General features: G+C 40.5%; 1 protein-coding gene and 3 long non-coding RNA genes across 15 annotated transcripts; 2 read left to right on the plus strand and 2 right to left on the minus strand.

Moving 5' to 3' along the window:
* Nucleotides 1-15,554: 15,554 nt before the first annotated feature.
* Nucleotides 15,555-523,051, minus strand: LOC122557782 (ethanolamine kinase 1-like). 10 transcript variants are annotated; one of them, XM_087996524.1, is made up of 9 exons: nt 522,814-523,047; nt 427,386-427,645; nt 409,408-409,554; nt 267,817-267,965; nt 254,720-254,803; nt 238,065-238,225; nt 144,045-144,118; nt 122,827-122,876; nt 80,241-83,330 (listed from the first exon to the last, which is right to left on the minus strand). In XM_087996524.1, the coding sequence occupies exons 1-8, from the start codon at nt 522,955-522,957 to the stop codon at nt 122,858-122,860; spliced, it is 1,038 nt and encodes a 345-aa protein (XP_087852650.1). In that variant the 5' UTR covers nt 522,958-523,047; the 3' UTR covers nt 80,241-83,330; nt 122,827-122,857. The 10 variants fall into 10 exon arrangements, 8 of the variants coding, with proteins under 8 accessions (XP_043561737.1, XP_087852650.1, XP_087852649.1 ...); XM_043705802.2 differs by lacking the exons at nt 80,241-83,330; nt 122,827-122,876 and adding an exon at nt 15,555-15,706; XM_087996523.1 differs by lacking the exon at nt 122,827-122,876 and having other exon boundaries at nt 238,083-238,225.
* Nucleotides 523,052-532,030: 8,979 nt separating this feature from the next.
* Nucleotides 532,031-548,146, plus strand: LOC148146961 (uncharacterized). The gene is made up of 3 exons (XR_015760159.1): nt 532,031-532,084; nt 543,663-543,764; nt 544,670-548,146. It is a non-coding gene; the product is annotated as an uncharacterized LOC148146961 (long non-coding RNA).
* Nucleotides 548,147-748,084: 199,938 nt separating this feature from the next.
* Nucleotides 748,085-896,128, minus strand: LOC122558047 (uncharacterized). 3 transcript variants are annotated; one of them, XR_015760021.1, is made up of 5 exons: nt 896,036-896,128; nt 882,449-882,523; nt 881,991-882,074; nt 778,144-778,284; nt 748,085-748,798 (listed from the first exon to the last, which is right to left on the minus strand). It is a non-coding gene; the product is annotated as an uncharacterized LOC122558047 (long non-coding RNA). The 3 variants fall into 3 exon arrangements; XR_006314021.2 differs by lacking the exons at nt 881,991-882,074; nt 882,449-882,523; nt 896,036-896,128 and adding an exon at nt 842,487-842,630; XR_015760022.1 differs by lacking the exons at nt 881,991-882,074; nt 882,449-882,523; nt 896,036-896,128 and adding an exon at nt 834,488-834,657.
* Nucleotides 804,166-855,887, plus strand: LOC148146962 (uncharacterized). Its single transcript, XR_015760023.1, has 3 exons — nt 804,166-804,288; nt 854,262-854,397; nt 855,670-855,887. It is a non-coding gene; the product is annotated as an uncharacterized LOC148146962 (long non-coding RNA).
* Nucleotides 896,129-963,432: the final 67,304 nt, after the last annotated feature.

Below are 963,432 nucleotides of genomic sequence, written 5' to 3' on the forward strand. Positions count from 1 at the left end.
TTTTTTAATCATATGATGCCATTGGGAGCTAATCAAATCCAAATTGACCAAGGGGAATTCAGTGTTGAACAGTTTAACTCGATCTTCACACTTTTGGAACAGCCCTGTGTTAACTATGAAGTTGGACCTCTATCAAGAGGAGGAGTGGCATTGGAGAAGGAGGGACATATGCCTGTTGTCCCAATTCTGTCCTTAATCCTGGCTCACCTTGTTGGGTCAGAATTTATTCTGTATGAAGTGAGACTGTTGGGAATCTACAACTGCTCTGAAGGAAACCAGAGTCAGTCTTGCCGTTGGAACTATCACTTCAGCTCCAGTAGCAGATCATACTTAAAGGGAGTAAAGAACTTGCAGATTGATACTTTCTTTTGAACACAGAATAAATGCCTAAACAAAATAACATTCATGAGAAGATAGGTGTCAACTACTGTGTCATCTGCTTCATCCTCTGCTATTTCATCTATTCACCAAGAACACTGAATACACCCTTAAGATGGTAGGTCTGTTCGTTGGTAGTATCAATTGTGAAAGGGAGAACATAAATGGGTTGCCATATTGGAAGGGTTATGAATGGATGTTGGCATCCTTTCTTTCCTTGCTTGATCAGGGAGGCAAAACCTCCATGGTGGGCAGTGCTGGAGTGGTAGGCTTTCCTGGCAGACTGTTTTCTCCTCAAGGAGAAGAAAGTGAGGACTGCAGATATTGAAGAGTCAGAGTCGAAAAGTGTAGCACTGGAAAAGCACAGCAGATCAGACAGCATTCAAGGTCCAGTAGAGTCTACATTTCGGGCATTCAGGAATGATGAAGGGCTTATGTCTGAAATATCGACTCTCCTGCTCCTTGGATGCTACATTACCTGCTGTGCTTTTCCAGTGCCACACTTTTCAATTCTGTTCTCTCCTCAAGACAGCCTGCATTTGGACATTATAGCCAAGCAAATTTAGCCTTTGTGATTATATAACATTGTTTTTGTGAACCACAGAAGTCAGCAAAGGGTGAGATTGCAATGGCTTCTCACACAGAAAAAACATCTTTTATTGGTCCTTAATATGAAGAACAAGAGAGTGAAAATGCTTTGTACCAGCAAATACCATTGACAGTTTTGTCAATGGGAAGCTGAGCACTGAAACCATGGGGGTAATTTGAGCAATTCAAACAAAATATATTTCTCCCAATCACTCTTTTTATTGAAAGTGCTTTGTTACTTGGAATTGGCACCTTTAGAACAACAATTAATATTTGGGGTGTCAGTAAAAATAATTTGCTCCTGACCATCCTCTGGACTATTGAAACTAGACATTTTCAATAATCTTCAAGTCAAAATTAACAAACTTATTTTCCTTCTAAAATTGAGGACACTTTAAGGTCATGCATCAAAACATTTATAACTGACTTTATCCAATGTCAGTGGGACATTTAAACTGAAATTTTCCTGTGCTAGCAGCGTAGTCCTGCTTTAAAAAAAGTGATCGAAAAACATATAATAAAGAAAGCTCTCTGTGAATTTAAGGTACAAATGTTACTTTGGGGTTTAGATGATGTTCAAGAAACTTTGATCTTGTGATAACACTCTGATATTATTTTAACTGATCTCAATCGGATTAATGAATGTCTAATAATTTACTGAAGTTGAAAATACACTGGAGCTATCCTTCTGATACCAGTAGCTACAGAATTGACATCAGTCCTATGGCAACTTGTTTATATCGTTTGGACTTGATTTGAATACTAAAGATCAGGAGGGAGAGAAAGACAGCATGTGTGCTGATGTTAACTGCACTTGTATTTATATTTTAAATTCCAATAGCATCCATACCCTCAGACTTTTAATACAATTGTTAGATTTTGGGAGTTTGTGAACACAGTTCATGACAATAAACCATTCATGACAAATGCACAGATAATTTGTAAGGTTTGTTAAGAAGCAGCCATTTCTATATAATACAGTGGTTAATTTGACAGCCAATGACAATTAAGGATATTTCACGAGTACCAGAGGACAAGCAAACAATTGGCATGGATTGCATTGATCTCAAAAAAGTTGTGAAAGCACTATCCCATTATGTAGCCAAAGGTTTAGGGAACTCATCTTTGACATCTGGTCCACCTTCCATCTGAAGAAGGAAAATACTGACAAGGAATGCCATGTGACTTTGAGCACTTATTTTACCATATTTCGAGGGACTGTAAGTTTGTGTTGTGTTGATCATCTAATTAAATAGTTTCAGCCAATTACACTGGACAACTACTCATAGAAACATAGAAAATAAGAGCAGGGGTAGGCCATTGGACCCTTTGAGTTTGCTCTGCTGTTCAGTATGAAAATGGCTGATCATCAAACTCAATACCCCATTCCTGCTTTCTTCCATACCCTTTGATTCCTTTAGCCCTAAAAACTACACTTAACTCCTTCTTTCATACAATCAATGTTTAGCTTCAATCACTTTGTGTGGCTATTTACACTGAGAATTTCATAGGCTTACCACTCTCTGGTAAAGAAATGTCTCATCATCTCAGTACTAAATGGCCTACCCTACAATCTTAGACTCTAGCTCCTGGTTCAGGACATGCTGTGCATTGGGATAATTCTTTCCTTTTTTCTAAAACAAAAACCACTATGATTTGACACAAAGATGTGATCGTAACTTTAAAGCCTGTTTGTTGTCATCTGTTTATTAAAACACACAATGTTACCAAGTAAACTTAAAAAGTGAGCTAAAAGAGAATTGACAGAAGATATAACATTTTCCTAAAACAAGGTATAAGGAAGTTGGTTTAGTGTCTATTATTTGTCACAAGATGACAGCTACAAGGAGCGATGGTCTTTATTTAAAATGCTTCTTTTCGCCTGTTTCAGTTTGTTAAAGCTTATTTCCAGCTGCTATGAAAAATTACTGTAGTGTAGAATGTAGCTTCTTAAAAGACCTTTCAAAACATTAGTGTAACGAAATATCTCATCTCAACATTCTCTCTATTTTATTTATGGCTGATTTACTTATGAACCTAAGTTAACATAAGCATTAAGGTCCTGTGCATTTAGCACACTAACAGGAATGGAAGTAACTTCAACACATACATTAGTCTCATCAAATTGAAGTATCCTATGGTAGATGGAAAAATGAGACTTAAAAACACATAATAAATCTCACTGTGTTTCAGCAACTGAGCATCTCCATTACCATGCCTTCTGACATATGCCTCATACTTGCGATGCAGTCATTTTCCATTTTCTAACGAACCTCATAAAAGAGTTTAATTTACTTTACATTAGACAAACTTTAAACTTATGCCAGCTGGAAATGAAATTACCTTGTAAGATCTTAGAATAATGATGCAGTCTTAAGTGTTGTGTTTAGATGAACTGCCAGAATGTTTGTACAAACTAGTAGGTGTGTGTTCATTAGATTATAACTAATGCGCTGGTGGTCAAACTATGCCATTTCTATGTTATTATTGTATGGATATTATGATTAAACATTGGGTGCAAGCACTGTTGAACAATAATAATATTTTACTGTTGTGGAACACCATATTGTTACAACCAATATGTGCTGTCAAGATCTATGGAAAGTGGCTTTATTATCGCTTCTTTTATTTTTCAGTTCTGTTAAGTCACAATAAAGTATAGTGGCGAGAGTGCATGTTGCTTTCATAATTTTTGTTTCAAACAACACAAAAAACTTGATGGTCCTGGGGCATAATCTTGTTAAGGCATTCAAGGGCCTCATCAGTCAGCTGCAGAACCAGCAAGATACCCAACCTACCTCTGTCAGGGAAAGCTTACAGAGCTACATGTCAATCTGGTGGGGGTGCAGCCACTAGTGGGCTGGCCCTGGAATCAAGACCTAAGAGTCAAAAGTCGAACCCAGTTAAAGTTACCATCCAATTAGAGGCTGGCAGCTCTTTCGATCAGCATTACCACTGGAAGACTATGGTTGCTGGCAGAAGAGCACAATGTTTAATGATTGTGGAGGACCTAGGACATAGTGAAGTGACTGGAGAGGGCTCTTTGAGTTGGGGACTGTATAGAGAAAGGAGAACGGGGTCAGAAGCATAAGTAGGGGTTTGTATCCCAGCAGGAAGCCTCTTCCTGATGAACTCAATCATCTAGGTTCCCTCACTCCACACCACCCCATTTCTGAGGTCACAAGCTGCCGGTAATGTTAGATCTAACAAAAGGTTTTATTGAAATTAATTGTATACAGAAAATGATAAGGGAGGATATCTTATCTGGAGCTCTGCAGACCCAGGCTCCAGTTCCCTGTGATCTGACTGTACTTTAACATCCTCCCTTTCACACATGCTCAATGGCTATCCTTGAAGTATAATTAGTCTGTATTTCTCCCTAAGTTCCTCTTGGATATCTTCAAGTCCCCTCTGCCTGAGGCATTAATCTCAGAGTTCTTGTTTTTTTCCAAGAGGACTACTTGTAGGTTGAGTTTGCTTGTTATTTCCTTGGAATTCTTTCATATTGGCGAACTGGAAATTGCAGCTTCTGACAGTGCTTGGTTCTTGGGATGAAGGCTTGAATGTAACATTACAATTTAGAAGGTTAAGGGATGATCTGATCAAAGTCTTCAAGATACTAACAGGTAAAGGTAGGGTATATAAACTATTTCTACTGGTTGACAATTCTAGAACGAGAGGGTATTGTCTAAAAATTAAGACTAGAACATTGAGAGATGTGAGAAATAGCTCTACAGACAAAAGTTGGTTAATGTTTGGAACTTTCTTCCACAAATGGCACTGGATGCCGAATCTGTTGTTAATTTTAAATATGAGATATTCAATTTTTTTGTTCAAGAAAATTACTGATGGATATGGACCAAAGGTAGGTCTATGGAGTTAGGTCACGGATCACGTTGAATTGTGGAACAGGTTCAAGGGGAAGAATAGAGCTGAAAATGTGTTGCTGGAAAAGCGCAGCAGGTCAGGCAGCATCCAAGGAACAGGAAAATTGACGTTTCGGGCATAAGCCCTTCTTCAGGCCAGATTCCTGAAGAAGTGCTTATGCCCGAAACATCAATTCTCCTGTTCCTTGGATGCTGCCTGACCTTCTGCACTTTTCCAGCAACACATTTTCAGCTCTGATCTCCAGCATCTGCAGTCCTCACTTTCTCCTCAAGGGGAAGAATAGTCTACTCCTGTTCCTATGTTCCTATGATGCCCAGTCTTGGACAAAAAATAAACTGATTTAAAGGAAACACATTTGGAGATGAGTGATCACAGTTTCTTGAAAAATGAGTATTGAAATTCTCATTCTCCTTCCCATCTGCTTTATTCTCTGATCCAAGGATGGATTTAATAGAAGAAAAGAAAAACAGAGAATTCTGGAGACAAGAAAGTTAACTCCACTGTTCCTAGGATGGGAGTTTCTCTTTCTACAGTTTCATGGCATCACTTCAACATTTGTTCTGCTGAAGCCCATGGAAGGATATTTTAAAGTCAAAATTCCATTTGTTCAATATCTGCAGGATTGCAGCTAGCAGGAACACAGGAGAGTGACAGGCCTGCCTGCAGTAGTGATACCAATTGTGCCAGGCTGAAGCCATTGAGCGTCCTTAATTGCCACTTAACATCCTCATTTAGCAGTGAGGCAGAAAGATCAAACAACATCTTCTCACCCAGAAATTATTTCTGGTAGATTCTGATTCTGCTCATGGTTTTACATACCCAACTGCTGGAAGAAATCTTTTACATATAAGTGACCATGTTTTGCTCATTTCTATTACGTGGCATAAAATACTTTAACTCAGGTCATGTCTATTTCAAACATATTAAACCACATATGGCACATACCTATTACATAGAACTCTTATCAACCAAATTACTCTGCTCCCACTTCAACTCTGAGGAATTCCTAATTCAAACAAAATTCCTAAGGAGTGAATATTATCTTGAGAGCCCTCTTAAAAATGGAATATTTACCAAACATTATCATCAACATTCTGTTGTTTTCTCTCTTGTGTGAATGATGAATGTTGATGACATGACTAAAGGGAATGTGTTCAAAGAGGTTGCTCTTGTTATTGTTTTGGTGAATGCATGGAGTCTAATTCTGTTTAGTCTGAAAAGTAATGCACTTGGATTCCATCGAGCTTTCTGCATTCTCTTAGAACTAAGTTAAAGGTCCTTCTTTCTTCCAATTCTCTCTATGTAATCATGTGACTCAGACATCATTATACATTGTCATTATATATTTTTCTGGATATAGGTTTACTTGCTGAGCTGGAAGGTTCATTTTCAGATGCTTCATCACCATACTAGGTAACATCATCAATCAGCCTTTAGATAAAGCACTGGTGTCATGACCTGCTTTATATTTATGTGTTTAGGTTTCCTTGGGTTGGTGATGTCATTTCCTGTGGTGATGTCATTTCCTATTCTTTTTCTCAGGGGGTGGTAAATGGGATCCAAGTCAATGTGTTTGTTGATAGAGTTCCGTTTGGAATGCCATGCTTCCAGGAATTCTCATGCGTGTCTCTGTTTGGCTTGACCTAGAATAGATATGTTGTCCCAATTGAAGTGGTCTCCTTCCTTATCAGTACATAAGGATACTAGTGAGAGAGGGTCATGTCATTTTATGGCTAGTTGATGTTCATGTACCCTGGTGGCTAGTTTTCTGCCTGTTTTTCTAATGTAGCATTTGTTATATTTCTTGCAAGATATTTTGTAAATGACATTAGTTTTGCTTGTTGTCTGTATAGAGTCTTTCAAGATCATTAGCTGCTATTTTAGTGTGTTGGTGAGTTTGTGGACTACCATGATGCCAAGGGTTCTGAGTTGTCTGGCAGTCATTTCCGAGATGTAGGGGAAAGTGGCTAGGGTTTCTAGACGTGTTTTGTCTGCTTATTGGTGTTTGTTGCTGAGAAACATCTGAGCATAAAATTCACTAAAGAGGAGGAAAACATCAACAAACTGCCATTCCAATATGTTGCAGTAGAGCAAACAGCCAATAGAACACAGAAATGTACAGTACAGTACAGAACAGGCCCTTTGGCCCATGATGTTGTGCTGCGGTATAATATAATAACTTAACCTACGCACCCCTCAACTCAATGGGGAACTTCAAACCAGCATCTACAGGAACACAACATATACTGACCAAATATTGAACTACAGAGGCAATCATCCCAATACCCATAAACAAAGCTGCATGAGAACATTACTTCAATGAGCCACCACACAGTGCAGTGCAGAGGACCTACGCAGAGCAGAGGAAAATCACCTATACAGTCCGCCAATTTCTCAGCAACAAACTACAACAAGCAGACGAAACACGTCCAGAAATTCTAGCCACTCTCCCCTACATCAAAGACATCTTGGAAATGACTGCCATATGACTTAAACCTCTTGGCATCATGGTAGCCCACCAACACATTAAAACAGCAGCTAATGAACTTGAAAGACCCTATAGAGATAACAAATAAAACTAATGTCATTTACAAAATACCTTGCAAGAAATGTAACAAATACTACCTGAGACACACATGAGAATTCCTAGAAGCATGACATTCCAACCGGAATTCTATCAACAAACACATTGACTTGGATCCCATATACCATCACCTGAGAGAAAGAACAGGAAATAATGTCACCACAGGGAATGATGTCTCCAACCCAAGGAAACCTAAACACATAAATAGAAAGCGGGCCATGTCAGGCTCACTGAAGGTGTTACCTAGTATGGTGATGAAACGTCTGAAAACAAACTTTCCAGCTCAGTGAGCAAACCTACATCCAGAATCTCAATCTGAGCTACAAATTTTCTCAAAACTTGCTAAAATATTTTTCTGTTATGATCACATTTCTCTACATTTTCCTCAAGTCTTTGCAATCATGGTACACACTGTGAAAGCAACTGTGGGTGGCACGGTGGCACAGTGGCACGCACTGCTACCTCACAGCGCCAGAGACCCGGTTCAATTCCCGACTCAGGCAACTGTCTGCGTGGAGTTTGCCCATTCTCTCTGTGTCTGCATGGGTTTCCTCTGGGTGCTGCGGTTTCCTCTCACAATCCAAAAATGTGCAGGTTAGGTGAATTGGCCATGCTAAATTGCTTGTAGTGTTAGGTGAAGTGAGGAATAGGTCTGGGTGGGTTGTGCTTCGGCGGGTCGGTGTGGACTTGTTGGGCTGAAGGGTCTGTTTCCACACTGTAAGTAATCTAGCTCCACAATGTCTTATATTTCAAGAGGTTAGTCTCTGGTGGTTTAACCAATCTCCCTGACATGATTCTAGTCTAGGGCAGACTACACTTGTGAGTATTCCACTCCTGAGAAATTTTGGTTTCTTGTTCAATGTTATTAATGAATCATAATTTTTCCTTATGATTCCAAATCCTTATTTCAGCCCTATATGATCTTGGTTGTTGTATTTTTTGCTATAATCATTATCTTTTTTGTGTTAATCTTTTATCCATTCACTGAACTACAGCTCTGATAAATGTTGTGCTGTGTGTCTTCTATTAAGATTTTAAACCTGAGCATCTCTTTGCTTCTCCTTACGTTGTTTCAACTGATTATGGTCATTCTCAGTGAGGTTGGGCTGTAACCTCTGAAAAGAGTGTACAGATGATGTTCTCCAATCCATCTTAATTAATAGTCTATGATAGTGATGAAGATATTGCCTCTAAATATATTTAAATGTATTAGTGAACACTCACTTGGCCTGATGGAAATAGTGATGCTCAGAATGTTATATATTTACTTCTCTTGCCATGCAGAATGCAGTAGCAATCAGTTCCTGTGTTGGTTGAGAAATACCTGATTGTTCTCAATCTGCCCATCAAAAACTTGAATGGTGATAACTTTTTAGGTAGTGATGATAATCTGCAGTTTAATATTATAACGTTTAAATCTTTGTTCTTATATTATCTTTTATTGTATGCACACCTTGTTCAACATTTCCATTTGCTTAAGGAAAATGAGATGAACTAGTACAGGAACGAAATCATATTCATCCACAAATCTCTTAAAATACTCATTTGCAAACCCTGGATCACTGTCTGATGTTACATTGTTTGGAATAGCTTGTGTTGAGCATACTTTCTTGAGAAACAAAAGCATGAAGTGGCTTGGAAACCTCAGCAGATTTGGCAGCATTTGTGGAGAGAAAGCAGAGTTAATTTCAGGTCCAATGACGCTTCTTCCGGAGGCTGGGCCTGAAATGTTAACTTTGCTTTCTCTTCACAGATGCTACCAGTTTTTCTAGCAATTTCTATTTTTGCTTCTGATTTCCAGCACCCCAAGTTCTTTTGAGTTTTTCCTTTATTTTGTTGAGTGTTTCCATCACTACTTGTGTGATGATGTCCTCCAATCTGTCTTAATTAATAGTCTATGACAGTGGCAAGGATATTGCCTCTAAATATATGTAAATCTATTTGTAAACACTCACTTGGAAAAGAAGATGCTCAGAGTGTTATTCTTTTGTTTCTCTTGGCTGTTCAGAACACAGGAATGCAGCAGCAATCAGCTCCTGTGTTAGTTGAGAAATACTTGATCACTTGTTTAACTTTTGTTTTGGCCAAAATCTTTAATCATCTGAAGACTCTTGATTCAACAAGCCCTTGGTATTACTAATCGCTCATTGAAGCTGAACAACTCGTTGATAATAGTGAGATGTCTTCACTATTCAAAGCACAGATGTCTTATTGGATTGCTAAGTATGTAATCTGGCCCTCCTTTTGGACATATTTCTTGATCAGGATACATTTTTCATGTCATTTTTGTGCTTCCTGCATCTCTTGGAGCTTTCTTTCTGTAGCTGGTGAATGTTTTGATTTATAAGTTTTAACTTCTTCGATAAAGTTTAAATCTATTTGTGCCATTCCATTTGATGATATCTGTGACAGCAATTCTACTATTATTTAGTACTTTCCCTTGACGCATTTTATTCATGTCTCATTTTCCCCAACCTGAACTATCAAATTCTGGGTGGTATCTTGGTTGTTTATTTCATGTTCAGAAGAATGACTAACGGCATACCATTGGTTTCTATCTTAAGCTGTAACTCCAATACTTAATCTAGATTTTTCTCACATACCCCAATTTATTCACAAAACTTCTTTTTAAAATTATGGCCTAACATCAATCTGTCTCAGTGCATGATAGAGAGGCACAATAGACTGGGCTATGCTTTCCATCCTTCTATCTTTGGAAACATGATGTCCCTAATCCTGTTTCAAAGCTGGTCAGTAGGTGCAGATCATGTTATCCTCTTCATTCTGAAGAGATCAGGAGTTATTTGATTTTGTCAAACTCCTGTTGAAGTTCCGACACTGTTGTTGCTCCAGACATAGTAGCTCTTACAAGGTACATTCACGTCTGCAATGTTTTCTAAAAACTTAATTCATCATCCCAAAACATCTTTGAAGATCTCTGATATTCATAGGCAGTGAGAATCTTTTAATGATCTTGGCTTTTTGAGGATTTACTGTGATTCTAACAGGTTGGATACTTTGCCGAAGAAATGTTATTCTCGATTTTACAAACTAGCATGTTTATTCAGTGTTAGATACGCTCATTGTGTAGGACTTCAATAGCTTTTCTTTCTCTGAGTCATATTCTTCTTTTGTGGATCCATGTACTGGTGCCATCCATGTGGCATATTACACCTCCATGTCTTTCAATGTGTTTGATATTGTTCTCTGAAATATTTCTAGTGTTAATGCCATACCAAAGGATAATACAACACAGCACAGGCCCTTTGGCCCACTATGTCTACACCAACCATGATACTATTCTAAACAACTATCCACCCTATCTTTGCACCTCATAATGTTTTATACTTCTATCAAGCCGCCCCCTCAGCCTCTGACACTCAAACAAGAATCCTTGGATTGTCCAATTTCTCTTTAATATACTCCAGTCTCAGCTACATCCTGGTAAATCACTTTTGCATGCTCTCCAAAGCCTATGATTTGGAGATGCCTACATCTTAACTGAAGTTTAATACAGCTGCAACATGACTTGCCAACATTTATACTCAATGCCTGACCAATAAAGGCAAACATACCATACACCACCTTATCCACTTTTGTTATCACTTTCAAGGAGCCGTGGACTTACACCCCAAGATTCTTCTGCATATGAATGCTCCTAAGAGTCTTGCCATTTACTGTAAACTTTGCTCTTGCAATTGACCTCCTGAAATGCATCACCTCACACTTGTTTGGATTAAACTCCATGTGCCATCTCTCCACCCAACTTTCCAACTGATCTGTATCCTTTCTCATATCTGCAACTCCAGTTTTTTTTAGATTAAATTACATACAGTATGGAAACAGGCCCTTCGGCCCAACAGGTCCACACCGACCCTCCGAAGAGCAATCCACCCAGACCCATTCCCCTATATTTACCCCTTCACCTAACACTATGGGCAATTTAGCATGGCCTATTCACCTAACCTGCACATTTTTGGACTGTGGGAGGAAACCGGAGCACCCGGAGGAAACCCACGCAGACACGGGGAGAATGTGCAAACTCTACACAGACAGTTGCCTGAGGCGGGAATTGAACCCGGGTCTCTGGCGCTGTGAGGCAGCAGTGCTAACCACTGTGCCACCGTGCCACGCAAATGTCATTTTATGTCACCTGAAAACTTACCAGTCAGACCACTTACATTTTTATTAAAATCATTTATATATTTTACAAACAACATCAAACAACAGTGGTCCCATCGTTGATTTTTGCAGAACAACACTGGTCACATACTTCTAGTCATGCATGATTTAAGGATTAATTTGCTCCCCTAAGACACATCTGCCAGCCTGTAGTCAATAGTATTGCTCAGGGAGATGACAGCTGATAGCTTTGATTAAAAATGCTTTTGCTGGGTAAAATTTTTTAAAAATTCAAAAAAAAAGTGGGCAGCACGGTGGCACAGTGGTTAGCACTGCTACCTCACAGCACCAGAGACCCGGGTTCAATTCCCGCGTCAGGCGACTGACTGTGTGGCGCTTGCACATTCTCCCCATGTCTGTGTGGGTTTCCTCTGGGTGCTCCGGTTTCCTCCCACAGTCCAAAAATGTGCAGGTTAGGTGAATTGGCCATGCTAAATTGCCCGTAGTGTTAGGTGCAGGGGAATGGGTCTGGGTGAGTGCGCTCCGGCGGGTTGGTGTGGACCTGTTGGGCCGAAGGGCCTGTTTCCACACTGCAAATAATCTAATCTTAAAAAAAAAATACCCTTTCACAACTGTCCTCTGCCTTCTATGACCAAGCCAATTTTGTATCCAACTTACTAACTCAGCGCAAGTCCCATGTGACTTAATCTTCATGCTCAGGTGACCATGTAGGACCTTGTCAAATTCTTTAATTAAGTCCATGTGGACAACAGCTACTGCCCTACCCACATCAATTACCTTTGTCACTTCCTCAAAAATCTCAACCAAATTTGAGAGTTACAATCTCCCCACATAAAGCCATGCTGATTATTCCTAATAAGTCCATTCCTTTCCAAATGTGCATAAATTTTGACCCTAAAAGTGTTCTCCAATTATTTTCCTACCACTGATGTAAGGTTCACTGGTTTATAGCTTTTTGGATTTCCCTGTTTCCCTTCTTAAGCAAAAGAACAGCACTGGCTATTCTCCAGTCTTCTGGCACCTTGTCTGTGACTAAAGAGATACAAAGATTTCTGCTTACTTGCCTCCCTAAGTATCCAGGGATAGATTCAATCAAGCTTGGGGTTTATCCACCTTAATGTTTTTCAATCTACCCAACACCATCTCCTCCTTAATATCAACATGCCCTAGAATATCAACATACCTTTCCCTAATCTTACCATCATCCATGTCCTTCTCCTTGGTGAATATGAATATGAAGTACCCATTAAGGACTTCACCTACTTCCTCTGGCTCCATACTTAAATTCCCTTTTTTGTCCTTGAGCAGAGCTACCCTTTCCCAAGCTATCCTCTTGCTCCTAATAAATGTATAAAATACCTTGGGATTCTCCTTAATCCTACTTGCCAAGGATGTTTCTGTCCCCTTTTAGCCAGCCTACTTCTTTGTTTAAATTATTTCCTGCTTCCTTTATATTCCTCAAGAGCCTTGTCTATATCCTAAACTTGACATAGACTTCCTTTTTCTTCCTCACAGGAACATACCTGTCCTCAACTTTGAGGAACTAGCCTTTAGGATCTTATGGGTGAGATGCGGATTTATCCTCAGATAACCACCCCCAATCTAATTTTTCCAGTTCTTACCTATTACTATTGTAATTAGCCTTCCCCAATTCAGCACTTTCACCTGACAACCTGTCTTATCACTACCTATAACAATCTTAAAAATTATCACTATTCTCAAAATAGTTCCCCAGTGAAGTTTGATCACCTGGCCAGGCTCATTCCCCAATATATGCCTTTACTAGTTGAACTCAATGGTTCTTGGAATGACAGGCTAGCCTCAACGCCTTGCCTGACCTTTGGAGCTGTTCCAGCAGCTGCAACCATATTTGGCCCATTGCATGTTGTGTTGGGTCAGTGCTCACTATTCTCCAAGTCTGTTTGGACTCCAGGTATGTTCTCCAGTCCTCTGCTGCACCTACACTTGCAACATGCGCCAACATCCTGATGAGTCTTGAGAGGGAAAAAAGAACTCCTTCTTGACTTCAGCTGTTGACTTTGATGTTTTTATTTATCTCTTTCACTGCCACCACTGTTATGTGTTTGGGCCAAACTCTATTTAGTTTCCCAAAGTAATGCCCATCATTACATATATTAAAACATGTATTTACACTGCATGCAGTGGTACAGAATTGTTAAAACCAGAAAGGTTTTAAGCCCTAAATCTAATCGCTGCTCTGTATTGATTCAGTTGATCGCAGCTAGTGTAAGGCACTATGGGTCCAGAGGAACAAAAACATTCAGTGCTACAATTAATATTCAGTGTTGTACGTTTGAAAACCTATGGATGGAATGTAGTTCCTGCAATGTTGGTTTTGTCCCCTCCATCCACGCAAACCTCCAGCTGCCACCGCCAATTGGAGAAATAGTAGGAGTTGAAACTTTATTGCTGGAACAGCACAGCAGGTCAGGCAGCATCCAGGGAACAGGAGATTCGACGTTTCGGGCACAGGCTCTTCCATTCCTGAAGAAGGGCCTGTGCCCGAAACGTCGAATCTCCTGTTCCCTGGATGCTGCCTGACCTGCTGTGCTGTTCCAGCAATAAAGTTTCAACTTTGATCTCCAGCATCTGCAGACCTCACTTTTTCCTCGAGAAATAGTAGGAACCTTGCATCACTTCTGTGACATGACTCAAGTACATTCAGATACTTAAATGACCAATGTTGAACTTCTCATGTGTTAAAACAGCAGAATGACAGAGAGTCTAATTGACAACATGCTACCAGGGAGGCACTTTGTTCCCTTCCTGCTCCACCTGAACTGGGGACAGTTTCTCCCTATCTCACTACCTTCAGTCAAGTTTCAGACACATAAAACATGTTAACATTGCAAATGTACAAGAAATATAGGCAGATTTTTTTTCCCAAAGAGGAAATAGATTTGTTGATTAAGTTAACATTGAAATATGACTGAAGGAGACAGTATAAAATGGGTTCAATTACGTGTGTGAATGGAGGGAAAAATAATGGAGAATCATTGAATAGGTGAGCTATTCAATAAAAAGTCTTCATGTGCCTTTTTGTAAAAAGTTGTTTTCACTCCATTTTCACTCACCCATTTACTCATTTTACTTTTGGAGAAATGCCTGCTTTATGGCCAAGTTAATTTGCCCCTGGTGTTAGGGGAATGGGTCTGGGTGGGTTGCGCTTCGGCGGGTCGGTGTGGACTTGTTGGGCCGAAGGGCCTGTTTCCACATTGTAAGTAATCTAATCTAATCTAAACTCTTTCAGAATCCATGCCAGTGAATGCTTCATGAATGCAACAGGAAATTATAATAATTGAAACAAAGAGTGAAAATGTAATCACTCAATTGGATATTCAACTTGATTCCACACACTACCTTTTGCTTCCTAAAAATTTTGACGGTACAGAACATAATTATTTACTGAGTAGTTTCACCTTATGTTGAACCTTTTTTTAAAAGTGTGCAGTTAAACATATTAAGTACACTTTGCTGAACCTTTCATTAAATTTAGCCATAAATTACTGAATCCATAAGGATTTTTTTTAAAAAGTGTTGACAAGATAACAATGAAAGTGAGTAGAAAAGTGTGGTGCTGGAAAAGCACAGTTGGTCAGGCAGCATCCATGAGTCGGAGAGTCAATGTTTTGAGCATGAGCTCTTCATCACGAAGAGGAGAATTCATGGACTGTTAAAAGTGGCTACCAACTGTCTTTGAAAACAAAGTACTCCCCTTTAATGTTGATAAAAATGTCCTGAATATGCCTTTCAAAATATACGCATCGAGTCTCTGCAGCTGTTGAAATAGTAGGATTCTTCATAACACAAAACAGAAAATGCTAAACAGATCAAAACAACATTGAAAGTGAGATTTCTCTTTCAGCCGGGACTCTTAGTGAAATTCTGATAAAGGATTGCACCAAAATATTAACTCATATTTCTTTCTTAAACTCATTTAATGCTCAGCCTTCTTTGGTTTCGATCCAGCACCAGTAGATATTGTCCAGCTCACCCTTGTTTACACTGTAAAATCCAATTCTTGTTGTCCCAGTTTATCAGGAAAGGAGGAATAAGATTTAATAAATGCTGGAACCTGGCTTACAGGCACTGATCTTCCAGAGTCTGAAATAAACAAACAGCAATATGAAAACAGCTTTAGATTGAATATTTTTGTAGGGAAATTTAATTGGTATAATCCAGAGGATTTTAATCATTTCAGTATATTAGTGAGTCATAAAATCATAGAGTTGTACAAAACGGAAAAAAAACCCTTTTGTCTAATTGCCGACCAGGCATCCTAAAGTAATCCATTCCCACTTGCCAACCCTTGGCCCATATCTCTCTAAACCCTTGCTTATTCATATGCCCATCCAGATGCCTTTTAAATGTTGTAAATGTTCCAGCCTCTACCACATTTTCTGGCAGTTCATTCCATGCATGTACCACCCTCTGCATGAAAAAGTTGCCCTTAGGCCCCTTTTAAATTTTGCTCCTTTTGCCTTAAACCTGTGTCCTCTAGCTTTGGACTCTCCCACCTTAGGGAAAAGACCCTGGCTATTCATCCCACCTGTACCCCTCATGATATTATAAATGTCTATAAGGAAAACCTCTCAGCCTCCAACACTCTAAGGAAAATAGCCCCAATCTATTCAACCTCTCCCTCTAGCTCAAAACTTTCAACCCTGGCAACATTCTTTCAAATCTTCAATGAACCCTTTCAAGTTTCACACTATCCTTCCTATAGCAAGGAGACCATACTTGAATGCAATATTCCAAAAGTGGCCAAACCAATGTCCTGTGCAGTCACAACATGACCTCCTAACTCAATGTATTGACCAATAAAGGAAAGCATACCAAATGCCTTCTTCACTATCTTGTCTATCTCCAACTCTACTGTACTCAAAGGGCTCTTTGTTCAATAATATTCATCAGGATCTTACCATTAAGTGCATAAGTCCTGCCCTGGTTTACTTTTCCAAAATTCAGACCTCCCATTTATCTAAATTAAAATCCATCTGTCACTCCTCAGCCCATGTGCCCATCTGATCAAGCTTCCTTTGTACTCTGAGGTCACCTTCCTAGTGTCACCTGAAAACTTACGAACCATACCTCCTATGTCAGAAGTCACACAACACCAGGTTATAGTCCTACAGGTTTATTTAATGTCACAAGCTTTCGGACCGTAGCCTCTTTGTCAGCATTCTTCCTATAAGACCATAAGACCATAAGACATAGGAGTGGAAGTAAGGCCATTCGGCCCATCGAGTCCACTCCGCCATTCAATCATGGCTGATGCGCATTTCAGCTCCACTTACCAGCGTTCTCCCCGTAGCCCTTAATTCCTCTAGACAACAAGAATCTATCAATCTCGGCCTTGAAGACATTTAGCGTCCCGGCTTCCACTGCACTCCATGGTAATGAATTCCACAGGCCCACCACTCTCTAGCTGAAGAAATGTCTCCGCATTTCTGTTCTGAAATGACCCCCTCTAATTCTAAGGTTGTGTCCACGGGTCCTAGTCTCCTCGTCTAACGGAAACAATTTCCTAGCATCCACCTTTTCCAAGCCATGTATTATTTTGTACGTCTCTATTAAGTCTCCCCTTAATCTTCTAAACTCCAATGAATACAATCCCAGTATCCTCAGCCGTTCCTCATATGTTAGACCTGTCATTCCAGGGATCATCCGTGTGAATCTCCGCTGGATACGTTCCATTGCCAGTATGTCCTTCCTGAGGTGTGGGGGCCAAAACTGGACACACTACTCCAAATGGGGCCTAACCAGAGCTTTATAAAGTCTTAGTAGTACATCTCTGCTTTTATATTCCAACCCTCTTGAGATAAGAGACAACATTGCATTCGCTTTCTTAATCACGGACTCAACCTGCATGTTTACCTTTAGAGAATCCTCGACTAGCACTCCCAGATCCCTTTGTGCTTTGGCTTTATTAATTTTCTCACCATTTAGAAAGTAGTCTATGCTTTTATTCTTTTTGCCAAAGTGCAATACCTCGCACTTGCTCACGTTAAATTCCATCAGCCATTTCCTGGGCCACTCTCCCAACCTGTCTAGATCCTTCTGTAGCCTCCCCACTTCCTCAGTACTACCTGCCTGTCCACCTAACTTCGTATCATCGGCAAACTTCGCTAGAATGCCCCCGGTTCCCTCATCCAAATCATTAATATATAATGCGAACAGCTGTGGCCCCAGCACCGAACCTGGCGGGACACCGCTCGTCACCGGCTGCCATTCTGAAAAAGAACCTTTTATCCCAACTCTCTGCCTTCTGTTAGACAGCCAATCCTCAATCCATCCCAGCAGCTCACCTCGAACACCATGGGCCCTCACCTTGCTCAGCAGCCTCCCGTGTGGCACCTTATCAAAGGCCTTTTGAAAGTCTAGATGGATCACATCCACTGGGTTTCCCTGGTCTAACCTACTTGTTACCTCTTCAAAATATTCCAACAGGTTTGTCAGGCATGACCTCCCTTTACTAAATCCATGTTGACTTGTTCTAATCAGACTCTGCTCTTCCAAGAATTTAGAATTTATGTTCACCTCCAAATCATTTATATAAATGTCAAAAAGCAGTAGACCAGCACTAATCCTTCTGGTACACTACTGGTCACAGGCCTCCAGTCTGAGAAACAACTGTTCTCCACCACCACCCTCTGTCTTTCACCTTCAAGCTGTTTCTGTATCCAAATGGTTAGTTCTCCCTGCATCCCATGTGATCTAACTTTGCTAATCAGTCTTCCATGTGGAACCTTGTCAAATGCCTTACTGAAATTCATATAGATCACATCCACCACTCTGCCCTCACCAATCACCTTCGTTACTTCTTTAAAAAAGTCAATTAAGTTCGTGATCACGATCTTCCATACTCAAATCTATATTGACTATCCCTAATCAGGCCTTGCCTTTTCAATTACATTTAAATCCTGTCCACAGGATCCCCTCCAACAACTTGTCCACCTTCAATGTTAGGCTCACCAGTCAATAGTTCCCTGGATTTTCTTTATCACCTTTCTTAAATAGTGGCACCACATTAGTCAACCTCCAGTTTTCTGGCACCTCACCTATGGCCATCGATGATACAAATATCTCAGCAAGGGGCCCAGCCAACACTTCTCTAGCTTCCCACAGAGTTCTTGGGTACACCTGATCAGGTCCTGGGGATTTTTCCACCTTTACACATTTTGATTTGATAAGGTTCACCATGGTAGGCTCATTCAGAAGGTCAGGAGGAATGGGTTACAGGGAAACTTAGCTGTCTGGATACAGAATTGGCTAGCCAACAGAAGACAGCAAGTGGTAGTAGAAGGAAAATATTCTGCCTGGAAGTCAGTGGTGAGTGGTGTTCCACAGGGCTCTGTCCTTGGGTCTCTACTGTTTGTAATTTTTATTAATGACTTGGATGAGGGGATTGAAGGATGGGTCAGCAAGTTTGCAGATGACACAAAGGTTGGAGGTGTCGTTGACAGTATAGAGGGCTGTTGTAGGCTGCAGCGGGACATTGACAAGATGCAGAGATGGGCTGAGAGGTGGCAGATGAAGTTCAACCTGGATAAATGCAAGGTAATGCATTTTGGAAGGTCGAATTTGAAAGCTGAGTACAGTATTAAGGATAGGATTCTTGGCAGAGTGGAGGAACAGAGGGATCTTGGTGTGCAGGTACATAGATCCCTTAAAAAGGCCACCCAAGTGGACAGGGTTATTAAGAAAGCATATGGTGTTTTGGCTTTCATTAACAGGGGGATTGAGTTTAAGAGTCATAAGATCTTGTTGCAGCCCTATAAAACTTTGGTTATACCTCACTTGGAATACTGCATCCAGTTCTGGTCACCCTACTATAGGAAAGATGCGGATGCTTTGGAGAGGGTTCAGAGGAGGTTTACCAGGATGCTGCCTGGACTGGAGGGCTTATCTTATGAAGAGAGGTTGACTGAGCTCGGACGTTTTTCATTTGAGAAAAGTAGGAAGAGAGGGGACCTAATTGAGGTATACAAGATAATGAGAGGCATAGATAGAGTCGATAGTCAGAGACTATTTCCCAGGGCAGAAATGGCTAACACGAGGGATCATAGTTTTAAGCTGGTTGGAGGAAAGTATAGAGGGGATGTCAGAGGTGGGTTCTTTACACAGAGAGTTGTGAGAGCATGGAATGCGTTTCCAGCAGCAGTTGTGGAAGCAAGGTCATTTGGGGACATTTAAGAGACTGCTGGACATGCATATGGTCACAGAAATTTGAGGGTGCATACATGAGGATCAATGGTTGGCACAACATTGTGGGCTGAAGGGCCTGTTCTGTGCTGTACTGTTCTATCTCCTATGTTCTATGTTCTAAGACATCCAGCACCTCCTCCTTTGTAATGTTAATCTTACTTCTTCAGGCACCTTACATATGTATGATCATTTCAAAAGTTGATCTGGTTCCAAATAATTTTGCATTTTCTACCGAGTTGACCAGGGCTATCACTGATACCTGAGGATCTTTTAAAACACAATCGTTACAGTTGGAACTTAAGTATTCCCTTTTATGGCCTGAGAACACTATATATTGTCTGTTAGGGAGGTATATTTTCTTACACTTGTGATAATACTATGACTTTAAGAGGTGTATTTTATCCGAGTAATTTTTATGAAGAATGTTTGAGACAGAGGTGACAAGTGGTCTGTTCCAAACCAATAAATTAAACAAATTAAACACATTTTTAAAGTTGCAACAATAGAAACGGCATGAAAGAGTAGAGCCAGGCTCCAGCAGAACCAAGGATTTAGTTTAGCTTTCAGTAGTTGTTGAGATTTTGAAGCTACCATACATTTCTCCTTGCTACAGCAAAATGCTTGAGTTCTCTCTCTTAGCCAGAATTTTCTCTTGGTGTTCTTTCCTTCTGGACAATGTGAGGTATTGCGACAGTGCATCCTGTATTGTCTTTGTTACCTTGATAGTTTCAGACAGCCAGTCAACCATTCTTTACCCAGAGGGTGGTGAATCTTTGGACTCCTCTGTCTGAGACAGCTGTGGAGGCTCAGTGTTGATAATTCAAGATTCAGATGGACAGATTACTCCATATTAAAAGCATTAAGGGTTAAAGAATGAAGTGAAATGGTAGAAGGTCAGTCATGACCTTTGAGAATGCAAAGTGGGCTTAAAGGGCTTAGTTACCTCTTCCTGCTTCCATTTCTTATGAGCTGCTTTTCTAGTCTAGGTGATGGGCTGTCATAATAAGGAGAAAGTGAGATCTGCAGATGCTGGAGATCAGAGCTGAAAATGTGTTGCTGGAAAAGCGCAGCAGGTCAGGCAGCATCCAGGGAACAGGAGAATCGACGTTTCGGGCATAAGCCCTTCTTCAGGAATAAGGTTAGGTAAAGTTGCCATAGTCCCTGCAGATCATAGAGCCTCAGGCGAGGGATGAGAGTGAGAAGGCAGGACCCTTCATGGTGACGCCAGCCAATGTGGGAATCAAACCACTGCTGTTGGCGTCACTCTGCATCGCAATCTAGTCATCCAGTCACAGAGCTAAGCAAATGTCTCTATCACAGTTCAATGAGGTTAGCTACAATTCCTTCACTTTCATTTTATACACATTGCGTTTTGATGTTTCCTTTTGTCTCTGGTGAAGCAGAGAGACAATTTAGCTGGAAGTCTGTAGCTCTTTCATTATCAATCCATTCTTAAGCAAAAGATATATACGAGCTCTTTAGATGGCTGTGAATGCATAATTTAATTAGGTAATTACCTGAGATATTGGACCATCTGAAGCTCAATGTGCCCAAAAGGTTATATTATTTACAGATAGTCACCATCTTATTAAGTCTGTTTATATCCAATTTTAGAAGCATAGACTGAAAGTTCATAATGAATTGAGATGTAACAAATCATTTGAGAAGATTTAAGCTTTTATTCAAACTTTAGATCCAGTTGCTGCAGTTTTTGACAAGTTTCAGGCAAGCCAACTGCAGATATTTCTTTAAATCTGAATGATGTTAGGTTCTATATTGTAATACGAATATTATCTGTTTCTATTCCAGTTAATTCCTTCGGCTGGCATTTGTTAGGAGTCAGCTGTTCTGTTCTATGTCTTCAGAATGTCATTTTTTACTAACTAAACTGGTAACATTGCACAAGTTTGAACATATATTTCGCAGTTCTCAGAGTCTCTGCTAATGTTATGTTCTCCTGCCTTCAGTAGTCCAAGTCTGTGAAGCAACAGAAAACTGGGCTTTGCAGATAATGCAGCTTTTTGCTGCATCAAGTGATATGACAAATATTGAATCAATTATTTTAAATAAAATATGTCTGGACCAATGGGGCCTCTTTCCCAACATAATGTTCAGTGTTTCCACATACTCCTTCTTCTCAAAAGTTGTTTGCTGAAATGAGAATTTTCCTCAATATTGGAAATGTAGAAGCAAAATTAGCTACTTTCATGAATCAAACCAGAGAAACATGAAATTTAGAGTCTGAGTCAGTCTAAAGGATGGGAATGCTATATAGAGCAGAAAACTTTGGATGGGTCCCTTTATCATTTATGTTGCTATTTGCAAAATAAAGCTGAAAATGTGTTGCGGGAAAAGCGCAGCAGGTCAAGTAGCATCCAAGGAGCAGGAGAATCGACGTTTCGGGCATGAGCCCTTCTTCAGGAATGAGGAGAGTGTGCCAAGCAGGCTAAGATAAAAGGAGGGACTTGGGGGAGGCAAAATAAAGAGCTGAAAATGTGTTGCTGGAAAAGCGCAGCAGGTCAGGCAGCATCCAAGGAGCAGGAGAATCGACGTTTCGGGCATAAGCCCTCCTTCAGGAATGAGGAGAGTGTGCCAAGCAGACTAAGGTAAAAGGTAGGGAGGGGGGACTTGGGCCCGAAACGTCGATTCTCCTGCTCCTTGGATGCTGCCTGACCTGCTGCGCTTTTCCAGCAACACATTTTCAGCTCTGATCTCCAGCATCTGCAGTCCTCACTTTCTCCTCGGAGGCAAAATAAATCCAATATAACGCTGAAACAATAGAATTATCAGAATCATTGAATGATTCTTCACTGGAGGATGTTAATGACCCATCTAAGCTGGCTTATTGAAAAAGCTACCCAGTTGATCTAATTCTCTAGGCCCTTCTACGTGGTCCTGGATTTTTTTCCCAGATATTTATCTAATTCTCTTATTATTGAATCTTCAGCAATCACTTTTTAATGTAGAGTGTTTCAGATCATCAAGTTAATAAATCAGTAAATCAGCTGTGAAAAAAAAAGTCTTATCACTCTTTCTTTTGCAAAATATTTAAAATCTGCATCCTCTGCTTACTCTGACCATGGAAAAGTTTTATTTATTCTGCCAAAATCCTTCATCGTTTTGAGTGTACCTATTAAATCATCCCTTGACAACCTCTGTTTTCATAAGAACCATCCCAGCTTCTCTAATCTCTCCTCTTAAACTACAGAAGAAAGCTCTTCATCTCATGATCTCTCCCCCGTCCTTCTGAAGGAGATGCTCATCATCCCTTTCACTTTTCTCTCCTCCATATTTATCTTATAGAACATAGAAAAGTACAGCACAGAACAGGCCCTTTGGTCCATGATGTTGTGCTGAGGGTTAATCCTACTGTAAAATAAAATAACTTAACCTACACACCCCTCAACTCACTGCTCTCCATGTGCATGTCCAGCAGTTGCTTAAATGTCCCTAATGACTCTGCTACCCCTACCACCGCTGGCAACGCATTCCATGCATTCACAACTCGCAGCGTAAAGAATCTTCCTCTGACATCCCTTTATACCTTTTTCCTAATATATTAAAACTATGACCCCTCATACCAGTCACTCCTGCCCTGGGGAAAATTTCTCTGGCTAATTGACTCTATTCATTCCTCTCATTATCTTGTAAACCTCGATCAGGTCACGTCGCTTCCTCCTTCTCTCCAGAGAGAAAAGTCTGAGCTTATTCAACCTCTCTTCATAAGGCAAGCTCTCCAGTCCAGGCAGCATCCTGGTAAACCTTCTTTGCACCCTCTCCAAAGCCTCTGCATCTTTCCTATAGTAGGGCAACCAGAACTGGACAAAATATTCCAAGTGTGGTTTCACCAGGGACTTGTAGAGCTGCAGCAAAACCTCACGGCTCTTAAACTCTATCCCCCTGTTAATGAAAGCCAAAACACCATATGCTTTCTTAACAACCATATCCACTTGGGTGGCAACTTTGAGGGATCTATGTACTTGAACACCAAGATCCCTCTGTTCCTCCACACTGCCAAGAACCCTGCCTTTAATCCTATATTCAGCATTCGAGTTTGACCTTCCAAAATGCATCACTTTGCATTTATCCAGGTTGAACTCCATCTGCCATTTCTCAGCCCAGCTCTGCATTCTGTCTATGTCGCGCTACAGCCTGCAATAGCTCTCGATACTATCGACGGCACCTCCAACATTTGTGTCATCTGCAAATTTACTTACCCACCCCTCAACAATGTCTTGTTCAAACATTTATCTATTTTCTTTCTAAAGATTTCTGGATTAGTATTATTTTTGGTTCGAGATTCCATGTGCCAACAAACATGTATAACAGTCTTCCTATTTCTTATCTTTTGACAAGCAAATCATAGCAGGACTTATACACTTAATGGTAAGGTCCTGGGGAGTGTTGCAGAACAGAGGGAACTAGGAGTGCAGGTTAATAGCTCCTTGAACCATCTACCTGTAGAATCACAGGTAGATAGGATAGTGAAGAAGACATTTGGTATGCTTTCCTTTATTGGTCAGAATATTGAGTACAGGAATTGGGAGGTCATGTTGCGGCTGTACAGGACATTGGTTAGGCCACTGTTGGAATATTGCATGCAATTCTGGTCTCCTTCCTATCAGAAAGATGTTGTGAAACTTGAAAGGATTCAGAAAAAGATTTACAAGGATGTTACCAGGGTTGGAGGGTTTGAGCTTTAGGGAGAGGCTGAACAGGCTGGGGCTGTTTTCCGTGGAGCGTCGAAGGCTGAGGAGTGACCTTATAGAGGTTTACAAAATTATGAGGGGCATGGATAGGCTGAATAGACAAAGTCTTTTCCCTGGGGTGGGGGAATCCAAAACTAGAGGGCATAGGTTTAGGGTGAGAGGGGAAAGATATAAAAGAGACCTAAGCGGCAACTTTTTCACGCTGAGGGTGGTACATGTATGGAATGAGCTGCCAGAAGAAGTGGTGGAGGCTGGTACAATTACAACATTTAAAATGCATCTGGATGGGTATATAAATAGGAAGGGTTTGGAGGGATATGGGCCAGGTGCTGGCAGGTGGGACTAGATCGGGTTGGGATATCTGGTCAACATGGACAAGTTGGACCAAAGGGTCTGTTTCGTGCTGTACATCTCTATGACTCTATGACAAGGATTTTAAATTTAGAATCAGTATCTAATGAATATAATTATTCCCAGTTTACTGTATTGACAACTCTGAATTGTGATCACATCTATCAGAGCTGAAAAATGGGTTGCTGGAAAAGCGTAGCAGGTCAGGCAGCATCCAAGGAGCAGGAGACTCGACGTTTCAGGCATAAGCCCTGCTTCAGGAATTGGGAGGTCATGTTGCTGCTGAAGAAGGGCGTATGCCCGAAATGTCGATTCTCCTGCTTCTTGGATACTGCCTGACCTGCTTCGCTTTTTCAGCAATATATTTTTCAGCTCTGATCTCCAGCATCTGCAGTCCTCACTTTCTCCTAGTTGATCACATCTATCAGCTCTCTTTTAACATTTTCTGATGCCCAGTACTAAAGTCTGTTAAATGAACAGTGAGATTATTGAAGAAATTCCACATCTGATCTCGCAGCATTTGTTGAGAGAGAAACAGAGTTCATGTTTTGAGTCCAGAATAACTCTTCTTCATAACTGAAGAGGAGTCTGATGTTCTGAAGAAAAGTCAAACTATCTGGAAACATTAGCTTAGTTCCTCTCACCACAGTTGCTGCCAAACTTGTTTAGCTTCCCCAGCATTCTCTATATTTGTTGCAGATTTCTAGCATCTGCAGTATCGTGCCTTTATTCTGCCTCTCATCTGTGGCATTATCTGAGTAGATAATCATCTCCCAAAAAGACAATTTCCACCACAGCTAGCTCATTGTACAACCCCATATATAACATTATCTTTACCAAATCCCCACCTTTCCCAAAATTTCTGATTTCACAAATATACGTGATCTGGACATTTCACAATTTTCCCAGAATTCACTCTATTCAGATTTGGAGGATTGGTAGATCTGCTGATTGGGGACACGTTGGCTTTAATTCTGATCCATGACTCACTTTTCTGCTGGAGAATCTTTTATCTCTCAAATGTTGGGTTGGATATTCCAAGAAGAGACAAGCTCACATGATGTGTAAAGCAGGAGTTTAGATACAATGCATTACTTCATTAGATAAAGAAAGGAAATATAAGACTGTGACAGATGAGAGATATAGGTAAGGTCCAGTGGAGGGGAGGGGAGTATTGGGTCATTTACCAAAGGAGTGGAGGGTTTAAGGGCAGACTGGGGGAAGATACATTGGGTCCTGGGAATGTTGAGTCAAGGAATGGGGAATGTAAGGGACCTGAGGGAGGTATAGCCGGGGATGTATGAGGTAAGTATCAGGTCTGTTTAACAATTACTCAGGAGTTAGACTGCTTAACATTTCCTGATTTCATCAGAAGCCTCTGAAGCAACACTTCCTCCAATGCGTGGCAAGGGCCTCCAAGGTCCTTGTGCAACACTGACTTCTGAAAGCATAAGTTGCATTGTCACCCTGATTCTCACGTCGGAAACTTTTACACAACCATGCAGTCTAGAGGGAACACTGCTTCAAAGTCACAGATTTGAATAGAGATTTTCAGAGGGTTCCAGGCATAGACGAATAATCCAGCAAAACTTTTGACTTCCCAGACAATTCTGTGAGAGGCTGCTATGAAGGTAATTCTGCTGGGTCTCCATGAGTATCTCCCAACAATGCTGCAATGATGACTCAACCCCATTGAAGATACTGCTCCTTGTTGTACTTGTCATTAGTTTATTTCTTTCCATGGAGAACCCTAATCTCTTGAACAGGCTATCTCCTTACTCTGAGATTACACCCTCCAATCCTAGAATCTCACAATGAAAAACATTCTTTCTGCATAGAAACTGTCAAGCCATTCTAAAAATATGTGTGTTCTAAGAAGGTCACTTCTCATTCTTCTAGATTACAATGACTACAGGCTCAACTTATACAAACCTGCGCCTCAAGAAAATCCCTCCATGCCGATGATCAGCTGAAAGAACCTTCCCTCGACTGGATGCTTTGGGCACTTTCTCCAATTGAGGTATCTTGTTTAATGCAGGTATCTTTTCTGTTAATTATATCTCTTTACATGTGTCACCCCTATTTTTTCCACTGTTCTGAAATATCTTTTGGAAGTGACCTAGTGTTTAAACAAATGCAGCCTTCCTTTGACGTGGCCTCCTCCTGTAGTCTCCAATATCATAGATGCTATATTCATTCAATTCAATTCACCCCATGTGATATCAAGGAACAGTTGAGGGCACTGTAAACTGCAACATCCCAGCAACAGTACCAAAGATGTGTGCCTAGCTAGAATATTTCTGTCAAGTTAGAACACTGGTAATGTGGAAAAGTCTGCAGGTATGTCTTGTCCACAAGGAAGAGGATGAATCCCAGCTGGCCAATTACCTTTCCATTAGTCTACGCTCAATCTGTGCCGGGAAGTGGCATTAACACAACAATAGTCTGTTCACAGATGCACAGTTTGGATTCTGCCAGACTGCTTCATTACAAGAGAGCTGTACGGTAGAGTGGAATTTAGGATTACTTCCTTTCATATCAAGGCAGCATTTAACCAAGTGAATCAAAGAGTCTAAATGAAGGTGAAGTTAATGAAAATCATGTGAATTACACTCCACTGAATGGCGACAGACCAAGCACAAATGAAGATGCCATCAGGTTGTCAGAGGTCAATCATTTCAGCCACAGGACATCACTGGAATTCATAAATACAGGGTCCTAAGCCAATCATCAATGACCTTCCCTCAAGCATAAGGTCCCAAGCGGGGATGTTTGCTGATGACTATACAATGTTCAGACCAGTTTGCGATTCCTCAGATACTGAAGCAGTTCATGTCTAACAACAGAAATAACTGAACACAATTCAGGTTTGGACTGATGTTTGGCATATGCCAGGCAATGACTATCTTCAACAAAAGAGATTCCACTTTAACCCTTGACATTCAGTAGCATCACCATTACTGAATCCCTCAGTATCCTCATCCTGGGAGTTACCACTTACCAGAAATCTAACTGGTCAAGCCACCTAAATACTGTGGTGGCAAGGGCAGGTCAGATGTTGGGAATTCTGTGGTGAGTAACCCAACTCCTAACACCTCAAAACCTGTCCACCTATAAGGCACGGGTCAGGAGTGTAATGGCATAGTCTGATCTTGCTTGGATTAGTGCAAATCCAACATCTAGCACAAAGCAGCCCACTTGATTGGACCTCATGTAAAATCTACAACATTTTCACCCACATCAAAGCACAGTGACAGTAACATGTACCATCACAAGATGCAGGACAGCAACTCACCAAAGCTCCCTAAACAGACCTTATAAACCTGCAACCTTCGCCAACTAGAAGACAGCACCAGATACATGGGAATGCAACCATCTCCAAGATCCCCTCCAACCCACACACAATTCTGATTTAGAAGTGTATCAGTTATTCCTTCATTGTCACTAAATGGAAAAGCCTGGAACTCCCACCCAAGCAGCACTGTGTGGATGTATTATATCATATGGAGTGTAGCTGTTTAGATAGCTCATTACCACCTTCTCAAGAAGCTTTGGGCCAGTGACATCTACATCCTGTGAATGAATTAAAATCTATCCATGCCTGTGAATTCTTGTTGTCTGACAGAACTGATACTTCTAGTATCTAACGTTTGACTTCCTTTTTATGTTGGCTTATCATGTGCCTCCTTCGAGCGTTTGTATCTCATCAAGGGAACTGACTTTAAAGGTATTGTGGGCTTCCCCTCTCAGGAGACATGTGCTCTTCATGCAACACTATTTGAACAGATTTGTCCAAAATTAAATATTCTTTGGATTATAATAACATTTCATGACTAATTGCAAGAACAATTCTATCTCTTGAATTCTGATTTCAAAGCTCCATAGTCACAGTTTTACACTAATCTGTAGAGACCATTAATGCAATTGACTGTGGACTCCCCAGGAAGGTGAACTCTTCTATTTAACCTTGCACAAACAGGAATTTTGTTTGTTCTTAGATTAGAGTAATTATAGAAGCTTTTAGATCATTGTGAAAAGCTATTTGTGCTCTCTTTAATTTTCTGGTAATTACTAAAATCATTCACATCAGAACCCATCGAATTCAAAGTATGCTAACTTGACTTAGTGTTAAAATTTGAAACAGTTCTGTACCTTAAGAAGTGTCTCCTCAGGAAGTCCAATCTTATGATCTATATCGTCCACCTCAGACCTTGAAACTTTGACGATGCATTCTATCTCATTTCAGTTTGTTTCATGTGGTTGTTATTACTTAAAATACACAATCATTTTAACTCTTTCTTGTAATCTGATTTTTAATTATGCATACTTGTATTTGTTGACACTGTTTTAAGTAGTTCCCACAGTGATTGCTAGAGCCTGTACATTTTCTTTATTTACCAGTCCTTGTACACTTGTACTGCTGCCATGCTGTTTTAAATTCTTCAATAAATCTTTACATAGTGTTACTGTCTGTTCTGTAGTGACTTAGTGCTTTCAGCTTTCAAAATTGTGTTTTTAATACCGTTTCTTTGTACTGCTTATTTTCCATCATTTTTACAGTTTTCCCAATGTTTAAAAAGACCAAGATTCTGACTTTAATCAGGTTTGTCTACCTTTTGTGGCTGGGATGGAATTTTTCCACTTATTTCTAGGTGAAGTGGATGTTTTCCCACCTTCCATAGGTTAAAAAAAAAGCGCCTTTTCTTCTGTACAATTTTTAAAAAATAAACGTTTTCTGGCTATGGCTCAAACAATAGTTTTATCATTGAGTCCCAGTCCATTTAAATCTTTAATTGCTCATGACAACTCTTCTGCTTATTATTTCAGCAGCTTTGTTTTGAATTCATTCCTTCTGAGTTTCAGTAAATTCTGAGGTCTTACAGAGCAGAGTTCACCTTCATCTCCACCCCCACTCACCTATTGTACTCTATGCTACTTTCTTCCCACCCCCACCCTCCTCTCATTTATCTCTCTCTCCACCGTTCAGGCACTCTGCCTGTATTCCTGATGAAGGGCTTTTGCCCGAAACGTCGATTTTACTGCTTCTCGGATGCTGCCTGACCTGCTGTGCTATTCCAGTACCACTCTAATCCAGAATCTGGTTTCCAGCATCTGCAGTCATTGCTTTTACCTAGAGCATAGTTCACTGAAGTCTCTGCCTTTTTCTAAATGTTGCAGCATTTTTTTGTCTTTTTCCATAGCCACACTCTTTATCTTGTTCCATCTTACCAGCTTCTTGATGAAGTTTTATCTTGTAGTGTGGGAAATGGCCTGTTGCTCTCTTTTTCTCTTGCTTTATCTGTGATTGTTCTTCAACTCCTGACTCACTAGCCTTGCCTTCTTAAAGTTCCTTCAGTGTCGGTGGGTCAAAATCCTGGAATTCTGTTCCTATTGGCACTGTAGATCTACTTACACTGCAGGACTGCAGTATTTAAAGAAAGCAGCTCACCACTACATTCTCCCAGGGCAACTTGGACAGATAATAAAAATGCTAGCCAGTCAGTGACCCCCCACATCCCATAAGGGGCTTAAAAAAAAAACAAGTAGCAATGCTGCTAAAGTGATAAATTCACCTTTATTCCAAGTGTTTTTCATCTGGTTCTTCTGTAACTTTCTCCTTATGTGAGGATTTCTAAATAGATTTTGAATGCCTAGCATAGGTACCATGCAGTATACAACCACTGCCAGTATGCTGCACTGGGGCTGGAGGCGGTTGAATTTATTCGTTGCCATCAATCCTCCCAATGTCTATATTGCATCGGGACCTGTCCAGTTATCAGTGGTAGAGCATTGACCACAGCTACATTCAAAATCGAATGGGCACTTGACTGAATTAACAAAGTGGTTTATTGCATGACAGGAATAAATACAGGTTACATTGTTAATCAGGCATAATTCCTAAGGACCCTTGGGAGCTTTGCAGAATACATCTGCTCACTACAAACGCTTGTGTAGAAACCCTTATCTGCAACCAAACATTGTGTATATCACCATGAAACTATTACAATTTTAACATGAACTCTTTCAGAAGTATTGCTTTATACATCACGAGGCATGGGTGGAATTGGGAACAAAGCTACAAAGTTTTTAATAGGAAACAAACATGTTTTCATAATGGATAATTAGAGGAAAGTCTGTACATTCCACTACTTGATAAAAGGCTGACAAAACAGAATATTTTTATGGAGTTAAAGGCAATCTTCAGTAGATTTCATTCTGATATCTGTGAAAAATGATCCAGAGTCTAAGGATAACATCGCTGAATGGCAATATGTAAACAAGGAAAAAGATGCCAAGGATGGAATCTTCAAGTACTGTGGAGATGACTGTCTGGGAATGTGCACATAAATTATTGTGGTAGCTGTGCTGCTTCCGTCGGACAGGTTAAGCTAAAGTAGGGCAATCCTGCTGAGCTTAACCACAGAGAGGCAGTGAAGGAGGAGGATCTGGTCAATCAAGTGTTGTACTTAAGGCTCAGTGGACAAAGAGGGATAACACATAGCTGTTATGGTCACAGAAATTACAATTGGTTAGTTTGACATGCAGTTTCTGTTCTGTGAGCAGGTGGCTGGAATGTGTGGGAGACTTAAGCATAGACCTGAGCAGCAATGATGTATCAAACGACCTATCCTGTCCATGCTGACTTCCATTTGCTGCTGCTTCTTCCTAATGCACTGAATTCAAAAGCATTCAAGAAAGGAAAGGTTGGTCATAAATGGAATTCTAATTGAAGACTGCAAAAGAATCAAATGTGAGTTCTTGAAAATGACAGTGATGGCCATTTTGAAGAAGAGAATGTAATACTACAAGGGGAGAGATTAACTTTATCCGGCAGCAATATAGCTAGGAAAAATAGCTAAGTGGTCAGAGGATAGTTGGGAGGAATCAAAAATAGACTAATGGCATCTGGTGAGACTGAAAAAGAGATATGAATGAATTTTGAATGAAATCAAATCTGTTCTGAGGTGAGAGGCAAACAGATTTGAGACACAGAATAGAAAGAGAAAAAGCAGTTGAAGCGATAATGCAGATAGCATGCTATAAACAAGGTCTTATAATTTTCCACTTGCTAAATTTCTTATTTTTGTGATTTTGCTTGACTTATCAATATTAAATGAACAAAAGGCTGAATTTTCACAGCCTCAAAGAGATGTGGGTATTGTCAAATCAGTTGGACAAATGTTAAGATTGGAAAAATGAGTCTTTTGACTTTGAGAAAATAAAGTTCAATCCTGAAATCAAATTTTGCACTGCAAAACAAGAATCTGACTTGGGAGCAGTGAGAGACCTCCCACCTCATTGGTATGCACATTCCTATTTGCTTTTACACCAGATGGAAGCCGAGCAGCAACAATTCCTGATGTAAAAGAGTGGGTATCTGGTGGCTCCAGCTCACTGCTTGCTCCTCTGGGCTTCCCTCTTAGGCAACAGTCCCCAAAATCTCAGGGTACACTCCATGGGGTAGTGACTGATTGCACCTCAACTCACGGAGGTTGGCAATGGACATGTACCAGCCTCACCACATCATCATGGCATTCCAAACTACATAGAACATTGTTCTCTATTATAATATTGCATTTTAGAACACAACAGCACCTCCCAATGTAATGCTACTCTCAGGACACTTTTCATACAGGAACAAGTGCCCACTGCATAGATTGGATCAGAATGCATGTCAGAACCCTTGCTTGCTCTCCTAAAACTCACTCACTTGCATCTGTTTGGATGCTCGCAGCATTTCTGCCTTGCATTTTTGCAATTTAGAGCCTTATTCAGTACTTAAAGACTCTCAGCACTTCTGTTATGCCTTGCTTTTGTTTTAGTGTACATAGAAAGTGGCAAATTGTCATTGCTGGCAGCAGTGTTCAATCAAGGAGTAGATATGTTGCTTTAAGGCAATGTGCTGTGAATGTCACACTTGCAACATGTGCCAGCATCTTACACAGCAAATACACTCAATGTTTTTCAACCAAATGGCCATGTCTCCAAATCTAAATCTAGTCATCAGTCAGGTCAGGGAGACTGTCATCAGTTAGGGGGTCCTGTCACACTCAGTTAGGGGGTCCTGTCACACTCAGTCAAGGGTAGCATTTAATCAGGAGCCTGGACATGCATTCAACTTATCCCTATTCAAACTGGGTATCTATTAAGTAGTGTCTGGCTTGTTGCATCCAAAGCTATACTACTCCACCATGCTCACGGTGATGATCAATCTGCACAATATCTTCTTCTTCCTCTGAAGATCGCTGTCTCTGTCCCAAGTCTTCAGCTTCCATCACATCATTTCTGATTCTGCATTTTTTCCTTTATTCATTCATAGGATGAGGGCATCACTGGCAGCATTTATTGTCCATCCCTAATTGCCCAGAGGGCAGTTAAGAGTCAACGACATTGTTGTGGGTCTGGAGTCACACGTAGGTCATACCAGATAAGGATAACAGTTTCTTCCCAAAAGGATATTAGTGAACCCGATGTTTTTTGGGTGGTCAGGGTCAGGGAGTTTATAACACTGTAGTTTGGGGTGCAGCCCGTGGTTAGCCCAACAGTTGCAGTGCAACTAGTCCAGAGATTCACAGTTGGGCAATTAGGAAGCTGCATAGAGATCAGTTTGAGGTCTGATCACTCATCTGTCAGTGTAGTGCATTCAAAATGGTCAAGGGGGTGTGTGATAGTAAGTTCTGGGGGCTCTGCTCAATGAAAGATAAAGGGGAGGTGCTGTTATCAGCGGTCACTACAATGGTCGAGAAGCTGAGGAACTCAGTTGTGGAGATGAAAGGCATCATTCTGTGATGCAGAGGGGATAATAATTGTGAGAGCAGGGAGCAACTCAAAAAATAAGGAAGGAGACAATACAGCATGGTAGGACAAGAGTTGCTGCGAGTGGAGTGTAGTCACAGCCAGCCTGGTTTCAATGGGGTTCAATGCAAGCCATGGGTAAACTGTAGAATCAGGACTCAGGGGTAATGTTGGAAGATGAAGACATAAATAAAAGTTGGGTGGGAATGTGTGGAAACAGAGAACTGATGGGGACAGCAAGGAAGAAAGGAACATAGAGTTTCGGAGAATGGGAGAAAGTGCTCTGGGCAATTAGGAATGGGCAACAATTGCAGATTTAACCAGGCATGCCCAGATACTATGAACAAATAAAATCAAATCCTGGCATGCTGTGGTATGAACTAGTGGAGCAATGGCCTAGTGGTATTATTGCTAGACTCTTAATCCAGAGATCCAGATAACGTTCTGGGGACCTGAGTTCAAATCTCCGCCATGGTAGAATTTGAATTCAATAAATGTTTGAAATTAAGAGTCTAGCAATGACCATGAATCAATTGTCAGAATAAAAACATCGGGTTCACTAATATCCTTTTGGGAAGGAAACTGTCATCTTTATCTGGTATGACCTACATGTGACTCCAGACCCACAACAATGTCGTTGACTCTTAACTGCCCTCTGGGCAATTAGGGATGGACAATAAATGCTGCCAGTGATGCCCTCATCCTATGAATGAATAAAGGAAAAAATGCAGAATCAGAAATGATGTGATGGAAGCTGAAGACTTGGGACAGAGACAGCGATCTTCAGAGGAAGAAGAAGATATTGTGCAGATTGATCATCACCGTGAGCATGGTGGAGTAGTATAGCTTTGGATGCAACAAGCCAGACACTACTTAATAGATACCCAGTTTGAATAGGGATAAGTTGAATGCATTGACTGTAAATTTGTTGTTTCTTGAAAGACAAGTGGCTCCTATTAATTTCCAAAAGCAAATGCAGCTTGGTTTGTTTGTTTTCTCCCCTTTGCTTTTGCTGGTATTGAGTAAAATTAAATGTTTTCAACTGTCTTCCAGTAAGTGATACTCCCACATTGAACAATGAGAAGATGCTATTCTACATTATGGCATTACGGTTATAAGATGATATGGTGCTAATGGCCATTAACCTGTGGAGTTTGATTCTTGTAGCTGTGGTTACAATGACAGTCAGACAAGTGATGATGTAAGATAGCAATACATTTATGATAGTGAACTTACATTTGCAATGAAGTGTTAACTGTGCACCTGTGGTTCCTCAGAAATGTTTCTTGTCAGCCCTTGACTTGATGCATGGCTGGGCTTTAAATATTGTTTTGGTTCCAGTAATCTCAGGAGGCCTGGGTGGTGGTGAGGATTTCTGCCATTGCGAGAGCATATAATAGGGTGAAAGTGAGGACTGCAGATGTTGGAGATTAAAGTCAAGAGTGGGGTGCTGGAAAGGCACAGCAGGTCAGGCAGCATTCAAGGAGCAGGAGAATCGACATTTCAGGCAAAAGCCCTTCAGGAATGATGCGGTGAGCCGAGGTCGTGGTGAGGGGGGGTGGGGCTGGGGAATGTAGCTGAGAGGGCGATAGGTACGTGGAGGTGGGGCTAATGGTAATAGGTTGGAGAGGAGGTGGAGAAGATAAGTGGGAAGGAAGATGGACAGATAGGATCGGTCATGAGGGCGGTGCTGAGCTGGAAGATTGGAACTGAGGTACGGTGGGGGAAGGGAAATATGCAAACTGGTGAAATCCACATTGATGCCATGGGGTGGAACGCTGCCGAGGGGGAAGATGAGACGTTCTTCCTCCAGGTGTCAGGTGGTTAGGGAGTGGCGATGCAGGAGGTCCAGAACCTGCATATCCTTGGCGGAAAGGGAGGGGGGTAAAAGTGTTCGGCCACGGGACAGTGGGGTTGGTTGATGCGGGTGTCCCGGAGATGTTCTCTGAGGTGCTCTGCAAGTAGGCGTCCTGTCTCCCCAGTGTAGAGGAGAATGCAATGGGAGCAACAGATACAGTAAATGGTGTGTTAAAGTGCAGGTAAAACTTTGATGGTTGTGGAAGACTCCTTTGGGGCCTTGGACAGAGGTGAGGAGGAGGTGTGGATGCAAGTTTTGCAATTCTAGTGGTGACAGGGGAAGGTGCCGGAAGGGGAGGGTGGGTTGGAGGGGGTCATGGACCTGACAAGGGAGTCGTGGAGAGAATGGTTTTTATAGAAAGCAGATAGGGGTGGGGAGGGAAATATACCTGTAGTGGGGGTCCGATTGTCGGTGGTGGAAATGGATGTATACGGAGGTTGGTGGGGTGGAAGGTAAGGACCGGGGAGAGTTCTGTCCTTAGCCACTTCCTAACTGCCCGATGCCTGAAGCATGAATGTTTCATCTCCAACCCTGTGGCATCAATGTGGATTTCACCAGTTTCCTCATTTCCCCTCCCCCACCTTACCCCAGTTCAAATCTTCCAACTCGGCACCGCAATCGTGATCTGTCCTACCTGTCCATCTTCCTTCCCACCTATCCACTCCACCCTCTTCTTCGACCTAACGCCATTAGCCCCGCCTCCATCCACCTGTTGCACTCTCAGCTACATTCCCCCCAGCCTCACCCCCTCTCATTTATCTCTCCAATCACTCAGCTCACTGCCTCATTCCTGCTGAAGGGCTTTGCCCGAAATGTCGATTCTCCTGCTCCTCAGATGCTGTCTGACCTGCTGTGCTTTTGCAGTACCATACTCTCGACTTGAGCATATGATATTCTGAGTAGGGAGCCATAGAGGCATGGTGCACATATAGTGAGGCATACAACGATGTTGCCAGGGTTGGAGGATTTAAGCTATAGGAAGAGGCGGAACAGGCTGCAGCTTTTTTCCGTGGAGTATCGGAGGCTGAGGGTAGACCTTATAGAGGTTTACAAAATTATGAAGGGCATGGATAGAATAAACAGACAAAGTCTTTTCCCTGGGGTCGGGGAGTCCAGAACTAGAGGGCATAGGTTTAGGGTGAGAGGGGAAAGATATAAAAGAGACCTAAGGGACAATGGAATGAGCTGCCAGAGGAAGTAGTGGAGGCTGGTACAATTGCAACATTTAAAAGGCATTTGGATGGGTATATGAATAGGAAGAGTTTGGAGGGATATGGGCCAGGTGCTGGCAGGTGTGACTAAATCGGGTTGGGATAGCTGGTCGGCATGGACGAGTTGGATCGAATGGTCTGTTTCCATGCTGTACATCTTTATGACTCTATGACTCTAAACTTCACTGGAGCTCACAGAGGTAAATCCTTTGTGCAAATTCCAGAAATTGAACTTAACCAACTTGTTCATAAAATTGAGCCCAAGTTGTAGGAGTGAGGCAAACAGAAAGCTCGAAAAGCTTTATAATCATGTATGAAGATGGGTTTATTTTAACAAGGGCTAAATATATTATAACAAAAGTTAGCTTCTTCTGCTTCAAACAGTTTATTTCACTGAGTAATTAAAATACAAACTGGCATTATGTGTAAAATCCTGTGAAGTTTTAAAAAAAAATCTGTAAACCTTTTATAACTTCTGAGCCTGTTTAGCTGTGGAGATTTTGACAAAATTGCAATTCAAGTGGAGAAAATTAGGCAATTCTATGAAGAGTAGAACTATTCCTGCCCATAGATTAGCAAATCAAAGGATTGCATTAAGACTATAGACTGCCACGCCACTGTGCTGTAAGGTACTACAAATTAGAGAGCTACTGAAGGTGACTCTCAGGTTTGATGCTGTTTGGAGTTGTGGCCCTACAAAAAACTTAGACAGCTGCAAAGAAGAAATAATTGGAATAGCTTGTAGAGACTGACCACTAGAACTGGGAACCCAGAAAAAGACAGCAACTTCAAAAAAGACAAGAAGAAAATTCAAGAAGAAAAAAATGTAATTCTTTTGAATGAGTGTTCTGCATCCAGAGGAACATGAAGTACTGTGATTCTGAGTCCAATACTGAAACCACTGCTGGCACAAAGACTGACCAAAAACAGAGTAAAATCCCACATAAAATGAAACAGTACATATTATAAGTAAGAACAGATATGAAACAGTCATCTCAATACTGTAATCTGATCTTGTGGTTCAGCTGAAGGCTCTAAACTACTTCAGCTACGCACATGCGGTTTACAACATCATCTCAATGCCTTGATCACAGAAAAGCCTTGTAATCACTCCCAGGTATTCATTATTCAGTGTGTTACTCTGAGCTAAACTCCATTCCTGCTAGTTAGTAGGGATCACTTTGCCCATTTATAAACAGCAGCTTTTGTTTCTTTTGAAAAGCACATCATATGTAAAACCTGATTAGAATATCATTGCTTCAGTTGCAGTATTTCATTTTCAGTGCTAGATTATAGATCTGGGATGTACAGAAGTCATCACTATAGAACAATTCAAGGGTCTTCATTCCATATTAATAACTTATAAATTCTGGTCCATCAGTGTGTTTGACCTGTTATCACCAGTGTTTCAATAGTTAGAAAGCCATAAGAAAATGCTTTAAAAATATTTTTATTATCAACATCTAAGCATTTTACATGAAAGTTTGAGCATGAAATATGCTAATATTGGTAATGGAACATATTCTTGTAGGAATCAACTACTTTTAGATCAGGTGGAGAACAACCGGTACAGTGTTGATACTTCCCAAGCATCCTGTTAACTGTTGTTATTATGCACCTTTGGAGCAGGTGGGACTTTAACTCAAACCTATAGGAGCAGAGGGAGGGATACTACCACTGTGTCACAAGGGCTCCAGCTGCAGTATAAAACTTTCAGTACTTAATTGGCTTCAACAATGTGCCACTGCTTTCATTGTGGTTCAGTTTTTCCTCAGGATATTGTCTTATGCTCACGGGAAAACAATCAGTTTCCATAAGCAGGCTAATTGTTCTATTAAGCATAACATTTGACGTTGCACATGCTGTGAATGCAAAACCTGTTATGCTATTAACAACAGCACCATTATTATGGTACTTGATACATCAGAAATCATGTACATTGGCTGTCAATGATCTCCTTTCTATTTTGAAAGTTGATTAACACGGAATTAGTTATTTTTAATTTTAATTCGTTTTTTTGCCAATTGGTTAAAATTTGAGTTACTTAAAAGTAATAATGTATGGAATATAGAGCTAGGGAAAAAATGCACAGCATTTGAAACAATAAAGACAAAATCAGTCCACAAGGAGTTGAAATGTCCTTTCAGAATCAATTTCTTACATAGTTAATTAATTTGCAGAGTTTTTAAATGAAGCAGTCGTAACCCTTTAGGATATACATTAAATATGGGTAATGTAATCCTGGTGAACCAACCAAGTCCAGAGTTTGGAACTAAATTAAGCTACCTTAAGAGAGTTCTCAAGAATATATTTCAGACTCATTAGAATGTAAAAGCAGGGCATAGCAGCTTAGGGGTTTAGACACAAGGACAAGGAATAAGGAAAAACATATGATATCACAAGCTCTGAATAGAAGCATCAAGTACAAAATAAAAAATTGAGAATGAGAAATTTGGAGTGTTTCTCAGATGTTGGGGATCATGAATCATAATTAGCCAGTGTCAGGGCTCATTAATGCTGGCAACTTGGACATTTTATGCTGCTTCCTCATTTGAACGATTGCAGCCTTCAGTTAAGCATAATCCATGCTGCTGCTTTCTCAATTCCCCCAAAAAAGGACCTTGCAGTGTGTAAGGCTAGAGGATTTTCACCCAGACTGAACCTCTTGAAAGGTAGTCATCCTCTCTGAAAGAGAAATTGCAGTCATTGCACAGAAGCAATGCATGTCAGTCATATGGCTGCAACTGGGTAAAAGAGGATGCCAATCACAGAAACGGCTAAGTTGATTTCTAAGGTTCTCAAATATGGCACTGGAGACCCAATCCCTGAGGTCAATAGGAGGAAAGAGGCCTCGTTTCCATAGGTAACATTCTGAGAAGGGAATGGGAACAGGTGGGCACTGCCATGGAGTTCAATTTCCAAAGTATGACCTCAAGAAGCTAGCACCAGGGCTGAAAAACGTTGCAGAGCTCATGGCATGGTCAACCAATATATCTTCAAATGACAGTAGGTACCCAGTGCACCAAACCATCAATTCACTAAATGCATCACACCCCTATTGCTTATGCCTCTGGAAGAGTTTATTCTCCATTCAATGAGGTTGACCATGACTCAGGCTGTTGAATCTGTCACTGTCAAATACTCTCAGGATAATGCTGTGCTCTTATTTTCTGCCACTTCTCAAATCCAACCTCAACCTGTTATCTGGTATGAGGTTGCAGATGGTATGACCATGGACTTTTGCTCTCTCGCATCCTAATCTTCTCCTTTTGCTTTTCTGCTTTTAGACGGCGCAGCCATCTGACAAGGCCCAAGAGTTGTTGCAGATCTTTAAGGAAGAAACATTGCCATTATATCTAGCAATCGCATCAACCAGCTCAGATACCAACGTTGCATCCCTATTAGGATGCAGTATAGAGTTATAATCTGCATGTGCCAATTCATTTGGGCATGAGTGGGCTGTAGGGAGAGCAAGGGCTGAGGACTGTTCCTGACAAGTTTGTTGCAGGAAACTCAGAAGATTCCAATGGGATGACACTTCTCCAGGGGAATCAGGAATTGACAATAAATGTTCCCTCTAATCTGAACAGATCCATGACTGCACAACTGCCAGGAAACTCCACATGTGCTGATTGACCTTCTGAGGCATAAGCTGCTGCCTCATCTGGACGCTGGAGACTCAGGCAGCAAGAAGAATATTATCAGGAACATTTAATGCTGATCCATATTTTTAAATAACACTCAATGTCCTAACCAATACTAATTAGTTAAACAATGTTATTAACATTATTGAAACCATGTTATTTGTTACTGTTATTCTTTATCGGACTTTCCTTTGTTGAAATCACCTGCCCATTTCTCTCCAGTGAGGTTTTCCCAGCACCCTGACTGATGTGGGCAATGAGAAGTCAACTGGGAAAATATAGTGAGAACAGAAAAACGTGGTTGTCAACATTGAGAAAACGACTCCAAATTTCCACCCAAAGTTTTAGTGGCTTGATAGGAATCTCACTGATGAGCAGTGACAGATTTAATTGCATGCTTCACATCTCATTGTTTCTTAATCTCACCTCATTTATATACAGTTTACTATTTTTCTGAAAAGTGGGGAGAACATAAAATGTGACATTTTCCAACATGAAAGACTGAGCGGGTATCTGGCAGCTACAACTTGTCAGCCTCTTCCCCATCTTGGCAAGCTTTACCCAACAGTTCTGGAGATTGGCATTGGCAAAACACCAGCTTCACTGAATCACCAGAGCATATTTGGGACTCATTTTTAAAAATATAGTCAAGCATTTCAATAATGCACCTTGGAGTTTATTGTCACCTTAATTTGCGATGTTGTTGCCAGATCATTTTCCATGCCTGGACAAATGCCTATCTCTTACATCGGAACACGACACAACTCAGAACTCTTAGCTTACTTTCTTCATGCTCACTTGCTTTGCTTCTACTTGGATGCTCACAGGTTCTTTACTTTGCCTTTTAGCACAGATAGATAGTCAGGCAGCTTGTCATGTTTGCCAGCAATGAATAGTTCAAACAGGACTATGGTCAGTGGGCTGAGCTGTGGAGAATTGTGCGACACAATGAGCTGGAGCTCACAGAGAGAAACGACATCCTTCATGAAATGTTCCAAAATTGATACTTATCTGATTTTTAGCATAACTTATCCCACATTTCAAAAATACTTAATTGGCTACAAAGTACTTTGGACTGCCAAAAAATTGTAAATGGTGTTAAAGAAATGTACATAACTTTCTTTCTTCAACCTCATGATGAGTCCTAATTGTTGAACAGCATATCTGGCATCATGGATCAGTCAATGTTTCCTTGGACTTAACATTGAAAACCTGTACCTTCACACTGGATATATTTGATCTCATTACTATTTGTATACACTTGCCATGTGCAAATTAGCTGATTTATTTGTCTTCAAGTTTAAATGTTACTTCAATGTTCATTCATAAGTACCATACAATTATCTTTTTTTTCCTTCTTTAGAACCTGCTTCTGTTGTTTTACAGGTGTGAAAATCTTCAGAACTTTAGCTAGATGTTCTGTATTCACAGTCAATATATTACAGACACAGAGCATGAACTCCACTAACTCAACTGTAACGTATGAAATAAAAACTATCACCATTGCTTTCAAATGAGCTGTATGCTCCTGAATTGTATATTTATTAAGATCTGAACTTCTCTGATGAGATCATTCATTTCAAACTCCACAGTTAAGAAAGCAATGGCCTGTTCTACATCATCGCTTCCATCTCCTCCACAGTGGTCCTTCTACACAGCATTTTCTGTCCTAGTGGCTTCATCCACTCATGTGGTTGTATCTGATGTGGTATTTGAATAATTAAAGTGATAGTGATTATGGAACATTTTCACTGGAGAAGCCAGGCTGCGTATCAGATTGTTTGTTCTGTAGATCACCAGCACTTGTGAGAGATACAAAGTCACTCACTTTAGAAGGGTACACTGTCATTTTTGACTAACCAGAATTCAATGAGCAATGATTGAAGATCTCATAGAATATTTGAAGAATGCAATCACTCAACAAGCAAGCAAACCATCCCATTGCTAAAGTGAACATTGGCAGTCTGCTCCAACTTCTTTATTTCATTCTATCTCCTGGCTGTCCAGGAGTTGTGCAGATCACTCTTCATTTCTGCTTAAAATCCTGATGCTTGTTCGACTCACGTGTCACCACATTGCTGCTGACTGTGAGTGACCTTTCCTTTGCTGACACAAAGGTAGTGATTAATTCACTGCTGAATGTCACTACAAACAGTCCCTTTGCAATCATGCTTCCAGGTGCAGGCTATGCAGTCAACATTTTTCACTCAAATACCGACTCTTGCTCCCAAATCTCAGCGAAAATAACCGGAAGGAATATGTGGCTTAGTTTGTAAGATGTTGGTGAGTTTTCTACTGGATGCAGATAGCATGGAAGTGAATCATGTGTGGGATTTTAACCCGCACCATCAGAAAACAGGAGGCAATTTTAAACCCCAAAACAGATGGGCTTAATTAGGGTGGGATGTTAAAATTTAAAGCTTCTCAAAACTGAACCAAGCCTGATTTGAATCTGCCTCCTTCTGATTTCAATAAAGGTGAGCAAACTGCCCTTGGGGTATGTTTGCTCATTCAACAATGTTTCATCAAGCTGGGAGCCTCAGATTTTCTCTCTCTTCTTGCTTTAATGCTGGGCTCACTGGGTTTTGGGACTTCTGGGAAACCTTGAAGCCAAATGGTGGTGAGAACAGCTGGATAAGTTATTTTTCAAGTCTGCTTTGGAGCAAGGGGCAGTAGGAGTTATTTAAAAAATAGCTTGCTTCCCTCCATGTGAATGGAACTATTGCAACCCCATGCCATCCGTTGCAGCAGCAACCAACAACTGGATGCCCTCATTATGATAGATAAACCTCTCCTCAGCTCTGCCAATGACCTTTCTCTCTGCTCCAGTGATTAGCCTGGACCCTCAAAACCCCCCCTTCTCACTTGCACTGTGGCCGATGTTGGAGCATTCCAATTACCTTTGTTGCACCTAAGCTAAGAAGAAGAAGCTGGAGTAGAATCCCATTCTGATTTCTGTCCACTGGCCTCCTAGTAAAAATGTTTCTGTGTATTTACATTAGTTTAGGACACAAACAGCCTGGACAGATGAACTCATACGTGAATATATACGAGTTGTGAACAGAAATTGACCATTTGGGACCTCAAGCCTGCCCTGCTGTTTAATAAGATCATGACCAATCTGAATGTAATCTTCAATTTCATATTCCAAGCTATCCTTAATGACCTTTCAACTACTTGCTTACCAAGAATCTATTCATCACTGTCTTAAAATACATGTCATGATATGGAGATGCTGGTGCGGCACTGGTGCTCCATACCTGAGGAAGAAGCGCCCCGATAGCTTGTAATTTCAAATAAACTTTTGGACTATAACCTGGTATCATTGATTTTTGATCTTAAAAAAATATCAAAGACACCGCTTCCATTACCTTTTGAGAGGGACAATTCCAAAGACTTATGGCTCCATGAGAAAAAGAATTTGTCCTCATCTCTGTCAAAAATGGGAAATGTCTTTTTTTTAAAAGAACCAATACAATTGAGTATTGTTATATTGGTATATTGGCACGGACATTTACTATAAACCGACCGACTCCCACAGCTACCTAGACTACACCTTCTCCCACCCTGCCCCCTGTAAAAACGCCATCCCATATTCCCAATTCCTTCGTCTCCACCGCATCTGCTCCCAGGAGGACCAGTTCCAAAACCGTACAACCCAGATGGCCTCCTTCTTCAAGGACCGCAATTTCCCGCCAGACGTAGTCGACGATGCCCTCCACCGCATCTCTTCCACTTCCCGCTCCTCCGCCCTTGAGCCCTGCCCCTCCAACCTCCACCAGGACAGAACCCCACTGGTCCTCACCTACCACCCCACCAACCTCCATGTACAACGAATCATCCGCCGTAATTTCCGCCACCTCCAAATGGACCCCACCACCAGGGATTATATTTCCCTCCCCTCCCCTCCCCTATCAGCATTCTGAAAAGACCACTCCCTCCGTGACTCCCTCATCAGGTCCACACCCCCCACCAACCCAACCTCCACTCCTGGCACCTTCCCCTGCAACCGCAAGAAATGCAAAACTTGCACTCACACCTCCCCCCTTACTTCCCTCCAAGGCCCCAAGAAATCCTTCCATATCCGCCACAAATTCACCTGCACCTCCACACACATCATCTATTGCATCCACTGCACCCGATGTGGCCTCCTCTATATTGGGGAGACAGGCCGCCTACTTGCGGAATGTTTCAGAGAACACCTCTGGGACACCTGGACCAACCAACCCAACCACCCCGTAGCCCAACACTTTAACTCCCCCTCCCACTCCACCAAGGACATGCAGATCCTTGGACTCCTCCATCGCCAGACCATGGCAACACGACAGTTGGAGGAAGAGCGCCTCATCTTCTGCCTGGGAACCCTCCAACCACAAGAGATGAACTCAGATTTCTCCAGTTACCTCATTTCCCCTCCCCCCACCTTGTCTCAGTCAAATCCCTCGAACTCAGCACCGCCTTCCTAACCTGCAATTTTCTTCCTGACCTCTCCGCCCCCACCCCCTCTCCGGCCTATCACCCTCACCTTGACCTCCCCCCACCTATCGCAATTCCAATGCCCCTCCCCCAATTCCTCCTCCCTACCTTTTATCTTAGCCTGCTGGACACACTTTCCTCATTCCTGAAGAAGGGCTTATGCCCGAAACGTTGATTCTCCTATTCCTTGGATGCTGCCTGACCTGCTGCGCTTTTCCAGCAACACATTTTCAGCTCTGATCTCCAGCATCTGCAGTCCTCACTTTCTCCATATTGGTATATTGAGTAGGTAAAAACAATGACTGCAGATGCTGGAAACCAGATTCTGGATTAGTGGTGCTGGAAGAGCACAGCAGTTCAGGCAGCATCCAAGGAGCAGCGAAATCAACGTTTCAGGCAAAAGCCCTTCATCAGGAATAAAAAAGCCTGATGAAGGGCTTTTGCCCGAAATGTCGATTTCGCTGCTCCTTGGTATATTGAGTATATTGAGTATTCCAGGATAGTTGTCAAAGGATACAGTGGCAACACAAATGGACAAGGTGGTCAAGAAGGTGTGTGGTATGCTTGCTGTTATTGGTTGGGACATTGAGTATAAAAATTGGCAAGTCATGTTGGATAAGGAGATGTGCAAAGAATCTATTTTATATAAAGGGTGCCTGGAGCACGTTGCCAGGGGAGGTGGTAGAAGCAATGGTGGATGATAGCAATGTTTAAGACACATTTAGAGAAACACATGAACAGGCAGATAATACAGGGATATGGACCATGTGCAGGCAGACGGAATTAGTTTAAAATGGAATCATGCTGGGCACAGGCATACAAGGCCAAAGAGCCTGTTCCTGTGCGGTACTGTTCTAGGTGGTCTTATTCATGTCCTATGTCACTGAAGCATTTCTCCCTGATTTTATATTCAATTCACTTTGAAATAAATAATAACATTTTGTTAGCTTCCTCATTAGTTGCTGAAACTGCACACTAACCTTTTTTGATCCATATACTGGGATACACCTCAAACCTCTGAAATCTCTGCCAATTTAGATAATGCACTACTTTTTAATTCTGCCTGCCAAAAGGACAATTCTGTATTTTTCCACAATATACACCATGTGCCAGATCTTTGTCCACTCATTTAATCTATTTTCATCTTTTTTAGCCTCCTTATTTTTCTACTATCTTTGCATCATCAGCAAGTTTAACAATAATACCTTTGGTCCATTCACCCAAATCATGTATTTTGTAAAGGTTGCACTGATCCTTAGAGCACAGTACTTGTTAAATCCTGCCAACTAAAAAAAAATCAATTTAAGCCAACTCTCTATTTCTTATTAGCTAGCCAGTCTTCTACACCAATATAATTTCTGCCATAGCCTTTGACATGGTATCTTATGAAATGTCTCTTGGAAATCTAAGTACAACACGCTTCCCCTTCTTCCACAGCATATATTACATTTTCAAAGAGCTCCAGTAAATCTGTTAAACTTGATTTTCCCTTCAGAAAACCATGATTTCTAAGTGTGCTAAAGATGTTATAACATGTTAAGGACATCTTCTATCATTTTTGACGACAAATAGGAAACTACAAGCCATTTAGCTTAATTCTTTCTGTCACTGCACATTGAAGAAAGAGTTAAATTTGCCATCTTCTGATGTAATGAAACTTTACTGAAATATAGGGAAAATGGGAAATTTTACCGCATTGAATGTTTCACACAGAATGGCTGGGTGCACACATGTAAGAACACTGCTTCTGCATAGGTCATCAGTAGTTTTGAAGATGTCAGATAGACTGCACGTTTAAGAGATATTGTGAAGTAGAAAGGACAAATTGAGGTGGAAACAAGTATTTTGTCAAGGTCCTCGCTGTGAGCAGATCAAAATTTTTACTCTTGCTATAATCATTGTATTACCTGTTCAGCATCTGGACACCAGAAACAAGTATCCATTTTTCCAGAGCTCAGTTATAAAAGATTGACATTTGAATGAACTGATGATAATTATCATCACTTTGATATGCAAAGTTCGACAATGGCTGTTGCTGCATACCAGAACTGGTGGCTGCTTTGAAAAAAAATCATTTGCTGTTTCTGGGTGATCTTTGTTCTAAAGAAGTTGATCCTCCGGGCACAATTTACTTTTATTTCAAACATAATTTTTTTAGCAGCAAATTTTCCTTAAGTTCAAGGGAATTGTAAATCATTTTTACACAGCAAGACACTTCAAACATTTTGTTAAAGCTTTCAGCTCACTCAGCATCAGAGGCAATCCTACAATTCATGATTGTAACACTGGCATCCATCCATTCATTATTCTTTAAAGATTTCTGCCATCATATTATTAACGTGCCTGTTAGCTTACAAGAAGGTTTCTACTTAATTAAAATATTCTTGTCTTTAACCACGTTGGGGCACCTTTAATGCAGAAAATAAAATAACTGGTATTAATTCAATAAAGAACATAAAACTATTCTTTTTTTTGAGAACAGTTACAACATCTTAATCATTGAGACAGTGATTAGAACTCAGTGCGCAGCAGAATTTCAACTTTTATCTTACTTACTATTCTTGTCACTGTTTTTGTCACTGGAGATGCTCAGCAACTAATTGGATGAATAGCTAATTCATCTGTTTGGTAACATTGATTTGCGATCTTTGGTAATATTGACTTGAAATGTTGGCGAGGACATTGCAGAATATTCATCTTTTTTGGAAATTGCCTTGGGAGTCTTTGTATCACCTTTATGGAAGGTGATAGGGCTTCAGCCTTGATTGTCAATTCAAGTGAAACTTGAAACAACAATATTGTAGCTGAGGTGAATGCTTTCACTGATTTAAGGTTAATATCAGATATTGCAGTATGTTTCATTGCTAGACTTGTTTGTTTAAAAAGCAAAACTGTGATACTTGAGACTATCCTAAAACACTAGTCATCTTGCACATTTTGAGGGTTGAAATGTAAAAATCTCACCCTGGTCTCATGTTAAGTTGAAGAATAAATATACAATTAAGCTAAAATAGTTGATCATTTGTAAATTATCTCTGTTGAAACATGAGAGCAATGCATAGGGTGAATAGCCAAGTTCATTTTCCTTAGATGGGAGAATCTAAAACCAGAGGACATAGATTTAAGGTGAGAGGGGAAGTATTTAAAAGGACCTGAGGGAAAACTTTTTCACACAGGAGGTATGTTGAGTGAACTGCCAGTGAAGTGGTGGAAGCAGTTGCAATTACATTCAAAAGGCATCTGGATGGGTAACTGAATAGAAAGGGACATGGGACAAATCCTGGCAAATGGGCAGGTTAGATTGAGATGTCTGGTTGGCGCAGATGAGTTGGACCAAAGGGTCAATTTCCTTGCTGTAGGACTCTATGACTCTAATGTGCGTTGCGTCATGTGCCTCTCTACAGTGGCTTTCGTGTCTCCTAAGACTAGTTTCTTTGAATGGATCTCTACCATCTCATTCACCTTGTTATATCAGTGCACAATGTACAAAAGTAATGAACCAACCTATTTATCCTCTGCTCTCACATTCTAATAGAACTGTCATCACACAATAATATTTTACATGTTTTTGTTCCATCATTCATAACAGCTGCAGTGTTGAAAGTAAGGGCAGCAATAAAGGAGAGACCATCAGCTGCATATGGAGAGATTAAGGTGAATATATGCAAAGTGTCAAAAGATTTTCACTTACACATCAAGCGCTTTGACATTTGATAAAAGGAGATACCTGAACCTTTACAAAGCTTTCTCCATTGATTTCAACATTTGAAATTGTCTTAGCAAGCACCAGGGACATGAATTGCAATGTATCAGCACTGGGGTACTGTACACTAGTCAGAGTCAGTTTCAGGAAATGTACATCTCTGTGAAAGTCAGTATCAATGCAGCTGTCACCCAGTGAGAAGCAGTGTCAGAGGCATTATACCCCTGTGCTGGGGAATAGCAGCTGAGTAAAAATCAGTGCTTACAGAATTGTGGAGGAGAAAGTGAGGATTGCAGATGCTGGATATCAGAGTCGAGAGCATGGTGCTTGAAAAACACCGCAGGTCATGCAGCACCCGAGGAGCAGGAGAATCGACGTTTTGGACATAAGCCCTTCATCAGGAATGAGCTGATGAAGGGCTTATGCTCGAAATGTCGATTCTCCTGCTCCTTGGATGCTGCTGAGAGAACTGTGCCCAACAATGTCAGCAACAAAGCAACTATACCCCAGTGAGAGCGAACACCAGCTATTCTGTATCCCTGAGAGTGTCAGTGCCAAAGAAACTCACTCTCAGTGGTAAAGTCAGTGCATAAGAAAGTGTAGCTCAGAGTGAGTCAGCAGTAGTGGCATGTGAAATTTTACAATCTAGAGAAATGATTCCTGAAAATCTTTGAAATATTACAGCTATTATAGTCTAATGATCTCACCTACTTACTTTAAAACAAAGGAATAGAAATCATCCGTACGGGGGTTTGACACATTATATTGCTATTACACTCTTCATTACTGTTTGCTTGTTCCTAATTCAAAGTTAGTTCCCTTGGGATATGTAGCATGTGGTGACCTCTTTTTCCACTGCAATACTGAGACAAAGTAACTATACAACATCTCTGCCATTCAAATAAATCTGAGGATTGGAAACATTTTAGAAGTCAGCAAAGGAGGACAAGGGATTGATTCAAGAAAGAAAAATGGTGTATGAGAGTAAGTGTGTGGGGAACATAAAACTGACTGCAAAAGTTTCAATAGGTACGTAAACAGAAAAAGATTGGTGAAAAATAATGTAGGCCCTTTCCAGTTAGAAACACGGGAATTTAAAATGAGGAACAAAGAAATGACTGATTAACTAAATTCATACTTCACTGTGTCTTCACAAAGGAAGACATGTATAACTCACTAGAAATGAGGAGGATTGCAGGGTTTAGTAAGAGAGAGGAGCCGAAGCAAATTTTTTGGAACCAGGGGTCATAGTTTAAGGGTTGAAACTTTATTGCTGGAACAGCACAGCAGGTCAGGCAGCATCCAGGGAACAGGAGATTCGACGTTTCGGGCACAGGCCCTTCTTCAGGAAGAAGGGCCTGTGCCCGAAACGTCGAATCTCCTGTTCCCTGGTTGCTGCCTGACCTGCTGTGCTGTTCCAGCAATAAAGTTTCAACTTTGATCTCCAGCATCTGCAGACCTCACTTTCTCCTCATAGTTTAAGGGTAAGAGGTAAACCTTTTAGGACTGCAATGAGACGTGATTGAGGCCAAAACATTATATGTTTTTAAGAAGGTGGTAGATATAGCTCTTGTGGCTAAAGGTTCAGGGAATTATCCTCAATGATCACCCATGATCATACTGAATGGCAGAGCAGGCCAAGGGGATCAAATGGCCTACCCTTGCTTCTATCTTTTATGTTTCTATGGATCAGATAATTGTTGCACCATTTAAATTTTTCTTGAAAAGGACAGTTGTTACTTTTGAAGAGTTCCTTAGGTAAACTGGTAAGCTTCAACATTTTGAATCGTGTACTTTGTCCACTTTTAAAAAGATTATCTGTAACAGGTGAAAGAGGTTATCATATAAATTGGAATATGGAAGTATAGGTGGGCCTTACTGCTGATTATTCAGGCTGTAAAAGGTTTTAACATTGTTTTTGAGGATTGGTTGACAGTATGGCAGTGTTTCCTAATTAAGGGTGGCCAGATAAGAAGGCTGATGTTTTGGGCAATAGTATGGTATTGGAATATCTCCCTGATGGGTATGATTCACGAGGTTAGTCCAGAGTGGGACCATCGTGTGAGATGATTATTATAGTCGGCTCTAAAATAAAACAGAGAACCGCAGACACTGGAAATCTGAAACAGAGGCAGAAATTGCTGAAGAAACTCACAGGTCTGGCAGCACATTTGTGGAGAGAAAGCAGAGATGCTACCAGATCTGTTGAGTTTCTCTGGCAATTTCTGATTATTTCCAGCTTGTTAAATGGCAAGTGACCTGTCCTTTGATTCTGTTTGCAGCAGGTTTGTTCCTTGAGTCTGGTGCGCAGACTGTGCCCTGTTTTGCACAGTAAATGAGTCTTACATGGTAAGTTGTTCATGCCCTGGTCACTGTGGAATGGTTTCTTGTCTTTGTGGATATGAAGCATGGATTGGAGGTTTTCAGATGATTTGTGTTAGATTTCCATATTTTTGAGTGTACATTGTATCTCCAAAGATTTTTTATTTTGCTGCAATCGTGGTTCTCCGGTGCTTTGCTGTTGTTTTGAAAGCCTAGTCTTTGCAGCTTCAATATAGGATTCCTGCAGGCATAATGGGAGTTTTCCTACATATTGCAGCTGCAATAGACTCCTGAATTCACCAATTGTAATGATGCCTCCTGAAATAGTACTGTATTATCCAGAATTGATCTATTCAATTAATTAATTGGTCAGTTAATTGCCCAATGTATATGACTGGGTTTCTGATTTCCTCAGCTTTCATATTATTCAAGCTTTTCTCTTTGCCCTATTCGTTCCATTTCTTTCTCTTGTTATATCTTTTCATTCCAATGTGCCGTGGTTGCAAAGTCTGATCTGAGCTGCAAATTTGTTTTTTTAAATTCTCACTCTTTCAGCCAGCACTACTGTGCTATTTAGTTTCCCTTTATTACCAGGAATTTTAATTTGACTCACACCATTTTGACTGTCTGTTCACACAGAAGCTGAACTCAGACACAGAGCTGGTTTCACAGACCACCATCTTGAGATAACTGAACCACTGCCTTGAAGCTGTTCATTTCTTGTGTGCCAACATATCCAACATAGCCAGGCTTGAGCTGACAAGTAGCAAATAACATTTGTGGAAGAAGTGCCAAGCAATGACCTCTCTCCACCAAAAGAGGAACATATAAATATATATGGAAAAATATAAAGTGTATCTATTTGTTAGACTATTTTCAAAAATTTCCACAAGGAAAAGACAAGACCTGTCTCGAATTTGATTAAAAAAAACACTAAACAGCTACCCTCCTTAATGCTGCTCTCACTTCAGATTTTTTTCAGCTACTCCCTGGTTCTCATTCTCTGTTACCTCAGGGGTTTTCCAGTTGAGAGACGCTCCCACAGATTTGCTATTTACTAACCAGTTAGTTGCTCAACTGCCAAATACTGAGGTTCACGTGCCCTTACCATCAGGCTCCGTGATTCTTTCTCAAAAACTGACCTCAATCCGCAAATTATTTTTTGACACTTCTGAATTCATTCTAATTGGCCGTGTTGCCTTGCCCCGAGTTTATTTGTTGGCTTGCACACAATTTTTGTTCAGGCCTGTTTTCTTTGCTTTCACAGAGGCAGCAAAGTGGAACAGCATTGAAGCGAGAATTAACATCAAGAGAATTGTGTCCCAGACAGAGTCACGGCTGGGGAACTGTATCCCAGTGAGAGTCAGCACTAGTGAAACTGCAGCTCCATAGGGGTTAGATACATGGGAGATGGTCTTACAATGAGATATTGAAACAGTGAAACTGTACCAAGCATGTATCAGAGTGAGGGAACTGACATTGAAAGTCAATGCCATAGCAACGACATAACAAGGGGAGTTATCACCAGGAGAACCAAACCACAACAATCATCAGTAAGAAGGAACAGCTATCGTGGTAAGACTCAGTACCAGAGTAAATCAGAGTCAGAAAATGCAGAACTGTGCCTCAATGATCCTTGCTGACAGGATAACTGCACTCCAGAAAATCTTGCCACTAGGGGAACCATATCACAGTGACATTCTGCACCATGGAGTGAGAAGACAGTAGAACTTGGTACCAACTAAATACTACCATTTGTGAGGATCTGTGCCAGGAAATGTATGGCATAATGAAACAGCACAACAGAAATCAAAGGATTGTTATAATGCAGAAGGAAGCCATTCAGTCTATCTTGTTTGCACTGGCTGTCTGAGCATTTTAACTTAGTGGAAATCTTCTGCCTGTTCCCTGTAACCCCACACATTGTTTCTGTTTAAATAACATCCAATGCTCTCACATGCCTCAACTGAACCTGCCTCCACCATATTTCTAGCAATACATTTGTGACCCTAACAACTCCCTGAGTGAAAAAGGTTGTTCCTTTGCAATCTTTTTCATTTGCTCCTTTTGGAAAACACTTTAAAACAGTGTTCTTTGTTTTTCAATCCTTTATGAGTGGGAACAGCTTCTCTCTACCTGTTCTTCCAGACCTTTCATGCCTTTGAAAATTTATATCAAATCTCGTCCTAACCTTCTTTGCTCAAATGAAAACAATTAACTTCTGTACTCTTGCCTCACAACTGATGTGTCTTACCCCTGGAGTTATTCTTATTAACCTCTTCTGCTTTCTCTTCAATGCATTCACATCCTTTCCACTGTGTGGCACCCAGACTGTACATGATACTCCAGCTGTGTCTAACCAAAGTCCATCATAACCTCCTGAACTTGCATGCAATGACCCTAGTAATGAAACCTTGAGCACTGTATGTTTTATTAAAAGCTCTTGATGCCTGTCCTGGTGCCTTTAATGACTTATGCACCTGGGATTCTCTGTTTTTGCAGACACTTAATAATTACTGTTTATTTTACACTATCTCTCCATGTTCTTTTTACCAAAGTGCATGACTTCACACTTTTCTGCACTGTACTTCAGCTGCCACCTATCTACCCATTCCAGCAACTTGTCATGGCTCGTTTGAGATTCTACACTATCCTCCTCACAATGCTCAGGTCTCCTAAAATTTGTACCCTGTGCATTGACATTTGAATCTCTGTAGAAGCTAGCATCATTAGAATCATTGGGGATCTCGGAAATGTCCAGCTTTTTCCCCAACTGAGATTGCCCACCACAGTGGTTGGGAGGGCCCTCAGCAATATGTTATCCATATACATAACAATTCTGCTAATACACTTTCCCTCCTCTCCTACAATAATAGACTCCCATTTGTCCTCACTTTCCACTCCACCAGCCTTATATGTAAGGATCATAACTGCTGTTTCTGCCACCTCCAGTGGAATACCACCACCAGACACACTTTTCTTCCCCCTCCTTTGTCAGCATTTTGAAGGCGCTATTCTCACTGGGACTCCCTGGTCCATCCTTCCACCACTCTCAAAACATTCCTACACCACCATGGAATCTTCCCATGCAATCACAGAAGGTGCAATAATTGGCTGTTTACCTTCTCACTTTCCAAGATCCCAGACACACCTTCCAAGTGAAGCAGCAATTTACTTGCACCTCGTTAAAACAGACTTGTATTCGCTGCTCACAATGGAGTTGCCTCTACATTGGGGCAAAGAAACATAGACTGGGTGGCCGCTTTGCTAAACACCTATGCTCTATCCACAAAAATGATCTTGAGCATCTGTTGACTGCCACTTCAACACATCATCATGCTCTTTTATGCCAACATTACTGTTTCAGGCCTGCTGCAGTGTTCAAATGAGGTTCAGCCCAAGCTGGAAGAACATCTCATCTTCCACCTGGTTGCCTTACAGCCTTCAGAACTCAACATTGAGTTTAATAATTTCAAAATATGAACACCCTCTTTATGTTCATTATCCTTTTCACACACCCCTATGGCCTGCCTTGTCTAGGTTGCTCCCGGTGCAGCCAACTCATTTCCAGCCATTTATCCTTCTCATTGGCGCACTATAGCATTTATATCACTCTTGGCTTATCATCAGCAATCTCGTCTGTTGATCCTTTCTCTCTCTCTGTCTCTCTCTCTGAGACACATCTCCTTGTACTATATTCACTGTCATCAGCATAAATTCCACCCTCTCCCAGCTACTTTCAGTTCTGATGAATAGTTACTGAATTCGAAATGTTAACTCTGTGCCCTACCTGAGAACTTTCTGTTTTTGTTTCAGATTTCCAGCATCTCCAGTTCTTTGTTCCTATATTGGTCTACCTTTAAGATGTGTTGTGCTGCTGACTTTTCTCCCACGTACTGAACCATTCATTTTGTTCACCAGCAGTTGAAAGTAATTGATTTCAATTTATCCTTCCTGCATTTAAATTTTCATTGGGGCAATTCCCAGAATTCCCCTATTGTCCTTGAGCCAGAAGAAGAGACTTGCAGTACCTTGCTGATGTTTAAGGTTAATATTTGCTTAATATTTGCTTTTGGACTGGGAGATTCTGACCAATTAACATTATGGCATAATATTGGTATAAGAATTGATCCTGAATTCTGGTTTTCCATGAGAAAAACTCAATACAGCAGCAGAAGTGAAAATGCACAGGCAGGAAATACAAATCTGAAGAGCTTTAGTGATCAATCCTTCACTCCCAGTGATGCACAGTGGGGTTGCTAAATCTTGTCCTATAATTGAGATTAAAAAGAATTGTACAACAGCAGAGGTAAATCACGAATTATAGAACCTTACGACATAGAAATAAGGTTTTTTCCCTTCCACCATCTGATTCTTTTCCCATTAGCAATCTAGTCTAATCCTACTTTGCTGCTTATTCCTCATATCCTTCTACAATCTCATTTCCAAGCACTTATCTAATTTCTTTTAAGAAGATTTACGAACTGTGCTTCACTAATAGTGTGCCACAGAGAATTACACATTTTGGCCACCATCTGTGATGAAATGTCTTCAAGATTCTCTATAACTCTTTTTGTAATTATCTTAAATGTGTGCTCTTCTGCAACTGGTTTGCCAAGCATTGCGTATAATCTATCACTATATGGCCTATCATAGGGCTTTACAATCTTGAAGCTGGATAGGAATCTGATATGGGCGCATCTGCGTGAAGCTCAGGCCATTTTAACCCTTAGGTTCGGTTGTAACTTAATTGGACTGTCCCCTGCTAAAAGTTGGTATGTAAGAGTTGAATCTTGGGCAGGAGGCTGTCAGGAAAACAAAACAGGAATAGGCCATTTGGCTCCTTGGGTTTGCTCTGCCATTCAACTAGATCATGGTTGATCTCCCATCTCAACTCCATTTTCCCACATTATCCCCTTATCCCTAAATACCCTTCATATCAAAAAATCAGTCAATCCCTGATCATACCCGATGACTGAACCTCCACAGTAAAGAATTCCAAAGACTCAACAGCCTCAGTGTGAAAAGCATCATCCTTAGCTCACCCCTCAGTAGATATTTCTTCTTCTGAGACTGTTTCACTGATTCAAGGTTCCTCACCCAGTTGCAATACTTGCAATCCACTGACTGAATTGCATACCCCTGTCCACGTTTCTCTGTCAAGTGAGTACAAAGAATAATTCTGTTATTTCTTCATTCTCACTACTGTCTCTTATTCCTGGTCTATCAAAGCTATAAAATAAAACACAACTCCCTTGCTCCCCTATCAGGCACTTACAAACATACTCCCTCTAGATGCAGCTAGGTCTGAGAACAAAGATAACGTACTAGCTCCTCTTTTCTACCAATATGCCTTCATCAGAAACACAGCAAACTATTTAATGCCAAATGGTAATGATGCAATATTTTCATATGACACAATGCTGCTTGTAGAATGTCTGAGCCAGACTGGCTGCACAATTCAGTGGCCTTTATTTTGATGCTGGGAGAGCCAATGTGAGTACAAAAGGGTATCCATAACAAGCATTCATGGTTTTGGTGTGGGCTTCACTGAATGCTATTTTGGTGAGGCCATTAGGTATACACATGGTGTACATGGTGTAAGGAGATTTTGTCTTCAGCCAGTACGTAACTGTGAAGCTGTCCTCGATCAAGAACATCAATGTGATGTGGATTGGCACCCACCTAAAATATTTCAGTTAGTTGTCAACTATTGTATAAGTGTAAGTGGTGGGAATGCTCTTAATGGCAGGAGAGGCGCACACATTGCATCTTCCAGCCAGAGGACACACATATGCAAGACAATGGGGTCCTCAATGTACAGGGCATCATTGACTTTGCACATATGGCTTTCTGAGCACCACAACTAAATGGTGACACCTCTATTCCAAACAAAAATAGTTCTGTTCTGTATGTAGACAGATTGTGCACTCATCATATTATACAGCTGGGTCTTAGCATCCTTGCAGTGGTCATGTTGTCTTTATTATGTGCCTCTGCTCTATAGTTGAGACATGTGATATGTTGAAGTGAATGACAGCTATTAGGAGACAGTGAGGTCTTCGGCTTGAAATGTCGATTTTCCTGCTCCTCAGATGCTGCCTGACCTGCTGTCTTTTCCAGTAACACACTCTCAATCAGGTACTGACTACCTGGCTCCTGAGTTTGATGCACAACTGATGTGCACATCAGTTATAATGTTATAAGACAGCACAGATGTAATGCCATCCAACCATTAACAGACCCAGGCAATGGGCTGCAGAGATGGTTGTTATGCCTGACAATATGTCCCTCTGGAATGCATTGGCATACTTGAGACCTTCTGTGGCTACTGGGCATCATGAGCGCTGGAGTACTTTATCACTGCCCAGAAACAAATTTTAATTTTAAATGTGCTTTGAACATTGATTATATAATTTGGTTTGATTGAACTATGTTAATTTATACTTCAAAATAATGTATTTGCCATGCTGCCACACAAAATATTATTAAGCAGACTATCAAGGTGTTTTTAGAATTCAAATGAGAATTGGATTTCATTGTCCCATGTGCTCAATTAAAGGAATGCATGAGTGCAGTGAAAAATGTACAAGTTGCCAATCTCTGGCACCATCTTGGTGCTTTCTGTTTTTGCAATGCGTCTATTGGCTGGACTACTCTGGTGGAACCCTGTACTAGAGGTTGGAGTGTGTGGCTTGATTCACCACAGTCTTCTAGATCCTGCACAATCTCACTACTATAAAGGAATATCCTTGCCACCATGGATGTACAGTGCAATTGAGAAGGTGAGAGCAAGTGAAGACTACAGATGCTGGAGATCAGAGTCGAAGAGTGTGGTGCTGGAAAAGCACAGCTGGTCAGGCAGCATCCGAGGAGCAGGAGAGTCGTAATTTCAAGCATAAGCTCTTCATCAGGAATGGTCATTGAGGAGGTGAGAAGAGAAAGAGAAGGAAGATGAGGAAGAGATGAAGCACCAATATATTCCTGTATTGTTCTATGTTCCAGCTAATCTGTCTGAGTTCAATCACTGAACTGCAATAATAGTGAAAACAAAATCAATTTCCAATTAAATAAATGTCACACATCTTATTTTCCATCACATAGTGACTAGCACAGCATCTTCTTCGATAGAATGCTAAAATAAAAGCCACCAAACATTTCAAACCAACTTTATTAAACAAACTATTTGAAAGTCAACTCATCATCCTTGTCCATTCCTTACTGGTTGTCCTGCTTGTGTCCTTGTCTGTCCTGGACCTTTGTACAGTGTTATCCAACATGGTTACAACATGACTGATGGAAGGTTGCTGACTTTCAGTGGACGACTACAGATGGGCCTTTCCAGATGACCTCAAGCAGTTCTGGCCTTAGAATGTCTGACTTTGGACTGTAGCACCTTTATAGTCTTGCAAACTTGCAACAGCAAGGGATCTGATGGGAGGACAAATAGTGTAACCCCGTGAGAAAACAGCAGGTTCCTGTTCCATGAAAGCATTGTCATTTTCCGACCATTGCAATCCTAGAAATATGCTGGAGGACAAAAATGACTATGCCTCTATAAAACATCACAAGCTTCTTTGAGGACTGGTGTCCCAAGACATGACTGCAGCAGCAAACTGACATGACATCATGCCAGCCTGGGTCTCCAGTGCAGTGCTCAGATGTTGTATGCTTTCTACTTGAGCTACAACTGAAACTGAAATATCAACCACTGTTGGGTCGGCAAGTGTTCTCAAGGTGTTAGCCACCATTTGCACGGCAGAATGAATGATCCCCAAGCTTGAAAGAAAGGCCTATGGCAAATTGGTGTCAGACTCCTCATGTTCCTTGATAACAACATTCTGAGAGGCCTGCCTATACAACAATCATTTCCACAGGCACACACATCAGTCTTATCCTGCACATTGCTCTATCAGTAGTCTCATCCAAGTCTTTCACAGAAGAAATTGTACATGACCTCACCCTCCAGCATAAGCCCTTCTTCAGGAATGAGGAGGGTGTGCCAAGCAGGCTAAGATAAAAGGTAGGGAGGAGGGACTTGGGGGAGGAGCGTTGGGAATGCGATAGGTGGAAGGAGGTTAAGGTGAGGGTGATAGGCCAGAGAGGGGGTGGGGGCGTAGAGATTGGGAAGAAGATTGCAGGCCAAGAAGGCGATTCTGAGTCTGAGGGTTGGGACTGAGAAAAGGTGAGGGGAGGGGAAATGAGGAAGCTGGAGAAATCTGCATTCATCCCTTGTGGTTGGAGGGTTCCTAGGCGGAAGATGAGTCGTTCTTCCTCCAGGCATCATGTTGCCATGGTCTGGCGATGGAGGAGGCCAAGGACCTGCATGTCCTTGGCGGAGTGGTAGGGGGAGTTAAAGTGTTCAGCCATGGGGCGGTTGGGTTGGTTGGTGCAGGTGTCCCAGAGGTGTTCTCTGAAACGATCCGCAAGTAGGTGGCCTGTCTCCCCAATGTGTAGGAGGCCACATCGGGTGCAGCGGATGCAGTAAATGATGTGTGTGGAGGTGCAGGTGAATTTCTGATGGATATTGAAGGATCCCTTGGGGCCTTGGAGGGAAGTGAGGGGGGAGGTGTGGGTGCAAGTTTTGCATTTCTTGCGGTTGCAGGGGAAGGTGCCAGGAGTGGAGGTTGGGTTGGTGGGGGATGTGGATCTGACAAGGGAGTCGCGGAGGGAGTGGTCTTTCTGGAACGCTGATAGGGGTGGGGAGGGAAATATCTCCTTGGTGGTGGGGTCCGTTTGGAGGTGGCGGAAATGACGAAGGATAACTCCCTCGTCAGGTCCACACCCCCCACCAACCCAATCTCCACTCCCGCACCCTCCCCTGCAACCGCAAAAAATGCAAAACGTGCGCCCACACCTCCCCCCTCACCTCCCTCCAAGGCCCCAAGGGAACCTTCAATATCCATCAGAAATTCACCTGCACCTCCACACACATCATTTACTGCATCCGCTGCACCTGATGTGGCCTCCTATACATTGGGGAGACAGGCCGCCTACTTGTGGAACGTTTCAGAGAACACCTCTGGGACACCCGCACCAACCAACCCAACTGCCCCATGGCTGAACACTTTAACTCCCCCTCCTACTCCGCCAAGGACATGCATGTCCTTGGCCTCCTCCATCGCCAGACCATGGCAACACGACACCTGGAGGAAAAGCGACTCATCTTCCGCCTAGGAACCCTCTAACCACAAGGGATGAATGTAGATTTCTCCAGCTTCCTCATTTCTCCTTCCCCCACCTTTTCTCAGTCCCAACCCTCAGACTCAGCACCGCCTTCTTGACCTGCAATCTTCTTCCCGACCTCTCCGCCCCCACCCCCTCTCTGGCCTAAAACCCTCACCTTATCCTCCTTCCACCTATCGCATTCCCAACGCCCCTCCCCCAAGTCCCTCCTCCCTACCTTTTATCTTAGCCTGCTTGGCACACTCTCCTCATTCCTGAAGAAGGGCTTATGCCCGAAACGTCGATTCTCCTTCTCCTTTGATGCTGCCTGACCTGCTGCACTTTTCCAGCAACACATTTTTAAGCTCTGATCCCCAGCATTTGCAGTCCTCACTTTCTCACCCTCCAGAAGACTGGTACCTGTTCTGCGATTACCTCTGCTTGTTTGCAAGCCACTCATGTTCACACATGCAGATTTCACCTCTATGCTATAGATTAAAGCATGGGTAAAGTCAAAAGCTGAGCTGATGGCTGTGATATCAGAGTAAGTGGCAATTTTCCTCCATTATCAGTTCCTTCCTTAAGCATTCATTACTCCTGCACCATTGCCTGGCCAAGTTGTTGTGTTATGTCTCATAGCCAGTGTGTCAGTATAGCTTTAAGGGGCATGCTCATTATGTCTCTTTTGCATCATGACATGTAACCTGAGGGTATAAGTGTCTCATACTCCATCTTACCTCAGGATCACTTGAAGTATGACATGCAACTGGATTCATGTTGCTCTAGGTTGTTATAGCAGCTTAATGTCAGCTCAGACCGAATGGGCCTGTAAATATTATGTTCCTGTATCATAGTAGTTGAAGTGTTTGTTTAATTCTTCAATACCATCATATTCACACCCAGTTTTTCAAGCTATGAGAAAAAAACATAAGCTTTGGTACATCTGGTAAAACAGCCTTGCTAGAGCCAAACCCACATCATGATTGGCAGCTATAACTATTCATAAAAAAAGCCACAAAGATTTTGGTAGCAGATTTATGGAAGAATAATTGGAGACATCAGAAGATTCAGATAGTCAACATAATTCATTTCTTTGAGCACAGGCAGCTATACAGATCTGTAGGTAGTATACTAACCAGCAAGAAAATAATACAATTTCATTTCATTAGGATGTGTAATCATTCAAGATACAAGGAATGTTCAAATTTGCCTTACTTAAGAAACAAAATGACTAAAGTTACAAATGCAATCAGAACTAAGGGCCATAGACTTAGATTGTAACTCAGTGGTTACTCTACCACTCTCTTTGTAAGAAAAAGGATATTGTTGGGCTCATTTAAAAAAAAACAACTTTAAACAGCTCTGAAAGCACATCTCTAAAGTGCTTATTGATCAAAATATAACTGAAAACCCTAAAAGCATTTTTTACATAAAGAAGACTTACTAGTTTCCAGACACTGAGCAGTTTTGCCATTTTCCTTCTTGGAATCAGTATGAAAATGCTGACATGGCACAATCGTTTCTTTTTTTGGCATGATTGCCACCTGCAGGCACAGACCTGTTACTACAAGTCTGTATTTCCTAAAGGATCAACAACAGCAAGACATAAATGGAAACAGAGAAAAAATCAAGGAATAAAAGATAGAAGCAAGAACCACAAAAGAAAGAAATTAACATTAAATTGCACTCTATTTCCAAAGAGAATAAAAAACCTACAAAATGAAATTTAAGCAAACACTTGATTTTGAATTGAGCAGCAATCAGTGACACCCTTACTGAATTATAACTGTTCAATTAATGGATGCAGTTCTATCTTACAAGGCCATAGCTCTGAGGAGCAGGAGTAAACTAGTTATCCCATTGAATGTGCCCCACTATTCAAAGTGATCCTGTCTAATTTGAGAATCCTCAATTTAATTTCCTGTTTTATCTCTCACTGATCAAAAATCTATCTCATCCTTGAGAATTTTCTTAATTCAACAGCTGGCTGTGATAAAGATTGCATTATGACAGAAGTAATCCTTCTTAACCCTGTCTTTAATGTATCTTACTCTGAGTTTATGCCCTCTTGTCCTAGTCATAAAAGGCTTGCCAATCAGCCACCAATGGGATGGAAGACCTAAACTTTCCCAAGAGGGGAAGCAATCTCTTCACATTTACCTTGACAAGCACCTCTAACCACCCCACCTCCAAGAATTTTATATGCTCAATAAAGTTGCCTCTTCTTGTTTCAAACCTCTGTGATAACAAACACAACCTCTTTAAACAATCCTCATTAGAAAATTCCTCCATACATGGAATCAACCTAGAGAAAATCTCTTGATTGCCACCAATGCCAGTAAATATTTCCTGAGATCAGAGACCAAAGCTGCTCACAGTTTTTCCACAGATGATCTCAAGGAAAGAGGTTTGAAAATCTTACCTGCCATTGACAGAGACAGGCTTTGCAGATTTATCTCATTTGGGCTTTACACCGACAATCAGAAAAACAAAGGCCAAGAAAGTTCTTGGAGACCGGATCAAGATAGGAATTAACTTTTGGACAAACTCATGTTCTGCAGATAGCAAATCCAGGAGCCGATTAATCAGGCTGTTGCAAAATGCCACATTGAAGGGAATCTAAAGAGGATTTGGCAGAAAGCCTTATTCAACGTCTTCACTTCTTCATCAATATCTTCAGGAAGAATCTTTTAGGGAATTTGTTGAGGACAAAAATGAGTATCACAGAATCCCTACAGTGTGGAAGTAAACTATTTGGTCCATCAAGTCCACACTGACTGTCCAAAGAGCATCCCATCCAGATGCACTCCATCCCTGTAATCCTGCATGGTTATTACACTTAACCTGCACATCTCTGGACACTATGGGTCATTTAGCACAGCCAATCCACCTGACCTGCGTATCACAGGGAGGAAACCAGAGCACCTGGAGCAAACTCACGCAGACAATGTACAAACTCCACAAAGGATGGAACTCACCCAAGGATGGAATCAAACCCAAGTCCCTGGTGCTGTGAGGCAGCAGTGCTGACCACTGAGCCACCACGCCACTCCAAGTAAATATTTTGCAATTCTGACTTATTGGACACTATTTGACATATCAGAAGAAAGAGAACGTTTGACTCTTAGCATGTGGCCATTGTTTTGGAGAAAGGACCAAGCCTTCAAAACCTCGTCCTCAAATGTAATTCCCCTTTAGTCACGATGGTAAATATCCCTGAGCCACCTTGATTCATTCTGTTAAGCATAAGCCAGCACATGACACAGCTTCAGTGAAGTGAATGTGAGGAGAACACATGCACTCCTCTGTGAAAATTATTTCTACACTTGAGTGCTAAACCTACAGACTGCTGAATTTGTTCTTCTTGTTACGTTCAAACTTAGATAATCAGCTATTTAAACTAAAATTGTGTTTACAATCCAGAGTTTCAACCTGGCTAGTCTTGGTAGCACTGCTCTGATTTGGCATTTGTTTCCAACTTTTGGGCAAAATAAACCCCTTGAACTTTTAATTTATGCTGTACCTTATTATACACCCTTCCCATTAATTACAATAAATGTGCTTTTGCCTTATTATCTTATAACTTATTAAAAATCATTAATTTGTATAAATTTTTGAGTCATGGGAAAAGTCTATTTAGTACTGTCTATTTGCAAATTAGTATTGGATATGCAATTTAGATTTAATTTGCATATTAATTCATACACTACATCATTAGCATGATAATACTGCCCCAGGTTTACTGAAACTAAGGCTTCCATCTTTTCAGTTAATGTGGAAAGTCTATTTCTAATTAAACTAGTCTGCATATGTAAATTAAGCATAATTAGCATTATTAATGTATTATCTTTAATAGCATAATGGTCATACCCAAACATTGAAATATAGGAGCTTCCTCAGATGTGGGGAAAAGTCTATATTCTAATTAACTATTCAGTCTATGTAAATTACATCCAATTAGCTTAACTGATTAATATGGGTCCTATGCTGCACAAGGAAAGGGAATTATTGTCTAGGGGATATTAGACATCAATTTTAGTGTTTTCGAGATGGTTAACCACTCTGTAGTTTTGCTCAATTGTCTTTAGAGATCAAGATAATTTAGGGAGAACATTCTCCAAAGAGATTATGTGGGTGGGTTAGTGTTCGTTATAAGTCAGGTTCTACATGTGTTATAATCCTGGATCAGATGACCAAATTTATATTATGAACTGGCTCAGAACAGTAACTTTTTAAAAATGTTGTCGAAGTTTATGAGATGTTGGATACTTATGAAGGAGAAAAAAAGCCACCAGCTTCCACATTATTGAATGTTCAATCATAAAATTTATGCTGCAAAGTTAGAACAGTAATAACATCCACAACATATCTACAACTTATATTCTAACATCCAGACTCAACATGAGGTAAATACAGGTAACAAATCATGATTGAACAGCCAACATAGCTCATCAAATAGCAAATGTAAGAGAGACAAGTCCCACAGATTTCTCAACAATCCACTTGTCAGATGTTAGTCACATGGATCGCAATCAAGTCTCATTAAATCTTTACTAGGGAAATACCCTCAAGAGCTGCTCAGTCAAGGTTTGCTTCAATGACTTGCTTATGTTGTAGCTCATAACCCTCCTTTCCTGGAAACTGAACTCCAACACTTACAGCCACACCTCCAGCGTTTCACGAACACATAGCTTTACCAAATTAATAACACCACTGAGATTTTCCCTGAGCTCTAAACTTAATCAGCTGCATCAATTAACTTGTAGAACTTCTTCGTCAATCAAACAGCATAAGATTAGCCAACTATCCTTTGACTTCTGTCTGGCACCAGTTATATGAAACCAGTGTAGTCCAGTGGTCTTGTCAGCAGTCCAGCTAAGCAACAGAACAGCTTAACATGGAGTTTGTTCCTCCACAATCCATTCTTGGATGGGTCACAATGCTGCCTCACAATGCCAGGAACCTGCGTTCGATTCCAGCTTTGGGCTACCATCTCTGTGGAGTTTGCATGTTCTTCCTTTGTCTATTTGGGTTTCTTCCAGCTGCTCCGGTTTCCTCCCACAGTCGAAAGAGTGCAGGTTGGGTGAATTGGCCATGGGGAATACAGGGTTACAGGGATAGGGTAGGCAGTGAGTCCAGATGGGATACACTTTGGAGACTCAGTGTGGATTTGGTGAGCCGAATGACCTGCTGCCACACTGGTGGGAATCTATGACTCACAGGATTCAGCTGCACACTGGGGGCAGATCAACAATTAGCACTGAAGTGTAGTCCCATACATGGACATGTATCCAGCTCATAGACTGGACCAGGCTGCAACCAGAGCTGGTCACTTGCTCTCCGACTGCACACTCACCATCAGCCTGCTTTAGTGCTCACAGCATCTCTGCCTTACTTTGCCTTTTTCGTACTTTGTGATCCCAACTTGAGCTACCAGGCTAACAGTGCTTCTTTCTCAACTTGCTGTTTGGTGCAGAGACAAAACCAGCAGACTTGTCATGGTTGTCATCAGTCAAAAAACAAAATGCGTTCTACCACGGTAACTCTGTGCTGGTCAATGGAAGGTGTCACGAATAGGATGACAGCTTATTTTTCATCTGTGTTGAAGAAGATAAACAGGGCAAATATTCTTGGGGTTGCCCAGTGTGCACCAGGAGTATCCCACCTAAGATCACACACTAGCTTCATGCCTCCTGAACTGATGCCTGAACCTCAACACCACCCACACACCACATTCATTTTTTCTGGAGCTTAACAGATCCCTACGTACCCAAAAGCTCTGGAACATTCTCACCTCTGGCATGTATGACCTTTATTGGGGAGAAAGTGAGGACTGCAGATGCTGGCGATCAGAGTCAAAGAGTATGGCACTGGAAAAGAACAGTAGGTCAGACAGCATCTGAGGAGCAGGAGAGTCGCTCTTTCAGGCATAGGCCCTTGATTAGGGGAGATACTTGCAGTCCAGCCATCCGCACTAATGTGTTCTAGGTTCCTTGCACTGCAAATGCTTCTTGAAGTTGGTGGTGGGGGTTCCCCTCCTGAGAGTAGAAATCCAGTGCTACTTGTTAAGGCGACTTGCAGTGTACTGTCACAGTGAGGCACCTTTTTAAAAATTCAGTCTGTTTACAGTCGACAAAGTTTCTTTGGAGAAGGGAGCGAGCAGTATACCTTCCCCACCCCCAGAAAAATTCAGCCCCTGACCAATTCCTCAATGACTAATTTCCTTTCACACAGTGTCTTCCATGAGAAAAGCAAGATATGTAGCATTTACCAGTTTATCTCTTCTCTCCCTACTGTCCAGAGTCCTAAACATTGTTTCCAAATGTATTTATATTCATGAGTATTTTTTTTCTATTTATTACAGTATATTTGCTGCCAATAATGTGGTCTTCTGCACATCAGGAGTATCCCACCTGATGCCCATTGCTTTGCAGAATAATTTTGTTCAATCTACAACTGTAACCCTATGCTTCCAGTCATCTACCATTTTAATTTTCATTCCCAATCTCAGTGTTTAAATAAAAGTCAATATAAACTTGAAGAAGAGCACTACATCTTTTGACTAGGCACTTTACAGCCTTCTAAAGCAACATTTGTGACATTTTTAGGCGATAACATCTACCTTCACTTTCCTGTTGGCAGCATTTGGAAATCATTCTGCTTTTCCATCTCTGCTAGACTCCTGTTTTGCGTTTCTACTTGTGCCATAACCACCTGCTTGTGCTTTGCATCATCACCCTATTTGCAATTTAATCTAGTTGTTTTTTGGCCAAAAATAAATCTTGCCTTTCCATTTTTCTTTCCCTCCCTTGTTTTCTTTTCCCTAGAACTTGCTTAAAATTTGTTGCACTTTCAACTCCTTCCAGTTCAGATAAAAGACAAAATATTGATTCTGGTTTTCCCCTACGAGACATTGTCTGACCTTCTGAGTATTTCTAGCGTGTTCTACTTTTACTTCATGGTTATAGCATCTTTCCATAACAGGTTATTGAACTTTTATTTTTAAAATGATTGAATCCCTCGAACCAAATTCACAGAATAAATAATGCATTATATGGACAATTATCAAATACTGACCACCCATAATCTCAAACTGGGACATAAAATATTGACAATTTTGTTCTTTGTGGTTTGAGGAGGTTGCACCTCAAGAAGAAAGGTCTTGGCAACAACTTATTCCCAACATTGCCTGCATCTAAATATGCACAACTTCAGAATCTTATAAATTGTAGTGTTTAAGCAGCATGCAGAATTTGCATAAAGGTAAATTGTGTGAGGCCGTGTATGATGGGGCATTGATTTTGGAGGTCAAGCCATCTTACGTGTGACAGTTCTAATCATCTGCCATTAATGACTAGAGCTATGAAGGAATAGTGCTGATCTCTAGGGCCAATTCTCTATTCTGTGCTCCTGTTGAGTTAAATTTCACCAACTGGACAAGAGAATAGCATCACTGATTTTGCCATTCTTTGCACCTCGAGGTGAAATACCATTCCATTAGTTGAGTTCCATTTTAGTCTGGCTGTCAGAGACTGAGCAATATGAATTTTAATAATATCTTCCTACTTTCTAATAGACATGGACCAATGGCATATAATTGCCACAAATTAGAAATTAAATAGTTAGTTTTGATCACAGGTGACTCCTAATGAGAAGTGGTAACAGCTCACAAGATGGTCATATGAGTTTGGGGTTGGACTATATTGTCTTGAAATAGACTAATCCTTACTTTGTATTCAATCCATCCTACATGTGATCTGGTGATGCTGAAGCTAGTGCCTGACATTTTGTTGGGCGAACATCTCTCAAATTGAAAAGGATCAGTTTATGTTCTTTTATTCAATAAATTAAACCTGAAACATGTCCCATTAGCACTTCACTTCCCTTCTGGCTCCAGACGTCACCTTTTACAAAATGCACGAAGCAACTTTGGAGAAGTTCCAGGGTATAAGGAGAAAACATGTAACAGTTTGGAAAAAAAAGATTGGCTTCAGTTTTTGGCAGCACAAGGTTGTGTGAAGAAAGGTAAGAAGCTGAAAAAACAATGATTGAATGATTGCAACTGATACTTGCTTCTGGAGGGGAGCTTTGAATTGTCCTGCAGGCAAAGAGAAATTCATTGTTGATAACGTTCAACCTGAATTTCATACATTCTTGATTAAACTAGTTCTTCATACACTGAACCTCAGCAACAGGCTGAAACATGGTTAAAACCTAAACTTACTCCCACAGAGAAACCACATTGGCTTGAGTTCACACTAGACCTAAGAATATTTTGTCCCTGATTGACAAGGGAGTTGCTTTCTGTTTAGCCCAAATTAATACATTTATTTTGTGAGTGATGACAACATTTCAACAACATGACAAGAAGATCAAATTGCAACAGGTCAGTATAAAAAGATTGAAATTTATGCCAAAGAGTCATAGAGTTCTACAGTACAGAAACAGGCCCTTTGGTCCAACTCGTTCATGCTACCAAGTTTCCCAAACTAAACTAATCCTATTTATTGGCCTTTGGCCCATATCCCTCAAAACATTTCCTATTCATGTAAGTGACCTTTACTTTTCATCTTATCTGCTCCTCATGATTTTATACACCTCTATATCTTTCACAATCTATTTCTCTTTTGATTCTGATCACTTGTTCCTGAGGGTCATAGAGATTGACAGCACATAAAAAGGCCTTTCAGTCCATCAATTTGCTAAGACATTTCTTTCTATCGATTTTTTTGTCACTTGCTATTAATATCCTGTTCTGTTTCTATACCTTTGCCATCATATATATAATTTTCAATGTCTGAGAAGTAGGGAAGAAAGGGGGGAAAAGAGAAATGCAGAAAAGGTACAAAAAGTGAAAACTAGATAGAAGGAAATAAAGGTAAGAAACATTTTACATTGTGATCACTGTGATTTCCCTAAAATTGTACCGATGATGGTGCATGAAGACTTTTGCAGATAATGGTATTACCTACTGATAATGGTAAGGAACAAATCCTGACCAATAGAAAGCTCATTTGAAAGAATGTTCAACTTCGAGAAAGTTGCCAGGAACAGAAATGAAAGTTAGAAGTTATTGTTGGCAACATTAGCAGATGAACAATTAAACTTTGATCTTATCCTAAACTGACTAATTAAAACAAGGACAGCTCTAGTCAAATGATCAACATGCCTGCTGTCCAATCTTCATCTCTACTGGAATCAATGATCTGTAAAATGGACATAAATTGGAGTCTTAAGATATGTTTGCATGGCATGCCTCCATCTGCCATTTTCACAGAGACGTTAAGCCACTTAAAATAAATTAAAATATCATCATCTATATAACCTTCCATGTATATGGCAATTGATTCAGATGTCCTTTATGTCAGCTCATTAAACCCACTGTTAAACTAACATCTGTGTGAAAAACATTGAGTGCATGTAAATTCATTGCGAACCAATATTGTATGTGAACATAAATGACAACTTAATGATATTTACCAATAAAATTCTTCTTAACCCTCACTAAGTGTTCCTCCCAGCTACCACCTGAAGCTTTTGCAGCAATTGTCAGCCAGAACTGCTGATCCATTTCGGCTTCCTCCAGCACTCCCTAACATCGCAGATGCTAGTTTTCAATCATTTCAATTCACTCCATGTGATATGGTGAAGCGGTTGGAGGCAAAGGATACTAAAAAGGTTATGGGCCCTCACAACATCTGGTAACAGCACTGAAGACTTGTGCTTCAGAACTTCTGGTGCCCTAGTCAAGGTCTTCCAGTTCAGTTATTACACTGGCAATATACCCGACAGTGTGGAAAATTGTACAGGCATGTCGTGTCCTTGAAAAGCAGAACAAATCCAACCCAGCCAATTATCACCCCATTGTTCAATACTTGATCAATAGTAAATTGATGGAAGGTGTCATCAACGGTGCTACCAAGCAGCACCTGGTCAGTAATAACCTGCTTAGTGTCACCCAGTTTAGGTTCTGCCAGGGCTGCTCAGTTCCTGACCACATTACAGTCTTGATTCAAAAATGGACAAAAGAGCTGAATTCTGGACGAGCTGAATTCCAGCAGTAGATTCGGAGTGACTGCCTTTAGCATCAAGGAGCCCTAGCAAAACTGGAATCAGTGGGAATCAGGGGGAAAACTCTCCACTAGTTGTGTCATAGCTGGCACAGGAAGACAGTTATCATTGTTGGAACTCTATTATCTCAGTTCCAGGATATCTTTGCAAGAGTTCCTCAGGGTAGTGTCCTGGGTCCAACCTGAGTCCACTCTGGGCCCCTTCGCTACTGCTGATGTTGTCACCACAACTGAGCTCTTCAACAAGAGATAAGTAAAAGACAGAAAAAAAAATACAAGAGAGAGAAATAAGAAATGAAATGAAAAGAAAAGTAATGGAGCAGATGAGCTCAAGGAATCAGAGGTTCAACTCGACCACCTTCTTACCAGAAGCTGGAAATGGACCTGGGTTTGGAAGATGCTGTCTAAAGGATCTTTGGTGAATTTCTGCAGTTCATCTTATCAATAGCATACCTTGTTGTTACTGAGCATCGGTGATGGAGGGAATGGATGATTGTGGATGTGGTGCCAATCAAGTTGGCTGCTTGGTCCTGGATGCTGTCAAGCTTCTTGATGTTGTTGGAGCTGCATTCATCCAGGCCAATGGGGTGTATTCCATCACATTCTTGATTTGTTTCTTGTAGCTAATCGACAGGCTTCGGGAAGTCAGGAGGGGAGTATTTGTTACTGCAGTACTCCTAGCCTCTGACATGCCCTTGTAGCCACTGTGTTTTTATAGCAAATCCAGTTGAGTTTTTGGTCAATGGTGACAACTAAGATATTATAATGGATGATTCAGTGATGGCAACACTATTGAATATCTTATTGGAGGTGGTCATTGTCATGTATTTGTGTGGTGTGAATGTTAATTGCCACTTCTAAGTCCAAGCCTGGATATTGTCCAGATCTTGTTGCGAATGAGCATGGACCTGAGGAGTCATGAATGATACTTGAGGATTTATAATTGGTGTGAACCTTGTGCAATCATCAGCAAACATCCCTCACTTCTGATTTTGTGATATAGGGAAGGTCATTCATGAAGCAGATGGTGACACCATTGGTGGCAGCGAGTGGGCTTAGTGTGGACTTGTGGCAGCATTGGAGGCGAGTTTGGGTTCTCGGCAGCATCTGCATCCAGTGCATATTTAGGGAGGCAATGGTGGAGGAAAGTTTGGGCCCAGTATTGAGATCCTGTGGCACTGGCTAGACCTGAAGCAGACTCATGGCAGTGACGAAGACAAGAGATGGAAATGTGTTGCTGGAGAAGTGCAGCAGGTCAGGCAGCATCTAGGGAACAGGAGAATCGACGTTTTGGGCATTAGCCCTTCTTCAGGAATGAGGAAAGTTTGTCCAGCAGGCTAAGATAAAAGATAGGGAGGAGGGACTTGGGGGAGGGGTGTCAGAAATGTGATAGGTGGAAAAAGGTCAAGGTGAGGGTGATAGGACAGATTGGGGTGGGGGCGGAGAGGTCGGGAAGAAGATTGCAGGTTAGGGAGGCGGTGCTGAATTTGATGGATTTGACTGAGACAGGCTGGGGGGAGGGGAAATGAGGAAACTGGTGAAATCCGAGTTCATCCCTTGTGGTTGGAGGATTTCAGAGAACATCTCTGGGACACCCGGACCAACCAACCCAACTACCCTGTAGCTCAACATTTCAATTCCCCCTCCCACTCCACCAAGGATATGCAGGTCTTTGGACTCCTCCATCGTCAGACCACAGCGAAACGACGGTTGGAGGAAGAACGCCTCATCTTCCGGCTAGGAACCCTCCAACCACAAGGGATGAACTCGGATTTCACCAGTTTCCTCATTTCCCCTCCCCCCAGCCTGTCTCAGTCAAATCCATCAAATTCAGCACCGCCTCCCTAACCTGCAATCTTCTTCCCGACCTCTCCGCCCCCACCCCAATCTGTCCTATCACCCTCACCTTGACCTTTTTCCACCTATCACATTTCCGACGCCCCTCCCCCAAGTCCCTCCTCCCTATCTTTTATCTTAGCCTGCTGGACAAACTTTCCTCATTCCTGAAGAAGGGCTAATGCCCAAAACGTCGATTCTCCTGTTCCCTAGATGCTGCCTGACCTGCTGCGCTTCTCCAGCAACACATTTCCATCTCTGATCTCCAGCATCTGCAGACCTCATTTTCTCTTCAGTGACGAAGACAAGTTTGTGTTGGTGCAGTACCTGGCAGCATCAGTGGCATTTGCATTGGCAAAGCCCAGTGAGGACTCACAGTGGCATCGGCATTGATGGTGGCGAGATAACGCTAAAGAGTAGTGAATTTTGTTTCAGAAGTAATGGTGGCACAGCGAAGGAGACTGATGCCTGGCCACTGGGTTAAAGATGCCACTTGTTTTCCATTGGAGACTGATTTGACCTTTGATCCACAGAGTTAAAATCTGAGATGATCTGTGACAGGTTAAAGATCTTGAACTGCAGCCAACACAACCAGGTCTTGCCTCCTTTATTCAATGTCTCCAGTTATTGGCAAAGCTTGATGGAGAGGATCTTCTCTCCCAAGAGATACTAGCACCTCAGCCCATTCATATCATGGTATAAGTCCCAAATGTTGCATAGTTATAGATTGTAGGTAAGCAGGTATAAATGAAACAAACAAAGCCTCATGAAATACTTGCATGTATTCAAACCCTTATAACCTGAATGTCAAAAAGGCACTCCAGTGTCCTAGGTCTCTATGACAGCAGTCTGTGTAACCATGGAAGAAACATAATCTAACCATAGGACCATTGTGAAGAGCTCATGCACATTTCCTTGAAACTGCCACATACTCCAGAGTAGATGAATTGTTGGAAAGCTATTTATCAAGCTACCATAGGACAGATTGGTACAAATTAGAAAAAGGGAGGTGTTCTGTCAATGAAAACCAGAGATCAAGATGTAAATTTGCCAACAAAATGCGGCCTGGAATTTTGTGTGAACTTTGTGTGAAGCAGTTTAGGGGATTTCTAAGAAATGTGATTAGTCACAATATAAACAGCTTAAACCCTTGAACTGTGTGCATTCACAACCTCTATGCTGGGTTAGTGACTTAACTCAGGATCTTGCATAGATAGTGATGAGAATCTATAACATCACACAGTCAGCTGGGATAGCTTGCAACAGAGTTGCAAAACAAGTTTTTTTATTTATTATTTATTGAAAGACAAATAATTTATGAGGTATTTGATCAGTAATAACAGTGAATATTTCTGTACATTTTTGAAATGATCCAAACGTGGATAAATTATTCCATTAAAATAAACTGGCAACTGAAGCTCTGATTAAAGCAGTAGAAATTGGAAAGCAAAAATTATTCTGATTACCTAAATATATTTAACTATAAATCCCATCATGTGTATCACTCTTTTAAGCATTGGCTTGTCATTTGCTCTTATGTAAATCCTCAATAACAAACAATCTCACACAGTTGCTATGGTTGGCATTTCTTTAAATTTGCAGCAACATGCAGGAAGCAAAAAGAATAAAGCATCTTCTTTTTATGCATAAAGACTAAACCTTTAACTTAAGTTGAAAGCAAGTCAGCAATTTATAGCAGGAGACAAAAATGGGTATTTCAGCAAGAACTCATAGTAAGTGATTTTTCATGATAAATCAGTAAACATTTTTCAATAAATGCCACATTCAGCTAATGGAAACAGAAAATATATAAGACGGTTATAAATTTACCTTGTACTTTTTTTCCAAAGATGTGGATTGTCTGTGGGGTGTTAGCAAAATACTGGCTACTGGACAAACACAATAAAATGTAACAAAGGAAGGTTAGGCAAATAATAATAAAACACTTTAGTCACTAGGTCAACTGAATCATCTTTGACATTTGGAATTTATTAAAAGTTGCATCATTAATATGAGAAAAAGCCAGGAAAGGTTAGAGTTTACTCAATGGGTTCAATGAAAATGGTACAAATGAGGTTCAGTCCTGTGACCGCTGAAACCTTAAGCTGTCATTCTTACTAGCAAGACTGAGGTGAGACAACAAATGCTAAATAGCAAAAACTTAACAAAGGCGCTGGCAGAGGGAAACCCTGTGGGTGTTTGTGCACAAATTTTATATGACAGGCAAACAAAAAGTTAACAAAGCACAAAGGATCCTGGACTTTACAAAGAATTATGACTACAAAACCCTGGAAGTTATGCTAAAATGATATAAAAACACTAATTCATCCTCACCTGGATTATTAAGTCCAATTCTGAGTATCACATGTTAAGAAGGCCATAGACATTGTGGAAATGATGCTCGAGTGATTTACTAGGATCAGAGATGAGGAATTATGTAGCTGGGCTAAAGAAATTCGCATTGTTGTTTGAACAGAGAAGGCTAATGGGAGATTTGATGGAGGAGTTTAAAATCATTAAGCTCTTAGATAGAGTGCAATTGTTTCCAATAGCTGAAAAAGGATCAGGTTTACATAATTAAATATCAAAACATAAACAGAAATGGAAAAATTGTGAACATTTTGAGAAGTGTATTTCATTCAGTTTTGTTCTCTGTTTTACTCTTTACATTTGCTATCTCTTCTTGTAGTTTTTTTAAAGTACTGGATGAATTGTATTATCAGTTCCCTCTTATTGAGCTAATGGCCCAAATATTCCAAGAACTTACAATCAATGTTGGGTTGCCACTCTCCTACTGTTTTATACAACAACTGAGCTGTGTATTACTGGCTTGAACTGCTCTTGCTGGCAACTGTAAGTACAGAGTGTAGTTTAAATTAAAGTCCACGGTGGCACAGTGGTTAGCACTGCTGCCTCACAGCGCGAGAGACCCAGGTTCAATTCCCGCCTCAGGCGACTGACTGTGTGGAGTTTGCACATTCTCCCCGTGTCTGTGTGGGTTTCCTCCGGGTGCTCCGGTTTCCTCCCACAGTCCAAAGATGTGCAGGTCAGGTGAATTGGCCATGTTAAATTGTCCGTAGTGTTAGGTACGGGGTAAATGTAGAGGTATGCGTGGTTTGCGCTTCGGCGGGTTGGTGTGGACTTGTTGGGCCGAAGGGCCTGCTTCCACACTGTAAAGTAATCTAATCTAATAACACTGAATTGTTAAGGGGAAGCCAAGCCTTTTGAATTCTGCAGCTGTTTAATTACTCAGACACTGAAAGGCTTTGGAACATTTAGACAGTTTTTGACTATGTTTGTGAATGAATATGGGTAAGGTGAGGGGATTGTGGGAATGATGTAGAGTGCCAGGTAGATCGTTTGAGGGGACCGGGTGGGGGGAATTGGAGTGTGGTGGCGGAGGGTAGTTCTGTGAGCTACTTCACAACAGCTAGTTTTTCAAGGCTGGCATTTTATGGTCTCAATTATATTTAAAGAAAGCAAACCAGCCATCCTGACCTGGCTGAGCAAACACGTGACTCCAGATCCAGTAATGTTGTTCACTGTTACCTATTGTCTGTCATAGCCTCAACAAGGCTGATTTGGAATGGACAACGAATGTTGACCTTGTCAACAATGCTCATATCTCTTCCAAGACTAAAAAGCTTTACACCTGGATTTCTTTCAGCTCCAATATTGTTTGGCAGCAACAGGTCAACATTGCTCTGGGCTTTCTTCCTTGTCTCTCAGCTATACTGAATTAACAATGAATCCTGGAATTTTCTTCGAGTCCCCACTGTTCCTAGATAACCCTCAGGAGTTTTCCTGAGCCCTAATTGCAACTCTACTGACTTGCTCCTTAGCTTTTCCTGCACCTTAATAGGCCAATGCCTGCTACAGCAGCACTTCATCAATAATAAATCTCCTTATCGACTTGAAGTCCTGAGTGACCAGCAGCTTGAAAGTAGACATTTTCTGTTATGTTGCCTCTGAATAATACTTAAAAACTGACAGTTTAGTGACCCTTGAACTGTTTCACATGCCCTCTGAAAAATTCACAACAAGCCCCGTGTTTATTTCCAGCCAGATGAAATACAACAAGCAGCCGTGGAACACCCAGTTCCTTGAATGACGAAGAGCAAAGACTGAACGCGTGGCAATGTTTCCAGAAGTCATGGAAAAGCAGTTTAAGGGTTGCTGAATCGCAGAGCGTCAATCTGATTTCATCGCAATCATACTTTGCACGTCTCATCAACTAAGTCCACCAAATGATTTTAAAACATTTAATCATTCATGGAATGTGGTCATTGCTAGCAAAGACATCATATGTTACCTTGAGTTCCAGGAACTGCTGCAGTCCATGTGACCTACGCAGTTTTGCAATTGAAGGAGTTTCAGGCTTTTGACCCAGTGCTGATGAAGAGACTGTGATCAAGTTTCCAACTTAGGATGGTGGTGTAACTTGGAGAGGAAATTATCAGTATTTCAATGTGGGTGCCACCCTATTCTGTGCAGTGGCAGCAGTCGTTGAAACATCGGGGAATGTTTAACTTTTAAATGGTAAGGAGTGCAGCCATTGTTCCAACAATAGAAACATGTGACTGGTTAAGGTGGTGTTGTGCCAATCAAGCAGTTTGCTTGGTCTCAATAACACTGCGTTTTGAATGATGTCAGCAGTACATGTACCCAGTCAAGTGCAGGATTTTTCATCACACTATTCCAAATCTAATTTGTACTCCACTTTAATCACAATTTGACTCCTAATTTGTTTTATTTACATGAGTTCTTTATTTGAGGGTTAATTCAGTAAAATTGATTTATTTCTCTTTGTAGATTTCTATTGGAAGGATGTTGTGAAAAAATGAAAGGTTCAGAAAAGATTTACAAGAATGTTGCCAAGGTTGGAGGTTTTGAGCTGCAGGGAGAGGCTGAATAGGCTGGGGATGTTTTCCCCGGAGCATCAGAGGCTGAGGGATGACCTAGAGGTTTACAAAATTATGAGGGGCCTGGTTAAGATAAATAGACAAGGTCATTTCCCTGGGGTGGGTAATTTCAGAACTGGAGGGCATAAGTTTCGTGTGACAGGTAAAACTTTAAAAGGGAGCTAAGGGCAACTTTTTCACACAGAGGGTGGTGCTTGTATGGAATGAGCTGCTAGAGGAAGTGGTGGAGGCTGGTACAATTACAACATTTAAAAGGCACCTGGATGGGTATATGAAGATGAAGGGTTTGGATGGATATGGGCCAGGTGCTGGCAGGTGGGACGAGATTGGGTTGGGATATTTGGTTGGCATGGACGAGTTGGACCAAAGGGTCTGTTTCTGTGCTTTATGACTCTTTGACTTTATGACTGACTGGTACTCAAAACACATGCTCAGAATTGAAGTACAGGGCAAATTATCAAGTCCAAGTCCTGTTACTTAGAAGAGGCTGAGGGCTTCAAGTGAAATACTAACGAAAGTAATGAAAGCAGGTCTATGATTACATTTACTCAGTTCATCACAGGCAATCCAGGTATGAATTGCATTTCTCAGCAATAAATGAAAGTGTTTATTGATAAGATGGAAAGAAAGAAAGCAGACTGTGTCAGCCAGGTAACCTTTGGAATTAATGCAGTAGAAATTGATCTGCATTTCACCCATTTTTCATTGTGGACAAGGAGTTCAGCAGTGAAATGGCTTGTGCCCAATCCCTTACAATCATTGGTACACTGCTATGTCTTGAGAACCATTTTATAGGCTGCATCAAATCTTTAGCATCTTGAACATGTAGCTAAGGGGCCTAATGCCTGCTAAAAATGTGTATTGGACCTTGCCCACTCAGGACCTCACAGCTACTGTTGAAATGTTAAGCATTTTCTCTATAAGAGTCCTTAAAGCCAGGGTGGACATAAGTGCTACACTCACTCGACAGGCATTGTGATTTCCTGCTGCCACCGCATTCTGTCCCATTGCCCACTGAAAAACGCACCCCTGAAATTTACCAGAGGGCAATTCCTCGGTATAGCAGTGCCCAACATCAATGTCTGACTTAGTGCAAAATCAGGTGGTGGAGACGAGAGCCGGTTTGTAGACAAATTTGGAACCCATGAAGATTCTCTTCAATTCAAATTGTTGGACTGAGAATCAGAATGAGTCTGTATTGGTTTTACTGTTTTATGTCTGATTTTCCTTTGTACTCAGGCAATAAATCCAAAAATATACCCCAGGATCTGTCTTGAATAAACTGTTCTCAGCCTAAGCCATCACATGACTGAGCTAGTGGTGCAAAGAAAATTGACAGAATTGCCACTTCTGATACCACAGCTCACTCAATTATAGTAAGTCTGGGTCTCAGATGAGAACAGAATTAAGCTGCAACATCATCTTCATGGTAAAAGAAGCCTGTCAACACTCACTGCATGGATTCATACATATGGAACATCAACCTAGTGTGGGTTGGGAAGGAACATAATTAACCCTAAGATGAAATACTAATTTTAACTTGAGAATGGTTCTGAAATTTAATATTATACTTTGTTAGTGTAAGTATTCATGAGGAACTCAAGGTAAGAAAGTACGGTGATAAAACAACCATGACGCTTCTCCAATGATGAAGGCCATTACATTACTGATGCTGAATACAAATGCAAACTAAGAAAACCTCACTTAAAACAATCCCAACCTGGAGTATCCCAGCTCCATACAGAATCTGAGGAGGCTCGTTCAGAGCATAAAGTCTCAACAGTCCATGAACTCACTGCAAAACTGAGAATGATAACCTTCTTTGATATTGAAGGCAACTTAAACAGAAATCATTTTCTTTCTGCTTGCCATAATGAAAATGTTTGAAAAACCTATGTATGTTGTTTTATACTTTGCAGTCCATCTACTCCCAGAACATGAGAAGACAAATTGGTCACTTTGCTGTTTGTGCTTGATTCACCATTCAATTAAATGATATCCTAAAGGCCATCTACCCACCTTCGCTGCACATCCCTCATTATCCTTGATCAGCAAAATTCTCCCTACCTCACATTTAGAAGTATTAATTGAGCTAACATCTGATTTTTGTGAGACACAGTTTCATACTTTTGTCTCCCTAACTTGCATCCTGATTGATCTTGCTCTGATTTCAATTGCTTGATCCCTTGTCCTAAAGTTTCCCAAAATGATTGCTATCTATTTACTTTTAAATCTTCAATCATATTTTCCATTAATCTTCCAAATTCCCAGGACTGCAGACCTTGTTTGTGGCCAGTTAGCTAAGATGACTAGATGGATAAAATATGGCACAGAATAATGTCAACAGCCTCGATCTGATTTGTGTTGTAGTTGAAATCACCTGCCCTCTGCAGTGAAAGACCACCACTGAAAAATCAGTCAAGGAAATGGCTGAGGATAAAGCAAATAAAGAGCCAAGGACCTAACTTTGCACTAACTTTGCACTGAGCATGCATGACTGAAGGAACAAACTTAGCTTATATCATCTGTCTTCATGATCTAACTCTGGTTTATATATCTTAAATAAACATGTTTAATTGCTAGCATTGTGTTCATTTGCAGTAGATGAAATATACAGCTATGATAAATGGCCAACTTTCCAAGCACTGGATTCCAATGGGCCAATACATATGCCATTAAGTCGAATTTTACAGCATTGCTAATTCAATAAATTCCAGTATTTACTGCTCAATGTAACAAATAACTAATTGTTCCCTTTTAGAACAAGCACATTATTTCTGATATCTTACTTACTCCTATTAGTTACATAAAGCAGTTTTCCACTTTTGTTTCAATTCAATTATAGTGAATAAAAGAGATTATGCTTGAAAGATTTTCAAATTTCACAAATGTATCTGCAGATTAATCAAATCTTGATTCAAGTATTACGTCGCTTGACAAAACCAAAACTTAAATAATCTCTAAATTATTTATTTAGAGATCAGCACTCCTTACTGCACTATTTTAGTACACCAATTAAACTTTTGTGCATCTTACTTCAATAACACCATGAACACATTTTCAAAAAAAATCAAAACAATTGGAGAAAATAACAAACACACAGAAAATCACACTCCAAACAAAACTCACATCCTTTCACTTTTGAAAAATGAAGATGCTGCAGTCACTGTATGTTATTTCACAGTTTGCAGACTTTTGCCTGCCAGCATGGATTTTCAATTGTAAATTTTGAATCAGCTTTATTTTAGCTCTTAATATTTTAGTTCTGATTACCTGAAACAAAGTGAACTCAATTAGTGAATAAAAGTCCTAGAAAATGGGTTCAGTCTGTGGATACTTTACAGCTAGATTTTCTCCAGGATATGACTCCTGTCATAAATCAATGTTTTTGATTATTTTTTAAATGGATAACCCATTCAGTATTCTTGAAATAACTCAAAACATTTCATAGATTGCGTTTATTTTGCAATATAAATCCGATGTGCTGGTATAATCTGAAAACACAAGTATGTGTCCTTCCAGAAAATTTATGTATTTTTGTCTCTCTAAAAAGAATACTTCAATTATACAGCAATACAGCAATTTACATGTCCACCAGATACCACAAAGAGCTTTATAACCAATGAAATACTTTTTGGAAGTGTAATCACTGTTTTACCGTGAGAGACATGGAGGTAACTACCTAAACTACAAACTACCACAAACAGCAACGCTATCATGACCACATACGCTTCTTTTTTTGATGGTGATTAAGGGATAAATATACCACACACCTGTCCACTACAAATACATCAATAATTACCTTAGCTATACATCCTTATACACTGCTTCCTGTAAAGACTCTATTTCATTCTCCCAGTTCCTCTGTCTCTGTCACATCTGTTACAGCGATGACAACTTTGACAAGGGGGCCAGTGAAATGTTCACCTTCTTTCTCAACCAAAGATATCACAAAGAGATTTACACCCAATGAAATACTTTTTGGAAGTGTAATCACTGTTGTACCATTAGAAGTGTGGAGGTAAATACCTAAACTACAAACTACCACAAACAGCAACGCTATCATGACCACATAAGCTTCTTTTTTGATGATGATTAAGGTGATTGACAGAGCACTGAGTTGGGTCTGACCCATCTCCTGCACTTTGGTGCTCACCCCTTATCTACCCTCCCACATCAGCGATAGGGTCTCCCTTGTCCTCACCTACCATCCAACAAGCATTCACTACCAAAGGATCATTAGCCACATTTCAAGTGGGATGCCACCACCACACAGATATTCCCCTCTCCTCCTTCGGCAGACTTCCGCAGGGACTGTTCCTTCCAGGACACCTGGTCCACTCCTCCTCCATTCCCAGCATCTCTCCACACTCCCATGGCACCTTCTCATGCAGTTGCGGAATGTGTAACACCTATTCGTTTATTTTCTCCCTCTTCATGATCTAAGGTCCCAGACACATCTTCCAGGTGAAGAGTGATTTATTTTCAATTCACTCAGTCTAGTCTCCTGTTTCTGCTGCTCTCAATGTAGTCTCCTTTACACTGGGGAGACAAAGCACAGACTGGGAAACCACTTTGCAGAACTTTCTGTCTACAAATATGACCCTAAGCCTCCAGTTGCCTACCACTTCAACATACCACCATGTTCCCTGACCAACATCTCTGTCTCTGAAACAAAAACAGAAGTTGCTGGAAAAGTTCAGCAGGTTTGGCAGCATCAGTGAAGAAAAATCAGAGTTTACATTTCGGATCTGGTAATCCTTCCTCAGAACTGATGGAAGCTAGGAAAATGTAGGTTTATATGCAGAAGTTTGGATGGGGGTAGGGGGTAAATGTTAACTCTGATTTCTCTTCACAGATGCTGCCAGACCTGCTGAGCTTTCCAAGCAACTTCTGTTTTTGCTTCTGATTTACAGCATCCGCAGTTCTTTCGGTTTTTATCTCTGTCTCAGGCTTGCTGCAGTGCTCCAGCGAAGCTCAGTGCAAGCTGGAAGAACAGCGCCTCATTTGCTGCTGGGAATCCTGCAACCTTCTAGATGCAATATCGAATTCCACTATTTTAGGGCTTGAGGACTTTCTCCTGTGTCTTTATTCCAACACACCGGGCCTTGTCATCACATTGCTGCTACTATAAGCAACCCATTGTCAGCCAATAATGGCCCTATTAGCAGCTATTCATTTTCCCAAACGGCAATCAGTTCTGAAGAAGGGTCACTGGACCTGAAACACAAGCTGTGCTTCCTCTCCAACAAATGCTGCTGAGTTTTTCCAGCAATTTCAGTTTTTGTCCCAGATACCATGCTCTCCTTTAAAATTGTGCCAGGGGATTGTTTACTGCACTGCAGCAGGCAGATGGGGCTTTGGCCTAATGTCTCGTCTGAAAGCCAGCAACCTCCAGCAATGCAGTGCTCCCTCAGTACAGCGTGAGTCTTGATTTTTGTGCTCAGCATCTTGAACATGACTTAAACCGGAGCATTGGAATTCAGTGGTGAGTGTGCTATACTTGCTGAGCCACAGCTGGCACAAAGCTAGCAAAGTTCTTGATTTCTGATAATCTTTAATCAATACCAGTGACATAGTATACTTGCCATGGTTACATGTAGTAAACTTATTATAACATTTGTGAATGCAAAATGGAATGATGCAGAGTAAAAGGGTTGGAAAGTGATTATTTAATCTGGATTTATCTTTAGTGTTTGAGGCTTCACATTACTCTGTCAAATTTAAAATTCCAGCCAAAAAGAAAATGCAACCCAAAAATTGAAACGCACAGGTAACATGTGAAAGATAGAGTTTGTGATATAAGTTTTGAAGTTGGATCCAACCTGAAATGTTTCAACAGCTACAACAACAGATGTATATTTACATAGCACTTATCTTTCTTTATCAAATGCTGATCGACCTTCTGTACAATTTTGCAGTATTTGCATATTTTAAAACATTGTTCTAATTTCCAAACCATATCTTTGGAATGATGGCTGCAGAGTGTTACTGCAAAGCAAACACTGAGTGTCGTTTAACTGAACCTTCACATACAAAGACGATTTAAAGAAAACACAAACTTGTCAGTTGAAGAATTTGCCTCAAGACGTACAATGTCAAAACATCAACGAGAAATGTTATTGGTGCACAATGACCTGAAATCATGTTGATCCACTTTCATAATTTAAGGTTTTGTCTTCACTGTGAATAACTATTGAGAGTGAATCTCAATTATTAGTTATGAGATTGGCAATATTTTTACATTCCATGTCTTATTACAATAGCATATAAGTAGCATAGTAAACTTTCCATAATTTGTCATCAATTAGTTTTCACTGGTGTCTTGTTTCCAGCTTGCTCCTGCTTTCCCATTATGGTGCAATTTCCAGCTGATCTCCAGCATTAAGAAGGAAGCTGCAAGGCCAGGATTTCATCCTTCATCTTGAAGTATTGTTTGAAGCGCTCGCTGGCATATCTATTCATTACAAAATAATACACTATTATTCAGTAGTTTACTAAGCTTTTTTATTTATTTTTGACTTATCACTATACAAGAAAAGATAGAGCACTTTGGGACAGTGGTTAGCACTGCTGCCTCACAGCACCAGGGATATGGGTTTGATTCCAGGCTTGGGTGATGTCCATATGGAGGTTGCACATTCTCCCTGTGACTACATGGCTTTCTCCTGGGTGCTCCGGTTTCCTCCCACAATCCAAAGTTGTGCAGATTAGGTGGATTGACTGTGCTAAATTGTCCATAGGGTCCAGGGCTGTGCTGGATTAATCATGGTGAATGCAGGGATAGAGTAGGGGGCTTGAGGTTGGGTGGAATGGTCTTCGGATGGTCGCTGTAGACTCGATGGACCAAAGGGCCTCTTTTTGGACTTTTGGGATTCTAGTATTCTTTGGAAATAGTGGAGTTTTGTAGAAGTTCGTGTTGGGATTACAACTACTCACATTATGCATCAACAATCTGGATAAAAGAACTGAGGGTATTGTTGCTTTGTTTGCAACAATAACACAGGTAACACAGGTAACACAGAGATAGGTGGAGGGATGGGTAGTGTTGAGGAAGCAGGGAGGCTGCAGAAGAACCTGGATGGCTTGGAGAGTGGGCAAAGAAGTGGCAGATGGAATACAATGTGGAAAAGCATGAGACTATGCACTTTGGTAGGAAAGATAAAAGTGCAGACTATTTTCTAAATAGGGAAAGGCTTTGGACATCTGAAACATAAAAGGGACTTGGGAGTCCTAGTTCAGGATTGGTGAAAGGTTAACATGCAGGTTAAGTATAAAATTGATGGAGAAGTTATTGTAAACCTCTCAAGAGCAATGATAATGTTAGTAGACTAGCAATCCAGAGGGCCAGTGGAAAGCTTTATGCTCATGAGTTCAAACCCAACCATGACACCTGGTGAATTTCAATTCAGTAAATAAATTTGGAAACAAATAACCAATCTTAGTAATGGTGACCATGAAACTATCATTGATTGTTGTAAAGAAAGCATCTGGTTTAATAACGGCATTTTAGATAAGGAAATCAGCCCCGCTTGTCTGCTCTACATGTAACACCAGGCCCATAGCACATGGTTCACTCTGCTTCTCTGGCAAGCCATTCAGTTTCTGATAATCAGGAATGGACACCAATTGTAGCCTTGCTAGAGGTATCTTAGAATCATAGAATCAGTGAAGAAAGAGACCATTCAGCCCATTGAGTCTGCCCCAACCTTCCGAAAAGCATTCCAACCAGATCCACCCAACCCATTCCCATAACCCAGCATGAGGTTTTTAATCATGGCGAGCTCACCTAACCTGCACATCCCTGCACACTATGGGGCAATATCGACATAGCATGAAAGAATATTTTTATAAAGAGACTAAATTAACTTCACTCAGAAAACATCTGGATAAATCAAGGCGAGTTTGATGTCAACAGTTTTTAATCATTCTCATTGAATCCTTTGGCAAAGATATATGGAATAAGCTGCCAGAGGAAGTGGTGGAGGCTGGTACAATTGCAACATTTAAGAGGCATTTGATGGGTATATGAATAGGAAGGGTTTGGAGGGATATGGGCCGGGTGCTGGCAGGTGGGGCTAGATTGGGTTGGGATATCTGGTCGGCATGGACGGGCTGGACCGAAGAGTCTGTTTCCATGCTGTGACATCTCTATGACTCTATGACTCTAAGTCAATCACATGGTGCAGCAGATGTCGTATATACATATGTTTAGAAAGAATTCAATCAAAATGCTATGCAGTACGTTTCTTAAGAATGAAAACATGCAAAATTAAGAAGAAAGAGCCAGTTCTGGATACAAAATGGTATTACTGACAGGAAGCAAAAGGTTAATGGATGGATAGATGTTTTTAAGACTGAGTGGTGGTTTGTTGCTTATTTTACTAATGCCATTATTTTCTTCAGATGTTATAAATGACCTAAACCATGGAATCAGAAACAGCATTATAAAGTTTCTAGATCATGTAAAACTTGGCAAAGTTTGAGGATGAGTATTTGAAAGAATTTAGGATAACATGAACAGGATGGAGAACTAGACAAGAGGACAGAAAATGGGAACCCAATGCACAGATATGTTAACTAAGGCACTATGGGAGAATAAATATGGGAAGAGAGTAAGTAGTAAATGGTACAATGTGAGAAAAGTAGATGAAGCAAGAGACCGAGGTCAACCAGGTTAATGAGGAATGTTGGAGAACATGCCAGGACCAGCACTAGACCAACATTCTCAGGCTACACACAGGACCAAATGCATTTTAAACAAGAGAGAAGCATGCAATAGGGCAGAGCAAAATGATTTCACAACCTATGAATCATATCAAATTTTCTGCTATGTGAAAGTTGTGAATGGTGGTGGATAGTTAAACAAATAAGGCAAGGACAATGCTCCGTGAACATCCTATCTTCAATGATGTCGGAACCCATTATATTAGTACAAAGGATAAGAGTCAATTATTTGCAACCATGTTTAGCCAAAATACAGAAATAACACATTTCAATCTTCTCCTGAGCGAGAGACTTACAAAATTCTAACAAGACTGGACAGAGAAGATGCAGGGAGGATGCATCCGATGGTGGGTGCGTCCAGAACCAGGAGGGACAGTCCAAAGATTCGTGGTGGACCATTTAGGATGGAGGTGAGAAGACATTCCTTCATCCAAAGAGTGGTGAGCTTGTTTAATTCATTACCATAGGAAGTAGTTGATGTCAAAACATTGAATGTATTCAAGAAGTGGCTAGATATATCACTTGTGGTGAATGGGATCGAAGGTTATGGGGAGAAAGGAGGATTAGGCTATTGAGTTGGATGATCAGCCATGATTGTGATGATTGGGGAGCAGGTTCGAAGGGCCTAATGGCCACTTCCTGCTCCTATCTTCTAAGTTTCTGCATTTCTATGTTTCACCATCACATCAGTCAATTTGATTGACTCCATGTGATATTTAGCAAACTGCTGTACATAATGGATACAGCAAAGGCTATGGGCACCAATATCTGGTTAAAGACATTTACTCCAAACAAGCAGTATCTCGAGCAAAGCTGTTTAAGCACACCTACAAAACTTGCATCTCGTCAATAATATAGAAAATTTGTCCTGTCCACAAAAAGAACAAGTCCAATCTGTCCAATTTCATTCCCCAACAGCCTACCAAATCTTCTGAAAATCTTCTGAAAAGTAATGTTGACAGTACTAGCTTACAGTACTTATTTACTAATAACTTGGTCAATTGCACTTGGTTTTGGTTCTGCGACAAACCTCCAGCTCCAGGCCTGTTACCCTTAGTCCAAACAAGGATAAACAGAACTGAATTTGACAGGGGCAATGAGAATCGTTGCTTTTGACATGAGATTAAATTAGATTAGATTCCCTACAGTGTGGAAACAGGTCCTTTGGCCCAACCAGTCCACACCGACCCTCCGAAGAGTAACATACTCAGACCCATTTCCTTCTGACTAATGTACCTAGCACTATGGGCAATTTAGCATGGCCAATTCACCTAATCTGCACATCTTTGGACTGTGGGAGGAAACCAGAGCACCAGGAGGAAACCCACACAGACACAGGGAGAATGTGCAAATTCCACAAACACAGTCACCCGAGGCTGGAATCGAACGTGGGACCCTGGTGCTGTGAGGCAACAGTGCTAACCACTGAGCCACTGTGCCGACATGAAAGCAATATTCGACCAAGTGTGGCATCAAAGAATGTTTTGTAAAAATGGAGTCACTGGGAATCTGGGGGGAAATGTTTCACTAGTTGGAATCATATGGAGCACACAGGAAGATGATTTTGCTTGATGGAAGCCCAGCATTTCAGTACCAGCACGTCACTGCAGGAGTTCCTCAAAGCAGTGTATTGGGCCCAGTCTTCTACAGTCACTTCACCAATCAAACTCCCTCTATCATAAGGTCAGAAACGGGAAAATGGTAATGATTGTAAGTATATAGTTCCAATCACACCACTTCAGATCATGAAGCACATCATGTCAATATGCTACAAGGCCTGAATACCATTCAAACTTGGGCTGACAAGTGCTAAGCAACATTTGCACTACAAAGTTGCCAGGAAATGACCATCTCCAGAAGACAACCCTGCTCAGGCAAATGTGCCAGCTGCAGCCCCCTTCAGAGTACAGTGGGTCCTCAGGAGAACCAGTGTTTAAATCCCCAGACTCAACTTCCGAGGGATGAACAAGGCGTGGTGTCAATGCAGGCTTTATATGTCTCGGACTGCATGATGTAACTGTGCAGCTGCTACACTGGGACCTGAGGGTTACAGGTCTGAGAGATCACCCTTTCTTGGTTATTGTGAAGGTCATGGTTACTCTGAATTTCTACATGACTGATTCCTTTCAGGGAGTGACAGGTGACTTGTGTGGGATCTCTCAATTGTGCACCCACAAGTACATCAGCACCACAATGCCATCCTTGCAAGATCACACCAGTCTATTTCATTTCCCCATGATATGGTCAGTGCTGCAGTTTGGGCAGGAGGATTCAAGCCATGGCTGGCTTCACCCAGGTGCAGGACATAACTCACTTGAGGCTGCTGAAAGTACAGTTCCACTGCTTTGACTGCTCTGTGTGTCCTGAGTGACATTTGCTTCCAATGGATAGGAATGCAAAGCAGAAGGCAATAGTGGACTATAAAATAGTTATTGGTCTTCATTACAGCATTTGATATGCATTGTTGTGATGAAATACTGGCTCTATTTATTCTGTTTAAGCTTGTAGCTGGTGGATTGTCTAATGAATCCTTTGTGATAGAAAGAAACAAATAGTGCACTGAAAACTGACAATGGAAGATATCTCTCAGAAGTGGCCTTCAATTAGATGAATGTGTATTCCTTCCAGATTTGGTTCCTTCTGGTGCTCCCCTGGCCCCCTCATCTCCCTTCTCTTCAATCTCTTCCTCTCATTCTTTTTTGTGGCTTTTGAGCTGAAAACTCTGATGTATCTGTTTGATGGCAATAACTCAGTTTCATTGATCATGTGCTTCACAAAATTTGGTAACCTGGAGCCAGCCTTGTCCTCACATCCATCTTTCATCCCAGCACTGTTGCTACTCTCCCTGACCTTATCTCCATCTCCAATTCCTTTTCCAGTTCGAGAAGGTTTTGCAAAATCCCCATGAACAGACACTCCCTTTCTCTTAGATCTCCAAAACAACAGAGTAGCACATCTTTCATTGTGTTTAGGTGATGTCCTCAGAGAACGTCTGGAATAAATGTTCAAAATATATTGGGAAGGCTTGGCAATGTCTCCCAGAAAGTCACTAGATGTGTATTTGAATTGCTCATCAAACATACTGCAATCTCATTCTCCAGCAGCAAGCAAAATGCGAAAATTGAGCCTATATTTAAGTAGCGCTGGAAATTTTTGTCAATGATTGTGTTTCTTCTGTTCAGTTTGTTACTGTTGATAGTGCCTGCCAGAAAAAGAATGGTGTACTGTCTCTTTAATGTTTGAAGCTGATTTAATTGGCCATCAGTTTTAACTCATAAGTCTTTGGGATGGATGTTTCTCGTGTGCATTTCTACAGCTTTATCAAGTTGGCATTGTACACTAAAGACAGTAAAACAACTCTGCAGCTCAAGACTTTGTGTTGGCTAACTTGGAGACTCTTTAGCACCTAAAGTTGTCATTGAAAATAGCTCCCTATATATCTTCTGAATCCATAAATTCTAGATAATATTTAATTTCTTGCAATGGCATCTGGTCTCCTTTACTTCAACATAATCAAAAAGGTGCACAGAAGGCCATTCCAGTGCATCAGTCATACATGGAACATTGGTTTAATGTACGAATTGGCAAAGTTAATATGGACAACTCCTATATTTTTGATTATTTCTGATCTTTTGAACATAAACATTTCAGCTCCAATATCTTACATCGTTTTCACAGGCAAGTTCCAACTCCCTATATCTTGGAGAGTCTCCATCATTGGCCTCACATCTGAAGAAATGCTCGAGAACTAGCCAAAAGTTTAACAAATAAATTCTGTCCAGTAATTGCTTTTCGCTACTGGGCTAATCCTATGCCTCCAACAGATCACATTTATTTCCAGAATTTAAACTAATCGGATCCTTCTCTGATACTTCTGTATAAAATTGCAAATTTGACAAGACAGGGTTAGTTGAGGTTTTGAGAAAGACTTTGATAATCCTAATACTTAAATTTCAAAATGAACTGTCAGAAGTATCCAAACTAAATTAATTATGTACATGTTGAACTAATCCTCTCTTTAATTTCTAATCCCAAAGTTCATAGTTTTCCACCAAAATAAGTATTCTGTGTTGTTTAGGATCCAATGAAACAATCTACACAAATTATTTAATACTATGTCACAATCACTAACTCATTATCAATCAAATTATTTCTTATGAATATTAAAGTAAATGACTGTCTTAAACCAAAAGAAAGCAGCAGATTTTATTAATTGATCCACTTGAGTGGGTCAGTAATTTGGCCAAATGGCCAATAGTCGAAACATAACTTTGGCTAAACAGTTTTGGCAAGCCAGGCCTGATGGAATGAAAAGAGGCCAAGATTACCACAGGTCAAAAGCAAAACAAGGACCAGCCCAGATCAGCTTGCATTTTGAACAGGAGTGCTCAAAACTCATTAAGAAGTACTTAGCCAGAACAATAGGAGAGACCATACAAAAAAAAAGAGCCCAAAGACAGAAAAACAATTGGACAGACAAGGGATGGTTGAAGGTCAGTCTGGGAACAATGAATAGCTGCTAATGGGTCTAAAATTAAGTTTAAATCATAGTTGTTTGTCTTGTACAGTCAGAGCACATGGATAAATGTGTTTTATAAGTAATAAATCAGTCAGAGTCTCATGGGATCAAAAGGAGGTATTGTGGCGAAGCGGTCAACTGCCTAAACAACCGACATAAAATTGACTAAACTGTTTCTGCAAGTAAGGCCTGATGGAATGCAAAGGGGTCTATGTTACCAGAGATCCGGCATGGCTTGCATATTGAATAACAGTGCTTGCAAAACTCATTCAAAAATATTCAGCCAGACCAATAGGGAGAGACATAATATTTGTGTATTCCCCAGTTTTGGACAGACCCCTTGGTACAATGGAGTTATCATATCTAAGAAGGGAGATGGGTACACCGAGGATAAGCTAGCCTCACCTCATTGGGTGCTGTGACCCATAGCCTGTGACCTCATTGGCTGAAGTCAGACAACCCCAGAAGGTCTTGGAAAGGGGGATAAGATCTGTTGGTCATTCCCTTTGTGAACAGTAATCATCTAGAACACCTTTTGGCAAATGGCTTACTGGAGAAATTGATGAGTTGGTTTGATATTGAGTAATGTGGACCAAGAAAGTCTCGTGTTTGATATTTTCTGAGGTTGCACCCTACTCAGTGCTATGGCCGTAAAGTATGGAGGCTGGTTGTGAAATGTAAACACGCTGGGCTAGATTTTTCTGGACTCAGGAGACTCTATGAACCTTTACAAATGGCAGTTGGTACCAGGATTTGGAAATTCTTCCCACATTTTCCACAGATCCCAGTATTATAGCATTTATTCAAAGAAACCTGAAATTAGTGCTGAGTTCAAGTAGAGCATATTTTCAGTGTAACAAAGGCCTGAACCCACATTAAGGGAATCAGCAATGTTTGCAGCAAACACATGTGCATGAAGGGTATGTAAAATCAACATAACTGTCAAATTGAAGTTGCTTAAATCTCTAGCCATTTAAATATTAAAAAGGCCAACTATATCAGTGGGAGGTAATACAATGTCCCATGTTATGAAGCTGTTTAAATGCCCAACATTCCAAACAAAACAAAATGACTTACAATTTTAGTGAATTTTCAAAGAAAAATCTGTACTAGCGTCAACAGATGTCACTTGCTAATATTTCCAAACATTTATCATTATGTTATTAAAAATTATTGGCAAATTAAAGTTTTCACAACATACAATTTTTTCATCAGGAGGTTCTATGCTCACATGTTAAATGGCAGCTCAAAGAGGTTATTAAAGGACGAGCTGAGTTGTAAGATTATTGATATAAACCTATTTTGATTAAGGAATTAAGTACATGAGGGGATTTAAAACTTCAGAATAGGTTTTACTGAATGTCTTCTTTATTGTAAAAGCTGGTTTAGATTTTCAAAACAGTCTTATTCATTTCATCTCAATATAGCTCCTGAGGTCTGTGCATTGTGAATTTGGGATGAATCAGCAAAGAAACTGTAAAGGAAAAGGGTGGTGGCAATGGATATAGATGGAGATGAGTTGGCATGGGGAGTTGGAGGGGTGGGGATAAAGGATCTAAAATTTCAGGAAGCAACAGAGACAACATTCCAGGGAACCTCCTGAAAGCCATCCTTGGCCCATAGCAACTCCTGTTATGTCTGATGGACAGCAGGACCAATCACAACCCATAGCTGACTCCCACCCCAAACAGAGATGAGGCATTTCTCCATGCAGTAAGACAAGAATTTTCCAACTGTGTTCCTCTCATAGAGTCATAGACTCATAGAGATGTACAGCATGGAAACAGACCCTTCGGTCCAACCAGTCCATGCCGACCAGATATCCTAACCCAATCTAGTTCCACCTGCCAGTACCCGGCCCATATCCTTCCAAACCCTTCCTAAACATATGCCCATCCAAATGCCTCTTAAATGTTGCAATTGTACCAGCCTCCACCACTTCCTCTGGCAGCTCATTCCATACACGTACCACCTCTGTGTGAAAAGGTTGCCCCGTAGGTCTTTTTTATATCTTTCCCCTTTCACCCCAAACCTATGCCCTCTAGTTCTGGACTCCCAACCCCAGGGAAAAGTCTTTGCCTATTTATCGTATCCATGCCCTCGTAATTTTGTAAACCTCTATAAAGTCACCCCTCAGCCTCTGACGCTCCAGGGAAAACAGCCTCAGCCTTTTCAGCCTCTCCCTATAGCTCAAATCCTCCAACCCCGGCAACATCCTTGCAAATCTTTTCTGAACCCTTTCAAGTTTCACAACATCTTTCCGATAGGAAGGAGACCAGAATTGCATGTAATATTCCAACAGTGGCCTAACCAATGTCCTCTACAGCCGCAAAATGACCTCCCAACACATTGGGAGTGAAAACCTGGCCCATTAGCCTAGGTTTACCTCCGATAAAGTGGCTTGGATTTGAAAAGGTTAGAATCAGACCCAATTGGTTTTCATGTGGTACTGGATGTAAGGCGCTGATAACAATGTCAAGCCTCATTATAGATAAGCACAGGTTGTACTTTCAGCACACTATAAAATTATTTTGTCCCTGGCTGACTGTCTTCCTTCCAAGATGCCGCTTGATCTATAGCAGCAGACCTTTTAAACATGAAGCATATTTTTATATTTTTGGTTGGCATTTTTCCTTTTTGGGTTATATGTTTCTTCAGCTGCAATTGTCATGGTCTATTACATTTTGTTTCTGTTTAGGTATTATTTTTGCTTTGCATAACTTTAATTTCTAACTCTATAATTTAAAGTCATCTGTCTTCCAGCTTCAATTTTCAATGCAGAAAAGACGGTTGGATATGAATTATTTTGGAGGTTCCTTTGCTGTTCCTAGACTTAAGGAATGAAGACCAGTTCATAAGGAAATTAAAAAGACAGGAATGATATGCTACATTGATGTTACTTCTTCCAAAACCTGCTTTTATTAGATCAACCAAGCTATCTTCACATTCCAGAGAAGATTATATTCAGCAATTTCTTTTCACTAAGTGAGCTACCATTCAGCTCTGCCATTTCCTGAAGGGAAAAATATAGACAGGTTCTATTGCAAGGATTGGTCTCCCTTTGGTGTTATAGTTGAAGTGGGTTTTTCAATTATGGCGGTCAAATAACACGCAGACATGAAACTTAAAAATTGCAAAATAGCAAAGCAACTTTGCAGATGTGCGGTTGGTTCCAGTAAACAATATCACTAATATGTCTCCTTGAGATATTTGGCTGCAGGATTAATGCTTAGCACCTGCTTTTATTGTGCCAGTCTGCTCTGAACAGAAGTTATACCACATGGAAACAGATTCTTCAGTCCAAGTCGTCTGTGCTGACCAGACATGCAGAATTGTATACAGTATTCCAAAAGTGGCCTCACCAATGTCCTGTCATTCAAGGACCTGAAATCTTTCACATAAAAATCAGCTTGAGAGCCAGGGATACCTTACCTTGATGAAATCTATTGTCTTTAGTTGGAGAAAAGATGTCATTTGAGAAGCCATGTTTGGAATACTGCAAATAATTCTGCTGGCCCTTCTATAGGAAGGACGTTGTTAAATTTGAGAGGGTGCAGAATGGATTCACAAGGATGTTGAAGGGTTTGATGTATAGGGCGAGGCTAAATAGGCTGGGAATTTTTCCCTGGAGCGTTGGAGGCTGGGGGTGACTTTATAGAGGTTTATACAATCATGAGGGACATGGATAGGATAAATAGCTAAGGTCTTTTTCCAGGTTGGGGGAGTCCAAAACTAGAGCAAATAGGTTTAAAGTGAGAAATTAAAGATTTAAAAAGGACCTGAGGGATAATGTTTTCATGCAGAAGGTCACACAGGCTGCCAGAGGAATTGGTGCAGGCTGATACAATTACAACATTTAAAAGGCATCTGGATGCGTATATGAATAGCAAGTGTTTAGAGGGATAGGGGCCAAATGGTGGCAAATGAAACTAGGTTATATTTGGATATCTGGTTGGCATGAACAAATTGGACCAAAGGGTCTGTTTCTGTGCTGCATGACTCTATGACAGGATTGGTGTTGTCTGAGTCATGATTGTGATGAAGATTTCTTCCATTTCTTAATTAGATTACCTGATAGTACTCAACCTATGTCATTGTTGTAATGGCCTAAATTGTCCTTTGTTAATAATATCAATCGTGTGTAAGCAAGATGTGATTACAAAATAGCACATGAATCATTTTAAACTGTATAGTCTGCAGGGTGAGATTGTCTTCCCACCAGTGCAAAGTAAAGGCTACTTAGCATCTTAACAAAAAGACCTTGGGTTGATTGTTGGTTTCAAATAGTCAACAACACAGTCATTATTGCATTTAACTTTTATATCATGAATCTTTCCAAACTGCCACGAGTTATGCATGCAACTTGGTTGAATATCCAAAGGTGAATTCGGAAAGTAACAGAAGCATTGTTTGTAAGTGGTGGTGGACAAATTACTTTTCAAGTGGAAAGAAGGATTCCATTCTGTTGCCATCTCAGACAAGGCCACCAAATTCATCTTACAACTTTGTCAGAGCCACCTTTTGGAGCCTTTTTTTTTAAAGTACTTTTGACTCCTCACTGAGTCCCATGCACAGGGCCTGTGTTGTTGAGCTGTCTTCTCAGTGGTACAATTAATTGCAACATTCGTAACAATGGAGTCAGCTTCTGTTCCTGTCTGTATTCTCATACACCCTGTCTTTTTGAACTACATATAACCTTTGAACTCCTTTTTAGTGACAACTTAAGTGTTCTCAATAATGAATTGAAAATGTTGAAGTAAGGACCTCCTCTATTGCTGAGTCAAGTTGAATGCTACTAACATTTCAAAACAGTTAAATATAGCATTCTTGGAACTGAGCGTACTCTGAAGCTTACATTCACACAGAATGCTGGAAATGATCAGAAAGTACACAGTTTTGCTCAGCTAGCAAAGTTTCCAAGAATGGAAGGCATCATCCTTGGCACCAACTTACTGGTGGGCCATAAGTGTTCAGCCTGCAGCTCCCCGTAGATTGCTACTAAGAAGTACTGGAGCACGTTCATCACATTCACTTCCAGCAACAGTATGCCCATTTGGTTTGACCTCTCATTATCAATGCATTGCTGTAATATTGGTCCATTGACTGCTCTTTTTTACTGGCACATTGAGTTTCCTTTTATTTTACTTCCTATAGCCTAAGCAAAGGTTGAAAGTATTTTGAATCTATTTGAATCTTAATAACAACTTGAATACATGCATATTCCATTGAAGTGGCCACAAACCTTTAATTTTGAGCTGTGAGACATGTTCTGCACTTGAATTGTTAGACAAAGTACTGGCATAAGGCCAAAGTGAGGCTAATTATTAAATTGACCTGAGCTGGCGAGTTTTTGTACAGTCAGCAAGAACATCTATGGACTGACATGGCCTTGGCACTGAATTATGCCCAGCACACATTTTGCAGGACGTACTAAATATGAAGTTAAGTGATCAAGGGAATTCCTGTGTGTTTATGCTAGCTATAATATCTCCTTTCAAAGAAGGGCTATTCTCTGAATCTGCTTACTGCAGTATACTCAGGTTACATTTTATATCCTATCTATAATATTTTTACATCAGGTCGCAGATATCTCCTGCCTACATTGAATAGCCCAAATTTCTCAGATTATTCCTCTTAACGTGACCCCTTACAGGAAAGCTACAGCAGGTCAGACAGCATCCAAGGAGCAGGTGAATCGATGTTTCGGGCATAAGCCGTTCGTCATCATTTCCTTGTGAAGGGCTTAAGCCCAAAACGTTGATTCTCCTGCTCTTTGAATGTTGCATGCCCTGCTGTGCTTTTCCAGAACCACATTCTCGCCTCTGATCTGCAGCATCTGTAGTCCTTACGGTCTCCCTTACAGGAAAGGTCAATCTTATGCTTTACCTCCAGTGCTTGAATTTTCTCGATGATGATCAGGGTTGGCCACAGGTGCAACCAAACAAGAACACCATAAAACTTGGTTAATACATCTCTGGTTATATTGTACTGCTTGGACTACTTAATTCAAAGCATTATTGCAAGCTGTTGCTCTTTATTAATTTAACATGTAAATCTTGAGTCTAATAGATCTCTCTCAAATTTATCCTCAGCTATTTTAAAACTCATTCATGGAGTATCTGTTTATGAATGTTTTTCCCCTGTGTTCCACATGTGGACAATTTATGGTAAATTTAATTTGTCATTGTTTTGTCCAACATATATTTTGGTTTGTTCAATTCATTTTTGCCATTTTTGAGATGCTACCTTTGATCTTTTCCCAATTCTCTCCAATCTGAATAAGTACCACCTATGCTGTGCAGTTCATACATTTCAATATTTCCTCTGCTTAGCACTTCAATCATACTCATTACGAAATTATTAAATTTATTTGTGTTGTTTTTGTTGAAAGAACAGTACTAGTTCCAATAAAATGAAACTTACTGAATGTTCAGGGTGTCATTGTAATTGAAGATGGACAAATATTGTAGTTCAACTAAATGTAAAGTAATGCTACACAATGAACACCTCATAGTATGTATTTCAATGAATAATAGGAGATATTTCATTTATCTTAGCTTTGAAAACAAGTTAAATGTGTAGTTGGGGTTTTGAAAAGGATTTGGTAGTCTGCAACATTGGAGAAGTTTACTCTTTGCCTGAAAACAAAATGCAAATTGAACCTGACAGCTTGATTCTTGGCTCCACCTAAAGTCTTGGTAGCAACTCGCGATTTAATTTGTTTTAACAGTTATTGGATTTGCATAAACGTTCTCTGCTTTTTAATACACCAGTTAACCTGTTTACATTGTGTATTAAAGTCTAATTAGAAGGCTGTAGAATTCTATGCATTTGTATTAACTAGAGTGCTACTGCAGAATATAAAACATTTTGAAGTCAAGTTATAAAAGGTGGAATTATTGGTTCTGAACGAGATTTGATTAAGACATTTGAAAGTATCTTAAAAATCTGTAACATTTGCTTGGCTAATATTCAGAGAAGGCTTAACAGGCTTATCCCATAGGAGTGTGGAATTGTTGTTTCACAGTCTAATTAGTTAGCCAAACTGCTTAGTCAAATGGTCCACTTAGCTTGTGTACTTGTATGAACAAAGATTGGAGAACTGCCCAGTTGCTCATACAAGTTTTCCACACATCTCAGGGATGCTGACTGCCAGATCACATGAAATAGCTGTATAAACATCATGGAGAAAAGTTGGAGATGGCTTCAAGTTATTCAGTATGAATCTGCATTATTATCAATTCAAATGTATCTTGGACACATTTATATACTCATTAGAGATGAGGACATCAGTGTTGGGAAATAGGACACAATGGGTGAAGACTATGTATCATGACCATTAAACCATACAAAACCATCACCTTATGTAACAGAGATAACTTGTTAGTCTTCAGGTAGTGGACACACAAAAATTGGATCAGTCATTGGTGATAATCTATAGTTAACATTTCTGTTTTAGCTTAGACAGAGGAAGGTCATACCACTTTCAGTTGCTGCAGTGTCTGAGTATATACTACCTACTGAGTACTACCTACTGGTTTGTTCTAATTTAGTCATGCAAAAACATATATATTCATCTCATGACCATCTCAAATCATTAGCACTGGAATCTTGAATCAAGATTAGCATAGTGAATGACACTGACCCACCTTTCAATTATAGCATTGCAGGGTCTTATATCGGAGCAGAAAGCCTCAACTTTGATCTTTGATATCTCTGTACATCTCTATAACTCTCTGACTCTATGCTAAATTGCCTTACCTACATTAATTGATGATGAGGGTATTCAAATTGACATTGGCTTGCCAAGCAAAGGAGGGGAAGAATTATCCAGAACATCTTTTAATCATTAATTCATGCATCTCATGGGCAAATTTTTCTAGATGAAAGTTGGGTGAGATCAGGATAAATGATTTGCAATGGTGATCAAATAGATTACTGAAGTGAGAAAGTTAGGCTCTACAACCGCTGTCTTTTGGGTACTGTGAGTGCTCAAATGATACTCTCAATGTGCTTGCACACTGCTCAGGCAAATCTCCATGTTGTCATATTAATGAAGGTGTAGGTGCACATTTATTACATTTTCCCCAGAAGTATGCAGAGCAGCAGATTAAAACATCAATCAGTATACAACATTAATTTGACTGTAGGTGGGGAACAATGCAGGCCAGACTCTGGTATCCTGACAGTAGTATATATGCCTAAATTTGCCAATAGTATATTGAGCCAATTGTGCATATAGAACTATAGCAAAACAAAGGTTGGCTACAAGGTCTATTTACTAACAATGTAGCTGCTGATTATGGTGTATAACTTTCACACTGAACAACATGCATACAATGAAAATATATATGCAATGCAATAGCGTGGCCACTGGATGAAACAAAATTTGTCCTGCCCGAACAATTCTGGTGAAGCTGTGCAGATCAGTCTTCAAGAGGTGAGGGAACAGGCCATGATAGAAGCGACACTGAGAATGGCTGACAACTGACCTCTACAACAAATGGGTCAGATCAAATAAATATAAAACAAAGAGCTGCGATGTTGGAAATCTGTAACAAAAACAAAAAGTGCTGGAGAAATTCAGCAGGTCTGGCAGCATCTGCAGGGAGAAAAACGGTTAAAAATAAAAAGTACAGGGTCAGTGAGCTCAAAGTATTAACTTGGCAGGCCTTGAGAGTTTTCCATACTTTCTGTAGAGGTCAGCTGTTGGTTAGCAGTCCTGCCACAGTCAGTTATCAATGCTGACGGACCACTACAGTCAGAGAGTCATAGAGATGAGCAGCATGGAAACAAACACTTCAGTCCGACTTGTCCATGCTGACCAGATATCCCAACCCAATCTAGTCCCATTTGCCAGCACCTGGCCCATATCCCTCCAAACTCTTCCTATTCATATACCCATTCAGATGCCTTTTAAATGTTGCAATTGTACAAACCTCCATCACTTCCTCTGGCAGCTCATTCCATACACGTACCACCCTCTGCATGAAAATGTTGCCCCTTAAGTCTCTTTTATATCTTTCCCCTCTCACACTAAACCTATGCCCTCTAGTTCTGGACTCTCCCATCCCAGGGAAAAGACCTTGTCTATTTACCCTATCCATGCTCCTCATGATTTTATAAACCTCTATGAGGTCACCCCATGGTCTTCGATGCTCCAGGGAAAACAGCCCCAGCCTATTAAGCCTCTCCCTATAGCTCCAGTCCTCCAATCCTGACAATAGCCTTGTAAATCTTTTCTGAACCTTTTCAACTTTCACAATTAAACAACTAAAATGAGGGGAAGGCTCTGTGAAATTCCTGAATGTTTTTGGAGCCCAAAATGACAATACAAAAGATAAGGATGAAGTGCCAACTACTGAGTAGATGATCCAAATCAGCATTCTCCTGAAGTCCCCAAAGAGAATTTGCACTTTGACCAACTTGATTCATGTGATACCTCCATATGATATCAAGAAATAAATAGTGAACATACCGACTATAGCAAAGACAATGAGCCTAACAACATCCAGACTAAAGTGTTGAAAACTGGAGTTCCTGTATTCAGCAGTACCTCTTGCCAATCTGTCCCCTTACAGCTACAACACTGACAGAATGAAAAATTGCCCAAATGTGTCCTTTTGGCTAATTGGCATTTCTTCAGGCAACACATAACCATTCTCAAAAAGGTGGAAAATCTACTTAACAGAGCTATCAAGCACCGTTTGTCAGCAACCTGCTAGGTTTGGGTTCTGACATGATCATTTAATCCCAGTCTTTGCTCAAACACGCAAAAACCAGCTGAATTCCAGAAATGAAGTGACAGTGACCATTCTTATCCAGGCAGCATTTGAAGACAATAGAAACTGGCAGAAAATGACCACTCTGAGTTTTTCCGAGCTAAGGAATGTGGCTGTGCTTGCTAAATCAATTTCAACAGGTATTCCTAAGGACGATGCCCTAGGCCAATCATCCTTTCATTCATTTATCAATGTTTCTGGATGATTTCACAGCAAGTTTTTTTTAACAACTCCTCAGATATGTAAAGCAGTTTATGCTCAAATGCAACAAATCCTGGAAAATATTCAAGTTTGGTTCGATAAATGGTATCATTGCAACTACACAAGTAACAGGCAAATATGATCTGTAACAAAGAAGCATAACAGGCCCTTCGGCTCAACAAGTCCACACCGACCTGCCGAAGCGCAACCCACCCAGACCCATTCCCCTACACCTAACACTACGGGCAATTTAGCATTCATCAATATTATTGTTACCAAATGCTACATTATCAGTGTCTGGGGTCCACTACTAAAAGAAATGGAATGCAATCAGACATGTAAATATTGTGATGACAAGAGCAAGTCAGAGACTGAGTATTCTGTAAAGGCTTTTCACCACCAACAAGGCATGAGGGAGGATTCTGATAGAATGCTCTCTACTTGCCTAATGAGTGCAAATCCAACAACACCCATCTAAGTCAAAACAGCCATTTCAGTCAGCCCTTACCTCCTGTCATGATTTGGAGATGCCGGTGTTGGACTAGGGTGTACGAAGTTAAAAATCACACAATACCAGGTTACGATTAGATTACTTACAGTGTGGAAACAGGCCCTTCGGCCCAACAAGTCGACACCGATCCGCCGAAGCGCAACCCACCCAGACCCATTCCCCTACACCTAACACTACGGGCAATTTAGCATGGCCAATTCACCTAACCTGCACATTTTTGGATTGTGGGAGGAAACCGGAGCACCCGGAGGAAACCCACGCAGACACGGGGAGAATGTGCAAACTCCACACAGAAAGTCTCCTGAGGCGGGAATTGAACCCGGGTCTCTGGTACTGTGAGGCAGCAGTGCTAATCACTGTGCCACCGTGCCGCCCATGTTATAGTCCAACAGGTTTAATTGGAAGCACTAGCTTTCGGAGCGCTGCTCCTTCATCAGGTGGTTGTAGAGTCCACAATTGTAAGACAAGGATTTACTATAGAATTTGCTATAAATTCTGTTTCTTACAATTATGGACCCCACAACCACCTGATGAAGGAGCAGTGCTCCAAAAGCTGGTGCTTCCAATTAAACCTGTTGGACAATAACCTGGTGTTGTGTGAGTTTTAACTTACCTACTGTATGAAACATTCAATCTTTTTCAGATTGGTGCAATATGTCTACAAGATGCACATTGTAATTCATCAAAGCCTCTTTAACTAAGAGCTCCCAATCTCGTACCTCTTCTGCGTAGAAGGACAAATATAAGAAGTGCAAAGAAACACTACAATCTTTCAGGGCCCTTCTGGGTCACTCGCCACCCTGACAGAGAAAACGTACTACTTTTCCTTCACTGTTACGGAGTCAGTATGATACAGTTCACTCCTTAACAGAATACTTGGGCAATCTGCACTATGTAAACCAGATTTTCAGCATGGCGCCTTATCAAAACCATTTCAATGGAAATTAGGGATTGACAATAAATACTGGTCTTTTTAGAGATCCCTGCATTCCACAAGCAAATAAAGAATATAATAAGGAAGAAAAACAAGTGCAGGAGGAGTGTGTGGTTGTAGATAATGATAACATTGGGCCTATTGTATCCTAGACTTTATTAATAAGGGAATAGAAGAAGTCATGTAAAGGATAATAGATTGGCTTCAACTGGAGCAGTGCAACTAGTTCTGAGTGCTGCTGAGGACTCAGAAAAGATTTACAAGAATTGTTGGAGATGGGATGAAGATGAGAAACATCAGTTATGAAGATCGATGGGAAAATTAGGATTATTGTCTTTGAAGAAAAGCATGAGAGGAGATGTGATAGTGATATATAAAATCATGAGATTATGAGCAGAATATAAAGGGAAAAGCTGTTTGCATTCATTAAGGGATCAAGAATGAGATTTAATGTAATTGACAAATGAAGCATAAATGATATAAGAAAAAACACATGCAGTGAGTGGTTCAGGTCTGGAATACATCACCTGAGGGTATGACAGAGGCAGGTTCAATTGGGCACCTCAGAATGAATGATTTGATAAGCAGCAATGTGAAGATTTATGGGGCAAAGACAGACACTAAGTGAATTGCTCATTCTGAAAGCCAGAGCACCCCCTGGGCTAAATGGCATTCCTTTGCATTGTAATAATACTGCAAGTCTGTGAGGGATGTGATCCAGAGGAAACAACCTGGATGTCCATTTCTGAGGTACACATTTGAGAATTATATCATTGACAGAAACACATTCAGCCAGAGACCATGGATAACCTCCAACCTCTGTGAAACCCTGTGTCAAATTGAACTACTTAGCACTCTTTGATATAGTCCCCATACTTTATGGCAGGCTTCACCATGCATTTTGCTTCAACATTTCCAATGGGCCGCTGTATTAGAGGGCTCAGCAGAACCTGCAGTTGAATCCATAGACAATCCTGCCCTCTGCCAAGCACCGTGCCTATCTTTATTTTTGTAGCACACTCATGCTCGGTCTCTCACCTTGTGCCAATCCCACCCCTAATTCATACTCTAGTAATTTGAGTTAGTGGCTCCAAGTACCAAATCCAGCAGCAGTGTTGTATTTTGATTGTCACTATTCTCAATGTTCCTGCACAGTTTTGCTTTCAATGTGCATCCTAAGTACCCGAGGGGAGAAAGTCACGAATGTAAGGTTACAACAGACCACTTATGCCTGCAGCCTGTAAATTGAAAACAATAAGGTGGTGGTGGGATACAATAAAGAATAGCAATGAGAATATTGTCATCATTGATGTCTGCATTGCTGAGGGCAACAGTATCAGGAATGGTTGGTCCAATAATGGCCAGTGTTGTGGAAGTTAGGAATTGCAAACATGCATGTCCTCCACTGTTTAAGCCCTGCTGCCTTCAGTTGTGAATCACCTTGTCCTTCAAGAGAGAGGGTCGGGTGTAGGTGAGTATGAGGCAATGTTTGGTTCATCTGACTGTTATAGTTGAATAACTGGCAGTGCTTTCAAGATGTGACAATGCACCAGAGTGTCAAGAGAGATTTGAGAAAAGCAAGGGGGGAGGAGGACTTGAGCAGTCTTTAGCAGCTAGAATAAATGAGAACCCTAAAGATTTCGATAGGTATGTGAGGAATAAAATGATAACTAGGGTAGGAATAGGTCCAGTCAAAGACAGAAGTGTGAAGTTGTGTGTGCACCCTGTGGAGATCAGAGAGGTACTAAATGAATATTTCTCATCTGTTTTCACTCAAGAAAAGTAGAATATTGTAGAGGAGAAGACTGAGATATGGGCTATAAGACTTGAAAGGATTGAGGTTAGTAAGGAGGAGGTGTTCTCAAGTCTAGAATGTGTGAAATTAGATAAGTCCTCTGGGCTGGATGGAATTTATCTGAGGATTCCAAGCTAGGGAGGAGATGCTGGAGCCTTTAGCCTTGATTTTTGAGTCATCATTGTCTACAGGTTTAGTACCAGAAGACTGGAGGATTGCAAATGTTGTGCCCTTGTTCAAGAAGGGCAGCAGATTAAGTATAGACCAGTGAGCCTTACGTCTGTTTTAGGAAAATGTTGTGCCCTTGTTCAAGAAGGGCAGCAGATTAAGTATAGACCAGTGAGCCTTACGTCTGTTTTAGGAAAAGTTTTGTAAAGGATTATGAGAGATAGGATTTATAATCCTCTAGCAAGCAAAAATTTGATTGGAGATAGTCAACATTGTTTCGTCAAGGGCAGATTGTGTCTCACAAATCTCATTGAGTTTTTTGAAAAGGTGACCAAGCACGTGGATAAGGGTAGGGCAGTTGATGTGATGTACCTGGACTTCAGTAAAGCCTTTGATAAGGTTCCACATGGTAGGCTATTGGAGAAAATGCGGAAGCATGGGATTGAGGGTGATTTAGTAGTTTGGATTAGAAACTGGCTTTCCATAAGAAGGTAGCGAGTGGTAGTTAATAGAAAATATTCAGCATGGAGTCCAGTTACTAGTGGTGTGCTACAAGGATCTGTTTTGGGATCACTGCTGTTTGTCATTTTTATAAATGACTTGAGCACAGGCTGAGGTGGATGAGTTGGTAAGATTGCAGATGACACTAAAGTCGGTGGAGTGGTGGACAGTGTGAAAGAACATTGCAGGTTGCAGGCAGATTTGGATAAACTGCAGAATTGGGCTGAGAGGTGGCAAATGGAGTTCAATGCAGATTATTATGAGGTAATTCACTTTGGGAAGAATAACAGGAAGGCAGAATACTGGGTCAATGGAAAGATTCTTGGTAGTGTGGATGCGCAGAAAGAGCTTGGTGTTCATGTACATAGATCCCTGAAAGTTGCCACCCAGGTTGATAGTGCTGTTAGGAAGGCATATGGTGTGTTAGGTTTATTGGTAGAGGGATTGAGTTCTGGAGCTGTGATGTCACGCTGTAACTGTACAAAATGCTAGCACGGCCTCACTTGGAATATTGTGATGCAATTCTGATTGCCCCATTACAGGAAGGATGTGGAAGCATGGGAAAAGGTATAAGATTTACCAGGATGTTGCCTGGTCTGGAGTGAAGGTCTTAGGACGAAAGGCTGAGGGACTTGGATCTGTACTCATTGGAGAGACAAAGGTTAAGAGGGGATTTGATAGGGACATACAAGATGATCAGAGGTTTTGATAGGGTGGACAGTGAGAGTCTTTTTCCAAGGATGATGATGTCGGCTTGTATGAGGGGGCGTAGCTGCAAATGGAGGTGTGATAGATTTAAGTCAGATGTCAGAGGCAGGTTCTTTACTCAGAAAGTGGTAAGGGCATAGAGTGCCTTGCCTGTCAATGTAGCTAACTCAGCCACATTAGGGGCATTGGATAAGCATATGATTGATGACAGCATAGTGTAAGGGGATGGACTTAGATTAGTTCACAGGTTGGCACAACATCGAGGGCCGAAGGGCCTGTTCTGCCCTATACTGTTCTATGTTCTATGTTCTCTGAGTGTGAAGGGAAGCATTTGAAAGATAGCAAAGAAAAACAGAGAACACTAGAGAAACTCGACACACCTGGCAGCATCTGTGGAAAAAGAAACAGAGTTCATGTTTCAAATCCGGCATGACTTCTTCAAAAATAAGTTGCTTTCAAAGGATGCTATACTGTTGTTTTATACTTCGTTCTACCGGGTTTAGTGATGTTGGGTGAGCTTCTGAAGAAGAGTCATTTAAGAGTCAAAATTTTAACTCTGTTTCATTCTCCACAGATACTGCCAGACCTGCTGAGTTTATCTGGCATTCTCTCTATTTGTTTTAGATTTCCAGAATTTGTAGTGTTTTGATTTTACTTGAATGATAGGCATGAGTCTCAACTATAACTTGACTCTGAAGTTTCCTTTTCAGCACCAGACACCAGTCCTCTGTGTGAAGTGGTTCTGAGCTCAGTTTAGTTGAAGCCATGAGATCGCACTCGTCAATTGAGCAAGGTAGCAGAGTGATTGAATGCTAACATCGAAGAAACATGTTACAACTTTATCCAGGCAGCAACAATATTTGGACTATTCAAAATTGCTAACTGCATAAATCTAATGATTAAGGTGGGATTAAGTAAAACCATAATGATGAAAGTTAATTCCAAGCAAAGCTAAAACAACAATGAAAATACTTCAAGCAAACAGAAGGGCACACCCAAAATTCTGTTTAAATTTTCTTTCTGCTGCCATGATTGTCATTAAAATTAATCTGGAATAAGATTTTTTTTAACTAAGGATAGTAATTAGCTCAAAACAATTCTTTTGCTCAGGTTGCCATGCAGACCAGTTTTAGTTCCAAGTCGAAGCTGCTGTCAGCTGAGATATAGCTGCAGAACTGTTCCATTTAACTGGGGGACAACTGGCCTGGCTTCTTGTAATTGATTTTACCCATGGAAACCATTAAAATTGAGACGATCATTACTGAGTTGGGCTGGTCACGTAGTCAGAATGTTTGAATTCCTTTGCTAGCCAAAGGAAATCTGCTATGCAGGACTGAAGTTATACTATATTCATGGAAGTCAAAGCAAGTGGTACAAGGGTCTTTTAAAGGCTTCATTTAGGAGTTTTGTAGTACTTTTAAATCCAGGGAATAACTAACCCAGGATCACGGCACCTGGCATAACCAAATGAAAAACAGTGCGATGTCCTTTGAAAGCAAGCATTACCAGAGGCAGAGAAAAAATGCAAGGAGAAGTCTCAAGTCAGATCTTATCCAGAATTCAGTGAATTGTGGTCTGTTAATTTGCAGCAGAACCTCAGATTGAAGTTTTTAAACTTCTCCATGTCCTAATGCTGCCTGGCTTGCAGTGTTCTTTCAGTCTCTAGCCTGTCTACTTTGGATTCCAGCATCTGCAGCTTTTTGTGTCTCTAAGTTTGTGCCACGGCAAAGTCTCTTCAAAGGATGTCCACTTTGAAGAAGTTCTCTGCCATTCCTGAAGAACATATATAATGGCACACTAAGGTAAATGAAAAACAAGTGGAGTGGAGGCTATATACTTCCCCTTGATGAGTAGACTAGAAGTTACAACTGAGCTACTTTTGTACCTGGATTCATGGATAGTTCATAACAACATGAGTGGAGGTCTGGAATAGGGCTTGACTGACCTTTTCATTCAGTTGGTAAAATACTTTTGATTCAGGAAAATAAATGGCAAGGTCTGAGTTAGGATTTTATGCTTGAATAATACAATTAAGAAAAGTGTCGTGTTAAAATCTTTAAAAATGAACATCAGCATTGAAAACTGCTGCTCACATGAAACAAACGATGTGAAATTTACCAAAACAAGATTTCAAAGAGAACTAAACTGAACCTTCTGGTCTGAAGTCATCACCTGACCGAGTCATTTAGATCACTGACTTTGGTAATATACAATACAGTGTAAATTTGCATAAGTCATAAGCAAGCTGACCTAATGATGTATTCTGTTATGTGGAAGACACCAAAACACATTAAAAAATATCAGCATTGAGAAATAACAATAAAAAAAAGCATTGCTACTTTCTATCCCATATCACATTGCCATTTAGGCCACACATTTCATTTCAAAATACATTATAAAATACAAGTCATTCCTATCTCCATGAAAAATTGAAAAAAGGATCAATATTTATTTGCATTTCTGCTCATATATGTAGGTGGCCCAGTTAATTGCATTTTCGATGGTCAAACATTATAATGCAATGTTAGCTCAAATCCAGCACCTGTTTTAATATAGTAATTCCCGAAACTAGAATTTAAAGATCTCTCTCAACAACTTTAGTACCTCTTAAAAGTCAATTTCTGTACCTGTGCCTTCCCCCAGAGAAGGTGCATCCCTTCTAACAATAAACAGTAAAGTGTTATCCTACCAGAAAATTCCTGCATTTATTTGATTGAGATTGCATTTGGGAACCAGACAAGGATTACTGTAACATCTGCAGGGTTTGGCCCCTCAACATCCCCACCATTCTCTCGAGATTGAAGTACAATTTAATCTGCCTTATCCCAGCCTACCCACTCCTTATCCTTCTGAATGCAATTTTGGGCAAGCAGCCAAATGACACATTTTGTCAAACCTTTCTGTCTTGCACTCAAAAGGTCAATTCAGAAGATTACTAACTCAATGGGAAAATCAATATGTTTCCAGCACAAGGGAATAATACTAAGTGGCTGGCAAGTGAACTCTGATTGGTAGACGTGTTGCCACGAATCTGTTAATGCTGATTGACAGTTAACTGCCAGCCTTTGGTTACATTTTAAAACAGACTTTGACCAGCCAGGATGTTGCCATGAAAAACAAACCAGTGATTTTTTTTAACCTCTCTTGTTGAGTATAGTGCATGCTTGTTTTTCTATCCATGTATTAATATATGTAACTTCTAATTCATGCAACTGCACCACACTGTGAGCTAAATGAGAAACCCAAATTGGTTGTCAAGTTAATCTGCATACTCATTCAGGATTATGCAGAAAATTTGGTTTCATAATAGAATCATGCAATATTGAACGATGTGTTTACGCTTTTGTAAGACCAGGTTGTTTGGGTGTAAGCGATACTTGGCTGTGGCAAACAGTTGAAAGGACATCCTGTTTGATATGATCTGCCAGTTTTTGGAACGTATGCCCTTCAAAGTTGGCACTGAAATTGAAAGATTAGATTACTCATTTATGTGATAGGCAAAATGTCTTTTTGGCTCAACAGTAGCAACCTCTTGGTGGTGAACCCCACTTGTGTTGCTCCTGCATAGCAACAGAACAACCAGCTTCACCTGTAGTCCAAACCTCTGAGATATCTTACACCTCCAGGGTAATCTGAGGTAGACTAGGTACTTTTCACTAAGCATGATCAACATATAGACTTTCATGAGCTTGCATGATGTACAGCAAAATAAATCTGATCCGGGTCGCCAGCATTTTGACTGTATACTGCACGCAATACTTCTTCCAGTCAGAGTCCATTTGCCAACCGATTAGCATTCCCCTCTCATACAGTATAAGTGTCAGTGTTCCCCTTAAATTTCCACTTCAGCCCAAATTGGTACTTATGCATACAGTCCTGATGTGTTCAAGATGAAAGTTGTCTTTTTTTTCATCAATTTTGAAACTCTGTACTACAAAACAACAATTTTGTTTTACTCACTTCAACTGTGTTTCAGTGTCCTGTGTCCTTTCTAACTGAAGCTGTTTCTTTGTGTAGATTATTACTAACTTAAGGTCAGTTCTTTATTGTAGATTTATCAAGAATTAGGCGAAGGCAAACAACATTAGCAAATCTTTCTTCCTCGGGTGTTGAACAACTAGCTATGCATTTCCTTTTTCTATTTAATGCTGTTTCAATTTCTATCTGGACTCCTGAAAAAGGAAGGTCTCTTTTATTCTATTATATCAAGGCTAAATTTCAAACCATATTACAGAGGTCAAATGACAATGCTTTGACCCTGACTCCAATGGTAGGAATTCCTTTGGGTACTGTATGTGGTGACATAGTAAATTAATTCATGAAGCTTTCCTGGTTGGTGCTTTCAACAAAGTTGTGAACATTTTCCTTCAGAACATTTTCCTTAAAATGGAGTTGGAAATATCAAACAGAGGAAACACTCACAACTCATAGGGACATGAGGTATTTTTACCTGCAGCATTCTTTTAACTTTTCATAATGCATCAAATTAAACTCAGTCCAAGACCATTGTAAATCAGACAGTGGCTGTTGACTAACTGATATGCTGAGGGTTACAATGCTTTCAAGTCTCTAGTTTCAAGCACTATATTACATTCTTTGTTTTTGTAATACTAAAAGTATTAATGTACTGATTTAGCCACACAATAGCCCTGAACTGCAGTCAATAGCATATAATTATTTTAATTTAGAGTGCAGTTCTCTCCCACTCCCTTCAGGGCACTTCTATATAATGTAGTCTTATTCATAACGCACCTAATAGTTAAACCTCATGTTGGTTTTGATCTTCTTAATGTATATTTTACAGCAGAACCTTTTAATATGCAAAATCACATAACATAGCAAATCTTTGCGCAGAAAATTGCTCATACAATACTTAATGTATACAGAATAGGGAGCACTATTCTAACTCCCTGACTTCAATCCATAAGAGAATTAATTCTAGATTTTACTGATAATGCAAACTGCTGAACTGAATTAGCATTAGTTCAAGCTAAAAAACATATTACAGACATGAAAGCTATTGAATATTCCCTTCCCAGTCAGACTGTCGAGTTCTGTCTTGTGTATCTCTGCTGCCATTCCTCACTCCTGCCCCTTGTATAATGCCAATATTTAAGATTCAAAGCCTTCAATTAGATAAAGGTTAAATTCTTCACACAAATGGTTGAGCTTGAACAGAAAAAAAAGGGTAGGAAATGTAAGTCAAAACCAAAAGGTTTAATAATTGATGGCTACAAGAGAAAATACTAATCATGAGGAATAGGAGGCACATGAAATGACAAGAACAGTGGGAAAGACAGGCTAGCAGGTACGAAGCAGCAACAAAAAATAAGATAACAAGGGAGCAGGAACATTAAAGGACAGATCAAGAAATATCAAAAATATTGAGGCAGATTTTTCAGCTGAAAAAATAAAAAAACTTGAAGCAATTCAAGAAGCTGGCTCATTAAGTATGCTTTTCAAGAGCCATTAAGGATGGACAATAAAGGCTAATTTAGCCATTGGTGCTCACATCTCATGAACAAGTTAAAGCAAAAGGCATTTTTCTTTGGCTGAGACAATTTATCATGAACAAATAGCCATAAGAAAGTCTTCCCGCTGGTTTCTAGAATGAATCAAGACAATTAAACATGGCCAAATTACTTCTCTGCTGCATTTCTCATGACAGGTGGGAGATTAGGAGGCGGCTTTGAAAATTTGAGTGCAGGGGCAAAAGAATTTGGGATTTGTATGTTGATATTTTCTAATCAACCTAGTCAGAGATGTTATCACACATCTTTGGAGCAGATGGGACTTGAAGATGGCCCTCCTGGTTCAGAGGTAGGGACACTACCACTAGATGATGGAAGTTCAAACATGACACTGCGTGGGGGTCCCCATGCCATTCCAACCACTTCTGGGTTTCACATAAATGGGCTGGGAGGAGTTGGGGGAAACCTCAGTGCAGTTATCAGGTAAATACTCTAATGGCCAATTAAATACATTGAAAACCAAAGATTGCAGCTGTATCAGCCAGTGAAGCTAGTCAGCTATTTGCCTAGGTCACCAACAAGAATACAAAGCAAGAGGTGCTACTTCAGTGAAACTGAGACTGGGAAGGCTATGATTAGTGAAACTGGAGGGCTACAGGTGTGGTCAGATCGTAGGTTGCTCCTCATAGTTCTCCTTCCCTCAGACAGTGAATTGGTGCTTGACAGGTGTTTGCCAACCTTTTGGAAGCAATTTCACCATTGTTTTGCTTATACAACTCTACCTTGTGCCTCTGATGAGAAACAAGAGCAGTAGCAACATCGATGCCAACACCAACAACCAAAGGAGAAACATCAGCAGCAGCTGCTTCGACTCAGCTTCATGCCTCACCCAGGACACATGAGCCTGACAGAGAAATCCAGCTTCAAGAAGACAACACCCCCAATACAGGGCTTCACAATAAGATAGACCATCAGCTCTTTCAACATGCATGCTAGGGCTGAATCAGGAGGCTTAGGCTCTCAGAACAGTCTTTTTTGACATCGGCAGCCTTCTGGAAGAAAGACCGTTCGAGTGGAGCATGTGATCATGCATTGCCAATATCCATCAAGGCTCCCATGCTCCCCTTTCCCAGTATACCCTCGTCCCCACCCCACCCCAACCCTTATTCCTATCAGCTGTGTGAGTAGAAGGGAAGGATAACATTTGTGAGGCTAACTGTAACGTTTGTGTGCAAGAGGGCGAAAGGATGAGTGTGAATGCTGGATATTCAGATGGGAGTGGAAGATACCTGAGAAGAGAAAGAAAAGTCTCCACAGATGTTGCCAGACTTGTTGAGCTTTTTCAGGAATTTCTGTTTTTGTTTCTGATTTCCAGCATCTGCAGTTCTTTCGGTTTTTACAGAGTTGTTAGGTGTGACTTTCTAAGGCAAGCCGTGTAAGAGAACACTGGGAAATCCAAAGTGTAAGGTTTGGCACCCGAAATCTTTTTCCTGTGCTCCTCAAATAGCTGTTGACTCTTCTGCAAATCATCTTTAAATTGGTCCTCTGCTTCACTATTCTTCCACCAAAATTAATGTTTTCTTATCTCTGCTTTGTCCAGATCCCTCATAATTTTGAGCACTTCTGTTGGATCTCCTCTTAACCTTCCTGCATTGGTTGACGTTACCATGAAGGACTCACCTTCTCAACCTTTCCCCTCACCCGAGGCATGGTGACCCTCAGGTTGAACTGCTACCAGTCATTTCTGTCTAAGGAGAGAGCAGTCCTATGGACTCTGGAATGATGGTGACTTTTCCTTTCCCTTATTAACCTGCTCTTCTCCTAGAAGAATGGCTGCTGCTTCTTCAATCTATTTATATAACTGAGGTTCTTCATCCTGGAACCATTCTCATATTCTGCATCTCTCCAATGCTTTGTCAACCTTTCTCATATTCCATTTCAGGCTGGACAAGTGTTCAATACAGGTTTACCATAACTTCAAAAAACCAAACATTATGTATGCTGAAAGTTGAAATAATTAAAAAAAATGCTGTAATTACTCAGCAAGAGTGATACAGAACTTCATCAGAAATTATAGATCTGTTGTCATGGAAATATCATTGACCTGAAATGTTAACTCTGCTTCTTGTCATGGATGCTGCCTCACCAGCTGAGTAACTACAGCACTTGCCGAATAATTTATCATAATTTTCCTTCTTTTGTGCTCCGTGCCCCTATTCATAAAACTCAAGATCATGTAAGTGCTATTTATACCTTCCTCAATCTTCCCTGCTGCCTTCAATGATTTGTGGACATCATTCTGCTCCAGAACTCTCCAGAGACTTGTAACCTTATTTTATGTTGCCCTTCTTCATTCTTCTTACCAAAACAAATCAATTCAAACTTCTCTGTATTATATTTCATCTATCACGTGCACATCCATTCCACCAGCCTGTCTATATCTTCCTCAGTTGGATCACTATCCTTCTCACAGTTCACAATAATTCTAAGTTTTGTGTCATCCTCAATTTTGAAATAATGCACTGTGTACCCTTACCGAGGTCAACAATATGTATCAGAAAAGCATGGGTTCCAATGTTGGCTCCTCAGTAACTCCAAAATATACCTTCCTCACATCTGACAAACTATTCACCACTATCCCTCAAAACTCAGTCAATTTTGTACCTATGTTGCAACTCATTTTTATCCTATGAGCTACACTTTATCAAACGTTTTTCCTCTTTAAATATCATCACTATTAGTTATGTTATGTTTATGTTTTTCTTTTGCTTGTGACTGGAATATGATGCTCTCAAACTTAATATGGAACTCAACTGGATAATGATCACATTTCCCTACAGAACCAAAAATTCCCATTACATGTTAATAATTAATTCCCTCTGTGATGATATCACTTGATGAAGGTATTAAAAGGATGCATTTAAAAATTAGCTACTTTGGTGGAATATCCCAAACCCAGAACTTTGAGCATTTAGAAGGACAAAGCAACAGGTACTTATGAAGTACTTATTAAGTGCTCTGCCATTCAAATGTGGGCGTAAAGTGCACTTCATTTGTTACTGCAGAGTCAGATTCATGGAACTCGCTACCGAATATTATTGTGAAATATGTTTTATCAAGAATATGGCACACCACCAATGTTCAAGTGCAAGGAGGGATGGGTATGTTTTATCACATGTTTAGAGTCTAGCTGGCTTCAATTTTCCAGGTACTGTTTCATGAGTCCAAGGTATATTCCATAAAATTCCTTACATAGAGTACAGTGGATACAGATATTCTCTTAAATTTTGGTAGAGTTTCTGCTTCTTGCATAATTGCTTCACATTATCATGTGACACTGACATCATCATTACATTATCATACATCATCAACATTACATATTCTACTGATATCTCCAGGCCATAAATAATAACTTATTCAACAATGCTTATATCACAAAAAATGAATCAAAGTAACGTAAGTTGTCTGTCCAGGAATGTGTTTGTGAGTGAAGCTTGACAGTAGCAAAAATTGTATATATTACATATATTGGCAAAGTGTCAGGAGTAGTTGTGAGGATAGACAGAATCGTCTGTAACAGTTACTGTGATTCTGATGTAGTCCATACCACCCTTCCTCTAATCTGCCAGTAATCTAATTCATTTTGACATGAAATACTAAACATGCATTCAGCATTGAAGGAATGCATAAAAAGATATGCATAACATTTTAGTTGCTGATTATTTTTGGTGTAACTTACCACAAGGATAATAATGCTAGTTATAATAAAATATTCAAATAGCTCAATACACCTACACTCTTTTTATTGTATGTAGTCTACATGCTGAACAATCGGCATGTTGTCCTCTGCCCCATCAGGTGCCTGTCACTCTGGAGTTGACACTTGCTGGCTTTCCACTTCCTGATAGACCTTGACAACAACCATCAAGCTGTATGATGTCACATTTACTATGCAAAACATTATTTAGTGGCAGTCTCAAAAGAAGAAAAACTTTCATTTATTTAACCTTTTCACACCCTCAGGATATCAAGAGAAGCACACAGTAAATGAATTACTTTTGAAGCTTTGTGTAGTTATAATACTGGAATTGTAATTGTCCATTTGCACACAGCAAGCTTTCACAAATTACAGTGAGATAAAGACAGATCATCTGCTTTCTGTAATGTAAATTGGGATGGAAATATTACTAGAACAATAGAGATAATTCTCCTCCCCTTTAAGTAATGGCAAGGGAACGTTTTCAATCACCTGAGATTGCAGATTGGATTCCAATTAAACAGTTTATCTGCCACTTTCTGCAGTGCAGCACAGCCGCAGTACTGCACGAGAAGTGTTAACCTAAGTATTGTAATCATTTATGGAGTGAACCTGACTATAAAAACTTATGAATCAGAGGTGACAGTACCACTCACTGAACTATGAACCATGCCATCTCGTGTCAGTGGTGCAGTACCTAAAATGTGCAATCTGAAGTTAAATGTGGCTTCTCTTTACATGCTAGTGGTATGATGCCACACATTCAAAATCTATGTATACACAAGGCATTGGAAAACTCCCAGATACTATTATACATCAGATAAGATAAAGGTTCTGACGGAGTTAATGTCCTGATTACACTGAACTCCACCGATTCTGTTGATGGCAAACACAGTCTGTGTGTGGCTTTTAAAGGGATCAGATATACTTGTACCAGTTCTCGAAGTCCTGAGTTATTATGGCTGACCGAATGCAGTAAACCTTCATTGTATCTAGAAATAGTGTCCCTTCAGTCAATACTTTACAGCATTGTATCCCCTACACTGCTCATTAAGTAGGGCAAAATAAACATGAAGAAGGATTGATTTTAGCAACAACCTGAAAAAACCCTTACCCAGTACCACATACCATAGAGGTTGCAAATATCACCAGATACGAAGAATGGTCATCTGGAAAGTTACCATATGGTTGTACTGGTGTAGGTCTGATCACTACCATGAGTGGAAGCAGTTCAAAAGACCCCCAAAAATACAAAAATATCAAGGAAGTGAGTTTACCATTTTAAGAGCACTTCGACATCAGCCGAAATATGAAAGAATACAACAATTGTAGAAGCAGCAACAAAGCAAGCTCTGCACTCCACTGACTGAACCCTTCTTCAAAATCTTGGAACAATCACAAGGATAAGAGACAAGGGAAAAGGACTTGGAAGAAGGCAGACTTGGAAACAGGCAGAGGTCTCAACAAAGGAGGATCAAGAGAAGGCTTCCAGAATAAAGTCACATATCCCCAAGGGAAAAGGATATAATTTTACAAAAAACAGCATAAAGGCCAGAAAATGAAGGTAAGGGAGTTACAAAGTTGAGATCTCAGTGCTTGCAATATACCTTGCTGTCATTGACATTAGGCTTCATGAGTGGTGCTGCAAGCAACAGTGAAAGGGCCAAAAAAAAAATATAGACCAGAGCTACAGAATAGGCTAGGCCTCAGCTTTTTGTAAACCATGGAAAGAGCAAACTTCATGTAATTGAATGAAATAGTCCAACAAAAGAATAAAAGTCAGAAGAAACCAAAGATTTTAAACAATGGGAATGCTAATTAATCTGTAATTAGATCAGGAAGATTAGTAGAGGTCAAAGCCAGAGAACTTTATTTAAAGTTTGGTTGTAATCACAAAGAACAGAGAACAGTACAGCACAGGAACAGGCCCTTCAGTTCATTAAGACTGCACGGGCACATGAAGCCTTTCTACACTAAAACCCTTTTGCCTCTACTTGGTCCATATCCTTCTACTCCCTGCCTATTCTTAAATCCATCAAGGTGCTGCCTAAACATTGCTACTGTATCCACCTCCACTACTTCTTCTGGAACGCATTCTAGACACTTAGCACCCTCTCTGTAAAAGGTCATGCCTTTCACATTTCCTTTAAACTTACCCCTTCTACCTTAAATCTATGTCCCTAGTAATTGACATTTCTAACCTGAGAAAAAAATCTCTGACTATCCATTCTATCCACGTCTCTCATCGTTTTGTAAACTTCTATCAGGTTGCCCTTTATCCTTTGAAATTTAACTGAAAACAAATTATATTTGTCCAATCTCTCCTCATAATACCCTCTAAACCAGGCAACATTCTGATAAACCGTTTCTGTATTCCCTCCACATCCTTCTGATACCATGGCAACCAGAACTGTACACAATATTCCAAATGCTAGACATATATAAAAAATAAAGGGCATAGATGTGGAGGAAGGAACCTTTCCTCTTGGTGCAGGGATCAATGACCTGGAGCATGTATTGAAAGTAAGGGGCAGAAGGTTTAGAAGGAATCTGAGCAAACAAGTTTTCACCCAGAGGGTGGTGGGAATGTGGAGCTCACTGCCTGTAACAGTGTGAGAGGCAGAATGCTGCATAACAAGTAAAAAGTATTTAGATGTGCCCTTGTAATGCCAATACGTACAAGGCTATGGGCCAAGTGCTGTTGAATGGGGTTAGAGTAGTTAGGTGGTTCTTTTTGACTACACAGAACCAATTGGCCCAAGGGCCTTTTTCTGAGCCAAAGATCTCTGTCTCTCTATGATCCTTGTTAAACCTCTGGGGCAGCATGCTGGAAGTCAAGCCTTTTTGTTTGCAGAGGCATCACCAACATAAAGGTTTTAAAGTACATGCACAAAATTCCCCTGTTTACTTGATTTTCAGGCCCAGGTTGTTAGAAAGTACAGAGTAGGTTTACAAGAATTTCTATTTATTCCAAGTAATTAGACTCTAGCTACAGGTCAACAATTTTAAACAATTGAGCTATAAAATTTCAACTACATTACACAGACAAACTAGTCCCCTTATCAACTCCCACACTCAAACAGACAGACAGGAAAGAGAAAAAACATCAGCGCCTGGGTGAAGGAAAGCTGCAAGCAGTTCAGTGTTTCCTATTGACAGCTTGCTGAGGTGAGCCCTACAATTCTCATGTTGGTCAGAATGTTGCTTTTTAGTCATCTTTCTTTTGATGCTTCCATTGGTTTGCAAAGGACAGAGATGGCTGGTTTGTTTATAAAAGACCTTTGACTTATGAATGAAAAGTTACACCTTATTCCAGTGTTGCAGGAAAAGTGAACTGGTTTTCTGTAGGTTTAAAATAGGTTTTGACTGCAGAGAACACAGAGACTGGCTGCAAGTGGCTCAGGGCTGGGAACCAGATTGAAGGATACACGTCCTATCGAAATGACAGTCAGATGGGCAGAGGTAGCACATATTAACTTGTTAGTAAGAAATGAAATTAAATCTATAGCAAGAAGCGATATAGGTTCAGGAGGCATAGATTCTGTATGAGTAGAGTTGAGGAACCACAAAGGTAGAAAAAAAAACACTGATGGGAGTTATGTATAGGCCTCCAAGCAGTAGTCAGGAGGACCTAATTGTAAGGGGAGCCTAGTGGGGAAGATGGTGGATCAGAAATTGCTGGCATTTCTGGGACTAACTCAGGAAGCACAGCAGAAATTCATCCCCAGGATGAAGAAACATACTAAGGGGGGACGAGGCAATCATGATGTCAGGGACAACATAAAAGCAAAAGAGAAAGCATTCAATGTGGTGAATATTAGTGGGAAGCCAGAAGATTGGGAAGCCTTTAAAAACCAGAAGAGGATAATTAAAAAGCAAAAATTGGGGAGAATATGAAATATGAGGATAAGCTAGCAAGTAATATTAAAGAAGATTGTAAAACATTTTTTAGATACAGAAAAGGCAGGAGAGTGGCAAGGGAGGACACTGGACTGCTGGAGACTGAGGCTGGAGAAATAGTAATGGGGAAACAAGAAATAGCAGAGGAATGGAATAGGTACATTGCATTAGTTTTCACAGTGGATGACTCCAGTAGCATACCAGAACTTCAAGAGAGTTTGACGAGAGAGGTGAGTATAGCAGGCATCTCAAAGGGGAAGGTGTTGGGGAAGCCAAAAGGTTGAAAGGTGGACGGAAAGTGGTGGACATTGTCTATATGGACTTCAGTAAGGCATTAGGATTCTGCATGATAGATTGATTAAAAAGGTTAGATCACATGGAATACAGGAAGAACTAGCCATTGGGATACAAAATTGGCTCAAAGGTAGGTGACAGAGAGTGGTAATGGAGGGTTGCTTTTTGGACTGGAGGCCTGTGACCAATGGTGTGCAGCAAGGATCCGTACTGGGTCCACTGCTTTTGTGATTTATATAAATGGTTTGCTTGAGTATATAGGAGGTAAGGTTAGTAAGTTTGCAGGTGACATCAAAATTGGTGGTGTAGTGGACAGTGAAGAAGTTTACCTTAGAGTACAACAGGATCAGATGGGCCGAGGTGTGGCAGATGAAGTTTAATTTAGATAAATGTGAGGAGCTGCATTTTGGAAAGGCAAATCGGCAGTACTTATACACTTAATGGTAAACTCCTGGGGAGTTTTGCTAAACAAAGAGATCTTGGAGTGCAGGTTCATAGTTCCTTGAATGTTCAGTGCAGACAAGGTAGTGAAGAAGGCAACAAAAACAGAAATTGATGAAAAAGCTCAGCAGATCTGGCAGCATCTGTGGAGAGAAATCAGAGTTAATGTTTTGGATTGAGTGACTCATCCTCAAAACTGATGGTAAAGAAGGCATTTGGTATGCTTGCCTTTATTGGTCAGTGTATCGAGTATCGGAATTGGGAGGTCATGTTACGGCTGTATTGGTTAGGCCACTTCTGATCTCCCTGCCATAAGAAAGCCATTCCTGCATTTTTCTGATGAAGGGCTTTTTGCCTGAAACGTCGATTCTCCTCCTGCTTGGATGCTGCCTGACCTGCTGCGCTTTTCCAGAACCACACTCTCGACTCTGATCTCCAGCATTTGCGGTCCTCACATTCTCCATAGGAAAGCTATTGCTATGCTTGAAAGGATTCAGAAAAGATTTACAAGGATGTTGCCAGGGTTGGAGACTTTGAGACATAGGGAGAGGCTGAATATGCTGGGGCTGTTTTCCCTGCAGAGTCGTAGGCTGAGGGGTGACCTTATAGAAGTTTATAAAATAATGAGGGACATGGGTAAGGTGAAGAGTCAAGGCCTTTTCCCCAGGGTAGGGGCATATAAAACTAGAAGACATAGGTTTAGGGTGAGAGGGGAAAGATTTAAAATGGACCTAAGGGGCAGATTTTTCATGCGAAGAGTGCTGCACATATAGATTGATGGCCAGAGGAAGTGGTGGAGACTGGTACAATTGCAACATTTAAAAGGCATCTGGATGGGTATATGAATAGAAAGCGTTTAGAGGGATTTGGGCCAAGTGCCGGCAAATAGGACTACATTGCTTTAGGACATCTGGTTGGCATGGATGAGTTGGATTGAAGGGTCTGTTTCTGTGCTGTACATCTCTATGACTACACCCGACAGTTCTAAAAGAAATAGCTAAGGAGATTGTGGATGCATTGATGGTGATGTTGCAGGAATCACTGGAATCAGGAAGAATCCCAGAGGATTGGAAAATGCTTAATGTAACATTCCTGTTTTAGAAGGGATGGAGGCAGAAGACAAGAAATTATAGGTTTGGTTAGCTTAACCTCAGTTGTTGGTAAGGTTTTCGAGTCCATTCCTGTGGATGAGATTGCAGATTACTTGGAAGTGCATGGTAACATAGGGCTGAGACAGCATAGCTTTGTTAAGGGTACGTCATACATGACAAATCTGCTAGAATTCTTTGATAAGTTAGCAAACAAGTTTGACAAAGGAGAGTCAGTGAACATGATCTATTTGGGAATTCCAAAAGGCTTTGGTCAAAATGCTGCATAGGCAGCTGCTAAATAAGATAAGATCCCATGACGTTAGGGACAAGGTATAGGAATGAATGGAGGATTGGCTGACTGTTAAAAAGCAGAGAGTGGGAATAAAGAGGCCCTTTTTCAGGATGGCAGCTGGTGTCCAGTGGAGTTCCACAGAGGTCGGTGTTGGAAACTCAACTATTCACATTATACCATTAATGATCTGGATGAAGGATCTTTATTTTTTATTTTGTTTGTATTTTAACTATAATGTTAAAGAGTGCTTTGCTTAAAGTCAAGTAGTTTGACCATTTGAATTGTATCTGAAATGCAATGCCTTACACCTATCTTTAAAATAAGAACAAGTTAGGGTCTAGGCTATCTTCTTAATACATTTTGGGGGTTTTGGTCGAGATCATAACAGTTTACACAAAGTCAACTTGGATTTATGAAAGAGAAATTGTGTTTGACAAACCTTTTGGAGTTTTTTGATGACATAAGTAGTAGAATAAAAAAATGGAGGAATAGTTGAGGCATATTTGGATGTTGAGAAAACTTTTGATAACATCCCATGTAAAAGATAAGTGCGTGAAATCAAAACACATGATTGGTGTTACTTTACAAGCATGGATCAAGAATGGATTTGTAGACAGGATACAGGCAGCAGAAATTATTGAGTTGTTTTTAGAATGATTGGTGGTGACAAGTTGGGTACCGCAAAGCTCAGTACTTGGAGACCAGCTATTCATAACATATATTGAGATGAGGAGAAAGCTCTGCACTGAGAGGGTAGTGAACCTGTAGGATTCTCTACCACAGAAGGCTATAAAGGTCAAGTCACTGAACATAGTTAAGAAAAATTACTTGGATTTCTAAGGGGTGTGAGGAGAGAGTAAATGTACAACATTGAAATAGAGGATTGGCCATGATCATGCTGAATGCTGTAATGGGATTGATGGGCTGAATGGTCTCCTCTTGTTCCTATTTTCAATGTTTTCGAAGAGCACTGACACCACTTCATAAGTATAGATGCTTTTTCTGCCTGACCTAGCTTTGCTGCAGCAAGATATCCTAGACAAGGCACACCTGGGACATTTGGGCATTGCCAAGTGTAGAACCTGGGCTCTGTCATCAGTGCTGTGGCAAGGGATCTCAAAGGAGATTGGGGAATAGCTGGCTGTGAAACTTCTGCTAATCACAGGCCTGAACTACAAAAGCTGCTGATCCCCAATATTTTCCCCAGCAGACAATGTGAATGAGTGAGGACAGAACGATTTATGATTGGTCGATTCTTGTACCTTATTACTTGCTTTAGTTCTCTTGATGGGGTGAAAAAAAATTACATCACCCTTGTAAAGGCTATTTTCAGTGTCTTTAATGAATTGTTCACTATATGTAGGATGCTCGATATGAATGGGTTAGACAATGGTCCACAGTTTACTGATGGCACTTTCAGCCAGCTCATGGCAAGGTCTGACTTTGAACATGTTATAAGTTCACCATTTACCTCTAGTCAAATAGAGAACCAAAGCTGGGGTTGAGACAGTTAAATCCCTCTTGAAGAAAAATGCTAACTTTTATATAGCCTTGTTAAATTATTATACATTATCAACAGAGCCAAGGGAATTGTATGAAAGGACCTCAGGAACCTTGTGTCATTGCAGAACAATCAATCAATAATGTCTCACTGGCAACAATCCGCTAAGGAATGATATGATGGCAATGATTCACAGTCCAATCAAGCCAATATCAGAATCAAGGTCAATTATCCTCAAGCAAATAACTGACTGATCTTCCAATTCCAAAGAGCAGACATTCTGAAAGATTTGTGAAAAGTACACACAATATGAATGTGAAAACAGAAACTTGGCAGGAGATGAAGTTGCAGTAAATATACCATTCTACATTTGACTCCATAATAAAGTAACTACAAGGAAAATCAAATGGAGTTAATGTTCTTGGAAATTTGAACTTCATCCTTTCAGATGATGTCAAACTTCTGATGAAGTCTGAGGGTAACGAGAAGGAGTTCTGCTCTGGCTTTCTGATGGAGCAAATGTATCTGTAAAAGCTCCTTAGTAATTGTGCCTGACCAAATGTAATCGTATTGATTATTATCATGTAATGAACTAAAAACAAAGTAAGGACAGAGGAGGATTGGTAGTAGCAATCTGTCTTGAACAATCCTTATTCAGTACCACATAATGGTAGAGGAAACTACAGTAATCATCTCGGAAAATATGACATTATAGATTAGTTTTACCTACGAAACTGAAGCATTTGGTTGTTCAGTGATACAACTAATAATTCTATCATTCAACATGGAATGAAGGAATTTAGGCAAGGACATTATGCTGTACAAACTCGAGTTCTTTGCTGAGTTTGCTGGCCTCAGTCCTGTAGGGCACCAAAGGAGTTAGATTTGGATTCCCAAGATTCTCTGTACAAAACCCTAGCCTGGATTCCTGCTGTCAACTTCACCTGTGTAAAGACCAGCAGAGCTCTTTAAAAAATAATAAGATGCACTGGGGAAAGTTTGCTGCCAGGAAATTGAAGTCATGAATGGGCCATTTAAACATGTGTTCAACCTGAGTAAATCAATAACACTGACAGCTGGCATAAACTGCAGAATTGCAATATAAACGTGTAGCTTAAATGGCACTCTTGTGGATTGCCACATAATCATGTGGTTGATGCTGCTTTGAATTTTATTGGATATTGTGCTAAACTGTCTATGGAGGAAGTTGCAGCCCTTTTCAACGGGCAGAGAATTGACAGAGGATTGGTTAAAGTATCAAAAAATGGAAATCCAACTGCAATCATGCTCCCCCACAAACATCACAATGATCGCAACATAGAGGTGGATGAAAATAGTAACCCTCGCATCAGTCACCCACCTGACACCAGACCAGCAGCTTACGTTTCTGTTCAGGAAGCCCGGAATGACCTAATAGCACAAAGATTCAGTTAGTCACTCACATAGGACCAACACAACTATCACTTTCTCCTCCTACTACGCGACTCATACAAATCAATCTTTTAACCAACCAACCACACACATTGCACTCCCTTCCCCTTCCAGTTCATTCCTTCAATTCATGGCCTTGAAATTCATAAGCACTTGAAATGATTAATTTCCGTTTGGCATTGAAAAACATGAGCAAGTAGGATAAATTTATAAATTTAATATGAAGAAACAGCAAAATTAAACTTTAATTACACTGGAAGTCAGGTTATTATCTGCATGGCAATAAACTGAGGGGAATGTGCAACAAGACCAAGGTGGCCTTGTACACCAGTTGCTAAAAGTAAGCAGGCAGGTGCATCAGGCAGTGAAGGCAAACAAAATATTGGCCTTCATAGTGAAAGTATTTGCATACAGAGATTCTTGCTGCAATTATACAGAGCCTTGGTGTAACTGCATTTGGAATATTGTGGGCAGCATGGTGGTACAATGTTACCACTGCTGCCTTACAGCGCCAGGGATCCAGATTCAGTTCCTACCTTGGGTGATTGCCTGTGTGGAGTTTGCACATTCTTCCTATCTCTGCATAGGTTTCCTCTGGGTTTTCGGGTTTCCTCCCACAGTCCAAAGGTATACAGGTAAAGTGAATGGCCATGCTAAATTGCCGATAGTGTTACGTGTATTAGTTAGGGGAATGGTCTGGATGGGTTACTCTTTGGAGGATTTGTTGGGCTGAAGGACCTGTTTCCATACTGTAGGGAATCTAATCTGATTGTGAGCAGTTTTGGTCTCCTTTTCTGAGGGAGGACGTTCTTGCGAAAGAGGGAGTGCAGCGAAGGTTTACTGGATTGATTCCTGGGATGGTGAGACTGACATTATGAGGAGAGATTGAATTGGTTAAGACTACATTCTGCGGGGTTCAGATGAATAAGGGTATATCTCATAGAAACTGATCAAATTCGAAGAGAACAAGACAGGACAGGTCCAGGAAGGATGCTCCCAATCACAAGGCGGTGGTGGGGAGGGATTCAGAACTAGGGTTTACAATCGAAAGATATGGGGTAAACTATTTGGGACTGAGGCAAGATTTCTTCATCCAGAGAGTGATGAGTCTATGGAATTCTCTACCACAGAAAGCAGTTGAGGTCAAAACATTTGCACGATTTCAAGAAGTTGGATTTAGCACTTTGAGCTGAAGGGATCAAAGGAAATGGGGGAAAAGAATGAACAGGCTATTGAGAGGAATGATCAACCATGATCATAATGAATGTTAGAGCAGGTTTGAATGGCTGAATGGATTTCAACTGCTCTTATGTTTCTATGTTTTTGTAACATATTCAGAAAGACCAAGGGAAGATAACCTTGGTAAATTACAATGTCTTGCTTTTATATTTTCTCCTGCTCCTACATAATGCCATTCCTGTGACTTCAGGAGGGGCAAACGAAGGCTGTTCCAATCCCTGCTCTGACTGCTGAGTTGCTTTTGGCTTATGACTTTTAGATTTTAGAGTCTGTGTGCGCTCTGCTAAAACTATCCTATCTGCATTTGCGCAGTGGTGGACTTCCCCATTGGGTGATGAGGCAATTTTTTGGGTGGGGCAATGTTAAGATGTGGGATATATTTGAGTAAGAACCACCCCCCCCCCCCCCACCCCAAAAACCTTCTCTACTCTGTATCATCTTTTTCATGGACCATCATTACCAGCTGTCAGTTTCGAACAGATCAATAATGCATTGTGAGGCCATAGATAAGCTGTCACCATTCCATTCCAGACAGCAGATGTGTTGACATCCAAAATTTGCATATCTAATACACTGGTCTGCATGAGCTGGTTTGCAACAGAGGTTTGAAAGCAGTGGGTATTCATTTCCATTCCTTGTTGAAATTAAATTAGCACAACTAGTCTGAGATATCAGAAAGATAGAATTCTATGAATGAGCCGTTATAAAATTCCAATATCTCCACCTTCAATTGTCAGGACACAGGGATGTCAATATTCATTGTTGAATCTTCCTTTGTATTCATTGATTTCACAATCTTTGGTGGGTTACTTCCAGTCCTTCCCCTTGTGTTTTGCACCCATGACTGACCATCTCCAGCATCTCAAAAGTACCACATGAAGACCAAACACAAACAGCAGAAGGAGCTTGAGAAAAGCTAACCATCGTACCCATCTACCTCTTCTGATGCAATCTGCCCCATGGCAATGTTTGTAGGTTGATATTGGATTATTTGGTTATTTCAGGATTCACAACAATTGAGGAAGTTATCCTCAATCATGAAGAATTGCCTAATCAGTTTAAGAAGAAGACATCAAGTAGAAGGTTGCTAAACCAGGATACAACCCTAAGTCAATCGAGTCCATGTTTAAATTTCACAGCTTCTTCAGTGCCCTAATTTGTCCAAATGCTTTTGTGGAATTGCTGCTTTAAATTGTGCAGTTGAGATCACACCGTTTGGGTGTGCACCACATCTGTAATTATGCATTAGAAATGCAAAACCCAGTGATAATTGGAAACCATTTGAAATCAGATATTCCAACATGTCAATACTTCTTTGATGCTTCATTTTTATTATCAAGCTAACCAGCCTCCCAACAGGCACATTTTAGAATCAACACTTCCATACTAACTCACCTGCAGACCACCCGTAATACTCCATCTGGATTATTACTGGGCATTTTCAAAGGTGCAATCTGTGGTAAACACAGAAACTAAAGTGGTTATCAATAAAATCTCTTTGTAGAGAACATGTTGTCATATTTGTAATGGACTGATTTTACTTACACCTGCTGACATCTTTAAAATCCAAAGTTCAGGTGCAACATGTTTGTGGTATTATTGGAGATCAGTTATTTGTTCTTCAGTTTGTTCCTTTCCTGAATGTATTGGATTATGTTCTATGGATGGTGGCTCAAGCACTTCAACATATATGTGTCTAGATGATGACTTTTGGCAGACAATGGAGTAGGCACAAGGATTTAATTCTGGCCTCATTTTCTTTCACACAAGTGGAAGTGACTGCAGGAACCATCTTTGAAAGAGTATCATGAAGGTCAGTTTTAATACCTTCACTGGCCTAGACTTTCGACCATAAGAACATTCTGCTCTGTACGACTTCACGCTGCATTGGATGTGCAAACGACTTTGTGACATAGAACAACCAAACATACATTTTTTTTAACCAGAATATTATAGCAGACAGTAATGCCAATAGCACATTGTGCCTGCATTGGCACTTTGGAAAAGCTTTTTAATTGACCCACACCATTGTCCTTTCCCTCTTGGTGCCGTAAATGTCCTCCTTCCAGGTTCTGTATCCAATTCTCATCTGAAGTTACTACTGAATCTGCTTAGATTATCATTGCGCATGATTAATTCCAGATCATAACAATGAACATGCATAATAAATAAAATACCTCGATGTTGGTAGATAAATAGTCTAAAAGTAAGGCCTTTGTTCAGAAAAATTATTCCATACTACAGGTCCATCCATAAGTGTATTATTCCTCTGATCGCTGATGCAGGGGAAAATATAAAACAGGACAACATAGTTTATAATACATGCCATTTTCCATCACACCAGCAACAGAACAAAGTTTTGCTACTTGAGTTTTAACTGTATTAAGCAAATTATAGCCAGTTGCTCCAGATTAAAGTATCTGACTGATTATCTTTAGCTGGGTTTCAAACAATTTCCTGAATATATGCTCTTGTCTGCCAGGAACACGTATCACAAAATCATGGCTGTGTTTCCCAATATTTTATTTCCAATTGTATGCGTGCTAGCCATAATTTTCTGTCCATTATTTTTGATGGAAGGAAATATAAAAAAAAACTTGTAATTGTTCATAAAATCATCTTTTCGAAAATTTGCCTTTTGAAAACATTAGTCAGAATAGCCACAATCTTAGAAGCATGTTTCATCACATATTTCATATGAAATGCAAAATGTAAGTGCTTTTTAATGCTACAAAGTTACTAGATTTAGGGAAGTAGATTAGAACCAGCAATCCAATCAAGGGGTTTAGATTACATTATAAGCCACACTCCCATGGTTTGTTCATCAACTGAACCAAGAAACTGGATCACGTAATCCTCTGCCACCCATCCACTTTTCGATTCAAACAGTCTTTTAAATCCCCTGTTTCTTTTGATGCCCCAATTAGGGCCATCATTCAGGACCACACAAGACGCAGAATTGTAATCCAAACTGAACAGAGCAGTCCAGCCTGCTAAACCAGTGTTAGCTGCCATGCCGACTACTGAATGAAATGTAGGACAAAGTGGATCACAATGCATAATCTCACAGCATATAGCTTCATGCTACTGAGTCACAACAAATACTGGATTCTGTTGAAGAGCCACATGGCATATTGGACCATTGAGAAATGTTATGCCATAGACTGATTCACAATTCAGATCTACACTGGATACTGGTTCACCATGCATTATCCATGATGTAGAATGCAGAACAAATCATGTAATAAATTGAAGAACAGCTGATTATGATCCAGACTTACTTAGATTTTTCAGTTTAACTTTTAAACTTTATTTCTTTATTCTTCTACGTTTATACAAAGAAACCTGTACTGGTGCACTTAGTATCTTATTTCTTTATACTTCCACTTCTGTAGCTAAGACAGTACCTAGGTTTATTTGTATTTAAAATGGCACTGCGATGGTGTTTAAATCTAAATTTACTTGAGATCTTTTATAATAGGACTGGAATTTTATTTGGGTTCTCTGGCAGTTAATCACAGACCCACTGAAGGAATGGCATAAAAGTGTAAAAATCACACTTGATTTCTCTAGGTTTCTAGCAATTATATGGTAGCAGCTAGGTGGCTCCCTTTTGGGAGTCAGATGGTTAAGATGTTCACATTTTCTCTACTTAGGTGCTAGAAATTGTTATATTCATGTTTAGTGAACCATGAAGAAAAATATGTTCAAACATAATTTAGGTTGCTCTAATATCAAAGTAAAGACAAACCTAATTGAGTAATAAGTCCAAGGTTTCCACACCTCTGCTTTATGCTACTTATATCAAGAATTATTTCCCACATAATGATCTATCATTCTGTTGAAAATATCCATAATGATTTTAAATTTGTTTTAAAACAGTTTGGTCCTTATGAAAGCCAAGTGTTCCATTATTAGGTCCATGCAGGATATATTTAGTTTAGTAAAATTATGATGGAAATAAGTTGGGCTTTTCTTGTTGCTTGGGTATAATACCTGGATTATATACTTTTCACTCATCCATCCTCACACAGGGAAACATGGAGGGCATTCCCAGGTTCTCCTTTGTACTTTGTTCTGAGGAACGGTCACTGGACCTGAAACATTAACTCTGACTTCTCTGCACAGATGCTGCCAGACTTGCTGAGCTTTACCAGTAACTTCTGTTTTTATTCCTAGATGCCTTGGTATTGAGACACATTTGACTTCCACTGCGCATAGTAAACAGCAATCAATATGGCTTCAAAAGTGTAGGTCATATCTAATCTCTTCAACCTCTTTGAGAAAGCACCAATCCAAGCGAATGGAGCAAAATGCTACTATACTGAACCTCAATTTCAAAAAGACATTTGATCCATGTGACAGGCTCTTCAATAGGCTCAAAGCTGTGGGGATTCTTGGTATGTTTTGAGAACAGAAGATAAAAAAGCAAGATGGGCTTTAGCCAATGGAATTATGATGTGTGTGTTGGTTTTTCAGAATGGAGGTGGTTTAGATTCAAATACTCAAATTATTCAAATTTACTGATGCTATCAAACTAGCCGGTCAATCAATTCAAAAGAAGCAGCTCAGCAGGATGCGCTGGAGAAATTATGTAAATGAATAAAATGCTCATGAGAGTGGAGTACCTAGGACCAGTCAGCAACAACGAAATGAGCAAGACAGAGGGGATAATGCTGTGCTTTAGAAATAGCACAAGAGAGAATGGGAGCAACAACGTCATAAAGCGTGCAACAGAGAATGGGAACAGCAGCTTCATAAAGAGCATGAGAGATAGAGATAGATCAGCAGCTTCTCAAATAATGAAAGAGAGAATGGGGCTAACAGCTTTATGAAGAGAAGAGCGTAGAATGGATGGTGGCAGATAAAAAGTGGTGACAGAGAGCCACTTCGACTTGTTTCTATCTGTCAGAGACAAAGTGTGGTGTCACAGGAAAACACGTAAATGATTGGTGATTATATCTTCCATGTCTCCTTTGATTGGTCAATTAATTTAAATCATAAAATGTTATTAACTTTAAAATATTGAACATATACATTTAATTATTAAATACCATAGGGATGGCTGGGCATATGATGTGTTGCAGCTGTAGCATGTGGGAGCTGATGGATGTTAGTGGAGTCCACAGTGACCTCATCTGCAGCAAGTGCTGACTGCTTGAGGCTCAGAGTTGATGAGTTAGAGTCTGATTTGCCGATACTGTGACATGTCAGGTAGGGGGAGGAAGTATGTAGACACTGTTTCAGGAGGCATTCACATTGTTTAGATTAATTATACCAAATTTGGCTCGTAGTCAGACTGTGACTGCATTACCTCATACCCTGCTTCCTACAAGGATTCCATTCCATTCTTCCCATTTCTCTGTCTCTGCCACATCCTTTTTTATTCATTCATGGGATGTGGGCATCGCTGGCTGGCTCTAATGCCCTTGAGAAGGTAGTTGTGAGCTGCTTTTTTGAACCATTGCAATCCACCTGCTCTGGATAACCCACAATGCCATTATGGAGGGAATAACAAGATTTTGACCCAGCAACAGTGAAGGAATGATGATATATTTCCATGTCAGGATGGTGAGTGGCTTGGAGGAGAACTTGCAGGTGGTGGTGGTTGAATGTTGAACTACACATCTAAAACAATAGAATATGAGTCAAAACAATTTATAATGAAATTGTACAATGCACTGGTCAGGCTACACCTTAAGAAATAAAGAGAACATACCGAGTGCTGATGGTCATGCAGCTAGGAATTGCAAGGCTGATTTTGACTGATTTAGACTGTTACAAAGACTGATTTATGAAAAAAAGATTGCAAGAGCATAGGCTTTTCAACCGAGACAGAAGATATCTTAAAGGTGGTTCGACAGAGGTTTACCAGGGAGATAAGTCTAGAATAATACTTTAGAGTAACTCATAAGAGTAGCACAAGAAGATGGATATTTAGCCGGGTAAAAGGTAAATTGAACACTCATTTCAGAAAGCTCTTCACAAAAAGTGATCAAAAGAATAACGGATTTGCACTTCTCATAACCTCAAGACACCCTAGAGCACTTTACCTTCTTTGAAATGTGGTCACCTAACAGTCACTTTGCACAAAGTAAGGTCCTTAAATAGTAACGTGAAAATGGCCAGAGAATGAATTTTAGTGTTATGCAATTTGGGCAAACTTTTATCCAGGATACCGATGATAACTGCCCTGCTGTTCTTTGGACTAATGCTATGGAATTATCTCTAGTCAGCTTCTCTTCTTCCCTCTTCTTTACACTTGTCTTCTAACTGCCATATGGAAATCTTCCCAGAATAGATTTGCTGACGTGGAAACTTCAAGGTGTCTCAGGAATACTCAGCCTGCAAGGAGAGTCAGAGAGTCACAGAGATGTACAGCATGGAATCAGACACTTTTGTCCAACTCGTCCATGCCGACCAGATATCCTAACCTGATCTTGTCCCATTTGCCAGCACTTGGTCCATATCTCTATAAAGCCTTCCTATTCATATACCCATCCAGATGCCTTTTAAATGACTGATGCAAAACTTTCAATTTAGATTAGATTTCCTACAGTGTGGAAACAAGCCCACACCGACCATCTAAAAAGTAACCCACCCAGACACATTTCCCTCTGACTACTGCACCTAGTACATTAGCAATGTAGCATGGCCAATTCACCTGACCTGCACATCTTTGGACTGTGGGAGGAAACTGGAGCAAACCCCACAGACATGGGGAAAATGTGCAAACATCACACAGACAGTTGCCCAAGGCTGGAATTGAACCTAGGACCCTGGTGCTATGAGGCAGCAGTGCTAACCACTGAGCCACCCTAATACTCTCCTTAACTTTCTTGGTTAGCCATGGTATACCTCTCAGAATCTTCCAGCCTCCACCACCTCCTCTGGCAACTCATTCCGTAAATGCACCACCCTCTGCATGAAAAAGTTGTCCCTTAGTTCCCTTTTATATCTTTCCCCTCTCACCCTAAACCTATGCCTCGAGTTCTAGACTCCCCCATCCCAGACAAAGACCTTATCTATTTACCCTATCCATGCCCTTCCTGATTTTATAAACCTCTATAAGGTCACCCCTCAGCCTCCAATGTTCCAGGGAAAACAGCCCCAGCCTGTTCAGCCTCTCCCTATAGCTCAAAACCTCCAATCCTGGAAACATCCTTGTAAATCTTTTCTGAACCCTTTCAAGTTTCACAATATCCTTTCAATAGGAAGGAGACCAGAATTACACACAATTTTACAAAGTGGCCTAATCAACATTCTGTACAGTCGCAACATGACCTCCCAACTCCTGTATTCAATGCTCTGACCAATAAAAGAAAGCTTACCAAATGCCTTCTTCACTATACTATCTACCTGCGACTCCATTTTCAAGGAGCTATGAACCTACACTCCAGGGTCTCTTTGTTCAGCAACACTCCTCAGGACGTTACCATTAAGTGTATAAGTCTTGCTCTAATTTGCTTTTCCAAAATGCAGCCCACCTCGCATTTATCTAAATTAAACTCCATCTGCCACTCCTTAGCCCATTGGCTCATCTGATTAAGATCCATTTGTACTCTGAGGTAACCTTCTTCGCTCAACACCTCCAATTTTGTTGTCATCTACAAACTTACTAATTTTACCTCCTATGTTCACATCCAAATCATTATATAATTGACAAAAAGTAGTGGACCCAGCACCGATCCTTATGGCACTCTACTGGTCACAGGCCTCCAGTCTGAAAAGCAACCCACCTTCACCACCCTCTGTCTTCTATCTTCGAGCCAGTTCTGTATCCAAATGGCTAGTTTTCCCTGTATTCCATGAGATCTAACCTTGCTAACCAGTCTCCCATGAATAACCTTGTCGAATGCCTTACTGAAGTCCATATAGATCGCATCCACTGCTCTGCCTCATCAATCCTCTTTGTTACTTCTTCAAAAAACTCAATCAAGTTCATGAGACTTGATTTCCCACAAACAACGCTATGCTGACTATCCCTAATCAGTACTTGCCTTTCTAAATACACGTAAATCATGCCCTCCAACAACTTACCCACCACCGACATCAAGTTCACTGGTCTATAGTCCCCTGGCTTGTCCTTCCCACCCTTCTTAAACAGTGGCACCACTTTGGCCACCTCCAGTCTTCCGGCACCTCACCTGTGACTATCGATGATACAAATATCTCAGCACAGGGCCCAGCAATCCCTCGCTTTCCACAGAGTTCTTGGGTACACCTGATCAGGCCCTAGGGATTTATCCAATTTTATGCATTGCAAGACATCGTGCACCTCCTCCTCTTAATATGGACATTTTTCAAGATGTCACTTTCTATTTCCCCACATTCTATATCTTACATGTCCTTCTCCACAGTAAACACTGATGCAAAATACTCGTTTAGTATCTCCCCCATCTCCTGCAACTCCACACAAAGGACACCTTGCTGAATTTTGAGAGGCCCTATTCTCTCCCTAGTTACCCTTTTGTCATTAATGTATTTGTAAAAACCCTGAGGATACTCCTTAACCTTATTTGCCAAAGCTATTTCATGTCCCCTTTTTGCCCTCCTGATTTCCCTCTTAAGTGTACTTGTACTGCCTTTATACTCTTCTAAGAATTCACTTGATCTCTACTGTCTATACCTGACATATGCTTCCTTCTTTTTCTTAACCAAAACCGCAATTTCTCTGGCCATCCAGCATTCCCTACACCTGCCAGCCTTTCCTTACATCCTAACAGGAATACACTGTCTCTGGACTCTCATTATCTCATTTCTGAAGGCTTCCCATTTTCCAGCCTCCCCTTTACCTGTGAACATCTGCCCCTAATCAGCTTTTGAAAGTTCTTGCCTAATACCATCAAAATAAGCCTTCACCCAATTTCGAACTTCAATTCTTAGATCTGGTCTATCCTTTTCCATCACTATTTTAAAACTATGGTCACTGGCCCCAAAGTGCTCCCCCACTGACACCTGAGTCACTGCCTTGCCTTATTTCCCAAGAGTAGGTCAAGTTTTGCACCTTCTTTAGTAGGTACATCCACATACTGAATCAAAACATTTTCTTGTACACACTTAATAAATTCCTCTCCATTTTAACCCTCAACACTATGGCAGTCCCAGTCTATGGTTGGAAAGTTAAAATCCTCTACCATAACCACCATATTATTCTTATAGATAACTGAAATCTTCTTACAAGTTTGTTTCTCAATTTCCCGCTGACTATTAGGGGGTCTATAATACAATCCCAATAAGGTGATCATCCCGTTCTTATTTCTCAGTTCCACCCAAATAACTTCCCTGGATGTACTCCAAGGAATATCCTCCCTAAGTACAGTCATAATATTATCCCTTATCAAAAACGTCACATCCCCTTCCTCTCTTGCCCTCCCACTCACTCCAACCCCTCCCACCCCTCCACTTCTATCCTTCCTATAGCATTTGTATCCTGGAACATTAAGCTGCCACTCCTGTCCATCCCTGAGCCACATTTCTGTAATTGCTATGATTACCCAGTCCCATGTTCCTAACCATGCCCTGCAGTTTAATTTATCAGTCGTACATTGTACTCTGCTTTATTCCTACCTGTCCTGACTGTTTTATTGCTCACTTTCCCACTACACCAGTCTCAGATTGATCTTTTTCCTCACTATTTCCCTGGGTCCCCCCTACCTTACTAGTTTAAATCCTCCTGAGCAGCTCTCGCAAATCTCCCTGCCAGTATTGAATTCAGGTGCAATTCGTCCTTCTTATACAGGTCACTTCTATCCCTGAAAAGATTCCAGTGATCTAAAAATCTGAACCCTTTTCCCCTGCACCAGCTCCTCAGCCACGCTTTCATCTGCTCTATCCTCCTATCCCTATCCTTACTGGCTTGTAGCCAGTTTACCGGGAGTAAACCAGATATTATTACCCTTGAGGACCTGTTTTTCAAATTCTTGCCTCACTATCTATATTCTCCCTTCAGAATCTCATCCTTTTCCTTTCCTATGTTGTTATTTCCTATGTGTTCAATGACTTCCTGCTGTTCCTTCTCCCCTTAGAGAACATTCTGCACCCTCTCTGAGACATCCTTGATTCTGGCACCAGGGAAGCAACACATCATTCGACTTTTCAGTGCTGGCCGCAGAAACGTCTGTCTGTGCCTTTGGCTAGAGGGTCCCCTAACACAATTGATCGCTTGGATCCTGACATATCCCTCATTACATGAAAGCCTGTCTTGATAACAGAAACTTGGTTGTTCATGCTACATTCCTCTGAGAGTCCATCACCCCCTACATTTTCCAAAACAGCGTAATTGTTTGAAATGGAGATAGTCACAGAAGACTCCTGCACTACCTGTCTAGCCCTCCTACCTTTTCTGGAGTTAACCTATTTACCTGACTGCATTTGTGGATTTCCCTCCTTCCTTTAACTGCCATCCATCACACCCCTAGCTCATGTAGATTTCTTATTGCCTCTAACTGCTATTTCAACCTATCCATGCGATGTGATAGGGTTCGCAACCAAAGACACTTCCTGAAGACGTAATCATCAGTAACATGGAAACTCTCCCTAAACTCCCACAGCCAACAGGAAGCACATTTCACTTTACTAAAGGCCATCATTGCTCCTTCACAATCTACAGACCCAAAAAATAGCATTATCTTTTTGCTCTAAAAAACACAGCTCCAGGCTAACTTAGTAGTTATGTTTTATATTTTTAAAAATTTATTCAAGAGACAGATTTCAATAAAATATAAAATCAAGAAAGAACCCATTCTACTCTTTGCTGTAGACTTATGGCAAGGTTACACGTTACAAGCTATGCGCTTAGCTGTTCCTGTGCTGTGAGCTCTCCCACACAGGTTCCTCAAAGGTCAGCTGTGAATTTTACTGTTTGTTAATGTTTACTAGACATACTCCGGTGTCCAGAGATACAATAACTCAAATAGCAAAGGCAGCAACTGTGCAGATTCACTGCTGTGTCAGTTAGATGGAGTATTTTAAAGAAGATGCGAATAAAAGTCTTTTTTTTGTGATGTGAAGTGTGAGATGTTCCGTTGTTGTTGCAATCTCCTCTATGCCCTTTTCCAGCCAAGAAGGAGAATGTCATAAAGGTATTATATGTACACTGATAAAATCATCAGTGCCCAGACCTCTCCAAGGCAGATTTCCTACGTTTCTTAACACCATCTAACAGTGGTAGTTTTCTTGGCTTGGACAAATCCACAGGATGGAAGATAGTTGCATACGCAAAGACTTTCTGTATGGTGAGATAGCCAGAGTCAATTAGGACAACTAAAGCTCAACTTCAAGGATGCTTGAAAGCATGAAAGCCCAAAATATTGATTATCACATCAGGTTATCACTAGCTGATGACAGAGGCAAATAGCAACACGTCCTGTGGGTTAGCCTACACTACAACAATGACCAGCAGCTACATTGGCTACAAAGCCAACACCCAACCAATAAACCATATTCATATCTGGTAGCATAACATGCAGCACTTGTGGCAAAATTTCCCTCTCAATGATTGGATTTTCAGCCACCACATAAAGACACTTCCTGCAGGTCTATAACTTGTTGTAGAGGGAATGTTGCTGTTGAACTCTTGAAAGAACAAATGGGACCTCATTTTAAGAGCTTATGTGAAAGACAGCACCTTTAAACATCTCATTGTTCTGGAATATCAGTCTAGATCTTTGTGTTCAAGTCTCTGGTATGGAATTTGAACTCACAATCTTCTCACTCAGAAGTGTAAGCGCAGTAATCAGCCATAAAAATGGATTCCTGAACAGAATATTCAAGGGAAAGACCTAGAACCCCTTAAAATGATATAGATACCAAGGGAAGCATTGAGGGTTCTTCTGGATGAATGACTAGGAACTTTGAATAGTTTTCCTTGTTCAAAATGATAAGGAGAGTCACTTTTTAATATCAAATGCCCAATTCTGGAAATGTTGAATTCTTAGAGGTTGGAATTCAAACTTTTAGAAAGCCCAAATAATCACAGTTAAGATGTGCTAGCTGTCCTTAGCTTATTCCAATTAAAGTTAATAACATCAGAAATAAGATATTGTTTTAGCTGTGGGTGCCTTCAAGAATTTTCTATGGTTTTCGTTAAATTAATATTTTTGTTTGATTCCAGATGCAAGGATTGCAATAAAGCACAGTCAAGCTAACAAAGGGCACTCTGTTTCTTTACATCACAACGTATACTTAAGCAACTGAAACAATTTTTTGTTCCCAAATATATTCTCTGGCAATTTTTTAAAAATTTGAATATACCTTTCTTTAGTATAATAAAACACCTCATACAGAAACATGGAGCTTAGAAGCGATGACCATGTTGTCATAACGTGTTTTTAAATAAAGCTTGACTTATCTTCTTAAAGGTCCCAATCAAAGCAAGGAGAAAAGAACAATATTGCCACATAAGGTAATAAAATAATTTATCTGCAATTCCACATCAGTACCAAGACACATGAGCACAAACCCCTGCTGGGTTTGAACCCTGCATGATTAAATAACTCATGACAGGATGTCCCATTATATTTTTAAATGAATGATAATAGGGTTATTCAGATCTAATGTGTAACCACATGCCTGCCAATGATCAGAAACTCAGCAACTTGTAATAGTTCTAATGGTAGGTAAGTGGTCGTAGAAATGTCAGGAGAGTTTTTTCTGGGTCTGTGTCTGCCTGCAAAGGAAATTACTGTATTTTTTTTTTCATTTCAATTAATGGAAGGAAGATCAGGGCATTTCTTTACAGGCATGAGCTCCAAACTGTCTGATTTTCTGATGTCCCTTTCTACCCAGGCAACCCGGAGTGCTGGATGCATGAAAAAAAACTGTCATATCTGGAAATTCTTGTTGCCATTGTAAAAGCTAAGCCTCACCTCAGTTTTTCAGAACTTGCACATTATCTGGTCCTATACACACTCTTATGTATCACCAGCTTTGATACAAATCACAGCTGGATGACTCTGAAGTTCTCATGTTTGAAGTAATATTGTGCGAGTTAATCTTGCTGCCTACAACAAAAGACAATAGTGACTGTGAAAGTCTGCAAATAATCAAGAACATTACCACACCTGGGATTGCTTTGGCCAGAAGTAAATCAAACAGTGAAGTAATTGTGCTAAAGCTTCGACTTTAAGGTAATTACTGCCATCAGCTATATTCTTCATCATATCCTGTTGTTTGGTTATTTCACAATAAATATGTTGAAGTTAAAACCATAGATCTAAGATAGGTATACTAAAATTTGAAAGGAGGATCAGAGAAGTTAATTTTGCATTACTGCAATAGGTCAGCATGACATTTTTGCGTTTCTGACCATTGTGGTATATGCTGTTGTAATATGGGTTCCTCGGATCTTCATACAATTTCAGCTCAGACTTCTGAGTTACTGATAAACAATGTTTATTGACAAACTGTATGGGATGGCAAGGATACAGAGCAGTATAACTGATCCTATAACTGATTACTAGCACATGATCATAGTTACACCATAGTACATTCACATAATCAAACTCTTTATTACATCTCCCCAAAAATATGTTCAATATTTCCAATATTTAAAACTGAAAGTATTTTCTTGTCATTATTAACTGGACAATTAACTTGAACTATTCCCATTTGGTCAGAAGTATTTCCAAATTTCACTGTCTCTCCCTAAGTCAGTTGAATTGCTGTGGTAGTCTCACAATTTTTCCCTGATCTGCCCTGTTGAGATGGCATAGAAAGATGTTGACCTTCAGATTGATGTGGAACCCTTTGGACACCAGTTGAAGTGTGAAGAACAAAATTAATATCATTATTCCAGACTTTTGTGATAGTGACAGGGCTGGCTGTGTTGGGCTGATTGTCGAGGTATAAGTGTTGAGAGTGTGTTGCTGGAAAAGCACAACAGGTCAGGCAGCATCCGAGGAGCAGGAAAATCGATGTTTCGGGCCGGAGCCCTTTCGATGCTCATCAAGAAGGGAACACTTCTGCCTGACTGAATATTGATACATTATATCCATATTCATGACATCTCCTTTGTAAAAAATGTAATTGTCACTGAAATACCATTGAATGGAAAATGGATGCAGAATTAACTAAGGAGTCACAAGAATCACAATTTTTCTTTGGAAACAGTGTAATGTTAATTTCAACTTTGTGAGCTGTATGCTCTATTTTGGATTAAGAGCTGAATAGAAAGACTGTACTGATGCCCATCTTTGAAATATTGGAAGAAAGTCTGCAACTCATTGAGGAACTGCTCCTAAATTGTTGCATCTTGGATTGGAAGATATTCTGTTCAGACTGGAGGCACCACTCCTGTTACATACTTTCTCTGAATGAGAGGATAATGCAGGATAAAAATCATTAACGCATTCTGTCAGTTCAACCAGTGTGCACTTAAAACGAAATGAGAACAAAGAATCTTCAGGACCTTTATGCCAAAGTGGAAGGACATTCAGTGTAGATGGAAAACTCTCCTGAATATACAGAGCTTACAACTCCCAGGTAATATGCGCACTCTGGAAGACTGCTTCAGGTTCAAACTCTCATCCCTGTTGAAAGATCTGTGCAACTACCATGTATAAGTGAAGGGACGGATACCTCTATCACATCTTTTTCAACCTGATATAGCGATTCTGCATGAATGCTATTTTGCTTAAAAATAGGTATCACTGTAAGAATAGCTGAAGAACTATGTTCACTTTAGAGGGGAAGAAAGTCAGGAAAATCCTAACACACTGCATCAGGAACCACCACACATTCTTCCTGAAATGTCAAAACCGGATCTGTCAATGGCCTGAGGGCATAGTCTTAGAGTAAAGGGAAGACCTTTTAGAACTGTGATAAGGAGAAACTTCTTCAGCCAGAGAGTCATGAATCTATGGAATTCACTGCCATAGAAGGCAGTAGAGGCCAGGTCATTCAGTATATTTAAGATGGAGATAGATAGATTCTTGATTGTGAAGAGGATCGAAGGTTATGGCGAGAAAGCGAGAGAATGAAGTTGAGAAACTTATTAGCCATGATTGAATGGTAGAACAAACTCAATGGGCTGAATGGCCTAATTTCTGCTCCTATGTCTTATGGTCTTATGTCCTGATGCATTCAGTGAATGTAATGCTGTAGAGATAGGTTTATCCTCTTCAGACAGCAGACTGTAAGGCTGATTGACAAGTTTGAAAAGTGGAGACAATTCTGGACAGATATTAATTCAGTCTTCTTGATCCAAAGTTTTAGAAATGGGAAGAGTAGTGGGAAATCGGCATAACTGTTCAATTTTTTTTAGATAAAAGCTCTTGTTTCTGGAAAGACCAAGCAATTCCTCACACAATTAAAGATAATCATCATCATCTTGGACTGGAATGTTTTTTATCTGGGTAGGAATATTTGGTAGCCACTTGTAAAAGATTTGGTGGACACATGCTTGCTAACTGAACAAGGCTTTATTTTAATTCTGTATGGTGTAAGTAGACTCCTTAATAATGTTACCACTTTAGGTAAATGTTGCTCAAAAGATCCATGGCTGAAACACTGATGCATCCCAGACACCTGATAGTCAAGGTTATACAGTGTAAAGCTACTCTAAAGTATCAGGCATGATAGTAATAGTTCAACTCTGAATCAAGAAAACAAAAATCAGCATTTCCAGCTTTGAAACTGACTGACCAATAATCCTGGTCCAGATCATCAGCTCTTGTTATAGGACCAACCACTTGACCGGGAAAGTTTGTAACTACATTGTTTTCTTGTCTTTTTCTCTTGTTTAATTTTCTGGTTTTTCTTTCACTTTGCAGTTTGTCTGCTTGATGGACTTTTAAGATATTCTGTTGCAAAAGTGCTGAAGGTGTTTGAATCTGCTAAAATAAAGGCACTGAACATCACCTGCTGGACAATCATGTCACTTGCCATTCATTCTTGCACCACAGTGTCAGCATATCAAAATGGCAGATTCTGCCTTTTCCCATTTTCTTCTTGTTAGGTGGGACTCACACTTTTGGGTCTACAGCAGTGATGGGCTCCGCCTTGCATTGAATTGCTCACTGGAGTCTTGATTTCCAATGGGCTGACTCACAGGCTGGTTTGACTGATCAAAGGCTAGTTGAAACTTTATTGCTGGAACAGCACAGCAGGTCAGGCAGCATCCAGGGAACAGGAGATTCGACGTTTCGGGCACAGGCCCTTCTTCAGGAAGGGCCCGAAACGTCGAATCTCCTGTTCCCTGGATGTTGCCTGCCCTGCTGTGCTGTTCCAGCAATAAAGTTTCAACTTTGATCTCCAGCATCTGCAGACCTCACTTTCTCCCTGATCAAAGGCTAGCCCTTGCTCATACTGTATATTGTTGATCATGTCAGAGTCATACAGCACAGAAACAGACCCTTCAGTCAATCAGTCCATGCCAACCATAATCTCAAACAAGACAGCCTGCATTTGGCCCATATCCCTCAAATCCTTTCTATTCATCCACCGCTGAGGCCGCATTCACCACTTACTCTGGAAGTTCATTCCACACATGAACCACTCTGTGTAACAAAATTGCCACTTATGTCTTTTTAAAATCTTTCTCCTCTCACCTTAAAGGTGTGCCCCCTAGTCTTGAAATCCCCCACCCTAGGGAAAAGACACCTTCCATTCACCTTATAACCTTCATTATTTTATAAACCTCAGGTCACTTTTCAACCTCTTATGCTCCAGTTAGAAAAGTCCAAGTGTATCCAACCTCTCCTTACAACGCAAACCCTCCATTCCCAGCAACAACCTGGTAAAACTCTTCTGAACGCTCTCCAGCTTACAGATATCCTTCCGATAACCGGGTGACCAGAACTGGACACAGTCCTCAGAGCAAGCCTCACCAACGTCCTGTGCAACCTCAACATAATGTTCCAACTCCTATATGCAAAGGTCAAAGTAATGAAGGCAAGCATACTAAATGCTTCCAAATCACCTTACCTATATGTGATGCACACGTTAAAGAACTATGTATGTGAATTCCCACATACCATGAGTGAATTGAAAACAAAACTTTTCTCCTGGAAGGAAGTCTTCTGAGGCTGTTCTTGCCTTGTAGTTTATAATTCCCTTTGGTTATTCAATCTTGCCTCATGGTTCTTCAAATTTGTCTGAAAAAAAGCAGACTAGTGTCTCCAATTCTGTCACCATGTTGCAATGTGGATTCTTTACATCTTCTTCCAAACCTTGGGTTACTTCTAAACAACTGGATTAGCTGTACATTTTTGGGTTTCTGATGACCATCACAGAATATGTGCTGTCCATTTTCCTTTATTATGTGCAGCATATCAGACCTATCTGTTAGAAGTTGATCCTGTCATTTTTCTATACATTATCATAATTTGCGCAACTCATCTGTCCTTTCTGAATTGCCTCCCCTACTGGGGGCAGAATTGGATTCGGAATCATTTTTTGTATGGTTCCGGGAGGCTAGTAGCCATGCTTAAGAAAATCCCAGTTTTGATCCTTAACACAAGATAGTACAGGGAAAGGAAAGAGAACCAGAAGATCATCAGAATCAACAAAATACCAGGATTTTAGATATCTTGTCATTTTTCTGCTTACCCCTGTCTATACAACATCCTGCAGTCCTAAGAACCTACACAGATTTAATGGCACCTTCCAACACCAGTGGTATTACAGGAAGCAACTCAGACATTCCATGAACAAATATGCAAGTGACAGAACAAGGGCAGACAAAATTTAATGCAAGTGCTTCATAGCTATAAAGTACTCTACATAAAAAGGAAGAATAAGCAGTGTGTGAAATACATGAATGGTATTGAAATAATGAAGAACAAAGCTGTAAGAGAGCTTTGTAGACTTTAACAGGTCCAGTCAATACAAACTGCAAACAAAAAAGCCAATGGAATGCTGACCTATATAAACAAAACAAATAGAGGAAGTTATGAATAAACTCTACAGCTATCTAGTCCAGCTGCACTTTTATTACCATGTCCATTTCTGGTAGCTGAAACATGTAAATATGAACAACAGTGCATGTAAGTATTGCAAAGTTAACCTCATGCGTGAATGTTGAAAATTATGAGGGAAAATTGCAAAAGGGATATCTGGATGATGATCTGATCCTGTACATAAGGAGCTATAAGAGTGAAAAGGCATCTCAAGGTAATAAGAATTCAGGAACAGATTAACTGCATATTAAAGTGTCACAACAATAAGAGACTTACAATGTTATTTTAAAATCATAAAAACATATAAAGCATGGTTTTACTGGAGATGGATTTTTTTTAACAAGTCAACCTTCAGCTCTTTCATAGATTGAAAGTTGAAACAGACCATTTAAATGACTCTGACAGTACCATTTTGCATGCACTTAATATTTAATGTATCTACAAAAATAAAACTTAATAAAGACTATAGTTGTGATTAAACATTAATTTTCCATGTGAATTAAAGGATTTGAGAAAAGCAAATACTTCTAAGTGATGCAATGAAGTGCCATCAGGAACAATAGTGAGGGACAGAGCCAAATGTTCTACTGTTAGGACCACACTAAATTCTGGCCCAACCACGTGCCCTTACTAACCAAATGTCATACCTCCAACTTAAGTGTCACTTTTAATGGTACACCTAATCTTATAAAAGAATTGTTGGATTGGGAAGCATGCAAAAAGGGAAATAGTAAAAACATTTATATGCTTTAAAGTTTTGCATAAAGGTTTACAGTAGCCAAACCGAGTGTCAAACTTTGCATCATCTTTTGCGATACACAGCTGAAACATTAATAAAATGTATATACTTACTGCAGGGTAGGTTTGACAGTACACTATATTCATCCAATAAAAATGTTTGAGACATCTGATAGTCTAAGTACCCATTTAGTCCTGTCACTATTAATGGTTTGGCACGCATGCATCCAAACTGCAAGTGAATTATCAGTTCCTCCCTTAAGTGTAGTAAGTATAGTGAGTTTATTTTTATAAAAGAAATAAAGTGATCCAATGGAGAAATTTCCATGCTTCTCCATGATCATTCTATTGTCACGTGCATGTGGATTTCATTATGAACTAGCCCCAGGCGCCTTTAGTCTTGTACCTAAGCCAACAGTAATTCGGTTTATGGAGATCATATGGCAATGAAACAGAGCTTGAAAGACAGAACTCCAAGAACCATATTTGATGAATTTCCTATGATTTGAGTCTGGGTTTATTCTTTCCTGTTGTGGAACAGACACCCTACAGCACACGCGCCGAACTTGGATGAGCGACAGTAAAAGCCAATTAAACTACAATATACGCACTGTTTTCGCACATCTCATATTGCATTTCCTATCAGGAAAAAGACCCTGTAAATGATCCAAATGTGGGCAGGAAACCACACAGAGTGAAGGTTGCCTTTGTCATTAACAATTAATGTAACCACCAAAGCTGGAAAAGACTACTGAAACAGTACTATGCGTTGAGTGGTTAAGTTAGAAAGGGATGAGTTATGAGCAGGACAAAACATGAAATGCACTGAAAAAACAAATTAAATGGGCCAATTCAATTGATAACATTTTGTTGTATGTTTTAATCAAAGCATTGAAATATTCAAATCACATTTTAATAATTTACAAATGCACTCCAAGAAAGTAGGTTGAATACAAGGAGAGAAACACTCAATAGTATTTCAATCTTATGATTGATTTGTCCTAATCGGTATAAATGCCAGTTTTCATTAACGTGACCAAAATGTCATCAAGTAGTTTAAAGTCCTTTAATGCTGTTTTATCGTTTACATTTTTGGAACAGGGTGGAAATGAATCCCATCTGTGGGTTACAAAACATTAAAGAAAACATGACAGACTATTTAGACGTGCTGCTTCCAATTGCATTAGCGTTCACATTGTCAGCAACAATGAGCCAGACACAGGCTAGATTTTGTTTTCTTTCACTTTGTCTAAAAATGCAGGGCACTTACCTCAGGAAATCAAAGTCAATGGTGGAATATCTGGCCTGGAGGACAGCCCAGAGGCCCCAGGAGAAGTGTGAAGCCTAAACAGAGAGAAAAAAATAATTCAGACCAAAGAAAGTAAAAGTAGTGACCAATACTATAATCTACGTTTATTCCAGAAATGACACAGATTTAAGTCAAAAAGTGCATTAGCAAGATATTTCTCTTTAGTTAATGTATACCTTATATAGATATAGAGAAATGAAAGTGCAATATATGAAAGAATTTTACACCATGTTAGAAAAAGTGATTAAACTCTTGACTTGGCAAAATGTTTACTGTCTCCTCACTCTAAACCCAGACATCATTACAACATGACATTTTCTTTCATTATCCACCCTTTGGATTTACTTCCTACTTTATAAAAAAGGAAACAACTCTGATTATTGGAAAGGTTATTTGATACAAAGACCAAATAAAATACACGAGAGTAATCCTGAGTGCTCACCCTTGAAGACATGGAGGCAATTTCTAAATAAGTTGACTGCAAGTACTTTGTGTCTTATTTGTGTATCTAGGCACCTTACAAATTACAAGCAGCCATCTTAAACTGAGAGAATTTCTAATGAGTTACTTAGTCTAACCAGGCATTTAAACAAAGAATGAAAGACAGAGTATGGTAAGTTAATGGCGATGTTACTGCAATACTAGTCCAAAAACCTGCAACAGTAATCCGGATATGGATTCAAAACATGGTAAGGTAGCTCAAGAATTTGAATTCAGTTTTGCTTTAAAAGTGACCCTGAGATTGTTGAATTGTCATAATTGCCCGACTGATTAATTTAGAGAAGTCTGGTCGGGTTCAGAAATCTTTCAAAATCTGTAATGCTACAAGGAGCAGATAATATAGCTTTGTAAATTTTATTGAGTGATAAACACTGGTCAGGACACTAGGGATACCTCTGCTGCTTCTCCTTGAAGTAACATCTCAGTTTGACATCCAAAAGATAACATCTCCAACAGTGCAGCACAGCTTTACTGATGTCTTAACATTGATTTTGTGTTTGAGTTGCTATAGTGTTGTGGAACTAGTAAGAGAAAAAAAAATGGACAAAGCTGGAATGACAAGGATCAGATTCATTGTGAATTACTGATTTGCTGTAAGTAGATCAATATAGAAGATCAATGTTAAGTTTGTCGGGAGCAGGTGAGTTAATTCCAGTTAAACATCATTGGCAGAACTTGCCCAGTCCTCGAGCAGTGTAGGCAGTGCTAAGAAATATGGGAGAGTACAACAAGAATGGAAAAATTAGATTCTTATGGTGGAGAAAAACATCCAATTTCCCCTTAAGGTTTCAACAGATAATGGGATTGACAGGGGCAGGTACACAAAAAGGCTTCAGGGGAATATCAACTTTCAGATACAGCTTGGAACTCTCTCAGGAACAGTCACTTTATATTATTCCATCTACCTCCAAATGTTGTGAAACTTGAAAGGGTTCAGAAAAGATTTACAAGGATATTGCCAGGGTTGGAGGATTTGAGCTATAGGGAAAGGCTGAATAGACAAGGATTATTTTCCCTGGAGCGTCGGAGGCTGATGGGTGACCTAATAGAGTTTTATAAAATTGTGATGGGCATGGATAAGATAAATAGACAAGGTCTTTTCCCTGGGGTAGGGGACTCTAAAACTAGAGGGCATAGATTTAAGGTGAGAGGGGAAAGGTTTAAAATGGATCTGAGGGGCAACTTTTTCACGCAGAGGGTGGTGCATATATGGAGTGAGCTGACAGAGGAAGTGGTGGAGGCTGGTACAATTACAACATTTAAAAGGCATCTGGATGGGCATATGAACAGGAAGGGTTTAGAGGGATATGGGCCAAATGCTGGCAAATGGGACGAGATTAATTTAGGATATCTGGTTGGCATTGACAAGTTGGATCAAAGGGTCTGTTTCCATGCTGTATATCTCTATGACTCTATGACTCTAAATTTTAATTGTGGAATAGACATGAAAACTGATAGCCAGCTTACTCATAGTGGGCGATATATGATTGCACTGTTCTATCTGAGGGGCTAGGATGCTTGAGGGTGATGTGAGGCTCTTCCCTCAAGGGCCATCCAGAGATTCAATGATGGCATGAAATGATTTGCATGCACGGCTCATTTATTTACCAACAACATATATTCAAATCTCTAGCCAGATGTAATCATGAGCATGTCACTAATTGTGACAAATTAATTGGAAACTATAGGACAAAATTCTGAAGGAAAGAACTAATCTCTACTTGGAAAGCAAGGTTTTCCCAGGGATAGTTATCATGGCATGACAGAGGGAAGTTGTGACCAAGAAATTTGATTGAATTTTTCAAGGAGGTGAACAAGTTTGCAGAGAGTGGTATAGTTGGTGTAGTTTTTATGAATTTCAGAAAAGCTCTTGACACATTCCCACATGGCAGAATGAAAAAGAAGGTAGAAATACATGGGATCTCGGGTAATTTGACAAGATGGACCCAAAATTAGCTTACCAGTATTAACAGAAGATTGTTTGTATGACTGAAGTGTTTGGTGGTATATCACAGGGATCAATGATAGGTCTCATATTGTTTGTGATATAAAAACAATATAGAAGCAACTGGTAAGTAAATTGCAAAAGGCATGAAAGGTGACTGGGCAGTTAATAGTGAAGAAGAAAATATTAGGTTAGAAGAAGAAATAGTTGGATTGATCAGATGGGCAGATCAGGGACAGATGGAACTTAACTCCAATAAGCGTGAAGTGATGCACGTTGGAAGAAGTTAAAAAACATGGGAGTACTCAATGAATGACAGGACATGAGGAAACTCAGAGAATCTTGTGGTGTTTGTTCACAGATCCCTTAAAGTAGCAGGACAGGTTAATAGGTTAGTTCAGAAAGCATAAGAGACATTTGCTTTTATCAGTTGCATCACAGATTATAAGAGCAGGGAGGCCACATTAGAGCTGTGCAGCACAGCTGGAGTACTGTGTACAGTTCTGGCTACCACCCAGTAGAAAGCAGGGGGTTTACTGAAGATTTGAAGATTTTTCAGCCAGAGTGTGGTTAGAACCTGGAATGGTTTGCCTGAAAGGGTAGTTAATGAGGGAGTCCTTACATCTATTTGGATGACCACTTGAAATGTCATAACATTAAAGGCTATGGGCCAAGTGCGGGAAAGTGGGAGTCATACAGATTTAGAACTATTTTTGTTGATGCTGATTCGATGGGCCAAAGGTCCTCTTCTGTACAGTATCAGTCTATGATTCTATGAATCCCAGTATTCTCTGCGAAGTGGAAGCAATCACAGATGACATTAAACATGCCACTTCACTTTGTCAATACTACACCACATTCCAAAGGTCTTATTACTGCATCAGCACTGCTATCCTCCAACAGTGAACTGTAAGTATGTGAGAACATGAACTCTTATATTCAATGTTGCAATTCATTCACGACATGTGTGCACGGCGGAAAGGTGGCAACACTCCTTCCACAGTTATAATATCCCGATGTATTTGAATGACATGCCTTGTGGTGCACACATCTGCAATATCTCAGGGCTCCTTGTTGAGACATTGCATGGCCCTCCGACTGGGAGTGCTCCATGTCCCACTGTATCGCAGTCTATGAAACAGCTTCATTTATGCTTGTTATGGCTGCTCTATAATCACATCAATCAGAAACTTCTGTTTCTAATATTCCCCACATACATTCATCGCGCCCATCCCAAATGGATCCAACAATGGCAGTTCTTATCAATAACAACTTCCTTTGGCTGCAAAACAGTCTCCACGTGGAAGCAGAGTGTATAATCCTCATTATAGTTTCTACCAGATGACCAAAGCACAGTGAAGGTGCAGACTGAAGATGTTCTGGGACACCAGGGCAGAACTCTGTCATCTGCTGCAGCAGCACTTGTGCTTTGAAAGGGATCGGTGGGTGGGTATTCTACCTTGGTGGTTGCCAAGGTGGCAGCAGTGCATTATTTCTTTGCAAGTGACTCATTCTGGAAATCTGTGTGAAACCTCAAATGTATCAAACATGTTGAAAATACAATTTAAGGAAGATCACATCATTCCATCTCTTTGCCTCGTGATAAGGTCAGTGCTATAGCCCGGGCACAGGGATTTTCTAACTTTGCTGCCTTCCCTTGGGTGCAAAACGCTATTATACACACTGTCATTGTAGTGTTGTATGTGAGATATTATCATGTGGCTGAATTTATTGACAAGAAAGGGTTCCACTCCATCAATGTCCAACTCACTTGTGATCATCATGACTATGTCTTCGAAGTTTGCTCCAGGTACCCATGAAGCTGCCATGTTACCTATATTCTTGACAACTCCTACCTCATTCTAAGGACTGATTTCCGTACAAAGAGGGCTTTTGGGAGACAATAACTACTCTCACCAACTATACCTGATGAATCCTTTACTGAGCCCCCGACTGAGGTCAAGCATAGATACAAGAAAGGCCACTCTTCTACCAGAGCCATCATGGAAGAGATGTAAGGCCTCTTCAAGGTGAGGTTTGGAGGTTTGGATTTATCTGGGGTTTTGGGGATTTTGGTGGAAGGGTGCAGGGGGGGTGGAAGGGGAGCTGCTGGTACTAAATTCCAGCCAGAGTGTGCTACTTAATGGGATGTCATCGATCAATTGCAGAGCATTCTGAAAGGGGAGGGTGAACAGCCAGTTGTCATGGTGGACATAGGTACCAATGATATATAAGTAAAAAACAAGATGAGGTCCTAAAAGCAGAATTCAGGGAGCTAGAAGAGAAGTTAAAGAGGAGGACCTAAAAGGCAGTGATCTCGGGATTGCTACCTGTGCCATATGCTAGCCAGGGTAGAATGAAAGAATAGGCAGGATGAACACGTGGCTTGAGGGATGGTGTAGGAGGGAGGTGTTCAGATTTGTGGGACATTGGGACTGGTTCTGGTGAAAGTGGAGCTACATAGATACATAGATAGAACAATACAGCACAGACAGGCCCTTCGGCCCACGATGTTGTGCAGAACATTTGTCCTGGCTTAAGCACCTGTCCATGTACCTATCCAATTGCCGCTTAAAGTCACCAATGATTCTGACTCTGCCACTCCCACAGGCAGCGCATTCCATGCCCCCACCACTCTCTGATTAAAGAACCTACCCCTGACATTCCCCCTATACCTTCCACCCTTCACCTTAAATTTATGTCCCCTTGTAACACTCTGTTGTACCCGGGGAAAAAGTCTCTGACTGTCTACTCTATCTATTCCCCTGATCATCTTATAAACCTCTATCAAGTCACCCCTCATCCTTCTCCATTCCAATGAGAAAAGGCCTAGCACGCTCAACCTATCCTCATACGACCTATTCTCCAATCCAGGCAACATCCTGGTAAATCTCCTCTGCACCCTCTCCAAAGCTTCCACATCTTTCCTAAAGTGAGGCGACCAGAACTGCACACAGTACTCCAAATGTGGCCTTACCAAGGTCCTATACAGCTGCAACATCACCTCACGACACTTGAATTCAATCCCTCTGCTCATGAACGCTAATACACCATAGGCCTTCTTACAAGCTCTATCCACCTGAGTGGCAACTTTCAAAGATCAATGAACATAGACCCCAAGATCCCTCTGCTCCTCCACCTTACTAAGAACCCTACCGTTAACCCTGTATTCCGCATCCTTATTTGTCCTTCCAAAATGGACAACCTCACACTGAACTCCATCTGCCACTCCTCAGCCCAGCTCTGCATCATATCTAAGTCCCTTTACAGCCGACAACAGCCCTCCTCACTATCCACAACTCCACCAATCTTTGTATCGTCTGCAAATTTACTGACCCACCCTTCGACTCCCTCTTCCAAGTCATTAATAAAAATTACAAACAGCAGAGGACCCAGAACTGATCCCTGCGGAACTCCACTTGTAACTGGGCTCCAGGCTGAATATTTACCATCTACCACCACTCTCTGACTTCGACCGGTTAGCCAGTTTTCTATCCAACTGGCCAAACTTCCCACTATCCCATGCCTCCTGACTTTCTGCATAAGCCTACCATGGGGAATCTTATCAAATGCCTTACTAAAATCCATGTACACGACATCCACTGCTCTACCCTCATCCACATGCTTGGTCACCTCCTCAAAGAATTCAATAAGACTTGTAAGGCAAGACCTACCCCTCACAAATCCGTGCTGGCTGTCCCTAAACAAGCAGTGTCTTTCCAGATACTCATAAATCCTATCCCTCAGTACCCTTTCTATTACTTTGCCTACCACCGAAGTAAGAATAACTAGCCTGTAATTCCCAAACTTATCCCTATTCCCTTTTTTGAACGGGCACAACATTTGCCACTCTCCAGACCCCTGGCACCACCCCCATTGACAATGAAGAATGAAAAGATCATTGCCAACGGTTCTGCAATTTCCTCTCTTGCTTCCCACATAATCTTAGGATATATCCTGTCAGGCCTGGGGGACTTGTCTATCCTCAAGTTTTTCAAAATGCCCAACACATCTTCCTTCCTAACAAGTATCTCCTCTAGCTTACCATTCCATTTCATACTCTCCTCTTCAACAATACGGTCCCTCTCATTTGTAAATACTGAAGAAAAGTACTCATTCAAGACCTCTCCTATCTCTTCCGACTCAATACACAGTCTCCCATTACTGTCCTTAATTGGGGGAGAAAGTGAGTCTGCAGATGCTGGAGATCAAAGTTGAAACTTTATTGCTGGAACAGCACAGCAGGTCAGGCAGCATCCAGGGAACAGGAGATTCGACGTTTCGGGCACAGGCCCTTCTTCAGGAATGTAGAGAGAGGCAGAGAGCTTCTTCAAGGAAGGCATCCTTGTAAGAGGATTCGCAGTAGGTTGAAATCTTCGAGGAGAAAGTGAGTCTGCAGATGCTGGAGATCAAAGTTGAAACTTTATTGCTGGAACAGCACAGCAGGTCAGGCAGCATCCAGGGAACAGGAGATTCGACGTTTCGGGCACAGGCCCTTCTTCAGGAATGCAGTAGGTTGAAATCTTCGAGGAGAAAGTGAGTCTGCAGATGCTGGAGATCAAAGTTGAAACTTTATTGCTGGAACAGCACAGCAGGTCAGGCAGCATCCAGGGAACAGGAGATTCGACGTTTCGGGCACAGGCCCTTCTTCCTTAATTGGACCTACCCTCGTTCTCGTCATTCTCATGTTTCTCACAAATGCATAAAAGGCCTTGGGGTTATCCTTGATCCTACCCACCAAAGATTTTTCATGCCCTCTCTTAGCCCTCCTAATCCCTTTCTTCAGCTCCCTCCTGGCTATCCTGTATCCCTCAAATGCTCTGTCTGAACCTTGTTTCCTCAACCTTATGCAAGCCTCCTTCTTCCTCCTTACAAGACATTCAACCTCCCTCGTCAACCAAGGTTCCCTCACACGACTATCTCTTTCCTGCCTATCTGTTCCTTGAAAAAGTTCCACATTTCAACGACTACCTTCCCTGACAGTCTATGCTCCCAATTTATGCTCCTCAGATCCTGTCTTGCAGCATCGTATTTACCCTTCCCCCAATTGTAAAACCTGCCCTATTGCACGCACCTATCTCTCTCCATAACCAAGGTGAAAGTCGCAGAATTGTGGTCAGCATCACCAAAATGCTCACCCACTAACAAGCCCATCACTTGTCCCGGTTCATTACCAAGTACCAAATCCAATATGGCCTCCCCTCTGGTCGGACAATCTACATACTGAGTTAGAAAAGCTTCCTGGACACACTGCACAAACACCGCCCCACCCAATCTACTTGATCTAAAGAGCTTCCAATCAATATTTGGGAAGTTGAAATCGCCCATGACTACTACCCTGTGGCTTCTGCACCTTTCCAAAATCTGTTTCCCAATCTGTTTCTCCACATCTCTGCTGCTATTGGGGGGCCTATAGTAAACACCCAACGAGGTGACTGCTCCTTTCCTATTTCTGACTTCAGCCCATACTACCTCCAAAGGCAGATCCCCCTCAAACTGCCTTTCTGCAGCCGTTATACCATTTCAAATTAGCAATGCCACCCCCCCTCCTTTTTTACCATCCCCCCTAATCTTACTGAAACATCTGTAACCAGGGACCTCCAACAACCATTCCTGTCCCTCTTCTATCCACATTTCCGTGATGGCCACAACATTGTAGTCCCAAGTACCGATCCACGCCTTAAGTTCACCCACCTTATTTCTGATACTCCTTGCATTGAAGTATACACACTTGAACCCATCTCTGTGTCCGCAAGTATTCCCTGTCAGTGCTACCTTCTCCATAGCCTCCCTACATTCATGGACATCCTGAAAAACAGCTAACCTACTTGCTCGACTACAAGTCCGGATCCCATCCCCCTGCCAAATTAGTTTAAACCCCCCTGAAGAGTGCTAGCAAACCTACCTCCCAGGATATTGGTGCCCTTCTGGTTCAGGTGCAACCCGTCCTGCTTGTACAGGTCCCACCTTCCTCAGAATGCAGTCCAATTGTCCAAATACCTGAAGCCCTCCCTCCTACACCATCCTTGTAGCCACGTGTTCAACTGCACTCTCTCCCTATTCCTTGCCTCACTGTCACGTGGCACCGGCAACAACCCAGAGATGACGACTCTGTCCAACCTAGCTTTTAGCTTCCAGCCTAACTCCCTGAGCTCCTGAATGACCTCCCCACCCCCTATGTTGTTGGTGCCAATGTGCACCACAACTTCTGGCTGCACACCCTCCCCCTTAAGGGTTCTGAAGACACGGTCCGAGACGTCTCGGACTCTGGCACCCGGGAGGCAACAAACCATCCGAGAGTCTCGCCCATGTCCACAGAACCGCCTGTCTGTCCCTCTAACTATAGAGTCTCCTATAACTAGCGCTCTCCTCCTCTCCCCCTTTCCCTTCTGAGCCTCAGAGCCGGACCTCGTGCCAGAGACCCGGTCACTGCAGCTTACCCTGCTAGGCCGTCCCCTCCAACAGTATCCAAAGCGGTATACTTATTGTTGAGGGGAACGACCACAGGGGATCCCTGCACTGCCTACTTCCTCCCCTTCCCACCTCTAACTGTTACCCACCTACCTCTGTTCTCTGGTGTAACTATGTCCCTGTAGCTTCTATCTATCACCCTCTCAGCCTCTCAAATAATCCTCAATTCATCCAACTCCAGCTCCAGTTCCCTAACGCGGTCTGTGAGGAGCTGGAGCTGGCTGCACTTCCTGCAGGTGAAGTCGGCAGGAGCATCGGTGGTCACCCCTACCTCAAACATCCTGCAGGAGGAACATTCCACTGCCTGCGCTGCCATAACTCTACACTTAGTCTCCAAAACAAGAACACTCAGTAGCTTACCTGTTCAGCCAACTGAGTCATTTTTTTTAGGTTAGAGGAGGAGGGATGGTGGGAGACACTACACGTGTAGTGTCTCAGGTTCCTTCTCAACTCAAACTTCTTACCTTCCCAGAAGCCTCTGTTGACGACTTCCGGGTTCCCGCTCCTAGTTGAAAAAAAAACACAGACTGCGAAAAGAAAAACGTTAATTTAAACTGGTCTCCGCTTACCTTCCGGCTCCCCTCTCTGTGCGCCCGCTGTAGCACAATTTGTAGCTATTACAAATTGGACGGTCTACACCTTAACCAGACGGGAACTAATGTCCTTGGGGAAGTACTTGCTACTGCTGTTGGAGAGGTTTAAACTAATATGGCAGGGGGTTGGGAACCAGAAGAGAAGACTACTAGGCAGTGAGGTAAAAACTGGAGACCTTAAGGATAACAAAGTTAGCATTATCAAGGGGCAGAGTAGGCAGAAAGCAGATGAATGCAAAAGAACTGGCAGCCTGAAGTGCATATACTTTAACGCAAGGAGCATAGTGGGTAAAGCAGATGAACTCTGGGCTTGGATTGGTGCCTGGGAGTATGATGTTATTGCAATCATAGAGACTTAGTTGAAGGAAGGGCACGATTGGCAATTAAATGTTCCAAGATATAGATGCTTCAGACAGGACAGGGAGGGAAGTAAAGGGGGGGGGGTAGGAGTTGCATTGCTGGTCAGAGATGATATCATGGCTGCGCTAAAAGGAGGACACTATGGAGGGCTTGAGCAGTGAGGCATTATGGGTGGAGTTGAGAAATAAGAAGTTACTTCGTTGGGGCTATATTACAAGCCTCGCAACAGTCAGTGTGAGGTAGAAAACAAGTAGGTAAACAAATTATGGAAAGATGTAGAGGCAACAGGGTGGTGGTGATGGGAGATTTTAATTTTCCCAACATTGACTGGGATGCACTCAGTGTCAGAAGTCTGGATGGGACAGAATTTGTAAGGAGCATCCAGGAAAGTTTCCTAGAGCAGTATGTCAATAGTCCGACAAGGGAAGGGGCCATATTGGACCTGATGTTAGGGAATGAGCCAGGCCAGGTGGTAGAAATTGCAGTGGAGGATTTCTTTGGGAACAGTGACCACAATTCTGTAAATTTTAGAATACAGAATACAGAAGGGACGAATACTAAACTGGGCCAAGGCCAATTATATCAAAATTAGTCAGGGGCTTGGAAATGTGGATTGGACACAGCTATTTGAAGGAAAGTCCACATTTGATATGTGGGAGGCTTTCAAAGATTGGTTGAAGATAGTGCAGGATAGGCATGTCCCTTTGGAAGCAAGGGATAGGAAAGGCAAGATCCGTGAACCGTGGATGCAGGAGAAATCATGCAAATAGCCAAGAGGAAAAGGGAAACGTATATAAGATCCAGGCAGCTAAGAACAGAACATGCCTTGGAGGAATATCGGGAGAGTAGGAACAATCGTAAACGAGGAATCAAGCGGGCTAAAAAGGGGTCATGAAATAACTTTAGCGGGCAGAATTAAGGAGAATCCCAAGGCCTTTTATTCTTAAATAAGAAGCAAGAGGATAACCAGAAAAAGGGTTGGTTCACTAAAGGATAAGATAGGAAGGTTGTGTGTTGAACCTGACAAAATGGGTGAGATTCTCAATGATTACTTTGCATCAGTGTCCACTGAGGAATGGGAGGTGATGAATGTTGAGATTAGAGATAGAGATTAGAGATTAGAGATTTGCTTACTCTGGATCACGTCGATATAAGGATGGAAGATGTGTTGGGTAGGCTAAAGGATATTAATCCCCAGGACTGGATGGGATCTATCTCAGGTTGCTGAGGGAGGCAAGAGAGGAAATAGATGGGGCCCTGACAGATATCTTTGTGGCATCCTTAAATACAGGTGAGGTGCTGGAGGACTGGAAGATTGCTCATATTGCTCCCTCTACAAGAAGGGGAGTAGGGATATTCCAGGTATCTACAGACCAGTGAGCTTGATGTCAGTGGTCAGAAAGTTGCTGGAGAAGGTACAGAGGGATAAGATCTATTTATATTTGGAAAAGAATGGGCTTATCAGAGATAGGCAACATGGTTTTGTGCAGGGTAGATCATGCCTTACCAACTTAATAGAGTTATTTGAGGAAGTGACCAAGTTGATAGATGAAGGAAGGGCTGTAGATGTCATATACATGGACTTTAGCAAGGTTCCCATGGTAAACTAATGGAGAAAGTGAAGTCACATGGTGTGCATGGTGTACTAGCTAGGTGGATAAAGAACTGGTTGAGCAACAAGAGACAGAGAGTAGTAGTTGAAGGGAGTTTCTGGAAATGGAGAAAGGTGACCAGTCGTGTTCCACAGAGATCAGTGCTGTGGCCACTGTTCGTTGTAATATACATAAATGATCTGGAAGAGGGCATTATTGGTCTGATGTAGATGACATGAAGATTGGTGGAGTAGCAGAAAGCATAGGGGACTGTCAAAGAATACAGGAGAATATAGATAGACTGGAGAGCTGAGCGGAGAAGTGGAAGATGGAGTTCAATCCAGGCAAATGTGAGGTGATGCATTTTTGGAAATCTATTTCTAGAATGAACTATACTGTAAATGGAAGAGCCTTGGGAAAAGTTGATGAGCAAAGAAATCTGGGAGTTCAGGTACATTGTACCCTGAAGGTGGCTGCACAATTGGATAGAGTGATCAAGAATGCATATGGTATGCTTGCCTTCATCGGACAGGGTGTTGAGTATAAGAGCTGGTAGGTCATGTCAAAATTGTACAAGACTTTGGTTCGGCCGCAATAAGAACACTGTGTACAGTTCTGGTCGCCACATTACTAAAAGGATGTGGATGCTTTGAAGAGGGTGCAGAGAAGGTTTACAAGGATGTTGCCTGCTATGGAATGTGCTAGCTATGAAGAGAGGTTGAATAGGTTAGGATTGTTGTCATTAGAAAAAAGGAGATTGAGAGGGGACCTGATTGAGGTCTACAAAATAATGAAAGGTACAGATAGGGTAGATAGAGATAAGCTTTTTCCCGGGGTGAGGGATTCAATAACGAGAAGTCATGCATTCAAGGTGAGAGGTGAAAAGTTTAAGGGGCATATACATGGCAAGTACTTTACACAGAGGGTGGTAGGTGCCTGGAATGAGTTGCCAGCAGAGGTAGTAGAGGCAGGCAAGGTAGATTCATTTAAGGTCCGTCTGGACGAATGCATGAGTAGGTGGGGAGCAGAAGGATACAGATGCTTAGGAATTGGGCGATACGTTTAGACAGTGGACTTGGATTGGCTCAGGCTTGGGCCTGTTCCAGCTGTAAAGTTTCTTTGTTCTAACCTTGACACATGGAAGCAGGTAAAGAGGGGATGGAATGGATGCTGAATGTTTGGAAAGTGGTAGTGTTCTTTTGAGCAGGAAGTTGAAAACATTGAGCAGGAGAAACATCACTTTTGACACGATAGAGGAATGTAACTTGGGGCTCAACAAGACGAACAGAATTTATACTTGCTTCCAAGAGGTCAGAGTTGGGTGAAGATAACCTTCAATTTTTGTTGTTGTTCCAAGGCAAGCAGCTCTTGTTTAGTTACAAAACAAACATAGCTTCTCTCCTTGTTCGTTCCTGGCCAATCCTATTACGCAGTAGATGTTACAGTTAACAATTCTTTAAAGGTTTCGCAACATCAGCTGCACCCAATATTTAAGAATAATAACATTGATTCTTCTGATGAGTATTAGGGAAAGAGTGGCACTCATTCAGATAGGATTTTAACGTTGTATGGTGCTCAGGAAAGTTAGCTTTTAAGGCTTCTTTCATGATTATACAATTGACAGCTGTGTTCTGAGAGCTGCCATGACCACTATCAGTTTGAGAGGCCTCTAATGTAGACCGTTCTCATTCACCCATCAATATTCAGCCTTTAGTGTCTGTAATCTTGCAAAACTGCTAAATTAGCATGCATCTTAGGTGCACTTCACTCCAGTGTCTAAAATTGCAGAATCTGTGTTTAAAACCTCTTTCGCACCAGAACAAAGTGGTATGAGGTAAAGGTGGGATGTTAAATTCTTAAATTAATGCTCAAAGCTGAATAAGACACACAGCTAGAATAGAACTGTTTAGATTACATTATATTACAGCATGGAAACAGGCCCTTCGGCCCAAGTCCACACCGACCCGCCGAAGCACAACCCACCCATGCCCCTACACTTCCCCCTTACCTAACACTACGGGCAATTTAGCATGGCCAATTCACCTAACCTGCACATAGAACATAGAACATAGAAGAATACAGCGCAGTACAGGCCCTTTGGCCCTCGATGTTGCGCCGATCCAAGCCCACCTAACCTATACTAACCCACTATCCTCCATATACCTATCCAATGCCCGCTTAAATGCCCATAAAAAGGGCGAGTCCACCACTGCTACTGGCAGGGCATTCCATGAACTTACGACTCGCTGAGTGAAGAACCTACCCCTAACTTCAGTCCTATATCTACCCCCCCTTAATTTAAAGCTATGCCCCCTTGTAATACCCGACTCCATACGCGGGAAAAGGTTCACACTGTCAACCCTATCTAACCCCCTAATCATCTTGTACACCTCAATCAAGTCACCCCTAAACCTTCTTTTCTCTAATGAAAACAGCCCCAAGTGTCTCAGTCTTTCCTCATACGATCTTCCTTCCATACCAGGCAACATCCTGGTAAACCTCCTCTGCACCCGTTCCAGTGCCTCCACATCCTTCCTATAGTATGGCGACCAAAACTGCACACAATATTCCAGATGCGGCCGCACCAGAGTCTTATACAACTGCATCATGACCTCAGGACTCCGGAACTCAATTCCTCTACCAATAAAAGCCAGTACGCCATATGCCTTCCTCACCGCACTATTTACCTGGGTGGCATCTTTGGACTGTGGGAGGAAACCGGAGCACCCGGAGGAAACCCACGCAGACACGGGGAGAACGTGCAAACTCCACACAGTCAGTCAACTGAGGCAGGAATTGAACCCCGGTCTCAGGCGCTGTGAGGCAGCAGTGCTAACTACTGTGCCACCGTGCCACCCACCGTGTTCTCCCAGAAAAGTGTGCAGTCATGAATAAGTACACAGTCAGACACACAACGTGGCCATAAGTAGAGGCAAGGGCCTATTAGAAGACATTGACATTAACTTTGGAATCAGTAATTTCTTCACTAAAGTGCTAAGTCATGGCTAAAATGCAAGGGCTCAAGGATATGTGAATCTGTTGATGTCTAAAAATAAGCAATGCCTTGCAACTATAACATCTCCCTAGGATGGATGAAGAAGCTACTTAACTCTGCCATGTTTGACATTTAATTAAAAGTAAAATACTACTGGTGCTAGAGAAACTCCACAGAGCTGCCAGTATTCTGTGTAAAAAGAAACAGAGTTAATGATTTGAGTCCAAAGACTCTTCTTTGGTACTGACAGCCACATAACTTTGCCCTACAATTAAAATTATAGATAATCAGACATGTGTATTTGTATATATGTATGTTGAATGCATATATATATTTACAGATGTGACACTCACATTTATAATGAAATGTCACCCATACCCTTATAGGGTGTCCTTTTTCCTTGCCATCCCACTACGTCTCGGTGTAGTCCTGGCATTGACAACTGGAGTGGTGAGAGTCAACTCTTGGCCTTTTGAATTGTGTTGAAGATTTGGGCAGTTGGCTCTGGAAGAGTTTGTGGCTGGAGGACCTATTGTGAGAGTCTCCAAACCAGATGCAGGATCATCCTCCTCAATCACAGCATCCACAAGGATGCGGATTGTAAGTGGGGTGGAGGTGGAACAGGCTTGGCAATTCCGGAATGTTCTGAGAGGAGATTTCAGGTGGGTCTGTCTGTGGCTCCTCCTCTGTCTGATTGCCTTCTCTCACCACACTGCCCTTTGAGACAAAAAGGTATAGAGTGAGGTGTGGATCCTTCAACCCCTTGTCACCTTGCCACTGAGTGTGAGACCAAGGGCCACAGTGCAGGGCTGTGTGTATTTACATCAGTAAGTTAATGTTCAGTTAGACCTGGTTTTCCATGGTAGCTGCCAACTAGTCCATGGAGCCAGACATACACAGGTCAGGGCCAGCATGCTACTGAAAATGTTAGTGGATGTCTCCAACCTTCAATCCAGTTTACCGAGTGTCTTACATAAATCTGCCTGCCATCCTCGCTTCTGACTGCGCACTTGTACAAAGCTATTTCTAGCCGATACCATGTGGTCATTTTCTGCCTGGGGCAGAGTAGCTGACTCGTCTCCAGTTGTCCTCTGTGTGCCAGAGACCTGGAGTGTTTCTTCTTCAAACAGCTGTGGAGATGTGCCAGTGATATGCTCACTAGATTGTGCCCCCAAGTCTAATCTCTAAAGGGAATGCATTAAGGTGAAAGTATCTGAACTGCAGTTGGATGTAGGCTGGTGTCTATCCTAAGGGGTCAATGACTTCTTCTTCAGAGGTGGAGGAGGAATTGATGGAGTGAAGTGCTGGCCTCCTAAGGGAGGAAGCTGTATGGGTTCCATTGGTGCCTTCATAACAAAAGAGGGGGATTGAGTTGTGCAACAGGGTGGAAATTTAAGCATGTTAAGAATTCATTCATAGTGATTGTACTAGGGGAGCAGCACAGGACAGCACAATGAAGCTTACTTGATTTTTTTTTTAGATTACATTACAGTGTGGAAACAGGCCCTTCGGCCCAACAAGTCCACATCGACCCGCCGAAGCACAACCCACCCATACCCCTACATTTACCCCTTACCTAACACTGCGGGCAACTTAGCATGGCCAATTCACCTAACCTGCACATCTTTGGACTGTGGGAGGAAACCGGGGCACCCGGAGGAAACCCACGCAGACACGGGGAGAATGTGCAAACTCCACACAGTCAGTCGCCTGAGGCGGGAATTGAACCCGGGTCTCCGGCGCTGTGAGGCAGCAGTGCTAACCACTGTGCAGGGTCACTAAGCATCTCCACATGAACAATCTCAATTCTCAATCTTATCCTGCAATTTCAATGGTTATCTCCTTATAGGGGTGTGCAGATAAGTAGGTTATCCTGACACCCCATTTGCCTTCCCAGCATTATTATGTGAACTTATTTTCCTGCAATGGGACAAATGGAGGGAAAGTAAGATGGAAATAGCTGGATGAGTTGTTCAGGACATTGCAGGAATAGGAAACATGGTAAGTTGTCCTGAGTGAATGAATAGGAAGAACAGAGAACAAAGAAGCTAAGTCATTTAGGGGAATAGGTAAGAGCCATTGTTGAAGATGCTGCATCCAATTGTGCAGTGGTAGACGATCAGCCTTGGTGGGAGGTGTGTAGTGGTACAGTTAGAGTGAGAGGTAGCAGGCAGAAGATAACAAGAGAGTTCATTGACCTTTTTATGGCATTGCTGCACTTCTCTTTTGACTGTGGAAGTGGCACTGGCCTGAGTGACTATTCATGACCAGGCTGGCTATCTCCCACCGGGCTTGTAGTGTTTAGTGTTATGGTCTCTGTTGGCAACGCTGAGGAAGGAAGGTGGCCCTCTTATCTCCAACTCATCCACCAGGCACCTCTAGATCCCCGTTTGAGTACTGGGTACCAACTCCCTTTTTCGACCCTCTCCTTTTGAATGGTGTTTGAGCGACTCGCTTGGATTGATAGTTCTGGGCTTGCAGTGTTTGAACTCACACCCAGCTAAGGTTTAAATATAGCACCTACAATGTCAATGGGTGAAGATCTTGTCAGCAGCAAGCACCTTCTTCCTCTGTGAGTATACACTTCCATGAATAACATGGCATCAAACTCAGATGCATAATTAATGAGGTGAGCAGAAGGAGAGTCACCACACACAGAAAGCTTCCTGAGACTCCCCGAAATTGACACTTAGCCAAAATATGGGAAGATTTTGCCCCAGATTTCAATCATTGAAGACAGATGACAAGTGCTTTGACTGAGGCATGAACAGCTCAGTAAGAGCATTTTTAAAGGTTAATGCATTTTTAAAAAACTGAACCATATATTTTGACCAAAATTGATCTGTGATTGAAGCACTTCCATAACCTTCATAAAATTTGCCCTTTTCTCAAAATTCTGAAAAAGCTGGATTACATTTTTATACTTCTACTTTGGCAATCAAAAGAACACTTCCAATCCATAATTAGAGTTTACATGTTTTATCCTGAATATAGGAACAGCAATAATAAAATCTTGCATATATACGCATTTAAAAGCAAAATATGTCCTTAATGTAGGAAAAGTTCCTCGGGTGTTTCACATGAGCATTATCAAACAAACTTTGACCCCGTATGACATATAAAAAAGAACTAGGACAAAGCAACAAGAGCTTGATCAAAGAGGTAAGTTTTAATTGCCTTTTTTTCAATGGAATGGGTTTGAAGGAATATTAAGGGAAAATCACACAAGGAGATGTTTTAAATTTTTGGTATGCATGCTACCTCTCACATTAAGTAATAACTTCCCAATGTCACAGATGTGAAGATTATGATTTTTTAAAAAAGAAGAAACTGCTGTTTTCTCTGAAAGCATGTTGCTAAGTGTGGTGACAGGGGATACAGTATTCTTGAATCATGCAGCTACTCCTGGACGTCTTAGTGTTCCCTCTCCATTGCAAAAGTCTCAGATTAAACTTGTTTGTTTGCAATAATAATGTAACATTTGACCCAGTGATGAGATTATGACCTCAAACATGTCATCACTAAGACTGCTTTTGTAAGGTCACTTCTGTTTCAGCTTATCTGCAGCTGAAACCCTCACTCACACCTTCGTCATCTCTAAAGTTGACTGTTATATTGCACTCATGTTCTACCCTTTATAACACAAGGTCAGCCAAAACTCTGCTGTATATGTTTCAATTCCAACTAAGTCCTGCTCCTCTATCACCAGTTTTCTTGCTGACTTATACGGATCTTAGTCAAGTAATTTTGTAATATTAAAAATCTCACTTCTTTCAAATCCCATTATTGCTTCACCCCTCCCTATTTCTGTAATCTCTTTCAACCCCACCATTCTCTGGGATATTTGCATTCTTCTGATTCTGAGCTCTTGGGTTTAAGTGTTGGTGCCTGGGCCATCAGTTACCTAGGCAATCAGCTGGAGAATACCCTCCCAAGCCATCTGGTTTTCCTCTCTTAAAACACTCCCTGAAACCTACTGGTTATCTAATGCAACCTCTCCTTTTGTGCTTGATGTGAAACAGCAGGGGCTGGTGTATTACATGATAGGCACTATATAAATGTAAAAAAGTTGCTTTAATATCCAATATTTGCTTTGCTAGCTGCTATGATGAATGCTGATGGTGCAAGGTTGAAGAATTGTCATCGATGTTTTAAATGGCAGGACAAAGAGAAATTGTCTAATAAAACCAAAGGAGGGACAAACGGAAATAAAAATAGATCTGTTCACCTGCAGATTGTTAAACTTTCCGCAAACATACAACCTTCATTGCAGCCTTAACCTCATTTGGAAAAGTGCCAAACTACAGAGGTTTCAGACTCCAGGAGGAGACGATGAAAACGCCTTGTGCAATTTGAGCATTTCACAGAAACTTAGGTTGATAGACCATTGGAAGTAGTTGATGGAAGGGTTATCAAGGCCTATTGCACACATTTATCACTTGACAGAGAAGCTAATGCATCCAAAGGAACTGCCACACAGATAATATTCCACGTTTGGTTGGAATATCTGGGCAACCTGTATTCAAGTCTCCCACTTGACTTGGGTGTTACACAAAAATTGAAATTGTGTGGTACTTTTCTTCATGAAATAAAAGTCAGAGATTGAGCCAAAAAAAAATCCAAAGAGCCCATTTTTAACTCCATAAGTCAGGCGTTGAAGTTTTTCCTAACTCTCGAACTGACATAAATCACTGCATAGTTTCACTGCTGCAATTATTTTCAAAGAAAAATTAACCTTTAAACCTTCTATGTGCAATGTCACCAAAATGAATATCAACTTTACAGCCAATACTAAGGACAATAATAAATGTGGAATAATGAAGACTCCAACCAAGAAGATGCCCAACACAGCATTGTGCAGTAACCAGGCACTGAACTGAAAATAAAAGTCAAACCAGATCAGAATCTGTACATTGGGTTTTTGAATGCTAAAATAGCTGACAAGGAAAATGAGGCAAAAAGGATTACTCAGGAGCACCAACATGGTAACAATGATGAACACATCCCTGCCAACTTGGAAAGTGTGTAGCAGTGGATGAAAATGACTCAAGAGTGTCTGGACTTGCCTTTCCAGGCTTATCATGAATAGAACAACCCCTTGAACCAACCCACAAGAAGGCAGCAGAATCAAATCACAGCTGCATGGGCAACAAATCTGGTGATAGCAAATCTTCTGTGTGGACTTGATTACAATTTGGTTGTTCAACTAGTTTTAGTTATACACCATATTTGAAGATGACACATTACAAATGTACATAGCCAGTATAAATCATTAGTTCACACAGTTGCTATTGGTTATGTTAAGTAGCTAAATGAGATCCACTTCAGATCAAGACCACGATGTCTACAGTAAAACTGCATTATTTTGATCCATTTATGGAATTCTCAATTGAAAGCTTTGCTTTCCCATTAGTGTTCTGTTATCTAATGCAACTGCTTGGTGTGGAGGTCATTTTTGTGAAGTAAGCACTGATGACTCAGCTGTCCCTGTGGAATTTGAAGCGTTTTCTCCTGCCATTGACCATATTGCCAAGTTGGGATTTAATATTTCAAATGGAAATGTAGCTCTGGCTAATCAGCTGTATATACAAATAAATGTTTTGCTTTGGAAGGAGGACAGGGACAATCACAAGCAGAAGGCCAAACATAACCATAACCTGTGTTACATCGTGTGAGAATCAAGGTTAGGAGGTTTGCATTTGAATTATATTGTGCTAAATGTTATATTTGTGAAAAGTAATGTTGTCCTCTAGATATTCAGGGCAACAGTTTTTGTATTATATTTTTAATGTAGATATTTGCACAGAACATTTAAAGATGGTGGTTATTAAGGCTAGAAAATGACTTCAAACAAGTTAAGACACATTTCATAAAACTTTGAGAATGGTGACTATCTATTTAGATAATTCCCGTGTTCACAAAGTAATATAACTAGATTTGATTACAATAGGTTTTCCTTGATGTAATAAAAATTGATGTGGATGCAGATTTTACTTTGACACTTTGTTACTTTGTCACGTAAAACATTGTAGGAGACATTGCTGAGTTATCATCATTCATGCAGCTGAAGTTTGTAAGCTCCACTGAAGATGCGAGTGTACCAACTTTTCAGGAATATTCAGACCTTCCTGAAAAGCGTAATCAGCACCACTCAGAAACAATATGGAGAATGTCTGCTTCATGGTAATATAAGTTAATAGCCTATGACAATTGGTGTTATTGATATTCTCTTTGGGTGATCTCTCTGTAAGCATATTTAATGTTGAACAGGAATTATAGTTCCTTTATGGGGGAACAGATATTTGATTAAAGTTGGTAGAGACTGCCATAACAGGAAGAAGTAAAATTGCTTTGCCAAACTGAACCCGTTCTTGATTTGCACTATACGCGTGTATACAATGGAACAAGTACTGACAATTCTGAAGGTTGATGCCAAATGGATTTAGGGTAAATTTATTTAAGACAATTGAGTTTAAAGTAGTAAATGTGTGGATCAAAGATTGGTGTGAGAATAATGGATTCTGATTCGTGGGGTAATGGCACAAGTACTGGGGAGAGACAGAGCTTTTCCTTTGGGACAGACTACATTTGAATCATGATGGGACAGTCTCCTGGCTTTTAAACTAATTAATTGAGGTGGAGCGGGGCGGGGGGGGGGGAGAAATCAACTGAAGGAAAGTTTGAGAAAGCAATGGAAATAAGAGTGGTGAAAGGCAGGGCAGTGAAGAAGCGAGTAATAATGAAAGTGTGAGAGGAATGGATAGGAAATACATGCAGAAGAGGGCAGCAGACATCCGATCCATAAGAGGTAATAATGTAAAAAGCTAATGCTTAAAGCTTTTTACCTGAATGTAAGCAGCATTTGTAACAAGTGACATGAGTTAACAGCACGAATAAAATTAATTGAGTACAAGAGTAGGGAAGTCTCACTGCAACTGTAAAAGGTGCTGGTGAGACCACATTCAGAGAACTCTGAGCAGTTTTGGTCCCCTTATTTAAGAAAAGATATTATTTTATTGGACGCAATTCAGAGAAGGTTCACTCGAATGATCCCTGGCATGGAGGGAATGTCTTATGAGCAAAGGTGAAAGAGGTTGGGACACTACTAACTGGGGTTTTAAAGAATGACAGGTTATTTTAATGAGACATAAAGGATCCTTCAGTGGCTTGACTGAGTATATGCTCAGAGAATGTTTCCCCTTGTGGGAGAGTCTTGGACCAGACAGCATAGTCTCAGAATAAAAGGGCACCAATTTAAGACGAAGATGACGAAGAATTTCTTCACTCAGAAGGTTGAGAGTCTTTGGAACTCTTTGCTACAGAGAGCTATGGGGAAAAATCCTTTTGTATATTTAAGGCTGAGATAGACAGATTCTTAATCAGTAGGGAAATCAAGCATTGATGGATAAATGCAGAAAAGTGGAAATGAGGAATATCAGATCAGCCATGATCATATTGAATGGTGGTGCAGGCTCAAGGGTCAAATGGCCTACTCCTATTTTTATTTCTTATGGTCATATGATCTTATCAGTATTACTTGATAGCTAATTACAGGCATGTGTATGCAGGGTAATTAAGATTGAGAACTCAATATGAAAGAGTCTTCGCATTTCAGAAAAATAGACAATAAAGTTTGGGGTGGTACTGTTAATAAAGGAAGCAGTGGTGAGTGATCGGTTGTGATGTAGAATCAGATCAGGTGGAAATAAGGAATAGCAAGGGAAAGAAGGAGTCATTGATAAGTCCCATGAAGAGTTGCCACACTGTAAGACAAAGTATAAATCAGGATATATTGTTGGCGTGTAAGAAGGACACTACAATTGCCATGGGTGATTTTAATCTATAAATTAAAACTGGACAAATCAGAATGACAAGGGTAACATGGAAGATGAATTTGTAGAGTGTATCAAGAATTGTTTCTGAGAACAGTACATTCCTACCCAGGGACAGGCTATTTAGATTTAGTAATGTGTAGTGAGTGATCATGAATAAGAGATCTTGTAGTTAAGGACCGTCCAGGGATTATCAAAAGCATCATGATAGAATTGCAACTTCAGTTTGAGGGAGAACAAATCAAACTGTGTCATCAAGTTAAGTAAAGTCAATTACAGAGAATTGGAAAGAGAATTGTCTAATGTACGTTGAGAAAGTTGACTAAGGGGAATATCGTGGACGAGCAGTGGCAGACATTTAAGCAGATATTTCATAATGCTAGGCAAAATTTATTCCAATCTAAAGAAAGGACTTGATGAGAAGGACGAACAACCCATCATTAACAGTGGCAGACAAGGAGAATTTCCATTTAAACACTGAGGCAAACAAAGCAGAGAAAACTAGTGCTAGGCCAGAGGATTGGGAATTGATGTGTTAGGAACCAGCAGCAGATGACAAAAAACTAATAAAAAAGGAAAATATTGATTACAAAAAGAAGTAAATGCTTCAAAGTAATATTTTGCATCAATTTTCATGATGGAGGACACGTAAAACACCTTAAATATAATGAAAGGGAAGGGCTAATGGTAGGAAAGATCTTGTTACAGTCTTTATCACAAGAATCAAAGTATTTGACAAATTAACAGGACAAAAAGAAGACAAGGCAGCAGGAACTGATGGCTTGTACCCCAGGGTTTTAAAGGAAACAGTTGCAGAGATAGTGGAGGCTTTGGTCGAAATATTCCAGACCTTGCTATTCTTCTGGATTTGAAAATCAGTAGATCTTGTGACATCCATGTTCAAGAAGGGAGGGAAGCAGAAAGCAGGAAACGAAAGGCCAGTTAGTCTATTATTTGTCATTGGGAAAATGTTAAAGACATTTGTAATGATGAAATAGCGGGACATTTGGAAAAACTTCATGTAATCAAACAGAGTAAACAATGTTTTGTGAATGGAAAATCATGTTTGTCAAATTTGCTCAATTTCTTTCAGGATTCCAAAACAAAACAGCAGCACATAGAGATCTGGTTGTTTTTGAGACACAAAACATTAGCATGCAGTTGCAGCAAGTAATTAAGAAGGCAAACAGAATTTTGGCTTTTATTGCAAGGAAATTAGGGAAGTTTTGTTACAACTTTGCTGGATGATGGTAAAGCTGTACCTGGAGTACTGTGTATAGTTTTGGTCCTCATATTTAGAAAAAGATGTTCTGGCATTAGAGATAGTTCAAATGTGTTTCATTACGCTGATTTCTGGAATGAAGGGATTGACTTATCGAGAATTGCTAAACAGGCAAGGTTTTTATTCATTAGTCTTTAGAAAAATGAGGGGTGATCTTATTGCAGCTGTGAGGGATGTCATAGTGGTTCAGTGGTTAACACTGCTGCTTCACAGCACCAGGGACCCCAGTTTGATCCCAGGTGACTGTCTGTGTGGAGGTTGCACATTCCCCTATGTCTGGATTTCTCCCAGGTGCTCCAGCTTCCTCCCATAGTCCAAAGATGCAAATGTCAGGTGGATTGGCAGTGCTAAATTGTCCATAGTGTCCAAGGATGTGCAGGCTATGTGGATTAGCCATGGCAAATGCAGGGTTACATGATAGGGTCGGGAGGTGAGTCTGTGTGGGATACTGTTCAGAAGGTCAGTGGGGACTCATGGGCTAAATGTCCATCTTCCACACTATTCTATGATGATTTCTGTGGTATTGTTTTGTGAGAAATGCAATCCCTAAATGAACGTCATATACAGCCAAAGATGTTTTTCCTGACCTACCTACGCAAGTCAATTTATGAATCTGTAACAAAAAGACAAATTTGACGTTCCAAAGACAAAAGTTAACTCCCAAGCTGGTAAGAAGGAATGTGGGTTGGAAAAAAGAGAAAAGTCTGGCACACTTAGAAAGCAAAAAAGCTTTAGCAAAGGTGAATCTGTAAGAGGCAACTGAAAGTTTCAGGAAGTAAAGTTAAAGATGATTAAAGGAAATGGGATTTAGTGCAATTGAAACATTGCAAAGACAATTGAAGGCAATGGAGTCTAACAGAGAATTCTCAAATCTGTCCTCATGCATTGCTGCATTGACAGACTTCAGGAGGCATAGTGACAAGGAACAGTGAAGGGACCAGACAGGAAATTCAGGTGAATATAAAGATTCTAAAGGACTAGGATTCAGAAATTAAGTCCCTGTTTTCAGCAGGAAAATTTATAAACCCCTAAGTCAGAAAATCTGCTAAAAATCTTTTGCAGAAGAGACGACTTGAGTGTTTTAGATTGTGAAATGCAAGAAACCTTCCTTTTAACCGGCAAGAAAGGTGAATACTCCATCTTCATTACAGAAACTCTGGAAGAAGCAGATAGCCAGTGTCAGAATCATTAAAAGGGTACAAGTGTAATGAAAAGCGTGGGAAAACCCAGTAAGCAGAGCAGAAATTTCAGCATTGCAAAGAAACAGATTAAAAAGCTCGAAGGCAGTAAAATCAAAATAGAATAAAACCTTAAACACAATTTAAAACTTTACTGAAGAATAGCACAACAGCAGTACAAAGCTTTAAAGTACATTCAGATGAAGACAATATTGCACAAAGTCTAGCAGGCTCCACAATCATTCAATTTAAAACAACACTGGCAAGTACAAGGACAGGAGCTTAAAGAACAGCAAAATTAAATCAATATTCGAATGAAACAGGTTTTAAATATCTTTGCAATAATATAAAATCAACCACAGCATTGAGAAGAAATAGTAAAATACATAGGCAAAATCTTATAAGGGTCTGAGTAAAGGCAATGTTTGTGGCAGAATCAGACTAGAAATGCAGGGTGGGCCATCATGATGTCAGAAGCACCTTGCCCCATCTTATATCCTTTCCTGAGTGGCAAGATGAATTTCTCAGTTGAAACGGCAAGTTGGCAATTAAAAGGGCTTATTGCTTGTTAAAAGCCATAATGGCAAAACCTGCTTCATTAATATTCAGCTTCCTTATTTATCAAATGTGCTAGACCTTGTGAGTTTTCAACATGGAAGTCAGAGCGGGTATCTGGTGAATCCAGCACCAAGCAGGATCTCGGGGCATGATCCCCAGGCGCCAGATACATGCAGCACTCCACCATGGACATTGGTATTGGTGCTTGCTATCCCTCACTAGCATCAGGGCTTCTCTTCGATATAATTGCAGGACTTTAATGTAGACTTGAATTGCAGAGTACACTGACAACTAGGGTTGAAAGACTATTGCAGGGATATTTTGTGTATAGAGACCATCACGAAGTTCACAGATTAGACCAGGCTTCATCTCAGGGCTGCATCTCAGGGAAGCTCTCTTGCTCACTCTTTGGGTGAGGGCTCATTCTCAGGGCAGTTGGGGATAGGGATGGAACTCCCCGTCCCCGTCCTATCAATCAGGTCCCAGTCTGCTCACAGTCAGGAATTTGCCCAGGATCACTTGTTTGCTTAGAATCCTCAACATCAGGGGAATTTGGACAGGGTGTCTTCAACAGCTCATCCTATCAGGCCAGCAGCAGTGGTCAGTCAGCATATCATCAGCTGGACAGTGGTAAAGACAGCAGGCAGATATTTAAAAACCGTTTCATTCCAATATTGATTTAATTTTGCTGTTCTTTAAGCTCCTATCCTTGTACTTTCCAGTTGTTTTAAATTGAATGACTGTGGAGCTTGCTAGACTTTGTGCAATATTGTCTTCATCTGAATGTACTTTAAAGCTTTGTACTGCTATCTATAAGTTGCTTGAAGCAGATCAGAGATGTGTTGTGAATCCAGTCTTGGGGTACATCTGTTTATTGGCAAAGACGGGTAAGTGCAGGGCAGTAGGGGTGATTGGTGATCAAAGAGTTTGAAGAGTCAAGGATGGAGGATAAAGTAGAGTTATTTATGGAAGTGGGAACAAAGGCAGTGATGGGAAATCTCAAGGTGTGAAAAGATATGTGGAACAGCATTGGACAGCAAGTTAGGCTCGAGGTTGAGGGTTTATTTGCAGGGGCCATCACTGCTAACTCCATAGAGGCAATTTAGAAGATTAGAATGAACATCATAATAGTGTAATGTCAGGGTTCAGGGGTCAGGGAGGGCTGTTGGAGTAAAAGTCAGTGTGTGTGGGTATCCATATGAGGTGAGATAGATAAAAATGAGGTAAAAGGGGAGAGGGAGGCAAAAACAGTGGACCTGCCTGGCAGTCTTGTTTACAGATTTTAGGGAGAAGCTAGAAGAGGGCTGTATGGGGTATAGGGGACTAGGAGCTGGTAGGCTCTCATGGGGATATCACCAAATAAGATCAGATTGGTGATAGTCGTAGACACAATGGTACTCTAATGAGCTTTTCATTAGCGAGTAAATGGAATATAAGAGAAGAATGTTGTTTCTGAAAGAACCAGCCACGGTGGGTAGATTTTTAAATTGTATATCAAAAGGTAGTTGTTTTGTACAGAGCACAAAGATTGAAGAGACTCCATGTTCTGTAAATACAGAACTCACAAAGGAATAACTGTGTATGAAATATTCAAAATAAACTATTCAGGATTAATTCATGAATTTCGGTTCACTTCAGAAAAATATTTTAAAAACGTTTCAAAGATTAAACTCAGATTTAGATACCACATAAGGAGAAGGGGAAAATTGGATAGAGAAGTGTCATTCCAATGGTTCAACATATAGCCTAATTTGCATTTTATCCAATTCAACTATACTGCTGGTGCTGGTTAAGCCACCATAGGCTAACCATTGCATTGGGAGGAACTAATTTTGGCCATCAGGTAGGTTTTGCAGTGGAGGTAAGCCCATCTCCTGCTTCTCCTTGTGCCAAAGGAATATATTTTCTTTGAAAGTAATTTTCAACTTGTTATCTTTACTGATCAGCTGCTGAAGAATTGGGAGTGTGGCAGGTCCAACACCTGCAATCAATGATTTTCCCATTTTATCTTTAAATGAAATTCACTCTGAATCTAGTCATCTCAAGGTGAAAGCTTGGCTTTCATTCTATTTCAGACATTCAGAACTCATATCATTTTAATTCTAGAATGTCATTTTGTAACTCAGCTTCTCTAAGTATAACAGATTTTATTTCAAAATGCATCCCAAAAAAAAGAACCTTTTCTTTGAACCACTGTAGATTTGAAGCAATCAGTTTTATATTTTAAAACCATGAAGTGCCAGAAATTCAGGCAGTGACTCAAAGAATAAGATAGCTTAACATTTTGGGTGGGATCCTTCTTCAGAATTTGGACATTCAAAGCACCAGATTAACTTTCCTTCTTAACAAACACTGATTAATCTGCTACGTAATATGAACACTTTCCATATGAATCACAAATTTCCAACAATTGTATGCATTTTCCTTCTGCACTTCCTTTGTGCACAGCCTTGGCGAAATATGAATTTTCTTTTATGTCACAGTTTGGTTGCAGTGGCTTTGTGTTTAAATGCAAGCACTGTGTTACACCACATGGGTTGGCCTGACTTTCAACAAGTTAAAAGGAAAACAGGTCAGCCACTAATGGTGACAATCAACAGCATTCCTGTGCATTGAGATTTGGAGTGCCTTCCATGTGCTGCCATTGTTTATGACAGGAGGCCACAGGAATCTTCCTCAAAAATGAACAAGGAAATAAACTTACAACAGTATAACTGAAAACATACTTAACACCACTGAATCTTTTATATTGTGAAAAATTGCATTGCCTTACCCAAAGCAATCTTTAGCCAAATTATAATGATACATAATTGCTTACAATAAAAACAGAAATATAAGTCACACAAATTCTCTACTGTGGATATCTAAGTAAAGAACTAAAAATTGCATTTTTCTTGGCATGATGCAATCTTGTCAGCCAGAGATTAAATGAAGGTTAATCTGTTCAAAGTATTTAAATCCTCCCACTGATAGTATGTTGCACAGTTATTTAAGAAAGTGCTAAAATTTAGATTAGATTAGATTATTTACAGTGTGGAAACAGGCCCTTCGGCCCATCAAGTCCACACCGCCCCACCGAAGCGCAACCCACCCATACATTTGCCCCTTACCTAACACTACGGGCAATTTAGCATGGCCAATTCACCTGACCTGCACATCTTTGGACTGTGGGAGGAAACTGGAGCACCCGGAGGAGACCCACGCAGACACGGGGAGGACGTGCAAACTCCGCACAGTCAGTCGCCTGAGGCGGGAATTGAACCTGGGTCTCTGGCGCTGTGAGGCAGCAGTGCTAACCACTGTGCCACCATGCCGCCCACAAAAAGGGATGCTATTATCTTATTAATCTATTTCATTTGAATTGTTGGAGCCTTCTATCTATGAATCTTTTGTCAATTTTATTTTCTGCTGCCTGATGACAGATTGGATCACAGTAGGGTTAATGTATCCTGGTGACTAGTTTTCCGCCTGTTTTTCCACCAACTAGCCACAAAAGGACATGACCCTCTCTCACTAGTATCTTCACATACGGATGAGGAAGGACACCACTTCGACTGGGACAACACATCCATCCTAGGACAAGTCAAACAAAGACACACACGAGAATTCCTAGAAACATGGCATTCCAACCAGAACTCTATCAACAAACACATTGAGTTAGACCCCATCTACCACCCCCTGAAAAAAAGGAACAGGAAGTGACTTCACCACAGGAAATGACATCACCAACCCAAAGAAACCCAAACATATAAATAATAAACAGGAATTTTCAGCATTGCTTCGCGTGAGGCCCACTGAAGATGTTAACTGGTAGGGTAACGAAATGTCTGGAAATGAACCTTACAGCTCAGCGAGCAAACCTATATCCAAAACCTCAACCTGAGCTACAAATTTACTCAAAACTCACTAAGAAAGTATATTCCTGATGAAGAGCTTATGCCCAAAACATCAACTCGCCTGCTCCTCGGATGCTGCTTGACCTGCTGTGCCTTTCCAGTGCCACACTTTTCGACTCTTATTAAATACATTGAGCAGAATATAGAAAATGATTGGACAGACAATATGGAAGATGGGGGCTAGATTCTGGTCACTAGAATCCTTACTGCCAAGAACAGGATGAAATCAACTTAGATTTTCTGATATATTTATATGGAATATTTGCAACAATTTACGAAGATTTACAATCCTTATTCATTGAAAAAAAAGAAAGATTTTCATGTATATAGCAGCTTCCATGCCCACAAAAGCATTGTAAAGTGCTTTACTGCCATTACATTACTTCTGGAAGTCCAGTCACTGTTGCAAGTGAAACAACAGCTAACTTGCATACAGCAAAGCAGTATTGACCAGAAAATTCAAGTGACATTGGTTGAGAGACAAACATTGGTCAAAATATCCTTACTCTTCTTCAAAATAATGCAATGAGGCCTTCTACATTCACCTGATGGGGCAAACAATGCCTGGCTTTATCATCACATCCAAAAGATGACACAGCTGACAGTGCTGCTGTCCCTCTCTGGAGTGTCAATCTAGATTTTGTGATCAAGTGGCTAGAGTGGGCCATGAACCCACAACCCTCTAAGTTAGAGGTGGGAGATTGCTACTAATGAATCACAGTTAACAACATAATTGAAATCCGTATTTACTCTTGCAAACTCAAAGGACCTTAAATGACATGGTGAAACCATAGTATATGAACACTTAGCACGTTGGCCAAAAATTGCCTTTTGTCATTACATTAATTGAGGCATTAGTTCATCTTATTTAAATGGGTGAACATCTGTTAAAATGGGAGAAAATTAAGAATTTAGACATACGTGCTATACATTGGAAATATAATTTCAGTACTCAAACAGGGTCAAGTTGGATGCATGCACTTAAAGATTGCCCTTAAAAATATCTTGAAGGTTTCACATAGTTCATTACAAAATATGAAGAAAAAAAAGTTTGATTCCTTGCTTGAAGCATTTTTGCAAATTCTGGAAAAAATGATTTCGCCGCCACAATATAAATCTGTACAAAGTTACTGCATGTGGAGTGTTCCATCTGGGCTGTTCCATCATGGTGGTTTTGCTGCATATGGGCTGTTTTAAAAACCACTTCATCATCATTTACTTGTAATTTAAGGCAACTGGCTTGAAATTCAAGGGGGGTCCGAAAGACAATTCAATACATTGTACATTTGGTGAAGCAGGAATTAAAAAAAAACACTTTGCAATGGAATGAGCCATGACACAGGATTCTAAACAAAAAAGGAAAATTGTTCTTCAAAACAGATTATTATTTGTGGGTGATTTGAACTTTCAGTACTGCATTTCCTATGTCCTTTAGTGAGACCAAAATGTTATAAAGAGAATCTTGGCATTTATGAAGAAACATAGAATTAAGTAATATAAAGGCTAAAAACTGCACTCCATGAACGAAATACCTTGCAGCACATGTCTGCCATGTCATTCACTGCAGGAAATTAAATTCTTAATGTAACTGAAAGCTTTAAATTTGGATTCTTTTGTTGGAATTAAACAGATCCAATTCATCAAATTGCCCCCGTGATAAAAGTCCCATGAGTACTGAATTAAGTACAATGTAAAAATAGAAAGTACTGTGAGCATTTGGTAGATTTATCAGTATCTGAAAGCAGAATGACAGGTCAACGTTTTGATGGAGACAAGTCTATTTTAGGAGAATCACATGGACAAAACATTTTTATGAAGACTCTTTGAGTAGAACAGCCAAATACTGTTCACCTGTAACCAGTCCTTGATTGTTCAAGATTTTAAGGGCCTTGTGAATCACTTTATGAATTTAAAAATAAACAAATTGTTGTTAAAATATATTTTTACAAGTAAACGTAGAAATTACAGCAGTCAATTATCAATCTTTTTAAGATGACAAAATATTAAATTATTGGGAACAGGCTTGTTTGGTTCAGGAGGAATGTATGAACAAAATCAATATGAAATACAAGCTTCTAATATTTTTGGAAGGGTTTTATGAAATATTTTAAGTTATACATGGCTGAAAGAATGTAACTTGCTGGTGTTAGAGTACATACTCAAACATAAAGTATTCCCTAAGCTCACAGATAGTGTTGAAGGATTCATTAGTTATGGACACAGAGTTGGATGTACTGATAGGTTGCCTTGTTTTGGAAGTAACCAAGCCTGGATAGTGGAGACTGACATATTCATATCATGATCCTTCCTAATATGTTGTTTTTAATGATTGGAGAAAACCAAAACATTTCATGCATGTTTTCTAAGCCAGAGTTGTTTCATTTAAATGAAAAAAGTACTTTATTCCACCCAATTTTTCTGATTTACTTCACAAAAGCGCTCAATTTTGCTGAAGTAAGATTTAATGAGCAAGAGTTCTTCAGCACCTCACTCAAGTAGCATTTTTATGAGCGCAGGCATTGAGTGTTGGCAAAGTATTCAATCACAGGGAACACGACAATGGAGTCACTTATGCACACTTTGAATAAGGTGACACCATGTGGCAAGCAGATTTGAATACTCAGCTGAACTGGCCTCTCAGATCAAAGATCCATAGAATATAGAAGATTGTAGAATCCCTACAGTGTAGAAACAGGCCCTTCGGCCCAACAAGTCCACACCAACCTTTTGAAGAGTAACCCACCCAGACCCATTCCCCTATCTTATATTTACCCCTGACTAATGAATCTAACCTACACATCACTGAACACAATGGGCAATTTAGCATGGCCAATTCACCTAACCCGCACATCTTTGGATTTATGGGAGGAAACCGGATCACCTGGAGGAAACCCATGCAGACATGGGGAGAATGAGTAAATTTCACACAGACAGTCACCCCAAGGCTGGAATCAAATGCGGGTCCCTGGCACTGTGAGGCAGTAGTGCTAACCACTGAGCTACTGTGCCACTCTTAATCCTCCAGCACACTCTGGCACAACAGTTACATGGAAATAACGGCCAGTTGGCCAATCTACTGTAGATTGTTTAACATCCATGGAACTGCAGCTGGTAAAGAGTGACTACCTTCAGTAAATACAATTGGTGATATATGAAAAAAATGATCATTTTATACAATCAACAGTGTCAGCGCTAATCCTGAGCATGAATTGCATTCATTTCTGAGTCTAGAGTGAGATACCTAGCCTTCAAGTTTTATGCTTAGTCCAAAAGATAGCTTGATTATTACATTGAGACAGTTTTGTTATCTGATAAGTGTCTTCTGTCCCATTGTACGCAGAATACTTTGTCCAATGTACTAAAGTAACATTTATATAGTCCAATTGATTTAGAGAAACATTCCGAGATACATCCTTGAAGCATAATCATAAACATAACTACAAAGACAAAGGAAATGCCAGAGTAAGGTCAAAAGACTTGATTTAGGAAGGTCCAAAAGGAGGAGAAGGAGATGGAAAGGTAAAGGAGTTTGAGGAGGAAAGATCAGATCTTAAGGCATGAATGGAAATGGATTATTCAACTATCTTTGAGATGACAGAGACAAGGTTGAGGATGGTAAAAGATGGAAGGGGAACATGAAGGTAGGCAAAAATAAAACAAAGAATTGTGAATGATAGGAATCTAAAACAAAAACAAAGTGCGAGAGAAACTCAGCAGGCCTGGCAGCACATGCAGAAAGAGGAAAACAGTTAAGATTTCAAATCCAGTGACCCTTTGTTTCTGTTCTGAAACAGTGACTGTTTTTCTCTCTCTATAGATTCTGTAGAAATGCTGAGTTTCTCTTGCATTTTCTTTTTTTGTTATGGAAGTAAGCAAAAGTGGTGATGACAATTTTTATATTATTTATTCATGAGATGAGGGCATCACAAGCAATGCCAGCATTTATTACCCATCCCAGAGGGCAGTAAAAGTCAATCACATTGCTGTCAGTCTGGAGTCACATGTAGTCCAGACCAGGTAAAGATGATAGTTTATTTCCCTAAAGGACATGTGAACCAGATGGATTATTCCAATAATTCATAATCATTGCTTGACTTCAAATTCCAGATTTTTACTCAATTCAAATTTCACCATCTGCCATGGTGAGATTTGAAAGTGGGGCCCAAGAACGTTACCTGGATCTGTGGATTAGCTGTCCAGCAATAATACCACTAGGCCATCATGATTGGAAGTTCAAGTTTGAATAACTTTCTCTGATTACAAAAAGACTACTGTAGACTGAGATGCTGCCTTGGAAGGATGAGAGTTACTAGCAATAGTACAGAGCATGCAACAGAGATAACAAGCAATGGCTTCTGTATTCCCAATATTCAAATGTTAGAAACAAAATCAGAAAACGCTAGAAATACTCAGCAGGTGAGTCAGTATCTGTGAAGTGAACAGAAGAATTAATCCGACCCGAGATATGGACTTTACATTACACCTATTATATTATTTCCATTAGTGTTTGTTTAGTTTGAATAGCAGTATCTAAAAATCTGAGTGGATCGTGCTAACACTTTAACATATGCAAAAAATGAGAGCCTATAATGTTATGGCCAGGTGAAATGAGCCAGCTGTGGCAGTGTATCTGGAGGTGATTGGATTTTATTCACTAGCAATCTGAGCCAAATAAGAGTTAAGAACAAATTAAGCTTATGATAACTAATTCTGTCCTCAATTCCAATGTTTTGAGTATATGATGTTTTCTGTATTACTAATTGTTCAGGATACTAGGCTAAGGTGTAAATTGCACTTAGTTTCTCATTAGCAGAGTCATTTGTAAAAGGTAAAACAAAATTAGGGAAAAAGATGCTTTTATTTAAAAGCTGACAGCTATTTGCTTAATTGTAGATCGGAACAAAGAACTGCATGCAACTATCCCAAAGCTGCCAGTACTGTCCTTGCTCACCTTTTAAAAATAGCTGTTAAAACATAATAAGGCTCAAATCTGGCTGTTTAATGCAACAGCCTCAATGAATAATGTGAGGGAAGGCATTTATCAATACTAAACTCTATGAACCTTTAAAATGACCCCTGAATTGTACTTGGCAATGAATTAGATTTCTGTGTTGTCAGCATTCCAGGATCAAAATGACCTTTTTTTCCGAGTGATCCTCTGTAATTTTATTGAGGGCAACTTTTTGATTTTTGGGGGCTACTTTTTTTGGTTTTCAGGAGCTGTTTTTCCATTCTCACTAACTCATGTATTAGGTGAAGCAATCATATTGTACACTGGCACCACCCCCCACCTTTTCCTCCGTTACATCGATGACTGTATCTGCGTTGCCTTGTGCTCCCACGAGGAGGTTGAACAGTTCATCCACTTTACCAACACCTTCCACCCCGACCTCAAATTCACCTGGACCGTCTCAGACTCCTCCCTCCCCTTCCTAGACTTTTCCATTTCTATCTCGGGCGACTGAATCAACACGGACATTTACTATAAACCGACCGACTCCCACAGCTACCTAGATTACACCTCCTCCCACCCTGCCCCCTGTAAAAACGCCATCCTATATTCCCAATTCCTTCGTCTCAGCCACATCTGCTCCCAGGAGGACCAGTTCCAATACCGTACAACCCAGATGGCCTCCTTCTTCAAAGATCGCAATTTCCCCCCAGACATGATCGACGATGCCCTCCACCACATCTCCTCCACTTCCCGCTCCTCCGCCCTTGAGCCCCGCCCCTCCAATCGCCACCAGGACAGAACCCCACTGGTCCTCACCTATCACCCCACCAATCTCCATATACATCGTATCATCCGTCGTCATTTCTGCCACCTTCAAACGGACCCCATCACCAGGGATATATTTCCCTCCCCTCCCCTATCAGCGTTCCGAAAAGACCAATCCCTCCGTGACTCCCTCGTCAGGTCCACAACCCCCACCAACCCAACCTCCGCTCCCAGAACCTTCCCTTGCAACCGCAAGAAATGCGAAACCTGCGCCCACACCTCCCCCCTCACTTCCCTCCAAGGCCCCAAGGAATCCTTCCATATCCGCCACAAATTCACCTGCACTTCCACACACATCATTTATTGCATCTGCTGCAGCCGATGTGGCCTCCTCTATATTGGGGAGACAGGCCGCCTACTTGCGGAACGTTTCAGAGAACACCTCTGGGACACCCGGACCAACCAACCCAACCACTCTGTGGCTCAACACTTCAACTCCTGCTCCCACTCCACCAAAGACATGCAGGTCCTTGGACTCCTCCATCGCCAGACCATAGCAACACGACGGTTGGAGGAAGAGAGCCTCATCTTCCGCCTAGGAACCCTCCAACCACAAGGGATGAACTCAGATTTCTCCAGTTTCCTCATTTCCCCTCCCCCCACCTTGTCTCAGTCAAATCCCTCGAACTCAGCACTGCCTTCTTGACCTGCAATCTTCTTCCTGACCTCTCTGCCCCCACCCCCACTCCGACCTATCATCCTCACCTTGACTTCCTTCCGCCTATCGCATTTCCAACGCCCCTCCCTACCTTTTATCTTAGCCTGCTGGACACACTTTCCTCATTCCTGAAGAAGGGCTCATGCCCGAAATGTCGATTCTCCTGCTCCTTGGATGCTGCCTGACTTGCTGCGCTTTTCCAGCAACACATTTTCAGAAAAATTAATCTGACTTGATCTATTGACCAGCTGTGGTTACATTGCAGATATTTCCACCCAGTCCCAGCCAATAACATTCCATGGACTCAGTAGCAAACAGCCAAACGAACTGATTGGAGGACTAATTGATAGACAAAAAATTAGCAACAAATGCAGATGAGAAACAGGCTGTAAACAGAAGAGCATGACAGAGACAGAATGTGTGATTGGTATAACTCCTCACAGGTATCAATTTCACATATCAGGGTAACCTTGCACTAATTAATTGCCCTAATGATTGACTTTTTTAGAACATGTTTGGAGGTGTCAGAGGCAAATTTGCCAATCACTTCTGTGTATTTTGAATACTGCAGCATGGCAGCTTCGGACCGCTTCTAATTTTAATAATTTCAGGAACCAATGCACTGAATGTTATTTGTTGCTGACCAGAAATCGAGCCTATATTATGAGTGGTTATCACAAATTAAAGTTAGTATGCACCTCTTCAAGCATTCAGTTGGATCAGGAACAGTGGCACATAAGGAATGGGTAATTCATGAAGGTCGAGAGATGAAAAAGGCAAGGATGAGCTTTTTAGCAATAAAGAGTGGAAGCAGAAGTATGAATTAGAAAAATATAATTAGAATTAGGTTTATTGTCACATGTATTCTAGTTAGAAAAGAGCAGGAGTATAGTGAAAAGTGTACAATGTCACCAACATCTTAGGTACAAAGTGGCTAGGTACAACTCTCACAAGAATCATTTTGAAATGATTTGTTAAGAATCTTGTTTGTGATCTCAAAGGAAATTCAACGGCTGATCTTATTCGAGCCCATGTATCACCTAGATTTAGCCAATGCAATATCACATTTGGACCAACTAGCAAGGTCACCATGGTTCAAACTCATTATACTGGTAGCACATCCATGTCCCTTCAAATCTTGATTTTGGTGGACTTCCTGTTTGCGTCATCTTCTTCAAAGTTATGTTCTTTAAAAGTCTGCTGCAACTAGTAGGACTGTATCTCAGCTTCAGTCTCAGGTTGATAATTTGGGCTCCAATGACCCATCATTTTCTGGATTTCACTAACAAAGATACTTCAGCCAGAAAGTTTCCTGGGTCAGGAACAAAGTACTTGAATTATGGAATCCCTATGTTGTGGGAACAGACCATTTGGCCCAACAAGTCAACACCAACCCTCTGAAGAGTTTCCCACCCAGACCCATTCCCCTACCCCTATTACATTTCCCTTGATGAATGCACCTAACCTACATGGTCTCTGAACACCATGGACATTTTACATGGCCAATTCACCTACCCTGCACATCTTTGGACTGTGGGAGGAAACCCACACAGACATGGGGAGAATGTGCAAACTCCACACAGATAGTTGCCAAAGGTGGAATTGAACTCAGGTCCCTGGAGTCACCACGCCACCCTACTTGTAACTATTCGTTAATAGAAATTGTTCACCAAAGGCAACAGGTCTTGAAGCATCTGTGGAAAGAAAGCAGAATTTTGGACCCATTGACCCTTCTTCAGAACTGAACTTGTAGCTGTTACCTGGTCAAAAATTCCACATGGATTGGGAGAGAGGAACGATGGACTGAACTGAAACTGCAGAGCTCCTTGTTACACCCTTGCAACAAGCACTCAAATTACTCACGTATCAACAAAGCCACATTGGTTTCATGTTAAAACTTCAGAACTCCGACTTCATATTTTTGCCACAGCGTTGATGCCAGTGTCTGTAGCTGCTGTTTCTCAAATCTTGCTGCCCCTGGCAATCACCTTGTTTTCCTTGCAGTTACACTGGCTCCTATCTCAACATTCAAAGAAGGAAGTTCCCCCTTAGTCTTAATTGATCTGATGCTGTAAATATATTGTGTGATAGTTCAGGTATTCCACAAATTTCTGTAGTCTTATGTTTCCTTACTGTGGCTGCACACTCAAGACAGTGTGGTTAAAAGCTATCGAATTGTACCAGAAAGGTAAACTGTCAAAAGCCATGGCACATTTTTTTTTTCAGATGTTAAAAAGAGTACAGCTGTGCATTTTTTCAAACATTTTAAAAATAAAACACCTCAGGGTCCTTGCTGATGGGGAAATAGTCCAGAGAGTAAATACACAAGATAGCAAAGAACACATAGCATTGTTCAATGCATCTGTTCCAGCCTGCAGCTAAATTCCAAGGTATCAGATCATACTGTGTCAGCTTCTTGATGGAATTGCCAACACAAAAGAATTAGCGCTCAGGGAGTATGTTAAATGCAATGCTTCTGTGTAAGGCCCTCTGTGCTCTCTCATAGCTTCAGACAAATACCTATTCACTGTTAGTTGTAGTTTATTTATGACACCAATTGAGATACTGACATTTGTCCAATGAAACAAAATAACAGTGAAATGCTGCAAGCTTCTCAAAATCATTTTCTGAATCGGAACAGGAAATGGATCATTCAGCCCTTCAAAACAATTCCTTTTTTTAATTCTGGATCTTACCCTAATTTACCAGTTAAAACAGTTCGATAATGGCACTGCCTAATAATTCCAGCTGGTACCAAATACTTTTCTCTTGGTTTTAAGGCGTCAATGATTAGTAAACTCAGCTCAGCTTATGTAATGCTGCTTATTGTTGGTAAAAGCCTTTTTAAAATGGTATAACCCAATGGCGGTGAATTAAGATACATTTTGCTTTGCTACTAGCTAGGAAAACTGGATACTTTATGGAAGCACAGACCTCCATTCCTTGTGTTCAAATTATGGCTTTAATGCTACAATAAAGCATGTGAAGGTTTTGGTTCTTTACTAAGTTTAAAACTCAAGATTTCCCATTACTGATGTGCTTGTGAAAGTTCCAGTCAAACCTCTGTCAAACGACATGTATCAATTTTTTATGTGCTGCTTGCTATAAAGGTGATCCCAGTTAATCTTATTGCCTTGTTGTTTTCCATTTACTTATATTAAATTGATGGACACCCCTGTATCCACCAGGGGTTCTGATGCAGTGTGGATGGAAAATGATTGTGATCATGCTCAGAACCACCAGAGCATAGTACTGATGGCAGCATTTTATGATTCCATGATGTTTGACCACATTCAGAAGTCTTGGCATGATGAAGCATACACCAACCTTCAACAGAATAGAGATAACATCCATATTGGTAAGCAGCACTTCCACTCTCTAAATGCCAGTGGCAACCATCTTAGAAGAGAAAGACTATCCATCACACCTAATCTTCCTGGAGTTAGTAATGTCTGAAGGGTCAGCAGAGATCAAAAGTTTAACTATCAAGCCACATCAACATTGTCACTAGAAAATGTAGAACATTGTTTGATTAATGATGTATCTATGATCTTTCAAAGTCTATCCACCACAACACGGTCTGCCAAAGGGTCCCCTTGTTCCCTCCTCAAACCAATATTTAAAATACAGGCCAGTAAAAGTAGAAGTTTCAGCAAATAAATGTTTCTCTAATACACACTGTTTCTCTCCAATGTTGGTTCTGATAGGTTCACCAAGAAAGCTAATGGGAATGCTATCCTTTATTTCAAGGGGAATTGAACAGAAAAGTAAGGAGTCCTGAAGAAGGGTTACTGGATTCAAAACATTCACTCTGCTTTCTCTCTACAGGGGTTGCCAGACCCGCTGAGTTTCTCCAGCAATTTCTACTTTTGTTTCAGATCTTTAGCATCTGCGGTTCTTAGTTTGATAAAAGTAAGGATATTGTGCTATAGTTATACAGGATATTAGAGAGACCACAACTCCCATACTGTGTGCAGTTTTGATTTCCCTATTTTTGGAACGATGTAAAAGGGGGGGCTTGGAATAGATTCATGGGAGGTTTGCTCGATTATTACCCCTCTGAACCTAGAATGGGGAGGGGAGTGCCTAATGAAGATAAGTCGGTTAGAATGTGTTTGTAGAAAGTGAGGACTGCAGGTGCTGGAGATCAGAGTCGAGAGTGTGGTGCTGGAAAAGCACCGAGGAGCATCCGAGGAGCAGGAGAATCGACGTTTTAGGCATAAGCCCTTCATCAGGAATCCTGTATGTGCACTGGAGTTTAGAAGATTGAGAGTGACTTGATTGAAGCAAATAAGTTCCTGAGTGATCTTGACAAAGTGGACCTATAACTGTTTCCTATGATAAGACCAAAACTAGTTGATTGCTGTTTTAAAATTAGGAGTTGGATTTTCAGGAGATGAGGAGCTTTTCTTCTCAAAGAATTGTTCAACTTTGGAACTTTGTACCACAGAAGGCAGCGGGGTCAGAGGTTATTAGATATTTTTTAAAGCATAAATAGATTCTTGTTACACAGAGAGATAAAAGGTTATCAGGAGTAAATGGGAATGAGGAATTTGAAGCACAACGCTGAACTACAACATTCATGTCAATGAGTTTGATCAAATACTCATCAGTCACCTGGACTCATCTGCTGCCACTGCCCTAGCCTCATCGGAAAGGCACCCCTCGGTAGCAGCAATCATAACATGAATGAATTTTACATTCTGTTTGAGGGAGAGAGGAGTGAGCCCAAAAATCAGTATTTTAAACTTAAGTAAAATTAGCATAAGGTTAAGGGCTAGGTTAATAAAAATGCAATGGCAGTTAAGGGGATATTTTAAAATAGACTTAGTTGGTATATTTCAATGAGAGACAAATATTTCACAGAAGATCTGTCATCAAGAGTTATAAAAGTTAAGATACTATTAAACTTAACAAAGAAACATATGATCACAATATGATGGGTGGAAAAAATATTGGAAACAAAGAATAGTAAGGAATGACAAAAAGATTAATAAGGTAGAAAAGCCGATATATGATACAAAGCTAGCTAGAAATCTAAGGGCAGATAATAAGAGATTTTATAGATGTATAAAAACAAAAAGGGCTAAAGTGAGCATTAGTTCTAGAGAAAGAGAGTCTGAGAAATTAATAATGGAAAATAAAGGGATGAATCAACAACAGATTATATCCAGAATGGTGGATTCAAGCAACATTCCAGAAAAAGTTGCAAACTGGAAACTGGAAAGGAGGGAGGAACCCAAGCAAATTGCAATCACTAGGGACTAGTGGTACTAAACAAATTGTTAAAGCTATTACCTACTGAAATTTAAAAAAGAGTAAGAATTGACTTGCTCGAAACAAAGAAGATCCTGAGGGATCTTCACAGAGAAAGGATGTTGACAAAATGACTGATTTCACTTTTCAGATTCTAAAGGGAGTTGAAAAAAAAACTACATTAAGCACAAAGCACAAACCATGTATTTTGCTCCCTTGTGTGGAATAAAACTAAGCTAGCAATCTGCTTCTCGGACTACAGAAATACCACTCAGGAGTGACCTCTAAGGGGATATTTTTCTTTGTCAGGCTTCTGTAAAGTTGCTTCTTTTCTTCTGAAACCATTGACTTGTTACTGAGAATATGGAACCCTGAGCATCTCTGACTTTGACCAGGTTATCAAAGCGAGCATCCACATGCTATCTAACTGCTGGGAACTCTATAGTCAAGACTAATCTTGTCTTCATTTACATGTTCCCCTCACATTATCCATTAGGTACTTTCACCATTTTCCTTTCCTGACTGTTGAGGCCAATAATTGATCCCTACCTCTACATCAAGGTCGAAGTTAAGGTTCTTTGATTTAAGGATGGCAACCTAATTAATATAGAATAAAAATAAGTAACATGTTTTGTGTAATGGACATTTTAATAAATAGTTTCAATTTTACAGCCTTGCAATTGCTGCTGCTGACACGGAGGGACAAATGTTGAATTTATTTGTATAGCATTCTTTTGATAGCTCTTTTCAACATAGTATTAAAGCCTCTGTTAAACAGACATCAGTGAACTACTTGTTCAATAATATAGCTAGCTGTTAATGCAGGCATTTGGTCAGTGCCAGCCACATTTCCATGATACAAATGAATGCATCAATCAACAGCAGATAGTCAGTGTATTATCAGATTGAACAATACTTCCATTTCCCTTTCATCCTTGGAACTTCTCACGATACCCACACACTCCACCTACTGGCATGACAACAAACTTGGAAAAGTCAATTTGATGACTTGGGCTCCAGGACTTCTGTCCACAAATAGAATGGTTTGTTACACGATCATTCTCTGAGTGAGTTGCAGAAATATAAAATGTTCTTACAGATCATTGCCATATTTTACAAATAGGATATTTTAATGAGCTACCTATTTAGTCAAAGGAAATCTCAGATCACTGATTGCGCACTTCGAAGACAAGCCATTTTACACTTTGAAAGATATTGAAAGTTTTAGAAGACAAATACTTGGATTTTTATGTCAAGTTTGACACTGAGACACAAAAGAAATATATCAAGTTGGCATTGATGCACACAGAAAATGCTTCACCAAGAGGTTGTTTTTAAAGAGCATCATAAAGTAGGAAAATGTTTAACGATGAAATTTCAGAGCTTCAAGCCTACGAGGAAGGCACAGCTGGAATATTGGAGAATGTAAAATCAAGGCATACAAGAAACCAAAATCAAAGACTGTGGAGATCTTGGAGGGGTTTCATACTGGAGGAGCTTCCATTGATAGGAAAGGATGGGGCCACAGAGATTTGAAATTAGGATGAGAATTTTAAGACTTTTAGATTTTGATAATTGAATACCAAAATAGTGAACAACCTTGTTACAAGTTCAGATCCAGACAGTGGCATTATAGATGAACTCAAGTATATGTAGAATGGACGACTGGCCAAATGATTATTGAAATAGTTAAACCTAGAGGTAGAAAACCATGAATGAGAGTTTCAAGAGATGAAGCAGGAGAGAAGTCAGATGAATGGAGAAATCGTCTTACCAGAAAAGTGGACATACGGTTTTAACCTTATTGCAGGTTCAAGGATGCCAAGGCTGTGAAAGATCTGAATCAACCTTGTACTGTCTTCAGGGAGGGAAGTGGAGTCAATGGGAGAGCTAATGAAAATAACTTTCATTTTTTGCAGGAAACATTTGGTCATCCAGTACCTGATGCTGTTCTGAGTTGGAAACAGTGGACGGTTTGGGAGTACTTGAAGTGATGTAGATCTGGGTGTTGCCAATGGGAATATAGGATCTGCCGGGTTTTTTTTAAGATGGTGTGCAGGGTAAAGATCATAACAGGGATGGTAGAGGGGAATGGAGGATGGGTGGAGATGCAGAAATAGATCCTTGAGGCAATCTAGAGATAGCAGGTCCAGAGGGAGAAATGAGGCCAATTAAAATTGGGACCAGATGTCCCACCCAACAGGGCAGAAAGGAGACAATTAAAATTGGATGGTAGTGACTGCAGTCGGATGGAGAAGAATGAAAAGGGATAGTATACTAAAGTCACATTTTGATAAGAGCTATTACAGTGGAGGAGTAGAGACGCAGTTGGTGGGCTTCAAAGATACAGTTGTTGCAAAAAATGTTACAATCACTAGAGAGAATGATAACAAAAAGGTTTGAACTTCCAGCTCACAGTTGAACAAATGAAATATCAAGATTTCTCTTTTTAAAACTTAAACTACATCAAATTATGGCAAAACTCTTGGCTCAGTGCAATTTTGTTTTGTAGATAACTTATTCTTGAAAATATAGAAATAAATAGTTCCTTATTACTTAACACACATCATATTCCTCACGGAATTGAAGTTCATACAGCAAACAATTCAGTTACTCCAAGCTTGCAATGGGTTGATTCTTCTTTGCTTTCCAGTCGGGTTACCTCTAATCCAAAAATGATCTTTCACTTTGATGATAACACTATTGCATACTTTCATATAGCTCTAAGTCAGCAGATCTCCCAGCTTCCTTTAATACATTATGAATCAGTTTTCAACCTCAATATGAGTTCCCACCCATGTTCTGCATGATGAATGATAGAGTCAGCATTTTCTCTGCTTAAGGTGGAAGCCTCATTTTCTCTATCATTTTCTCCTTCTCACTCGGCAACAGAACATACAGAAACTGCAAATCCTGTCTGTGTTATTTCTAAGTTTAAAGGGCAGCCTGTAATTTAATCTCAAAATAGCAATTTTACCTTCTTTCTTTATCAATCATGAAACATATTTGTTATGTATCTGAGTGGAAATGCGAATTAGTTATGCTTGATCCCAATTGCCTTCCATCTTAGAAGTAGAGAGATAGTTTATATACCAACAAGTTGCAAAAACAAATGTCAAATGCCTCCCTGGGACTTTGGAAGACTCCGGGTGTATTTATTGTAAACATACAGACTACTGTCATTGACCTGAAGCATAAATAACTTACAACTACCCTCTTAATAAAACAATCAGAGATTTTCTCAAATCTTTCACAACTAAACTCCTTCAGGCTTATTCAAGCAACCCCTGCCCAGGCCACGTGATTCTTTTCATTTTTCTTTTCTTTAAAGTTTAGACCCATATAACTTGTAGCCTTAAAGCTAAAGCTATATAGCTTGATAAACCACAAGATGTTGGTAAAGCAATGTTAAAATGCATTAATCTTATAAATCTCACATTGTAATAAAGTTGTCAAGGAACAAGTAGCTATGCAGGAATGGTTCCAAAACAGAAAATGGTGGAGATACATAACAAACTAGTCAGGCTCTGGAAGGTTGTCCAGCTCCACATCCTTCCATTTGGATATCATTTAAAATGTCTCTTTCCCTTTGGCACTGCTGATGTTTATCATATTTAAACAGACTCTTACAACTGTTTTGATTGTGCATTCCAATGATTCAGCCAACTTATTCTTTCAGATGATAAATTACCTCCCATCATTTGAAACACCCCACTACCTAAACACTCCCTCATTTACAGTTTTTATTTTGATTTCTCAGTTATTTCGCAGTCATTAATATTAATCCCCTTACTTCATCAGAAATCAGGCAAAGCAGAATTTACATTCCTAGATTTTAAAATAGTGGTGACCATATACTGTATTGCTGTTATTTTCTCAGGCTACTGATTTGGTGGGAGTCTTACATATGAATGTCAACCAATGCACTTCATGTATGTAGGAGGAGGCAATTTCTTAGTCATCTGCTCAGTTAAACTTTGGCAAGGTTGCTTAGAAGGGTGTAAAGCTTATTTTTGTGGGTCAGAAATGCCTCTACATAGGTCAACAAAGAAAGTACGGGCTGTTATTCTTCTAAACAAGAGTTAGACTGGGCTCAAAACATGAACTCTGTTGGAGCTGTTGAGCTTCTTCAACACTTTCTATTTTATTTCAGATCATGAGTATCCAAAGTACTTTACTTTTATATGGACTGCTTCTTCTATTGTATACTGTTAATTCTACACCATATAACTCCATACACTTTAAGGAGTACTTTTTGGCAGAATTTTACTCTGATTTTGACTGCAATTGGGTTCCAAATATTTCAGCAAGATATTTAGTGAAACGATTATTCTTAAAAGCTTTAGTTTCATTGAACTAAAAGCTTTATACTGTAATATTTCAAGAACATGTGATTTCCACTTTAGTATTTGATCCCTTTTGCCCACTGGAAGGAAAAAGAACATAATAAAATTTTAGTTGACATTTCTTTCTTCTAAGTGAGTGGTCAGTTTCCCCAAGCATGAGGCAGCAGATTCCCTTGTGCCTTTATCCTCATAACTCTCTTTTCAAAAAATGCAAATAAACTTAGCTGTTTGCATTGCTGTTTGGTATATTTTAAAAGCACACATTTTCCTGACATGTGAATTGTTGGTGAGAATGAAAGTTCCAGGATTAAATCTAAATCATGCCACAATCCCCACATTATTAAGAAACACAAATAAATAAGCAAAATTCCCTGATGACTCAACAAGAGTCATTTTGAATTGGATGACTGTGTTAGACCAGTGATATCAAATCGATCATCTCCTGACCTTTATTTGCATGACTCAGTAAAAATTAAAATCAGAAGTTGTTTCAGAAGCAGATGAGCCAAAAAAACACAGTTTACACCAGTCACCCAAGCTAACCCAAAGTGAAATTGCAACTTGTGTGAAATTAAGACCAAAGCGAAATTGCAACTTGTGTGAAATCAAACCCAATTGAAGGAGAAAGTCAAAAGCTTTTTAGAATCTTGCTCTTAGGATGTGGTGAGGCCAACATGTATTATCCATCCCTAATTACCCTCTGGAAGGTGTTGACAAGCTTGAATTGAAGCAGTCCATCTGATGTAGGTATATCCACACTATTGTTGGAAAATAATTCACCAAATGTTTAACTGAACAATGAAGGAACAGTGTTAGTGAGTGACTTGAAGAGCAACGTACAGGCAATGCTGTTCTCAGTTTGAAATGTGGTTTGAAGTTGCTGTTAACGAAATGGCAGACTCAATGCACCTTGTGCACACCACACATTACTGCTCCCTTACAGCAGTTGTGGAGGGGATGCCAGACAAGCAGACTCCTTTGATTTGTATGGTGTTGAGCTTCTTGAGTGTGGTTGGAACAGGATGGAGGCATCAAATAATAGGGAGTATAGATTTAAGGTGAGAGATGGAAAGGAGATGAACGAGGAAAGAGTTTTACACAGAAGGCGGTAGGTGCCTGGAAAACACTGTCGCTGTGTCTCTCATCACACTGGTCACAACGTAATTTCAAGTGTTTTTCAGTGATCAATATAGCTAATTCTATAGTTCACCTATATTGCCATGACTAAAATGAGATAAGATCACTGTCTTACTCCACAAATGTTTTACCCCATTCTCAATATGGTCAAATGCATGCTTTCCCTATAGCACAGCAAGAATTAAAAACCTCATTAACCAGGTGTCTTTAATATTCACAATATTATTGATTTTTATAAAAACAAAACTTGTTCCACAAAGATACAGAATTGGTTAATACACAGTTTGTTTATTCTTGAAATAATCCAAAACAAATACATAAATACTAGAATTTACCTTTACGGAAAATTACTTCAAAATTAACTACTTTTGATCAATAATTCTTCATTCTTTAAAGCAAAAATAACAAAGTTTGCAATGTTCGAATGGCTGCCATTCAGGTTCTGATGCACAAGGACAGATGTCATTAAACACATATAGCTGTTGTTTGTGGGTCTTTGCAGATGCAGGCATTCAGGCATGACCAACAAACTCAGTCAGAGGCTTCGACTGCAACAGCAGCTGGACAGGAGCTCCAGGTACCACACTCGACTCAGAACAAGTGCCTTTCCTAAAGCAAGAGAGCTGGGCTGGGAAACATCCTTCTTTCAGCAGACTTCTCCCCAAATAAAAATCTAAACAATCTCCAAAACAGATACTGAAACCTGACACTCATAATTTGCCAGAAGAAATTTGTCTCATGCAAACAGAAGCAAGAACAAACTTCAACCTACAATTACCATTTAATTTAAAGCATGCAATACCAAAATAAGGTATTAAGCAAGTTAGAAAAAACAGACTAACTGTGGACAAATAACACCGATGCGATTTTAATAAACTCAGCATTACAAAGAGAGCAACTGACTGTAGTTAGACATGGAGTAAGAGATTGAGAATTTGATGAGTAAGGAGGGGGTGGGGGGGGGGGGGGGTGGGGGGGTGGGGGGGATGCCATAAGGGATGAATGAGATCCAGTCCAAACAGCTATCAGATTAAAACCTAAAAAGATTAGTTAGTAATAACAAGTTACAAGTGAGGAGCTGGAGAATTTTATTTTTTTCCCTTTAATTTTTTAGTAAAGTGTATTATTACTAGTAAGATGTATTAAGTATCAATATGAATTAATCATACTACTAAGTTTTATTAAGAACTCTCAGGTTTATTTTTGTAAAGGTGATGTTTAGTAGCAGTAACAAAATTAATTAATAAATAATGAAATGGCAGGCTGCTCCAACATTAACAATGCATGTCCTATGCTACATGGGACCTTCAGGGCACTTCCTGTGTCCTGGATAACCATTTGTGCAGGAAGTGTAATCTGTTACAGCAGTTTGAGCTCAGGGTTTCAGAACCTGACCTACCATCGGCATCATATAGATACATTCACGATGTTGAGAACTTTGCGGAGAGCACATTTATAGATTTGGTCACTCGCAGTTTAAGAGTATGCAAGAACATAGGGAATGGGTGTCCACCAGGCAATCAAAATGGAACAGGAAGGATGTGCAGGCATCCTGTGAAAATCATCTCACTCTCACAACACTGTTTACTGTAGTTCTGCGATGGATGAAGGGACGACAGTCAGAGTCAAGTCCATGGCACCACAAATACCTGATTTGTACAGGATGATTGAAAGAGTAACAATGGTAGGTGATTCCAACTGTAAGGGGATAGTCTTTCTGTGACTATTAATGTGAATTCAGGATGGGATGTTGCCTCCATAGTGGCAGCTCAAGGCTATAGAGCACCCTAAGTGCCAGCAGTCATGGTTCATATTGGCATGAACAATATAGGCAGAAGGAGGAATGTGGTTTGCAGTCAGAAGTTGTGGAGATAGATAGAACATTAGTAAATAGTAATGAAATCTTAATACAACTTTCCATGGTGCTGGTGAGACCACACTTGGAGGCACTTCAGAGCAGGACTACTAGGCCATCCCACTGTAAGGAAGGATTGAGCAAAGGTTAAACAGTAAGGGACTCATTGGAGTTTCGAAGAATGAGTGATGATTTCATTGAAATGGATAGGATTCTTAAGGGACTTGACGGCGTAAATGCTGAGAGGATGTTTCCCCTCGTGGGAGAGTCTAGGACCAGAAAGCATAGTCTCAGAAGGAAAGGGTACCAATTTAACAGTGCAATGCGGAGGAATTTCTTTACTCAGAATGTTGAGCATCTTTGGAACTCCTTGCCAGAGAAAGATGTGGGGATAGTCCTTGTGTACACTTAAGGCAGTGATAAATACATTCTTGTCAGTAGGGGTAACAAGATTATGTGGAAAATACAGGAAAGTGGATCTACGGAATGTATATCAGCCACGATCCTATTTCTTATAGTCTTCTCATCTTAATCAGGATATGAAAAGTACTGATATCCAGATTACTTCCAGTACAATATGCAAGTGAATACAGGGATAGGAGAATAAAGCAGATGAATGTGTAGTCGGAAAGATGATGCAGGAAGGAGAGATTTTGGAATCTTGGGACATTGGCTTTGGCTCCAGGGGAGGTGGGACCTGTATAGCATGAACAGAGCCATGTCTGAGTTTCTTGCAGATGTTTGGTGGTGCTATTTAGGTGGATTTAAACTAACATGACAACAGTGTGGGAACCAAAACATAATAGCAGAGAGGAGTACCAAGGTGCTCAATGTAACAGGAAAAATAGATAGTACTTGAGTAAGGAATAGTAAGTTAATGAGTAGGTTTAGAAGAGAAAGCAATAAACTTTAAATCAGTTTACTGTGTATATATGGGAGCAAATGATGCAAGATGAACAAGATCAATGAATTACAGATACAGATTGCCTGAGAGTCCAAGATTGAGGCTCAAAAAAGGGCAGGACTGGAGGATAAATATTCTTGGGTAAAAGATGTCCAGGCATAATAAAAAAGGAAAGAAAGGCAGAGGGGTGTGGATTGATTGAGGAGAGCATTGCAGTGCTGGAGAGGAACAATGTCCTAGAGAGGTCAAGAATGTAATCTATTTGACTAGAGCAAACCACAAAGTCTGACAATTACATTTTTCAGTGTAGTCTGTAGGCCACCAATGAGAGGAAGAACGCAAAAAGACAGATTTGCAATAAAATTACAGAGAGGTGCTAAAATTATAGCGTAGTTACATTAATTTAGGTTTCTGAATTAAGACTGGGATAATACTATTATAAAGCACAGTCAGGGTCAAGCTTCCTACTGTGTATCCAGGAAAATTCTCCATAGGAATATTTTTTCTATCCAACAAGAAAGGAGACACTGCCCGGCCTGGTTCTTTGGAATGAGGTGGGCCAAATAGGTCAAATACCAGGAGGAAAACATCTAGGGGACAACGATCATTGTTCTGTGAGGTTTAGGCTGACTATGGCAAAGAACACTATAAGAATGAAAATGATTGACTGGGGAACTCAAACTTCCATGATGTGAGGACAAATTAAATTGAAGTCAAAATTTGGCAGGAATAAACACGAGATGAGTAATGGACAAAATTCTAAGAGATAGTTCAGACATAGCCAAGGTATATTCCTTTAAAAATTGTAGGGAAAACAAAGCCAAATAAATAGAGATTAGAATAAAGAAGAAGCAATATACATAAGACAGACATCAAGAAAATAATACAATTGAGATTCAAAATGACCATAGAAAATTCAGATAGAATGTGAAATTGCATATGAGAGAAGCAATGATGGAGTATAAAAAGAAGCTGGCAACCAATATTAAAGGAAACCCAATGTCTTCTATAGGCATACGAGTTATAAAAGAAGGAGTCAGGCCAATTACAGAGCAAAACTTGGATAGAAACAAAGCAGGCAAAGGGCATGGCTGAGGTAATAAATAACAGCTTTGCATCTGCCATTTCCAAGGAATAAGATGCTACCCAAGCTATGGAGGAAGAGGAGGTAATTCTGGTACAGGATGGATTTAAATTGAAAAGAAGAGCTGTCTAGATTTAATGTTGATAATTTGGACATGAGACACATCCAAGAATACTCCAGGAAGTGAAAGTAAAAGCTACATAACCTTTCAGTCTTGCTTGGACTTGGTTGTTGTGTCAGAGAGCTAGTGAATTGCAAATGCTTGGCTTTGTTCAAAAAGGTCTGCAAAGAAAAACACAGCAACAACAGGTTTAACCTCAGTGGTGGGGAAGCTTCTTGAAACAATATTTCCAAACAATAACTCAGGAGAAAATGAACAAACACTAGCAAATGTTGATAAATGAGAAACAAAAGGACATAGATTTCATATGGGATTGGGAGAGAAATGTAAAGGCAACATGATAAAAAAAACTTTCACACTGCAATTTATTAATGTTTTGAATGCACTGTCTGAGACAGTGGTGAAGACAGGCTGAATTGAAACACTCAGCAGGGCATTACAAAGTTATCTGAAAAGGGAGAATGGCTAGTATTATAGAGAGGAGGCAGGAGAATGGAACCACACTAACAACTCATTTGGAGTAATTGTAAACACTATTGGATTGAATGGTCTCCTTTTGTGCTTTGATAATTCTGTGATGCTATGAATTTACTAACCGGTGCATTAAAAATAACACACAAAGTCAATTTATATATTAACACTAACGTAATGGTGTATTCATGCTCACAAATTGATTTGTCCCGTTTTTTAATCCGAGATTTTGTGAATCCATACAGTAATATTTGTCATTAAAATCAAACACTTTATAACAATTGTTGTCATCTTCCATGGCAATTACTATTTATCTTAGCTTAAATGAGGGCAACAAACCCATTGGTTAATACAATGTGTATAGAAAAAGTGGATGCCTCTGAAAAATAAAACCTTGAAAAAAATTCATGATCGTTCAGTACATTGCATCATATGTAAAGGTCCTCAAATCTACACAGCATCTTTTTAACTTTGACCTACAAGTACAAACCACCCTGGGATGAAAGATGTTTGAGTGCCAGAGGGGAGGAATAAACAATAGTTATGTGGAGGAGATTGTTTATCTGAAGACAGATGGTTACTGCTGATTCATTTTTACATCAAGGTTTGCTCCAGAGGTCTATAGGTCAGTCTGTACCAAAGGAAAACCTCTGAAAAGAGCCATATTCTTCAACACTACTTGCACTGCACGCTAATGGGAAACTGTGGACAGGCTTGTATTTCTGAATGAACAATCTCTTAATTTGGAAATGTACTGGTAGCCGTATTTTGTGGCCAGATGCCACATATTTTAAATAGATTGACATATAAATTATAATGCTCAGAATGGATTTGATCAAACAGAGGGAGCAAATATGACCACTTGAGTAGTGGAGTTCAAATCCCTCTGAGATTAGCTAAATTCCTAACTAGGTTATTTTCACTTATACATGTCTCAACTGCATTATTAAAAATATCTCTGAAGTTCAACTACATTAGAAGGACATTTCCATCGATTGAAGGAGAAACATCATAGTGAGCGTAATTTTATGCTGAACCCTCCCACCCCCTCCAACAGTTCTGAAGGTAGAGAGCTGGTTAAAAAACACACAGTGTGAATCCTAATTTTTATCCCATTTTACAGGGGCTGCTGGAACCATCCAGTGTCCTGCCATTCCTTGGGCCCACTGAGCCCCTTACAGGCCACTAAAGTGCCTTTTACTGCCAAGTGGATACCCCAGCAGCTTCAGGTGCATGGACTGGTGCTGAGTAAGGGGAGGATACCTCCTTCAGCTGTGCCCTGTGCCAGTTGGAGTCACACCTCTCAACTCTTAAACTTGGAAACCCTATCCTCTCACTACCTTCACTGATGTGTGTGGACCAGGCCTGGATTCCCTTCAGTCTGCCCTCTATTAGCTCCTCTTTTTCAGGAAGTGGCTTTAGTGCCAGCATTAGCTCATAACTCAAACCTGATGCTGCTGGAAATACAGAGTTGCTGGCTGGTTGGTTGGTGGTAGCTCCCAGCTAGACTTCTCCACAGGTCCCTCCAGATACCTTGCGCTTAGGCAATTAACTCAATGAGCTTCAAGAAGGATTTTAGAATCATTCTGGTACATTAGAAGACTGTTCAGAACCCAATACAGCTATCTTAACATCTTCAAATCTTTATACCATGACTTCAGCTGCTACAACATGACTAACATGGAAACGATCAACTCCTTCAATATTATCTCAGGAATATAGCAAGGCTTTACATTCTCTCATTCCTTTTCCTCAGTGATCATCGATTTCATCAGATGGAATGTGATCATTGGTACAAACTGTGGCAATACAATTGATTGATAAGTCTTTATTTTTTAGGCAATAGAACCTTTCAGGACAAAGGATTTCATGTGCTCCAATAAATGACCACCAGATATGAGAGCAGCAATGCCACTATTAGTCTAAGCATGAGCTGCAAGAAGACTAAGACAATTTCAACTGGATAGCAACAAGGCACCATCAGCTCCAAGAGGCACAGAATATCAAGGACACTGACCACTTCCCTCAGCTAGAAACCTAGAAAGCAATCCCTCCAGGTTGGGCAATAGAGAGATCAATGTCAACAAAAGAATTAGCAAAGTAGCATCGATTTTCCACCAGCTTCACTCTGTCTGGGCATCCTACACCAGCAACGCAACCATGAAGCTGCAACTCTACACATCCACTATTGTACTAACTGCAACGTATATCAGTGGGACATGGAAAAGAGATAAAGAGCTTGTGCTCGAAACATCAACTCTCCTGCTCCTCAGATGCTGCCTGACCTGCTGTGCCTTTCCAGCATCAATATTCTTGACTCTGATACTCCAGCGTCTGCAGTCCTCATTCTCACCCATGGAAGCAAGCAGCCAGGTGACAAACAAGTTGGATGCTTTTCACCAGAGCTGCCAATAAAAGATATTGGGGAGACAATATCATCAGTGAGGAAGTGCTACACAGGATTGACCAGAGGCACCTATGGAACATTGTGACAGAGAGATGATTGAGACCAGAAAGATACATACTTACTTCCTAGCCTAATACCCTGCCAGATTGGCAGTAGAATGGACATCACCAGATAGATAAAGAATATAGGGGCTGGCCAAAGAAGATTGGAAAAATACACTTAAGGAGAATCTTTTAGAGCAGTTCACCACCTGAACTGCAATAAGAGAGATTGAGATGGACCAGGGCCAGTGACAGGGTCTTGCTGTCCATTGTCCTGTGCAGATGAAGGAACTAAGTTTTAGTCAAAGACCATTGATTAAATCAGCGGGTCAGGAGATTTTGGCAAAGATGAGTTCTCCACTGACTCTTCAGATGGTGGGTCAGGAAACACCACCATCTAATATCCTACCCAATATTTACTATGTATACATATATAGATGGATATGTGTGTGTGTATGTCTGGGCATTGAAGAGTGAGCTAAGGAGGCACATCACATCATAAGTTATTTTGCCTTAACTTTGACCTTGCAAAAACATCTATAATGTTTCATTCAGTGAGTAACTTCATTTTTTTTAGAATATGTATATATCTACATGATGAGCCCCTCCAAAGAAAGGTGATTTTTAAAATTTATGCTGCCCTTAGGAAAAACATCTATCCAATTTAACACCACGTTTCATTGTTGCCATGTCAGCAGTTACATTACTGCTACATAAAAAACATAAAAAATATACTGCACCTGTTCTTTATTAAGCAAAATAAACTTTCCAAGTCCCCACGCGTAGCACAGCAATGAAAACTATTCATTTTGAGAACAAGTTCCCAGACTTCTCCATGTCAAGGAAATGAGCCAAGTTTGGAATGAAGTAAACAATATGATAACAAATGATAACAAAGCACATATAATTTAATATAGTGATCATAAGTCCCTTCTTTTGAGTTTTATTTAGTTTATCAATTATATCTTCAGTCTTTGTGGGTTGGAAATCCTTGTGAATGAACAATCGGGGCAATGTCTGGTTTTCTCTGTAATTAAGGGTCCACCAATGAATTTACTGTTCACATTTAAAAGCTGCATATTCCTGTAATTATTAATTACAGAGGAAAACAAGCAGTCTCCCTTTTTTTTAACCGTGTGGAATTTCAGATTCCAATTTTCCTACCAATCTTAAGCTTGCATGTGTATTTTCCAAGGATAGGAGGGAGTTTTTCTGATAACAGCATAAATTTGGCAATATGAAAATAGAGCAATGTCTATTTTGACCATTGTAAGACTAGTTACAAAATGCTGTAATGCTTGCAACATCACAAGCACATAGTGACTAGAGGATTGGTATATGTTGCATGTAATATAGAAAACCTGCTGCTTAAATTCAAGTTGCTATGTTATTGTGTTGGTACAATGTAGTTGGTTAAATAAAGAATGCCAATAGAAATTGGGAAAAAAAAGTTTCAAAATAAACCACAGGTACAAAATGAATGATACATTTTATCAAGATGATTAAATATATTGTGTGCATCCTATGGAAAAATCAAGCATAGTTGACTAATTCAGTGCAAGAAAATATGGTTTCCTTCATTACATTATTTGATATTTTCCCAAGATGCCAAATCATTCTGTTCATTAACATTTATGAATGTTGTTGTGTCTTTGAAATTACTTCATTATCCATTGCTTCCTAACATACAATAATTATTATTAATAGAACACATAGTTGAGTTTTGAAGAGTCCTAGTAATTTGAAATCAATGGGAATCAGGAGAAAAGCTCCCCACTGGTTAGGATCATATGTAGAACAGGGAAAAGTAGGTGTCATTGTTGGTCTTCAATCAATTCAACCCCAGGACTTCACCTATAGGCTATGTTCAGGGTAATGACCCAAGACTAACCATCTTTGGTTACATCATCATTGACTTTCCCTCGAATATAAGTGTGGAAATTTGCTGATGATGGCACAGTGTACAGTAGCATTTGTGATTCCTCAAATATTGAAGCAACAGGACCTGGAAAAAACTCAGGCTTGGGCTGATAAGTAGAAAATGATGTCAGTGCTATACAAGTGTCAGGCAGTGGTCATCCCTTTGATGTTCAACAGCCTTACCATGCTGAATCACCCATTGTCACCATTGACCAGAAACTGGATGAATTTTATCAAAATTGTATAGCTACCAGAGACTGTAGTTAGAGATTGGGAATTTTGCAGCATTACCACAACTCCTGACTACCCAAAGACTATCTATTATCTCCGAAGCACAACTCAGGAATGTAATGCAATATATTTTAATTGTCTCAATGAGGGCAGCAAAATAACTTGACAACTTGTAGGACAAAACTGTCTTCTTCATTACTACGATTGGCACATAGTACCAGTAAATGTGTACTATATACAAGATGCACTACAACAACTTACCAAGGCTCATTCAATAGCACCTTACAAACTCCCAGGCCTGGCCTTCCAGAATGAAAAGAGCATAGGCATATGGAAATAAAACCACCTGGAATTTCCCCTCTGAGACACACACCATCGTGATGATATTATTATATCTTTATTGCTGCCAGATCCAAAAACTCAAGCTCCTTCTATAGTAATGCAATATGTGTATCTGCACCAAATGAACTACAAGAGTTCATGAAAGTGGCTCACTGTTATCTTCTCAAGGGTAATTAGGAATAAACAATAAATGCTGTCCGAGCCAATAGTAGCCCTATCCCATCACTAAATACATATGTGCAATGTCACTAAATTCAGGAATGGGATAATGAAATATACAAATGGAAAACTAACTCCTAGGAGGGAAATAGAAGAAAGCATAGAAACAGATCTTCACTGAAAAATTGTTTTAACTTTAAGAGATTTGCTTTCTGGAGGTAATTTATTTTTTACTGGAGTTGGGAAGCTCATCACTCAAGATGGCAAGTGTGTGAACTGATGACTTTTTGAACAGATCATCTTTGAATATTAAAATGTTTCAATTAACATTTGTTCCTGTACTGGTTTCTGTGTCACACATTGTGCCATGTAGACAGAACAACAAAGAGTGACACAAATGGATCATTAATCCTTGAACTGCCAAGAGTAATAAATTTTCCTAACACTGTAGAAGCCAGATTTGAGGTGCACGGGGTGTGAACGGATGATGCTCTAGAATCTCAGTGACGTTATAGCTCAAGTATTGCCATCCTACTCTAAGGCCAATTGGGGCCCTTATGTGATATATTAATGGTCACTTAAGGGCTTCATCATAGTACCAAACATATTCAACCAACTGCGGAGGTGAGGGTGGGAGAATGTACACACAATGTAGGAGGCTGCCAAATGAAAACTGGCAGCGTCTCTGCAGACTTGGAAAGTTGATGCCACAAGGTTATTGCTGTTACTTAAAAAGCCCCTCTCTGCTCCTTACAATGACTCCTTACCAATTCAATATGCTTGTTTGACACCCATTGAGCTCAACTCATATACCTGCATTCCATGGTTACGGCTCCAGCTCCCTTGCAGTGCAGCATTGACCACCACTATGATGGCATTGTAATGACTGAAGTTCCTCTTGTTGCCTAACAGCTCTTGGTGACGAGATCTTCACCTTTCATTGTGCCAAAATCCTGACAGCATGCAATTAATTATCTGATTGATCTTGAATTCTGTTGGGACTTCCACAAAGGATTGTCACCTGCTTTTCTGCTGATTGACATGGACATTGTCATGGTGATTAAATATAGTCACTGTCCCCAGCAGGATAGGTGGTAGATCTTTGAGACTCATATGAGGAAAACTGTCTGTGGGCAACTCGAAGTGAATCTATGGAATTCTCTCCTCCCGAAGGCCGTGGAGTCCAATTCATAGAATGTAATCAAAAAAGGATCGATCCATTTTTACATGTTAAAGGCACTGAGGAGAAAGCAGGAACAGGATACTGAGTTGGATGATCAGCCAGGATCATATTGAATGGTGGAGCAAGGTCGAAGGGCTGAATGGCCTACTCCTGCTCTATGTTTCTGTGAATTCAAACTTGAAACCAATTAAAAGGTGATTAAAAACCTGCACCTTAACACTTGTGAACTATTGAGGAAGCACCTTTTCCTGCTCATAGTAAATTGCATTTAACGGGAAGGGGACTGTTGTGGTGCAGTGGTGATGCCACTACCTCTGAGTCAGGACACCCAAGTTAAAGAGTCACCTGCTCCATGGCTGACAAGGGAAGTCAGGGACAGCATAAAGGCAAAGGGGAAAGCTTACGATGTGACGAAGCTTAGTGGGAAACCAGAGGAGTGGGAAGCCTTTAAAATCCAGCAGAGGGTAACTAATAAAGCAATAATGAGGGAGAAGATGAAATGCGATAGTGAGCTCACTAGTAATATAAAAGACTATTGCAAGAGCATTTTTAGATATGGAGACGGTAAGAGAGAGGCAAGAGTGGACATTGGATCACTGGAAAATGATGCTGGAGAAGGTGCAATGGGGAACAAAGAAATGGAGGAGGAACTGAATAGGTATTTTGCATCAGTCCTCAAAACAGAATATACCAGTAGCATTCCAGAACTTCAAGAGAGTCAGGGGGCAGAGGTGAGTGTAGTGGCCATCACTAAGGAGAAGGTGCTGGGGAAGCTGAATGGTCTAAGGATGAATAAATCACCTGGACCAGATGGACTGCACCCCTGAGTTCTGAAGGAGATAGCTCAGGATATTGCAGAGGTACTGCAATAATTGTAACAAGGCTCTCATAGAATATGAGTTAGAGTCATAGAGTCATAGAGATGTACAGCATGGAAACAGACCCTTCGGTCCAACCCGTCCATGCCAACCAGATATCCCAACCCAATCTCGTCCCACCTGTCAGCAACCGGCCAACATCCCTCCAAACCCTTCCTATTCATATACCCATCCAAATGCCTTTTAAATGTTGTAATTAGACCAGCCTCCACCACTTCCTCTGGCAGCTCATTTCATACACGTACCACTCTCTGCGTGAAAAAGTTGCCCCTTAGGTCCCTTTTATATCTTTCCCCTCTCACCCTAAACCTAGGCCCTCTAGTTCTGAACTTCCCCACCCCAGGGAAAAGACTTTGTCTATTTATCCTATCCATGCCCCTCATAATTTTGTAAACCTCTATAAGATTTCACGCCACGGCCTCCGACGCTCCAGGGAAAACAGCCCCAGCCTGTTCAGCCTCTGCCTATAGCTCAAATTCTCCAACCCTGGCAACATCCTTGTCAATCTTTTCTGAACCCTTTCAAGTTTCACAACATCTTTCCGATAGGAAGGAGACCAGAATTGCACACAATATTCCAACAGTGGCCTAACCAATGTCCTGTACAGCTGCAACATGACCTCCCAACTCCTGTACTCAATACTCTGACCAATAAAAGAAAGCATACCTACCTGCGACTTCACTTTCAAGGAGCTATGAACTTGCACTCCAAGGTCTCTTTGTTCCGCAACACTCTCTACGACCTTACCATTAAGTGTATAAGTACTGCTAAGATTTGCTTTCCCAAAATGCAGCACCTCGCATTTATCTGAATTAAACTCTATCTGCCACCCTAATTAGGAGCTGTTAATCTGGTCCAATCAGGGAGCTGCGGCTGACAGATAAAAAGAGGAGTGTCAGAGATATTGCCACTTCCCTAGCTGACTCAGAATGAGGCAGAATTAATGTCAAGGACTGTTTGTGTGTAAATAAAGTGTAACTTGGTGACAGGATACCGACCTCTGTGGAGTTATTTCATTATTGGTGGTGATCTTTCAGGAATCACTGGAGTCAAGAAGGGCACCAGAGGAATGGAAAATGGTTAATATTTAACAAGGGAGGAAAGCAGAAGGCAGGAAACTATCGGTTAGCCTGAACCCGGTGGTTGGTAAGATTTTAGAGTCCATTATTGAAGATGAGATTGCAGAAAACTTGGAAGTGCATGGCAAAATAGTGCTGAATTAGCATGGCTTAGTCAAGGGGAGGTCATGCCTGATAAATTTGTTAGAATTTCTAAGGAAATAATGAGCAAGTTAGACAAAGGAGAACCATTGTATGTGAGCTATTTGGATTTCCAGACGGCCTTTGATAAGGTGCTGCACAAGACCCAATAATGTTAGGGACAAGATACTGGCAAGGATAGAGGATTAGCCAACTGGTTGAAGACAGAGAATAGAAAAAGAGGTATTTTTCAGGATGGCGGCTGGTGATTAGTGGAGTTCCAAACATGTCTGTGTTTGGACTACAACTCTTCACATTGTACATTAACAATCTGGATGAGGACATCAATTTGCAGATGACACAAAAATAGGTGGAAGAGCAGGCAGTGTTGAAGAAACATAGAGGTTGCAGAAGCACTTGGACAGACTAGGAGAGTGAGCAAAGGCATGGCAATGGAATACAATGTGGGAAGGTTATGAACTTTGATAGGAAGAAGAGGTGTAGGCTGTTTTCTAAACAGGGAAAGGTTTCAGAAATCTGAAACACAAAGGGACTGGACTTTGTAGTTCAGGATTCTCTTAAGGTCAACATGCAGGTTCAGTGTCAGTTAAGAAGGCAAATGCAATGTTTGCATTCATTTCAAGAGGATATTAGAGTAAAAGAGCAGAGATGTACTGCTTAGGCTGTATAAGGCTCTGGTCATATTACATTTAGAATATTGTGAACAGTTTTAAGTCCCATTTCTAAGGAAAGATGTGCTGATCTTGGATGGGGTTCACAAGAATGATCCCTGGGATGAAGGGCTTGTCATATCAGGAGCAGCTGAGGACTCCATCTGTACTTGATGGAGTTTAGAAGGATGAGGTGCGACCTGACTGAAACATGCAGAATACTGACAGGCGTGGATAGAGTGGATGTGGAGAAGATGTTTCCACTAGTAGGAGAGATTAGGACATGAGACCACAGCCTCAGAGTGAAATGACAACCCTTTTGAACAGAGATGAATGAGGAGGAATGTCTTCAGCCAAAAGGTGCTGAATCTGTGGATCTTATTGCCACAGAAGGCTGTGGGACCAATCGTTGAGTGTCTTTCAGACAGAGGTAGTCAGGTTCTTGGTAAAGGATAAAGGGATCAATGGCTACTGGGAGAAAGCAGGAGAATGGAGAATCAGCCACAATTGAATGGTAGAGCAGTCTTGTGGGGGAAATTAGCCCAATTCTGCTCATGTATCTTATGTTCTCATGCTGTTATGCTCCAGAAGTATGTCATTAAAATCTCTGAACAGATTATTAAAAAATATATTAAAAATCCACAGGTTGTAAATTTTGAAAGGAAAAATGACTGGACTAAACCAAGAAACAACCAAATCACATTTTTGAGGACCTTTATGGTGCAGTGGCATTATCTCTACTTCTGAACCAGGAGTTATCGGTTTAATGTCCTACCTGCTCCAGAGTATCTAATAACATCACTGAACAGCTAAATTAGAAAATATCTTTAAGAAGAAGGGGATGGTTCATTTGGTGACTGGAAAAAAATGTTTAGGGTGTGTTCAACCGCTTCTGGCAGAAAAAAAGGAAGGATGGTGGCCTGTTGTAGTGTAGAGGTAGTGTCCATACCTCTGAACCAGAAAATCCAGGTTCAAGTCTCACTAGATATGCAATAACATCTCTGAACAGATTGATCAGAAAATATCTTTAACTGTTGTCCCTACTGAGTCAGAAGGCTGAGCAAAAATATCTTTAACAAGCTTTAAGGAGCGACTTATTTCGTCAGCTGTTATGGCAAAGGGAAATGGTCGGTGAGTTTGTCCATTCTAAAACATTTCCTGAGGCCTCTGAAAGCCTGGATTCACGTCCCACCTGCTCCAGAATTGTGCCAAAATATGTCTAAATAGGTGGACTAAAATTATCTAAAACATTTGGTTTATTCACATGGGACGTTGTCTGTCACATAATTGTTCTTGAGAAGGTGATGGTGAGCTATCTTCTTGAACTGCTGCAATGCACATAATGTAGTTTAACTCATAATGTGATAAGAAGTGAGTTGCAGGATTTTGGACTCTGTGGCAGTGAAGGAATAGCTATATATTTCCTAGTCAAGATGGTATGTGACTTGGAGAAGAATTGCAGCTGGTGGTGCTCCGGTGCAAATGATGATCTTGTCCTTCCAGATGATACTGCTCATTGATTTGGAAGGTGCTGCCAAATGAGAATTGGTGAGCTGCTGCAATGCATCTCAATTCGAAAAGATATTGCTGACATTGAGCATCAGTGGCGGAGGTTAGTATTTGGAGTACTGATAAGCAGCCTGGTTTGATTCCTCATTATTTGTGGATGTCCAAGCCTTATCTAACTTGTTCATCTTCTGTAGATCCTTTCATGACAGAAAAGTCCAATGTGACATCAGCATGGACTGGCAGCTCATGTTGCTGTCTGGGGGAGCAAGTGCAGCTGTGCCAACTCTGGTTATTTTCTGGGTACATTAGATGTTGCAGATTTGTTATAGGTGGTCTTCAGAACCCCCTGAACTAAGTTCCAGTGATTACTTCACTGAATCAGTTGCAATATGTTCCTTGGAGAGAAGGTCTGCCTGTCATTCCTTATGGAATTATAAGAACATCAGAGTTAAAAGGATGGAAGACCTAGGACCAGGAGTAGATAATTCAGCACTTGAGTCTGCTCCACCATTTGACACAAACAAGGCTGATCTCATCTCGGCCTCAACTCCACTTTCCTGCCTGCTCACCATAAGCCTTCAGCCCATTACTGTTTAAAAATCTATCTCCTCGTTAACATCCATCATATTCTGTGGTAGTGATTATCATAGTATCCCTACAGTGTGGAAACAGGCCCAAAGAGTAACCCACCCAGACCCATTTCCCTCTGACTAAGGCCCTTAACCTACACATGCTAAACATACTATGGGCAATTTAGCATGACCAATTCACCTAACCTGCACATCTTCGGATCGTGGGATGAAACTGAAGCACCTGGAGGGAACCTACGCAGACACAGGGAGAACATGTAAACTCCACACAGACAATCATCCAAGGCTGGACTCAAACCCAGGTCCCCGGCGCTGTGAGGTAGTAGTGCTAACCACTGCGCCACTGTGCCGATTTAGATGAGAAGTTAGCCAGAGACCCGGGTTCAATTCCCGCCTCAGGCGACTCTGTGTGGAGATTGCATATTCTCCCCGTGTCTGCGTGGGTTTCCTCCGGGTTCTCCGGTTTCCTCCCACAATCCAAAAACGTGCAGGTTAGGTGAATTGGCCATGCTAAATTGCCCATAGTGTTAGGTAAAGGGGTAAATGTAGGGGAATGGGTCTGGGTGGGTTGCGCTTCGGCAGGTCGGTGTGGACTTGTTGGGCTGTGGGGCCTATTTCCACGCTATAAGTAATCTAAAAGTTAGTATCCATTCAATTACCAATGTGCATATGGATTTTGTTGCTTAAAGAACAGTCTGAAGAATAAAAATGAGCTGTTGAATTGTATCCATGTAGCACAATCCATTTTAATCTTTGATGTTATGCTTAATTCTTGAAAGTACCCCACTGAGTCTAATTCAGAAATTATAAGAATAGCAGAGGTATAAAAGTGACACCAAGAAACAAAATATTAATTTTCCAGCGTGGCAAGATGTACTTTCGTGCTCCTGTATCCCCATATCTTAGCTGTAGGTCTATCCAAAATAAACTAAAAACCAATACTTGGGTCCAAATGTAAGAAGGATAATTGATCACAGAACATTTTAGTCGTCTAATACAAAACATAACTGTGGGCCATCTGTTCTGACACAAGGATCGGCAGCACAATGCCACAGATTTCACTAAGAAGACCAAAATCATCTGTGAATGATTTTTAGATCAGTAAATGCTAAAACTTGGCAGCACCAGATTCAACTCAGCTCTCGCTTAAACATCCTGAAACAAGAGATGCTGCTGCTGCGATAAACGTGCAAATTTCTATAAAAGCAAAATACTACATGTGCTGGGGATCTGAGATAAGAACAAAATGTACCAAAAAATCTCAGCAGGTCAGACATTATATATGCAGAGAAATAGTGTTAATATTGAGTTCACCAGAGCTAATGAAGGAAGGTTATGAATTGTGACTCCTCTGTCCAATAACAGAGTAAATCAATTTTTAACCCATTCATTCTAATTACATCAATGACTCAGACTCAAACATAATACACATTGGCCAAGTTACAGATAATGACTCAGGAGAAACAGTAGAATTTAAGAAAACTGCAGAATAAAGTGGATAAAGTATGAAAGTAGCCATATTAATGGGACATGAAATTGCTACATATCAGTGTAAAATAAGTTGACATTATACATAATTCACAAATTGTATTAAAAGAGTGATGGACTAAGCTGAAAAGGATCCAGGGGTCTTACCTGTGGTCATCAATGTATGCAATGAACATGGAACAGCAGTAGCATAGCTAAACAAATCTTGAACAACATAACCAAATTTAATTTAACCAGGTAAGGTGGTGTCAATATTAAACTCTTAACTACACTAGTTAGATCACAGTTCATGTGTACAATACTGAGATAAAAGAGAAAAAAAGTAAAATGGAAGCCTTGCATGGAAGGTTGATTCCCAGAAACAGAGTTCTCAGTTATGAGGAAGGATTGTTGAAAATTAGGTTTAACAGTGTGGAAATAAAGCAGCATGGAGGTCATTTAATAGAGAAACACTCTGCATGGAGGAATGTCAAAATATTAAGTTAATTCTGGATGATCCTCAATCATAAATCTTGGAAACAGGAGTTGGTTGCTGTCACTTTAAGGGTATCACACGACATAATGAATGTGTCATGAACATCTCACAGATTTTCCATTAAGTTATTTGTAGTGTTTTGAATTTGTTGTTAGATCTGGGGAATACTAACTCATGCAGGGCAGAGAAAAAGTTGTACTTGTTAGTTCTCAAAAGGTTTCACCCACATCTGAAGCTAGTTTGATTGCGAATAATCAAAGGCATTTCTAAAAGCTTGAATAGTAACAGGCTTCATTAATGATTTTACACATCATTATTCACAAGATTAGTGATAAACTGCAAAGTGAAAGTTGTGAAAAAAAACTCCACTAGCTTCACACTTGGGCTCTTTGACAGAAGTCAGGGCTGGAGATAAGCAAGTTGGCTTCATACTTCTAAAAAGCTTCAAAATAACCAGATACCAACTTACAAAACTATTTTTAACTCCTATGAAAGAACATCAAATTTGCTGAATCCTGAAAAACACTCAATATGTGAAAAGTGTCAACTCACAACTGAATAGTATCAATACTTTAACACCTATTGAGCTATCAAATCATCCTGAAGAAGATTTTCATTGGCCCAGATATCCCGAAGGCCAAGTAGTTGTTTGAGCAGTGCAGACTGATATTGTACATCAGGATCATGTGGGATCTCCACACAGCTGACTCCATGAGAATTCCCTGGAAAGTTTAATTTTCTGATGTGCAATTATGCAACATCTCAAACTCTCTGAAAAATCCATCAAATTTGAAACATTTGGAGGGTTCTAACTTGCTTAAACTTAGGGAAGTTAGAAGATTAAAAACCAACTTCTATGGAACTATTAAACTGACCCTCAACCCCAGACTCACTGTGACAATGAGACTGCTTCTCCCGATAGCTACAGCCCCTGACCCCTGGTATCCCAGACATGATTCTAGTCCCTGGTTTTACCCAGACTTGGGGCCTGACACATCCTGCTGCATCTCACCCCCTCCCCACCCCAATTCTGCTGGACTCAACAACACAACACAACCAGAACACTAAGCCTAAATTAAGTACTTGCTACATATATGGAACCCTACTCATGTGGTACTCTACCCACCTGGCATCCTACCTCTCACCCACCTGGCACCTAAGCCTCCCTTCCAGCTCAATGTCCTCCTGGCTAACATTCAGGGTCTAGAGCCACAAGTGGGAAAACGGTCTCACAGACTAGTCAAGACACAATCATACTCTCAAATCATACAGGACAAAATTGGCACTACTTTCTCAAACCTTCATTACCTCCACCACCAATGCACAGTACCAGCAGTGTAAATCATCCACAAGATATATTCATCAAGACTCATTCGACAGTACCTTCCAAACGCACAATCACTACCATATAGAAGGACAAGACCATAGAGACATAGGAACACCACTACTTGTAAGTTCCCCTCCAAGTCACTCGCCATCCTGACTAGGAAATATATTGCTGTTCCAACAGAATCACTGGGTACAAATACTTAAACACCATTATGGGTATATCAAATGCACTGAAGCAGTTCAAGAAGGAAAATCAGTACTAACTTCTCAAGAACAATCAGCAACAGACAATAAATGCTGGTTTAACCAGTGAAGCTCACTTCCCATGAATGAATAAATAAAAATCTCAATACACCTAGCAACCTATACCCTTGAACACCCAGCACACTACACCTCTTACTTACTTACCCGTGACTCTACACCTTCACTTACCTTAAATAATTTCCTCAATTGCTGTCAAAATTAATTTGGGGTCTTTCTTTCTGAAATATCACAGCCTGTGCCATTAAAAAAAGGCATATCATTGTTCGCAACACAACTCCTATACTGAGTGGATTTTTTCCCCATTATCTCCAATTGGAATTGGCCTGAAACTTGACGCATAGAATTGGCGATGAGTCAATGGATATTTTTTATTTTGCTTACTGTTGGACAAATTGGGTGTGATGGTCATCGTAACATCTGGGTCATTAACTCTACCACTTCACCAACTGGACAGATTGTGTAAAATTCCATTTTGCTGCTTTGTTCGTGCAGTGAATAAACTATGAAGGGTTTAATGTGGCAAAACAACAGTGGGAAATCCATAATTTCCTATATTTTAAACTTCATAAATGTGACGGAAATGTTTTGTGATGAATAAAATACTTTATCTTAAGACCACCCAGTATGAGAGGCTATGATAAAGACAGACTTAACGGATCAGTATAATTAAGAGCCATAATTGCAATAATTGGCTCGTGGGTACAGCTTACTAATAAAAAATGCTATACTCATTTTGACTAAAAATGGTTCCTATTTCATTTGGGATGAATTGGCAGTGGAGGGAGAGAGTTGGCCAGTAACTAGGAGCACTGAGGTCAGCAATGTATATTGCAACAGAAGTCTGATGTATGAAATATAAAATTACAGTCAATTGATCTGCATAATATATGTAAGAGCTATAAATCAAAGGTATCATTTTCAAAAAAGTGGGGAGTTAATGTAAAAGAAAACATATTTAGTAGAGTATTCTGCCAACAGAAATGTCTGAATAACACTGTACAAGATATTATGTTCTGCAAGAGAAGTTTAAGTAATAAAAAAACTAAATCCTTTTCAGTATTAATTACAGAACATGGACAGACAAAGTTATTTTATTATGTATAGTACAAGTACCTTGCTACAAAATCAAATAATAGGCCTCTTGGCTATAATTAAATTGAAGTGAAATTTAACAATGAAGCCTTAATAATGTAATTGAAATGTAACTGACATAGCTGAGCACTTACACTAAAAAGTGTGATCACATCTCCCAGTGTCACTATATTTTAAGTTGAGACAGTATTCAATTTTGCATATATGGCAGTAAACTGTTGCTATCAAAGCTCAGCACAGCATATGTTTCCTTATCCAATGGTACTGTGCTGTGGCTGATGAAAGCATCCAAAATGCCTCTTTTATTGCATTGTAATGTTATTATAGAAAACTAAAGTGTTATTGAATTTATTGTGGCAGTGTTTAAGTAAAACAGTTTGGTTTTCTACCTCATAGATGTGTTGAATATGGTAGCACTCTCCACTAATATCTGGAGACCAGAACTATTTTTATATTTATATTTTTAAAGCCCACAGCAATGAGTTTAGTCCCATCACATCTTAGCAATATCTTCATGGTCTCTGGTGAGACCACTGGAGAAATGCTATAGTTCCATCTATGAAAAACATATACGGTCACCAGTGATTTCCTTTGCAGTCAAATAGCATGCCAACATTTCAGCTTCCAGGGAGCAAATGGTCACTTTGAATAACACCCCATCAAGAATCCACAGCTGGAAAGCACATTATCCCTTATAGTTTAACTATCGGTGATCTACTGCAAAATGTTGGTCTATTTTTCAAATTATGCTCTTGACATGAGTCAATATTTCAGCCACTGAAATAGTTGGAAATCTCTCTCAATCAGAAACTACTACTAGTATAAAAAACAAAAGGAAGGCATTGAAGAGGCAGTCCAAGTCCAGTTCCTGAAAGTCATAGCATGCTTATTCCAGAATGACAGTGGAACTGAGAATTCAAAATCTATTGGTCATTTTAAAATTGGCTGCTACCCTCAGGAATTGAAAATTAAATGGATTTGCTATCTACATCTAGATGGTTCAAAATATTTCTGATGCAAAATGTTGCTGGTAAACAAAACTGCTCAAGAGTAAATAGTCATCTCTAAGAGAAAATGGAACTTTTCAAAATTCTTTTTAAGATATTGATTGGTTTTGTTTGAAACTACAGTGGCTTAAACATGAAATTATATAACTTATCCCATTAAATCTGTGCAGAATATTTGCGAGAGCAATAAAATACCAACACTAAAATCCTTCATTCTCCCTATTGTCATATAGCTCATATAGTTTTGATTATTTATCCATTTTCTCCTTAGAAGATGTATAACTCTGTATCAACCAATTCCTATGACAAAGCATTCCATGATCCAATAAAATTTATTCAAAGAGTTTTCTCCACAATGTCCCCTCCCCAGTCAGTGTAATAATTCCATACCATTGTTCCCCTTTGACTGTCTATTCCTCTTCGCAGTTATTTTTTCCAAACATGTTTCTTCACAATTATCCCTATTAAATAGTGTGAGTGCCAATCCTTCCTGAAGTAGTTTTCAGCAGTTTTCACAGTCCATCAAGCCTTCCACTTTGTCTTGTCAGCATTTAAGATTGTATTCTCCATGCCCAAGTTCAAGTCATTAACACAAACTCAGCAGTCTATGGTATACCACTTAAAACCTATTCTTCAGTCTAAACAACATCCATTTATTATAACTCTTTGATTCCTGTCTACCAACTAATATACTATAAATGTTGCTAATTATTTCCTATATGTAGCATAACAATATCTAAAAAGCCTCTTGAGTCATTTGATCAAATGCCTTTTGAAAATCTTCATATGTTACATTCACTATATTAGCTTTATAAATGGACTCAATCAAACTTTCAAAATGAAATCTTAGTTAGGTATATGCATGTTAACTTTGACGAACTCATTAATTTCTAAATGGTAATTTTATCTCAAATTATGGATTCCACGAGGTTCTATGTAACTGATCTTATAGCAAGTTTGAAAATTGTAGATATTTTCCTTTTCTCCTAGCTTGAATACATTAGATCAGCCACTCTAAACATATAAATTTGGGTAGAATGGAGAGATAATTGAAGGATTTTATTGAAACTCAGACCTCTTCATGGTTCCTTTCAATAACTTTGGAACATGTCTATAAAATGTGATGACCAAGAGTTTTTAAAAATCATTTTAGAATCAATAACATTTCAAATGTTATCTCTCAATTATTCATACCCTATTATAATTTATTAGTTGTTTCAACAGCACCATTGCCCTGAGTAACACATTTGTGTGTTTAAATTCTATCCCAAAGGCTGAATTTTCCTGGCACGTTGGAGGTGCAAGTGGTTGGACGGGCAATACAATGGGGAAAGGGTCAGGTGAGAACCAAATGCCTTTCAACTGCAATGGCATAGTTCTCATGATGGGAATCTTTGTAATCAATTAAGCCACTTAATGGACTTAAGTTCACCTGAGAACTAAATTCTTGGAAAAGCAACTATCAGAAGTCTCACAGCTTACTGAGATACATTTGCTTCTAAGACATTTACTTGAATTAAAATCATTCACCCAATCTAAGAAATTAAGGGCCTACTATGAAAGAGACAGTGAGACAGTTGTGCATCATATTTAATTTTTCTTCATCACTACCTACTCTTTATGTGAGTGACAGTGTGCATGAATTGAGGGAGAGAAACTATGGATAATAAATAGGTTTATTGATTTTAAAACTGACAAAAATTGACAACTCACGTACAAAACTCAGCGATCATGGACAAATGTGGCATAAATTCTGTCCATGACAGCTGCCACTTGCAAAATGCCATTCCATGCTCCCTGTCCCATCAAAGTGAAATTGGTTTCTGCTTTTGGCTCAGGTGGGAATGCTGTCTCTGCAAACAAATTCAGTCCCTGAACATAATATTTGGCTTGATACTGCAGTGGCTTATTGAGATAGTGCTGTACTAAAGTAGATTTTACTTGAAATTAAATATTAAGCTGAGGGGCCCTTTTGTCCTCTTAATAACATGTTTGTAAAATCTTACAATATTATTTTGAAATAGAATAGTTCTTTCTTTGCTTTAACAACTATGTTCTCACTAATATTAGTTGTAAAAACCTGTATATTTCTTTACTGTCTCCATGATTTCTTAATCCTCTAAAATAAGCTACATTCTTCATCGTTAAATGGGTCTTTTTCTATTTAATCTAATATTTTTATACAACTATGTATACTCTATTGATATTGTCACTATTTTTATTCACATGTTAAAATCACGTGAAAAATTGATAGAAATTGGTTGTCAAGCCTTCTCAAGTTATTCAGCATGAATTACTTGAGCTAGTAATGCTCCCTCTGTCCAATAGAAACATCAATACCAACCAGCCAACAGTGGCCATTGGCTAACTTCTTCATGTACGGATTGGAAATAGCAATTTGGATTGAAATGTTGAATTGGTAGAGCATTTTTCCTGCTCCATAGAATGGCCTTTAGAATTAGTGGACTGAATATTAAACATTTTTGGCCAAGCTTGAAAGAAAAATTCCATATTGTGTTTGCCTGTGAGTTTTCTCAGTATATCTTACTAAACCGACATTAAGTATCTTCTTATTCCCTATGTTTTCCGTCACGTCCAATTCCAGTCTTATCTTACCACTGTTCGCCAGGATAATTCATTCCTCAGCAGCTGCCCAAGAAAAGACTGTCATGCTTTGCCCCCATGCCAGCCTTTAAAGATAGTTTGCACCTGAACAAGTGCTGGCAATCTGACATCACACTGCCCAGTCACTGAAAGATTCCGAATATTTCACACGGTGAAGATGGCTCCGTAAATCAACCTCGAAGCACTGGTTGACAGGGTGTGCAGAGTCTTCCCAGAAGTCTGGCAGAGGAGGCCATTCCAGACCCAGACAGTTTGGTCCAAGATTTGTCTCCCCTATACAAGGGTAAGTGTTCCACTCTTCTCTCTGCCCTCTCACAATTGTTCTATCAATGCTACTGCACCCCGCTCCCCATAAAGACTTGTGCTCCGATGCTTTCACTATTGCCTGCAGTATCTTCATTCACTCATTCGCACCTTGAGACAACCCACTATCTTTCACCTACTTGTATCCGCATCACCTGGGACACAATTCCAGTTCACTCAATCCCTCCCTTTATTTATTAGGCAGCCCATAACAGGGCAGAAAATGTGTTTTTATGGAAGGATCTCGGACATTATCCTCCTCACCTCATATGAGGAGGGAAGTCTGGCCCTTGCAAGAGAAGACTGGGAATACTCCTGTGAGAATACAGAAACATCCTATCAACCAAGTACACACCTCTTTTCATTTCAATAGCACCTCTTACATTAAACCCACTGTCAGTCTTAATCAATGGTCACCACTTCTAATCAATGCGTTCTTCCCTTGTGTCTTGAAGGTATCAGCTGTGTGTCCATGACATCAACAGAGAAGCAGAAGCCACCTCATCGTCCCCTAAGGATGAGAACACTGAGGCCTCAGAGGAAGCATTGGTCAGGCTGACTCCTGCATAGATACTGATACATCAGTGGGATTATCAGGCATAGACAGAGTGGAGGCAAAATCTGGTGAGTACCTTACATTGATAATTCTACAGCTTGCTGAGGAAGAAATGCCTTAGGCCAGTGGTATAGGAGGACTGCCAAAGACCAGAGAGCTGCTTATGCCTAGCAGGCAGCATTGTCAACAAGGTAAAAACAATGACTGCAGATGCTGGAAACCAGATTCTGGATCAATGGTGCTGGAAGAGCACAGCAATTCAGGCAGCATCGAGGAGCTTCAGCAAAATCGACGTTTCGGGCAAAAGCCCTTCATCAGGAATAAAGGCAGAGAGCCTGAAGCGTGGAGAGATAAGCTAGGGGAGGGTGGCGGTGGGGAGAGAGTAGCATAGAGTACAATGGGTGAGTGGGGGAGGAGATGAAGGTGATAGGTCAGGGAGGAGAGGGTGGAGTGGATAGGTGGAAAAGGAGCTAGGCAGGTCAGACAAGTCTGGACAAGTCAAGGGGACTGGAAGTTTGAAACTAGGATGAGGTGGGGGAAGGGGAAATGAGGAAGCTGTTGAAGTCCACATTGATGCCCTGGGGTTGAAGTGTTCTGAGGCGGAAGATGAGGCGTTCTTCCTCCAGGCGTCTGGTGGTGAGGGAGCGGCGGTGAAGGAGGCCCAGGACCTCCATGTTCTCGGCAGAGTGGGAGGGGGAGTTGAAATGTTGGGCCACGGGGCAGTTTGGTTGATTGGTGCGGGTGTCTCGGAGATGTTCCCTAAAGCGCTCTGCTAGGAGGCGCCCAGTCTCCCCAATGTAGAGGAGACCGCATCGGGAGCAACGGATACAATAAATGATATTAGTGGATGTGCAGGTAAAATTTTGATGGATATGGAAGGCTCCTTTAGGGCCTTGGATAGAGGTGAGGGAGGAGATGTGGGCACAGGTTTTACAGTTCCTGCGGTGGCAGGGGAAAGTGCCAGGATGTGAGGGTGGGTTGTAGGGGGGCGTGGACCTGACCAGGTAGTCACGGAGGGAACGGTCTTTGCGGAAGGCGGAAAGGGGTGGGGAGGGAAATATATCCCTGGTGGTGGGGTCTTTTTGGAGGTGGCGGAAATGTCGGCGGATGATTTGGTTTATGCGGAGGTTTGTAGGGTGGAAGGTGAGCACCAGGGGCGTTCTGTCCTTGTTACGGTTGGAGGGGTGGGGTCTGAGGGCGGAGGTGCGGGATGTGGACGAGATGCGTTGGAGGGCACGAAACGCATCTCGTTTATTCCTGATGAAGGGCTTTTGCCCGAAACGTTGATTTTGCTGAAGCTCCTCGATGCTGCCTGAATTGCTGTGCTCTTCCAGCACCATTGATCCAGAGTATTGTCAACAGTCAGGGAATGGTGAGGGACAGGCCCTCATTGCCCAGAAGCTGCAGGAAAGTTGTGAAACACGTGAAGTCATGGTGAACCACATCCAGAATCCTTGAAGTCTGCTGGGCAGGGGTGCATGCCTGCACTCCAGCACTTTAGCCAGCGATCCTCAAGACTGAAGGCACAGCAACAGGGACAGAGGGAACCCAGCTTCCATTTCAGGTGTCCATTTCTCACCAAGACTCAGGGTAGTGTCAGGAAACACCCAGAAAAAGGCGACATCCACATTCAATTAGAAGTCTCCATTCAGGACACTCCATTGGTGGGTGAGGCCTCTCCTTAGACTCTCATTCGGTTAAGATGAAGAGGGTCAACTTGCATCTGGCAAGAAGATGCTTGGCATTTCTGGCCCATCCAGACACATACACCCCTGGGATTATCCACATAAACCTCCAGGGTCAACAAGCTCCACTGTCAAGCAGACTCCCTCCACTCCATTTGTGTAACTAGGGAGTACACCAAGAGGTGGTAGGAGGGAAAGGAAGAAGATGACTTACTGAGGGCATATTATTGGCATGGATCACATTTACACATTTTATGAATCTCACTTATTTCACCTTAAATCTGATAGTTCATCTCCTGTGCAGCCTCAAACATGGTTGTTCCAGTATGAGGCTTAAATTTGGAGCAATAGATGGGGTTCCATGGATGGAGGTCTGCGCTGAGAGCCTGTTGCAGCATCCGGTTGCAAGACGAAAAAGGGATGTACAGATTTATGGGTAGTGCTGTTATGTTTGACTTTAATAGTATAACATTCCTTTTCTTTCATGGTCTTTGAGTCCAAAAGTATTAGATTAGATTCCCTTCGGCCAACAAGTTGGCTAACGTGGTGCCACTGTTTAAGAAAGGTAGTAAGGGCAAGCCAGGGAACTATAGACCAGTGAGCCTGATGTCGGTGGTGGGCAAGTTGTTGGAGGGAATCCTGAGGGACAGGATGTACATGTATTTGGAAAGGCAAGGACTGATTAGGGATAGTCAACATGGCTTTGTGCATGAGACATCATGTCTCACAAACTTATTTGAGCTTTTTGAAGTAACAAAAAGGATTGATGAGGGAAAGGTGGTAGATGTGACCAGTATGGGCTTCAGTAAGGCATTCAACAAGGTTCTCAATGGGAGACTGGTTAGCAAGGTTAGACCTCATGGAGTAAAAGGAGAACTAGCCATTTGGATACAGAACTGGCTCAAAGGTTGAAGACAGAGGGTGGTGGCAGAGGGTTGTTTTTCAGACTGGAAGCCTGTGACCAGTGGAGTTCCACAAGGATTGGCGCTGGGTCCACTACTTTTCATCATTTATATAAGTAATTTGGATGTGAGCATAACAGGCATAGTTAGTAAGTTTGCAGATGACACCAAAATTGGAGGTGTAGTGGACAGTGAAGAAGGTTACCTCATATTACAATGGGATCTTGATCAGATGGGCCAATGGGCTGAGAAGTGGCAGATGGAGTTTAATTTAGATAAATGTGAGGTGCTGCATTTTGGGAAAGCAAATCTTAGCAGGACTTATACACTGAATGGTAAGGTCCTAGGGAGTGTTGTTGAACAAAGACACCTTGGATTGCAGGTTCATAGCTTCTTGAAAGTGGAGTCACAGGTAGATAGGATACTGAAGAAGGCATTTTGTATGCCTTAGTCTATTGGTCAGAGTACTGAGTATTGAGTTGTGAGGTCATGTTGCAGCTGTACAGGACATTGGTTAGGGTTGAAACTTTATTGCTGGAACAGCACAGCAGGTCAGGCAGCATCCAGGGAACAGGAGATTCGACGTTTCGGGCACAGGCCCTTCTTCAGGAATGAGCAGAGAGTGTTCAGCAGGAGAAGATAAAAGGTAGGGAGGAGGGACTTGGAGGAGGGGAGTTGGAAATGTGATAGGTGGAAAGAGGTCAAGGTGAGGGTGATAGGTCGGAGTAGGGTGGAGGCGGAGAGGTCAAGAAGAAGACTGCAGGTCAGGAAGGCGGTGCCGGGCTGGAAGGATCCGGCTGAGACAAGGTGGGGGGAGGGGGGATGAAGAAACTGGTGAAGTCCCCCCTCCCCCCACCTTGTCTCAGCCGGATCCTTCCAGCCCGGCACCGCCTTCCTGACCTGCAGTCTTCTTCTTGACCTCTCCGCCTCCACCCTACTCCGACCTATCACCCTCACCTTGACCTCTTTCCACCTATCACATTTCCAACTCCCCTCCTCCAAGTCCCTCCTCCCTACCTTTTATCTTCTCCTGCTGAACACTCTCTGCTCATTCCTGAAGAAGGGCCTGTGCCCGAAACGTCGAATCTCCTGTTCCCTGGATGCTGCCTGACCTGCTGTGCTGTTCCAGCAATAAAGTTTCAACTTTGATCTCCAGCATCTGCAGACCTCACTTTCTCCTAGGACATTGGTTAGGCCACTGTTGGAATATTGCATTCAATTCTGGTCTCTTTCCTATTGGAAAGATGTTGTGAGACTTGAAATGGTTCAGAAAAGATTGACAAGGATGTTGCCAGGATTGGAGGATTTGAGTTATACGGAGAGGCTGAACAGGCTGGGCTATTTTCCCTGGAGCATCGGAGGCTGAGGGGTTAACTTTTAGAGGTTTATAAAATCTTGAGGGGCATGGATAGAATTAATAGACAAAGTCGTGTCCCTGGTGTTGGGGAGTCCAGAACTAGAGGGCATAGGTTTAGGGTGAGAGGGGAAAGATATAAAAGAGACCTAAGGGGCAATCTTTTCACACAGAGGGTGGTACGTGTATAGAATGAGCTGCCAGATGAAGTGGTGGAGGCTAGTACGATTGCAACATTTAAAAGGCATCTGGATGGATATATGAATAGGAAGGATTTGGAAGGATATGGGCCAAGTACTGGCAGGTGGGACTGGATTGGGTTGGAATATCTGGTCAGCATGGCCGAGTTGGACTGAAGGATCTATTTCCATGCAGTACATCTCTATGATTCCACATCCACACCAACCCACTGAAGGACTAGATCCATTTCCTAACACTACGGGCAATTTAGCATGGCTAATTCACATGACCTGCACATCTTTGGACTGTGCGAGGAAACTGGAGCACCCAGAGGAAACCCACGAAGGCACGGTGAGAATGTGAAAACTCCACACACACAGTCACATGAGGCTGGAATCGAACCTGGGTCCCTGGTGCCACCCTAAACTGGTGTGGTTCACACCTAACTGGTTCACACCTAATTGGTGTGAACCTTTTGTTGTCTGTGGCAGGGAAGTGCAACACAATAGATAGACAATAGACAATAGGTGCAGGAGTAGGCCATTCTGCCCTTCGAGCCTGCACCACCATTCAATATGATCATGGCTGATCATCCTTAATCAGTATCCTGTTCCTGCCTTATCTCCATAACCCTTGATTCCACTATCCTTGAGAGCTCTATCCAACTCTTTCTTAAATGAATCCAGAGACTGGGCCTCCACTGCCCTCTGGGGCAGAACATTCCACACAGCCACCACTCTCTGGGTGAAGAAGTTTCTCCTCATCTCTGTCCTAAATAGTCTACCCCTTATTTTTAAGCTGTGTCTTCTGGTTCGGCACTCACCCATCAGTGGAAACATATTTCCTGCCTCCAGAGTGTCCAATCCTTTAATAATCTTATATGTCTCAATCAGATCCCCTCTTAGTTTTCTAAACTCAAGGGTATACAAGCCCAGTTGCTCCAGTCTTTCAGCGTAAGGTAGTCCCGCCATTCCAGGAATTGACCTTGTGAACCTACGCTGCACTCTCTCAATAGCCAGAATGTCTTTCCTCAAATTTGGAGACAAGACTGCACACATTACTCCAGGTGTGGTCTCACCAGGGCCCTATCCAGCTGCAGAAGAACCTCTGTGCTTCTATACTCAATTCCTCTTGTTGTGAAGGCCAGCATGCTATTAGCCTTCTTCACTACCTGCTGTACCTGCATGCTTACCTTCATTGACTGGTGTACAAGAACACCCAGATCTCTTTGTACTGCCCCTTTACCTAAATTGATTCCATTTAGGTCGTAATCTGCCTTCCTGTTCTTGCCACCAAAGTGGATAACAATACATTTGTCCACATTAAACTGCATCTGCCATGCATCTGACCACTCACCTAACCTGTCCAGGTCACCCTGTAATCTCCTAATATCCTCATCACATTTCACCCTGCCACCCAGCTTAGTATCATCAGCAAATTTGCTAATGTTATTACGAATACCATCTTCTATATCATTAACATATATTGTAAAAAGCTGCGGTCCCAGCACTGATCCCTGCGGTACCCCACTGGTCACTGCCTGCCATTCCGAAATGGAGCCGTTTATCACTACTCTTTGTTTCCTTTCAGCCAACCAACTTTCAATCCAAGTTAGTACTTTGCCCTCAATATCATGCGCCCTAAGTTTGCTCACTAACCTCCTATGTGGGACTTTATCAAAAGCTTTCTGAAAGTCCAGGTACACTACATCTACTGGATCTCCCTCGTCCATCTTCAGAGTTACATCCTCAAAAAGGGAGAAATGCATTGAGATTGCCACAGGACTGACCATGACCCACTTCCCAGGCAGCAGAGACATAGACCTCCAGAGTGAGAACTTCACAAGTGGAAGCCACTCTGTTAAGATTGCTGATGAAGAGCCTTTGCTTGAAACTTCAAATCTCCTGCTCCTTGGATGCTGTCTGACCGGCTGTGCTTTTCCAGCACCACATCTTTTGACTCTGATCGCCACCATCTGCAGTCCTCATTTCTCCTAGAAGCCTGACTGTGGTCAATCTCCTGGACTGGTGTGGAAAACTGCCCTTCCCTCACTGTGTAGGAATTCCCTGGCTGATGGGTGTCTTTATGTGTTTTAGTGAAGACCATTCCCCTTAATATTTGAGCCATAGCAAGGCATGGATGCTGTGAGCATGCATGTAAATGCAAAATGGACAAAATGCAACTAGATATGACCAGCCCCAATCTTTTAGCTTGGTCACCACCTGTGCACACAAAGTGGCCCTGCCGCAAACTTCCATACTCAATGCTGATGTTTCACACAATACAACTCTGTGCTTCCAGCTCACTATACCAGTAAAATCACCATTGTTACCAGACTATCGGGCTACTCCCTAATTGGAGAGAGATAATTGGTGATGGTTTAACCTGAGGGTCACCATGCTTCAGGCAAGGGGAAAGGTTGAGAAGGAGAGTCCTTCATAGTAACTGAACCCACACAGGAATTGAACCCACACAGTTCATATCACTGTGCATCACAAACCAGATGGTTGTGCAGGATTGGTGATTGCTAGACACCCAAAGTCTGTGGGTCAAGGGCTGCTTGTCGCTGGTGTCCATAGATCATGCCCTGAGATGCTGTTTTGTCTTACACAACCAGATGGTGCTTTAAGTAACAGAGCAAGCCAAATCTTAGTGAGGTAAGATGGATCATCACCAAGATATTTAACAAACAATAATCCTATTTCATTGGCAACTCACATCTTGCCCTGTTGCTAGACAAAAGCAAACTAAAAAGAAGGGAGGCAGTTGGACTGCCTCTTTCAAAGGCACAGTGCTGATCAAAGGATCAGTCATCAGGTAGAGGATCCTTGCTGAGAACCAACCCTCTCCCAGGCCCTGCCTTCCTCAACCTGTTATTCCCCCTCCCTTTTACCATTAACTTGCCAAACTCACCTTTGCAAACCTGGCAACCCTCTCTCATGGCTGCTGCTTATAATGTCGAGTTGCTTGCCTTTGATTGGCCAGCAGGGGTAGGACATCCTCCCTTTGGGGACTCAATTCTAAGGAAGGCCTGACACTGTCCACACAAGTTGCTGATTGCAACTAAATTGCACGGTGGGGCCCCTTTGAGTGGTAACACAAGTTTGCCACCAGTTCTCCCACTGGTGGGTTAAATCTGCACCATTTACACAAAAAATTGCCTTTTGTTTCAACTTGAGCGGATGCTTAGCAATGAGAGTGACACAATTCATCTTAAATTAGAGGTGCAGAGAAAGGTTGGAGCACCCTAACTTTGTACAGATTGTGGCTCAAATCTGGGAAAAGCCAGAAACACAAGTGCAGTTCTGTGACTCACTGTACAATCTATATCAAGCAGCAGCCTAGGACAAAGATCCTGACCATTGCTAATTCTGCCTTTAAATGGAAATTGATTTCACATCCTACTGTCCTTCAAAAATTATACAAGATATGAAATTCATACACAATTACAATAGATTTTCTCAGGAGGAACATACTTGTTTCATACATATGAAGACCATGAGGACATACACTTTGATTAAATGTACTTGTACAAATCAGGATAAAAGCATAAAAGTAAAATCTCTGTGACACAGAGCAGAAAAAGAAAAACCCCATTGTGTCATTCACTATAAAGAAGAGCCTTAAGTGAACATTACATTTAATATCCTGGTCCACTGCAGCCATAACTGCATCAATTTCTGATAAGAGATAATGGAGCACCTTTATGTTTGGTCACCATTCAACTTAACAAGCTCTGTGCAAAGTTCACTATAGTCAGGAACAGACACATAGCTAACCTGATGAATTAAGCTCTGAAAGGGTTTAAGGTCACTGCCAGCACAAAAACCTCTTTGTACTAGATTCCTTTGTTATGAAAGGTAAAAAGCAAGTTGCTTAGCAACTTTTCCAGTAAATGAAAAGCATTTTACACGGAGCTTACATTGCTTTTCTCTTTATATATTTTAAAAATCTAAACACTGTTGCTTCCACATACTTTAGGCATCCACAAAACCATATAAAAATACAATGTCAAACCACAAAGCCCTACACTGTAACCTTATTTTTCCTTGGGCACAGATGATCAGCACCCACACTTTGTAGTTTTGGCTCTGTTATCAATAAATGCTTTATGCCTGTAGGCATAGATATATCTAACTGAAATTAGAAAAGCCAGTGCTTTTGTACCAAGGCAGAATTAGGTTGGATGAATTTATGAACATTATTATATATAGTTTCCTTGTACACCATTCTCATGATGGGGTCATGCTAACAATGGGGAGAGAAAGCCCACAGATTCCAATTTTTCTAGTTGTTCAATTACCTGTGCTAACTATAAACCCATGTCAACTATTATACTCAAGAAAAGTATTCTATTCAAGTTCTTCCCTTCCTTTGGGCTCTATCCCCATCTATCGTTTACTCCTTTTTCCCTCTCCCCACCCTATTTTTTGCAGAGAAACTGACATTTTCTCAGCTACCATCAGTTCTGAGGAAGGGTCACTCGACCTGAAACGTTAATTCTAATTTCTCTCCACACATGGTGCCAGACCTGCTGAATAAATGTTTGTTTATTCTGTTCATATTGCAGCCAGAGAATTCTCTAGGGACAACAGAAAGACCTTAGAGATTTTTTGAATGCAGCTCTGAAGAGGTTAAACATTCCTATTAGCTCATGGGAGATATTAGCTTATGACTGATCACAATGGAGAAGGCCCATTCGTGAAGGCACCAATCACATTGAGAGAGTTCATCAGGAAAGTGCAGAAATGAAATCAAGGCAGTGGAGGGCGATCCACAAACATTCAAATAAATTGTGTACCTCTCCTTCAAGCACTACATGTGGCAAAGTTTGCAGATTGTACTTTGTCTGATTAGCCATCTGAGAACCCATTGTAGCAGATTGGAACCAAGTTGTTCTCAATCATAAAGGACTGCATAAAAAGGAATTAAATACTTCATTCAATCCAAGACTGATTCTCAGCATTGGGATTAGAATTAGAAGAGGAGACGAGAGGAATATCGATCCTGATTTAAGGTTTACAAGGTATTGGGAATGGGATTCTGATGTGGAAACTCTTGAGGCAAACACAATGAGTCAGCCAGTCGCTTTATAACTCAGCCACTTCATTATTTTACTTCTGTTTTCCAATCCAATTCGTAAATCGAAGGAGGTAGCTACCAGGTACCTGGAACCATCCAGATAGTTAAGGATTACACTCCACTTTTGTGATATCAAACATATTCTTTCATGGTGTGTGAAATGTAAGATAGAGAGACGCTTCCTCACCAACAGAAGGAGAAAGAGTTAAAACAAAGAAGACCTGGTTAAATGCTGTGTAGGAAATTAGCAGTAGAAGGAGAATGCTATGTTCCTGAATTCAGAACAAAATCTTCTTAATAACATAAGCAGGATTAGAGAGGTGAGAGTAACGGTGCATTTATGTATAACCAGTCCACTTCCTCACCTCCTCAATCTGCCTTCTGAGGTGTATTCCATTTAACTATCTTGCATGTACATTCATTTTTTTTCTGACTTTGCACTTTCTGACATCTGCATCTAGCATTCGGACTCACCCTTGTCCTTACATAATGTTATATTTCTTCCATATAATCATTTTCACCAGAGGATCGCTCATCCTTGGATGAACAACAGACTTTGGCCAAAAGATCAGCATCCCTCAGTCCCATGTCATTATTAAATGGCCAAAAGCGCAAACACTGGCAGTCTACTGTTGTCCTCACTTGCAACATAATGACACAGCAGCTACAAAGCCATGCTACTCACAGTACAAACGTGGCAACAATTCTGTTGTACATACACATTTACTGAGTCTAGTCACTTTTAATCACCTCTCCATGCAGTTTACCTGTCCTTAGCTACAGCCTATCTAAAAACATCCTCTATGTCACTGCTATTCTGTCACCACTGGCTACTGCAGACCCAAATTAGATCATCGTCCAGGAGAACAACACATACTGGCAACCAATTGGACAATGAGCTTTTATTTACAGACAGCAAAGACATACACAAATAAAATGAATGGAGGCTGTCATTCACTTCAAAATGCAGACCAAATGCTGGCATCATGACAAATGTCTATTTTACAGCTTATAATAATCTGCTGTCCCAGCTCTCACCTTCTGAAACCAGGTGTCAAACAGATCCTTTTCTGGCTTGTAACACCTGACATAGCTGGCATCTATCTTGCACAAAGTGGGTTTCACTTTCCTGCTATCCTCCTCCTCCTACTTGGAAGAGTATTCCCATTCCCCAGTTCTTCAGAATCTACCACATTGCCTCATTGCTTGTTCCAATTGTGCTGAATGATAAGGAACACTCACTTCCTTTTTAAGTCATTACCACTAAAATATGCGATACTGAAATAACAATTCAAGATTTTCAAGCAGTATTGGCATGGTACAATTTTCCTTTGACCAGCATTTGAAGCAAAAAACATGTTTATTCTTCATGCATTATAAACAGCCAAAGAAATTATGATAAATGTGATGTAGCTGGATGTTGTAAATGTGAGTCTCAAGTATTTATCCATTCATTGCCTTAGTTTGCAGGAGATGTTGATCCTGTGCTTTCACCCAATAAAGTGACACTGGCTTTGCCCATCCTGGATATTGTCCCAGTCATTTTCCATCTGCATTTTGCATCTTACAGGTTAGAGAGCGATGGCAGGGAATGCAGCTCGCTTCAACACCATCTGTGTCAGACTCTGTCTGTTCACCAGGTAGCATCTTAGAGCCTCCAGGTCCCCTTTACCTCACTCCATCCATTTTCATTTATTTCTTCCAATGTGGAGAGCCATCACATTGAACTGTGTCTTCAATCATCCACCCTACCCCCAACACCAATATTGCTCCTCAACAATGCCCACCCTGATCTTCAACACTTCCTGTGCAGAAGCCACTGTGAGGAGACCTCCCTACCATTGCCTACCATGCCCTCTGATGCTGTTCTGCCCACATCAGACACCTTATGATTCCCTAAATCACTGTCTTTGTCCTCACCCTTACACATGCTTCTGTTCCCACCTCACCCCACCACCCAGCCTCAAATCCCCATCTCCTTTTAGCAGTGATCTCCCTGCCTCTCCTCCTGATGTTGCATTGACAGCTCATGGGCCACGTGGCAAAGTGACACCTCCCAGGACAATCGCCTATCAACAAGCAGGACAAGCAGTCGGTCTCTCTGTGTGCCTGTCTGTGCAAAGAAGCGCATCAGTATGCAGTACCAATTGGACATCAGCGGTTCAGGAAGAGCTAACAGATATGGCATGCAAGGCAGGGTAAGCCAAGTCAAAGATTTGGATGCTGCATGTGCACAGATAGCTACTAATTGAGCACTTGAGCGGTTCTGAGATGCAGCCTGGACCAATCCATGAGCTGGGTTCTTGTCTTCATATACCTACTGTCCTTGCAACAGCCTTTCAGTGCTAGTTGCCTCTGTGCCCTGCACTGCAAGTCTGGGCTTCATTAGTTTCCACCAAGTGGATCAGAGAGGTGCCATAAGGATCTTAAAGGGTTGACAAATGTTAGGTGCTAATGTTCGTAGACCAGGAGTGTGTAAGCCACAGATCATGCCTCTAAATGCTGTTTGGCACTGAGCAATGTGGAGTCAGGCCCTGCCAGCAGTGAGCTGAAGCCATCAGGTACCTGCTCAGACTTCCATGTCAAGAATTCTCAATGTCTATTTTGATCAAAGCACTCAGTAAGATAGGAAACTAAATATAAATGAGGCAAGTTGTGCCATTAAATCACTACACATTCAGCAAGTTAGAAATGTCATTAACTAGTGATTTGCTGCTGCTTAGTGAGAAACTTGTCTCACCATCCAACGGATGCATAAAATAGTGTGAGCTGCCCCCAATGCTGAGCTAGGCCTCACCAGCCTCACCTCACTTTTCACACAACTCTGCCACAGTCTCACCATAATCCATGAAGTTCAGATCCCATATAATTTTACCCCAAATCTTCTTTCATAGATAGAGTGGTCAGTCTCAGAGACTGTCAAGTGCTTTAATTATTTTTGTGCATGCATTGTTGGTCATTTGTTGCTTGTTTCTTTCAGGGTCTTGTGGCACAATATTAGTGCCCCTATCCCTGAACTAGGAGGCCCAGATCTAAGTCCTAACTGCTCCAGTAGTGTATTATAACATCTCTGGACAGGTTGAATAGAAAATATGGTAAAGTGTATATGTTTGTAGGCTCTTGGGTCACAAGCCTCAACTCTGACACAGATGACCCAGGTTCAAATCCCATCTGCTCAAAGGTGTGTAATAACACTTCCGAACAGGTTGATTTAACATATCTGTAAGTACGTGCATGGCTTCAGCACCACTGTATAGTCTTAGACAACACTCTAACCATCTTAAATAACTTGATAGATGTCTTCACTTTGGTCTTATAGGACCATACTGATGAAAACCAGTGAACTGCAGCTGGACTGAGGTAAGATGGCGAAAGAAGTCACAAAATTGGGAATTTATCTCAAAGCCTTTGCCCTCCTACTCAAAGTTCATCTGAGTGAGTAACTCACATGCTGCATTGGCTGTGTCTACACTGGCATAAGTATAGGTTCAATCACAGGATGAATCCCTGGCTCTGAAAATTAAAGGACATCAGTCAAGAGCAGTTCATTTGTGAGAGCAGAGATCTAGCAGTCAACTTAGACATTTGTTGAAACCACTTCATTTGTACCACACAGCAGTGCCAGAAAAATATTTTGTAGTTGTACAAAGGGTATGAGCATAAATATCTGTGAAAATTGATTTTTGCTCATTTTACTTCTTTATTCAGCTCCTTTACAGCTTATTCCTTTTCACTGATTTTCAATATTGCACAGTCTTGGATGTTGTGATCTTTCACAATGCTTGACAATTAATGTGAAGGTATGAATAGAGATTGGTTTGTTGCAAATGACCAATGCATATACCAGAGGTAGAGTGGCTTGCCACAGATAAAGTTTATTTTGCATTAATCCGGGTGTCATTAGTAGCAATGGGTAATGATACATCATGCTCAATACCTTCCTCATGCTATCTTTGTTTTCCTTCTCTTCCTCTATGTCTGAATTAGCTAAGGAGGATTTGACCTCTTTGTGTGTTTACAGCTGTATATTGCTGCTCAAAGTACAACAAACCATGACCAGTCTGGATTCCCTGACTGCTACATAATGTATTTCACTTCCACAATTGTCTGGGCACTTGAAAACATCTTCCTTTTATCAGTGACCTGTTCAGCCACACATCTGGTGGTGAGTCATTGTAATACTTTTGGATATCAATCAAGTTTGCAATATGTATCCCTTGTCTATTTAAAGCCACTCTGTGATCGTACTTCTACCTTTGAATGAGACCAGAGATCTGGGACTACTATAGGACAAAAACATCATGACTGCTGCCTGGAAATCCTGTGCACATCAACAAAAAATATCTTTTTGCAGTTTCTCACCAGCTGCATATCGATGAATCAGAAGTCCATCTGGATGATGAATACTCCTGAAGGTGCCCAGTTTGCCATGTGCAGGTAGTCAATAGTTCCCTACATGTATGGGAAGTCAGCCAGAGCTACTATAGGGAGCACCCATTCATCCGCACTGGAATTATCCCAGGATCAAAACAAAAGACATAATTACCAGTCCAAACAAACTATCTGTCTTTTATTTGTGCATGGCTGATTTAAAGATCCTGCATGCATTTGTATCTTAGAAATTTATGGAGACAAAAATGTGAGGGTTGTATTGACTTTGACAACCATTGGTAATGTATGGCTACTAGGTTCAGGAGATAACACATTTCATCTAGCAGCAGATTTTTACAACCACCTAACATGGCATCCTGTAACAGTGATTCTCAGGCATATTAAGGATAATCACCCTTTCCCTTTAGAGAGTAGTATCTCCTGTGAGTGAGGTTGATTGCCAGTTTCCTCTGCTGGGTTATCTCATTCTTGTCTGACTCTCCTTTGCCTGGTCTGCCTCTCTGCTTGTCCTCTCATTGCTGGTCCATCTCTCAGTCAGTCCTCTCATTGCATTGTGGCTAGAGGCCTGAAAAAGCAACATACGGTTATGGGTGTTCTTCCTGATTATCATGACCCTCAGGCAAATAGATATGATAATGTGAATGTTAAAAAATAATCTCCCAGCAAGAGTGCCATGAACTCCTTCCCACTAGGAAAGAATGTATAACAACATGGAAGCTAGAGTAGACCATTTAGCCATTTAAGCCTGTTCCATCGTTCAATAAGATCATGGTACATTGTCTACCTCAACATTTGACTCTTTTTTCTCTGCAGATACATACTGGAGTTAATTAGGTAGAAAATATAAATTTGGGTCCCCTAAACCGTATGCTGTTAATCTTCAGCTGGCACTAGACAACTTTTAGAGGCTGCTGAAAGATAAGTTCATATGGTATGATTTGTGCCATGAGGGCTTAAATGCCAATTAATGTACCAAATGTGTTAAGATATGATGAGAAAACGAACCCAGCCTTATGGGGAGTATCACTCCACAAATTTGATGTGATTCACAGTTTGCCAAAAAATTGTAAGATTCAGCCCAGAAAGAATCATCTAAAATCTGAAGTGACTGGTACAAGTTACAAATGGACTTGAACATGTTCTTAATTATTTCAGTGATGTTATTTTTGTCCTAATATTATTAATGTTCCAATTGCAACATCCGGCTAATTTGATTGATCATTTTGAAAACATGATAAGTTCATTTTGATGCTAAAACTTTCAAGTTCACCTTAGTAGATTAGCATGCTACCTGTTCATCCTGTCCTCAAGTAACCTCAGAGAAGGTCTGTGTCCATGAAAATAACCAGCACCACTTATAATGAATTGATTTAGATACATGTTGCCTGAGAAGTGGTTTCATTTCAGTGAGCTCAGGAGATATTAATCCCACTTTCCGACTGTATGAGGGACATTCCATCTGGGTGGTTAGTTCTTTAATAGTACAATGATCTTTAGCTCACAAATTCAATAGCACTTGACTTAAGAATTAATGTGATCCCTCCTTGCAAATTGACAGAAGAATTTAATTTTTATTTTTCCACCTTTAAATCATTTTGGTTTCACAAAGAGTTAAGTGTACAAGTTGAAAACTCCTAAGACATATCTCATTTTTGGCTTCCTTGGTTGGGACAGAGAGAGGCATAATAATGTGTCATATACTCACCCAATGAATTGCCTCGTTAAAGTCATATTGGCAAGTCTGGCATCTTGAGAATAAGACACAATGTTTAAGCAATAAAACTTACAGTGAGGGTAGTGAATATACAGATTTGCTTGTTAGCAAAATTCCCTTACAAAATATTTATGAGGTGACAGATTGAATGATGTCAAGTCAAACATCTTGGTAAGCAACAGTACTTAACTGCACCTGGGCACTGAGAGCCCAATTCTTGGTGGTGAAAGAAAAATTTAGGACCAATGCCAAAGGTTTTTCCACACAAATAGTGATAAACAGTCAAAATAAATTGCTGAGAGTGATGGAGCCACATCAATGGGATTAATTTAAGAAACAGTCAGATGTTTGGATGTGGGAGTTGCAGTTATTCTTTGGGTGGATAAATTAGGATGGGCTTTATGGCCATACTCATCTGTACCTTTCCTATGAGCTGCCATGTCATGAATTGTTTTCATAGCTCTTCAGTGAAGGAAGTAGTTGGCTTTATCACGCTGGTAAGTAGTCTGATTCTCTCAGTTATCTGGAGGGCACATATTTTGAGAGCACTTTAATAATTAGTCTCTCACACAAAGTATGTAATATAAAACTCTCAAGAACAATGCCTTGTTTCTTTGCCATCATCCTCTTGCAAGAGGTGAGAGACTTGATGTGAGCATTGGGAATCCAGGGATAAGCTCCTTCTTTAATTGCCAACTGAAAATCTATTACACTCGGAGAAACAGCTGTAAATATAGAAATCTAGTCTTGATGCAATATGGTCTCTGAGAGGCCCTTCTCAATTCTGCCAAAGTACACAATGACTCCATTGTGTTTGGACCTCCACAGCTGGGCACTCCTTCTACTCAAGAGCACTATGGAAGGTTGCCTTTGTCTGTCAACAAATGTGCGGAAATCGCAATGAACTCATGGGTGCTGGAGACACTGTTGGGTGTAAATACAATTTTGTTTCCACAGAGCTCCTCAAGGGCCTGTAAAAGTCCACAGCCCCGTTTCAGTTAAGATTATTATTGTTTTTCATAATAAAAGCAGAATTTTCTTCTTTTAGTAATTAGCTGAAAATTTGGCAACAGGGAATTTATAATGTTTGCTGTAGCAGGCATTGCACGTGACTATAAGGTGCTGATTTTTAGTTTAATCACTGACATTGGAATGAAATTCAGCCAAGTTCCTTTGTATAGAATCAAGGCATATGTAAAATTAACATTCAAGTCATTTACATTTGACTTTTTTGTTAAGTTCACGGTCACTAAAATATACAGCTTTACTTCTCCAGTAAAATAGCAGAGGAAGTCACTGCCTGCAAATAATGTGCTTCTTGTTCACATTATCACTCAAAATAAGTTCTAGACTTTAAATAAAAATTCTGAGTATGTGTAATGTGGACTCAAACTCATTTCCAAAACAACTTGGAAACTATCTTACTCCCTCCACTTCCCCACTCCTATGAGCTGATACAGATGAAGTTCTGCATATAGTTGACGAGGTTTTGATGAAGGGCTTTTGCCCGAAACATCAATTTTCCCGCTCCTCGGATCCTGCCTGACCTGCTGTGCTTTTCCAGCACCACTCTAATCTTGACTCTGATCTCCAGCATCTGCAGTCCTCACTTTCACCTAACTTAATTTACACACAACACACCAGAAAAGCTAAACAGCACAGCAGTGTTTCCTTACTCTCAGAAAAATTTAAGTCTAGCAGAGAACTGGGGACAAAGGACAATTGGTTCCAGTGGAAAGGGAAGATTGGAAAGAAGTCTGCTGGGCAGTCATCCAATAGTGCTTCTTCTTATACGACCAGCAAAGTCAACTGCAAATACTCAAATTTTCTATCCAGAAGTAAGAAGCTTGATGATCCTATTAGCTTCTGCCTGTTCTGAAAATACTAACGTTCTTTCATTCATACACAATAACATGATTGAGACTATTTCCTATATGTACATATTTCTTTCAGACCTCAGTCATTTGAAAACCGTAAAGAAACCGTTGAACCTTTGGCTCAGTGGAAAGGAGAGAATAGGAGGTGAAATGACTCCCAGGTTTCGATGTTCAGTAAAAATTTCCTGATTACACTTGGATATGCAAACAAACCCAAACAAAACCAACAAGTCGTGAAATTTCACCTCGCTCCTCCTCTCTTCCTTTAATAGTTCTGCAGCCTTCCGCAATCACATTGGCCCAGTTATTATTCACTTCTGAACAGTACAGGCTGAATTACTACTATCTATCAATCCCACTATCAACTGCAAATACCTTCCAGAGGTTAGCAAATGTGATCTTCACGTAACTTTGTATTTGCAAGTATCTTGGTGAGTTGAACTCACCAAGAACCTACTCTGGTTTTCATTCAAGCTTTCTCAATGACTATTTTGGTAAGATTGCAGCTTGTATTGAGTTGTGCTGTAAACAAGGGATTCAACGAGCATGAATGTGTGTCAACTCACTGCTGTGTGATGAGACTTGAGAAAAGCAAACAAGGTGCAGTGAGATGATCTTAACCTCGAGGTGGGCCTTGCTGAAGATCCTGCTTAGTTCCACTGCACATCATGTCATAATCCACATTGCTCAGAACCTAGTAAGATTCTGCAGGATGGTTTTAAATTGTGCCTTATTACAGAGCTACAAATTACAGAGCTAGAACTTAGTTCTAATTTGCCACAGTTAAAATTTGGCATAATTTGTATTCAAATGCAATTTTATTTAACTGAAGTTGCTTCCTCTAAACAGAACTTGTATAACAGATGTACAGTATCATTTGTAGTTGAAGTGAAGGTTTGGCATACTCCCTATATCCATGGTCAGTTTGCTGAGAAAAAAACTGCAAAATATGATCTCACGACCATCAACTATTATTCACCAGTAAGTCACTAAATACTGAATTGGGTCTTGGTGGAATACTTAGACTAAACGTAGCCCGAGGTGATTTATAGCCTGGCCTTATTTTAGGAATGCACAGAGAAATTTGGATTAACCCTATCTGCGCTCAGCTGGAAAACAACAATATTCCCTGGACTACATGCAAATTCCAAAACAGTAAATCAGCAAACAATTCAAATTTATTTTCATTCCCCAGCTCCACACTTCCACTCCCATCCAACCCATATCTTTTCTTGGATCATGAAGGAAAATGAAATAAACGGTGAAAATTTAGCTGCACCCTCCTCAAGACCAATGCAATTGACATGAATTCAGAAGTGTCTACCCCTCACTTTCCTGGAGTAGATTGAGTTTGTAACCAATTTCTGGGTAGTCCATTCAGTTTGGAGGGGGATGGGGATGTTAGCTTCTTTTGTCAAGTGTGCTATTGCAGAGGCACGTGAATGATTATTTATGGACACTGCTTTCATCTTGCAAGTTGGCTTGATTTCATCAATTTCAATTCTCAAAACCTACATTTTGGTAACTCTAAAGTGATGATAATATGCAAGACATTAAAGGGTCTGTGGGAAGAGAAGTGATGAATCTGCAAAAGCATACAGTAAGGAAGTGTGGCAAATGTGACAATGGGAGAAGTTAAATTGAATATTAATATGGGAGGAAGGGTTATATTTCACACATTAAAAGAGAATTAGTTTGACTGTGGTTCAGATGACATACAGTTTTGAAAAAATGCATAACTGGAAACACACACATACTTCCATTTATAGTCTGAGGTGATGACCCATTGATGTATGAAGGAGGCAAGTAAATGAAAGAAAACAAGTCGATTACTATATAGTGCAGGAGCCATTACAAATGGGTTGAGTAATAATGTAATTTAATATCATAATGTGACACAATGTGATTAATACTTCAAGTTAACTTTTTTATTCCATTTAAGAGCTAGTTAAAATCCAATTGCATGAATGGATGCTTGTTAAAGTTATAAGTATGCTTAAAAAAGCTTTTATAAGGTGTAAAGCTACCCTGAAGTCAACACCTAATTTATCAGTTTTAGCTGTTACAAAATGAGGACAGAGTTCATTGTTAAACAAATGTCAAAAAAGACAGAAAAAGACATAAGCTGTGTTATCGTAAGTACCAATATGAGAATCCAAATAAAATCATGCATGTTCAGGGTGTTCTTCCAGTGTCCTGGTCAACATTCCTTCAATCAATATTACAAAAGTAAATTCAGTTCATTACTATTTGCAGGTTGTTGTGCAGAATGGTTGTTGCATTTTCCTTTATAAGTTCAATTACCACAGTTCAATTATCTATAGAAATGGTCTGTAAATTTTTGTAGTGTCAAAAATGTTCAACAGCCAGAAGCAAATGAAACAGACATTTCTTAATTCAAAATATTCATTCAAATGCTTCATAAAATTTGGAGTTCAGTTCATTTGATATAGAGATTAAGCAATATGGTGAGGTGAGGAGGGCTGAGAAGAGGTTCATGCATAGTATAAACACCAGAATGGCCAGACTTTGTTCCAAAGCTTGTCTTAAGTGCTGCGTAACTTCTGATGTCAGAAAACGACTAACTTGCAGTACTAACTTGTAACTTGTAGAAATAGGCACTGAAGAGGAATTGCGATCACGGTCACATTTAATTTTTAAGGCAAGCCTTTCATCTTTAATATAGAATGAGGACAAATGTCAGAACAGGAGCGCTAGTGGCTGCCATCCGTAAAAATCTTAACCAAGTATTTGAATGGGCAACTGGTCTTCAGGAGAAAAAACTTTTAGATCTGCAAATCAAATGTGTGGCAAGTAAATAAGTGGAGGAATTGTTTCATTTACTGGCAATGAGTGGAACCTTTGACTTGAGGGGCTGGGGTGCACCGACATAACTGAGCTATCAAACCAGTCATGTGATTTACTACAGCTCAATTGATGCCAATCATAATTGAACACTGTAAGCAACCTGTTGGAGATCTGCCTCAGGGACTGAAACAAAACAGGCTGCAAGTTTTGAAGAAGACCAACTTTTGCTAAGACAGAATTGCAAGTTAAGTCGACAGAGATTGGATGTATTCTTTGGTATCTGGAGCATGGTCAAGATAAAGACACCTTGTTTTTGTTTATATGCTTGCTTTTCTGCCATGAAAGGTGTTGCCACCAGCAGATATGCTTCTCACTTGCATCTTCAGGCAACAGCACATAGAGAACATGACTCATTTCATAACATTCTTGTGCAAAATGCTAAAAAGGAAGTTATAATTGCAGTGAGGGAACAGTAATACTTGGCTCATACTTTTCAAAGTTGTGTTGACATTTAGAAATGTCATATTCGTCATTTGCAAATCTCGACCTGAAGACAAGGGTGGTCTGAGCACAAGTGTGTTCTGAGACTGCATATCTTTTGTAAATATGTTCCCTCGACAAGCCAGCCTCTCACATTCGTGGAGGGTAGGAGAGCAGGGAAGCCCCACAACAGCTCATGAATAAATATTGGACAATATTCTCTTGAATGTATTGTGTTTGGTGCTACTGAAAACTTGGCCACTTAGCCACATGAGCAATGCATTGGTACTTTCTTAGAAAAAGCATGTTGTTGTTAAAGAATTATTCTGTAGATGATTATTTTAGCTGGCTGAAATAAGAACAATTACTTGACAAGAATTACTCTTCAAGCATCCTCAAATATCAAAGAAATTAATTGTGTCTGCATGCAAGCATGATCATGTGCTGTAAAAATGATTTTTTTTTGTTTGTACATACTTAACAACATATCACATCCACAGGACATCCCAAAGCATTTCACCACTAATAATCTATTTTAAATTCCAAACTGATGATTTAAAAGGAGTAGATAATTCACATTTCCAAGGAATGTGGATGCTAAAATTCATCTTATGCAAACTTCTGCACTAAGGTTTAGGTATATATGCCAGACCCAAAATATTTCTTATAAATAATACTTTACTGAACCACAGTGCAGGTCTGTTCAACACTTCGCAATGTGGTGGTTCTCCTTTGTTCATTGTCTGTTGACAGTACCATATATTACTTTCAATAATTAAAGAAGAACTATCTTGCTCCCCTAATAGCAATTGACATATTTGAACACTGTTGTGTGAGGCACTGTTGTGTGAGGCACTGTTGTGTGAGGCACTGTTGTATGGCCTCCATCTATCATAAATGCATCAGCCCCAACCATATTAAGAAAACATAAAAACCTGAAAGAACTTTGGGGTGCATTTTACAAACCAATTTTCCCTGACTCTCCCTCCAGAATATTTAAAGGTGGGTTGGGAAGGTGAAATTACCATTTTTCTGTCCACCCTACTGGCCCCCATATTGCAGTGGAAGACAACTGAGACATCAACCATTCTGCTCACTCATAGGTCAATTGAATGTCCTCAAGTAGCCCATTAAAGACCTAATTTTGTCACTTCCTCAATAATTTGTGCAAAACCAGAACATAGAATCAAGGTAGGCAGCTGAGGGATTTCACAAGCACTGGTAAAAGCAGGATGGAAAACAGAAGGGAGAGGTGGCATTACCTAGGGTCCTCTTTCCCCACTGGGTCACTCCACTGGTGAGTGGCGATAAACTGAGGGTGTACCTTCATGACATCAGACTGGGCCCTTCATCCCTGACAGAGAGGAAATTGCACCCTCGAGAGCTGGTGCACCCCTCTTATGTCTCCCCTGCTAGTCTTTAAGAAATGATCCTCAAACTCCTCCTCGCTACTCTTGCTAGAGTCTCTGATCTCACTTGAATCAACATGTCAAGATATATTTGCGAGGCCAGTGTCCGTGGTTAGAAATTTCTATTTTGCAGGCTAACGATGGAGGCAGTTGACTTTAATGCTGAGGTTCCCCTTCCCTAAATCCAAGAAAAGCTAAAAAGGCTAGGCAAAAGACATGGAGGCAAGGAGCAATGACCAGGTGAATGTTTGTTTTGAAGGAGATGGTTCACAGGATGGGGCGGGGGGAAGTGGCAGTTGGGTTGGAGGGAGAAGGGCATCAGGCAGACCAATGACAAGCTCAGGGCTGTCTTTCAGCGGCCACATTCTGCTATCTTTTCCATGACCTTAACCAGCAGGTAGGTTGACTGATCTCCCAGTCGGAAAGGCTGTCACATTTCCCTCCCTGGGATAGCAGGTAATGGACTGGTGGTTGGTTGAGGCCTTAGGTGGTCCATAATTTACGACTTAAGGGTATAATTCATGATGGGTTGAGAAAGTTGACCATGAATCTTCTCAGCCAAAATTAATTGTGAGATAGCGGGAAAGAATGGGTATTTCTCACATGGCAACTCACCTGAACATTTAACTCTCGCCACTACTTCTGTCAAGGTAAAAATCCCACATGTTCTTCTTTCCTGTCAATTGTGCAGAGTCCCAGCAGTAGCCACTCCATGCTTCTGTTGGGACTTCAAAGCTGGTGACCAATCAGATTGATTGTAACAACTCTCAAAGGCAGGATTTCCTCTTCCTCAGGGAGGAAAGGCCCATTCTGACCTCATTAAGGCACACTTTCAGTTTATGCTATTGCTGGGCAGCTACATTTAAAGTCTGCATAAAGAGCAGTGGGGTGAGGAGAATGTCTTCCGTATAAAATTCAACCCCATGTTTGTAGGTTCTTGACATTCACTTGAAAACTATTCTCTCTTTGGTCCAAACTACAGCATTAAAAATGGCATTAAACACTTGTTACTTACCAAAGTAAATTTGTTCACCTGTACATAGAGCTTCAGCACTTCCAGGTCTGTCACCATTGGTTCACAACCAGAACATTCTTTAAATACCTCCAGGTAGGACTTAAGCCACTCTAACTGCAATTCCTTAGGTGGGTACATGCTGAAGTCCAATTCACTCACCCCTAAATGGAAGCAAAACCTTTATTTTTGCAGTCATTAACATGAATAATTGTGCCTGGAAGAATGTGGAATTTTAGGATCAAATTTTATAACTGAGTCATATAAGCCATCAACATTACTCATTCCAGCAACCGAGATCCTGTTTCAGAACTCAATGCAATGCTCCCTCTAAGACTGGCATATGCATGGCCTTGTAGTTATAGTTATATGGGATCTATTGTGCCCTGCAATAGATGAGAAATTAATAAGGATTTATGAAATAACCAATCCTGAAAGTTCAGTCAAAGGCAACAATAAAAAAAGAAAAATTGAACCAAGAGAATGATTCCATATGCTTTTTGGGAAATAATTCCACCCATCACTTTTTCCCTGTGAAACATAAATCTCTTGCATCCCAAACAGAGTTCACAAAAACTTTAAAACATAAATTTTTAATCCAACATGAAATATCTGTTCTGAATTGTCTGTGTACTTTAGTTCAAGGCATCACTCTTTCTCACAAGGCCAGAGAATGTTTCCTTGTAGCAATAAGTTAATGGTTTTAACTAAACACATTGATGCATGCTGAAAATGTGCAGATTGCAGAATTTCCCAACATACAGCCTGCACATGTTGAGCATATGCACTATTCATGCATCAGTAGATTTCTAAGTTGAAGCAGAGGGATGCATACAATCTTCCTGTGAGAATGTGTAAGTTCCTTTGCTTTCTCCAAAATGATTTCAAAACAATCTGGCACATAAATTGCCGGAGAATTATTCCATTGACATGTCACATTTAAAACATTCACAACTCTTGTCATTTTTACTTCTGAATTGATCAGATTTAGCTTTGAGAAAGTTTGCCAATAATTATGATTAATGGCTCTTGTCATCTCCTTTGCTGCTACTTGGAAAGTATCAATCAAGGATATTTTTCTCTGAGTGAAAAATTTTAATAAAGGTTCAGTTGCATTTTCCAAGTCATTTATATCCACCTGGAAGGTGATGCTGAATTAGTGGGTTCCTTCTGAATGTCTAATATCTGTGGGATACACAATAAGCTCCTCTCATCATTCTGTTTGGGTTCAAGGTCAGTTGAAAACTTCTCTCCACAGAAGAAATCATTCTTCACTTGTACAAAATTATAGGTAACTTTTGCCCTTTTATGGGAATGTGTGTTTATTAAAGTTTCAAAACTGATCAAATGCAGAATGATTCAAGACACAATCTGACAACAGGAAAGCAAAATGAACTGGTAACTAAAAGTAGCAGTGTACAGGACAGAAATTAAAACTAAAAAACAATGAAGCTGATCATTTGTAAACGGCCATGGACATTTTACCCTGTGCTCGTTCCCCCTCAATCCTATTATACGCTATACGCCAGTACGACAAGACTTGGGCACTTATAATTAAAGCTGAATTTTGACCACACTAATGCACCCAAACCTTCTTGATATCACAATTCACCTCCTTAGAACTATTTTGCCTGATTTCTGGAACCCAAAATCTTTGCCTCACATATCCACAGACTAACCTTTGAGGAATTCCAGGCCCCTAAGGGGGTTGAAAAATGGAAAATGGAAATTTCTTTCACATCATAAGGCATGCCTCCAGGTTGTTCCCAGATTTACCAATTTCTGCCATCAACGCAAAATTCAAAATGTTTGTTGCAATGGTACCTGAACTTTCTATATAATGATTTTAGATCCCTGAATGCTGAGTCAATCTTTTCAGTCTCAAAGCTTCCTGTCACAATATTGCTAGGTCTTCAGTACTGCTCTCAATTATGCTCGAACCTTCAGCCGAGTTTCCCCAGATCATTACCCTTCCAGAGGGATAAATTTAACTTTTAAACTTCCAGGTGAGGAAGGGCAAACTGGTTCCCTTTCTTTATTCACCCATCTTCTCAGTTAGTTGCAGAAAATTTAAGTTAATAAGTTAATGCTTTTGCTTGTGTATACCATTCTCCCAAACTGAAATGACCTGACTTTTAAAAGGAGTCAATTTAACCCGGCTTTCATAAAGTCAGTTTACTAAAATGCATGACTTCACACAAACATAAATCTAGACACAACACAGATTAGTCCTAAAGGAGATAATTTAAGTAAAGAAGATATTTGGGTATGTGTCTGAATTGCTCGGGAAGAGTGGATAATTGAGCACTGTGACCATTCCAGTGGAAGCTATTGGTAGTGAATAGTTAGTCTAACAATTTATAGCTTTCAGATAGATTTAGAACTGTAATTCTAATACATTTCAACTATTACTGAATTTGAGCATTCAGGGTGAGAGGATCCTTCTGTTGTCATGACTTTTATTCATTCATGGAATGTGGGCATCCATAGTTTTTAGATTAGATTAGATTCCCTAGAGTGTGGAAACAGGCCCTTCGGCCCAACAAGTCCACACCGACTCCCCAAAGAGTAACCCACCCATTTCACATAGGTCAACCCACAATGCCACTGGGGAGGGAGTTCTGGGATTTCAATCCTATGCTACTGAAGGAATGGTGATATATGCTCAATTTAGAATAGTGAATGGCTTGGAAGGGAACTTGCATATGGAGATATTCCATCTCTGTGGCCCTTGCTCTTCTAGAGATGGTAGTCGTCCTGGGTTTGAAAGTGCTGTCTAATGAGTCTTGGTGAATTTCTGCAGTGCATCATGTTGATGCTATGGAGTACTGATGGCGCAGGGAATGAAGTTGGGGTGTGTTTCTAAATAGGCTGTTTTACCCTGAATGAGTGTCTTGAGTGTTGTTACAGCTCAAATCATCCAGGCAAGTACAGAGTATTTAATCATACCCCTGATTTGTGCCTTGTTGGTGGTGGATCGATTTTGGGGAGTCAGGAGGTGAGTTACTTGCTGCAGAATTCCTGGTTCTGACATGCTCTTGCAGCCAAAGTATTTATAATATCTAGTGCAATTCAGTTTCTCGTCAATGGCAAACCTCTGGCAAATTGATAGTGGGGATTCAGCTATTGTAATGTCATCGAACATCAATGATTAAGTTGTCTGTTGTTGGAGATGATCATTGTCTGTCACTTCATAAATGTTACTTGTCACTTGTCAGTCCAAATATGGATATCATCCAGGTCTTGTTGCATTTGAACATGGATTGCTTCAGTATCTGAGGAATCATGAATGGTGTTGAAAGATATTAAGGTAGATAAATCCCCAGGTCCTGATGGCATCTATCCCAGAATATTGTGGGAAACAAAAAAACCAATTGCTGAGCATTGACAGACACCTTTGCACCCCCTTTGGTCACAGGTGAGGTCCCAGAGGACTGGAAAGTAGCCAACATTGTCCCATTGTTTAAGATGGGTAGCAAGGGTAGCCCTGGAAATAACAGGCCTGTGAGTCTCACATAGGTTATAGGGTAATTATTGAAAAAGATTCTCAGGGATAAGATCCACATGCTTTGAGAAGCAAATAGACTTATTAGTGATAGACAACATGGTTTTGTGCAGGGGAGGTCGTGGCACACTAACTTGATCAAGATTTTTGAGGAGGTGACAAAGATGATTGATGAGGGAAAAGCAGTTGATGTAGTCTACATGGATTTCAGTAAAGCCTCATGACAGACTGGTACAGAAGGTGAAGTTGTATGGTATCAGGGGTGAGTTGGCAAGGTGGATACAGAACTGGCTTAGTCAAATGAGGCAGAGAGTAGCACTGGAAGGATGCTTTTCAGAATGGAAGGCTGTGACTAATGGTGTTCCACAGGGATCAATGCTGGGACCTCTGCTGTTCATGATCTACATAAATGATTTGGAGAAAAATGTAGCTGGTCTAATTAGTAGGTTTGTGGACAATACAAAGATCGGTGGAGTTGCAGATAGTGAGGAGCATTGTCAGAAGATACAGCAACTGGAGTCATGGACAAAAAACAAAAATGGCAGATAGAATCCCTACAGTGTGGAAACAGGCCATTTGGCCCAACAAATTCACACTGACCCTCCAAAGAGTAACCCATCCAGACCAAATTCCCTATTACTCTACATTTTACCCCTAACTAACACAACTACCTGAACGGTATGGGCAATTTTAGAGTGGCCAATTCACCTAGCCAGCACATCTTTGAATTGTGGGAGGAAACTGCAGCACCCGGAGGAAACTCACACCCACACGGGGAGAATGTGCAAACTCCACACAGACAGTAGCCCAAGGTGGGAATTGAACACGGATCCGTAGTGCTGTGAGGTAGCAGTGCTAACTGCACATATAAGGTGGTGAGGTGGAGTTTAATCCGGACAGATGTGAGGTGATTTACTTTAGAAGATCACGTACAGGTGGAAATTTAACAGTGAATGGCAGAACCTTAGGAACATTGATATGTAGATGGATCTAGACGTGCAGATCCACAGATCACTGAAGGTGGCAGTGCAGGTAGATTAAGTAGTAAATAAGGCCTATCACATGCTTGCCTTCATTGGAAGGGGTTTTGAGTATAAGGATAGACAAATTATGCTTTCTATGACTTTAGTTTGGCCACACTTGGAATATTGCATGTAGTTCTGGTAACCACACTACCAGAAGAATGTGGATGCTTTGGAGAAGGTACAGAAATGGTTTATCAGGATGTTGCCTGGTGTGGGGGATTTGAGCTAAAAAGAAAAGTTGGATAGACTGACTTTGTTTTCACTGGAATGCAGGAGGTTGAGGGAAAACCTAATAGAAGTTTATAAGATTGTGTGTGGCATGGATAAAGTGGAAAGTATGAGGCTTTTTTTCCAGGAGAGGAGGGGTCAATTACTCAGGGACACAGGTGCAAGGGGAAGGTTTGAAAGAGATGTTAAGGCATGGTTTTCACACAAAGGGGTGGAATGGGGTGCTAGAGGAGGTGGTAGAAGCAGACACAATAGCACCATTCAAGAAGCATCTGGATGAATGCATGAATAGGAAGGGAATAGAGGAATACGGATCCTGGAAGTGACAACAATTTGAGTATGTATGGGCAAAATGTGGTGGGCGTTGGTTTGCAGGGCCAGAGGGCTTGTTCCTGTACTGTATTGTTCTTTGTTCTTTATTCTTTGAACATTGTGGAATCATCATTGAACATCTTAACTTCTGATCTTAAGATGGAGGGAATGTTATTGATGAAGCAGCTGAAGATGGCTGAATCGGTGTCCTGTTCCTTTTGTCTAGTTTACACAACTTAGCAATAATTTAGTGTGACAACCCCCTTACCTGTAGCTAGATGATCATTCTTCAAATGTGACCTTCACCTTATATTAACACTCAAACCCAGGGTGGTACACATAAAAGTGTTCAGTCCTCCTAATCCACTCCAGTTGAGCTGAAACTGGCTGTTTAACCCCTGTTCTTATAAATTCTTAAAAGGGAAAGGCACAACATATATCTGCAACATATTGTGACATTGTCTGCAAGTGGTAGCTTACTATTCAACTGGGGGTCATCAGACCTTCATCTTCTTAGCAGTCACAAGAGGTCACAGCCTAATCTGTCATGACTTGCCTTCTCCCCTTTGAAGAGCTGTTGTTTGAAGTTTCCATCACATCTTGGGTGAAGGTATAAAATTGCATGAGTCTGTCTCTCTCTTTCTCTCTCTCTCCATTTAACCACTAAATTTACATCCACAGCCATTCTTGGCTGCATCTGAGCTCTTTTTGAAAACAAATTTTGGAAGTAAAAGTTTAAATTGTCCACAGTACTTTGGGGTTCTGAACCACTGACATGGCAAAACCTCTGAAATTCTAGGACTTCCTAAATTTATAAATCAATGTTTCTAACAATACTATTTGTTTATTTTAAAATGTCTGATTCACTGTGAGTAATGCCATCATCATATGTGAGCAATTGTTCAATACTCGTGGCTCGTTGCTTAAATTATAAAGAGCATGATATGTATTTGTCTTGTGTGGGTAAAGTACTGGACTTATAGAGTCATAGAGTCACAGAGATGTACAGCACGGAAACAGACCCTTTGGTCCAATTTGTCCATGCCAACCAGATATCCTAATCTAATCTAATCTCATTTGCCAGCACTTAGCCCATATCCCTCTAACCCCTTCCTATTCATATACTCATCCAGATGCCTCTCAAATTTTGTAATTGTGCTAGCCTCCAACGCTTCCTCTGGCAGCTCATTCCATAATGATAGACATCCTGCAGGAAAATCTGACCGGAAAATAGTTATTTCACTTAGACACCATTTCTATTTGTAAAAATGCAACAGTTCAAGAGATACAGGAGTTTGGCAGTCTGCCATTCTGGAATCAGTAATCCCAAGGTTGGAATTAACTATGTCAAAACAGCAGTGTTGAAAATTTCTTTTATCACTTCCTCTTGACTTCCTAAGTATTTCACATTTATTTTTCTTCATTAATGTTTGAGTTTTGTATCGTCGCAACAATGAATGATTGTGTGACTGAATGCAACACTAATGACAGGTGAACTCTTTGCAAATTCAGCTGTCTTTTTTCATCATCTCAATTGTAACTTCGTCATCTCAATTGTTGTAACTTCATCATCAGATTCAATCGAAATAATAGAAAGGACAAATACTATAAAATGTTTTGGTGTTTTGTCACAATTCATAAGGTTTGATGCCAGTGCATGACCACTCAGAATTTTTAAAGTCCTTTCTTTTAAATTTACATTTCAAACTATCAGAAAAACATCATGGGATCTTTCCAGGCACTGAACAATGTAGGCAGTAGTGATAAAATTGGGAAAATCATGTGAGATCAATAGTGACAAGTTCTCAACATTGAGGGTAGGAAGTCCCAGTTCCAATTAAATGTTGAAAGCGAAATGAGATTCTTCACAGGATGAGATTCTCACCACTGAGCAGCCAGTTGCCTATTTGCATTCATTAACACAGATTAGATGTTATCATCACTTAATCTCCCTTCATCTATATGCAGTTTCCCATTCTTCAAACCACTGGATAGAAACTAAATGGAGTCATTTTCTGCTACAAAATTCAGACTGATAATCTTGCCACTCTAGTTTGCCACTTACTCTTCCGGCCTTCCATCATGGGCAACAGTCAACAACATCTCAGGGTGGCAACCACACTCACTCCCTGTCCGTGGACATTAGACACATACCAGTCTCACTGCACCCTTATGCCAATCTCCAACCCATCTACAACTCTGCATGTCTGTACTGTACTTTGAAGTGTGCCAATAATTGGAATGCTCCTTCAAGTACTCTTTACGTTTGTGGGCAGGCACCTAATGGATTCAACCAGGGTTCCTCTCAGGGTTCCTTGTTGTTCTCTTAGCTCTCACTCATGCTGCACCTATACAATGCATATAGCATCTTTGCCTGGCCCTGCCTTGTCTCCTCTCAGCCAAAGTTTAACGGTGCACAGTATTTCTTTCTTGATCTGCCTTTTATTGCAGACACAAAGCCAGGCAGCTTATCATACTTGTCAGCAGTGATTATTCAAGGTTGGACATATTGCTGTATTATCGTGCTATGTAAATCTTACATCTACTCCATTTGCCAGCTGTACACAAGCTGTATACTTTACTCAAATGGCCTTGTCTCAAAGTCTAAGGGGTGTTGCCTTCAGTCAGGGGGTCCCACCACAATAAGTCAAGGACAGCTTCACTTTCAGTCCAGGGGCTTGGGTATAGCCAGTTGGTTGCCTGGGATGGTCAGGATCAGGATCCTCTTCTCATAAAGGGTGAGAAGCCAAATGTCTGGCACTCACCATCTGCCTTGGGCTCTTTATGTGCTAATGTGGCACTTTTTCTTCTGGAATGAGACATAGGAACAGATTGAGTAAGATGAAAGTTGCTGGCATAGCTGTCAGTGCTGGTGCAGATATGGGAAAGGCAGTGAGATATCCCAAGTGAATGAGAAAGCAGCGTAGAGTGCAAGCAGGGTCAATGTTGAGAGGGAATGGGATGGTGAGAGACAACGAGGGAAGATGTTGCATGTGAAAGCGAGAATGATGGATCATGAGCCTTGGTGGGAGATATGTGCAGTAGAAGAGACAAAGTGAGTGTAAGGTAGTGGAGAGATTATAATGGCACTTTCCCACATGGAGTGGACAAGTTCATTGAACAATTTGCAGCATTGTTGTGCAGTTGTCTGAACCATGAGAAGAGCACTGACCCATGTGGCAACTTCAGATCTATATGGGAGTGTCTGGTGACGTGGTCTCTTCTGCTGGTTCTGAGGGAAGAGGGCGGCCCTCATTTGCACCACCCCATCCACCGAGACTTCCAGGTTCCTGTTGGCACAGCAGGATGCCAATTTTCCTCTGTTCAAAACGTCCAGGGCAACTCACATGAACTGTACAGGGCAGCTCTGAACTGACAGCACTCCAGTAGGTGCAAGGCTGAGCTTTGAAGATAAAAAAAATTACAGATGCTGGAATCCAAAATGGACAAGCAGGAGGTTGGAAGAACACAGCAAGCCAGCAAGCATCAGGAGATGAAGAAGTCAACGTTTCAGGTGTACACCTGAAACATCAATTTCTCCACCTCCGTAAACTGCCTGGCTTGCTGTGTTGTTCCAGCCTGCTGCCTGTCTATTTTGGGCTTTAAAGATGGCGCCAGTGCCAAGCATCCCAGAAATCGCAGCAATGTTGAGAATTGCCACCTATGGTGAGTATGGAAATATGATGATCAAGGTGTCTTTGGGTTATGGTGAATCAGTAATCAGGTTGAGAAGATAGCAGGAGAGATCTCATCAGGTTTTGTGGAGAGAAACCCTCCAAAAAACTCGCCATAATTGATTCTTAACCAATTCCTGATAAAATTCAACAATTTGAAGACATGTGCCATTGAACACAAAGCAAGTTAACAGATATCTAGCAATCTTTATGGCATAGATTTCCCCTTTCACAATGCCAACTTGATTCTTGTGATAAATATAAGGGGTCTCCTCGCATCTAGCAATAGTGATGCCATGTAGACTAAGGAACAAATCACATCAAAGAATTTGACTGAAAAACCAATAGAGTATTAAAATAAAATTTGTGCATACATGTTGTGAAAAAGGCATAAATTGAAATATCTGCAAAGTCTAAAAGCCTATGGAACTTCAATCATAATGGGGAAACTTGATAATCAACGAATATAAAGTTAATCTTTTTCAGGGCAAGTGATGTTTGTCATCAGTAATTATGGCTCAGGACAGAATTGAAAACCAAGTTGCCTTTCATGAAGTGACAGCAAGTGTTTTTTTTAAGGAGCAATATTACAGTACAAAAGGCATAATTTATGATTATTCAAGTCACTTCTAAAGGTTGCCATGTGCAGGGAGTTCAACAGTGACCTTACGAGGTGTACTGACAGTAACTTTTGGATTTAATTTTTAGATCCATGTGAGCAAATTCAGAGTTTTCTGTCACTTCTACATTTAGGATGACAGCAGACGCTGCTAGATTTTGCAATCATTACAAGTACAAAAGTCTGGTACTTCTTTATTTGGTATTATTTTATTTCACCATACACAATTTTTAACTGCTTTTTCTTGTGGCTCAACTCTATTCAATGATTCCCCTCCACCTCAGCTTCTAAAGCAGCCAAGAAACAAAGCTTTGATGCTTCTGTTAGCAAAGAAGAATATAAAACGTACTTATATTTCAGCTAAGGCAACCTTCAAAGCAGAACATCACAATAATTTGATGTAGCAGTGAAAATGCTACATTGTCTTGGCCCAGATAAAAGGAGTACATTGTTTTTCTGTGGACCCACTACTTCTTAAGTCACAAACAAATTTAACTATTTTACTTGGTTCCTGATATGGACAAGTTATGCTTTCACTATATTCGACTTATAAAAAGACATTGGACTTTAAAAAAGTCAACAATAGTATCACAGAATTGTTATGGCACAGAAGTTTGCCTCTCAGTCCATTATGTTTACACCAGCTCTCCAAATGAGTGCCATGACTTAGTGACATTCTCCCACCCTCTTCCCCTAGCCTCGCCATGCCCTCTTGAAAGCAATATTTCTTTAATAAACATGCAATTATTGATTCATTATAAAAATTTAAATTTATTAAAATAAAGAAATTAACCCAAGTTTGCAACATGAAACTATAAATGTTTACTCTTCTAAATAATGCAAAACACACATCCAACAAACACTCACACATACACTGGGCGAAGGGAAGGACATGGATTTCTCTCTGCAGGGATTCACTTTTGGAGAAAAACACTTTTAGCCAATAGGTCTTAGTTCTTAAGGCGAAAACAAATTAACACATGGACTTTCCATTCAATGTTCTGACACACAAAGTTGTGTGTTATTAAACACAAATTAAAGTCTCCAGGAGTTTTGCCAATTAACCTTTCTCAGGAAATAAAGTATTGAGGATTCTTTTGGATTTTCAGAGGAGAATCAGTCAAAGCTGAGACTGGAGCAGTGATCCACTGCACACACTGTAGAGATTTTTCCAAAACTCAAGATCTCAGTAGGGAAACTCCTTCCTGTCCCCAGTCTGGCTAGAAACATCCAAACAACCTCCAAAATAGAAGCTGCAACCTGACAGTCAGATGGGATCTGCTTTAACCATGCACTTTTTAAGACATGTCTTGTTAAAAGAATGTTCCATGGTCCATTCATTGAATTCTTTAAAGAAAAGCAATCCTCGTATGCTTTAAACTCCAGAACATAAAATAATATTAAATATGATGTCACTATAACAACATGAGAACGTGTGCAAGTTGAGACATCTATTATTCACCAGCTGGTTACTAATGGGTGGCAAAATTATTTCTGTACCATTTCCAAAATGATCAGAAATACTACATCTTCCATCACAAGTCCTTACTTGCTCTAGTATACTGTGTGTATGCGAAATATTATGTCCACATGTTTATTGCCATTTTAAAATAAAAATGGTTGGAGCACAAACTCTGTCTTCTGTGTAGCTTGTGATTCAACATTCTTGACATTTAAGTCACATTCTGTCTAGTTGTTCTCCATCACCAAGTATGTTGTGTATGTGCCTGGCCTTGATATTTTATTTGACAACTGCAGAATTCTTTATCTTGCTCAATCATCTTATTTATCTACATGCTTATAAAACCTATGTTTGGCATTGTCCAACAAATGTTTCTTGGTTTTCCTCCTCCTACGTTTACCCTGGGTAATATCCTACAATTGACACTGAGATATTCACCTCAGAATGCTAACAAATTAAAATGAACACCAACATCATGTTATCCCCAACTGACAAAAATGGATGATAATATCTGCACAAGATGAGGGAATATATTTTCCTTCAGTCACCCAGTAATTAGTGATGATTTCTGTTTACACCAAGACAACTATTTTCCATTACAAACCCTGCCAGGGTTGAGATTACTTCAGACTTAACACGATTCCATTATGAGCACTGATGTGCTTGATTCATACAACTACAAGAATGAGTCCAGCTGGTCAGAAACCACCAGTCTAGGGACCACACATGTGGTCTATAAATGTAGCTATCAACAGGTTCACTTTCTCATATTTTTCTAAACAATTCACATTGGATTTGGCTGTGGAGGTGACAGTTTTGCACTTTCTATCCTCAATTGTTGCTTTATAAAGCAGCCTGGTTTCTTCTTATTGAATGTAAGTAGACTGCTGAGGCCAAATGGTTAATAACACTGAAAAAACCCTTCATAACTCAAGCAATCACTGTCACTATTCATAAAGCTCAGCTATCATACATACTTATAATAATTAAAAATAAAATAGAAGATAATGACTGCATGATTAATGATTCATGATTAATTACAGGGGGAAGCTTCTGGATGTCACATCAGTGAATTGTATGTCATAACAATGCTGTCTTCATTCATTATAATACCTTCCATAAATTATGATGTTAGTCATTGAAAGAGTAGAAGGGAAAACAATGCTGTTAAATGGACAACCATGGAATAATTTCATTTGAGGTCATATTCATTATCATGTTAAAAATGATGGCTGTGTCATCCATTAAAGTCCATTAAAAATCATTCCATGTTCAATCCTGCAACAGCAACCTAGTTAAGTCAAAGATATGCCACCTCCCTTATACTGCATTAAAAAAATCTGCTTGAAACTTAAGCTTGTTCTAAAATGTACAGATAAATGTTTATGATTTTGCAAACACCACATGTGTGTTTCGTCTCTGTATTGGTACAATTCCCCATTGACTGACAGCTCTCTGTAACTACCCAAATGCACAACATCCCGTTCATGCATGGGGAGTTGGGAAGTAGTGGTGAACAAGGTGAAGGGGGAAGGGAGGTCTCACTGATCCAAATCTTAAAACAAATTGCTCCCTGAGAGTGTTCCAAGGGTACTGAAAGTTTTCAGGCCAAAATGATTTCATGATGATCATCTACCAACTAAGCTACTCTGGACAGAATAATCTGTTGAAATTCGTCTGGAGTGGAAATTGCAATGAGAGAAGTCCAAAATCTAAATCCAAATTCTGCAATATATGTTCTATAGATACTGCAAATGCTAGATACAACTATGCCTCTTGTCTTATGTCAAAATATTGGTGAATACCACAAAGGGAGCTATGAACTATAAAATAGTGTTTCAACATTCTCACTTCTGGCCAGCAGTCTGCTCAAACTTCAAGGGAATGGCAAGGATTAAACTATATGATGGATCTGTTTGACACAATCTTCATCCCACCAAATCTCCCAGCTCGTACGATATGCTGCTTAGTGTGTTTACCCAGCACAGGAAATTGCTGGATAACCTTAATCTCAAGAGAAAAACATTGATATGTTATAGAGGTTCCTTTCTCTATCGAGAATTAAGAAATTGGTTAATAAAAAATACATGTAAATTTCACTTTAATGATCAGGAAGACAGCAGAACAATTGAGTAAAAAGCATCATTCGTACATTGGTCAAATTTATTGCATTAAAGTCAAGAATGGTTGAGCATATTATAGAATAGGTATAAGTGAAGGAAACATTGATCATAGCTTATGTGGGACCCTTTCTGTGTAATGCTTAATCTGCAGGTTTCATTACACTTTGGTACAACTGACAGATCTTCTCTGTACTCTGCAAGCCTCAACAAGAAATTAAGCCAATCCTTTGATGTCTCCAACGTGCAAGATGCAAAATAAACTGATGTGGTACCCATTTTATCAGCAGTTCTATTCCATGGATAGCAGTGATTCAGAATTTACAATGCAACAAACATTTTACTATTCTGTAATAAATAGGCAGCAGTAAAGGCAGTCATAAAACTTGGCACAATAAATTTTGTCCATCAGAGATTATTGAATTTATTTTAGAGATAAACTCAGTTATAGGACAGGGCACAAGATAATAAAAGTTGATTTCCACTAATCAAACAAGTAAATAGTTAATTAAAGAACAGCATTTTAAATAAAATCTGTAAGTACTACAGTGATAATGCTAAGTGAGCTTTTTTTTCCAATTCTGATTTTAGTGTTAAATGCAAATGATGTTACATTGGCTGTTGACAAAAGAGCAATGATATACCATATGTTCACAACTTGAATTTTACAGGACCTCTTTCATTTTACCGGTTGCAATTCCTGGAGAAAGTGAAATGGACTTACGTAATGCACTTCATGGGTTATAAATGTTTAATTTGTTACTACACATAATCTTAGAACAAAAGTACTATGAATTCATTATTAATCTATTTGGCTAATTCCAAGTTGTGCTGAGCTTTCCTGGAAAGTTGTTTACTGCAAGGCCAACTAAGTTCTCGCAATGTATCTTACCAACCTCACCTCACGTCCTGAGCCACTATGGCGTTTCTCATGTCCAATTCCAGCCCCATCTAATCGTGTGCCATCCCAGAACAAATTGGCACTAAGCTGGTATCTAGAATTCACTGGCATCCCTGGCACCTAGAGTCATAGAGTCACAGAGATGTACAGCATGGAAACAGACCCTTCGGTCCAACCCATCCATGTCGACCAGATATCCCAACCCAATCTCGTCCCACCTGCCAGCACCCGACCCATATCTCTCCAAACCCTTCCTATTCATATACCCATCCAAATGCCTCTTAAATGTTGCAATTATACCAGCCTCCACCACTCCCTCTGGCAGCACATTCCATACACGTACCACTCTCTGTGTGAAAATGTTGTCCTGTAGGTCTCTTTTATATCTTTCCCCTCTCACCCCAAACCTATGCCCTTTAGTTCTAGACTCCTCCACCCCAGGGAAAAGACTTTGCTTATTTATTCTATTCATGGCTCATATAATTTTGTAAACCTCTATAAGGTCACCCCTCAGCCTCTGACACTCCAGGGAAAACAGCCCCAGCCTGTTCAGCCTCTCCCCATAGCTCAAATCCTCCAACCCTGGCAACAACCTTGCCAATCTTTTCTGAACCTTTTCAAGTTTCACAACATCTTTCCGATAGGAAGGAGACCAGAATTGCACGCAATATTCCAACAGTGGCCTAACCAACATCCTGTACAGCCGCAACATGATCTCCCAATTCTTGTACTCAATGCTCTGACCAATAAGGGAAAGAATACCAAACGCTTTCTTCACTATCCTATCTACTGTGACTCCACTTTCAAGGAGCTATGAACCTGCACTCCAAGGTCTCTTTGTTCAGCAACACTCCCTAGGACCTTACTATTAAGTGTGTAAGTCCTGCTAAGATTTGCTTTCCCAAAATGCAGCACCTCACATTTATCTGAATTAAACTCCATCTGCCACTTCTCAGCCCATTGGCCCATCTGGTCATGATCCTGTTGTAATCTCTGAGGTAATCCTCTTCACTGTCCACTACACCTCCAATTTTGGTGTCATCTACAAACTCACTAACTGTACCTCTTATGCTCGCATCCAAATCATTTATATAAATGACAAAAAGTGGAGGACCCAGCACTGATCCTTGTGGCACTCCACTGGTCACAGGCCTCCAGTCTGAAAAACAACCCTCCACCGCCACCCTCTGTCTTCTACCTTTGAGCTAGTTCTGTATCCAAATGGCTAGTTCTCCCTGTATTCCATGAGATCTAACCTTGCTAATCAGTCTCCCATTGAGAACCTTATGGAACGCCTTACTGAAGTCCATATAAATCACATCTACCGCTTTGCCCTAATCAATCCTCTTTGTTGCTTCCTCAAAAAACTCAGTCAAGTTTGTGAGACATGATTTCTCATGCACAAAACCATGTTGACTATCCCTAATCAGTCCTTGCCTTTCCAAATACATGTACATCCTGTCCCTCAGGATTCCCTCCAACAACTTGCCCACCACCGACGTCAGGCTCACTGGTCTATAGTTCCCTGGCTTGTCCTTACCACCCTTCTTAAATAGTGGCACCATGTTAGCCAACCTCCAGTCTTCTGGCACCTCACCTGTGACTATCGATGATACAAATATCTCAACAAGAGGCCCAGCAATCACTTCCCTAGCTTCCCACAGAGGTCTAGGGTACGCCTGAGCAGGTCCTGGGGATTTATCCACTTTTACGCATTTCAAGACATTCAGCACTTCCTCCTCTGTAATATGGACATTTACCAACTTTAAGAGCCCATTGTGCATCTGGACAAGCACCTGAGCTGCCTGCATGATTCTTGATATTTGCTGTGGACATGGCAGGCAAGAGAATATCAGAAATGTGCAGGCATGGACCTGGAGTTTCTGTTGGTCAGTGATGTAGAGGCAGGACTTCCATTTCCTCCAGGACCAGCAGTGGAGGTTGTCACCCTGAACAGTGTAGTCTTGGCTGTCTGGAGGAATGCACACCAAATGTAGGAAGCCGCTCAATGACCTTCTCCACTATGCCAGCATAAATGTCACCATCTTACCAATATGTCACACTCACCATCTCTGCTACTGTTCCCACTTCCCACCAAGGTTCATGCTCTGCTATTCTCATTAACATCTGCAACACCTTCCCTCACATGCTATTATCAATCCCAAACCTTAATTGGCAACTTGCCAGGGAGAAATATGGCATGATGCTGTGAAAAGCATAAAAGCTGGTGTGAGCTGCTCCTCTCATCACAATGAATCCTCACTGAATTTCTCATCCAATTTTGCCATATCTCTTGCCATGACCCATATCACTCAGACCTGTATAAGGTTTCTCCCTAATTTTCTAATCTCTACAACACTAGGAATAAAATTTCACCTTCTATTTATCTTGCTTCCTTTCTGGAATTTTCCTCTCAATTTTGTTTTTTGAACTTTTTGCTCCATTGAAATAATATCAATTCTTTTGCCTTTTAAATATTAATCTATTGAACTGGGGTCTTTCTTGGAATTTTCTACAATGGTTTGAGTGCTGGAGGAAGACTTAACATCCAGTTGTAGTAAAGTAAAGCACCAGATATGTCAGCTGTCAATTGTAGTCAACTGGCTCATGTGTATCACACAGCCCACAGCTGAAAGAAAGGCAAGAAAGTTGGTTACCCAGTTGTAAAAAAAATGTAGTGTGCCACTGGTGCACAAGAATGGTTGGATATTGCACCTCATTTCAATACAGTCCAAACTAACACATTTCACAGACCCTCTGCAAACCTGATTTCTCAAGGTAATTATATGCAAACTTCTAATGTATATCTTACCTGCAAATTCATTAAAGTGGTTTCCGATATCATATGCTTGATAATTGTAGCCAGTATATTCATAATCAATGAACTTTACGAGTTCTAAGAAAAGAACAACATTTACCAGTTATTATTTAATTAGTAAATTACAATTGAACTTTATCTCATCACGTTTGGAACTACATGGAGAGATAGTGGATGCATTGTTGGTACTTTGTTTCACACTGCTTATTTCTGGAAAGGTCCCTACTCATTGAAGTGAGCAAATGTAACCCCACTCTATAAGAAAGGAGGAAGGGATGAGTGGAAAACTGCAGATGTGTTAGTTTGGCATCAGCAATGCAGACAATGTTAGAATCTATTCTAGTGGATATTGTATTGACATTCAGAAATTGGAACCTTTGGAAAAGTCAACAAGGATTTATGAAAGGGAAATCATTTTTGATTATTTGTTGGATTTTTTGAGCATCTAACTTACAGCATAGGCAAAGAAAAGCCAGTGGAAACTGTATATTAACATATTCAGAAGGTTTTTGATAAGGTCCCACACAGATTAATAAATAAAAGTAGACTTATTGGATTGGGAAGGAATGTGTCAGTTTAGATTAAAAAATACTTAACAACAGAAAGCAAGCAATAAGTATAAGGAGATCATTGTCAGAATGGCTGGCTATTATGAGTGGGACAACTGAAGAGTCAATGCTTGGTCCACAACCTATATACATGATTTGAATGTGGGGAGCAATGTTTCCAAACTGTAATATTTACAAACTGGGTGGGAATGTAAGTTATAAGGCTTTAAGCAAACTTCACAAGATCTTGGAATGAACTAAGCAAATGGCAGAATGTGGCAGATGAAATATCATGCGAATAAGTCTGAAGTTATTCATTTTGGTAAACAAACACGTAAAGGCAGAAAATCTTTTAAAAGGTGAGAGGTTGGAAAATATATGTATCCAAAGGAATCTGGATGTCCTTACCCACAAGTCACTGAAAACTAGTAAGCAAGTACAGTAAGCAATTAAAAAGGCAAATGGGTTAGATATACTGACATTCATTTCAAGGGGATTTAAGTACAGAAGTAAAGATATCTTGCTGCAGTTGTTTGGACCTTGGTGAGTCTGCACATGGTGTATTATGTACAGTTGTGGTCTCCTTATTTAATAAAAGATATCTTTACCGTAGAAGAAGTTCAGTGGAGGTTTGTTTTATGAGGGGATATTGAGAAAACTGGGTCTGTATTCATTGAAGTGTCAGGTAATATTAGATGATCTCATTGGAACTTATACAGTTCTTACTAGCATGACAGGGTCGATATAAACAGGATGTTTCTCCTGGAGATTATAGAATAAGGGATGTAATCTCAGCAATGGGAGTGGGCCAGTAAATGTGGAGTTGAAGAGGAATTTCTTCAATCAGATGGTGAATATTTATAGTTCTCTAATCCAGAGAGCAGTGGAAGGTTAATTATGGAACATTTTTAGGTTAAAAATTGATAGATTCCTTGAGACAAATAACATTAAGGGATACAAAGATAACATAATGAAGTGGCATTGTATTAGAAGATCAGCAAATGATCTAATTGAATACCCTTTATGTGGCTGAACAGCCTCCTCCTATGCCTCTGCTCCTGTATTAAATTTTGACTATTCCAATTCCCTCCTTTTTTTTTCCCAGTCCATGTGTTGCATGTAGCTGGGATACAGTTTAATTTTAATGGGAATCTTTTGGTACCTCAGTTAATTATTACAACACCTAAATACATGAGGGCTGGCAAAATGGCGCAATGGTTCGCACTGCTGCCTCCCACCATCCAAAGATGTGCAAGTTAGTTGAATTGGCCATGCTAAATTGCCCATAATATTCAGGGATGTGTAGGTTAGGTGCATTAGTTAGGGGTAAACATAGAATAATAGGGTAAGGGGTTGGGTCTGGGTGGGTTACTGTTTGGAGGGTTGGTGTGGACTTGTTTGGCTGAATGGCCTGTTTCCACATTGTAGGGATTCTATGATTTGACAGTGAATAGCAACAAACATTTTATGAAGCGAATTGCAACGTGCCAATCACATCTTGTCCCATAAAAATGACCATAATACCAATCAGTACTGAAGACCATGGTAGATTTTCATCCTGCTTTCTAGCCGCAGGATGATGTGGAGGTGCCGTGCTGGATTGGAGGTTTATTTGGAAGTATCTGTTGGACTATAACCTGGTGTTATGTGATTTTTTTACTTAGCCTAAGGGTGCTAAAGTAACTGCAACAACCTATCTACTGTCTTAAATGGAGCTCACCACCACTTTTTCAAGTGGATTTAGAAATAGATACCATGTGCTGGTCCTGCAGAGTCTCCCAAATCTCATAAACATTTTTTTTTTAAAAGCTATGCCCATAGAACAATCTCACAATCATAAACTGCTCTGAAATTCCTATGCCCTCTGAGTTTACAACACAAGTACAGTCAGTAAGGGATTATATTTTTTGTTATTTCAGGGAACTGTTCTTACCAGCAATCCAGGGATCAGTTTATGTTATTAATGCTGGCAGGTCACTGGCTGTCCCTTGTCCATTCCAGCTCAAGAGAAGGTGCAAATATTTTACAGCAGCCTGTTCCATCTTAGTTTGTCATATAAAAGAAATAAGTCATTGGAACATGCTAAGGTGCAGTTTTCAAATGGAAAGGCTAATGGCTTGTTGGTCTCTATTGCAAGAACATTTAGGTACAGAAGTAAAGAGGTCATGATGCAATTGTATGGACACTCATTGAGACCCCAATTAGAGTTTTGGTCTCCTTAGCTAAGAAAGGGGGAAACCAGCCATATGAAAGAAAGATTAATCAAACTGACTCTTGTAATTGTGAGATTATTCTATTAGCAGTCTTTGTGTTTGACTAATTAATGGGATTTAGGAAACTCAGGCTGGACCAGCACATAATGCCTACTTCCAAATCCACTTGAAGAGATGTTGGTGAGCTGCCTACTTGAACCATTGTAGTCCATATACAAATTCTGCAGTGATTCTTCTAGATGTTACACACTGCTGCTGCTGTGCATCAGTGATGGAGAGAGTGAATGCTTGTGGATGTGGTGCCAATCAAGCAGACTGCTTTATACTGGATGGTGACAAGCTTCTTGAGTGTTGTTGGAGCTGCACTAATCCAGGCTTGGAGGAAGTACATCATCACACTCCTAACTTGCATTTTATAGATAGTGGACAGGATCTGGGAAGTCAAAACTAAGTTACTTACTGCAAGATTCCTAGCTTCTGACCTGCTCTTGTGGCCACAGTATTTATATGGCTCATTCAGTTCCTCCTTTAAGTCAATGGTAAACCCTCGGAAGTTGATGACAAATGATTCATTAATGACAATGCTATTGAATCTCAAGTAGCAATGAACAGATTCTCTCTTGGTGGAGATGGTCATTGCTTGGCACCTGTATGGCACATATATATTACTTGTTACTTCCCAGCCCAAATCTGGGTAGTATACAGGTCTTGTTGCTTTTGAGCATGGATTTCTTCAGTATCTGAGGAGTCACAAATGGTGCTGAGCATTGTACAGTCATCAGTGAACATCCCCACTGCTAACCTTATGGTGGATGGAAAGTCATTGCTGAAGTAGCTGAGGATTATTAAACCTGGGTCACTTTCCTGAGGAACTCCTATACAGTTATTTTGGAGCTCAGATGACTGACCTCCAATATTAGAGCCAGCTACCTTTGTGTGAAGTATCAGTACAACTAGTGGAGGGTTATCCCTTGATTCCAGTATTTCTAAAGTTCCTTAATGCCAAACTCATCAAATGTGGCTTTTGATATCCAGGGCAGTCACTCTCACCTTCAGCACTTTTGTCTAAGCTTGGACCAAAGATGTAATGAGTTGTGAATCCATGAGTTTGACTATGTCAAGCTGTTGCTTAAACTAACCTGTGAGATAGCTCTCCCAATTTTGGCACTTGGCCTCAGATGTTACACACAGCTGCTGCTGTGCATTAGTGGTGGAGAGAGTGAATGTTTGTGGATGGGAGGAATTTGCAGGGTAAATGAGGCTGTATTGTCATTGCTGCAGTTGTTTCCAATAACTAGCCTGATATCAGGTAATCTGCCTGGTTTCATTTCTTCTTTGAGACTTTTTAGCAATTTGCTATAAAAGTATGACTTAGTAGGCCATATTAAAGAGCAGTTAAGAGTAACCGCATTGCTATGGGTCTGGAGTCAGCACTTTTCCTTCCCTAAAGTACACAAGTGAACAAGATGTTTTGTTAGGAAAATCAACAGTGATTTCACATTCCCATTAGACTTTTAATCCCAGAATTTTTTTTAACATTCTAATTTCGCCATCTGCTATGGCGCAATTTGAACCTGGGTCCCTTGATGATCAGTCCAGTGTCAATACACCACACCACTGCCTTTTCTGAAATTATGAAGACCAAGCCTATACCACAAGAGTTTTGAAGAATAAGAGGCGACCTCATTGAAACTTAGGCAATTCTTAAAAGATGTGACAGGAAGGCTTTGAAAGGATATTTCCTCAGGCAGGTGGGGTCCAGAACTAGGTGACATAGTCTTAGAACAAGAAGTAGGCATTTAGAACTGAGATGAAGTGGAATTTCTTCACTCTTGAGGTGTGAATCCTTGTAATTCTGTACTGTAGAAGGGAGTGGGGGCTCAGTAAAAGTATATTCAAGACATAAATTGATAAATTGTGAGATGTTAGGGTTAATGGGGATAATGCAGGAAAATGATGTTGAGGTAGAAGATCAGTCCTGATTTAGTTAAATAGTGCAGCAGACTCAATGGGCTTAATTATTTACTCCTGAGTCTATTTTCTATGCTCCTACATATAAGAAGATGAAAAGAAATTGCTGAAAGTTTGCAATAAATTGAAAATTCAAAAAATAATTCTTGTAAATAGATGCAATTAAACATGGGAATATTTGATGTGAAGTTATGTTGATATGTGGTTGTCTTGTTTGTCTCAAGATTCAGAAATGATGGAAGTTGTGAGGAGCAAGGATCTTCTTTAGACTGTAGAAGGGTTGATGAAAGGACAAGATATTTAATGGATGGGCAATTCAAAACACAAAATCAAGCAAACTAATTGTACTACATACTCTTCACAATCTCTCTGGGACCACTGTCAAAATGTATAACCAGATATGCATGGACAAAGTGCATATTTGTGACTTATAAAGGAATATATTCAACAAAGACCCTCTTGTTCACTGGTTTAAAGCTGCCATACAAACATTGAGATCTACAGTCTTGTCCTTTGCTAGTCAGAGTTGTATATGTTGTGGATCTCGGTTACAGATCTGGCTGCAGCAAGGAGCAGAACTCTTCTTGAAACACAGCCTTCTCAGACAGAAGTGTGGGACAGTACACCTCAGTTGATAAATCTAGTTGCATGAGTAATGCTTATCACGCATGTCTTTACAAACCCTTGCTTTTCCTCTTCTCCCAGAATGAATCATCTGAAAATGAGAGAGCTTTGTGTATCTCTCAAATACTAGTTTCTTGTAAATATAATTGTCTCTCAGGATGTAAGTTGCTCTGAGTAGAACAGGGAAAGTACATTTCCAAGAGCTGCAGTCAATCCCAAGATATGGCCAACAGTCTTTACAAGTAAGTTTACTTCAGCAACTTCCTTATAGTTAACACACTGAAATATATGGAAACTGACATGCATGATTCATCAGGCAATAAGCAATTTATGGGTCAAGAAACAGATAGGGAAACATAATCCCTCAATAGCTGATCATGTTGGGAATTTAAATACAAGTAACCTACCTTTCCAGTCAATGTACAAGCCGTATTCCTTTTTACAATGCTGTCAGTTCATATAAAATATAATTTACAAACAAAAGCTGGAAATGCACAGGCAATGCGACCGACTAATCAGATCATTTCAGGATAGATTCCTTGAAGCAATGATGATATGCAGACTAAATTCATAGCTTACTATATAGATTAGAGTCTCCAGTTTGGCATTAAGGTTCAAGAGCTTGGCAGGGTGGAAGGGAGTACTGTAAACCTGGACTCAAGTTGCTCAAGAGTATTTATTTATTCGTATTAAAGTGCTGTCTTAGTAGTGTTCTCCCTTGAATTAGAAGGTTGTGGGTTCACAGATCTCCTTGAGGGTTTAAGTACATGCTCAATTATTTGCTTTGTGAGCCTAGCTTCTGGACAACTCCCCCCGCCAGAGGGTCTGCTTTCATCCCATTTTTAAACTGTTTCTTTCAACTTGTAAGTTTTTTTCTCTTCATTCTTCAAGCCAAATCGATCACTTCACACTTTTCAACATCATATTTCATCAGCCATTTGTTCCCTTTTTGCACCAGCCTATGTCCTTTTGCAGGTAAAAACAATGACTGCAGATTCTGGATTAGTGATGCTGGAAGAGCACAGCAGTTCAGGCAGCATCCGAGGAGCAGTAAATTTGACGTTTCGGGCAAAAGCCCTTCATCAGTATGTCCTTTTGCAGCCTACTATAATTTTCCTCAATGCTTGCTACATTTCTCAAGTTTTGTGTCATATAAAGATGTTAATCACAAATGTTCAAAGACCAATATAGGTCAAGAAATACCATTTTGACTTGAAGTATTTTGTCAACTGAGATTCATAGTGTCTGGTTTGCCATGGCTCAGAGCCATTTTCTGTGTGCAGATCGTCCACTTTTCACCAAATTCCACTTGTCTCATGGAATCACATGGCAGGCGAGGTTGAAGTGCCTGCCAATGCCCTGGCCCCATATTTCAAGTCAGCTGCTCACCACTGCAAATGCTGCAAGCCCAGAACTGGATCCATGCTGGGATGTGCATCAATTACTATTGAGGACAGGACATAAAAAGAGGAAACTTGGTAACCCCCTTCACCAGCAGCACCTGGAGATGCTGGTGGATGGGATGGTGGAGAGGAAGGCTCAGCTTTGTTCTGTGGACTGCCAAAGAAGACCATTCAAGGCTTTTACCTGCACTATTTCAGACACTTTCACCTCAGTCCAGAATTGCCAGGCCCCTATTGCCTACGCACACTGCCCATATAGTGGCCAGAGAGATTGTGACCTGCCCTCCCCCCACCCCTTTTACTCTTTGAGCTCCCAGTCTATCCCATGCTCTTTGAGATCCCACCTTTCTGTTTTGAATGCCCCCCTTGTAACTAATTTTCAGTAACACAGCACAACTTATCCTAACCATAGACTTGAGTTACCCACTTTTCCCAGAACCCCATTGGCTGTTCCTTAATATTAATGTAAAAATCTCCAGGACTGATCTTGTCCATCTCTACAGATTGAACTGAAAGAAAGAACAGTCTCAACTGAGCAGGGCCAAACTTCTGGACTGATGCCTCCAAAGTATCTGAATGGGATACTTGTAATCTCCAGAATGGTTACACCTGACCTGCAGGACTGATTGGGGACCAATCCCAGGACTGGAGTCAGGCAAGCTCTCCTGACTCTTTGCAGTGGCACCCTGAACAGACCGGAATTTCTCTTTGACCCCACTAAGGACTGTAGGTCTTTTATGCACCCTCTCAAATTTAATAACATCTTTCCTATAAAGAGCTAACCAGAATTATTCCAAAAGTGGCCTCACCAGTATACTGTACAGCCACAACATGACATTCCAACTTCTATATTCAACATTATAATCAATGAAGGCAAGCGTGGCAAATGCCTCCCTCACTCCCTGTCTACCTGTGACTCCACTTTTAAGGAACTATGCCCCCGCACCCCGATCTCTCTTTTTTAGACAAAACACCCCAGGGCCCTACCATTTAATGTATAAGTCCAGCCCTGGTTTGCCTTACCAAAATACAACACCTAGATTTATCTAGATTAAACTCCTAGATCAGCCTACTGGCTCATTTGATCAAGGTCCCATTGTACTCTGAGATAATCCTCTTATTCACTATATCTCCCATATCCACATCCAAATCATTTATATAAATGATGAAAAGCAATGGGGTTTGAGCTACAGGGAGAGGCTGAATAGGCTGGGGCATTTTTCCCTGGTGCATTGGAGACTGAGGAGGCTTATAAAATCATGAGGACTATGGATCGTGTGAATACCCAGGTCTTTTTCCTAGGAAGGGGAAATCCAAAACTAGAGGGCATGGATTTAAGCTGAGAGGGAAAAGACTTAAAAAGGACCTGAGGGGTAACTTTTTTCATGCAGAGGTTGGTGTGTGTATGGAATAAACTTCTGGAGGAAGTGGTAGAAGTGGGTCCAATTACAACATTTAAAAGACATCTGGATGGATATATGAATAGCAAAGGTTTAGAGAGATATGGCTAAATGCTGGAAAATGGGATTAGCTCAGATTGAGTTATCTGATCTGAGTGGATGAGGACTGAAGTTTCCATGTTCTATGACTCTATGACTGCCCCCGCCTTGACTTCTAAACTTAGTCATTTGCTTGATGCACATGCAGTGTATTTAGTGTGTAAAATGCTGGCACATGTTGTAGGTACAACACAAATGTAGCATTGTAGCAGACAGCAATATGGCCAGCCCCATGACTGTTCAGTACTGTGAACCATGACAAGCTACCTGCCTCTGCTGATGTGCTATAAAGCAATGCAAATTACAGAGGCTGGAAACTTTTAGGTAAATCCAACATGAATGAGCGGGAAGAAATGAAGCCAAGATCTCTGTTAACTTTGCGTTTTAGATGCATGGGACACATATGTGTACACAAAGTGAACAGGCAGAAGTATGCAAATCTTATCAGTCTCTAAACTCTCAAGTCAAATCCTAAAAGATGCAAGTGGTGTTAGGTTTGGACTGAGAGCAAGCTTGATGATAGGGCAAGGCTGGTAATTTGCAAATGTCAATGTGCATAGATGAAGGTTAATGGAGGATGGTGTCCACAAAGCATTCATCCATTAAAGAAAGTGAGTTAAACTGGAGAATGTGACATATTACATCAAAGAGTGTCGTGCTGGAAAAGCACAGCCGGTCAGGCAGCATCCAAGGAGCAGGAGAATAGAAATTTTGAGCATAAGCTCTTCATCAGGAATTCCTGATAGTGATCTCCACCTCACTTTCTCCAATGTGACATATTGGTCTGACTCATCTTGTCTACTCCAAAATGGAGGTCCACCATGGCCATTACATTCAGTTCCAAGAATAACTGGCTTTTTACTGATTTTTCCTTCTGGGAGCGAGGTTGTGGAGAAGACAGAGCTGGGTGAAGGCTAGGACAAGCAATCAGTGAGCTGCAACTGCCAAGTTTCCATTCTGATTTACAAATTGGGAATTGGCAGCATCTTGTTTCTCTGGAAAGGTGCAGAGAATTGAAAGTGGCAGACAAATTGACTAATTATGAGATGCTATAGAAATAAGGTAATCACTGTTCGTTTAACGTTTAAGGGGAAAATCAAGAAATGTCTTCTCAATGTTAAAATTTCATTTTTTTCATTCTTGCTGTATTTCTCAACTTTCTCAACATTGCCACACTCATCCAGGAAGGGGAAAGTTCAGTACCATCAAAACAAATCACTGGGGAGGAATGATCAAAATGGAGGACAGAGCCCATCGTCTGAAGTTGCTGAATCCATTATTTAACATAAACCCAATGCAAACAAGAGGAACATCACTTTTTTTTGCTTAGGTTCTTTGCAACCTACAGGACTTGACTTACCTATGGTTTGTCTCTTCTCTACAACAATGCCCAATCCAGTTGCCTCATGTTCTACAGTGCCTTTGATCTCTAATCTTTCTGATCTCCCTCATTCCAACTTTTAGAGTCACAGAGTCATAAAGATGTACAGCACAAAAACAAACCCTTTGGTCCAACTCATCCATGATGACCAAATATTCTAACCTAATCTAGTCCCATTTACCAGCACTTGGCCCATATTCCTCTAAACCCTTCTTATTCATATACCCATCCAAACCCGTTGCAATTTTACCAGCCTCCACCACACCCTTTGGCTGCTCATTCCATACAAGCACCACCCTCTGCATGAAAAAGTTACCCCTTAGGTCCCTTTTATATCTTCCCCATCTCACCCTAAATCTATGCCCTCTAGTTCTGAATTCCCCCAGCCCAGGGAAAAGACTTTATCTATTTATCCTATCCATGCTCCTCATGATTTTATAAACCTCTATAAGGACACTTTGCAGCTTCTGACACTGCAGGGAAAACATCCCTAGCCTATTCAGCCTCTATTCAGCTTCTCTGACCTTCCCTTCTGTTCTGCTTGCTTTTCTTGTTATATTCAACTACGTAAAGCCCATCATTTTTCCACTGTTCTTGAGTCCCAAACAAGAGTCTTACTGGACTCAAAAGATTAACGATGTTTCATTCACAGATGTTGCCAGGCCAGCTAATATTTTCCAGTCCATTCTGCTTCCATTGCAATCTTCAGAATCCTCAGTATTTTGCTTTAGTTTTATAGAAGCAGCCAATACTTGAGTGCTTTTGTGAAGCTCAAAGACATGCCCAGAATAGTGCTATGCAGACTGAGAATGATATATACATTTCTGTAGATAACAGTGTTCAAACAGACTTGAAGCAGTTCTTTGAAAGTGTTCTTAGTATTGCTAAGTTGATGCCTTGAAGGAGTTGTGGAAGCTCCATGGAGTATGAACCTACTGTCCTCTCTCAGGATGACAACAGTCATGCAGTCCTTCAATGAGTACTCTCTATGCCTTCCAATTAGGCAGCCTAGATTGAACCACTATGTTGGAATGATGTAGTCTGGCTCTGGGTTTTCTAGTCCCTGAGGGGTGTTCTAGTCCTTGAGCCGTTCTTGGTCACTCTGTAAGGCCATCTCCAGTCTTCTTCCTGAAAATCAATAGTTTTCCACAAGCGATGCAGCAGATATTAGTGCAGCATTACACATGACCATTAGATTAAAGAGAGGCACAGAAAAGGAAAGCACAAAGTGAATGGAGAAGTGTGATTAGTTTTACATGGAAGGTGGGATGATTTGATTCATAAAGTTGGTTTGGAATAATTGTTTTGTGGTTGCATTATGGCCTAAAGAATGCTGCAATGGTTAATAACATAAATGATTATTTGAAGGTTGGTGAGTGGAGGACTGAGCTTACAACCAAATTCATCGATTACCGTTAATACGGTGAGTGAGGGATTGTGTTGGTTGTCTCCTATTTTATCCCAGCCACTCCCCTTCTTCCTAATCCTCAACTGTTCACTGTATACCTGGTGACAAGCACAGTGCTTTAGAATCACAGAATCCCTACAGTGTGGAAACAGGCCCTTCTGCCCAACAAATCCACACTGACCCTCCGAAGAGTAACCCAGCCAGACCCAATTCCATTACCCTGAACATTATGGGCAATTTAACATGGCCAATTCACCTGACCTGCACATCTTTGGATTGTGGGAGGAAACCCATGCAGACATGGGCAGAATGTGCATACTCCACAGTCAGCTGAGGCTGAAATCGAATCCATGTCCCTGGCGCTGTGAGGCAGCAGTACTGACCATTGGGCCATCGCTTTCATGAGGATAAGATTTGCAGGGTACAGCAATTTACCACAGACCTTACCACTGTTCTGTCAAGCACTGCAAGGCAGCTCAAGAATTGGTCAAGCAGTGGGTAAATTGTTTCAGCTATCCAATATCCTGCTGAATTACATTTTGTGAGCTAGCTTGGTCTAGTTATGAGCATGTTTCCCATTTATGGATTCTTCACAGTTATGACATAGATGATCAGCAAAAAGCCCTTGTCACCCTCTGATTTCTCATGTTGGTTCAAATGTACCTGGCATAGAGCACTATTATAGAACACAGACACCATCACTGTCACTAGCATACTAGGCAATGACATTGCAGATGATCACACACTAACTTGACCTTAAGGGAATGAAATCTTTCCCTATGGTTTGGAAGCAGGCCATTTGGCACATTGTGTCCACACCAGCTCTCTGCAAAGCATCCTATCCAGACTCACTCTCCTTACCCCACCCCCAACCCTATCCCCATAACCATGCATTTCCCAAAGCTAACCCACCTAGCCTGCAGTACATTTTGTGTGAACAATGAACAATGAACATGCCATCAATGATGCCTTTCATTATGTGGACACCTTTAACCCTCATCAAGCTGCTTGCTATGTCTAACAAGAGGGAATAAATTCTATTCAGCTCCCTCTTATGCTACAATGGATGGTGAAATGGGAAATGTTGCAGTCACATGTAAGTTCATGGCAATTCTCTAAGATTCTAGTTGTGGCTGATACAAATGGCAGATTTCAGTGAGAACTTTCTTTGTGAAACTAAGTGGGAGAAATGCTTCTTGAATATCTTTGATAATGTGGTCTCCTACTGGGACAGTTTACTGACACCCGCAGCTCCTCCTTCATTATGAAACATCTGCTCATTTTGCCTTTGTCACTGTTGGAGAACAAGTATACAAACTGCTGCACTCATGTCGAGGAGAGGCAGGCTGTGCACAATCCTTGAAGCCGAGATAAAGTCCTTCAGTCTGGTCCATGCCACTCCCTGTAGACTTCAGCAACTTTAAACAACAGTTCAAACCAACAAACACTTCTACCAGCCTTTGTAAGTTAATCAGCAGCTTACATGAAAATGGTTGCTGCTCCCTTAAAGGCACTGGAAGGGGTGGGGAAGGGAAGAGATGCTGGGTTGGAATTCCTTCCAGCTGCTGAAAACATGTTTGTTTGTGCAGGGTTAAGACAGGGCTGTTAACTGGAAAGGTTTGTTCCAGAGTTGAAGCAGTGCTATCAAATTAGCATTACCCATTAACATCATGACATACCAACTCAGCCTACCTCTGACATGTGCCTCCATGCCCACATGTACAACTTATCCAAGATGGCATCTGCCCCCACCCACATCATATCTGTGGAACCAACTGGCAGCTATAGTACCAAAATTGCATTTTGTGGCTAATACTTTTATATTTCTTCTTTGGAATAACAAATGTCCATTCACTCATATTTCAGATGTCACTTAGCCAACTATAAGCTTTAAAACATATTCATTCTAGCTTGAAATTGTTTCTTTATTAGTCGTTTGTCAAAAATAATTCATTATACATAGTGTTTTGAGACAGTTTGACATAAAAGGCATGATATCAATATAAGCATTATTACTTTCATTTAATAATAATTTTATCCCTACCTTTTGCTTCAATGTAGATTATGTTCTTACACAGTAGATCATTATGGCACAAGACCACTGGGGATTTAATTTGGGAAAGGTGTTCTTTGAGTTTTTCAAATTCACTGACAAGAATGTCAAAAGTTGGCATGTCAGTCATTTCCAGACAACTGGGGATAAAATATACACATACATTCAGTCAAGTGTAAAACAAAATGGACCTCAACGATGACAGTTGCTGGTGTAATTTGCAGCTCTGCATAAAACATTTCAGAAATATAAGTAAACCTATATTTTCAAATCAGAACATACTTTTAATACATTAAACGTTCAAAACAGACATTCATTAGCAAGCAGAAAAATTACAAATATACTTTTTTGGCAATTTAAAAAATTCTATATGGCAAGTGCTGTGCAAATTTTCGATGGTTACAAAGCATCATAGTTCTGCATTGGAGCAATTGGATTTTAATTAACCAGCTTCAATAAGTCAATGGTCTCTTTTTTTAACATTTCTCTTGGTATAGATCATGTTATTATTGTAGTTGCTTTTCAGTTGCACAAGATTATATGTTCACTCACTCATAGAGATGCTGGCCACATTATCTATGTGTGAAAAGTTTCTATGTCTATCAGCGTTATGATCTCTTTAATACAGTGGTCACTGTATACTAGTCCACATAATTTAAAATATTTGCATTAAGCTTTTACAAACAGAGTGGTAAACATATTCTTGATTCACTAACCCTTCCTGTCATGTTATGAGATCTCTCATTGCCATCTTATAATACAACCAGGTTCTCAACAACACCAATAAAATCACAGTTACTTAGCCGCCAGAAAGTCACTAGCATCCTGCTTTGTCCCAGGTTTTACTTTTCAGATGTGGACTGAGCTTCATTTTCATAAAATAAAAGGTCCTCAATAAGGATTTTAATTGAGGGTTTTCATCTTTTAAATAAAAAAAATGAATTCAGAACATTTTGTGCACTGTCAAATTCATATGTATAAATATAATTTTCATTATTTCAAATACCTAGTGTTGATATTTAATGAAAGAAAGATGAGCTCAGTTTTACTTGTGTTACGACCCAGGCAACAAACAAAAGACAAATTTCCATCAATATTGAGTTTCCTCCTTAGCTTAGAATTTTCCAAAATGCTTTCCTGGCAGTTACGTTTGACATTTAACCACTATTGTAATGTAGGAAAGAATGGTTGCCACTTTGTTCATAGTAAAACCTCACAAACAGCAATGACATATGTGACAAATGTTATGAAGATGTGGGTGTACTATACTTTTAAGAGAGTAAAAGCTAACAGTGACAGCACCAAGTATTCTCGGTAAGACACAATGCAACATGTGGTCCAACTACTGGGGTAGCTGGTTGCCTGGAAATGACAAAATAGATTTGAATTAGGCCAATCAGTTTAAGTTATACCCCGAAAAAATATTAAATTCCAATCAAGTTTGAAATGAGTATATTGACAATCTCAAAAGCCAATGACACAATCCGATGCTTTGGGCATAATAGCAGGGAAAATTGAACAGTTGGGAGGAGAATTGCCACCAAACTAATAGCTGTAGACTGCTAGTCAGAACTCTCTGAGAGGTACCTGTGTAGAGAAGGAGTTTGCACAGAGAAAAACATCAACACCGATCTGGAGAGCCAATCTACCGACGAAGGTAAAGAGAAGATTCGACTGCTGGTTGGTTTTAAAATTTGGATTTTTCTGTAAATCTTAATTGTGAGCTTTATTAGACTAATATTATAGAAGGGATGATAAAAGATACATTAGAGAAAGGAATTGTAAATAGTTGTTAGTTAATTATTCTCTGCAATACTTTAAGAAATAAAGTTGTTAAGTTTTCCTTTAAATAGTTCTTGGGCACTCGAATATTTGCAGATTACTGCACAGGATAAAGCTTTTCTGTGTTGCTGGTTTTAAATTAAGCAGGAGGGTTTACCCCGTGTTGTAACACAAAATAATCTGTTCTTGGTGGCATTGGTTAAGAGATGAAGGTTGGCCTTCATCTCTTTGCTCTTCTGCCAATCATGCTAAGATTATTATCAAAGAGATGATAAAACTACCACCATTCCTTATTCCTATACTAGTATAAAAACATATAAATAGGAGCAGGAGTAGGCAATTCAGCTTCCTGAGTCTGTTCTGCCATTTTATAAGATCATGGCTGATCTGGCCTTGGCCTCAATTCACTTCCCTGCCCACTGTTCCACAACCATTCAATCTATTACTGATGGAAAATCTGTCTACCTCCTCCTTAAATTTACTCACTCGTTCTTTCATTTCTACTTTAAGGGATCCTTCATGTCATGAATCTACACTGAGGACTTGGTTAATGATTGGCATCAGTGATATTGCACTACATTACTTGATGGATCTTTAATTCTATGCATACCCCCTCATGGAAGACAACTGTGCTAAGAAATTAAGTAGTTTTTATCTTTATGAACATGCATTGGCCATGTGATAGATGTCGCTTAGGGTCAGACATTGTCAATGTCTTCTGTCATGTTTTGAATACTTTTCCTTGGTGTAGTAGATTTCTTTTGACGATCTGCATCACCACCATGTGTAACAGATTGGAATGCAGATAGTACTGGTCAATTTAAAAAAATCATCAATGGTCTCTGCTGGACTTTATTATCTAAATTTAGTAGCCAGAGTTTGGCTGTTGCTTCAAGCTTTGCTGACAGTTACTCTGAGGATTCTACACTGGAAAACATTTCCTGTAACTCAGTGAAATTTGTGGTTTCCCTTTCTTCCCAGGCTGATATGTGCCTTTTCCTTCTGAGAAAACCGGACTTACACTTTTTTTTACATTTTACATCTGTTCCATTTTTAGAGTGTTTTGCCTCTAAATTGCTTGGTAAGCTTAAATCTTCTGTCATTGACCTAAAACTCATAAATCTGCTTCTAATGCTTGTTTCAATAAAACTTTAGATTTTAGCCCTATCTGTAAAATTTTCTCTCCAGCTTGCTATTGCGTAGTTCATGAGTGTAGCAACGTTCACTGTGGTGGTAAGTATTATTTTCTTCCCTTTTACAGCTTCCGAGCCCAGGCCAGAGCTGGAAATAAAGGTTTTCTACCCTTTCCCTTAGAAACTCAACTTCCATCTGAACAGACATGCATCACTTCTCAACCACTTGTCACCTGGGTCGACTCTCACTGCTTAAATGTGACTTTTTTTGGTCAATAATGGTTTCTCTGCACTTTTGCTCCCCCACCCCTCCTCCCCTAATTTCTGTTGTTTGACCAGCCCTGCTGTTCCTGCTCTCCAAGACAGAACATTTTGGTTGTTTAAAAGAGTCCACAAGCTAACTGATTAGTTGTGCCTTTATTCAGAGAAGTTGCATTGAAGTGACAGTTCTCAGCAGACAGTTCTGTGCTCATTTTCCCTTTGGATTCCCCTGAATTCTTTTCACTGTTGTTCTCTTCAGGACTTTACACAGTCATCATGTCACCATGATATAATAATGATGATAAGTCATGGGTATCTCAGGTAGAAAACTGTAAGCTTTCCTCCTCTTCTGCTCTAGGAGATTTTAAGTTATTTGTAGTGAAGGAATAACCCATAAATAGGTCTCCAGTGAATATCTTAAATTACAGGATAAGGTTTATTACATCTTAAGATGAGGTTCAGAGGAGATTTACTAGGATGTTGCCTGGCATGGAGGGAAAGGTCTTACGAGGAAAGGCTGAGGGACAAGGCTGTTTTCGTTAGAGGGAAGAAGGTTGAGAGGTGACTTAACTGAGACATACAAGATAATCAGAGGGTTAGATAGGGTGGACAGTGAGAGCATTTTCCCTCAGATGGTGATGGCAAGCATGAAGGGACATAGCTTTAAATTGAGGGGGGATAGATATAGGACAGATGTCAGAGGATGTTTCTTTACTCAGACAGTAGTAGGGAGTAGAACACACTACGTGCAACAGTAGTAGACTCATCAACTTTAAGGGCATTTAAATGGTCATTGGATCAGCATATGGATGAGAATGAAATAGTGTAGGATAGATAGGCTTCAGATTGGTTTCATAGGTCGGCGCAACATTGAGGGTCGAAGGGCCTGTACTACGCTGTAATATTCTATGTTCTATTAATATCTATGTACAGGTCACATCACACGAACAAAAAATGAGAAATAGAAGACATAACTGTCTCCAACTACTATGACCCAGAACTGCCTCAATGCTGCTTCACCCTGTGGCTGTGTCACATATCAGAGTGTATGAAACTTCTGCTTACCACATAAATTAACCCTGTCATATCCATTATCTTTTGTAACAGAGACCATATGAGTTCACCAGTCGAGAAAGTAGTCAAATGTGTGATTTAATCCATCACCACACAGCACTTCGCATGGTGTCTGACAATGGATTAAAGCTTGCCTATAGTCCTGCACTGGAATTTCAGTCTAGATTGTGCACTTAAGTGCTGGAGTTGGGCAAAATCCACAATTTTTAACTCAGGGTTGAATGCTACCACTGGGTCAAGGGTTAAACAAAATTTAAAACCTATTTCAAATTGTTGAGCATCAAATTCACAAATCGTAGGTGAAGTAATTCCTTCAAAACATGAAGTCACTGCAATATTGGTATATGATGGTGTGCAAAGAAAATTTATTTTCTTTTTAATGAGCACATTGGAATTCTATTCCATTCCTTGCTCTAAAACATTGTATTAAAGTCAGAAACTGAAGCTGTTGCTTGTTAAATCATCAAAGTAACTGAGATAATTGCTGACAAGGGTTGGCTATTTGGGCAATACAGAGTATTCTTTCAAAGAAGGATGCTAACTTTCTCATCAAAGTCATACTTTTCTTGCTTGCATGATCCTTTCCAGAAAATCATAACTTTTGTGTATAAACTTGTATTTCCCGATATTTATGGCATTTGTACATTTAGCTCCACATCTTTCAGTCATTCCTTAACTTAAAACAGTGTCCCAGCTGGATGTATCAGCTTAATTCAATATTGATTCCATTTTAATTAATATACAAACATATTTTTTAACTACAAGGCTAATGTCTAGCATTCTAAAACAGAACAGTAAAATAAAACAATGGTGTGCGGATGCTGGAGTTCTGAAACAGGGTTGTATTTAACAATGTTTGTTATCAATCGAGTTAAGCTGTCTATGAAAATTGCTCCATTATGTAATATTTCCTCTTATATCCATGTTAAAACTCATGTAACATCGAGTTGGTATCATAAAACAGAGGGGTGAAATGAAATAATTGAAAGTCATGACATTGATGTTGACAGGTAGTTCTTTTAGGATGACAGAAACATTTTGCAACCAATTACATGGTTGTTTGCTTCCAATATATATTTTGCGCAACTTACTTCACGATTTCTTTTAGACAAAACTGCTACAGCATTAGAAAAGGAACAGTAATCTGCACATATACACAGAAAATCACAGGCTAAGCAAGAAATCTGACACTTGTGAATATTGGTCATATGGTCCTGAAAAACATGAAAGGCATACAAACCAAGAAGTTGCCAGGTTTTGTCTCTGGGCTGCGCTCATTAGTTGTAGTTTATCTTACCACGTGAGCCACAAAAATAAAACCCTACTGCTTATGTCTCCAGCAGTGGAGAGGAAAAACAGAACACAAAGAAGAATAATGAAAAATGTGAAACTTATCTTTTCACCCACTCACCAAAGCTCTATAATTATATTGAAATTTCTACTTGATATTGTGATACTCAATATACAAAAAAAAGGCATATATCTTTCAAATATTTTACCATTTTAAATTCCTCAGGTTTCCTCAGGTCTAGAGGGTGAGGGAAAATATTTAAGAAAGAAAATCACCTTTTGTTTCTGTGTTACATCACCATCTAATGATGTCTATTCTTAGTCAGGTGAGAAGAGTAATATGCTTTGTTTTGTAGTCCTCTGTTATTGAACAGTCAACTTCCTTTTCCTCTGGGGCTGAAGTGGAACTGAAGTGAGGCTATTTGTGGTGTTGCTATTTTTATATCAAGGAGGTGAAGGCCCACTCACTTTAGGGCCAGCCGATTTTCAGATCCGTGTAAATCAATGGAAATGAAAGCAGGGACAGTCGCTGTCATGAACAACTGATCTGTCAGGGCACCTTACCACATGAGCCATGTAAAGAAAACTTTCTGGCTGAATCTCCAGCAGTGGAGAGAGAAAAATAGAATACAAAGAAGAAGAATGAAAAACTCCTTTTCATCCACTCATCAAAGCTTTATATTCATAGGAAAATTCCTACTAAAGATATTGTGGTATCTCAAATTAGCACAACAAAGACGGACATATCGTTCAAAAATTATTTCATTTTAAATTCCATTAAACTTATTTACAAGGCAACCTGTTAACCTGATATACCATGTAGATGTTTATTTCATTACAGCCAGGTTTATAATGATTTTACCGTCCTTATGTATCTGTGCACATTTTCTTTTCTTCCCTATGGCAACTGAGTCAAAGGATCTTACTGGTATTATACATGTACTTTTAACAAACAGTAAAATAGGCCCTGCTGTGTCAAGCATTGTTCCTTGCCTTGATATCCTCATTACTTTTTATGCCTTTCCCTTTTAAGTAAGAATATCAGACAGCAATTTAAATCTTAAATGCTTTCAATATTTATATTTGGAACAAACAGTTTAAAACATATTATATACAGATGTCTGAATAATGTCAACCAAAATCACTAGAAGGGTAAAAATGTCTTGCACATTCTGCTAATTTTATAGAGATTATACACGCAATCCTTTGAAACAAAACTCTGAATTTGATACATAGTACGAAAGGAAATCTTTCACTCCAAAAACAGAATTTGCAAAAGAATTCAAAACCTTCATGATAATTGGTGAAAATAAGAAGCCACCTCTCTGAACTGTGTTTTAACCTTTCCATAGAAAGAAACAAAAGTATCAAAAATCTTCCTTGTGCCTCAGCATTAGCAGTCTGTGATTTTATATATTAACCTTCAAATAATGCTGCCAATGAAACTCATGTACAAACAATTTGACATGTTCCAATAAAATTCTGTGTTCTACTTTAGAACAAGCTTCAACTGTTTTGAAAGGAATGAGTCAATACCTCTAAAATAGTAGCAAAGGAATTTCATACAAATATATTACACATTTGTACGGCAATCTTTACACAATTCACATGTTGAGGCCACTAGAACCAGCCAACATCACTCACTGAAGTCTTGGGAGATGATGATAGTTATTTTTTGATGAAAGCTGTTGGATATCTATTTCAATCACAGAATATTCAAGAAGTTTCAGGCAGGAATTGAGAGAACTTTTTGGAAATTTCTAAATAAATTCTGGATGATTTCAAACTCAGATATGGTTGTTCTATTCTAGTAGCATAAATGTTCCACAAAATCTGATTAAGCGTCAAAAGGACAAGCACGCACATACTATTATATTTATATTCTATTGTGTTCTTAAGTTAATCATGTTAATAATGAGAGTTGCAAGTAGCACATGAATTTGCAGTGGTAAGAATGAATAAATATTAGAAATGCTGCTTGATATGTTGTGTGGACTGACAATAGAAATAATGACTCAGAACTCATTACAATGGTAATACTGGCAAAGGAAGTCATACATTAGACCATAATGTCCCCCACTCCTCCAGTGGTAACTTCACAGCAGTATCTACTGTACATCCAATGTAAATAAAACACAGTGAACAGACATTGGATCAGGAGGAGCACAGATAGTGACTGATACACATTCAAGTTACCAGGGCCTCAGTGGAACATAATAGGGCTATGGCATGGATATGATGCCATGAATCTGAGTCATATTCTATGATTACAGGGCAGTTTTGATTTGCTGAAATTGCGCTGAAATTGTGTAAATGGTTACAACCAGAGGGTTAAACTCCTGGGTGAGAAGGGATGGATTGGATCCTGTCTTTGTTTACTTCACCCCATAGGCGGTCACAACGGATTCCTTGTGGATGCTTTTCACCCAGACCCAAACGAACTCATAATTAAAACTGTTGTTTTTCATTTATATAAACAGATGAGAATACAGGAAGAAGTATGGTTAGTAAGTTTGCAGAAGACACCAAATTTGTTGGTACAGTGGACAGTGAAGCAGGTTGTCAGCTACGTAGAACATTCCATCTTCTGGAGCTACACCAGCACCACTCCCCACCTCTTCCTCCGCTACATTGATGACTGCACCGGCACCACTTTGTGCTCCCACGAGGTGGTCGGACCGTTCATCAACTTCACCAACACATTCTACCCCGACCTTAAATTCACCTGGCCCATCTCTGACACCTTCCTCCCCTTCCTAGACCTTTCCGTTTCCATCCACAAGGACCAACTCAACACTGACATTTTTTATAAGCCCACCAATTCCCACAGTTACCTGGATTACACCCCCTCCTACCCTACCTCTTGCAAAAATGCTATACTGTATTCCCAATTCCTCTGCCTCTGCCACATCTGCTCCCAGGAGGATCAAAACACAATGGATGGCCTCCTTCTTTAAAGACCAAAATTTCTCCTCCCACATGGTTGAAGATGCCCTCCAACACATCTCATCCATGTCCCGCACCTCTGCCCTTGAACCCCACCCCTCCAACTGCAACAAGGACAGAACCCCTCTGGTTCTCAACCTTCTACCCCACCAACTTCTGCATAAATCATATCATCCGCCAACATTTCCGCCACCTACAAATGGACCCCACCACCAGGGATATATTTCCCTCCCCACCCCATCCGCTTTCCGCAAAGACCATTCCCTCCGTGACTACCTGGTCAGGTCCACGCCCCCTAACAAACCACCCTCCCCTCCTAGCACTTTGCCCTGCCACCGCGGGTATTGCAAAACCTGCGCCCACACCTGCCCACCTTACCTCCATTCAAGGCCCCAAAGGAGCCTTCCACATCCATCAAAGTTTCACTGCACTTCCACACATGTCATTTATTGTATCTGTTGCTCCCGATGCAGTCTCCACTGCATTGGGGAGACTGGACACCTTCTTGCAGAGCGCTTTAGGGAACATCTCCCGGACACCCTCACCAACCAACCCCACCGCCCCATGGCCGAACATTTCAACTCCCCTCCAACTCTGCCGAGGACATGCACATCTTGGGCCTCCTCCATTGCCATTCCCTCACCATCTGATGCCTGGAGGAAGAATGCCTTATCTTCTGCCTCGGGATCCTTCAACCCCAGAGCATCAATGTGGACTTCACCAGTTTCATCATTTCCCCTCCCCCCACCTTATCCCAAATTCAACCTTCCAGCTCAGCACAGCCCTCATGACCTTCCCCATCTGTCAATCTTCCTTTCCACCTATCCGCTCCACCCTTCTCTCTGATCGATCACCTTTATCCCCACCTCCATCCACCTACTGCACTCTCAGCTACCTTCTCCCCAGCCCCACCCCCTCCCATTTATCTCTCCACCCCTGAGGGTCCCAGCCTCATTCCTGATGAAGGGCTTTTATCCGAAATGGGAATTTTCCTGCTCCTCAGATGCTGCCTGACCTGCTGTGCTTTTCCAGTAACATACTCTCAACTCTTATCTCCAGCATCTGCAGTCCTCACTGTCTCCTAGTGAAGGAGGTTATCCAAAAGTACAATGTGATCTTGATCAGCTGGGCTAATGGGCTGAGGACTGGAAGATGGAGTTTAATTTAGATAAATGCAAGGTGTTGCATTTTGATATGGCAAACCAGGGCAGTACCTACACAGTTAATGGTAGGCCTGGGGAGTTTTGTCGAACAGAGACACTTAGGGGTTCAGGTACATAGATCCTTGAAAGTTGTGTCACAGATAGACAGGGTTATTAAGAAGACATTTCACATGCATGCCTTCATTGCTCAGATCATTGAGTGTAAGAGTTGGGACATCATATTGTGGCTGTACTGGACATTGGTGAGGCCACTTTGGAGTTTTGTGTACGGTTCTGGTCGCCCTGCCATAGGAAGGGTATTATTAAATTGGAAAGGGTATAGAAAAGACTTACAAAGACTGGAGTGTTTGAGTTATAAGGAGTGGCTGGATAGGCTGGGACATTTTTCCCTGGAGTATAGGCGGTTGAGGGGTCATCTTATAGAGGTTTGTAAAATCATGATGGGCATAGCAAAGGTCTTTTTCCGAGGGGAGCTCAGAACTAGAGGGCATAAGTTTAAGGTGAGGGGGAAAGTTTTAAAATGTACCTGAGGGGCAGCTTTTCACACAGAGGGTGGGGCATTCATGGAATGAACTGCCAGAGGAAATGATAAATGCAGGTACAATTAAAATATTTTAAAAACATTTGGACAGGTACATAAATAGAAAAGGTTTAGAGGGATATGGGCCAAATGCAAGCAAAGGGGACTAGTTTAATTTGGGAAACCTGGTTGGCATGGACGAGTTGGACTGAAGGGTTTGCTTCTGTGCTGTATAAATCGATGACTCCAGGCGTCAATTTTAGCAAGCTGAATTAAGGAAAAAAAGATGAGTTTATTAATTCCTAAACATGAAAAGATCTAAATTGGAACACACATGCGCAAATTATAAATAAGAGGTGAGTCAGAAATGATAAAAGTTAAAAAGTAGATAAACAGATTAGTCTCTGATTTGTTTGCAAAATGAGGATAGTTAGGGCTATTGCAGGGACGTTACTGGCAGTGTTGATATTAGTGGTTGAACAGATAGTTTCATGAAACTTAGTTTTGCAGATTGGTTGAACTTCAGTAGTTTGGACTCTTTTAGACTGTGATTCTATTGCAATATTCAAAATGAAACAAAGTCCTTGTGTTATTCTGTTTCTTCTTGTCTGGGTACTAACTAGCTTATTTCTGGCTCTCAGTACAGGGCTGATAACCATACTCTTCACAGCAAATCTTATGCTTGGAGCTACATTGCTACACAGGAGAACATTCATGTTATAGGGAAGGCAGTAATTTCTTTTAACCCATGTCCTTTTGTATTCCTCAAAGGGAACAACACAAAATGTGACTGCAGTTTGGGATATAAACCACCAGAGCTGTGTTGCTGTTGAACAGGGGGACCATCAATCCCTTGTTATCTTTGTAGTCTTTGGAAATCACAATCCAGCCTGTTCTGACTTGTTTCCTCCCCTTTCTGAAATTGTGCTGCTTAAAGTTCCCTTTGCATTTCTAAATATGACATTCCATGGGTATCTCTTTCTCTCTCTCTCTCTCTCTCTCTCTCCCCAGAGAAAAACACTTAACTTACATCTATCATTGTTTCTGTCTGTCAGGTGGATTTCAAAAAACACATTTCAGAACTACAAACAGAGTCATACAGCATGGAAACAGACCCTTGAGTCCAACTTGTCTGAGCTGACCAGACATCCCAATCTGACCTAATCCCATTTGCCAGCACTTAGCCCAATCTCTAAATCCTTCCTATTCATATATCTATCCAGACGCATTTTAAATGCTGTAATTGTACTCAACTCCACCAATACCGCTGGCAGCTTGTCCCACGCACATCAGGACCTTTTTAAGTATTTCCCCTCTTATCTTAAACCTATGCCCTCTAGTTTTAGAGTCCCTTACTTGAGGAAAAAGACCTTTGCTATTCACCCTATCCATGTTCAACATGATTTTATAAACCTTCATAAGGTCACCCCTCACCCTCTGATGCTCCAGGGAAAACAACCCCAGCCTATTCAGTCTTTTACTCTTACTCCAGCCTTCCAGTTCCAGATTTATCCTTGTAATTCTTTTCTGCACCTTCTCAGGTTTAACAACATCTTTTCTATAGAAAGTTGACCAGATTGTACACAGGATTCTAAAAGCGGCTTCACCAATGTCCTGTTCAGCACATGTGACATCCCAATTCCTATATTCAGTGTTCTGACCAATGAAGACAAGTGTGCCAAATGCCTTCCTCACCATCTGTGATTCCACTTTCAAGGAACAATGCACCTGCAATCCAAGGTATCTTTGTTTGGTAACACTCCCCAGAGCCCTAGCATTAACTGCATAGGTCCTGCCATTGATTTGCCTTACCAAAATGCAATGCCTCACATTTATGTAAATTAAACTTCCACTCCACGCCAATTGACCCATCTAATAAAGGTTTCATTGCACTTAGAGATAACCTTTCTCACTGTCAACTAAACCATTTAATTTGGTGTCAACTGCAAACTTACTAACCATACCCTGTTTATTCACATCCAAATTATTTACATAAGTGACAAAAAGCAGTGGACCAGGTACCAATCCTTATGGCATGAAAATATCCATAATACTTTGGGTTTCTGATGTGTAGTCAAGGAAAAAAACATATAAATCAGGTTTAAGAAGAGACCCATCTGGTAAGTGATGTCTCCCAAATTGCATGAGATCTTGAGTGTTGTTTCATTACAGGTTGGATTCAGGCTTATCGTACTTGCTGAATAAATATTAATTAAGGCAGAAAAAGAGCTGTGATAATTAGCTGCTTAAAATTGTTGGTGAGGGTATCTGTGGATCAGCTGAAGTCCCATTAAGTAATACAAACCATGGCATAAGGTGAGAGATGACTAAATTACACAATAACCTCCTGGAATGACTACAACATAAAATACAGAACATACAATGAGCAAGATTTCAGCAAATTCAGGCCAGCCTGATTAACATCTTAAGGTTATGTGCAACACAGGCCTGGATTTTCCTTGAGTTCAAGACTGAAAACAGCAATGTATGTTTACCTTAACTAATTCTAACAAACATGTTATAAAAACACTATCTTAATTTCACTCCACAGCAAAAGTAATACCTTGAATTGTGATTTCTAATCAGTAGGATATGGCACCCAAAGTATTCAACCAGATAGCAAGTGACTAGGCTTTTTAAACTAATGAAGCATGTCCATCTGGGTATTTATTGCCTTTTTGGGTGGAGAGGAGTTAAAGAATAGCTGTGCATTCTGAGCATCAAAAGTGTTTTTTCTCTTTCTTCTCATTTGATGAGTTTATGTGCTCAAGATAGGAGATATTGATGCTGGGAGTGGAAAACATTTGCAGTTTTAGCATCTTGTGTCCATATGAAGCACTCCCCAGTAAACAAGGTCAGAGGTCAGATGGAAGCTAAGGGATTTTTTTGCTGCCACAGAAAAGCTCTTGAGGAGCATTTTCATTTTCCAAGCTAGCCATGCTTGTAGCCTTTGAGCAACACTGGGAATTAGTGTCAAACTACCAACACTTTGATGTTGCGCCCAGGAGAACATAAGTAGTGATTAAATGGGGAAAAGAAATTAATTTTGTGTGGAACCACTAACCACCAAAAGTTTTTGAAAATTTTGTCAGTACACATTGCCTATCTCAGATTGATGCCTGTGCCTAGTAATTTATTTGGAAATCAGGACAGGCTAGAAGTTAGTTCCACTGTTCATATGGAACACACTAAAAGGTTAATCTGCGAGTCTCACTTTAGGGATTAATTTATTGCCTCAAGAGGTTATTATTTAGTGAGGTTTACATCAAAAGCCCATACAGTTGATTAATTAGACATTCAAACAAGTTATTACAATATTAATATAGAGATTCTTAGAATAACAACAACTGATTCATCTGAAATAAAGAGGAGATCTATTTACAGCCAGAATATGCCTTTTCAAACATTATAGTTACTAACTCTCTCTTCCTGTCACTAGGAACTATCTCATCTGTTAGATATTTTCACCAATGATTGTTTCTTTTTCACATATTTTCCAAATCTCTGTCATGTGCTGACAATGTGATATTCCCATTTGCATTTTAAAACTTTGACCTCAATTGCAATCCAAATACAAAACTACTTATCCTTGAACATTCCAAATCTTTACCTACCTTCCCTTCATCTCCAGCTTTGAGTTTCTCCAATCAGATTCCTGCCCATGCCTCAGCACTGAAATTGAGCTTATCAAAGTCACCAATGATCTCCTCTGTGACTGTGGTGTGTTTATCCTTCCTCAGTCCCCCAGCTTTCATATGGTCCTCTTATACCAAATCTCCAACACATTTATGCATTGACCGCCAAGTGGAGTTGCTCTCAGGTGGCTCTGCTCTTGCTTATCCAACTGTGGTTATGAAATCTCCATAAAGCATCTCTCTTTCTGAACGTTGTGATGTTTATGTTGATGCTCACTTATTACTTTGGGCTCAGACTGGGGCAACTCTGACAAAGAAGTACACAAAACCATTTTCCAAATTCAACACAAATTTCAAGTGGACTCTATGTTAATACCAAGTATCTCCCAGAAATTCTCAGCATTTGTAGATGAAATCAGGTTTATTATCTTTTTAAAAGTAGTGCAAATTGTTCACTTTACAAATAATTGCAAGAATGAACATCTCTTCATGTCATTGATTAGCAATGTGAACACATCCTAAACCATTGGACTCGGCAGTTGCCCCTTCAGCTATTACCCTCACAATCATATAAACAAAAACAATTTATATTAATACAGTGCAATGTCCCAACACACTTCACGGGAGCATAATCATGAATAATTATCATGAACCGCAATATTTAGAATAATTAACCAAATGTTAGGAAGGAAGAGAAGGCAGAAAGATTTTGAGAGAAAATTTCGGTTCTTAGGGGCGAGACAACTTCAGGTACATTAATCAGTGGTTAACGTAGAGAACACTCAAGATGTCAAAACTGGAGGAGCACTGATATTTCAAATGTGTGCTGTGTTGAAGGAATTGACATATGTAGGGGAATGGAAGACGATGATTTTAGTCTTTGCAATATTTAGTTAAAGGAATTTTTTCTTCATCAGTTACCAGATCTCAAACAGTCTGACAATTTAGGGAGAGTGGAGGTGGTGGTGAGCTAGCAATGGGTATTGCAGCAAACATCTGGAAAGTGGTGCTGTTTTTATTTGATGCTGCTCAGGGATAAAGCATGGAGGAGAAATAATAGGGACGCCAGTTGTAATGGGGGGGGGGGGGAGGTGGGAATGGATGAGAAATAATTGCAGGTGAATCTCTGGCTACAGTGAGATAAATAAGAATGGAACCAGGTAAGTTAGATCCTAACTAACTGAATGATGCCGGTGATGAGTTGGCAGAAGATGGTTCATTGAAAAGGAAGAGGATGACTCTTTAACTTTGTCATAGAAATGTGTCATGTGTGACTTCAACAAGAGCTGATTCAGTCCTTTCAGGGAGGAACCTAGTTGGAGAACTATGGTGATATTACAATGGTGTTACAATATCTTACATCTGCCTCCTATTTTGCACTTGATTAGCACTGATTCAGTAAAGTACTGTGCTGATTCTGAATGTCAGTTCATCAATAAAGTAGTCAAACTGTGATAGTTTAGATTAAAAACATTCTCAAATAACCAAAAAGGAAACTAAATGATCTGCAACAATTGACAAACAGCCTCTCTTAAAAAGAACCGAAAAGCTTGGGTGTTTCATATATTGCAGGCTTACATATTGAAATTGAGCTAAGGGTTATATATTACTTTGCAGTGCGAGCAGCAAAAACAACACAATGAAGAATGCATATCCTTTTGCAGTATTGGTTACTTTATTAACAAGAAATTGTGCTCAACATCTGTTACCAGTTATCCCATTCCCCAGTCTTAACTGGAAAAGAGAAGAATATGATGTAGGTATGTGTAGGAGATCTATAGAGAGAAAGTGATGATTAATCTTGGCAAGACAAGCAATCCATTTTTCTACTTCATTGCCTGCTCTCCTCCACATACCTAAGGTTACCTACAATAAAGCAGGAGCAGGCACATTTATCCATTTTAAAGTGCTTGGGCAGTGATGTCAGGAAGACAAAACAGTTCCATTTTAAGTTTCTAGAGGCCGACTATTTAAGGCAATGATAGTAGAGTCATTTGGTAATACAGAACTTGAGTATTGTTGGAAAAAGGCACATTTGGTCAAAGTCTTTTTGTCTTGCACTCATTATTGGTATTTTTGCAGGTGTCCTAATGAATGCAAGGTGAAACCTTTTGATAAAATGTCTCTTTTTTTCAGCAGAATTCTCATTCCAAGAAGTAAATCTGATGTGTCTGGGATGAATTTCGTTAAAGCTCAATAATCACAGTCCTGGTAGAGCTCCATTTGTTAACAGATGGCAATGAAATCAACATTCAACCAGATCCCTAACAAATCAGCACTTAGACAGGAAACATCCAAAACTGTCCTCAGATACACAGATAAACATCAATAGAATGTAACTTCTGCTTCTATCTTATGAGAAATAAAAAGAATAAAAGAGTTGTGCTGTGCTACAGGTGGAACAAGGTGTTCACCACTTAGTGCAAAAAACTCAAAATACCAGTGAGAAGTCATGTTTGATACTAAGGTTCTATGGGACAAAAAGAAGGCAATTAAAATCTCATGTTATAGTGTAATCTTTCATCTTTGTTCATTCAGTATTCCAATTCAAGGAAGAGCATGGTGCTCTTCTGTTGGCCTACAAATGTTTGTTCCTCAGAACTTTTGAAACATCAGTGTGTTTTTTCTGCTTTCTGTAGATGCTCAATAACTTGTGTGCATTTTCAGTGTTTTCAGCTGTGATTATAATATTTCATTTTCAGATTTAAACACAAAACTAATCGGTTTTATCTCGATGACTTGGGAGAAAGTTTCAGTGAAAATCTGAAAACAGCTATTCAGCATGTACAGATACACATAGTTCTTTCCTGGGATCAAACGTTGAAAACAATGTGCACAAAATTTGGTTTCTTGTCTGTTTCCTTACATAACTACAGATCGTAACCCCAGATTGCCTACAGACATATCAAACTTTAATGAAAACATGTTTTGTTTTCCAAACAGGGACATACAGCCAAAAGTTGACTGTGGATGTAAATTCAGTGGCGCCTGAAATGTGACACTCTAGAAAGACACACCTGATGAGATGTCAGAGATGCTTCAAAGGGACAATATGAAAAGTAATAAACTGTACTTGTAATCTCCTAGTACTATCTCATACTGTGAATATGTTAGTAAAAGAAAAAGAACTCTGGGTAAGAGACATATTTGCATTTCCCTTTCAAGAATACATAGCAACAGGAGTTTAAACTGAGCTTCAGTTCTGGTCTACATGCATTAGTAGTCTGATGCCTCCATGTGTCGTTTAGAATCATAGAACCCTGACAGCGTGGAAACAAGCTCTTTGGCCCAACAAGTCCACATCAACCCTCTGAAGAGTAACCGATCCAGACCCATTCCCCTCCTCTATTACTCTACACTTACCCCACAAATGCACCTAACCCACACATCCCTAAACACTATGGGCAATTTAGTGTGACCAATTCACCTAATATGCACATCTTTGGATTGTGGGAGGAAACCCATGCAGACACAGAAAGAATATGCAAACTCCACATAGACAGTCAGCTGAGGCTGGAATTGAACCCAGGTCCATGGTGCTGTGAGGCAGCGGTGCTAACCACTGAGCCACTGTGCCAGCCAGATGCTGTAAAATGGTTTTAGAATGCTACAGGGATTGCAGGCCACAGAACAGTGACTTAAACATCCCTACACTTCAGGTAAAAGGAACTCTAACTCTGAGTGCTGCCAATCAGTCACTGCTAAGGATGAAAGGGTTTCAATCAACCTACAGAGCCAAGATTCTCAAAATGACTATCCGACTCCCAACGTTCACTGGAATGGCCCCAATGTTCTACTGTCCATTTTCCCAAAGAACTCAACCATATATCTTTTAAATTTCTTTTAGACGCCCCCTCTTATTTCTAACTTGTGTTTATGTGTGTTATGTTGTTAATTATTCTCACGTTTAGTGTTCTGACAACAGATCAGAAACACAAGATGCTAAGCTTTATAAATTTGTAATTCCAAAATGTGTTTTTTTTTCAAAAAACAGGGTTGATGCAGCCAATAATGACTGCTGATGTAATTTAAATGGTTGTCTGGAGAGAAAGAGACAGACAGACAAACAGAGCTAGAGACCCATGGAATTTCACACTTGTGATGAGAGGGAACATCAAACAATAGCACTTCAAAAGTAGTCCAAGAAAGAAGTCAATATAAAATGGATTGTGATCTCCTATGATTAAAAAATTTAAAAAGAACTGACAATTCCTGATAAACAGCAAACCACCTCCAGCAGATTATGTCTGAAACTGCAGAAAAATACTCAAAGTCAAGAGTTAAGAAGCCAGTTTTAATTCTGCTCAAATGTGCTTGTGTGACTGAATGCTGTCACATCACAGTGGAAGAACTAACTCCAGATTAATCTTATGTTGCCGGTAAATGGACTCTATCACTCTGGCTGCTGTAAAAGAACTTTAAAAAACCAGGACAACATTACAACTCTCTCTCACCCTAAATGCTGGAATTTAATCACAGTCAAAATGAGTCAGAACTACAAAATCATTTTAAAAATCTGCAAAACCAAATATTATGACTGCTCAATTGTCAATTTCAACATTAGCACCCATCACAACAGTCACAATGTTCAATTACCTGTTCTTCACGAAAAAATCAGAATGATTCATACATTTGTTTTGTTTTAACTTCTATCATTTAGACTCACCTCTTACTTCTAACATACGTGTATGAAAGTTGAATTTATATTTCTTCTTACATGTAGTTATTAATAAAAACATCATTTTTGTTAACTCAAGAAAGCCTGGCTAAATTGCCTCTTTTATGAAGCATATTTTGTTTCAGTCTGGGAGTAAACCAACCAAGGGGTGGGTGAATAAAGAAGGAGAGCCAGTTTACCACTCCTCACCCAAGAGCTTAAAGGCTTGAGCTCGTCTGTCTGGAATCATAAATTGTGGAACTTCGCCCAGGCACTGCTCATAGCATTCTGCAATGTCCAGAAAATTTTAACAAGTGACTGTAATGTAATAAAAGGAGTTGGACATGTTGGTCTGTCATGAGGCGGATTTCCATAAATCCAATTGCACAATCCCTCTTGATTTCCATTCCTCTTTTTCTCTGAAATTCATTGGATTGCAGAGTTGTGCTCAGTTCCTTGCCTAGGGAATCTCAGTCTCACTCTATTTAACAGTAATGTCACACCTTTAATGGCAAAATGATCCCAAGGTATCATACAATAGCAATTATATCTGACACTAAACCATATTAAAGAGATATTTAGAATGTGGAGTCAGGGGGAAGATTAGATTGCTAGTTGGTTAAAAGACAGAAAACAGGAAATAAAAGGTAGCTATTCTGGTAGAAGCAAGTAGGAAGTGATGTTCCACAAAGATTCTGTCCACTCTCCACACTGATTCCATATGGAACCATTGCTATTCATAATTGACATGAGCAAATGGGTCTTTTAAATCTAAATGTAATTTCTAATATTTGCAAGCAATGATGAACTATGGAGCATAGTCAATACTGAGAACTGCAACAAAGTGTAGAATAATATTAATGAATCCGTAAAGTGGGCAAATGATTAACAAATGGATTTCAGGACGATGGAAGTGAGTCAGTTCATTTGATAGGAAGCATATAGAGATTGCTTCTTACTGCAAGTCTAAGTTGGAGAGAGAAGTAGAAGGGACATTGAAGTAATCCAAAGAAATAGTGGTACTGTTGCAGGTCTAATAATCTGGATGAGCCTGGTAATGTTATGGGGATTCTGGTTCAAATTCTACCACAACAGAATCCCAGCACAAATTTGAATTCAATAAAAGTCTGGAATTTAAATTTTAATGATGACCATGAAATCATTGTCAACTATGATAAATTTCTATCTGGTTCACTAATGTGCTTTATGGAAGGAAAATTTCCATCCTTACCTGGTCTGGCCTACATGTGAATCCACACCCTGGGTAATGCGATTGACTCTGAACTGCCTCTGAAATGGCCTAGCAAGCCATTTAATTGTGTCAACCACGAGAAAGTCTTTAATAAAGAATGAAATCAGACACACCAACTGGCATTGTCCAAGGCACTGGAAACAATTATGATGAACTTAGACTTCCTGAGCTAGAAAAGTGCTCCTTACCAAAATGTGGGAAACTGTGCCAAAATTGGGAAAGCTGCCTCACAGGCTAATCAGGCAACTGCTTTCATAGTTATACAAACACTATGTCTTAATTATACCATCCCTCAGTATGTATTGTAGAAGAGCAGAGATTTAAAAAAATCTGCAGATGCTCGAATCCCAAATAGACAAGTAGGAGGCTAGAAGAACACAGCAAACCAGGGAGTATCAGGAGGTGGAGAAGTCAACATTTTGGATATAACACTTTTCCAGGAATGGAAGTGGGGATGAGGGGAGCTGCAGATAAAGGGGAGGGTGAAGGTCTATGGTGGTAGACGGGTAGAATGGTGAGGTAGGTGATAGGTGAATACAGGTGGTAGGTACGATTTGGTTGGTCGATGGGAGGAATGAATTCGGTTGGTAGCTGGAAGGAAGGGTTAGTCAGAGGGATAGAAGGGAAGAGGTGAGGCTGGAAAGGGAGTCAGGGGATGGGTAGAAAAGTTATTTCCCAACAGAGGTAGTGGCATAATGGTATACAGTTAGGCGGGAGTTGAGCTGGGAATCTTCAAATTGACTCTTCTGGTGTACTGTGTCTAGTTGTGGTCACTCTTTCATAGGAAGGACATTATTAAGCTGGAGCGGGTTTAGAAGAGCTTTACCAGGATGTTGTCGGGTATGGGACATTTGATTTATTAAAAAAAGGCTGGATAGGCTGGGACTTTTTTCAGATGAGCATAGGATGTTGAGAGGTGATCTTATAGAAATTTATAAAATAATGAGGGTATAGATAGGGTTAATGGTAGGTATGTTTTCCCTAGGCTGGCAGATTCCAAAACTAGGAGTCACATTCTTAAGGTGAGAGGAGAGATTTTCTTATACAGAGGATGATTTTCTTGTGGAATGAACTTCCTGAGGAAATGGTGGTTTGGGCACAATTGCAATGTTTAAAGGATATTTGGATAAGTACATGATAGGAAAGTGGTTGGAGGAATATGGACCAGAAGCAGAGAGGTGGGACTGGTTTTGTTTGGGATTCTGTTCTGCATGGACCATTAGACTGAAGGGGAATACAGATGTATTCCTGATGAAGGGCTTTTGCCCGAAACATCAATTTTCCTGCTCCTTGGATGCTGTCTGAACTGCTGTGCTTTTCCAGCACCACTCTAATCCAGAATCTGTTTTCCAGCATCTGCAGTCATTGTTTTTACCCATTACACTGAAGGGTCTGTTTTTCAGTATGACTCCATGACTCTATCGCTATATGACTACAGACCCCATCATCGTTTCTTGGCAATAGGTCAAACATGGGCAAGGAAATTTCCTGCAGATGAATATGTTCCACCCCCCCCTCCCCCCACCCTTGGCTCACCAATCTGCCAGCTTAACATCAAGGCTGAATTTGACCAAACGTGGCATCAAGAAACCTCAATAAGCCTTGAGCCAATGGGAATCAGAGGCAGGATTATTTGCTGGTTAGTGAGATCTGGCACAAAGGAAGATGGCTGTGATTGTTGGAGATCAATTATCTCAGCTCCAGGACATCTCATCAGGGTTTCTTCATGGTGGTGTCCTAGGCTTAGCAATCTTTAGCTGCTTTAGCATTGACCTGCCAGCATCATAAGTGCAGTAGTGGATGTTTACTGAAGACTGTGCAATGTTCAGCATCTTTCACAACTCCTCAGATGCTGAAGCAGTCCATGTCCACCTTCTGACTCCCCAAAGCCTATCCACCATCTACAAGGTACAAGTCAGGAGTGTGTTGGAACATTCCCCACTTGCCTGGATGAATGCAGTTCCAACAATACTCAAGAACTTGACGCCATTCAAGGCAAAGTAATCCACTTGATTGGTACCACATCCATAGGCGTTCAGGTTCTCCACCACTGATATTCAGCAGCTCCAGTACCACCTACAAGATGCAATGCATAAATTCTTGAAGCCTCCTTAGTGAGCATCTTCCAAACCACTTCTATCTGGAAGGAAAAGGGCAGCATATATGGAACACCACCATGCACAAACTCCCTTCCAAGTCATATACCATCCTGATTCGGAAATATATTATTACTACTTCAGTGTCACTGAACATCCTGGTGCTCTCTCAGTAAAGGGGCATTGTGGATCTACCTACAGCAAATGGACAGCAGAAGTTCAAGTAGACTGTTCATCACCACCATTTCAAGAGCAACTAGGGATGGCCAATAAATGCTGGTCCGGCAGTGACACCCAAATCCCATGAACGAATAAAAGAAAGTATGTCAATTAGGAAAAGCCATGCCACAGGTTAGCAAGGCTACAATACTGAGTAAACTAAACATTAGGCTTTGATTTCTCAAGGGATCAAATTAAAAGGTGGTTAATTAAGGTATGTTAAATATGTTTGTTGTCCAGCCAAGGTTTCACTTTGTACAGTGTGTTGTTCTGCTTGTCATATTATAAAAAGAGTATTGAGGCACTAGAAATGTTGCAGAGAAGGTTTATAATATATTTACAAATGTATGGGTACACATATCAGGATAGGACAAACAGACCGAGCCACTTTTCTCTTTAAAGAAACAGACTGAAGTGTGACCTAATAGAGGTGGAGCAGTTATGTAACATTATGAAACAGTGAGAATGTTTCCTCTTGTGTAATGAGTATAACAAGAAACCATCAATATTAACTTGTCACCAAGAAATGCAATAGGCAATTCAGAAGATTTCTTTTGCTAAAGAATGATGAAAATGTGTAACTGGCTGTTAAATGGAGAGGATAGTGTAGATGCCTTCAAATTTACTGAGAGCTAAAAGAACACGTAAGAGAGAGAGTTTTAATGATTGATTTGGATGAGGAGAGCTGTTATGGGCTTCAAGCACAGCATTGATTTTTGCAGTGTCTGATTGCCTGGGTGAAAGGCCTGGAAAACTAACAAAACTTAGAAATGAACATACTGGTCAGAGTGGACCTCCACTTTGAAGTAACACCAGTTTCTGTTTTTTCCTTCATGGTATCATCTGCAGTAAATGTGCCCTAGTGTCCATCAAAAATGCCACATGATTATTTAATTCAGATGCATTCTTGATACAAGTTTTTTAGTGTAGTTTGAGCTTCGATGGAAACTTGAGTGCCCAATATGTTTGTTAAATGACTTGTGTCAGAACCCAGCAGGTCAAAAGCCATCTGACTCAGGGAAGGAAACATCAGACCTAGCTTTAATAGATATCATTAAAACATTACTACAGCACAAGTGGGTCTTGATAAGGGTGGACCAGAAGAATTCACTTATGATTATCTTGGAACTTAGGGCTGAATTTTCATTAAAGTTCTTTTCTTATGTTCTTATTACTGGATTGAAAGATTATGGAGAGCAGGCAGGAAAGTGGAGTTAAGTCTAAGGTAAGATCTGCCATGATCATATCAGGTGGTGGAGCAGATTCGAGGAGCTGAAAGACACTTTCCTGCCTGCTCTCCATAATCTTTCTTGCCTCTACTGCTCATAGTTTTTCTATTCTTACCAATACAAAAACAGAAGTGGCTTATTTGTGAGTCTTTTATGCATGAACAGTAATAAAGGCTTGGATTTTCCCATTTGAAGTTAAAGAATGGCAACAAGTGAGTTTCATGGCATAATTTCCACTATTATCAGTATAATTTACCATTATTTCAGGGCCTGGGGTGTCTTATCTCACACAATCTTGTACTTCCCACTTCATTGTTTATGAAAGTGAGATGGTGGACACATCATTCCACAAATCATATTGTGCACAAGACAGAAGAGCTTGACATTGCTGGGACCTTCTGGCTTCCAAGGCTCTGGTGTCATATTTAAAAGTGAGTTGGATACCACTTCAGATGTTGCATGCGTGAAACTACTCTTTACAACATAGTGTTCACTTCTAAAGTGTCAACACATAGTACAAAAGAAAAATAAACTGGATACTCAGTACATGCAGAGAGATCTTGGGGTGTTAGCAGACAGGTTGATAGAGAGGCACATAAAAGACTAAAATGAAGGTGGAGGATTCTTTCAACTTTATTGTAATGTTTCCAGCATGGAATACCTGGTTGTCTCTGTGGATATCATGTAGTTGCCTTGAAGACCCAGGTCTGGCAGGATGTTCAGTGGCTGCCAGGAATAGTAAGGACCCCCAGGACAAGCAGATAGTATCACCTAGCAAGGGGAGTAGTCTGACAGACTGAAAACAACATGAGTGGGGAGTCCATACTGAGAGGTGCCTCTTGTAGTTGTTCTTACTTTGGAGCAGTGGTATTAACTGATTGGTGAGTACCAGCCTTCCTGCTAATTTGGACTTGAATAGGACTAGCTCTGTGACTGACTGAGGGGTAACCCTTCAAAACCACTTTCAGCACACTGAACAGTTCTCCCCTTTGACTTTCACACATTGCCATTTTCTTCAACAGCATGCTGCAGTTCTGACACTGATGCTGCATTGCACCACAGAGTGACACCTCTTCACTCTTTGCATGACTGGTACATTTACTCTTCAGTGCTCCTCACTGCCTCCAAACTGCCTACCTCTCCTTTTGTGATAGAAACTCAGTGCTAATGAACTTACATGCTAAAAAGCTAACTAAAAACCAGAGGACATCTGGCTCCATGTAAATATAAAATATGGCTGGCAGTCCCTCAGTGCAAACTGACCTGCTACAAACTGGAAGTCTTAATTTCCCTTACCTCTGAAGTTCCTACTGGAAGCCCTGAAATGGTGGCTGTGATTGGCCAAGAATGAGCATGGTGTTGCTGGTGAACTGATGTTTTGCCAAGTTATATGGATGAAGAGTCCAGAATGAGCATTCAGTAATGATGAAGTCACCTTGTACCAAAGATTCATTTCCATTCAAGGGAAAGCTAGCTAGCCAGAACAGCCACTCCATAACTGCAATAGGTACTGACAGTAAAAGTCACCAGGTACCTGCTCTGTTATATCAGTTGAGTTTTTACACCATTGAGTTTATCATTTGCAGGTGTGCATTGTGACCCTGCCCAGTTGCAAAAATAGTGAGATGCAAATGCATGGAAAGAAAACTCTCAACACCTAGTAATGAGATTCTGAAGTTGCTATCAAAGGACGTAAGAGTTTTTCTTGATATGGAGAATCTGACTTTTGGAATCTCACTCAGTTAAGTCACTTCACTCGCCCAACATAACAAAGGAACAAGGTAAAATCTGCTCCTAATCATAGAAATCAGTTACTATATTCTGAAATCTCAAAGGTCCAGGATCCCAGACAGACCCTTTGACAGAGGCTGTCAAATGACATGTATGTAAGATGAGATTGAAGTTAGAAAAAAAGGGTAACAGTTGGGTAGAGAGGAAATTAGAGTCCTAGACAAGTAAGGAGCCAGCTGTTAGGGTGCCAGCCAGATAGGGTAAGGTGCCCGTGTGCTTGGCAGTAGGATTAAGTGGGTAGGATCCATGTGACTAGCAGTAGGGTTTAGAGTCCCAGGTAGGTAGGGTACCAGGGTGAAAACTGGCAAAGGGCCAGGTAGGTTGGGGTTAGGAGATTAATTTAGATCTGGCAGGGACGGTAGGTGTTGGTCCAAGAAGGGCGTCGGATCCACCAGTGGGAAATGGGCGGGTGGGGTTTGAGTTCCTGTGGGAGGCCGATCAGGTTGCGAAAGATGGAGCAGGTCAAGCATGACGGAGGGGGGAATCAGCTCAGCTCTCAGGGCTGGCAGTCAATTGGGTGGGGGAAGGGTGTGTGGAGTTGGGTCTGAAGTGGGAGAATGTGGTGAGATCCAGTGGTGAGAGAAGGGAGATGAGTCCAGAGCAGAGGAATGGAAGTATTGGGTCCAGAGTGAGCGGGGCTGTCTGGTCCCATGGAGTACCATGTCAGGTCAGGGTCCAGATGAATAAATGGTCTTAGGGAGATGTCATTGTTGGTAAGTAAGTATGGGTTCAGTTGATTTTCACTTATATACTGGACTATGTATTTAATAGTCTTTTTGTGAGTAACTATTCACTTAATTTCACTAATTTAAAATGGATACTTTTGGAGGTTTCCAAGTTTAGGGAATCTGCTCAGCAGAATCCTCAATTTTGCAGGCAATTTCTTCAGAATCTTTTACAATGGGAATTCTGCAGGGTGCCTGAAATAACTCTGCAGAGGCTGATATCCCCTCACTAAGTCACCCTTTATTTACACACGGAAGGTCTTTGACTCTTTAGAGTTAGCTATGAATGCCAGAATCTGACACACCTCTTTTTATCTGTCAGCCAGGATTCCCTGATTGGGCCAGATTAACAGCCCCAATCAGGGAACTCATATTTTTTGATGTCCAGCTGCCTGACCTCATTATAATCACTACAATCCCATTTACACTGCAATAACAACTGACCATTGGAAAATCCAGGATATAGCCTCTCTTAGTTACAGTGCTAAGCTAAGCCACACTGAGGCCTTGTACCAAACCTTTATCATGTCTCCCAATTATGCTCTCTTTAGGTAATTAGCATGTGCATACTTTTCATGTTCATATGGAAAATCTTTAGGCACCATTTAAATAGACATTAACCCATTAAAATGATCCATATGATGTGGTTGAAATTGCATAATGTAACATTAGTACTGAGTACATTTGTATGGAATTGCTTTGTGTTGTAATTTTTACAAAGATTAGATTATTCCTGTCATATATTACCAGAAACACAAATTGCACTCAATGAGATATGCTGATATCCATAGTGCATAATTTCAATATGTTTATTCTTCAAATCATGTACAATATTTCAGCCTCAAACTGTAGGTAACTATACACCGTGTATACAGTCATAACACTTTAACCATAGTGGGATAGTTTCTGTTTTAAGTGCAACTGGTGATTCTAGTGTGGGTTGTGTTCAAAATTGCACCTATTTGAAAAGTGCTTTAGTTCATAAAGTTTCCAAACAAACCTATTTACTTACTGGAGAACACAAACTCTGCCATGTTCAATCAGGAAGCATCTAAAACATGTTTTTAAAGTATTACTTAATATATCTAAGAGTAGTTATTTGGTGCAGTTATTAATCCAGCTGATAAAAGGTTTGTCACAAAAAATAATCATTTTGAAAAGTTGTCAAGTGACCAGTTATGAGCAACTTTATTTTAAATAATGGGACATAACCTTTACAAATAACACAAATTCAGTCAGATTAGAGTTGACTAAATCTAGTTAGTTTAAACTGTAAAGAACATCAAAGACAGTGGTTAATTCCACAGTATTGTGAAGTAGTTTAAACATTTTTAGAACACTTTGACCTAATGACATAATACCCAACAGTTCCATCTTAATAATTGAGACCCTTTGAAATCATAAAAATTGATGCAACCAACATATTCGTCCACAGGTAATTAATTCATCCTGGGGAAATAACTAGCTTGGCACCACTTGTTTCTAGCACAATAATACTTTGAAAGCTAGCATAGAAGATCACAGAAACTTGAGTTGCTCCAGACATAATTTCCATTTAAATGTTCATGATTCTTTTGTGCTAGTTACCTGCATATTAGCAAATGTATGCCAAAAATGCTTCCAAGGGGTAATTTCAGATCAGTACTTTCACCAGGTAATAAGTAATCTCTTCTATCACACACAGTTGCTGCTCATTTCAAATGCTTTCGATTGTCTGGGATTAGACAGCAATTCAAACAATGGATTTTAATCCATTGGCATGTCACCATGGGGTGGATTTTTATTGTATAGCACACTGTGAAAAGATTAACATAAAGACCACTTTGTGTTCTCTTAGGCACTTTCTCAATGTCAGATTCATTCTTAATGATCCAACTGTAAATTAATCAACCCACTTTAAGTATATTTTCCAAGAACAATTTCTGCCCATGTTCCATCATACCATAACCAATTGCAAATAATAGGATGCATCAGTGTTATTCCACTCTCACACTTGAATACGATTAACTGGTCAGTTTTATGCAAGAGACTGAGGGATTTCAGTTTGAAGACAACAGACACGGCTGCAGCTGCATCAGCAATAAAAGTAAGGGGTAAGTGTCTGACTTTCATCTGCTGTGGCACTGGAATTTTATCTTCAGCCCCTTTATTTTCACCTTCTCTGTGCTTATTCTGGCTCTCTGACTGCTTACAATTTACAATCTCGCTGCTTGACATTATCAGTTTCTGTTTCTATGTCTGTCATGTATGCATTTCCAGACGTTGGAACTGGATTCAGGTCTACCAGGACATTAATTGCTGCAACGTGAAGCTTCACCATGAGGTGGAGCACAATAAATTCTTCCAACCTGCCTCTTCCGGATATGACTAAGTTGCCCCTCATGAAAATGGGGCATGAGATGGTTGGTGGCAGTAAGAGCAAATATATGCAATATACAATTACATTAACTCCAGGTGTGGAACAGAGGGCAGGACATCAGCCTGTCCCTGCCTGCCAGAAGCCCATTTTACTGTAAAGGTCATAAGTTATTAAAATGCCACCAGTGAACTGCACAATCCTGAACAAGAATCTCATTTGGCGCCTTTGGGCCAGCAGGTTACACAAATTTATGGTCAAATTTACAAAGTTGACAGAGGTTAGGGGAACAGAGAGTGGAAAAGAAGCCCTCTTCTGCCACATTCCTATTTCTTTTGGTCCACAAAGATAAGGCTGAAGTTCTTACAACAGTCTTCAGCTAGAACTACCATTTGGATAATCCAACTTGGCCACCTGCAGAGGACCCAGCATCACAGATGCCAGTTTTCAGAAATTCTATTCTCTCACGTGATATGAAGAAATGTCTAAAGGTAATTGAATCTGCAAAGACTATGGGTCCTGAGAACATTCCAGTAAAAAACTGAAGATGTGTTTCAGATCATGTCATGTCTCTGGCCACGTTACTGCAACACAGCTACAACACTGACAGCTACACAACAATGTAGAAAATTGCCATGTACATAAAAGCTGGGATATATCCAACCTGACCAAATATCCTCTTATCAGTTAACTCTTGAATATCAGTAAATTGATGAAAGGGCTTGTGTTGACCAGTAGCAAGTAATATTTGTGTTACACAAGTGGCAGGCCATAACCATCCCCAATAAGAGAGGATAACATTTGTCACTTTACATTCAATTGCATTCCCATTGCTCTCTCCCCATATCAACGCATTGCGGGTTACTGTTGACCAAAAACTGAACTAAACAAACCTCATAAATAATGTAGTGACAAGAGTAAGTTGAAAGCAGGGAATCTGTGAGTAACCTATCCTTGAATTACCATGGACTGTCCACTATCTACAAGGCACAAGATAAAAATGTGGATGAATATTTTCAATTTGTCTGGATGTGCATTCCTCCAAGACCATTATAGAAGCTTCACACCATTCACCCTATTTGATTGGCACCATATCCACAAACATTCACTTTCTTCATCATTGATGCAAAGTAGCAGCATTATTTACCATCTACATAAAGCACTGAACCAATTCAACAACACACCTAGGCACCTTTTAAACCCATGCCCACTACCATCTGGAAGGTCAAGGGCAACAGAGACATGCAAAAAACACCTCCTGCAAGACCCATTCCAAGAAACTCACTATCCTGACTTGAAAATATATCAACATCCCTTCAGTGTCACTGCATCAAAATCCTGGAACTTCCTCCTTAATAGAATTATTGGTGTACCTACAACAAGTAGACTCCAGTGGCTCAAGAAGGCAAGTCACCACCATCTTCGCAACAGCAAGTAGCAGTGGGCAATAAATGCAGGTCTAGCCAATGGAGTCCACATTGTATGACTAAATCAAAACATCAAAGATAACTCTGAATTTAAATTAGTGGGCTTTGCTCTTGCCTCATCACCCTGTACAAATGAATGACACATGAACGGCAAATATCTATTCAGTTGTGTCTCAAAATTGCTCCAATGTTCTATCCCTAATAGCATCCCCAATTTAAATAGGGTAATGAAACTCCAGCCTGATTCAGTCAATGTTTGAAGCATCCCGGCAGGAGGTGACAGGAAATATGTTGGTGGGTGAACTTGGACTGTGATGGTGATAGAATGTGAAGCACGGTTATTTTAGAGACTACATCTGACCCATTTCCAACAGACCATCCAGGCATTATGTTACATTTCATTTTTAAGAAGTACCTGAACCAATTCAATACAACAGGACAAAACTAATGAAATTCAATTTCTTTTCATAAAACAAATTCATCTGATCCCAGAAGTGCAAATGTAGCAAATTTTCATTAAAGTTGCTATTCTGTCACAGGCAATAAAAACATTTTTAGCAACATGTTTAAGTTTGGTATAGTGGTTTCTTTTAAGCACTCTATAATAATTTTCCTGATGTTTAGGAGCCTTGTCGGCCATGAATAAATCAAACCATATACAGTAAGCTGGCTCTCTGTGATGACTAAAGTCCTTGTATTTGAAATACAAAAGCTTCATTTTGTCGAGTTGCCCATAGTTACTGCAGTGTAAACAAATAACAAAAGAACGGAAATTTTTCCAAGTCAAACAAAATGTCAAATTGCTAACGGACAGACTTAGTTACTTGAATAACAGTTAATAATAGTTTTGTTTGTAAGTAAAATAACACTAATTAAGAAATAAAAAACCTTGTGAATTTCAGTGTGGCATCTATGTTACACACCTAAAATTCAGTTAATACATTAAGTTAGTTACATTGAAATCAATTTTAATAGCTTTGTTACAATCAGATCTGAAGCCCAAAATGGAAAATAAATATCCTGGGATTATGCTTATATAGCCAGAATATAAAGCTGGAATATATTAGTCTGGAAATTACAATGTATAGTAATAACATCTAAATGCTTGTTCATATCAAATTCCTTTATTCGGCATTTTAACAAAGTATAACGTGTTCAATGTAGTGCACCAGTAAAATAGAGTATATTTTAACCATATGCACTCTATTACAAAGCCATGCTTTATGAAAATTGACTTCATAAATTTGCTGTCTGGAAGCCACTGATTTGATTTTTAAAAAATGATTGAAACTACATTCCAATGAATTGAAATCACACTTTCAAAGATGGCTGCACATTTGCATCATTATATCTTTTCTATTCCCAAGCATTGAAATGAAGCCAATCTGTCGCAAAACCTCACCAGAAACAATTATCTTTGGGTAATGTGAATGGGAGGCATCCCCTACCCCATCAAAGCACTCTGATAATCATCTGAATGGAAAGGACTTCTGTGGTGCAGTGGTAGCATCCCTAACTCTGAGTCAAGAGTTATGGGTTCAAGTCCCACCTGCTCTTGAGATATGTAATATCATCACAGAACAAATTGGTTAGAAAATGTAATTAAAAAGGCAATCACCTGGAAATGCAACTGGTTAGGGTCAACCCATTAGTTTCAGTGACTTAGACAAGGGATCCTGGCAATGGAAAGGAATATAACTTAATCATATAAGCCAGGCAAATGGAATTCAATAGCCATGATCATATTTGAGTAGGTTGGATGGGCTCATTTGACAAGCTGGCTAAACCTCTCTTTTTTTTCAAGCAACTGCCTTTTTTCTGCAACTTTAGATGCTGAACTTGTAAGACCCAAAGTGGGACTCTCTTCATGCAACATGGATGTTTGAAGTAAAAACAGAAATTGCTGAAACAGATCTGGCAGCATCTGTGGAGAGAAAAACAGAGTAAATGTTTCGGGTCCAGTGAACCCTGATTAGAACTTGATCAGCCTTGAAGAGCTGTTGTAGTGAATCTACTGTATAGTACGCACTGTTGTTTCACTGTATACTGCTGGTGGAGGAAGTGCATATTTAATGTAGTAGATAGGGTGCCAAATGAGTTTATTGTTGTGCTTTAGACGGTGTCAGACTATCAGCCCACACCTGAATGCTATCCAGGGCTTACTGCACATGGACAAGGAATGGGTCATTATTTGAAGAATCATGAATGGAACTAGAGAGTGCAACTGTGAGTGGTTTTGGTCCCCTTATTGAAGGAAACATTATTTCATTGGAGGCAGTTCAGAGAAGGTTCACTAGGATGATCCCTAATATACAGGGATTGTCTGATGGGCAAAGTCCAAACAGTTTGGGACTCAATGAGGTGATCTCATTGACATAACTGCAACTGTACTACTGATCTTACATTGGAAGACATGTCCCTGATGAAGGTGACTGGGTTTAGTGTAATGTACAGAGGAACACCTGCAGCAGCATCCTGGCATTCAGATGACCAGCCTATTATAGCTACAGCCACCTTCTTATGAGCTAGCTATGACTTCACCATGGAGAGTTTTTTCCCACTTCTCACTGACTGAAATTTTGCTAAGTCAAACAAATTCTATCTTGACATCATGAATCGTCACTCTAATCTGAACTCTGGAATTCAACCTTGCTGCCTTCATTGGACCAAGACTGTAATGAGGCAAGAATATTATCCAAATGGAACTCACACTGCAAACCAGTGAGCAGGTTATTGGTAAATAATTAGCATTTAATACTCCCATTGACAACTTCTATCACCTTGCTGATAATTGTGAGGAGGTTAATGCAGCAGCAATTGGATGAATACGATAAATCCTATTTATTATAAATAGTACACACCTGGGTAATTTTCAACTTTGGACGGTTGCAATCGGTTTTTTTTAGTGGCACTTATCATACAGTGATAGTGGTCCTTCCTCTGGGCCAGGATGCCTGGGTTCAGGTTACACCTGCTCCAGAGGCATGTAATAACATCTCTGCACAGGTTGATTGGAAAAATATAAGCACAGTTTTGTAGTTATCCAGGAATAGCATGGCTAGAGAAGCAGCTAGTCCCAGAACTCACATCTTTAGCATTACCACTAGAACGTGTTGGGAAACTTCCTGATTTGACAGCCCTACTTCCATAGAAATGATGCTCAGGCACACAATATTCACTCCAGGAGTGGAGGTGTGTGTTTGAGTCAACAATAAAATTGACTGGAAGTGCAAAAGCAAGTGGAAAATCTAACTGGTGCATCCTCCTAACAATATCTGAACCACCACTCACACCAATCACAAACCATTTGCTGACCCATCAGAAATACCTTCTTATTGAGGATACAATGCAGTTCTCCCTTACACTGGTATTCTTATGAATGTCCTGAATTGTACTTTTCAAAAGTAAACAAAAACGTGTCTTTTCTCAGCAATACTTAATCTCTGTACTCGTAAATAACTGACAGTTATGTTGAATTAGAAAGGTCTCTTGATGGCCCTAATTGCTAATAACTCCAATTCCAACAAACTGAAACTGAAGGATTTTATGAGTATTTTCTTTTTCATTTTTAACATTCAGCATAAAACCGAAGCCATCTCTCTTGATTTCTTCAAACCTATGCAAAATGATCGCCCAGAGAAAATCTATATTCTCGATGCCTCATTTCATTGCAATAGACTCCTGCAAGTTATAATATCAGCCACAGAAGCTAAAGTCTCCCGGCAAGGATTCAGCTCAGTGTTCAAAATGCGGAGCAAAGATCATATGAAAATTTGAAGGAAAAATCACATTGTGTTCTTGCCCATTCCCCCTCTCTGCCCGTGATTGGGCTACCAAAGTAAAGATCACTTTCTGACTATTTTACTTATTTTCTCAGGCAAAGTAGGTAGGCTTCCTTGTGTGCAGGGAGTTACATCTACAATAATTAATGTCAGCTCAGATACAAATAGTGTCCCTCCCTTTTCTAGACTTTGGCAGATCAGGATTAAAGTCTAGATGAGAAACGGCAAAGGCAAGAGGGATAGCACGGTAGCTCAGTGGTTAGCACTGCTGCCTCACAGCACCAGGGACCCAGGTTTGATTCCAGCCTAGGGTGACTGTCTGTGTGAAGTTTGCACATTCTCCCTATGTCTGCGTAATGCTCCGGTTTCCTCCCACAATCCAAAAATGTGCAGGTCAGGTGAATTGGCCATGCTAAATTGCCCATAGTGTTAGGTGCGTTAGTCAGAGGGAAATGGGTCTGGGTGGGTTACTCTTCGGAAAGTCGGTGTGGACTTGTTGGGCCAAAGGGCCTGTTTCCACACTGTAGGGAATCTAATTTTAAAAACCATTGGATTTGTCAGATTAGTTCTTTACATTCTGTATTTTCAAGCCAGTAACTAACCTGACAAATTGTTTCTTGGTCGGTCTGCAACCCACTAAACTTAACACTTTCTGATAAACAGTCATAGACCTGAAAAATTGAGCTGAATTTTGTCAAAGGATTAGAAATCTAGTTGTTGGGGCTGAAAGCAGGGGATGAATTTGCACCAGCAAGTGATGGGATTTGGGATGGCAATTAGCTGTTGTTACAAATATAAAGTCTTTACAAAAGACACATTTGAGAAGACCCTTTTTACTTCAGGGCAAAATGGAAAAATAACAAATTTTACAGTTAATTATCCTTAAAACCTTCTATTTAATTCTAAAATAGATTGAAGTTGGAACTCTAGAGGAGATTGAACAGTATTTCCATCCTGTATGTTTGACATGAAGATCGGTTTCGATGAGTGGATGAGTCCATGGGAATACCATTGGCAAGTTGGATTGCAGGTTTTCCAAAAATAATTACTCAACCTTACAGAGAGAGGAGAGTGAAAGAGAAAGGTTTTGAAATTTCTATTCTTCACCGCACAGGATGTAAGTGGGAGCTCATGATGAGATTGAAAAGACAAAAATTTGTGAAGGTTTAAATGAAGCTGGAAGATTCACTCAGAAGGACTGCTTTCTAACTCGTGCGCCAATATGCAAGTTCATTCAGTAGTAGAAATTGCCCGTCTGGAAAAAGAAAAAAAGTAGTTGGAAAGGTCTCCAGACTGCTTATGAGAGAAAGATATGTCAATTTGATGGTTAACGTAAAATATAAGCTTTCAATCATTGTAAAACTTAAATGGGAGTTCTTTTCTTAGTTTACAGTGCAAGTTACGTTTTAAAATAGGGTTTGCTTGCCATTAGTTTGTTTGTTGCATTAAAATGCTTAGAAGTTGAAATCTTGTCATATGATCCTGTCAGTCAGTCACTGAAAGTTTGAACTTCTTAAAAGTTATCAATCTTGACAGGAATCGTAATGCTTGAGACATGCAATTAAAAGGTTACTGCCACAATTAATCTCTTTCCCAGTGGAGCAGATGCCTATCTCTGAAGGCCCATATTCCCGTGACATGCCTCACCGTTGGCTGGGTCTCTGCCTCTCATCAGGAAGTGTGCTCTCTACTCCTGCAAGGCAGATTGTTGAGTGCTTTTAATCGTTTGTGTAAAAAGAAGGGAAGAACATCATTGGTATGAATGGAAACATCCAAGAGAATGAGGGTGAGTCTGAGTGTTGGCTGCTCATATGAAGATGGGAGGTACCTGGAGAGAGAAGAATGAGTGGAAGAGCAAGGGATGTATCCTGAGAATTCCTGCACAGGAGAAGGTAGGGAAAATCAGTGTAGTGGTCTTGGCAACTCCACGTGTCACGCCATTCACATATTCACACAGTTGAGGACTTGGATTTTCCTGATGCATTGTCTCCAGGTTGGAAGGCAGTCACTTCTGCTGCTGACCTCCCTAACACTTCAATTGATATCTGCTAAGTTTAAGAGATTGTCCACTTCCTTTCTTCTTGAGAGATCTCAGCTCACTGCAGACCCCACGGCCCCCATCTCCCACAGCAAGACTTTCAATTAAGATTGAGAGACCCGGAGTTGGTGATGTGGTGTGAATGTATGTGTGTGAGTGATAAGGGTGTAGAGTATGAAGGTGGGTTGCCTCCCCAGATCTACTCTCTATTCCAGTAGTTACTACACCCTTGAAAACTCAAATGCTGGCATGCCCCTCTAACCTAATACCTCTAAATAGAATTTATTTTCCTTTGACATATGGACAACTCATCTACCCTCCTTAATTGGTCAGGAAGTGTGGGATAGGGTAGGGTGTCCAAATTCTGTGACCAAATTGAAGCACCATTAAAAACCCATCTGATGATCTGAAAAAAAGGAATGAAACCATATAAACCACCTGGCATCAAACTAGATACCATGAAATGAAAAAGGCAATCTCAGAAAGCTGTTGACATTGCAAATTCATCCTTACAAGTATCTGGGAGATAATTCCAAAATTGGCAGAGCTATCCCATATATGAGACAAGCAACAGCCTAATATTGTCATACAGTGTCAATACCTTACAATGTCCCAGATAACACCATTGCCATCGCTGGGCGTACGATCCAACAGAGTAAAGGCACAGTGGTGTACAGTTGGACTGAAATGCCCTGGGAGTTTTTAACATTGACTCCAGACCCCATGAAGTCTCAAGTAAGGCAGCTGTAGATTATCACATTTCGGTCTATTGAAGATCACTTGGAATTGAGGGTAGTGTGGGCATAGAATGTACTCCAGGTGAGGAACTTCAATTTCCATCACCAGGGACATTGATGCACCACTACTGATTAAGCTGCTCAAAATCTAAAGGATACAGCTGCTAGACTGGGAATGTAGCAGATGATGAGTGTTCCAACATAAGGAATCATATTTAATCTCAGCCTCAGAAATCTGCTTGCTGCTGTTGTATCTTTCTATGATAGTATTGACCATTGGACAGTTCTTGTTGAAATAAAGACATGTATTCACATTGAGTCAAAGAGTGTGATGCTGGAAAAGCACAGGTCAGGCAGCATCTGAGGAGCAGGAGATTTGATGTTTCAAGCATAAGCCTTCATCAGGAATAATGTTCATTTCTGATGAGGGATTTATGCTCGAAACATCAAGTCTCCTGCTCCTCAGATGCTGCCAGACTGACTGTACTTTTCCAGCATCATACTCTTCAACTCTGATTTCCAGCATCTGCAGTCCTCACTTTCTCCTATGTATTCACATTGAGGATACTTTCCTTTGCATTGTGTAGCAATATCACCAAATGGGATTGACTTTGAACAGATTGAGCAGTCAAGACTGAGCTTCCATGAGGCATTATCCATATGGAGTATCAGCAGCAGGAGCAAAATAACACTTAAATACAATCTGCAGCTTCATGGTCAGGCATATCCCATTAGCATCAAGCCAAGGAATCAACCTTAGGCCAATGAAGCATTCAGGAAGACATACCAAGCATAAAAATATGTGCTGATGCTGCAACCAAGGATGACTTAATTGCAAAATAGTACAAGCATAAAGTGACAGAAATGGCTAAATGATTACATGACCACCTGACCAACACTGATGTCCAGCTTTTTTCAACCATGAAAAGTGGTGGACAAATAAATGACCCGAAGGAGGAGGAGGCTCCACAAATAACCATTCTCAATGATATGTGAACCCAGCATATTCGTTCGGAAACTGCCAAGTGGATGATCCACTTGGTCTCCTGCAGAGGTCCTTAGCATCATAGATCCCACTACGCAGCCAATTGATTCACTCCACATGATATCAAGAAACAGTTGGAAGCAGATGGTGGAATTTGAATTCAATAAAGGTTGAATTGGTAATCAAACGATGACAATGAATCCAATGTCAATTTTCCAAAAAAACCATCAAGGCGCTAATGTGCTTTAGGGAAGGACACTTCCATTTTACCTGATCTGGAATACATGTAACTCCAGACCCACAGCAATATATTTGATTCTTAAATGCTCTCTGAGATGGATAATAAATGCTGGCCAAGCCAGTGAATTCATCCCGTGAATGAATTTAAAAAATACAGTTGTATGAGTGTTTCATGTGTTACAAAGTTATTAGTTTTATGATATGATATTGGTTTTGATTCATTGAGATATAGCTACATGCTAGCAGTAAACTGCTGAAACATAATGGTTAACAGCTGAGAAAATCCAGTCCTTAATTATTCTTCATTCTTAAAAGCATTGCAAAGTGGGGGCTATTCATTTCTGGAGTTGGGATGGAGGCGGTACAATGGTTCTACTATCTGCACTTATCATTGTTCTCAATAATGAAAGCCAAAAATATCTATTAAAAATTATACTTCAAGTTACTTGTACTTTGCTATCATAAAAAGAGATATGCAGGAGAGCGAATTTCTAACAGCTTAGGTAAAATTAATATCTCTAACTTGTTAATACTGTAAAGGCAGATCTAATTGAAATTGGACATTTCAGAGGGAATTGGATAACGTGTCCCCATTGCTGTTATTGAATTCCTCATTATTAATATTCTCATTAAGTCCTAATTATTGCTGGGACTATGGTGATGTCACCTGCAGATACTTAACTGGTCAGCTACGGAAATGTAGCTTAAACAGCGATTCAAAATTTAGTTACAGAAGAAAATATTATGCTTACTAGAAATCAGTGCCAAAGTGAAGATCTTTGAGCAAGATGTCCTCAACAAATGGATCTCTCTGGGGATAGCAATTAGATTTTGCCTTAGATAAGGGGTGATTGTGACTGCACCTACCTGACTGAGGGGTGATAGTGGAAGCAACTTTTGAAGCAGACCAAGCTGCAGCAATGCTGCTCAAATGGCATTGAAAAATGTTTATCAGAATTAATGTCATAGCAGTAATACAAGGGCAGCCTGTCAGTGAAGGACAGTCGAGGGTCCCTTTTTGAAAAAAATGTCCAGATTATCTTCCAGCAAGAACATTATTTTGTTCCAGGAATATAGGAGTACTTTGAACAATAAGCCCTTTCCCGAACGTTTCCTTCTCTATGAACAGTGAGCTTTAATTGCATCATTATATTTGTTGGTTAGGTTAAAATTTCAGGAAGCTTTTTCTTGTTGAAAGACTATTGGTTGTGTGTTGTTTCTTTCATAAAATTGATTGAATGGCTGTTATAAATGCCATATATTAATTTCCTATTTTTATATTTGGAGAAAGGTTCCCACTTAAATGAAACTGACATGAAGAAAGCTTTAATTTTGTTGCATTAGCTTCACAGAGCAAGCATTACATACTTTACAAAACAAACCTGTAAGAGCAGACAGAGGATGGGGACCGGTAGTGGGGAGGTGGTGGTCATACAGGAAATAAAGCTTATTTTTCTAACATCCAACATGAATGCCATAAGTAGGCTGTCTGTTAACAGATATCTTTAATTGCTTATGAATTATGATACAATCAAGAAAGGTATACTTTCCACTTGCACATTTTTTTGCTGTTTCGTACCATCAAGTTGCAGATGGCAGAGTGCACTCAGTAAAGGCAGATTTCACCCACTAGATGTAGTCTTCATTAAGTTTCACACTTAGACACAACTTTCAGTACTTTATTTCATGAAATAAACTTTAAGGGTTGGAAACTGCAGCTTTCAGTTCAAACATTCACTAATTATTAGCAACTATCAAATCCCTGACATGTAGGAAAATAACGTTTTAAAGTCAGGGTGGGAATGGTGGTTAGCTCCCTCTCTTAAAATTCCCATTTTCAGCAGAATGGTTGCTGAAAATGACTGTGTCACTCCTTTAACACAGATGTTAGTTTAAAGGAAACTGCTAAACAGTTGTGATACAATAGTGTAGACAGGAAATATATTAACAAGCGCATTAAAAATAACACAAAAAGGAAATGAAACCCACAACTTGCTGACCAACTGCAAGTTATAGATTTATATACAAGCTCTCCTTGATTGTATGCATGTGTGAACCTAGATCATACAAGTGCTTGAGAATAGTCATGATCTCTGAGAGCTCCTCCTTCCAAAATAGACTGTGCAAACTTGGCTCTCACTGACTTTGATTCCTTTAATCTCTTGTGGGAGTTGAGTAGACATTTCCATGAAACAAAGACTTCTCTAAACCTCAAAGGTGAAAACTGAAAGATATGCATCTTAGACCATCATGCACATTATTCAATCCTGGCTGCTTCCACACTAGGCCAAATACAACTGAGCACTGCATTGTATATCGATATCACACCCACAAGCTGCTCTTATTCTCCATACATCAGCGAAGAAACCTGTCCTTTATCTAAGTAACATTAGCATCAGAAATTCAAAGTGTTTCTGACATTATTTTCTTTCACACTAATTAGGTCTTTTTCAGAATATTGCTACATTTTAGATATAGAAGACTTTAGGAAGTATGAACGATAGGGACAATGCAAAAAATAAAATTCTGTTGCATTAAAAGGAGTGATTGCACATTTTTTACCCTCCCTAAATGATCTTACAGAAGTTCTTTTTTGTAAACCCAAATATAGCATTACATTGTCTGTCCCCACACGCTGCTGAGTGTAGGTTGTCCCTTGCTCCCTTGCCTGAATGCTTTGGAAATAAAGCCTGCTGTTCTGCTTGCCTTTTCAATACTATCGCAGTGGCACAGAACACAGTGGCCGCACGCTATTCCCACACCCACTAGAGCAACCCTGGGGATAAGCGCAGTACAATTGATAGAAAGTGTATTCTTTTGCATAGGTTCCCACCAGCATGTAGCTAGCAATTTCCTGGGTTTTATCTGAGAACAAATACCTTTGAAAACTGAAAACAAGACGTCCAGCTACATTGTTATATTGAGTAGATTAGCATCCAGCTACATTGTTAGATTCAGTGAATTAATCTGCGTTTTCCATCACTTCAGAAATACAGACTACTGACTCCATTTAATGGGACTGTGAACAACTAGTTCACAGAACGCATAGGCTTATCATTAAGTATATTTAAACCCATTTAATAAAATATAATCGTATAGAGTCTTTAACTAATACTTAATTTCCTTTATTGTACTGGATATTATTAACCCACACTCTCCCACACATACAGGAAGTTGCCTGGTTACTGTAACTAGGGTTTTCAATCTGATATCTGAGGACACTGAACAATCCACAATGCCATTTCATGATCTTTCCAAAGCCATCAGATTTGTGTTTTTTTTATTATGATTTACTACACTGTTCCTTTTCTGTTGGACACAAATAAAAACATTTCTGCTTTTGTTAGAAAAACAGGCATTTGTCTTTTGGAACTATGTACAGTACATCCTCTATAGTGAGTCTAAATAATGGGGATTTCAGGAAAGTGGGGGTAAGGTACAGGGGTCTCAGGAGAATGTTCACATTTATGAGGGCGAATCAAGGAGAGAGTCTAATTTTGTAGGCAGCATGGTCTATCTCTAGGGTGTCTCAGAAGTGCGTTTACATTTATGGCGGGAGTGGGGTCTTAGGACAGTGACAATCTGTTTAAGGAAATTAAAAGAGAGCTTATATTTATGTAGAGATGTGGAATATCCTCAGGAATCTGTCTATATTTCTTGATGTGTGAGTCCTTGCTCTGAAATACTGTATGTTAACATTCGAGCATCTTTAAGATCAGAGGTAAGAATCAGTAATGGCACAAGCATTTTGTTTCACACCAAAGCATTCTAACTTGGAAGAACAATTGCTGTAGCAACCACCTGCAGTAATATTGTAAATGCAATATTGTAAACAAAGTTGTACTATTAGCAAGCAATTCATCATCTTTCTCCATCATTTTAGCAAATAGCAATAAGGAATTATTTTATAATTTAAAATCCTTATGCATAAAACAATACATGTGCCCATTTCAACTTGAAATAATCATTTTTAATTATGTGACCTTTTATTTTCAGAATAGATATTTTTAAAACAACTTGCTCAGACACCTCTCGAGCAAGTGTACTTGAACCCTGGCCTTCTGGCGCAGAGGTAAGTACTCACCACTTTGTCACAATAGCCTTAAATAGTGGCAAGATAAGGACTTGAACCCGAGAACCCTTGATTTAAAGGTTGATGCTTTACCGACCGGGCAACCTGGGCCCAGTTATCTTGACCCTTTTTGCATTTCAATTAAAGAAATAATGGAAAAAGATGGTCTTCTGTTGTGTCACAAAATCAGTAGAAGTCAAGGAATTTAGGCTGAGGGGACAAGTGACAGAATAGATAGCTATATAGCTTCAAGGCAGAAAGTAAGGAGGGGAACTGAAGTGTTGTTATTCAGAGTGGGACAAAGTGGGAAATGGTGTTCCACAAGGATCAATCATGATGTCACTGCTGTTTCATAACTTACATTAACGATCTGAACTTTGAAGTGAAGGAAAAACTAAATTTGGGGATACAAATACTTCACTAATTTGGATGCCGTGGGGACTGATACTCAATACTGAGGAGGTTTCCAACAAATTGCAGGACATTAAGAAACTTGAAACATCAACAAATAATTGGTAAATGAAGTTCATCTATGACATAGCAAATGTTGATGGAAGAATAGGTGCAAGTCTAGGTGGGAGAGGAATAAAAGGATCTCCTATGTATAAGACATATATGCACCAGTCACTAAATGGTGCATCACAAGATAGCAGGGGGACTTAAAAAAGTGCAACCCAAGATAAGCTTTATTTCTCAAAAAATATAGAATTTAAAAGTAGAGAAGTTATGACTAACTTATATTGAAAGGTTGAGTGGCCCACAGTGTGCATGCATATAAAGAAGGGTATAGGGCACTGGAGAGAATGCAGAGACAATTGACAAGGTTCATATAAAAAACACATAGATATAGACATCAGGAGAAAGCTCTCAGGCTGAATGGCAACCTAATGGAGATCTTTAACATTATTAAACATTTTGATCAGCAGATACAGAAAAAAATGTTAATCACTTGAGAAAGAACATAAAAACAGCCCAGCAATCGAGATATAACCAAGACTGATTGACTGACTGATTGGTTGATTGATTGTTGTCACGTGAACTGAGACACAGTGAAAAGTATTATTTTACATGCTATACAGACAGATTGTACCATACAAAGTGCATCAGAACAGTGTGCAGAATACAGTATTACAGCCTCAGAGAAGGTGCAGAGAGAGAGATCAGAATTAATATTTGTGAGATCTGTTCAAAAGTCTGATATAGTGGGGAAGAAACAAATTTTGAATCCATGGTGCATGTATTAAAACTTTTATATCTTCTACCTGACAGAAGAGGATGGAAGAGAGTATAACCAGGGTGGGAGAGGTCTTTGATGATGTTGGTTGCTTTCTTGAGGGAGCAGGAAGTATAGATGGAGTCAATGGGTGGACAGCTGGCTTGCATGATGGACTGGGCTATGTTCACAACTCTGTAGTTTCTTGTGATCTTGGGAAGAACAGTTGCCATACCATACCATGATGCATCCAGATAGGAGCTTTCTATGGTGCATCTATAAAAATCGGTAACAGTCCTTGTGGAGATGCTATTTTCTTTAGCCTCATGAAGAAGTAGAGACATGGTTGTGCTTTCTTGACCTTCATGTCAATGTGGATGGACCAGGACAGATTGTTGGTGATCATCACTCCCAAGAACTTGATGCTCTTGACCATCTCCACTTCAGCACCATTGATGCAGGCAGGGACATTCCCTCCACACTGCTTCCTGAAGTCAATGACCCAGCTCCTTCAGTTTGCTGACATTGATGGAGAGATTGATGTCTTTACATCACGTTGCTTAGCACTCAATCTCTTGCCTGTTCTCTGTCTTGTCATTGTTGGAGATTCAAACTACAATGGTGGAGTCGTCAGAAAACTTGTAAATGGATTTGGGGCAGAATTTAGCCACACAGTCGTGAATGTATAAGGAATGTAATGGGGGGCTGAGTGAAGATTATGGTGGAGGAGGTGTTAGTGCCACTTTTACTGATTTTAGAGTCTATGGATCAGGAAGTTGAAGTTCCAGTTACAGAGGGGGTAGCCGATACCTAGGTCTTGGAGTTGAGATAAGCTTGTTCGGAATTATGATGTTGAAGGTGGAACTATAGACAATAAGTAGGAACCTGGGCAATAATTATTGAGGCATGCTGCATGATTTTTCTTTGACACTGGGATAATGGTGGTCTTCCTGAAGCAGGTAAAGACTTCAGATCGTAGTAAGGAGAGGTTAAAGATGTCTGCAAATATTTTCTCACCAGCTGGTCTGCACAGGATCTTTGTGCATGAGCAGGAATTCCGTCTGATCTGATTAATTTCTGTGGGTTTACTCTCAAGAAGGTTGATCAAATGTTGGCAGTGGTGACCATGGGTACAGGTGTTTTCAAAGTATTGGGATTGGTGACATCGTTTCATTGACCTTCCATTTGAAGCGAGCGTACAATGCAGAGTTCTTCAGGTCGGAATGTACTGTTCCCCACGATTCTTTCCAACTTCGCTTTGTAGCCCGCTATGCTGTGTAAGCCTTGACACAAATGACAGGTGCCGATTGTTTTAAAAATCAAGCCTCTTTGGGTTAGTCTGAGCCTCCAGCTTAGTTTGATATTGTCTCTTGGCATCTCTGATGGCCTTATGAAGATCACTCCTGGATTTCCTATATGGGTCAGGGTTACTCAACTTGTACGCCTCAGACTTGGAATTCAGTAGGGAGTGGATTTGAAGAGATCCAATGGGAAATGCAAAACAAACATTTTCACTTTAAAAAATGAGAATGTAATACTTGCCATTAATGTATGAAATGAGTAGTATACATGCAGTTAACAGGAAGCTAGAGAGGTATTTGAAGGAGAAGGGAATTGATGGCTATGAATTAGATAAGATAAGATGGTAAGAACTTCAGATGGAGCAGGAATACCAATGTGGATTGGTTGTGCTGAGTGGCTTGTTACTGTGCTGTTTATCCTGTGTCATATTAATGAAGCTAATCTTTTCCATGGAAAAGTAAACTGCCTGAACTGTAAAACAAATTTTGATTCCCTCCACTGATAGCACTCAAGATCACTTTGTCCATGGGAAAATAACCAGGCTCAAAATTGAGATCTAAAAAAAAATTTTGAAACTTCTCACCAAAAATCCTTCTATATGTCATCATAAGAAGCAGTCTGGAATGATGCAGATTGAACTGCTGCTTTCAGGTTACAAAATCATTTGATTATTTTTTAAAAATCAAGCCTCTTTGGGTTTAATGAGCATCTCGAATCATCTTCTAGTTTCTCTTTCGTAAGATGTCTGCTTTGAGATGTCCTGACCTTCAGCTGTGGAAATATACCAAACCCAACTTAACAGTTCATTTCCAAAAAGAACCTCAATGACACATATAGAGGAAACACTGACCAAAACTCTCCATTGGCAAGGTTCAACTATCAAAATGGGTTGCAGCTTCACTTTTCTGGTTTTGCTGCAAAACATTCAACACAACTTCTCAGAAGCAATTTTCAATCCATGTTTTTCCCTCCCAAGATACTGAGCATCCTCTGACCTTAGATCCAATATTAAGCATGAGGCGTGATCGTGTGATTCAGATGTGGAAGGTCTCATTGCAAGGTTAAATCTTGGCCTATCACTATCCGAACACATGTACATTTGTAATCAAGTCATTATACAATGAACAAGGATAACAATCTAGACCAATCTTCCTGTCCCAATCCAAAGGTACTGTGGCCATTCTTAGTGTAATTTTCTATCGATAGGATAGGTGACCATAATCGGTCACATGCAGCTCAGTACGTAAAAGGACTGACTCCGAGATTGTAATGGAGGGGTCTCTTTCTGCTTTATAGATGATGATGAGTACAGTTCACTGAACAGTTCTAGTTGTTGAGACCTGCTCCACGTCCATCACTAAACATGATTACCATGTGATAGTAGCATTAAACCAGAATCTTCCTCAGTGCAACTGGAATGACAGTGCTGAGCAGTGGTGTGAAAATTTGAAATGAAGGCAACTTGAAGCTGAATGGAAGAACAAAGCACAGACATGGAAAGAGATAAACATCAAAGGTCACAACAGACAGCCTCAGCTGAAAACTGACACAAAAGCAGAGCAGGCAGACACCAGTGGCCAGTGAAACTTCAATATATCCAGACTTAGTGGTAAGGGAGACAAGCAAAAAATAGAGCAGTTCGGTCCCAGTGTGAGGTGAAACTAATAGAACATGGGGCAGAAGATCCCGATGGCAGTTGAAACCTCAAGGTAGACTGGTACAACAACATGTGAAACTGGTAGGCAATGACAGAGGCTGAGACATGCAGCAAGTGAAAATGGCATAAATTGTGACAGAAGTCTCAAACAGAATGCAATACAGCAAAAACAAGGTTAGCCAATCTCCTCGCAACAAAGACAGTTGATTTGTGATGGAGAAAGCCCATTTGTGACTTGAAGTGCTCCACTCTCAGGCAGGCCATACAATCGGCAGCAAAATCTCCAACTCTTCAGAATCACCCCAGGTCTGTTCTACAAACCAGACAAAGAACAGATTTGCAGGGTTTTACATTTAAACTTTTTGAAGCAGCTGAAGGTGGTTTGGCCAACATACTATGCTGAGGGACTCCTGCCATGATGTCTTGAAATTGAGATGCCTGACCTCCAACAACCATTAAGGTCATTTTTTTGTGCCTGGTAAACTTTAACCAGTGGAGAGTCTTCCCTCTGATTCCCAATGGCTGTAACTTTGTCACATCCTTGATGTCACATTTGGTCAAAAACAACTTTGACATCATGGGTAGACACACTCATTGCCATTCCTGAATTTCTTCCGTGTTTTAACTAAGGCTGGAATTAGACCCGGAGCTGAGTTGCCTGGTAGAACTCAAGCTGAACGTCAGCGAGCAGGTTCTTGCCAACCAGGAGCTATGGGCAGAACTGTTGATAAGCCCAAGAGTAGACTGATAGGGGTGGTAACTGACCAGGTTAGGATTGTCCAGCTTTTTGGATACAGGACATACCTGGACAATTCTCCACGTTATTGGTTAGATGCTATTGTTGTAGCTGCTCCGGAATAGCTTGGCTAGAGGTGCATCAAGTTCTGGAGCGCAAGCCTTCAGTAGAGTCCATGGACAGAGGAAACTTAAATTTTCGGAAACTTTTTAATATAGTCACCCACATGAGGCTGGTTAGAGACATAAAAGCTTGTGGGGTAGGAGGTTATGTACTGGAATGGATTAATGATCGACTAACAGATATAAAACAGAGTGTAGAAATAAATAGATCCTTCTCACATTGGCAGGTTGCAAATAGTTGGGGACTGCATTGGTTCTTGGGCCCCAGCTGTTCACAATAAAAAATCAGAGATTTGCAAGTTGGGAATAAATGTAATATTTCCAAATTTGTGGATGATAAAAAGTGAAGAGGGAATGTGTGTTGTGAGGAAGATGGAAAGCAGCTTCCAGAGGATTTGTACAGGCTTAGAGAATGAGCTAAAACATGGCAAATGGAATAGAATTTGGAAAAATGTGAGGTTATCCACTTTGTCAGGAGGAAGGAACCAATATGCTGACTATTTCTTAAATGTATGAAGTTGGAAAATGTAAATGTACAAAGAGGCCTAGGTATCCTTGTTGATAAATCATTAAGGATTAACATGCAGGTGGAGCAAGCTTTTAGGAATGTAGAATTTATTTCAAGAAGATTTGAGTACAGCAATAGATATGTCTTGTTTCAATTGCATCGGAACTTGGCTATATTACATCTCGGGTAGTGTGTGCAGTTTTGCTCTTATCTCAGGAAAGATATTATTACCATAGAAAGTTCACCATACCTGTTTGCTGAATGGTAGGATGGTTTTATCAACAGAAATTGAGCAAACTGGGCCTGTATCCCCAAATGTTTTGAAGAATGAGAGGTGATTTCAATGGAACTTACAAATTCATTAAAGGGATAGGCAGAGTAAGATCAAGTAAGATGTTTCTGCTAATTAGAGGGTCTAGAACCAGGAGGCACAACTTAAAAATAAGGGGGATGTACTTAAGTCTGAAATGATTTTTTTAAACTCTTTTTTTACGTTGTGCAAGTTCAGACTTTGAGAATGCTTAAAGTAGAGATCAATAAATTTCTGATTCGCATTGACATAAATGGATTCGGGATGGGGTGAATAAAGAGCATTAAGTGTTTGATAAGCCAAAATCTTATTGAGTGGCAGAATTGCAACCTCAATAGGCTGAATGGCCTACTACTATTCCTACACTCCAATGTTCCTATGAATGTTGTCAAGGCCCACAACCTTTGCATTATCCAGTACCTGCACCCATTTCTAGATAGCAGATGGACTGAATCAAATTGGCTGAAAACTGATATCTGTAGTGCTGGGGACCTCTGGAGGCAGTAAAGGTAGATCACTCAGCACTTCTGGCTAAAGATTGTTGCAAATGCTTCAACCTCATCTTTACACTGATGTGCTAGGCTCTTCTGTCATGGAAGTTGCAGGTATTTGTGCAGTTGCCTCTACTGGACAGTTGTATAATTCTCCAACACCATTCATGACTGGATGTGGAAGAACTAAATGTTTCAGACCTTATCCATTAGTTATGAAAAACCACCTAGTCCTGTCTTACAATTGCCATTTACACTGCTTGACACACAAGTGATCTATGTTCTAATGTCTACAGGTTGATACTTCACTTGTGATAGAGCTGGTGCTGCTCCTCGTATGTCCTCTACACTTGTCATTGATCCAAAGCTGATCCTGCAACTTGATGGTAATGGTAATGGTAGGCTGGTGGATATACTCTTGAAGTTACCAATTGTATTTGAGTATACTTCTGCTGCTGCTGATAGTCTACAGGGTCTCATGGATGCCCAGTCTTTAATTGCTAGACTTGTTCAATGTCTATCAAATTTAGCAAAATGATAGTGCCACACAACACAATGGAGTATTCTTAATGCGGGCACTTTGTCTCCACAAGTACCATGCAGTGCTTATTCCTACATATACACTGCCATTGGCAGATACAATTCCAGCAAGTATATTGATGAGGATGAAGTCAAATATGGTTTCCCTCTTGTTGGTTCTTTCACCAATTGCCTCAGACCCAGTCCAGAAGATCTGTTTCCTCAGGAGTTGACCAGCTCAGTTAATGTTGCTGTTGCCAAGCAAATCTTGGCAGTGCATATTGAAGTCCCCCAGTACAATCTGTGCCTGTCACCCTCAGTACTTCCTCCAAGTGGTTTACAATATGAAGGAGCGTTGAAACAAAAGTTGGGGTGGTGTGGTGGCACACACGTGGTAATCAGCAGAAGGTTTACTTGCTCATATTTGCCCTGATGCCAAGAGACCTCATAGAATGTGAAGTCTATGTTGAGGACTCTCAGAGCCAATCATTCCTGACTGTTGTCATGTCTCTCTGGGATAGTATAGTACGCTATTCCTGAAGTCATCACAAAAGTTAAAGATTTCATTAATGCAGATTATCTGTCTATGTCCAGGCAAACAAAAAGCCTAGATCAGACCTCTGTACTTAACAAGAAGTATATTTATGACAAATAAATAGATTCTAGCTATAGATACAACTCTACTAATTAAAAGTCTACCTCACCCAAAAAACTTTCCTACATACACATATAGACTTACACAGACAGAAAAAACAAATTGCTGTTATATATGGAGGAAAAAATGGAAAGGCAGCTTCTGTCTACAATGTTTGTTGATCCTTTTGCTTTTCAGGACTTTCTGTTCCTCAATCCTTCTTCTCCAGGTACTTTTCCTTTCCTTGCAGGATGACTGGTTCATATATTATAATGTTGCTGACTTATTAATTTACAGCAATTGGTGAGGGAAAATAAACTGATCTTCTTCACACTTTAGATACGTCCTACTGAAGAGACACACACTTTTCTGGGGGTCCAAAGGCTTCTAATCATTTTGTTCTCTCCTACAAGCTGTTCAGCTATCCAGGAGCCATGCACAGTTTTTGGCAGGTGGATAGATTTTGTTAACCACAGCTAGTCACAGCTGCACAAACCAATCAGATATTTGTCACCAGCCAAATCTCACTTTACACACTTGCTTATGAGCAGCCTTTCTACCACCACCCCAACGTTTTGAAAAAGGCAGAACACATAATGTATTTCAGTAACCCGCTTTTAAAATGTATGGAAATCCTTTCCACAATCCCTGGTTTTTAAAACAGTCCTTTTCCCATTTCAGTCTATAACCAAAAATGCAGGAAAATAAAAAGGTACCGTCTTTACAGTGTACAACATTGCTGGGTGTGTACTGCTGGTGGGACGGTACATAACCAGGGATATTAGTGATGTTACCTGAGTTGTAGTGTATAAGGTATGCTTCCCCGAATATGAATACGTCAAGCCATGAGACAGCTCTCTCCATTTTAGCACTAGCTCCCAGACGTTAGAAAGGAGGACTTTGCAGCGTTAGCAGGGCTGAGTTTGCCATTATCTTTTCTGGTGCCTTGATTGGTGACAGATGATCAATTCACTTTCATTCATTGTTTTGAAGTTTGTTACAACAGAATGGTTTGTTAGACCACTTCAGATGGCAGCTAAGAGTCAACCACGTTTTATTATGGATCTTGAGTCTCACACTGGACAATATAATAACAGCAGTATTTTTTTGTCTAAATGGGTATTATTGAGAATCTACCATCAAACTAGGGGATTAACTGATTCAAAGAAGAGTTCAGTAGAGCATGCCAGGAGCAACACCAGGAGTATCTAAAACTGAGGTGTTTAGCTGGTAATAATACAACACAGGAATACTTATGTGCCAAACAGCAACTACAAGCCATGGCAAAGCAATTCGACAAACAAAAGATCAAAGGTCAGCAGGGCTGCATATGGTGGTGGACAATTAAGCTGGAGGAGAACAGTCCATGAATATCACCATCAATAATGGGGAAGTTTTGCAGTGATGTGCTGGGCTTCAGGCTAAAGTACTTTTAACAATTTTCAGCCAAAATTGCCAAGTGGATGATTCATCTTGGCCTTTTCCTCTAGTGACTTCCAGCAACAAGGTGCTAGTCTTCATGTAATTCAGTTCACTCCACCAGATGTCTACAAGTAGCTGGATTCACTGGATACCTCAAGGCTATGAGCCCTGACAATATACTGGAAAAGGTATTGAAAACTCAAGGTCTAGAATGTCTGCACCCATAGCCAAGCTGTTTCAGTACAATTAACGCATTGGCAACTACCGAACAATGTGGAAAAGTGTATGAATTACTATGTCTTGTACAGCAAAAACAAGACAAATCTAACTCAGCCAAGTACCACCACGTCTACTCTCAAAAATTTGTACAGTAATGGAAGGAGTCATCAATAGTCAAGCAATTCTTTCTTAACAGTAACTCGTTTCTGCTATGTTTGAGTTCCGCTATGGCCAGAGAGCTCCTGATTACACTACACTTTTAATTATAACATTGACAAAAGACCTGAACTATTGAGATGAGGTGAAAGTGACAATCACAGGAGACTTCCTTGCCCCACTTGACTGCTCATCAAGGACGCATTTAAGTGTGTGCATCATGATGGCCAAGCAAAACTGTCCTCAATGGGAATCAGCTGAAAAGTTCTCAGGTGTTTACTGTCAAAGGCTAGTACAAAGGAAGATGCTTGTGGTTGGTGGAAGTCAGCCAGCTCTAGAACATCTGTGCAAGAGTTCCTCAGGGTAATTTCCTAAGCCCAACCGTCTTCACTGCTTCATCAATGACCTTTCAACTTTCATTACAGTAGAAATGGAGATGTTCGCCAATGATTGCACAACACATGAGGAATCAACAGGAGTAGCATTCATTTCTACTTCAGAAAGTGACCCAAATATAAAAGGTTTTTATGGGAGCCAGAGCTCAGGGAAAGCTAGGAACAAACTGCAACAATGACGGTCTCTCAGCCCAAAGCAGAAACTCAAAAAGAACTGCTTTCAGACAACAGAAAAAGTACAGCTGAAGCCCTGGAAAACCAGCCAGATGAGACACCAGTCTAGAACACCATGTGCCAATGGAAGGCCTGAAAGACATTGCAAAACTGGAAGACTACACTAACAAGAATGCAGGAGCTATCATAGATGAGCCTGACATTATCACAGAATCATAAAATCCCTACAATGTGGAAACAGGCCATTTGGCCCATTGAATCCACACTGGTCCTCAGAAAAGCATTCTACTCAGACTCACCCCATTACCTTACCCCTGTAATGCTGCATTTCCAATGGCATCCCTGGACACTATGGGCAATTTAGCATGGCCAATCCAGCTAACCTGCACATATTTGGACTGTGGGAGGAAACTGGAGCACCCAGGAGAATCCCACACAGGCATGGGGAACGTGAAAATTCCACCCATGATAGTTGCCCAAGAATGGAATCAAACCTGAACCCTTGGCACTGTGAGACAGCAGTAATAACACACAATGGTATTCCTGCAGAACCCTATTCACAACCAATTGACAGGGGAAGAGGCTCCCTGCGATGCACTTTGGGGGAGGACATTGAAAGAGGAGAATGAGCCCCAGACCTGCACAGAAAACTTATTCCCAGGGAGGGCAGTGCACAAGCATGTTCACAGAGAGCACAAGGATTTGCTAGCCTACCAGTGCAGACAACCTGGAGAAACCACCACACCACAGAGAGTGAATGGTGTAACCACAGCAACACCAGAGATTCAGCCTCTTGTGGAAGAATCTTGAACCTGGGACACTGTTTAAAATTAGGGGCATTCTTCTTAGAGCAGAGGATAGTGGAGGTGGGATCATTTAATTTTTTTAAGGCAATAGTATGAAAATCCTTAATAATAGATCAAAGTTCCTCGGGGCTGGATGGGAATGTGACATTTGAAACATAAACAGACTAGCCATGATCTTATTGAATGGCAGAGCAAGCTTGATGGGCTGAATGGTCTAATTCAACTCCTATTTTACATGCTTATGGTTGATAGAAAAAGAACAAGACTGCTGCAGGGGTGTGTGCTTCCTTCTTCAGAGTGATGGCAATTGACTATTCTTCTTTTACTTCAGGGGACGATGTTGTATGCTATCCTTGCCAATAGAGAGAATTTTTTATGTGTAAGGTCCCAACTGAATAGGTCCACATACAACGGGGAGGTTGGTGACTAAGCAAGAACTCATTTGTAATTAAAGCTTCAGCAAGCAGTCTTTGAGTCATGGATGTGAGATGGCATAGAGATTTGGGTGCATGTGATTGTTTGCTGTTCAGATAGGAATGTGAGGAATCTCCTTGGGCACAAAGCTTGTCATCTGTTGCCGTAAGAAATCATGCAGGAGTCCTAGGAACATCAAAGTGTGGGACTTGGCATTGACTTTTCCTAACCTACTGTTATCCTGGATCCTTTTGGGGCACTGTCCCAGATTTGAGTCACCACACTCCTACTGTTCACTTCCTTAGCCACTTCAAACCATGCCTATTTGGTTGGAGTGGCTGACCACTTCTGCCCATCTTTCAAAACGATCAGCTAACTTCTGTCCCTCAAATCCAACAGCAGGATATTCAAGTAAAAGCGAAAGACCTGGAGGGAGCATGCTAGTCATTTTGGAGGGGAGCAAGGGTGGGTAGTTGGTGATAGGTTTTCCATATTCCTTATCTATTTCTAAGATTGATGCAGCCCTTAAGAAAGAATGTTCAGTGATCCTGATCCCTGCTAATGTCCCTTTGACCAGAAATCCTTCCTTTGACAGGTTTTTGAAGATTCTTCTACCTGGCCTCTACAATCAGGAAACCCAGAGGAGACATGCAAACTGGGTCAAGTGATACCATTGGTCTGGCATTAAAAAATGGTTTCATTCTGCCACTCTCTCATGCTTTCTCTCCACCTATCCATTCACTACTTTCCCAAATGCATTGTCATCAGAATAAATACCACCTTTTCCTAGCTGCTATCAGTTCTGTAGATGGGTCACTGGACTCAAAACATTTATGCTGTTTTCATTTCATAGATGCTACCAGATCTGCTGAGTTTCTCCAACAATATCTGTTTTTGCTTGTTTCAGATCCCCAGCACTTGCAGTTACTTGTTTATTTTAGCTCCACTATATACATTGCATTAATGTGGAATAACTTCAAACAGTGAATTTCTTAACATCTGCACGGGTTTGGGGGTACTTCCTGCTGACTTGGAGACTGACCCAGACAAACCTAAAAATGAGAAGGTAGCTCATGCCTGGTTCACAACACAATGCCACAATTTCCAATATTTAACCTGGTTCCCAAAACCAAGGCCACCTTCCCTTTGTCAGTTAAAATTCTGTCTTCAGCTGTTGAAAAATTGTGGAAATATCCAGCGACTCATTGGTCTGTGGAATTAATGTGATCACAATAAATGTGGAAGAACAAAAATAAAAATTGTCAGAATATTGTTACCAGCAACTCTCACTGCAGAATAAATGTTTCACAAACTCTGTCTAAGCATCACCCTTGATGCTGGTGGTGAGGTGGATTGATGATGCTTAATAACTAACGTAATTTCCTGTTTCTTCTAGCCCTGGAGCCAAAATAAAAATGTTGATTATTTATATAACTCAACAAAAATGGCACAATAAATTCATTTTTGTGCTGAGATGTAGCAAATTCCCTTCAGTGCCTGCGTTATAGAATAGTTGGACTGAAGTTGGCTCAATCACTTTAAACATACAAAAGCAGTAAAATCTAGTGTATTAGACTTGAAAATGGTTTTCCAGACAAACAATACTGCACTTACAGAAGAATAAAACACTATGTCTTTTGGTAGTTGAATAAACTGTCCTATTCTTCTTTGCCTGCAAAGCAGAGATAAAGTTTAATTTTTGTAAAATAAATTACACCATACAAGTAGACTTTTAATTTACAACAGAGACCCTTAGTCACTAAGTTGCAAATCTGTCTTTCAACAGTCAGACATGATGTCAGTCACATCTTAACAATGTTCTTGTCATAATATTTTAATAGGACTATGATCACACACTCCAAATCTCAAAAAACGATTTAAATCCTTCTGCTTTCTTTCACAAAAGAATTGCAGTCTCACAGAAGAAGGTAAAAAGAAAGATACTAGCAGTAAATAAGCAGCATTTAAAACTCTGTAATCATGAACGTATGAATTATAATCTGATCAAAGAAGCATGTGATCAGAATAATTAGGATGTTTTCTTAACTAATACCTGAAATGGACAAATTGTCTTATGAGGAAAGATTGGAGAGGCTTGGCTTGTTGCTGCTGGTGTTTGGAAGAGTAAGGAGCAACTTGACGGAAAAATATATAGATTTTGAGGGGTTTTGAAAGGGTGCATGTGAAAACAATGTTTCCTCTTGTGGGAGAACTTTTGATGAGGAGAGACTGTTTAAAAATAAAGGGGTCACTCATTTAAGAAATAAATAAGGTTGTTTTCCCTGACAGCCTTGTATCTTCAGAACTCCCTTAAAAAGATTAATGGAAGCCATGCCTGCAAACATTTTTAAAACAGAAAGAAATAGGTCCTTGACAAGAAAGGGCTATAAAGTCATTAACGTAGGCAAAAATGTTGAGAAATCAGATTAGCCATAGTGTTAGTGAATAGCAGAGCATGTTCAAAGAGCTGAGTTGCTGACTCCTGCTCCTAATTCGTTTATTCATATGCAAGACAGAAACTAACCATTCTCCCGATATTCAAAAGTATTATCAATGTCTTGGGGGTTACAATTGGATAGAACCTGAAATGGACCAGCTATTAAAACACCATAGCTACAATAACAGATCAGAGGCTTTGAATTCTGTAGCAAGCTAACTCATTGTCACTAAAAAGAGAAGATGAACAGGGTAAGCCTACATTCATTGGCATTTAGAAGAATAACAGGTGACCTTATCGAAGCACAGAATCCTGAGGGAATTTGATCGGGTGGATAACAGCAGGTAGTTTCCTTTTGTTGGGGTGGTGGGGTGGGGAGGTGGGGGGAAGGGTCACTAGAACTAAGGAAAATAACTTAAGGAAAAGGGATCTTTTCTTTCAGACAGAGATGACATAACAGTTTTTCTCTCAAGTGGTCAATAGTCTGGAGAATTATTCTTCCCCAGTCAAATGTAGATTTTTGAATTTATTCAAGATTAAGTTGGATAGATGTTTGACACACAAGGGAGTCAAGATATATGGGGAGAAGACAGGAGTTGAGATCACAATCAGCTCAGTCATGATCATATGAAATGGTGATGCAGGCTTGAAGGGCTGAGTTACTACTCTTGCTTCTTTGACCAATCTTCCTATACTCCTGTACGTGTACAGACTGCAGCATTTCAAAAAGGCAGCTCACCACTATCTTCTCAAGAGCAATTACAAATAACAAATGAGTACATTGCATGAAACTTCAAAAAAATTGTTGTCACTTGAACCAGATCTCTGTTGTGTTACAAACCAAGGGATAGTCATTATTTTCAAAATACATGAGGTAAGCATGTTTAAGGTAATTAAGTGTAGAAACAATGCAGGACTTACACAGAGCCTATTTAGAATGAAGAACGTGGAAAGGTCAACAGCCATTGGTCTTCAACTGAATTAGTATATCAGTTTTATAAATAAATAACTGACAACTAGGCCTTTCTCTGAACTGAAAGTCATTGTTTGCTTTCAAAATCCTTTCCAACCATAATTCAGTTCTATTTGAAATGCTCATTATGCATTTGTTTTCAAAAGAAACTAACTGGTAATAAGTGGACCATTTTTGTTTAAATTATTATGCTCTTCAGACTCTGAAATTTTACAACACGCATCTCATTCTTTCAGGGCATGAATTTCAACTCAAGTCAATGTACCTTTTGGTGCCATGCTGACTTTGATGTGTTTTGAAGTGTTCTTGCTAGAAACCATTTGCTCAATTGAGTTTAATCATTCAGCACTTTTGCCTCAGTACAAGGATTGTAAATTATTTTTTTAAAGGTTAAGTGCTCTCTTTTGGTGCCATTATATGGCAGGGATCAGTTTGAAATTACTACCTGTTTGGAATGGTCCAGACCTGATATGTGCTGCTGGCTCTAACACCACAACATTGAAGTTAACTTTATCCAATAGCGGCAAGTTGACTATCCAGTCAATTCCATGTAAACACTGAAATGCTTATTAGGTAGTCCCTTCTGAGGAACAGTTTAAGTTTCATTTCACACCAGCTATTGCTAAGCTGCAGTGTGTAAGAAGCTGAAGTTATGAGTGACTAACCCCTTGGGATGGCTATATCATGATCCAAATTTGGATTCAGCCAACTGAATTACACTGCAATTTGAGTTAATGGGAAGGGGAAAGTTGCATCCCAAGGATGGAGACAATGTTGTATATCTTCCCTGTATGATGGTGGTCAATAGTGTAGGTTTGCTCTGAACAAATAGCAATGAAGATGACTAGAAAGACAATTGTTATCTTAATTAAGAGTACAACAAGCAGAGCTAAAAGATGAGCAAAATGTATGACAAAATATTTTCAATTTACTCTTATGTCGATTGTTAAGACCTCTTTAGACCTTGTTAATGGATACTCAGAGAAGGATGTGCTATTTTTCCACTGAAGAAAATTAGAATACCCAAGTATTATTTACTTCACCCAGTGAGCTGCAATTCATTTCAATTTTGCCATACTTTCTGTTCAGGATAGAATTTGCTGCAATATTGCAAAAGCTGTTTCAATGGCAGTGGGAGAAGTCTCTTAAGATACAGATTCCACCACTCACTAACTATACAGTAAACAGTTTAAATTCTCAATGCACTATGCTGCTGCATGTTTAATACTTCCTCATGAGCAAGGATTTACATTTCTAACGGATTCAAATTTGCCAGTGCAATAAAAGCACCTTTGTTTACTACCCTTTGCTCCAAAAGGCCTTCGTTGAGGCTTCCATCTCTAATAATTCAGGAGAAGCAACGGGCATGATGTACTTGTGCAAGTCTGCTCCCAGCCCTGATGCCAATTTACAGTTAGCAGTGGTACCAGCACTGGGTTGAAAACAGAAACGTAGAAATTAGGAGCAGGAGGAGGTCATTTAGTCCTTTGCGCCTGCTCCATCATTCAAAACAATCATGGCTGATCAATCAATTTTTATTCCTGTTCTCACTTTCTCTCCATAGTTTTTGATCCCTTATGCCCTAAGAAGTATATTTGACTCCTTTTTCAAATCATTCAATATTTTGGCTTAAAATTTTCCATGGCAGGGAAGTTCACAGGCTCACCACATACTGGGTGAAGAATCTTTTCCTTGTCTCATTCCAAAATGGCCTACCCCATACCTTTAAACTGTGTACACTGGTTCTTGATTCCCCAGTCATTGGGGACATCCTTTCTGCATTTACCCTGTCTTCTCCTGGTAGAGTTTTATCAGTTGTTATGAGATCGCTCCTCATTCTTCTAATCTCCAGAGAACAGTCCTCACCAATCCAGTCTCTCTTCATGTGTATGTCTGCTATTCCAGAAACCATTCTGATAAACCTTTGTTGCACTGCCTCCATAATCAGAACACCGTTCCTCAGATAAAGAGAGCAAAGCCTCACACAATACTCTAAGTATGGTCTCACCACGGCCCTATATAATTGCAGAAAAACACATCTAGTCCTTACTCAAATCATCTCACTGTGAAGGCCAACATATCATTTGATTTCTTCATTGCCTGCTGCATCTGCCTGCAGCAACTGATGTACAAAAACATTTGGGTCTTGTTACACCGCCCTTTTTCCCAATCTATTACCATTCGGAAAATAATTGGCCTTCCTGCTTTTGCTACCAGCATAGATAACCTCACATTTAATCACAGGAAACATCACCTGCCATGCATTTGTCCACTCAGTTAATTTGTCCAAATTACACTGAAGTGTCTCTGCATCCTCCTCACATTTCACCCTCCCACTCAGCTTTGTGTTGACTGCAAACCTGGAGGTATTACACATTTAGTTCCCTCATCTAAATCATTGATATAGATTATGAACAGTTGGGGTCCAAGCACTGATCACTGCATTATCCCACTAGTCACTGTCTGCCACTTTGAAAAAGCCCCATTTATTCCATTCCTTTTTTCTGTCTGTTGACCAGCTCTCAATCCATGGCAGACTTACCCCTCACCCATGAGGTTTAAATTCTATATGCTAATCTCTTATGTGGGATATTCTGAAAGTCCTTTTTTAATTCCTTTCTGATCACCAGAGAGCTAGTAGACAGCTAGTGTGGTTTCACTTTTCAAAAAGGGTGATAAAAATAAAACAGAGAATTACAGACCAGTGAGGCTAATATCAGTGGTAGGGAAACTGGTGGGGAAAATTCAGAAGGAGAGAATTAATCTACACTTGGAGAGGCAAATTTTGAGCAGGGATAGTCAACATGGCATTGTCAGAGGGAGGTCATGCCTAACAACTCTTCAAGGAGTTGACTAGGTACGTAGATGACGGTAGTGCAATTGGTGTAATTTATAGGGATATCAGCAAAGCCTTTGACAAAGTTCCATATGGGAGACTGACAAAGAAGGAGTCCACATGGTGTCCAGGATAAATTAGATCCACGACTAGCTGAGGGGAAGAAGTCAGAGGGTTGTAGTAGAAGGCTGTTTGTGTGACTCAAGGCTGGTGTCCAGTGATGTATAACAGGAATCAGTGCTGAGTCCCTTATTGTTGATGATACATGTAAATAATGTTGATGAGAATATGGGGGCTGGGGTGTGGGCATGGTATTAAGTTTGCGAATGAGAAAAGGATTGGCCATGTCATTTTTTAGTGAAACAAAAGAAATCTACAGGTTGGTCAGAGGATAGATGGAATTTAAATGATAAGGGAGAGAGGTGCTGCACTTTGGAAGAAGTAACATAACCAAGGACACTAGGAAGCTCAGAAGAACAGAAGGATTATTGGGTGTTTGTCCACAGATCCCTGAAGAAAGTGAGGACTGCTGGAGATCAGAGCTGAAAAATGTGTTGCTGGAAAAGTGCAACAGGTCAGGCTTCCTGAAGAAGGGCTTATGCCCGAAATGTCAATTCTCCTGCTCCTTGGATGCTGCCTGACCTGCTGCGCTTTTCCAGCAACACATTTTTCAGCACAGACCCCTGAAGGTGACAGAATAGATTAATAGGGTAGTTAAGAAGGCAGAAAGGGCATTTGCCCTTTATCGGTCATGGCACAGATTGTAAGAGCAGGGAGATTATGCTGGAGCTGTATAACACTTGGCTGGTCACAGTTCAACTACTGTGTGCAGTTCTGGTCAACTCACTATACAAAGGATGTGAGTGAATGGGAGGGGGTTCTCCAGAATGCTGCCAAGGATGGAGCAGTTTAGCTATGAAGAGAGACCGGATAGGCTCAGGTTGTTTTGCTTTAGAGCAGAGTTAAAAAGTGTGGCACTGGAAAAGCATAGCAGGTCAGGTAGCATCCAAGGAGCAGAATCAGTGTTTTGGGCATAAGCCCTTCATCAGGAATGCATGGAGGTGACACATTCCTGAGGAAGGGCTTATGCACAAAACATTGAGTCTTCTGCTCCTTGGATGCTGCCTGACCTGCTGTGCTTTTCCAGCACCACACTTTTCAGTTCTGATCTCCAGCATGTGCAGTCCTCACTTTCTCCTTGTTTTAGAGTAGGGAAGGTTGGGGGGTGGGGGGGGGGTGGAGGTGGTGGGGGGGAGTGCTGATACAGATGTCTAAGATCATGGACAGACTGGATAGAATGCAGCTGTTCCCTATAACTGAAAGGTCACTGACAAGGGAATATAATTTTAAGGTGAAAGGCAATAGGTTTAGAGGAGATTTGCAGAAAGGTTTTTTTCATCCTGAATCTGGAATGCACTGTTTAGGAGGGTAGTTAAAGCAAGAAAACTGACAATCTGTAAAAAGGTTCGTGGATGAGCAGTTGAAATGGCCTAACATTCAACGCTATGGTCCAATTGTTGTCAAGTGGGCCTAGTGTAGGTAGGTTGGCGCAGTCTCACTGAGCTGAAAGGCTGTTCTGTGGCTACAAATATATGACTTCAGGTAAACCACATTCACTGGCCTCGCTATGGCAGATGGTGGAATTTAAATCCAATAAAACAAGTCTGGAATTAAGATTCTAATAATGAACAAAAAGCCATTTCCAACTTTTGGAAAAACCTAACTGGCTCACCAATGTCCCTGAGGGAAGAAAATCTCCCTTACCTGGTCTAGCCTACAAGTGACATAACACCCACAGCAATGTGGTTGACTCTTAACTTCCCTCTGGGCTATATATACTGTTCTAGACAGTGGCACCCACATCGTGAGAATGAATAAAGAGAAGTATAGATATCTGTCTGTCATAGGATTTTCCGAGGACAAAGCAAGGACTGCGGATGCTGGAGATCAGATCGAGAGTGTGGTGCTGGAAAAGCACAGCAGGTCAGGCAGCACCCGAGGAGCAGAAGAATCAACGTTTCGGGCGTAAGGCCTTCATCAGGAAGGGCTAGGATTTTCCTAGCCATGTCCACTTTAATTCCAAGATGAAGGGAATTAACAACTGCCTGCTCATTACCTTTCTGCTCATCAATTTACCTTTCTGCCTGCTCATCAATTCTAAAATCAAATTATCTTTTAATGATTTTGAATACTTTTGTCTTTAAAAGAATGATATTATCTGAGATCTCAGCATTTAGCTCTTAAACACTGCAATACATTTTCTTCAACTGGTTACTGTTCAGGAAAAGATTGGCAGATTGTAAGAAGCTTGTTCAAGCAAAACATAAGAACGTAAAAATAAAGCCAGTCACTGGTTGCTAAATTGCATTGGCAAAAGCTGGATCTTACACTTACTGAACAGGTTTAAATGAAACATAGACAGCATCGTTATTTATAAATCAACATATTACAAATGATTGCTATTTGGTAGGATGGAAATGAGTCTTAATTGCTATATATTTTAATTTAACCAAGTAATCATGTCTCTTTTGATCCCAAGGTTCTCCCAATGCTTTCTTTCTTACCCTTATTTGGGAATAGAAGGATTTCTGAAATGTTTTTGGAAACAATGAACAAACACCTATACCTGATTGTTGCAGATTTTCACATAGGCAGTTTACCATAATTCTCAAAATGGCAATTACAGATGAACAATAATTCGCATAACCAATAGAATTGTTACGGCATAGAAACAGGCCACTCAGCCCATTATCCCTGCACTGGTTCTATTACCTAGTGCTGATCTCCAGCCTTTTTCCCGTATTAGGTGCACACCATTTCTTTCTAAAAAATCACCCAAAGCCCTCTTGATCACTTCAATTCAACCACCCTCCATTAACATTTCCAGGCAGTGCGTTCCATACCCTTACTACCTGCTGTGAAAAAGAAAATCTTTTTTATTGTTCATGAGATGAGGACATTGCTGACTAGGCAGCATTTATCTCCCATCCTTAATTGCCCACATGCCAGTTAAGAATCAACCACATTGCTGTGGATCCAGAGTCACATGTAAGTCAGACCAAGAAAGGACGGCAGTTTCTTTCCCTAAAGTTTGTTAGTGAACTAGAGCTTTCTCAAATTACCTTTGCTTCATTAATGCTGCCCCTCCAATGATGTTCACATCTCAGGAAAGAATAAACAAGAAATATAACACAAATGTTAAAGAGAAAAACAAGAATCTTTTACAGAGGAAAAATTATTTATATAGAATGGGGACAAATATGAGCTGTGAAGATTAATTTCATTCCTTAAATGTCCTCTATTTTCTAGGTAAAGTGAAATTGCAGTATTAATTCACTTGGACTGTGAAAAGAGTTTTCACAATTATCTTAGCAACATAATTATTATCTAAATATGGCATAGTCATTGTTTTCACTGATGTTTTTACTACAATCCATTGAGGTAAAGCAGGTGTGAGATTCATTTTAAATAATATTTAAAATAATGTCAGGAGAAAGATGGATATTATCTGGAGCAGGTTGTATAGACACTTTTAGGGGTATGGGGGGGGTGGGGGTGGGGGGGGGTTGGGGGGGGGGGGGAAGGTGGTGAAGATGGATGGAGGTGATGGTGGAGAAGAAGAGGCCAGAGTTGAATGGAAAAGTTGGAATTTCAGATTTCCATTTAGGCTCTGAAGCTTTAAATTGAACCTCCCTCAGCAGAAACCTTAGAACCAAAATCTCATGTACAAGTTTTCTAGAGTTACAATGCCCTTTTTTTTAGATTAGATTACATTAGATTACATTACAGTGTGGAAACAGGCCCTTCGGCCCAACAAGTCCACACCGACCCGCCAAAGCGCATCCCACCCATACCCCTACATTTACCCCTTACCTAACACTACGGGCAATTTAGCATGGCCAATTCACCTGACGTGCACATCTTTGGACTGTGGGAGGAAACCGGAGCACCCGGAGGAAACCCACGCAGACACGGGGAGAACGTGCAAACTCCACACAGTCAGTCGCCTGAGGCGGGAATTGAACCCGGGTCTCTGGCACTGTGAGGCAGCAGTGCTAACCACTGTGCCACCGTGCCGCCCTTAAACTGTGGCTCTCCACCCAATTGAACATTTTATGCACCTGATGTTCTCTCCCTTAACGTATCAATGACTACATCTGATCATGGCTACTTTTCCTTCTTTTACTTCACACCCTGACACCCCACCCTAGACATCCTCAAATGAACACCAATGTCTGAAGTCTTGTAGCTGAAACATTCATTCATGCCTTTGTTACATCTAGATTTAACTATCCCATTCTTGACAGACCTCGTATCTTCTAACTTCCATAAATTTGTGGTTATCCCAAACTCTTCTATTGATGCCCTAACTCTCACCAAATGCCATTCAATTATTATCACTGTTTATCACCATCCTTTCAATCTCACCATGGTTTTGTTCTTTTCTCTCTGCAATCTCTTCCAGCTTCACAACCCTTCAAAGATATCACTGCCTTGATAATTCTGGCCTCACAAACATCCTTAATTTTAATTGTTTCATGACTGAGAACCTTGTCTTTAATTGCCTAGGTTCTATGCAATCTCTCTCAATCTCTCTATACTACTTTCTTCCTTAAATGTAATCCTTAAAACCTACCTTTCTGACAAAAAACGGTTTACTATATGCCTCAATATCTCCTAATGAATCATACTACCATATTATGTTTTATACTGCACCAATGAAACATCTTTTATTATCTGTGAAGGATGTTTTATTATGTTAAGCTGCCAGATTTTGTTGTTTTTTGTTGATAACTTCATGGTCTATGCACTTCATCCACTTATCTCTTTCAGGCACTTGATTTACTGACACCATGCTACTCATCTCTTGGTTATCCATAGTCTATTTGGTCCTATGAAAATGGAACAATTAAGCTAATCTTCTCATGTAGGTCAGACTGTCTTTCAACACCATTTATTATCACTTATGCTTAAAAGAATACTTTGCCCCAGCACAAAACTGCATCATCTTCGCTGCAGTTGTTTTATCGTGTGCTTCAAGGCAGTATTGCTATCTGCACATTGAGGTACTGATCTGAGGTATTGTAGATTGTGGGTGTCTGCAGAGGCTGCTTGTTTCATATCTCTAATTAAAACGCATCAACTCCTTATTTACTGAACACACATTTATTTACAACTGTATGTAGGTTAACTGCCTGAGAGGAAGAGGAGAGGTGAGGGCAATGTGACAGGCAGTCAACATCAGTGAGAGAAGTGGGTAAGGTATGAACCCTTGTAAAGAAGCAAAACGACTGGGATGGAGCTGAGTGGAATTCAGGACGTAAGTATGAATAAGATTTGTCTGGTCTGTATTTGAAAAAGGAGTAAAAAGTAAAGGAAGAGCAAGAGTGCCTATTCTCTTGAATGATATCTGATATGTACATCCTGCAGAAAGCCCTGCCTGCTCTTGGCAGTCTGAATGATCATGTGTGCAGGAGGTGCCTAGGGCTGGAGCAATTTGAGCTGTGTGTTGGAGCTCAGGTGGCCACTGGGGACACTGCAATGCATTCACAAGCCTGAGAGGTTTATGGACAACATAATTCAGGACACATTAAGTCCATAGCTTAAAGAAGTGTAAGCAGACATGGAGTGGGTGATCGCTAGACAGAATAATGAGTCCAGGCAGGTAGGGAGGTAACATCTTGTGCCTAGAGTGGTGCCATGTCTGTGGCCTATTGCTGTGGCATTTCTCTAGTTATTTTACCCTCACATGTTCTTGAAGCGTTACGTTGAGTTTGAAATTGCGTTCGAAATCTGGGACAGCCATTTTTTAACATTCATTCCATTAACAATTCTGCTGGTGCGCTGTCATTCAGTACCCTGAGCATTGAATTTCCTGTGGTTCATTTAAGTCTTGCCACTTAAATCCATCCTGAATGCCAGTTAGTTAAAACTAAATGTATCTTCCCTTCAAAATCAAAACAATCTGTTGCTGGCCCTTCTATGGTCAATCCAGAAATCTCAATTATCTGTGAGCTCTGTAGGTGCTTGGCTGCGTAAAGCACACATTAAGGATGTTAAATATAATCCTGTGTATGTCTTTCTAAATGTTTTGCCACCAAAGCCATTGTTATCTTCTTGCTTCATAAACTGTGATATCCCCCTTAAAGTTTTGACAGGATTTATCTTCAAATTTATTTTGATCTAATCATTCTGTGTTCACATACCAATAAACTTTTATTATTGTCAAGACTTGTTGTCACTTGTGGTATCTCTTTAGCACTTGTGCTGCAGTATTATATGTCAACGATGTATGTAGACAGAGTTGTCAGACCTTTATACACTACTTATCTATTTTTGAGCTGCAAAAATTTGTCCCGGAGTTTTACCTCAGTTGCCGGTAAAGTGTTGGTTATAATCATAGAATAATAAACTACTTCTTCTATAAGAATAGGATTTTTTTCTTCTCTGTTTCATCCACTTCCCCTCTCAAGTGTGAATCTATTCTTACTTGGAATGCTGATGATTTCGTAATCGTCTCTCATCAGCCTTAGTCTGAATATTTGTATGCATGGAGGTATTTTTGAGATTGATTTTGATCATCAAATGTTAACATAGGCTTTCCATCTGCCTCCACCTGAAATAGTAATTCCATTGGGTAGTCTGCAAACCTTTCACATCCCATATAACTGCAAATGATTCCTTCTCTTTGGTTGCGTACTTCTGTTCAGTGTCCATCAATGTTCTTCATGTAAAATACATCAATTTGTGATAGTGAATTCCTTTGGTAAGAACTGCTCTGAGTCCTTTGGATGATGCATTAACATGGACTATAGTGAATAAGCCTGGATTGTAATGGCTAAAATATCAGTAGAAAGTAGCTTCTCTTCAAAAACTACAACTGTTCCTGACTGCATTTGACAGTGCTGCTCCTCTGCATGCAAGCCCAAGGCTGTTTATCTCTAAGACTTGTCAAATCTTAATGTACTGTGATAATTCTTTATTGACATTTGTATAGTAGATTAGCAAATACGGCTCTCTAGTGTAATATCTAAGACCTCTCTTCATCATGCTCCACACTGGTGCTTCTATCTTACTGATATCAGTGTCATGGGATCAGTTAAATTATCATGATTAACATAAATTTCATTATATCACATTAACCATTCTGTTGCCTTTGACAATTTAGAAGTACATAATATGATCAAGCAGAGTTAACAAGACTTTATGAAGGGGAAATCATTCCTAACAAATTTATTAGGATTCTTTGAGGAGGCAACAAAAAGGCGAGATAAAGGGAAAATAGTGGATGCAAACCATATGTATTTTCAGAACATGTTGTTGAGGTACAACACATTAGGTTACTTAATGAAATAAGGGCCCATGGTGTTGGAAATAGTACATTAGCATTGCTAAAAAATTGGCTAACAGAGCTTGGATGTCAATGTAGCTTTGGATTAGAGGGAATGTAGGCAAGTTTTGGATAATAGTGTAAGAAATCTCACCAGGTCTCACAAAGCAGAGCATTCCATGAAGCTCAACAAAGTTGGCACAGCCAATATCTGGGAAAATTCAACCCAAGAACCGAGTTACTTGCCACAGAATTCACAGCCTCGGATGTGGTCTTATAGCTATAGTATTTATATGGCTGGTCCAGTTTGGTTTCTAAAGATAATGCAATTCTTTAGCCTGGTCTTTTGTACAGATATGCTCAGTTCACATCATGGAGGATGGGGATATTTGTGGAGCCTTCTAGGGGGAAGGGGCAGACATTATAGATCCTGGCACTACTTGTCATCCCTGCTTGGATCCTGGGTCTCCAGCCCTGTGTCCAATGCAAGCAATGTTCCCCCATCCTCACCTGAGCATAACAGAGCAGGATATTGTGTGCTGATATAACCCCTATCCCAGGTCCTGGAATCTTGGCCACGTGTTATTTGTTTGAGGATTGAGATTTAATCCCTTAATTTGGGATCATTTAGCCCAATCTAATACATGCTGTTTCTTTCATTTAGCACACAGGTAGTCCTATGTTGTAGCTTTACCAGGTAGGTACCTCAGTTTAAGCCACATCTAATGCTGCTCCTGATAGGCCCTTCTGAGCTCTTCATTGATCCCCTGGCTTGACTGCAATAATAGAAGGGGGATATGATGCACTATGAGGCTACAACTTGTGATTCATTACAATTCTGCTGATGGCACACTTTGCCTCATTGATGTCCAGTTTATGATTTGCTTGATCTATTCGAAGTCTGTCCCATTTAGTATGGTAATAGTGTCATGCGACACGGTGGCACGGTGGCTCGCACTGTTGCCTCAAAGCACCAGAGACACGGGTTCAATTCCCACCTCAGGCGACTGACTGTGTGGAGTTTGCACGTTCTCCCCGTGTCTGCATGAGTTTCCTCCGGGTGCTCCGGTTTCCTCCGACAATCCAAAGATGTGCAGGTCAGATGAATTGGCCATGCTAAATTACCCGTAGTGTTAGGTATAGGGGTAAATGTAGGGGTATGGGTGGGTTGCGCTTCGGTGGGTCGGTGTGGACTTGTTGGGCCGAAGGGCCTGTTTCCATACTGTAATGTAATCTAATCTAATCTAAACGCAATGGAGGATATCTCAATGTAAAGATGGAATTACATCCTTGGGGGTCACACCAACTGATGTCATCATGGACCAATGCAAAGGTAGATTGATGAAGACAAGGTCAAATAAGTTTACCACTCATCTTAGTTCCCTCACCAACTGCTACAAACCCAGTCTAACAGTTACGTCCTTAAGGATAGGGCCAGCTTGGTTTGTAGCCGAGCTACTGAGCTATTCTTTGTGATAGATGTTAAAATGTGTTCACCAAGAATACATTCTGTGCTCTTGCCACCTTCAGTGCTTCCTCTAAGTGATGTTCAATATAGAGGATTCATCAGCAACACAGGACTGGCAGGGGGTTTCCTTGCCCTTGTTTTATCTGGTAACATAAGACTTCACGGGGTCCAGAGTCAATATTGAGGACTCACAGAATATCTCCCTTCCAAATGTACATGTCAATGTGTGGCCACATTTGCTGGGTCTGCTCTGCTGTTGGGTTAAAATCTGCCCAGACATAATGATGGTGGTGTCTGGGGAGATTCCATGAGTATGACTATGGCAAGATGTTATTCAACTTTGCTCTGGGATAATTTTGGTACAAGCCCTCAGATATCAAAATGAACATTTTGTAATGCCATCAAGGTGAGCTTGCCATTGTTGTTTCTGGTGCCTAGGTCAACATTAGGTGGTCCATCTGATTTCATTCCTTTCTTTGTAGCAAATAAGTGGCTTGATAGGCCATTTCAGAGAGCATTTAACAGCCAACTACAATGGCATGTATATGGAGCCACCTGGCCAAGCTAGGTAAAGACAACATATTTCAATCCTTAAATGACATTAGTGAACTATATGGATTTTTATGATAATTGATAAAGTCCAAATTTTAATAAACTCAAATATTACCATATAGTATGGTGGAATTTGAGCCCATGCCCCCAGGAACTCTGCAATATTCAACCAGTGGCATAATTAGATTAGATTACTTACTTCGGCCCAACAAGTCCACAATGACCCTCCGAAGAGCAACCCACCCTGACCCATTCCCCTACACCTCACACTACGGGCAATTTAGCATGGCCAATTCACCTAACCTGCACATCTTTAGACTATGGGAGGAAACCGGAGCAAACCCACGCAGATACAGAGAGAATGTGCAAACTCCACACAGACAGTTTGCCTGAGGCGGGATTTGAACCCAGGTCTCTGGCACTGTGAGGCAGCAGTGCTAACCACTGTGCCACCATGCTGCCCTCTTTTGGAATCATTCGCATTCCTACCTGACTGTCGTCCCCACCACTTCCAGAATGTTCACTGTGTAGTTTAACCTTTTAATATTACATTAATTACTTTGTCTCTGCCATCTTTCTTCCATGCCCATGTTGTCATCTGTTATGTATATGAAGACTGGAATATGGTTCACTCAGTTGCATTACTTTCATGCTACCTCGGAACTGTTATATTGAAGCTTGGATTCATTTTTCTGCACACAGTATTCTCAGGATATCCAACTTTTCACTCCACTTCCTCAGCCTCACTACTGCTTCCACCCTAAATTGCCAACTCAGGCTTAACCTGAGTTAAGGTCTGGGACTTCAAAGAATTATAGGATTCCATCTCAACTTTCCTCTCTATTTCTGACTTGTTACTTCTTTCATCTTTGCAATGTTCCAAGCCTCTTTCTTTTCTTCCTCATCTCTGATGTTGAAACCTTAACCCATATTTTTAAATGACTGCTGCTAGACTAATCCATCCTGGTGATTGGCAGCCTCCCCACCTCTACCATTCAGAAAGTAATAGTCATTGAGAATAATGACACCCATGCCCGCACAACATTAGGTTTTCATGCTCAACACCCTATATGAACCCATGGAACATAGTTATTATCCCTACAAGAACAGACAGAGTAAACATGACATTTAATCTCTTTGTTAAAGTATCAGATTAAAGAATAACACATAACTAAATGTCTGCCATTTTATTCTCCTATTTAGCAGCAGTATCGATGGTGGAAATTCCTGATTACTGGATAACTAGCTTTTCTTTCCATTTTCAAAGCTGAGTAGCTAAACCACACCAACAATGGCTCCACCAACCAGCTATAAACCAATAGGTAACTCTTGACGATAACACTCTGTTGATATTGAAATGTTGCATTGCATAATGCATCCGATTACAAATTCATTGAAGTCTCATTACTGACAAACCATCACCGATTTCAATATTTTCCTAACAACTATTTTTGTCAATTCTTACCTACACATAAATTTTACTTAAATATGTCAATTGACTTTTTACTTTTTTTGTCAATCAGTTTCACTTCTTTTTAACATCAGAGTAAATAAAAAACAAAACCTCCATAAGACTTCGGCAACTTACTGGCTGCATGCAGTTGTAAGTATTTTGATAGAATTGTTTTAAACCTTTGTAACTTACTGACTCTTATTGCTACTTAGTCAGTTGGCAAACTTAAAATACCAACATCAGTAATTCCCCGCATCGTGGAGTATAATTATAATCCCCACAAGAACAGACAGAATAAGTGTGACATTTCATTATGTCCCACAGATCTGGACTGTACCAGTTTCAAATGCTCGCTGCCCCCTCTATTTCTTATGTAGTGCACTGCAGTTATTTACAAAATAAATTTATAGAACTTCAGGTATATCTATAACATAAAATCCTCTTTAATAATGACCTTTAAATAGACTTTCAAAGTAATCATCTAATTATGTGGAATAATACAAAAGTAAGCTAACTAATGAAAGTGTTATTGTGAGTGCTGTTTTGCCTACATTTACTTTATCAATATACTACAGACGGAAAAGGAAATGGCACTGTAATATTATAGGCAAGGTAACCATATTAAAGCTATTCACAGGAGTATATATCACTAATTATAAGATGTATCAATTGGTTATGGGTGGTTATTTTGTCAAAATATACAATACAACTGAATGGCATGCAGTAAATTTGAAATTAAAGGGATGATTACTCACCAGAAGTTCTCTGAAGAGAAAGGGCTTCTCCACATGCTATGGGTCACTGAATCCTATCACTAATCATCGCATGAGTAGATGCATGCTTGCACTTTTAAATTTGAGAGTACACAAATGCTCTCATGATCTCCCGCTCAATGACACTCTGGTGAATGGAAAGAAATGCACACTCACCATTTTCAGTTAAACCCAACCACTATAGGCAAGTTCTGAACAATTTTAAACAAATTGAAGTGTCATATCATCAATTTTTAAATTAGGATCTTTGGACTAGATAGGAAGTTTTTAATCACTGGACATCTTCAATAGCTTTTTGATATTAGTTAACAAATCCATTATTAACACAGTAATAACAATCTTAATAAGGAGTGGGACAGGGTCACGGGGAAGGTGACATTAAGCAAAGTAGAAACTGTAATGGAATATCATTGGCTAAGTAAGGCTAGTGTCCTTTAAACCATTTTAACCAGTCCCACAGGTAAACATTCAACCTCTCATCTATTTAATTGTGGTCTATCTCTCCAATCTGTCATGCTCACAGACCTTCTCCTCCAACCCTCATATCTTCTCCACGTACAATTTGCTTTTCCATCCAAGCACTAAGCTCCAGCTTTCAAATATTCTTCGATAGGTTTTTGTTAACAACCTTTCCCCTATTCTCATTCTCATCCACCAATTTCCAGATTTTTAACTTTCCTTCCATTCATTGTCCTGGCCAGCAGCTGGCCAGAGTGTCGATTTGTCTGGCTGCAAGGCAGGAAACTGAAGAAAGCAAATGAAGTACTGTTGTTAGATTCAGCAGGACCTCTGCATTCTGGCCTTAACTAAGCATCATTAAGGGTTAGAGATTTCTCCAGATACACACTAATATTCTCATGGGATTTGTCACAAAAAACATTCTAAAAACAGTGTAGCATACTACATTCATACTCAGTGGAAAAAAATCATTTGGCTACAAGACAACAACAGGTGAAAAAGTGTTCAATCTATACTGACTTTTGCAATGCCTTGATTCAATGGTTAGGTAACTTATTTTGCTGACCTTGGTCTCCCAGCAATTTTGGGCATTTCATTTTTGGATAGTGGTTGACTTAGCACTATGATTTGTAATTATAAAGAAAAGTTTGAATATTTACGTCTGACATTTATATTCATTCAGTTTCAAATTTGTACATTCTATCTCTGACTTGGAAGATTGGTGCAATCACTGTTCTGAACCTAAAAGTAGTTTGTAACCAGAATGGGTTCAAAACAATAGAGAAATCTGAGGTACTGCTGCAGATGTACCAACTGGATCTGGCAAGCTAGAATAGTAAGAATCTTTGCTAGAGTCATTTTCAATGTCTGGAACTTCATGTTGCATATGGATACTGGCTTACCCATTCTCCATGTCCATGAATTCTTCAATTAAGAAACCGTTGTCACTTGAGATTGCATTACAATGTGATCAGTCCACAAGGTGCAATACCAGGGACTCGAGGCTGAATTTTACATTTGTGTGGCGAAGTCTGAGTTACATTGCGGCTTTTGAAGGGTTTGATGTCATGAGGCCTGGCGAGTTCTCCTGTCATATCTTACCAAACACGCTGCATACATGACCTACCACGCCCCTACAGTGTCTCGCACATGTGATTTGCACCCTATCTCACAGGGCACTGTCACCAGAACAGCCCATCATTCAGCAGATATCCCAGAATTCACAAGCAGCCCATGTGGCTGCACCATCTTTTACTCCCTGTTGTGCACCTGAACAAACACTGTTAGTTTGGAGATGCTGTGCATGGTTCCTTGCATTGGCCTTGGACTTGGCAGGCAAGGGGAAACTGGCACCTTGTTTTATGGGCAGGTTTCTGGCAGTATTGTGGGAGAGATGGAGCATTGGTTAGACTGCCTCTTTCCCCAACGCCTGCAGAGGAATCCCAACACCAAATTGCCAAATAAAAACCAAAAGAACTTCGGATGCAGTGAATCAGAAACAAAAACAGATATTACTGGAAAAGCTCAGCAGGTCTGCAGCATCTGTGAAGAGAAATCAGAGTTAATGTTTCAGATCTGGTGACTGAGGAAGGGTCACCAGACCCAAAATGTTAACTTTGATTACTCTTCATAGAAGCTGCCAGACCTGCTGAGCTTTTCCAACAATTCCTGATTTTGTTTTTGAACATGCTATGGCAGCTTGGTCTGAGATTGCCACCCAGGTTAAAGCAGTTTCAGGTGCTGGAAGAATGCCCACCACTGTAGGAAGAAGGTCAATGTCCTTCTACATTCCGTCAGCATAAGTTCCACCAGCTTCTCTCCAAAACGTCTCACTATCTCTGCTACCATAGTCACCTCCCACCATGGCTCATGCTCCACTACTCTCCTACAACAACTTCACTCATTCATTGTCAGCCATCCCAGCCTCATACACCATTAATTATGTCTGCCCTCCACTCTGCCTACTGCTCAGGATACCACCTCAGCTGCACCAGTAGTATTAGATGTGCCACTGACTTTTATACCTGCCTCTCTGTCGTTCCACAAGAAGGATAGTCTACAACACGGCAGAAAGAGTCCAGCTAGATGGCCATTATCTATCTCCCCACACCTTATGAGAAGTGAATCTTGACTTTGACTGCCGCAAGCAGGGCCTGCACTTTGATTTTGAAACTGCTTTTGATTTACTGTGTTAAGGCTCCTTGAGCAGAGGCTATCTTCCTTGACTTGACCAAAGCCTGCTGTTAACCCTCACAGCTTCCTGGCTTAATGCCTGTGTTAAGACCAGTTCCATTTGCCTGCACTAGTCCTATTTGCCTCCATTTGGCCCATATCCATCTAAACCTTTTCTATTCATGTACCTGTCTAAATGCCTTTTAATTTTTTTTATATAGAAGCCCCACAGTGAGTAAACAGGCCTTTCAGCCCAACAAGTCCACACCAAGAGTATCCCAACCTGACCCGTTCCCCTACCCTATCCTGACATTTCCCATGGCTAATGCACCTAACCTACATATCCCTGAACACAATGGACAATTTAAAATGGCCAATCCACTTAACTTGCACATCTTTGTAACTGTACCTGCATCGACCACTTCCTCAAGCAATTCAGCCCATACACGTACCATCCTGTGTGAAAGAGTTATTCCTTAGGTCCTTTATAATTCTTTCTCTTCTCACCTTAAACCTATGCCCTCTAGTTTTGAACTCCCATACCCTGGGAAAATACCTTTGCTATTAACCTTATTGCCAATCTTACAAAGAATTAAATTTGAGACTTAATTTCAAAAGTCGATCTGGATACTTCAGATATGGTATAGATCCACAAATCTTTCAGTTCACTTCATACATAAACTAAAGGTCAGACTTCAACTATATTGCATATTGGCAGCTTATCTTATATTTACAAGAAATTCATATGCCTTATTTGGAGACCTGGGATCCTCATCTCTATCAATTCATTTAAACTGACACAGAGTTTGTCCAGGTTGATAAAGAAATCAATTGTTTACTCAGTAGGGACAGCCACGCTGGTTTGCTCGGAAATTTGTATAATTTATGCTTTCATTTCTGGGCAGTTCTACAAAATATAGCTAATCTCATATCAAGGAGCACGAAGAAGCTAAAACAATAATGGGAATGTCGAAAGCAACATATTTCTTCCAAAGTGTATACAGCTAAATGTTTATCAACCACACATCTGCTGAGTTAATGCCACTTGGACTTAATGATGAACTTCTAACCCATCAAGATCAAAGCTTTTTGAAAACAAACCACCACCAGTACATCACCAATACTCAGATAGGTTCATAGAATTCGATTTAATACTGATTCCTTTTAGTTTTATTGATTTGTTTCATTTTGTCAAAAAACACGTATTTAAACTCTAAATGTTGATTATATCATCGAGATATGGCTAGACAGAGCTAACGAAGGCCAACTGCTCTGGAAATAAATCAAAATGGTTGTAAACCATAGAATAGTTGATCAGTCTATCAGGTACATTAATTCATCCCCACTTACTGTCAGCTACACTGCCACTAGCACTCCCAGTTTTACCAAATACATTAGAAAAGGCAATGAATCTATCGGTCCATCAAACACCACCCTCTAGCATTTTAACTTCCCCAGTCTAGCATCCCCAACTCCTTTAGCATATTTGATTCCATTCTTTACCATCACAGATTACTCCGAATATTTGTTACACTTGAGTGAAATTGTGCCAAGGATTTGTTTCAAATTTACTTTCAATTATATATATGTATGTCCCTTTGTTCTACTAGCCTAAGTAATCTTACAGTGATATTCAGGGTTGTTTTTTTTTGTATATGATGTCTCCTTAAAATTCATAAATAGACTAGATAATTAAGTCTCTCTGATTTTTTAAAATGGATTATTTCCATTTTAGTGATTCTGGTTTCTATTCTCTGAAAACCTTGATATCTCAGTGGGATTGCTTAAAAAAATATAATGATTGAATGAGGCAGAATGAAGTGATGTTAATAAGGATTTGATTCTCTCTGTAACATTCTAATTTTAAAATTTCAAGGAATTAGGAGAGGTGCAGAGGAGAAAATTGGCAGAAAAGGATTATTAAAAATTGGTTATTATGTTCAAAGATGCTGGTGTATGTTGAAAGCAGTTTTAAAATTTTGTTTAATATTGTAACCCTTTAAGTTTTATTACACATATTTTTAAATATTACTATGTAGTAAAACATTCAAGGGAGAATTATAGTGTGGCTTAAGGTAACACAATTTATATCAAATAAAACCACAGAAGACAGACTTAAATGTCATAATATGCAGCAGGATTAAGTTAAAGCCTCCACCGATAAACATCATCAAAGACAAGCTGTAAGAGATAAAAGATATCAGGTATTTGTACTTTATTTAAATAGCACATGCTTATGATGTAGATCATGAAGGATTAACTGATGGATGATGCTCTATAATACTCATGTATCACTGATCATTAAAAATACAACATGCCAGATGAAATAACACTACAATTCCGAAACCTTTCCTCATTTTGTTGTGGAGACTGCAGCTTTTTTCAGACTCTCCTGTAATTAGTACATTCATTTTACCCACTCTCTAAATCCACTGCAGTTTCTCATCTCTCCCAGTTTCTTGACCGCAGTAGTCTTATTCCGATTGTAACTACAACAGTGATGCACTAACAAAAAAAAAGCTTTTTTTGAGAAAAGTGACCTTTTCACAATATGAGCTTTATACGCCAAACTATAAATTTGCCATTTACACAACATTTCAGTGTGGACATGACAGATATTCCACATAGCTTCATATATTATTCCTACTTTAGAAAATCAGAATAAATATGGCAACAAAAATAGAAATAATATTCTACAAACATGCAATCTTTTTCTTTAATTATTTTGAATACTGCAATGGATCTGTCAGAAACAAATATTTTGCTTTATCTATATCTATTAAAGCTTTCTGATTTTTTTTACATTAAATATGTATACTACAAAGACCATCTATTTGCAATTATATGCTTTGTATTTCCTGAGCTGGGAATTTGTGTTGCAGACATTTCGTCCTCTGTCTAGGTGACATCCTCAGTGCTTGCGAGCCTCCTGTGAAGCACTTCTGTGATCTTTCCTCCGGCATTTGTAGTGGTTTGAATCTGCCACTTCCGGTTGTCAGTTCCAGCTGTCCGCTGCAGTGGTCGGTATATTGGGTCCAGGTTGATGTGCTTATTGATTGAATCTGTGGATGAGTGCCATACCTCTAGGAATTCCCTGGCTGTTCTCTGTTTGGCTTGTCCTATAATAGTAGTGTTGTCCCAGTCGAATTCATGTTGCTTGTCATCTGCGTGTGTGGCTACTAAGGATAGCTGGTCATGTCGTCTCGTGTGCAACACCTGCAACACAAATTCCCAGCTCGGCGAACAGAACCACAATAACGAGCACCGAGCTACAAATCTTCTCACAGAATTATATGCTTTCTAATTATTACTAAGCTTTATTCTTTCTATTCTTTATTCAGCCCATTGGAATGACTTTGTAGCCTTGGCAGATGGTGCAACTTAATTCTCAATCCTCCAACATGAAGAATGCTTCCTATCTACAACCATAGCTAGTGTGACTAAATTAATGCATTGCAATATCTTACACATTTCTAAAGGATTTCTTATTCAAATACTTTGACTATGTATAAGGAGTTCCAGCATCAGTGAAAATACCAGTTACTAAGTTAATCAGAGTTATCATAAAACCTCTGCCTTAACAATAATTACTCACTTTGTCACATTGTTTCCTGAACTGAAATTATGGCAGTTATTAAATGTCATGAGGGAAAAAATAAGGCAATGCCAATAGCAACAACTCACCAACTTAAATGGTGTTTCTATCCTGGGCCTTTCCCAACACATTCTTAAATCACAGGAGTCATGGAGACAAAAAAGGAAATATTAGTATTTTTGAATGGATAACTTTAAAAAAAGGCTGCATGTGTTTGATGGCTTATATTTTCAACATTAGTTTCTCAATTTTGCTCATGCAATACTGAGCATCACTGGGACTACCCTCCTCCCCAGCACTGATGACATCTATAAATAACACATACTTAAAATGAATGTAGTACACATTTTTGTAACATATATCTATGCAAGTTTAAACACACAAAATCAGTGATAGCTTTACCATTGGCATTGTTTTTAATTCCAAACAATCATCATCAATTCCTTTGAGGCACAAGTGAATGGTTATAGATTATTTTGTCTCACCTTGACCACTGAACCACATCACACAGAAACCTACATAAATGTCAGGATTAGAACCAGCTGTGTCAGCAAAGAAAGCCCAAGACTGAGAAACTGGTCTTGAGAAACAGTGTAATGCACAGGATATTCCATTCATGGGACGAACCAACAGCTCAAGAGGACTGAAGTTAGAAAGTCAGTCCTGAAAGTTTACTCACAATTAGAATGTCCCTTTAAATTTATGAATAATTGCTGTCGTGCAAATGCACTTGCTAAAACATATGCTAAAGTAACATGTCAAGGTAAATAGTTTGTGAAGTCATACGCCTTTTTTTTTATTTTGTTAAACATCTTAATATTTCTCATCGTCCATGTACAACTATGTTACATAGTGATTTCAAGAGATTTCAATGATACATTTGATAATTGTTGTTGACAAGATCAAGTTTGGAAATATATTCTTTTGGGTCTGTGAGATTTGCATGGATGGATCATTGGCTTGTAGTGTGTTTCAAATGTCTCAGCAAATCTGATAGTGTGCAAGTATGCTCTAAGGTAGTCAGTTCTTACTAGTCTGTGGTGCACTGTCTGTATTAAAACAGCATGGGTAGAATTAACTAGGGGGACTAGATTTAATATAGCCTTGGTAGTACAGACTCGATGTGTTGAAGATCCTTTTCTGTGCTGTATGATTCTATGATTTTAACTTTTAGGGAATGGCTATGCACTGCATAGTACATCCAGCATGCTCTCTGAGTCATGGCTGAAAGATGCTTCGATGGACCCTATAACTTCGACCTTGATTCTCCAAATTCTTCCAAAGGTTTAGTTGTAATATTAAGCAGTTCCTTCAGGAGGAATTTTATTTTAACATTTCTGGAGTATTAACTATGCTGCTGATTTAAGTATGTTTAAATGGACATGAAACTCCTCAAAGTTGTTCTTGTTATACCTTGTTGTTATTATGAAGTGAGTCTGTAAATGTTTATTTCTCCTGAAACTACCAGAGTAACATTGATGGAACTGGAACAGCTTCAAGGACTTAATTAGTGAATGAATCAAATGACTAGTAGACAAATTCTCTTTGTGATCTTCTATCCTATTAATATTGTCTTTTAATATTTTTTCAAGGAGAAAATAGATTAAAAGTCATTGACAATCAGGAAACTGAAATTCTCAATATTCTGATTAAATCCCTCCAGACCTTTCTTCATTCCTATTTATGCAACATACTGCAGCCCTACAAAGTTTCACCCAAGCCTCCATTCCTCTGACTCCAATCCCTTGCTGATTGCTCCCCTCTTTTCACTAGACTATTGGAAGCCAGACCTGTGGCATGCTAAACCCATTCTGTGGTGACCCCTCACCCAACACCCTACTCCAAAAATGACACTTTCCTTCTCGAAGATACATCCCCAAGAACCAGATCCTCCCAGATTTTAAAAACAGCTCTTTGAACCAAGCCTTGATCTTCCTTCCACTCGGCAGCTGCTGGATTTTCTGCATCTGACAAGTCCATCAGGTAAGATTTTCATTTTCAGGTCTCTATCCCTATGTGGAGATGAAATGTGTGGGGGTGGCATGGTGATTGAGTGGTTAGCACTGTTGCCTCAAATGCTGGGAACCAAGTTCAATTCCAGCTTTGGGTGATTGCTTGTGTGGTGTTTGCACATTCTCTCCCTATCTGCGTGCATTTCCTCCGGTTTCCTCCTACAGTCCAAAGATGTGTTGGCTAGGTGGATTGGCCATGCAGGCTTACTGAGATAAGGTAGGTGGGTCTGGGTGGGATACTCTTTGGAGGGTTTGTGTGGACTCGATGGGCTGATGATCTGCTTCCACACTCTAGGGATTCTATGATTCTATGTGGTCAAAAGGTAGCAGGGCCCAAAAGGAACATTTGGAAGAGGCTGCTAATTTCCTATTCAGAATAGCAAGCAGGATCCTGAGATTGGAAGTTAGCAGGGGCCATGGAGCAGTTAAAAAGTGACCAATTCTTCCCCAGTGGTGGATGTTGCTGAAATCGGTAGGAAGTACATGGGTACCTTCATTCCAGGCTACCAGCTGCAAAAGGCACGGCCTTGGCTGCAGCCATCTTGGGGCAATGTCTTCTACTTTGAACGCAGCTCTAGGCTCTGGTATCTACTCAGTCAGTCACACTTAGGAAAACATCATTTCACAGAGGGCCTCCTGGCTTGTTAGATTCTTTATGATAGATTCTGGTTAGAATGGTCAGTAAGCATCCGTCAAATTATCTTTTCTTGAAAGTTAAATCTACCTTGCCCTCCCCACCCTGTGTACACCACAGGACTGTAAGAATAGGCTAAGAGCATATGTGAAAACTACTGGATTTGACTAGACATGTGAAAACCCTGTAAAAGGCAGGGTTCCAAGCTTGATGCAAAATGCCCCCACTGACTATGGGACTTCATTTCCATTTAAAGGTGCACTCCTACTTCCAGATCTGTTTCCACAGTGGTCAAAGGTGCCAAATAAGTGCAACTATTCAGGTCACCAATGGGAGGTATGGTAGCAGGTTGTAAAAGCATTACATTATGAACTAATGTTCATTATTTGAACTGCATCTTTGGTCAGAGTATTTTATGGCTCCAATTCATGATATGGTGGTGTGAGACAGCAGTTCGTCGATAATGGCTAGAAACATATTGTGGCAGTTTTTTGTCCTTATGACTTGAATGCCAACTTGAAATGACGGAATGCTTCTGTTTTCCCAAAGAGCCTTTCACAGAGCTCTGCCATCTGCTTGGTAGAAGACCATGACAGCACACGTCAAACCTGTCCTGTTGAGATCCAATGGAAAATCCCTGCCCGTCGTGTGTCCACAAGCAATGTCAAAGAAATATAAAAACATATCTTTTTGATCCTTTTATGATCCTGGTCCACTTCCTTACTTAGATAGCCATGCAGAAACCTCATTGTCATTTCCTGCTTGAATTTCTGAGTAAATATTGCAGTCAGGCTTTAACAAGATCATCAATAGCTGTCAGGTATATCTGAAATAGGGATTTGTTGGATACTCTTTTTATCTGCTCTGTTAAACAGGGTAAAACAGCAGTCATTTGAACTGTCCATTTTTGAAGGTGGGGCAGAATTAAAATTCTAACACCCAGTTCCTACACAACATAATAAATTAACTTAGAGAGTTGCATGCAAGGAGATAAAACTATCCTTAAAATCAAGCAACATTTTACCAAGCACTCGGTCAAGGATTTCTCCAAACGTTGTAACCAGTGAGAGCCAGGAATCACCCTAACACAAAGAAAGATGTGGTTGTTGGAGGCCAAACATCTCATGGAGGGGACATTGTAAGAGATTGGGAGAATAGGAGATTCTCAGGGTAACAGCCAAGACTCAATCATCTTCTATTGCTCCTTGAATGACCTTCATTTCAACATAATGTCAAAAGTAGGGGTATTTGCTGGTAATTACACACTGATCAGCACAAATTGCAATGACTAAACAATGAGGCACTCATACATTAAACCTAGATAAAAGTCAGTCTTGAGTAATGTGCAGCAAGTAATACCACACAATCTCCAACAGCACAGAATCTAACTATCTCCTCTTGACACTTAACAGTGCAACATAACCTCCCAAGCTCAGAATGCTTAGGACCAAGCATTTCGTGGATTTTTCTGAATTCCTGAATTTGTGAATAATATTTAAACTTTGAAGCAGTTTTCTTGCTCTCTCTGGATAAACAAAAGCAGTGCCCAGAAATATTGAGTTCTTGGTTCAGGCTTCCATGTTAATATTCTCAATTCAATAGAATGGCACCTAATCTACCCTTTTCTCTCTAAAAGTATCTACTAAGGCCTAGTAATAGGCTTCAGCATAAGGTAAATATAAGTGACCTCAACCTTTTTTAGGTACGTGCAAGGCAAAAGAATGGTTAGGACTAAAATTAGGCCCTTGAAGACAGAAACAGGGGAATATATTACGGGGAACAAAGAAATGGCAGAGGAATTAAATGGGTACTTCAGATCTGTGTTCACTGGGGAAGACACAAGCAATCTCCCTGAGGTAACAGTGGCTGAAGGACCTGAACTTAAGGGAATTTATATTTGCCAGGATTTGGTGTTGGAGAGACTGTTAGGTCTGAAGGTTGATAAGTCTCCGAGGCCTGATGGTCTGCATCCCAGGGTACTGATGGAGGTGGCTCGGGAAATCGTGGATGCATTGGTGATTATTTTTCAGAGTTCGATAGATTCGGGGTCAGTTCCTGAGGATTGGAGGGTGGCTAATGTTATACCACTTTTTAAGAAAGGTGGGCGAGAGAAAGCAGGAAATTATAGACCAGTTAGTCTGACCTCAGTGGGAAAGATGCTGGAGTCTATTATAAAGGATGAAATTACGGCACATCTGGATAGTAGTAACAGGATAGGACAGAGTCAGCATGGATTTACGAAGGGGAATATTCTTGAATTTTTTGAGGATGTAACTCTGAAGATGGACGAGGGAGATCCAGTAGATGTAGTGTACCTGGACTTGCAGAAAGCTTTTGATAAAGTCCCACACAGGAGGTTAGTGAGTAAAATTAGGGCGCATGGTATTGGGGGCAAAGTACTAGATTGGATTGAAAATTGGTTGGCTGATAGGAAACAAAGAGTAGTGATAAACGGCTCTATTTCGGAATGGCAGGCAGTGACCAGTGGGGTACCGCAGGGATCCATGCTGGGACCGCAGCTTTTTACAATATATGTTAATGATATAGAAGATGGTATCAGCAATAACATTAGCAAATTTGCTGATGATACAAAGCTGGGTGGCAGGGTGAAATGTGATGAGGATGTTAGGAGATTACAGGGTGACCTGGACAAGTTAGGTGAGTGGGCAGATGCATGGCAGATGCAGTTTAATGTGGATAAATGTATGGTTATCCACTTTGGTGGCAAGAACAGGAAGGCAGATTACTACCTCAATGGAATCAATTTAGGTAAAGGGGCAGTACAGAGAGATCTGGGTGTTCTTGTACACTAGTCAATGAAGTTGAAACTTTATTGCTGGAACAGCACAGCAGGTCAGGCAGCATCCAGGGAACAGGAGATTCGACGTTTCGGGCACAGGCCCTTCTTCAGGAAACGTTGAAACGTCGAATCTCCTGTTCCCTGGATGCTGCCTGACCTGCTGTGCTGTTCCAGCAATAAAGTTTCAACTTTGATCTCCAGCATCTGCAGACCTCACCTTCTCCACTAGTCAATGAAGGCAAGCATGCAGGTACAGCAGGTAGTGAAGAAGGCTAATAGCATGCTGGCCTTCATAACAAGAGGAATTGAGTATAGAAACAAAGAGGTGCTTCTGCAGCTGTACAGGGCCCTGGTGAGACCACACCTGGAGTACTGCGTGCAGTTCTGGTCTCCAAATTTGAGGAAAGACATTCTGGCTATTGAGGGAGTGCAGCGTAGGTTCACGAGGTCAATTCCTGGAATGGCGGGATTACCTTACACTGAAAGACTGAAGCGACTGGGCTTGTATACCCTTGAGTTTAGAAGACTGAGAGGGGATCTGATTGAGACGTATAAGATTATGAAAGGATTGGACACTCTGGCAGCAGGAAACATGTTTCCGCTGATGGATGAGTGCCGAACCAGAGGACATAGCTTAAAAATACGGGGTAGACCATTTAGGACAGAGATGAGGAGAAACTTCTTCACCCAGAGAGTGGTGGCTGTGTGGAATGCTCTGCCCCAGAGGGCAGTAGAGGCCCAGTCTCTGGATTCATTTAAGAAAGAGTTGGATAGAGCTTTCAAAGATAGTGGAATCAAGGGTTATGGAGATAAGGCAGGAACAGGATACTGATTAGGAATGATCAGCCATGATCATGTTGAATGGCGGTGCAGGCTCGAAGGGCTGAATGACCTACTCCTGCACCTATTGTCTATTGTCTATTGTCTATTGTCTAAAGTGATAGTCATAGAGCTGTACAGCGCACAAGTGATGAACACAATTTTGTCATCCTGACACCATTGGTAGCTGTCCTGTATACATTTATTTGAAAGGTTCAAATTTGTGATCGACACAGTATAAACCATAGAACTAAAGTATATTAATGAGTACTTGCAGTAGGGGGACGTCCTCATTAGGCAGCCAACTTCTTCAGATGGAAGATGGAAGAAGCAAGCTGAAAGAAGACCAGGTTAAGAGTTCCCAAAATTTCAGAAAGTAAAATGTTGCCATTGCAAACTATTGAGATCAAAACCTTCTTTGTCAATTGTCTGCTTGTCCTCTGGGACCAGTGAACTCTCAACTGTCATGTGCATACATTTTATGTATTTAGCAAATGCATCATATTTAAACTGTTGTTTCTGAATAAACTACCTTAAAATTACTTAGAAATATTCAACTGTTTATATTAGGTACCTATGGATTCTGAACCCAAAATCTTACATCCTCAGAACAATAATACCACTGTTAGTGCAGGCCATTATGTCAGGACCATGAAATCATGCAATGTATAAGCATTTGGACTTAATCATCAATTATTTTACTAGTTTCACATTTGAGATACTACACGCTGATTTAGAAAATAATTTAAAAGGTAAGACTTGAAAAATATCAACTACCCAGCAACCTCATGTAAGTATTCTCTTATAAAGGCAAGCTCAAGAACTAAAAAGCACATTGTCTGGTCGAAGGTCAAAGGCTTATATATCAGAGCTCCTGATTTAACATTCTTCTTCCACTTCTTTCAGAGACCAGTTTTTTAAAGAATATTTATCGACATCTCTTTTATTGTTTTACTTTAGTTTTGCTTTGCTTTCACTTGTCATTCAGAACCTGTGACCCCCTCCTCTCCCACGTCAGAGTCTCTTTGAAATACAAGAGCAAAGTTTCTTTTGTTTCTTGTGGCTTCATTGCATTTTCTCAAATACCCAATTCACAGAAGGTAAACATCATATATTCAAAGGTGCATTCAGTGATTGTGAAAAGATCAAAAACATGGAGTGTTTCTATGGATCCTTTTGTTGTTGCAGATTAAACAAGGACAGCCTGGTTAACAGTGATATAACCGGTTATAGATCACTTGTACGGTAAATGTTTCACAGTGGAGGCTGCAGCTCACTGGAAAATCTGACAATTTCCAGTTTTGATTTTGAAGGCCTGCCTAAACAGGTTCAATCATTAATAAAAAGGCACTACATTCTGAATTACTAACAATAAATTAGTAATAATCTGAAACTTAGAAAATAACCTGTTGTTTCCCTTTAAGTAATTGCAGGAAGTAAGTGATTCCATCTTTGCTACTTAAACAATTGCAAAATGTTTTGATGATTTGGAGATATTGAACTACAATAAATTATTTCTGAATAAATATAACTTGTGTATTATTAAGACTGCAAATAGGCTGGACCTGAATTAACATCAGGGCCAGTAAAATCCAAACTGGAAGGATCTTATGCCGCAGATCCATTCAGAAGCACATAGACTTGTTCCACAAAAACTGGTTGGTTAAGGAATTCACATCTGTCTCACCCATTCACTTTACTTTCCTGCTTAGTTGGTAGATTTGTTTCTTCTGTTATATTTTAAAAGCCTTTTTGATTAATATTTCAGATTTATCTAGCCAATTAAGTGGAGAACTGATAGACAAAGAACAAAACTGCCCAGTGGGAGGGTGGAAACAGTCAGCTTTATTTGTCACTATTTATTTGAATTCATTTCATAGTTGTGCTCTTGTCTTCATAAGGAACTTCAAGGAAATAGGAGGCACCAACTTCGAGTGAGGAAACTCGATTTTGATGCATTATTTTTAGGAATACACTGAAATGCAGGGCAGTTTTAAAAAAATTAAACCCTTGCAAATCAAAGTGAGTTGTTAAAGTTAAAAACAACACTAATAACCAACAGATATATTGTGTTTTCTGTGTTCCACAAAAATTATTTGCAGTCCTGCTAAAGGAAACCAACAAATAAAGCACAGTACTTCAATTAGTAAAGGAAATCTATTAACTGAAATAAAGCAACTATTGAGTTATCACATTGAATGGAAAGAGTTAATTGTAGCTTTATGCTTCAAATGTGAAAGTTATTTGAAGCTCAGTCAAACATTCTACAAACTTGATTAAGAATGCTTCTAACCAAAATTAGGAACTGTAACCAGATGATGGAGGGAATAACACTGGGAAAAATAGACTTCACTTCACAGAAATAAATTCAAGTCAACCAGATGACTGTCGATAAGAAACAAATGGATTCCAACCACAATGATTCAGCAAGTGACCTCTGAATTGCAACGTTTTTTTTTTAATATTGCTACTATCCATGTGATTCAGTGTATCGCTGTGTATGTCTACATTCAGTCTTACAACTAGTAAAGTTAGTTAAATTATGCTTTCTCAGATCAGATTTTAAAAAAATAAAGCATTAAAATCGAGTTTCCTCTCTCTAAGTTGGTGCCTCCTATTTCCTAGAAGTTCCTTATGAAGGCAAAAGCACAATTGTGAAAGTGACACTAATTTGACAATATAAGTAAATGCTATGGATTTTGTACAATATCAGGATAATTGCATTTTCTGCAGAATATATGCAACAACCTCGAGAAGTCCGAGTGGGCATGGGACCTCATGAGCAAACTCCACCCTGCAGGAAATGTTAAACCTCTAGTCTCTTTCCAAGAAATGATTTGCTTCAAAGGAGACTGGGAAATAAATGGGTATACTTGTGTTTATACACTTTCCCTATAAGAAAGAAAATATCTAATTAATCAAGTAAATGGATTTGGGTTCATGAATGGTTACACATTGTTCAATTGTATGCAAACTTATGAATTTGTAATGTATACCTCAAGCCTTACATACATTGTGGTAATTTAATCTTCTCGTTAACAGCATGTCTGTAATTGTTTTTCCATTTTTCTTTAGCTAGTCTTACAATGTGACGAAATAAAGCTTTGGCTTCAACTTTACAATTTTAGTTACAGTGACAGCTAGAGAAAAGATACTATAACTACCTTGGAAATCTTCCGAAGACCCCTAACGTGTCTGAGTCTAATTCTTTGCTCAAAATATTGCACAATATTAAGGAGTAATCAGGTTTGGCACTTGCTGGCACTGTTTAACAATCTCACTGACAGTGCTGTAGCATGGATCGAAATTAAGATAAATTAGCAGCTCATTGCACTATCTGTGCCAAATCTGTACTAATCCCATGACATAACTGCTTATAAAATTTCAAAAAAAAAACTCTAACCCTTGCAACTAATCAGTAATAGAAATGCATAATATAAAGTTAATTGATACTAGTGGTGAAAGGACACACAAAAAACCTTGGAACATTGGTTAGAAGATACTTAATAAACAGACTCCTTACAGCACAGATGGATTAGATTCCCTACAGTGTGGAAACATGCCCTTAGGTACAACAAGTCCACACCGACCCTCCAAAGATTAACCAACCCCACCCTCTGACTAATGCACCTAACACTATGGGCAATTTAGCATGGCCAATTCACCTGAGCTGCACATCTTTGGACTGTGGGAAGAAATCAGAGCACCCAGAGGAAACCCACACAGACACAGGGAGAATGTGTAAGCTCCATACAGCCAGTTGCCCGAGGCAGGTCCCTGGTGCTGTGAAGCAGCAGTGCTAACCACTGAGCCACCATGCCACCCCAGAGGCCTTTCAGCCCATTGTGTCTGCACCAACCCTCTCACCTTATCCCCATATCAACCATAGCTAATCTACCTAAACTGCACATCTGTGGATTGTGGGAGGAAACTAGAGCAGCCGGCAGAGACCCACACAGACATAGGGAGAACATGCAAACTCCACACAGGAAGTCACCTAAGGCTGGAATTGAACCCAGGTCTCTGCTGCTGTGAAACAGCACCGCTAACCACTGTGCCACTGAATCCTGGAGAAGCTCAACAAGTTGAGCAGCAGAGAGAATCAGTTAATGATTCAGATCTGGTATGACTATTGGCAACTAAAGGCAGGGCACTGTTTATGTCAAGTTTCAGTGAGTAAGGGAATCTGCACTTAGATGTCATGATATGGATTGCATTTCATAAACACAGTTTCTCAATATCACTACATTCATAGTAGAGCCAGAATAATTCAAGGAATTAATTATTTCATATTTTTTCTTGACTCATTTATCTCAAAATTTTCCATCTTTTTCATATCATGATTTTCTCTCTATGGCTATTTTACACGTTAGTGAAATGGACTTAGGAAAAGAAAGGAAAGTGTTCCTCATTGCTGTGTCTGCAATGAACAGCATTGTGAGCATTCTTTCAATTCCAAGCCTGCCTCATTTAATGGTGACATCAACATCTTTTGACCCCGGTATCAAGTCAGACCTCTTACTTACATTAATCCTGACAATTTAGTAAGAACTTCATGCTCTCTGCATTAGTTTGGATGCCATTTTGTTTAATTTGGCAACATCGTGATGATGATGCCTACTATGAGGTAATGATTGTGAAGTTTAGCTATCTAACAAAATTATGTTAACAATCCACCTTGTATGTTACTTTTAGCTGAACTATAATTGTTGGTTATAAATATGATATTGTTGCCTTAGGAGGTAAGCAGTATGCTTTTGACACACTTCACTCAACAGATCACAACACAATCAACTCCATATGCATGCTTTGGCATAAGAAAAAAAAGTACTGTATTTGTTTTTGGTTGAAAAGACAAATAACAAAATTGTGTTTCCTACACAATTTTACAACTTCTCAGTTTACTGTTATTTCACATGTAAAATGTAATATATGTTACAATATAGCAATTGCAAGCAAAACCAGATCAGACTTGCTAATATGGGATTTGCAACATAGTGAAATTAAAGCATTTGATAGCCCTCAAAGTTGTTCAATTTTTCCTAAACGGACTTTAAGAATAACAGATATCGCACAACTTAACCAGAAATCCCATTCACTAGATCTGGATCCCAAGTTCCAGACACCTTCATATCTCTCAATCCAGACTCAACCCCACCCCTTCCACCTCCTCCTCAAAACTCTTTGATAGACACTTTCACCAAGACCCTGTGATGGGGTGACCTTATAGAGATTTATAAAATCTTGAGGGGCATGGATAGAGTGAATTGTTAAGAGTAAGGGAGTCCAAAACTAGAGAGCATAGGTTTAAGTTTACAGGGGAAATATTTAAGAGGGACCAAAGGGCAACCTTCTCATCCAGAGTGTTTAGATTAGATTAGATTAGATTAGATTAGATTAGATTACAGTGTGGAAACAGGCCCTTCGGCCCAACAAGTCCACACCGACCCGCCGAAGCGAAACCCACCCCTACCCCTACATTTACCCCTTACCTAACACTACAGGCAATGTCGCATGGCAATTCACCTGACCCTGCACATCTTTGGATGGTGGGAGGAAACCGGAGCACCCGGAGGAAACCCACGCAGACACGGGGAGAACATGCAAACTCCACACAGTCAGTCGCCTGAGGCGGGAATTGAACCCGGGTCTCTGGCGCTGTGTGACATTACGGTGTGTTGAGTGTACGGACTGAGCTGCCAGAGGAAATGGTGGAGGCTGGTACAAGAATGACATTTTAAAAGGCATCTGGATGGGTACATGATAGGAAGGGTTTAGAGGGATATGGGCCAAGTGCTGGCAATGGGACTAGATAGCTTAGGATATCTGGTTGGCATGAACGGGTTGGAGCAAAGGGTCCGTTTCTGTGCTGTACATCTCTATGACTCTATGACTAAATTAATAATTTATTATTAATATGGTAATGCTTGTCAAACAACGTGGCAATCTAATTAAGGTCTAATTAAGATTTAAACCTTTTTTTTGGTTGCAAACCTTACACTCGCACAGATAGATGATTAAGGTATCAATTACAAGGAAATAAAATAATCTAAATTTGCCAGGTTGAGAACCATTTCAACAATGAGCATCAAGAAATCCCTTGAATAATGTTTTGTATTACAGGCACATGAGGTTGTATTCAGCTTGAATTCTGAAATCACTGGCCAATACAAACAGCATTCACTAAGGAATATTCACTTATTTCTGATAAACTGGGATACTTTTCTCAGAATATTCAATAATTCTTTAATTTAATGTCAAACTAGAGAGAGTAAAACTCAACCACAGCATTCCAGTCCAGCAGTTTCTGAGCACACAACCTTCTGTGCAAGAAACCTGGTCAAAACCAATTCAATCTATGGTTTCATTTTCTTTTTTGTACATTCTCCATGATTGGTTTGGTAGCAGTAGCCTCTCCTTAAATGACTAATGCAACATTGCCAGTCCCTGTGCTTAGCACATCCTGATGCTGAAACAACTGCACTGTCCTTAAAGTAATAATTAACCTCTGATTATCTTTCCTGGCCAGTTCCCATAAACAATCATCAGTTTGTTTGCTCCATCCTCCTTCTTCTGCAACTACATAGGTATTGGAGAGAGTATAGCTATGGAACTATGTAAACGTTTGGTATGCTTACCTAAAGATGGATATACATGTATACCTTAGATAGAGTGCAATGAAGTTTTACTGGACTGAGTGGATTGTCCCTTTCATTCCAAGCAACTTAAATGCACAATTGCATGAAGGTTGTAAAACAGGAACTTTTTATTCTGCTGGCAATATATTTTACAAACAGTAATGATAATGTGTAACTTACAGAAATGAATTATTTACAATGGATACTTATGGCTGAGCTCACAATCTACCAGGACATTGTTGAGGGCTTAACCCCTTATCTCTAATCAGTTAGGTAGCAGAGTGCAGTTGATGGAGTTCTAATGCAGAGTTTGTGTGACTACATGACCCAGATCATCTTGTCTCTCAAACAGGAAGGAGATTTTCCTCTCCTTGTGGCCTCAAACTCAGGGGTGCTGCCTTGGCAGTTCTGCCTGGGTTTCCCAAAACTGTTGGTTTGTTCTACTACTATCTCTTGGCACCATAGCCACTGTCTCACTATGTTGAAGTCATGGTCCTGGCTTTTCAACATTGTGACTCACCAGTCTGGTGTTCTGCTCCAGACTTTGGCTGTTGTTCCTCTCTCTCACTGTCTTTACCTTCTCTCTCCAAAAGACTCCTGCTCCTCCAACTGACCACAGTCATGGCTCAGCAATGACGGTCCCCTCATCCAGAAGCCCCCCCCACCCAATACCCCCACTTCTCTAACTAGCCTCTTCAGTCCAAAAGGAGTTTCCAAGTACTGCGGAAGTCTATGAGGACCTTGCCAGCAATGAGGAACCTTTGCTATGAGGAGGTTAGATAGGCAGGGCTTGTTTGATTAGATCTAATTTAGATGTGTAAGTTATGAAGGGTCTAGTTACAGTACATAGAAATAATCTTTTACACACAGCAGAGAGATCAATAATCAAAAGACTCAGCTATAAAACAATTGGGAGAAGGATGAGAGGAGAGTTGAGAATAAATAATTTCATACATAAGAATGGAGATCTGGAACTCTGTCTAAAGTATGGTGCAAGCAGAAACCTTCATTACATTTAAAAAGTACTCAGATGTGCACTTGAAGTAACCTATTGCACTATGTTTCAAGAACTGTAAAATGATAATTGGCTGGATAATTCATTATTCACTAATATAGACATGATGGTTGTCTTCTTTTGAGCCACAACGTTTCTCTATGAGTTTCCAACTTCATACTTCCTGATGTCAGTACAGATTCTGTAATGAATGAGTTATGTAATCTGTATGTTGCAATGAATAGCTACTTGAATGTAAGTCTTCAATATAGGCGGCACGGTGGCACAGTGGTTAGCACTGCTGCCTCACAGCGCCGGAGACCCGGGTTCGATTCCCGCCTCAGGCGACTGACTGTGTGGAGTTTGCACGTTCTCCCCGTGTCTGCGTGGGTTTCCTCTGGGTGCTCCGGTTTCCTCCCACAGTCCAAAGATGTGCAGGTCAGGTGAATTGGCCATGCTAAAACTGCCCGTAGTGTTAGGTAAGGGGTAAATGTAGGGGTATGGTGTGGGTTGCGCTTCGGCGGGCAGTGTGGATTTGTTGGGCAAAAGGGCCTGTTTCCACACTGTAAGTAATCTAATCTAAGCACAAAGTGAAAGAATTTATCTGAGATGAATTTGGGCTGGAAAATAAAATCCTAGGTGAGAATTCCATAAGATGTTTTCAGGAGTGTTTCTTCTAACACCACAGTTTGGAGCCAATCAGAGAACAGATATACTTGGCCTGATATTGTGTAATGAGACAGAATTGATTAATGATCCTAGTGAAGGTGCCCCTACATAGCAGCAGCAAAAATATTCAGTTTGAGGGAGAGAAGAAAGGGCCAGAGACAACTTAAATAAAAACTAAATACAGGAGTTATGAGGACATGAAAGCAGAGCTGTCTAAAGTGGTTTGGCAAATTAGGTTAAAGGAAAGATTTATAGAAGCAGAGTGGCAGACATTTAAGGGGATATTTCAGAATATACAAAATACATCCATTCCAATGACCTACACACCATCTTTGATTGAATAGAAATGTTAAAGATTGTATCAAGTGATAAGAAAACACATACAATTGTGGAAACACAGATGGCAAGTCAGAAGATTGACAGAATGTAAAACAGAAAAGAATGGTCAAATCTTTCAATGAGTGTAAAATTAGAGCAGCAGAGGAAGCTAGTCAGAAACATAAAAACAAATAGCAAGAGTTTCTATAAGTATTTTAAGAAGAGAATTAACAAAGTGATGGCCCGTGCTAGAGAAAATGAGACTGAGGAATTAATAATGGAAAATAAGGAAATGGGAGATAAATTGAACATTATAAAATGTTGCACTAGTCTCTACTTTAGCAGATACAAGTGATGTCCCAGAAGCAATTATAAATCAGGAAATGGAAGAGACAACGGAACTAAGGAAATCACAATCATCACAGAAGTTTTTCTGACTACATTGTGGGAGCTGTAAGCTGACAAATGCCTGCATCCTAATGGATTTCATCTTGGGATCTTAAATGAAGCGCCTAGTGAGGTAATTAATGCAGTAGCCTCAATTTTTCATAAACCCATTGTTTCGGGGACAGTCCCATTACAGAGGAACCTTAATTGTCCAAATATCAGATTATCTGAAGGAGATCTTGAGGTCCAGATAGAAACATTACATCAAAGAGCTGTTTCAACCCAGATCACATCTTTTCTTTACAGGTACAATGGTTAAAAAGGAACTCGGCTCACTGAAATGCTGCCAAGAACAGTCCTTGACAGTCCAGGCACCGTCTCCAAATGACTGACCTCCCGCCCTCTCTCTCTCGCCACCCACAATTTCCATGAAGTTCAATACAGGGGTGAACACTAAACCCCTTCCCCAGATAATGGTTGGGGGCAGGCGGGGTCGTAGTTGGGGGCCGGGGTGGGAGTGGACTGGGTTGGGGGGTAGGGTGGGGGTGGACGGGGGTTGGGAGCAGTGTGGGGGCAGACACGTTTTGGTGGGCAGACGGGGTTGGGAGCGGACGGGGTGGGGTGGATTCGGACGGGGTTTGAGGGGTTGGATTGGGGTGTGGGGCGGACGTGCCGGGCAGGAGGGGCAGACGGGGTTGTGGAGATGGGGGGGGGCAGGATTTGGGGGCAGGCAGCGGGTGGTGTCTCGCAGGCGGTGTGCTGCTGCCTAGTCTTCTGAACAGGGGGCAGACCTCACAGAAAACTCCCAGCCTCAGAGGAAATCAATTAACTGAATTATCAATTATCCGAAAGAAATAGTGCCCGCCCATCTCTTTCGGATAATCTAGGTTCCTCTGTAAATTGGACGAGAGATGAATACAACTCCGCGTTCAAACTAAAGGCCAGTTAGCTTAACATCTGTTATAGGGAAAACCTTGAGAACTATTACTAAAGACATTAGTTATACAGATCGACAGCACAGAAAAAAGGCCTTTTGACCCATCATATCTGCATTAGTCATAGTAACCATCTAACTATTCTCATCCCATTTTCCAGCACTTGCCTATGTCCTTGTATGCCTTGGCTATGCAAGTGCTCATCTAAATACTTCTTAAATGTTATGAGACCTTACAGGCTGTGAATTCCAGATTCTCATTATCCTTTCAGTAAAAAAGATTTTCCTCACAACTCCTTTAAACCTCTGCCCCTTACGGTAAATCTAAGACCCCTGGTCATTAATCCCTCCATTAAAGGGAAGGTTTCTTCCTGTATATCCCAGGCATTAGATAAGTTCAAGGTGATTAGGCAGAGTCAACTTGGTTTTGTGAAACGAAATCACATTAGACATTCTATTCAAGTTCTTTGAGGTGGTAAGGTAAAGGTAAAGCCCCAAAATTGTACCATAGGGCTGTTCTCTCACTGGAGAGAGACAACTGGTGCTGGCTTAACCAAAATGTCACCACATCTCAGGTGAGGGGATTGGTTGAGAAGGAGAGTCCTTCATGGTAATCTCAGCTGGTTCAGCAATTGAACCATATTATTGAAAGCCCCTGAACTATATACTGTAAAACACTCATGACTAGTGTATACTGTGAAATTGTCATACAAGTTCTCTTCTTATGCCCTCCAATAGACATATGTGTAACTATAAAATGACAGAATGTAGCTTCCCTGCAGAACAAAAGTAACTAAAACACCAGAATAATTGCTTAAAAGAGATGGTTGTTTATCAAATCATTATATAAAAGATATAAATATACATATTTACCAGTACCCCACTGTTCTCCTTATTCAAGTATATAAAAATTTTAAAATTGGTCACAAGTCATCTCAGAAATGGAAAACAATTGTAGCATTGTCCTGCTGCAAACACATTGCTGCAGTCATTGCTTCCACAGTATAGTTACTACAAGGATACTCCATACAAACTGTCTGTTACAAAACTGACTTTGACCAACTGTTAGTCTTGCCTATGAATCAGAAAGTTTGAGATTCAAGTCATGATTTAAACATAATCCTGGCTGGCACTGAGTAAATTACTGGCGGATGTGCCATCCTTGGAATAAGATCATAAATTGAGGCCCTGATTCCAATAAACAAAAAAAATCTATAATATTATTTGATCTCCTAGTCAATATTCCATTTTACAAAACATCAGTTTCCAGAAATACACCTAACTCATGACTGAACCAGGCAAATCAGAACTTCTAGCATGGAAATTCACCACTTCAGATGATATTTGCCTTGTAAGACATGAATGGAGATTCCATCCCTTACAAGGATAAATCCCAGAAACTGCAAAAAATTCTCACTGCATCTGCAGAGCTTCAAATTTCAGGGTCTGTTCTCCATTTGTAGTTTTCCATCAGAACTAAATGGGAATGTCAATTAATTCAGTGGGGTTGCACAGAGCATTGTAGAGCAGGCATATGCACTTAAATTAATTCTCTTTTCTTTCTTATTTAGCAAGTTGCCAATTAGTCACATCATTGGTGCAAGACAAGCAAAAACCAAACAATTTACCATAGGAAAGGGAGCAGACACTACAAAAAGGTCTCAATATAATCTCATGTCTCTTGAGTAGATACTAGCACATAATGGGGAATGATAAAGGACAGATAAAAGGGCACAATAGTGAAGCAAAACATTTTAAGATATTGAAACTTCCTGCATAACCTCTTAAAAAGCCCGAAATCCCTGCCAATGCACAAGAACACTTTGAACATTCATTTAATTATTTAAAGTATGAAAGTTGAAGCCCTGGTAAAAAACAGACACTTGATTTTTTAAAATTTCCCATGACATTTGTATTTCCAAGTATTTATTTGCATGAAAGCTAACTGGTTTTCAAATGAATCAACGGATTATAAACAGCACAAACAAATGCAGCAACTGATTTTTTTTCCTTAATAATTGTCAAAATTAAAGACTTATTGCAACATCATTTAAAAATATCTACTTTGAACTTAATTCTCCACAAAACAGTAAAGAGGGGAAACAAAACAGACTTTGGTCAAGGAATGACAGATAAATACAGAATATTCTTCAAGTAGTTCCAACAGTACCATTTCATCAAACTGAAATAAATAAAGCAGTGCAACTTGTGAAGCCAAAGGCAACAGCCGCAGAAAACTAACAAAGTTGACAAATACAATCAAAAATATTAAAGCACATGAACTATAGCTTTAAAATCGTATGATTTATAAAAGCTAATAATGAATTGGGACATGTTTTGGTAACTGAACAACAAACATCACATTCCTTCAAATTATGGGAAACCCAGAGATTTTGCAAAGGTGAAGGGACAAATGAAAATGACAAGAAAATGTTGCCCATGATATTTTATTTGCTATATTTTCCAGCACTTTGCAATCTATGATGGACAAACAAAGAGGCTTGCCTTTATCATTCCTACTGTGACTGTGGATATCCCAATGTATGACACACAATAGAGATGTGCTTTTAGAGGTTATTTTAAAAACCAACCTATTCATATGCGTTATTACACATCTCAGAAAGCAGGTGAGTCTTCTGGCTCAGAGGCAGGGACACTACCATTATGCCTCAAGAATCTGATTGTTTTTGTTTAAAAAAAAATATTTAACCTATTTTTCTCATCAGCCTATTCAGAGATGTTGGTAAACTTCTAAAAGCAGATGGCACTTGAATCTGGACATTCAGACTCAGAGACAGGGTCACTATCATTATGCTTCAAGATCCCTAAACCTTTGGAAGTTTAGACACTGATGCAGGACACCTGTCATCCAATTTGCTGTTTGTATATCTTTTTGCACAATGTGAACATTTAAATATTAAAAGGGTTATAGGGAAAAGCATTTGTCAGGATAGTGTTTTGGGATCCTTTATACCAATTTGAGAGGGCAGAAGGAACATTCATTTAAGGCCTCAATTAAGAATTGGCACTATCAACAGTAACACTACATCATAACAGTGTAAAAAGCTACATTTTGTGTTTGAGTATCTGGAATAGTCCTTGTACCCACAGGTTCAGAAACATTAAACAAAGACATTGCTTTTCTTTTTGTGGTTTTGTGTGTGGTTATGAATTCTTCATATTGGAAAACTTCCTTCTCCATTTGTAGCTGAAAATTCATTACTTCTGATGAACGCGCTGCCTAATGCAAGGGTGTTCTAACTTAGTCTTATAGACCACACAATAATTTCAGTCAGGGTAGCAAGTTTAAAATTCTAACAGCCCCTCCCTCTTTTCCGATTAAGAAACAAAATTCTTTGGGTTTTCAATAAGTTGAGCAGATGCAACTTTCCCCAAGCACTGATTCCAGCTCCTACCCTCCCCAATGTCACCATAACACACACACACACACACACCTCCTGCTCCCCTTTTCTCTGTCGACCCTTCCAACCTACGTCCCTATGTCCCTCAACACCAGAAAGCACATTGGCTCACAGTGGTTAGCCCTGCTGCCTCACAGTGACAGGGTTTGATTCCAGCCTTGGGTGACTGCCTGTGTGAAGTTTGCACGTTCTCTCTGTGTGGGTTTCCTTTGGGTGCTAAGGTTTCCTTCCACAGTCTAAAGATACGCCTGGTAAATGTGGGGTTAAGGGGTGCGTCTGGGTGGAATGTTCTTCACAAGGTCAGTGCAGACCCGATGGGCTGAATTGCATCATTCCGTACTATAGGGTTCTATGATTCTATAAATTTCTGTTTTGCCCCTTAAAATATGCTGCTCCCATTCTCACATTCCCCTTTCTTAACTTGCGCTCATGATAGTCACCTTCCCTCCTTGGCAGGATGGCCCAGAAAATCTCTCAACATGCACTGCAACCACACTGACACTGGGAACACCTGACCTCATAAGGATGTCAGTGACAGTGTATGGCAGCAACAATAACGGGAGCTGAAATGGAGACAGTACTCAAGAGAGGCCTCCAGTCTGTATTGACATTCACAAAAATGAACACAGAGACAGATCACCTGGTATGTTCCCTATCTGCATTAAATATGAATAGTAACCTGCAGGTGGTTCCAACATCACTCTGTTGAATTGTCTAATCTTCCACTTTCTCCTTCCCTTCTCCAACACCTTTTACTTCCTCGCTTTTAATCACTTAATTACTGTTGCCTGATTTATTTATTTTTTAAATACAGAATCTTTTAGTACAGATTCAATGAATTGTGTGGCTTCTTTTAGAGATCGATTACCAAGTTTCCCTGATGCAGTTAAAATTCTACATAAAATGTCAACATTATTCTAATCAGTATTAAAAGGCAAGCTCTAAACAGCAAACAATTAAAACTGTGTTACATGGGGGCAAAAATAAAACTGGAGTGTACTTCTGTCATTGTAAATCAACAGGATTCATAACATTATGTGGTTTGCAAGCCACCATGGCAACTGCAGACCTGGTACTGTATTAAAAACCACAGACAACAAAACCATGTTACTTTAATTTTATCAATTTAATATGAAATAAAACTCCCTTTAGTGATGTTTTTGCCATACCAGTTTTTTTATTACTAACAACATACTGTAAATTCTGTTGACAACCATGACAGAAGCTTTCTTCATAATTCCATTTGATCTTAATGCACTTATTTATGGTTTTTATACAGAACGGTGCAGGGATCTTGAGTCTATGAAAAAATAATCATAATACAGACTCCTGATATTAGAATGATTAAATATATTCAGACTGGTTTGAATATTGTTATAAACTAGGCCTGGACATGATCAAAATATTACTTCACAAACTGATAATATGACATACAGTTATGAAACAAACTCATCTCCAGTGGCATTGCTCAAAATGAATGGTAGGTTCAGCCATTGTAAATGGAGATCCTGAGGAGGAATGAATAGCTGTTTAAAGACTTTGGAAGGAAGTCACAATGTTAGTAATTGCCTTTCATTACCTTTCTGAGTTTTTTTTTACACTATCTAATAGGTTCCTAGTTCTATAATTAAGAGCTTGTTGTTCATTCAACCTAGTAATACTGTTTTGGTGACTTGTATTTTTGCTCTAATTTTTCCTCTCCTCATTCCATTTTCTCATTCTTTCCTCCCTACTGAGAGACAGCTTTGTTTATCTTTCAATATTCAATTCCAAAGGAGCTCACATCAAAACAGTAACAATTTCCCTTTGCAGTTGCAAATGGAGAGCAATTTGGGTTTTTAATTCTGATTTCCCATGTTTAGAAATTAAATCAACTTTGTGAGAAATCAAAATGGTAGGTGAAAAGATTTTCAAACATGGTTTGGAGGGGTTTTTTTCCTATGTTTTTGCTTTGTTTTATTATCTCCCATTGAAAAAAAATGGGAATTCAAACATAATACTCACACTCAAATGCAATATCTATCTGACACGTCACTGCAAATTGAGGAATGTAATCTTGCTGAAGATGTACTGTTTTGGAATTTAAACCAAGGCACCACCTACCTGTTGCGATCATGTAAAAGATCTCTGAACTATTTCAGTAATTCCTCTCATGCCTTGGACAAGATTTATTTCTCAATTAATAGCTTCAAAATCATTGAGTATTAATTCTGAAAAGCTCCCCCATTGAATCTAGGCCCTAAAAATCTAAGATTTGTGAACCTAAATCTGTGATTTTTCTGCCAGTTATAAAAGATGAGAGGGGGAGACTTGTTGAAATTCATCTATTTTATCACCAATTTATCTCACTGCTGTTTGTGGGATTTTGCTGTGTGGAAACTGGCTGTTGCATTTGCTCAGATAACAACAGCAGGCACACTTCAAAAGCTACTGAGTGGTTATGAAGTACTTCAGAATATCCTGGGGCATGAAGGGTATGATAATATCTTCAGGATGGCTAGCCTGTATTGTATTTGTCCATTTGCACTGAAGAGGTTTAAGTGTGATTTCCTACATAGTTTACAGTTATTAACATCTTGTTCTAAAAAAAATTAGTTTTGTATTCTTTTCAATTTTGAAGGTCACTTTTGCCTCCAATTATGCAAATAGCGACATTACATTAAGCCCACAGTGGTAAAAACAAGACACAACCAATCTCATTAACTATGTAAAATAAGTAGGATTATGCATCAACGTTTACTCCACAATTGCAACCGACAATGTGTTTAAAGTGGTCTCCATAACACAAAATGTATGAGAATTCTAAACTCAGAAATTGAGTGCAGCTAATCTCAGGCTAAATTATAAACAGTGAGCAGCCACATTTCTGTACTTGACAATTTGCCTTGCGGCATCACACAGACATCTGTGGTCTGAGAGCATGCTGATATTAAAATAAAAAGTTAGCCTATTAACCAGCTAATCTTTAAGTTAAAGTTAAGTGCGAATTATAATTTGGTTCATCATTGCACCAAAGCTTTTAGTCACAAAGTGGTAAGGTGCAGTTCACAATTACGTAGTGAAATCACAAGCCTTTTAAGGACAGGTAAAGACAGAGCCACGACTAGAACACATTTGGACCCATGCTGCTTTCAGTGAGAGAATGATGTACAGACAAGGTTGAAATTAAGGTTAGGACAGTAACCACGAGGGTGAAGATCAATGCTACAGAACAGGATGGATGTGTATCCTAGCTCCATTCCATTGCTTATCTAATCCACATTCAGAAGCAGAGCAGAGATTTCAGGAAGTCTCAATGAGAGAAGGATGAAAGAGAGGAAATCCTAAAATATTTACAAGTGAAATTTAATTTTGGAAAGCATCTGTGCAAGTGTGCTCTGAAGTCTTATGCTAACAGCAATGCAGGTAGGCAGAAATGTGGTAATGATCTGGAGCTTCCTGTTTGACCAGGGAACTCTTTTATAGGCTGTGTATACCTACCGTACATACTGCCAACTGACAGCTAGTTCCTCTTTGAAAAGGATCTCCTACCGCTAAACTGTATGCGTGTTTCATGAGTGCCAACTTAAAATTTGACCAATTAAATAGTTCAGAAGTGAAGGGCATGGGATATTTCAGTCCATCATTGTACCAGACAGAACCTTGATTTGCAAAACTGTATGGTGCAGATTGCAATTGAGTAATGAAATTACATGCACTGTAAAGAGAAAGTAAAGTAAAGACAGAGCCACAATCACAATATGTCTGGATGCAGGCTGTCTTTTAATCCATTTAAAATTTTAATTCTGATCTGGATTCAGCCAGGGCTGATGTCTGCCTGCTGCCTTGTTTGAGTATTTTGTACAGATCCTTTAGCCAAGGTCATCAGGAAGGATGTGAGCCTGAGTCGGGTGACTATTCCAGGTCAAAGCTTCCCTGAACATGGATAATATTACAATTTTATTGTAATGGGGTGGGGTAGAGACTGTTACACATTTCCTTCTGAAATGTGCCTTTGCAAAGATGGTCTGGAGTGAGATGTAGTGGTTTTTGCCAATGTTCACCCCGAGCAGTTCCCTGATGCAGAACATTGAGCTACCCAGTCTGTTCCCCAGGATATACCCTGGGACAAACATTGACTGTCCAGAGGATGATCAACTCGGTGAAAGACACTCTTCAATCAGTCTAAAACTTGATGGTCTTCCAGCATGAAGAGTTGACCTTGATCAAGGGTTGCAGACTGGCACAATCCAAGGTCCAGGACTACGTGTAGAGGGAATAACCATCTGCTGGGGCAGCTGCTGCTAAGGCACAGTGGGGCAAGACCACCACCTAAGATCTTTTTGCCAAAGTACAATAATACATTTGAGATGCATTTTGAGATACCTCCTGGCCTTAATGGGAATGCAATAGTTTCCTTCTCATGTTCAGAAAATGCCCCATTTTTGTTGCAACTAGATCAAATCTCTCATGAGGAATGTCAAAATTCCACTGAATCTTCTGCAAAGTTTGTACAGAGCTGTTTTGAATTCATATTTACTTATTTATTACTCATGAATCAATTATGTTTTTGAATTAAAAAGAAAATGTGTGGGATATGACAAAAGATAACTGGAGCTGGCAAACAGTTCCCATGATGACCTTGGCAATGGTGCACTTTTAACAAAATCCTATTAACATTAACATCCTATTAACATTTAACAAAATGAAGGAGCAGCGCTTTGAAAGCTAGTACTTCCAATTAAACCTGGTGTTGTGTGATTTTTAACTTTGTACACCCCAGTCCAACACTGCCATCTCCAAATCATAACAAAATCCTAGTGTATGATTTGCTCCAAATGCAACAAAGCTCTATGAATTCTATGAACTTCTAAGTCTTTCAATATTCAGAGGTGGTTAGTGAAAAGACAGGAGTGAAAAGGCCTGGAGAAATTTGGGAAAACATTGAAGTGGTTTACTCCAGTATTTCAGCATTGGAAAAAATAACTGGGCTTTGCTGAGCCTGTTTGATATCAGCAGAAGAAACAGAGGGAAGATCCATCAGCTCAGTTCCACATGTTCAACTGCAGAAAATGAAATATTTTTGTTCATTTTGCTTAAAAGAATCAGTTCCAGCTTTTGGAGTGTAATGCTGTCATTGTAAGCTCCTGAGCTCAGAAAAGTGGAAAGAATTTCAAATCAAAACATTTACTTTTCATTTAAAATGCTAGCCAAATAGCTCGGGAAGTTTTCTTTATTTCTGTAACTAAAAAGACTATTGTAAACTTTTAATTCAGTGCCTCTTCATGTTCAATGGCTTTACCATCATTGAATGCCCCATCATTAACATCTTGAGGCTGATAGTTCAATTTCTGGTGAATGGGACTAGCTATGTAAATACAATGGTCACAAAAGCACATCGCAGACTCAGATTCTATGCCAAGTAACTCATCTCCTATCTCCCCAGTGCCTGGGCACCATCTACAAGGTACAAGTGAAGAGTCGGATGGAATTCTCTCCATTCACTTGGATGAGCTTGCAATGTTGAGGATAAATAGCCTGTTTGATTGACACCCCACCCATCATCTTCAATATTCACTTCTTTCTCCCCTCATGCACAGAAGGAACAGTGTGCACCATTTGTAAGATGCACTGCAGTAGCTCACTAAGATTCCTCTGACAGCACTTTCAAAAACCATGACCTCTTATCACATCAGATGACAAGGGAAACAGACGTCTGTCTTTATGTGTGAGCAGCCTCTGGTCAATATCCACCAAGTTACACACCATCCTGACGAAGTTAAAAATCACACAACACCATGTTATAGTCCAACAGGTTTAATTGGAAGCACACTAGCTTTTGGAGTGAAGCTCCTTCATCAGGTGATAGTGGAGGGCTCGATCGTAACACAGAATTTATAGCAAAAATTTACAGTGTGATGTAACTGAACTTATACATTGAAAAATTGATTGTCTGTTAAGCCTTTAATCTGTTAGAATACAGTGATAGTTTCACTTCTTATAGAAAGTGTGTGTGTGATAGCTAAGTCCGGTACCCATAGGGAGAGCCTCAACTGGGACCTTGGGTTCATGTCACATTACAGGTGATCACCATTGCACTACACACACACACACAGATATTCCTTCACACACACACTCTCACATACACACGGACACAGGTACACACAGATGCGCACACAGACACCCACATACACCCTTATAGACACACACACTCCCACACTCACACATGCACCCCCTCACAGACTTAAGACACTCTGCACTCACTACACACACATACACACTTTCTCACACTCACAACTCCCACCCCAGACACACACACACAGACAGACCAAGACCCACATGCACACATATATTTTGTGGGGTGAATTTGTACTTGCAGAGTTACATTGTACTTTGCTCAAAAACTGCATGCATTCTTGTAGAACTCTGAGCTCAAAAACTGCATGAATTTATGTAAAACTCTGTTATCTCACTTTTTAGATTAGAATCAATCTAAACATCATGGCATAGACAGAGAACACAGGGGGCCAATACCTTCAACATATTGTCTAGCTATCACTGTTGTTAACAGCTAACCTGAGAATGCAACTTTTAAAAAAAGGTTTTGTGATTTACACATGAAAGAAGTGAAACTATCACTGTATTCTAACAGATCAAAGGCTTAACAGACAATCAATTTTTCAATGTATAATTTCAGTTACATCACACTGTAAAGTTTTGCTATAAATTCTGTGTTATGATCGAGCCCTCCACTATCACCTGATGAAGGAGCGTCGCTTCAAAAGCTAGTGTGCTTCCAATTAAACCTGTTGGACTATAACCTGGTGTTGTGTGATTTTTAACTTTGTACACCCCAGTCCAACACCAGCATCTCCAAATCATCCTGACGAAGGAATGATGCTATCGTTCCTTCACTGTCGCTGTGTCAAAATCCAAGAACTCCATTCCTAACAGCATTGAGTGTCCCCACACCCCACGCAGTTCATTACCACCATTTCCAGCATAATTCGAGATGGACAGTAAAGACAGTAAAGGGCGCCACAGTGGCTCAGTGGCTAGCACTGCTGCCTCATAGTGCCAGGGAGCTGAATTCAATTCCAGCCTCAGGCAACTGTCTGTGAGGAGTTTGCACATTCTCTTCATGTCTTCATAGGTTTCCTCTGGGTGCACGGGTTGCCTCCCACAATCCAAAGATGTGCAGGTCAGATGGATTGGCCAGGCTAAACTGCTCATAGTGTTCAGGGATGTATGAGTTTGGAGCATTAGTTAGGGGAATTGGTCTGGATGGGTTACTTTTCGGAGGGTTGGTGTGGACTTGTTGAGCCAAATGCCTGCTTCCACACTCTAGGGATTCCATTCTATGTGAACAAGGAATTTCTACCTAAGGTGCACGATATCTAAAATCACTATCATTGTGAGACCTTGAAGATTGAAACAACCCATTTTGAAATAGTAATCACATAGAAATCGCTGAGGGAGGGAAGAATGAATGGCAATGGGAAACATATTAGATGGCATTGAATGAGGAAATTGTTGTTAATAGACAGGAAAATGAATGACTCTCACATTGAAAGGAGAGATGAAGGGAATAGAGGTGGAACAAAATGTTGTTTTGAATGAGGAGGAAAGAAATTAAAATTCCAACATTGATGGGAATGGTGAAAGGAATGAATAGCTGCTGAAATAAAAGAATGGAGATGGATGTGGTTTGAGTTGATGAAGGGAGAGATTGCTGCTTTTAATCTAAAGGAAATCGGGAAGTCCTAGCAACACTTTGCACATCAACAATATTGATTGTGGAACAGGATAATACTTAAAATAAATCACAGAGTGTAACTTTTCAGATAAAAAAGCAAACTTTTCCAAAGGAGCTCAGAAGACTGCCAATCCCATGAAATGCAGACTCAAATTTATATTTTGGATTTTTCTCTTCAAACTTCAATTTACTATATAATTCTTATAATTCGAAATTACTCAATTGAAGTTTGTCAGCACTTTGTTTGTACTTTGCAATATAAGTTATGTTTCTGAATACAATTCCTTGTCTAATTCAACTTCTTGTCATAAACAATGACTAAGAAGGATTTCTATTTCATATTTTGTTCTTTTTACTATATATGAAGGAATGTTAAATATAGTTGAAGCCTGGATAATAAATCCCATATCTAACTATCTGTTACCATGTGTTTTAGGTTTATGATTTGTCATTCGTGAGCTGTTAGTTTTGATGAAGTTGTTGATTAAATTTTGCTGATTTTTTTCAATCTGCAAGTATGACTTTTGGAAAAAGCTTTTATATCATATGGATACAGTTTAAACAATTTATTTATTCATAATAAATCTACAAAACTTAAATCAAATGATTGTTCATAATTTCATCCTCTTCTGAAAATGAGATATGGTTCGACAAGCATTCTAGCCATTCTTCATGACTCCTGTTGGCATCACCTTGGCAGGTCATTGGGGCTAAACTAACTGGCATCTAAACACATGGATTCACCATCAACAATCACTGAAGCCAGTTCCTTTAGGTTCTTTTGTTTAACACAAATGGACTGGTGAAACAGCAATATTGGTTCTTTATTTCAAGGTATGGCTCTACAATCAATAGTAAAAGGGGAGATCTACAGAGACATGTATACGTTATAGGTCAGCAGAGTCATGGGATTATTCATCACATCCTGTCTCATGATGTATAGTTATTGGTCAACAGCTTAAGGCAAATTGTAAAGATATAAGCATGTCACATTCCAACAGCATTCTGGATTTTTTTTTGTCTTCCCACCAGCTGAGGCCAATTGTGCAGCTCCGACTGCCGCAAAACCGAATTCTATTTGAGTCCTCACGGCACACAACCTTAACCCCCTGATCCATGACCAACATCCCTTTGAAACCATGGTAAATACTAAGGAACAAAAACAGAAGTTGCCGGAAAAGCTCAGCAGGATTGGCAGCATCGTTGAAGAGAAATCAGAGTTAATGTTTCGGGTCTGGTAACCCTTCCTCACAACACCCTTCAATTCTGAGGGAGAGTCACCGGACCCACAATGTTAATTCTGATTTCTCTTCACAGTTGCTGCCAGACCTGCTGAGCTTTTCCAGCAGCTTCTGTTTTTGTTTCTGATTTACAGCATCTACAATTCTGTCGGTTTTTATTCAATAATACTGAGGACTTGGATAACTATGACATGTCTTCTATTCCAATCTAACTAATTTTCATTCCCAATTCCAAAATTAGAAACTGAAAGCTGGCAGGGCGGTAGGTTCACAATGTCCGCTTTTGGCCCAAGCAAGTAGGTTACAATTTACCTCAGTAGCTCCCCCAGAATAATTGGAATTCTGTTGCCGTGCAGATGTGGAATGGAACCTGATGTAACATTGAATCAGAGCTAGTGGAAATGTCACAATTTAGGTTGCACATGACATGCTGAACATCTACAAGGCCAGTGCCATCTGCTGCAGCCCTAATTGTATTACAGCTCTGCTTGTTTTCAGTTAGAGAATTTCCTTTTACATTCAAAAGTATCTGGAAGGTTTAATGCCAATCCAATGAAACTTATGCAATGCTTAACCAGCAAAAAAACACTGAATACCCTATTCCATGTTATATTAATGACCTGTCAAACATTTCACAAATTTTAAAAAATGACTGCATCACAATCAATTCACTCACTCAGAGCCATTTGACTCAAAACTCACCATACACTCTTAATGCACAACTTAGAAAATTATTTAAAAGAGAAATACTGTATGCAAATTACATCAAGGCTGACATTATGCTCACAAACTCGGATGGTGGAGAATTATTTGAGCTTTTTCTTGAAGTGTTTGATGATCACAAGGCTGCCTTGCTCAAGTTACTGATTGAATCATTCTTGCAGTATTACTTTAAGTTGGACCATGATATACACAGATCCAGACATATGGCCAAACTAACAATTTTGGGAGTAATGTCATAATGTTCTTCCTCATAGAAAAGCTGTTAATCTCTTTGTAGCAGGTAGATGACAGGGAGCTGACTGAATAACAGGACATGGCCCAATTTTCTGCTGAGGTCTTGTTGCCCAATTTAAGTAGGTTATAAAGAAAAAAAAAAGAACCCTGCAGCATGTTTGAATGAAAGTTGGAAAATCCATTGATGTTCTACTTTTAAAGGGCTGCTTTCAAAGGGAGGTTGCCCTAATGACAGAACCTTGGAGAATTGATTTTAATGACACAGTAGAAATGTGAGAAATATTACTCTGCTTGGTGGTGAACAGTTGAAGATCTTGCTGCAGAAGGAAGGAGCGTAGCTTATTTGGAGCTAAAGAAAGTAAAAGCACAGGTTTAGGTTATATGGAGAGAAGTTGTCACCTGCATCATTGTAGTCACCTAGCTTCCTTGCATCCATGTTCATTTATTTCTAACATCAGAAAGAAAGGGATGCTATGGCAGAAAACCTATTGTAGAAGCTTTCACAACATCCATTTTTTAAACACTATGCATATTTATTGTCTTGTAGCGCACATTGTGTCTTTGTGCCAAAGCTGGATGACCCCATTATCTTATCAGTGGAGGTAATTTATTTTTATTCATAATGGGATGTGGGCATCAATGGTTAGGCCAGCATTTATTGTTGTGAACATGAAACAGCAGGTAGATGCTAAAAATTCCATTATAAGGTTATTCTGTGTTCAGATAATTTCTCATGAGATCAGCACTTATCTCCATCTCCCGTCCATATTTCCAATGTTCTTTACTCATCTAAAAATTCAATCGCATTGATTGCTACTTAGTGATGATATCAAGATTGTATCCTGTCCAATAGCTATGGAGGTGCATAATGATGTCACCTGAAAGTCAATAACTTATTGTGTAATAGATCATGGTGTTGACATAAGGTTCATTACAAGAGATTGATTAGGCCACAGATGGAATATTGTGTGCAGTTCTGGTGCTATTCTGGTCGCCAAAATATTGGAAAGACTTGATTGTACTGAAGAGATTGCAGAGGAGATTTGCCACGAGTCAGAGTTCATACAATATAGAAACAGGCCCTTTAGCCCACCATGTGTATGCTGACCAACGAACACCAAACTATACTAATCCCATTTATCTGCACATTGTCCATAGCCTACAAATACCCTGCCGTTTTAAGTACTCATCCAGATGCTTCTTAAATGTGGCAAGAGTACATGCCTCCACAATCCTCTCAAGCAGCATGCTCTGTATAATCTACCATGCTCTGGGTGAAAAAGAAAATCCTCAAACCTTCTCTAAACCAATTGCTCCTCACATTCAACTTATGCCTTCTGGTCTTAGACATGTCTGCCAAGGGGAAAGGATTCTCACAATATACTCTGTCTATGGCTCTCATCCTGAAGAAGGGCTCATGCCCGAAACGTCGATTCTCCTGCTCCTTGGATGCTGCCTGACCTGCTGCGCTTTTCCAACAACACATTTTCAGCTCTGATCTCCAGCATCTGCAGTCCTCACTTTCTCCTATGGCTCTCATCGTTTTGTATACCTCAGTTAGATAGCCCAAACCCTCCTGTACTCCAAGGAAAGCAAACTTAGCCTATCAAATCTCTCCTTATAATTAAGACTTTTCATCCCAAGCAACACTCTGGCAAATCTCCTCTGCAATCTCTTCAGTACAATCAAGTCTTTCCAATATTTTGGCGACCAGAATAGCACCAGAACTGCACACAATATTCCATCTGTGGCCTAATCAATCTCTTGTAAATTTATAACAAGACTTCCTTGTTCCTATATTCTCTGCCCTGGCTAATGAAGGCAAAAATCCCTGATGCTTCTTCACACCCTGTCTACCTATGTTGAAACCTTCAGTGATCTGTCGATGTATAAACTAAGATCCCTTTATTCTTCAGTACTGCCTGGTAACCTAACATTCATTGTGTGTATCCTTCCATTACTAGGCCTCCCAAAATGTATTACCTTGCACTAATTGGGATTAAATTTCATCTATCATTGCTCTGCGAAATTTATGAATTGGTCAATATCAGATTACTGTCTGAGACCATCCTCCTCACTATCAACACCACCATCAATGTCTGTGTTATCTACAAACTTAGCAGTTTTACCTCTACATTCGCATCCAAGTCGCTAATATACATAACAAACAGCAAGAGTCCCAGCACTGATCACTGTGGCACACTGCTGGTCACAGACTTCCAGTTACAAAAACAAACCTCTATATTTCCTTTGCCTCTTATTTGTTAGCCAGTTTTGGAACCAGCTGGCCAAACTCCCTTGGATCCCATAGGCACTTACCTTTTGGATCAGCCTTCCATATGGGACCTTGTCAAAGGCCTTACTGAGTTCTATAGAAATCTCATCAACTGCACTATACTCATTAATACATTTAGTCACCTTTTTAAAAAAAAACTCAAGCAAATTAGTCAGACAGGATCACCTGAAAAATCCATGCTGACTCTCCCCAATCAATCCTCACTTTTCCAAGTATTAGTTAATCCTGTCATTCGAAGTTTTTGCTGATGATTTCCTTTTTAATTTCTACTTGGATTTTAGGAAGGCACTTGAATAAGGTCCCGCATGGATGGCTAGTGAGAAAATTAAACCCAGAGGTTACATGGGAATGTGATGAGATGCGTCAAAAATTGGCTCCGTGACAGGAAAAAAAGGATAATAGTCTATGATGGTTGTGTGAATTCACTTTCCAGTGGTGCTCAATAGGGCTCAGTGTTAGGTATCTCGCTCTTTGTAGTACATATTAATGATTGAGACTAAAACTGGGAGGAATGATGGGGAAATTTGCAGAAGACATAAAAATTGGTCAGGAGTTAAAAAAGATTGGCAGTTTACTGTAGGATGGTATTAACACTTTCATTGGGTAGGTAGAAAAGTGCCAAATGGAATTCAATCTGGAGAGGTTCAAGGTTATATATTTGAGAAGGGCAAACAAAGCAAGTGATTACACAATTAATGAGAGAGTATTAAAAGGATTGAAGAAGTAACCTGGGAGTACATGTCCACTGGTCCCTGAATGTAGCCAGACATATGGGATGCTTTCTGTCATTGAGCAAAGTACTAAATGCAAGGGCAGAGATGTAGTGCTCAGACTGTTCGCGATTGTGTAGCTAGAGTTTTTGATACAGCTCTGATCACCACATTACAAGAAAGACATCATTGCTCTCAAGACAGTACAGAGAAGATTTACAAGAATGCTATCAGGGCTTAATAATCACAATGAAGATGAAAGAATGGATGCACTAGAACTACCTTCCTTACATCAGAAGATGCTGAGGGATCACACAACTGAGGTATACAAAATAATTGAGCGGACTGAACACAATGAAGAGAGAAGAATTGCTTCTCTGGAGACATCAACTATCAAGGGGCAAAGATTAAAGGTGATTCATAAAAGGATTAGAAGGGACATGAGGAAAAACATTTTCACCTAGAAGATAGTAAGACTTCGGAATTATCTGCTCAGTTTGGTGGTTGAGGCAAAATCCCCTAAAAGGAACCTCGGTCTGCACTTGTAACATGCAAGTATCTGGAAGCTATTGTAAAGCAGGAGTGAAGTGGGTGACTTTCCTATCAGAAAGATGTTGTGAAACTAGAATGGGTTCAGAAAAGATTTACAAGGATGTTGCCAGGGTTGGAGGATTTGAACTATAGGGAGAGGCTGAAGAGGCTGGGGCTGTTTTCCCTGGAGCGTCGGAGGTTGTTAGTTTACAATATTATGAGGGGCAAGGGATAGGGTAAATAGGCAAAGTCTTTTCCCTGGGGTCGGGGAGTCCAGATCTAGAGGGCATAGGTTTAGGGTGAGATGGGAAAGATATAAAAGAGGCCTAAGGGGCAACATTTTCACACAGAGGGTGATACGTGTGTGGAATGAGCTGCCAGAGGAACTGGTGGAGGCCGGTACAATTGCAACATTTAAGAGGCATTTGTACGGGTATATGAATAGGAAGGGTTTGGAGGGATATGGGCCGGGTGCTGGCAGGTGGGACAAGATTGGGTTGGGATATCTGGTCGGTATGGACGGGTTGGACCGAAGGGTCTGTTTCCATGCTGTACATCTCTATGACACTATGATCTACTGTTGACAAGATGGATTGAATGGCCTCTTTCTGTCCTGTAACATTCCTATAGCCTTGTGGAATTTTATACAGTGTTGATGGGATGTTTTCCAGTCCTGACAATCCTGTGTAGTCACTGATTTCACAAGGTGTTATGAACTTTTCAGTCTCGCTTCAGACCTTTGGGCACAACATCACTGACTAAACTCTAACTTATTATCTGGCATTCCTCAAGTGACCCAGTGTGTACTTTCCAGTACACCTTCCTGAAGAGAAGCTGGAGTAGTGAGCCCTCTGTCATTGAAAGTACTGCTGATCTAGTGGCCATGGAATTTCAAATGGCATTCAATACAGTGCCAGGCAACAAACTTGTGAGAAAATGTATCACTCATGAAATAAAAGAGATAGCAATGACACAGAATCAAATCTTGTTGAGTAGTTGGAAACTGGATATTTTTTAGGAGAAAGGTTTGGAGTGGAGTTCCCAGGGGTTCGAATTGGGACAGGCTATATATGAATGAACTAGATCTTGGAGGACAAGTGACTATTTAAAAATTTGGAGATAATATGAAAACTTGGAAGCATTTTACATTGAGGAGGACTGTGTAGAGCTCCAAAAGGAACATTGACAAATTGGTGGAGTGGGCAGATTGTGGCAGATGGAGTTCATGTTGAATATAGCTCTTTGAGGAGATGACAAGACAGGTTGACAAAGGTCGAGCAGTGGATGTGGTATATATGGACTTCAGCAAGGCATTTGATAAGGTTCCCCATGGTAGGCTTATTCATAAAGTCAGGAGGAATGATATACAGGGAGATTTGGTTCTTTGGATTCAGAATTAGTTGGCTGACACGAGACAGAGTGGTTGTAGATGGAAAGTATTCTGCTGGAGTCAGTGGTGAGTGCTGTCCAGCACAGCTATGTTCTTGGGCTTCTGCTCTTTGTAGCTTTTATAAATGACTTGGATGAGGAAATTGAGAGGTGGGTTAGTAAATTTGCAGATGACACAAAGGTTGGAGATGCCATTGATAGTATTAAGGGCTATTACAGGCTGCAGTGGGACATAGGCAGGATGCGGAGCTGGGCTGGGAAATGGCAGATGGAGTTCAACCTGAATAAATGCGAAGTGATGTATTTTGGAAGGTCAAATTTGAATGCTCAATAAAGGATTAAAGACAGGATTCCTGGCAGTGTGGAGGAGCAGAGGGATCTTGATATTAAAGTACATAGATCCTTCAAAGTTGTCACCCAAGTTGATAGGGTTGTTAAGAAAGCTGTTTTGGCTTTCATTAACAGGGGGATTGAGTTTAAGAGCTGTGAGGTTTTGCTACAGCTCTACAAGTCCCTGGTGAGACACACTTGGAATATTGAGTCCAGCTCTGATTGCCCTACTATATGAAAGATACAGAGGCTTTGGAGAGGGTGCATAGAAAGTTTACCAGGATGCTGCCTGGACTGGAGGGCTTGTCTTAGGAAGAGAGGTTGACTAAGCTTGGACTTTTCTCTCTGGAGAGAAGGACGAAGAGAGGTGACCTGATCGAGGTATACAAGATAATGAGAGGCATGGATAGAGTCAATAGCCAGAGACTTTTCCTCAGGGCAGGATTGATTGGCATGAGGGCTCATAGTTTTAAGATATTAGGAGAAAGGTATAGAGGAGATGTCAGAGGTAGGTTCTTTACACAGAGAGTTGTGAATGCAACACAAATGGTTCCAGGGATGAGAAACTTCAATTATGAGGGTAGATTGGAGAATGCAGGTCTGTTCTCCAGAGAAAAGAGGGTCAAGAAGAGATGTTATAGAAGTTTTCAAAATCATGAGGGGCTTGGGGTAAATAGACAGGTAGAAACTGGTCCCACACATAAAATGATTAAGAAGGAGTCAGCACAGATTTAAAATGATTTACAAAGGTAACAAATGCGAGTGACAAAAAAAAACATTTTTCACACTCATGTTTTGGATCTGGAATGCACTGCCTGAAAGTGTAGTTGACGAACAATCAATTGAGGAATTCAAGAGGGCATTAAATGATTATTTGGGTGGGAACAATGCGTAAGGAAAAGGCAGGCAAACAGCACTAAGTCAGAATGCTTGATGGAGTGCCAGTGCAAACACAATAAACTGAATGGCCTCCATCTGCACTGTAACAATTCTCTGATCTCATGAAGTGTTCAATAATTGTGAACTGTTGTCAATGCTCAAAGTATGTATTCTCAGTCTGACTTTTATTCTGGCTATCCTTTAACACAAAACCATCAAACAGGCGACTGACTGTGTGGAGTTTGCACATTCTCCCAGTGTCTGCGTGGGTTTCCTCCGGTTTCCTCCCACAGTCCAAGGATGTGCAGGTCAGGTGAATTGGCCATGCTAAATTGCCCGTAGTGTTAGGTAAGGGGCAAATGTAGGGATATGGGTGGGTTGCGCTTCGGCGGGTCGGTGTGGACTTGTTGGGCCGAAGGGCCTGTTTCCACACTGTAATGTTATCTAAAATCTAATCAGTATGACATTCTCAGTCAATCTTCTGTTCTTGTCAAATTTGCTTGAGGTTATTTTGGTTTTCAGGCCTTTGGTTCTTCTTGGTGATATGAAACATATCTCTTCTGCCATCACTGCTAATCCCAATAGATTTTATCTTCTTATTGAGTTTCGCCATGAGGGTAAGAAGTGAAATGAATTTTGATTGTCACTTGACCAATTATTCAACAACTCTTTGTTGAATATATTTGCTTGTCTCAGTCTCATGGCCTACTTAGTTCATAATGGTTGATAAAAAACACAGATGAGTCTTAAAGGGAAGATACTCTTGACTTATTAAGTTCATGGTATAATGCTCTTGATATCAATCAGGTAAAAGTTGCATTAGTAAATTAGACATTGTTATTAAGACTATGAGGAGACGAAGGTGATAGGCCTGTTCTTTTTGAGATCCTCAGTTCTTCTCCCGTTACCTGTTCATACCTTCATGATATCATTTGATTATTTGGAACATTTATCAGCCTCCAACATTAACACTTTCAGAAATATTGCCCTATCCAACAGCTGCCCTGTCAAAAATAATTAAGGATGGGCATAAAATGGCAGCCTTGCCAGAAATGTATATATTCTACGAATGAATAAATTAAAAAAAATGAGGATCATGCTTTTTCTGATGGGAATGTTGATTGGACAACTCAAGGCTTGCTTAAAATTAACAGCAGGCCAGACATGACAGGCAAGTTTTATTTTAAATGTATGCCTGTATTTGCAGAGTGCTGCAGTATTTCTAGGTGGTCTCTTTGATTTTTAATATTTGGAAGGGGTCCCTAAGGGTTTTTCAACACTCCAAGGGGTCATGATGTTAATTTTGAAGATCACTTATGTGGGATTACTTCATATACTCTCAACATCACCTAGCTCTACTATAAATGTAGTAATTTAACACTTCAAGTTTTAAATCTATTTGTCAAAATATCAATGCAATTATGTTTTTTAAGAAACAAGTCAGACATGCTAAAAAGCTCTGGTTGAAAAAAAAATCAAAGGGAAAAGTGTGTTTTCATTTCCTTTATGATTTCTAAAATTATCGTATAGATTCAGTTCTGTTCAGAATTTTTTCATGTTACATTATCACGCAGCTGCTGATATGCAAAACAGACCCACTGTAATCCCTCAACTCAAATCATACTCGATCTGTAAGACTATTAAATAGCTTCAACTTGGGCTTGAAATTGAATAAAAGCATTTCTATGCCACTTCATCCATTTTTACTAATGGTTAAAGACAGTTTTATCTTTATAGAAAGTGACTCAAGAGATGTTTGATGGTTTCCCAGTTGACAACTTAATACACTGAATGACAATGGCTGCAACCCAGTGGGATAACAAAATATGCAGCAATATTGAAAGAAAAACCCAGTTACACAGACTGATGGGAACAAAACTGACATAAAATCTAACTTGACAGTTATTGGTGTACAGCAGACTAATGCAACCCCTGCTGGCCCAAATCTCCATTGAGACAGCTGCTACCAACGTTGGAGGTGCTGCTAACCATTTTTACCATACAGTTTTTGTTAATATCTTTTGTAAAGTACATGACACCAGCTTTTAAACACCTTCAAGCAAGTTGCACATGAGACAGGGTATGGTACACAATGTCGAAGGTTTCAATTAACAGGGAAACAGTTCAATTTAAGAGCAAGTTTAAACAATTTCACTCAAACCTTAAATAATGTATGTTTATTCATAGAATGTGGGTTTCACTGGCTGGGCCAGCATTTAGTGCCCATCTGTAGATGTCCTTGAGAAGGTTGTGGTGAGCTACTTTCTTTAACTGCTGCAATCCATTTTGTGTCCATTTGGTCCACAATGCTAGTAGGGGATGAGTTTCAGGATTTTGACCTGTGGCACTGAAGGAGTGGTGATATATTTCCAGTTCAGGATGGAGAGTGCCTTGGAGGAGAACTTGCACATGATGGCGTGCCCATAGGTCTGCTGCCCTCGTTCTTCTAGCTGGTAGTGGTCTTGGGTTCTCTAAGGAATCTTTGCAGTGTATCCTGTCCACGGTACACTCTGCTGATACTCAGAATCAGTGGTGGATGGAGCGGATGTTTGTGGACATTGTGTCAATCAAGCAGGTTGCATTGTCCTGGACAGTGTCAAGCTTTTGGAGTGTTGCTGGAGATGCATCCATCCAGACAAGTGGGGAGTATTTAATCTGAAGTTTGACTTGTGCCTTACAGAAGGTGGTTAAAATTTGGAGAGTCAGGAGGCAAGTTATCCAATTCTGGAATTTGAGCCACTGTTTATGCTTGTTGGCACGGTATTTAAATGAATAGTCCAATTTAATTTCTGGTCAGTGGTAACCCCAAGGAAATTAATGATGCAGGATTTAGTGATGGTAATGTTACAGAACATCAGGGGGCAAAGGTTCTATTTTCTATTCTTGGAGATGGTCATTGCCTGATACTTATGTGATGCAAATGTTATTTCCACTTCTCAGTCCAAACCTGAATATTAAGCAGATCTTGCTGAGGAATTACGAATGATGCTGAATATTATGCAAATATCACCAAACATCTCCAATTTTGACCTTATGATGGAAGATAAGTTACTGACAAAGCAGTTGAAGATGATTTGGCTGAGGACACCACATCAAAGAGCTTCTGTAGGGATATCCTGGCAATGACCTCAATAATCACACCCCTTTTTATTTATGATAGACATGATCGTAGCCAGTAGACAGTCTTCTCATAGATTCATGTTGACTCAACTTTTACTGGTGCACCTTGACCCAGCCTCACTTATAAATGGCCTTGATGTTACTCACTTCAGCTGGAGAATTCAACTCTTTGTCAATCAAAGAACAAAGAACAAAGAAAATTTACAGCCCAGGAACAGGCCCTTCGGCCCTCCAAGCCTGAGCCAATCCAAATCTACTGTCTAAAACTGTTGCCCAATTCCTAAGCATCTGTATTCTTCTGCTCCCCACCGACTCATGCATCGGTCCAGACGCATCTTAAATGAATCTATCGTGCCTGCCTCTACCACCGCTGCTGGCAACGTGTTCCAGACACCCACCACCCTCTGTGTGAAGTACTTGCCGCGTGTATCCCCCTTAAACTTTCCACCTCTCACCTTGAAATTGTGACCTCTCATTATTGTTTCCTTCACCCTGGGAAAAAGCTTGTGTCCATCCACCCTGTCTATACCCTTCATAATTTTGTAAACCTCAATCTCCTTTTTTCCAATGAAAACAAACCTAACCTACTCAACCTCTCTTTATAGCTAGCACCTTCTATACCAGGCAACATCTTCGTAAACCTTCTCTGCATCCTCTCCAAAGCGTTCACATCCTTTTGTTAATGCAGTGACCAGAACAGTACAGAGTATTCTAAATGCGGCCAAACCAATGCCTTGTACAATTCTTATGTGACTTGCCAGCTTTTATACTCAATACCCCATCCAATGAAGGCAAGCAAACATTTTGAGTGTGAGCAGCAGCAGAGGTAAGACGAATCTGAAAGACTGCAGCTAAGGTAAGGCAGTTTTTAAAAATTACTTACCGGTAGCGGACAGCGGTGTTTTCCCTTTCACAGAAGGAGCGGGAGCAGCGGAGGAAGTGATGTGGACCGGAGGGGCAGCCGGGCAGGTAAGCAGTGACCGTATATAACAGCAAGGCAGCTAAACCCGAGACTCGACAACTGTAGTGTCTCCCACCCGCCCTCCTCCTCTAACCTAATCAATAAGGTAAAGTTCATTCTAAACTTCCTCTATTGAATATAAGTTTGTTATTCATTTTATAGCAATTTGAACTAAGCTTTCTACTTTAGTACTGAGTGGGTGTTCAGATAAGTCGGGTATGGATGCTAGGGCAGTTGCTTGCTCCTCTTGCAGAATATGGCAGGTGGGAGACATGGCAAATGTCTCCGCTGGCTACATCTGCGGGAAGTGCACCCAACTCTAACTCCTTGAAAACTATGTTAGGGAATTGGAGCTGGAGCTGGAATTACGGATCATTCGGGAGGCTGAGGGGGTAATTGAGAGGAGTTACCGGGAGTTGGTCACTCCTAAGGCTCAGGACAAGGATAAATGGGTTACAGTTAGGGTGAGGAAAGGGCCCAGACAGACAGTGCAGAGATCCCCTGTGGACATTCCCCTCAGCAATAAATATACTATTTTGGATACTGCTGGGGGGGATGACCTACCAGAGGAAAGCCATAGCAGTCAGTTCTCGGGCACTGAGCCTGACACTGTGGCAAAGAAGGGAAGGGGGCAGAATAGAAAAGTACTCGTGGTAGGGGACTCGATAGTTAGGGGAATCGACAGGAGATTTTGTGGTCAGGATCGGGATTCCCGGAAGGTATGTTGCCTCCCTGGTGCCAGGGTCCGGGACGTCTCCGATCGGGTGTATAAGGTTCTAAAAGGGGAGGGCGAACAGCCAGAAATCGTGTTACATATTGGCACTAATGATATAGCCAGGAAAAGGATCGAGGATATAAAAAGTGATTTCAGGGAGTTAGGATGGAAGCTGCAAAGCAGGACGAACAGAGTAGTGTTCTCTAGTTTACTACCGGTGCCACGAGATATCGAGGCGAGGAACAGGGAGTGGGCGCAGCTTAACACGTGGCCGCGCAGCTGGTGTAGGAGGGAGGGCTTCAGATATGTAGATAATTGGGATGTCTTCTGGGGAAGGTGGGACCTGTACAAGAAGGACGGGTTGCATCTGAACTGGAAGGGGACCAATGTCCTGGGTGGAAGGTTTGCTCGAGTAGTTCGAGAGGATTTAAACTAGTATGGCAGGGGGGTGGGAACCTGAGCTGTACACCGGAGGTGAGAGTTGATGCAGATGAGGCAATAGCAAGAGGTAGACCAGCTAGTGGGATTTTCCTGGGAAGGAACCAAGGGATCAGTTAAAGTGTGTTTGCTTTAACGCAAGGAGTATCAGAAATAAAAGTGATGAACTTAGAGCATGGATCAGTACCTGGTGCTATGATGTTGTGGCCATAACAGAGACATGAGTTTCTCAGGGGCAGGAATGGTTGCTGGATGTTCCAGGGTTTAGAGCATTTAAAAAGAATAGGGAGGGGGGAAAAGAGGAGGGAGTGTAGCACTACTAATCAGAGAGGGTATCACAGCTACAGAAGTTTCCATTGTTGAGGAAGATCTGCCTACCGAGTGAGTATGGGTGGAAATTAGGAACAGCAAGGGAGCAGTCACCTCATTAGGGGTTTACTACAGGTCACCCAATAGCAGCAGGGAGATGGAAGAAAGCATAAGTCAGCAGATTTTGGAAAAGTGTGGATGTAGTAGGGTTGTTGTAATGGGTGACTTTACCTTTCCCAATATTGATTGGAACCTCCTTTGAGCAGAAGATTTGAATGGAGCTGTTTTTGTAAGGTGTGTTCAGGAGGGTTTCCTAACTCAGTACGTTGACAGGCCGACGAGGGGAGAGGCCATTCTAGATTTGGTGCTCGGAAACGAGCCGGGGCAGGTGGTGATCTGCTGAAAATTTTGTCAAACATTAAGATTGACAAGTCGCCAGGCCCGGATCAGATTTGTCCTCGGCTGCTTTGGGAAACAAGAAATGCAATTGCTTTGCCACTTGCGAAGATCTTTGCATCCTCGCTCTCCACTGGATTCGTACCTGAGGACTGGAGAGAGGCAAATGTAATTCCTCTCTTCAAGAAAGGAAATAGGGAAATCCCCGGCAATTACAGACTAGTAAGTCTCACGTCTGTCATCTGCAAGATGTTAGAAAGGATTCTGAGGGATAGGATTTATGACCATCTGAAAGAGCATGGCTTGAATAAATGCAGTCAACACGGCTTTGTGAGGGGCAGGTCAGGCCTCACAAACCTTATCGAGTTCTTTGAGGATGTGACTAGAAAAGTTGATGAGGGTCGAGCTGTGGATGTGGTGTATATGGACTTCAGCAAGGCATTTGATAAGGTTCCCCATGGTAGGCTCATTCAGAAGGTCAGGAGGAATGGGATACAGGGGAACTTAGCTGTCTGGATACAGAATTGGCTGGCCAACAGAAGACAGCAAGTGGTAGTAGAAGGAAAATATTCTGCCTGGAAGTCTGTGGTGAGTGGTGTTCCACAGGGCTCTGTCCTTGGGCCTCTACTGTTTGTAATATTTATTAATGACTTGGATGAGGGGATTGAAGGATGGGTCAGCAAGTTTGCAGACGACACAAAGGTTGGAGGTGTCATTGACAGTATAGAGGGCTGCTGTAGGCTGCAGCGGGACATTGACAGGATGCAGAGATGGGCTGAGAGGTGGCAGATGGAGTTCAACCTGGATAAATGCGAGGTGATGCATTTTGGAAGGTCGAATTTGAAAGCTGAGTACAGGATTAAGGATAGGATTCTTGGCAGTGTGGAGGAACAGAGGGATCTTGGTGTGGAGGTATATAGATCCCTTAAAATGGCCATCCAAGTGAACAGGGTTGTTAAGAAAGCATATGGTGTTTTGGCTTTCATTAACAGGGGGATTGAGTTTAAGAGTCGTGAGATCTTGTTGCAGCTCTATAAAACTTTGGTTAGACCGCACTTGTCCAGTTCTGGTTGCCCTATTATAGGAAAGATGTGGATGCTTTGGAGAGGGTTCAGAGGAGGTTTACCAGGATGCTGCCTGGACTGGAGGGCTTATCTTATGAAGAGAGGTTGACTGAGCTCGGACTTTTTTCATTGGAGAAAAGGAGGAGGAGAGGGGACCTAATTGAGGTATACAAGATAATGAGAGGCATAGATAGAGTCGATAGCCAGAGACTATTTCCCAGGGCAAAAATGACAAACACGAGGGGTCATAGTTTTAAGCTGGTTGGAGGAAAGTATAGAGGGGATGTCAGAGGCGGGTTCTTTACACAGAGAGTTGTGAGAGCCTGGAATGCATTGCCAGCAGCAGTTGAGGAAGCAAGATCATTGGGGACATTTAAGAGACTACTGGACATGCATGTGGTCACAGAAATTTGAGGGTGCATACATGAGGATCAGTGGTCAGCACAACATCGTGGGCTGAAGGGCCTGTTCTGTGCTGTACTGCTCTATCTATCTCTATCTATACTATATGCCTTCTTGACCACTCTATCCACCTGTGTAGCAACCTTCAGGGTACAATGGACCTGTACTCCCAGATCTCTCTGCCCATCAACTTTTCCCAAGGCTCTTCCGTTCATTGTATAATTCGCTCTAGAATTAGTCTTGCTTAAATGCATCACCTCACATTTGTCTGGATTGAAATCCATCTGTCACTTTTCCACCCAACTCTCCAGTCTATCTATATCTTCCTGTATTCTTTGACAGTCCCTTATGCTTTCTGCTACTCCATCAATCTTCATGTCATCTGCAAACTTGCTGATCATACCAACTTCCAGATCATTTATGTATATCACAACAACAGTGGCCCCAACACTGACCCCTGCGGAACACCACTGGTCAACTTTCTCCATTTCGAGAAACTCCCTTCAACTACTACTCTCTGTCTCCTGTTGCTCAACCAGTTCTTTATCACCTAGCTAGAACACCCTGCACACCATGTGACTTCGCTTTCTCCATTAATCTACCATGGGGAACCTTATCAAACGCCTTGTTAAAGTCCATGTATATAACAGACTAATCAAACTTCTATCTCTAATCTCTAGATTCATCATGTTCCTCTCCTCATTCAGAATCTCACCCATTCTCTCAGATTCAACACACAGCCTTCCTTCATTATCCTTTAGTGGACCAATCCTTTCTCTATTCTGGATTAGTGATGCTGGAAGAGCACAGCAGTTCAGGCAGCATCCAAGGAGCTTCGAAATCGACGTTTCGGGCAAAAGACCTTCATCAGGAATAAAGGCAGTGAGCCTGGAGTGTGGAGAGATAAGCTAGAGGAGGGTGGGGGTGGGGAGAAAGTAGCATACAGTACATATAGTAGCATAGAGAAACGGAAGTCTTGGAGGAGGTGGAGGGCGTGGGTGGTGTCTCGAACGTATGTGGGGAGTTCTTGGACTAGGGGGATAGGACAGTGTCGAGGTAGGTAGAGATGAGTTCAGTGGGGCAGGAGCATGCTGAGACAATGGGTCGGCCAGGGTGGTCAGGCTTGTGGATCTTCTCCCACACACAGCTTCCAACCTCATAGTCCGGGATCCTCTCACTACCCAGTTCTACCTCCTTCCCAAGATCCACAAGGGATATATTTCCCTCCCCACCCCTTTCCACCTTCCGCAAAGACCGTTCCCTCCGTGACTACCTGGTCAGGTCCACGCCGCCCTACAACCCACCCTCCCATCCTGGCACTTTCCCCTGCCACCGCAGGAACTGTAAAACCTGCACCCACACCTCCTCCCTCACCTCTATCCAAGGCCCTAAAGGAGCCTTCCACATCCATCAAAGTTTTACTTGCACATCCACTAATATCATTTATTGTATCCGTTGCTCCCGATGCAGTCTCCTCTACATTGGGGAGACTGGGCACCTCTTAGCAGAGTGCTTTAGGGAACATCTCCGGGACACCCGCACCAATCAACCACACCAACATTTCAACTCCCCCTCCCACTCTGCCAAGGACATGGAGGTCCTGGGCTTCCTTCACTGCTGCTCCCTCACCACCAGACGCCGGAGGAAGAACGCCTCATATTCCGCCTCGGAACACTTCAACCCCAGGGCATCAATGTGGACTTCAACAGTTTCCTCATTTCCCCTTCCCCCACCTCACCATAGTTCTAAACTTCCAGCTCAGCACTGTCCCCATGACTTGTCCGGACTTGTCCTACCTGCCTATCTCCTTTTCCACCTATCCACTCCACCCTCTCCTCCCTGACCTATCACCTTCATCCCCTCCCCACTCACCCATTGTACTCTATGCTACTTTCTCCCCACCCCCACCCTCCTCTAGCTTATCTCTCCACACTCCAGGCTCACTGCCTTTATTCCTGATGAAGGGCTTTTGCCCGAAACGTCGATTTCGAAGCTCCTTGGATGCTGCCTGAACTGCTGTGCTCTTCCAGCACCACTAATCCAGAATCTGGTTTCCAGCATCTGCAGTCATTGTTTTTACCCAATCCTTTCTCTAGTTACCCACTTGCTTCTTATATAAGAATAAAATGCTTTGGGATTCTCCTTAATTCTGCTCGCTAAAGCTATTTCACGAAATCTTTTAGCGCGTTTGATTCCTCGTTTAAGACTTGTCCTAATCTTACTATATTCCTCCAGGACCCATTCTGTTCTTAGCTTCATAGACCTTATGAACACTTCCATTTTTCTCTTGGCTAGTCGTGCAATTTCTCCTGTCATCCACGGTTCACGAATCCTGCCCTTCCTATTCTCTGCTTTCAATGGGACATGCCGATCCTGCATTATCTTTAACCTACCTTTGAAAGCCTCCCACATCTCAAATGTGGACTTCCCTTCAAATAGCTGTGTCCAATCCACATTTCCGAGCTCCTGCCAAATTTTGATATAATTGGCCTTGGCCCAGTTTAGTACTCTTCCCTTCGGACCACTCTCATCTTTATCTACGAGTATTCTAAAACTTAGAATTGTGGTTATTGTTCCCAAAGAAATCCCCCACCACAATTTCTACCACCTGTCCTGGCTTGTTCCCCAGTACGAGGTTCAATATGGCCCCTTCCCTCATTGAACCAAAACCATAATGAAATCAGGAGCTGGCCTGGAAGAATCCAACTTGGATGTCAGTGAGGAGGTTATTGTCAAGCAAGTGCTGTTTGATAGCACTATTGTTGACAGCTTTTACCAATGATCAAAAGTATTTTGATGGGGTGAGAATTGGCTCAGCTGGGTTTGACCAGCATTTTTATACACAGGACATACCTGGGCGATTTTTCACACTGTTGCATCGATGCCAGTGCTGCAGCTGTACTGGAACAGCTTGGTGTGGTAAGTTTTGGAGCACGTCTTCAGTATTATTGCTGGAATATTTTTAGATTAGATTCCCTACAGTGTGGAAACAGGCCCTTCGGCCCAACAAGTCCACTCCGATCCTCCGAAGAGTAACCCACCCAGACCCATTTCCCCTCTGACTAATGCACCTAACACTATGGGCAATTTAGCATGGCCAATTCATCTGACTTGCACATCTTTGGATTGTGGGAGGAAACCGGAGCACCCGGAGGAAACCCACGCAGACATGGGGAGAACGTACAAACTCCACAAAGACAGTCGCCTGAGGCTGGAATCGAACCTGGGACGCTTGTGCTGTGAGGCAGCAGTGCTAACCACTGAGCCACATATCCAATGTGGACTTCCCTTCAAATAGCTGTGTCCAATCCACATTTCCGAGCTCCTGCCTAATTTTGATATAATTGGCCTTGGCCCAGTTTAGTACTCTTCCCTTTGGACCACTCTCATCTTTATCTACAAGTATTCTCGAGCACACTGATTCTTGAAGTTCATCACCTTTGCATCATTCATTGCCTTATGCTACCTCTTGACAGCATATGAGGTAAACCGAAGTGGCTGAAGACTGGTATCTATGATGCTGTGATCTCTGGCAGAGGCCAGTATGGATCATCTCCTCGGCACTTCTGGCCTAAGACTGTTACAAATGCTTCAGTCTTATCTTCCTTCTGAGGTGTGGATACTTGTGTAGCCTCCAGCTCCAGGGAGGTTAATTGTCAAGTAGCATACATGAATGGATATGACAGGACTTCAGAGCATGGATCTGATTGATTGGTTGTGGGATTGTCTAGTCCTATCTAGGCCTGCTCTGCCATTCATTAAGATCATGGCTGATCGATCCATCATCTCAGCTCCTCCTACCTGCATCATCCCGATAATCCTTAATTCCTACCATGTAAAAACCTACCCAACTGTGTCTTGAATATATTTAATGAAGCTGCCTCTACTGCTTTCTTGGGCAGAGAATTCCTTAGATTCACTGCTGTCTGGAAAAAGCAGTTCCTTCCATCTCTATCCTAAATCTACTCCCCCTAATCTTGAGGCCATGTTCCCTAGTCCTAGTCTCACCCGCCAACAGAAAAATCTTGCCTGCCTCTATCTTATCTATTCCTTTCATAATTTTACATGTTTCTATAAGATCCCCTATCCTTCTAAATTCTAGCGAGTACAGTCTCAGGTGGCTCAACCTCTCCTCATTGGGTAACTCCGTCATCTCTAGAATCAACCTGGTGAACCACCTCTGCACCTCCTCCGAAGCCAGTATATCCTTCCTCAAGTAAGGAGATTAGAACTGTACACAATATTCCAGGCGTGGCCTCACCAACACCTTGTACAATTGCAGCAGAACCTCCCTGCTCTCAAATTCAATCCCTCTAACAATGAAAGCCAATATTCTGTTTGCCTTCTAGATTAGCAGCTGCACCTGCAAATCAACTTTTAGTGATTCATATACGAGCAAAGTCCCTCTGCACAACAGCATGCTGCAATCTTTTACCATTTAAATAATATTTTGACCTACTATTTTTACTTCCAAAGTGGATAACATCACATTTACCAACATTGTACTTCATCTGCCAGACTCTCGCCCATTCATTTAACCTATCTAAATATCTCTGCAGACTCTCCACATCCTCTGCACAGTTTGCCTTTCCACTCAATTTAATGTCATCAGCAAACTTTGATATGTTATACTCGGTCTCCTCTTCCAAATCATTTATATCTATCATGAACAGTTGCAGGCTGCGGCACCCTGCTCACCATTGATCTCTAACCAAGGAAACACCTACTTATTCCAACTCTCTGCTTTCTATTGGTTAACCAGTCCTCTGTCCATGCTAGTATATTCCCCAGAACTCCATGCATTCTTAACTTGTGGATGAGTCTTTTATGTGACACCTCATCGAACACTTTCTGGAAATCCAAGTATATAACATCCACCTGTATCCCTTCATCCACTACACTTGTTACATCCTCAAAGAATTCCAGTAGGTTTGTCAAAGATGACCTTCTTTTCCTGAACCCATGCTGGTCTGCCTGATGGAACCCTTTTCATCCAGATGTCTCACGATTTCTTCTTTAATGATAGCCTCCAGCATTTTCCCAAATACAGATGTTAAGGCTATGATGATACAGGCCAATGGTTACCTGCCTTTTGCCTACACTCTTTTTTAAACAGCAGCGTAACATTTGCTGTTTTCCAGTCTGCCGGGACCTGCCCGGAGTCCAATCAATTTTGGTAAGTTACCACTAACGCATCTACTATAACTTCCACCATTTCTTTCAGAATCCTGGGATGCATTCCATCAGGACCAGGGGACTTACCTACCTTTAGACCCTCAAATTTCATCAACACTACCCCCTAGTGATAACAATTAAATTGAGACCCTCACCTCCCATCATGTCCTTAACATCATTCTTGGCATGTTAGACAAATCTTCCACTGTGAAGACTGACACAAAACAGTTATCACAGCCTCAGCTGTTTTAGCATTGCCTAATATTAATTCCCCTTTCTCATCCTGCAATGGACCTACATCCACTTTAACCACCCTTTTCCGTTTTATATAGTCATAAAAACTTTTCCTACCTGTTTTTATATTCTGTGCTAGTTTGCATTCAAAATCTATCTTTCCTTTCTTCATTGCTTGCTTTGTGGTTCTTTGTTACTTTTTAAAGTTTTCTCAATCTTCCTGCTTCCCACCACTCTTTGTAAGCCTGAGCTTTTAATTGGATGCCTTCTTTTATTTCCTTGGTTATCCAAAGCTGGCTCTTCCTACCCTTGTTTTGACCAGAATATACTTTCTCTGAGCACTATGAAAAATCTCTTTGAAAGACCTCCACTGTTCCTCAACTGCTCCACCATATAACTTGTGTACCCAGTCTAACTTAGACAACTTGTGGGCGGCACGGTGGCACAGTGGTTAGCACTGCTGCCTCGCAGCGCCAGAGACCCGGGTTCAATTCCCGACTCAGGCGACTGACTGTGTGGAGTTTGCACGTTCTCCCCGTGTCTGCGTGGGTTTCCTCCGGGGGCTCCGGTTTCCTCCCACAGTCCAAAGATGTGCAAGTCAGGTGAATTGGCCATGCTAAATTGCCCGTAGTGTTAGGTAAAGGGGTAAATGTAGGGGTATGGGTGGGTTACGCTTCGGCGGGTCAGTGTGGACTTGTTGGGCCGAAGGGCCTGTTTCCACACTGTAAGTAATCTAATCTAATCAAAAAAAAACTCTTTCCTCATCTCATTATAGTTCCTACATATAGCACCCTGTTTTTAGATGAAACTATTTCACCCTCTATTTGTATCCGAAATTCAATCATACTGTGATCATTCTTTCCGAGAGGATCCTTAACTACGAGATCATTAATTTTACCTGTCTCATTACACAGGACCAGATCTAAGATTGCACCATCCCTTGTAGGTTTAGTAAAATGCTATTCAAGAAAGTTATCATGGATGAGTTCTATGAACTCCTCTTCAAGACTGCCTCTACCGACTTGATTCGGCCAATCAAAGTGCACATTAAAGTCCCCCATGACTATTGCCATTCCATTTTATGTGCGTCAGATACGTCTTGATTGATCGCCTGTGCCACTGTAGCATTATTACTGGGTAGCCTATCGATTACTTCCACCAGTGATTTCTTCACCTTACTATTCCTGATCTCCACAGGATTCAATATTTTGCTCCTTAGATCCTATAACGACTCTCCCTATTGCCCTAATCTCATACTTAATTAACAGTGCACCTCCCTTACCTTTCTGCCTATCTTTCCGAATTACCTGATACCCTTGGATATTTAATTCCCAGTCATCACCACCCTGCAACCCGGTTTCTGGAATGACAACTAAATCATACCCCTTTGTACTAATTTGCACAACAGGTATATCAACTTCGTTTTGAATACTATGGACATTCAGATAAAGTGCCCTTATATTCATTGTCTTTTTTGAATCTAGCAATTTCCCTGTCTTTTGCATGATTATTTTGCCCAATTTTACTTTTCTAAGTTTTGCTCTGGTCTCTGCATTGCTTCCTTCTGTCTGTCTGCCTGGACTCCCATCCCCTTATTATTTTAGTCTACCCTTCCTCACAGTCTCTCTGCTTGTTGCATCTACCTTTACACCAACTGCTGCATCTTCTGACCTTCTGTTCCCACCCCCACTGCCAGCCTAGTTTAAAGCTTCCCCAACAGCTCGAGAAAACCGGTCCACAAAGATATTGGACCCCCTCGAGTTCAGATGTAAAACGTCACTTTTGTACAGGTCATACCTTCCCTAGAAGAGAACCCAATGATCCACAAGTCTGGAACCCTGTCCCATGCACTAACTCTTCAACCACATATTTGTCTGCCATATCTTCCTATTCCTGCCCTGACTAGCATATGGCACAGGCAACAACCTAGAGATTACTACCCTCAAGGTCCTTCTTTTCAGCTTCCTTCCTAATTCCCTAAATTCATTTTCATGAGCTCATCCCTTGTCCTAGCCATGTCATTGGCATCCATGTGTACCACGATTTCTGGCTGCTCATCCTCCCCTTTAAAGATGCCGTAGACTCAATCTGTGACATCCTTGACCGTGGCACCCAGGAGGCATGGTGGCTCAGTGGTTGGCACTGCTGTCTCACAGCGTCAGGGACCCAGGTTTGATTCCCACTTCGGGCGACTGTCTGTGTGGAGTTTGCACATTCTGCCTGTGCCTGTGTGGGTTTCCTTCAGGTGCTCTGGTTTCCTCCCACAGTCCAACGATGTGCAGGTCAGGTTAATTGGCCATGCTAAATTGCCCATAGTATTAGGTGCATTAGTCAGGGGTGAATATAGGGTAGCAGGGGTGGATTGCTCTTCAAAGGGTTGGTGTGGACTTGTAAGGGCCTGTTCCCATACTATAGGGAATCTAATCTAATCATAAACTATCAGGGAATCTCATTCTTGTCCACAGAAGCTCCTGTCTGTTGTCCTAACCAATGAATCCACTATCATTATTGCTGTCCTCTTCTCCCCACTTCCTTTCTGAGCCACAGGACCAGACTCAGTGCCAGATGCCTAGTTGATGTGGCTTTTCTCTGGTAGGTCATGTCCCCCTACTTAACAGCACCAAAATGGTATACTTGTTATTGAGGGGAATGGCCACAGGGTATCCCTGCACTGACTGCCTATTCCCTTTCCGTCTCCTGACAGTCACCCAGCTACCTTCATCTCATAACCTAGGTGTGACTATAATTCCTGTAATTCCTCTCTATCAAACCGTCAGCCTCCCAAATGATCCGGAGTTCATCCAGTTCTGGCTCCAGTTTGTGAGGCAATGAAGCTGGGTGTACTTCCCGCAGGTAAAGTCAGCAGGGACACTGGTAGTGACTCTGACCTCCCACATCCTGCAAGCAGAGCATGCAACTACTCTAGCCTCCATCCCCACTGCTGTAAAAAACAAGAGAAAAAATACTTACCTGAGCCTCACCATAGGCCTCTCTCACCAAAGCCTACCAACACAAAGCCTCGGCACTTATTTCCTGTTGAGACCATCACTACTATTCCCACTTTTAGCTTCAAACTATGAATTACCGTTGAGAATTGAAAAATAATGCAAGTTAGTTACTGTTCTTCGAACATTGTCAATGATTCAGCACTGAGTTAATATAATGCTCAGGGACTGGCAGCTGTTGGATGTTGAATGGTCAATCGAGAGATGACCGCTACTAGCCAGCCAATCACACAGAATGTTAAACTAGAAAGAGAAAATAAATAAACTGGTGCTGACTGGACTTTTTTGGGCAGGAGGCAGTTTTGCTTTCAAAGCTACCATACTGGTAAGCTGTTATTTTTAGTTTTGCCCTCTCTAGTTATTCTCCAGTAATTTACTTGTTGAAAGTTCTGAGAAAAGAACTCCAGTCTGTAAAAATAAGTACAAATGTCAAGAGGTCAGCAGAATTTGTTTGCTTTGACCAGTGAGTCAGCATTCACCCAAGATCTGCAGTTCTACATGCTTGTAGTACAACTCAACATTAAAAGATTTCATGAGGTCTGGTATTAATTGCTGCAGTGGTCTTTGAACTGAAAAATTACAATACTTTTATTTTCTTTTCCTTAATTTATCCATTAACTGTTTCTGGTGATCTGTCTGTGAGAATGAGGGTTTATATTCAAAGATTGGGCTTAGATCATTGATATTATTAAATTGCCTTGTAGTTTATCTGTGTTTTTCTAAAGTTACAATCTTAATTATAAATTATTCATTTTTTTGCTAAGTTCCAAGATCTATTTTGGTGAAGTCTGATTAGAAATAACTGAGCAATTTTGAGTGCCAATGATTGTTTTAAGATCACTGTATTGTGAATCCAGTGATAGTGGCTGATTTGTTTTGTTTTGTTATCTCTATGTCGTAACTCTTCTTGTATTATAATTTTCAATTTAGGCTTTTGCGTCATTTATACTAAAAGGACTTGATATCAACATTTATTTGTCTTGGAGCAATTGCAAGCCTCCAGTCACCAGGAAGTTCCTTATTCATTCACCCACTTCTCCAAGTCCACTGTATTGTATAAACTTGTATTTCCTCTGCCCACTTTTGTCTCTCACTTGTGGATCTCTCCATTATTTATGGTGTGCTTTAGGCATGGCTCCTTTCTCTCTTTTTCTCTCAGAAACTTTAAGCTTCTTTATTCCTCTGACCTCGTTGGCTCTATTGATTCTATCTGCAAAGGGCAAGTTCCATTTTACTGTTCCATCTTGCTGTTTATTATCTCATTCAACTGCTTTGCCATTCTTTCCTACTTGCCCTCATTTCCAAATCACTTTCCTAATTTGTGAGGATTGATGAGAGTGGTGCTGGAAATGGACAGCAGGTCAGGCAGCATCCGAGGAGCAGGAAAATCGACGTTTAGGGCAGGAGCCCTTCCTGATGAAGGGAACCTGCCTGAAATGTCGATTTTCCTGCTCCTTGGATGCTGCCTGACCTGCTGTGCATTTCCAACACCACTCTAATCTCGAGTCTTGCAGTCCTCACTTTCGCCTAATTTCCTAACTTGTGCCTAATGTTAATTCTCCACTTGGTTGTCCAAGGCTCTGTTCATGCTTCTTGATTGCTGACCACTCTGCTGACCATAATCTTCCTTTTCCTCTTCTCTCGGTTTCTTTTAATGTCAAAACACACTTTATTCATAAGAATTTTTTTTAATACAGACATAATCACTAAAGCAGTTCTGTTCTATACAGTAGCATATGGAGAAATAAACAAACACTGGAGTTTGACTCTATCCAACAAAACAAACCAAGCATTTTTTTCTTGTACAAGATTGTTTACAGAGGAACCTTGATTACCTGAAGGACACGAGCGGAGAGTTTTTTTTGGTTAGTGGAATGCCGGATAATTGACACCAGATAACATTGTTAGTTACACAATGGGTCCTTGCGATCTTGTTCGGATCATCTGAAATTCGGTTAAGTAAATGCCAGATAATTGAGGTTCCTCCGTACATATATTTAAAGCTCTGGGGTGGTCCAATAACTGAAAGGACGCCCATTTCACTTTGGGAGAAAGACCTGAGATGGTGGTCATTCTACTTTGGTGGCAGCTGCCCTGAGCTTTAGTGCAACCTTCAGCACATGGCCCTCGACCTTGGAATATGCCAGTCTGCAACACTCAGCCAAGGTCAACTCCTTGCTCTGGAAGACCAAGAACTTTCAGGGAAACCAAAGAGTGTCTCTCACCAAATTGGTGTGGTTGGTGTTTATTTTGGTGTGCGGCCTGTAAACTCCAGTGGCACGGAGCTACTCGTGTCGAACCGTGACAAAAATCACTGCATCATTCTCCAGTCTCCCTTTGCAAAGATGCATTCCAGCAGGAGATGTGTGACAGTCTCCTGTTCTCCTTCTCTCGCTAACTCCCCTTATCCAGCCCCATTCTATGTTGGAGAAACATCTCTAGGGTTATTGTCTTTCATCCATTTTTGATACCATATCACCATGTTATCTTAAACACATGCTAACTTGGCACATTTTACAGTTCATTGAAAATATTTACAAATTGCTGTGAGTCTAACCAATTACCTTTTCTCCTGCTCCTTTATATTTTCATATCTGAAATATTTATTCTTCATACTTCGTGATTTCTGAAGGGCTTTTAGTTCATATTTTTGCAAATTTACAAAGGCAAGTAAATGACACTCATCAACATTCCTCACTAATAACACACAAACCGATTTGTGAATGATGCTTTCTAGAAAATATCTTCCAGAATGCAACTGAATCTGAGAGGATATAATTGTTACAATATTTTAAACAAAAAAGTTTGATTTTCTTTCTGTTGCGCTGTGCTAGAGTCTAGGCCAACACCTTTGGTTCTATGATAGGGTTAGGGTTAGACTGATTAAAGCAAAAATGTGATTAGTTTAATATCTATGAGAACACTTGTGGCACAGTTGTAACATCCCGACCTCTGCAAAAGGAGCCCCAGGTTCAGTTCCTACATCCTTCAGAGATGTATCACAACCTCCCTGGACAGAATGATTAAAAAAGCTTCAAAAGTTCTATGATGTGGAAGTGCCAGTGTTGGACTGGGGTGGACACAGTTAAAAATCATACAACACCAAGTTATAGTCCAACAGGTTTATTTAAAAGCTCAGCAGTTCAGGCAGCATCTGAGGAGCAGTAAAAGCGACGTTTCAGGCAAAAGCCCTTCAAGAGGAATACAGGCAGATTTATCTCTCCACCCTTCAGGCACTCTGCCTGTATTCCTGATGAAGGGCTTTTGCCTGAAACGTCGATTTTCCTGCTCCTCGGATGCTGCCTGAACTGCTGTGCTTTTCCAGCACCACTCTAATCTAAACTCTGGTTTCCAGCATCTGCAGTCATTGTTTTTACCAGGTTTATTTAAAAGCACTAGCTTTCTTCAAGTTGGTCCATTTGGAAGCTAGTACTTCTGGACTATAACCTGGTGTTGTGTGATTTTCTAACTAAAAAGTTCTACACATTGAGCAAGTGCAATTGTTTGGGTTGGATAGACCTCTTTGTCTCTATTTCAGGGAATAAACTGTCCATTGCCATCAACAACAAAGTCAGCAACCCCATAGTTACCTTCACTACAGCTCTTAACATGCCACAACTGAAAGGAATCCATCCCATTCTCCCAGTTCCTTCGGCTGACATTGTATGTGTTTGGATGATGCCACCTTCCAAAGCAGTGCTGTTGACATGATTTCCTTCGTCCATAACTGTGGCTTCCCACCCATTGTAGTTGAACAGGGCCCTCAACCACATCTGATCTATCGCATGTGCTTCTGCCCTTACCCCTTCCTTTTGCTCTCAACAGTGTGATTAGATCCCCCTTCTCCTCACTTTTCATCCCACCAGTCTCCACATTCAAAGGATTATCCTCCGCCATTTCAGACAACTCCATCAGAACGCCACCCACAAACACATTATGGCGGCACGGTGGCACAGTGGTTAGCAACTGTCTGTGTGGAGTTTGCACATTCTCCCCGTGTCCGCGTGGGTTTCCTCCGGGTGCTCTGGTATCCTCCCACAGTCCAAAAATGTGCAGGTTAGGTGAATTGGCCATGCTAAATTGCCCATAGTGTTGGGTGAAGGGGTAAATGTAGGGGAATGAGTCTGGGTGGGTTGTTCTTCGGAGGGTCAGTGTGGACTTGTTGGGCCGAAGAGCCTGTTTCCACACTGTAAGTAATCTAATCTAATCTAATCTCCCCCTCACTCTCCATCTGCGTGTCTCAGGGACTGTTCCCTCCATGGCATCCTAGTCCATTTCTCGATGGCCACCTACACCATATCTCCTTCCCACAGCACCTTCCCATGTGACCACAGAAGGTACAACACCTGCCCTTTCACCTCCTCCTTGCTCACCATCTAAGGGCATAAACAGTCTTTCCAGGTGAAACATCACTTCACCTGTACCCCCTCCAATCTGGTCTACTGCATTTGCTGCACCCAATGCAGATAAGAAAGGAATATGATCTGTCAAAAGCTATCTGTCAGCTATTACAAGGGGGCATAGCTTTAAATTAAGGGGGGGTAGGTATAGGACAGATGTTAGGGGTAGGTTCTTTACTCAGCGAGTCGTGAGTTCATGGAATGCCCTGCCAGTAGCAGTGGTGGACTCTCCCTCATTATGGGCATTTAAGCGGGCATTGGATAGGCATATGGAGGATAGTGGGCTAGTGTAGGTTAGGTGGGCTTGGATCGGCGCAACATCGAGGGCCGAAGGGCCTGTACTGCGCTGTATTCTTCTATGTTCTATGTTCTAATGTGGCCTACTCTACATCAAAGAAACTAACACAGATTGGGTGACTGCTTTGCATGACCTGTAGCTGGTCATTTTCAACCTTGTGGACTTAATATTGAGTTCAACACCTTCAGATTGTGAACTCAGTCCCATTTCTTCCCTTTCTTTTAGTTTTACTTGTTACATTCTCTAGCACCATCTTCTCTCTCCCTTCCCCCCACTCCAGTGTTCTTCCCAGTCTGGCAGTTAGACACACCATTGTTTTGCCATTATCACATTCCGATTACTTTATCTGAGCTACCAACACCTTTTCTCCCCTGACTCTCCACCCCCAGCCTATACATGCTGTCCTTTCCATATTTTATGTCAGCTCTGATGAAAAGTCATCAAGACTCAATGTTGACTCATTCCTGATGAAGGGCTCCTGCCTGAAACGTTGATTTTTCTGCTCCTTGGATGCTGCCTGACCTGCTGCGCATTTCCAGCACCACTCTAATCTAGACTCCATGTTAGTTTGCTCTCTGTCCACAGATGCTGCCTAACCTGCTGGGGTTTTTTTTGTTATCAGCTGGAGTAAGATTTTTAACCCTTCCAGCCTGCTCTGCCAATCAGTCAGATTATGGCTGACTATTCTCAATGCCATATTCCTTTCTTATCTGCATCCTCCTTAATGTCATTAAAAGCTATGAATTTATCTCACTCCTCCTTGAATATGTTTAGTAGACTTGGTCTCTAAAACCTTCTGTGGTACAGAATCCCACAGGTTTACTTCCCTTTAAGTGAAGATACTTTTTCTCATCTCAGCCCTAAATTGTCTACTCTGTATCCTGATAATGTGTCCTCTGAGACTCCTCATCCAGAGAAAACACCCTTAATGCATCTAGCCTGTCCAGCCCTGTTAGGATATTATACGTTTCAAAGAGATTACCTGTCATCTTTCTAAATGCCAGTGAATACAGGCCAAATTGAACCAATGTCTCTTTATTGGAGAGTCCTGCCATCCCTGGCAGCAGCCTAGTCAACTTCCACTGCACTCACTCTATGACAACAGTATATTCTACTTTAGGAAGAGTAACAAAACTGTATGCAATACCCTAGGCGTGGTCTCACCAAGGCCCTACATAACAACAGTAAGAAATTTCTACTTCTGAACTCAGATCCTCCAGCAGTGAAGGTCAACATATCAGTCTTCCTGATTACTTGCTGGAGGAAGGGTCTGCCACTTCCCTCCTGGTATTTCCTCAATATGCTGCATAACAAAACTCACATTGCTGTCTGGATAAAGCCGCAAATATCCCATTGCAAGGGACTGTGTATGAGTGACATAGCATTGTGGCTGTGTAGTTGCAGGCCTGCAGCAATGATGAGATTACCTTGGCCTGGATTTTAGCCAGTGCTCCTCTGTCATTGCTGCTCTGAAACTGACAACTTCTGGATCCTGCACATGGACAGTTAAACACAGGAATCTAGAAATTATTATCAATCATTCAGTATTTTTCCACAGGCCCACTGGAGTTCCCTCCAGACTATAATCATAAATTCATAAGATACAGGAGCAGAATTAGGCCATTTGGCCCATCGATTCTGCTCCGCCATTCGATCATGTCTGATATACTCCTCACCCCCTTTTTCCTGTCTTCTCTCCAAATCCCTTCAATCCGTTACCAATTAAAACTGAACTCCTCCTTAAATTTACCCACTGTCCAAGCATCTACCGCACTTTGGGGGAACGAATTCTACAGATTCACAACCCTTTAGGAGAAGCAGTTTCTCTTCAACTCTGTTTTAAATTCACTACCCTTTACCCTAAGACTATACCTCTTGTCCTTGAATACTCCACAAGTGGAAGCATCTGTTCCACATCTATTTTATCCACACCTTTTCTCATCTTGAACACCTCAATTTGATCTCCCCTCATTCTCCTAAATTCCAGAGAGTATAGGCCAAAACTGTTCAATCTACCTTCATATGACAAACCCCTCAGCTCTGGGATCAATCTAGTGAATCTCCTCTGAACTGCCTCCAACGCCGCTACATCTTTTCTCAAATAGGGAGACCAAGATGTGCACAATGTTGCAGGTATGGTCTCACCGATACTTTAGGTAAAAACAATGACTGCAGATGCTGGAAACCAGAGTCTGGATTAGAGTGGTGCTGGAAAAGCACAGCAGTTCAGGCAGCATCCGAGGAGCGGGAAAATAGACGTTTCGGGCAAAAGCCCTTAATCAAGAATACAGGCAGAGTACCTGCAGGGTGGAGAGATAAATGAGAGGAGGTTGGGGGTGGGGAGAAAGTAGCATAAAGTGCAATAGGTGATTGGGGGTGGGGATGAAGGTGATAAGTCAGGGAGGAGGGTGGGGGAAGGTAGCAAAGAGTACAATGGATGTATGGTGGTGGGATGAAAGTGATAGGTCAGAGAGGAGGGTGGAGCGAATAGTAGAAAAGGAAGATAGGCAGGTAGGATAGGCCATGAGGGCGGTGCTGAGCTGGAAGTTTGGAACTGGGGTGAGGTGGGGCAAGGAGAAATTAGGAAACTGGTGAAGTTCACATTGATGCCCTGGGGTTGAAGTGTTCCGAGGCAGAAAATGAGGTGTTCTTCCTCCAGGTGTCAGGTGGTGAGGGAGCGGCGGTGAAGGAGGCACAGGACCTCCATGTCCTCAGCTGAGTGGGAAATGTTGGGCCACAGGGCGGTGTGGTTGATTGGTGCGAGTGTCCCAGAGATGTTCCCTAAAACACTCTGCTTGGAGGTGTCCAGTCTCCCCAATGTAGAGGAGACTGCATTGGGAGCAACGGATACAATAAATGATATTGGTAGACGTGCAGGTAAAACTTTGATGGATGTGGAAGGCTCCTTTGGGGCCTTGGAAGGAGGTGAGGGAGGAGGTGTGGGTGCAGGTTTTGCAATTCCTGCAGTGGCAGGGGAAGGTGCCAGGAAGGGAGGGTGGGTTATTGGGGGGCATGGACCTGATCAGGTAGTCACTACCACACCAATACTTTGTATAGTTACAACAATGCTTCCCTACCTATATATTCTATTCTTTTAGGTATAAAAGCCAAAATTCCATTTGATTTCTTTATTATCTGCTGTACTTGCATGCTAGTTTTCTGTGACATGTGATCAAGGACACCTAGGTCCCTCTGCACCGGAGCACCCCAAATTCTCTCCCCATTAAGATAATAAGTTACCTTCCCATTTTTTTGACCCAAATGCATGACCTTGCACTTATCCATGTTAAACTCCATCTGCCACATTTTGGCCCACTTTCCTAACTTATCTATATCCATTTGTAAAGTTCTTATTTCGTCACTGCAATTTACTGTCCTGCCTATTTTTGTGTTGTTTGCAAATTTGGCTACAGGGCCTTCTACCCCTGCATCCAAGTCGTTAATGTAGATTGTAAATAGCTGGGGTCCAAGGACCACACCATTAGAGAAATTATTGATCAGTTGGGATTTTGTTTCTAATCTTTGTCAAATTTCAACCATGTAAACAAAAAGCTTCTGTACTCTTCCTTTCTTCTCACTTTTATTATCTCTGGATTGTGAACAGATTTTCTTTATCATTTTGACTGTTAACACTCTTATCGAATATGATTTTCAATTTTTCACTACTGTATGCCTCATTGCATCATGTGGTATAATATGACAAATCATTATGCACGTGTTACAATGGGATGATCAGAAGCCTGCTAAGTCAGGAAATAATCAAATACCAAAGAATCCTATTATTTCAAGTTCCTTCATTCCAATGAAATAAAACAGACATGGTTAATTGCTTGGTCCTGACTTTAATCAGATGATGGCATGGAGATTTCAAAGAAGCTCCTAATGCCAATAAAAGTGAACGTTTTAACTGATAACACTTGAATCTAAGAATGCCTTAGGAAATATTCATTTTGGATTATCTATCGTATCACTTTAGCTTCCTAGCCATCTTTCCAGAAGTGAAAACTGACCTTTTACTCTTTGTCCATTACAACAACCTATCCACCTACAACATATCTTTGATCTACGTCCTAACTCATTTAATTTAACATTCTTTACAGTTACAACAACCATTTCCCTTTCCTTTCCATTTGACTTTTGTTAATCAGTAAAACAGTTTACTGAACATTTTAAGCTTACTAGTGAAGACACAAGCCTATGAAAATAAAGGGAAGGGACAGCATGGACAGAAAATTGACTCAGTCATTGGAAATAGAACAGTAGTGAGCAGCTGTGCTTCAGACTGAAATATAGTATACAGTTGGTTTTCCTGAGGATTTTGGCATTTCTTGATAGCTTTAAAGACCTAGATATGGGCACAAAGAGCACAATGTCAATATTTGTAATTGCCAGAAGTACTGTGCATTATAAGGAGAATAGTGATAGACATCAAAGGACATGGGCAGGTGGTGGAATTAGCAGACTTGTGGAAGATTGAATTTAATTGTAGCTTTGCTAGTTGCATACAGGAGAAAGTTAAGACTGCAGATGCTGGAGATCAGGGTTGCATAGAGTCCATCATATGGATCTGTGAGATGGGTTCAATCATTGAATTTGATTATCTTCACTTCCAAGATTGGCATCTCACAGAAGTATGTGGACTGAAAGTATATTTTCACTTTGAAAACATAATGTGATGGCAGTGGGTAGTTTTTCCTGTTTACCAGTTACCAAAATGCAGTGTCTTTTATTCTGACTTGCAGCTCCTTTTACCTTTGGAAAGTAATTAATGCCAAGTCAACTCCACTGCTTTATAAGTCAAACACCTGATGGAATTTGCTGGCCAATCCACCAATGTCTACTTGAAGGAATAGATTTGAGGCAATCTTGAAATCTTAGCTAACTTCTTCAGATGTACAGAGATTTTCTGGGTGTAACTGTTTCCTTTCATAGAATCATAGAATCCCTACAGTGTGGAAACAGGCCCTTCAGCCCAACAAGGCGAAAGTGAGGACTGCAGATGCTGGAGATTAAAGTCGAGAGTGTGGTGCTGGAAAAGCACAGCAGGTCAGGCAGCAGCTGAGGAGGAAGAAAATCAATGTTTGGATGGAGGTGTCTCTGCCATGACCAGGGCCTCCAAGCCCTCCATTTCTTCCTCTCCCAATGTCCCCACCAGTACCCTTCCACTGACACTCTAATTCAGTTGGCTGAACTGATCCTTGCCCTGAACAATTTCTCCTTTGAATCCTCCCACTTCCTCTAGATGAAAGCGGTAGCCAAGGACATCCACATGGGCCCGACTATGCCTGTCTCTTTGTTGGCTATGTGGAACAGTCCATCTTCTGGAGCTACACTGGTGCCACTCCCCACCTCTTCCTCCGCTACATTGATGACTGCACTGGCGCCACCTCGTGCCCCCACGAGGAGGTTGAACAGTTCATCCACTTGACCAACACATTCTGCCCCAACCTTAGATTCACCTGGACCATCTCTGACACCTCTCCTCCCCTTCCTGGACCTCTCCATTTCAATCAATGGTGACTGACTCAGCACCAACATTTTCTATAAACTCACTGACTCCCACAGCAACCTGGATTATACCTCCTCACACCCTGCCTCCTGTAAAAATACTATCCCTTATTCCCAATTCCTCTGCCTCCACCACATCTGCTCACAGAAGGACCAGTTGCACCATAGAACAAACCAGATGGCCTCCTTCAAAGACCGCAATTTCTCCTCCCATCTGGTTGACGATGCCCTCCAGAGCATCTCATCCACTTTCCACACCTCCGCCCTTGAACTCCACCCCTCCAATTGCAACCAGGACAGAACCCCCCTGGTCCCCATCTTCTACCCCCCCAATCTCTGTATACATCGCAGTATTCTCCGCTATTTCCGCCACCTAGAAACAGACGCCACTGTCAGAGATATATTTCCCTCCCCACCCCATCCACTTTCCATAAAAACTGTTCCCTCCGTGACTACCTCATCAGATCCATGCCTCCTACCAACCCACCCTCCCCACCCAGCACCCTCCCCTGCCACCACAGGAATTGGAAAACCTGCACCCACACCTCCCCCCTCACTCTGCCCCAAGCCCCAAAGGAGTCTTCCACATCCATCAATGTTTAACCTGCACTTCCACACATGTAATTTACTATGTCTGTTTGCTCCTGATGCAGTCTCCTCTACACTGGGGAGACAGGACGCCAACTCGCAGAGCGCTTCAGAGAACATCTCCGGGATACCCGTACCAACCAACTACACCGTCCCGTGGCCAAACACTTCAACTCCCCCTCCCACTCTGATGAGGGCATGCAGGTCCTGGGCCTCCTCCATTGCCACTCCCTTACCACCTGACGCCTTGAGGCAGAGGGCCCCATCTTCTGCCTCGGGACCCTCCAACCCCATGGCATCAATGTGTACTTCACCTGTTCCTTATTTCCCTTCCCCCCACCTTTTCCCAGTTCCAACTTTCCAGCACAGCACTGCCCTCATGACCTGTCCCACTTGTCGATCTTCCTTCCCCCATCCACTCCACCCTCCCCCCACCCACCCTCCACTCCACCATTACCCCCACCACTATCCACCTATTGCGCCTTCAGCCTAAAGGTCCACAGCAACCCTCTGGACAGTAACCCATCCAGACCTATTCCTCTATCCTAATACTCCTGACTAATGCATCTAACCTACACATCCCTGAACACTATTAGCAATTTAGCATGGCCAATTCACATAACCTGCAAATCTTTGGATTGTAGGAAGAAACTGGAGCACCCGGAGGAAACTCACGCAGACATGGGAAGAATGTGCAAACTTCACACAGACAGTCGCCTGAGGCTGGAATCGAACCCAGGTCCTTGGCACTGTGAGGCAGCAGTGCTAACCATTGAGACCTCTTGATGTTTTTCAGAATTTTCTCCACACCTGGTAAGTTTTGTGATTTTTAATTGGAAGGACCAAGACCCAACTTCAATTCGTTTACATTCTCAGCACTAAGCATATCTGCTCAGAGTCGATCCTTTCACCGCAGCTCACAGTTCGGCTCAGTCTTGATGTTATGTCTGTACAGAACCGAAGTTAAGCAATCACGCACTGTCTGACAGCTCGCTGCACACTTTCATTCCTTGACTGAAGAAAAGTGACGATTTCAGGCATCAGATATAAAGGTCTTTGCAGAATCTTCCCTTTATTTAACCATGTGACATCAGCTTGGGGGATTGTTTACAGTCCGCAGCATCGAGTTTATTGAGCTAGATTGGTGCTGAAGAGCTCTTGCTTGAATCAAGTTTACAATTTTAACAACAACTTTCATTACATGAGAAAAGTCCATCACTTTACATGCTGATGCTTGCTGGTAATTGACAAAAGAGAGGAAACCAGGATCATTTCTGCAAAAAACTCACATGCCAGATTTGCACCAAGCATGGCTGTTCTGAAGGAAACCAGTCACTTGTTCGGAACGTCTCTCTTGGTACGTACCTTTGGAATTTGTTGGAGAGACTCTTACACCTTTTTAAGGGACAAACGGGTGACAAGATCCTTTATAATTAATAGTTTTTAAAAACTATGTGCACAAAAACAAAAATAAAATGGGGCTCTCTTTGTCTCGCTGATGGATTCATCAAACTTTAGTGAGATTTGAGACAATCCTGAAATTGCCTGTTGAGTCCATTCACAGTGCTTTAGGTCACAGAATCCCTACAGTGCAGTTAGAGGCCATTTGGCCCATTGAGTCTGCACCAATCCTCTGAAGAGCTTCCTAGCCACGCCTACACTGCCACCCTATCCCCAGGACCCCACATTTACCATAGCTAACCCACTTAGTTTGCACATCCCTGGACACTATGGGGCAATTTAGCATGGCAAATCCATCTAACCTGTGAGAGGAAACTGGAGCACCTGGTAGAAACACACCCAGACACAAGGAGAATATCCAAACTCCACACAGACAGCTGCCCAAGGCCAAAATTGAACCTGGGACTCTGGCTCTGTGATGCAGCAATGCTAGCCACTGAGCCACCATGCTGCCCTGCTGTTAAAAGATGTTTTCAAAGATTCTATTCATCTTGCTACCGTGCAGGATCAAGTGACATGGTCTGGAATGCTGTTATTATATTTTCTTTGTTCTTAAAGTCTTTGAATCAAGAGTCAGCAACAACAATCATTGTTTCTTTAATTACTTCACTATCTGTAAATGATTTCTTGTTTTTTTTTGGCAGAGGATGGCAAATGTGAAATGCCACTTCTGTACAAGCATTAGCTTTTGCTGCTGATTTAGATACAAATAATTGGCGAGCTTTCAAGCCATCCTTCAGGTCATCAACATTCTATGCCCAAAATATGCTATTCAAGGGAAGGTTATGCTTGAATGTATGGTGTATCACTGTGTGGTACTATTCCAAATTTCCCATTTTAATTATCAAAACTTATCATTGTACTTTTTTATACCTCCAGAAGCAGATGCCATGCAGGGGTATGACTATCAACATGTGCACAGCGAGGGGATGCAGACGGGTGGTGAGATAAACTGTTGGATACTCTGATCAACCAGTTGATTGTAATCTACGTGTTAGAACCCATGGCTTAAAACAAAGTTTACACAATGCATAAACAATTCTGCAACTTTGGTATGATAAATAGATACAAACTAGGTTGTTTCAAAATTTCACCAGCAATGCTTAGCATGCTTATGCAATTGCTTTGTTTGTTATTTCTACTGAGACACTAAACCATTGAAAATAGGTTAATGCATCTGTCAAAATAGATGAAAAAGAAGTTTAGCTTTAGAGCAATAAATAGAATAACATTTAAGAGTTGCATTTCAATGGAAAAGCAATTGATTCTGCTCCTACCTCACAGCAGGGCAACATGGTGGCTTGAGCTGGTTGGTATTCAGTAAAGTCAGGTACTTGGAGACAGTATTCCAAAGGACTGGTTCAGAAGGATAGCCATTATCAGTTTGAACAGAATGAAATCGAGCCAGTTCCTTGGCTACAAGCCTATGGCGAGAAAGTAAAATAATATCAGTACTAGTAATTTATATATCATTAAAATATTACGTGTATTGAAAGTTTTACAAATTAGCCATCTGCTAAATTTCTCACTTTGAAAAGATCAGAAGGTGCTGGAAATATTCAATGGTCTGTCAGCGTGGAGAGACTAACAGATGATGTTTCAAATTGAACCTGACACTTCTGCAGAACTCTATCACACACTTGACTCATTGTGTCAACTTTGTACTCTCTCCACGGATGCTGTCAGACCTATTCAGTATTTTCAGCACTTTCTGTTTTTATTTCAAATCTCCAAACTCTACAGTACCTTGCTTTTATTTTTGATTTAAAAAATCAGTATGTGTGTGAATTTTGTAGGTAATGAAAAATCACCAAATCACTAATTTTAAGGTCTCGCCTGTCCTTTACTGAAAATCAAGTGATTATGATACTCCAATGCAAAATCTTAATGTATGTACTAGCTTCACTGTTTCGGATGTTTTCCAGATTTAGGAAGGACATTGAGGCTTTAGTGAGGGTACAGCAGTTAGCTGCTGAGACTCTGCCAATATGAGGAAACACAAATGCAAAGGAAATATAAGAAATTGTACTTTTTTCCATTAGTATAATGCAGATTACATGATGATATGAAAGAATTGTTTAAGATTATGCAAATACATGGTATAGAAGCATATGTTTTTGTACTTGAGGAATCAAGAATGAGGGTTCATAGACATATTAGAAGTTAGAGACTTGCAACATGGGGCAGAAGAAATTTCTTTACACAGAATATTAATTCTGAATTGTTTAATTTACCTCCAGAGTTAATGGGAAAGACAAAAACTTTGGGTTGAATCTTACAATTTTTAGGCCAAACCTGAATTGCATAGAGATTTTTGGAGGGTTTTCGCTGTGGAGCCTATTGAACCTTCTCACCTTATACTACTAAACTCACCTCATTAATTATCTACCATTACACCTCTCATGTCTGAATTCCACCTTTGCTGGAACTCACCACTAGACTTATATCTGCTGAAATATCAGCATTCCTGGCACTTGAACCATGTTAAAAAGCCTGTTGTGCACTGAGACAATCACTGTCAGTGTGGAGATACCCTGCATAGTCCCTGACATTTGACTCAGAAATGGCAGACAGGAGAAATTGGCACCTTACTTTACGTGTAGAGATCTGGATCAAGATAGGTGTTGTGCAGCCCAACATTTGGATCCTCACCTCTATGACGCTGACCAGCCAGTGCAGGTACTGGACTGGTATTGGATGCTGCCCTTGACTTACTGTGCCAGGACCCCTGAGTGAAGACTATCCCACTTGACTTGACTGAGGCTTGCTGCCAGCTATAACAAGCTTCCTGGCTTTGTTACTGTGCTAAATGGCTTGGCTAGGCAACTGTAATGTGAGCCTGGTATTTCTGGCTGAGGGGGCAAAGCGCAAAAGGCATAGATGCTGTGAGCATCAGATAGGCTCAGAGTGAGGGAGTGTTATGAGAGCAGCAAACAGCCCTTGGTGCATGTCCCAGGACACAGTGTCCTTACTGCAGCATCACAATGGTAGTGGCTTGTGCAGCATTGAGTACATAAGTGTCCTGTAAGTGATTCAGCGATGTACTATGGGAATCCGTAGACACTGGCACATATTGGATGCCAAAGCCCATGGATGTAATGTGCGTGTGGCAGTGCCCATGGAGTATGCCTGAGATGGTAGTGCTGCTCCCAGTTTAAATTGTTGCACAGCAGTCAATAGGATTACATCTGTGGCCCTCCTGGACAATTTCCTTGGAGAGGGTTCTGAAAACCAGCCCATGGAATGGTATATTGATCTTGTTCAGCCATTCAGTGCACTTCTTCTTCAACTTCCATCACCCTTTCTGAACCATATATGCTTCAGACCAGAAAGTTTCAATTGCTGCAGCCAGGAAAGGAAAATCAGGGCAGGGCTTAAACACTTAACAGTAAAGTCCTGGGGAATGTTGTTGAACAAAGGCCATGGAGTGCAGGTTCATGGTCCCGTTCAAGTGGAGTGCCAGTTAGAAGGATAGCGAAGAAGGCATTTGCAATGCTTGCCTTTATGGGTCTGTACTGGGAGAAATTAAAGACTGCAGATGCTGGAGATCAGCTAGAGCACAAGGTGGTGCTGATACAGTCATCAGTGTAACGGAGGAAAAGGTGGGGAACGGTGCCAGTGTAACTGCAGATGTTTTGTTCCAAATATCTACGAAGAGGCAGGCATGTGGGTGCCCATGGCTACCCCTTTGATCTGATGGAAGTGGGAGGATTTGAAGGCAAAGTTGGAGGGTGAGGACCAGTTCAGCCAATCGAATCAGTGTAACGGTGGAGGGGTACTGGTTGGGTCAGTGGGAGAGGAAGAAACAGAGGGCTTCTCCTTGGCAAATGGGCACATACAGGGACTAGATATCCATAGTGAAGATGAGGCATTGGGGGCTGGGGAAACATAAGTCATGGAGGAGGTGGAAGGCGTGGCTAATGCCCCTAATGTTTGTGGTGAGTTCCTGGACCAAGGGGAAGGGATGGGATGATATTGAGATATAAGGAGATAAGTTCAGTGGGACAGGAGCAGGCAGAGACAATGGGTCAATTGGAGCAGTCAGGTTTGTAGATTTTGGGTAAGAAGTGGAACCGGGCGGTGCGGGATTGGGGGACTATGAGATTGGAGGCTGTGGACAGGAGATTCTCCTGAGGTGATGAAGTTGTGGATGGTCTGGAAGATGATGGTTTGGTGATGGGGAGGTGAGGTCGTGGTTGAGAGGACTGTAGAAGGAGGTGTCTGAGGTGGCGCCTGGCTTCAGGGTGTACAGGTTGGTGTGCCATTCATGACTGTATCAGCATCACCTCGTGCTCCCAAGGGGAGATTGAACAGTTCACCAACTTCACGAAAGCTCCCACCGTGACCTCAAGTTTACCTGGACCATCTTGGTCACCTCTCTCCTTTTCCTGGACCTCTCCATCTCAATCTCTGGCAACACGGACTCAACACGGACATCTACTTCAAACCCACCGACTCCCACAGTTACTTGGATGACACCTCCCCTCCCCCCTTAAAAACATGATCCCTTACTCCTAATTCTTCTGCTTCTGCTGTATCTGCTCCCAGTAGGAGCAATTCTACTCCAGGACATTCCAGATGGCCTCCTAATTCAAGCACCACAATTTTCCCTCCCATGTGATCAAGAATGCCCTTCAGCATATCTCCCCTACTTCCTGCACCTCTGCTCTTGAACCCCACCCCTCCATTAAAATAAGGATAGAACCCCTATGTTTTCCACCCCACTAATCTCCGGATACAGGTCATCATCCTCCACTATTTCTGCCACCTACAATCAGACACCACTACCAAAGAAATAGTTCCTTCCCCATTCCTATCTATGTTCCACAAAGGCCATTCCCTCTGTGATTCCCTTGTTAGGTCCACACTCCTCACCAACCCATCCTCCTCATTCTGCACCTTCCTTTGCCACTGCAAGAGGTGTAAAACCTGCACCCAAGTTTCTCCCCTCTTCTCTGTCCAAGGCCCCAAAGAATCCTTTCACATCCAGCAGAGATGTTCTTGCACATTCGAACACCTCATTTACTGAGTCCATGCTCTCGATGCAGTCTCCTCTACATCAGGGAGACAGAATGCCAAATTACAGAACATTTCAGAGAACATCTCTGGGGCACATGAACCAATCAACCCCACTGCTCTGTGGCCAACCACTTCTCACTCACACACACCCCCCCCCCCCCAGGTTTTTCGGATGCTGCCTGACCGGTTGTGCTCTTCCAGTGCAACACTTTTTGACTTTATTGGTCAGTTCATTGAGTATAGGAGTTGGGAGGTCATGTCATTACTGTGTGGGACATTGGCTTGACCAATTTTGGAATACTGTGTGCAATTCTGGTCTCCCTGCTATAGGAAGAATATAGTGAAACTTGAAAGGGTTCAAAAAGATTTACAAGGTTGTTGTCAGGGTTTGAGCAATAGAGAGAGGCTGACTAGGCTGGGGCTGTTTTCCCTGGAGCGTCAAAGGCTTAGTGGTGATCTTATAGAGGTTTATAAAATCATGAGGGGCTTGGATAGAATAAATAGACAAGGTCTTTTCCCCAGAAGAGAGGACTGCAGATGTTGGAGATCAGAGTTGAAAAGTGTGGCGCTGGAAAAGCACAGCAGGTCAGGCAGCATCAGAGGAATTCTTCCCCAGGGTGGCAAAACGAGATAGCACAGGTTTAAGGTAAGAGGCAAAGATTTAAAAGGGACCGAAGGGACAACCTTTTCAGGCAGAGGGTGGTATGTGTATGGAATGAGCTGCCAGAGGACGTGGTGGAGGTTGGTACAATAACAACAGTTAAAGGGTATCTGGATGGGTACATGAAGAGGAAGGGTTTAGAGGGGTATGGGCCAAGTGCTGGAAAATGGGACTAGCTTAGTTTATGATATCTGGTCAGTTGACTCTATAACTCATTGGCAGCTTTTTGGGGAGAGTTTTTTTTGAAGAAGTGCATTTACACAGATATACAGGCTAGCTTGCTGCAATCATGTGACCTCTACCTCTTTCATTTTAGTGGCCGCCAGTAAACACATTTCAAGAAAAATGGTGCCTCAAGTCTAATGTTGACCTTTCATGAATTGCCAATGCTGTAAGGGATTGGCTACTATTTTTTAAAAAAAAGCAAGGAAGAATTCAAACTTTGGGCTGCAATTTTAAACTGCTAGGCGTATCGGAATGGCTATGAATTTTCCACTCTCTGCTGCTGGGGAAATGCAACAAGATATGAGACAGAACTGGATTTTTTTCCTCAATACTCAGTGGAAAACAATGTAATGACCAGAGAACTGAATAAAAACCAAGCAAATATTGTTTCCAAAACTCACTGAGGATCAGAGAAGCCAGACAGAGTAATGTTGAAGGTGTTAAAGACATACCTTGAATCCCATATGCATGTTATTTATAAACAGTACACATTCAAATCTCAGCTCGGGGGGAAGGGAGACTATTGATTAGTATGTCATAGCACTGACATAGCTAGCTGAATCCTATGTTTCAACAGCTAAAAGATGATCTCATCAATGAGGCTGTCTTAGACATACGAGTTTCCACTGTGATAGCACATCTGCGGAAAGAGGAGAAACTTACTCTCAAGAAAGCTTTAAATGTGCAGAAGCTCTGAGGTGTAAATCATAGCTACAGGGTATTCATGGGAAAACAAATTAGGCTTTGCATTATTACTAAGATACATTCAAAGCTGAATGAGAAAATTATATTGGGAAAAAGAGAGAAATATTTGCAGAAGAGCCAGCAGAAAGATCAAAGCAGGGATGCAAATTAATTGCACACAAGCATTAAATTTGAAAGAAGTAAAGCAAGTCTGTAAAGGTAATTGCTGGAGCAATGTCAGCTGATGATTCTGGTAAGCAACTCCACGATATGTAACACATTGGTATCAGGAGGTATAAAGTTGATAAATGTTTTCTACCTATTAGAATAATAACTGTGGAAGGAGAGTATCAAATTAAGGTGAAGTGTCAAATAGTGCAATATCATGAGCTTCACACATCTGCACAAACTAGCTCAAGATGATAACCCAAAAGTTAAACTATTGAAAGATCAATTTGAGATAGTATAATGGAAAGATGATCATCTCAAGAGGACAAATAAAGCTGAGAGCCCAATATTGTGGGAGGAACAAAGATCTACAGACCTAGATATAGATACTTAAGCAAAATCCACTCACTTCAATTGAAGCAAATTTAAAGGTTGGTCCAGTTCAAGTGTAGGATAAGCCCACACAAGCTATAAGATCTGCAGTATTTTGCAGGCTACTATGCAACTGACAGCTGGCCAGATCCTGAAGGATTACAAAGATGTTCTTACAGGTCTTCCTAATAAACATCATAGCTTAGATGAGAGTGTGAGATGAATTTTATATCTGTCAAGGGGTATTCTAGTTGCTTGCACGCACAGCCTGATCAATGAGGTACGGGAATGAGTGGCCTTATGATCTCAGGAGCATCTGAAAAATAAACAAAAATGTGAAGAAATTGTTTGTGGAGTTGCCAGTAATCAATGATAAAGACTGAATGATGAAGTGACAGTCATTACAGAAAAGCAGAAGAAAAATCTTAATGGAAACAAAGAACAGAAACAATAAGGAAAGAGACCCAAAATAGCTATTGATTCTGACCAAGTCTCTGATGTAAGCTCAACATATCTGATGGCAAAGAAATTCAGAATAATGCAGATATTCCCATATTAACTAATGTTCTGTCCTGAATCTCATCAGATACAATGTCTTATCATCATGCACTAAGTTCTTGAAAAGCGAAAGTGTGATCAACAGTAAGTGGTGAGTTAGAAATCTCAGACAGGATTGCAATCATGTCCAAACACTTTTCCACTCCAACTTCTGTTAAAGGAAGAAGCATTTCACCATTAGTTACTGTGCCTTAGCACTACCCAGTTTTCCTTTCTTTTATTGTGTTAAGTTGTGTGGTTGGCGAAAAGGACTTTCATGACTGTATTGTTTTCTGTTGCTTAGTGGATACTTTCACACAATAAAAACATCTCCTTGTTACAGTACTGAAAGGACATTAGCACCACAGAACTACAGGGAAGATACAACACTTCAACAATTTTAGTCAGCAGCAGCATTCTACTAACTATTGTAAAATCAAGGGCATACATTTCATTGCTTCCTATCCATTCATTTTAACAATAAAATAACCTTTAATAGAAAAATGAAAGAAAGTCCTTTACATATGGAATATCTCTGCTCCCTGTTAGAAGTTTAGGAGCATTGATTTAGCCCTTATGTGTTGCCAATAAGTCAACACCTTCAAGGGAGAGGGATTGAGTAGAGCGGTGAAGAGGGAAAGAAACAGGATATGTTTTTATATTAGATTCACTACAGTGTAGGAACAGGTTCTTCGGCCCAACAAGTCCACATCAACCTTCCAAAGAGTAACCCACCCAGACCCACTTCCTCTCTGACTATTGCACCTAACACTATGGGCAATTTAGCATGGCCAATTCACCTGACCCACACATCTTTGGACTGTGGGAGGAAAGCAGAGCACCCGGAGGAAACCCACACAAATACGGGGAGAATGTGCAAACTCCACACAGACAGTTGCCTGAGGCCTGAATCGAACCGAGGACTCTGGTACTGTGAGGCAGCAATGCTAAACACTGAGCCATCGTGCCGTGTGGGATCCTGCTGTCTTACTCTACACAAAACTGACAAAAAGGATTTTTTATTTCCTCACCTCAAAAGCAGAATACAAGGAGGAGTCTTGAATTCTAAGAGCATACACATTATATAGTAACATGAGTGGATGAAGGATAACGACCAAAAACACTTGTGACCTCTCGCCCTTCTTTCAAAGTAAACTTTTCAAGACCCCTTTTACAGCAATAACTTTTTTTTAAACTAAATACATTAAAAGTGTTCTGTTCTGTCTCATTGCAAGAATGCATGGTTTGAGTAAATCGCTCAGAAATGTAAGAACACTCATAACCCCAGTCCTTTCATTTTCAGAGCTTTTAGGGTTGGTAAGGTTTAAAGGAAACACATTAATAATTACTGTTGATTTACAGGAAACAAATATTAACCAAATGTCCATTTAACCTTTAATTAACATTAGTAATATTATTGTATTGCAAAATAAATAATAGTTGATGTTTGATCCAGCATTAATACCTGCAGTAAAAAGATTGGTTATTGAAAAGAAGTACACATGATTTTTGTTTTAGTTAGAAAGTTACATTTTCTCTCTCCCTGAATTCATATCTACAACAGGATCACTACAAAATGATTTACAGTCTGAACAGACAAACATTCATATTGCACTGTGAACTCCACTCAAACACAAAAAAAATCAACAAAAATTTATTAACTTTCAATGATTGTGCTGCAATTTTCTTAACCGTTTGATTTGTGTGACGAATATCAGACTTATTAAGGCGACATTACTCAGATGCAGCTATATCATTCAAGACATCATCTTCACTCAGTATGAACTTTCCTTTTATATCTTTAAGGTCTAAGCATGCCTTCTTACATACTGCCCCATTTACTTTGTGAAGCATATAAACTGCCACGGACACTCGTGTCTGAATTGCATGATTCTGTGCTATAAATTCCAGGTAATTTTTTAGCACTCATATACAGTCTTATACATTTTTCCCTGGGCCTCAATAACTCCTTACCTCCTTCAGTCTATGCTTATTTCCAGTATCTGTTGATTCTTAAAGTAGCAAGATACCATGTCATGACAGCCATTGCACAGTGCACTGTCAATCCTTAGTCCTACCACTCCATACTTCACTCTAATTTTAAATGTTTTACCCAGTTACCAATATCTACATTAGAATTAGAATTAGAATTTTTTTAAAAGTATCAACTAGTTGATTTAAGTAAATAGCCTATACAGAGGAACCTTGATTATCTGTAGGACACAGATAGGCAGAATTTTGTTTGGTTAATCAAATGCAGGATAATCGAATGCTGGCTAGCATAGTCAGCCAAGCATTGGGACCTTGTGATCTTGTTCAGATAATCCAAAATTCAGTTAATCAAATGCTGGATAATTAAGGTTCCTCTCTAATTACTTTATTATGAAGCATAGGAATTAATTGATTAAGATTTAGAGGCTGAATTTAAGTGCAAGTCATATAGAGATTTTTGAAGGCATTTGTGACATCAGGGCCAGTGGGATTTCTCACCACACCTTACCAAATGCATTTTATTATGTACTTACCCAACTTCAAAGGCAGCATTTATGTCTTGACTCTAGCTCCATCTTGCTACATATCATTTCTAGCAAAGCTCACCACCCCAACAGATGTTACTGGACAACCAGCACTCCTTGCACCTGCACCACTTTTGAAAGGCTACAGTGCAGAAGGACATGTATTGACACTCCACCATGGCTCCTTGCTAATGCATAATGGCAGCTGCAAAGCCATGCGACCCATGACACATGGCTGATATGGGTGACACTCCCTTACACATGCAACCCTATTTTCGTATTGTCACCATTTAACCTTTTTTTTTTAACCTGTCCTTTGTAACACGCATCTGAAAACCCACTCTGAGTCCCTTCTCTTCTTCTTCCAATGTCCAGCGATCATTGTCATTGTTCACGAAGGGAATATCATATACAGAGAACCATTTGAACAATTCCAAGTCTGAACTTTATTCACAGCCAGCAAAAGAGATTACAGAGGTAGAGAATACAATTCAATGCCAGAATGCAGACCAAATACTGGCATTTTGACCTGGACAGCTCATGATGTTCTTCTGTACCCAGCTAGCATCTACTGGAACTAGGTGTCAGTGAAGTTCTGTCTGTCTTGTGGGGCCTAAGGCAACAGAGTTCTGTCATCCACAAGAAGAGCTTCCTCCAGCCATGACAGCTCCTGTTTCCTCAGTTCCTCAGCATCTATCACAATTATTCAGATTCAGCAGACCCCACACGTGAAGATGCACCACATTGAACTTTACCTTCTACTGTTCTCCCTGTTCCCTGAATCCTGACATTAATAATGCCCACCGTGGTGCTCTAAACTCCTCTTCTGAAGGCCACACCTCCTCCTCCTATAGCCTACCAGTTCAATGCTACTCGACATACTCCCACTGTCACTGTCGTTGTTCCCATATTCATAAATGTCTCTGCTTTCTTGACCACATCACTGCTGCTATAGGCAGATAAATCCCCTGACAGTGAGTGTCCGAAGCTGAAAACTGACCGTGCTCACATGCCAGGACTAGGTGCAGGCTGTGCCCCTCCTGACCGGCAGCAGACCCTCCCTGGATGGGACTGAGGACTAGCCCCCACCCAGTTTCTGTCATGGCCACTTGGTTGAACACATGTGCAGAGTGTTTGTCATGTAGGCAGCTAACACACATTGTACATGTCAAAACAATGTCTCAGTGTGCTGGAAATCAAGCTGCTTCCCCTCACCAGAAAGATTCCTTCTGAAAAACAGTCTGTTCGTGAGTCTATGCAAAAGAGCTTGTCAATATGACAGCACTGACAGGCTTTGGCTCTGGTGAAGTGTCAATGCACTAACAGGCATGGTAAAGTAAGGCGAGGCATGAATGCTGTGAGCATGCAGGTGAACACTAAGTTAGCAAACACAGAGAGACCAATAAACAGCCCTGAGATGCAGCTTGCTCACATTCCTGAGCTGGATGCACACATGTGTTCCCACTGCAGTCTTTCAATGCAAAGCGAAGTTGCGCTGTGCAATGCAAGTCTGTGCTTCCTAAGCAGTTTACACGTGTATCAGAGAGGTGTCATGATAGTCAAGAGGGGTAGCAAGTGCAGATGTCAATGTTGGGAATGTACTATTGTGCCCAAGGTTGAAATCTTGAGATGTTGCTTGGCACTGGTCAACAATGGAGGCTTCTTGCAGCCAGCAGTGAGCTAAGTTAATAGGTACCTATGTTGATTCCCATGTCGAGACTAAATTCCAATGATCCCTTTCAGTTTTTAGATATTTCCTCATTCCATACTGTTTTACTATCCACCTTTGCTTCCTATTGCTGAAAGGGCCAAAAAATATTTTAATGTAAACTCTTTCTCCCAAGCTTCCTTCCTTACCTATGAAGAACTATCTTTAATCCACAAGATTCAAAATTAACCACAAGGAACAAAGAGATTTTATCCTGTTATGCTACTTCTTAGGTGTTTGCTATGAGCCAGGAGTGGGTGCCCTTCATCTTAATAATGTCCCAAAGAAGCAGTAACCTCAGAACTGATCCTCAGGCCACTTTTCACTCTTCCGTTTGATTAAATATTCGTTAAAATATCTGTTCACCCAAAGAATATAAGAAGTCTTGAATTATTTCTAAATGAAAATGCTGTAACAATTATCAAACAAATTCTGTAAAATCCCTATTTGCAAGTTGCAACAATTTCAAGCTGGCCACCTTAAAATGTCCACGAGAGCTACCCTTACCTGCTGTTTTAATGTTAGTGGAAGATTAACAACAAGAAGTCCTGCAAAACAGCAGGCTTTAAATTGTTTTTCCAACATTTCTGCTGCTCGCCTGGTGAAATTACAGTGTGGGACCTCTGTTAGAATGATTAGCAAAGGACCCATTTTAAAAACAGCAAGAGGCTTCAGTCCGATCACTCTCGAAGGAGACGTACATGACCAACGCTCTGTCACTTCACACTGTCGATTAAAAGCAAGTCCAATAAATGCTTAAATGTAAGGTGGAAGTCCAGTGGGCCTGAAAGAGCAGGCCACTAAACTAAGAAGCAGCGATGGAATAGAGCTGACTCCAGCTGTAAAGTTGTTTGGCGGTGGTTATGTTGCCATACTTAGACATACTGTATGTTGAACCATGTTTGCACCCAGATGAGGGACTTGTGCTGAATGAAGTAAAATGTAACAAATGGGAAAAGATCCTGCAGCACAATTCCACCAGCTGGTTTGTTTTCAAGGAAAGCACTCACCAGCTTTAAACTCACCTCTTAAAATTGCGTATTCACAAAAGAAATATTTGCAGGTAACATCTCAAGTTATATTCTCTACTAGTTGCCCTTATTAAATCAGTTGTTTGTTACCTGCTGGGAGACAGATTTTGATTGCTTCCTTCTTCAAATGACATTTATATTTGTACTCAATGTTCAAGGGAAGCAAGCAACTGGCAGAGGAATTCTGACATACAGAGCTTAAAAAGCACACTGTTAAGTTCTTGGACACAGTGACAATGAGTCCTACATACTAGTTCCTGCTGCATACCAGTTGGTGCACAACAGTACCTGAAACCATTATGAGACTTTAAAGGATCAAGCGGTCAAAAAACCTCAAACTTATCTCTAGCTTAAACAAAAATAGAAATTGCAGGAGAAACTGTAGATCTGGCAAAATCGGTGGGGAGAAAAGACAGTTAACATTTCGAGTCTAGTGACTCAAGCTTGTTCCCAATCCTTCCTCATTTCTTTTTCAGTCCCTGGACTAGCATGAGAAGAGGAAGTAAATGAAGAGAGGAGATAATTATCCATTGAATATATTTGTCAGTGATGATGGTGATGACAATGTTCATGTCATAAAAACACTGGAAGAACTTCAAATGCTGCAAATCAAGAAATCAGTTTGCTCTGAAGAAGGGTCATCAGACACAAATGTTAACTCTGCTTTCTCTTCACAGATGCTGCCACACTTGCTGGGTTTCGCCAGCAATTTCTGTTTTTGTTGCTGATTTCCAGCATCTGTTTTTTTTTGTTTTTTTTCATACAGATATTTGCACATCAAGGATTCAATTATTGGTGATGAGGATATTGCTCTGGGCAAATCATTGAGCATGACAGATTCAGATGAATGGAGAGCAAATGTGAATTTGGCCGTTACCAAATTCACACTTCAAAGATGTATTGCTTTGCTGGGTTCATTTCTGTAACTTCTTAGGAAAGCAATAAGTGAGAGGACTCCGGCTTAACCCCTCAGACACTGACTGAAATGGTACAGAAGTGCCAGGACCAGACAGTTGCACAAGAGATGGAAGACATAGTGTTTCCCAGGACTTAACAATCAAGAGAAAAATCTAACATGGTTCCAAGACTCTCTTGTACCTATACAGAAAAATCGTTGTTCAAAATAGCACCTAGATGTGACGTTCATCCAGATATCCATGGAACACACTATTACAGGAAGTAAGGTTTGATATTTATTGAGAAACACACATCATGTTTCAATTTACCTTTTTGGATTCACTAGCATCCGACTTAATTTAAACCCAGCGTCAAATCAATTCATTCTGAAACACTATACTTCAGCATAAATTAATCCCAACATGTGTTCAGTAGTCTAGGACATATTGGACTAGAAACCCAGAGATCATAAATGTAAGCCCTGGTGTGGTAAGATCTGAAGCTGAATTCAATAAATCTGTCTGTTTTTGGGATGACAGCATGACCATGATGGATTCTCATTGTATCATTCACGATGGGTCTCCATGTAGCAAATGCTCAAAAATCTTGCCTTCAGCTACTGATGGGAAAATAACAAAGTAGAGACAGAAAAGAAATAACCTATGTTCAGGGATCTGACAACTTAGGTTTGCCAACATTTTGTTCAGCTGTTGACAAAATGCTATGAGTCGCTCTCCTAAACACAACTGGATTTACTTCCTTCTTGTCTATTCCATTTACTAAGTGGCTTATTAGCTGTTTGAGAAATGTGAACATTGTCAGCAGTGCAGGTGCATGCTCATTGGTCAGTTGTTCACAAGAAGGTTGAAAAATGTGGTGCTGGAAAAACACAGCAGGCCAGGCAGCATCCGAGGTGCAGGAGAATCGACATTTCGGGCATAAGCCCTGAAGAATCACTGAAAATCCAAATCATTTTGTGACATCAAGCTATGGAGCTTGGTGGTCATAGAGTCATAGAGATGCACAGCATGGAAACAGACCCTTCGGTCCCACCCGTCCATGCCGACCAGATATCCCAGCCCGATCTAGTCCCACCTGCCAGCGCCTAGCCCATATCCCTCCAAACCCTTCCTATTCATATACCCATCCAAATACCTCTTAAATGTTGCAATTGTACCAGCCTCCACCACATCTTCTGGCAGCTCATTCCATACATGTACCACCCTCTGCGTGAAAAAGTTGCCCCTTAGGTCTCTTTTATATCTTTCCCCTCTCACCCTAAATCTATGCCCTCTAGTTCTGGACTCCCGACCCCAGGGAAAAGACTTTGTCTATTTATCCTATCCATGCCCCTCATAATTTTGTAAACCTCTATAAGGTCATCCCTCAGCCTCCGATCCTCCAGGGAAAACAGCCCCAACCTGTTCAGCCTCCATCCTCCAACCCTGGCAACATCCTTGTAAATCTTTTCTGAACCCTTTCAAGTTTCACAACATCTTTCCGATACGAAGTAGACTAGAATTGCATGCAATATTCCAACAGTGGCCTAACCAATGTCTTGTACAGCCGCAAAGTGACCTCCCAACTCCTGTACTCAATATTCTGACCAATAAAGGAAAGCATACTAAACGCCTTCTTCACTATCCTATCTACCTGCGACTCCACTTTCAAGGAGCTATGAACCTGCACTCCAAGGTCTCTTTGTTCAGCAACACTCCCTAGGACCTTACCATTAAGTGTATAAATCCTGCTAAGATTTCCTTTCCCAAAATGCAGCACCTCGCATTTATTTGAATTAAACTCCATCTGCCACTTCTCAGCCCATTAGCCCAACTGGTCCAGATTCTGCTGTAATCTGAGGTAACCCTCTTCACTGTCCTCTACATCTCCAATTTTGATGTCATCTGCAAACTTACTAGCTGTACCTCTTATGCGCGCATCCAACTCATTTATGTAAATGACAAGAAGTAGAGGACCCAGCACCGATCCTTGCGGCACTCCACTGGTCACAGGCCTCCAGTCTGAAAAACAACCCTCCACTGCCACCCTCTGTCTTCTACCTTTGAGCCAGTTCTGTATCCAAATGGCTAGTTCTCCCTGTATTCCATGAGATCTAACCTTGCTAATCAGTCTCCCATGGGGAACTTTGTCAAACGCCTTACTGAAGTCCATATATATCACATCTATTGCTCTGCCCTCATCAATCTTCTCTGTTACTTCTTTAAAAAAACTCAATCAAATTTGTGAGACATGATTTTCCACGCACAAAGCCGTGTTGACTATCCCGAATCAGTCCTTGCCTTTCCAAATACATGTACATCCTATCCCTCAGGATTCCCTCCAACAACTTGCCTACCACCGAGGTCAGGCTCACTGGTCTATAGTTCCCTTGCTTGTCTTTACCGCCCTTCTTAAACAGTGGCACCATGTTTGCCAACCTCAGTCTTCCGGCACCTCACCTGTGACTATTGATGATACAAATATCTCAGCAGGAGGCCCGGCAATCACTTCTCTAGCTTCTCACAGAGTTCTTGGGTACACCTGATCAGGTCCTGGGGATTTATCCACCTTTAACCATTTCAAGACATCCAGCACTTCCTCCTCTGTAATTTGGACATTTTGCAAGATGTCACCATCTATTTCCCTACAGTATATATCTTCCATATCCTTCTCCACAGTAAATACTGATGCAAAATATTCATTTAGTATCTCCACCATTTTCTGTGGCTCCACGCAAATGTGTGAAGGACATGTGATTGGTGGCATGGTGGTGTATACAAAAAAAGTCTCCAGCAGATTTAGGTGTGGACAGGAAGGCCCAATTATTGCAGTCAATAGAGACACTTAAGGACCACATAAACTTGTCACTGCTGGCACTAACCATCAGAGGATGGAACTGTTGCTATGCAGCATTCCTGATTATTGCTCAGCTGGAGTGGAGGGAGGATCCTTTGACCAAAGTTCACTGGGGCCTGATCAAAGGGTTGGCCATCAGGGAAAGGGGCTGACTGCTAGGATCCATCCGCTCAACACCTATTCCCTGGACGCTAACTCACCCATACTTACAATGGCTCAGTGGTTAGCACTGCAGCCTCACTGCGCCAGGGACCACAGCTTCAATTCCAGCCTCGGGTGACTGTCTGTTTGGTGTTTGCACGTTCTCTCCATGTCTGCGTGGGTTTCCTCCGGGTGCTCTGGTTTCCTCCCACAGTCCAACAATGTGCAGGTTAGGTGAATTGGCCATGCTAAATTGTCCATAGTGTTAGACGCATTAGCCAGAGGGAAGTGGGTCTGGGTGGGTTACTCTTCAGAGGGTCGGTATGGACTTGTTGGGCTGAAGGGCCTGTTTCTACAATATAGGCAATCTAATCATAATCTCCTTGTGGCGCCCAATCTGAGAACCCTATCCCCCATGATTGGGGCCTTTGTCTGGTGCCTCTGCAGCCTGGGAGGCTGGTCTTCCACCAGCAGCCATGGCCTCCTCATGCACTGCTCAGTGGAACAGTTGCTGGCTTTTGATGGGCCAGCAACATCTGCCTCAGGGGTCTTCATTGAAGGGCAAGCCCATTTTTGGCTTTGCCACTGCCTGCCTGACTGACATGTCATGCAGAAGGCCTTCCCTGGAAGAAGCAGTGGAGATCTTCTGTCTGTTGCAAGCTGACGAGAGCCCTGACGCCTGAGAAGATTCCGCCCTGTATTTCAAACTACTGCATTTTAACTTGTTTTCATACGTCTCCGAGTCAGGATTTGTGGAAAGTTGGAACATAGACCTTTGTTGGCAACTGCTCCCCTGCAAAACTGTAGCAAGATGTGGCAATCTGCGCAGTGGTTTAATCATTTATTGCCAAACATATGTGTAAAAGATAGAGTGCCATTTACCACACGGATGAAAATTTGCAGTTTTCAAAACACCATATTTTTGTTTATCATAAATTTTATTCAATTTTCAGTGGTAAACCAAAGGAATCCAAATCAGTAGACATTCTGGTATACACTCATAAAGTGACCCAACATCAGATCATAGTTTCCGATGTGCAATGCACTGGAACAACTGCAGAATCAATGCTCTAATGCAAGAGTACAATAAATACTCCTTTTGGCATGCTGGGCAAAAAAAATGAATAATTTCTCTTTTGTCTCCCCAGAAAGTTAGTTTACTAATAAAAAATGCAATCTCAAACTCAGGTCAGCAAAAATATTTACTGATCAACCAAACTACCCCACCCAATGACTAAATCTTATTTTTCTGTTTTACCTTTAAATGACATGAATACATTAGAGAAACTTTTATTTTAAACACACATTGTCATTCATTGTGCAAATTTGTAAATGAATCTCAAATGCTGGGTCTAAGTAATGACACAAAGAATATTTTGAAATAATACTCATCGTAGCAAAAGAAAATACTCCACTATACACTCTAATATTTTTATCTTACTACAACAGTGCTATATATGTTTCTTGGTGCAGAGCCACAGAATATTTTCATGCCTTTGGAAAGGTAAATATAATCTGACAGTGGGGAATTCATAAGATTATGCAATAAGGCTTTTGGCTATATGTAAACAATGAGCTTTTACATCATGCATATGATTTCAAGTGACATAGAATGTCAAAACTTCCAGAGAGTTAATGACCAATATGAAATATTGTTGATTATATAATGTACAAAAATCTTTTAGTAGCACACACTTTGTGAACAACAGTAATCATGCATTGTGCATACTTGCAGATTGCACAGTATCTTTACCACCATCAGTTTCTGAATGTAATATGTTAAATTTTGAAGGAATGGAGCACAGTCAATAAAACTTTCAATTTATTGAAACATCAAAAACTAAGGGCCATTGATACAAAATTAAACAGAAGAGGTTCAGAATACAAAGCAGAAGAAACCCCCTTGTACCGATAAATGTGAGACTGTATAATGTATTAGCAGAAAGATTTAATATTAGATTGAAGAGATAGATGAAGGGAAGAGATTACAACGACATGGGATTGGCGAGGATGAATATGACTGGAACTAAATTGCTTGTATGGATTAGCTTGATCAGTTGGCCTGATTTGTAAAGACCATCAAATTAGCTAGCTCTGTCGAATTTGCTGTTCTCCTTCCCCAGAATGTCAATCATCTCCTGAGCTTCCTCCTGAACTCTTGGCTCTCTCGCTTGCTTGCTCTCTTTCTAGCTCATGTTCCATAAAACCTCTCCAGGGTGATCTCATCCAGGAGATCCACTTGCTCCTCCCTTGACTGCATTCAACCTTTCTGTCAGGCATCTGAGTGTCTATCCCCAGCAACTCAAACAAAACCACTTAAAATGTTCAGAGTAGATAATGCCATTTTTACCTCCACATTTGTGAGAGTCCAAGATGATACAAAGTCTTTACAAAATACTATTACTTGCAGAAAGGAGAATGAGAATGTAACTATGGTTACCTGTAAATGGATGGTTCCCTGAGTAGCCACATGTTTAAGACAGTGCCTTTAATGAATTCATAGCACATTCCATTCTGAAATGTACAGTAAAGATCTGGAGCACAGTGCTGAGCACGAAGAGCCTGAAAACTTTTAACTTCATTGTTGCGGTCCACAAAGAGTTCTGTCATATTGCCATATATTCTTACGAGAACAACATCTTCCATGGCTTGATCTACATGGCAACCGAACAGCTTGTTTGTGATTCCATCGGTGAAAGTCTGGGAACAGAAGTCAAAGAGATCATTTTTTTTTCTCATTAAGATCTTTCTCTAGTCCACTTACTTCATAACCTGAATAAAACTAAAAGTCTAAGGTCAACCAAGCACCAATTAAAGAGGGTAAGGTCATCACTAAACTGTTTGCATTTACCATTCACTGCTTCCCCTTCTACTTACTAATTCGCTGACAGCTGAACTTCCAAAATCTTTACAGTGCAACATTTGGCCCTCCATTAAGCTCACCATCACCTTCTCAAGGGCAACCAGCGATAGGCAATAAATGTTGGCCAGCCAGTGATGCCCATATCCCACCAGAGAATATTTTTTAAAAATCACCATAACATTTCTGCAGCTTTTGATTTACCCAACTGCACTCTAACTTCGATCTTTGATGTATTAGTACACAATAAAGCCATTACATTTCATATACTGGCCATTCCCCTTGTACGCCCTCACTTCTACTCCCTTAAATCTGAGGGAAGATGACCTGAAAGAATTTCATGGATATTTACTTTATGCAACAACTGCCAGGTCTGGCTGGAACACGTGAAACATAATTGTGTCCTGTTCGCACTTGCTAAAATGACCCATTATTTCAGAATAATCATGGAATACAAAGACAACCCCAGGCTTCTTTTCGCTACTTCAAAATTTATGCATAAACGTTTGCCCCTAGCCTTTTCATGCTCAGCTCCAACAAGTTTGAGGAGCTCGTGGATTTTTTTTGACATTAAGACTGAGATAATCCCGTCAGCTGCCTCTGCTGTATCCCTCCCTTCCATTAACTCACATGACCCAGCATCTTATAATGCCTCAACCTAACCTTGCTATTTACATCTTTGTCCAGTTTCTCTTCTATTTCCATTCATGCCCTCGCCACACTTATCTTGTCCATCAGATTCAACTCCTGTTCCCACAATCTTGTCCTCAGTAAACTATTCAGTAAGTAACTTTGCTTCTCGGCCCTCTAAGTTAGCTGACATTACACATGATCTTTTTGCTTCAGCTCTTGCCTGTTTCCTTCAAATCAGCTGTCATCACATTTTACTGCAATTATCTCCATAACTATGGTCCCATCTGAAAAGGGTAACTAGGGAGAGAATAGGGCCCCTCAAAGTTCACCAAGGTGGCCTTTGTGTGGAGCCGCAGGAGATGAGGGGGACACTGAACAAGTATTTTGCATCAGTGTTTACTGTGGAAAAGGATATGGAAGGTATAGAATATAGGGAAATAGGAGTGATGTCTTGAAAATGTCCATATTACACAGGAGGAAGTGCTGGATGTCTTGAAACACATAAAAGTGGATAAATCTCCAGGACCGGATCAGGTATGCCCTGGAACTCTGTGGGAAGCTAGGGAAGTGATTGCTGGGCCTCTTACTGAGATATTTAAATCATTGATAGTCACAGGTGAGGTGCTGGAAAACTGAAGGTTGGCAAACGTGGTGCCACTGTTTAAGAAAGGTGGTAAGGAGAAGCCAGGGAACTATAGACCAGTGAGCCTGATGTCAGCGGTAGGCAAGTTGTTGAATGGAATCCTGAGGGACAGGATGTACATGTATTTGGAAAGGCAAGGACTGATTAGGGATAGTCAGCATGGCTTTGTGTGAGGAAATAATGTCTCACAAACTTGATAGAGTTTTTTGAATAATTAATACAAAGGATTGATGAGGGCAGAGCAGTGGACATGATCTATATGGACTTCAGTAAGGCGTTTGACAAGATTCCCCATGAGAGACTGGTTGACAAGGTTAGATCTCATGGAATACAGGGAAAACTAGCCATTTGGATACAGTATTGGCTTAAAGGTAGAAGACAGAGTGTGGTGGTGGAGGGTTGTTTTTCAGGCCTGTGAGCAGTGGAGTGTCACAAGGATTGGTGCTGGGTCCACTACTTTTCATCATTTGTATAAACGATTTGGATGTGAGCATAAGAGATAGAGTTAGTAAGTTTGCTGATGACACCAAAATTGGAAGTGCAGACGACGCGAAGAAGGTTACCTCGGATTACAATGGGATCTTGATCAGATGGGCCAATGGTTTGAGAAGTGGCAGATGGAGTTTAATTCAGATAAATGCGAGATGCTGCATTTTGAGAAAGCAAATCTTAGCAGGAATTATACACTTAATGGTAAGGTCCTAGGGAGTGTTGCTGAACAAAGAGACCTTGGACTGCATGTTCATAGCTGCTTGAAAATGGAGTCGCAGGTAGATAGGATAGTGAAGAAGGTGTTTGGTATGTTATCCTTCAGAGGTGAAGTGTATTGAGTACAGGGGTTGGGGGTCATGTTGCAGCTGTACAGGACATTGGTTAGGCCACTTTTGAAATATTGCATGCAATTCTGGTCTCCTTCCTCTTGGAAGGATGTTCTGAAACTTGAAAGGGTTCAGAAAAGATTTATAAGGATGTTGCCAGTGTTGGAGGAATTGGGCTATAGGGAGAGGTTGAATAAGCTGGGGCTGTTTTCCCTGGAGCGTCACAGGCTGAGGGGTGACCTTATAGAGCTTTATAAAATCATGAGGGGCATGGGTAGGATAAATACACAAAGGCTTTACCCTGGGGTGAGGGAGTCTAGAACTAGAGGGCATAGGTTGAGGGTGAGAGGGGAAAAATATAAAAGAGACCTAAGGGGCAACTTTTTCACGCAGAGGGTGGTACGTGTATGGAATGAGCTGCCAGAGGAAGTGGTGGAGGCTAGTACAATTGCAACACTTATTAGGCATCTGGATGGGTACATGAACAGGAAAGGTTTGGAGGGATATGGACCAGGTACTGGCAGGTGGGACTAGATTGGGTTGGGATATTTGGTCAGCGTGGATAAGTTGGACGCTAGGTTCTGTTTCTGTGCTGTATATCTCTATGACTCTCTGACTCTGTGAAATCACCACCCCATTTCCCTGTCCCTCTTCCATCTCTGCTCATCAAAATCTTTGAATATGTTCTTGCCTCCAAAGTTTGCTTTGCATCTTTCCTGAATTTTCCAATTTGAATGCCTCTAATCAGGCTTCTACTCATGTCACAGTACCAAAGCAGCTCTGACACCTAATATGACTCTAGTCCTGAGTGCCCTTGTTGACTAGCCTGGACCCTGTCTCCTGGTTGATAACAACACCCACCTTTAATGCCTCCCCACCACTCAGAAGAAGGCTGGGATTGTTTTTATCTGGTTCCATTTTAATCTATCTAATCATGGCCACAAAAACAACACTTGCATTGGTTTTTTTTCTACTCACCTATTATTAAATCTGCTGTTCCACAAAATTTTCAACTTGACGCTTCCTATTTCTTTCCACCTGCTGTTCCTTGCTGACATCTTCCAAAGGCACAGTTCTCCGTCTCACATACACACTGACCACACCCAGCTGCATCTCACTATCACCTTTCCTGAATCCTATACTGTCCACTGCATTATCAAAATTGTTTTTTGACATCCTTTACTCGATGAGTAGAAATTTCTTCCAATTAAACATTGGAAAGACCAAAGCCATTGTCTTTGGTGCCTGCCCCAAATGCAGTTTCCCAGCTACTGGCTCTCTTGCCAGCAGTGTGAGATTAAGCCAGCCTGTTGGCAACCATGTATTACATCTGATCCCAAGATGAGCTTCCAAACTCATAGTTATGCCGTCACTAAGACTGCCTACTCCCACATCCATAACATCTTCAAGTACCTTGTATCTGTTCTCACATGGAAGATACAAAAAGCATCCAAATAGCTGCTGAAATCAAGAGGAAAAAGGGATGAGGAAATTCCAATGTTAACCAATTATTTTATCTGGAAAAAAAGTGAATGGGACTAAATGTTGACAAGTCCCCCTGGACAGATGACCTCGATCCTAGGACCTTAAAGTTGGTGGCTGCAGAAATAATGGATGCATTTCTTGTAATATTCCATATCCTTTTCAAGAAAGGAAAGATTAGAAAGCAGGAAACAAAGGGGCAGCATGGTGGCTCAGTGGTTACCACTGCTGCCTCATAGCGCCAGGGACCCGGGTTCGACTGCCACTTCAGGGGACTGTGTGAAGTTTGCACATTCTCCTCATATTTGCATGGGTTTCCTCCAGGTGCTCCAGATTCCTCCCACAATCCAAAGATGTGCCGGTTAGGTGAATTGGCCATGCTAAATTGCCCATAGTTTTAGGTGCATTAGTCAGGGGTAAATATAGGTAGGGGAATGGGTCTGGGTCAGTTGGTCTTCGGAGGATCGTTGTGGATTTGTTGGACTGAAGGGCCTGTTTCCATACTGTGGGGAATCTAATCTAAGCCAGTTAACCTAACATCTCTCGTCAAAAATGTAGTGAATTCAGTAATCAATGAAGTAGTAACAAGTACATTTGAAAATCATAACACAACCAAATAGAGTTGACATAGTTATATGAAAGGAAAATTATGTTTGACAAATTTATCAGTGATCTTTCAGGTTGCAATTAGCAAGATGGATAAAGGGGAACCATTAAACATAGTGCATTTAAATTCCAAGAAAAGCCATGTAAATTGTTACTGCCCAAGAGAAGAATACATTGTATTGGAGTAATATATTTACATAGATAAAGATCTGTCTAACAAGATTAACTACCAGGAAAGAGAAAATCAGGATAAATTGGTCTTTTTCAAGTTTTCAAGCCATAAATGGAATTTCAAGGGATCAATGCTTGGGCCTCAACTTATTATAATTTCTCAGTGGTTAGCACAGCTGCCTCGCAGCACCAGGGACCCAGGTTCGATTCCAGCCTCGAGCGACTGCTTGCGTGGAGTTTGCACATTCTCCCCGTGTCTGCATGGTTCTCCGGTTTCCTCCCACAGGTCAGGTGAATTGGCCATTCTAAATTGCCCATAGTGATAGGTACAATGGGTCTGGGTGGGATTTCTGAGGGTCGGTGTGGACTTGTTGGGCCAAAGAGCCTGTTTCCGCACTGTAGAGAATCTAATCTAATCGAATCATGACTTGAATGAAGAGGTGAAAATTGTTGTACCCAAATCTTCTGATAATACAAATGTTAAAAGACTAAGTTGTGAGAAGAATACCCTGTACAGTGAATCAGCAAAGGGATAGATATAGGTTGACGGGGCAAAGATTTGATGGATGAATTAGAATACTTTGGCAGAAACAATGGTAAAGCAGAATACTGTTCAGAAAGACTACAGAATATTGCTGTACAGATGGATCTGAGTGTCCTTATACATGAAGCACAAAATGTCAGTCCATAACTATAGCATGTAATTAATACAACAATGGTTTGTTGGTCTTTGTTGCAAGATGACTGAGTATAAAAGTGGAGACATTTTGCTACAACTGTGTGGGCCATTACTGAGACTGCACTTAGAGTATGGAATACTGTTTTGGTCTCCTTAAGGAGAGATATACTTCCATTAGAAAGAGTACGCAGAAGATTTACTAAAGACATAGTCTTATGAGGATTGCAGAAGAAAGAGATCTGATATTATGGAAATTTAAGAATCTTAGAATGACAACACAGTAGATGCTGATAGAATGTTTCCTCATGGTGGAATCTAGAATAGGGAATATAGTTTAAAATTAAGGGGCTCCCATTTAATTCAGAGATGAGAGGAACTTTCTTCTTGAGGGTTGTTAGTCTTTCCCAGAGCGTACTGAGGCTGTTCAAGTCCAAGTTAAACAGATCTTAATGGTCTACCAGGGAGTCAAGGGTTATTATGGCATGCAAGAAAGTAGAGAGTGAAGGCCATAATCATGTCAACCATGATCTTATTGAATGGAAGACCCATCTTGAGGAGCCAAAAGACCTATTCCTGCTCTTAAATGTGATGATTTTATTCAGTTTCACAGAGTTTACTCATGCCTTAAAATCTGACCAAAGTATTGTTTTAAAAATTTCCATCATGGTTCTGCATTAGACCAAATAAAATGTTCGTCAAAGAGTACTTACATTGTTCCTTTTGTGCACTTTCTAACATAATTCTTACAGAGATTAGTCAGACTTGATAGAGAATCCTACGTCAGTAGAGTAGCTCGCAAATGTGGCATGAGTTAAAATATGAGGATATGGAAACTGAACTTTCATGTATTTCATTTATGACCTAGCCTTCCTGATGCTCTTACGCATGAGCCAAGTACTGCAGTTATGGGAAGTATTTCAGAACAATGTGAGCAGAGTGCCATGATTATGTTGCCATGTTGCACCCCTCCCTATTGAGGGAAACCAAACTCTGCCATTCATTTAATATTTGACAGAGCTCTATTCACTGGCTCTCTCAACTGTTGGTGAAAATCCAACTTCAGAAATAGTTAGCAAGGTTTACTGCCCTTTGTGATCGATTAGAATTCCTATGCATCCTCTGGTTTCTTTTCATACTTTAAGTTTAGAAGTCACCACTTCACAAGACTGCAGTGCTATGCACCACCATTGGATCAGATTACCAAATTCGGCAGAGCTGGAGGGAAAAGGATTTCTTCTGGTCACAATAGAAATAATAAACATAGCAAGGAAATGTTGCTATTTCTAACAAATCAAAAAAGATAGGAATGTTTCCGACTATCTTTATGGTGCCGCTAACATGTGGTGATCAAGAATAGTCTTGTGGAGCTATCTTTGCAAAGCATCCAGAATTGATCTGCAGTCTCCAAGAATGAAAGAGTAATCCCCTCTTTAGTGCTGTGATCAACCAATTCAAAAATAAAGAGTATATGCATTTAAAAAAGCGTATTTTTGATTTTGTTTGAAATCTTCTGTACTTTAATTAAAAATAATTGGCGATACAAAAAAGTTGCTTGATAATCACGTATCATCCAATTGAGCAAATAAGAAATGATTCATTTTCCAATTGGCTATGGAGGTGTGCTGTGAAGAAAGGCTGTCTAGGTGACTAATGGCAGGCATTTGGGTAGTGGGTTGATTGAAGGTAGAAGTTATGAGGTGAACTCCATAGAAATATATTCAGCTGGTGGTTGCTGGAGGCCAATCATCTCAGACCCAGGACATTGCTGCAGGTGTTTCTCAGGGTAGTATCCTTGGTATAACCATCTTCAGCTGCTTCTATGACCCTCCCTCCATCACTAGTTGAAAAGTGCACATGATACAGATGATTGGGCAATGTTGAAAATGAATCACAAATTCTCATAAGACATTCTCATATACAGCAAAGCTGATAAAGCATTTAGGCATGGACCGATAATGTCTAAGGTCATGCAACATTCATGCCACACAAGTGACAAGGAATGACCATCTAAATAATTCTCCTTGACACTCATTAGCATTACCATTCCCAAATCTCCGCCATCAATATCTTGATGGTCTACCATTGACCAAAAACTGAATTGGGGCAAATACTTCTACTACAAGAACAGATAGTTCTTGTTGGTAGTACTCAATAGGTTGAGAAATTCATCTCCTCATTCACAAAACTTGTCCACCACCTACAATGCACAATAATGATTAAATACTCCATTCTTTCTTGGTTGAATTCAGCTCCATCAACACTCAAGAATCTTGACACCATTCAGGACCAAACAGCTTACTTGATGGCACCACATCCATAAACATTCATTCCCCCATGTGCAGTGGTAACAATGTGTACCATCCACAAATGCACTGCAAATTCTCACTTAAGCTCCTTAAATAGCACCTTCCAAACCCACAACCACCATAAGCTTAAAAGATAAGGGCAGCACATATATGGGAATACCACTATTTGTAAGTTCCCCTCCAAGCCACTGAATATTGTGGGTAACCTCCATGATGTTGATAGTGGGGGATTCAGTTATGGCAATGCCACTGAATGACAAGGCAAGGACAAGATCCTCTCTTGTTAATTATAGTCATTTCCTGGCACTTGTGTGACAGTAATGTTACTTATCATATGTTAGCCCAAGTGTGGATATTATCCTAATCTCACTATATCTGAGCATAGACTGCTTCAGTATCTGAGGAGTCACAAATGGTGCTGAACATTGTGCAATTATCAGCAAAAATCCCCACTTTTGACCTTACGATAGGGGGAAGGTTATTGATGAAGCAAGTGAAGATGGTTGGGCCTACGAAACTACGCTGAGGAGTAAATTCAACAGTTCAAATCTTTTATCTTTGTTTTTTGTTAATAATGTGTAAAACCTTTATTTTTTACAACTGAGGACAGGAGCACATGGCCCTTGGCATAATCCAAACTGAGTCCCAGTGAGCAAACTATTGCTACTTTGCTTGATAGCACTGTTGATGAACTCTTCCATCATTTCTCTGATGATTAAAAAAAAGATGGACGGGGAAGTAAATACAGAAATTGGATTTGTCCTGATTATTTATACACAGGACATGCCTAGGCAATATTGTTGGGTAAATGCCAGTGCTTGTGTATTGGATGCCAGTGTATTGGGACAGTTTGGCTAGGGGTATGGCAAATTGTCTATCAAATGTAAAACCCAAAAGAATTGAGGATGCTTTAAATCAGGAACAATCCAAAAATTACTGGAAAAGCTCAGCAGGTTTGGCAGCATCTGTGGAAAGAACTTAGAGTTAATGTTTTGGGTCAAATGACCCTTCCTCAAGTTAGTGAGGAACAGTTCTGAGGAAGGGTCACTTGACCCGAAACGTTAACTTTGATTTCTCTCTACAGATGCTGCCAGACCTGCTGAGATTTTCCAGCAATTTCTATTTTTGTGTCTATCATAAGTCTTCAGTATTATTGTCAGAATGTTGTCAGGGCCCATAGTTTTTGCATGTCCAGTGTCTTTGGTATTGGTGCTACAAAGACCCATTTGGCGATGGATATTGAAGTCCCTCATGCAGAATGCATTTTGCACCCTTACACCCTTGGTGGTTCCTCCAAATGATACTCAATAAAAAAAAGAGCACTGATTCATCAGCCAAAATGAGGAGAGGTGGCAGAAGCATTTTATGGTAATCCTTGCCCAATTTGGCATGATGCAATGAGACTGCTAAGGGTCAGAGACAAGGTTCCAGGGCAACTCCCTCCGAACTGTACACCACTGTACAGTCACTTTGCTGGGACAGGACATATCCAGGGATAGCGATGGTGTTATCTAGGACATTGTATGTAGAATATAACTCTGTGATTATAACTTTGTCAGACTGTCACTTTGTCTAGTCTGAGAGACAGCTCTCCCAATTTTGATGCTACCCCTTCTGATGTTGCATATTATTGCAAAAGAAAAGGCTAAAGTATTTGTAACAGTGTTCAACCAGAAGTGTTGGGTGGATGCTCCGTCTCAGCCTTCTCCTGAAGTTGCTAATATCACAGATGCCAGCCTTCAGCCAATCATTCATTCCATATGATATCAAGAAGCAGAACTAAAGGCACAGGTCACTGCAAAGGCAATGGGAACTGACAACATTCCAGCAATTGTACTGAAGGCTTGTGCTGCAAAACTAGCCACATCCCTAGCCAAGCTGTTCCATTACAGTTACAACACTAGCATCTACCCAGAATGCTCACAAGAAGCATGAAAAATCCAACCTGGTCAATTACCATCCATTCTCAATTATCAGCAAAGTGATAGACAGTGTCATTAACAGTGCTATCAACTAATATTTATGCAATAATAACTTGCTCACTGACCAAGTTTGGGTTTCACCAAGTCCATTCTACTCCTGACTTAATTAAAGCCTTGGTCCAAATAAATATAAAAGAGCTGAACTCAAGAGAGGAAGTGAAAGTGACCACACTTGACATCAAGGCAGTGTTTGCTCAAGTGTGACATCAAAGAACTCAACAAAACTGGAGTCAAAGGGAATCAGGGGAAACTCGCCATTGATTGGAGTCATATCTAGCACAAACGTTGTGATCGATGGATATCAAATGATATTATTGCAGGAGTTCTTCAGGGTAATATCTAAGGCCCAACCATCTTTATTGATGAACTTTGTTCCATCATAACGTCAGAAGCTGGGGATGTTTGCTGGTAATTACACAATTTCAGCACTTTTTATGACTTCTCGGATACTGAAGCGGAGTATGTCAAAAGATACAGTAAGACCTGGAGTATATTCAGGCTAGGGTTGATCAGTGAACATTTGTGTGACATAAGTGCCAGGCATTGACCTTCTCCAAGAAGAAAGAATCCAACCATTGTCACTTAACTTTAACCCTTAACAGTGCCATTGCGAAATCCCACACTGTGAACATTCTGCTGGTTACCATTGACCAGAAACTGTACTTGAAACTTTATTGCTGGAACAGCACAGCAGGTCAGGCAGCATCCAGGGAACAGGAGATTCGACGTTTCGGGCACAGGCCCTTCTTCAGGAATGAGCAGAGAGTGTTCAGCAGGAGAAGATAAAAGGTAGGGAGGAGGGACTTGGAGGAGGGGAGTTGGAAATGTGATAGGTGGAAAGAGGTCAAGGTGAGGGTGATAGGTCGGAGTAGGGTGGAGGCGGAGAGGTCAAGAAGAAGACTGCAGGTCAGGAAGGCGGTGCCGGGCTGGAAGGATCCGGCTGAGACAAGGTGGGGGGAGGGGGGATGAAGAAACTGGTGAAGTCCAAGTTCATCCCCTGCGGTTGGAGGGTTCCCAGTCGGAAGATAAGACGCTCCTCCTCCGACCGTCGGGTTGTTGTGGTTTGGCGGTGGATGAGTCCAATGACCTGCATATCCTCGGTGGAGTGGGAGGGGGAGTTGAAATGCTGTGCCACAGGTTGGTTGGGTTGGTTCGTCCGGGTGGCCCAGAGGTGCTCCCTGAATCGCTCCGCAAGTAGGCGGCCTGTCTCCCCAATATAGAGGAGGCCACACCGGCTGCAGCGGATGCAGTAGATGATGTGGGTGGAGGTGCAGGTGAATCTGTGGCGGATATGGAAGTTTCCCTTGGGGCCTTGGAGAGAAGTGAGGGGGGAGGTGTGGGCGCAAGTGTTGCACCTCCTGCGGTTGCAAGGGAAGGTGCCGGGAGTGGTGGTTGGGTCGGTGGGGGGTGTGGATCTGACAAGGGAGTCGCGGAGGGAGTGGTCTCTACGGAAAGCTGATAGGGGAGGGGAGGGAAATATATCCTTGGTGCTGGGGTCTGTTTGGAGGTGGCGGAAGTGACGGCGGATGATGCGCTGTACATGGAGATTGGTGGGGTGGTAGGTGAGGACCAGTGGGGTTCTATCCTGGTGGCGGTTGGAGGGGCGGGGCTCAAGGGCGGAGGAGCGGGAAGTGGAGGAGATGCGGTGGAGGGCACCGTCGACCACGTCGGGGGGGAAATTGCGGTCCTTGAAGAAGGAGGCCATCTGTGTTGTACGTAATTTGAACTGGTCCTCCTGGGAGCAGATGCGGCGGAGACGAAGGAATTGGGAGAATGGGATGGCGTTTTTACAGGGGGCAGGATGGGAGGAGGTGTAGTCCAGGTAGCTGTGTGAGTCGGTAGGTTTGTAGTAGGTCTACTACAAACCTACCGACTCACACAGCTACCTGGACTACACCTCCTCCCATCCTGCCCCCTGTAAAAACGCCATCCCATTCTCCCAATTCCTTCGTCTCCGCCGCATCTGCTCCCAGGAGGACCAGTTCAAATTACGTACAACACAGATGGCCTCCTTCTTCAAGGACCGCAATTTCCCCCCCGACGTGGTCGACGGTGCCCTCCACCGCATCTCCTCCACTTCCCGCTCCTCCGCCCTTGAGCCCCGCCCCTCCAACCGCCACCAGGATAGAACCCCACTGGTCCTCACCTACCACCCCACCAATCTCCATGTACAGCGCATCATCCGCCGTCACTTCCGCCACCTCCAAACAGACCCCAGCACCAAGGATATATTTCCCTCCCCTCCCCTATCAGCTTTCCGTAGAGACCACTCCCTCCGCGACTCCCTTGTCAGATCCACACCCCCCACCGACCCAACCACCACTCCCGGCACCTTCCCTTGCAACCGCAGGAGGTGCAACACTTGCGCCCACACCTCCCCCCTCACTTCTCTCCAAGGCCCCAAGGGAAACTTCCATATCCGCCACAGATTCACCTGCACCTCCACCCACATCATCTACTGCATCCGCTGCAGCCGGTGTGGCCTCCTCTATATTGGGGAGACAGGCCGCCTACTTGCGGAGCGATTCAGGGAGCACCTCTGGGCCACCCGGACGAACCAACCCAACCAACCTGTGGCACAGCATTTCAACTCCCCCTCCCACTCCACCGAGGATATGCAGGTCATTGGACTCATCCACCGCCAAACCACAACAACCCGACGGTCGGAGGAGGAGCGTCTTATCTTCCGACTGGGAACCCTCCAACCGCAGGGGATGAACTTGGACTTCACCAGTTTCTTCATCCCCCCTCCCCCCACCTTGTCTCAGCCGGATCCTTCCAGCCCGGCACCGCCTTCCTGACCTGCAGTCTTCTTCTTGACCTCTCCGCCTCCACCCTACTCCGACCTATCACCCTCACCTTGACCTCTTTCCACCTATCACATTTCCAACTCCCCTCCTCCAAGTCCCTCCTCCCTACCTTTTATCTTCTCCTGCTGAACACTCTCTGCTCATTCCTGAAGAAGGGCCTGTGCCCGAAACGTCGAATCTCCTGTTCCCTGGATGCTGCCTGACCTGCTGTGCTGTTCCAGCAATAAAGTTTCAACTTTGGTCTCCAGCATCTGCAGACCTCACTTTCTCCTCAGAAACTGTACTTGACCATCTATGCAAATTCAGTGGTTATAAGAGTAGGTCAGTGGTTAGGAACATTGTGGCTAATTTTTCACCATCTCATTACTCAAAGATTGTCCACCATATACAAGTTACAAGTCAGGTCTTTGATGGAATACTCCCAAGTGCCTCAATGAGTGCAGCCCCAACAACACTCAAGTATCTCAATTCCATCCAAGACAAAGGAGCCCACCTGATTGGCATCTTCAAAATGTAGTCTTGCACCACTGACATTCGGCACTGTAGTGTGTACCATCTACAAGATGCAGTACAACAATACACGTCAGATCCTTTGCCAACGCTTTCTAAATCTATGACCGATTTTGGTGCTATCCCCTCTGATGTTGTACATCATCACAAAATAAAAGATGGAAGCATTTATAACAATCTTCAGCTAGAAGTGTCAAGTGGATGATCCATCTCACCCTCCTCCTGAAGTCACCAACATCACTGATGCCAGTGTTCAGCCAATCAATTCATTCCATATGATATCAATAAAAACATCCAATCCGCGCTCACCCCAGCCCGGACGGAATTTCACATTGGCCCCAAGGTCCCGTACTTCCCGCGTGAGCCTGTGCCCCACAACCTGAGCCGCCTCCGGAATTTTAATTTTGTCTCTTTCAAGGATGTAAAAAGACGGGCCCTGTATAGACTGCTGCTGCACACCGTCCACCTCTTCTCCCTCATCCACGTCCGGACACACCTTGGCGTACCCATTTGCCACCGGGCGGTGGGGATCCCCAGTGGAGGGCTCTCTACGCGGGAGTCCTCCCCCTTTCTCTCAGGGATCTGGGGTGGGGGTGCTGCACGCAGCAGTCCCCTGCAACCGCAGATTGAGGTGGTTCACGGACTCCCAGCCCAACTGCTTGTTCTGTGGCGCTGTGGAGTCCGTGGACCATGTATATACTGGGTGTGGGCATTTGCACTCCCTTTTTGATTTTCTTAAAAACCTCCTCCTCTGCTTTTGGTTGCACTTCAGTCCCACGCTCCTGATGTTCGGGCACCCGGTACGGAGGAGGGAGGGCAGGTCTGAAGACCTCCTTGTGGGTCTGCTCCTGAGCCTGGCCAAACTGGCCATCAACAGGTCCTGGCAGCGGGCCGTGGAGGGGGTCGTTAGGGCGACTGCCTGCCTCTCTTCCGTGGTTACGTTAGAGCCCAGGTGTCCTTGGAGAAGGAGCACGCGGTGTCCACCAACACCCTGGAATTGTTCAGGGAGAGGTGGGCGCCGCAGGGAGTGGAGTGCATCATTTTCCCCTCCAACTCTATTTTGATTTAGTCCCTACCCTCCCCTTCACTGTTTTGATCACACATCATTGCCCTTCGATGTGAAGGGCACTGCTTGTCACTGGCCTCCTGGGTGTTTTCCTATCTTCCTGGTGGTGGAAATTGAATAAAGATTCGTGCACTTTTTGTCTCTCACTGTGTCTCACACCTGCACAAAAAAGAAATCCAAAGGCACAGGATACTGCAAAGACAATGGGCCTTATACCATTCCAGCAATTGTACTGAAGGCTTGTCCTGCAGAATTAGCTACCATCTAGAAGACAAGAGTGGCTGATACGTAGGAACACTACCTCCTTCAAGCTCCCCTTCAAGACACACACTATATAAATTTGGAAATATATTGCTGTTCCTTCACTGTTGTTGAGTCAAATTCTGGAGCTTCCTGCCAAACAACACTGTCGGTGCACCTACACCACATGGACTTCAGTAGTTCAAGAAGGCAGCTCAATACCACCTCCTCAAGGGCAATTATGGATGGACAATAAATATCCATTATTTAGCAAGTAGCAATGTCCACATTCCCAAGAATGAATAAACAAAGGACATCAGATCACATCAGCTGGAGCCTGGGTCTGTAAAATTTTATCCTCTGTAAATAGTAATGTCTAAATAACAGCGGTAAAAGTTACATTATTACAGGAAATACCAGTTCCTCATGTGTAGTGGAAAGGAAAATATATCCTCTCAATATCATCTTTGTGGGTATTCTTGTTCAAAACACTCTAGCTAAAAATTGGGCCACAATTACTTCATCAGAGGATTGAAACTATTACATTAGCTGCCATGATTTACGGTTTATGGCATATGATGCTAATAAAGAAGCTGCATCTTCTCCAGTTGATGTGTTAACAAATGGAGTAGAACTAGTTTGTAAATCTGAATTCATAACTTAGCATTAGCAATGATATTTGAAGGCAAAAATTATGTCTTACTGTCCCTTGAAGAAATTCAGCCAGTAAGTCAAATCAGTGAAGAATTCTTGGAACAACTTGCTCTAACTTACTCACAGTAAGAAACACAAATAGAAAATGTCTCCATTAATAAGGAAGGTTTTTTTTGCAGAAGAAGAAAATACTTTACACATCTAATGAGTTCAATCTGAGCAAGTATAAAAGGTCACAACAAAAATTTGAAATGAAACACTGGAAAAAATCAATGGCCAGAAAGCAAAGTTTAGTCAGCCCGAACTGGTTCAACTTAGGAATGCGTTACCTCCACCATCCACTTTCAATTTTAATTCGCACTATTTATTAATATAGCACACAAAATACTTCAGGTATGAATTGCTGCTAGTCATTGAAAGAGCCTTGGAAAACCCAAAAATGTGTAAAACAGTATTCTGACTGAATTCACCTCTGGGTGTATTAACAATGTGGAGAAAGTGAGGAATGCAGATGCTGGAGATCAGAGCTGAAAAATGTGTTACTGGAAAAGCGCAGCAGGTCAGGCAGCATCCATGGAGCAGGAGAATTGATGTTTCGGGCATAAGCCCTTCTTCTGGATTAACAATGTGGTTTGGATTTAGTGACAGATCAGTTCCTTTAGAAAAATAAAATCAATGGACTAAATAACTCACTAATACAACTAACATCAGCAAGTTGCTCACTCTACTTAAAATATTTAATACATCTCATGTTAAATATATATTTTATTATTAAAGCTTTGTACATACTCTAGTAATTTTTTAATGTGCATCAGGAAGGCAGGAACAGGGGACAGAGAATTAATTTTAATCACTTATCCACCTTCACTATCAATATCAATGACCTTATGAAGAATTTGCACTATTTTATCCCATTATATGCCTTAATATGACTTCAGGACAGCATTTTAAGTGCATCAATACTTAAAATTGCAAATCCCTAAAACTGTGACACTTGCAGTTTCTGAGGAAGGGTCATTGATTTCTCTGCACAGATGCTGCCAGACCTGCTGAGCTTTTCCAACAATTTCTGTTTTTGGTTCTGTTTTCCAGCATTCCAGTGGTTTTTTGGTTTTTATTTAGTAAACAGCTGGGTTGGATGTGTCCTACCTTTTGTGAACAATTGATGCACATTAATTAGGGAAACTGTTCTGTTGTACTTGCATTCTGCCAGCCTGTAAGGAATGAATGTTTAGTTTGCATTGGAGCTTGGAAGAAGTGACCCCCTTGCTCTACTTTTGCTCTCATGGCTGGTGTGCATCTCTGAATGCACACATTTCAAATATATTTTACATAAACATCAACATGCTTTCTAATTTTCTCTATCAGTGAGCGCACATCTCAGGTCAGTATGCAGCATTGACTTCCTAAACAGGAAGTCAATGTGTCGGTACATGATTGGTGTGTGCAGAAACTGAAAGGAGTGAATATGCGGCTGCGTATCTCAGCAGGAACATTGGAAAACGTATATACATGATTTGTATTTGGACATAGTGAACATTGTATCAAAGTTTGCCAACAACATAAAAGGATAGCTGCAGGATTGTAAGAAAAGGGACAGTTAGAGATAATGGGGATGTTTATTGATGAAAGTACTGTACTCAGTATCATTCACAATTCCTTTGAATTTGTTTATGCCCATATAGAGCATTAATTAGATATTATTCTACTTCAGCTGATACGATCAAAGACAAACAGTCATATACAAATGCCAGGGAATGATATCTCCAACTAGGTAGAATCTAGCCACCTCCCCTTGATGCTCAATGGCATTACCAATGCTGAATTTCCTACTATCAACAGCCATTTACTACAACTTGACAGTCAAATAAGTACAATGATATAAGGTTGAAGGTAGGGTAATCTGTGACAACTAACTTGCCTTCTGACTCCCCACATTGTGACTATCATCAGGAATTCACAAATAGGAAGTGTGATGGAACATTCTCCACTTGTCTGAATGGGTGTGGCTCCAAAAACTTACAAGACGTTTGCTACAATCCAAGTCAAAGCAGCCTCCTTGATCAGCACCTCATCCATGACTTTCAATATTCACTCATTTCATCATCAATGTAAGTAGCTGATGAGTATACCATCGACAATATGCACTTCAGGAACTCACCAAGGCTCGTTCTACAGTACCTTCCAAACTCATTGCCTCGACTGTCTAAAATGGCAAGGGCCATAGATGCACAGCAGCATTGCACCCACTGTCCTGACTTGGAAATAGACTGCTGTTCCTTCATTGTCTCTGAATCAAAGTCCTAGAGTTTCTTTCCTAATAGTAATGTGGCTGCTCCTGCATCAAGCTGACTGCCTCAAAGATAGTTAGCAATAGGCAAAAATGCCAGCAATATCCATGTCCCATGAACAAATTAAAAAGCAAGATAAAATTGGCAGATGCAGAGAAATGTGAGGTGATATATTTTGCTCAATGGAATGTTCAGAAACTCATGGACAAACAGTTATAAAGATCATCCAGGTAGATAAAGCATATGGGTTTACATGTTAAATATTAACATTACAAAATTAATAAGGTAATAATACATTTTTACCTGATGAATCTTACAGATGTGGAAGTCTTTTCATAACAAGAAGTCAAAGGTACATAATATATGAAATTATAAGGCATAGATTCATCAGAATAATTTTATGTATGGGAAATTATAGCAATGAGAAGACAGGAGTGATATTGAGATTACTTCCTTCACAGTATGATAAATTGAGATTCAGTATGGGTTTTTAAAATTGAAGAAGGATTTTGGTAGGAGGGTGTATATGGAATGGAAGCTGGTCAATGACCATCATATTAGATGTGCTACGAAAAAATAAAGTAAGTTAGAAGAAAATCACTTAATGTGGAGTTGTTTTAGTATAAAACACTTTGTATCAAAGAAGAGGAATAATTGAGCCAGAGGTGTTTGTATCCGAAGGAAAGCTTACAATAAACATTTATAGTAGAAGAAGGCACTCCTAATCTTTGGATACCACACACAGAAAGGAGAAAGCAGTTAGAGGACCTCCTTGTGGTCTGCTCCTGGGCCTGGCCAAGATAGCAATTAACAGGTCCAAGCAGCAATCTGTGCGGAGAAAATCATTGCACCCAACTGCTGGCTTCTCTTTACTGGTTATGTCTATGCCCGTGTGTCCTTGGAGAAAGAGCGTGTCTTCGACTTCTGAGCAACCAGTAGGTATTGAAGGGGCTGGGATGTATCATCACCTCTCAAAATTAAACTTAAATTTGAATTTGTAGGTTTCTTTTGTGATTTGATTCTTGTTACCATGGTTGATAGGCATCCTTCAGTGTTGTAAATTGCTATGCTTCCGTATAGGATCCTTGCAACCAATAGCACAAATATATTTTCATCTCATCAAAGACACTGAATGCAATTCAAATTTTCTGAGAGAAGATTCAAGGCTAATGCCTTCCACATTCCCCCCCCTCCCCCCCCCGCCCCCACCCCCACCCCATACCACCTACAAGACAGGTATCTTTCCCGAGGCTGGCTAATTGCAAGACTAGTAGGCATATTTTAAAGCGAGAAGAGAAGATTTTAAAAAGCCACGAGGGGCATTGTTTTTACACAGGGTGGTTTGTATGTGAAATAAGCCTCCAGAGGAAGTGCCGGATGTGGGTACAGTTACAAACTTAAAATACGTTTGTATAATACATGAATTAGAAAGGTTTGGAGGGATATGGGCCAAGCTCTGAGGGGTGGGATTAGTTTAGTTTGGGATTATGGTTGGCATGGACTGGTTGGACCAAAATGTTTGTATCCATGCTGTATGGTTCTATGACTCTCTAATATCCATCTCTTAATTTCACATGTAATTTTAGTGTATTTATGGGATTTATTATTAATAAAATCTCTAAGCGCAGATCTTTTTGTCTGGCAAGTAGACACAACAGTAAGGACGGAATGGGCAAATCCTGCTCCTGTTTATAATGATTTTACTTAAGCAATACAACTTTGGTGAACTGACTCAACCTTGATGTCAGATGGTGAGAAGATGCAAGTTCAAGCAAATGATTTTATTCTTGTATCTGCCCAAGCAACATCTTTAATGTCAGTGACACAGATCATGAGAAGTGAGAAAGAATCCTCAAGTAGAATGAGTGAAAAAAATGAAGATGTTATAATGTTATCACTGTGAGTGATAGCCAACTTTAATCAACAAGTTGAAGAATAAAGACTATACACTGTTACACAGATTTTCCAGCAAATTGAAAATAAGAAACTGCTGATGAAGACTGAAGATGTGGTACAGGATTCTAGATTAGAGTGGTGCTGGAAAAGCACAGCAGTTCAGGCAGCAACTGAGGAGCAGGAAAATTGACGTTTCGGGCAAAAGCCCTTCATCAGGAATAGAGGTAGAGTGCCTGCAGGGTGGAGAGATAAATGAGAGGAGAAAAGGGGTGGGGAGAAAGTAGCATAGAGTACAATAGGTGAACGGGGGTGGGGATGGAGGTGATAGGTCAGAGAGGAGGGTGGAGTGGATAGGTGGGAAGGAAGATAGGGGGGTAGGACAGGTCATAGGGACAGTGCTGAGCTGGAAGTTTGGAATTGGGGTGAGGTGGGGAAGGGAAATGAGGAAACTGGTGAAGTTCATATTGATGCCCTGGGGTTGAAATATTCCAAGGTGGAAGATGAGGCGTTCTTCCTCCAGGCGTTGGGTGATGAGGGAGCGGCGGTGAAGGAGGCCCAGGACCTCCATATCCTCGGCTGAGTGGGAAGGGGAGTTGAAATGTTGGGCCATAGGGTGGTGTGGTTGATTGGTGCGGGTGTCCCAGAGATGTTCCCTAAAGCGGTCTGCTAGGAGGCGTCCAGTCTCCCCAATGTAGAGAAGACTGCATCGGGAGCAACGGATACAATAAATGATATTGGTGGATGTGCAGGTAAAACTTTGATGGATGTGGAAGGCTCCTTTGGGGCCTTGGAAGGAGGTGAGGAAGGAGGTGTGGGCGCAGGTTTTGCAATTCTTGCGGTGGCAGGGGACGGTGCCAGGAAGGGAGGGTTGGTTGTTGGGGGCATGGACCTGACCAGGTAGTCACGGAGGGAATGGTCTTTGCGGAAAGCAGAAATGGGTGGGGAGGGAAATATACCCCTGGTGGTGTGGTCCGTTTGGAGGTGGCAGAAATGTCTCGGATGATTTGGTTTATGTGAAGATTGCTGGGGTGGAAGGTGAGCACCAGGGCGTTCTGTCTTTGTTACGGTTGGAGGGATGGGGTCTGAGGGCGGAGGTGCGGGATGTGGATGAGATGCATTGGAGGGCATCTTTAACCATGTAGGAAGTGAAATTGCGGTCTTTAAAGAAGGAGGCCATCTGGTGTGTTCTGTGATGGAACTGGTCCTCCTAGGAGCAGATACGGCAGAGGCGGAGGAATCAGGAATACTGGATGGCATTTTGCGGGAGGTAGGGTGGGAAGAGGTGTATTCCAGGTAGCTGTGGGAGTCAGTGGGTTTGTAAAAATTGTTGGTCTCAAATCGGTCGTCATTAATGGAGATGGAGAGGTCCAGGAAGGGGAGGGAGGTTTCAGAGATGGTCCAGGTAAATTTAAGGTCAGGGTGGAATGTGTTGGTGAAGTTGATGAATTGCTCAACCTCCTCGCAGGAGCACGAGGTGGGGCCAAGGCAGTCATCAATGTAGTGGAGGAAAAGGTGGGGAGTGGTGCCGGTGTAACAACGGAAAATGGACTGCTCTACATAGCCAACAAAGAGACAGGCATAGCTGGGGCCTATACGGGTGCCCATGGTTACCCCTTTGGTCTGGAGGAAGTGGGAGGATTCGAAGGAGAAATTGTTAAGGGTGAGGACCAGTTCAGCCATACAAATGAGAGTATCGGTGGAAGGGTACTGTTGGGGACGCTGGGAGAGGAAGAAACGAAGTGCTTGGAGGCTCTGGTCAGGGCAGATGGAGGTGTAGAAGGTTGGATATCCTTGAAGATGTGATGCATACAATTCCAAAAAATCCATTACTGAGTTGGGATAACCAATGTCCACAGATTCAGGACACATATCTTGAAGAAATTGGCTGATTTGGGATACAAGGAGGTCTGCCTTATTGTGAACATCTGGGTGCACTATCCCTCTGAACACTGCCTCTGTGGCTGTGGAAGGGCAGTCTGGAAAGGTAGCTTGAAGGGCTTCTCTTAAAGAAACCTAATGATGATTGCAGGCATGTTTTTGATAGTTGCCTTTAACGCTCAGCAAAGAACAGATTGAAGCCACAATGTATCCTTCCTTCAGGCCACTGGTTACTGCAAAGTGACTGGACGTCTCACTATAGGTACAAACAAGTCTGACCACGCCATCACACACTAGGTGCAATATTTTAACAAACCCTTTGGGATATTTTGGCTTGGTGAGCAAGTGAAATAGACTAATTCTAATCACACTTATCAAAAATTCTAACCTTTACATGAACAGCACATCTTAATCTCTGCTCTTTTCTTGCAGCCATTTCATGCAAATATCAAACTGGATGTTCCACAATTATCCCTAAACCACAAGGAGGTTGTATAATAAGTTATTTTTAAGGATTGTTTATTCATCAGTAGCTGCTGCATGCATTTTTAGATCCATTCCACTTCCAAACCTTCAGCATCCATGTGCATGTGGTGCAGTGGGATCACCTGTATTGTGACATGAACCCAAGTTCCCCGTTGAGGCCATTCTCATGGGTACCAAACTTGGCTATCAGCTTGAATCCTTGAAATTCAGTAAAAGTTTTTCCTGATCCAACACCTTCTTGAAGATGCTGGTAAGTTTGTTAACAAGCTCAATACAGTACACTTTCAAATCTCTGCTGGAATGTCATCTGGACCATGGACATTTCCTTGTTTGGTTATAGGAAGAGGAGGTAGGCTTCCATTTTCAAGTCTCTTCATACTCTGGGCAATTTTCTTTTGTATTTTAATCAATCTGCTCAGAAATGTTATACACTTCTGGAGCAGGTGGTAGGGACACTACGATTGAACCACAAAAGTCAGCAAGGGAGAGTTTGCTGAGGAGTTCAGAAGAATTCTCACACCAACCTTCCACTACAACTTCGGTGACTAGTTCATAGCTATCATTTGTTGAAACAAAGGAGTGTTTGTGAAGGGTGGGCCATGTATAGTTTTCAGCACATCATGGATAGCTGAACCATGCCTCACAGTTTGATATTGTAGCTTGGCAACCTTAACATTCCTTAATAAAAGCAAAATACTGCGGATGCTGGAAATCTGAAACAAACGCAGAGAATGCTGGAGAAACTCAACAGGTTTAGCAGCATTCTTCCAAGTTGTATTGCACTTGAAACATTAACTCTGCTTCTTTCTCCAGAGATCCTGCCACACTGCAAAATTTCTCCAGTTTTTTCTGGTATTGTTTGAATTCCACCAGTTGTTCTGTAATTCTCTAAAAGCAAACAAACTTGTGTTCAGTATTTTTATTGGCTTGAAGCATAGTTATTATTGACTATGGAGCTGCTCAGAGAATTGGCTTTGTGAGTGGTTTCTGTTTCAGAAGCTGAGGGGTAAAGTGCTTGTGCTTGGCCTCCAAGTGCTCCTTACAGTGTCGCTCATATTTGTTGGTGCCTTTGCAATTGCTTCTTCTCCAGTTTGTGCATTCTAGGGCAAACAATTCCCACATGTCAATGGGGAGGTTTCATTTGTTTCAAAAGGCTTTTCTGGTTGTCCTTTTCTCTGTCTTCCTAATGATCACTAACCATTGCATGAGGATACTTGTTTACAGAGTCTTGTTTAGATCATAACGTCGCAGTTGGTCATGCCTTCATACCAGTGCCTTCATACTGGAGATATTAGCCCAGGAGAGGACACTCAAAGTGTGCCAGTGGATTTGCAGGATTTTGTGAAGGCAGTGCTGGTGATAGCTATCCAAATAGATGTCTGTTGTACATGGTCCATGTTTCTGATGCATACAGGAGGATGGAGATCCTGACTTCTCTGTCAACCACAGGTTTGGTGTGGGTTTCAGGTCTCAAACTTCAAACACTCTGTTCCAGATGCAATGTGCCTAACTGTTATATTATGATGCCAAGTTTACAGAATGGAGCAACAGACATTGTTACGTGGGTAGAACTATTTACTTTGGAAGAAAAAAAGCAAACTGTTTTTATGATACAAATAAATGCTTAAGATTCCATGGAAGTGCATGAAGTAGTACAGGATATCCAGCAAAACTTCTTCCTTCAACCAATACAAAAGAACTAGCCAGTCATCCTATTTCTGTTTTCAAAAATGTGTTATATCCAAAATGATTGTCATATTTTCTGGCATAATAAATGTCAAGTTTTAAAAGAAACTCATTGTAAATACAGAACAACCTAGATTATCCACATGAGACAGGCAGTGAGTATTTTGTTCAGATAACTGATTGTTCAGATAACAGATAATATTTTTATGGGACCTTGAGATCTTGTTCGGCTAATCCAAAATTCGCATATTTAACATTTGGATAACCGAGGTTGTTCTATATTTATGAAATGTAATTAGGTGTTCATATGTCTTCCCTTTATAGAAAAAAACTGTTGTCTTTTAGCTTGTGGAAACATTCTCAAATAATAGGCACCAAAACGCTTATAAAATCACAGGGATCACATTCATATTTATTGCTGCTTTTTCTATTGTATCTTAAATATTTATAAAGATGATCTTATAGAGAAACAATAGTGTGACTTTTTAAACAATGTAGACTCCTAAAACAACAATCAACCTGAAAAGGAGCAGGAGGTGAGTGCGAATTGTTAGATAAAATGCAAAATTAAACAATGAATGCATTAACTGAGATATAAATATGACATTTGTGCCTTAATTTCTGATACAGTTGAATTTTCCCCAGTCAGGCAAACCTCTCACTTGTACCACGCCAGACCATAGCCATCCAAAATGCAATAAAATAAGAAACCATTTTTTATTGTTCCCCTTTCCAGTTTTGTAGACACATCTAAACCTCATTACCTGTCTCTTGATACAGCATGCACAGAAAAAAAAGCAATACTGCAATACTGCAAAAGAAAAGAGTAATTTTTCATCAACAGTTTCCAGCTCTGTAAGCAGACCTCTGAATTTTAAGTCACTCTGAACTCTCGCTACAGTGCACACTGCACAGCCCAGCAGCCAATACAGCAATACTATTTACAAGGGGTAATTTTTCAGTCTCTCTCTTTTCCAGCTCTATGGATATATCTGCTCAATGCAATGTGCATAAAACCCAGCCAAGCAGACACTAATAAAATAAAGACTTTTTGAACACAGATCCCATCAAACCCACAAACGGTCGCAGACTTCTCCAGTTACAGCTGGGTGGATGATTTCTTACACTCAATGCCTTAACGTTTGGGTCCTGGCTACGCCTTCAACGTCACTATAATACACAGAACAAGTGGCTCTTGTGAGAGTGTGCTGTATATATGATTTATATAGTGTAAATATTGTGCACATTCAAGTTATGCATTTGTACAGCAGCTTCAGATATGCATTTCAAACCATTCATTATAGATCTTTCAGTCATGAAATATGGGTTTCTTCTGAACCTTATAAAGTAATTTATTACACGTGGATTAACTCCAAACATTATTCAGCACAACCTTTAAGATTATTGCATGCATTTCCAAAATCCTCTACATTTTCTTTATGATCACCTTTTACTCTCAGGACCATAAAGTTGGAAATAGTAAAATAAATGCAAAATTAGGAAATAGAATGAAATGGCCCACTTCTCTCCCAGCACCCTCTTTGGTTTATCTCTCTGTTTTTCACATCAGAAAAGGGATGTGTAATTATTAATGAATCTTATCAGATATGCTCCTTAGGCCTTTTAGACCCCCAAGTACTGTTTTTCACTTCGCATTGAAATTGCTAAATTGAAACAACTCAATTAGCACATCTAGCCAATACCAGAGTTTATGCTCTACACAAGGATTCTCCATTCTATTATTTAACTTTATCAACATAGTCCCTTTCTATTGTATTCCTTCCACCCTAATCCACTTCACAAGGTCCCCCTTCAAAGCATCAATGATATTCACAAAAACATAAAACAGAAGAAATGGGAACATGGTAGACCACATGGCCCATTGAGACTACACTATAGTTCAATATGATTATGATTGACCTTGGCCTTCAACTCTACCTTGCCACTTGCTCCCTATATCCATTGATTCCCTGAAAGAGCAATTATCATTCTAATCCAATGTTAAGCGCATCAGCGATGGAGACTCCATACCCTCAGGGCAGAGAATTCCAAAGATTCACAATTTTCTGAATGAAGATTTTTCTGTATGTCAATCCGAAATGATCAGCCCCTTATCCTGAGACTATGCCCATGTTTCAGATTCCCTGACCAATGGAAGCAATCTTTTTACTCTATTGACAAGTTTCCTTAATAACAGAACTGGATTTAAATACAATAAAGAAGAAAACAAACAAAATCTAGACACAGAAAACAATTTAGAAAAGCTTTGAAACAACCAGCAAACCAAATTTTTGAACTTATCGTTTAATGCTGTTAATCCACAGAGATTCAAGTCCTGAGAAACTGCCCGTCTTTATGAAATCTTTATGTTCTACTAAATGGAAATTCCTTCAGTTTCTTTCCTCAGAACTGTGAAATATTCTTACATAAGTATGCACACTCCTGCGGGCTCCAACTATCACATCTTCTCATATTTTGCAAATTTCTAAACTAACTTCCCTCATTTGGAAGTAGCACATATTATCCTTTCCTACAGAGGTAGCTGTGTTTTGCCTGAACAGTCCTGAACTCCTTAAAAGGATAAAACCAAACCTGTTTCTGACCCCAGTTAGCTCTCATCTGAACTGCCCTGAAAGCTTTCAACCTGTGTTTTCAAAACTGAAATCAGTGTTTGATTATTCTAAACTAGAAACAAGATAATGGTCTTCACCCGTACTAAACCACCACAGGATAGACTATTTTCTATTAAGACACCACAAGGGTCTGCAACCACCTGCGTTCAGAGCAATGCAGGACTAAGGTCACTACTTCACGAGGTCCTCGATTTTACTTTAAAGAATACTTCTGCAGAACTGAGCCACAATTATCTACCTCTGCGGGAAACCTCACCTTCCAAAAATGAGATTCACATCTTTTACACATCTTTTATCACACTGTTCAATGAGGTCACCTCTCATTCTTCTAATGCCAGTGAATATTGATTCAATTTATGATTTGGAGATGCCGGTGTTGGACTGGGGTGTACAAAGTTAAAAATCACACAACACCAGGTTATAGTCCAACAGGTTTAATTGGAAGCACTTGCTTTCGGAGCGCCGCTCCTTCATCAGGTGGTTGGTGAAGGAGCGACGCTCCGAAAGCTAGTGCTTCCAATTAAGCCTGTTGGACTATAACCTGGTGTTGTGTGATTTTTAACCTTGATCCAATTTAGTTAGCCTTTCGATATATCTCAACTACTCTCATTCTTGGATTAATTTTGTTTACTGTTGCTGTCCCATCTCCAAGGCAAGTTTATCTTTCCAGCAATGTTGAGAACAAAACTTCTCATAGTACGCCAGATGTGGTCTCACCAATACCCTGATTGATTGTAACAAAACATATATATTCCTCATCTCCAATCACCTTGCAATAAAGGTCAATGTGTCAAATGTTTGTTGAAGGCAGTACAGTGGCTCAGTGTTGAGCACTGCTGTCTCGCAGCACCAGGCACCTGGGTTCAATTTCAGCCTTGGCTGACTATCTGTGTGGGCAAAGTTAAAAATCACACAACACCAGGTTATCGTCCAATGGGTTTATTTGAAAGCACTAGCTTTCAGAGGGCTGCTCCTTCATCAGATGGTTGTGAAAGTTAAGATCATGTTCACAGAATTTATAGCCAAAGGAGTCCAGTGTCATGGAGATGTGACACAGCAAACAATCTTAGATTAAAACTTTCATCTTTTATAATGGGATGTGCTGGTTTCTGTTCTTTGATATGTAAATCCCAGAATTTCTTTTAAATTACATCCTCAAGATAACTCAGCTTTTTGGACAATAGGTGTGAAGTCTGTCTGTGTGCCAATGCTATGTCAGACTGACACACCCTCTATATATGATTTGGAGATGCCGGTGTTGGACTGGGGTGTACAAAGTTAAAAATCACACAACACCAGGTTATAGTCCAACAGGTTTAATTGGAAGCACACTAGCTTTCGGAGTGACGCTCCTTCATCAGGTGATAGTCATCTGAAGAAGGAGCGTCGCTCTGAAAGCTAGTGTGCTTCCAATTAAACCAGTTGGACTATAACCTGGTGTTGTGTGATTTTTTAACCCTCTATATAGTTTTACATGGATTCATGCAGTGTTTGAGGAAAATAAAATGTAATTCTGCAAAGACAAATTCACTCTATAAGCTTATATGTGTGCACATGTCAGAAAAACAGACTGATTGTACATGTGAGAGTATGCGTGTGGGTGTGAGTGCATGTGATAGAGTGTGTATGTATATATATGTGTGTGTGTGTAAGCTTGGTTAAGCGTGTGTGTGTGAAAGGGTATGTGTGTTGGTGCGAGTGCAGGGGGTGGATGTGTGCGCGTATGAGAGAGAGTTTGTGTGTGTGTATGTGTGTGTGTGTGGGGTGCAGTGGGATCACCTGTATTGTGACATGAACCCAAGGTCCCCATTGAGGCCATTATCATGGGTACCAAACTTGGCTATCAGCTTCTGCTCAGCCACTCTGCATTGTTGCTTGTTCCAAAGTTTGCCTTGGAGCATGGTCACCCAAAGGTCCAAGGCTGAATGTCCCACACTGCTGAAGCATTGCCCAACTGGGAGGCAACACTCCTGCCTGGTAATTGTTGTGGGGTGTCCATGCATCCATTGTCATAGAGCGTCTGCTCAGTCTAGCCAATGTACCACGCCTCAGGGCATCCTTGCCTGCAGCGTAGGAGATAGACAATGTTGGCCGAGTCACATGAGTACTTTCCAGATACATGGTGGGTCCCCATGTGTTAATGGTTTTGCTCGTGTCAATGACTTGCGGAGGCCTCTGAAATCACTCGGGCGCCATTAACCACGCGGCCGCTGCAGCGCCCACGGCAGCAACCGCCGCCACAAACCATGATGTCACTTCCGCCTCCACCGACCTTGCAGCCTCCGCGATCACCGCCCAGACAACCGCCTCCACGATCGCCAGGAAGACCATCACCGACAGGTTCGCGGCCTCCGCGGGGTCCATGGCTATCGGGAACAACACCGTTTCTGCTGTCGCCACAGCCACTTCCGCCCCCTGGGTTGCTGTCGCCGCAGCCACTTCCTCCCCCAGTAACATCACTCACCTGCACAACGACCACGCCGCATGCGTCTCTGCCCCCACGCCGATCTCCGTTCGCACGCCTAACCCCGCCCCCATGCTGATCTCCGTCTGCACACCAAACCCCACCCACGCCCTGATCTCTGTCCCCGCCCCCACGCCTAACCCCGGCCCCACTCCCAGCTCCAGCCCCATACCAGGTCCTAGACCCCAGACCTGCCGTGTTTTCACCATCCCTCCAGAACTCCCCCTCTCTGAGGATGAAAGATCAGTCCTCGGCAGAAGCTTCACCTTCATTCCCCTACGCTCTTGGATTAACAAGTTCAACACGCGGCGAGACATCGAACAATTCTTCTGCCGCCTTCGCCTCCGCGCCTACTTCTTCAACCAGGATTCTCGCCCACCCTCTGACGACTCCTTCTCCCGCCTCCAACACCACCCCATCTACCTGGACACCCTGTGCTGGCCTCTTACCTGCCCTCGATCTCTTCATAGCCAACTGCCGCCGCGACATTAACCGCCTCAACCTCTCCACCCCTCTCACCCACTCCAACCTCTCACCCTCGGAACGTGCAACCCTCCACTCCCTCCATTCCAACCCCAACCTCACGATCAAACTGGCAGACAAGGGAGGCGCGGTAGTAGTTTGGCGCACCGACCTTTACACCGCTGAGGCTAAACGCCAGCTCGTGGACACCTCCTCCTACTGCCCCCTTGACCATGACCCCACCACCAAACCATCATCTCCCAGACCTACTATAACCTCATCACCTCAGGGGAACTCCCTTCCACCGCCTCCAACCTGAGAGTCCCACAACCCCGCACCGCCCGTTTCTACCTCCTGCCCAAAATCCACAAACCAGACTGCCCCGGCTGACCCATTGTCTCAGCTTGCTCCTGCCCCACTGAACTCATCTCTGAATACCTCGACACGGTCCTGTCCCCCTTAGTCCAAGAACTCCCCACCTACGTTCGGGACACCACCCATGCCCTCCACCTCCTCCATGATTTTTGCTTCCCCGGTCACCAACACCTTATCTTCACCATGGACATCCAGTCCCTGTACACCTCCATCCCCAATCACGAAGGACTCAAAGCCCTCCTCTTCTTCCTTTCCCACCGTACCAACCAGTACCCTTTCACTGACACCCTCCTTCGACTGACTAAACTGGTCCTCACTCTGAACAACTTCTCTTTCCAATCCTCCCACTTTCTCCAAACCAAAGGAGTAGCCATGGGCACCCGCATGGGCCCCAGCTATGCCTGCCTCTTCGTAGGATATATGGAACAGTCCATCTTCCGCAGCTACACTGGCACCACTCCCACCTTATCCTCGACTACATCGATGACTGTATCGGCACTGCCTCGTGCTCCCACGAGGTGGTTGAACAGTTCATCCTCTTTACCAACACATTCCACCCAACCTCAAATTTACCTGGACCGTTTCAGACTCCTCCCTCCCCTTCCTAGACCTCTTCATTTCTACCTCGGGCGACCAAATTAACACGGACATTTACTATAAACCAACTGACTCCCACAGCTACCTAGACTACACCTCCTCCCACCCTGCCCCCTGTAAAAACGCCATCCCATATTCCCAATTCCTTCGTCTCTGCTGCATCTGCTCCCAGGAGGACCAGTTCCAATACTGAACAACCCAGATGGCCTCCTTCTTCAAAGACTGCAATTGCCCCCCAGATATGATCGACGATGTACTCCACCACATCTCCTCTACTTCCCGCTCCTCCGCCCTTGAGCCCTGCCCCTCTAATCGCCACCAGGACAGAACCCCACTGGTCCTCACCTACCACCCCACCAACCTCCATATACATTGTATCATCCGTCGTCATTTCCGCCACCTCCAAACGGACCCCACCACCAGGCATATATTTCCCTCCCCTCCCCCATCAGCATTCTGAAAAGACCACTTCCTCCGTGGCTCCCTCGTCTGGTCCACACCCCCCACTAACCCAACCTCCACTCCTGGCACCTTCCCCAGCAACCGCAAGAAATGCAAAACTTGCGCCGACACCTCCCCCCTTACTTCCCTCCAAGGCCCCAAGGGATCCTTCCATATCCACCACAAATTCACCTGCACCCGATGTGGCCTCCTCTATATTGGGGAGACAGGCCGCCTACTTGTGGAACGTTTCAGAGAACACCTCTGGGACACCCGGATCAACCAACCCAACCACCCCGTGGCTCAACACTTCATACTCCCCCTCCCACTCCACCAAGGACATGCAGGTCCTTGGACTCCTCCATCGCCAGACCGTAGCAACACGACGGCTGGAGGAAGAGCGCCTCATCTTCCGCCTAGGAACCTTCCAACCACAAGGGATGAACTCAGATTTCTCCAGTTTCCTCATTTCCCTCCCCCCACCTTGTCCTAGTCCCAACCCTCGAACTCAGCACCACCTTCCTAACCTGCAATCTTCTTCCTGACCTCTCCGCCCCCCATCCCCACTCCGGCCTATCACCCTCCCTTAACCTCCTTCCACCTATCGCATTTCCAATGCCCATCCCCCAATTCCCTCCTCCCTACCTTTTACCTTAGCCTGCTTGGCATACTTTCCTCACTCCTGAAGAAGGGCTCATGCCCAAAACGTCGATTCTCCTGCTCCTTGGATGCTGCCTGACCTGCTGCGCTTTTCCAGCAACACATTTTCAGCTATGTTGAAGACTTGTCCGTAGGCGATGGCTGTTTTAATGTGTTTCGGGTGGAAGCTAGAGAAGTATAGTATCGTGAGGTTATCCATGGGTTTGTGGCACAGTGAGATGCTGAGGTGCCCATCTTTGATGGAGATGTTTGTGTCCAAGAATGAGACAGATACTAAAAGTTAGTCCATGGTACATCTGATGTTGGGATGAAACTTGTTGATATCATTGTTTAATTGTTTCAGTGACTCCTTGCCATGGGTCCAGAGGAAGAAAATGTCGTCAATGTACCTGGTGTACAGTGTTGGTTGGAGAATCTGTGCAGAAAAGAAGTTTTGTTTGAACCTGTGCATAAGATGTTTGCATATTGAGGTGCAAATTTGGTCCCCATGGCCATTCCCCATGTCTGGATGAAGAACTAGTTGTCAAAGGTGAAAACGTCGAGGATGAAGTGGATGAGTTGTAGCACGGTGCTCGGAATTTGGCAGTTGTTGGTATTGAGTACTGAGGCTGTTGACCTGATGCCGTCATCATGGGGGATGCTGGTTTAGAGTGCTGACACGTCCATTGTGACGAGGAATGTTCCCGGTTCAACTGGTCCGTGGATGCTGAGTTTCTGTAAGAAATCTGTCATGTCATGACAGAGGCTGGGGTCTCCTGTACGATGGGTTTCAGGATGTATTTGACCTAGCCAGAGAGGTTCTCACATAGGGTCCCATTGCCTGATACAATGGGACCCCCGGTGTGTTGGCTTTATGTATCTTTGGAAGGCAATAGAAGTCGCCAACACAAGAAGTATGTGGGACCAGGGTATGTAGGGAACTCTGAAGGACTGGATCCAAAATCCTGATCAATGTTTGTAGTTCACAGGTGTGCTCTTTGTTCGGATCAGCTGGGAGTTTACCTGTAGTGTTTCTGGTTGTTCAGTTTTTGGGGCACTTCCCTGCAGTAATCTGTTCTATTTTGAATGACAGATTCATTGGCGAGACTGAGCAGACGCTAAACAATGGATGAATGGACACCACACAACAGTCACTAGAGAGGAGTGTTCCCTTCCAGTCAGGGAACACTTCAGCAGTCTGGGACTTTCAGCCTCAGACCTTCGGGTGACCATTCTCCAAGGCTGACCTTGGGACAAGTAGCAACACAAAGTGGCTGAGCAGAGGCAGATAGCTAAGTTCTGAATGGGAATGGCTTCAACCAGGACCTTGAGTTCATGTCACACTACAGGTGACCCACTGCACGATATACACATACACACACTCCTACACTCCTATATACTCACAAGCTCTCTCTCATATGCACAGACCCTCCCTCACTCACACCGACACATGCACCTCTCTCACACATACCTCATCACACTCACACACACTTAACCAAGCTTACACACACACTCTATCATGTGCACTCATGCCCACACGCACGCACTCACATGCACACTCACTCTGTCGTTCCGACATGTGCACAGATATAAGTTTATGGGGTGAATTTGAATTTATTTTTGCAGAATTACATTTATTTGGTCAAGAGCTGCATGAATCCATAGAAAACTCTCTAAAACTACAGAGGGTGTGTCAGTCTGACATAGCATTGGCACACAGATAGACTTCACACCTATTGTTCAGAAAGCTGAGTATCTTGAGAATGTAATTTTAAAGAAATTCTGGGATTTACATATCAAAGAACAGAAACCAGTATATCCCATTATAAAAGATGAAAGTTTTAATCTAAGATTGTTTACTGTATCACATCTCCATGACACTGGACTCCTTTGGCTATAAATTCTGTGAGCATGGTCTTAACCTCCATAACCACCTGATGAAGGAGCAGCCCTCTGAAAGCTAGTGCTTCCAAATAAACCTGTTGGACTATAATCTGGTGTTGTGTAACTTTTAACTTTGTTCACACCCATCCAACACCAGCACTGGAATAAAGGGAGAACTAGCTATTTGGATATACAACTGGCTCAAAGGTGGAAGGTGATGGTGGTGGGTTGTTTTTCAGATCAGAGGCCTGTGTTCAGTGGAGTGCCACAGTGGGTCTACTACATTTTGTCATTTATATAAATGGTTTGGATATGAGCATGAGAGGTATGGTTAGTAAGTTTGCAGATGACACCAAAATTGGAGGTGTAGTGGACAGCGGAGAAGGTTACCTCAGATTACAATGGGATCTTGATCAGATGGGATCTTGATAATCACCCAATACCCTTCTGAATGCCTCAGTTGAAGCTGCCTCCACCACATCCCAGGCAGTGTATTTCATACCTTGACTAATCGCTGCATGTAAAAGAGGTTTTTTCTCACATCACCTTGTCTTTTTTTGCACATCTATGTTCTCTCATTCCCTCCCTCCAATAGAGAAAAGCTTCTCCCTTATATACTCTGTCCAGCTTGCTCATGATTTTGAAAACCTCAATCAAATTTCATCTCGGCCTTCTCCACTGTAAGGAGAACCAGCCCAAGTTTTCAATCTAGCTTCATACTGAACTTCCTCATTCTCGTAAATCACTTCTGCACTCTCTCCAACGCATTCACATCTTTTCTCTAATGTGGCATCTACAGTTGGACACTATACTCCAGTTGAGGTCTAGCAAGTGTTTTGATGTCATCTTGCTGCTTACTTATTTAACCTGTAATTACTCTTTTTTTTTGCAGCCTCTTTGTGTCCTCCACAGCTTAACTGTGAGCTGAGTCTCTAATTTACTCACCTCTTTTAGTCTCAAGGTTACAGCCTACTTCTGGAATGAAACTTGCTTCTTTGCTGTAAAGACAGAAATACTTGTACACTGTCTTTTTCACTTCCATATTCCCATGATAATCTCTGTTTCTCCATCTTAGGGACTGCTGTTTAGCTACTCTTTTCTATATATTTATAAAAGCTTATATTTCTGACTAAATGTTCCTTTCTTTAATCAATATTTTTGGTAGCTTTTTTTTTGATTTCTAAAACATTCCCAATCCTCATTCTTCTTTCTGCTTCTGCAATATTCACCTCAACTACTTGCAATGGCAGCAAATTAAATGTTAAAGAATAAAGAACAAAGAATAATCCAGCATAGGGACAGGCCCTTCGACCCAACTAGACTGTGCCAACACATGATGCCCTTTTAAGCTAAAACATGTTGCCTCTACACTGTCCGTATCCCTCTATTCCCTGCCTATTTCTGTATCTGTCAAGATGCCTCTTAAATGTTGCTGTTGTATCCATCTCCATTACCTCCTCTGGCAGCGCATTCCAGGCATTTAGCACCCTCTATGTAAAAAAACCTGTCTCTCACTTCTCCTTTAAAATTACCCCTATTTACCTTTAACCAATGTGCCATAGTAATTGATACTCCTACTCTGAGAAAAAGACACTGACTATCCATTCTATCCATTCCTTTCTTTATTTTGTAAACTTCTGTCAGGTTGCTCCTCATCCTTCAACATTTAAGTGAATACAAACCGTGTCTGTCCAATCTCTCCTCATAGCTAATGCCCTCCAAGCCAGGCAACATCCCGGTAAAGCTGGTGACAACCGTGGGCCTGAAGGGTTTGCAGAGAATGCCCAAAAAGAATCACTCCCACCTACCTCCATTATTACATTATTGCTTGACTTCTTGCTAATTACTCCATGGTTAACTGCCACACAATTGATTTTGGCTAGAAGAACAAAATGTACTTCATTTTTGAATGGCTGAGCTGGAAGCTCCAGTCATATGTTTGAAATTGCAGCTTTATTTGCATGGTGTTAATCATCCAGTTTTGATTATTTCCTAGTCTGCTTGTAACACCAGAAGAGTAAGCTGCTCTGACTTAGCTAAACCTTGTTTTTGATCTCTCTCAATGTTAGAGTTCTGAAAAGAATACATATTTCACTCATAAGGTGAACAAATTCTAAGTTTGCGACTGCCCGACCTTCTCCAGCCATCAAATGTATTTGTATTCTTGTAAAAATGGCCTTTTTGTGCACAGCCAACTGAAACAATCTGCACTACTTGGCTGTTTAATTCTCATAAAATCAAAATATCAATTTGATTAATTAATAATTTATAACTTTTCTGTTTCGTCGATGCATGTTTGTATGTGAACATGCCATGAAGTATTCCCACAGGTTTTGAATGCAGCAATAAACCTGATTTTGTTTTAATCCTAAAGAAATTCTAAGTGTAATTTTTAATTGAACTTCACAGGGTTTTGGGGAATGCATCATAGCTTCTTTTTCTAAAATCAGTGAAGATAAAGAGAAAGGAAAACTAGAAAAGAACCACTTCCATTACAAACCACAGAGAACAATGAAAATAACTCATTTAATCTCTCCCTCTTATTTGTGATACAAATGATAATGTCTTCTATTTCGCACACAAGGAAATTCAATGCTAAAATGATGTATTTTCTAGTCTACTTGTAACACCAGAAGTGTAAGCTGCTCCAGGTTTTAGATTTTTAGATTAGATTACATTACAGTGTGGAATCAGGCCCTTCGGCCCAACAAGTTCACGCCGACCTGCCGAAGCGCAACCCACCCATACCCCTACATTTACCCCTTACCTAACAATTCGGGCAATTTAGCATGGCCAATTCACCTGACCTGCACATCTTTGGACTGTGGGAGGAAACCGGAGCACCCGGAGCAACCCCACGCAGACACGGGGAGAACGTGCAAACTCCACACAGTCAGTTGCCTGAGGCGGGAATTGAACCCGGGTCTCCGGCGCTGTGAGGCAGCAGTGCTAACCACTGTGCCACCGTGCCGTGCATCGACGAAACAGAAAAGTTATAAATTATTAATTAATCAAATTGATATTTTGCTAAACCTTGTCTTTGATCTCTCTCAAAGTCAGAGTTCTGAAAAGAATAAATATTTCCCTCATAAACTGAACAAATTATAAGTTTGTGACCTACCTGGGAACCAAAGCACACACTAAACTCCTGGGGAAATAATCATAAAGTGCACTTCAAATAACTTCAGGTTTTCTAAGATTAAATCAAGGGACTTGCTGTTTCAGTGAATTAAAGCAGTTTTATTTTATGAGTGTGATCATTAATTTCACTGACGACTGGAAGAATTATTCTCATACACAGTAACATCAAAAATGGTACCTCATACTTTTAAACTCATATTCTGCAAAAATATATTCAAAACCAAGTTAAAGGAGTTTTTGTTATACTAGTGATAGAGAGTACTTTTGTAAAAGAATATTGGAAATAAAGTCATTTGTTCTTGAGATTTTACTGCACTTAAATGTTACAATAAGGCCTGCAAAACTGAACTACAGAACTGGACTACAGAATCTCCAAAGATAAACAGTGGTGGCAAAAATGTTTCTGGCCATTTCTAACAGAGCCTGCCGTATGTGGGCTGGTAGGGAGTTAGAGCAGGTGAACTGTGTATATGCCAGAAGTGTGCAGAACAGGCAGATTGTGGGTCAGTTAGCTTTTTCAGCTGATTTGATATGTTCTGCCAAGAACCATACAGGCCCAGTTAACACCCTTGTCTATTCACGGTCTCTTGTTCGGCTGGATGATGATCTCCCATTAAGTTGTTCTGGATGTACTGTGGTACTGTAGAAGAGTTTTGGTGACTTACTGAACTTTGAAGGGAGTGTTGCTTCCACCTGAGAGGAGATCAGAGGTGTTCTCAGCCCTGTTCGAATCATGAGGCTCACAATTTCACCTGCTTGGAATGCACCATAATAGGAGCATACAGCACAGTCAGCAGAAAGGAGAAATCTTACACAAGGAGAAAGAGGGCTTTTACAGAAGGCCACACCCACTAGAGGTATTCAGGGAGCACTTCTCCACTCCAGCCAGGAGCAATGTCTGAGGCAATGAAGGAGGCAGCCATTAAGGTGTACCAACTCTTGCCTTTCCTAATAAGGCTGCTGTGGTTGGCCTGTTGGCAATTCTATGATATCTGAAAGCAGAAATACTGAAAGGGCTGATTGGTTCAAAGAAGACAAGTGGCCTGGAATGCAAAAGGTCCCAAAGTTTTTTTTTGCAGATTGCTGAACATGCTAGATAGAAAAATGAGGATGAGGTGGAAGATGAATTATATGCAGAGGTCTTAATCAATGTGTTATCATATTGAATTAATGTATCCTTTAGTCATACGACAAACTCTAAAAAATCCTTGAGGAGAAAGTGAGGTCTGCAGATGCTGGAGATCAGAGCTGAAAATGTGTTGCTGGAAAAGCGCAGCAGGTCAGGCAGCATCCAGGGAACAGGAGAATCGACGTTTCGGGCATAAGCCCTTCTACATTCCTAAAGAAGGGCTTATGCCCGAAACGTCGATTCTCCTGTTCCCTGGATGCTACCTGACCTGCTGCGCTTTTCCAGCAACACATTTTCAGCTCTAAAAAACCCTTACAAATTATGAGCTAATAATTCCAACAGAAAGCCCATATTCCCCTCTAGACTGAATTTCCACACTGCCTCCAAATGCCCCAAATTCTGTGCTTACTGAGACTGTGTCTCACTCCAGATGTGATCTATCCTTCCTGAATATATGCAGCTCGTGGAGATTGCTAGCTTAAACATTTTTTTTCCCCTTTTTTCTATATAATGATATCCTGGGCCTCCTCAAATCGATAAAATGTTTGGGCATTACTCAATGTCTTGTCCTGTCCTTTCTATTATGTAGCTTTTTATGTTACATCCAAGCTAAGTATTCTTAAAATTATGTGCATTTTGATTGCACAGACAATGGCAAATAATGGCCCAGTCTCTACCTTGACTGACACTAAATCACTATATATCATACAGCTAAGTAGGTTTGCAAGGAATTCTTATGTCCTTTAAGATATGCCTAGAGTTTGAATTAAACACTTGCTGCTGGCATTTCTGATATTGCACACATGGTAAAGATTTAGTGTCCTATTTCACAGAGCAAGGCTACAAAAAATAATCTGCTACTGGTTATTATGGTTCAACACTAATGATTTATGAGGACTCTTGGTGACAATATGCTTGGATAGGTGCTTGAAAGTACAAACTTTGCTGCCAACTTACCCTACTATCTTTAATTGACATCCACAGACATCTTCCTGATGTGTCCAAGTCAGTTTTGTCTGTAGTGGTTTGTTCTCATGCTTACTGTAGTGGATGCTTTTGAAGATACTTTTTATTTCCACAGACAACTGATCTGCTAGACCATTATTTGTAGGATGATTGCCTTGAGCTTTTCTCATCAAAAAAGGCTCTTGCAAGCCACAGATGCCTACATTTTCCACAGATACTGCAAAGTTAAACTGCACTGCAGTGAAAATCAGGGATGTAAGTCCCTCCTTCGTGTAATCTTCAGGTGCTCACCTTTGTTGTTACATTTTCCATTCCATTAGACTCTCCAAAACTGTCTTATGCTCAACACAAGGGGAATGATGTTGAAATACACAGCTTAACCAAGATGTGGCTTAGTATGACATAATAAAATACACGGTTTGAAAACTGATGCTGTTTTGTTAGAAGAGAGCAGGTTATGGAGTAATTTGATAGAACTGTTGAAAATTATTTAAAAATCGAATAGAACAATCAGAAAAAGATTGCTTTCAGTGATTGAGGGTACATTAAGGAGGAAAAATAGATAAAAGATTAAATGTAAAAGACTGGGGATCCAAGATGGCAGCGATCTAGGAAGATTGCGTTGCAGAGCTCCGCACCGCAGTGCAAGCAGGACAAACTTTTAACCCAGCCTATCTACACCAACGCGATATCCTGGAACTCAGGAAAGATTGTGGAGTCCCAGGAAACTATTAAAAATCAACTTACTTTGGTTTTCGCTGTCCAGGGATGCCGAAAAAAGGAAGAGCAGCGTCTGAGGCCAGACCCGTGGCCCAGCCTGCAGGATCCTCAAACTCAATTCCTTACCAGGCCTTGGTGAAGGACCTCACAAAATCCTGCAAGATGTTGGGTAAGCAGATACAGGAGAAGCTGGCCCCGATCTCTATCATGCTGCAGAAACATGAACAGCAGTTGAGAGACCTGGAGTAAAGGACGGATGAGGTAGAACACAGAGTTGCAGTGGTGGAAGTTGCTACCGGTTCCTCTGAGGATAGGGTCCAAGCCCTGGAAATGCAGGTGCGCAATTTGCTTGATCAAGTTGGTGATCTCGAGAACAGGAGCAGAACAAAAAATATTCGGATCGTCGGTCTGCTGGAGTGTAAGGAAGGTGAACAGCCAATGGAATTTATTGAGGACTGATTGCTGGAATTCCTTAACTTGGAGGCTGGAATGAGAAGCTTGAAGATTGTGAGGGCTCACCAGGTCATGGCGCGAAGGTCAGGTCTGGACCAACGTCCTCGTCCTCTCTCAATGAAGTTTCATCATGATAGAGATAAGGAGAGAATCGGGAAAGTTTCTAGAATCTAGGGGAAGGATCCAAAGGGCCTAGTTTACACGGGCTGTAAGATTATGTTCTTCCAGGACTTCTCAGCGGCAGTGATCCAGAAAAGAAAATCCTATTATGGTGTCAAGAGAAGACTGAGGGAGCTTGGGGTCCAGTACTCTCCGAGGTGTCCAGTCGTGCTTCGGATTACCTTAAATGGATCTGTATATCTCTTTGACACGTCGAAGAAGGCAAGAGACTTTGTGGACAAACTAATTTAATCTGAACAATTTAGTATGTACAATTAGTAGCGTTGTTTGGGTATGTCCTTGTTTTCTCTTTTAGAAAAAAGGAAGTCTGGTTAGGACTTTCTTTTCCTATCCTTTTTATTGGTAATAATCTGGTCTAAACTATGTTGGGTGGCAGTTGAGATGTGTACTTCCAATTTCTATATTAAGTTATACCAAAGGATGGGTGGGGTACCTACTTTTTTTCAAAATTTCCTTATTCACATTGCTATTTCATAGTGTGTTTTCTTTCTTTTCTGCTGTGTTTGTGGTGTGGCTCCAGCTAGGAGGAGGGAAAATGGTTGAGAAGTCTAGATGCCTACTTACTGGCAGCTTATGCCCAGTTCAGGTATTTAAATGCCCGGGTTGCGGTATAGGCAGCGGGATGGGAAGTTGGGCGTTGGGATATGTAGATGCCCTCTTTGGGCATTATACGTTGGTTTGTTTTATGTTGTATAAAGTCTTTGATAGCTTTGTTAATTAGTAGGTTTGTTAATTATAGTGTTTTTAGTTTATGTAGTGTTTATGCTCAATGGATCTTGCAACGTTTTACGGTTTTTTCCAGTCCATACAGATGTCACACCAGGATTGATTTTTTTTCTGACCCCTTATGGCAACCCTGGACTCAGTAGCATCTTATATAATTGGTAATATTATCATCTCCGATCATGCCCCAGTGTACCCGTTGATTAAGATTAAGGATGTTACAGTGGGCCCAAGGCATTGGCAAATGAATCCCTTTATCCTTAATGATAATAAGTTTGTGGAGTACTTCTCTGGGGAATTTTGGGCATTCTTAGACATTAACTCAGGCTCGGTTAGTAGCCAGTCCATCCTTTGGGAAACTGCTAATGCCTATGCCAGGAGGTTAGTTATCTCCTACTCTGCCTGTAGGATGCGGCAGAAGGGTGAGCAGCAATGTCTCTTCAAAGCACAGTTGAAAGCAGCCGAGAAGGCTTACTTTGAAAGGCCCTTGTTGAAAAATGTTTTGCTGGAAAAGCGCAGCAGGTCAAAGGAGCAGGAGAATTAACGTTTCGGGCATAAGCCCTTCTTCAGGAATGAGGAGGATGTGCCAAGCAGGCTAAGATGAAAGGTAGGGAGGAAGGACTTGGGGGAGGGGCATTGGGAATGCGATAGATAGAAGGAGGTTAAGTTGAGGGTGATAGGCCGGAGAGGGGTTGGGGGCGGAGAGGTCGGGAAGAAGATTGCAGGTCAAGAAGGTGGTGCTGAGTCCGAGGGTTGGGACTGAGAAAAGGTAGGGGGAGGGGAAATGAGGAAGGTGGAGAAATCTGCAATCATCCCTTGTGGTTGGAGGGTTCCTAAGTGAAAGATGAGGCGCTCTTCCTCCAGGCGTCGTGTTGCCATGGTCTGGCGATGGAGGAGGCCAAGGAGTAGGAGGGGGAGTTAAAGTGTTCAGCCACGGGGCAGTTGGGTTGGTTGGTGCGGGTGTCCCAGAGGTGTTCTCTGAAACGTTCCGCAAGTAGGCGGCCTGTCTCCCCAATGTAGAGGTAGCCACATCGGGTTCAGTGGATGCAGTAAATGATGTATGTGGAGGTGCAAGTGAATTTGTGACGGATATGGAAGGATTCCTTGGGGCCTTGGAGCGAAGTAAGGGGGCAGGTGTGGGCGCAAGTTTTGCATTTCTTGCGGTTGCAGGGGAAGGTGCCGGGAGTGGAGGTTGGGTTGGTGGGGGGTGTGGACCTGACGAAGGAGTCGCGGAGGGAGTCGTCTTTCCGGAACGCTGATAGGGGAGGGGAGGGAAATATATCCTTGGTGGTGGGGTCTGTTTGGAGGTGGCGGAAATGACGAAGGATGATACGATGTATCTGGAAGTTGGTGGGGTGGTAGGTGAGGACCAGTGGGGTTCTGTCCTGGTGGCGATTGGAGGGGCGGGGTTTGAGTGTGGAGGAGCGGGAAGTGGAGGAGATGCGGTGGAGGGCATCATCAACCACGTCTGAAGGGAAATTGCGGTCTTTGAAGAAGGAGGCCATCTGGGTTGTGCGGTATTGGAACTGGTCCTCCTGGGTGCAGATGCGGCGGAGGCGAAGAAATTGGGAATATGGGATGGCGTTTTTACAAGGGGCAGGGTGGGAGGAGATGTAATCTAGGTAGCTGTGAGAGTCAGTTGGTTTTTAATAAATGTCCGTGTTGAGTCGGTCGCCCAAAATAGAAATGAAGAGGTCTAGGAAGGGGAGGGAGGAGTCTGAGACGGTCCAGGTAAATTTGAGGTCGGGGTGGAAGGTGTTAGTAAAGTGGATGAACTGTTTAACCTCCTCTTGGGAGCACGAGGTAGCGCCGATACAGTCATCGATGTAGTGGAGGAAAAGGTAGGGGGTGGTGCCAGTGTAGCTGCAGAAGATGGACTGTTCCATATATCCTATGAAGGGGCAATCATAGCTGGGGCCCATGCGAGTGCCCATGGCTACTCCTTTGGTTTGGAGGAAGTGGGAGGATTGGAAAGAGAAGTTGTTCAGAGTGAGGACCAGTTCAGTCAGTCGAAGGAGAGTGTCAGTGGAAGGGTACTGGTTAGTTCGGTGGGAAAGGAAAAAGCGGAGGGCTTTGAGGCCTTTGTGATGGGGGATGGAGGTGTACAGGGACTGGATGTTCATGGTGAAGATCAGACGTTGGGGGCCAGGGAAGTGAAAATCATGGAGGAGGTGGAGGGCGTGGGTGGTGTCCCGAACGTAGGTGGGGAGTTCTTGGACTAAGGTGGACAGGACTGTGTCAAGATATGCAGAGATGAGTTTGGTGGGGCAGGAGCAGGCTGAGACAATGGATCGGCCGGGGCAGTCAGGTTTGTGGATTTTGTGCAGGAGGTAGAAATGGGCGGTGCGGGGTTGTGGGACTATGAGGTTGGAGGCGGTGGATGGAAGATCCCCTGAGGTGATGAGGTTATGGATGGTCTGGGAGATGATGGTTTGGTGGTGGGAGGTGGGGCCATGGTCAAAGGGGCAGTAGGAGGAAGTGTCCGCGAGCTGGCGTTTAGCCTCAGCGGTGTAAAGGTCGATGCGCCAAACTACCACCGCGCCTCCTTTGTCTGCTGGTTTGATAGTGAGGTTGGGGTTGGAGCGGAGGGAGTGGAGGGCTGCACGTTGCGAGGGTGAAGGTTGGAGTGGGTGAGAGGCGTGGACAGGTTGAGGCAGTCAATGTCGCGGCGGCAGTTGGCTATGAAGAGATCGAGGGCAGGCAAGAGGCCAGCATGGGGTGTCCAGTGGATGGGGTGGATGGGAGAAGGGGTCGTCAGAGGGTGCGCGAGAATCCTGGTTGAAGAAGTAGGCGCGGAGGCGAAGGCGACAGAAGAACTGTTCAATGTCTCGTCGTGTGTTGAACTCGTTAATCCGGGAGCATAGGGGGATGAAGGTGAGGCCTCTACTGAGGACTGATCTTTCATCCTCAGAGAGGGGGAGGTCTGGAGGGATGGTGAAAATACGGGAGGGCTGGGAGCTAGGAGCTCGGACCTGGTGTGGGGCTGGAGCTGGGAGTGGGGGCGGGATTAGGTGTGGGGGCAGAGTTAGTTGTGGGGGCGGAGATCTGCGTGGGGCCGGGGTTAGGCGTGGGGGCGGAGACCGCCTTGGAGGCGCGGTTAGGTGTGGGGGCGGAGATTGGCGTGGGGTCTGAGATCGGCGTGGGGGCGGGGTTAGGCATGGGGGCAGAGATCGGCAGGGGGGCGGAGTTAGGCATGGGGGCAGAGATCGGCACGGGGGTGGGGATCGACACGGGGGCGGAGACGCATGCGGCGTGGTCGGTGTGTAGGCGAGTGACGTCACTGGGGGCGAAAGTAGATGCGGCGACGGCAACTCCGGGGGAGGAAGTGGCTGCGGCGAATGCAGAAACGGTGTTGTTCTCGGTGGTTGTGGACCCCGTAGAGTCCACAAATCTGTCAGCGATGGTCTTCCTGGCAATCATGGAGGCGGTTATCTGGGCGGCAATCGCGGAGGTTGCAAGGTCGGTGGGGGTGGAAGTGATGTCACGGTTCACGGCAGAGGTTGCTGCAGCAGCCGCGTGGTTAATGGCACCCGAACAGTTCCGGAGGCCGATGGAAGATTCTGGAACGGTTAAGGAATCCGGAGTGTGGGGGTAAGTACATGAAAGTTTTTGGTACTTACTGTCTTTAATTTCCAATATGGCTAGGAAGAACTGTTTGTTTAGTGTATGGATTCTTCTGTGGATGAAGAACAGTAGAGGTCCTTTGCAGGTCTGTGAGAGTGTTGTCCTAAGCTGGGGCAGGGCTGACTGTAGGGAATGTAGGTAGCGGCGCATGGCTGCAAGCGTGGATCGAAGGATCCGGAGGGAGGTCTGTTGTTGGAGGCTTTGGATTTGTTGTAGGTACTGGTTGTCCTGGTTGGGTCCAAATTTTGTTGGTCTGAATGTAGTCCGGAGTCCATGTGGGGTCAGGCGGTTCCGTAGACAGGTGCTGAGGAAGGAGATGTGGCTGTGGTACCGAGGCCCTTGTTGGTCAAGCTACAGAGGATTATAGCACTGCGGTCTGCATTGAATTCCATGCTCCCACAGACAGCAAAGAAAGAGCTTACTTTCGCAAAACAAAGGTTAAATGCGCATGTGATAGACCAGGCAAATATTTAATATATCTCACCAGGAAAAGGAGTGCCTCTCAAGCCATTACGCCAATTAGGGAAGGCTCTGGGAACCTAACATTTGATTCCAAAAAGATTAAGGTGGCATTCAGAGATTTTACTCCAAATTATACTAATCTGAGGGTTGTGAGGAGGGGCAGGCCAATATGGAGTCCTTTTCCAAGGATCTGGAGCTCCTGAGCATGACCCCTGAACAAGAGTCTTTTCTCAATGCCTCCTTACCAGCAAGATGTGCAGGAAGTTGTGAATTCAGCTTCAGATGGAAAGGCACCCAGTCCTGATGGACTTCCCAGCGATTTCTATAAGGAATTTCTAAACATATTGGTAGACCCGATGCTCAACATGTTCAATGACTCATGCAATCATGATCGTCTCCTGTCATCTCTAAGAGAGGCCAATATTTCACTTATTCTTTAAAAAGGGAAAGTCCCGGAGGACTGTGCTTCATACAATACCATTTCACTCTTAAATGTCAACTTCAAAATCCTCTCTAAGACTGTTGCATTAAGGCTGGAGACTGTGTTATCTTCTATTGTTAAAGGAGACCAGAAAAGCTTCATAAAGGGCCGTAGATCTTCCAATAATATCGGGAGGCTGCTTAATGTAATTCAAACGTGTCAACAACAGTCAATACAGGGATTGGTAATTTCTCTAGATGCAGAGAAGGCATTGACCGAGTTGAGTGGCTGTACCTTTTTTATACTCTGGAGCACTTTGGCTTGGGCGAAGTCTTTATAAGATGGGTAAAGGTCCTCTACAGTGACCCTCTTGCTTTGGTCATCACCAATGACGTGCCATCCAGCAATTTTAACAGTTTTAGGGGCAGCCAGCACAGCTGTCCCCTTTCGCCATTGCTTTTTACATTGGTGTTTGAACCATTGGCGGAGATCATTTGTAGGGATCCTAAAATATCAACTCCAGAAGTGGGGTCAAAATTACATAAGATTTTGTAGTACATGGACCATGTTCTTATTTTTTTGTCAAATCCAGCAGTATCGGTGCCGAGCCTGATACATCGCATCAGGCCTTTTGGTACCTTTTCAGGGTACAAGATTAATTTTGCAAATTCAGAGGTGGTTTTACGAAAGTGCTTGGTCTTGAGGGTGAATATCGATTCCCATTTAAGTGGTCACGGGGGTGGGGGGGTGTGCATTTGGGCATGTTCATCACTTCAGTTCTCGATTGTTTGTTTGAAGCTAATTTTGATCAATTATTCAACAAAATCAACAAGACCTTCAAAGATGGGAGGTGCTTCTGGCCTCATGGTTAGGTTGGACAGAGCTTATGAAGATGAATATTCGCACCCTCCCCTCCCCCTTTGTTGTACCCTATACGGATGTTCCCCCAATTTTCGATAAGCAAACTTTAGGAGACTGAACAGCTGGTTTAGCTCATTTATTTGGCATCATAAGTGGCCCCTTATTAAATTAGCTAAACTGCAATTACCTCACAGATCGGGGGGAGTGGATCTCCTGGACCTTAAAAAATATCAACTAAGCTCGCTTTTATCTTACACGAGTGTTTAGGCTTGTGGGATGATATAGTCATGATTAAATATAGGGTGGGGAATGGGTCTGGGTGGGTTACTCTTTGGAGGGTCGGTGTGGACTTACAGGGCCAAATGGCCTGTTTCCATACTGTAGGGAATCTAATCTACAGGAAGTGACAGAAAATTAGTTATGTTTGAAGCAACATTGTAGGGGATTGCTGGAAAGATAACTGAACAGTAAAAAAGTTTGTCGCTTGTGTATCTTGAGAATGCCAAAACAACAATAGCTTCTATTTACATGATGACATTAATGTTATAAAGCAAAAAAGTGCCTCACAGGAGGGTAATCGAATATGAGGAGTTTTGAGTGTAGGTTTTCAATGGCTTGGTCAAAGAGGTAGGTTTGAAAGAGGGGCTAAAAAGAAATAAAGAAATGGTAAAGTCACGGAGAGGTATAAGGAGGGAATGTTAGAGCTTCGAGCCTCGACAGTTGGAGGCACAGCCAACAATGGTGAAATGGTTAAAATTGTGGAAATTCACAAAGCCAGAATTAGAGGAATATAGATATCCTTGGAGGACTCTAGAATTGATGAATATTACAAAACTAGGCAGGGAAAGGGACAAGGCCATGGGAGGATCTGAATAACAAGTACAAAAATACTAAAACTGATTACTTAACCAGAAGCCAATGTAAACAGTATAAGAATGATGGGTGAATAGCATTTGGTGCGAGTAGGGCACAGATGGAAAAGTTTTGGATGTTCTCCATTTTAGAGTAGGTGGAAAAATTGTAGTCAGACAAGAATGGATTGGAATAGTTAAGGCTAGAGATAACAAAGGCATTGATAAGGAAGTTAACAGCTGAAGCAGGGGATCATTCAGTAATGTCATGGAGCTGGAACTGGTCTTTTTAATGATAGCACCAATAATTGGTCCAAAGATTATATGCAAATTGTTTGAGACTTAATAGCGAGGGATGCAGTCTGTGACTAGGGGATAGAGGTTTTGTTGGGGTCTAAAGATATTAGCTTTGGTCTTGCTAATAGTTCGTCAAAGAAACTTTTTCTCATCAACACTGGATGTCAACCAAGCAAGCCGTTAATTTAGAAACATTGGAGATATCAAAAGAAGCTAATGGTAGGTAGAGCTGGTTTAATTGGTGTACAGCCTACACATAGGAGAACATGAGACTCTTTGAGCCTAGATTTAATTTTGTAAAGGGAAGCATTTAGAATAATTGTTAAATGGAATACAAGGAACAGACATCCAAAAAGAAATACCAATCAGAAGCAAAGAAAGATTGAAGAGAGCTTGCAAAAAATTACATAAATGCATCAACAATTTTTAAAAAGTACTTTCTTTAATTAATTACACTTGTTTTTTTTTTACTTGTTCCAGACAAAAGAAACTGTTGAGGTCAAAACATTGAAGACTTCAAAGAAAGATGTAAATATGGTCCTTAGGGTTTGAAGGATATGGAGAGAAAGCGGGAAAAAGATACTGAGTTGGACGGTCAGCCATGATTGAATTGAATGGCAGAGCAGGCTTGAAGGGCAGAATAGCCCATATCTGCTCCAATTTTTATGAGTCAACCTTTCCTCATATAAAAAGCTGCTCATTCCTTGTGAACCTTTTCTGAAGGTGACCTATACTCTGTGCTCCAAATGTGGTTTCATCAGTGCTCTTTATAAGTTCATCCATTTACTTATAAACTGAACAATTGTTTGACATTTCAGTAACTTTCCAGTGTGTTGCTAAATGAAGAGGCCTTTGAAGAGGGCATTGGATAATTATTTAGATGAGAATAGTGTGCAAGAGTACAGGGAAAAAGCAGGAGGTTGGCATTATGTATTTTTGCCCATTTATCAAGCTGGTACAGGCATTATAGGTCAAACAGCCTCCTTCTGCACCATAACAATTCTGTGATTCTGTGAATGTGAGTTAGGCAAATACGTAAGGTGCTGAGGGAGTGAGTTAAGGAGGTAAGGGACAAGGATGGCCAGGTGTGTAAGGGTAACACAGTGGTTAGGGTTACAGGGTGGGTTAGGTGGCAGGTAGCAAGAGACAAGGTTAATGGAATGTCAGAGTGGATGAGTAACTCAACTGGGGCATAATCCGATCCAATTGGAAGTAGGGTGTTTAGTTGTGTTGTGTCCAGAGGTTGGGGGCAAAGAGAATTGGTTTGGATCCAGAACTGGTGGAGGGCCATGTGGATAAAGGAAGTCTTGTGGGGTTTTCTATAGCACAGGATGTACTTGGCAGCGATCAGAGGAATCTTGCCATTTCTTTATTTATTAGTTAACCTTGCTAGTGCAAATAAATGTTACAAACATTAAACTTTACTGCTGTTAATAAACCTCACTAATATTGATAAATCCTACTAATATGTAACATACCTTGCCAATGGCAACAAACCTTACTTAAAATAAAAGATAAGAGATCATACTCACCAGCTTCTCACTTGTTGATTATCATTGCTATTTACTATTTTGGTTGTTTTTTTTATTTAGCCAGTTATTTAAAATCAGCAATAAACAGAAACACAAACCAGTCAATCAACTCAGGACACTTCTGTAACATTACACCACAACATCTGCTTCTGAACATGGTTCTCAGTCAATAGATTGTGCAGGGACAGTTAATCCCAAAGTCTCCTCTGAACTCCCAACTATTTGCTAGTGCTCACATCACCTCAGAATTCTTGTTTTCTCAATCATCCCAATGTCCCCTCTAAAGTCCTGACAATTCACTGGACCCAAAGTTTCCTCTAAAATCTTAACTTTTCATTAGTCCCCAACTGTCCTCCAAACTTTGAGCTTTTCACTTATTCCAAAGTCTTCTTCTAACTGTTGGCTTGACACTTGTCCCATAGACACATACAGTACAGAAGAAGGAGCCCATCTTCGCTGCACCAGCCGAAGAAACAAGCCACCCATTCAATATCAGGTTCCAGTACCAGGTCCATAGACCTGCAAATTACATTACTTCAGGGGCAGATCCAGGTTCTTCTTTGTTTGTTCTTATTTGCACATGGGATGTGGGCATCGCTGGCTGGCGGGCAATTATTGCCTAACCCTGGCTACCCTTAAGAAGGTGGCAATGAGGTGCCTTTTTGAACTGCTATAGTCCATGATCACAGATGATTGGAACATAAGGAATGGGAACCATTTTCGAAAAATGCTGTCATAGAGTCTTAGAGTTATACAGCACAGAAACAGACTTTGGTCTAACTTGTCCATGCTGACCAGTTATCATAAACTGACCTAATCCCATTTGGCTCACATCCCTTTAAACCCATCCTATTCATAGACCCATCCAAATGCCTTTTAAATTTTGCAATTGCACCCACCTCCTCTGGCAGTTCATTTTATACATGCGCCACCATCTATTGTAAACTTTGCCCCTCAGGTCCCTTGTAAATCTTTCTTCTCTCAGCTTAAACCTATGCCTTCCAATTTTGGACTCCCCTATCCTGGGAAAAAGTCCTTGGCTATTCATCCTGATTGTTCCCCTTTATAAACCTCTATAAGGTCAATGCAAGAGAAAATGCAGGACTACACAGTTGTCACCTGCAATTCTCTGTACCTGTGGAAATCGACCAATTACTCATCTACTTCCTGCTTACATGGTAGCCACGGGGTAAGGATGAATTCTTGCTGCTTTCCAAAGACTGCTTCAATCACTTCCCTGATTTGACTACGCACAACAAACGTACTTCCTGATAAGACTCTTGATCGAATATGGGATAATCCAAAAACATAAACATTATGGGCCAAACAGCAAAAAGTAGTAGTGTCTATGCCTGGTGACTGGGCTCCAAGTCTTAACACAGCAGGTCACACAGCTCAATCACAGTCTCCTTGCTGAAGCAGAGATAGTTGGCACAGTTCCTACGTCAGGTTCAGGTGAGTCAGTTGGTGCCTGAAGGCCTGCATACTGTAAAGTCTCCTGCATCCACCCATTCTCCACCCTCATCTAACTGTCTCACTCAGTTTGTACTGCTTTCTCCTCATTTGGTAAATTCGAAGGCAACCCAAGCATCATGTACATGTTTCACGATTGTGTTGAAATCAATCCCCCCAAAAAAAGACGACATTTTCCAAAGCTCAATCACCAAAACAAATAAAAAGCCACATTTTTTGCCACAAAAGTACACCAGCACTCTACAAAGAAATGACAGAAGTTTATCTCAACAGGGTAAGAAACCATCTTAATTTAATTTGAACGCAGACCAACAACAACATAGTTCTTTCCCGGTGCTCCTTGAGACCAATTTCATGAAAAGGTTGTAATTCTTTATTAGTCTACTTTAATTCAGCCAGTAGGCTGAATATGACATCAAATATATTTCCGCTACTCAGACACAAAACATTGCACAAAGATTGATCATTCTTGTTCCAATTTTACACCCACAGATTAGGCAAAATGGGGTCCAATTTTCCCATATATTGTTGTACATATGCTATTAATAAATCTTGTTGAGACAAAATAAATGCAGTCACTAACCAAGAATGGTACATTTGTTGTTGTTTTAGCAGCCTGTGTTGGTAAAACAAAGAAAAAGTGAAGTATCTTTCATTTATTACAAATGGACACTCGGAACTGTTGGACTAATGCTCTTTTTTTTTGTTTGTCTGATTGGTTTGTTTCATTTCAGAGCATTAGCTTTGGAATTTTCCATAAATCATGCAAACAGCTGAGAAAACGAATTCTGTGCTGTCACAATGAATATCCTAATAGACTAAGAAAACACCTCAGTAAGAATATTCACAGTGCACAGAAATACAAGTCTGAAATAAATGTCCCAGTGAATGTGTTTACAACCCAAAGTTTTGTAGTCTCATTTGAAAAAAAAACAAGTTTAAATTTTAAAAAGTATCTTATTTGTTCAACCTCTATTTTAGTTACTTAGTACACCAGTTTAGCAATGGTTTTATTTACTTTGCAAAGAACTGGCAGTCACCCATGAACACACAGTGCTGGTAGCATTTGTTGCAAATGAGTAGTTCTTTCCGATAACACATAAAGTACAAAATAAAGAATATTTTAAATTTCCACCCACTTGGCATACTTATCCTGTTTTACTTACAAGAAATGAATGGAGGATCTGGTTAAGCTCACACAATGATCTTTGGGCAAAAAATAAAAGCGACACCCTCAGCTAAAAAAGATGCTGATGAGATCCTATTACTTTCCAGCTGGACAAAGATCAAGCACCGAGACGTCAAAGCATTATAACGAACTGTTCAGACACAGATTCTAGTTGAAACAAAAAGGAACTGCATAAGAACTGGCAATATCCTCCAGTGATTTTCATCGTGGCGTACACTGAAAAGTATTTCTTTTATGTAAAACAAGACTAAGACGATTTTGGGGAAGGGGGTGGCGCACAGGAGACGATTCTCTCAGGTACCACCTCAGGCACGTTCACTGTGTATTGTATCATTTTTGTTGTCTGATAAATTCTATTTAAAACATTCCTCCATGTTAACATTCAGCTATGTGCTGGATAATATGCCCTGATGATGACTGGAGCAAAATGAAAATGTAATCCAAAAAATATGGGGTTATCTTATACAGGTGTAACCACACTGGATTAAAAAGGTTTAAAAACAATCTCTTTGAGGTTATGATTTGTGTGTACATGCTTTCAAGTCAAAAACCACTGCCAACTTTAACAATTTTAAAAAATATATATCTATTGGTTGTTAAAACAACTGACTGTCTTTTTCTGATCCTCATTTAGAGTTAAGACATGAACTTCCAACATGGATTGGTCCATGCTTATGGATAAACTTTGTTTTCTTCATTATGATCAACCAGGAAACTCTCACTGATAACATATTGGATGGAGTTACTGACTGATAATCAGCTTATTTAGATATATCACAAACACACCTTCTGTGGTCAACAGGTCTTGAGCCAGAGCTTTAAGCCCAGAAGTAGGGATGCGAGCACTGCACCCAAAACCTGCTAAAACAAATAAAAAAGGGACTTAGTTATTAGTAATAACTTAGCTATTCAGCCCAGCGGGAAGTTAAGACTCAGTATTGATCGTCAAGGAAATCCAACTGCGCACACAATGTATTTCAGGGGGTCGATCACTATCTCAGATGTCAAGGGAAGTCAGTGGCCGTGTGGTATTATCATTAGACTATCAACTCAAAGACCCAGGAAATGTTTTGGGTACTCAGGTTAAACTCCCAGCAAATAGTGGAATTTGAATTTAATATAGATCAGTCCTTACCCAATCCAGCCAACACGTGAGTCCAGCTATGTGTTTGACTCTCAACTGCTCACTGAAACAGCCTAGCTAGTTATTAATTGCTACAAAGACTCAAAAAAGGAGATGAAACCAGATGGGCAACCTTGTATCAGAAATGACAATGTTAAACACAGCCCAACAAAGGTAGAAGTACAGTGGTACACTGTCGGGAGGGAATTCCCCTCGGAGTCATAGACATGTACAGCACAGAAACAGACCCTTTGGTCCAACCCGTCCATGCCAACCAGATATCCCAACCCAATCTAGTCCCACCTGCCAGCACTCGGCCCATATCCCTCCAAATGCTTCCTATTCATATACCCATCCAAATGCCTCTTAAATGTTGCAATTGTACCAGCCTCCACCACATCCTATGGCAACTCATTCCACACACATACCATCCTCTGCGTGAAAAAGTTGCCCCTTAGGTCTCTTTTATATCTTTCCCCTTTCACCCTAAACCTAAGCCCTCTAGTTCTGGACTCCCCGACCCCATGGAAAAGACTTTGTCTATTTATCCTATGCATGCCCCTCATAATTTTGTACAGCTCTATAAGGTCACTCCTCAGCCTCCGATGCTCCAGGGAAAACAGCCCCAGCCTGTTCAGCCTCTCCCTGTAGCTTAGATCCTCCAACCCTGGCAACGTCTTTGTAAATCTTTTCTGAACCCTTTCAAGTTTTACAACATCTTTCCGATAGGAAGGAGACCAGAATTGCACGCAATATTCCAACAGTGGCCTAACCAATGTCCTGTACAGCTGCAACATGACCTCCCAACTCCTGTACTCAATACTCTGACCAATAAAGGAAAGCATACCAAACGCCTTCTTCACTATCCTATCTACCTGCGACTCCACTTTCAAGGAGCTATGAACCTGCACTCCAAGGTCTTTTTGTTCAGCAACACTCCCTCGGACCTTACCATTAAGTGTATAAATCCTGCTAAGATTTCCTTTCCCAAAATGCAGCACCTCGCATTTATTTGAATTAAACTCCATCTGCCACTTCTCAGCCCATTGGCCCATCTGGTCCAGATCCTGTTGTAATCTGAGGTAACCCTCTTCGCTGTCCACTACACCTCCAATTTTGGTGTCATCTGCAAACTTACTAACTGTAAATCTTATGTTCGCATCCAAATCATTTATGTAAATGACAAAAAGTAGAGGGCCCAGCACCAATCCTTGTGGCACTCCACTGGTCACAGGCCTCCATTCTGAACAACAACCCTCTGTCTTCTACCTTTGATATCACTCCAAACACTATTAAGTCTCAAGACATGAGATCAAACATGGCTAAGGAAACCTCTTGCAGATGACCACATACTGTCCTCCATCACCTGAGGACTCTTTGTCGTTTATTTTGAACAACGCTTGGAGAAAGCACAGAGGGTGACAAGGACACAGAATGTACTCTGGGTGGAGGATTTCAACACCCAGCACCAAGAGTGGCTTGGAAGCACCATTACTGATCATGCTGCTCAGGTCCTATAGGAGATTGCTGCTAGATTGGGTCTACAGTAAAAGTGAGAGAACTAACAAGACAAGAAAATAATATGAGACCTCAACCTCATCAATCCACCTGCCACAAACGCATCTGTCCATGACAGTATCGATAAGAGTGATCACTGCATGGCCCTTTGGAGGTGAGGTCTCACTTTCACATTGAGAAAGCTTTACATGTGTCGCACTATCACCATTCTAAATGGGACAGACTTCAAACAAATCTAACAACTGAAGACTGAGTATCCATGAGGTGCTGTAGGTCATCAGCAACAACTAAACCATACTACGACACAATCCACAACCTCATGGCCCAGCATATCCAATACCCCCCCCCCCCCCTCCCCCATTACCAATGAGCCAGAGAATCAACCCTGGTTAAATTAAGAGTGATTAGATTAGATTAGATTACTTAGTGTGGAAACAGACCCTTCAGCCCAACAAGTTCACATCGCCCCGCCGAAGCGCAACCCACCCATACCCCTACATCTACCCCTTACCTAACACTATGGGCAATTTAACATGGCCAATTCACCTGACCTGCACATCTTTGGACTGTGGGAGGAAACCGGAGCACCCGGAGGAAACCCACGCAGACACGGGGAGAATGTGCAAACTCCACACAGTCAGTCGCCTGAGGCGGGAATTGAACCCGGGTCTCTGGCGCTGTGAGGCAGCAGTGCTAACCACTGTGCCACCGTGCCGCCCTTAGTGCAGGAGGGCATGTCAGGAGCAGCACCATGCTTGCTTAAAAATGAGATGTCAATATGGCTAAGCTACAAAACCAGACTACATGCATGCCAAACACTATACATCGTAAGTGATAGGTGGCATTAAGTAACTCCACAGCCAACAGATCAGATCTGAACTCTTGAATTCTGCCACATCCAGTAATGAATGGTGGTGGACAATTATACAACTCACTGAAGGAGCAGGCTTTACAAATATCTACATCCTCTATAATTGGACAGACCAACATATAAGTGGAAAAGATAAGACTGAAGCATTTGCAACATTCTTCAGCCAGGAGTACACAGTGGATGACCCAACTTGGTATCCTCCAGAGGACTCCAGTATCACAGATATCAGTTTTCAGCCAATTGAATTCACTCCATGTGACATCAAGAAACAGTTGAAATAACCTGCTCACTCACAGCCAGTTTGGATTCCACCAGGGCCACTCAGCATTTCAAACATGGACAAAAGAGTTGGATTTAGAAAATGGGATCAGAGTGACTACTCTTGACACTAAGGCCACATTTGACTGAATGTGGCATCACTGAGCCCTGGCAAAATTGGAGTCAATAGGAATCAGGTGAAACATTTTTGCTGGTTGGAATCATACCTGGCACATAGGAAGAGGGTTGTGTTTGTTGAAGGTCAAGCATCTCAGCTCTAGGTCATCTCTGCAGGAGTTCCTCAAGGTAGTGTCCTAGGCCCAACCATCCTCAGCTTTTTTCATTAATGACCTACTCTCCATCAGAAGATCAGAAGTAGGGATGTTTGCCGATACTTGCACAATCGAAGTCTATGGTGCTGGAAAAGCACAGCCGGTCAGGCAGCATCTGAGGAGCAAGAGAATCAATGTTTCAAGCTTAAGCTCCTGATGAAGAGATTATGCTCCAAACGTTGATTCTCCTACTCCTCGGATGCTGCCTGACCTGCTGTGTTTTTCCAGCACTACACTCTTGACTCCAGCATCTGCAGTCCTCACTTTCTTCTCAGTGCTTGTGCAATGTTCAACACAACTTGTGATTACTTCAATACTGAAGCAGTCCATACACAAATTCAGCAAAACCTAGAAAATATACCTTGGGCTGAAAGGTGCCAAGTAACATTCATGCCACTTAAATACCGGCAATAAGACAATATCTCCAATAAGAGAAATTCTAACCACCACCCCTTGACTTTCAAGGCATTATCTTCAATGAATCACCCATAATCAACATCTTGGAGGTTACCAGTAACAAAAAGCTGGACTGGATTTACCACATAAACACAGAGGCTCAAAGAACAGGTCAGAAACTAGGAGTGCAAGTAGCTCACCTCCTGACTCCCCAAAACCTATCTACTATCTACAAGGCATAAGTCAGGAGTGTGATGGATTACTCCCCATTTGCCTGGATGGGTGCAGCTTCAACCAGACTCAAGAAATTTGACAGCATTCGGGACATAGTAGCCCATATGATTGGCACTACATCTACAAACATCCACTCCCTCCACCACCGATGCTCAGTAGTAGCAGAATGCACTATTTCCAAATATACTGCAGATATTCCCCAAAGATCCTTTGATAGCATCTTCTAAACCACAATCACTTCTCTCCAGAAAGACAAGGGCAGCAGATACATGGAACACCACCACCTGCAAGTTCCCCTTCAAGCCAATCACCATCCTGACTTGGAAAGGTATAGCTGTCCCCTCAGGAAATTCCGGTTGAGAAGGAAGTGCTTCAAACTTATAAAATTAGCATACATAAATACATGGATATCATGTACTTAATGTACTGGAGACACATACTCAGTTATATCTAGAGCCAAAATACAAATCCAGAAAGTTTGCTTTTATTTTGGGGAAAAAAATCCTTGTGCAGTGGAAGTGGAGGGCATTACATTGTGGTATGGAACTTAGAACTGCCAAATATTTGACCTTTCGGTTGATCAATACCATATTCCAATGGTGTGTTTGTCCTGCTGGGAGCTTCTTCTGCCTGTTCCCAATACATCAGAACAAGTGTTTGCTCTGGTTTACAGTAAGCATAACAAAGAGACTTCCCAACAACAAAAAAACCTAATGAAGAGAGTTCAACTAAACTTGGAAGTTAGGGTATAACCCAACCAAGCACTGATCAGTTTTAAATGATACAAATTCAGATCTTAGAGCATTTTTGTATGTAAATTAACTTTGGGAGCTAGGGTAAACGGACTTCCTTTTAACAATGCTGTGGTTACTCTGATTTAGAATGTTGTCATTTTAGAATTTTCCAAATTATTTGAGGCACTATGTGTGCAATTTATCACAGCCCTGAAAACGTGAGCAGAATTTTCAGAGCAGGCTATTGCAAGTGGGTTGACCTGAACATGGAAACTCGTTTTTTTTCAGCTTCATAGTTACAGAGCATCAATTAGGCTGGGAAATACCTCAAGGAAGAACTTTGTTATTGTAGCAACGTTGAATTAACACAGCATGGGGGATGCTATGTGCTCTATCATGTGCCCTATTCATTTGTTCTATTGTATGTCCACCAAAATAGTACAGGCAAACTACAAAAACATTAGTTTGCTTTTATCTAGTCATTTCCATGTTCTTGTGTTCAATTGATTTGCTTATTATCCATAAATGTATTACTCTTATGAAAGAAAGAAATTAGTTTACCTAATGAATATTTCCCAACATGATTGATGATACTTAAATATAAACAGCAAAAACAACACTTGACAATTTGCAACAGCGTATTGTCAACATTGAATTTATTTTGTAAACAAAACTAATATTAAAAAATGAGCCAGTGTAACTGACAGTGTGAGTAAAATGAGTAGGTAATTTTAGCAAAAGAGGAGTTTTAAAAAATTACAGGAAATCTTTAATAATGAATTGTACAATTGCCTAAGAATTCAAGATTAAATTTCAACACATAATTTTTCATTTAATACAGCAACATTACCTAACTATTTTAATTCATCATTTATTCTATAGATTAGTGCACATTAACATGGCTTCTCCGCTTTGAGACCATGTAATTTCAATGTTTTGGATATGCATTCCTTTTTAAAACATGGTGCTGCCAACCAATGGTATCATCTTTCTTTTTTAACTCAAAACATTTAGTTCATCTTCCTTGCGACTTTCACTTTACTGCCAAAGTCTTAAAACTGTACATTGGCAATACTAATATTATTTTTCCATTTATGTCAGTCCTTGTCATGTCAACTATCTCAAAGCACTTCACCCAATGAATATTTTCAGTTGCAGAATCTGTTGCTTTTTCTAGCAAATGCACAGAGAAGACAGAATAAAAAGGTTAGTGATGGAGTTGCTATCTCAATATCTTACACTTTAAATGTGAAGAGGCTGAGCTTTGAACGGTTGAGCAGTCCACTCAAATCCCTGACTTTGTCTTTTTATATGTTTATCTTTTTATATCATCATTGATCATTGAATTATGAAAGGAACACAAATAGAGGACAATTGAAATGGCACAGGATGCCACCTTGGTGAAGCTTGCGCATCTGTAGAAGGACACCTCCACTTTATGGGGTAAGTAAGTCCGAACATCTTTTGCTTTGGAGTCAATCTTGTATCTTCCCTTTCAAAGCTGCTTGGAAACTCTGGAATCTGTCTGTGACTGGGGGAGATGGAAGGAAGCAGATGAGGTTGCAGAGGAGCTGCCTTTGCAGAGGAGTATGAGCTCAATCAACATTATTTCAGCGAGGTGAATTGTATTCCAAATTCCAAAATCAAATGTGGCTTTATACAGGTTCAAGCTACTTAGAAATTCTAAGAATAGGGGCTTCCCTCCTCCTGGCCCCTCTCCTCGCCTCCCTTGCTACGGATGAAGTAAATTGGCCTTTGCAAAATGTTAAAAAGATTCACACTGGCATAGCAGGATTCATGCCATTTTCCCGAGGATTCTGCCAGGCTTGGATGGTGGGATTGTAGGACCAGGATTTAAACCAGAATAGGTTTTACCCTTATTTCAAATTATTTCCAGACATGGAAAAAAAAGCTTCATATTTCAACTATCTGCAATGGAGCAGGCAGAATGAAATGCAAACAACCTGATCTACAGAACTGATTAAGCCAATTGAAACAATATGAGCACTGGCTATAGGATTTGGGTTGAGATACAATCATTGAATCAAAAAATAGTTATGGCACATAAGGAGGCCATTTGTCCCAATGTGCCTGCACCGGCTAATTAAATGAGCACCATTATCTCTGGTACTAATCTGCTTTTCTCCCATACACTTGGAAATCAAAATAATCATTCAATGCTCTCTTGGATGCCTCAATTGAACCTGCCTTCACCACACTTTCAGGCAGTATATTTCATACCCCCAACTACTCACTGAGTACAAAATATTTTTGTCACTTCAGCTTTACTTCTTTCACTGATCACGTTAAAACTATGCCCTCTTGTGCATTTTATTAGGAGAAACGATTTCTCCAAATCTATGCTATCCAGTCCATTCATGATTTTGAAGACTTCTATCAGATTTCCTCTAAGAAGAACAGTTCTAACTTCTTCAGTGTATTCTTATAACTAAAGTTTCTCATCCCTGCAAGCATCCTTGTAAACTACTTCGGCACACTATCCGATGCATTGCCTAAAACGGTACACTGAGGTCGAACAAGTATTTTACACAAGTGCAACATCATTATCTTGCTCTTTTACTCTGTATTCTCATGAACAAAACCAAGGATACTGTGTCCTTTACTTACTGCTCTCACTACCTGTCCTGCACTTTCAATGATCTGAGCACATATACATGTAGGTCCCTTTGCTCTTGCATCTTACCCTAACTTAGAATTGTACCCTTTATTTTAAGTTGTCTTTCAATGTTCTTTATTGCATCACCACACACTTCTCTACATTGAATCTTATTTACCTCCATCAGCTCAGTCTACCAACTTGTGTGTCTTTCTGGAGTTCTACACTGTCCTTCTCACAGTTTACAATTTTTCCAAGCTTTGCATCATCTGCAGAGTTTGAAAAATCCCCTTTCACACCAAGATCTAGATCATTAATGTACCATCAGGGAAACAGAGGAGCCCAAAACTGACCTATGTGAACTCCACTGCCAACTTTCATCCAGCCTGAAAAATATCTATTGACCATTACTCCATTGGCATTCATATTGCAACCGACTGTTTGATTTCATGCATGATTTATAATTTTCCTCAAAAGATCTGTCGTGTGGCATTGTATAAATGCATTCCGAAAGCTCACATACACCACATCAATGATGTTACCTCATCAACTCTGTTGCCTCTTAGATAATCTTCATAAAATTATTTAACCATGATTCTCACTTTAGAAGTCCATGCTGACTCTTCCTACTCAACCTAGCCTTTTTCATGTAGTTACTAATTCTATCCTGAATTCATGTCTCTAGAAATCTCCTCACTACTGAAACTAAATTGATTGGTTTCAGATCACTGAGCCTATCCTTATAACATTTCTTGATCAAGGCTGTAATGTTCACAATTTTCCAGTTTTTTTGGCACTTCCCCAAGTTTGGAGAAAACTGAAAGATTATGGCCAGTGCTCCTGCAATTTCCATTCTCACTGTCTTCAAAATCCTGCTCCCAGTGTCTCCACTCCCCAATACTCATGTGCTGTCAATTTTGAAACCTTCTAGTGAATAAGTGACTTATAATCATCAAGTAAACTCTGGTGTTTGCCAATGTTAAGAGCTAATCAATGTTAACTTTTCCAAAGATGTTCTGGATGTGACCAATGGCACTATAATATGCACAGATCACTCTGAAAGGAAGATAGGATCAAGAAAAAATCCTAATGTCCTATCCATACTGAGAAACTTGAGATAGAAAGTATTTGCGTATCACACTTGGAAGGGTATCTTAATCAGTCAGGTTCCAATGCAATCAACAGATTGTTTTCAGAATTAATTAAGCACTGCATTCTTTGTCTTTTTAGTGCAATATAAAATAAAGGCTCCATTTACAAGCTAATGTTGGTAATTATGAATCTATCCACTGTTAATTAATGCAAAAACTCCTCTCCAACAATTCTTGCCAACTACAGATTCACAATTTTCTATGTTTTAAACTTTCCAATTACTAAAAATGGCAACTTCATTTTTTGGAAAAAAGCAATAATCACAGAACTTCAAAACAACTCATTCAATGTGAAGCCTCCTCCAAAGGTCCCAGTACCACAATGTTCCTTTCCAGTCTGTGATACTGTATTCAGTCAGTTTGATTCAATTCACATGATATGAAGAAGCGGTTGGAGGCAGTGCAAAGACTATGGGCCCTGACAACATTCCGGCAATAGTATTAGAGACTTGTGCTCCAGAACTGACTACAGCCCTAGCCAAGTTGTTTCAATACAGTTACAATTTCAGCATCTACCTGATTGTAATAATTCTGGAAGCCTGACTGGAAAGGAACATTTTTTATTGTTGTACATCAAAATAGAGCCACTACTCATGGTGTGCATAGACTAGCTCATGGACAGACAGTTGTGTAGATACATCCTTGGATCTGCTTTATAAAGGGATCAGCTAATGAGTTCTAGTTGGGCAAGCCATTGTCCATTACTAAAGGAACTCTTAATTTACAAGGTCCATAAAGAGATTAATTAGTGATTCCTCATGGGCCTTGTAATGGTTATCACATTTCTCTCCCTCCAAGTCCGAAGGTTCCACCTTGCTCCTGTGACAAAGAGACCACTTCCATTGCTTTGTACACTTTCCTATTCTTGTTTTCCCGGTCTGCTTGGAGGAACAAGGAGAAACCCTTGGACTTGGAGAGAGAGAAATGCGATAACCGTTCTAAAACTCATGGGGAATCACTAATCATTGTTAGTAGACCTCATAGAGTAAGAGTATAATAATTAGGCAAATGTGTCTTCTCTGAAGGCTGAGGACTCACTTTAGGGAGCTCATCCTCAGTAGAGTGTCTACAGGAAAAATTGTCTCTGTAAAGGGTTCCTTCTGGAGGAGGTCATATTGTGTTTTGTTTAGCGACCTTCGCCCCAGTTTTGGCCATGTACAATACCAGTCCCTTTTTCTGTATTAGGATAACTCCCAGGATCCCAAGAGAGCCATCATTTAAGTTCCATACGCGGACCATGTCTCTTCTTCGTCATTTTCGAGACCCAGGAAAATCTTCAACCCCATTGGGTTCTTTTAACTCTGCGACAGGATGTAATCTAGCCTTGTCGATTCTGTACCCAAGGAATATTACCTTGTTTACTTGGAACAGACATTTTTCCTGTTTCAGGCAGATGGCAACCTCAGAAAAACACAGCTAGACCTCATCCAAACTCTGAATGCACTGGTTAGATGATGACCAACAGTTAAACCAAGCCTTGTTTAAATGTTAAACCAGAAAGGCTGATTCCAATTGATGAAGGTGTTGAACTGAGAAGTGAACCATTGAACGGCTGTCACTATTCTGTTGAGTTGAAACAGATACAGTGAGTGTACATGTGCTTTCTGATTGCAAAGAACAGGGCACTGTGTATTTATATACATAGTTTCCAGTATGTGCAAGTCCACCAAACTGTGAGCCTAAATGACAATCTTAATGTCCAATGTTAGATGTGATTCCATGATTAGACAGCAGTTGCTAAATAATCTAACATCTGGGGAAATTATAGTGACAACTAATTTAGGATTGGCATTTGGGCTTAGTATGCATCATACAGTTTCAATCTTGTTTACCCTTTATATCAGCATGTGAATTATCCTGATGAGTGTAAATCAAAAAGCTTCAACCACAAAAAAACTTTCACAGCAATACTCAAGGATGATTAGTTCAAGTCCGTAGGAATATGGAATTTCGTTTATTTCATGAATTTGCTTTGGATCATTTATTTGATGGTTATTCCATTCCTGCACTACAGAGAAGTGGGCTCTGTCATGGCCAATGGGGTATGGTGCAGGACTGCTGCTGAATGGGGATTTGCCGCAGTTGCAATTACTGCTGTCAGACTTAGAAACGTAGCCTTGTGTCATCTGCATGTTCCTGTCCCTCCTCACACTTGTCTGTTGTCTCACTCAAAGTGTTGGACCTTCGAATGACAAAGGTGAAGTATGCAGCAGACCCATAATGAATCTTGACACATACATACACTTTGTTGAATTCTGCAAGGCTCATCAAGAGTGTTGCAAGTATCAGAAATCATGTCCTGCTTGACTGTCAGACTCAGGTGGGCACATGAAACAAATACAGAAATTTTTGGAGAAACTCAGCAGGTCAGGCAGCATCTGTGGAGGAAGATGGGGCCAGTGACATTTCTTCTTGGACTTGAAGCGTTAACTCTGCTTTCTTATCATGGATGCTACTGGACCTACAGAGTTTCTTAAGCAACCACTAAATCATTCGTGACAAATCTTTGCAATTTTAAGCAATTATAAAAAGAACCTAACTCTTAGCAAATCAAAGCTAGGGCCAGAAGAAATCAATCAGCAACTAAACATGTATGCAGTTGATACTCTGGCTCTGGCTGGATGTCTTTGTTAATGCTGAGTACTTGTTCAGCTGATGAGCTTAAGAGAGGGTGTTACATGGAGTACTGAACTCCCTAGGGTAGCACTGCTTGTGTCAAATCATCATTGCACTCTGTTCTACATTGTGATCTTCCTGTGTTGTATAGTTCTAGCAGTTCATCACTGCAAACATACCAAAGCCCCTCATCCATTTGTCATCCAGAATACTTTACCCCAAAGCTATGCACGTGCACCAAGGGCATCCCTTTAGCTGCATGACAGCCCTCATAATGCCCAGAAAGTTTGCACAAAAGATTCTGATTTCATGCTGGTATTTTGTATTAATTAGGAGCATAAGACATAATCTTGTTTTCATTTGTTGTAACCAAAAAGTTTTGAATTGTCATCATGATGTGGAACGTTCAAACAGACTTTATGTCTGCAACCACCGGGAATAGATAGCTCCAAAAGTTTAATCGTAAGTTTGCCATGCTGGCTGTTCATAGAGATTTGAATTATATCACACTATAGACACTAAGTCTGTTGTAATACAAACCTGTTGCCAATGCATTCTTTTTTAATGTGACTTTGTTTTGCAATCCAGTAAGGAAAATTGCAAAGCAACCAAACTCTCTTTACAGTAATATGCAAACAGAATAGTTTCCAGTATGGTCTTTAGCTCTGGGTATTAATTAGAATAACATACCTCAGAGATTTCAGCCTAACTATTCAAATAAAGGAATCTTATGTCTTTTTTAAAATTCCAAATACTCTTTTCCTCATATAAATGTTTTATTTATGCAGTTTTACAAATGTCAAGCCTGTGAATAAACCACAGATTGTCACACATCTGCAGCACACACTCAATCCATATGCTGGCAATATTCTGATGGGCAATTTCAAGCAGTTCAAAGCTTGTTTGTTTCTTTGTTCTCTGACAGCTTTTCTTCCATTTTTTGTTTGCCTTCATTCAATATTAGCTTTTTTATTTAAGCTAAACTTTAGTGTTTCTCTTATTTTCTACATATTGTCTATTTTTCCTTCCTATTCATGTCTCATTTTCTCTCTTTCGGTTTCTTTACTTCACTTGTACATCATAAAACCTAAAAAAAAGATGCAAAGAAAGATCAAAGGTAGCTCTGTCTCAAAGGACTGTGGGTGGCCTGGACCCCACAGGGCTGGTTACTGAGGGCTGAATGGGAAGGATTGAAGCTGGCAACAGTTAAAAACTACAGGGATCAGAGGATGCAGTAAATAGAAGAATCACACCTGTTCACAATACTTCCAAAATGCATCTTGTATTCTTCTTAACTTGGTAGTCAGTTCCACGTGATAAAAGGATTATTGCTGCCTCATTTCCATCTCATGCTTTTGATACCTGTAGCCTCTAATAGTAATTATATAACACTTAATGCTTGCAGCCAGTTACATTTTAGGAATTTAGATTTTTCCTTTGTGTATTCGCATTTGATTTTCTGTACTGTTTTCCATTGTTCATGCACTTATTCCTTTAAAACAACTTATCTTCAATATTGTTTATTTTTCATGCCCTATTTTGCCAGCTTCTTTTATTTTTCTGCAATTTTCCTTAATTTCTGCCTTCAGGATATTGGAGTTGATTATCTCATTTTCTTTCAATAAGACAGTTCTCACTATTTAATGGCAGCATATTCAATAGCACAGAAATTTCTAAAACTTAAACTATAAGCTTCTTCCATTTACTTATCAGTTATATTATGCACAAGCTATTAATTAATATATTGTCTTTAACATTTTCCAAAATAAATATCACAACTCAAGTCACAATCTCATCTGACATCCAATCCTGTTTTAGATGCTACTGAAGCTAGTCACCATTGCTTTCATTAAGCTCCTCATCAAAAAATAGGGAAGATGGTACAAAACTGCATTAAACCAGCGTCTCCCTCACAAGCAATCAAACAATAATATTGCATCTTAATATCAACCACCAGGAAAAGCAATGGGAAATCTATATTTGGCATTTAAAATCAAAGCATGTCAACTTGGATAATGTGATACATCTTCATTCCTCATTAATTGACTTGAGTGTCAGTCTAGCTCGAGTTCAAACCAATGTTGAATTTAATTGCAAGCTGATCTGAAGGCACAAATCTGACAATTAGGACAAACTAATGCACTTTATTACACAAATCTATTTATGTTCAGGGCATTCAGGACTTCATGTGTCTCTGCATCATTATGTCATTTAATGGAGTTCAAATCCACTAACATGGGAACACGTTTCATCATGAACGTACAGCCAGATTCTTTGCGTGTAAGTATAAAGTCAATGAATGATTTTGTTATGGAGGGCAGCTGAAGTAGCAGGCTTTAGTACTTTCCTATCAACTTGTACAACCTTCAGATCATTTGAATTATAAATTAATCATTGGTAGTATTATTAGATTCAAGCATTTGTTTTCAAAGTTGGGTTTTCAATTTTCACTGAACTTCAAAGTAATTTGAGACAGCGCTATTCATGAATGCCATCTTTCCAATGAGATATTGAGCCAAGTTTATGCTTGGTAGCTTCCTCAGTCTATGTTGTGTTATGTCTAACATTACCTCTAAGCTGAGTAGCTGCTCGCCCATGCATGCACTGAGGGTACATGCACAGCACAGTGAGCTGATGACATTTGCAGCATTGACTTCTGGTTCCAGATGCCACTGCCTTGCATGGACCTCACAGGTTCCATGCAGAAAATAAATAATTTGCAGAAATGCTGGTTATATATTATGGTCAGTATATCAGTATACATTTAAGACATATGGTCATGATATCATCATTGTATCATAGCATGCAACCTGCGAATATAGAAAACCCATACTTCTTCATACCCCTGGATCATTGGAAATATGATACGCTATTGAAAACATACTGCTCTGTCGTAATGAATAATGTAATATTTAGTAAGGCACTGTGTTTTACATAAGAAATGTAATATTTGTATACGATAGCTAGCTGGAATAAATATCTGTTAGCTTCTTCAATATCACAATATCCATGCCTAATTTCTTATTTTGATTAGATTAGATTCCCTACAGTGTGGAAACAGGCCCTTTGGCCTAACAAGTCCACACCGACCCTCCGAAGAGTAACCCACCCAGACCCATCTCCCTCTGACTAATGCACCTAACACTATGGGCAATTTAGCATGGCCAATTCATCTGACCTGCATATCTTTGGACTGTGGGAGGAAACCAGAGCACCCAGAGGAAACCCATGCAGTCACAGGGAGAACGTGCAAACTCCACACAGACAGTCGCCCAAGGCTGGAATTGAATCGGGGTCCCTTGTGCTGTGAGGCTGCAGTGCTAACTACTGAGCCACTGTGCCGCCCCTTTTATGAGGGACAACACAAGCATTGCCACATCAAGTCAGGCCCCTTGTGGAAGCAAGCCCATAACATGGTTAGTAGCAGTAGCCACCTATAAAAAATACCTTCAGGATTAACATACTCTAACTCATGTCATGCAGACAAAAATCCTAATGGTCTATTAAACAGTTAGCTGGAAGGAGCTACTGCAGAGGCATGGGTGTGACTTTTCTGAAAGTGAACTTTCAGAGTGAATCATTGAGTTAGTCATCGTCTCCGCACCAATTAAAACCTACAGTAAGGATATTTTCAGCAAGAAAAAGTGCCATATCAATGATGCATTACTTCAAGGATGGATGCAAATATGAAGCAAGCCAAGAAGTACTTACTTCAGTTGCAACCAATACTATTGCTATGGCCAGAGAAGTGCACCGAATCAACAAGATTTGTAACAGATGTGGTTTCTTTGCACCTACAGAGAAACTGGCTTTTCTTGAGCATATGACACCAAAGGACATTGGTATCATACACAGGCATGCCCAAAGGCAAAGCCAGATCCCAGAACAAAACTCTGGTGACCAACAAGATGGTACAATAACCACAACACTGGTAGAAAGGAAAGTCTAAGCAGATGCACAAATGTAAAGACATCAATAAAATTCAACATCAAACCTACGGAAGGCAGATTTCAGAAGTTAACCAAGTTTTCCAATTGTTAACCTCATATATCATGTTGATGGTATGAAATGATTAGAAGCTTTTTTTAACTTTTAAATCATGTGTACGGAAGGGGTAGGATGATACATATTAAAAGCTATAATTGACACACGAGTTATTTAATTGACACAACACACTTTACATTACACATGTAGTTCAGCATGTGGTACACCATGGTACAGTCTATGAAAGACCACTTCACAGTGTATAACAGATCATTAATTCCATACATTGGCAGAAACACACTGCAATACCAATATACAAGTGCATTTTGGCTTCCTGAAATCTTCTACCTGATAGATACCATGATCCAGCACAGACAGGACAAAGTCTGACAAGTTGTACAGAATTATTCAAATAAAAGCAAAGTACTGATGATGCTGAAGACCTAAAATAAAACTAGAAAGTGCTGGGGAAATTCAGCAGATCTGACAGCATCTGAGAATAGAAAAAAAGAGCCATACTGGACTAGAACTGTTAATCGTTTTAAGAAAAAAAATTAAGCTCTCTATCATCACTGCATTACATCCACCTTGTGCTCCATTCACGGCAATCCTGGTATCCTCTGCCTCTCCACACACCACTTAAGGCCCCCTTTATATCACCTATGCCCCTTGAAAATGCGGCATCATTAGTCAACTTTTTTCATTTCACTTAATTCCTGAGACTTTTATGGACTCAAAATGGTTTTAACTAAAACAGGATAAAACTCCGGACACTCGGGAGTATACTAATGCCCATTATCAACAGAATTAAGGAAAAATGTATTTGTAAATAATGATTGGAAGACTCTTTCTCTGACCGTCTTTCACTCAGTCTCTCAATCCCATTCTCAGTCTCAACCTGAATCTCAAAAACAGCGCCCAGAAAAAAAACCAAACTGAAATAACGATTCACAGAGAACACCAAGAAACAAGACAGCAGCTAAACAATTAGACCCAGGTCTTTTCATTCTTGCAACTTTCTAGGCTATTACCATCCTTAACTATATTTACTTTTATTATTAGCCTGTTCCATCGCTACTTTCTTTGAAATTTTATTACCTGTTTGTGCATGTGTTTGATGTCACATTTTCGTATTTTTATGGCTTCTAAGGGAATAAAACTCCACTCTTTTATTAAAGATGACTTTAATTGGCTGTCTATTTCTGATATAGTTATCTTAGTTGATTAAAGACTTTTAGATATGTGATAAGCAAAGAAAAATCAGAAATAAAATGTTGCAAGCAACTGGGAGAGGTTACAAAGAAGCAAATCATGACCCAGCCTAACTTGGTCATAATACATTCTACCCACTGTTACAATCCTTCAATACTGGATTATCTACTTCTTCCAAAGTCATGACCCCTCATATCCTTGTCAAGGACCCTACTCATCCCCATGGCCCTTTATAGTCATGTCAACTTAAAGCTAACACATAACGCATCCAAACACCAATCTTTATCTTCATACCTTCCTTGCCAATTCAGTCAGAAACTATCATGGTCATACCTCAGGATCCATGCTGAGGTGAAACAAAATAAAGTCATAAGCATCTATAACAGACTTCACCATGTTTACAAAACTATTTTCACTGGTAAAGTCCCATTCCATACATTTCAAAACCTTCATGCATTTAATGCCTTATAAAAACAAATGCTTGTATTCAAAGGCCATATCCTTTATAACCACGTCAAGTTGCCAATCAAACGTGAATCACAACACACCCCTTTATCACTCCCCTTCTCCTCCCATCACACACAGGATGATAAGAATAGGTTGTGGAAGCAGTCAGGCAGCTCTAATACTATAGTGAGAAGTGTTAGACCTAAATCACTAAACACTATTAAATTGCAAGCATTGCTTTATTTTCTCAACTGCAGGCTGGTGGTTTTTTTCACAATTTAAAGATTATGAAATTTAAATTGCCTGGCAGCTTCACGACCTGATATACCTTTTACTCATATTCATGTTTACACAATCACAAAGGTGTACCTCACATCTCCAAAAATGTGCTTGACTTCTCTAATGAACTCCAGTAGGGTTAGTTGCTTTTCTTCAAATGTGTAAATCTCACAAGTCATGTCTCAGAAAAATCATTGACCATATTTCAGCTAAGTGATGGTAGCTGCATTTTTAAATGCTCAACTACCTCTGTCAACTGTAAATGGGTACAACATATCTTTCTGAATGGATCTGGATTTGGGGCTCCGACAATAAAGCCCTTTTGTATTTGGGGCTCAGACATTAAAGTCCCAAAATCAAGACACTTAATTATAGATTATAATCCAATGTTCTCTCTCCTATCTACAAGAGTAGAATCCAGTCACTAGTGGGTTAGCCAATTATGCATTAGTTGGGCCCTAAAATTGCCTCTGAATTAAGAGTGAAAAATGAAATGTTAGGTAATCTCCTCAATTTGAGGCTGTTATGTTGCTGGGCTGAACAGAAGCTATAGTAATAAAACTGCTCTTGTATAGTTATCCACTTTGAAGAGCACAATGTTTATTTTTCAAAGAAATGGGATGGCAAATTATGTTGTATTTTGTTGCATTGTATCATGTTTAACCCTGGAGAGAGATTCTAAGGAGTGCAGCTTCAATCAATCACCTCCTTTCAAGCTTTCAGAAATAGAGCTGCAGTGTGACATCATTACTTATCATAATCTTTTGATCACTGTTGTCTGTCTACCGACGCAGATGAATTTCTTCTTTACATTCTTGTGTCGATTTTGCAAGTGATCGTTCCAAACTGAGTCAGAAAACTTTTTCTAAATCATTTTAACTGATAAAGGAACATGTCTCTAAGGGTTTGCACCTATATCCCACCACTACTGAAACCTTACGTGATATTACATGTGTATTTCTTATTATTTCTTCTATTGAAGTTTTTTAAAGTCATGTCTATGATGGCTTTGATGTCATTGTGGGCGGCACGGTGGCACAGTGGCACAGTGGTTAGCACTGAAGCCTCACAGCGCCAGAGACCCGGGTTCAATTCCCGCCTCAGGCGACTGACTGTGTGGAGTTTGCACATTCTCCCCGTGTCTGCGTGGGTTTCCTCCGGGTGCTCCGGTTGCTCCGGTTTCCTCCAAAGATGTGCAGGTCAGGTGAATTGGCCATACTAAATTGCCCGTAGTGTTAGGTATGGGGTAAATGTAGGGGTATGGGTGGGTTGCGCTTTGGCGGGTCGGTGTGGACTTATTGGGCCGAAGGGCCTGTAATGTAATCTAATCTAATGGCTGTAGTAGTTTTTTCAGACGAACACTGAGCAAACCAGTTTAAGACCAACTGTAAGTTTCCTTACTGTTTTTCAACACCACAATTGCAATTCTTTCTATATAATTGAAGCGTCTTTCATAAATATGTAACAAAGCTCACTTTTTGTTTCAAAGTAAATATATTCCGACATTTAGTGCATCAGATATTTGAATACATAATTGAGAATGCTATTTTTCTTTTAAGTGAGTAGCAATAACAAGACAATAAACTTTTAGACTGATTATCTTGGAGACTACTGCTAACTTACATCAGTGGGCAAGCAAACTGACAAGCTACTTTTCTGCAAAAAGCATCATTAAGGTTTTTTTATTTGAAAGGTCTTCTAAGTCAGAGGCATCATTGATTATGGGTATTGAAGGCAACTGTATAAGGTTGAAACTCCACCTTTGTGTACTGTTTTGCTCCTTTTCTAATTTTATGTGATTTCTCTCAATTTAGAGTAATCTAATAGTGCTGCTTTGAATTCAATCATGGCACATGCAGAACCTTGACTAAGGTTTGCCAGACTATTGTTTTTTCTCCTCTTGAGTAATACATGAATGCCTTTTGCCACATAGTACTGGATAGAACATATAACACAGAACAATACAGCGCAAAACAGGCCCTTCGGCCCTCAATGCTGTGTCGACCTGTGAACTATTCTCAGCTTATCCCCCTACACTTTCCCAAAATCATCCATATGCTTGTCTAAGGATTGTTTAAATCTCCCTAGTGAGGCTAAGTTGTCTACATTAGCAGGTAGGGCATTCCACGCCTTTACCACTCTTTGCATAAAGAACTTGCCTCTGACATCTCTCTTAAATCTATCACCCCTCAATTTGTAGTTATGCCCCCTCGTATAAGCTGACGTCATCATCTTAGGAAAAAGACTTTCACTGTCTACCCTATCTAATCCTCTGATCATCTTGTATGTCTCCATCAAATCCCCCCTTAGCCTTCTTCTTTCCAAAGAGAACAGACCCAAGTCTCTCAGCCTTTCCTCATAAGACCTTCCCTCCAGACCAGGCAACATCATGGTAAATCTCCTCTGCACCTTTTCCAATGCTTCCACATCCTTCCTGAAATATGGCGACCAGAACTGTACACAATATTCCAAGAGTGGCCGCACCAGCATTTTGTATAGTTGCAGCATGACATTGCGGCTCCAGAACTCAATCCCTCTATCAATGAAACCTAACACACCGTATGCCTTCTTCACAGCACTATCCACCTGGATGGCAACTTTCAGGGATCTATGTACATGGACTCCAAAATTCCTCTGCACATCCACACTACCAAGAATCTTTTCATTGACCCAGTACTCTGTCTTCCTGTTATTCTTCCCAAAGTGCATCACCTCACACTTAACTGCATTGAACTCCATTTGCCACCTCTCAGCCCAGTTCTGCAGTTTATCCAAGTCCCCCTGCAACCTGTAACACTCTTCCAAACTGTCCACTACTCCACCGACTTTAGTGTTGTCTGCAAATTTATCAATCCATCCACCTATGCCTGTGTCTAAGTCATTTACAAAAATGACAAACAGCAGTGTTCCCAAAACAGATCCTTGTGGCACACCACTAGTAAGCGGACTTCAGGCTGAATATTTTCCGTCAACCACCACTCGCTGCCTTCTTTCAGAAAGCCAGTTTCTAATCCAAACTGCTAAATCACCCTCAATTCCATGCCTCTGCATTTTCTCCAACAGCCTACCATGTGGAACCTTATCAAAGGCTTTACTGAAGTCCATGTACACTACGTCAAATGCCCTACCCTCAGCTACATGCTTGGTCACCTTCTCAAAAAACTCAATGAGGTTCGTGAGACATGACCTGCCCTTGACAAAACTATGTTGACTATCTGAATTATTGCTTGCTAGATGATTATAAATCTTATCTTTCATAATCCTTTCCAAAACCTTTCCTACAACAGAAGTAAGGCTCACTGGTCTATAATTACCTGGGTCATCTCTATTGCCCTTCTTGAAAAAGGGCACAACATTTGCAATCCTCCAGTCCTCTGGTACTAAACCTGTAGACAATGACGCTTCAAATATCAAAGCCAAAGGCTCTACTATCTCCTCCCTAGCTACCCAGAGAATACTCGGATAAATCCCATCCGGCCCAGGGGACTTGTCTACTTTCACTCCTTCTAGAATTGATAACACCTGTTCGTAACTAACCTCGATCCTTTCTAGTCTAATATCTCGTACCTCATTCTTCTCCTCTACAATATTCTCCTTTTCCTGAGTGAAAGTCGATGAGAAATGTTCGTTTAGCACCTCTCCGATCTCCACAGGGTCCACACTCAACTTCTCACTTCTGTCTTTGACTGGCCCTATTCCTACCCTAGTCATCCTTTTATTCCTCACATACCTATAGAAAGCTTTAGGGTTCTCCTTTATTCTATTTGCTAAAGACTGCTAGTGTCCTCTCTTTGCTCTTCTTAACTCTCTCTTTAAATCCTTCCTAGCTGATCTGTCACTCTCCATCGCCTCATCTGAACCATCTTGCCTCTTCAACACATAAGCCTCCTTCTTCTTCTTAACTAGAGATGCAATTTCTGTAGTAAACCACAGTTCCCTTACCTTATCACTTCCTCCCTGCCCGACAGGGACATACCTATCAATTTCACACAATATCTGTTCCTTAAACCAGCTCCACATTTTCATTGTCTGCGTCCCCTGCATTCTATGTATCCTAATTATTGCCTAATTGCATTATAATTGCCCTTGACCCATAGATAACTCTTGACCTGTGGCATGTACGAATCCCTTTCCATTGCTAAACTAAACATAACTGAATTATGGTCACTCTCTCCAAAGTGCTCACCTACAACTAAACGAAACACCTGGCCTAGTTCATTACCAAGTACCAGATCCAGTGTGGCCTCCCCTCTTGTCAGCCCTTCGACATACTGTGTCAGGAAGCCCTCCTGTACACTATCCACCTGGGTTTTCTTTGACTTATTTAATTTAGATCCAGGTTCAATATTCTGGTGATGATAGGGATATTGGTGGTTTACTGGAGTCAGGTCCTCTGCTTCCGGAAATTGTCCAGCTGTGTGCCAAGAATATCTGTTTAAAATATTAACCTAGGTGCTCTGTGACTTTATATAACAGATAATAAAAACATTAAAGTGAAAATACAAACATTCAGGGAAGCTTCTCCTGAGATGGCTTTGAGAATTTGTCTGACTTTTTGAACCCAAAAGATCAGTAAGTGAAACTATTTCACCAGCCAACCTTTGGCTCTTGCCCAGTGTAATATCTTAAATAGGACTAACAGTATTCTTTTGAAGGATGATTTGCTTCTTATATTCTGCCACGGTTTAATTCTTCTTGAAGGTGGACTTTTCAAGAAACATAAAACTCACATATACATAAATTGTTTGCGGTGGATTTTTCCCGTTATTTAAATTTTATATTTCATTCAAATTTAAATCTGTAAAGCAGGAAAATAGTGCTTAACAATAAATGGAAATGGACAAATATTTCACTAGAATCAGTCAAGCAGACTCATTCTTTGTCATGCATGTGACATTGCTGCTGCTATTACTACAATTGATTCAATAGAAACGATTTCTGTTCCGCACATGGTTTCATTTTTTTTTTGTTTATCAATTGCAGACACAAAACTGGAGGGAATTTTCAATCCACTAAATTTTAACACAATGGCTCAAACTACATTAAGGTTGCAGGTATCAATTCTAACTTAAAACCATCAACCTGACATAGTCCTGTATGTTGCACCACAAGTTCCTTTCCTTATCTATATTTTTCTGCTGTGATAAAATATGTTTTAGATATCAAGATATGAACTGGTCGTCAAAACTATCATCTCTTCCCTCGTGAGGCATTTGACTAAAACAGAAGACAAAGTTGAAAACATGATTCTCATTCTAAAATGAAACATACTGGCCTGAATTTAAAAAAAAACAGACTGGCAAGACAGTGTTCCTTTCAAGGTCTTAAACCTGAACCTCTGCTTAATTTCAGATACAAATCATGAGTTAATTGAAGGTAAATAAAACTTTATTTAACTCTCATGTAGTTCAGCTTGCTCAAGATGGCAAACGTTAGTGCCAAAAATAAAGACATTGTCCTATTTGCATGAACTACCCTCTTCAGTCTAAGTTCACAGTGAGGCCGGGTTTCCTTTATACAAAACAGAATTTGCTGGAGAAGCTCAGCAGGTCTGGCAACATCTATGGAGAGGAAAGAATTCCTGCTTCGAATTCAGTGACCCTTATTGGGAAGGTTTCTTTCATGCCTGAAAATAGCCAAAACTTTGGTTGACTGTAAGCTGTGGTTGAGGACAGTCTGGCGCAATACATGTTTACATGACGCTCCTGAGCTTCAATAAAATTGCTGCAGAACACAAACCGACTGCTAACACTGTTACACTCAGATTCTTGGGTGAGTGAATGAATGGGTCAGATTGAGCGTTGCTGTAAAAATGAATTTTGATGTAATATTTCATTTCTCATCAGTGAAACAGGAAGACTTTCATTTATATAGTAACATTTACAACTATTAAAGCTCCCAAAGCACTTTAGATTAGATTACCTACAGTGTGGAAACAGGCCCTGCGGCCCAACAAGTCCACACCGACCCTCCGAAAAGCAACCCACCCAGACCCATTCCTCTACATTTACCCCGTCACCTAACACTATGGGCAATTTAGCATGGCCAATTCACCTAACCTGCACATGTTTGGATTGTGGGATGAAACCGGAGCACCCAGAGAAAACCCACACAGACATGGGGAGAATGTGCAAACTCCACACAGACAGTTGCTTGAGGCGAGAATTGAATTTGGGTCTCTGGCGCTATGAGGCAGCAGTGCTAACCACTGTGCCGCCCATATCCTTTATATCCTATAAAAATTATAGAAGTGTTCTTACTTACTTAATATCATAAATACAGCAGCCAATTTTCCCCCAATCTCCCACAAACGTCAATGTGATAAAGTTCAGATAATATACTTTTGTCATGATAATTTATGATGAATATTTGCCAGGGTGTCAAAGATAATTCCTTACATGCTATGAGATCTTTTATGTCCACTTGAGAGGGTAGAGACAACCTTGCTTTAACATCTCATCCAAAAGAACACACCTCTGGCAATATAGCACTTCCTCAGTACTGTGGGAGAGTGTCAGCCTAATCTTTGTGTTCATGTCTCAGAGTGGCACTGGAACTCATAACGTTCTAACTCAGAGTATTATCAGCTGAGCCAGAACTCATACAGCATTAAGGGAAAAGTTGTAAACACAAGGTCAGAATTTCCACTGAATTTCCAGTGAAATGAATTAATGTTCCCAACACTTGCCAGGCTTCTGAATGCTACAAGAACTGCAAGAAGACTATCAGCTATATTGGACTTAGAAAACAAGCAAGGTTAGGACAGAGCTGCCAATAATGTCAGGTGGGATGTGTAACCTTAAGTCCTGCTACTCTGCTTCACGATGAATTCACATACCTGAAAGGCTTAGGTTTAGCAAGAAAGAGATAGCAGATCTATGCTTTCAAGAAAATTTTGATGAACTAAAATTCTTTCAGGAGAACACTGAGCATGTTCTAATGCCAGCTTCCAGTACACAATGGATCAAGTGTGTCAGACAAGCATTATTCAGCAATGTTAAAAACTTTATTAATTGTTCACAGAACGGCATCAATAAAATGAAAAAACATCAGTATTCTGTGAAATTGCTAGATTTCCAGAGGCAGAGTGTAATGGGAGATTTAAGCACAAAGGTGCAATGAAAATCACAAATACTCTTTATTGAACTGGCATCATGTCTCTACAATATTAAGTGAAATTAAGGCTAAAACTAGGAAAACAGAGCACTTACTTTCGATGAAACTTGACATTGACATCCTGGTTCAGGAAAATACTTTTCCTTCATCTATCTTTCTCTCTGAAGCCCCTGCCTTACAAAGACACCCATTGCTCTAGAGAGGGTCTGCAGGTACTATCTCACACCTCTGCTTAGTGCCCTTCCTCACTGTCAGCTCTTGCTGCAGAGGCTGTGTTTAAAAGAGGATGATCAACTGCAGCCATTTTGTTCATTTGAGCAGTGGTGTGCCATAAGGAAGACTGATGTATTCTACCTGTTTCAAACAACAACCTATGCTATTCATCTATTGGCCTTCTGCTACACTGCAACAATGACAATCAAATACTCAGCATTAAGGTCAAGTCACATGTAGTGTATTATTTCCTCTATTGTATATTGTATAAATGTTGACAGCTTGATTAGTTTTGCTGTTCCCTTGGATATTGTCCTTCAGATATGTGACACATTAATTGATTTTGTAGTCAAAAATTGATTGTGTTAGCCAGTTTTGGGGGAACTGACGGTCTACTTCAGATCTGGTGGCTCTTGGCCTTCCTAAACTGTCCATGATTGGATATTACATATGAATTAGTCAAATTTATGATTGTGACTTTTGACTGTTGTGGGCTACTTTAGGTTACCTCCCTCTTGCCTGGTGTGTGGGAAGAGATAACTAATAGCAATTTTTTTACATGCTGGTCACCAACAATAACCTTGCTATTAATTAATAGCATGGCTGGTACATTATTAATGTAAGTTGTAAGCTTTAAGATCTCTCAGAACACTGTCTGGGTAATAACTTACTGTTAAAATGTAGTCATTTTTATAATGCAGATAAATACACTCATTAATTTATACACAGTAAGGTCTCATGTTTAGCAATATAACTAGATAATCTGAGACCAAGAAAGGTTTCCTCCTATACCAACATTTTTGTGTTTCTAAATCATCTCAATTCGTTGGATCAATGCAAATGCGAAATGGAGTGACGACTCCAAACATCAAAATAACCAAGATATAGCTGAACTACCTGCTCAGATGATGCCAATGATGTCAGCCAGACACAAACAGACTATAGGATTTATCTGCATGGGCCCTGCTGACATCACTAATTCCATTTTGTAACAACATGAGTTAGAAAGGGATCAAACCAATTTGATTTTCAGAGCCAATCACTGGTGTAACAGGATGAATGCTACACCATTACTGAAAACAGAATATGTACAAGTTGCAGTGAAATTACGCACTTGTGCTTGACAAACACAAAACCGATCGACAGAGTACCATTCCGTGGTTGACATCATACGACAATGCTCAATCTTTCTGCTGGCACGCTCACTGCTCCACCTGGTGGTAGCGTTCACAATAAACATAGCCAATGAAGAAAGCTACCAGTCTGAGTTCTGACATACTAACTCTACAGCCAAACCACCCAGAAATCTCATCTCAAATCCATTGTTAAATATTGTAATACTATTCCGTACAACTTATTGCTGCAATTTCAAGATTGCATACTATATACATTTATTCAGTACAGTAAACTACTGGCACCTAGTGACAGCATCTATACATTACAACAATGCCACGCAAAATTGTCCTACACATTTTGACCTAGGACCCAAACATTTTCATAATTTTAATTCTTCCATAAATACACGTCAAAAAGAATATTCTATGTATGAAGTGTCAATTGCCAGAAGTCTTACATACATTAAAGAAGCATTGTCTTTAAATTTTAACAAGTGCTCAAAATTTTGGTTTACTGTTGTAAACACTTGTATGTATGTGTGTAACAAAAATATAAATTCTAATAAAGAAGATGTTCACTACACTTGCTTCACACAGAAATCATCTCCCAAAATGCTATTTCTCATGATGCATGGACATCACTTACATCACACATTTTGCTGCTGTCCTTCAATGTTCTGGAGTGCCAAACAATAATCATGCAGAGTTTTTACCTCGCTCAAAAACTGCACCATGCCTACTCTTAAAAAAAAATGTACCTGAAGAAATGTGGTAAAATCAAATTGAGAGAAATGCATCCACAGCTGATATTGTAAGTGACATCTTCATTGATTTCAGACTGCGTGAATCAGCTCCTGATACTCATTTTAGATCTTCACAAAGGTCTGCCATTCAAGATGAACTTGGGAATCTGCACATCAGTGTGTGGAATATTGATCTCACCTCACTTACATTGTTGGTAACTGAAAGTGTTTTCTTGAATTTTCTGTATTGAAGAGAGCATGGTGTCAGTGTGATTGTAGACATCTGCAACATATAAGGAGTCAGAGGCAGCAAAAGAGTAGAGACAAAATACAACTAATGTTGGAAGATGACTGCTTATATAACGCTTACATACCTTAAGGGTTTGTTTACATCAGTGAAAAATAGTAGTATTTTGTGTTAATGGTAAAGCTGTAGTGCATGATTTTTATTTGGGCATGGGATATGGGTAGCATTGGCAAAGCAGCAAATTACCCATCCCTAGTGGCTCTGTTATTATTAACAGTAAACCACATACTGTGGGCCCGGAGTCATGTGCAAACCAGATGAGAAACGGCAGTGAACCAACTGGATTTTCATGACAATCTGGTAGCTTTTAAAGCCATTTTTCCTAAATTTATCGAATTTAATTCACAACTTACATTGATGGGGTTTGCTTTTACTCAGCCTCTGGGTTACAACCATCACTGTTACTAATTTCTTGAAAATTGTACATCCCAAATCAGAGCCCAACCTGACTCCAGAGGCAATCATGAATTTGATTCTGAAAAAGGGAGTTCCACCTCATTTAACAGTGGAATCAGGTGGGGCTGTAACTTCAGATTCACAGTGCCAAGATAATGTGCCTCACCATCAAAACCATTACTGGTACATAAACACATCCTTAGTTACTTTGCTCTTCAGCTTTTCTTGAAGGTCTCTTGCCTTTGCACAAAAAGGACAATTATAAACAAATACAGCACCAGTGATGCTGAAATCTTGGTTATATTGCCTTGCTCAAACTCCAATGGAAATACACCAAGAAACAAGTTGCACTTTTGAGTAAAATATATATGATGTGCAACATATATAATAACCATGACTGCAGTTTGTGAAGAAATTCTATGCTTAACTCAATTCAGCACAGTGCCTGAACCATCAGTTCAATGTGTAAAGACTTTGAAGCTTGATAATTACCGTGTGCAATGAATTTGCTACCTCAAATAAAATGCCTGACAAAGTAATGACATTCAATATTTTAAATGTTACAACATTTATATTGCATGTGGTAATTTCTAGCCTTAACTTACATCTTCAGACACTTAAGGGGAACATTTGGGTTCAGCCTGAAAATGGTTATAAAGATCACAATGAGAGATTCATTCATTCTGATGCAGGAAACTTGCAAATTTCATGCTACCTGCTCAATTACATGATTGTCAAAGTCATGGAAGTGCAGAATGAATTTGAGCTGGCCTGTTTAATTAAAGCAAGCCAGCTCAAATGGCAAGTTACAATTGCCATTTGTATCAGATACCATTGCTGTTATCCTGTCACACCTTTAAGTTCCCAACCACTGGTAGCTATGGCCGTAGTAATTGCATGCACCAGAATTCCTTTCTATGCTGAGTTTAAGGGCCTATCTAACTATTCGTTATACAGGATGCTTGACTACAGAATAGGTTAGAATTTACTTCATGATAGCAATAGATAAAATTGGCAATGACTAGTTGCAAGTTTGTCCATTGGATCCCAGGTATGTGATATCTGTATCAGAACCTCATTTGAGATGAACGGCGTCTCCACCCAAAGACTGTGTGTCCTTATCTGATTGGTTGGAGCTTATGCAGATTCAAATTTACTCTCTCGGAACCATGACCAATGGCCAGAGAAAGGAACAGGAATAATAATAGTGAAGGCTCCAAGATTCTCTGATGCAGCACTGAATGCCTTCTTGAGGAAGATAGGAGAGGAGATGGCAGAGGAGCAGACAGCATTAAGAGCAGATAGTCCTGGAAGCTAATGCCAGGAATGCAGCCAAGGGCCTGAATAGAGTGCTGAGAGAAGTTCAAAGACCTCAAGGTCAATTGAAGCATCTTTAAATGCTGCATTCTGTTCTGTTACAGATAACTCAAATGAGAATTTTGAGGGAGTAGTCTATAAGTAAAGGTTGATGATTATGCATACTGAAAAACTAAGTGCATTGGCTGAACTACCAGAAAGCATTCGGTTATTGTTAAGAACATGGAGGAACCTACCACCAAATTGGCAGATGGCTTTGTGCAGACCTTGGAGCCCATCCTTTCCAAGTAAAAGTGATGCCCAACTCCATGAGATCACTTGTAGATCCAACCATGATGTCATTGATGCTGTGTTGTCAATTTTCTTTGCAGAACAAGCACAAGCCACCTAATGTCAAAGTAGTGTCATGGAAACATAGACTGAAGTTATGGCACCTCCATTTGTCGCCAGATAAGTTCAGCTTTCTTCCATTCGGGTTCAGCTTGCTGTCATGATGGCTGTGGATACTAGTGCTCACCATAGGTTTTCTGGTCTCACAGCAGTCCAGCAATTTGTTCTTTAATGCATCATTAAGATTACTGAGGGACCACCCAGAAGAGATGTCGTAGCTCTGTGGAACACAAGCCTGCTATTCTGCTTCAGTTGGTAACATTCATCCTCCCATCACTGCTGGTGTCAGCAAGGCAGCCAAGACTGCTTCCTCCATGCCAGCGCCAGATCTGTCAGCATCAGAGCTGCTCAAGGACATCCTTCAAGGTCATCATCTACAATCCCTCCCGCTGAAAATTAACCATCCATGCTGCAGCCACACTGCATGGCAGAACTAAGCCAGGCAAAAGACAAACATTAAGGAAATGCAATGCAGAAGGGCAAGTACATGCTTTACATGTAGAATATTGGATGACTTTCTGGATAAAATTGGACAGGAATCTTGTGACTCTCATGTCAATGTTTTGGTCAAGAGGATCATAATAAAGTGAAGGTACTGTCATTACCTGGGGATTTAGGGTTCACTTCCATGGTCAGATGAGTGGATTATAAAGAGCCTGACCAGAAGATGTGTTGACATTTCCTCCCTTCTTCTCCTTTTCACAAGGTATTGGCAGAACCTGTTCTGTTATTTGAGGTACAAAATGTGGAAAAACACTCGCGAGAATTCATTACAGCAAATTTGACAAAAATATTATTCGTTATTGTCAGTGTTGTGTGGAGCAAGAAAACCTCACAGGTACAGGTACATTATGCTAAAGTAATGCACAGTCATAGAAGTCAAATAGCTGCTCAGGCAAAGACATTCATGAATTACAATCGACTGCAATAGAAGAAAAGATTTTAGCTCGAAGATATTTAAATCAATGTATATCTCAGTAGCCAAGGGTAATGGTTATCCACTCCTTTGTCTGTCTAATTGTTCTTCTCTCCCTTTGGGCTCTATCTCTACCTTTCATTTACTCCTTACCCCCTCCTTCACTCTGTCTCCTGCAGCAAAAAGCTTTTTCCGAGGTACCATCAGTTCTGAAGAAGGATCATGAGATCCAAAATGTTAACTCTGATTTCTGTCCACAGATGCTGCCAAACCTGCTAACTTGCCTCAGTAATTTCTGGTTTTGTTTCTAATTTCCAGCATCCACAGTTTTTTGTTAGCTTTTCTTGAAGGAATAATTAGAGTTTTCAGACTGCATTTCAGTGAACTTGAATGTGGACTGGTGTGGAATATTGAAAATACAAATACCTTTCTGCAAGTCACTTGAAATTCCTAAACACGCTTAGTTTTTCTGAGTGCAAACACAGCACTAAGCAACCTTTGATCAGGGTCAGAACTAGCTTTATTGAGTATACACCTTTGAGATCAACAGTACAGTCTGTTTTTAAACATTTGCGCTGGAAAACATAACAATCTTTCTGGCCAAAGTCCATTGTCAATGTAAAGTATTTGGTTGGATTATCTTAATTAACAATTGTAATTTACAACTACCATTTGAACTTCATTAATCTCATGAGACTGTCTTGCTTTATTGTAAGTGGTATCATAGAAAAAACAATGCAGTAGTGGCTTTTAAAGTGGAAAATTGCTGACAAAGCCGATTAATTACTTAAACATCACACTCATGACTGTAACGCGGCACTTCACTGTAACAATTTCCCAGGTTGCTGTGGTTTTATAGTTGATGTAAATGTGAGGTGGTCTTGCCACACCTCTTGATTAAATGCAGTATGGCTATCACTACACCTGTATTAAACTGCACAGCTTTCAGTGACACAAAGCCAAAAACACATGATACCAAATCGTCTCGTGTGTGTGTGGTCTGCTACATTTCATGTTAATTTGTCAGGTAAGGTTGAGGTTAAGCAAGGTCATAAAACAAATGAAAAATTCAACAAATAATCAGATATAGTTAATACCTGACAATAAAAAGTTTTACATTTCTGAGTAAAACAAGTCATAGCATATCATTCATTATTCTCAACAGGATTTGAATTTTGTAAAGTAGAAAGACAATAATCGTAACTTCTTAACATATTGTAGTGTCAACGTAGCATGCCATTAAATTGTCTCATTAATCCAGTCATGACAAATCTCAGTGGTAAAATATTGTTACTGCCAGCTGCATTTGCAAGTAACATGCAGAAACTTTGAAATATAACGCTAAGTATCTCTAGAGATTTTCTAAGAATTAGTTTCTAAGCCCAAAGGTGCAAGTGTTCTGGATGAACACAAACATATTGCTGAAATAACACAAATATGAAAGCATCAAAGACAACAACCTAAAACATCCTGGATGCAGCAATGAATTTGATTATGATATGTAATTTGTTGAATAGCAACTGCCACTTAGACCAAAAACAAAAACACTGCCAATGCCAGAAGTCTGACATAAAAGCAGAAAATGCTGGAAATACTCAGCAGATCAGACATCATCCATGAAGAGACAAACAGTTCAAGTTTTGATCTTGGCTCATCTCTGCAAAACTTGCTGAGTACTTCAAGCATTACCTGCTTCTGTTCAGAGAAACACGGCATCTCACAGAAATCCTACTATTCCGCATATTGTTTTTATCTAGTTGTAATAGGATATTGAAAGTTGACATCTAAACAAATTAGGCTAATTAGTAAATTGCAGATCTCATTAGAATAAGTTAGACTTGGTAATACCTATATTCCAGAGGAAAATAATGTCAAAAAATTCTTGCATGTCTAGTTTTAGGCATTAGAGTGCAAAGCACGATTTTTTTGCCTAAGTGATGAGGCCAGACTTGCTGCCAGTTTGGACTTTAGAACCCATTTCCATTAAAAGATAGCAGGCTGTTGAGTAAGCGAGGGAAAGGTAAGCAAACAATATCCAGAGGAAAGAACAGTAAAAAACAGTTAACACTGGTAAATGAAATATGCTGGTCTTACCAGTCCTTGGAGGTCAGGGGGTTGGGAGGAGTTGGGATCTATTTCCATCTGTTAAGAGCCTAAAGCCTATTTCAGGAGTGGGACAAAATTCTGATCATTTTAATTTTTACCGATAAGCCAGGCAGCATACTTTTAGGCAATGTTTGCATCGGCAAGCTATAAGAGGGGTAAAGAAGTTGTGTCAAGATTAGAGTGGTGCTGGCAAAGCACAGCAGGTCAGGCAGCATCCGAGGAGCAGGAAAATCAATGTTTTGGGCAAAAGCCCTTCATCAGGATGAAGGGCTTCCTGGTGAAGGGCTTTTGCCCAAACATTGATTTTCCTGCTCCTCGGATGCTGCATAACCTGCTGTGCTTTTCCAGCACCACTCTAATCTTGACTCTAATCTCCAGCATCTGCAGTATCCACTTTTGCTGATTTAGGAGGTTGTTGGCAAGCTACAAGATAGGGGCTATGCAGCTGAATCTCTCAACCTAAACATACAATAAGGTAAACATTATGAGATCCTGCTGGCACCACAGGTATGTGTGAGTGGACGTATGTATGTAACTGGCTATGGAACCTTAAGTACCTGATTTTTGCTACATATAGCATTTGCAAAATGTGATCTCAGAAATAAATTATGCTACTCTAGATGCATTTTTGAGCCTTGTTCCAATGTTCTACTTAATTGAATGCAGTCCCATGCAGGTCTTGGTGATACCATCTACATTACAGAAAGAGGACCTAGCCTGATACTTCATACAGTGTTGCCAGAATCCTCCAGAAAGAACATCATGGCTGCCATCCCATGGAATGAGTGCATTGGAAGGCTCTATCTATTGACCATGAAGTTATTGATAGGTCATGGCAAAATGCTGAGGTACTTCCAGCATAACAGCCAAGATCACAGTCCTCTGGCTACCTGAGGACAATAGGCATGGATTTCCTAATATTGCCATGATTCATTTATCCCTCAGCAGTTCAATGGCCCTTCACTCTTTCAGAATCAAGAACAAAGTACAAGCTGGACTCCAAAAGACAAGGGGTATCCAATACAATTGTGTTTTCTCACATCAGAGGCAACATTAATGAAGCAGAGGAAAATAATAAGGGTCTCAAAAGTGTACTCAAATTGAAACTGAAACAATACTATGGCAATTGGAAGAGAAGATTTTGAAACCCTTGTGAAAGCCTGGAGGCTCCTTCAGCATTCACTGAATGTTGCTTCAAAATATCCTTTATTCTATTTCTGATATTTCTAAGTGCCACCCACAAGGTAGCTCAACAATATGGAACATTGCTCTATAACACTACGAGTGTGTTTAAATGAAGTTTGCTCTTCTCTCAGGGTTGTAAAGTGTGGTGCTGGAAAGGTACAGCAGGTCAGGCAGCATCCGAGGAGCAGGAGAATCCACATTTCAGGCATGAGCCTTTCATCAGGAATGTTCATGAAGGGCTTATGCCCAAACTGTTGATTCTCCTGCTGCTTGGATTCTGCCTGACCTGTTGTGCTTTTCCAGTGCCACACTTTTTGACTCTGATCTCCAACATCCGCAGTCCTCTTCTCTCAGAGTTGCTTACTGGGCTGATAACTGAATAATACTCTGGCTTAGACTGTTCACATTTTGACCTATTGATTTATTTTACCTGTGAAAGCATCTGAAGAAAACAGCAATGCTGCCACCCAAGAATCCGTCAAGTTATCAGGCATTTCCCTCCTGTCCCACTCATTATGGCTTTGGGATATTCATTACCAATGATTTGCAACCAAACAGATCATACAGTATTAATAATTAACTATCATCCAAGACCTGGATGTCACTATTCAAAGCCTGATGTGCTCTTTCGGTCAAAGCAGAGATTCCTGCAGCTTTCGTTAACTCCAGCCAATCCGCATTGTTGTAAGGCCCTCTTTAATGTGAGCAGCAAGGGTAGCAATAAACTCTGCCACCATTTCACTGCACATTGTCAGCAAGAATTTTCAGTGTCTTCATATGAATCTGGTGCTTCATTAGCATTCTTCTTTTCACACAGTTCACCTGAGATTATCATTGCTAAGCTCAACAAAGCTGACAATCCCTTTGCCTTCCCTCTAGAAAACTTTCTCCATTTCTACTATTTCTTCTTCGGAGTTTCTATTACTCCTGAATGACTGATTAAGCTGAGGTTTTTGAGTGAGGTGTGCAGTGGTAAGACAGACAAATTATCACTATCTTCCCAAACTCATTTCACCACCAAGGGAGCATGTCCTCATGGTGCCCTGCTCAATGTATTCTCCTACTCACCACACGGGAAACTATTGGGAGCTCCTGGGATTTTTGGTGTGCGCACCATTTTTTTAAACCCAGCAGTACACCTGGTCAAGCACTCACAGTCCACAGTTGCCCTGAACAAGGTGGTTTATTTGCCCCATATACTCCAGACAGAGGATAACTGGCACCCCATTTTGCCAATGGGGACCTGGACATCTAGTTGAATGGGGGTGTGTGCAGTCACTGTCCATGTCCCAAAATGTTGGTGACTGATGGTGATCGAGAGCTGGAATCACGAGGTCACTATTTAATCTTTCATGTTGGGAACTGTTGCCATCTGATTGGATTTGATTTGACTTATTATTGTCATATGTGCTGAGATACAGTGAAAAGTATGGCTTTGTGTGCTAGCCAGATAAATCATACCTTACATAAATACATCAAGGCAATAGGACAGAATGCAAAATCTAGTTACTGTTCAGCGAGCAGAGAATGGGAAACTGCATATCAATGAAGTGACATAACACAATAATGAGGATGTTAATACATGCTATTAACCATCAGCGGGTGCAGAGTGGAGTGGAATGGCTGGCGGGCTTGGGGCCTGGAGCGGTCAGCCTGTCACACATGTGGTCAGTGGCTTGCAAGCCCGGTTTGGTTCAGCCCAGCATGGGAGAGAACCAGACTATTAGTAGAAAGCCCCTGTGAGTGCAGACTGTGGAAGGACTGCAATGTTTATCTTTTACCTTTATTCATTTATTTTCCTAATTTATGCTATGAAGAACTGTAATGTAAAACTAGATTTTTTATTTATTTCTCTATTTTGGTACCTTAGATTTGTAATGAGGTACTTTGTACCTAAAATGACACCATGTGTAGCAAAATTATACACATTTCATTGTGCTCTTGTACTTTTGTACTTGAGTACACATGACAATTCCCAATTCCTACATGAAAATAGGCCTCTCACTGCTCATTAGTGAGATTCTCATTTCGCCATTCAACAGTTGGTTGCAAAATGGGACTATTTTCTTTTGAAGATACAAAGCTCTTCATGGCAATTCTCCCAACCTTTTTGTCAGTGCCCACAATGTTCAATGCTGGGAGGATTCCAACCATTGTACAAGTCTATGGATTGTGGTTCATAAATACAAATGAATTGCATCACAGTTCAACAATTGTGTACTTGCAATGATCTGTGTAGTAGACTTTGGCTTATCCAAAAAGAATAACAGCAGGGATATTGCCAATTGCTATGATGACAGGAAAGCAGATTGCTTTGAACAGCTTGGTTGATCATCTTTTCATAGATCCAAGAAAGTTAAAAAGTCATGTTTTTCACAATTTTTTTCAGTCTTTGACATTTGTTCTGAAAACAAAGAGGGAGCCAAAAAGAAGAATTTGTCTCTGTGTTGTCTTTGCACCTAGACCTAAGATGATACTGAAATGCAAACACATTATTCAGTATTTATTGTGTAGTTTTGTTACTCATTGTTAGATATATATTTGTGAGAGATTTTTAATGAATGAGCAGAGAACCTGTAATTTCTGAATAGACAACAATATTTGAATTGAATCAAGTACTGCATTCAAACATTCATTAGGGGGTTTCTGACATCAGATAATATTGGTTAGGGTGCTACATCATTTCCTCAACTGAATCAGTAACCCAGAGCCTGGCTGGGTACTGGTTGTGCTCAGCAGGTGATCTTCTGTTAGGTTAATCTTTCCAGCAATTGTTCATCATTTTATATGACAGTGTTCTCTCATAATACAGGTCTTACATTAGGGGGATCCATGATATTTGCAACAAATTTTATTAAAATTACACACTTAATGTAATAAAACATACTGTGCCAAGGCACTTTGTATAAATATTATAAAGTTAAGTATGACTGGAGCCATGAAAGTTTGGTTAAAACGGAAGTGTTAAGGAATATCTTAAATGAGGAGAGTAAGATAAAGAACTGGAGAGACATTGGGATGAATTTACAGCACTTACAGCACTGAGGGCACTATTGGTAACATATTAAAGTCAGGGATGTTCATCAGTTAGAATTATGAATGCAATATTTTGGATAATTGTGTAACTGGAGGAGAATAGACTGGTAGGCAAGGGTGAGACCAGAAAGGGATTTTGAAAACTATGGTTAGACATTTAAAATCAAAGCTGTTGTTGCATCAGGATCAAATGTTGGTGAGTACAAGGGTGATAGATGAATGGAACCTGTTGCCTGCTGTAAGAATATTATTATTATATATTGGATGTATTATTGGTCATTGGAAACTTGGACTGCTGTGTTGTGGGAAAGAAACAGGTTCTTTTTTATGTAGCAAAAGGAGTGTGTTCACTCTTTGGTTACACAAAAGCATGTAATACTTGACAAAACTGTATTTGATACTTTTGTGAGACAGATAAGCATGAGATGTCTTTGGATTGAAAGAAAGAAACTGCTGAGAAAAAGCTTTTGGATTGGTTCTATGTAGATGCCAGTTGCTCTCAGAACTTCAAAAGCCTGCAAGCAATTGAGATCAGTTTCTCTGCCCCCTTTTGCTCCCTCTCTGAGTGGAAAAGAAACCTTCAAAGACTGTGCAAAGAGAAAATGTCCTAACTCAAGCCAACACCTAGATTTATCTGACCAACCACAGAATTGAAGATCACTGCAGTTGACAACAATGTGATATCACCATGAAGAAAAAAAACAACTCATCCCCTCTTTTGATCTGGACTCTTGATCTGTGAACTTTGACCCCTTTTTGCCGATATGTTTCACCAACCAAACTCCTGAAAAACTATTTGTTTCATCAGTCCTGTCTATTCTACTTATGAATGAATGAGTATATTGAACTTACAGGGGATTATAGTTAAAGTTTGCATATTAATATTAATGTAAGACCATAAGACCATGAGACACAGGAACAGAAATTAGGCCATTGAGACCATCGAGTCTACTCTGTCATTCAATTATGACTGATCAGTTTCTCAACCCCTGCTTTCTCCCCATAAGCCTTATCAAGAACCTATATATCTCTGTCTTAAATATCCTCAATGACCTGGCCTCCACAGCTTTCTACGGCAGTAAATTCCAGAGATTCATCACTCTCTAGCTGAAGAAGTTTCACCTATCTCCATTCGAAAAGGTCTTCCCTTTACTCTAAGGCGGTGCCCTCGAGTCCTAGTCTCTCCTACCACTGGAAATATCTTCCCAACATCCACTCGCTACAGGCCATTCAGTATTCTGCAAATTTCAATTAGATCCCCCCTCACCCTTCTAAACTCCATTGAGTATAGACCCCAGAGTCATGTTAAAGGATATGTTCGTTATAATAAAAACACTTTTATTTCTTGTTTGTTCATAATAATTTATATGAGTCTCTTTTATCTTCAATAGTGGTCACAGCCAAGCATTAATAGTGATCAAATGAGTCATATTTCATATTTGTTATGACTCGTGAAATAGTTGGGCTTGATTTCCAGTGCACTATTTCCACCAGGATCCTAACACAATAAGGACATGGGGAGCAGAGTTTTAAATTGCCTCAGGTTTATTCAAGTTTATGGGCATATGCAAACTTCTCATCTGCATTATATATGCAGTTTTACAATTGAAATTCATCCTACAGGTGCAATTTTGCAATCCTTGGAGATGGTAAGAAAGGCAAGTAATTGGATGAGTTGGCCCTGAAAAGATACTCACCCCCTTCTTGCCATCCTCAAGAAGGATAAGATGGTCCACTGGTGACCTACTCAACTTGCTACCAATGAAGACAATTGAATGGTCAATTAATCATCATTTCAGCGACTTAATTTGTCACTGGCCAGATTATCTGCTTTCCAGGAAGGTGAGAAAAGCTCAAAGCTCGGTTGCAGTATCATACTTTTTTTTTCAGCAGTATGATTCTAATGTTTCTGAACTCTCCATGTTCTCCCAATTAACTCATCAGTATCCCCACTGTTCAAGGGCTAACAAAGTCCAGCCCATAATCTTCCCACTTTTCATTGCAATAAACAATTCTATTCTTTTAGCTTTCCTAATTACTTCTTGTACTTGCACCCTAACCTTTTGCGATTCATGCATAAGGACATCCAGATTCTTCAGAGCTCTGCAAGCTCTCACCATTAGGATAACATCCTTCTGTTACTCTTCTGGCCACATTTTCACATAATTTCACATTTTCCCCAATTATACACCATTTGTCATAGCTTTCCCCACTCACTCAACCTCTCGCTCTTTGGCACCACATCATTGGTTATTACAGTTTTATCATAGTCCTATCTGTGAAGCAGAATTAATTGCAAGCAAACTTAAAAGTATCAGTTGCAGCTCACAATTCACAAAGTCAATCTGAGATCTCATAATTTGCACAAGGGAATGCACCTGACTTCCTCTCACCTTGAACTGAAAGTTTTTGCCAACATATATATACAATGATGTTTTTCTTTGGAGATGTGGAGGGTGGGGTGATCACAGTTTCAGCAATCCTTCTGCACTTACATTCTCCAATAGTACTTGCACATCAGGCTTGTGCTGCATTTATTGAAATTAAGTCTCCTGTGTCAAAAGTACAAATGGAGGAGATTCACGGCCCTCCTTTTTAGAGTCCTCCATGTCTTACTCTATGTATGATTACACTTAAAATTTCATTTGTAAATGATGTGCATGCTGACTTCCCATTATGAAGAACCTGTTCTGTTTCCAATATTCTCCATGCAGGTTTATTGGAACCATGACCAGACACAGCAGGGACTTTAGACATTGTGTCCTCTGAAGGCACAGAAAAATGGAAGAGGAATGGATGTGTTGGCACACCCGAACCAGTAGTAAACTCCAGCAGCTGCCAAACAACTTTCACATAGACAGGTCACAGCTGAAGGTCCCCTCAGGATGTGGGGGAGCTACAGGAGGCCCACAGCCTATTGTCCTTGAAGCCATTTCCAACAGATTAGCAAGGTGCAGTGTCCCCACAGATTGAGATTGCCCTCGAACACAGTTACAGAACTGTGCCATCTGCAGGAGTAGGACACATGACCTGAAGGAGTGGATGGAAATTCTATCTCAGTGGCCATCAAGGCGCAACTCGCTGTTACCAAGGATCCACAAGCTCTTGTGTGAGATCTCAAAACCCTGAACCCATAAGTATATCAAGGCTGTTACCAGTGCAGTTTGTGCTAGATCACACTGCTTTAGCTCATCTCCTCGTGACAAGGCCAGTGCTGCAGCCCAGGTAGTAGGCTTTACCAATATAATTGAATTCCCTCCGTGTAGATTATGATAGACTGTATATATCCCACATTGAGAGGGTCATATCATAACACAGTCTAGATTAGAGTGGTGCTGGAAAAGCACAGCAGGTCAGGCAGCATCGGAGGAGCAGTAAAATCGATGTTTCGGGCAAAAGTCCTTCATCAGGAATAGAGGCAGGGTGCCTACAGAGTGGGGAGATAAATGAGAGGGGGGGTGGGGGTGGGGAGAAAGTAGCATAGAGTACAATAGGTGAATGGGGGTGGGGATGGAGGTGAGAGGTCAGAGAAGAGGATGGAGTGGATAGGTGGAAAGGAAGATAGGCAGGTCATATGGGCGGTGCTGAGCTGGAAGGCTGGAGCTGGGGTAAGGTGGAGGAAGGGAAACTGAGGAAACTGGTGAAGTCCACATTGATGCCCTGGGGTTGAAGTGTTCCGAGGTGGAAGATGAGGCGTTGTTCCTCCAGGCGTCGGGTGGTGAGGGAGCGGCGGTGGAGGAGGCCCAGGACCTGCATGTCCTCAGCAGAGTGGGAGGGGGAGTTGAAATGTTGGGCCACAGGGCAGTGCGGTTGATTGGTGCGGGTGTCCTGGAGATGTTCCCTAAAGCGCTCTGCGAGAAGACATCCAGTCTCCCCAATGTAGAGACTGCATCGGGAGCAACGGATACAATAAATGATATTGGTGGATGTGCAGGTAAAACTTTGATGGATGTGAAAGGCTCCTTTGGGGCTTTGGGTGGAGGTGAGGGAGGAGGTGTGGGCACAGGTTTTACAGTTCCTGCGGGGGCAGGGGAGGGTGCCAGGACGGCAGGGTGGGTTGTTGGGGGGCATGGACCTGATCAGGTAGTCACGGAGAGAACAGTCTTTGCGGAAGGCAGAAATGGGTGGGGAGGGAAATATATCCCTGGTGGTGGGGTCTGTTTGGAGGTGGCGGAAATGTTGGCGGATGATTTGGTTTATGCGAAGATTGGTAGGGTGGAAGGTGAGCACCAGGGGTGTTCTGTCCTTGTTACGGTTGGAGGGGTGGGGTCTGAGGGCGGAGGGACGGGATGTGAATGAAATGTGTTGGAGGGCATCTTTAACCACGTGGGAAGGGAAATTGCGGTCTCTAAAGAAGGAGGCTATCTGGTGTGTTCTGTGGTGGAACTGGTCCTCCTGGGAGCAGATACAGTGGAGGTGAAGGAATTGGGAATACGGTATGGCATTTTTGCAGGAGGTAGGGTGGGAAGAGGTATAATCCAGGTAGCTGTGGGAGTCGGTGAGTTTGTAAAAAATGTCAGCGTCAAGTCGGTCGTCATTAATGGAGATGGAGAGGTCCAAGAAGGGGAGGGAGGTGTCAGAGATGGTCTAGGTGAATTTAAGGTCAGGTTGGAATGTGTTGGTGAAGTTGATGAATTGCTCAACCTCCTCGTGGGAGCACGAGGTAGCGCCAATGCAGTCATCAATGTAGTGGAGGAAGAGGTGGGGAGTGGTGCCAGTGTAACTACAGAAGATGGACTGCTCTACATAGCCAACAAAGAGACAGGCATAGCTGGGCCCCATGCGGGTGCCCATGGCTACCCCTTTGGTCTGGAGGAAGTGGGAGGATTTGAAGGAGAAATTGTTAAGGGTGAGGACAAGTTCAGCCAAACGAATGAGAGTGTCGGTGGAAGGGTACTGTTGGGGACGTTGGGAGAGGAAGAAATGGAGGGCTTGGAGGCCCTGGTCATGGCGAATGGAGGTGTAGAGTGATTGGATATCCATGGTGAAGATGAGGCGTTGGGGGCCAGGGAAACGGAAGTCTTGGAGGAGGTGGAAGGCGTGGGTGGTGTCTCGAACATATCTGGGGAGTTCCTGGACTGGGGGGATAGGACAGTGTCAAGGTAGGTGGAGATGAGTTAGGTGGGGCAGGAGCAGGCTGAGACAATGTGTCGGCCAGGGTGATCAGGCTTGTGGATCTTGGGAAGGAGGTAGAATCAGGCAGTGCGGGGTTCCCGGACTATGAGGCTGGAAGCTGTGGGTGGGAGATATCCTGAGGTGATGAGAGGTTCTGTACTGTCTGGGAGATGATGGTGAGGTCATGGTTGAGGGGGCGGTAGGAGGAGGAGTCTTCGAGTTGGCGTCTGGTTTCAGCGGTGTAGAGGTCAGTGCGCCAAACTACCATTTCACCTCCTTTATCTGCTGGTTTGATGGTGAGGTTGGGATTGGAGCAGAGGGATTGGAGGGCTGCACGTTGTGAGGGTGAGAGGTTGGAGTGGGGGAGGGGGATAGACAGGTTGAGGCGGTTAATGTCTCGGCGGCAGTTGGAAATGAAGAGATCCAGAGCAGGTAATAGGCCAGCGCGGGGTGTCCAGGGCGAAGGGGTCCTCAGAAGGTGGGCGGGAGTCCTGATTGTGAAAGTAAGCTCGGGGGTGGAAACAGCGGAAGAAGCTTTCAATGTCACAAAGTTTATTAAATTCATTGATGCATGGACGGGGGCGGGGGGGGGGGGATAAAGGTGAGGCCTTTGTTGAGGACTAATTGTTCATCCACAGGGAAGGGGAGGTCAGGGGGAATGGTGAAAACTTGGCACGGCTGGGAACTAGGACCTGGGATAGATGTGGAGCTGGGAGTGGGGCAGAACCTGTAACTGGAGTGGGTGTGGTGTTAGCGGGAATGGGAGTGGTGTCATGAGCAGGGGTGGTGTTCCCCTCAGGGTTCTGGGAGGCGGGGATGGTGACAGTGGGACCTATGGGGGGGCGTGTTAGCAGAATGCAGGTGAGTGGGGGCGGAAGTCACTGAGCATGTGACATCAGTGATTATGTGGGGGGCGGAAGTGATGTCACTTGTGTTGCATGAGGAATTGTGAGGGGCGGAAGTGGCTATGGAAGCGGCCGTGGTGGAGGCGGAAGTGATGTCATCCATCACTGTGGGGGTGGTGGCTGCAGCAGCCGCATGATTAATGGCTTCCAAGCAGTTACCATATCATAACACAGTTCAGTGCATCAATAGTAAAGAGTTCCGTTCCATCAAAGATCACCAGCACCACATCTCATAGGTCTGTGCTAACAACCCTGGGAGTTGTTTAATGCTTTTTTCTTTGAGAAATCAAAGGCCAGATGCCCTACAAGGATGGCTACTGAGAGACAAGCACTACCTTCCAAAACTCTGGCTGATGACTCCAATACAAAGCCCCATGCCTGAGAACAAATCTACATGAAATGCTGCTGATTGTCCACCAAGGCAGACAGCCTTGTTGTTGATAGGGTTCCAGTTGCAACACATTCATGAAAGTGTACTTGCATTCGCAATGAGGTGTCACTTCTGGAAGCCCTTCTTTACCATTTCCCTCCCAATACATGCACTGTAAAGCCCTGGTCATGGCTGGCAGTGCTTGACCTGGTGCACAACTGGACTTTAAATATGATACCAGTATTGGAAATCCTGGGGCAGTCTGGCTGTGGTAAGAAATTTCACAATTGCTGGTCACACAATAGAATAAAGGCTGCCAGAGAGTCATGGGGCAAATATGAGTAGGGAAGCTGTAGAGAATCATGTGAGATAACTTATCAGATGTAAAAGAGCAAAATCTTGTATAAAACTCCCTGAAATTGAGTGTTGACTAATTTTTGATCAAATTGAGAGAATGACTGTCAATTATTTTGTTAAATTTTTAAAGGCACAACATTCTTTCTGTTTGAAAGAGTAGTCTGTGTATTAATATATGCAGCATCCAGTACAGATAAGTGGACTACACTGAGATTCTAACTGCCAATCTTAAATTGGGTGACAGTATAATTCTTAGTAAGATTGGGAGTATTTATCAAATACTGTCCTATCACAGAATCAGAACCATGAACAGGTTGGGCACTGATGTGAACAGCTGTGGAGACATGTTGCTCCATATTATCAATCAATCCTTGGAAAGTGCGGCCCACCGACTTAGTCTTGCACTGGCACTGAAATTCACAGACTTTCACAGTACTTCTTGCATATTTTCTTATGAATCCAAGATAAAAAATGTGTTAAAGAACTGTGTCCTTTTTAGCAATCCTCATTTTTTTGTCCTACCAAAATGACAACCTCAAATATAGATTTCAAATCCACTTGGTATTAAAACAGCAGCATCTCCACCCAATGGGATTTGGCAGTCTGATTTATCTTTTTCTTCAAAGCTGACTCATTTTCACAGAATCAAAATGATCACCTAAGGCCACTTGGCCCATCGTGTTTGCAATGATTAAACAAACAATAACCCTTGTTAGAAACCGCAGCAGCAACCCCACCCAACCATGTATGTCTATAGACAGAAGCTCAAAGAGGAAGGCCGTCTTTTTTATGTTTTGTTTCTAGTGCAAATCAATAAAATGTCACTGAATCTCTAAGATAGGTTCCCCTTTAAAAGATGAACAGTTCCTTGACGGCTTTCTGTCTGTGATTTGCCGACTGAGTTTTTCTCATTCACTGGAGGATTGCAGGAGTATCCCTGACAGCTCCGGGCAAACTAAAATGAATATGCTCGCGTACAGCTTCCAGCTATTATAGTTCCCCTTTCTGCCCTCCACTCTATGTCAACACATTTTTTTTTAAAGAAACATGTGTTTTACTTTTAAAACAGAATATCAATGTCAATCTTATTCAGAACATATACCTACGAGATGGGTTGAGAACTTATAAAGACTGTTTCAATAGTCACTCGTGGTCAAAACAGCTTGTCTGACAATGCAGTCTCAAGTCAGTGCTACAAGTAATAACTTATGTGTGTGAGATGTATATTTAGCGGCTGTCTCGCCCCTTGGACAGTAGCAGTGCAGGATTTTAATCCAGTTCACGTTTCCACTTGCCTTCAATTTAATCTCCGTCGGTTTCCAAAGTGGCCGCAGTTCTTTCAGGAGAGCTTCAATGCCATTTCTGGGCTCCTTTTCGTCCACATAGATGTCAAGATATTTGGTTTCAGTGTCGCGTCTGGACACAGCTGAACGCTCCATTCTGCCTCGGCTTGCAGTTTGAACGACCCCGTGTGTGGGTCGTGTTTAGATTGCAGCCGGAGCTGGCCACTGACCTCCTGGGCGAGACGGACCTGGGTCCTGCTGGATTCCAAAAGCCCATTACGTTTGCAGAAACACCATCAGGAATACCCCCACAGTTATTTGTACACCAGCACATTTGTAGGATGCCCTCAGAATTTTTCCACGCTGCAGTCCAACCTCCTACTTTTTGTTATCTAAGGACAGATGACCCCCACCTATAATTTAGTGGTCACAAATGCATCCCTCAGATTCTAATCACACTAATATCTGACCAAGACTAGAATTGTAACCTCTGATTGCATTCAACTTCCAGAACACTCTAGCAAGATCTTGTGACTACACCCCACACCCAATCCTACCTTGGAGGAGGTATGTCAACACAGAATACAATTATGTATGAGATGGACCTCAAACCAAACAGCAAACCAAATCTAGAGAGGGGCATTAAATGGTGCATGAAAAATGTGCTCTCTTAGAGAGGCCTACTCTACACACAATCATATCTCCTGAGGGGCACCCTCTATCCAACCACATCCAAGAAAAGACACACATGGATGTGCTGCACTAAACTATAAACCAGGAGACTTACAAAGAAGCCTCACCACATGACCGCACTGAGAAGCATTTGAGGTCACATTCTGCCCAGCCATGGTTCATTGGCATTCAAATGCACTGCATGACTTACAGCAGCCAACTTTTGTTTCTATTAAACCCCAAAATTGGACATAGATGTGCTGTATTGGGTTCTAGTTTTCAACAAAAGTCATTTCTCTTCGGTCTTACCAGTGAGTTCTGGGTGGACAATGGGTGCATTCTCCCACCTCCCTATCCCTATTCCTCAAGATGAGTGTTGCACATATACTTTCTCAATAGTTAGGATGCAGAGTCTAAATCATGAACAAGAAGCAAAATATCTGGTGATGCTATGGGCAGACCATTGAGCCAGAAAGTGATTTAAAAGGCACAGAATATTCAGGACATAGCATATATGGTGTTATATTAAATGAGAATAGTGTTGTGTTACTGAGTTTACATTGACAGTTTTTTTTTATCAGTCCAGCAGCATTTATTTTGAGTTGAGTTTTCTCTATTTATTCTTACAGTAAATCTAATATTATTAACCTTGATTCTTGAATGTTGTTCTTGTTTCTTGTAAATCTAATATTATTAACCTTGGTTCTTACCTTGAAGTCACTTACTTATATTAATTTGTTGCTTAGTTACTGAAACTTTACCATGAGGTTTTGGCATTCTGACTTGGCATACAGTCCTGACAACTCTCTACAAACTTCATTCACATTATTTGTCATAATTCTGAATTCCTCATATACCACTGGATAGCTTAAGACTATTTGAGCACAATTATTTCTACTTGTCCTTATTTCTGCTCAATTGCTTTAAATGGTCTAAAATTGTCTATTTCTTTCTGACTTTCGCATGCTCTATAATCTCTATATATTCACAGGATGTCAGGGGCTATATTGGTAAAGCCAGGTATGTTGCCCATCCCCAATTCTCCTTGTGGTCATTTCAGATGGCACTTAAGAATTATTCACAGACATCTAGACATTTATTGCACAGAAGGAAGCCGTTCAGCCCATATGCACATGCTGGTGGGCAACGATCTGTCTACAATAATCCCATTTACCAGGTCTTGGCTCACAGCCCTGGAGGGTATGGCAATGCAAGTGAACATATAAATACTGCCTAAATGTTATCAGAGTTTCTGAATTGACCACCCTTTCAGGTATTAAGTTCCCAACACTCTGAATGAAAAAAATCTCCTTCTCTTGGCCTTCTATCCTTTGTTTTAAAACTATGTATGCTGGATATTAAATCCTGTACTAATGAGAAAAGGGATTTCCTATCCACCTTATTTGTGCCTCTCAATTTTATACTCCCCTATTGGCTCTCCTCTCCATATTTACTGCTCCAAGAAAAATCACAGAATCACAGAAGTGGTGTTGGTCCATCCTTCCTGTCTCAGCTCATGAATTGTGAATCAGCATTGAGTGTCAAGCTTCTGCTTTTTCCCCCATACCTTTGCCCATTACTTTTATCCAAATAATCAACCAGTGCCCTCTTGAGTGCCTGAATTGAATCTACCTCCACCATACTTCCAAATAATTTGTTCCAAACTCTAACTACTCACTGAGTGAAAATGTTTTTTCTCACTTTAACCTTATCTCTTTTGCAAATCACTTTAAACCTATGTCCTCTTGTCCTTGTTTCTTTTGATAAAACAACCCCATCTTAAGCAATCCTTCCTCATAGCTCAGGCAGCATCCCAGTAAATCTATTCTGTGTCCTCTCTAATACAATCTCTTACAACCTTTAATGCTGTGAGCAGAACTGCATGCATTTGTGGCCTAACCAGCAATTTATACAGTTCTGGCAAAATATCCTTGTTTTTGCATTCTGTGCCACAGCTAAACAGGCAAGAATACAATATACCTTCTTAACAACAATATCTCCCTCCTGTGTTATGTGATCTACACAACAAAACTTTCCAGGCTCCTATCATTCATAGTGTAATACCCTACCTTTTTATGCTTCCCAAGTGCATGGCCTCACAAATTTTGGGTTGAATTCCATTTGCCAATATTCTGCCCACCTAAGCAGTCATTGATATTCTCTTGCAGTTTATGGTTCTTGTCTTTGCTAGTAGTCACCCTCCCAATTTTCTTATCTTCCCTGAACAATTGATCATATGCCCAATGTATAAGCCAGAGAGGGATGGCAGATTTCTCTTACTAAACCAGATGGATTATGATCACAGTTAATGACAGGACAATTTTTAATTCTGGATTTTATTACTTGCACCTCCCAAAGTGGTAGGTTTTGAACCCAAGTTCTCAGACTATTCACCTATGCCCGTCGATTTCTAATCCAGTAATATTACCATGACACCACCATCTCTTCTGATAACATATAGCCATTATTGTTGCAATCTCTTTGTACTTAATATTTCATTCACAGGAGAGTCAGTTTGATGTTACCTTCACAATATCCATTTCTTATAGTGTTTCTGTCAGCCACTACTGTGTATGAGACAGAGTTTCTCCAGTTGCAAGGAACATACATCATCAAAAACTTTGGGTAGGCCACCATATTATTGTTCATATACACCAAACAGAGTTTAGATTAAAATGGAGACAGTCTTTCTCAAATAATCAGAAGTTATGCAAGTGCTCCCATCTATTCACTAATAAAGAAGGAAACTTCACTGATTCAAATAGGCCAATGAAACATTTAATAGTTTCTGATTTATGTTGATCTTTCTTTACCCTTTGAAGCATTTTAAGTTGCCTACACGCAAGAGATTCTTTGCAAGGGCAACAATGCTTCATTCCATTATTTCATCAGCCATAGAGAATATGGATTTTGCTATCCATATTTTAAGCAAAATATAATTACATGTGCTTATATCTATTATTACAGTGAAATTAATTTCATGTTTAAGTCATTTTTGAAAAAGACCTAGCCATTGCAGCTTGATTAATAATGTGACATAATTATATTTATAGAAAGCTTTCAGTCACTTATTAATTCTGCCTTGGATTTTTGGAAGATTTAAGTACACTCTTATTGAGGAGACTAAGAAATCTATAAATCCTAAGAGGGTGACAATTCCATATCCAAGCATAGGCAAAGATTTACAAAACTGAGAACTAGACCATACTTATGAAACAGAGAAAGACATGAGGATGTTCAATAAGATTTCTGGCTGACATTTGGGGGGAAAGGCAATGAAAATTAGAAAATATATATGCTAGGCATCTGGAACCATAAACTGAAAATTCAGGCTGTAATAACTATTGAATAAAGAGTATGCTGCCTAATCAATGTGTGAAGCAATCACAATATACTTGACTATCAAGAGTATAGAATGTAAATGCACTTTCTTGGAAGACACAGTTTTGGCATTATTGCTTTAAATTCTATAAAAACCTGAATACTTTTTGAACAACATTATTGTGAGATTCTATATAAAAGGAATCATTATTATATTGTCTCCTTGGTTTTTATTCCTCGAAGTGCTTGAAGCAATAAAATACTTTTCCCCCAACACGTATAAAATGCTATTCACCCATTAGGAAAGACTAGAGATAACAAATTGAAATCCAATCAAAATCCAAAACTTTGTAACTAGAAATTTGGAAATAGAATGGAAAATACTGAAATTGTACAAGTCTTTACTTAGACTGCAGCAAAGAACTATGTGTAGTTGTGGATGTTCCATTACCTCTTCAAAGGAAGAACATAACAGTAAAAGCAACAGACTTTTTTTGCTTCATTCATGGGATGTGAGCATTGTTAGTTGTGCCGGCATTTATGCTTATACTTAATTGCCAAAAGGGCAATTATGAATTAACTACATTGCTGTGGGCCTGGAGTCACATGTAGATCAGACCAGTTATGAGCACACCAAATTTCCTGATTTCCTGCTGATTTCCTTCCCTAAAGGACATTAGTGAGTCAGATGGATTTTTCCTGACAATAGGTACTGATTTCATGGCTATTATTAGACTCGTAAATCCAGGTTTTTAATTACAACCAAACTCCGCCATGTTGGGATTCAAATCCAGGCCCCCGAACATTTCCTGGGTTTCGACATTAATCATGTAGTGCGGACTGGCATTGTGGCTTAGTGGTTAGCACTGCTGCCTCACAGAACCAGGGACCTGGATTCAATTAGGGGTGGCACGGTGGCTCAATGGTTAGCACTGCTGCCTCACAGCTCTAGGAATCCAGGTTCAATTCCAGTCTCAGGTGACTGTCTGTGTGGAGTTTACATTCTTCCCACATCTGTGTGGATTTCCGTCCACAGTCTAAAGATGTGCAGATTAGGTGAATTAGCTATTGGGAAAGCAAGGTTACAGGGATAGGGTAAGGGGTTAAGTCTAGGTGGGCTGCTCTTCAGAGGCTCGGTGTGAACTTGTAGGGCTGAACAGCCTGTTTCCACACTATAGGGATTCTATGATAATACCATGTGGCCATTGTCTCTCAAATTCACCAGGCTGAGCCTATTGCTATGACTAAGTCCTTCAGAAAAGAATACAAATTTAAAAGGTTAGGGTTTCTTGTTTAAAATGAGAGCTGTGGCCTTTAAAGAAGCAAGTCATGAAGGTTTTCAAGAGTGTTATACAGGTAGTTCTGGGATAATGTGTGTTTTGGCAGTGAGATTTGGCTACAATGTCGTTGAAGAATTAGTGAAAGGTTTTTTCAAGAACACTTACCTCCTTTGCCAATAGCGCGATTCCAATGGGGATTGGTGTGCACACTTCGTTCTGCACATGCACCAATGTGCGTGCGGAAATCTCCCACCATTCTGTGCATGCGCCAATGTGTGTGCGGAAATCTCCACATTGTTCTGTGCATGCGCCAACGTGCATGCGGAAATCTCCCGCCGTTCTGTGCATGTGCCAATGTGCATGCGGAAATCTGCACGCTATTCTGTGCATGCGCCAATGTCCTTGCCGTTCTGCACATGCATCAGTGTCCACACATGCACAACGTCAGCACTGCTCTTCATGCCATTCTGCACATGCGCTGAGGTCAGCTGTCAACAGAGCAGCTTTCTGCGAAAGGTACTGTACAGAGAGCAACTTCCTTACATTTTCAAATGTACTGTGATAAATTTACTTCATTATAAATGTGATTTCAATCTTCATTCAAGCTGTGCTATACTTTGTGTTAGACCTTTGGGTGACTTTTGAGTGATCATGAGTGATTTCCTTGCTCGTCTGTCCCAACCCCACTCTTCCACTAGGCCCTATTATTTATATTAAACAATTTTTTATTAAGCGAGGTTTCTCTGGAAGGCAACTATGGCATTATAGGAGAACTACCTGTATTAAAGTAAATGGCAACAGATGGTTTCCATTGATCAGTGAGTGGTGATTAGAAGGAAAAATTGAACAAAAATGTTAGCATCAAGGGCTAGGACAGCACTTATTGCCCAATGCTAATTGTCCTTGGGAAGGTGATGGTGAACTACTTTCTCAAACTGTTGCAGTTCATGTGATGTAGGCAGGGCCTGGGAAAGTGGGATCCATCAAGGTCCAATAAATGGAGCTGGAGGCTCCAAAGGGCAAACTGTGCTTCGGTCAAGGGCATGTTTTCTATGTTTGGGCTGAGGGCAAACTATGTGTTCCAATAAGGGGAGGGGACTGCAATGCTTGTCAGGGAGATGACCATTGATCTTGGATCAGTGGCAGGAATACTGTGTGCCCTGGTCAGGGACAGGACCACTGTGTAAGGGTCAAAGGTGGGGCTACTGTGCTGTGAATAGGCAATGAAGATGCAGGCCCAGGCCAGGTGCTGTACCAAGGCAGAATATTTCTGTTTCTGCACCAGAGTGAAAGTACACCACAGTACACCACAGGGATATAGCAATTTATTTTGCTATAAATTCCGTGCTTACAATCTTATTCTCCACAACCACCTGATGAAGGAGCAGTGCTCCGAAAGCTAGTGCTTCTAAATACATCTGTTGACTATAACCTGGTGTTGTGTGATTTTTAACTTTGTACACAGGGATGGAGTGTCAGAGCTTCGACCAAGCAATGGTGAAGTAATGGGGATATGGTTCTGAGTCAGGGTGATGGGTATCTTTCAGGGAAATTTGCACTTGTGAATGCTTCCATGCATCTATTGTTCTTGTCCTTCTCAGTGGTAGAGGTTGTCAATTTGGAAGCTGCTTTTGGAAGAACCTTGATGAGTTATTGCATTGTATTTTGTGGATGGTACGTACTATACATCCACGGTGAAGGGTGTGAATGTTGAAGGTATTACATCAGATGTCAATCAAGGTTTCTTTATCCTGCATGATGTTAAGTTTTTTGATGGTTGTTGGAGCTACACTCATGCAGCCAAGTGTAGTGTATTCCATCATGCTACTGACTTGTGTCTTGTAGATGTTGGAAAGGTTTAGAGGAGCCAAGACGTGAGTAATTAACTTTAGAATTCCTAACATATACCATGCTGTTCGAGCCACACTTTTAAAAGGTTGGGTCAGTTCAGGTTCTGGTCAATGTGGGATATTGGTAGTGGGGTCTTCAATGATAATACCATAATTTTGTACACTGGTGATAACCCAGCTACATCATATAAACACGGTGCAACTTTTACAAGGATTGTCACAAAAAGAACAACCAACAAGTGGAAGTACTCATCAGTTCACTTGTTTTTCCATGATTGTAGTCTTGTGATAGAGATACCTCAACAGTGCAGTGTCTGGAGAAAAAAAATACAACCAGTGACACTACTTTTGGATTTGTGTTATGCACATATGAGTACTCTAGAAGTTACTGTTAATTTCAGTGGATTAATGATAGCTAATGCAGATCAATGTATTGTATCACTGCTTAAGAACAATGCTAAAAATCACACAACACCTGGTTATAGTCCAAAAGGTTTATTTCAAAGTACTAGCTTTCAGAGCACTGCTCCTTCATCAGATAGCTGTGAAGTAGGATCATAAGACACAGAATTTATAGCAAAAGATGACTAGTACTTTCAAATAAACCTTTTGGACTATAACCTGGCATGGTGTGATTTTTAAATTTGTCCAACCCAGTCCAACACCGGTACCTCCACATCATAAGAACAATGTAACATTGTCTAAGAATTTTCTCTGTTTCAATCAAGCTGTTAAGAAACAGAGAGGATATATTCACTGATCAAAAACACTACAGATCCAGGTAAGCTTTTATTAATATTTATCTGAAACAAATCGAAACTTGAGAGAATAGTATAAAACAGTAATATACTCTTAACATCATGCAACCAATTCAAATGTGAACTGAGGCATAACACTAGAAGTGTGGTCTCAGATTTGTTAAGATAAATTTTTCTATTGTCTTTGACATGTTTCTGTTCTTTGACTTATACCATAAAAAACTAGAACTGAGAAGAAGGAGTTACTATCAGAGATTACCACAGGAATTCCATGTTGCAGCCTTGTCAAAATGCCACAATATAAAAATCTGTCACTCCACAAGCTAGAGGTCTGCTCATGTGGAATACAGACAAGTATCCTAAAAGTTTGTTCTCCTCAAATTTTCATTTGAATTGCTCTTGCAAATGGACTAAAAACTGAAATTTCTTTTGTTTGTGATATTCCTTTCTGAAGGTGGAAGCAAGGAATATTTGTCACTGCTAATTGACTTGTTAGGCTATTTTATAGGTTAGAAGTCAACTACTTTGTGATGATATGGAATCATGAATGTGCCAGACTAGGCAATGACAGCAAGTTTCTGTCCCTAAAAACAGAACCAGATGGTATTTCACAAAAATCAATTAGTTTCATGATAATTTTTATTATACTAGCTTTACATTGCAGAATTATAATATTAACTGTATTTAAATTCCCCAGGTGCCATACCTAGTGTTGAACTCAGGTCTCTGGATTATTTATCCAATCCTTTAGATTACTAATGTAATAATATACACATAATTCTAATATGCTCAATGTAGGAACTAAAATCAGACGTGTCAACTGCTTTTTTCAATTTGCCACTTTTTATCTGTTTTTTATTCCCTTCTGAAGATAATAGTTCTGTGGGGCCACAGAGCATATCAATTACAGCATTTCTTTTACAGTAACAAGTCACCATTCTGCATATCTAAAGCCAGACAGTGTGTGTTAATTGGGTCTTCAGCCTTGTGGTGATGGTGGAGGTGGTTAAGCATTTCACCAGTATTAATGCCATCTCTATCCGGAGCTTTTAAAAGATACATTTCTATAGGAAGATTAAGGGCAGTAAAATTGGCTGATTTGGTTGTTCCTACCTTGGGGACAGTGAGGTCAGTTGTAGTGTCCAATTGGCACTCTGACAGAGATCAGCTATCTACACAGTTGCTTATAGGCTAGATGTCAATACTTTATGTCAATAATCAGTATGTTGGCCTTTTCACCCGAGCATTTATTTTCTTAGTCAACATAGTTGTCTTGTGCAATAAAATCAGCTGTGGTCAGAAAGTGTTCACCACAAACCCGTTAACCATGTGAGATGACACTATGGCTTTTTGAGGTGCATTTTGTCCTTTTTTTAATATGAAGAGAGGTTGAGACAGAAGTGTAAGTAGTCTGCTTCAAGTCAATAAAGTAAACAGCTTGGATCTTTTTTTAAATTAAGAACAATCGAAACAGCCTGAATGGTTGAGGTCAAGCTGATACAGAACCAGAGTTTTCAGTTTAGTTTTCAGTAGCTGTTGGGGTTGTGAAAGCTGCTACCTTCTCTCTCTCTCTCTTTGCTACAGCTAAAGGTTCTCTTCCTGCTGCTAGAATTGCATGTGAGACAATCTCAGTCACTGAATTTTCCTTTGCCAAGTGTCTACTTACATAATGTTACTATATCGGAACAGTTAATGAATAGTTTATTATTTTGTTAAGTACTTTGTAAGAGTTACAGTTAAGCCAATTCTTTTATTTTATTTTTATTTTGTCTGCATTTTAACAATAGTGTATGAATAACATGTGTTTTGCTTCAATCCTAATAGTTTAGCCAACTGAATTGCATCCAGAATACAATGCTTGGCATTTGCCTTTAAAATAAGAAAATGTTAGAATCTAGGCTATCTCCTTGATACATATTGAGAGGGTTTGGTCTGGTCCATGACATCATGTTTCTATGTCTTTAGACTGTAGCAAAATATCCTTGCCATTTTCAATACTTTAATATAGTGCATTAAAAAAATACAAGGAATTTCTTTAACAAGGAAAATAATTTATGTCATGATATACCATTCAAATTTTCGTTCACACGTTTCCTCAAAACTTGTATTGCAAACCATTTTCTAAAATCGTACAATAATCTAATACAATACAATACAATACAGCATAAAACAGAGCCTTTGGCCCACCAAGCCTGCACTGGTTCCTAACCCTTATTTAGACCCACTATCTATTGCCCATATCCGGTATCTATCCCTCTATCCACCTCCTGTTCATGTGTCTGTCATGATAAGCCTTAAACATTGCTAATGTTCCTGCTTGCACCATATCCACTAGCAGTGCATTCCAGGCACTCGCTATACTCTGTGTGAAAAATTGTGCCCGCATTTCTTCCCTAAACATCCCCCCTCTTACCTTGAACCTGTGCCGCCTTGTAGTTGACCTTTTCACCCTGGGAAAAAGATTCTGACTGGTCACCCATGTCTCTCATATTCATTTTTGAGATGGGATCATCAATGTCAATATTTGTCCCACATTTCTAATTTTCTTGAGAAACCTTCTTGAACTGTTTCAGTCCATGCGATACAGATATACCAACAATGCTGTGATAACTTGTACAAGTCCATGGAGAATCATGAAGTAATCTCCTTGTGGATCTTGCTGAGTAAGAATTCCCTTTGTGACAGACAATGGCCTGCCCAGCTGGAACTCATCACCTGATCTTTTTATAAAGCAGATTCTGGCCGTCTTGAGGTGCAGTAGTAGCATTGTTACCCCTGGATTGAGAGACCCAGATTCAAGTCCCACTTGCTCCACAGTTGTTTAATAACATGTCTGAACATGTTGATTAGAAGAATAGGTTAATAAACATTTTTTAAAAACTCCATGTGAAAATATCCAGGTATGGCACCTTTCCAATCTCCCTATCTCTCTCCCACCTTTGATCATTTGCAGTGTTGTTAATGGGCTTTGCATGTAAATTATTCAACTGGAAACAAAGCACAGTATCACAGTAGTTAGCGCTGCTGCCTCACAGGGATCTCGTTTCAACTCCAGCTTCGGGAGACTGCGTGTTTCATGTGGGCTTCCTCCGGGTGTTCTGGTTTCCCCCCACAGTCTAAAGATGTGCAGGTTAGGTGGAATGGCCATGCTAAAGTATCCATAGTGTTTGCAGGCTAGGTGGATTAGCCATGCAAAATGTGAGATTATGCTGATTTGGTGGGGGGTGTTAACTTTGGGTCGGATGCTTTCAGAGGGTCAGTGAGGATTCAATGGGTAGAATAGGCTTTTTCCACAGTGTAGGGATTCCATGGTTGGTGCCACTAGATGAAAATATATATCAAGCTGTTTTGGTTTTGGGGAAAGACATTTTTCATTTTTGTGTAAGAGAATTCTGGTTATGAAAAATAAAACATACCAAGGATTGGTTATGGAATATATGGAAGTTACTTTGGCAGTTATATAGTTAACTTAATGGAGCAATGCATGCATAGGATCATGAAACAGACAAGCAAGAGACAAGCTCATGCTGAAGATAATGGTAGCACACCATATTAGGCTAGTCAAATCACATGATAGATGAGCTAGTGCTAAAGATGATGGTGATGTAATGTGATAGGTTAAGTGTAAAGTAGCAGACTAGTGTGGCAGAAGATGATTAGTTTAGAAGGACAAAGCAAGCTAGTATGGTTGGTTATGTTAATGACACCCAGATAAGCGTGGGAACTAGAAAACTTTAAGCAGTAGTGGCCCCAAGAATCGGGGGTGGGGGGGAACAAGGGCAGACAGGGAAATAATTTTCTGATTGCCGTAGCTTTTATTTGCAAATAAAAGTTTAATTTTGTGAAGGATTTTCTGCATCTCCTGGTCATTCTCACAGAGTATTGGGTGATCTTTCCACAGCAGGGTCTGAGGAACTGTCTGCCCCAGGCTGGGACTAACCTACATACACCATGAACATTGGCTCTACTTTGGCGTTCAACGATAAATGACATTCCTTCCAGTCAGGCTTCCTCAGGTGTTACATTGTCAATGAAAGTAAAGAAAAGTTTCAGACAGCCTTCCCTTTCAATGACCCCGGTAAGATCGTGATGGGGAATATTGGAAATACCTTTGTTTGGGAAACTGGAACTTTATGATGCTGGAGAATTGGCCCAAGTGCACAGAAAGAATGAGACACATTTTTTCAGGCAAATGAGATAGAAAGTGAGCACTGACAAAAAGACATTCTCCTGACCACTTGTGGGGTCTTGAATTTCAGCATCATAAAAAGATTAACCTACATGGCAAACTGACAGATATGATAGCATATCGCTATAACCCGACACCATTTGATATAAAGCATCATCACAGGTTTAACAAGGCAAATGGACTTTCCAGGGATCCAATTACTGAATTCTTGATGAGACTGAGGAAATTTGCATAACACTGTATAAGGGTCAACATTTAGGGAACAAACTGCTTAGTTTGTGGAATTAATAATGTTACAAGCCAAAGGAATCTGCTGACTGAACCAGGTTTGGACCTCAAGAAAGTCATTGGTCTATTCCCAGAAAAATGTAGAATGAGGGATTTGGGATCTTCAGAGGTCCATAAGCAGTACCGTCCTCAAGCTTGGGCTATCTCCCATACCAAGAAGCAAAGTCCCAGTGAATGGTACTCATAGCTGCTGTTTATTGTCAATGAAAGGCAATTGGAGGCTGCAAGGGCCCAGAACTGAATGGGAAGTTTCTCTACAATACAGAGAGGAGCAAGATTGTTCATGCTGCATTTGTGGTCATAGAATTCACCCGAGACAAGGCAATTGAAACAGATGAAAGGTGTACTGCCCAGAACGAAGGACAAAGTCACCTCAAGACAGTCAGAGGATGAGGAATTGATACAGCTAAATTGCATCACTGCTCTCAAAGTGGTGCTAATTAAGAAAATGTTTCGAGTAAATGGTGACTCCCTGGTCATGGAGTTAGACACAGGGGCTGCTGTATCCATTGTTGGGGAGCAAAGTTTTAGGCAAATCCAATGGGCCATCTTATCCAGACACCAATGCTAGATTGGCCACATGCACAGGGGAGCTCTTGCATATTATTTGGACCACTTATGCATAGGCAACAGTCAGTACAACGCTGCTAAATGGTTGTGTAAGGGCCAGGCCCCCACCTTTTGGGAAGAGGATACAAATACATTTGGATTGGCAACAAATCTTTAAAATAGTTACTGGCAATCTATATAAAGTCATTGAGAAGTGTATCAAAGCATTTCTAAGAGAGTCTTGTGAAGATAAAAGGTGCTAGTCTTAGATTGATGTAGAACTAGAAGCTTAATATAAACACTTCAAGGCACAGCTGATCCCCTATGCACTTGGTGTCAAAGTAGAGGTGGAATTGGAACATTTAGGGGAACATAGCATCATATACCTAATGCACTTGCTGAATGGGCCATGCCAGTAGCTCCAGCTATAAAACCTGACATCTTGATCTGTCTCTGTGCAGACTATGAGTTGGCAGTCAACTGTCCTACTGTGACATACATAGAAGACTTGTATGTAAAATGGTCTGGAGTCACAGATTTTCTAAATTGAATATGAACCATGCCTCCAACTGGAGCTTGAGGGCATTCAGGACGTATGTTACTATAAACACTTGCAAAAGACTATGAGTCCATTCACTTGCCCTTTGGCGTATCTTTGGTTTGCACCATCTTTCAAAAGGTAATGGTAAGTATCCTCCAAGGGATGCCCAGAGTGGCCATCCAAGTGGATGATGTTTGATTCTCACAAGCTACTGCAAAGGAACAGTTTGGAGGAGGTCTTAACACTGGTTGACACCTAGCTAAAAAGGGAAAAATGTATGCTCCAGGTAAACTTGGTAACATACCTCAGGTACAGAATTGACAAGGACAGATTAAATCCTACTGAAGAGAAGGTGAAAGCCATAAAAAGGGGCTCTGACTCCAAGGAACACAACAGAGTCAAAGTTTTTCCTAGGTCTCAAAGATTACTAGGAAGAGATAGGGACCATATAAGGAACTTCAGGGTCACCCCCTGACTCAGAGGGGAAGAGATGTGATATCCCTGCAAGGCCCATGGGGAACCACAAATTAATCTCCTGTAGAGCTCATTCAGTTACTTTCTTGTGTCTCTATCCCTGGACCAGGAGGCCTGGGTTCAAGTCCCATCTGCTCCAGAAGTGTGTAACAACATTTTTCTGAATAGATTGGTTAGAAAAATAGGATAAAGCAGACCAAGAGATGGGTCTGCACAAGTGTCTGTCCTGGGTTCTATTTTGGTGTTCAACAATCAATGATGCTTCTTTCCAGTCAGGCTTTCTGAGTTATTACAAGTGCTCTTGGGCAGAGAGTTACCAAATGTTAACCCAGTGACAGTGAAGGAACAGCAAAATAGCTGTTTGAAAATGAAGTAAAAGACTTGAGTACTGTACCTTTCTTACTTGGCCACTGTTGGAGAATGCATGTCAAACTATCTTTTCAAAATTCGGAGATGCTGGTGTTGGACTGGAGTGTACAAAGTTAAAAATCACACAACACCAGATTATAGTCCAACAGGTTTAATTGGAAGCACTTCCAATTGTGCTTCCAATTAAACCTGTTGGACTATAACCTGGTGTTGTGTGATTTTTATCTTTTCAAAGGCTGCATAGAAGTTCCAAATATTTCAGCTGCTTGCACATATTTTACAAGGGTTTTACACCAATGACAATACCAATGAGCAACAGGCCCCCAGGAAACCTCGAGTAACTCTCAAGAGAGAGACCATTTGCAATCATAATGTTTTCAAAAGGTGCAACAACAACATAATTAATTTTTTGCAAATTCTGAAGCTTTGAATCATTTCCAGGTCATAAGCACATCATACTCAACAATTTAACCTGAGTGTGCAGAGGGCTGTGTCATCAATTTGCAATTCTCAGATTCTAGCATATTTTTATCCAAAAAACTTTCGATTGTAGTTAAATTAGAACTGTTGTAGTAATGTAGGCAACAGCTGTTGTTCAAATGTCAATGAAAACAACATTAACTGAACTGATGCATATGTATCTGCGTCACTATTTGGTCTGTATGATAGATGATTCAGTTTTTGGCAGATAGCTGAACAAATGGGGAGATGTTGATTGCAGTCATATGCCCAAGAAGAAGAAAGTCAATAATTGCCGTTGCATGAAGTAATATGAGATTCAGCTGCAATTAAATGTGTATTGGGAGAGATTGTGGGATAAAGTGAAGGAGACACAAATGTATGTGGTTGATCTGTTGAAAACAAACTGCTATATTGGGTTAATAGTTTTTTCCTGTTCCTAAAAGTTGTTGATCTTGAAATTCTGTAGGAGGCTGAGCACTAGAAGAGTGGGAGAGCCGCAAAGAAAATATACCAAGAATTTTCCCCAGTTAAAAAATAGTCTACACCTCTATTTTCCCTTACAAAGTGCACAGCATTATGCTTTCCCACATTGTATTCGATTTGCTACTTCTTTGCTCACTCTCCTAGCCTGTCCAAGTCCTTCTGCAGCCTCCCTGCTTCCTCAACACTACTTTTTACTCCACCTACCTCTTTGTCATCTGTAAAGTTAGCAACAATGTCCTCAGTTCTTCCTTCCAGATTGTTAACACATAACATGAGTAGTTGTGGTTATGTAAATTAATGAGGGCAGGATTAATGGGCAGATGGGAGTTGATGCAAGTTAGGATATAGGCAGAAAAGTTCTAGGAAAGGGGTAGAAATAAATGCACATTCTAATGAAAGAAAGAACAATGTGTCTTGATATTAAAACACAACTCTTGTGGAACTTCAGTAGTCACAGGCTGCCATCCTGAAAAAGATCTATTTATCCTAACTCTTTGCCTTCTGCCAGTCAGCCAATCCTCTATCAATGCCAGTAGCTTACCCCTTGCCAGTATTGTACTTAGCAACCTCCTGCCTCTTCAAAGAGCTCCTGGAAATCCAAATCATGCGCACTGGCTCTCCTTTGTCTAATTTACTCATTAGTTCCTCAAAGAATTCTAACAAGTTTGTCGAGCATGATTTCCCCTTGAACCAATACTGACTCCACCCTTTTTTAACCATGCACTTCCAAGCATTCTGAAATCTCATCCTTATTAATAGCCTCTAAAATCTTACCAATAACCTCGGTCAGGACAACTGGCTCATAACTTCCCATCTTCTGTCTCCCTCCTTTCTTAGCCAGGAGTGTTATATTAGCCATTTCCAGTCCTCTGGGCCCCTCCCTGATTTCAGTGCTGTTGAAACATTACCAATGCCTCCACAACCTCCTCAGCTATTGCCTTGGAAGCCTGGGGTATAGTCCATGAAAGGTAATATAAATGCAATTTTTTCTTTCTTTCATCAGAATATGCATCTATTTCTACCCCTTTCCCAGAACTTTTCTGCTCGTATCCTAACTTGCATCAAATCCCATCTGCCTATTAATCCTGCCCTCATTAATTGACATTGCCTCACATTAAAACTTACATCCTCATACTTGAATTCTTTATGACGTTTACCTTTTTTATCCTTGTAACCTCCTTCAGCTTGACAACTTCATTTACAACTACTCTTCATTCCAGGTTCCAGCCTTCTGCACCTCTGTCCTCGATTTGCCCTGCCATGTGCGGTTAAACCTTTAACCATTTCTCAGAATTTCCTATCCAAGACTACATGCATCAAACCTTCCTGAAGATCATGTTTAAAACCCACTCCCTGCCCCAGCTGTTAAGGAATATCACATTTTTCCACTCAACGACACTTTTATTTCTCACTATTTCTCTTTGAAATGCAGAAATATTTGCACCCCATTAGGTGCAGTATCATTGCCATTTCTGGATGATTGTGATGATGAGATTAAAGTCTCCCCCATATTTTGGCCACAAGTTTCCTTAAGAAGTAAATTTGTGCAATCTCAGTCCAGTTCTTCCTGAGTGTTGGCTGTTGATAATGGGCTGGAGCAATTGGTTAAGACACTAATGCTTCACTCTATTTTGAACTGTTACAAATCATGGTTGCATTTGAGTACCTAAATAGGAAAGTATTCAATTTCCTTCACTAACATCTGAACATGAGGGCAAAATTCACTTCCTCAAAAGGCTGCCTTACTGTACCAGGGATCTGAGTTCAATTCCACCCTTGGGCAACTGTCTGTATGGGGTTTGTATTTGCTCCTTTATTTGTGTAGGTTTCCCCCCGGTACCCCAGTTTTTTTCCCACAGTGCAAAGATGTACAGGCTAAGTGGATTAGCTATGGGAAGTGCATGGGTAGAAGGTGGAATGCACTTTGGAGGGTCAGTGTGGACTCAGTGGGCTGAATGTCCTGCTTTCACACTGTAAGGTTTCTGTCAGAAACACCCCAACCCCCATGTTTGGATTGTGCCTTGTTTCTAATAAATTTGGAAATATATTTACAAGTTTGTAGTCAATAATGTACAATGGGAAATTGCAAATCTGTGAAACTGCCAATCTAAACAAACAAAAACACATTCTGCAATATGCATTGTAAGCCAGTCAGCAGCTATAAAGAGAGAGAAAAGGAAAAGCAAAACAGGCTATATTTTGGATGTATTCATTGCAACTGGAGCATGTTAAAGATCTGCATTACAGGAATGAGGCTATCTTGTGGCTCAGTGAGTAATATGTTGGCCTCTGACTCAGAAGCTTCCAGCTCAAGTCCCACTCCAGGACCTGTTAACTTCAGAAGGAGTATTTATGTGAATCTGATTGATAATCAATCCTTCCAGCATAGCCTTGCCACGCAGAAAGAGTGATTTGATTTGTCATACTTGATGTGGAGTGGTGCCCCTCAGGATATAAACATCTCTCTGAAACAGAGATGCCAATCGTCCCTTGCAGTTTATTGCTAAAAAGAAGAAAGTGTGGTAGGAACAGAATTGTTTATAGTTTGAGAATATAGGTTGCAGTCAGCATTTATAAAATACCTCTGTAATTCAACAATGATGGGGATGTTTAAAAGGCTAAAAGGATTTGATGGGAAAGATACTATTAACACTATTCCTCGCGATACCAACCTGAGGGTTACCATTAGCCAGAAACTGAACTGGACAAGCCATACAAATACAATGGCTAGACAGAGCAATTTAGAAGCTGGGAACCTTGCACTCAATAACTTACCAATAACTTACAAGGCATCAATCTTGTGAATAAATACTGCTCACCTGCCTGGATGAGTGCAGTTCTAACAATGCTTAACAAGTTTGACTTCATCCAGGACAAGCAGCCCACTTGATTTACACCACAGCCACAAACATTCACTCCTTCCGCCACTAATGAACAATACACATTGCTGCTGCTGCTATCTACAACATGCACTGCAGAAATTCACCAAGGCTCCTTAGACAGCACCTTCCAAACGTGCCACCATTACCATCTAGAAAGACAATGGCAGCAAATACATGGGAACACCACTACCTTGTAAGTTCACTTCCAAGCCAGTGTTGCTGGGTTTAAGTCCTGAAGCACCCTCCGTAAAGGCTTTGTTGGGCCACCTCCGGCAAATCAACTGCAGCAGTTCAAGAAGGCAGCTCAGCACCACATTCTCAAGAGCAAATAGGGATGGGTAATAAATACCGTCCAGCCAGTGATGGCCTCAATTTGTGAGTGAATAAAAAAAAATTGAGTAGCTATTCCTTCTGTTGGGAACTCAAGAACATAGGAATATAATCTTGAAATTGTAAATAGTCCAATTCGATACAAAATCAGAAACTTTTTTTATCCTTAGTGTAATTGCAGCCTCGATTTCCCTCCCCTAATCTGCAGTGAAGACTGAGTCAGTTGGAAATTTCAAGACTGAGGTCACATGATTTTTATCGGCTAGGGATATCAAGGGATAATGCAGAAAAGACAGGAAAAACAAAAGTTGAGATGCTGATGGAATAGTACAGCTGACCCAAGGGTCTGAAAGATTTATTCCTGTCCCAAATGATCCGAAGTTCCTATTACACCTGCCATCTTAAAACTGTTAATTTTCTAGGACCATGTCATATGTAGTTAGTGAAAGGACTCATTCACATAGCTTGAACGCAAGTTGGGAAAAATACATTTTCTCCAGGTTTCAATCTTCTGTAATAAGTTTGAGCAATATTATGCTCAGTATAGTTTCCACTCTGTAGGTCCTGGAATCTAAAACTTCAAAAGACCAAATGTCTACTCACTGAATGAAAAACAGAAATTTTTTGGAAAAGTTCGGCAGGTCTGGCATCATCTGTGGAGAGAAATCAGAGTTAAAGTTTTCGGTTGAGTGACCCTTCCTCAGAACCCTTCTTCTGCTCACTAATACTTGATTACTTTGCTGGGTATAAACATAGGCAATTGTAAGTTCCAAAGGCTTCTGGTGAGCATTCAGTGGTGATACAGTGTAAACCCAAAGAAGAACATGAACAGTTTCTACTATTTTTCTGGGATTCCTGTAATATTCTACAAAAATTACAGCAGACAAGCTCAACAAGGAGCTCCAATGAACGTCTATCCTAAAAATGTTGTGTGCAACATGGTTTTTCCTTTGAAACTCTGGTACTTTGGAAGTTAGTGCTAGGTTATTGGCTCTTAACACAAACATTCCAAACCTGACAGCAGGAACGGAACTTCAGAAGCGCTCTTCATGTACATATTACCTGATCAATATTGCTGCAAACACTACTTCGCACACTAACTTGCATTACTTCTGATGCATACCAAAGATTTACATACGTGGCAGTATATTTTAATCAGCGTGTTCAGCACCTCAAATTGTATCACAGTAACTGCAAATAAAAGTGCACAGGATTAGTTAATATTTGCAGAAGAGGGAGGTTTATATTACAGAAAAGTTTGAAACACACTGGTCAGCACAGGCAGATCATTGGTTTCACAGTTTGATCAGTAACAATTATAGTCAGGACGAACAGTAAAATATATTGAATACAATGTATTGAATATCTGAAATAAGACCAGAACAGGTATATAATTCAATTGGAAGGTTAAAGCTGCATTTTTAAAATCTCTGACTGTCAGACCTGCTGTGCATTTCTAGTTTCTTCTCTCATTTCAGTAATTCTGGTCAACTTTCTTCAGAGATTTCTGCTTCCATATTGAAACAATGTTGTGATTTAAATCTGTAGACAAGTGCTTTTAACAAGAATTTCAATTTTAACATGCATTCATTTATATAAATAAATGAATGTGATTAATATCTGTCTGCATCGAGACTTTATATATAGGCTCTACATCTTCCACTCTCTATTTCTTATGCTTTCAGCACCTGTTGTGTGATATTAGATAGGTACACTCAAACAGAACACTGCTTTTATGGTTAAACAATCTAATTGCCACATGGTCTGATGGCAAAACTTGATTGGGTGAAGTATCTGTCTCATGACTATGGTCTGACAAAATTAGAACAATGTATACATTGCAATTCTGTACATATATCAAGTATCTATCTAAATGAAGGCAGCTTGGAGACCTCACCAGTCCTGTCTGTCTTTCATCTGTAGCAGCTCCACATATTTTTGATCCAAACTGATCCACTTGCTTCAGAAGTAGCAGCTAAATGTATTGGGATTTGTAGTACTTGGATAAATATTTATAATGTTTAACATATGCATCTAAAGTGGATAATGCTATGTGAAAACCCAATATAATAAACAGAACCAAAACAGTGTCATAAGGAGCTGAACAAGAACTATTATGCACTTCAAGTTTAGGCAGATGTTGTACACATTAGGGCAATATGAAGTGTAAAATTATAGTGCGGTACATTAAACATGAGACTCATACTTCATCATGCATAAAATTATATATAACCTGTTGTAATGAAAGCTCTACATTACAGGGTCAGCAGCTGTCTTGCTTGGTTGCAATTTCCTGTACTGGCTCATAGGTCAATCCAAACATTCATTCAGAATATGGCCCTTTTTTTGCTGTTGCTTTATATGTGCAACAATCTATTTGGCTTCTCACAATATTCTCACATCTCTTTTAAAGGCAGCAATTGATTTTGTGGTATGGTCCAAGGGTATTGCAGGGATGTGCCACCATTACCAGTAATGAACAAAATGACAATCTTTCAAGTGGAGGCACTGGCAGGTTAGTTAACCATGGGTCTATTAAAACTGAATTGAATCCACTCCTTACTGAAGTTTCACAGATGTAGGTACTTTACAATAGGAGATTCAGGGCAGCAATTTTCAGACAGTGTCAGTGAAGGTTTTAGTGTTCCTTTGACCAAGGTATCTGAGGCCAAATCAGTCGAGGCAGTTCATCTGGTTTAGCAAAGTCATTTTGGCTGCTGCACACATATCACAAACTTATTGCTATTCCTTTTGAAAGCTTTCATCTTAAAACTCTTGATCAATGTTACCACAGTGAGACAATTAAACAGGATTGCTCATTTTTAATCTCTTAATTCAAAATATTAATTACTCAGATATACATTACATGGACATCTGATTTTAGAGCAATCTTTATATTTTCAGTTTAATTTTTTTAAATATTTCTTTTCCTTGTTCTCACAAATTCAAAATCATGCCTACTGTTTGCTTGGACAGAATATGATGGCCTAGAATAAAGTTAAACTAAGCCAATTCACATATCCAAGCCTCCTGAGGTAATCAAAGCCCTGTATGTTGGAGTCTCAAACCATGCAGAAATGTAGCTTCTGTCAACTAAAGGGATGTGGCACTCGCAAAATGGATTTATCCAGGAGTCCAGAGCAGAGCCACAAAAAGCTCAACAACTTTGGTAGGGCTGGCGTTGTAACACACTAGGTACTCTCTCTTCCTTTACTCTCTCATCCTTCAGTTACATAAAGTAACACCTCTGCTAGTAACTCTTCATGTTATCTGGTGACTCTAACTTGACATCTCTCATTAGCCGCATTGTTCAAATTAACAGGGCATAGGGTCGACATCTTCTATTTTATGATTCCCAATCCATATTTGCTCATATTTCTTAACTACAAAATCTCACATTGTCACCCTATTTTCATGCAGGACAATCTATCTGGCAGCAGCCCAACCTTTAAAGCCATCGTTCAGACAGCCATACAACACGACGGACGTGGATGTGCTTACAGAAGGAAGAACAAAGAATAATACAGCACAGGAACAGGCCCTTCAGCCCACCAAGCTTGCACTGACACATGATGCCTTTCTAAACTAAAAATACTTTGCCTCTACACAATCCATATCCTACATTCCCTGGTCTATTCATGAATCTATTGAGATGCCTCTTGAATATTGCTTTTGTATCGGACCACATCACCTCCTCTGGCAGTTGTCACCCTTTGCATAAAAAGCTTGCCTCCTACATTTCCTTTAAACATTTCTTTTCTTTTCCTCAAACCTATGTCCCCTACTATTTGACATTTTTTAACTTGGGATAAAAGGCTCCAACTATCCATTCTATCAATATCTCTCAACATTTTTAAAATTTATAGGTCGCCCCTCAGCTTTTGACATTCAATTGAAAACAACTAAGTTTGTCCAATCTCTCCTCATAACCAAATCCTTCCAAACCAGGCAACATCCTGGTAAAACTTTTCTATACCCTCTCCAAACCCTTCACATCCTTCTGGTAGTGTGGCAACCAGAATGTGCGCAATATTCCAAATGTGGCCTAACTAAAGTTTTATACAGCTGCAACACGACTTGCCAATTGTTATACTCTCCTGCCTTGATGCCTTGATGGATGAAGGCAAGCATGCCATATGCCTTCTTCATCACCTTATATTGCTACTTTCAGGGAACTGTGGACCTCTACGCCTAGATCTCTCTGAATGTTAATGATTCTAAGGGTTCCGCCATTTCCTGTATATTTCCCTCCTGCATTAGGTCTTCCAAAAAGCATTATCTTGCATTTATCCAAATTAAATTCCACCTGCCATTTCTCCACCCAAGACTCCAGCCTATCCATATCCTATTGTAAGTTCTGGCAATCCTGTTCACTATCCACAACTCCCCAATTTTTGTGTCATCTGCAAACTTATTAAACAGGCCATCTATATTCTCCTCCAAATTATTTATTTATATATTACAAATGTCAGAGGTCCCAGTATTGATTCCCTATGGAACACCACTTGTCATAGATCTCTAGTCAGAAAAATACCCTTCCACCATGACTCTCGACCTTCTAAGACCAAGCTGGCTCTGTATCCATCTCATCAGCTCATCACAGATCCCATATGATTTCACCTTCTGTATCAGCTTGCCATGAGGGAACTCGTCAAAGGCTTTTCTAAAGTCCACTTAGGCAACATTTATCACCTTGCCCTCATCAATCATCATTGTTACTTCCTCAAAAAGCTCAATCAAGTTTCTGAGACATGACCTTTCCTGTACAAAGCCATTTTGTCTATCACTAATAAGTGATATTCATTTTTCAAAATATGAGTAAATCCTATCCCTAAGAATCTTCTCCAATAATTTCCCTATTACTGACATAAGGTTCTCCCATCTGTAATTTCCTGGATCATCCCTGTTGTCCTTCTTAAACAAAGGAACAATGTTGGCTACTTCTGAGGCTTGACCTGAAACATTAACTCTGATCTCTGTCCAGAGATCCTGCCAGACGTGCTGAGCTTTTCCAGCAATTTCTGTTTTTTGTTGTTGTTGGCTACTCTCCAGCCCTATGGGACCTCTCCTCTGACTAAAGCGGATACAAAGATTTCATACAAGGTCACAGCATTTTGGGGCAGATCTCATCAGGTCCTGGAGACATGTCTACCTTAACGTTTTTCAAAACTCCCAACACCTCCTTTTTTACGTTGGCCTACCCTAAGATATCAACATACCCCTCTCTAGACTCACAATCCACCATCCTCTTCTCCTGTGTGAACATCAATGTAAAGTATTTATTAAGAGCCTCACCCACTTCCTCTGGCTCCCTGAATAAATTCCCTCTATTGTCCTTTCCATAGATAACCTCTTGCTCATAATATATGTATAAAAAACACCTTGGAATTTCCCTTCATCCTGTTTGCCAAGGACATTTCATGACCTGTTTTAGGCCTCTTAACTCCTTGCTTAAGTTTTCCTGCATTCTTTATATTCTTCAAGAGATCTATCCGTCTCCAGTTCCCTACAAATTATGTATGTCTCCTTTTTTTAAATTAAGCTCATAACCTCTCTTATTATCCAAGGTTCCCGAATCTTGCCATGCTATTCTTCATTTTCACAGGAACACACTGGTCCTGAACTCTAATTAACTGGTCTTCAAAAATTCCCACATGACAGATGTGACTTTACCCACAAGCAGCCACCCCAGTCAACATTTCCTAGTTCCTGCCTAATATTGTCATAGTTAGCCTTCACCCAATCTAGTACTTTCACCTAAGAACTACTGTTATCGATAAGTATCTTAAAACCTATGGAATTATGGTCACTGTTTCCAAATTGTTCGCCCACTGAAACTTTGATCACCTGGCTGGGGTCATTCCCCAATACTAGGTCGAGTATGATCCCTTGCAAAGTTGGACTATTTACATATTCCTTCAAGAAACCCTCATGAATACACCTAACAGATTACCCTGACCCAAGCCCCTGGCACTAAGCAAGTCCCAGTCAATATAGCGGAAGTTAAAATCACCCCAATAATAACCCTTTATGCTTTTATGTTTTTCCATTATCTGTCCACATAACTGTTCTTCTGTCTCCTGCTGGCTGTTGGGTGGGCTATAATCCAACTCTATTAAAGTGATTGCACCTTTCCTATTCCTGAGTTCTACCCATATAGGCTAGTTGGATGAGCCCTCTAATGTTCCTCTTTTGTTAGAGGTAGCCAGTAGTAGCCAGCAACTCACCACTGTCGGGTTACTAAATAAATCCCTAGAGTGTTATGGAGTCATAGAGAGGTACAGCATGGAAATAGACCCTGCGGTCCAACTCATCCATGCCGACCAGATATCCCAACCCAATCTAGTCCCACCTGCCAGCACCTAGCCCATATCTCTACAAGCCCTTCCTATTCATATATCCGTTCAGATGCCTTTTAAATGTTGCAATTGTACCAGCCTCCACTACTTCCTCTGGCAGCTCATTCCATACACATACCACCCTCTATGTGAAAAAGTTGCCCCTTAGGTCTCTTTTATATCTTTCCCCTCTCACCCTAAACCTATGCCCTCTAGTTCTGGACTCCCCCACACCAGGAAAGAGACTTTGTCTATTTACCCTATCAATGCCCCTCATGATTTTATAAACCTCTATAAGGTCACCCCTCAGCCTCGACGCTCCAGGCAAAACAGCCCCAGCCTATTTAACCTCTCCCTATAGCTCAAATCCTCCAAACCTGGTGACATCCTTTCTGAACCCTTTCATGTTTCACAACATCTTTCCAATAGGATGCATTACTCTTCTGAAGCAACTGAGCAGTAATGAATGTAGAAGAAGGAAATTAATGATTGTGAGGAGAAGAAGGAGAGATGACTGAAAAGTTTTCTTTTTCTCACCTGATATCACAGTGATGAGGAAGAAGGGGGAATTGTTATTGATGGGGGTTATCGTCACACAAGAATGTACCTTTATGTGGTTATCAACTTCACTCAGCTGAAGATCACGTAAGGGCATAAAGTGCTGATATGTTGTCATGCAGTATGATATATATATATTATATATATATACCAGCTTGGGCGAATTTTTTTTTATTTCAATGATTGATAAAGAAGACTGTGGTGTCAAAGGGAGACATTGCTCCACTGAAGAAAATGCTGCAGTGGTGAAATAATGACTGACCAGCTTTGAACTTAATTCTCTCTTAATTCATTCCTCCCGGCGCTAATCTTCCTCAATGGTACCACAAGGGGTTATCATTTCTACTCCTTAGAAATGTGTGTAAAAATTAGAATTGTAATCCTAAAAGTTGCCTTTGGTCTAATCTGATGAGAACCAAATCCAAGGATGAATTTTTGCCAGACACTGAACTGCATGGGCAATGGCATGTCAATTGAGAAAATATGAGAAGATCAGAAAAATGGGATTTTTAACATTTGGGAAAAAAATATGATTTTCCATCCGAAGTTTTAATGAGGAGAGGAGAATCTCAATATTGAGCAATGAGTTCAGGCGCTTGGACTCAGTTAGTCAGCTGCTTGGGGCATTCAGCATCAGTATTATTGCAGGTTGGGGTGTGGGTCATGCTCAGTCCTGCAGGCCCAGTAAATGCAATCCGAGGTTACTGAGAAGTCAATCAGGAATCTACACAGAGATCAGTCAGGGCTCTGTGCACTCATCAGTTGTGACCCTCCTTCCAAGTTAGTCAGGATGGTGTGTGTGTGGGGTGGGGGATGTATATGGTCACTCCGAGGGATCTGTCCATCAAAGGCCAAGGAGGGGGTTACCATGGGCCATTGTGAGGATTGAAAACAGCTTGCCAGGAACAACAATCATGAAAGAGGGGCAACGTCACATGCAAAGGTGGGACATGACAGAGCATTGGATGGCATGGTTACTGCATGATGGGATAGGTTATGAATATCATGACCATCCTGGTTTACATGGTGGGCAATGCTTCACAATGATTAACATAACCATGTCATAGGCTTGTGGCTGAAAGAGTAAAGTGAGAAAATGAAGGCTGAAATAAAAGGATTTGGTAGGAACATGCGGAAGCTCAGAACTGATGTCATCGGCAAGTAACATAAGGGAGAAAAGAATAATAAAGTTTGCTAGGTCACCTAGATTGACAGACTGAGCCTATGGCACACTCTGGGAAGCACTACCTGCTTTGCCTTTCATCCTCAACCAAGTTGCAATGACACAATGGAAATGAGAAGTGGCTGCCATCACCCCCTCCAGGATAGGTGGAGTAAGTGTTTCTTTCTGAATGAGAGAGCAGATTCCTTTTGTGAGTGATGCAAGACCCTTCAAGGGGAAATTGTCGTAATCAGGCACTTGAGTTGATAAAATGTGGAGAGCAGAGGAATTGACATTTCAGGCAGGACCCTTCATCAGGACTGGGGATGGGGTGATAGGAAATAAATAGAAGGAGGGGGCTAGGATTGGCATAAAGGGATGTGGGATAGCAATATTTCACTTTTGTCTTATTCTAATGTATATATCAGTGTGAAGTACTCTAAACCTTTGAATTCAAGCATTTGATTTCCACCTGCATCAACCCTGGGGTTCATAAATCTAGTCTCAGTACCTGAGTGCGTGAGCCATGCACACAGAAGCTTAAAGCTGCTACATCTCTGGCTCTACTTCTTCAAACTCAAAATATGGCCATGTGGAAAATTGTTAAAGAGAACACGACACAAAGAGTGAAAGGCAACTGAGGGTAAATGTTTTAAAGGGGGGAAAAGTAGCAAAAACAATTCCTGCCCAAAATTCTCAAAATATTCTATACTACACATGCATTACAAATCTTTTAAGAACTGCAGTGAAGGGTTTTACTTTCTGCTCAATCCTTTCAAAGAAGTTACTGACAACTTGTTTATTTAGCAAAATGAAGAATAAGGATTGCCTCAAAAAAACTAACCTTTAGATGGCAATTTCCTTTCAATTAGGAGAAAAGGCAATGCATAGTGTCCTCAGGATACACTGCATCCTATGCTCCATATTTTGCTACATTACAAAACAGCTACAGCTGTAAAACAATGCAGAATGTGTACCATAACTCAAATGAAATCATTTTGGTAACCACCAGCAAGGACATGATCATTTCTAGAAGGCAGTGTTGTCTGAAGAGTCTGATTTCACTCTCTGGCCTGCATTTAATCCAGGTGATCGCAACCAGCAAATGGAGAGTGAGTAAAACCCCTACCTCACGTCCTTTTGAAAAGGACCACCCGATCAAGTCCCAGTTGGCCAGAGGTGGGTTTTCCCTAGGATTAAAAACCTTGGGAGATAAGCTATCTGCTCTCAGGAAGTGTGATTTCTATAACATTGAATGTCGTGTTGAATGGAATGGAGGAGCTACCAATAGAAGCCCAAGATTATTGAGGAACCCAGTCTACAGATGGGTAGGGGGATGGAATTGAGGATCATCCACTGACTAGGAGAGATTCAGGGGTGCAGAAGAAAGACAGAGGTTTGGCTCTTAGCTGCTCACATTGTCCTTCCTAATGCAGGGTTCCATAATTAGGCACTGAATTCTTCCAATGACCCTCAAGCAAAATTGAAGTGTCCAGCAGGAAGACTGCCCAAGAGTCTTTCTGCTCCCAGATAGAAATGTGGTAGGTTCCTCACCATGCCTGATCAATCTTGATTAAATACCCCCACTTCTAAACTCAACTTGGGGAAGAGCATTAAATCCTGTCATCTATAATTGTAATATTAATAATGGCCCAATAAAACTGAAATAACTGCAGATGCTGTAAATCAGGAACTAAAATAGAAATTACTGAAAAAGCTCAGCAGGTCTGGCAGCATCTGTGGAGTGAAATCAGAGTTAATGTTTTAGGCTGAGTCACCCTTCCTACATTCTGAACAACGGTCACTCAATCCGAAAAGTTAAGTCTGATTTCTCTCCACAAATGCTGCCATACCTGCTGAGCTTGTCCAGCAATTTCTACTTTTGTCTGTAAATAATGGCACAAAGTTTTCTGTTGGCCTGACAATAAAGCTGCAAGCTTTCACTGGAACTACTTCTCTGAAACTGACAGCAATTGATGTGTTTAGATATGTGCTACAACATGGAAAACCAGAAGTTTCTGTCAGTATGTTTATGTTCCTCTGTAAGGCAAAGGCAAAATACTGTGGATGTTGAAATAAATCTGAAATAAAAACAGAAAGTGCTGAAGAAAGAAATTCAGCAGGTAGAGAAGCATTTGTGGAGAGAAAAAAACATTAATATTTTGGGTCTGAAATGACTCCACATCAGAACTCCATAGGATATGCATTTTTCTGCAGATTGCTTTTCCCTTACAGTCATGAGAACTCAATCTCATGCTGTTAATCTTACTATAAAAGCCCTGGTAAAAGTTACATATTGTTGAATAAGATATAACTGGCTTTTTAATGGCACAGTAACAAATTCACGCTCGCTCGTGTTGAAAACCTAATTTAATGTTTATGAAATGTCATATTGCATTACAATAATTAAAACATTCATATTTTAAAAATAAAGTTAATTTTCAAGAAGGCTGATTTATTTTAATTTCTATCGTGAATTATGTTTGTATTTGCTACCTGAAAATGTAAATTATAAGTGAAGGATTTTATGTGTTATCAATTTCCCATGTGGTGAAGTAACACAGGCTCAAAATTTGATGTTCAAAATTAACCCACAGCTGGAGAAGTCAGTCCTGACGGAAAAATGGGCCAAGCTAAATTAAAAAAGGCTAGCAGCTATTGGCGATGGAGAACAGTGGAAACCAAGGTCAAAGAGATCACAAACACTCAGGGGAACCAGTTATAAGGAGGGTTACATATTGGAGAAGACTCTTCTGATGAAGAGTCATCTAGACTCAAAACGTTACCTTCGTGAATGCTGCCTGACCCACGGTGATCTCCAGCATTTGTTGTTTGAAGTACATACTCCAGCATCTGCAGTAATGTGCTCCAAGACTTTCTAGCACCTTGACATCTCGCTAGTGTTGAAGATGTGCACTTTACACCTCTGTAACATGGCAAATGTGAAGGCTGTTGGCGCAAACCAATTGGATGCTTTGAAACGCACTCATGATCCCTTTGCCCAAAGGCCACAGAATATTCGGGAAGGACCGGGGTGAAGGGGGATATAAAACATATACCTGAAGCCACCTTCTCAGTAAAGACTCACGGCAAGCTTCATGGCGGAAGACTGTGCAGCAACCTAAGAAGACCCAGGAGAAGATCTGCCTTGACTTGTGAGACCCACTTTCATGGATGAGAGCCTGCTCTGCATTTGAGAGGAATGCGATTCCAATGACCTGGCTCAAACACATGAATCATTGTGGGTAATATCCTTTCTCAGACTGATATAGCTAGATAAAGAGTAAATAGTGTAGGAATTTTGGAAATGCTTGTATGGTGTTTTTATTGTTAAGAAAATCTTGTTGAAGCAAAAACCAAATTCTGTGTCTTTTTGTCTGCCTCACTGACAAGAAAACTTGGGTAAAATGAATTTTAGAAAGGAGAGCGCTCTCACTAATGGGATCCTAGTGTCTGTTAAAGTGCCAATTTAAAAGCATATTAAAGACAAACACTATATTTTTTTAAAATGGAACCAATATTCTAAGAAAGTAGTGCATGGCCCAATGCACAGTATTGGACTTGTGAGAGGCAACCAGAATACCCGAAGGAAACCCACACAGACATGGGAGAATGTGCAAACTTCGCATAGAGCTCACCACTGAGCTACCATGTTGCCCTAGATGCACATAGGTGCACTGACAATGTCAACTGTGGTTCATCTGATGACAGATGACTATCTGTGGGATACATGTGGGTCAGAAAGTTGTGGGTCCAAGTCGTCTAGAATTGAGCATAATCTAAACTGACCTACCAGTGTTGTACTGGTCAAAGTGCTATCTTCCAGTTAAGATGTTAAACCAAGGCTCCACCTAACCTTTCAGGTGACGATAGAACAAGAGCAGTGCGTTCTCTCTGATGACCATACATGTGTTCCTTACTCAATGTGTTCACTAATACAGAGCATTTAGTTTTTTTTTCACATTGCTGATGGTAGTGACTTGCTGTGCGCAAATTAGCTACAATATTTCCTATAATATGATGTGATTACACTTCAGAAGTCCATTTATTGGACGCAAGACATTTGCGATGTATGTTGAAGCTGAGAAAAGTGTTATATAAATACAAATTATTTCTTTATTTTCAGTAAGAATCATTACATGACAGCCAGAAGAAGAAATGTGGTCGATTTTCTGCCTTCGTGTTCCGAAGAAAACTAAATTAGCTCTGCCATCAGCCAGCCCAAAACTAGTTAACAGGAAAGGGATCTGGCAACATTCCAGTCTTCATCACTCATTAAATCAGATTCAAGGAGTTCAGCTACAGAACAAAAGGGGAGCTGACCCATCTGTTTGAAATCTTATTTGTGCTCAGTCACAGTTACAGGCTGAATATGTTTACGTTCTGACTTTTCAAATCTCTAAGGCACCTATAACAAAGTATAATATTTATAATAATACCACACATATTAAGAAATGTCAGTCAAAGTGGCAAAATACCACATAGGTCAAATTTGCACAGATCTGCACCTTGAAGTGCTGCATCAGATTCAGCCTTCTGGTAAGGAGATGATATGATAATGATCATATTAAATTAGGTTTTTGAAAGAGTAGCTGAAGTAAATTCAGAAGTAACTTTCAAAATGAAATTAAATAAACACTTCAAAAGTGAAAAAACCCAGCATTTAGGGGTAAGAGTGGAACTAATTAGAAAGTTCATTTGAACATCGTACCTTGGCACAACGGGCCAAATTAACTGCTTCTGTTCCATGACCCTCACAGTGAAACTTTGGAACAAATAATGGACAGCATTAACTAAATTGGTGTATTACAACCAAAACACATCACATTTATTGATAAATATATTATAATAATTGGTTATGAGATAGAAAATGATATTTTAGTGAATAACATGTTGCTTATATCAAACCCTGTATTTTTGAGCTGGCAGATATATTAGATTACTTACAGTGTGGAAACAGGTCCTTTGGCCCAACAAGTCTACACCGACCCTCCAAAGAGCAACCCACCCATACCCCTTCACCTAACACTATGGGACACTACGGGCAATTTAGCATGGCCAATTCACCTAACCTGCACATTTTTGGATTGTGGGAGGAAACCAGAGCACCCGGAGGAAACCCACACAGACACGGGGAGAATATATGATACGTCATTTTGCAAATGTATGTTTCAGATATCAAGCAGATGGAAGAATAAGTTTTCTGTCTAAATATTAAACACTGATGCACTTATGTCCATGAGTTTCAAAGAATGGATTTACCAAACCCTGGCACAATGATTCATCAAGCAGTTTTAAAATGTAAGTGATAAATTAAAATAGTCTGCAAATTCTCAAATTAGAAACAAACTTCTGTACATTATGGAAATTATGTCTATATTGATAGAGAGTTATCAGGTGGGCAACTTTAAGATTTTCACATGTTCAAAGGTCCATGAAATCTCTTTTCATTTAACTACTGTACAGTCCTGTTATAATATGGATGGACATGGTAACAGTGTGGAATGATAACCTTATATTTCAGCATGATCATTAACTGTGCAGCAAATTGAGAATTTTCCAGATTTTGTGTTTTGTTTATTGCCTTAGTCAACCACATGACCCAATATCTGTGGTGTGATTCTCTGTGTGTGTTTGTGTGTGTGTGTGTAGAGGGTGTGGGGGGGTGGTGTGGTGGTGGGAGTTGTCTTCAATATCACCATCATCATTGCTGATTGTTATTTTGAATTGTCCTTTCACTTAACAGATGACGATAAATACATTGCAAAATCTTAAACAATCTGTATTGTCATCCTATTCTGATCCAATTTATTAGCTATTTCATGAAAGTTGACAGTGAAATATTTTTGGATAGCAGTGTAAAGTAGGCAATAATATCAATGGATAAGCCAATTCTGGGGATTATAAAGTAAACTGGTGATTACCAATCATTTGTGCTGTGCTATTGTCTAAGATGATTTTATGCATGTGCTCTTTCCCAATCAATTAAAAAATATCAACACAAATGTTTACTTAGACTCTTTGTCATATTTTCCATGAACTACAAAATCCTCAGGAAATGTCAGACCATAGTACAATGATTGAAAAAAGTAAGAGAGAAACCAATTTAAGTAAAAAAAGAAGTCATGTTTTCAGAAAAAACAATAGGAGGCTGTCGACACAGAGGTAAGAAGTTCCAACAGCTTTGTGATACCTGAAATCCTCATTATGAGAATAGAGAAAATGGACTAAGGAAGGACTGCTAGCCTACTATCATCAAACTCACCTTCCAAAGAACATATTGGCCTTGAAATGCAATAACGTTGTGACCATGTAATACTTGTAACACATCCAATATGATGAGCATCTGCATTTTGAATCTTAGGTGAACACCCTCAACATTCATATAGATATCAAAACTGGTTTCCAGAGTCCACTTCTGGAACTGGTGCTGTACACTGCTACATAAGCAAATGAGGATCCAAATGTCTATTTTGTTTCTCAAATCAGAGAAACTAAGTCTCCATGGTGCTGCCCAATTGTCCTTGAGGGATATTAGCAGGCAATGATCAAAAATGTTAAGTGTATAAAAAAACACTGTGCATTGCTAGAAAAGATGATTCGGGTGTCAGATCAGTGCATTGCTGCCAGTGGCCTTTGTATAAATCTTGGAAGAGACAGTGAAGTGATCGAGATAAGGGTGATTCGGCGAGAAGGGAAAACAACCAGCGTGGGCTGCTGAGTAGTGGCTGGTGCTTGCCTGTCATCTTACTGTGAAATGTACCACAGGCCTATCCTGATTGACATAAAAATTAGGAGCAGGAGTGGTCCTCTCGACCCCGCAACTATTCTTCGCCAGTAAATAAGATCATAGCTGACCTGATTAAGCCACATTCGCCATCCCTGAAAAGTTCTCACCTCTTTATTTATCAAGAATATATCTACCTCATAAGACAATCTGGCCATTCATGGAGTTCGTCTAATAAATCTAATAATTTTACATCTTTCCTGAAATGAGACCATTCCTCTAAACAGTCTTTCACATATGGTCTTACCAATGTGCAGTAAAACTGAAGATTAATTCTCCAGACTCATTCTCTGTTGAATTACTGCCCACTTCATTAATTCTGTTTTTAAAAAATATCTATAGGAGTGCTTACTAGATGTGTTTTTTTAAAATACTTTGATCTAGTTTCTTTCATTCTTTTTCACTTATTAGATATATTAATCATTTTGTCATTTCCTTTTCTGTTTTTTAAAGTCTATCCAATCTTCTGATCTGCCACCCATCTTTAAGAAATTATATGCTGTATCTTTAAGATGATAATAGATTTAAGTTTTCAGGTGGGCCCATCTCTTGGATTTTTTCTTTCATATTGTCATGCATCTATTCTGCATATTTTGAAATATCCCCTTTCATGTCTGCCACTGCATCTCTATTGACCCATGCTATTACCTAATATGCCAGCTCACTTTAACTAGCTCTGTTTTGTGCCCTTATAATTGTCAGTACTTATGGATAAATTCTTAGACCCATTCTTCTCTCTCTTAAATGCAAATTTCAACCATATTATCGTCACTGATACCTTCGTTATAAAGTCATTAATTAATCCTATTTCATTATAGAATACAAGGTTTGGAATAGCCTGTTCTCTGGTTTGGCTTTAGAACATGCTACTCTAAGAAATCATCCTGAAAACATTCTATGATCTCCTCATCTAGGCCACCTCTGTCTATCTGAATTTTTCAGTTCACACCTGAATTCAAATTCTCCATGACTATTGCCTAACCCTTTGAACCTATTCCTATTATTGTTTTCATTTATACTTCATCCTACTTTGTAGTTACTGTTAGGGGAGCTGTACACCACTGATACAGTGACTTCTTGACTTTATAATGTCACATCTCTACACAAACCACTTCTATATTTCTGTTTTATGAATTCAGGTAATCTTTGACTATTGTTCTCATGCCATCAGTAATTTAACAGAATCACTTCTCCACAATTTCCTAACTTTCTACTCTACCTAAATGCCACTTACTGTTCAATATCCATATTCCTATCTATATCATCCTGCAGCCAAAGGCTATCAAGTTGTACTTCTTGATTTATATTTGTGCTATCAGTTCATTAGGTTTTTCCAAATGCTACATGCATTCAGATAGAGCTTTTAGCTATATCCTTTTATTATTTTTGTAATGTGTAGACTTATCTGTTGATGTACTTACATTTGTCCTCTCTATCACTTCCATATAAATACATTTCTGTCTTACTTTGCCGCTACTCTTTGATTTACAACATCTTCCCAAATTTGATCCCTTACCTCCAGATTTATTTTACATCCTTTTGACTTCCTTAGTCACATGGTTCATTATATTCACTATACCCAGCATGGTTCAGGAATAGATGGTACACTCCCCAACTTTCCCCAGAACTGCTGCCAGTGCCCATAAACTTCTTCTTTTCCAGTCTTCAAAGCTGATTCTTATCCCTGTATCACAGCAGTTGCTTATCCACCTCTTCCAAGACTTATCTGAAGGCCACAGACAGTATTGTACTGGCCTGAAATCCGAATTATCTTCCATGGCAAACTCAGGTATTCAGTTGATGTCAGCAGCTAATGTAAATGAGAGCTGGTAACCTCCTGTCTAGCATGTGAGGACATTTCATTACATTACAGGCACTATTGTATTATAAATTATTCTTATCTGCCCTCTTTGACAATCTTAAAAATGTGTTGCTGGAAAAGCACAGCAGGTCAGGCCCAAAACGTCGATTCTCCTTCTCCTTTGATACTGCCTGACCTGCTGCGCTTTTCCAGCAACACATTTTTAAGCTCTGATCCCCATTATCTGCAGTCCTCACTTCCTCCTCTTTGACAAACTACGAGTTTTAAAACCCAAAATTAGTGTATCTAAGCAGATTCTGGCTAATTAATTGTTTTGTCTCTTGCCATGTTAGCCTCAGTATCCTCCTATACAATGAGCTTTTATCCTTTATTTATATTCTTTAATCTAAAGAACAACTTCTTCTAGATGTTGGATACCTTTTCTCTTACTTTTAACAGAACACAGAATACTGCAATGCCATCAACACAAATCTAGATCTTGAACCCATCGTTTTCTAAGCCTTATGATTTGTGAAATTATGCATTGCAGTGGGACTGATAACAGATATTTAAAATTGCAAATTGTAATAAATCCCCAACCTCCCTTTTCTAATATCCTAATTGTAAATGTTAAAATAGTTAAGCAAATAAATAGCTTTAAAAATAAAACACCCAGCCTGTGCCCTTTCTGTACTCTGAATGATATAGAAGCATGACTGATTATAAAGAGATGATAGTAATAATATGTAGAGGCATTTAAAAGAAAAAAAACAAATCAGATAAAATAATTGCACAGTTTCAAACAGGCGGGTCTGTCATTTTCAATATAGGCCTATAATTGGACCAAAACCATAAAATCTGGTTTTCAAAAGTGCTCGGCAAAGACATGACGAGGGCAACTTGCACTTGCAATCAAAATATTTTTTCTGAAGTGTTGTGAATGTACTATTTTCAGGATTTTTTTGAGTCTGAGTTACATGTTAAAATGTTACTGTGTTAGACACATGCTAGTGCTGAAAATGTCAGGAGAAGGTGATGCTTGCAGCACCTCCCCCCTCTTATTTCTCCACTGTCACAAGCAGTGTGGTTGTGACAGGTTGGCAAGATCTGGATTCTGCATTTTGCCAATTAAAATAGCAATAAAAAAAGAAATCTTTTTCTATGCAGTCTGCCCCAATGCTACAGTTAGTAAATAGAAAGCCCAATGAGATAGTACATCATGAATACCAGCAAAACCAACTAGATTTAACCCTTGGTCTGTGTTAAATTAGTTTACATGAGCAGTGAGGGTACTTTAACCAGCAATGGTGGGGTAAGTGGTGAACAAGGAAAGTCAGTGGGGTTTGTTCCTTATTACTGCCTGGGGATCTCTGTTGAGAATATGAATGTGTTACATTTGGGACCAGGCAAGGTTGTGATATCACCCATAGAAATAAATCTTGTTGCCATTTACTGTCTAGATTCACACTTGAAGAATGAATGAAATGCCAAATACCTGCTATATTTGTACCAGGAGCCTCTGCCAAGCAGAGTTTTTGCATCAAATTATAAGAAATAATATTTTAAAGTCTCCAAAATGCAGCATTTTAAGTTGTCTGAATGCCAGCTGCATTTTTAATTACTTTCCACTTATAAACAGTCTTGTAAGCTATTTACTGGTATATTAATTGAAAAGAGGGAAACGAACAAGGTTTAGCCCTTAAAGTGAAAAAAAAGCATAATCGCTGCTGCCCTGGCTAACAGTATTATGTGTTTTTTTTAAAAATGTTGATGAATGTACCAGTAGCACTCCACTATTCTGAAGTTATGCTAATTCATGCATTTAAAATATTATATATTCAATCCAACAAGCCCCAGGAAAATAAATCTGAAACATCCGGAACCTTGTCACTTTAATAATTGAGCTGATGGCCTATTATGTTGTATTGTGAATCAATCTAGTATCATTTGTGGGCTCTTGAGGTATCAAGCATTGGCAAGAGGCCAGCTCTAGATATACTATCAAGTAGCTGCAGGTGCATCTGAAACCTATTTGTCATTTGCCATTGATAAAAAGAATGGCTCGGCAACAATGGTGGCCAGGCTCTTCATGTAATTGTGTACAAGCATTCATTTGTAAATTGCTATTTGTTCAGCAGGTGCTGTTTGTGTGCCTTACAAAAAATGCCGAAGGATGCAGACAGTCAAGGGAGTTGAATTGAACAGTGATTTCCACCCACAGCTGTTCAGAGCTCAAAAAGACAATATTACCTGCACTGCTGTAATGAACGCTGATTAAAAGTTTGTTTTCCATTGTGGGGAAAATCATTTCTCAGTGCTGTCAAACTGAATGTGCTTTATGATTTTTTTTCCCACAACAATTGACAATATGTTAATATGGAAGGAACATTTTTTTCTGCTCTGAATTACTGGAGTAAGTGAGCAAATTTTCATAATTTCCCATGAAGAATTGAGTTTATGTGTGACCAGGTGGAGAAATTGTCACATTTTTCTTGTGACGACAATACTTACAATCTATCTGTCACCATTTGAATTATTAAGATAAGTGGAAAGTTGCTTCACTGTAACATACAAGGCAAACATTCCACCCTGTCTAATGTGCTCATTCAGATTTGAAAATAACTGATTATATATTTTTTGTTGAAGATATTAAACTGCAGCTCCCTTATGTCTCAGTGAGGCAACCTAGGGGGTTACCCAAGCTAGAAAGACCAGTAAAATTCAAGTTTTGATTCCTGACCAAGGCTTTATTAGGGGATCTTATTTGTGTTTGCAGCACAGACTACTAGATTCGATCTTGCTACTTAAAAATTGACTAGTTTTCCTTGTCCTGATTGCTGTCCGGAGACTCACTGCTGGAATGCAACTGCTGCTGAGAAAGACTAGACTCTGTCTTCTTTAACCTCCAGAACGTTGCCCAACTCCATCCCTGCCTCAACTCAGCTGCACTTGAAAGCTCCATTCAAGCCTTTCTTACCTCATGACTGGACTATGCCAATGCCTCTCACCATCCATGAACTAAAGTTGACCTAAACCTCTGCTGTCCCTACCATAACACGTAGCAGGTTCTGCATATCAATCACTCTTATACTTGCTGATCTATAATTGTTTAGTCCAGCAGTGCCTCATTACTGAAATTCTGATCCTTATTTTCATATCTGACCAGAGCATTTCTTCCGCTGCTTGCCTTTGCACTCCTCCTTTCTCCATTACTATAATCTCCTTCTTGTGCTGTAGCATTTCAGAAGTCTGATATCCCCAAAATTTTGGCCTCACACACACCTTAGGTTTTAATCACACCACAATTGGAAGATGTGCCTACTGCTATCTAGGCTTAATGGATTGGAATTCTCTATCTGAAATCTGAAATCTTTTTAATATCCTCTTTGACTCCTTTAAAGATTGTGCTTAAAATCTACCTTTTTCACCAAACTTTTCATTATCAGAAATTGTTGGGGAAAGTCAGCAGGTCTGACAGCATCTGTGGGAAGAATACAGAGTTAACGTTTCCAGTCTGGTGACTTTTCATTAGAACCCGATTTGAAGTGTTAATTCTGTTTTCTTCTCATAAATGCTGCCAGACCTGTTGAATGTTTCTAGTTTTTCTGTTTTTGTTTCAGATCATCAGCATCCACAGTATTTTTTGGTTTATTTTGATTATCAGTCCTCATTCCTTCTTCCTGCTTTAGTGTCAAAGTCACTCAAGAGAAATTTTGCTGCATTAAAGGCACTATGTTAGATTAGATTCCCTACCGTGTGGGGACAGGCAATTTGGCTCAACAAGTCCACACTGACCCTCCAAAGAGTAACCCACCCAGACCCATTCCCCTACATTTACCCTGACTAATGGACCTAACACTATGGGCAATTTACCTGACTTGCACATCTTTGGACTGTGGGAGGAAACCAGAGGACCCAGAGAAAACCCACACAGATGCGGGGAGAATGTGCAAACTCCACACAGATAGTGGCCCAAGGTAGGAATTGAATCCGGGTCCCTGGCACTGTGAGGCAGTAGCGCTAACCACTGAGCCACTGTGCTGCCCTACATAAATGGTAGTTGTGGTTAATGTTTTTAATGGATCAATAACCTATTGGCAATCACTGGTAAATCCCATTAAATGAATTAACGCTATGTAGGTAAAGTACAAGAAGTTAACTGATGTCTGTACAGCCAAACCCTCCAAGGAGTGGAGTGAGTTGAGAATTTGACAATGGAAAGAAGGGGGAAAATAAAATATTTAATGTGTTTTTGCCAAACATGTTTTAAATGTATTGTCCAAGATACAAGAAAACACAGAAAAGTGACTTTATCCAAGTCTGAAATTCATGGAGATTTTCTTCATAAAACAGCATGAGATGTTACAATCACATTTTTTATTCATTCTTTATTATCGAGATAATTAAAATGTTTAAAGTTCAAATGAAAGTTTGCTATGCTGTAAAGGCATGAGCTCAGTTAACACTTTTAAGCGTAAAATAGTGAACAGTACTTAAAATGAAACAGTCATTACATCGGCTCATTTAGATGGAGAGACATCTTAGGGATTCTGGATTTAGAAATAATGAAAGGGTTGATATAATGGTGCTGAAATGTTCACTGTTAATAGTCAGAGCCACTGAGTAGAGATAAGTGCAGCCTCTCTTCAATTCTCATCTGAACAGTGTTGGGTGAGGAACTATTAAGCAGAGGATGCTGTATCTGCTGGGAGGGAGAGAAAACTTGACAAGAAAGGCAGACATTAGTATTCTATGGCCAGTACAGGAAATGTTATCAATTGTTTATGAGTAGGTCACATATGAACTCTCTGTGGTAAGTGACCCAACCCTCATGAGGATGGAATGAAAATACAAAGCAAAGGATGAAAGTAAATGAAAAGGTGAGCAACATTAGATATTTACCCAAAACTTATAACTTACTTAGTAACTGCACAGTCCAATCTGACCATGAAGATCAAAACTGCCCTGTGGTCCCAATGTTGTAGAAGAGTTGTACTTTTTACCATACTTTGTATCAGAGGTAATGGTTTGGTTTATTCTCTTGACCTGTCTTTCACTAGCTCCATCAGGATCTCACTGGCTGCTCCCATCCTGGTCAATGACATGTATAGTGCGGTGTGGTATGTGTGGTAGCTTGTATCATTTGCCTGACTTCAGCCACCACAATGGATCAACGAAGAGGGAAAGCGGGGTATGGAAAAAGAAGCACTGATCTATTTGGGAGAAAGACCTTATAATGGGCAGAGTTTCTCTTCATTCCTCAGGCTGAGACCCAGCTTGAGACCTTAAAACAGCCTGAAACCAATTCCCCTTATCAAGCCTCACTACACTTCAATTCCTGAATTGTTCTACCTGCTTTAAATCATCTTGATTCTTCAGGAGCTGCAAAAGTGTCAAATTATTTTCACAAGATCTCTGGTGAGCTCTGCTTGCTGGCAGGAGGCATATGTCGATAACAAATCCAGCTCAAGAAACTAGACAAGTGTCAGGTCGAGGTTGGAGTTAACACATGGAAATCTCTGAGGCAAAAAAAAGTTTCAAGATATAATGTCTTTATATATACACTGATAAAATGAATTTTAATTTTAAACCAGGGTTACACAGTATCACCTCTTGACTAATTTTCTCTGTAAATTCTTATCTCAACCAGATCTAAATGCTTTGATTTCTTTCAGACCTATAGGTCCATGGGTGCTAAACGGTTTCCAGTAAATAACTGGTACTCACATAAGACTTAATGATTATTGGTACTGATTTATTTGGGTACATTACTTTTCAGCAGAATTAGTCCTTGCCTGACATCCAAATATGCGCTTCCAGAAAGGAATTGTATTTACATTGCACCTTTATAACCACAGAATTTCCAGCAAAAATAATTACTTTTAAGGTATCGTTACTACTTAGTTGTGGACCAATGCAGCAGCAATTTGCATGTCACAGATTTGGCAAATAATAATGGGTTAAAAGCTTACTAATCTGTTTTTGGTGCAGTGAGTTGAGGAGATGTTAGCTACTGAATGACATGAACAATGCCAGAAGAATCTTTTGAAATAGAGCTGAAGGATTTTTTTTAAGGTTGGTGGGACTCTAATGTAATGTCACGTGTAAAGAACGACACCTCTGTCAATGCAGCACACTCTCAGTATGAAAGGTTAGATTTGATGTTCAACCACTCTAGTGGGGCTCTGCCTCAGAAGCAAGAGTGAGTCAGCTGGATGCATAAGCATTCTTTAATTGTGTTCACATGTTTAAACAGTATATTTTGATGGAATTTGTATGTTCAACCTGAACCTACATGGTAAGGTTCTTTTCCCTAGACTACTCTCATCAGATACTATCATCTTTAATTCAAGATTACAATTGTAACAGGCAGATCCTTTGCTAACTTTTGAAAAACTTAATGGCATGCAAATAGTAATTTAGCAATTCACATTTACAAAAGCTGTTCTCAATTGTTAGTAATCACATTTAATTTAACGTGTAATTTCATTCAATGATCTGCAAGACAACAGCACACCTGTTCACAACAACACAAAGAATATACCAGGTGATGAATAACACTGAAAATTCACACAGTGATTTTCCACTGGTTTGTTTCTTTTTGTTTATATCTAATCATTGTAAAAGTCATGCTCTTATCATATTTAAAATATAATAAATAGCTGTCATTATTGCATTTAAAATATTCTGTTGTGTTATGGAAGGAAATGTAGTATCCAGGGATGTGTAGGTTAGGTGGATTAGCCATGGGAGATGCAGATCACAGAGGTGGGGTAGGGGGTAGGGACTGGATCTGGATCTGGATCTGGATCTCGATCTGGATCTCGATCTCGGTCTGGGTGAGATGCTCTTCCGAGGGTCGGTGTGGACTTCATGTGCTGAATGGCTTGCTTCCATACTGCAGGATTCTATGATTTATAAAATATGTCCAAGATAAATGTGTATGTATTTTTGACTGAAAAAGATGTATTGTTGGGAGTTTCAGGAAAACTGTTTAATGATATTTGTATATATCACTTACTTATTTAAAAACTTATCCAATGATTCTTTCTGGAAAGCAGTTCAGATCAGGACATGATCAGGCTTGACTGTGATGCCCTACAGAGTTGAAAAGTCTTCTGACATTTACTGCACAAGCTCCATTGTGAATAATGGCCTTGAGCCTAGTACAGCATGCCATCTCAAACTCCTGAAATTTAACCCTCTTTGAATCACCACCTTCAGAACGGAAAACAGATACTCTTTAACTCTCTTTTATCAGTCTTCCTTTTACTGAATTCCTTATCATTTTGACCAAACACTCATAGCAATTTAATCAGATTAAGTACCAACAAAAACAGGTTGAATAATAGTCATGCATTTCAAAGAGACCACAATTTCAGCTATTGTGGTGTCTTAACATCACACTGATTTTGAAATGATGACATAAATTGAGCAATTGAATATTGGGAATTTAATTCCTGAATATGACATTTCAGTGATGTTAGTGAAAACAGTGTCAAACTCCACATGTAAGCTAATGCCATCCAGTTCTATCTCAACACACTTTTCTGACTCCTCCAGTGTCTCTAACTTGGCAGACTGCTTGTCTGGAGAGTTCACTCTGTCTGCTGTCCACAGCCATTTAATGGTCAGAGCAACACTAATCGGTTAGTGTCCCTGCCATTATCTCGGGGAGTAACACTACCTTAGAGGGCTGCCCGTCAATCAGATAACCAGCAGTTTTGAGATATCAGAAGTGAACATTTAAAGCACTGGCCAAAGGAAAGTGTACTGCAAGGGAGACAGACTGCTAGGTATGACTGGGCTGTTGCTGGAGGCAGGCTGGCGTGTCCAGGAAAAGGGCTGAAGGAACTGGTTTGAGCAGCCGTTTTATGATTAAAGAGGTGGGACTTGACCTTTGTGAAAGTGTGTCTTTGCTGTGTACAGTGGACTCTCCAAAGGAGGTTAAATGGTTCCCAGAATGCCCACTTCTTGGCATTGTGAGAAACGAAGCTCACTCACTTCAATAATTTCAGTCTGAGACAAGATCTGAATCAGTAGTGTCATTTATTTCACTCTTGCAAGAGGGTGTGGCGTCCATTGTCCACAAGGCAGGGACACACACACACTGAATTCAACTAATACACAACATTTATGTAATTTGGTTCCTATTCTTTCACCCCATTGCTCCTCCCCTGTTTACATCTCCCACCTCTCTAAGACCGGCGCCCATTACTCTTGTTTATCTCTTGCCGTATCCGGCCTTGTCTGTGAGAAAATCCTTATTTCTGGCCCCGCAAGGCCGTTTGACCACATCCTGCTATGGGCCATTGTTAGGTATATCCTTCTTCACTACCATCTATTTCCCTCACTTGTCATAATCTTATGACCTCATGACTTCATGATTGTGGTTTGTTCTTGTTTTTGCAGAAGTGGGAAACAGATGCTTTTAACTCCTGTTTGTACAGGCATATCTAGCTTAACCCCCTTCCCTCACAGCACCTTATCTATTTGTCTGTAACATCTACCATTGTTTGCAGGCACATTTCATTCTTGCATGCACGTTTTAGCTAATACAAAACAATTATGTATTTCCTTCACATAGTTTTCATTCTTGTTGACTCAGCTCTTGACTGAAACAATTATACACTGATGTGAGTTCATTTACCTTGCACAAGTAATTATGATTGCAGGAGTAACACTACTTTACCTATATCCCACAGCATGACAACAGCTTACACAGTTAAAATATCAGGCTTCTCATCTGGCATGGATCTCCCTCTAACATGGGTAACATCACAGTGAGGACAACATATGGTCCTTACATGGCAGCAATTGACCACTCAAGGGCCTAAAAGACACAAGGGTGGGTGGGCCTACATGTCTGCACTGCCTCCCACAGAAGTGGAGACAGTGTAAGTGGTTGGCAGGCCAGAAACTGCAGCTTTCAAACCCATTGGCTGAGGACCGTAAATCCCTTAGTGCTTTAGGATTCCTTCCATCAGTTTCAGTACTGGTTGTGCAATAAACTGTCTAGGTTTTTTGTCATGATTTGGAGATGCTGGTGTTGGACTGGGGTGTACAAAGTTAAAAATCACACAACACCAGGTTATGGTCCAACAGGTTTAATTGGAAGCACACTAGCTTTCGGAGCGACGCTCCTTCATCAGGTGATAGTGGAGGGCTCGATCGTAACACAGAATTTATAGCAAAAATTTGCAGTGTGATGTAACTGAAATTATACATTGAAAAATTGATTGTCTGTTAAGCCTTTCATCTGTTAGAATACAGTGATAGTTTCACTTCTTTCATGTGGAAATCACAAAACCTTTTTTAAAAGTTGCATTCTCGGGTTAGCTGTTAACAATGGTGATAGCAAGACAATATGTTGAAGGTGTTAGCCCCCTGTGTTCTCTGTCTATGACCTGATGTTTAGATTGATTCTAATCTATGTGGAAGGCATCTTGAAACCTATTGTACAGGTGATCTCCAGCTTCTGTCGCGACACTACGGATTTCTTACAGAAACTCAGCACCCACGGACCAGTCGAACCGGGAACATTCCTCGTCACAATGGACGTTTCCGCACTCTACACCAGCATCCCCCACAATGATGGCATCGCGGCAACAGCCTCAGTACTCAACACCAACAACTGCCAGTCTCCAAACACCATCCTACAATTCATCTGCTTTATCCTTGATCATAACGTCTTCACCTTTGATAACCAATTCTTCATCCAGACACACGGAACAGCTATGGGGACCAAATTTGCACTCCAATATGCCAACATTTTTATGCACAGGTTCGAACAAGATTTCTTCTCTATGCAGGATCTCCAACCAACATTGTACACCAGGTACATTGATGACATTTTCTTCCTCTGGACCCATGGCGAGGAGTCACTGATAAAACTACACAGTGACATCAACAAGTTTCATCCCACCATCAAACTCACCATGGACTACTCTCGACTGCCTGTCTCATTCTTGGACACGTGCGTCTCCATCAAGGACGGACACCTCAGCACCACACTCTACCGCAAACCCACAGACAACCTCACAATGCTACACTTCTCCAGCTTCCACCCAAAACATATTAAAACAGCCATTCCCTATGGACAAGTCCTACGCATACACTGGATCTGCTCAGATGAGGAGGAACGTGACGGATACCTGGAAGTACTCAAGGATGCCCTCACAAGAACGGGGTATGATGCTCAACTCATCAACCGCCAGTTCCGACGTGCCACAGCAAGGAACTGTAATGACCTCCTCAGGAGACAGACACGTGCTGCAACCGACAGGGTACCCTTCGTTGTTCAGTACTTCCCGGGGCTGAAACATTACGCCATGTTCTTCGTGACCTGCAACACATTATCATTGAGGATGAGCACCTCACCAAGACCTTCCCCACACCTTCACTACTTGCTTTTAAACAACCACCAAACCTCAAACAGATTATTGTTCGTAGCAAACTGCCCGGCTCTCAGGACAACTCCATACAACCCTGTCACGGTGGACGCTGCAAGACATATCAGATTGTGAACATAGATACCACTATTATGCGTGGGAACACCTCCCACCTTGTACATGGCAGGTACTCATGTGACTCAGCCAACGTTGACTATCTTATCCGTTGCTGGCAAGGATGCCCGGAGGCATGGTACATTGGGGAAACTGAGCAAAGGCTACGACAACGGATGAATGGGCACCGCACAACAATCAACAGACAGGAGGGTTCCCTCCCAGTTGGGGAACACTTCAGTGGTCCAGAACATTCAGCCTCGGACCTTCGCGTGACCATCCTCCAAGGTGGACTTCGGGACAGGCAGCAGAGGAAAGTGGCCGAGCAGAGGCTGATAGCTAAGTTCGGTACCCATAGGGAGGGCCTCAACCGGGACCTTGGGTTCATGTCACATTACAGGTGATCACCATTGCACTACACACACACGCACAGATATTCCTACACACACACATTCTCACATACACACGGACACAGGTACACACAGACACGCACACAGACACCCACACGCACCCTTATAGACACACACATTCCCACACTCACATATGCACCCCCTCACAGACTTAAGACACTCTGCACTCACTACCCACACACACACACACTTTCTCACACTCACAACCCCCACCCCAGACAGACACACACACACAGACAGACAAAGACCCACATGCACACATATATTTTGTGGGGTGAATTTGTACTTGCAGAGTTACATTTCACTTTGCTCAAAAACTGCATACATTCATGTAGAAATCTGAGCTCAAAAGCTGCACGAATTTATGTAAAACTCTGTTATCTCACTTTTTAGATTAGAATCAATCTAAACATCAGGTCATAGATAGAGAACACAGGGGGCTAACACCTTCAACATATTGTCTAACTATCACCATTGTTAACAGCTAACCCGAGAATGCAACTTTAAAAAAAGGTTTTGTGATTTCCACATGAAAGAAGTGAAACTATCACTGTATTCTAACAGATGAAAGGCTGAACAGACAATCAATTTTTCAATGTATAATTTCAGTTACATCACACTGCAAATTTTTGCTATAAATTCTGTGTTACGATCAAACCCTCCACTATCATCTGATGAAGGAGCATTGCTCCGAAAGCTAGTGTGCTTCCAATTAAACCTGTTGGACTATAACCTGGTGTTGTGTGATTTTTAACTAGGTTTTTTGTGAATAGGTAATATTACAGATTATCAAGGTGATGTGGGCATCACAGTTACATTAGCTCGTGTCAAGAATTCTTGTGGGGAATTGGGTTTGGTGTGCACTTCATTTTGCAAATCCTGTAGCTAGGATATTTTGTCGAATTAATGCTGAACAATGTTGGTGAGACACTGGCTTTAATGTGATTGTTGACTTTGGCTGAAGGCTTAGTAAGGTTCCTCCCTTGACACATTAACCGGAGACATTTGAAATACTTCAGTCTGACCTGCTGTATGATATGTAGAACTGATGTGAATGGTTTTGGTTTGTGAATGATGTGAATGGTTTCCCACAACAATTCTTGAAAAGCTTTGATAGGGTTATTAACCTTCACTGGGCTTTCTCGTTGCATCTTACCAAAGCCAGTCAAAGAGAGCACTTAGCTCTGTCTCTCTGCAGCCTCTCCATTTGGTATTAAACATGGAGGCAACCCAGTGATGTAGCTTTATTAGGTTAGAGCTTTTTTTTTAAAGTCCTTGCATGTCCTTGTACAGTTCCTAATGAACCAGGATTGATTCCTTGCTTAATGAAGATGAAATTACAGATGATGGTGATATATAATTCTACTGCTATTGATGAGTGACAGATGTTAGTTATATTGTATTTGAATTATATTTCCTTTACATATGACAGGCTATCATGGACAAGATGTTATATTTTCCTCAGTTGTATGTACATCTTATAGAAAGCACCAAGAGCACAATGATCAGGTGACTGATGTAAGTCAGTTCCTCTCCCATCAAAACCAATATTCATGCATTTGAAAAACAATTAGGCTGAAGGGCAAATATTAAAGCATATCTAAGATAGAAATCTAAAACTCACATTTTATTTTTCAGAAATTTCCTTGTGAAGGTACACAACACAAAGGAAACGTCTAACCTTAACTAGAAGATGCTGACAATGGAAACTTGGGCCTGGATTTTTCCGATCCCCTGGAGATGGACAAGATGACCATGCAAAATAGTGGCTGAAGAGGTCATGGAGAGAGCCCAATGTTTTTTCCTCATCCCAGGTGTGGGAACTTCAGAGGCTTATCCATTCACCCATGTCCTGCCCTCCTTCTCCTGAGCATTGGGAGTCTTTCAGGTAAACCACTGTGACTTCCCAGCAAGTTCTCAGGTGAAAAGTGGGGTTGTTCCTAACTGTTGCAGCACAGCCTAGAGAGGGGCCCCATTGCAATAATAACTACTACAGCAGCTGCAGTACCTCTAGATGGTGCAGTCTTCTGATTGCTGGGGCCAGACATTAAACTAAGGAAACTTAGCTGATATTCAAAGATGCCTTAATATTGAAAAGGCCTCTCTTTCTCATACCCTCAGCAAACATCTGTATTAATTGCACTTGTGAAGATACCAATCCAATGGTCATGAGGTCTTGGAAGCGGGCCATTATCCACAATTGGTTGACAATTACACAGTGGGGGACTGTTTGTTAAGCAATATCAGTAATTTAGGGGTCTCACAGTTATCCATGCAGGCTTGAGTTCTAATTTCACAAGTCAATTCCATCCCTGCCTACACCACCATTTCAGAAAACCACACCATGATTTTCTACAAGAAAAGAATAAAATGTTTTGATATCATTCCCCAACTGACAATATTGCAAAAAAATATTCAGATTAAAAGCAATGACCAGAATAGAAGATTGTCTTTCAGACTCTCCCAGTACTACTTTTTCAACATTACTCCTGATAATAGAGTAAAAGTTTCTGGCAGATGGTTTAGTTTTTATGCTTCAATTATTGCCAAGTTGAAAATCTCATGGTGACTAAATATTTTTGTAGAGCTTCAAACATGCTCTGTATATTTTGTGTAATTTGTTAGGTTTTTCTGTTTGGCAAATCAAGCCCATTTTGTAAAATGCAAATATGTCACAGTTTTTAGCATGCTGTAATTAACCAGTAACAATGTAGTATTTTCCTGTGCTGCATTATGTAGTACTCATTAAGGGCTTTCAAAGCTTAACAATGACAAACCACCTGGTCTTGTTACCATAGTTAAATTCATAAAACTCTTTTCTTCTGCAGTGAATCAAGGTTTAATTGTATGAGATACATCAGGTCAGAGATGCTATATTGTGCACAGATATAATTAGCCCAGCCAGCAAGCTTCTTATTTTAAGGGCAGTCGGCTATGCTGATTATTAAGAAGTCTGCAAAACATGTAGGTTGCTGTATATCAGGATCTCCCTGTGCTATCGTTAATATACACATATTTAAAAGGGAGAAAACATTGCAGATAACTATTAAAGGCTCAGTGGCTTCAAACTGTGACACTTTTATGCTGCCATTATCTGCATTTCATGCAAAGGGTCTTTGACCCCAGAGAACAACTTTTGATGCAGTGAGTGATTTAAGTTGAATAGATGTGATAAAATCAAAGTAACAGAATGTAAGAATAAACTTTTCATCTACACAAAACGAGATTAAAATTTTTAAAAAAGGGAAAAAAAGGTAAAGGTGAATCATGATATTGCGATTCCCAAATATTGCTGGTATTTAATTATTAAGTCTCCAATTCCTTATGAACTGTCCTTGGGAATTTTAAATTATGTTGTAGTGTTTGATGTTTGCTACCTGATAGAAGAACATGGAAAACCTTGTAACTCCTCTTACTTAGCTCTAGTTTCTTCTTGTAGTAAAATAGTTGCAACCCCTGGAGTAATGAATTTCTTATACAGCTTCTAGCAAAAATACATCTTTTATCCATAAAATTTCAACATTAGATTTGGTAGAAATCGTTATCATAAGTACAATCAATATCAAAAATAAGAACAGGTGGAAGAGAGGGAGCAGTATGACCTGATGTTTTATGTCCAGTTCTAGGTATAAATGCTGACTACATCAAGAATTTAAAGAAGCTTCTGTATTAACTTGTATATTGTCTACAGTTTCCAGAAATAAAACAAAAAGCTGTACCCACAATTTGAAATAACCTGCAAGAGGAAAATATACCATAACATATGTATGTTACTCAAAAAATACTTAATTGGTACTAAGTGCTTTGAGTTTGTCTGATCATAATGAAAAGTGCTATAGAAATGCAATTCTTCTATACATTTTCTGAAAGACTTGGATTTTAGTTTTTCTTCTTGTAAGCTATTTTGATAACTATTTTATATTGGAAAATCAGTTGAATAAAGCTCTAAATTGCTCATTTGGGATATGCACGTTTAAGTATTTTTTATCATACAGCAAGGCAGTGTCTCAGAGCGGAGCCTATTATACATACATCTATTATGAGGAGATAGTATTCTGAATGATTTGCCATTTCCTAATCCATCAGTACCGAGGTTAATTGTGGTGTCACTATCATTGTTCTGCTTAGTACTAAATGGAGATAGTAGAGGTGAAATTGATCATGCCAGCAGTACGAATTGGGCTCTGAACAAATTGGCAAGCAATTTTTCACTGCACCACATATTATTTTCCATTGACTTGGCGAATATTGCCAAGGTGTTTTACTGCAATCCAAGTAAAAGGGCAATGCAACTAGGAAATATTTCCAAGTCAGAATGGTGCAAGGCTTGGAGGGAAACTTGCGGTGATGATGTTCCCATGTATCTGCTACTCTTGGTAGAGGTCAATGGGATGGAAGGTGCTGTTGAAGGAGTGCTGCTGAGTTGCTGCAATGCATCTTGTTAATAATACAGCTGACAGTGAATATTTAATTTAGTGGATGATGTTACAATCAAGTGGGCTGCTTTGGATGGTGTTGGGTTTCTTGAGTGTGGGTGAATCTGTAATCTCCTGGGCAAATGAAGAGCATTCCATAACACTGCTGACTTGCAGATGTACCTCGCAGATAGTGGACAGGTTTTCTTGAGTAAGGAGGTGATTCATTCACCTCAGAGTTCCCAAACTCTGACCTGCTGTAGTAGCTACAATATTTATATTGCTTGTCCAGTTTGGTTTCTGGTCAATGTCAACCTCTAGGATGTTGATAGTAGAGGATTCAGTCATCCCAGACAATGTCAAGGGAAGATGTTTAGATTTTTAGTTTTTGAAACCTATGTGATGTGCATATTACCTGCTCCTTATCAGTTAAAGTCTGAATGTTATGTTCAGCCCTCGCTGCATTTGGACTCAGGCACCAGAGCTTCACATTCAGAGTTACAAATTATACTGAACATTGCAAAACTAACAGCAGACTTCCCACTTTTGACTTGATGATGGAGAAAGCTGTAAGAGATGGTTCGGCATTATTCTGAGGAACCAGATACAACTTTGTACTGAACAGTCTCTTAACTTTGTGTCTTAATAGAAAACTGAAGTTTAGACAGAGGCCTGTATTCGTTTCTTTCCCTATCAGCATCAAAGAAACAACATGTTACTTATGTTTTTCTCCCCCATTCCTCTGCCACCGCCATTGTCTCACAAACATAGATGAACTTCTGTACTTGCAGCTGTTAGCTCTCATGTCAATGTTGTGTCCATTTTATAGGGCTCCAGTAGAGGCCACTCTCTGAGGCACTCTTGTGGTGAACAGCTCTTAGGGCAATGCAAAACAGGAAACCACACTTCAAAAGTATGTGTCTTCAAGGTGAATGTGAAGTGACATAAGGAGACAAAACAGAGTTAACCTACCATCAGATATAAAATGTTAACTCTTATTCTCTCTCCATAGTTTCTGCTGGAGCTATTGACTATTTCTTTCACATTTGTTGTATTTATTGTTGATTTCCAGCATCCACAGTATTCTGCTGTGGTATTAGTGTCTGAGTTAAACACAGTTAGTTATTGTTTTACAGTGATAGGAAACAATACCCCCTTTCTTTGAAATTATCAGATTATTTTAAGTGGATATGCTGTATTCCTGTGTACTTTATGGCTGGGACTTTCAAATGTAGCATTATTTTTTAACACAAATAATTCTTAATCATGTCAATTTCCCATATACAGCTGATCCCGGTTAATGGAGGAGTACTTAATGGGAGAATTATTTTCCAAACGACATTTTCTCAAGCACCAATTAATTCTCACTGTACATAAATCAGTTCTGATGGATTTTGCTTAATGGGAACAATCTAACATAAATGGGACAATTCTAGCAGGTTCTAATTAATAGGGTATGACTGTAAATGTGTAGGATGGTGGATTGTGAAAATGTCACTGTGCCAATGGTGTGGTTAAATACATTACTTTATCAAGAGATATTTAGGCAACTCAAAGGTTTAGTTTTCAAACGAAAAGCATGTATTTTTAGCAGCAAGTTCACTGTTCTATGTTCTAATGGCTATCACACTGGAGTCTGAGGAAGGGTCACTTTCAAAACTTTAACTCTGATTTATCTCAGCAGATGCTGCCAGAACTTTTGAGATTTTCCAGCAATTTCTGTTTTTGTTACTGATTTATAGCATCCACAGTTCTTTCGCCTTTTTTCAGCTTTTGGACTTTGTTCTGCTTATGTTTTGAGAAATTTTACATCTGCTGTATCCTGGGGGAAAATACACAATGTGAAATGTTGCAACAAGCCTTCAAATATTGCAACATCTTAACCGCTGTCAAACATCTGCTCTCAAATGCGCGAACACTATAGTCTTTTCCATGTATATTACTTCAAATATCTTGTTTAATAAATATCCTATCCTTTACTCATGTCAATTAAGTACATTCACAAAATCATACATTTCAACTTATTCAATGTCAAATGCTTAGGGAAAAGTACTGAAAAATAAATTCTCCAAGTAATTTTTGGTATTATTTATAAAAATATCTCTGCATGAACTAGAAATTTAATTTGCAGCATATAGTTTCAGTATAAATGTTTTTCTGAATTATTTTGTCACCTCTTCTTAAACTTCACTCTTTTTATCACATCTTCTCCTAAAGGATAGTGATTGGCTGAGGTATGTTTCTACAGAATGTTGAATCCCTTCATTACTTTGTTGAAGTTGCTGTTTGTCACATTATAACTAAGGCAGACATTCTTTCTTCAATGTACATAAGTGTGTGCATGGAATTTTGTCTATTTACAACCTAATTGCTGGCTGAGGTAAGTGCTGCGCCCAGGTGATGGAGATGTCACATGAAACAGGGTGGGGGAAGGAATTAGTGTGGTCAATGGCTACCAATCATGTTGGACCATCCTCAAGATGCAAAATAAATAGGAGAAAGTGAGGACTGCAGATGCTGGAGATCAGAGTTGAGAGTGTGGTGCTGGAAAAGCACAACAGGTCAGGCAGCATTTGAGGAGCAGGAGAATTGATGTTTTGGGCACGATGAAGGGCTTATGCTTGAAGTGTTGATTCTCCTGCTCCTCAGTTGCTGCCTGACCTGCTGTGGTTTTCCAGCACCACTCTCTTGACTGCAAAGTAAATAGGACCTCTTCTAAGAATTAATTAGGTTGTGGACCAAATAGTGGCAGGGTATTTAATGTGGGGTGACATTTATGATTATACCTGTATGCTATTCAAAACCCCATAAACCTAGTTTACAGAACCATGTGACACGGTGAGTAAGAAATGCCAGACCATAAATTCTACAGCAACTAAATCCACCAACAATGAAAGGCAGATAAAAAGTTGCAGCAAGGCCTCATCTTTAATTGTGCAGGTTCACCTGATCATCAAATCCCAGCCCACCTTGCACTAAAACTTGCTGGAAAATTGTATTGAGCAGGATCCCATAAAAAACTCAAAAACAATCATGACACAATTTTGGAATATCAGTTTGCTAAGGAATAATTTAGAAGTAATCTAGAGAATAATGCAGAATTCATGGAGTCAGCTGTTGATCAAGCAATTTAAAAAAAGACTGATGAAGAGACTCCAGGAACCCCTTTGGAGATCAATGAACATCTTAGAATATTCAATAAGATCAAAATAAGTCAATCTTTCACCAAAAGGAGGAGTTAGACAGGTTTTTAATTGGTAATGGGTTGAAGGGTTATGGGGAGAAGGCAGGAAAATGGGGCTGAGGAGCCTATCAGCCAGGATGGAATGGTGTAGCAGACTCAATGGGCCGAATGGTCTAATTCTACTCCTATATCTGAATGAACATCATCAGTGCTCATGCTCCTATCTTGCACTTCAAATATGAAGTGAAAAAAATCTATTCCAATACAAATACAAATCTGGCAAGTGTACCATTAGAGTCAAAGATCATGCTTTTTAGTAATTTCGATGCTAGGGTGAAGACCGGCCATGAACTCTGACCAAGTCATATTGGAAAGCTTATTTGCTTCCTTATCCTATGTCCAGGACATGACTTCTGATTACTATAATCCTTCATTACCAAAAAAAAATTCAAGACATCCTGGCAACATCCAAGATCAAATTAATGACAATTAATAGATTATTTGATCATCAGGACTGGTGGTTGAAAAGATGTATGCATAATGTTTCAGTATTAAAGGTATAGAGCATTGATGATGTTTAATCTAGGCTTCGCTCTGAAGATGATGTACAATAGTTAATATATTCAATGACGTATGTGAAGAAATGGCTCTTTCCTCCAACACTAGGAAGACCAAAGTCCTCTACTAAAGCACTCCAAATAAATCAAGTTAACCAACTTCAGCTGAGATTCATGGTGAAATGTCGGAAAATGTTCCTTACTTATATATCTTGTATGTATGTTGCAAACTATCTGACATTGATAAAAGATATAAGTACAATGTTAGAGGTCATCATACAGTGCAAGTGTGTACTTCAATTTTCAAGAATTGTGATATCAGATCCAACATGTACCCAAAGTCAGTGGGTGGTAGTTTTCCCCAGGCTTCTTTGTGGTGCTGAATCTTGGACAACTCATAGGTACCACATTCATCCTATTTTTGAGCAATTTTGTGAATCAAGTGGAGCAACAAAAGAACAAACCTGAGTGTCTTCCAAGGTGTGCACATGCCAGGTATAGAGGCCGAGATATCTCATTGGGTAAGATGAGGTGTCAGAAAGAAGATTATTTAAATAGATGCTCAACTCAGCTGTGTGGGAGACCAATCACATAAGCCCAGAAAATATGTTTCGATGCTACCCTGAAGCCTCCCTCCTGTATTACCATCAATGCATGAAAAGTAGATGTCTAACCTTGGCCAGAATGGTGATTCATCATCAAAATGATGTTAAGAGCTTCCAATCACTATTAGGATGTGAATAAAGTATGTGACACATGGGGAAGGAAAGTTTACTGAGAGAGAACAGTGAGTAGGATGAGCACTATTGTCATTTTGGGAGAACTTGTAAGAAATTATAAGCCATCTGTCAACTCCCAGGCACAACTTCCATCCAGTCATCTGTAAGGAAGAATCCTAATCAAAACATGTAATTTTCAATAGACTCATAAAAGACAAGATTTCTCATGAATCTCTTCCTGTCCAGATATTTGGAATTCATGTTTCCAGAGTGATGACAACAGCAATTGTGCCCTAAACTGTTTCATCATCAGGAACCAAGGTGATTTGCATGGAAACAGACAGTCTTAAGGGTAAAGTCAAGAATAATGTCAATAAACTGGCCTCTGTAGTTTCAAATAAATATCTTTCAGTTAAAATACACAGTGCATCAAGCAACACAGACACATGAGGTTACTATAGTTTCCTCGTCTGTTATTATCACTATGTTATTAGAACTACATCAAGTGAATTGTGCTACCAGATCACAGAACTGTGTTCTGCCAGGTCATGTTAAATCCTGTTGTTTAAATTACTTCTTACCAAGACAGAAAATAAAACAAATTAATCTAATAGCACCTCTCTAACCCCTTTAAGCAATCTCTACAACAACAGTCTTACTCTTCTCTACACAGTACAATTAAAACTTTTTTTTGAAAGCTTCCACTTAAGAAATATTTTACAAGTGAACAACAGAAAATAAAACAAAGTTGAGGAACATTGCCTTCATTTAAAAAACAAAATTGTTTGTGACAGTGACAGCATTTTCATATGATTTGACATTGCATGCTAATGACATTTAAATCTGTTATATTTCGAAATACACAAAGATAAATTTGTAAGAACATTTTTGCATGAACTATTCCCTTTTAACCTTTCTAATGTTTCAGTCACAAGAACAGTAAACTCCTTTCCTTCCCCATGTGTCACATACTTTATTCACATGTGGCGACATTAGATGTCACTTGGTGAGATATTGAATATATGTATTCAGATTTCAGTAAGTGAAGCTCAAAGCTTACAGGCTAAATTTCCAAAGATACCTGTCACTTGAAGATGTTTGTCTTTAGAAGGATGGCTGTCAAATGAGCCAACAAATGGAATGTAATTTAAGTCTGTCACCTTGTGAGGTTTGTTAGATGTTCAGGAAATTCACCACCAGCTGTGAAGTGGATGTTGTGCACAACTATTATCATAAAGAAGGCTGTGTGAAGGGGATTGGTCCTAAATCATGTCCTAAGTATGGACAGTAAAGCAAATATACTCAAGGAGTTAGAGCTTATTGAAAACATTAATAGAGGAAAAGGTTATTTTATTTTGTGATATCTACCTCCAAAAAAGTATCAACTTATCACTTAAATAACATTTTCCACTTTTTAAATTTCTTTAATAGAGAAATCAGATGAAACTCTCCTCAGTATAACATCTGTTCTTGCTAAAAAATTGATATAATCCCATTTCCATATTTCAGGGAGCAATGTCTTCATGAATAGTAAAACAATCAGATCCCTCAAGAATTGTTTTCCTGTTTTATTTCACAAGATACAAAGCTAGCACTTATTCAGGAGAAGTTCAGATTAAAGACACAGGACTTTTTTTTTCCCAGTCTCTTATCATTAGATGATTGAATTATGAAGAAAGACTGGAGAAAGCAAAGTACTCTGTCATGGAAAGAAAGAGACACAGAGTCATAGAGATATACAGTATGGAAACATACTCTTTGATCCAACTCATCCATGCTGATCAGATATCCTAAATAAATGTAGACCCAGTTGCCAACATTTGGCCCATATCCCTCTCAACCCTTCCTATTCATAGACCCATTCAGATGCCTTTTAAATGTTGGAATTGACCAAGCCTCCACCACTTCCTCTGGCAGCTTATTTTATACATGCACCACCCTCCATGAGAAAGTTGCCCCTTAGGTCCCTTTTAAATTTTTCCCTCTCACCTTAAATTTATGCCCTCCAGTTTTGAACTCCCCCACCCCTGGGAAAAGACCTTGTCTATTTACCTTATTCATGCCCCTCATGATTTTATAAACATCTACAAGGTCACCCTCTTAGCCTCTGATGCTCCAGGAAAATAGCTATAGCCTATGTAGCCTCTCCCTATAGCTCAAAACCTCCAACCCTGGCAAAATCCTTGTAAATCTTTTCAGAACTCTTTCATGTTTCACAATATCATTTCTATAGCAGGGAGAACAGAATTGCACGCAGTATTTCAACAGTGGCCTAAAAAATACCCTGTACAGCCACAACATCCCAACTCCTGTACTCAATGCACTGACCAAAAAAAGCAACCAAATGCCTTCTTCACTGTCTTATCTATCTGAGACTGCACTTTCAAGGAACTATGAACCTGCACTCCAAGCTCTCTTTGTTCAGCAACACTTCCCAGGACTTTATTATTAAATGCATAAGTCCTGCCTTGATTTGCCTTTCCAAAATGCAGCACCTCACATTTATCTAAATTAAACGCCATCTGCCACACCATGACCCATTGACCCATCTGATCAAGATCATGTTGTACTCTGAGGTAACCTGCTTCACTGTCTATTATACCTCTAATTGTGGTGTCATCTGAAAGCTTACTAACTAAATCTCCAATGTTCATATCATTTATATAAATCATGAAAAGCAGTGGACCAAGTACTCACCCTTGTTGCACACCACTGGTAACTTGCCTTCAGCTTGAAACCCATTCAAAAACAAACTTCAAATTATATTAAATCTTATAATAAAGGTAAAATACACTAATTTAAGCAATAAAATAAGAGTGGGTAATGGACTAAAATTGATGAACAATTGATTTCAAACTTTGAAGTAGGCTAATATAGATGAAAGTCGAAAAGGACTTATATACTTAATGATAAGTGTTGCTTATCAAAGGGAGTGTTGCTGAACAAAGAGACCTTGGAGTGCAGGTTCATAGCTGCTTAAAAATGGAATCGCAGGTAGATAGGATAGTGAAGAAGGCATTTGGTATGCTTTCTTTTATTGGTCAGAAGATTGAGTACAGGGGTTTGGAGGTCATGTTGCAGCTGTACAGGACGTTGATTAGGCCACTTTTGGAATATTGTGTGCAATTCTGGTCTCCTTCCTATTAGAAGGATGTTGTGAAACTTGAAAGGTTCAGAAAAGATTTACAAGGATGTTGCCAGGGTTGGAGGATTTGTGCTATAGAGAGAGTTTGAATAGGCTGGGGCCATTTTCTCTGCAGTATCGAAGGCTGAGGAGTGACCTTATAGAGATTGATAAATTCATGAGGAGCATGGATAGGGTAAATAGACAATGTCATTTCCCTGGGATGGGCGAGTCCAGAACTAGAGGTCATAGGTTTAGGGTGAGAGGGGAAAGATATAAAAGTGACCTAAGGGGCAACTTTTTCATGCAGAGGTAGTAATGGAGGCTGGTACAATAGCAACATTTAAAAAGCATCTGGATGAGTATGTGAATAGAGGGTTTAGAGGGATATGGGCCAAGTGTTGGTAGATGGGACTGGAGTAGGTTAGGATATCTGGTCGGCATGGACGAGTTAGACTGAAGGGTCTGTTTCTGTCCTGTTTTGAGCATAAACTCTTCATTCCTGCTGAAGGGTTTATGCTCGAAATGTTGACTCTCCTGCTCCTCGATGCTGCCTGACTGGCTGTGCTTTTCCAGCACCATACTTTTTGATTCTAATCACCAGCATCTGCAGTCCTCACTTTCTCCTAATGTAGATGAAAGTTGATTTGCCTGATATTCATTTGGTTGGATATGAGCAGGGTAAGGCTTCTCTTAACTAATCATCTAGATGAGGACATGCCCTTCAAGTACTGCAAATGACATATAGATTGGCATGGTCCTTTTTTTCTGGTGGAGATCTAGGATTCATTAGACATTTCCCAGAAGTAAAATTAAATTAAAAAATATAAAATGTGAAAGCGATGGACGGACACATCTCTCAGGGTTATAACAAAAAAAACAGAAATTGCTGTAGAAATGCTGTTTCTTATTTTGTTTCAGATTTTTAGCATCCATTGTTCTTTGATTTTTGTCTGTGGGTTTAACCTGTCTTTCTTCCTTGTGCTGTTTTGGCTTGCTTTATTGTGTAAGTATTGTACATACCACATACAACTTTAATAGATTAATTTTGTACTTTATTTCTCTCAATTCAGCATATTTTTAAGGTAATAGTTAGAAAATTCTTACAAATCTTTGCTAAGATAATAATAGAAAGTATGTGTTAAATCCACTAACAAGATAAGTTAGACAATAACCTAGTATTTCTCACTTTAATCTCCACTGAAATGAAGGTGCTGAAACATACAAAGGTAGATTGGCCGAGTACTGCTCAAGCATTCATGAAGAGCTCAGATAAGAAATGTTGAAGCTTCTGACTGTGAAAGTCACCTCAATCAATGTTAAACATCCCCACATACATGCAAATTCACACATGTCTTTTTGGCAGGTGTTGTTAGAAGTGTTCTAGAATTGGAATTCTAGCCAAATCTATTTATATAAATGAACCCAAAAAATACATTGTCTCTACTGGATAAACTTTATTATATAACAACATCTTTTGGACCCATGTTTTAAATAGTATTTAGAAATTTTAATTAATTATTTTGTAGTTACTTTAAAAAAGGATATGGGTCCTATAAATCAGTTTAGGATATATAAACTTGCAATTTAAATAATATTGGAACAAACATTTAGTAGGAAAATTTGGAAGGAAAATTAAGGATCAGTTACTAGGAACACATTTGAAAATATTGTTATTTTCGTGCTACTAGACCAGCCATCAAAACTCCACAGATCTCTCCGTTGATCTTCAGCAGTTTCATTATGTAATGAAATTTTGAAATACAAAATGTCATTAATTAACACCAAAATTGAATTTTGCAAGTGGTCTTCATTCATATTCCTCTTACTGTTTACACTGCACCAAGCTTACTGATATAAATAACACTGTCCTTTCAACTCATTTGTCAAGAAATAAATGTCTTGGTTTGGAGGGGAAGATAGCATGAACATAAATTTGCATATTTGAAGCTGTTACAGTATGCTTTTTTTCAGCTCGCACCTTCTAGACAGGATTGGAGTAGCTTCCCAAAAAAGGAGAGATCTGCACACAGTATATCAAATAAAATCAGTCAGTCGTTGTACAAATTCACATAAAGGTGAGAACTGCGATTACTAGGTTAACAAGGTAGACATGACTGGGAGCTAAATATCTCAGGCTGTAGAATTATTAGAAATGTTCACAAATGAGCTGGTCAAAGGAGTAAAACATAAGTTCTGAAGAAAAAATGTTAACTCGGATTTCTCTCTACAGATGCTGCCAGACTGGCTCAGATTTTCCAGCAATTTCTATTTGCGTTTCAGATTTCCAACATCCCTAGTTCTTTTGGATTTTTGACTAAAACATAATGGAGGATTGAGAAATTATGGGTTAACTCTACCCATATCTTGGCTAAGTGTTATTTCTAAGGTGTGTTTCATGGAGGGTTTCTGTCCGTGAGGCTTAGTGAGTTTTTTTTGAGCAATCATCTCAGACTCACTTCATTAACTACCTATCATGTCCCCATGAGTGTCTCTCTCATCTGATGCTAGCCTGACTCTTACACTTGCCACGGCTGGAAGAATTAGCCATTGCTAGAAAATGTCAGGATTCCCAGTGCTGACATAAGATGTAAAAGTGTGATGTGCCCAGTTAAATACTGATTGAAAGTGTCATTTTCCTGGACATGGCATCAAGGAGAAATTAGCACCCGGCACTGCAGTCAAAGAAATGGAGGTCCTGATAGATGGTCTTGATAGAGGAGGGCTTCCTCTTCTCCCCAGCACATGCCACCAGATCCTGCCAGCCTGGCTCAGTGGGGTATCAATCAACTCAGCAGAAGTGGGTACTGCAGATGCTGGATATTAGAGCCAAGATTAGAGTGGTGCTGGAAAAGCACAGCAGGCCAGGCAGCATCCGAGGAGCAGGAAAATCGACATTTTGAGCAAAAGCCTCTGCCAAAACATCGATTTTCCTGCTCCTCAGATGCTGCCTGACCTGCTGTGCTTTTCCAGCACCACTCTAATCTTGACTCAGTCGGGTATCACCTGTTCGAGGGAATGCCAGACAGTGCTCAAGGAAGATCATTAGCGTTCTTCACTCTGCTAGGGTAAGCTACACCATCTTACAATCCCAACAGGGTGAAAACAGGCCCTTTACTCCATTAAATCCACTGACCCTCCGAAGAGTCTCCCACCCAAGCCCATTACTCTATATTTACCGCTAACAAATGCACCTCACCTACACATCCCTGAACATTATTGTCAATTTAGCATGGCCAATTCACCTAACCTGCACATCTTTGGATTGTGGGAGGAAACTGGAGCACCCGGAGGAAACTCACGCAGACAGAAGGAGAATGTGCAAACTCCACACAGACAGTTGCCCAAGGCTAGAATTGAATCCAGGTCCCTGGTGCTGTGAGACAGTAGTGCTAACCACTGTGCCACTGTGCCACCCATCTTGTCTCTGCTACTGCACCCACCTCCCACTAAGGCTCTTGCTCTTCCACTCTCATGTTCGTCTGTAATATCTTCCCTCATTCGTTCTTACCCCATGAACACCCCCAGACCCACAACCTTCTTCTCACCTGCTCCAGCACAAACAGCTGACTAACAGTAATTCACATTGCTCTCATTCCCTCCCTTTGTCTCATTCCATGAATAAACAGTACACCATAGGACAGAATGAGTCAAAATGGTTAGTGGGCAACATTCCATGTAATGTTTCTTCCTGCTGCTCAAACATGTGTGGCAGAAGCATTGCATCAGCATGTCAATCGACATGAGAGCAGTCTCCTAGCTGGTGCATGGCTTGACAGCTTCAAGGGAATAGTGATGGTGTACTCCTTATGAGAAGAGAGCCCTGACAGTGACCACCATGAGTAGCTGATTACCCATGCCATCGCCACTGAACGGATATCAGACATAGTCCTTAATGGAATGTGTGGGAACTCCTGACAGATGGCAGTCTCCCTGGAATGGATGGAGAGCTACATCCCTTCCACACTGGGACTTGCTTGATGTATATGCAGTATGTTTGCCCACATAGGTTGTTGCTATATGATGTGGTATGACATTGAGATAGGACGGTGCCATCTAGCAAGGTGTCCACACCCTTGACCCTTGTCTGCTAGCAACCATGACAAACTGCCTGACTTTCTCACTGCTAAACAGGAAGGCCAGATAGAGGTAGTGTGAGGCTTTACACTCTGGCTGAAGGGGCATAGCACAAAAAGGCAAAGCAAAGCAACATCCAGATAGGCAGAAGTGAGTGTGCACCAAGTCAGTGAGTGGGCAGGTAGAAGGGCTCTCCTCCATAACAGTGGCCAGGCTGCTAGTCTAGGTTTGGTTTTAAGGTGTATAAGGTTGAGTGAGGGCACCTTTATCTTAATGTGAAAATCCCAACACCCACCTGGAAGATCCAGTCTTATATTTCAACTACTTCCTTAATAAAGTATGTTAGGAGGCTGTGAGGTCATAAAGCAAGATATAAATGCTTAAAATGTTTTTTACCTGAGCTGAATAATCTTCTCCAGGTGTCTAACCCAGTCTTTCTCCACTCTGAATCCATTTTACTACCTGCCCTTGTATTCCTCTTCACAATTGAAATCTCAGCACTCAATCATTACATCACTCTTCTCACTCAGGAATTCTTTTACACGGCATCTCCTCTCCTTCTTACCTTAAATAACCTATTTTGACTGTATTTTTATCCTCTTCCACTCCCTCCCACCCTGCTCTAAATATTTTCCTTAGCCGACTCACTGTCTATTTTCTGTTCCATTAACATTTTTTGAGACAGACTAGGGGATCTTCTCAGCCTCAGAACAACATGGACAATGGTGAAAAAGTTGGAAGAATCGATGAGATGGCCAGCAAGCAGTTTCCGAAGGTCAAGAGCAAGGAGTCCTGTTTAACAACCAAACTGTTAAAGGGCAAGACGAGATTCTTACTAGTGATCAGCGAGCAGCCTATTTTGTGCATTAACATCTCATCAGGTCATCATCTTGTGTCATTAATATGCAGCTCCCCATTCTCTTACCTGCAGAGAAATTTGATAATTTGGCAATTTCCAACATGGCAGTCAGATTGGTATCCAGGTATCTCCAGCTCACCACTTGCTCCTCCAACCCTCATCAGTCACCTATATCTCAAGTTCCATGGCAGTGACTGCACCCATCCCACATCCACCAGACCTCCAGATCCACATTGGCAAAGCAGAGGGCCAATTTGCTTCTGCCTAACATGTCTAGGGCAATTAACAGGAACCGTGCAGGGTAGCTGCAGATTGTTAGCACATAACTGAGTGCACAGCAGGGCTTTTGAGATGGTGCCAGTGCCAGGTGTTCTGGGAGCTCCTGACAGTGGCCTTTACCCTCTGTTTGCAGTGAGTGGATAATACAACAATCAGGATGTTGTCAGTGCATGCTACATAGGTATACAGGAGAGTTCTGGAACCTAAGACTCACTCGCCTTGTAGAGAGAAACCCTCTATAAATCTGCCAAAATTAACATTTAGCTGATTTCCGGTAAAATTAAATTCAGAATCTTTGTGTGTAGTTATATGTTAATTTACTTGTACTTTCTCTAAGCTTTTGCTATTGCAACTGAGTTCATCCAAATAATTATCATTCACTATCATATGCCCTTAGCACGTGATCCCAACCCTCAACAAAAGGTTTGACCCATATGTATAATGGAATACTCAAAGCATTCTAGTAGCACAATCCCCTGAGCAGTCATCAGTCAATGTAATGCAGGATAAGTCTGCTAAAATGATAGAGTTGAGCTGGTAACTGCATTCTCACTAATATCATAAAGCAACCAAGTGAGAACTGCCAGACCTTCAATGAAGCTGATGATTCTAGCATCTGACACTCTGCTATTGTGACTTGAATAAAATTAATAGTAATATATAATTAATTTCAATGTCTAGATATTCACTATCAGTCATTGAATATCTTGATCTGGCACAAAAAATCAGAGGCTGTAGATTTTGAACTGTTCAGTGGTTATCCCAATTTTTCCAAGTGATATCTTAGTCTTAATTATCATTACAGCTCAACTAATGTTATCTGTAAATTCACTCACCAGTAGAAATTTAAGATTTACAAGATATAAAATATTTTGTCTAATGTTTGTCTGTCATGTGTTAAACAAAGAACTTGCATTTATGTAGCACTTTACACAGCCTCAAAACGCCTCTCGGCATTTTACAGCTAATGAAATACTTTTTGAAGTGTAGTCACTGTTAGTAGAGACAGACAATTGAATTGAGCATCCCCAGGCTTAGAAAGACAAAAGATTGTTAGGGCTCATGTTCCTGTGGATTAGCCTGCTAGAAAGTGCATGTATACAGATATAAATCAGAGGATTGAACAAATTGGTGCAAGGATTCATGCACCAGTTAGAATTAGTTCAGTCCTGATGAAATTTTAGATAAAACATAATTGAAAAAAGCAGCAGGCAAAACAAACAGCAAATATAAACTAGAGTTGGAAAAGGCACTGTTAAAATGGTAATAACACATCAACTGTGAAAAAAATATTTGTTTTTCTTTAATGTTTTCAGGTAAAGAAATAATTTGTTTCAACAGAACATGTGATGGATGATCTCAGTGTTGGACTGTCCAAATCGCTTGCACACTTATCTCTGGATCAAGAGAGGTCAAATCCCACTCCATGATTTGCCACATAATTCAGGCTGGCACCCAGAGTATAGCACCAGACATGGCATTACTGATTCCACCTGCCTATTCAAATGGATTTGAAAAAGGTTCCACATCACTACTTGAAGAGCAAGGAGTTCTTCCTCGTTCCTCCCTCCACAAGAAAAATAGATTAGTTGTGTTTTGTTTTGGTAGAATATTCAAAATGGCTGTCACATTATTGCAGTCCTGAAGTCAACAACTAATTGAAATTTTGAAATTAAGAAACTTTGATTCGAAAATTCAATTATTTGGAATTACAGGGGGAGAAATTCATTCATGCGGCGCTGTTTCCAGTAGAGTTGTGTAGTTTTTTTTATTGATCTTCCAGGCAGCTCCAACACAGCATTATTTTGGTGATTTCAATGCTGAATGCGCACAGACCATTCCAGAGAGAGTTTCACAGTTAATACACCACTGAAAGCAAATTTAATACATTCCTGTCTAATAGCTATATAATGGCAATAGTTGATAAGGATGGAGTCACAAAGAACTTTTAATATTTGAACTCTATCTAATCATTCCATATCTAAAGCATTTGAACTTTACGTACAGTTGGCATGATAAGCCAAAACCTCAGGGACCTGCTTTGTTAAGCCTGTCACTAAATACGCAGTGGCTCTATTTAATGCTTATTCTTGTCAGCTAGTGTGCCATCTAGAGGTGATATCTAGTTTCTTTAATAAAATTATCCATCGGAATGCCTGGTTTCTCAGGTTTAAGCTTGGTTTCAGGTTTGCATTGTTTCATGATCACCATCTTTTCCTCTACCTCTGTCTCAAATGTTATGTTTTCTGTGATGTTTGTCAAGAGGGGAGCAAGTTGTTTTGAAAATCCAACGTTGCTCCCACCTTGCTCTAATCAATCTAAAATATTTGTGGTAATGTCTGGATCGCCACTGTTTGTATTGTTTGTAGGGTTCTGTGTGCTCTTCCTCTCGGTGGGAGGTGTAAATTTTCATTGTTATTGTAGATCCGGTTCAGCCTCCACTGAGACATTAGCCTGATGATTCCAATAACTTGATAACTGTTAGAGGAACAGGTACTGAAGGTGTGAGTTGGGAACTTGGAGATACACCAATGGAGCTGACTCTGAGAGCATTGTGACTTCAATATCCTTGGAAATGGACAATTTAACTGTAAATGAAATCATTTGAAAAAGCCTTTGAAGGTCTAAAGCATTGAAGGGTTTTGAACTAATTAAACTTCGAAGTTACACATGAAAAGTTAAAGGACTAAATATTTACCCAAATTTCAGGGCAACTATTAACTTGAACCCCTCCTGACTCATCCTCAACTACGATCCCTGCAATGCAATGTCCATCCTCACATCTCTAACTCCCCCACTTACCATGTCCTCACCACCAACACAGAATCGACCAGAATCTGCTGGAACATACACCTCAATTCAAACTTCACCTAATCCCTGCACCGTGGAACTGAAATAACACCACCTCCCATCAAACTAATTAACATGACCATTCTACCTCACTGGAACTAACAACCTTAACCCTTGGTTCAACCGTATCTCACCACCCTTCCCCATAACTTGAACTGATCCAACCCCAGCCTGATACTTCTCTGTCTTGACCAGACACAACCCAACATCCATCCTTGCCTGATCAAACCTCCGACCTATTCTAAGCACATTCATACTCCTAACACCTACCCACTTGATATCCTAACCCCCTCATTTTTTTACACATCCTCTAGAGGAGCTGACAGACTGGCCGGCTGTACCTTTGTGTATTTAACTCACAGAACATAGCACACTGACTGCTACAAATGGGTGTGTGGTTTATACAAATACCTCCTTTGCTACTAGTTCTGTGAATTCCTGGACAGGTTCAGAAGTAAAGGAGTCTGTCGAGGAATATCTAATGCAGAAGTCATCAAAGAGTAAGTAATTTTAGATCTGAGCAGGGTCAAAGAAATGGGTTTCCCACCCTGATTTGAAAATCTGGGCTATTATATCCAGTTCTGGACACTACATTTTAGGAAAGATGTAAAAGGATTAGAAAGAGTGCAGAAAATATTTATGAGGACGGTTCCAAGAATGACAAATTTCAATTATGTGGATATGATGCTGTATTGCAATTTTCTATGTGGCAACAAGTTTTCTGATTAATGCCCAGGGTTTCTGGCTGGATCCTATCCTGTTTATTTTTATGGTAGCATTATGGAAGTAAAATTGATGAATTGAAATTGAATAGGTGGGGAGAGAGATCAAGGACCCTTATAAAAATCAATTTTGAGATGAGGCAAGAAACAAAAACGGAAAATTACATAAATTAATAAGCACCTAGAAATGAAAAATAAATAAAAACAAGAACATCAATTACTTGGATAGATTGAGGGAAATGAGGCTGTTCTTGATGAAGAGAAGTTTGAGAGAGGATTTGATAGAGGTGTTCAAAATCATGAGGGGTCTATAGAAAGTAGTGTGTTGAGAACTGCATTCTAGTGAAAGCATCAAAACCCAGACAATGCTAAATTAAGGTGATTGACGAAATAATTAACAACAGATATGGTGAAGGTGGGGCGGGAATGGGGGGGTGGGGTGTGAGTGTCTGTGTTACACTTGCAGAGAATTGACAAACTGAAAGTCCTCCTTCTACGCTGTATCTCCTATGGTTATCTCAATCACTCGGAGTTGCCTCAGCAGCAGCTTTGCAAATTGCATTTTGTGCCCCACATGCAAACATCCTCAATAGGGATGTTGTGGGGTACTAGATATGCAATGGTCAGAGAATTATATGCAGAGTTGGGTAACGTTTTCAAAAAGTGCAGTCAAGAATTTTATTATTGCTTGCAGGAGGTATAGTTATTATCACTTGATGAAGATTGGGCTGAGAAGTTTTCCAAAATTATTGTTGAATGATTGTGCTAGTCAAGGGAGCAAGACAACTGTTTTAACATCTGACTGAGAAGCAGATTAAGAAATAATTCCTTACTTTGAATCATGGAGGTGATGGTCATTGAGCATGGTCCAATCCAAAAATCAACTGCATTTCTTTCTGACCCTAACCCCAAGTGGTTTGGCACCTATTACAATTTCCAATCTAGAAAACAAACTGTATTACCTTCGGATTAAACATTTAATATCAGTCAAAGTTGATCAGGAGCCTTGAACTCCTTTCTTGCTCAAAAATCACCTTCTCACAATAACATGTGTAATGAAAATGGATCCAGAGGAACAAATCTAATCTAATATAAAATCGTACAACTAATCCTGTTGTACAGAGCCAATGTTCATATTTTCTTGATCATGGTCAAGCTCAGATTACCTCCAAGTCCATGTTGGTTTGAATTTAAAATATCTTCCCGTTTTGGACTCATTGCCTGTAGAAATTTAGTTATATCACATTGTGGTGACAAAATAATATACAAACATGGATATAGCCAAAAACATTTTTAAAAAGCACTCTGACATTTTTTGCGTTAGAGTTGCACTCTGCAATATTATCAATGAACCCATTAATTTTCCTAGATATCCTAAACACTTATGTCTGATATCGCAATGTGAGCATTAACATGCAAACGCAAGGTAAACCTTTCATTCAGGAAAGAGACAGAGAAATGTTGTTACTAATGTCACACTTCGATTTCAAGCTACATAACTGTAAACCAGCTAACTGGTATGCTGGAATAATTTCAAAACTGTAATCAATTCATGGGTCTCTGCCACTGAGTATAGGTTTTCCAATTTTTTCTAATCCTTTTCCTGTTTGTTTAAAATGTATTAATTCTTTGTATCTGATCCCTTGAGTCAACCTATCATTACTATTTTGTGACTCAATTTAACATGAGCACTGCACAAATTTGGTTCTGGTCAACTGAGACAACGGTGGAGCAATTTATTAATTTTATTTTATACATGAATGAAAATTAATTTGGATTAAAGAAGAAATTGAAAGCATCAGCTATTCTGTGTCCAGACCTTAATTTTTCACCTCATCTCATTTCGCACATAACTGAATTCTAAATGTTTCCATGGTTCCAGAGATGGTGTTAGTACTAAGTGTTGACTCATTTAACATAATCACCATCTTATAATGAAACAGTTAATATTAGGATGACAACGACCATTTTTTTTGCCGAGGGCATTGAGTAGCAGTTAGGCAGAGGCGATGGTTGTGTAATTACCAGGTCTGACAGACGCTGTTCATTTCTTGCCACCTTCAGTGAAAATGAAGCAATGAGGCACAATGTCAACAATCAAAATGGAAATGTGCAAAGTTCCAGGTGAATAATTACCAAGGGCTGGAGACCTGTGATACCTCTTGATGTGTCAGGGTTGATGACAAGGTGAAGATTTCCTTTACTTTTCCAGTGTGAAGCATGTTGACTTGCTGTTGATGGATTGAGTCAGTGATATCAATTAAAATATATGCAATTGCTATCTCATTTGATCTTTTTTAAAAAAATGCTTCAACATAGATATAAAATACAACCCATCCAAATTACCATTAACCTTTTACAACTGTAAAATATAATATCTGCAATCACAAATAGGATATTATTAAAGTCTGCTATTCTCATGAATGCCTTTTAGAAAAACAATTTATAGGCAGGCGCATTAATATTCCAGTCCAAGCCAAGATGAAATCCAGGTATATTTCTAGAAAGGTTTATAGAAGTTAGTTCCACAGGAACATAATCCTTTTTGTTTGAGTTGCATAAGCCTACCACATTCATTTAGAAAATTTCCTGATCTTATCCAGCCTCACTATTCTGTATCACAGAATCCCTGCAATGTGGAACAAGCTATTTGGCCCAACAAGTCCACTCTGACCCTCCAAAGAGTAAACCCCCCAAGCCCCATTCCCCTACCCTACACTTACATCTGACTAAGACACCTGTCTCACAGGTCCCTGAACACTATGGGAAATTTATCATGGTCAAATCAGGTAACCTGCACATCTTGGGATTGTGGGAGGAAAGCCATGCAGACATGGGGAGAATATGTAAACCACACAGACAGTCACCTGAAGCTGGAATCGAACCTAGGTCTCTGCTAGGTTTCCCACAAGCATCTGAGGTAGGGAAAGATAGCAATCATGAGAGTTTTTAATGCCAGAAAGAGCCACTTTGCCTTCAGACATATTGTATTTGAATCCTTCTGGGAATGGTTACCTTGCAGGGTGGTACAGTGGCTCAGTGGTTAGCACTGCAGCCTCACAGCGCCAGGGACCCGCGTTCGATTCCCACCTCAGGTGACTGTCTATGTGGAGTGCTAACCACTGAGCCACCATACCGTTAAGATTAGATTAGATTCCCCACAGCGTGGAAACAGGTCCCCCACCCAATAAGTCCACACCGACCCTCTGAATAGCAACCCACCCAGACCCATTTCCCTCTGACTAATGCACCTAACACTATGGACAATTTAGCATAGCCAATCCACTTGGCCTGCGCATCTTTGGACTGTGGGAGGAAACCAGAGCACCCAAAGGAAACCCACGCAGACACGGGGAGAATGTGCAAACTCCACATAGACAGTCACCTGAGGTGGGAATCGAACGCGGGTCCCTGGCGCTGTGAGGCTGCAGTGCTAACCACTGAGCCACTGTACCACCCTGCAAGGTAACCATTCCCAGAAGGATTCAAATACATTATGTCTGAAGGCAAAGTGGCTCTTTCTGGCATTAAAAACTCTCATGATTGCTATCTTTCCCTACCTCAGATGCTTGTGGGAAATGGAAGCCTGCTCCATTTTACAAAGCCAGATCAGCGTGAATTGCCAGTGTGGGAACCAGTGATCCACACAGAATTACACACACATACAGAGCAGGAGAAAGTGATTTTGACTACCCCCTGACATTGCCAGCTTTTTGATAGGATTATCCAACTAGTCTCACTGTCCTAGTCTTTCCCCATTGTTCTGCCAATTATTCCTTTTCAAATATATGTCCAATTCCTTTTAGCAATTAGATTGAGTCTTCTTCCACTATCTCTTCAGGTAGTGCATGTCAGATCATATCTATCAGTATTTAGAAAAATCATCATTTCTCTGTTGGAGAGCAGGTCCAAGCTTCACCAGCTCACCCTCCACCTACAGGTAGAATGAGGAGAAAAGTCCAAAATCCATTTAAACCAAGACTTTGGCATCCATTTGATCCATTCTGCTCTCCAACCAGTTCCAAGGAAATGCTTTTCCATCCATGTTGTGGCCTTAGTTATAGTTAGTGATGGTAGAAGCTCTAATTGCTTTCCATAACATGCCTTTACCCGAGGGCATACATTGATTCAAAGGAACTCAATAACCCTTTGAAGAGATTGCAAAGACTTGTGCCAATTATTGAAGAAATTTTGCCATATGTGTCAAAACAAAGGTCTTTAGTATCCTCGTTGTTGATGATGAACATTGGCAAGTGGAGTTGGATGAAAGCATCAGTTTTCTGGCTATATTTCCCATGCTGTTTGGGAGATACAGATGGGCTGCACATTCACTTGGCATTTCCACTTTTCCAGAAGAATATCAACACAGACATGGGCAGCACGGTGGCTCAGTGGTTAGTACTGCTGCCTCACAGCACCAGGGGCCCAGCTGCAATTCCACCTTTGGCAACTGTCTGTGTGGAGTTTGCAAATTTTTCCTCTTTCTGCATGGGTTTCCTTTCACAGTCCAAAGATGTGCAGGTTAGTGGACTGGCCAAGCTAAATTGCCCATTGTGTCCAGGGATATCTTGGCTAGGTGGATTAGTCAAGGGAAATGGAGGGTTATAGGGATAGTGTAGGGGGTGCATTTGGATGGGCTTCTCTTTGGACGACCAATATGGACTCGATGGGTGGAATGGCCTGCTTTCACACTGTAGGGATTCTTTAATTCTATGATCTTGAGATATTGCGTGATCTTACTTTAAGACCTTATGAGATCACAGAAGCTGATCTGCAAATATGGAGATACGATGGAAGAGGTTTTCGTGAACCACATTCAGAATCCAGTAAGCCTGTCAGAGAGAGTTTCCTCATTGAACTTGAAGCTGAACGAGAAAAACGTATCAGAAACTTTCACATTTAAGTTCAATATTTTGTCAAGTAAGAGTTATGGTGCCACAGATCAGAAGAACTTTTCTCATGCAATCTTCTGCTGTCTACCTCATTCATTACGTCACAAATTTGGGGTCCCTTTCTCAAGGAATCACATATCTGGTGGGAAAGGAACACTTGTCACCTGCTGGGATCTTCCTGCTTTCATGCTGCTGGTGCCATACTTAAAGACCAGCTGTGCACCATTTCAGACTCTGAAAGCCAAGAACTGCCCCTCACACTATGGTGCTGGACTGTAATTACACATCCAGACAGGAACTTGAAGCTATTAGTAGATAGAATGTGGAGAGGAGGTGGTGTTCTTTTTCCACCTAACCACCAGATAAACCCAGCTTGAACACAAATTTGCAGTTGCCCTTGTTTAACAGTTGCTTCTGACCCAAGTTCCTCCTTTTCAAACTGAATGCTAAGTTCTATCATGTTACAGTCTGAAACTGGATCAATAACCTGGACCAGATGGGTTACACCCTAGGATTCTGTAGGAGATAGCTGAAGAGATAGTGGAGGCTTTAGTAGTGATCTTTCAGGTATCACTAGAGTCAGGGAGGGTCCCAGAGGATTGGAAAATCACTAACATAACCCCTGTGTCTAAGAAGGGAGTAAGGCAAAATATGGGAAATTATAGGCTGATTAGCCTGACCTCAGTCGTTGGCAAGATTTTGGAGTCCATTGTGAAGAACGAGATTTCTGAACACTTGGAAGTGCATGGTAAAATAGGGCAAAGTCAACATGGTTTCATTAAAGCGAGGTTGTGCCTACAAAAATATTAGAATTCTTTGAGGAGTTAATGAGCAGGTTAGACCAAGGAGAGCCTATGGGTATTATCTATTTTTGATAAGGTGCCGCACAGAAGGCTGCTGAGTAAGATAAGGGCCTATGGTGTTTTGAAGCAAGGCACTATCATGGATTGAAGTCTACTGTCTGGCAGAAGGCAGAGAGTGGGGAGAAAAAGGTCCTTCTCAGGATGGAAGCCAGTGACTAGTGGTGTTCCACAAGGGTCAGTATTGGGACTACAACTTTTCGCTTTATACATTTATGATCTGGATGAAGGAACTGACGGCATTATGGCTAAGTTTGCAGGTGATACAAAGATAGGTGGAGGGGCATGTAGTATTGAGGAGGCAGGGATGCTGCAGAAAGATTATGACTGATTAGGAGAGTGGCAAAAAATGCAGATGAAAAGCAATGTGGGAAAATGTGAGGTCATGCACCTTTGGTAGGAAGAATAGAGGCATGGACTATTTTCTAAATGGGGAGAAAATTCAGAACCTTGAAGTGCAAAGGACTTGGGAGTCCTAGTCCAGGTTTCTTTTAAGGTAGACTTGCATGTTGAGTCGGTAGTTAGGAAGGCAAATGCAATGTTGTCATTCATCTCGAGAGGACTAGACTATGAAAGCAGGGATGTACTTCTAAGGCTTTATAAGACTTTGGTCAGATGCCATTTCAAGTATTATGAGCGATTTTGGGCCTCAGAATTCAGGAAGGGTGTATTGGCCCTGGAATGTGTTCAGAGGATGCTCATGAGAATGATCGCAGGAATGAAAGGCTGAACAATTGAGGAACGTTTGAAGATTCTGGGACTATACTCAATTGGAATTTAGAAGGACGAGGGGGCATATCTGAATGAAATTTATAGAATATTGAATGGTCTGGACAGAGTGGATTTTGGGAAAATATTTCCATTGGTAGGAGAGACCGAGGACCCGAAGGCACAGCTTAAGGGTAAAGGGAAGACCCATTAGAACGGAGATAAGGAGAAAATTCTTGAGTCAGAGAATGGTGAATCTGTGGAATTCATTGCTACAGAAGCTGTGGAGGTCAGGTTATTGAGTATATTTAAAACAGATTGCCAAAGGGATCAAAGGGAGAAACCAGGATTGAAAAACCTATCAGCCATGCTTTTTTTACAGTGTGAAAACAGGCCCTTCAGCCCAACAATTCCACACTGACCCTCCAAAGAGGAACCCAACCAGGCCCATTCCTCTATCCGATAACCCTACATTCGCCCTGACTAATGCACAGAAACTTCACATCTCTGAACACTATGGGCAATTTAGCACAGCCAATTCACCTAGCCTTCACATCTTTGGACTGTGGAAAGAAACCAGAGCATGCAGAGGAAATCCATGCAGACACAGGGAGGATGTGCAAACCCTACACAGACAGTCACTTGAGGTTGGAATCAAACCCGGGTCCTTTGCACTGTGAGCCAGCAGTACTAATCACTGAGCCACTGGACCACCCATGCGACAGCGGCTCCTGATTGAATGGCAGAGCAGACTCGATGGGCCAAATGGTCTAATTTCTGCTTCTATGTCTCATGGTCCTATGGTTACTGCTTCCTAGGAGATCTTTTACTCTGATATCATTCACTAAACCTGCCTCATTGTACATTACCTGATTCAAAATAGCCTAATCCCTGGGTGGATCCATTCCAAATACATTCTTTCTCATGACTAGTTCAGCCTATCTAACTTTTTCAATCTACAGGAATATCAAAGTCACCCTTCATTAACATGTCCTCATTACCTCCTGATTTATTCCCTGTTCCTCTGTACAGTTATTGTTAGGGACCTTTTCAATCAATCTTTTCTTCCCCATTTTATTTCTTCCTTTCACTCATATGAATTTTACATCCAAGCTCATTTCTTGCTACCATACTTATTTCACCAAAACCACCAATGCTACCTCACCACCCTTTCCTTCCTGCATATCATTTCAAGAAGTCACAAACCCCTGAAGACAGCAAACTTCTTTTTTAACTGGCACCTTATGAACCAGCACTCTCAATTAACCAGCAAAAATATGTGCTGAAATACTGGAAATTCACTGTATTATTGTGATCTCCCCGATGTCCATGCAGTCAGATGAGGGTGCAAGTGAGAAACCCCTCTACCGGTAAGTTTTATTTAAGGCCAAGTTGCAATATTATTTGAATGATTTATGCTGTAAATAAAGAATAACAGCACACCCACTGGCCCCAGAGGTGCTGGTTAATAATTGGTTAGATGTATTTAGTTTCCGGCTTTAATTTTTTTTGTTACCATGCCACCATAATAACTATAAGTTTGTGCCATTTAACCAGTACATATGCCATTAATTGATTTATTGTTTTCATGTACTATATGCAATCAAATAAAGAGCAATAAATTTGAGGTTTTTAATGTTTTTCCATCTAATCATATTTACTAGATTTAATGTCTGTACACCCTATCCTGTGCTGTGCCACTCTGGGTGTCATCATATTGACAGGACTAGAAAGAGATTCTGCTGAAAGATTTTGAGCAGTTAGGAGATCAATTAAAAAGCAAGCCATGTCTAGTTTATTACCTGAGCCATGGGCAAACTGGCATGCGTTAACTAAAATGAAGGAGCTAAATGTATAGGCTAAAGTAGCTGCCCTGTAATGCTGCCATATTCTCTTGCATTGTGGGCCTACATTTTCACTCTTCCCTTCATCCTGACAAATCCCCACCTCCCAATTAGATTAAAGCTCTTTCTTCGGTGCTTGTTATTTAATTCACCCGAATACTGGTCACAGAATGGTTCAAGTGAAGCCAGTTCCACTGGAACAAAATCCTTCTAATCCAGTACTGCCACATGAACTGAAGCACATTCCATACACACCAATCTTTAGCCTATACATTTAGCTCCTTCATTTTAGTTAACGCATGCCAGTTTGCCCATGGCTCAGGTAATAAACTAGACATGGCTTGCTTTTTAATTGATCTCCTAACTGCTCAAAATCTTTCAGCAGAATCTCTTTCTAGTCCTGTCAATATAATTCGTACTCAGGAGAGTGACGACAACTGGATCCCTCCTTCTCTCTCCAAGTTCTTCTCTGGGCCCATTAACCCTGGCACAAGGCAAGTAACACAAGCTTTGGGACTCGTCCTCATGGCTACAGAGAACAAAATTCACTTCCTAATTATACAGCCCCTAATCACTGCTGCATTCCTATTTCCCCCCTCTACTTGAATGGCTATCTAAACCAAGGTGCTGTGGTCAGTTCACTTATCATCCCCGCAGTTCCCAGTTTTGTTCACATAACTTGCAAGAACGTCATAACTGCTGAACAATTGCAGAGACTGAGGGTCCTCAGTTGCAAACCCCACAAACTCATAGCTGTGTCACCTATAGTCATATCTTCCTGTTGCTGACCATAGGCTAACTTTGACTAACTTAGTGTGATGGGTGTGATCATTCTCTGCAACGCATTGTCCAGGCAACTTTCCCTATCCCTGATGTGGCATAATGCCTACTGCTTGGACTGTAGCTCCTCAACTCAAATCTGAAGATCCTCACAAACACTTTTTCTGATGTATTCATTCTGAATTACATTGATATTCAGCATCTTCCACATTTTGCAGCAGTAACACACTACCCATTCTACCATCGCTATCACACTTGATTAAATTTATCAATTAATTACTCTACATTCCCCATTCTATACCCTTAACTTGAATATTTTCAAAATATGTTGAAAAATCATCAGCAATAACCATATACTTAAGCAGCTAATTTTAAGAAAAGAGCAAAGAGATGAAAAACACTGGAGGCATAAAGACAATTTGAAGATGTTATTTTTACTTTAAAGGCTAGAAATGTGCACCATTCCTATTTCCCAACCAGCTTCTTTCCTGTACTGTGTCACACTTTGGCTCATGATGTCACTGTATTGCTGGTCTCATTGTGAGTCAGCCTTTTGACCATAAGACCATAAGACATAGGAGTGGACGCAAGGCAATTCGGCCCATCGAGTCCACTCTGCAACTTAATCATGGCTGATGGGCGTTTCAATTCCACTTACCCGCACTCTCCCCGTAGCACTTAATTCCTTGCGAGATCAAGAATTTATCATTCGCTGCCTTGAAGACACCAAACGTCCCAGACAATACTGCGCTCTGTGGCAATGAATTCCACAGGCTCACCACCCTCTGGCTGAAGAAATGTCTCCTCATTTCCATTCTAAATTGACCCCCTCTAATTTTAAGGCTGTGCCTACGGTCCTAGTCTGCCCGCCTAATAGAAACAACCTCCTAGTATCCACCCTTTCTAAGCCATGCATTATCTTGTAAGTTTTTATTAGATCTTCCCTCAACTTTCTAAACTCTAATGAATACAATCCCAGGATCCTCAGCCGATCATTATATGTTAGGCCTACCATTCCAGCGATCATCCATGTGAATCTCCGCTGGACATGCTCCAGTGCCAGTATGTCCTTCCTGAGGTGTGGGGTCCAAAATTAGACACAGTATTCTAAATGGGGCCTAACTAGAACTTTATAAAGTCTCAGAAGCACATCGCTGCTTTTATATTCCAACCTTCTTGAGATAAATGACAACATTACATTTGCTTTCTTAATCATGGATTCAACCTGCAAGTCAACCTTTAGAGAATCCTGGACTAGCACTCCCAGATCCCTTTGTACTTTGGCTTTATGAATTTTCTCACATTTAAAAAATAGTCCATGCTTGTATTCTTTTTTCCAAAGTGCAAGACCTCACACTTGCTGAAGTTGAATTTCATCAGCCATTTCCTGGACCACTCTCTTAAACTGTCTAAATCTTTCTGCAGCCTCCCTACCTCCTCAGTACTACCTGCCTGTCCACCTAACTTCATATCATTAGCAAACCTTGCCAGTATGCCCCCAGTCCCTTCACCCAGATCATTAATATATAAAGTGAACAGCTGCAGCCCCAACACTGAAACCTGCGAGACCCCACTTGTCACCAGTTGCTATTCCGAAAAAGAACCTTTTATCCCAAGTCTCTGCCTTCTATCAGACAGCCAATCCCAAATCTATGCCAGTAACTCACCTTGAACACCATGGGCCCTCACCTTACTCAGCAGCCTCCCATGCGGCACCTTATCAAAGGCCTTTTGGAAGGCTACATAGAGAACATCCACTTCGTTCCCCTAGTCTAAGCTGTTACCTGTTCAAAGAATTCTAACAGTTTTGTCAGGCATAATCTATCCTTACTGAATCCATGCTGATTTATTCTAATCCAATCCTGCACTTCCCAGAATTTAGAAATCTCATCCTTAATGATGGATTCTAGAATTTTACCTACAACCGAGGTTAGGCTAATCGGCCTATAATTTTCCATCTTTTGTCTTGATCCTTTCTTGAACAAGAGGATTACAACAGTGATTTTCCAATCATCTGGGAATTTCCCTGACTCCAGTGATTTTTGAGGGATCACAGTCAGTGCCTCCACTATTTCCTCAGCCACCTCTCTCAGAACTCTAGGAAGTAGCTCATTAGGGCCAGGAAATTTATTGATTTTTAGACCTTTTAGCTTTTCTACCACTTTCTCTTTTGTAATGGCTATCATACTCAACTCTGCCCCCTGACTCTCCTTAATTGTTGGAATATTACTCATGTCTTCCACTGTGAAGACTGACGCAAAGTACTTATTAAGTTCTTCAACAATTTCCTTATCTCCCAGCACTAGCCTTCCAGCATCAATTTGGAACGGCCCAATGTCTACTTTTGCCTATCATTTGTTTCTTAAGTATTGAAACAAACTTTTACCATAATTTCTAATATTACTGGCTAGCTTACCTTCATATTTGATCCTCTCCTTCTGTATTTCTCTCTTTGTTATCCTCTATTTGTTTTTTGTAGTCTTCTCAATCTTCTGATTTCCCAATGCTCTTGGCCACTTTATAGGCTTTCTCTTTTCCTTGATACATTTCCTGACATTCCTTTGTCTGGCTGTCTAATCACTCCCCGGATGATCTTTCTTTTTTTTGGGATGAACCTTTGTACTATGTCCTCAATTACACCCAGAAACTCCTGCCATTGTTGCTCTACTGTCTTCCCCACTAGGCTCTGCTTCCAGTCGATTTTCGTCAATTCCTTTCTCATGCCCATGTACTTACCCTTATTTAACTGTAACACCTCTACATCTGATTTTGCCTTCTCTTTTTAAACCTGAAGACTGAACTCTAGCATATTATGATCACTGCTTCCTAAGTGTTCCCTTACTTTAAGATCTTTTATAAAGTCTAGCTCATTACATAGCACTAAGTCCAGAATAGCCTGCTACCTTGTGAGCTCCATCACTAGCTGTTCCAAAAAGCCGTCCTATAAACATTCCATGAATTCCCTTTCTTTGGATCCACCAGCAACATTATTAACCCAGTCCACCTGCATATTGAAGTCCCTCATGATCACCGTGACCTTGCCGTTCTGACATGTCCTATCTATTCCCTGGTCCTGACCACTGCTGAGGGGTCTGTACATAACTCCCATTATGGGTTTTTGCCTTTGTGTTTCCTTGACTGTACCCACACAGACTCCACATCTTCTGACCTTATGTCATTCAGTGCCATAGAATTAATCTCATTCTTAACTAACAAGGCAACCCAGCCCCCTTTGCCCATCTCCCTCTCTTTTTGATAAGTTGTAAATCCTTGAATGTTTAGCTGCCAGTCCTGAATCCCCCGCAACCCCATCTCTGTGATGCCTACATCATAATCATTCACGATGATTTGTGCCATTAATTCATCTGCCTTGTTATGAATACTATGAGCATTTAGATAAAATGTCTTAATGCTAACTTTCTTATCCTCATGATTTCCTACATCTCTAGTAATATGTCCTAATTTATCAATCCTTTTTGCTTCATTCCTAGCCTGTCTTGAACTTAAACCCTGTACACATGCTAACCTGCTGCTTATCTTTCTACCTGGCTCCATATCCCTGTTGCTTTCCCTTTCCCTTTCCCCTGACTCACAAGTTAAAAGTCCTACTGACCACCCTATTTATTCTTTTCGCCAGAATACTGGTTCCAGATTGATTCAAGCAGAAACCATCCCATCGCTACAGATCGCTCTGGTTCCAAAACTGATGCCAATGCCCCATGAAATGGAATCCCTCTTTCCCACACCAGGCTCTCAGCCATGTGTTTATTTCCCTAATTTTCTTATACCTATGCTAATTAGCACGTGGCTCGGGCAGTAATCCAGTGATTATGACTCTTGAGGACCTGTTCTTCAATTTCTTTCCTAGTGTTTGATAATCTCCAAAAAGGTCCTCCTTCCTAGCCTTGCCTATTTTGTTAGTACCAATGTGGACCACAACAACTGGATCCTCCCCCTCCCGCTCCAATATTCTTTCAAGCTGGTCAGAGATGTCCTGCACCTTGGCACCGGGCAGGCAACACACCATGCGGGACTTCTGATCCAGCTCACAAAGTCTCCCAACACAACCCATCCCCACAGGAAAAAAAAGATGTCACTCTCCACCTGCAGACTGGGATATATAGCTCCAATGTAGGAACTGTCAATCAGTGCCTCTTTGCATATTGTTTCATTTTCCTTTCTTAATATTAAGTCACTCTGCTTTGAGGCCAAAGTTGTAACTGAAGTGAGGGGCATAATTTGGTCACATCCTCAAAGGTAAAGTTGTTGCTTTTCATAAATTGCTCTTTAGTGAAGTTAAGGTACAATGAGACATCCATGAGAAGTTGCTGTCCCCCTAATTATAGAATCCCCTATAACAACTACTTGTCTTTTTGATCCCCCCTCTTGAATGGCCTTCTGCACCATGGTGCCGTGGTCAGCTGGCTCATCCTGTCCACAGCCCTTTTCCTCAATCATACAGGGAGCAAAAATCTCATACCTGTTGCACAAGGTCAAGGGTTGAGGCTCCTATACTCCTGACCTCAGAATCCTCCTAACTGCCTCAGTTACAATCATACCCTATTGTCCCTGATCATTAACTGAGTTTGAATTACTTAATCTGCAGGTATGGCCACACCCTTAATCATCTCCCACTCACGCTATGCTCTTGAGAGTTTACTTCTTGCAGTAAACCTTAGTTGAAGCATCTCTGTCTCCCTTTGCACTGAATTTCCACCTTGAACCATCGTTTCCAAAAGAATATTCACTCAACTGAAATCTCGTGCACACTGACCATATTCCTACTGACTGCATGGCACGAGAATTCCCTTTCTTTTGTGGACCTGCTCAGGTACGTTTAGTCTTCAGCTACAGTGATAACATCTCATTTTTAAGTGCGAGCAGCAGCGGAGGTAGGACGAACTCGGAAGACTGCAGGTAAGGTAAGGCGTTTTTTATTAAAATTACTTACCGGTAGCAGGTAGCAGTGTTTTTCTCTTTCACAGAAGGAGCAGGAGCAGCGGAGGAAGTGACGGGGACCAGAGGGGTAGCCGGGAAGGTAAGCAGTGAGTATAAATACTCACCCTTCGATGCCAACGGCCATTTTAAGTGCGAGCAGCAGCGGAGAAGGAGCCGGAGCAGCGGAGGAAGTGACATGGACCGGAGGGGCAGCCGGGAAGAAAAACAGTGACCATATATATCAGCAAGGCGGCTAAACCCGAGACTCTACCACTGTAGTGTCTCCCACCCGCCCTCCTCTTCTAACCTAGTTAATAAGTAGGAAGAGCGGGAGCGACAACCAGGGGACTGCCGGTAATATATCTGGGCAGTGGCTGAACCCGAGACACTACACGTGTTGTGTCTCCCACCTCCTCTAACCAAAAATAGGACTCTGGTTTGTTAAGGTAAGGATTTTCTATTTCTTTATCAGTGAATGGTTAAAAATTTACTTTTTATGGTTTATCTATTAATTGGTTTTTGGAAAAAGACTATAGCAGAGAGGTATCAGAAAGTATTTTAACTCAAACCTATACAAAGTAATAAAATAATTAACTAAGCAGAGATGGCTGGGCAGGTGATGTGCTGTAGCTGTATGATGTGGGAGCTGGCTGATCCCATTGTGAACGGCAGTGACCACATCTGCAGCAAGTGTTGGTTGCTGGAAGAACTCCGGCTCAGAGTTGATGATCTGGAATCTGAGCTTCAAACACCGCGGCACATCCGGGAGGGGGAGAGTTACCTGGACGCAGTTTCAGGAGGCAGTCACACCTGGGAGATTAAGTAAATCACATTCAGTTAGTAATCAGGGCCCTCAGAGTGTGACTGTAAGTGAGGCAGGTAGGGGGAACCTGAGTTCAGGAGTGCAGGAGCCTCAGCTCTTGACCTTGTCCAACAGGTATGAGATTCTTGCTCCCTATACGGGTGAGGAAAAGGACTCTGGACAGGATGAGCCAGCTGACCACGGCACCATGGTGCAGAAGGCCAATCAAGAGGGGAGAGCAAAACGACAAGTAGTTGTTATAGGGGATTCTATAATTAGGGGGACAGATAGTATCCAATGCAAGCCGGATCGGGAGTCTCGTATGGTGTGTTGCCTGCCCGGTGCCAGTGTGCGGGACATCTCCGACCAGCTTGAAGGGATATTGGAGCAGGAGGAGGAAGATCCAGTTGTTGTGGTCCACGTTGGGACTAACAACATAGGCGAAGCTAGGGTGGAGGACCTGTTTGGGGATTATCAAACACTAGGAAGGAAATTGAAGTACAGGGTCATAATCTCCGGATTACTGCCCGAGCTACGTGCCAATTGGCATAGGGATAAGAAAATTAGGGAAGTAAACACGTGGCTAAGGGATTGGTGTGGGAAAGAGGGATTCCATTTCATGGGGCATTGGCATCAGTTTTGGAACCGAAGGAATCTGTACCGTTGGGACGGTCTCCACCTGAACCGATCTGGTACCAATGTTCTAGAGAAGAGGATAAATAGGGTGGTTAGTAGGACTTTAAACTTCTGAGTTGGGGAGAAGGGAAAGTGAAAGCGACAGGGAGTATGGAGTTAAATGGAAAGATAAGCAGGAGGATAGCACGTATGCAGGTGGATTTAACCTTGAGGCAGATTAGGAATGCAACAAAAAGGAATGATAACTTAGGACATCTTATGACTTCCAATATCTCTAATGATAAGAATGTTAGCATTAAGGTACTTTACCTGAATGCTCGTAGCATTCGTAACAAAGTAGATGAACTAACGGCACAGATCATCGTGAATGATTATGATGTGGTAGGCATCACAGAGACATGGTTGCAGGGGGTTCAGGACTGGCAGTTAAACATCCAAGGATTTACAACTTATCGAAAAGACAGGGAGGTGGGCAAAGGGGGCGGGGTGGCCTTGTTAGTTAAGAACAAAATTAAATCTATGGCACTGAATGACATAGTGTCGGATGATGTGGAGTTGGTATGGGTGGAATTGAGGAACCACAAAGGCAAAAAAAAAACATAATGGGAGTTACGTACAGACCTCCTAACAGTGGTCAGGACCAGAGGCGCAACATGTACCGGGAAATAGAAAAGGCATGTCAGAAAGGCAAGGTCACGGTGACCATGGGGGACTTCAATATGCAGGTGGACTGGGTAAATAATGTTGCCAGTGGATCCAAAGAAAGGGAATTCTTGGAATGCTTACAGGATGGCTTTTTGGAACAGCTTGTCATGGAGCCCACAAGGGAGCAGGCTATTTTGGACCTAGTGCTATGTAATGAACCAGACTTTATAAATATCTTAAAGTAAGGGAACACTTAGGAAGCAGCGATCATAATATGGTAGAGTTCAGTCTGCAGTTTGAAAGAGAGAAGGCAAAATTGGATGTAATGGTGTTACAGTTAAACAAAGGTAATTATGAGGGCATGAGAGAGAAACTGACGAAAATCGACTGGAAGCAGAGCCTAGCAGGGAAGACAGTAGAGCAAAAATGGCAGGAGTTTGTGGGTATAATTGACGACACAGTACAGAGGTTCACCCCCAAGAAAAGAAAGATTAGCCGGGGAGGGATAGACAGCCATGGCTGACAAAGGAAGTCAGGAAATGTATCAAAGAAAAAGAGAGATCCTATAAAGTGGCCAACAGCACTGGGAAATCAGAAGATTGGGAAGGCTACAAAAACAAACAGAGGATAACAAAGAGAGAAATAAGGAAGGAGAGGATCAAATATGAAGGTAGGCTAGCCAGTAATATTAGAAATGATAGTAAACATTTCTTTCAATACATAAGAAACAAACAACAGGCAAAGGAAGACATTGGGCCACTTCAAACTGATGCTGGAAGGCTAGTGATGGGAGATAAGGAAATAGCTGGAGAACTTAATAAGTACTTTGCGTCAGTCTTCACAGTGGAAGACATCAGTAATATCCCAACAATTAAAGGGAGTCAGGGGGCTGAGTTGAGTATGGTTGCCATTACAAAAGAGATAGTGCTAGAAAAGCTAAAAGGTCTTAAAATTGACAAATCTCCTGGCCCTGATGGGCTAAATCCTAGAGTTCTGAGGGAGGTGGCTGAGGAAATAGCGGAGGCGTTGGTTGAGAGCTTTCAAAAGTCACTGGAGTCAGGGAAAGTCCCGGATGATTGGAAGACCGCTGTTGTGACCCCATTGTTCAAGAAAGGATCAAGACAAAAGATGGAAAATTATAGGCCAATTAGCCTAACCTCGGTTGTTGGTAAAATTCTAAAATCCATCTTTAAGGATGAGGTTTCTAAATTCTTGGAAGAGTAGGGTCGGATTAGAACAAGTCAACATGGATTTAGTAAGGGGAGGTCATGCCTGACAAACCTGTTAGAATTCTTTGAAGAGGTGACAAGTAGGTTAGACCAGGGAAACCCAGTGGATGTGGTCTATCTAGACTTCCAAAAAGCCTTTGATAAGGTGCCACACGGGAGGCTGCTAAGTAAGGTAAGGGCCCATGGTGTTCGAGGTGAGCTACTGGCATGGATTGAGGATTGGCTGTCTGACAGAAGGCAGAGAGTTGGGATAAGAGGTTCTTTTTCGGAATGACAGCCGATGACAAGCGGTGTCCCACAGGGTTCAGTGTTGGGGCCGCAGCTGTTCACGTTATATATTAATGATCTGGATGAAGGGACTGGGGGCATTCTAGCGAAGTCTGCCGATGATACGAAGATAGGTGGACAGGCAGGTAGTACTGAGGAAGTGGGGAGGCTGCAGAATGATCTAGACAGTTTGGGAGAGTGGTCCAGGAAATGGCTGATGAAATTCAATGTGAGCAAATGCGAGGTCTTGCACTTTGGAAAAAAGAATACAAACATGGACTACTTTCTAAACAGTGAGAAAATTCATAAAGCCAAAGTACAAAGGGATCTGGGAGTGCTAGTCGAGGATTCTCTAAAGGTAAACATGCAGGTTGAGTCCGTGATTAAGAAAGCGACTGCAATGTTGTCATTTATCTCAAGAGGGTTGGAATATAAAAGCACCGTTGTGCTACTGAGACTTTATAAAGCTCTGGTTAGGCCCAATTTGGAGTACTGTGTCCAGTTTTATGCCCCACACCTCAGGAGGGACATACTGGCACTGGAGCGTGACCAGCGGAGATTCACACGGATGATCCCTGGAATGGTAGGTCTAACATATGAGGAACGGCTGAGGATCCTGGGATTGTATTCATTGGAGTTTAGAAGATTAAGGGGAGATCTAATAGAAACTTACAAGATAATACATGGCTTGGAAAGGGTGGACGCTAAGAAATTGTTTCCGTTAGGCGGGGAGACTAGGACCTGTGGGAACAGCCTTAAAATTAGAGGGGGTCAATTCAGACAAGAAATACAGAGACATTTCTTCAGCCAGGGAGTGGTAGGCCTGTGGAATTCATTGCCGCAGAGTGCAGTGGAGGCCGGGACGCTAAATGTCTTCAAGGCAGAGATTGATAAATTCTTGATGTCACAAGGAATTAAGGGCTACGGGGAGAATGCGGGTAAGTGGAGTTGAAATGTCCATCAGCCATGATTGAATGGCGGAGTGGACTCGATGGGCCGAATGGCCTTACTTCCACTCCTATGTCTTGTGGTCTTATGGTCTTATTTAGTCAATGGAATTCAGGTGCTTGAATTCCAACTGCTAAACTGAGTGAGTGTGCACTGATAACGCAGCGCAAAGTATAGAGGGTGGTGGCCTTAATATAAATGGCAAGATGAGTGAACACTAAGCAATCAAACTAAGAGCAATAAATTGTATCCTGAGGAGATGCATGAGCCGCATATGTGTAACTGTGCAAAAAGTGACCTGACAGAAGCATTTAACTCCCAGATGTCCCTACACTGCAAAGTGAAGTATTGAAAAGCTAAAGTGTTGTGAGAGCTGGGCTGAGAGCAGAAATAATGTTATAATGACGCTGGTGATTTGCTGATGCTGACTTGCAGGGATGAAGGGTTAAGCTGGATGGTTTACAATGGGCACTCTCCTGCCCTTTGTCAACCTTTAAATGACAAATGACATCAGTGAAGTTAGACTTCCTGCCCACAATTGTGCAGCCTTCCATTATAAAGAGCTGGCAGGATCAATGCCATGTGACAAACATATATCTGACATTACTCCAGTCTTCAGCACATTTTGGGTATGTTAATTAAATTAAATTTTCCTTACCCTGCAAATCTCTGATCAAATTGTGATATAAAGGCTATCAGTTCCAGCTTGTTTGTAAAACATCATCCAATTCAACCAAGGGAAGAAAGTAGATGTTTTTTCTAATCTCCTGAGTATAGTAAATTTATACAGTAATTATATTTCGTTTTTTACAGTTAACAAGATATTTACTAACACCTTTATATTTTCATTCAAAAGCGTACTACAGAGAGAAATGATATTTTTCATGTTGCATGCTTAAAAGATCATTAATCTAGCAACCGGATTGCACTCAAAAGTGGGGAGGGATTACATGGCATTGAGCCTGCCAGCTTTTGATAATGAGAAACTGCATAATTGTTTAACTGGACAGGAAGTCTATCTTTATTGATGTCACTTAAAGGTTGCCTGGACTCATTAAGGACGAGGTATGCTCTGGCTGCAGATTGTAGGGATTCCCCGAAAATTGGCTGTAAGGTGAGTACACAAGGCTATCCAATGTGGCTTTGGAGATCCTGGTTCTTCCAGTATTCAGGAGAAGAGGATTTCATCACTTCAGTGGGAACAGAGACTCCTCTAGTCAATTCTTCATCATCAGTGGGAAGAGGTCATTAAAGAGTCTAGCACTCAGTAGGCATAGGAAAATTCCAAAGATCAAACTAAAACCATTAAGTTTACCTCTCTGCTCTCCGTATCTGTTACTTGCAACCTCACTGCTACCTCCTCTGCTTCTCTTCCTGAAGTGAGTATTACACTTCTCCTCATACATATGCACACTGGACTTCCTATTTAACCACAATTCCAATCCTCACTTCACACCTACTACACAAGTCATCCACAGCAAACAAATTCTGCAAGGCCTCACAAGATGCCTCATAAGGCCACAATTGCAATCCTGTCCAACCGGACTGGGTCACTCACAGTATACAGCAAGTCCCAATGTCCAGAGGAAGTTAAGTCTCCCAACACAACCCATCCCCACAGGAAGAAAAAGATGTCAGTCTGCACCTGCAGACTGGGATATATAACTCCAATGGAGGAACTGTCAATCAGTGCCTCTTTGCATATGGTTTCATTTTCCTTTCTTAATATTAAGTCGCTCTGCTTTGAGGCCAAAGTTGTAACTGAAGTGAGGGGCATAATTTGGTCACATACTCAAAGGTAAAGTTATTGCTCTTCATAAGTTGCCCTTCAGTGAAGTTAAGGTACAATGAGACATCCATGAGAAGTTGCCGTGGTCATAGACTCCTGCTTATCACCCTCAAGCTTCATCTTCTCACCTTTAATCCTGACATTCTTCTCCTTTACCCTCCTTCCCAGACCCATTCACAGGGCTGGACTCTCTTTGAGCTGTTCCTGACGAAGGGCTTATGCCCGAAATGTCAATTTTCCTGCTCCTTGGATGCTGCCCGACCTGCTGTGCTTTTCCAGCACCACTCTCTCATCTCCATGAGCTGAAGGCAGATGCAAGGTACGACATAACTTAAAGCAGCGTTTGCCCAAATGTAACATCAGGAAGCACTGGCAAAATTGAATTCAATAGGAAAGGAGTCATACTGAACATAAAGAAGATGACTGTGGTTGTTGGATCATCTCAGTCATGGGAAGTCACTGCAGGAGATCCTCAGTGAAGTGTACTATACCCAACAGTTAGACATAAATACATTCCAAAGAATACAAATGATCTCTCAGGAAGTGGTAGGTTTACTGCTGATTATACCTCTTGCAGTTGACCAGGTTGATTGGCAAAACATTGAATCACCATTTTTTAAATGATTTTTATACCCTTTTTTCCAAGGCAGCCAAGAACCTTCATTGATAGTATGCTGGAATTTTGTCAAAGGGAAGCTTAGACTACAATTGTCCAAAGCAGAATTCATTTCTTTCATTCAAGTCATGATAATAGAGCCTCTTCTGACAGTGAACACATGCTTATACTCTTCTTCAGAAATTTTCCATTCCTTGAAGCTGTCATAAGATTTTTATAAATCCTTATTTCCTGGTCTTAGGACAATAGAGAGGAAGGTGGATGGCATTTTTGATAAGGGATAGCATTACAGCTGTGCTGAGAGAAGATTTCCCCAGAAATACATCCAGGGAAGTTTTTTGGGTGGAACTCAGAAATAAGAAAGGGATGATTATTGGGATTGTATTATAGACCCCCTGATAGTCAGAGGGAAATTGAGAAACAAACTTATAAGGAGATCTCAGCTATCTGTGAAAATCATAGGGTGGTTTTGGTAGGCGATTTTTAATTTTCCAAACATAGACTGGGACTGCCATTGTGTTCAGGGGTTAGATGGAGAGGAATTTGTTAAGTGCGTACAAGAAAGATTTCTGATTTAGTATGTGGATGTACCTACCCACCCTAAACCTATGACCTCTAGTTCTGGACTCCCCAATATAGAGGAATTTTTGATAGCTCATTGGAGGCAGATGTCCGCAGGTAAAGGGACGGCTGGAAAATGGGAAGCCTTCAAGAATGAGTTAACGAGAATCCAGAGAAAGTATATTCCTGTTAGGGTGAAAGGAAAGGCTGATAGGTATAGGGTATGCTGGATAACTAAAGAAATTGAGGGTTTGGTTAAGAAAAAGAAGGAAGCATATGTAAGGTATAGATCGAGTGAATCCTTAGATGTGTATAAAGGAAATAGGAGTATACTTAAGAGGGAAATCAGGAGGGCAAAAAGGAGACATGAGATAGCTTTGGCAAATAGAAATAAGGACAATCCAAAGAGTTTTTACAAATGCATTAAGGACAAAACTGTAACTAGGGAGAGAATCGGCAAGGCAGCCTTTGTGTGGAGCCGCAGAAAATGGGGGAGAGATTAAATGAGTATTTTGCATCTGTATTTACTGTGGAAAAGGATATAGAAGATATAGAATGTAAGGAAATAGGTGGTGACATCTTGCAAAATGTCCATATTACAGAGGAGAAAGTGCTGGATGTCTTAAAATGGGTAAAGGTGGACAAATCCCCAGGACCTGATCAGGTGTATCCTCGAACTCTGTGGGAAGCTAGAGAAGTGATTGCTGGGCCTCTTGCTGAGATATTTGCATCATCGATAGTGACAGGTGAGGTGCCGGAAGACTGGAGATTGGCTAATGTGGTGTCACTGTTTAATAAGGGTGGTAAGGACAAGTCAGGGAACTATAGACCAGTGAGCCTGACGTCAATGGTGGGCAAGTTGTTGGAGGGAATCCTGAGGGACAGGATGTACATGTATTTGGAAAGGCAAGGACTAATTAGGGATAGTCAACAAGGCTTTGAGCGTGGGAAACCATGTCTCATAAACTTGATTGAGTTTTTTGAGGAAGTAACAAAGAGGATTGATGAGGGCAGAGTGGTAGATGTAATCTATATGGACTTCAGTAAGGCATTCGACAAGGTTCCCCATGGGAAACTGTTATCTAGGTTAGATCTCTCAGAATACAGGGAGAACTAGCCATTTGGATACAGAGCTGGCTCAAAGATGGAAGACAGATGGTGGTGGTGGTCGGTTGTTTTTCAGACTGGAGGCCTGTGACCAGTGGAGTGCCACAAGGATCAGTGTTGGGTCCTCTACATTTTGTTCATTTACATAAATGATTTGGATGCGAGCATAAGAGGCACAATTAGTAAGTTTGCAGATGACACCAAAATTGGAGGTGTAGTGGGCAGCGAAGAGGGTTACCTCAGATTACAACAGGATCTTGACCAGATGGGGCAATGGGCCGAGAAGTGGCAGATGGAGTTTAATTCAGATAAATGTGATGGGCTGCATTTTTGGGAAAGGAAATCTTAGCAGGACTTATAAACTTAATGGTAAGGTCCTATGGAGTGTTGCTGAACAAAGAGACCTTGGAGTGCAGGTTCATAGCTCCTTGAAAGTGGAGTTGCAGTTAGGTAGGATAGTGAAGAAGGCATTTGGTATGCTTTCTTTTATTGGTCAGAGTGTTGAGTACAGGAGTTGGGAGGTCATGGTGTGGCTGTACAGGACATGGGTTAGGCCACTGTTGGAATATTACAAGCAATTCTGGTCTCCTTCCTATCGAAAAGATGTTGTGAAACTTGAAAGGGTTCAGAAAAGATTTACAAGGATGTTGCCAGGGTTGGAGGATTTGAGCTATAGGGAGATGCTGAACAGGTTGGGGCTGTTTTCCCTGGAGCATGGGAGGGTAAGGGGTGACCTTATAGAGGTTTACAAAATTATGAGGGGCATGGTTAAGATAAACAGACAAAGTCTTTTCCCTGGGGTCAGGGAGTCCAGAACTAGAGGTCATAGGTTTAGGATGAGAGGGGAAAGATATAAAAGAGACCTATGGGGCAATTTTTTCACATAGTGGATGGTACATGTATGGAATGAGCCGCCAGCGGAAGTGGTGGAGGCTGGTAAAATTGCAACATTTAAGAGGCATTTGGATGGGTATATAAATAGGACGGGTTTGGAGGGATATGGGCCGGGTGCTAGCAGGTGGGACTTGATTGGGTTGGGATATTTGGTCGGCATGGACGGGTTGGACCGAAGGATCTGTTTCTATGCTGTACATCTCTATGACTCTAATAAAATAATTCAAGTCTCTGAAGTTCTTGATCATTCAAATACTATTAAAATCAAGTCTATCCCACAAACCAACTAAACATGTCAACTCATCTTTCTGCACTTCTAAAGAATATATTTTCAACATCTCTTTCTCACTGCTCTCAAAGATACCTAACTCCAATGGTATCAGCACTTTTAAAACATACTAACTTCTTATTGCTGTGTTTCAGACATGATGATCAAGATTTCATTTAGTCAGTGGAGGTCTCACTCAATGTTGAGGAACATGTGAGTAATGTATTACTTTTCAGCGTGAAATCAGGAAATACTTTGAGGTAATCAAGCATTTCTAAGACAGCAATGAGCCTCCAAATGAATTGGGTACATACTCTTAGAACTGCTTGTTGATAAGATGCTGACAATGCTCACTGTCAACACCACTAGGAGAAGTGGTCATTGCTTTTATTATGGTGAGGCCTGCATTGAGGATTTCTGATGGATCCCCAAATAAAAGTGAATGTGTGTAGGATTTGGAGTGAGAGATGGGGAATGCAGGGGAGGAGGGCCTGAAATAGGCAAAAAGTGGCTGAGAATGAAGGACCACACCCTCCCTCCCCCCCCACCTCTTACTGGGCGCCCCTTAATGATGAGTCCCACATCTGCTTTTGGTTGACTGTTGGTCACCTGATGGCCACCCACAAGCTTTCTCATCTCTGATTTCATCAGAGAAAGATAGAAGGCTGGTGGGGTGTCCACTTGGTGCTCTCTCATCTGTTCCCATGGTCCACCATAACTTCCTGCCTTTGGCCACAAAATTCTCCCATGGCGGGAGGCAGATGGGGTGTGAAATACAATTTTGCCTGGTATCACTAGATTTTTGATGAACGAAACATTTCCTAAAGTGCCAGTTTGACAACAAAGCAAAACAAATCTTTTGTAAAATGTTTTCTTTCTTTCGTTTTAACTCTTGTTATGAAGTTTTATGTCTCCAAGTGCTTTTCCATTGGCTCTGTTGATCTGTCATGAGAGGTTTCCCACAGCCAAAAGGAATTTGTATTGAACATAACCCATTGATGTTCCTCTGGGTTAAATACCTTACTGGAACCCCTATCATTGGTATCCATAGCTCCGTTACATGTAAAGGTGCATGGTGCCATAGCAACTCAGACACACCGATTGAACAAGAGTACACACCACCACCACACTCCTGAACAGAATCCTGGGTGTATTTACTTCATATGCACTCCAGTGATTCAAGATGGCATTTCACCACAATCTCCTCAAAGTTTCACTGAAGGATGAGCAGTAAAAACTGGAATTGACTGCAGTGCACACAACTCACAAAATTTATTTACAAAATAAGCTTATTAGCAAAAGCCAAAATTAATTTGTTAAAGGCAGAAAATAAATCAAAAATGAGAAGACATTATTAGCAATCTAAAAGTACAAATTAGCAATTAATTTGTACTGAGGGGATTTGCCATTAACAAGTTAAAAGGGAAACAACGGAACGATCCTTATTTGAGTAGCATAGTATTTTACTTGCACATTTCTGTTGGGGAGCGTGGATGCAAATGCAACACAGTTCTTGCCTCCTTAATCAAAGCAAGTTTGAAAACACTTCTTTTGTGAAGACCCTACCCCTTTAAGCAATTGTAAAGAGATAAAGCTTTTGTAATTCTTTCTTCTGCTTTATGATAATTTTGCCAGAGCAGAGAAAGTTTTTTTTTGGACAAGCTCAGTGGTAAATTAGGTATTACTTTATCAATTTATTCTTCTGAAGGAAATGTCATGAAATATGTCTGTATGTGATTTGAATAGATATTAACATGTCCTGGAAATGCCTGTTACAAAAATGTGATTTATGTTCATTTCATTCTTGAGTGTATGTTGATCAAGACTGTAAAGTATTCTTTTGAGTGATATTGTGAAATTGTGAATATCTGTGTAGTTAATTCTTTACTGCCCTCTGCAATGACCATCAAGTCATTATGTTTTATTAAACCGCTATAACAACATACAATAAGAATAAAACCACATCAAGCACTCAACATCAATTTGGACCCTGGATTCAGACAAATCAAAAGACATACAGCCCAATCAATCCTGCACTTTTTTCCTCTCAGATATCTGGGGACCATTGATTGAAGTAGTTATGCTCACCAAATCGTACCATGCATTATGTCACAGACTCTCCCTTCCACTCTTGAGTTCTGAGGAAATATCACTGGACCCAAAACCTTAACTCAGATTTCTCTCTATAGATGCTGCCAAACTTGCTGAGCTTTTCCAGTAATTTCTTTTTCAGTTTCCTCCTTCCATTGGCAGGACATCACTTGAGCTGGTGTCACTAATGTCTACAACTGGGGGACGAGTAACCGTGAGATTTTTCAACATGGATTCTGGAGCCCATGAAACTTCAAGGCATTGGGTTAACTAAAAGCAAAGAATCCTTCTGCTGGTTATTACCTTCTTATTTCTCAAAGTTGCCAAATAAGTGCTCATTCATGTTGAAAACCATTTAAAAAGAACAGTAAGATTAGAAAGGGTATGGTATCTGCTGAGAGAAATTGAGGACTGCAGGTGTTGGAGATCACAGTCAAGAGTGTGGTGCTGGAAAAGCACAGCATGTCAGGCAGCATTCGAGGAGCAGGAGAATCGATGTTTCAGGCAAGAGCCCTTCATCAGGAATTAGGCTGTGAGCCAAGGGTGGACAAATGAATGGGACGAGTTGGGGCTGGGAGGAAGGTAGCTGAGACTGTGATAGGGAGATAGAGGTGGGGGTAATGGTGATAGGTTGGAGAGGAGGGTGGAGCGGATACATGGAAAGGAAGAGGGAAAGGTAGGACAGGTCATGAGGGCAGTGCCAAGTTGGAAGGTTGGAACTGGGATAAGGTGGGGGAAGGGGAAATGAGGAAATGGGTGAAGTCCACACTGATGCTGTGTGGTTGGAGGGTCTCAAAGTGGAAGATGAGGCATTCTTCCTTCTGGCATCGGGTTGTTAGAGTGTGGTGATGGAGAAGTCCCAGGACCTGCATGCCCTTGGCAGAGTGAGAGGGGGAGTTAAGTGTTTGGTCATGGGACATTGGGTCGGTTGGTGTGGGTATCCCAGAGATATTCTCTGAAGTGCTCTGCAAGTAGGCGTCATATCTCCCCAATGTAGAGGAGGCCACACTAGGAGCAAAGGATACAGTAAAAGGCATGAATGGAAATGCAGGTAAAACTCTGATGGATGTGGAAGGCTCCTTTGGGGTCTTGGATGGAGGTAGAGTTTTTGGGGGGGGGTTGGGCGGAGGTTTTATAATTCTTGCGGTGACTAGGGAGAGTGGGTTGGTGGAGGGGTGTGGACCTGACAAGGGTGTTGTGGAGGGAATGGTCTTTACAGAAAGTGGATTGGGGTGGGGAGGGACAAGGACCACAAATTTGACTGCAACAACGCAACAATAATAGGACAAGCCAAACAGAGAACAGCCAGGGAGTTTGTAAAAGCATGGCATTCATCCACGGTCTCCATCAATAAACACATTGACCTCAACCCAATATACTGACCACTGCAACTAACAAGCAGAACCCGCAACTGGAAGCAGTGGGAACAAAACCAAATAAAATCCAACTGATACAGTACAGCAGTGCTTGACAGGAGGCTCCACAACACTCAAGCTGTCACCTAGAAAGGGGACGAAAAGTCTGCAAACCAAATTCCCAGCTCGGCGAACATACTCAACAACAACTGCAGAAACTGTAGCAAATGTAAAGGATGAAAAATTCACAAGTTTGATTGATAATATAGAACTTGAATATTTCTGAAATTAAAAGTGACATGTTATCAATATATTTGCTCTTGCATTGATCAGGGCAAATGCAAGAATGCAAAGGTCAGACCAGGCTGGCAGGTCCTATTGGCATGGCCTCCTCTGGTAGTTCTCCAGGAAGAGGATTCACTTTCTCTGCACCAACTCACTGATCAGGATCTCTCGGTTCCTGTGGGAGGATTACAGTGCTAGCTTGCTCTTCTCCAACATGTTCCAACTCTGTCGTTCGATGAATTGGGTAACTTTGGAATGCCAGTGCTCATCTAGATGCACCGGACTTTTTAAAGTTGTTCAGCAGATATCTGGTAAGTGTTAAGTTGTTATGGGAACAAAGTGGCAGAAAATGGAGTGGAAATCAGATCGGAGAGACACCATAGGGGCAGGCTATGTAATTAGTGTGGCAGGTTTGGTAAGATGTGCTGAGAAAGCTCAATAGGCTTCATGGCTAGCGTCACTACAAAAAAAAACTCAACACAATTTGAACTTAGTCACAAAAAACATGTAAGATTCAGCTCTAGCTCTTTTTAGACAAAATTGTTTTTTACACAGTAATTGATATAAACCATTCTGCTTGTTATCTGCAGTCAATGCTTGGTGATGGTATTCTCTTCACTAACTCAGAAGGGTATAGGTTCAAGACCTCTTCCAAGACTTGATGACATAATTTTGGCTGGTGTTCCAGTGCAGCTTGAAGACTTGCAGGAAGTCTGGGTGCCATCTTTCAGATGAGAGGTTAAACTGAGATGTCATTAGTTTAGTCAAACAATTCATTCCTTTAACTTTTCTTTTCATCTTCTTTTTCAGTGACTGGCATTCTTTCATTCTTAAGTTTAATTTATTTTCTGAACATGACATAGTACTCCAACACAGAATTCAACAGATATCTGGTGAGTGTCAAGTTGTCATGGTTCCTAATTTCCTGGGAATACTGTTGCACAGTCAGAGATTAGGAAATATGTGCGTCACTGCTGAGGGGGATTCTTCCTTCAACCATCAGCACCTCCTCCCTCAAGCTTGAGCTGAATCATATCAGAAAAGTCAATTTTGCCAAGTTTCAGGAAGAGTTTTTGTCCGTGAGTTCTAGCAAATGTTCTCATTATAAGTTACCAAACTTGCCTGATAACCATATTATGATTCCATGTTTGTCACATTCTCCCACTCTCTGTAGGTAGAAGTATTTGTCTCTAATAGGATATCTTGGAGATCTCTGGTCGTGCTCCCATATTTTAAAGCTAGGTCACGTACTGGCAGCCTGGAGCTGCCCTTCACAATTTGCGCTAAGCATGTGAAACAAGGGAAAATTGATGTCTGTTTTGTAGAGGTCTTGGTGGATAGGGTAGTACAGAGGTTGGGGGGAGTGGGGGGGGGGGGGGGGGGTGGAAAGGGGGGTGGTGTCTTCCCTTTCCCCAGCATCAGCAGAAGAGACCAGGACACCAGACCCTACCAGTATGTCTGAAGTTGTCACCCAGGTTAGTGTGGTGTCGATGGTGCTACAGAAATATCCAGAAATGCAGGAACAAGTCAACAAACCGCTCCATTCCACAAGCGTAAGTGCCACCATCTTCTCTGTGTCATCAAGGCTCATGCTCGATCATTCTCAGTACGGCAAACAACATCTCCCCTCAATTGTTCTCACTCACCCAAAACCCATGACTATTAACAGTGCATCATTACTTCAGTGCTTCCTATAATGCAAAAATGTGCAGCCTATTATTTCCAAACAGAATAGTCAGGAATATCAATGAGCTGTACTATCAATGCTTTTCTATCATTCTACTTTTCTCTTTGATCACCATTTGTAAAAACCACGATACATATAAAACGTTAATAAGGATATAATTCACAGCCTGCACTTTGTACAATGTCCAATTAGATGCACATATATTACTTTCTCTGTGGGTTTCTGACTTTTAGTACTCCCTCTCCACTTCCTTGGACTGTCTCCTTTCTTTTATTGAGTCTCTTTGGATCCTCATTTCACTCCCTCTCAATTATCAGTATTTTTCTTTCTACCCTTGCAGATTCAGTCCACTTTATTCATTCTGTCTAGCATCCCCTTTTAGATCTTGACAGACAAATTCTGTCATGGACTTTACTGCTACTCCTATTAACTGTCATGGCGTAAATCTTACACTGATTAACTCTTGGCTAAGATTTTAAAACGCTGGAGATCTTTATCCCAGTCAGCCGTTGCTTCCTCTTACAATCTACAAACCTTTAAAACCAAAGTTGGGCATCATGCCACAATAAATTGTTGCTTTATTCCATATTTTCTTTTTTTTATTTTAAACCTTACACAGAAACATCAGCTCTGAATCCAGCCTCCTTTATTTATAAGGAACAAACTTCTTTCAAATGTGTTCACCAAATTGATCAGTAAGAGTCCAATTTCATGGAAGTATAAATATAATATACTCTTGAATCAAACATTGAAACCTAATCCAGTGTTAACCAGGGGAATTATTTTACTTAAACATTTGATTTGCAATGAGCTGAGAAAGCAATACTTGTTAATGTCACCAAAAAAACACCATGATTCATTTTGGTGATGAGCCCAATTTAAGTAAAATAGTATCTCCTTTTTATACAATGATCTGCCCTAAACATGTAAAGCTTTCATTACTTATAACCCTCCCTTAGCTTCTCCATTCGCTTGATGAAAGCAAGGCGAACTAGTAATAGTAACATTTGAAATTATTAATTTATATTATGCAATGGACCAAAATATATGAGTTCCCAATTGTGAAATAAATTGTTTTGAGGGATTGGATAACGTAACTACTGTGAAACTGTGCAAACAGTCTAGTTTATTCCATCTTAATTAGTAATCAATAATAGTAATCAATAATTATAACTGTTAACACAAATTAAACCCATTCCTCAGAACGAATGCTGTCTCAATGAAAACAATGATGGTAGTTCCTTCTGTTCTTGGCCATTTACTGCACAAGGAATGCAGTTAGAAATCATTTCTGGAAGAAGGTAAGTGGCACTGAGCCACTGGACTTATTGCTGTGCCTTCACATGATGCTTTGGAGACAGTTTTGAAAATGATCTTGGTATGATTAATCTCTTGTTGAAGACTAGTAAGTCATCAATGATAGTGGTAAATCTGCAATGAGGAAACAGCACCAGGTTTCACGGGCATTGCATCCACTACTCCCCTCACCATTAATGTACAGGAGCAGAAGTTAGAGACACAACTAGTTCTGGAGTACAGGTCTTCAGTACTTTAACTGGAATGTTCAGAAGATCCACACCTTTTATAGCATGCTGTGCCACCAGCTGTTCTTTGATATTATCTGAGTAAAGCAAGTTGTCTGAAGACCGACACTGGTGCCCTCAGGAGGAGGCCAACATGCATTGTCCACTCAACACTTCTGACTGAGGTTCAATGGAAATCCTTCAGCCTGGACTTCTGCACTGATTTTCTGGGGTCCCCTATTGTTGAGGATGGGTATATTTTGAAAGCCTCCTTCTACTGTTCATTGTTTCATTGTCTATTACCATTTCTGAGAGTCCAATGGCTTGTTGGCACTGCTAAAGTTGATAGAAGTTGCCCACTGGACTCACCAGACCATGGCATCTTTGAAGTTCTAAGACATTCACAGACTTTGGAAATTACCCTTTCACAATTTTTTTTGTGGATTAATGGCGATTCTGATGGGTTGACCAATTTGTACCAGAAAATTAATCTTGGGTTTGACAAGTTCACATTTTTCATTAAGTGTTTGGCTAGCATTCTGTCAGACTTTCACTGTGTTTCTGAACCACATGCTGTGTTGACTTTAAATGCATTCTGTTCACCCGCTGTAAAACCGTGGAAGTTTACAGTACAGAAGGAGGTCATTCGATCCATTATGTCTGTACTGACTCTGAAAAGAGCAACCCAGTTTGTCCCATTCTCCAACCCTATCATGTAGCCCTTTAAGTTCATCACTTTCAAACACATATCCAACTGTATGGAACCTCTACCACACTCCACGGCAGTGCATTCCAAACCCTAACATCTCTTTGACTTTGTCAGTTTAATTTCATTGGATGTGGTCATCAGGTCCTGAGACAAACCCCAAGACGTCTGCACAGAGGACTCAGGGAAAAATTGTCGATGGAAGCTTTGAGAAACAAAAGAGACTGATTTAAGGTGATTGACAAAAGCAGCAAAAGCAACATGGGAATCAACTTTTTTTTTAAACAGAGTGAGTGCTGAGGATCTGGAATATACAGTCTGAGAGTATGAAAAAGACAAACTCAATCATTGCTTTCAAAAGAAAATTGGATCACTATCTGAAGGAAAAAAAAATGCAGAGTGCTAGTGTAAATGTAAGGAAGTGGCACGAGGTAAATTAGTCTTACAGAGAGACAGAACAGACAAGACAGGCCAAATTCCCTCTTTCCATGATGTAACCCTTCCTTGATTCTATGACAAGATGTCATTGGTGGCCTTAATGTTAGCTAATATTATTACAGATAAGACTTGAATAGAAATTTATTGTTGTGCCTCTAATGCAATGGAAGTCAAGACCCAGACTCTTCATAGAAGTTAAAGATTTTTCCAAAAATGCACAGAATTCTACAATACACCCAGACCCAGGTTGATAACTTGGTATGTACTTTCTATCATACTTAACAGCAGTTACTATTTGCTACAAATTAATAGACAATAGTTATAGGTAAACAAATATGAACTGCTGATACGTAATGCTAAAGTAATCCCCTTAAACACACTTCCTTACACACACACATCCATACACAGAAAATGTGTGTGTTATGATTGGAGGGAAAGCTGGAAACACAGTTCAGTGATCTCTGTTCACAGGAACTGCTGAGATGTTTCTTCTGCTGACCAGTACTTCTTTGCTTCTTTGTCTTCCTTCTCCAGATACCTTTACAGTTTTATAAGAGGCACAGGGGTTGATTCACACTTATAAAAGTGTGAATCAACCCCTCATGTTGAGCTTAAAAGCCGCAGATAACAGCAACTCCTGAAAGTAAAATAAATTGTTATTTTTCAGGCTTAACATGAGTTTTACTTCAGAGAACAGGAACAGTTCCTGAGCTGGTGCAGATCTGATGCTGTCTCTCTATTTGTTCACAGCCCCAAGATGTTCAGCTACCTGAGAACCAGTCACACAGCTTTTGGCAAGCATAGGGTCTTTGTCATTGATGATTGATCACAAGTGCACAGACCAATCAGGGGCAGGTTGCCAAACAAAGCTCGTCTTATACACAATCTTTTAGCTCCAGCTCATCTGCAAACTACTCTTCAATTACTGCTGGAACTAGCAGCTGTGTAAACAGTGCTTATCATGAGTATTTTGTTCCTTGCTTTTAAGACTTGCTATGATCCACCAGCAATCTCAGGTTTTGTAAATAATCTTTTTCTAATTTCAGTCCACAATTAAAAGTACAGAGAATTGAAAGACACAGTCTTTACATTTGTGTGAGTTTTTCTCTCTGTTCCCTCAATGTTTGAGAATTTTGTTTATTTTTGGATTTTTGTTGTACATTTTGTTTTGAAATAGAATGCAGAATATACTTTACTGTTAGACAATTACCCCCAAAGTTGTTTCCAAAATGACTGAAAAGCTGATGTAAATAAAACCTTTCTATCAGTTGAGAACAACGAGGAAGTGCATTGATCCAAATTACAGTGCTGAAGTAAACCCAAATAAAGAGTTGAAATTGTTATCATTCACACTCATGTTCCCATATAACAGTGCACAATTCATTTTAGAGACAGCTGAAAGCATAATAGGTCTCATTAATGTCTTTGTAAACCAACATATGTAAATATCCTGTTCTACCTACCATAATATATGAAGACACACTCAAAGGCTGCATTTCTACTTGTGTGTATAAAAATAGGCCAATTCACTTCAGTGCAACTACACTGTATTTCTGTTTGTGCTCAATTTGAATTCATTTGTCATTCCTAAAACATTTTGCAAGGAGATTCTCTGCTTTCTCTATAATTTCCTCAGAAAATTTGTCTGCAAATGTGGTAATAGACACATTTATAACATCTGAAAGATTCAATTTCCCTTTCAATCAAACCATAGTATGAATAGCTTTTCCTATTGAATGCAACAATGAGGAGCTATTACTGCACTGTGAGAGATGGTCTGTCTCAGCTGGCTTTTATTAAAGTATGCCAAACAGTTTACAATATCTAGAATTTGTTCTGGTTTGCCTGCACTTTGAAGCAGTTTTGTCTCTAATTCGTTGTCAACACACTGCCTTGTTTAATAAATAATACATACTATCCCCCATGCACAATGTTATTTAATGCAAATTACACCTTTTTTGGCTTAAGCAGAACCTATTTTCAAAACCAGGCTGTACATTAGATTAAGAATGACAGGGAGGTATACGTTTTTAATCATTGGAAGTAACATTCAATTCCAGGTTTCAATAATCTCAGCCAACAAACTATTAGGATAAGTACATTAAGCCACAGTGTATTTGAGTTAAGGAAGAGAGAAAACAAGCTGAGTTCTATTGGTAGACCCCATCCAGTGTTTTTTTTTAAAAAAGGCCTTTTTACACGTGGTTAGAAGATGAAGATCAAATCAGACACAGTGAAGGTCTGATTCCTTATTGACAGGAAACATAGAGGTATATAGTCACTTGGCCAAGACATCAGGGAGCTGTCAGGATCAGTGGGAATCTATCTCAGCAGTAATTCATTTACATGGGAGTAGAAGAAATGACTAAAAAACTTGAAGTGAATTTGGAAAGGGAAGGGCACTTAAATAGGTGGGAGGTGGCAAATGGGAACAGTGCCATGGTCGTATCTCTGCCAAATTAAATTCAAGGTGGAAAGGATCATGAATGGCATTTCCATTCCGCCATCAATTAAGGCTCTCAAATTAAGAAATTAATCCCACTTAAAGGCCTGATCCTGTCATTGGTGCTTCACGTTGCGACAAGTAGGGAACGTCTTGTGTCCAATACCATAAATAAACCCTGGCGTATTCACTGGCATGGTCCCCATCTCTTTTATTCTGACCCCCTACTGTAGCTCATGTATGACACCATCCCACTCTGGGCATCCCTCAGCAACACTATGTCTCCAATACACCAGCTTGCCTCCTGACACTGCCTTCAATACAGTGCCTCCAGCCTCAAATTGGCCGGCGACTGTTGTAGGATGGAATTTCCACACTATAGTCATTAACCTCAGCAAATGTCTGCTGCTATCCATTTAAGAGTCTGATTGACATTTCATTTAGTGGATCTTCTGAAAAGAAACGACAAGTGTATATCTCGGACCTCTCAGTGAGTCAACACATGGCTCTCCCCATTTTTGAAATTAGTACGAAAACAAATGAGGAGAGATGAACAGGCTGCTGACCCATTTTACATCATTGCTCCAAGCTGAGACTGACTCCAAGCTGAGAGAGAAAGTGATAAAATGGTGGAGAACAGTTTCGTTCCACAAACAGATCAGCAACAAAAAACAACTTATTAAAGCAAGGTAAGGCTATAAATGAATAGAAATCCAAGCTAAATAAACACAAGAACATAAGCAGCACAGGGGACTCATTCACAGCAAATAAGTCAATGCTACATTAAAGAAAATAATTGAAATTCTAACCACAAGAAGAGGGAAGAAAATCAAACCATTGCAAACAACCCCCAAAATTAGTGCAGTAGAAGTCCAAACTGTTGGAGCAACAAAGAGAAAATCTAAAAAGGAAACAGTGATCAGAGTATTCCACAAAAAAAAGTACAAAGCAATCTGGGAGTCAAAAGATTATAACTGAGGCCCTGAAGATGAATCAAATGCCTTTTGACAAAGGCAAACCATCAACTGGCAGATTAATACACTCACCTGTCAATCAAAAGATTAGATCAGATCTCTCAGGAATGCAATTATGAAACAGGAAACATTAAAAGTTCTTTAAATGGTGCAATAAAATTTCCTGCAGTTGATTAGAATGTGAAAGCGCAGAAGTATGTTCTGAAGTTCAACAAGGATTATAACTCTTTTTTTTTCTGGATTCCACAATATTTTTTCATTAATATAAATAAATAACAGAAGAAACCATGAAAAACACATTAATAATAGACCATTGTTATGATTGAATAAAATAAGACAAAGTAGCAGGTAATTAATGTCACAATAACTATTTGTCTTTGAAAACCCAATTTGTCTTTATATCATCAAGTATTAAATGGCTTAATCCCTGTTTCATGATTCACCCTATCTTCTCTCTAATGTTTATCTTGTCCAGTACAATGGGTTTTGTCTCTTTAGCTACAATACTTCATTATCCTCAGTATTTTTCCTACCATATTACAAGTACAGTCTATAGTTTCAGTAAGTACGCTGTGAAACTTTCAATCCTCTGAACTATGTTGCTGCTATCAGCTCCTTCTCTACAACTCCCTTGTTTTGTTTAACATTTGTCTAATTTTAAACCTAAGGTCTTCCCCTTGTTGAAACATAGGATGGGAGTATGCATTCAGCCTTTATGTCTGTTCAAACACATCATGAGATAATGGCTGAATCTGTACCTTAACCTCATCCACCCACTTTGGCTCCAAATTATTTTAATTACTTGTCTTGCAAAAGTCCATCAATCTCAAATGTATGTTTATTACTTGTGTCAGTATCTACTGCTTTTAGTAAGAGAACATTGGTTACTTGGAGAGTGGTCCCTAGCTTCTTTTCTGAATGATCTTGGTCTTATTTTGGCTTTCCCTGCACTCACCCTCCAGCAAGAGAATGTGCAAATTTGAGAACTAATTTGAAGAAAAACACTATGATTTCTCCACTACTCCTCACGTAAAATGACTCTTTAAGTAGGTACTGGCACTGTTTGCAAACAGTCTCTTCAGCCTGAGGCTGCCCCTCAGAAGATAATGACATCTCAGAAGCCCTAGAATTATGTACAATTTCACCATCATCATCAATAATGTTTGTTTCATTAAATATTAAGGAAACTCAATTTTCTTGGAAACCTACATCAGGATTGAAATCTGTAGGAAGCTCCTCCATTGTATTTTGAGTCCTAGACTAAATGAAAAATTTAACATTAGTTTCAGGCATTTTGTCCACAACAGTTAAACTCATGTTAGTTTGGATGATTAGTTTTGGTACTGCTTCAGATACTGACTTCAGCCAAATATTCCACTGACGTTCTTATTCTCTCTTTAGATGTGTTGCAGCATTTACATACTCCTCTACTGTAGTTAGCAATTTTCATTTGTTTCTCTTGCACCATCTTTAATGAGTGATCTCTCTTTGTTGCTTCATAGTGTTACGTGACTGCCATATTCTATGGAGCGACAAGAGCTTTGTGCACGTTCCAGAAAATCTGCTTCTGAGCAATGATTTGCTCCAGGAATCCTTTTGTCTCCTCTTCAACTTCTTTCTGCTTAAACAATCCCTCAGTGACACCATGGCCTAAACCGTGAATTTCTCCAACCATTTTCCAGTCAACTTCTTGGCACAGGAGGTACTTCACTCATTTTTGATATAACGGGAAAGAAAGTTCACTGGTATTTTGTATGTCTTTCGTAATCAGCATTGTCTTGTGTTTTATTAAGCTTGTGAACCTTTAAATCCTCTATATTTACTAGCTCCAGAAGAAATTCAAATTGACTCAATAATTTATGCATCAGGCTGCATTGAAGAAACTCTATCCAGAGAAACCACAGAGAGATATCAAAGATTTTTCATTTTTCTTTAAGGAGACACTAGGTGAAGCAGAAGAGAGGTGTGGCAAAGGTGAAGGCTGCCATCCATGTGAAAACTGAAGACAGTAACAAAACACATATGGGGTACCTGTGTGCTCTAACAACCACACAGGAGGTAGCAGATACGGTAGCTCTTACTTGGTTTTTTTTTCGAGGAAGAACATGAATCAAGATACTATGGATGATAAAATAAAGCAAAGAACTGTGGATGCTGGAAATCTGAAACAAAATGAGGAATTACTGGAAAAACTCAGCAATGCCTGGCACCATCTGTGGAGAGAAAACAAAGTTAATGTTGCGAGTCCAGTGAACTTTATCAATGATAACCCCTATCTAACAACCAAACACTTCACTTCACCCTTACCCACTTAGCACTGTTGCAGACCTCAGACCCACATTCACAACTTGCATACATTTCCAGCTAATCATCTGTGTCAGCCTTACCATCTAAACCCATTACACTACACTTATTGATTCATTTCTGTCTCTTTCAAATGGAAGATGGTGAAAACTGAAGACAGTAACAAAAATGGTGCCCAGCCCATAGTAGCCAGTTTTGAAAGGACTTTATAACCTTTTACAAGAGATACACATATAGATAGGTGTACAAGTGAGTCCCCAGTGAATGCTCACCAGATAAATATTCCTTCATTACAATATTACACTGGTGTCCTTTTCATTTCAGATGCCTAAGAAATACAACAGGGATAAAAGTGTAGGAGAGTGCAAAGAGAGTAATTCTGAAGACACTTTGTTGCTTGATTTGACTCAAAATAGGTACCAGCCTGATAACATCAACTGTGCTCAACAGAGTTTCTCTGAGTCAGAATGTTCTGAGTTTGAGACTCTATTCAAGGACGTTTTAGCTATGGAATAATCCAACTAACAGTGCAGATAAGCCAATGTTACTTGTTATTCAACTTGCCCGATGGGCGACACGGTGGCACAGTGGTTAGCACTGCTGCCTCACAGCGCCTGAGACCGGGTTCAATTCCTGCCTCAGGCGACTGACTGTGTGGAGTTTGCACATTCTCCCCGTGTCTGCGTGGGTTTCCTCCGGGTGCTCCGGTTTCCTCCCACAGTCCAAAGATGTGCAGGCCAGGTGAATTGGCCATGCTAAATTGCCCGTAGTGTTAGGTAAGGGGTAAATGTAGGGGTATGAGTGGGTTGCGCTTCGGCGGGTCGGTGTGGACGTGTTGGGCCGAAGGGCCTGTTTCCACACTGTAATGTAATCTAATCTAATGTAATCTAATCTAATCTAAACTACTGCCTGTATAATAGAATGTAGAATTATAATAATAGCCATAAGAAGTCCACCAGCAAAAGTCATGTAAGTTGCTGGCTAATGATTCTTTTAAATGGTTGGTGGAAGTGGGATGATGATACTTCCTGCTGCCTAATACATCTTTAGCTCTGCAAATAAAGAAAGGGAGAGAAAGAGAGCTTCAGCTGGAGTATCAAAACAGCAGCAATGCGAGACGTTGTGACCTGCTTTCTCCACGCACTTCTGTGCGCATGCTGTACCTTTACCAAGATGGTATTTGATTCATTTCACACAGATGTGTGCACATGTTCCTCCGATATCACATATCATTAGAAATGTAGGTCTGAACAAGTCCACTGTCTTATCTAAAATTTACAAAGTTGTCTTCGTACCAATTGCTGCCACTTTGCTGAAACTAAGATGCTGTATAATTTTGATACCCATGGATTCTCACATAACATAAAATACTGAACAGAAACTAATCTGGCTTCTGTGGTTGCATTTATCTTGTATCATCATGCAGCTCCACTTTGTAGTGAGTCAAAGTATATAGAGCATAATTATTAATACAAGGTTATAGTTAATAAAATTACTGCAGCTTTGGACATCTTTTGTGACAGGCATTTTTTTCAGTGCACTCTAGAATAGCATATCCTCTATTATTGCTTTCCATTTCTAATGTTATATATCACATTATACATGATGCACAGAACATTTTACATCTTCTACACTTATTGTGCTTGCATAATTTATTTCCATGTACTTCATAGTCCTTGTTATATGCCGTATAATCTATTTTACAAATCACTACACTGTGGATTTCATTGACACAATGTTGGGTATGCATGTTTCAGTGAGTATTAAGCTCCATAGAAAACAGAGCATTGTGCATTTAGGCAATACTTCAATTTGTAACATCCTTGTCCTTAACATACCCTGGCCACCAGATAATTCAAGTACATTCTGTTTTAGCCCCAGGAGACTAGTTTCCCACTTCCTCTCACCAGTTTTACTTCTAATGTAGGCATAATGTGAACAACATTGTACCTGACAGCACTTTTATTTTGTTTGTAAGTGAATTATAATGGCAGGTAATGCCCTTTAGGATGGATAATTGTAGCTTGGGTCAACTATACAAGACATAATAAAATATATATGTATAACAGAATGAAATACATCAACCATGATAAAAAATACATTAAAAAGCCATTCTCCTTTCTTTAAAATCACAGTTCTGTCTCCTTTTGTCACTCTAGCTCTGTTCACTGTCATCTTTTGAGGCAAGGTTTGGTAATGCTGTTGTTTGAAACAGTCGACAAGAACTGACAGTAATGCAGCTATATTCATGCTCTTCTTCAAAAAAAATCCTTACTATCCCACTGTGTAAATCCATCAGCTATTAATGCAATGGACAGGTCAATTTGATCATGCCAGGTCTCCCCATTGTTAAAGTTTTATAATTAATCTTATGCTGATGTTGAGATGTTTTAGGAAATTGAATAATACCAGTACTAAAACATTCTAAACACAAAAGTGAAATAAAACAGGGAAGGATAAACAATAACATATGGTATAAAGGTGAATTAAGCACACTCAAGGATTGTAAGAAAGGTTGGCTGGCGATCTTGTAAATCTTTCATTGATACCACTATCCACGAATAGTATTTGCTGTCAAGAAGAATGTGTGCCAGTACAGAAGTTGCTAAAATACTTTTAAGAAAATCTGTCCTGATGTAAATAACCTGAGCACTGATGCATTGATGGGCATTGATGTGACCTCTTGAAAAGTTGGCTTTTGAATATTTAATATTAATGTATTAAATCTGTATCAGTGATACAGAAGGTAACAAATAAAAGATAACAAATCTCTATTTAAAAACATCCCTGCTGTCATATCACAAGTGCAATTCTTAAATCGTACTCAAGTTTTTTGAGTCTTCAATTATAGAGTCATACTTTCTCACATACTGAAGGACAACAGCAATTTTTAATTTAATGAGTGATCCTTCTGTAATTTCTAGATTCCCAGCTTTTTCCATTGTTGTTTTCTCTTTCTCTATTTCTTCCGTAATAATGCTTGTTGAGTTAAAAAAATTCTGTTTTATTCTTCCTAAATATTAAAGATACAGTCCTTTTGCAGGGAATGTGTTTGCCTCAGATGCACCAAAAGCATAAGTCGCAAATGGTGTATTTGACACTCTTATACGGCAGAGTGAAGGCATATCAACATGGATTCTGAAGTATACAGTGAAGTGGATCGACAAAGGATGGGTTGTAGTTGGCATAGGGAGTGTAGGATTCTCAACTGAAAGGAAAAGGTGCTTTAATTTAGCAAGCAAATCAAGAAATAGCAACCTAAGGTAATAGTCAAAGGATTATTATTAGCTAGATTGAGTCAAGTCAGATTATGAAGTCACTGTGTGGATACAGATTCTGGGAGTTGAATATATAGGTAGAGATGCATAAGGATTGAAGGCATAATACCTTAGACTCATTCAAGAGTCACTGAGAACTGAGTTGACATTCATTGGGGCTAAAGAAACTAAATGAATGTTTTTATCTCTATGTACTTTGTAATCTTGTGCTGTGCAGCAGACATCAGGCAGAAAAGAAAGACAAAAATTATTGGACAAACTCAGCAGGTTTGGCAGCATTTGGAGGGGACAAACACAGTTAACATTGAGTCCAGTATGACTATTGCTCCAAACAGTCATAAAAATTAATATTAATAATAAGCTCTACACTTGAACCAAAACAGTATAGGCAACTGCCAGATTAACAGTTACAGTTTAAGGAATAATTATAAGGAATCACAAAACTTGGCTGGTATGAACAAAATTAGTTTGGTATTAATTAATAAGAAACCAATATGCTTTTGAATAAGAAACTTGAAACCTATTATAGAGACCTCAATGTTCAGGTCTAAACAAAAAACAGGGCTAAAAGTTTGGTTTACTTCAATACAATCCTCGTTCCAAAAGGCATGCCTCCCATTCATATCTAAATGCTTACCTTCTCACAACATTCAGGTCTATTCCTCTACTTCAGAGATGTAAGAATCTGAAAGTATAGATAAACTCAGCTAAACAAGATACCTAAACTCTGACAGGCCTAGCTTTAGGTCCCTACTCATCAATGCTAAAATAATAATTTGTCGAACTGTAATCACATGAGAGTGCATAATTTTATGCACAAGCTGTTTTAATTGTGATTAATTGCTGAAACATGATGAGAAAACCTGGCATAACTAAGGAATAAAAATGTCACTCAAAACCACCTCCTATTGCCTTTGCAGGGAAGAAGAGTGCAAATTCAAGCAAGACGACCAACAGCGGGGCAATAGAAATGTTGCAATTCATGGTTGGAAATATGATTAAAGCAAACTGAAAGGAACAGCCAAAATTGTTGAAGAGATTTATGCAAACTGCACTTGATGTCTGGAGTTCAAAAGTATGTTCTTTGGTAAATGACTGGAGAATAAGAATGAAAAAGCACAATGTAGAATGGCCAGTCAAACAATGAGCTCCAGGATTGAAAAGAGGTGGCATTTGATACTGAAACACAAAATACTGAGTTAGGTCTGAAAAAGTGAATAAATTGTTTTGGTAAGATATACAAGCACGTGATGTTCTAAGATCATTCTAAACTGCCATGCATGAAATGGAACATAATTATTAATCACTAGGAAGATATTGACTAACTCCCAAAAACAGAAGGAGGAGGAAGATCATGGTATGCGATTAACCCACACCCATTCATTATTGCAGGTAGCATATTAAATTGGTTCTGTCTGCACTTTTAATTAATTGCTTTATGCAGCCAGTGATCCTCACATTCTTCACTGGCTGCATGCATCATCAGGCAGCCTGACATCACAAATGGCTAGTGCTACTTAAAGGCCATCTGTGCTTCTTAAAGGGGAAGAATATTATGGTTACAAGAAATGGTAAGGGTCTGTTTGGACTGTGATATATTGAACAATGGCTGAGCTTGTGAGAAGACGAGTACCGAGGTTTTTACACAATGCACTGCTGTTCCTGGAAGAAGACTCAGGCAGAAGGAATGCTTTCCTATATGCGGAGAAATAAGGAAGCCCTTTGTTTAAAAATGCTTAGGAAGCATTGGGAACAAAGAGTGGTGGAGATTAATACCAGAAATGTTACTCCAAGGACCTGGATGCAGTTTAATGAGTTTACATCAATAATCAAGGCATAGCTTATCAATTGAATTATTAGCTTTGTCTACTACCTCTTCTCAGCTGAGAAAAAAATATCATTTTGAGCAGAATCTAAGTTCCATGTTCCGTTTTACTGTTATTCCTTCCATGGCCAGGCCACACCTCCCTACTAGCAGTGAGCTGAAAAAAGATGTTCTGCAGATCAATAGGATGCTGAATTTAAGGTTGTGTTCATACCAATGAAATTATTGGACGGAAAATATTGGAGTAGGCCTGCATACATTCATGTGATTGCTGCATTTGACATCGTACCAATAAGACTTGAGACAGTCTCGTCCAATCTTTCTGCAAGCATTCTCAGCGTGGCTGGAATTTCTGCCATTACAGCTCACACTTTCAGCTGCTATTTCAGACATATTGTGGTTGTAGCCTCTGAGGAGGTACAGCATTAAGATTAGATTGGATTAGATTTGGGCAGCACGGTGGCACAGTGGTTAGCACTGCTGCCTCACAGCGCCAGAGACCCGGGTTCAATTCCCGCCTCAGGCGACTGACTGTGTGGAGTTTGCACGTTCTCCCCGTGTCTGCGTGGGTTTCCTCCGGGTGCTCCGGTTTCCTCCCACAGTCCAAAGATGTGCAGGTCATGCTAAATTCCCCGTAGTGTTAGGTAAAGGGTAAATGTAGGGGTATGGGTGGGTTGCGCAGTGTGGGGCAGTGCGGATTTGATGGGCCGAAGGGCCTGTTTCCACACTGTAAGTAATCTAAAAGCATTAACTGTCAGCCAAACAGAGTTTGAAGCATCCTGTAATCTCCGATGCAAACTTTCCAGTGCTCACCTCATCACCACCTGCTTTTGCTCATTTGTGATGTGCCAGTCTTTCAATTAAAAAGCCAATTATTTGTCTTACTGATGTGAGCATTTCTGAGCCAGTGGACAGTCTCCAAGAGTATTTCGATGGTGTTGCACAGGGGTACTTCTCATCATCAACTGACTGTGTCTCTCTGAGTCAGGTGGTGATTACTAAAAAAACGCATAAAAGAGAATACTGTTATGTAAGAAAATGCATCAAACGTAAGAATATGATCAAACGTAATATGCATCAAACGTAATATGATCAAATGATCATATACGTAAGAATATATTTCACTGATTGTTGGCATGAAATCAACATGAAGTGCTTTATGCCCAAGTTATTTTGTCTCACTAGGTAGCCAATAGACCCCAATTAGATTTAGGTAAAAACAATGACTGCAGATGCTGGAAACCAGAGTCTAGATTAGAGTGGTGCTGGAAAAGCACAGAAGGTCAGGCAGCATCTGAGGAGCAGGAAAATCGATGTTTCAGATTTAGTCAAGCTAAGTTTGCAATGTCTCCCCTCTACTTGCTAGCTGTGATATTTATGGAGTACCACCTCCTTGTTTTTGTCTCTCCCTCATGTTATTTGCTGTCTTCTCCAGTAAGGAGGGGTGGAAGAGGCTTATAAATGAGTATTATGGAATGTGTAGAACAAATGAATGGAGAGCATTTGTTGAATGTCACTATGAGGAAGAGGAGTGACTTTGAATTAGGTTGAAGCTGAATATTCCTCATGGATGATTAGGTGGATATATGAAAAAGTGCATAGACAGTTAGAGATGGCTATACATCCAAGGTAAGTGTATGTGAGCAGTGATGTGCTGGAGTGAGCTTGAAAATACTGTGGGTGGGTTAAGATTATGTGCACAGCAGGATGCAAGGAGGTGTACTCAAAAGATTCCTGCTCTGCTTAGCTCATTGAAACACTTTTTAATATTGTATCCAAAAGTGTGACAACATATTCCTACTGCTGACATCCGGCGCTGTTCCAAGCATACCTTCTCAGTTGCCCAGATAATCTTCTTCTTCTCATCACAAGGCTCGCAGCTTCCAGCAACACATCAGGGAAGACGTTATAGAACTCTGATGCAGCCTTTGGGCTGGAGTTTCAAAAAAGAGACAGGAAATATGGCTTTATGTTGGTTCCAGATTCTGCAGAGCTCCCTTTTTTAAGGAGAACCTCCTCACCATATTTTCATTCCAAGGAGGCAAGTGCAGAATGAAGTTGAGCTCACCAGCTCCAGAGGCTGACCAGAGGTGACAACAAAGGCAGATGGATTGTGAGGCTGGCAAGCTCTATTCATAATGAGGAATACACAGTGAGGCCACCTGGTAACTATCCACAGAAGTTGGCTGAACATATTGCTTCATTATCATTGCTGTACTAGCCTCCAAGAATGACTATTCACTTAGATATCAGCAAGCAATACTTTTATGCCTGCAGCAAAGAGTGATGGTTTTGTTTGATTGAAATATTTGATACAATGTAATAGCCTGCTATTTCTTTAAATAGATTTTTTTCAATACCTATCTGTTTATTTACAAGTGATTAAGAAGTTTGAAGTGGATAATACCTATTTTGTTATTGGTGCTAACGAATGGCTGCAATTGATTAACAGCTTTGTGGAAATGTTAGAGGGAAAATGTAATTCGATGGAAATAATTGGATGGCTGTTTCTCTTTTAGTTCTGAATTTAAGCTTATGGTTAACCCATAGTTCACATCTCCTCTAAAATGCTATCACTGTAATTGTCAATAATAGGCCCAGAACCTATGATGGGGAAGGCTGTTGAAATGCTCAATCTCTGCAATGGTGCTGGCAAGGGTGAGAGTCTTGGTGCCCACACCCTTATCCTGTGCCAGCAAAGATAAAGGGAATGGTGATCTCCAGAATCAGGTCTGACTCAACATTTTAAGAGGTGCCCTGATTTGGCCCCAGCTCAGCACAAATCTGGAACTTTACATTTCTTGATTTGTTTCTCCCATTTCCTTCCTTTGGCTCCCAAATCAAATTGTAAGTTTGGAATGTCCCTTTGTGTACCTGGTGACACTCACTGATTGGGAAATGATACATTATACAGTGATTATGTTAAAAAGGCACTAACAGTAGTGCTTCATATGTGGGCCCCAACAGCCAGTGTATGTGAAGATTGTAATCCAGGCCACCGACTCCAAAGTCTGCTGTTAGTACATCTTCCTTGATAGATAATAAAAGAACCAATTTTAGAATGCATTAAAAGAATTGAGAGCATTTTTAAAATCAGAATAGATATCAAATTCACCGGAAACTACATGAGGCAGGCTGTTTTGAACAGTGGTGCTGCTAGTTTACTTGAAACCATGATAATTATGTTATTCTTTAGACTTGCTGAGGTATTATTGACTTAATTGCGGTTGAAATAACAACTGAAATTTAGATGTACTGTTCTTCCCCCAGGAATTATTCAAAGTCTGCTAATAGTGACATGGCCAATATTTGTGAAATATGTCCATTTATCAACATAAGTCTCCAACAGGATAAAAGTTTGTAAATTGTGATGTACAACTTCTCTAACATCTGATGTGGGCAGGCTGAACATTGACATATGATTTAAATTAAAACAAAAGGAAAAAATTCCAATATCTGGAAATGATAAATGTGAAAAAGAATCATGCATAGATAGTAAAGGAACAAATATCTTTGGAACACAGATTTGTATTTGTACACATGGCAATTGTTGCATCACACTTCGCTTGATTCAAATTTAAGTTTCATATAGCAGTAGCAAATTGCAACTGAATAGGTAAGAAATGTAGCAATCAAAAGCAGGAACAAAACATTCTGATTAAACGGTATTAAGGACTAAAACTGCAAATCAGAACACATGAAATTATTGAATCAATGTCATCTGTAAACAAACAGTTCCTAATAAAACAATGGTAAGGAGGAAAATACAAAGCAACAAAACTGATCACAATTGGCATGTACTGATAGACAATGTTGATTGTCTATCACTGACCACCCCACACTTTCAAATAATAAACAATACCTCTATTTGGCATCATGAAATGGGGAACAAGAATTGAAGATTGAGCACAGTGATGACAGAAGGGATGGAAATTGAAAATCATTAAAATTTAAATGACTGTTAAAAGAAATGCTGTTCTGAATGGGTATGGAAGCTAGCTCCAAAACGTCAATGTCCTTTGCAATACAACCGAACAAAGTGTCTGAAGTCATCCCAACAATGCACAGTATGCAAGGATGTTCAATCAGCCCATTCTCCACTGAAGTAAATTGAAGTTTTTTTTCCAGCAGGAGCAAATAGAATTAATCACTGATCAAAAAATCATTAATATGGAAGTACAGTGCTCTAACCAACTTGCTTGGATTTTCTGACTGGGCCCAAACAAACCCAGAAATCCAGTTTTGTTCAATTCACAGCAATCATACGAGCATTGATATGATTAGCCATCATACAATCTTTGTGGAGACAAAATCCCATCTTCACTCTGAGGACACCCTTAATCATGTTATGAATACCATGTAAACTGGAATAGAATAGGAAAAGGTTTAGCAACACAAAACAGGATATCTGTGAGACACTAGGCGTCAGATCACAGCAGGTGCAGAATTATATTCCATTAAAATCTGCACCTCATAGTCTAATATACCCCTTAGTTTAGATTAGAGTGGTGCTGGAAAAGCACAGCAGGTCAGGCAGCATCCAAGGAGCAGGAAAATCGATGTTTTGGACAAAATCCCTTCATCAAGAATGGAGGCAGGGAGCCTCCAGGGTGGAGAGATAAGTGGGAGGTTGGGTGGGGTGAAGGCAGCAAAGAGTACAATAGGAGAATGGGGGTGGGGATGGAGGTGATAGGTCAGAGGGGAGGGTGGAGCAGATAGGTGGGAAGGGAGATTGGCAAGTAGGACAGGTCATGAAAACAGTGCTGAGCTGAGATGGTTAGTCATATCAATGCTGAGCTGACCTATCACCTCCATCCGCACCCCACCCCCATTCACCTATTGTACTCTTTGCTACTTCTCCCCAGCCCCCCCACTCCCCTCCCCCCTCCCACCCCCACTTATCTCTCCACCCTGGAGACTCCCTGCCTCCATTCCTGATGAAGGGCCCTTTGCCTGAAATGTCGATTTTCCTGCTCCTCGGATGCTGCCTGACCTGCTGTGCTTTTCCAGCACCACTCTAATCTAAACTCTGGTTTCCAGCATCTGTAGTCCTCACTTTTGCCTAATAAACCCCTTACTCTACCATTGCCAACAAGGCTAGGAGTGAGTATGATTCAATGTAAAGTGTAGAAGACAAGCAGCACGTGAATACTTTAAAACAGACCACTGACCTGGGAAAAGTATAACACAGGACTGTATACATGTTACACAATGGAAGGGATATGATATAAAGAGTTATGCAATTCCACAACCCACTAATAAGGTCAAAAATCTGTGGTCCTGTCTCATTTAATCACAATGGTGGTGGGCAATTAAGTAACTAATGGGATGAGGAGGTGCTATATACATTCCCTGAATCACTGATGGTGGAGCAAATAGGGACATATACACATCATGGAACTCATTAAACTAGGCTAACACAAAATAGCTTTGCAATGCAACTTCTTGGCAAGAGGTTCAAGTTGCATTCATTAGGTAGTATGACTTAGAGCTTTGTGAAATACTGTATGCAGAGAAGGACCTATAAATAATTATAGTTCTGTGATGAACAAGAAAAGATGCAAACAGAACATTATGGGCTTCCCATATAAGGTTGTTGTGCAGCCTGCTGTACAACAGGTAATCTGATCTGCCCTTAGAATCTGTCATAGGTGCAGTGATAGTCTTTTTACTTTCAGCAGGATATTTGTACATGATGAGGTGACACCTATGTTAGTTCAGCCACCAAAGCTGCATTCAGTTAACCTATCTCGATTATTTTTGCTCCTGTATGAATGGACCTCTTTTCACCTTTGTTCATACAGATGTCATAAACCATGACCCCATCTCCTAAATTTTATTTTTTGTAGTTTCAGTGAAGGAATTCTACCTTTAGCGAATGGAAATGGAGACCAGAAGCAAAAGGTTGTAGGTAGAAATGGCTGCACAGTTAGTTCTTCTATAACGCGATGATTGTGTTCTTGTGTGACCCTCCTGTTATAGAACAATTACACTTTAGAACCAGCGTTTAAATTGTTAGTGATGCAATCGCACTACAGCCAATACATGTTTTAAAAGTTCATGCTTGAGAAACAGTGTCCCTAGTTCGGCAGTCGCGTTGTAGTGAATTTGTGTTAACGAAATGCGCGTTATAGCAGAAAGACCTGTACTCTTGCTAGTAGCTGATGCAATTTGCTAAAATTGTGTAATGCATTTTTTAATATATAATAAAGTTACTGATCACATTGTTACTGTATGAAATGTTAACTTGCTGTCAGTGTAGCCTGATAACATAGTTTGAAATCACAACAGCTTGAAATATTGCATATTGCCTGGTTATGATTCTGAAAATGTGCACAGAAGTGACTGTTTTAGCAAATAATTCTTGCAAAGGAATTAAGAAGCAAAATCTGTGGAAACAGGCATAACATTGTATATGATTTGGAGATATCGGTGTTGGACTGGGGTGTACAAATCACACAACACCAGGTTATAGTCCAACAGGTTTAATTGGAAGCACACTAGCTTTCGGAGCTACGCTCCTTCATCAGGTGGTGGTGGAGGGCTCGGTCCTAACACACAGAATTTAGAGCAAAAACTTACAGTGTGATGTAACTGAAATTATACATGGAAAAATTGATTAACAGACAATGATTCCTGAAGAAGGGCTTATGCCTGAAACGTTGATTCTCCTGTTCCTTTGATGCTGCCTGACCTGCTGCGCTTTTCCAGCAACACATTTTTAAGCTCTGAAAGAGATTGATGTCAAGCAGTAAGAAAGAGATTGGCTCACTGGTGTCTTTTTCTTATTCCTAAAAAGCCTTGTGTTCTTTTATTGCCTTCTTTATTTTCATCTTTGTTTTTTGCTCTCTCTTGTTGTATCTCACTTTTAATTTTTCAAGCCTATGCCTCTCTCATCAATAGATCTTTCATTTACCTAATTTTAATGGCCATTTTAATTTTCTTCTTGTCAGCCTCTGTTGGAGAGTGAAAAATGTCATTTAATTACAGGTTTCAAACATAATGATGCTTGTTTGTTAGTTTAAATTTACCTTCATACAATGATTTAGAACCATCATATTATGGTTAATTTTGTTTCAACCCACTGTTTTAAAAATTAGAATCTTGAAAGAAGATCAGCTTGCCTAGCCCTGCGACTTCACTCAGATTTTTTTAAAAAATTATGTACACTTGTTTTATTTGTGGTTGTGTCTCTTCTTTAACCATAAATAAAAACATAGCTTGAAATATTCAATGACTCTGAACGGTAATGCTAACTGCTGCTTGTAATTTCTGAGGTGTGTTTTGCCATACAGTCAGCTGTACCTAAATAAAGCTGGATGGAAGTGTTTGGGAAATTAATTACAAATTTAAAAACTTGCAAATCCAAATCCATAGAGTTCAACAACAAATTTATTGCATGTAATTGGCATCAATGCGCTTTAAGTATGACAACATCCATAGATAAGCAATCTTTCGATTCAAGGATTTTTTTTGGATCTATTTAAATTGCATCAGTGGAATTATACAATTAAAATTACTTATACAATTAAAAGTAGGACATTGGGCAGGGTTGTAAAACAGAGAGACCTAGGGGTTCAGGCACATAATTCTTTGAAATTTGCATCACATATAGATAAGGTGGTGAAGAAAGTCTTTAGCATGCATGCCTTCATTGCTCAGATCTTTTAGTATAGGAGTTGGGATGCCATATTGAGGCTTTACGGGGCTTTGGTGAGGCCTCTTCTGGAGAACTGTGTCCGGTCCTGGTTATAGAGTCATAGAGATGTACAGCATGGAAACAGACCCTTCGGTCCAACCCATCCATGCCAACCATATATCCCAACCCAATCTAGTTCCACCTGCCAGAACCCAGCCCTTATCCCTCCAAACCCTTTCTATTTATATACCCATCCAAATGCCTCTTAAATGTTGCAATTGTACCAGCCTCCACCGTTTCCTCTGGCAGCTCATTCCATACACATACCACCCTCTGCGTGAAAAAGTTGCCCCTTAGGTCTCTTTTACATCTTTCCCCTCTCATCCTAAACCGATGCCCTCTAGTTCTGGACTCCCCAACACCAGGGAAAAGACTTTGCCTATTTACCCTTTCTATGCCTCTCATAATTTTGTAAACCTCTATAAGGTCACCCCTTAACCTCCAATGCTCCAGGGAAAACAGCCCCAACCTGTTCAGCCTCTCCCTATAGCTCAAATCCTCCAACCCTGGCAACATCCTTGTAAATCTTTTCTGAACCCTTTCAAGTTTCACAACATCTTTTCGATAGGAAGGAGACAAGAATTGCACGCAATATTCTGACAGTGGCCTAACCAATGTCCTGTACAGCCTCAACATGACCTCCCAACTCCTGTACTCAATACTCTAACCAATAAAGGAAAGTATACCAAACGCCTTCTTCACTATCCTATCTACCTGCAACTCCACTTTCAAGGAGCTATGAGCCTGCACTCCAAGGTCTCGCTGTTCAGCAACACTCCCTAGGACCTCACCATTATGTGTATAAGTCCTGCTAAGATTTGCTTTCCCAAAATGCAGCACCTCACATTTATCTAAATTAAACTCCATCTGCCACTTCTCGGCCCATTGGCCCATCTGGTCCACATCCTGTTGTAATCTGAGGTAGCCCTCTTCGCTGCCCACTATGCCTCCAATTTTGGTGTCATCTGCAAACTTACTAACTGTACCTCTTATGCTCGCATCCAAATCATTTATGTAAATAGCACTCCACTGGTCACAGGCCTCCAGCCTGAAAAACAACCCTCCACCACCACCATCGGTCTTCTACCTTTGAGCCAGTTCTGTATCCAAATGGCTAATTCTCCCTGTATTCCATGAGATCTAACCTTGCTAATTAGCCTCCCATGGGGTACCTTGTCGAATGCCTTACTGAAGTCCATATAGATCACATCTACCACTCTGCCCTCATCAATCCTCTTTGTTACTTTTTCAAAAAACTCAATCAAGTTTGTGAGGCATGATTTCCTACGCACAAAGCCTTGTTGACTATCTCTAATCAGTCCTTGCCTTTCCAAATACATGTACATCCTGTCCCTCAGGATTCCCTCCAACAACTTGCCCACCACTGACATCAGGCTCACTGGTCTATAGTTCCCTGGCTTGTCTTTACTGCCCTTCTTAAACAGTGGCATCACATTTGCCAACCTCCAGTCTTCCGGTACCCCACCTGTGACTATCAATGATATAAATATCTCAGCAAGAGGCCCAGCAATCACTTCTCTACCTTCCCACAGAGTTCTAGGGTACACCTGATCAGGTTACCTTATTGCAGGAAGGCTGACTAAGCTGGAGAGGTTCAGAAGAGATTTATCAAGAAGTTGTTGGGAATAGAGGCTTTCAGTTTTGGGGAGAGGCAGGAAAAGTTGGGACTTTTCTCACTGGAGTGTAAGAGATTGGGAGGTGACCTTATTAGAGGTTTATAAAATAATAAGGGGCATAGATAAGATGAATGGCATATCCCTAGAGTTGTGGATTTCAAGACTGGGGGCATTGTTTTTACTTGAGAGGAGAAAGATTTTAAAAAGACATGAGGGACAATCTTTTTGCACAGTGAGAGGTACTTGTGAGGAATGAACTTCCAGAGGAAGTGGTGCATGTGTGTAAAGTACAACATTTAAAAGACATTTAGGTAAGCACATGAGTAAGAAATGTTTAGAGGAGATGGGCCAAACACAGGCAGGTTAGAAATTGTTTAGTTTGGGATTATGGTCGGTATCAACTGGTTGTACTAAAGGGTCTGTTTCTGTGCTGTATGACTCTATGATTATGACTCTATGACAGCGAGATTAGTTGTGGGGACAATCAGCTTATGCTAGAGTTACAGTTGAATTAATTAATGTAGTATTCAAAGGAAGGATATATTTAAACTTGAGATGTGCTATATTAACAGAACTGATATGACTGTACTCTGGCCTTAGGAAATAGAATGATTTAGGTGAAAGGAGAAAGGTAAAGACTTCATATACGGTGCACAACCACAGCTTTTGCAGTTACCCATAAACCTATTAATGTAAAACTGCACTTTAGTTGAATTGGAATAAATATTGTTGTAAGGTGTTCAAAGATGACTCCAGATCAGATCCTTGAAACAAAGCATTACAAAAATAATTTACAAATTAAGTAAGAGAGAACATGCTGATAACCCTGAACTCCGCGTACATGAATATCAGCAGGCATCACTAATTCAATAACCGAAAGGTATATTACTGTTATCAGACATATTTGAATAAAGGGTTGGTATGGTTCCACTCAGATGGTCAAAACAGAGCTCTGGCAATGGAAATCACAAAGGTTATTAAATGGTTCTGTGAGCTCAGATAGATTAGATCCCTACATTGTGGAAACAGGCCCTTCGGCCCAACAAGTCCACACTGACCCTCCAAAGAGTATCCCACCCAAATCCATTCACCTACTCCCTATGAATGCACCTATCATTATGGGCAATTTAGCATGGCCAATTCATCTGACTCGCACATCTTTGGACTGTGGGAGGAAACCCACACAGACACAGGGAGAATGTGTAAACTCCACGCAGGCAGTCGTCCGAGGCTGGAATCAAACCCAAGTCCCTGGTGCTGCACGGCAGCAGTGCTAACCACTGTGCCACTGTGCTGATTAGCTTAACTGAACAAGTAACAAAGAACACCATGAAAACTGGTGAACTCCACTTTCAAATTTTTACACCACATCCCAATGATGTTGATTTTAACTCAAAAGAATGGACAGAAATTAGTTTCTTAGTAGGGAAAAGCAATGGTTAGGTCACAGAGGAAAGATGAAAACATTTTGTTCCCCTCGTTATATTTGCGAGGCAAAGTGGGACGATATTGCACCAGTCACGACAGCTCAACACCTTAGCAACAATTCCACCACTCATCCGGCTTCAGGAGCAGGTTGTCAGCCTATGTAACTTAACACTGTAGCATTCCAGTTAAAATGCCTTGGGATTTATTCCTAGAGCAACAGGTGAACTTCTGACTTACTGCTCATCCAAGCCAATTTCAATCTTATGTATCAAACTTGGGGATGTTAGCAATGTGCAGGAAAAGTGCAAATAAAATTATTAGAAATATGCCAGGAACAGGAATATTATTACTTCTGCTAGTTTACAATAATTTTCTGAAACAAGCATTTGATCGAATTAAATGATAAATGTATTAGTGTTATGTGTGTAAGATGAATAGGAAGTAGATCACCAGTTTCCTATTCTAATGTCCACTATTATAACAAAAGCTTTAAAGCATGTAAAATAAACCAGTTAATATTTTTAAATTGTGGTAGGTTTCTATACGAATACGCTAATACATTTGTGAGTAATATACATTTATATTGTATATGTATTGTAATTCCTAAGATAGATCAATCAATTGAAATTGCATTTCATTCATGTTTACTAAATTAGCACATGACTGGAGACTTCTGAAAGTTTGCATCCACATTAAGAGATAGTCATCCACACAACTATTTTTGAAAATTTAAATTTTGAGATTAATATGTTCTAAGCAAATTTAGTTTGTAATGTAATAGCATATACATTGACCTGGCAGATAAAAGAGCCCACTTTTTTGGCACCTTACTTGCTCTACAAGTTGACTCCACTTTTCCATGGAGACATTCCACATGCACTTTAAGAATAGGCTTCCATTTTCCATCTCAGAAATTCACTTGATAACTCACACCTGGAATCTGACAAGTGATAGAGTTTGTGTTACCAAGAAAGACACTGGAGTTTAAAAGTCAACTGATGCTGTTTGTTAGCCTGTGATTTGCTATATGTTATCCTATGTAACATCAGCTATGAAATCTGGGTTCTTTCTGAGTCCAATATCCTGAAGTTTATTTACAACATTAATATTCACAGAGGAAAAGTAATATAGACTTATACAGATAGTTTAGGTCCTGTACTTACTCATGTAATTGGATATTTCACATCCATGGCTAAATATAAACCGAAAAAACTGTGGATGCTGTAAATCAGAAACAAAAAAAGAAGTTGCTGGAAAAGATCAGCAGGTCTGGCAGCATCTGCGAAGAGAAATCAAAGTTAATGTTTTACATCTGGTGACCCTTTCCCCGTTCTAACGTTAACCTAATCTCCTCTGCTCCTCATTGCAATCACACCTTTCTGCAGTGGCAAACAGAACTCCATACAATACTCTCACTATGGTCTCATGGGAGTTCTGCACAACTCCAACATAACTTCCCTGCTTTTTAATGTATATCTTAATGATTAATAGATAAACACTCGGAGGTCCCTTTGTTTCATACAATGTCATAGTATCATGCCATTCATTGAATACTCCCTTGTCAAATTACTCTGTCAAAAGACAATCACCTCACATTTTAGAACACAGAACATAGAACAATACAGCGCAGAACAGGCCCGGTGGCCCTCGAAGTTGCACCAACTTGTGAACTATTCCCAACTTGTCCCCCTACACTATCCCCTCATCATCCATGTGCTTATCCAAGGATTGTTTAAATCTCCTTAATGTGGCTGAGTTGACTACATTAGCAGGTAGGGCATTCCACGCCCTTACCACTCTCTGAGTTTAGAACCTGCCTCTCACATTTGTCATAAATCTATCATCCCTCAATTTGTGGGTATGCCCCCTTGTACAAGCTGAAGTCATCATCTTAGGAAAATGACTTTCACTGTCTACCCTATCTAATCCTCTGATCATCTTGTATTTCTCTATCAAATCCTCTCTTAGCCTTTTTCTTTCCAGTGAGAACAAACTCATGTCTCTCAGCCTTTCCTCATAAGACCTTCCATCCAGACCAGGCAACATCCAAGTAAATCTCCTCTGTAACTTTTACAATGCTTCAACATCCTTCCCGAAATATGGTGACTAGAACTGTACACAATATTCCAAGTGTGGCCGCATTAGCGTTTTGTATAGTTGCAGCATGATTTTGCGGCTCCGGAACTCAATCCCTCTACGAATGAAACCTAACACACCGTATGCCTTCTTAACAGCACTATCCACCTGGGTGGCAACTTTCAGGGATCTATGTACATGGACTCCAAGATCCCTCTGTACATCCACACTACCAAGGATCTCCATTGACCCAGTACTCTGCCTTCCTGTTATTCTTCCCAAAGTGCATCACCTCACATTTAACTGCATTGAACTCCATTTGCCACCTCTCAGCCCAATTCTGCAGTTTATCCAAGTCCCCCTGCAACCTGTAACATTCTTTCAAACTGTTCACTACTCCACCGACTTAGTGTCATCTGCAAATTTACTAATCCATCCACCTATGCCTGCATCTAAGTCAGTTATAAAAATGACAAACAGCAGTGATCCCAAAACAGATCCTTGTGGCACACCACTAGTAAACGGACTCCAGGCTGAATATTTTCCATCAACCACCACTCGCTGCCTTCTTTCAGAAAGCCATTTTTCTAATCCAAACTGCTAAATCACCCTCAATTCCATGCCTCTGCATTTTCTCCATCAGCCTACCATGTGGAACCTTATCAAAGGCTTTACTGAAGTCCATGTATACCACGTCAAATGCCCTACCCTCATCTACATGCTTGGTCACCTTCTCAAAAAGCTCAATGAGGTTTGTGAGACATGACCTGCCCTTGACAAAACCATGTTGACTATCTGAAATCAAATTGTTGCTTGCTAGATGATTACAAATCTTATCTCTTATAATCCTTTCCAAAACCTTTCCTACAACAGAAGTAAGGCTCACTGGTCTATAATTACCTGGGTCACCTGTACTGCCCTTTTTGAACAAGGGCACATTTGCAATCCTCCAGTCCTCTGGTATTAAACCTGTAGACAATGACGCCTCAAATATCAAAGCCAAAGGCTCTGCTATTTCCTCCCTAGCTTCCCAGAGAATCCTCGGATAAATCTCATCCGGCCCAGGGGACTTGTCTACTCTCACTCCTTCTAGAATTGATAACACCTGTTCGTAACTAACCTCGATCCTTTCTAGTCTAATATCTCATATCTCATTCTTCTCCTCTACAATATTCTCCTTTTTCTGAGTGAAAACCGATGAGAAATGTTCATTTAGCACCTCTCTGATCTCCACAGGGTCCACACTCAACTTCCCACTTCTGTCTTTGAGGCCCTATTCCTACCCTAGTCATCCTTTTATTCCTCACATACTTTAGGGTTCTCCTTTATTCTATTTGCTAAAGACTGCTCCTGTCCTCTCTTTGCTCTTCTTAACTCTCTCTTTAAAAGGTATTTCATGGTTAAATTCCATCTGCCACTTATCTGCCCATTTGACCGTCCCATTTATATCTTCTTGTAGGCCAAGACACTCAACTTCACTGTTAACCACCTGACTAATCTTTGTGTCATCTGCAAATGTATTAATGCAATACCCCATACAGTCATCTATGTCATTTATATAATGGCAAATAATGAGGGACCCAGCATAGACTCCTGAGATATTCCACTGGACACTGGCTTACAGTCATGAAAGCCTTTTGTCATTACCCTCTATTCCTACAACTGAGAGAATTTGAATCCATTTTGTCAAATTGACCTGTGTGCCATAGGCTTTTGCCTTCTTGATAGGTCCATGTGGGACTTTATTGATGACTTTGCTGAAATCCATGTAAGCTACATTAACTGCACTACCCTCATCTCTACACCTGGTCACCTCCTAAAAAAACCTCAAACAAATTTGTTAAGCATGAATTTCCTCTGACGAAGCCATGATGACTATCCTTGATCAAACCTTGTGAATCCAAGTGGAGGTAAATGTTCTCATTCAGTATTTTCTCCATTAATGCAGCAGCACTCCCTCTAACAGTCTGTGTCCCCACTCCCTGCTACATTAATTTATACTCCTCCTACCAGCTAAATTCAAAACATTTGCCAATTCATACAATAGCTATAGATGTGGTTTCAGTGAAAAACAGGTGCAACAATGCAAGAGGAAATTGTCCTGATTAAAAGGCCAAAACTAAGTACAGTACAAGGGCATTGATCTGATTCACTGAAGCATATATTCTCATTGGGTGGCCAAACGTCAAAATGATTACATTGTCATCAGAAATGCAATGTGTATATATACATGCTTAAGTGGGCTAGATCAAATTCTGAGTTCAGACTAATAATTAGTTCCTGCAGCAATCTCATGGAACAAAATTGTCTACTTTTGCAACAAAGGCCTGAGATCACTCACAGGTTGCCAAAAGACCTCAATGCCATGTGAAACCTCATGGATTTGGTCAAATAAGAGCAAGGAGACATCGGCTGGTTGTCACTTTCTGTTGTCCTTCAGCTGATGAGTCAATATTCCTAGATTCATAAAATGGTCACAAAGCAGAAGGTGATCATTTAGCCCATCAAATTAATGCTAGTCCTCTTGAAGAACAGTTTAGCTAGTTCCATTCATATGTACTTCCAATGTAGCCACGAATGCATTTTTACGTTATGGTAGTTGTCCAATTCCCTTTTGAAAATTACATGTGAACCTGCCTTCACTATTGCATATCCATCTGAGAAAGTCTGAAAATATTAATACTGAGGAGTGTCATAAGCACTACACCCCATGGGGATTTGTGAACAGAACAGCTTTGAATCTTGAAAAAATGTGACGTAACATCTGGGTCCTCCTCAACGTTCATACAACAATAATATTATATTAATTTAATGTGTAACTACTTGCTAACATGCAATAAATTATATCATGTTAACTACAAAGGACTTCCTCTCATGAAACCAGGAGTTGATTTTCCTTTATCACACTGGACCAAGCAGAGTTTATGTTTCCTATACTCAAAGAGGATATTGGCAGCAACTTTCACAATGAAGAGCAGCACATACAGTGTAGTAAGCTGGTGTGCCACATGACTTCCCCCACACTTGTATGAAGTGCATTCCAAATCCTAAATACAAAAGGAGAGCAAAGTTGTTCCTCAGTTCATATTTGGTTCTTTCAACAACCAGTTTAAATCTGTGTTCTCTGTTCTGGACCAACAGGAACAGCTTCTCTCAAAATAAAGCAAAGAACTGCAGATGCTGGAAATCTGAAGCAAAAACACAAATTACTGGAGAAACTCAGCAGGTCAGGCAGCCCCTGTGGAGAGAAAGCAGAGTTAATGTTTTGAGTCTAATAATTCTTCTTTGGAAAGCTCCTGCTACTCTATCAAGACCCCATATCAGTTTGATCAGCTCAACCTCCTCCCAATATCCTTCCTCGAAGAACAACCAAACTATACATGTTATCAAACTTTCTTATCTATTGAACCCTATTTTGAAGAAGAATTAAAGACAATAATGAATTTAATATGTATTTTGTAAACAAAGAACTTAAATGGTCATTATCAAGAATTACTCAATATCACCAGTACTGACGAAACTGGCTAAGTTCAAGAAGACATAATTATTAAACTGAGCCTACAACAGACACCAAAAGAACCAACATATGGGAAAAATCTACTTTACCTCAGCCTCACTATTTGCATGCCTCTGTTCATCATTCTGTTTAGCACTATCACTGTATTAGGTAAAATACATCCAGAACAAACCATCAGTTCAGAATGAGAAAAAAATGAAATGTTCTGAGCTGTCATCAGAAGCAGAATTGTATTTAGCCACAATCTGCAGCCACTTGGCCAACTCAGCTCCCACTCAAGCATTACCAACAAGCAAGAGGATCTGCTTGGAGGACCAAAAAGGAAAGTGGTAGATTTAGAGAACAATAAGAGGGATTTGGCATTGCTCTCTGTAGCAACCAGTCCAGTGAGAGTTCAGTTCTCTATGTTGCCTGCCCTGTAAGGGCTCATGACATCTGTTCAGAGCTGGGAGTAGAAGGTTGTCATGGTGCATGTACATACCAATGACATTGGCAGGATGCAGTTAGAGATTTGGTGTAATCACTACAGGACCAAGTTAGAAAAGCTAAAAAAAAACTAAACTCATTGTCACTAGGTCAAAATCTTGGAATTCCCTCCCTAATGGCAAAGTCAGTCTATCTATAGCACATGTTTTGCAGCAGTTCAAGAAGGCAGTTCACCACCATCTTCCCAAGGACAAATCAATGCTGGACCAGTCAATGATGCCTACATCTCATGCTCAACAACTTATTTGCAATGATCTATGATCCACAGCACTTAGTTAGTCATCACTTGACATCTAGCAGTGATCAATGAACATGAAATGAAATCACACAGCTTCAAGCACATCAACTGCAAACATTTCCTTTAAAGTGCTCAACAATATTCAATTGGAATCATTGAAAATCAACCAAGTTGAAATAAAAGTTTGATCAGTCTAGAAGTGATCAAGAGAAAGTAAATCTTAGTCACAAGCTGTGAGGAGTGATTGTTTAACAAGAAGAAAACGCTCATATCTTTGACATTTTTCTAAATCCCAGTTGCAAGTATGATTGTTTAACATAGACAAATCATCACAGTATTAGTATTATTGATGTTAGTTACACTGAGGTTGTTCTATCTACTATAATTATTTATAATAGTGTATTTTAGTTATTAAATATTATTATGGTTCTCACCATTCCTCTATTCAATTCCTGCCTGCTCTAATCCAATGCTCTCTGTTCTCCTTTCCATTCATCCTTCTTTACTGATCCCACCCCACTCCACACTCTCTCTCTCCCCCATCTGCTATCTCCCTGTCCTATATCTTCTTGGCCTCTGTACTTTTCCACCCATTCCCCAATCACCCCTGTCCATCCATGGCATTCCCATTTCTCTCTCCTCACACTTGTTCCCCTTTCTGCACTCAGTCTCCAACTCACCTACTGTTAACTTCACCCTCTACTCTCCTGTTCATCCCTCCCCTCTTCCTCTCCCACTTTCCCATTCAATACCTCTGACTTCTCTCACCCTCCCATCCTCTCCTGTCTTCCCCGCAACGCTCTCCTCTCATTCCACTTCACCCCTCCTTTCTTCCTCATCCCACCTTCTCCCCTCTTATCCCTCCTCTCACTACCATCTCCTCTTCCCCCACCCCTATTGTCCCTTTAAGAATCCTCCCTCACCCCCGCATCCTGATGTCTCAGGTGCAGCTGCCTGTCATAACCAGAGGCTATGCTAATCACTTGTTCTAGTTCAGACCCACATACAGCATACATTGCCATGGCATATGGAATGGAGAAGAGGCAGCACAGTAAGTGAAGCTGGGAAGCCTCCATGGCTTGGGGGGGTGGGGGAGGGGCAGCAAAAGGCAGGATGGATTTGTAGCATCAAGACTGTGGGTTGTAGGTTATTACCCTTTACTCATCTCGCTCCTTTAAGAGTAAACCGTGGTGGGATGTATGGTTTTCATGGCGGTAGCACAGTCAATATCATGGACAGGCCAATGCTCTGAGATATGGTGACCTCTACCAGACTGTTAAGCCTATTGCTAGTGCAGATAGCAGGGTTGATGCAGGGCAAATGCAGTATAATGTGGATACATGTGAGGTCAGCCACTTTGGTCGCAGAACCAGAAAGACAGGTTATTATCTGAATAGTGACAGTTTAGGAAAAGGTGAAGGGAAACGACAACTGGGTGTCATGGTGGAGAAATCACTGAAGGTTCGCTTGCAGATGCAGCAAGAAGTGAGGAAAGCTAATGGCATGCTGACCTTTGTAGCAACAGAATTTGAGTATTGGAGTAAGGATGACTTGCAGCAGTTATACAGGGCCTTGATGAGATCACACCTTGAATATTATGTGCTTTTCTCATCTAGTCTGAGGAAGAATGTTCTTACTACTGAGGGAGTCCAGTGAAGGTTTACCAGACTGATTCCCAGGATAGCAGGATTGACATATGAGGAAAGACTGGATCGACTGGGTTTGTATTTGCTGGAATTTAGAAGAATGAGACGGAATCTCATAGAAACATATAAAATCCTGATGGACAGGCCAGATGCAGGAAGAATGTTCCTGATATTGGGGAAGTCCACAACTAGGGGGTCACAGTCTAAGAATAAGGGGAAGGCCATTCAGGACTGAAAGGAGGAAGACTTTCTTCACTCAGACAGTTGTGAACCTGTGGAATTCTCTCCCACTGAGAGCTGTTGGGGCCAGTTCATTAGATACACTCAAGAGGGAGCTGGATGTGGCCCTTGTGGCTAGGAGGATCAAGGGGCATGGGAGAAGTCAGGAATGGGATGCTGAGATTACATGATCAGCCAGAATTGTATTAAATGGTGGCGCAGGCTCGAGGGCTGAATGACATGCTCCTGCCCCTATTTTCTATATTTCTATGTCTTCTTGTTGTCCAGGGTCATGTTGTTCCCCAGCTCCGAGATCTCACTGGCCAGCTATTCTAGATCAGAGCCAAGTAGACAGAGGCTGATAGAAGGGGAAATTATGGTTTTTGACCTAGTGACATTGAAGACACAATGGTATGGTTTCACATCAGGATGTTGTGTGGCTTGGGGGAGGAACTTGTAGAGGCTGGTGTTCCCATGCATCTGTTGACCTTGTCCTTTTGGGTGCTGGAGGTGGCAGCTTTGCAAGTTGCTCCTGGAGGAGCCTTGGTGAGTTGTAGCTTTTATTTTCACATTATATACTTGTAACATTCATTGCACTTCACTCATATTTCTTTAATATTGCTGCATTTATGATGTTGAATATACATTTATAATCACTATATTAATGGTGGGACATCATTTCATTCTTCTACAAAGTTTTTCACCCTGGCAGAGTGGGCATTGACATCACCCTGACAAGGTGAGAATTGAGATTGCCCTGGCAGATTGGGTATTAGGGCACTGAAGAATGATCAGAAGGATGGGCAGCATGCCAGTTGAAACCAAAGTTGTGAGAGAAGCTGTTGGAAAAGAAATTGAAAATATTCAATCAGGTTTTTTTGTTTATATCATAACCTGCAGGATGCCCATATGCCTGCACATAAAAAATTAACAAAATGCAAAAACTTATGAATGCTCACGATCATTTCCACAAATTTAACAAGCTGTGATTACTTTCAAACACTTGTCTGCTTTTGAACACAATATCTATAATCAGGAGTAATTCCCAAAAATACAATTTGATATCCATGGATGCCTGATGTAGGTTTGAGTGTATAAAAGCACAATCAATGCATAAGTTTCTTTTGGTAGGGAAACCTCAAAGTTAACAATCTCTAGAAGATATGGTAAAAAGGCAAAAAAGGAGGCGATTAAAATGGGAAATGATGAACAGATGTGACATGCAGGCGTAGAGACTACAAATCTAAAAGATAAAGACAAAAGAGGTAAATGTATGCCTCAAAGATTGGTGTGGGCAAAATGGGTTCAAATTTATTGGACATTGGACAAGGAGGGAGCTGTTCCAATGGGATGGGTTCCACTTGAATCATTCTGGGACCAGAGTCCTGGCAAATCACATAACCTGGGTTGTGAATATGACTATAAACTCAATGGTGGGGGTGGGTGGGTTCAGTTGCATGGAAATTTATGGAAAAAGTCAAAGGGGAGGGAGGACTGCTTAGAGGTCATTAACATTGCCAGAACAAGTGATAGGACAGAGCATATGGAAAGGCTCAGGAACGTAATACAGGCAATTATTAGGGGACAATTGTGGAAAGGGGGACAAAGAATGCAAGACTTGAGGGTATTGCATTTAAATGCACACAACATACAAAACAATTTAAACGAGTTTGTAAGGTATGGATGTACTGCCTGGAAATATGGTGGAGGCAAGTTCAATTGAAGCATTCAAGAAGGCATTTGGATAGATACTCGTGTGCCAGGGCATGGGGAATAGACAGGAGATTGACATTATGTAATTGTTCTCATTCAGTGAGCCAGTGCAGGCACAGTGGTCTGATTAGCCTTTTTCTGAACTGTAAGAATTCTGTGATTCTGCAATAATGATCTTATTGAAGGCTGAGAAACCTTGAGACATCAATGACCTACTGGTGCCCTGAATTTATATCTTCATGAATCTGCTTCAATGAGGCACATAGTAGAACTAGTCAGGCATCCTGATGATGGTACAATATGCAAGCTGAAGCTTAGCTGGTTCATGTCAGAAGTATGAGTAACCAATAACCAACCTGTCAGATCAAAGCTCTGTAGTCTGCTACAATATGTCATTCAACGTCAGTAAATAGTTAAACCACTAATAGTGGGCGGCACGGTGGCACAGTGGCTAGCACTGCTACCTCACAGTGCCAAAAACCCGGGATCAATTCCCGCCTTCAGGCAAATGTCTGTGTGGAGTTTGCACGTTTTCCCTGTGTCTGCGTGGGTTTACTCCGGGTGCTCCGGTTTTCTCCCACAATCCAAAAATATGCAGATTATGTGAATTGGACCATGCTAATTTGCCCATAGTGTTAAGTGAAAGGGTAAATGTAGAGGAATGGGTCTGGGTGGGTTGCTCTTCAGAGGGTCAGTGTAGACTTGTTGGGCCGAAGGGCCTGTTTTCACACGGTAAGTAATCTAATCTAATAAGAGAAGGTGGCTCAATGTACATGCCCATTCTTAGGGTCGAGCCTAACATATAAATCAAAAGATAAAGAATTTGCAATCATCTTTAGCCAGAAATACCAAGTGTATGGTATATTTTGTCCTCCTCCTGAGTTCTCCAATGCAACAAAAGCTTGTGCTTAGTCAATTTGCATCACTCTAGGAGAAATCAAGAAACATCTGAAAATATTGGATGCAGCTCAGAGTATGGCACCAACAATATAATGGCTGTAGTGCTTAAGACTTCTGGCTCTATATTAGCTGCAACTCAAGCCAAACTGTTCCAAAACTGTTAGGGCTGGCTCAGTGGTTAGCACTGCTGCCTCACAGCATCAGGGTCCCAGGTTCAATTCCAGCCTCGGGTAACTGTGTGGAGTTTGTATGTTCTGCCCATGTCTGTGTGGGTGTGCTCCGGTTTCCTCCCACAGTCCAAAGATGTGCAGGCCGGTGAATTGCCCATAGTGATAGGTGCATTAGTCAGAGGGAAATGGGTCTGTGTGGGTTATTCGTCAGTGTGGACTGGTAGTGCCGAAAGGCCTGTTTCTACACTGTATGGGAATCTAATCTAAAATAGCTTCAATACTGGCATGTCAGTAACAAATTAGAAACTTGCACAGACATTCTCCATACACATGGAGCAGGACGAATTCAAACTAGCCAATTGCTGCCCCGAAGGTCTACACTTAATCATTATCAAACTATGGAAGAATTGCCAGCTCTCCTTTCAAGTGTCATTTTCCCACCAATAACTTGCTTGGATGCTTGGTGTAGTGTCCACAACTACTGTGGTCCAAACTTGGACAATAACAGCATCAAGGCAGCATTTTATTGTGTGTATCAAGTAAAGCTAGCAAAACTGAAGTCACTGGGAATCCAAGAAAATGCAACACTGGCTGGAGTGATTCCTAGCACAAACGGAAAGGATGTGTTTATAGAGGTCAATCATCTCAGTCCCAAAACATTGCTAGGAGTTCCTCAGGTCAATGATCTCAGTCTAGCCAATTTCAGTTGCTTCATCAATCAATCTTCCATCATGAGATCAAACATGTAATTGTTCATATTGAGTTAAGTGCAATGTTCGGGATATTGACAATGCTTCAAATAATTGAGTAATCCATCCCTTCATGCAATGAGACCATTATTACTTGTAAATTTATCTTCTTGCATCCATGTCCTGATGATTGCAAAAATGAAAAAAATTGACATTGTGACTCATTTTAGCAACACTAATAGCTTGTGGTGGATTTTTAAAAAAATAGTTTGTTGTCTGTAACTTGATCTGTTTTATTAAATAATACAAGACAGTGTTTAATACAGCTGATGGGGTTATCACTTGCTGACGAGAGAACTGATGAGAGCCCTGCTTCATATATTTTGGAAACGGCCCACTGAAATTAAGAGACCATCTGGCACTTGTGAGCCAGCATGAAATCTTCATGGGATTATAGGCCTTGAGCCCGTAAGAGGTCCTGGCCAATCAGAGTCAAGCAGCAGTGCATCGTAGGTAGTACCACTGAGAAATTGGTGGCTTCTACCAATGATACCCCCACTAGAGGCTAAGGACCATCATGCATCAGAGGAGGATATGGTCTCAGCAATGGCAAGAGAGTTGGTTCTCAATCCATCCTGGTTCTGCTGTGTACAGAGAGCTCTAAATGCATTCTAAGTCCAGCGGCTTCTCTTCCCACCCCGTCCAGTGCCTCCACCAATGCACCAAACTACCATCTGATGCCAAGTCCCCCAGTTGGATACTTAATGCCTTTGAAAAATAAATCCTCTGGAATCACCATGCAATCACACCAGAGTTTGTGTTTCGGACTCCCTATATTTTCAAACATGGATGCCCTTAAATGCCCTTAAATAGGCATTAATTATCAACTAAAGGCCATCAATCAACTATTGGGTGGGAAACCCATCCATGATTCTTCATAACATGCATTTAATTAAGGTGGAGGTGGAAAGGCAAGGTTGTTATCCAGCAGTTCTGATCTGATTAAATGTCCCCTCCCCTCTCCTTAGGGGAGGGGATAACATCAAATTCCACAAACTGTGCATGGAAAGCAACAATATGGTTTAGAACATGCTTATTAAAATTCATAATTTGTGCAAAGAGAATCAATTTCACTGAAAGAGCTGAATGTCTAAGGGATTGTGATTTGTTCAATTGAAGGCCCATGCATAGAACATAGAACATAGAAGAATACAGCGCAGTACAGACCCTTTGGCCCTCGATGTTGCGCCGATCCAAGCCCACCTAACCTACACTAGCCCACTATCCTCCATATGCCTATCCAATGCCCGCTTAAATGCCCATAAAGAGGGAGAGTCCACCACTGCTACTGGCAGGGCATTCCATGAACTCACGACTCGCTGAGTAAAGAACCTACCCCTAACATCTGTCGTATACCTACCACCCCTTAATTTAAAGCTATGCCCCCTCGTAATAGCTGACTCCATATGTGGAAAAAGGTTCTCACGGTCAACCCTATCTAAACCCCTAATCATCTTTTACACCTCTATCCAGTCACCCCTAAACCTTCTTTTCTCCAATGAAAACAACCCCAAGTGCCTCAGCCTTTCCTCATACGATCTTCCTACCATACCAGGCAACATCCTGGTAAACCTCCTCTGCACCCGTTCCAGTGCCTCCACATCCTTCCTATAGTATGTCGACCAAAACTGCACACAATATTCCAGATGCGGCCGCACCAGAGTCTTATACAACTGCAACATGATCTCAGGACTCCGGAACTCAATTCCTCTACCAATAAAAGCCAGTACGCCATATGCCTTCTTCACCGCACTATTTACCTGAGTGGCAACTTTCAAAGATCTGTGGACATGGACACCAAGATCCCTTTGCTCATCCACACTACCAAGTATCCGACCATTAGCCCAGTACCCTATCTTTTTGTTACTCTTACCAAAGTGAATCACCTCACACTTAGCTACATTGAACTCCATTTGCCACCTTTCTGCCCAGTTCGGCAGCTTATCTATATCCCGCTGTAACCTGCCACATCCTTCCACACTGTCAACAACTCCTCCGACTTTTGTATCATCCGCAAACTTGCTCACCCAACCTTCTAGCCCCTCCTCCAGGTCATTTATAAAAATGACAAACAGCAATGGTCCCAAAACAGATCCTTGCGGAACACCGCTAGTAACTGCACTCCAAGATGAACCTTTATCATCAACTACTACCCTCTGTCTTCTTCCAGCCAGCCAATTCCTAATCCAAACCTCCAACTCACCCTTAATGCCATACCTCCGTATTTTTTGAAGTAGCCTACCATGGGGAACCTTATCAAACGCCTTACTAAAATCCATATACACCACATCTACCGCTTTCCCTTCGTCCACCTCCTTAGTCACCTTCTCAAAGAATTCAATAAGGTTTGTGAGGCACGACCTGCCCTTCACAAAACCATGCTGACTATCCTTGATCACATTATTCCTATCCAGATGTTCATAAATCCTATCCCTTACAATTCTCTCTAAGACTTTGCCCACAACAGAAGTGAGACTCACCGGCCTATAGTTTCTAGGGTTATCCCTCCTCCCCTTCTTGATCAAGGGAACCACATTTGCTAGCCTCCAGTCTTCTGGCACTACTCCTGTAGACAACGAGGACATAAAAATCAAGGCCAATGGCTCTGCAATCTCCTCCCTTGCTTCCCAGAGAATCCTAGGATAAATGCCATCAGGGCCAGGGGACTTATCTATTTTCACCCTTTCCAGAATTTCCAACACCTCTTCCCTACATACCTCAAAGCCATTCATTCTACTTAATTGTGACTCAGTAATCACATCGGCAACAATGTCCTGTTCCTGAGTGAATACTGACAAAAAGTATTCATTCAGTGTCTCCCCAATCTCTTCAGCCTCCACACACAACTTCCCACTACTATCCTTGACTGGACCTATTCCTACCCTAGTCATTCTTTTATTCCTGACATACCTATAGAAAGCCTTAGGGTTTTCCCTAATCCTACCAACTAAGGACCTTTCATGTCCCCTCCTTGTTGCTCTTAGCTCTCTCTTCAGGTCCTTCCTGGCTACCTTATAACTCTCAATCGCCCCAATTGAACCTTCACACCTCATCTTTACATAGGCCACCCTCTTCCATTTAACAAGGGATTCCAATTCCTTATTAAACCACGGCTCCCTCACACGACCCTTTCCTCCCTGCCTGACAGGTACATACTTATCAAGGACACTCAATAGTTGCTCCTTGAACAAGCTCCACATATTAATTACGCCCTTGCCTTGAAGCCTACTTTTCCAAGCCACGCATCCTTTTCCAAGTCATGCCTCACCACATCATAATTTCCCTGCCCCCAGCTATAACTCTTGCTCTGTAGTGCACACTTATCCCTCTCCATCACTAGAGTAAAAGTCACTGAATTGTGGTGACTGTCCCCAAAGTGCTCACCTACCTCTAATTCTAACACCTGGCCTGGTTCGTTACCCAGAACCAAATCCAGTATGGCCTCACCTCTTGTTGGCCTATCTATATATAAGCCTGAAGAAGGGCTTATGCCCGAAACGTCGATTCTCCTGTTCCCTGGATGCTGCCTGACCTGCTGCGCTTTTCCAGCAACACATTTTCAGCTTCCCTATCTATATATTGTGTCAGGAAACCCTCCTGCACACATTGGACAAACACCGACCCATCTAACGAACTAGAGCTATAGCTTTCCCAATCAATATCAGGAAAGTTAAAGTCCCCCATAACAACCACTCTATTACTTTCACTCTTCTCCTGAATCATCCTCGCAATCCTTTCTTCTATGTTTCTAGGACTATTAGGAGGCCTGTAAAAAACTCCTAACAGGGTGACCTCACCTTTCCTATTCCTAACCTCAGCCCAAACTACCTCAGATGGCGAGTCTTCATCCATCGTCCTTTCACCGCTGTAATACGATCTTTGACAAGCAATGCCACACCTCCCCCTCTTTGTCAAATCCTGGGATGCTCTTGCCAGATTCTCACAAAATAACATGCACCTTCTCATGCTGTCAGCAAAGTGATTGTAATCTGAAAAGGAAGAATGTGCAGAATTACAGGGAGAAGGTGGGCGAATGACATTAAATTAATTGCTCATGCAGAGAGCCTGTGCAGGCCCCATGGGCCACTGGCCTCCTTCTGCACCATTACAATTGTCATTTTGTGAAAAGCAGGACACTCAGTTTTAAACTGCAGTAAGATGGGAATAGAGCAGCAAATAGGACTGTTCAATTTTAACCTGCAATCCAGCCTTGTTCTACTGTTTGCATAGGTTCTCTAAAGCCATCAATGTCACTGATAAAAATGAAAGCAACATTTCAAAGCATCTCTTTTGAATCAACAGATATTGACCTGTGTTGAATGCATTTAGCCACATAAGTTTTATCATACACAGTTCAAAATGTAGTTACAACCTCTGGGAGATGGAATGAGCTGCACCCTATATCTTGATACGTGCTGCCTTGAGCCAGTCAGACATTTACTCTACCTTCAGTCTGCAAGACAAAGGAAATCCTTTAAGAGAGCAGCCAATAGAATTGTATATTTAGCCTTCACAATGCCCTGGCTTAACCATAAATGTATATAGAAGAAGATAATTGAACTTTTACAATAGGAAACAGAAGGGGCATTTATGCCAGTCATAGACATAACCAGGAAAATGATAGGCATCTTATTTCTTCCTCAGATAGAACCTCTTTAACATTAATGCTTAATGGTTACTAAGTTCAACAGAGTCAGCTGTAATAGGCCGATATGCAACAAGTCATGGTTGAAGCAAAACAGAAACATTTTTAAGCATAAAGAGTGCAGTGAACAACTCTGTGACTTCTTTAAAAATACTGTTGTGCCAGCTTGTTATTTGATTTAAGATAATAAAGTGACTTTGTTGAAATAATCGTATGATCATCATGACATCAGTGGAAAAGATTTCTTCATTGTCATGGTCAAGCAACAATTTTTATCTAGCTCATAATATTATTAATTAGCTAAAAGATTAGGAGATGCTGGAACATGTCATTTCTTTGTTTTGTGTTGAGAAATCTAAAACCATTAATGTATTTCAGCAACCAGGGTTGGGAAAAAAAAAGCAAAGTAAATCAAGAAACATGACAATTAGTATTAGCTAATCCTTTGTTAAGAAAATCCTGACTTTGCCACTTTTAGATGATGTTAACCTGTGGGGAAATTGCCTAGCTTATTTTAATGTCAACAAATATGCTGAAGTTGCTGTACACATGTATTGGTGCTGTGAACCAACAAGTAGGTCAATACTTCTTTTAGTCATTTGACATTTCTGAATTTATCTTCTTTCAAATTTTAGCCTAGTACAAAAATACTGTAAGAATTCTGGTACTAGGCTAAACAATTCTTGTATTAGACAGTTTGAGGAAACCACCCAAAAAAACCTTTGACTTTTTTTACAGCTGTCCTCCAGCACCTAGTGCAAATTATTTCACGACATCCTAGATCACAATTTTTTTCTTGAGCCTTCCAACAAAATACAGAATTATCCAGGTTTTTGTGAGATAAGAACTGATTGAAAGCACTCTGCTGATAACTCAGCTTTCTTATACCATTGTGGACCTTTAGTTATTCACCTTGACTCCTTTATTATACATCTGAATTTCAGATTAATTTGAAAACAATAATATGGTTCATAAATTGTTGCCCTATACTTCAGGAATCACTGTGTTAGTCTGAAAAGGTGTACTGCTGTCTAAATTGTTGTCTGGAACTAAAGGGATCTGTCAATCTTGGTAACTCTTGCACTGAAATTATATGTAGAAGCTGGTAGAGGTACAGTATTTCACTTGAAGCTATATAGAATATTGTGTGTTGCCACTGAGTTCACAATACTTGAAAGAAGGGCAATGCACAAAAAGATTGAATGTTGACATGGAGGCAGCACAAGAATGGGGCCCTGTGACAGTGATAACACTCAAATTATGATAAGTTGACTGAGAGTTATCATTTCAAAATAATAAAAAAAGGCTTTGTCCTGGTATTTCCACACCATTCATCTACTTCTCTGTGTGTTTGCCATTTTGCCATTCCTGTATCCCTTTATTTATAACCTTCCTATTGCAACATATAAATGTTAGATTGAGAATTAAACTACGCATACATGCAGATGTCTAGAACATATGTATTGAGTGAGAAATATAAACAAGTCATGTCCAAAGCAGTTCATGAGTTCTAAGTGTTAAGTAACCTGCTCTAATCTGCTTATTCTTATCTCACTAGCATAACTGTTTTCATCTTGAAAATATGCACCTGTCTGAATCCGCTTCAAAAAGGAAACATGAACAATTAGTGACTTTTGAATGATAAGAGAAAATAAGATTTGCCAAAATTCTTGCTTGTGATCCCTCATGTATGGTCAAGAGTAGGATTGGGTTCGGCTTGAGGGCTGCTCCTGCAGTTTTGTGCAACCTGCCAATTCTGCCTAAACGTACACATGTAGAATAGACATTGTGTGTAAAAAATTCAATGCAATCAATAACAGTGGATCAAGATTCCAGATTGAGAAAGTGGGAAAGAAATTGAAGAGAAAAATGAAATAGTAACCTTGAAAACATCTTCAATTTTATTTTGTGAGTGAGCTGTGAGAGGGATTCCTTGTTCTATTAAGACAGCGAGAGCAGTCAGGCTGAATTAACACTCTTAGGGATGATAGATGACTGCTTTGTGTGGTGATGTCTCTGCCAATAGATAAGACTCGGCAGTCTCTCATGCTTCAGCACAAGGCTGCTCTATAGGGAAGGGCTGGGTGAACTATACACACCTGCCAAAGAAGCAATGCTTTTGGGAATCCTCTTTGGCTTTTTACATAAGTTGAACATGATGATCTTAATCAGCAGTGTCATGCTGTGCACTGGAGTATTCTACAGCATCTGTGTGCATCAAAATGTAGCATGATATAGTGGGTGGGAACAGGACAGCTATTAAATATCCATCAAGTTATTCATCAAGTTATTCTGCATCAGTCTTAATGCAATCAGAAACACATGACTACATCGGCTAATCCCTTTCAATCTAAAATGATTAAGTAAGTCTTTAATTCTGAAGACAAATGAAACTTTGGAAGGATGTATAAATAGTGATGCCTAGTCTTTATAAATTAGTTTTGTGAAACTTCTTAATGCGAACCCTGTTTGTCCAACTGCTGCCTTCTTCTCCTGAAGGCATCGATCCCAGCTGCATTATAAGTGTCAGCAGCCCCCCCAGTAACTCACCAAAGTGACCAAACTTCATTTGTGATTCTAATGGACAAGTCTGTACCTACTATTTGACAATGGTGGGGAGTGGGGTGGGTATTTTCACAGACCCTGATTCAATATCCACTCATTGCACTAGTTGGTTTTATAGGGGTCACAGGATAATAATCTGGGAAGGGGACCTCTAACTCATTTTCCCCATCCTGACAACCAACTCAGACTATAGAGATTGTATTTGCGACTCAAAGCCACACTAAGTGCTACACTTAGTCAGTCAGTCATGTGAAAAGTTCAATCCTTTCTACCCTGAAAACATTGGGAGCAGTGATTGTTCTCATAAGATTGTTCTGAAATACCTTCTAGTTTTAGCTCATTAGTTCTCTTCATTTTGCTAGCCTTATTTCATAAAACCCTTATGTCAGCTTGATCAAGGTAATTTCATTAAGCCATTGTTACCATTATGACTCGGGCAATTTGTGATTTATAAAAATAAATTTACAGCAATCAGTAATTGAGGCATATTCACGGTAGTCAAGACATAATAAGCTCCAATCAATTTTTTTCATTTAATATGTAGGCTATGACCCTATTTTTCATAAGAATGTTCAGCTATTTCATCTCCAAATGAAGAGACTGTCTGAAAGCAATTACATGGGTGTGTTAATTGGGTATGTTATCTTCAAACCCTATAATCCATTAACCCCTGAGGTACAGAATTATCTTAGTGTGCAGTAGTAACTATAGTAAACACATTATTTCAGAAAGGTATTGCATGTGCTCTTGAATATTTATGAGTTAACATAACATTATATCATTGTTTCCTACACGGCCACTGACCTCATATTCTTTAGTAATCTTCTCACCAAAACTACAAAATCCATAACCCTCCAACCCTGTATCCCAATGCCATATCCTTCACAAGATTCATAAACAGTCTGCCCTGATAGGTTTGAAGCAAACACAGAGATGGTTGGAGAAACTCAGCAGGTCAGACATCTGGGAGAGAAAAGCAGAATTAATGTTTCAAGTCCAGTGATCCGATGTGGTACATATTTTGATTCCATGTGTCCTACAGAACAAATTTCTTCCTATTTCAACACTGTTTTTTTCACCCCAAGTCCAGTTTCTTCCCATCTCCACCTGTGGCTTACCTTACACCATCCATTATTTCTGTGATTCTATGATTTTACTAGCTTCCTGTTTTTTGGCACTAACCATATTCTTTTCAGCATGAATACTCTATCTAACTATACTGCCACTGCCAAGGGCTCTCCACTAATTCCTTTAAAAGGCCTGCAGCTGGTCCCCATGAACTGCCACTCTGTCTTCTGACTGAACCCGTTGTCCCATTGAACAACTTGTTCTGTAACTCCAGACATTCACCTCTTATTCTGATGCAATTGGGAGCATCAATGCCATCTTCTGCTCTTACCTCAACCTGGAAACCTTTCAAACATTGCTCTAAATTTCTACCTTTCTTTCACCTCCAAATTTTCTCTTTGAATTTTATCCTTGATTTCTTAATCTGCTTTGCTGAGAATTAGCTTTCAATGAATTTTAAAAGCCCAGTAGCCACTGTTACTACCTCTTCCTTTATGGAATCTTTTCCATTCTTCTAATTTCTCTATCTCCATCCAATCCGTTCTGATGACATTAACCTCTACACCACACTTCAGATAAAAGTCCCTTTTTCTCCAACAGAGTAGTTTGCTCATTGTGGTTGATGATCCCACTTCCTGCACTTCCATTCTGAGCACTACTTTCTCCATGTCCACAAATCTTCACAGTCAAGGGATAATTCTTTACAATTTCTGCCGCCTCCTATACAATGCATGGAACAGGGGCAGTTTTCTGTATGACACCCTGGTTCAATCTGTTCACCGCAATACCCCATCGCCTTCCATGGAACTTGACCATGAAAGGTCAAGAGATGTAGCATCTATCCTTTTAACTCCTGCTTTCTCAAAATCAAGGCCTGAACACGGTTCTTGATCTGAAGCAACAATTTACATGCACTTCTTTCCAATTACTATCCTGTTTGCATGATTCCTGAGGCAACACTCTCTATATTGGGCAACTTTGTGGAACACCCTACAATTAGTCCTGGAATGTAACTGTGAACTTCTGATTGCTTGTCATTTCCACTCTCACTCATATCTGTGTTTTTGGTTGCTCACACTGTCCTAATGAAAGTCAATATATGTTGAAGGTATAGTGCTTCATGTTTTAATCAGGTCCTTACTGCTTTTTATACTCAACATCATGTTCAACAATTTAAAATCATAACCATTGTCCTCATTCTTTTGGACAGCAGTTGTTGATAATAAATCTGGTGTTGCCATTTGCAGTTCCTCTTGATCCATCTTTTTGATTCTTTAATTCTCCCATTAACATGTTCTTTTGCCTTACAGCAGCAACTGTCTTGACATGAAACCTTCTCTTTCCGTCCAATGAGAAAATGTCCTTTTTCTCTGCTTCCCTTTGTCTCCCTGCCTCTAGAGACCCATATCCTTTTATTTTCCTGTATTTTTCACTGTGGACTAAAATGGGGAAATAACTTTATGCAAGGCATTGCTGCACTGTATAAGTGCAAGGTACTCATTGTAAGTGGTGTTTATCCAGCTGCTTTGTTCAGGCAACAGAAGACTGTGGTTTGGCCAGAAACAAGAAGTTGATTGATTTGTTGAATTGTGACCAACTTTAGATGACAAAGGGAACCTGCCTGCCAAAATTTAATTGGCTAGCTCCAGCGATGGCTGAACAATTTGTGGATGTGTATGACATTGTCAAAAGCCTTCAGATCTCTAGAAGAGTAAGTAGTGTGTCTGCTGCAGTAGAAAAAAACTGAACCCTGAAGAAAGATAGTTTTAATTTCCCACCATTGCTGTAAGATGTTGCATTTAACCAATAAGTTGGAAACTTTATAATTTGAGAGCCAGTTACTCTTCTCCCTCCCGGTGAAGAGAGATTGAAAAACATCAAGTCGTGCTAAGCAAAAGGATAATCTCAGTAAAACCCGTGGACAGGGGATATTGAACTGCCTTTTGGGTTTATCCTTCCACCCATAATATCGATTTTATTTTGTTTGTCAGTTTCTATTTGCAAGAGTGTGCATACGGGTGGTTTTGTAAGGGGGCTAAGGTATTAACTGCTAGTGTTATAAGTCCAAAAGAGAAAATGCTGGAAAATCTCAGCAGGTCTAGCAGCATCTGTAAGGAGAGAAAAGAGCTGACATTTCGAATCTAACTGACCCTTTGTCAAAGCTTTGTCAAAGATCCCTTTCTCACATCACTTCACCATACAAACACAGATGATGCAACATTGACATTTTCTTCCCTAAAAAAAAGTTCTTTCCAGGGAAACAAGTACTTGAACATCATTAAATTTAGTTAATTGCATTTGCTACTCATAATGCTGTCTCCTCGACACTGGGGAGTTGAAATACAGATTGGTTGATTTGGGGCTTGCAAAACAACTCTTTTCTGTCTGCATGTATAATCTCAAGCTTCCAGTGACTTGTCGATTTAAATCTCCAATTTGCTCTTACGCTGACATCTCTGTCCTCAGTCAACTAGACTTTACCAGTGAGGCTTAATGTACACTTCAGCAACAGCATCTCATCTTTCAGTTAGACACTGTACAGCCTACTGCATCATTGAATTCAACAGTTTTGAACCATAGATTCCCTTTGTTCTCTCGTTTCAATCTTTTTTCAGTGAAGAGCACACCTATTTCATGAATATCATTTACTTCTTTGTTATTTTTCTTGTCAAATCTCTATTCCCTTTAGCCTTGGACAACTAATTTTTCTGACATTCAGTCATCCTATTACATACCTTCCTTTAGTGCTTGTTCTACCTATCCTACTCAAATGTACTACATCTCTAACTTTTACCAGTTCTAGTGAAAGGTCACTGACATAAAAAGCTAACTCTGGTCTTCTCTCCCTACACTGTGTAACCTGCTGAGAATTTTCAGCACTTTCTGTTCTTATTTTACATTTTCTGTGATGTGATTTTACCTCCAGCAGGGTGTTTTTCTTGACGCTGTGATGATTATTTTATAATATAAGAAGCTGGGAGTAAATATCGTGGTATTCAAGAATCCAAAAGAATTTAGATAAAACTATAACAATTTCCATGCACATCAGTTTCTGAACCAACATTAAGCTGTTATGTTACTGAGCTATTAATGATCCAGGATGATGTGAAGTATGACATTTACATACACTCAAGTCACACAGTGATGTTTCCTCCAAGATAAAAGCTAATCCTAATTTGATATACATTGTTGTACTTAGCACATGTCACCAATGTGATAATTATGCAAACAGGTAAAAAAGAGTTTACAAGACTTGTATTTCAAATTTCAATGTAATACAAGGAGGTTTGACAACTTGTCCTGATCTGGTGATTATAAACCCATCTGGAGAGTTTTGTATTGTTCTCTATTGCACTTGTTTGACAATTTGGTTGTCTTGCTGTTTGTTGCTGTCACTCAACATTGCCATATAATCATCACTGTCAGAATGTTCTTCTTCACTCTGAGCATAATTGATCTGACATACATTGGTCTGAGCTCGGCACTATTTCTTCGCAATGCAGTGCCATGATCAATGGTGACTTCATATGATCTGGGCTGCTGCATATTTGTATTCATATATTTGAATTTATATTTCAAGTTGACATTTCCTGCCAAGTGACAGTTTTCTGTACCTGCTCACTCTTCGTGCATATATTTGATTCTACTCCATCTTTGAAGAAGATGGTCCTGTGTGGTGGTGCAATGATAACAATCTCTCAATTAATGTCAGTAAAACAAAAGAAGTGATCATTGACTTCAGAAAGAAAAGATGAGGCACACCCCTATTCTACATCAATGGAGCTGAGGTGGAGAGGGTCTAGAATGTCAAGATCCGAGAAGTGACAATAACCAATAATCTGTCCTGGGCCTCCCACATGGATGTGATGGTCAAGAAAGCACAACAACCCCACTTCCTCCTCAGGAGGCCTACAAAATTTGACATATCCATAAGGACCCTCACCAACTTCTACAATTGCACCGTAGAAAGCCTGGCATTGCAACTGCTCTGCCTATGCATAGCCCAGACTATCACAGAAGTCAACCTCCCATCCATTAACTCCATTGACACTTCTCATTGCTGTGGAAAGGGTGCCAACATCATCAAAGTCACACCCCAGTACTGATCTCTTCCAACCATTTTGGTCAAGCAGAAGATACAGAAGTTTGAATGCACAGACGCACACAAACAGGTTCAAGAATAGCTTCTTCCCTGATGTTATTAGAACTGCTGAATGGACTTCGCTAACTTCAAATCTAACATTGACCTAGCTTTTGTGCACCTCCTATGCAGCCGTAAACTTCTATGCCTTGCTTTGTCTAAACACTTTATTATCTCTATATCCTTATTTGCTATGATCTGACTGTATTGCTCACAAAACCAAACTTTTCACTGCACTTAGGTACATGTGCCAACAATAAATCAAATCAAAGAAAATCAAACCTTGCAATGTTAAGAAAAGTGATTCATTTTCTTTTGTCTTCTGAATAGAAGTTGTACTGGGGATGAACATCCTTTCTCAATTGCTGTTGCACAAAAATGCAATCATGCAATGCAAAAAATCTTGTGTTTTTGCTCATAGCTTAATGGTCATGATTTGATAGTATGTATCATTCATTCTAGTAGGCTATTTGAACATGGATAGTTGGGTGATGATGTGATGTATGTCACTCTCCACTTAGCACAGATGTCCTGAAATAGCTTACCAGTATATTGCAGTCAGATGTCAGATGCTATGCATGTACTCATGACCTTTGTTGTGGTATCTTTCAAAAAAACTAGTCAATAGACTCTGGATTGCTGTCTGTATGACATGAGTTGCAGTCCATTAATCTTGACGTTCATTCTTACCATGAGCTGATTCTTAGGTATTTTCCAAATCCTTTCTGAAATTTCCAATTGTCCATGGGGAGCACTGATTTTTAAAATCTTGCCAATGGCATGCAAGATCACTGGACCTTTTTTTTCTCTCAGGATCATCTATTGCTTGAACTGTAAAATGAGACTGTTGTTTAAGTAGTTGTAATTTTGTACAGGTGTCATTGGATGTCCATTCCATAATGACCTTTTTTGCCTATTATTCAGCCTTAAAAACATTGGACTCTACCTTTAAGTCAGTGTAAACATGAAAAAGAGTTCCTTGACTTTGTGACAGTGAAAATTAAAAGTGTTCCTTCTTTAAGAACCGGATTCTCCAGCTGTTGTGAGAGATTGTTAACATTGTGAGAAGAAAGCATACTAGACTTCCAGTGTCTCAGCCGAAAATGGACTGGAAGTTATTTTGTTTTTAATTGAAGTAGTCTTTTTTAAATCATAAATGAACTTATGTTCTGATCAAAAGGGAATCAGTTTTGTCATCCTGGTGTTCAATGCCCTATCTATGGAAGTGTAGAGTTGTTTATACTTGTAAAAGCTGACGCTGCTGATTATTTAAATTCATGGATGTACAAAACTATTGTCTGATTGGCCATCAACAAGAATTCATATATCGACCATCAAAGTATTGGAGTTCTTTTTTTATAGATGTCAATCACAAATAGCCATGATATGATTTTTCTTTCCATCTGGGTCCTTTACCTGATACGACAATGCTTACATTATTTCCCATAACTTAAGAAACTAGACATGAATATTATGGCATTGTAAAATCCAGTGGAAACTTATTGCAGTTACAATTATGTACAGACATTGAATTCTTCAGGCATATCAGTTCCTGGACTAACATTAAGTTGTAAGTTATACTGAGTAGCAGGCTTCTGAAATGTTATGCTTCAAGTGTTCCTGGACTATTACTTCTAAGATTTATTTAGGTTTTTACACCCTTGGATTGTATTCTTTAATACAATAATGATATAATGGGCATCTTCAAGGTATATTGACATAATGACAATGAGACATAATACAACATCCCAGCACCCACAGCAATTTGGTTTTTGTTTTGTATAAACTAAATAATTACTTGGTCTACTAGTGGCTTTGGAGCAAATATTAACTGCAGTCTAAAATGAAACTTTTCAAAAAGTAATTCATGGGATGTATGTGTTGCTGGCAAAGCCAGCATTTATTGCCTAACCCTAATTGCACTTGCAATTAAAACTCAACTCTTGTTGCTTTAGGTGTGGAGTCACATGTTGGTCAAATCAGGTAAGAACAAGAGATTTCTGTCCTCAAAGGACATCAGTAGACTAGTTGAACTTTTACGACAATAAGCAGTTTTCAAATCCATATTTTTATTAATTGCATGTAAATTCCACCAGCTGCCAAAATAGAATTTAAGTCAATATTTCCTGGATATTAACCTCGGTCTCTGGATTTTTAGCCCAGTGACAATACCACTATCCCCACAAGGGGTGGAACAATGTTGAGTACTACTGATTCACAGCACCAGGGACTCGGATTTGATTCAAGCTTTAAGTGACTGACTGAGTGGAGTTTGCATATTCTCTCTGTGTCTGCATGGTTTCCTCCCACAGTCCAAAGATGTGCATGTTTTGTGGATTTGCCATGCTGCATTGCCCTATAGTGTCCAGGGATGTGTCGACTAGGCAGGTTAGCCATCGTTAATCTGTGTTATGGGGATAGGGTTGGCATCTGAGGGGGGGATGCTCTTCAGAGGGTCGGTGCAGACTCAATGGGCTGAAGGGCATCTGTCTGCACTGTTGAGATGCATGATTTATGATCTGCCCATCCTCCGAGCAGCTCAGCATTAAAAATGTTTGTATCAAGGATTCTAGCATGTTTATTTTTAAGACGATATTTTTGCAAAAATATTGATTTTACAGGAGGAAATATAAACACAAGAATTGCATATCCTGTAAGTGGCTGTTATCCAGAGCAAATAAAACAAAACAGTTAGCTATTGTTCAAACTGATTTTCCTGGATGGATTACATGACAGCAGTTCATTTCAAGTGGAAATGAAATTCTTTAACAAATTGTGATGAGTAGCAGCCTTAAGCTATCTAAATTTGTAGCAAAAATAAAACCAGTCAATTCAGAAAGTTAACAAATTTAATTCAGAGTCTGACTTGTGGCACAATTGAATCTATCAGTCAGTAAAATAAGAGCTACTGGCCCTCGCAATTTAGGATGATCCACTAGGCCTGACATCTGTACTCAAGGCAGACACCGTTAACACAACGAGGGTTTGAACAGAGATAACAGAGATAAATCTGAATTCATTCTGGAAGCAGTCACACTCAATGACATATTCACTGACTGCTTCAACAGCTCATTTGATAATGTCCTTTCTGCGCCATTCATTTTTCTGAAGGATGAAAGCTTGCTGAAGATCTCATCTGCTCAGTCAGGCAGGCAAGAGAATTTGATATTAACAGAAAATAAAAAGGGAGAGAAGGAGGAGGGAATGGGTAAAGCAACTACTTCTGATTAATTAACAGTTTCTTAGCCCTGACACAGACAACTAAATGTCCCACCTCTTTTGGTGCATCTTCAATTAGACACGCGTCATAATTCAACAACATGTCAATGGACTTGTTCTGCCTCATGGAATTATGCTTGGGAAAAGCGAATACATTAATCACAATAATTAATTGCTTGTGGAATGGGAACATTGTTTTCTGTCTGGGCATGTAATGTGATATATACTTCAGAAAGTGTCTCAGTGAATGCCCCGGAATGTTTGATTTGAAAATGGGTTTCGGAGTAGGTTGGAAAGGTGAGGGTCAGAGCCAGTTACAAAGAACCAGGATTTCCCCATACATAATTCTTGAATTTTCAAGGGGCACTCAATATTGAAAAATACCATGTCAAAACGTGCCAACAGTACTGAAGGATTAATTAGGTTCCAAGGTTTAAGAATCTTAGGATTAATTTGTTTAATACCAAAACCAACAGCAATCTTACAGTTCAAACATTTTTTTTCTCTTAACCTGAAGCAAGTTGTATAAATTCCTCAACTCATACTGCTACACAGCTATTCCTTTCCCTGAAGCAGTGAACAGGCTGCACGGAATTATGCTTTTTGCTCCTAATGCTCTATAATCAGGAAAAAAGCTGTGCTCTGCGCTTGTATCTAAATAAACAAGCATAGCTTTTACCAGATCCAGCTATTGTTGAACTCTTTACATCTTTGCTGATAGAGAATGGAAAGAAACCTTCATGGACCTAGAAAGTTCAGACCCATGCAGTGAACTAAATCTTGCCCTGCAATTTACTCACAGCTCATGCTACGTGAAAGTACTTGGAAGATTTTTAATTCTAAATTTCCTCTATCACATGTCCAGGTGTCCACTGTCTTTGGGAGCAGTGAATTTCAAATTTCCATTGTACTTGTTAAAAAAAGTACTTCTTGATTTTACTTCTATATGGCCAAATGTTGATTTTATTTTACGTTGTTTTACAGGATGAGGAGTTGGCTAGGTCAGCATTTACTTCTCATTTCCAGTTACCTTTAAGAAAGCAGTGGGTGAGTTGCCTTCTTGAGCCACTGCAGAAAATGACTTCTTGTTCTGGAGCTCTACACCAAAGGAAACAGTATATCTGAGAGCCATTACATTGGCATAAGAACCCACTCAGTGAGATCGCTCACAGCATCTTACGGGCTCATTAACTATCTATCCTGCCCCTGAGATGTATCTCTCATCCTATTCTAGCCTATCCTACTATCTATTGTTCCTGGAGGAACTCACCACTCAGCAGAAATTCACTGAAAGACCGGCATCCCTAGTGCTCCTCCTATCTTTAAACAGCCACTGAGCACCCAAACAAGGTTTGGCAATCTGACATTGCTCTTCATCAGCAACGTAGTGGCACTTGCAGCACATGAAGTTATGCTGCTCACAGTATGTAGATGGCATGGTTGACACTGCTTTGTACTTCAAACCCATTCTCTAACCCTAGACTCTTTTTAACCACCATTCCACAGGGCATACCTGTATTGACTAACATTGTATCTAATACACTCTCTAAGTCACCACTACTCACTGTAGATCCACAGCTTGTCATTATTCAGTAGGGAAACCATCACAGAGATGAGGAGAAACTTCTTCACCCAGAGAGTGGTGGCTATGTGGAATGCTCTGTCCCAGAGGGCAGTGGAGGCCCAGTCTCTGGATTCATTTAAGAAAGAGTTGGATAGAGCTCTCAAGGATTGTGGAATGAAGGGTTATGGAGATAAGGCAGGAACAGGATACTGATTAAGGATGATCATCCATGATCATATTGAATGGTGGTGCAGGCTCAAAGGGCAGAATGGCCTACTCCTGCACCTATTGTCTATTGTCTATCACGTACAAGGAAAAAATGGACAGTTTTAAATGTGAGCATTTATATTCAGGCAGCAAAAAGGAATACAAACAAAATGAATGGAGGCTGCAGTTCACTCTCATAATGCAAACCAAATGTTGGCCTGATGACCAATGATTATTTTACATTCTACTAGCGTCTGTTGCACCAGCTCTCCTCTACAGGAACGGACTGTCAATCAGCTCCTGTCTGGTTTGTAGTGCCTGACATACTGAGCTCTACTGTGGACAAAGAGTGTTTGTTCCTCCCCAGTGTCCTTGAGTTGCTTCTCAGAAGAATGCTCCCATTCTTCCATGGTCTTCAGGACCTGGCATATCGATGTGTCATTAACTCCCATTGTACAGACCACTGCATACTAGAATGATGTGGCACACTCTGTTGGTGCACCTCCTCACCTCCACTCCCTCACATAAACCAACACCCATCCCCACCCCCCACCCCCCAAAAAAACTTATGCACTAAATGAGTGAGCACTGAGAGAGCAAGTGAGCAGCCCTGGGATGCAGTCTGCTCCAGTCCATGAACTGGATATCTGTCCCTGCATGCAAACTGTTCTTGAAGCAGCCCATCATTTCTCACAGCTGGTATAGCCTGAATTCTAAGTCTCAACTTTTTAAGCATCTGACGAGTGAATCGGAGAGGTGCCCTGAGAATCCTGAGCAGATGGCAATTATCGGATGCCAAAGCGTTTTGATGAGGAGTACACGTGGCTGGTGTCCATGGATCATGCCTGGGATGCTATTACAAAGTAACCAACATGGATTCTCTTCACAGCCAGCATGAGCTGAATGGGCTGGGTACTGACTTCGACTTCCACAGTGAGAATTCTCAGTATTTAGTTTGCTCGTGGCAAATGGGACTATAGAAAGCTGCATATTAATGAGGTAAGATGTGCAGTGAGAGTCATAGAAATGTACAGCATGGAAACAGACCCTTCGGTTCAACTCCTCCATGCTGACCAGATATCCTACATAAATCTACTTCCATTTGCCATCATTTGGCCCACATCCCTTTAAACCCTTCCTATTCATATATCCACCCAGATGCCTTTTAAATGTTGTAATTGTACCAGCCTCCAACACTTCGTCTGACAGCTCATCCCACACACACACCACCTTTCTCCTCTCACCTTAGCCTATGCCCTCTAGTTCTGGACTTGACCACCCCAGGGAAAATACCTTATTCGTGCCCCTCATAATTTTATAAATCTCTGTAAGGTTGCCTGTCAGCCTTCAATGCTCCAGGAAAAATAGCCCCAGCCTATTCAGCCTCTCCCTATAGCTCAGATAAGCTTATTAACATGCAATAATCTCCTTAACAAACAATTCACTGCAGTTTAGCAGGAATTTCACCTCAGTGCCTGGAATCTAGCTAAACGCTGCAGCAAATGTTCCTAACATCAAGATAGATCTTGCTGAATTTCTCAATTTAGTTTCAGAGCCTATGTCATTCAGGCCCCTCTAAGATTCTTCCCAGTAATTCTGTTTCACTTGACCAGAGTCTGTAAGACCTGCTTAGCTTTTCTCACAGTTTATATTTTAATTCAATTGTGTTACTGATTGATTATGATCTAGTCAATTGGTCACCAAGTTTGGAAGCTCCTGTATGTTTCAAGAAGTTAGAGTAAATTTGGCTGATTTGATGCAATTACCTGCAACATTGCAATGCTACCAGCATGACAGGTGGATCTAAAGGCCAGGAGCTTGGGTTTCAGTGAGTTACAGATCAGGGGTTATTCTCCAGATCTCATATTTCCTTCCTGCAGACTGTGGGATTAAAATGTCTTTTAAATTATTCTTTTCTTGTTTCAAATAGAAATAGATAAAAAGAATAAAGTATGTTTTGAAAACTCTTATTCTCACAGCAAATTAGAAATTACAAATTTTGTTTTGCCTAACAAAGTGCAAAACAACTATATTATTTCTTACTAAACTACTCTGAATCAATATTTATATGTTTAATCATTTTTTTCATTTTACATGCATACATTAACAGTGCCTAATGCAGCCATTCAAATTATTACCAAGTGATTAACATGGGTGTTGATTCAGCAAAAAGTGGTAATCAAATAAAAATGTATCTGCACACTGGTCTGTTACTAATACTAACATATTTCAGCAGTTGTGCAATCACTTTAATACTAATTTAGCTATATTCACAAATTTCCATTAATTATTACTGTTCCAATCTTTTAAAGTAATCCATTTCTTCTGTGGTCTATAGCACATAAAACATATTTTATCCAAGATAATTTTGTGAAGAAGAATAATAATTTGCCTTTCAAAGAAGCAATTGCAGCTGACATTGCTTACTTTGGAGGTCAGAGATAAGTAAACATTTTTTTCTATTTTTTTACACCCAGTGTCAGCAGCAGCTTACCATACAGGATCAAACATTTATAACTCCAAACCAGCATTGGATGAATCCAGTTACAAGCTTTTGTTGTTAAACTGTTATCCACAATTGTCCTTATCTCTAAATATTCCCTTTACTCTATAATCCATGACATAAAGTTGGCATCACCCAATAACTTTCAATTTTATTTGCTTTATGTTTTCAACTTTGCTGATGATGTGCCCTGAAATTCCAAATCCCTTCATAACCTCAAGGGTCTCAACACAGCACTCTGTGGAAACAAATACCTTTGTTGCTATTTGGGCTGTAATAAAAGGGATACAACAAAACAACTGAATACAAGATTTGGTGTCCTTTCTCCAGTTTCAAAGAACTGGTTTGGATGAGAATGCCTAAATTTATTAAAGCATCAGGAGAATATTAGCTCATAGCTGGCCCAATATCATATGCATCCAGGACATTGGCTAATGCAAAGCGTAAATATGCCTAGATAGTGAAGGACGTTTTGATGGCCATGTTTGGAATGAGGAGATTCCACTATTACCTTTACTGACGCACATTTGTAATAATAGCAGATCACAAAATCCTGCTAGGTCTATTAAAAGAGGACAAGGTAGTGTTGCCCATAGCTTCAGGCCAAATTCAGCAGCGGGTTTGAATATTAAGTGCCTATAACTTTAAGTTGGAACACCATCGGGGAGGCCAAGTAGCAAATGCCGATGCAGTGACCCGCCTCCTGCTGGCAGATACACCAACAGCAGTACTGCCACTGAAAGAGTCCTTAATGGTTTTAAATTTTCTGACATGTTTCCAGTCACAGCTGACAGTTATCAGACTTTGGATGCAGAAAGATCTGGTCCTGGCAAAACTGAAACAGCTGGTGGAGATGGGGTAAACCAAAGGGCCGTCACAACCAGAATTGAAACCTTGTTGGACCCGGCGAGACCACAACACAGTAGCATATTATTATGGGGAGCAAGAGTGATTGTCCCGAGCAAAGATTACCACCAGATACTGTCTGTTCATCATCAGGGGCCTCCAGCGGTTTTCAAAGTGAAGATATTGGTGAGAAGTTATGCCTGGTGGCCAGAATTGGATGTAGACATAGCTGTGTAGGTAGGGCAGTGCCCAGAGTGCCAACAAAGACAAAAACTACTGCCTGCAGCTCCCCCACATTAATAGGAATGGCTGGGTAAAACCTGGACTCAGTTACACGTCAACTATAGACTTTAGTGGTTCAAGAAGGCAGCTCACCAGTACCGTCTCAAGGGCAACTAGGAATGAGCAATAAATGATAATCAGCAACACCCCCACCCTGTGAATGAATGATAAAAAAAGACCTAAGTTAATGTTCTGGGGTCATGGGTTCAAGTCCCAACATGGCAGATGGTGAAATTTGAATTTAATAATACGACTTTGCTTAAAATCCCATCTGATTCACTAATATCCTTGAGGGAAGATAATCTGCTGTCCCTATCTGGTCTGCTCTACATGTGACTCAACTTTTATTTGCCCAGTGATATTAATTAGTAGCCATTCAGATCAAGGGCAACAAATGCCAGCCCTGCAGATGCTTCCCACATCTCATAACGATGAAACAGTATTCGGCCTTGTGCCAGGAAGCTGCCTCCAACCTATTGCTGGAGCCAAGGTGTCATACAGAAAATTGCAGTGAAGTGCAAAGATGGGCACAACTCTCTTGTTTAATTGACTTATTTCTCCCAGGTAGATAACCTTTGCTGGAAAGGTATGGGGGCATCTCCAGGAAAGGTGTGGGGGCATCTTGTGACACAGTGGTAATGTCCCTACCACTGGACCAAGAGGCCCAGGTTCAAGTCTCATCTGCTACAGAGGTGTGTAATAACGTCTCTGAACAGTTTGGTTATGAAAAATAGATCTCGGAAAGGCCTGCAAAGGAGAGAGCACATCATGAACCTGATTTGACCTACTGTATTTTCAATATCCATGCACGTGCCCAACACACCTTCAGTACAGAGGTTTTATGCATAATCTGACTCAGTGGAAAGGTTACAATCAAATGCAAGCTATTGCTAGCAAAACATTGTTCTAACCTTGCGGATTGGATCCTCACACATCAACTTTACATTTTAAGCTAGTGTATTGCAATACTCAGAACTAGCAAAGCAAAACACTGTTCCTATCAATGATAACGTAACTTCCATTAATGTGGTGAAACGTTTGATGGTTTTTACTGTTTAGAACTGCAAATAAGGCACCATTATCCTTAAACCAAGATACTAACAAGTTTAAAATGGAGAGGTTAAGAAAACAAGACAATTAGCTCATGCCAAATTTGAGCTTCCAGAGATTAGAGATTGCAGAAGTAAGTATGGAAAGAGCTATTTTATTTCAATATGAATCATGTATTTGTGACCAAAATCCTTTGTGATGTCACATTGTCACTGTGATGTCTTGAGTTAGATGGATTTTTTTCCTACCAAGGTGTCATAAATCAACATAATTGGCAGACATTCAAAAGGCTGACAGTGCCATTATTTTTGCTCGGAGCTCCCTGTATGTCAGATATATTTTAGACTTTATTAGGTTGAGAAAATTTACAATCAAGCTCATTTTTAACATATTATAATGGAAAATAATAACAATACAGAATGTATTTTCAATGAATGAACAAGACAAAGAATGAGTGTTTTTTTTTGTTAATCATATATTTAGGACCCAGTTCTAAAATTGGAAAAAGCTCGCTGACTGTCATCTGATTATTTTGACTTATGCCAACGGTGACACACACTGCTATCTGTATTATTTCCCATCTCGTGTTCACTTATCCAGAAGATGCAGATTCAAGCTGGCAACTGTTGCCTAAGTGCTTGCTACTATCTGTGATATTTCCCAAGGAGCTAATCTTTATGTAAAACTCTAGACAGTGAGTGTTTGGTGTTTATTTGATTGAGGATGAGAGGTATTGCAACCCATCCTGTTGCTGTGTTCCTTAAGCATTCAGTTCTCAGCTGGAGATATTGGATATAATCATTGTCATATGCTTGATTGAGGGCTTTTGTGCAAAGGTAATGTCCCTACCTCTGAGCGGAGCAGCCTGGGTTCAAGTCCCACTTGCTCCAGAGGTGTGTGATAACATCGCTTTACAGTTTGATTGGGAAATATCTCGAATCTCCTGATTTGCCCATTGTTAAGCTAGGAACAGTGAGGTGAAGGATTACATTCACAGCGTTGCTCCAACTGAGATTAACTAAGGAATGAATCTGAAACCTCCTGAATTTCCACATGGTACATTTATTAAGAATTATCTCTCCATTTACCATACTTAATATTAAACAGAGATCACCTTCATCAAGAAATCTTTTGAATTTATCTTTGATATTTCAGAATTAGAATGCATCAAACACCATCAGAATGATCTTGAAAAAGCCACAACATCTTGTCCTTGCCCTGTAATTTCATTACAGGAAAATACTTTATTACTCACCCAATGGAGTCAAATTTATTGCCAAGCAATGGAGTCCTTCATTATAGTTATACAAGTTTCACATTGAAATGCATTGTGAAGCAAATTGTTTACTAAGCACAGCTAATTTATGTTGCAGCATATTTAATGAGATGCATCTGAAGTGCTGATTTACATTCTGATTAGAATCAGACCTCAGGTCTAATAAACATGTATAAGAAGTTAGTTTCTATCAGGCCATACAGAAGTTGGCTAAAATTGACTTTGTATGTGGACCTGTGTATGCAACTGGAGAAATGAGAATATAAACTCCATTGACAGTTCCAGAGTTGGCAGATTTTGAATATGAGTGAATCTGGTGGCCAAAGTGGGAATAATTCTTTTCTCTTTTCTCCTCCTCATCTGTACAAGATAAAAGATATTTAATTCAGTGCTAAAATCACTATTTACATGCTTTGTTGGCAGCTTCTTCAGTGAAATTTGCTGAACTTGATGCTGAATACTTTTAATTTATTACAGGAAAAGTTTCACCTTCAAGCCAATAAATAATGCATAGAGTACAGACTTCAAAAAATCTAAGTGATGTGAAATATTTTCAGTGATACTTTGAGAACAACATATGTACTATTGAGATTTAATAAACCTATATTTACAAGACCCAACATTTCATACCTCATTTCTATTTTTATTGCAATTATTTTACTATTGCAATATATGGACACATAGAGTCAATGTGTATTATATATGTGGATTAGTGGTGCTGGAAGAGCACAGCAGTTCAGGCAGCATCCAAGGAGCAGCGAAATCGACGTTTCAGGCAAAAGCCCTTCATCAGGAATAATTTATTCCTTGCCTGCTGTGACCATAGATGGATGTCCTTGCAGGCTGACCCCACCAAGTTTCAATAGTTGTCTTATTTGGAGTTTGCTGCAGGCACAATATTTACATGGCCACAGTGGATTGAAACCCAAGGAACATAACCCAGTCAGAAAAGAACAAATACTTGCTGAAGAGAACCAACTGAAGTTCTTTCACCTTTGGAGATTATTTCCGACTCCCTGCTCAAGGTCAACAGGCACGCAGCAGCAGTCCCCACGGTATTAACCGTTCTTTTGAAATCACAGAATTGTTCACCAAAAAAAGGGAAAATAAATAATGGGGGTATTTGTAAACTTTTCATCCTTTTTTAAATTTCCTTCCCTTGTGTCTCTTACTGCTTTATTTTCTTGTGGTAGTTTATGATTCCAAGTGTAGTTGCACTTTTCTAGTCCTTCATGTTAGCTTTTTCCAAGTTATATGGGGCAACCACACATTGGTTGATCACATCAGCCATTATTGATTTGTTTTGGATTGGGGGTTTGGATGGTGTTGCAGCCAGATATCTAGCTGCCCCAACTCTCCCACTGGGCCACTCTAGTTGCAACTGTCCAGTGCCTTGCACAATTGCTGCTTAATATTCATCGTCACTCCTTTAACAGTTACTCATCATTAACGATTCATTAGTGATTCATTAGATAACATTAGGTCTGATTTTTTTCTCCTCCATCCTAAAGGATGTGTCATTTGCTTCTGAAAGTAGTATTGCATTTTAAAAAGGAATATTTGACAAATTAAAATATGTACAACTTTGGCAGTTGTGCTAAATTTAGCAAGATGATAATTAATAAAAACACTTCCGCAAAGACCTCTCTTTATTAATAATTCAGCAAATTAAAATGGAGGGGGATAGCTTGGATTATGATGGACGGGTAAGCCACCATCTATTTTACAAATTGAGTCACATAGATGGAATATCGTCCTTCTGTGCTGAGAGTCTTCAGACAGTGGCAGCAGACAGGGTGAGTGAGAAGAGTGATTCCCAACACTTGTACGTTTATCTTCTGACAAACTCTAGCTGCTGAAAGGAAGAACTTCCTTTCAGATGGATAACAACCACAATTAAAAAGAAGTTCAGGGATTCTCAAACAGCACAGAGTAAAAGCACTAATTTTGTGCTTTGCAATTAACTGGTTTCCGAGATACCTGATGAAAAAGTCTCAGACCTAAAAAGCTGACATTTTGGCAGTACTTCATGTTATATAAGACAATGTATATAAAAGGGCTACCTGGATTACCGGGATTACACCTCTGCCCACCCTACCGCCTGCAAAAATGCCATCCCGTATTCCCAATTCCTCCGCCTCCGCCGTATCTGCTCCCAGGAGGACCAGTTCCACCACAAAACACACCAGATGGCCTCCTTCTTTAGAGATCGCAATTTCCCTTCCCACATGGTTAAAGATGCCCTCCAACGCATCTCGTCCACATCCCGCACCTCCGCCCTCAGACCCCACCCCTCCAACTGTAACAAGGACAGAACCCCCCGTGGTGTTCACCTTCCACCCTACCAACCTTCACATAAACCAAATCATCTGACAACATTTCTGCCACCTCTAAACGGACCCCACCACCAGGGATATATTTCCCTCCCCACCCCTTTCCGCCTTCCGCAAAGACCATTCCCTCCATGACTACCTGGTCAGGTCCACGCCCCCCAACAACCCACCTTCCCTTCCTGGCACCCTCCCCTGCCACCTCAGGAATTACAAAACCTCCTCCTTCACCTCCATCCAAGGCCCCAAAGGAGCCTTCCACATCCATCAATGTTTTACCTGCACATCCACCAATGTCATTTATTGTATCCGTTGCTCCCAATGCGGTCTCCTCTACATTGTGGAGACTGGACGCCTCCTCGCAGAGCGCTTTAGGGAACATCTCTGGGACACCCACACCAATCAACCCCACTGCCCTGTGGCCCGACATTTCAACTCCCCCTCCCACTCAGCCGAGGACATGGAGGTCTTGGGCCTCCTTCACCGCTGTTCCCTACCACCAGACACCTGGAGGAAGAACACCTCAACTTCCGCCTCGGAACACTTCAACCCCAGGGCATCAATGTGGACTTCACCAGTTTCCTCATTTCCCATATCTCCACCTCACCCCAGTTCCAAACTTCCAGCTCAGCACTGTCCCCATGACTTGTCCTACCTGCCTATCTTCCTTTCCACCAATCCACTCCAACCTCCTCTCTGACCTATCACCTTCATCCCCACCCCCATTCACCCATTGCACTCTTTGCTACCTTCCCCCACCCTCCTCTCTGACCTATCACCTCCATCCCCACCCCCACTCACTTATTGTACCCTATGTTATTTTCTCCCCACCCCCACCCGCCTCTCATTTATCTCTCCACCCCGCAGGCACTCTGTCTCTATTCCTAATGAAGGGCTTTTGCCTGAAACGTCAATTTTCTTGCTCCTCGCATGCTGCCTGAACTGCTGTGCTTTTCTAGCACCACTCTAATCCAGAATCTGGTTTCCAGCATCTGCAGTCATTGTTTTTTACCTAATGTAGTAAAAGAGCTAATGTTAAACTTGCACTGTGTCAAGGTAGTCTGATATCAGCCATGGTCACCAGCGGATGGTAACCAGAAGGTATATTATGCCAGCAGTTGTAGTACCTGAAAATATGACATGATGAGCAGCAGCAAAGATTTATATTCCATTTCAACCTGAAGATGATTTTTGGAAGCCAGTGTCGTTACAACTTTAAGAGCATTACTGCTTGAAGAAAACATGGGCAGTCAGCCAGCAACTGAAATGGAAAACCCAAAGGCTGCAGTAGTCATGGGAGCAGCATCAGGGTGAAAACAGCATTACAGAAGAAGACCATTGAACTGCTTCCCAGTTTTTCCTTCCATCAATGACATCCTTTCTTTTATACTTGTGTTTGTTTGTCTGGATGTGTGTGTAAGGAGGATTTTATAAGGAGGTTTTAACCAATAGAGTTGTGTATCAATGGATCATATTTTGTTTTACCTTAAAAGAGAAAATAACTGGCTTTTTCCCCATATTTAAGGTGATTTTACAGCAGATAAATAGACAACTCATTCCTTTTCTGAAGTCTAATGATTTCTAATTAATCATTCACATCCTCAAGCTGCTGAACTACCTGGGAGCCAATCAGGCAGTTGTTGGCAGGCAGAAGACCTTTATTCTTGACAATGGGTCACTACTCCACAGACCAATCAGCTACTTTTTGCCAGTCAATCCTCCTTTGTATACCCCCCAACTTCCAGCCTATCTGCAGTAACCTACCCAACTGCTTGGAAACAACAGTGTAAACAATACCTAAAATGAGTGTCAGGTAACTTGCTTTTAAAATGCCTTTTCCACCATCCTTGTGTTTTAAAACAGTCCTTTCATATTTTTGATTACAATCAAAAATATCAAAAAAAAGGTACAGCCTTTCTAAGACATATTTTGAGCAATATACCCTCAAAGCTCAATGGCTGCTTCCATGCACATCTGCTCCAATGTTCCGTGCACAGTGATTGACGTGCAGATCATAGCATTGACCTCCACTTCCAGAAGTTGCTGCTGCACACAGACCTTGGAAGTCTGCACAGAAGAAAAGGAATCAGACAGGATGCTGACTACGAGTAGCACTGCATCAAGAGTTAAAATATAGATGTGCTTAACAATCAACAATTCTTACTTTTAATCCTGTCACGTCTTGGCTTCAATATCCATATTGTAGCAGAAGGAGTATAACTGGTTCAAGAGAACAACTGTATCAACCAATTGGACAGAGTATACCTGGCTCCGATTTAATTTGGCTTCCCAGGCATTCATTGGAATGCAAAAAGAGAAAAAGAAAAGTATCAATTGAGATCACTTATGTTGCTATCAGAGAACTGTTTTGTCCTGTCATGAGGAAGACGGTTACAGATTTTATAGGACGGATGAAAATGTTTTCCATTGCTATCCTCACCAAAGAACACTTCAATTCATTGTCTTTCAAAGCAGAATTGCCAGTATCAATGATAGTGATGTTGCTGATTTGAGCAGCAATCATCCAGGAACATGGCTAAGTCTATGAAAACATTTCATTCAGAAAGACAACAGCAGTTCAAACAAATCAACAAGTTGAAGTAGAGAGGTTGTATACATCAATTCAAATGTATCAGCAGACTAAGAGTAAAGGTTTGTTTGAGCAAAATGGAGATGAGCATTTGACTTGATGACAGCCAGGCCAATGTCCACAGACTGAACACATGGACAAAGAGAAATTGCTTGGTCTAAATATCCAGGATACTGCATTGATGAGATTATGCATTCAAATCAAAAAGCAGTTATTGAGCCTCGAAATCTAGGATCCAGCAAGAAAATGTGCTCTTATTTTACAACAGCAGTCATCTTCTGTGATGGATATGAGATTAAAGGTCCTTCTATTGATGTAGTGGGGTAATTATCTGGGTTAACAGGGGAGAGTTCACCTACAAAGAAATTTCAGGAAATTAAGAGTCCCCAAGAGAAGATTAAAAATCTCACAACACCCGGTTATAGTTCAATAGGTTTATTTGGAAGCAATAGCTTTCGGAGCATTGCTCCTTCATCAGGTGGGTTGTGTGCAGTGCTCTGAAAGCTAGTGCTTCCAAATAACAGGGTGTTGTGTGATTTTTAACTTTGTACACCCCAGTCCAATATCGGTATCTCCAAATTCAGATAAGATGGAACAGCTGAGGGGTGACCTTATAGAGGTTTATAAAATCCTGAGTGGCATGGATAGTGTGAATAGATAAGGTCTTTTCCCCAGGCTCAGGCAGTCCAAAACCAGAAGGCACAGGCTTAAGATGAGAGGGGAAAAATTTAAAAGGAATCTAGGGGACAACATTTTCATACAGAGGGTGTTACATGTATGGAATGTGCTGCCAAAGGAAATGGTGGAAGTGGTACATTTACAACATTTAAAAGGCATCTAGATGCGTATATGAATCAAACGGTTTAGAAGGATATGAGCCAAATGCTGGCAAATGGGATTACATTTATTTAGGAAATCTGGTCGGCATGGATGAGTAAGACCGAAGAGTTTGTTTCTGTGATGTACAGTTCTATGACTCTATAACTACTGGGGGTTCAGTAGGAATTATATACTATGTCAAGCCATCCAAGAGATAATAGCTCCTCCATCAAGACATGATTCACAGACTGATTTAACTCCAAGTTATAATCAAGAACAACAGTTCAATGTCTGAAAATCCATCTGATTCCCTAATGCCCTTTCAGGAAGGAAACTGACATCCTTGATTCCAAACCGACAGCAATGTGGATGGCTCTCTCTATGCAATTAGGGATGAACAATAAATACTGCTCTGAACAACAATGCCGACATCCTGGGAATGATTTTTTTGAAGTCCTGGTGTGGTCCTCCTCTTTATTTAGGATTCTGAATTCACCTTGGCTATTGCCTATTGCTACATTTGTTGTCCACTGTTTATTGGTCCATTGTCTCGCTTTTCTAAAGAAGTTACTATGTTTTAATAAATCCACCTTTTATTATTACTTCCATGTCCCATATGCTGAGTCTGCATTTCCTATGTCTTGAGTGTTGCTAAATCTTATGCGCCCCATAGTTGATTCAATTCGTTTTAATGGTTTGGTACCAATTTAGCCAAATAGAAACTAGCAAGGCATTATAAATAAAGGAAAGTAATAGGTAAATGATTTTCCACCAGTGATAATAGTGAATTCACTGCGCATTAATATAAAAAAGAGCAAAAAGCCATTATATTATTTCACAGCAATTGATCCAGCCAAAATAAAAATGGATGAAAAACATTTTAATGGTTGGAGCAATGTCTTGCCATTGGTTTCAGCCCATCTGCTACCTTTGCTGAGCTGAAGGCAGGGTGTCCATTGCACAGCAGTACCATCATAGAACTTTAATGAATATGGAGATATAACATTTTTTTGTCAGATTTTCGGTCAACTTTTATATTCAACTCTCCTGGGAACCTGACCGAATGAATATGACTATTCCCATAATGCTTTTGAATCTAAAATTTGTGTGCAACTTACAGATGTTGTGCAAAAGAATTTGCGAGAAAGCAGATTTCAGAATTTATACCAGCTGAAGGTAACATCTCACTGCACATTAATTAGGAAAATGGATTTAGAAGATAAAAAGTAAGGAAGGCAGAAAGCTCTTTTGCAGCTTATTTTAATGTAATTCATATTTATTTTATTTTCAGCATTAACAAGTACTTTGGGTAAGTGACTAGAGGAAACATTGGGACCAGAAATTTCTCACCATTAACTCAACCATTCTCAGTCAATTTTCAAATTTCTCACTGAGTGAAAAATTATGGGAAGAAATCCAGCACTGAGAGAATGTTAATGTGACAAAAATGATCTCTAATTTATTGTGAAAACACAGTTAAGAAGCAGTCTATCATCACAGTTGCTATTCACTTCTTGTAGCCTCCCATCTCCTCCCCCCATGGATTTATACAGAAGGCAGATTACTTCATAGAGTAATAGGCTCAGACATCTGAATATGCGTACAATAACAGTGCTGTAATTTTTACTGTCACAGAGTAATGAACGTTCCATGTTCCTCTGCTTGTTGACTATGTATAGGAGCAATTTACATGGAGACATTAATGTAACTGTCATGTTACATCTAAGGGCAATGATGCAGAACTAGCTTGAGACAGCGCTGCTATCAACAATTTAATATTTGCTATATATGGAAGTTATTGCTTTATTCCTGATCAGAAATAATGCAAAGTTGATATCATACAAAGGAAACATTGTCATTAAACAGTTGTATCTGCTGCATGTTTGCTTCAGTTTGTTTTTTGACCTAAATGAATATTGCACATGACTTATGATGACATTGCTTTTATTCGTATCATGCACATAAAAGTACTTTTTTTTATTGTATTCAATTTTCCCATATGCAGGAAGAGGATGCTATTCAAATGGAATTCTGAAGTGGAACACTTTACAACTATCTTTGCTTCCTCAGGGAACCATCACAAACTGTTTGCACATTGAATGCTCCTTTAGATTACACACGATCCAAGGCAACTACTTCTTGCAGACGAAATGTAAATTACATTGTCTGAAATATCTGGTGCATGACTCTTATGTGATGGAAAAATGTTTACTTCTTTTTAAAAATATATGATTGTGATTTTGTAAAGTCAAATCTTTAAACCTACCCTTTTTAACTTGACTATTTTTGATCTCGACATTTTACAATTACCACTGTTTGGAGTATGTCATGGTATGTAACATATTTTGATATGTTTCTGACAAGCACAGTAAGAGATTATTTAAATGCAAGCCTTTCTTTCATTTTTTATGAATCAATAATCAAAAGTGAGATGATGCCTTTGGAAAGTCACTTGTTAAATTTTTAATGATTACTGAATATAATCAAATAATAGTAAATCTCATTTAAAAGTTAACCTCTGACCTTTGGGCTAAAAACCCCATACATTTTTTATATAGTTCATATATAGGCTGACCACTGACTTTCATCCAAAGGGAGAGGTGGTACTATGTCACTGGACTGACAAGTCAGAACTCAGGCAAATTTTCTGCAGGTCATGTGTTCAAGTCCCACCATGGCTGATGGTGAAATCTGTATTCAGTCCAAATAAATACTAGACTCATGGAGACTATGTAATCAATATTGATTGCTTTTTTTAAAAACAGCCTTTGATTCACTAAATCTGGCCTACATTGACTCCAAACCCACAGGAATGTGGTTGACTTTTAATTTGGTCAGGGATGGGCAATAAATGCATCTTGTGCACAAATAATCAAAATGAATTCTACATTCTATGTACTTTGAACCTGCTCACTGCTATAGACAAGCTCACTCTGATGCAAACCTACTTGCTGGAAAAACAGAATAGCATGCCAGTGAAAGCAACTGTTCTGCTCCTCAATTCACCCATGAATTTTGAAATGGCAGCCAGTCAAATGGTAAGCAAAGTCGGAGAGAAGGCAGTAAAAAAGTAAATTCAGATGTAGTCATGCATATGGAATAAGACAAAGATTAAGCTAGTGGTGATATGCGAGAGAAATATCTTCCCAAAACAGGAATCCTTAAAATGAGTGGTTATCTCATTCATGATAAAGGATGGGTGGATGAGTACTTGAGAAATGTTTAAAGCTTTCAAGCAAGATGGGTTTTTTTAAAATGGAAATAACCTTCATCTCTGGGACACATTGAGATCACACCTAGTTAATGATGTTGCACCTAAAGTTGAATGGCAAAACAATGACGTTTGTCTGATTCTTGATGGACAACCATCTTTGTTCAACCATTAGAGTGTCCATCTAAACAAGCTCTTCTAGGCATGAGAAGAAAATGGAATGATTGAACAATTGGAAGAGCGAAAACATTCACCAAGGGCAAATGGGCCCTAAAATTAGGAATCCTGTGGGCACAGGTTGTAGAGGCCTGAGATTAAATCAAAATGGAGATTATCATAAAATTATCCAAGAAATGTGGGCTATCCAATGTGCTTGTTGACACAGAAGATGGCATGTGGAATTATATTAATACTAATGATGTTGATGATCAATATGATCATGCCATTCCAGAAACAGATTGGGGTAATTGTTTTGGTTCTGAATACAAGGAAGAGGGTGATTTTTATTCACTTTAATCCATGTTCAGTGTCATTTCATTTGCTAATTAGTATTGTTTTCTGTGAGAAACCTGAGTGAAATTGGATAAATTTGTATTTATACCTTTAGTTTTAAATGAATTTGATAAATAAGACTATACACAAATTAATGTCTGTCTCCATGGTAGTTATTATTTATTTATAAAAAGTACTTTCAGTTCCAATCGTGCCACTACTGGGGTGGAGTTAGTGAGAGAAGTTTCCAATTTGGCAGTTGCAACAGTGACAGAATGGATTTTAACCTCTGTGAAAATCTTCCCTGCATAATAGTTAACCAGCTACCTTTTGACAGAAAATTCAGTTTTAGAAACTTGGTTCTTACACAAGTATAAATAGCAGCTCAGAAGTCCAACAATATTATTTTCAATAAAAATCAAGATGACTGCGGATGTTGCAAATCAGAAATAAGAACAGAAATTGTGGGAAAAGATCAGCAAGTCTGGTAGCATCTGTGGAGAAAAATCAGAGTTAACATTTCAGGTCCAGTGACTCTCCCTCAGAACTCAGACTGTCATTTTAAATTAAGAATTGGAAACAGTGAAGCAGACTGTTTCTAATTCTTTGTTTAAAATAACAGACTGACTTTTGAGGGAGAGTCACTGGATGCATTCCCACACACATTATTGACCAAGAACACATTTATTTTATTTAAAATCTTTAACCCAGCTTCAGTATATTCACAGGTTTATACTTAAAGCTTTTTAACAAAATCATGTTACATTCATCTCGCTTTGTTTCTCATCTCGCGAGGTCAGAAAATGTGTCATTACTAAAAAAGCCCTTTCAAAGCTTAATTACTCTAATACGATTTACAGGTAAAACTAATATAATACTGAGAACAATAGCTGCATCTTAATTCTGTCAGGTATCCACACATTTGCCTAACTGAAAGGCTATATCCTAATGGCCATTCACTTTCAACTAAAGCTATACTTTGATGCCCATTATTAGTGGGTTCACTGCTTTCTTCAGCTGCCTAGTCAACAGTGAGATTTAGGGGAAAAAATTTCTTTTTGTTGACATGTCATCTCAAATATTTGCAAAAGTTTCTATTCGTTCTCCTTGACCAGGACTCTGTGAATTGTAATGATCAGCTTTGGAATTGACGATCAGGCTGATGGTGCATGATGGATCAGAAAGTAACTAGAGAGTTATAACCAATCAGGAATAGTAAAATTGTGTATACATACCTTACAGACATTTGTATCCTCAATATGTAACATGGACATTTTCTATTCAGCTGTTGGAATTTCAGCAGATCACTAGTATTCATATAAATTATGAACTGCTAATCCCATCTCCCAACATGTAAAGGTATTTGCTTCCTCTTTCCACAAATGCTATTTTCCCCTAATTAAATTAAACCTTAATGATTAAGAATATGTGATGATTTTTTACAAAGATGGACACCCATGGGAGAAGTATATTTTAGCAGCTCAGCAAAAGCTTAAGTGATAAGCAGAGCTGCAAGAACAACTGATGGAAGGACAAAACTATGTTTGTGCATTAACTGTGAGCTGGAAAGCTGGTGTTCATTTTGCTGAATGACTGTAAGAGACTGGGCCAAGAAGTGGAAACAATTTAGACACATCAGCAAATTTTGCTCTTTTCCCAGTCTCTGGGCTGTTTCAAGTTTTTTGCCTCACATCTATATTAATTCGTATTGTCACCTTTCATATATGACCTGGCACAAATTGAAAATCGATGTTTTTTTATTTGAATAATGTTTTATTTCTGTAAAGACTTACAAGTCCTCATTCATTGCACCATTAATTTTCTATTTTCAGTATGGAAGCAGGCCCTTCGGCCTAACAAGTCCACATCAACCCTCCGAAGAGCAACCCACTCAGACCCATTCCCCTACATTTACCCCTTCACCTAACACTACGGGCAATTTAGCATGGCCAATTCACCTAACCTGCACATTTTTGGACTGTGGGAGGAAACCGGAGCACCTGGAGGACACAGACAGTTGCCTGAGGCAGGAATTGAACCTGGGTCTCTGGCTCTGTGAGGCAGCAGTGCTCACCACTGTGCCACCGTGCCACCCATAGCTCCTGTACACTTCCAGTTTCTTTGCACTACACCACACCAAAGGAAAAGGAAAAAACAATCTAAAAAGTTGGTTAACATATTTTAGTAGGGTCATTGATACAGCATTTAAACTGGGACTTTAAAAAAAAACACTCAAAGGATTGTTATCACATTTGCTTGTTAGCGTCAACACTTTACAAAGATCATTAGAATGTGCCAAACTGGATGATGAACTTCAAACGATCTCGATTGAATCAGGTTAATTCAACAATTAGACAAATTTGTCCAGTGCAGTTCTTCAATACCTCAAAAATGCAAAACAGCCAGACTGGGAATAAAAATGGTCTTTATATTTATAAGCAATTCTTTCAACCTAATGATAAAGATATAAATGTAAGATTTAGATAAATATAAAAAAGGCTAGAAATTATTACTGATTTTTGGATGGAGGAGTCGTGACAACCTGCCCAGGGTGTGGAAATAGGTAGCATACAAATGTCATACTGATTCCTCATTTAAATGGTTCATGTGCAGTCCAGTGTGACCTGCTCTGTGTTCTTAACAACACACAGCAAATGGTTTATCCATGTATTGTGATGTAGGCTGTATGAACTTTATATATAATATAATATAATTAATTTTACATTTGGATATTTGAATTCATGATAAAACCCAGCAAATTTTCCAGCAACTTCTTGTTTTTGTTTGAATTCAGGATATTGGGATTTTCTATGTGCCTGAAGAGCTTATGATTAACTTGTAGCCATGGTGATCTCTTTTAAAGTGGTTTGAGGGAGTAGCTGTCTAGACTAATTGGTTTTTATTTATATTCAGAGGTTTTATGACCAAACAGGTAAACAAATAAGCATCAAAGTTTCTGTTAGAAAATTCTAGATTTGTTAAAGCTGAGAGGAAACACCCATAACTTGTCAATAAAAGGTTTTTTTGTTGTTTCAGTTTAATGTGCTGAGTCTCTTTCCCTCAGCAATGGCCCACCATCCCCAACCTCCCATGCTCTTTTCCCCTTCGTTTCCATGGACAGACACTAATTAAATGACTGTGGCCCATCCTCTGGAGTGAGTTAACTGGAGAAAAGGTAACCTGGTAGGTGGCTGTGCATTTCTCCAACCGTGCTGAAACTTTATTGCTGGAACAGCACAGCAGGTCAGGCAGCATCTAGGGAACAGAAGATTCGACGTTTCGGGCACATGCCCTTCTCCAACCGTATCAACCCCAGTTCTCAGACTGGACTCTATAGAGACACAGGACTTACTGACACACTGCCTGAGCTACAGAGGGACAGACTCTCTAACTTAAATCACCCAGACCAGCTACCTGACCATGACCAATCATCTGGACTATTGTGGGAGAATGCCCTTCACTTAATGCACAGGGATCTCCTGACTGATTGGTGCTCCCATGAACTTTGGTGAGTGGTATTCCCTCATGGAGACATGGCACTATTTGCTATGGGTTCAGGAGAGCTCAGCATAGCAACAAGCCTCTAATTGGTCAAGTAGCAGAGTGGCACAGCAGGACTGTGCTGGGCCCATAATCCAGAGATCACTGGATTGAAACCATCTTCTGTTATCTGCATGACCCCATTATCACTGTGAACATGCATGCGAATTCCTAAATATGTTCTTCTATTCTGCATACTTCATTATATGGGGTTCTAGTGATGCAATGGTAATGTCCCTTCCGCTGGACGAGTAGTCCCTGGTTCAAGTCCCAGCTGCTCCAGAGATGTATAATACCATGTCAGAATAAGTTGATTAGAGAATATCTAAGGAGAGATAATAAGGAGGGATAAAATCTGAAGAAGACAGGTGCCCCAGAAGATTGTGGGATCAACAACTGTCTAACACTCTGTTCCCGTGCTCTGAAAAATTACCTTCTCCAACTCACCATCATAAGAGCATTGCTGAAGGAAATAATTCTAAAACCTGAAAAAAGACTCTGGCTCCAAGCAAGCAACTAGTGAATTAAAGATTAGTCGTCACTGTGCAGATGACGTCAAGGCATTATTGAAGAATGGAAAAAGATTGTGAAACAACTTACTTAGTTCAGTGATTTCAGACTAGTGATACAGATCTCTATTCCCCCTGACTATTCCTTTATCGCTCCATTCATAATATTTGTGTCTGTTGGTTTTTCTTTGTTTGTCTATGTGTGTATCATGTGAGAATTTATAAAAGGTAAATTTTAAATTGTTAAAATTTTTAAATATCCTGTTCTTTCATGCTTCTTGTTAAAGTTAAGTGTGTTACATGAAATGATTATGTTTTGTTACAAATAAAACAAAGAACTGCGGATGCTGGAGATCTGAAACAAGCAGAAATTGCTGGAGGAACTCAACAGGACAAGATCTTGAACGTGAAATTTTAACATTATTTCTTCTTTACAGATGCTGCCAGGCCAGTTGAGTTTCTCTAGCAAATTCTGTTTTGGGGAGCTTTTTATCATTACTGAAATAACTTGCTGTGGTTAGTTTAAACTAGTTTAGCTGCTAAAATGTTGTTATCAATAGAAGTGTAATGATTAGAACCAGATGGGTATTATTGATTATGAGATGCTTGATTGGTGTTGTTAAGTTGGGCCAAATGTAAGCAGGAGATTGAGAGGGTCCTGTCTCTCAGGGACTGATTCCAGCTGAGTGGTCACAGCCAGTTTATTGTGCACATGTCTATAAAGGGGTGACTTGGTGATGGATATTGGCCTCTGTGTAGTTATTTCAAGAAACTATAGATACTGTGTATGTATTTATCCAGCATTTTTAAATAAATCATAAGGCACAATATGAGAAACAATTGCCCATAGAATATTTTGTAGATGATTATTCCATTTGGGCAAATGTATATTTAACAAAGTATGTTGCTGAGAAAAGTTTGAGGATTGCCATTTCTTTTAGATTGGAGATGATAGAAACTAAATAGTTTTCTAAAATAAAAGTGTTGGTGTAAGTCACAATTTGTCAAACTGTTCCACAAAAAGAAGCATTTGCTCTAATAGATGATTGCATATCCTTAAAGAGGATCACCTGGTGGTGTAGAGAGCCATATAAAAAAGAATAAAAAGATCAATTTTTGTTTGGGTCACTTTGAGAATTTTTTTTTGGTAATTTCAAACAAAGATAGAGAAATATGGGAAATTAATTATGCTAAATGGAAAATAAAACATAATTTTACCACTGATTGTATTGTAAGGTAAGGTATAGAATATGAAAAAAATCTGTCCTTCTCATTAATGTTGTTCAAGGATTATTTGCATGTCTTCAAAAGATTTTTTTTAAAGAGAACAGAGGAATATGCTAACATAACAAGCAATTAAGCAAGTGATTGAAATTAATTACATGAGTGGTTAGTGTCCCCTCTCTCTTTCCTTACTTCCCCTCATCCTTGATGGTTTGCAATGCCCAGAATGGCCTTTGTATGTAAATATTTAATTGGTGTGGTTAGTAATTCACACAAAAAAAAGTCACATTGATTTGCTGGTGGGATGATTGCACAGAATTGTGTGAGAGCACTCCTGGTTAAAAACAATAAGTGGGGGGGAGAGTGGTTAGTCCCTATACCATGCCCACGCCTCCCTCCCCACTTTTGATGGTATGCACTGCCCTTATGGACTTTACATGTAAATTTCTAATTGGCTTAATGCTTGGTTTACTGGTGGTGGTTTATGGAATAACAAAATTATGGTGATTTGGTAGTGGGAAAGCTGTTCAGTTGTTTGTGTTAACACTTGGGGCATAAAGAAACAAAAATAAATGGTTAGACCTTGACATGAAGGTGGGAAACACAGGGAATAGAATGCTTTATTTCCCCCTCCAACTCCATTTTGATTTAGCCCCTTTCTGCTCTCCATACTTCCAAGTCACCTTCGCTGGTTTGTCTTACATGGAACAGGCTTTGGATGTTAACATCTAAATAGCTACATGGATCTTTTGCTTTCTTAGATAGTTCCTGTGAAAGCTCCCATGTGGGCGAAGTCACAAACAGGTTTTCCATCCAATGAGATTTTTATCTTGCTCCATGAGTTGTTTTTGCAAGATCTCCTCACTAGGTGGGATGGCAAGGGGTTTACTTGCTAATCACAGAGAGGGTAGGCCTTCACCATTAGCAGTCAGCATCTGGTTATATAAAGGGTGGCCCAAAAATGGTGTGTAGGTCTGACAGGTGAAACATGATTGCATCATGACTGCTGATGGAATAGCAGGCATTCGCCAAACTCATTTTCACACAGCAACTCCATGTTTATGAAATGGAATCTCTTGTAGCTGGTGTACCTCTCCCTGTTGTCATGGGGTACCAGCACTGAGCAACCTACGTGTAGTCGAAGGTGTCCTGCACCATTCGTAATCTTACCAGCCTATTGATACTCCATGTACTTTCACCATTGTTGCCCTTTATGAGAGAACAGACAATGTACTATCACAGCTGGAGTACAATATGGCCTCCCTGACATTTTACTGTAGGAGGCCAAGGCCTAATTTCTCTTCCTAAATGATGCTGCCATTACCATGTCACAGATCTTTGAAATTGTTCTTTTGAGTGCATCAACTTTAAAAATAATTCTGTCCAAAGAATCAGGCTTTGACTCCATAATACATGCGTTTAAAATGTCTATGTCATTTGTTTCCTTGTTTACAATTGAGAATAAGTACAGCGAATAAATGTTTTTGATAATAATACGCTACAATAACCTGGAAGTAGTAATGCCATTGGACATCGACCAAGCATTTAAAGCCAGCACTATGGTTTTCAGGCTTTCAAATTCTAGAATTGTTGAAATTAATGACCTTCATATGGAACATTATTGGATGTGATCAAAATTTGAAGTAAAAATCTGCTGTATCTATATAAATTCCATGTTGTACATTTACTACTACAGTAGGTTCTGAGTTTAACCTTACTGTCCATATTTATGCAGCAATGTTGCATTGCCAATAGTGGAGGTCAGCCCTAAAGGAGATTGGTTGAAATAAAACAAGGAATGACTACTATATGATGTCAAGCTTCAGATTTAAATGTTTTTGGGAAACAGTAGGGATAAAGGGTAAGAAAGATATCAATCTAATGGAAATAGCCTGATTAACACTAAATCTGCTGTAATAATAACAAAAGTGTCTTGCAAAACTTAACGAACGACAAGGGGCAGAGTCAGCTGAGACTCAGTGACTATTACTCTCATCTCCATTATGAATTTGTATTCTGCTTCCAAGAACTGAACAGAAAATCAAAGCTGGTGCTCCAGTGTAGTATTGAGAGAGTGCTACACTGTCAGTAGTGCCAACTTTCAGGTAAGATGTTGAACCAAAGCCCTGTCTACCTTCTCAACTGTGCATCGGAAATCTCACAGCATTACTTTGAAGAACATTGGAGCTATTCTCAGTGTCCTGAGAATGTTTATCCTTCAATCAAGATCAAAATAACAAATTATTTAGTCCTCATGATGTTACCTGTGGGAATTGCCCTTATCACAAACATTGTGCTGCTTTTCCTGCTTTACAACACTGACTTAACTTCAAAACAATACTTAATTAGCTTTAAAGCACCCTGTGTAATGAAAGGTGCTATATAAATTCAGATTTTTGGTACTTTGAATAGAGTATGGGGATCTATTGCTTGTAAAAGTGCTTCAAATTGACTGTGCAAACTCTTTTATGAGTAATAGCTTGCACATGGGCAGAAGGTGAAGTACAATTTAATCATAAAGAAAGCCATACCGGGAGCTCAATGATTCTGTGTTTTGTGTGACATTTAAAAGGTTTTATGAAATAATAGTTGACAGAGTTGAGAATTGACTTTAAAAAGGAAGTCTGATTATTTTAGTAAGGTTGATAATCCCTAATTATATTACACCTGTGACCGTGTTCTTCTGTCTCACAGTTTAATTGCTCTATAACTTTTATTGCAGCTCTATTTAAACAGTGTTGCCAGCAGCCATTGGCACTGCCACTCATTACAGAGACAGTGACCTCCATTTAAGTATGTGGGACTGTCAGTGATAAATGGCCTCGCTGTTGAACAGAAGTGTCATGTTTGACTGCCAGTTACCATTGCACAATATCACTTTATTACATTAGAATAGTTTTCGTCAATCAAGATAATTACAAATATTGAAAGCAGACAGATATGCAAGCTACATGATAATGAGTTCACCACAATACAGAAAAGCAGTTACCCTGAGGAAAAAGCTGCTTCCTGATAGGCATATTCTCAGCTTGATCAGTGATTCCATGAGCAATAGCTCAGCGAGTCCAATGTTGATAGGAGCAAATTCTTGGAAAGGTCATTTTCTACAGGGTTAATAACATAGGGTTATCATTGTCCACAATGGAAATACCATTGGAGTAAATATTCAGAGAAACTAGTAAGTGGTAAGTTACTGACTGAGATCAGTGGCAAGAAGCCAAGAGGTTTGTGAGGCAAGTATTGATGGGGACAAATATTGAGTGAGATCATTCTTTATTTATAATGAATGCTTCTTGTCAATGATCTTGAAAAACATCTTTGCTACTTAAGCCCCTCATCCAGCCCCCTTACCAGTTCCACTTTAAAACAATTCAGTCCAGTTTGTTTTTCATAGTCACAACATGGAAATGCCCTGTTAAAGTCACTGACAATATCGTGTATAAAGCTAATCATGTCACATAATCTCTCTCCCCTTAATGTCTCTATGGCTTTTGATAAAAATAAACCACCACCATCTGCTCCACTAACTATTCTCCATGTTATTGACATTTTATAGTTAATGGCTCCATCATAGTGCGTTTCTATGTTTTACTGAAGCTAGCATTCATACTGACCAGTCCATTTTCATCAACCATGACTTAATGTGCTGCCTGGACTACACTGGACATTAGAATCATCAAGTTCCACCCGACCACCATCAGAAGTAAAGCATAGACATTCTGGAGGGAGTCAACGTTAGATTGATTTAGAAATGCACTCAAGAGCATGTAACTACATCCAATATGGATGTTATTATTGTAAAGCTCTAAGTACTGTGGTGGGCTGCAGTGCAGTTCAATGCTATTTTACAGAACTCCCACAAGGCATTTAAGTGGGGGGAGGAAGAGTCATTTTTAGTGTATACTTCTGTACTAAGTATCAAAAAACAATTTCCAAAGAGATACAAGTAGAACAGTGGAGTGCAAATGAACTGAATACTGGTCCAATTTGTACCAGAGCGAATTCACATGATAAACAAGGACCATGAGCAGGTCCAGAAATTAAGCTTTATAAATATCACCCTTTTAACTTTTTTTCCCAGTGAGTGAAGTGAATTCAATTAAGAATGTCATTCCATTTAACTGCCTACACTTTAGAGCTTTTAAAGGAGAAAAAAATCAATATGAACTATTCGCCTCACAAGTGCAATCTGAGCAGGACTTTGTTATCTTCTTTATAACTATGGGAGTTCAAGGTTTTTCTAAACTGGAAATAGTGTCTTCAAGAAATACTCACAGAAATTATGGAATGGTTCAAAACACTGATAAAATTTGACAACAGACAGGTAACAGTGTTGGGGGTTTATTCATGAAATAAGGCTTTAACAAAAACATTAAAAGTGACAATTTGTAGGCAATTTATTGATTTTAAATATTGATGAACAAGTCATAGACATCTTCAGACATACCACTGTATATCTTTGCCTACAGAAATTTATAAAACTTTACAGCATGTAGAGAATGAGATGACTAAGGATTTGATTTTAACTCTGTATGACTTCCAAGAATCATGGAAATCTTTTTTGTACAGAAAGAGTTGTTGTCAGTTCAGATGAAGATACCTCATTCTACAGGAGTTTGGAGTTGTGCTTATGTTGATACAGCTTTGTATAATTCTGTGATTTTTAGTTGTACACATGGACTTGTTAAGATTTGAAATATCATAAGGCCAAATGTTTTTGTATGCAGCAAAGATTCCTTTGCTGCATACAGACCCAAAACAAACTGGATGGCTGCTTTATGGAACATCTCTGCTCAGTCCATAAACTACCAGGTTAGAATTAGAATTAGAATTAGAATTAGGTTTATTGTCATGTGTATTCAAGATACATAGAACTGGAGTGCAGTGAAAGGTGTACAATATTGCCAACACATGGCGCCATCTTTGGTACAAAGTACCTTGACACAAAAATAGAGAAAATAAAGAAAAAAGGTACACTATATTACAGATATACTTAGCAAAATTTAGGAAAATAAGAAATAAAGCTATAAAGATGGACACTCCAGTCTTTCTATAAGGGCTTCCACATGGTCTGACCACACTCCAATAGTTCCCAGCAAGTAGCCAACTTCACTCCAAACCACTGGCTGCCGAATGCCTGAAATTCTAATTTTCCACTTTTCTGCCACTCTGATCTTTCTAATAAAATCTGAAATCGCTGGAGGAACTCAACAGGTCTGGCAGCATTTGCAGGGAGAAAATAGATTTAACATTTTGTGTCCAGGGGCTCTTTATATAACTTTTTTATAGTTGGCCTTCTACAATGTTCCAATGAAGCTCAACACAATCTTGAGGAACAGTGCCTCATATTTTGACTGGACATTTTACAGCCTTCTGTCCTCAACATTGAGTCTTATATTTCTTTGTTGATTTTTTTCTCTCATTCCTCTCTTAGATTTTTTGTTATTAGAACATAGAATAGATCATAGAAAAATACAGTGCAGTACAGGCCCTTTGGCCCTCGATGTTGCGCCGATCCAAGCCCACCTCACCTACACTAGCCCACTATCCTCCATAAGCCTATCCAATGCCTGCTTAAATGCCCATAAAGAGGGAGAGTCCACCACTGCTACTGACAGGGCATTCCATGAACTCACGACTCGCTGAATTAAGAATCTACCCCTAACATCTGTCATATACCTACCACCCCTTAATTTAAAGCTATGCCCCCTCGTAATAGCTGACTCCATCCGTGGAAAAAGGTTCTCATGGTCAACCCTATCTAAACCCCTAATCATCTTGTACACCTCTATCAAGTCACCCCTAAACCTTCTTTTCTCCAATGAAAACAACCCCAAGTGCCTCAGCCTTTCCTCATACGATCTTCCTACCATACCAGGCAACATCCTGGTAAACCTTCTCTGCACCCCTTCCAGTGCCTCCATATCCTTCCTATAGTATGGCGACCAAAACTGCACACAATACTCCAGATGCGGCCGCACCAGAGTCTTATACAACTGCAACATGATCTCAGGGCTCCGGAACTCAATTCCTCTACCAATAAAAGCCAGTACGCCATATGCCTTCTTCACCGCACTATTTACCTGGGTGGCAACTTTAAGAGATCTGTGTACATGGACACCAAGATCCGTCTGCTCATCCACACTACCAAGTATCCGACCATTAGCCCAGTACCCTGTCTTTTTGTTACTCTTACCAAAGTGAATCACCTCACACTTACCGACATTGAACTCCATTTGCCACCTTTCTGCCCAGCTCTGCAACTTATCTATATCCCGCTGTAACCTGACACATCCTTCCTCACTGTCAACAACTCCACCAACTTTCGTATCATCCGCAAACTTGCTCACCCAACCTTCTAACCCCTCCTCCAGGTCATTTATTAAAATGACAAACAGCAATTGTCCCAAAACAGATCCTTGCAGAACACCGCTAGTAACTGCACTCCAAGATGAACCTTTACCATCAACTACTACCCTCTGTCTTTTTCCAGCCAGCCAATTCCTAATCCAAACCTCCAACTCACCCTCAATGCCGTACCTCCGTATTTTTTGCAGTAGGAAAATTATTCATTAGATGACAACTATCCTATCATTCCACTGTCCTGAATACTTACATTTACTTTATTTACTTATCCCATTACTACTCACTTTATTTTTGCACCATGACAGAATCATAGAATCGTAGATACCTACAGTGCAGAAGCAGGCCATTCAACCCATCGAGAACACACCGATCCTCCAAAGACAAGTTGGCCAAATGAGCAGACACCTGGCAGATGAATTTTGATGCAGAGAAATGTGAGGTATTGCATTTTGTTCAAAGAAAAATTAAGAGATAATACAGGCTCATTGGTATAACTTAGATGGGAGTTAAGGAGCAAAGGGACCTCAGGTTGCATAATTCTCTGACCATGGCCAGGCAAGTTGAAGCAATTGTTAAGAAGGTTTCTAGGGTCCTTGGTTTTATAAATAGAGGCATAGAGTAGTAAAACAAGGAAGTGATACTGCACCTGTATAAATCATTGTTCAGACCACATTTGGAATATTGTGTTCAGTTCTGGGCACCTTTTTTTTTGTAAGGTTGTTAAAGGAGAGAATTCGTTGGAGATTTACTCGAATGATACTGGAATGAGCGATTCTAGATACAAAGAAAGATGAGAGAAATTGGCCTTATTCTCCTTGCAGGAGAGAAGATTAAGAGGTGACCTTATTGAAGTCTTCATGTCATGAATAATTTTGACAGGGTAAAGAAGGATATTGTGCTTCCATCAGTTGGTATGTCAGTAAGTAGGAGTCACAATTTCAAGATTGTCAGCAAGTGAGATGAGGAGAAACTTCTTTACTCAGAGAATTGCTCAGATTTGGAATGTGCTGCCTGGAAAAGTGATGCAGGTGGATTCCATATGAGATTTCAAAAGAGAGATGGATATATATTTGAAAATGATGAATTTATATGTTTTGGCCGGAAGAATAGAAACAAAACATATTGTCTAAATTGTGAGAGATCACAGAAATCTGAGATGCAGAGAGACCTTGATGCCCATGTGTATAAAGGTTAGTATGCAGGTAAGGCGAGGGGACTTGGATATAAGAGTAGAGAAGTTATACTTCAATTATTCATTTGTTCACATTACAGTAATGGTCACTGTACCTACAGAAGAAGGTTAATGCATTGAAAGCAGTTCAGAGAAGGTATATTGGACTAATACCTGGAATAAGTGGACTGCTTAACAAGGAAAGTTTAGACAGGCTGGGCTTGTATCATCTGAAACTTGGAAGAGTCAGAGTGACTTAATTCAATCATGAGGGGACTTGACTGGGTGGATGTCACAAGGATTTTTCCTCTTGTGGGATGATCTAGAATTAGAGGTCAATGTTTAAAAATAAGGATGTATCCATTTAAGATAGAGATGGAGATACGTTTTTTCTCTCAGATCAATGTGAGTTTTTTAAATTCACTTTCATCAAAGCAGTGAATGCAGAATCATTAAATATTATTAAGGAGGCAGTACATAGATTTTTGACTACCAAAGGGAAGAAAGATTATCGGGGATACGCAGGAACATATTGTTTTGTCACTGAGCTAGTGATCCAGAACTCCAGGCTAATGCTCCAGAGACATGTGTGTTATGAAAGTGTAAGGGGTACTGTACCTTTAAGAGAGTTGAACGACCTAGCAAGCACAGAGTGCTGGAGAATTTATAATGTAACATTTGGCCCAGCAGCTCGCAGCACTTGGGTTGCTATGAGATAAAAACAAATTCAAATTCGGCCAATCAGTTTAAATTATGCCCCAAGATATTAACCTCCAATCAAGTTTGAATTTGGTATTTTGACAATATTAAAGCCAATTAAATGATCCAATGTTTTGGGGTATAAGACTGGGAAAAATTGAACAGTTGGGAGAGAACTACCAAGCCACCAACATATGCAGACTTCCCACAGAATAGCTCTCTTAAAGGTACCTTTATCAACAACATTTGAAACAAATCCTAAGAAGATGAAAAGAATATAGAGGAAGATACAAACAGAAGATTCAACAGCTGGCAGGCTTTGACATTTGAATTTTTTTGATAAATCTCAATTGAGGGTGGGGGGGTGAGGTGTTTATTGGACCAGTATGGAAGGGAAATTAAAAGATAGGCTAGAGAAAGGAGTTGTAAACAGTTGTTAGTTAATTTTTCTCTGTTAGACTTTTTTTAAAAGTTGTTAATTTTTACTTTAAATAGTAACCTTTGGGATAATTCTTGGCCTCTCAAATTTTAAGAGCTTGCAGCAAGGAGTGAATCTTTTCTGTGTTGCAGGTTTAAATTAGCAGAAGGGTTAACCCCATGTTGTAACAGTTTGGGGGCTTTCGTCCATGATTTGAATGGGTTTAGACAGATCCAGTCTGAGATTTGGACAAGTTTGAATAGATTTGGGGTATGAAAAAGCCCAGGTTAGTATGGTTGATTAAATTAAAAGTGAGAGAAATGGCTCTTAAAATTGCTAAAGATGTTTTAGGATTTGAAGATGGTTCTCAAATTAGTGAAGAAAGTTTAGAAGGAAAAAAAAGCCATAATTTTAGAATTAGCAAATAAGTTAGATTTGGGTTTAACCAAGGACAAAAGTAAAACTAAAGTTGTAAAGAAATTACTCAAACACTGAGGTGTATTAGAGAAACAGACAAGTGCAGTAGAGAAAGAAAAAAACTTAAATTATAATTGAGGAGAATGGAATTAGAAGGTAAACAAAGAGAGAGAGGAAAGAGAGAGGGAGAGGAAAGAGAGAGGGAGAGGTAAGAGAGAGGAAAAAGAGAGAAGGTTCTTAGCTGAGCAAAGAGAGAGAGAAGAAAGGCAGAGACAAAAAGAAAGAGAATTCGAACTTGAGAAGTTGTGACTTAGTCAGCAAAGTCAAGTGAACAGGATGGAGATTAAAAGAGAAGGTAGTGATAAATACAAATATGTCAAAACTCTGCCACATTTTGATGAGAAAGATGTTGAAGCCTTCTTTATTTCATTTGAAAAATTGTCTCTGCAGATGAAGTGGTCTAAGGATTTATGGTAATGTTAGTTCAGACTAAACTGATAGGCAGAGCTACTGAGGTATTTACCGTGCTGTCAGATGAGACATCAAGAGATTATGAAGAGGTTAAACAGGCTATTTTAAGTACTTATAAATTGGTATCAGAAGCATATAGACAACAGTTCAGAAACATAAAGAAGGAACTAGGTCAGACTTATGTTGAGTTCAAAGGAATTAAACATAGTCATTTTGGTAGATGGGTACATACTTATAAAATAGATAAGACCTTTGAGGCTCTACGAGAGATTATTCTGCTTGAAAACTCACTTCCAGAGATGGTAAGAATACACGTGGAGGAACAGAAAGTTTAGGAAGTGAGAAGGGCAGCAGAATTAGTAGATGAATAGGTCAGATATTAGTGCAGAAAATAAGCTTCAGGCCAGAATTTTGACCTATGAGGGATAAAAGTTGGGAGAAGGGGAGATTCTATACTACAAAACCAAGAATAGAGAACACTGGTAAGAATTTACTTCATGTTAAAGAAGCCCAAGAGGGTGAAAAGGAGGTGAAAGGCCTCAGGTGGTTTCACTGTAATGGTGTGGGACACAGAAAATTACTGTGCTGGTGGTTTCAAAAGGGCATTGGGAAAAGGTGTTGTCATTGCCAGAAGGTTGGACACGTAAAGTCACAGTGCTGGTCATTAAAGAAAGGCACTGTGGGAGAAGATATAGTAGTAAAGGACACCTCGAGAAGAACCAAGGAGCTGCAAGAGTGTGCATCACCTAGGCAGGTGCTGGTTAGGGAGTTAGTACCTGATCTCTACAAAGAATTTGGTTCTGTGGGTAAAGTTTGCTCAGAAAGAACAGGAAGGACAAGCAGTTATAATTGTGAGAGATACAGGATCTAACCTGTCGCTGATAGTAAGAGATGAGCAAATATGGGCTCTTTCTGATCTGTTACCTGAGAGTATGGTAATTGGTGAGATAGAAGGACAGAAATTTAGTATTCCCCTACGTAAGATCAGGTTGGAGTGCCAACTTAAGACTGGGAAAGTTACAGTGGGAATGATTGACAGAGTGTCAGTTCCAGGAATTCAGGTTGTTCTTGGGAATGATTTGACAGGATCCAAGATGGGAGTGACACCCCTTGTTGTGGAGAAGCCCAAGGAAGATCAAGAAATGGATGAGTTAAAATAGAAATATCCTGGTATTTTCCCAGACTGTGTAGTAACCAGATCCCACTTTCATAAACCACGAAGCAAAAACAAAAGAGAAAGATGAAGGAAATGCAGTTCAGTTAGTGGACACCCTGTTTGACAATGATGGTGTAGGAAAAACCGGAAAAACACATAGGTCAGATAGAAGTGTTCAGTCCTGAAAGGCAAAGGGACTTGCAACAGCAAGACAAGACGATAAAAGATATATATGTGGGTTCGTACTCTGAAAAGGAGCCAGAAAATATTCTGGAGGGTTATAATCTGAAAGATAGAATCCTAAAATGGAAATGGAGACCATGGCAGGTTAGTGCAGAGGAGAAATGGGCCGAAGTGCACCAGATTGTGTTGCCGATAGCGTACAGACAGGAGATGTTACGGGTAGTACATGAACTACCTGTAGGAGGTCATCTAGGGGTACGAAAGACTCAGGCTAAGGTACAAAAACATTTTTATTGGCCTGGAATGAAAGGATGTGGCGAGCTTTTGTCGTACATATCATACATGCCAAATAGTAATAAAACCAGCACCTTTGTTGCCAATTCTCATGTTTGAAGAATCTTTCACATGGGTTGTAATTGATTATGTAGGTCCCCTCTTGAGAACTAAAATTGTTAACCATAATGCATGTATCTACCAGATTTCTGGAGGGAATTTCATTACGGAGTATCAAGGCAAAAAAGATAGTAGAGGAGTTCATAGCTTTCTTCACACTGTATGGGCTACCCAGAGAGATTCAAGGGTCAAATTTTACTGCTAAGTTGTTTGAGGAGGTTATGGATAGCTTAGGTATACAGCACTCTACATCCAGTGCGTATCACCCTGAATCCAAGGGAGCTTTAGAAAGGTGGCATCAGACCTTGGAGACCACATTGAGAGCATACCATCAGGACTGCCCGAATGATTGGGTTCATAGTGTTTGCCCTTAGAGATGCCTCAAACAAATCTACTCAGTTCACTCCCTTTGAGTTAATATTTGTACATGAATTGAGAGGCCCTTTGAACTGAAAAATTGACAGGACCAAAATCAAAGATCTTACACTTAGATTATGTATCAGAGGTGAGGGAGTGATTAAATAGAGTAGGTGAATTAGCTAAACAGCACCTAAAGAGGGTATAATATAGAATGAAGTAGCTGGCAGATAAAAGCTCTGGGACCTTTGATGTTTTCCCGAGGGGATGATGTGTTAGTACTGTCACCAGTGAGTGGAGATCCCTTCAAAACCAGGTTTAGTGGTCCCTATCAAATTGAGAAAAAGTTGAGTCAGATGTACTATCTAGTAAAAATGCCATAAGGAAAAAAAAGATATAGGGTGTGTCATGTCAACATGCTGAAACTGTATTATACAAGAGAGAAAGAACTGGTAACAGGTGTGAATTACTGCCCCGCAGAGTGAGGAATCAAATCCAGATGATGTGGATTTTGATGTGCCTCAAAATAGATTAACAAATGAAGAAATCCTTGAGGAGTGGGATAGGTTAGTCATCTGTCTCATGAGCACAGAATGCAATTGAAAGATTTGTTACTGCAGTATAAGGACATATGTAAGAATCAGAGGGGGAGCACTAATACTGCTCCAATAAAACAACACCCCTGTCGACTTGATCCTTTCAAAACCAGACAGGTCCAGAAGGATGTGGAGGTCATGCTCAACAAGGGTATCATTGAACCAAGCCAGAGCAAGTGGAGTTCGCCAATTGCCTTTGTTCCCAAACAGGACGGGAGTCAATGATTCTGCATGGATTTTCGGAAGTCAACACCATTACAAAGTCAGACTCATAACGAATTCCTAGATTGGAGGACTCCGTCAAGAAAGTCGGACATGCCAGTTACGTCCCCACGTTGGAATTATTGCGTGGTTACTGATAGGTAACTTTATCAGAGACAGCAAAATAAATTTCTGCGTTTGGAACCACAAATGGACATTTTCAGTTTAAAGTGAAGCCCTTTGGAATGAAGAATGCATCCGTCGCATTCCAAAGACTCATGAACAGAGTTGTGGCTGGGTTAACAAACTGTGCAGTCTATTTGGATGATGTAGTGATCTTTAGTAACTCCTGGAAAGATCATATGGAACAGTTGGCAGAGATCTTTGAACGACTACAAGAAGCAAAACTGGTAATAAACTTAAACAAAACTGAATTTGTGAAAACTGAGGTGATATTCTTGGGACATAACATCGGTCATGGAAGGTTGACCGCACAGAACGCAATGATGAAGGCTATCGAGAAATTTCCATGACCAACCTTGAAGAAAGAGGTGCTTTCATTCTTAGGACTCAGTGAATTCTATCGGAAGTTTGTTCCAAACTTCAGCAGTGTAGTGGCACCATTACTCGATTTGTTGAAGAAGAACACAAAGCTTTGGTGGACGGAACAATGCCAGGAGGCATTCGACCATTTGAAAGCAATACTAACCATCAAACCAGTTTTAGCTACATCAAACTTTTCAAAACCTTTTAATGTCACCATCGATGCTAGTGACATAGGAGTTGGAGCTGTACTCCTACAGGAAGATGAGGATGGGATTGAACTGCCAGTTGGTTACTTTTTGAAGAGACTCAACATCTACCAGAGGAAATACTCTACGATGGAAAAAGAATTATTGAGCCTTCCAAGGTTTTAATGTGTATGCCACAAACAATGTGTCAGAGACAATTGTGGACACAGATCAGAATCTTTTTACCTTCTTAGAACATTTTAAAGACGAGAATATGAGACTATTTCATTGGAGTCTTATGTTACAGAATTTTAGTTTAAAAATCATAAATGTAGCGGGTCGTAAGAATGTAATCACAGATGTATTATTGCGGAGTTAACTGATAAAGTTTAAATGAGATTTGTATTTATTCTATATATATAAAAATAGGAAGAAGTTAAGATGAACTTAGATTAAAGTTATCTGTATGTTGTGGTAATGTGTTTAAAGAATAGAAAAAAATGAAGCCATTGTTTCATTATGATAGTTCATTTTTTCTTAAGGGGGGTGTTATGAAGGTGTAAGGGGTACTGTACCCTTAAGAGAGTTGAAGGACTTAGCAAGCATACAGAGTGCTGGAGAATTTATAATGTAACATTTGGTCCAGCAGCTAGCAGTACCTGAATTGTTATGAGACAAAAACAGATTGAAATTCAGCTAATTAGTTTAAATTATGCCCCAAGGTACTAAACTCTAATCAAGTTTGTATTTGGTGTTTTGACATATTAAAACCAATTAAACGATCCAATGCTTTGGGCGATGAGACTGGGAAAACTTGAATAGTTGGGAGAGAACTGCCAAGCCAATAACACATGCAGACTGCCCACAAAATACCTCTCTTAAAGATACCTTTATCTATCAACGACCTGTGAAACAGAAACCCGTAGAAAGAAGAAAAGAATACAGAGGAAGATACAAAGAGAAGATTTGACAGCTGGCTTGCTTTGAAATTTGAACTTTTTGGTAAATCTTAATCGGAAGTTTTATCAGACCAGTATTATAGAAGGGAAATTAAAAGATAGGTTCGAGAAAGGACCTGTAAATAGTTGTTGGTTAATTATTCTCTGTTAGACTTCAAAAAAATAAATTTGTTAACTTTTACTTTAAATAGTGGCCTTTGGATAGTTCTTAGCCTCCTGAATTTTAACAGATTCCAACACGGGTAAGATCACTTCTGTGTTGCAGGTTTAAATTAGCCGGGGGGGGGGGAGACAGGGTTTACTCCATGTCATAACATTGCGTTATAATCTTACCAGAGCAGATATTAAAATTAGAATTCAATAAAAGATATGAGATTAAAAAGCTTTTTTAATACCAATCACCATCTGTAGTTAACCAAGGAAGTTAGCGAATGCATAACAGTCAATGAAAAAGAATATAAATCATTTGACACGGTTCTACAAAAAAGGATTTTGCACAAAGTAGACCCTCATGGTCCAGGGGGAAACAAGCATGGCTAGATGACTGACTAGCTGTCAGAAAATAGAGATTATGTATAAATCATCTTTTTAAGAATAGCAGCATGTGACAACTGGATTGTCTTAGAAGTCTGTGCTGGGCCCTAAACATTTTATGAGGCTATCAAAGGCATGGTAGCTAAAATTCCAAATAGTAGGCATATAGTATGGTAGTAGGGATGTATGCTGTAAAGAGAAAATAAAAAGGATGCAGATTGATGTAGATGGGTTGAGTGAGTAAGCAGAAATCTGAGAGATGTTACATTATGTGGGAAGATGTGAACTAATTCATTTTGACACGAAAAACTTATAAAAAACAGTAATATGTAAATAGCAACATTCTATGGTGCGAAGGGATCTAGATGTTCTACCACAAGAGTCACAAATATTGTGTTTGCAGATGCAGAAAATGATTAAGATGGCTAATGAGATTCTGAAGGGAGAATATAGAAAGTTAGGCAGGATTTTTAAAAAGGAGATCCTCGAGGGTAGTAATATGTGGATTACTCCCAGTGCTACGAGCTAGTGAGAGTAGGAATTGAAGGATAGAGTAGATGAATGCGTGGCTGAGGAGCTGGTGTAGAGGAGAAGGGTTCATATATTTGGATCATTGGAATGCTTCTGGGTAGAATTGATCTGTACAAGAAGGACGATTGCACCTGAATTGGAAGAGGACTAAAATACAGGCAGGGAGATTTGCTCGAGCTGTTCGGGAGGATTTAAACTAGTAAGGTCAGGGGTGCAGGGTGCGGGGGGGAGTTGGGGGAGGGAGGAAAATAGTGAGGAAAGAGATCAATCTGAGGCTGGTACAGTTAGGGAAAGGAGTGAGTCAAACAGTCAGGGCGGCAGGAACTGATAAATTAAACTGCACTTACTTCAATGCAAGAGGCCTATCAAGGAAGGCAGATGAACTCAGGGCATGATTAGGAAGATGAGACTGGGATATCATAGCAATTACAGAAACGTGGCTCAGGGATGGACAGGACTGGCAGCTTAATGTTCCAGGATACAAATGCTGAAGGAAGGACAGAAAGGGAGGCAAGAGAGGAGGGGAGTGGCATTTTTGATAAGGGATAGCATTACAGCTGTATTTAAGGAGAATATTCCTAGGAATACATCCAGGGAAGTTATTTGGGAGGAACTGAAAAATAAGAAATAAAAACTAAGAAATACAATCCCACCTTATTGGGAATGTATTACAGACCCCCTAATAATCAGCGGGAAATTGAGAAACAAACAGATTTCAGTTATCTGTAAGAATAATGGGGTGGTTATGATATGGGATTTTAACTTTCCAAACATAGACTGGGACTGCCATAGTGTTAAGGGTTTAGATGGAGAGGAATCTGTTAAGTGTGTACAAGAACATTTTCTGATTCAGTATGTGGATGGACCTACGAGAGAAGGTGCAAAACTTGACCTACTCTTGGGAAGTAAGGCAGGGCAGGTGACTGAGGTGTCAGTGGGGGAGCACTTTGTGGCCAGCGACTATAATTCTATTAGTTTTAAAATAGTGATGGAAAAGGATAGATCAGATCTAAATGTTGAAATTCTAAATTGAAGAAGGCTAATTTGATGGTATTAGGCAAGAACTTTCAAAAGCTGATTGGAGGCAGATGTTCACAGGGAAAGGGACAGTTGGAAAAAGAGAAGCCTTCAGAAATGAAATAACGAGAGTCCAGAGACAGTATATTCCTGTTAGGGTGAAAGGAAAGGCTGGTAGGTGCTGGGGAAGCTGGATGACTAGAGAAATTGAGGTTTTGATTAACAAAAAAAGGAAGCATATGTCAGATATAGTCAGGAGAGATCAAATGAATCCTTAGAAGAGTATAAAGGCAGTAGGAGTGTACTTAAGAGGGAAATCAAGAGGGCAAAAAGGTGACATGAAATAGCTTTGGCAAATAGGATTAAGGAGAATCCAAAGGGTTTTTAAAAATACATCAAGAACAAAAGGATAACTAGGGAAAGAATAGGGCCCCTCAAAGATCAGCAAGGATCCGCAGGAGATGGAGGAGATAATAAATGGGTATTTTGCATTAGTGTTTACTGTAGAGAAGGACATGGAAGGTATAGAATGGAGGGAAATAGATGTAACCATCTATTGTCCATATTACAGAGGAGGAAGTGCTGGATGTCTTGAAATGCATAAAGGTAGATAAATCGCCAGTACCTGATCAGGTGTATCCGAGAACTCTGTGGGAAGCTGCAGAAGTGATTGCTAGGCCTCTTGCTGAGATATTTGTATCATCAATAGTCACAGGTGAGGTGCTGGAAGACTAGAGGTTGGCTAACATGATGCCACTCTTTAAGAAGGGTGTAAGGACAAGCCAGGGAACTATAGACCAGTGAGCCTAGCGTCGGTGGTGGGTAAGTTGTTAGAGAGAATCCTGAGGGACAGAATGTACATGTATTTGGAAAGGCAAGGACTGATTAGGGATAGTCAACATGACTTTGTGCATGGGAAATCATGTCTCACAAACTTGATTGAGTTTTTTGAAGAAGTAACAAAGAGGATTAATGAGGGCAGAATGGTAAATGTGATCTATATGGATTTCAGTAAGGCGCTTGACAAGGTTCCCCATGGGAAACTGGTTGGCAAGGTTAGATCTCACGGAATACAAGGAGAACTAGCCATTTGGATACAGAACTGGCTCAAAGGTAGAAGACAGAGGGTGGTGGTGGAGATTTGTTTTTCAGACTGCATACCTGTGACCAATGGAGTGCCATAAGGATTGGTGCTGGGACCACTACTTTATGTCATTTACATAAATGATTTGGATGTGAGCATAAGAGGTATAGTTAGTAAGTTTGCAGATGACACCAAAATTGGAGGTGTAGTGGACAGCAAAGAAGGTTACCACAGATTACAACAGGATGTGGACCAGATGGGCCAATGGGCTGAGAAGTGGCAGATGGAGTTTAATTCAGATAAATCGGAGGTGCTGCATTTTATAAAGCAAATCTTAGCAGGACTTATACACTTAATGGTAAGGTCCTAGGGAGTGTTGCTGCACAAAGAGATCATAGAGTGTAGGTTCATAGCTCCTTGAAAGTGGAGTTGCAGGTAGATAGGATAGTGAAGGCGGCATTTGGTATGCTTTCTTTTATTGATCAAAGTTTTGAGTACAGGAGTTGGGAGGTCATGTTGTGGCTTGTACAGGACATTGGTTAGGCCACTGTTGAAATATTGCATGCAATTCTGGTCTCCTTCCTATACTTCCAGAGACTTACCTATACTTCCACACATGTCATCTACTGTGTCCATTGCTCTTGATGTGGTCTCCTCTACATTGGGGAGACAGGGCACTAGCTTGCGGAATGTTTCAGAGAACATCTCTGAGACACACTCACTCAACAACCTCAACACCCTGTGGCCGAACACTTTAACTGCCCCTCCCACTCCACCAAGGTTATGCAAGTCCTGGTTTCCTCCACCGCCAAACTCGAACCACCCAATGCTTGGGGGAAGAACACCTCATTTTCCACCTTGGGACCCTCCAACTACATGGAATCAATGTGGATTTCACCAGTTTTCCCCATTTCCCCTCCCCCACCCTATTCCAGGTCCAACTTTTCAACTCTGCACCACCTTCTTGAACTGTCCCACCCGTCCATCTTCCTTCACTATCCTCTCCCACCTATCACCTTCACCCCCATCTTCATCTACATATCACGTTCCCAGTTACCTTCCCCCCAACCCCACCCACTCCCATTTTTCTCTCCGCTCCCTTGGGCCACCCCCCCTCCCCCATTCCTGATGAAGAGCGTATGCTTGAAACATTGACACTGCTGCTCCTCCTGAACAGCTGTATTTTGCCAACGCCACACTCTTCGACTCTGATCTCCAGCATCTGCAGTCCTCACTTTCTTTTGTATGCAAATTATTGTCAACTATTTTTGTTTATTCATTCATGGAATGTTGCATTACCCCTCCATTCATTTCTGATCTGTTACCATCCTTGAACTCAGTAGCTTGCTAGACCATTTTGGAAGGCTGCTACAAATCAAACACATTATTGTGGATATGGCATCACATAGTGGCCAGCCCAGGTAGGGATGGCAAGATTTATTTCGTGAACTAAGTATTTAAGATAATCAACGTGGGTACTATTAGATTAGCTTTCTCAATTCCAGATTTTTTTCTTTAAATTCAAATTTCATCATCTGCCACAGTGGGATTCAAATCAATTTCCCACATAACATTAGTCTCGGAGCCTGGAATACTAGCTTAATGACATTACCTCTATACCACTGCCTCCCCCATTGTATAGTCATCATTCCACGGTACACACCTTTGGAGCCATAAATAAAGTGATTGCCTAAAATGTAGCTTTGGTTCTGTAGCCCTGTTGGTTTAATCACTCTGGGAACAAAATGATGAAGAAGATGACAGAAGTCCAATCCCATGACTTCCAGCATTCTCTGTGCCAGTCACTATGATTTAAGAGAAAGTGAGGACTGCAGACGGTGGAGATTAGAGTCGAGTGTGTAGTGCTGGAAAAGCACAGCAGGTCAGGCAGCATCCGAGGAGCAGGAGAGTTGACATTTTGGGCATAAGGAATGAGGCTAGTGGGCTGGACCTGAGAGATAAATGGGAGGGGGGTAGGGTTGGGGGGAGGTGGCTGGGAAAGCGATAAGTGGATGAAGATGAAGGAGAAAGTGATAGGTCAGAGGGGGGAGTGATGGACAGGTTTGGAGGGTGGTGCCGAGTTGGAGACTTGGGGCTGGGATAATGTGGGAGGAGCGGAAATGAGGAAGCTGTTGAAATCCACATTTATCCCGTGTGGTTGCAGGATCCCAAGGCAGAATATGACATGTTCTTCCTCCAGGCATCGGGTGGTAACAATTTGGCAGTGGAGGAGGCCCAGGACCTGCATGTCCTTGACGGAGTGGGAGGAGGAGTTGAAATGTTCAGTCATGGGGCGGTGGGGTTGGTGGTTGCGGGTGTCCCAGAGATGCTCTCTGAAACTTCCTGTCTCCCCAATATAGAGGAGACTACTCTGGGTGCAACGGATGCAGTAGATGACATTGGTAGAGGCACAGATTCATTTCTGATGGATGTGGAAGAATCACTTGGGGCCTTAGACCGACAAGAGGGGAGTGGTGTAGGCGCAGGTTTTGCACTTCCTGCAGTGACAGGGAAAGGTGTCAGGAATGGGTATGCGCTGGTGGAGGGTGTGGACATGACGAGGGTGTCGTGGAGGGAATGACCTCTCTGGAACACTGATGGGGTAGGGAGGGAAATATATTTTTGGTGGTGGGGTCCACCTGGAGGTGACGGAAGTAGCGGAGGATGAGGCGATGATTGTGGAGTTTGGTGGGTGGAAGGTGAGGACCAGGAGGGTTGTCCTGGTTGCATTGGGTGGGGTGGGGTTCAAGGGCAGTGTTGCGTGAAGTGGAGGAGATACGCTGGAGGACATCGTCAACCACATGGAAAGGGAAGTTGCAATCATGGAAGAAAGAGGCCATCTGGGACTTTCTGAGGTGGAATTGGTCATCCTGGGAACAGATGTGGCAGAAGCAAAGGAATTGGGAATAAGGCATGGCATTTTTGCAGGAAGTAGGGTGGGAGGAGGTGTAGTCTAAGTAGTTGTGGAGTCAGTGGGCTTGTAGCAGATGTCTGTAGTTAATTGGTCGACAGAGACAGTGATGGAGAGGTCCAGGAAGGGGAGGGAAGTATCCGAGATGGTCCAAGTGAATTTGAAGTTGGGGTGGAAGGTGTTGGCAAAGTTGATAAACTGATCAACCTTCTTGTGGGAGCACAAGGCGGCACAGATACAGTTATCAATGTAGTGGAGGAATGGGGGGGATTGGTGGTGGTGCTGGTGTAACTGTGGAAGGTGGACTGTTCCACATATTCGACGAAGAGGCAGGCATAGCTGGGTCCCATGCGGGTGCCCATGGCTACCCCTTTGGTTTGGAGGAAGTGGGAGGATTGGAAGGACAACTTGTTGAGGATGAGGACCAATTAAGCCAGGCAGATGAGGGTGTCGGTGGAAGGGTATTGCTTAGGACCAGCATAAGAGGAAGAAACGGAGGGCTTGAAGACCTTCATTATGGCAGATCGATGTGTCCAGGGACTGGATGTCCATGGTGAAGATGAGGTATTGGGGGCCGGGGAAACAAAAATCTTTGAGGAGGTGAAGGGCATGGGTGGTATCACGAACATAAGTGGGCAGTTCCTGAACTAAGGGGGACAGGACAGTGTTGAGATAGGAAGCGATGAGCTCAGTGGAACAGGCGCAGGCTGAGACAATGGGTCAACCGGGGCAGTCACGTTTGTGAATCTTTGGTAGGAGGTAGAATCGGGAAGTGCGGAGTTCACAGACAATGAGGTTGGAGGCTGTAGATGGGTGATCCCCAGAGGTAATGAGGTTGTGGCTGGTCTGAGAGGTGATGGTTTGGTGATGGGAGATGGGGTCATGATTGTGGGGGCAGTAGGAGGAGGTGTTTGCAAGTTGGCATCAGTGGTGTAGAGGTCAGTGCGACAGACTACTACTACATCCCCCCTGTCTGTGGGTTTCATGGTTAGGTTGGGGTTGGAGTGGAGGGAGTGTAGGGCTGCGCATTGTGAGGGCAGGAGGTTGGAGTGGGTGAGCGAGTGGACAGATGAGTTTGAAATGAAGTGGTCAAGGGCAGTTAACAGGCTGGCATGGGGTATGTTGGAGGTGGGAGAAGGGGTCCTCAGTGGGTGGGTGGGTGTCCTGGTTGAAAAGATGGGCCCAGAGACGGAGGCGGTGAAAGAAACGCTCAAGGTCGCAGCATGTGTTGAATTCATTAATCTGTGAGCGTACGGGGATAAAGATGATGCCTTTGCTAAGGACTAAATGTTCATCCTCAGTGAGGGGGAGGTCTGGTAGAATGGTGAACACATGGCAGGGATGGGCGTTAGGACCTGGAGTGGGTCTGGAGCTGGAGCTGGTGGGGGCAGAGGCAGTTGATTGAATGGATGTGATTAGAGGGTCAGGAGTGACATCACCAAAAGAAGTGACACTCACAAAGGGGGCAGAAGTGAGGCTTATAGCTGTGTCAACAGGGGTGGAAGTGACATAATAAGCGGGTTACATCACTGATGGTGGAAGTGAAGTCGGCGAAAGAGGCTTTCATGTCTAGGTGAGTGGTGATTTAAGGGTAGGAGCACAAGTGCTAGATGCACGAGCGAGATTGTGAGATCAGCCAACATTTTCATACCTCCATTTCAGCCAGTAGCAAGGCCTACATGGAGATGAAGATAGAACTGTGCAACCACCTCTAACTAGACCTTCAGATTCAGAGCAGTGTGAGGCTGGAAGCTATCAGTGTGACCCCAACCTACAAACTCCACTCTAGCAAATAGGCCAGAACTGGTGACATTCTTATTGTATCGTTGTTCATAGTCCATCACTGCATCAGGTCCCTGTATGCAAGGAAAGAGTCTTCTCCTCAAACAATGAGATGCAGGAGCAAACAAACACAGGGTTTTGCCTGGGTAATGGTCTTCCCCACAGAGGAGGGGGCCATGACTGCATACACATGGCTCCACTGCTACAGCATCTGAATGGATAGATGTCCAGTGACCACAAAGAGAACATTCACTTAAATGGCAGTTTGTGTGAGACATGCCCAAAACCGTCAAACTGGTGAGTTCTGCTAACCTGCTGCAGTCACAAAGCCTTTATCTCAGAATAGTCAACTATTTGCACCATCTTCCAGCCAGACCATGAATCAGAGAGTGGATGCTGAGCAAAAAGGGCTATCTGCTGTATATGTGGCTCATCAATTTTCTGAGCCAGCTGACCACACATTGATATCACACCTACAATGAGAGCCATGCGGTGGTTAAGAATATCATGACATAGGCCATCGGCATACCTCACCAGCGATTTTATTACCTGGAACACTCTAGGGAATTCCTCAAATCTTCAGTCTTCATGCTCCAGTCAGAGCAAATCTTCTCGTTCGTTGCGGTCAGTACATCCTCCCCAAACATGGCCATTGTGAGTGTGTAACCCTTGACAGCACGGATTGGAAAAACAATTCAGGAGGAAGAGGAATAGGTAAAAAGAGAAGAGATATGTTTTGTGTTGTCTGTAATATCCCCTCAGACGTTAATTGTCCTGAAAAACTTCCCCAGGTCACTACTCCTCCACGCTTTCCCAGCTTTCCTTATTGCTCGTGCAGATCATTAGCCATATTTCTGAAAGAAAGGGCACCGTAAACCAAGAATTTCATATCAGCTTTACTTACCTGACCTTTCTCAGCTTCTAATAATACAGGCAATTCTCAACAATTTACCATTCTGCTTTCTGCTGGTGTTTGTCTTGCAGGTCTCATTGTCTGTCTGAGTTCTCCTATGCAGTGCTTCCAAGCGGTCGTGGTAAGGCCAGTGGAAGGCTGTTGACTTTCAATCAGGAAGGCTGCAGCTGAATACTTTAGTTAGCTAGGTCCACAAAGAATGTCATGACATCAGTCAACACCTCCATGTTGGTAAGGATGGCACCAAGTTCTGCAAGTTCTGCAACATTATGCCAAGTTGGAGTTGAACTTCTTTGTGCTCCATGATAGGGACAACAGGTTCCCTGGTAGGCTTACTAAGTATTTCTGTTTACACACTCACACCATTGAAACCCTCACCCAAGACCTCAGCAGCAGAATTTGTGTGTGATCTCACCCTCCAGGAGTACATATACATGTGATTTTTTTTCCCCTGATCTTGCTGCAGCCTACCCATGACTCACTACATGTAAATCTCACCTCTATACTACCCTCTAAGATATGCACCGTGTCAATATCTGAGCTGTGACTGTCAGGTCAAGTATTCTCTCAAAGATCTATTTTTACCTGTGGGCCTTCAAGCTCTGGCCCTGGCTGGTCAAGTTTAAGGGAGGATTGAAGTAACGAAGAGAGGTACAGAAAATGCAAGCAGTGCATCATTGCACCATCCACTACTTGTACATTATTACAGGCTGCAGAGTGAGAATGGACAAGGTTCCCAGAAACTTCATTGGAATATGTCACTCTGAATGAATGCAGTGTTGCTCATTGCCAAGTTGCCAATCGTCACACTAATAATGCTGAATACTACATCCTCCGCTGGGGATGAAGACTTGCAGTGATGCCTCTCCCTCCCTGATTCTTTACTGCTGCCTCCTGTGATGTGTTACATTGTTCACCAACAGAGGGAAAAGAAAGTTGATAAGAATGTCGTACCATGTTTGAGTGATGTGCCTGCCATAACTGAAATGCTGGAAATATGCTGTGTATTTAGCTTGCAGCAAAGGGTGAAGTGAAGCATATGAATGTTGGGTTTGAGTCCTAATTACCATAGGCTGTAAATGGGTGAATCGTGGAGGTGTGGTGCAGTCAGCACTGTGGAAGTCTGGTAGTACAATTAGAGGAAGTTGGCATTTGAAAATGCATTAATTGACCTTGACCATTCATGTAAGGTCTTTGCATCTTTTCTAGCACTGTATACAGGTCTTTGCACCCAAACTCCTGGCATTGACCACCAAGGCTATCTAGTCTCACTGCTTTTTCAGTGCTTGTGTGAGGGCAATAATTATAACTTTAATAACAACACCTTTAACTGGTGCTAGCTTTGCACAACCTTACATTACCTGTTGAGACATGTAGTAGCTAGAAATATATTTAGTGCTGGGCTAGATGCCTAACCCTTTGGAAATGTATAGACAGCAGCAATGTACTGCATGCATCACTTTGTTGAAGCATTAGCTTCCCACTCAATAGATTGATGACACAAAAGTGGGTGGAGGGACAGGTAACATTGAGGAAGCAGGGAGGTGGCAGAATGACTTGGACAGGCTAGGAGAGTGTGTAAAGAAGTGGTAGATGGAATACAATATGGAAAAGTGGAAAGGTCTGCAGGTAGGAAGAATAGAGGCACAGACAATTTTCTGAATGGGGAAACGTTTCAGAAATTGAAAGCACAAAGGGACTTGGGAGTTCCAGTTCAAGATTCTCTTATGGTTAACATTCAAGTTCAGTTGGCAGTTAGGAAGGCAAATGCAATGTTAACATTCATTTCAAGAGGGCTAGAATACAAGAACAGAGATGTACTGCTGAGGCTGTATAAGGTTCTGGTCAGACTGCATTTGGAATATTGGGAGCAGTTTTGGGTCTCATATCTAAGAAAGAATGTGCTGGCATTGGATCCAAAGGAAGTTTATAAGAGTGATTCCAGGGATGAAATGCTTGTTATATTAGAGTAGTTGAGGATTCTGGGTCTGTACTTAATGGAATGTAGAAGGATGGGGGGAATCTAACTGAAACTTACAAAATACTAAGAGGCCTGGATAGAGTGGACATGGAGAAAATGTTTCCACTAGTAAGACAGACTAGGACTCGATGGCACAGCCTCAGATTGAAGGGACAATCCTTTAGAACTGAGATGAGGAGGAGTTTCTTCAGCCAGAGGCTAGTTGATCTGAGAATCTTATTGTTGCACAGGGCTGTGGAGGCCAAGTCATTGATTGTATTAAAGATAGAGATAGATAGTTTTTGAGTGGTACAGGGATCAAGGGTTATGAAGATAAGGCAGAATAATGGGGATGAGAAAACGTTCGGCCATTATCTGGTGGTGGAGAGACTCAATGGAACAGATAGCTTAATTCTGCTCCTGTATTTTATGGTCCTATCATCTAAAATTGGGCTTTATCGAATATTAACCACTTTGAGTTCTCAATCCAAGTAACATCGAACAAGGAGTGGGTGAGAAACAAGGAATGGAAAATTGAAGGGCCAGATTTGAAATTCAGAAAATGGTAACAAAATGCAATAGACCCACCATCTCTGGAAAAAGAACAGTGGGGGAAGATGTTGAGTGGATCACAACATCCCTGCTAATATTGACTTCTGAAAAATTTACTCTATCCTCAATGTTATCCTGTTTCCAAACCTACCAGACACTAACAGACTCACTCCTTCATTCCCTGTCTTTTTGATTGTATCATTATGTTTCTCCATTTACAGGATTTCATTTTCAACTACTGAAGGATGCTGCACAAAATGTCGACTGGTTCTCACCACAGATCCCGACTGAGCTCCTGTGTTGTTCCAATATATTTGACGTTCATTTCTAATATCCAATATTTGCACAATTTAACTTTTATTGACATCTAGAGGGATTTGCACTGTTTTTACAGGAGAAAGTGAAAATACGTGAAAGTGACAAGAAAGTTACCGGAGGTCATCAATGCTAACAAGAGGTGACAGCTTAAAGCTCTCTGGCTAAACCTTACAATATAGTTTAAAGAACAAGCTGAAAGAGATCGTGTGCTTTTGTCTGCAGGCATAAAGCTAGTCAGAGTCAGCTGCAGGTAAAGCCTCACCAAATTATAGCTTCGGGGTATGTTTTTTTTTGGGATCTTGTTCTGTGCTGTTTGAAGTTGCCTGACTGGAATTCATGAAATCCAGTCTCGCTGGGTGGGTTTATTCTACTTTCAACTCTTGTAATGTTAAGTTTACATTATAAATTACATGACAGATGATAGGAGAATTATCAATTTAGATAGGCTGAAATGTAAAATTTTAATAAATTTATACAATGCAATTATTTGAATGAAACACATGTTGTTATAATTGGATTTCTGAAAATAATCTCTTAAATGTTTGATAAAATTATATTTCGCCTCACATAGCTAATGCTATTCCAGAGAACTACCAGAGAAAATTGAACTTACTGAAAATTGATGAAACAAATGTAATTTACACCAAGATTTTAAGTTTAAATCCATCAAACACACTACAGCTCTCTCTCTCTCGCTCTATCTCACTTGCTCACTGTCTCTCTGGTGATGTAGAACCATCTATAGCTTTTGGCGGTCCCCAAAGAATTGACTCTTTCCACTAACAAAATGCAAAATACAAAATTAATAAAAACACCCTTTGAAACTGACAAATCTGCCTTGGGCAAAATATCTGCTTGTCAGATGCTTAAAAATTAATCAGTTTTTTTTGTACTGCTGCTCCACTGCTCAGGTTTACGAAGCACCATTGCTTAATAATGACTAGTGTTTTCTAATGGAATAACAAGAGCTTACAATGCTTGCCATTCCTCTTATCTCAGCCTAGATTGAACACGATTTGCAACTGACAACTAATGGCACTCTTTTACAAGTAGCAAATAAAATGGGTGACAGTGTTGGATTTTTAATTGTTAAAATAGAATTAATTTAAACTACCTCTTTTCATTCTAACATGACACAAAGCACATTTTTTTGCAGATAGAGTAAAAGATGAATTGTCAGTTCTGTTGAAAAAGCCTTATTTTTCACAAAGAACATTGCTGTCTGTGATAGAAAGGGAGCAGGATTGACTGCCAGTTAAGGCAGGTGAGACATTTCACAACACTGCTCGAGACTACAAAGGTTCAGAGAGCCTAGGGAGGAATTTTAACCTGTAAAATAGAGTGGGTTTGGTGGGCAGCTGATTAAAAGGGGGCTTTGAAGATGTAGGGGCTGGCAGCAATTAGATAACTTCTGCTATTAACTTCAGTGTGTTTTTTGCATATGGGAAACATCCATGGAAGTGGTGGGTTGCTAACTATAATATGTAAAAAGTAATTAACAGCTGTTTTTAATTACGGCTTTCTGGTTTAACTGGATTTCCCATGCATTGCAAAGCATATCAGTTAAATCAAGGTACCAGAACAGTGTATTTTGAAGGGGTTAAACAAAATGACAGGCCCAAAAAAATGTTAAGATCCCACAGCTGATTTCTTGCTTAAGGTGAACACTTCTGCTGGCAAAACCTGCCCTGAGAGTATGCTCTTGCTGCTTGATGGTTGATTTCTGCCTTTGCAGTTTAATGCACCTGAGTCACACTTTCTATCTCTCGAACATCAGTTCAGTATGTTGCTGCTTATGTATCTTCATCGAGTCACAGAAATATACAGCACGGAAACAGACCCTTCGGTCCAACTCGTCCATGCCGACCAGATATCCCAACCTAATCCAGTCCCATTTGCCAGCACTTGGTCCATATCCATCCAAACTCTTCCTATTCATATACCTATCCAGATGCCTTTTAAATGTTGAAATTGTACCAGCCTCCACCACTTCTTCTGGGAGCTCATTCCATACATGCACCACCCTCTGCGTGAAAAGGTTGCCCCTTAGGTCTCTTTAAAATTTTCCCTTCTGACCATAAACCTATGCCCTCTAGTTCTGGACTCGCCCACTCCAGGAAAGAGACTTTGCCTATTTACTCCCTCCATGCCCCTCATTGTTTTATAAGCCTCCTTGAAGGTCATCTTGGACTTCCATTGAGTAACAAGCCATCACCACCTTACAGGAGACAGTGGATGAGCACAAAGTTCCAGCTTATAGCAGGTGAGATGCCCAAAGAGGATATAAAGGTAGAGGATCAACTTTCTGCACCAGTTCCTCAGGATACATGAAATATCACAACAAGTAATCACTGGTGTAACTATGAGAGTGTCCATTGAATAAGCTATCACGAAGTTGAGGATCTGCTTTGGATACCTGGTCAAATTTGGCCTGGATAATGAGAATGATTGTGGTCTTGAGCAACTTAAAAGATTAGCAAGGACTGAAACTCCAGCAGGGAGAGGTGCTGAGTGCATAACATAATGAGTGAATATAAGGATGAGGACATTCATGGAGGCTGTATAATTACCCTGTAGTCCCTAACTCTTGCATGTGTTAGTTAAACTGGAGCAGTGAACCAATTTGCTTGTCAAATTCTGAACCCACTTGCCTAGCTCTACCCCCATGTCCCAACGCAAAGCAGTTCTACAATCAGCAATATCCATGTCATAGGAAACTACTTATTGACTTCAGCTCTTGTTTTATGATCCTCCATAATGAAAACAGCATTTGTAAGGCAGTAGGCAAAAATGACAATGGATAAAAACAGAGAAAAGTACACAGAAACTTACTATCCAACATTGCATTAATCATCCTTGTGAAACTATTATTTTTTAAACTTCCTTTACTACCACTCTCACATTGTTCTACACTGTGACTTCAGCAGAGGTGGAGATAATTGATTGAATTATATCCCTCCTCTGGAAAGGTTGCAGCAAACTACCCATTTTCTGCTGCTGCTACTGCCCAATATTATCTCCTTTGTCAACAGCCTCTTGCGGTTCAGCATCTGCAACCAGCTGAGCAGAGCTCAGAGCATCCAGTGCCCTTCAATGGAGACTTTCCACCACTGTAACTTTTCCAGTACCTGTTCTTACTAATTGTGGTATGTTAGATACTAGATGAAAGCAGAGTGAATGTCATTTGGAGTTAGACATACAATTGGGCTTTACCTAAAATAAGCAACAGACCTTTCCAGACCTGATTAGATAATTAAAATGTCTCTGGTACAGTACTCAGGAAATTGGCATCACAGTCCCACTAGTCACTTTCCTCATGAAATCATTATATCTTGGTCTCTGTCTTTCTCCCTCCTGTCAGCAGGTAATAAATCTCCATTTTGGCCTTCACAAACTGAAGCTTCAGCTCTGGGCAGTTAGCAATGAAACTTGGTGCTGTCTCACAATTACACGAATCCATTGGAGGATTCCTTTATCTATTTCTCCTGAAATAAACTCATGCTGGTTAATACCATGCACATTCATACTAATTGATCATGAATTCTAAATGTTAAAAAAAAACAGTGCCTGCATTGGAAAAAAAACTGACAAACAAACCACTTGGATTTACCATCACGTTCTATTAGGCAGACCTCTTGGCACTGTGCCAAAAGGTTAAATTTCAGTTCCAGGATTTGGATTCTCCTCTGTGATTCCATCGAAGAGGGAATGGAATCTGTGACATAAACTGAGGGAGTGAAGCCTTATTGGCATGACCTGCATTTCATTCCTGGAATTCCCATAAATGCTGCTGGTCATTCCATCCCTGTCTGCCACATGTACTTCCAAAATGGAGCAGAGTGGACCGCAGTGGTGGGAAGTGCCAGGAATCTAGAGTTCCATTAAATTTACTTCCCCCAGATACCTGGGGGTAGTTGGCATAGGATAACTCCAAGAAATGGTGGCTATGTCTTTCAAGGGAGTAGAACACTGGTGCTTCTTCATAATGTACCAGTTTTGATAACCAAAGCAATATGTCACTTTGTTGTTGTTCCTTGCTTTATCTCACTTTAGATTTACCCTTTTTAATGTTAGTATGGTCTACCACTATTGACCAGCAGAAAGAAGCTATTTTTTAACTATAAACATTAAGGTAACTATAAACCAGAAGATAAGATAACAAAGGTTTCCCAAGATGGTAAATCTGCAAATCAAAAACCTTGCTCCATGCATGCATTACAATTGTAATTTTCATCATATTTTAAAAAATTTTATTAAAATACAAATAGATTATAATGCTCATAACTAAGCAATTAAATATATTGTGATTTTCATTTTCCAAGTGTTACTGCTGTGGAGTGGAACATCTGTCGTTGCTACATCAAAGTTCCTGCGCTTTCTATTGATATCTTGAATGTTAAAGCTTTTAGTGACTGGGCAACTAGGGAAAATAATTATTTCAAGTTCACAGGTTATAAATATTAATTTAAGATATATTATGCACATCATTATTTAAATAACTTGTAAAATGCCTTTCTTGGGTGAATGATCTTAATTATACATATGCTTTTTTAGCAATATTCATTAAAACATGTATTCCCTCTAATTGACAGCCAGAACAGCTCTCATTTTGTAAATGAAATTACTGGCAATCCTCTAGGACCTCTGGTGACATTTGTGATTCTTGTCCTTACATGTGAGGAGAGTGACAATTTTTGGTCCACCTCAAGGTTTATTTTTAATCTATTAAAATACATCCCAAATTTTGTCTGAGGTTAAACTTTTTATACAAATGGGTATTTGAATTTCTGCAAGTTTTAATTACAATAAAAGGTCTAAGTGAATGGGTTGGAGCAAAGGTAAACAGGTGGGCAACTCAGTTTCATAGAAGTACAAAATAAGCAGAAACAAAGCTGCATCTCAATGTATTTGCTCCACTGTCTTTTTCTTTCATTTTGTCATGCATACCGAAGGTCACATCGTCAGCAAAGATGAAGGCCAATGGGTGACTCCAGAAATAAGCTGATCAAGACTTTTTCAGCTACACTAGTGAAGAAATTAAACATCACTGATGTTTACAACATATTATATTTATGTCACTTACAACACATTTCCGACTGAATTCATTTTCACTTGTATATTGTTGGGAAATGCAGTCCTGAGCAAACCACTTTGCAGGTTATAATAACTTACGTGCTGCACTGAATTGACTCTAAAACAGTTCAATAAGAGGTGCATTGTAGAGCTGAAACCCAATACTTCTAGTCGGGATAATCGAATGGAATTCCACCATTGCATGTGAACAACTGACATAGCATCATTTTGTTTTGAAGGCACAGAGTATTTGGAATATCTGAGGCCCTTCTCCACCAATGGAATTGCAAACTGATAAAGTTTAATAGATTTGCCTACCTTGCACATCTGTTGCTTTTGATACAGCTAGCTCATAAACCTGTGATACCTGTGCTGTTAAATGACTGGAGCATCAGGTGGCAGCATTATGTGTACTGTTGCCTGAAAGGGGATGCAAAGTCCCGACAGCTAACACAACTAAAAATTAGGTTGCATAATTTGAAGGCAGTCTGCATCACTTCAAAACAACGTGCATTGTTGTAGAGCAACTGTTGGAGCTGGAAGACGATGTGAGCACTGAAAGCACTGAAGTATGATACAGCATGACCGAGAGTGGCTCCAATTCTTGCTGATGTTGTACCAATACTGTTGGATGAGAGAGCGCAGCAGAGGAGAGATCTATCTTTCAAATGGTGATAAGGGGCATACTCATTCAATGGTGGAGATATGCAGCATGCAACAAACCAACATGTTTGCTCAGAAAGCAGTAAGGGCGTGAAATGCCAATGTAGTTAACTCAGCCACATTAGGGAGATTTAAACAATCCTTAGATAAGCACATGGATGATGATGGGATAGTGTAGGGGGACGAGCTGAGAATAGGTCACTGGTCGGTGCAACGTTGAGGGCCGAAGGGCCTGTTCTGCGCTGTATTGTTTTATGTTCTATGAATCCTGAAATGCACTTTGTTGTGTATTGCAAGATTCCAGTTGAATGATCTGAGAAGTAAAGCACCCAAAGTGGTCTGCTTTATCATATTTTGTGTTGCAGCATGACTGTCATCATATACACACTGATAATGTGCACATAGTCTTTTCCATTGGAACAGTGGGTCACGAAGTCACTGGTAACCAGTTGCAACCATCTGCTTGTCATGCCGATGATACAGAGGATAAACACAAAGAATGTATTATGACTGCATCATTCCCTGTTTAAGGTTGCATACCAATAGTGTTAAATGAATGAAATGCCTTTCAGCTGCAACTACCTTAAAATTGAGGTGCAGCACGCAAAACAGACATCTAGGCAGTCAATAGCCCAATGTACAATGGAGAACTCCGTTATCCTCGTGAAACCATGTGCACATTCCACTTCCTTTTTCTCTGACTTTCATTCAGCTTTTTTTCAAATACAGAGCTTTGGTGGTCTCACTTACATAACATTGGATTGGTGATTACAAGATGCTGCAAGTATCTCCATCTCAAGCTTGACGAGTCAAACACATCAATATTCATGGGTTTTATCACTGACAATTGTGTCCTCGTACAGCTCTGAGGCTGTAACATGTGGTAGGTTTCAAAGACAATCGCCTCAGTTAAATGAAGATGCTTAGCACACCTTTCCTTGATGAATGTTAGGCAGAACAAATACTCTTTGCATATTAGTCCTACACTGTCACCACTGCTCATTCTCCCTGCTATGCCGTAGCCCAAGGGGAATGTAAACCATTCCTTCCCTCAGTGCACACAATTTTTTAAATCAAGAGGACTTCTGAACTATATGCCACAGTGACTCCCTGAAGACTTCAGAAAGATTAAAGAACTCGAGAAACTAGTTACTTAAAAAATTGCAGTAAAAACGAATAGTAATTAATCAGTAACTAACCTGAAAGTAGTTAAAAATCACACAACACCAGGTTATAGTCCAACAGGTTTAATTGGAAGCACACTAGCTTTCGGAGCGACGCTCCTTCATCAGGTGATTGTGATGAAGGAGTGTCGCTCCGAAGGCTAGTGTGCTTCCAATTAAACCTGTTGGACTATAACCTGGTGTTGTGTGATTTTTAACTTTGTACACCCCAGTCCAACACCGGCATCTCCGAATCCTGAAAGTAGTTGATCTCTTTGAATAGCAGTGTGGTTATCCTTCCTGCTGTTGAACGCCTAAGCAGGTTGTGAGGTAACTAGATTAGCTGGATCAATGAGCTCCAAAATGGCACCACTGGAGTCAAATCAGCATCACACTTTGATTGACATCAGAGTGTGAAAATAGACAAGTCCCCTGGGCCGGATGGGATCTATCCTAGAATCCTCTGGGAAACAAGGAAAGAGATTGCCGAGCCTTTGGTATTGATCTTCAAATCAACATTGTCTACAGGAATAGTGCCTGAGGACTGGAGGATAGCAAATGTGGTTCCCTTGTTCAAAAAGGGTAGTAGAGACAACCCTGGTAATTACAGACCAGTGAGTCTCACTTCAGTTGTTGGTAAAGTGTTGGAAAAGGTTATAAGAGATAGGATTTATAACTATCTAGGAAAGAATAATCTGATCAGGGACAGTCAGCATGGTTTTGTGAAGGGTAGGTCGTGCCTAACGAATCTTGTTGACTTTTTTGACAAAGTGACAAAACAGGTAGATGAGAGTAAACCGATTGATGTGGTGTATATGGATTTCAGCAAGGCGTTCGATAAGGTTCCCCACAGTAGGCTATTATACAAAATGCAGAGGAATGGGATTGTGGGAGACATAGCAGTTTGGATCAGTAATTGGCTTGCTGAAAGAAAACAGAGGGCTGTAGTTGATGGAACACATTCATCTTGGTGTCCAGTTACTAGTAGCATACCGCAAGGGTTGGTGTTGGGTCCACTACTGTTCGTCATTTTTATAAATGACCTGGTTGGGGGCTTAGAAGGGTGGGTTAGTAAATTTGCGGGAACGACACTAAGGTCAGTGGAGTTGTGGATAGTGACGAAGGATGTAGTAGGTTGCAGAGAGACATAGATAGGATGCAGAACTGGGCTGAGAGGTGGCAAATGGAATTTAATGCAGACAAGTGTGAGGTGATACACTTTGGCCGGAGTAATCGGAATGCAAAGTACTGGGCTAATGGTAAGATTCTTGGGAGTGCAGATGAGCAGAGAGATCTCGGTGTCCATGTACACAGATCCCTGAAAGTTGCCACCCAGATTGACAGGGTTGTTAAGAAGGCATACAGTGTTTTGGCCTTTATTAATAGAGGGATTGAGTTCCGGAACCATGAGGTTATGCTGCAGCTCTACAAAACTCTGGTGCGGCCGGACTTGGAATATTGTGCACAGTTCTGGTCACCGCATTATAAGAAGGATGTGGAAGCTTTGGAAAGGGTGCAGAGGAGATTTACTAGGATGTTGCCTGGTATGGAAGGAATGTCTTACGAGGAAAGGCTGAGGGCCTTGAGGCTGTTCTCGTTAGAGAGAAGAAGGTTGAGAGGTGACTTAATACAGACATACAAGCTAATCAGCGGGTTAGATAGGGTGGACAGGGAGAGTCTTTTTCCAAGTATGGAAACGGCAAACACGAGGGGACACAACTTTAAAGTGAAGGGGGATAGGTATAAGACAGAGGTCAGAGGTAGTTTCTTTACTCAGAGAGTAGTAATGGTATGGAATGCTTTGTCTGCAACGGTAGTAGATTTGCCAAGTTTAAGTGCATTTAAGTCGTCATTGGACAGGCATATAGACATACATGGAATAGTGTAGGTGGGATGGGCTTCAGATTAGTATGACAGGGTGGCGCAACATCGAGGGCTGAAGGGCCTGTACTGCACTGTAATGTTCTATGTTCTATGTTCTATCTGTCTAATCTAAGCATTTTTGGCAAATGCTCCCTGTGTAACTGGCCTCATCAAAATTACACTTGTTGGGAAAACAATGCTTGCAGCTCTGAAAAGAAAAGACAGAGGTCAATAAGCTAGGCAAGACAAATTGGCCAGTGTTCCATCTATACTCATGAGAGTGATAATAGAATAAGGATACATTTGGGTTTAGCTGTTGTTCAGTCAGTATTCCGAACAATCAACACAACACCAAAGCTGCTTTGGCAATGTAATTCTGTCACTTATTTATTTTCACAAACCAAATACGTGGAAAATCATTATGTCATCATGACAGCTTTCTCTCGCAACACGTATTCATACAACGGAAGAAGTAATAATGCAATAAATCCAACCATCACATTGTCAGTTGCACTGTGCTTCTGAAACATTAGTTTTGACTTAGTTTTACGAAAATAATTTTAAAACAATTTCTGTTGGTACTTGCTCAGACATGAGCTTCCTTAAAGCCTTCCATGTTGAAAAACTTAACCTCAAACTCCCAGCTTTTGAGACAAGCTTTTATATCATAAGAAAAGAGGCTATGAACATCGATAAGCCTATAATCCCAAAAGGTACTCAGCAATAGAGGCCACTCTGCCCCCAGAGTCCAGTAAAGTTCTTGTAGACACAGTTTTGAGCAATTTTTATTAAATGTACAACACAGTCCTGCCACATTCAATCATGAATGGTCATGAAAAATTAAACAACAAACAAGAAGAGCAGGGATACAAATAGCCCCCTCCTCGGTAATGGGGGAGTCCTTCCATGAGTGTAAAAACAAGGCTAAATTAATGGAATAATCTTCAGCCAGAAATGCCAAATGTTTGATAAATCTTGACCCCCTCTTGAGATCCCCAGCATCAGAGGTACCTGTCTTCAACCATTTCAATTCACCACATTCCACTTAAGAACAGATGAAAACATTGGATAATGCCAAGTTTACAAGGCCTGACAACATTCTGGAAATAACACTGAAATCTTTTTTTAAAATTAGATTACCTACAATATGGAACAGGCCCTTCAGCCCAACAAATGCACACTGACCCTCCGAAGAGTAACCCACCCAGACCCACTACCCTACCATATATTTACCCCTTACTAACACACCTAACACTATGGGCAATTTAGCATGACCAATTCACCTGACCTGCACATCTTTGGACTGTGGAAGGAAACCAGAGCATCCGGAGGAAACCCACGTAGATACGAGGAAAACATGCAAACTCCACACAGTCACCCAAGGCGGAATCAAACCTAGGTCCTTGGTGCTGTGAGGCAGCAGTGCTAACCACTGAGCCACCATGCTGCCCCATATTTCTGAACTAAATGTGACCAGAGATGAGTTGTTTCAGTACAGTTACAACATTGGTCTCTACCCAACAACGTGGAACATTGTCCGGATATATTCTGTACACCAAAAGCAATACAAATCCAACTTTGCCAATTACTGTCCCATTAGTTTACTCTTGGTCAGCTGTAAAGTGATGGAATAGATCATCAGCTATGTAACCAAACAGCACTTCTTTAGCAACACCTGCTCACTGATACTCAATTGAGTTTTTACCAGGACCACCCAGCCCTTAAATTAATTACAGTCTTGGTTCAAAAATGGAGAAAATAACTCCTGAGGGGAGGTGAGGGTGAGGTGAGCATACTCAACCCCTTACTATACCCCCTACACAATCATAACTGTGTGGCCAAATTCCATCTTAACTCCATCTACAAGTTTGCTGACGACTGTCATTTTAGGTCATATTTCAAACAATGGTGGTAAAGAATGCAAGAAAGAGGTAGAGTGCTTGATGGCATGGTGTAAAGGTACCAATCTTTCCTTCAACCTCAACAAAACAAAAGAGCTGGTTATTGACTTCAGGAAGCAAGATGGAGGGCACACCCCCATCTACATCAATGGAGGTGGAGATTGTCAATGTGTCAAATTCCTTGGACTGATGATGACTGGCTACACAGCCACATTTGCTTCCTCAGTGCCTGCCTCCGTAACCAACTCATCCCACACGGACTCCGGACCACTTTTAAACCAGCAGAGTTCGGACCCGAACAGGACAAACCGTACAGACTACAGATTCAAAAGCACCAGCAACAGTTCTCCTTCAAGATCCTCCGCTCCACGCTTGCAGCAAAGCGCCAGCACCTAACCTCTCTACAGTCTGCCCTGCCTCAGCTGAGGGCCACACTCTCTCAGAATTGCAAAGGACCCACTCTGTACTACATCCTCAGGAGAATTCATACTCTCAACAAACAGTATTTCAATTCCATCTCAAACATCAAAAACTGTAAGTACAACAAACTTTTATCCACCCACCTCCATAACCAGCGCTCCTCAAACATTCCAGAAGATTCCCCTGGCCTCGGAACCTACTCCGCCATTAGCCATGTGGCTGATGCAGCTGCCATCCCCATGCTGATTGATGATGTCACTTCCGCCCCCATCATGGCCATTCCCACAACCACTTCCACCCCTCACAATTCCTCATGTATCACACGTGACATCACTTCCGCCCCTCACATCATCGCTGATGCCACATGCTCAGTGACTTCCGCCACCCCTACTGCCGTTGTCACCACCACTTCCGCCCCCACCAGTGCCACTCACCTGCTTTCTGCTGACATGCCCCCCACAGACCCCATTGTCACTACCCCCACCCCCTAGAACCCCAAGGGGAACGCTACCCCTGCTCATAACTCCACCCCCATTCCCCCCACCATCACACCCACTCCAGTTACAGGTTCCGCCCCCACTCCCAGCTCTACACCCACACCAAATCCCAACTCCCAGCCTGCCAAGTTTTCACCATCCCCGCAGACCTCCCCCTCACTGAGGACGAACGATCAGTCCTCAGCAAAGGACTCACCTTCATCCCCTCCGTCCATGCATCAATGAATTTAATACACGCCGCGACGTCGAACAATTCTTCCGTCGCCTCCGCCTCCGAGCTTACTTTCACAATCAGGACTCCCATCCACCTTCCGAGGACGCCGTCGCCCACCTCCAACACACTGCATCCACCTGGACATCCCGCGCTGGCCTATTACCTGCCCTCGACCTCTTCATTTCCAACTGCCGCCGGGACATTAACCGCCTCAACCTGTCTACCCCCCTCCCCCACTCCAACCTTTCACCCTCACAACGCGCAGCCCTCCAATCCCTCTGCTCCAATCCCAACCTCACCATCAAGCCAGCGGATAAAGGGGGAGCAGTGGTAGTCTGGCGCACTGACCTCTACACCGCTGAAGCCAAACGTCAACTCGAGGACACCTCTTCCTACTGCCTCCTCGACCATGACCCCACCCGCCATCACCAAACCATCATCTCCCAGACTATTCAGAACCTCATCACCTCAGTAGACCTCCCACTCACAGCTTCCAACCTCATAGTCCAGGAACCCCGCACTGCCCGGTTCTATCTCCTTCCCAAGATCCACAAGCCTGACCACCCTGGCCGTCCCATTGTCTCAGCATGCTCCTGCCCCACTGAACTCATCTCTACCTACCTCGACACTGTCCTATCCCCCCTAGTCCAGGAACTCATCACATACGTTCAAGACACCACCCATGCCCTCCACCTCCTCCAAGACTTCCGTTTCCCGGCCCCCAACGCCTCATCTTCACCATCCATATCCAATCCCTCTACACCTCCATCTGCCATGACCAGGGCCTCCAAGCCCTCCGTGTTTTCCTCTCTAGACGTCCCCAACAGTACCCTTCCACCGACACTCTCATTCGTTTGGCCGAACTTGTCCTCACCCTTAACAATTTCTCCTTTGAATCCTCCCACTTCCTCCAGACCAAAGGGGTAGCCATGGGCACACGTATGGGCCCCAGCTATGCCTGTCTCTTTGTTGGCTACGTAGAGCAGTTGATCTTCCGTAATTACACCGGCACCACTCCCCACCTCTTCCTCTGCTACATTGATGGCTGCATTGGCGCCACCTCGTGCTCCCGCGATGAGTTTGAGCAATTCATCAACTTCACCAACACATTCCACCCTGACCTTAAATTTACCTGGACCATCTCTGACATCTCCCTCCCCTTCCTGGACCTCTCCATCTCCATTAATGAAGACTGACTTGACACTGACATTTTTTACAAACCCACCGACTCCCACAGCTATCTGGATTACACCTCTTCCCACCCTACCTCTTGCAAAAATGCCATCCCGTATTCCCAATTCCTCCACCTCCGCCGGATCTGCTCCCAGGAGGACCAGTTCCACCATAGAACACACCAGATGGCCTCCTTCTTTAGAGACCGCAATTTCCCTTCCCACGTGGTTAAAGATGCCCTCCAACGCATCTCGTCCACATCCTGCACCTCCGCCCTCAGACCCCACCCCTCCAACCGTAACAAGGACAGAACGCCCCTGGTGCTCACCTTCCACCCTACCAACCTTCGCATAAACCAAATCATCCGCCGACATTTCCGCCACCTCCAAACAGACCCCACCACCAGGGATATATTTCCCTCCCCACCCCTTTCGGCCTTCCGCAAAGACTGTACCCTCCATGACTACCTGGTCAGGTCAACGCCCCCCTACAACCCACCCTCCCATCCTGGCACTTTCCCCTGCCACCGCAGGAACTGTAAAACCTGCGCCCACACCTCCTCCCTCACCTCTATCCAAGGCCCTAAAGGAGCCTTCCACATCCATCAAAGCTTTACCTGCACATCCACCAATATCATTTATTGTATCCGTTGCTCCCAATGCGGTCTCCTCTACATTGGGGAGACTGGGTGCCTCCTAGCAGAGCGCTTTAGGGAACATCTCTGGGACACCCGCACCAATCAACCAAACCGCCCCGTGGCCCAACATTTCAACTCCCCCTCCCACTCTGCCGAGCATATGGAGGTCCAGGGCCTCCTTCACCGCCGCTCCCTCACCACCAGACGCCTGGAGGAAGAACGCCTCATCTTCCGCCTCGGAACACTTCAACCCCAGGGCATCAATGTGGACTTCAACAGTTTCCTCATTTCCCCTTCCCCCACCCTAGTTCTAAACGTCCAGCTCAGCACTGTCCCCGTGACTTGTCCGGACTTGTCCTACCTGCCTATCTCCTTTTCCACCTATCCACTCCACCCTCTCCTCCCTGACCTATCACCTTCATCCCCTCCCCCACTCACCCATTGTACTCTATGCTACTTTCTCCCCACCCCCCCACCCTCCTCTAGCTTATCTCTCCACGCTCCAGGCTCACTGCCTTTATTCCTGATGAAGGGCTTTTGCCCGCAACGTTGATTTCGAAGCTCCTTGGATGCTGCCTGAACTGCTGTGCTCTTCAGCACTACTAATCCAGAATCTGTCCTGGTCCATCCACGTTGATGTGACAGTCAAGAAAGCAGAACAACACCTCTACTTCTTCAGGACACTGAGGAAATTCAGCAAAACTGTAAAGACTCCAACCAATTTTTATAGATGCACTGTGGAAAACATCCTATCCGGATGCACCACAACTTGGTATAGCAACTGCTCTACCCAAGACTGTAAGAAACTAGAGACAGTTGTGAACACAGCCCAGTCCAACAAGTAAGCAAATCGTCCATCCATTTGCTCCATCTATACTTTTCACTGACTTGGAAAGGCAGCCAATGTAATCAAAGACCCCTCTAACCCTGTTTATAATATTTCCAACTTCTTCCATCAGGCAAAAGATACAAAAGCTTAAACATATGTACCTACAGTTTCAAGAACAGCTTCTTTCCAATTGTTATTAGACACTGAATGAACCTCTCAAACTTCAAATTTAATGTTGACCTTGGTCTTTGTGTAAGGTCTCTGCTGTCGTAACACTGTATTCCTCGCTCTGTTTTATTACCTTTATGCACTTTATGTGATATGATCTGCCTGTTATTAATGCAAAACAAAACTCTTCACTGTAACCAGGTACATACGACAACAATAAATCAGATCAAATCAAATCGATGCTAATCCTTCCACTGCCCAGATATCCTGAAAAACTCCAGTATTCCTGGTTCCATACTAAAAAAGTTGCTGCACACACAAATGAACACTGGCTTTCTGGAACTTTGGCCCAACTATGTCAAGATGAGACTGACATTGTGATTTACTAACAGGGAGGTTCTGGTGGATGGGTTGGTGCAAAGTCGCGACATCTGCTTTGGCAGAGGAAGTCATGACACCAGATCCTGCCAGCCTTTTCTAAGGTCACTGTCTTGATCAGTGCACCTCCGCAGTATGGAGAAATGCAGTACAGTGCTGGAAGAAGAACAATAATTTTATGCACTCTTCCAGAACAACTGCCATTGTCTGCTTTCTGCTGTCTCACCCTCACTCTAATTCTGCTACTGTACCCCCCTCTCACTATTGCTCAGCCCTATCACTCTTATTGTTGCACACAGAATCTACCATCGATTTATCTCACACAATCAATCCACCAACACACAGGGCCTCTGCGCTGCCTGCTTACTCGCTCTAGACACCTCACTAACTTTGACAATCCTGCACCAATGCTAATAGCTGTGCCATCCATTACCTCACATTCAATCCCACACTTTGTCTCCTTACAGGAGGAAACAGCCCATGACCTTATCTTGGTGTCTGTGATAAACAGCAAGGCAAGAAAGAAGTATTGTGATCTTTAAAGTTTAGTAGAGAGGCCTAAGTATTAAAGGCAGTGATATCGTGAGCATCCAGCAAGGCAAAATGATTTTGCACAAAGTGAATGAGTGAGCAATCCTGAGATGCAGCACTGGTATAACCTGAGCTCTATTGTGTCCCCTTAATTCAAAATGACCAATGATTTCTCTTTAATCATTTTTATTTTTCTGCAGATATTAAATGTTTCTCACATTTTCTTTTTTCTTTCAAATTTTCAGTAATCCACAGTATTGTGCTTTCATTTTACATTCATGTTTAATTGATTAAAGGATTTCTAAAGCTAAACTTAAAACTGCAACCCATATATTCAACAAACCACACATTATTATTCTCTATTTGTCTACAATTGTGATCACTCTTGTAACCTTTTAAAATGAACATTTTGTATCATTTTTCTTGTCTTTCTTGATTTCTTTGCATTGTGCCATTGTGTGTCAGACAAGTTTAGTACAAACAGAAAAATTGCTTTCCATGATTAGGAAGGTATGACATACTGCAAAAGGGGAATTCTTGCTTAGCAGTAGCACAATTTACTGAATCTAGAATTAAATCTTATCAGAAGAAGGCATTCTCATATACTTTTGCTTCTCCATCAACAACACTATGCATCCCTGAAAGTTCATCAGTGGAAATACCACCATTGTGAAGCAATTGCTCGTTCTTATTTTTTCTGAAATGTTTTAATGATATTTCAGAGAAGGCATTAGTAAAAAACTTAGTCTTCATGTTAGACTTTTAAAAATATGTAAATATACATAAGTATATGTACAATATAACATATTAGATGGTTAAGCAGTAAGCAGTTTATTTAGCATGTTTCAATAATTGATTAATACATCATTTTTATTGAGATAGTTTTAAATATGCAGACATACTATGAGCTTGAGAGACCTGGTAGATTGTGGTGAACCTGAATGTAAAGGCAATCAACATCTGTTGGCTACTTTTCTATTCTATCACCTCTTGATTTCTGGATTTCCTATCCTCCTTACATTAGCAAGCATGAGGATCTAAATTATGTGATTTCAAGTCCAGTATTTAAAAGGATACTTGAAACGTGGACTTGGAAAAGTTTGTGGTTGCTTTGAAGAGGTGCTGGCCATTAGCAGTTGATTCAATTTAGGAAAAGGCCATGCTTTCCATCAGCAATGCCTCCCTGCGCCATACTCCCAAGCCAGTGACAACAGCAGAGTAAGGAATTTTAAGTAATAGCTGATCTCTATACGTTTTAACCAATTTATCACTCTCACTCTCTCATTTAGCCTTCTCATGCTGGCCCTAGCCCATCACTGCTCACACAAATGTACCTTGAGATGCTCCCATCCATTTCTGGCACATATTATCACATATTATCCATATTATCACATCCCTAAATTGTAATCCACTATGAGCACTCTTCCCATCCTTTTGTGATGTAATATAACTTTTGCATAGCCACTCCATAGTGAGCTTTGTAGTAATGGAAACCTCCTAGACACAAATGCATGCTGCTGCTAATAGGTGATGAACCACCTTCTTCTTCCGATCCCATGTCGCCTCACCTTCCCTTACCTCATCCATTATTGCAGCAGCCACAGTTAGCAGAACTAGAAGAAGATATACAATGCAATCAGAAAATGAGTGATGACAGGGGTAGAGTAAGAGAAGGAAGACTGAAGTTGAATCAAAATGTTAAGGTGAATGCGCATCATCATATTTTTTTGAAGTGGCGACCTGGAAACGTCATGTAACTATCTGTTCCTTGTACATTTTTAGTCAAGATGTTTGGTAGTTAAAAGGGTATGTTTGTACACATAACTCATACTTAAGCGACAGAGGCTCATACAAAAGAAGGGATTGGAAAGAATGAAATAAGTCACACAAACTGAATAATTGGAAAATAAGCAGAGCACCAATAGTTACTCCAATATGAGTCTTGTATTAAATCACATCCAAGTTAGGGTCAGATAGACATAGCTGATGAAGTAAAAATCTCACTTGAAGGTCAAGATCTTATTAACCCCTATTGAGAAAAAAAAAGTCTCAGATTTAGTTCAAGGTCCTTCCCAAAGTTTTGAAAAGTTTGAGTTAAGAAAGAAGATATTCTTTTAAGAATAGGAAAAATTTAATTATATTTGGAAATAAATGAGAGAGAATAAATATATTTAAGATGCATCATGTTTTGAACATTGTGTAACATGTAAGAATGAGTTCAGAGTAACCTTTTGTGGCCATTTGTGTATTATGTATATATACTAGAACAAACCAATTGCAGTTTGGCTTCCAATTATCTGTACAGTATATTCTGATGGTCCTGTAAAAAATATCCTGATGGTCCTGTAAAAATACATTGGGCAAATCCTCCAATTGAGACAGAACCAGGAATAAAACAAAAATTAATGAAGAAATTCAGCAGATCTGCCAGCATCTGTGGAGGGAGAAACAGAGTTAACACTTTGAGTCCAAAGACATTTTTCATGCTGCCAGACCTGCTGAATTTCTTCAACATTTTGTGTTTTTATTTCAGATTTCCAGAATCCTACACTATTTCACTTTTATTCACTAGCTATGCTGTGCTCTTATGTATAAATCTCCATTTTGGTCCTTGATTGACTTCACTTTTACCACCCTTCTACCACTTTGATGCCCCTGGAAATTTTGGATTCTCTTTTATGTTACCTTCTCATACTCAATCCTAACTTCTCTTTTTTGTTTTTCACTTACCATTTGAATATTTAATTGTTTCTCAATTGCATTATCCTCATGACATCTGTCATATGTGCACTTTTTCTGCTTTATCTTACACTCCATCATTTGGGATGCTCTAGAATTGTTTGTCCTAACTTTTCCCCTATTGTACTTCAACTTGTACCCAAACTTTGAAGCATTTGGAAGGCAGTCCGTTGTTTTGTTATAGCTTTGTCAACTAATCTTTAATTCCAAGTTATCTTTGTCAGCTTTCCTGCAGTCAACTCTTTACCAATTAATAACTTTTACTTTGGAATGTTCTTTGTCCATTTTCATGCCTAACCAAAACCATATGATTATACAATCAAGTCATATTAACTCTTAAGATACATGAATAAACATACATTTCTCAGCTATACCCACATTTAAGAAGGAAAGATGTTGTTTTGGTGCCTGTGGTCACATTTAAATTACTTACCAATGAGTACAAGAAATAAAATGTGTCCTAAGCATTTAATTGACTTTCCTTTCCATCAACCCTTACCAATAGTTACAAATCTGAAAAGTTTCTTAATATTGAGCAACTCAATAGTCCTCCTCCTCACCAATACTGAAAATACACTCGTAGGATCCAATTTAAAGTAAGTGAAAGATTAATAATTAGGTTATGCTTTAGTCATCTATAGATAATAAGTTGAGTGGAAAACTGGGCCTAGTGGGACTTTCCACAATGTTAATACTATATTAATGAGTAATGCATTAAAGTTGAGATTTGGGATCAGGATGTATGGATAATGGAGGGATGAGTGATAAATTAAAAGAACTAATTGTTTTTATAGATTTTTTTTTAAAATAAGAAGACAAGGAAGAAAAAATAAGTTGGAGGCATTAGGTGGCAGAAAGACTGTCTATTGGAAGAGAGTCTTTTTTTCTGATTGGTAAAGATGTCTTAATGCTGTGTTGCACTGGCATGACAAATTGAAACTATAATTTTATTTGTTTAATGTTATGAGGCAGTGGAAAGAAGCTATCATTGAATAACTAGAATTCAAAATGAAGGAGTCACATCTGTTCAATACTGACAACTGAGAAAGAATGTTTTCATCTATATAGGCTCCAGCAACACGAAATTTATGATAAAATTACATTTCAAATAATGGGCATTTAATTATTGACAGCAAATTAATTTTTAACACAGACTGACTTTTATCCCTTTGATATGTGTTTGCTTTATTAAGTCAAGAAAAAAGGCAAGTCACGTTTCTTGAGCCATGTCAGAAGTGAGTTAAACCCTTCTGCTGCAGTGTTACTGCATGTGACATCTAGCCCACCTACCTGAGCTAATTTACAAAGTGGGGAAGAAAGGACAGGTGTGTGACAGTATTATGTTGGGGAGGGGGGGAGGGGGGTTTCCTATCCTTTTTGCATCAGGTTGTGAAAATGCTTCCAAGAAGTACCCATAGTCATTTTTTCATAATCATGCACTTAAGTTAAATAATACATTAAAAATGTCACAACCAGCAGGACTTTCATGATAAAATGTGATTTAACCCCTCTTTTACTCCAGTGGATAATACTTTTTACTATCTTGGGACAATTGGTCATATATAATTTCTAACCTTGGAAGGCATAATGGACTTGCGATGAGAAATAGATGCTATGCAAAGTGAATTTGAGATACAGGATATCAGCGCTCCTTACATTACCAGACAAAAAAAGCATTATTTCCACCCCAGTACTCCCAAATCCTTATATTATCACACACACTTGCGATTACAAGGGCTTTCAAACAAGGTCATTGTTTGCCTTAAACTGATTTGGATGAGCACTTTGTTTGTGTACATTAATTTCATAGTATGTTGCACCTTTTATTTTTCTAGTCTCTTCATTAGGAAGCATGTATGGTTCATTTAATACTGTCAACCTAAACTAACAATTTAGTGCAATCTGCAACAACAGTGAGAAATCAATTGGACTGAAATGACTGTAGGCTGTAATAGGAAGTAGATATTCAATTGTCAAAAATCCTAGCATCCAGTTAATCCCAGTCCAGTAACAGAGACACATTGTGCAGCTGGTGATCCTTGTGGTTTACACAGCTGTACCATTTGTGAAGGCATTGCACACAAAGTTCCAAATATCCTTTGGGTCACAATCCAGATGAATGCTTTATGATAACAGCTGGCAATGGTCACTAGTGCTGAATCTGTTATAAGACCGTAAAACATCAGAGCAGACGTAGGCCATTCAGCCCATCGAATTTACTCTACCGTTCAATAAGATCTAAGCCGATGGGATAATACTCAGCTCCACTTCCCTGCCTTTTTCCTATAACTCTTGATTCCCTTAATGAAAAAATAAATCTGTCTGTCTCTGCCTTGAATATATTTAATTGCCCAAACTTGACAGCCCTCTGTGGTAAAGAATTCCACAGACCCACTACCCTCTAAGAGAAACAATTCTTTTTCAAGTTTGAAAGATTAATGACAAACACCTCAATTGCTCATGGCAGACCATTGTGAGTTCTATTTCAGGGATATAGTTGGTAATTGGCTACTCCATACCTATGGGAGAGTGAGGACTGCAGATGCTGGAGTACCAGAGTTGAAAAATCTGGTGCTGGAAAAACACAGCAGGCCAGGCAGCATCCGAGGAGCAGGAGAATCGATGTTTCAGGCATAAGCCCTTCTTCAGGAATGAGGTACTCCATACATATGGTAACTCCAGTGTTACTCTGCTTGTAACAGACAGGAGAGTTTACTCCTCTAAGCTCTCGAAATCAAACCATCCTCGGCTGTTCCTCATTTCAAACATTACAAAGAGTTTCTGCTATGGGTCTTCATATGATTAAAAACATTGATTGTCTACCTTCAGATCTGTGAGCACATGGTGCCAGGCATGCATGCGATAATGGGAATTGGATTATAGGATTTACCTTCCTTTTTTTACTTCTCTTCCACCACACTGCCTTATCATTATGGCATTTGGACTCAAAATATGATACAGCTTGATGGACCAGATCTTTGCTTTATTCACAGGATATGCCCATTGCTGGCATCACGGGTAGTGGGTTAGGGCAGCATTTATGGCCCATCCTTAACTTCTCTTGAGAATGTGGTAGTGAGCTGCATTCTTGAACAGCAGCACTCCATGTGGTATGGGTACACCCACCTGACTGTGGACATAGCAGTTTCAGGATTTTGACCCAGTGTCAGTGAAGGATTGAAGATCTAGTTCCAAGTCCAGAAGGTGTGTGTGGCTTGGAGGGGTATTATCAGGTGATGGTGCAGGTATCTGCTGTCATTGTCCTTCTAGGTGATAAAGGGTGCAAGTTTGGAAGATTTTGTCTTAAGAGCCTTGTTAAGTTATTACAGTATGCACGGTTGCCACTTTGCATCGGTGATGGAGAGGATGAATGAAAAGTTTAGATGGAGTTTCAATCAAACAGATTACTTTGGCCTATTATCCTAAGTCAACACCATTTTAAAGAACTTAAGCTCCTCTTAGTCACTAATGTCAATGGTGGCCAACAGAGAGCTTCAGTATATCTTTGCAAATTCCTTATTGTCCACCCATTGAACGTTGATCATCAGTGAGTTGAGAACATTTGTTCCCAAATCCAGACATAATATTCAGTTCATCATAATTGGTTTTGCAGGATTGTTTTCAGAATGCTTGGAGAGTTGACTTCAAGAAGGACACTAGCAGTTATTTGATTGTCCTTTCATTAAATCCAGAGAAAGGAACAGAGGCATTATTGGTGGAATCTCTCTAGCACTTGTTTATGTGTCACCGGTATATAGTCAGCAGTACACAAGAGTATTATAGCATCAGTTTCCTGCACACTCGCACTTTCATTGACTGGTGGATATCCCTGTTATCAAATACTTGCCAGCGAATTTTGTAGAAGGGTGGAATTGGTGCAGTTGATCTAGTGTTCGTTAGGCTCACTGCTTAAACTTATGCTGCATATCTAGCTTCCAATCCACAGACTTGATATTTGGTCCATTCCAAATTTAACCAGCTTTTGTATTTCCCTGCAACCTTTCAAGCCCTTCTTATTATGGTGGCTTCTCTCCAGTTAGTAGTGCCAATTTATTGTAATTGATCATTGTGTCCATGGCCTCATCCTGACCATTTCCACCATTCATTCCACTCACAGTTAGCATTCAGTCTTCTGTATGTTTGCAAAATTGCATATTGAACCTTCATTTCCCATTAATTGCTCAGGCTCCATCAATGTGTAATCAGTGCCAGTAAGGTGTATGGCATTACTAACAGTTTGGTTACCATGGAACAAGACCATCATTTTGTTATCAGTGTCCATAACATTTATTAAACTTCTCCATTCTTTTCGCTTTCCTTCTTGAAATGAGTCATCTTTTTGAGATTAAAATGCTTTTCTGATGAACTGCTGTGACAACTCAAAGCTCTCCTAATCTTTTCTGAAACTTAGTTCTTAATAAAATCTCTTCTACCTGCATGCGCAGCATTTAAATACTATTCTTTTGAATGATTTCAATGTGTTGTCATCACCAAATCTAAAATGAGTAGAAATATCACATTCTCTTTTGACCATGCTTCAGTCTTCCTTTCTTAAAAAAATCTACATAGCACTTTAACCAGTATAGTTCACATACTTAGAATTTTCATTCATTATTTAGAACTGTGTAATTGTCCAAATCTGTTAGTTGGGCACATAGTATCAGTACAACTCTCTGTTGAATACTACTTTGAGGAAACACTAGGGTAATAAGAATGCAGATTATATTATTTTGTGGTGAATTTCAATGGTTACCACCAGAGTGGCTTGGAAGCAACAATACCAACTGAACTAGTCAACTTCTAAAGGACATAATTGCCAGCAAGGGTGTGCTGCAAATGGTGAAGGAACCAGCAAGAGGGAAAGATATAATTGACCTCACCCACAACCATCTGCCTGCCATACTACTTCATGATAGTAGCAGCAGCAATTAAAATCTCAGAGTCTTTATGTAGACAAAGTTCTGACTGTGCACTGAGGACACTTTCCACCTATTTGCATGGCACTGCCATTATGGTAAATATGTTAGATATTGAACAGATATAACAGCTCAAGGCTGGGCATTGTTGAGGTGCTGTGGGCCATCAGCAGTATCATATTCCAACACAAACTGCAACCTCATGTTCCCACTTACCATTACCATAAAATCAGAGAATTAACCCTGGTTCAATGATGAGTGATGCATGTCTGAAGCAGTACCAGATATATTTAAAAATGAGGTGTCAACTGACTAAAGCAACACCGCAGACTGCTTGTCTACCATGGAGGAAAACAGCAAGTGATAGAGAGGACAAAACAATTCGGCAATAGATTAGATCTAAAGTCCTATCACATTGAATCATGAATGATAATGGACAACTAAACAACTCACTGGAGGAAGAAGCTCCATCAACTAGGTTCTCCTCATTGTTTCTGGAACAATGTCTATCATATCAGTTTAACTTGCACTTATAGTTAACATGCAATTAATTATTTCTTTTCAAGTAAAGAGCCTCTTCATGTTAGACTAACAAGTGGTTTTCTTTCTATTCTGTTCACTTTTTGCAAGTGGAAATCTGTCATCCTGACCTGGCCTGGCCTGCATATGACTTTAGGCCCACCTGAAATGTGGTTGACTTGTTAACTGCCTTTGACGCAATTGGGGATGGGCAATAAATGCTACCCTAGCGTGAGATGGCTATATCCCATGAACAATTTTTTAAAAATAAATTTAAGTAAAGAAAAGTCAAAAATAGCTCTGATATTGTTTGTTCAGTAACTATTTCAATTTTCTTTCGCGAAGCATCAAGCCCTGTAAAGTCATATCACATATTCTACAAATATCAATATATAGGTTATGTTAGCAAATATGAAGCAGTTAAGAAAAATAATATTGTAACATAACAATCTTAAGATTGGTCACGAATGAAGGATGAGTTGAATATCGTGCCCTAATTATTTTATTACCAGCAAATGTCTCAAGGCATTTCAAGAGTAGTGTAAGATCTTGTAATAAAATCTGCTAATTAGTCCTGTGCTTTTCAGGTCAAGAGCTCCAAATAGGAATATCAGGTAATTTTAAATAGTTATGAAGTTCAGAAGTTAATCAGAGTGGAGATGTTACTAGTTGTAACTGGCTTGCTTTCATTTTGAATAATAATTGTAGTACTTGGTTTATGGCATAGGGGATTCAGTGTTTGGTGAGCAACCGGTGTCGACTTGGTCCAAAATGTATAGCAACACATCTCTTGTGGCTTTTCTTATGCTACTTCAGGTGATGTACAGCTTCACAGAGACTGATGCCTTATTCTGGTATAGAACTGTAACTGAAATAAAGATTTTAAAATTTGACCTCTAGCTTTTCTTCAAGCAATTTTCTTTAAAGAAAATTTTCAGCTCATGTAATTAAATAATAATGCTAGACCCTAGGAAACCCTGGTATACAACAAACACACAAATTACACAGTTCACTTTGAGCTTTAATCTGCAATTTGGGCAAACATATTAAGTCCAGCCATAGGCTTTTTGGAGAACTTGGTGTTCTAGTACAACACCTTAAGAGGGTACAGTAGTTGTGAAATATGGAAATGTATTGTTATTTATGACATTATTTTGGATATTAGAAATTATAGTTACTGAAAAAATGCAAATGAGCTTTCTCATAAAGAATTTTGAACAATTTTACTCTGGTGGAGTAAAATTAATGTCTTGATGGGTAATCATGTTGTGTGTTTATCATTTCCTGTTGAAATTCACATGGTTCGCATGATGGATAATACAACAATTGTTCACACTTTAACAAAGAAATTCTCAAGAGAATGTTTACAGCTTCCAATGAAGCATGCACGTATGTAAGAATTTTAATATATTACAGAAATAGATTGATGTAGAGACTGAGTCAATTGTGTGTGATGCTCTTTAATACTCAGATACCCTACTGAGCATTATTCTAATAGATACCTCCAGCTGGTTTCTGGTTCTGATAGGATCTTCTTGTACTTTGAGCAAATGGATGCACTTGAGTAACAAAAAGTAAGATACTCCATAATCACCAACAATTTCTACACTGGCTGAGGTTACCATGAAGGGCTCTTCTTCTTATCTCTCCCCTCACTTGAAGTGTAGCAGTCCACAAGTTAAACCATTGCCAGTCATCTCTATCTAATAAGAAAGCAGGAACTGGTTCAAAGGTAGAAGACAGAGGGTGGTGGAGGGTTGTTTTTCAGACTGCAAGCCTGTGACCAGTGGAGTGCCACAAGGATTGATGCTGGGCCCTCTATTTTTTGTCATTGACATAAATGATTTGGATGCGGGCATAAGAGGTACAGTTAGTAAGTTTGCAGATGACACCTAAATTGGAGGTGTAGTGGACAGCGAAGAGGGGTACTTCAGATTACAACAGGATCTGGACCAGATGGGCCAATGGGCTGAGAAGTGGCAGATGGAGTTTAATTCAGATATATGCGAGGTGCTGCATTTTGGGAAAGCAAGTCTTAGTAGGACTTATACACTTAATGGTAAGGTCCTAGGGAGTGTTGCTGAACAAAGAGACTTTGGAGTACAGGTTCACAGCTCCTTGAAAGTGAAATCACAGGTAGATAGGATAATGAAGAAGGCGTTTGGTATGCTTTCCTTTATTGGTCAGAGTATTGAGTACAGGAGTTGTGAGGTCATGTTGCGGCTGTACAGGACATTGGTTAGGCCACTGTTGGAATATTGCATGCAATTCTGGTCTCCTTCATATCGGAAAGGTGTTGTGAAACTTGAAAGTGTTCAGAAAAGATTTACAAGGATGTTGCCAGGGTTGGAGGATCTGAGCTACAGGGAGAGGCTGAACAGGCTGGGCTGTTTTCCCTGCAGCATCAGAGGCTGAGGGGTGACCTTATAGAGGTTTACAAAATTATGAGGGGCATGGATAGGATAGATATACAAAGTCTTTTCCCTGGGTTCGGGAAGTCCAGAACTAGAGGGCGTAGGTTTAGGGTGAGAGGGGAAAGATGTAAAAGAGACCTAAGGGGCAACTTTTTCACGCAGAGGGTGGTACGTGTATGGAATGAGCTGCCAGAGGATGTGGTGGAGGCTGGTACAATTGCAATATTTATGAGGCATTTGGATGGGTATATGAATAGGAATGGTTTGGCGGGATAGGGGCCGGGTGCTGGCAGGTGGGACTAGATTGGGTTGGGATATCTGGTCAGCATGGACAGGTTGGACTGAAGGGTCTGTTTCCATGCTATACATCTCTATGACTCTATGACTCCTATGATCCGGTAGAACTATGGAAACGTTACCTTTATTCCACAATTGTATAATAGTTTACATTAGCTTAAGACCAGTTAACTATAATATGAGGTAAGGTGCTGCAATATAATATATCTGTGCTACACAATTATTGACTTTAGAATTGACTAGCTAACAAAGTAACCTGGCCACCCCCGAAATCATGTTATTCCAAAGCTTCTGAGTTAACACTTTCAAGCCAATTGCCTTACACAATGTGAATTAGCTGCATTGATGGGTTCAGTGTTTAGGTAGCTCAGTTAAAAATTTTAAAAAATGCAATGTTTATACAGCTGAGTAAATTAACAATTAGAGATAGTGATAAGAGGGAGACAGTGACATCAACATCAAACAAAGCTGCCTTTGCTATGTGGAGTGCCACAGTCTTTATTTGTTATATCTAATCTGAAAACTTTGGAACTTGACAGAATGTTAATAGAATCCTCAAATAGTAGAAGTCCAAAATATGGAAGGCTTAAACAATTCAACAAAAATCCACGTCTGTAGAATTTCCCCTTCCTGAAATGGCACGGGTAATGGCCAGAAATTTAGAAATATGGCAAGTAAAGAAAAATCACAATCTCAATGTTGGCATTTCCTAATTCCCTCCTAATCTGTGAATGGTGACTTTGGAATCTATCTGTGTAGCTTTATTCCTACACAACTGCAGCTTATCATCAGCCCAACTTGCCTTGTTTCTATACTGCTTCCAATTCTCTTTTCCTTCCCAAGAAGCTAGGTGGTGCAAGATTTCAGTTTGTAAATCCAAACAGATACCTGGCAGCTGCAGCTCATTGAATACCTGTCCTGGCCAACATCCAATGCAGCTTTGCTGCAGCATATGCTCTGAGGTTGCTATCCTTCTCCATCCTTCATCCATGCAAGTCAGCATGAGCAAACCACCAGCCTCACTACATTATCATGCCTGCTATCAGTCCAACTCTCAGACCAATTCAGAGCCTCAGATCTTGACTTTGGAGTTCAATGACACTTGTGATTCGCATGCTTCTGCCAGGTAGCTTTTGTTCGGGGAGACTCATGCATCTTACACATCTAAACACAATGCAACTTATGACTTTTAGCTCCAATTGTTTGTGCTCATTTGCTTTATGGTTACTTGTAGACTGCCAGTCTCTGTTGCTTCCATTTTTTTTTATTACAGAGAGTGAAGCAGATGCCTTGACATAGTTCAGATCTCTGAAGAGGCAAATGTGAGAATGTTAAGTATGGCACCGTATTATGGCAATGTCACACCTACAGCATGTTCCAGCAGCTTAGCAATAAACACATTGCATGTGCATCTGTCAATTCACCTTGGCTGACAGTCAAAATGGAACAGTCCTTGTTGGGGTTAAGGGGACTGCAGTCAGTCAGGAGTGCCAGCACAGTCAGCCAAGGAGCCTGTCTGATGCCAATTCAGGGTTTGGCCACAATCAGTCAGGTGCTTGGCCCCAGCAGAATCTAGGATCTGTGTCCTGTAGGCCTGAAATTGGGTCAAAGTAAGTCCTGTAGATCAAATGCAAACAGTCTGGGATTTCAGGGTGTTGGTTAGAGTGTTGTGGAGACATCAGTCTTGGGGCCGTGGGGGCAGTTTTTCCTGCAATAAGACATGGAGAGAAATTGAGAATGCTCTAACTGGATGGAAGCGCAATGCAGGAGCAGGAGACATGGTGAAATATCCCCAGTGAGTGAGTAGGAAGCATAGAGTATAGGAAGGGTGAGTGATTTGGGAGGGGGAAGCAGGTAAGAGTTGTTGAGTAGACATGATCTATGCAATTGTGAGAACTGTAGTCCATGAACCTGACTAAGAGACATGTGAAGAGTCAGAGTTGAGCAAGTGTGAGATACCAGAGAGAAGATAGTGACATTTAAACTTGCGGAGTGCAGAAGATCATTGTCTTTCTTCCTGTTCAGTGTCCCACTTCACCTGGGACACAGCATTGACTCACACTAAAATTTGTCACCAGGCTGCCTGGGATTATTGGTGTGGTCTATTGTGCCAGTGAGAATGCAAAAGGACTGACCTCATCTCTACCACCTCCAGTTCTTGTTCTTGAAGCAAGCAGCAAGCTTTATTTTCTGTACTGTATCTTTAATAATAATAGTGGAGCATCACTATGTGAAGAGCAGTGCCTGGGCTTGAAACATCTGAAGTGGTTTACTGATGTGCCCTAAATATGGCTCAAATGGTTTGAATGCCATAAGTCCTAGTTGTGTGAACATTCACGTCTCTTCAGTCATTTGGATTCCAAAGAAGGGTGCCAAAAGGCCTGGTTAATGAGGTTAAACGGAGAAGATTCAGTGAGAAAAGTCACGTTGAGCCATGGCAGACTGGGCAACATAACTCTTACACAAATGCTTTAATTCAAAATGGAAATACTCATCCCTATGATGTTCACTTCTTCCACATTGATGCTATTAAGAAACACACTTCAAGATTTTTTGGAATGACTAAGATCAGACAAATGCAGTCCTAAAATATTGCATTGCTTACATTTATCTTCACGTTTAATATAGTTCTCAAATTATTCACTTTACATTTACATTATTTGATATTGTTACGTAAATGGTGATGCAGATGGACATAGTAAGCTCAGTAGGTCACATCTCACTAAAATGTTCCCTTTTCATAGACAAGACTGGCAGAGTACTAATGACTGTGAGTAGTTAGTCATGTAGATAACATATTATGTAATTAATTATGCTTCAATTTGTCATTAATTATCGTAATGTCTACCCTTTGAGAATTTGCATCAAGAGTAAAAAAGGAATGCTAACACAGCAAGCTTTTTGACTCTGCTAGCTGTGCAGAATGAACTTTATGTCTCAAATAGGCTTGATAACCACTCAGTTGTATCAAAATGCTGGCAGTACTGCACTGTACGAGGAGGTCCATTCAACTATATCTTAGGCATCGAATCAGGACATAGCAAAACCTATTCAAGATTCAGAGATGCTGGTGTTGGACTGGGGTGTACAAAGTTAAAAATCACACAACACTAGATTATAGTCCAACAGATTTATTTGGAAGCACTAGTTTTCGGAGTGCTGCTCCTTCATCAGGTGTCTGTGGAGAATAAGATTGTAAGACACAGAATTTATAGCAAAGGTTTACAACGCGATGTAACTGAAACTATATATTGAAAAAGATCTGGATTGTTGTTAAGTCTCTCATCTTTTAGAATGACCATGTTGCTTTCAGTTCTTTCATATGTAAATCGCAGAACTTTTTTTAAACTTTGCATTCTCAAGTGAACTTTAACAATTGGTGTCATGCCACCATTGGGACGCAGACAGTCTCATACAGGGCAGCTCACACCTTAAATGCATTATCTGGGCCAACATGACGCCAATTGTTATGTCACAAAGACAATACTGATTTGACAGCAACACTGCTGTTTTGTAACTCATTGCTCCAACCAATACTCTTGTAACCTCACACAACTGAATACTCAAGAGAGAGCCCCCAACAGCAATACCTGAAGGAATCATAAGCTACTCAGAAGTTAGTTGTTGGTTGATTGCTTCTGGCTGTTGGCATGACTTTTGAATGGTGCCTTCCATTCAATTTAGAGTGTGATGTGACAAGTGCTGAAGGAATTTTGTCCAGACTTTCAGGGTTCTGCACAAAGTAATTACTGTCAACCATGGATGTGCTTGTAGATCTTCTGGTTGTAATAGAATATTACCGACAGAATGACTGGAGATCACACAGAACAGGATACTGGAAGAGAGAAGAAGTGAGAAATGAACAAGACTGGAAGCAGAGACAGAAAGAGTGTTACTTGTATAATGATTGGGTGATTATTTGCATTCGAGGTGTATTCTTTGATTCACAGCTCACCCATGTTCATATTTAATATTTCAGATTATTATTTTAAAAAAAGATTATCCAATTTAACTAATTAACTGAACGTATGACAGTTCCTTAAAAGGGAATTGTTACTCAACCCAAATCCTTAAAGGAACATAAAAGAATTTAAAATTAAATGTGAAAAGTGATGCAGTCTGGTGCCTACAGGTCACAGAGGACCTTAAGAGTTCCAACAGATATCACATGTTCACACTTCAGGGCCACCAAGACACAGACATGATCACAGAAGTGAGGCTGGCAGTCACATCCAAAGATTCCCACCACGGCTCACTGTCTGGATCTGTTAATGGGCCTACCTTGGCATGCCCAGGGACAGACCCATCAGGAGGCCTCCAATATTTCTGCTGCACCCATCCCCCGCTCCACTATACAATCAAAAATTGTGAGCATGATGCTGAAGCGCAGCCAAACATTAAGGAGCAGCCCCTTCAAATAATGTAACTTAACACAACATGTATATATGTGAATCAAATCTGTAAAGTCAATAAAAAGGCAAACATTATGAGAATCCATGAACCATCATTTTTTTATTGCATGGGACAGTTGCATTTTACATGATTTGTGCTGAAGGGAAGGAAGGAAACAAGAGGTGCATGTTTGCATTATCTGTGGCTTTTAAGTCAGAACAGACTGTGGAATGAGAAGGCTGTGACATGTGAGAAGCAAGATTAGGTATAAGGATGCCATTATCCGGAATGGCTACAGCCCCATTGCTGCACCTAACTGCTTCACAAATGGCCATCATCTCTTCGAGGGAATTCAGGAAATGGGGGCATGTCACCCTGCAAATGTCTGTTGCCTCCTTGTCCTACAAGAGCTGGGTAAGTGTGTCAAATAACAAATAAATGTTCAGGCATCTTCAAAGCCACTCTGAATACAGTGGGAATAATTGTCAACTATTTGACAGCTGAAACTCAGCTAAGGTTGCAATTCTGCAACGTGGACGTAAACTGAAAAATTGTTTCATTTTTATTTTGTTGAATATATTTATTTATTCAAACATTGACTATCCTGTTTACGTGGTGCCATTCCATGCTTCAGTCATTTTCTGGGCTGGATTTATTCAAAGGTCCCACAATTGAAGCCAATTGAGAGAATTGTGTCTTTGACAACTGTGCCACCTAGTGCTTGCTGTAATTGCTGCACAGTTTGTCTGTTCAATGATTGATAGATCGACTTTGCGCTTAGTGATGTGAACAATGCCAGTGCTTTCACCCATTAACACAATCATTGTACCCCCAGTCCTTCTAATTGCTGTACAACTAATAGATAATTGCATGTAATTGCTTGGAAATAAGTTGTCGCTTCATAGTTTCTGCTTTGATTGTCAAACAACAATGCCATTGTAGAATAGCACACTGTGAATTGCATACTTTAAGGCAAGTACAGTAAATACATAAATAAAGAATAAAGGATAATATGTGTATTTATAATATATATGTATAGCCTGACTGATCACAGGAAGTGTTCCATTATAATTCGTAATATTCAAGCAGGATGAGGTGACACATGTGCTATGAATTGGAATGATATATAACCTCAAGAGAGCTTCATTACCATGGCACAACACAATGGGCATAATGATCAATAATGAGATAGATAAACTTGTGATTTTGTGAATGACACACCCTGTTGTGAAGTCGGTCAGGTGGACATAAAATTGTAATGTTGATGGACAGAGATGCTGGCATTGAAGGTAGGTCGATAACAATGTTGATTTATTGAAGCAAAAATGTCTAAATCTTGACTAGTTTTAGAAAATTAAAATAAGAAAAAAAGACATAATTCTTTTTCTATTAAAAATTAACATGGTATAAAGATGATAACCTTTTCAACACTCATATGGAGAAGAATGACAATCTTATTATTGACTAGGATATTTTCCACCATGATAATTCCCAAAAGAATGTATGTAGTTGTTGATGTAGTAGGTGCTGGTCTTGGACTGGGGTGCACGAAGTTAAAAATCACTCAACACCAGGGTATAGTTAAACAGTTTTATTTGGAAGCACGAGCCTTGGGAGCACTGCTCCTTCTAGGAGAAAGTGAGGACGGCAGATGCTGGAGATCAGAGCTGAAAGTGTGTTGCTGGAAAAACGCAGCAGGTCAGGCAGCATCCAAGGAGCAGGAGAATCGACGTTTTGGACATGAGCCTGAAGAAGGGCTCATGCCCGAAACGTCGATTCTCCTGCTCCTTGGATGATGCCTGATCTGCTGCGCTTTTCCAGCAACACATTTTCAGCACTGCTCCTTCATCAGGTCTAGTTATACACAACATAACATCCACCTTAAATTCTGATAAAAAGTAGTATGCGCAAAACATCATTATAGGTACATGAAATTGTTTTAAACAATATATCAGCTTGGATTTGTCAAAAGCATTTATGGAGAGAAACAATAGAAGTACAGTTAAACAAAAAAAGTAATGGGTTTTTATGCCTGTGGTACTCAATATCTTCACAACACAATATATTCTTTTTCATTCAGAAATATTATAGCTGTGAACAGTGACACCATTACTCCTAGCCAGAATAATAATGATTCAATAATTCCCAGTAAACATGTCTGGAGGCCACAAGTGACTGGAATTGATGTAAAGTGTAAAATTTGTATATACAGGAAACCATCCTCCATCTATTGTGTTCTGCAGGAGAAATTATCCCAGTTTTACCAGGAGATGTTGCTGGAGTTTCTGTCATAAGGTCAGTTTATTACAATATATGAATACTGATTTCAAGTAGATTCTGTAGACTGTTTGCTGCAGTCCTATGGTTAACCAGATTGTTCAGTAAATAAATTACAGGTTAAGATGGCATGAAGTATTAATTTGTCTATTATTAGTATTAGCATTGGACATAGTGACACCAATTGACTTTTATTTGATCTTATTTCTCCAATATAATTTCTTATTTGGTAAGATACTGGTGTGGCATTTTCTTTTGTCCACTGATTCTAGATTTTAACACTGTTCTTCTCCCTGCATGTCCAAAACAATTATGCCACATATCAAAGTTCCTTGGGCATAACAGCCCATCAGTGTTCACGTCAGACTATGAATATCTTGAACATAGTTTCCTGTGGTGGATGCCAATCTTATTGTCATCTGTCAACTAAGCCCAAGAATTTACCAATAGAAATTACTAAATAAAGATTGAGATAGGTTAAGGAAAAGAAAATATCTACCAACGTCCAAGAGTTGTATCCAATTGTCAGTTTGAATCAAAGTAAACCAGCATGACCTGTATTAAAACTGGTTGACTGGTTAGCAAGATTAGATCACATGGAATACAGGGAGAACTAGCCATGTGGATACAGGGCTGGCTCAAAGGTAGGAGACAAAGGGTGGTAGTGTGGATGGTTGCTTTTCAGACAGGAGGCCTGTGACCAGTGGTGTGCCACAAGGATCAGTGCTGGGTCCACTGATTGTTTTTGTCATTTATGTAAATGATTTAGATGTGAACATAGGAGCTTTGGTTCGTAAGGTTGCAGATGACACCAAAATTGGAGGTGTATGGACAACCAAGAATGTTACCTCAGAGTACAATGGGACCTTTATCAGATGAGCCAATGTGCTGAGGAGTGGCAGATGGAGTTTAATTTAGGTAAATGTGAGATGCTGTACTTTGGAAAGGCAAGTCTGAGCAGGACTTATATACTTAATAAGAATGTCCTGGGGAGTGTTGCTCAACAAAGAGACCTTGGAGTGCAGGTTCATAGTTCCTTGAAAGTTGAGTCACAAGTAGACAGGATAGTGAAGAAGGTATTTGGCTTACTTGCCTTTATTGACCAGGGCATTGAGTATAGGATTTGGGAAGTCATGTTGCAGCTGGACAGGACATTGGTTAGGCCACTTTTAGAATATTGGGTACAATTCAGGTCTCCTTTCTATAAGAAGCATGATATGAAACTTGAAAGGGTTCACAAAAGATTTACAAGGATGTTGCCAGGATTGGAGTGTTTGAGCTATAGGGAGAGGGGGAGTAGACTGGGGATATTTTCCCTGCAGCATCGGAGGCTGGAGGCTGAGGGGGGGGGGGGGGGGGGGGGAGTCTTACACAAGTTTATAAAATTATGAGGATCAAAGATAGAGTGAATAGCCAAGGTCTTTTCCACAGATAGAGGAGTCCAAAACTAGAGGGCAGCGGTTTAAGGTGAGAGGATAAAGATTTAAAAGGGATCTAAGGGGCAATGTTTTCATGCAGAGGGTGATGCATGTATGGAATAAGCTGCCAGAAGAAGTGGTGGAGGCTGGTACAATTACAATATTTAAAAGGCATCTGGATAGATATATGAATAGGAAAGGTTTTGAGGAATATAGGCCAAATGCTGGCAAATGGGACGAGGTTGATTTAGGATATCTGATCGGCACGGTTGAGTTGGACCGAAGGGTTTGTTTTCATGCTGTACAACGTTATGACTCTGTGCTTCTAAAACTGTAAGTTATCATCATGCCTATCTTAGCAATATCTTGGGTATTGTATTTTCCAGGAAGTCTATTAACTTATGAAAAATCAACATTTTATTTTGCTGAGGGGAAGACATTTGACCATTTATTATTGAAAGTGGAAGCCATTTGAAAACAATCTTGGGAAGCAAAATTTTATATTTGCATTAACAGCTGTGGTTGACAGACAGCAGGAGATTTTGAAATTACAGCTCTCCTTCAATATAATGTTACTCTTGGGAGCAAAGGGAAAACAAGTGTTGTATAGGAGGAGACATTGTCTATGTCACCGAATTAGCATTACCTGTACTGCTGTTTCCCTAACGCATCATAATCAGCTATGATCTCAAGCAGTCAGACACACTGCCAAACAGCAGATTCAAAATGTAAAATGATCTGTTCAAAATAATGAGGTGAAATCATTACCAATTGGAGTACTTATTCATTCATTGAAATTGATCAATAGCAGTCATGTCATAGAATAGCAGGTTTAACAAGGTGCAAAATGCTCTGTTCAATCTAATTCAACCAAGTCATTAACAAATGTAACACTTATTTATCCACTGAAATTAATCAATAGTAGCCCCTTGATTAAAATCTAGACTTAGGAACATTTAAAATTCTATCGAAGTACTTTAGATGTTCAAATTATAAAATAACACTTTTGGTAACTTTAAAAATTGAAATATAGTGGAAATGCAGAACCCAGTATAACTTCATAACCATCATCAAATCTTAGTCATAGAGTACAATACACTATAAATTTGAGAACCAAGCAAAGACAACATTGCATTTGAAATAGTGCAGTAAAAGAGCATGTTTCTATCAACAGAGAGTTTTTCATTAATATAGCAATCTAACATTTACAGACCATAAATGGAACAGCAAAATGATCCGGGTGCCTTTTCTTTTATTCTATGTCATCATCTTGCATCACAAAATAATTCCTCAGATATAATTTTAAATATTACATTTTACCAAATGACATGTTCCTTCAAATATAGTTTGTGATACTTTATAGCTGTTATACTTCAAACATGTATACTTGCAATCTGGAGGAATATCTCAACTACAGTAGCTATTTTCTGTGTGCAGCCAAATTTCCTGTCAATCTTACAAAGCTTATCTGTAAAAGTGGAGGCAAAACCATATTGAATATTCTAACATGTTAAAAGTACTGGTGCAATTAACTGCATGTTCAATATTTCATCTGTTGCTTTAGGTAAAATGTCTTAAGTTAGTGACAATAGGGAGCAATACAATTTGCTTTAGTATCTTTGAGGTAGCACTGGAGAGAAAAAAAACATTGCCAGTTGATAGCTAATGATGTTTGCTCGAAATTGAGCACATGTATTTAAGGATAGAGAGGACTGGGCATAACTGAGATGCCTGATGGCAACATAGCTGTTATACATCAAAAAAGATTGGTTGGTTGCTATCCTGAAGTCCAGCCCTGCAATTGCACAAGGCCTTCAAGGGTAAAGGGAAAATCTGAGGGATGGATTCATGAAAGGAAACAATAATAAAGCAAATAGAATATAATTTGTTCAATTACAGGTTATGGATCAGAATTTGAGAGTAGTTTCATTAAAATTTTTCACTGAGTCTTAATATAATGATTAGTATAAATTGAACAACAATGCAATGAAATGACCAATAAAAATTGTAAAAAAGGTGACTGCATATTACTGTGATCCTAAAGTGTTCTCACATATGATGTAATACAGTCTCACCAAAGAAAGTAAATATAAACATTCATGCCAGGCGTTTGTAGAACAGAGACAGTAACTACTGAGTTAACTAGACCCTATCATTCATACAACTATGCCACTCTATTTTTTCCAAGGTAAGGTTCACAGATAAGGATGACAGCTCAGCGATTATAGCATATGACCTTAGCTCAATCTCTCATTCAGTTGACTGTGATTCTAGCCCCCTGTGGAAACTATATCTAATTTTTCACAACATAGCTGCCAGTCAGAACACATTTTGATTGAGCTTCCACCCATATCTAGAAACCTTGTCATGGAAGACAGTCCTGGGCACAACTCCAACTCACTCCAAGCTTGGAGGGCTTGGAATTGTGCCCAGCACTGGTTTGCACAGTCTATGATCATACTTTAGAAAGACAGGATGGTGATTTTTTTTTTCTTTCCCCCGGATGGATACACATGTGTCAATGAATGATGACTCACACCAAGCAAAAAGCACAGATGGCAAAGCTATTATGTGATAGGTTGCAATAAGCACCAAACAAAATTTGTAATCCTTGACAACTATAATTGGACCATATCTGGTTTAAATTGACCTTTTCTAAAAAAAAAACTGTGTTACATATGTTCTCTAAGATAACCGCTTCCCCAAACAATCCCTACCCCCCACCCCGGCTACAACTCATCCCTCCACCTAAAATATGACATCTACCAAGCCTGTAAGCAGCTGCTACATGTGGCTGGAGCCATGACAAAAGTAATTTTAAACAATGTAATTAGTATCTGTTCCACCCCATAGTTCAAGAAGCTGAGGAAATATAATTGAGAAAAGGTTAATTGTTCCTCCCATAGCCTATTTCCAATTTGATTTATCATGGACAATAGTCAATTATTTCATCTACCGAATGAGATGACTACCTATAGGTAACATTTCCAAAATGCATCTCTTGGAAATTGTTGTGCTTAAAGTTGATCATAGAGTCATAAAGATGTACAACATGGAAACAGACCCTTCGGTCCAACCTGTCCACACCGACCAGATATCCCAACCCAATCTAGTCCCACCTGCCAGCACCCGGCCCATATCCCTCCAACCCTTCCTATTCATATACCAATCCAAATGCCTCATAAATGTTGCAATTGTACCAGCCTCCACCACTTCCCTGGCAGCTCATTCCATACACGTACCACTCTCTGTGTGAAAAAGGTTGCCCCTTAGGTCTCTCTTATATCTTTCCCCTCTCACCCTAAACCTATGCCCTCTAGTTCTGGACTCCCCGACCCCAGGGAAAAGACTTTGTCTATCTATCCTATCCATGCCCCTCATAATTTTGTAAACCTCCATAAGATCCCCCTCAGCTTCTGACGCTCCAGGGAAAATAGCCCCAGCCTGTTCAGCCTCTCCCTGTAGCTCAAATCCTCCAAAACTGGCAACATCCCTGTAAATCTTGTCTGAGCCCTTTCAAGTTTCACAACATCTTTCCGATAGGAAGGAGACTAGAATTGCACGCAATATTCCAACAGTGGCCTAACCAATGTCCTGTAGAGCCACAACATGACCTCCCAACTCCTGTACTCAATATTCAGACCAATAAAGGAAAGCATACCAAACACCTTCTTCATATCCTACCTACCTGCGACTCCACTTTCAAGGAGCTATGAACCTGCACTCCAAGGTCTCTTTGTTCAGCAACACTCCCTAGGACCTTACCAGTAAGTGTATAAGTCCTGCTAAGACTTGCTTTCCCAAAATGCAGCACCTCGCATTTATTTGAATTAAACTCCATCTGCCTCTTCTCAGCCCATTGACCCATCTGGTCCAGATCCTGTTGTAATCTGAGGTAACCCTCTTCGCTGTCCACTACACCTCCATTTTTGGTGTCATCTGCAAACTTACTAACTGTACCTCTTATGCCCGCATCCAAATCATTTATATAAATGACAAAACGTAGAGGGCCCAGCACTGATCCTTGTGGCAGTACACTGGTCACAGGCCTCCAGTCTGAAAAACAACCCTCCACCACCACCCTCTGTCTTCTACCTTTGAACCAGTTCTGTATCCAAATGGCTAGTTCTCCCTTTATTCCATGAGATCTAACCTTGCTAATCAGTCTCCCATGGGGAACCTTGTCGAATGCCTTACTGAAGTCCATATAGATCACATCTAGATTAGATTAGATTAGATTACTTACAGTGTGGAAACAGGCCCTTCGGCCCAATAAGTCCACACCGACCCTCCGAAGAGCAACCAACCCAGACCCATTCCCCTACACCTAACACTAGGGGCAATTTAGCATGGTCAATTCACCTAACCTGCACATCTTTTGGACTGTGTGAGGAAACCGGAGCACCCGGAGGAAACCCACGCAGACCCGGGGAGAATGTGCAAACTCCACACACAGTCACCCAAGGTGGGAATTGAACCTGGGTCTCTGGTGCTGTGAGGCAGCAGTGCTAACCACTGTGCCACTGTGCTGTGCCATCTACTGCTCTGCCCTCATCAATCTTCTTTGTTACTTCTTCAAAAAACTCAATCAAGTTTGTGAGACATGATTTCCCATGCACAAAACCATGTTGACTATCCCAAATCAGTCCTTACCTTTCCAATTACATGTACATCCTGTCCCTCAGGTTTCCCTCCAACAACTTGCTGAGGTCAGGCTCACCAGTCTACAGTTCCCTGGCTTGTCTTTACCGCCCTTCTTAAACAGTGGCACCACGTTTGCCAAACTCCAGTCTTCCGGCACCTCACCTGTGGCTATTGATGATACAAATATCTCAGCAAGAGGCCCAGCAATCACATCTCTAGCTTCCACAGAGTTCTCGGGTACACCTGATCAGGTCCTGGGGATTTATCCATCTTTATCCAATTCAAGACATCCAGCACTTCCTCCTCTTAATCTGAACATTTTGCAAGATGTCACCATCTATTTCCCTACAGTTGAAATCTTCCATATCCTTTTCCACAGTAAATACTGATGCAAAATATTCAATTAGTATCTCCCCCATTTTCTGTGACTCCACACAAAGGCGTCTTGCTAATCTTTGAGGGGCCCTATTCTCTCCTTAGTTACCCTTTTGTCCTTTATATTTGTAAAGACCCTTTGGATTCTCCTTAATTGTATTTGCCAAAGCTATCTCATGTCCCCTTTTTGCCCTCCTGATTTCCCTCGAGTATACTCCTACTTCCTTTATACTCTTCTAAGGATTCACTCGATCTATCCTGTCTATACCTGACATATGCTTCCTTCTTTTTCTTAACCAAACCCTCAATTTCTTTAGTCATCCAGCATTCCCTATACCTACCAGCCTTCCCTTTCACCCTGACAGGAATATACTTTCTCTGGATTCTCGTTATCTCATTTCTGAAGGCTTCCCATTTTCCAGCTGTCCCTTTACCTGCAAACATCTGCCTCCAATCAGCTTTCGAAAGTTCTTGCCTAATACCATCAAAATTGGCCTTTCTCCAATTTAGAACTTCAACTTTTAGATCTGGTCTATCCTTTTCCATCATGATTTTAAAACGAATAGAATTATGGTCGCTGGCCCCAAAGTGCTCCCCCGCTGACACCTCAGTCACCTGCCCTGCCTTATTTCCCAAGAATAGGTCAAGTTTTGAAGTAGGTACATCCACATACTGAATCAGAAAATTGTCTTGTACACACTTAACAAATTCCTCTCCATCTAAACCCTTAACACTATGGCAGTCCCAGTCGGTATTTGGAAAGTTAAAATCCCCTACCATAACCACCCTATTATTCTTACAGATAGCTGAGATCTCCTTACAAATTTGTTTCTCAATTTCTGTCTGACAATTAGGGGGTCTATAATACAATCTCAATAAAGTGATCATCCCTTTCTTATTTCTCAGTTCCACTCAAATAACTTCCCTGAATGTATTTCCGGAAATATCCTCCCTTAGCACAGCTGTAACGCTATCCCTTATAAAAATGCCACTCCCTCTCCTCTCTTGCCTCCCTTTCTATCCTTCCTGTAGCATTTGTATCCTGGAACATTCAGCTGCCCATCCCTGAGCCATTTTTCTGTATTTGCTGTGATATCCCAGTCCCATGTTCCTAACCATGCTCTGAGTTCATCTGCCTTCCCTGTGGGTATGTCCACAAAAGACTCCTGCCCTAGGTGCCGACCTCTCTTACCCTTCCTGGAGTTCACCCCATCTATGTGACTGTATCTGAGACTTTCCCCCCTTCCTATAACTGCCATCCATCACATACTGTTGCTGTTGCAAATTCCTCATCGCTTCTATCTGTCTCTCCAACTGATCCACTCGATCTGATAAGATTCGCATCCAACAGCATTTATGGCAGATATAATCCGCAGTAACCCTTAAACTCTCTTTAAACTCTCACATCTGACAAGAAGTACATATCACTGCAAAGGCCATTTTTGCTCTTCACAATCTACATGTTCCTAACCGAGAAAATAACACCGTCTTATTCCTCTACAAACACTACCCCAGGTTAAATTAATAGCTATGGCTTATATTTTAAGTTTAATCAAGAGACTTATCTCCAAAAACATATAATCAAGAAAGAACCCACTATACTCACTAATACAGCCTTTCTCTTGGACAGACTTAAAACAACAATTAACTTATCTGATTCTGTGTTGTGAACTTTTCCCAAATCAGATCCTCCAAGATTAGAAATTCACTGTTTTGTTAATTTTCCCAAATGCACTCCGATGTCCAGCGACACATGAATTCAAAAACAGCAAAGGCAGTAACTGTGCAGGTGTTTTTTCTCTCTCTCTCTCCTGCACTGTCCTCATCATATGCTTCCTTTGTCTGCTCTTCTCCCTTTTAAAACTGCTGTTGTTTTGACTTTTTTTTTCCAAAGTTCCAAAACAATGCAACAGCATATAAAACAGTAATTGCTACTCCTGGAATTCGAAGAAATCACCTCCAACACCTAAAATACCTCAAAAAAAAAGGAGCAGCTCTTACAGTCAGAAATATTTCCCATCCTCCATTTTAGATTACCCAGAATTGTGGAAACCTACAGTATCAATCATCATTACCCATATTGTTTAATTCTGATGAGAGCATGGGCCAAATTTTATCAATAATCAACTCAATGTCAATTTCAGGGAATTTCCTAGTGGGTTTCTCTCCATGAGCTTGAGCAAGCTGTGTCACACAATTCTCCATGTTCACGTTGTGAAGTATGCATCCTCTCCCCATTCTTAAACTATTTTGAGCTCAGCACCAGTGAAATGCTTGTTGATGCTGAGACCTTCCAGCATTCATACTGCAGGTGCCCTATTTAAACCTGAGGTATGCACAATGTCAAACAATTCCAACCTGTTCTAATGTAGTCACCCAGATCAGTGCATTTCCCAAGGTCCAGACAAATGTACAGCAACACCAGAATAAGGTTAATTACCTTCTGTGCACCACAAGGATATGTATCACCATCTTTTATCTGCAATCTCACACTCACTCTAACTCTACCATTGCACTCATCTCCCTTTAAGTTCACGTCCACCACTTTCATGATTTCCCTCACTGGCTCTCATCCACATCATGCTCCAAATTATTAACACTTCGTACACTTGTACTTCCTAGTAACTCACTTAAGACACCTCAGCACCCTGTTTGACTGAAGAAGGACAAGTCCCCTCAACTGATCATAGTCTCCATTGACAGTTCATCTCTGCCAACCATGGCAAGGTCCCTGGCTTTCTGTCTGCACTAAAAGGCAAGGAACAAATGCTGTGAGAATCCAATTTGGTGCAAAATGAGTGAGCACCAAGACAGCAAGCTAAGAACCTTAGGTGCACCTTGTTCCTTTGCTGGGTGCCTGTCCCAGTATACAAAGTGGCCTGGTAGCAGCATCACAATGAAAGCTCAAACTGTGATATTTTACTAAATGTGCCATGATGATGCGGTGAGGCTGATGTTTTGCTGATGCCAGCCTCTGGGGACAGAAGACGTAGGCAGTTGCTGCACAAGTAGTGTGCCCTGAGATGTTGGGGGAATGAACACCTACAGTTGAGAGTGCATTGCTGGGAAAGCACAGCAAGTCAGGCAGCATCCAAGAAGCAGGAGAATCGACATTTCCGGCATAGGCCCTTCATCAGGAGTTCTGATGAATTCAGATTCCTGATGAACGGCTTATGCCTGAAATGTCAATTCTCCTGCTCTTCGAATGCTGCCTGACCTGCTGTGCTTTCCCAGCAACACACTCTCGACTCTGATCTCCAGCATCTGCAGTCTTCACTTTCTCCTATGAACACTCACAGAAGGAGTCAGTGAGTTACAGCTGCCAGATATTTGCTCAGACTGTGATGTTGAAAATTATCACTGTGCATGAAAACCAGCCTCTCATCATACTTAATGTCAAGAATCTCATGTTTCTATCCTCACAATGTTTTACTGACTGACTAGTCGTTGCCAAGGGGCTGGGAAGATTCTGCCTCATGATTTCTGTAAAATATTTAATACTCCCTTCTTTTTATGCTACATTCTTTTACTCATTCCTTAGGGTGGCACGGTGGCTGAGTGGTTAGCACTGCTGCCTCACAGAGCCAGGAACCCAGGTTCAATTTCTGCCTCAGGAGACTGTCTGTGTGGAGTTTGCACATTCTCCCCATTGTGCTGAAAAAAGAGAACAAAAAGAATTCCTGTTTGCTGACGGGTTTGTTCTCTGTACTCCTTGAGGAGAGAAACATTTATCCAATCCTTATTATTTTACTGGAGAGGATGTACATTTTCTGGAATTTTTCCCCAAAATTGCAGTAACAAAGCAATTGGCCGGATTGTTATTATAGATGATTGAAAAGGTGTTTACATTTGCCACGGAACTACCAAACTTTATTTCCTAAACTCCAGCATCAGCTGGAAAGCTGCAATCCAGAAAATCAGACATTCTCTTACTTGGTTATCCTACATATTTATCAAACACTTTCCAGCAACTAGCTCTGGGCGACAGTCTGTGTGGGGTTTGCACGTTCTCCCCGTGTCTGCAGATGTTTCCTCTGGGTACTCGGGTTTCCTCCCACCATTCAAAGATGGGCAGCTTAGGTGGATCGACCATGCTGAATTGCTCATAGTTTTCAGGGATGTACAGGGTGGGTGGGTTAGCTGAGGGAAATGCAGAGTCACAGGGATAGGGTCAGGGTAGGCAGGTCTGGGTAACATGATCTTCAGAGAGTCGGTGTGGACCCGATGGTCTAAATGGACTGCTTCCACACTGTAGGGATTCTTTGACTATGAGGACACGCATCATAGAAGTAGAGGAATTCTATACAGTTTTTTCAACCTGATCTATCATGCAGTTTGATGATAGGTGATCTTTGGCTCCTCTTTCCTACCCATTCTTGAAATCCCTTTATGTCCTGAGATATCAAACATCTGTCTATCTAGGCCTTATGTTGAATCAATGACGCCACATCTGCAATCCCATAGGATAGAAAATTCCAAATATTTACAATCCTTTAAATTACGACATTTCTTTTCAGTCCTAAATGATTCTGAAACTGTGCTCCTTTTTCCAGAGCAAGAGTAAACAATATTTCCCCTTCACAACTCATTTTCCTCCTTATTGAAGCTACAGCATGTTCCAGCTCAAAGTGCAAGAAAATCTGCTGAAAATGTTCAATTTTAGGAAATCATCTCCCGGTAATGACTTCAAAATCTTGAATATGTCAATGAGATATTCTTCTAGACGCCAGAGAATGTAGACCTGATTTACTCAGCCACTCATCATAAAACAAGTCTCACTTTGGTTCACTTTCTTGGACTCTTCATGTGGATGTACTGGTTACAAAAGCCCAACAACGTCTCTTCTTCCTCAGGCAGCTGAGAAAATTTGGCATGACGACAAATACCCTTGCCAAATTTTATAGATGCGCCATCGCGAGCATTCTCTCTGGATGTCTCTCTTCCTGGTATGGCAACTGTACCATTCGAGATCAGAGACGGTTACAGAGAGTGGTGAACTCGGCCCGGACAATCACAAAAGCCAACCTCCCATCTATAGGATCCATCTACCAGGCTACCAGGCTGCTAGCATTCTCAAAGATCCATTCCACCCTGGCAATGTTTTCCTACTACCTCTACGATTGGGGAGAAGGTACAGAAGCCTCAACACGCATCAGCTGGTTTCAAAATAGTTTCTACCTTACTGTTTATAGAATACTGAATGTACTCACAAACTCTTAACATTCGCCAGTACCTGTGTTTTTGTTTTTGCCGCTGTTTACCTACTATTTACTTATCTATGCTACTTAACTCTGTGATCTGTTGGTATTCCTCTCAAGACAAAATTTGTCACTGTGCCTTGGTAGACGTGGCAGTAAATTCAATTCAATTCAATTCAATTCATGATTTGGAGACATCGGTGTTGGACTGGGTGTAGAAAGTTAAAAATCACACAACACCAGGTTATAGTCCAACAGGTTCACTTGAGAATGTAACTTTTAAAAAAAAGTTTTGCAATTTACATATGTAAGAACTGAAACCAACATGGTCATTCTAAAAGCTGAGAGATTTAACAAACAATCCAGGTCTTTTTCAATATATAATTTCAGTTACATCACACTGTAAACTTTTGCTATAAATTCTGTGTTTCACAATCTTATTCTCCACAACCACCTGAAGGAGCAGCACTCTGAAAGCTAGTGCTTCCAAATAAACCTGTTGGACTATAACCTGGTGTTGTGTGATTTTTACCAATTCAATTCAATTCTCACCAAAGCACCATACAATTTTAACAAGGAATTTTTATTTTTACATTCCAATCCTCTTGGAATAAAAGTCAACATGTCAATTGCTCTCCTACTTGCTTGCTGTACCTACATGCCAATGTTTTGTGTTCCTTGTACAGGTACATCGAAGATTCTCTGAACATCGACCTTTACAAGTTTCACACCTTTTAAAAAATGACCAAGGTGAATAACCTCACACAGCTCCATGTGTTAATACATTTTCTACTCTGCCCATTCATTTTACCTGTTGATGTCTCTTTGTCAGGCTCTATGTGTCCCCCTCATTGCTTGCTTTTCCACAATTTTGTATCATCAGGAAACTCAGATTTATTAGTCTCTGTCTCTCCTTTTCAGTCATGAATGTAAATTGTGAATAGCTGACACCCTAGTATCGATCCTTGCAATGCTCCACTAGTTACAGGCTACCAACTTGAAAATGCCCCATTTGTCACACGAGATTGCTTTTTGCCTGATAAACAATCCTGTATCCATGTTAATATGCCATCACCAAATCCATAAGCCCTAGTTTTGAGTATTAACATTTTGTGTTGTACATATATAATGCCTTTTCAATAGCAAATGTTTACTAGTTCTCCTTTATTTACTTTCCTAGTAACATTCTCTTAAAATATTAATAAATTTGTTACGCAGGTTTTCCCTTCCATAAAACAATGCTGACTTTGTCTAATAATACTCTAAATGATTTTTAAAATATTTCCTTAATATAGATTCCAACACTTTCTTGATAAAGATATCTTACTAACAGTAGTGTTTTTTTTTTGCTCTTCCATTTCTTGAACTGTGACCTTACATTTGCTAACATCCAATCTGTTGGGACATTCTAGACCTAGGGAATTTTAGAAAATCATAGCCAGTGAATCCATTATCTTTGTAGCCATCTCTTTTAGATTCCTACGATACAGGCTTTGAACGATTTTAATCACTTTAGTTTGAGCAGTCTCAAAATTATTTTCTGTTTCAGGTATATTAGTTGTGCCTTCTACTGTGAAAATAGGTGTTCAACGTTGTTCCCATTTCTTCATTTCCTATGATAATTTAATCAATCTCTGTTTTGAATGGATTAATGTTTACTTTGGCTTCTCTTTTCCTTTTGAAATACAGTCCTTGTAAAAACTTTTACAATCCGGTTTTATGTTCCTGGCTAATTTATGCTTAAATTCCATTCTTTTACCTTTTTAATATCTCTTTGTTGGTCCTTTGCTGCTTTTTTTAAAATGCTCTTCTTCTTTACAACATTATAAGCCTTTTCTCTTACGTAATACAATGCTTTTAACCTCCTTAGTAAATTACAGCCATAATTTTTTCTGCTCAGCCTTCATTTCTCAATTGAATTTGTTTTTGTTGAACATTTTAATTGATTTTTAAAAATATTTTCATTTATTTGCTGCAATACTATTTAGTCTACTTATTCAATCATCCTTAGCAAGCTCTATCCATTTATTCAAGTAATGGCTGTTTTAAGTTTAAGATTATCATGTTTCAATTTAATGTAGAATTAAGTTAAATTATTATTACTGTGGATCTTTTCCTTTGACATTGCTGATCAACCTACTTTATTGCACAATACTGAATCTGCAATAATTACATATCTAGACTTTCCTCTCCACAGCATGTTGCTTCGAAGATGTGGAACTGTTTCAAAAGTATTTCATAAACTCATCTTCCAGACCACTTTTGCCAATTTGACAAAGGTTAAAGGTTAAAGTGTCCCACAATTATGACGTTAGCTTTGTTACAAGTTCCAATAATTCCACGTATCATGCTTTGCGTAATGGTGTAGGGTGTCCTCAGCAGAGGCCTCACCTTCATTCCCCTACGCTCTCGGATTAATGAGTTCAACACACGGCGTGACATCGAACAATTCTTCCGCCGCCTTCGCCTCCGCGCCTACTTCTTCAATCAGGATTCCCGCCCACCCTCTGACGACCCCTTCTCATGCCTCCAACACACCCCATCCACCTGGACACCCCGTGCTGGCCTCCTACCTGCCCTTGACCTCTTCATAGCCAACTGCCGCCGCGATATTAACCGCCACCTGAACTCCCCCACCCCTCTCACCCACTCCAACCTCTCACCCTCGGAATGCGCAGCCCTCTACTCCCTCCGTTGCAACCCCAACCTCACTATCAAACCAGCAGACAAAGGAGGCGCAATAGTAGTTTGGCGCACCGACCTTTACACCGCTGAGGCCAAACGCCAGCTCGCAGATACCTCCTCCTAATGCCGCCTTGACCATGACCCCACCCCCCACCACCAAACCATCATCTCCAAGACCATCCATAACCTCATCACCTCGGGGGATCTCCCATCCACCGCCTCCAACCTCATAGTCCCACAACCCCGCACCGCTCGCTTCTACCTCCTGCCCAAAATCCACAAACCTGACTGCCCCAGCCGACCCATTGTCTCCACCTGCTCCTGCCCCACTGAACTCATCTCCGCAAACCCTGACACCGTCCTGTCCCCCTTAGTCCAAGAATTCCCCACCTACGTTCGGGACACCACCCATGCCCTCCACCTGCTCCAGGATGTTCGCTTCCCCGGTCTCCAACGCCTTATTTTCACCATGGACATCCAGTCCCTGTACACCTCCATCCCCCATCACGAAGGACTCAAAGCCCTCCGCTTCTTTCTTTCCTGCCGTACTGACCAGTACCCTTCCACTGACACCCTCCTTCAACTGACTGAACTGGTCCTCACCCTGAACAACTTCTCTTTCCAATCCTCCCACTTCCTCCAAACGAAAGGAGTAGCCATGGGCACCCGCATGGGCCCCAGCTATGCCTGCCTCTTCGTAGGATATGTGGAACAGTCCATCTTCCGCAACTACACTGGCCCCACCTCCCACCTTTACCTCCGCTACATCGATGACTGTATCGGCGGCGCCTCGTGCTCCCACGAGGAGGTTGAACAGTTCATCCACTTCACCAACACCTTCCACCCCGACCTCAAATTCACCTGGACAGTCTCAGATTCCTCCCTCCCCTTCCTCGACCTTTCTATTTCTATCTCAGACGACCGAATCAACACGGACATCTACTACAAACCGACCGACTCCCACAGCTACCTGGACTACACCTCCTCCCACCCTGCCCCCTGTAAAAACGCCATCCCATTCTCCCAATTCCTTCGTCTCCGCCGCATCTGCTCCCAGGAGGACCAGTTCCAAAAACGTACAACCCAGATGGCCTCCTTCTTCAAGGACCGCAATGTCCCCCCCGACGTGGTCGATGATGCCCGCCACCGCATCTCTTCCACTTCCCGCTCCTCCGCCCTTGAGCCCCGCCCCTCCAACCACCACCAGAACAGAACCCCACTAGTCCTCACCTACCACCCCACCAATCTCCATGTACAGCGCATCATCCGCCGTCATTTCCGCCACCTCCAAACGGACCCCATCATTTCCCTCCCCTCCCCTATCAGCATTCCGTAAAGACCACTCCCTCCGTGACTCCCTCGTCAGATCCCCCCCCCCCCCCCACCAACCCAACCTCCACTCCCGGCACCTTCCCCTGCAACCGCAGGAGGTGCAAGACTTGCGCCCACACCTCCCCCCTCACCTCCCTCCAATGCCCCAAAGGAAACTTCCATATCCGCCACAGATTCACCTGCACCTCCACACACATCATCTATTGCATCCTCTGCACCCGATGTGGCCTCCTCTATATTGGGGAGATAGGCCGCCTACTTGTGGAGCGTTTCAGAGAACACCTCTGGGACACCCGGACCAACCAACCCAACCACCCTGTAGCTTAACACTTTAACTCCCCCTCCCACTCCACCAAGGATATGCAGGTCTTTGGACTCCTCCATCGCCAGACCACAACAACACGACGGTTGGAGGAAGAGCGCCTCATCTTCCGCCTAAGAACCCTCCAACCACAAGGGATGAACTCGGATTTCACCAGTTTCCTCATTTCCCCTCCCCCCACCTTGTCTCAGTCAAATCCATCGAATTCAGCACCGCCTTCCTAACCTGCAATCTTCTTCCTGACCTCTCCGCTCCCACCCCAGTCTGACCTATCACCCTCACCTTGACCTCTTTCCACCTATCACATTTCCGACGCCCCTCCCCCAAGTCTCTCCTCCCTACCTTTTATCTTAGCCTGCTGGACAAACTTTCCTCATTCCTGAAGAAGGGCTTATGCCCGAAACGTCGATTCTCCTGTTCCCTGGATGCTGCCTGACCTGCTGCGCTTTTCCAGCAACACATTTTCAGCTCTGTCCATAAACTATACCCATCAACATTTTCTAACTCTTGTTATTCCTAGTTTAATCCATCTTTATTTTGTTCCTGATTTGCTGAGCAACATTCTTTCTTTTTTGTATAACATCAATTTTTATCAGACCTATCCTTCCACATTTTCCATTCTGCCTGCCTTACCATTGACCAGAAACTGGACTCGACTCATCATATACTGTACAAATACATCATTTATAAGAGCATGTCAGAAGTTATGAATCCTACAGGGAGTAACTCACCTGCTGACTTCACAAAGCCTGTCACCATCTATAATTTCCACGTCAGGAATGTAATGAAACATTCCCCACTTTCCCTTGATGAGTCCAAGACAAAGTGGCCTGCTTAATTAGCACAACATTCACTCACTCAACTATCAAGAAGCAATAGCAGCAGTTTGCACTATCTACAAGATGCACTGCAAAGGTCCTTAAACAGCACCTTTCAAATTCATAATCACTTCTATCTAGAAGAATAAGGACAGAAGATACGTTGTGACCCCACCAACTCAAGCTCCCCTCCAAACCTCTCAGCATCCAGACTTGAAATATATCACTGAACTTTCAGGACCTCTCAGTCAAAGTCCTGGAAATTCATCTCGAATGGCATTATAGGTATACCTGGAGCACATGGACTGCAGCAGTTCAAAAAGGCAAACCGCTACCACCTTTATAAGAATAACTAGTGATGATTAATAAATGCTAGGAGGAGAAAGTGAGGTCTGCAGATGCTGGAGATCAGAGCTGAATGCTAGTCCAGCTAGCAATGCCCATACCCTAAGCATGAATAGAAAAATATTATATGAATGACTATTAATTGCCCTGTGAAATGGTCTTTCAATTAAGGGCAATTGAGATGGACATTCATTATGGTCTTGGATTCTGGATTAGAGTGGTGCTGGAAAAGCACAGCAGTTCAGGCAGCATCCGAGGAGCAGTAAAATTCACGTTTCGGGCAAAAGCCCTTCCTCAGGAATACAGGCAGAGTGTCTGAAGGGTGGAGAGATAAATGAGAGGAGGGTGGGGGTGGGAAGAAAGTAGCATATAGTACAATAGATGAGTGGGGGTGGGGATGAAGGTGATAGGTCAGAGAGGAGGGTGGGGGAAGGTAGCAAAGAGTACAATGGGTGGATGGGGGTGGTTTGGAGGTGATAGGTCAGAGAGGAGGGTGGAGTGGATAGGTGGAAAGGAAAATAGGCAGGTCGGACGAGTCATGGGAACAGTGCTGAGCTGGAAGTTTGGAACTGGGGTGAGGTGGGGGAAGGGAAAATGAGGAAACTGTTGAAGTCCAAACTGACCTCTACACCGCTGAAGCCAGGCGCCAACTCAAGGATACCTCCTCCTACTGCCCCCTTGAACATGACCCCAACCCCCATCACCAAACCATCATCTCCCAGACCATACAGAACTTCATCACCTCAGGAGATCTTCCACCCACAGCTTCCAACCTCATAGTCCGGGAACCCCGCACTGCCCAGTTCTACCTCCTTCCCAAGATCCACAAGCCTGACCACCCTGGCCGACCCATTGTCTCAGCATGCTTCTGCCCCACTGAACTCATCTCCATCTACCTCGACACTGTCCTATCCCCCCTAGTCCAGGAACTCCCCACATACGTTCGAGATACCACCCATGACCTCCACCTCCTCCAAGACCTCCATTTCCACGGTCCCCAATGCCTCATCTTCACCATGGATATCCAATCCCTCTACACCTCCATCCGCCATGACCACGGCCTCCAAGCCCTCCATTTCTTCCTCTCCCGACGTCCCCTTCCACCGACACTCTCATTCGTTTGGCCGAACTGGTCCTCACCTTAACAATTTCTCCTTCGAATCCTCCCACTTCCTCCAGACCAAAGGGGTAGCCATGGGCACTCGTATGGGCCCCAGCTAGGCCTGTCTCTTTGTTGACTATGTAGAACAGTCCATCTTCCATAGTTACACTGGCACCACTCCCCACCTCTTCCTCCGCTACACTGATGACTGCATTGGCTCCACCTCCTGCTCCCACGAGGAGGTTGAGCAATTCATCAACTTCACCAACACATTCCACCCTGACCTTAAATTTACCTGGACCATCTCTGACACCTCCCTCCCCTTCCTGGACCTCTCCATCTCCATTAATGACAACCGACTTGACACCGACATTTTTTACAAACCCACCGAATCCCACACCTACCTGGACTACACCTCTTCCCACCCTACCTCCTGCAAAAATGCCATCACGTATTCCCATTTCCTCCGCCTCCGCTATATTTGCTCCCAGGAAGACCAGTTCCACCACAGAACACACCAAATGGCCTCCTTCTTTAGAGACCGCAATTTCCCTTCCCACGTGGTTAAAGATGCCCTCCAATGCATCTCATCCACATCCCGCACCTCCGCCCTCAGACCCCATCCCTCCAACCATAACAAGGACAGAACCCCCTTTGTGCTCACCTTCCACCCTACCAACCTTCACATAAACCAAATCATCCACCGACATTTCCGCCACCTCCAAATGGACCCTACCACCAGAGATATATTTCCCTCCCCACCCCTTTCCGCCTTCCGCAAAGACCGTTCCCTCCGTGACTACCTGGTCAGGTCCACGCCCCCCAACAACCCACGCTCCTGTCCTGGCACCCTCCCCTGCCACCGCAGGAATTGCAAAACCTGTGCCCACACCTCCTCCCTCACCTCCATCCAAGGCCCTAAAGGAGCCTTCCACATCCATCAAAGTTTTACCTGCACATCCACCAATATCATTTATTGTATCCGTTGCTCCCGATGCGGTCTCCTCTACATTGGGGAGACTGGATGCCTCCTAGCAGAGTGCTTTAGGGAACATCTCCAGGACACCCACACCATCAACCACACCACCCTGTGGCCCAACATTTCAACTCCCCCTCCCACTCTGCTGAGGACATGGAGGTCCTGGGCCTCCTTCATCGCCACTCCCTCACCACCCGACACCTGGAGGAAGATCGCCTCATCTTCCACCTCGGAACACTTCAACCCCAGTGCATTAATGTGGACTTCAACAGTTTCCTCATTTCCCATTCCCCCACCTCACCCCAGTTCCAAACTTCCAGCTCAGCACTGTCCCAATGACTTGTCCTACCTGCCAATCTTCTTTTCCACCTATCCACTCCACCCTCCTCTCTGACCTATCACCTTCATCCCCACCCCCACTCACCTATTGTACTCTATGCTATTTTCTCCCCATCCCCACCCTCCTCTCATTTATCTCTCCACCCTTCAGGCACTATGATGTAGGGCTTTTGCCCGAAATGTCGATTTTACTGCTCCTCAGATGCTGCCTGAACTGCTGTGCTTTTCCAGCACCACTAATCCAGAATTCATTATGGTCTTGGAAATGACATGACACTCACAGCCAGTGAATAAATTAAAGGAGAACAGGTATCTGAAATAGGAAAATGCTTTATCTGGCAGTACTTTGACAGCAGCAGAAAATGTCAACAAAATATATTTTTCAGAAAGCAAGTCTATTCAGTTTCAGTGGTAATTAAGTTTTTTATAACTGTTACTTAACCGAGCCTTGGAAGGTTCAGAACACAAAGGAGCACAAATGATTGAAACTGATTAGGTGAGAATACACTAGAATGCATTTTGAAAGTATACAGATCAAAGATGAATTTTGAAGTAGATGCTCTTTGAAGTAGAAGACTTGTGAATTTTTCTTGAATTAAGGTTTTAATAAAAGTCAATTTGCCAGTTGCAGATTTTCCATTAAGACTCAGTACTTTAAGTTGTCTTATTGGAATATAAGAGTTAATGTACCTCCTAACTGAATTTCAGGTTATTTGATTAGTGGGATACTAGCCATGCACAGCCCTTCCATCCAACTCTATTAAATGGAGGACCAAAATGCTGATATCGGGATACTATTAGAGCTTAAAAACTGCTGAAAATGCAAAGTCGTCACATAGAAATTCACTGCAGGATTGAAGATATCTAATCTGGAAAATCTGTACTTTCCAGAAAATAAGGGACTGTCAAAATATGCAATCCTCAGAGGAAGAGAACTATAACAGCTTTCACAGCCTCAAGATGTCCCATAGCTGTTTACTGTCAATGAAGTACTTTTGAAGTAAATTTGCATTTACAAGTCGTGCCAGCCTTGTTTCAGTGATTGCATTATTGCTTCTGAATCAGAAAGTTGTGAGCTTGTGTCCCCTTACAGAAATTTAAATCATAACATCGTATTTCCAGAGATTGTAAAAGGTGTTATGCTTTTAAAAATATTATAGATTAACATGGCAACTGAGTTGTGCAAAGTATGATTCCATAAACAATATTTGTGTTGGTTGAGAGTTAAATTTTAGTCAAGAGACTGGGAGAACTCTCGTTAATAAATATCACATGTGACCAGGATTATATCACAGACTTTTGTTCCTATGCATCAAATATCAAAATTTACTTATTTCTTAAAATTATTTAAAGATGCATAGCAACTTGCTTCAGCCATTTATGAGAATTTCCATTAGCACAGTTCGGTATTTGGATCGTTGTCAACGGAAAGGTTTATGTCAGGTGTTGGGAAATGTAAAAATTCTTGCTAAATACAATGACCCACAGTCAGGTGTCTAACATTAGTGCAAGCAAGATTAATTTCTGTGAATTATTCACATCAGAATTTGCCTCAAGAACAACAGCCCCATGCAACACTTACAAATGATTCATTTTAAGCGCAACACAGCTGAAATATTTCTGTAAAAGGTGACTAGGTGATAAATATTTTTGTTCTTTGCAACTGTCCTGCCACCTAAATTTGAACCTATATACAGAGATACCTGTAATAAAAAAAATACTAAAACAAACTAAACTATCAGACTATAGTTTCATATAGAATTACATAGAGCTTGAGCACACAAACAAATGATTCAATTCAATACATCAGTGCTGGTTTTGTTTGGATGGGAATGCAATATGTGCTAATGTCCTTCCTGACTTGCTGGAGTCATGTGAACCTCTGCCATGCGGCATATTCACAACAGACAGATATCTTAAAATAAGTACTAAGAAAGGCAAAGTGGAACCAACATTTTATTTGCGGAACACAAGGATCATACAATCTTAAATTATTTAAACCTACTATCATACTCCTTTATGTGTTATCTACCTGAATTCCAATTTAATTAATGAGTCTATTAATTAAATGGTTACAGATGTTTTGCTCCTAGGTTTGTTTTTCCATTTGAAACGTGCCTTTGATGATACCTATGAACACCAACAATACTGTACAAATAACCAACATCAACAGAGTGGGTACATTCCTTGTGTAATATTGCCAGAAAAACACTTTTAAGTGAAAAAGGTGAATGTATTCGAAGCATTACAAATGGTTACTGAATGGCTTCTTTGTGGACAAAAATCATAAACTGACAGGAAATGGAAAGCCACGTTAAAATAATTAATCAAAAGATGATAGTGGAGCTTAGTGGAGTATTTGTAATTTTATAACAATGGCTAATTTGCTTTATTATACTAGGAAAGCATTTCTTTTCAAGCATATTTACCCTGAAATATCTCTGGTAACTTGATGAACTCTTATCCTAAGAAAGCTTTTTAGTTGTCACCATGATGGGATGAGTTGACAATCTTGCATGTAGCAGTTATAATTTGTTATGGTCACATTTTCTCAATGCTTATCATAACCATTAGGCTTTTGGAGACAATTTAAAAAGTCCTGGTCAATGCATAACAGCCAACTATTAGAAGCTGCTAAGTAATATTTAGATTGGAAACCCAGAATACAAACTAGTGGGTTTTAAAGCTGCTCTCATTTCAATGGAAATTACATTGTTTAACAGTAGAGACTGGAGGTCATAAACTGTTTCTATTTCCATTTCTTTTTTTTTTCACCTGGCCTATTTTTGATAGTGAGGTTGGAAACCGAAGTTAATCAGGTTGAAATTGCAGTATTCCTTTTAATGAGGAATTTTAAGAATCTTCAGTATCCATGGGCCCAAACATACCTTTCAAGTGAAGCAGGACTTTACCTGCACGTCACACAATTTACTCATTCACTGCTCATAATGTGGTCTCCTCTACACTGGGGAAACAAAGAGTAGATTGGGTGATCGCTTCTCAGAACACTTTACACTCTGTTTGCAAAAAAGAGCCTGAACTTCCAATCACCTCCCACTTCAACACACCACCCTGTTCCCTGGCCAACTTCTCTGTATTAGGCTTCCTGCAGTGCTCCAGCAAAGCTCAGTGCAAGCTGGCATTTTTTCTAGCAAACATCAGTTCTGCAGAAGGGTCACTTCACCCAAAACGTTAATTCTGATTTCTCTTCATGGATGCTGCCAGACCTGCTGAGGTTTTCCAGCAATTTCTAATTATGTCTTTAAGAATCTTGGTGCTGAGGATGTTTTGAGTGAAGTCTTCTGTGACAGCAGGATAGTATGATCAAGAACTTGAATCAAATGCTGCATAATTTCATTTATAATAGTTGAAGAACAAATGTTGTCCCATGGAGGTACAGAAATAGGGCCCAATGATTTACTATTCATACTTTATCTAAGTGCGATATTAGTCACCTCAAGTTCATCTTCTTTGGGCTGTGTTTAATGACAGAAGAACAGGCAATGTGACTCAAGTAGCACTTAGTATTGATAAAATGTTCTATGTTGTCCATTAGTACATTACTATCAAATCAGCTTTTTCAAAACCCCAGCATTATGTAACCTACCAAATATGTTGAACAAACACCCCATTATTAGACTTGAAACTCAAGGTAAACCCAGATGAAGTAAAAGAGCTAAATGCATCTGGACAACTCTTTGTTAGTTTGATTTTTTTGTTCAGATTGAATGAAACATGTGGTCTTTTTTGACAAAAAAATACGTAATTAAGTATTTTGTTTGCTTTGGAGAGGATCTTAAAATAATAAAGCAAGCACCTTCATTTATAACCACATAAAAAGTACATTTACCTACTGTGGTCATCACAATTCAATGTGTGCTCATAGCTGCAGAAGCTGTTTTTCAACTTGAGCTATTCTGTGATGTTAAATGAGGTCTTGTGAATGTGCTTTTAAGTGTTGGAGTGCACCAAAGAATGAGCTGTTTTTGAGCTAACATCAAGCTGCTAATGATTTTAATGAGAGTGCCTTCTGGATTCATATTTTTTTCATAGAATACATCACACTAAAACAAAAATCAATGAGCAACATTAATTAGGGCTTTTTAAGATGCCTTCCGTGGTTTTGTTTTGGTTAAACTGCACCAGATGAAGAGCGCTGTGCTTTACTTAAGCTACGCTATTTGACATTTAGATGAGAGAAAAGAAAGGGAAAAATACTAACAAACGCAGGAGCAGTTTTTGACAGCTCTTTGTCATGCAAGAGAGAAGAAAGGGGGCCAACTGTGAGATGCTACTTTGAAGCCCTGGAAATTTGTAATGAAAAATTTAAGATACAAGAGAGAAAAAAGACGAGCTATTCATTTGCCTCTGCATACATTAGCACTTGTAATTCAAAGGTTTGCTGTGTGTTTTTTTATAAATTCTAGTCTAATAAATATCTTAGAGAATTGCTTTGATATTTCAAGATTGTCTCTGTAGCCTACATCTACTACCAATAAAACGGAAAAATATTCATCAGCCTCCCAGCTTTAATGAGAAGGTCATTGCTCTCTAATTACCAGCGACAGTTAAGCTCGATAATTTCAAAGGCATTGCTGAACACAGTGTCTATCGACAATGCAACTTGAACAGTTGTCTTTGCCTTCCACACAGTTTATATCATTGAGACTCCTGCCTCCTTTTCTCTGTTCTTCTGTCTGCCAATGTATCTTTCAAAAGCTTATTATTTTCTGGTACATAAGCTATAGCTTTGTAGTTTACTTGGAGTACATTGTTTTTATAAAGCGTTCATTCAATGGGACAATTTAAAGTATTTTGCATATGTTTTGCTTTTTAGCACGTAATCAAGTAATTTTTTTACTGTGTATTACAGTAGAGTCAAGAAGCTTAATTCAGTTAATTGGAAGCATTTCTCTATTATTATCAAAACCTTGCAGTACCTTTGGTTTGCTATGTTTCAAGGTAGAAATTTCAATCTTGAAGTCATACTGCCCAAATATTAGAATATGAAGACATTAAATGTTATCATTAATTTGTTAAAGTAGATTACAAAGGCATTCATACAACTATAGAAAACGTTCATACAATGTTCACACAGCATAATTTCAAGATCATATATATTCACTTGAGTATTGCTGTATTTTGTTCATTTGCCCAACTATTTTTTCACAATTACCCTTACATTACACTATGTTGTTGAAAGTTTTAAAATTTTATTTCACAATTCTCTTTCCACTCTATGATGAAGAAAATATATGTTTCACTGATAATTTGATGATAACAACATTTCCAAATTTATTTTAGAAGTTACAGACAATTGCTTATCACAGATTCATCTGGAAAAGGAAATACCAATAGACTCTTGAGTCTTTGTAATAGCTTCCAATTGAGAAACCTAGAGGAATAAAAGCAATCCATATTTCTAGCCCAGTCACTCGAAGTAGACAAACTCCCATAATATTACATGGAACAGATATATAAGTGCATATGGTCATTTAGCTAATTTCTGGATGAGAACTTATAGTCATTTAAATACCTTTCCTCGGGTTTCTTTCTTTGTGCATGAGCTTTTGTCAGCAGGTACGCTTCTTTTTAATCCGAGTGTTATCAGACAGCTACAATATCGTCAGGTTTCCCCCTCACACACTGCTGAATGTGGTGCAACACTAAGTCATTATAATTCATTGCTGACCCAAGAACTGGCAAAATCATTGGACTGAATTTTAACGGAGTTAAGATTAAAGTGGTGCTGGAAAAGCACAGCAGGTCAGGCAGAATCCGAGAGCAGGAAAATCGACATTTCAGGCAAAAGATCTTCATCTTCCCGATGAAGTGTTTTTGCCCGAAACGTTGATTTTCCTGCTCCTTGGATGCTGCCTTACCTGCTGTGCTTTTCCAGCACCACTCTAATCTTAACTCTGATCTCCAGGAACTGCAGTCCTCACTTTCGCCTACTGAATTTTAACAGAATCAGCTAGGTGACAATTTTGGTGAGTTAGATGGAAGGTTTCGCTTCATGAATAGCAGGTTTTCTTAGGCTATTCTCTACAACTTGCCTCATTGCCTGTGCACCACACCTCTCACATAGTGGGAAGGGAAACAAAAAATATGCTTCTGAGGACACATAGGTAACACACTGCATTATGAGTCCAAATGCGTATTTGTAAATCTATAACAATTGATGAACTAAGCTACACAGATAACGCACTCAAGTGTCATTCCACATTTGAGCCATGTCTAAGAGAGTATTACTCTTTCCCCAATGTCCAGCGCAGCCTAACATTTTCTCATTATTCAATGTGGGACTGTCATATACTGGAAAGACTTCCAATGCTTACAAACATTCATTTTTATTCACCAACAGCAAAAACAAAGAAAACAAACAAAAACTGCATCTGCCTCTAGAAACAGATGTTGACTGCTTGCCTTTTGAAAACAACAAAATTACAACTAATGAGTGGTCAGTGTGCCCAGCTCACATTGATTGGAACCAGGTATCAATTAAGTCTTGACTGCTTATTTCATCTGACATCGCAGCACTTCATCGTCTCCCATGCTCAAAGTCCTCATCTTCCTCCTCCATATTCTGTGGCCTCACTCCCAGCTCTTCAGCCATCATAACATTCTCATTTTGCCTGCTTCAGTAATCCAGAGGACAGCATACAAGGATTGTGTGACACACTCTGACTGAACTATACTGCAAGACACCCGCAGACCAGAACCTCATCTTCAGCAGACCTATTGTCTGTTCCAAAATCTCCCCAGTTGAAGATTGGTTTGCATTTTATCTACCTTCGGCCTTAATCACAGCATTGAGAATCAGAGTCATTAAGTCACTGTCGCAGAGGGAGATGGTAAGTGCTGTTAAGTTACTGATAGTTTGCACCTAGTCACCTACCCCACATCACCAAGAAAGGTAAAACTGCATGTAGGAATATGCTGGTGAATACTTACAGTTTGAGATGAGAGGTTGTCAGCTCCTTGCCCTTGCGTAGACAATGAGATCTCAGTTTGGCTTTGTGATATGTGGCCTGCTGGTGCCACTTTGAAGCTTTTTGTGATTACTTCTGCTTCACAGAGATGAGAATGATCAACCTGAAATGACCAATGACATAATCAAGATTGCTTGTGACCAGAATTTGTGTTCCACACAGGTGGACATTGCATACATTTTACATGCAGAATGCCACGATTATAATTACACTCTGTAAATGTCTGATTATTGTAAATTACCTTTGAAGGTCTGCACATTGCTCACAAATGGACATAGTGTTCTCAGACAGAAAAATGGCACTCTGCCCATTCCAGGTGTGGACACAGTCATTTTCCATTTCCATTGAACATTTATGAATCACGTGAAGATGGAAGGTAACATTAGTTTATTGGGCAAAGTGAGTTGCAGACACAGCTTGATAATCAAGAACCGCACGTCCCACTACCGCTGTCACAACCCCAAACCCTAAACTTGTATGTGCCTTTTTCACTTGCACTTCCCATTGAGCTCAACAATACTGAGCATCCATTTGTTCCCACACCCCTCACAACCCCAAGATTGTCTCTCCTGACTTAACTAAGGACGACTGCTTTTAGACTTTCAGACATAGCCATCTGAGTTAAACATATGCAGTGTGTTTTATTTGTATGCTGCTGTCACATGGTGCAGGTGTGAGATTGAGACAGCATCATATTGTACAATACTGACCAGCAAGGCAAGTTTTCTGGCTTTGCGTGTGTCCTAAAAATAAGTCAAGATAGAAACAGAGGGTGTCTTTAGGCTCTGCTACACGGGCCAACATGCTAAAAGGCATAGCAGAACAAAGCATGGCAAGGCAGTGATGCTATGAACATACATGTAGGTGCTAAGTAAGTGAGTGCTAAGAAAACAAGCAAGCAGTCATAAGATGCAGCTTCATCCATTCCAGGAGTGGAGGGCCTGAACCTGTCTGCAAAGTGCAGATCAATCATAATTTACAGTGCACTCCAAAATGCAGCATTATGAAGCACATGCCGACTATCAGCATCTGATGACACAGGGTATATGTGGCCGGTTCCTGGAGCATGCCTGAGACGTTGGTGGCTGGTGTCCAACATGGCAGTCTGAATGAGTAAGTAGTATGCTGGGATTGCCAGGTACCCACGTTGACTTCCTTGTCAGGTATCCAGTTTCTATCTGTCCTATGATATTACATGAGCTGCATATTAATTGCAAGATTTGGAGTTAAGGAGGGTGATAAACAAGCAATAATCCACTTAATAAGAATCTCATAACTGCCTCATGAGAATCTAACCTAACATGTAAAAAATGAGACTGATGTCAAGAAAGATCTCACTGGAGTTCTTGTGAATTTCTCCCAGATTTCTTACTGTAATCCATGTCATTCAGAGCCATATAAAATTTTGCCCAGAGACTTTGTGCTCCTTCCCCAGCACAGATATAGCTATATTACACATCCATTAGTTATGTACTCCAAAAACGTATCAAGCATTGACATTGAATTGAAGGGAATGACAATGAGCAAAATGCAGAGTTTTGGGACCCACTATTTCTATCGACACAGTCTGTCAGCTGACAAGCAGCTAATTTTTAAATCATGACGTGTCCAAGCTGATCAGAATGCTTATGTTCAGTCAATCACTGATCTGGGGAATTCCCCCACCTATACACATGCAGCCCACTTGCAAATTCCTGCCATTTTAAAGATATTGCAAAAAAACTAAAAGCTTGGGGAGAATAATTTCCTGTTGAGTTTTCCAATGCAACCACCCTAACGGAGCAGAGTCAACTTTTAAACCAACTGGCATACTTTTTCCATGTAATATAAATTGTTGCTGCCTTTGAAATTTGGTATTCTTGCATTTATCCTGATGAGTGCAAGGCCAAATGCTTCAATAGCTGTACAACCAAGTGACTAATCTTAAAGTATTTCATATGATCTGACAAAGCTCCAGAGAACACCTTTAAAATCCAAGAGGCTTCTTGAGTGATTTAATGTCAAATTTCTTCAGGAGTTTGTTTACCCTGCAAAAAGATCCAGTTGTTGCACATATCAAGTAAATCAATTCAGAATTGATTTTACAGTAAAAAAATGTTGTGTAATGCTAAAGTTAATTAAAAAATCATACAGCATTAATATTCATTAACTTGGTGTCAAACATAAAAGGCTCCAATGTAAAAAATTTATAGAAAAATGTTGTTTTCATGTTGGATATCAAATATCCCCTCCAATATGTATTTCCATATTACCAAGTTCACCTGTAATAAAGGCATTATTTTAATACTCATTTTATTTAATATATAAATATTGATATTCTGACTGAAATTAAAGTATAAGGATTCATAAAGATTCACGTATTCACCAGCACCAAATCAACTTGTACTTTTAGATTCTATTTATCCCCATCTTTTTATTTTGCCTAACAGTTTCATATTCTGAGGAATCAGCTTGGTTCAACCCTGTGCACAGTAATACTATCAAGAATGAGCTTCCCAATGAATCGTGCAATGCAGTCCCATGAGGAAACTTAAAATGGGCTGCACGTGTCGAATAGCTCATTTTCTCAGACTTTTACTTCAGCCAAGAAACCTTTGGCAAAAAACGGGAGGTAATACGATGGATGGGCGGGGTTTAAAGTTCCAAAATAAGAAAACTAAACTTGGATCTTCACTGTCAAATTTGTGTTTACTTTCTGACTGTACAGATTAATATAATTTCTTTTAAAAAGAGATTCAATTAATCCTTTTCAGTTGTATGCTCTGTCATATTTCAAATTCTTCAGATCTAACATAGCTCTTTATGGTGTCACTATTATTTTAATATTTGAAGTTTCTTTCTTTCTGAAAGACATGTAATATTTCTGTTTTATTACATTGTTATTAGAAACTGAAAATCTTTTATTCTTATCTCATTGAATTGCTTTAGATGTTCATAAAGCAAAAGACATAAGGCAGAATTTTGTTTGAAAAGTAATTGAATTCCCTACAGTTTGGGATATTTAAAACTGTAACAGTGAAATGCCTCTTATATTTTGTAAAGTTAAATCAATCTTTAACAAACTGGACACATCCCAGATCAAATAAATCACCATTGCTAGCCTCAGTTAATTGCTTCCATTTGCAAGGCTTTGAGAAAGCACTTAAAAAGTTCAGCATTTTTTAAGCCACAATAAAACTGGAAGACTGATTCAGGAAAAGCTTTACATTCTGCAAAATACAAGTTTGAAGAAAGTAAAAACCTATAAGCAGAAGAACAATTTTGAGAGCTATTTCCACTCAGTTTTTAAATTGCATCTAAAATGGAAATGTTTTGTCCAAAGTTTTTTGACAATTACATTTATATTTAAAAACTAAATGTACTAAGTGCGTCATTCTGATGTATCATCCCAAATTTATAACTGAGGTTCCCAGAACGAAAAGTTCTTTTTCATGAGCATGACAATTGTGATGCGAGGTTTTCTTAATTTATGTCATTTGGTAATGCACTTGTCTCTGGGTTATGTAACTTCAAACTCCTATCGAAGTGTATAGAATCTAATCTGGTCTTGCAACATCTCTGAGCAGAGAAACAAAGTTAACTTTCCAAGTCCAGTATGACTCTTCTTCAGAAAGGAGTTGTACACTCTGACATAGTGCAAATTCTTTGAATCTAACACAGGTTTTTATGGCAACATAGTGGTTAGCATGGTTGTCTCGCAGCACCAGGGACCCAAGTTTGATTCCAACCTCAGGTTACTTTCTGTGGAGTTTACATGTTCACCTCAAAGATGTGCACGTTATGTGACTTGGTCATGTTAAATTGTCCTGTAGTACCCAGGGATGTGCAGGTTACCTGTGGTAAATATGGGGTGGAATACTCTTCAGAGGATTGGTGCAGACTTGATGGGCTGAATGGCCCCGATCTGTGCTGTAGGGGTTTTATATAACCATTATTTTCATACTTGAACACAGAACAGAGTTCTGAAGAAGAATCACACGGGACACAAACCATTAGCTCTTTCTTTCTTCACAAATGCTGCTAGACCTGCTGAGTTTCTCCAGCATTCTGTGTGGTTATTTCAGAGTTTTAGCATCTGCTGTATTTTGCTTATATACCTTAGTGACATTTCTGTGCAGAATTGAGATCCAAGTGTACCATTGCAGGTTTTATTTGTTGGAATTAGAGATTAAATCTGTTTACGTTATAAGAGAACAAAAGAATGGTCTCAGAATTCTGAAAAACCTCATCTCCCTGTGAAAACTGATTATTCATTTAACAATTTCTCACTTGTGGAATTTGCAGAACACAAATTGCCAACAATGATTCCCTACATTGCAACATTAACCACATTTCAAATGTACTTAATTGACTGGGAAGAACTTTGGAACATCCTGTCTTATGGAAAACACAATATAAGTGTTCTTTTGCCTAGTGTTCAGGTTTAAGATGTTGTGAGTCTGTTGTTTGAAAAAAAAGTCTTCACTAATTGTTAACTCTGCTACCAAAATTAGATTAACTGGTTGTTGATATATTTGCTGTTTGTGAGGTATTCTTATAGTATTATTGATTCTGCATCAATTTATATAACTCTCATTGCATTTCAAAATGATTCCAATGTGAAGTGCTTTGCAATTTCTGAGGCAACCAATTAAATCAAATATGTCTGTTGAAATAAATTAAACATAAAAGTATGATTAATAATGTGGTTAGGGAGAAGCAATTTGGAGGTAAGATAAAATAAGATGTTTAGTCGCTTCTTTCTGTGATTCTCATCACTTAATCTAAAAGCATGCCCAGTCTAACTGTATCAATGTTTGCAACTCTAAAAGAATAATCTATTAGAAACAAGTAATTAAGTGATAAAGATTTCCCAATGACATAAAAATATCCACTCTCCAATTACTGTGGGGTCTTGGAAAATATTTTTCTTTATTCTTTCATGGGATGTGGGGATTGCTGGCAGGTCCAGTGCTTATTGCCAATCTCTAACATTGATCAGAGAATCCCTAGAGTGCGGAAGAGACCATTCGGCCCATGAAGTCCACACTGACCTGCCAAAGAGCATCTCACCCAGACCCACACCCATACCCCTGTCATCCTGCATTTCCCGTGGCTAACCCAGCTAGCCTGCACATCCCTGGACACTATGGACAATTTTGCATGGTCAATCCACTCAACCTGCACATCTTTGGACTTTGGGAGGAACCCCACGCAAACTCCTGGGGACAATGTGCAAACTCCACAAAGACAGTCGCCCAAGGGTGGAATCGAACCTGTGTCCCTGGAGCAGTGAAGCAGCAGTCCTAACCACTGTGCTACTGTCACTCCTTCAGCCACTGCGCAGCCCCTCTCTAAATGTACTTGAATTGAGGGCAGTTAATAATCAACCACATTATTATGGGACTGGAGTCACATGTAAACGAGATGGGGTAAGGATGGGAAGTCTCATTTCCTAAGAACAATAGTGAATCAGATGGAGATTTTAAAAATTAATCAATGGTAGCTTTCTCAGTCACCATCACTGAAACTAGCTCCATAGAAGTTATGTCTCACCTCCAAGCAGGTAGGACCCGAACCTGGGCCTCCGAACTCAGAGGTATGAACACTACCATTGCACTGCAAGAATCCTTAAAGACTAACTATACATTTACTAATTGATTTTAAACTGCACCAATTACAGTGGTGCATTTTCAATGGCCTCTAGTTTAGAGCTCAAACAACCTGCAATTTAGTATAGATTTGATTTAGAGATGTCACAAAGCTGATTAAGACCTTGAAAGGATAGCTGAAGATAGTTTGAGTTTTACCCTGCATTTCACATGTGCCATAACTGGCTCATGCCTAATCATGAAAAAGGTTCAATAATGTTGCATTTTTCAGCCTTATTATTATGACGGACACAAAGATGCATCACTGACACTGCAGAAAGGAAATTATGAAAATTTCCTTATACATCAGATGGTGTAAATGCATTAAACAGTCAATTAAAAAAAAAGATTCTTCAAAACAGATGTGGCCTAATCCTATTCATACTTGCTTTTAATCAGTAATTGATTGTGAAATGTTTGATTCTTTCCAATTGTATAGAGATAGAAATCAATGTAAATATAAGAAATCAGGTGAAGAAAGCTTCAAACCCCTTTCTAACTAGTCCTCTCTGTTGGTCATTTCTGTAGTCAAAGATCATTCTGGTAAACCAAGACCCATAGCTATCCAAGTTCATTAAGACAGCACACTGAGCACATACATTTACTATTGCCTTCTCTGTCAATACCCATGAAATGCTTTGTATCTTTTATATAGTACTCTCCACCTGAAATTGTTCAATGCAGAAGAATCCTCCTATCTAACATGGTGGAAGGAAATTTCATACCCTTCAGTATTTATTTTTTGATGATATTCTTGTATATCACTGCTGGCTGAATAACTGGAACTTCACAAGTTTAGTCTTCTTGCGAGCAAAGCAGCCCCACAGAGCAGCCAGAAGTCACTTGACTTTAACTACAATATTTTTCCCCTTCTGTGATAACAAACACTCAAATCATCAATTTGCAGAAGGCCTTCTGGTGCAGTGGCTAGAATCCCTGCCTCTGAGTCAGAAACTCTGGGTTAAGTTGAATGCCAGGACTTGATAGTCAAGGAAGGCACATTCATAACATGGCCAAACAAGTTGTATCAAACTGCGAATCCTTCCAATGTATGCCAACAGCAGGCAATACAAGTGGGCAAGATTCCTGGTCAGTTATATAATGGAATCAAATTACAAGCTCTATTATCACTGTTCATAACTCTGGACGAAGAAGTGTCCGTCACAGTTCTAATACTCTCTGTCCTTTATGCAGTCTATTTCTAGGCTTCAGTGCTTTGCAGACTTCTGTTTCTTACATTCAATAGAACACAAATGAAAGGAATGATAATTGTTCCCTCAAGCCACACCACTCTTCTAGTTTGGATCCCTGGAGTTTAATACTCATCAGTCGGCTCCTGGCATTCACATTGCTAAATCTGGCCTTCTTACATTGATACTGAGCTGAAAATGTGTTGCTGGAAAAGCGCAGCAGGTCAGGCAGCATCCAGGGAACAGGAGAATCGACGTTTCGGGCATAAGCCCTTCTTCAGGAATGAGGAAAGTTTGTCCAGCAGGCTAAGATAAAAGGTAGGGAGGAGGGACTTGGGGGAGGGGCGTCGGAAATGTGATAGGTGGAAAGAGGTCAAGGTGAGGGTGATAGGTCAGACTGGGGTGGGGGCGGAGAGGTCAGGAAGAAGATTGCAGGTTAGGAAGGCGGTGCTGAATTCGATGGATTTGACTGAGACAAGGTGGGGGGAGGGGAAATGAGGAAACTGGTGAAATCCGAGTTCATCCCTTGTGGTTGGAGGGTTCCTAGGTGGAAGATGAGGCGCTCTTCCTCCAACCGTCGTGTTGTTGTGGTCTGGCGATGGAGGAGTCCAAAGACCTGCATATCCTTGGTGGAGTGGGAGGGGAGTTGAAGTGTTGAGCCACAGGGTGATTGGGTTGGTTGGTCCGGGTGTCCCAGAGGTGTTCTCTGAAACGCTCCGCAAGTAGGCGGCCTATCTCCCCAATATAGAGGAGGCCACATCGGGTGCAGAGGATGCAATAGATGATGTGTGTGGAGGTGCAGGTGTATCTGTGGTGGATATGGAAGTTTCCTTTGGGGCCTTGGAGGGAGGAGAGGGGGGAGGTGTGGGCGCAAGTCTTGCACCTCCTGCGGTTGCAGGGGAAGGTGCTGGGAGTGAAGGTTGGGTTGTTGGCGGGTGTGGATCTGACGAGGGAGTCACGGAGGGAGTGGTCTTTACGGAATGCTGATAGGGGAGGGGAGGGAAATATATCCTTGGTGGTGGGGTCCGTTTGGAGGTGGCGGAAATGATGGCGGATGATGCGCTGTACATGGAGATTGGTGGGGTGGTAGGTGAGGACCAATGGGGTTCTGTCCTGGTGGCGGTTGGAGGGACGGGGCTCAAGGGCGGAGGAGCGGGAAGTGGAAGAGATGGAGGGCATCGTCGACCACGTCGGGGGGGAAATTGCGGTCCTTGAAGAAGGAGGCCATCTGGGTTGAACGTTTTTGGAACTGGTCCTGCTGGGAGCAGATGCGGCGGAGACGAAGGAATTGGGAGAATGGGATGGCGTTTTTGCAGGGGGCAGGGTGGGAGGAGGTGTAGTCCAGGTAGCTGTGGGAGTCGGTCGGTTTGTAGTAGATGTCCGTGTTGATTTGGCAGTCTCAGATTCCTCCCTCCCCTTCCTCGACCTTTCTATTTCTATCTCAGGCGACAGTCCATCTTCCGCAACTACACTGGCCCCACCCCCCACCTTTTCCTCCGCTACATCGATGACTGTATTGGAGCCACCTCGTGCTCCCACGAGGAGGTTGAACAGTTCATCCACTTCACCAACACCTTCCACCCCGACCTCAAATTCACCTGGACAGTCTCAGATTCCTCCCTCCCCTTCCTCGACCTTTCTATTTCTATCTCAGGCGAGCCAACTGCCGTCGCGATATTAACCGCCACCTGAACTCCCCCACCCCTCTCACCCACTCCAACCTCTCACCCTCGGAACGCGCAGCCCTTCACTCCCTCCGTTGCAACCCCAACCTCACTATCAAACCAGCAGACAAGGGAGGCGCGGTAGTAGTTTGGCGCACCGACCTTTACACCGCTGAGGCCAAACGCCAGCTCGCAGATACCTCCTCCTACTACCCCCTTGACCATGAACCCACCCCCCACCACCAAACCATCATCTCCCAGAGCATCCATAACCTCATCACCTCAGGGGATCTCCCATCCACTGCCTCCAACCTCATAGTCCCACAACCGCTCACCGCCCGCTTCTACCTCCTGCCCAAAATCCACAAACCTGACTGCCCCGGCCAACCCATTGTCTCCGCCTGCTCCTGCCCCACCGAACTCATCTCCGCATACCTTGACACCGTCCTGTCCCCCTTAGTCCAAGAACTCCCCACCTACGTTCGGGACACCACCCATGCCCTCCACCTCCTCCATGATTTTCGCTTCCCCGGTCCCCAACGCCTTATCTTCACCATGGATATCCAGTCCCTGTACACCTCCTTCCCCCATCATGAAGGACTCAAAGCCCTCCACTTCTTCCTTTCCCGCCGTACCGACCAGTACCCTTCCACTGACACCCTCCTTTGACTGACTGAACTGGTCCTCACCCTGAACAACTTCTCTTTCCAATCCTCCCACTTCCTCCAAACGAAAGGGGTAGCCATGGGCACCCGCATGGGCCCCAGCTATGCCTGCCTCTTCGTAGGATATGTGGAACAGTCCATCTTCCGCAACTACACTGGCCCCACCCCCCACCTTTACCTCCGCTACATCGATGACTGTATCGGCGCCGCCTCGTGCTCCCACGAGGAGGTTGAACAGTTCATCCACTTCACCAACACCTTCCACCCGACCTCAAATTCACCTGGACAGTCTCAGATTCCTTCCTCGACCTTTCTATTTCTATCTCAGGCGACCAAATCAACACGGACATCTACTACAAACCGACCGACTCCACCTAGGAACCCTCCAACCACAAGGGATGAACTCGGATTTCACCAGTTTCCTCATTTCCCCTCCCCCCACCTTGTCTCAGTCAAATCCATCGAATTCAGCACCGCCTTCCTAACCTGCAATCTTCTTCCTGACCTCTCCGCCCCCACCCCAGTCTGACCTATCACCCTCACCTTGACCTCTTTCCACCTATCACATTTCCGACGCCCCTCCCCCAAGTCCCTCCTCCCTACCTTTTATCTTAGCCTGCTGGACAAACTTTCCTCATTCCTGAAGAAGGGCTTATGCCCGAAACGTCGATTCTCCTGTTCCCTGGATGCTGCCTGACCTGCTGCGCTTTTCCAGCAACACATTTTCAGCTCTAATCTCCAGCATCTGCAGACCTCACTCTCTCCTTCTTACATTGATAGCTGTGTTAAAAAATATAGATTTAATCATAGAATAATTAAAGCTTCATAGGTTTGGATTTTCCACTCCCAAATCAGCACAGTAAAGGTGGCACGATGACAACAAAATGGAGTCAGTGACATGTGGATGGTTTGTATGCTCTAGTCCTATCTTTGATGACTTTTCCAAGGATGGGGAGAGGTGGTAAGCAGGTGGGGACATGACATTAGCCCCATCTTGTTAATTGGGCTTGTTGAGATCAGTAGGAGCTCAGTGTCCTCTGATTTCCTGAGATTTTCACAGGGATGGACAGTCATTTGGACCACCTTGAAGGTGACCACCTGCAATCTTGTGGGAAAACAGTTGGTAGCACTGAACTTATTTTGTTTGATAGGGAAATAAAAATGGTGGCAACATTGAAATTATTTTGATTTATTGGGGAAAAGAAATGAAAGTCTGGCCAAATGACTATTGAGCAGAAAAGAATAATACCAACATTTGCCTACCTCTCTCCTGCGCCTCAGCTCTCCATTTGCCCTGACCTCTTTGAAGATGAAGAACCTCTCAATGTTTTAAGACCATGGAAAGACAGGGCTTTTGGGCCAGAATGTGGTCTGCTTCTCTACTGTCCCCCATCCAAATTCCCCCTCCTTCCACCAATAATTCTACAGCCGTTCTATCTCTGGGGAGATTGAGCTCTCAATCATATTTAAATACACTTCCTAGCAGCTGAAGACCTTCGTACAATCATAATGCAGGATTGGTCCCTCCCCCAAGTTCCTATCACTGAGGGGAAAATCTGACTCCTAAAATTCAAAGTAAGACAGCTGTAGAATAAAAAAATTTTTTAGTATTTTTAAATGGAGAAGTTGTAAAGTTTTCAAAAGAAGTTTCCTGTCCAACTTTCGGCACCCTCGGGATTGAGACCTTGCCAGATTTTGGATTTTCACAGATTTCAGACATTGGAACGACGTAGCTTAATCAAGGCCAAGTTCAAGGAATAATGGATATGAGAATCAAAGTGTGAAAAACAATAAATAGTATTGAATGAATAGAGTTTGTGAAAGAATAAATCAAAATTTCTTTCTATTTACTAAGTATTGTTCCTCTTACTTACTTCAATGAAAATCCCAGTAAACACCAGAGCATGCGAAAGACATGGCTACAACAGCATCAATAGTGCATGTACAAAGGTTGGGTGGTTTGGGCAAGGCCAGATTGATTGAGTTCAAGTATAATTTTAGTCAACTTGGAGTGAAGAAACTAATTGGTGTGCCACTATAAATAAAACAGCAAAGCTGATGACTACTCTGGCTCTACCAAGAACTAACACATGTCCAAACATTGTAGTATTTGAATAATGTGAATTTCATTTTCCTGAAGACAAAATGGAATCCTTTCAAAAATATCTAGACTTTGGACAATTTTGGTTTTGGGATAGCTGGAGATCACACGTCCAACCTGGAGCTGTTACAGTTCAATCTCTCATAAAGTAGAATTGAGCTGAAAAGGTATACATAGCCATCTCCCCTAATGCACACTATCTTGGATTCAGTCTGTACAACGCTTCATGCTGTATCTCTTGTGATTTACATCTTTGCTGATATTAGTTTGAAGCATTTTGTGAATTTTGTAGTGGTTTACTAGTGAGGCGTAGATGGATTTATCATTTGGTTATGCTCCTGCAAAGGAAATTAAAATTAAAATAATCAAATATTTGCTGCATGTGATGCTCATCTTTCAATCCAAAGATAACACACCCATTGTGATTTCTAGTCACTATGGGATCCCCATTGAGGGAAGATTGTGGGAAGATTGTCAGCAATTCTTTTGTTACAATTTGACACACCAGGTTATAAGAGGGTCCTAAAGAAACAAAGCACGTTTGAGTGAGGGTGAATTTAAAAAGTAGTAAGTGAAAAGATGGTAGAAGGAACCAAAGATTCTGATGAGAATCTTAAAGCATTGGGATGTTCATTAAAAGAGTGCGGCATAATAACAAGACTGGAAGGAAGGGGTCAAAGGGGACATGATTAACTCCTTCAGCTTTATTCAGGTCAAGAAATTACTTTGTGCAAAGAATCCTGGGAATCAAGGAGGTGGCACTCACAGCCACCTCTTTTCATGGACATGCTGACTGTGTCTCCAGCTCCAGAGAGGATGTCCTTCCTCCTGAGCACTCTGTCAGGTGGACATCCAAATCAGAGTCTCAGGTCATAATCAGCATCCTTCTTGCTGATGTTGTTTGTGGTTTCAGGTGCTGCCACTGGCTCTTTAAGTAGCACCAATCTTCCATCCCTCCTTCAGCCAATTTCTGCTCCATTCCCCCACACACTACAAACATTTGAGGAACGCTTTTATCTGCATGTGTTTTATGCCTATCACCCTTCTCCCCACAAATGTATCTGAGACTTTGAGGATGAGACGCGTACAGTCTGTATGCTCATCATCTTTAAATGATCTGCCACTATAGATTACGATGCGATCATATGAACACAGGGGCAGGAGGAGGCTACTCAGCTCCTCAAGCATATTCTGCCATTCTCGGTCAAAGTGAATCACCTATCTAAACACGCTATTCCAGCACTCTCCCCATGTAGGTTGATATAATTAATAATTAGAAACCTATCAATCTCTGTCTGGTATTGACTTACTGAATTAACTTCATCAACCCTCTATAGTAGACAATTCCAAAGATTCACCACCCTCACACTGAAGGAGTTCCTCTTCATCTCAGTCCTAACTGGCTTGCCTTTTATTCGAAGCCTGTTACGGTGCTTCTAGATCCCGGAGTCAGTAAAAACATCCCTTCTGTCTCTACTCTGACAATCCTTTTAAGAATGTTGTAAGTCTCTATACGATCACCTCTCATTTATCTAAACTACACAGGGTGAAACCTCATGCCCTCAATCTCTCCTGAGAAGACTATCAACATACCAGAAATTAACCTGGGAAACTCCACTGCAATTTTGTCAAGTTTTAGATACATTTCTCTAAGAGTACTTTATTTAATTAATACTAATTTCTTTCAGTTGCATAGTCTTACCGGACCTTTGGAACTCAATTATTTCAGGGAGACTTCTTTATTCTTCCTCTGTGAAGGCAGACTCAAAAGATGGAATATTTATTGGGCCAGAACAATCTGGGCGATGGTGAGAAATGAGACAGAATTGAGTGAGAAGTTCAGTGAGGCCTATTTCGATATCAGGAGTAATGTGAAGCATGTTTTCACTAGTTTCAGGGTGTTGAGATGCAATTCTCTCTGGGCAGCAGCAAATTGCTGATTAAAGGGGATTATTTCTTATGAACAACAGTATTTACTGAAAATCTTGAATTATTAATATCTATGATCACTGCAAGCAAACTGGATGACAAGAATTCTTGAAGTGGAAGTCAGAGTGGGTACACGGTGACTTTGGCTTGTCACTGCTGCTGTTGGTTATCATGCCACAGCATCTCATGGCATGATCCATGGGCAGCAGCCATGTGCACCCCTTGTCCACTGACAGTGGCATCCGAAAATTACCAACTCTTCAGTGGCCAGTCATGGGAATAGAGCTAATGCAGTCGAGGAAACGTTTCAGCATCAATCATGGGATAACTGACTTGTTGTGCATTTATGACCAGTCTGTCAGATCCATCCAGAAAGGGGAAAGGAGGTAATGGAGATAAGAGGGACCACTATTTCAGGAGGAGATCCAGAATCCAATTTGTGGGGTCTAGGGGGCTGAAGGCTGCAGTAGGGGATTTTTAGCTTTTTTGTTTTTCCTGCTATAAATTCTCCCGTCTCTGCTTGTAATGGGCTCACATTTGTCTTAGCTATTCTTTATCTTTTTAAATGCCAGCAGAAACTTTTACTTCATTTTGATCTTCCTTGCTATTTTACATTTTTTTTTTACATTTTTAAAATTATCGTTCCTCCTTTGCTGAATTCTAGAATTCTCTTAATCCTCAGGATTATAGCTTTTTGTTTACATCTTACTAAGACTCTGCCTTTAAACTAATTAATTCATCAGTGGCACACCATTATAGTGGGCAGAAATCCTATCCCACCTCAATTCCAGCAGTATCATAGAGACATTGCTATTTGAGACCCAAAACCACACATCAGAGTGGTAACTGTGTTGGGCTATTTTAAATTCTGACTCTCCTCATCCAGTCACTCACAATTGGTTGCAGAAAAGACAAATGTTGAATAACTTTCCTGCTACAGTATTTTCAATTAAGCTCAACAGGAGTTGTGCTATTTACTCTACTTTGAAGTTCACCATAATCTCCAAGCTAATTGAATGAATGTATGAAGCGATGATTTTTGACAGACAGACATTTCAAATCTTGGCATAGTTTTTCTTCTGACTGACTCCCAGTGCTAACATTGATGAAGTAATTTCTCATCAATGAGAATCAACTTGTCAAATTAGAATGCTTTCCCTTGCCCCACTCCAAGTGATATCATAGAAACTCAGGCATGGCTCATTCCTCTGATCTGGAATTTTTCATTAGTTGAAATTTAAAATAACAATTTTCTCTAGGAACCTTGATCAGATGCACCCAACAGGAAAGCTTTTCAAATTGAGGCACCTCCCAAATCCATAACCTTTATCTGGAAGGAAAAAGACAACAAGCACGTTGGCATGCCATCCTCTCTAATTCCTCTCCAAGTTGTGCACAATTCTGTCTGGATTATATACGCTCTTCCTTTATCATCAATGAGTGAAAATTCTGAAGCTGCCTCACTTAAAGGTGTACCTACACTCACAGACTGCAGCAGAAGAAGATGGCTCACCACCATTTTATGAAGAGAATTAAGGATGGCCAATGTATTCCGGTGGCCAGATGCTTTTAAATATTGAAAGTGTACCTGCCTGCACCACCTTCTCCTCAGCTCATTCCATACATGAGCCATCCTCTGCATAAAAAAGCTGCCCCTCAGGTCCTTTTAAATCTTTCTTCACTCAACTTAAACCTATGCCTTCTAGTTTTGGACATCCTTACTCTGGGGAAAAAAAGATCTTAGCTATTCACTATATCCGTGATTTTATGAACCTCTATTTGGTCATCCCTTTTCCTCCAACACTCCAGGGAAAAAAGACCCAGCCTATTCAGCCTCGCCCTATAATTCAAACCTTCCAGTCCGAGCAACATCCTTGCATAGCTTTTCTGAACCCTTTCAAGTTTGACAACATCTTTCCAAAGCAGGAAGACCAGAATTGTATGTAGTATTCGAAAAGTGGCCTCAGCAATGTCCCGCACAGCTGCAATATGACATCCCAACTCCAATGCTCATGCACTGACCGATGAAGGCAAGGTGCCAAATGCCTTCTTCACCACCCTATCTACCTGTGATTTCACTTTCAAGGCACTATGCACCTGCATGCCGAGGTCTCTTCATTCGGCAACACTCCTCAGTGACCTACCTTTAACTATATAAGTCTTGCCCTGGTTTGCCTTACCAAAATGCAACACCTCACATCATCTAGATTAAACTCAATCTGCCAATCCTCAGCCCATTGGTCCATCTGATCAAGGTGACTAGGTCAGTTTATAGTATCTGGTCAGCGAGGAGGATTTGTACTGAAGGGCCTGTTTCCATGCTGTATAACTCAATTACTCTATGGTCTTGCCAATGATAGTCCTTCATGAATGAAGAATATATTCTGTGATATCAGCTACAGTATTTTCATGCAATGAGTTGTGTTATTTACTCAGCTTTGAAGTTTACCATAATCCCCAAGTCCAAAGAATGAATGCATGATTTTTGGCAAATAAACATCTCATGTCTTGGCATCATATTTTTTCTGACTGGTCCCCAGTGCACCTGTTGGTTATTGATCTGCTAACAAAATACACAAGAATCTTAACAACTGGCAAAGAAGCCTCATCATAAGAAAATTCCCTTTATTTTGTTACCTGATCTCAATTAAAGTAGCAATTGAATTGGTGTCAGTGCTTTAAGTAGGAAGAAGTGAAATTAGCCAGGCTTCTGAATACTGATTCTTATCTCATGGCTCTTATTCAAATTCATGTGTTAAGTTTGTGCAGATGCCAGATAAGTCCATTATCAAGCTTTGTTGTAACACTCTGTCAGACTACAATAATCTGCCAGTTACTATTTGGATTTATATAGATGAAATGGGCATTTGAATGAGGTGCTGATGAGCAACATAGACTCATGGAAATAAAACCCAACTCAAATCAGTGCCTTCAGGGGAGGAGAAATATAAGAAAGGGTCTTTGAGACAAGCTCTACTCTCTATTGCAGTACACACATACCCATATTAGTAACAGTGATTTACAAAGAATCTTCCAATTGCCATTAAGTTCTTTGTTTTGTATATATCAACAGGAAAGTCATTTAACACTTAAATTTTCTGTAACCAATTCATTTGTGATAAGATTTCATTAAACAAATTTCCAAATATTTTAACTTCATTGTTGCTTTAACTTCTTTGCCAGCTTCAGTACACTAACGTAAGAATTAACTGCTCTCCATACATATACATATATTTTGAAATATGTTATGATAATTTTAGAACAGGTTTCCTTTAAAATAATTAGAGTCATTTGGTAATATAGCATGAGCATTACTGAAAACAGACACATTTTATTGAAGCTTTTCGCTTTGCACTAATCAGGGCAATTCACAAGATTAACAATTCAAGGGAAGAAAAAAGATTATGTTATGAGACAGGAGAGAGCTGATTGCTTGGCAAGTGGACTCTGATTGGTACAGATGTTGTCATGGAGAATGCATTCATAAAAGTTGATTGACAGTTCACTGCTAGGCTTTGTTTAAATTTTAAAGCAGGTAGTTTAAACTGACAATCCCATCCCTCTCATTGTTTTTGGTGAAAGGAGAAGGGATGAGATATGTAGTAGACATAGTAGACTTTTTTTTATTAATTCACAGGATGTGGGTGACCAGCAGTCACTGCTCATCCTTAATTGTCCATGAGAAGGTACTGAGCTGCCTTCTCGAATCATTGCTGTCCATGTGTGTGAGGATATCCACAGTGCTGTTAGAGAGCAAGACCCAGGATTTTGACTCAGCAACAGTGTACGAACAACATATCTCCACATCAGATTTTTATGGGTTAGAGGGGAACTTGCAAGTGCTGGTGGTTTCATGCATCAGCTGCTCTTAACTGGTGAGGCTGTGGGTTTGGAGCCTGCTGGTAAAAAAGGAGAAAGTGAGGACTGCAGATGCTGGAGATCAGAGTCAAGAGTAGGGTGCAGGAAAAGCACAGCAGGTCAGGCAACAGTCGAGGAGCAGGAGAATCAACGTTTTGGGCATAAGCCCTTCATCAGGACTGAGACTTGTCTGATAATCTCAGATTCCTGATGAAGGGCTTATGCCCAAAACATTGATTCTCCAGCACTTCGGATGCTGCCTGACCTGTTGTGCTTTTCCAGCACCACACTCTTGGTACTGGTAAAGAAGACTTGGTGAGTTGTTGCAGTACATTTTGTAGGTGATAACACTGCTGCAAGGTGAATGCTGAATGTGATGGTTGGAGGTATTAATCAAGCAGACTGATTTGTCCTGGATGGATGTTGTTAGAGCTGCATTTATCCAGGCAGGTGGGCTATTCCATTAAACTCCTGACATGTGCTTTCTGGATGATGGATAGGTCTTGTGCAGTCAGAAGGTGAATTACCTCCTACAGAATTTCCAACCTCTGATCTGCTTATGTAGTTATAGAATTTACATGGCTGGCCCAGTTTAGTCTTTGGGTAATTCTTAATATGTTGATAATGGGAGATACAGCAATGGTAATACATTTGAATATCAAGGGGTGATAGAGAAATTCTCTCTTGTTGAAGATGGTCATTGTATTGCATTTGTATGGGGTGAACGTTACTTGCCATTTCACAGCCTAATCTTCAATGTTGTCCAGATCTTGTTGTATTTGGACACTGCTTCAATATCTGAGACATTGCCAAAGTGCTGAACATTGTGGAATAATTAGCAAACATGCCTATTTCTGATCTTATACTGGAGAGAAGGTTATTGATAAAGCAGCTAAAGAAAGTTGAACCTAGGATACTAATCAGAGGTATTCCTGCAGTGATGGTCTGTGGCTGACAATGTACTCAGGAAATGTAATGGATGTCCTTACAAAGAGTAAGGAAGAGGAAGTGTAATAAATGTAGCTCTGACTATCTGTAGGCTCATAATGAATATTATTTAATAACCTATTGCCAAAAATAGACACAGAGAAGTTGAGGAAGGGAAGCGTCAAAAATGGACCATGTGAAACAGTGAGAAAGGTGGAAATTGGAATCACAGTTAAAGTTTTCCAATTCAGGAAATAAATAGGATGGAGCACTGATGTAGTCATCAACATACCAGAAACAAAATCAGAAAGGGGGCCTGAATAGAACTAAAACAAGAAATGCTCAACATATGCCACAAAAAGACAGACATAGCTTGGAGCCATGCAAGTGACCATTACAACAGCTTTCAGCTGAAAGATGTGAGTGGGAAAGAGAAGAATCTGTTCAAAGTGACAATAGGCAGGGGAGGGTAGGACCCTGATTGGATGTCTGTTCATGGAAAAAGTAGAGAACTCTCTGGCTATCCAGGCAGAGAATGGAGGTCTAGATAGATTGAATATGTGTGATAAAGAAAAGACAATGCCAAAAAACTGGAAACTTTTAAGGTGTTGAAAAGTATCAGAAGGGTCACAAACGTAGGTATGCAGATACTGGTGAATGGATGAAAAGTAGAGTTTAAGAAGGAATCGGTTATGTGTACAAACAGGGCGAAAGTGAGGACAGCAGATGCTGGAGATCAGAGTTAAGATCAGAGTGGTGCTAGAAAAGCACAGCAGGTTAGGCAGCAGCCAAAGAGTAGGAAAATTGACGTTTCGGGCAAAACGTTTCCTGATAAAACCTTGATTTTCCTGCTCCTCGGGTGCTGCCTGACCTGCTGTGCTTTTCCAGCACCACTGTAATCTTGACTGTGTGTAGAAACAGGCTGACACAATAGAGTCATCCTGTTTATGGATCTTGAGAAGGAGATAAATTCTATGGGTAAATATAGCTTCTATCTGTATTTATCTATCTGTAGAAACTAAATAGAAACTATGAGGTGGAAAGCTGTGGAGGGAAGATGACAAATAGAAATGAGGTCAGCAACAACTCAAGAAATGATTGTTATTCAACATTGGTGCAGAGGAGGTAGGATTAAGTGGCCAAGAGTTGGCATTCTGAATCGATAGGGTAGAACATAGTTAACCAGAAATCAACGGCATCTCTCCTTGTTGACTAATCTAATGTGTAAAAAGTTCAGAGGAACAGCTTGGAGTGAATGTGGGAACAGGGAATTAAAATGGCTGTTGTCACACCATCAGTTCACCATGAAAAGATCAAGAGAATGTGTAAAAGGACACATGGAAAGACAATCTCAAAGATGGATGAAAGCATCCATTGAACGGAGAGACAATTCCTGAAAAAAAAAGTGAGCACAGAAGTGAAGGTGACATATGAAGAGTTCAATGTCATTCAAAATTCAGTAAGGTGAGGATATAAACCAAGTCGCACTGAGGAATAAGCAAATCCTGTGATGATCTTTTTAGAATTGAGAAAAGAAAGATATAAGATCCACAATGCAATGCACAAAAATTTATGTTAATTTAAGTCCGTAGCAAAAAAGGTCAACAAATAAGAAATGATTGAAAGAACTTTTGCAAAAGATTTTAATATTTCTCTGTGGCCCTTTGCATTAACTTTCACTTTTATTTCTGTTATGCCATTGCCCAGTAGTACTGATGGTCTGTATCATAGATGCTGAGTTAAGTCAAGAGTTACTGGGAGAGTAATGCATGAAAAAGAAAGCCAACACACTTTATGGCCACTTCACTAAAATATAATTGCCCTTGTCTAGACTGGGACCACAGAAATGATGCCAGAATGTACGATGGATGTTAAATTGAGAGTGGATCTACTACCCTAAAAATTTGACAGTGGAAAGGATCATCTCTTACAGGCACTAAGTTATTCTGAATATGATAAGGATATGTTTTTGTCAGTGCTTTAAAGTGCATCATAGCAATAATCATAAGATAAAAGCATCAGGTGAAAAATAGGAATTATGAGTAAATTGTCATACAGTGACAAAAGTTACCTGGAATCATACAAGAGCTGAGCAAATTGCCACATTAAGTACAATTACACTTATTCACAATGGAGAACTTGGAACCATCAAAATTTCATTATACATTCAAATCTACTAACAAAAGCCTCATGAGGCAATTAAACATACTTCTGAGAAGTTACATTTTTCTGAAGAGAAGGCTGGAAGCTTTATTTTTAGATATTGCTGTACATTTTTAGACATAACAGTTATATTTGAAAGTCACAAAGAAATTCCCAAATATAAAAGATCTATTGTCATTTTATCTCCTAAAATTGGATAGAAATTTGAATCTATGTTTGTTCTATGCTGTAGACAAAAGCTCAAATTCCTATGCATGTTTCCAATATTTCAATTTTAATAGGTCACTTCGGTGGTCATTTGGCATCACACAAAGTTACTTTTGACCATGAAAGGAGAAAGACAACTTTATATCCAGACAGCAGGTCACATTATATCTTTGAACATCATCTGAATTAGATCACATGCCTTGAAAGAATTTGCTTTGACAAGTTTTATAATAATTTTGTAGCAGAGGTGAAGTTACTTCATGAACCTGTTAAAATAGATTAAAATCCCGTTGGAGAGTTGGATTCCAGGCATTTTTTTTCCCTAGGAACAGTTCTCTATAGACTAACTGGTATCAGATCATATGTATTTAAATCACTTAGTTTACTGAATTATCCAGTTACTATTTAACTATGTGGAAAAGTGAGAGATCCCACTTGAACCCTGACTTGCACTTTTCTTTCTGCTTAATTTACCAGTTTTCACATTCATTTCAGGTCATTGAGCAGCTCCACATGACTGCAAAGCAGTTAAATAAGAATTTCACAAGTTCTCATTTCTTGAAAAATGTTCAGTACCATTCATTAATTTGAGAAGAGTCAACATTACTGTTATGGTACATTTATTCCAAATAAATATATTCACAAAAGCTGTCTAAACCTTTTGTGTGTCAATGTTTAGATATTTCTCTTTATGGAAGAGAACAGAGGAGAAATGTAAGCTTACACTTTTCAGATGCATCCATTGATGACAAAACCTCATGAAATTATGTTTTTCATTTTTACCTTCTGGTATTGAGCTTAAAAGGAAAAAGAAAATATAATTCACAGCAGGAGTTGGTCAACTGACAGTGAGTTGGGAAGGTATTAAGGGTGGTTTTCACATGTTTGAAGAGGGGACAGCTGCATTCAGCCACAATAGGGGAGCACGTTTTCCTGTCTCTAGAAGGCTAGTATGTCAGTTTGCAGTCGACAATGCTTAGCCCTCTGGGACTACCAGGTCAGTGAGGGAATTGGAGATTTCCTTGATTGCTGTCAAGGTTCAAGGTCATGACATACATTAAAAAAGTATTCCAAGTCATAAAATTTACAACAGAAATTACTTTATAAACTCTCCATAAGATGTGACCAGTGTCAGATTAAAATGAAAATAGGGACTGATTAAACTGATTGCAGTTGTGTTTCAGAGTTAGGGTTTGTTTTGGTAAAATGGTGAAAACAGTCAGTCTGTTAATAAAACTGAGCACATTGAAGGTCTTGCTTTAATACACCAATTTTGGTCCTCGTTGCTAATTGCCATAATGTGAATTTGCCTGAAGATGGCTAAACAGCCACCTGCATGTTTGCACTCTAATCTGATGAGATGTAATTTTTTCAGAATATGCGGGCTCCCCTCACCAATTTCCATTGAAGGGTTGGAGAGGGCTGGCTAAGGGATTAAAGTATGATTCCTGATGAAGAAAATAAGTCTAAAATGTAAGAGTAACAATACTTCTGGAATCAAAGCAGCATCAATAGCTGTGACATTTTTCAATTTAGATTAATGGTTAAAGTTCAATTTTTTTTTTCTGAGCATTAGTGAGTTTCCAATTTGATGGAAGCCCGTCCTTCATATGCATGGTTTCAACAGGGCCACTCCCTGCAACTTGCACTGCGCAAGTTATAACACGTGCACTATACATTTTCATATAATATGCAAATGCATATAATTGTTATGTGCATTAGATATGAGATATATAAAGGATATATGAAAGTATCAGCAAGATAAAGTATGGAAGTTTGTGTCTGAATTCAACAGTCTCAAAATACTTTTTGTATTCATTCAGGTCCACCATCTACAATGCACACGTCAGGAGTGTAATGGAATACTCGCCTTTTGTCTGAATAAGTTCAGCTTTGACAACAGTCAAATGGGTGGCACTTACAAGATCAATATTTCATGCCCATAACTAATTGCGCAAGAGAAGATGTATGAGCTGTTTTCTTGAATCATTGCAATCTATTTTACGTAGGAGACCTATGATGCCGTTGTGGACAGCATTCCAGATTTTGACTGAATGACAGTAACAGGAACAGCAACGTATTTTCAGCTCCAGAGGATAACTTGCAGCTGGTAATGTTCCAATGTATCTACTGCTGTCGTCCTTCTAAATGGATACTGTCATGGGTTTGGAAGATGCAGTCTACAGGGTGGTGCAGTGCACCTTGTACACACAGATACTACTAAGTGTTGGTGGTGGATGGAGTGAGTGTTTGTACAAGTGGAGCCAAACAAACTGTTTTGTCCTGGATTGTGTTAAGCTTTTTGAGTGTTGTCGAAGCCGAACTTATCCAGACAAAAGGCAAGTATTCCATTACACTCCTGATGAGTGCATTGTAGATGGTGGACAGCTTTATGGAGTCAGGAGATAAGTTACTTGCTGCAGGATTCCTAGCCTCTGAACTGCTCTTCTACCACAGTACGTATAGATTAGATTACTAACAGTGTGGAAACAGGCCCTTTGGCCCAACAAGTCCACACCGACCCGCCGAAGCGCAACCCACCCAGACCCATTCCCCTACGTTTACCTCTTCACCTAACACTACGGGCAATTTAGCATGGCCAATTCACCTAAACTGCACATTTTTGGACTGTGGGAGGAAACTGGAACACCTGGAGGAAACCCACATAGACACAGGGAGAATGCGCAAACTCCACACAGTCATCCACCTGAGGCAGGAATCGAACCCCCAGGTCTCTGGCGTTGTGAGGCAGCAGTGCTAACCACCGTGCCGACCACAAATGGCTAGTCCAATTCAGTTCTGTTCAATTCTTCCCTCATGGAATAATGAGAGTCAAGGATTCAGTGAATAATGCCACTGAACTTCAAGGGGCAATGGTTAGATTTCCATGTTAGAGGTAGTCATTGCCTACAACTTGTGTGGTGTGAATGTTACTTGCCATTTATCGACTTGATTTTGGATACTGTCCAGGTCTTGCTGCATTCAGACGTGGACTGTTTCAGTATCTGAGGAGTCACAAATTATGCTGAAAATCATGCAAATATCTCCACTTCAACATTATGCTGGAGCCATGGATACTACGTTGACGAACTCCTGCAGAAATATCCTAGAGCTGAGATTACTGATGTCCAACAATCATATCCATCTTTCTTTGGGCCAGGTATGATTCTAACAAGCAGAGTGTTTTCCTCCTGATTCCCAATAACTCTAATTTTGCCAGGGGTCCTTGATGCCACACTTGCTCAAATGCAGCCTTGCTGTCAAGAATGGTCACTCTCACTGTATCTCTGTGATTTGGTTCTTTTATCCAAGTTTTTTTTTATTTTTATTTATTTTAACTTTTATTCTTTTAACCAAGATTTAATGAGGTCAGGAGCTGAGTGGCCCTGGCAGAATCCAAACTGGACATCAGTGAGCAGGTTCTTACTAAGTGCTGTTTGATAGCCCCGTTGATGACAATTTCCATAACTCTCTTGATAATTGAGAACAAATTGATGGTTGGATTTGTCCTGCCTTTTGTATACAGGACCTACCTGGGCAATTTTCCACATTGTTAGCCAATGTTGTTGCTGTGTCAGTATAGCCTGGCGAGAGATGCAACAAGCTCTGGAGTACAGAAATTCAGTAATATTGCTGGAATGTTATAAAGGCCTGGAGCCTTTGCAGTATCCAGTTCCTGCAGCAAAATTTTACTATCATTTGGAGTGAATCAAATAAGCTAAAGACTGGCATCTCTGATGCTGGAGAATGATTAATTCGATTAATTGCTTTGAAAAAACATTCCTTTAATGATCATTTGTAATTCTGAATTTACCAGAAACACTGGTCTATATCTCATATGCATTTTATCACACATATTAGGCAATAAATATCTCTGAATTGTATGATGTGAACATGACATCCATTTTTCACAATAAGACCATAAGACATAGGAGCAGAAACTAGGCCATTCAGCCCAACAACTCTGCTCCACCATTTAATCAAAGCTGATTAGTTTCTCAACCCCATTCTCCCACTTTCTCCCTATACTCTTGATCCCCTTGACAATTAAGAACCAGTCTATTGCCATCTTAAATACACTCAATGACCTGGCCTCCACAGCCTTAAGTGGCAGTGAATTCCATAGATTCACCACGCTCTGGCGAAATACGTTTCTCCTTATCTCCACTCTAAAAGGTTTTCCTTTTACCATTAGGCTATGCCCTCGGGTCCTAGTCTCTCCTACCCAATGGAAACATCTTCCTTATATCAATTCAGTATTTTGTAAGTTTCAATTAGATCCCCCCCCCTTATCCTTCTAAACTCCATCGAATACATTCCGAGAATCCTCCAATGTTCCTCATATGTTAAACTTTTCATTTCTGGGGCCATTCTCATGAAACTTCTCTAAACCCACTCCAGAACCAGTACATAGGTGGTCCATAACTGCGCACAATCTGCACAGAGTGGTCTGATCAGAACCTTGTAGAGCCTCAGAACTATGTCCCTGCTTTTATATTCAACTCCTCTCAAAATAAATGCCAACATTTTATTTGCCTTCCTAATTACTGACTCAACCTGCACGTTTCCCTTGAGAGAATCCTGGACTAGAACTCCCAAGTCCCTATGCACTTCAGGCTTCTGAATTTTCTCCCGATTTAGAAAATAACACATGCTTCTATTCTTCTTACCAAAGTGCATGATCTCACACTTTCTCACGTTGTATGTCATCTGTAATTTTTTTTTTCCCATTCTCCATAACCTGTCCAAATCCTTCTGCAGCCTCCCCAGTGCTACCTGTCCCTCTTCCTATATTTGTGTCATCTGAAAACTTAGCCAGGATGTGCTCAGTTGTTTCATCTAGATCATTAATGTATAAAGTGGTTCCCAGCACAACTCAACAATCTAAGATCACAGAGCAGCAATTAAAAACTGGTGAGTTAAGCTGATTTTTCTTGATATTGTTTAAGGAAGGAATGTTGGCTCGATACTCGGAGAATTATCTGATTTCCTTCGAGGTATTAACTACCCAAATCACAGGCCTATACTTGAATTCCTCTTCCAATACATGTGCACCAGTGAAGTACAGTATTATGGTTTTGGCACTTCCAGACGCAAATAATTTTCAAGAATGGAAATAATGGGACAGTAAATTGCAAAGTGATGATTTTAATCACTATTTATCAACACTACTATCTAAAACACGGTATATAGAAGTTTAAATATATTGGGTAAAATGAGAAAATCTTTTTCATCAAAACTGACATAGTTATCTGAATGTGAGCCGTGAGTTAATAGCTCAATTGACAAGTTAAAATCATGAAAATGAAATTCAAGTCGAGTAACTGTCATTTGATCTGTGAGCTCTCATGTGTCTGCTATTTATAATATATTATACCCGACAACAACTCATATTTTTCATAGACAACATTTCACCAAGTTCACAGACACACACAATCAGAAAAGCAAATGGACACTGTCCCAATTAAGATAATCTGAGAAGCAGTGAAAATCAAAATCTCATAGATACTGGAAATTTAAAAGAGAAACAGAAATGGCTGAAAAAAAAAACTCAGTAGGTCAGGCAGCATTGTTGAAGAGAGGTAAACGTAGGGTTAATGTTTCAGGTTGATGTCAAGACAGTATGCTGCTGATCCTTACAGAGATGGAAAGTCTCGGGTTTGATCCTTGGCTCGTGTTTAAATATACAATTGCCAGAACAGTATGGGTGCTCCAACTGGTCTCAGTACCTCTGAATTTTGAAGGCAGACATAAAAGAACAGCTACGATTCAGGTTTGTAAACAGGCTTGAAAAATGTTTGGACGGTTTATGGACATGATCTGACTTGGCCACGGTGTCTGGAAAAGTGCCAGAAGTGTCAGCGTCCACTTACAGCACTAAATTACACGAGAAAGAGGTTTTCCTTGAAACTGCTTTAACAGTACACCATGTGGAAAAGAAAGATAATTGTTAATGACTGAAGGTATGATTTATCACCAAATTTAATCTCAGATGGACAACAAAATGTCTCCCAGGTGTTTTTCAGTTTGTTCTAGGCTTTATGTGTCTTGGCAACTTGCCCAAATATTTGTAGCAAACTACTTAGGAAAGAAAAGACAAAGTTTTCTCATTTACTCATGTGCAAACATGTTTTTCAGAAGTCCAGAGTTTTGATACACTCTGCAAAACGTTTGCCTGAACAAAACTAAGTTACATAATTGAAATCTACACAGGAAAGTTTAAACCAATTGGAGTACTTTTTAATTCAAAATTACTGTATATTTTACAGAGAAAAAAAAATTCCACGTATTTGGTAGATAGGGAAAAAGAAGAGGGCCTTGCATTTGTGTAACACCCGAAATATTCACAAGACAATCCAAAGTTCTTTACAATCAATAAATCTACTTTTGAAGTAGAATGCTATGCAAACTTTATGTGGGCTGGTCATAACACAAGGGTTCAAACACTGTTAGGCACAGATATCTGTTACCTAGAGACAATTTTACTACAACAGCAGTAATAATTCAGAACATAACACTGACAATTCACCATCCATTATTAAATAAACAAAGGAAACAATAATAAGCATTAGGCTTGTCTTTAACAGCCCACTTTTGAATATTCTGTCAACACATACCATTTAAACTTAACCAGAAGGAATGATTATTTGATGGGATAAAAGATTGACCATCGCCATTCTATTCCTCTGTGCATTGCCATAAACATCAACATTAATAGCTTAAGAAGCATAGAATGCAACAGCACAGAAGGTGGCTATTCAGCCTATTGAAACATTGCACGAGTTCTTTGAAAATGTGATCCTATCAGCCCCATTCTCATTCTCTTCTCACTCAGCCCTACATTTTTTTTCCCCTTTTCAATCCCTCCACTAAAATACCAAACAGAGGAGTTCAACATGACTATCTTCAGCATTTGTATATCATAAAGCTTCCTTTCCAGATAAATATATGTTTGAAACATTAGATTTTGTGGTGTCAATTTTATTTTTATTTAGTCCTGCTGAAAGCAAGTTAATATAAACAAGTAGCAAAAAGTGTTTTGTTTTACTTTAAATATTAATTTACCCAGTATTACACTACTACCAATTCAAAGTACTTGAACTTGCAAAAAAAGAAACAACCTATCAACATCTCCCCAATGGAAGTGATATTCAGGACAGTGTTAATAACTGACATGGACCAGAGTTACAGAGAGTTAAATCTTGTCAGTATATCTTACTAAAATCTACGGAAGCAGTGAATTTGATCATCAGATCAAGTGCACTCTTCCTTTTCCATTTAAGCAAATAGCTTAATTCAGCTCCAACATTCTGTGGTCCTTGCAGAATGGAGACATATTTATATTCGAGTTCTAGTTTTTGAGTTATGGGGATAGGTTCTTCCCATGAGTGAGTCCTCTTACTCTTCCCAGCAAATACTAGTGCGATTGCAAACTACTGTTGCTTGAGCTAAGTACAAATTGAAGACTTTTCAGTCACCCCACCTCCCCCGACACACACCACCCTCCCCCCCACCCCCCCACCACCCCCAAGAAGATTAGTTTTTAGAAAATGGATGTGGAGGCCATGCGCATCGATCCCTGAAAGTTGCCACCCAGGTGGATGGTGCTGTTAAGAAGGCATCAGGTGTGTCAGGTTTCATTGGTAGGGGGATTGAGTTCCGGAACCGCAATATCATACCGCAACTGTACAAAACGCTGGTGTGGCCACACTTGGAATATTGTGTACAGTTCTGGTCGCCCCATTACATGAAGGATGTGGAAGCATTGGAAAAGGTGTAGAGGAGATATACCAGGATGTTTCTGGAGGGAAGGTCTTATGAGGAAAGGCTGAGAGACTTGGGTCTGTTCTCATTGGAAAGAAAAAGGCTATGGGGGGATTTGATGGAGACGTACAAGATGATCAGAGGATTAGATAGGGTAGACAGTGAAAGACATTTTCCTGGGATGATAACATCAGCTTGTACAAGAGGGCATAACTACAAATTGAGGGGTGATAGATTTAAGACAGGTGTCAGAGGCAGGTTCTTTACACAGAGAATGGTAAGGGCGTGGAATGTCCTGCCTGCTAATGTAGTCAACTCAGCCACCTTAGGGAGATTTAAACAATCCTTCGATAAGCACATGGATGATTTCGGGATAGTGTAGGGGGACGAGCTGAGAATAGTTCACAGGTCGGCGCAACATCGAGGGCCGAAGGGCCTGTCTGCGCTGTATTGTTCGATGTTCTATGTCTATGTTCTATGTTCTAAAATATTTGGTAACAACTTCTGATGGATCCAAAATTTTTTAATTGAATAATTTTGAATAAGTTCATCCTTTAATTCAACTTATCTATATCAAATGAATGTCTCAAGGGTCTACAGAAGACCAGTCGAAGTCAGAGAGTGGTGGTAGATGGTAAATATTCAGCCTGGAGCCCAGTTACAAGTGGAGTTCAGCAGGGATCAGTTCTGGGTCCTCTGCTGTTTGTAATTTTTATTAATGACTTGGAAGAGGGAATCGAAGGGTGGGTCAGTAAATTTGCAGACGATACGAAGATTGGTGGAATTGTGGATAGTGAGGAGGGCTGTTGTCGGCTGCAAAGGGACTTAGATATGATGCAGAGCTGGGCTGAGGAGTGGCAGATGGAGTTCAACCCTGTCAAGTGTGAGGTTGTCCATTTTGGAAGGACAAATAAGAATGCGGAATACAGGGTTAACGGTAGGGTTCTTAGTAAGGTGGAGGAGCAGAGGAATCTTGGGGTCTATGTTCATAGATCTTTGAAAGTTGCCACTCAGAGCTTGTAAGAAGGCCTATGGTGTATTAGCGTTCATTAGCAGAGGGATTGAATTCAAGAGTCGTGAGGTGATGTTGCAGCTGTATAGGACCTTGGTAAGGCCACATTTGGAGTACTGTGTGCAGTTCTGGTTGCCTCATTTTAGGAAAGATGTGGAAGCTTTGGAGAGGGTGCAGAGGAGATTTACCAGGATGTTGCCTGGAATGGAGAATAGGTCGTACGAGGATAGCTTGAGAATGCTAGGCCTTTTCTCATTGGAACGGCGAAGGGTGAGGGGTGACTTGATAGAGGTTTACAAGATGATCAGGGGAATAGATAGAGTAGACAGTCAGAGACATTTTCCCCGGGTACAACAGAGTGTTACAAGGGGACATTAATTTAAGGTGAAGGGTGGAAGGTATGGGGGGGGATGTCAGGGATAGGTTCTTTACCCAGAGAGTGGTGGGGGCATGGAATGCGCTGCCTGTGGGAGTGGCAGAGTCAGAATCATTGGTGACCTTTAAGCGGCAATTGGATAGGTACATGGATAGGTGCTTAAGCTGGGACAAGTGTTTGGCACAACATCGTGGGCCGAAGGGCCTGTTCTGTGCTGTATTGTTCTATGTTCTATGTTCTATGACTTCACTTATCCCTGTGAGCGTATGATATAGTCTTGTGAATATTTGTTTTCTTTTCAATGAAAAAAATGAGCATATAAAGCTTTCAACAATTCATTGACTTTAAAACTTGCATTGTATGCAGTCAATTCTCAAAAGAAATTGTCGAAAATGCAAAAGATTGAATGAAGTGAGGACAAAGTAGGGTAGCAAACTTGACACATTTAAGAATTTTTCTGATTTTTAACTGTGAAATTCTGTTGCTAAGGGGAAGATTTTTGATGTATACTATTTGCAACTAAAGTGTGTAAATGCAGCTGTTACAAAGGCGTTTACCCTTCATTATAGATGACAGCTAAAGGAAATCTTCAAATGTCAGCACAAAATGTTCAGTATTGTGTTTAGGAAGATTTATGCTGCAAAGCAAGCCTTACTTTCATGAGTACATCAGTGCTCTCTTAAGCAAAATAAAAACCCAATTTCTCCATTAACTCCAATTTGGCTTCACTGTTCAGAGTGACTCCTTTTAGCAGCTTATATCTTTTTGTAACAGAAAAGCCACTGTAAGACAATGGGCACTATTTGTGCTGCTCTAGTAAATCTAGATGGTATGAATTCAAAACTGTGATAGCAAGTTCTGAAACAGAATACAATTATTATTTACCAAATGAAATGGAAGCTGCTGGATCACTGTCAAATCTCAAAAGGTTCACTAATGACACTCAGGGAAGGAAATGCTACTGCCAATGAAGTCAATCATTACACATGCCGCCAATCCATACCATGTGGTTGGTTCTAATGCCCACAGGATATTTAGGAATGGGTGGTAATTCTGGCTTTGCTGGCCTTATCCAGATCTAAATAAAACAAACTAAAAGCATTAGGTAAATATTGCAAAATCATAGTGGGTTAGGAAAATTAACAGTATCAAATAGATAGTTAGCTGACAGAGTGGAAATATACAGCAGCATTTCAATTGTTACTTAAAATGGCAAACAATGGGTCTGTGGCAGCTAAAAGTACCTTTGCCTCCATTTTTGGGTGCACAGTTCGCAACTCATGATTTGCACATGAATACTTTTGCACTGCTTCCCCATCAGAATTATTTCTGTATGAAGCCCAAGCACAACATGTGATGACTGCACACTCAACAAGGGGCCTAACAGTTTGTGAGGCCAGCATAGGTGCACCGAGCTTGCAACTCTTAGAAAAGATCGACTGCTCCTGAAGAGAAGCTACCTTGAGTCTAAAGAGGTGCTTGCTGAATGCTGCTACTGCAATTTTACAGAAGAGATATGGAACACCTGGGAGTAGGTTTCTACTTTAGAAAGTTGCACATTACAAAAAAGCAACTTGGAACACAACTTCCACAGATTCAGTATCTTCCTATTTATATGAGGCTACATGAATCTCCAGTTAATGCTAAATAAAAACCAGAAGAACTGTGGATACTGTAAATCAGAAACCCAAACAGAAATTGCTAGAAAATTCCAGCTGGTCTAGCAGCATCTATAGAGAGAAATCAGAGTTAATGTTTTGGATCGAGTGACTCAGTTCTGAGGAAGGCTCATTCAACCCAAAACATTAACTCTGATTTGTCTTCACAGATGCTGCCAAACCTGCTGAGTTTTTCCAGCAATTCCTGTTTTTGCTCCAAGTTAATGCTCTCCATCAATTAAGTACAATTAATATATTATTACAAACATGGCTCCGAGGTTGACCAATCTGATTTTGGAGGTTCTAATCAGGGAGTGGACAGAAGAAGAGAGACTCAGACTTTGATTTTCATTCCCAATCTAAAATGGAAAGAGAAAAGATCGCAATTTGGAAGTGAGGTCAAGGATTGTGACTTTATCAAGAGGGACTGCTGATTTAAAACAAAAAGACAGCAGTTGAGAAGACAGAACTGTTTATAATATGAGCTATCATGATGACCAGGAAGGGAAGTTGTGTTGTCAGTAATTTAGCTCAAATAAGGTTGAGTGAGCAGAAGGTTGGTTTCATCAACAAGGTAGACTTGGAGAGGACATGAGGAAGATTGAAGGACAATTGGAGAAGGATCAAAGTTCAGGGCTTTGTGTGGGACAAACTTCAGAGCAACTTTGGCCTAATGGACTAGGGGAAGCAGAGATAGCTGATGGAATAGTATTACTCTGAGGTCAGACATCCATGCACTTTCCACTCTTTGCTGGTGTTGAATTTGGAGAAAACAGAGAAGGATGGTTTCAGAAAATGGTTTGCAGGAGAGAAATGAAGATGGGTGTCATCTTTGCATTCCAGGATATTGTGCAATGTGAATATTTTTGCACATGAGCTCAGGACCTAAGAGTACTGTAAGTGGTCCAGCCAGATCTGGAAGTGGATAACGAAGACAATTGGCAACCATTCTGCTCAAGTTCACATTCTTTTACCTGAAGGAAGTAAAGGTGAGGACTGTACTGGGAGAATAGTCGGGGTGAACAAGTAATGGCTTTATTGGTAACTTGGGCATCAAACAATTGCAGCAAAGTATTGCTGAACAAGTCAGTAAGTGCAGAAATGCTGTGGTGAACAGATGACCAAAGATTAAACAGCTGGGATTTTGAATGCGCAATTGTAAATGATTTGGGGATTTTTTTTCCATCATGCAAGATATAATGTTGGATTAGGAAATGGGGATGTGTGTGGAGAATAATACAAGGATGAATGACATGTTTAGAGTCGGCCTTGTCTGTAATTAGTATGATGGAGATGGCAAGGCCTTTTGAGATGTCAAAGACAAGGGGTGACTGTGAAGGTGGTTTGGGATTTTACATGGTGGCAAATATTAAAGAGGATCAGCGGCCAGGGAACAGAGGGGAGAGAGAAAAGCATGGACTGATATGGAAATTCTAATTCCTGAAATTTGCTTGGTCTAGTGGATAAGGGTGGAAGGAATCTCTGAGAATATTATATACTGGCCATCTATAGAAAAAGTAAGGTTTTTAAATGGGAGTCAAACATGCACATAGAGACTTGGTTTAGAGTCCAGAAGTTGAATAGAAATTTTGAAGCCACTGTGCTCCAGGGAAAATGTCATTTCCTCAGAATTTTGCTGTCAATTACACAATGTTTATTCGTAGATGTTAAGTTTTTTCAAGCACTTGCTGATACTTTAAAGGATTGACGCTTTTTTCGATTTGTTATAAGTAGATTGGAAAGAAGGATTGATTTTATAAAAAGCTTTATTTGCATATATCATGTTGTCACTATTGGGTTCATTACTTCTATACAGTGTATAAAAGTTGAACGTGCATGGAGGCATCATAGTTTAGCATGTGTGACATGAGGGAGTTAGGTGAGAGACAACATTACATATGTGGGAGGGTGGCCTAAGCGTACATTGTGGACATGAGGAGCCAGAATGGGTAGGTGAAGTGCCAGAACCTGGTATGAGTACATGAGAAGCAATGAGGGTAGGTTAGGGAGGATAGTCAAGTATGAGAGATGCATTTGGAGGATCTTTTGAACTTATCTTTCAAAATATTTCTGCATCCAGTCTATAGTTCACAACTCCTTTGAAGTGACATGGACAATTAATCTTTAAAAGGCTGACTTGACAGCGTAAAAGTGGTGAAGGAATAGAATGACCCATCTTTTTGATAGGTCCAGCCCAATCAGGACTATAGAGTACAGACTCACACCCCACACCTTTAAAAGGCACTTTTGAAAATAGGAAACCTCAGAAATCCCACTCAACTGCCAATTTATTGTATCCCTACAGTATGGAAGCAGGTAATTTGGGACATCAAGTCATAATCACTCCTCTGAAGAGTATTCTACCCAGACCAACCCTCATACCCTATCCCTGTAACCCTACATTTCCCATGATTAATCCATCTAACCTGCACATTACTGGACACCATGGGCGATTTTGCATGGCCAATCCATCTAACATGCACATCTTTGGACTGTAGGAGAAAACCAGAGCACCCAGAGGGGATCCTTGCAGACATAGGAAGAACATGCAAATTCCACACAAACAATTGCCCAAGGCTGGAATCGAACCAGTGCTAACCAGTCAGCCACCATGCCACCCAATTGCTACAACTGGCAATTTAAACTGCTCCAAAAACATCCAGGCCAGTGTGCACATCAGCACATGTATGTGTGAGTCCTGATGGGGTTGGATGAAAAGAGGTTTGAGGAAGCTTGCATGGAATATACCTGGCAGAATAGAGTAGGTGAGCAGAATAACTTGCATCTGAGCAGCAGATTCTATCTAAAGCGGTGTTGAATAAATCACACACCTTTGTGAGCAATCAGCCTTGAGAGTTAAAAATATTTAAAGTCTTGCAAAAATTAAATATTTTACTGAAATTTCAGCATGTATTCCTGGCCCACAAGCATGCTGTGAAGGCATTTACTTCTTCCTTGCAGCAATTCTTGCCTCTCTTTATCTGCCAAGTTTCCCGCACTGTCAGCATTAAGGTGATAACAGGAAAAAATTGAGATATGCCTCATTAAAACATTTAAATGGGCAACTAACTTCTTGGGAATGAAATGATCACCCATGCTTCATTCCTAAACTCTTTAAAGCCAGAAGTGGCAGGTTCAAGGCTGGTTGTGCTTGAGTTTGAGAGATTCTCTCTAGGCATTTTGATCCCATCTGACACAATGCCAATGATGTTGAGAATTAAAATTCCTTCCACAACAGCTTCCCAACTATATACAGTTTATGCAGCTTATGATTTTAAAAATTGATGATGGGGCCTTCCTTGTCTGTCCAAGTTCAAAAAGCATTAAAACAAAAGCAATTAATCTGCAACAAATCTTGCTTCTGCGTTAGTCGACCCTGGCTGTCAGTAGGGGTTCTAGATATTTTTAACCAATCTCTTCAGACACGTTATGACACACCTCTGGAGGTGGAATTTGAAGTCAGGACTTCTATCACAGAGATAGGGACACTACCACTGCTCCTCAAGAGATCTTCAGTCATGATTTTAAGCTGTTAATTAAACAGATAAAGTAACGTGTGCAAGCAGTCTGATTCAAAGCATCATGGTGTACGTTGATGGTCCCAGTAGACTTGCAACCTCATAACATTTGACCTATGCCGAGGCAGCTCAAGGGCAAGGCACTCACAAAGACTAAACAGCAGGTAGGTTGGATTTGATTCAAACTTTGCACTGAAATAAATATCAATCTTTCTGCAATTAAAAATGTTAAAAGTGGCACAAGGCAGAATTGACAACCAAGAGAATGCTCCCCCACTGGCAAGTCGAAGGAGTTATATTGTTGTCGGCTTGTCTCAGAGACTGTGCGACGTCCAACTGAGTAACTGTTAATCCCACAATCTGTCATGGTATCCCACAGGCAGGCAAGCAAAGGGAAAATGGAACATAGGACGCAGAAAGAGATTAATAAAAATAAAGCTGTTTAATCAAAGGTTTACAGCACAGCAGAGTGTACGTGCTTAAGGTGCTTTGGAATAATTGTGACTGTACACCTGATCAACACCAATTTTAAAGTGGCAGGTTTACTTCAGTGGTTGCAAATAGAATGTGTATTTTTATACTCCAGATACAATTAATTGCTGGATGATGTTCATAGTTTTGTTTTCAACCTCGCGACAGTACTTAAGAGATGCAAATTATTTCATGTATCACAAATCTGCTTTGAATTTATTTAAATTGTATTTTAAATTAATAAAATTGGAGTTTTCATAAAACTTCAGGGAAGTTGACAAGGAGGTACAGGCATTCTGTAAAGATAGTTTCAAATATTGTTTCAATCAGCTTCAACATTTTAATAGAGCATAATTCACATTCAAGCTTTCTTTGTTGATGAATTGTGACTCTACAACATTGAGAAATCCATCTTGATGTCTACAAATGATGTTATTGTGCAATCCATACAAGGAAGGTAATTTTGACATGGACAATAGTTTCAGCAGATTATAGCAAAACAGCAATTTGTTTTATTTCTTTACAGATTTGGGGAAAGATTCAAGTTGACTATCATTTTATTTTTGAATATTTTACACTCTTGTCCAAAGCTACAATTACGTAGAATTTGTTCACATTCATTTGAAATGCAAGGAGTTCCCTTTCCACATAAGTCTACATAGCACATATCTTAAGTCTGAAGAATTATAAATCCAAATAGGAAGTAAAAAGATTTAGGATTCGACAAGGACTTAGACACTTTATGGTAATGTCCTGGGGAGTATTGCTGAACAAAGAGACCTTGAAATGCAGGTTCATAGCTCCTTGAAAGTAGAGTCGCAGGTAGATAAGATAGTGAAGAAGGCGTTTGGTATACTTTGCTTTATTGGTCAGAGCACTGAGTATAAGAGTTGGGAGGTCATGTTGCAGCTGTACAGGACATTGGTTAGGCTACTTTGGAATATTGCGTGCAATTCTAGTCTCCTTCCTATCAGAAAGATGTTGTGAAATTTGAAAGGGTTCAGAAAAGATTTACAAGGATGTTGCCTGGGTTGGTGTATTTGAGCTACAGAGAGAGAGGCTGAACAGGCTGTGTCAATTTTCTCTGCAGTGTCGGAGGCTGAGGGGTGACCTTATAGAGGTTTATAAAATCATGGGGGGCATGGATAGGATAAATATTTACAGCTTCTCCCATTGCTTGCAATTAATTTCAGTAACCTGCTTTTTAAAAGTAGTACAATTTTTCCTCAGTCCTCTGTTATAAAACAATTCTGTTTCTCATCCAGTCCACAATCAAATGAAGTAAAATAAGATGATATAGTCTTTGCAACCAATGATTGTGGGGAAAGGTATTAACCCCATTTTGAGCTGTTGCCACCTTTTCGATGCTGAGCAAGACAATCAAAATTGATCACAATATGTTGAAAGGTAAACAACAAGAAACTTCGCAATTTTTTTTTACCAGAAATAGAATGCCCTTTGATCTTATAATCCAGTTAACAAACAGTTAGCAATCAAGATAAATCATATGAATATAGAATATATGCTCATTGCAATTCCATCCAAATACTGCTTTAAGTATGTCAATGATGGTTAAACATTTTAAAATTCTGAGCCTTCCATTTTCAATCTGATAAGAACAGGGCATGATCCACAATCCTAACAGATTACTAACATTGGAGCCTTAGCCAGCTTTCTGTAAAGGTTGGTATTTTTCCAGAGTGGACATCACTGATTGAAGATTTCCTTGGAATCCACTTTCACTCAGCTCAGCAGTATTCTTGAGTGCTATGGTTTATCATAATTTTCTATGAATGTTACAGCACAGAGACCATTCAACCTATCATGTCTTTGCCAACTCTCTAACAGCAAGTCAGCTAGTCCCTTTTTCTAGCTTTTTCCCTGTAGATCTACAATTCTTTTCTCCTCAGATAATTACACAGCTACCCTCTAAATATGCTGCCACCACACTCTCCGACAATACAATGTACATTCCAAACACTCATGCATTAGAAAACATTTTTATTCACTCCAATTCTGGCTCTTTTGCTTTAAACAGTGTCATCTGCTTCTTGCCCATTTTGCCAATGGCAGGAATAGTTTCTTTCTAACTATTCTCTCCAGGCCAAACATGTCTTTAAACATCTCTATCAAATAACCTTTCAACCTTTTCTTCTCCAAGGTAAACATTCCTGTCAATGCACAAAACTAAAATCTCTCAGTTCTGGAACTACTTTTGTAAGTCTTTTCCACAATTCTTCAATGCCTTCACATGCTTCCTAAATTGTATTATGGAGAAATTGATGCATCGATCCAGTTAAAGTTGAAACAGTGTTTTATAAAGGTTCGTCAGAGCTTCCTTACTTTTGTACTCCACATCTCTATTAATAAAGTCCAGGATACCATGTGGCTTATTAACTGAAGTTGCAATCTGCCCTGGTCACTTCAATGACTTGTACACGTGTACTTTGAACTCCCTTCTCCTTCCCCTTGAGAATAGTACTCTTGATTTTATATTTTCTTTCTTTATTTTTCCACTTTTTCCTGCTCTGTTTTTACAAATTCAGGTGGTCTGGAGGTTTCCTGTTCTTCCATATTGCATTCTCCTTATATTTAGAAAACTGATAGGTCTTTGGCTTGAGGAGTATTGATCTTGTTCTTGACTGTGTGAGCTCTGGAAGTCTCTGTATTCCATTTAACTCTTGGATGCTGATCACAGAGGATGTTGCTCCTGCTGAACAATGGAAATTAATCTATTAATTTATCTTGAGGAACTTTAATCCTATGAATTTCCTTCATGGAAGATAGCTGCTCCATTGAAACAAGTAATTCCTTCCCTGCCATAGCTTGATCTCTTGTTAATTATTTCCTTGACGACTCATTGCATTGTAGGCCATGGAGGCCAAGTCATTGAGAGCATTTAAGACAGAAATAGATAGGTTGTTCTTCATTAGTAAGGGGATCAAGGATTATTGGGAGAAGGTGGGAGAAAGAGGTTGCGAAACATATCAACCATGATAGAATGATAGAACAGACTCAATGGGCCAAATAGCCTAATTCTGCTAACTTATCTTATGTTCTTTTATCCTAAATCTGTGGACTTTGGTCATCCCACCTCAGTGATGGCTTTCATGGAGTTATATGCAACCTATATTCAATCTTTGCAAGCAAATCTTTATTCTCAATCTGCAAGCAAATCTATGCTAAAGTTTGTACACGTTGTTCTTCAACTTTAAATTGGATAGTTACATTCATCCCCTGTAGTTGCTTGATGGATAAATCGAACATGTTCACATGAAAATGCCAAGTAGATAATGTTATTGTGCTCGTTTCTAAAGTCCCTCATCACATAAATAATATAACTTAGCAGCTCAGTTCAATCCATGCAACACAGAGAAGCAGCTAAGTACAGTGGACACAGCAAAACCTGTGGATCCTGACATCATGCCACCATTAATGCAGAGCAATTGTATTGATGTAGAAGTGCCTCAGGTAAACCTCCTAACCCTATCACCAGTAGTTACTTCATAGGACTGTCTTTCCATAGTAATGTCAAAGCAAGACCTGTTTGCTCATGATACAGTGTTCACTCCCACGTATAACAATTCCAATAATGGTACAGCCCATGCCAATAACATCAGGAGTTGAATAACTTCCAAGTCAATGCTATAGGGACGACATCAACTCCAAATCACACATTAACCTGACATTGGCAGGTTCTTTTCCATTGCCCATGGCTTCATAGCTTGAATTGTCCCTCCCTCATTTTCGTAAGGAAGTATTATGATCATAGATTTATGATCTCAGCAAATATGATTACTGGACAATTCAAATGTCAGTGAGGAATCTAGTTTGAAAGATCATATTTTAAATTGTTCTGGTTTTAATGAAGTGGTCTCTTACAGAGCCATATACACACAATGCTGCAGACTTTGCTTTAACAATAAAACAGAAGTATATTACAAAAGGAATGTGGATAGAATAATCCAAATGGATTAATCCACTTGGTAAAACTATAATCCCATTAATCCCAAAATGCTCCTTTGTATATTGAAGAGAAACAACACAACCTTTGCAGAGCACCCAAAGCACCTCGGTCCAATTCCCAAAATATCACTCGTACAATTCTGATATTAGTATCCTTGTATATAGCACCTTGTAGATTTAACTCGTCTAGGGTTTCAATTTTTAAACTAGAACTATGACGGTGTCTTCCTGGAGACATCATAACTTGTGCCTTCCTGCACTTATCTTAAATAACCACTTCTGGATTTTATCTGGTCTGGAATCAACACTAACTCTTCACTCAAAGGACCTAACTCACTATGTGTCCTTCTGTTACCAGGAGCACTACTCTATACAGCCATCCCTTACCAAGGCGACTAACTGTGTGGAGTTTGCACGTTCTCCCCGTGTCTGCGTGGGTTTCCTCCGGGTGCTCCGGTTTCCTCCCACAGTCCAAAGATGTGCAGGTCAGGTGAATTGGCTGTGCTAAATTGCCCGTAGTGTTAGGTAAGGGGTAAATGTAGGGGTATGGGTGGGTTGCGCTTCGGCGGGTCGGTGTGGACTTGTTGGGCCGAAGGGCTTGTTTCCACACTGTAATGTAATCTAATCTAATCTAAAAAAATCTAATCTAATTAATATGACCCAAAGTTAAAAGTAAAACTAAAAGTTTCTCTCTCTCTCTCAGCCAAAGAGTTCCTCCCCAAGCTTAAAAAACAGATTCCAAAAGGCTTGAACAAACATTTGAGTTTATTATTTACCTGTTCACAAACAAACAAACAAACAAACAATCAAGAAAAAATAAAAGTTCATCAGTACACAAAACCCATTCATTCTACAGCCAGGCTTCAAAACTATAATCTTTAAAAGAAATCATCATGGATATAGAAATACAAGTTATCTATTAACTTTAGATATAGGGGAAAAACTCACACCAATTAGCTTGACCCCTCAAATCCAAGGTTTCAGAAACTAAGATTAAAAGTTATACAAATAAATCCCACAGTTTATATTATTATAAGAATAGAATTTAATGAGTTAAAAATCACCTTTGAATCATCTGAGGATGTACAGAGTAAATACAAAGTTGGTGGGCGGACTTTGGTGGTGGTGTGGACAAAAGCTGCGTCTGTAGTATCCCATTGAATTTCTCTTTAAACTGATATCATTGACTTATAATGCAGCAGGTTAAATGCACCTTGTCTCTGTGGAACCATGACACCATTACATGAACAAATCTTTCCCCAAGGTGTTTAATTGACAGTGGAGTTTGGTAAGTTCGACTTTAAAGCACAATAGCCAACACTCACCTTTGCTGTACCTGATGCTTGCAAAACCATGACTTGCAATAATTTCTACCCAGACATTGTCCTGGTGGAGGAATCCTGGTTGTTTTTCCTTTCCTCAGTCTGGCCACAGCAGGAGCTAATTGCACAAACCCTAGCAATGCTTTAATAGTTTTGTCCATCTACAATACTTTGCCCTTAAATCTTCAGGCCAGACTTTAGGAGCCAAGCTGAGATAAAATAAAGTTCTAAGTATATATTATAGACCTTGCAATACAGAACCAAACCATTCTCATTCTTGAAGGTGCATTCACTACATAACATTAATTAATTAATTATCAAGTCCTTCAGATTTTCAATCAAACTGTGAACTTATAGCTCTCAGTGTGACAAAGGCAGGTTGTGGAAGAAAGCAAGCATTAAATGGTTATAATAGTGACATTTAGGATAACGTCAACAAACAACTAGTGAAACTAAAAGCACATTTGTTTTCAACTCTCAGATAGATGCAGCCATTGTTCTTTTTTGAAGGGTTAACTACATGAATAGCTTGAAGTTTGACAATTGCGTGGGCTTTTATTGCCCTTTATGAGAATTTGTACCTATTCTAATCATTCATAATTTACACTCCATGGGCTGAGGCACTTAATCCACAGAAATTTGTGTCTGTTTAAACTAAACACTGGCCCTGTTGTATTTGGGATTTCCGTGTGAGTCATGCCTTGAAAATGTTCTCCAACTGGTAAAATAAGATCTGTTGGAAAGTGCGACAGGACTTACAGATCCTGGTTTCAGCTCCATTTTGGTTAAATCGCACACTTGCCACACCTTTGTTAAAATTTAGACCTAAAAAATCAAAACTTTAGTTTCAGAGGCTTCAGGGGCTCAGTATCAGATTAAGCTGTACATTTAGTCACTCAACTGATTAAAGAATAAATGTTACAATAACAACTTGACTTTACTCTTACATAGAAATATCATGACAAATTTCATATATACTCCAATTTAGATTAATCTCAGTTGTTGCCATTCTACAGGTAATTATTACTCATTCTTAGAGAATATCAAGCATCTCAGACAATTGTATCAGGTAAATTATCCAACATAGAAGTTTTTTTTAAGAAGAAAGTAGATAAGTACATGATCAAGAAAGGGATAGAAGGATATTCTGATAGGGTTAGATAAAATAAAAAGTAGGAGGAATTTTGACTAGAACATCAACTGAGGGCCAAATAGCATGTTTCTTTGCTGAAAATTTCTTGCAATTCTATATAATAGCACAACAGTTTAGTGACAGCCATTGCACATATGTAATATACTCTGCACTAAAACATTTCAAAGTGTTTTACAATGAGTGTGGAAGTATTATATTCACTTTAAACACTTTTCCTCTCCTGAAAAGGTTCACTTCTTGTGAGTTTCTGAAGAATTCATTATAGAGTCATAGAGTCATGCAGCACGGAAACAGAACCTTCGGTCCAACTCGCCCATGCCGACCAGTTATCCTAGTCCCACTTGCCAGCATTTGACCCATATCCCTCAAAACCCTTTCCCTCCAGGTGCCTTTTAAATGTGATAATTGTGCCCACCTCCACCACTTCCTCTGGCGGCTCATTCCATACATACATCACTCTCTGCAGGAAACATTTTCCCTTCAGGTCCCTTGTAAATCTTCCCCCCTGTCACTTTATACCCATGGTCTCTAGTTTCGGACTGCCCTACCCCAGGAAAAAAGACCTTGGCTATTCACCCTATCCATGCCCCTCATGATTGTATAAACTTCTATAAGGCCACCCCTCAGCCTTTGACATTCAAATGAAAATAGCTCCAGCCTATTCCACCTCTCCCTATTGCTCAAACACTTCAACACCACCAATATCCTTGTAAATCCTTTCTGAGCCCTTTTGTGTTTAATATCTTTCCTGTAGCAGGGAGAAGAGAATTGCACACAGTATTCCAAAAATGGCCTCACCAATGTTCTGTACAGTTGCAGCATGACATTCCAACTCCTAGATTCAATGCACTGACCAATAAAGGCAAGTATCCCAAATGCCTTCTTCACCACCCTGTCTACGTGTGATTCTACTTTCAAGGAACTATGCACTAGCAATCCTAGGTCTCTTTGTTCGGCAACGTTCCCCAGGGCTCTACCATCAATTGTATATGATGAAAGCTGCATTGAGAGAAATAATAATCTGGTACTTTAAAGGCTTGGTGTAATAAAAACAAAAACATTTTTTTTCCAAATTTATTCAAAAACCACAGATAATGGGGAAAGTTATCCTCCTCATGTCAGAAATCATTGATATCTTTCAACTTTCCTTCTTAGTCTTTTCTCTTAATTGAGAAAACCTCAAAACTAATCTGAAATTTATTTCTCCCTCAAGATAAACTCGAGGCTGTCAGAACAGGGTTTGATGTGCTTTTAATGAAAACGATCAACTTATAATTGTTATTGGCAAAATTCTGCGGAGCAATAGGTGTTGATGTCATCACAAGGAAAGTCAAAACTTTTTTTTATCAAATCCTGGGTTTCAGGTCTTTATCTCTCCTCCAAATGTATGCACATTCCAGTTTTCCAAAATTATAAATTACTGTCCAAAAGGCTGTCAAAGTGGTTTAGGACATTGCCACCATGTCCAGTGACTTGCTCAGTTCCTGAACATTAATTACTAACTGGCCAGCATGTCTGTCCCTAACTCAAACTGGAACTCACTTCCACTAAAATATAGAGACGGTTCTCCTTCATACCTGGGGTGGGATCACCATTCAGAACCAAACTTACTTCCCCAGCGGGAAAAGCAACAAAACATGTAAATGACACAAGATAAAAACCAAAAGAGATGCTGCAAGTCAGAAACAAAAACAGAAATTGCTGGAGAAGAACTAATTGCCAGGAAGGCTCACATGACCTGAAGGGTTGACTCTGTTTTCTCTCCACAGCTACTGCCAGAACTGTTGAGCTTTTCCAGCAATTTCTGTTTTTGTTGTTGTTGGTTGTGAATGACACATACTAGTCTGATTCATCCTGTGTACCTCAAAATAATGATTCAGTACTGTCTGTACATTCATTTCTACGCATGACTTTATTTTTGTTGATTTTCCCTTTGGATTAATTTCTTCAACAGAATCCTTTGGCAACCTATCTTCCCCGCTCCCCTCCAAAAGTCTAAGACTCAATTGGTGAAGCATGCGACAATTTGCTAAGTTAAAGACACTGCATGAGTTTAAGTTGTTATTGTCACCACCAGCTTTAGAAGTGTCATGAAGGCTCAAAAAGCTCCTTTGTTTCATTGTTCATAAAATGTTGTCACATATTTTCCAACTGCAAACTGATAAGGCATGATATAAGCAGATCTAGGGCTCCTTCTGTCATTCAGTCAGATCATGGCTAATCCGTATTTTAATTCAAGTTTCCCACCATGGTCCTTAATAGTAATTTTGCTTCATAAAAATCCATCCAATCCACTCCAAGGAATAGTTGCATCCAAATCTGAGTATTCTCAATTTCCAAACATGGATGCTTCAAGAAAAGGGAAAATCAGAGGCCTGTTGAGTTAATCATCTCTATATGGTAGTTTTAAAACAATTTTATAAACAGAAATACAGCAGGAATACTTGCCCTTTCATTTTGACATTGATGACATTTTACATTTTTAAAAGTGAATAATGATTCATACCATTCTTTGTGACAAAATCCTTTAAATGCAAGTTGGTGTCTATGAATTAAGCTTTGTGTTGCATCTGACAATCCATAAAACAGAAGGTTTTGCAGGATAAGAATGAAAGTATTGTTCATTCGGTTGGAGTTTCAGGCATTCTGCATGCAACAATAACTCTTGATTAAAGGGTGAGTTTTAATGGAAACTAATTAGCCAACCTCTTTAGCCTGGGCATAATGATCAAATGAGCTATCACACAATGTCTAATACAAAGATCTGCTCTCACTTGGTATGATATTTTATTCCTTAGCAATTACACTCCCACATTGCGCTGCATGTGTTTATTGCCTCCAGCACACATGTCAAATTAAAGAGTGGCTTATGCACCTGATATTTAATTATTGCCTAACTGTAGTAGACAATGGGGAAATGTCAAAGCTGGTAATCTAGTGCAACAAAAATTCAGCATCATTGTATGCGGTTACAATAGCAGAAGAGTATATATATGTGCATATGTAATAGAGATACATTTGTGAAAATGTAGATGGCAATTTGCATCACATTACTTTGCATTTGTTTTGTTTCTGAAAAACATACAGTAAAAAGAGTCTTCATAACAAGCACAAAAGATAGTCAAGGCAGTCATCATATTATTGTTTAAATTAGTCAAGAAATATATTCCATAGAATTCACATTCATATCCCATCTCCCCTCTCCCATGCATATTCTCATGTATGAGGCTGCAAGCATAAAGTGAATGAGAATAAAATGTGTCACTCCTTTGTACACCTCTTAGTGGCCAGCATTGAAATACAGTTGGAAGAGGCTTAGAAGGGAGTTGAATATTTCTGTTCTGTTCTGCTGGTCTCTGCCATGAAAGCAATCAAGATTTGCCTCAGGTGCCTGAGCTTGAGGCAATGAGTGCAAGTGTATGTGAGGATGAAACTGGAGAAAATCGTCCAATGACACTAAACATCCAGATCTACACTTTGATAAGATTCTGCTGGAATATTTGCCATTCTAAATTGTGTGTTTTAAACAGAATGGATACAAATGAAATAAAATCAGTTGGGATGAGGATTAAGAAAAAAACCAAAATCAGTACATAAGTATATTGATTTCTTTCTGGAATGCTAGAAAAATAAAATTGTTCCAAATTTTTTTTCACCTCACTAAAGCACTTAGTTATGTAACTGTACATAATTATTTTTACTTAACTCAAAAATTTAAAGAAAAACACAATTCACATAAATTGTCTGTAAACTTGAGCATGTTATTCAAAGTCTTCTGAGTCATTTTTAGAAATTTTGTTTCTACAATTTTAAGTTCAAATGCATGCTTTAACTGGACGAATGATTGTTGCTCATCCAATCTGCAATATATTATGTATAGAATGTTGTACATCTCTCAAATATCCATTTCTTTCACCTTTCATTGGCAGCTGTACCCTTGAAAATTCAGGCCCAATATTCTGAAATTCCTTCTTTAAATCTCTCCAGCTCTCTCTTTTCTGCTTTAATGTGCTCCTTAAAGCCTGCATCTTTGACCAAGATTATGGTTATCCATCCCAATACCTTCTTGTGTGATTCTGTGTTAAATTTGCCCTGATAACACTTTTGAGAAGTGCCTTAGGACATTTTATCGATGTTAAAGATGCTTTAAGAATGCGTGATATCAATGCTTTTATGTGATAGTACAGGTGCTCAGAGTTCATATTTTTGTAGCATTTTCAATTTCTACGAATGATTTCAATATTAAGAAAATGAAAGAAAATCAGTTTTACTTAGAACAAGATAATGCGGTTTTTGCTGAAAAAAAATCATATATTAAAGGTGACTGAATTCTGTCCAAAATGCTGTCAAAATCCAGCATGATATAAAACTGGAAGATCACTCACGGTTCACCTGATGGAACCAGTGATAACCAAATGGAATCCCAGAATACAATCCTCAACATCCTGTAATTCCACAAAATAAAAATAGAATTTGAATTATTCAGTGCTGTAAAACAGGGGCCCAGCTTATGATCCAATACATGTGTGAAGTTAGGCACTGCAGGAAGCAGAGAAATGGCATCCCCCTTGCTGCTGAAACAGGCAGTGTTATCAGTTGGATTTCTCCACAACACAGCAGCACATAGTTTAGCACACTTTATAGAGGATTATGCTTCTGTGTCAGTTATTTGAGAAGGACAGGTTAAACTTAACTCCTTAGTGTGGAAATACGTGCTAGTTGTGCATTCATAAATGTTTTGAAATTTACTCATGATTTAATTTCAGTTACATCACACTGCAAATTTTTGCTATAAATTCTGTGTTACGATCGAGCCCTCCACAATCACCTGATGAAGGAGTGTCGCTCCGAAAGCTAGTGTGCTTCCAATTAAACCTGTTGGACTATAACCTGGTGTTGTGTGATTTTTAACTTTGAAATTTATTGTTTGTTTCTTTATCTGGGCCAATATTCACACATACAAATGTAGAATTTTAATGGAGAAAAAGACAAAAACTGTTCAATATTAATCTTATTCATCCATAACATAAGCTCAATCTTGTGGTCTCTGCCACTGGATTGGTGATAAGTTCTTAGCCAATCAAGTTTCACATTTACAAAATAGATGGAATCGGAGACAGAAGAAAGGAGGTTTTTTTTGGTTATGCAAATAGGAAATCTAGATTAATAAAAGCAATACCAAATATATTTGTAAAAAAACTATTTAGGAAAAAGACATAGTAAGATTGGAAATTGGAAAGAACAGGATTAAAAATGATGCCTACAATTTTAATGTTAATGGTTATTCCACTAATTCAGATTGAATATTTCAGAATTATGCTATTACTGATGTTTGAATAGTTTTATTCTTGAAATAATAATCACTATTTCAAAGATAATTGGGCAGCACATGTGCTGCAAGCAATGGATCTGCCAGCAGTGCAGATGTTGAAGATTTTATGAATGCAGAAGTCAGAAAATGGAACCTATTGCTACCATCAGTGACCTGTCAGACACTAACACAATATCATTTTGATTCATTGAAGCATAGCACAAATGTGTCTCATTTCAGAGCTAGAAATTATGATTTCAAAACAGGATAACAGTCAGAAAAGAGTATAAAATAATAGGAATTACATAGTGTGCACACTTCAGACCAGCAACGATACATGAACCACTGTTGAAGATTAAGAGAGAAATATCGAGCTCAGCTGTCATTAACTTATCTAAAGTCCTGTCAGCAGCAGAGGCAAAAGGAGTTGATATCACGTTTAAATAGACTGACACTTTTTCAAGTGCAAAATGCTGATTGCTGATGAAGTTTCACCTTAAAATTTTGATCTTAGAGTAAACATCAGAAAGACCATTAGAGCTTATAATTACGAACAAACAATAAAATGCTTTTCGGTATGTTGGTGAATTGTCAGTGCAAATTGACATGATGTAACACTACAGTGACCTGCATCAGCGTAGGAAAACATTTTTTAAAAAAAATCAATGTTACACTGAGTTACAGCACTGTATTTAGTGGTATGAATTCATCATTTCCCTGTAAGCTGACTTAATTAATGCTGCTTTTTATGCATAAAGTTGTTGATAGGCAACATTGGGAAAAAAAAGTAGTCAAGCTCCTAGCACAACCCTCTAAAACATTTGGCAGGAATCCCAGCCGAAGTATCATTCGAACCTTTAATGACTCCAACGTGTAAACAAGTGTTTTGTTTCGATTGATAATCATTAACATCGAATGTCAGTTTTATTCTCCCAGGTTTTGTTTGCCGCTCTGTTAGTTTGGCGCGGAAAGCCATGTGGTGTCAAAGAAAATTGTGGAGTGTTGTGCAGAGTTGTCACTCTTAAGCTGAAGTGGCAGTAGGCAAATGAAAGGGTCATGAGGAAAATGATTCTAACAAAGAGCAAGCTGCAACTAGCGTTCCCATAATCCTTTGATGGGCCCTCTTACTGTGTGCCTGAAGTCGCATGTCGACATAATGTGACAGGCCTCCTGCTTATATTTTTTTTCTCAACTGCAGAACAGTAATTTGACTCTGGAACACTCCTTCAGTTATTGCCCAGTGCTGTTAGCTTTCTTCTACAATAAAAAGGGTTGCAATTTGCATTCTCTAATGCAACAGTCACTCTGGGATTATGGGTGATTGGCATAGAGGTAGAGAAAACCCTAAGAATGGCAGCTTTATAAATAGAGTAAAATGTTATTTGCCAAAAAACAGACTTGAGAAACACATGTTGATATATATTCATCAAGTAAGTGTTTATACCATGAGTGAAAATACATGTGATATTGCACTTCAAGGAATGACTGCCAGTCAATGGGACAGACTTTCTGAAATAATTCAAAGCTGGCTTTACACATCATACGATACTGTGGTCTTCTGCCAACTATTTCTAAAGATTGCTTTTACAGGTGAATATGAACAGTCTTTCAAAGTGACTGCACGCAAAGGCAACAGAAAGCAAAATATTAATTGCTGTGGTAGTGTGTCATTCCTATTTATTTTGTACTGAAAGATATCCATCACGCTTAAACTACGAGTGCACCTTCAATGTTAATTTTTAACTATGAATTTCCCATGAATTAGATATTGATTTAGAGTTGCATTTCACATAAGCCTCATCTCATATGCTTAACTCCTGAGGCTATGAAACAAATGATTCGGCCTGCTTAGTACAAGAGACGTAAGATGGTTATGACTTTTGAAGTAACAATATTTATGTCTATCTAACTTTGTCAGAGTGGTCTGTGAAAGGAGAATTTGTATAAGATTGTAAGTCATTTTTAAATATGGAGTGTTTCATTTTAAAAATAACTAACAGCATAGATTTATGCCTTAAACAAATTAAAATGTTAGATTTTTTTACATAACTACTGCTCCAAGGTACTTAAGTTAATGTGAAAATATTATCTAAAATATAGATACAAAGCTTTAAAATAAGTAAGGATACATGTTATTTATGAAGATGAAAAATTAAGAACAATTCTAATATCATTGTGATCCTGGATTACTTGAAGTATCACTTTCCAAAATAAAGGCATTGGTACTTGAAGGCAGATTTAATAGCTATGATTGTTTCTGTAGCTGAATAGTTGAAGGTTTACTCCACAAATGGACAAAGCATTGTATATTCTGAAAGTGAGTGAACGTTTGTTTGCTTCAGCTTATCAATACTGAAGGCTGTGACCGTTGATAATCTTGTTCAGTACAACAGTCTTTTCGCTGTGTATTTGTCCTGGACACCTCCTTCTTTCTTCCTGTCGAGAGGCAGCTGTTGGACTGAATGTTACCAAAGATCAGCAAAACCACAATTTTGGGGAGTTTCATGCAAGGTTTCTCTCTGTGCTCTTCAACAAGTTATCTTATGCAGTCCTCCAGTGGCTCACCTCATTATATACTCATCATGTCTTGGTGGTGCCGCTCTTGCATTATCTTATGTTCACTAGCATTTGGAATACTTGCCACTGCCAGGACCTTCTGGGATTTCGGTCACCAGCATCATATTTAAAACCCAGCTATGCACAAGGCCAATCACTGCCAGTCGCAAACAACCCTTCACTCTATACATACTGGGAGGGAGTCAAAAAACTACTGCTTCTGAGGACACATAGATGCCACAGGTGACATTTCATTAACAGCTCACATTTGTACAAGTATTGCTACATTAATTCAGCTGCTGCCTGATTGGCTGCCATCGAGGCAGCAACTTCAAGAATGAAACTACACAGGCTGCCCATCCTTAACAGCTTACCCTGGCCTCCTATACTTTTGGCTTCTGGGAGAACTTCAGCCACAATTTCTTCACATGGTGTTGTTCAGCAGTCACTGGACACTGCTGATGGTCCTGAACTTACTGATCTATTTGTTCCCCCTCAATTTTTCTGCCCTGTCTGGATCCATTGATCATGTTCCAATGAACCTGTGTGTGGAGCATCAGAAACAGAACAGGTAATTCAGCCCACAATGTCTATGCTGACAAACAAACACCAAACTACACTAATCCCATTTACCTGCACTAGGTCCATAGCCTATGTCCTGGCATTTTAAATAATCAGTAATGTGAGCAGTCAACACTCACATCATTTACAAAGGACAGGTTTGTATACTCCTGCATACAGTGAGACATGGATGACTTCAACAATGAAGTCATGGATTCCCCTATATGAACCTTTGATATAGTGAACCTTAGTCCAATGTGGGCAAAAAGTGATGACTGCAGATGCTGGAAACCAGAGTTTAGATCAGAGTGGTGCTGGAAAAGCACAGCAGGTCAGGCAGCATCCGGGGAGCAGGAAAATCGACGTTTCGGGCAAAAGACCTTCATTAGGAATAAAGGCAGGGAGTCTCCAGGGTGGAGAGATAAATGGGGGTGGGGGGGGCTGGGGGGTGCTGGAGAGAAGGTAGCAAAGAGTACAATAGGTGAATGGGGGTGGGGATGGAGATGATAGGTCAGAGGGGAGGGTGGAGTGGATAGGTGGGAAGGGAGATAGGCAGGTAGGACAGGTCATGAGCACAGTGCAGAGCTGGAAGGTTGGAACTGGGGTAAGGTGGGGAGGGGAAATGAGGAAACTGGTGAAGTCCACATTGATGCCCTGGGATTGAAGTGTTCCGAGGCGGAAGATGAGGCGTTCTTCCTCCAAGCATCGGGTGGTGAGGAAGCAGCGGTGGAGGAGACCCAGGACCTGCATGTCCTCGGTAGAGTGAGAGGGGGAGTTGAAATGTTGGGCCACGGGGGCTGTGGGGTTGTTTGGTGCGGGTGTCCCAGAGATGTTCCTTGAAGCGCTCTGCGAAGAGGCATCCAGTCTCCCCAATGTAGAGGAGACCACATCGGGGCAACGGACACAATAAATGACATTGGTGGATGTGCAAGTTAAACTTTGATGGATGTGGAAGGCTCCTTTGGGGTCTTGGATGGAGGTGAGGGAGGAGGTGTGGGTGCTGGTTTTGCAATTCTTGCGGTGGCAGGGGAGGGTGCCAGGACGGGAGGGTGGGTTTTTGGGGGGCGTGGACCTGACCAGATAGTCACAGAGGTAACGGTCTTTGCGGAAACCGGAAAGGGGTGGGGAGGGAAATATATCCCTGGTGGTGGGGTCTGTTTGGACGTGGCGGAAATATCGGCGAATGATGCGGTTAATGCGAAGGTTGGTAGGGTGGAAAGTGAGGACCGGGGGGGTTCTGTTCTTAGCACTGTTGGAGGGGTGGGGTTTGAGGGCGGAGATGCGGAACATGGATGAGATGCATTGGAGGGCATCATTTTAGTTCAATGTATGCAAATACAGTCAGGAATTGTAAGTGGAATAAGATTATTGATAACTTGCTCCCTCATCCCCAGATCACCCAAGAAAGACAGTATTGAATATATGAGCATATTGGCAACTCCTTTCAGTTCAAGGTGAGAGTAAATTATCTTGTGCAGCCTATGGGATCATGCACTATCTTTGTGAATTATGGCCCACAGGTGAGACACAAGTCACATGGTGTGCAGGGTATTCTGGCTTGGTGGATAAAGAGCTTGTTGAGCAACAGGAGACAGAGAGTAGTAGTTGAAGGGAGTTTCTCGAAATGGAGAAAGGTGACCAATGGTGTTCCACAGGGAACAGTGTTGGGACCACTCTTGTTTGCGATATACATAAATGATCTGGAAGAGGGCACTGTTGATATGATCAGCAAATTTGCAGATGACACGAAGATTGGTGGAGTAGCAGAAAGCATAAGGGACTGTAAAAGAGTACAGGAGAATATAGATAGACAGGAGAGTTGGGCAGAAAAGTGGCAGATGGAGTTCAATCCAGACAAATGTGAGGTGATGCATTTAGGCAGGTCTAGTTCTTGAGCGAATTATACAATGAACGGAAGAGCCTTGGGAAACATTGATGAGCAGAGAGATAGAGTCTTAGAGTCATAGAGATGTACAGCATGGAAACAGACCCTTCGGTCCAACCCGTCCATGCCAACCAGATATCCCAACCCAATCTAGTCCCACCTGCCAGCACCCAGCCCATATCCCTCCAAACCCTTCCTATTTATATACCCCTCCAAATGCCTCTTAAATGTTGCAATTGGACCAGTCTCCACCATTTCCTCTGGCAGCTCATTCCATACAGATACCCTAAACCTATGCTCTCTAGTTCTGGACTCCCCGACCCCAGGGAAATGACTTGTCTATTTATCCTATCCGTGCCCGGAGATCTGGGAGTGCAGGTCCATTGTACAGGGTTGCTGCACAGGTGGATAGAGTGATCAAGAAGGCATATGGTATCCTTTCCTTCATCGGAAGGGGTATTGAGTATAAGAGATGGCACGTCACGTTAAAATTGTACAAGACCTTGGTTTGGCCGCATTTAGAATATTGTGTACGGTTCTGGTTGCCACATTACCAAAAGGATGTGGAGAGGGTGCAGAGAAGGTTTACGAGGATGTTGCCTGGTATGGAAGGTGCTAGCTATGAAGAGAGGTTGAGTAGATTAGGTTTGTTTTCATTAGAAAAACGTAGATTGCAGTGGGACCTGATTGAGGTTTACAAAATCATGAAGGGTATAGACAGGGTAGATAGAGATAAGCTTTTTCCCAGGGTGAAGGAATCAATAACAACAAGTTTAAGGGGAATATACGTGGCAAGTATTTTACACAGAGGGTGGTGGGTGTCTGCCAACAAAAGTGGTAGAGGCAGGCACGGTAGATTCATTTAAGATGTGTCTGGACAGATGCATGAGTAGGTGGGGAGCAGAGGGATACAAATGCTTAGGAATTGGGCGACAGGTTTAGACAGTAGATTTGGATCGGCTCAGGCTTGGAGGGCTGAAGGGCCTGTTCCTGGGCTGTAAATTTTCTTTGTTCTTTGTTCTTCTTTGAGACTGTTAAAGTCAGCTGTGATTACCTCTGCTTCATAGATTTGACTATAAGCAGTTGGTCACTGCACCTGTTTCACATTCAAGATTCCACGGATACAGATGTCTTTAACTTGTAAGTGTCTTATTAATGCAATTGCCTCTTGAAGGGCTTTGTATCACTTGTAAGTCGAACCCATGTCCTCCGACGAAAAGAAATCACTTACTCTGCAGGTTTCAAGCATGGTCACAGCTATTTCTCTTCCTTCATTGTGCATTTGCAATGCAAGTCAGATTGGAAGGCAACACAGATCAGGTTTCACAGGCTCTAGGTGATCCGCAAACTTACATGTTCCTTTCTCCTTTGCACTCCGTATTGACCGTCTAAGTACTGAGTTCTCACACGTTCCCCCTCATTTAATTTTCCTCTCCCACCATTATTCCCTAGGCCCTGGGTCAACAACTTAGCCACGCTCATCATTTGAATGCACTGTCCCCTGTCAAAGCTAGCATGGCAGAGATTGTCGATGATACCCCCACTAACAGTAAGCCATATTTAAGGATGCAATGGCCTAGTGGTATTATTGCTGGACTATTAAGAACGAGACACCAGGTAATTTTAAATTCAAATAAGTGTCTGGAATTAAGATTCTAAAGATGACCATGAAACCCTTGTTGATTGTCGGGAAGGGCAGGACTGTGAATCCAGTAATATGAATCTGCTGATACTCACTACCCCCAGTAGCCAATTGGCCATGTTCCAAACTCCTGGACTGAGATCAGATGTTGCCCTTTACTGTCTGTGGTTGGGTCCCCCTGACTGACAACAGTCTCCCTTTACTTGACTGAGGACTACTTGCCTTAAATGTTGAGAAATGCCCAGTTGGTTGTAACAGAATCAATGTGTTTGCTGTGTTAAACTGCTGGCACATGCCACAAGTGTGACATTGATGTAGCACAATACCATGCAGCAACATGCCCACCCCCTTAATTGATCATTGCTGACAACCATGACAATTTGCCAGGCTTTGTATCTGTGCTAAAAGGCAAGACCAAACAGAAGTGATGACAGTCTACAAGGTTTGAATGAGGCGACAAAGTGTCAAATGACAAGGCAAGGAAGAGATGCTGTGAGCATCCAAGTAGGCATGATGTGAGCGGGCAATAAGAAAGTGTGGACTCCCCCTGATGTGTCCCCTGTTTAGATGCATAAGAAGGGTGAAAGGTGTTGGTGTATTCCAAAATTAGTAATTATATTCTAAAAGTGTCAGACATGTGCCATGATTATGTTGCGTGGCTGGTGCGTTTCCAATGCCAATCTCCATAGATGGTGTGTGCAAGTTATCAGAGCCCATGAAACATGGCCTGAGCCGTTAGAGACTGCTGGCCAAAATGGAGACCCAAAGGAAAAGGTGTTGACCTTGAGTCGCTAACTACCCACGTACATTTTTATATCAAAAATTATTGTTGTTTGGTTTCTCTCCACCATATGGGATAACAGCAAACTACATACAAGTAAGCCAAGGATAGCAATAATGATACGTTAATGCTTACAAATGGGCCCTTCACTGCTTATGAGTGAGATTCTCACCTCACCATTAAAAATAGACATGCTTTTCCATCAATGTCAAAAATCTGATCAAAATAACACAGGTTTCTGCAGAACAAGGTGGATACTGCTTGTTACCAAAAAAATGTATTACTTGTAGTATGTGCTGATGTATAGTTTTTAAATAAATATAAGACTTAATTTTGGACCAGTAAGCAAGAGCTAAAAGACATGTAGTTCTGTACTTTATAAGTGTTTTACATTTATTGTAAAAGAACAAAAAACTAATACCACAGTCATTGCTTATCATATCTGAACATGTGTCAGTGCAGCTCAGCTAAAAATGTACCTTCTCACCTCTGATTGCAAATCTAAAAGTGAATGATGTTTTTGAATAATAAAAGAGGACAATGTGGTGTTCCTTCTTCACTTCTAACACTCAAGATCTCTTGTTCCCTCACGTTATTTTATCAATATTTACTCTAATAGAAACAGTTGGAGAAAACTCTACAGGTTTAGTAGTATCTGTACAGAGAAAGTAGTCAATCATTTCTGAAGAAGGGTCACTGGACCCAAAACATTAACACTGCTTTCTTTCCATAGATGCTGCTCAACCTGTTGAGTTTCTCCGGCTGTTTCTGTATTTGTTTCAGGGTTCCAGCATCCACAGTTATACAGTCATAGAGTCATAGAGATGTACAGCAGAGAAACAGACTCTTCAGTCCAACCTGTCCACACTGACCAGATATCCCAACTCAATCTAGTTCCACCTGCCAGCACCCGGCCCCTATCCCTCCAAACCCTTCCTATTTATATACCCATCCAAATGCCTCTTAAATATTGCAATTATACAGTGCCTCCACCACTTGGAGTTGCAGTTGCCTCCACCACTTCCTCTGGCAGCTCATTCCATACACGTACCACCCTCTGCGTGAAAACGTTGCCCCTTAGGTCTCTTTTATATCTTTCCACTCTCACCCTAAACCTATGCCCTCTAGTTCTGGACTCCCCGACCCCAGGGAAAAGACTTTGTCTATTTATCCTATCCATGCCCCTCATAATTTTGTAAACTCTACAAGGTCACCCCTCAGCCTCTGACGCTCCAGGGGAAACAGCCCCAGCCTGTTCAGCCTCTCCCTGTAGCTCAAATCCTCCAAACCTGGCAACATCCTTGTAAATCGTTTCTGAACCTTTTCAAGTTTCACAACATCTTTCCGATAGGAAGGAGACCAGAATTGTATGCAATATTCCAACAGTGGTTAAAACAATGACTGCAGATACTGGAAACCAGATTCTGGATTAGTGGTGCTGGAAGAGCACAGCAGTTCAGGCAGCATCCAAGGAGCAGTATTCCAACAGTGGCCTAACCAATGTCTTGTTTACTTTATTTTGCTCTGTTGTGCTTTTTAACCTCCAAATAATTGTTCTATCAATGCTTCTAACAAGAGATTTGCTGAAAATATCAGCAAAGAAGAAATGCAGGAATTGCAAATTGTTTCAATCATCTATAGTGAGACTAGACTGACTGGACTGCTATTTATCTTAAAAATTATTAATTTTGTTGTTTGTTAAAGAAATCACCTCCATGACTGCACCTCCCCATTAACCCCAGCACCATCACCACAACACACATAAATACACTTTTCATTTGCTGCTTTTTAGATTTAAAGCAAAAACACATTGTATAGTCTCCTACTCTAAGTAATTTCTGCTTAACATGAAAATACAAAGGAACCTCGATTATCCGAATATCAATTATCCGGATTTTGGATTATCCGAAGAAGATCTCAAGGTTCCGATAGAAACATTACATCAAAGAGGTGTTACATCTTCTGTTTACAAAGACTAAAAGTGAATTTGCCTTACTGAAATGCTGCCGAGAACAGTCCTGGACATCGTCGGGAGAATAGTCCTAGACATCGTTGGGAGCCCAGGCACCATCTCCAAGTGGCTGATCTCTCTCTCCCCACACTTTCTCTGGAGTTCTATGCATAAGTGTACCCTAAACACCCCTTCCCCAGATAATCTCTCCAACATTGTCCTGTACAGGGCAAAGTGGGAACTTGTCAAAATGTCGTGTATGTGGCTTCGCATACGTGTACTATTTTGAGACCCCAAAGGCAGCAACAGTATGGCTGAGTCCGACTGCTGTCTCCATTATGGGAGTAGGGGCACGTTGCGGGGGGAGGGGGTTGGCAGAAGCGTTTTGCACGGGGAAGGGTGGGGTGGGCGGTGTCGCAAAGTGGCTGCTGCCTAGTCTCCTGAACGGGGAGCGGACGTAACAAGTGTCCACTCTGTCAATCACATTGAAGTAGCGGGGAGAGGCTACAGCAATGCTGCAGATTCCTTACACACAAGTATGTCTCTGCTCAGAAATAAACCCTGAGACAGAGAGAGGAAGCAAAGCAGGCAGAGTAAGAAAAAAGGAAACTTCAGAAAACTCCAAGGGAAGAGGCATTGAATCAATTAACCGAATAATCAATTATCCGAATGAAATACTGCCCATCCATGGCATTCAGATAATCAATGTTTCTCTATATTCCAAGAAACACTGGGGCTTTGCGCAATTTTTTCCATGAAATATGCTAACATTTTAACACAGTGAAACTTGTTACTTCTTACTCTTTAAAGCGTGTGTATACAGAATAAAGACTGACTGAGGAGACCAAAAGGACAGGTGTACAAGTAATTAAATCAATGTCCCATCTGGCTGTTGGAGGTGAATGTTCAAGATCCCATTACACTATTGCAAAAGATTGCATAGGAGCTCTCCCTCCCCAGTGTCTTGGCCAATATGTACCCTTCAACCAACATCACTAAAACAGATTATCTGGACAGTATCACATTGCTATCATGATTTAATGTTTCTTCATTCCCCTATTTTAATCGTTACAACATTAGCAGCCAAACCTTCAGCTGTCTAGTCCCTAAGCCCTGGAATTTTCTCTCCAAAACTTTCCAACTTGCCACTTTTTTCTCCATTTATAAGATACTCCTTAAAGTCTAAATCATCGAATCATAGAATCCATAAAGTGTGGAAAGAGGCCATTCAGCTCATCAAGTCTGTACCAACCCTCTGAAGGACATTCCACCCAGAACCAGACCCAGACCTAGACCCTGTCCCCATCCTATCCCCAAAACTCCACATTTACCTTGGCTAACTCAAAAAATCTGCACATCCCTGCACACTTTGAATAAAGTCTGTGAGTATCTATGACTAAGTTGTCTTTGACAAAATTATCTATCACTAAAAATGTTGTCATCTAACCAGATATTCCATACAAGGATCTGTGTCAAATGATAATATTCCTGTGAATGCCTTTGATACATTTTACTAAGGTAAAAACATTATAAAAATGTAACCTGCTGTTATAATTTAGCATAATATTGCTTTTTTTTTGTTAACCACTCACTTCAAAACTTACTTTTAAAAAAATGCCCATTGCTGCAAAGAGATTTTTCTAGAATACGGAGATCGGTGCAGAGGGCAGCATGACCTTATGAAAATGTTATTATGAATGTGATTTTCCTCTCCCTGTCAGTAGTGAGAGAGGTGTTGGAAGCTCACTGGATGAGTTAGCACTGGAGAAGAACTCACCCCAACACACCACCTCAGCAATTGAATTCTGGATCCATGGTGATGTTCCTGGCACAATACCAGTTTAGATACTTCATTTGTCAACTCATGTCTATTTTGATCCTCATATCAGGATTTCCCCTTTTACATGCTTCTCTGGCAGTCAGGAAAGGTGACTAGATTTGCTACTGGAAAACCATGGTGAGCTGCCTTCCTTGTTCTAAGGGCAATCGGAGGAATGGGTATTAGCCAAATGGGGGTGACCCTTATGAAGCCAGACTCTTCTGTATTGCCTCTAAGCTCCCTTCCCCATGATGCCTCCCCAAACGATAAAATGGCTATTAAAACCATTTAATTTCTCATCTTTGGGTGTCCCAAGAAATAGACAGACCTCAAGTCACTGCCTCCAATGGGCTGGCGACTTCTAATGACCTGGTTGACATTGTCGAGGCCTGTGATTCATTGAATATCTCACCCTTGCTTACCTATTAGCTCCTATGATTTGAAGATGCTGGTGTTGGACTGGGGTGTACAAAGTTAAAAATGACATAACACCAGGTTATATCAACCACCTGATGAAGGAGCAGCACTCCAAAGCTAGTGCTTCCAAATAAATCTGTTGGATGATAACGTGGTGTTGTGTGATTTTTAACTTATTAGCTCCTACTAAGGGCAATTGGATGAGTTAAATATAAAGTAAAAGAACCAAAGATGCTGTAAATCAGAAACAAAAACAGAACTTGCTGGAAAAGCTCAGCAGGTCTGGCAGCATCTGTGACGAGAAATCAAAATTAATGTTTCAGATCTGGCGCCCCTTCCTCAGACTCTTCCTCAGGTCACCAGAACCGAAACATTGACTCTGATTTTCTCTTCACCGATGCTGCCTGACCTGCTGAGCTTTTCCAGCAAGTTTTGGCTTTGTTTGCAACTGGGTGAGTTTTCTTGGTGGTAGAGGTGGCATGTTAACCATTATCCAACAGGCCTGTCCCCACACTTTATAAATAGATGGCAAAATTCCACTCAAATTATTTATCAGACTAAGAAACAAGTTGTTTCAGCTAGTGAATGCTTACGCTTTACACAAATTCCTTCTGCATGTTCTACCTGACACTATCTACATATCAAAAACAAGCAGGTGCTAAAAACATGAGTTTTGAAACATCTTTCCACAGATGCTACCTGACCAATGTATTTCCAGCATTTTCTGTTTTTATTTCTCATCAATACGCTTGAAGCTTCTCCTGAATTCCCTATTGCACTTGTTAATGACAATCTAATATTTATGATCCCTGCATCTGGGCTTGCCTGCAAGTAAAATACCCTCGGTATCTACATTTGTGAATTTTTTTCATAAGCTTAAAAACCTCTCTCAGGTCACCAAATTGGCTGTTTATTTTTTAGAAAATGATCCCCATTCACAAAATATGTAACTTCTCAGGTTTGGTATCATTTAATAGATGTTTTTGCAGATCTTCATCAGAGCTTCCATCTGTCTTTAGTAATCTGTAAAGACTTGTCAGATGGTTCAAATTGTGATTGAATTGTGTTTGACACAAATTTAACACAACTTTGATTTGATTTACTGTAGTCACATGTACCCAAAATGTGGAGGGGCCGGTGTTGGATTGGGTGGACAAAGTCAAAAATCACAAAATGAACCTGTTGGACTATAACTCAGTGTTGTGTGACTTTTGACATGTATCTAAGTACAGTGAAAAGCTTTGTTTTATGAGCAGACAGACAGGTCATAGCAAACAAGGACATACAAATCTTAGGGTGCTTAGACGTAACGACGAATACAAGGTTGTGGCTGCACAGTGGGTGCACAAAGCAAGATTACCATGAGCAAGACCTCTCTCAGTATCAGTTACATACCTCTAGAAATGAATCCCAGTGCTTTTTATATATATATAGGCTTATTAATCTGTGTATGTGCATGTCATGACTGTGTGAATATATTTTTCGACTCTGTCTCTCAAAAGTAGCATAGAATCCCACAAACTACTTCCCAGGACTCATGTGACTATCTTGGTGGATAATTTCAGCCAGCAAGACAGCCAGGCTTTTACATTACCCCAGCATCAGGCACATAGGAGGCCATTTAGAATTTGACTAATTCTCTGACAGCACAATGGATCCTCCTAAAGGTGTGAAAATGTAAAGCTTCTGAGAATAAACAGGAGACTGGAAAGCTGTCCATGGGGAATTCCAGCATAATAGACTTTGCTTCTTGGAACAATGATTTATCAAAAGTTAACTTAGCAGGCAACTTAAGTTTTGGTCTGTATAAAGCTCTGTAAAATACTAACTTAAAATAGAACAGTAAGAAGACCACTGAGAGAAAGCATCAGTGAGAGGGAACCAGCAGAAAGAGAAAAGAAAAACAAATAAAAGACTGTTATACTGAACCAGGCTACCAAGGAACACAGTCTGCAATGCCATGAAAGTGAAATAAAGGAGTATTTGTTCCTTCCTCGAACTTGTTCTGCTCAGTCCACCTATGGATAAATAATCCAACTATCCAATTACAGAAGCCTTCACAACTATTGAATTTAGACTTTAAGTTTTCAACCCCTATACTTTAGAAAAAGAATTTTCAAGCAAGTAACAGGTCTGCAATGAGATCACTACAACATTCACCAATAGTTGTGAAATAAATTAACACTTGATATTTTTAAAACTAAAATTTTGCAGCTGATTATCTTTTAAATTGTAACAGTTGGAAAATGTTAAAAGGAGTATTTAATTTTCAGTCCATCATCCACTATAAGGACGCGCCTGCTGTGGTTGTGACACACCAGATCTCTGTTTTTCTGGCTCATTTAAACATTTATTTTACCTGACAAAATGTACTACATAATAGTATCAATATTTGCCAGCTACAAATCTATTCTGTACATCTGTTCATATTTTCCTGTACTTCAACATAGTCCTCCTCAGTAGCCACAAAAATCCTCAATTCAACATCACCACAGACTTCTATATTTTACCTCTAAGATTGGAATTTGAATGCTATATGAAAGTGGTGAATAACAGTGGTTTAAGCATATCTCACTATTTGATAAAATGAGAAATATACATTTAACCCCTATTCACTGATAATATTTTGAGGTCAGTTTTCCAATAATTTTGTGATTTGTCCCCTTACTCCATGTATTGTGACCTTAGTCAGGAGTCTACTATGACTTATCTTATCAAAGATTTCTTGAAAATTTCAATACATTATATTTACAGCATTACCTTTATCTGCCCATTCTGTTAGTTCCTAAAATGAGGCAGATCAAGCCCATAATATCCAATTTCTATTGAAAGCACTGCTGATAAGGTGATAAGATGCAGGAGCAGAATGAGGCCATTAGACCACTTAGTCCGCTCCAGCATTAAATGAGGTTATGGCTGAACCAGTAATCTTCAATTTCAACTTCCTGTCTTTTGCCTATAACCCTTTATTTCCTTACAGATAAAATCTGTCTACCTCAGACTTGAATATACTGAACAACACAGCTTTGACAGTTCTTTGCGGTAAAGAATTTCATGGATTCGCTAATTTCTGAGAGAAAACATTCCTTCTCATCTCTGTCTTAAATGAGTGACGTTTTGCTCGATGGTTATGCCCTTTCGTTCTAGTTCTGGACATTCCCACAATGGATAACAACCAGTCAGCATTTACCCTGTCAAGCCCCATAAAATTATTGCATGTTTCAATCATTCTTCTCAACACCAATTATACCAGCCCCACCTATTCAACCTCTCATCATGAGGAAATCACTCCAGAGCCAAGGACAACCTGGATTGTGTCCAGTATATCTTTCCATAAATAATGGGACAAGATCTCTTCATGGTATTCTAAGTATGGTCTAATTAGTTCATTGTATAGTTTTAGCAAGACTTCCCTATTTTCATACTCCATTCACTTTGAAATAAAGGCAAACATTCCATTTGCCTTCCCTATTACTGGATGAACTTGGATACTAGCTCTTTGTGAATTAATAATGAGGAGCCCCATATCCCTCTATGCTGTAGCTATCCAGGGTTGTCATGGTAGCTCAGCATTTACCACTGCTGCCTCACACTGCCAGGGACCAGGTTTGCACATTCTCACTGTATCTGCGTGGGTTTTCTCTGGGTGCTCAGTTTTCATCCCACAGTCCAAAAATGTTCAGATTAGATGGATTGGCCATGCTAAATTGCCCATAATGTCCAGGGCTGTGTAGGCTGGGTGGATTAGCCAAGGGAAATGTAGGGATAGGGTAGGAGGATGGGTCTGGGTGGAATGCTCTTTGGAGAGTCAGTATGGACTCGATGAGCTGAATGACCTGTTTCCATACCGTCAGGATTCTATGATTCTATCTGTAATCTTTTTCTAATTAAATAATAATGATCTTCTCTAACCTTCCTGCCGACGTGCATAACTTCACACTTTCCCACGTTGCATTCCTTTTGCCAAGCTCTTCATGAACCTGCCTACATCTCGGTGTAGACCCTTTGTTTCATCTTCACCATTTGGCTTCTATCCATTTTTGTGTCGCATACAAAGTTAACAATGGTACATTCACAGCTCTCATACAAGTCAGTGATATATATATACATACTATGAATAATTGTGACCCCTTTTCCCAACTCCTTGTCTTCTTTTAGTTAGCAAATCCTCTATTCATCATAATACATGCTCTTATCTTTTTAAGTATCCTCACATGTAATACCTGACTGAATGCATTTTGGAAATTGAAATATATTACACCTACTGGCTCCCCTTCATATATCTTGCTTGTTACCTCCTCAAAGAATTCCATTAAATTTGTCTGACATGATTTCCCCTCATGAAGCCATGCTGACTCTATTTGACTCGATCAAGTATTTCTAAATTTGTTGCTATTGCATCCTTTGTAGCAGATTCTAACATTTGTTCAATAACAGATGTTGAGCTAGCTGGCCCAGAGTTACCTGTTTTTTGTACACTAGCCTTTTTAAATAGTGGTTAAAACTGCTGCCTCTCAGCGCCAGAGACCCAAGTTGAATTCCTGCCTCAGGCGACTGACTGTGTGGAGTTTGCACATTCTCCCTGTGTCTGCATGGGTTTCCTCCGGGTGCTCCAGTTGCCTCCCACAGTCCTAATATGTGCAGGTTAGGTGAATTGGCCATGCTAAATTGCCCGTGGTGTCAGGTGAAGGGGTAAATGTAGGGTAATGGGTCTGGGTGGGTTGTGCTTCAGCGGGTCGGTGTGGACTTGTTGGGCTGAAGGGCCTGTTTCCACACTGTAAGTAATCTAACCTAATCTAAATAAGGTGTTACATCAGCAGTTTTCCAATTCTCTGGGACATTTTCATAAACTAATGATACTTGAAAGATTAGTGTACCCAATATCTCTGTTCCTATTTCTACCACTATCCTAGGAAATAACCAATGAAGTCCAGGGGATTTATTGGCCTTTAGCCCAATCAGTATCCCTGGTATATTTTCTCAGTTGATAACAATTGTGTTTATTTCCCTTTTGTCCCTTGATTAATTATTATTTGATGGAATAATATCAGTGTCCTCTACTGTGAAGATCGATACAAAGTATTTATTCAACCCCGCCACCATTTCATGGTTCATTACAGATATAACATTTTCACTTTCTGGATGTTTTCAATTATAGCTTTGAGTAAGGATTCTAAAATCCTTTCTACGCGATATTAAGACAGCTATATCTCTGTCGGCATACACTAACTCCCTTTTTCTATTTAGAAATCACATCAGCTGTTCACCAGACCTCCATGGCAATTCCCATTTTTAAATTCAGTTTTATGCTTCTGTTTTTCCATTTTTACAGTCTATGATTGACTCAGCAGCAAGTGTTACTTCCACTCAGCAGTGCCTTGCCTTTTCTTGATTACATGGTTCTCAGCTCATTATGCAAGCACAAGGAGCATGACAAATCCTATGGGATGGGCAGGCAGAAAGGTGACAGCTCCATTAGCACCTTGAGCGGTTGAAGCTCTTGTCACCATTTTAAAAGGGTGGCAGGACAGGCATTCATATTCAGAAATCAGAAACACTACTCGGGCTCTCAGAGTGGACTTCTGCAGCTGAATATTCTGACCCTACCTTGGTCAACATGCCTCCCTTTACTGGTCAACCTTGGCCAGACAGACTTCCAAAAATAGCCAGGCTAGCCGGCTTGACTCCCATCCATTACACTTCAGCCTCCCTCCTTTGGGCATCCTTCATGAAACTTATACTAGCACCACCCAATAACAATAGCATAGACAAATATACCCTAAAGAGGGCAAAGAAGGGCATACTCACACCAAAGTCCAGCATGTGCAGTGCTTCACTTTCTGCACATCCCTTCTTTGCACTCAGCAATCAAAAGGCATCTATTTCTCAATCATAGAGAACTTAATTGAGAGATGAAAAATAATTCTGGTGAGCATTTGAGTATGACTTAGATGCAGATGTAAGCAAAAGGGCTTTACACTGCTTGCTGTCAGAAAGCTGAACCTTCCTTAAACTTCCCAGAAATTAATTACAAGCCTCTCATCTCACCTCAGGAATCTGATTTATGGCCTCTCATCGAATTCCTCGCCTGGCTTGGTTTCTGCTCCGAGGCACAGCACAAGAGTCTGCCCACTGCCTCTGCTATCTCTTCCTATTTTTAACATGCACTAATGTAATTTCTCCAGGGGTTTAATCCCACTAACCTTGAGCAGTTCAGCATTTTTTTAAAACCTTCCCCACATTTTCTAACTTAAATTGTTTTTGAGTTTTCTTTCGATGCCATGTTCACCATGTTTGTTCCTTTGGTAAAATGAAGTAAAAATAATTATTTCGTGTTTTGGAAATTTCACCCTCAGCACCTCTGAGTTTATCATGCTCACCCCTAGTGGCCCCATCTCTATCTTCATTTTTAATTTGTTATTTTTCTGTTTGTAGAATATTACTTCTTACTAATGTAACTTCATAGTTTCTCTTTGCATTTGTAAATTTTGTTTACATTTTTAATCTTTTCATTCTTACTTGAGGTTATTTCCTTTGCTGGCTGTATAAATAGTGTATGCCTATTCAAGGGGCTTTTAAATGAGAAGACGTTTTTGTTCATATAGCATATTTTCCAACCACAGGCCATCCTAAAACTCTTTCCAGTCAATGAAATCCTTATTACAGCATAATCACTGCTGTAATGTAGAAAACATGCATTCAATTTACACAGGCTTGAGCAAAAGAGTGCAGGCGCAAAGAAGTCTTGCTTCAATTGTATAGAAAACTATTGAGACTGCATCTGGAGAATTGTGTGCAATTCTGGTCCCCTTGCTGAAGAAAGGATATACTCATCAAAGAGAACACAGGTTCACTAGACAGATTCTTGGGATGCTGGGACTGACCTACCAGAGGAGTTTAAGAAGACTTGGCTTGTGCTCTCTGCAATTAAATTTTTGATACTTGAAAGGGGATCACATTAAAAACCTACAAAAGTTTCAAAATGATAGAGTAAATGCAGAAAAATATTTGCCCTGACTGCAGGACCAAGGGACACAGGATCAGAATAAAAGGCAAGACATTTCAGACTGTGATGAGAAGGAACATCTTCACTTGGAGGGTGATGAATCTTTGCAATTCTTGACCCCAGAGGAATGTTGATGTTCAGTCATTAGTTCCAAATAGAGATTGATCGGTTTTTGCTTAATAATGATATCCAGGGATATAGAGATAGTAAGCCAATATGGCATAGTGGCAGAGCAGGTTTGAGGGTCTGAATGGCTAATATGCTCCTAAGCCTAAATATGATTATGAGCAGATAATCAGTTTCAGCAGTACTGGTTGAGAATTAAATATTGGCCAGCGAGCTAGGGAGGATTTTCCTAATCTTCAACATAATGCCATAGAAACTCTTCTGTGGTACATGGAGGTAGATGGGACCATGTTTTAATATCCCATCTGCAAGATGGCATCTTCAATGTTACGACACAGGGTAACCCCCCCCCCCCCCCCCACTATTTTCAACCCAGCAACACGGACATGATTTGACCCGTGCTGTAATCTGTTAAAATTCGTGAGGCAAGGAACTATTCCCAAAAGTCACCATTTAAAGTAAAAATTAACAAGTTCATTTCTTTTTAAGTCTAACAGAGAATAATTAATTAACAACTACTTACAACACCTTTCTCTAACCTATCTTTTACCTTCCTCTCCACAATACTAGTCCGATAAAACCCCCAATTAAGATGTACTGAAAAATTCAAATTTCAGAACCAGCCAACTGTCGAATCTTCTCTTTCTATCTTCTTCTGTAGATTTGTTCTTGAATCAGAGTCAATGTTTCTTCTCTGTGCAAACTCCTTCTCTGGACAGGTACCTCTCAGAGAGTTCTCACTAGCGGCAAGCATCTGTTGGTCTTTTGGTAGTTCTCCTTCAACTGTTCAATTTTTTTTTGGTTTTATACCCCAAAGCATCAGATCATTTCATTGGGTGTTAATATTGTCAACATACTAAATTCAAAATGATTGGAGTTTGGCATTTTGAAGCATAATTTAAACTGATTGGCCAAATTTGAATGTGTCTTTGTGTCCAGGCAAGCCAGCTACTCTAGCTGTTCGAACAATTATTACAATGTTACCTTACTCAGACACTTGCTACTGTGTCAGGTAGTTCTGTGAGTATTTTTACTCTCTTAAAGGTACAGTACCCCTTACACTTACATAACAGCTCTCCCGAAGAGAAAATGAACTATCATAATGAAACGATGGCTTCATTTTTTTCTACTCTTTAAACACATTACCCTAACATACAGATAACTTGAATCTAAGTTCACCTTAAACTCTTCCTATATATAGCTGCAAATTAATACAAATCTCATCTAAACTTTGTCAATTAAATCCACGATAATGCATCTGCGATTACCTTCTTACGACCTGCAACATGTACAATTTTTAAATTAAAAGCCTGTAACATTGGACTCCAACAAAATAGTCTCATATTCTTGTCATTAAAGCTTACTAAGAATGTAAGAAGATTGTGATCCGTGTACACAACTGTGTCCAACACATTGTTTGTGACATACACATTAAAACGTTGTAAGGCCTGGACCAAACTCAATTATTCTTTTTCCATCATGGAGTATTTCCTCTGGTAGATGCTGAGTTTCTTCAAAAAGTGACCAACTGACAGTTCAATCCCATCCTCATCTTCCTGTAGCAGTACACCTCCAACTCTGATGTCACTAGCTTTGATGGCGACTTACAAATGTTTGAAAAGTTTGGTGTAGCTAAAACTGGTTTGTGGGTTGATATTGCTTTCAAATGGTTGAATGCCTCCTGTCATTCTTCTGTCCATCGAAACTTTGTGTTCTTCTCCAGCAAATCAGTTAACAGTGCCACTGCACTGCAGAAGTTTGGAACAAACTTCTGATAGAATCCGTGGAGTCCTAAGAATTGAAGTACCTCTTTCTTCGAGGTTGGTCATGGAAATTCCTCGATGGCCTTCGTCTTTGCATTCCATAGGGTCAACCTTCCATGACCGATGTTATGTCCCAAGAACATCACTTCTGCTTTCGCGAGTTCAGTTTTATTTAAGTTTATCACTAGTTTTGCTTCTCGTAGTCATTCAAAGAGCTCTGCCAACTGTACCATGTGATCTGTCCAGGACTTACTAAAGATCACTACATCATCAAAATAGACTGCACAGTTTGTTAACCCAACCACAACCCTGTTCATGAGCCTTCAGAATGTGTCAGGTACGTTTTTCATTCCAAAGGACATCACTTTAAACTGATATAGCCCATTTGGGGTTACAAACACAGAAATTTATTTTGCTTTCTCTCATAAAGGTACCTGCCAGTAACCACACAGTAGGTCCAATTTGGTGATGTAACTGGATTGTCTGACTTTCTCGATACAGTCCTCCAAACTCAAGTCCAATTTTGTAACGGCATTGACCTTGCAATAATCCGCACAGAATCATTGAGTCCCAACAGTCTTTGGGAACTAAGACAATTGGCGAACTCCACTCGCTCTGGCTTGGTTCAATGATATCCTCATCGAGCATGGCCTCTACTTCCTTCTGGACCTGTCTGGCTTTGAAAGGATTAAGCTGATGAGGGCTGATGCTTTATCGGAGCAGTATTCCCTATGTCTACTTCATGGACAATAGCATTAGTCCTCCCCCTCTGATTCTTACATATATCCTTATATTACAGTAACAAATCTTTCAAGTGCATTCTGTGCTCATGAGACAGATAGTTTACTAGCCCATCCCAATCATCAAGGATTTCTTCATTTTTAATCTATTTTGAGGCACATCAAAATCCACATCAACTGGATTTGATTCCTCACTCTGCGGGGTAGTAACTAACACCGTTTTTTCCAGTTCTTTCTCTCTAGTATAATACAGTTCCAGTATGTTCGCAAGACATACCCGATGCCTTTGTTTTCCAACTGGCATCTTTACTAGATAGTTCACCTGACTCAACTTTTTCTCATTTTGATAGAGACCATTAAACCTGGCTTTGAAGGGATCTCCTATCAATGGTGACAGTACCAACACGTCATCCCCTCAGTAAAACATCCAAGTCTCAGAGTTTTTAACTGCCATCTGCTTCATTCTACACGGTGCCCTCTTTAGGTGCTGTTTAGCTAACTCACCTCCTCAAAGTAATCTCTCCCACACCTCTAATACATAATCTAAGTATGAGGTCTCTGACTTTGGTCCTGTCCATTTTTCTTCAATTAATTTCAAAGGGCCGCTCACTTCATGTAGTAGAAAGTGAGGACTGCTGATGCTGGAGATCAGAGTTGAGAGTGTGGTGCTGGAAAAGCACAGCAGGTCAGGCAGCTTCTGATGAGTAGGAGAACTAATGTTTCAGGCATAAGCCCTTCATCAACATTCCTGATGAAGGGCTTATGCCCGAAATGTCGATTCTCCTGCTCCTTGGATGCTGCCTGATCTGCTGTGCTTTTCCAGTACCGCCTCTCACTTCATGCCCGAATATGAACTTGAAGGAAGTGAATTGAGTAGATTAGTGTGGGACATCTCTAATGGCAAACACTATGAATGGAATACCTTTATCCCAATCATTCGGGTAATCCTGACAGTATGCTCTCAACATGATCTTCAAGATTTGGATTTAAAGTGTTGTATACCTAAGCTTCCCATAATCTCCCTAAAGAGCCTAGCAGTTAAATTTGACCTTTGGTCCAACTGAAACTCTCTGGGCAGCCCATACCATGTGAAGAAAGCTACTAACTCCTCTACTACCCTTTTTGCCTTAATACTCCATATGGAATTGCCTCCGGAAATCTGGTAGACAATCCATTCTGGCTAACAAGTACTGGTTCCCACTTTTAGTTCTCGGGAGGGGAGCTACACAATTATAACCCGTGTGAAAGGTTCTTCAAATGTGGGAATTGGCAACAAAGGTGCTGGTTTTATTACCGCCTGTGGCTTCCCTACCATTTGGTGTGTATGGCATTTACGGCAAAAGTTCACCATATCCTTGTGCATTCTAGGCTAATAAAAATGTTTTTGTACTTTAGCCTGAGTCTTTCGTACCCCTAGGTGACCTCCTACAGGTAGTTCATGTGCTACCCGTAACATCTCCTGTCTGTACGCTATCGGCAACACAATCTGGTGCACTTTGGCCCATTTCTCCTCTGCACTAACCTGCCATGGTCTCCATTTCAGTCTTAGGATTCTATCTTTCAGGTAATAACCCTCCGGAATATTCTCTGCCTCCTTTTTGCAGTATGCATCCGCATATATATCTTTTATCGGATTGTCTTGCTGTTGCAAGTCCCTTAGCTTTTCAGGACTAAACACTTCTGTCTGACCAGGCAAAAGTGAGGACTGCAGATGCTGGAAACCAGAGTTTAGATCAGAGCGGTGCTGAAAAAGCAGACAGGTCAGGCAGCATCCGAGGAGCAGGAAAATCGATGTTTCGGGCAAAAGCCCTTCATCACTGATGAAGGGCTTTTGCACGAAATGTCAATTTTCCTGCTCCTCGGATGCTGCCTGACCTGCTCTGCTTTTCCAGCACCACTCTGATCTAAACTTCTCTCTGACCCTCTGCCTGTTCAGGTTTTTCCTGCACCATTATGTCAAACAGGGTATCTGCTAACTAAACGTCAACTCCTTAATCGTTCTTTTTGCTTCATGCTGTGACTTATGATAGTGGGATTTGGTTACTACACAGTCTGTGAAAATACCATGATATTTCTGTGTTAATTCCTCATTTTCGTGGTCTTCCTTGGGCTTCTCCAGAACATTGGGCGTCACTCCCACTTTGGATCCTACCAAATCATTCCCAAGAACAAACTGAATTCCTGGAACTGACACTATGTCAATCACTCCCACTGTAACTTCCCCAGCCTTGTGTTGACTTTACACAGAGGAACATTAAATTTCTGTCCATCTATCCCACAAATTACCACACTCTCAAGTACCAGATCAGAAAGAGTGCATATTCATTCCCTGACTATCAGCAACTGGTTAGATCCTATATCTCTCAAAATTATAACTTCTTGACCTTCTCCCCTCGTTCTTTCTGAGTAAACAGAGGTGAATACTTTGTAGAAATCAGGTACTAGCTCCATACCCAACCACTGCCTAGGCTGTCCACTCTCCTGCAGCTCCTCGGCTCTTCTTGGGGTCCCCTTTACTACTTTCATTAATGCCACTGGCTTAGCTTCTTTTACTACATCTGTTCCCACAGTGCCTTTCTTTAATAACCAGCACTGTGCGTTTACGTATCCCACTTTACCACAGTGGACATATCTGAGGCCTATCACCTCCTTTCCACCTTCATGGGTATCTTTAACCTGGTGGTAAACTCTTACCAGTGTCCTCTACTCTTGGTTTCATAGTATAGGACGTCCCATTCTCCCAACTTCTATCCCTCACAGGATGAAACTTTGGTCAGAAGCTTGTCTTATGCACCAACTGTACTCATCTGCTAATTCTGCTGCCCTCTTCACTTCCTGAACGTTGTTCCTCCACGTGAATTCTTACCATCTCTGGAAGTGAGTTTGTAAACTCCTCCCGCAGAATAATCTCTCGTAGAGTCTCAAAGATCTTCTCTATTTTTCAAGCACACACCCATCGATCAAAATGTCTACGTTTAATTCTTTCAAACTCAATGCAAGTCTGACCTGGTTCCTTCTTTGTGTTTCTGAACTGCTGTCTATATGCTTCTGGTACAAATTCATAAGCACTTAAAATAGCCTGTTTAACCTCTTCATAATCTCTTGACCCCTCATCTGACAGCACGGCAAATACCTCACTAGCTCTGCCTACCAGTTTACTCTGAACTAGCATTACTCATACATCCTCGGACCACTCCATCTGTCTAGCCAATTTTTCAAATGAAATAAAGAAGGCTTCAACATCTTTCTCATCAAAATGTGGCAGATCTTTGGCATTTTTGTATATATCACTACCTTCGCTTTTAATCTCCATCCTGTTCACTTGACTTTGCTAAGTCGCAACTTCTCAAGTTCAAATGTTCTCCCTCCTTGCTCAGCTAAGATCCTTCTCTTTCTTTTTCCTCTCTCTCTCTTTCTCTCTCCCTTTCTCTCTTCCACTTTCCCTATCTTCTCTCCCTCTGCTCACCAAAGAACCTTTTCTCTCTTGCCCTGTTTATCTTCTGACTCCATTTTACTCAATTGTAATTTAAGTTTTTCTACCTCTACTGCACTTGTCTGTTTCTCTGACACACCTAAGTGTTTGAGTAATTCCCTTACAATTTCAGCTTTACTTTTGTCCTTGGTTAAACCAAAATCTAACTTAATTGCTAATTCTAAAAGAATAGTCTTTTTCTTTACTTCTAAACTTTCTTGGCAAATTTGAGAATCATTTTCTAATCCCCGAACCTCTTTAGCAATTTTAAGAGCCATTTCTCTCACTTCTAATTTAATCAACCACAAGTCGCTGAAATTAAATAAATTGTCTCACCTACATTTTATTTAAAGATCTAGGACACAAACCTGGAAGTGTTTAAATCTGGTGGGAATTTTCATACCCCTAAATCTATTCAAATCTGTCTAAACCAGTTCAAATCCCGACGACGAGCTCCCAAGCTGTTATGACAGTGTTACAACCCCCCCCCCCCACTCCGCCATTTTAAATCCAGCAACACAGGAATGATTTAGTTTGTGCTGTAATCTATTAAAATTCGAGAAACAAGGAACTATTCCCAAAATTCATTATTTAAAGTAAAAATTAATAACTGTATTTTTTTAAAGTCTAACAGAGAATAGTTAATTAACAACTATTTACAACTCCTTTCCCTTACCTATTTTTTTACCTTCCCCTCCACAATACTAGTCTGATAAAACCCGCGATTAAGATTTACTGAAAAATTCAAATTTCAAAACCAGCCAGCTGTCGAATCTTCTCTTTGTATCTTCCTCTGTAGATTTGCCCTCGAGTCTGAGTCAATGTTTTTTCTCTGTGCAAACTCCTTCTCGAGACAGGTGTTTCTCAGAGAGTACTTACTGGCGGCCTAAATCTGTTGGTCTTTTGGTAGTTCTCCTCTAACTGTTCAAATTGTTTTTGGTTTTATACTCCAAAGCGTCAGATCATTTCATTGGGTGTTAATATTGTCAACATACTAAATTCAAACTTGTTTGAAGTTTGGTATTTTTGGGCAGAATTTAAACTGATTGGCTGAATTTGAAGCTGTTTTTGTGTCTAGGCAAGCCAGCTACTCTAGCTGTTTGATCAAATGTTACAATGTTACCTTGTTCAGAACACTTGGTGCTCTGTCAGGTAGTTCTGCTAGCATTTTACTCTCCTAAAGGTCCAGTACCTCTTACACTTTCATAACACCAACTGTGCAGTATTCCCTCAAAATAGCACTAGAGTTCAAAATTTTATATTCAATCCTTTATGATGAACTTGAAAATACTGTACTAGAAAAAAACTGAGAGCTAAGAATGCTATCAATTAAACCATACATGACTTTCAATTTTGGAGAGGTAGCCAGAGAGTAGGAAAGCAAAGGCATATTAATACATAGTAATTCAGCAATAAATTAATACAGCAACCATTGCAGAGCTCATGAAAATGTATTTTTTTAACCAATTTCATTAACATAAATTTTCAATAGGTGTACACCAAATACACACAAGGACTGCAATTCATATGTCTGTGTACTTGTTGCATTTATTTCCTGAAAAAACTATTTTCTCATTCATAAATGTCCAGTAGAATGAAAGTTGATATGTTAGAACACAAAACTAGAATCACAGCAATGAACTATAAAACAAAAATTGCCCATGACCAAAAGGTACCCTACATTTGTGGGTCAATTTCTCACTTCCAAATTACCAAAAGGCAGTGAGGGAGCATCTGAAAAGAGAGAAAAACAGAATTAAGATTTCATGTCTATGACCTATAATCAGAAGTGCAAAAGTTAGAAATGTATTCGTTTGTGAGCAAATGAACTGGTGAAGTGTGTGAAATAAAGCAAATGTCAGTGATAGGGTTGAGGGCATTTCCAAATTGTTGTGTGGTATTGCTTTATTGCTGATGAGTCTGCAATATTAACAATCAAAAGCAAACAGTATGAAGCTTTGTATCATCAATATTAGATATTGAAATAATCAGGGCAATGCTAATATGGGAAGATTAAAATTGTTACAATCTTCATACAGACTGACAATATGAAAGGGAAGAAAATTGAAGCTCGAGTTGGTTAATGATTGACACAAAAAGATTTCACATGTGAAGACTTTTACTGTCACAGCTGACTAAACCCACTACTGTCTAAATACTTGTTGCATCAATGTATATTTTAAACGACAGAACAGAACTTTCCCTTTTACTTTCAACACAACCAAAAAGTCTATTTTGCAGGTGGACATTGTACTGTTCCTTAAGTAGTTTAGATAAAGTAACTATGACTATAGACATTAGAATGGGGATTATTTAGAATTTAATCTTCACATTACTTTGATGATATGGATAAGCAGAGGTTTGCTGAGACCAATCCCAAATTTTATTACACAGTGTTACAAATTTGCTCTCAGCATAATGACACAATGTCTACAATATATATGAGAGGGCAGTGTAACTGAATATGAGTTTCATATAATTTGAAACAACTGAAATCCTGAAGGGGTTCCTTGAAGGTACAGTGGGCAGCAAATACTATACTTTGTCCAGAGTGTGCTAATCAGGCATTCAAACTAAAAGGCCCAAGGTTTAAAGCTTGATCTGTTTTGAGTTAGCTGCTCTTAGCTAGGTGAAAGAAAAAGGATTATCCTCAGCAGCTATGGCCAAGGCAAAAAGGAGTAAACGAGGTTTGGAGTTGGGGATGGGGGTGAAGCTACTAAAATAAACCAACATTTTGCTGCTGATGATTTTCTAGGGGCTCGAACTGAAACGTATATGCATGTGAATATCAAGTTAGCAGAGGGTCAGCTGCGATACATTTCACAGTTGAATAATTTTCCTGTATTCATTAGCTTACACATTTCTGAATAAATTATCAACAAGCCTGTCAGAGCCTTTGGAGAGATTTCTCAACTCAACTCTTTCAGGTGTGCAAGGAGAAAAAGGAGGACTTTCTCTTAAATTTGCACTTGTAACTCATTTATTGTGAGTTCATTTCCTTTTATTGTAAAATTCATCTTAATCTAGGTGACAAAAGAAGAATCAGTGAAAGAGCTGCTTTCCTCAGGCTGGTTGATTTTCTGGCCTGTATTCAGCACATGCTATTTACAAGTTCAGCTGAGGCTATAAATTAAAGATAGCTCCTCAAAAGTTGCATAGATAATGAAGAATGTTTCCATGTGACCTCGGACATTTAGAGGTCCAGTGACTCACTAGAAGATTGGGTTACAATAGAACTATTAACAACTGCTTTTATCATTAACCAACAAGGCTAAATGCATTGCACTCTGTGCAGCTAAATACCAAGCAGTCAGAATTTCCTTTGAACAACTTCAGCATGCACTTGCCTCCATGTTTGTTTAAAGTAACAGAAAAAAAAATTCAGAAATGACAGCATATGTATGAATACTGTTGCACTTGTACACTCAGTTTGCAATTTCAAAAATCAGCCAATGCAAAGCTTATATAGATGTACCATGACGACCAAAAGGGACTTACAAGTATTTCACAAAACCTCATTTCTTCAAGTACCTTAGAAAATGCTAGGAAATGATTATAAATATTTATATAAGTTTACTGAAAGAGTACATATTAGTCCTGCATATTTATTTCTACCACTGAAAATATTTTTATCTGATCTTATGACTGATAATTCAGGGACTCATTGGCTATTGAGTAATTTGAATGAATAAGTTCAAAGTTCAGACAACTGGTAGATGTCTAATGTCATCAGTAACTGTAACCATGCGTATTGTAACATAAGGTTTTGAATTTAATGATCACATGGCAAGAAGGGTACAAGAAAGCTCTGACATAATTAACACTTCACCACATTGCAACAATAACTAGGAATGTCATAGGCAGTGAACCTCCACAATTAATCACATAAGTTGCCTGTCATTTCCTTGTAACTTTAACCATAAACAAAATTAGGTTTTACTCTCATCCACACTTGCCATACTATTGGTATGTTTTATTCTCAAATATGCTGGACGCTGGAGTATATTTTCCCCTGCGTTAAGGAAAAGTTAAGTAATAAGTCCTTTACTAAAATTCTCATTGGTTTATAATGACAGTTTATTAAAAGAATTTTTGCATCATTCTCCATGAAGGCAATAAACCTTTGACCCTGAGTTATGATGGGAAATGCTCACACACAAATGTTTAATACATTTATTTGATATCTTTGCCTGCTATTTTAACCAAAATAAGTTGTTACTCGCTTCAGTTGAAATAGGAAGGAGAGACATTTCACACCAAATATTCCATATTGACCACTGTCCCATTACATACATGTCCTACTCCTTTTAAGATTTTACAAACTAAGTTTGAAACTTAATACAAAGCAGGCTCTTCAAAAGATATCTGAAATCCTCATATAAGATTGTCCAAATAATTTCTTCACCAGTTTTTGTACCTTCTTTGGTGTGGCAGCATATCAGGTGATTCTAATTCAGTCTTTCCCTTTTCTTTCAGATGTTGATGCCAAGAGACACACCAGGGAATCCTCCCTGCTTCAGGCCATCTGCTGCAGAAAGACTCAACCAGGACTGGATGTGGAATCAGGCAATATTATGGAGTAGAGTAGAGAGTAGAGTAGATGGTCACTCAGGTGAAAAGATGCATTTTGGGGTCAAATATGGTGCTGGTGCTGTGTCTGGTCTCATTCAGCATCAAACAGCAACCAGAGACAGGGCTGGAATCAGCAGATAGTATTTGAGGCAGGGGCCAACAAAATGGCTCCATGTTTCTGCGTACTTAGTTGGTATAAATTTCTGCTCGTCCAGTGGTGAAGGTCAGATGTAAGATCATAAAGCACTGGAAACATTCAACAAGAGAGAAACTGAGTAATCATCGAGTGGAATCTTCTACTCTCTGTAGTGATGAACTTGGAGGCAAGAAGAGCACATAGATGGGATGGTGGCATCTCTGAACTCTGCCACCTTCTAGCCTCACTGCCAACTAAAACCCTTAAATAACCAATTAACAACCTTATCACAGCTGCAGTTAGGCTTGTTACTATGGCAGCCAGCTTGCCAACTTGGGGTGCACACTGTCAATAAAAAGCACTAATTGTCTGAACAATATAATGGACTCTGGTAGTGGCTTCCGATCTCTCAGAAGCTGACACTGCTGCCTCTGGGTCTTGATTCCAGAGGCCTCGCCACTGTCTGAATGAGTTATGTTTTTGCAGACCTTCCTGAAAAGAGGTACAACTTGTCTCATACTCACTCACTTGCTGGTAGGCAAGATCTCCAAAGCCTCAACAAGAACCCCCCAATATTTCAAGTATCCACCTTTCATTAGGATAGATGTCCGAGAAACACATGAAGCTGGTGATGAGGTACCGCTGGTGTCATTAGTGCATAGGTGAACATAGGAATATGAGTAGGCCCTTCAGCCTGTTGAGCCTGCTCCCGGTTGAATTAGATCATAGCTCATCATCTCCCTCTGTGCTGCTTACCTGTACTATCTCCGCATTCCCTAGTTTTACTGCTCTGCCTAAACTTATCATTTTCTTTCATGAATTATTCAATGATTGATTTTCTCCAGAGAACCTATGAAATCTGATAATCTGTTATCATACAGATTTTCACCAAGAGAGTAAAGCTTGATGTGAAACGGGAAGGGATGGGGCAAAGATAAGTCATCAGAAACAACAGTGATAATGGTGCAGGGACAGGAAGCGAAGTAATCGAGGAAATTCTCTCAGTGCAAAGATGAGAACAGGTCCATGTGATCAGCCCACTAGTCAATGAAAGAAAAAACATTGGAAGACAATGGTGTGGTCAACTGCGTTAAAGTCTTTAAAAAGCACATGAATCATGCAAAGATATAGCTTATGTCACAGCAGCTAACACAATGTTATTTGTAATTTTGTTAGGAGCTGTTTTACCACAAGGACGGGTGGAAACTTGATCAGAGAGGTTCAAACATGAGGTCGGACAAATGGATTGGAAGGCAGCCACATATTCAAGATCTTTGAAAAGGAAATGGAGGTTGGAGATGAGCAGTAGTTTTCAAGGACAGTGAGAACAATGGGTGGTTTCCAAGAAAGGACAGAAGATGATTTTGAGTCTTAGCGATTAAAAAGAATTCTTACACTGGTTCTTAAACTCCTCACACTGGTTGGAGGAAAGAGTGGAGGATTGGAGATGCTTGAAAAAGACAACACGACAATCATAATGTTTTCCTGAATAAATACTGAAAGAACTGCTGCTGCTGTAAATCAGAAACAAAAACAGAAATTGCTGGAAAAGTTCAGCAGGTCTGGCAGCATCTGTAGAGAGAAATCAGAGTTAATGTTTCGGGTCCGATTCTGAGGGTCACTGGACCTGAAACGTTAACTTTGATTTCTCTACACAGATGCTGCCAGACCTGCTGAGCTTTTCCAGCAACTTTTGTTTTAGTTGTTGTTGACAATGTTTTCCTGGTTGGTTTCCCAAGTTCTACCCTCCACAAATGTTAGCTCATTCAAGAATCTGTGAAGAATATCATCAATGCCCACTCACCTATCACCCTTTGTTGGATGATATTGAACCACAGTTCCTCGAATGTAAACTTCTTGTCCTCATGTTCAAATGCTAACTTGACCTAACTCGTCCCTATTTTTGTACCCTCCTGTAAAGCTAAAGACTTCTAATAACACTCCTCAGTAACACATTCCACATTCTTTTCAACTCATTATTGATAGTTGTGGCTTTAACCATATAATTCTCTGCTCTAGAATTTACTGTACACCTCTTTACTGTCCCTTCCCCACCAAGGCCCTTCTTAAAACAAACTCTTGGAGCAAGGTTTTAGTCAGCTATGCTCATATTTCCTTCTTCGATATTATGTCAATTTTCTCTGATTACATTCCAGTGAAGTGGTGGTGTGATAGTTTCCTTTGTTAATAGGTTATATAAATGCAAGTTGCTGTTGTTGTTATTGTTGACAGTATTGCCAGTAAGAGAAACCAAAACATGACAGATCAATCACTCGGGTAAGTTTTGAAAAGTATTTGGAATCATGGGTAATCATTGGACTATTCAAAACAGACTGCATGTTATGTACATGTATTTGCATCATTTTATAGAGCCAAAATAAACAGTAAATAGATTTCTAGTTTCATGGATGTTTTAATTTCTAGACCACTTGCTAGTAGAGTACTTCTGAAATCAAATCAGTCCATCATAACAAAAACGTAAACAGGAAGTGACACTTTTGAGTATCAAGTAATACCTTGTTTCTTCACAACAAAGTGTATTTAAGAAGTTCAGCCTGGAAATTACCCCACATTGTTCCAATTAGTCTCTCCAAACAAAAAGTTAGCAGATTCTGCTGTAGTAACTGGTTGAATGGTGCCATCTCGAGGTAAGATTTAGAAATGCATAAACAAAATCTGCAAATTGGAACTTCAAAAACAGGTAAGCCATCTTTTCAGAATTGTTATTTTTGTCGAAGGTCATGGCAAACAATATTTTTGATATCTAACTCAAAAAATGCAGACCTGCGTTTTCAACTCCTTGCTTTATTACTGGGCTTGAATCTAAACTGCTATCATTATTCCACAATGTGATTTACACTCTGCCAGTAATTTGCCCAATTTTTACTTCCTCCTACAAAGTCAGAACTATTAAAATAGACATCATTTATTACTAGAACTGAATGTACCTCTCCTGCTCCAGACTTTTCAAAATTAGTGGTATTTATGCATTTTGGCCCTTCAGCAAGGTTTCCTTTACGTCTGTTTTATCTTCCTAATATTTTCTGAAGCACAAAAGATAAACACAAACCTTTTAACTTCCTTCTTTCACACTTCATACAAATACCTAATTGTTTTATGCAGAATGGCACAAAATGTAAAATTAGATTTGCATCCTTGCTGCAGAATTCTTGCACATGAGTTTACGCAATGATGAGGTTGGACAATTTCAGTTACAAGGTACTGGGGATTATGCTTACTTACCAACTTAGATAAAAACTAAGGGATAGAATCATAGAACGCCAACAGTGTAGAAGCAGATCATTCAGCCTATCTAGTCCACATTGACACTCAATGGAGTATCCCACACAGACTCAATTCCCCCATCCCTGTAGCCCTGCACACCCCAATGGACAGTTTAGCATGGCCAATGCACCTAACCTACATATATTTGGACTGTGGGAGGAAACCAGAACACCCAGAGAAAACCCACGCAGACCAGGGAGAATGTGCAAACTCCAAGCTGACAGTCACCCAAGGTTGGAGTCAAACCTGTGTCCCTGGGTGCTGTGAGGCAGTAGTGCTAACCACTGAACCATCAAGTTGGATGAATCTTCCCTATCCTGAAAGGTGTGGGCATGGGTGAGAAAGTTCGGGAAATCACATAAGATCTGTTGTAAGGAGATTCACAACATCAAGAGCAAAAAGTCCCATTTTCCCCAAAAAAAGTATTGAAAGGTGAGACAAGATTGTCACTGGGAAAGCCTTCAGGCTTATTTAAAAGGCATTTGGATGGGTATATGAACAGGAAGGGTTTGGAGGGATATCGGCCGGGTGCTGGCAGGTGGGACTAGATTGGGTTGGGATATCTGGTTGGCATGGACGGGTTGGACCGAAGGGTCTGTTTCCATGCCGTACATCTCATCCCAATGATACACAGTAAGGCAGAGCGGTAACTGCTGAATTGCCATGGATTTGCTTGCATTAACATCCTCATTACGCCATCTCATCCCAATGATACACAGTAAGGCAGAGCGGTAACTGCTGAATTGCCATTTGCTCCCTTGGTCCTCCATTGTGGAAACCAGGTACCTATGTCTCAGGGCACACTCCATGAGAAGTGACTGTTTACACCCCCATCCACCAGGACCTTCAAGTCCTGGTAAATTTGTCAATTTTCCTCTGTCTGACATGTCTAGACAATTAATGGGAACTGTGCAGGGCAGTTGTGAACTGCATGTTCTTGACCGGGGTATGAGGCTGGGATTTAAGGATGGTTCCAGCACCTAGAATCCCAAGATTTCTAACAGTGGCCAGTACCTTCTGCTTGCAGCATATGGGAGGATACAATAATTGGAGCACAGCAGGAATTGATTTCTAGATAGTGAGGGGCTTTTCGTAAGATAGCACGAGAAAACCCTCAAGGGCTTGTGAAGAGAAAACCTCCCTAAAACCATTTACAATCAACACATAGCCAATTTCTGATAAAATTCCACCCATAATGATCTGATTTTTCAGTGGCAACTGTTTACCTTCATCACCACTAGTTTTTTTGGTTGATTTTTCTGGGCTGTTACTTAAAACTGATCCATGACAACCTATTTATATTCTTTGGTGCTCCAACAACAGCATCTGTGTTACTTGGTTCCGATCATTTTATTTTAAAGATTTAAAACCTCTGGTTAAAATTGTAGGTTATTTCTTTTGTTTAGTTAAATTACAAGAAATTTCAGCACCGGTAAATTAGAGTATCTTATATAGCTTTTCAAATGAGAATTACATGTAATCCAAAAATTTTACTCTTCTTGAAAGGTAATTAAGCTGGCCCAAGAAACAAAAAGGATCCTTAAGCCTGTTGTACCAGAAGACAAGAAATTTGAACTTCATTTTTTAAAAGTAAGAAGGGCTTGTCGGTTTGGAGATATATACAGAAAAAAAAACAAATTGGTTGTCTTGCCATATTCATTTCATTCCTACTTTTGCTGTAAGTTGCTTTCATTTTCATTTATTGGCAGTCATTAAACACATTGCACAATGAAGTCAGAAGTGTGAAGCTGAGATTGAGTAAATTTTCCAGGCTGTAAGAGAGACAGCTAAAGTAAGAGAACAGCTAGGAGGAATTTAGAAGGCAGTCTGGAGCTCTGACGTGCTGAGTGAGTCAGAATGACTGTACGTTCTTCACTCCCAACTGTCCTGGAAATGAAAAGGAGATATGAGACAGGATTGGAAATTTTACACACATTGACAAAACTATGAAATAGCTACAGAATTAATAAAAAGACTGAGCAAGTAAGAATATGTATCTGTTGTCAGTCCTGAGGAAAGAATGCTACACCTCTATTGCAGCCTAGACATCACGAATGAGCAAAGGTAGGAAAGATTTGGAAGACATTGAACACTATATTAACAGAACTTATGAATAGTATGTGCTCAAAATCAAACCTCAGGGGAGCAGGAAAATTGATCAGCAAATTCAGGATTCAGTACCTAGCTGAATCCTGGATTTGAACATCTAAAAGATGATCTCGAAAAGCCATAATCCTACTTTTGGGTCCACTTCTTCCAAATGCAATTTTGAAATGATCACTGCCATAATAATTTCCTGAATGAGCAAAATTGTAAATTTGCAAGTGTGAACTTTCCTTTCAATAGCTGGAAATGTAATATATACAACACACTGTGGTTGAAAGGTTAATTTCACCTCCTGCTCTCAGCAAGAAATTATGCTGATTTTACACAGACTTTGATGTCAACAGAGTGTAGCATTTTTATAGGATTATGGACAATGAGTCACTCAAGTCCTTTTTGACATTCCATGAAATCATGAGTGATCTGTACCTGAAATGTATTTATCTGCCTTTGCTGCATAAACTCTTTTGCTCAATGTGGAATTTTAATTTAATAACAATGTCTTCTTCCTCCACATTTTCCATTTCTGCTGAAGCTCACAGATATAGCTGTTTAAGCTATTTTACATGCTACATTAATATGATCTGACCATTATTTATCATTAGTGGTCACTTCATCCTTTCCATAAAACTCTCACTGTCACTTCTTTTTGGACAATTTGTTGATCACATATATCAAGCCTCTTTACAATCTATAACTAGAGGTCATAGTTTAAAAAGGAAAGGTTGATCATTTAAAGTGCAGATAAGGGAACTTTTTTTTTCCCTCAGAGGGTTGAGTCTTTGAAATTCCCTGCCTCAAAAGGCAGTGGGTGCAGAATCTTGAATTATTTTAAGGAAGAGGTAATAGATTCTTGTTTACCAAGATGATGGAAGATCTTTGGGGTTTTGTAGGAATGTAGAGTTGAGGTTCCAATCAAATCAAACAATCTTATTGGATGGTGGAGCAGATTCAAAGGACCTACTCTTGTTTCTTGTTTCAAAAGTGAATATTTTCTAAACATAGTTTTTTTTAATAGGACAAATAAAGTCAGAGATAACTGGATAATTAATTCAGAACATAAGCTTCCTAACAGGTGAATTGGCACCATGAAATCTACAGCATTTTAGGAAGAAGGGACATGGACTCATTGAACCTGTCCTGTTTTGATAAGTTAACACTATATGGGCAGCATATGTAGAAATCCACTTAATTGCCAGTTGAACCTAGCCTTACGTTTTTGAATAACATGATTCACCTGAGTACACTGTTAGCTCTTAAGTTCCTAATTTTTAACCGTGTACACTCTGGCATTTGAACCTTTTCCATGGGGACCAATCACCTGAATCAATTTTGTCGATTGTTTCATTAAATCAGTCTTGGAATATTCTATTAGATCAGCTCACAGTCTCTAATTTTCTATATCAATGTACCGAACTAGGGATCAGCAAAGTATTCTATATTGACTAATAGGGTGCTTGGATATTAAAATACACTTTGCAACTCATGTTTTTAAAAACTGAAAATGAAATCTGTTATAGCTATTTATTCATAGAATTTAATACTCGGGTACAAGTACTAACTGAAACAGATTTCATTGACTTTTGAAAAATTATTCAACAAATAGGTCAGCTTCATCACATAATCCTGTTATGTAGATATGCAAAGTAAATTCACCCTATGTTGTGGACATTAAAGAGGAACAGATGCTGTGACACTGCTTATACATTCATTTGGCTTTCACTTGTTTTGACAGACAAGGAAAAAAGTAATAAATTATGAATATCTGTTGAAATGCTTCTTAAGAAAACAAACAAGATCAAAGCTCTAATATATGTGGCATGGATTATTCAGAACAATTATTGACAGATACTGCATTTTCACCTCCATTTCTCTTCCATGCAGTCGAAATAAAAAAATTATTTTAGTTCATCACAATCTTTACAGTTCTTTAGTACAATTTTGGAATATTTCCTTTTCTTAATGATATTTTCTGATACAATGCAAGCCAGAAACTTAAAGCTGCTGGTTTCCAAAGTCAAAGATGCATTACACTATTTTATCCAGATAATTATAGATCCATAAAGAGAAGAGCTTTGAAATGATTACTTATGAACAAACTCAATTCTGTAATCTCAATCCTGTTAAATGTTAACACACTGGTAAGTTATTAAGGAAAAAAAAATCTCAATGATTCTTTCAAAATCAAATTTAAAAAGCAACTTTTCAGTTCAAATATTTTTGTCATTTCTTTTAAAAACACTGCAATTCTTAGATACAAGTATTTATTTATTTACTTGAAATTCTATTGGTGCCGGCTGAGGCAACTCCAACAATTTTTCATCTTTTAAAAGTTCTTACCTTAAATTACCTTGGAATTTGGTAATCAAAGGCTTTCATTGTTGACAAAAAGGTACACTAAAGTGGGACTGACCAAGAGTCTCAATTTGAGCTGAACCAAGAGTGTAAATGTAAAATCCTAACATGTCAATTAAAAAATGGACAAACCTTTAGGAATTTGAACTTTTCTTGATGAGACTTCTTTGCAAATGGCAATAAAAATAATTTCATTTTAAAAACAGAAAACACCTTTGATATTATGAGGCCTGCCTTTAAAATCTAGCTGCTGGGATTCAAGTTAATTATATTGCTCCAAGACACCACAGATATATACCGTCCTGCATTTTCAACAAGTCTCTGTGGACATTGTGTATGAAAAGACCTTCTGTCTTCCTTTAAGAATAACATATTACCTTTGTGTAATTAGGAATTTCACATTTTTGCAGCGTCTGTTGGATTAAGATGGTGCATGGCAAAAAAATATAAGAATAATAAACATGCATTTGCGGCAGCGGGGGTGCTAGTCCTGGCTGAACGCTATCATTATTCTAATACCTTAAACAATTTGCACTAAATGCAGCTTAGGTTAAAATTAATACAAAACACTGTTGTTGAGAATTGCATTCCACTCTTGTCAGGTTAATAAGAAGAAAACCCATTAGATCTTCATGTCGTCTTTTGGCCCCACTCTTTCTTCACAAAGGATGAATTCATGTGCTAATCAAATCTGGAATAATGAAAATTCTTCAAAAAAAAACAAAATTTTTGTTCCATGATTTATAAAATTTCAATTTTTGGATATTTAGCAGGAATTTTCGCCTGCTGTTAAATGGGCCTTTTTGTTCTGAATTTATACACTTAAACAGTAAAAGGCTTTTTTTTCCATATAATTCGGTTACAGCACAAACTATTTGCTATCACTTCAGGCTGTCAGTTACATTATATACGAAGTGCTCCCATATATAAAAAAAACAGTCACCACGATAACATCAAACTGCAATACAGAACAAACATTTAGCGGTGAGTTGTATTAAAAGGATTTGCAGTTCATATTAACACCGTGCTTTCCAATCCATGGATTTGTCAGTAAAATACATTTTTAAGCTTATTCAACTGAAACTGGCTTGATGTTCTGAAGATTTTTCTTTTTCCGTGTGGTCGCATACTCGAAGTAAATGCCTCAAGGCCTATTAGGAAATATTTAACAGGAATATTTGTGTGGTGTAAACTTTATGAATAGCTTAACCTTGATGGAATTCATTTATTAAAAAAACTCAGCTCTTTACTTACCTCAGTGCACTTTGAAACAAAGCTGGTTTGTAATGAGCTTATGTCTTTGGGATAGGGCGGAATTGTTTCTAATTGAGAATGTAAACATTATTTAAATTTAAGTATAAAATTTGTACAAAACTGTATGCAATTCAAACAATTTATAACAACCTGTGATATAAATATCAATGAAACTGCCCGTGATTAGAAAATTATGTTAGTTTTTCAATTTCAGTTTCACTTAGTATCATGCACTAGATTATGTATCCATCTTGAAGCAGAGCTGACTGTCCTATTTGGAAGATCTTTCTGTTTGGCAGTGAGTTACAGATACATTTGATACAAACGTCACAAACTTTCATATTGCCAACTCAAGGATTGCATATAAAACTGTGGAAACTGTCAAATCTAAATTTACTGGACTAGTATTTCATAAATGATGTGAAAACAAGATAAGACAATCAAAACCTGTGAATTTACAAGCCCACACAATGCTTTCTAAATCAGCTTGAAGGGCAACATGTAGAAAGACTTGGGTGAGGGAGGTCTTTGTGTGTAGTTGAAAATATATTATACTTTATTTGCCTGTCAGCAATTCACTTAGCATATCAAATGCTGAGAATTCATTACCTTCAATTCAACAATTTTCAATTCAATAGTGGATAGTTAATATGATAATACAGAACAGCAACATCCTGAAATTGAGAACAATCCTCAGCTCTATCACAGTGCTTCATAATGGTTTGCTATTGGTGCCCCATTTCAAGGTTTGAAAATTTCACGTTACCCTTAATAAGAACTAAGAGATTGGGGAATGGATGGGTGATTTGGAAACCTGGAGGCACAAGGGTTGGGAGCAAAGGGAAAGAAGACCACTGAGACTGGGGAAAAGGAGGAGGGCATGCCTCCATGCTGGCTTCTGAGCTCACAACAGCAAAATGTCAGCTCATGACCCCAATTAGAGTCCAAAGCCGAATTTTGGGAAGTCCTGCTGTGTCATATGAAGGTGCAATGTACTGACTACTAATAGGTGCTGAAAGGGTCTTTAGGAAAATATTTGTGGTTTACTTTCTACATCAATTATCTAAGTAAAATGAAACTCTACTCAGACTTTACAGCAAAAGAATAAAATTAAGGAAAAATAAGAAATCAAACATGGAAAGTAAACAAGTTGCACTCTTGCAGAGGAGTTATTTCCTTGTAAATTTGCAAAAGTGCAAGAAACTAATGATGCTAATTGTTGATCAAATGAGACATTGTTCCCCCTTAATCACAAACTGCAATGTTAACACTTACTCAGAATTGTTAAAAAAAAATTGACAGCCGAATTTAGCAATAATGGCAAATCCACACTAGGCAGTTAAAAGCACTCAGACTAACACAGATGCACCCCTGAATCACATTTGGGCTAATGCCAAAACACACTGTTGTTTTGACTGTAATGAAGCAATTAGCTAAAAGTCCTGTAGGAAAATGTAATACAGTGATTAGAATTTCAAACACTAGTCACCCTTATGCGAAATGTCCATCCCAATAGTTTAACAAATACACTTAGGTGATAAATGGTAATCACCAAACTGCTGGGAACAATTACTGCTTTAATTAGGGCCACAACATCAACTACTGTGGGCAACCAGGTGGGCAAAATGTTGAAATATTAAAATTCTGTCAGCAAATGAAAAACAAATCCAAAGTGATCATGCGTGTTGACACGAGTTTTCTTATTATTCTATATATTAGAACAATACAGAAGTAAATCGCAGGTGAACAACTCCTGCTCTTTTCAACCCTATGTTGACAAATGTACAAACTATAAAAAAACCCAGTAGCAAAGTCAGGACATATATAGTCAACGTGAAACGTATTCTGCCATAAATGTCTTTCAGAATACTTTAACAAGCATTTGGTCAAGAAATGAAACAGGCAACATATTGATAGAACTGCGCAATGTTACCTTATAGAATTTCACAGTCAAATTAGCAAAGCCCTTTTAAAAGTTTTTTTTTTACACAACTTTCCGAAAATTATCTTTGTCTCTTCACTTTTATAAAATGCTGAGCTAATAACAATAACTAGCATAGGATTGCAATGGACTGACTCCCAGGTATAGAAGTCACTCTAACGTGGAGGTGCTGGTATTGGATTGGGGTGCTTCACCTGACGAAGGAGCTATGCTCTGAAAGGTAGTGATTTCAAACAAACCTATTTTAACCTGGTGTTGTGGGACTGCAATATACAGTAAACGTAAGTTCATTCAAAATGCTTTTTTTCCCCCAGTATTCTAACACCAACTCCCATTCATTTATAACCCTAGCACTCCCTGACCTTTGACTCCATTGTCTCCAAGTTCAGAATCATCTTAAATTAAAAATTCCTATTTCTGATATCAAATCCCTCCATGGCCTGACTCCATTTTTTCTGTTGCCTCCTCAAGCCATACAATCCTCTGAGAAATTGGTGCTTGACTCATTCTGATCTGATGAGGCTTGATTCTCAGTGCACACATTGATGGCCTTGCCTTCAGCTATGCCAGCCCCAAGACCTTGAGCAATCTTGCCCAAATTTCACATCTCCAACCATGATATTTGGTAAGTACATTAAAATATTTTAAAAAGCCATGTTAAGTTAAATTATTCAGTATTAAAAACCTACAGATGTTCAACTACCATCACACATAATGCAGAGTTTTCTCATTCAGGATCGTTCAACAGGCAGCATTTGTGACTCTAGATACATGTGTTGGTGATCGTGGAATGTATTGACCACCCATAGTCAGTCTGTAAAGATAGTGATGGGTCCTTGAATTTTGAAATTAAGGAAAGAATTCCAGGATATTACTCCAGTATCAATGAAGGAAGAGTGGTATTTGGCCAAGCAGAATGATGTGTGCCTTGCAGGGAATCTTTGAGTTTTCTGGACTTGAGCTATCCATATGGTAAAGATATAAAAGAAAATCTAAGCCTGTCGCATGGAGAAAAGATTCACAGGCTTTTAATGGAATTTAATATCACACAGCAATACTAGTCTGAACTATTACACACAACTTGGTAATACATCCTTGTCGTATTTAGATTGTGTCACCTAAGGAATCCATTTGAATCTGATTATTATTTTAATCAAGTAGTCTTTAATCTATTACTGCAGTAATAAATGACCATTTGACAGATAACCACATTACTGCAATGCTTCACCGCCACATTGCAGCAATGTAGAAGCTAAGAGATTTTCGGTCTATCATTTTCATAGTTTGAAACAATGAGATTTTCAATTGAAAAATGCTTTACTTTCAGAGACACTCCAAACTATTTCACCTCCAAAGAATTATAGTTAAAAGCATAGCGACTGTCATTATGAAGACGGTAGCTTTAGCCATTGTGCATGCAAGACGAGACCACAACAGCAGTAATCTAGTAATTTTATTTTTGGTTGATGTCATTTAGGGGAAAAAATGCTAACCAAAGAACCTGGGGAATAAATAGTAATGTTAGATCTTTAATATCCTGCTGGATCTTTGTAAAAGACAGATAGGCCTACAGTTTAGCACTGCAGCTGAAGGAAACATTAACCTCCAAAGTTACAGTTAAAGTACATGCATGATTCCTAAGTATTATCATACTCATTACAAAGTCAAGATCAAGATTTTAAAATGCATATAAATGTATAATTAGCTACAGTATACTGCATTATTTTAAAAATACTTGATATTTCTTTGTATAATTTTAAAGTTTAATCATAAGAAAATGTATCAATCATTTCATAACAAGATTTCAAGCATGAATGTGATTGTGAAATAACTTTAATTACCATGTTCAATATTGATAATTAAATTAATAAGTCTATTTTCCTTCAACTACCAATGTCTTAAGTGCAGACAAAATGTTGCACTTTCTTACATTTTTTTCATCCAGGGTTCTTGAACAATTCAGTTGTTACTTCATTAAATTCTAATCTGGCTACTATTCAAAACTATTGGATTCAAAAATGCTAAAGAAGCTTCCACAATTTTGAAAACTTCTCAAAAATTCAGTTTGAACACAGTAAAAGTAAATATTTTAAAACTATCACAGAAGATGTGCAATGCACATTGCCTGACTATTTATGTTAATTGACATAGCTAAGACAAAGGTCTGATTTTCCAATTCCTGACAGTTCAGGGGTTTGGGAGTAGGAGGTCCAATTTAGCGGAAACCAGGAATTCAGTATAGAATATCAGTTCGTGGCTCTTTAACACAGCCACAGTTTTATCATGGTATTTCTGGATCTCATAATTGGGTACAGCACTGAACAAACTGACAAAATTTAATGCATGCACTCAAACATTTTGTGTCCTTTTGATGATACCCCCTGGGATGTGATGCTGGGGACTGTGAAGAACACAAAGAAATAAACTGTTCTATACTGACAGGAGAAGGAAACCAGCCAGTGAAACTAAAAATGGACCAAGGTTGTCTATGAGGACAGAAGCAGAGTTGAATCCATTCTCATTCTTAAGGATTCAATACAAAAGGTGGCTTAAGACCTAAGCAGAGCAGGAAACGCGAATACAATGACACATTTGACAATAGCCTGAAGTATATATCAGTTCAACACTCTCAGTTGCATATTCTAGCACGTTACTCCTAGCAACCATGTAGGTACACCCACTGTCAGTCAACTAGATTGCATAAAACACCCACTCATGTTGACTGGATGTGAAATATAATCATGTATATAATGATCACTGAAAACATTCTTACTTTACAGGCAAAGTGCACATCTTTCATCACTTAAAGGGCCTATGAGCATCTTGCAGGCAGTGACACAAAAGAATGGTGATTGCTGCTCAGAGAAGCTCATTCATTCTGAGAGTACACCATCACTGGACTCATGCAGAATATGCAGCAGGTCAGATGCACCCATCTGTGTGTCTGATAAGGCAGTTGGAGACTCATGATCGCACCTGGTAGATGGTGGAAATAGGGATGACAACATCAGAGTCCATGATGGTGTGCACTTGAGACTTCAAACTTTCTTCAACTGGACATAGATAATGTACACTGGAGCCTAGCAATGAAGAAGCATAAAAGAATGTGCAGGTATTCCAGTCACACTCAGCCCAATTCCAGAGAAATTGGAGGAAGTTGTCTCAAGCCTAAATAAAGCAACCTTGTAGGCCTTTGTAATGATAGTTTTCCTCATAGAAAGAGTGGGTTTCAGGATCCAGATAATACCTGTCAAATGTATCTCAAGGAGACTTCAAGTAGTTCATCTCTTCTTCACCTGAAGCCATAACTTTGTGGAGGTAGGAGAATTAAGATTAAACATGTGTGGCTGCTCTACAGTACGTAAATGCATGCTCACTAAAAAATGGATTACTTAGTTTCTGTTTATCTTTGAGGTCCATAAAAATTACTCATTTCTACCACTTACTCATATTTCCCACTTTTTTGGTTACTATTTGTAAAGTGGTGATTTCACTTGTCTTAAATGCTAACTTAAGAATTGACATTGAGCAATGGGATGAAGCTGTGAAAGGGGTTGTTTGCAAAACGGTTGTGTTAGAAGAAAGAGGAGTGGAATTTGGCTTTTGCATGGGCCTGACAGATGGGTGCATTGTTGGAACTTAAGTGAGCCTCATAATAATAACAGTACCCTGTCTTGATCATGCTATGTCCTGCCTCCTTCTCACTGGAATTATATGAAGATGCTGTGTGTTCTGCACCTTGTTTGAACCTTAAGCTAGGCAATGTTGTGCTGATAGCCGCAAACCACAACCACTCTGGGGAGACAGACTCATGCATACTGAAGGTTGAGCATTGCTAGTGACTGGTCCAGTGATTTATTTGGTTGTTGTCTTTCAATATATTACTGCCTTCATTGGTTGGACACATCATGGGTGACCTCAGTAACATTTTAAGTTGGAATTCCTTGTTTCCAAGCAGCAAGTCAATGAGTCAACTTTAAATGCTGTAAAGAAATCAGAGAAGACAGATTGGTTCAAGTTGAAAATATCATAGGCACTTGCCTGCATAAACATTTCACCAGGGTGGTATGCCAGCTGCGAATTGATGACTGGAAATCTTTGTGGTCAATTAATTCTTTGTGTTCTTTAATTGCAAGCAGTTGATAACTCCTGCACCTATGGGAAGCTGGGCACTGCTGCTAAGTTAAACATCAACTCATTCTGAAGGGCTTCAGCACAATCAAAGCTGTTGTATCTGCCTGTCCTGGTTAACCAGTCATTAGTCAGCTGCTAAAGGATTTGTGGGTCAAATATGATTTCCTGTAAATACCTTCAGCTGAGCCCAAGAAGAAACCAGAGGCAAAATGGTTGAGGGTACTGGTGTACTTTGATATCCACTAGTGAAGAGTGGCCATCAGGTCCACTTGGAAGCTGGTCTTCCAGATACTGCAAATATCTGCCACCACATGAAATAAGACCAAGTCCCCAAAAACATTGGTATTCAGGCAATTTGAAGAAGCTTATCTGTGGTTATATACTTCACGATTTGGGAAGTCTTCATACAAGCTGCACTGCACTGTTGATCCTAAGCTTTGGAGCTGCAGGTCTATGAGGATCGGGCTGTTGCTGTTCTTGGCTGATGCTACTTATTCATCTCGGTTTTCATTGGAGGTTGAAAATAAAGGAGCATCAGTATACTCATACTGAGCTGATAGGTCAGAACTTGAATGTGGAGGTCAGATTTACACACCTCCAAGGTTGTTAAATGGGCCTCTCAACTCCAGTACCACAGAGTCATAGAGATGTACAGCATGGAAACAGACCCTTCGGTCCAACCCATCCATGCTGACCAGATATCCCAACCCAATCTAATCCCACCTGCCAGCACCCAGCCCATATCCCTCCAAATGCTTCCTATTCATATACCCATCCAAATGCGTCTTAAATGTTGCAATTGTATCAGCCTCCACCACTTCCTTTGACAGCTCGTTCCATACATGTACCACCCTCTGCATGAAAAAGTTGCCCCTTAGATCTCTTTTATATCTTTCCCCTCTCACCCTAAACCTATGCCCTCTAGTTCTGGACTCCCCCACCCCAGGGAAAAGACTTTGTCTATTTATCCTATCCATGCCTCTTATAATTTTGTAAACCTCTGTAAGGTCACCCCTCAGCCTCCAACGCTCCAGGGAGAACAGTCCCCTCAGCCTCTCCCTATAGCTCAAATCCTCCAACCCTGGCAATGTATGAAAATGTGACATACTGTAGATAAGAAAGCATTTTCAAAGTTGACATACTTGGTGCTTTATTTCCATGTCACATCTTGATCCTTCCTCAAATCTAGCTGTCCTCTTGCTTTGTATCCATGAGCAAGTTCCAGAAAACATGGATAAATACTGCATCAACTGTTAAGTACCAAAAGCCATCTTTAATATTCCTTTCATTGAATGATTCACATATTAAAATTGACAACTCACTTTTCCTGAGAGAGTTGCTCACACTCAGTCTAATTCCATGTCATTAAAAACAGAAGTTAGCAGCTTGGAAACATAGAAACATGGAAACTTAGAGCAGGAGTAGGCCATTCAGCCCTCCAAGCCTGCTCTGCCATTTAGTATGATTGTGGCTAATCATCTAACTCAGCACCTTATTCCTGCTTTCTCCCATACCCTTGGATCCCTTTAGCTCTGAGGACTATACATAACTCTTCCTTGAAAACATTCAATGTTTTTGTCTCAACTACTTTCTGTGGTAGAAAATTCCACAGACTCACCACATTCCAGGTGAAGAAATTTCTCCTAAGTGGCCTACCCTGGATCCTTAGACTCTGGCCATCTAGCATGTACCTTGAGCAGTATAACATGCTCTCTCATTCTTTTTGCAGAGTGTGGTGGATTCATTGAAGCATGGGGTCCCTTTCAGTTTGTTTAAGCAGCTGCACACGGACAGTAAAGATCCCACCTTTGCATGACCCGCATAAAAACTTCCAAACTGCCACACAGCTGAGAGAAAGTATTCTTGACTCACTGTTAATTGTCTTGCTTTAACTCATTCCCAAATCCATCTGCTTCTATACATTAAACATTTGCAGTATGCACTGCAGTAACTCACCAAAGTTTCTTCAAAAGCATTTTCCAAATGCACCGCCTAGAAGGACAAAGGCAGCAGATGCATGGGAACACCATCACCTACAAGTTTCCCTCTGAGTGACACACCATCCTGACTTGGAGCTATATCTCTGCTCCTTCAGTGTCACTGGGTCAGAATCCTGGAACTCCCTTGCTAACAGGCTTGGGAATATACCAATGCCACATGGACTGCAGCAGTTCAAAAAGGCAGCTCCACCATCATCACTGGCAATTAGGGATTGGCAGTAAATACTGGCCCAGCCAGTGATGCCCACATTCCATGAAAAAGGATTTTAAAAGAATAAAATTAATCCCAAAGTGCCACAAGTGGCATAATAGGACAACAGCGTTTTGTAAAAATTAAGGACAATGATGCACAGATTTTATGCTTTGATACCTTAATTTGTCTTACTTTACTGAGAGGTGGATTCACAATTTGGACAACCTGCTTAACTATCTATCACAAATGGCTGCCAGCATATTTACTGCTCTTCGCCCCTCTATTAAGAGCTACCTCACTGCAGAAAGCTTTTCAATATTGGAGTCCTTGCTGTTTGCTGTCCTCTCAATTACCACGTGTTCATAAATGGAAATACAGATCCTCAAAGAACAAGTCATGTTTGAGGAGAAAGTAGTTAGGAGACAGAACTATTTCTATATAACTAATGAAAGGTCCTTAGTTAAATAACGAGTTGAAATTTTGGTTCCAGAGGTTTTCAGTGCCCTTTTCGGTGTGCCCTCTCCTATCTCCATTTTGGTTCCCCACAGTGGTATGAGTAAAGTCAGAGTTTCATCATGAAGGTCAAAACCTAATGTTCTTATTTCATATTGCAGTGCTGAAGCAAGAAAAACAAAATATTATTTGGAATTAGAGTCATAGAGTCATACAGCATGGAAACAGACCCTTCGGTCCAACTAGTCCATGCCAACCAGATATCCCAACCCAATCTAGTCCCACCTGCCAGCACCCGGCCCATATCCCTCCAAACCCTCCCTATTCATATACCCATCCAAATGCCTCTTGAATGTTGCAATTGTACCAGCCTCCACCACATCTTCTGGCAGCTCATTCCATACACGTACCACCTCTGCATAAAAAAAGTTGCCCCTTAGGTCTCTCTTGTATCTTTCTGCTCTCACCCTAAACCCTATGCCCTCTAGTTCTGGAGTCCCCGACCCCAGGGAAAAGACTTTGCCTATTTATCCTATCCATACTCCTCATAATTTTGTAAACCTCTATAAGGTCACCCCTCAGCCTCCGATACTCCAGGGAAAACAGCCCCAGCCTGTTCAGCCTCTCCCTGTAGCTCAAATCCTCCAACCCTGGTAACATCCTTGTAAATCTTTTCTGAACCCTTTCAAGTTTCACAGCATCTTTCCGATAGGAAGGAGACCAGAATTGCACGCAATATTCCAACAGTGGCCTAACCAATGTCCTGTACAGCCGCAACATGACCTCCCAACTCCTGTACTCAATACTCTGACCAATAAAGGAAAGCATACCAAACGCCTTCTTCACTATCCTATCTACCTGCAACTCCACTTTCAAGGAGCTATGAACCAAGGTCTCTTTGTGCAGCAACACTCCCTAGGACCTTACCATTAAGTGTATAAGTCCTGCTAAGATTTGCTTTCCCAAAATGCAGCACCTCCCATTTGTCTGAATTAAACTCCATCTGCTACTTCTCAGCCCATTGGCCCATCTGGTCCAGATCCTGTTGTAATCTGAGGTAACCCTCTTCGCTGTCCTCTACACCAATTTTGGTGTCATCTGCAAACTTACTAGCTGTACCTCTTATGCTCGCATCCAAATCATTTATGTAAATGACAAAAAGTAGAGGGCCCAGCACTGATCCTTGTGGCACCCCACTGGTCATGTGCCTCCAGTCTGAAAAACAACCCTCCACCACCACCCTCTGTCTTCTACCTTTGAGCCAGTTCTGTATCCAAATGGCTAGTTCTCCCTGTATTCCATGAGATCTAACCTTGCTAATCATTCTCCCATGGGGAACCTTGTCAAACGCCTTACTGAAGTCCATATAGATCACATCTACTGCTCTGCCCTCATCAATCTTCTTTGTTACTTCTTCAAAAAACTCCAAACTTCCACAAACCAACAAATTATATTGATTCCTGAAACATTGCAAAGAAAACCCTTGCAAATCTAGACACATTTAAACCATTAAACTTGACACTAATTCACCAGGTGGCTCTGTCAGAAACAAATGCTTCATAGTATATTATCAATGGGTTCATCCAGACCACTGAATTAATTGATTGATTGATTGACTGATGTATTGTCATATGTACCTAAGTACAATGAAAAGCTTTGTTTGTGAGCAGTACAGGCAGATCATTGTAAGCAAGGACATACAGATCATAGGGTGCTTGGACAGAGTGAGGCATACAGGCTACTCTCCACAGGAGGTGTGTGAAGCAAGATCAACATTAGCAAGATCCATATTATTTGAAGTTAGAGCGGTCCATTCAATAGTCTAATAACAGTTGCGGGTGTATGGGGAGTACAGTAGGGGGCTGAGAATGCATTGTTGAGGGTCTCCAGTCTTGAGTGTTATCATAGAGGAGATGCAGTTGTCTATCTTCACTGATTGCGTTCTGTGGGTCAAGAAGATGAGGATCCAGTTGCAGGAGGTGGAGCTGAGACCTAGGTCTTGGAGATTTGAGATCAGTCAGGAGGGGATAACAGTGATGAAGGCAGAGCTGCAGTCAACAAGCAGGAGTCTGATGTGGGTGTCCTTGTTGTCCAGGAATGAGTGCAGGGTTAGGAAAATGACATCCGCTGTGGACCTGTTATGTCAGTAGGCAAATTCCAGGGGATCAAGGCAGGCTGGGAGACTGGAGTTAATGTGAGCCATGACCAACGTCTCGAAGCACTTCATAATTACTTGAGGTCAGAGTCACTGGGTGGAAGTGTTTTCTTAGGTACTGGGTTGATGGTGGTCTTCTTGAAGCAGGTACGGATTTCAGCTTATAGGAGGGAGAGGTTGAAGATGGCGGTGAATACCTCTGCCAGTTGGTCCACACAGGATCTAAGTGCACAGCTGGGGACTCCGTCAGGGCCCATTGCCTTCTTTGGGTTGACTCCCAGGAAGCCCAATCTGATATCTGCAGCTATGGCAGTGGGCACAGATATGTTCAGGCTGTCACAGCAGAAGATACCATGCTGTTGGCTTTCTGCTCAAACTGAGCATAGAAAGGATGGAGCACATCAGGGAGGGATGCCTTATTTTGTATCCTACAATGTTGTTTAGGCCTTGCCACAGGTAGGGGAAGTCATATTGTTGGTTTGGGCTTCTGACTTGGTCCAGTACCACCCCTTGGCATCCCTGATGGTTTTGTGGAGGTCATATCTGGATTTTCTGTCTAGGTGTGGGTCATCAGACTTGAATGCTGCATGCTTGGTCTTCATAAGGGAATGGATTTCCTGGTTCATCCAACGTTTTTGGTTGGGAACACCCAGATTGACTTCTTTAGTACACAACCCTCCATGCATTTGCTAATGAAGTCTGTGACAGTGGTGGCATACTTGTCTAGGTTTTCTGCCGAGTATTCAAACACAGTCTCCAGTCCACCAATTCCAAGCTGTGCCAGAGATGGTCTTTCACTGCCTCGGACCAGCATTGATTTTCTTTCTGTGAAGGATCCTCCTGTTTCAACTTCTGTTTGTAAGCTGGGAGAGGAATATGGCGCTGTGATGTGATTTTCCGAAGTCTGGGCAGGGGAGATGGAGCGGTAGGTGTTTTTGATGATTATGCAGCAGTGGTCAAGGATGTTTGATCCTCTAATGGGGCAGGAGATGTGTTGGTGGTACTTTGGTAGCACCCTCTTGAGATTGGCCTGGTTGAAGTCACCAAACATGATGAATGAGGCCTCGGGGAATGTCATTTCCAAAGCATTTGTTGCCGCGTAAACTTCATCCAGGCCATTCTTTACATCCATCTGATGTGGTATGTAGACTGCTTTTAGGATGGCAGAGATGAACTGATGTGGCAGGAAGTAGGCACGATAATTGGCTCTTCTAGGTCCAGGGAGCAGTAGCTTGCCAGGGTCACCACGTCTGAGCACCAGGTGTCGTTCAGGACTACCCCACTGCCCTTTGCCTTACCTGAGGACACCATGCAGTCTGTGTGATGTATGGAGAATGCCTCAGCTTGCAAGGCACAGTCAGGTATGGCAGGAGTAAACCAAGTGTCTGTGAAACAGAGCACGCAGCAGTCATTATTCTACCTGGACCTTAAGGTATTTTCTCATTATTGAGTTCTGAAGAAGGGTCTTAATAGACACAAAAGATTAACTCTGGTTTTCTCTCCACAGATGCTGCCAGACCTATTGGGTTTCTCCAGTTATTTTTATTTTCATTTCAAATTTCCAGCATCCACAATACTTTCATCCTAATTATTAAAGTTCTCCCCCAATCCATCTTTCAGACTGGTCAGTCTCTGAACAGTGGAGAGGACATGTTTGGGTCACCAGTCAAAGCAACTATGTTAGTCGCAGAAAGACATTGTGGAAATTGAAAGTTCTGTTACTCCTACTCCAAACACAGTCCCAGGCCTTCATCTCACCCTCCCAAAATCCCATGGTACTGCTACTCCACATCCAAGTGTGAAATGTCACCACTTTAAATCTTAGTAAAAAAAATACTTAGAAGGACATTGAAAATTACATTGATTTAAATCAAACCTGAATTCAGTGTCCTTCCTAACATTTGGTAGTATTGGCCAGCATGATTGTATAAGTGTCTCCACATAATTGTTTCCAAGTATTATTTTTATATATGAATCTAATTGTAATAAGCTAATCCTTTCATTGTCTGGATCTGGATGAACACACATAAAAGCAAAATGAAGACTAATTAAGGTAGTTACGTGACAGCTAATTTGTCAAACCCAGCAGCACAGTTCACAGATAAATGCTAATATTTGAAAGTCAAATTAAAGTTGAAAAGGGTTGTAATAACAGTTAATTAACTCTTGGTTTGTGTTTCTTCCACATACGAAATGGTGAACTAACTGAAATGTTGCTCAGTCCGTCCTTAACATTTCTTACCAGAGAGATAAAATTCAAAGCTCTGAGAAAAACCTTTGATGTCAATATTCTCTCCAGATTAGACATTATTTTAGGATCCCTTTGTTTAAAAATTCATTTTTATTATCCCTGCATGAAATGCATGGCAATTCCCCAAATAACTAACCATCAGGGCAATTAACATTTTCGATCGACACCACATTCCTGATAATTAATACAGACTTTGTACCTCCCCTGTGATGGCTGCAAAGGTTGGATGTTTTTCAGAGCAACTGTTCATTTAAGGGATCAGCTTCACTCTAATGAAAATGGATTGTGAAACTTTAATGAACAAGACTGCACTGTCACAATAATAAAGACTTGAAACAAAACCAAGTCTGACCTAACAAGCAGTTGACTAACTTGTGTGGAAACATCAAACCAATTAGATTTTATGTTGAATATTTACACTGGTAAATATTCTTCTTTCCTGAAGAAGGGCTTATGCCCGAAACGTCGATTCTCCTGTTCCTTTGATGCTGCCTGACCTGCTGCGCTTTTCCAGCAACACATTTTTAAGCTATTTACACTGGTCTATCAAGAACAAGATGCGAATGCAGAATCTGGATAATAGTTTTTTAAAATCCATTAGTTAACTCAAGTAAATACAGTCTAATGTTATACTTGAGGATTTGGGTGACTAATTTGCAGAGAAGAATGATTCATAATTGTTGAGAATACGTCAGCTTTCACTTGTTTGAGAATTTCTGTGGTAATGTTCCACTTCCTCATGATGTGCATTTTTTCCAAAGACTTCTTGCCAGTGACAGTTTGTTCCATTCGTCAAAAATTCAAATGTGCAGTTTTATGCTTTGTTCACAGTTTCTGAAGCTCAGCTCTGTCCATCATTTCTCTTTACTGCACTGTGTTAATGCCAGTCCAACCAGGATTTCATTCCAGCTAGATTCAGTGTTACTCTCCTTCCATGCTGGACAGGTTGATTAGATGGCACATGCACTGTTTGTTTTTTTTTAAGAAAAGCCTTACAAAACAGGAAGATGTCTGTCTATATCCTTGGCCAAGTTAAATGATTTGACCAGCATTCCAGGCTGGGAGGAGGGTGGAGTGGAGGGGCGGGGAAACAGAAATCAGACAAGATTTCTGCTCATTACCATTAGCTCATGCCTTCATAGAAAGCATGCATATGTAAAACAGATGTACTTTGATCACCTCTCTGGTAAAAGTTACTTGTCGAGGTTCATGTCAGAAAAATAAACGTTTGGGTAAAATCGCACTGAGCATTCAACAGCATTGGAAAAGTACCCCAGTGCTAGTCCGTATATTTTGGTAGGCAGACAAGAACATTTGAAGAAAAATTAACAACAACATTTATCAAGAGCATTGAATGCAGTTAGCATTCCAAATCACTTATCCAGAAGCATTATTTGAGAACATCTGACACTTAGACTCAGTGATCTTTAAACAAGAGACTAAAGAACGGTCAAAGAAATAGAATCTAAGACATTTTATAAAGGAGGAGTGAAAGGGTGAGATGTTATGGGAGAGTTTTAATAAAAAGTGCTTTCAATTTATGACAGATTCATCAATTATTAAGAATATCAGTGAATTGAAACTAACTGTTGCCTGCCTAATCAGGCCAATCTTCTAAAAAGCATCAAATAGACCACAATAATATTTTTAGACTCTCAATATTGTAACTACAAACAACTTTCCTTCAGTGACCAAATGTCAATGCATGATAGACATGTTTTATTTGGCTTATACTGGGAGGCATTGTATGACACACTACTTGTTTTACAACATGTGCTCTCCGTCAAAAAAATCGAAATCAGCACATGATCTCCTGCAAGACAATGTTTCATACAGCTGCTTTTGAAAAGGAAAAATTGATTCTGGATCAATAGTGCTGTTGTTACTTCCATTTATCACAATTCTACAAATGTAACTCATATTAAAAAGGTTTAGTGGTTTTATTCAATGAAAGGCCACTGGCAGACTGTTTTCCAGGACAGAAGAAACAGTGTGGATAATTACAGATTATTAAAACTTTAGTCTTGCTGACATATTTAGATTACTGAATAAATAGATAAGCATTTCTTTTGTATTCACTCATGGCTGGGCCAGCAGGAATTGCCTGTAACTAGTTGCCCTTGAGAAGGTGGTGGTGAGCTGCCTTCTTGAACTGCTGCAGTCCATGTGCTGCAGGTAGACCCACAATGCCATAGGAGGGGGAATTCCAGGATCGGGATCCAGCAATAGTGAAGGAATGGCGATACATTTTGTAGCAGCCTCCTGGCAGTTAAGACACAGAGATTGTTAACTTGGCTAAACAGCAAGGGATGCTGGTTACATTGGCCAAGTAAAATGCTGACATAAACAAAAACCACACACCAGACACAATGCAAACACATCAGCCAGATGCTAATGACACTAGTATAATGTAAAAGGTTAACAATTATCCTGGGCAGACTTACCCCAATAACATATCCACCAACCAGCCCAGACCGAAGGGCACTGGGTCCCACTACACAAAGAAAATAACAGTAGCATTCCACCCAAATGATTGACTTTGTTTCAAACTATTAAATAATATCTCCCTGATTGGTCAGAACTATAGAAAGTTCCAGAAAACCACCTAAAAAGATATAAAAACAGGGTGTATCTGCAAACCTCGCTCTTGGAACCGCTCTAGAATAATCTGAGGCCTTCTGAGAAGACCAGCATGGCAACAGCACAGACCAGCTGACCATCCAAAGAGAGAGAGGAAGAAAGCAACTTCATAGACCCAAAGGCAAAGCCAGAGAGAGAGTGACTATGTTAGTCTACAACAGGCTCAGGAAGCATTGTAAACTCAAGGGACCAAATAGGATTAGACATAGTATGTTTAGTAATAAAGGTTATTGTAACTTCATTCCTAACAAAGTTGGGACTGTTTTTCTTTGGTACCAGCCTGAGTTCATATTGATTTGACCGCATTGGTATTGTGTGACACCTGTGCAAATTCATTCATAACTTTCTAGGAGTTATCTAACTTGTTTAAGGTTGAACAAGTCAACAATTTCCAAGTCAGGATGGTGAGTGGCTTGGAGGGGAACTTAACCCTTGGAGAGGTGACATTCCCATATATCTGCCACCCTTGTCCTCTTAGGTTAGGAAGGTTCTATCTTAGGAGTCTTGGTGAATTTCTGCTATGCATCCTGTAGGTGGTATGCACGAATGCTACTGAGTGTTGGTGATGGAGTGACTCAATATTTGTGGATGTGGTGCCAATCAAGATTTGTCCTGGGTGACGTCTAACTTGGAGCTAGACTTATCTAAGCAAATGGGAATTATTCCATCACACTCCTAACATGTATTTGTAGATGGTGGACAGACTTTGGGGAGTCAACAGGAGTTACGCAGGATTGATTTGCACTTGTAGCCATTGTATTTACATGGCAAGTCCAGTTCAGTTTTTTGTCAATGATAACTCCCATGAGGTTGATAGTCTGGAATTCATAGATGATAACACCATTGAAAATCAAGAGATGATGATTAGATTGTCTCTTATTGCAGATAGTCATTGTCTGGCATTTGAATGACGTGAATATTACTTTTAAGCCCAAGTCTGGATATTTCCCAGGTCTTGCTGCATTTGAACATGGACTGGTTCAGTATCTTAGGAGTCAAGAATGGTGCTGAACAATGTGCAATCATTGGCAAACAGTTCCCCTTTTGTCCTTATTATCAAAGGAATTTAAGAGGGTAAAGCTGTGAAAGCTCAGAAGGAACATTATACTTGATACTATAAATAGATATCTTTATGGAATCCTATGCAATCTCTGCTTGCACCCTCATATGATTTTTGAATGTATTTTTGTCAGATGACAAACAGATGCAAAGACAAAATGCTCTATTAATCAGCCAGAGGAGGGGAATGTTTGATGAGCTTTGATCTGAATGCACACCATTGGCATTAAACTGTTCAGACCAGTTGAAAATTTCAAAGTTCTAATTTCCCTTTAAATCTGTGTTGATATCTACGCTGTCTCCACACCATGGGCAGAATCTGCTCGGCCTACAGGAGTTGAAGTAGAAGCTTAAAATGAGGTTAGTTATCCTCAGGATCAATACTTGATGCTTTAGTGTGTCTTCCCATCTCAGATGCAATTCTCACAGCTTCAGGCAGGTAAGCCGACATGCAACCTGCATGATTGGTTAAACTGAGCAAGATGCATGAAGCTGTGAGATAGGGATTGAGGAACCCTAGTTCTGCACTACTTTGTGCATAATCAAAGGGATGAACAATTGAGATGATCTCTGAGAGTTTTTCCCATACCCTTGCTTCAAACTCTCATGGCTCCCCACAACCTGCCACAAGGCGTAAGACATCCACTGAACTCAGAAAATTCCACCCAATGTTTCTTTTCTCTCTCCATCACTCCCATAAGATTATACAACCACCTTTTCTGCTAAAAGATTCCCACCAGTCTTCTTGATACTCCTCCTCACCATTACAGCCACAGACTTAATCAAAATCTCTCAAATGTTTCTTACAGAAAATGCTGGACTCCTTTTTCTTTATTCTGTACCTTTCTCTTCTTCTCTGTTAGGCCAATGTCTGATGTTAGGGGCTTGGGTTCCCAAGGTACTGGCTTAACTTTTCTGCTCACCAAACACCCATTCATCACGTAGACATAAGATGGTGAGTGTCAAATGGCGGTTTGAACTTTGAGGAATATTACAGTTGAACTTGTCTTTATCCTTACATCACAAACACACAATAGAATGAGCACCTCTGAACTCCAGTTAGTGTTTTTCTTCCTCAATAGCTTAAGAGCATTGTAACCAATTATAACATGCTAACTAAACCTTGTACTTGTCTTGCTTGGCGGCATTATAGAGGGTAACCATGCAAAGGCATGTTTCAGAGATAATTATCCGCAACCACAATGTCTGTGTCCCAAGGATTTGAACTTGACAATGCCTGAAGAAATCTTTCAGTTCTAAATTCAAAATATAATTCAAGAATGTGCTAAAAGCACTACAAAAGGTAAATATGAAACAAAATAACATGCTTAGTACAAGACCTGAAGCTATACTAATCATATTAGAATATGAAAAGTTTAATTGCTTTGCTTATGATTTTTGTGGAGATGTCAATCCAGTTATTTAAGTGGGATAACAGCTCCATTAAAATAGAGGACAAAGCATTTTATACAAACAGGTTAAGCATTCAAATGCTAATACTGCACAATTTCAAGGTCAAATAATTTAATACAGAAGACAGATGTAATTTAGAGTATAATATTTTTGTGCAGGCTTAATGCATAGAGGCCATTCACCCTCTTGTGGATAAAGCTTAGCAATACAGTCTGGATCACAAAATGATGTTTCATTTAAAAAACAAAATGAGTACTTACCTCAGTAATTTTGGCCTGTTTATAAGCATCTCAAAAAATATTGCAATTACTTGCAAACATGTTGAGAACAAAGGCATTATGGCTCTACAAATTTGAAAAGAAATTGGATATATCAGACAGATGCTCACATTTGTAACTCAGCAAATGGAGAAAACATAAGCACATAGGTATATCAGTTAAAAGACACAGCTACATTTAAATAGGAAAGGACCATGCTCCTGATTATAGTTGTAAGTAAACAATTTTTGTTCTTTTCTCAGTTTAATACAGGCTTAAACACAGAAATGTTAATCTTTACAACATTTTTATTTGTATTTTAAATAAGTTATACGTTTGCAAATGTACTTTTGGAATTAAAGTGTTTTCATATTTGTAATTTAAACTTTACATTCCATTGACAAACAGCAGGAAATAAATCTTACTTTATTTTAAAAATAATTATTAGAAACATGCATTACCTTGCACTTGCTTTTGGCTAAAATGGATACTGTTGTGCAGATGCTGATATCTCCTGTAATTAAATCTTGCTTTACCTAGTGTGTGTCAGGTTCAAAGAACTGATTATAACACTTGCATACTGATACATTAAGCTTTACAGTAAAGCACTCCTATACAAATTTAATGAAAGTTACATTTCCTTTCTTCACTCCCTTGAATTATCAATGTAATATTTTTGTCAATGCACAAAGTGAAAAATAAAATGCAAATTTCAGTTGTAAAACTAACCATAACCGAGTATATATTGTAGAGAATGTTAAGAGACTGGCTTGAAATCAGAAGTGTATTTTTACTGTAATGCACGGTAATGGGAAAACACAATGGAAGAAAGTGTAAATGCAGAGAAATGGAAAGTAGACATAATATAATGCAACATTGTAGCTTGGGAGGTTTAAAACCATCATTCAAACCCTGAGAAAATATTACAGTCTTGAAATCACTCCCAGTTATTATTTATAATATCTACTCATTTCAACTTTATGTGGAAGTTTGAGAAATTTAGAACCTATTTTTGCACTGGCAGCAGCCATCAGTGCCAAGGTAAACTGTCTGTGTGGGCAACAAAGAATTAGTGCTCAGCAAGGCTGGTTTATTGAAGAATAGAGGGAAGATTTAACTTGCCTCTTTAACCCACATTTCCCCTTCCCAATGACAACAAACAAGGGCAAAGGGGTGGAATGGGAGGCCACATGCAGAATAGGAAGGGTGGGAGGGTGGTGCTGTTGCTGGTGGTTAAAACATCCTTCCCAACGCTTCTGGTTTTAAGAGAGTTTGGCTGGGGTCAAGCAGCTAACCAGCTCTTCAGAGGCTGCCCCCTGACTTAGATGTGATTTTGGGGCTGCTTTGCTCAAATGTTAACTGTGTTTCAAATGTAATCCATGTGGGTCATATTTTCCAAGTCCTGAGAAACCTAGCAGCTGACGTGAGGCAAGAATTAATGAATCCATCAGCTATTTACCTGCTTTCCCGCAATGCTGCTTCCCCCTCCCCCACCATCGCATTGTTAATCTGCTTCCCATTTCTTGTGATCTTGCTGTCAAGCTAAACAAGATCTTCCAAACAGCACTTCAGCCCCCCTTCACCAGTCTATCAGCCTAACTGATATACCTAAGTCACCCCAACCCCACCTCAAGTCTATCTGGCCTGGTTCTAACTTCGACCATAAGATAGAGGAGCAGAACAAGCAGGTTCAGCCCATCAAGTCTGCTCCACCTTTCAATCACGGCTGCTGTGTTTCTCGTACCCATTCTCCAGACTTCTCCCCGTCACCTTTGATCCCCTTACTACTCAAGTACTTATCTGTCTCTGTCTCAAAGACATTTAATGACTTAGCCGCTACAGCCTTCTGTGACAATGAGTTCTACAGATTCACCACCGCTAGCTGAAGAAATTCCTCATCTCAGTTCTAAAGGGTCATCCCTTCACTGTGAGGCTGTGCCCTCAGGTCTTAGTCTCTCCTACTAGTGGAAATGTTTTCTCCACACCACCACTTTCAAGGGCTCTCAGTATTCTATGAGTTTCAACTGGATCACCCCCCTCCCCTCCGTCCCTCCCCTCTGCGCCCCCCCATCCTTCTGAACTCCATTGACAACAGACCCAAAGTCCTTAATCATTCCTTAAATGACAAGCTCTTCATCCCCGGGATTATTCTTGTAAATCTCCTCTAGATTCTTTCCAATGTCAGTACATCCTTTCTTAGATATGGGGTTCAAAATTGCTGACAATTTTCCAAGTGTGGTCTGACCAGAGCCTTATACAGCCTCACCATTACATTACCGCTCTTATATTCCAGTCCTCTCAAAATAAATGGTAACATTGCATTTGCCATCCTAACTGCCAACTGAACCTGCATGTTAACCTTAAGTGAATCTTGAACTAGGACTCCTAAATTTCTTTGTGCTTCAGATTTCCAAAGCCTTTTCTCATTTAGAAAATAACCTATACCTCTATCCTTCTTACTAATGTGTGTAACCTCACACTTTCGCTCATTGTGTTCCATCTCTCTTTTTTTTTGCCCATTTTCCTAACGTGTCCAGTTCCTCCTGCAGCCTCCCTACTTCCTCAACACAATCTGTCCCTCCATCTATCTTTGTGTCACCTGCAAACTTAGCAACAATGCCCTCAGTTTCTTCAACCAGATCATTAGTGTATAATGTGAAGAGTTGTGGTTCCAATACTGACCCCTATGGAACTCCATTCGTCACCAGTGCCATTCTGAAAAGATACCTTTGTCCCTACCCTCTGCCTTCTGCCAGTTAGCTAATCTTCTATGCTTGCCAGTATCTTGCCCATAGCATCATGGGCTCTTGTCTTATTTAGCATTCTCCTGTGTGGCACATTGTCAAAGGTCTTTTTGAAAATCCAAATAGATCATGTCCACTGGCTCTCTTTCATCTAATTTGCCTGTACTTCCTCAACAAGCTCTAACAGATTGGTTAGGCATGGTCTCCACTTGGCAGAGCCATGCTGACTCAGCCCTATCTTACAATGCATTTCCAAGTATTCCTCAGTCTCATCCTTAATAATGGATGCTAAAATCTTACTGACTGAGGTTAGGCTAACCAGCCAAAAGTTTCCCAAATTTGAACCCCTTCCCAACTTCTGCATAGATTTTCCATGAGAGATTGTACATCTCTCTTCCACCTTCTTACCCTAAATAATAGGGCCATTGGGTAATTGATAATAAAATCTGAAATCCATATAGAGTGGTTTAGCCTCAGCATAAACCTCCCCAATTCTTAGACATAATCCTGTTATAAGTCAAAAAAGTGTGGCACTGGAAAAGCAGAGCAGGTCAGGCAACATCCGAAGAACAAGAGAATCGATGTTTCGGGCATAAGCCCTGCATCAGAAATGTTCTGATGAAAGGCTCATGCCCGAAACATCGACTCTCCTGCTCCTCGGATGCCAGCTGTCCTGCTGTGCTTTTTCAGCTCCACACGTTTTGACTCTGACTCTCGAGTATTTGCGATCCTCACTTTCTCCATATTTCTGTCATAAAATAATCACTAATAAATCCATAAGGAATTCAAAAGAAACATCTTTACTTAAAGCGTGGATAGAACATGAAATGTGTTACCATAAGGGATAATTGAGGTGAATAGCACAAATAGCATAAGTAGCAAAGGAATGGAAGTTTAAGCTGATAGAGTTAGATGGAGAAGATCATTTGGAACACCAATACTACTGGGCCCAATCACCAATGGATGGAGCTCCGAGGTGACAGATTATAGGTCAAACGTCTTTAACAAAAATGATGACATTTTACCATTACAGACCAGTTGCAAAATGATCTGAAACAGAGAATGCAGGGGTAAATGTAGGGGAATGGGTCTGGGTGGGTTGCGCTTCGGCGGGTCGGTGTGGACTTGTTGGGCCGAAGGGCCTGTTTCCACACTGTAAGTAATCTGATCTAAAAAAAAAGAGCATAAAATAAGTTTTATTTTAAATGGTAAGCCCATTACTTTACAGCATCTGAAAGCAAAACAGAATGTTAGATTTTGTTGAATTTTTTTTGCATTTCAGCTATTTCAAAATAATGTCGATAAGTATTTTGGAACTGGCAGGAAGTACTCTTTTAAAAAATAATCAGGTCAGAAACCCTTTAGGATGGAATCTTTTCTGCTCCCAAATAATGAGTGTGATGGCATGTCAATTGGGAAAATTTTGCAAGATCTGAAAAAAATAAGATTCTCAAGGTCACGAGAAATGCCAAGTTCTGCAACCAGGTTTTGAATGGCAAGGCAGGAGTCTCACTAGTGAGCCGAGGTTAATTTGTGTACATTTGTACACTTGTCTCCATCTCAGGTTATGCTCCACAGGCATTGACTACCCATAACCTCCATCCACATGAGGTGGTATCAGACACATACCAGCCTCTCCACATTTCATTGGAGACAAAAAAACTACAGATGCTGGAATCTGAGGTAGACAAGCAGGAGGCTGGGAGAGTACAGCAAGCCAGGCAGCATCAGGAGTTGGAGAAGTCAACGTTTCAGGTGTAATCCTTCTTTAGGACCCTCAAGAAGGGTTACACCTAAAACGTTCACATCTCTACCTCCTGATGCTGCCTGGTTTGGTGTGTTCTTCTAGCCTCCTGCTTACCTCCACATTTCATGGCGTATCTTTAATATGCCTACAATACACTTCTCCATTTCAATGCTGCACGTCGGTATCTTTCATTACAACACTGCTGGCAGGACACTTTGCAGCAAGCATTGCTTGATCTCTTATCACTCACTCACATCATGGCTACTTGGATGCTCAGAGCATTCTCTGCCTTGCCTTTGTGTTTTTGTATCAGAATTTAAAGGCTCACAGTACTTCTGTCTTGCCTTGCTGTTTAGTGCATATACAAAGCCCGGCAGCTTGACATAGCTGTTAAGAGTGATCAGTCAAGGAGTAGACGTGTTGCTGTGTGGCAGCATTCTACATCAATGTTACGCCTATACCATGTACCATTAGCTTGTGCGGCAAAGACACAATCAAATGGCCATGTCACAGTCTATTGGGAGTAGTCCCGAATCAGATCAAAGGAGATACCTTCAGTCAGAGGGAATCAGTTCACTAAGTCCAGGACATATTCAAATATCATTCCAGAGGCTTAGACATAGTCAGCAGTGCCACTTCAACCATTCCAGGGATTTTCAGTTAGTCATTCATGGAGCTGCGCAAAGATCATTTGTAACTATAATTCAGGTGACTCTCTGTGTGGAGTTTGCACATTCTCCCTGTGTCTTCGTGGGTTTCCTGCGGGTGCACCGGTTTCCTCCGGGTGCACCGGTTTCCTCACACAATCAAAAAACGTGCAGGTTAGGTGAATTGGCCACGCTAAATTACCCGTAGTTTAGGTGAAGGGGTAATTGTAGGGGAATGGGTTTCGGTGGGTTGCGCTTCGGCAGATTGGTGTGGACTTGTTGGGCCAAAGGGCCTGTTTCCACACTAAGTAATCTAATCTAATCAAATCTTATTCAACAGAAGGAACTGTATTGAATTATCAAACTGTTAAGCTGCACTTGCTGTTAAGGTTATACCAGGGATGCTGGCTCCAGCAGCTTTAAAACATTTACAGTCACTGAAAGGTCAATTCACGCAACTCAATTCATTGAATGATGGTCACAGAGAGGTTCTGCTTGTATGGCTTCGGCTGATAGTGCTGAAGGTGCTGTTCTATCTGAAGAATGCCCTCGTTTCCTTACTCAGAACAATACTGCAGCTCTCACTGATCCCCATCCCATCGCCCTGTTGTACCCTCTTGTTGTTTGGAGCAGAGAGTCCGAGGACCAAGTGGCATCCTGTCAGGTCGGTATCAATACCACATTCGATACTCCCTTGTTGAATCCTTACAAAATGTCATGCTCACAGTAGTGTATTGGAAAGGACAGCTGTTGTTCAGACAAAGTTAGAACATTGTGTGATGCTAAAGATGGTTACTCTCTTGACCTTCATTCTTGTAGCTGCAGTTAAAATGACTTTCTCTCACACAGGTGATGAAGAAAAGCAAACAGAAATTTACACATGCGTATTTAAAACAAACGCTCAATGTGCCACCTATCTGCTACCATCAGATTATTTTCTTCCTTTCCCTCCCTCCATGTCTAACTGCTGTCCAAATCTACTGTTGAGAGAAGGAAGCTGTTGGCTTTGGACCTCAGGGTGTGCACCCCAGGAGCATTAATGGTTGGAGGGCCCTGGCATGCTGAGTGCGTCTGCCCAGATGCAGGTTCTCCCCCCTTGGCTTGAACTGAAATAGAGTTGAAAAGGTTGGAGATGGAGGGCCTGGCCAACTCTGCAGTGTCCCTACAGTAAACTCCTGGCTGGTCTGTATGTGGGTCCACCTCTGACTGGATGCCTACAGGCACTAGCCCTGTCTCGTTGTGAGGATGAGGCACCTGGAATGAGGTCAAGGTCTCTTGTCGCACTATTGCTTCTCATTGGTGTTGATCACCAATGGCTAGAGTGATGGAGTCCAAGCCTGTGTGCATATCTGTCAGGCACTGAATGGGCTGGACATAGCTTTCCATGAAAGTTGCCGACTTGTCCATTGAGACAGTCAGTCACTTGCACACCTGAGGCAGCATGGTACAAATATCATTGATGATATCCTCCAACCTTTGGTCTTCTAGCCCAATGACTCTAATAAACCTGCCTGCTCCTGTATCTGCCAGTTTGATGTTATTAATTGTTGACATTATGGGGCCCATTCCTACCAGGGACTGAGCAGATGCATGGTCTCAAACAGTCCCCTAAATACCAGCATCCTGGGAATTTCTTGCTTGACCAGCTACAGAAATATAACAATGATATGCAGACCAAAATGACCAATCTAATTAAGGTGTCAGATTTGAGCTGGTGGAGAATGGAGGAAAATCCTTCGAGGTGGAGGAGGAGAAGATGTCATGTGAGGTTACTGTCTTGAGGACAGAGTCTTTGCAGCCGACACTAGTACCTACAGAAGTTACAAAACAGGGGTAGATATTCAGGCGTGTTAAGAATACATTCTCAGTGACAGCAATGGACAATGAACCTTATATGTTTGCCTGCGCAAGGAGGTCTCGAAATCACCACCTAAGCTGTCTCTGTCCTCCTATTGAAAAGATGTTGTGAAATTTGAAAGGGTTCAGAAAAGATTTACAAGGATGTTACCAGGGTTGGAGGATTTGAGCTACAGGGAGAGGCTGAACAGGCTGGGGCTGTTTTCCCTGGACCGTCGGAGGCTAAGGGGTGACCTTAGAGAGGTTGACAAAATTATGAGGAGCATGGATAGGATAAGTAGACAAAGCCTTTTCCTGGGGTCGGGGAGTCCAGAACTAGAGGGCATAGGTTTAGGGTGAGAGCAGAAAGATATAAAAGAGACCTAAGGGGCAACTTTTTCACACAGAGGGTGGTATGTATATGAAATGAGCTGCCAGAGGATGTGGTGGAGGCATTTGGATGGGTATATGAATAGGAAGGGTTTGGAGGGATATGGGCCGGGTGCTGGCAGGTGGGACTAGATTGGGTTGGGATATCTGGTCGGCATAGACAGGTTGGACCGAAGGGTCTGTTTCCATGCTACATGTACATCTCCATGACTCTATGCTCTTAGTGGGTAAGGAGAAGCATGTTGAGCATCTTGGTTCTCTCCATCGTATGCAGACCATTTTCTCTTGGAATGAGAGAAAAGGCGGAGGGAATTGAGTGAGATGAAAGTGGATGGAACAGCTGTCACTGCCTGTGCGGGTTAGAGAAAGATAATGAGGTGTCCTAAGTGAGTAAGCAGGCAACTAGAAGCAGGTATAGTAACTTGTGTGTGTATGAGTAGAGGTGTGTACTTGTGAGTGTGGATGTATGAGTGTGTGTATGTGTGCGCGCGCATGTAGGTTGTATGTGTGCAGGGATTTATTTGTATAGGAGGTGCATGTGCGTGAGTGTGTGTGTGTAGGGTATGCTTGTGTAGCATGTGTTGTGTGTAGGCTCTGTGTGGGATGTGTGTCCAAGTGTGTATATAGGGTTGTGTTTCTGTAACATATGTGCGGGGTGTGCAGTATGTGTGTGTGTGTAGGTGTGTCTGTGTTTGTGTGTAGAGATGTATATAGGGGGTGTGTACATGTGTGTGTGTGTGTGGGGTGATGGATACAGTGTGGTGAGTGAGATTAAATGATGGAAGATGTTGTGTCCAGTAGTGACACTGGTAAACCATGAGACTTGATGGGACATGAGTGCTGTAGCAGAAATCAAGTGAGTGCGACATTCAGAATGAAGATGATGGCACTAACACTCTGGAATGCATAAATTCTTTAACCCTCTTCAACATTGCTGACCATTTCTCCAGACCATTGCACTGCACTGACCCAGGTGCCCACTTTGGATTGGTAAGATTTAATGCTATGCTGTCCTCTGGTAGACTTGAAGGAAGAGAATGGCCCTCCTTTGCATCACCCTATTCACCAGGACTTACAGGGTCTTGTTGGTGAAACAGGGAGCTAACTTCCCTTTCTCGTCATCTCCAGAGCAATTCATCTCACACAGGAACTGTGAAGGGAAACTCTAGAATGACAGTACTTGACCTGGTGCACAGCTGTGATTTAAAAATGTGACAGTAGTCCATATACTCCCACCACAAGATAACACAGTGCCATACAGCAAAGTAGTTGGGAACTATAGTGGCATGGTACATAGTTAATGAGACAAGCTGCAGAGAACAGCACCCGTTAGAGCTCACAGGTGAAACCCTCCAAATAATTCCCCAAATTTGATACTTCTTCAATTTCAAGTAAATTTCAGCTATTTAACATTACTGGTTGTATCACACTTTCGGCTAATGGAATTAGAGGCCAACATACAACAATGCTGAGCCAGTAAATAGTCTCTTGATAGTTTCAGTCTGAAACTGGAAAGCTGAAAGAAACTGCATAAAGACTGGCAGGAGATCTGAAATTCACACTGAGGGCCTCACAAGAACTTACTGAGGGAATCAATGGCTTTGTGGTATTCGCACTGAAAAGAACTATTAACCTAGAGACCCAAGAAATGTTCTGGGACACGGGATTGAGTCCTGCCAAGGCAGATGGTAAAATTTGAATTCAATTTATTTAAAAATCTGGAATTAAGAGGCTAAAGTTGACCATGAAACCATTGTTAATTCTCAGCGGAAAAAGAATGTCGAACTCACTGATATCCTTTAGAGAAGAAAACTGCCATCTTTACCTTATCTTGTCTATGTGTGACTCCAGACCCACAGCAATACAGTTGATTCTTAACTGCCTTCTGGGCATTAAATGCTGGCCTAGCCAGTGATGCCTACAACCTGTGAATTAATTTTTTTAAAAATTAAAAATCTACCACTGTCCACCAAAGGCTGACTGAAATACCAGGCAATTTCTGTTTTCAGAGTTACAAATCACACAACACCAGATTATAGTCCAACAGGTTTAACTGGGAGCACTGCTCCTTCATCATCAACCACCTGATGAAGGAGCAGCACTCTGAAAGCTAGTGCTTCCAATTAAACCTGTTGGACTATAACCTGGTGTTGTATGATTTTTAACTTTGTACATCCCACTCCAACACCGGCATCTCCAAATCTGTTTTCAGATGCTATCTTTACCTTTAAGATCATCAAAATTTAATCTACAGTGAGAAAATTAGATGGAAAGTGATGGTCCTGGTTATTATTTTAGATTACTATGTTCTAATAAAAGAGTTTTTATATGCTTCCTTATATAATTGTTTTAAAGAAGTTAAATCAAAATGCACTCACTATTTAAATATGCTCAATACAGTGCTTCTTCATATTATTGCCCTGATTATAGCTAACACCTCACAGCTAATAATAATTAGACATTTAATTTAATTGACCAACAAGTTTAAGCCATGTTGCAGTTAGAATGAGAGATATATGTATATATTATATTTTAATCCTGTCATTGTTTTGGAGCATCACTAACTGGGCACGATATTAGTTACCCTTGAGAAGGTGGTAGTGAGCTGCGTTCTTGCATCATTATAGCCCATGTGCTGTGGGCAGACCCACAATATGGCAATCCAAAATATTTAATTTCTTTGAAATATAAATGACACCAGTTTGGTACCAGAATAAAACCAATCAATGAGAGATAGCGGCATAAAATATAGGTTAAAAACATATTCAGGTAGTCGAGCACACATCCTGGCCACCTTATCACATTCTGTTCCATCTTTCTAAGCTTAAAGAAAGGAAAGTACTCCAAACCACCTTCTAACAATAAAGTAAAAGTACGAGATTAGAGCTTGTGCTGAACTGTGACAAGTCATTGGTAGTAAAGTGCTATGGGAGGACGTGCATTCATGAAAGGTGCAATATAAAAAGCTTTCTTTCTTTCTTATTTTCTATAATTCTATATGTTCAGAGCTTTATCCTGACTGAACGGATTGGTTATTAACCCTCATATGATTGCTATGGGATTCAGCCTGGTAATTCTGAGTAATTGCAAGTGAGGTGAATGGAAAAGCTGATCGTGATATGAAGTTGGCATTCAGAACGTAACATGGGTATTTTTTGAAAATACTTAATTTATGGCTGTCACGTATCTAGCTGTTGATCAGCCAACTGTTCTACTACCAAAAACTTGCTAAAATGTTAACAGGAAGCACATTAAAGATACTGACCCATTGCCACTCTTACTTCAGGATCTCACAATTAGTTTGGAATTGGTTTAAAAGTTGGGGAATTTTGTTTAATAGCCAAGGAAATCTCAGTATTGAAACTATGCTGTGTATCATACTGCCTGCCTATTTTCCAACTTTAGATGGTTTCATTCCACAACAAAACAGAAAATAAAGTGAAAAGTGGGCAGGATTGTATTGCTGCCATGCAGACACTAAGTATATAACTGCTTTCTGATATAAATTTGCAGAATATTGAAATTTGTGCTTTGTCCAATTCTCAGAGAGCCAGCCGTACCCAGTCTGGATACCCTTTTAACTGAACCATTTTGCGGCATCAGTGACAGACAGCTAAATGCCTGGCCAAATCAGCTTGGGGGTGGCCCACGAAAGGGATACCTCTCTGGTGACTTCCTAAAAAGGGAACTCAGCTCATTCAGCTGTTTTATTGGGGCCAAGTGCCAAACACATTGAAGAAAACCCACAGAACACAATACTGCCTTTATTCAGCATCCACTATTCCATATTTTTAAAACGATTTACATAAAAAAGTAGCCATGAGTGAAAATAATACAAAGCTTGCTCAGCATCTGCTTGCACCTGAGAGGAAGCTGGAGCATTTTAGTAGAAATATTTTGCTGATTTTTTTTTCCCTCCCCCCAGCCTTTCAATACCATTTTGTTAATACCTCCAATATATACTGACAAAGACCACAGTGTCTTTTTTTATGGGTTGAAAACTTTACTGGCATCTAAAAGAACAGGGTAGTTGAAGCAAAATATATAAGCCTAACGGTTTTACCAAGGGCCGGGTTCAAAGACTGTAAATTTGGTTTCACTCCAATGCAAGATGTTTGTAGAACCACACTGCAATACTGTATTTAAACTGAATGCATGGTAATACTTTGAAGAATATGCCAACATTTAAACACCTTGAAAAGGAATCTTTATTTTTAAATCTAAAGACGAAACAATTAGTTTGTTTTCAACTCACACCAGCTTATTGATGTTTCTGTTTTGGACAACACATATGCACAGATTTACACAATAAGGATTGAGCACAAAAACAGAGTCATAGAGATGTACAGCAGGGAAACAGACCCTTCAGTCAAACTCATCCATACTGACCAATTACCCTAACCTAATCTAGTCCCATTTGCCAGCACTTGGCCCATGTCCATCTAAGCCCTTCCTAATGATATACCCATCCACATGCCGTTTAAATGCTGTACCAGCATCTACCACTTCCACTGGCAGCTCATTCTATACACGTACCACCCTCTGTGTGAAAAAGTTGCCCCTTAGGTTCCATTTAAATATTTCCCCTCTCACCTTAAACCTATGCCCTCTAGTTCTGGACTCCCCCACCCCAGGGAAAAAGACCTTGTCTGTTTATCCTAACCATGTACTTGGACACCGAAATCTCTTTGCTCATCTACACTAACAAGAATCTTACCATTAGCCCAGTACTCTGCATTCCTATTACTCCTTTCAAAGTGAATCACCTCACACTTTTTCACATTAAACTCCATTTGTCACATCTCAGCCCAGCTCTGCAGCTTATCTATGTCTCTCTGTAATCTACAACATTCTTTGTCACTATCCACAACCCAACCGACCTTAGTGTCATCTGCAAATTTACTAACCAATCCTTCTTTGCCCTCATTCAGGTCATTTATATAAATAACAAATAACACTGGACCCAAAACAGATCCTTGCAGCACCCCACTAGTAATTGAACTCCAGGATGAATATTTCCCTCTACCCTCTGTCTTCTTTCAGGTAGTCAATTTCTGATACAAACAGCTAAATCACCCTCAATCCCATGCCTCCGCAATAGCCTACGGTGGGGAACCTTATCAATTGCCTTACTGAAATTCATATGCACCACATCAACTGCTTTCCCCTCAAGCACCTGTTTGATCACCTTCTCAAAGAACTCAATAAGATTTGTAAGGCACATCCTAGCCTTCACAAAACCATGCTGACTATCCCTAATCAATGTATTCCTCTCTAGATGATTATAAATCCTATCTCTTATAACTCTTTCCATGCTTTTCCCATAACCAAAAATCACACAAACCTGTTGGACTATAACCTGGTGTTATTTGGAAGCTTTAGCTTCCGGAGCGATGCTCCTTCAGCAAGCGGTTGTCCTGATGAAGCTAGTGCTTCCAAATAAACCTGTTGGACTATAATCTGGTGTTGTGTGTTTTTCAACTTTGTACACCTCAGTCCAACACCAGCATCACCAAATCATGACTACCATCGACACCACTAACAGCTGGCTCAAAGTGGAGAGGATCTCCAAGAAGAGACAACCACCTGATGAAGGAGCGGCACACCGATAGCTAGTGCTTCCAAGTAAACGTGTTGGACTATAACCTGGTGTTGTGTGATTTTTAACTTCCCACAACCGAAGTAAGGCTCACAGGTCTATAATTTCTAGGGTTGTCTCCACTTCACTTCTTGAACAAGGGAACAACATTTTCTATCCTCCAGTCTTTTTTTTTAACTTCTTCAAAAAACAGATACAATTAAACAAAATATGGATCAGTCTCTTTGGACAATTTATGAAGAGTACATCGTGGAACATTGATAATTGAACAGTTGATTCCAGAATTCCAGTGGCTTACAGAAGTCTGCTGAAATCCTTTTGTCCTGCTTCCTTTGGTTGGTGATTGGTTGGCAGTACTTAGAGCAAGTCTTGTTTCCTTTTGACTGACTTAGCTGGCTTCTCACATTCAGAGCAAGTAAATAATTTTACCTGCAATACAAAGGTGATGGTGGCTCTTTGTTTGTGATCTTCACAGTACACACACAGCTTGAACCAAGGCTAGTACACACAAACTTAAGTTTGCTGGCACATTTTCCTTCACAAGCACACAATGACTAGGGCTGCAGTTGGTTTTAAACCTTTTTTTTGTTTATATTCCTATTAGGGAAAAAAAACACACAAATACATTTGCAAGAGATGGCTTTCTGCTGAACGGGAGGAAGATAATCAGCTTTCCTGTTATCTCTTCCTCTTCAATCTCTCTCGCTCTCTTTGTTTGCTGTTTTCCTGATATTCTACAGCTGTGAGATTCTATGCTTACATACAATAAGCGTATGTTTTCTTGTCTGTTGCTGTTCACATTTAAAAGAATACATTTTGGAGTTATAAGTTAAACATTTTGATTGTACTTTGGTTCTGATTTGTCACCATAATGGAAAGGAATAACATGAATAACACCACCCAAACAGAAATAGCAATAAACCATATAAAAATCCACAGCATAATGCACACAGGCACAGTTAATGTTGAAATAAACACAAATTAACTCTAGCTGCCTGGCTGAATGTGGGAGCTTAAAATCCATAAAGTGACTGACATGCCCTGAAGTTGCCAGGATGTGATAGGTTAAAATTTAACTTACTCACTTCAGTAGGGAACCCAATTGCTCAAAACTGGCAGGGTCCTTGTCAGCGAATCAGTCCTGGTGATGTAAATCAGACCTCATTGCAATATTTACTTGGAGGCCTGAGAAGGAAGCAAATAGCCAGTTTCCTGTCAGGCCAGCACAATGCTGAACTGGATCGGTGCCAAAGAATCTCTTAAAGGGAAATATGATTTGGAGATGCTGGTGTTGGACTGAGGTGTACAAAGTTAAAAATCATACAACACCAGGTTATAGTCAAACAGGTTTAATTGGAAGCACTAGCTTTCAGAGCGCAGTTCCTTCATCAGGTGGTTGTGGAGTACACGATTGTAAGATACAGATTTACAGATTCTGTGTCTTACAATCTGATGAAGGAGCAGAACTCCGAAAGCTAGTGCTTCCAATTAAATCTGTTGGACTATAACCTGGTTTTGAGTGATTTTTAACTTTAAAAGGGAAATTATTGCCATTTCTTTTCTTCATTTTCTTGTGGAGCCAGGAAAAGGAAGACTTGTAGCAATTAAATCGCAAGTCTGAATTCAGTGAAGATGAAAGTAACTTCATGTTGTCTTGAATCTCATTTCTTCCTGACTTCATGATCTGCTCTAACATACAGGGTGCAGATGATGCCTCACTTCTCTATCAACATGAATGTACCTCCTTGTGCCTTTGAGATACTCAACAAGTACAAACCTGCTTAGCCATTGATGAAGACCAGAAGGACATTGGTGCTAATGAAGACATAACATCTCTTGAATTCACACACACACTCTGCAGCCAGAGAACATGTTAAGGAAGTTAAAGTGTATCTTAATGGAGGTATAGATCATGCATGAATTCTGCTGCAGCAACCAGAATGTTAACAGGCATAGAAACAAAACTCTTGCTGCATTGGAAAATCTGAAGCAAAGTCCACATTCAATGCAAAAGTTCAGCAAGGGATCTGGCTCCTACTTCACAAAACTTGCTGCAAATTGGGAAGTCCATCCTCTGCAGCATGAAAGATGAACAATTCCATAAGCACATTTATGAACCTAACCATGATTCAGACTCTAGATTAGAGTGGGGCTGGAAAAGCACAGCAGGTAAGGCAGCATCCGAGAAACAGGAAAGTTGACATTTTGGGCAAAAGCCCTTCATCAGGAAGGGCTGCCTGACCTGCTGTGCTTTTTCAGCACCACTCTAATATTGACTCTAATCTCCAGCATCTGCAGTACCCACTTTCGCCACGATGCAGACTCTGCTGGTCAATATTGCAGCTTCTATTGCAACAGCAGAATAAATTGAAATTTGGCTGAATGGCTCACTCTTCCTTGCTGTACATCTCTATGATTGTGTGAGAGCATGAACTTGTTTGGAAATTTGATGAAAATGAATTTGTGATCTTACTAAATCCATTATTTTGTAGTTCTCTGCCACTAATCTATTATCTCGTGTATTTTCTGTTGATGTAAATATTTAAATAGCAATGATACAGGTCTTCATTTAAGTGTTAACAGAGGTTTAATGTTCAACATTTGCAATTTAAGATCACAAATTAAACAGTAATGAGGGCCTTGACATTATAACTTACAAATGAACCTGGCTATTTGCACATCAGTGCCAGATTAAAGGTTGAAATTAGATTCTGTGAGACTTACCAGGAAAATGTACTGGAATGTTTCAAAATTGAGGTACGATACAATCAATTTGACCTTAGAATCCATGAAAATAAAAGGCTGAAGTACCAATTAGCTGTACTGAGACATAATGAACAAATGCACCATTGAACATCATATTGACCATATAAATCAGGAAAGATCAAGCCGGTATTGAGTTGGTGAATTTAAGGTTTCTAGCAGTTATTGCCTTGCACCATCATCCCTTTTTTAATTTTATTACAGCCCCCCCCCCCCCCCCCCCCTTTGTTTTAGTTCATTGTTCCCCCATTCATTGCTTCTGCATTTGCTTAAAGTCTGTTACATTCAGCTCTGGCTTTCACACATTCTGGCGAAAGGATATCTACTTCCATCATTATGGATAATAGTAACTTCTCTAAAAGATTGGGCTTTGTAACATGAGGAATAATAAAAATCTGGAAAAAGGACCATTTCCCAAGATCCTATGTCTAGTTTCATTGCAAGCAGGATGTTGTGGTGTGACCTATTTGCTCTCAAGAGATAGTTTGGTAATTTAGATATTAAAATGAGACTGTGGCCCTTCATTTTAACAGTGACTCAATTTTTCATTCCCCTCATCTGAGTTTTTCTGATCTCAGAAAACACATCTGCGGAAGGGGCAATAATGATGGTATGGATAAGTAGGAGTATATGTTTCAAGCTCAAGAAATTACCAGTATATCCATGGCTGGTGTCCTCTGATCATCCCCTGATTCCTTCCCATTTCCCACTTCCCATCCACTCCCACCCCACTCACACACCTGTGTGCAGTCTCCCCCACAAAACTTATCAAAACTCTAAACATACACCTACCTGGCCATCATAAAGTGCTCACTCTCGAGCTAAATTTGTTTTACATATTTTCCCATTTATCAATCAGTCAGCCTATTTATCATGGTAGCTTTGGATTGGAATCCTCCAGGAAAGAAAATATATCCTGCAGTTTCTTGAAAACCAATATTTCCTTGTTTCTCATTCCTAACTTCATTTCCACACCCAGAAGGTGCTTCAGAAGAAAAGATTGGGGCCTTTAACACTGTTTCCAATCCCATCATTATGTTTCTGTTATTGTTAAGGTAACTACAACTGAAGTAGATAGTAAAGTACCACACATTCTACACCATTGAATGGGTAGCCTTGTATAATATCCGCATGGAAATATTTAATCTTTTTCCATTACTTTTACATGTTCTATCTACATTTCTGTTGAGATTTGGTTGTAAATTCTATTTGGTTGCAAAACAAACTCAGAGTTTTATGGTCTCTTACCCGTAATCAACCTGACAAAACATTTGACAGTGTTTGACGTGGTGAGGTAGCTGAGGAGGGTAGAAATGAGAAACATGAGGGGATTGGGGTTTTAAATAGTTAGGAATGAGATGTAGATATGCCTGCCAATGAGCTGTTAGTTGTACTGGAAGCAGACGGATGAGGCCTTATTGGAATGGAGGTAGATCGTTTAACTAGTTCACTCTGAAATCAGCTGCCTCTTTTCTCATAGAATCCCTAGTGTGGAAACGGGTCATCTGGCCCAACAAGTCCATACCGACCCTCTGAACAGTAACCCACCCAGACCCATTCCCCCCACCCTATTACCCTACATTTACACCTGACTATTGCACCTAACCTACATATCCCTGAACACTATGGGTAATTTAGCATGGCCAAATCACCTAACTTCCACATCTTCAGATTGTGGGAGGAAACTGGAGCACCCGGAGGAAACACAAACCAGGGGAGAATGTGCAAACTCCACAGTTGCCAGAGGCTGGAATTGAACCTGGATACCTGGTGCTGTGAGGCAGCAGTGCTAACCACTGAGCCACCATGTTACCGCTGCTTTTGATAACAGTTCTGCCTCCAGACAAATTATGGCCATCTTTCATGGAAGGTCTCATTTGTGGGCAGTGGTTGAGATAGACAAGGAATTGTGATGGCTGGGTAACCCTATTTCCTGCTTCTGCCATGAAATCTGGCTCTTTAAGTATACCTTTCAACTTGCTTTCCTCCCTTTTTTTTTATCATCAGTAAATATACTGTCTCCCACCATCCAGGTCATTAGCATTGTAAATAATTGAGATGCCAGCAGTGGTTCCAGTGATACCCCACTTGTTACAGTTTGCCAATTTGAAAATAACCTAATTTTACTGACTCTTTGTTTCTTGTTAGTTAGCCAACATTCCATCTATTTATGGAATAGTACTCACAGTAGCATGAACTCATGCCTTGTACAATAACTTTTTCTGAGGCACCTAGTTTCATGCCTTTTGAAATCTAGATACACTGATTATCTTGGTTGTCTTCTAACCACCCAATGTTTTACATCTTCAGAGAACTCTTAAAAAAAAAACAAATCCATTTTGAACCCTGACTAATTGTATTATAATTTGTAGGTGCCGGTGTTGGACTGGAGTTAAAAATCACACAATACCAAGTTATAGTCCAATCAGTTTATCATAATTTCATAAAATCATAATATAATTAGAAATCACACAACATCAGGTTATAGTCGAACAGGTTTATTTGGAAGCACTAGCTTTCGGAGCTCTGCTCGTTCATCGGGTAGCTCCTTCATAACCACCTGAAGGAGCAGCACTCAGAAAGCTAGTGCTTCCAAATAAACCTGTTGGACTATAACCTGCTGTGTGTGATTTCTAATTATATTATGATTTTCTAAATGTTCTCCTCCTATTCCCTTAATAATAGATTCCAGCGTTAGCATTTATTAAGCAATATCTGAATGTTGCCAAGATCTTGTTGTGTACAGGCACGGACAGCTTCAGTTTCGAAGGATACTGAACATAGTTTGCTGATGATTGCACATTCTAACTTCTGAATTTATTTTGAAAGGAAAATCATTGATGAAGCAGCTGAAGATAACTGGCCCAGACACTATGCTAAAAAGCTCCTCTAACAATGTCTTTTAGCTGATATGATTGCCACCAACAACCACAATTATTTTCCTTTGTGCTAAGCATGATTCCAAATAATGGAAACAATTACCCACTAATTCCAACTAACATCAATTTTGCTAAGGCTCCTTAAAGTCACTATTACCTCACATCTTTAACTGAACTCATTTGTCCATGTTTTATGCTTGGATCAGGGATGTCATGAGGTCTGGAACTGAGTGGTCATAAAGTATTTACAGCATGGAAAGAGGTCCTTCAGCCCAATATGTTCACACCAGTCACAAACATCCATCTAGTCTAATCCTATTTCTAGCACTTGGCTCGTAGCCTTGTATGCAATGATGGTTTAAATGTTTATCTAAATAGTTCTTAAAAACCTTGAGGGTTTCTGCCTCACGACCCTTTTAGGCAGTCGGTTCCAGATGCCCTCAACCATTTTGATGAATTTTCTTTTCATCAAACCCCCTCGAAAACTCCTACTCCTTACCTTAATACTGAGCCTATAGTTATTGACCCCCTACTAAAAGGAAAAAATATTTCTCCATTCAACCTACCTACACCCTTCAGAACTTTGTATACCTCGATCAGATCACCCCTCAGTCTTCGCTGCTCTAAGGAAAACACCACAAAACTCTCATCTCTCTTCACAGTTGAGTTGCTCTCGACCACAAAACATCCTGGTGAATCTCTTCTGTACCTATCTTTGTATAGTGTGGTGACCAGAAATGCACACAGTAGTCTAGCTGTGGCCTAACTAACATTTCATACAGGTCCATCATAACCTTTTTGCTCTTGTATTCAATGCCTTTACCAATAAAGGCAAATATCCCATGCACCTTATTAATTACCTTATCCACCTGGCCTGCTGCCTTCAAGGCTCTATGGACATGCACACCAAGGTCCCTCTGGTCCTTTGTACTTACTGGGGTCCTACCACTCAACATGTACTCTATTCGAAAATGTAACACCTCATACTTTTCAGGATTAAATCCTATTTGTTACTGTCCAGCCCATTGACCAGTTTGTGAATATCATCTTGTAGTCTAGTGCTTTCTTTCTTGCTACTTACCATGCCACCAAATTTTGTGTCATTTGCGAACTTACTGATCACACCTCCTACTTTCAGTAAGGGACCCAACACCAAACCCTGTGGTACACCAGTGGACAGATATTTCCAGTCACAAAAACACTGCTTGACTATCACCCTCTGATTCCTGCCTCTAAGGCAATTTTGGATTCAACTTGCCAAATTGTGCTGGATTCTAGCAGTTCTTTGTTTCTTAACTAGCTTATCATACAACACCTTGTCAAAAACCTTACTGAAGTCAGTGCAGACTGCATCAACTGCACTATCATTTACACGCATAGTTATCTTATCAAAAAATTTAATTAAATAGTCTCAGTGAACCACAAATCATTGCTTCTTAACAATTCCTTCATATCAAGTCAAGAATAGAACTGATAAAGACCAGCCTGCAGAAAGGACAACCAATCCTACACTTTTAAGTGGCTCATTCAACAGCACGATTGTTGATTCATTTTGTTTTGGGAAGAATTTGTAGCAGAATGTAGAAGAAAAGTAGAAATGAGGAACAAAATCCTTCTTCCCAAAAATTACATGCTCTGGTAACCACTCCAAAAAGACCTAGCAGCCATTCACATTGCATTAAAGTATGTCTTGTTTTTTTCTGGCAACATCAATTATTGCTAGACTTCACATTCTGGTAATCATTAACTGTTCTATCACTGAAAAATACATGAATGTATGTTTTGAAAGAAATCATTCAAAGTTCCTTCAATAAAAACATGTTATAGTGAATCTAATGTTACTTAATGCAATCAGGTAACTCGATTACTTTAATTTAAAATCATAAGTTCCTTCAGTAAAGCAAATGCTTGATCCTGAAATTATAGAACATTCTCATAACTGAAAATGTATTAGAATCAATTGATCACCAGCTACCACCATACCAACCCCCAGTCTCTTCATTCCAGCAGATTTCAGCACCAAGATTTAACATTAACTCAGGCAATACTAGCCAAAGTCAGTGCGAGAAAGTCAAACTGTTAAAACAGTCAAGTTAACATCTCTAAACATTTTGTTTATAATTTAAGTATAATATTTTTATTTTCATGCCAGAAAAAAATGAATAATCTGTTGATTATTTGTTTAATTAATTTAACTAATTATAAAGTGTAAAGATTAAGCATCACCTACCGAAACAACTTCAGGCTCAATTCACCAACTGTTCATATGATCTGGTCAGCTTAATGTGATCATTTCTGTAACAAACTACTTACCTTATCTTCCTCAAATTACTCAGCTCCCCACCAATCAAGTTTGTGTGTCAAACATAACCTGAAATCCCCTGGGCTGACCCTATCCAGTGCATGTATGGTCCATGCAGGTCAAGCAACTCCTACATTTTATCCACAATCTACTTTGTTTACCTAGTTTCAGCCGGATTAAAAATAGAAGTGTGACAATAGGGAACAACACTCCTGAAATAACAATGATATATGGCTTCCACCTCTCTTCATTATCTTGCAACCCCTGCTGAAAACATGCATGTGCAAAGATCAGAAGGATATGAATGGACATGGCTGGAATATCCCATACAGTATAATATTTTGTTGACTTTCACAGTCAAAGTTTGCCTGTGCAGATCACGGACAGGCTAAATAAAAGAGAAAGGGGAATAAGTAACATGAGGCATGGAAAGAAATGAACTTAAGGATAATTTGATTTTTTTCAAAATTTATAGAGAGGAACATTAAGATGGGTATTCAAGATATCCATTAATCTGCACTGATGTCTTGCTATAACAGAGGGATTAAAAGCAGATATTTTAAACAGTTAATTACAGGATGTGAAGACTTAATGCCAAGGCTTAGTCTTGTTCATTGCACATCAGCACAAAGGCTCAGTGTTTGAACAGATGCTTCTCATTGTGTGCCAGGGAGAGGAATTTCTAACGTGCTCCTGTGTGGCAAAATCATACAATTCTGGAATCTGGTGTGAAAGGTTAGTCAGTCCTAATATCCCATTGGTTTGCTAACATGACAGAAAATGTCAGTTATAGGTTTAATAAATATTCATGAAGTGCATAAGAAGAGGACTAAAACAAAGATCTGAACCATTTTTTGCTTCTGGATCAAGTTTGCAAAGCTGGGATAATTCCTGGCTCCACGAATCCAACCTATAAAATTGACTGTCTGGACATCAGATTTTCTGTCTGGGATGGGCTGTGTTAGCAGCCAAGAGAGGGAACTCCGGAAGAACTGAGGAGGCTGCCTGTCATGGAAATGGCTGAATGCCAGACCTGCCTCAGGGACCCAGCATGCTGCCAATGTTTAAACATAAAGAATAAAACATGAAACAACCTTCCAACCCTCATCCTTCTCACACTCTGCAACATCCCCCATGCTCTGTCCATGCCAATGTTTGAGAAGCTATGCTCCCATTCTTTGTCCTTACTCCTTCCAGACCAACTTGCCTGGTATCCAACATGGACAGATGTAAGGACCAAAAAGACACGAGATAAACTGAAGTTTTAATAAATAATGTTTGAAATGCCTATTGGAGATTTTGACATATTGAAGAAAAACACTGAATCATAAGACACATTTACTACATTTACATTCCTTCAACTAAATAAAGCCTTATAACAAACATTTTGTTCAATTGTACAATCCCTCAAGACCAAAAACAAAAGTGTCCAGTGACAGCAAACTAAAATGAAACATCAGAGCACCGACAACTTAAAAGACAATGGAAATATTCACTAGTCCTGAAGATATAAGATGTCAATTAAACAACCATGGCCAACAATTAGCATTGAAATTCATAATGCTGTGACTAGGTGAGGAGGGGTGAATTGACTCCCTTCTTTTCAATTTCCCCAGATTGCCACATCAAAGATCTTATGTCCTTCATAGTTCAAAGCTATACCCCTCTCTTTAATAAAAATGTTACCCAATATTTATTGTTCCAGTAAGGTTATAAGTACAGGGTTTTCGCGAGTGAAAGAAAGAGCAATTTTATTACCCGGAAACCATGAGTAAATTTCACAAAGGTGCAACATCAAGCATCTATACATGCAGAGTTATGAAAGTTATGTGTGCACCAGAATGTGCTCTCAAATCAAAATGTGGATAAAGTACCCATGGAGGTATGAGTACTTGAGCTGGTGCAAGGTGCAGGAGACTGCCTTGCCATTGCTTCTTCCGAGGGGTCTGCGCCTTCTTCTTCAGAGATTGAGGAAGCTCAATCTGCGGGGCTGGTCTCTTCAGGCATGAGACGCATAGATCCTGCCCATGCTGATAGGAGACAACAGAGAATGAATTGCACAATAAGGGTAGAAGTTCAGACATGTTAAGAATATGCTCACCGTGCTGGTAATGGGGGAGCAGCATAACTCTTCACAATGAACCTTTGGTTACTGATTTGATTTGATTTGATTCATTATTGTCACATGTACCTAAGTACAGTGAAAAGTTTTGCTTTGTGCGCAGTACAGGCAGATCATATCATACAAAGTGCATTAGGGTAAAAGAACAGAGCGAAGAATGTAATATTACAGTTGCAGAGAAGGTGCATGAAAAGTGAGATCAATATTAATTTTAAAATTTGAGAGGTCCATTCAGAAGTCTGATAACATTGGGGAAGAAGCTGCTGTTCTTAGTGTCATAGAGTCCTCCAACATGGAGATAGGCACTTCAGCCCAAAATGGTCGATGCCAACCAAAATGTCCATCCATTCTAACCCAATTTCCCTGCACTTGGCCAATATCCTTGTCAACCTTTCCTATCCAGGTATTTGTCCAAATGCCTTTTAAATGTCGCTAATGTACCTGCCTCAACCACTTCCGCTAGCAGAATCTGTTGAATCCATTGGTACGGATGTTTAAGCTTTTGTATTTTCTGCCTGATGGAAGAAGTTGGAAGAGATTATAATCAGGGTGGGAGAGATATTTGATTAAGTTGGCTGCCTTTCCGAGGCAGCGAAAAGTATAGGTGGACATGGATCATGGATTGAGACATGAAAGTCTTGGCATCACAAGTGATCACTGTCCTCTCCTGCTAAGGCAAAGGCATCTTACTACCCATCTTGCCTTTCTATCCCCTAATATAGGCATTTTTCTTCTCATGGAAAGAGGCAAAAAGGGCTCAGCTGGCACAGCTGTTAGTGCTAGTGCAGGCAGGGAAAGGTGGTGAACTGTCCTGAATGAGTGAGTAAGAAGTACAGGTTGCATGCAGCATTAGTAATCTTGGGGTGATGGGGTAGATGAGTATGATTAAAGAAAGATTCTGCATGTAACTGTGAAAGCAGTAGACCATGAGACTTGGTAGGAGGTGGGTGTGGTGGTAGGGTCAGAATGTGAGGTAATAAACAGAAGATGGTGGTACTTATCCTTGCAGAGTGCATAAGGTCATTAACTTTCTTGCTACACTTCTGGGCATTCCTCAGATCATTGACAAGACATCAATCTGGTGGCAAATATAGACCTGGCAGATCGTATCTAGAGGACTCCTCCGGTATTCCTGAGCAAAGAGGGCAATTCTCCCGCCCACCATCCCATCCAGCAGGTCAGCAAGAAGTGGGATGTAACTTCTGATTTTGAGTCATGTCCTTTAGAATTATTCAATAACACGTTGTGAATGGCAGTGCCAAGCTTTCAGTGACTGACTTGGTGCATGGCTGGGATGTAACTACGGTGCTGGCAGAATGAACCTGTTAGATCCCAGCATCGGCAAATCCTTCCTTGACTGCTGAAGGCAAGACACAGGAACATAGGACCATAGCATTTTGGTGCACACACAGTGAGGTGAGCTGCAGAGAACTGTGTGAGATAATTTGTTAGAACTCACAGAGAAAAACCTTCCATAGCACTGTTACAATAGTGATAAATATGGGCTATTGAATTTTAATGGACTATTGAATATTCCATTCTATGATTGAGACTATTTAAGGAATAGTCATAGCACTGTTTATCAAACTTCCAAATGTTCTCTCATATGCAAACTTCAAAAATGACTCAAGTCGAAGATTTATTTCAAGAACAGCAGTGGTTTTGTACCAAATCCTACGAATCCTGGGAAACTATATACCTCATCCCAGTTTGAGAAAAAAGATCAAAACAAATATGTGATTTGTCCCTTTGTCATTGTTGTTTAAACTGAGAAAATACTGCATCTATGCAGTCATTGCCCCTTTTATCCTATTGCTATGGTCCTCATCTGACATTCATACATATTGATCAGTACACCATTTAGGTGAATGACTGCAAGATCAACTAAATTACCAAAGACCACAGATTCCCTGATATTCCTAGTTCAGTTCAGTATACTAGGCAGAGCACTTAACAACTGAGTTATGGGAATGTGGGAGCCTATTAACAAGACAGAAATCAATATGCATAATAATTCCACATTTTATTTGAATGCAAATATATTTCAAAGAAATTGCTGTCATAGCAGATAAGACTATCATGTGAAACAGCTTTCATTTCTGAAGATATGTAACTACAGGTAAGATTCATTCATGACTGCCCAATGCTAATCAATGATTTTAATCTCTCAGGAGATTGTTGGAATTACTCATATTATAAACATTACTGTACTATCATTTTAAATACAGAAAATTAAAAGCAAATTATATTCATTTAATACTTCCACTACATTGGTTATGTTCATCTAGAGTGCATGTTTACATCAGCATAATTAACTAAATGTAATCTATTTTTGTCTGAAAAGAAATTTCTGCAGCAAATTAAAGAAAATCACAAATTAAGTTATTAAGAGTAATATTTCTCCCCACATCCAATAAATGAAGATGAGAGTTTAAAAAACTTGTGTAGATAGCTCTCTCAGGCCATTAGTATAATTTGTAATACATACTAAGCAAAGAACAACACTGCCAAACTATAATATAAAGATTTACCACTCTAATACAAATCACAGGATATATTAATCACTTCAGTAATGAGGTCACAGTACAGTGACAGTTAATGTGTAGTTAGATGAATATGGGGGTGGGGACAGTTTTTGCTCCCCCACTCAAGAGCTTGTTGGAGATCTTCAACCAAAATTATCATAAATAAAAACAAACATGCTATATCAACTATAATTAAAAAGCTTGCAATAAAGAACTCAAAGATCTCCTATCATTGCATTTGATTATGTATTGGGATGAAATTCCTGTCTTTCTTTTTCAATGAACATGCCAACCCATGAAGAACAACAATTAAATCATTCCATTTGAATAGCACAAGAGATTTGCTAAAGATAATTCAGAGAATAATTCCTGTTGCTGGTGTTCATTGATCTCAGCTGACATCTTTGCACAATTTCTTCATGATTTATGGAAAACCAGTCAAAATGTTACAGGCTTATAGCATAGTAAGGTGCAGATATCCGTGCATATTTTTTCATGGCATTACTGGCATTGATTAAGATGATTTGATTACAAGAATGAGCACCTCATAAATATGAGCAGGCAAGTTCTGTTTCTGAACTTGAGTTTGAACTTAAAACTTTCAATTTAGAACTTGAATTTAAACACAGAATGTAAAAATAGCTTTTTTGGGGGTAATTGAAATGTCTGATAATGTGCAGAAACCTATATACACTTGCAGCTAGTTTAAAAATACTATGTAATTCATGTAAAAAATTCCAACCTGTATGATATGTACATTTAATAGCTATACACTCAACTTACCTAAGCCTAAAGATTTCAGTGCATGTTGGCAGATGTCACATTTTTGGGAATATTACGTTTTCATAGAAATACTACTAGTGTTTCACCAGCGAAAATAAACAGAATACTGGTAAATTTCTGTCCTGTGTATCGTGGAATGAACATGCTACGCATTTGAGCAGCAACTTGCAAGATTATTTGGAACCAGATGGAAAGAATCTAGGCCTCCATGACAAATATATAACTCCATATTGTATGAATATGTCAAGTTGGGTCAGGTGACCATTTTGGATTTACTGCAAACTGGAGAAGGCTCAGAGAGAGGAGACTATCTCAAGTCATGACAGGTAAGTTGCAGAGTGGTTGAAAATGGGGAACTCATATCATTTACTCACAAAGTTATGGTGAGGGCTGAAAAGAAATCTGTCAATGTCATTAGAAGAACAATTACTAATTGGCAATTTAACAAGATTCTGAACTGATGTACTCATGTCTGGTAAATAGGAAGTCAGTTTCATGCATGCAATACTCCAATGCAAAATCGAATACAGGTCGTTCTGCGCTAACGCATGTTTCGTTAACACAAATTTGCTGTAATGCGATTGACGAATTGGAGGCGCTCTTTCTAAAGTGCGAGCTTTTAAAACATGTGATTGCTGTAACGCAATTACATGGCCAACACTTTACGTGCTGTTTCTAAAGCATAATTTTTCTCTAACACAGGGTTGCACAAGAACACGACCATTGAGTTATGGAAGAACTACCTGTAATGGACTTGTTAGATGTTTAGTCACAAGCTGTCACTCTGCCTTGTTGAAATACTTCTGTTTCTACAATATTACAGGAAACAAAAGTTGAATAAATTTCAATACTAACAAATTGTTCACTTTGACAGAGGTTGTACAATACTAGAGTGTCATAATAAATCAGTGACCTTTCAACACTGGAAACTTGATTCTCATCCAGCTCTGTAACATTGAGAATTGAACATCTCTCTGATGATGATTAGTGTTCTATGCATTGAAATTGGATGATTTCACCTAATTGCCAACTGAACTGCAATATTCAATTACTGTCAATGCATTTACAAACTTTCCACAAGTAACAGCACTTCTTTTAGAAGTAACGTCAAGACATCACAGATTAATAATAAAGTTGTAATATTCCATTAAATAACTGGCAAGAGAACAATAACTCACATCCAAATTTCTGTTGTATTTGGTACAATTATTCTATTTTGCGTTTGTGGGTATAAATATGAATATTTCCACGAAATAGTTATAGCTGAACAAACACATTGCCAACAGGTAGCTGTGTATTATTGGTAAACAACCAAAGGTCAGTCTAATAAGAGGGTGAGTTTTTTTTAATTTAAAACTATTCAGTTGAATTAAAGAAGAGAAAAGACATTTCTCTGTCAGAATCAACTGCAATCTAAACGATAGCCATTTCATTCAAATACTAATGTATTAGTTAAAGCCAATTGCAAATCTGAAATTACTTCAGAGCTACTAGCAAACAGTAAAACTATAGAAAAAAACTAACAATATAATTTACAACATGAGTACTTTAACATACTTCCTTCATTGCAACCATATACAATTCTCTGAGACACTCTTTCCTATAATTCAATGTTATACACTACACAACAGAATTCAGTATAAGAAAAAGATAAACCTTTTTAAAATTCCATAGTCACCTTGTCTGTTAGATATTTCTTAGTGATTTTTGGACTGAAATTGCACTTTAAAACTTCCTTCAAAACAGGAAATTAGAACAGAGTGAACTCCATCTAGTGGACTAACTTAGCAACCACATTGCAGCACAGAAAACACAGTGCATGATCTGTTTGGACAGAGAACAAAATAGCACATTCATGCAGAATCTTGATGTGGTCTTTAAGAAGTTAAAATAATATTTTCATGCAGCAAAGCAGCTAATTTGCACACAGCAATGTTTCACAAGCAGCGAATTAGATCAATGCTGAAAAGCCACAACTGCATTTTGTTGTTCTATGCATATTATCAGATGAGGCTTCTCCTGTAGCTGACTACAATGGGAGATAATGGAATCATGAACATTTCTGATTAAATCTCAGTGAATTACTATTTATTATGTTTTTGTTCAGAGGTATCATGATACTTGGAGCATCATACTCCTTTTAAATAAAGTCTTGGAATCTTTTACAGCTACCTGAACAGGCAGCTATAGGCTAAACTAAATGTCTGCCTGTTTCACTCTCCAGATAACCTTTAGCGAGGAAACAGACTGATCTTTTGATGTGGCACTTCATCCATGATTAATTGATCATATCCTTGCCACTGAATCACCAGATGGTGAATGTAGTCCTACTTCAGGGCATGGACATACATAGCAGTGGACATTTAAGTATAGTAGTGAAGAAGTGCTACGTGATCCATGACCTAGATGTTATAGTTTAAAGTCCTTAACCATCCTCTCTAGGGTGGAGAGTGGGAATTGGAACAGAGGTGCCCTGTAAATGGTTAAGACAACAAAGCAGTTCGAGTCTCACTCTGTATAATCCTGCCACAATGAGAAATATGAATGGAACCACTCAAACCAATGATTATTTTAAATGTGTTCACAGAATGTGAGTTTTCATGAGCCATGCTACTATTCACTCCTAATTGTCCTTGAGAAGATAGTGTGAGTCATCTTCTTGAATCTCTGCAGTCTATGGTGAAGTTACTTCCATATTCTAAGGTAACCGGTTTCCAGGATTTTTCTCCAGTGACAATGAAAAGTACAGTGGTATATTTCTGAGTCAGGGTGGTATATGACTCACAAGTTCTAGTGTTCCCATATGTTTGCTACCCTTGTTCTTCAAGAAGGTGGAGAGCTGCAGGTGGGAACATGCCATGAAGAAGGCATGACAAATTCTCGCATTACATCTTGATGACCAGACATATTGTAGCCTTGGTGTGTAATGGTGGAGGGAGTGGATATTTAAAATGGTAGATTGGTAACAATCAAGTTCGCTGCTACAGGATGGTGTTGAGTTCTTGAGTGTTGTTTAGATGGCACTCATCCAGACAAGAATATCTCATCAAACTTGTGAATATACTGGATCTGGAGTGAGTGAAGTACAGGTATTGATCTGAACATCAGACATGTCATAGAGTCACAGATGTACAGCATGGAAACAGACCCTTTACTCCAACCTGTCCATGCTGACACCAGATATCCTAACCTAAACTAGTCCCATTTGCCAGCACTTGATCTATATCCCTCTAAACCCTTCCTATTCATATACCCATCTAAATGCTATTCAAATGCTGTAATTGTACCAGCCTCCACCACTTCCTCTGGCAGCTTATGCCATACACATACCACCCCCTTTTAAATCTTTCCCCTCTCACCATAAACCTATGCCCTCTAGTTCTGGGCTCGCCCACCCCAGGGAAAATGCCTTGTCTATTTATCCTATCCATGCCCCTTACGATTTTACAAACGTCTATAAGGTCACCCCTCAGCCTTTGAGACGCCAAGCAAAACAGCCCTAGCCTATTCAGCCTCTCCCTATAGCTCAAATTCTCCAACCTTGGCAATATCCTTATAAATCTTTTCTGAACCCTTTCAAATTTCACAACATCCTTCCAATAGGAGGGAGACTAGAACCGCACACAGTATTCCGAAAATGGCCTAACCAATGTCCTGTATAGCCACAACATGACCTCCCAACTCCAATATGCAATGCTCTGACCAATAAAGGCAAGCACACCAAACACTTTCTTCACTATCCTATCTATGTGTGACCCCCAGCTTCAAGGAACTATGAACTTGTACTTCAAGTTCTCTTTGTTCAGCAACACTCCCAGGGCATTACCATTAAGTGTGTAAGTCCTGCCCTGATTTGCCTTTCCAAAATGCAGTACCTTACATTTATCTAAATTAAGCTCCATTTGTCACTCCTCGGCCCATTGGCCCATCTGATCAAAGTCCTGTTGTACTCTGAGGTAACCTTATTCGTGAACAATTCAGTTTAGCAGAAACTGAAAGAGAAAGAATCTATGTGAATCTACATTTTATTTATGAAACTAAAAACGAAATTAAATTGTTTAGCATTTACTCTGATCTCAAATATAAGACAGAAGCAACTAAAATGTTTAAGACTATAGCATGACAGTAATTACCAACAAAATAATGGCTGTGCCATATGTTATAATTGCTGACTCCAATGTAAACTGTGTTATCAGTTTGAAGTTTGCACCAACTGGCTCCAAAGTATTTTTCTGCCATTTTTTATGAAGAGATTTTTGTGAAAATCTTGACAAATCAGGGAATAAGTGATAATTCGGAATGATATGCAATGCTTCAATCACTGCTTGCTTTGGGATATCTGAAGAGAAGATAAGGTATTTAAAAATACAAGTTATTGGTCTTTCAACTTAGCTTCATTCTTAGCAAAAGAGAATGTTATTGAGAGAAACTTCAATCTTGACACTGATCTTACCCTTATATAAAAAAAATCAATTTTAAATCCTTGTTGAATTTCTTGAAAATAATGGCAATTAAAGGAAAAATACAAAATGAACTCAATTGATCAGAATGCCAGGATAGAGGTTTACCACGTTAAATATTGGATTGGAGTTTCATGAATGCATTGATCACAGATTTATGACAGAACATTGATAAAACTTCAAGCTCAAAAGGTTACACTGAAAATTGCCAGAACATAATTCAACTTAACGTGTACTAACAGCCTTGAAAGAGCAGTTATGGATGGACATAATTTCAGCTTGTGTTATGTAGTAGAAAGAGCAAAGGCCATTATTATCTTTTATGATATAATTAGCAAACAATGCAGCATGATGCACTGGAAAATCTGGTTATTCCCTACGTAAATTATGACTTTAAATTTGGGTTGGATAGGCAGCTCATTTATATTTTTAGTTAAATTCAATTTCACTAAATGAATAAAGATTTCATGCAATTCTTCAACAGTGCAGTGTAACTTGCTTAAGAAAATGTCCTGGGTGGATTTTAAAATTATCAAAAGGTTTGACAAGTGCAGATGTTTTAGAGAGTGAATGGCAACTAGTTATGTTCCATTCACCATTAATTCCTCCACTAATGGAAAAATCCAGCAGATGTCACTGCACACCCTGCGGCATAACCTAAAGGCTAAACCAATAATTCTCCAATATACACACATTCCCAAGTCACTACTACCAATGGACCAGAAATCATTTTGGCATCTGTCTTTAAATGCAATACTGCGAAATGAATATTATTGCATTTGAGATAGATCTCTATTGCACTCATTTAAGGGTTATTTCAACAAAGTCCAGAACTAGAAGGCCTAGGTTTGGGGTGGGAGAAGAAAGATTTAAAAGGGATCTGAGGGGCAACTTTTTCATGCAGAGGGTGGTGTGTGTACGGAATGAGCTGCTAGAGGAAGTGGTAGAGATGGGTACAATTACAACATTTAAAAGGCATCTGATGGGTAGATGAATAGGAAGGGTTGAGAGAGATTGAGCCAAATGTAACAAAATGGGAATAGATTAATTTAGGATATCTGGTCAGTGCAGAAGAGTTAGTCTGTCTCCATATGTAAAACTCCATAACTCTATGATGATTTTTCCACTGTAATCAATTCTATGAAGGCTACATGAACAACATGTCTAAACTTATAATTCGATTGGAATATTGTTACATCAATTGCACAGAATATATCATTTAACCCATCTCTGAAAGCCAGAAAAGGGAAAGAGCTAGTTAGTAAAGAAGTGCTCCAAGTAGACTCCAATACAAATTATACATAGGTTTACTTAAAAATTATATTGAATGCTGTTTCACACAGAAGCATATACAAACTCTGCCAGACTTTAATATAATTTAAACAGAAATGACTTTACAAATTTACAAAAAGCAAATATTCAACTTCTACAGAGACTCAAATTATTCAAATTATACGGAGGCAATTCACAAACCTTACGCAGATCCTGTCCAAGTTTTTCACAGAATTCTGCACAAAAAGAACACAAATTTCAACACAAATTGTGGATAGAATTCAATTACATTGACTCAGCCTGTTACAAGTTTAATGAGGGAGAGATTCGTTTCCACCCTTGAAATGTAGTTACGTGAATTCAATAACCAAATCACGTTTCAAGATTATTACAGAATTCCATCAAAGTGCTGGATTTTTTTTAGCAAGTCGTTAAGCTAGCTGTTGTATTCTAGGTACGGTCTTATTAATACCTTGTACACTTTTAGCAGGATGTCCCTACTTCTTTACATTATTTCCTTTGAAATAAAGGCCAACATTCATTTGTTTTCCCTATTAACAGTTGAACTTGTAAAACCAGCTTTTTGTGATTTACACATGAGAACCCCAGATCCCTCTGTGCTGCACCTTTCTCCATCTAAACAATATTGAACTTCTCTATTCTTCCTAACAATGTGCATACATATACCCTCAAATTTTCGCACATTATATTCCACCTGCCAAGACTTTTCCCATTCGGTTAATTTCTCTGTAACTCACTGTAGACTCTGTGTAATCCTCATCACTTGGCTTCCTATTTATCTTTTTGTCAACAAACTTATCAATAGTACATTCTTGTCACTCATGTAAATCACTGATGTAGATTGTACGTGACCTTAGAATTGATCCCTGTGGCATACCACTAGATATAGGTAGATATCCTGAAAATGTCCTGTTTGTCTTCTATTAGTTAACCAACTCAATCCTCGCTAATATACCATGAGACCTTGTCTTATAAAGAACTGGAGTACCTGAAGGAAATCCAAACATATTACAGTTGCTTATTCCCCATTATTTATCCTGCTTATTATTTCCTCAAATGATTATAATAAATGTGTCAGGCATGAATTCGCCTTCATGAAGTCATGCCTGACACTAATTATATTGTGCATTTCTAAATGCTGTGCCATAACTACAGATATTAGATTTAATAAACTAACTTCTTCCCAATACTCCTTTTTAGATAACTGGCATACTGTTTTTCATCTCCTTCCCTTTTTGAATCAGGGTGTTATTCAGTTTTCCATCTCTCTGGGACTTTTTCAGAATGTAAAGATTCTTGGAAGGTTACTACCAAACATCCATTATTTCTGTAAATATTTCCATTAATAATCTAGGATTCAACCCATCAGGTTAGGTGGCTTTTAATCACATTGGTTTTCCCAGTACGTTTTCTCTCGGGACAGTTGTTATTTTCATTTCCTGTCCCCCTTTAGTCCCTTGAATATTTAGCAATTTTTAAATGCTGTTGATGTCTTCCATCCAGAAGACTAGAGCAAAATATTTATTCAACTCCCCTAGCATTTCCTGATTCCCCAATATTATTTTCCCAGTCTCATCCTTGAAGGGCCCTATGTTGGATCCCTCTCCTCTCACTCCAAGTTCCTCTGCAGTCCTGAGGAGGTGATCTTAACACTGACCCTGGGCAAAAACCATGACCTTTGCGACTGGTGCTTCCAGAGAGCAGTATCTCCCCCTATTTATAGTCCCCTATTATGTGCCAATTTCCTCCATCCACTTAAATCACTCCCTGTCCGACAGGGCTATGGTCAGTTCGCTCATCCTCCCTACAGTATCTTGCAACTGTTGGACAGTTGCAGGAGTCAAGGCACATTAAACACTACCACTGGGTTCCCCAAGTTGCTTCACTCACTGCCAAACCTTTATGTGCCTGATCACAGACCAAATTCGATTGGCTGAATCTGAGGGGCGGGACCATATCCTGGAGCAAAGTGTTCAGATAGCTTTGCTTTACCTGATGAGGTGCACAATGTACATTCAAAACAAATTCCACACAGGTAGCTGCAAAGATAGAAACATGGACATGTAGAAAATAGAAGACATAATAGACAATTCAGCCCATTTGATCCTTCCCCACCACTCAGTATGATCATGACTGAAGATCCACTTCAATATCCCATTCTCACTTTCTCCTCATTTCCATAGATCTCTTTGGAACAACATCTAACTCCTTCTTGAAAATATTTAATGTTTTAGCCTCAAGCACTTTCTGTGGCAGAAAATTTCTTCGGGTCCCACTGTCTGGAGGAAAAAATTTCTTAAAAGGCTTACCCCAGTATCCTTAGATTGTAACCCCTGGTTTGGACTCCCCTTTCATTGAGAATATCCTTGCCAAGAATGAATATGATCAACATCCTTTCTTGGATAAGGAGACCAAAACTGCACCCAATTCTCCAGGAGTGTCTGGCTAAAGCCATGAAAAGGATTCTGTACTTGAATCCTCTCATATGAAGGCCAATGTTCCATTTGCCTTCTTCAGCATGTGCCGCACCTATATGCTTACTTGCAGTGATTGAAAGTAAATAAATATTGCCTCTACTTTGATTTTTAGATTTCTCTGAACAACTGATAAATTAAAACAGATTTCTATCGAAGTTGAAAACAAAGCATGCCCAGATCTCTCTGTGTATTACTCAGAAACATTTTTAAAGGTGATATCCCTTTATTTTCTGTATTGTAGACTCAAACTTGAAAATTTCTACTTTTAAAAACAAAGAATTGCTGAAGGACTATTGCACTGTTTAGAAGCAATCAATTTGATTGTCATTGTAAGCACTGGTTACACAGCTGCTTATTCTAGCAATAGAAGCCTGGTTGCAGATAGACTGGAGCCAAGGGCTGTCAACAAGTAACTGCTTGGTCTGTAGACTAGTGACCAGTTAATGTTGTGGACTAGGCCAGGCCCCCTCAAATGTTTTAAGAAGGTAGCCTAGCCCGCAACTTTTCTCATTGTTTGAGGCAGCGCTAAGATGGATATCCCAGGAGTGATGCAGCTGGTTGAATTACTTGGCTTCAAGTACAGCACAATGTATTTACACACCACTGAATGAAACATGAGCAAAAAAAAAACAGATTTAGATTAACACCTATTTGAAACCCCAACTGATGCAGTGATAGCGTCTATTTTAGGGTCTTTCAAGTTCATTAGCTGCTGTTTTACTGTGTTGGTGGGTTTGTGGGCTACCATGATGCCAAGGGGTCTGAGTAATGACTGCCAGGCAACAAGCAAAACTAATGTCATTTACAAAATACCATGCAAGCACTGTAACAAACGCTACATTGGACAACAGGCAGAAAACTAGCCACCAGGATATATGAACACCAACTAGCCACAAAAAGACATGACCCTCTCTCACTACTTTCCTTCCATACGGATGAGGAAGGACACCACTTCACCTGGTACAACACATCCATCCTAGGACAAGCCAAACAAAGACACACATGAGAATTCCTAGAAGCATGGCATTCCAACCGGAACTCTATCAACAAACACAGAGTTAGACCCCACCTACCATTCCCTGGGAAAAGGAACAGGAAGTGACTTCACCACAGGAAATGACATCACCAACCCAAAGAAACACAAACATATAAATAGAAAGCAGGAATTATCAGCAGCGCTTTGCCTGAGGCCCACTAAAGATGTTACCTAGTAGGGTGACGAAACATCTGGAAACAATCCTTCCAGCTCAGCGAGCAAACCTGCATCCAACGCCATTATTTTCTTAACTGGTGGAGTTACACATTGATGGTTCATGACTATTTACCTGTAGCTAGAGTCCACTTATTTGTAATAAGTAGTGATTCTTGTTAAACACAGAAGCCTGTGTCTAAAATACAGGTTAATTGGAAATTCTGCAAACATTGAAAAATCTTTAACTTTTCTGTTGATTCTAAGAAAAGCAAGAACAAGAAAGGTCTTGATAAGATACATGTGGAAAGGTTCTCCTCTAGTGGGAAAAGCTAGCACTTGGAATTATTATTTCAAAACAAGTGATGCCCATTTGAGACGGACATGAGGAAGGATTTTTTTTGCCACAATACGTTGCAAGTCTTTGGAACCTATTTCCTCAAAAGTGATGTAAGCAGAGTCCTTGAATATTTTTAAGGCAGCGGCAGCTAGATTCTTGATATGTAAGGGAATGAAAAGTTATTGAAAAAGGGCCGGAATATGTTTTAATCAGATCAGCAACCATCTTATGGACTGGAGGAGTGGACCTGAAGGGCCACATGGCTACTTCTGGTGCTTCTAATTCGTATATTTGCACATGCAGAACAACCTCGGTTATCCAAACATCGATTATCCAAATTTCAGATATTCCGAACAAGATCTCAAGTTATCGATGCTTAGTTAAATTGTGTTATCCGAACTTGGTTATCCAAACATTTGATTATCCGAACAAAATGCTCCCCATCCATGTCATGCGGAAAACTGTGGTTGCCCTGCACACAGATTTTATACAAGTTCTTGAAAGACTTCAACAGTAATCTATGCACACTTTTCTACAAAATATACTCCGATGTCTATACAAATTCTACACAAACATCGAGATGATTTCTATGTCAACTTCCGCACTTGTCATTAGACTTTCACTTATCTTTCAGCTTTAAGCATTTGCATGGGGAAAATGCATTCTATACATATTCTGCAAATTTTAAAACATTGTGAATTTCTGCCTGTTCCCGTTTAACAATGTTTCAGAGTGGAAGTGATCAGAAAATATTTTCTGTAAATTTAGAAAGCAAGTGGCTATTTTCTTTAACAAAGTCTAATTCAGTAATCAAAGGGATAAACAGATTCAGATTTGTGCATTATTAGGGTCATAGGCCATGGAAGTTCAAGACCATTTTGGTATTATGGTTTTTCAAAATTCAATTACATTTTTCTTTCAACATAAAATAAGGCTGACACCTTTTCCACTGACTTTCTGGCTCAACAGCATCTAATTTCCAGAGTTTTCTTCAGTGATGTGTCTCTTCCTACGATCTCTTTGACCTCTACCATGCTACTTTTCACACCTGAAAGGAAATTAGAAGGTTAAGTTGGCAAGGCCATCCCTTCATGAACATGTATTCATTACCTGTTATTTCTACACAAATTTCAAACCATGATCTTACTTTTAACAAGATTCCCCATAAATTTGTCCGGGACATCAAGCTCACTGAACTGTTCTTCCTTGGATCACAGTCGCTACCTTATTTAAAAATAGAAAGAACATCTGCCTTTCCCAAATCCCCAGGCATCTCTCCAGTATTCAGTGATATCTCAGAAATTTGTGCTAGAGTTCCTGCAATTTTCTCCCCTTATTCCTTAAGAATCATCAGATGCATTTTATCCAGCCCTTGAGATTTACTCACCTTCTGTTTGCACAGCTGTTTGGCAACCATGCTGGCAGCACTGTAAATAGTCTTACAACTTATTCCTGTAAACCACCTAGTTCTCTATCAAATTCAAATAAGTCACTGTCTCCTCCATGATAACAAGTTCATTTTTCAGTTGTTCTACCCCCATCTGAGTCCACCATTGCTCATCTTGCTGATTTTGACCAAACATCCTTCTATGATTAAACTTTACTTCTCCTGTCCTATTAAATTCAAAACTCTTTCTTATTCTGATTCACTGGGTTTTTTTACATTCTGAGGTTGCCTTTCAGCAGTGAATCTGCCTTAATTATGAAACATTTTCTTTCCCTCTTTAGATGTTTCTTCGTGATCCTATTAACCCAGGCAGCTACCTATTGTTTGCATGACTAGACATTGGCTCATTATGTTCAGAATTCCTCTAAAGGAACTCAGTAGCCCACCACTCCCCACCTAGATTCAGTTCTGACAAGATTTCTCAAATACTTAGTATATTATCGGCAATTGAGCACTCAGTCTCACCCACCTTTGTGTCAGAGGTTTGATCATCTCTGTGACTCAGAATGAAAATCCAAGATGGTGAGTTGAAGGTGGAGGGCATTGAACACTGAATGACGCTCATTTGTGGGTGTGGGAATATAAAATGAAATCACCCTGCATCCAAACTAGTGTGCCACACATGCTGTGCTGTCTGCTTTCTCAATGTGGACCCTGTGCCATGAAGGCCAGCACTAAATGTGTTGCTGGCTGGTTACCATTTCAGCAGGGAACCCAGGTTAATGCAAGGCCAACCTTACATTTCTTAAAGCCAGCCTGCACCTCTTAAAGTGGAAGCGTAGTTCGGTTACAGCAGACAGGAAGGGTTTCTGCTTGTGTTTCTTATGCAGAAGAATAAGGATCAAACGAGAGAAATGATCCTCAGGTTCATCAAGGCAGTGTCGAGGGCCTGAATAATGGTATTAAAAGGATCATATTTCCTCAGGGGTGAAGTGAACCCTTCATATTCATAAATGAATATTGAAGGACATGGGAGCAGATAGCAACAGAGACTAGTTCAAGGACTGATGCCTTAAAATCCAGCAGCAATGCCATAAATGTTCAATTACCTCACAAAAGTGGTCGTGGTTAGTGGAAGCAATTTAAAATGTCCCTTCCTACCCTTCGTACTTTCAACCTCATGCAATGTTTAACTTATCATCTTTCTTCCATTCTCCCATCTTCAATCCCTGTAAATCAGAACTGACGGCGAAAGTGAGGACTGCAGATGCTGGAGATTAGAGTCGAGAGTGTGTGCTGGAAAAGCACAGTTAGTCAGGCAGCATCCAATGAGCAGGAAAATTGATGTTTTGAGCAAAAGCCCTTCAGAACTGATGTTTAGCTTACATATGCTTCACCTCACATTCACAGAGACCTGGGTTCAATTCCCAGCTCAGGCAACTGTCTGTGTGGAGTTTGCACGTTCTCCCTTGTCTGCGTGGGTTTCCTCAGGGTGCTCTGTTTTCCTCCCACAGTCCAAAAGAGTGCAGATTAGATGAATTGGCCATGCTAAATTGTCTGTAGTGTTAGGTGAAGGGGTAAACGTAGGGGAATGGGTCTGGGTAGGTTGCTCTTCGGAGGGTCAGTGTGGACTTGTTGGGCCAAAGGGCCTGTTTCCACACTGAGTAATCTAATCATAACTTCCTTGTACTTTCAGTCCTTTTTCAGCTGACAGGCACATCACCCAGGTATTTTGAGGCACACTCACAGGCATTCTTTTCACTTTCTTGCAGCTAACATAAAAGCACAGCAATGAACTAGCAGTTTATCTTCTAATACTTTTGAAGTATGCAATGTGAGGATCATGGATTGGGTAAATAGCCATAGTCTTTACCCCAGGCTAGGGGAATCCAAAACAAGAGCGCATAAGCTTAAGTTGAGGGGAGAAAGATTCAAAAGGGATCTAACGGGGCAACCTTTTCACAAAGAGTGCATGTACAGATGAACTGCCAGAGGAAGTTGTGGAGGCAAGTACAATTATAACATTTGTTTTGACTATCTCCAACCCTCATTGATGAATTCATCCTGGATGATTGTACATTCTTTGCATAATGAAGCTTTTCAAATCCCTCAGTTTGTCGTGCGGTGTGATGTACAACTGAAGATGCTGTGACCATGGAGAACTCATTTTCCTCACCCAGACTCTCCTCTTGCTTTATGCTTTTAGATTCTGAAGAACTGCCAACTGGTGAGCGAATGCAGACTGATGATGCTGAGAAAAAGACAGACCAAGCATCTCATGAATAAATATTGGAACTTCGAATCACAACGTCATTGAGTCATAAAGTTGTAAAACACAGAAACAGACCCTTTGGTCAAACTTGTCCATGCCAACCAGATATCTTAAATTAATTTAGTCCTATTTCACAGCATTTGGCCCATATCCTTCTAAACTTTTGCTATTCATGTACCCCTCCAGAGGCCTTTTAAATGTTATAATTGTACTTGCCTCAACGTGATCTAACGTATCTAAACAGTTGATGCAGAACTTTGTCGAAAGCCTTGCTGAAGTCCATATAGACAACATCCACCATTTTGCCTTCATCAATTTTCATTGTCACTTCTTCAAAAAAACTCAATCAAGTTAGTGAGACATGATCTCCCATACACAAAGCCATGTTGACTATCTCTAATCAGACCTTGCCTTAGCAAATACATGCAAATCCTGTCCTCAAAATCCCATCCAACAACTTACCCAACATTGATGTCAGGCTCAGCAGTCTATAGTTCCCTGCTTTTTCTCTCCACCTTTCTTAAATAATGCCACCATATTAACCACCCTCCAGTCTTCCACCAACTCACTTGTAGCTAATAATGATGCAAGTATCTCAGCTGGGGGCCCAGCAATCACTTACCTAGCTTCCCACAAAGTTCTAAGACACACCTGATCAGTTCCTGTGGATTTATCCACCGTTACACTGTTTTAAGTTGTCCAACACCTTCTTCTGTAATATGGACATTTTTCAAGATATCATTGTTTATTTCCCCACATTTTCTAGCTGCCATATCCTTCTCCACAGTAAATACTAACTTGAAATACTCATTTAGTATCGCATTGCATATTAAGGTGAAGCAATGGCCTAGTGGTATTATTGCTAGACTGTTAATTCAGAGACCCAGGTAATGTTCTGGGGACCTGGGTTTGAATCCCAGCATGGCAGATGGTATAATTTAAACTCAGTAAAATCTGGAAGTAAAAGTCTAATGATGACCGTGAACCCATTGTCAATTGTTAGAAAAAAAAATCTGGTTCACTAATATACTTTAGAGAAGGAATCTGCCATCCTTACCCATTCTACTTACATGTGTTTCTTGACCCACAGCAATGTGGTTGACTCTTAGCTGCTCTCTGGGCAATTAAGCAAAGGCAATAAATGCTGGCTTGGCCAATGATGTCCTCGTCTTGTGAATGATCTTTTAAAAATGCCCATCTCCTGCAGTTCCACATAAAGGTGGCTTTGTTGATTTTTTAAGGCGTGAGAGCATGGTGCTGGAAAAACCCAGCAGGTCAGGCAGCATCCAAGGAGCAATAGAGTCAACGTTTTGAGCAAGAGCCCTTCATCAGGAAGGGCTGATTTCTGATGAAGGGCTCTTGCCCAAAATGTCATTTCTCCTGCTCCTCAGATGCTGCCTGACCTGCTGTGCTTTTCCAGCACCACAGTCTCAACTCTGACCTCCAGCATCTGCAGTCCTCACTTTCTCCTAGTTGACTTTTAAGGGGACCTATTTGTTCCCTAATTACTCTTTTGCCCTTTATGTATTTGTCGAATCTTTTGATATGGCACTCATAGCTCACACACTTGTATTGCCTATTCTTTAGACAGTAGTATAAGAGGTGGAATCATCATGTGCAGAGTCACTAATATCAGTGGGCGGCAGCAAGGCATGGGGTGGTGGAGGGAATAACACTCGCAGATGCCCAGATGGAAATATCATTAATAGGTTCTGTTCTAAAGGACGCAGAGCAGAACTTTAATAATGAGACCGACAAGAAAAAGCTATTGATAATGCCAACAAAATGTTTATCTATACTAGGAAATAAATAAAATAGAAATAGGGAGATTGTTTCCACTGGCAGTTGAAACTAGAACGAGGGGCATATCCTCAAAATAAGAGAAATAGATTTCGGACTAAGTTGAGGAAAAACTTGTTCTCCCAAAAGGCTGTGAATGTATGGAATGCCCTAGAATTGAAGCATTCAAGCTACCTCGTTGGATGTTTTTAAGGCCAAGATGGATAGATTTTTCAACAGTAAAGGAATTAAGGGCAATGGTGAGCAGGTGGTAAGTGGACCTGAGTCCACAAAAAGACCAGCCATGATCTCATTGAAGGGTGGAGCAGGCTTGAGGAGCCAGGTGGCCTACTCCTGCTCCTAGTTCTTATGTTCTGATGTATGGTGCATGGCAGAACCTCCACAGAGCATGGAAGAATCCAGCTCCAACTTGGCATATAGTTTAACACAGAATTTGGAGCCCATTCTTTACAGTCTGGAAATGTGGAGAAACTGCATGACAGCACTTGCAGGGCCAATTATTATGCAGGAAATTCAAGTTTCAGCTTTCATTGCAACACAGGCACAAGTCATCCAACATCTGAGTGCTGCAGGAGACGTTCAGGTTGAGTTGTGATTGTTGCCATTCAAAATGGCAACAGCTTGGTCCTATGCACTCGCAGACCAGCTGCAAGTACAAGTGCTCAAAGCAGCCTGCAGTGTGTCACAGCACTCCAGCATTTCAATAGGATTGCTGATGGGGATTGGCAGTAGCTCTGTGGAGCATAAATCTGCTGTCCTTTCTCGGGATAGCTGCACTTATGCTCTCTTTTCAATGCTCTTGCTGTTGTCTCTCAGCCAGCCAGCCTTAACTGCTGCATATCAAACCAAAGTGGTGCAGTCCAAGGATGAGACTGCAAAATCTAGAGCTATCTTTGGTTTTCCTGAAGGCCATCAGCTTCTCCACCTGATGTTAACTTAGGTAACACTGAAGAGGAGCATGAGGCTGGGCAATGACATCACAAAGACATGTTCTGAGGGAAAGTACAAAAGTGAATATTTGAATACTGTATCATTGCAAATATTGTCAACTGAAGTTGTTACAAAATGGTTCAATATATAAATCAACCATCTGATCAGTCAGAGTGGTTGTGTGATGACATGATCTGGTCAGTTGAGGAGCATATGGACAACATGCTTGTGTCAGCATTTACTCACATGCCAGTGTGAATATGTGAATGATGTGCCTGTACGAGAGCCAGTCCCAGCTTTGGCAGCCACGCAGGCTACAGTGGAAGCAGCCAGAAATGTAGCAGTCACTGCTCAGAGGTCCTTCAACTTCTGGAATGTCAACTGAGTTGAATTTGTTGGCTTCTATGTTGAACTTACACATGTAGAATTACTCGATTTTGCATTTACCTTCAGAAGCTGCAGGTTAACTTAATGGTTATTAAATAGATATGCATTGAGCGTCGTGTTTAACATTACTATAGATAGGAGTAAATCTGTCCTAAATTTTATCAAAGTTTGAGTTATAATATATAGCATCAGTATACTTTAGCTACCTTGGAACAACATAATATTGGCCAATATCAGCATTTTCAACAAAGATAAATACAATGGTAAAAGGGACAATAAAACTAAAGAAAAGGAATTATATTCTTAAATATTATTGTATTAATTCTTAGCCTGTTCATATTAAATTCTTCCAACTACTATTCTAATTGAAAATTTAATTTATTTGTTCTCATGTGATTATATTATACAGCATAATTTCCATGTTTAAGAATCAGTCAGTGCCCAAAAGGTTAATGACATTTGTAAATAATTCAACTATGTACATTTTTAATTGCTTAATTCTGTACCTCTACCTGATACACCTGTCAGTGATTTGCAGCAGAATTCATCCTTGGATCTACCAATAACATTTTAATAATGTGTAATAAGATGTTGAGTGTATGTTAAACAGTCTTAACTTAGCATTTATCTGAAACAACAGCATCTAAAACAAGACCTCCATTTATACCAAAATATAATATGTAGAAATAATATTTGTAAAGTTTCTTTTTGGTTCCTAGAGATGGATAGAACATAAATATGATAGCTAAACTAATAGAGATGCTGCATAACAACTATCAGACTTTGGTGAAATTCAAGTCAAGTTTAATCCTATCTACATTAATGCTAAATATGATACTTTATGCACTTCTAATTAACAACCCTCAGGATAACCTGCATCTTCTGAATGCAAATGCAAAATTTTCCACTTGTTCTAATTGCCAGCAATAGGAACACCAATCTGAACAGATAGCTGATCAAAAGGGTGACTTTATATTAAAGAGATTTACTTACTCAACATGAATTGATCCATTTCATTAAAATGAATGTATATTAGCAATTCTTAAAAAGGGCAAGTGCTGAAAATTCTGGCAGACATGGGTTAGCTTTTATTGCAACAAGGTTAGAGTGAAACAGTGAGGCAGCCTTGCTGTAATTATACAGAGCTCTGGTGAGACTACACCTGAAGTACTGCTCCTGATTTGGCTTCTCTACCTAAAGAAGTGTATACTTGACTTAGCAGGGGTGCAATGATGGCTCACTAGATTGATTCTTGGGATGAAAGTGTTATTCTATCAGGAAAGGTTATGTGGAAAGGGCTTATATTCCCTGGAGTTCAGAAAAATGAATGCTGATTTCATTGAAATATATATATTTCTCAGGGAGCTTGAATGTTTAGATGCTTAGAGCTGTTACCCCTGGGTGGAGAGTCTAGGACTAGGGATCATATTCTTAAGATTACAGGTCTGAGATGAAGAGAAATTTATCCACTCAGAGGTTTGTGAATCTTTGGAGGTTTCTAGTCAAGTGACAAACATGAAAGAAGCGGTTGATTTTTTTTTTACAAGCTTTATACCATTTGCTAGTAGTACAACATTTTGCTTGGTGTGCATAAGCAATACCAGAGTGGAAATGTTGTCTTTTGGCTAAGTCTGAGTTATTTTGAGTTTTTTGAAGGGCTTTTTGCCACAAAGCTGAGCAAGATTTCTCACTGTATCTTATCAAACACATCTCATTAACTATCTATCCTGCTCTTTGCCATCCCTCATGCCTGAACACACACTGCTCTGGGAAATAACACACCACTCAGTGGATAGTCATTGAAAGACCACCAGCCCTTGCACTCCAGCCATCTTTGAAAGGCCACTGTGCACCCAGACAAGTGTTGGCAATCTGGAATTACCCCTCACTAGCAACATAATGGTATGGCAGACACAAAACCAAACTGTTCATGATACAGTCAACAAGGCTGACTCTCTGTAACATATATATCTTCATTCTCTCACTCTCCTTGCCATTTAAGGACTGCATCTCAAACTTGACCTGTGCTTACTGTAGCCCATGTGAACAACTCTCTAAGTCAGCACTAGCCTGTTCCCAGTGCCCAATACAGGCTCGCGGTTTGTCATTTTCCGGTCTCGGAACATCACATCCAGGCAAGTAATTGGACAAACATGATCTTTTATTTACAGGGAATAGAAACAAAACCAGCAGAAGCTGAAGTCTACAATGCAAAGAAAATGTTGGCCTGATAATAGATAATTATTTTATATTCCGCTATTGTCTGCGACACCCATTCTTATCCACTGGAATTGGGCATCAATCAGCTCTGGCCTAGCTTGTATTCCCTGACATATTAAGCTCTGACATGGACAAAGACAGTTTCCTTTTCTCAATGTCCTTATCTCCTCTGCTCCCATGACCCTGTTCCTCAGCAGCCAGCACATTGATTTATTGCCTGCTCCGATAGGGCAGAACACAGCATCCAAGATGATGCAGCACATTGTGTCCGAGCAATGTTGGAGAGCACCGCAAGACCAGTCCAAACTGCCTGCTCCAACCCAGCCCTGGTCACAGTATGGGCAGCATTCTGTTTGTATCCCTGATCAATCAGAGGTTGTGCAATAGTGTCATGAGCCATGATTGTAGGAGGTAGCCCTTGCTCCCACCAGTAACCAGCCTTGGGGCACCTGGACCCTCAAATAAACCAGGTACATGAGACTGCTCCAGGCTGTCTCATCACAGCAGCTGTCATAGAAGCAGATACATACCTTCAGGAAGTGGTGACGGTGATCACAGATTGAGCAAATGGAACTCCTTCCTGTTGATGAATCCCACAGCATGTGATAGAGCCCTCTCAGTGCCATGTGTGTACATTTGATAGCATCCTACACCAGGAGAAGCCAGCATCATTTTGAAATCCCACTGCCTGGGCTACAGCACTGACATCATCATGGGGAAACAAAATGAACCAGTGTGATCTTGTACAGATTACATTAGTCACTGTCCTGATGTATCTTGGGTGTATGGCTGAGAGATCCCACACATATCTCTCGTCATTCTCTGAAAGGAGCCAGTCACATAGCTGTTCAAGGTGGCTTTCACCTTCACAGCCACTGGCCTCCCACTCCTGCAGCCCTCAGGTCCCACTCTGACATCTGACAAATTTCTGTGACCATGTCCTGGGACAGAGGAGATCAGCTCTGTGCTTGGTTCATCCCCAGAAAATGGTATTGGACTGAAAATGCTGGGTATCCTCCAGGTCCAATGAATCCTGAAGGGCTCTGCAACAGCAGCCTCTCTCTGAGCTGGGTGTTCTTCATTCTCCAAGCCAGCTGCTCTGCTGTTGCTGCCGCTGTTCCTGGATTTGCTGTCAGCTCTGGTCCACCTTTGCCTTCTTCGGAAGGCAGCAACAATGACCAACTTCCCACCAGCTGCTTTTGCCCATCAACATGACACTGCCTCTGCCCACCCAGGGTGTTATCCTTGGCACTTTCTAGTTGCATTTCACATCTAGAGAACAGAAAGTGAAGACAGGGACAGCAGCTCACAAGGGGTACCGCCAGCACTGGGTCCCACTTGATCACTGAGTTTCTCCTCAGAGTCTTATGTTCCTCTTTGCTGCGCACTACACCAACAGTCTATTTGCAGCCCATTTACACTGTTGCACATACCCCATATATACCTTGTGTGTCTCCCTTCAGCATCTTTGTCCCAATCTTTACAAATACATCTGCTTTTCCTCTTACCCCAACCTTGACTTCCCCAATCTTTTTCCTCCTGAGCAATCTATGAATGGACTCCTAGAAGCATATTCATCCCAATATCAAAACCATAGTCTTGTGAACATAGGAAAGGGAAACTGGCTATTCCTATATATTCTGACAACTTTTAATGTATTTTCCCTCATCCTTCACAGCTCTAATGAGAGATCCCACCCATAGGCGTCTTGAGCTCTTGGGTGTTTTTTACCCTCTTCGCCCAAAAGAACAAGAAGGAAAACTAATGTGGTGACTAAGGAAGGCATGGGGAGGAGAGAATCCTTCAAGAAGTATCCAGAAAGATCCCATCATTGGCATATTTTATCAGTCACAGTATTCCCTGTGATGTTGACCTGGGCACATTCTCCCACAGCATTTCTCAACATCATGAACCTTATGTCCACCCAAAGCCTGGCATGTTGCATGCAGCAATACCAAACTCCAAATAATGATATCTTACTCACCTTGGCCAAGTGCAGAAGCCACTAGAACACTTTCTGCACTGGACCCATGTTTGCTGATAGTCAGCTGAGCTGAGCTGACTTCCTCAGCAGTCAGGATCCAGGCATTCCATTAATGACTGATGGCAGCTTTACAACCTACCAGGAGGAGAATGTCTTTGGACTTGAACACCTCACTCAGCAGAATCTCCAGATCACAGGAATTGCAACAGTTCAGCAACACACATACATTTGGAACAAGAGTAGACCATTCAACCCTTTGAGCCTTCTCTGCCACTCAATGAGATTGTGGCTGATCTGATTATAAACTTAACTCTACATTCCTACATTCCCCAATAGTCTTTTATGAAGGGGATCAACCACCACATTCTCCAGGAGGAACAGAGTAGCAAACTGCTGTTAATGAAGTACTGGTCCCCTTAGAATTCACTTTTACAATTCATCACGAAAATATCATTCCTTTACCTCACCCATGTTACATTGTGTATGTAGGTGAGGTACCAGAATGTAATAAATTCTGGTGGTCTTCTACTCTAGTCAAAACAGGAAAACTACAGAAAAGGAAATAAAATGAACACTGCAAAAAGACCTAGCCTTGGGTGTAGAAGCAGCAAGATAAAGATTGATGATGATTTCAAATTTGGGAAAATAGTGATCATGATGGATATTTACAAGCTTCAGATGACATTGACAGAATGGGCTGAAGTATAACAGATGGAATCCAATATGGAGAAGTGCAACTTGATGCAGTTTGGAAGCACCAACATGAAAAGGCAGTGTTCCATAAATGGCACAATTTTGGAAACTGTAAATGAGTAAAACGACCTTACAGAAAGTCTTAACAGTGTTGGGCAAACTGATGAGGTGATTAAAAAAAGCATATGGGTTTGAAAATAGATAAATAGAACATGAAAACACACAGATCATCTTGGAACTTTAAAAGTCATTGCTTAAGCCTTTATTGGATAATCTCTGGATCACAATTCAAGAAAGATGTAAAGGTTTTAGAAAGGGATGCTGAGGAAATTTACCATAGAAATCAGGGACACCAGTTATTAGAAGTTGGAAAAGGTGTAACTTATCACAGGGAAAGTTAAGAGATTTTAGAGGTTTTCAAGGTGATGAAAAGATTTGATTGAGTAAATAAAGCCAAATTATTCTCTCTCATGAGTAGATCGCTAGCCAAAAATGTAAGATTTTAAATTTTTAGCAAATAATCTAGTGGGGAGAAAAAGATTTTCTTTTTTATACAGAGAGTTGTCAGGATATCGATAATTCTGTCTGAAAGTTTGATATAAACAATGTTAAAAGGGAATTGGATAAGTGTCTGAAATTGGAAATTTACAGGGTTAAGAACAAAAAGCGGGAATGTGAGACTAAGCACAACTGCTTTTTCAAAAAGAGAGTACAGATAGAATGGACCAAATAGCCTCTGCCTGTGCTGTAAGGTTATAGGATTCTTAATAACTTGCAAAAACATTCAAACATGTACCTTTTTCGCAAACCTTGGACTATAACAAGAACTTTAATGAAAGACCAGTTGGCAGAGTAATGTTTAAAATTCACATCACAATAACTTCTAATCACTACAATAAACTGGTTTACTGCTGAAAGGTTAATGAAGCTTATTGGAGTGCCTACTTTGTCTACATAAGTTGACTCTTCCACCACTCAAACAAGCACAACTCATTAAACTAACTTCCACACAAATACAATCTGAATCAAGCATGATTAAAATTCAAGTCAGTGGTTTTATGTTAATGATAAGCTATACTTAACATTAACTTCCTAAAAGGATGGCACAGTAGGGGAACAATGTGAGTGTTCAGCCTTGAGAGAGCACTTGTTAATTATTAACTGTGAACAGTGCAGTGATGCAGTGGGAGATCATATGAAGTATCTACACATACCAGGGGAGGAAAAAAAAGTTTCCTCATCAGATAAAATTATAGTGCATTTTAAATTATTGCCTTGAGATTCTTGATGAGAATGAACCCAAACAAATGGAAAAATATCAGCATAAGAAAGGTAGAGGACACCAACAATCTTCACTGGGCCAGAGTTGTAAATCGAGGAGAGGAAAAACGAAATGCCCAGTTACTGAGAATTACCCGAAGAACTGCTGTTGCTACCTGCTGCAACATGGATAGAGAAAAGAAAGCACTTGAGAGATTCTTAGACAAGGTGAAGACAACTACAGGCTACCTACAGGAAGAGCTGCGCAATGAAAGGAGTTCTGATGAAAAACAGTAGGAAGTCAGTTTTGATTCTATATATTCTATCTAGTCCAATTTAGATTTTTGTGCAAAAATGTCATTTGCTGTCATTTATCCACTATTGTGCCTTGTCTGTGTTTTGCCTTTTGTTCTGCACAAAAACTTGACCCTCAAATCAGTCTTCTCAATCAATTACGGAATGTTGGAATAACTGCTTGTATTGCTTGCTTATGCAGCATCACCAAATTAAACAGCCTAAATTCAAACAATTGCCAGAAACAAGGAGCATTTAATCATGAATGAGATTTTTATTCCTAAATGGGATTTCTTTCTATGGCTTCATGCTTTCGCCAAAAATGATTTTATTTTTAAAAAAGCCAACAGCATTAAATAATTTGTATACAGCTGCTTTAGAACTGTGTCCACACTAACAAAAAGACATTCTATTTTGTGGTGCTAACCTGCAGCTCTACTTTTAACTGAAGATCTCCTCAGTTTTGACATTCTCCTACCCAACCCATTTACATGGCTTTTTGTTTTACCTTTGTTCAACCATTCTTATTCGTAATCAACTTCAATTCTCCATTTGTTCCTTATGAAACATTTTGACATTTTTTGCCAACACAGAAGTGCACTGTTTGTATTAATGAAGTTGATGTTCTGATGTTCATAACATAATTTAAACTCTTCATTCTTTCTGTGAAGACCTTGAAGATTTTTGTCCTAAAGCTGCAATGCTTTGGTAGCACTGTTATGATTAGCCTTCAAATGTACATCACTAAAACAGAAATAAACCGTTTTATCAACAGCTATTGTTCATGTTTAGTCATAGTTTTATGATATTAACTGTTGTTTTTCCTTGAGTGCTCAAATAATCACTTACATTTCAAATATCATTGGTCAGCTAATGCCAAAGAATGAATAATATTTAGTAAATAACGAGTAAATAACAGCATATGGTTTAGAATGAAATCAAACAAGTCGATTAATTTTTAATTTGAACCAGTTTTTGAATGAAGGAAATCAACAAATACATCTATCAGTTCACCATATGACAAGATGTTAAAAAAAAACTTTACGTTCATTAAATCTGACAAGCTTTCATATCCTTAGCAATAATGGAGAGGAAAGATAATTGGAGGCCTGGCATGTTCGAGCTTCATTCACTTCTTTTATCCTCATAATTTCTGTCATTTTCACTATTAGTCAGATTCAGCAGAGCTGTGTAAATACATATTAATAATCTAATTGATAAGGGAAAAGTAGAAAGTCAAAACCAATCAACATGTTGAAGTTAAAATGTCTACTTGTTGTTTCAGTACAACTCCAGAGGTGAATTGAAAATAAAAATCTTGTGATGCAGGTTGAAGATCATGTAAGTCACACTGAGAAGGGATGACCAATGTCTAACAATTCAAAATACTGCAATGGTTAATACCGAAGAGTCCCATAAGTGCCAGCCACTATCATAATGTCATATGGACTTGTCGGCAATACAGCTTAGGATCTCCAAAAGGGTGAAAACTAACATCTGGGCTTTCTCAAAGTTTCTGTAATAATGTGTATCCTCTCAATGTAATCTGCGATTTGTTGCTACAATACAATAAACTGCATCTTATTATCTACATCAGACTCATACAGTTAGACCAGGAAGTGTGTTTTATCTTCCACACTAGATCAAATGATCCCTGTAGTTTCCCACACTGAAAGAGGATGTTGACAGCAACCTTCATCATGAGCAGAGGCTCATACAGTATAGTATCAAAGAATCCCTACAGTGTGGAAGCAGGCCATTCAGTTCATCATGTACACACCAACCTTCTAAACAGTATCCCACCCATCATACCCTCCTACCCTATCCCTGTAACCCCACATTTCCCATTGATAACCCGTAGCCTGCATAACCCTGCAAACTATGGGCAATTTGGCATGGCCAATGTACCAACCTGCACAAGTTTAAACTGGAGCAACTGATGGAAGCCCACACAGACACGGGAAGAATGTACAAACTGCACATGACAGTTGCCAGAGGCTGGAATCCAACCTGGGACCTTGGCACTGTGAGGCAGCAGTACTAACCAATGAGCAACGGTACTGCTCCAAAGTGAGATGGCATACTATACAACACAGTCTTCCTGTCCATAGCTTGAGGGGAACCAATACCTTGGCAATGTGCATAACACACAGTTTGCAAGTTTGACTTCCAATGTGAATTCGCTGATCACAGCTGGCTGTACTTGGCTATGCCACTCCTGATTGCTTTTCAACAATACCTGCTGCAATGCGTCTGGATGAGGACATCAAAAAATTTGGTTGCGTTGTCCTGTATACTTGAATCAGCTGTGAGAGCCATGATTGGTGCTTACACATGAATAAAGATAACCTGAGCAAGGAACCAAGTGCAGCTCTTGCTTTTGGAACCAAGCAAGGTATTTAAAAAGAGGCATCTTCAGGAGTGATGGAGGAGGGAAGGAAGCAAAAGGGAGAAAATTGAAAATTTATCTGAAAAAAGTAGCTAATCATGCAAACGTGATTTTTCTTAAGAAAATGAGATCAAAAGAAATAATTTAACAGAGTAGATTAGCTGACTGTGTTTCATTCATGTAAAAGAGTCAGTGTTTAATTAGCTTTTAAAGACCTGTGCTTTTGTATTATTTATAAGTAAGCCCTAATCAGCTGAACACAGGAATTGTGATACCACCTGCCATCAAACAGGTTAATGATAACATTAAATCCTTTTTAAATTTTTAATAGAGTGTTTTTGTTCAGTCATCAGTCTTTTAATGATGTCTATAAATTAACATTGGACAATATATTAAATATATTTTCAATTACATCTGGCCACGTTTATGCTTTAATCATAGTACTTTATGATCAGTATATGCTTAAATATTAGAACTGAGCCAATGAATCTTAGCCGAGAAAATATTAATTTGTATAAATATTTCTGCAGCACTTTAACATCAAGCTGCCAAAGTACCTCACACAGAACATATGAATGTCAGAGAAATACAATAGCTTGAAATTAGATTATTGGGACTTTTTAAAAGTATCTTGTCTTAAGGGTTGTTCATATCGGTAATTTGACCTTTATGTTTAACTCTTGGCACCCATTGTCCACATCAAATTTTCACAGGGGATTGGCAGCATTGGATGATGTAAGGTTATATTTGCACTGGCCTAAGTACAATCAAAAAGTCCACCTTCAGAAAACCCTCCCACTAAACTGGCAGGAACATTTCAATTATCACCATCATTGATGCAGACTGATGAGCCCACTATTTGCATCTTCACATGCTTTTTAGATTTTATGGAGCATTAGTGTTGCTCCTGCTGTTCTGAGGAATGGAAAATTCTATTGGGAATTCTTTGTTTTAAAAGTTCAGGAATCTCCCAAAACAATCATGAGGATTCCCACCCACAATAGTGTTTCATCTCACAGAACAGCAAGAGTGAAAAGCAAAGTTTAGAGGTGGAATGACAGCAGGGCTGAGGGAGGAAAGTGCTAAGATAAACCAAAGTAGGCAGGATAGTGCCAATATTACCTACTAATGCCAATATCAATTGCACGGAGGGATACAAAGGTCTTCTAAGGTTAAAAATCTAAACAACTCAAATATCCTAAGAAATTTAATCCTCCAGAGCCATTTTCGTGTCTGTGTCTGTGTGTGTCAGGATTTTGGTAAGCCAGGAATGAAATTCTTCTGTCTATCCATTAACATAACTTTGTGATTGTACTAGTCAACATTAAGGAGCCAATGTGATGGAATCATAGAGATATACAACAGAGAAACAAACCCTTTGGTCCAAACCGTCCATGCCGACCAGATATCCTCGCCTAATCTAGTCCCATTTGCCAGCACTTGGCTCCTATCCCTCTAAACCCATCCAGATGTCTTAAGTGTAATTATACCAGCCTCCACCACTTCCTCTGCCAGCTCATTCCATACATGCACCACTCCCTGTGTGAAAAAGTTGCCTCTTAGGTCCATTTTAAATCTTTCCCCTCTCACCATAAACTTAGGCCCTCTAGTTCTGGACTCCCTCCACCTCAGGGAAAAGACTTTGTCCATTTATCCTATCCATGCCCCTCATGATTTTATAAACCTCTATAAGGTCACCCCTCAGCCTCCGGCACTCCAGAGAAAACAGCTACAACCTATTCATCTTCTCCTTGTAGCTCATACCCTCCAATCTTGGCAACATCCTTGTAAATCTTTTCAAGTTTCACAACATCTTTCTGATAGAAGGGAGACTAGAATTGCACGCAATATTCCAAATGTGATCGAACCAATATCCTGCACAACCGTAACATGACCTCCCAACTCCTATAGTATTGATTCCTGAAGAAGGGCCTGTGCCCGAAACGTCGAATCTCCTGTTCCCTGGATGCTGCCTGACCTGCTGTGCTGTTCCAGCAATAAAGTTTCAACTTTGATCTCCAGCATCTGCAGACCTCACTTTCTCCTCCCAACTCCTATACTCAATACTCTGTCCAATGAAGGAAAGCATACCAAACTCCTTCACTATCCTATCTCCCTGTGGCTTCACTTTCAAGGAACTATGAACCTGCATTCCAAGGTGTCTTTGTTCAGCAACACTCCCCAGGACCTTACAATTAAGTGTATAAGTCCTGCTTTGATTTGCCTTTCCAAAATGCAGCACCTCACATTTATCTAATTAAACTCCATCTGCCACTTCTCAGCCCATTAGCCCACCTGATCAAGATCCCATTGTACTTTGAGGTAACCTTCTTTACTGTCCACTACCCTTCCAATTTTGGTGTCATCTGCAAATTTGCTAACTATACCACCTATATTCACATCCAAATCGTTTATATAAATGATGAAAAGCAATGGAGCCAGCACTGGTCCTTCTGGCAGTCCACAGGCCTCCAGTCTGAAAAGCAACCCTCCACCACCACTCTCTGTCTTCTACGTTCAAGCCAGTTCTATATCCAAATGGCTAGTTCTCTCTGTATTCCATGAGATCTAACCTTGCTAACCAATCTACATGGAGAACTTTGTCAAACGCCTTACTAAGTCCATATAGATCACATCTACCACTCTGCCCCCATCAGTTCTCTTTGTTACTTCTTCAAAAAACTCAATCAAGATTTCCCACGCACAAAGCCACGTTGGCTATCCCTAAGCTATCCTTGCCTTTCCAAATGCATGTAAATCCTGTCCCTCAGATCCCCTCACCAATGTCAGACTCACTAGTTTATAGTTCTCTGGCTTTTCCTGGCCACCGTTCTTAAATAGTGGCACCAGATTAGCCAACCTCCAATCTTCCAGCACCTCAGCTGTGAAAATCAATGAGGGGCCCAGCAATCACTTCCCTACCTTACCACTAAATTCTAGGGTACACCTGATCAGGTCCTGTGATTTATCCACTTTTATGTTTTTCACAGCACCGAGCACCTCTTCCTCAGTAATATGGCAATTTTTCAAGATGTCACTATCTATTTTCCCACATTCTATATCTTCCATATCCTTCTCCACAGTAAACGCTGATGCAAAATACTTGTTTAGTACCTTCCCCCATCTCCTGCGGTTCCATACATAGGCTGTTTCGCTGATCTTTGAGGGACCCTGTTCTATCCCTAGTTACCCTTTTGTCCTTAATATATTTATAAAATCCCTTTGGACTTTTCTTAACTCTATTTGCCAAAGCTATCTCATGTACCCATTTTTCCCTCCTGATTTCTCTCTTAAATATACTCCTATCATCTTTATAATCTAAGGTTTCACTCAATCTCTGCTCTCTATACCTGACATATGCCTTTCTTTTACTTAACCAAAACCTTAATTTCTTTACTTATTCAGCATTACCTGTACGGTGGTTTAGTGGTTAGCACTGCTGTCTCATAGCACCAGGGTTGCAGGTTCAGTTCTAGCCTTTTGCGACTGTGTGTGGAGTTTGCACATTCTCCCTATATCTGGTTGGGTTTCCTCTGGGTGCTACGGTTTTCTCCCACAGTCCAAAGATGTGCAGGTTAGGTGAATTGGCCATACTAAATTGCCCAGAGTGTTAGGTGCATTAGTCAAAGAGAAATGGGTCCAGGTGGGTTACTCTTCAGAGGGTCGGTGTGGACTGGCTGGGCCAAAGGATCTATTTCCACACTGTAGGGAATTGAATCTACACCTACCAGCTTTGCCTTTCACCCAAACAGGAATATACTGTCTCCAGATTCCTATTATCTCATTCCTGAAGGCTTCTCATTCTCCAGCTATCCCTTTACTTGTGAACATCTGCCCTCAATCAACTTTTGAAAGTTCTTGCTGAATATTGTTAAAGTTGGCCTTCCTCCAATTTAGAACTTCAACTTTTAGATCTGGTCTATCTTTTTCCATCACTATTTTAAAACTAATAGAATTATGGTCGCTGGCCCCAAAGTCCTCCCCCACTGACACCTCAGTCACCTGCCCTGCCTTATTTCCCCAGAGTAAATCAAGTTTTTCAGCTTCTTCAATGTCTTAATTAAAGTGTAATAGCTGAATTGCAAAACACGTGACCACCCAGGTTGGGGTTTATATTTTGCGTTACAATAATCACATACTACACGGTAACTTGTCCTTCTCCCTTATTCCATACACCCAATCCTGTGAAACACCTAATCAATGTTGGGCAATCCTATGGACATCCCCAAGTTCCCATGATCTCATGGTGTTTAACAGATATTGTAATCTCCTGGCCTTGGGATCTTTCTATGGATCCTATTGATTCACATTCCACAGTTATTGGTTTTCTCCTTAAGATCTGTCCCAGACTTGCTTGTCTCTGAGGACCACCTGAGTTCTGTTATTCATTGTGTTTCATGTGCTATCTCTGTCAAATTCTGTTATTCCTCTTATATTTTCTATTTATATATATATAGACAGTTGGTTTTAACTAACTACTATAAGATTCATATTAATAATTTCTGTTGTAAAGTGTAAAGTTATACAACTGTTTCTACCGTTAGTACTTTGTAACTAATAAGCTGTGAACAATCTATTTTGTTCATATGTGCCAGGCATCTTTTTAAGAAATAAGGAAAATATTTCCCGAGACTAGTAGAAAGTGAGGACTGCAGATGCTGGAGATCAGAGTCGAGAATGGGATGCTGGAAAAGCATAGCAGGTCAGGCAGCGTCTGAGGAGCGGGAGAATCAACGTTTCGGCCCACCTGATGGGCTTATACTCGAAATGTCAATTCTCCTGCTCCTCAGACGCTGCCTGAACTGCTGTGCTTTTCCAGCACCACATTTCCTGAGACTAGTTAACTTTCACATCAACGTTTAAATATTATTCCTCTAATGCTTCTATTATATTTTGATTCTATGTATATCTATAATTATGTTGAAATCTATCTTTATAATTATCTGAAGAATCTTTAACTGGAATCTGTTTCTTAATATTGTAAATAACTTCAAAGAAACAACTGATTACTGTAAAATAACTTTAGCTGTTGTTTCCAGGGCTGCTTAATGAGTTAGGCTGACTGACTCATCGATTGAGATTGACACCCATTGTTCAAACTGGTCCTGTTCACCTAATGAGACAACATTCTTTCATTAATGAGGCTCGAATCAGTCACTTGTCCATCCTTCGGCATCCTATTATCAAACTGTCCTGAATGGTTGCTTGAAGGGCCTTCAGTTTACCTTGGAGTAGCCCTGTTCAAAGGTACCATTATGTTTCACTTAAATGCTGGAGTAGGTGGTTTAATTCTACTTAAGCCTTGTTAGCCATTTTGTGTCTTTCAAACATGGCCCTGCCCTTACAGAGACCCATCTACATTTTCATCCAAATCATTTATATTTATTACAAGTAATAGAAGTCCCAGCATTGATTCCTGCTTAATGCCACTTATCACAGACTCCCAGTCAGAAAAACACCCCTCCACAACTATTCTCTATTGTCTATGACCAAACCAATTTTTTATTCAACTTGCCAACTCATCATTGATCCCATGTGACTTAATCTTCTGCACCAGCCTACCATGAAGGAATTTGTCAAATGCTTTAGTAATATCCATGTAGACAACTTCCACTGCTCTACCCACATCAATCACCATCGCGGTCAGGGCATTGAGTATAAAAGATGGCAAATCATGTTGAACTGTATAAAGCTTTCGTAAGACCACACTTAGAGTACTGTGTGCAGTTCTGGTTGCCATACAATAGGAAGAATGTGGAGGCTTTGGAGAGAGTGCAAGAGGTCTACTAGGATAAAAAAGAACAAAGAACTGTGGATAGAACATAGAAGAATACAGCGCAGTACAGGCCCTTTGGCCCTTGATGTTGCGCCGATCCAAGCCCACCTAACCTACACTAGCCCACTATCCTCCATATGCCTATCCAATGCCCGCGTAAATGCCCATAAAGAGGGAGAGTCCACCACTGCTACTGGCAGGGCATTCCATGAACTCACGACTCGCTGAGTAAAGAACCTACCCCTAACATCTGTCCTATACCACCCCTTAATTTAAAGCTATGCCCCCTCGTAATAGCTGACTCCATACGTGGAAAAAGGTTCTCACGGTCAACCCTATCTAAACCCCTAATCATCTTGTACACCTCTATCAAGTCACCCCTAAACCTTCTTTTCTCCAATGAAAACAACCCCAGGTGCCTCAGCCTTTCCTCATACGATCTTCCTACCATACCAGGCAACATCCTGGTAAAGCTCCTCTGCACCCGTTCCAGTGCCTCCACATCCTTCCTATAGTATGGTGACCAAAACTGCACACAATACTCCAAGTGCGGCCGCACCAGAGTCTTATACAACTGCAACATGATCTCAGGACTCCGGAACTCAATTCCTCTACCAATAAAAACCAGTACGCCATATGCCTTCTTCACCGCACTATTTACCTGGATGGCAACTTTCAGAGATCTTTGTACATGGACACCAAGATCCCTCTGCTCATCCACACTACCAAGTATCCGACCATTAGCCCAGTAACCCATCTTTTTGTTACTCTTACCAAAGTGAATCATCTCACACTTACCGACATTGAACTCCATTTGCCACCTTTCTGCCCAGTTCTGGAGCTTATCTATATCCCGCTGTAACCTGCCACATCCTTGCTCACTGTCAACAACTCCTCCGACTTTTGTATCATCCGCAAACTTGCTCACCCAACCTTCTAGCCCCTCCTCCAGGTCATTTATAAAAATGACAAACAGCAATGGTCCCAAAACAGATCCTTGCGGAACACCGCTAGTAACGGCACTCCAAGATGAACCTTTATCATCAACTACTACCCTCTGTCTTCTTCCAGCCAGCCAATTCTTAATCCAAACCTCCAACTCACCCTCAATGCCATACCTCCGTATTTTTTGAAGTAGCCTACCATGGGGAACCTTATCAAATGCCTTACTAAAATCCATATACACCACATCTACCGCTTTCCCCTCGTCCACCTCCTTAGTCACCTTCTCAAAGATTCAATAAGGTTTGTGAGGCATGACCTGCCCTTCACAAAACCATGCTGACTATCCTTGATCACATTATTCCTATCCAGATGTTCATAAATCCTATCCCTTACAATTCTCTCTAAGACTTTGTCCACAACAGAAGTGAGACTCACCGGCCTATAGTTACTAGGGTTATCCCTATTCCCCTTCTTGAACAAGGGAACCACATTTGCTAGCCTCCAGTCTTCTGGCACTATTCCTGTAGACAACGAGGACATAAAAATCAAGGCCAATGGCTCTGCAATCTCCTCCCTTGCTTCCCAGAGAATCCTAGGATAAATGCCATCAGGCCCACGGGACTTATCTATTTTCATCCTTTCCAGAATTTCCAACACCTCTTCCCTACATACCTCAAAGCCATTCATTCTACTTAATTATGACTCAGTATTCACATCGGCAACAATGTCCTGTTCCTGAGTGAATACTGACGAAAAGTATTCATTCAGTGTCTCCCCAATCTCTTCAGCCTCCACACGCAACTTCCCACTACTATCCTTGACTGGACCTATTACTACCCTAGTCATTCTTTTATTCCTGACATACCTATAGAAAGCCTTAGGGTTTCCCTAATCCTACCAACTAAGGACCTTTCATGTCCCCTCCTTGCTGCTCTTAGCTCTCTCTTCAGGTCCTTCCTGGCTACCTTATAACTCTCAATCGCCCCAATTGAACCTTCACGCCTCATCTTTACATAGGCCGCCCTCTTCCCTTTAACAAGGGATTCCAATTCCTTATTAAACCACGGCTCCCACATACAACCCTTTCCTCCCTGCCTGACAGGTACATACTTATCAAGGACACTCAATAGTTGCTCCTTGAACAAGCTCCTTGCCTTGAAGCCTACTTTTCCAAGCCACACATCCTAAGTCATGCCTCACCGCATCATAATTTCCCTGCCCCCAGCTATAACTCTTGCCCTGCAGTGCACACTTATCCCTCTCCATCACTAGAGTAAAAGTCACCGAATTGTGATCACTGTCTCCAAAGTGCTCACTTACCTCTAATTCTAACACCTGGCCTTGTTCGTTACCCAGAACCAAATCCAGTATGGCCTCACCTCTTGTTGGCCTATCTACATATTGTGTCAGGAAACCATCCTGCACACATTGGACAAACACCGACCCATCTAACGAACTAGAGCTATAGCTTTCCCAATCAATATCAGGAAAGTTAAAGACCCCATAACAACCACCCTATTACTTTCACTCTTCTCTGAATCATCCTCGCAATCCTTTCTTCTATGTTTCTAGGACTATTAGGAGGCCTGTAAAAAACTCCTAACAGGGTGACCTCACCTTTCCTATTCCTAACCTCAGCCCAAACTACCTCAGATGGCGAGTCTTCATCCATCATCCTTTCCAGTGCTGTAATATGATCTTTGACAAGCAATGCCACACCACCCCCTCTTTTACCCCCACCTCTGACCCTACTAAAACATTTAAACCCTGGAACCTGCAACAGCCAATCCTGTCCCTGTTCTACCCATGTCTCCGTAATAGCCACAACATCGAAGTCCCAGGTACCAACCCACGCTGCAAGTTCACCTACCTTATTTTGTATACTTCTTGCATTGAATTATACACACTTCAAGCCACTTTCCTGTTTACAGGCACCCTCCTTTGAGATTGATGCCATGTTCCTAACCTCCCTACACTCCAGGTCCTGCACACTAAAGCTACAGTCTAGGTACCCATGCCCCTGCAGAGTTAGTTTAAACCCCCCCCCAAGAGCACTAGCAAACCTCCCGCCAAGGATACTGGTGCCCCTCAGGTTCAGGTGTAGACCATCCTGTTTATAGAGGTCCCACCTTTCCCAGAAAGAACCCCAGTTATCCAAATACCGGAATCCTTCCCTCCTGCACCATCCCTGTAGCCACGCATTTAACTGTTCTCTCTCCCTATTCCTCATCTCTCTATCACGTGGCACGGGTAACAAACCAGAGACAACAACTCTGTTCATTCTAACTCTGAGTTTCCAACCTAGCTCCCTGAAAGCCTGCCTAACATCCTCAGCACTCCTCCTACATATGTCATTGATGCCAATGTGGACCACGACTTCGGGCTGCTCCCCCTCCCCCTTAAGGACCCGGAAAACACGATCAGAGACATCACGTACCCTTGCACCTGGGAGGCAACATACCAAATGTGAGTCTCTCTTGCCCCCACAAAACTGCCTATCTGTGCCCCGAACTATCAAGTCCCCAATTACTATTGCTCTACTCTTCTCCACCCTTCCCTTCTTGAGCAACGGGGACAGGCTCCGTGCCAGAGGCCTGAGCCCCATTACTTACCCCTGGTAAGTCGTCCCCCCAGAAGTATCCAAAACGGTATACTTGTTCTTGAGGGGAACAGCCGCAGGGGGTCCCTGCACTGGCTGCTTCCTCCCAGTCCCCCGCACTGTCACCCATCTGTCTGCAATCTTTGGAGTTACTACTTCTCTAAAGCTCCGATCTATGACCCCCTCTGCCACCCGAATGATCCTAAGTTCATCCAACTCCAGCTCCAGTTCCCTAACACGGTCTTGGAGGAGCTGGAGATGGGTGCACTTCCTGCAAGTGTAATCAGCAGGGACGACCATGCTATCCCTCACCTCAAACATGTTGCAAGAGGAACATTGCACTGCCTTCACTGCCATCCCTCTAAAAGTAACCTTTTTTTTAAAAAAAAACTGGGTCTAAAGAATAAAACAAGCAAAATGTGGTACCTACTTACCACAACGGGTCTTATTATTAGGTTAGAGGAGGAGGGCGGGTGGGAGGCACTACCTCTGTAGTGCCTCGGGTTCTTCTCCTGCGCGCTTTTATAGGGAAAAAACCTACCTGGCTGCCCCTCTGGTCTTCGTCACTTCCCCCTGCTGCTCCCACTCTTTCTGTGAAGAGAGAAAAAAAACACCACTGCCCGCTACCGGTAAGTAATTTTAAAACAAACTGTCTCACCTTAGCTGTAGCCTTCTGGGTTCCTTTACACTCTGCTGCTGCTCGCACTCAAAAATGCCAGAAATCAGAAAGCAAAACAGAAATTGATGGCAAACCTCAGCAAATCTCGTAGCGCTTGTGATGAGAAAGCAATATTAATGTTTCAGGTCCGGTGACCCTTCTTCAGAACTTCAGAATAAGGTTACTCGGGTGTTTCCTGGATTGGAATGCATTAGCCATAAGGAAATGTTGGACAAACTTAGGTTGTTTCCACGAGATTATTGTAGGCTGAGAGGTGACCTGATAAAAGTATATAAAATCATGAGAGACATAGATAGTCATAGGGTGGATAGTCATAGTTTGTTTCCCAAAGTGGAAATGTCAAATACTAGGAGGCATAGGTTTAAACCGAGAGGGGGAAAGGTTAAAAGAAATGTACAAGGCAGGTTTGTTTTACATAGAAAGTGGTAGGTGTCTGGAACCTGCTATCGTTGGAGGTGTTAGAAGCAGATATGATAACAACATTTAAGAGGAATTTAGGCAGACACATGAACAGATAAGGAATAGAGGGAGATCGACCATGCTCAGGCAGATGTAATTAGTTTAGAATGACATCAAAATTAGCACAGTCACAGTGAGCCAAACGGCCTGTTCTGTGTTCTCAGTGTTCTTGCCACATCCTTCCTTTTAGATAACTAACCAACATCATTAACTTCTAATCTGTGACTCAGAGGTAAACTGGAGGCCCTTCAAGCAACCATTCGGGACAGTTTGATAACAGGGTGCCTAAGGATAGACAAGCGATTGATTCCAGCCTTATTCATGAAAGGACGTTGTCTCATTAGGTGAACAGCACCAGTTCGAACAAGGGTTCTAAATGTCCTTGGATCGCGTTGTTTCGGAATTGTTGATGTATCCGCTTTATGGTACCTACTTCAAAAGTCTGATTTCTAAAATAGAAATGGCCAGTGTTGTTGCGTTATGCCTCAAGATCATACATTGGTATAACTTTGAGAAACATGCTTATGATATCACCACTGAGTCATAGTTGTGACCTGAGGGTAAAAAGATCTCAGACTCTATCTTCACTCAAATCACTTGAAGAATGACGTGCTACTGAAAGCATGCTGCTGTGTTATAATTAAATAGCTTAACATAAATCCAAACATGTATGTCTGTAATTATAGCTAGCTGCAATGAAATCTTGTGAATAGTTTTTAAAAACCACATTATCCACATTTAGTTTCTTTTTTGATGTATAGCATTAGCAATACTGTATCAAGCAAAATATCCAACTGGAGGCAAAACCTAATTTAAGTGTCACTGAGCTTGACTAACTTTGTGCAAATCCCGATTTTCTAACAACTCCTATTTTTTAGGAATGTAACTGTTGGCATATTTATTATTAATAAAACTATTAAAATACATTTCCCTTGACACACATTATGCATAAGTGTGCTTTCCCCCAATTGCTCCTGGGCAGTTCTGTGGAATAAGTGCAAGCACGAACTCCAAATGATTCCATTGCCAGTTACTTTGTTTATCCTTTCTTTGGGGTAAAAGTGATAACAATTGAACTCAGTCTTAGGAGAAAAGAAGTTGCTCTTAACTTGGATGTATTATAAGCTCTATAAACCTTGTCTTGAGTAGAATTAAGATCATCTGTTTACGTATCAGGTAATTCTCTCCAGAAATGAAACAAAATGTTGTCATGAATTCTGACCTCAAGACCTCTTGCAAGTGCATCCAGCAACATGCTCCTGGTCATGATTGAGATCTAAATAAAAATGTGCCAAGTTGCTTTTATAGCTAGATCTACATAAGCAATGAAAAGGCAGCAGTTTTATTCTGGATTTTGTCTAAGTGATGATTTGCAATGTTGAAATTACTGCTTTTACTATGATCAGCCATGAATCTGTACTGATATAGAGACAGTATAATCCCAGTTGCTTTGAAGATATTTTTCTTTATGTAATAGATTGATAGACACAAGGGATTTCATTCAAAACCAAACTGACATGGCTCATTTCATTTGATTTTTAAAAGCTATTATGTTATGGTATGAACAGTGAAAGATACCATATGGTGGCAGGAGATTTCCAAGCTTATCAAATCTGCCCTGAAAAAGTTAGACAAATTGAAGAACAAAGCACAAACAGCTGGAGTTTGGGCAGAAAATATAGAATATTAAGATTTGAAAATAAGGTTGTGTGAGGCTAAACATGTGGAAATAACATTAATCTGACATCTATTAGATATTGCCATAATAAAGTAACACAGAACAATGCTCTGATTACTTTGTGCTACTCCTGCATTTATCTTCCTCCTGTCATTTCAGAATATTTGTGTGGACAATTTGTGTGTAATCTCAGAAAGTGAGTTGGTAGGTTATCAGGATGTTAATGAAAACTAAAATTGATCATGATCCTGTCACTGAAGAACATCCAGATAAATACAAGAATGGCCTATTAACTATTCAATGGAAGGGGAAAATCTCCACACCTGGCATAACTGAGGAGCTTTAGCACTTGTGAAAAGAGGCTAATGCAGGAAATTCGAGAAGGATCACTTAGCTTGCCATAATTAATTGCAAGACACATCAACCATCTTTCAGAGTACATCCACTTACATGGACCCAAGAAAAACCCACCTACAGGAGCTAACGTTCCCATCTTTTTAACAGTTCCACATGTTCAGCCTGATCCAAAAGGGAAAATGAATGCTCCCCAAATCTGTTAAATCTGGAACATGTCTTCTACCTCCATCCTCTTTAAACCTGGATCATATTCTCCCTCACCTCTTCAGTGAATTTGTTTTTCAGAAACTTAAAATTAACATTGGTGTAAACCTCAGTACCATGTCAGTGTAGCCTGGGACTTACTGCTTACTCCTGCCATCACTATTGGTACAAGGATAAAATACTTGCAAAGGCTGAAAATCTGATATAAAGTTCTGGAACTACATAGCAAATCAGTTTCCTGGTCTGATAGAAGGTCAACAATCTAAAACATTAGTTTTGCTTCCCTTTTAACATATGCTGACTGACCTGCTGTGTGTTTCCAGCATTTTATACTATATCACTAAATTGTTGATTTGGAAACAGTTGATAGGGCAAGCTAGCTTTAGTTGAGCTATATTTCTAGGTGACTCTCCATATTAATGTTGCTCTGACTGCAGTGGAGCAGCTTAGCTCAGGTGCAGCAAACTCTCCTTCTTGGGTGTCCTTTACCTTACCTAGGATAAGGTTTTGCTGCATCCAGTACACTGGTATACACCCACGCACATCCAAAGGCTTGTTGATTGACAAATCCTCTCCAGCTTACTGCGACATCAGCATCAGTAAACTCCCAAGAACATTGAGTAATTCCACTTGTTTCCATTTCCATTCAAACATATTTCTGTCTTAAAGGCCTAGCCTTGTACTCAGTCACATCATTCAGTATTTAAGATTTTATTGACATATGGAAAGAAATAAACTAAATTCCAAAGAAGAAACTGATGCATGATTTAAGGCAGAAACAATCTTATTATGTTAGCCAAAGAAAGAACTATGTTTCCAAGTGCAGGATATTAGATAACAGAGAATATCCACAAAAGTTAACTGCAACTCCACTTTGTGTTATCTATAACTGTCACCATTCTCATATGATTTTCATCTTTCTCGTTATTCAAACATAGGAATACTGCATGCTGTGAAGTCTAATTGGCTAACTGGTAATGCAAGGGCTGCCCAGCGACACATTATAGAGAACAGTAAATTACTCTAGAGAAGGCAAGGTCAAATTACACAACTCCAGATAAAACCTTGGGGGTGGGTTGTCCTCCAAGGGGCCCAAATCTGGTCACAACTTTGTGTTGCAAATAAACATGACCATGGACTGGATATTACATGTAGATAGGGGAAAAGGGGACATTAAGTAGGACGTGTGCCCAGCTGTCTACCTTGCCACCTATCCCCAAGCTGACTCATGACACAGAAAATAGACAGACACCAAAATCAGTAGCCCACCCCTTTCATGTACATAGATAATTCAAAGTGAACAGGCTTGTTCACATAATCACTGCCATTATGACACTGCTGTGCCAGAATACTATTGGTGTGGGCAGGTAGGTCAAAATATGGAGCTTTTTTGTACAAGTTATTCAAAGTTTTGGAAGAAATTAGGGTGGGTGGGGCATCATCCTTGACAGATGATCTTTGTGCTTCAGAGGAAATAGCCAGAAAATAGTCATTCCCTCTCTTCCTGTCCACTGTGTACTGTAAAATCCACCTTTTCATCCTTCATCCTCCTTCCTAAGGTCAATACATTTGACTTACTGGGTCCAGGTATCTAAGGGGCTTTCATCCTGGGTTTGGTTACAGACCTGGCAGTGCCCATTACAGAACTCTGGTGCTACTGGGATCGCTGGAGCCATCAGCCAATTAAGTTGGATGGGTGCGCATCATTTCTGTGGGGTGGAGCTTGTTTAAGTCGATCAGCAAACCACTTATTTTCTGAATGGGGTTTGGGAATGGGATGGGGGTGTGAGCTGTCCTAATTGTGTTGGGAAAATTAGCACAATTTAACAGAGACTCTATGGGTCACAGAATCATTCAGGACAGAAAAGGCCATTCTATCAGTCAAATTTGCACAGCAAAAAACAAATGCTACTACCTACTCTAGTCCCACATTCCTACACTGAGCCCATAGCCTTGATTATTATGATAAGTGATCATCCAAGTACTTTTTAAAGATTATGAGGTTTCTTATCTCAACCACCTTCTCAAATAACGAATTCCAGACCCTCAGCAATCTCTGGGTGAAAATGTTTTTCCTCAAATTCCCACTAAACATCCTGCCTTTCACCTCGAATTATTCCCTCCAGTATTGATTTGTCAACTAAGGGCAACAGCTGATTTCTATTCACCCTGTCCATGCCCCTTAATCTTATACACCTATATCAGGACCGCCCCTTAACCTTTTCTGCTCCAAACAACCCATGTGTATCCAGCCTCAATTCATGGCTGAAATGCTCCATCCCAGGCAACATCCTTTGGAATCCCCTTTGCCCCCGCCTCCAGTGCAATCACATCCTTTCCAATAGGATTGTGACCAGAATTGCACATATTACTACAGCTGTCTAACCAAAATTCTGTACAATGCAAAGATGATCTCCCCATCCCTATAATCTATGCCAAAACTGAGAAGGTCAAACATCATGTAAGCCTTCTTAACTACCCTATTAACCTGTCCTACCACCTTCAGTGATCCTGCCACCTTCTAGCACCCAAAGATCCCTCTGTTCCTCTGAACCTCCTAGTTTCTTGCCATTCATTGAGTATTCATTTGTGTTTTTCCTTCTTCCAAAGTGCATCCCATGGATAGCTCATGATATGTGTAAAACTAATCTCAGTCAACCACACCATGTACTCTGTGGAGAAGGTGAGGACTGCAGTTGCTGGAGGTCAGAGCTGAAGAGCGTGGTGCTGGAAAAGTACAGCCAGTCAGGCAGCATCCAGGAAGCAGGAGAGTTGACGTTTCGGGCATAAGTTCTTCATCAGGAATTAGGCTTGTGGGCCAAAGGGCTGAGAGATCAATGTGGATTTCACCAGTTTCTCCATTTCCCCTCGCCCAACTTTATCCCAGTCCCAACCTCCCATCTCGGCACCGCCTTATTTAACAGTCCTACGCGTCCATCTTCTTCCCACCTATCCAATCCACCCTCCTCTCTGACCTTTCGCTTGCACCCCCAATTTCATCTACCTATCGCATTCCTTGCTACTTCCCATCAGCCCCATTCCCCTGCCATTTATTTCTCAGTCCCTTGGGTCACGAGCCTCATTCTGCTGCTCCTCATCGATTCTCCTGTTCCTCAGATGCTGCCTGACCAGCTGAGCTTTTCCAGCACCACACTCTTCAATGTGTAGTCTTTGTGCTTGATTGATGTGAAAATGACTCAATTACCCTTATTGTATGTGGGAGTAGAAGTGTTACTAATGACACATACCATTTTTGTCCTCTTTCTATGTAAGTTATTCCCTGCATTATTATTTTTTGTTTTTAATATTACAGCACATTAATTCATTGATCAACATGGATTGTGTGTACCATCATTTCTGACACCCATAATTTTTTTTGATGTACATAATTTCCAGCAAAGGGAAAGCCTACATTTAATTACACTCAGCCTCATGGTTTCCCTGCAATATTTCAGACTCACTGCACAGTTTGGTGAACTTAAAATATACAGTTTGTACTGTCACATAATGTCCACTAAGTTACCTAACATTATTGGAAATGCTGTTACAATCAGACCCTGTTGAGTTTCCCCAAGTTGTCACAGTTCCAACATTAAGCTCCAAATGAGGAGGGATGAACTGACTCCTCCTATTTATTCATCCATCCTTTGTGTTTATCACAATAAGGTTAATTTGATCCCTTCCCTTGTGGATAATATTTTTCCTGAACCCAAAAGAACTCATGTTTTTAAAGGATCCAATTTCTTCAGTTAATAAAAAGTGAGTTTATTAATTACTAAATGAGATAAGAAATAGCAACAGAACACACAGAGGAGATAATGAAGGGAGGTTTCCAAAATGATAAAAGTGTAAGAAAATACAGACCAGTCTCTGAATTGTTCTCAAGAGTTGACAAGGTGATGTTGCAGCCATTATTGGATAATAGTGGTAGAATTGTCATTGGCAGATGATTCTGAGTTGCTTTGTTTTGCAGTTTGGAAGAAATTCTGTTCTTCTGATTCTTTCAACAGTGACTGAATTACAACATTCAGTGTAAGAAAAGCCTTGTCATTTTGTTTTACCTACACAGTGAGGGCATTTAAAATGGCCATTCTCAAAGCTATGACACTCGCAACACTATTCTGCATACTAAGATGTCTGGCCAATTACACACAAAGACTAATGTTGCAGCCAGTTTTTAACTTGTTTAAATTCACTTATGAGATGTGGGTGCCATTGGCTAGCCTGGCATTTATTACCTATCACTGGTTTCCTCTGAGAATGTATTGGTGAGCTGCCTTCTTGAATCACTGTGCTATAGGTAGACCCATGTTGCTATTAAACAGGGAGTTCCAGAATTTTAATTCAAAGACTCTGAAGGAATTGAAGGGAATCTGCAGGTGGTGGTGTTCCCTTGTGTCTGCAGCCATTGTCCTTCTGGGTGGAATTGGTTGTGGAGATGGAAGGTGTTGTCGAAGGAACCTCAGAGACTTTCTGCACTTCATCATGTAATAGCACATACTGAGCATTAGTGGTGGAGGGAGTCGATGTTTGTTTTTTAAAAATATTCTTGTAATGTAAACTAACTGTCTCCATGAGTGACTTTCTACTGGAAGCCATCTGATAGCCACCCCTCTCATTATCTCTTCTTGTTAAGTCTCGAAGTTCAAATTTCCCTGACATTATGCCAGTGTGATATCCCATATATGTTGCACAGGACATTGCAACAGTCGCTGAGTTTACATCTGAAGGTTGATTTTTCTGTAACAGTCATCTTTTTTTAGATTAATTCAAAAATCTGATTTTAAAATAAGCAATTAGATAAATACTTCTGGGTTCAGACCCATCATCACTCAGTTATGCAAACTAATATCCAAGTTTTCAGAGTAAATTTCTATGTTAACAGTGACATGTTGAAGCAAGTTATTTTCATTGTTAGCACATAGCCAGAAATGAAAAAAATATTTTAAGAGAGTCATAGAATCCTAAAATGATAGAGCACAGCAGAAGTCCATTTTGCCCATCATATTTATGCAGAACTTTGGCAAGAGCTGTGTGATTAGTCTCTCTCTACTGCTCTTTCCCCATAGCCCATTTTTCTTTCTTTTAACTATTTATCCAATTCCTTTTTTTGAAATTATTATCAAATCTGTTTCCACCATCCATTGAAGCAGTGTATTCCTGATCATGTCAATCATGTATAAAAGTTAGGAACTCCCATTACCTCTGGTTTTTCTGCCAATTACTGCCATTTGGACCCAGGGTCTGTTTCCATGCTGTACATCTCTATGACTCTATGAGTACATGTGTCTCACCCACCTTTCCTCTCCCCCTCCCTTGCCAGCTGCTCTAATCTATGGGTTTATGCAAAGACTGTAAAGCTCACCTGTAATTTTCTAATTTGTGCTGCCTGGATGCAAAATGTGGTCTCCAATGTTTTTTGCTTTGTGGATTGTGGTGTAGTCAATGAATGTGTAACAAACAAACAAACAATTGTAAAAATGCAATCAAGTCAATAATGAATACAAGAAATACCATATGCCATTAAGCCTTCATAATTAAATGGTGCAATTTTAAATTTCTATATTTTTTATACAATTTAAAATGTATGTGGAACTGTTAATGCTGTACTTGTTAAAACATAACTAGCAGCTGTTCATGACTAATTTTCTTCCATATTAAATCATAATTCCACTGGAGTTAATTAATGGTTTAAATGAACAGTTCATAGTTCAGTGAGATAAATATCAGCATGTACAGTATCACAGATTTCCATCGAGAAACATTACAACTAATTGCGCTACTAAATACCACATACTAATAATTTCAGGACAACAATTTCAATGGCATTTCCTTCCTGTACTTATGAGCCATGATCTCACAATATTGCAATCTCCTTTTTTATTGCGCATCGCAGATGATATGCTATATTCCAAATAGTCATTCAAGCCAACCCAACAGTTACTAGACCCATGCAAGATTGTGAGTATTTGAAACATGAAAAGATGTTTAGGAACAGAAGTGGGAGTTCTGCTCGCACAGAAGTTTTTTGGAGATGAATAGATCAATATTTAAATTTGCCAGTACACTGAGGCACTGCATTTCCAAAGCAGTCAGTATGCACGGGGCTTTGAGATGAACCACAATAATAAAAAAGTAAATAAATTATATCTTATTATTAATAATATCTGCTATGTAATATAGACTACTGTGCAATTTGATTCTTTAATAATTAACAAAGGCGAAGGATAAAGCCCATCAGAGCAGGATATCTGACCGGGTAATGAAACAATGGAAGAGGGGTAAAATAAGAAGCACTGGTTAATGCGGATTGGTGACGAAACCAAGAATTGAGGAGGGGTGAGGTGTTCCCCAATTTTAAGATTCTACAAACTGTTATAAAGCAGATCTACATAAGAACATAACAACTAGGAGCAGGAGTAGGCAATTCAGCCACCCGAGCCTGTTCTGCCATTTTACATGAACATGGCTGGTCTCAGCTTGACCACAACTCTACTTTCCTGTTCACTCTTCATAACCCTTCAGACAATTACTAATTTAACAATCTGTCTATCTCCTCCTTGAATTTTCTCAATGTCGCAGCATCCACCATACTCTGGGGTAGTGAATTCCACAGATGCATGACAATTTGAGAGCAGTAATTTCTCCGCATCTCTTTTTAATTCTGCAACGCCTTATCCTAAAACCATGAGCTTTCATTCTACATTGCTCCACATGAGATACTAGCCTCTCTACATTTATTTTGTCAGTTCCTTTTGCATATGATATATGATGGGCACTATGACCAATTTTCCATGGCCAATCCACCTAACCTGCACGAGTCCAACGATGTGCAGGGTAGCTGGATTGGCCATGCTAAATTGACCATAGTGCCCAGGGATCTGCAGGCTAGATGGATTAGCTATGAGACATTCAGGGTTATGAGGGAGAGGGGCAGATCTGGGTGGGATGCTTTTCGGAGGGTAGATGTGGAAATTGATGGGCCAAATGACCAGCTTCCACACTGTAAGGATTCTATGATTCTTGGATTCTATTCTATACCTCAATTAGACCTCCTCTCATTTTCTAAACTCCAGAGATTATAAGCCTAAACTGTTCAATTTCTCTTCATAAAACAAACACCTCATCTCTAGAATCAATTGAGAGAATCCCCTCTGGACTGCATCTAAAGTAACTACAGCACTCAAGTGAGGCAGCCAAAAGTGAATGCAATATTCCAGATCCAGTCTCACAAATACCTTGTATAGTTGCAGCAACGTTTCTCGATGACTCTATTCCTTTAGCAATGAGTTCCCTTCACTCCCTATCAGCATTGTGGGTCAACCCACAGCAGATGGACTGCAGCTGTTCAAGAAGGCAGCTCACCATCACCTTCTCAATGGGAACTATAAACAGGCAATAAATGCTGTCCAGCCAACAACACCCACATCCTATAAATGAATATTTTAAAAATGCACAATTCCATTTGTCTTCTTTATTACTGCACACTAGTTTTCTGCAATTCCTACATAAGGCCAACCAGTTCCCTCTGCACTGAAGCACTTTGAAGTTTCTCTCCATTTAGATAATAAGTTCCCATTCCATTCATCCGACTAAAATGGATAATCTCACACTTAATCATATTAAATTTCCTCTGCCAAATTTTGGCCCATTCACTTAACCTAACAATATCCATTTGTAAATTTCTTATTTCTTCAATGCAACTTGCTTTCCCACTTATTTTAGTGTCATCTGCAAATTTGGCTACAGTGCTTTCTACCCTTGCATCTAAGTCACTGATATAGATTGTAAATAGCTGGAATCTGAAGACTAAACCCTGTGGCACCCCACTAGCTATACCTTGTCTACCACAAAAAGACCCATTTGTCCTGACTCCTGCTATCTGTTGATTAGTCAATCCTCTATTCAAGGTAATAAATTAATTACCCCTACCTAACCCTTTATTTATCAATAAAAGTGTCACAATCTTCCAGCCTTTGCAATATGGTATGCTTTATTCTTTGTATTTCTATTATCTTTAACTTCCTTGCTTAGCCAAGTCGACAAAATAGGAGATAGGTATGTGGCAAATGAAAGTTATGAGAGCCTTATTGTTTTGATACTAAACTTGAAATCAAGAGGATTATGAATGGATTCTTCTTAGCACAAGGTACCTGATGATGGGAATGGAAATGCCTAGCAAATCCACTTGGCAACTGACAGCTCGCCAGGTCCAAGTACATGCTGATTTGACTTCATCTGGTAGAATAGGCAGTAAGGTACTATTTTGCTTTTATCTCACAGCTCGAGGCTCTGGATGCTATATTTTAATCGTACCCAGGTAGGCATTCACTCACTACCACCCAGCAGCATCATTCAGAGCAAGTATGAGGAGTTTGTATCCTATATTTGCTGGTGCTTAAATGTGGACACTTTATGAGGAGGTCAAGGGATCTGTAGGTGGCTCATGCTTGTTAGAATCTAAATGGAATGAGAATGTCATTCTATATAGTGTCATCACTCTTTCCCTACCTTAGAGGTCAATAACACTCAAATGTGAAGCATCTTTGTAGTAGCCACCATGAATATGGCATGGGTCTTTTTAAGTCCTGTTGGATGACATCAATTTTGAAGGTTTGTGGTAAACTAAACTCATTTCAAAATTTTTGGAAATGTCCGAGGAGGTTACTTTAAAAAGGGCCAATTGAAAGGTCAATGTGGACGCTGGCAGTGAATGCTTGCTTTGCTGTAGATCCTGCTTAGGCTATTGGAAGTTAAAATTTCTTGTTTTGCCTTCTCTTTAGTTGGGAGACAAAATAACAATGCGGAAGGGCTGCCCAGCTGATGACTTCATTATGAAAGAAAGCCATCTTGTTGAGTTCAGGGTGAAACTCAATTTGTTCTCCTGAAAGAATAATGATTGCCGGAACCTCTCAATGTCATATTTCTTAGGCAAACTGTGGTTGCAAAGATTCCACAGACAACCATGCATGATCAGAGACTTGACCATGCATACTAGAGCATCAGAGTGACAGATTTCAGAACATTCTATGCTTTATTCTTTTGCCTTCAAGAATAACATTAAAGATCTTTTTATTTTCAGAAAGAAAGAGAAATCTTCTCTCTTCCTGAAGATTGTATGCGAGAGTGTATGTGTGTATGCTTGTTTGGCTTGCATTTTTGGGGCTAAAGTGATACTTATTTATATTTCTACATTACCAACTGTGTATGATAATTATTTATTGAATCTTCACTAAATAAGTTTAATAACATATCAATAATTGCGTTTTTTAAAAACCTAGCTGTTAGATCTTTTTTACTTTCAGCCAGACAAGTTATTTAATTGGCGTTCTTGGTCTGGTAAAAATGATCTTTATTTTATCTTGAAACCTGTGGAGTAGTGGGACGATAGCAATAGTATCCTCCTCCAACCTCAGCTGTAACAATATATCTTTACCATCACTAGTCTATCCTCAGCCCACCAGAACTTCTTGTTTCCTTTGACTGCCATGTCATCCCTGACCCTCCATTATCTTTGACTCTTGATTTGGCAGACATCATCGTATATACACGTGACCTCCCACCATTATATTTTACTAATTCTGTAGTCTTCTTCCAAATCCACTAAGGAGATTACCTCAACTGCTGTATTCCATCTTCAACCAGTTGCAAATCTGAAGGTACGCGTTTCTCATTTTCTCTATACTTAACGACAAAAGGTATATTTAAACTTTAGTGAATTTTTAATTTAATCATTATGCTTGTCATAATATATTAAACACTGGCTCCCCCCACTTGCTCTCAGGAAACATATCCACTTTCATTCTGCCACCAACTTAATAACTGCATCCCACCATCAAAAAGCTGGCAAGCGTGCCTCGATTGCCATGCCTGGGAACTTTACGTGATTCTACCGCATCAGAGAAAATCACAATTATAGCCAAGTATGAAATTGAGGACGAAAATTCATGGCTTAGTAGCAGAAGAACAACCCTGACAGTGCCTGGATTGTGATCAAAATTTTAATCACTTATGAAATCCACCATGCCTACCATGGCCTGCATGTGACTTGAGTCATGGATTATATTGTTAACTCTACAGCTCTCTAAAGTTCAATAATAATAATAATAATAATTATGGTAAGAAAATTGAGAGAACCAATGTACCATGAATTGAAACAAAATAAGACTTTATCAGCCTCAACCTGCTAACCTAGTAATTTTTTCCTGTTACCTTAGGTCTAGCACCCATATTGGCTGAGACTAAGCAAATTACAAAATGTTCATTAACACTCACCCATTTTATTCTTTGTAATCTCATTTGCAGTAAATGAGACAGAGAAAGACGATTATAATGAGATTGAAGAGCTGAAGGACTCATCAACTATTCTCATGACCATGATGATGAGGAAGAGAAGAAAGAAGATGGATTACACACTGTTTTGGGAACAACTCCTGTCGCATTTTCTTGGGTGACAAACCTTTCAATATTAGTTCCTGTTTTATATAAAATTCACCCTGACGGAGAGGCTCTTAGCCAGGACATAGTTTGTGATTCACAGAGAATGAAAAACCCGGAGAAAGGAGGAAGGAAACAAATTTAAAGCAATCAATTGTTTATGAAGGATATTTAAAAATCTCATCAGCTGAAACAACACAAATCACATTTTCCTCAGACATTTTGTTACTGCTAAATCAGCCTTTCTGAATTTTCCCAATGCACTGCATTGTAATTTGGATGAAATGCATCTTTGATGGTTGCACAGAATGGATATTCATTAATCAGCCACTCTTTACATGCCTATTGACTTACTGACAGACTATCAAGGAGATCAAGTCATCTGGCTAACCTTCAGATCAGTTCAATGTTGTGCAGGCTGGGGATAATCAGCCAGAGAAAAAAATCTAACCTTTTAAAAATGGGATAAAGGTGCAATATCTAAAATCCAATATGCTTGGGAGTGAACGCCTGACAGGTTTCCCAAGTTTCAAATGTCCAATCAGAGTGACCTGCTTTGTTTCCAGGCAATAGGTCAGTCAAAGTGAGTTCAATATATCAGGTTTATATTCAGTTCCCATTCAATAATGATCATCAGTTAGTAGTTGAAAATGTCTAGCTTTTTACATGCGCTGAGGACATGTTGTCAATCAGAATCGGATAGCGGGAACGAGTAATAGTAAAGCTTCTTGTGCTTTAAGCAGAACCAATCCAGAGAGAGCATGCCACTTCAGGAATGACCAGTTTTTCAAACTGTTTCACTCAAATTGATTTATTATTTTCTTTGCCAATAGTTATTGTTGAATATCTCTTCAAAGTAACCTGATATAGTACAGCATGTCATTCATCAACCTCTCAGCTCCTGTTCAAGTCTGGGCAATTATTTTCCAAGCAGGCAAGAAACAGCGTGCAATGGTTCAAAAATAATAAGTTCACTGTTACAAGAATGCCAGGTTTTTAGACAATTCTGATTTTGGCATATGCGTTTTGGGTATTATGCCTATACATTACCTAAATTGTTCTAAAATATACTTCCATAGACAATTTATTTGCATGGTTGCTTTTGGAATGTTGTATAATTGATCAACTATGTAGGAACTAGTCAATTGATCACCAGAGAACAGATTGAAAATAGATTCACAGTGAAAGCAAAAAGCGAAATAAAATATTAACATTCACAGCTTTTCAGTAATGTCTTTATTAATATCTGAGAAAGACAGACACATTGTCATTTACTTGTAGTACCAGAAATAATGCAACAACAAAAAACTCGTCAGTGTAAGAACACCGTTATTGAGAAACATTCTGTTTTTTTCCAAAACAAAGACAGAAATTACCGGAAAAACTCAGCAGGTCTAGCTGTGGGCTTTCATTTCACAGATACTGTTTGACCTGCTGAGTTTCTCCAGCAATTTCAGCTTTTGTTTCAGATTTCCAGCATCTACAGATCTTTGTTTCTTTTTTCAAATGTTTTGGTTTTATCAACTTCAAAACATAGATTTTGTTAACATTTAAAGAGCAGAAACAAGGGCAGATGCCAAATTACCCTTCTGGAAATAATTTCAAGTTCTGGAAAAAAAATGACTTGAATAAAATAGACACTTGTATTATTCCCCTTCCAGCAGGCACAGTGGAAGAAAATATAAATAGAAACACAATGAAACTACAATGCCACTTAACAACAAAACTGAACCCATTGTTGAGGGTAATGACTGTAGTGTAAAGGAACATAATTGCTAATTTTCAAATTTATCATTTTAGAAGCTGCACCTGTCTGGGACTGAAACAATTAAACAGTCAGCGTGTATGAAACCCAGCTGTGTTTCAGACACTGCTAGTTTTTAGAAACTATATTTTAACATAGTAACTTGATTTTGATTTTCACCTGTGCCGTGCATGTTCACCTATTCAAGTAGTGCTATTTTAAAAGATGAGGCCCTCTCTTTCATAGTCTGTTCCCTTGTACTGTGCACTAACCATGAGTGATCTACTCTTGCTCTCCACAGATACTGCAAAGCCTGTCCTTGATATAGGCCTTAATGCAAGGTGTCAATGTGATACTGGTAATTTTAGTCCAATTTCTCCCTTACAGCTTATCAGAGGGGCTTACTTCCGTTTCACATTTCGTTGTGGCACCTAAGCTAAGAGTTGCTGAGAACTAAACCAACCTAGAGCACAATACAGTATATAAAATGGTGCTTCAACAGGCTGTGGTACTATCCCATGCAAACTTCAAGTTTCTCCATTTCATATTTTTCAGAAAATCTACACTTATACCAGACCCAACGCCATTAAACAATATCTGATTATTCAAGTGCAAAGTACACTCAAAAATATGTTTATGCTCCACATTGTAACAAAATATTGTTTTTTTTTAATTATTGCACAGAATTTGAAAGATCTCCTTGTGTTTCACTCAAAACAAACCAAAATAATATATGATCTAAATCCATTCATTTAAAAGGACATTTTGAATAGATCTTTTGCGACATGGATGGAAATTTTAATCTTCTGACTCATCAGGATTGAGGGGCCCAGGAATGAGTGGGAAATCAGAAATGCCTGCACGCTGTGTAGTTTTAAATAACTTCAACACTGTTCTTTGGAGAGTGGGGAGGTATTGCTGAATTTGGAAAATCATCTTCCCAGAAGGAGTTCAACTATGCAGGGTTCTTGAAGGGATGGTTCTGCTAGTAATGAGAGTTGGAAATTGAAGACCTGAGAAAATAGAGTCTGGTACTTCAGTGGGGGAATTTGAAGACCAGAAATCACAGAGAGAAGATCAGGAGGAGAAGAGAGGCTGTTTTGTGCAATTGTTATTCAGAGATGAGAGGTTTTGGGATGACCAGAATGTTTTGGGGGCAAGCATTTGAACACACTTAGGAAGGTGCGATACGTGCTGGATCCAGTAACTTAGTCAAAATTTACTTATATCCTGAATCCAGCAATTTTCCCTTTGACCGACAGGTGGCCCATGATCCAGCCAGAACTCACATTTAAAGTAGTGAAACAATATGAGGCATAACACTTCATTATGATATTTGAATTGCTAACTACACCCTGGAAATGGGTTAGATGCCTGTCCACCCAACACGTCTCGGTCCAGACCAGAAGTGGAGTGTTAAGACTGTGATTTATACTTTTAACACATATCCTGAACTGGATAACCTACTATTTGAATTACAATTCTCTCCATAATATAAGCATTTGTGGTTAGTGATCTAGGTTTGTATCAGAAAAATATGTTGTATTAATTAATTTTAAAAAATCTTTGGAAACTCAGAATAAATAAATAAATAAATAAATAAATAATGGCTGTTATTTGTCCACAATATGTAAAGACGGTTTGCAGAACATTTTCCTTTCCTATTGACTTAAAGCTCCATCAAGGACATATGCTGGTAAAATATTAAACTGCTATAGTTAGATCACTGGGATCACAAACAACGAGCACTATCACAAAAGTTATTACTGATAAAATATTCATATTTTAAGTGGAAAAAATTTTGCAGCCATATACAGAGTGATTAAAATGTATTTAAACATTGTTTGTTAGCACATACATAGACAAGGTCACCCAATGTGTCTTCTAACCTAGTGTCCCTGATATAATTCCAAGCTCACTTCAGTCTCTCTGATATCTTAACTGTTGGACTCATTCCAGTTTGTTGGATATAATTGCTACTTGATACATCCCAGTCTCTCAGATATGTACAGTTCTATATAACATGGTCTCTTCCGTAAAAATAAGGTTGCACTGAGAAGACTGTATTCCCTTCCTCCATGATGAGATAATTAGGTGAGAGATTGAGGGCTGGGGACCTGCCACTCTCCTGTCTCCATTTCAATTTAATTCATGGAAAAATATACATTAATATCCTTCCTGCTCTGCTGCCAATTGAGACAGTTAAGCAGTAATTAATGCCCAATTAAGGGTCCAGTCATGGTAGTTGGGAAAGTTCAATGGGAGGGGAGCAAAACAAACAAACATGTAGGTGGTTTGTGGCCTCCCAGGAGCAGGCTGGGTTAGGCATGGGGTTAGAATGTGGAGGGGTGTGGGATGGTTGGTGTGAGGTGTGGAGGAGGGGTGGGTATGGGTGAGATTGTGTGGGGATGGTAGTGTCAGATTGAGGGATCTGGAATTAGGAATAGAGTGGGCTTCCTGAGAGCTATGCCTCTGCTCTTGCTGTCTATTTCATAGAATGGTAGAATCACAACAGTGCAGACTGAGGCCATTTGGCCCATTGAGTCTGCAGTGATCTTCCAAAGAGCATCACACCCGCATCTGACCTTATCCCATAGCCCCACAAGGAGAACATGTGTACTGCATACAGACTGTAACCCGAGGCTGGGATTGAACTTGGCCCCCTTGGCATTCTGAGGCAGCAGTGCTAAGCACTGTGCTGCCCTCACCCGTACCTTTCAACTTCCATACTGTGAAATCCTTTCCACTATCACTCAGCTCTGGCCTGGCTTGCTTATTCATCCCGATTCTGGGGGATGCTATTCCAGCAGTCGCCTTGGTGGTGCTACTGAGTGAATGTGCTCACACACAATTAGAGATTGGCTGCTCCCCATTGGTGGAACATTGTGTTCTCAGGATCTTTAATCCCCAAAAAGCCTGACAGTGACCCGTTAATTTCCTGTTTGGCTCGTTTCCCAAAGGAGACAACACGAGTTTCCTGTTGACTCACTTACCAATGGTCGAGACTATAAAATTCCTCTTTCTCTTTATAAGTACTGTTGTGATTGCCCCATTGTCACAGCTATAGTTTGATCTAGCTTTCTCTTGTCTCTCATACATAGTTAGTCCTAAAATTACTCGTCTGTTGAGTTGACACTATTAAACAATGTTTAGTCTTTCTAACATAGTAAGCATTGGGATTCCTATGATCATTTTGATAGTTACTGTTAGAATTGTCTATCTCTCAATATGGTATTGGACATAATCTCTCTGGATAGGTGCTGCTGGCCACTTTAATAGTCAGACATCAGAGAGACAGAAGGTTTTAAAGATTATTGTAGAAATGTTTGGTAGCACATGGAATAATTCACTAGAAACATTAGTGGAAGCAAAATCATATTAGCTTGAAAAGGGAAGTAAGTAGAACTTTAATAGAGTGAAAAATAGAGGAGCAGAACAGAGAAAAATGGGAAGTCCATCTAGAGAGGACAAGTGGGAGAAGCCAAACCATTGTACATATTCGCATGGGCAGTGGGACCCTGATTATGAAAGGAATTTCTCCAGACAACACTGAGAAGCCACAATAACACAACTATAATTGGAGTAATTGGTCAGCTGAAGAGCCATGGTTATGTGACAAGCCAGCTAACTTTTTGTATGTTTAAGCATCTCTTTTCCGCATACACCAACACAAGTATATGAAAACATGGACAAAACAAAATTGTTGTGTGGATCTTTCTCTCCAGATAGCTTACAAGTTTTGAATGCTGACAGCATTTTTGATTCTCCATGAGCTTGAGATCTTAACAAAAGAAAGAGCTTGACTGAGCAACTACAATCTTCTTACAATGTAATTAATCCATTTACAGCTTTAAAACAGGGAGAAAGTGAGAACTGCAGATGCTGGAGATCAGAGTCGAACAGTGTGGTGCTGGTAAAGCACAGTCGGTCAGGCAGCATCTGAGGAGCAGGAGAGTCGACGTTCTGAGCATAAGCTCTTCACCTGGAATGGAGGGGGTGGTGGTGGCCCCAGGGGGCTGTGAAATAAATGGGAGGGGGTGGGTGAGAGGAACATTGCTGGCAATGCCTCCTCCCACTCCTGTAAAAACTCTATCTTTTATTCCCAGTTCTGCTGCCTCTGCCGCATATGCTCTCAGGAGGACCAATTCCACCATACAATATCCCAGGTGGCCTCCTTCTTCAAAGACCGCAATTTCCCCTCTCATGTGGTCGATGATTCCCTCCAGTGCATCTCCTCCATTTCTCGCATCACCACCCTTGAACCCCACCCCTTCACTCGCAACAAGGACAGAACCCCCACTGGTCCTCACCTTCCACCTCACCAAATTCCAGATACATCACATCATCCTCCACCATTTCCGCCACCTACAAACAGACCCCACCACCAGGGATATATTTCCCTCCCCACCCCTATCTGGATTCCATAGACACCATTCTCTCCGCGACTCCCTTATTAGGTCCACACCCCTATCCAGCCCACTCTCCACTCCCGGCACCTTCCTCTGCCACCACAAGAGGTGTAAAACCTGTGCTCACACCACCCTCCTTACCTCTGTCCAAGGGCCTAAAAGATCCTTCCACATCTGACAGAGATTTACTTGTACTTCCACACATGTCATCTGCTGTGTCTGTTGCTCTCAATGTGGTCTCCTCTACATTGGGGAGACAGGACGGCAACTTGTGAAAGATTTCAGGGATCATCTCTGGGACAAATGCACTAAACAACCCCACCACCCAGTGGCCGAACACTTTAACTTCCTCTCCCACTCCACTAAGGATATGCAAATCCTGGGCCTCCTCCACTGCCAAACTCTAGCCACCCAGTGCCTGAAGGAAGAATGCCTCATCTTCCGTG

This window comes from Chiloscyllium plagiosum, unplaced genomic scaffold (genome assembly GCF_037043375.1).
Source record: "Chiloscyllium plagiosum isolate Xiang-an unplaced genomic scaffold, Cpla_swu_hap1 HiC_scaffold_18, whole genome shotgun sequence".
NCBI classification, from domain to species: domain Eukaryota; kingdom Metazoa; phylum Chordata; class Chondrichthyes; order Orectolobiformes; family Hemiscylliidae; genus Chiloscyllium; species Chiloscyllium plagiosum.

Excerpts from the sequence above, each read along its gene's own strand:
- LOC122557782 (XM_043705798.2), bottom strand. The coding sequence starts at position 522,957 with ATGGAGCGTTCAGCTGTGTCCAGACGCGACACTGAAACCAAATATCTT. Across the intron at positions 427,646-522,813 it reads CGACGGAGATTAAATTGAAG|ACTTTCACCGATGGAATCAC; the intron begins GCAAGTGGAAAC and ends TTCTGTTCCCAG. Across the intron at positions 143,894-144,044 it reads ATTGACTTTGATTTCCTGAG|ATGGGATTCATTTCCACCCT; the intron begins GTAAGTGCCCTG and ends TGTAACCCACAG.